The 1,153,433-nt window shown below is 42.5% G+C and overlaps 4 protein-coding genes and 4 long non-coding RNA genes across 32 annotated transcripts; 5 read left to right on the forward strand and 3 right to left on the reverse strand.

Annotated features, from left to right (window-relative positions):
• The first annotated feature begins 14,893 nt into the window (after nt 1–14,893).
• LOC125085454 (uncharacterized) lies at nt 14,894–31,686 on the forward strand. Its single transcript, XR_007122936.1, has 3 exons — nt 14,894–15,111; nt 18,161–18,257; nt 31,550–31,686. It is a non-coding gene; the product is annotated as an uncharacterized LOC125085454 (long non-coding RNA).
• A 39,684-nt stretch (nt 31,687–71,370) lies between these two features.
• Nucleotides 71,371–195,686, reverse strand: CEP170 (centrosomal protein 170). Of its 13 annotated transcripts, XM_047705788.1 has the most exons (21): nt 195,459–195,685; nt 160,808–160,953; nt 147,611–147,715; nt 140,103–140,181; nt 129,944–130,002; nt 129,686–129,848; nt 128,475–128,609; nt 122,148–122,624; nt 117,524–117,687; nt 117,044–117,337; nt 105,716–105,865; nt 103,044–103,170; nt 97,729–99,561; nt 90,499–90,733; nt 86,071–86,248; nt 83,884–84,054; nt 80,184–80,272; nt 75,671–75,764; nt 74,914–74,965; nt 73,055–73,180; nt 71,371–72,568 (listed from the first exon to the last, which is right to left on the reverse strand). In XM_047705788.1, the coding sequence occupies exons 2-21, from the start codon at nt 160,910–160,912 to the stop codon at nt 72,558–72,560; spliced, it is 4,647 nt and encodes a 1,548-aa protein (XP_047561744.1). In that variant the 5' UTR covers nt 160,913–160,953; nt 195,459–195,685; the 3' UTR covers nt 71,371–72,557. The 13 variants fall into 13 exon arrangements, with proteins under 13 accessions (XP_047561744.1, XP_047561741.1, XP_047561740.1 ...); XM_047705785.1 differs by having other exon boundaries at nt 71,371–73,180; nt 90,499–90,625; nt 195,459–195,686; XM_047705784.1 differs by having other exon boundaries at nt 71,371–73,180; nt 86,152–86,248.
• A 578-nt stretch (nt 195,687–196,264) lies between these two features.
• SDCCAG8 (SHH signaling and ciliogenesis regulator SDCCAG8) lies at nt 196,265–426,785 on the forward strand. 10 transcript variants are annotated; one of them, XR_007123194.1, is made up of 18 exons: nt 196,265–196,640; nt 209,790–209,942; nt 210,655–210,740; nt 214,034–214,147; nt 230,196–230,321; nt 235,935–236,075; nt 239,539–239,603; nt 243,285–243,473; nt 252,268–252,406; nt 264,230–264,382; nt 273,245–273,379; nt 276,233–276,349; nt 310,151–310,293; nt 343,689–343,816; nt 345,876–345,984; nt 355,291–355,422; nt 366,993–367,066; nt 417,448–417,558. XR_007123194.1 is itself a non-coding variant. In XM_047705794.1 (18 exons), exons 1-18 carry the CDS (start codon nt 196,574–196,576, stop codon nt 426,464–426,466), a joined length of 2,178 nt encoding a protein of 725 aa, XP_047561750.1. In that variant the 5' UTR covers nt 196,265–196,573; the 3' UTR covers nt 426,467–426,785. The 10 variants fall into 10 exon arrangements, 9 of the variants coding, with proteins under 9 accessions (XP_047561750.1, XP_047561751.1, XP_047561754.1 ...); XM_047705794.1 differs by lacking the exon at nt 366,993–367,066 and adding an exon at nt 426,437–426,785 and having other exon boundaries at nt 417,448–417,598; XM_047705795.1 differs by lacking the exon at nt 366,993–367,066 and adding an exon at nt 426,437–426,785 and having other exon boundaries at nt 417,448–417,574.
• A 1,622-nt stretch (nt 426,786–428,407) lies between these two features.
• On the reverse strand, nt 428,408–731,745 carry AKT3 (AKT serine/threonine kinase 3). 3 transcript variants are annotated; one of them, XM_047705807.1, is made up of 15 exons: nt 731,372–731,745; nt 726,594–726,634; nt 720,323–720,483; nt 600,161–600,286; nt 572,524–572,635; nt 559,035–559,179; nt 550,060–550,191; nt 523,714–523,779; nt 522,313–522,381; nt 497,986–498,108; nt 489,708–489,836; nt 478,181–478,395; nt 471,484–471,571; nt 438,178–438,280; nt 428,408–431,987 (listed from the first exon to the last, which is right to left on the reverse strand). In XM_047705807.1, exons 3-15 carry the CDS (start codon nt 720,366–720,368, stop codon nt 431,902–431,904), a joined length of 1,440 nt encoding a protein of 479 aa, XP_047561763.1. In that variant the 5' UTR covers nt 720,369–720,483; nt 726,594–726,634; nt 731,372–731,745; the 3' UTR covers nt 428,408–431,901. The 3 variants fall into 3 exon arrangements, with proteins under 3 accessions (XP_047561763.1, XP_047561761.1, XP_047561760.1); XM_047705805.1 differs by lacking the exon at nt 726,594–726,634; XM_047705804.1 differs by lacking the exons at nt 720,323–720,483; nt 726,594–726,634; nt 731,372–731,745 and adding an exon at nt 607,190–607,250.
• LOC125086440 (uncharacterized) lies at nt 440,043–441,639 on the forward strand. The gene is made up of 2 exons (XR_007123195.1): nt 440,043–440,431; nt 441,302–441,639. It is a non-coding gene; the product is annotated as an uncharacterized LOC125086440 (long non-coding RNA).
• A 106,102-nt stretch (nt 731,746–837,847) lies between the features above and the next one.
• LOC125086021 (uncharacterized) lies at nt 837,848–841,171 on the reverse strand. Its single transcript, XR_007123073.1, has 3 exons — nt 840,855–841,171; nt 838,741–839,298; nt 837,848–838,197 (listed from the first exon to the last, which is right to left on the reverse strand). It is a non-coding gene; the product is annotated as an uncharacterized LOC125086021 (long non-coding RNA).
• Nucleotides 841,172–921,255: 80,084 nt separating this feature from the next.
• On the forward strand, nt 921,256–930,271 carry ZBTB18 (zinc finger and BTB domain containing 18). Of its 2 annotated transcripts, none has more exons than XM_047704914.1 (2): nt 921,256–921,396; nt 926,358–930,271. In XM_047704914.1, exon 2 carries the CDS (start codon nt 926,372–926,374, stop codon nt 927,959–927,961), a length of 1,590 nt encoding a protein of 529 aa, XP_047560870.1. In that variant the 5' UTR covers nt 921,256–921,396; nt 926,358–926,371; the 3' UTR covers nt 927,962–930,271. The 2 variants fall into 2 exon arrangements, with proteins under 2 accessions (XP_047560870.1, XP_047560869.1); XM_047704913.1 differs by lacking the exon at nt 921,256–921,396 and adding an exon at nt 923,439–923,920.
• A 6,787-nt stretch (nt 930,272–937,058) lies between these two features.
• On the forward strand, nt 937,059–947,270 carry LOC125085977 (uncharacterized). The gene is made up of 5 exons (XR_007123061.1): nt 937,059–937,134; nt 939,513–939,659; nt 940,045–940,235; nt 943,892–944,093; nt 945,416–947,270. It is a non-coding gene; the product is annotated as an uncharacterized LOC125085977 (long non-coding RNA).
• Nucleotides 947,271–1,153,433: the final 206,163 nt, after the last annotated feature.

Below are 1,153,433 nucleotides of genomic sequence, written 5' to 3' on the forward strand. Positions count from 1 at the left end.
GACACCCTCTGTTGTCTCTTTCCTCTCCATCCCCGGGGCGCCCTGCTTGGCTAAACGAGAAGAGCTTTCTCTCAGGGCTCAGCAGGTGATTTAATCTTCACAACTGCTCAGTGACAGCTGGGCTCAGCCAAAGCCCAGGTGGTCAGTTTTTACAGCGTTGCCATGGCTCGGACCATTCCACCTGTCTCGGGCCAGACCACTGACGACAATAACAGCACATCAGAGTAGACAGGTAAAGGGAAGGTTCTGCCCATCAGCACTGAGGATTTAGAACTAACAGGTGGGTTCCAGAGCTGCGAGAACCAATATAACGGGACTTAGGGTAGGAAGTTGGCTCTTTGAAATGGAAATTTGTTACAAAAGCTCTGATTTGTTCACCCAAAGGGCTAGCTTTGGCCAGGTGCCCCCTTACATAACCGGAGTGGTACAGGTACTGGCCCCCCCTCTGCTCTGAAGATGCAGTAGAGTGCTCAGCTGGCGGGCACACCATTCATGCCCCCTTCCCGTCGGGGGTCCTGGGGGATTTGGCCCATCCTCTGTGCCTCAGCTTCCTCCTCTGTAAAACGGGGATGAAAGCTGGCTTGGAACACGGCTGCCTCACGCTATGCCACGGAGGCAGGTACCCGTCCCTCCTCCCCCTCCCCGAGAATGCCACGCTGTGGACCGCAGAGGAACAGAGAAGCTCGTACATTGCGCCCCTGCGACCTTCGGGCTGTGTTTTCATCTGTGTTCACGGATCTGAGACACCAGCTCCCTCTCAGGAGTCTCAGGACAGTGGTTCTCCAAACTTGTGTGAGCACTGGAATCCCGTGGGAAGACTTTTAAAATTACTGATGCCTGACCCCTGAGATTCTGAGTTCACCGGTCTGCGATGCAACCTGGTCAGCCGGGGTTTTTAGATCTCCCCGGGTGATTCCAAAGGGCAGGCAAGTTTGAGAGCACAGGGAGCCAGGGTGAGCACTGCTGACGGGGAGCGGTGGCCTCTCGGACTCCGTGAGCCTGGTCTCATCAGCGCCCCCTGGAAGCCCCAGCACAGAGGAGGAGAAGCTGATCAGCTGACATGGGGGGAGCAATGGGGACCCCCACCCCGAGGCTATCTGCTCAGAGCCTTCCACCTGAATGCACCAGGCTTGGGGTTAGCGATTCCTGGCTTCTCCTCCTTTACGCCCAGAATCCAGGGGAATCCCTCCAAGTGGGTAAAATACAAAGTTGTTATTTAGAGGCTCCATTAGTGTAACCATAAACCCCCAAAAGTGTTAAGAAGACCTCGGCGACGACAACAAGTCCTCAAGAACTTTAAAATCAAAAAAGCAGTGCTTTCCAGGCACGGCCTCCAGTGTTCCAAAAGTTTCTGGAAACCTCTTTGCCGAGATGCTATCGTCTCCTTGCTGTTTCCCAAGATGCATCGCAACCGAAATCCTGCAAACAGGTGCAGCAGCTCTGCGGAGCGGGCTAATTACTCAGGTTTGACGCCTGTTTTAATCACTGTCATGCTCTCTCCGCTGAGATCCTGACTTAATAGAAATGCTTTCTTAGCATGAGTTTTAACTGAGCTACTGATCACGCAAGGATCGCTCCCCACCCCTCATGGTGCGCGGAACTTCTGAGAATGAGTTGCTGCTGCTCCGAGGCTGCGAGGCTGCGTGTATGGGGTTAGAGGGGAGGGATCCCTGGCAGGTGAACTTGACTCTGACCCCCAGGAGCTGCCCGCTGCTGCTTCCCTTCCGCAGGCGCACACACCGCCTTCCAAAGGAGCGGTTAAGCTTTTGGCTGCCTGCCCCACAGCGGCTTCCAGCTGTGTCCGCTTCTCTCCAACAAAGGCTCCCAGACAAAGGGACTGCAGGTGTTTCTAGGAAGTGCTTGTGATTCTCCAGGCCAGAGTACAGCTCCCTGCCAGGGTGGGGGATTAGAGTGAGGAAAATGAACTGCTGATGGGCATAAAACAAAAAACAAGGAAATGTGCTGTCACAGGAGATTTTATATTTATTACCATTATTATTATTATTATTACTACTACTACTACCACTATTATTACCACCTGTGTTGTAAACTCCCTGAGAGCAAGGACTTTGTTTCTGGCTGTCTTCCAAGAGCCTAGCACCGTGCCTAGCACGTGGTAAGTCCTCATTAATGTCTGAGATAGAGAGGGAGGGGAGAGGGAAGGGGATAGAGAGGGATAGGAGGGGAGAGGGAAGGGTGAGCACATGGACTGTAGAATTAGAAAATGTTGAGTTTAAGTCCTTCTTGTAGCAATTCTAACTGCAAAAACGCAGATGTGTTATTCATGCTCTTCAAGTCCCCTTCTCATATCACCAATGACCAGGGCCAGTGTAAAGATCCAGGATGTTATATATAAAGCTGCTAGTGCCACCAGGCCATCAAAACATAGGAGCTCCTAACTGTAGAGCAAACTGCCGGTTACTGGAGGGGGCATGGGTGGGGCAATGGGTGAAGGAGGTGATGGGGATTAAGGAGTGCACTTGTCCTGGGGCACCAGGGTGACTCAGGCCATTGGGCATCCAACTATTGATTTTGGCTCAGGTCATGATCTCAGGGTGGTGAGACCAAGCCTCGTGTGGAGCCTGCTTAAGATTCTCTCCTTCCATCTCCCTCTGTCCCTCTCCCAGGTGCACATACAAGCACACGTGTTCACATGCACTCTCTTTCTCTCAAAGAAAGAGGAGTGTGGGGAGACTGGGTGGCTCAGTCGTTAAGAGGCTGCCTTCAGCTCCGGTCATGATCCCAGGGTCCTGGGATCCAGCCCTGCATTGGGCTCTCTACTCAGTAGGAAGCCTGCTTCTTCCTCTCCCACTGCCCCTGCTTTTGTTCTCTCTCTCACTCTCTTGCTCTCTGTGTCAAATAAATAAAATCTTAAAAAAAAAAAAAAAAGAATGCACTTGTCCTGATAAGCACTGGGTGTTGTATGGAAGTACTGAATCACTGTATTGTACACCTGAAATATTACACTGTGTGTTAACTAGAATTTAAATAAAAACTTTTTAAAAAGTGGGCGCTAATTACAGATTTAGATTACATTTAATAATATTACTAATAATATTCGCAAAGTTCTGAACACTAATAAAGATATGAGTATTAGCACCTAATCAAAGCTTCCTGGATAAGGGAATGGTCCCAGTAATATATTTGGTTTCCCAATTTAATGAAAAGTTTAATCTCTCCCCTTTACTATCATCCTTCCTGCTTTGTCTCTCCAACTATGGGCCCCATCCTTCCTCACCAGGTGGGTATTCCAGCAATGGAGCTCACCCCACTCCCGATCTGACCTCAGTCCAGGATACACAGATCTGGAAATGAACCTCAAGTCAGCCATGATGGAGAAGAGCCTGGTTCTGCCTGGTTACCTCTGAGCAAGTAGCTGGATCTGACCAGTCTCAGATTTTCCCCAGCCTATTTGGTTGACTTGTCAAAGTGAAATTTTCAAACAATTAAACATGATTGTTCTAAAAACACATAATGTGTTTTGTGAATGTGTTTGTGTGAATGTGTACCAAAGATTTATTTATTTCATAAACTAGAGAATCAGAAAATGGTAAAGCTATTTTCATGTAGAATTTGAAGGCCAAAGACTTAGACTGACTGTTGGGAATGGCACGATGAAATAAATGTGCTAATTTGGAGCCAAAAGTGGTTAATGTCCTATAGGGCAATCAAATCTTTCCACAGGAAAGAAATCATTTGCACCTCTACCAGGAAAAAAAAAAATAGCATGCAACTTGACAGATTCTGGAACCCCATCGCAGTAAATAATGCAGGGGAGGAAAAATACTTTCCCCTCTACTCTTTTAGGTTCTTGACTGAGACTTTCCCCCACCCCCAATAATGAAAGACAGGTTAACAGGAGAAAAACCAACAGAAGTTTAATGACACGTATACCTCCTCTTTACAAGGGAGTGACCCAGGAAAACTGAGTAACTCTCTGAAGTGGCCCAAGCCACCACCTTAAGTACCATTTCCAACTAAAGACAAAAGAGGATGCTGGGGAGGGGGAAGAGCCAGTTATGGAGAGTTTCCAGACAAAGCACAAGGACAGGGTCAGGTTGTTAGACAGATTTAGTCCCTTGCCTTCTCCACTGATAAGCGTTTCCAGAAATGTAGTTATCATTCCCTTCCAGGTACAGGGAGGGAGACACATGTTCAAATAGTGATTTCACTTATAAATTGTCTCAAAATCCCTCTAGCTTCCATTAGCCTGGGCTAGACAGTTAAAATTACTGCCTTCCTTATTTCTATATGTTATATGTATCCTTTCAAAAAAATATTCATTAGGGGACACCTGGATGGCTCAGTCAGTTCAGCATCTGCCTTAGGCTTGGTCATGATCTCAGGGTCCTGAAATTGAGCCCCTCGTCGGGCTCCCTGCTCAGCGGGGAATCTGTTTCTCCCTCTTCCACTGTCCCTTCTCTGCTCATCCTCTCTCTTTATCAAGCAAATAAATAAAATCTTTTAAAAAATCATTATTCAAGATAACTTGAATGACTCTTTCTCTTACAGCCACTGCAGCATCACTCACATGAAGAGTGGCTCCTAACCCAGAGGTCACATGGCCTGGAGTTGCTCACTAGACTCTGTTTCTGAGGACACTACACATTGGGATCAGACTGGGGCAGCACCCAGGGTCTCACTCAGAGACCATTCAAAAACGAAAAACCCAGTCAAAGCAGCTCAAGGAAAGGGGGGATCTGTAGAACAGATGCAGAACTCTTACAGAACCCAGGTGAGGATCCAAGCTGCCACCATGCTCTTCTCCCACCATCTCACTACCTTCAATCTCATCCCTGCTTCTTTCTTTGCTTCATTGTTCTTTCTTTTCTTTCTTAAGTTTTTATTTAAATGCTGGTGAGTTAATATACAGTGTTATATTAGTTTCACGTGTACAATATAGTGATCTAACAGTTCCCTATATCACCTGGTGCTCATCACAACAAGTGCACTCCTTAACTGTCATCTATTTCCCCCACACACCTCCCCACCTCCCCTCTGATAACCAGCAGGATATGGATATATACCATTCATCAGCTGATGGACACTTGGGCTTTCCATAATTTGGCTATTATAGATAATGCTGCTATAAACACCAAGGTTCATGTATTCTTTTGAATTAATATTTTTGTATTCTTTGGGTAAATACCTAGTAGTTTGATTTTGGATTTTAGGGTAGTTCCATTTTTAACTTTTGGAGAAAACTCCACACTGTTTTCCAGAGTAGCTGCCCCCGTTTGCATTCCCACCAACAGTGCAAGAGGATTCCCCTCTCCGCACATTCTCACCAGGGCCTGTTGTTTCTGGTGTCATTGATTTTAGCCATTCTGACAGTATCTCTTTGTACTTCTGATTTGCATTTCCCTGATAAGTGAAGTTGAGCATCTTTTCATGTGTCTGTTGGCCATCTAGATGTCTTCTTTGGAAAAATGTCTATTCATGTCTTCTGCCCATTTCTTAATTGGATTATTCATTTTTGGGGTGTTGAGTTCTATCAGTTCTTCATATATTTTGGTTACTAACCCTTTATCCGATATGTCATTTGCAAATATCTCTTCCTATTTTGTAGGTTGCCTTTTTGTTTTGTTGGTTGTCTCCTTTGCTGTGCAGAAATTTTTTATTTTGATATAGTCCCAATAGTTTATTTTTGCTCTGGTTTCCCTGGCCTCAGGAGACACATCTAGAAAGACATTGCTATGGCTGATGTCAAAGAGATTACTGCATGTCTTCTCTTCTTGAATTTTCATAGTTTCAGGTCTTATAGTTAGGTCTTTAATCCATTTTGAATTTATTTTTGTGTATAGCATAAGAAAGTGGTTCTGTTTTATTCTTTTGTGTAGTGCTGTCCACTTTTCCCAACACCATTTACTGAAGAGACGATCTTTTTCCCATTGGATATGCCTTCCTGCTTTGTCAAAGATTAATTAACCATATAATTGTGGGCTCATTTCTGGGTTTTCTATTCTGTGCCATTGATCTATGTGTCTGTTTTGTGCAAGTACCATACCGTTTTGATTATTGGAGCTTTGTCACATACTTGAAGTCCAGAATTGTGATGCCTCCAGCTTTGCTTTGCTTTCTCAGGATTGCTTTGGCCATTTGGGGTCTTTTGTGGTTCCCCATAAGTGTGAGGACTGTTTGTTCCAGTTCTGTGAAAAATGCTGTTGGTATTTTGATAGGGATCACATTAAATGTGTAGATCACTTTGGGTAGTATAGACATTTTAATGATACTTTTTCTTCCAGTCCAGGAGCACAGACTGTCTTTCCATTTCTTTGTGCCCTCTTCAATTTCTTTCGTCAGTGCTTTGTAGTTTATGGAGCACAGGTCTTTCTCTTCTTTGGTTAGGTTTATTCCTGAGTATCTTACAGTTTTGGGTGCAATTGTAAATGGGATAGATTTCTTAATTTTTCTTTCTGTGGCTTCATTATTGGGGTATAGAAATGCAACAGATTTCTGTACATCAATTTTGTATCCTGTGACTTTACTGAATTTGCTTGTCAGTTCCAGCAGTTTTTTGGTGAGGTCCTTCAGGTTTTATATCATAGAGTATCATGTCATCTTCAAATAGTGAAAGTTGTACTTCTTCCTTACCAATTTGGATGCCTTTTATTTCTTTGTGTTGTCTGATGGCTGTGGCTAGGACTTCCAGTACTATGTGGAATAAAATTTAGGAGGTTGGAGGTCACTGTCTTGTTCCTGATTGTGGAGGAAAAGCTCTCAGTTTTTCCCCATTGAGGATTATCTTAGCTGTGGGTCTTTTGTATATGGCCTTGATTACATTGAGATATGTTCCCTCTAAACCTACTTTGTTCAGGATTTTTATCACAAATGGATGCTGTACTGTTACCACTTCTACCGGAACTGAGGCCCTGCAAAACTCTCTGGTTGGGACACGTGGTATGGGGAGGTGTTTGTGCTGGTCTTCTGGCAGGCCCGAACCGGGACTGAGGCAAGTGTTACTGAGAAGGGCCATTCCACCAGAATGCAGGGGGTGGGCTTGGTGTGAGCAAGTTAGGCAGCTGGCGTAGGTACTGGCCTGCTTCCTGAGATGGCTCTGTATGCATGCGTAGGGACAGGGGATGGAATTGGTTCTGGCCATTTCCTTTGTTCCTGAAGAGATGTCTTCATGAACACTGTCTCTCAGAGACAGGTTCTGAGAAGAGCAAATATTGTCCCCACTGTGTGCACCAGGCAGTCTCAAATTGCTATTTCCATGCCATTTGCCCCTGCTCAGCAGGGAACCTGTTTCTCCCTCTCCCTCTGTCCTCCCCACCCACCTGCTTATGCTTGCTCTGTCACACTGTCTCTCTCTCAAATAAATAAAAATCTTTAATAAAAAAAAAAAATTCCAAGTTTAAGTCCCATTCTCTCATTGTAAGAACTCATGAAATTCAGCCTCTCTTATTTTCCAAGCCAGTGGCTATGGGGAAATGTTCTTGTGCATTCTCCCGTGAGCTTCGCTCTCTCTCTCTCTCTCTCACCCTTCTCTACAACCATGGCTCCCTCCCCTCCCCAGCAGCCAGGCACTCTTTCCCCCGTAAACCATATCTCCACACTTCCTAACTTTTTCAGTGTGTCTTCTTCTCTCCCTTTTATTGTGGATTTTGTTCTGTCAGCCTTCAGGTCAATTTCTGGGTATTTAGGATGATTTGTTAGTTATCTAGTTGTGCTCATGAGACAAGCAAGCCTGGGGTCCTCCTACTCTGCCACTGGCCATCTTCCTCCATCCTTTTTCTTCTGCAGATTGATTTCTCTGTTCACTCATCCATCTCTGGGCCTGTCAGAGTTCCTCCAAAATTGCCGTCTGAACACTGAAGTCAGCAGAACCTTTCATCTCAATTCCCACCATCTCCCAATCCCCAGTTGCTAGTCAAGGGCATCTGCCCCAGGGGTGTCCATCCCAGGTCCCATCAGCTCTGCCCAGGCACACTTTCTCTGCTTGTTGGTAGAATAGCTTCTCCAAGAATAGTGTAAAGAAGGGGGGCAGGTGGCTACAACTGAAAGAGAACCATGCACTCCAATGGCCAAGAGCAAGAAAAGATAGATGTCCCAGCTCAAGAGGAAAGAGAGAATTTGCTCCTCCTTTGTCTTCTTGTTCTATTATTCTATTTTGTTCCATGGCCCACCCACACTGATTAGGGTGGATCTCCTGACTCAGCCTACTGAGTCAGATGCTAATATTTTCCAGAAATATTACAGACACACCAGAAATAATGTGTGACCAGCTATCTGAGCAACTCTCAGTCCAGCTGAGTTGACACATAAAACTAACTATCCCAAGATCTAAGATTTGGGGACTGACAAACCTGAGCTCACATCCAAATTCTGCCATTTTTTAGCTGTGTGGATAAAATATATATATCTCTTGATTACTTTGAGTCTCCCCTTTCCTTATTCATAAAATGTGTCTTTGCTGTGGTGTTATCATGAAGACTCAAAGAAATGAAATGACATGATATACCCCAGTGGGTAATAAACAGTAAATAAATGGTAGCAGGCACTATAACCAGCCTCCACGAGGAAATCAAATGTTCATGTTCAAGGCAAACTTGCAGAAAGGTCCATTTTCAGTCTACCCTCCTCCCAAATTCCAGGATCACAGATGCACTGTGTTTGTTATGATGCACCTGTGTCATCCAAATAGGCTGAGAGCCCCTGGAGGACAGGGACAATGCATTATTCATCTTAACTCCCCGAATCCTAGATTGGCATCTGACAATGCTTATTAATGGATAATAAATATCTGTTGAATAAATGGATGAAGAAAGCTAGGAAAGGGTATGAAGGAGGTGTGGTTCGGACAGGAAGCAATCTCGGCCACCCAGCCCAGGCCCCAAATCATCACTCTGGGGTCAGGGCCACCATTGTGTCAACTCAAATCTCATAGAAGGTGCCAGGCTTCCTCTGGACTCTGCAGACCTAACAAAACAGAAGGCTGGATAGCTTCTCTGGACCCTCCAGGAGCTGGCTCCAGGCAAAGCAGGATTGAGTTCTAAGCGAACAGGCCCAGGAGCTGCTGGCCCAAATCTCTTGCCATTTCAGGCCCAGCAGTTCCTACATTCGACGTAATAGACTCTGGTTGTCCACCTATGACTTCACTGGGAAAAGAACGCTCATGTTGTCATTGTATTCAGAACTGCAGCGCTAGAAGAATGTCACCTCACGCTCTCTCCAGGAGACAGAGGACACAGCTGCAGGGATGCTCAGAGGGACAGCAGAACCACTAACAGCATTCTCCGCCCCTCTGTCCTCACGACCCTCTGAGGCAGACATAAAATAGCTTCCCATTTTCAGGACAGAGCGCCAAGTCTAAAATTTTAGACTCAACAGTGCTTCGGAGAGATTGCGGTCTAGGGAGCCAGCATCTGAACCCAGGTCTGAAACAAATATGAGAGAAAGAGGGAAAGAGGAACAGAAATTCTTATCCCCAAAAAAGCAGTTGTTTCTTCAGCCAGAACTTATTAAAAATCCACTTCGTGCCTACCGACATAATCTTTGAATTGGCTTTGTTTCTCAGTGAATGACTGGGAGCCATTTTCATAAAGGAAGACCTCAGATGAAATCCGGGAGGTGATCTTCGACTAACTGTGCATGTCCTTTCTGAGCCAAATGGATTTGCAAATAAGAACATTAGAGAGACTTAAGCTCACGGAGAGTGACAGGCATTCGAACCTCGCCGGCTGGCTGATGACCTCCACGCAATTTCAACCATGGTCTCCAATATTTCACTTAAAATCAGTATGGCCTGGGTATGAAATTGCTTCTCCCTAAAGCAACCCCGAGGCCTAAACAGTAACTGTGACCATAACCACGACAGGAAGGGTTTTGAATTTAAAATATATTGACTGTTCAGAGCACACTTTCCAAATTCGTCTTGGGATTTCTCAGTGATGGAAGAGCACTTCCTCGTGTACCCCTTCAGGGCTGACCCGCCAGACAGGACCCTGAGCCCCGCCCACCCCCCCCCCCCGCGCTGGCCCTACGGAGCCTTCAAAATGGCCGTCTTCCCTTGGGCCCCGCCACCTGACGGTAAAGCCGGGCAAGGAGATTATCTTCCTGGATGGGACTTGGTGGTTTAATACGTGGAGATGCCAGATATTTGCCCTGAAGCGGAACTTAGTCCTTTTCTTTTCTCGGCAGTGTTTCTCAAGAAGCGTCCCACAGAACGTGAGTTCTATCAAGCGCGCCCCTGGGAGAAGGGTCGCCCGGTGCGCGTGAGGAAGCCTCCTTGGAGACAGTCGGCAAGCCCGGCAGGGGGCGCTCTCCCAAAAGGACCGCGGGTGGGAAGAAGGAAGACAGAGCTACTTGCGCAAGGGAGGGCACGTTCCCATAGGACTTCACCTTCTCCACGTACTAGAAGGAAAGAAGATCCCTTTCTGCCCCAGCAACAACGCAGCAGCCACGGCTGGCAGCCAACGAGAGACCGTCCCGACCTCAGATTCTCCTTCTCGGATAAACTCCGGTCCAGAACGACCCTCCCTACGCTCTGCCCAACACGGAAAAGCTGGCCTTCCCTTTGTCTCTCTGGACCCTTTGCCTGTGGTTGATCACAGCTTGCGTGGCTCCAAGTCCCATTCCTCTGCTGTCCTTGTAACGGATTTGGTAAGTTGGGAAGTGCCCTCTTGGATGTTTGCAGCAGCCACTGGGCTTCTACCCAATACGCAGACACTCTGCAACTGTGGCCAACTTCCGAGTGACATCTATTACCATCCCCACCATGAGTGTTCCATGGGATGCACTATGGAAATCCCATTTTTAAAGAAAATGTTGGAGCATGGGGGAGCCTGAGTGGTGCCCTAAGTTGAGCATCTGACTCCTGGTTTCAGCTCAGGTCATGATCTCAGGGTCATGAGATGGAGCCCATGCGTGGGGCTCTGCACTTACCACTGAGTCTGCCATAGATTCTCCCTCTCCTGCTCATGCTCTCTCTCTCTCTCTCAAATAGATCTTTTTTAAAAAATAAAATAAAATAAAATGCTGGAGCATGAAAATTATTTACAATAAACCCACTCACAAAATCCAACCAGATATCTGAAATCATACCAAAAAGTTCATTGGGAAAATGGTCAAGTTGCCCCCTTCAGAAGTAAGGTGATTCGGAGGGAAAGGGACAGGTAAACAATCTCTAAAGTCCCTTCTGGCACTAAAAAAGAAATACGTACACATAAAAAATATATAATATAATTAATATTATATAAAGTAAATGTAACTAATATTATGTAACATTAATGTACATAGTATTGTATAATATTAATATTCATAAAATATGACATATTTTATATTTTTATATATAATATTTTATATTATACTTCACTTGGGTAGATGTCCCAGAGGCTATCAATAAGACCTGTTAGCAGGACCTATTCTTGTTTCCCTAACCAATCCCACAGAGAGAAACTGAGGCAAAAGATGGATTTACACCCGGGAAAGTGATAATGAGGTTGTTAATTGCACTGATCGTTGGGACAGCAGCATCAGGACAAATGCAAAGTCACTTGATGTACAGAAGAGTGATTTCCCACAGTTAAACTGAAGCTCTCTTTACTTGCTTCTGCTAATTAAAAAATCAGAGCTAAAGATATTTAAACACTACAGTTAAAATGGGATGGCTCTCTATTGGCTTAATGAATTCCCTCATGAAATCAACTGGAAAATGTTACCCCTTGTACATAAATCATGAAATGCAATCTTCCTTGTTGGCTTATGGGCTTTACGGTTAATTTTTAAGATTAGCACTTACATTTTTTTCCCTCTAGGTTATAACAATAACCTCCTGCCAGAAGAAATAAAATTCTGGCTTTCTGACTTACACGGGTACTTCTTTAAACCAGAAAGAAAAATACTTTTTATTTTAGATCAACAATTATTGGGGTACATGGGTGGCTCAGTTGGTTAAGCCTCTGCCTTCAGCTCAGGTCATGATCCCGGGGTGCTGGGATTGAGTCCTGGGGTGGGCGTCCTGCTCAGTGGGGAGTCTGCTTCTCTCTCTCTCCCTCTGCCCCTCCGCCTGTTTCTCTCTCTCTCTCAAATCAATAAAATCTTTAAATATTAATAAAAATACTTAAAATTGACATTTATTGGTGGTTTCAATTTAATTATAAGTTCACCTTTAGGAAAACTGTACTGTCACCACTTTTCATTTATTGACATTTATTGGTGGTTTCAATTTAATTATAAGTTCACCTTTAGGAAAGGCCTCTACATAAACCCCATCATCACTCTGGTGGGATGGCACCTCCACAAAGAGGCTCACGGCCCTGAACCCACCGCCTGTCCCTCCCAGCGCCCTCCCCTGCCAGGAGCCTCTGCCTCCATGGTGACATCATGGCATGGCTTCCTCCTCCAATCACCAAGCCCCACCAATTTCCCACTTTAATATCTATCCAATCTTCAGATCTGCTTCCTGTCCTTGGACAACTGTCCCAATCCTCAGCCCCTATCAGTTCTAAAATAGATTGCGACAGCTTCCCCATGGCCTTCCTGCCTCCAACCTTCATACCTGTCTCTCCATTCTCTGTGGGGTTGGGTTTGCAACTGAGATGTCCCAAAATGAAAATCTCACTGTTACTCTCTGACCTAGACCTTTGTATGGCTGTTCCTGGGACGAACTCTAAACAGGCCTTGTGTTCTGGCCACTGCTTATCTTCCTGACCTGCACGCGATCCATTCCCACAACCATATTGTGCTAACCATGTATCTACATGAACACGATTTGGGTGTTCCCATCTCTAAAAGGTATCAGGCATCTCATTTGTCTGTTGCTGTGTAATCACCATCCCCAAACTAACCACAAAATTTACTTTTTTCCTGGGCTCCTTCCTTTGCCTATGTTTGGTGGAAAAGTCTACTGGCTGGTGGTTCTAAGATGTCCCACTCATGTGACTGGCAGTTGACGGGGAGCCTCCCTGTTCTTCCACTGACCTCTCATCCTCTGGTAGGTTAGACCCTCTTACTTACAGTGGTCTCAGGGCAGTGTTCGAAGACAGTAAGTAAATGCAGAAGATCCAAAGCCTCTTACCGCCTCGCCTTGAAAGTCACAAGAGGTTGTTTCCTCTCTATTTTATTGGCAAAACAAGTTCCAAGACCTGCCCGGATTGCATCACATGGGCCCCTGCTCTTGACAGGAAGAGTGACAAAGTCACATGTGCGTGCCCATGCAAAGGGACACGCAGACCAGGTTAGGAATATGGGACTGCATTTTGCAATCTGTGGCATGGGCATTAACTAAATGTTTTTCTGAAGGTGATGGGGGAGAAACCAAAGGGTGACATGACCAGTCTGTTGACCCTGATGATATCCGGGAAGCTGTGGAGTGGGCTAGCCTGAGGCACAGAGAGGGTCTGACACTAGAGAAGACGGACATGAATTCTCCTCTTAGAAGAAGGCACCATGGTTTTCTTTTATCGTCACCATTCTCAACATGCTATGAGCCAGATCAGCCGCCAGGAGGGCTAGAAAGGAGACAACCAGGATACCTTTCTACTCTCTGAACCTATTAATCACATGGAATTTTGTTGAACATTTCTAGGGGTGAAGAAGTAAGAACACATTTCAGAGTAAATATCAATTGCATTGCCTTGACCGTTCCACTTGGATTTCTATCAGAAACAATAGGGGCGTCCAGATGACTCATTGCTTCAGCGTCTGACTCTTGAATTTGGCTTGGGTCATGATCTAAGGGTTGTGAGACAGCCCTGCATTGGACTCTACACTCATCACAGAGTCTGCTTGAAATTCTCTCTCTCTCTTTCCCTTTTTCCTCCCCGACCCCTGCATGCACACTCTCTTTCTCTCTCTCTAAAAGGAAAGGAAAGGAGAGGAGAGGGGAAGGCAGGGGAGGAGAAGGAAAGGAAGGAAGGGGAAAACAACAGCAGCATCATGACCGTGCGGAAGTTTCTGAAAAGCATTGTGTATTTTACTAACACACACCCATCACAACAAGTGCAGGCAAATCTGAGGAAAAAAGTAAATGTCTCCCATAATCCCAGAGCCCAGAACTAACCACTATAAAGAGCCGGGTGTGATTTTCACCAGTAGTCCAAAGACGCGTTTGCTTAATTTCCCGACTTTCCGAGTCCCAGCGTGAAACGTCAACGTCTCAGGTTTTGCCAAGCCTGCAGTTTTCTCGGCCTCTGGCATCTGCTCTAAGTCAAGGTCAGAGTCAGCTTGGGAGTCAAGGCCAAGAGTCAGGACGCCCAAGCCACAATGGACACAAGAAAGAGATCTCATCCAAGGACATTCAAGGACAAGTCAAGCTAATGAATTCAGGGGAGACATGAACACCAGACACCAGTGCGGCTATGGGGCTCGGTGTGACTGCGAAGAATAGTGGGACACCATCCAAACTGCTGGAGAGCCTCTGCCTCCCCAGAACCTGAGAACTTCCTGTTGCTCAAAAGCTAGGGGGAGAGACAGCTCTAATTAACCACACATCCCGGCTGGAGTGTGGCCTAAGACTTGGGCCTGATGACAGGCAGCTTCACAAATAAGCCCACATCAAGCCAGAAAGTTTGATAAATGCTGGAAGATTTCTAAGCCCCAGAAAAAATGTAAACTGTCAATGAGAGGGAAAAAAAAAAAAAAAAAAACCCTGACAATGATCTTATCTTTTGCTGCCGGGAAATTGAGATTTCCTGGGGATTGATATGATCACAGGATGGATGAAGGGCAAAGGGAGGCAGCCTCTGAAGGCAGCCGTCGACACACCCTGAGACAGAGAGGGCATGAGGCAGCTGTCTGTGTGTGTGTTGGCAGGTAGGCGCCCGGCTTCACAACGTTTCCATTTTGTCCCCATTAGGTAACAATGAATGTGCGATTTCCCTAGTCACTAGAGTAGAGAAATCTACAAAGGTAATTTCTCAATATCCTTTGCGGGAGAATTGGAGAAACACAGGAGGTACAACTGCAGTGAGTTATAAAAAATGGCTTTTCGGCTTGAGCCATAAATTAATTCGGGCAGACATTCTGAAGGGCAAATAGGGACTCTGTACTTTAAAGCTGACACATCTGTGGCCACTGGGCTGACAGTGATGCACCAGAGCCTCTGGTAGTCGCCACAGTGGGCTCCAAGCCTACTTTTCAGAAGATTAGCACTAAACTTCTTCAGGGGTAAGTGTTACTTCTTTTATCAAAATGTTTCATGTTGGGGCACCTGGGTGGCTCAGTGAGTTAAAGCCTCTGCTTTCGGCTCAGGTGATGATCCCAGGGTCCTGGGATTGAGCCCCGCATCGGGTTCTCTGCTCAGCAGGGAGCCTGCTTCCTCCTCTCTCTGCCTGCCTCTCTGCCTGCTTGTGATCTCTGTCTGTCAAATAAATAAATAAAATCTTAAAAAAAAGATGTTTCATGTTACAGGAACAGTTATAGGGTTCATCAGGCTAAGTGGGTAAAATGAGTTGGGGCTTTTTTGTTTGCAGTCTCCCTTAAGAGAAAGTAGCTTGGAAGACTAATTCCTAATAAAACCAAAGTTGCCAACATGAATGAAATTGCATGAGCTGTGTGTGCGTATATGTGTGTGCACGCATGTGTGCATGTGTGTGTGTGTGCACGTACTTTTTCAGGACCAGGTGGTAAGACGATGGGAAATGAAGAAAAGGTACGTTCAGTCCATGGGCTTCTATATAACAGATGATAAGCCATAAGAAATACTAGTGCCATTTGAACCAAAACTATATTTTCAGCCCATGTTATACTTTTTTTTAAAGACTTATTTATTTATGAGAGAGAGAGGTGGGGTAGGGACAGAGGGAGAGAGAGAAAGAGTTTTAATCAGACTCAGCCCAGCCACCAGAGCTCAACATGGGGCTCGATCTCACAACCCCAAGATCACGACCTGAGCCAAAACCAAGAGTTAGACGCTTAACTGACTGAGTCACCCAAGTACCCCCCCAAAGGTTATACTCTCATAATCACACCCTGTGTTTTTAGGTACCTTTTAGGTACTTTTGTCCACTTTTTTAGGTACTTCCTAGCTAGCCTGAGAGCTCATAAGAACCATGTACATGTCCCAGTTTCCTGTAATAATGCTACCAACAAATTGTTTCCTGAAGGAACATTGGCTCTGTGTATGTGATACTTGAAGTATTTATTACAATTTTTATGTCAATATAGCAAAAATCAGACCAATTCGGGTTTAGTGATGGCTATCAACTTGTTTTCACTGTTCTGCAAATTATTTAATACATAGCTAAGTTGAATTGTATTGATATCACAGTTGTTGTGGTCTCGATTATCTTAAAAGATCATTTAAAATTTTCCATTGCTCTAGCTATTAAAATTTGAACCTCAAAAAAATAAATAAATAAAAATAAAATTTGAACCTCATTTCTTAATGTTTCATTTTATTTTTTTTTTAACTTTTTTTTTTTTTTTAAGATTTTATTTATTTGACAGAGAGAGATCACAAGTAGGCAGAGAGGCAGGCAGAGAGAGAGGAAGGGAAGCAGGCTCCCTGCCGAGCAGTGAGCCCGATGCGGCACTCTATCCCAGGACCCTGGGATCATGACCCGAGCCGAAGGCAGCGGCTTAACCCACTGAGCCACCCAGGCGCCCCTCAATGTTTCATTTTATTGGGGAGACTGGGTCCATCAGTAAGAATGTGGAACAGATAAGACTTTCAATGCTGAGAGAAGGCACATTAGTCAGGGTCCTAGGTTGAAAGTCTCAAAATCTAGTCTGAGTGTTCTGGGTGGATTTAAAAATAAGGGATTGAGGGGCCCCTGGCTGTGTCAGTCAGTAGAGCACGCAACTCTTGATCTCAGGGTCGTGAGGTCAAGCCCCACGTTGGGCATAGAGATTACTGAAATAAATACATCTTTAAAAAATAAGAATGAAAATTAGGGATTTATTTGAAAGCATGGGTGGGAAAACACACGGAAGTGACAGAGAACAAGGCTTGAAGGACAGGTCAGGACAAAGGGATTCCCGGGCAGGGCTGGGCCACAGAAGATACAGGACGTCATGGGAAGAGTCGAATCTACTTGCCTCTGTGTAGCAAGACTGCCCTCTCTCATTCACTGTTCGTATTCCCACTGAGAATGTCCAGGCAGCCAAAACCACGTCTCCTGCCCTCACCCACCCTAAAAAAAGTGCCCACGGTGCTGACTTCCCCATGAAAGGAGGAGATCTCTGTGCTGACAGGAATGCCTCAGGGCCCAACAGGACAGACATGCTTCACAGTGACAGAAGGAGAAGTCCTCGAAATGAAGCTCATCGTTTGCACTAGAACCGAGGCAGGACGTTTGCCAGCTAACCCTCAGGATTCCCGCTCTCCTCCCAGCCCACCCGAATGCGAGAGAGGCCTCTCCTGAGCTGCTTCTTCCTCCAGGGGTTTCCCACAGAACCCTGAGCTGCCAGATGGCTTCGTGGAGGGACCACACTCGCGTTTCTCCTTCTGCTATTGCTGCTGACTCATTCCAGCTTTTAAAATACCTCATTATCCAAGAAACTCCTTTCTAGAAATGCCATACAAGTAATCTCAGGAGGCTACCTGTAATCCTCCAGCCACCTCAAGAGACCGAGTGCAACAGAGAAAAGCAGCCTCAGAATTACGACCTGGCAGGTTTGGCTACTGAGGTGAAGGTTTTTGTAAATGCGATTTTCTGTCAGTATTCGCTTCTTCTCTAGTGGCATTTACTAAATATCATTGACTGAAATTGACTAAACATAGCCATTTGACTTCATAAAGAAAGAGTCTCCTTAAAACTAAGGAGTGCCCTTTCCCTGGCATTTAATATATAAGATGCCTTAAAAAGAGAGTAGAGCTGCCTTAATTACTATTAGCATAGGAGGAATGCATTGATGGGACTTCCTAGTAATGGAAGTCAAATATAAATAAACTTCAGCATATTCATGTGTATGTGAGAATGAAGTCTATTATACTTTATTCAGGAAAAATGCTCCCAGGGCCCAAACAAAAGAACGTCACTGTGACAGCCTTGGGAGCCTTGGAATTGCTTTTATAGCCGAGAGTGGGCACAATGTCATATAGTCTTTGGCAGTATTCTGTGCAAAATCTAGAAAATAACAACAAATATTCAACACTGATATTCTCAGTTGAGAAGAGCAATTAACAAATGCAGAAATTCCTTGCTGGCTTGCTTTTCTTAGTCAAATATAAACATTTGTTAAAAGATACTTTGCCTTAACATTGTTCTCCCAGGAAATAAACAGATACTTGAGACCCTCAATCCTGTTTGAACCTCATGCCATTTCATCAGGCCAGGAAAACAGATTTGGTCACAGAGTTTCATGTGAGGGTGAGTATTGGCTAGTAAGTCAAGGTGAACTTGGTTCGGGGGGGGGGGGGCGGGTGGAGTGGCCCAGGGCTCTCCCCCTGCTCACATATGGTCCATGCTTTTATTGGAAAGTGTACAGTGGTGTCAAGGTATCCCCCAAAGGGGGCCAGTTGGCAGATAACCATCACAGGCAATGTTTAGAGAATTCATAAAGTTTTAAGTTCAGACTCTCAACCTTATAGATGCAAAAGTTGATTTATCCACATCTAAGAAAGGATGAGTATTTTTGGAAGTGAAATTATCACACTAACTAAGAACATAGAGAATATTGTATAGAACTAAGATGCCAAGTTATCAAATTATACTGAGATTTTTGCAGTATATGGGGCTGAAATGTTAGCATTGTCAAGCCTACTACAGTCGCTCCCATAGCTGGAATTATATGAGATGCTGAATTATAATCAGAATCGTGTTTGGTGAGCAAAGAATCACAACAAGGGAAGTCAATTGGATAAATTTTTAGAAACGTGTCTCAGCCAAAACAGCTTAAGACAGTCCCCCTCACAGTAGGGACAATCTTGCCCAGAGGGGATAGCAAGGTTGAAGATACTAGGAATGTCCCCCAGACTTTGGACAGTTTCTGGACTTGAACAGTCTATTGGCCTTTTTTAAAGTCTTATGCAAGACCAGAAACCAATTTGTCATCCTAAGAGGACCCTCCATATTTGTTCTCTAACTCTGTGATTCACAGGGTTCAACATTCAATGCTCAAGATGGAAGTTCAGGAACCAAGAGGGTTCCTGGAGTAGGGAGCTGTCCCTGGTTCTGAACAACCATTAGCAACTCAGATCCTACTGAATCTTAACTAAATTTCTCCCTGGAATTTAAAACCTATGCTGTTAACAACACCCAGCCACATTCAAGGAAGGGGGGGGGTGGACAAAAGTTCTATAAAAGGGTAAAATCCAAATGTTATGCACAAAAACTGTATGCATTTTCTATGCATAGAAGTTTCATGAAGAAACTGGGAAATGCAAAGAGATATAGAAAGAAAAATAACAATAAGTGCTGTTTTTGCTGCTCTCTAACTTCATGATAGAGAAAGAAGGCAACAAAGAAAATATGCAGAGGCCCTAATACACATACATAATATTATAGAGCAAAGCCTGTAATCAGAAAACAGAAACACTGAATTTTTATATATACATGATACATTTATAAGATTGAACACATTGGACATTCCCCACCAACAAAAAAAGTATGAACAAAGTAAAGAAGGTAGGGCTTCAGATGACATTATTTGATCACAATGCAATAAAGCTAGAAATTACAACACGAGAATTTAAAAGCTCTCTCAAATTACTCTTATGTCAAAAAGAAATCAAAATAAAATTTACAGACTCTTTAGAAAATAGTGACAATAAAAGACTACATATGAAAAATAGTTATAGTAGAATGAAAATAAACATATTAAGTGTTAATTAAAAAATTAGTAAAGGATACCTACTCTTAAGGATGCAGAAATAATGCATTAATAAACATGAAAACAGAAATCAATACATAAAGAACAAAAACATAATTTAACTAATAAATTAAAGTATGACATCTTGTCAGGAGGGAGGAAAATTTTGAATTAAGGGAGGGATGGGATGATTGGGGCAGAGAAGAAAACAGCTCAATGAACAAAGACAGTTGGAGAAGCAAAGGCAGAGGTCAAATATGTGTGTGTGTGTGTGTGTGTGTGTGCGCGCGCGTGTGTGTGTATTCAGATTGCCATCTTTCGAATGACTGCAGTTCCTTGTAAAATATTTTGCTCTCCATGGAAGTCTGAGGAGCAGTTCTCTTTTCTACTCACTCCCCTTTCCTCCCATATACACATACACACACACACACCATACACTCACTCAGATTCATATTCACACACACACACACAGAGGCAGAGAGAGAGAGACAGAGGGAGAATTCATACCCCTCTCATTCTATATTTACATCTCAAATGGTTTTTGTATTTCCTTTATTTCTTTTTAGGGTAGTTCCCATTTCTCTGCTGTATACAAAGCTACAAATTACCAGAAGCTTATCGTGGGCCAAGTGGGACATGACAGCTTTTCAGATGTTTTTGCTAAACTCACACCAGAATTTTCAGGCATTATGCCCATCTTATAGATGCAGAAATTGAAGCTCATGAAGTTTAAGTATTTTTCCAAAGTCACATAGTTAGTAATTCAAACCTAACTCTATCTACACCGAAGTCAATTTTTCGTGATGATACTATACTGCCTCTCTATGGATAGAGGTAGAGAGCACATATCGCATACTAATAGAATTTGTACACAGAAAACTGTTGGGAAGGAAGGCTAAGATGATTAATAAAATCAATATCCAAATGATCTCAATCCAAATGATTCAGCGATCTGAAATGACTGACTGACACTAACATGAAGAGCTCCCTTGGGGTTAAGTTCAAAGTACTATATTTAGGGAGTTAAAAAAACAGTTTTACATATACTGGATCCAGAAGATCTGGTCTGATGCAGTTCATTTGAAAAATTCCTCAGCATTTTAGGGCCTGTACGCTTCTTATACGAATCCATGTCTCAGCAGGAAATGGCAGTACTGTCAAAGAGTTTAACTAAGAAGAGTTTAATGGAGGCAGCCAACTAGTAATGGTGAATCACCCAGGCACTGGCATCATGGCTTCCATGGCTTCCCAAGGAGCAGAGACTATAGGTAGAAAGACACACCTTTTTATTTATTTATTTTTAATGGTTCAGTACTTTTAGCTCTTACCTCCAGAACTCATGCTGGGGACTCCCATTAGCCAAACCCAGCCAGAAGCTAGAGAGCAAGGCAACCCAAGGGAGAGATATGTTCCTTAGAGATTAGTCTCCTAATCTGTCAGGGAGGACAAAGCTGGGGAACTGATCTGGCAGGGAAGCAAACAGAAAATAATCAGCACATTCATGCTCATCCAACAGAGTGACGCAGCTACTAAAAAAACAAAACTAGCTCCATCTCAGGTCTATTAATATATATTCTAGGTCTTGAGCATCAAAGATCTCAGCCCTACACAGACCAGTATGCACCTGGAGATCATGCTCCATCCGAGTGCCTCCCAGAGAAGGAAGTGTACACAAGAGGTGCATCCCGAGAAAGCAGGGATGTCAAGCCTTACAAAACCTAGGGCATTTACCATACTGGATAAAGACTCCAGAATGACAAGCTGATGTTAGACACATGCGAGAGAGTTATCGGGAGGCAGAAATTAGCTCAACATAAGCAATACATTCCTCACCTCTAGACCTCTCTGTCAGTGACTTGGAGTACGCCTCCCTCCCTCGTCACTTACGGAACTCAGTCATAGCCTAGGCTGCCACCTGCCGTTGGGGCCACTGCAGAACTATTCCTGTGCTTGACAGAACATTTCCTCCCTCCTCTCAGACTCACACTCAGCAACCAAATGCTGTCAACTGAGCCCACAACCCAGTCCTACTTAAACGAATGATTGTCCTTCCCGCAAAGGACCATGTAGGCAAGACCCAAGATCCTGAATTTGTTCAGACATCTTCCCTGCTACTGACAGAGGTGTTAAAACTGTCATACCTCTGAACGGTGCCACTTCTGAAAGAGGCAAATACCCTGAAGCTCAGAATGCTTCCACGTACTATCCAAACAATAAAATATTCATCAAAAAAGAGCAGTTCTGCACTTAATTTTAGGCCTCATCTTATACTTCCTTTCTTGGCCATATGACACCCAGATTAGCTTTCTTTCTTTTTTAAGACTGATTGATTGATTGACTCTCTGATTGATTTGAGAGAGAGAGAGAGAGCATGAGCAGGTGGAAGAAGCAGAGGGAGAGAGAGAGAAGCAGACTCCCCGCTGAGCAAAGAGCCCCATGTAGGACTCAATCCCAGGACTCTGGAATTATGACCTGAGCCAAAGGCAGACATTTAACTGACTGAGCCACCCAGGAGCCCCAGAATAGCTCTTTCTAACAGAAAGAATAAAAGCTTGTTGAAAGCATGAGATCTCCAGATAGAGGAGCAAATGTCTGATTCTGGAAGGCCTTCAAGAGAAAATGCTATCATAATAACAGAAATAACTGTTCCTAATCCATTCAATGAGAAAAGAATATGAAACAACATATGTACCTATATACATGTGTGTGTATATATTATATATATATATATTAATATGCACACACACACACTTTGTGCATATACGGTCTAGACACTTGAACGTATACATATACACGAAGAAAATTATACTTATCTCTGGGTAGTGGATTTAGAGTTGCCTTCTATTTTCTTCTTTTTGCTTACTATATTCTCTATAATAAGGGTGGATTTTTTAAAAAGATTTTATTTATTTGATGGAGAAAGAGAGAGATCACAAGTAGGCAGATAGGCAGGCAGAGAGAGAGGGGAAAGCAGGCTCCTCCTGAGCAGAGAGCCCGATGCGGGGCTCGATCCCAGGACCCTGAGATCACAATCTTAGTTAAAGGCAGATGCTTAACCCACTGAGCCACCCAGGTGCCCAAATATAATAAGGGTGGATTTTTTTTTTTTAAGATTTTATTTATTTGACAGAGAGAGATCACAAGTAGGCAGAGAGGCAGGCAGAGAGAGAGGGAAGTGGGGTCCCTGCTGAGCAGAGAGCCCGATGTGGGGCTCGATGTGGGGCTCGATCCCAGGACCCTGAGATCAGGACCGGAGCTGAAGGCAGAGGCTTTAACCCACTGAGCCACCCAGGCGCCCCTAAGGGTGGATTTTTAACCAGGAAAAGGCATTTATGTTACGTTCTTTTTTTCTTTCAGAGCAAGAAGGGCTACGAAACTATGTGGGTAGACTTCTAGAAACTATGTAGGTTTCTAGACTTCTAGAAACTTGACTACTTTGGAAGGTTGATGTAGCTCTACTTCTGCCATAGTTTGGCTTCTGACCTGGAGGGTACATAAAAATCGTCTCTGAAGCCTGGCTTGGGTGTGCCATTTCACTGTGAAAGCAGTTTCATGGATCGTGAACCACAGAAGTGATTTCAGCCCTGCAGAGCCTGAAACCCAGAAAGCCCATGCAGTCCAAACAGATGATGGAAAAGAAAGAGCAGATCACAGAAAGCAGTGGCCTTTAGAAAACACCCGGTTAATTACCTTGTGAGATTAAGCTGAACTCTACTCAGCTCCCCAAGCTCCCTTATGTAATTGTAACTTAAAATGACTTGTTTATTGAAGCCCAAAGGTCCTCCAGTGACGTAGCAAGGGCAGGGTGGAGCGTGGTCAGCTCCCGTGGAAGCAAGAGGGCAGTGTCGCTGGAGAATTCAAAAACAGTAATAAAACTGAGTAAAACTGTGTCTGCATTTCAAAAATCACTATCAGCAATGTCACCCTTTCCTTGGAACGTCGCTGAGGACTTTACAACTGTCCCAGTGAAGGATTCATGGATGGGACAGAGGATTTTCTTCTCCTGACTTGAAGAAAATAACCTTTTAGAATTTTTGGTATGTATCTCCCTTCCTCTCTTGCTTCCTTTCTTAACTCCTTTTCTTTCTTTCTGTTTATTGGGGGGTGGGGTGGGGTAGTGTGGCCCAGAGAGGACTGGGGAAGAGCAGAGAAGACAGGAATTCCTTTAAATAGAAATAGTGTCAATGAGTCACCTGTGTCCCAAAACCCTGTCAAGGGACAGATGTCAAGATTGGATGATTTCTGTTGATTTGCTACTTTCATTAGAACAACACTCCATCTCTCTCTTTTTTAAAGATTTTATTTATTTTAATTGAGAAAGAGAGAGAGAGAGCTTGTGTGAGAGAGAGCGTGAGCAGTGGCGGGGATGGGGGATTTGGGCGGGGCAGACGGAGAAGCAGACTCCCCGCTGAGCAGGGAGTCCTTTGTGGGGCTCCATCCCAGGACCCTGAGATCATGACCTGAGCTGAAGGCAGAGGCTTAACCCACTGAGCCCCCCAGGCGCCCCTAGAAAAACATCCCATCTTAACTGGATTGTAGGGTCATATTGTCTTTTCTTCATTTAGTAGCAACATTTGCCCCCAAATTTCCTTAGTTCTTTGAAGAACTAAATTTTTTTCTTCTTTTATTCACTCCTACAATTATATGGAGCTTTTCTGTAAATGTTAGGGCTTGTTCACCCAAGGATACTTTTTAGATGAATTTTCTTATATACTATATATTACTTTCCAGGCCAGGTGTATTATAATATTTTTATGCCATGTGCTGTTAGAATTACCACCTTGGCCTTTGCTTTCTGCATTACATCTCTGATTGTGTATGGTTAATATGCATATAAATTTCATGGGGATTGAAATACCTTAATAATATATACTCTCCATTTTTATTCATATGATATTTTTAGTTTTGAAATTCTTTTCAGGTAATGTTGAATCCCAAGTACTGAGGAAACACCCAAAGGAGCAATTCTATTCTTATAATCTTATTGTTCTAGTTCAACTGGATTTATCTCATCTAAACCACAATGCAATTGAGACAGAAAGGAATCATTTTGATTTATAGACTTGTATGAACTCCAGAATACTGATGATGTACAGATAGCAGTGGGAAAGACCAGGGCATTGAAAAATGCTAGAACATGAGGTTCTTTTTTACCTGGTTTTAACTCATTTTAAAAATCAACTTTTATAGCATTGTTTCTCTCAGTGTTCCTTGTAGATAATAAATGATGTTCTCCCCAGGGTCAAATGTATAATCAGGTAATCAAGGGAAGTGCTATTGAGAGGTACAAGTCATGTTGGCTCCAAGGCAACTGAGCTGACTTAGGAAAACCAGTAGTACAGTGGAACCATATGTTTTCAACAAAGTTATTTCGTATAGTTTTGTTTTGGTGAGTTTTTATTGGCATAGTGACTGATAATGTAAATAACCAAAGCCTCAAAGTAATCCCAGAGAGAGTTTCTAAAAAAATCTCCCTTTTGATACAACTCTATTCCTTGACAGACACATGTACAGGTCCCCTCTAATAATAAAAATAGTATTCTTATAAAATTAATAAATACCACTTATTGGGCACATAATACATGCCAGACATTGTACTGAGCATGTTTTATATGCCATCACATTTAATTCCCACAGAAATTCTGGGAGGTAAGCATTATTGAGCGATTTAATGGATGAGGAAAATGAGCTATTTTTATCCATGAGAACATACTTCAATAATGACAGGAGTTCTCTTATTCACTTTCTACACTTAATAATACCTCCTTATAAAGGCATTCTTTCATTATCAATAAAGAGACAACCACGCAGACATTTCAAGTGACTTTCCCAAATGTTACAAAGCAGATCCATTACACTTCCTTACCTCTTATCCAGTCCTACAAGTACTCACAGAATACTGTTTATTTGAAAAAATGTACAACTATTTTAAAAAAGTTTTGGATAGAGTGCCTTAAAGTTGTGATTGATATACATATCTCCTATATGCATGAATGTCACTGAGAAATCACGCTCCACAATAGACCAAGAAACCCTCAGAAGAATTTTTCTGTCCTAAGCCACAGTGGCAAAGGCTGCTGGTTGATCCCAATATCCACTCTCTCCATGTTTCTTACTAACAGAACCCTGATATTAGCTGGGCACACGGACTGGAATAAAAAACTAATTTTCCAGGATCCCTTGTAGTTAGGCAAGGCCCTTGGAATAAGTTCTGCCTAATGGTATAGAAATATTGTAAGGGAATCCTATGACATCTCCATCAGGGATCTGACTTACCAAGGGTGGTCAGTGTTAATGGCGGCAACAGGTTATGAGCCACTGAATAAAATACAAGTTTGTGACACTATAGTAATATAAATAATAACTGAAAATATTGAGATTTTGAGGGGGAATGAGATATTTACATAGCCTTAATATAGCTGCCCACAGGGATGCCTGGGTGGCTCAGTGGGTTAAAGCCTCTGCCTTCAGCTCAGGTCATGATCTAAGGGTTCTGGGATCGAGCCCTGCATCGGGCTCTCTGCTCAGCGGGGAGCCTGCTTCCCTTGCCCTCTCTGTCTGCCTCTGTCTGTCTACTTGTGATCACTCTCTGTCAAATAAATAAACAAAATCTTAAAAAAAAAAAAAAAGATAGCTGCCCACAAATTACAAATTAACTACAAAAGGGAAAAGCACAGCTTAATGGGTGAGAAACTGGAAGAACTACTTCAGTCCAAACTGCTCTAGTCATCCCGAAGACAGCAAGTCAAAATCATGAGCCAACCAATAGGATCCAATGAGAAAAGAAAGCATTGCTTCCCTGACATTCTTGTCAAAGGTTCAGAACGTGAGTCTAACAATGAGGGAACATTAGACAAAGCCAAACCAAGGACAGTCTACAAAACAATGCCTATAATCAAAGTATCAAAGTCATGAAATCCAAGAAAAAAACCAAATGGACAGGAAGTTGCTGTAGACTACTTGGAGAGACATGGAATTTATATGCATAATCCCTCACCTTTCTTTATGGGGACATTGCTGGCACTGTTGATAAAACTTGAATGGAATCTGAAGATCAGATGGTAGGTAGTAAGCTGAAGGTCTTCCCCTGGGCGTGGTGGTTGCACTGTGGTTTTGAAGAATGTCTTTTTTGCGGGTAATGCATACCAAACTCTCCAAGGGTTATAGGATATCTTATCAGCAGTTACCCCGAATGGCTCCGACAAAAGGTCTTTGTATTGTTACTGCAACTTCCTGTACATTTGTGACTATTTCTCAAAAAAGGAGATTTTCCAAAATAAGTGAAAGATAACAAACCACAGATTTGAAAAAGTGCTATAAGAGTCAAGCATGGTAAGGACATAAAAAACTGTACTCACTGGGGCACCTGGGTGGCTCAGTGGGTTGGGCCTCTGCCTTCGGCTCGGGTCGTGATCTCAGGGTCCTGGGATCGAGCCCCGCATCGGGCTCTCTGCTCAGCGGGGAGCCTGCTTCCCTCTCTCTCTCTGTCAAATAAATAAATAAAATCTTAAAAAAAAAAAACTGTACTCAGGTACATCCTAATAAAACCTGACCTCACTGTTGCCTTCTAGCTCCCAGCAGTAGGTCCCAGTCTCACCATCCCCACACCCACTAACAGGAATTTCCAAATGTCTTTTCATCTTGGAGGTATAAATGCCTTGAGACATTTCACTTTATCGGGAAGAAAAGGTCCTTCCCCTTTCCTTCCAAAGCTTTCCTCCTTTACTGTTTCAGGAACTTTGATGAACAAGACTTCCATATTATTCAGGGTACTTCCAAGCCCACAGCCCAGAGGTGCAGACAACTCTATCACAAAAATGCACGGTAGATGTCCAAAGGCTGGAGAGTCTGCCATACTTCTACTTTTAGAACTCCCAGTGATATAGAGCTGCATCAAATCCGATTCCATTCCTCATCAAGGGTTTTTTCCCTCACCTTGAGTTAAAGAAAATATAAGACCTTTACAACCCTGTTGTTATAGTTCAGTATGTTGTTGCCCCCAGAAGCAAATTCTTAGGTAAGACAAAGACACAGCCCTCAAAGGCAAGTCATAATTTTTCAGATATAGGTAGGGGAATTGTTTATTGTGGTTTGCCCAGGACAATCCTCATTTACACCTGTTGTCCCAGCACCAGCTTTCACTCTCAAGGTGGCCCCAGTTTGGACTATTAATTACATGGTCACTGGGAACAGTGCAGATTAAAACAAACGTGGAGGGAAAAATCTGTATTTGGTAGATACTTAATATCTGACGTTCTTTGTTTAGGTGGTTGGCTAGGTGTTGTTATCTTGATTTCCCAGGATCTGAAACCCATTTATGTTTGGGAAACCCACCATTGTGGGGGTCTTGGAGCAAGACAGGGCATAGGCAGGCACTTGGGCTCATGCTCTAAGCTTGGTAAGTTACAGAATATCTTTGCCAGAACTTGGAATCAGAAGCAAATGACAAGGCGCATTATCAGACCTTACTCTGGCAGTAAGAGAGGCAACCTCTAGAAACTACTGTCCAGAGCAATGGGGGCAGCTGACAGTGCCCAGGCCCTCTGGTGGTGTCAGGGTGTCCTTGCATCATGACCTGTCTGTGGTGTCAACTACTTAATTTTCCTTAGTTCTTAGATATGCATTTTCAACATTGATTCTCCAACTTTTCCATTAATTCCAAGAGCTAGCTACTCGAGCTAGCTAACTTTTTCTAATTCCTTTTTTCCTGTTGCTGACAAGACTTGGCTTCTACTATGTATAACCAAGAAAGTAAGTATAATCAGCATACAATGCTAAACAGAATTCATGCCTTTTTTTTTTTTTTTTTTTTTTAAGGTAGTCTGTCTCAAAGGTGAATCAAATTCCCCTGTTCTGGCTCCAAACGCTGGTAGAAACTTTCAAAAGGCAGTCACCTGGATTTTTTTTTTTCTTTTCTTTTTTTTTTTAGAGAGAGAGGTGGGGGGCAGAGGGAGACAGAGAAAGAGAGAATCTTAGGAACGTTCCATGCACAGTCCAGAATCTGATGTTAGGTTTGATCTCATGACCCTGAGATCATGACCTGAGCCAAATTCAAGAGTCAGATGCTTAACCAACCGAGCCACCCAGGGGCCCCTGCAGTCACCTGGACTTTAAAAAATATCTCATTCTCAGTGAATCACCTGATTTCACAAAGAACGTTCTGAAACTGCTGGTAGCTGCCATGGATCAGCCACAGAGGGGTGACTGTCTGCCTCAGGATAGAATCAACCTACTTTGTCATTTGATTTCATAAATGTCATCCTGCATACTTAAATCTCTTCTAAATCATCCATAGAAAAAAGGAACAAATATTCCCCTTTGAGGGGATTAAAAAGCACAACCCTCCTCTCCAGCCTAAACACACACACACACACACACACACACACACACACACACACATGCACGCATGTGCACAGGAATATTTTTTAGAAGATATTTTGACTTCTAGAAGATATTACAGTTAGTTCATTTGCTCAGGCAGATTTTAATATTTCTTTGAGCTGAAGTTATTTTCCTAGGCAACTGTACACCATCTCCATGGAACATGGAAGTGTCAGAAGGGCAAAGGGCTTTGCTTCAAATCAAAAACTGACCCTACTCTACCAAGAAATTCTCTGAGTCCAGCAAAAATGGGGCAGACATTCTTTCTGAGACGACCTTGCTCCCCTGCCAAAGACTTACTCTGAAACTCTAAATGAATGTTCTGAGACCAATTGGCCAGCATAGCCCACTTGGTTAATCAAATTCCTGTCTTTGCACTTGTTCTGGGGTTACTGAAGGCACACTGAGTGTTTCTCCCTTGGCCATCACCGAGGAAACCTAAGTTCACTTTGAAATAGGGAACCCAGCCATGTTTGGATGTTGGTGACATTCTGGGAACTCTGAAGACTGGGCCCTTTCTTCTCATTTTATTTAGGTTTACTCTCCTGCCCATGTCCTCAGGTCATCCCCACTGGCAGTCCACTAGGGCCCATTTGCAGGGGTCAGTGTCAACCTTGGTCAGATAGCCCCATGGGGTTGCACTGTCTCCTGCCAATCCCGCGGACAGCTTATCTAGGAGGTAGCTGCTTCTTGTATCTGGATTCCGGAATGCATATGAAACATTTTCTTCCTCCTTTCCACTCTTCTATCCCTTCTTGTCTGATCAAAACAGATCAAACTGAGAAGGAGGGAAGACAAGGGAATGCAATCATACCCTTTAGACTTCACTAGGTGTCATATTTCTTTATGGCTATGTGATCGTATATAACAATATTACATTTATTTAGCAACTAGTCCCTTCCAAGCACTCTACAAAGTGACCTGTGGGTGTTAGGAAATGTAATTCAATCCTCTTAACAACTCTATAGTATAGATACATTCCATAAATATTATGGTTATCATCTCATTTCAGGGAAACTGATGCAGAGAGAAGTTAAATCACTTTTACATTTTCATAAAAGGCAGTTAAGTCCCTGAAATTCTTGTTCTCACCCTCCCTGCGGTCCTCCACAGGACCACCACACCATGTGATAAACACTGTAAGTGGCTTGGTGCAAAGTGCCACGAAGCATCAAGAACCCTGAAAGACACAGAAAAATGCCACCCCCCGCACCATGTCGGTGTCCTAATCCCCAGAACCTATGAATGTATAAGGTCACATGGTGAAAGAAAATTAAAGTCCCAGATGTAATAACATTTGCCAGTCAGCTGACCTTCAAGTAGGGAGATGATCCTGGGTTGTCTGAGCAGGTCTGATCTAAGCACAGTGGTCCTCTAAAGAAGGAGAAGAGAAGAGGAAGTTCAGGGTCAGAGGAAAATTTTGAGTTGGTCCCTGACCGGCAGTTGCAGATGGAGGAGGGGAGCCACGTGGCAAGGGGTGTAGGCAGCCTCTAGAAGCTGACAGAGTCAAGAAACAGATTCTCCCCCAGGGCCTCCAGAAAGAATCCAGCCTGCCAACAACTTGCTTTTAGCTCAGTGAGACTTTCTCTGACTTGCGACCTCCAGCACCATAAGACACTGAATTTGCATTGCATTAAGCCATGAAGTTCGTGATAATTTATTATGGTCATGATAGAAAACCCATACAGATGCCCTGTCCTGGATGATCAGATGGAGATGGTGTCTGAGCACAGCTGGCAAAATGTGGAGCAGCTCTCTGGGCAAGAAAGTAGTGTGGAGAAGGGGATTCTCAGCAGAGAGAAGGACAAACACCAAGGCTCAGAGCATGACACAGCATGTGGGCAGGCGACAGCGGGTATCCTAGGAAGGTTGGCGCAGGGCAGGAGTTCACAGTAGCAGAGAAGACTCCAGAGGGACCTGGTGTGCAGAACAAAGAGTGAAGATTTTATCTTGCAGAGAAGGATAACTGTTACGGGATTTCTAATAGAGACAAATTTTTATTTCAGAAAGAACACTCTGATTACATTATTTAACAACAACACTCATCAGATATGTGATGAATGTGGAGAATGAGCTGGAGGAGGGATAGCATAGAGACTAGGAGAAAAACTCATCATCTAAGCAAGAGATTATAAAGGACAGAGACAGGAAAGCTGGAGGGCATAGCAGATTTGAAAGATACTTAGAAGGTAGAGTTAATGATTTGTTTGATGATTTGTTTGATGTCAACAAGCTTCATGGCTTCAGAGATTAAGAGGATGCTATTATTTAGCAAGACGAGAAAGAAAGAAAGAAAGAAGAAAAAGGAAAGGACAACTATCTACATTGGAAAGAGGGAAGCTATTTTGTTTTCAAACAAATAATAATGACAATTACAATTTATTAAGTGCTTATTATGTGCCAGTTCTGTATGTACATTACCTCTTGTAATACTCATACGAACACTGTTCTTATTATTTTCATTTGTCAGATGGAGAAAATGAGGCTCAGACTGGTTAGAAAGAACTTTTCCATGGTCACAGAGCTAACTGTTTGAACCATGACTCTGCTCAGGAATAAGAACAAAGATTTTCTTAGAATAAACCAACATTTTCTCCATCCACTCCACATTCTGCCATGTGGCATGGGACATGCTAATGAGCAAAGAGGCTTTACGATGATGTCCAATAAACAAAAATTTCAATAAAATTGAAAATTCAACTCTGCAAGTCTCCTTTCAGGACTAGGTATTTAAAGAAATTGGCTCTCATCAGCACAGAGGCTGCATGGCTGAAATGGCCTAGATTAAGAAGGAAGGAGACCGGGGTACCTGGGTGGCTCAGTGGGTTAAAGCCTCTGCCTTCAGCTTGGGTCGTGGTCTCGGGGTCCTAAGATCGAGCCCCTCCATCGGGCTCTCTGCTCGGCGGGGAGCCTGCTTCCCCCTCTCTCTCTGCCTGCCTCTCTGCCTACTTGTGATCTCTCTGTCAAATAAATAAATAGAATCTTAAAAAAAAAAAAAAAAGAAGGAAGGATACCTTGGGAGGACACACTGTTGAAGGGATGGGCTGAGGAAGGAAAGACAGGGCGAGTGACGAAGGTGTGCCAGAGATCTAGGACGAAACACAAGGCAGAATAATGTCACAGAGCCAAAGGGACATGTCAGCTACAGCAAGCCCTCATGAGTATGTGCTGGTCAGATAGAATTAAATACAGAATCTTTCCCAATCCAGAATTCCTCTTCTCACAGGCAGTAGAGAAAGAAAATGGGATTTTGTTGAGGAAGAGCTAAGCCAGAATCTGAGGCACCTTACTGGCAGTCTGCTCAGAGATTGCCAAGACGGCCAGAAACCTCACTCTCCTATACAGACAGGTAGATACAACCTGTTACATCATGTGCTTAAGATAAGCAATAACTACTCCTCAAGTAAGAGAGCCTGACGGCTCCATTGTCACACGCGGTTCATCCCAGCTTTACTTAGCCGTTAAGGGAGCCACCTGTGTTAGCGGATTGGCTCTTTGCAAAGGAAAATAACCTTTTCATTTCTTCATAGCAGGAGGTATTTTGAAGTTTGAAGCAAGGCACCCACTGTCACCCAAGGTAGGCTCTTCACCTCCCACAGAAACTGGGAGGGAGCGGTGCTCTCTCCCTTGATGCTTCTATCCAGGAGAGATGGCTCCCATGTCCTTGAAAAGACATTCTTGGGGAAAAGAGCTGACAAAGAAATGTGAAGTCTTCAGAAGGATTTATAAATGCATCTCAGAGAGGAGAAAAATTTATTAAGTTTTCTTTTTTTTTCTTTTTTTATTTATTTGAGAGAGAGAGAGAGGGAGGGAGCAGGAGCAGGAGGAAGGCAGAGGGAGAGGGAAAAGCTCAGTGGGGAGCCTGGTGTGGGGCTCGATCTCAGGACCCTGGGAGCCTGACCTGAACAGAAGGCAGACACTTAACCGACTGAGCCACCCAGGTGCCCCAGTAAATTGAAGTTTTCTTTTTTCTTTTTTTTTTTAAAGATTTTATTTATTTATTTGACACAGAGAGAGATCAAAAGCAGGCAGAGAGGCAGGCAGAGAGAGAGGGGGAAGCAGGCTCCCTGCTGAGCAGAGAGCCCGATGTGGGGCTCGATCCCAGGACCCTGAGATCATGACCTGAGCCGAAGTCAGCGGCTTAACCCACTGAGCCACCCAGGTGCCCCAAATTGAAGTTTTCTAAGAAGTCTCTTATTTCCAACAGGAAGAGTTAAACCTCTTATTTTTAATTTGTGTTTGTCCTTACATGTGAATGTGGCACCTCCAACCACTGAAGTAAGATACCATTTGACATGGATGGAACTAGAGAGTATCACGCTAAGTGAGATAAGTCAACGGGAGGAAGACAATTTTCAGAGGATTTCACTCCTATGTGGAATTTCAGAAATAAGACAGAGGGTCGTTAGGGGAAGGGAAGGATAAATAAAATAAGATAAAATCAGAAGGGTGAAAAATCATATGATGACTCTTAACTATAAGAAATAAACTGAGGGTTGCTGAAGGGGAGATGGTCAGGAGGAGGGGGTAACTGGGTGATGGGCATTAAGGAGGGCACATGATGTGATGGGCCCTGGGTATTATAGGCAACTGACCTCTACTTCTGAAACTAATAATACACTGTATGAATTAATTGAATTTAAATAAAATAAAGATATCATCTGAAATAAAGTAATTTTTTTTTTTTAAAGATTTGGCAGTTAGCTATTTCAAGATTGTAAGTTGAGAAGAGAATGGAGAGTTAAGTTAAGGACAGAGAACAGCAGTACTTTCCAAGAAATTTGGTCAGGAAAAAGAAAGAAAGAAATCAAGATTCTGGTAGATGGAGACCCAACCAGGTTTATTTGCTAAGGGCAAGGAGGCCATAGAAAGGACCAGTTTCAGGAACCAGGAGAGAGAAGGTATGAGTGATGGTGCAGAGTTTTGGAAGACATGAGAAGAGGGATGGTCAAGAGTCAGGTAGAGAAACGGACGACAGGTCTTCTTCCAAGTCCAGAGTGTAGGAATGAAGGAAGGGAGGAACGGTGGGAACATGCAGGTTTGAAGGAAAGAGTTAAGGAAGTTGTGTGTGTTGACATTTAACCTTCTCTATGGTCTTTAGGAAAACAGAAGCGAAAAGATCCACAGTTTAACCAATTAAGGGAGGGTAGTGTGGTAACTTCGGCTTAAGAGCCAGAGATGAGAAGGGGAGTCCTGGACTGACATCACAAGGTTATTGTCACAGGCTCATCAGAGACCAAAATGAGATGATGCCTGTAACATGCCCAGGACAGCACCCAGCAAAGACTAGGGAGTCAGTACCTGCCGACTATTAACATCAGCCAAGGTCAGACAAGCAAGTGCTGGAGCCCAGATTGGAATCTGCACTCGCCAGGTGTCACCTGCGCCATGCTCCGTTTGGCCATCAGGGTGACCTGGACTCCTTGTTAATTTCTCTGGGTCTCAGTTCATTGCAGAATGAGGGGACTGGCTTTGGCGATCTACATCTCCTAATCCCTCTGAGTCTATAGCACTGGCATAGGATCCATCACGGGATCAGCATCTGGGAAAGCTGGGAGAAGGCACAGAGCAAGAATCATTGTCCTGAGAACAGAGTAAGCAGGGCGCCAGGAAGAGGGAGACGCTGGCGCCTGGTACCCGTTCTCTCATTCGGTTCCCTTAGGTTCCAAAATGATGCAAGTACCCCAGAGTCATAGCTAGTGTGAGAGAGCCAGGATCCAAATGCAGATATGACTCCAGGATTCATGATATTTTCACCACTTTAGGCCCACCAATCTTCTTACAATGTCTCTCGGAGGGGAAAAAATCAGTTACACACAAGGTCAATCTAGAGCCAGTAAGTGACACTAGAAGGTGGGGAAACATCTGTCATAGGGTAGTGCTTGTCATATATTACACTGCTAGAAAAAAGTTACTGAGAAAGACTTTGAAGTTTCGTTGAGTGCCCTCAGTCCGCCTATCTGGGCTATCTTCAACTTTCACGGTGTTTGACCAGGTTATATCACAGCTTCGTGGAAATGGAAATTGACTGTAGAAACCTAACAGTAATCAAATAATTCTTGCTATAGAAATGCAAATTCCATCCCAAATAGGTTCAGTTGGCTTCCCTTCCCATTGTGGAGAAGGCAAGTTCACTTTGCTTTTTAATTTGCTTAATGAAAATACATGTCCACATTCTTAATGGCTTATAATTGTGTCTTCTCTTTGGATTCCTCCTTTGAATCATTTGTAACAACTTTCGGCTCCCTCATTAATTAATGAGTTAAGTAAAATCTTTGATGTGTGTTCATTTTATATGAAAGTCATGATTTATCTTCTTCTAAATATATTTTTACCTTTATCTGTCCCTAGTTGCAAACTGCTCCATAATGAGAGCTAACCCAGCCTACCCCAGTCATCGTTCCTTTCCAGCATCATGGAAAGTAGTCATGAAGATTTAGGCTGTGCATCTGAAGCTCATGTCCCTGGGAAGAAGATGTAATAGGGAAAGCCCGGCTCTTTTCCCCTGGGGAAGGAAAAGGGAGGTGGGTTGAGCCTAATGTGGTGATGGGGCTGAGGAAGAAGTGAAGTAAGTATAAAAGCACCCAAGAAAACCAGTCAGTTTCCCTGGTTGCAGGATGGAGGGAGGCCACACGCTCCTCCTGGAAATCCCATGTTCAACTTCACACAGGTGCTAAGGAATGATACTGGGAAGGGGAGAATGGATCTATGTGCATGTTGAGGAGAGGATCTGGAAGTTCCCCTTGGGAACCCTTGGGAAGGGATAGAGCAGTTCTGTGGGGTTGCCACATAAAATACAGGATGCTTTGTTAATTAAGCTTGAATTTCAGAATAACAATGAATAATATAAATATTTTTAGTTCCATCTTTATACTAAACATTATTTGTTGTTTATGTGAAATTTAAATTTAACTGGGTATCCCATATATTTTTTTAAGATTTTATTTATTTATTTGACAGAGAGGGAGAGATCACAAGTAGGCAGAGAGGCAGGCAGAGAGGTGCGGGTGGGGGGAAGCAGGCTCCCTGCTGAGCAGAAAGCCCGATATGGGGCTCGATCCCAGGACCCTGGGATCATGACCTGAGCCGAAGGCAGACGCTTAACCCACAGAGCCACCCAGCCTCCCCAGTGTCCCATATTTTTATTTGCTGAGTCTCATAACCTCAGCTGAGAGATCACAATCATCAGAAAGTCAGACAATACAACAGAGCAGTTCCTCAAGGCAGAGAACAGCCAGAGTGCAGTGGCTTTCCAGAGCCTTCAGACCCAGAGGCTCCTTCTAATCGACCATCATGGATGTCCCAGAAACATACACCCAGACACCCAACTGGGTAGAGACAATTGCAAGCAGAAGTCTGAAAGCCAGTACGATCCAAACAGGATCATCTAAAAGGGATGAGACTGTTACTTTCAAATTCCAGGTTTAAAATTGTTGTTTCCATCCTTGCAGATAAGAATTTGTAGGGGAGGAAAACTTTTCCCTCTATATTTATAGGTTCTTTTGGCTGATCAATAATCAAATTGACATAAGACAGATTAACAGGAGAAAAACAAATTTAGTTATGTATGTGTGGGACCCCATAAAAAATATGAGACCAAACAACAAGTTGGTCATTTGAGGCTTATGCCATCCTGAGCTAAGGATGGGGTAGGGATCTGGGCTTCAGAAGGGAGGGAGTAATTTACAGGACAATAAAGTAGCTGTTTGGTAATTAGATACTTGCACTGCCATACAAATAGTTCTTTCAGATAAAAAGTTATTTCTAGAGGGGCGCCAGGGTGGCTCAGTGGGTTAAAGCCTCTGCCTTCAGCTCAGGTCATGATCCCAGGGTCCTGGGATCGAGCCCCGCATCGGGCTCTCTGCTCAGCGGGGAACCTGCTTCCTGCTTCCCTTCCTCTCTCTCTGCCCGCCTCTCTGCCTATTTGTGTTAGGGCCGATTTAATGTTAAAACCTGTTTAACTATTAGGGCCTGCTTAGCCAGAGCGACTCCATATAACCTAGGCAGCCGTATTGTTGTTTACATCCAAGGACTTCACTCTGGGAATAAACGCCCCAGCAGTTCTAAATGCCCCAGCACGCCCCAGCAGTTCCAAACATCCCAGTAGTTCCTGGTATCGGTTCTGGGTATTGATTCCGGGAGTAAACACCCTAACAATAGAAGGCACATACCTTGACGTCGGCGGTTATGCCCTATAAAACCAGACTGTGAGATCGGGACGGGGTCGCTCTCTTCAGAGGCAGCCCAGGCCAGTCAATCTACTTCTAATGCTTGGCACAGAATAAAGCTTTGCATAACTTTCACTTTGTCTCAGTCTCGTTCCTTTGATAACGGACCCCAACACTTGTAATGTCTGTCTGTCAAAGAAATAAATAAAATCTTAAAAAAAAAAAAGTTATCTCTGGAAATAGCTTTCTTTCTAGGAGAGGCCCCTATTAATAAACAAAAACTCAAAAAATAAATTTGAAGATCTAATTATCTTTATTAAGTAATTTAAGAATCAGACAGCATCCTACTTAGCAAGCAGAGAGGTGCTCTGAGGAGTTGTACAAAATGGAAGGTTTTTATAGGAAGGAAGGAGGGACAAGGAAGTTATTAGCAAAAGGAAAGTTTGTTTCAGACAAGGTCACTTTCCTTTAGTGGGATGAGCATGGGCTCTTACCATGCAGAGGACCTTCTTTTCCTTTGGGGGTTGGAAATGGCCCATGCAACCAATTACTTCATTGTTGCTGACCAGAAAATTCCTGACTGACCAGTGAAGACCACATTTCTGGGGGAGGTTGAAACTGGAATTAAGTCTCATTTTGGTCACGTGGTCTAGCATAAGGGACTCCATTTTGGCCTGGGGTTTTCTTGATAATGCTCAGTAACTAAATTATTTTAGGTAGTTAAGGAAGAGGTAAAAGTTTTCTTGAGTCTCCTGGGTCTTGATTGCCTTCAGCTCAAAATAATTTACATGCCAAAGTGAACATATTTGGGGGTCATGTATTTTGCTTTCTCTCAGATTCCTAGAAAAGATTAATTACATTGGTTATAAAGAAATAAATGTGGGGGAGGAAAAATAATTTTCCCTCTACCTTTCTAGGTTTTTGGCTGAGACACTCCAACCCTGCCCCGCACCAAATGAAAGACAGGTTAGCAGGAAAAAAAAAAACAAACAGAAGCTTAATAACATGTATACCTCCTGTATACATAGGAGAGACCCCAGGAAAACTGTGTAACTCCCTGAAATGGTCCAAGCCACCACCCAAAATACTATCTCCAGCTAAAGACAAAAGATGTTGGGGGTGGGGAGGGCTGTGGAGCCAGTTGTGGGAAGTTTCCAGGCAAAACACAGTAAGGGAGGTTGTGGCTGTTAGGTGGATTTAAGTCTCTGCTTTCTTCACTGATAAGAGTTTCAGGAGATTAGAGTCATCCTTCTCTTTCTGGTGTAAAGACATCTTTACAAATGGAGAGTTCCCTTCTAAATGTAAATGTCTCTTATGAGAAATTGTAACTTTTATCCTGTTTTCAGAGTTCCTCTGGTGTCTGCAGTTTCTTAAAAATAACAAGCTTGGGGTGCTAGGGTGGCTCAGTTGGTTGAGTGTCTGCCTTCGGCTCAGGTCATGATCCCAGGATCCTGGGATGGAGTCCTGCATCAGGCTCCCTGCTCACCAGGGAGCCTGCTTCTCCCTCTCCCTCTGCCTGCTGCTCTCCCTGCTTCTGGTCTCTCTCTGTGTCAAATAAGTAAAATCTTAAAATAAATAAATAAATAAAATAACCAGCTTAAAATAATCCCAATGCCAAAGAGGCATGTGTGGGGGTGACCAGTTCCACTCCCCTGTCAGAAGCTCTGTTTTTCTTACACATACGTCCAAACAGTGTGGGTGTTAAAGTTCGACTCTGCTATGCTGACTGAACGATGTTGGGCATAGGAATATGGACCACTCTTAACAACAAAGGCCAAGAAGAGCACCTCGCCCCTACTGAGAGCAGTGCTCAAAGCTCCAGTTACACCCCAAGATGAGGGGCAGATGCCTCATGCCCATACTTACTTGTATCTGTTAGGATACCCAGAAAACACTGGCTTTCCCCACTTTACTATCCTGAAATGGTGAGGATTTCATCCCTGGCTTTGTATATCCTTTGCTTTTGCACATGGCACATTCAGAAGACCACAGGGAGCTTTTACAAATGACTAATTGAGCAATTAAGTCAAATACAGCACCTGAAATTTCCCTTAAATGAAAACACCTGAGATCCTCTCTCCAGGAAGGAATTATGCTTAGTACTTCACAAAGCTTTTATGAAGATTAATAAATTGCTGTTTTCAAGGTGTTTGAGAACTCTGGATAATAGTGTCTGCATTGCACGGTTTAGAAATTTATGAAGATTTGCATTAATAAGGCATTTATTTTGTACCTAAAAAAACCAAACTAGAACAGCCCTTTCCTATGGAGGCTACCTGCCGCATGTGGCTTTGGAGCACTTAAAATGTGACCAGTGTGACTGAAGAACAGAATTTGAAATTGTATTTCATTTTAATTAATTTACATTTAAATAGCCACATGTGGCTAACCACATCTTACAGGAAGCAGCATTAGAACAATGACAAAATAGGAAAATTCAGGATTTAAAATGAACTCCTAATGGGAATGACAATTACAATGGCACTTACTAGTATAATAAAAAATTTGAATGTCTACATCAGAGCTTCCCAAATTAGTTTTGCAAGTAACACTTTTCCATCAGGGAATAAAATGTTTGATTAAACAAAGTAAAACAGGACTTGTCAGATCTTTACTGTTAATATGCATTGTGCATATCCAGGTATGGGACATTATACTCAGACTTCTTCAATATTTCTCCCACACCTATTTACCTTCCAGAACCACTTTTGCCTGCAAAATGCCTACTCACATCTGAAAGTTGTGTTTGAGAAATCTCCTGGAACACATTTTGAGACATGCTGGTGTGGAGAGAAGGGACACAACAAAATGAAGACCTTGATGTATGCATAGTGTGTTTGAAATGAGCCTATGTCCAGACACATTAGGACTTGATGCTGTTTGCTATTTTGGGTTGATTCCCTTTTTCTGTCTGTATGCAAACCTCATTCCTGACCCTCAACTGCCCCACCTTATGGTCTTTCATGACTGCAGCTACAAAATAGTTCACATGACGGTCAAAGCAGTTGTTTACTTTTTTAAAGCATAGGAACATACTCTAAAAATGAATTCTTTTTTTTTTTTAAGATTTTATTTATTTATTTGACAGAGTGATAGAGAGCACAAGCAGCCAGAGTGGTAGGCAGAGGGAGAGGGAGAAGCAGGCTCTCCACTGAACAGGGAGCCTGATGTGGGGCTCAATCCCAGGACCCTGGAATCATGACCTGTGCTGAAGGCAGTCGCTTAACCAATGAGCCACCCAGGAGCCCCTAAAAGTGAATTCTTATAGAAAATGCTACAATCTCTACATATAACAGATAAAAATAGTGTCTCGTTACTATAAATGTGTTTTAGATATATATCTTTACCTTAATTTGTCAATAGTAAATAATATAATAGTAATAAATAAATAATAATAGAAATTTCTCATTGGGGGCTATGGACATTGATAGGCATCTTACGTCATTCTCATCATGTAATTGATTTTTGAATTTTTTTTTGGTTATAAATTAATATATTTTTTAAAAATGACACGTGTAAGTAGTTGTATATGAAAGAGAGCGTTCTGTGTATTTTGTTTTATTTTTTTACTGGCTGACTTGCCATTAATTACAGGATACTCTTAAGCAGACTCAGCAAGAAAAACTTCCTTTCAAAATTCATTTACATAAATTGAGATTTCCATTTCCAGTCAAGATCAGTAAAAGGGATGAGATTTAGTCTTCCTACATACCTAAAAACACAGACAAAATACAAGAAACTAAGGTTTTCGGTCATTTAGATGTCAGGCAGCACAAGAGAGGGAAGCATACAACATAAGTCCTACCGGTGGCCCAGCTTACTGGCCCAAGAGAGCTTTGAGGCTGCAGCTCGGAGAGGGGGATCCCAGGTGGGTCCTAGCAGCCTCCCAGACACGAGGAGACAGACCTGGAAGCCTGGGAAGGCCAAGAAAGCTTAAGTTCACAAAGCAGAATACCAAGAAACAGAGAGATGAACAGAGAAAGAGTAGAAGAAATCTGGGGAGGGTCCCATTGATTCTTTAAGGAGTACTGACTGGCACATATGTGGGAGATGTTACCCTAAGAGCTCACATAAGACTGGAAATGGAGACATAGCTCACTTTACTGCACTTTGCTTTATTGTGTTTTTTACAAATTGAGTGTTTGTGGCACCTCCGTGATGAGCACATCTAACAGAGCTATTTTTCCAATGTCATGCGCTCACTTTGTGTCTCTGTGTCACATTTTGGTAATCCTCACAGTATTTCAAACTTTTTCATTAGTATTGTATTTGTTATGGTGATCTGTGATCAGTGATGATGACTTGTTGAATGCTTCAATGATGGTTGGCATTTTTAGCAATAAAGTCTTTTAAAATTAAAGTATGTACAGTGCTTTTACAGACATAATGCTATTGCCCCTTAATTGACCATAGTACAGTGTAAACATAACTTTCATATGTTCACTTGACTTGCTTTATTGCAGTTTCACTATACTGCCATGGTCTGGAACTGAACCCGCGATATCTCCAAGGTATGCCTATAGTTTATGTTGTCCCAGCCAGAGTAGAAAAAGCTCCTAACTCATAAGACATTGGGTAGATCAATAAAAATATCATTTCCTTAATAAAGGAGCAAAATTGATCCTAACCTAAAGACCATTCTGATTCCACCTAACAAAAGCAAGCCTCAGAAGAATTAATTTGTTTTCAAGTAATTAACTACATCCCAGGATAAAGATCAAGAATACTCATAGGAATACAAAAATACTCAGCAGTCAAAAAGGTAAAATTCAAAATGTTTAGGATCCAGTCAAATGTTACCAGGCATTCAAAGAAGCAGGCAAGTATGAGCCATGATGAGGAGAAAAATTAATCAATAGAAACAGACCCCAAGATGACAACTATGATATCATTTATAGACAAAGGCATAGAGCTGTTATTAAAACTATGTTGCATATATTCCAGGCAGTAAAGGAAAGATAGAGTATGTTAAGTAGTCATGACAAATATAAAAAGATATATTTTTTAAAAGACCCAGATTATATATATATCTTTAAGATTTTATGTATTTATTTTTCAGGAGAGAGAGAGAAAGCACACAAGCAGGGGTAGCAGCAGGCCGAGAAGCAGGATCCCACAAGACCCTGGGATCATGACCCGAGCTGTAGGCAGATGCTTAACTGAGCCACCCAGGCATTCCCAAAAGACCCAGATTGTATTTCTAAAAAATGAAAACTATAAGATCTGAGATGAAAAATACATTGGATTAATGGAAGATTAGATGTTGCAGGAGGAAAGATTAGTGAACCCGAAGACAGAAATAGAAACTAGCTAAAATGAAACAAAAAAAAAACCAAAGAAATGTACAGAGCATCAGGACAACTTTAATTAACCTAATATCCATGTAGTTAGACTCCCAGAATAAGAAATGAGAGAGCTGGAGTAACAGAATTACCATTTGAAAAAATAATATCCAAAAATCTGCAAGTTGGTGGAAACCATAAACCCATAGATCCAAGATCAAAACCTCCAAATACTAGAAACGTGAAGAAGACTACTTTAAGGCACATCAAAATCAAATTGATTAAATCCAGTTTTTAAAGTTATTTTTAGGGCGCCTGGGTGGCTCAGTGGGTTAAGCCGCTGCCTTCGGCTCAGGTCATGATCTCAGGGTCCTGGGATCGAGTCCCGCATCGGGCTCTCTGCTCAGCAGGGAGCCTGCTTCCCTTCCTCTCTCTCTGCCTGCCTCTCTGCCTACTTGTGATCTCTCTCTGTCAAATAAATAAATAAAATCTTTAAAAATAAATAAATAAAGTTATTTTTATTTTTTCAGAAGATTTTATTTACTTATTTGAGAGAGAAAGCATGAGCAGGGCAAAGGGCAGAGGGAGAGGGACAAGCAGACTCCTTGCTGAGCAAGGAGCCAGTGAGGGGTACCATGCCAGGATCCTGAGTTCATAACCTGAGCTGAAGTGAGACACTTAACTGAGCCACCAAAGCTGCCCCTTAAATCTAGTTTTAAAGAAAAAATCTTAAAAGCAGTCCAGAACCAGGAAGTGGAAGAAGATCCAGCCCAAACTCAGGCAAGTACAGTTAGCATCACATCATCTGCCCAGGCTCCTTGCCCTTACACAGACTTTGATGTGCTCCAAAATATGACCCTTGCCTTTCTTCTACAACATGTTTCTTCCCTTCAGCTGCTGCTTTGGTTGGGATATATTTGACCAAAGTCATTGCATCAGTCAAGGTCAGTCAGAGAAGCAGAACCACTAGATTTTATAGAAGATATTGTTCCTTCAGGAAGGCACCTGGGAAGGGAAGATAAACACGAAGCAGGGGGGGGGGGGGCATATGCAAGAACAAGGAAAAACCCAATCACATGAGGTCAAACCCACAGAAACAGATGGGAGTCCTTGTTACTTCTTGTTGCATATGATCTTGATGAGAGAATCCGGGGGATGGAGGAACAGTTTCAGGCCTGACCCCTGCCTCATGTTAACGAGGTGAACCAGAAGACAGTCAAGAAGGTGTGTGAGCTTTAAAGTGGCTGCCACTTCATGTGCTCCCCAAAATCTCCTGTAAAAATCTGTCTAGTGGTCCATCTTAAGCAGAAACCAATAGGAAAGAGATTTCTAGGAAACGTAATCCAACCACATTGACACATTAAAAAGCACCACAGCAACTAAAATAGCATTTATGGACTAGCAGAGAATTTTTTAAAAAAGATTTTATTTATTTGATAGAGATCACAAGTAGGCAGAGGGCAGGCAGAGAGAGGGCAGGGGAAGCAGGCTCCCCGCCAAGCAGAGAGCCTGATGCGGGGCTCAATCCCAGGACCCTGGGATCATGACCTGAGCTGAAGGCAGAGGCTTCAACCCACTGAGCCACCCAGGCACCCCTAGCAGAGAATTTCAATGATTCTTGCTCTTTCTGGTCCTAGTTAAAACTGATCATCAAAAATGTGTCTATGGGGCGCCTGGGTGGCTCAGTGGGTTAAGCCGCTGCCTTCGGCTCAGGTCATGATCTCAGGTTTCCTGGGATCGAGCCCCGAGTCGGGCTCTCTGATCAGCAGGGAGCCTGCTACCCTCTCTCTCTCTCTGCCTGCCTCTCTGCCTACTTGTGATCTATCTCTGTCAAATAAATAAATAAAATCTTAAAAAAAATGTGTCTATGGATGGGCTATCTAACCTTATTGCCTAATGAAGTGTTGTATTGTCACTTCTCTTTGTATTTAGTAATCCTGGTGGAACACTATGATGAATGTGTATAAGCATAAGTGTATAAGGTGTGTATAAGGTATAAGCAGCTCAAGCTGCTTTTTCAATGGAGAGACCACAGAGTGTATAAAAAGATTTACAAGAATACAAACTATTAAGTCATGCTAAGGAAAGTCTTCATCTTGAGAAACTCCCCCTCAAGACCTGAGGTCACAGGAAAGAGGCAAGCGTATCTGCTCTCAGAAAGGAAGATGTTGGCCAACTATAGAAAAAGCCAAAATGGAATTTCGTAGTTAATGAACTTCAATCTTGGCTGACTCTAAAGGATGATTTTCCAAGCATGAGCTCTTAAGCTTAATTTCATGTGATGCTGAAAAGAGCTCAATGGTGACAAAATAAGAGGCAACAAAATCTTTCCTGAGGGGGGCCCAGAGATCATTTTCCCTGGTGTAGTGAAGATCTGGGAGCAGCTTATTTAGAACCTCAGAGTGTTTCTATGGTACACTAATGGGAATTAAACTAATGGGAATGGCTGCCAGAGTTCTTCACAGACACAGAAGGAAAGGGGCTTCATTTTCGAGAGCCAGACAAACTCCAACTAGTCTCCAGTGAATACCAATGTAGAGCGATGCTTAGTAGTCTGAGAGGAGCAATAAAGAATCTCGTAAAGGAAAAACTGAGGGAAATAAGTCCAAAGAGGAGAGCAGCTGGCAACAGAGAGGGATTGAGGACTTCTCTTTAGGAATAGGACTTCTGGAAACCCATATATATACCATCATTGTCACCCACCATAACCACCACCACCACCACATCACAACCACCACATCACAACCATCACTATTATGATCAGCATCACCATCACCACCATCATCACCACCACAATCACTGTCACCATCATCACCACAATCACCATCACTATCACCAACACCACCATTACTTCCATTCACGGGGAAAGAACACTATAACAAGGGCTTCCAAGTTCTAAGTATTGACAATACTTAGCACTTCTGTTTCTACTTTCATTCCCCTCATTAACAAGATTTAAAAAGCCATAAAGAGGGATGTTTGGGTGGCTCAGTTGGTTGGGCGACTGCCTTCAGCTCAGGTCATGATCCCGGGGTCCCGGGATCGAGTCCCACATCGGGCTCCCAGCTCCATGGGGAGTCTGCTTCTCTCTCTGAACTTCTCCTCGCTCATGCTCTCTCTCACTGTCTCTCTCTCAAATAAATAAATAAAATCTTAAAAAAAAAAAGCCATAAAGATAGAACAAAAACCTATATTAGTTCATTCAAAGTTCACCGAGTTTGTGAGTGACCCAAGGACGCTTAGGGGAGTTTTAAGCTAATAAAGCTAAAGTGGAATCTTACCTTCCAAACCCTGAATTCCAAATATTTCTGCATTTTCATTGCTTGCTTCAGCAGCACATATACAAATATTTCCACATTTTCAATTTCTTCTCTCTGGGAGGTTTAAGATTCTGCCCCAACTTCCTGTTCTCTGTAACAATGATGGACATACCATTTTCATCCTTGCAAACGCCTGCAGAATAATCAGGGAGTGAGATTTTCAGAACTCTCAAGCTGAAACAAGCAGCCATGGAGAGGTGCTGAGGATCCCTGCATGACGGAGAAGCCCCAGGTCATCAACCAGCTTCAATCAAGAAGCACAGGCAGCCCGTCTCTTAAACACCATTATGGACTGGAGACCCGCCCTTAAGCGTGCAATGAGTTCCGTCTATTGACATAATTGCCTTTGCCCAGAAACCACTAATGGTTTCTCAGGATGAGAAAACTGTAGTAAGATTTGAGATGCCTGTTTATGGATAACTGAAATTAATGAGACTTTGGTGACATTCATCAAGTGTCAAATTGCAGACAGGTCATTTGCAGGCATAACTACGTCAATGCTTGGATTTCACTTCAGTTCTCAGAGGAAAGGTGTGATTATGGACAGACTTTGCTTTTCACTGCTTGGGCAAATCCCAGAGAGCTACAAAGTATGTGAACTGAAAGTATTCTTTTTCTGTCCTCTGGGCTTAAAACCATGTTTGGCTCTTTAAATTTTTGCATTAGCTTGTTAGAGAATGTCAACTGTTATGAATTACCTAACAGTCTTCATCAAGCCAGCAGAGGTTGTAATTAGTCTTACATCAGGCTTCCTAGTTGATCTGTAACATCAGTAATTCACCGTCATATTGAAACTGTCTTGCTTCCCCGTTTCCACAATTCTGCACTCCAGCAAATATAAAAATGTGCTTTGCTCACGTTCACTAACTGGTAGATTCAACTGTTGGCCCAATTGTCTATCCTTCCCTGGATCTATACTTTTTGCCATGTAAATATGCAGTTCTTTTCACTGAAGATGTCAATTTTCCCCAATCCATAACTTCAGGCTTGCTCATGTACTTTCCTTTGCCTAATTGATTGGAGGCAAAGTGATTGCTAATTCTATGCATGAATTTTAAGAGGTTACATGTGTTTTTCTTTCCCCTGTTGGACTTCTGCCACTGCCATGAGGGCAAGACGCCCCAGGTCACCTGGTAGTCAAAGGACGATAATAGACATGTGGAGCAGAGCTGACCCTCACCTGCAGCTGAGAGCCAAACTCAGCTGAGCCAAGGGTAGATTAGCCCACCCCCAGCTGGCCCATGGATTCCAAGCCAGATATTTGTTTTAAACCATTGATAGAGAATGGTTTAAGCAGCAAAAGCTAAGTGATCTATCATTTATTGAGCCCCCACAGTATTCCAGAAATGGGTTAAGAACAGGGCAGTCAGAGATATGCAAAACATAAGTCCTTGCCTTCAAGGGAAGTCTAGTCACTTCACAACAAGATACTCTTCTAACTGGGACGAGACTAGAGAGCCCCAGACTCTCAGACTCCAGCTTCAAGTCCTGCCTCATTCCACCCAGAAGTACTAATGTAAACAGTAACAGCAACAGTGCCAATAGAGAAATCTAGTAAAAGAATTGAGGGAATTCTTTTTTTTTTTTTTTTTTTTTTTGTTTATTAAATTGTCCAGAAAATGTTCATATATTTTTTTTTAATTTTAGAATTGAGGGAATTCTTATTAAAGTGTGGGCTTTAGCTCAAACCTTAGCAGCCACTTTTCAAAGAATGTTCATAGATAGATTATATAGATAATGATAGAGAGAGAAAGATAGAGCCAGATAGATTTTTTTTTTTTTTTTAATTTGCAAAAAATGCTCGGCAAAAGATTTTTAGAGCTATGGTTCTCAAAAAAGCTGTGTAAGAGATATGATTAGGGGTGGCTCACTTGGTTAATCATCCAACTCTTGGTTTTGGATCAGGTCATGATCTCAGGGTTGTAAGACTGAGCCCTGCTCAGGCTCTGCAATGAACATGGAGCCTGCTTGAGATTCTCTTCCTCTGTCCCCCAGCCCCACCAAAAAAAAAAAAAGGACTCATGATTAGAAGTGAGTGATTTTATTTTCTTTGTGAATTCAGAATCCTCAGGGATTCCAATTCAGTAGGTCTGGGATCGGGCACCTGAGTCTGCATTTTTCATTCCCCACCTCCTTTTTTGCCCATCCAATTATGATGCTATAAGTCTACAGACCACTATTTGAGAATTTCTACTCAAAATTACAAGCTTCTTGGGACATTCAAAACATACTCTGCCGTGAATTCAAATGGATCCTATTTCAGGTTTCTTATTGGCAGAGCTCTGGCCAGTTCCTAAACTTCTGGAAGCCTTCTTGCTCCATTCTCATCATCATCTCACCTTTTCTCCTGATCCCTACCTCTTGACCTGGTCATCCTGGGTTCTGGATTTTGCTCTGAACCTAGTAGGTGTGCAACTACCATTTTATGAATGAGCCACATGCCTGTCACTTGCCTGGACCAAGGCCCCTGCCAGCTCCTCCTTGCCCAGCTGACTCCTCTAGCTCACTGGTCTGATGATGTGGGTTGCACTGTACCTTACTGTTGTTTGGAATCCTACCACTCCCTTCATGAAGGACCCCAATAATTTGTCTTCTTGGACCACCCATGCTCAGGGCTAACAGTCTCTGAGCTTTATGTTTTGTGGGGAGGTTTTGGGGTTTTTTTAAGATTTTATTTATTTATTTATTTATTTAGAGACAGTGTGCAAGTGAGGAAGGGCAGAGGAAAAAGGAGAGAGAATCTCAAGCACTCCTCCATGCTATGATGTTGGGCTCAATCCCGTGACACTGAAATCATGACCTGACCCTGAGATCATGACATCAGCTGAAATCAAGAGTCTGATGCTTAACCAACTGAGCCACCCAGGAACCCCTGAGCTTTATGTGTACTGGAACCTAGCACAGCTCGAAGATCAGACCCAAGACAAGACCTTCTGCTATCATTAAAACTGGCCTGAACTCCCAACAGCTTCAACACATCTTAGAGAGGAAGGAAGATGGAGGAAGTAGAAAACTGGTTTAGGTCTATAAATAACGACAGCCTCCTGGGAACAGGCCAAGGCAAAACAGAATCAAATGCCATTCCAGAAATGTCAACAGTCTCAGGGAAGCAGGCATGTTTACAAGGCAGATGTAAGTCATTTAGAATCACTGGAGTACAGTCCAGAATATGGAGCTGCTGACTGTTTAATAGGTATCGATAAATAATCCCACCACACAGCAAAATTACAAATTTGCTCTGCCATCTGGAACTTGATGTTCATGGGCTGATTAGAAACCAGCCACCTGATGTCATTATATTTCTCCCTTGCCTATTTAAAAAGAATTTCACAATATCCCAGAACATAAAAGAAGTGACAAAACACACAAGAGAGAATGACGTTCCAGTTTGGTCTGCATTTTATGAGTTACTCTCATGCATAGAGCAGGAATTTGGTTTGGTTTGGTTTGTTTGGTTGGTAAATGGAATTCTTTATTTAATAGCCCTGCAACCCTAGGATTCTACCTGGTAAGATGCTGCTGACATGAATTATGAAATTCAGTGCAGTTTGAGAGCAAATGTAAAGAGTAAAGAGCTTCTGGAGTGATATCTTTCACCCAGTAAATATGTGGCCAGAGAGTTGCACGTATATTCCACTGTGGCCAAGCAAAGGACAGTTTTAATTCAATCAGGAATGCTGCCATTTAGGGAGATCTACAGCGAATTCTCTCGAAAAACTAAAGATTCTCTTAAAGTAGTAAATGATAATTATCCTTTCCATTATTTTGGATAAATACGAATTTCATGTGAGTGCGCAGAACACTTTTCCATAGCTCTCTGCATACACATGTTGCTTTCTATCTGCTCTGGCCTTTGTATCAGCTTTCTTACACCGGGGCTAGTCTACTCACTCTCTGCTCAGGGGCCTTCCTAACATTTGAGTTCTGTGAGCACCTGTCTCATGCCCTGAGCAAAGCAGGCACCTGCATTTGCTACCTGAGTGACTATCCGGAGAGTACAGTTTATGTTGTTATAGCCGTCAGCACAAATGCCTCTCTTTGCTACCAAGAGGAAACAACACTGAAAACATGAATCAACCTTGAAAAGGCTTTACTGGATCCAAAGATGGTATTACCCAAATGACATTGCCCTGAATTTTAGAGGACAGCTAATGTTTTTCTCTTGTAAAACCTCCCTGTGTCATTGTCAGAGAAGGAATCTGTCATGATGCAAAACAAGGGTTTAAACATTGGGTGTTCTTTGTGTTACTAGGTCCTCAAAGTCATTTACCATTTCATTAGCTGTAAGCACAAATAACCTATAACTATTTTCTGCAATTTGGTAAGCCCGCTTTTCCTCACAAACCTTTATTGTCCCGTCACCGGATAGCATATCCCTGCAAGAGGTGAAATGAAATGGGATAATTTATGTCAAGGAGTTGTAAAATGGAGCTGGGAGGCCATTAAGGAGATGGGCCTTATGCATGTCCTGACTGGAAAGCCATGAACTTTTGACCTGAGCCAACCACCAATATTCCAAGGACTCAGTCCAAACACCTGCAATTTGTTGTCATGAGGCTTTGTTTAGTGACAGCCTTAACAACCAAGGATCTTCAGCACAGATGACTGCTCTGCTACCAACACCAATCAAAATCTTTTATAAACAACCTAGGCAAGCATCCCCTTTTGTTTTTAAAAACCCTTGAATTTATTCCCTAGGGCAGGGAGGGAGCACAACTTGGGCTCCTGCCCAAATCTGTGTTCCCCAAATTGCAGTTCTGAGATCCAGATAAATGCTTTTGTTTTTAACCTAACTCAGCCTCTTTTCTTGGTTAATGTCACGTATTATGGCAACAACTTCATGGAATCAAATTGTTTTTAACTCCTTGAAGTCAGGGACTGTCTTAGAGTTTCTGTTTCTTAGGAATTTTGTCTTTTATTACATGGGCTCTCATGGTTCTGTGTGAAAAATAGCCACTCAAGGAATAAATCTATGGATTTTTTTGAAAATAGACTCTGAAGAAAGCACACCATGGATGAGATTTTTTTTTTATTTAATTGTTGCAAGCCATCTGGATGACTTTTCAGCACTACAGATAGCAGACACATGTTCTAGCTCTTGGTCATGTAACACTCCCCTAAAATATTTTTGCATGGTAAGGAAGATATATTAGCAAGCACCCAATAAATAACATCCTCATAAAGCTAATGTTGGAGCAAACATGTCTGTGGTGATAGTCCTGAGGCAGTTAGTGCTGGATGACGATTCTCTATGAGTCTCTCACATTTCCACATGTGTCGAGAACAGGGGACTTTCTTCCGGAGTATGTGTATGGCAAACGAAAGAGATAGTGTCTCCTTGAAAAAAAGGCAGGTTTTCTCATAGCTTTGAAAAATAGAGATGAGCAACATTAATTGTTCTTAGGACAATAAAATGTTTCTATTAGTTGGCATTTGTCACAAACATTGAAAGCCATGACAGACGTCCCCAGGGAGTCATCAGGCATATTCCTGGGTGAGGAGGCATATTCAGGTGAGGAGGAGGGGCACATGTGACATGACATGGTTGATGGTCTGGTCATGTGGAATTCTCACTCATTTTTTTTTTAAAGATTTTATTTATTTATTTGACAGAGAGAGATCACAAGTAGGCAGAGAGACAGGCAGAGAGAGAGGAGGAAGCAGGCTCCCCGCGGAGCAGAGAGCCCCATATGGGGCTCGATCCCAGAACCCTGGGACCATGACCCGAGCTGAAGGCAGAGGCCTTAACCCACTGAGCCACCCAGGCGCCCCTCTCACTCATTTTTGAGTCTTCAGAACTGTGACCGTGTCGGTCCTCAATAGATCTTCAGTAAATATTCTATTCCTTCTCTCGCTCCTTCAAAACACTGTAATCCTTTATAATGTCTTTCATTTCATCAAACTCATTTCATTCTTTCCCCTTCAATTTCTCTTCCTTTTCCCCCTTCAATTTCTTTAACAAAAAACACAGTCTTTCATCCTCAATTTTTTTTTTTTAGGATTTAAAATAAGTTTGGAAGTGGTAACATTTAAACCTAAATTTACATCAAGAAATGAAAGATTGATGAGGCTCCTGGGTGGCTCAGTCAGTTGGGTGTCCAATTCTTGATTCCGGCTCGGGTCTTGATCTTAAGGATCATAGGTTCTAGCCCTATGCTTGGCTCCATCTGGGCATGGAAATTTCTTTTTAAAAAAGACATAAAGAAATGGAAGAGTAATAAGATACCATTTCCAAAAAGGCCACAGAGAAAAAATAGTGGGGAGAGGATTTCAAGAGAGAATAAAATATAGAAAGAACAATTTGCCCTCAGCCATTCTTCACTCTTTCTACCAAAACATGATCTAAGGACCTATCCTGTTGGAAAGCTCATAGAAAGATGTATTTGACAACAAAAGTTTCTAACTTTATATTCATCCTGGAGTTTGTTTTTAAATTTAACTAGCACATTAAAAAATTCTCAGAATCATTAGTTATCAGGGAAATGCAAGTTTAAAGTCACATGAGCCCTTCTAAAAAAACACAAGCCCCACCATGATATGTCTACCCAGCCACTAGAATGTCTCAAGCTAGAAGACTGACTAAACCAAGTGTTGGTGAGGATGTGGACCAAATGGAAGTCTCACACATTGCTGGTGGGAATGCAAAATAGTGCAGCCACTTTAGGAAGCAGTATGACATTACCTTATGAAATCAAACATGCACTTCCCATGTGACCCACCTCCAACTCTTAGGTATCTCCCAAGAGATATGAAACATGTCCATGTAAATATTTGAACACATAAGTCATATCAGCATTATTCAAAACCAAAACAGTCAGAAACTATAACCAAGGGGCGCCTGGGTGGCTCAGTGGGTTAAAGCCTCTGCCTTCGGCTCAGGTCATGATCCCAGGGTCCTGGGATCGAGCCCCACATTGGGCTCTCTGCTTGGTGGGGATCCTGCTTCCTCCTCTGTCTCTATCTCTGCCTGCCTCTCTGCCTACTTGTGATCTCTGTCTGTCAAATAAATAAATAAATCTAAAAAAAAAAAAAAAAGAAAGAAACTATAACCAAAACCAAAGAAGCATGCTTTCACCACTTCTATTCAACATCAGTATTAGAGGTTATAGCCAGAGAAATTAGGCAAGAAAAAAGAAATAAAAGGCATTCAAATTGCAAAAGAAGAAATAAACTTATCTCTGATCAGATATCACAGATGATATGATATGTAGAAAAACCTAAAGATTACACACACACACACACACACACACACATCTATTAGAGCCAAGAAATGATCTCAATAAAGTTGTAAGATACAAAATTAACACACAAAAATAAGTTGCATCTCTATACACTGACAATGAACAACCCAAAAAGAGAAATTTTTAAAAAAATCTCATCACAATAATATCTAAAATAATAAAATAGGAATAAATATAATCAAGGAGGCAAAAGACTTGTGTACCAAAACTACAAAGCATTGCTGAAAGAAGTTATAGAAGATATAAATAAGCAGAAGAACATCCCAAGTTCATGGATTGGAGAACTCGATATTATTAAGGTCACAAGACTATCCAAAACGATCTACATAGTTTTCATAGGATTCAATGCAACCCCTAAAAAAATATCAACAGTAGTTTTTGTTTGTTTGTTTCTCAATAATAGTAAAAGCTATCCTAAAATTCATATAGAACTTCAAGGAATCCTGAAGTACTGACGTTCTTGACAAAGAACAAAGAGGACTCACTTCCTGGTTTCAAAACTTACTATAAAACTATAGTAATTAAAAACAGTGTGATACTTACATAAGGACACACATAGAGCAATGGAATAGGGTCAAGCAATAAACCCAAATACACCGTCAATTGGTTTTTGACAAGGTGCCAAGACTATTCAGTGGGGGAAGGACTGTTTTTTCAACAAATGGTGCTGGGAAAACTGGATATCCTTGGGCAACTTTACATCAGATACAAAAATTAACTTAAAATGGATTAAAGACTTAAATATAAGTAGAATATATAATATTCTGAAACTGTAAAACTCCTAGAAGAAAACAAAAATCTTCATAACATTAGATTTGTCATGATTCTTGGATACGACACCTAAGCACAGGCAGCCAAAGAAAAAAATAGATAAATTGGGCCTTATCAAAATTAAAAACTTTCAGCATTAAAGGATAGTATCAAGAAAGTGGAAAGACACCCCAAAGAATGGGGAAAAATATTTGCAAATCATATATTATAAGGGCTTGATATCCTGAAAGAACTCTTACAACAAAAAGATCAACAATCCACCTAAAAAAAATGGACAAAAGACTTGAATAGACATTTGTCCAAAGAAGAAAAACAAATGGCCAATAAGCACATGAAAATATGCTCAACATCACCAGCCTTTAGGGAAATGCAAATCAAACTACAACCACAAACTTCACACCCACTATAATGCTAATAAAAAAATTAAAAATTAAAAAAAAAACCAAAACAGAAAGTAAAAATTGTTGGTGAAGATGTGGAGAAATTGGAGCCTTTAGGAAATGGTGCAGCCCCTGTGGAAACCAGTTTGGCAGTTCCTCAAGTTGAACATAGAATTACCATATAATCCATTAACTCCATTTCAACTTCTGTACCCAACAGAATTGAAAGCAGGGGGGTCAAACAGATCCTCATACACCAAGGTTCTCAACAGCATTATTAGTAATAACCAAGAAGTAGAAATAATCCAATGTCACTCAATAGATGAACGGGTAAATAAAATATGATAGATACAATCAATGGAATAGTATTCAGCCCTAAAAAATGAGAATCTGAGACATGATACCACATGGGTGAACACTGAATAAATTATGACAATATGAAATAAATCACTCACAAAAGGTCAAATACTTATAATTCCACTTCTTTTAGATACTGAGAGTAGTAACATTCATACAAACAGCCTCAGGGAAGGAAGAATGGAGAATTAGCATCTTCTGGGTAGAAGTTTCTTTTGGGGGATGATGCAAACATTAGAAGTGGATGGTGGTGATAGTGGCAACACTTCATGAATCTATTTATTGCCACCTAATTGGGACTCAAAAAGAGTTAAAATGGTAGATTTTATGTTATGCATATTTTAACACAATAAGGTAATTAACCAAAACCTACCTACAACTCAAATGTTTACCGGCTTGTGAATGGAAAAACAAATTGTGGCTGTCAAGGAAAAACTTGATAAAGGGATGGAACTCTTCAATATCGTGACTGTGGTAGAGGTCTGTCACTACTTACACATATCAAAAATCACCAAACTAAACATTTAAAATAAGTGGATTTTTAATGCAAATATACCTCAGTAAAGCTATTTTAAAGGTATGATCCTAAAAAAATAGTGTTAGTGATGACAGAAGTTCCATGGTCAAAGATAGATCACTTGTGACATAATGATTTTAGAAAAATATGTCCAACTCTTCCATGCTCCAGCTTCTAGAAACAAGGATTAGTCAATAACATGGGTTATTGACCAATGGATGGCTGACTCTTTAGCCCTTTTTCCAATTATTCTCCAGGTGTGGGATATACCAGTGAGCAAGAAAAACAGAGTTATGAATTAAGATAGACAAAGTATTCCAAAATTCCAGTGGCTTCCACTACAAAAGTTCACTGATGACTCACACCACCTGGATATTGCTGGTGAGCTCACTCGTCAATGATCGTCAAGTCATATAGCAATGTTAGATGTCAATGGAAAGGAGGAGGTCTAATCCTCCCCCAGGGAGTGTCACAGAATATAACTGAATAATAACAGAGTTTTTCCGTTGCCTACTATAAGATTATATAATAATAGTAAGACAGAAGGAAGAAAAGAAAAAAAAAATAGAACAGAGTTAAGAAAGTCAGACACAATGGTATGGAGCAGAATGTAGGATCAAAGAGCTCCCAGGGCAGTCCTCGGTGGGAAGCAAAATGGTGGTGGAGGTGAGGGGGTTGGCCACACAGAATCTGGGAAATAGCACCCTCAGGAGAGGCAGCATCTAGAACAGAGGCCCTGAAGTCAGAATGTGCCTGGAATTCCAGAACAGTAAGGAAGCCAGTGTGGCTGGAGTGGAACAGAAGAACATAGTTGGAGTGGAGGTGATCAAGGCAATGGGGTTGGAGCAAAGAGACAGGACTTTGTAGTCACTGCCAGAATTTCAGCCTTTATTCTGGGTGAAATGAGGAGCCAGTGCAGGGTTTTAGGCAGAGGACGAGTTGATCTGACTTATGACCTGTGTCCTATCTTAGAAAGATCACTGTGACTGTTATCTAGGGGCCAAAGGCAAGAAGCAGGGAGACCAATTCCAAGAATTGCAAAAACCCACGCAGGTGATGAGCGGGGCTCGGACCAGCTGCACAGCTGTGGAGGGGCGAGAAGCCATCAGACTCTGGATAGTTTTCAAGGTAAAGTCAGGAGGATTTTGTGGATGTGAGAGAAAGAGGAGGGCAAGGATCCTTCCAAGGACTGTGCTTATTTGTTTGCTCATCAGGACAGCTGGATGACTGGAGTCCCTGTAACTGAGGTGGGGAAGGCTCTAGGTTTAGCAGGTTCCATGTAAAATGAAAGATCGGGTCCTTAACTTAAAACATGTCAAATCTGGGGGCGCCTGGGTGGCTCAGTGGGTTAAGCCGCTGCCTTTGGCTCAGGTCATGATCTCAGGGTCCTGGGATCGAGTCCCACATCGGGCTTTCTGCTCAGCGGGGAGACTGCTTCCCTTCCTCTCTCTCTGCCTGCCTCTCTCCCTACTTGTGATCTCTCTCTGTCAAAAAATAAATAAAATCTTAAAAAAAAAAACATGTCAAATCTGAAAAGTCTATGGGCAAAGAGGCAAATTTCCACTCTACCTTGGGTGACACAGGTGTCACTTTTCCATTGTCTGGTATCTTGGAAACTCCACTGGAACCAGAGCCAAGAGAAGCAGATGGCAATGCTGGCCCTACCACTGGGAAACTCTTTGACCTTGAGAAGGTCACTAGCCCACTGGTCTCTCCTCATCTAGGCACTGGGGCAATGAAACATGCACACGGGGATATAAGAGCATTCAGGGACCTGCGTGTATGGTCATAAACTCAAACATGGTGTTGAAAATGGCCTCACTGTTGCTACAGCTGCTAATTCACTGGGGTGGTCTCATCAAAGGGGTCGGCTGGCAGCTTGGGATGAAACACAGGACATAAAGTAAACCAGAGTCTCAAGATCCCAGGTATCTAAAACCGCAGTTTGGAGATACTGAAATCACTGAGCCTTCTTCATCCTTTCATAGGCTGATTTTTCCTTCCAGGCTAGTCCATTCTGGAATAAATCCCTGTGGAGTTCCTTAAGCAATGTAAGCTCTTTTGGTGCATCATAAAATCAGAAATTACATAAAGCACCATGCCCGTGCCTGGAAGCCATCCCACACCAGCTGGAAGCTGGGTCTGGGTCCCAGACCCTCAGAGCCAGCAACACTGAGAATCAGCTTCTGCCTCTGCAAAATGACAGCGATAACCTCATGTGACCGAGGTTGTGAAGGAAGGATGACATGAAACATGGTGCAAGCAAACACCCGCCACATGGTGGGTGTTCTGCAAAGTTTAGTCCTGCCCCCCCATACCCCCACCCCTGCTCAGGCACCTGGTCTACCCAGGGCTATCTCTGTCTTTGGGATCATGGGAATATACTGCGGGGACAGCGTCCAGTCACCTTCCACATGTCAACTCAATGTACCCCCAAAGCATTATCTTTCCTCTCAAAAATCCATTTATGATTGGGTCATCCATGAATAATATGAATTCTTTTTTTTTTCTTTTTCAACTATTAAACAGGTTATAGCTCCATTCTATATCCCTCCTTAGTGCAATGAGGCTCTTCCATATCTTCCTATTTGAGCATAAAATTCCCCCAGTTGTTGTGTTTGAAACTACCGCAATCAAGCCTCCAAGAATTTCTTTTCATCCTGCTAATTTGGAGTTTGGTAAACTTGGTCAGGCTCCCTGCACTTTGGAAGATGCACTTTGGGAAATGTTCCTCTGTGGTCTTTTCCAGGAGCCAACAGTTATAACAAGTAGATGGGGGCACACATGCCTAGAGACCGACATTTCTAGGAGGTTATCTCAGTTATTTGTCAGACAGGCTTAATTATAAATTAAGCTTTAATTATTCATTAGGATCTTGGGTCTAAGAGAAAAAAAATATTTTCAGATATTTTGTTTTTTATCCCCAAACCCAACGAGGGTAAATCTTTGCTACTTAGAGAACCCGAAGTTGAATATTGAGATAAATAATGCAATTTAAGCAATGCATTGCTCTGAGGGAGCCTTGTGACATTATTATCCTTATAACACTTTTTTAAAAAAAGATTTTATTTATTTATTTGACAGACAGAGATCACGGGTAGGCAGAGAGGCAAGGCAGAGAGAGGAAGGGAAGCAGGCTCCCTGCCGAGCAGAGAGCCCGATGCGGGGCTCGATCCCAGGACCCTGGGATCACGACTTAAGCTGAAGGCAGAGGCTTTAACCCACTGAGCCACCCAGGTGCCCCCTTATAACACACTCTTAAAACACAGAATGTGGAAGGAGAAAAAAAAATTGTTTCTTTTTTGCTTATTACTTAAAGAATGAGATGACCCTAATGGCCTTCAGTGAATGGCATCTTCTCCAAATGCACCATCAGTGCACTTCAGAGGGATTCTGAGATGGATTCCCTGCTTCCTCTGAAAACCAGGGCATGACCTATACCATACAACCTTATTTTGATTCAAATGCATAGGAATGAAAAATAATACTTTCCACTGTCCAAAGCCAACAACCTTGATGTATAGTTTTTGCTCCCTGAGTGTTAAGATGGAAACAACACATGGATTTTCCCAGTATCTCCTACCCCAGGAGATTACCATTTTTGCACTGACCGCCTGCATGGGACAAAATGTGTGCCTTGCCTTACTCCAGCCACAGGTGCAGCAACCATAGTGTCAAACAAAACGTCACATGGCAAGACCTTCCGTCTGCCAACAGCTCAGAATGGAGCCCACAAGAGCAGGCCAGCACTCACACAGGTGTCACCTGCATGCATGAGGAACTCAGGGCCCGAGGAGGCAATGCTTGAACAACAGGAGGTAGGAGCTAGTGAGCAAAATTTGCTCCCACCCTTCAAGGGCTTGGTCTATTTAGAAGTGTGGTCTACACAGAAACTTAGGTGGCCCTGGTGGGATCATGCCTAGGTGGCCTGGAAGAGATGACCCAAGAAGGCATCATTAACCTCCCTGTTTCATTCTCCCCAATTCTTCACTCCTGTTTTCTAGGAATACTTCCCCAAATGAGAAAATTCTGGAATCCAGTTAAGATAATAAGCTAGACACGTATATTAAGTAGCTCATGAAGGATTATCAAGGGACCCCTAGAGGAGTCCCTTGTGTACCCTCCCCACCCCAATCTCGCTGAGCCCACAGCTAAGTCACTGACCAAAGAACCATTGTATTTAAAAAAAAAAAAAAAGCCTGAGTAGGAACAAGATGGCAGAGTATGAGACCTAAATATTGTGGAGTTCCAGGAGATCAGCCAGATAGTTACCAAACCATTCTGAACACCTACAAACTCAACAGAAGATTGAAGACAAAAATAGCAGCAATTCTAGGAACAGAAAAGCCACCACTTTCTGGAAGGTAGGACGTGTAGGGAGGTCAATGCAAGGGAAAATAGCGCGGGGGAGGGGCCAGCTCCCGGCAAGCACTAGAGCAGCGGGGCACAAAATCAGAAGTTTTAGAAGCCAGCTCTGTTGAGGCTCCACTGAGTCACTCCAGATGCTAAGCGGGTGGGGGGGGGGCTCACAGAGACAGTGTGGTCTCAGGACCCGCGGGGTCACAGAAAGACCAGGGGTGTCTGAGTGCAGCAGAGCTCCCAGGTATCGGAGCAGGGAGGCCGGCAGCAGAGACAGCCAAGGAGGGAGCTCTTAGCTCGGGGTAACCTTAAACCATGATCCGGGGCACAGTCAGGCCACTGCTCTTCACGCAGGGACCCCACAAGTGGCAAATCCGGGGAGACTCACCTTCTCTGGGAAGAGCAGTGCAGGAATCTACTGGGTTTGGAAACACCAAACGGGGCCCCGCGCCAGAGACAGAAACGCTCCGTCACAGGCCCGGCGAGCTCGGAGCGCGGCAGGAGACCAGGGAGATGGAAGAGATTGACAGCTTTTCTCCGAGGTGCACTGAGGGACGGGGCGAGTTCTCGGCAATCTGGCCGGAGACTGGGCGGCCGCCATCTTCATTCCCGTCCTCCCAAGCGGTACGGAAAGCGCTCAGGGAACAAAAGCTTTCCGAGCGCGAACCCGAGAGGATTGCTTAGCCCCGCCCCTGGCAAGGGCGGTGCGGTTCCGCCTCGGGCAAAGACCTTTGAGAATCACAGCAACAGGCCCCTCCCGCAGAAGATCAGCCAGAACATCCAGCCAAGGCCAAGTCTACTGATCAATGAGAACTGAGGAATTCCAGAGCAAAGGGAATGCAGCACATAGAATTCATGGCATTTTCCCCAGGTTCTTTAGTCTTTCAAAGTTAAATTTTTAAAATTTTATTTTTTTCTTATTCTTTTTTTTAAATTTTCCCTCTTTCCTATTTTAATCCTTTAAAAATATTTCATCTTCTCGGGACGCCTGGGTGGCTCAGTTGGTTGGACGACTGCCTTCGGCTCAGGTCATAATCCTGGAGTCCTGGGATCGAGTCCCGCATCGGGCTCCCGGCTCCACGGGGAGTCTGCTTCTCTCTCTGACCTTCTCCTCACTCATGCTCTCTCTCACTGTCTCTCTCTCAAATAAATAAATAAAATCTTTAAAAAAAAATTTAAAAAAAAATAAAACTATTTCATCTTATCAATACCTTTTTAAAAATTTTTTTTCACTTTTATAGTCATATTCTATCTCTTCATTGTATTTAACCTTATTTTTGTATACATATAGGTTTTTTGTTCTTTAAAATTTTGGGATACAGTTTCTTCTAACAGATCAAAATACAACCTAAATCTAGTGCATGGCTTTGTTCTAGTCTCCAACCTGATCACAGTCTTTCCTCTTTTTTTTTTCTTTTTTCAACCAACCTCTTACCTTATCAATTCCTTTTTAAACTTTCATCTTTCCAGTCATATTCCAACCCTTCATCATGTTTACTCTTAATTTTGTATATATATGTTTTTCTTTCTTTAAAATTTTGAGGGGCGCCTGGGTGGCTCAGTGGGTTAAGCCGCTGCCTTAAGCTCAGGTCATGATCCCAGGTCCTGGGTTCGAGCCCCACATCGGGCTTTCTGCTCAGCGGGGAGCCTGCTTCCTCCTCTCTCTCTGTCTGCCTCTCTGCCTACTTGTGATTTCTCTCTGTCAAATAAATAAATAAAAATCTTTAAAAAAATAAAATAAAAAAATAAAATAAAATTTTGAGAGGCAGTTTCTCCTGAGACCAAAATACACCCAAAATCAAAATCAAGAGTTTGGCTCTGTTCTATTCACCAGTCTCTGTTTGTTTGTTTTTATTTGTTTTTGTTTTGTTGTTGTTGTTGTCGTTTTGTTCTCCTTTCTTCTTCCCCAGTTTCAGGTCTCTTCCAATTTGGTTAGTGTATATTTTTCTAGGGTTGTTGCTACACTTTTAGTATTTTGTTCTCTATCTATTCTTATTTGGATAAAATGACAAGGCAGAAAAATTCAGCTCAAATAAAAGAACAAGAGGGAGTAGCGATGGCTAGGGACCTAATCAATACGGACATTAGTAAGATGTCAGAACTAGAGTTCAGAATGACGATTATCAAGGTGCTAGCTGGGCTTGAGAAGAACACAGAAGATACTAGAGAATCCCTTCCTGGAGAAATAAAAGAACTAAAATCTAACTAAGTTGAAATAGAAAAAGGTATTAATGACATGCAATCAGAAATGGAGGCTCTTACTGCCATAAGGCAGAAGAGAGAGTTAGTGATATAGAAGACCAAATGATGGAGAATAAAGAAGCTGAGCTATAGAGAGACAAACAACTACTGGACCATGAGGGGAGAATTTGAGAGATAAGTGATATCATAAGATGAAACAATATTAGAATAATTGGGATCCCAGAAGAAGAAGAAAGAGAGAGGCAGGAGGTATATTGGAGCAAATTATAGCACAGAATTTCCCTAATTTGGTGAAGGGAACAAGCATCAAAATCTAGGAGGCACAGAGAACCCCCCTCAAAATCCATAAAAATAGGTCAACACCTGTCATCTAATAGTGAAACGACATAGAGAAAATCCTGAAAGCAGCTTGGGACAAGAAGTCGGTAACATACAATGGTAGAGATATTAGATTGGCAGCGGACTTATCCACAGGGACCTGGCAGGCCAGAAAGGACTGGCAGGATATATTCAGAGCACTAAATGAGAAAAATATGCAGCCAAGAATACTATATCCAGCTAGGCTGTAGTAGGAAATAGAAGGAGAGATAAAAAGCTTCCAGGACAAACAAGAAAAGAATTTGCAAACACCAAACCAGTCCTACAGGAAATATTGAAAGGGGTCATCTAAGCGAAGAGAAACCCTAAAAATAACAGACTAGAAAGGAACAGAAACAATATACAGCAACTGTCACTTTACAGGCAATACAATGACACTAAATTCATATCTTTCAATAGTTACCCTGAATGTAAATGGGCTAAGTGCCCCAATCGAAAGACACAAGGTATCAGAATGGATAAAAACCCAAAACCCATCAATACGCTATCTACAAGAAACTCATTTTAGACCCAAAGACACCTCCAGATTTAAAGTGAGGGGGTGGAAAATAATTTACTATGCTAATGGACATCAAAAGAAAGCTGGGCTGGCAATCCTTAGATCAGATAAATTATATTTAAAGCCAAAGACTATAATATGAGATGAAGAAGGACACTATATCATATTTAAAGGGTCTGTCCAACAAGAAGATCTAACAATTTTAAATATCTATGCCCTAATATGGGAGCAGCCAATTATATAAACCAATTAATAACAAAATCAATAAATGGAATTAGAGGGTATTATGCTGAGGAAATAAGTCAATCAGAGAAAGACAATTATCATATGATCTCTCTGATATGAGGAATTTGAGAGGCATGACACGGTTGTGGGGGGAAGGGAGGGAAAAAATGGAACAAGATGGGATTGGGAGGGAGACAAATCATAAGAGACTCTTAATCTCAGGAAACAGACTGAGATCTGCTGGGGAGGTTGGGTAGGATGGGGGGCTAGATAATGGACACTAAGTGTGCTATGGTGAGTGCTATGAATTGCATAAGACTGATGATTCACAGACCTGTACCCCTAAGCAAATAATACATTATATGTTAATTTTTAAAAAAAGGCCACAACCTCTGAAAAAAGAAATTCTGGAATCTCCTTTAGTAATTCCTTTAGGTATTCAGATCTTCATTGTATATAAATTTTCCTAAATAACAGATGCCTTGGTGTTGGATGCCAACTCAGGGTGTGTAATTTCATGAACCACTGAATGAATTCAGTGGCCTTTGCTCTTTTCAGCAATGCTGGTTCAGGTTCCAAAGAGATGTTCCCTGCCAATCCCAGTCTCTTAACGTTGTGTCTCCTTCGAATGTGTGACAAGTCGATCTGATGAATGACTCTCCTTGTTAGATATGCTGGAAATTCAGCATCAATTTTACTCTTTTAACTGATCGACGTTCTGTGAGCACAGGTCAAATAAAGGAGGGAAAAAAAATAGATCTGAAAACATCGTTTTTTTGAACTTGACACCGCTCCGGCATGCAAATAAGCACAGAAAGTAACAAGTTTCTAGGGCATCCCATCAAAATGAGACAGTTGTTAATACTTTATCTTATTTGCCTTAAGCCTACCATTTCAGTAAACAAAAATGCTATTTTTAAATAAATGAAACATGACAGCCCACCTAAAGACTCGCGCAGTGTTCATCTCCTTCTCTCCATCCTCAGGGATAAACTCGACACAGTATCGGTCTGAGTCGTTCTGATCTGTGTTTTGTCCATCCGCATGCTTATGCGCCCCGAAATAATTGGGTAGTCCCCCATATTCTAGCTCTTCCTGCTGTTGGGAAGTCTAGCTGTAGTTATTGGTGAAAAAACTCTCTTCTCTTTGATTACTTTTAAGATTTTTTAAAAAAGATTTTATTTGTTTATTTGATAGAGACACAGAGAGAGAGGGAACACAAGCAAGAGGAGTGGGAGAGGGAGAAGCAGGCTTCCCGCTGAGCAGGGAGCCTGATGTGGGGCTCCACCCCAGAACCCTGGGATCACGAGCTGAGCGGAAGGCAGACGCTTAATGACTGAGCCACCGAGGCACCCGTGATTACTTTTAAGATTTTATCTTTAACTTTGGTGTGCTACAATTTCACTACTAAGTAACAAGTTATTTAAGAAAAATATATCAGTCTTGAGACTGACCGCAATTTATAAATCCGAGGATCCGTGTCATTTCTGGAAAAAGATCCTCTATTGTCTCCTTGGACGATGCCTCTTTCTCATGCTCAGTCACCCCCTCCTTGAGGTGGCTCACGTGAAAATCTCCATTCTGATTGCCTCGCATGTACACGCATGAGGGTCATGTCCTTTCCCTGCACTCAAGCCCCTGGTCACCAAGTAAGTACCAGCGACCAGCAATCTCTTCGCAAGATACAGAATCAGCTCCGTATTTCAGCTTCCTTTTCAGTCCTTGGCCCTGGGAAATTTTGAATGAAGTTATGCTACTAAAACCATGTTTGTGATACTTTATCCAGTGTTTTGAGGTGTCATGAGGGAGAGAGATTTTCCATCTGGTTGACATTGTTGGAATTAGAAAGCCAGGACAACACCTCTCAAAATATATTTCTGCAGATTGCTGCCTCCCTGCCAATATACTGATGACTCTACCAGGGTCTTAAGAGAATGCAATAGCTCAAAAGTCAGAAGTTAAGTTTAGGAGTACCTTGCTGGTCTACTATTATAGCTTATGAATATAAAATGTTGGCATTTGCAGTCAAGGCATGCATTACTCACCTCCTGAAGAGTTTCAGAAAGGATCTTCCTTACAGCCTGCAGTAAACTTAAGATAACGCCTCGAGGTGATCATGAGGTTTGATTCCAGAAATTGCTAAGTGATTGGTTGGCGGTAGGTTGGGAGGAGGAGGAGGAGGGGGGCAGAAGGGCCTCTGACAGGCAGAAAGCTTCTCTCCAGCTCCCATTCCCCTCCCCACCCGCAAGCTGCTTTGTGAGTCCGAGGGCTTTGTATCAGGGCTAAGCGCGGGTTTAGGAAACCAGCTTCAGTGTGCAGCAGCCCGCAAAGTTCCAGGTCAGCAAGTTTTCTGACATCCTTGCTGCACTCCAGTGCTAATCACAGTGCCTAGGATAAGTAGATGTTCAATGACTACTTCCTGAATGAATACACAATCTGGGACATTTCCAGGGGGCTGAAGTGCTCTAGAGAGGCGAGGTGAAGGGGAAGACGAGGGCAAGGTTCCAGACAGGTTTTTAATTTGCTATTGTTAAAGCTACTGTCTCTTCCATTCTGAACTTCCCTCCCACACACAATTCCCTGGTGTCAGGTGACATCAGAAATGGTCATGGCTGGGGTGCCTGGGTGGCTTACTCAGTTAAGTATCCCCGTCTTGGCTTTGGCTCAGGTCATGATCTCAGGGTGGTGAGATCAAGCCCCGGGTTGGGCTCCATGCCAGGTGTGGAGCCCGCTTGAGATTCTTTCTCTTTCTCCCTCTTCTCTCTCTCTCTACATATCTATATATCGATATATAGGTAGTTCTTGGTGAAACCAAGTGCACAAGTGGGAATCAGGGAGGGAGGCAGACAGGGAGGGAGGGAGGGAGACCAAGCCCGCACACGCATACCCACCTCCTCACTGCCTCCTGCACTCTGGGCTCCCTGGGAGTGAGGCTGTGCATGGAGGGGACTACTGTTAATAGCTTGCCAGGAATGTCCCAGGCAAAGGGTCCCTGGCGCAACCCCCACCTGCCCTGCTACTATATACATAAATATAAAAGAAACTGTCATGGCGTGAATAAGGGGGATTTGAGTTGAGGATGTATTTTGTTTGGGTTTAGGATATAATTATGTGGTTCCCAGTCTCTTCTCAATATAGCTAAGTGTTGTTGCCACCTGTTGCAGCGTAGGGAAGGTCCCTGGAAACTCTCCTACCAGCCACTGGCGCCAACTCCACTTGCAGAGCTTGCCAGGACCAGGCAGACATAGTGCGAACGTGCTCAACAGCGCCCCATACAGGCAACAGGTGGGTAGTGGAGAAAAATCAGGCGGGCGATGCTGGGAGCTCGAGGCTGGTCTGCAGAACATTCTTTCCATCAGCCGATGTATAACAGTGTAGGCGGAGGAAGGTCATCACAGGGAATGCATCCCCAAAATGCAGGCCAAAAATGTGGTGGGGGTTTCTTTTTCTGGCTTTGGCGATGCTGTGATAGTGTCGAAACTTGTAATTAGTTGTAATTTCTCGTCTCACTCTAAATAAATCTTCGGTGCCACAATTTGTATTTATAATTTTCTATTCCTTGTCCTTAAAATGGCTCTCTCAGCAGTACAGGCTTAGGGTGCACAGCCTGGCTGGGCCACCGGGACTGCCCTCCCGCCCCCAGCGCGGCTCGTTGACAGGGAGGCCAAGCCCCCAGTGCGCATGCCCGTCTCCTCACTGCCACCTGTGCTCAGAGCGTGGAAGGGGTTGCTGTTAATTTGCCAGGAATGTCCCAGGCGAAGGGACCTGTGTGCAAACCCCACCTGGGCTGCTCCTACCTGTGCGTTTTAAATACCCAACTTTTGCATGAAGATGGACGAACTGGGAGGAGACTGCTGAGTGAAATAAGTCAAGCAGAGAAAGAGAATTATCATATGGTTTCGCTTATTCGTGGAGCATAAGGAATAGCATGGAGGACATTAGGAGAAGGAAGGGGAAAATGAGCAGGAGGGAGTTTGAGGGGGAGACGAAGCATGAGAGACTATGGACTCCGGGAAACAAACGGAGGGTTTCAGCAGGGAGGGGGCTGCGGGATGGATTAGATTGGTGATGGGTATTAAGGAGGGCATAGGCTGCAGGGAGCACTGGAGTGAATCATGGAACATGACATCAGAAACTAAGGATGCACCGTATGGTGACTAACATCACATCATAAAAAAAAAAAATAAAATTAAGGTACATACATTGTGTTTTTGACCTAATGCTACTGCACACTTAACAGACTATAGTAGAGTTTGAGCATAGCTTTGAGATGCCCTGGGAAACAAACGATACCTGACTTCCGTCTTCTGGAGACAATCCCACCTCCCCCAGAACAGGCTGCAGAATTCCACAACATGTCAAGCTGTCTGCAGAAGTCACCTGTCAGAGGCCTGGCATCCTGGAGCTGGAGACTTTGGTGCTAAGTCTCTCTTGCTTCCTGGTGCAGATCAAGTCATGAGGAAATTTCCACGCTGCCCACAGTCCGCTTGCCAGATACACTGTGCCACAGTTGTCCCTGGGGGATGTTGCCCCTCTCCCAGGTGGCATGGTGGCAAAGTTGGTGTAACTGCCCTCCCTTCCCCCCAACTCCCAGGACGTGCGGGGGGGGGGGGTCCTCATTTTCTGCTAGAGAAGACATCCGTCTCTCTTTAAATTCCAGCTAAGGCATTCTGTCAAAGCCTGAGAATCTGCTTTTCATTTCATTTCTCTGAAAGCCATATAAATTCCCAAGGGTTGTGGTTGTAAAAATCTCAAAATCAGAGAGAGGCGAGTCATTTGCTAAAGGGGTTGAAGAGAGAGGCCGAATTACTATAAAGGCAGCAAGGTATGTTTCTGCCACAAATCTGGGAAGAGAGCAGAGTACCCTATCTGAAGGTCAGAGAATAAAAACTAACATAACAGGAAGAAAGCTTGGGGACCCTCTAGCTCGCCGACCATCCTGCCCCTTCTTTACAGATAATGAAACAGGCTGGAGTTGAAATCATTTGTTTGAAGCCAACAACATGTGAAGTTTAGTTGCAGGATTTCTGACACACTGAGTGGCTTTCTACTGGCGCTGTACTCTCCTGTCTCTCCATGACCGAGAATAGAGAGGATAGAAGTCAGTTAGACCCAGGTTCAGAGCTTGACTCCCAGAGCCTCTTATTTGACTCAAGGCTCTACACCATAAAATGGGACTCATAATTCTCGTCTTATGTACTTCTGGGTTGTTGTGAAATTTAAATGAGGTGCTAAAGAGCCCAGCACAGTGTCCGCACACAGCAGTTGGTCATTTGAGACTGATAATCAACTTCTTTGGTAGGAACGCAGTCTCGACCCTCGTCTTGCCTTCCAGTTCTCCCAGGACAACACAGTTTGATAACAAATATCTTCACAAGAAAGATCCTATTTTCTCTGTTTAAAAAAGAATATATGGAGAAGATTTTATTTAACTCATCAGCTAATGGGGGGGAATGATAACATGTGAAAACCAATACAAAACAAACTGCAGAGGACATATACATAAACCCAGGTAGAATGTTAACAGGTGCAGAGCTGGCTACTTCCGGGCACAGTGATGAGCCGCCATCCCCACCTGACATTGTACTTCTCCTCCCCACCCCCCACCCCCTTGCCTGTCTTCTTTTACACTTATTTTTCTTATTCTTCTTTCTTTTTTTGGAAACGGCCTTATTGAGATCAAATTCACATACCTATTTTATACAGACAGATGTTGTAACAATTTATAATGCACAGTCAACAATTCTTAGTATACTTACAGAATTGTACAACCATTACCACAATTTTAAACATTTTTATTCCCCTAAAAGCAACCCTGTACCCAATAATTATATCCCCCTCATCTTCCCATCCCCTGCCCCGGAGCCATTGCCAACCCTTAGTCTACTTTCTTTCTGAGATATCCCATCACCCCCAGAATAGGCTACAGAATTCCACACCGTGTCAAGCTGTCTGCAGAAGTTCACCTCAGGAGAGGCCTTTTATCCACTCTGGACCTTTCATACAGATGAGCTCATACAAGTGGCCTTTTGTGATTGGCTACTTTCACTTGTCAGGATGTCTTCAAGGTTCATCCACATTGTAACATGCATTAATCAGTACTTCCGTTCCTTTAACGGCCAAATAACATTCCATCGCATGGCCCATTTTTGTCTTACATGGACTGTGCGTTTAGTGTGCTATTTCTCTTAAGGCATAAAATATGGAAAACTCGTGAGGTTAGTGGGCTAGAATGTTCTTTCCCGAATGGAACCTTGATACTAATGTCAGTTTCCACATCCAAGCCACGGGCTCCCAACAATCTTGGATTCTGGTTGTTTCCCCGAAATCTATTTTATCTGCTTCTAAACGGGTTAGTACAACCCAGTGAGGAGGATTTTCCACTCAGCCTCAGGCCATGTCACCACTATGGCAGACATGTCCACTTCCGTGGACACCAGCTCCAGAAAAACATAGAAAAGGAGTTCCCGGGACGACTAGCCCCATGTCATGGTCTGCCGTGGTAGCCAGAGGGGCTGGTCTGGGAGTATGTGCTTAGAAACGGGGAGAGAAGAGCAGCCGGTCCTCACTTCTCCGTTGGCCGCGCTGGGCGAGCTGTGCGAGCGAGGTCTGGCTGCCCTTTCCCCTCGCCCCACCAGCACCTGGTGCTCGGCAGGGATGTTGCTCCCCCTCTGGATGAGGAAGAATCCTAGGAGACCACTCGCCAAGAAATGAGGGATGCTCAGTAAATTTGCATTTCTAGAGCGGAGCCTCAGAAATCTTTCCGAGGACAGCTGTGTCAACAACTCACTGGGGCAAACGGCAGACTCGTCAGTCACCTTCCACCGGACATTATCAGTGGACTTATCTTTAGTTTCTCTTTTCTGTGACTCTAGAACAGGTCTGCGAGGGCGACAGTCGGTGGCTGCTCACTGCTGGTAACCGCCGTGGCCGGGCCCATCGGTTAGGCACGCGGTACATGTTTGTTGAATAGGTAGGATCTGGCTTGTAGTGGAGGACTGGGGGTTGGAACATGGGGAAAGGAAGGTTTTACAGAACAAAGAATCAGTGAAGGCTTTCTGGAGGAAAAGAGGAAGGGGAGCCATTTCCCAGCCACAGAGCACGGACTGACGGCCCTCGGCACGCAGAGAACGACGATCCGCTCAGTGTGCAGATCGGAACCGGAGAGGCACATGTTAGCTCGTGAGGGAGGTGTCTGGATCCCAGGCTTCGAAGCCTAGTTTCCTTCCAAAAGTTAGGGTCCTGACAGGCAGACATACGGCAAGCAAAGCCAAAGGCAATGAGGGAAGCAGCAAGATGTTTGAAAGTACAGGGTCTGCTCAGGAAATGAAGATTGTCTTAGTGACTTGGAAGGAAGAGAAGTGCGTCTCTGTGGTGGGGAAGGAAGAGTGAAATGCCGACGCTGGCAAAGTCCTGAGCTGTGGCCCAGTCCAGCGGGGGAAGCTTCACGAAGTCGCTGGTGGCCTCTGAAGAAGGGAGGGGCGGTGGGTCAGGAGGAAGGAAGGAGAAAGGCAAATGCCCAGAGTAGAGCAGAATCGCTCAGGACGGCGAGGAACTCATGGGAGAGTCTGAGTCAGGTGCACCGAGAATCATGAGGGAAGGACCAGGTTGTGGAAAGCCTCAAAGGCCAAGCTAAGAAACAGAATGTTCGACAGTAACAGAGATTCAAGATTGTTGGGTATAGACCGAACAGTGAAAGAAAAGGAATCTGAATGGATAGTTCTCAAATTTAGGATGTCCAACAAGATACTTTAAATGTCTTTGTTCCCCAAATGTATCATGGTCATAAAGCCTTCTGAGGATTCCAGCAGCTAAGAAATAAAGGCCTTCTATGTGCACCTTACGATTAGAGTACTAAGTGAAGAGAAGGAGATTTACAAAATTTGCTAAGAAAATCTTTTCTTCTTTCGTCAAAGCACTATGAAGCCTCACAATTACCATGTATTAATTAGAACTGAAGGATTCCTTGTTTGGCTAAACCTTGGAAAATGGTGTAGAGTTATCTGGTAAACTGATGAAGCACTGGCAATCCAGATGGTAGAATAAAATGTACAATCAATGTATAAAGTTCCAGAAACACTTTATTTAAAAATGGAGCTGTAAATGCATAACAAAATAACATAAGTAATAAAGGTAACAAAAATAAATAAGGAGGATAATGTATTCATACAAAATAAAAATAACATAGTAAAAGGCCAAATGTTTATAATTGAACAAAACCGTGTAAACACTTAAAGGATAATGTAAGTTGAGTAGATGCTAATATTTTCCTAGACAACTCCTTACCTTCTACTTCCATGGGGATATAATCAGTACCCAAACAGTAAATAAGAGAGGGGGCAATGGTGATTATTTTGTTTGACTTTTTCTTCAAATGGATTGACCCTGTTTTAATGTTTCACTTATTCCTTCAAAGCATTTATATCATTCCATTCATGTTCTTTAAAACCTTTTTTTTTTCAGTCCTCCTTTATTAGAATGGAGAAGTTAGCTTTACAAGGAGAATAGTTCATTTACTGTTTTTTTAATTTAAAGAAAAATATGAGATTCATTATACAACAGACTTTTGTTTTTACATCTCTACAAAAAGGGTTTTTTTTTTTTTTGCATCTTTATTAACTGGCCCAAAAGTACAGGAGTTTTTAAATCTTGTAAAGTTTTGAAGCATACAGAGTTAGTCTGTCTTTTGAAACCAATGTAGTACAGGATTATTGCTGAAATACTAAAGACCATTCGTAAAAGCTGCAAAAGCCACTGTTTTAACCTTTATAGACTGATGGGGTCAGGGGGAAGTCCAAGTTTACTAAGTAATATTTAAAGCAATTAAGATTCATCCAAATTATAGTGTTCTGGAAACACAAAGATAATTACTTTCTTTTAAAACTTATCCAAATGTGAACTTACTGGAAAGAGAAAAAACAAGTTTACAGAAGGTATTTTTCCACAGGCTTCCTGTTTAATGGCATAGGCCTGAGCCTTCATCGTTGCCGTCTTGCAGGGTCCTTATAACCATGTAAGACGGGCAGGATTTACTACTGGGTTCTACAGGGAAACACATAGAAGCAATTCATTGCTTGGGAGCGAAACTATCAGCTAATCTTATGACTACTGGTTCTCCAAGTCTCCTAATGAAGAAAATTTTAACTTCATGATCATTTCAAGGGAATTTTTTTTTTCAACTGTCACATATAAACTTGGTAACACAGGACCAATATACGTGTTCTCAGTTTAAAAAATATACTCCACCTCAACAGTCTAATCTTTCTAGTTATCATTTGCCCTAAAATGAGACAAAATCTTACTTCCGTTAAAAAAAAAATGGGAAAAAAGTGCCAAATTGAGCTTTTTGAAAGTGGAGTAAAACACCGAGGGGTTAAAACAAATACAGTATTATCAATCTCCTATGTACAAAAAAGACGGTTAGTCCTTACTGATACAGAGCTATGCCCACCTACCACTCCTGGCAAACCTTAGTGCAAACATAATAGTTCATCTCCGTCAACCCAAGACAATTTACGTAGCAACAAAGTTATAGAAATCACATATGTGCTGGAAAATTTCAGAACACAAGAACGACTGTCTGGAAAGGTCAGTTGGACTGTGGAGAGTAATATGTCATTGTATCCAATGGTGACGAAGACTAATATAAATCCTATTAGTAAGAAGCAAATATAAGTGTTTAACAAATCTGTACAGACGAGAGGAAGTCCATTTCGGGGAGCAGCTTGGCACAGGAGACATGGGGGTCAGAAATGTTGGGTATTTAATTTGCTTGTAGATCACAGCATGGCTTAAAGAAAAAAAACAAAGATCTATGAAGGGAAAGGATGCAATTAGAGAATTCAATTTGAAAATCATAAGACCACAAAAGGCAAAACTGCCACAATCTGTTTTTTCCTACATGTGCCTCTCGTGGTTTTCTAACGGCCCGAAAGGATTAATAGGATACCGCATCACAGGTAAAAAAAAATAAATAAATAAAATTAAGAAGACCGAGAGAACAACAAGATTGTAGCTGACCAAGCTGTCTTGTTTTGTGTAAGTCAACACTATGCTGCTTCCAATATTTCTAGTCATTCCACAAGTTCTTATTTTTAACAATCGAGAGAAAGTCATTCATGTACTGTAACATCTTCCTCTTCCCCATCAGGGTTGAACCTATTGAAATGGATACTGAAATCAGCCTCAGACTCGGCATTCTCAAATTCAGCTGACACTGAGATAGCGGCAGGATGGGGAACCCTAGCTTCTGGTTGGCAAAGGGTCGGTGTCTGACCGGGGCTGCTGTGGTTGTTCACCGGACTGGACTTCTGTTTTGGTGGAGATGGCAAGATGGCGCTGGGGAATCCCATGTTGTTCAGAGCCTCCAGAGTTCCATCAGGGTCAATCATAGCATTGATTGCTAAAGGGAAAAAAAAAAGAAAAAAAAAAAAGATAATTATAGATGCAATTAAACTTGGATGTGAACACTACTTATGACTTGGGTAATATTTCAACTAAGGATGCTTATATGAGCTTAAATTTGGCTAATCCTTTTGAATACTGTATTTAGAACCCATTTTGAATAACTCGGGGGCTGACCTCTATTGTAGATGACCCGGACCTGAATGCGCTCTCTGGTGTCCTGCGCAGGCTCACATATGGGCCTTTTGGAGTCTGTTGGAAGACTGAGGTTTGGGAGAAAGGCCTTTTTGAAATTTGCTTTCATCACTGTGACAGGCTAGGGAAAACGCTGGGTGGGATCTTAATAAGCCCTCCTAGTTATATTACCACTCAGAAGACTGGGATTCATTGCTAAGATGGGGTTCTAAGGAACTGGAAAGCTGGGGAGGCTGGGAGGACATCACCCCACTTGGAATGCTATCACGGCACACTGTCGTTCACCCTGGTGAGTGTGTGGGGTTGTCAGATGTGTGCAAGGTGTGTGTGCCCCCGAGCCATGGGGATGTCCTCAGAACCCGATGGCGGCTCCAGCAGGCCCTACAGACCTTGCTACTCCATGGGATGGGCCAGTGAAAGAGCAACTTTCCATCCAAAAGATCCTGGAGTGAGCGGACAAGGAAAAATCTTGGGCAGTGATTTTCAGTTTGGCACGGGTAGAGTGGGGATTTGGCAGAAGGAAGCACCTTTGATATAACAATTACTCTCAAGAGGTCCTTTTCAAAGTGCACTGCTGTTCTATCAGCTAACAGTCGTTGTGTTATTAGCAAGACACTTGTCCCCACAGTGGTAAAATATAACCCTTTGGGATGTGGAGATTGACCAGACCTTAAGAATCACTTAGTGAGGGCCAACATGTTCTGCCTATGGTAATTCAAGCAACAAACATAGAGTAGAACCAGCAGCTGACTCTGGAGGCTAGCTGTGCCCCTGCAGACTTCTAGTTCAAGACACACAAGGGCACTCAGGCCTGAGGGAGACTGGCACACACGGAAATCATGATCCTTTGGCCAATATGCGCTCTTTTCTGTGGTTCACCCAAACAACTGTGATTTGTATCAGGATACAAGTTCGTTTGGGTTACATAAAAGGTGTCAAATCAAATAAATAAAGCCAACTGTCAATAAGCATTCTGAGTTGCATACAATTTTAATGCATTATTTTACATATTTTTCATATATTAATATTTATGTACGTATAAAATAGTTAATATCATACTGCGAATTAGTCTACAATAGCTAGCCTATATGCCCAAGATTTAACTTTACCTTTTTATTTATATTGCGTTTTATTTTATTTCTTTTTTTAAAGATTTATTTGAGAGAGAGAGAGAGCACGCGTGTGCGTGTGCACAAACACAAGCGTGTGAGTGGGGGGTAGGGGTAGAGGGACAGGATCTCAAGCAGACTCCACGCTGAGCTAGAGCCCCATGTGGGGCTCGACTCCCCGATCCGAGCCGAAATCAAGCATCAGACACTGAACCCACTGAGCCACCCAGGTGCCCCTATTTATACTGGGTTTCCAACTTTCCTTTTTATGAATAATTTGGTTAGGAAGAACTATATTTTTAACCAATTGTTATATTTGTTATACTTAACCAAATCACGTTCTAGTAGAATATTTTAAGAGATACCACTTAGAATATACTTGTCTGAGACTGTTAGTCCTTCCTACTTAATTTAGTAGTACATGTACCTTGTAGCTGCTTTTCAACTCTTTTCAGCTCCTGTAATATAGAAGAAATCTCCTGGAGGGAAAGCAATGACACAAATCAGCTTATGTAAGAAAAGCATTTTTATTTGATAAGCAAATACTCTTACTTGGAACCCTTAACATCATCCACACAGCACTACATCTGCAGCAACATGATAGGAAATAATTATGATACCCAAAAAACAAGATTCAAATTTTAAAATTCTTAATGTTTAACTGCAATTATTTTTTCAACAAGATAATAAAAGACGACAAGTTCAAGATGATACTACTATATCGTGTATAAGCAATGATTTCGAAACACTTGCACTGAACAACTTTCGACAATTTTCTCTGAGAAATGGATGAACCTTGACCTCAGTTTTAGGATGACTCCCTGAGCCATGAAAACCTGTACAGATTCTTGAGGAGGAGACGAGCAATCTCCTGAGGAAATGATTCATGTCCACTTCTACTTGAGTTCAGCTCTTATTTCAAACTGCCTATTTACAATGTGTAATCATTACAAGAACAAGAAAGTATTAGTGAAGAAACATAAAAGTTCCTCCTTTATACCATCTATAATTTTGAAGCAATCAACATTTTAAACCCCCGTGAGAGATAGTGGAAGGCATAAAACTTCCCAAATCTGTGTATTTCTATCTTTTTAAAAATGTAAATTAACGAACACTTTAAAAGAATATCACTCCTTTAAGATAAACCCATTAAATGTTTCAATGTTCGAGAACAATTGCCATACCATGCTTGAGGTTTTCACAATAGGGACTTCACTCTCAGCTCTTAACTTGCTTTCTATTTCATCCCAGTTCCGATCCTTGTCTTTAAATAATATTCTAGAAATAAAAAAAAATAAGCATTTTACTTTCCATGTTTTAAAAATCTATCATGTTTAACAATAATATAAAAGCAATGCATCTTTTTAAAGCTACCCAGGGATAAAAAAACAACTAAACATTACATCAACTACAAATAAAATACTGAATCAATATTACCAATAAACTCATTTATGTGAGAAATCTGTATTAAAAAAGCAAGTGAGTGGTTATGAATACACATGTAAATCCTTTCATAGTTATCTCATTTGTTACTGAAAACCAAATATAAAATATAGATGATATAACCCCCATATTTTATCTAATATTTGTAATCAACCATAAGATGACCACTTATTAAAACACAGTTTTATTCGGATGGAATATATGCACTATAAACATAAGATGAAAATAAAATGAATTAGGTATGAAAAATCGTTGATTGATTAAAGTCTGATCATTATTTTTAAGGCTGAAAATTGGAGTACTTACTGTGTTTGTCTTTAAAAGTCTTAATTTATGTTAGTATATTTGTATACAATAACCAATTAGGAGTTAAGACACTATCCTTTTGATAAAAACAATTGCCAATAAAGATAATTATCCTTATGTTAGAAACTAAACTCAAGTGTCTTAACTTACAAAAAAAAAGTAACAGAGTTTTCATTTGTCTTTTATTTATTTATTATTTTTTAAAGATTTTGTTTATTTATTTGACAGAGAGAGATCACAAGTAGGCAGAGAGGCAGACAGAGAGGAAGGGAAGCAGGCTCCCCGCTGAGCAGAGAGCCCGACACGGGGCTGGATCCCTGGATCCCAGGATCCCAGGATCCTAGGATCCCAGGATCCTAGGACCCTGGGATCGTGACCTGAGCCAAAGGCAGAGGCTTTAACCCACTGAGCCACCCCGGCACCCCTCATTTGTCTTTTAAAAGTGGTATCCTTTTCTCCCAATACTTTGGCATCTCTGAGACATGACTCAGCAGTTTTAGAGAGATGTGAATAATAGGCACCTTTCTGGTTTCTTTTAAAATTTCTGTATTGAGCCTGGAAATCTAATTTATCTGCTTTATATAAATATCAACACTGTACAAGTAAGTAAGTTATTACTACTGGAAGCTGATCAGTATTTAAGTATTAAGTAGTACATATTATTTGTATTTCTTCAAAGATCAATATGCCAGGTTCAACTTACTTTTGAAAAACATGAAATTCATCAACATCAAATCAAGTCTGGAACATCTACAATTATACATCGCCACACTTAAAAGGGCAACGGTGGTTCTAGAAACTGATAAAAGAATATTTTTCTCAGACTGTTAAATTTTCTAAACCCAAAAGACTAATAAACCTCCTTGCCAGCTGTCTAAGAGCTGATATCGTCATGGTCAAGACATTAAATTATGTGATTTCTAAGAGTCCCTTGCAGCATTAGGACTGGTACAGAGAAAGCAAAGACTGTTTCATGGACTACCTGAGAACCACAATGAACTCATGTGATACAGAAAGTCTGCGCTTAGCCACACTGTGCTCAAAATCCAGTGAATTTTGCCAGAATATGGTTACTGGGTAAGATGCATGGGCTTCTCAAACTGTTAAAGGACACATGTTATCACCTTTGCTGAAAATGGCTCAGAGTATTCACCTGAGGTTCCTGATTCACACACACAAAGCACCCTAGAGCTCCAAACCACTGAAGGGATAAAAAACTTACTTTAAAGACAATGAGTAAATACTGCGGTATGGATTTAAGAAGCCAAACGTGGCATTTTGACTTTAGGAAGCGAACTCAAATACACTATCTAAATACTAAGGAAGCAGAAAACTAGATCAAGACATGACTTTAGACCAGGCCGTAATGGTTAGAACTTAACTGTCTTTGTTTAAAGGTCATTATAGATCTTTCAGAAAAAAATTCACAGCTTTTGAGTGATCTTCGTATTACATTATGGAATCAAAATCGTAGTCAGATTAAATGTCAGCACGGAAAACACAGGAAATGCCAAGGATAATTTCATTCAGTAATTGAACCATTAAGCCAAAAACTCGTTTTGTGAAAGCAGTTGGTTTTGGACTAAAAAGTCTCCAGGTCAAATTCTAAGTCCTTCACTGTCTGTTCTGAAATAGTTTTGGGAAAAAATTACTTAAATGAATTCTCTTAAACAGATAGCCTTATGATTCAATAATATGATGTTCAATGTGTTTTTACCATGACTAGGTACTTATCAAACACTGATGAAATGTATTATTTCATCACATAAGCAATATAAAATTATATTTGTGTGGAATATTATAAATTATAAATCACAAACCATATTCAGACATGGTTTCATTACATCATTACATCACAGCATCGATGAATTTCTGAAGGATTTTTACATAGATTTTACACCTTGAGCCTTCCAGTATTCCCTGAACCCTTACCTTGATCTCTTAAAAATGTACCAGTTTATTTCTTCACTTTATTGTCTTCTAAAAAATATTAAGTTAAATTCTCTCTAGTTTAAAAGAATAATGCCATCTACACTGTCTTGTCCTATTTTTTACTTTTTAAATTTTTTTGACAAAAGTAATACAGAATGGTTAAAAATACAAATCTTTCAGAAAAAACATACATATTATCAGAATACCTACTATATGCGCATGTGTACGTATATACACATATAGTTCTTCCCTCCAGGTTCATTTCTTAATGGTTTATACAAATGACCTCATAACATATTTACTCTTGTACACCTTGGTCTTTTCACATAATGGTATCTTTATTTTTTCAAACGAGTATCAGTGAAGTATATCAACAGCCCCTCCAAATGCAGTTGGAAAGAGGAGGCTTATTTCTTTATTTCCTTATTTATTCCCTTAACAGTTAAAAAGTGATCGCATGTTTGTTAACAGTTAAAAAGTTAAAAAGTGATCGCATGTTTGTCTTTTCTTAAGGAGTACCTTGTACATATAATTAGTTATTTTAATGACTACAATTATGTTGACATCTACTGTTTACTTAAAACTCACAAGGATGTGTGAAAATTGAGAGTAAACTTAACTTCCTATAAAATAATAATTTAACATTCATTCATTAACCAGTAGTTACATAGTTATTCTAGGTATGTTAACATTAAAAACTACTGCTCTCATGGAATTTGCATTTTAGCTCGTGTATTTCAGTACATACACCTGTATGTTCTGCTATCTCTATGTGATTTGTCTTAATTTCATTATTTTTGCCTTTATTAACTGATTTTATTATTCACAACTTTTGTTCCAACTGAGCCCGATCACCCCTTTTTCCTTTTTATTATTAAAATCACTAGTTACACAGGATAAAAAGTATAATAACAATGCAATTTCATTAGATCCTTTCTAAATTAAAAAATGTGTACATTTTCAGGTTCAACATTTGATTTCAAGGAAATTAAATTAGTTGCATGCTATTTATGAATAACACATTCTCTAATTTCTGACTGGGCTTGTAAAGGAGCCCACTGTTTCTATTTCCAGCACATGCAGTGCCTAAGCAATCAGCACTCTAATGTCACGGTAGGAGGCCTGTCTCGTGTGCCTCAGCAACGATGTCACTTCCGAGTCTGCTGGTGCCACCATCTTCTCTCATGGTCACTGAGCTCCCTTCGCCATGACAACCCATCCTCCTTGGAGCTGCCCATACAGCAGGCAGCCAGACAGATCGAAGCCGCCCGGTGAAATCCACAGATCTAATCACAGGTCACACATGCCTCAGGTCTGGCTCAAGCATGCAGTGCAGCTAAAGGTGATGAAACTGTTATTTTCAATTTAATTCCACTAAAATTATATTCTAATACTAGGACATAGTGGAAGGACTGTTAGCCAAAGGAATAAATATGTGAAATAAACACTGATTAAAAGGACCTTAAATGGGAATGAAGTCTCCAAATTTAATCAGACTGAATGATTTCTGACTGTGTGTCACTCGCCCAGCACAGTTCTGAGGCCCTCGCGACTGAGTGTGCATGGCTGGCAAGTACGCAAGCGTTCGGGTTTTACAGGGTTGTGCACACTGTTCTCTTTACTGATGAGGAAGACGAAGCTAGCCTCAAGTTTCAGATCTTATAAAAGAGGCCCCAAAAGTCTGTTAATTTAAAATACTTACTGTTATTCTGTGCAGGAGTAAATTGTATCTAATTATTAATAAAATTAATCTAAGTAATTTTATAGCTGTTAACTCTCCGTTGTAAAGGGCTGATTATTGAGTCTTCTGGTTCCTTTTCTGCCCCCTTCATGTGGCCTAGCTTCTGGCTATTACTTACAACTAAAAAAAGAGACGGAACATGACGGTGGCGGCAGTGAGCTCGGTGCTGCGGCCCTCACTCGTCCCCACAGGCCGTGGGTGGGGGCAGCCCAGTACGCAGTGGAACAGGTGTTCGCTGACAATCTAAGCCCAGAGGTGTGAGTGCAGAACAGTACCTGATCTTTCCAGCTGTTTTATCTATAGACTGTCTTATCTTCTTGGAAAACTGAAAGACGGATGACAGCAGCAGATTATCTCCCATGACCTGAAACATCCAAAGAAATTAAAGTTATCTCGGTTTTGTATAACCACGGAGAACACTAGTCACAGCTTCCTATATTTAGGGGCATTTAGTATTTATGCTAATTTTAACAAATGAGGAATGTCATTAGAGTTATGTATAACTAAACTGAGAAAGAAAATAAATATCAATAAAGGAGTTTCTTTTTAAAAATAACTTGTCCAGTTTCCATACTATTTTGGTCGTATCACTTATCACATATCATTTACAAAAAACAATCCATATTATCCCTATCTTCAATCACAATCATGATCCCATCTCTCATGCCTCTAATTCAAATGATCAAAAAAAGGAAAATACAAGTAATTTAGAATACTTTATCTATTCTTTCTCCAAATAATACAAGTATAGAGATCAAGAAGATTACAATCCTTGCTTTTTTGGGGCAGAGTCTAATGGGAGAGATACTTTAGAAAGATTTCATTTATTTATTTGACAGAGAGAGACACAGAGAGGGAACACAAGCAGGAGGAGTGGGAGAGGGAGAAGCCGACTCCCCACCGAGCAGGGAGCTCAACGCAGGACTCGATCCCAGGACCCCGGAATCATGACCTGAGCAGAAGGCAGAGGATTAACGACTGAGCCACCCAGGCGCCCCTGAGAGATACTTCTTAAAAATTTGCCCAAAAGAATGAATTTTTACGATGGAGGCTCATAGCACCCTATGAAATTTATGGGCAAAGCTAGTTCTTCTGTAAAGGGCCAGAGAGTGAAGATTTCAGGCCATCTGGTCTCTGTCGCAACTGCTAAACTCGTTCTTGTGAAAGCAGCTACAGAAAACACACCAACAAGTGGGCTTGGCTGTGCTGAGATAAAGCTTTATCTACAAAAACAGGTAGCCGGCTGGATTTGTTTTGCAGAAGCTAGAAAAGGGACTGAACTGGGGCTAGATGTGGGTTCGCAAATCACCTCCTTGTAGTTCAGAACCGCATCTAGACTCTGGAAGACTGTCCAGAAAGTAAGATATGGCCCTGGAGATTAAGAAGCTGTTCAAGACCAGTGCAGGAATTAAAAGAATGGAGGCAACACTATTAAGTATTTTGTTAAAAAGAAGTAAGTGCTGAATTCTGTGACTCATTGCTACACAAATTCTAATGGAAGGGGGTTTACTGCAGGGTGAGGTCAGTAAGGCAGGTACCATGGAAAACGAGAACCTGAGAATGTCAAGGGTTTGAAGTTAGTGCAGGATGAAAAGTTACTCAGGATGTGTGATCAGCAACATACCAGCAATGGAAGGCTAAACGAACATAACGGTATCTTGTGGGCCTTGAGGAAACAAACCAGAGCAAGAGCAGAAGACATTGAGGACTCAGGCGAGAACAGAGTGTGTTTTAAAACCATCCGGTGCATGGCAGGGGCAGCTGTGCAGCAGGCTACAAGCTCTCCCACTGGACATCTTTCTCTACTCAGCACTACTGCGAACACACACATTCCTACATACTAACTTGCAGCTCCTGTTCCTGAAGTCCAGGATGCCAGCCTACGATCAGACTCTCCTGGGCACTGCCACCTTCTCTATTCTCCTCCCCACACCCTAAGCCTTGGCCTGTTACCGCCACTGCATCAGCTCTTTCTGTGGTGCTATGGTTTGAAATAACCATTCTTGGGTGAATAAACTCCTCTATATCCCTGAATTTCCCCCAAACTCATTTCAACTAATTTCCATCATCATAAACCTTTTCAATAAACCTCTCCATACCTGATTTGTCATGGCCACATTTATTTTTAAGAGAGTTAAACAATTTTTATCTGCATTGGTTCACAGGTACACAGAATTAATCATAATTCTTGATTCATGATATAAATCACTAGCCTAATCTGGATCACTTTTTCTTTCTCTTTAATAATGATAAATGATAAATTAGAAACTTACGATAAATCTAACAGCCAAAACAAAAGCTAGAATGCAGCACTAACCATGTTACAGAAGAGACGGCCAGAAATACTCATTCCTTATCCCACAGGAAGAGGATACTTGCCTTTGACCTCTACTATGTGGCTTGGCTTCAGCCATGGGGAATTAGCAGACTCGACACGAACATGAAACGTGCCTGCGTGGTGGGGCTTGCTCTCTCGTGCTTCTGATGGAACCATGATAAGAACAAGCCTTGGCTAGCCCGCTTGTCCACGCAATATGAGAGACCCATGGGCAGGCCTGGAGTCAACCTACGACTTCTCATTGACCAGCTGAGTCATTCCAATTAACCCACAGGTGTGCAATAAACACATGCTTACCACTCTATGCCACTGAGATTTTGTGGGCTGTTATGCAGAAGGAGCTGACTTATATAACCTACCGCTAGTCAGATGGTTTCCTCCATCCCATCTCCCTGCCACCCTCCACCCGGGTTAAACAACATCCTGAATCCCACTCTTCATTCCCTTGCTTTCCTTTTCATATCATTCATATCATTTCCGTTACATCTATTTCTGGTCCTAAATATATATTTTCATTTTAAAAAACTGATGACACAGAATCACATTGCATATAACCTTTTGAGAATTATTTTTTTCATTTAATATTACACGGCTAAAATTCACCCACATTGTGGCATACTGCTGTAGTTCATTTATTTTGATTACTCTGTAATTACTCAATTTGTACACATACAACTTTATACATTTACTTTTCCGCTGATAAAAACTAAGTTTTTGTTATTGTCCACAGCAGTGCTATAATATTCTTTTGCATGACTTCTTCTGTGAAAGAAAGAAATAATGTCAAACCGTTTTTCCAAAGTGGCTGCAGCAATTTAAGCTCCACCAGCAACACATCGGTCAATGTATCTGTGTCCTCTAACACTTAATATTTGAAGACTTTTAATTTGTTGCCAGTTGAACAAGAATTACATTGTAGTCCTGAAATGTTATTTCTCTGAATACTCAGGAAGTTGAACATCTCTGTATTTCGAAGATTTTAGGTAATTTCTCTTCATGTCTTTTTTTTTTTTTTTTTTTTTTTATTTGACAGACAGAGATCACAAGCAGGCAGAGAGGCAGGCAGAGAGAGAGGAGGAAGCAGGCTCCCTGTTGAGCAGAGAGCCCAACGCGGGGCTCGATCCCAGAACCCTGGGATCATGACCTGAGCCGAAGGCAGCGGCATTAACCCACTGAGCCACCCAGGCGCCCCTCTCTTGATGTCTTTTGAAGATTTTTCCATTGGGTTGTTTTTGCCTTTTTAAGTTGATTGGTAGGACTTCTTCGTGTATTCTGTATACTAATCCTTTGTTGGCTGTATGTTTCACAAAAGTCCTTTAATATACTCTAATTTATCCAATCTTTTATAAAAGTCAAAGCTTTCTGTGTCTTTTAAGAAATCACCCCTGACTATAATGTGAAAGACATTTATCTGTATTTTTTACTAAAAGTTTTAAAGTTTTGCTTTTGTGCCCTTTAGGAACTTAATTCATTTGTAGTTAATTATTTGTACATGATGTGATGTCAGGATGAAATTTCATTCTATTCATAATAAGGACAAGTGCTTTCTTCCCCAGCCCCATTTATCGAACAGTTCCTCCTTTTCCTACAACAGGACATGCCTCTTCTGACTTTGTTAAAGTTTGTGGTTTACTTACTTCATCTCTGCTCCAGGTTCTCCGCCTTGTAATTGTTAAGTGATCAGGGGGCTCTGCTGGTTGAGGTCTTGGATCACCAGACCGACAGTTGTTTCCTTCTGGTGTTTTAGAATGAACTAATGGAGGGATCTTGCGGAAGTTGAGGCTTTCATCAAAAACACGATCAACCAACTAATAGGACAAAAGCAGATCCTTATGAGAATAATTTGGAAAAGTACTGATCCTGGCATTATCATTTTTTTTTTAATTAGACAGAAGTTATTCCATTGTCAGGTAGTAACAGAAGCATGATGTCTTCAATAAACCAATTACTCTTTTCTTTTTATAAAAAGGTACCTGTTTAATAAGATGTTCAGCTACATAAGATTTTATTTTTAAAATCCAAAATACAGAATTATGCTGAATTCAATTCTTCAATGGATAAGCTTTTCCCCAAATGGAAAACAGATGATAAGCAGAAAAAGCTGAGCCATGTAAATGGACAAGTTTATTTTACTCACATTGCCTTACCAATGTAAAATAATGTTTCTTTTCTTTTTAGTTTCCTATCTTTTTTTTTCCCCTTTTTTTTCTCCCCAAATCCAGGTGCCAAATTTCTTCACAGACATATAAATTGCAAATTCCAATTAAGTTTACAAAAGAAAAAAAATTTAAATCCACAAAAGAAGTATATTTTGGTCTTAGGTAAGCTTTGAACAATGCTATAGAAATTACATATTCTAGTAAAAATGACATACTGCCATCTACAGTACATATTATACAAATACAATACAAAGTAACTCAGGTTTACTGAAGAAGGAATAAACTTTAGTACAATATTCAGAAATAAAAAAGGAAAAATGAAAGTCTATTCAATGAAATGTCTGAATAATTTTACTGGGTCTGAGTGAATATATAAGCATGTTAGGTACAATTTAGTTAGAGAGCTGAGAAAATAATATCTTATCATTTTAAATGTACCAGAAGAATTGTGTATGTCTTGCCACCAAGAAGATCCTTTTGTTTTTCACCAATGAGGATGATTTTATGTACATTTACAATTGATCAATGTGGTAACAAAACTCTACACAGATTCATGAAAGCTCATTTACCAAATCAGACAACATATGAAGGGAAAAAAAGAAACCAACAAAAAAAATGACCATTAAAGAACTAGATTATAAAAGGAATGTGACAAAAAGCAGAGGAAGAAAATATTATTAACACAGTTTATCAGAATCAAATTTGTCAAAAAGCTAGCCATTTTGGGCTACTTTTGAGAATGTTATTTCATAAAATTAAGGAAGCTTATTAGAGGCTGGCATTTTTTTTTTCTGTAAAAGGTTAGATAATAAATATTTTAGGCTTTGTGTGGCCAATATAGTGGTTGTCTAACTACTCATCTCTGACACTGTAGCACAAAACAGCCAGATGACAGATACTTAAAGAATGTGGCTTTGTCCTAACAAAACTTTTAATTCATTCTCTCAAATGCCCATCTTTCGCTTGTGCCAGTTCGAGAGAGCCAACGTGGCAGAGTACCATTACCTTTATATGATCCAGTAAAGGTACCTTCTGGGGCCAGTTACATAATACTGGTCCCTGGCGCTGGAGAGCAGGAGCCCTGGTTTGGGAAGGACAACAGTCTACATATGCTGCCTTCCCTTCCAGAATTTACAAGAATGTTTCAAAACTCAATACACATGTATTTTGTCTGTGTGTATAAACACATATATTTCAATTTTCAAAGTATCTTTGAGTATCTATGTGTCTTTTTCAACAGAATTATTTAAAGTAGCGGACACTGTAGCGTTTTCTCTTCATTTGCTAGTAGGGATGTCTACTAGCTAACTGGGTATAAAGATACCTTTGTAATTGAAGTATTTTCATAGCCAAACTTTATAGAAACATTATACAATCGTTTATCAAGTTTTAATTTGCTTTTTGGATGCCATTTATATTCATATTTTAAAGTGAAACCATACACCAAGAACTGGCCAACAAAGTGCTTGTTTTAAACAATTTTACAACTTCATGTTAATAGTAGACCAAATGTTAGCCTTTGCTAGTTTTGTTACAAAAACAGAAAAAGAAATTTTTCAAACCAAAGTTGGAAGAAGCAGTGCTGCATGCAGACGGGGAAGGTGGATAAACTAAAATAAACGAAGCAAAAAGCTAAAAGCAAAAGAAATAAAGAAAAGAAAGAACCTTATGCATTTCTCCATGAAGATCTCCTACCTCTTCTCTAGTGTCTATGGCAGAGCCAGGGGTGGTGGCGGCAGTGCTTACTGTGGTACTGGGCGCAGTGCCCGACGAAGTCACTGAGTCTATCTCTCCTGCTACATCGTTGATTTCCCGAGCAATGAGAGCAAGGTCTTGGCTGATCCTGGTGACGATTTTAGAAAAGAAGTTTAATCCCTTTTAAATAACAGCTCCAGAAACAAACATTTGAGAGAGAATCAGTTACATCAGCTGTGTGTCTAATGAAAGATCTGCACCAAAAACTTAAGATTTTTTGGAAATCCTATGAACTATTTTGATACTAAAAGTCTTGAAATTCAACTCCAAAAGTTAATAAAAGTAAGTTTAGCAAAACACTGTCACTTTGAAAAACATGTTAAACACCCAGACATAGTGATATATCTTTTAAAATACAGTGTCAATGCTGATGACTAGTATTAACGGAGAACAACGGTGAGCAGAACCCAAGCTGTCGCTTGGCCCTGGAAAAGAGAGCAATTACAACTTCATTTTCACTAACCTTCAAATGAAGCTTAGCATTTCTTTTGATTATAAATACGAGTAATAAACAACAGATGTATCAGTGATACTGGTTTGTTTTTTTTTTTCACCAATAGGAATCACATCATAGTTGCTATAGGTATCTCAAAACAATTAGACATTACTACTTCAAAATTCAACCCGCGGCAAGAATGTTCCTGAACCATACATTACTCTGTCACTTTAAAAATGTTTTGGTAACATTGCAAAGAAATGCGGTCATACTGAAATACAACTAAATATGTTATGTTGATGCATTTAGAAACATTGTTCTGAGAGGAGCTCCAGAAGCTTCCCCAGATGGCCAAAGAGGTCAGGAACCCGGATGCAGGACCTCTGGCTATGCACATCATGTCACACCACACGTTAGCTCTCCCGAGAGTCACAGCGTTCTTGTGAGGTAGGACCTCTCTAACTGAACGTGAATCAGGACACGTTCCCAGAGAAAGCGAGTGGCCCGATCATGACAACACAACTTACAAATAGCTCAGGCAGGGCCAGATCCCGGGGTGGAACTCATTTCCACAGAGCCATTTGTTTGTGTTATCAGCCACATGGACTGAAGAACTAAATAAATATTATCGGTGATAAGCAAAAGACAAAATAGGATTTTTTCCTTTACTTTTTTTTTTTTTTTTAAACGAGGGAGAAACTTAACTATCTACCACTGATATTCCTGCTTTTCTCAAAAAGATCTCAATTCAATGAGATATGAAAGTTTCCTAAGTTAGGAACCCAATTTGGCTCCTTCCACAGGGAAGGTTTTGGAATGGCAGAACATTCTTAAAGCAACATGTGAAAACTTCTGCAACTTTAAAATTGAAAGCAGGTACAAAGTAACATTTTTTTTTAACTTGGGCAAAATGTAAGCTTGAAAGCCTTCCAAAGAAGGCAGACACTGCATAACAATTTAGCTACAAATTTAAAAAGAGAAGCTAAATGGAAGCTTGTGGCCTAGCAGACACAATCTGTGGTCAATTTCTTTTTTACCAGTACAAAAAGGTAGGAAGAACACCAATAAATATGTTCTGATCACTTATAACTTTAAAATAAATGTATAGAGCACATTATATTATATATAATTATGGAATGTATATAATAATAGAATCAAAACCACTACGTGATCATGAGCACCCCTAGAAAGAAGCTTTATTCTCGTCAACTCACTCCATTCTCACAGCCCCCCTGCAGGAGAGGTAGTCATCATCTTGTTTTACATCTTGTTTTACAGATGAGGAAAATAAGGCTTAGGAGAGGTTATATAAGTTTTTTTGTTGTTGTTAAAAATCACAAATAAGTGATATAACTAGATCTTTTTTATTATGTCATGCTACATCTCACATTATCATTCCACATGTAATTTTTAAAAACTTGTTAAGTGTTGATATGATACTTCTGGAAAGAGTTTAAAGTGTTCTTTTAGATACTATATTCAATTCCTGCATTTCTGAAATAAATGAACTAGGGTGAAAAACAGAATAACCGAACTTAAAAGAGACCCCCCCCCAAATAAATAAATAAATAAATAAGCATGAGCTTATCCAAAAATCCACTTTTGGTATTAAGTTTTTTTACGCAGACACTTGTACAATGAAGCTGCTGATATCTGCAGACAGAAGTGTGAGTTAATTAGAAAAAACAAGTCACATACACAGACAACAGCAGTCTCGACAGGTTATGCAGTAAAAACTAAACTAACACGAATAACTAATGTACACACGACGTAAACTGCTGAGTCAGTAAGCACCCCAAAGCCTTCTTCTAATTTGCAAGTTTATTGTGTACCTGCCAGCTGTTTCTGCGTGTGCCAATTCCTACCTTAAAGTTGACTCAATAATACAGACCATAAAATTGGCTTAAATCCACACAGCTTAGAAGTCTCAGCACCTACTAAAAATCAGCATTAGGAATTCTAAAAAGCAAAATTATTAAGAAAACCAAAGTAAGGAATACCTTTCAAGTAGAAGGAACAGATTTATAATTCAGCAGAGAGTATGACTCTATTCACATAGCTGTTAAATCTCAGTTTACTAACTCCGTCACGATGCTTCTAGATTACGCTCACTGGAATATTTTATAATCTCGTATCTGTGTACTTTTTTTTTTTTTTTTAACTCCGAGCTTATAATCCTCGTACTTATTCTCATTCTCCACCCCCATCAAATCTGCTGGAGGAGGAAATTCTAAAATGATACAAACATTTTACTTGGATTTTTGCAATGCATCTGTTTTCCTTGCTTTGAGATATACGGCCGGAAAATACACCTTAAAAAATTAAAATCCCAAAGGCAAGTTTTGTAAGCATGGTGCTAACAAACTGGAGGGAAAAGGCATAAGGTCATTAGGGGTTAAATGGCCCGGCCATTCGGCAGTCCTGCTACAGATAACGAGACACAGCGACAGCGGTGACAGAACGCATGTGGTAGCATGACGGAACCAAGTGAGAATGTCACCTAGTGCTCCTGCGCACTGTCCCCTCTGCAGTATCTGCCCTCTGTGTGGGGGCAAGGAAGTGGGTTCGGCTCCAAAGAAGGGGTCCAGGTGTTCTGGTCTGAGGTCCAGGGCTTCAAGGGGGTGGCCCAGGAAAGGGAAGCAGACACACCCTCCAGTTCCCTCAGGTACTTCCTGAGCAGGTGCAGTGAGACCTCTCTCCCACAGGAAGGGGAAACGATGTGAGGACAAGGCCTGCTGGTGCCAGCCGTGCCCACAAGAATAAAAAAATGGGTGGAAATTCTCTCACTGCAGGCATCCTGCGGGTTCATAAAAATTCATGGATCCTGAAGTACATATAGGCCTGTCCCCTAACTGGCTTGCAGGGCTTTGGTAATGAGGCTCACAAAAAGCCATTTATATGGCAAAATAAAATGTTTAAGCAGCACAGTGAGAGTAAAAGGGCATGCTGTCAAAGAATCATAAGCAATTGAAAGCAATTACAAGTAAATGGTCATTAAAGACCAAAAAACATGAACTTTAAAGAAATGAGCCAGAAAAAAACCATAATTCACAGAAGTCAACAAAGGAGAGAAAAAAAGATAAACACCATTAAATTATGGTAAGAATTTATTATTATTTTTAAAGCATCTATGGACTTACTATATGTGATGTTCTTTAATAATGTTGCTAAATGTAAAACTTGAAGATCGGGATCTTAAACTGAAGGCAGAAGTAACTAGAGCATGTAAATGGTGAAGATGTTTAGGTAACATATGGTATAAAACACTGCAGTAAAATTCAGGATCTTACAAACTTAAAAAAACATATTTTAACTACAAGAGCATCTGTTTGAGCGTAGCCTCTCTTCAATGTTCAGTCATAACAAGGTACTGACCAAAAATCACATCTGCAGCATGAGTTTTTATTATAACCTAAAGGTTACACAAAACAAAAATCAAAATAATTAATAAAGGGTTGAATTAAATTGTGCCTAATGAACTCGTAAGAGTGAGAGTAAAAATCAACCTCCCCTAAGTCTCCCCAAGAACATGAGCAATGGTTCTCCATCAAGGACACCGCTATTCCCTCTCTGGAAGATAAAAGGAAAGTAATAGAAAGTTCAGCTGCACAATTCTTAATTGTGGAAGAACTGAGGTAGCTGACACTACCTTTCAGAAACGGCTTCTAGAAACAAGAAAGGGGGCTGCAACCGAAATAAATTAGTTCTACAATATGGTAGTAGCACTGGCATTAAACACAAGAACCGAGAGAAACTGGACGGAGAGCAGCTAAGTTCACAGCCACCTGCAGATCTCACTTCTTGGACTACTCGTACAAATCACATCAAAGCTAAAATCTGTTATCAGGCTGAAACGCTGACAAAATATTTCAATTTTTAAAATTGATCCATTAAAAACCAACCTCGCTATCTCTTCTCGATGAGCGGTCCAGTCTCGGATGTAATCTTCCTGTTCTTTGATCCGGTGCTTGAACGAAGAACTAGTAGGCATTGCTGACCCAGAGCTCTGCAACCGAGTAGTTTTCAGGGCTGGAGAAGTACGTAGACGAGTATGTTTAGGGGAATTACGGTTTGATCCAAATTCATCTTCTGAGGTGGAAGCATAATCAGTAGGAAAGCGCCTCCATCTTGAATTTACTAAATTAGTTTAATTATTAAAAAAAGAATTATTATGTTACCTTTTAAAGGAGATAAAAATCATGATTTCAAAAACACCATGAGACACACACAGCACAATTTTCAATAACTGACATACACATACCTAACGGAAATCATAAGTCTACTACTTCTCAAAGATAGAAACAGTACATTTTGGTGAATTAAAAACAATGAGTAATTAAAAACAATCGAAAGACCATGTTTTCCATAGTACTGTGAATAAAACATTCAGATGAAAAATTCACTAATGATAACTAAGCAAGCTCTATTCATAAATGTTTAATTTGGGTACTTTTTCGTTGCAAATATTTCTCATTTGAGTGAAGATATGGACTTTTTTTAATGACAGTAACAGCAACAACAACAAAATAAAAATAAGGGAAAAGATTTCCTCATGCCACATAGACTTTCAACATAGAGATGGTAAAACCCTCTTTTCCCAACATACAAATGTGCATAATTCCTGCTGTGGAAATTATGCTTTTATGGCAGAAAAAAAAAACATTACCTCTGTCATTCAACATCCTGTTATGCTATGATTGGAAAAAATCTTTTTACATGGTAAAAACACAACAATGCATCTTCAGTACAACTGTCTGCCGCTTTGACACTGAAAGCATACGGTGAAAACAGACGATGGCTTAAGACCTACAAGGAGCAAAGCTCTACAGAGCTGGTCTCACGACCACTGACACTGAAGGCACAGGAGATACTGTGAATAGTCACATTAAAGAAAGCGACAATCACTTTCTTATTTAAGGTTAGTAAAGACATTCAAGAGAACGGTGCTGCTGACACATCTGAAAAATCAGAAGACAAATTAATTTCACTACTACTGTTAATGGGAGAACCAAACACACAAGTAATTTGTGAGGCACAGGATAGAGGTAAAAAACAGGGCACGGTAAACGCCACAAGGGCAGGAGCCACGCCGGCTTCATCTGCTCCTGCCTACCCAGCCGTGGCGGAGTGTCCGTTTAATAACTCTTGTTGAACAAATGAATCGCTACTGACCATTTGCTTTTCTCAGATTAGGAAAAGCCTATTGAAAAGCATGAGATGTTTTTGGTGGCTGAAGTGACAAAAACTTTGCACCTGCTAGAAGTTCCAACTGCTATTAATAATAGAAGAGTTTTCTTTGTCTTTCCCTCTCTCCCTCTCTCTCTCTTCCCCGCTTTTAAAACACAAACGGACCCTAGGCTGCATAGGTTGGTGGAGCCTAGAACTCCTTCATACTTCACTGGAATTTTATGCCTCTCCTATCTTTTCCTCCCCAAACCACAGTTTTGCCTCTGGGACTCTGGTTAGGCTCAGGGAGCTGTCAGATAAACTGATAAACACTGACACCAGAATTGGCCGAAAAATCTACGATCGGGAACATGCCCTAAATCAGAGCCTACCCATATGCCCTGATTCGCACTCTTAACTGAAGCTTGTGGAGCTTGGAACAAGATTTATGGGTGTAAGAAGACAGAAGAAACTTCCTGGCTTTCTGAAAAAGTGTATGCAAATACGTATACAGAACTGTAGGTAATCAATTATTCATAGCGTCTTTCGAAGGCTAGTAGTCAATATATTTTCTGGTTTTACCTTTATAAGATAGTTCATGAATATAAAAATACTCTTGCTACAGTGGAAAATTACTATTTTAGACATCTGAAAAATCTTACGAATTGAACTGACCCTAAGACTTGAAAACAATTTCAGCAAAAGTTTAGGAATAAGAGCAAAAAGGCTTTAGGAAAAAATTAGAAATATTGCAATGTTTGGACTTTTTAATAAAGGCACTTCATTAAACATTAAATGTTTATTCATTTTGCTACCTCAGAATATTATTCATAGAAAACAAGCTCACAAATAAGAAAAAGATGATCCGTTGGATTAAATTTCCCGATTTTTGTTTTGGAAACTATGGAAACCATACTCGAAACAACCGAAAGTTGTTTGGAGTGAAAACAAAACCAATGGCAAAGAGTTTTAATAAACTGCAGGAGATGTGAAAACATCGGTAGGCACGGTGGAGCTGAGGTCAGGCATTTGGAAGTCACTCAGAAAGCAGGCGTCCACGGCCGCTCATCTCCCGAGTGGCCCAACACAGGAAAACAGGCCGAGAAACTGAAAATCGATACTAGGTGTCGGGTGACAATAGGTAAGTAGAGCCACATTAGAACCAACTTTTCGTAGTTTGAGTTTCAGCAACAGAAAATAATTATACGGACGGAAAAAAAAGAGAAAAATTCCTTTTTCAAATGACGTTCGTAACGTTCCCACTTACTTTTACAAGTTTTTCTAGACGCCAGGAAGATTGGTGAAGTTTATAATTATCTTTACAAAGAAAAGCAACCATAAGGATAAAGCATTGTTTAAAAACTGAAAGGTAACATTTTTAGGTTTGTTCTCTTAAAATTGAGGGCAAAATGAGGGATAAAATAAGTAGGGGAGAGCTGAGAGATGACATTCTCAGGTAAGGGCTGTCTTTACCAACGGCACAGCAATCACACGGGGTGTGCCAGGAAGCAGAGCTCCCGTTCCGTCTGGATGCCACCGGCTTCTGGAACAGCCGAAATGGGCGCGGACACCAGCGGAATGATCACTTACCCCAGGGAGAGGGACCAGGGCCTGGGATTCCCCAAACAACTTCCTTCAGTACCTTTGGCTTTCTTAATCTTTCCTTCTACTACAATCTGTTAGTTGCTGCAGAGTAAACTCCAAGTGAGCATGTTTTCAATTTTCCCTATTGCTTACTTGTTACACAGAATTTTAGAATATTAAGACCGTAGACATTGGCATCAGTTCTTCAATTTATGGAGAGAAAAAGAGGCCCAGAAAGGTCTTGCATTACTTAAATCAAAGTTCAAGCTAGGTCTACAGACTCCCAGAGTTCAAAGCTCTTTCCTTGCTAATCCAAGGACTGCACAATTACTTGTCAGAAAATCCTTATTTAAAAAAATCATTTTTATAATTCCAGTTAGGTTAACTCTTCTTTGAAAAGACATCCTCAGTTTCTCATGGAATGAAGGTTTTTGTGATTTCTAACCATGAAGATAAATTTTTACTTCTTCCTCTTGAATTTTACTCTGTTCAGGTAAAATCCTGCATAGAATTAAATTTAATTTTATAGCATTAGGCTTATTTGATATAGTAAAGTAAGACTAGTAGTAAGACATTTCAGATAAATCATTAAATTGAAAATTTATGTCAAAGGTATTTGAAATGTCAATCCTTAGGGAGGCTTTCTTGGCTGGTAAGGTACTAGAGAGCACACAGAGTAAAATCAAAGTTCTAAGATCAGCTTAATTAATTTTACAGCTAACCTGAAAATTATCTTAGTTACATTAATTATAAAACTTATTTTAATTGTAAAATTACGCAATACCCCCTCTTCTGGAAGTAAGAAACTACTCTATTTACTATGAAGATGTACTGTCAAGAAATTGAAAAAGGAAGTTATTAGGGTTATTTATTTGTGAATGCTGATTTCTTCTACTGCTACCCAAAACTTTGTTGGCCTTAAAACACAGCCACATCTATAGATGTAACAAACACATTTCAGGAAACAAACACTACATTTTCACACTTTATATCAAAATATTTTGGTGGGAAACAAAAACCACAAACACATTTTACATGTACATTTACAAGCAAGTAGCAATAAGGTCATTTGGGGAAAAAGATCCCTGACGATGTTCTGTATTGATCTCTGACCTGGAGGAAGAACTAACTGAAGCCATGAATGCCCAATATCTGATTCCTACCATCTATAAAACTTGAGGTTTAGAATAAAAAGGAGAAAGCAAATAGTCTAAAAAAATTCTAAGGATGTTAACATGATATTTTTTAGAATGTGCACCTAAGCCATAATGAAAACCAACTGCTTTATTTTGATAATTCAGCACACTTAGTTTTAAATGTATCTTATCAAAATAAATCAGGATATTTTAACGGAACTTGGTATTGAAAGATCACTGAAGGCATGGCAGGGGGACTGGGGAGAGGGGACTATACTCTCCTAAAAGCAAATTACATCGGAATGAAAGAGGCATTAATGTTCCTAAGTTTCTAAATGTTTCTAATGTTTCTAAGTCAGAGATCCCACTCTTCTATTTTTATCATATACATTTCTTCGAAAAACTTTCTTTAGACATGGCCTAAATTATGAAATTTGAAACATTACAGATTTACTTTCACTTATGCCAATCTGGACATATCACAGGCTCTAGGTTCAGAGATCTCTAAGTCCTTTAAAGTTTACAGTTTGCACAACCCTGACCAGTATAGCTTTACATTCTTTTAAATCATATATGTATTTTCAGATTTTATTTATTTATTCTGAGATCCAGTGAGCATGAGTGGAGAAACAGGGAGGTAGCGGGAGAAGCGCACTCCCGGATGAGCAGGAAGTCTGACACGGGGCTCTAGATCCCTGAAGCCCAGGATCATGACCTGAGCAGAAGGCAGGAGCTTAATGACCGAGCCACCCAGGTGCCTCTTAAATCATAATTCAAAAGCTAAAGCTAAGAATTTTTATTTTTTCTTCCATTCAATGTATTAAAATTATCTTAAGTAGAAATATCACAGCATCAAAGACACCCCAATTAGCAAATAGATCAAAAAATTGTCTGCTATTTTTTTTTTTTATTACATACCCATATAACTATTTTAGTACATTATCACTGACTACGAGAGCCCAGCCGTTATTCTTCTAGATGGGACAGAATACTATAAAAGGGCATCTTGAGAGAATTGAACATACAGTCCTGGATCCCCATATGGCTTCATGAATTTAGTAAACATCATCAGAATTCTATAGATTATAGTGGACAATATACCAAATATATTGTAAGTTGTCTTTATATACACTCCTGAAAAGAATCTGATAAATTCCAGCCGTCCTCTGGAGGCTTGCAAGCAAGCAGATACAGACTTTCCGAGAGCCAGACCGGATGTGGCAGAAGCAGCAAAAGGCCGGGAATGAAAAGGCCTTGGGGCTTCTCACCCTCTCCTAGCCACCGCTACGTGACCAGGGCAGGTCACTACTTCTCTTGGCCCGAGTTACCTAAACTGAATGACCCTTCCAGCTTTTCAATTTTATGTTTCTAATTATTTAATATGCTGCTGTTAAGTAGGAAGAAGGTCCACATCCCGTACCTCAGTGGACCCTAGGGAATTTCAATAAGCAAATCAAGGTACTTTTTGGATATAGGAAACTCCATGTTTATCAAGCTCTGGATTCAAAGCAGAAAACAAAACTTATCTTTAAAGACAACACAGCATCTTACAGCGGTTTCTCGGACTTGCTTAAGTAGTCCTACTTAGCTTGCCTCTCACAGAAGCCCTTGGCGTTCAACACTGAGGACAAGACCAGCACACTCGTGTGTTACGGACCAGACGCCCGGTGCAGAAGGAACGTCCCATGCTACTTGGTGACATACGGCTTGCGTTACAGCTTACGGTGAGACAGGAGCAAACTGTAACACTTCTACGTACAGAAGGAGAGATGAGGTGATCGAACAGGCCACGTGGCGGAAGAAATGCTACCACGCAACACACCACAGAATGCGGCACAAAGGGGATGTGAATTGAAGAGGTAGAGCCATAAGAAGACAGAAAAGCAGCACTCGGTAAACACCAACCAACGGACAGCAGTCAGTTCCAGACGCCCGCGGTAACCGCACGAACCCGCAGGGAAAGCTCCCGGTGCAGAAGCCAGGGCTGGGGGTGGGGGGCATGGGCACGGGGAAAATGCCAGCTCCTCTTTCGGAGTCAGGCTTCTGTGTCACCTACCTTCCGCCCACATCCACTCCCACCACGGATCTGCCCATCACCACCACGGCCACTGACCCGAAGAGAGGGCGACGTGAGTGGAGGGGAGGAAAGCGGCAGTGAGGGTGGGAGGGGAGGGAGGCAAAGAGGAAACAGAACACGAGGAGCAGCGTCAGGTTTGAGTCTGGAAGCTACCGTGGCGCAGACATCAAACTCGGAGCCCGGGGTTGCATACCAACCATCCCCCACTCTGCCCTCAAGCCTTCGGACTCACTTGGACACCTGCTGATAAGAGACCTCGCAGTCTCTGAGCAGCTGGCTCCCGCGGGGGGCTCAGCAGCCCCACCCAGGTGTGAGGCTGATTATGAAGTAAGAGCCCAGGCTCACGGGTACACACAGGGATCTGGGCGAGGACCCTGGTCACACACGTACTCTCCCGCTACAGCTCCCAGGGGGAAGTACACCAGCAGACCAGCACCCCGGAGCCATTAAGATTCTGGCGGGGAGGAAGTACCTTCTGGAAGTGCATTCAATGACAGCTAAGGACTAGAGTTAAGGGACCGGAGAGTGCTTTATGAGATCGTTTCTAACCAGTTACATTTCAGTAGCCCGGTTAGACAGTATGTGCCTAGGGCTCATCTCGCAAATTCTTCTTCCGCTGAAATGAATTAAGAATTAGTTTTCACCTGCCCCAACTGTGAACAGAGTGAACTTTAAAAAAGCGTATGAGACATTTCTGCATAAATGGGGAAGCAAGTGTAAGGCCGACACTGTTTCCCTGAGCTCTCAAGGAATGATAAAGGGTATCCTGCCCTCCTGCAGATTAAGGGCTCTGAACTAGGTGAGGATATTTAAAAATCAAACACTGCTTTCAGCAGGACAATGTTAATCCCCATTATTTACTCCAGATATTGTTCCTCATCTATCTGACACATGAATCCAGATACTAAGGTTCCGAAATAGGTCCTCATTTTGAAATCACTATTTTGCCCCAGGGCATTCATTGAAGTGTGTGTCAGTTCTGAATTTTTCATTTACTAATGAGCTAACTAAAATACTTTTTATAGGAGAAAATACCCTCTTACAGCATAACCTTTCTGTTGAATATTTTTAGAAGTCACACTAGACATCTAAGTTTATTTTTAAAAAGGAAACCTAAAACATGAATGAAATATTATGCTAATATTGTAAAAAGTCTGGACCCAATTTACCTGAAGGAGAGCCATGTGCTGAGCTCATACTTTTGACCTTGGAGTCGGACAGTCGAGAGATACTGTTAGCTCTAATTCTAGGTGAAAATTTATCTGAAGGTACTAATCTGGCCCCGCTTCGGATGACGGCTTCCGCGGTCCGGGAGGAGGCGCTACTTCTAGAGATTGTTGCCTCAGAGTCACTGCGGGCGGACAACGAGCCAAGCCTCGTCCGCCGGGGCTGAGCCAGCAGATCAATCCTAGAGATGTTGCGCCTTCCCGTGGGCGGCTTCGACGTGGAGCTGGTTGTGGACACTTCAGAAGCAACCGAGGCCTTGTCGGCGTCGGCCAGCTCGCTGTCGGACACTTCGCCGAGTCGGGCTCTGCGCAAGAGGGAAGTCCTGGTGGGCCGTGGCCTGGGGAGGGTGGTTGACTTACTGGAGGATCCCAGTGCTATGGGAGAAGTCTTGGATTTCGTCACTTTACTTCCTTCCAGTTTGGAATGTGCGTGCTCGTCCGCTGAGGTAAGTGGAGTCCTGGCGTGAGATTTACAAGAGTAAGTTTCCTGATCCGAGGACATGATGTCGGAGATGGCAGAATGAGGTACGCTGGAGGTCTGGTCGTCGTCCGTCAAGTCCACGGAAGGTTGTCTCATTCGTCCACTGGACTGTACAAATTTACGACCCTCCGCTCTTGAGCCCACATCTGACGAACGACTTTTGGTTTTCTTCTCGACTTTCTCCCTAGCACCTGAAGATGATGACTTTGTCACATCCTTCGAAGGAGAACCTGTGGAACACCTATCTTTGTAGAGACTCGTGAAACTCTTTCGCTTCTGGGTTGACTTTCTTTCGGTCTCGCCCGTGACCAGACTGATTGTACTCGCGGTGTCCACATCCGACTCTGGTGAGATCGAGTTGTCCCTGTTGTAACTGGGAGTGTCCGGGCCTTCGTCAGTTTTATTATCTTCACGCAGTTTGGCTTCCAGAAAAGCCATCACTGCTTCTGTGTCTTTGAGAATAAGGGTGGTGTCCATACTAGAGTCTGTGTCCATCGAGTCGCTCCTGTCCCGTATTCTGCTGGCAGCTGGCAGCGCCAGGGAAGGCGGTGTAGACGAAGTCTGCTTATTTATATGGGGAATAAGCTCTATGGGGATGTTCGGGCTGGGTTTTTCTATGGTGAAGCTTCCTTGCCGCACCAAGGACTTGGAGGATTCCTTCTTCTCTCCGCCCTTTGGAGTCTGACCTTTGAGAACGTCTTCAGCTTTTCTTCGCTTGCCCTCGTTTTGTGTCACCCTTTCTCCTTTGCTTGCAGAGTGTCCTGGGATTTTTTCTTGAGGTTGTGACTCCTGTTTGAAAGATTCCTCCCGGCACCTATCTGTCTGACCTGAAACGTTCTTGGAAGCGGACAACTTGGTAGGTGTCCACTGGACCTGGTCGTTTTGTTCTTGCTGCTGAATTTTAGCTAATGTCTGCTTTACCAAAGAAGTTTCCTTCTCGGTTTCGCTTTTGTCCTTCCCAGACAAGCTGCCCAAGTGAAGCAGGATTTTACTATCTCCGCCGGGTTTGGCGGCCTCCCCGTTCACGGCCCTGCTCATCTTACTCAGGGCTCTGTCGGCATCCTGTTTGTCCTTCTGGTAGGCCTGTGCTGGTGCTTCTTTCTCCTGCAGTTCTGTGTCTTGTTTTTCTCCGATCTCTGACCTCTGTGTCATACCCTTGGCTCTGGAGCTCTCAAGACACTTCTCTTCATTTGGAAGCTGGGGAAGGGTGCGTCGCCTTCTCTCTCCCTGGCTAGCCAAGGAAGTGGCCGACCCCGTACTTCTCACTGAAATGCCAGACTCACTGATATCTGCATCTATAACACAAAACCACAAAGTAGACATTATGAGGGCAAAAAAAAGTACAAATAAGAAGAGTATCATGTTACGTTAGATTTTGCAGTGTCCGTTAAGAAACGGCTTCGTATGGCAAGAAAACTTTGAATAAACACACCACCATTGTGACAGAGTAGTTTCAAAAGCAAGTATGAGGCCACGATGTACAAATAAGCAGATTATTAATAGGGGGAGTGTTTTAGGAGATGAAAATTGGGGTCATCTGTTCTTAATCCTCCATCTGTTCCTTTTTCTCTCAATGTATTTTACGGCAGGGAAGGTCACTGTGTTCCTTCTTGCTTCTGTAAGGTCCGTGAAATTTTGCTCAAGAAAATTTTGCAAAATTGCAGAGAATGCCTAATAAACACTTTCAATTACATAGTATAGAAGACTATTTCTAGGTTGTTCAGTGGCTTAAGTGTCCGAGTCTTGCTCTCAGCTCGGGTCTCGATCTCAGGGTCATGAGTTCAAGCCTGTGTTGAACTTAAAAAAGAAAGAGAAATAGATCTAGTTTTTTTTTTTTTATATTTTATTTTTAAATCAGAGAGAGACTGAGCACAAGCAGGCAAGTGGCAAGCAGAGGGAGAAGCAGGCTCCCGGCTGAGCAAGGAGGCTGATGTGGGACTTGATTCCAGGACCCTAGGATCATGACCTGAGCCAAAGGCAGCCGCTTAACTGACTGAGCCACCCAGGCGCCCCTATATCTAGTTCTAGTTTGTTTTTTTTTTTTTTTTTAAAAGATCTTATTTATTTATTTTACAGAGAGAGACATCGAGAGACGGATTATAAGCAGAGGGGGAGTAGGAGAGGGAGAAGCAGGTCTCCCGCCAAGCAGGGAGCCTGATGCAGGGCTTGATCGCAGGACCCTGGGATCATGACCTGAGCCACCCAGGTGCCTCTAGTTGAGTTTTTAATGAGCATTGTTAGCTATCTGAAAGAATTACAAGTTTGGATAGCCTAAGTAAAACAGAAAACGCACAACTTTAGAAGGTTTTCTAAATAAAAATTTAACACTGACTAAAATATTTAAAAAAATTTTTTTTAAAGATTTTATTTATTAGAGAGACAAAGAGAGAGAGCATAAGAGGGGAGAGGGGCTGAGCACAGAGCCCAGAGCAGGGCTCCATCCCAGGACCCCGAGATCATGACTTAAGCCAAAATCAAGAGTCAGACATTTAACCGAATGAGCCACCCAGGCACCCCAAGAATTTAAAAAATTTTAAGTGTGAAACAAGAGAACAGGACTTATCATACTTTTACAAACTGAGGGATTTTTAAATTATGGTCTTCCAGTATATTAATGCCTCATATAGGAATACAAGATCATTTTTTCTTTTCACAATTAAGTAGAAGACAATGAGAAAATATATAATTTGACGTTTCTATGTGAGAGAATTTGAGAATACCTAAGGATTTTCCTGACTACTAGAATACCTGGAATGCATTTCTGAGATAAAGGAAATTAACATATAAAGCATTCTCATCTTTGGGGGTAAGTGGAGACAAGATACCAAGACATAGTTTTTTCCTTTTTTTTTTTTTTTTTAAGATTTTATTTATTTGACAGAGATCACAAGTAGGCAGAGAGGCAGGTGGAGAGAAAGACGGGGCCAGGGGTTGGGGAAGCAGGCTCCCTGCTGAGCAGAGAGCCAGATTCCGGGCTGGATCCCAGCACCCTGGGATCATGACCTGAACCAAAGGCAGAGGCTTTAACCCACTGAGCCACCTAGGTGCCCCAAGACATAGTTTCTGTGGGTCTCTTTTTTTTTTTTTTAGAGATTTTATTTATTTGACAGACAGAGATCACAAGTAGGCAGAGAGGCAGGCAGAGAGAGAGGAAGAGAAGCAGGCTCCCCGCTGAGCAGAGAGCCCGATTTGGGGCTCGATCCCAGGACCCTGGGATCATGACCTGAGCCGAAGGCAGAGGCTTTAACCCACTGAGCCACCCAGGTGCCCCTCGGTGGGTCTTTTACCACTTTATAATTCTGAAAGTTGAACATTTAAATTTCACAGCAATATGATGGTTTTGATGCAGGAAAACAGCCACTAAATTTCCCGATTCAACTTTAGCCATTGGTGACTTTATGGTGTCTCATCTCTGTAGTGCTGCCAGAAGCAACTAAAATGTACTCGCTGTTTTATCTTTTTGTATTTTTCTAGCACTTCTCACACTGTCCTGTTCCTAACATGCATGCGATGAACGTTTAAAGAATATTTAAGATTCAAGTCAATTTATCAGCTTATCTAAATAAATTAATTTAGAAGATGATGAAACATGTTGAAACGAGATAATGAAGGGGCAACTGGTTTGTTATAGAACGAGGGCAGAATTTTGCTTCCTACAGCTAACCTAACTAATTCATAATGGATTCTTGGTAAGTTTACCTAGCTCCTTTGACCCCTCTGTTCGGGTTTGTTGTTTCCCAACAGGTGACCAGTTTATGTTAATCAATGCCCAAATCACTCGGTCTTTTCCAAAGATTTTTGGTAATACTGTCAATTACTTCTAATTTCTATAGTAGATCAGTGATAAAGCTTTTCTAGTACATTACCATGCACCTTGCTCAAATGCTTGCAGAGTAATGTTTACAAAATTCCTAAACCATATTTTTGGGGTGCCATAAGCCAGAGACAAAATAAATTTCCACTTCCATGTTCAACAATAATAAAACTAAGAATACAGATAAAAATCCACATGCACATTCTCCTTGAGGGTTTTATTTCTAATTAAGAATGTAATTAACTGAACATAATAAAATCATTAGAGGCATAAAATTTCATTTTTGTTTTTTAAAGAAACTTTTTATTTCAGTTCACAGAAATATTAGAAGGCAATAAAAATCACATTGCATAGACTTGCAAAAAGTAAATTAAGTGTGTCTTAGTACTTTTCATTGAGTTGTATTGAATTTTTTTTACTTAAATGCACAAAGTATTAAGATATTTGCTGTATTAATGATATTAATTAATGTTATAATTTGGAACTATTGATAGTCTTACTTTAAAATTTTCATTTTTATACATATGTCATAGATAAAAATTTGTCTATGTGTTTCACCTACATAAATTATCTCTTTAGTTAGGTTATATTTTAACAGTATCTGCATTATTAGTGCAAATACAATCCTATGTATGTAGTATAAGCATGAGAATATATGATTATGTTTACTTAAGTTTAACTAACTTCTCACTGTAGATTGTTTTTTTTTTAAAGATTTTATTTATTTATTTCACAGACAGAGATCACAAGTAGGTAGAGAGGCAGGCAGAGAGAGAGGAGGAAGCAGGCTCCCCGCCGAGCAGAGAGCCCAATGCGGGGCTCGATCCCAGGACCCTGGGATCATGACCTGGGCTGAAGGCAGAGGCTTTAACCCGCTGAGCCACCCAGGCACCCCTAGATTGTTTTTTAAAAAATAAAAAACATGTATGATTCACAAAAAAGAAAGAGAGAGAAAGAAAATACCATTCTCTAAAGGGACAGGTACAGACAGTTCCATTATCCTTTCGTCTTGATCATGCCTTGTATGATTTGCAGCCAGACTAGCCCACTGTGAAACCCAGCGTTTGTTTCCAGATGAAGACGTGCCTTCCTAAAGGAGAAAAATAAGGGAATGAAATCAGAGCCTATTTAGTCAGTTCTATGTAGTCTCATAATCCTGTCATACGAAGCCATATTCAAATCTCACGTTGCCATATTACCGTTAATTAAATTTCCTCATATTTAGAATGAAGATTCTCTAGGTACCCCTTTAACCACATCTTATTATTACTGTGGACGCAGTATAATTTGCTCTACTTATTAAATACTAATGATGGCACTAAAATAAACACTTGGAGCTTCAAATTCACTGTGGCTGGATGAACCTGGGTCTGCTTCTGCAGCCTCAGGGCTACGACAGTGCGGCTGGCCCTACTTTGTTCTCTGTAACAGGAGCCTGAAGGTTCTCTAGCCCTCTAGGTGCTTCTAGGAATCGGACTGGATCCAGAGTCCCAAGGGGTATTAAATCTGCCCGACCATGTCTTCAGGGATTTCAAAAACAAACCCAAAGCTTAAGACTTCTTTTTACAACACTTTACTATTTCCAGAAGAATCCAGAAATCACTCAGCCTTTAAGAATTTTTCTGTAACTAGCCTGAATCTCGACTTGTGCATGACTAGATCTGGCCTTAAGGTGAGTGCTCTTTGAATCGTTATAGTCAAGTGTGAAATGGAATTTAATTCATGATATGGTTCCATAGACTCATGGGCATATACTGGTAATTTTTAATACCTGGGCAATCTAGGCATTTAATGTGGGAGATCTAGGAAGTACAGAAAAAAATCCTGTTACCTCATGAAAAATCTAAGTCCAGGATTAATTTTGAGACTGGAATATAACCAAAATTGTATTACGAATTATTCAAAACAATACCTTAAGTATCAGATTTACTACTAAGGATGATAGGCTAAAAACTGATGAAGTATTTTACACAGACTACATACACGATTTCATGAATAGGTTCAAATAGTAGGTATATAGTGACATACATACAGTGAAGCCTAAGGAGTCCTCCAAAGCCTGCTGAGTCCTTGAACTCCCTTTCAAGAGTCTGTGCCAACTGCCCACAGCTCTCAGCCTGAAGGAAGTACCAGAGCCACTCACACCTTCACTGATAGTAGAACTATTCTGTCAAGAGGTTCTCGTGGCCTGGTTAGGTGACTCCTTCAAAGGCAGGTGCAGCATACTGGGGCTACATATAAAGTCCACTTGGCATGGGTGGAGGGGATAGAGAAGGAAAGAGGGGGGGTCTTACAAAGTTCATGTTCATCAGAATTGTTGCTTGAGCAATTAGAAAACCCAAACACTGCCTCGATAAGTATCACTTGCTTTCAGTAAGGAAATTTGGCATCTTATAAAACAGAAACTAGAATTAAAATTCTCTAAGATTGAGGAAGGAAAAAAAGAACACTAAAATCCATAATTGCTTTCAGGGAAAAGCAGACCACTAAAAGGGACAATTTTAACATCAAAGAACAGGTGGATTAACCTGTCTATTGAAATATTTTATTTACATCTCATGCAAATGTAACATTTTATTTATAATTTATATTTTTAGGTTTTATTTACCACTTGTATATTTATTTACCATTTATAGATTTTAAATCACCTAATTTCCTGAGAGATAGTATGGCACAACGAGTAAGAGAATGAGTTAAGAAAATGAGGCCTCCTATGGTTCAAATTCTGGCTCCGTAGGTACCACGCTTTGTGACCTTTGTCAACTTAATTTCTACGTATTTTATTTTCCTTATTCGTGAAACGGCCCAAGAAAGCTCCTATTGGTTGTTAGCTCTTACTGTCTCAATAAATTATAATGAATTAATACTTCTCAATTACATACATCTTTCACATTTCTCTTTGACCTAACAATGTGGAATGACATTCTAGTGTCGTTTCCAGTACAGGAATAACTATTTGTGGAGGGCATAAATCTCGGGCAGTTACTCTGCCAAGCGGGTCAGACTTCACTAAACTCCCCGTAAACAGGCTTTATCAACAATCCTGTTAGTGAGATTGTAGCTGAAATGGGGCATTGCCCAACACCAAGGCACTCTGTTAAACGTGGCCGCTCTGGATTTGCACTCAGGTCTTCCTGGCTCTACTGTACCAGACTGACTCCCTGCCTTTGTTAGTCAAGGCAACCTTGGTTAACTTAGTGTTACCCAAATCACATCCGGGGCTGCACCGTACCTGCACTTACTGACGTATGAAAGTTCTATCTGGCACGACAGTCAGGCCTGTCCATGCTCAATACATGCCCTCCTAGGAAGTTTAAGAAACGTATGTTTTTTTGTTTTATCTCATAATGCCAATCAGAGCAGTGAGCATGTAACTTAACTGCTTTCTGAAGTTAACATTATTTTTCCACCGATGAACATAATAACATAATTTAAAAGAACGTAACAACAAAACTGAAACAGAATTACTGCAAAATTGCTTCAGGCTTTTATTCGAAACAAATTAATTTGTGAGAATTTAGTTTTTAGAAGAACTCTCAAGGGGATATATCAATTACTTAAAATAATGTAATTACAAAAAATGATATAAATTTACATTTTTGTGCAAAAGTTACATAGGAGGAAGGGATGTATACCTCTGAGTTGTGAAATCCAGGTGTACTCAGTGGCTTTCTTTCTTCCATTACTACTGCAGCAGAGCTGAGAGCCCAATCTTTTATCAGATCTTTATGCTTTTCATTGATAATAGGCCTATTATAATCCTGATTGTCATCTACTCCAAATACCTAGGAGGAGAAATTATTTTATAAATGAGAAGTCTGAGCACCAGATCACTAGGAATAGGATCAGTAACTTCAGAGGCAAATAAAAATACTCTGAATTAATTTCGATGGGTAATTCACTAGTGAGGAAAACATGTTTAAGGACAGTGTAACGTCCAACTGAGGCGAGAGTTGGAAAGAAAAACTGGGCTGTGGCAGCTTACTTTGCAGTAAAGGAGACTATCCTTTTTAATATTTAGCCAAGTACTGTTTGATGATAAACACCCAGGATACTACATCTGATTTGTTAAAAGAGGTAATCATGTTACATATTAGAACAATGCAGAGTGAGGAAAATACTACTTCAGCTTGTTTCCAGCCTGTCTCTTTGCTCCATCATTTTTGAGAATCATGTTGCAAAACTGTAAACATAGGCCTGATTTCACTGGTTCTTTCCCTAACAAAAGGGTAACATTTACATACATGAATTCAAATTACACTTGGAATTTTTTTTTTAAACCTTTTTTTTTTTTTAAAGATTTTATTTATTTATTTGACAGAGAGAGATCACAAGCAGGCAGAGAGGCAGGCAGAGAGAGAGAGAGGGAAGCAGGCTCCCCACCGAGCAGAGAGCCCGATGCGGGACTCGATCCCAGGACCCTGAGATCATGACCTGAGCCGAAGGCAGTGGCTTAACCCACTGAGCCACCCAGGCGCCCTACACTTGGAATTTTTTAAGGTCCCAAATATCAGATTTTGTTGTGTGATCTCGGTATAGAGTACAGCATGATCTTCAAATTTTATTTGCCTAAAAATTCATCAAAAGGCCTTTGAAAGGCAGATCCTGGGTCTCCTCTCACGGATCAGGATTTTCAATAAGCAGGTGGGGTACCGTCAAGACTTGAGGGATACTTAAACACAGAGACCAGTAATCATGTGCTCGATCAAGGGCAGGAGCTGATCTTACGGATTTCCTGGCACGTAACAGGCTGGAGAACAGGCTTGTCAAACAGACCGGAGAAAGGTTATAATAGGTAAACTTTAATATTCCATTTTACTAGTAAGTTTCTTCATTCCCAATGCTTTTACTTATAGACTTTATTTGTGGCTCTAATTACTACAATCAAGAAAAATATTATGTGTTTGAATTCGTGCTTTGTAGAAAGGGTCTTTAGAACATAACCAAAGGGCCTTCTTTGCTATAAAAAGGGGAAAATACCCTAGGTTAAACTCTTTTCTAGAAACCTTTTTAATGATTATACAATATACCTGATAAATTCTAAAGCCCACATTTAATGAAAGAGACAACAGATTTTCAAATTCTTAACTAAAACTTGGAAATTTTACCACTAGGTGGCCTTATTACTTAATATTTAATTCAAGTATAACTACAGTTTTCAAGAATTGTGATTTAATATCTGCTGAACCACTCAATAGTTGAATGATCTCTGCTTTAAAAGTGAACTGTATATTGCTAATTTTAAATCAAATGTGGATTTTAATAATACACGGAAGCATAGAAGGGAAAAAACAAACTTGTTTCATTTTGTCAAACAGCAGAATTGTTAAGTTTAACCACAACAGTAAAGAATGCTGTGTACACTGTTCCACATGTTCTGCCTCCAATCCCACTTGTAAAGAAAGCAAATGAGAGCTACTCGAGTTACCTCCGACTACCTTAGAATAAAAACTCAGTATTATTTCTAACTCAAGTCTCTGACCTCCAAAGTTACTGGACTTTATTTCCTTATTTTTATAACTACTGGGGGGGGGGGAATCTAACTCCAGTTTGCAAGTAAAGATAAAAACACACACGTGTGAGTGTGTGTTTGCATGTGCTACCTGGTATGTTAAATATAAAAGAGCTCAGGCGATTTTCTGATTTGGTGATAATTACTTCGAATTCATACTCAAAATGGACTTGCAAAATTTGTGTTCCTCAAACATTTAAGCACCACCAGTTTCGAGTAAAACATAACAGATCTCTCCAAATCACTCTGATACTCCTTTGAAATGATAACAAAGTACATGCAAAGAAGTGATGCTTCTGGGGGAAAAGGGCTGAGCCTGTACAGAGAGGATACTCAGATGACTTTCTACAGGTGCCTTGTAAAGCATCAGACACAGCTGTGCATACACCTGTCAGAGTTTCTAAATCAAGTTTGTTTCCCAAACAAGTGACAGGGCCTGAGGCACGACTATGGGGGAAAGAAGTCTCCAAATTCCTACCTGTATTTTTTTTGAGTGTTTTGAAAAATTAATGGTAGCAAGGACTACCCCCTGAGATCCCTATCCTTTTCATGTCTTGCTACAAAAACATCCACTTCTGAGAATTTTCATGTGAAAACAAAGAGGATGTAAACATCTTATACTGTGTCCGTGTGCTTTAAAGCTATTATAGTTTTCACATTTCAAAAAGCCATTTCAAAAAGCATGTACAATCTGACATAGGATCCAATAGTTGGACGAGACTTGAAACCTAAGTTTGCTAGATTTTCCTGTCTTTTCATTGTAGCCTCCGTCCCTGGATGATTTCATCCATATCCGAGGCTTCCCTTCGATTTCCAACCACAGGCAGCTGCTCCCCTGGGATCTCTCTTCACAGACGCTCAAAAACATTTCACAAATGCAGTGTAGTGTCTGTCAACCCTGGGCTCATGCTTCTCCTCCCTTTCCTGGGCTCAGTCACAGCCCCCAACTTGATGTAGTACAAAATCAGATTCTCTCATTCAAATATTCATTTTTAAGACTAAAAGTCTAGACTGAGGAAGGGAGAGAGAGAGATCAGATACCTGTCTAGTTATTATGCTTCCTCTCTAAGACAGCCCCCCCACCCCAAGTTCGTCAGTCAGTTTCTAATTCTTCCAGGCGGAAGCAAAAGAAAGGAGTGGATGGGAACAGAAAATTTCCTTTTGAACTTGCACTATCTGCTCTCTGGGCCAGGCAGATGCTTAAAGATAACTCATTCATCTTAGGGGGTGGGGAATGCTCACGCCTCTAGGTCTCCTGATGGAGGCAGATGCATCTCTATTTTGGGGAGTGACTGTGACCCCTGCTGTGGCCTCAAGGTTTAGGGTAAGAAGACAGTACTTCCTCACCACCCTACTCCAAGAATTATGGAACACGTCCTCTCTCTCTTCCTTTGGATGTGTGCCTATGATATTTGGTATCTCACTATCATGATATTTGGGATTTCACATCTGTATCTCAGCGGCTCCTCTAAACAATTGTAACTACCTGCTCCTGAGGTAGGTACTTAGTATTTTTTGCAGGCAACTGGGCTAGCCCTGTAGGGGCTTCAACAATATGTATAACTTAGTCCTTGTTCTCAGAGAGCTGAGGTCTAATACAGGGGGCTTATAAAGAAAAGAGAATGTTACCTGAACCATGTAGAGGCACTCTGTAGTTAAAACAACATTTCTGTAAGAACCAGACTATATTTTTAGAATTTAGTTTCAAATTTAAAGACATGAAATGTTCTCCAGATGAAAAAGGTCCAGTATGTGTGGTACAAACCAAGCCTGTGAAAATTCTGACCTTGGTTTTTTTAAAAAACCACGTGGCGTATTATCATCATTGTCACTATTATTTAAAAAGCTCAGACTGTTCAGAAAATGTCCACAGTGTTAATTCTGAAATTGGAGGTGGGGGGAATAATGGTATATCAAACCAAAGAATACAGGGTCAGTTTTCATGGGGGTAAATATCCCACTGATTAAATACTTGTAAAGAGAGGTCAAATTCTATTTGGTGACATCAGGTAAGGGGTTTTGCTTATTGTGGCAAAGTAGAGACCAGTGTGAAAAGGCGTGGAGAAAGGGGGAAGAGTTACATCTGCATATAAATTTAGTAATAGGTACAAATGCAGAGCAAAATGGTAATTCAACAGCAATAGTCCTTAATTTATTAGTTAAAAAAATTTTCCAAATCAGTTCAAAGATTTCATCTTTCTAGAGAAATGAGAAACATAACGATAGGCTAAACATTAAACTTTTCTGGGCTTATTTTAAATTAGCAACTGAGGAACAGTATTGTATTAGTGTATCAGTCATATCGAAGCGTCTAAGCAAATGTGCACTCAAGTTTCAACCTTGGATGACTGACCTACTCTTTCCTCAATGAGCACGGACTGCCCGGGTAGCGGGAGCAGGGTCTCTACCAGTTCAAATGCACAGCAAAGGTTTCCACGGCCCATGAAAATCACTTGACACATGCTTTAAGAACTATGCAGAATCCTAGCCTCTAACATCAGAGAACGAAATCAGGAAGACTTAACAGAGAAGAATTTCTTTGAACATGTTAATTTTCCATAAAAATCTAATTTCATTTTTAAAAAAGAAAATCCCTCAAAAGTCACTGGAGTAAGTGGTTCTAAGTATTTAACACTGTGATTTTTAAACATTTGTAATCAACTTTTAAAATTTAAAATTTGGATAAAACTATTAGAAAAAACAGTGGGGTTAAGAGAGACATTTTATAATTTATCATGGCATGTACATATGCCCCTGCATGTTCACAGCAACACTATTCGCAAAAGCCAAAAGGTGGAAAGAGCCCACGTCCATCAGCAGATGAACGGATAAATAAGATGTGGTTTCCCCACACAACAGTGTACTTGTCATAAAGAGGAATGACGCACCGACACATTCTCCATCATGGATGAACCCTGCAAACAGGCCACGTGAAAGCAGCAGGTCACAAAAGGCCACGTGGTGTATGATTCCACTTATGTGAAAAGCCCAGAAGCAGCAAATCCACAGACTTGGAAAGTAGATTAGTGATTGCTAGGGACTGGGAAATGGAGTGGGTAGGGTATCTCTTTTTTGGGGGAAGAAAATACCGTGAATTAGACAGTGCTGATGGTCACACAGTGTGAATATACTAAAAGCCAACACACTTTAAATGGCCAAAATGGGGAATGTCATGTGAATGACATTGCCTCAATTTTTTAAAAAAGGCACCATCTAGTTTGATCTTCTTCCCTTTTACTTCTCTCTGTGTAAACACGTGCTTGGATCTGTCCCCTCCCTGAACCCACCCTGTGGTCCTTCATTCTTCACGCTCCCTAGGAGTGTTCTATCTGTCCCTCTTCCCTTTCCCGCACTGCTTAGCATTCTCTTTCTACTAGCTCCTCCTTTCCTAGCTTTGAATTATGCTCAGGTCTAATTTCATGCATCTACAGTTAAAATATCCAATTTCTCTCTTTATGGCTCATTTCCTTGACATGCATTCCTTCCTTTCATGCCTAAAATATGCCTGCTCATCAATGACCATCTTACCTTTTCCTTGCTACACAGATCTTTAAGTGCTAAGCTGCTAGCTGGGTATTGCTAGAAACTCCAAGGCATCTCCAGTCTTCTACTTATCAAGGCAATTCCCCTGAAACTTACACATGTATTTCTTCTGATACAACCTGTATTCTTTTGGAGCTTTCATACCAACACATAGAAGGTTTTTAAACTATGCATTTGAACAAGTTTATGTTAGGATCAAGATACAAACTAGTTTCAGCAAATAAAAAATATAGGAAAACCTGTTTGTGGAGGCTTGGCCGAATCTGATCAATTTATAAATGCATTAATGAAATTAGCTAATCTATAGCTAACCACACACAGACACCAACAAAAATGAAAGAGCATGGCACAGAGCCTTTGTTCTCATTATTCATTAAAAAGAGACTGAGTGTCTACTACATACCAAGCACTCTTCTAAGCACAAGAAATATAGAAGTGATCAAGACAAGTAAGGTCATTCTAGAAAGAACAGGCACAAAGTAAACTAGCTAGAGGGGCATTCTCTAAGGAAAAATAAGACATGGGCATGTGACAGGGACAAAGAAGAGGTGAGCAGCAGGGCTACTGGAGATAGGGAGGGGAGAGAAAGCCTCCGACAGTGAACTAGGAGAAGGAAGGAGGAAGGCAAGCAAAAACGCATGAAGAGCTTACGGGCTGAGGGCACGGTAGGTGGCAAGTCCTACAAGCAGGAAAATAAGTAAGATTTCATATAATAACACAGGAAGGAAGAAAGGGGAGCCTACTGAATGTTGTTAAGCTCCTGACTGAAGAAAGGTGAGGGTTCGGATGTGAAGCTTTGGGGACCAGCACAGCAGGAGAGGGTTTCCTGCACCTGAGAAGAGGAGCTGAGAAGGGGAGAGGAGCAGTAATCAGAGTGACCAAAAGTCAATACTGACAAAGATTTTTCTTTACGAAATTGCTTAGTGAAGAGAGGGCAAGAAAGATTAGTAGAACAGGAAGAAAAATGAAGCCCTCAGAATTGACCAGCTAACAAGTGCCCTCTGCTCTGCTCCATTAACTCAGATCACTTCTGGCCTGGCAAGAAGTTGAAGAGAACGTTAAGTCCAGATCCAAATGCTGCCCGTTATCGAGGTCGTCGCTCACTGCTTGAGGCTCTTCCCTGATCTTCTGTTCTTCGGTTCTGTGGCCGAGTGGACCCGGCACATGCTGCCTTCCTGTGTTCTGTCTGGCCTGGGCACCTAGATTCTGACTCTGGTTTATCAGGGTTCCCCTGGCTCCAACTTGGGTCTAATCTAAACTCTTGCCCTGACCTCCCAAACTGCTTCCAGCTGGGTCGAGCACTGACTTTCTTCATCCCGTGTTTCCAGGCTTGTTACAGCTTTCCTTGTTCTGGATTTGTCCAGACCACCTACTGCCTGTAGAGCAGCATGGGTAGATCAAGGCCCATGAGAGAACAGAATATGCTCTTAAGAGGCATTTGGGGGGATATATGTTGCCACGAACACATGGACAGGAACTGAAACTCAGGGCAGGTAGAGTATCTGGCAGAACTGGTCTATGTATGGTATGGCACTTATGGAAAACACTTTTTTCAAGATAGAGCCTCAAGCCCTCTACAATGAGCAAATTTGTTTCATTAATTTAATATTTAGCTTTCTGTTCTCACTACAAGTTTTTCTCCCTTAGGTTGGAAGGCTAGGACATAGCCCTGATTCGCGTCCTCCTCTGCCCTCAGCCGTGTCTGTTTTGATGGAGGAATAGGAAGAAGCAGCTGGCACTACAATGGGTTCTCAAGACACCACAGGGAGGCCAAAGGAGGGAGGGCCGGGGGGGGGGGGGCTATTACTACTGTGGAAAACAGTTACCTTTAATCCGGGCAGTCAACAGCACTTTCTTATTATAGCACATGTCCATGCAAGCTTAGACATAAAACTCAAGAGGTCTTTATAAATAACAAGCATTTGTGTTAATATCCTAAGAAGTGAATGTGGGGACAATGCATAAAATGAGGTTATCTACTGACAAACACACAGCATAAAGACATGAACCAAAATGCTGTAATCCCATAACCTGGGGTCTGGGGCGGGGCATTTCAGCACCCTTTAACTACAACCAGCACAAAAACACAAAGATATGGTATTTCAGCTTGATGATTTCTTTAGAGAGATCCTATTTTAAGTGCATCCAACTTCTCCCAAGTTAACAAGCAAATACCTTTTCTCATTGTCTTCTTTAGGCCCAGGAGTACAGTGTTGTTTTGGGGAAAAAATGAAAAGGCATTCAGTGCTGTATCATGTGCTGCTGTGGCTTACTCACTTCCTTCTGATTCTGTTTTGATTCCAACATGCTATTTTCTCTCGGTTTTCTCTGTCTCCTCGGGGTGATTCTTTTTAGCCTCCTTTGCTCACTTTGTCCATCACTGTTCACCTTACTAAGAACTTCATTGTCTCATCTCCTCTACACATTCTTTCTAAGTAATCTCATCTATTATTTTGCACTGAGCTACTCTCTAATATTTTCCAAATTAGGAAGTTAGCCCAGGTCTCTTACCTAAGGCCCTGATGTTTCTCTATCTTTCTATCCAACTGACTACTGGACATGTCAGCAGTTCCTTAACTGCCTTCTCTGCTTCCAGTCTTTCCAATTTTCAATGTAGTCTTCCTACTTTTGATGGTGATGTCACTGCCCTATTTAAAAGTTTTCGGGGATTCCCCACCAGCATTAAAAACTCTAGAGTCCTTCATATGATACACAAGGGCCTTCAATATCTAGTCGGATTTTATCTCTCTAAAATAACTGGGGTTCTCTGAATGAGTCCTCCACACTCCCATGCTCCGTATCTGGAACAGGTTGCTCCATATTTCTGGAAAACTATCCCTGTTACAGGATTGATTCCACCTACTTAAGAATGAGCTCAGATGGCAATTAAATTCAGTATTTATTGAGGACATATAAAATACCAGGCACTAGGTTCCCACAGTTCTGGAGTTTGCATTCATGTGTGTGCACGCGTGCGTGTGTTAGGGGGTACTGGGGAGGTGAACAGACAGACAGGAAAGTCTCTGTGGAACTGTCTTCTCTTGGGAACTACTGGCACCCTTCCTCCAATAGCTTATGGCTATCAGAACACTCATAGTATTTTAATTCATGTTTTCTCTTGTGTATTTCCATTCCTCTACAGACTTATGTCCTGTGGGGAAAAACTCTGTCTTTCCAATTTGAATCTCTCTCCTCTATCACAAAGGATAGCAAAGGATGTAGAGTAAAGGTTGCTAAATGAATAAATTGATGAAATAAGCCAGCTCTTAAATGATGGGGTGAAAAAGGAAAGACTGCACACAAGTTTTCGGGGCCAAGCAACTATTAAACACTAGGTGGAAAGGGGCTGAAGGCCCGAACTTCTGTCCACACACCTGACTCGTCCCAGCAATCTGATATGACACCTGTATTGCTCCTACCCTCCCTGAGTGCTTCTTAGGCCTTGATTCTGGCTAGTCTCGGTCTTTGTTTTCTCCACGCCCACAAAGTTACCTCATCTCCTTCAGACATTTGACGCCTGCTTCCCTGCTTTTGTTTCCCAGAGCCTGATTTTAGCCTGAATTTGGCTTCTGGCTTTAACCACAACTCGCAGAGTCTCAGCTCTTTTCTTTGTATTCACAAGATAATGCAGTGACTATCCCCTATAGTTATGGGCAGCTCTGTTTTCTGGTTTATACCAACTGGGAATGACTCTGAATTATCTACTCATTCACACACTGCCATTACTTCCCTAAATGAATCCTGCATCCTGCTTTAAAATCTTAGTTTTCTCTGTTCAGAGTGGTACTGTGTAATTTGCCACTGAAAAAAAGCTGCTTCTGATGATTACAGACAGCAGGTAGACCCCAGGTTTTGTGGTCCCTCTCTATCTAGCATTTTCCTAAGAGTCTCGCGTGTACCAGTGACTTCTTTCTTGGCTTTCTGTTGTTCTGCATGGGCCGCTTCCTTGCACTGTCACTTCCCCTTGGGATCCAGATCTGACTCAGGCTGAAAGAACTTTCCAGGACTGATCAGTACCTTGTGTAGAGATCCACATGTGGAGATTCCTAGTAAGGACACAACACCGCTAACATTTTTAGACATCTTATTATAAAACAGGCATTGTGATATGCATTTTATAGATTTCATCTTTTTATAAGACCTGGTGAACTTTCTTCCATTTTAGGGAAAAAAGAGAGGTTTAAAGAGGTTAGTTTACTCAAGGGCAAGGGCACCTATGTAGCGCATGCCAAGGTTAGAGTCAGTCCTCATCTGTCTGCCTGCAAGTGTCGATGTTCTTCAGCCCCACAGCAGAATCGCTCAGTGTGAAATAACCTCATGGAGAAAACACCGATCACTACAAATACAATATCCATAAACCAAACAAAGGCATAAGAAGATAAAGTTAATATTAATCTGAATTTTAAAACTTCTTACTATTCTCCTTTCCAAAACCTCTTCTGTTATTTTGCATCTTACAGTATTTTACATAGCAATATTCTTGTTCTCAGTAATCAGAGAGAAAATGTAGAACTTTAAAATAACCTGAAAGAAATATCATTATTAATTCCCAATGACGAAAATAATTCAAAATCATCAAGAGGCATTTTCTGTGATAACACCATGCCCTTAGACTTCTTTTAGTATAATCAGGAAACTCACTTCATTCATCTGTTTCTTTCTTGTTTTATTTTTCTTATTAACAACTGTCGTAACACTGCTCACACAGCACCTATTTCCTAGGCTAATGGGCCCCGGAAGTTTGAAGCTGTACGCTCCAACGGTAAAGACTTTTGAGTGTGTGCTCCTCACATAAACGCATGCTTTGAAATTATATACATATACCAATGTAATAACAGATTGCAAACACTGGAGAACACACCCCCAAATGTAAATAAAAACTAAAAAATTAGAAGAAAACACAAGTCCTAATAATTTTCTCAGATCCCAAAGGTTTATCTTGTCTACCTCCTGAAAGCCCTGCCCCTTAGCTCATCTAAAACTAGGGCACCTCAAACATTAAGGTGCGTGTGAATCACCTGGGGATGTTGCTTTTAAAGCAGATTCTGATCCAGTGTATTTAGATCAGGGCTGAGATTATTTTATATTTCCAATGAGCTCCTCAGTCGATGCAAAGGCCGGTCACACTCTGAGTAATAAGAACTTAAACAAGAGGTTATTGTTTAGCCAAACTTAAGCTGCTGTTTTCTAGGGGGTAAAATAAACAGCAGTCCTAAAGTCAACTTTCTATTTCTATGGACAAAATTAATAAAAACTGCTTTTAAAACCATACAACAATCATTATACGCATTAACCAAGAACATCAAAGAACAAATCCAAAATGTAAATAATCATCGTGGCTGGGCATACACTGAAAGTGGCTGAATGCAGAGTATCAGAATGAAACTCGTTCTGTTTTCATACACTTCTATCTCCAAAGGCAGCAGGGAACAGAAAGAAAAGAAAATAAGGACAAAGAACGAAACCCGACTAAAACATATACGCTTTCACATGTTTCTGACATGAAATTAGCAAGCAGGAAACCTGTGGTTAACTATCATCAGCTGACATTTATGTTGATATCAACAGAGGCACAGCAGCCTGGCTTTGTTTTATAGTTTTTACAGAAATGCAGAGTGAAGACGGTCACCAAAGTACATGGTTTAAAATTCTATCTTAAATTTACACAACTTTAAAAGGTCCAAAGACCTACAATGTATAAGAAACTCAGGCAAAAGCTCAGAATATAAGCAGAATAAAACCGGAAGGCACTTTGGTTTTACTGTTAGTCTCGCAGGCCCCTCGCAAAGCCCTACAGTTCCAACACCGCTGACTACATGAAAACACGTCATGCTGGCCCTCCGGTAATTTCCAACAGTCACATACACCAAAAGAAAACTTCCACCATCCCCAAATTCCAGTTATTTACCTTGTCAATCATTTTTCTTGCTTCCACTTCCTCACTGTTGGGATTCTCTAACTCAATGGTATAAGTACCCTTGTCACTTTGGTCATCATCATTATCCTTTTCAGAAGTGGCAGAAGTAGGTTGATTTTTTAACATTTTATCCATCTCCTGGCTTGGTCTGTGCCCAAGACTCCCTGAACTTCTTAACAATGCAGTTTGTAGGAAGGGAATGGACACCGATGGCTCCTCTGATTTCTGTTTTAACAATTTCCCATGTGGAACACCATGCCCCCCTCTGTGATGCGTAGAGCTAGTCTGTAAAGACAAAGAAACCACTTTGGCATCTGCTGTTGGAGATTTTGTTTTTTCAAGTTTTGCGTGTGGTGCTGAGTAAGTAGTTTCCTGACACAAAATTCCCGCACTCTGAGTAAAAGAATAGGACCTTCTTTTCCTGGGACTGTCTTCGTCAAAGAATGCAATCATAAAAGCAGTTTGACTTACAACGGCTTGGTCTTGGTGCTTTTCAGCAGCCTGGGCCTTCTGTAGCTTCTTCTGTTCGGGATGGTGGCGCCGTAAGTGCTCCTCCAGAGCTGCACGTTTGCTGCAGCGCCTGTGAGCGCCAGCGTTTTCTGAATCGCTCTGTGTACCATCGTCATGTTTATTTCCTGGACACAGAAGAGAAACCACATAATAGAGGAGGAAAAAATCCCATGTAGAAAATTAGACACATATACAAAAGTGCTAGTTGTTTTTTGCCTCCTCCCCCTTTTCAAGCCAAGTCATATGTTCTTTTCAGTAACAGGCTCTGCAAACTTCCTCCATTGCAATGTTCACATTCAAATTTTATCAACCAACAATGAGGTCCTTTATAAACAATTGAATGGGATTGCTTTTCTTTCTCCAAATTTTAACTTTATAATGATTCACCAAAGCCTGAACAGATAAGCGATGCTGTATCAGCTGTGACTGTCTGTACTTATAACATTGATAAACATTAATCCTGCCTCCAAACCTTACACTCTGTTTGAGCAATCAAAAATTCACTTCTAGCATGAGAGGCAAAGAGAAAAGAGGGTGATCCCGGAGAGGCTTATCACAACACAGTAAAAGAGAATGCAAACACTATAAAGATGGGATGAATTTTAACTTTCAACAACGTTCAGTACTTGCAAAAGTATAGCATACTTTCAATAAAAAGTATGCAAAATGTTAATAAGATACAAATTGGTAGTTTCCACCAATTAACTACACACTTTTTTTTTTTTTTTTTTTTTTACAAGTGTCTTTCTAGATGCGGGAATTTTGGCAAACTTACAACTATGCTCTAAACTCTGATGGCTTCAAAAGTTAAATAAAGCATGCTAAAGGCCTATCACAGAAAAGCATAGTCTATGAAATCCTATATAAATGTAACCACCTTCTGGGCAAATGGCAGGGTGCTAAATATAACCAGCTAAAATCTGTCTTCTCTATAAAGCATATAGAGTCAAGTTAGAATACATTTGAATTTTGAAACATCAGGTTCCTACAGAAAACAGAGGTTTTCTGTTACCCTTTGTAGTTCCACTAGGGAGTCAATGTGAAACTTTATGGGAATTATTTTTCAATGATTTAGAATTCTCAATACTTAAATAAGTCCATTAGAAGAAATAATCAAATGATAATTCTGTTATTATAGCATACATTTACTGAAAAGTCAAGAATTACGCTCTGCATGTTTTAGACTGAATCACAAATGAGGGCTTCATTGATGGCTTCTGTAGAAGTGTAAATGAGTTTAGTCAACTAGGTGCAGTGAGCCTTGGCTTCTAGGACTGAGTTTAAGCTTTTCCTGGGTTACAGATCTGAATCTGATACCTGCTGAATAACACGGTATCAAGCAAGACAAAGATCAGAACTGAAGACCTGTTGGCCAGGAGGGGCAAAGGGCACACGTCCAAAGGAAAAAGTTGAGTTTTAATACTCATGGGTTTGTTTCTAATGAAGTTAGAGGTTACCAATTGGGGCCAATGATTTAACACAAGAGGACTGGTTGTCAAAATGTGGGACACAAAAGGTGTGAGAAGACTCAGGAGAGAGAAAAAGCACACACAAAAACAGTAATGTTCTGAAAAAGTAACAGGCTACGGAAACAAAGGGAGAGAATGGAACCAGCATGAAGGGGTTTGGGGAAACACTCCCAGCAAAGTAAAACTGATGAATGTTAGCAACATCAGATAAGAACAGAACTGAAAATCTTTCTTCAAATTAGGAACTGTTCAAAATGCAGTATGAAAAGAAACAAAACAAAACAGGTGTCCATTTAATGGAATCCCTACCTTCAGGTAATTAAGCTAGGAATCAGGGATAGCGGATGGAATGCAAAACCCAACTAAACCACTAATTCAAATATAAAACTCATTAAAAAACAGGCTATTTTACAACCTATTTCATTGCTGCACTGGATAAACTGAAAAGGAATCCAGTCTGTAAGAGCCGGAAATGACAAACTCTAATATTTCCTGTATAATAAGAACAAATAACCCATGCCACATATAGACAAAACATGAAAACGCCACTTTACAGAATTCGAGTCCTGTACCAACATGTAAAATTTGGCACTTAAGCGGTGTCAGATCCTTTCAGCATCTTTTCTTTAAGTTCTAGTTTAAAAACTTGTCTTTATGGGTTAGCCATTATTTTTTCTCAAAAATTATTATTCCTTCTTGTATTTGTCTTACACCACGTGGGACATCTGATCAGAACTGCAATTTCTCTTTGTTCTCAACAACAAACAAATCACTACGAAACTCCTCACAAAGTGTCTGTCTTGTCTGTCATTAACCATGCCCAAACACGCTCAAGTCTGTCGGGTATTTTCTAGGGTCGGTTAGCTGCACCACGTCAGAAGCTGTGCTCAAAGAAGCTGCGACTCTCCTAAAGGGTAAAAGTGTATGGGCTTTGTGAACATTATTTTCTTCACTGTCCCAAAGCGCGTGCACTTTACTCTTGTAGGAGCAAAGTTTTTTGCTTTTATTTTACTTACTTTCAAGTTTCTGAGACTGATTCAAATAACCCCTGAAAGCCTAATTATTGTAAAATTACTATTTGCCATAATTACCTTTATTTAAAATCTATGTATACACTTTCAACATTCTACATTATGGAAAATCTTTATCTAATGATGGCATATCTCCCTTTGGGGAAAAGTCAAATGTCATTTATAAATATGTCTGGAGAAAGAAAATAGAACTTGAACCAAAAATGTATTATATTCATAAAGGCAAAATTTTCTTGGATGGCTTATAAAATGGTCTGAAAGCAAATCCAAAAGAAGGGCTCAGAGCAATGATAATATCCTGGAATATGTCTACCTATAAACCAACTTTGAGGGACCACAGTAATTTGGACAGTTTCTGGTAAAGCTTAAAAACATCTCATCATTAATGTGTATGTAGATACAGTGTGAATATGGGCATTACACCTCTGTTTGGAGTCAGGCTTACAATGGGCCTTTGTCAAGAAGAGAATGTCTAAAACTTATGGCTTAAAATAATAGCTAATATAGACAGTATTTATAGACGACTAAAAAAACAATGGCATAAAGGTGCTTTAAAATGGTAGCTTTTTAAAGAATCTTTTAACTAATTTTTGACATTTATTAAGAGTAGTTTAAGAAAGACCATGTCATTTCTAAATTTCCAATGTATATGCTACCTTTTACATTAAACTAGGACATTAGTACCATTTATAAATTCATGAAAATGGTCAGTTTCCTAATGGGTAGCCTTGACTTTTGAGCTTTAGCCGATACAGAGATACATACATGGTTCTCAGTTATGCATTTAATATTATCTGGTAGATGAAGAGGGAACAGTCACATGTGAAAAGTATATATACCAGGTAACTGCTTATGATTATAATTAGATATACTAATATACCACCTTACTATCCTGAAATGTCTTAGAAGCAAATCAGAACAGGTATTTCCTCATTACCTGACCAGACAAAATCCCAGGGCATAAAGTACTGGTTAGGCCAGGGTTAGTCTGAACAGTGATAGTGAAGTCATTCATAGTCTATTCAAATTATTGAGCCCTTGCTTCATAATAAAGTCCCCAGGTAAAGTATTAGAAATACAATAACCTCAATGAGCATTTTTTTAAGCTCATTTTAAGCTCATTAACTCCTCGTATAGAAACAGAATGGCCAGATGAACATGCAATCATTCCTCTTAAAGATAGCTTATTAAATAAAATTAAGATAGGGTAATTAAAATATACCTAATTAGCAAAACAATGGAAAAATCATTCAGATGATACCCTGATACACAGGTATAGATATCTGACTAATTGTGGCCGAGCATTACACTAATAGAGCATATACTATTTCACAAATAAACACCCAATTGTGGAGAGGCAGGCAGAGAGAGAGAGGAGGAAGCAGGCTCCCTGCCGTGCAGAGTCTGACATAGGGCTCGATCCCAGGACCCTGGGACCATGACCTGAGCCGAAGGCAGAGGTTTTAACTCACTGAGCCACCCAGGCACCCCAGTGATTTCATAAGTTTTACTATCAAAAACATTTTTGATTCAATTGATTCGCAGTATCTCTAGACCAAAAGTTTTTGTTTCATGAGTAACTGCTGAGAAAAGCTGGAAGCACACTACCAACAATGTCACTGAATTACTAATGCAAACCTCTGGCCCATCATCAAATGGCTGGTAATTTCTTTCAAAATCTAGACACTGACATTTTACTGGAAGCATCACAACAGAGAAGAACAGAATTGAATAGAGCTTTTCCTTAAGTCAAGGAAATGATGAGAATTGTCTTCTAGGGAATTCCACTGGTGAACAGAATGAATGTTTTATTTCCACAGGAAAAAGAAACATTTTTAAAGGCATAAATTAAATTCACGAAACCAATCTGGTTTTGGCAGGAAAATGAAGACAGACTGTTTTTAATGAGTGAGGTGGACAAAGGTAGTATGGCTTGCTTTTGAGCTTCAAAATCAAATACAGAGCTTTGAAAAGCTGACGTTTCCTACCATATAATTATTTATCTAGAAGTATTTTGGTTAACTGTGAAGACTGAATTTTCTTTATCACAAAACAGGAAGTTCTGAAATGATCAATTCACTTTACCTTTCAACCTTTTCAAGTAAACGGGAACATCACTTTTAATACTTTTGGAGTCCTCTTCTGTTCTCTCCCACACCATCTGGGGAGGGTTGTTCTGCGCTAGCCAGTCAGCAACTTTGTTTTCTGGAGCCATCATTCCTGTTTGAATCCCTGGCAGGTCTTGAGTTCCAGGAGAAGACTTCTTTGACTTGTGGCGCTGATCAGAAGTGAATTTCGTCACATGGTCTCTAATAGTGACCTTCCCTGGCGTACTGTCATCAAATTCAATGGTAAATGAAGCATGCCCTGCACCTGTCGTATGGGAACTTGGTGTGTCTTTTGTTGGGATCTCATGAATAGTGCTCTCTGTGATTTGTGATGGCTGCTGAAATTCTTTTGTAGGGATTTCAAAGTAACTTGGTTCCCTACAGAAAGGAAAAAGTGCTTCTTCATTTGCAGCTGCGGATTGTTCCTCAACTTGCTTGGCATCTGTGCTGCACCCTAATGAAAACAATAAGAGAAAATTCAAAATATTTGGGAGCTTCTAGCACTTAAAGGAGAATAATTATGGCCATTTATATTGTGCCATGAGAATCAGAAGGCAGATCACAGCCTGGATGAAAACGTGGCAAATGTCACAGAGCAGAAATAATTTTGATTATAAGCACAGCATTCAGTAGCAGAAGATGCAAGATAAGTAGCAGCAGTGACAAAGAACAAAGCAGTTAAGAGGTGGACCCTGCATGGCTAGATCCGTATTTCTTCCAACTTGGATCTAGAAATCAACAAGATGCAAAAGAAATCAAATATAGATGGAGATGCGCATTAGACATATACATCTAGAAACATGGAAAAAATACGAATTTCCTTATCAAATCAGGAGGATGAAGTATCTATGAACACAAAGTAGAGCTCTAAAGAACAGGTGCTTAAATGAAGAAAGAAACATGAAGTCAATATGCAAGCGATGTTCTCGAAGTAATGAGAACACTTACCATTCCTCACCGTGACATTTAGAGACATTACTTTTAGAATTATAAAAATAACATTACTGATGTGCGATCACTGCAAGAAGATGGATACATGTTATAAAGAAGAAAAGAACGACTAAAGATAAAACATGCGGTTTGCCTGCAGCATTGCAATCCAAGCAGTAGTGTGAAAGAAATAAGGTAAAAATAGAAATTTTAGTTGCCAGCCAAAAATTCCAGAAGAAAATCCATGTGTGTGTCTATACAGCAGAATATGCACAAGTGCCAAAAATTCTTAGGAGGAAAGCTGAATTATAAGTCTCAGATCAAAACAACCAGAGTTGGCAGAAGGGACTCTGGAACACAGTCACTATTGTTCTGCTATCTCAGAAATGAAGATAAAGGTATAAAAATATACACATTTGTACACAGTATATTTGAGTGAAATTGGCAAATAAAATATATAAATGAAAATGACTACTGAAATGTCTTCTTGTAAGTATGGGTTATTAGTGCAAATGAAAAAATTACTAAACAGATAAATAAATAAATAGAAGATTAAACTGACCTCTTTTTCAGGCAGCAAAAGAACCATGTCTATTACTAAGATGGCAAAGAGTTCAAATGAAAATATTTCCCTAAAGCTCAGAGAAGCATTCTATTTTTAAACAAATTGATGGGAAAACCATACACAGATAATTTATTAGGAGGAAAGGCAGTACACGGAGACTAGGTTGTTTCCAATCATTCCCTAATTAAGTGAAGTACTCTTTGGTCTCTTGAAGTATCTTTTCAAATATTAAATCTTGATGGATTCCTCAGGTGCTGTAATTGATTTTTTGGCAGTACTCTCTGAACATAAAACAAACATAAAAAACTGTTTGCTTTTAGGTTGTAAGAATGGGACAACAACACTGCTGTAATTAAATGTATGGAACAGGGTATAGGAAACATCAAGCTCCAGTTCTAAAACGAAAATCAAAAATGAAAAAACCCACTACACAGAAAGTAAACAGAGCAAAGAAAAAACAATTTTCAGTGTAAAAATCATTCTTTTCAAAATACAGGTTTTCTTATAGCTGAAAATGTGAAATGTATATCAGAAAATACTCTGTCATTAAAGCAAGAATTTTACATACTAATTGGAAGAAGAGATTATACAATAAGACCACATAACCTAAAGTCCTGTTTTAAAATTTCTTTATGTAAGAGTTAATTTATCTTAATAATAAAATGTCCACTTGTACTCTGATTACTCTGAAGGCCTGCCATTTAAAATTTTCATGAGAGTAAATTGCATTAGTCATTCCCCATATATTAGTAACTCATTAATAATTGTTATTTTTAATTTTTCTACATGGACTTATTTATTATTACAATGTACTGGACTTGATCAATTCCTTATAGTACAATTGGCTTATAAACCTATAAACCTACATCTGTGTGTGTACCCATCAGTTACATCCATACACTCACTGAGTCATTTATTCTGCTTTGCTCACCCTTCTGCTAACAGGATAATGCTGGCTGGGGACAAGAGATGGTATAGGTTCTTTCTACCACCACGTGGTCACCCAAATAAAATCATGTGGCTGAACTACATCTACTACAAAGCAAAAACCACAAACATCTGCTCCAAGGATATAGCATTTGTCATCTACTTGTCATTCATAATTTAAAGGAATACTCTCCTAATTTTCCTTCCTTGTGAAGGAAAAATTCACAGTAATACTGATATACTTTCAACATTTTTTCACATTGTAACACATAAAGACAGCAGAGATCAACAACTGCACATCACTGTTTCTAAGTATCATCTATTCGTCCTACTTCAAAGTCACCTTTACTCCAAGAACTAGAAACCTGAGACTTACACAATTTCCCTAGAAACCAATTACCTAACAATGTCAGGTAGCACAACAGAGGGGAAAGGCAGCATGTCAAGACCTGATGACTATACCTAGGCAGGAAAGTAGCGAAGAGATCTGCAATCAGATAAATCTGTCTCCATCAGTCTTTCTCATTTTCCTCATCAGAAATAATGGTATCTATCCACGATTACTGTGATGATCCAGTGAGGTTAAGTATTAAGTGAGATAATCTAAGTTACCCAGAACAAAGCCCGGCACACAAATGTCTCTCTCTTTTCCCCAATTCTCCAGCATAGAAGAGAGTCAGGGAAATGAAAACTAAACCAAAAATCTAACTCTAAAAAACCTAAGACAAATTCAACAATGAATATTCCCATATTCATGATCTTTCTAATTGGGAAGTCACTCACTGAGAGCCTTTTTACTATCTGCTTAGATAGATGTAGCAAACCTGAATCAGGGATTAAGGTAAGACATAATGCACTGAGAAGAATCAGACAAAAACATAAGAGCTCAGAGTGTGGCTCAGAAGCACAGTGGTCCAGAACCATCTGGTACATAGGGCCTGCAGTCCTACATCCTTCAGAGTCCCCCAAGGACATCACTGTGATGTATCACAGTTCAGTAACTGATACTCAGCTTGACGACTTAGTCAACAACCAGAAACTTAAATTATAGTCAGCCTTCTCCACTTAAGAAGGCAGTGATACGGGTAATTATTTAATAGAAATGGAAGAAAATGGTTAAACACTTAAATTGTCAGTTGTAAATATAAAGTTCAGTCACCTGAAGGAATTCATTTCTCTGAAGATGATAAAAACAGATCATGTGTGGGCCTACTTTACTTGAGAAGAGTAGGTCCTCTAGAAAAACCACGGTGGGGGAGGGCCTTCTAAATTAATACAGAAAAATAAAATAGTTCTCAGAACACTGACAGAACAGATTCTGGAAATTTGTGAATTTAATATCAATTTATCTTCAAACTCTGTTTATACTAAATTAATATATGAAACATCCTAATATTTTTTGTTATAATCTCAACTGCTAGATATTTAAAACTACTTAACAATTGATTATTCTAGAATTAATTATGTTTATCTAAATCAGAACAGCAACTGGTGATAATATCCTCAAGTTTGGGGCATTTTATGATTATGCAGCCTTTTGGGGATACTTCTAATACACATAGTCCAAAAAACTGTTTCCTTCATTCTTCTGTACTAAATTAAGTGAAATATTTAACTAAATCAAGATGATAAAGGCTATCATAATGAAAGCCCATTCACTGAACTGAGAACATATATCCAACCTCACATATTCAAGTGCTTCAAATAACAAAGACCAGGAAATACCTTTTGCTAAAAAGGAGTCACAACTGGAAAGTTTCCAAATTTAGCATGATTAGATTAAAATCAATGTAAAAGAGCCAGAAATCTGTTCCTCATAGTTGCAACAATTAAAGGCCTTTAAATATAACTTAAATAAATGTTCACACCCTGCCAGCAGGTCAAAGAGCACACCTATAGCTCAAATGAGGACAAATTCTCCTTCTTTTAGGACTAAAAATATTCATACAGTTTCAGGAGAATTTGGTTGTCCAGCATACATATTTGGTTTTTTTAGGCTCCGTGCTTAAGTCTGTAGAAGATTCTGGATTCATGTGGACCCACTGAGAGGGGCATAAGAAATCAGCACGTGGCACATACTCTATTACCCTTTCTGAAATGTTCATCTCTCACAATAATTACTAAGATTTTACATTCTAAAAATTGGTAACCAAGAAGCAAATCACCTTTTGTGTTTACAAAAGAGCACGCTTAGAGCATAAACTGATTACTTTTATGTCGTAATTTGAAACATTCAATAGAAACAATTTTGAAATAATCAAATTACATTAGATTTAGTGTGTACCTTCAAACTGATTCTGCAATCTCAGTATCATAAGTTATTTCATGTCAGAAAACTGTTCCCTTCATCCTGTATTTTAAGAGACTACAAATAATAAATGTGAAACACACTAATATGAGAAAGCCGATGAGACCCTCACCCGGCTCTTAATTGGTGGCATCTGGCTGGGTTCTTTATGGCATTTAACACAAGACATAAATCACTTAGTTCCTTCTTACTCAAGAATAATCCCAAGATTATGAGACAGCTTTTGTCATGTGGCAAAAATGACACTAAGACAGGCCACACAAGCTGATAATCATTTAAGAATTCATTTTCATTCACACAGATGATGATGAGGACAGATGCCCCTTAGCTGCGCCACTATGGACAGAGCTGAGAAGGGGAGAAACGGGCTCCCGATGACACTGCAGAGAGGCAGGAACCAGCCCCGAAGAAACAGTTGTATAAGCCAGTAAATTTCCTTTCCGCTTGGTCTCAGGTCACATTTGTGTTGTCTGCATCTGACCCGCATGCTAAATGATACTAAGCATCAATACTCAGTATTTCTAAGCTTGGACATGAAGAAAACCATGCTGGTGGACAGAAATGAGGAAGCGACAATGGGAATTTATTTGCAAAGTTGACAACTTCAGTTTGGGGCACTTGTAAAATCGAGTCCATAAAGCCAGCTTTCTTATTAGACTTGTATCCTGGCAATATCAGCAAATTTAAAGAACATGTTCTTACTCTCCAGCTAAGAAGAATGTCTTATCTTGTACAGCTAGGGTCAAAAGTAGAAAACTGAGAAGGGTTCTGATGGCATCTATCTTTGACTCAGAGTCATACTTGGTTTTCCGTACTGCTGGGTTTCCTGGTACCAGTATTTAATTCCTCCGGTCCTGGATCCTTATCTGCCATTATTGTGGAAACTGGCCATTTGACCCTCTGGTGTCCATGTCTTTGCCAAGTCCTTATGTGACAACTGATACCTCTGTTTGTTTCCTGGAAATCTTGATTTTCTGGCTTATGGGACACTTAGCTCATTGCTAAATCCCTCTAGCAACAAAAGAGTATGTTCCTGGACCATGACTGTGACCCAGAACTATTTTTTCATTCTGGCTGCTGAACCTGGCTAATTCTGTTGCTACCATATCCCAACAAATAAAGCACACTGAGGTTTTAAAGAAGCTTTAATTTCATACATCACATTTCTGAACATAAAAAAAAAAACTGTTCATTTAAAAATATGATTATATACCTACAAATCTAATGAAGCACACAAAATTAGTTTGGGCCTACTATTTTGGTCTAATTGAAACATTTTCATTATTATTTTAAATTATTTAAAATGCCCAATTATATTATTAATCTATTTTTCAAGTTTTAATCTCATAAGTTAGAATAGTATTTTAAATAAAAATGATACTGGAATTAACACTTTATGTGAGAATCGTATGTAATAAACTTACAATGACAAGGTCCCTTAAGACAATCACAACATTTTTTATTAAAGATTAGTAGATATATATATCTCTTTTCAGGGTTGTCAGATTTCTGCTTAGATTATAAATTCTTCCCAAAATATCCGCTGAAATGTCATACTCTGGGCTTTTCCTTACCTGCTGTTCCAGCTTCATGAGTTTTTTCTTCAGGTTTGCCATTTGACTTGAAAGCCCTTTTCTCCTCCACTTCATCGTCCCCCCACCACGATGGCTGCCCATATAAGGGAGTGCCACGAGGCATGGCAGAAATATCTGGAAAGGAGCGAAAAAAATCTGCCTAAAGCATATGAAACAGAAAAAAAATAGACTTTTGCAGACTGCTAGAATTGCCTGGTTAATTTATTAAATGAAAAGAAAGTACAGTCTAGGTAACTGAAAAGTACTCTAAGTTGAAAAACCTGTTATTTGTTTAAGACCCTATTCAATGCTGGACATCACTAAATAAATGAAATTTTACACTGGTGAATATCTAAGTATGCAAACCGCGTTAGCCTAATAGCTTTTTTGTGAAGTAGAATCAGTTTTTGGTATACAGAAACGGCTCATCAAGTAAGTCTAAATAAAAAAAAAAAAAACAAAAACAAAATTTTGGTATGAGTGACCATTAAAAATATTTTTAAAGCCTACGGGCGTTGCAGAGTAACTAAATTTAAACTAGCTGTTAACGTGACTAGTAGGTTTATATCTGAGCAAATTTGGTAATGTCTATTAGTTTAAAAAATTGTTTTTGTATAAATGGGATTATTTATCTAGAGCAGTTCCTGGAACATGATGAATATAATAATGATGATGATGTAACCTCACTGGGTATTTCCTGTTAATTCATTTCAGTTATTATAGTTCAGAAAAAGCATAAAACATGAAATAATAAAAATAGTATAAATGACCATATTTACTTCCCTCAAATATTTAAACATATTTAACACAACTACCTATAACGGCCACATATAATTATATATGTGTGTTATATAATCCTTTCTAATGGAGACACTGGCTGCATTAAATCCCTCTCTAAAGTTGTCATTTTTTTTTTTTAAAGATTATTTATTTATTTTTTGACAGAGATCACAAGTAGGCAGAGAGGCAGGCAGAGACAGAGGGGGAAGCAGGCTCCCTGCTGAGCAGAGAGCCCGATGTGGGGCTCGATCCCAGGACCCTGGGATGATAACCCGAGCCAAAGGCAGAGGCTTTAACCCACTGAGCCACCCAGGCACTCTAAAGTTGTCATTATTATAAACTGATATGGACATGGCCAAGTTCTGCAGAACAAAGCACGTGATTTCTTTACAATCAAGCAGAAACACAGTGTTTTCCAGACGCTCACTCACCCAGGGCCTTCTCCTCAGGTCGCAGTGCTTCTGCGGCTTTGTGCGGCACGTCAGTCGAAGTATCTGCCAGCTTTGCATCGAGACTTTTGGCACATGCAGATTTGGATAATTCTGATTCAGAAGATTTTTGGGACAACTGAAGCTGAATGGTAAACTTCTCGTGCTACAGAACATTTAAAAATGAAAATGAAACATCTAGGAGTAAAATCAACCCTAGCGAATGACAGGTTTACAAAAGGAATGAGGAATCATTTTTACCTTTAGTGCTTCTTCAGGGACCCTCATTTCTCCTCGTACTACAGTGAAGAGATTTGTATGTAAACAGAGCTAAGGAAGAATATCATTTCAAAATTCTGATACTCAAGCTTTAAATGATCAAAGATAATTTTGAAATTGTCCTACTTTCAACAGGTAATTACAATGGAAGCATTATATTCCCCTTAAGAGTTAAATGTTATAATATGCTCACAACCATGAAGACTTTAATTTTTAAACTAGAGAAAAATCTAAAATCTAGCAAGTAATTCCCAACTTAATCAGTAATGGCCTTCAGGAAGCAAATAGCTGGGTGATTAGACCACAAAAGACATTTTCAGTTCTCACAAACAAACAGTATGACTGCAAAGAAAAAGCACCTGGGTCAAATTATATTGAGTTAATCACAGTGATGTGAAAGGAAGTATCTCATCAGTGATTACCCAAGAGTAAATCCTGAAAGAACTGGATTACTCAGACTTTATAAGCACTGATAAAAACGAAGTTCATTTCGAAAGTGCAGAAGAAATGCTATAATTATGGTCCTTACAGCAACCACAATCGCCCCTTTCCTCAGGCGTTTCAGTCAAGGTCATATTACATTACCAAACAACTGATTCTATACAGATTAGAACCAAGTGCTAGATAAAACGAATGCTTTCATCATTATGCCAAAAAGAACAATGCCTCTGTATATTAAAGAATATCTTTCACTACACAGCAGAGGTCACATTTCCCACCATTACTTAACCCTGTACTGAAAGGACTTTTATAACCATGTACTAATAAATCCTATTATCCTATACCAATTCACAGCACCCTATGACTTCAAGGGTAAAAAGCTATAATTATCACAACCGCTTGGGGTAAAAATAGTTTCCATGTCTAAGGAGCAGCAAACTTGCAAACGAGTATTTAATTTACATTTCTATTCATTAAAACAATGAAAACTCGGAATTTTTGTGGCGTTGTAAAGAGCTCTGGGGAATATCCTGTTTAATTCCACGGACTGGTTGTCTTATTCTGTATATAGGGAACTTGAGGACTGCGGGGGTAAAACCCAAGACCACAATCTAGTCAGCTGAATCCCAGTCCAGGATTCCCGTAGCTGTGAAATATGTGAAATACTAGAATTTTCCTTTTTTATTTTGTACACATGCTGGTACCATACTTCCTGATATAGGTGAAAATACATATTTTGTAATAATTTCATATTTCATGAAAAGTAAGTCTAGTAATTTTGTTTTACCCCCAGGAAACTCATTAATAGTTGGAGAAGATTCAAAGCATTCCTACATTTCCAAAGGAAAACAGTGTCTCAAAAAAACTGAAAGCCATTTCCACTTTTCCAGTGGGAAACACACATGACCATAGCCTGCTATAAGGGTTTTCTGGGGGCTTCAAATTTACTCCTGAGAGTGCTCCAGGCTATACCCCAAGGCTAGTCTAGGGTACTGTCTTTAGACTTAAGGCTCCTTTAAGATCCAGAACAACCAGAGAGAGGCCACACTTCTTGGGGGCAAACACTTTACCTTCCAAAATGGTTTGAGTGGAACCAAACAGCTCAAGGATTCTCTTGTTTGCATCATGAATTTGCCTGAGAACACTGGTATCCCTATGAGATTTTGAGCCTGCCTTAGTCCTCACATTTGCCTCCAAAGTTATCATCCTCCTAATGGTACAGAGACAGGTTAACTATTCTTAAGTTGCTAATTTAAAAAAATGACAAACTAAGATACAATTACTCATGTTGTCAGTAAGTTAAAAATATACAATACAGTATTAACTAGTAACGTGGATTACATCTGAATTAAAAAGTTACAGAAAGTTTAAATTCTTGCTGATTAAAAATCGTATTTATGGGGTGCCTGGGTGGCTCAGTCGGTTGCATCTGACTCTTGATTTAAGCTCATGTCATGCTCTCAGGGACATGGGGTTGAGCCCTACATCGGGCTCTAAACTGATCCTGGAGCCTGCTTAGGATTCTCTTTGTCTCCCTTTGCCCCTCTCCCTGTTTGCATAACCTCTCTCTTGAAATAAAATCTTCTTTTTCTTTCTTTAGATTTTATTTATTTACTTTACAGAGAGAGAAAGAGAGATTGCAAGAAGGCAGAGAGGCAGGCAGAGAGAGAGGGGGAAGCAGGCTCCCTGCCGAGCAGAGAGCCGGACGCAGGGCTCCATCCCAGGACCCTGAGATCATGACCTGAGCCAAAGGCAGAGGCTTAACCCACTGAGCCACCCAGGTGCCCCAAAATACATAAAAATTTTTTAAAAATTCATGTTTGTATGTTATTTTCCTGTTTCTTTACATAAGGCTGTGTTATGGCTATTCTAAGTCATCCCTATGTCAATTTATTCAAGAAATATTTATCTAAAAGTGGGGTCAAAGAAACTCATCTGCATACAAGTAATGCTCTCTAAGATCCTATCTTTTATCTGAATGATAATTAAAGCTAACTAAAAGGAGAGCAAAATTTTAAACCGTTTTAGTTACTCCTAAGGCCTTAAAAAAACCAAGTATCAGATATCATTGTAAACACATCTTTCACAAAAATTATTTTAAAAATAAAGTCACTAAGTTGTTTCATTGGGGAGATACCAAGCACTTACAGAAGAAATCCAATATTACATAGGAGCTTTTGCTGCTTTGGACAAGATTTCCAGTGCTTTAAGGTTTCAAAAAGTGCTACAGTCTTAAACAACTGAATGGACATTAATAAAATGTTCTCTGAAAAACTGTATACTAAAAAGAATGTGATTCTCATGATACTGAAGACACTGGATGCCACAATATATGAGAATACCTGAATAAAATTATTTTATATAGTGGAAGAATGGAAAAGAGCATTTGTTTTCTAAATTTGCATATCTTATATGTGTGATTTAAAAATACACATATAATAAGAATACCCTTAAAAAGTCTCCTTAAGGGGCGCCTGGGTGGCTCAGTGGGTTAAAGCCTCTGCCTTCGGCTCAGGTAGTGATCCCAGCGTCCTGGGATGGAGCCCCTGCATCGGGCTCTCTGCTCAGCAGGGACCCTGCTTCTTCCTCTCTCTCTCTCTGCCTGCTTCTCTGCTTACTTGTGATCTTTGTCAAATAAATAAATTTTAAAAAATCTTTAAAAAAAAAAAAGTCTCCTTAAGTTAAACAAAAACTTTTCTTTTTGGACCTTCTCCTTAGAAATATGGAAAATTTATTTGACTATATTCAATAATGAAATACACAATTATGCTAAAATAGACTGCACACTGTATTGACAAGGCAGGTCCTAGGAGATGCCAAAGTTTTACAAAAAAAGTTTGTGACAGAAAAACTTCCAAGGGGAAGATTTTATTTTTTCAGCAATTTTCTACTAGCTTACATTTGTCTACACCTTTAGAAAGAGGTATCATCTTATTTTGGTAGATAATACCTTGGCTAACTTTTAAAAAAACCTGTTTTATAAGAACATAAATTTTATTTTATTTATTTATTTATTTATTTTTAAAGATTTTATTTATTTATTTGACAGAGAGAGATCACAAGCAGGCAGAGAGGCAGGCAGAGAGACAGGAGGAAGCAGGCTCCCTGCTGAGCAGAGAGCCCGACGTGGGACTCGATCCCAGGACTCCAAGATCATGACCCGAGCCGAAGGCAGCAGCTCAACCCACTGAGCCACCCAGGAGCCCAAGAACATAAATTTTAAACAACTCCTTTTAACTTTTCTTCTATGACATGACTTCTTATTTAATCACTCATCTCAATTTCTTAAATTTACTTCTTTCAAGCTTTGAGAAATGTTCCCCATTTTTGAAATCTGGAAAGCGTGTTCATGTATTGTTGTGGATATCAATCATATTAATCAGGAAGAATCTTAACTCCTCTAAATGAAGAATCCTTGATTTTTAGTTATGTTTATCCCCCTCTTGATCATTTTTAGCAGCCATGATCCGGATTCAAGCATACAATGCTAAATGTAATATTCCAAGTACAGATAAATCATAACCTTGAAAATTATGACAATGATTTTTATCTTGCTTCTAATATGATTAATCCAGTAATTTTGTGGGCCATTATTACAGGAATAGACAACTTCTTTGGGAAAAAAACCTCATTAAAAAAATTAAGGTAGTAGATTCTTATACTGACTCATATGACTGGGATGGTAAGGATTTTGAAATTTATGTATTTAAGTAATGTTTAAATCATTTTCCACTGAACTGATTTTCCTACTAGTTCACCAGTGATTCTATCTCAATCTTTTTAAACTAGTTCCTTATCTCTCCTGCCTCTTCGTATTAGAATGTACCAGGTTTCAGTCCTGGACCTCTCTCTTATCAACCTGTATTCACTCCCATGAGTGATATCACTTAGTCTTAAGATGTTAAATATTATTTAGACAATGGAAATTCCCAAACTTTTGTCTCTAGCCTACACCTCCTCCCCTGGATTCAATTTGTATATCCAGAATGGCCAAAATCAACTTCTCAGACTCCGGCTTCTGGCCAGGATGGAAAAAAGGAACCACAGTCACTCTCCCATCTGAAGCAACCAAAAATGCACAAAATATATAAAACAATGGTTTTCAAGACAATCAACGTCAGGGAACAAAAGATAGTGATTCCTGAGTGAAGAGAAACCAAACGAGGGGAGTCTAATCACTGTCTCCAGATGACCACCTTAATAGAGCTTCCAGGTCACAGTGCAAAGAGGGGTAATCTGGACAGAGCCTGGCAGGCTCTCTGAGCTGTAAAGGAAACAGGGTTGAGTCTAGGGAAACCAAAGTGATTAGAGTTCATGGGATTGAGTACTCAAGACAGAGAGCTGCACAGAAGAGAGAATTCCACATGTTCTGAGGATATCACTCAAGCATTCAGCTGAGTATTGATCAGTAACACACACGTGAGAGAAAACTACTACCTGGTCCGGGGCAAAAACCATCTAAAAGTACTACACGTCACAGTGCCCAGTACACACAGATGGCAAGGAGTGGTGTTTGTTCCTAAAAGCCAGGCAGGAAAACCTCATGAATCATACGTCACTGAATAAAGGAGAGGACACAAATATCTCCTGTAAAGTGCCAGAGAGTAAATATTTCAGACTTTGGGACCATGTGATCTCTGTTACAACTACTCAACTCTGCTGTGGTAGTCCAAAAGCAGCCACGGAAATATGTAAATGAGTGGGCATGGCTGTATTCCAATAAGACTTGTTTCAAACATGGGCTGAAGGCCAGATTTGCCACTGGGTTTGCTGACCTCTGTAGTATACAGAAAGGTCTTGCCTCCGTAGTGGGGAATATTAGTCTCAGACTAAGCTTAGAAGCCTAACAAATCTTAAAAACAAGACCCAAAGTAATAAAACTGTTTCCAAGTACATATACAATACTCCACAAACTCATAATGCCTGTCATCCACTCAAAAATTACTCTACATGCAAATTAAATCAATTAAAACTGATGCAGACCTGACCCAGATGTCAACAAAGATGTTAAAAGTTACAATCATATTCTATATGTTCAAAAAGCTAAGTAGTAGTTTGGGAGATATCAAATACAAAATCCAAACAGAACTTCAAGAGATGAAATCTATACTACATGGATTAATGGCAGATTAGACACTGCAAAAAACAAACAAACAAACAAAAAAACCCAGTAAGCTTAAAGACACAGCAATAATAACAATCCAAACTGGAACACAGAACCAATGATTAAAAAATAATACATACACAAAGTACCAGTGAGTTGAAAGACAATGTCAATAACCTAACAACATCTAATTGAAGGAGCAAAATAATATCTGGAAAAATAACAGCAGAAGCATTTTCTAAACTTGATTAAAATTATAAACCCACAGACCCAAGAACCTTAACAAACTCCAAGCAGGGGAAACATGAAAAAAATTACACCAAGGCAGATCATTCGAACTGCTCGAAACCAGGGACAGAGGGAAATAATACAAGTGAGAATACGGTAGAGAAACAGCTTTAACGCACTGAAAAAAAAGAAATGCCACCTACAATCCAATACCCAGCAATAATAACTTTCAATAACTCAGGTGAAATACTTTTCCAGACCATGAAAATGAACAGAATTCATCATCAACAAAAATCATACTACAAGAAATGCTAAAGCCCTGAGCAGAAAGAAAATGACACCAGATGAAAACATGGACCTGTAAAGAGGAAGGAAGAGCATGAGAAATGATACCTACATTGATTTAAGATATGGGTACAATGCGTATAAAGATAGAAGATATTTTTCTTATCTAAATCTCTAAAAGATAATTGACCTTTTGCTCACAATGAGGTAGGACGCAGTCTGTAACATCTAAACATAAAAAGTTGACAATCGTAACAAAGATCAGGACAGAAGAAATGGGAATTATACTACTATAAGGTTCTCATACTATATGTGAATTAGTATAACATCACTTGAAGATACAACTTAAAATTAAAGGTGTAATTATAAGTCTTGAAGCAACCACTAAAATAAAAAAAAGAAATTATGGGAAAAAGATGACAAAAACTGATGGCACAAATATCAAGATGACAGATTTAAATCTAACTATATCAGGTGGCTCAGTCGGTTAAGTGTCCAACTGTTAGTTTTGGCTCAGGTCATGATCTCAGGGTCCTGAGATCAAGCCCTGCATCAGGCTCCACGCACAGTGGGGAGTCTACTTAAGATTCTCTCCTCTTCCTCCTCCCTCCTGCTCTGCTTCTCCCTCCCACCCCCCCCACTCACACTCACACTAAGATAAATCTTAAAAAAATAAAGTAAAATAATAAACCTAACTGCATCAATAATCACACTGAACGTGAATGATCTAAATTCCCAAATGAAGGCAGAAATTACCGGATTGAATAAAGAAAGTAAGGCGAACTATATGATGCCTACTTCGAATGTAAAGACACGAACAGCTTAAAAGTAAAAGATGTTCCATGCTAACACTAATCTAAGTAAGTAAATAAAGCTGGAAAAACTATATCAATGTCAAAACAAACCATATTTTGGAGCAAAGAACATCATCTTGAATAAAGCAGTTCATTTTGTAATAATAAATGATGTCAATTCATCAAGAAGATATTTTAACCCTAAATATTTATATACCTAACAACCAGGTTTAGAATTATAAGAAGCAAAGACTTCTGTAGGGAGAAACAGACAAATCCACAATTATAGTCTGAGGTTTCAACACCTCTCTCTCAATAATTGATAGAACAAATGGACAATCCATCAGAAAAATATTGAAGATGGGAACCAAGTTGGCATAACTGACATTAATAGAACACTCCATCATCCCAAAACAACAGAACACACATTCTTTTCAAAAATACATGGAACACTTATCAAGATAGATAGATCGGGTATATTCTGAGCCATGGGACAAGTCTCAATAAATCTGAAAGGATCTGAAACATATAAAATATGTCCTCTGAGCTCTATAGAATTAAATGAGGAGTCAATTACAGAAAGTCTCTGGAAAACCTCCAAATTATTCTAACAAACTTATAGATAACCTGCATTCAAAAACCAAGAGAAATTAGTAAGTATTTTGAATGTTAAAGCAGTACTTAGGAGAAAATTTATAGAACTAAAAGACTATTTTGGTTAGTTAAAAGTCTTTTAGTTCTATAAATTTTCTCCTAAGTACTGCTTTAACATTCAAAATAGTCCCAAATGAATAACCTCAGCTTATATCTAGAAAAAAGAAATTAGTAAGAGAACAGAAATCAAAGAGAAAACAATAATAGATGAAATTCAGTTCTTTCTATTGCTGTGACATTTTAATAAATGGGACAGTTTTCCACTCCGAGGTATAGCAGTTTGTAGACTGGCTATCTATTAAGCTTAATTTTAATATGAATAAAGCACAATAATTAATTTTAGTCTGGTAGAGCCAAATGTAAAACAATATAACATAAAATTTGTTTTAAGAATTTCACCCCATGTAATAAAATATCTGCCATTGTAACAGTCCAAAGTTCACTTACGTATGTACAGTGTTCAAAAATAATAAGCAACATGAGATGCTATTTTAAAATAATAAAATTAACTGAGCCTACCCTGAGGATTTGGAATAGCAGCTCTGATTCAACACTGATTTAAAACCCTAAAACAGGGGGGCTCTGGGGTGGCTCAGTTGTTAAGTGTCTGCCTTTGGCTCTGGTCATGATCCCAAGGTCCTGGAATTGAGCCCTGTGTCGGGCTCCCTTCTCTGCCAGGGAGACTGCTTCTCCCTCTCCCACTCCCCTGCCTGTGTTCTCTCTCTCACAGTGTCTCTCTGTATCAAATAAATGCTAAAATTTTTAATTAAAAAAAAAATAATAAAACCCTAAAACAGTCCTCTGGAACAAAAACATTTGTCCCAGCAATTTCAGAAAGACCTATTATGAGCTAATATAAAAAAATATATAATATATTATGAGCTAATATAATATAATATTAGTTCACTATTAAGAAATCACTATACAAACTGTAAAAGCAGGAATGATTTCTCAGTAGTTTCTTCTCGATTTAAAAGTAAACAGCATAGGGGCGCCTGGGTGGCTCAGTGGGTTAAGCCGCTGCCTTCGGCTCAGGTCATGATCTCAGGGTCCTGGGATCGAGTCCCGCATCGGGCTCTCTGCTCAGCAAGAAGCCTGCTTCCCTCTCTCTCTCTCTCTGCCTGCCTCTCCATCTACTTGTGATCTCTCTCTCTGTCAAATAAATAAAAAATCTTTAAAAAAAAAAAAAAGTAAACAGCATAGAGTTTTATGGAAACTCGGATTTCCTACTATTTTCTCATGTTTTGAAACAGCTAAGTTCAAATGGATTAAGGACATACTTAAATTAAAAATATATTTGTATTCATTGTTTGATGAAACTTCTTCTGCAGGTAGAAAACGGCCCATGAATCAAGGCTTGAATGTTAATTCTTAATCATTTTATGTGATTCGTATTTTTAAAAGGATTTAAAACATACAATTTGCAAGTATTAATACTTAATGGTTTCACTTTTCACATGTCATTTTGTTCCACACGTATAAGGTTTATATATGCGCTACAAAAATATTTTTGAAAAATTTTAAGTTAAATCTAAAAAAAAACCTAGTTATGCTTTAATACCATTTTAAAGTGTTAGTACATTTACTTTATCTAAGCATCAACTCCAGATCGCTGAGACTACATCGTCTATGCCAGAGAAAGTCTACCTGAGTTGCCAATACATTTAACCCATTCTTCAATACTGAAGTCCAGGTACATGAAGTAACTTAAAAAATAAAAACACAAGAAAAACATTCACTATAATGTAGGATATCTATATTTTAATTAAAGAAGAGTCCTTTCCTACAAAGCTCTGTGCCTCCTATGAACAGAAATGTTTTATGGTTCTTCTGTCAATCTTGTCCCCTCTCCTCACTAGGGGTTCTTTACCCTACACTAAGAAGGACAAAGTCATGTCCCTGTTCAGTTCTTAGAATCCCATTTTTATTTACTTAAACATTTTTATTTTTAAGTAATCTCTACACCCAACTTGAGGCTCACACTCACAACTCCAAAATCAAGAGTCATATGCTCTGACTGAGCCAGCCAGATGCCCCTTAGAATCGTATTTTTAAAAACAAAAGAATCTTAACTACACGCTAATTGCATAATTAACTTAGCCAGGGAGCGCAAGTCTCAGGAGATATAGAATACTGGAAAATCTGAATTAAAGAGGCAACAGAGACAGAATTCATAAAATAGAGTAAAAGTATGAATGGGAAAAAAGGGATAAATTCTTACAATCCTCCCAGGTGGCTGATCTGTGCCATAATCATCCAAACAACAACAACAAAAAATCCCTGAGATGAACTAATATTAAACACTCCTCTGTCGTCTCCTTGTTACATTCTCCCACACCCAAGTTGCATATATAATACCACTACAGGGAAACCTCTGCTCAAACTATATATAGAGAGTGGGGAAAAGCAGAGTCCATCAATTTTTCTAGGATTACTTTTAGGAACAGGCCAAAATACTGACCTTCCCCAAATATATATAAATACATAACATTTTTAAACATGTATTTTAGAATGGGAGGCCAAAGAGACTTCAAGCATGCCTCCACTGCAAATTCTTCATCTCAAGAAATGTTAATTTACACCAGAAAAGATTTTTGAATAAATTTGATGAATGTACAAAATCATATAAGGATATCATATCCAAATCTCAGCTTATCTTCAAGTTTCAGGGTGATATAAGTCTGTTCCGGAATTCTTACATCATTCACAAAAGTCTACAAAGAGAGAAAAAGGTGTCAGGTTATATATGGAGTTATTAATTGTTGTTACATTTCGGGCAAAACAAATACTCAAACCTTATACTTAAAAACACATGCAATATGGTGGCTAACACAGCTTGTGTAGCATAAGATGTGCCAACGCATCTTCTAGGCTGATAAGTGATTTCTTACCACACCCTTCATCAATATTTTAACACCCAAAAAACCAAGCTACAGCGCCTCAGCCTACTGTGCACCGCCAAGACAAAGTTAGGCACCTAAAAATGATGCTAAGAAAAACTCCTAATTTGAAGCTGCCAAATTGTAAAGGGAAATACTTAACTCTTGATATATCATCAGGGTTCACTAAACTCAATTTTAGCTTTTTTGGACGATTTTAACCATCATGTTTGATATTTCATTACATTCATTACATTTTTCTTCTCCCAAAGAACAAAAAGAGAATTTACTTCAAAAAAATGTATAAAACTCGTATTTTCTATTTTACAATTGCCAGATGAGTCCTTGAGACCTTTCCACGACTCTAAGAATATTATGGGATCTCGCTGACCTTATTTTTCCTGTTTCTTGAAACATTCTGCTATTTCATCAACCCATCATCATTTTATCACTACTCATCAGTGATTTCTAACTGTCAAAATGTCAAAAATGACCAAAATAATAAGAAAAGAGGAGAATGGCATTGCCTAGAACACTGCTATCCAACAGAAATAAGTGACACATATACTCAAGTTTTCTACTAGGCACATTAAAAAGGTAAATGAAAGGGTGAAATTAATTTTAACACTATATTTTAACCCCAACCATATATCCAAAATAGTGCCATTTCAACAAATAATCAATCTAAAAACCAACAAAATATTTCCTGTTCTTTTTTCTGTCTTTCTGACTGGTCACTTTGTGTGCATCACTGACTCGCAGCCGCTGCAGGGGGAAGCACAGGATTAGAAGGATGACACAGTACACGGTCACTGCAGCTGCGACCATCACTGTCCTTACTGCGTTGCCCACAACACAGCACCGTCTCTCCAGCAAGATGTGACACATCTGGAGACACTATCTTTGTCCTTCTCTTTTACAAGCTATTAAAGAGCACCACTGAGGATTCAGAATTTCTTGCTTAACATCCATAAAGGCAAAGAGAAGAAAACGGGAAGATATTCCACAATTGTAAGTTGAACACAAAGAGATAGTAGAGCTCTAGACTACGTAACTGTAATAAAATTGGTAATAATGTAGCAAAATATCAGACCACGAGTCTTCAGATAAACATAATCCTGGATAAATGTTCTCTTATGCAAGAAATGGTGAGACAAGGCTGTTTTCAAGGACAAAAAGGAAAGAGGGTATTTTTCTTTCATTTTTTGATGTTTGTTTTCCAACACTTACTTGATTTAGTTTCTAAGTGGATGAATGCCCAAGGCAGGTTTCTCTACAAAGCTATCTAGAAGGGAGGATGATGTAGAAAGAAATAAAATTACTAGTCTTCTGTTAATAAATCTAAAACTAAGAAATGTTTTCCAAGATAGCAAACATATTATGGAAGACAGCTATCTTCTAAATAAAATCTTAAGCAGTCAAAGCCTTAAAAATAATGCACTCTGATAATACAATGCAAGAAGAACTAGAAATAATGATAAGCTCGAAGAGCTAGAAATGTATTGAAATCTGAAACCAACACTTATAAAATGGATATATACCCCAGGTATCCCTGGACAACTGATGAACAATACCTGTTTTGTATATTATGCACCTTTGAAAACCAGGAAAATCAGAAATAAAAATATGAGTTTGTCAGGAGTATTTATGAAAATTTCAATTGTTTTTCATTATCCTTTTATCCTTTTGCAAATTACTGGTAAAAAGACTTACAGATTCAACTAGACACAGATGGTGATGATTATTTTTCCTGGCACACTAGAAGTTAAAGCCTTGGAATTTGCTAGATTCACAAAACACAGAACACTGTTATACTAATTGCCTAGAATGAAGATATTATATAAATATCCAAGTTTTCCTCTAATGAGCTGAAACTTGAAAAATTATTTTTTCTTTTTGAGTTCCATTCTTTAAATCTTCTATTTGATTGGATGTGAGATGGCCAGGATACCCTATTCGGGAAAGCTCCCCCCATGGTGAGGAAGTTTTCAAGGATACTGAGTAACATATCGTAAAATATATAAGGAAATTATGTTATTGTGGTCATATACTCAAATTCCTATGCATAACCAACACTTTGTAATATGTCATGGAGTATCAGTTGCAAATCTGTAGAAAAGTTAGACGTTATGATCCTAATTCCAAGCACAGATACATGGATACAGTGGAGTACTGCTAAAACGTGGGATAATCCCTTACTATGATTTATGAGTAATCCTAAAACACAAGCTTCCAACATCTGTCACAGAAAGGCTGAAATGTTAATACAAAGAAAATTCAAAGGCTTCAGGCATTTGTAAATTAATTTCGCATTCATTTCCCAAATGAACATTTTAGAGTGTTTGAAAAGTTACACCTTGAGTTTCCCAAAATGTTCTAAGTATAATTACAAAATAGAAGAGCTGAGGAAAATGATAGAAAAGTAAAGAAAAGAATAAAAGAAAACATTAATTCACTGAAGTCTGGTATGCAGAAGACAAGCAATTAGGTTCACTGTGTCAGAGGAATGCCACCACAGCTCTTAGCCACTTTCACTTAAAAACGTCTTAACCTAAAATACCGTTTCTACTCAAAAGGCCTAAGATGGCCAATCAGATCCACGTAAAGCTTAAGGCTGCTCAAATCTCTTAATGAAGCACCTACCACGTGTCTGACATATATATTAGGTAGGTACTGACAAAAATCAAGGAACATAATTTTAACATGTTGGCATTTATGGCAGAAATATTCCCTGAGGTCTAAAAAGGCTTAGGAAGTGGCACCTGGGGGCGCCTGGGTGGCTCAGTGGGTTAAGCCTCTGCCTTCGGCTCAGGTCATGATCCCAGGGTCCTGGGATCGAGCCCCACATCGGGCTCTCTGCTCTGCGGGGAGCCTGCTTCCTCCTCTCTCTCTCTCTGCCTGCCTCTCTGCCTACTTGTGATCTCTGTCAAATAAATAAATAAAATCTTTAAAAAAGAAAAAAAAAAGGAAGTGGCACCTGGGTGGCTCAGTGAGTTAAAGCCTCTGCCTTTGGCTCGGGTCATGATCCCAGGGTCCTGGGATAGAGCCCTACATCGGGCTCTCTGCTCAGCAGGGAGCCTGCTTCCTCCTCTCTCTCTCTGCCTGCCTCTCTGCCTACTTGTGATCTCTCTGTCAAATAAATAAATAAAATCTTTAAAATAAATAAATAAATAAATAGGCTTAGGAAATAGAAGCCAGACCCAGAGCTTCAGCATACAAAAATGCAAGTGAGAATCTCTGAAGGGAAAAAGTCTCCTGACAGTGACTGTAGAACAAAGAAAATTTCAAAGAGCAAAAGGAAATAAATAAATAAATAAGTAGGCATTTTAATACGTTGAACATGGGGAAAACAGGTTTTGTTTCTGGTATCAACGCACCGGCTCACACCTCCGCCTTGCAGGTGGAACAGGTACGCACAATGAGGCCCGGAGGACAAAGTTAACAGACGAGATCTCCGAGTTCAGAAGCAGAATGCTGGGATTCAAATTCAGGTCTCCCTCAACTACAAATCCCATGCTCTCTCTGTCTCAAGGAAGCCCGGGTGTCCAAGCCAGGCCAGCTCTACAAACTCCCTCTTCCAAACCACCAACTTACAGAAGCAAAGCAAACTAGATAAACATCTCTTCAATTCACGTACAACTAAACTGCACAGCTGATTGTATAAACCATTTAACCACTGTGTATTATCTTTTTTTTTTTTTTTAAAGGAAACACGCCCATGGGCCTCTTTTGGCCTGTAGCCTACCACTTAGCAACCATTATTTTTTTTTTTTTAAAGATTTTATTTATTTGTCAGAGAGAGAGAGGAGAGCGAGCGAGCACAGGCAGACAGAATGGCAGGCAGAGGCAGAGGGAGAAGCAGGCTCCCCGCCAAGCAAGGAGCCCGATGTGGGACTCGATCCCAGGACGCTGGGATCATGACCCGAGCCGAAGGCAGCTGCTTAACCAACTGAGCCACCCAGGCGTCCCCCACTGTGTATTATCTTAATGCTCTGGGAAATCCGAACAGAGTGAGTGGCCAGGGGCACGACCCCCTCAATCACACTGCCAGGGACAAAAGTCACCTCTTTTTCCCTATAGCTTCTCCTCTAGGCCACCCTGGTCTGATGCTGACAGAAACCCCAGCGTGAAAAGGGGATGCGGCAGCAGAAGCTGGGACACAGCGAGCTAAGGGCCAGCCTAGCAACAGAAGCCACATGTGGACTGGGATGGGAGTGGGACGGCACAGGCCATCATGGCTCTCAGAGGGGCAAGTGCTCAAGTGGACGGAGGCAGGAAGAACTGAAGGCAAATGAGGGTTTTCACAGAAAGAGAGGCTTCTTCAAGGGGCCTGCAGGGAAATGGGCCCTGATAACAACGTCAGCTACAAAATCCGTCCCAGCTTCCTCGGGCGGAGCAATCTCATTCCTGGTAGCAGCAACATCAAGTGTAGATCTAGGTCCCTTAGGAGTATATTTTAGGGTAGGACAAAAGGGAGGAGTGAAAGTGGTCAGAGCTCGAGTTATTTATAAGTTGGGTTTAGCTGGTAAATGCTTTTAAAAATATATAGCAGTGGCTTCACTGAAAAGTATGTAGGCCACAGGGTGCTAAATTTAACTGCTCTTCTTATCATAACACTGTCGCCACCATGACTACCACTTACTGAAGGCTGACTGTGTGCTGTCTAACCATTTACAATTAGGAACCCACCGTAGCTTCACAACAGCCTGAGCGGAGTACCGTTTTACTGTGAACATTTAAGAATACTGAGGAACAGAAAAATTAGGTAACCTGTGTACAGTTACATCACTGGCATCACTGGTAAGAATTCAAGCTGGGCTCATAACCACCATGCTTCTGAAATTACTACTTTTAACCTGATGCTCAAATTTCTAGAATTATATGAATTTTAAGAGTAAACAGGCTGTGAGTAATAGTTGCTCTTGGATATGGCGCATGACAGGTGGGAGTTCACAATTCTGTTCTGGCGTATGTCGTAGGCTGTCATGTGGGTAACAGCACAGTTAGCTGTCATTCGTGCGATGCTCTCTAGCTCCGCACCAGGCACACACTTACTTGTACTGTCACATGTCATCTCCGTAACAACACTACAAGAGCAGGAATTATCGTTTCATTATTTTAAAGCTAAAGCAAGGTAACTGAATTTTTCATGGAGTCTTCATACTCACAAACTCGTTACATCCTCCTACAACTCTGGGAACTAAAAGGAAGATGTACAAGGAAGCTAAATTGCACAGAGAGTATGTGATTTTCCCCAGATTTACCAATGGTAAAGTACAAACTGAAATTCAAATCCAGGTCTTGATTTCGAGTTCAAAACGCAAATGTTGCTCTCTAGGAGTTATTATCTTTCACAGAACTATTGAGTATAATCAAATTAAGAGAAAGGTCAACCCAGGGAAACTTCTAAGTTAGTATTTCACCTGATTTTTTTGTAACCAACACCAAATAATTTTTATATTTGATCACAGCCTTTTAAAAGAATAAAACACCATGATGTAATCCTTACTTATTATTTTCCAAGATAATAATGTAAAGACACCTATGACCACACTGTGGTGGAGATGAAAATTTTTAGGCTTAAAACCAGAATGTAACATTTTAGTTAAAATAGTCCACATATGCAAGTAGATTAAAATTTTTCTCTATAAATTCCTAGATATAGAAAGTAAAGTTAAACTGCATTCAAAAAAGGTTTACCGTGTTCATGCACTGTGCAGAGCTCTAAGCAAAGGCTCAGGAACCATTCTGGAGCTCACGATCTAGCGCAGTAACAGGTAAGTAAAAGTAGATATAATACAAGGCTGATAAAGCACCCCAAAACGAGATTAAAACAAAAGTTTACAGGTGTGGAGAAGCAAGAAAGTAATTCTGCTAACAGGAGCTGGGAATCAAAACAACACACTTACCTGTCTCATGTTAAAATGAAAGGCAAACAAGGGTTTTCTACCCACTACGGTAAAAAATGGTTTCTACCCAGGCTGCCTCCCTCTCTGCTTTAATCTGCCCACCAGGTTAATAACATCAGCAAGTTAATATTCCTAAATGATTCTCCTCTTTTCCTTCCCTTCAGAGAGAAGTGGAATTTGGGTTTAAGTACAACTTGTATAAATGACAAGGCAGATGGAAGAATTACGAGGCTGAAGAAAATCTAACAAATTATTTTAAGAAGGAGACAGCAGGGGAGCTACTGTTCCCCTGGAGGTAGGGCAAGCAAAGCAGGAACCCGCAAAGTGAGTGATATCAAATGTGAGCCATTTCACTTCAAACCTGAAGTACTGAGACTTAATTCTGTGTGCCATGAGAAACAAACAAAGGCTTGAGAAAAACTAGCAGAAAAACAAGGTATGTCAAAGACTAAATATCAATCTTTCAGTAGCAGGCCAATTCAGAATGAGAAAAAAATGTTTCACGGTAATTGCCAAATTTCTGCATATGTTTTTCCATATAATGCTTAATGTATATTTTGAAAAGCAATAGCAGTTTGAAGCAGTTGGGATACATTTAGTTTCTGTTAAATTCACTTTAACAATTTCAAAGCACAACTATGGAAAAATGTTGCATTTGGTTATGTTAGCAGGACCATAACAAAATTGAGAAAAAATAAGAAATTATTCAATACTTTAGCATTCTCTTATTCTGTGGCTCCTTATATTCTGACAATGTGGAAAAATCAAATGAAGTATTATGAAAAAACTCACTGTAGTAACACAAAAATATCTTCAAAGTAGGAATACAAAAAAAAGCAATAATGAATACTGGTGTTTAAATCACATGCCATATTTTTAAGGTAAATGGACGTGTTTCACGTCTTTTTTACTCTAGTATAGAAAGTTCTCCACCATCTGGCATCTAACCATGTTTTCACCTTTTTTCCTAAGTTACCCTATACTTCTCTGTCTCCCAAGAGTGCTTTTTTTCCTAACTGCTGTGGCTTTCCACTATTTTCCCACATATAAATACAAGCCATCCAGTGAGGTCAACTTTCATCTCATCTCCTTAAAGAAATCTTTTCCAGCCATTATGAATAATAACAACCAACAACCTTCTGAATTCCTGTATTTACTGCCAATTCAGTTTCTTGAGAATGGGGGCTAGTTCCATATTCTTCCATATGGTCCCCAAAGTGCTATGTACCTAGTAAAACTTTAAGAGTAAAATACAAACTAAAGGAAGAGAACGCAAACAGGAAATATAATCTGATTTGTCTTTTTACAATATTAAAAAAATATTTAAGTAAGACAAAAAGAAAATCTTAACTTACCCCATTCAGGCTGCCCAAATCTTTCACCAAATGTTCATCTGCAGAGGCGTCATAATTGATTACAGCATGTTGCTTATCCACACTACGAGACTGAAAGGAATTTTTCTGAGTTAGGAAATACAAGAAAATACTAGGATAAATAATAAACACAAAGATTTTTGGTTAGATACTTTATATTAATAGGACAGTAGATAATTATAGAGAAATACCAAAGTGAAAGTGGATTAAATAAGATTTAAACTGTGTTACTATGCAACACAAATTTGGCATCACTCCCCAAGAAGAAAGCAGCCAAAATTTGAAGATTCCTTTCTACTAAATTCACACATTCGACTTTTGAAAGAATTTAAATCAGGTGATTTTGCTGAATGCATCAAATGACAATTTTTTCTTATAATTCAAAACTGTTACATGGAAGTCATGAGAATTATAATTTCATGATGTTTTATGTATCTTACTGTTAAAAAAAAACTATCCTACAGGATTTTCTTCTTTCGATGTTGAAGATTACAGTGTAAATTATATAAGGAATCAAAAGACTTAGAAGAAAGGAACACAATGTGATACGTTCTTGAACAAAATTATCCTCACTTAAAACATGGGTCCTAAAACTAGAATTCAAGGGGAAGTTCTAAGAGGGACAGAGATAGAAAGTCAAAAAAAGGAATTAGAATAGCAAAGTGATTATTGAAAATCAGTTTTCAGTCTCTCTTCAAGTATGCAGCATGCACACATGCCTGCGCACTCCGGAGCTTGGGGAGTTGTCTGGAGACAGAAGCACTTTCATTGAAAGAAAATATCCACATAGTGACAAGAAGAAACAGTCTGAGAACCACACCAGATCTGAACTCAGTAACACTGAGGGCTACTACGGGAACCTGGGTAAATGAAAAGCAAAGAAAGTATCCCAAATGGGGAGAGACGTGACTTCCAGTTTCCAGTCCAACATGAAAAGAGCATGCAAGTCATCAGTCCCATCCTTACAACAAGAAAAAAGACACGCCAATGGAAAATCAAAAACTAATCTTAGTTTTCTCAGAGCACTGAGGTCATAAGGTCAATTCGCATCCTGAAAAGTGGGGAGAGAGGTGAACACAGAGAACCACTGCTTCCTGAAAACGGAGACCATGGCCGCAGCCAGCAAGGGAGGAAAACCCAAGGGTAACGTGAGTTACTGTGAGACATGAATGCCAACTCACTCGCAAGATAAAAGCTCCTAGGGGCACAGCCTTGGGGGACACCACTCTCTGAGGAGTTTTCTGAGTTTCACCTCCAGAAGCCCCACAAGAATGTCAGGGTGAAGACTGGAGAAAGTCTTCTTGTGTCCCCTTAGTGTGAGGGTCAAAGTAACCATTCTGAAATAGACCCAGAACATTCTGTGGTCTCCAAGGGCCTGCCCTCAAGGAAGACTCTTTTACCACCAATGTGGGATTTACCAGAGCCTAACTGACATGCAAGAATGGAAAGACTGAACTTCAGCATCCTCTAGCCTTCCTGCCTCTATCTAAGGGGACGAAAAAGAGCTGAGATGTGCCTGTGAAGGTCATGACCCCACAAAAAGTCTGAGGACTAGTCTAAGCATATAGAACGCTTCCTCTCCCTCCCAGTCTTACCATTACACCCATAGGGGAGATTACAATGGGAAACACTGCTAAACTCAGATTATTTAATAAAGGATCTCTAAGGAAACTCAGAAACCACTGGAGAGACGAAAACAAGGACACTAGAGGAAATGTTAACCTCTGATACTTTCAGCTACAGACAACAGTGAACACAGCCTGATCCTAGTCCCATCAACAGAACGCGGTCAGCAACTAATAAAATAATACCAATATAAATCCTAGTTGAAATGATCCTTTCCAAATAAATATCACTGAAATGAAAAGCTCCTTCCTCTGTTAGCTTCAACTGCATATTGAAAAAGTTGGGGTCATCTGTCTAACATTAGGAACAAACAGTGTGTGACTTCAAACCATCTTCCAAAAACACCTACACATTCATCATACATATGATCTTCGCAACACAAAGTTTTAAAAGTTGCTTTTGGGTTGGTTTTCTCTGAAACCTCAAGTTCCCTAGAACAGACTGAAGAGCACCTTTCTGTGTTGTAGGATTACTGCCATTTCTCTGCAGCTCACCTGAGAAACCCACTGCGACGGTAACCACTACGAAACATCTGCATTCAATCTAGAAGTTACTTAAACTTCATGCCAGTTTCTATCGTCATGTTTTAAGTTATTGTTCTGTTTAATGAAGTGCAAAATTCAGTTATTCTGGTGACAAAAGAAGCACATGTAGCACCGTCAGGAAAACGATTCCTCCTTCCTGTGTATTCACTTAGTCTGTGGAATAAAAATCTCTGCCTGCTCTAAGACAAGTGAGACTGCAGGTCCACGTAGGCTCTTAATGACCTTGAACGAATCGTCATAAATAATCTGTGAAAAAAAGAAACAGAGAAGGAGCTCAAGTCCTTAGAATGGTGACCTGAAATTCAAGGGGGAAAATCTAAGTGAAAGCTGAGAGAAGAAAAATCACACAGGAAAAGGAGTTACTGTTAGCTTTGGAAAACAGGCCAAGTGGCTGCTTCTGGAGCCAGGGAAGCGCAGCTTTCGAGGGAATGGTCAGCACACACCAGCGATGAGAAAAGGAGGGTTCAAGGAGGAAACAGTCAGGAGAGGCCACTTAACTAAGTGAACAACTTGCTAGAACCCGGAAAATCCTGGACCTGATATACACCTTGCCCTCAAATTGTGTATGGGGGTAGCTAAGTACAAGAACACCTCCCGTGGAACGTAGAGCAAACCTAAGACACCAGAAGACAGCAGAGTCCACTGAGTTCAGACGCCATTCCAAGTCTGGGGGCTGGGAGTGGAGGAGTGAGGATGCTATCTGGGGTCAGAGAAAGCATTTTGTTTGTTTGTTTATGGTTTATTTATTTATTTGAGAGAGAGCGCACATGCACATGCGTTGAGCAGGGCTGGGGACAGAGAGAATCTTCAATCATTCTGGGCTAAGCACAGAGCCCAACGTGGGGCTGATCTCAGGGTTAACTGACTAAGCCACCAGGCGCCCCTGTTTGTTTTGAAATAAAGAGGGTAGTAACATTCTGAGAAGACCAGGCTTATGAACTCAGGGCAAGAGCGATCATCAGTTACACAGTTTGTGTAACTCTTTAATAGCCAATGAAAGAAAGCAAATAAAAATTTCTGCATTTAGTTAACTGCTGTTTTCAAGGTGGTGGTATGTTTCAGCACCCGTCAGAGAAACTCAGCAGAAAACCAAGATTATAGAGCGTAAAAACATCTAGAGAGTAGTCAAGAAAAACTAAAGGAATAAGGAAGATTCACTACTTAACATCTAACCATGTAAGTACTGATTAATCCATTTCCATTTCCAGATAGCAGATTCACATTTTCTCTAGATTACACTGCCAGGAGAAGGTATATTACAACTTAATTTTTACAACCCATTTGGACATCTCAATGCAAATCTAATAATTTCTCAAACATATAATTTAAACCCTGACAAAGGCTGCTAAATTTATCAAGTTTCTGGTTCTAATGGGAAAACCTTAGCCAATCGGCTGTAAACTATGAAGATTGTCATATTTTACCAGTTCTCTTATTCTTGTCACTTTAAGCCTCCAGTAAGAATGCAAGACTCCTGAAGTCCTTCCTCATCACAAGAAAAAAAAATTTTTTTTCTGCATCTCTGTACGGGAACAGATATTAACTGCACTTATTCTGGTGATCACTTTTCAAATATACAAAGAGTCAACCACTGTTGTCCACTTGAAACTAATATAATGTTGTAAGTCAATTATATATCGATTTTTAAAAATGCAGGACTCTCTAGTCACTGGCTCCTTACAGAAAACACCCAGAAGAGTGGAAAGAACACCCTTCCTTGTGATTTTTACTTTCTAGAAAGACTCTTCCCGAGGCCCTGCACTGCACTCTAGAGAATCCACCTCACCCGAAACTCCTCTTCATTCTCAAGCTCTCACAGATGGTTACCTCCTACTTCCTTCCTTTAACTGAAATCTGGCTTTCCCCCTGAGAGCACTATTTCTACTGCATTCCTTTAAAGTGGATGCCATCCTCCTAAATCTGACATTCTGCTGAGTTCAGAGATACAGAATGAATTCGTGCAGTTTACTATTATGGCTTTTGGGCCATTACTATCCCCCTTCAAGGAAAAGCCCTTCACTGTTTTGAAGTTCTGGTTATCCATCTATAGGTGGATACAAGTATACAAGTATTTATACAAGTACAAATAAATATATATATATACATACTATGTATTTCTGTACACATACACACACCCCCTTCCTAGATTGCCGCAATCATCTACGGTCATTTTAACTTTTTTCCCCCTTTTTTTGAGTGAACTCTACCTCCAACGTGGACCTTGAACATGCCCCAAAATCAAAGTCACATGCTCTACCAACTGGACCAGCCAGGCGGCCCTCATTCTAACTTTTTGACCGCAGTTTTTGGAGGAATGGTTTATAGTCTTCCTTCTCATTCAATTTACTTCACCAGGATTCATTTTAAACATCTATGTTGAGGGGCACCTGGGTGGCTCAGCTGGCTGAAGCTCTGGTTCTTGGTTTCGGCTCAGGTCATGATCTCAGGGTCATGATCAAGCAGCCCTGCATTGGGGGGTACTGGTCTGTGCTCAGCAGGGAGTCTGCTTGAAGACTGTCTCCCTCTGCCCCTCCCTCCACTCACACACCCTCTCTCTTTCAAATAAATAAATACAATCTTTAAAAATCTATGTAGACAACCCATACAAAAATCTAGCCTTCCCACCGTCCACAACCAAACTCCATACTCTTGTCTTGGCAAACCGCTCCCACTGCTAGATCTTATGTGAAACGGACTTCTCGCCTGGAATCTCAGCTGTGGTATTTTTCTCCTGGACGACATTCTCCTGTTCCTCCAGTTCTCTCACTTGTTTATAATAATTTACTCTTATGTGACCTCAGTGCCCTGACTGCAACAAGTCATCTCATACTCTGACCCCTTCCTTTTCTCCCAAGCAAGCATCCTTATCCTCCTGACTTTACGTCCCTCTCTATAACCCAGCTCCCCCTGGCTTCCCCCATCCTTCAAGCTCACGACTCCCAACCTCCACCTTCTGCTCAGAGTACCCTGCTCAGCTTCACATATTTACTTCCTGGTTTCTACTAAGTATCTCAAACCGGATGTCCCTTCAGAACCTCAAACTCACTACCTTATTCCCCCCAAAAGTACACCTCCTGAAACTCTCATTCACTCCTATGCCCAAAAGGCTAGGTCTGAGGCTCTTTCTCTCCCATCCCTCATTATGTAACTAGAAAGCGCACCCTAACTCTTCAGTCCCTCTCATAGTCTTCTTTTCATTTCAAAGGTTTCTTTCTTCTTTAGAACCATGCCTCACTTTCTAGACTATTATCACCCCCTAACTGCTTACACCGATCCCGACCTCCAATTTCTGAGCAGCAATACAGTTAACAGTTTAAAGGGCAGGTGCTAGAGTCCAAAAGAACTGGTCGAGACATATGGCAACTATGTGGCCTTGGTAAAAAGACTAGTATTTGCTTAATCATCTATAAAAAAGACAGACCATATCTCACAGGTTTGTTTGTGAGGATAAAATGACATAAGGCATGGGAAGCACTTAAAAAAGGCAATATTCCGGGGCACCTGGGTGGCTCAGTGGGTTGAGGCCCCTGCCTTCGGCTCAGTTCATGGTCCCAGGGTCCTGGGATCGAGCCCCGCATCGGGCTCTCTGCTCAGCAGGGAGCCTGCTTCTCCCTCTGTCTGCCTCTCTGCCTACTTGTGATCTCTGTCAAATAAAGAAATAAAATCTTAAAAAATAAAATAAAAGGGTAATATTCCCCTGTGTAAAAACTCCTCAGGGTACTTACTGGCTAAGACAAAATATATAGTCTTTCATCTAGCACACAAGGCCTTCCAAGATGGGTTCTCTTCTAAAATCCCAGTCTTAATCTCTCAAAAAGTCTGCCTTCATCTCCTATATATAAATTACAAGGGACTATTTTATTTATAAATCACAAGGGACACTGAATGCCATGCTATCTTTAATACCATGCACTCAATCACACTCAAAACCTTCCAGAAACCATTTACTCATCTTTCAAGATTATTCAGCTCAAGCCATCTCCTCCATGAAGTCTTCCCAGATTTTTCATCTCCACATTTCCTTGCAGGTAGGACTGATCAATCTGTCTGCTGTACAGCCCACATCAGACACATCACGGTTCCGTGCAGTAGTGTCTGGACTGGTTTACATGCGTATCTCCTGTTACTAGCAATAAGCTGTCAAGGACAGGGAGACCCTACCTGTCCACACATTGATCCCTTGGTAGCCAGCATGGGGCCAAGTGCACTGTAGATGCTTAGCATAGGTTTGTTGGAAAGGAAATACATGCTCTTCAGCCTAACAGAAGTACTCAACTTACAAAGTTCAGGCCAGATTTTAAAGAAACCTACAAACTGAGTGGCTTAAAACAACAGAACCAAAACAAAACAAAACAAAATTTGGATCTCAAATAAGATAATTATAAAACCAGAAAAATCTGGAAAGAGTATTAAAATGAAGCAGTAACACTGCTATATTTAAGAAATACTTCCTTTTCTACAGAAAAACAAACAATGGAAAGCCTGATATCAAATAAGTCAAAACATAAAAAACAATTCTAGGCCAGGCACAGTGAAAAGCTAATTTTAACTAAAACTAACCCATGATATGGTACAAATGACTACCTGGTACGTATCACCTATGCTTTGGGTATGAAATGGCTATTTTTTAACATAATTATTACCTCTTGTATTACTTCTTTTTCCTACTAAAACACAGACATACATGGACACATAGGCTAAAAAAAAAAAAAAAACCTAAAGAGAAAAAAAAAGACTGCCACTGTGTGTCATCACGGTTTTAAAATCTTTTTTAAAGACCCCGTGGCTGACTCTTTAAAAGCTCAACTGCATTTCTACAATCAGGGTAATTAATACAGAGTGACTTATCTTTGCTGTGTGTCTCCGAAAGACAGATGAAAATAAGTTACCTATGATATTCAAAACACATTCCATTATCCTCCTGGGGGCTGTTCTTACACCACTGTGAAAGTTAAAACATTAAAATTTTAAGTAAAATATAATTGTTACAGTTTGTCTTATGCACCAAGAGGGAAAAAAAATATGTTCCAGTTAGTAGATGGTATTTCTTAAAACACAGCAAAATTCAATTATTGAGTGCAATTATTAGCAAACTTTTCAAAATCCAACTCCGTTTGTGTTTGGTAGTATCCCACAGACTGCAACCAAAGTTTAACATGTTTACTAGCAGGAGAAGTAGGTGAGCAAACCAGTTTTAGGTCACATACGTGCAGTAGCAGCTTAGTGGTGGAAGAGAAAGATCGTGTGATTTTGAGCCAGTATTACCAAGACTCTGATACCAGCCGCCATGACTTAATGGTTATGTGATACTGGCCCTGTGACTAAGTCTTTCTGAATCTTAATTTTACCGTCTGTAAAACAGGGATGACCTCTCAGGAGACTGTTGAGAGGAACAACTAAAATGATGTAAGGGGGGCGCCTGGGTGGCTCAGTGGGTTAAGCCGCTGCCTTCGGCTCAGGTCATGATCTCAGGGTCCTGGGATCGAGTCCCGCATCGGGCTCTCTGCTCAGCAGGAAGCCTGCTTCCCTCTCTCTCTCTCTCTGCCTGCCTCTCCGTCTACTTGTGATCTCTCTCTCTGTCAAATAAATAAATAAAAAAAAATCTTTAAAAAAAAAATGATGTAAGTGAACACTGAGAAATAGAAAGTACTATTTAAGTGCAAGGTACTTTTAATAGTAATATTAATGTGAGTTACTCCAGACAAAATGTAATTCCCATCTAATAATTATTATACTTTATAGCTTTCATCCATGGCTAAGATTTATTTTGCATAGTATGCCTTTATGAAACACAGCACAGTCATCTTTGTACAGCAAGACAAACAGGCATAGCAAGTCTACACAATTTGCTGGAGGCTTCCAGGATAAGTGCAAGAACTAATTCCAGAATCCTTTATTTAATCATCTACTCTTTAATATCCAGGCACATTTTCTTCTTGATGATCACATTCTTTAGACTACCTTGTTTGGAATGAGATGAAATAACAAAAACCATAAAACTCAAAAACTTTATTTTCTGTCGTAACATAACAAAGAATTTTTCAGTGTAATCAAACAGGCTGTATAACCTTATGGATCATTTATTTCCCTTTTGCTTTGGGTTTAAGCCATATGATCACCACAGATCAGCAAATCTATTTGTAGCTGAAATCTTTACAGGTAAGAGACTACTTAAAATTATTCACAGGCAGAGATTTTGAAACCTAACAACTGGTTTCCTGTACATTAAAAATAGAGGGTTTTAAGCCATAAATGTAGACTTAGATCAACCAAACTTTTAAAGATCTTCTTTTATTTACTCATTAAAAAGCAATCAAATATTAGCTATTGGTACTTCAAACAATTTTAATTATCACACTGACTGACCTAACAATGCAGAACCACTGATGCTGTGTAAAGCCTTTAAAAGGAAAACACAATTTCATCAACTCTAGAGCACTAATCTTTCAAAACAAATACATTTTGCATCTGTAAACACAAAACTCTTCACGCTTCCAACACTATAATCCATATATAAGCTTAGTTCATTTTTCAGAAATGATACAAAAAAAATAAGTTTTAAAAATCCATTAATTCTACTACAATACTAAGAAGGATTAAATTAATATTAAACCACTTAAAAACTAAATACAATTTGCAAATATTTATTCTTACTTCGATATACAAGATGCCCTTCAGTGCTATGAGAGTACTACTAATTTGTAGCACTGATTCAGATTCCACATGACCAGCAGGCCAATTTATTCGTGGACCTCTCTCTCGGAGAATCCACTGTGTCTAGGACAGGGCTAAAAACAAAATGCTGATCAGATAAAGGGCAGAAGTATCTTTAAGGGTAGAGACTGAGGAACAGGTCAAAACTGCCTTTTTCCTTGCCTGATCACAGAGTTCCCTTATCTCCTTTACAATCCATTTAAAAATTAGGAAATAAAGCATAAATAAAAAGTTATACCTAGGATACCCATATCATAAACATTTATGAAATTAAAATAAAAATATTATTTTAACTTTTGACAGCACTTTAATATCGACAAATCAATTAAATTATTTCTGCTCATTAAAATAATACTAATTTTTCCTTTAAGTTTGTTATAAAGGCAATATGAATCAGCTGAATCAATTCAAAGGTAGTTTAAATTCTATTGCCATTGATTTCCTTTTTTCCATTGTGGTGATAAATATATCATATATGCATAACATAATATCTGCCATTTTAAACATTTGTAAGTATACAATTCAGGGGTATTAGTTAAGTTCACAATGTTGTACACCACCATCTATTTCCAAAAATTTTTTTTATTACCTCCAACATATTCTGTAACTCTTAGGCAGTAACTGCCCAAACCTCTTTTCCCCAGGCACCGGTTACTGCTAACCCTCTTTATGTGTATGAATTTAGCTATTCTAGCTGTTTTCAAAGAGATGAAATCATGTAGTATTTGTCCTTTGTGTCTGGTTTATTTCACATAGCATACTGTTTTCCAAGTTCGTTTCTGTTGCAGCATGTATGAGAACTTCATTCCTTTATATAACTGCATAATAATCCATTACATGTACACACTGCATTTAGTTTATCCATTCACTTCTGACTGGAAGCTTGGGCTGTTTTCACCTTTTGGCTGTTGCAAATAACGAATGCTATGATCCACACTGACACATAAGCATCTGTTTAAGACCCTGCGCACAATTACTGTGGGTCTAAAAGTGGAACTGCTGGTCATATGGTAATTCTATGTTCAGCTTTTTGAGGAACCACTAAAAGCTATTTTCTTCAGCAGTGACACCATTCTACAATCCCACCAGCAACATATAAGAATTTCAATTTCTCTACATGTTCACTGACATTTATTTTCCTGTTTTAAAAAAATTACAGCCATCTTAGGAGATGGGAAGTGCTATCTCATTGTGGGTTTGACTGGCATTTCTTAACGACAAATGATGTCGAGCATCTTCTTTTCATGCTTACTGGGCATTTTTAGATCTTCTTTGGAGAAATGTCTAGTCAAGTCTAGCCCATTTTTTAAGTGGGCTGCTTATCTTTTTGTTGTTGAGTTGTAGGAATTCTTCATATACTCTGGATATTACACCTTTAAAAGATATATGTAATTTTGCAAATACTTTCTCCCACTCTTCACTCTGTTGGTAGTGTCCTTTGAGACACAAGTTTTTAATTTTAATGAAGTCTCATTTATCTACTTTTTCTTTTGTGGCTGGTGCTATTGGTGTCATATCTAAGAATCCACTGCCAAATCCAAGGTGATGATGACTCATCCCTATGTTTTCTTCTAAGAGTTTTATGGCTGTAGCTCTTACATTTAGGTCATTGATCTATTTTTTTTTTTTAAATTTTATTGGTCATTGATCTATTTTGGTTAAATTTTATATTTGATGTGTGGCAGGGGTCCAACTTCACTCTTTTATAGTGGAAATCCCGTTGTCCTAAGCCTCATCTGCCAAAGAAATTACTCTTTCCTCCACTGAATGAACTTAACACCCTTCTAAATCCTCAGCCTGGCACTGTAATAGTTTGTGGGTGCCATAACAAAGTGTCACAGAGGTGGCTTAAAACAATGCAAGTTTACCTTCTTGTAGTCTAGACTCCAAAAATCCAAAATCAAGGTGTTGGTTGGGTCATATTTCCTCCAATGCTTCTAGGAGAGGATCTCTTCTTTCCTTGCCTCTTCTGGCTTCTGGTGGACTCAGGTGTTCTGGGTTTCTGGTAGCCTAACTGTAATCTCTGCTTCTGTCTTTACATAGCTATTCTCCCTCTGTCTTTTCCTTTCCTTATGAGGACCTCAGGTCATATTAGTTTAGGGTCCATCTTAATGACTTTTTCTTAACTTGACTACATTCTCAAAGACTTTATTTCCAAATAAGGTCACATCCACAGGTATGGAAGATCAGGACTTCAATATATCTTTTTTGGGGGAAACAATTCAAATCACGACAGCCACACATATAGAGGGGTTTATTTCCAGACTCTCTATTCCATTCCATATCCACTTGTCCCTATGTCTACTTTTATGTAAGCCAGCATCACTAGCTTTGTAGTAAGTTTTGAAAGCTTTTTCAAGATTGTTTTACCATTTTTTTAATTTTGCCAGACTGTGCCAAACTTAGCCAAACTCTTTAGAAATAAAACATCCTTTACTATGGATATTTCTGTATTCCTACACATTTCTTGGGACTTTCTTATGGGGTATAGTTAAGTTACTTGAAAAGAGTATGACCCTTTTGGGTCCAGCTTTTCAGATTTAGATGAGGGTAGAACTCAGTCTATGGTAAGTTATTCCCCACTATTGAGGGGGTAGACACCAATGCCTTGTGAATCATGACATTTACCAATCTGGCTGTCAAGACAGGCACCATTCCAGACCATGTTATTGCCCAGCACTGTCAACTCTAATTCCTTTTAGTGCTTCTCTCCCACTTTATGGTTAGTTTCTCCATTATATATGTAATGATCAGTAGTACTCAGCAGCATACTGGAGAATTACTCTGTGAAGTTCCTTCTCTGTGTACCTCCTTCCTCTCCGGTACTGTGTCCTGTGAACTGGAACTCACTTTGGTCTGCCTAGACTTGCAGCTTCCTCCTTCTACCTGACAAACTATCAGACAACTTCCATTTGTCACACACGGTTCAGGAACAGACACCGTATCAGTCGTGTCTCTTAAGAGACTGATCCTGCAAGACCCACAAAACCCATTCCCACAGTTGGCTGGTTGATACAAATCCTACATAGAAAGCCCCTCTTCCACTCTCTGATAAATGAGCTCCCACTATCTGTGCCTAAGAGAAGGTCCAGTTCCAAGAAGCTGTTAGCCAAACCAAACCACTGCCTTTTTCTCAGTTGCCACTCTCAACACTTCCATCTTACTGAGAACCACAGATAATCTCTGTACTATTCCATTTCTCATACTGAATTTGTTGAACTAAGGTGTCATTGTATATGCAACGTACTTGTATACTATACTTACTACATTCATATTCTATACTCACACAGCTGTGGAGTGGCTTTACTTTCATTGCCCCAGAACTGTAAAACAAGTTATCTAATTTTATAGTAAACATGTATAACAGACAGATGCAAATTTGAGTTTTCTAGGGATAATGCAGGGTTTCTTAATCTCAGTACTATAGATATCTAGGGCCAGACACTTCCTTGTTCTATGTGTTTAGGGTGTGGGGAGAAATACACTGTACACTGTAGGATGCTTAGCAGCACGCTTGGCCTCTTGGCTTCTTCCTACCAAATGTCCATAGCAACCACCTCCAACCTCCCACCGCTTCTAGTAATCAGATTGCCAAATGCCCTTCGGGCAGGGGGAGACAGGACTTGCCCCAGTTAAGAACCACTAGGCTAACAGAATAAACACTTCTACTCTTAAGTATTTGTTTATCATTCTTAACAACAAAAAAAGGAGGAAGAGTAAGGGGATGAAAACTTTATTCTAAACTGCAAGGGACCTGTTAAAATAACTAAATTCTCAAAAAACTGGAGATCCATTTTACTTCTAATTATCTTACACAAACACAGCTTAAAAGTGTTTTAAAAGTAACTCCTTTATACATAATGCAGTAAATACCATCAATATTTAATTATGCTTAAACTACTGAAAGGTATCATAATGAACATTTCGAAAAGAAGCAGAGAAACTAATTTTGGTATCACTGAAGCATCCATGATTAAAATTCAGTTGTACTTCATGCTATGCTAATTTTATGAATTATTTACAAGTCTTATTTTTAAAGCATATAATGTGAAACACCTTAAAAATAAACTTCTCTACTCTGAACTCTCATTTTTCAAAATTTATTCCCCAAGACTTAGAACTTATTTTTAGATGATTCAAGAGGGAGAAAATTAATTAAACTGGTAACTACAGTTAAAAGACAGAGAGTTAGAAAGTTCAACTCTATGTAGTGTTGTTCTCCAAAGGAGCAGAAGAATATTTTCTACCAGTTCCAGGTTTCGAATAGAGACATCTAGAAGTTTTATGTAATTACCTGCAACATCAGCTCACAGTCATCTCTTCCAACGAAAATCATTTCTCGTGGCAGCCTGTGGCGAGTGCCTCCACTGCTCACCAAAAACCAGGATGTTAAGCTCATTTTCTGCTTAGCTTCTAAGTCTTTGGCAAAGCTACGTCATCCTACAGAGGTATTAAAGAAAAACATACATTCAGATATTTTTAGCTTTAGTATTTATCCTCAAACCCTTTAAAGTTGACCTAAGAATAGAACTGCATTCATCATCTACTCCTAGCTCAGTAAACAGTCCAGAGGTCATCCGACATGAGAAACTTACCAAATTCTCATTAGTAAAGTAAATACACAGACTCGATTAAGAGTGCAATTAAAAAGGAAGACATCAGGCAATTAAGTAGTCAACTAATTCCTATTTGTCATACTTCTAAAAGGCTTTGGACAGAGCTTATAAAGATCTATTAATTCTCAAGTAAGTGATCACATTATCATGTTAACCTGAGTAAATACTACCAATGTTATACAAATAAATGTCCGACTTATAAATGATTTGTGAAAGACTAAGTTCAAATGAATACTTTTGATATCTGATTAAGAACAATAAAAACCAAAGATATTGCTTCTTTGTCAACCAAGTGCAGACCACTGAAAGAACTTTCAAAAACATGCAATTTCAATTTCTCTGTCCTCATATGTACTTCACTTTCTTAGAACATTTTTCTAGAGCAGCAATTCTTAGGCTTTTGTTCTTGGTACCCATTTCACTCTTTTATTTTAAAATTTTTTTTTAGTATCTCTCTATTTCTCTCTCTCTCTCTACATATACATTAAAGATTTTATTTATCTATTTGACAGACAGAGAGAGAGAGACCATGCACCCCAGCGGGGGTAGAGGGAGAGGGAGAAGCAGACTCCCTGCTGAGCAGGGAGCAGGACATGTGACTCGATCCCAGGACCCTGGGCTCATGACCTAAGCCGAGGGCAGGTGCCTAACAGACTGAGCCACCAAGATACTCTATTTCTTTAAAATTTATTTACTTGGGTGCCTGGGTGGCTCAGTGGGTTAAGCCTCTGCCTTCAGCTCAGGTCATGATCCCAGGGTCCTGGGATCGAGCCCCGCATCGGGCTCTCTGCTCAGCGGGGAGCCTGCTTCCCTCTCTCTGCCTGCCTCTCTGCCTGCTTGTGATCTCTGTCAAATATATAAATAAAATCTTAAAAAAAAATTTTTTTTTAATTTATTTACTTGACAGAGATAGAGCACATGCACAAGCAGGGGGAGCAGCAGAGGGAGAGGAAGAAGCAAACTCTCTAATGAGCAGTCAGACTGACATGGGGCTCAATCCCAGTACCCTGGGACCATGACCTGAGGCAAAGGCAGTTGCGTAACTGAGTCACCCATGCACCCCCATTCCACTTAAAAAAAAAAAAAAAAAAAAGAACCCCAAAGAGCATTTTGTTTGCATGGTTTATATATACTAACATTTACCTTAAAAAAGAAATGAAAACTGAGAAACTAGGACTTATCAATTCATTTAAAATAAACTAACATTTTAATGAAAAATATACTTCCAAAACAAAAATAATTAGGGCAAAGAGTAGCACTATTTTAATTTTTAAAAAATTTTTTAACATCTAGCTTAATTGAAGATTTTTCTATTTGCTCTGCATTCAATCTTTTGCCACATATTGTTGAACTTGAAATATCTAAAGAAGGCCTGCCTTCAATCAAATAGTTAGAAAAGGGAAACTTATTATATAGTTTTTTTGAATAACTATAGTTTTTTCTTTGATACTACATCAAAACTTTGAAAGCTTCTTGAAATTTATTTACAATAAGAAATCTGAAACTTTTTATGCTATGTTGCATGAAGATTCATCAACTTTGAAGGGATCTTGTAACATTATAAATTGGTCATGTGGAAAATACTGGTTCCCTGAGTTACACAGATCTTCTAAATGATGACCTATTCATTCTATTATTTAAAAGCATCACAGTGGTTGACTTCATCACCCATCTGCTCAGAAAAATCTTTAAGTATGAGGTAGCCGTGAGAGTCATGGTGGCAGAATCAAGTTTTCTAAAATTCTCATTTTCTCTTGAAAGCTATAATTTTATTGGCAAAAAATACCACCCATTCTTTTCTTTGAGGTGACAGGCTTACTTTGTTTGCCAAATACTCAAGTCTACAAAACCATAAATTTGTCTGTCAGTCACTGTGTCAAGTAACAAGGCACTCTATGAAGCAAGTGGGCAGTTCACAACTCAAAGATGACACAAATTCTTCTCTTTGAGACAACCTTGGTACTTTGGTGTACAACATAAATGCTTTATGTGTCCTTACAATTACTTGTACAGAATATTAAAAAAATGTGACTCCCATTTTAACCACATTATCAATGACATTCTTAAGTGAAACTGGCTCCCCCCACCCCCCTTAATTGCAAACGCATGGCAGTGAAGGATACAATTACTATTACTACAGTTCAGCCTGGATGCTCGCTAAGGAACCAGCAGCTTTACCCACCGATCTTTTTATACTATCAGTTCAGATGACAATACAATAAAAAAGGCAACTAATGTTTTGATGTTCTTATGAAAATAGTTTTGACCCCCTGACCTTTGAAATGATTTTGGGAACGCCCAGAGGCCTGTGGATTGAGCTGTGCTAGAGAATGTGGCTATGTCATTCAGAATATAAAACTTAAAGAGTCAGACTGACAGATAAAGAATCTGACTCCTAGTTCCAACACTTTTTATTCTACATGACCTGGGGCAAGTTATTTATCTCCTGCCCCTTTGTTTACTCTTATCTAAAATGGTGATGATATTACCTACTCAAAGTTTTTTCTTAGGAATCAAAAAAACTATACATGTAAATATTTTTTTCCATGGAAATGGCACATTCTTTTACAATTTAATTAGAAGCAAACTATACTGCCGTGAACCGAAACATTCTGTAGTAAGAACTAGATCTATATTAAAGCAAAATCCTGTAAGATGTAAAATTTTATGTTAAGGTAAAAATCCTATATATTATAAGTTTATCAACACAGACATGAAACAATGGGTATCACCAAAACAGACAAACAGTCTTCTGTAAAGCCAAAACAATCAAGTCTTAACTCACTCTCAGCTTATCCCTTGATACAGTCAGTTTACATGGATTTTTCAATCTTTTATCCACCTTACTCTGTGCTGGAGATGTTGTTAGTTTTCTATTGCCTATTCTCTGTCAAATTGGCTTTTAGCATTTCATGTGTACTTCCTGGCGAAATCAACAGAGAATCAAAACAATTTTATCCAAGAAAAACCCTCCAATCTAAATTTAGCATATAAGTTGCATACTGCATTTGAAAACAGAAGGACAATTTCAAAAGATGATATTAATAAGCCAACAGTTACATATTTATTTAAAGGAACTGAGAAAAGAAAAAGTACAGTAAGACATATTAAAAGGAAATGAAATTAGCCTAAAGAGAGTCAAATAAAACAGTAGCACCAAACACGGGCAATAGAAACAATATAATATTTTCCAAATCAAAGAAGTTTTATGTAAGCATTATTTGTATGCTAAAAAAAACCACTAAAGTATTTAGACAATATTAAACAAAATTATATTAATATCCAAATAAACGACATATAATTCTATAATACAAACATGCAAACAATAACTAGAGTTGACCCCTGAACAACATGAGTTTGAATTGCATGGGTCTGCTAATATGTGGATTTTTTGAGAAATACAGTACTGTAATCATATTTTCTCTTTCTTATGACTTTCTCAATAACATTTTTTACTCTAGCTTAACTGCAGGAATACAACATATAATACATGTAGCATAAAAATACATGTTAACAGTTCATGTTATTGGGAAAGCTTCTGGTCAACAGTAGGTTATTAGGAGTCATAATTTGGGGGAGTCGAAAATTACACATGGGTTTTTCAACTGTGCAGGGGATGGAACTCCTAACCCCTGCATTGTTCAGGAGTCAACTGCATGTAATTACATAAAATAATATGAAAATAGTGGCAATTCATATATTTTGTTTTGACTGTCAATGACACCTAAAAGGTAACTAAAGAGTAGGCATTTTCTGAAAAACAAAACTAAAAGTCGTAATCCTCAAGATGAGGGGTATTTATTTACTGGAGGGGTGCAATGGCCTTGAGTCCTCTTCTACCTTCTCAACAACAGGTGGGAAAGAGATACACTGAAAAGCTGCTAAGTTTCAATTATTACAAAGGGCTCTCTCCTTATTTAAGACAGCTTCTCACTGGTCCTTCAATTCCAATTATCTCTTCCTACTTGCTGAGTAATCCTGATATTCACACATGACAAAACTGAAACCTGTCAAGCCTCTGCCTTCAGCTCAGGTCCCTGCTCAGCGGGGAGCCTGCTTCCCCCTCTCTCTCTGCCTGCCTCTCTGCCTACTTGTGATCTCTATCTGTCAAATAAATAAATAAAATCTTAAAAAAAAAAAAAAAACAAACAAAACAAAACCCTGAAACCTGGTTGAAAGGTTGTGCAATGACCAAGACATAGGTTTCAGCTCAGTTCCTCTATGGGGAGGGGGAAAAGAAGCCCTTGGGTTCGACAACATGCCCAAGGTCTTGACAAGATGTGACAGCAGTTACATTTCCTTGTAGGGTTTCCGAATGAGCCAGGAAAACATGTGTTTTGGAGTAGACTTTCTGATTTAAAACCCTTGTCCCTCATGCTCTCTAAGTGACTCAAAATCCAAAAAGGATAAAAACAACAAATGTTTCTGGATTCCAGATATTTTACCTGTATCAAGAAAAGGAAAAAAAAACCACAGAGGGAGGATATCTAAAGATAAAATGAGACACAGATATGACGTCTTTTAATACCTGGCATACAGGAGGCATCTAATTAATGTTCATTTCCTTTTCTCCCTTTCTTCCTAATCTTTTCTGCCAAATAATACCCTAAAGTCATAAACTGAGACTGGAACAGTACCAACCAATGAACATTACTGAATATCTTCTATGTCAATGTAGTAAAAGTATAAAATTAAAGGAATATTTAGGATAAAATTTATGACAATATAATGTAGCTTATGGGTTACTCATAAAATTACAAGTGCTACAGTCTTTATTTCATATATATTTCAATTCAAGAAAAGTAAATTTAATAAATCAATGATTAAAATTCCTATAGAACTTTCTCAAAGCATGAAAGGCTTTCATTGGGATCTAAAGCCTGAATAATATACAGGATCACTGAGTTTTTTTGAAGACTGGAGCCCTAGGCCTTCTTACATACTCAAATTCTACCATAAACTATAACCTTTGCCCTGTGACTCTGCAAGTCTTCCCATTAGAGGTAGGGTATCTCTCTCACTCCATTAACTGTGGGCTCTGCCTCATGAGTTTTGGCCAAAAGGAGATGTTAGTAGATGTGATGCAAGTAGAGTCTAAAACGTGCTCGGGAAATTGGCTTGCCCTCCTGCACCTCTGCCATCACCAAAAAAAGAACATGCCCTGGTCAGTCTATTTGCTCAAGATGAATGAGAGACATATGGAACAGACATGGACCTAACATACAATTTGAAGTCAGAAGGTCAATATATCATCTAACCCCCAGGTGAATGACAGATATATGAGCAAAAAATAAAAATGATTGCTGTTTGAAGCCATTGAGACATGTGGGCTGATTTGCTTCACTACTGACTATAATGCATATTGAGTATAATTTACTAAAATATAGTATCTTTTCATAAATACATTCATTGTCCAATATACCCATTTGAGTATTTTTAGAATATACAAATGAAATTTTTGTTTTTATTGTGTCTTTTTCCAATTTTACTTTTTTCTTGATGGTTAACATTATTTGTATAATTAAACATAAGGGTGCTATATATTACAGACTTAAAAATTACAGGTAAAGCTCTCAGCTTTATCATAACAAAGAACCAACAATTGGAAAATCCAGCAATGGAAGAAAATTCAAGCCCCTTTTCTGGGAGTGGTGGGGGAGGTCAACATCCTTATTTACTATTTTCCTCTCTGGAACATTGAGTTTGCCACAGGAGACTCCTCCCATATCCCCCAATAATGGACATAAATGCATTGCTGATGTAGGAGCTAAACCAAGAAATGGTTTAGGGGGTTTCATTGTTCTGGTTGTAGTTTTTACATATTAATCTCCTTGGTTAAGCAGAGCACTTCTACCCTGGAGAGCAATTCAATTCCTAAGCTACTTAGGAGTATCACAAAAAAATGGAGGAACAGGAAGCTCCAGGAATCCATCCATCCACCTAAATAACTACTGAACTCCTAAGAACTATCTGAAGTTAACTATTTGGGGCTCTGGTGTCCAGTCAAAGAGGCTGTTAAACTTCAGTATTTTGCATGGTACCAGGTACCATCATCCTGATTTCCCATTCCAAAAGCTCCAAGAAGTAGCCTACAGCTAGCCTCTTGCATTTCTGGTGTGGCTCACTGGAGCCAGGATACATAATAAAGGCTCTGTCATCCAAATATTGGATTCTGTGCTCTGGATGGTGATTGCTGTTTTTTAATTGCTGAGCTTTCGTGCTGGTCATCGGAGCTTCAAGTCCTATGAGCTGAAGCATCTTTTAAGGAATTTGGAGAGTTGGTGTGTGCTTGTTGCTTTGTTTTCTTCCTCTTTTAGGAGCCAGGTATTTAAGGAAATCCTTATCAGATCACTGGCTGACCACAGAGACGACAGAATAGAAATTTCAGTAACCACACACAACAAGGAATACACACCTTGCAAAAATAGTTTGGAAGAGTAACAAACAGTTGGCTTTAGGGCTCAATAAGAAATATTCAGCAATCCCTAAGGAGTGGGATAATTAAATTTCCATATATATCACAATATGACACTTTAAATACCCGGTTCAGTTCTCAAACTATGTATAGAGAGCAAGCAACAGAAAAACTTATTTGCAGGGGGAAAAATGGGCAGAAACCATCCCCGAGGAAGCCCAGACATTTTAATTATTAGTCAAAAATGTTAAATCAACTGTGTTACATGACGAAGAACTAAAGGGAATCAGCAAAAGGAGCTATGAGAAAGCCAAGAGCATAATAGGGAGACAGAAATTTTATAAAATGAGGGGCGCCTGGGTGGCTCATGGGTTAAGCCCCTGCCTTCAGCGCAGGTCATGATCCCAGGGTCCTGGGATCAAGCCCTGCATTAGGCTCTCTGCTCAGCAGGGAGCCTGATTCTCCCTCTCTCTCTGCCTACTTGTGATCTCTCTCTCTCTGTCAAATAAATAAAAAAATCTTTTTTTAATATAAAAAATATTTTTATATAAAAAGAAATTATATAAAATGAAAAAGTCACTACAGAAATTCTGTATTATATAAAATTACATAAAAATTATATATAAAATTATATTAAAAATCTTTTTATATAAAAATAAATTATATAAAATGAAAAAGTCACTACAGAAATTCAACAGCAGATTTCAGCAGAAAGAAAAAATGATCAACAAATCTGAAGATAAGACAACTGGAAGTATTCAGTGTGACAGAAAAAAAAAAGGAAATAATAACATAAACAGAGCCTGAGGGATCTGTAGGATATCATCAAATGTAGCTACACATACATTATAAGAGTCTCAGAAGAAGAGACAGAGAAAGGGGAAGAAACAAAAAAACTTACCAAATTTGAGGAAAGATATAGATATTCACACTCAAGAATTTCAATATACTCCAAGCAGGAAAAACTCACACAGATCCACATTCAGCCATATTATACTCAAACTGTCAAAACTGAAAGAAAAAGACAATTTTGAAAACATCAAGAGAAGATTCTTGTCATGGACAAGGAGTCCCTAATAAGAGTAACAGCTGATTTCTCCTCATAAACCATGGAAGTCAGAAAGCAGTGGGATGGCTTAATTATAAAGTCTAGGGATAAAAACTGTCAACCAAGAAATTTGTATCTGATAAAATTACCTTTTAAGAATGAATCACAATTAAGACATTTCCATTAAACAAAAGCTGATGGAGTTCATTACTAGTAGACTGGCCTACCGGAAATGCAAAAGAGAAACTTTCAGGCTGAAATGAAAAGATACTAGACAGTAAATAGAAACCATGAGAAAAATTAAAGCTAACACAGGGTAAGTAAGTATAAATCTAGAATGATTTACCTTTTTTTTTTTTTTAAAGATTTTATTTATTTGAGAGAGAGAAAGAGAGCACAAGCAGAGGGATCAGCAGGGGGAAAGGGAGAAGAGGATCCCTGCTCAGCAGCATGTGGGCCTTGATTCCAGAACCCTGGGATCATGACCGGAACCGAAGGCAGACATTTAACCAACTGAGTCACCCAGATGCCCCACATTTTAATAATTTTAAAATTTTATTTACTGAGAGAGAGAGAGAGAGAGAGCGCACACGCGCATAAGCAGGGGGAACAGCAGAGGGAGAGGGAGTAGCAGGCTCCCTGCTGAGAAAGGAGTCCAATGTGGGGCTTGATCCCAGGACCCTGGGATCATGACCTGAGCTGAAGGCAGATGCTTAGCCAACAGAGCCACCTAGGGATCCCATGATTGTAATTTCAATATGATTTCTAACTTTTCTCTTTTTCCAATATGATTTAATGGGCAAATACATAAAACAATAATTATAAAGCTATGTCATTAGGAATACAATATATAAAAATGTAATCTGTGACAAATATAAAAGGAGAGGAATGGAGATGTACAGAGGGAGATTGTATACTTTGGATATTAAGTTAGAATTATTGAAATTAGGTTATTGGAAGTTTAAGATGTTATTTGTAATTCTCAGGGTAACCACCAAGAAAATAACTAAATAAACATGTAGAAAAAGAAACAAGAAGTGAATCAAAATGGCACATTAGCCAAAACTCAACTAAATATGAAAAACATGGAGTAGTGAAGAATTTGAGGAACAAAAAATCATATAGAATGCAAAAAAATAAATAAGTGACAGAAGTTAATTCTTCAGAAAACACATTAAATGTAAACGTATTAAACTCTCCTATGAAACGGCAGAGAAAGATCAGATAAAATAACAGGATCTCTTGGGGAGCCTGGGACGGGCAGTCGGTTGAGTGCATGACTTTTGGTTTTAGTTCAGGTCATGATCTCAGGTTCATGAGACTGAGCTCCCACTGGGGCTCTGTGATCAGTAGGGAGTCTGCTTGAGATTCTCTCTCCTTCTCCCTTGCCCCTCCCCCCAGCTCACCTCACACAAACATACTTTAAAATAAATAAACGAATCTTAAAGGAAAAAAAAATCAGGATCTGTCTACATACTGTTTACAAGAGGTTCTGTATAGAGAAGGACACAAAGAAAAAAGGTTGAAAAAAGACATTCCACACAAATAGTAATCCCCCAAAAGTGGCAGTGGCTATATTAGTGTCAGAAAAAAAATAAAATTTAAATCAAGGAAAGATTACAAGGGATAAAAGAGGACATTATATATTGACTAAAGTTTCAATAGAGCAAGGCATAAAAAATGTAAAAGTATATGTACCTACCAACAGAGCCCAAAAGATATGAAACAAAAATGAACGGAATTTAAAAAGATAGTTTAGCAATAGTAGGAAACTTCAATACCATACTTTCAACAACATGAAACAAGAACTAGACAGAATATCAATAAATAAATAGAGGACTTGACAACACTATAACCAATATACTGAACAGACATACATAAAATGCTCAATTCAACTACAGTAGAATGACATTCTTTTTCAAGTGCACAAAGCACATTCTCAAGAGTAGCACATTATGTTAGGCCTGAAACAAAACAATAAATTGTAAAAGAGCAAAAAGTGCAAAACACTTTTCCAATCAGCATGGAAGGAAATTAGAAATCACTAACAGAACAAAAATAGGAATATTCTCAAAAGGTGGAACTTAACATAGTCAACACAAACAATGGGTAAAAGAAGCAATCATAAGAGATAAACAAGTACATTGAGAGATGAGAAGACAAGAATACAACATACCAAAACTTATAGGACAGAGCAAAAGCAGTGTTCAGAGGGAAATTTATAGCTATCAATGTTTATATTAAAAAAGAAATAAAGAATAAAGATAAAATAAGAGCATAAAAAATAAAAAATAAAAAACAAAAGCTGATTCTTTGATAGAGCAACAAATGAAAAGTCGTTAGCTAGACTGACTAATTGAAGACTCAAATCACTAAAATCACCACAAAAAAATGGTGACATTACTGATTTTAGAGAAATAAAAAAGGATTTTAAGAGAATTTTATATACTAGTGTAAGCTTAAAAAAAAGTACATAACCTAAATGAAATTGAAAAATTCTTAGAAACCCATAACCAAACCAAGTTAAATCATGAAGATACAGAAAAATGGAATAGATTTATAGTAAGGAGACTGAATCTAATCAAAACATTCCATGAAAGAACAATCAAGGAACAGATGTCTTCCCTGTTGAATTGTATCTAACATTTTAAAAGGAATTAACACCAATCTTTGTCAAAATCTTCTAAAAACTTGAAAAGAAGGTAAGATATCCTAATTCATTCTATGAAATCATTACCTTATAGCATAGACATAAAAACTACAAAAAAAAAAAAAAAGCCCCACAGACCATTATCTTATATTGATGCAACAATCTTTAACAAAATACTAGCAAACTGAATTCAGTATCACATTGAAAGGAATATATACAACAGCTATGTGGAACTTATTCCTGGAATAAAAGGATGGTTCAAGGTAGGAAAATCAATGTGATAGGCCATATTAATGAATGAAGAAAAAAATGAAGAAAATGAAAATGAATAAAGAATGAAGAAATGAACAAAAAAGAAAGGAAAAAACACTACATGATCATCTCAATTGGTGCACAAAAAAAAAAGCATCTGACAAAATTCAAAACCTTTTTCTGATTTAAAAAAATAAAGCACGTATAAACTAGGAATAAAAGGGAACATGATGAAGTTCAAATATGAAAATCCCATGGCTAACATCAGACTCAATAATGACAGACTGAGACCTGCATCACTAAAATCAGGAACAAGACAAGAATGCCTGCTTCCATCATTTTTATTCTCTATGGTTCTGGAAATCCTAGCTATAGCAATTAGGTAAGAAGAGAAATTAAAGGTATCAAAATTGGAATGGAAGAAGTAAAAAAAGGAAAAAAGAAAAAAGGCCCAACAATTATTTACAGCAAGACAGGAATCAGAAGAATTGCAGGATATAAAATCCAGTCAAAAATCGCTTATCTACTTATTACAAATGAACAATCGGAGAAGGAAATTTTTTTAAAGTCCACTTATAATAGCATCAATAATAACAAAAAGTTAGGATTAAGTATAACCAAGATGGCTCAGGACTTGTATACTGAAAAATGTAACATTGCTGAAAGAAATTTTAGAAGACCTAAATACATGAAAAGACACTGTGTCATCAAGAACTTGAAGATGCAACATTGTTAAGATGACAAGACTACCCAACGCAAACTACAGATCTGATGCAATCCTTATCAAAATCCCAAGAGGACTGTTAAAGAAATAGAGAAATCCGGGCGCCTGGGTGGCTCAGTGGGTTAAGCCGCTGCCTTCGGCTCAGGTCATGATCTCAGGGTCCTGGGATCGAGGCCCGCATCGGGCTCTCTGCTCAGCAGGGAGCCTGCTTCCCTCTCTCTCTCTGCCTGCCTCTCCGTCTACTTGTGATCTCTCTCTGTCAAATAAATAAATAAAATCTTAAAAAAAAAAAAAAAGAAAAAAGAAATAGAGAAATCCATTCTAAAATTCATATGGAATCTCAAGGGACCGTGAAGAGCCAAACAACTAGGAAAAAGAAAAGCAAAGTTGAAATGCTCACAATGTTTCCTGATTTCAGAACTTCCTACAAAGCAATTTTAATTAAAACATTGCCATTAAGACAGATATATACACCAATGAAACACAACAGAGAGCCCAGAAATAAACTGTCACATATATAGACTCTGATTTTCAACAAGGGTGCCAATACCACTTCTTGGGGGAAAAGAGTCTTTTTAACAAATAGTCATGGGAAAACTGGATATTCACTTGTAAAAGAATGAAATTGGCCTCTTACCAGACTATATGCAAAAGTTAACTCAAAATGGATCAAAGACTTAAACATAAGAGCTAAAACTATATAAAATTCTAACAAGATAAAAAGAGGGCATTTGCATGACTCTTTTATTTGACAATTGTTTCTTACAGATGACACCAAAGCACAGGAACAAGAGGAAAAGAAAAATAAATCGAACTTTACAAAAATATAAAATTTTTGCGCATCAATGGGCACTACCAAAACAGTGAAAGGAAAGGAAGAAAATATTTGAGAATCATTTTTCTGATAAGGGACTAATGTCCAGAGTATTAATCATTAGAAAAATACAAATCAAAACCACAATAACATATACCATTTCACACCCATTAGATATAGGTGATCTATTATCAAACAATGAAAACAGATGTTGATGAGGATGTGGAGAAACTGGAACACTTGTGCATTGCTAGTGGCGATGTAACGAAGTGCAGCTGCTGTATCTTAAAAAGCCAGAGGAGCACCTGGGGCGCTCAGTCAGTTACGCATCTGACTTGGTTTCCGCTCAGGTTGTTATCTCAGGTTCAGGGATGGAGCCCCCATCTGTCTCCCCGCTCAGGGTGGAGTCTGATTGTTCCTCTCACTCTGCTCCTCCCCTGGGCCCTCTCTCTCATTAAAATAAAAAAAGAAAACAGAATTTTCATGTCATCCAGCAGTTCCACTCCCAGGTAGGTATATACTCAAAGAATGGAATGGTATGGAGTATTTCTGGCATACCTGTACACCAGTGTTCATGCAGCATTGTTCTCAACAGCTAAAAAGTGGAAAAAGCCCAAGTGTCCATTGGCAGATGAGCAAACAAAATATTACTTGCACATTCAATGACATATTATTACATTATTAAAAGAAATGGAATTCTAACACATAACATGGATGAACTCTGTCACATTATGGCGAGTGAGATAAGCCAGACACAAAAGGGCAAATATTGTATGATCTACTTTCATAAGGTACCTAAAATAGGCAAATTCATACAAACAGAAAGGAGAATGGAGGTTACAAGAGGCTGGGCAGAGAGCGGGTTAGTATTTAGCAAGTACTTAGTTTCTGTTTAGAACAATAAAAAGTTCTTGAAATAGCAGTATCAGTTACACATTGTGAATGCAATTAATGTCACTGAACTGTATACCTAAAAATGGTCAATTTTACCAGAATTTTTTTAAATGTAATTTTAAAATGTAAATGTAATTTTAAAAAGCCACTCAAGCACTCTCTCTGCCTTGATTGCTCTGTTTTTAAATTAGAGACATAATGAATCTTTATTTTGCTTAGTTTTATATTTCTTCTGTCTTAGAACAAGTTGTTTTGGACATTCAAGTTTTCCCTTAAGGCAAGGATTGGCTAACTCTGGCCTCCTGTTAATTTTGTGGATAAAGTCCTTTTTTTAAGATTAAAAAAAAAAAATGGGGCACCTGTGTGGCTCAGTCGTTGAGTATCTGCCTTTGGCTTGGGTCGTGGTCTCAGGGTCCTGACACTGAGCCCTACATCGGGCTCCCTGCTCGGCGGGAAGTCTGCTTCTCCCTCTCCCACTCCCCCTGCTTGTGTTCCCTCTTTCACTGTCTCTACCTCTGTCAAATAAATAAAATCTTAAAAAAAAAAAAATCTTTTAAAAAATTACTGAGCATGAGCAAGCTCGCACATGTGCATGCAAAGGGTTGGTGGGGAGAAGGAAAGAAACTCAAGCAGGCGCCATGCTGAGGGTGGAGCCTGACCCGAGCCCTGAGGTCATGACCTGAGCCTAAATCAAGAGTTGGCTGCTTCACTGACTGAGCCGCCCAGGTGCCCTTTTGAATAAGTTTTATGAGAACACAGACGTCTGCATTGAAACAGCCAAGCGGAGATTGACAGAGATCATATGGCCTACAGAGCCTAAAATATTTACTTTTTAGCCCTTTACAGGAAAAGTTTGCCACCCTTGCCTTAAAGGATTAATACTAGTTTTTAGTTTTACCATTCTGGATGAAAATATTTTATTTCATGTTATTTTTATTTATTTTCTTAAGTAGGCTCCTCTGGGTGTGGAGGCCACTGTGGGGCTTGAACCAACAACTCTGAGATAGAGACTTGAGCTGAAATCAAGAGTCATATGCTTAACTGACTGAGCCACCCAGGTACTCCCAAAGCATTTTAAATTTCACATTTATCTACCTCTCACGACTTAAAATTGAACATTATATTTAGTGGGTCATGATAATTACAATTACCAGGTTATCAAACCATCCTGCAAAATAGTGAGTTTCTCAATATTTATTAATACGCATGTATCTGTCCTAATACTATATTAGTTCTCATTTCTCAGACTCTGTACTCACATTATTTGTTTTTTCTGTTTTCTCCCTTCCTATCAGTCATCCTTTTTCACTGTACTGGATCTATTCCTTCTTGCAAAACCTTAAAAATAATATAAGTATATTGCAACTATGCTCAAACAAATAGAATATAAACAAGAGCTCCTGTGAATAAAGGAGGAGGCTTTGGAACATAAATTTTGTTACTCTGGAGGCTTTAGTGAGTTAATGTTTTAGATTTTTAGTTGGTAAGCAGAAGAACTCTATAGGCAGAATGTTATTATGAAAGTATCACCCTTCCAAGTTAAAGATCAAATTAAATAAAAATCCTGGGGTTCTTTGAATTCAAAGAAGGGAATGTGATATTACCAGAGCATTACTATATATTTTTTAAGATTTTATTTATTTATTTGACAGAGATCACAAGTAGGCAGAGAGGCAGGCAGAGAGAGAGAGAGGGGGAAGTAGACTCCCCACTGAGCAGAGAGCCCGATTCGGGGCTCGATTCCAGGACTCCGGGATCATGACCTGAGCCGAAGGCAGAGGCTTTAACCCACTGAGCCACGCAGGTGCCCCTAAAGTATTACAATTTACTATCTAGTATAAAACAAGAATTTACACAATGAGAAATTGGAAAAAAAAAAAAAAAACACCCACAAGATTACCCCAAAAACTTACTAGTAATGTTTCAGGGATTAGACCATATGCTGTATGTTGACCCATCAATCATGAAACATATAATTAACATAGGTATGGCTTAGGTTTAGATTTAAAAACCAAACAGATTCAGAGTCCTAAGAGTTTTATACATAATTATGAAAAATAAAAAAACTCTAAATATGTGAGTATCTTCTGGGTATGAGAAACAGATAAGACCTTTAATTACAAAAAGTAAAAATTCCAGGAAATTTCACTTAAGAATTACAAATCCAAAAGCCTGTCTATTAATGAAAAATATACAAATTTCTCTGCTTCATTTAAAATGACTAACAATAAAACTGAAACGCAACTCAAAACTCCTGTTTCTCATACCAGCAATCCTCACTGACTTTTCTAACAGTGTAACCACTTAAATTCCAAAGCCTACAGCCTCAGAAATATACACTAGACTTGATACAAAATTATATTAGTCTCTATCTTCCGTGCTTAATTTTAGCATTTAAGAAATCTCAGAGCATGACAATGTACAAAACGATGCCTTTCTGTAAATCTTATTCCCATGGCAGAGTAAGCCAATCTTTTCTCCGTAGCCCAACAATACTTTTTCAAACATCTCTCATGGTGTAATTTAAATTCTAAGTTTATAGCATTAATGATAATGAGTCTAGCTGGTGACCTATCTGAAAGTAAGAAAAACTTATCCTCTTACTCCCAGTTCTTACAATCTATGTGAGAAACCTACCAAATCTGGGCGCTCTGGGAAGACAGGGCGCACAGACAAAACAAACAATAAAACTTTCCACAAGGAACTTAGTCCTTGGGCGATGTTGGTCAGTGGATGTGAGGACAGAGATAAGCCTGAAGTGATACCGGAACAAACAGGAGGCTGTCATTACCCCAGCCTGGGATGGGGACACTGGGGTAGGATCCCTCCAAGTCAGTGCAGAGCTGACCACAGGGATCTTTCTCTCTGCATGCCCAGAGCCTAATGCAGTATTTCACCCCTAGTAACTGACTAGCTATTTCTTTTTTTTTTAATATTTTTTAAAATTTATTTATTTGACAGAGAGAGAGAGAGATCACAAGCAGGCAGAGAGAGATTGGGGAAGCAGGCTCCCCGCTGAGCAGAGAGCCCCATGTGGGTCTCGATCCCAGGACCCTGAGATCACGACCCGAGCCGAAGGCAGAGGCTTAACCCACTGAGCCACCCAGGTGCCCCATGACTAGCTATTTCTAACGAATGAATGAGTAGTCCCGGACCTGCGGCAAATTTTGTTGAAGTGGGTAATCTGGAAATCTCCAGGGACAGAAGGTGAAATTAATCATTGAACCTTTGCTACAGTTAAAGCCCTTTTCACCCCCGCCTTCAGTTGTCTCTCCCATATTCTTCATCTCTTTGTCACATAGTTTTCAACAGCTCCCTGACTAAAGCTTAAAGCTCTGACCTTTGAAGGTCAGAGGGAAGTAAACACTGACCCGGAATCACAGTCCAGTTTCCACGTTCCCGACAGCTATAATTGGCTTTAAAAATGGACTTTCCTGTTAGATCCTAGCTCACTTCAGAACTGAACATACTAAAAATTTAAGGTTTAAATTAAAAAAAAACAAAACAAAAACTGCAGATGTTCAGCAGGGCATGGAGCTTCAACTACACTTCTAAGTTTCAACCTTCCATATATTTTACTGGTCTTGTTTATTTACACTAAAAAAATGTTACTTCCAGTCACTTATAATTAAAATTGTGGACTGATGGCAAGAATCCAAGTGATATTAATTACTAGAATGCTGTGAGACAGGCACTAGAATATTGGGCATGTACTAACATTAAACCGAACTATGAAGTAAGGCGTAACATAACCAACAGCAAAGACCAATTCAACTCCGATTATTAGGTTTGAGGAAAACTAGTCTATAAATGATCGTCAGGTGTATGCAATTACTTGAGCTAAAATACACGTTAAGGGCAGTATATCCTTGTGCTTCTGGCAATCAGCCGGCTGAGTCACCACCAGATGGCTTTACAGAGAACGAACCTCCCCCGACCCCACAAGCCCTGCCATGGCAGAGTAAGAATTAACGGCTGTAGCTTTAGAACTAGGAATCTACACAGCTGAAAACGCTTTTCTCTACGTATGCAATTCTCTTTAATACAGTATTATCTCCTGATGAATCCAAGTGACAACTTGTCTTCTGGTACCAGTTGGCATGAAAGGGTGGAGATGGTCTTCATGGGCTTGGTCCAGTACCTACCCGGCTCTGTTTCCTGAATGAATCAGTAACAGTAGTAGGAGAAAGAAAATGTGATCTTCATAACAAAATAAATGAAAACTTAAAGGGAAAAAGTAATAAATTTCACTTCCTGAAACTGCTGTTTAAACCAGCAGTAAAACTACCCAAAGTATACAAAACTACTGATTTGAAGGGATACGTGGACCTCAGTGTTTATAGCAGCATTCTCAACAACAGCCAAATTATGGAAGCAGCCCAAGTGGTCACTGACTGATGAATGGATAAAGAAGATGTGTGTATATATAAAAATAGACACACACACACATATATACACATACACACACAATGGAATATTAACTCAGCCATCAAAAGAATGAAATCCTGCCATTTGCAGTGACATGAATGGAGCTAGAGAATATTGTGTTAAATGAAATAAGTCAGAGAAAGACAAATACCGTATGATTTTACTCATAAATGGAATTTAAGAAACAAAACAGATGTGGGGTGGGGGAGAGGCAAACCAGGAAACAGATTCTTAACCACAGAGAGCAAACTGAGTTACTGGAGGGAGGTGGGGGGGGGGTAGACAGGTGACGGGGATTGAGGAGGGCACTTGTGATGAGCACTGGGTGTTGTAGGTAAGTGATGGATCACTAAATTCTACTCCTGAAACTAATTATTACAGTTTGTGTATTAACTGGAATTTAAATAAAAACTTGAAAAACAATTAGCCGACAGTATAGCTTATTCATTAAAGTGAACTGAACAACCGCCATACACGCTTTTAAAACTTGTACCACGCCTTTGAAAAAAAATTTGTAATTAAGATTTTATTTGTTCAAAGCAGTTTAAGGTTCACAGGAAGATTCAGGGAGAAGGTACAGAGATTTCCCAATACCACATCCCCTCAATAGGCACAGCCTCCCTCAGTGTCAACATCCTCCACCACGGCGAGGTATTTTCTACAGCGGAGAACTGTGCACCGACCCAGCGTGACCATCCCGAGTCCACAGTCTACATCACGGCTCACTCTTGGTGTTGCACCTTCTATGGACCCAGACGAATGTATGATGACATGTGTCCACCGCTATGGCACCACAGAGCATTTCCACTGCCCTAAAAACCCTGTGCTCTGCGTACTCATCGCTCCCCTGCAACCCCTCAACTTTTTACTGTCACCAGTTTTACCTTTTCCAGAATACCATATCATTACAATCACATGGTTTGTATGCAGCCTTTTCAGACCGGCTTCTTTCCCTTACTAATATGCATTCCAGGTTCCTCCAAGTCTTTTCTTGACTTCATAGCTTGTGTCTTTTTAGTGCTGAATTCCATTGTCTGGATCTACCACAGTTCATGTATCCATCCATTTGCTGAAGGACATCTTGGTTGCTTCCAAGTTTTAGCAATTAAAAGTCAAGCTGCTATAAATACCATATCTTTTTATCCCTTTATACCAAGCACTCAAAAGATAACTGAGAAATTTTAAACAAATGTCTCACTTCAAAATTCTATTTCACATTTCCCCCCCCTACTAAAATCCCTGTGGAAAATATCCTTAACATTAAAGCTTCTGTCTTTTGGGAAAAAAAAAAAAATTAGGGTTGCATTTCAACTAAAGACCCAGGATCAAATAAGGTATAGATATGATTGATCGTATGTTATAAAAGCAAATAGACATAATTATCTGTGATCTTTTATTAATAATAGGTAGCATTTACTGGCCGTGTACCATACATCATTCTAAGAGCTTCTTTCATATACATAGGCTCACAAAATTGATTTTAACTACAAAAATGAACATAAACATTATGCACCAATTATACATGAGGACCCCATTTTATAGAGTACTCCAAGATGAATTACTCTTTTTTTATTCACAGGTATTTAAGTACTAAACACTATAGGTAAGAGGGAGAGAGTGAAGATCAAGTTCTTTATCCCACAGAAGCAAAAAAAGACAAAGAGCTAAGTAAACGAACTAAGACAACTTTAGTGACAATGGGAAGGCAGGAACATAAGAAGACAAAGAGAACAGCATAATGTAACAGTTTTAGGGTGTTGGTGTTTAGGCTTCTGGGTGTTCTGGGGAAACCTGTCTGAGAAAGTGACATACATTTAAAACATACTAAAAATTTCAGCTCTGCTGTATAATTAACTTGACCTGGGGCAGATAATGAAAAATAAACTCTTGGGAAAAACTTTCTTTTAAAGCCCCAACCCCTCCACCTGAAATGTATGGTTAATCCGAAACAATAAACCCACAGCTGTGCTTTTTTTTTGGATACTTAAAAAGATGCCTCCTCCATGATCACATGAACAAACTTGGTACTAGGAAAATTTTTGTTTTCATATACTCCTGATTATTTTGAAATAAGTGCTTCCAATTTTACCTTTATTACCTGCCACATACATTATTGTTTTTAAAAAGCAAAGCAAATATTGAAAAAAATGTAATTTACAGTTTTCACCTAAAATGGCATTATTAAAGTGTGAAAATTTTTTTCACAAAAAAATAAATGAAGATGACATTCCAATATCAATAGCCATATTTTCTATATCTGAGTTTATTACACATTTTCAAAAGAAGATTTAGCTTGGATAGGAAAAACCAGTGATTTAATAAGACATAATTTCTTCATAAAAATCATTTTATGAAGTGCTTAAAGAAAATGCTTGAGCAAACAAGTTATAGATTTCCATAAATTATCTAGGCATTAAAAGTTCCTGCCAAGTTTTCTCTGCCAGTTATGAAAAATGTAAAGTCTGACTTGCTTTCTCTTGTAGAACTGCACAACTTTGTTAAAACACAACTGATGTTTTACAAGAAATCAATTAAGACTTAGATTCAGGGGCGCCTGGGTGGTTCAGCTGGGTAAGTGTCTGTGTTTGCCTCAGGTCATGATCTCAGGGTCCTGGGATCGAGCCCTGGGTTGGGCTCTCACTTCTCCCTGCCTCCCTCTCTGTGTGTGTCAAATAGATAAATAAAATCTAAAAAAAAAAAAAAAAAAAAGACTTAGATTCAAACATTTATCAATGTTTGATATCAATGGACAATTTACCTCCTTTGTGCCAGTAACTGTGCTGAGTGCTTACACTCTGTCTTCATTTAACTCCCAAAACAAGCACATGAGAATCATTTTTTCCCTTCAAGAAAGCTGAAGTTAAATGACTTCCCCAAGGTCACAAGTCTACTAGTAGGAAACAGGAGCCCCCCCAGATTCAAAACCGCGCTTTCACACAGTAAGTTCTGGGCTGCTCCTGCAACCACAGTCTCCTCCGTACTCTTCTCAAGTATAGCTGAAATGATGCTAGTGATGCCAGTTCCTACAAACTCGGATTTGGTTTAAGAATTTGAATATGACTGAAAAGAAATGTATTTTTATCTGGTAACATATTTTCTGACACTACCTTTTTGAGTCATAAACACTGAAGGTTCATGCAAGACTCAGTCTATGTTTAATCTCTCACCTTCCTGCCTGACCACCAGCAGGCTCCAGGACTGCCTCCCTGTGAAGTCCACAGACAAGTAAGAATCAGGTTATGTTAAAGTCAGACAAAAAAATCAGCTGACTCATCTAGAAGAATGAGGCAAATTTAGTAAATAGGGTCCAGCATGAATCAGAAACCTATTATCTGAAAGAAAAGTAAACTATCTCTACGCTCACTGAGCAATGATCTGAAAAACTCTGCCAGGTCTCGCATCACTGTCAGGAAAAGGTGCATAAAGCTGTCTCAAAGGACTGAAAACAGACCCTAAAGGAGGGGCTGACAGTGGGAAAAAGGCAGTATGAGCTAAGGGTCTGTAAGGACATTAACGCTGAATGTTTTGGATTCACCTTTCCTAGTTCAACAATTTCTCTCGCTTCTGTCATCGCTCTATAATGTATTTCAGCGTATCACTGCCTGATGTGCCCCTGAACGATGGCTCCTGCTCATGAGTAATGCCTTCCTCCTTTCACTAATCATACACTAACTGTTTGGGAGGTGCATATAAATTAATTCAACCACAGCATCAGCACAACGCATGAAAACTAAAATCAAACTTCAAACTAAAGAATCACTGAAGAATCTTAGAGCACGTTTAAAGCAAAGACATATTTTATAAATATCAAAAATGGGCTTATTTACTGCCTAACTTGTTACTAGCCTAAATTATGCAATATTTCTTTTCACCTTCATGTAAATTATAATGCCTACAGTTAACTCTCCAACAGGGCTTGCAGTAAAACTGTGATTATGGACAGGTTTTATATCTACGCAGTCCGACATATAAGCCACTAGCCACTTGTGAACTACTGAGAGCTTGAAATACGAACAGCAAGTGCATCTGAGAAAACTTTTTATTTAATTTTAATTAATTTAAATTTAAATTTCATACATTGCTAGTGGCCACTCTAGTTTGCTCAGCTCTACACAAAGAGGAATCACATGATTATTTACATTAATTTAGAATGGCTTTATATGCTTTCAAAGTATGGAATATGAACACACAAAACTGCCTGCTAAAAAATAATTTATGTTGGAAAGAAAAATTTTGATCTGATCACAACAGCATAAAGAGCTTTCTGTTTTCATTTATAAAGCTATACAGCATTCATCTAAATTAGTAAGTTATATAAGCAAGCAAGGCTACCTTTTGGCTGAAAATCTGCAACCATCATTTCAACTATTACTGTAAGTCTATTCTTTTTATATTATAATTAATTAGACTACAGATGCTTACAGTGATTAGGTTCATTAATACCAGGGTACATGCCATTAGGTATGTAATAATTTGCTGGAAATATTTTACAGTGTGAATATTTCTGAGAATGCAATTCTTTTAAGGGAGGGAATCTCTAGACACAGCTAAAGAGAAATGCCCTATTGACATTTATTTCATTTGGAGAACAGTTTCTCCATATTAGAGGAAAGCAACAGCTACAATAGATTAAAAGCTTATTGGTATATTTAGAACAATTATTAGTAGGAGGTAATACTCTGAGTCAAATATCAGGATATGCCAAAAAAAAAAAAAAAAGTTCACCTTCCAAATGCTTTGTCTCTCTTCACTCCTACCCTCTTCCCCTTTTTCCATATCTGTGTACCACTGCATACCACAAATGCCCTCCTAATCTTCTATTTTCTTTGTGACTAAAGGGCCATAAGCACAAAACTGAAGAATTCTGAATTTTCTACACACGCAATATTGCTTTAAAAGTTGGGAGTAACCTTAGAAAAATAATATAGTTTAAGCCTTTTATTTTTACAAATGAGCAAAATGAAATGTAAGATTAAAGACTTGTTCAATGGCATACTGGTATCGTGGCAAACTAAAATGGAGATCTAACTCCTTGTGCAAAGTACTCTTTTATTTACAGCTTGTTGACAAAGTGTGTGTGTATGTGTGTGTGTGTATTTATCCTAAGATCAGGAAACACCCTCAAAATTCATCTGTGACAGAAAATAAGCCATCTGTTTTTTCTAGAGCAGATATCTGATGACAGTATTTATTAAATGAAATGATATATGGGTTTTAGTTTGTAAGAAATGTAGGCTTATACAAATGTTTCAAAAGAAAACAATTTGGTACCTGCCTTCCTGTGACCCCCCATTTTTTTCCCTGCAGTTTTGCAACTTTTGATAGAAAAGTGGTTTCCTAACTGCACTAAACAGATAAAATCATGTCACACTACTAAAGACCAATTACTATGGGGTGAACACTAGCAAAAGGAAAAATAAAATTAAGTAAAAATAAATATTAAATTAATTAATTAATTTAATGAATCCTAATGCTATTTCTATGGTTACATTTTTTTGTCTGAACTAGTTTAACATCCATTAGCTATCTGAGAATCCTATGAAAGATATGATAATCCTGCATTTCACAGACATATATTTCTTTTTTTTTTAAGATTTTTTTTTTTTAAAGATTTTATTTATTTATTTGACAGACAGAGATCACAAGTAGGCAAAGAGGCAGGCAGAGAGAGAGAGAGAGGAGGAAGCAGGCTTCCCGCCAAGCAGAGAGCCCGATGCGGGGCTCGATCCCAGGACCCTGGGATCATGACCCGAGCCGAAGGCAGAGGCTTTAACCCACTGAGCCACCCAAGCGCCCCGACATATATTAATTTCATATTCATTTCCTGGGGACTTGGATCAGACATTTTCACATGATCAAATAAAAATACTCAAAATATAAAAAGAAGTAAATAATTTTTGTTCCCAGGAAGTGCCTAGGAACTCAGATTTATAAATTTCTTAGTTATTCTTCCCTACTCTGGATATTAGCCCTATTTCTATCCTTATGTTTGACACTGATACATATTTGATAAAAATTTACTTTGCTACTTCACTTATACTGGATCTACACAGATTTACCCAAATTCTTATACATTTTTAAGAAGTGATTTTGATTACTATGTTTGAATTTTGTCAAATAGTAAACTTATTTTTTAGTCATAAGGTATACATACCTCTCAAAGAAAAACTCAAATCAGCGAAGCAGAAAGTAACTTTGGAGCAGAACTCAGTACCCATATTAGTAAATCTGAATTTCCAAGGCCAACCTTAACTTTTGGATTTTGAACATGATACCCTTAGAGAGCAATTCACTTTGGCAAGTTGTTTTACTATTTTTAAGAAATGCTATTTCTTGTTAAGAAAGATTCTAATCCAGCTCTCACAAGTGGAGCTACCTATACATGCAGCAAAGCTGGAATATAAAAATACAAATGCCTACTGGAATCCGAGGATGTCTTAGCTTTTCAGAATGCCATGTCCTAAAATTAATGACTTTCCCCAAAAGGGGTTAATGTATTCTTGTATAAGAACTTAATGGTTTTTTTTGTTTGTTTGTTTTTGTTTTAAAGATTTTTTTTTTAAAGATTTTATTTATTTATTTGTCAGAGAGAGAGAGAGAGAGAGAGAGATCACAAGTAGGCAGAGAGGCAGGCAGAGACAGAGGGAGAAGCAGGCTCCCCGCCAAGCAAGGAGCCTGATGTGGGACTCGATCCCAGGACGCTGGGATCATGACCTGAGCCGAAGGCAGCCGCTTAACCAACTGAGCCACCCAGGCGTCCCTAGAACTTAATGTTTTAAATTTAAGTTTTTGCATTTGCAATTTTGTTTCACAATAGAATTTTATAAAATATGCTTTAAAATTAATTATTAGAAAGCACGAAAAATTTTAGACCTTAAGAAAGAAAATTAAGTACAGATAGCATACGGCTCATTTAAAAGAGCTTTCTCTCCTTCCTATTAGGGCCAGGCTTTAAAAAGTGGTCTGTTTTTGCTGATTCTACTTCCTTACCTTTCAACTACTCTTTGTTGTTTTTTTTTTTTTTTTAATTAAGAATTTATTTGAGAGAGAGGGAGAGAAAGAACGGGGAGGGGACAGAAGAAGAGAGAGAATCCTGAAGCAGACTCCTAGGTGAGCATGAAGCCAGATGTGGGGCTCAATCCCAGGACCCCAAGATCATGACTTTAGCCAGAAAGAGCTGCCACTTAACCAAATGAGCCACTCAGGTGTGTCCCCCCCACAACCCACTCTTTTTTTGAAGTAGGCTGCTCATGCCCAGCATGGAGCCTACATGGGGTTTGAGCTCATAACCCCGAGATCAAGATCTGACCCAAGATTGAGAGTTGGACACTTGGGATGCCTGGGTGTCTCAGTAGGTTAAGCATCTGCCTTCCGCTCAGGTAATGATCTCAGGGTTCTGGGATTCTGTCCCATGTTGGGCTCCTTGCTCAGTGGGGAGCCTACTTCTCCCTTTGCCTGCCACTCCCCCTGCTTATGCTCTCTCTCTCTAAATAAATAAATAAAATCTTAAAAAAAAAAAAAGGAGTCAGATGCTTTAAAGGACTAAGTCACCCAGGTGCATAACTCTTTCATTATCTGATACAATTTGAAATGTTCTGTTCATATGCTTAGGTTTATTTCTGGATCTTTTATTCCATCTACCTGTTTCTGTACTATTATATTACTACCATGTTTCATAACATAGGTTTATAATATCCATTTATAAATGCACAGACTGTTCTCCCTACCCTACACTGGTTTTAACAGAAATTACTTAGTTCTCCTTGTATGGTTATTTTTTTCCAGATGCGTTTTAGAATTATTTTGTCAGTGTTATTTGAACAAGTCCTTTTGGGGTTTGGATTGAGATGCAGCCCAATTTATTAATTTTTTTATGATCTGAAACATGGGAAGGGAATACATATATATGTATGTATGTATGTATATATCAAGAAGGCTATATATATATAGGCCTTAACATATTTTAGAAAAATTAACACATTTGCATATATTCACATCACAAATTCTATGATAATAAATATAGGTATGTATTTAATGAAACTTTGTGTAGTGGTATTACTTCACAAAGGAAAAGGAAAAGAGAAATTGGGCTATACACAAGTTAAAAATCTTTGATGTCTTTGATTGGTAAAAACAAATTTAAAAAGGAAAATGACAATCTGGGAAAAAATTTTACAACATACATAACAAAGGAATTGCTACAAGTAAATACAATAATGAACATTCCTTCAGAAAAAATTAACGAAGGGCACACACAAGCAATTCAGATTAGAAATACAATGGGCAATAAACATTTTTTTTTGCCAATAAATGTATTTTAAAAAAACCCTTCAGATATATTACTGATAAGAGAAATCTAAATAAGGTTTTCAGGTTATCACGTTGGCAAAATTTTTAAAAAGATATGTAATACCTGGCATTGGTGTAGGGTTGAAGCAACAACCATGTCATATACCAATGATGGAACTATATATTGGAAAGACAAGGGCAGGGGGGCAGGTTTCATCAGAAAATTGGAAACGGGTTTATTTTATTTCTTTTTAAGATTTTATTTATTTATTTGACAGAGAGAAATCTTACAGAGAGAGGGGCGGAAGAAGGATCCACCACTGAGCAGAGAGCCTGATGCTGGATGCAGGGCTTGATCCCAGGACTCTGAGATCATGACTTGAGGGGAAGGTACCCTGAGGAAACAGCTTTAGAAGTCTAAATATTCCTTGATACAGTTAATTTCTTAAAATACTGGCAAAGAGGGGTGCCTGGGTGGCTCAGCTGGTTAAGCATCTGCCTTGGGCTCAGGCCATGATCTCTGGATCCTGGAATGAGACAGGCTTTGGTCCCCCTGCTGAGCAGGGAACCTACTAATTCCACTTCCTCTGCCCCTCCCCCGCACTTGTGTTCTTTCTCATTTGCTCTTCTCTCCCCCCTCAAATAAATAAATATTAAAAAAAACCCTTAAAATACTGGCAAAGAAAAAAATTTGCACAGAAATTCACAGTTGTTTACAATTTTTAAAATACCCTTAATTTCCATAAATTTTAAGTAAATTATAAGTTTGATAACATGGACTCCTATACCCTCAAGAAAAACTAGTCAGAAAGTTTAATCTCATGATAATATGTTACCAGATTAAACCAAAATAGACAAGAATATGTAACAGTGGCATCATGGGCTAGTGGGACTACAAGAAAGCATTCTTCCTCACATAATGGTATTTTCTAAGTATTCTGCAATAGACAAGAATTAGTTTTGTAATATGAAAAAAAGCATAAAAAATAAGGTGCAATACATTGTTTATCCAATGAGAAGTGTTTATTGAGCAACTGAGCAAATGATAATATACGGAGTCCTTAAGATAGAGATTTTGAAGTTATATCCTATAATATAGCCCTATTGCCTCAAAAACATCTTTAGTGCTTAGGAATTACTGCTCAAAGTCCTCCATTTGCAATGTTCCTTTTTCACCAAAATAAATATTTTATATTTTACCTCTATATCAAGTATGCTCATTTTCCCTGTCCTCTGTTTCCTCAAATCAGTTTCTAGCTGACTGCCTTGAATTCAAGTCCCCTAACATACCCTTTGAATTTGTACTTTACTATTCCACATAAGATGTGAAAACCCTTATCTGGTAAAATACCTTCCAGGGGAAAAAAAAGCCAGTTAAAAAGGGAAAACTTTACTTTCTGGTCTCATTTAGACACTGTGCCTGGAATTAAAGGATGAGTTTAGGATTGGAGCAAGTTATTATCTCAAAACCTCTTTTCCACATCATGTCTTTTTTTCCACTCCCAAGAACACTAAAATAATGTGCAAAACTGCCTTATGGGGATGAAATGCAGAAGGAGAAGAAAACTATCCCCACAGTGTGAGACTGAAAAAATATTTGTTCATCGTCCCAAACAAAACGTTTCTTCAAACATGACACAAGCTAGTGGCCCCACATCTGGGGTGATGGGTTAGGGCAACCAGACCTTCCATCTGTTCTTTTACATCTGTCTTTTACATCATTTGTCTTTCCAAATAAACCTCTGAGGTAAATGGAATATCGCTAGATTTACTTTTCAGATGAAGAAACTGGACTTCTGAAATGAAATGATGCGTTTAGATAAGAGAAGTAGTGACTGAATCAATCCCCGACAGCAAATTCTTCTCACTGCAGAGCAATTCTCTCCTGTCCAGTCTGCGGCAGCAGCGGCAGCCACGTCCACCCGAGAAACAGCAGGGGCCTGGCTACAAATCAAACTTTGTTCAGGGCTTCAGATTTAGTAGTTTCTGGGGGATAACAACTGTGAACATCCCCATCAAAAAACTGAGAGAGGGGACGCCTGGGTGGCTCAGTTGGTTAAGCGGCTGCCTTCGGCTCAGGTCATGATCCCAGCGTCCTGGGATCGAGTCCCACATCGGGCTCCTTGCTCAGCGGGGAGCCTGCTTCTCCCTCTGCCTCTGCCTACCACTCTGTCTGCTTGTGCTCATGCTCGCTCCCTCTCTCTCTCTAACAAATAAATAAATAAAATCTTTAAAAAAAAAAAACTGAGAGAAAGGGACTTCTAGCAAAATGTTCACATCCAGTTTATAAGGCGCGTTCAGGTGATCAGAGGCAGTGTAGTTTGACTCAACATCACTTATCTCTAAAAATACTCTTTACTTGGCTTCTGGGACAGCACACTCTTATCTCACTGACCACTTCTTTTCACTCCTTCTGGCTCGCTCCTTTTCCCATGCTAAGCTTTCACTGCTGAAGACGATCAGGTCTCAACTCTTGGACCTCTTCTCCACCTAAGTAACCAACTCTCAAACTAAGGGATGTCTTCCAGTCCTATGGCTTTAAATATGTTCTACTGGTGATGCTTAAGATTAAATATCTTCAGACCTGAACTTTGCTGAATTCTATACTTGTATATTCCATGCCTACTTGATAGTTCCACTCGGACGTTTAGCAGACATTTCAAACTTAACATATCCAAAACTCTGGATTTTTAAAAAACCAGACCTTGTAACTTTATCTCTGCCTTTATCACTGTAGTCAAAACCATTAACAACTTAGTATAGATCACTCCAATGGTCTCTTAACTCACCTCCCTGTTCCCCTTTTCCTGTCCAGTCTGTTCTCCACAAAACAGTCCGGACTATACTTTAAAAAAAACAGTACAATTATTTTGTCAGTCCCCCAATCAAACCCCTCCAATTAACTCCCCAAACATGTTAAGTTAAAAATCCTACAATCTCGATCCAATCTCATCTCCTCCTCTTATTTCTCCCTCTTGCTCACTCACCTCCAGCCAGTGCTCTCTTTACTCTCCAAATTCACTCATCCCATTCCTGTCTCAGGACCACCGCACAGTCCAACCACACACCTACATGGCTTACTTCCTCACCTAAGACAAGTCTCAGCTAAATGTCACCTCCTCACAGGACAGTATTCCCTAACTGCTCCTAAAATGGTAACTCTCAAGGTGCAATATGTTGTCTTAAGAGGTTATCTTTCGTACACAAGACGGGCAGCAGGCTAAGAATATATATTTGCTTAACTTTGAAAAAAAAAAAACTCACTGGAATGATACAGAAGAAATAATAAAAAGTTACCTATTGGATTAGGGAACGTGCTAACTCAGCAACAATGTGAGGAGTAGGAGGGGTTTTCGTATAATTTGTTGTTAAAATTGCTTGATTTTTTTGAACCATTTGAACGTTCTATTTGAGGGACTACTTAGAAACAAATGAAAAACAGCAGTCTCCCCATCACAGTCTGTCCACTTACTCCACATTTTCTTCATCGTGCCTATGCTTCCTTGACTCATTTTTGTCTAATTATCCATTATTATGCAACAGATTGTAAACTTTGACCAACTTCTTCCATACTGGAGAAAATAATGGTCTTCTCCTTGGTTAAAAGCAAACAAAAAATATTCAAATGGTTTTCATTATCTTTGTGTCACCTCTTTTCTCAAGCATATTTTATTTATGTTACATTTACTCTATTTATAAATCTGCATGGCTCTGTACTCGGCTATATCCAGTACACAGCCAGGAGGAAGACATAAGAGGGCTGGCTTGTTAAATTTGTAAGTGTCTAAAAGCCAGGAAGGGAAACTAATCCCTTGGATGACAGACTCATGGAAAATCTCAACAAGTTTTAACCATAGCTACATCAAAGGAGATGGTATCTGAAAGGGTTAAAGTTTAACACTTTCAAAAAATCATCTATGTATACATACAGAATGGGAAAAATCTTAAAAAAGACACTGGCTTATGTTGACTACATCGGTGGTTTCCAATTTTTCAAAAAAACAAAATGAAAACCAACATAACTGCCAACTTTTTATTGTTCATTAAGAACTATCATTTCAAAAAGAGAGGTCATTTTAACATTAGAAAAGAAGAAATATAGAAACTCAAATCCCTTGAATTGCATAACAATAACTTGAAAAGCCATACAACATTTTTCTCATTTTTCTTTGCTTAGAACTAGCAAAGATATTACTGTTATTAAAGAGTTAACACAATTTTAGACTGTAAACACAAGTGTACAGCTTGAATTAAGGAAAGGGATAATTTCACTACACTGCATTCAGACCATAATTACAGAATTAAATATAAAAACTAGACCAGAACAAAAAGAACAGAACTGACAAAACTAAATCTAGGTGACAACTGATGAGAAAGGTAAAGGAAACAGTATCATATGAAGTTGTAAGGTTATCGTATTTAATTTAGAAAAGCAAAAACCTGGCCAAGAAATACCTTATTGTATTGTATTGTATTGTAATCTTCCTCTTATGACAGAACTATAACCAATGGGGAGAAGTTACATAGTAAAGCAGACACCAGCTCGATTTAATTATGATCTTCCTATTGTACTTTCCAGAAGCTAAATGAGACATTCTATGCCTCTTTGTTCATGAAAGTGTTGTTCTTGGAGAAATTGGACTCAGAACTCAGGGATATGAGCAGTAGTAGAAGGTACACTGCACCAGATAACTCTAAGGTCTCCTCTAATTCTAAAGTTTTGTGAATCAGAAAAGAGTATATAGTTTGCTTTCTTAATTTACCAAAAAGGATGAGTGGAAAGAATTTGGGCTTTTGTCAAAAAGACAAAGGTTCAGTTATAAGGTCTACCACTTAGTAATGCATGACAGAGAGACAAAATTATTCACTAACTCTAGGCTTCAAATATTCTCAAATTTAAATGTGTAAATTTAGGGGCACCTGGGTGGCTCAGTGGGTTAAAGCCTCTGCCTTCGGCTCAGGTCATGATCCCAGGGTCCTGGGGTCGGGCCCCACATGGGGCTCTCTGTTCCGCAGGGAGCCTGCTTCCTCCTCTCTCTCTCTGCCTGCCTCTCTGCCTGCTTGTGATCTCTGTCTGTCAAATAAATAAATAAAATCTTTAAAAAAAAAAAGTGTAAATTTATACCTTATATACAAGACTATTGCATGAATTACACACACACACACACACACACACACACGCACTGCCTGACACATAGTAGGTTTGAAGACATGGTAGGTATTAGTCATTTATTCAATAAATATCATGTTCCAAAGGGTAATATTCTATATTACTTATTGCTTATTGATATAATCAAATAATGACATTCTCTGCTATGTTTCATATTGTTTCTTTTTTTAATTTTTTTTTTAAAGATTTTACTTATTTATTTGTCAGAGAGAGAGAGGGAGAGAGAGCGAGCACAGGCAGACAGAATGGCAGGCAGAGGCAGAGGGAGAAGCAGGCTCCCTGCAGAGCAAGGAGCCCGATGTGGGACTCGATCCCAGGACACTGGGATCATGACCTGAGCCGAAGGCAGCTGCCCAACCAACTGAGCCACCCATGCGTCCCTCATATTGTTTCTTAAACCTAAGCAATGAATACTTGAGATTCTTTTCCACTTTCATGTTCTGTACAATCCCTATTTGTAGGTGAGTAATTTCTTAAGGTTTTCTTTAACCTTGCTTTTGTTCATTTCCTTTCTACCTTTGTTTGACATAAAAGAGGGCTTTACCTTCAGTATATATTGGCCATGTCATTCATTTTGGCCAAAAAAAGTAGAACACAGATATACTCTTGCATAATCATTTACCTAGACCAGACTATCTGTCTAGTTTAATCAATTCTACTACCAGACAGATGTCTTATTCTTTTGTATTGCCCATACTGGCTAGCTCAGTCCCTCAAAAAATTTAAGTAAATAAATTAAATCCCATTTCACCAAGGGTAGTTGATTATTGGAAATCTTGATTATTAACGTAAGTTTATGAAATAAGGATGGTGTGAGTTTCTCCCCATCAGAAGAAATTCATTTCTTACTGAAACATAACAACACTCAACATTTTCCTCCATATTATCTACCCACCAAGGATTTTTCAGATGGTATCTAATTGTTTTTGGTTATACTTCCATAATAATTTGCAACTGTACAGATATTTTAGTTGGCAATTCAGTACATTGCTGTCTGTTAGTTATTTGAATAGGACACTGCTTAAAACCCCAATGTTCATGATAGAGAACAAAATCAATCATTACAAATTCAAATACTAAAAATTATTTTATGGGAGTATAATTCTGTTGAATTAAAAATGTTAACAAGTTTAAACTAGATGAGTGGTGTCTGATTACTATCAGATGCAACAATAAAACTTCAGTGTTTTATAACTGAAAAAAACTGACACTTGGAAGAAAACAAATCACTAAGCGTAGAATTTTTAAAAACACTTTAATATTTGCATTAGTGAGTATAATATATAACTTTATAGCATAAATGTCATTATTCTAAGGCTAAGATAGAAAACATGCAGATGGTTATTTCCAAAGTAATTGAGAACAATGAAATTTACCAATAAAATACATTTAAAGTTTCATTTAATATAACTCCACATGCTGAATTTAGTTAGATTATTTTTAAGTAAGCTAAAATTTAAAAGGGCATATTAATAAATTCTTTCTAAAAAGTCTACTAAAATGCAAAGTAGAATTAAAGGGTAAGATTATAAAGCAAAAAAAGCACTTTGTCAAAAGCAACTAAATGAAAAAACAAATTTTGATAAAAAGTTAGATTTTTTTTCCTCAAAAGTTAATTTGAGAATAATGTAATTCACTAATTGAAGAAAAATGAATTTCACAGGTTCTTGTTACATGGCAATTTTACTTTTAACAGAGCTTACAGAGTTCATCATGCCATAAAATACTACTGAATATATGACATAACATTAAAATATGGTTACCAATAAGTAGTAGGGAAAAACTTCCAAAAGTTTTTTTTTCTTATGAAAAGCCCATGTTATCGCTTCTCAGCCTTTTGGTTAAGATCAGATGTGAAAAGCCGACGTTAGAGCATCTTTACTTATATTGTAAGTTAATTTATAATAACAAAGATCCACTTCAGTAGAATTATCTTTGCATCACAAGGAAAAGGACTAATAATATATAACTAGGGGTGTATCAATGAACTTGATTGTTAAGGACAACTCAAGGAGCATGTGAAGAAGCTTTCCACAAATTTTCACAGGCCAGGGGAACCAAGGGACCAAACCAAAAGAGCCCACTGGAGGAACAGATCTTGGTTTTATCTGGCTCCGCCTTTCAACAGCAGTGACGCTTGGACAGACAATTCAGTTAACTTTCCACGTTTCAGTGTCTTCCTCTATGTCAAGCGCACTTAGATTCTTGAGTTTTTAAAACACAAAAATCCTGTGATATTCACAAAGTTAGGAAGGATGAAAAACAGCACTGGTTTTACTTTTTTAAAAGTAATGGTAGAAAAATAGAAAATTATTTGTACCTTGCAACTGAATTACTAAATTTTTGAAACATATCCAGCTGGGGTTGTATCAGTGAAGATCTAGATACAGTATTCACAATGTAACTCTCCTCCCCCATTATCCCTCCACCTGCTCCTCCCCATCCTGCTTCATTCTTTCTTCCGCTTGTCTTAACGCCAGCAAACGGTTGTAAGCATTGAAAGCTTAAGATGAAATCATTTTAAAAGATGCATTTTTGAATCAACGATCACCTGCCCCACCACATTTCTCCCAAATGAGTGAATTTTCATTAAGAGAAGGAAAGCATAAATAAACAAAATCAGAAACAGAAATGTACCGCGCTCGCTTTTTGTTTTGACTGATCAAAAAAACAAAACCGAAAGATAGAGCCTAGTCTATTCCCTTAGGAACAGGAACGCGTTACCCACCCAATGAATAAACAATTCTGCTGGTTCATTTCCTTGCTACACAACAGCCTCGTCGTCGAGTCCTTTCTAAGTCCAGTCTTCAGAGCCATCTAGTAATGTGTTTATCACCTTGGCAATGCTTGGACAGGCACCGTCCCTGTCTTCCGGGGCTTACATTCTTCAAATAAATCCCTAAAGCCCTACTAAACACCACCCTTCCCGCCCCCTCTAGCCACCCCCACCCCGGGGTTCCATAACTTAGGACACAAATCCCACGTCTTCCCGCCCTGTGTCAGGCATAAAACGAAGGGAAGCACACCAAAACCCCACATTTGAATCTTAGGACAATGAAGCCGAGAGGAAGCCACTCTCTCCTCCCCTGGGTTTACTACGGAGCCGGAGCCAGCGCGGGTGCAGTCGCCTGGCAGGGTGCGTGACACCACGTCTTCCACGCCCTCCAACCGCGTCCAGAGGGCGCCTGGCCTGACCTCCCCCCGCAAGCCGCCCCACATCCCTTAAACCAACCTCACCAGAAGGCCCCGCACTGTTAGCTGCTCCGGTCGGGGAAAAATCCCTTCCCCAGCTGCAGCGCAACCATTCGCTCCAATGCTCCACCCGCACCCGTAGCGAGCTGCTCCGGCGCAGGGCGAGGGCTGCACAAAGCCGAGAGAGGGCTGAAAATGGTTCAAGACATTCTCGGGAAGAGGAGGCGGCCAAGGGCCCGGAGGGACTGCGGGTGGGGCTGGGGGCAGAGTGGGGGAGGGGAGGGGCGGGAGCCCCGGGTTGGGGGGGGCGCCGCGTGGAAGCGCCCCCTTCGCAGCCGGGCCCAGCAACCCCGGCCGCGCCCCGAGCCGCCGCCGCAAACCCGGGAGGATGTAGGGAAGCAGCGGCGGCAGCGGCGGCAGCGCCTAACCCGAGCAGCTGAGCGCATCACTTACCCCTCACCGCTGAGAGAGGGACCGGACGGGAGAGGCGGGGCGCGTCGCGTCCCGTGAGTCTCTCGCACGCCGTCCTCCCCCCACCCCGTCGTCGTCGTCGCCGCTGTCGTCGTCGCCGCTGCCGCTCCGGTCGATCTCCCGGCCCTGAGCTCCGCTGGGCAATAACGTTATTCCACACACGCCCCGCACATAGCGGTAACGGCAAAGAGCGGCCGCCCAGTGCGCAGGCGCCTGAGGAAAGGGCGAGGAACCCGGCCCTTTCCCCTCAGCCGGCCCAGTCCCAACGATCTCTTACTGCGCAGGCGCTAAACGCAGACAATGAAAAGGGACCGTGCGGAGGGTCTCACCCAAAGGCTTCTCCAGCGGCCTATTGCGCAGGCGTGCTCCAAAGACCAGCTTGAACAATGAAGAGGACTCTGCCGTTAGCCGGGACTGCAACTAAAAAGGACTACAGTTCCCAGAGGGCAGTGCGCCAACTCCAAGTGGAAGTCTCGCTGCTGGGCACGCTAGGATTTGTAGTGTCGGATGCCTTCAAAATCCAGGCTGATTGGGAGATTTAAAGCTTCTTTTTCTTGAGAATTTATTTGGCTGTTTTGGCAAATGGTCGCGGCTGAAAGACGACGAGCTTGTTATTTGTGTCCTTGAGAAGACTCAAGGACCAAGCAGACTTAGAAGAATCAAGACCTTCAGGGAGCTCTTTCTGTCGGTCGGGTGGTCCAAACAGCAGGATGGGATAAAGGCAGGACTAAGCCAGCCTGAGCTACAGAAAAGGGGCGGAGCCTCCAAGCAGTCTCTTGGCAACCGGATCTGGCCGCCAAACCGCCAAAGCTTGTGGCGCGATATCCTCTGGGAATTGTAGTATAGTTGGAGGGAACTTTTAGGAACCTCGTGACTGCAGACCCACGGGCTGCGGACTACAAGTCCCGACGTCCACCATAAGGGCCACTGGGTGGGAAGGGCCCCCCGCGAGCTCTGTCCGGGGTTCCATGCTCCCCAATGACAGCAGCGGCAGGAAGCAGGCGGGCGCTTCTTCGGCGCCAAGGCCTCCTGTTCCCTGAGGGGCGACACTGGACACTTCCCCACGTGACTCCCATCTCTTGGTCCCAGGTCTGTGCATGGCGAAGTCCCCGGAGAACTCTACCCTGGAGGAGATTCTGGGGCAGTATCAACGGAGTCTCCGGGGTGAGTTGCGCCGAACCTCTGTGCCCTAGCCCCTGGGTCCCAGGGCCTAGTGGGCGGGAGCTGGCCAGGTGCGTTTCCTAACACCTCGGTTCAGCCCCAGCCAGGACGCAGAGGAAGAAGATGGATGGTGCTGTGATCCTTGAGCAGAAGTGAAATAGTTTGCGTTTGTTTTTACCGTGAAGCAGTAAGTTTCCCCCTTGATTCCCATAGTTACCTGAACCAACTCCCTGAGCTTGACATAGGCATCGTTCTCACCCAAGGCCAGCAGAAACTTTTGGGTGGCTCCAGTCCACTCTTGCCCACATCCCTAATTTTAATCCAGTAAATTCCTGATTCACGCTTTTTACACATTAAGGTAGTGGTGTAGGCTGCTGAATGTGATTTATCGGACCACGTAAAAGAAAATACTAATTATTTTAATCACAAAAGCTTCCATTTAGTGGTCTAAGCTATTTACATACATCAAATCATTTTAAACTCACAGCAACGTTATGAATATCCCTCTTTTACACCTGGAGATATCAAGGTGGAAAGAGGTTGAGTTAGCCCAAAGTCCACACAGCTGGTTAGTGGCAGAACCAGGTATTAAATTCAGTCACAACTGACTGCCTTAAAAGCCTGTTTTTTTCTTTATTAATCATGTCATGGTTACTATTACTGATATCTTATTTGGTTAATTCAGATTTTCTTTTTTTTTTTAAGATTTTATTTATTTATTTGACAGAGAGAGATCATAAGGAGGCAGAGAGGCAGGCAGAGAGAGGCGGGGGAAGCAGGCTCCCCGCTGAGCAGAGAACCGGATGCGGGCCTCGATCCCAGGACCCTGAGATCATGACCTGAGCTGAAGGCAGAGGCCTAACCCACTGAGCCACCCAGGCGCCCCTAATTCAGATTTTCTTAGTGTAATTAGGGATCGATGAGACTTTATAGGAGTGATGTTTGTACTTATCAATAGTTCTGTCGTCTTAGACATCATATATACTATCTGGAAATCTCAGTACTATTATTTTAAAGAGGAAGTTATGGTATTGTCTACAGGGTTATTTGTGAGGAGCGAATGAAATAATACACATAAAGCACTGATTTTTCAGCTTTTTTAAAAAAAATTGCTACCCATTGGTAAATACATTTTATGTGGGACATATACATATACATATAAAAGTTTCACTGGAAAATATTCTACTAAATGTAATACACTCTATTCTTTTGCATTTTCTTAACCCTTTAGATCATAACCAGCAGGTTTTTTTTTTTTAAGATTTTATTTATTTATTTGACAGAGAGAGAGAGAGTGAGCATGAGCAGGGGTAGGGTCAGAGGCAGAGGGTGAAACAGACTCCCTGCTGAGCAGGGAGCCAGATGTGGGACTCGATCCCAGGACTCTGGGATCATGACCAAAGCAAATGCTAAATTGACTGAGCCACTCAGGTGACCATGACCAACAGTTTTAAAAAATTATTTAAAGTGTTTAGAACAGTGAGTCACTTAAAAATGTTGTAGAACAATGAGTCACTTAAAAATGTCGTGGCTACTATGTATAAGGCATGCTTGGTGCTGGGGATACAATAAAGAGGTAGACCGAGTCTCTGTCCACACGGAGCCTCTGCATTGTGGGGGAGAAAGACAATAAACAAAATAATTACAGATAATTATGATAGAGAATAAGGGTAAAGAGTAGTGCTTGGCACATAAGAAGCACTCGCTAAAAGTCCGCTGCTACTTATAATTGGTTCTTGCAGCAAAGTGAAGATTTTTTGAGGAGATGAGAAAGTTTATCTTCTGGTGACTCTAAATTTTGTAAGCGTTATTATGTATTGTTTCCATCTGTCAACAGTGTTGTAAACTGTCAACATTCTCAATATTCAAACTGCAAGAATAAAATAATTGGTCTTGATGAATATTCTCTTCAGCCTACTGATGTTTCAGAAGCTGTTAGATACAAAAATAACCACTTCTGACTTTTCATTTGAAAGCAAGAGGTGCACTGTGCACAAGGACAACGAGTGATTTTTTTTGAGGCTGGTAAAAATTTGTTTTTAGTTATAAGTTTCTGCTAATACTTTGCCTCCTCTTATTTTGAAATGTTATCTAAGCAGTGGGGGCTTAAAGGGCTTTTTAGTGCAATAGGTGGTTAATTTCAAATGAGTGCTGCTTTCAGTAATTATTTAGAGTGGAGAGTTTTCATTCACAGGTGAAACATTTTAAAGTAAATTTTTTTTTTAAAGATTTTATTTATTTATTTGACAGAGAGAAATCACAAGTAGGCAGAGAGGCAGGCAGAGAGAGAGGAGGAAGCAGGCTCCCTGCTGAGCAGAAAGCCCGATGCGGGGCTCGAACCCAGGACCTGGGATCATGACCTGAGCCGAAGGCAGCGGCTTAACCCACTGAGCCACCCAGGCGCCCCTTTAAAGTAAATTTTAAGTTTAGCGTGACAACCGTATAAGATCGTAAAAACAGTTATAGTCAAAAGCAAACATGAAGCAGAGAAAAAAGTTAAAGTTGGTTTTTTTGTTTTTGTTTTGTTTTTTTTTTTTTAAGTGATGGCTTGACGGTGAAACAAGAAATGGAACCTGACTTTTTTGGTGGGTTTTCAAGACTTATTTTATTATTTATTTAGTAGCATTTTAACTTTTATGTGTAGTTTATATAACGGTTTATGGAAGGAAATAGCTAATCCTGAGTTAAAGTACAGTCAGAAGTTCTTTGCTTCACACATATAAATTAGGACTTTTGAATAGGATAATTCCCTTTGAAGTCAAAATGTGTGCTTCTGAATAAACAAAGTATGGTGGCATTATTTTCCATGTGGAATTTCATTATTTAAGTGTTTGTGCCTAGTGACTTGAGAACTTGTTACTATACAATCAGATAAAACACAATTTGAAGTTCTTTTGTTTTGTTTTGTTTTGGTTTTGTTGCTTTGTTTGGTTTTGTCTATCTGCCATTACTTCTCCAAAGTGTTTTGCCTATTTCATGTTTAAACAAAGACTAATAAGTATTCTTGGTCTTTCCTCACATGTTATTCCTCTGGTTCCTTCATAATTGTACGTGTAATTATTATTAATATCCCTTCATTTATATTCAGCCAGGAAGTAGCCATATAAGAATGCAAAATGCTTTCACAGTTTTCTACGCTAATTCCTTATTTTTAGAGCTTTTTCTAATTACTTTAAATGTAATTTTAAGTACTTTTATAGTATATTAAGAATTTGATTTTTTTTGTTTTTTTCCCCTTAAGGCTTTATTTTATTTATTTGTGAGAGAACGTGAACAAGTGCACAAGCAGTGGGAGGTCCTGATGTGGGACTTGATCCCAGGACCCTTAGGATCAGGGCCTGAGCCCAGGGCAGACACTTAACCAACAGATCCACCTAGGCGTCCCAAGGATTTGAAGTTCTGATTTGAAAGGCAGAGTCAAAGCTACTTTTTTATTTTTATTTTTTAAAGATTTATTTGAGAGGTTGGGGGGCAGAGGGAGAGAGAGAGTGAGCATCTCAGCGCTGAACAAGGGGCTCAATCTTACTACCCCGAGATCACCACCTGACCTGAAACCAAGATTTGGGGGCTTAAACAAAGGCACCACCCGGGTGCCTGTGCTTGCTTTCTTTTAAAACCGAAGTGCAATTCTTACTTCTCCTTGACTCATGACCTTAAGCAGCTGTGGAAGGAGGAACCCGCTGGCAGACTTCACACTCCCCTCTTACCTTTCCCTTCCTTATACTTTTCACATGTATTCACTCTTTATCTCTTGCTTTGGATCGTTTGTGCCCTCATTGTAAGAAATTAGAGAGAAATAGTGATTTTCCTTCTTTTTTTTTTTTAAAGAGAGAGCAGGGGAAAGGGAGAGAGAGAATTTTTTTTTTAAGATTTTATTTATTTATTTGATAGAGATCACAAGCAGGCAGAGAGGGAGGAGGAAGCAGGCTTCCTGCTAAGCAGAGAGCCTGATGCGGGGCTCTATCCCAAGACCCTGGGATCATGACCTGAGCTGAAGGAAGAGGCTTTAACCCACCAAGCCACCCAGGTGCCCCAGTGATTTTCCTTCAAAGTAAGGCTTCATTGCCCCACTGTTCCCCCCCTTCCCCCCATGGCCTCACTGGTCTGCGATATTATTGCTTCACAGCAGACGATCTGAAAGATTCCAGTGTGGGGAAAACAGGTACCCTGGGAATCATGGAGCTGAATCGAGAGGTGGAAGTGACTTGGGAGGTCTCCGGCAGGATGGTTAGGTACTCATTCTCTTTACAGCGAATGTAGGCAGCTAGCATTAAGGATTGATTGAGAACTATACTGGGAACTGGGGAGAGTAGCAAATACCCCTCCTCTCATTTAAATCCACCACATCATTGTACAAAGGCCACGAGGTATAAAATAAACTAGCCTGTAGCCAAGAAAGGGTCAGAAAAACCAATGTAACAGGAAATCCAGGCTGTTCTAAGTTCTGTGCCCTGAATGTAGGAATATGATAATAGAAAGGAGAGAACCTGTTAGAAAAGCAGTGTCCCATTCTTAATAACAGAATTGTGTCTACCTTATTGCTGCAGTGTTACCTGTAGGTACATTTGTGTCAACAACACTCTCTATGTGACTCACCTATTTACCTAGTTCGTAACCACCTTTGGCTGCCAGGGGGAGGGTAAAGAAAACAAACATAGACTATGACAAGTATAACATCATTATTTTCCACATCCATTTTTTATGCTAGTTCCTCTTTTGCTTTCAACATCATGTTCTGGGTTCTAGATTGAATTTCCATAAGAGTATAGTGGACGCAATGGAGGCTATGAAACTAGAAGTCAGGCCACTAAAATCCGACTGTAGCTTTACTGATAAACATCGGTGTCACCTTAGGCAAGTCAGTAAACTCTTCTTAGATTCTTGTTCTCTTGTCTGTAAAAGGAAAAGTTTAGAGGAGGTGACAGAATTACTGCCTTAGCACCCAAGCAGGTGACAAAATCTGTGATAGAGTCTGTGGAAGACACTAGGGAGTGGTGAGGCTTATGGCCAAACTGGGCAGTTTATGCTTTCTTTAAAAACATTCCAATTTCTGGGGGCACCTGAATGGCTCAGTGACTTAAGTGTCCAACTCTTGGTTTGGGCTCAGGTAATGATCTCAGGGGCATGGGATCGAGCCCTGTGTTGGGCTCCATGCTCAGTGCAGAGTCTGCTTGAGATCCTCTCTCTCCCTCTCTCTCCCTGTGCCCCTCCCCACCACTCACACATGCATTCTCTCTCTCAAATAAATAAAATAAATCTTAAAAAAAAATAAAAACCTTCCAGTTTTTTTATTTTTCTTCACCCTTCCTCCCACATTTAGTTAGAAAAATACACCTGAGAACCTGGTTCCCCCTGCAGGGCTTTCTCTCAGGCTCTTGCACCACTAATATCCCCTCCACCAATGCCGACTGGACCATGTGAATGATGATAGTTATGTTTCTATCTTTTTTTTTTTTAAGATTTTATTTATTTATTTGACAGAGAGAGATCACAAGTAGGCAGAACAGCAGGCAGAGAGAGAGAGGAGGAGGAAGCAGGCTCCCTGCCAAGCAGAGAGCCCGATGTGGGGCTGGATCCCAGGACCCTGAGATCATGACCCGAGCCGAAAGCAGAGGCTTAACCCACTGAGCCACCCAGGTGCCCCTAGTTATGTTTCTATCTTATAAAAATGAGAGGAAGGAGTGGAACTAGGTCCATAGAAAGTGAGAGCTTGAATATGGGGGAGTAAAAAAATATATATATATATATATAAAATTTGAGGGTTGATTGTTTCTTTATAAATTGATCTAGTTTGAGAAAACCAAAGATAATCTTGATAAATTTTACTTATGTATGATGGACATATCTCCCCAGATCTTACCAAGTGCTGTTTTTTTCCCCCCCTGGCAGGGAAAGGCTCCCATCTCTAGGAGGCCTGTGTTGCTTGCCAATACTTTGGTCACTGAGTCAGCCAGCAGTGATGTCATCTGGACCTTTCATAAACTTAAGAAAACATGTGTGCAATTTAAGTAAAGTCCTTTTTCTCAATTTTACTCATCAAACTTGTATTTCTTCTTTTTGTTTTTGCTTTTCTTGAGTGTTTTCTGAATGTTTTTCTCTTCTTTTCCGTGTGCACTACCTATGCATAAACACATGCGTGCACGAGCACGCACACACACTCCACAGATAGTGTGTGTTTGTTTATTTGTCTTGCTATCAGCTTCGCTGTGACCAAGACAGTCAACAATGTAATAAAGCCCCTGGAAGCATTCATTATGAAATGAGAAAATTATTTTGGCAATTTGGTGCAAATTGAAACAACTCTCTCTTCTCAAAATTAAAGAAACGGAATGGTTTGGCTATTAATAAATAAGGATCAGTGATGCAAATGAAATTTGTAAACACCTGAGTTTATCTTTTTGCTGATAAAATTTAGATAACATACATTCTTTTTGTTTGTTTATTTTGTCTGCTCTAATGGCTTTTCTTAGTAGTTTTAGCTGTTATGACCATTTTTTTACACCAGGATCACAAAAGTTGGTAAATTCCCATTTTTCGTTCTCCACTACTGATGAGGTAAAATAAGCAAAGGCCCGGACTTAGCAGCTGGAAAAGAAAAGGCAGTAAAAACTTATAAATAAATAGTCATCCTTGGAATAATTTAGAACCAAAACAATGGTTCAGTGTTAGGAAATTGTAAGGGCATTTTCACATGTTCTTGGGCAGAAAAGGGGATTAAGTTAATTCCAAGTTATTGAGATCCTGAGAATAATTATATTTTCTCCTGAGATGTTTATAAACGTAAACTCTGATCACTTCCCCAGGGTGTGCTAAGGTTTTCCATCTTTTCACTTAGTAATACTCCTCACACGGTCCAAAGGTAGAGAGAGTAACTTGAAATGGACTGGTGCACTGGGCCAAAGCAACCTTGATGGGGGGGGGGGGGGCGCGGGGGATGTTCTTCATCAAGATCCACCAGAATATGTACAGGCGCAGTCACCTACAGTGTCTCTGAAAGATGGCTTTGAAGTGTAACTGTTGTTTCCTGTGGTAGGCCTTGAAACGATATGAAGCTAAATGTGGATTTCAAGTTCTTGATTACAGCAGGTATAACACTTTCTCCTAATACCTGGATCAGAAGTACCCCGTCATGGTGGTGATGGTCATGGCTTGTGCGCTGTGGCTGACTAGCTCACTGTCCTGCCCAGTGAGGTGGCTGTAGTTACGATGTAGTAATGCATCAAGTCTCCTCAATTCTGAACATTGTGGATAATGCTCCTCTAACATCGGGGAGCATGTACCCCTTCAAATCTGTATTTTTGTATCCTCTGGGTGCAGTTGCCATAATTAAAGGTAGAGAACAAACTGAGGGTTGATAGTGGGAGGTGGGATGGGGGAAGGGCACTTGTCATGATGAGCACTGGGTTGTCACAACTGTCGGTGGTTGGGGGGCGGTGGTTTCTACTGTCATCTTGTGGGGAGGGGCCAGGGAGGCCATTAAACATGCACAACACAGCTCCTTACAATAAAGAATAATCAAGTGCAAATGTCAGTAGTGCTAGGTTGAGAAACCGTGATCTAGAAGTAGCAAGGCCTTGCTCATTGCCTTTGTTCTACAAGAATCATGCTCAAGAATAATTATAGTTAAGGATACTGATTGTCCTGGCTGGTGATTTTACCTATGTTCTGCCACTCTGGCTAGGATTACTTATCAGTGGAAAGTGACAGGTGCATGCATCCTCCCAGTTGGGGCTAGAAACATACCTGGTGTATCCTTCATAATGTATAGAGCTGATCTCCTTGATTTGCCAACATCCACACGTCCTTAATGGCCTTCCAGCCACTGCTTTCTTAAGACGTTTACATTCTTGTTCAGATCACCTTTCACTCCTGGCGCCAACGCCTTCAGCACATTTTTTGGCTATTAGAGTCTTTTCTTTTATGAGAGAATTTTCTTTTAGATGTTTTTTTCATTTCTGCATGTTACTTTCAATCCCTTTCACTACTGTAATTGTCATTTCCAAGGCTGGCTTTCTCTGACTTTGGATTAGGCTGTTTTTATCTTGGTTGTGCTAGCTGTCAGTCCCCTAGTAAAGGGTAACAACAATCTTCTGACTAGCTGAAGCCCAGTCAAGTGTGGAGAGACACATGTATCTCTTATCTTGCTGTGGTTTCATTTTTCTGCTTGTTTGCCCTGGTCTCAGCTTGTTTTAAGAACCAGGGTGCATCTCGAGTCTCAGCCTAGGGAAGTCTGGTTCATTGCTTGGTTTCTCAGAGACAGCTGGGCACTGCCCGTGGAGTGGTTCCCCCCACCCAGTCACTGGGGTAATTCCTGTTCACATCTCCCTGTGCAGATGGAGAACGGAGACATGAATAATTCACGGTCCATATATAAGGGATGAGCCTTCCTAAACTGGGATGTTATTTGCCTTTTGTTCAAAAACACCTTGGTGAAGAGAGGCCTGATGGTGACGTGGGGGAGAAAATGGGTGGGTGGGATTGGACCATGAGAATGGTTAAGACAGACTGAAATGGACCAACAGTCAGCAGCTCGCTCACTTGTGGTGCTCATTGTACTATTGATATACGAGTAGTGGACCTCCAGAAATACTACTTACTTTTTTTTTTTTTAAAGATTTTATTTATTTATTTGACAGAGAGAGAAATCACAAGTAGAGAGGCGGGCAGAGGGGGAGGGAGAAGCAGGCTCCCTGCTGAGCAGAGAGCCTGATGCAGGGTTTGATCCCAGGACCCTGAGATGGTGACCCGAGCTGAAGGCAGAGGTTCAACCCGCTGAGCCACCCAGGCGCCCCACTACTTACTTTTATGTTCATGTGTTGCTTTGGGACTCAGAGGTCCTATTTGGGTTTGTATTGATAATTAAGTTTATTTTCAGGCTATGGTTGGTGCTGGGAATAAGAAATCAGGATGCATTATGAAATACTCATACTGTCCTCTCTGGAGAGAAGGGGAAATGAGTATTCTTTTCATCTCTTGGTTGTGGACAGAAAAAGTTTGCCCACTCACAATGGGATAGGAAATGATAACTAGAACCTTCTGTCTAATCCGGTTTATAGCAGATAACGGCATGTGGGGTTTAGTGTTTTCTGTAAGGACTATAGGACTTTGAATTGCGGTGGTTCCAGCTGAAGAGCAATAGGGTTTCATCTATTTTGAACCATCTAAGCATTATTATTCCTCGGGATTAACTCTGTCTGTTACAGCATATAACTAGGTTGCTATGTATATACCTGAAGAGCATGTGGAGTATTTTGAAATATACTATTGAAATGACTTAAAAATATCACTACCCTTTTTAGTTTTAGTTTTAGGACACAGTTTCTGCAAATTCCTTCTCTTCCTCTCTGATCCTAGTAACTGAAGTCAGTGATTGCAAAACCCCCCATATCTTGGTTATAACTTTTCCTCGGGATAGTTGTTCATTTCAGTATCTCACCATTTCATATAATAACTGTTTTCATAGTGTAATTTTAACACATAGTCTTTGACTGTCATAAATTCTAAAAGAGTAAAGAGGGATATTGGAAAAGGGGTTAAATGAGCTCAAAACTCGCCAACATTGTAATCTCATAAAAGAACTCTATGTATAGAGATTTTTCAACTGTGAATTTTTTCCGGATTTCCTTTCTTTTTCCTAATACAGCTTTTTAGCTTTTAGTCAAATTAGGTATAAATAAATAATTATCCTTTATCTTAGAAAAAATCATTTCATAGCTCCACAGGGCACACTTTGAATGTTAGTCAGTCCCTCTGTTTCCTTTCTAATGGATGTAATAAAGGTAAGTGCTTTACTCATAGATTTACGCATGTGAGTCTAAAGCTCTGGGAACTAAATTGCTTACCATGTAACACTTTGATTTTCCTTTTCCATTAATAAATCTCTTTAGAAAATACTAAGTTGTTGGAAAACTGCTACTTCTTATTTTTCTAAAACCAGAAATGTGTCTTATCTGGGTTTTTCTTAAACTCATGATGAGTAAAAAACAAAACAAAACAAAAACCCCAAACCACCCCAAAAAGCAAAACTCATGATGAGTAAGAGGAGGCCAGGCTTGATTAGTATTCAGCACAGAGGCCTGTCAGACGAAGGTCTGTGTGAAAATAGGATTGGTGTGTGGAGAGAAATGTAGTGATAAATTCACTGAGTCTCTTGTGTAGTTAGTAATAAAATTTCATTGTCAAACCCCTGACCTGAAAGGCTTATTTTCTTTAGTTTAATTAGGAAATAAAATGAGTTACTCTAAGTGAAGAACCTATGTCAGATATTTTATAACACAGAGTAGTGTGTATGTGTGTGTATTTTTTTTAAACTGAGTTACAGTTACTTTTTTTGTTCTAAACTTTGAAATTAATGAGCTTGGATAAAGTAAAATCTGTTTCTCAAGGTCCTGTAGAATATATGTTTGTAAATATATTTTCATCCATGACTGGTAATGAAAAGATAGTTGTTGGGGCACCTGGGTGGCTCAGTGGGTTAAAGCCTCTGCCTTCAGCTCAGGTCATGATCCCAGGGTTCTGGGATCAAGCCCTGCATCGGGCTCTCTGCTCAGCGGGGAGCCTGCTTCCTCTTCTCTGTCTCTCTGCCTGCCTCTCTGCCTACTTGTTATCTCTGTCAAATAAATAAATAAAAATCTAAAAAAAAGAAAAAGAAAAGATCGTTGTTTTGTAGCTCTCTTAGGGTTCCCATGTAGGTAGCAAAGATGAGGAGCTTTTCTCCTGAGGACACAAGAAGAAATAGACCTAAATTGTCAAAGAAGAACAAGAATGTCACTGGCCATCATTGTTAAGAGTTGTTCCTTCTTAGGGACCTTCTCAGGGAAAGTACCATCTCCTTCCCTCAAAGATCTTAAGGATTGTTTCAATGGAGTTCATTTGTAATAGATGATAGGGCACTGGAGTGGCTCAGTTGCTTAAGCCTCTGCCTTCAGCTCAGGTCATGATCTCAGGGTCCTGGGATCTAGCCCTGTGTCAGGCTCCCTGCTCCACAGGGAGTCTGCTTCTCCCTCTCCCTCTGCCTCCCCACCCCGCCCCACTCGTGTGTGTGGCGTGCCATGTGCGCCTGCTTTCTCAGTCTCTCCAATATATAAATAAAGCCTTTAAAAGAAAAGAAATAGGGGCACCTGGGTGGCTCAGTCGGTTGTCTGCCTTCAGCTCAGATTGTGATCCCAGGGTCCTGGATCTAGCCCTGTATGGAGCTCCCTGCCAAGCGGGGAGTCTGCTTCTCCCTCTGCCCCTGTCTCTCTCTCCCTCTCACAAATATATAAAATCTTTAAAAAAAAATAAATAGATAATAGATGTAGATGAATTTGCACGGGAATTCATCATTTTCCGACCATACATTTCCATCTTAAATATATGTAGATGCTTGGTAAATTAATGAGTGGATTAAAAAATAACTTTCAAATACAGATGTCAAAATTTGAACAGGGTGACTGAAATCTGGGTTCCAGCTCTAATGTGAAAGGAAGTTTTTGTTGTAATGTTTTCTAAATTGGAACCAGTGAATTCAATCCTAAGAGATGAACAGAAACAACAAGTTTAAATGGAAAAAATAAATGGACCTTAATTAATGAAATTACCAGTTGATTGCCTGGTTCTCTGGTTGTTAGACATGTGAAAATATCCATAACGTAGCATAGATTCTCCTAATGCCATCACTGGTGTCATTAGTATAATTCTGTTTTTAATATAAGACTTGGATCCTTTGCTGAAAACATTTTTGGGTATTTCACTGGATCATTATTTCAGGTCTGTATTGCTGCATAACAAACCACTGTAAAGCCTGGTGTCTGACAGCAACAACTAAAGGCATTTGGGTTGACTGGACGCAGCTGGACAGTTCTTCCTGTCTCTTTCATACCATTGCGATGAGATGGCCTCGGGCACTGGAGTCATCTGGAGGCTCCCCTGGCTGTCAGCGGGGCTGGGCTTCTGTCCTTCCCCATGTGGTCTCAGGGCCTCTCCTTGCCACATGGCCCGGCCACAATCTCTCCAGCAGGGTAGGCAAGCTTCCTACTTAGTGGCTTAGGAATCATAAAAACAAGCATTCCAGCAGGGAGGAAGCGGAAGCTACCAGACATTTAAAAAAATGAAATCTGGGGGCACCTGGGTGGCTCAGTCAGTTAAGGTCTCTATTCTTGGTTTCCTCAGGTCATGATCTCAGGGTCATGGGATTGAGCCCCGAGTGGGCTCCACACTCAGTGGGAAGTCTGCTTGTCCTCTCCCTCCCCCGCAGTACCCCCCCCAACATGTGTACAGTGGGCGCTTACTAGCACATGCTTCCTCTCTGTCTGTCTCAAATAAATAAACAAATCTTTAAAAAAAAAAAAAAAAAAGAAGCCTGGTCTGGTATGGTGTAACTTCTGCATTCCATTGGTGAGTACAAGTTACCAACTTAGTTTCAACTTGGGAGGGGACAAGGGTAGAGTCCTGGTTTTGGGGGGGGTGCTATTTGGAGAGATGAACTACTATAGTATAATATACCCTAAGAAACTTCGTTTTAGGCTATAGGGTTAAGTATGTGCTAGTGAGTCAGAGCTTTGGTCCTGGGGGTGGTGAGGTCCACTGACCAAGAGTCACTATAGATGTGTAGTCAGCCCGCAGGACACTGGAGGGACTAACACTACAGAGGAGGGCAATGTAAGCATTTCATTTAGCTCTTCTGGTCTTTATCAAAACTAGTCCAGACAGTCTGGCTGTCTCTCTGTTGAGGAGGGACCTCTGGCTCACAGGCGCAAGTAGGCTTCCCTGGGTATGACCTTGATGTGGTGGAGTCTGTCTGGCTAGTTCTGCCCACCACCCTGATCTCTCAAGGAGGGAAGAGGAGCTCTTTCTGGGGTGGGGTTGGTATTGGGAGGGTGGAGTGGGGAGCATCTAACCCATTCTGTCCTCCTCGGAAGTAGAGCTATGTGTGCTGAGTGTCCACCACGGATGAGTCAGGGGTCTAGGGATCATCAAGCCTCACCTCTGACCATGAACTTCATCTCTCTCTTCTTCAGCACTGTCCTCAGCAAAGCCAGAAACACCTCTTTGCTTTTTCCCAGAAAGTCTGAGACACGATGACTTCTCCTTTCAAAACTGGCTTTTGGAGTAAGTGTACATGTGGCCGTCCAGACGTCCCCAGCGCTGATTTGCATCATGTTGTTGTTGCAGAGCGTGCGAATAGAAGCATTCACCAGCTGCAGAGCGCCCTGAGAGAAGGTGACGGTGGTGTTGGAGAAGGCACACCAGACGCCCCGTGTGGCACCGGCGTGGAAAGTGAGGACCCTGGGGCAGCCTGGCAGGAGCTACAGTACAGCCATGCCGGTGCGTGTGAACGGACGTCAGTCCTGGTCCTAGTGGCGCAGGGTGACTATTTTAAGCTCCTCCATAGAGTAAGGACTCCAGGCCATCTTCCACTCTGCAGGTGTGATTTTCTTCCTGAGACACAAATTAGCTGGTGCAATTCCCTTGCTGAATATTTTCCCTTTGACTTCATGGTGCCTGTAGGCTGAAGTCCACAGTCCTTTAAATGTCATAGCAGTATTTTCTTAAGGTGGCTCCAAGCTACCTCTGCATGTTCATATTTCTGTCCTGCTCCCCACCATCCATGTTGCCAGCCACCTTCTAGCCATAGCAGCCCACTGGCCCTGCTTCCGCCATCCCTTCAAAATGGGATTTTTCTCACCCTTTCCTGCTTCCTAATCTGCTCATCCTTCGCAGAGTTAACTCCTCTGTAAAAGCAGTCATGGTTAGGTGCTTCCTCTTCTTCTAGCACTGCCTATAGCTACAGATCTACATGGGAACTTATTACCCAGTTTTTTTAATCTGTCAGTGGCTTGCTCTTGCTCAGTGGACTCAGCTTTTCAGTGGTAGCAATTTTCTTATGTTTGCTTTTGGATCTCCCATCCATTGCACAGTTGTTGATGCATAAAACATGTTTACACTATGTTTGTTAGATGGATAGAAGCGTGGATGGGTGGCGATAAGCCCTGGGTCTGAGGGAAGGCTAATGAAACCTATCATGTTCTCTCCACAGTCAATCAGCTCAAAGCTCTGTTGTGCCAACAGGCAACTAAGGAAAGTGAGGTGTCTCCATCAAGAAGGCAAAATGCGTCCCCTCTGGTGCGTACCCACATTTGCAACCTGACAAGAGCATTGTCTTCCTATTTTTTTAAAAAAAGATTTTATTTATTTATTTATTTAGAGGGAAAAAGCTTGAATGGGGGGAAGGAGAAAGGGAGAAAGAGAGAGAATCTCAAGCAGACCCCACGCTCAGCAGAGCCTGATAGGGGGCCTGATCTCACAACCCTGAGATCATGACCTGAGTCAAAATCAAGAGACGCTTAACCGACTGAGCCACCCAGGTGACCGTCTAAGTATGTTTTAACTCTACAGTATTGTTTTAGTAGAATGCTGGGCAGGACATTCTGATAGCATAAAGCATTAAAAAGAAATGATCTCCTCGAGGCGCCTGGGTGGCTCAGTGGGTTAAAGCCTTTGCCTTCGGCTCAGGTCATGATCTCAGGGTCTTGGGATCGAGTCCCACATCGGGCTCTCTGCTTGGGGGGAGCCTGCTTCCCTTTCTCTCTGCTTGTCTCTGTGCCTTCTTGTGATCTCTGTCAAATAAATAAATAAAATCTTTAAAAAAAAGAGATGATCTCCTCTCTCATTAATTTGGCTGAAGAATAGAGACTTCCATGGCAGAGGGAATCCTGAATTTTAAATTTATTGTTCGCTTGAAAAGTATAAGTGAGGGAAAAGTCTGGACAATTTACTTTGCCGTTGTTAACAAAAAAAAAAAAAAAAAAAAGGAACGGTCTATGGAAAAGAGTAGCTGTTTCTTTTTTATGGGCTTTTAGAATTTAATTATATTGCTAGCTGTCCTTTGTAATATATATTTTGAGTGTCAAAGCCAAAATATATAATCTTATTCTGCATTTTAAAATACATGGTTATAAAATTGCACAATGTGAGAAGCTATAGTGTATTTTTTTCTGAAGTTGTTTTTTATTGCTATTGCTTCGACAGAGTGAATTATTCCTGATTGTAGCAATGTGGTATGCTAACGCCTGATACAGATGTGAGGGAGAGATAGGGATCTATGTGGGAAGGATTTGGCCGGGTTTAAATGGTCTAAATAATGGCCTAGGCCTTAGGTCTATCTGGGCCTATTACTTTCTAGAAAGATATTATGCCTCACAGCGTTTCTATAATAATAAGAGTATATACTTAAAATTCTTTAGAAACCTATGCAGTCTGACACAAATCTAATCATCAAAGTAGCAATAACTACCTTGCATTTTCAATGTAATGCGTAAAGCATTTTCAACGTAATGCATTGAAATGTATGCGACAGTTGGAAAACAAGGCTGCATTGTAGAAACCATGGAGACATAACACTTTACTCAGAGCTGAAATGTCATAACCATACCCTCATATTAACACTTCGCTCCAGCCTGACACATACATTCATGCTTAATTCCCACTTTGGAGACATGTACTACATACCCATATTCAACATTTATGGCTATCAACTATAATTTTAATGCAACATTAATGCAAATTTAATGCAACAATGCATTCTGTGAATGCATTCCTGGTGAGACCTGGCTTCTAGAATGCTCTTAAGTACAGAGTGGGTAGAGTACTTGGAAGTCTAGTAGATGAAGTTACTGCATCTGCTGAATGCTCAGGCACAGTCATTATCATTTTTTTTTTAATTTTATTTAACAGAGAGAGAGAGAGAGAGAGAGAGAGATCACAAGTAGGCAGAGAGGCATGCAGAGAGAGAGAAAGGGAAGCAGGCTCCTCTCTGATCAGAGAGCCCGATGCGGGGCTCAATCCCAGGACCCTGAGATCATGACCTGAGTCGAAGGCAGAGACTTTAACCCACTGAGCCACCCAGGCGCCCCATTATCTTTTTTTTTTTTAAAGATTTTATTTGACAGAGAGAGATCACAAGTGGGCAGAGAGTCAAGCAGAGAGAGAGAGGAGGAAGCAGGCTCCCTGCAGAGCAGAGAGCCTGATGTGGGACTCTATCCCAGGACCCTGATATCATGACCTGAGCTGAAACCAAGAGCCAGATGCCTGGCTAACTGAGCCACCCAGGCAGCGCTCGTGTGCACTTTCATAGCCATACAACGTAGCAGCCCTATTGACAGTGCAACGGAGGCGCTTTGAGATGGAAAATATAACCACATATTATTACTTATGATTTTGAAATGTGGCTGTCCAGATTCTAATAAACCCTTCAAACTATATACAGGTGATTTCATTTTCCACTCAGTATTAGCTTGGGTCTTTTTTATTTTTTACACCCACAGTCATATTTGATTCTTATTTGTCTATGTTCTGGACCCATTTCTATTAACATAAAATTATTATCATTAATTGCTTTCTATTCACCAGAGATAATCCATTTAATTATAGTTACTTTGGTTTTTAAACTTCTTAAATATGCAAAAAAGCAAAACTCTACTTAATTATTCTACCACAAGAACTGTCCTTTGTTGTTAGGAATTTCTAACAGCCTGAGGAATAAGGATCAGGTGTCTCATCTCGAGATTTCTCTGGGTTCATTTCACTCGTTGGCACTCATTCTCCCTTCCTGGTTTCCTCTTTTCCTTAAAAAATATCACGGGATGATAAATGATTCTAGAAACCCCATTATCATTTGAGGCAAAAGTAGGATATACATTAAAGTCAATGCAGGAGTACTGCAGAGGTACAGAGAATTAACACTTTTTCTGGGGTCTGTTTGCTGGACCCCTGGTCCAGGGTAGCAGTCAGTTTCTCGAGGGGCCTGCCTGTGTACCCTAGGCTTGGCAGCTCTGTGCTCCAGACCAGCATAGTCTCAAATTGCCTTGAGTACTAGGGTCAAAAAATCAAAAACCATGCTTTGCTAATGTCCTCCTTTGTAGATTGAATTTTACCTGGTGGACACACCTGGCAGCGAACCCTTGTCTAAAGAAACCCTTCAGCAGGCTGCTGGTCTGCCATTCTGGCTTATAGTGCTCTCGTATGGCGGTTTCTTGAAGAGGGTTGTCCATTTATCTCCCCATTGCTGAATGGGGTGTCACATTTCCAGATGGCTCTGATAGGCAGTTCACCCCAAGCCAATGAGACTACACCAGCATTTTTCCATTTGCCACAAAGTTTTTATGACCACTCTCACTTTACATCTTTAAAAAAAAAGATATTCACACCTGAATATTATCTATTTTATCTATCTGTGGAATTTATAAACTAGAGACATAAATACTACTGGCCACAATGGGATCTACCCTATGTTTTTGTGACATCAGTACTAAATTGAGTATAGACGTGGTATGGTGGTATTACCTGATTCTTGGCTAAATCCAAAGATGCTTAATTTTGGGGGGGGTGTTTTGTTTTTTGGGTTTTTTTTGCCTTAGAGGTCATCAGAGTACGAGGAAGCCAATATGCCTACTGTATACAATCTCGTTCCTATCGTCAATGACCAGTCTCAATACATTCATCATTTAGAGGCAGAAGTCAAGTTCTGCAAGGTAAGTTTCTCATTAAAAATTTAACTGTAACTAAGTTAAAGTTTCTATTAATGATACCTTATATGAAAATGTGCTATTACAAGTCTTCACGTGTATTGCGATACATTGACAGTTGCATGTTCACATGTTTGAAAAGACTGATATGTTACAGGGGCTTCTCAGGCTGGGGAATGATACTCCTGATCTTGCCATTTCTGATGGCTTCATTTCCCAGTGGCCCATAACTGTGTCTCATGTTTTGATAATGTGCTCTCATGTTTTAGAGTTTTTGCTTTCCACCCTACATTCTTCTTTTTTTTTTTTTGAAAGATTTTATTTATTTGACAGAGAGATCACAAGTAGGCAGAGAGGCAGGCAGAGAGATTGAGGGGAGAAAGCAGGCTCCCTGCGGAGCAGAGAGTCCGATGCGGGGCTCAATCCCAGGACCCTGGGATCATGACCTGAGCCAAAGGCAGAGGCTTTAACCCCCTGAGCCACCCAGGCGCCCCCACCCTACATTCTTTAGCCTAGTTGATGGGAAATGCGTTAGAGTGGTAATACCAGTCACTCTCCTGCACTCAGGGATTCTAAACTGCTGACTAAATCTACTCCATTGTCTGCATGAAGGTTCTTACCTTCTACCATGAAGGTTCTTAGCCTGGAATGAGAATCGCCCGGGGGTGCTAATAACAATGTTGAAGAAACCAATTGTGTCTGCTGCGACTTGTAACACCAGATGCTTATAATGTTCAACTGTACGCAGTCCAGTAATGTCATTAATGCCTTTATTGTCAATAATGCCATTGGAGCCTTTATGCCTTTCCAAACTTTATGCCTTTCCCTCCTTTTTAAATTCAGTATCAGTACATCATATTTTTTACATTTTGGTTCCTCTTCTAAGGTCCAAGACTCAGAAACCTTTAGACATTTCATGGTTTTGATGTTTCCAAGAAGTTCTCCATCTTAGCATGTGGCTTTGTCTTCGTTCTTGGAGGATACAATAGTTATTGCACAAGGATTCTTGGATTACTGAAACGGCTGAAATAATATCCTTGGATTGATTCCCTTAACAAGCTCCTATAAATCCTTAAAATGCTATGGGTAGGCTGGGGGGCTCAGTGGGTTAAAGCCTCTGCCTTCAGCTCAGGTCATGATCTCAGGGTACTGGGATCGAGTCCCGTGTCGGGCTCTCTGCTCAGCAGTGAACTGCTTCCTCCTCTCTCTCTCTCTCTCTGCCTGACTCTCTGCCTACTTGTGATTCCTGTCTGTCAAATAAGTAAATAAAATCTTAAAAAAAAAAAAAAGATGCTATGGGTAAAACTTAGAAGATCTTGTAGGGGAGTTTTATCTTTTGGCTATGACTTATAATTAAATTAACATAAAATAGATTAACAGGATGAAAATATGCACATTTATTTGGTTATTTTATTACTGAAATATAATTGATAATATATTACTTTTAGGTGTACAACATGCTGATTGAACAATTTGATATGTTACTCAGTGCTCATCACAATAAGTGTAGTTACTACCTGTCAGAATACGATGTTATTACAATATTATTGACTACATTCCCTGTGCTGTACTTTTCATCTCTGTGATTTGTTTTATAACTGAAAGTTTGTACTCTTAATTCCCTTTATCTATGTCATGCATCTCCCTACCAACCCCTCGGCAACCACCAGTTCTGTTTTTAAGTGTCTGTTTGTTCCTTTATTTTGTTTTTTAGATTCCACATATAAGTGAAATCATATGGTATTTGTCTTCCTCTGTGTGATTTATTTCAGTTAGCATGATACCCTCTAGGTCCACCCATGTTGTCACAAATGCAAGATGTCATTCTTTTTTTTTTTTTTTTAAAGATTTTATTTATTTATTTGACAGACAGAGATCACAAGTAGGTGGAGAGGCAGGCGGGGGGTGGCGGGGAAGCAGACTCCCTGCTGAGCAGGGAGCCTGATGCGGGGCTCGATCCCAGGACCTGAGATTATGACCCAAACTGAAGGCAGAGGCTTAATTCACTGGGCCACCCAGGCACCCCAAGATGTCATTCTTTTTTATGGCTGTGTAATATTCTATTCCATTTATACATGTATATATGTACACACACACAAACACACATCCCACATCTTTATCCATTCATCATTCAATGCATATTTGGTTGTTTCCATGTCTAGGCAACTATAAATACTGCTGTAGTAAACAGAGAGGTGCATGGATTTTCTTGGATTTGTGTTAGTTTGGGGGTAAATACCCAGTAATGAAATTACTGGACCTTATGGTATTTCTGTTTCTAATTTTTTTGAGGATCCTCCATACCATTTTCTGCACTGGCTGCACCAATTTATATTCCCACCAACAGTGCACGAGGATTGCCTTTTGCCCCATCCTCATCAATACTTGTTAATTCTTGTCTTTTTGATACTAGCCGTTCTGACTGGTGTGAGGTGATACTGCATTGTAGTTTAGATTTTTTTTTTCCCCTGATGATGAGTGATATTGAGCACCATTCCATATGTCTGTTGGCCGTGTGTATGTCTTCTTTGGAAAAATGTCTATTCAGGTCCTCTGCCTATTTTTAGATCTGATTATTTACTTTTTTTCAGTGTTGAATTATACAAGTTCTTTATATATTCTGGATATTAAGCCCTTAACAGGTATATCATTTGCAAATCTCTTCTCCCATTTAGGAGGTTGCATTTTTATTTTGTTGGTGACTTCCTTTGCTATGCAAAAGCTTTTTATTTTGGTTGTCCTTGTTTGAGGAGACCTATCCATAAACATGTTGCTGAGCCAAGAGATTCCTGCCTATGTTTTTTTCTTTTAGAAGTTTTATAGCCTCACATTTAGGTGTTTAATCCATCTGGTGTATATTTTTGTGTACGGTGTGAGAAAGCGGTCCAGTTTCATTCTTTCACATGTTGCTGTCCAGTTTTCCCCAAACTATTTTTTTATTGAAAAGCCTGTCTTTTCCCTATTGGATATTCTTGCCTCCTTTGTCATAGAGTAACTGACTTAGAGTTGGGTTTACTCTGCGCTCTCTATTCTGTTCCACGGATCCGTGTCTGTTTGGGGGCCAGTACCGTACTGTTTTGATTACTATAGCTATGTAGTACATCTTAAAATCTGGGATCGTGATACCTCCACCTTTTTCTTCTTTCTTAAGATTTCTTTGACTATTTAGGATCTGTTGTGGTTCCATACAAACATTAGGTTTATTTATTCTAGTTCTGTGGAAAATGCTGTTAGTACTTGAGTAGAAAGTGCATGGAATCTGCAGATTGCCTTGGGTAGTGTGGACATTTTCATATTTATTCTCCCAATCCATAGGCGAGAGATAGCTTACCATTTGTTTGTATCTCTTTCAGTTTCTTTCATCAGTGTTCTGTAGTTTTCACACTATAGGCCTTCCACATCCATGGTTAGGTTTATTGCTAGGTATTTTATTCCTTTTGGTGCATTGTAAATGGGATTGTTTTAATACAAGTTCTACATGACATGGGAACTCTCATAAGGAAATGGCAAGACCGAAATGCTCTTATACTGTGTTGAGCAAAGAGAGGCAGTGTGGAAACACAACTAAGATATATGGAGAGGCTAAAGGAGGGATGAGTTATTTTAGTGAGGTCTTTTTGTAGAGATTCCTCTCAGCCTCCACTCCCTATCTCTGGTGATAAGAATGTTTTCTTTCTTCCTCCTATGCAGAGGACAGCTTTCACATGGGATTTTTATCTCTTGCTTCCAGGAAGAAACGGAAGGTCACTCTTTTGGTATCTGCTGTTTTTTAAGTGCTTTTAGCTCAAAATAATTCTTATTCCTAAGTGGCATATTTTGGGGTAGCAGATTCTACCACAATATAGATTGTAATAAACTTAACCATCTATCTAGTCATGGGACGCCTGGGTGGCTCAGTTGGTTAAGTGACTGCCTTCAGCTCAGGTGATAATCATGGGGTGCTGGGATTGAGTCCCACATCGGGCTCCTCACTGAGCAGGGACCCTGCTTCTCCCTTTGCTTGCCAATCCCCCTGCTTGTGCTCTCTCTCTCTCTCTCTCTGACAAATAAATAAGTAAAATCTTTAAAAATAAACTTACCATCTAGTTGGGAAGAGAGTACTAATACCTATGAGCACCACAGCAACACTGTAGAGTATAAGGTAGTCTCCGTTCTGTAGTATTAATCAAAATTATAGTAAGAATAGAAAGGTACTAAAAGTTGGAGTTTAGGGTCATGTTTTTCTGGGAGAGGAAAATCTTAAAGGAGTGGGATTGTTTAGATCAGCCGGAGGATGAAGGAGTTCATAGAGAAAACAGCCACAATGAAAGGACATATTCAGGATGAATACATTTTATCTATGGGAGCCACAAGGCATCTATTCTAAATTCCTGCAGTAGAGGATGTCTGTTAGAAATTATTAAGGGCTGCTGGGTGGCTCAGTGGTTAAGCTTCTGCTCAGCTCATGATCCCAGGGTCCTGGGATTAAGTTCTGTATCAAGCTCCTTGCTCAGTGGGGAGCCTGGTTCTCCCTCTCTTTCTGCTGCTCCCCCTGCTTATGCTCTCTCTGTCTCTCTCCTCTCTCTGTCAAATAAATAAAATCTTTTAAAAAAAGAAATTATGGGGGTGCCTGGGTGGCTCAGTGGGTTAAAGCCTCTGCCTTCGGCTCAGGTCATGATCCCAGGGTCCTGGGATCGAGCCCCGCATTGGGCTCTCTGCTCAGCAGAGAGTCTGCTTCCTCCTCTCTCTCTCTGCCTGCTTCTCTGCTTACTTGTGATCTCTGTCCAATGAATAAATAAAATCTTTAAAAAAAAAAAGAAATTATGAAAATGATGCTGAACTAGGAAAATGAAAGATTATAAGAACCTTGAAAGGTAGAGTATATATTTGATACATTTTAACAAGAGAATAATGGAATGAAAGTAACATTTAAGGGCTTAGAAATAGATTATTAATTTTTTTTAAGATTTTGTCTATTTATTTGACAGATCACAAGTAGGCAGAGAGGCAGGCAGAGAGAGAGAGGGGAGGAAGCAGGCTCCCTGCTGAGCAGAGAGCCTGATGCGGGGCTCGATCCCAGGACCCTGAGATCATGACCTGAGCCGAAGGCAGACATTTAACCTCCTGAGCCACTGAGGCATCCCTCATTTAATTTAATTTAATTTAATTTAATTTAATTTTATGTAAACTCCATGCCACATGTGGGGTTTAAACTCACAACTTGGAGATCAAGAGTCACATGCTGTACCAACTGACCCAGCCAGGCACCCCTAAGTTTTTATTTTAATTCCATTTCATTAAAATACAGTGTGTTAGTTTCAGGTGTACAATATAGTGACTCAACACTTCCATACAACACCCAGTGCTCATCAGAACAGGTGCCCTCTGTAATCCCCATCACCTTTTTCACCCATCCTCCCACCCACCTCCCTTCTGGTGACCATCAGTTTGTTCTCTAGAGTTAAGAGTCTGTTTCTTGGTTTCCCTCTCTCTCTCTTTTTTCCCCTTTGCTCATTCGTTTTGTTTCTTAAATTCTACGTATGCATGAACTCACACAGTACTTGTCTTTCTCTGCCTGACTTATTTCCCTTAGCGCACTACTGTGTAGCGCCATCTGTCTGTCTTTGCAAATGACAAGATTTCATTCTCTTTTATGGTTGAGTAATATTCCATTGTATGTATGTATATATATATGTGTGTGTGTGTGTGTGTGTATGTATATATATATACCATTTCTTCTTTTTTTTTTTTTTAGAGATTTTTATTTTTATTTATTTGACAGAGAGAGATCACAGGTAGGCAGAGAGGTAGGCAGAGGCAGAGGGGGAAGCAGGCTCTCCGCTGAGCAGAGAGCCCGATGCAGGGCTTGATCCCAGGACCCTGAGATCATGACCTGAGCTGAAGGCAGAAGCTTAACCCACTGAGCCACCCAGGTGCCCCCATACCACTTCTTTACCCATTCATCAGTTGATGGACATCTGGGCTCTTTCCATAATTTGGCTATTATAGATAATGTTGCTATAAACATTGGAGTGCATATATCCCTTTGAATTAGTATTTTTGTATTCTCTGGGCAAATACTTACTAGTGCAATTGCTGGATGGTAGGGTAATTTTATTTTTAACTTTTTGAGGAAGCTCCATTCTGTTTTCTAGAGTGGCTGCACCAGTTAGCATTCCCAACAACAGTGCAAATTCCCTTTTCTGCACATCCTTGTCAAAACCTGTTATATTTTGGGTTACTGATTTTAGCCATTCTGGCAGTATGAGGCGATAGCTCATTATAGTTTTGCATTGTAGATTTGATGTGTATTTCCCTGATGATCAGTGATGTTGAACATCTTTTCATGTGTCTGTTGGCCATCTGTATGTGTTCTTTAGAAAAATGCCTAATTGTGTGTTCTGCCCATTTTTAATTAGAATATTTGTTGTTGTTGTTGTTGTTTTTCTTAAAGATTTTATTTATTTGAGAGAGAAAGAGCATGAATTCAGGGGAGGGGGAGGGAAGAGGAGACCTGAGCCAGGGGCCCAATCCAGGGCTCGATCCCAGGGCCCTGGGATCATGACCTGAGCCAAAGGCAGATGCTTAACAGACTGAGCCACCCAGGTACCCCTGGATTATTGTTTTTTTGAGTATAGGAGTTTTTTAAGTTCTTTATATATTTTGGATACTAACCCTTTATCAGATATGTCATTTGCAAATATCTTTTCCCATTCCATATTAGTTCTATTGTTTCTCTCACTGTGCAGAAGCTTTTTATTTTGATGTCATCCCAGCATTTATTTTTGCTTTCGTTTCTCTTGCCTCAAAAAACATATTAGATAGAATTTGCTACAGCTGATGTGAAAGAGGTTACTGCCTGTGTTCTCCTCTAGGAATTTTATGGTTTCAGGCCTCACATTTAGTTAATCCCTTTTTAACTTATTTTTGTGTTTGGTGTAAGAAAGTGGTCCAGTTCCATTCTTTTGCATGTCTCCAGTTTTCCCAACACCATTTGCTGAGGATACTGCCTTTTTCCCACTGTATCTTCTTTCCTGCTTTAAGATTAATTGACCATTTACTTGTGGATTCAATTCTGGGTTTTCTGTTCTGTTTTAGTGATCTATGTGTCTATTTTTGTGCTAGTATCATTTTGAGCACTACGGCTTTGTAATATAACTTAAAGTCTGGAATTTTAATGCCTCTGGCTTGCTTTTCTTTTTCAAGGATGTTTTGGCTATTTGGGGTCTTTTATGGTTCCATACAAATTATAGAATCATTTGTTCTAGCTCTGTGAAAAGTGCTGTTGGTATTTTGATAGGGATTGCATTAAATGTGTAGATTGCTTTGGATAGCATAGACATTTTGACAATATTCTTCTAATCCGTGGACGTGAAATGTCTTTCCATTTCTTTGTATCACCTTCAATTTCTTTCATCAGTATTTTATAGTTTTCAGAGTACAGGTTTTTCACCTCTTTCATTAGGTTTAGTCCTGGTATCTTACTGTTTTTGGTGCAGTTGTAAATGGGATAGATTCATTAATTTCTCTTTCTGCTGCTTTCATTATTGGTGTATAGAAATGTAACAGATTTCTGTATGTTGATTTTGTATCCTGTGACCTTACTGAATTCGTGTATGAGTTCTAGCAGTTTTTTGGTCAGGTTTTCCATATGGAGTATCATGTCATCTGCAAATAGTGAAAATTTTACTTCTTCCTTGCCAGTTGGGATGTTCTTTATTTCTTTTTATTGTTTGATTGCTGTGGCTAGGACTTCTAGTAGTGTGTTGCAGAAGTGGCAAAATTGGACATTCCTGTCTTGTTCTGGACCATAGAGGAAACGGTCTTAGTCTTTCCCCATTGACGATATTAGCTGTGGGTTTTTGATATATGACCTTTATTATGTTGAGTCATAACCTACTTTGTTGAGTGTTTTTGTCATGAATGTATGTTTGTACTTTATCAAATGCTTTTTCCACATCTATTGAAATGATCATATGGTTCTTACCCTTTCTTGTATTAATGTGGTGTATCATGTTGACTGATTTGCAAATTTGAACCACCCTTGCAAACCTGGAATAAATCCCACTTTATTGTGGTGAATGATTTTTTTAATGTATTGTTGGATTCAGTTTGGAAGTATATTATTGAGAATTTTTGCATCTGTGTTTATCAAGGATATTGGCCTATAGTTCTCTTTTCTGATGGTGTCTTTATCTGGTTTTGGCATCAGGGTAATGCTGGCTGTATAGGGTGAATTTGGAAGTTTTCCTTCCTTTTCTATTTTTTGAGAATAGTTCATAGGTATTAACTCTTCTTTAAATGTTTGGTAGAGATATCTTATTAGTTTTTTTAAATCAATAGACTTTATTTTTTAGATCAGTTTTAGGTTTACAGAAACATTGAGTGGAAAGCACCTTGAGTCCCACGTACTTCCCCTTCACACCTCCTCAGCAGTTCATGCTCTTATTAACTGCGTGTATCCATGTGGCATGTTCATTTCAGTTGATGAGCCAATATTATTACATTATTATTTGCTAAATTCTACATTTACATTAGTGCTCACTCTTTGTACATTCTGTAGCTTTTGAAAAATGTGTGATGTGTATCCATCATTACGGTGGCAAAGAGAATAGTTCCACTGCCGTAAAGATCAATCTGTGTTCCATTTCCTCTTCTCTCCTTCCATCTCTTGGAGAGATCTCTCCATCTCTCCAAATCCCGGCAACCACTGAGCTCTTTACTGTCTCCACAGTTTTGCTTTTTCAGATTGTCGTGTAGTTGGAATCACATGACTTCGTAATAGGCATTGAAGTTTCCTTCATGCATTTTTATGGCCCAATAGCCTTTTTTTAATCACTGGATAAAATTCTATTGTATGGATATAACATAGTTTGTTTATCCATTCATCCTTTGAAGGACATCTTGCTTGCTTCCAAGTTTTGGCAACTAGGAACAACACTGCTATAAATATTCATGTGCAGGTTTTTGTGGATGTAAGTTTTTAACTCATTTGAGTAAATACCAAGAAACTCAGTTGCTGGGTCACATGATAACAGGATTTTTAGTTTTGTAAGAAGCTATCAGACTGTCTTCCAAAGTACCATTTTGCTTTTTCACCAGCGGTGAATGAGAGTTCTTGGCGCTCCCCATCCTTGCCAGCATTTGGTGTCGTTAGTAACGTACTAAAGGTGTGTTTTAATGTAAATTCCCTGATGACGTATAATATTGGACATTATTTTCCTGTACTTATTTTCCATTTATATACTTTCTTTTTTTAAATTGAGTTGTTTATTTTCTTATTATTGAGTTCTTAGAGTTCCTTATATATTTTGGATACCAGTCATTTATCAGCTATGTCTTTTGCAATTTTTTCCTCCTAGTGTGTGACTAGCCTTTGATTCTCTTAACAGTGCCTTTTATAGAGCAGAAGGTTTTGATTTCAGTAACGTCCAACTTACCAATTTTTTCTTTCATATATTTTGCTTTTGGTATTCTATCTAAAAATCATTGCTGAACCCAAGGTGATCAGTATTTTCCCCATTCTTCCATAACTTTGTGTTTTACATTTAGATCTGTGCTCCATTATGAGTTAATTTTTGAGTAAGGTGTAAGATCATTGTTTAGATTTTTTTTCCCTTTCTCTTCTTTTTTTTTTTCCTGCATGTGGATATCCAGTTGTTGCAGCGTCATTTGTTGGAAAGATTGTTTCCATTGGATTGCCTTTGCTTCTTTATAAAGATCAGTTGGCTGTATTTGTTTGACTCTACTTCAGGGCTCACTTTTCTGTGCCACTGATCTGTTTGTCTGTTCTTTTGCATAACATGCTGTCTTGATTTATAGTAAGTCTTGAAGTTGGGTAGGGTCAATCTTCTGATATTCTTCTCCTCACTATGGTATTAGCTATCTGGGTCTTTTGCCCTTTTATATGAATTAAAATTGGTCAATTTCCACAAAATAACATACTGGGATTTTGGTTGGGATTTTGTTGAATCTATAGAGCAGGTTAGGAATTGGCATGTCGACAAAACTGAGTCTTTCTATGCATGTACATGGACTGTCTATCCATTTTTCTAGGCATTCCTTTATTTTTCAGAGTTTTGCAGCTTTTCTCATATAGATCTAGTACACATTTTATGAGATTTATGCCTCAGTATTTCATTTTTTTAGTGTTAATGTAACTGGTAATGTGTTCTTAGTTCAAATTCCAATTATTTATTGCTAATATATAAGAAAATAATCAACTTCTATATATTAATCTTGTATTCTGCAACCTTGACCAGAATGACTTATTCTAGCTGGTTTTTGATTCTCTGAGATCTTCTTTATAGAAAGTCATGTCAACTTTAAACAAAACCAGATGTCTTTTTAAAAGATTATTTCTTCCTTTCCAGTATATATGGTTTTTATTTCTTTTTCATATCTTGTTGCATTAGCTAGGATTTTTAGTATGATGAATAGGAGTGATGAGAAGGGACATGCTTGCCTTGTTCTTTTTTTTTTTTAATAAAGATTTTATTTATTTGACAGAGAGGGAGATCACAAGTAGGCAGAGATGCAGAGAGAGAGGGGGAAGCAGGCTCCCTGCTGAGCAGAGAGCCTGATGTGGGGCTCGATCCCAGGACCCTGAGATCATGACCTGAGCTGAAGGCAGAAGCTTAACCCACTGAGCCACCCTGGTGCCCCTCCTTGTTCTTGTTCTTAATGGGAAACTATCTCACCATTGAGTATGACCTCAACTGTTTGTTATTTATAGATGCTGTTTATAAATTTGAGGATGTTTTCTTCTATTTCCTGTCTGCTGAGAATTTTTATCTTGAATGGCTACTGAAATTTGTCACTTGCTTCTTCTGTCTATTGGTATGATCGTAAATGATTTTTCTAGCTTGTTGATATGATGGATCACACTAGTTCCTTTTCAAATATTGGACCAAGCTTGTATACCTAGAATAAATTCCATTTTGCCTATTGTATAATAATTTTATACATCATTGCATTTGAATTGCTGATATTTTGATGAGGATTTTTGTATTTATCTTCATGAGATATATTATTGGTCTCTAGTTTTCCATTCCTGTAGTGTCTTCACCTGGTTTGGGTATTAGGGTACCCGAAAATGAATTAGGAAGTATTCCCTCAGATATTTTATGGAAGATGTAAAAAACTGGTATAATCTATTACTTAAATTTTTGGTATAATTTACATGTGAACTAATGGCAGATCAGGTGCTTTCTGTTTAAAGGTTATTAATAATTGATTCAATTGCTTTTATAGATATAAGCCTTGTTCATACTATTTCTCCTTCTGTGAGTTTTTAAAGATTGTGTCTTTCAAGGAATTGGTCTGTTTTATCTAAATTATAAAATTTATGGGCATAGAATTATTCATGGTATTCCTTTGTTATCCTTTTAATGTCCTTGGGATCTGTCATGATGACCCTGCTTTCATTTCTGATGTTAGTAATTTGTGTCTACTCCCTTTTTTTCTCAGTTAGCCAGGCTAGAGTCTAGAGTCTTACAAGTTTTATTGATCATTTCAAAGACCCAGCTTTTGGTTCTGTTGCTTTCCTCTATTGATTTTCTTTTTCTTTTTTCTTTTTTAAAGATTTTATTTATTTGACAGAGATCACAGGCAGGCAGAGAGGTGGGCAGAGAGTGGGGGTGGCGGGGTGGGGGGAAGCAGGCTCCCTGCTGAGCAGAGAGCCAATGCTGGGTTTGATCCCAGGACCCTAGGATCATGACCTGAGCCAAAGGCAGAGGCTTTAATCCACTGAGCCACCCAGGTGCCCCTGTATTGATTTTTCTATTTTTAATTTCTTTGATCTCTAATTTTTCTTGTATCTTCTAATTACTTTGAATTTAATTTACTCCTCTCCCCCCTTTTTTTAAAATTTTCCTCAGACAGAAGCTTGGATCGTTGATTTGGAATCTTTCTTCTTTTCTAGTGTTTTTCACTGATTTTGTTGTATTTTACAAATCTTGATAAGTTGTATTTTTCATTTTTATTTAGTTCAAAGTATTTTTAAAAATTTTCTTGAGACTTTATCCTTGACCTGTATGTATATAGAAATGTTGTTTAATCACCAAGTATATTGGGAATGTTCCAGCCATCTTTCTGTTACTGATCTCTGGTTTAATTCTACTGTGTTCTGAGAACATACTTTTTATGATTTCTATTCTTTTTGTTTGTTAAGATGTGTTTTTAGACCCAGGATGTGGTATGTCTTGGCGAATGTCATGTTTTAGCTTAAGAAGAATGTGTATTCTCTTGTTGGATAAAATCTTCTGTAAATGCCAGTTGATGGCTGGTGCTGTTCAGTCCAACTGTGTACCTACCAATGTTTTGCCAATCTGTTAGATCTGTTGGATCTGTCTACTGACAGAGGGGTTTTGAAATCTCCAACTGAAATAGTGGATTCATCTATTTCTTTGTACAGCTCTATCTGTTTTTGTATCATGTATTTTGATATTCTGTCGTTAGGCACTTACACATTAAGGATCATTGTGTGCCAGGAGAATTGACCCCTTTATTATTATGTGATGCTTCTTTTTACCCCTTATATTTTCCTTTGGTATGAAGTCTGCTTTGTCTGAAATTAATATAGCTACACCAGCTTTCTTTTGATTTATGTTAGCATGGTACGCCTCTATCCATTTACCTTTCATTTATCTGTGTCTTTATATTTACAGTGGGCTTCTTATAGATGACATATACTCGTGTCTGTCTTTCTCTCTGTCTCTTTCTTCAGTCTTCTACTCTTTTTCTGCCATCTCTGGCTCTAAGCGATCCTGTTATGTGACTGGAACTTTTCTCCTGTCTGAGCATAGCAGGTGAACATTTTTTTTTTTTTTTTTTTTTACTTTTGTAAGTGATTGTCCTTGAGTTTGCAATTACCTTGATCAATAATCTAAGTCTGCTTTCAAATAGCTCTGTACAACCACATGGGTAGGGAGAGTTCCTTGTAAGAGAGTTTCCAGTCCCTCCCTCCTATTCTCTATAATGTTTCTGTCATTCATTTCAATTATTCATAAGCTGTACTCACTACGTATAGTGCTGCTACTGTGATGCTGAACATATATGTTAGATCAGTTAAGATTTAAAAAAACAAAGTATTTTGTTTTATCCCCATATATTCCTTTTCTAATGCTCTTACTTTTTTGTGTACATCTGTGCTTATTTATAACCTGTATCATTTTCCTCCTTTCTGAAGAACATGTAACATTTCTTGCAAGGCAGATCTCACTGATTTCCTCAATTTTTGTTAATCTGAGAAAGTCTTTATTTTCCCCTTACCTTTGAAGGTTAATTTGTCTTAATACAGAATTCTAGGTTGGTGAGTTTTTTCCTCTTGATACTTTAAATATTTCATTCCATTGTCTTGTTTTGTGCAGGGTTTCTAAAGAAAACCCTGATTTCTGATTGTCTTTGATTTTCTGCAGTTTGACTACTTTACTTAAAATACTTTAAATATTTCATTCCATTGTCTTGTTTTGTGCAGGGTTTCTAGAGAAAACCCTGATTTCTGTTTGTCTTTGATTTTCTGCAGTTTGACTATGATCTAGGTATAGATTTTTTTTGTTTATTTTATAGTGCTTGGTGTTCTCTGGGCTTCCTGGGTCTGTGGTTTGGTGGTTATGATTTTGGAAAATTCTCAGTCCTTATTGCTTCAAATATTCCTTCTTGTCCTTTCTCTTTTTGTCACCTTTTATAATTGTCCCACATTTCTTAGATATTCTGTTCTTTTTCATTCTTTTTTCTCCTTGCATTTTAGTTTGGGAAATTTCTATTGGCAGTTCTTTAAGTCCCTGATTCTTTTCTTGGTTGTGTCCGTCTATTCATGAGCCCATCAAAGGCATTCATCATTTTTATTATGGTGCTTTTCATTTCCAGCACTTTGAATCTTTCTTAAAGTTTCCATTTCTGCTTATATTTCCTGTCGGTCCTTGCATGCGGTCCACTTTTTCATTAGATGTTTTAACATATTATAATTACTTTAAACTCCCAATCTGATAATTCTAGCATTGCTGCCATATTCAAGTCTGGTTCTGTGCTTGCTTTGTCTCTTTAAACTGTGCTTTAAGTCTTTTAGTGTGCTTTCTAATTTTTTGCTGAATGCTGGCCACGAGGTGGTGGGTAAAAGAAACTGTTTAGTGTATGATACTATGTTTATTGTGGTAGGACTTAGGCTCTGTTTACTGTTTGGTGTTACTGCAGTTGTCAGAGGCCAAATTTCCTTTAGTGCCTGCTTTATGTCTCCCCGGTGGTGAGTGTGGGAGTAGGGGAAGCATTTTATAGTCCTATGACTAGGTCTCAGTCTTTTAGGGAGCCTGTGCCGGTTAACTTTGACCTTCACAATTGCTTCTCAGTCACCCAGTCACGGAAAGTGAGGTGGGAAGGTTGCACGGAGCTGGAATTGGGTATTCCCTTCCCTTCCCTTCCTGAAGGCAGAGCAGCTACGTCGTGAAAAACCCCAGCTATTTAGGCTCTGGTAAAATATTTTCTCTTGAGGCAGGCCTTTTTAAGAACAGAAAGGCTTTGGGCATTTTTAAATGCCCAAAGAGGAAATGCCCAAGAGGAAGCTTGAAGGGTTTTTTCTCTAGTCTTTGCTGTAAGAACCTGGTAGTATCCCTAGAGATAAAACTCACAGAAGTGTAGGAATCCCCTTAAGATGGTCCTTCTGGAGTATTTAACCCTCAAACTTGTCAACCCTGAGCTTCCAATTACATTTTACCTTTTCCTTGCCAGCACTAGTTCCCCTGGCTGCTCGGGTAGGCTGTGATTCTCAGGAACACCTGCCTGTCTCTCCAGTTTGGGGGATGGCACTTTTCCCTGTGACCTCAGTTCTCTTACGGATTTAAGAAGAGTGGTTGTGGGACACCTGGGCGGCTTAGTCGGTTAAGCCACTGCCTTCGGCTGAGGTCATGATTCCTGGGTCCTGGGATCGAGCCCTACGTGGGACTCCTTGCTCAGTGGGGAGCCTGCTTCTCTCTCTGCCTCTGCCTGCCACTCTGCCTGCTTGTGCTACTCTCTCTCTCTCTGACAAATAAATAAATAAATACATACATACATACATACAATCTTTTAAAAAAAAAAAAACAAAAAAGAAGGGTGGTTTATTTTTTGGTGTGTTCAGCTTTTCTCTTGCGAATGATGTCTTCCAAGCTCATTAGATTCCACTCCCAAAATTGGAAGCCTGCGATATATATTTTTTTTAAATAAAGCTTTCAATTATAGACTTGAGTTTTGGCTTTTTTCTGGATAAAATGATTGAAATGGAACTTGCATATATTGCTTAATCGTTTTTCTTTACACTGGTAATGAAGTATTGTGCCATCAATGTATTGATTTTTTTTTTTTTACCTTTTTTCAGAGAGTGAGATGCCGATCAATAGCTATTCTAATTGTTATGTATTATAATCCCTTATCTGATGCTTGCAAAGCCAGGAAAGCACTCTTTTAGAACTCTCCACCAACTGTCTCAGTCATAATTTCCTTCCATCTGGCTACCAGTTGTGGATAAATACTCTGTTTCCATGCCTGTCTCAGAGTCCTCTGTTGTCCCTTTAACCCTCTGGTAGGTTCCTCAAGTTGTTGGCATTTGAGCAGGAATAATAATATATCTCACTTTATTGTTTAAAAGTCTATGTTATTCGGGGTGCCTGGGTGGCTCAGTGGGTTGGTCCTCTGCCTTCGGCTCTGGTCATGATCCCAGGTCCCTGGGACAATGACCTGAGCCGAAGGCAGAGGCTTAACCCACTGAGCCACCCAGGTGCCCCAAGTCTACCTTATTCTTAAAAGTCTTTTAGATAACCCTTTTAACTAAGTCTTTCCAGTAGCCTACCAAAAAAACTGTCATAACCACACATGTCTGTGATATGGCCATTAGCAGACTTTTTACTATATTCCCCAGTCTTCTTTTTGTTTGTTAGCTCATGTTTGAGTTGCTTTATTTGTCTAACTGTAATTACAATATTTCAGAAAGTGGATGGAGAGCGTGTTTCCCATGCTTTGTATCATGTTGGATCACGTAGTAATCAGCGATTAAACTGCTTCAAAATGCTTAATGTAGTTGGTATGTTTGTTTCCGCTTTTACAGGAGGAACTCTCTGGAATGAAAAATAGGGTTCAAGTAGTTGTGCTTGAAAATGAAAGGCTCCAACAAGAGCTGAAATCTCAGAGACAACAGGAAGCAATGAGGGAACAAACACTTCTGGATGCATCTGTGAGCACTTTTTTTCAAACCATAAATTATATTTTAGTTTGAATGTTCCGTCCTACCCTCTCCCCCAGCCTTCCAAACTGCTGAAATTCTTGACTTGACGTTTGGCAAATGTACTGTGCTGTGACTCACTTGGGGCCTCGGAAGTTAAATTCACATGGTGGAGTGACCCCTCAGACGGAGGGACGCAGGGACACTGAGTATCTGTGCTGATTTCCTCTCCGAACGCACCTGCTGCGCACGTTTTGCCCATACGGAAAGAGCAAGTCCAAAGCAGGAAGCAGATCATGTAAGGAAGGACTTGGTTAAATCCAGAAACTTTGTAACTGTAGCTTAGATTTCTGTTGTAGGTCTCGAAATTTTCCTTGCCCTCTGCATCCTAATAAGTCTAATTGGCACCATGGGGTAGCAGAGAGAGTGTGGGCCCAGGTCCCGGGATCAGCATGTTCGTTTCCCGTCATCCCTGACAAGCTGGGTGTTTCACGAGTAATGTTATGCGGCTTTCAAATGTGACTTTACCTCTTGTGTCCTCTGATTATTGGCAGTTTGAGAAGATTCACCTATATTAGCTGTTCTTAATCTTTTTTTAAAAAAGATTTTATTTATTTACTTGATAGAGAGCTCAAGTAGGCAGAGAGGCAGGCAGAGAGAGAGAGGAGGAAGCAGGCTCCCTGCTGAGCAGAGACCCCGATTCGGGGCTCGATCCCAGGACCCTGAGACCATGACCTGAGCCCAAGGCAGAGGCTTTAACCCACTGAGCCACCCAGGTGCCCTAGCTGTTCTTAATCTTTTTTTTTTTTATATATTTTATTTATTTATTTGACAAACAGAAAGAAATCACAAGTAGGTAGAGAGGCAGGCAGAGAGAGAGTGGGGGAAGCAGGCTCCCTCCCCGATGAGCAGAGAGCCCGATATGGGACTTGATCCCAGGACTTTGGGATTATGACCTGAGCCGAAGGCAGGGGCTTAACCCACTGAGCCACCCAGGTGCCCCTGTTCTTAATCTTTAATATGAGTAACAATCACTTGGGATACTTGCTGGCCATACAATTCCTGAGCTCTCCTCCCCTGAGAGTCTGATTCATTGAGGTTGAGTTCTTGGGTTGAGTTCTTGAGTTAAAAACATGAATTTTTAACAAGTTGCCTAAAAGATTCTAGTATGACTGCACCACATTTTTTTTAATCCACGTGCCACATTTTGAAGAACAGTGGAGTCAGTGATGTCCATAACTGTACGGCACAAAATTCTTGTGATGACATTTAAGTAGTGTTTAAATTTAGTATCTCCTTGTGACTGGTCAGAGATACTATTGCCTTAAAAATGTTATTTACTCTTTTGCTATAGGACACTGTTAATCATAGGTTGTTTTGCCTTTTGAAACAAACTCAGTGTTCTATGAGGAAGTGTTAATACTTGCCTCCTGCGGCTTTACTTTATAATGGGTTTGGTGACTTTGACCTGGTTGTCATTGGTAAATCAGTTGTCTCCATGTTTTACCTAGGTGTTCTCTAATTTTTTATTTTGAAGTGTTTTTTTATTGACCTGACCTATGTCTCATTTGTAATCCTTGAGTTCTCTGTTAGAATTTCCTATTTAGAAGTAGCTGATTGTGTTAAATCTGAATGGCAAATTGGGCTTCTCTGTATTTCAGTTGATTTTTCTGCAGTATATTTCAGTTTGTGTCCAGCTTCTCTCCCTTCACCAGAAGAGTGTTTTCTGAATATTTATATTATTATTTATTATCAATGTTAGAATTTAAAAATTCCATCTTAGTTGCTTATTATTTTAATGTCAGTTTGAAGACGATAGAGCCATATAAAAAGTACTTGGAAGTAGCTCGTTTTAAAAATATATTCTTTTGCTTTTCTTCCAAATATGCAGTCACTTAGCAAACAGTGACTCGTTTATTCATAGACGTTGGTATTTGTACAATGACAAAGAAGTGGAAGAAGGGGAAGTGAAGTGAGAAAGGAAATTAGGCAGACAAGTGAACCAGAGGGCGAGAGAAGTGAGTAACGCAGAAGGGGAAGGAAGCAACGTACAAGCACACATGCTTTGCCTTAGGAACAAAGGAAACTTGCTGAAGAAATTTACAGCCATAGTTATGGAAAAAACAAAGTTGTAGAGTGTTTCTTTTTTTCTTTTTCTTTTTTTTTAAATTCACATGAACTAAAACATAATGCAAACAATCAAAATGATTGTTGGACATGGGTTAGGAGATCTCCATATCTATTTTAATGTTGGTCTAATGTGTTATTTTGTTGTTATGGAATTACTACTGTTGCTTTTTGCTTGTGTAGGTGAATTGAGGCATTTCAGCAACGTATGCTTGGTACACCCTGTTCAGAATTTTAATGTAAATGAAACTTTTCAGATTATCTTAAATATAAACACATTAAGAGGCATTATCTTTTTTTTTTTTCCTGAACTCTTTTTTACTGAGCCTATTACCATGCTGATGGTAGATCTTGCCAAAGCTGTTGGTGGATTTGAGTATAGATTTTCAGTATTTCTTAATGCCTTCTTTTGAAAAATAATTAAAATAGTTAGATAGTCATGATTAATATTTACTGATGACTACATGTTATGATGTGGCAGCCACTCTTTCAAGCACTTTATTTATATTCAATTATTTCAGGTTTATAGTAGCAAAGGAAGGCAGGTGTTATTCTCTTTTCAGGTGAGTAAATTAAGGTACAGCGTGGTTAAGTAAACAGAGCAAGACTGCTAATGTCACAGAGCTAGAAAATGGCAAAGCTAGGATTCAAACATGGGGCTGTTTGATTCCCACATCCATCTGTCTAGCCTTGAGTTATACTGTCTTTCTGCATAAGTTAGGAATAGCTTGTCACTATTGAACCAAACTACCTTTGTTTGCCATGGGATAGAAGATTATCCCCAGAAGAGGGGAATGTCCTCTTTATTGTTCCTGAATTTTAGCCTTAGACTTGGATGGTAGCCTACATAATGTTTAGCACTTAGCCTACTTTATGACTCAGTGGTTGAAGAAACACACAGGTTATTTTTTAAAAACTACCACCATTTCCATCTTTATTTTTTATCATTCCATGAAATTTCTCTTCATGGAGAGCTTTTCTCCTGAGTTCAAACAATTATAATAATATTAAATATGCTATTTATTAGAAATTTGGAGGGTGCCCGGGTGGCATAGTCTGTTGAATGTCCAGCTCTTGGATTCAGCTCAGATCATGACCTCTGAGTTGTGGGATCGAGCCCCAAGTTGGGCTCTGTGCTCTATATGGAATCTGCTTGTGACTCACTTTGCCCCCTCCCTGCCCTCAGATAAATTAATCTTAAAAAAGGAAGGAAGAAAGAAAGAAAGAAATTTTGGCATGCGTACTCATTCAAAAGATCTAGGAGGTTTATTTATTTATTTATTTAAAGATTTTATCTATTTATTGGACAGATGGAGATCACAAGTAGGCAGAGAGGCAGGCAGAGAGAGAGGAGGAAGCAGGCTCCCTGCCGAGCAGAGAGCCCGACGTGGGGCTCGATCCCAGGACCTTGGGATCATGACCTGAGCCGAAGGCATAGGCTTTAACCCACAGAGCCACCCAGGCGCCCCTCTAGGAGATTTTTTTTAAAAGCAGAACATTTCCGAGTCATTTCTTTCCCTGTCTACTTTCATCCCCTCACTACCATCACTCCCCTCAATTAAGAAATCAGGTTTTCAGTGATCTCCAGGGATGTAAATGTAATTAGATTTTTTAAATTTTGGTCAAATACCATTCACATTCCTAAATGTTATCTGTGAAAGGACGTTCCAATTAGACTATCAGTTCTTTTCAAAGAATGACATTATTTTATATCATAAGTCAGCGATCTGTGGTGTATGTACTTTTTCCAATTTCATTACAGGAAATTAGTGCTCCTGTTCTTCATAATTCTCTAAGGCAACTTTGAATGCACTCAGATATTGAGCAATTTGTCCTTACCTACAAAATCAAGTTCAAACTTGTTATACCATGTTTTCTAGACCCTTATTTGACTCTCTAGCTTAACATTTTGATATCCTTTGTTTTGTGGTTCAATATTTAGTAATTCTGAGTTGCGTGAGTCTCCTGTAGGCACCAGACTTTTTCACACGTCTGTGACTTTCCCTGTAATGTTTTCTTTCTGGCATGCTCTTCTCATCTAGCTCACTCTTTCTTATCCGAGATACTACACCAGTGTCAACACGTCCCCAGAAAACCTTCCTTGAATCTCTGGTTGTTCTTAGTGCCCCTCCTTTCTTTTTGCATAGTTCCCCTGGCCTATCTCTGGCCTAGCACTTACCTTATTCAATTGAAATTATCTGCTTAGGAGTTTGTCTTGAGGATAAGATTGGTCTTGCTCATTGTGACCCTCCAAGCTCCTAGCGCAGTGCCTAACCATAGGAAGTATCATACACAAATATTTGCATTAAACTGAACTTCCAGAAGAATATGGAATAGGCTGTCAGAATACTACTTGGGATGAATGAGTTTAGCTCATTCTGGTATGATATGACACTGCAGTATAGTTCTGTGTTTGGGACCTGTCCTCTCTTGTGAGTACTACAATATCCTTTGGTCCTTAGCAAGAGTTCAGTGATTGTTTGTTGAATGATATTATTAATATTTCAGTCCTTGTACACGCAAATTACCCAGATCTTTGGGCTGCATAGTTCACTGAATGTTGAGAGGGTCCCTTCCGGAGGTACAGACACAAGGGGTACATATCAGATGTGGTCTATAGGCATGTTTGGTTTGTTTGACAAACTATGAACCAGTATTTAACAGTGTTTCAAATGAAAAACCAGATATCTGGCTTATCTTTTAAAAAATCAGAAGTTTTTTTTTTATAATCTGAGTTTGCATTCACTCATGGCAAAAGTTGCCTGGAACTGAGTCGTGGCTGCAAGTTCTGGATCATTTGTCATGTCCCTATCCCTCCTTTGTGAGTCCCTGACATGAAGGCTAGGTGTCAGTGCCGTTTATCTCCATGCACTATTTTTCTTATTGAAGATAAACATTTTTCTGAAACGGCAGGAGAGCATAGTGGTTTGGGGCATGGACTGGGGAACTAGATTGCCAAGGTTCGCATCTTGGCTCTGCTGCTTATTAGCTACTTCCTACCTCTGTGACTCTTACAAGTTACTCAGTGTGACTCAGTTTCCTCTTTTAAAAGATTATTTATTTTAGAGAGTGAGAAGAATGCATGAAAGAGTAATGTGGGGAGCGGGCAGTGGGAGAGGGAGGGGAATCTCAAACAGACTCCCCACTGAGCCTGAAGCCCAATAGGGAAAGGTGGAAAATGAAACCAAGAGAGGGCTGTGTGTTTTAAGAATGTATGTCTCCAGAGAAGTAAGAGAGGAGTTCATTTGCTGAAACACTGGCAGGCAGCCCTCTTTGCTCATTTATGTTATTGCCTGTGCCCGTAGGAATCTAACTTTGTAACACTTGTGGAATATGACCCTAATAGCCTGAAAATGTAAAATCATTTTGATGTGTACCTTGGAAGCATCCACTCTTGAATTCGTTCCATCACAGATGAGAATCAGTGTCCATTTGTGAAACATGCGTGTTGACTTAAAGCTAAATGCCGGTTATAATTATTCCTACATTTTATTTTAGGGAAACCTGCAGAATTCTTGGGTTACAACAGGTGACGGCTCTGGGATGAATGAAGGTGCCAAGAGGCGATTCTCCCAGGGCAATGCAGATGCAGTCAAAGGTCCATCGGCTGGTGAGGCTGAGAAATGGAAGCTAGAACTGGTGAGAATTTGGCTGCTTTTCTCTTATGCATCTACTTTTTTGTACTTTTTCTATTGTGGAAAATACACATGCCATTAAATTTAGTGTTTTTGCCCTTTTAAAATTTACAGTATGTGTACTTTTTTGTGTCTGGCTTATTTTGTTCAACCTTCCATTTGTTAGATTTTTACCCATTATTGCATATGGCAGAACTTTGTTCGTTTTCACTGGTGTATATACTGCATATATACACTACAATTCATTTATCCTTTCTACCATTGATGGATTTTTGTGTCGTGTCCTGTTTGGGGCTATTGTGAATATTGCTGCTATGGACATTCTTTCAGATGCCTGTTGGTGTGCATGACACGCATTTACGTCGGGTGTGTACCTCAGAGTAGAATTGTCAGTCTTGGATTATGTGTATGTTCAGATTGAGTGGTTAGGGTGAGCTTTTCGGGTGGTTTTTATCAGCTTACACTGGTACAGCAGTACAGGAGTGATACCATTGGTCCATATTCCCACTGACATATTTTATTGTCCGTTTTTCTAGTGGGCTTGTAGTGCTGTCTCATTGTGATTGTCATTTGCATTTCTCTGATTACTCCTGAGATTGAATCTCTTTTCATGTATTACCAGTGTCCTACTATGTGTTCAAAATCCTACCCATTATTTTGAGTTATTTGACTTTTTTTTTAAACTTCTTTTTGTATTCTGGATATAAGCCCTTTGTTGATTGTATCTTTGATAAATATATTTTCCTCACTCTGTGGCTTGCCTTATAATTGTCCTGATAGTTTTCTTTCTTTCTCTCTGTTTTCATTCTTCATGACTAAAATTTCTTAAAATTTTTTTAAGATTTTATTTATTTGACAGAAAGAGACACAGCGAGAGAAGGAACACAGGCGGGGGAGTGGGAGAGGGAGAAGCAGACTTCCCGCTGAGCATGGAGCCCAACGTGGGTCTTGCTCCCAGGACCCTGGGATCATGACCCGAGCTGAAGGCAGACACTCAATGACTGAGCCACCCAGGCGCCCCTAAAATTTCTTAATTTTAATGTAATCTACAGTTTTCCCCCTTTATTGTTTAGTACTTTCTGTATCCTATATCAAAAGTGTTTCCCTGCCCCAGGTCTTAAAGCTATTCTCTTGTATTCTTGCTTTTAACATTTAAATCTACAATCTACCAGTCTTTATTTTGTGTATGACATGTTACATAGGGGATCATATTTTGTTCTTTTCCCACATGTTTATGTATGTGTATCCCAGTAGCATTTGTCAAAAAAACAGCCCTTTGTCTGTATCTTTGTCATAAATCAGGTGTACATATATGTCTGGGCTCTGTGTTTTGTTTCTTTGGTCTTTGTGCTACTACCATCCTGTCTAGATTGTTAGAGGTCTATACCTGGTGGTCCACATATCACATCTTCCAACATTGTACTTTGTCCTTAAGAGTGTCTCATTCCTGAAGGCACCTGGGTGGGGGGTGCAGTCGGTTGAATGTTTGACTCTTGGTTTGGGCTCCGGTTCTGTTCTCAGGGCTGTGAGATCGAGCCCCATGTCAGGTTCTGCACTCAGCCTGGAGTCTCCTTGAGATTCTCTCTCCCTCTCCTGCCTCTCCCACTCATGCTGGCTCACCTCACCTCTCTAAAATAAATAAGTCTTTTTTAAAAATTTTTTTTCATTTTTCATTTTTTATTTTTTAGTTTACTGGACAGACAGAGATCACAAGTAGGCAGAGAGGCAGGCAGAGAGAGAGAGGGAGAGGCAGGCTCCCCGCTGAGCAGAGAGTCCGATGTGGGGCTCAATCCCAGGACCCTGTGATCATGACCTGAGCAGAAGACAGAGGCCTGGCCTTTTGTATTTCCAAATATATTTTAGAATTAATTTGTCAAGTTCCAGAAAGCCATTATGAGGCTTTGATTGAGATTGTCCTTAAACTATGTCACCAGGGGGAGAAGAGATCTTTATTTATTTATTTTTAAAGATTTTATTTATTTATTTGTCAGAAAGAGAGAGGAAGAGAGAGAGCCCAAGCAGGGGTAGCAGCAGGCAGAGAGAAGAGTCTGATGGCAGGACTCGATCCCAGGACCATAGCCTGACCTGAAGACAGACACTTAAAGGATGAGCCACCCAGGTGTCCTGAAAATAGCTTGATGATATTATATCATCTGGTCCTTTATTTATTTATTTATTTATTTTTTTGAAGATTCTGTTTATTTATTTGAGAGAAAGAGAGCACAAGTAGGGGTGGGTAGGGGCATATCTCTTCCCTATATAGATGCAATGCACCTCATTGGTCTTCCCTATTCCGCACTTCAGAGTGACTTCAGATTCCAATCTGGTTAAGTTTTCAATGTCCACCCAATGCCTCTGCTACATGGAGATTTCATGAGTTGTCTGGGTAAAGTCTTGTATATTTTTTCTCCTCATGACCCATTCTCACCTATTCACCCGTTTCTATCCATTTTTCTATCTAGCACTGGATCCGTGAGTGGATACTGACCCACTCCCCGGCTAAACATGGAGCTTGTTTTCTCCAGCCTCTGCGCCTTGTGCGCTGTTGGAAGTTAATCCTTTAAGTATAAAAGCTTCTTCCAGGAAGCCTTCTTCATTTCTCGTAAGCTGAATTATTAAGTTCCTGCATCTCTGATTTCAGTATACCTTCTATATATCTCCCTGGAGTGAATTATATATAATCAAAATTGTCCCGTGTTTTTCTATTCCTTCCAAGAATATAAGCTCCTGGGTGAAAGACATCTTCATCTCAGATACCCTATAAATATTTGTTAAATGAAAGAACAGTGGGATGCCAGCAGCCCCTCGTAGCTAGGACATCCATTTGGTCTGTCATTTATTGTGATTTATAACTTTTCTTTTATCACTGATCCAGCCCTCATTTATTGTATGTCAATACCCAGCAGTCACAGTGGGGGATTCCAGTAAGGTTTGATCCTGGCCCTCATGGACCTTATAGGTTAAAATTGTTTTTTCTTGGGACGCCTGGGTGGCTCAGTTGGTTAAGCCCCTGCCTTTGGCTCAGGTCATGATCCCAGGGTCCTGGGATCGAGTCCTGCATCGGGCTCCTTGCTTGGCAGGGAGTCTGCTTCTCTCGCTGCCTCTGCCTGCCTCTCTGCCTGCTTGTGTGTATTCTCTCTCTCTCTCTGGCAAATAAATAAAATCTTTAAAATAAAATAAAATAGGTTTTTCTCAGAATCATACTTTTAGAAGTAAGATCTAATATATGCATTTTTGAAAAAAATTGACGGGGAGGGCAGTAATAACCATTTTATGACTCAGTCCACAAAGAGTGGGTACTCAGTAAAAGTACAAAAGTTTGGGTGAACTAGGGAAAGTGTTTCTTGAGAGGACACATTATTTTTCTTCTTGGGTAAAAGGACAAAAATTGAGGTTAATAATAATTAAAACTTGCCGATGAAGCACAGAGCATGGAGAAAATGTACACTTTTTTTTCTTTTCTAAAGGAGAGGTTAAAACTTACGTATGAAGAAAGGGGTGAGATCCTGGAATCGCAATTGAAAATTTTGAGGTAAAGTATCATTAAAAATTATAGCAAAAATTATAGCAAAATTATAGCAAAAGCACAATGATCTTAAAATATATTTGAATGTTTGCTGACCTGCCAGTTCTACTCAACTTAAGAATTACTTGATGACATTTTATGTTCGAGATAAGAAATATCCTCAGGTTATCAAAGGAACAGGGGCATCAAATTATGAAGTCCCATTTCAAAGAACTGTGAGCTAAATTAAAAATTTTATCCCTTCATCAGTTATGAAATATTTATCTTTTCTCATAGAAATAAGAATCACTAGCTGCTCTGATAGAAATTATGCTTTTAAAATAAAATACTGAAAATAAACTTCCTAGTTTTCGAATTACAAACAAGTATTTTTTCCTCTATAGATTTTTTTTAAAATATTTTATTTATTTGACAGAGAGAGAGATCACAAGTAGAGAGAGAGAGAGGAGGAAGCAAGCTCCCTGCCTAGCAGAGAGCCCCATGTGGGACTCAATCGCAGGACCCTGAGATCATGACCTGAGCTGAAGGCAGAGGCTTAACCCACTGAGCCACCCAGGCAGCCCCTCTATAGATATTTTTATCTAACTTTTAAAGTTGTAACAATAATAGTTTGAGTGTTTTTCTATATGTGAAGAATATGTATATACTAGTCTTCCTTTCTCTATGCGGGATATGTTCCAGGACCCTCAGCGGATGCCTGAAATTGTGGATAGTACTGAACCTTATATGTATTGTTTTTTCATGTATATATATATATACCTATGTATCTTAAGGTAAAGTTTAATTTAGTAAGAGATTAGGCACAGTAAGAGATTAACAGCAATAACTAATAATAAAATAGAATAGTTATAACAATATACTGTAATAAGGATTATGGGAATGTGGTGTCTCAAGATATTGTATTTTCTGTACTGATCCTCCTCGAGGTGGTGTGATGAGATGAAGTGGGGGGAATGATGTTTGCATTGTGACGCATCGTTAGGCTGCCACTGACCTTCCAGTGGTCCGTCAGAAGGAGGATCATCTCCTTTTGGACCTCGGTTGTCCTTGTATAACTCAAATCATGGAATGGGAAACTGTGGTTTGGGGAGGACTTCTATATACACATTAAGGTTTCATGTACTTTCTGACATTTTTTTAGAAGTCTCAATAAGGACTATAGATTATAGATTAACGATTAGTGATTTATTATATACTGTAGGCAGGAAAAGATATTTTTGGAATATATTTTTGGGGGGTGTTAAAGCTTATTTTAAAAAAATGGCTGTGAAATATATTTCAATCAAATAAACTTTAAAGTTCTTTTTATAGTTTTAGTAAGTTCTAATTTGCACTAAAATATAAAATCTTTAGGCCACATATTGTTTAGAGACATAAGCAGAGTCATACCTAGAACCAGAACTCATGGCTTTCATGCACATTATCATTCATTTTTTTAATACGCTCTTATGCACTTTATACCTTAGCCTGATTAGTTTTAGGATTTCTATAGAGACTTTTATTTTTTAATGAAGAAACCTAATGTATAAAGTGACCTAATATTTACTTTCTTGCTTTTTATCTCTCTTTATTATATTTTTATTTCTTTTGTGTTTCGATTCTTCAGTTTTTGTTTTGTTTCTTAGAGAGGGAGAGCACAAGGGAGCACAAGCAGGGGGAGGGGCAGAGGGAGAGAGAGGATCTGAAGCAGATTCCATGCTGAACGTGGAGCTGGACACAGGGCTCAGTCCCACAGCCCTGGGATCATGACTTGAGCCAAAGTCAAGAGTCAGTTGCTTCACCAACTGAGCCACCCAAATGCCCTAATTCTTCATTTTTTAAAGTAATGGCAATGTGACTTATTTTGTCTCGTTCATAAGTCAAATGTGCCATCTTTAACATTAAAATACTGCTTTGCAATGAAGTAGACTTTGTTCCCTGAACCTTCTACTTCTCCCTTTTCCCTTTAGTATACCTTAAGATTATTTAAAGAGTCATTTTCTTTAAGAAGGAGAGAAAACCACCATTCTCAGAAACTCTGGCTTTCTGGTATCTATTTCTTTTTTCTTTTTTCTTTTTTTTTTTTTACCATTTCAAGTAATCAAATCTACCTAAGGGTTTTGAGTTTGAAACTGACAGAAATAATAATGGAGACCCTTTGATCTTGGAATGTGCTTCCAAAGTTCTTTTTACAAAGTCTTTGAAAGTCAGACTTTTTCTTTATGGTATTTAAGAAGAAAACTTACTACATTGAAGATATTATCTTGGGCATAGGGCAAAATGCCCCCCCCACTTCAGACAGTGGTTAGATTAGCTTTTTTAACCCTTAGATTGCTTGCAGATCTCTCCTCCCTCCTCAAGGCTGCCTGAGAGCCCCCACTTCCCAGAGGGGAGGTCGTGTGTGATAGCCAGGCATTTAGATTATTGGCCTCTCTTCTGTGATAGCAAGTTAAGATAGCTACAGCCCCCGAGTATGATAGGAACTGACAACAGAGTTGACTGAGCTGAAGACAAAGTCTCTGCTTTCAGTAGTCCAAGCACTTAAGGGCTATCTTCTCCTTTGTAAGCTAGGAAGTTTTTAAAAATATATATAATATACAGTAGGAAAGGAATGTTTGTGCAAGGAAGCTCAGTTGTCCCAGCTGACTTTACAAAGCTTTACTTAGGGCGGGGCGGGGGAGGGTGTGTGTGCAGGAATACAACCCATACACTGGTTGTTTTATCCTTTTTTTTTTTTTTTAAGATTTTATTTATTTATTTGACAGAGAGATATCACAAGTAGACAGAGAGGCAGGCAGAGAGAGAGAGAGAGAGGGAAGCAGGCTCCCTGCCGAGCAGAGAGCCCGACGCGGGACTCGATCCCAGGACCCTGAGATCATGACCTGAGCCGAAGGCAGCGGCTTAACCCACTGAGCCACCCAGGCGCCCCTGGTTGTTTTATCCTTAAAAAGTCAGTGTGGAGAACCTCATCGACTATCTCATACAGTAAAACAAAGTAAATACACACACACACACTTCCTCAGCACCCCCCCTTTTTTTTTTTTTTTAGCAAACTGCATATTTCCAGCTAATAGCTGCTACTTATAAATCTTTATGACTGCTAAATTTTCTATAACTTCTTTCTAGAAGAAGAGAGAAGCCCACTTGCTTTTGAAATAGCTCTTTATAGACCTTTGTGGTTAGATAATCTTTTAGTTTTTTATTTCCTCCTAAAGAAGATTAGGCAACAATAAATGACTCATGAATGAAATCCATGAGCTTCTAAGGCACTCTGCACATTTAAGGGTTAACACTTGGAATAGGATATTTTCCTCAACTCAAAGATGTTGTGTTACGTTACCTGGCCTTTTTATTAAGAGAAATGACTTAGGATTTGTACTAGGAGTTTTATTTTTGATCAGTGAATAATATTACATAATGGAGATGGAGCCTTTGAAAAGAGCTGGTATCAAGAGGCAGACTAATGTGTGTTAAAATCTTACAAGAACTTGGGCTAATTATTTCATATATTCAAGTCTCATTTTACTCAAAGTGTCAATTAGGACAATCACACATTTCAGGGTTGTGGTAAGAATTAATTAGATTTTGTATACAGAGCATCTCATAAAGTAAGCAACCAGAAGTGATAGTAGCAGTTATCTGTGGGGTGATACAGGTGACAGTAGTGTACATGGTCATTTGCTAGAATTTTCTTTCCCTTCTTTTCAGGAAAGACCTAGCTGAGTATCAGAAAAATTGTGAAGACCTTAAGGAGCGACTAAAGCATAAAGAGTCTCTTCTCGCTGCTAATATGTCTAACCGTGTGGGTGGCCTTTGTTTGAAATGTGCTCAGCATGAAGCTGTTCTCTCCCAGACCCATAGTAATGTTCACGTGCAGACCATTGAGAGACTGACCAAGTAAGTACGCCTCTCCACACGGAGGCTTTGCAACATGGAAAACTGTGTCTTTAAAGGATCATTGTGTTCTTTTATCCCTGTGCTGCCTCACATGGGATTGATGCACAGCTTCAAATAAAATAGATTTTATTTTATTTCCCTGGAGCTTTCTTGAAGACAGGTGGGTGCTACCAGCTGTGTGTGACCAGCTCACTGGGGCAAGTCATTTTACTTCTCTTGGACTCGGTCTCATCTCGAATTGAGAGAATTGAAGTAGATAATCTCTATGGTTCTGATCATGTCTATGAGTCTATAATTGCAAATCCAGCACTATTTGTAACAAAACTGAATTTGAGAGGAATTCTTCTTTTCAATATTTTTTATTTAGGTATCTGAGAGAGAGAACAAGGAGCATGAGCGGGGGTGGGGGCAGAGGGAGAGGGAGAAGCAGTCTCCCCGCTGAGCCGGGAGCCCGATGTGGGACTCGATCCCAGGACCCTGGGATCATGACCTGAGCCAAAGGCAGACACTTAACGGACTGAGCCACCCAGGTGCCCCTGAGAGGAATTATTTTGATTTTTTCACATCTTGGATTTCCCAGCGGAAGGCTAGGTGGGGTGAGTTTTTATCACATCTTCATCACGTGCCTGCCATGAGGAATATTGCGAGTGTATTGGAGGAAGGACCCTTAGATCCATTATCAGTATTTGAAGATGACTAAGGACAAGTTCCAGATGAGCTTTTGTACAGTCCACGTTTTCATCTAGGCTGAAATAATGCGGTTCTCTGTCTGCCTCTTTTTTGTTCTATCTTCACTGCTCCCGGGACACCTTTTCCTGAGAGAAGATTTTCCTGTGGAATTGGAGAATTGTTATTTAAGACGCCATCCAGTGGTGGTTCATAGTGTGTGTTCTCCCGGGCCCCCTCCTCTTCTTGTGCTAAAGGTCTCCCCTCTCTGCTTGTTGGGGCTCATTTAAACAGCCCAGACATCACCGCCTCCAAAAGTGTTCTCTTGCCAGCCTCACCCCATCCTGTGCTCAACTGACTTAGGCTTCTTCCTTCTATGAATTTATAATACATTGTGTGTACTTGGAGGTGGCATCTGTGGTGCATTTATTTCTGTGTCTCTGGCTTCTGGCTGAGGACCTGGCCTGGGGCACACACTCAGGTGAGGGTTTGCTAATCATAGACAAGGCATTTTGGCAGAGTTCCTCCGGTTGGAACTGGCGTGGAGAGTGGAAAGACTTGATCGTTAAAGTTAGACCCATTTTACCCCAATGTTTTGATCTTTGGACAAGTTACTTTACCTCTCTGAGTCTGGACGTCTCTTTTTTAGGGGAATAATACCCACGTGTTGGGATTTTACCGAGGCACTTATCCTTGTGCTGGAGCACAAATTGCCTCGACTCGTATTCTAGTTCTACTACTAGTTGCCTGTGCAACCTCATGAAAGTTACTTAACCTCTCCGCCTCAATTTCTGCATTTTAAAAATGGAGATAAAAGTACCTTAATAGCATTATTTTGAGGGTTCTTTGAAAGAATACCTACACGGTGCTTAAAACAGTTCCTGCCAAATAATAAATGCTCTATAAATATTAAAACTCCCCTGTACCTCTCCTACTTCGAAAGCAATCAAGATGTCAGGTAGCTGTTATTTCCATACATAACTAACCTGTTGGTTGTTACATAAAAACTGAATTTCTCCAGTATGGACTGACTGATAATTTTTTATGATCAGAGCTGATAGTCCTGCTTGTTGTTAAATATTACATTAATTAAATATATTATTAAATCATTCTTACATTTTTTTAAAGATTTTATTTATTTATTTGACAGAGATCACAAGTAGGCAGAGAAGCAGGCAGAGAGAGGAGGAAGCAGGCTCCCTGCTGAGCAGAGAGCCTCGATGCGATGCGGGGCTTGATCCCAGGACCCTGTGGGATCATGACCTGAGCTGAAGGCACAGGCTTTAACCCACTGAGCCACCTAGGCGCCCCATTCTTACATATTTTGTATAACTGTAAAATTTGTTAAGTATATATTAAATATATTTTCAGATCCAACTACCATGTGGCAAACATTTATTATATACCAAAGGACTCTGCCAGGCACTTTAAAAACGTAATCTTTTTTAACCTTAGTAAAGCATGTGTGAGGTAAATATTATACCTGTTTTGTGGCTAAGGAAACAGGCTCAGAGGAGTTAAAAATTTGCCTGTTTACATTTGAAAAAAAAGAATCATACTTCACCAAAACAAATTCAAGATGGTTAAAGACCCAAATATAACTCAGTCTATAAAAACATTAAAAGAAAATATAGAAAATTATCTTTATGGCTTTTGGCTAGGTCAAGTCCTGAACATGGAATGGAAAATGAATGCCATAAAGGAAAAAATATATATACATTTAACTTCATTAAAAAGAAACTTCTTATGATACAATGATGCAAATTGAAATGAAAAGACTGGGGAAAATATTTGCATGTTACGTAACAAAAAGTTGGTATACTATCTAAAGAACGTCCTTTGAAACAAACACAGGACCAACTGTCTCGTTGCAATGTGGATAAGGAATAAGGATTGGCGAGCAATCAAGGAGGAAGACGTCAATATACGAGAGGGTGTTTACTCTGTTATTATTCAGGGAAATACAGATTTCCAAAAAATTGAGCCCTCATGTTGGTGAAAATTAAAGAGACTGATAGTGACAAGGTTGGGGAGGCCCTGAGGGAGCATTTTCACACGCTGCTGGTGGGAACTGTAAGTTGATACTACTTTGTAGGGTAATTTAGCATTATCCATTAGTAGTTGAATTGTGTATTACAGGTTTCAAAATCTATCCCAAAGATCCTATGTATGTGCATAATGGGGCTGTTCTAGGGAATGCTTTCACAGCATTATTTGTAATTGGTGTTGTGATATTGTGATATGATAAGAAATACATATTTTGGTCTTCATCTCTAGTTCCTGGTGTAGAGCTCCTGAAACCCCTGTAATGTCCTAAAGGATAAGAATGATAGGAACATCCTTTGTGACACTTGGTTTCTGTCCCCTGCTCCTGAAATAGCTCTGACACATCAAGGTGAAAGGAACATCTTTTGTTATTCTTACAAGATCAGCCAAACCTGAGTTTATGTTAATGAGATGATTTTTGGAAACTCACTAAGGATGGGGGGCAGGGCGCTGGTCGCCAAGGGAACCATCCACATGATTATAAGATTGGCACTTTCAGCCCCTCCCCAGTCTCTGGGGAGTTGGCAGGGACCAGAGATTGAGTTCAATCACCAGTGGCTAATGATTTTATCAATCATGCCTGTAGAACCTCCCTAAAAATCCTAAACAATGGAATTTGGAGGGCTTTTGGTTTGGTGAACAGATCAAGGAGCTGGGAGGGTGGCACTCCCAGAGAAGGCACCGAAACTCCACGCCTCATCCCCCCATGTCCCACGCACTGGCGTGTGCCTCTCTTCCTTATCCCTCAGTGTCTCCTTGATAGTTAATGGAGAATAGAAGTAAAGCACTTCCCTGAGTTCTGTGAGCTGTGGTAGCAAATGATCAAGGCTGAGGAAGAGGTCACGAGAACCCCTCACTTAGGGCCAGTTGTCCAGAAGTTTTGGTGACCATCTGGGACTTGCAATTGGTGCCTGAAGTAGGGGACAGTCTTATGGGACTGAGCCCTAACCTTGGGGTCTGTGTTGACTCCAGGAAATTAATGTCCCAACTGAGTTAGTATCAACTGAGAATTAGAAAATTGCTTGGTGTGGAAAATGCACGCATGAGGTGTCAGAAGTGTTGCAAGCACAGAAATTGTGGAGGAAAACAAGAAGTGTTTCTTTTAGATGTGAACGACCTAAATATACTTCAGAGGTTTAGATAAATTATGTTATACATAGTAGAAGAGAAAAAGAGGTAGGTCTGTAGGTACTAATGTGGGACTAAGTCCCACAATATATTGTTGAAGGAAAAAAATAAAGGTGAAAAAGACATGTCTGCAATGAAACCCGTTTGTATTTGTATTTTTATTTTTTAAAAAGTCCATACGCAACCATACCATGTATTTTCTCCAGGTTCATATACAGGCATAAAAAGAGGTTTGAAAGGATAAGCACCCAATATTTAACAGGGATTACCCCTGGAGAGGGGGAAGAAGGCACCGAAATCGAAAGTAGGTGTCAGATGGGTCTTTAACCATGTTGGTAATCACATTTACAAGGAAAATATAATGAAAAATTCATTTAAAAAGGGCAAAAAGCATGTTCAAAGTCACACAGATGAAGAGATACAGAGTTTAACTAAGTGGTTTGTCATAACCAAGCCAACAAAGGGAAGAAGGGGTTTTTCCCCCCTGCTGCCTTCAGATTATCCTTGTAGGTCATTAGAAACATAATTTAAGAGGAAGCTACAATGTTTACATTGACTTGAAGGCTGGCAGTCATTTAGAAGTTAGATTCTTCCTTAGTTATGTATTCCTTTGTCTCTATCCTGCATTTTAGCTCAGCCTTTTAAAATAAATGTCAGCCTTCTCTGTTCAATTTTCTGCTTTGTCAGCATATCATGAGCTCATGTTCTGCTTTCCTAACAGAGTACAGTGCAAGGCTCCTGCTTTTATTGTCAATGAAACCTTTGTCTATAGGATTCCTTTGGCCTCAGCTGGTGGTCAGCTTCTTTCAATTTATTAATGCAGAAGGCTGAATGTTGAGTGTTATGCTCCCTTTGAAGAGTGGCCAGCACTTTTTAGGTCTGGATATTTAGTTTTCTGCATAATTAGAAGCCTGGACCCTGCAATGAGCTGTATCATGGAATTTCCTGAAGGACTCTAAGTGGGAATTTTAAAAAATGAATCAAATGAATCTCCTGGCCTCTCCTTGAAATGTGGCATTATGACACGAGCTGTAAGTTCCTTTGTTGAACTTTTAGCATAGAATGTATTGCATATAGGACAAGAGTGCCTCGAACTCTTAAAAGGGACAGGATCAGGTCAGGCATGACCTGGAGATCAGACCACCAGTGTGCTCGTGGAGTTGTGTTCGGACCGTAAGGACTTTCTGGAGAGTACACTTGACAACTGTTGATGACGCTGGGTACATTTTAGAAGTCGCTTTGAAGTCCTCACAGTGTTCCTGAACTTTTTTATCCTCTTTATGCCCTGAGGTGAGTAAGAGCAACAGGAGCCTCACTTTCTTGCCTAATGATCAAAACACCTTCGAATGATCATCAGGATGGAACTGCTTTGTAATTAGGTCCTTTTCTGTAGCGCCTAGTGCCTTGGAGAAGTTTCAGTGCACCGTTCAGACAGGAGAAGTGATTCCTACTGTGTTCTCCTGGGCCTTTAGTCCAGCTTGTGAATTTTGAGTAGGTCTTGGCAATGTGGTGTGTAGTTGCCTCTGAAAGACTATGGCAGGAACTTCCCAGCAATGAGGAACCAGGAAGTGTTATCGCGAGCCTTCTAGACTTGCTTCTAAACGACAGGAGTAATACTAATGATTCTTAGTTATGCTTGAAACTGATTCTCATTGTGAAATAACTGAAGAATTCCAGGCATGCCTTAGGCACCTTATCTTTCAAGATGAAGCTCATGCCTATATATCAGACCTTATTTTAAACATCTGACCCAGATTATTCAGGGACTTTCTCGTCCTTGTTGCTGTGATTGTTGCACTAAATTCCTTAAATACTCCACACTTGATAGCTGGCTTATCCCAGCCCTGGCCCCCCACCCGCCCTGCTCCTTGCCTCCATTTCTGCATGAGCCGCCCTCACGGGGATCCTTTCAGGGAACGTGGCAGCACTGACTCTGTGCTGTTGGTTCTGCTTCAGAAGACTCCTTGATGACGCTTAGATGGTGTTCTCACAGCACTTGCAGACCTTCGGCCGTTGCAGATGGTAATCTGGCGGACTGCCACCTCACACTCACACTGGTCGGTCACGTGTATTTGTGCAGCTTCCCACTGGGAGAAGCTCACTTGGGCCTGGCTCTGGGCTGGGCCTGTGGGCTGGGAGCTCTGGAGCAGGCCTGTGGCTGCCTGGGTCGCTCTCCTGGATGGCTGGGCTGGACTGCTCCCAAAGGCCAGATAATGTGGAGTAGTGTGGGGCTGGGGCTGAAAAAAAGGGGGGCTAAACCAAGAAGGTGACCTGGGAGTGGGACTGGAAGCAAAGCCTCGTGTTGAGGGCAGGGCTAACGTGCCCAGAGCTGGGTCTGTTCCAGGTGCGTGCCCTTTGGATGTGGGCCAACCGAGCTGAAGCAAAGCAAAACCAAAAATGTAGCGACTGAGTGGCTGATCCCAAATTATCAAGATGGCTTCCTGGGCCCGGAAGTGTGTGTGCAATTTGGGCATCTCTCTGGAGCTTTCCAGGTGATCTGAGGGCCACCTTCAAGCATGTGGTGCATTTCTCTTCCAGAAAACTGGAGTGTGTCATCCGGTCACCGTATAGACGTTCAGTACATCGTGCCTGGGCTCACTGCTGGGTGATGAGCTTAACAGGACATTAGTGTTTGGGGTGTTCATCTTTGATGACTGTCAGTCCTCTGAACTTGATGAGTTGATAGTCTGGCAAGATTCTGAACGAGAACAACTAAACTCTTGAGTCTCCAATTCTAAACAGCCTCGTGACTTTTAAAATCTAGATCCTGAGATTTTAGAACTGGGAGGAGTTTTACTTTACCTTTTTTGGTGCCCTGCTATAGCGGAGTCACTACTCATTCGTTTGGTCTTTTGCCCTTTATTCCACTGAGTATCTGTGAATGTGGCAGACTCCTCTCCACCAGAGGACATACTGAAAAGAGATTAAATATATTAAGCGTTAAGTCTCCTGTGAGGAGCAGATTTGATCGATTTTGATCCCGTCAGTGAACTATCAACACTGAGCTTTTCGGTTAATTCTCTTTAGTCAGAACTTTGGCTTCAGTGAGCACATGGCAGCACAAAGAGCATCGCTGAATCCTTTCTCAGTCCAACTTACAGCAATCTGATGCCCTTTTTGACTTGCTGTCTTTAACGAGTGAATTTTTATTTTCTTCTAGACTCCTAGGTTCTAGTTGGACTGCATATTCTCAATGAAGCGAGTCTTCTTTTATGCTGAGCTTTCTTGAAATGCAAATAAATATAAATTCACTTTGCCTTCAAGTAGTCTGTGTTTGACTTAACTAGAATGATTTAACCGTGCTTTGATTCTTCTCCTCTTTCACATAACCATTCTGTTTGATTGTATTTGATCAAAATAATTAACTCCTTTTTTCATTTCCTTTAGAACAAAAGAATTGGAGAGTAAATTATTTTTTTTCAAATCAGAACACAAGCAGGAAATTCTAGAATGAAGAACACTGTGCTCCCATGAACTTTACTATAGTTGAAGCAAATCTTTTTTTTTTTAAACAAAACAGGCTTTTATGAAACTGCTAATAATTGTAACTTTGTTCAGTATTACATATTTCTTAAAATATGAGTGCTTTCCAAATACCACAAATATTTTAAATCATTTTATCCTTAAGAGCTTTTTTAGGAGTTCCTGGGTGGCTCAATTAAGCATCTGCCTTTGGCTCAGGGTCCTAGGATGGAGCCCCACATCCGGCTCCTTGCTCAGCAGGAAAGCCTGCTTCTCCCTCTTCCTCTGCCCGCTGCTTCCCCTGCTTATGCTCTCTTTCTATCTGTCAAATAAATAAAATCTAAAAAAAAATTTTTTTTTCTCATTTTTTAAAAATCCAGTCAGTGGTTAATTCTAAAAGCAACTCAAACTCAGAGATTATAACCTTTGAGATTATTCCTCCTTCAAGCTTGCTAAACTTAAAAAAAAAAAAATCAGAGTTGGCTCTTTCCTGGTAGTTTAGGACTTGGCAAAAAAAAGGAAACTGCAAGCAGTTACTTGAACTGAATTTGAAACCACAGTTTAGAACTTGAACTCTTTAACAAAGTGTGGAATAGCAGCAGAACCATCCAGCTTACGGGTTTTTTTGCTTTGCATAGAAAGTTCCCCACCTCATTTTCTCTTTGGTCTACTGACCATTTTTATCCAATGGATAAATTCCAAATATCCTAAAATCTTCTACGGGATTTATTTAACCCATGAGGTTGGATCTTTGCTAGTTTACACACCAGAGTGTTTTGGCATCTGGTTGCATCTGTCCCCAAGAAATGGTTAGCTTACAGGACTTCTGAGAATTGCTGACAAGGGTGTGGGGCCAAGCAGCGATCAAAGCCAGCGGGAAGAGATTTTGTTAAATCCTGACTGTTCTCTGCGTGACCAGGGTAGTTGAGGGATTTAGCAGTCCTACCCACTGAAAGAAGAAATGTGTTCATAAGGAGGGCAAAAAATTTAATTGAAAGAGAAGGGAGGAAAAGGGGGTTGTGGAGGAAGACAAACAGGAAAGGACCTATTTGTTCAGACAAATGGGGTGGGGGAGAGTCAGCAGTGTAGACAAGGCCTTAGTAGTCCCTGGAGATGTTAACTTCCACTTTGAAGTTGAGTTCCCACCCTCTCTGTCCTATTCCTTTTTCCCCCAGTCCCCCACCCCTCTAATTTTTCAACCAACTTCCTGTTTTCTGGGCTGTACTCTGCGGCCCACAGTGGGGCTGTCCTCCCCACAATAGGTCATTGTCCCAGGCAGATGCAGCCCTGCCGTGGATGCCCAGCCTTTCTGGCGGCTCTGCCTGCCTCTCACCAAGGGAGGACAGAGGCCCTTTCTCCCGGCATGCTTCACGCCATGCCGAGCCGGCCCACCCTGGCTCTTCTTCCACGTTGTGTGAATGCCTTTCTCTTCATGACTTAGGAGTACACGATCGCTTGACCATTTCTTGTTCAAATGTTCTCTTGCCCACAGGGAAAGGGATGACTTAATGTCTGCGCTGGTCTCTGTCAGGAGCAGCTTGTCGGATATGCAGCAGAGAGAAGCCAGGGCTTATGCCCAGGTGAAACAAGCTATGCACATGACTGAGGAGGCCAACGTCCAGAAAACCCAGGCAAGTCTCAGAAGACCAAGATGGCGGCACGCTGAAGCGTGCCTTCTTTTCTTCTTCTTTTCTTCTCCTTCTTTTCTTTTCTTTTTCTTTTTCTTTTCTTTTCTTTTCTTTTCATTTCTTTTCCTTCTTTTCTTTTCCAAGTATTTCCATGGTTCCTCTTCCATGACTAAACTCTTTCTTCCGAACACGCAGAGTGAATACCAATCTGTTAATGTTGACTTTGCAAAATGAAACAGATTTACTGGTTGAAGTCTTCTTTGGAGAGGCTTACGTGCCTCATCTCTTCATTTGCTGATGATTTTGAACGCTGTGAAAACCTGACACCATGCGTATGGGTCCGTGTGTGACGGCCGACAAAAGTTTTCTCCCCTGAGCCTGGGGAATGTTGAGAACATCCAGGCACGCCACAGATAACAGATGATGCATGTGTATCAGACAGCATCCTTGGCTATGAATGGGTCTGGCCGTGTGGATGCTAAGTCACACACGCTGAACGATAACGACGGTAATCAGTAGCACTTTGTGACCAGGCGGTGTGGCGAGTACTGAATGGTAGGAGGTTCTTGTTGATTCATTGCTGTGTTGGGGGCTGCACCAGAGTCTACTGAGGCTGCTGTGCGTTTCCCGTAGACACACCAGCCACACTCCCAAGTAGCTGATCGCTGTACTGGGCAGTGCAGATGTAGAACATTTCTGTTGTCACAGATTCCATCAGATAGCTTTGGTCTACGCCGTATGGTAGCATCAGTATTTATTAAGGTATCGGGCTCTTGACCCCTGTATTCAGCTCCTCAGTCACTCTCTTGTCCATTTGTCTCTACCCAGTTCCTCCCTGACTCTTCCCAGACCCCGACCTTCACGGCTTCCATGACTGTTGTCCTGGTGCATCTGTAACTTAGGTCCATTCTGACCAAACTCCCTCATAGGCTTTGTCTCCTCAGACACTCCTGGTTGTTCATTTGTGCAGAACTCTTGTCCCTCGATGACACTGGGACTCTCAAGCCCTCCAGTGAAGGCCCTTTGCTGCTCACGTCATCTCAAACAGCTGCGATGGAGGAATCAGCATTCCTCCACTCCTGACTGCCAGTTCCAGGCCTTCCTTCTATCCTCTCTGTTAGTGACCAGGCCTCTTTAAAATCGTCATGGTCTCTCCTCTCCCTAATTTTAATCAATATAAACTCTCAATCATTATTTGTCACAGTGTCACTATTTGACACTGTTTTTTTTTTAAGGTTTTTTATTTATTTATTTGACAGAGAGAGATCACAAGTAGGCAGAGAGGCAGGCAGAGAGAGAGGAAGGGAAGCAGGCTTCCTGCTGAGCAGCGAGCCCGATGCGGGACTCGATCCCAGGACTCTGGGATCATGACCTGAGCCGAAGGCAGCAGCTCAACCCACTGAGCCACCCAGGCGCCCCTACACTTTTTTTTTTTTTTTTTTTTTTTTTAAAGAAACTCATCCATGTTATTACTTGGATTTATGAAATAGTTCTGGGTTTATGAAATAGCAATTTGACACTTTTTAAGAACATTAGTGTCTGACCCTTTCCCCACTCGTCATCGTCTGCTCAGGCTGCTGTAACAAAAATGCCATAGCCTGACTGGCTTCAACAGCAGACATTTATTTCTCTCAGTGCCGGGGTTGGGGAGTCCAGGATGAAGGCACCAGCAGAGCTGGTGTCTGGTGAGGGCATGCTTTCTGGTTCACAGATGGCCATCTTCTTCCTGTGTAGCCTTACATGGCCGAGGGGGTGTGGGAGCTCTCTGGGACTCTTATAAAGGCACTAATCCTACTCATGAGGGCTCCATCCTAAGGATCTAATCACCTCCCAGAAGCCACATACCTGCATACCATCGCATTGGGGCTTAGGTTTCAACACATGAATTTTGGAGGGGTACGTTCAGTCCATACTGCCCTCTGCCTACCTCCTTTGATCACCCTGAAACGTTTCTACATCATATTATTAATCATGCAACACCATAGTCCCAACATCCTTTGGCTCACTTACCTCTAACATGTCCCCTCTTCTGTGGTAACTGTCACCTGAACTGTCGTGTCCAAGGCATGTCAGACTCTGCATCTGCTCCCTCTGACCAGCACTTCTCTCTGCCTCCCTATTGCCATTAAACGTCTCAGTGTCCTCATTCCTGCGTCTGCTTCTGCAGTTTCCTCCCCTGTCTTACCTGTTGTGTCCAGGCTGGTCTTCTTCCCCTTCCATCCATCCATCCATTCATCCATCCATCCATCCATCTGTCCGTCCGTCCATTCATCCATCCATCCATCCATCCATCCATCCATCCATCCATCCATCTATCCATCTATTCACCCATCCATCCATTCATCTATCCATCCATCCATCCAACCATTCATTCGTGAGAGTGCATGCATGCACACAAGCAGGGGGAGGGCCAGAGGCAGAGAGAGAGAGAGAATCTCAGGCAGACTCCTTGCTGAGTGCAGAGCCCGACGCGGGGCTCAATCCCAGGATCCCAAGATCACAACCCAAGCTGAAATCAAGAGTCAGATGTTAAACCGACTGCACCACCCAGGTGTCACCTCCCCTTCTATTTAAACCTGAATTTTACATCCGCAACTGAACTCATTACATTTGCTCCCCTAACACTGCTGTGTTCTCTAGGGAGTGGTGCCTCTGTCCACTACTGTGCCTCGACCAGAAAGCTGGTCACCATCCTCTCCTTTGCGCCTGACGTCCAACCAATCACTAAGTACACATCTTAGTTTCTGAACTCCTGTTGAGTTCTTCCCTCACTGTCACCTTTCTTGTTCAGGACACCATAATCTCTGGATTATGAATGACAACATCCTCTTCCTTCCCTCCGTTGCGGAGCACACTGCAGCCAGAAGTGACCTTTTATTTTTTTTAAAGATTTTATTTATTTATTTGACAGAGAGAAATCACAAGTAGGCAGAGAGGCAGGCAGAGGGGCAGGGAGGGAGGCGGGAAGCAGGCTCTCCACTGAGCAGAGAGCCCGATGAGGGGCTTGATCCCAGGACCCTGAGACCATGACCTGGGCTGAAGGCAGATGCTTAACCCACTAAGCCACCCACGCAGCCTAGAAGTGATCTTTCTTCACGGCAGTTTGATCCTGTGATTCTTTGATTTCCAATCTTTCTGGGAGTGTCCACTGTCTCAGGACAGTCTCTAAGCCCTTTGCTGTACTTCTGAGGTCTGTCATGTGCTTCCTTATTACTCTCCTCCAACAGACTCAGCCCCTGTCAGCTTGGCAAAGCAGTTGGAGGTTGTGTGAGGTCTTCTTAGCATTAGCAGACCTAGATTCTACTCAGCTGCATCATTTCCCCAGCTGCGTGACCCAGGACAGCTTACTTAATTCCCCAGGCCGCAGTTTTTCCTCATCTGAAAAATGGAAATAGTGTCGGACTTAGAGGATTGCTAATGAGGACTGCATTTTATTTTATTTATATTTTTAAAAATTTATTTATTTGAGAGAGAGAGTGCAAGGGAGCAGAGCCAGGGGGCGGGGAACTGGGCAGAGGGAGGAGCAGAGGGAGAGGGAGAAGCAGACTCCCCGCTGAGCAGGGAGCCCTGTGATCCTGGCACATGACCTGAGCCTAAGGCAGACCCTTCACCGACTGAGCCACCCAGGCACATTTTAAAATATGTTATCTGTTAAGTTGTGGAAACTCTGGCACAAAGTATTTCCTCAAGAGCTAGCACCTCTGATGGCGACGGCTTCCAGTCCCTTGTTTACGCGCTGCCATTGTAGCCCCCGGGAGTTTGCACGTGCCATGCAAATGCTTCTTCACCCCACAACCTGGATATTTTCTCCATCTTTCAGGTCTGCTGCTCTCTCTAGAAAAATCTCTGCTCTCCCATGCGTAGATTTCATGTACCTCTTATGTCTTCATAGCAGGACTTCTCAGCCCCAGCACTGCTGATGTTTGGACTACATAATTCTTTGTTGTAGAGGTTGTCCTGCCCGCACATCCTAGGATTTTTAGGGGCATCCCTGGCCTCTTTTCACTCGATGCTGGGATCGCACCTCCTCTTCCCCAGGTTCTGGCGACCAGAGATGTCTCCATACATTGTTAGGGGTTCCCACGGGTGTGTGTGCCTGCGTGTGTACAAGTGCGTGTGTACGCATGCATTTGCATGACTGTATGTATATGTGCGTGTGCCTGAGTGTGTGCCTGTATGTGTGCATGTGTGCATATGTATGTGCGTTCACGTGTGTGCGTGTGCATATGTATGTGTGTGTCTGTGTGCATGTGCGTGCATGTGTGCATGTGTGCGTATGTATGTCTATGTAAGCGCGTGTGTATGTGTGTGCACGTGAGCGTATGTATGCGTGTGTGCGCGCGTGTATGTGTGCACGTGTATGTGTGCGCGTGTCTGTGCACATGTGTGTATGTGTGTGCGTGTATGTGTGCACGTGTGTGTATGTAAGCGCATGTGCATGCTGAATTGCCCCCCGGTGAGAACTGTTCCCCATTATGTACGTCAGTCATCAGTGTATTAGTCTCCCTTATTTGTCTTTATCTTCCATTAACGTGCATGCGTTGGGGGAGGGGCAGAGGGAGAGAGAGAGAATGCTAAGCAGGCGCTGCGCTCATTGCGGAGCCCATTGTGGGAGTCAGTCAATCTCATGACCCTGCCATCACGACCTGAGCCGAAATCAAGACTCAGACGCTTAACCAAGCGAGCTATCCGGCGCCCCCTTCATTAAACTTTAGAATCTCGGAGAGGAAGGAACTCACCTGTCTTGATCACTGGTCAGGCTTTAGCACCTCGCATACTGTGTGGCATGTAATAGGTTCTCAGGAAATGTCTACTAACTAGGGAATTGTCATGTTTCCAGTAAGACTCTAGAAGTCTTTTGTTCTTATCTTTCTAGTCTACCCCCAGGGCCAGTGCCCGGCAGAGGCTCAACCACACATTTTTTTCCTATTGCTACTTTCAGCCTGGCAAGTGTTGCTGAGGAAAGCCACAGAATGAATTCCACAGGGGGCTGATATGGGTCACCCTCTGCGGATGGAAGTAGTATTTAAAGGGCACCTGGGTGGCTCAGTCGTTGCGCGTCTGCCTTTGGCTCAGGTCATGATCCCAGGGTCCTGGGATCGAGCCCCGTGTCGGGCTCCCTGCTCAAGGGGAGCCTGCTTCCCCCTCTCTCACCCCCTCTGCTTGTGTTCCCTCTCTCTCTGTCTCTCTCTCTCTCTCTGTCAAATAAATAAATAAATAAAATCTTTAAAAAAAGAAAAAGAAGAAAAATAAAATTAAAAAAAAAAAGAAGAAGAAGTACTATTTAGCAGTTCTTTTCTTTGCAGCTGGCCACCTTCCGTCTGGTAGGCAGGAATCGCGCTTTCGTGTGTTCCCATCTCCGCTGTCCGCCCGCACTCCGGAGCTGACAAGCGCCACCGACATCACAGCCAACCCTCAAGAGCCTCTTCGGATTCTTCTAACCCCTTGGATGTGCCTTTGGCTCATTGTCCCCTGCGTGCCGGGCCCTCTTACTTCCCAAGATGAAAGCTCTTTCTCTAAGTTACTGAAGTCTCAGGGATTTGTCAAATGGCTTCTTGTGTCTTCGCTTCCTCCCGCCCTGTCTCCCTCCCCCACCATCCCCAGCCATCATTCTTGTTCAAACAACAGGCGGCCTTCGCTTGATCAGCTTCCACGTCTTCGACTAACTCCTCGCCACCGGTTTCCCAGCAGGCCTTTCACAATGAGTGTCCGCCGTGGGCTCAGTCCATCCCCTTACGAGCACACCGCAGTCAGGCTTGTGCCAAATCGCAGCCCGGCTTCATCCTGCTGAGTTGCTCACTTGCTGGTCACAAGGCACTTCCTGATCGCTAACTCCAGTGACCTCATCTCTGTCTTCATTCGACTCCTGACTCTGGAGTCTTGGAAGCCATTGGCTGTCTTATCATAACATGTCGTCTTCCCCCTTGATTTATCTGACATTTTCTCCCATGGGTCCTTGTTGTACCGCTCTTATCTACTCCTCTCCATCTCTTTTCACTTGTTTTCCAAAACCTTAACCACAGTCCTAGCCTTCCACTAGCGTTCTCCTCATTTCTAGGAATTTGTCTCTCCTGTCATGTCCAGCACATTCCCTGCATCTGAATACCCCCCCCCTTGTGGCTTTAGCTCTAACGGCTCTCCTGAGCACCAGACCCCCATTTCTTGCTGCTACTAGACCTCTGTTTGTGTATGACATTCCATTAGCATCTGAAAATCTACGCAACCAAGTTACTGCTCCTCTCCATTCTCCCGCCCAGGTTTCTTCTACCGTTGTCTGTCTTCCTCATCTTAGCAGCAGCGCTGGCTCACGGCTTTAAAATATCTTGGCTCCTCCCCATCCTACACTCTCAACATCCGATCAGTTGCCAAGTTATCACTCTGTCTTTTGGGCTTTGGGGTCCCTTTGTCAGCTGTGCCCACCTTTTCCACCCCAGTTTCAGCCTGCAGAGATGATTACGGTGGACTTCTATTGGTCTCAGGCCTCTTCCAGTTCCGCTGTATCTTTCCCACCTTCCCATTGCTGCCAGAGACCCCCCAGAAGTAACTCTCCCTGTTCAAGCGGCTCCCCTCTTGCAGTAAAATAAAAGCGTGACCTTCCAGATCTTTCACAATACAGCCCCAACCTAACTCTTCTAGCCTTATTTTTCACTACAGTCTTTCACAAGACCTGTGTTGTTTCCTGAATGTGACTTACAAGGTCAGGAATGTGACCTTCCTGAATGTGGCCATGAATTTGCTGACGCTATACTTTACAGCAGTGCATTGATCTGTCTGTTCAACCTTGGGGCTCAACCCAGGCTGCAGTCTTCCCCAGAGTTTGCCCCAGTCCTTTCTTGTTTGAATTAATCTCTTTCTCCTCCATATTCTGCCGGAGCTGGTATCATTTTGGTAATTGTTTATGTAGCTCTTACTACCAAAAGACCTTAAAAGGCAGGTCTCTAATATTATCATTGTATTCCTCAGGTGGCCATTTGCATATTAGTTACACAATATTGAATTGAATCAAAGTCGATTGTTAGCTTTAATTATGAATATGGATTTTTGTAATTAGTGCTTTTAAATATCTAACAGTTATGAACAAAAGAAGCTATTGTGTATTGCAATTCTAAAGCATTTTTCCTTGAATTAGTAATAATGCAAGAATGGATTTCTGTGCAGTTTACAAAATACAATGCACATCTATTACGATTTATCTTAGGTATGTTGAAACATAATAGGAATTTTGCTTAGTGAAAGTAGTAAAAAAGTAAAATGGAATCCGTATTTTAATTTTGAAACCAACTACTTGATCCTTGAGCTGATGAAATGAGTTCCTTGATATTTGTTGCCACCTAGTGTTCCCATTTGCACATTGCAGGCTAAGTAAGAGCACCACAGGAATTAACTACGTTCCATACTTAAATTGACGATGGCAGTGAAAACCCCTGAGGATTTTATAAGGAAATAAATCTATAACATGAGAAAGCTGTAATGCCATGCATCGATTCAGCTCAAATCTGGCTCAAATCTCTGCTCTGCCACTGTTTAGGTCTGTGATCCCGGGCAGATACTTAATGTCTCAGAGCTGCTGTTTCTTCTGCTGAGTGATAAGATCCACTTAAAATTTAGTAAGAGTGTTAAATAAAGTAATCCATGTAAGCCATTTAGCAGAGTATCTGGCACATGGCGAGTGGTCAATAAATGGTTTTGATTTACTGTGAAAATTGCAAGCCATTACAACCAGCGATCATTTTTTAAAAGAGAGAAAAAAAATATCCTCCGGATAAATAGGGTGGGGGAAGCAGAGGTTCTGCAATGATGCCTTGGTAAAGCTACAACATGAAACGGTTAACCAGGCCTCACACCTGATTGCTTCTATTGAAAGGGAAATTGTTGGTTTTGGTATGAAGTTATCATGAGTGTATCCATAATGAGATAACCCTCCAAGCAAGGCAAGATTTAAAACAAAACAAAACAAAACAAAAAACCACAAAAGACAGAAACCCATGACTAAATGTCCCTAAAACCTTTTTTTTTTTCCTTTCGAAATTATTCTTTGCTTAGACTACAGAATCAGAAAGGCGAAAATTGGAAACCTAAAGTGAAAAGATCAAAACATTTGGTCATTTGATTGCAAGCCCAGGCAGAGAATATAATGCACTTTCTTTTCTTTCCTTTCTTTCTTTCTTTCTTTTTTTTTTTTTTTTTTTTTTTTGAGAGAGAGAGAAAATGGTTGTGCAAGTGGGTTTGGGGGCAGGAAAGGGCAGAAAGAAAAGGAAAGAATCTTAAGGAAGCTCCACACTCAGTGGGGAGGTCATGAACTGATGTCATGACCTGAGGCAAAATCAAGAGCCAGATGCTTATGAGCTACCCAGGTGCCCCATCACTTCTTGATGTGTACATTATCTGCCACGAAACAGAAACAAGTTATTAACATCTTGAAAATGGGAGATAGGGACAGACTGATAAGTTTCTAGCAAGGAAGAGTCTATAAATTAAAAAATCAATAGTTGTCATTATTTGTAAGTTACGTGCTTAAAACATATTGACAATCATTTTAGTTTTGTGGGCTATACAGTTCACAAAAATGAAAACAATTTCATAAATGTTTACGTGAATTTTATATTTAATTTTTTTAAAGATTTTATTTACCTAAGAGACAGAAAGCACTAGCAGGGGGAGCAGCAGGCAGAGGGAGAGGGAGAAGCAGACTCCCTGTTGAGCAGGGAGCCTGATTCAGGGCTCGATTCCAGGACCCTGGGATCACGAACTGAGCCGAAGGCAGACGCTTAACCGACGGAGACATCCAGGCATCCCTTAAATTTAATTTTCTTAAGTGTGAATTTTGTTATTTCTCAGAAGATCTTTAATTCCTGAATTATGAATTCTTCGGTCACAAGGATTTCTAGAAACCTAACCCTAGCACTTGGGAACAATTTTCATATGTCCTAAAATAGGCTTCCTATTTTAAAAAATGGAGTTGACTAGATATAAATTTGTTTTAGAAAGTGTTTTGACCCCATTAAGACAGTAACCCATACTTGTTGGTTTAATAAAACTAGGGCTGGGAATATCAAGTCCAATAAATTATGTTTTGAAAAATATGTTAATGTGGCCAACGTAGAATAACCACAAATAAAGAAATTTCCCAGAAGAGAAAAGGTCTCTGGAGGATTGAGTCGACTGGGCAGGTCAATAGTGTAATTCCCTCAACTCCTGGAGCTACAGCCATTTCCATCAAAAAGGGGCTGTGCTCAGGGAGAGAAGGAAGCCACCCTTTGGGGAACCTCTGGAAGAAATGGAAGCTGCAGTCCCCATATCAACTTGGGCCTCTCCGAAGATCTGTCAGCTAGCTGTAACTGACCATTTACTGACCTCGCTTGTGAGAATTCAGTTATGCCCTTATGGAATGGTTAGATGAGCAGAATCAGGGAGCACCGGATCAGCTGGGCTTCTGGAAACTGGGAGAGGGAGCCCTGGAATGAAAAGGTGAAGCTTTGGGGCACCAGGTGGCTCAGTCAGTTAAGCATCTGCCTTCTGCTCCTGTTGTGATCCCGGGGTCCTGAGATGGAGCCCGGAGTCCTCCTTGGGAGGACTGAGCAGGGAGCCTCCTTCCCTCTCCCTCCATCCCTCCCCCTGCTTGTGCCCTCTTGTGTGCATTCTCTCTCCAATAAATAAATTCTTTTTTTTTTTAAAGGTAAAGTTATAATGGAAAGACTGTATAAACATTTGTTTAGTTCTCCTTGACCTTCTAGTATGTGAGAGCCACGATAAGAGAGCTATCTTTAGAAAGATTAAATTGGTTCTATAAATCCAAGTGTTACTGATCCTTCATAATTTCTTCACTGGGACCTGGCATATATATTAAAATCAAGACAAATAAAAGCCCTTACTTTTACTTATCTCCTCATCATTACCTCTTCATGGGGTGGTGAGCCCTAAGAGGGAGAAGCCTTCAGCAATGGTTTTAAGTGATTTACAGCTTCTTGCCTTGTATGTTATACTTCTCATTTATATCCTCTTACCCTGAGATTAGGCCTCTTATGCTGTCAGGATCATTTACTGTTCCTGGTTCCCAAACTGACTGACTTCTTGGAATTGGTTCTTTGGTTCTTCATGTCAGCCCGCTCTTTGATCTTCCGCAGTCCCTTCTGCTGTTCTGTGCTTAATACTGTTGACTCCTGAGTTTTTGTTCAGTGAAGAAGCTTCTGATTGGAAATATTGGTTTGTAGTCAATAGTCATCTCATTCTGTCATGCCAGTGGTATTAGATCTGTGAAAGTTATGAACATTTTTATTAGGTTCATGTAAAGTATTTTTCACAACAGCAATTGTGTTCTGAGGCAAAAAAAATCTGAAATTCATAATCTATCCCGCTCCGAGGGCTTAAATTATAGGAAAACTCTGCTTTTACACTTCTTTTATTTGTTTATTTGACAGAGAGAGATCATAAGTAGGCAGAGAGGCAGGCAGAGAGAGAGGGGGAAGCAGGCTCCCCACTGAGCGGAGAGCCCCATGTGGGGCTCGATCCCAGGACCCTGAGATCATGACCCGAGCCGAAGGCAAAGGCCCCAACCCACTGAGCCACCCAGGCGCCCTCCATTTCTTTTAAAATCTAATGGAGAATTTTATACTATGGACATTCTCAACTAGAATTGAACTTGGGACCAAGTCCATAGGAGAATCATTTCTCAGTCACTAGATGTGCTTGTCAGTTAATCTGAGACAATTGAGTTTTACCCACCAATTTCATGTCTAGGAGTGTAGAAACTTTCCAGAAGAATTTGAAGTAAATTAGGGTTTAATGGCTTCCAGGTGAAGAGAAGCAAATTCACATACCCTAGATAATTTATTGTCTGTATTTATTATAGCTTTCACCAGAGGGAAGCAAAGCTATGCCTATGTTACCAAGACCACTTCCCTCATCATCCACAACAGATGTGACTATCAACTATATATCTTGATACGTACTTACACAGTTTGTAAGTCATGTGAGACTTGGGTTACTTGGGTTTCCAATTCAGGGGAACACAGCGTTTGAATGAGGTGGATGTCGGATATTGGATAAGAAGCCACTGGGATCAGACTAAGACACCATAGAATGACTCAGAGGTTCTGTGCCAAGCACCTTACATTTATTGGGTTTTTTTTAAATTGGAATTTTGAAATTAGTTTCCTTTTGGGTATTTTGCATAAAGATAGTAGATGTAGTTAAAAGGAAGTTAGAAAGTTTTTACTTCTAGAAATTCAGAGTGGGAAATTAAGACTAAGGAACAACTGTGGACTTGTAAGTTACCAGCAGTGAAAGATGGCACTTCTCATTTCATAAAACTAGGTAGTAAATGTTGTTTTGAGTCTTTATCTAAATTTTTTATTATTACTATTTTTAAATTATTTTAATAACAAGTACTTCTCATTTTAAGTTTTGAAGTATTTCACTAATTTTTAACCGTAAGCAAATGAAAAGTTAGTTAAATTGGATACCTCTATATTTCGTTTAGTATAAATATGCTATATAATCGAAAAATATTAGATCACTTGATTTTTCTGTTTCTTGTTTTCAAAATTTGGATTCATCTGTGGTGTTCATCAGGGTTCATTAACCTGAATTTTCTTAGTTGCTTAGTAAATATAGCCTTAATTGTGAAAATTGAAATGTGTGAATAAAAGTAACATTTGAACAGTGTTTGTTTTGTGAGTGGTATTGACAAATAAATATAAAATTACTCTAATGGGCTTTACAGTGAGTTGCAATGATTTTAAATAAAATTGAAGCTTAATTGTCTCATTTTCCTCTCATTTTTTGCAAAGTCAGAGGCCCTGTTTCACTCCCATCTTCCTCTGGCAGGCTTTAATCCAGTGTGAGCAGTTGAAGAACGAACTGGAGAGGCAGACAGAGCGACTGGAAAAAGAACTCGCATCTCAGCAAGAGAAAAGGGCCTTTGAGAAGGAGACAATGAGAAAAGAAATAACAAAAGAACGGGAGGACATGGGATCAAAGGTACTTGTGGATTCACTTTGTTACCTGCTGCGGCAGAAATGTTTTTGGTGATGTCACCAGCGATGCGCTAGCCTGGCCTTCTTGAATGAACGCTCCGCAAGTAGTCGATTACTTGTAATCTAGAGTTCATAGAAATTTTCCATTCTCCCACCAATTTCTCAAGAAAAGTTATATTCTCAGACCTCTCCAAGTAAAATAATCAATTCGATTCCGTGATAGGAAATTGTAAGATTATACTTTGATCCCACCATTCTGTTGGATTCCCTCTCTCATGTTTGTCAGACAAAAGCAGGTGCTCTGCAGGTGCCCAGACTTTATTTCAACCTGGGCTACATCCAGGAGAGATGACTCCCCCACCGTATTCCCCCACTCTGAAATTAGACTTGTAGAAGATGAAACACATGTAAGAAACCAAGTAACCAAGAAAAAGTAATTATATACGCTGTACAAAGTAGGTTCTGACAAACTGCGTGATGAATAATGACCATAACCAGATGAACACACGGAGGGAAGAGAAGAAAGGCAAAAGGAACAGCGAACACGAAATGGGCAGCGTTTGGAAAAGAGTCATAAACTGGGATACAGAATTAAAACCTAGCTTTAAAGTTGCTGTAGTGGGGGCGCCTGGGTAGCTCAGTCAGTTGAGTGTCCAACTCTTGGTTTCGATCAGGTCATGATCTCAGGGTCATGAGAGGGAGCCCCAAGTGGGCTTCGTGCTCAGTGTGGGGTCTGCTTGGGATTCTTTCTCTGTCTCCCCACTCCCTCACCCAGCTCACACGCTATCTCACTTTCTCTCTAAAATAAATAAATCTTTAAAGTTGCTACGATAGAGTAAAAACTGAGCAACGTGGGGTCCGTAAAATCACCAAAACAGCCGTTGCATGTTTTGTTTAGTTTTGTTTTTAAAGCGACTCGCAGCATGTACCCCTGAATGCTGTGTTATTGTGATACTCTGGTGTGTCATGATCATGTTGCTCAGCACACGGCTCCTGAGTGTCTCTATGTGCAAGGCCAGTGTGTACTCCTGAGGTTATATAAAGAGGAAGATCACAAGTTATGTCCAGGGGTTTTAAGTCACGTGAGTGTTGGAGGCATTTACTGTAAACTCCCTTGTCTCAGCCTTTCGAAAAGTGGCGCATGTCAGAACCTCGCTCTACGTCAGTCTGACCGGCTGCCTCTCTGGCCGGGGCGCGTGATCTGAGCCTTGCAGACAGCGCCACTGTGTGTCATGACCCGGTGTCCACGGTGCTCCCGCTGCTCCCCAGCAGTCCCGCCGTGCAGTCCTCTCCCCCGTTTTTGCCACACTCAGCAGATGGTGACTGGAGGGCCCGGGAATGTGCAGTCCCGCTTCCAGAGGAGGGAGAGGAAGACATTTAACACTTCCATAGGTGATTTTTTTTCTTAAAGATTTTATTTATTTATTTGACAGACAGAGACCTCAAGTAGGCAGAGAGGCAGGCAGAGAGAGAGGAGGAAGCAGGCTCCCTGCTGAGCAGAGAGCCCGATGTGGGGCTCGATCCCAGGACCCTGGGATCATGACCTGAGCCAAAGGCAGAGGCTTTAACCCACTGAACCACCCAGGCTCCCCCATACGTAATTTTTAATCAAACTCTGATTACTGCAATAAAGGCAGGGGAAGTACAGTAGAGGGGACCAGGGAATGTGAGTCAGGCACGTCTGAGTCCAGGCCGTCAGGAGAGACTGTCCTATGGAAGAGATTTTACAAACTCAAAAGGGTTGAGTGGGAGCAGTCGGCTGAAGAGTTGAGGGGAAGAGCTTCACGCCAGGGAAATGACACCCTCAGACTCTGAAGCTAAAGAGCGTCTGACTTTTTCGGAATTTCAAGAAGGTGCAGGTGACCGGAGCATAGGAGTGGGGACAGTAGCGGGGGGATGAGCTAGGGTAGTATGTAGGGACCAAAGCACGGATGGCCTTAAAGTGCACGTGATTTTTAATTTTATCTGAAAACTAATTGAACAACTTTAAATTGGGCAGCGTCATGATGCCATTTATATTTGAGAAGCACCATCTGTCAAGAGATTGGAAGGAAAATCAGAATAAATGCCTGGAGATCAGGTGGGAGGTAATTATCCTAGTCCAGGTGGCAATGATGGTATCTTGGGCCCATTTTCAAGGACCATTTTAAATCACTTTTATTCTCCTCAGAATCTCTACTATACCAGCGTTCCCCTCATTCTCAGCAGAGAGCCTTACTTACCTAACGAAAAAACTGAAAACTTCAACCATTTCTCCTATTTCACTTCCCTCTCACTTGTGCCTTCAAGTAAAGTTCTACCAGGATACCAACCCCGTCAGAACAGGAGAAGCTGCCCGCTCATTCATTCCCTTTGCCCTGGATTCCATTCTCTTCCTGCACCTCAGGGAGGTCATTTCTTTTTCTTCTTTTTTTTTTAATGTAAAGATTTTATTTACTTATTTATTTGAGAGGGGGATAGGGCTGAGGGGGAGGGAGAGGGACAAGCAGACTCTGAGCTGAGCGCAAAGCCTGTCACAGGGCTGGATCCCAAGACTCTGAGATCATGACCTGAGCCAAAAGCAAGAGTCGGGTGCTCAACCGACTGAGCCACCCCAGGGCCCCTCAAGGATAGCATTTCTGTTCCCCTCCCCCCCACTGAATTGTCTTCCTTATGAGGAGAAGCTGCTCAGGTTTCTCTCATCCATTGAAAGAAACAATCTTCCAATCCGGTAGTTCTCAATCTTGGCTCCACAGAGGCTCCGGAAATCTTACTGTCCATCTGCATCCCAAACCGAGATGTGTAAACAGCTGTGGGTAGGATCCAGGTGTCAGTATTGTTAAAGTTGTTCAAGGGATTCCAATGTGCAGCCAAGGTTGGAAGCCACCGCAGTGATTCCATGTCCCTCCATGCTCTTCCCCGTGATGGGCACATTTCTCAAAAGGTTTGTCTGTACGTGTCGTCTCCATTCTTTTACCTCTCATTATGTTCACGGAAGCCCTCCTTGTGCTACTTTTAGGGAATACATTTAGTTCTTTTTCCCTTTAAAAGATTCTCTTTCCTTGATTTCTTTGGATCTATATTCTTGATTTGAGAGAATGATGGTGTGTGCCTTTCCGTTTTCTCTGAGTTTAAAGTGCCTTTGAGGCAAGGAAGGAAACACATTCTGAAAGCAGCTTGATGGAAAGGTCTAGAGTGTAGCAGAGAGCTTTAGATTCTGGGGTCTTCGGCATTACTGCTGCTCCCAGTTTCATGTATGTGGAATCGATTCCTAAATCCCCAGCTCCCCAGTGAGCTCCCAAACCAGCTTCACTTCCTGTCCTCCCTCTCCCAGGGGAGCCGCCGTTCATCAAGTTTCCAACCCCCAAATCTTGCTGACCTTCTTGTGCCCTTTCCCTCCCTCTCCCTACTCATCATTAGGTCATCAAATTCTAGCGACTCATGCACCTAGGAATTTCCCATTGCCCTGTCTGTCCACCCCACTGCTATCTGGACCTCAACCCTGGATGATTTCTAGAGCCCTGAGTCCCCCTCCTTCCAGTCTCACCTCCCTCTCATCTAAGCCACAGCCAGGATGATCTTTCTAAAATGAATATGTCAATATGTCAGTCTCTTGCTTTAAAATCCTTTCATGTCTCCCTGCAACCCCTTGGATAAAATTTAGGATCCTTTAGAATCACTTGAAAATTCTGTATTTCTTTTTCTCTTTTTGGCTTTCCAGTGTCCTCTCCCTCCACTCCTCTTCTTGCATTGGCACCGTACTGACCTACCGCACTCTCTGCAGCACAAACATGCCCGTCTGCCATGCTGTGCTTTCATTTCAGGATTTTGCACATGCTTGGCCCCTTGCCCTCTCCAACCGACCCTTCAGAGTCCTTCTAGTTACCACCTACTCCCAGAGATGAATCGAGAGCCTCCCCTATGGGCTCCTATAACTCAACTAACTGCAAATTCTTACTGAATTGTCTGTCTCCCCCAGTTTACGCTGAGTCCCCTGGATGTATGGTTCATTAATATCGTCATTTCTTGGCATATCCCACTCCCATAGAATGTGCTCCACATGTATTTGTCGAATGAGTGAATGATTAGAGTATAGGGGAAGGGAAAAGTCCCTGTGCCATCGGAAAGGTATGACTAAGATGTTTGTTCAGAGGATCAGGAGAGTCTGTGTCTGCAAGAGATCATGGAAGATTTTGTGAGGAACATGGTGATTTCACTGAGTTTTAGAGTGTAGGTGGGTTTCACAAATGCAGAGCACGGGGAGAGGAATGCTGGCTGTAACCGAGTGTGAGGCGTGGAGTGGCGGTAACTGTGTATTGCATGTTGTGTGTGTGATAGAAAATGGGACCCATAGCAAAGACCAGCCTTGGCTGACATTGAATCTCAAGGTCCCGCCCTAAATAAAGTGTCTGAATGAAGAGCTCAGAGTGGTCCTTGCACTTGGGCATGGCCATCACCAGGAGATGGCAGCAGGTGGCTTTGGTTTGGGGTCAAAGGATTTAGAGTTGAATGCAGGTTGAGCTTTCTGTGACCTTGAATAATTCATTTGACCTCTCCAAATTTCAGAGGAGTAAGTAAGGGAGTTGATCTACTCAAGGAATCGGTAGTATTAAATCTGAATGTTTCGAAAGGGCCTAAGATACTTGGTTTAGAGTGGACATTTAATAACTTTTAGCTCGAGGCTATTACCATTCTTACTCCAGGGAAAGAGAAGCCGCCAGCCAGATGGGATAGATTTCTCGGGCCTCTCTATTAGTAAAGCTGACAGATTTGAATATAAAGCCTGGCTTTACTTTTGATTCATTAGCTTCAATGAACTTCGGCAATTCCTTAATTTTCTGAATCTCATTTTTTTCAACTGAAAATTAATTCAATATAATTCGCCCTTCAAGGGGATGAAAAGAGAGAATGTGTATCACTTGGCCTGGCAGAGGACGTTAATCGAAGCGGGAGACTGAACAATTCATCCTAATGTTGTGAGAGCTCTGTAGTTAGGGCTAAAGCAAGCACCCCTCGCCCCCTTTCTGAGCAGTCAGGAAGGCTTGTGAGACTTTTAGACTTTCTTCCTCTCTTTTTATTATTTTTCTTTCCTTTCTCCTGACTCGTTCTCATTAAATTTCACGTGTGTGGGAAGCTCTAGGAGAGCAGATGTCTTCTACCTAGACAGATTTTGAATCATTCCCCCCATGAACAGTACTTGCTGTGAGTTTGTTTGTTGTCTTCAGTTATGGTCCTTGGCTGCGCCGAGCCCCTGGGTCTGTTAGTTCAATCTGTCATTTATCATACTTAGTGAGCGCCCCCTCTGGTCTACACATTTTTTCAGTTGGTTCCCTTGATAACAGTCCATGGCTAGCATCCTTCATTCTCGCACCTGTTCTGTAGCGACTACCACTTTATACCATGTTCAGGACACCAGGGACTGCTTTAGCCTAAAGATTTCCATCAAGCTCTCCCAGCCTGGGTGTCCTTGTCTCTTGCTTGCCCCTGTCAAAGTTTAAAGGACTTACCTGATGTCGACACCCTGGACATCCAGCAGTGTTGCAGCTGTCTGTGTTCCTTCTGTCTCCGCAACAGATGTGGATGGAGAAGCTCCTGCAGTGTAATGCTGACTTCCAGATGGTGGGCGTGGGGGAAAAGAAGGTGTGACAACAGGAGCGGAGGCCTCAGGAAGTGGGTGACAGGAGGGAGCAGACAGGTAGTGGGCAGAGGAAAGAAGTGATGGGTGGCAGAGGGAGGGAATCAGATGGAGGGAGTGTGATTTGTTACACGCTTATAATAGAAACTGATTTGGAATTTACAATTAGCAAGTGAATGTCTGCATATTTATTTCAGAAACCACCAATGTTAATATGTTTACCATAAGATATATCTTCACATGTAAGTATGATTTTTAGTAGCTGGTAATTAAAGTTCGCTGCTGTTGTGTGGTTCCAGAAAAGCTATAATTACCTTCATAATATGGATACTCATGAACTTGAATTTTTTAAATTAGAGATATAAATTAGTCTCTTTACTGGTTGCGTTTAACTTCTTTTGACTTTCATTTTGGGGTTCAGGTTGCAATATGCATTAGAATAGTTTGTAGCCTGGTATTAGTAAAAGTAATTTTATGTGCAAATTAGATTTTCAGCCAGTCTTTTGAGGATAAGAAGGACATGTGAACAGCCATAAGTCAAATGTACAATTCTTCACAATCCCGGAAAAGTTAATTAATATATCTACCGTTTAATTAGAAAATCACTACCAGGGCTCATTATTTTCATATGTGTCAACTTGAACTAGTTACATAATTCAAAGGCAATCTTGATTTTTATCACAAACGTTGCGTTATTATTGATTTCAGTTGTAAAACTGAATTCACACCCATGTCTGTGTACTACAGTAAATTTAAAATAATCTTTCCATTTTGTTTTGTTTTGTTTTGTTTTTTAAAGATTTTATTTATTCATTTGACAGCAAGAGAGGGAACACAATCAAGGGGAGTGAGAGGGGAAAAGCAGACTCCCTGCTGAGCAAGGAGCCCATTGTGGGGCTCAATCCCGGACCCTGGGATCACAGCCTCAGCTGAAGGGAGATGCTTAGCCAACTGAGCCACCCAGGCGCCCCTAAAATACTCTTTCAGTTTTGTTATGTGCTTTTGTTTAACAGATTAAAACTGATCGATATCTCTGCGTTTCCCTCTCTAGGAAGGTAGCATTTCTTCTTCACTTTTAAAGCTGCCAATGCAAACAAGAAATTAAGAGTCTAGGAAATTTTGACTTCCTGTAGCAGAGTAAAATATCATTGCAAATAAAAGGCTGTAAAGGTTAAATCTAAGATCTAGAAAGCATTTTTCGCCCTGGGAAGAAAAAGTAAGAAGCTGACATTCATAGAGTGGATAGCTCCTCCGAAAGCCTGTTTATTCCAATGATCCATTCATTCGTCAAACACTTGTGCCTCCTGAGGAACATGCCCTTGAGGAACTTGTAGTCTAAGGGAGGAGACAACTAAACAGTGAGACAAGTGCGGGGGGCGGGAAGTACACGGGTGTGGCACATTGTGGTGTGATGGGGATATACGGAGGTGGTGAGGGCAGCGCATCCAGAGAGAGTCAAGATATTAAACCACCAGCACCGCGTGGGCAGCAATCCGTGCGAGTGGATGCCAGCCGCTGACAGCAGGCATGGCTGTCCCAGTACAGAGTAGCAAATAGCAGCCCTGAGTGTGGGAAGGGGCTCCGGTTTTGTGCTGGGAGGGAGAGGTCGAAGAAACCTTCCCGAGGAGAGGGAATGATGGCTAAGAAGAGGAATGGGGGTAGCTAGGGAACAGGAGGGTGGGTGGGGTTTTTCAGGAAATGCCAAAGCCGCCTCTGTTGGTGTTGGGAGGAGGGGAGTAGGATGCACAGAACCCCAGTAGTTCTCTCTAAAGATACCCGCCTCTCCAGCTCTCCTGTCTGGTCCTTTTATCCTTCCATTTGGGAGAAGGGTTTAAGACTTCCCCAATTTCTTTTCTTTTCTTTTCTTTCTTCCTTTCTTTTTTTTTTTTTGTAAGATTTAATCATTTTTAAGATTTATTGATTTGAGAGAGAGAGAGTGTGTGCACACATGTGAGCTTTGGGGGAGGGGCAGAAGGAGAAGGAGAGGAGAGAATCTCAAGCATGTTCCCTACTGAGTGGGAGCCCAACGTGGGGCTCGAACCAGGACCCTGAGATCATGACCTGAGCCAAAACCAAGAGTCTGATGCCCAACTAACTGGGCTGCCCAGGCTCCCCAGACTTCTCTGATTCCTTGACATCGCCTCTGAAATTTATTCTTATCAGTCCCTTCCGCAACTTGTATAGATTGTCTGTCACCTTAAAGTTTCAACCCAAACTTTGGTCTTAACCATCTTACATGTGTTTCCCAAAATGAGGGTAGAGACCAGGGAATGAATGGGAAGGAAGTACATATTTAAGTCGTGGGGGATGGGTGAGTTGAGGAAGTGGAAAAATGGGCATACCCAGTCCACAGAGAAATGGCTTAAGAGCGAACCCAGTGGCCGTGCCGACGCTCCCATTAATTCAAGATTTTTTTTATATAGTAGTATATTAGTCTCAGGTGTACAATATAATGATTCAACGGTTCTTTTTTTTTTTTTAAGATTTTATTTATTTATTTGACAGAGGGAGAGAGAGATCACAAGTAGGCAGAGAGGCAGGCAGAGAGAGAGGGGGGAAGTAGGCTCCCTGCGGAGCAGAGAGCCCGATGCAGGCCTCAATCCCAGGACCCCAGGACCCTGAGATCATGACCTGAGCCGAAGGCAGAGGCCCAACCCACTGAGCCTCCCAGGCACCCCTGATTCAACAGATCTATACATTGCTCAGTGCTCATCAAGATAAGTGTGCTCTGAATCCCCTTCATCTATTTCACCCATCCCCCACCAACCTCCCCTCTGGGGGGAGGCTTGTTCTCTGTACTTAAGAGTCTGTGTTTTTTCTTTGTCTCTTTTTTTTCTTTGTTTTGTTTCTTCTCCAAATGAGTGAAATCATATGGTATTTTGTCTTTCTTTGATTTCTTTCACTTAGCATTACGCTAAGTCCATCCATGTTGTTGCACATGGCAAATTCTCATTCTTTTTTATGACTGAGTAATCAATGTTCTTAATATTTATTGTGTCAGGGGCACCTGGGTGGCTCAGTGGGTTAATTCTCTGCCTTCGGCTCAGGTCATGATCCCAGGGTCCTGGGATCGAGACCTGTATCGGGCTCTCTGCTCAGCAGGGATCCTGCCCCCCACTCCCACTCTCTGCCTGCTGCTCTGCCTACTTGTGATCTCTCTCTCTCTGTCAAATAAATAAATAAAATCTTTTAAAATATATATTTATTGTGTCAAATGGCGTTATGGTTTAGGACTTATATTTCCTCTTACAGATGTTGTCCCTGTCTCAAAACATTGCCCAACTGGAGGCCCAGGTTGAAAAGGTTACGAGAGAGAAGATTTCAGCTATTAATCAGCTTGAGGAAGTTCAAAACCAGCTTGCTTCCAAAGAAATGGATGTCACAAAGGTACAAAGTGAGATTTTAATTTCTAATTTTTTCCTAATGTACAAAGCCCAGAAAGCAGTTTGGAGTGGAAAAGTTTTGTTATTTAAGATAGTAAAGATCTGCATAATGGTCATGAAGCCAGCATTTACTTATTATTGACAGACCCTCTGATGGGTGCTGCAAATGCAGAAGATGAATTAGACACAAATAATGTCCTGGAAGAACTCAAGGTTAAATGGCTGAGACAGACTTGTCAGTAAGCAAGTTTCATTATTTTAATCATTGAATATTTGATAAAACTTATGTTTCTAAATTAGACAGGAGAGATGTTAAACACCAGAGATCGCATGGGTTTGGTCTCCACAGTGATAGTAAAAGAGATTTATTTACCACATGAAGAGTGTGCTTAACATAAAAAATTCTCCACCTCCCATTCCTTTTTATCCCGGACTCTAAAATCAAAGCTCCAACACCAAGTGTCTTATTTTAATGCTTTAAAAGATCAGTGTCAAATAAAATCTTAAAATAAAATAAAATATCACGGTGTCTGCGCTATGGGTATTACAAGCTTGTAAACCAAAAACTAAAATGTTTAATAGTCTTTGCTGGTTACTCTAAGGTACATATTTATGGAACACTAAAGTTCATGTAGATTTCAGCAATAAGTTGCTTTAAAAGTAAGAAACTAAATATAGGCATGCATGATGTAATAAATTCAATCGATTGATTTTTTTTTACCAATTTACACAGATGATTTTGTTTGAAATGCATACCTTTTCATACTGCATTTTACTTGTCAGTATATCTTCCTAAATGTTGACACATTTATAATGCCACTGTTGCTTTATGACTTAGTAATTAAACTTACCTTTAATTTATATACAGAAGAAACAAAGCCTATATTTTCTTATTTTTCCCTTGAATTTCTGTAATTCTCCATTTGCTTTCTAAAATTCAAGCTAGCTAACATAAAAGTTTTAAAATACCATATGTTCCAATATCCTAAATGTGTTTGTGTGAAAGTAGGGGTAGAAGTAAGGGAATGGATATCGAGGGCTGGCTGTGGTTAATCCAGATTTATAGGGGAAAGCTGGTGGTGAGAGGGTCCAGTCCATTGTAGGGAGAGAACTTTCTGTTGGAACGTGTACAGTAAAGATGCTCCCTCTGTCTTTAGAACCTTCCAGAAAGACTCGAGCATTAGAAGCATTCCTTGTGTGACTCCAACCCTGAGATATCATTCTACTTCAATTTAATTTGCCAGTTTGTTTTAGATAAACTTAAGGGTTATGGATTAACTTAGCAGGTACTAAAGTGAAAGTAGTAAGGCAAGGGAACTTTAAAAATAAAATTAAGGGATGAAATAATTTTAAATAAAACCGAATGCTTAGACATATAATGATAAACAATAATTTTGTGTTGGTATTGGGTTTGAAACACAATGACTGGGTAATTTTTTTTTTTTTTTTTGGTACTATCAGTTGGGTTTTTTCATTTCATTCATGTGTTTAAATCAAATAAATTGGAATAAGAATAAGAAAGCAAGCAAATTGGGGCCCTAATTTTTTTCTGTCATTCTTAATTTTAAACTTTATTTACCTTTAAAATTAATAACTTTTTGTAAATTACTATTTTTATTTTTTTCTGAAATGAGAGGGGTCAGCTCTGATACATTCAAGGCATCTGAATTTCAAATCAAATTTTTTGTAATTTTATTCTTTTTCTAGCATTTTGAGGAGCACTGGGGAGAAAAACTTACTTTCCTCTGTCTTGTCACTATAACCTTTAGACACAGATTTGTTTATTTTTCAAAGTATATTTTATTTGAACATGAGAGATAAAGGTTTTGTAAGATTCTAATACCTCAGTAATGATAAAAACTAATTTCTGAAGTTCTAATCAGTTTTAGAGAAATCCCCAAATTGAAAAGTTTCAAGCAATATAACCTTTGGATGATACATGATTTTTTAAAAGTTGTATCTGTAAATCAAAGACTGAATTAGCAGACTTATGTGTTAATTAATCTCTCTGCAGGCTCTCAGTTATCTCAAAGGCTCATAATTTCTTTGTTTAGATTTATCTGCTGGTTGGATTTTCCAAATATATTTACCTGTCTGTAGAGGCCCTGGATTGAAAAAGAAAATTGTATAAAGGCTGAATCATGACACTTTTAAGATGCTATGTGTATTCATTATTTAATGATATGTTAAAATCATTTCACTTAAATGTGTATTTTCCTTTTATGTTGAATGCTACAGTTATAAATGGCTCCTGTCCGTGCCTTTTGTCAGACAGTGTTTATTAACTTAAATACATCGCACAGTTCTTAAGATTAACATTGTCTACAAGGATTACAGTAACTACTGCGTTCTACTATACACCTTAATACCATACGGTCTCTTAGCAGAGAGAAAAATTCCTTTATAAATTTCCTTAAATAAAAGCCTAACTGATAAATCTTTAAAGGAAAACTTTACTATATAGACTGTATATTTAAACCATAACAATTTGAATGGATAGTCACATAGCTTAATATTTTAATTAATGATTTTCTCTACATAAAATGGAGACGATAATGCATTTTGGATGATAATATGCAATTGAAAATTATTTTACACAAAAAATCTTGGGCACATTACTTAAACTTCCTAGTTATACATTTCTTTATCATAATTTGAAATTGTTAAATTCATTGATACCTGATATTGCCTTCACATCTTAACAGGATACATTGAATATTCTAACCGAAAAGGCCGTTCTTATGAAAGTTCTACTGTACTTTATGCGTATGACCTCTAGGGGGCACCAAAAGATCTGATTGCAGGCATGGCCTGGTAGATTCCCGCAGCTATTGATCTAGTTTTTACACTCTAACAGGTGTGTGGGGAAATGCGCTATCAGTTGAATAAAACCAAAATGGAGAAGGATGAGGCAGAGAAGGAGCACAGAAAGTACAGAACAAAAACTAAAAGGGATCTTGAAATTAAAGATGAGGTAAGAGATGACAAGTGTAACTACAACGATTAAAGACATAATTAAAGATGTAAGTTATTTATTTCTATTATATTGCTTCTAACTAATGGAACAATCCCGTTTATACTATTAAAAGAATTTCATTTATACTTGCCTAAAATTATCACCTTTCACATGAAATGGTGAGAATACAACTGCCTGCATATAAAATCCCAATCTGACAGGTCATAAATATACATTTGGATATGTGTATCTATTACTTACAAAAGTAAAAAAAAAAAGTTCTAATGCACAGTTTGAACCTAAAATATACGTACATAAAGTTCTTGAAAGATGCCAACTTGAATCCAATTTTAAGTGAAAAAGTTTAAAATTTGTAAGATGAGATGAGTTGATATGTAAATATGTCAATCAACTTGATTGTTGGCAGAGCGAAACCAGTTTTAACTAAGATAACCATGAATACGTTTGCTCAAGAAGCCTTAAATACAGGGAAATTAGAAATGTTAGGGGGAAATGCTGCTTACTTCCATTTAGTTGAACAGATGTTTTATGTTATATCTTTGTTGAGATCGTGTAGCTACTCCAATTTTAATTGACGACATGGATAAAGTTTTGAGAGAGGCAGTTCTAATAGACTCACTTTGGGTTTTCTACTTTTGTGTTACAGTATAGAACATTGAAGGTTTTCATTCTTTATGTTCAGTGGAAGCAGATTGATAAATCTATTCAGTAAAATGAGTTCTCAGTTTCAGTATTTTTTTTTTAAACCACAATTTAAAAGTAGGTAAACTTTAAAGTATTTTTTTTTTCAAATGTATTTCTAGTTCATAGCTTTTACCATGCTTTCCAGCATCTTTTCCCTTTCAACCCAGTGAACTCTCTATGCAGATGATGTAAAGACGATTGGGGAAAGTATTAAAAATGAAAGTGATAATGAAATTTAGTACTTGAAAAAGTTTTTCAAGTCGTAGCTGAAATCCCTAGCACTGAATTAACATCTGAACAACCAGAATCAGATTCTGCTTTTGTACCACTATATTCAGAGTGTTATGAGTTTTAATTTTGAGAATTTTCATTATTAACGTATACAGATAATGAAACTGTTTTGTTGCATCCAGCTGGGGGCGTGCCTGATAGTGGAATGGAAAATGCTCCTTCAGCAACGGAAGGTCTAGCACTACCAAACCAAACAGAACTTTCCTTTCCTGACATATTATGACCTTTTTTTTTTCTTTTAAGGTTATCTTGGTATGCTCATCAGGCATTCTTATATGCTTTTGTATTATTCTATAATGTCTGCCCAACATAACAACTTGAACTAATTAGAAAAAAAAATAAGACTATCTGAGTTATTTAAAATTCCAGGATGATGTTCTAGGGAGACAAAACAAGGTCAGAATAATAAGATTATCGTATCACTTGTAAATGAATAATGTGTAGAAGTATTTGTAATGTCTGTCTTTCAGAGCTCTAACTCGTTGTAACAATTAACCAACAATGATAGGGAGGCCAAAGTGGCAGGATTTTTAAAGAAGGCTTTTTCATTTGTAAACATTTCTTGCTTCCTATTCAAACATTAGCAGTTTCATAATGATTTCTAGTGTTGCTTTTAGATAAAGATGTGCCTTCTTAGGAGGTGACAGGGGGGTAGGAATAAAACCTTGGAATGGTTACAAGGGGTTTGTGATGGGATGTCCTTGTTATCATTTTCTCTGGGACAGAATGTGGGGAAATCTTAGAGGTGCTCTTTGTAACTATTTCGTACTGAACAGGCAGCTTCAGAAAAGAAAGTGGTGGTGTCTCGTTCCGTGCATGATCTGGAGGAGCAAAGCAGTGATTGTTCTTTGGTCTTTCAGCCATGACCTGACCTTCTGTCTCTAAGACCAAAGAGCTGCTTCGCTTGGCCACCATCTGCACTCAAGAGAGAAATTTACATTCAACTTCTCAAGGCTGTGCATGTTGAGCATTTATCGGAAATACTTAGAGTAATAGCGTATTTAACTTTTAAAGTGGTGCACATCGTGCAATTCAGCCCAACAAGAAGGCCATCTCCTTCCTGGTGTACAGACAAAGCGTTCCTTGTAATATAGTCATTTTGTTCATATTTTTGTTAATCTGGCTTCTCGATACGTCTCTAAAGTAGGTGGGAAACTGTGAGATTGGAATGTGGTAAGAACAAGAGCTTTTTTGATGTATACAAAACAGGGCAAATGGTTGACCACCAAAATAATTTTCTTTGTGACCCGAGCCTTGACTCTGGCATAATTAGAAGGAAGGGCTAGGGGAGGAACAATAGCGATCTCTTCCTCCCACTTTCTCCTTTTCTTCTTTATATTGTGTCAGGAGCCCATGGGCAGATTATCCTTCCCATCAACTCCTTTGTACCTCTTCAGCGGAGAGCACTCCTGCCAGTCTGAGAGAACGCTTCTCGCACAAAAAAAAAAAAAGACATTTGGTATGGAAGAGAATGAAAAATCTGTGCCCTAGTTTTTATTTGAAATTTTTCTGTAGGCAACAGGTACACACACACACACACACACACACAAGGAGTCCATTATGGGAGTTGAAAAACATATAAAAAAATGTCATAATGAGTTCCCACACATCCATCACCTAGGTTAATCATTTTGCCAGTCCTGTTCTAGCTCACATGTTTTCTCTCCTCCTTCATCTTCTCTGTCACTGTCTGTTTCTTCATCTTCTCTTCCACAGCCTGTTCATCTGTCTCCTTCTTCTGTTGCTCCTTTTGCTGAAGCATTTGAGGCAGATCTCAGACATGATGTTATTTCACCCGTGAACCCCTCAGCCTGTGTCTCTGAAGGATTTTTTTTTGTAATCGCTATGTCGTTGTCACCCCTGACAATACTAACAATAATTCTTTAAAATCTCGTCATGCCCGGCCCATACTCAGGCTTATTCTGACCGTCTCCGTGGTGCCCCTTTCACAGCTGGTTTATCCAAACCCGACACGCAGGTGTGTTTTGTATGTCAGAATGTTATGGGTTTATCTTCTTTAACAGGGAATAAGGGGATATCCCAGCAAAATTTCAACTTTATTATCTGTTGGTGTCCTATTAAATTTCACACATACGTGTCAGTGATGCTTTATACAAGGTGACTCGTTATTGTTCTGAAGAAATAAGAATTCCTCCTATAGCAGCTGCGTGAGGGAGGTGACCCCATGCGGCAACCCCAGTCAGCAGATCCCTTTAGAGTTGGAAACCCACAATTCATAATTTAACTTCCGAGGCTTATGTTTAAGGTTGGGGAATGCTGTGGGAAGCCCTCTTACATAGTGCTGCCTAAGTGGAAGTTTCCTTGCCACCTTCCCTTCTAGTACATGAATCTCAGAAAGTGATTCTTCAGAGCACAGAGGGGTGAGCGGGGCATCGTGTAAAAGGAAAATGCAGGGGCCTGTGTCCAAAATGCAGGAAGAAAGTGCTGCTAGAGATATTACAATATAAAACATTGTCCTTTCTTCTAGAATGTCTCTCTCTCTTCCTCTTCCTCCCTTCCCTTTTCTCTCTTCCTCTTGCCCAGTATTTGCTGTTTGACTTCGGACCACGTCCCGCACAGGCATGCTTGTCGGGGAGCGCAGGCCTGGTGGGACCCAGATCAGGAAGGGCAGAGACTCCGTGCTGAATCTCCCGAGCGTGCAGGAGTGATGGCAATTGGAGGCAGGGATGGTCACCACCGTGTCCTGAGCTGTCTGTCGGGGTGACACACTCAACCTAATCTTCCCCAGGCTCACATCTGGGCTCCTGCCAGAGGCAGAGGGCAACAGCAGAGCACAACCCGTCCCTCCCCGCCCTCACACTGCCATGACCTGGTTCTACCCGAGGCAGAGGGCGGCCAGATCCCCAAGTCTGGGCCAGAAGAGGCAGCTGCAGAGGACAGTGTCTGAGTCTCGGGGCTGCTGGGAGGCGGTGAAGAGATAAGACCACAGCTATGAAGGGGGGTGGTTCCCACTGTCCCATCAGACATCTCTGACAAAGCACAAATGCCAATAGATAATCAATCATTACAGATTTCAAGATGTCGACCACAGAGCATTAACAGCAGAGCCCAGCACCCTTCTAAACACGGAGCTCTGGACGATGGCCCCGGCCGCACACCCGTGACACTGCCAAGGCCATGGGGGTGGGCAGGCTGCTGCAGGTCGATACACACCCACTTCCACATCTGGATGTGCACGAGTGTTTAACACGCCCATATGGCCCACACCCATAAGAGGGGGCTGCCCAACTGCACCTCCGGGGCCGGTCTGACCCACTGCCTGCTTTTACGAATAAAGTTGTGTTAGAACCCAGCCCCTTTCGTTCACGCACATGCTGTCGATGGCTGCTTTCCTCTGCACAGCAAGCTGTGGCAGTGACCCCGTCCCCGTAGCCCACAGTGACTACAGTATTTACTATCTGAGCTTTTGTAGAAGTTTGCCACCCCTGCCCCGGGTACAGAAATATAACTGGATGGCTTGAGGTTCTCACGCCTTACTGGAAGGCAGGGCTCCTTGAGTTTGGAGACTCATCAGTCTCGGGTGGTAACTTAATGGTTTCGGAGTATTTTGCAGGACGGTACATGGCCTCACCCCTGGTCTCCCAGCCATAACATTGCCACGTGAGTGTGCGGCAGGTTAGAATGTCATTACCGTAGTAGTGGCCCGTGGCTTAATAATGGCTTAGATGAAAGGGGCTCCTGGGTGGCTCAGTTGGCTAAGTGTCTGCCTTCGGCTCAGGTCATGATCTCAGCGTCCTGGGATCCAGCCCTCTGTCAGGCTCCCTGCTCAGCAGGAAGCCTGCTCTCCACGCCCCTGCCCTGCCGCTCATGCTCCCTCACCCTCTCTGTCTCACTCTCAAATAAATACATAAATAAATATTTAAAAATAAATAATGGTTTAGATGAGAGTGTAAATATAAATATAAAATGTATTTTGCGGTACAGTTTAAGTTGGTAAAAGAATTTTCAAGAGACAGGAAGACTTTTTTTTTTTTAAACCCAGCATTGCACGAGTTATTACTTTGGAGTTGTGGCTACAATTGAGCAGGAAGCATTGAGGTTCGGACTTCCTTGAGCAAACCAAATAAGTAGATCTGAAGGTTTTGGCTGGAACAATCAGGGCGGGAAAGAATCGGAGCTCCCGGGGCGCCTGGGTGGCTCAGTGGTTTAAGCCGCTGCCTTCGGCTCAGGTCGTGATCTCAGCGTCCTGGGATCGAGTCCCACGTCGGGCTCTCTGCTCAGCAGGGAGCCTGCTTCCCTACCTCTCTCTGCTGCCTCTCTGTATACTTGTAATCTCTCTCTGTCAAATAAATAAATAAAATCTTAAGAAAAAAAAAAAAGAATCGGAGCTCCCGTCTACAGCAGTAGGAATCAGCACTTTGGTACTGAAGTCCCACGTGGACTCTAGCAACACGTGAATTATTTCTGAGGTTCACTGGAATGAATGAGATTGTTGGAAGAAGTGCATCTATTTTGTGAAAGGATGAGAAGAAGCCTTGCAAGTCCTAAAGGGAGGGCCTACTTAAGGCCAGAGAAACAAAAGCAATAAAGAAAACAGGAAGAATTGAACCTTTTTACTTAGAGAAGTCTAACACATCGCTGTGCTGTCTTCAAGCACTTGACAGATTCTTTGAAGGAGAAAGTTAAACACCTGCTCTGGATCTTCCGTGTGGGTGGAAGGAATAAGAACAAAGCAATTTAATCACAGCCACTGGATATCCCAGCACCCTGGAAGAAGAACTTTCTGACAGGGAGACGGAAGGAGTTCGCAGCAACAGGCCATGGAACTTTCTTCCCTGAAATCACTAGTTTCAGACAAGAATGGCAGGATGCCAAAGGCCCAGCTCGCGGACCTGCGAGGTCCACCGTCCCCCACTGGACTGTGGAAGCACCTTCAGAATATCTCAGGTTCCCTGTTCAAGCGGCCAGGAGTGGCATCCGTCTTTTCTACTTGCAGTTTCGCACCTACACATTAAAGCAGAATCCTCCTCGGCTCTGTGCTCTGCTCTGTGTCTGTAATGCCTTGTGCTCTCATCAGAAGGCTTCGGGAGAATGTACTGAGAGAATGGATGGCTTCTGGAGAGCCAGACTCGAGAGACTTTTCAACTACCACCTGCAGTCGCACTTCTGCCTCTAAAAACTGACTGGGAGAGGGGCCACTTGGGCATGCCGTTAGCACATGTAATCACTCGGTCCTGGTGATGACAGAGTTGCTCGCCACTGTTCTTCACACCCTCTTCCGCTGCTGGAAGCTTAGCGCATCCCGCTCCCTGCTACCCGCTCAGGCAGCGGCCCTGCACACGCGCACGGGCCCGGCCTCCCCAGACCAATGGAGGAGGCGCCGTGGGGGTGCTAGCTGGAAGACCCGGGTCCTGCCCTGAGGGAGTTTATATTCTAGCTGAGGAGACAGGGTACACATTTGAACATGCCTACAAAAGACTTGCAAAGCAGCATATCGACAAGTGCAAATTAATGTAGTGTGAAGTTCATGCTGGCTCTGGCCCATGAGAGTCAGAATCTGCTTCCATGTGTGTGATGCAATAAAGCTTTTTTTTTTTTTTTAATAGCATCTTCCCTAAGTACGCCCTAAAGCATTGTTCAGATGAATTTGTGTTCTTATCACAGCCTAACCAAGAATTCTGAGCAAATTCTTCAGCCTGGCGTGCGTCTAATAAATCAGCCTCTTTTGTCCTGGCACTGCACGATGCTTGAATGGGACAAATGGGATTATGTAAATAAAAATATCTTCGTTTAATAAAAGATTATCGAACCTCTCATTTTTCTCCAACGCCAGGCAAAGTTAATGTCTTCATTCTAAACCACAATTATGTCAGTAAAGTCACAAAATGAGCAGTGAAAAAGTAAGTTCCCTTTTTTTCTTTTTCTTTCTTTTTTTTTTTTTTAAAGGAGCAGTTCCAAATTGCCCCAGTGAATAATACCAAGTTGGAGATCGTTGGGGCATTTAGCATTTGGTGACTTAGCTAATGATTTGGGCCGAGGTTTTAGGTAGCAGTATGTATCGTCATTCACGAAAACACAGTAGAAATTCAAACACTCAAAGAGTCATTCAGTTCTCCAGGAAACATGGTAATGCTGTTCGCCATAATGATGTATTTTTAAAAAATCAAATGTGTAAGCAGAAACAATGTATCTGAAGATCGCAATTTCGGGCGATTTAGAGAGAAGTGCACAAACAGGACATAAAGCAAAAGCCCATTTAGAAAGCATATGCCTTATGGGGTAAACATTTAGAAAGAAATGTTTGCTTTTGGAGAAGACTATAAAGCTGTAAACTGAACTCAAGGAGTTTTTGCTCTATTTTCAGTTTCACTGAGTGATCTATATTTTGGTCCTTAAAATTTTTTGTGTGTGTGCTTCCTTTGACATTGAATGTTGGACTCACAGACGTACCTGCCATTCTCACGGAGCACCTTCTCGGGAACCGACTCTGCGACTGTGGTAGCGACCAGGTGGCCCGTGGCTCCCCATGTGTCCACTCGGGGCAGCAAACTAGAAGGCAGTAGACAAAGGACAACTCCATGTGCTTTTTTTTTTTTTAAACAATCCAGAAATATTAGTATTGATATCCAGCATAAATATTACTAATTACTACAGATGTATACACTTTAAAATAATATTTATTATATGAACATAAGTATATGCACTGAAGCCAATAATTCCATCACCCAATAGAACGAATCGTTTTCATTTTTCTGTTTTACCTTCTACATTTTGTCCATATGCATATATGATATTTGCAATTAGTAAACACAGCCTCGGTATAATTTTGGTTTTTGCTTGTTTCATTTCCATGTGTTGCTGCCTGTTCCTCATAGTGATCACTTTAATAGGGCCATTTACATGTATTTCTTTTTTAAGATTTTATTTATTTATTCGACAGACAGACATCAGAAGAGGCAGAGAGGCAGGCAAAGAGAGGGGGTGGGGGAAGCAGGCTCCTCACCAAGCAGAGAGCCCGATGCGGGGCTCAATCCCAGGACCCTGGGATCATGACCCGAGCCGAAGGCAGAAGCTTTAACCCACTAAGCCACCCAGGCGTCCCCATTTACATGTATTTTAAAGGAGATAAGAAGAAGTCAGGTTTGGAATAGAACAGACACTGTTACAAATTCAGAATTTTTTACCCTAAACTTCACTTGTTGCTTTATTTTTTTTTAAAGATTTTATTTATTGATTTGACAGAGAGATCACAAGTAGGCAGAAAGGCAGGCAGAGAGAGAGGGGAGGAAGCAGGCTCCCTGCTGAGCAAAGAGCCCGATGTGGAACTCGATCCCAGGACCCTGAGATCATGACCTTAGCCAAACTCAGAGGCTTAACCCACTGAGCCACCCAGGCACCCCACTTGTTGCTTTAATTCAACAATCATGTATCCCATGCACCATGTTGGCCTAGAATGGGCTTCTGTTTTCTGTTCTTAAAGAAGGGAAGGTATAAGACAGGCATGCAAACAAATACATGTCCCAGAGATTCCAGTAACTGTAATTAGCAAACTACAAGGGTACAAGGATTTAGAAGAGGGGGAGCTGGCATCTTTAGAGGGTGGGTAGGATGTTGCACAGCAGGGATGAGAGGGAGACATTCTGGTTGGGAGGTCCAATGTGGCAACTTGACCAAAGGACGGGGCAGGGCTGGGGTTGGGATGTCAGAAAGGAAGATGCATTCAAGGAACACATGTGTCTTTTGATCCCATAGCATGCTAGTGTAACTGACCTCAATATCTCCAATGCCACGGCTCCATTATAAAAGATTGCCCATAGAAAACGGGCTGCTTTCTGTAAGGTTCAGAATCCCAGGGTAATCACCTGTTACATAACCTACCGCACACCCTGCAGTCAGGCACCAAAATCATACTGTATCCGCGGAATGTTTGCATAAGTTTTTCATTTCCTCTGTAGTATTTTCTACATGAGGGAATAATTTTAAGATGTTCAAATTTCAGATAGTAACAATAAAATGTCATTTTGTAAATAATGTTAGAATCGAGTAGCATTAGTTTTTAGGAATAAAGAATTCACAGTTACCTTAATGATTTGTAGAAGAATTTCTGCATGACTAATGGTGGAGGGTCAAATTCAGGGTACAAGATCTTGCTTTACCTATAGACTGTGAGTCCAAAGACGTGACTTCGGCTTTTTGATTCGGCTTTTTGGCTATCTTCCTGAGCAAACGTCTCAGAGCCTTACCTTCTTTCCCAGGAAGTGAAAACCCTGGAGAAGTGATAGCTAAGATTTTTCTTTAGCTCAAAATTCCTGTGTTTCCAGAAACATAGGAAATATTTCTCTGCCTCTCTTAATGATGAATTAAGTATTAATAAAATCATTATAAATTGCATGGAGTCTCAAGTGTCATTTCAGATTTTCCAGTTGTTCACCTGATTTGATAAGGATGAAATTTTATTGTCATCAATTTTAGATCATATTCTTCTCATTATGATTAATAATAGAACAATAAAATGACTAGCCTTTTAAATGGCTGAATTTAATTACAAGATAGACTTTAATTTGCAATAAGGATTAAAGCCCTACTCTGAATTAAGAATGAAATTCTACTGGAAGCATTTCAGGCCACAGCAAGCTGTTTTAAGGAAGTGTTTTAGAGGAATAGCCAGCCTTCCCCAAACCCACGGAATTACTTATCCCCAGCCAGAGTTTCCCTGTGAACGTACAATCCACAGGATGACAAGGATGTTCTCCTGTGATTCTAATAGTTAATCCTTCCCCTTAACACTTTGCTCTCGTAAGTGCAGTGATGGAAGGAAATGCTGTGGTTAGAATAAGATCATGTTCAGTTTCTGTGTTGTGATTTTTTTTTTAGTCACCAAAATGAAAACTTTTTTTTTTTTAATTCTCTTAGAGGCTTTACATATCCCTGGAATATTTCCCTGGCCCTCACTGGAGTCTGGTGTGAAAGACTGCCCTAGACAGAGATTCTAGATATAGCTGACTGTTAATGAATTGCAAGGTGTCTAGGTTTTTTCCTATTGTTCTCGTTAACGGGTGGTCAAAGTGATTTAACCCTTTTTGGTGTTGGCATCTTTTTTTAAGTGGATCAGCTGCAGGAACATTTCATTTTTAGGGAAAAGACAAGTAAGCAGCAGTGTCTTTACTTCCGGCCTGCCTTCTGCTCTCCCAATGAGGGATGGAAAATTGTTCTTTGTGTCAAATCTCTCTACTTACAACTGAAGTTCTGATGTTCATTCTGTCTCTGTCTCTCTCTCTCTCCATGGCAATAACTCATGCAAGCGGCAGCATTAGCCTGGCTTTGGAAATCCTAAGTCAAGCTGTGGTTGAAAGTTCCCATTGAAGTGCAAGGGAGTGTGCCTGTCTCCGTAGAATGGCAGCTAAGGAAAACGGGGAGGAAAAGACTTCCATGAACTGGAAAGAATTGTTCCACCTTAAAGATTGTTTCACCATTGCAAGTACTGCCTTTTCACTTGGGACCCTCTTTCGCTTGCTCAGAATTTCATGCACAGACCTCTGAATTCGCTCAGGGGCATATGGGTGGCTTAGTCTGTTGGGCATCTGACACTAGGTTTTGGCTCAGGTCATGATCTCTTGGGTCGTGGGATTGAGCCCCATCTTGGGCTCTGTGCTCAGGGGGGAGTCTGCTTGGGATTCTCTCTCTCCCTCTCCCCCTCCTTTCCACTTGTGCTCTCCCTCTCTAAAATACATTTTTACAAATTTTTTAAAAAGAAAGCAATATGAATTCACTCATACCAAGAGGTAATGGTCAGATCCTAATTTGAGTTAGAAACTTTAGGGTGTTGTGTTCAAGCTGTGTCTACACTTAAGGTTATTTTAGAATCATAGGACTGGGTCATCATTTCTTTCTTAACCCACTGAAGGTCCACTATGTATACATGGTTGAAGCCATAGAGGTTTTTATAACAAGGATCATATATGGTTTCATCTGAGGGGGGAGTTAAGATGATGGATCAGATACCTACATATGCCTATATTTTAAAATCTATGTATGGATATTTATCTTTGTGTGTATCTTACTAATATGTCATACAAGAGGTATGACTAGCTGATGACTTTTCTTGAGCGGAGCCTGAGGTCTTCAGACTCTAAATGCTGAATTTAGGAGACCTTAGACTAACTTCATCATCCAGAACAGAAGGGAGGACCCTAGAGTTTTCTCAGCCATAAAAGCAAGAAGAGAAAAGAGGAGTGGAGGGTAAGAGAAGAAAAAACTGGAGGAGAAAAAGAGGAAGATTTTAGAAACCATTCTAAAGACATTTACACAGAAAACAACTGGGCTTTTGCCTCTATATATTCTGCTTCCCACTAGACTAACTCAGAGAAGGCAAATATGACCACAGATCCATCATTATGTTCCATCAGTATTTTCAGGAGGGATCCATGATAATAAGTTTTTTTTTTTGAAAACTGTAATTGCTATTATAACCTCCTTCTCCCCACATCCCTGCCCCAAACCATTACTGGTCATTGGGAGTAATTTGATAGAGCTTGGCATTTTTCAGAAGATGCTTTCTAATCACAGAGCAATACAATTCACGGACGTGATTGTTTTCTTTAGTCTCTCTCCTCTCATTGGCCGCATATGCAAAATCAGAGGGAGGGCCTTGGATCATAAGGAGCAATGGTTTGGTGGGCACTGAGAACCAGAAAGTTTGTAATGATTCAGTCTGTCCCCTTCATGTTGTCGATGATTAGACAGCAGGTAAGGAGAGAACGATTACCTCATTTTTAGGCACTCATTTGCTTAATTAATAGTTATTGGTAAACTATTACATGTCACTCACAATTAGGTACTGAGTTTGCAATGAGATATGCTTAAAATGAAATATGTGCGTTGCTCAAACAACTCTTATAGTCTGGCAAGGAAGTGAAAATGTGACGAGAGGGCTCAGTGTAAGTGGCTTACTGTGGTGGGACAGAGTTCAAAAGAGACCCTACTCAACTGCCAATTTTCCACAAGGATAAGAAAATTCAATAGGGGAAAGAATAGTTTTTCAACAAATGGTGCTGGGCAAACTGGATATCCACACAGAAAGAATGAACTTGGCATGCTACCTTGCACCATATACAAAAATTCACTCGAAGTGAAGACCTAAATAAGAGCTAAATTTTTAAAACTCTTGGGAGACAACAGAGGCATAAATCCCTTTGAGCTTGGTCTAGATAGTGGTTTCTTAGATCTGACACCAAAAGCACAAGCAATAGAAGAATGAAAAATAGATGAATTGGGTGTCATCAAAATAGGAAACTTTTGTGCTTCGAAGGACACTGTCAAGAAAGTGAAACGATGAGAGATCATGTTTACAAATAATGTAGCTGCTAAGAGATTTGTAACTGGGACTTATAAAGCATGCTTAAATTTTAATAAAAAAAAAAAGACAACCCAATTTAAAAACAGGCAAAGAATCTTTTTCTTTAAAGATTTTATTTTTTTGAGAGGGAAAGAGTGCATAGGTGGGAGGGAAGGGCAAAGGGAGAGGGAGAACCAGACTCCCCACTGAGCAGAGAACCCATTACGGGGCTCCATCCCAACACCCCAAGATCATGACCTGAGCTGAAGACAGACTCTTAACCAGCTAAACTACCCAGGCACCCCAAGCAAAGAATCTTAATAGATGTTTCTTCAAAGAAGATAGGCAGATAGAAGAAAAAGCATGTGGAAGATAGAAGATAGAAGAAAAAGCATGTGGAAGATAGAAGATAGAAGAAAAAGCATGTGAAAAGTTGCTCATCATCGTTAACTATCAGAGAAATGCAAATCCAAATCAAAATGAGATACTACTTCATACCTACTAAAATGGCTAAACTCAAGAGGATAGATAATAACAAGTGTTGACAAGGATGTGGAGAAATTGGAGCCTCATGAATTGCTAGTAGGATTGTAAAGTAGTGTAACTGCTTTGGAAAAAAGTCTGGCAGTTTCTCCAAAGGTTGAACATACAGTCACACTATAACCCAGTAATTCCACTGGCATGTATGTACCCAAGGGAAATGAAACATATCCCCTAAAACTGTGTTCAGGAATGTTCAAAACAGCATTCATCATAATAGCCCCAAACTGGCAACAACTTAAATGGACATCAACTAATAAATAGATGAATAAAATGTGATTATATCTCTATCTCTATCTGTATGTTGACAATTAAAACAAAAGATGTCCCAGTACATTCCATAAAATGGTTGAACCATGAAAAGAGTATGCTGAGTGAAAGAAGCCTGTCACAAAAGACAACATATTGTATGATTCCGTTTGTGGGAAGTGTCCAAAATAGGCAAATTTATAGAGACAGAAAGATTAGTGGTTGCTTTTGGCTGAGGAGGTTGGGAGCATTTTTGGGGGGGAGGGAGGTACCGCTAATGGGCATGGGGTTTCTTTGTGGGTAATAAAGTGTTCTAAAATTGACCACTGTCATGGTTGCACAACTCTGAATAAACTGAAACACATTCAGCTGTACACTTTAATGAGAGAATTGTATGTGAATTATGTCAATAAAGCCGTTGCTTAAAAAAATACTATCATAAAAGTCATATTTCAGCCTCGTCTAGAGTGGAGCAGAGAGATAGGAAGGGAAGGCTGTTCGGGCAAAAGGGACAGAATTTGCAGAGACCCTCTTCCATATATACCTGGAGGACAAAAGGAAGCTCAAGACATGAGGATGGAAGACTGAGCCCCAGAAAATTGACATCACTTGCCAGATATAGCAGGAAGCCACTTGAAGTCAATCTCTGTCTTACGCATCCTTGTGTCCCCAGCACCCTGCACAGAGAAGGCTTATTACCACGAGTGTTATCTGTCATTTGAATGAACTAAATGAATGCATGGGTGAGCTGAAGAATGAACTTTCAATAATAAGTAATAATACGGCAACTAGAGGACACATCCTCTAACGCCTAGTTCATCTTTGTTGTGCAGGCAAAAAGCTTGAGTCAGAGTCGAGGAGAAAGTACTTCTTTTGGGGCACCTGGGTGGCTCAGTCGGTTAAGTGTCTGACTCTTGATTTCAGCTCAGATCACGATCTCAGGGTGGTGAGATCAAGCACCGTGTCAGGCTCTGCACTGGGCATGAAGCCTTCTTAAGTTTCTCTCTCCCTCTGCCCCTTCCTCCACATACACTATCTCTCTCTCTAAAAAAAAAAAAAAAAAGAAAGAAAGAAAGAAAGAAAGAAGGAAAAGGAAAAGAAAAAAACTTCTTTTATAATAATACTTCCTTTTTTTAGCAGTTAATTAGTCTAAAATGTTCAATCAGACTTTTTGTATTTTACCACTCTAATAAATGTAAAATGGTATCTCATTGTGGTTTTAATTTGCATTTCCCTAATGATTAATGATATTAAACTTCTTTTTGGGTGCTTACTTGCCATCCATATACTTTCATCAGTTATATCCACTCCCACGCTGTCATTCAAGATACTATCATCGTCACTGGTGTTATTGAAAGGATGTCATAACTGATTTCGCTTCTCCCTCTGTCTCCCCATCTTAGTCCCTTTGCAGCCAGAGGGACCCTGTTGAAACCTGTGTCAAATCTTGCTACTCCTCTGATTACAACTGTCTAGTGGTTCTTTCCCCCCCATCACTCTGCTCTAGCCACCCTAGCTTCCTTGATGTTCCATAAACACAGCAGGTACACTCCCACACCAGGGCCTGGGTTCTTGCTCTTCCCATGAGATCCATGTGCATCACAGCCTTCAAGCCACTGCTCTGATATCTCTGGGGCCTCAGTGTCTTGGAGGCAGTTAGGGTCCCAGTAACTGGAGGGTGGATGGGTAAAGAGGTTGGACCTGAAGTCAGATTCTAACTTTGCTATCTACTTGGGCAAATTACTTCAGATGTCTAAGCCTCAGTTTTCCTATCTGTAAAATGAGAATAGATAAAATTACCACTTTTAAAAAAAATTTTTAAAGGGGCGCCTGGGTGGCTCAGTGGGTTAAGCATCTGCCTTCAGCTCAGGTCAAGATCCCAGGGTCCTGGGATCGAGCCCTGCATGGGGCTCCCTGCTCAGCGGAGAGCCTGCTTCTCCCTCTCTCTCTGCCTGCCTCCCTGCCTACTTGTGATCTCTGTCAAGTAAAAAAATAAAATAAAATAAAGTAAAATAAATTATGATTTATTTATTTATTTTAGAGATAGAGCACACATGAGCAGGAGGGGGCCAGAAAGAGGGGGAGCGAGAGAACCTTAAGCAGATTCCCTGCTGAGTGCGGAGCCTGACGCGGGGCTCGATCCCATGACCCCAAGATCATAACCTGAGTTGACATGAAGAGTTGGTTACTCACCGACTGTGCCACCCAGGTGCCCATAAAATGATCACTTTACAGGATTTTGTAAAGTGTGAGATAATCTGTGTTAGCCCTCTGGTTCAGCACTTGACATAAAATGTTAATAACTTAATGTCTTGATGGTTGCTCTTCCCATTCCCCACTCTTATCTCTTTCTCCTAACTGTGTTCTGTCTTATCTAGTTGCTTTCCAGAGTCATGAGAACTGACTCTGGTATTCTGTGTGTGACCTGGCCGGTCATGAGTGTACAGTAATGGAGCCTCAGAGCTAGATTAGTTTGCCTTCTCATTTTGCATTATGTGTTTATCCAACGTGTCTCACTGTGAACTCTTACTGAGCATTGGTTCAGTTAAAACCCCAAATGGTATAGGTCTGCTGCCCCACAACGGACCATAAATAGAGGTATTTGCGTTTGTCTCTCTGAAAGTGGGTTATTTTGTTTGGACCTATTGTGTCAGCTGGTCCGAACCTCTTTGGATTCTGTTTTGACATCTCATCATCATCGATTAGTCCTCTCGGGTCTGTGTCACAGGCAGATTTGAACAGCACATCTTTGAGTCCTTAGTAAAGTCAGTGGTTTAAACAGCTTAGCACACGTAGCAGAACAGAACCCAGTAGACTGTGGCCGGAGAACCCCCGTAGCTAGATATTTTCATTCCGTCCTCCGTGTGTTTGCTTAAACTTGTGGTTTCTTTTCTTGTTTGAGAACCAGACCATTTTCCTTCTTCCAAATACTCTTAGCAACTCAAAGCACATTTGACTTTCGTACCTGCTACGTGCAAGTAGTGCATGCGGGCACCACAGAGCCGTATGACAGGTTCCCTTGACGGCAAACCTGAAGAAATTAGGCACAGATTGCTAAGAAACCAGAGCACCTTGTGAATGGGGATCAGATTCAAACCTGTGCTGGGAAACTCCCAGTGGAAGGGGGATGGGCCTGCCTGAAATTCCCATTGCTTCATCTAAACAATCTGGATAGACTAAGTCGGAAATTTGAGGAATTTGACTCTGTAAAACCATTTTTTTCAGATTTCTTCTGTTCAGTCTATTGACCTACTGTCCTTTTAAAAGCATGTTTGTATATATATGTCAAATCCTTATGCTACACGGTGACCCTGAAACAACGTGGGTTTGAACTCCTAGGGGTCACTTATAAATGGATTTTTTCCGATAAACATAGAACAGCCCCCAAAATGTATTTTATCTTCCTTATGTTTTTCTTAATAACATTTTTTCCTCTAGCTTACTTTATTGTAAGAACGGTATATAATACATAGAACCTACAAAATATGTGTTAATCAACTGCTTATATTGTTGGTAAGACCTCTGGTCAGTAGTAGGCTTTTAATAGTGAAGTTTTGGGGGAATCAGAAGTTTTATGTGGATTTTCAACTTTGTCAGGGGCCAGCGCCCCTAACTCCCATGTTGTTCAAGCTCAACAGTAATAACAAATCATATGTCAGTTTTATCTCAGTGAAAAGGGAACCGTCCTAATCATTACCCTGTAGTAATGTCTTCTACGATGACTTCATTTTTCCATAAAAATAAAGGCAAAAATTATGTTACTTTTCTAATTGTCACAGCATCTAAATTCAGTGCTTTGTATGCAGTTGTCTTCTAAGCTAGGAAAAGCTGTCTATATACATAGAGCTGTGGTGATTGACTAGATGGTCAACAAAATGAATGGACGAATTTACTCCTTTGTATGTGGATGCTGTTACTGAAAAGAATCATACTCAAAATATTTATTAATTAAAGCTTCTACTTTGCGCTGGAAGCTTCTTGCCAAATTAGTTAGAAAATATAGGTTATTTTTGAGTTAAAGTGAAGTACAATCAATTCTTAAGTTCCCCAAATAGAATTTTACAGAAATATTTCCATAACTCACAGCTAAAGTGAATTTTCTAAAAACTCCCCATAAGGTGAGATCACGTACGCCATGTCTCAGTACAGAAGGATTTTTTTTTTCAATCAGTTATGTCTCTAAAAATAAACCCAGTTTTGTTGTTAAAATTTGCTGTTTCCTCTTCACATAAGAGCGTCTCATTAATTTCGGTGAAAACCGTCCAACAAGATAAGGTTAAATTGTCCAATTTTTCCAGTGGAGGAGAATCCATTTTGTGTCCCGAGCAGAGTAGCAGCTAAGAGGTGAGTCGAAGACAGACATGCTGTTTCAGTGGTCAGAGTATTTTGGTTTGGATGCTCTCAGTGTGTTTTCAGGAAAACTCTACCTGTCTTACTCTCTTTAGAGTCTTATAGCCAGAGCTCTGATGTGGCTGTCCTCTGTCATCAAGTAGACCAAGGAGTAACAGAAAGTGGGGAGGTGGTAACAGGGGCTGACCTCTTGCAGGTCCAGTATATTTGTATGGGGCGGAAGAGGGGCTGCATTCCCTCATCTGTGCCATTACGTGGTCTAGACTCCTTAGGTAGGGGTTTTATTTCCTCAGTCATCTCAAACTGATGTGAAAAATTAAAAAATTGATTTCCTATGAAACAAAATCATTCCGTTTCAAGTGAAAGGCTGGGAGATCTTGAATAGGTCTAAATGTTTGAGCTTTTCTTGGTTCGAGAGAAAAGAAGTACGTTCTTTTGCCCCAGCACCTATACAAAACAGTAATAATGATAAAAATAAAATCCAATTACATATATTTTTAAATTAAGCAGTGACATATATGGTCTTATGAAATTAGTTTTACAAAGGGGGATCTGAGTCTTAATTTTGTTCTGTCAGAGATTGACAGAATTTCACTAATAGGAGAATACACAAAGCACAGAGAAAAACTTCTTGTTGAATAACAGTTGTCAGAAAAGAAACAGATGATGTGTTTTCTTTATTGCATTAAAAAAATTAATTATTGCCAATAGAAGCTTGTTGATGCTTGTTAACTGAGTTAGCATTGTGGTTTGGCATGAGGCCACATTTGAATGGAAATGGGGTTCGGTGAAGAGTCCGAAGCCTGGGTTCTAGTCCCGCTGAGTGAACTTAACTGGTTTGTTTGATTTGATCCTGGTGGACCCCAGTGTTCCCATTCGTAAAGGGACAGGAGAGATAAAGATGACAACCGGCCATCTCTATCTCTCACTGTATCTTTTTTTTTTTAAGGCCTATATTTTTATTAAACTCTTGATGTGAACCGGGAAGTTAACACCCAAATGTTTTAGGATCCTTTGGTAGGAGCACATTTTAGAAGAAATATGATCAGTGCATTATTTAAGGAAGGAGAATTTATTTGATAAATTAAGGAATGCACATCAAGGTCCTGAAAGTTGGGTGAAAAATAACCCTAAAGCTTTCTTGTGTTTTCCCTTTAGGAGTCAGAATATTTAAATGATGCTTTTCTGACAACTCCTAAAAAAGTAACATCAAGTATAAGAGTTTAAATTTGTGCTTGTTGGACAGTAATAAAAATGTGTGCCTTATCTAAGAGACACAGTCGTTTTGCCACAGTTGCCTGCTTTTCTACTAAGAATCAATGAGCTGGTTTATTTTTACACAATTTTTAATAGCTGACATAATAAGTGAAAACCATGCCAACTATTGGAATAGCAGCAAATTTATTAACTCGTTTTCTTTGGAAATTATAATTTGGTAGTTGTACTTTTACGTCTACTCAAAAAAAATTTTGGCTTTGAAAAGCATACTTGAATATTGGTATTCCTATAATTATGGTTGGAAAAATTACATTTGAAGCATAGATAGAAAACATAGAAAATGGTTGGAATTCTGTATTTCTTTACGCCATTAGAAGCCAATAGAATAGAAGCCTTTATGCTGCAATTCATGTAAGGTAATAGTGTCAGTCATGAAAAAATTTCAAAGATTATTTAATTTAGGATGATAAATTATATCCTTGATGTTCTTTTAAGTATTTTTAATCTCATAATGGGAACCTGAGGGCATGGTCAATACATTAGTAATAAAAAAATGTTTTCTAAACCATAAATACATAATAAACTTCACACATTTAAATTTAGTTAGAATTTTTCCTATAGCAAAATCAGTTAAAACTTTTAGAATAGCAATGCTTTTAGTTCATTTCAGTTTGTTTATCTGTATGGAAAGTGAAATCATCTTTATCTTACTTGAAAATGTTTTTCATTCTCATTTATTAAAATTGTTTTAGTGTGGTTTTATATTTAGTCTTATTTTTTATTTGTGTTTAGTTCCATTGCTAGCCATGAGAAATGCTACAGTAGCAACAACATTGTAATTAGTAGTGGGCAATATGACTAAAGTTATTTTAATATTATATTTCAGTGTATTTTCAATGGAATTATTTTATCAGAAAATATAAATAGCTACAATATTCAGAGAGACACAAAAGAAGGGATCTCAAAATATAAAAACATATGTAAAAATTATGGTTAGATTTCATTTAACATCAATCCTGGAGCCTTAATATTAATACTTATAAGATTTTCTATTATAAATTTTTACAAGAACTAAACAAAAGTATTGCTGTAATTTTTGTTACTTACTATAGGCCAGAAGCTTGTAAATTTGAGGCAGTAATGATATGAAAAACAAGATATATCATTGGGTTTGCTCTTTTTTATCAAAATGATAGGAAATTAGTTTATATTTTAATAGGTATAAAGGACAAGAAAGTGAGACGAATAGTGGACAGATTGAAGATGTATAGGTGTATGTAATTATCTGGCCATCTGGATTTATATACATACATATATAAAATATGTAATATAACTTACTGTACAATGCCTGGCACATAGTAGGCACTCAGTAGTGCTTATTATGTTGAATTGAGGGATTGGAAGGAATTATTTACAAGAATTAACTAACAGTTTGTTTTCCTAAATTGGGAATATTTTATTTTTGCTTTGGGTGATTTTCTCAATTGGTGATAAAATAGTTTTCAAACGGTGATAAAGTCAACAATCGTAATGAACATTTGAGTTTAGGATAGACATTTACAGATGCTTTCTTGACTAATTCTTTTATCTTCCAGCATTTGTACTTGTTGGATAGTTCCTCTTTCATAAGAGAGAAAAACATATGAAATAATTTTTGACCTTAGAAAGGACCTATTTTTTTTTTTTTTTATGCAAGGATATCCCCTCAGAAAAAGATTTTCCTGTTTTTATTACAGCTCATTTTCAGAGAAACAACTCCAGGTTTATTTTTTATTTTGGATGTATTAACTGTAGCAGGGAAAATACTTTTTAAGGTACCTTAAAGAGGGATGCCTGGGTGGTCTGTGGGTTAAGCGTCTGCCTTCTGCTCAGGTCATGATCCCAGGATATCCTGGGATCTAGCCCCACATCGAAGCATCAGGCTCCTTGCTCAGCCGGGAGCCTGCTTCTCCCTCTGCCTGCTGCTCCCCCTGCTCTGCTCTCCCATGCTGTCTCTCTCTCTCTCTGACAAATAAATAGATAAAGTCTCTTAAAAAAAATAAAGTGCTTTAAAGAGAATTGGCTTATATTTCCTCTAACATTTTTTAATATGAATCATATAGAGAGTTACTATGAAAAAGAATTGCATTAATTTGTTAGGGAGTACAGGCCAAAGATTCCTTTGTGTTGGTGACTTGCACCACAGAAACTGGGGTTGTCTTCACCTGCCATTCTCTCCTGCCTTTTGGCCAAAGGCCCATGACCCTATTTCAGGGAAGAATGGAAGGAACCACGGTTTCTTCTTGGCCATTTTTTTTACTAATTTCCCTGTCATTTTATTAAATTAACATTTCAGGTAATTTGAATATATCACATATATTTAAAACATGCATACACATAATAGATTATAGTGTATAAAACATGCGTATTTTAAATATATGTATATATTTAAATATATGTAATATATGTAAATAATATATATATGTAACACATGCATGTTCTTCCCACTTTATTGAGGTTCAATTAACATTTAACATTATATTAGTTTTAGGTGTATAATACGATGATTTGATATATGTATATATTGTGAAATGATGACCATAGTAAGTTTAGTTAATATCCATCCCTTTACATAGTTATATGCTTTTTTTCTTGTAATGAGCACTCGTAAGATCTAGTCTCTTAGTAACCCTCAAATATATAATACAGTAATGTTATCTTTAGTCATGGTAGTATATACTGCATCCCCAGATATCTTATAACTGGAAGCTTGTACCTTTTCACCCCCTTCAACAATTCAGCCCACCCCCCACCTCTGGGAACCACCCATTTGTTCTCTGGACCTATGAGTTCAGTTTTTCTTTTTTGGATTCCACATATAAAGTGACATCATAAGGTATTTGTGTCTCTGTCTGATTTGTTTTACTTAGCACAATGCCCTCAAAGTCTACCCATTTTGTCACAAATGTCAAATTTCCATCTTTTTTTAATCGCTAAGTATCTAAAATCACTTTTTCTTGATCCATTCATTCATCCACGGACACTCGGATTGTGTCCCTGTCTTAACTACTGTGACTAAAGCTGCGATGAACCTGGGGGTGCAGACATCTTTTTGAGATAGTGATTTTGTTTCCTTCAGATAAATACCAAGAAGTGGAACTGCTGGATCATCTGCTTGTTCTACTTTTAATTTTTTGAGGACTTTCCATACTGTTTTCCATAGTGGTTGCACCAATTTACATTCTTATGAAGTTAATTTTATATATTCACATTTTAAATGTAAAATGGTTTCTCCTTTTATTAAGTTGGGAAGTTAAGGACATTGCTGACATAAATTCCCTTCTAGAAGATAAGAAGCCAAATGTTACCTTTTTAAAGGCTTTCTTTTTTTTTAAAAAAAGTTATAACATGGAATGGTTATGAGATACTAAAGGATTTCCTTTCTATGTACAGAGGAATGTAGACCTGCACTGGTCTGTTTGGTGAGAGTCTTTCCACAAACAGCATTACACGACCTGTCATATTTAAATGTCCCAATATTTCATTTTATGGTGTGTGTAGTGAAATAGATGGCATAGGATTACCATTTTTGTAAACCATGGGACTGCCAAAGAACTGGAGTGTTTTGAGTATATAAAAATAACTCCATTAACATAGTTCTCATCACACAGCTATGAACAAAACAGAAGTATTCTCTTGGATGATAGTTCAATGAGGTGAATTTGTAAGAGATCAAGCAACCATTCCTAGGCAGTTTTTACTTATAGATATGTTTAAACCTAGTGATTCACTCAACTCACCATTGAGGGGAGAGGGGTAGCCACAGGGGTCAGTGTTAGGAAGCTGTTTTCAAGTCTATGACATTATAGCAGATCCTTGATTATGTAGGGACAAATCCCAAAGTCTTCACCAATGATAGCAAAAGCAATTAATTCCTCCAATTAAAAATAGTAAAATGTAAATGACCCCTCAACTTCCAGAATGTTTATAAATATAGAACTAAAATTATTTGTGAAGCTATTTTAATAAATTCTACTACTAAAATAAACTCAGTATATTTCATTATAGTGAGGTGATATTTCAGGAGAGGGTTATGTCTAAATTCAGTTTGAAAGGGGAATATTCTATGTGGTCAAAATGACTTCTGAAAATGTTGTAAGTTGCTCATAATTTTCATAGTCCACATGGATTTGTATGCATTAATTTTGTATGTGTTTAGAGCATTATGTCCCTACCACGTTGAAGACATTCGTGCCCTTTCTCAGAAATAATTCATATTATTTTACTTTCATTGTTGGAATGGATTGCCTTTTATTCAGACAGGGACCAGACAGGCTTGTATTTGGGGGCCCATGTGTATGAAAAATACATCTCTTTCTTAGGTAAAATTGCACTAAATGTAGTGGGATGCTCATACTGTAAGAGGTACCCGTGCACTGTGACTGACCAAAGGCTCTGTATGTTCATGTCTCAATCTTTGTATTCATTCTAAGACGTCACTCACTGAGTTAAATGGTGGACAGAGATATACACTTCTTCCATTTCTCTCTTGCTGCTATGCATTGCAACTCTACTATGTATTCCTATTGCAGTTAATGTTAACTTTGAGTCATCTGAGTCTGTGATCATGATGAATGAAGACAAGGATGAAATGTGCCCCGCAGCAGGGTGATGTGGATTGTATACACTGAGGGCCCTTGGCATCAAACTATAGACTAGAAGACACAGGGGACCTTCGAAGTAGAAAATGAAGGATTCAGCCCTCCAGGCAGGTGTGTCTCAGAAGTGGTAGGTTCTTTTTTAACATCACAATTGATGGCTGTCATTATTTCGTACAGCCCTTGATACATTTTCTGGTATTGAACCGAATGCAAAAGTTATTATTCTCAGATAATTTTCTCAAATCACATCACTGATACATCTCCCAGTAACTGGTATGGTCAACAGTGAGCAGATTTATATATTTGACTACTTCATTAATTTAAGAATCCAATATAGATTTTAACATTGTGTTCTTTCCGTCTTTTTTACTCATAGTGTGGGGGCTTCTTTATCCACTGGAATCTGTGATCTGCAGCTAGCTCACCCAGCATTCTTACCCATGTTCTTGCACCTTAACAACTCTTTTGCAGTGGAACATTAGAAAAAAATGATCACCTTTTTTTTTTTTTTTTTTTTTTTTTTTTTTTTTTTTTTTTTTTTTTACGGCTTTCCAACAATCGCATCTTATTTCAGATTTCGCCTCACCCAGGGTCATCTTAATGCCCCTTTATCTAACATCAGCAGATGTGAAAGGTCAAGATCTCGCTCCATGGTGTTTACAATGTGAATGTGTAAGCATATGGATATTTGAACAATGTTAATATTTTACCCTTTTATTTGTTTTAAGGATTTTATTTATTTATTTTTAGAGAGCGAGCAAGCAAGCAAGGGGAGGGGCAGAGACAGAGGGAGAGAAAGAGTCTCAAGCATATTGAGTCTCAAGCTCCACTCATGCGGAGCACCGAGCCCAACACAAGGCGTGATCTCACAACACTGAGATCATGACCAGAGCTGAAATCAAGAGTTGGGGGTTAAATAACTGAGCCACCCATGCACCCGAATAATTTACCTCTTAGGAGCACCGAAAGAGCATGAGAAAATTCGGGGCAAAACAAAGCACCTCACTATTTCAAAGAAAAAATTTAGACTTATGAATGGCTTAATATTTTTTTTTGTCTGTTATAAGTAGAAATTTGCAATTATGAGATTACAAAGCAACCCCTTCCTCTACTTCTAGCCAGCAGAAAGCATTTCCTAAGGCAGCCCAAAAGAGTAGAGCTGTCACCGGGGCTCTTTTTGGTAAACTGACTCCACAGCTGAAATGATTCTTGTTTTTGTTTCTGTATCTCTTGGCTCACAGAAGAGTGGTCTAAGCTTGGCTTCACCGAGAAGTCTGCTGTATTGTCGCAGTGTAACAGAATCCGTTTTATTTTAGATGTCTTAAATTTTTCTTTTCTTTGGATACATTCTTTCAGAAAGGCACTTCTGTCCTGCCTAGTCCCTTCTCATCTGGTTTGAATACTTGTTTTGGCTGAGAGTTACTTTCCCTCTGAGGAAATGCCTCTGAATGTAAGTGTTCAGTTGATGCCACCTCCCTTAACATTCAGGAAAGGAAAAAAAAAAAAAAACTTTTGTTAAAATTCTTTTTAAAAAATTTGTTTAGAATAAGGATCGATTTAGTAGTCACATTAGAAACAATTAGAAAACTGGGAAGTTTAGGGGCGCCTGAGTGGCTCGGTAGGTTAAGCGTCTATGTTCAGCTCAAGTCACGATCCCAGGGTCCTGGGATTGAGACCTGCATTGGGCTCACTTCTCAGTGGGCAGTCTGCTTCTCTCTCTGCCTGCCTCTCCCCCTGCTTCTGCTCTCTTTCTGAATAAGTAAATAAAAATCTTTAAAAAAAAATTCAGATCCTTTAAAGGACTAAGCCACCCAAATGCCCCTTTTATTCACACAGGCTGGTTTTCTAAGAGTGCAGTTTGGAGAGTGAGTCTTAGCAATGCATGTTGCTATATTCCACAGCAATGCTGCCCAATAGAATTTTCTGTGGTGATGAAAATATTTTATGCCTGCACTGTCCAGTATGGCAGAAGCAATCCATATTGAGCACTTATCATGTGATTAATGCAAATAAGGAACTAAACTTTTTATTTTAATTAACTTAAATTTAAATAGCCACAGGTAGCTAGTGTATCTCCAGACAAAACCTTATTAGTGATTTGGTAGAAGCATCCTTAACATCTGTAAGTTAATAGAAGTGTCAGTGGGCACGTTCTAAATTTCCAGAGAGTTCATTCTTTCTACCCGTATAGAACTTGACAGATATCATCTCTCTCCCAAGGTATACATTATTGTGTTTCATTTGTCAGTATCTGATACTACTCTATTTTCTAAATATATTGTATGAATTCTTCCATTGGTTTCTGAGTGATAAATTCACACTGTCAAGTTTTGTCAGCTTCAAAACCACAAGTTCTTCTTTCTTACTTTGCAAGAATTTTGGGTTCCTGTCTGCTTACTATTCTCTTTTGTTTTGTTTTTTTTTTCTCTTTTTTCCCCATTCTCTGCCTCATATATACAACTAGGTTATCCTATATTAAGAATTATTAAATTATTTTTAAGTCACATAATATTTAGTAGCGGGGATAAATCACAACCATTGGAATAAAATCACTCATGTGTGCTACTTTGTTTTTCCAGGTAGTTATCCTCTAGGATTATGATGACATAATTTTTGGGTTTTATGTTCATTTCTTTGGATGTTTTTTCTTAAGAAATCAAGAGAAATCGGGGCGCCTGGGTGGCTCAGTGGTTAAGCCGCTGCCTTCGGCTCAGGTCATGATCTCAGGGTCCTGGGATCGAGCCCCGCATCGGGCTCTCTGCTCTGCGGGGAGCCTGCTTCCTCCCCTCTCTCTGCCTGCCTCTCTGCCTGCTTGTGATCTCTCTCTCTCTGTCAAATAAATAAATAAAATCTTAAAAAAAAAAAGAAATCAAGAGAAATGTGTGAGCTTCTCTTAATGAAACTTTTTTTTTTAAGATTTTATTTATTTGATAGAGATCACAAGTAGGCAGAGAGGCAGACAGAGAGAGAGGAAGGGAAGCAGGCTCCGCACTGAGCAGAGAGCCCGATGTGGGGCTCGATCCCAAGACTCTAGGATCATGACCTGAGCCAAAGGCAGAGGCTTTAACCCACTGAGCCACCCAGGCGCCCCTTAATGAAACTCTTTATTTGATTCTACTTAATTTATGTAAAAAGTGTTTCTTATTTATCAGAAATACACAATGCTTTTCAAATTGCAAGACAGTGAAAATAATATAGGTTGCAATCAGAAGTTTTTTTTAAAGAAGTGTATAGAACAAGAAGCAATAGGACATATCTGAGCACTTCACACAAAGTAAGGATTAATAATATTTTATGAAATCCTAGTTACATTCAAATGTGTGTGCACAAGAACATGCATGTTTCTGAATTGTGATGTAAAATGGATTTCTCACCATGGTTTTGTTTGAAAAGAAAAGAAAACAAAAATATTGAAAGCCAATGTTTAACTTATGGTATGGTGTGGAGGCAGTAATATCGGAAGATTCTGGGTCAAGGCATGGATTTACTTCTTTGGACAATCATTCAATGTCTTTGACCCTCAATTTCTTTTTTGTACAAACGAACACCTGCCCTATGTGCTTCATGCAGTTGTTTTAAAGATCAAATAAAAGTCTAAGGAAATAGACAATTGTCACATACCACATTCCTTTAGAGTGACTTGTCAATCATTTTCTACTGAACACACTCATGGCTTATTATAGCAATCATTTGTGCTCATTTTATTAATCTTCAGATCAACTGAGATTTGGCTGATCTAGGCATCGTTTGACTAGGTGGCTCTGCTTTGGGTGATAGTTTGTAGGTTGTCTAGGCTGTGATTTGGGTTTGGTTCTGCTCCACAGGTATTTATTCTTCAGTCCAGGCAAAAGGGGTAGCAGCTGTCCAGGGCATTATTTTCTAATGGAGAATCACCAGAATACAAAAGCAAAGCCAAACCACATAAGTATATTTATGACTTACGCTTAAATTATAGTCACAAAATTCTATTGGCCAAGTGAAATCACATGGCCAAGTCCAAAGTCATTAGGAAGAGATAGTGCATTCCATCCCCAGTAAAGGGAGATAGGAGTGAAAATTTTCTGAACAATAATGTAAAGTATCACATTACCCCAAAACCATTCTTTGTTCACTACTTCATTCAGAATGTGAAATAATAGCCAAGTATCACCATGCATTTGAAGAAAGCCTCTAATATAAGGGATTGTCTAAAAATAGACAAGCAGAAAAAAAGGAAATTGAGGCAATATATAATAGAGTAGAGGAAAACACTTAAAATACTATAACATTCTAATAAATAAGATATTATATCCATTAGATAAAAATAGCATGCTATATAAAACAGTGAAAACAAGAAATATCTCCTGGGAATGAAAATTGTGGCAGAAATCTTTTCTTAAATTCAGTGGACGCTTTGAAAGATGAAGTCAAGAGAATCTTCTAGAAGTTAGAATCAAAAGATAGTGAAATAGAAAATAGACAAAAGTTAGATGATAAATCCAATGGAGACAAAAACCAATGTCCAGGAGTTCCAAGAAGAGGAAATATTAAAATGTATGACATCAAAATATTTTAAAATAATAATACAAGAAAAATTCCCCAAACTGAAGAAAATAAACGTCCAGATTGAAAAGGGCCCACTGAAAACCTTTCATGCACAAAGCAAGAAAAAAGGCCTGTTCTAAGGTCCAACATTGTAAAATTTCAAAATGCCAGGGGAAAGTAGAAATGATTATTAAAGCTTTCAGAAACAAAAAACCAAATCAGAGACCAAGTACTAGGAATCAGAATAGCATAGCACTTTTCAATTGCAATATTACAATCTTTAAGACAGTGGAGTAGCCCCTTAAAAATCCCAAGTAGAGAAATGGATAAAAGACCTCAACATGAGGCAGGAGTCTGTCAAGGTGCTGGAGGAGAACATGGGCAGTGACCTCTTCGACATCGGCCACAGCAACTTCTTTCAAGACATGTCTCCAAAGGCATAGGAAACAAAAGCGACAGTGAACTTTTGGGACTTCATCAAGATCAAAAGCTTCTGCACAGCAAAGGAAACAGTCAACATAACCAAGAGGCAACCCACGGAATGGGAGAAGATATTCACAAAAGACCCTACAGACAGAAAGCTGATATCCAACATCTATGAAGAACTCCTCAAACTCAACACTCAAAAAACAGACAATCACGTCAAAAAATGGGGAGAAGACAAGAACAGACACTTCTCCAAAGAACACATACAAATGGCTAACAGACGCATGAGGAGATGTTCATCATCATTAGCCACCAGGGAGAATCAAATCAAAACCACATTGAGATACCACCTTACACGAGTTAGAATGGCCAAAATTAACAAGACAGTAAACAACAAGTGTTGGAGAGGATGTGGAGGAAGGGGAACCCTCTTACACTGTTGGTGGGAATGTAAGTTGGTGTAGCCACTTTGGAAAGCAGTGTGCAGATTCCTGAAGAAATTAAAAATAGAGCTACCAGGACGCCTGGGTGGCTCAGTTGGTTGAGCAGCTGCCTTCGGCTCAGGTCATGATCCCAGCGTCCTGGGATCGAGTCCCACATCAGGCTCCTTGCTTGGTGGGGAGCCTGCTTCTCCCTCTGTCTCTGCCTGCCATTCTGTCTGCCTGTGCTTGCTCTCTCTCCCTCTCTCTCTGACAAATAAAAAATCTTAAAAAAAAAAAAATAGAGCTACCCTATGACCCTGCAATTACACTACTGGGTATTTACCCCAAAGATACAGATGTAGTGAAAAGAAGGGTCATATGTACCCCAATGTTCATAGCAGCAATGGCCACAATTGCTAAACTGTGGAAAGAGCCAAGATGCCCTTCAGCAGACAAATGGATAAAGAAGATGTGGTCCTTGTATGCAATGGCATATCACCAAGCCATCAGAAAGGATGAATACCCAACTTTTATATCAACATGGATGGGACTGGAGGAGATTATGCTGAGTGGAATAAGCCAAGCAGAGAAACTCAATTATCATATGGTTTCACTTACTTGTGGAACATAAGGAATAACATGGAGGACATTAGGAGAAGGAAAGGAAAAGTGAATTGAGGGAAATCAGACAGGGAGATGAAGCATGAGATTGTGAACTCTGAGAAACAAACTGAGGGCTTTGGGGGATGATGAGCCTGGTGGTGGGTGTTAAGGAGGGCACATATTGCATGGAGCACTGGGTGTGGAGCATAAACAATGAATCTTCGAACACTGGAAAAACAAAATAAAATTTAATACATTAAAAGTAAACCTAACCTCAAAAAAAAAATCCTGAGTAAAAATTAATTTCAACATAGATTTTTTTTATACCTAGCCAAACTATCAGTGGATATAGAAAAATGACATTTTCAGGCATGCAGATAATTTAAAAATGTATTATTCATATATTCTTTCTTATGAAAGTTACCTGAAGAATGTACTTTAACTAAAAAAGGAAGTAAACTGAAAAATGGGATGACTTACCAGCCAGAAAACAGGAAACTCTAATAGGATCATGTTTAAGGCTTGACCCAAGACAGAGATCAATGAGGCCAGACATAGGCACCAAGAAGAATATATCTAGGGGGAAATTTTAAAAGGAACTGATTATTTTTCTGATGTGTTTTATTATTTGAAAATAAAATATTGATGGGTATTTGACAGATCTGTTTGAACATTGGGGAAGAAATGTCAGGTACCTAAAAAAAAAAAAAACTATTCAAAAGTAGGCAGTTAATTCCAGAAATAATAAAATCTTGCATAAAAATTGAATGAAAATAATATTTGTCTCAGGAGTGAACAATATTTCTATAATCATTATAATATAAATGAACTAGTGACTAATGATTTAACCAGAATTGTTAGATGGGAGTATGAGATAAGTCTGTTGAGTGACCTAAATTGTTACTTTTTTACTGTAGGAAGTCAGTAGATAATGTTTAATATTGCAAAATCAAGAAATAGCGTTATAAGTATGTCATATAAAATATGAAGATAAATATCAGGAAAGTAGACAGGGTGGGCCATTGAGGATCGGGCTTGGAGATGGGTACAGGGTAGAGCATGGGCACTGCCCTTCTTTGTTATGAGCCGTTGAGTACTATTTGACTTAAATTAGGTGAATTACCCTGATACGAAAAACTAATGAATAATAAAAATAAAGTTACATATGTCCATGATCAAGAAGAAAAAAAAAACTTCCTGTGGTATAGAAGACTATAAACAGTAAAAAGTCTGCTTTTCTCCATATCTGATCCTTGGTACGATTCTCCTGAGAAAGCCACTTTTAACAGATTCTACTTTTAGTTCTCGTGGTTACATTCAGTAACCACGAGAAGTATATCTTTTGGTAAAGTGTAATGCTCTCTGGACTTGTGTTTGCCTAGGTAGCCAGACGATGGGGGCACCAAACTGCACTGTAGACATTGCAGGTTAATGGAATACTTTGGGAGTCATGTACCACTGGCCTCTGACTGTTGGTCCTTTATCCCAGAACCACTCTGTACAGCCAGGCAAGCAGTGCTGACCTAGTTGGGTGAGGCAAAGGGTTATCCTGCCAGGGGGAGCATGGCATTTCTGGCAAGAGATCCCTCCTCTGACTGTTGGAGTTGGTGCCATGGCAGATTTTCTTGACTCAGGGAGTAAGTGTTGAGCCCTGGTCCAGCTGGTTAGACTATTTGTTGATTTTGATGATCTGCACCAATAAGCTCTTTTTCTGGCACAGACAATCAGAAGCAGTAATTTTCCATCTTCCTAAAAAAAATGCTTTTTGCATTTTGCAACTGTAATAAAGTTTTATTCCGTTTTCCTCTGAATTCTGGGGAAAATTGTATTGAATTAAGTCAAGAACTCTGGTGATAGCCATATATCCTCTGGCCCGTCCATTTTTCTACTTGCCCCACCTTGCTCTCCTTGAAAGATCAAAGAGAAAACAAGCAGCAATAATAATACTAGCTGTGTTTTATTCATCTCTTCCTATGTGCTGGACACTCTGATAAGTACTCAGCATCTCATTTAATCTTCCCGATAGCTTTGGGAGCTCGCTACCGCCATTACTCCTGTGTTAAACTGTAGAATCTGATTAACAGTCGAGTGACTTGTCCAAGGTCACAAGACTGGAAAGTGCCAGAGCTGTGTCTGAACCCCTGATTTGTGTTGACTTTGGGGCCCATGTGTGTTTTGTTTTGTTTTTTCAAGTTTTATTTAAATTCTAGTTAGTTAACATATATGGTAAAATTGGTTTCAGTTGTAAAATTTAGTGATTCATCACTTATAGGTAACATCCAGTGCTCATGATAATAAGCGGGGGCCCATGTTTTTCTTTCTGTGTTTGATTGGCTTTCAGTGCAGCCTCTGACTTTTTGTTATATGAGAACAAGAAAGCAGCTGATTTGTACTCCAAAGGCAATTACCACACAGTGCTTATAAAAATTGTCACATCTTTTCTCTTTAAGAAACTTTGGGATTTTATACATTTTCTGTTATTTTTTGGTATCTTCTAAATTCAGAATTCTGGAATCACCTCTGATATCTCCTGATACCTCTCCTTTTATTTCCATGTATTCACCAACTTTACGTTCATTTGAAGTGTCTCTATTCTCATGTCTAGAATACTGCAACTCTCTTTGTGGTCTCCCTTCTGCCCACCTCTGCCATCTTAAATTACTCATAAACAGTTGTTTTAAAGAGGAACTTCTCTCATATTGAATTGTTTAAGCCATTAATATCTCTCCATTATCTATAAGAAAAATATAGCTTTATTAATCTGGAAGTAAGTCAAGACCTTTCACGATGCGGTCTCATCTGTCATTCGATGAGTTAATGTGCCCTTACCTTCTTCCCACTTTTCTTGACCATGCTAATATTTCCCTCACCTGACCTATTGAAGCACAGATTTTCTTTACCACTCACTTGTTTCTTATGTATTTTGTATTTTGATAGTTTTGTGTGCGTGTGTACATCTCATTTACTCACCTGAATTGTTAACTCCTGAGTATAGGGTTAGAAGCCCTCTGAGCTCACCATGATACCCAGGATGGTTTCTTACATTATAGCATTGTGTACAAAATTAGTGAGTGAATTTTTGAAGTTTTAAAGTCAACATTATTTCCAATTCTATACACATTTGCTTTTGTTAATTGCATGTTAGGCGAATAAAACTTAATAGACTGATGTTTTTTCATATCTTGAATTAAATTATGGGATTAGAAATAAATTGGTATAACTTTATCAGTTTGAAATATTTTACAGAAACAGATCAGTGGCAGTTAGTATTCTGATCTGAAATATATAGGAAATCTACTCTGAGTGAAAGTGATAGACTCGTTATTGTGTAGGTTTTTGAAACTAAAAATATTTGAGAACTCGTTATAAGTTGTTTTATTAAATGATGGGTAATATACGGTTTTGATGGGGATAAACTGAATATTTATGGTGTAGTAAATGTCAGAAAAACCCGAATCATTATTTTATCTTGCCTGATGTGTTAAATGCAGTTGGAAAGTGCTCAGCATATTGTGTAATGACATGAGGAAATTTGAAATGTACTTAAATACTAAGTTTAAAACACTTTACTTAGATATGACTTTGTTTTCCAAAAGGAGATTGCATTTTTGTGAATTAAAATTGCTTCTTGCTTTCTGCTGAATGTGAAAATGTTTCTACCTTTTACTCCCTTTTATTTGATTTTCTGGTTTAAGCACTCTGAATATTTATCTTTCATTTTTTTTTTAAATTGTAGATGTTCCATGATAAATATTTTGACTTTAGTGTATAAATTATTTAAAACCTGCATTCTATATAAGGTATTTTTGTTTTGAAATATTTGAGTTTCAGCAAGATAAGGATAATTTCATCCTGAGACCAAATAATAAACTATCATAAATTTTCATTTATTTTAGATGTTCATATTTATTAGTCTTAGAGTGCTTTTGTTACCTTTTCTAGTACCATTTTAGTGTAATATTACTTTATCTCAGAAATCTCGTGTGCTCTAAACGCTTAAAGGTTCTTGTGCCGTATTTTTTCCTAAAATATTTTTTCCCCAAATGATATTGAGCATCATAATGATGCCTTCTTTTACACCTCACATTTTTCTAAAAGATGTATTATTTTACCCTTTAATTAGGCTTTCAAAACATCCAAATGAAACCATAAATACACCTTTCAGAGTAGTCACGTATTTGATGTAAATCACTGCATGCATCTGATCTAATCTCACAAACAAAAATGTTATATTTTTAAAGTAGTGACATTTTTAAGGTCATATTTTTTAAAGGGACTGAGCCTTAAGAATGAAAGTACAGACTATCCATTTTGACTCCTCTCATTTAATCATTTCATTCCTGAAATTAGACTGCATCTTCCGATCCAAAAAAACCTCACTAATGTGCATTTTTGGCTGTGTTAATTCCCTTTGTCATAAAATGGAAGCTAGCCTCAGTTTTCTAATAATTTTTCATCACATTAAAATTCATAGCAAACATAAAAATGAGAGAATTTTGAACTCAAGTGCATATAGTTGATACGGATGCTTTCCCCCCTCTCCCCTCCACCTAAGGAAATAGAGAAATTGAGATCAGAAGTGAGTGAAAGCAAGCAGCACTTGGAACAGGAGCAGCAGAAGGCAGCCCGGGCCAGAGAGGAGTGCCTGAAACTGACGGAGCTGCTGAGCGAATCCGAGCGCCAACTGCACCTCACCAGGTACTCCCTAATCCCATCACGCGCCAGAGCCCCCATTCCGTCCCACTGGTTTCTGCCGCCGGCTTCCCAACAGTTGCTCGAGTTAGTCTTAGTCATTCGATTCACACACAGCTTTCAGGCATATTAAGAAAAGTGGAGATGTGGTAAGCAAAACACCCAGACATGTGAATGATAAGTGTGGCAGGGATTACTGATATATTACAAAACCTTTCATCGACAATGCTCAAATATTTAGGAGGTTCTCTACCAATAGGAGCAACATGACATATTTCTCCTACCACCGCCACTACCTCTCCTGTTAATTCTGTGTCTAATAAAAATGTCGAAGTGAAAGATCTGAGGAATATATTTAGGAGAAGAATCAGATTCTGTCAGTGGTGAACGAGACAAAGTAAAAAAGACACCCTCGGGTGCAGGCTGAGACGGAACGGAGAGAAGATACAGAACTTGAGTCCTAAGGAGGTATAGAAGTGAGAGATGAGCTTGATTGACAGTGTTCACATTCAAACCGTTATTATAACCGTGCTCTTGTGGTTTCGAGTTACATGGTTTCTGTCAGAAGATACTGCAACGTGATTATCAATGTCATACAACTTTAGGGAATGTGTGGCTCAGCCCTAGGTGACAAGGAGACATTTTAGGTAGCAGCACTATATAATCCGCTGTATGGAAAAGGCACGCACGCACACACACACGCACGCCTACACACAAATGCACATACACAGAGGAAATTCAGATAGAGGTAGCAGAAATTTCACATTACCAGAGAAGTGGTTTCTTCTCACTTCGGGTTTTAGTACAGTTTTTCATGTTTCACAGCAAGCATTCGGGTTTGTTCAGTTCTGAAGAGTTTTTCAGTTTTTATGGAGAACTTTGTCTAAATACACATGGAAGTTTATGAGCTTCGGTTTGGTTCACAAATTAGAAAAATGCTGGTCTTCTAATCATAGTAATATGTTGAATTTAAACTATGAAAGGGGACTGATCCCTTTTACATTAAATATGACAATGTAATTCTGAGCACGGTATGATAACAGATGGAGAAAAGCACCACTTGAACAGCCTGCGTTTCGAGAAAAAAATATCCTAGAGGTTGGTGAACCTCCCAAAGTTTTGGGTTAGTGTTAAGATGCCTCTAGTTCTGTTAAAATCAAACTTTGTTAAAAACATTTTGTTATGATAATATTCCAAATGGTTTGCCAACTTCCCTTTTTAAACGGTGAAAGAGAAAAGGAGGAGAAAGGGAACAAGCATGAAAGAAAAGAAATCCTTTATACACATGTGATATCTGGAAAAATCCCAAGAGATAAAACACTTTTATGAGAAGAAATTGCCTAATACGGTAGAATAAGAACGGTTCTTTTAGTGCCCACTCGAAGTATTGTCTTGTCGAACTGAGAACATAAAATGTTAAAACAGTTCCTATGGATTATTTAATCCCAGAAGTTTCGAAATTTAGCTTCATCATGATAGTTAATAGTTTTTCTCCTGTCAGACTTCTGTTGGGAAACAAGCATTTGTGTGCTAAGCACTACTAACCCACAGAAATAGGACAGCTTTCAAAGTCTCAGTGTGGCTAAGCTTCAGTAAATAAATATTAATGCTGGTTTTGTCCCCTTCGCCATTCTGTCTTATTCAGAGAGTTAATTTCTGAAGTCAGAGTCCTCCAGGGAATTTTCCTGTGCAGTATCAATTTGTACTGTCTGACAAGACCAGTTTCTTGCAAATAGAGCATATTTAAGGTACAGCAACTGCTGAAAATGGACTAGTGGTAACTAATTCCTTTGTTCTTGAGAAAAACGGTTTTGCTTGGTTCCATAGAAAGCTTTTTCTGTTGAGCTTTATTTACAGCAAGTCTACAAAAATTGAAAACTAGTTTTAGGGAAAAATAAAACTTAATTACCCATTTTCTAAGTGCAGTACTCTTTTGTAAGCATTTCACATTTAGTTTGTGTTCGTGTTTTTTAAAATCCACATTCATAAATTTAAAGATGACAATTAAAAATGCAGTGAACTGCGTGTAGCTCTCTTTTGCACTGAAAATGTGGCTTGGTTGTTGGGCTAAATATTTCTGATAGACTTTTTTTGGGCTTTTTTAGAGTTCGCTTTTCCTCGACAGTCTTTATTGATTCAGTACAGTCAAGTGTGTGGCTGAGAAACATTATGTCTTTCTTTCCTCGCGTAGACCAGCCAAAATAAATAAATCCCACACAGGTAGCTTAGTGTTAACGTAAACATTTCAAATGACGTAGTCTGCACAAAGTTTAAAATCAAATATGAAAGCCATGTTACAAGTAATGATGAAGAATGCAGATCTCCCAGGGCGAAGAAAATTTAAAAACTGGAGTATTGATCTGTAGATCCGTCTGAAAGAAAAATAAGCTATCACGTGTCTGTTATTTCCCTTTATTGTCTAATTAGATTTAAAAATGGAAAATAGAGGGGTTCCTGGCTGGCTCAGTTGGTACAGCATGTGATTCTGATCTTGGGGTTGTGAGTTCGAGCCCCACGTGTGGGCATAGGGATTACTTTAAAAAATGGAAAATAGAAATTCAACATTTATTGAAAGACCCAACCAGTAAGTGTAACATTCACCCAGTCAGCAGATACTTATTGAACACCTACTATCTTTCAGGTGCATTGCTTAGTCTTGGGTAGGGAGAAAAAAATCAGATTCAGTTTTAACCCTTAGGCTTCTCACACTCTACCAAGACAGCTGCATATATGCAGTTATAATCAAGTGTGAGAATACTGAAGTAATAGAAATACAGCTACCAGAGGAGCACATAAGAAGGAGAATTGGCTCACTACATTGGAGGTGAAGATGATGGGGAAAGCTTTCTGGAGGAGGGATGTTTGGTAGCTATTTTGAGTAATGAATGCTCTTGAATGCAAATGAGAACTGCTCATGAATAGCAGTTCTCAAAGTGGAAGAAGCTGGGGTGGGTACCCCGGTGGCTGGACCAATATATACAGAGATGTAAAGATGGGACAGGACACAAACTCTACAGTCAGGTTAGGTGTATGGCAGGGGATAAGCCTGGAAAAGGCAAACGAGGATTAGAGGAAGGGCCTTGTCTATATTCTGGAGTCTTGGCCATTCTGAGAGTCATGGGTTACTCCTGATATATTTTTAAGCAAGGCTGTCAACATGATCACGTCTTTGGGTCGGCATTTTGACTCAGCAGTGTGGAGAGTAAACTTGGAGAGCTGATGTAGGAAACAGGAAGACCAATTAGGGCAGAGTCAGCAACTACAGCCTATAAATATGGCCCGTTGTCTCTTTCTGTCTGTGAGCTAAAAATGGTTCTTGTATTTTTTAAGTAGCTGGGGAAAAAACAAAAGAAAAATAATGTTTTATAACACATAAAGATTATATACCCATAAATAAAGTTTTATTGGACACAGCCATGATTATCCTTTATGCATTATGTATTGGGGCTATCATGGCGAAATTGAGTATGGTCCTCAAAGCCTTCAAGTATTTATTGTCTGGCCCTTAGCAATTTACTAACCCCTCAGTTAGGAGGCTGTGTAATTCAAGTAAGAAGTCAAGAGAGCTTGAACTTTAAATGGGTTCAAATATGTATTTAAAGAAGGTAAATGAAGGGTAATTGAAGACAGATTACCTGAGGAAGAGATGATTGACAGGGCCACTGATTAGAATATAAGTCCCAGTCCAAGGGCTAGTAATGATGTCCTGCGCCATGGCCTTACTGGTAAAATGGAAGGGAAATAGCGTCTTTAAGAGGAATTTAGGGTAGCAAATGAGAGGGGCCAGAATTAAAGATGACTCCAATGTTTTTAGCCTACGATAACTAGGTGAATTATTATTTTCAGTAGGGGACTTAAAAGGAGTAAAAGAGGGAAAGAATACACTGTATTTTGGGACTCGGGTGGAGATGTGCAGTGTAGGTCCAGTTTGAGGGAAAAGGTCAGGACCTGAGTCTCTCTCTTCTTTGGATGCTTTTACATAAAGCTACTAGGTGTAGCCAAGGAAATGGGTGAAAGCATGAGAGGGCCGTGACCTTAAGAGTGGGAGAGTGGAGAGCCGCCAGCCAAGGAGACCTAAGGAGTCATCTGTGCCTAAGAAAGAATACAGAATATTGGAGCAAAGCCACATGCTTTTCTTAGGGGACTCCCCGGGCCTCCAGGTGTTGAGGAAGCCGAGTTTTAGAATCTTCTCCTGGGCATTCGCCATCTTTGCAACATTTGACACGTTACTTAATTCTTTGAACCTGCTTGTTTACATATAAAATGAGGCTACAACCTGATTTCTAAGTTTCCATTTAGCTCTGATTGTCAATGATCCTAATGGTGATTGATGACATCTCATGATGAAGTGCCCATTTCATGATGTTGGGCATTTAATTTGCCAGGAGTATTCTTTGTTTAAGATGTTTTCTTAGGGGGCCTCTGGGTGGCTCTCTTGGTTGAGCATCTGACTCTTGATTTTGGCTCAGGTCATGATCTCAGGGTCCTGAGATTGAGCCCCGTGTCGGACTCTGCACTCAACAGGGAGTCTCCTTGAGTTTTTTCCCCTTCTCCCTCTACCCCTGCCCCACCCTTCTCTCTCTAAAATAAATAAATAAATCTTTTTAAAAAAGAGATGTTTTCTTAGTTTGAACTTCAGAGAGATTTCATGGAGATGTGCCATTTGCATTCATCATAACTTGGCCTCTGCTGACCTCTCACAAGGGTCATGGACCCTTCCAGCCCTTTTCACCTGGCACTGCCAATTCAGTATTCCTAACAACTGTCTTGACTCTGTCACCTGCTCCTGAAACCTTCCCTGGCATCACACTATTACAAAAGGTCCAGACCACTCGCAGGTAACGTTCCGAGACAGGGTCCCAGTCTTCTAGTTTCATCATCGTAGTCACGAGCTCACGTCACAAGCCAAGTTGCACTTTGGGGCTTTTTTCCCCTTCGTTATTCTCTACACCTAGAATACCCCTTTGACCTTCTCTAGCCCTATGATAATATTACCTCCTTTTTCAGGTCGCTCTGAAATCCTGATTTTACCACTGTAGCCCTCCCGGATGGCCCCATTGCCACAGGGGAGCATGTCTCCTTCTGAATCCCTCCCACTCAGAGCAGAAGGTTCTCCATCCAGAGTGAACTCCTCAAAACAGGGACAATGAAGATATGAGAAAAATGAGTTACTACTCTGAAGGGTTTTATGTACTTGCTTTTCTTCCCTTCTGGAATGTGCTACTCTTCAAATGAGGGATGAGAGGTCTTATTAATGTTCTGTATGTCAGAGCATCTGGCTCAGCCCCTTGCAAAGAATTGGAGCTCAGTAAGTCATTTTAGGGATGGCCAACGTATTGCAAGTTTATGACTGTTCTTTCAAAGCCTAGTATTTTTTTTAAAGATTTTATTTATTTATTTATTTGAGGGAGAGAGAGACATAGCAAGAGAGGGCATGACCAGGGGAAAGGGAGAGGGAGGAGCAGACTCCCCTCTGAGCAGGGGATCCCAGACTCTGGGATCATGACCTAACATTTAACCGACTGAGCCACCCAGGCACCCTCAAAGCCCAGTATTAATAAACATTTATATACACACACACACACACACATACACACACACACACATTAGTAATAATGTATGCTATTATACACACATACACACTTAAACATACATATACATATAATACACATAGAAACATACATACAACAATGTATATTACTACATAGTACATATTCATACATATACACATTACTATACATACATGTATAGTAACAATAAACATTAATATATATACATATATATTTTTTCAAATATATCAGGGTAAAAAGTATAAGATGGAGATAAGACAGAAATAGCTTTTTTCTTTTTTAACTTTGTATGCCCATACATATGTAAGTATAGGAGAATCAAATAATACTCATTCTAACAATTAAAGTAAAGTTGATAAAATATACCATGCTCTCACTTATATATGCTCCCTTAAAAACCACACACACACACACACACACCCAGAGTTCCAAATTAGCATTCTCTATGACTAAAGGTGGCCCCTCTGATAGAAACTTACAGGCCGGTAGGGAAGAAAAGAAGATACACAAAGAGCTGGTAAAACCAAAGAAAAGATCTAGAAGAGAGATTCCAGATAAAGTATTACAGGGACAGAGCAACAGATAGCCTCTTACTGATCTCAGGGGCATGTGGAAGCAGGTAAAGGGGAACAAAGGTCATCCTCCATAGGGGAGACCGTGGCATTGGCAGGGCACGCCTGTAGACATGAAGAACATTAAACACACACAGCCTGTCTTTGAACTATCTAAGAGCATCAGTCTCTGAGATTAAGAATATATCCATCTTAAGATCTACCTGGTACCATGCTACATGCAGTAACTCTTTAAAAAGATGAGGACAGAGGTCATGGCTAAGGGCCCTGGCCATCTCTTACCCAGCCCCTTCTGTGTTCCAGGACCTGAGCTAGTGCTTTTCGTTTAGTGCCCCCCCCAGTCCCTGCCTAGAGCTCTAGAAGGTGCAGTCATCTTCCCCGTTTTACAGCTGAGGGAACCCAGCTACAGGAAAGTGAAAGGATCCGTGTGAGGTCACGCAGCTGCCATGTTATAGAAGCAGGTTTTCAGCCCCAGTGGTTTGCCCTCCACGCCTCTACTGTTACCATCCCCCCGGAAGTCGAGTAAATTCCTAGGAAAATGACTAATGCAGTTGTTCCCGCAAACACAACTGGAGGAACGAGGAGTGTACATTTATAATAAAAGGAAGTGTCAGCTGCCCCCTCGTACGCTGATAGAAGGACACGTCATTGTGTCTTCGTCCTGGTTTGGGGGTCAGTTGCATTAGTCCCTTAACATACCAATAACGCCGCTGTCGTTCTCCTTGGCCTTCTTCGCTTCCTTTTTCCTTGGAAAGCGAGGCCTTTCCAAGAAGGTGGAAATTCCTTCACCTACTTGGTTTTTGACATGTCCACACTTTTTTAAAGAGCTACGGGATTTTAGTCCCTCTCACAGGACGACCACTTCCATCCATGTGGGTAGATCACTTTATGGCGCAATGGATTAAAACAGCCCGTTTCGGAGCGGTCGTATAATTGTCGTCGACCAAAGTTTACTGAAGCAAACATTCTTCTCCAGACCCACAGCTGTACCTGTACTGAAGCATATTCTTTCAACTCCTTTATCTTTTTCTCAGGCCTGACCTGGAGGGGGATTAGCGCGGGCGGCCTCCTGTTTACCATCCAGTGAATGGAGAACGGGAGCTGCTGCGCTCAGTGCGCAACAGAAGGGAGGCCGACCTGCCCTTCACCTTGCAGACTGGAGCTCGGCTTCCACAGCGCTGCCTTTCACATGCACGCTTCCTCTCTCCCCTAAACCCTGTTTTCAGTGCTAGGTGCTTCAGAGAATTCCTCAGAGCAGGAGTCTCTCGGAGAGCCCCGTGAAAGGGGGATCCCCTGCTCTTCCTTGCTCTTGTGATCCAAACGGGAAGGTGTGTCCTCTGACGCGGACAGAGAATAATTGAAAGGCAGTGTTGGTATTTTTCTGAAAGTGAGACAGTGTGGACTGGAGGGGGCAGCGGCTTGTCCTGTTTGGACGGCTGATTTACTGGGGAGAGGTAATGAAGTCTGTCTTCCCAGAGCATCACAGAGCGTCGAGCTTCTGTGCAGTAATGACTGCAAATGCTTTCTTGACTGGAGTTGTTTGACCTCTCCGGTTACCAGGAGGAGTCAGGACTTGGGTTGAGGTAACAGAAACCCAGAATGGGGGAACTGATTAGTTCTGGTAACCAGACCATGTAAAATCCAGCCGCAGCTGGCGTCAGGCTCTCCTGGAGCATGGACTCGGGGCCACCCCAGTTTGCTGTCCATTTCTGTCCGTCCCAGCGCTTGACTCCTGTCTTAAGGTTGGCTCATTCCTTCACGTTCTCCCACACCATGAAGTCACCTCCTTTCATCCGAACTGAAGGTAAAGGAGATGCCCTTGATCCCAGACTGTAAGAATGTGACTTCCTGGCTCCCCCACTTCTGATCACACAGCCACCCCTTGGATGCACACATTGGCAGCCTCAGCAGCGGCACTGGAGTGAGGGAGGGGAGGGATACTGAGCAAGGGGAAGAGCTCTCACTAGGGGAACAGGGGTCCAGGGCCCTGGGGATGTCAAACAACAGGTGTCCCCTTCTGTTGTCTTTTTAAAAATATATAATCCCTGATTTTTCCTTCGAGGAAAAAAGTGCAAAGAGGGGAAAGAAGAGTACATGGGAATGAAGAGTACATCTCTGTTCACGTCGGTGTGTGAGTGATAGTCTCCATTGTCAGCACGTTACAAGGCCAAGGAGGCAGGTTCGTCACAGGATCGCTTTGTGGTTTTCTTTAGAGAACTCTCAGAATGCTTAAAAAGAGAGGTATAGAAAGGATGCATAGATGAGCCCTGGCACTGGCCAAGCACTATGCCTGGTTCCCAGCAGCAGTGTGACAGGAAATGTGGCCTGGGATGGGCTGTAAATGATGAGTCTGCGATAAATGCAAAAATTGAGGGTTTGGAAACTTTTAAATTGCACAATATCCAACCAAGTGCATGATCAGTGCGTTTTCTTTCTTCCCCGCTCCTTCCTTCCTTCCTTCCTTTTCTTTCTTTCTTTTCCTTCCTCCCTTCCTTCCTTTTCTTGTATCTTTTAAAATTAAAGAAAAATTCTAGTAATTTGTTTTTTATTTCATTTTACAAACTCATGTTTTGCAAAGAAAACTTTAAGAAGTTAAACTTGTACATGAGAAGGTCAAACACCCTGCCTTCTCGGTCCTTACAGCAAGCCCAGGGAAGCTGGGGCATGAAATGAGGCATCCGGGAAGCAGGGACGGTGCCGAGCAGAAGAGGCAGACTTTGAACCAGGTCCATCTGACTCCAGAGCCTGTGCTGTGAAGCTCCTGTTCACAAATCAACGCAAAAACGTATTTCAAAGCTACGCAGAAATACCCTTAGGATTGCAGAATCTCGGTTCAGAGGCCAGGAGCAGGTCTCTGGTGTCAGGCTACGTCTAGCACATTCTCCGTGAACGTTGCATAACTTTGCCTCTGCTCTTTCTTCTTCGGGGCAAACTATGAAGGACCTGCTCTCATTTTCAGGTGACAAGTGGCTTAGGTCGGAAGCCCAAACTTCCAGTCTCTCTCTTTGTTTGTAAAGGGGACTGTAGCCCTGACATGAAACCTTGCTATTCCTTGAACTTTATTTTTTTTCCCCTCCTGAGTTTTATTGAAGAATTTTTAGCCTCAAGTTTCCATTTAAAAGTTAAGCTTGTTTTTTTTCCTTGTACTCCTTTCATGAATAAATTAAGCAGAGAACGTGTCAAAAATACTTTTAAATGGATATATGTGCAACCAACATCTTCAAGTCTTGAAATAGATGGCCTTGGTACTGTTTTAAATTGCGTCCTCTTTTCCTTCCCCCACCCGGCCCCCCAGAGAACAGGCTGTCGGAGAGCCAGGGAGGCAAAGGCGTTTCATTTTGTTCTGGTGGACGCTGGGCCGCCAGAGCGCCCTGGGCTCCACCTGTTTGATGGGCGAGGAACCCTGGTCCCGGTGCGGCCCGGGGCGGGAGAGGTTAGAGTCGCAGGCTGCCAGAGAATGTGTCTCTGCGGGTGGGTTCTGCCTAACTTTCCCTGGCTCGCTCCTCTCCGTTCTGTGAAGCCCAAATGTGTGTGCAATGAAAATCGACACCGGGGATGTCTTCTCTCCCTGCCACACAGGCCCACAGCCTGGAGCATGGTGGTGGTGGCAGCCAACTCATTTTCTGAAGAAGCCCAGAGGAAACCGAGAAAGGATTGCCCACAGCTCTTGCCCGACTCAACAACAATGAACTTCAAGTTCAGTGCAAATAGAAAGAGGAAAAAAAGCAAAAAACCTAGAGCTGTGGCTTTAGTGGCCCCAAGTAAGACTATTTTTCTAAAAGAAAGCTCCAATCTGCAGTATTAAGGTAAATTAAAAACGAAAACAACTTGATGTTTAATTTCTTTTTAAACACTTCTTCCTAATTGGAAGTGTTGGCTAGACCGATTATTGGGCATGACTCACTTGTTATTTAATGTTTCCCTGATACCCACAAGTAGATTATACAGTGACTCATTGATGTTCGGTGTTGGAATCAAAGCTCATTTTTAGGATCTTGAGAAAGGAGGAGGTTTGGAGAATATCCAGTTTCCTCGGTGCCTTCCTCGGGGCCATGTCTCCTGGGGGACCAGGGCCCACTGCAAGGAAAACTACATTATTAAGCTCCTCTTCTGTGAGATCGGATTAGTGGCCAGTACAGTTCCCTGAATTCAGGAACTCAGAGTGGGCACCAAACGGGTCAGGGAACATTTGGAAGCAGCCTGTATCGCTGACATCCAGCTGACATCCACCTTGGCTCTGCATGACCTGTCCACGGCAGGCGCCTGGTCACCTGAGGGAGGGCTGAGCGTCTCCCGCCCCGGCCAGCATGGTTGGGGGGAGAGCCAGGCAGAGTACGAAGGGATCTCTTTATCAAAAGAATCCACCCCGTGGTGAGAGCATAATTATTCTAGATGTAGCCATACCAACAAAAGAAGTACATAAAATCGAGTAAGAAGTCACTATTGGAATATACGCGAGGGCTGGAGGTGAGGCGGTGTTCGCGATGAGCCATTCAAAGTGGGTTTCAGCAGGTTTGAGGTTTGCTGGTTTTCCAGCAGCGGATCGGAAGTGTGGTTTGCCAGGCTGGGCATAGCTTGATTTTGACACCAGTCCTGGTTCTTCTTCTGAGGACCTTCTGTCACCTTGGGAGAAGTCTCCTACCACACTTTATTTCCTACCGAGCTTAACTGTAATTTTGTGAGGATGTATGTGAGTATGAAAATCACTGAAACTCATTCAGGGTTCTGTAAGTCTGAGGTGTTACTCATCTGTTCAGGGATGACGCTACTAATATGAATTCGTGTAAAATCAATTCACTAGCCATCCCAGTGCTTTGCTCAGGCTAGAAAACTTTGGGGCAGTTGAGACAAGATCAAGTTACTCAAGTCCTTTTTGGCAAGGCGGCGGCCGTGACGAATCAGGGGCATGAAGAGAGTGTATCGTTAAATATGTAACGTCCCATTTCCTAACTCTCATATGGCCCTCTTTGTCTTTGGAGGAAAAACCACCTTGCCCCTCCTTATAGACGCCGTTTGCCCAACGAGAAATAATGAAAGCAGCTCTGCGGGCTCGGGGGCTCTCTGTGCTCTGCCTCGTTGCACGGATGGCCGTTCTGGACCCTTTTCCTCTTTCTGAAATCAGGCCTTTATTCAGGATCAGGCACTACTGAATGAGTCAACAGTGTTGGGGTGAGGAAGGATGATAATTGTATTAAGGAATTAGATAAAATTCATCCACGGTGAAAACAGAGCCCCTGTCGGATCTGCAAGGGGAGCCCAAATTCAGATCCTGCGCTCAGGCTGATTTACACAAAGGCTTTCTGTTCAAAGTGGAAGAGAGGATGACAGCATGAGACAACTCATGTAACTAATAAACTTTTGAGATGCCGTTTCATATGTTTGCTTTTCATTAAATTCAGGAACGGTTGCGACTATGTTGTTGTGATTCAGTCAACATTTATTCCTATCTGTTTTTCATATACAAAGGCGTAGGGATGCCAGAAAATCAACTGTTAACGGAGAATTAACTTCTTTGGCATGCTTTCATACTTATCTTCCAAATTAAAGAAAATGAAATGGGCAGAAACAGAGTGTAGATTACCTCCTTTTTGTCAAAAATGGTGGGAATTTGAAAATTAATAATAAAAAAGGGAACAGATGCAGTAACATGCCAGAGGGAGATTAATGTGGAGAGTAAAATCTGTGAGCAACAAAACTGAAGCAAACTGAATCAGTGGGAGGTGGTTGTACAATCAAAATCAGGATAAAAGAGAAATTACAAACAACCCTGCACTTGTCAAAGTAGTAGTAATGAAATCCTGACTCTGCCAGCAGCGAGAACCTGTGTTAGCACTTTGGGGTAAGGATGGTAGCCGGGTGCCAGGTAGGAGGGCAGTGCGAGGTTGCTGGGCAGCAGCCATCTTGTGTCGAACAGATGGCACCGAAAGCTGGCAGGGGAGGGGCTCCTTAGCAGAACTAATCAGACAGTAACAGATAGGGCAGCTGGGAAGACTGACCACAGAGAGGGAGTCTGCGGGGTAGCCGAGTGCCATGATGTTTGCAGTGGTGTGCCCATTGGTCTGAGATAAGACCTTGCAATGTCTTTCCATCAACGGAAGAGCGGAAACTTTTGTTCCAAGAGAAAAACTGAGTTGAACTGTAGCACCGTTGGGGGTGGGGGTGGCCATCGGGGTAGAGAGTCAGGAAGGAAGCATTGTCCATCGCGAAACGTGTGGCGTAAGTGTTCGGTCCCGGCTACGGTGGAACTTTGATTTGTTGTGCCATTTGGAGTGGGGGGGCTGGGAGGGGAGGGGTTCCTGCCGTCCTAATGTGTACAGTGCGGCACGTGGAGTGATCACTTTATGTATTTTATACATCAGAGAGTTTCTGGTACCAAGGCTGGAGTTAAAATTAGAAGAGACTTTTTGATACGATTTCCACCACATATGTCTTTGACAAATGAAGACCCAAACCCACAGACGATACATGCGATTACGCCTAATAATTTCCCAGAACCTAATTGGAGCCGCTTGACCTCCTTTTCTCGCCCTTGAAACCGCGATGGAACGTCAAAAAGCTAAGCATCATTCAGAAACCCCAAACCTTAAAACAAAAATAAGATTAAGTCATTCTGAAAGGAATGAGAGAGAAAATGATTAAATTTAATAACTCATTAAGGAATCATGTTTTTTAAATATAGAGTTGGGACGTTCATGTTAAAACTATTACTTTAACAAAGAAATCCAGATCTCCTACATCTGTTTTTGAACTAGTATATTTCTCTCTCTCTCTCTCTTTTTTTTTTCCAGAAGCTTTGTAGCTTGGCTCAATTTATGCATTTTGAAGGGGGAGGGGGAAACATTACCAGGATTTGAAATAGGTGGTATAACATAGCCATATGCTATTTATGCAGCAGTTTCTGCAATAAATCTAATTTGGTGCTGTCAAAAAATTAGACTTATTTGATATAGCAGCACATTAGTAAATGATTGTGGCAGATTTAAAGTTGTCATTTAGTCTCTCCTTACTCTTCACAGAATCTTGCAAATTTGTCTTCTCCCCCTTTGCTCAACTCTGTGACAATATCTCAGTTCTTTGTCCTGCAGTCCTGCAAATATTTTTCCCATCTGAAAGAAGGTCTTGCCTTTAGGTAATCGAGGAAGGCGGTGGAAGGAGGAGTACCCTCTCTGTTGTTAAAAGGCTGTGTGGATAGAGAGGCAGAAAAACCCACACACCGGAGAAAAATCATTGTATGCTCATCATTTTCAGTTCTTAGAAAAGCAGAACCGTTAGTCTCACTCAGAATGTAGATAAATTAAGGCAGGTCAGTTCTCCATTAAGGAGCTGAAGTATTTTTACCTTCCAGCCTACGTCCATATGCTGCTTTGGGAAAACTGGTATGAACGAATGTGAGTGACATCAGCTCTTCGTCCTCACCTAGCAGGGCCCTTAGAAACGGCTTCCCTGTTCTCTAGTAAACCTAGCAACATGGCTCCAACGCCACTTTATTTTTGCTGTGAAATTTGTCTTTCAGGTGCTGGTATCAAAGTATCTAAAACTTCTTCCTCGTTTTTCTGTTTCAAAGATAAAACAAGCATCTTACACCTGAGGCAGATAACAGTTAACAGGAGTCTCCGAATTCCTTCACTCCGAGCCATCGTGATGCTATTTCCCCTTTTCTTTTTCTTCCGCACTTATGGAGGGGAAAAGTGGATGTGTGTGCACACTCACGCATCCGTGTGTGAGTGTAAGTGCTGTTCAGCTGAGCGGCTTTTCATTTGTTTACGTTCTTGCCTATACATTTTCTAAAACAAGCCTACTAGTATGTTTCTGAAACGCAGTTTGCTAAGAATGCAGCGTTCCTTCACGGTGATTTAAGCAGCTCCTGTGAAACTAGCATTTTGCTAATACTTCTTTCTTTTAGATAGCAAATCAGACCACGGAAGTGATCACATTACCAGTACCCTTTCCATGCTATTCAGAAGCAGGCATCCAGGTGACCAAACTGTTGTTAGGCACAGATTATACTAAAGAGAAAAAAACAAACAAACAAAAAACCCCAGAAAAATATTAAACAGACTTGCTGGGTAAATTAGATACTAGCTCTGGAATTTTCTCCACATAAAAACAATTTATTTCGATACCATGTTTGGGTAGAGGAGGAAGCACCTCTTAGAATTCATATTTGGTGTTCAAAAGCCACACCTTCAATTACATTGTATATATTACATAAGAATGATTTCTAGGACATAGGGAATTTTGGAGATGAAGAATAGAATTGAAATTCGAGCTAAAAAAGAAGGTCTCTGCACTTGGATTTGAAGCTGTCTTTGTCGGGTTTTGTTTTTGTTTTTATATTTAGCATCACAATAATTTTCTTTAACACATCTGAAGAATTGTTCTGAGAAAGTCCTTTTTTGGGGGTAAATTACAAATATCTAATCAATCAAATCCTAAAGATTCAAATTTTAGATTGCATGTTTTTAGGCTGCTGTTATTAATAAAACCTGCCTGCAACTCTGTGTCCATAAAAAAAGCTTTAATTTTTGCCTTTTCTACAAAGGATTTAGAAAATTTTCCTGGCTTGATTAATTGTGCTTAATAAAAGCATATGCAATAGGACAAAATCTTGGGCTAATTCCTCCAAATCTAAAAGCAGTGTTATGAATGAAGTGGCCCTTAGGTTTACATTTAGCTTACATTTATTTGTAACAGTGCTTTCGTTCAAATTTGTGTCATCTCTTTTCTCCTAAAAAGGTGATCTCCCTTTTTCTTGCAAGAACACTGAATCGAGCCATGGCTTTGCCTTTTTCCTAGAGAATACAGTCGCCTAAAATGCTGGGAAATAATGCAACATAAAGTGATTTCATGTCCGATTCATGAAGGGAGGGTGAATACTTGACAGCAGGGGATGACACAGAAGAAATTCACTGGAGAGTATAATTTTCACCTAATTTTTATGAGTTCATTTTCTCCCCAGAACTAGCCTGTTGGTACAACTTCTATTTCTTTAGCTAGATGATGGTGTGCTTGTTGGGCAACATATATTTGAATATTATTGGACCGGAACTGTTTATTTTTTAAATGATGAAATTTAAAATATACTCAATTTGTGTATTATGGGTTCAGTCTTTCAAAGCAGTAACGGAACTGTGTGTTAATATATAGCTTATAATTGAAATGGTACATATTTGTACATTTTAAGCATTTCAGTGTAAAATTTCTTAATTGGAATACTCCTTCCCTTGGCTAATTCATTAGTGAAAATATTTATTCCTCAAGTTAATGCTGTATAGTACGGAGCAATTTTTACATAGTGTAAACTTGTTTATGATATTTTGATTTCACTTAAAAACTTTTATTTTGCTTCTTATACATATAGTTCATACTCGATATAATAAGAAGTGCAGACACACATGAAGGAAATACATATCAGCTGTCTGGTTTTACAAATGATCATTAAAATACCATGTCTTACTACTTTGACTCCAAATTATTGTCTTCTCGAACCCAAAAGTAATTTTCACAAGTGCATTACACAACAGAGCTTCATCTTCTGCTGGTTAGCAGGAGAGGATTTAAATCCATGCCGACAGTTCATTTGACAATGACCTTGAGGGGCTTTGCTTCTTGAAGAAGAAAGCAGAAGCTTGCGGTAAACAAAGTTCACTTCTGACAGATGGATTGAATGACAGAAAGGTTGCGAGTGCCAGAATAGCCCTGGCAGAGGAGGAAATGTTCAGTGGAATCCAACAGGAGAGGAGGTGTGAACAGGTGCAGGGTTGCTGACGGAAGGGGAACCAGATGGAAGGAGCCAGAGCCAGTTTATTTAAAGGAAAAGGCAGAAAACATTGAAAGGCTGTGCGATCAGTGGCTAAAAGTGTTCATAGAGGAAGGTAAAAATTCACAAAGCAAAACTGCACAGTGGGGTAGCTAACACTTAGCATAATGGTAGTAATTTGTGAGTTTAGTTTGGAAGTTGCAATTGAAATACATTCATCTTGGCTCTTGACACCATCAAGTTCAGATATTTGAAAGTTGTTTATTTTTTTTTTAAGTTTCTAAGCTTTTTTTAAATCCATCCATTAATTTAATTTTTTTCCAGCCAGAAGCTCCGTTGTGATAATACTAAAATTGTGTCGTCAGTTAGGCAAAGGAAAAAAAAATTTAAGTGAAGGTTAACATTCCATTCAAATTTATCTTGTGATGCCTCAGTTTTGTTCACATATGGGAAGCAAATGCATGCACTGTTGGGTGACATCTGTAATATCTAAGAAATTTGCAATGTTGGAATAGATGCTGTTGGTTGCTTTTGTTGTTTGGAGTCCCTGTTCATTTCGTGAGGTCCAGTTTGATTGTTCCAGAAAGATTAATGTGCTCTGAAATACACACTTGCCTGCCTGATCTGCAGGTTAATTTGTGTTGTTGAGGGTGCCCTGGTTTTCACTGACTTTCCGTGACCTGCCCTCAGGCGGACACCTGCAAACTCAAGAGGCATTTACAACAGGAACAGTGTAGAGTGCGGCAAGGAAGCGAGGACTTTCTTGTTTTCTTAGACCTACTAAAATGAAACTTTCTGCAAACCAAAGACATCCGTGCTAATCATTTGCCTGGTCACATCACCCATGCCATTTACGTGGGCCCTCCTCCACCCCTGCCATCCTTGAAATTTTCCAACGTTCCATTACTGATAAAGACTTGCCAAGTGAGGTGTAGCTGCTATGAAGCCATCCCCAAGAGAAACGATGAAAATGTACAATTATTTTGAGATGTTAAAGATCTAGTGATTTATCCGCAAGAGTTTCTGCACACTTTTCACCAAGATTAGATACCCGGGGTGTACCCAGTGAGCGCTGCGTTCACGTCCCCCGTCTCCAAGCAGCCGGATCGGGTAGCTTAACATCGGATTAGGGCGGGTGTTGAGAACATTCTGATTTTAGAGATCACATCTATGATCCATGGCTTGCTTTTGTCAGTGAGAAGAGAGAACTGCAGTTTGATTAGCAGGGATAGAACATATTTATTCACGCCTGTGTTGTTCATGGAGAACCGTGTGCTTTTGGTCATTTCTCTTTAAGACATGGACACAACCGTCTATTTGGAGGAAAAGGAGTAAATGATTTCTTTGAACAAAAGGAAATTGATCACCTGTATTTACAACCAGCTCCAAAATGTGCCTCTTTCCCCTCACTTGTTAAGAAGTTTTCATTTAATAGATACTCTTATTAACCTAAAATTCTACATAAAATTGATTGGGGCATACTTGCCTTAATCGTAATGTACTGAGTTTGCCATCTCTTCCATCCTAGTTCCTGAATACCTTTGTAAAATCTGTTTTATAACAAATACAGAGCCTTTTTATAATAATATAGAATACTACTGTGGTCCTGTTGTGTAAAATAATACCACAGAACTCACCTGAATTATGGGATACAAATTGAAATGTTGGGAAAAGAAACCGTAACAATTAGTCATCATTTGCTTACATCACAAATTAAACGGCAAGCTCTTTATAGGTGGAACTCGTAGCTTTCCAGAAATACGTAAACTTAGCTGTACTCAGCAGTGTGTCTTATGTCATAGGGGTTTTGTAATATTTTTTTTGAATGAAGGGATAACACGTTGATTATTATTAAATAGGCATTCGTTCAGCATTAGCTGTACTAGCCACTGCAGGTTTTTTTCAGTGCAGGGGTGGTGATCCTTTATCCTAGTGGATAAGGTGGATATAGTAACTTCCCTGTGTGTGTGTGTGTGTGTGTAAAATCTGGAAAACATTATTTATATTTTAAAGTATTCCTTAACTCAGATCCTCGTGAGTGAATGAATTAGTGAAACAAGCCTAATCCAGCCCTCAATTCTTGTATGTGAGGACTGAGGTGAGGGACGCTAACTGACCTGCCCAAGGTCAAGAGTTCTTCAGTGAAGGCTGAGTGTGCAGTCTCCATCTCCGTCCTCCTAGTCTAGCGCTGTTCCTGGTTTTCTTTTTTACATTATACAGCCCTGGTATTCAGTGATAACATGACTTGTCGGAAGAAACCTATTAAAATCTTTCTGTAGGAGTCTTGCACAACCTGTTGCTGAAAGGAAAAACAATTTTCTTTTTGGACTTTTCCTCACGGTTACTAGTTCTTGAAACAAACAGAAGAGCTGTAACTTACAATGACCGCTTCTTGGAACACTCCTCCTGGGGGCAGTGGTCAAGATAGCTCCCAGGACACACTGCTTACTCCATGATGAGCACGTTATTCACATTAACTCACTTAGACTCTACTTGACCCTTTCAGGTAGAGTCTGCCATGAGCCCATTTTCGAGATAAGAAAACTAAGGTGTATGGAGGTTACTACCTTGACCAAGGTCACGGCACTAGCAATGAGGCGGAGTTGGGATTCAAGCCTCAGCAATTAGGCTCCAGAATAGGTTTATTTATTACACTTTGTATGTTGCCTCTGGTAGTGGGTGTTGTGAGAAAATCGATTCTGTGATCAATTCCTTTTGGAAAGTTGAATTGAATATGGTTCTTTCCAGCTGGACTTCTCAGAGCCTTGGAAATGCTAACTAGTGCACATTGTGACTCTCTTGGAAAGGGATTTCATTTTCAGCATTTTCCAAATTTATACAACTTATGGAAACTCTTCTATCAAATCTCCACATCTCTCCCAGGAATCAGGTGTTTAGGAATACACTTTGGGAAAAATTACTCTAAATTCATTCATGGTAGGATAATTGTGCCATGTAGGAAGTTTTTGTTTTCTTATCTGCGCCTCTGAGACTTCTCTCCCCGGCCCTTCCATTCATGCAGAGAGCAGGTGGGTTGGTACCTTTCAGCTTAGGTTGAGTCCATCCTCTAAAGCGTGGGGGAACACGTCTGACCATTCCTTGAATGGTCAGCTGTGTGAGTAACGTTACAATGGGTTCTTCTGGCTGCACCATTCCAATTTGAACTTTATATGTAATAGTTCTTGAAAATAAACTTGGCAAGTAACTAGACCAGTCAGTTGGGCAGGTTTAGGCATCTCTCTCAAAGGTTGACTCTTAGAGTAAGATTTCATAGAGTAAAATACCGTGGATGCTTTGGGATATAAATCGTTTCAGAAAACCTTCAGCCAGGAGTTATTGGCCCAGATTCAAAGTCTGGGCCCCTAAATCAGACTCTGCAGTAGACCTTAATCTTCTCCAACTCCTGCTATCCCAGTATTGCTTCCATCTAAGTGTATCCCTTCCAGTATCCTGAAGAAATGGAGCTACTCATGGATAGTAAGCTCTAGAAGTCGAGAAGGCGAGCACTCCTAATGTGTTAATTTTTCTGTAAATACATTTGGAGGTGCCTATAATTTATCATTATTTCCAGCAGCTCCTTGTGGTAAGATTTTCTGTAAATAATGATGTGGCAGGGATAATGATGACTGGAATAGCGACTCTCGTGAGGGCTTGCTATGTGTGGTCCTGGCTTCCCACCCACCCCTCCCCTTACCGGGTTCGTGAATGCTGTTTCTTCCAACAAACTCCAGCAATTTTTGTAGAGGGCTGAAACCATTCATTGGTTTATCTGAATTCCACAAAGTGCAGATTCTGCTCTGCAGTCAGTGAGAACTACAGAGACGAGAGATAGCTCACCAGGCGGTGGGATGGTCAATCAAACTGGCTGACACATTGAGTAGTACGACTGCGCGGTCCTCTTGACCAACTTTGAAAGTGCTGAGGTTTTTTTTTTACGAGAAACAAGTAATGAATGATACAAGGTTGATTATTGGAGATTCAAAAATCTGTTGGGAACAGATTTTTGTAGGAAAAATTTTAGATTTTAGGAGATTACCTCCAGATTTCAGGAGGAAAAATCTCTTAGGGAATCTGCTATTGCCATTTAACAATTACAGAAAGACTATTAAATGCTGAAGATTTTCCAACTGTATGCACATTTACTTATTAGGAGTCCTAATGCATGTTCATAATGATATTTTTCTGTAATTTGCCAGCTTGGCTGTGTGGAATACTTTTTACCAGGCTTTATAATTTAATTTTCATTATGCATATGTGTTTGGGGAGGTGCTTCAAACCAGATCTGATTTTTTTTTTTTTTGAAGCGTTTATTTTGCTTACATTTGTGTAATATGGTAACTGCTTCAGCATTGGCTGTTCTTCGTTTTGTATCAGAATTCTCCTTTGTTTCTCCTTTCAAGCAGTGGTGACTGGCCGACTTAAGTGAGAAATTTGTCAACGTAAAAAGATATATATTATTTTAATAGCTTTTGCTTTTTATAAAAAATTATGAGATTTGATATCTTCATGAAGCACTTAAAGTTAGCAGGTTTTGGCAACAAAAACCTATTGATTGGTGGCCCATGAGGATTGAAAATGACTCTTTGCTCTGAGGAAGTAGACAAAGAAGTAGTTATGCTCTAACCCACACTGTCCAATGGAAATACAGGGAGAGCCACAACATGCAAGCCATGTATTTAATGAAAAATTTCGAAATAGCCGCATTTTAAAAGGTGAAAAGAAACAGGTGAAATTAATTCTAATAGTTTAGTTAACCCAATACAGAATGTGGTATCATTTCAACATGTAATCAGTATAAATTAATTAATGAGTTTTTGTTTTTTGTTTTGTTTTGTTTTTTCTTTTTTTTTTTTTTTAAATTTTATTTATTTATTTGACAGCGAGAGATCACAAGTAGGCAGAGAGGCAGGCAGAGAGAGAGAGGGAAGCAGGCTTCCTGCCGAGCAGAGAGCCCTATGTGGGACTCGATCCCAGGACCCTGAGATCATGACCTGAGCCGAAGGCAGCGGCTTAACCCACTGAGCCACCCAGGCGCCCCTTGTTTTGTTTTTTCTAAGTCTCCCCAGCCTGGTGTATATTATTTACACCTCCAGCGCCTCTCACTTCAGCCCAGCCACGTGTCAGGTAGCGGCAGCTACGTGTGGCCAGTGGCTGCTTTAGAACCGTGGCAGTCCTAGGCTCTTGTGTTCACTACCCCCAGCTTCCCCTCAGCAGCCAGTCTGGATGCAGTTAGTTTCTCCTGAGCATAAACCCTGAATTCTATTTCTACAAGAGCTGGAATCTTTCTATAAAAACAAGAAAATCATGTCAACTTTTTCAGTAATTTTGGAGCCAGTAGCCAGGCCCGTCTTTGATTAGTCCTTTTCTGCAGAACTGCCACTTGGAGCAGGAGGGGGAGGAGGAGAGAGAAAGCTGCCATTTACTGGTCATTCTTTGCAGAGCAGCTGAGCTCCTAGCTGGCCCAGCAGCCCCGGGCATCAGTTCTCCTTGTCTTAGGAACCCACCTGTGCCTCTACACCTTACAGCTGTTGAAAATAAACTCGACAATGAAATAACTAGATACCAGGCCATTAGTTGCATGTAGACTTTCGTCAAATGGTGTTCTGGGCCGGATGTTGCTGGTTGCTTTATATAGATTGTCTCACGGATTTAGACAACATCGTTTCACTAAATGAGAAAATGACCTTAGACTGAGGTCCCTTCCAATGGCACACAGCAAGTGGCTAGCGGGTCAGGGCCCAAATCTAGTCTGTGTATGTTCAAAGCCCCGATTTACATCCGCTGTACAATACCACTCCTCCTATATGGCTTTTATCAGGAAATTAAGGATTTTTTTTTTTTTTTTTTTTTTTGGTGGGGAAATTTTTTTATTCTTTCTTCCAGCTTGTGAGTCTTTGAGATAATCGTGTGGGTCGTTACACTTTGACTAGTCGTCTTCTAGGAAACAATAATAAGAATCATAGTGGTACCGATTAGTATTTCTGAACACAGGATATGCTCGTGCTATACTAAGTATATTTTGCATACAACGTCCTGGTATTCCGAAGGAGAGGTACATTATTAACCCCATCGCACATTTAAGAAAACGGAGTCCTAGGGTAAGTGACTTGCTTGGGATGCGTGGCTAGTCAGTGAACACACTGGGACTCTGACGCCAGATCCAGCTGACACCAAGGTATGAGCTCTTAACCTTGGGCTCCTGTGTGCAGATACGTGACCCGGCCCTGCTGGCAGTGGGCTTCCGCGCTGAGGCCTCAAGGCCAAGGGCACAATGGTTGCTTTCAGGGGCCCTTCAGGATTTTAGTTGCTTTGATTCCTTTCCTCAGGTCATGAATGCTCCTGTTTTGGGTACACTCAGAACAGGCTACCCTGTAGAAATGCATCTGAATATAGATTTAGAATAGAGGTAGAAGCAGGTCTTCGGGAACAGAAATGGCAGTTCTGCAGCCGCGGGAATGGGGAACGCCGTGGCCTCCTGGCGGCCACAAAGGAAGAAAACCCAACACACACTTTGGCTTCTTAGGAGAAGGAACTTTTCAAAGGTAGGTAAGAGTAGTTGTAAGCCCATGTTCCAAGCCAAATAGAAATCACGTTAAATCATAAAATGACTCTAAGGGAAAATGTTTTCATGAGGAAAATGACCTCAGTCCCGTGGCAGAAACATGCTTCTCTAATTTGAAAGAGGGGGAGTAACATTGGAACAGGAATCCGAACACTTGGGCCCCAGTTAGTGTTCTCTTCTGTAAATATATTGTGCTTTCCAGCTCCAGAATCCCATGCAGAATTATGGAAAGTTTACAGAGCTCTCAATCAAGTTTAAAAAATGAATGAACTATATTTTTGTTACTAAGCCAAGGTTAGTCAGTCGAACACAACCCTAATTCATAGGTACAAACATACTGGGTGTTTGACCAAAAACACAGCACTTCAGTAACAATGAAAACTCCACTGTCTTTTTTTTTTTTTTTTAAAGATTTTATTTATTTATTTGACAGAGAGAGATCACAAGCAGGCAGAGAGGCAGGTAGAGAGGAAGGGAAGCAGGCTCCCTGCTGAGCAGAGAGCCCGATGCGGGGCTCGATGCGGGGCTCGATCCTAGGACCCTGAGATCATGACCTGAGCCGAAGGCAGCGGCTTAACCCACTGAGCCACCCAGGCGCCCCTCCACTGTCTTTATTACAGCATTTCTCAGCTTCCTCAGATTTCTGGTAAACGCAGCCATTTGACCCATAGCTATAAACGGAGATATAAATTAAAAAGTACTTCTAAGAAACAAAACAAAACAAAACAAAAAAAGCATGGCAGCAACTCTTACAAAACGACCGATGCAAAAAATCAGAAATTAGAAATTAGAAAAATTAGAAGGAGCAGATCATCATTCCATTTGCTCCCTGGATCTTTAGAATAGCGTCTGAGATTTTCCATGCAGCAGCTTTCTAACAACAAAGTGCCTTCTGTTTCCAGTCGCTGGTGGTGGGCACCTGAAGGTACAAGGCTGAGCAGTGAGCCCAAGAGCTTCCCAGGAAGGGCAACAGCAGCAGCAGGCAGCCTTCCTCATTTGACATTATGACCTTGACTATCGAGTGGAGTCCATTATATTCGGTATAGTTTGCTCAAGGAAGCAGAGCCGTAATTAGTATATATTTTAGACATCTTTCTACTGTAAATGGTCTGATTTCTGTGGGTCTGCTGCCTAGAAAAATCCTTCCAGGTGGAACGCCTCACCTCCCAACATCCCAGATAAATGAAGCATGACTCTATCAGACTTGGGAAATAAGGTGTGATAAAGTGTATTTAATAATTGTAATTCTTGCTATTACAGCCTATTCCTTAATAAATTTAGTAGCCACAAAGCAGCCAACACATTGCCCATTTAAGAATGGATCTGAGAAATAAGTTTCAAAAACATTTTAATAATAGAGACTTTTTTTAGTCAGTGGTATCACAACTTGACAATGATGCCATATCCATTAACAGGTTACAGAAAAGTCATTATAACATATACATTGATCCTACTGACGTCCCATCTGAAGTTACTCATCAGAAGGATGAATTATGGGGACTACGTAGATACACTGACATTTTTCGGAGAGGAAAGGCAGGGATAGGCCAAAGTGATCAGTTTGCATAGAATGGTCAGAGATGGAAAACATGGATATTTTGACAATAGGAAGATACAAAGGCAAATTCTTGATCTAATTTATTTTCTGCAGTAGCATATTTGTTTTTATTCTTTGGTCTAGTGAACTGGGCTCATGGTGTCGTGAACTAGAAGAGACTTACATCACTTACGCATCAGAGACCTCTCAGCTCTGAGATGTTTTAAGGGTGAAAACTGCTGTAATGTGCATTTGGTGGTTGGACAGTGTCAGCATCTACCTATGGTAGCTACCACATCTAGGAAACGACTTCAGAAATTGCTCTTGCTATTGCTGTAGTAATAAGTGCTCTCCCTGCTTCTAATGTTGTCCCTTCCCCATCTGTTCCCCACACTGCAGCCAGAGTGATCTTTCTGAAGCATGAGTGTGATCACAACACTCCCCTGCTTAAAACCCTACGTTGGCTCCCTACTTCCCTCAGGATGAAGTCCTTAAAAATAGCTTCGTGTTCTGGCTCCTGCTACATCTTCAGTCTCCTCTTTCTCCAGCCTCTCCCTACCAGCAGCTCGCTTCTACCCTGCAACGTGTCTATACCACCCTTTGGTCGTGCCAAGGCTGTTCGCAATGTTCCAGAGGCACCTGGGTTTTCGCTCCTCCCCGAATCTTTGCACACGCTGTCCACTTCACTTGTTACAAAATTCTTCTCATTCTTTGGATGGCTTAATTACAACGCCTTTTCAGCCTCTCATATTTCAGCTTCCTAAGATCCTCCCTGACTGGACCTCGCCACTCCTGTCCTATCTTCCTGTATGATGGCAGGCCTTCGGCCCTATTTTCCTATTTATTTCCCATTCATTTCAGTTGTTCTTTCTTGTCTGTTTTCTTCACTGTGAATTCTGAAGGCACGGTGGCGGTCTGTGCTTGGCTCAAAGTAGGTGTTTAAGTATTTGTTGAATGGATGAGCAGTAGGAGTCTGACCGAACCTCTCATGGGAGGCAATGCCATGGAATGGAAGTGCCCTGAACTTGAAGCCAGAAGGCAGGTGTTGGTTCTAGCTCTGCACTCTGTGTGCCGTTGAGCACATCTCTGAATTCTCTGGGCTTGAGAATTGTCCAGAAATGTCAAGCAAGGTTAACTGTTTCATCTCCCTGCCTTCCGGAATTGTTATGAGGAGTAGAGAGGTCAATGCATTGGAATGTTCTTTGCAAAACAGAAAGCACAGATACGGGGAGGACCCTGAGTTCGTAAGAGTCCGTGGTTTTGTCTGAAGTAAATGCGAGTCGCGCGCATGGAAGCAGGCAGTATCTCGTCGAGCACGGCCTCCTTTGCTTGATGGTTAGAGCTTTCAAGTTATTTTGGAGATACTGTAAGAGAACACTTTTGGAGAGCAGATTATTTTTAGGGCTGTTTTTGTTAATTATTTCCTTTCTTTTGTGTTTATTCCTTTGAAAGACATTGATCTCCTTTCTGTTTCTGCTTCCTTTCCTAGAAGTGACTCATGTTCTAATCTGATAACTCATCTTTCAACGTTGTACTTAAAATTCTGACACACTTTGCAGTGAAGAAAATAGAAATAATTTACTCTAGGAAATATGTATGATGCCATTAGGGGATTTTTGCGTACTTGAGGAAGTAGGGGTTACTGAAAGCTACTCCTCTTGTATTTTTTTTTATCCTGGTTTGTTCTATCCTAGTTTTTCTACATTTGCTCAGATAGGAGAGCATAGCTCCTGTTAGCAGTAAACAAGTACAGGATTTTGTATTCTTGTCAAACATGGAAGACATCATGTTGTCTACTAATTTTACTGTTTTTATTTTGTTATTGTCCATACCAGTGTAAAACTGAATCAAATTGTTGGCCAAAGTAGGGATTATCTGATCCTGTTCTCTTCTGATCAGTAGATAGGAGGAAACTTAAACCTGTGTGGAGACTTGGTACTTTCCATCTCCTAGAGTTGCTCATTCATTCATTTGTTCATTCATTCATTCATTTGTTGATTCATTCATTTATTCATTCATCAAATTTCTGTTGACCACACAGCTATATCCCAGGCATCATTCCAGGCTCTTGGGATAAATTAGTGAGCAAAACCAAGGTCTCTATTTTTTAGGTGCTTACCTTCCAGATAAGATACACGTGTCTTGTCTTCTAGGACTTTGTGGCCAGGTTGAGTCCAGAGACGTAGTTGTGCACCTTTCAATGCTTTTTTTTTTTTTTTTTAAGATTTTATTTATCATTTGACAGAGAGAGACACAGCAATAGAGGGAACACTAGCAGGGGGGAGTGGGAGAGAGAAAAGCAGGCTTCCTGCTGAGCAGGGAGCCCGATGCGGGGCTCAACCCCAGGACCCTGGGATCATGACCCGAGCCCAAGGCAGATGACTGAGCCACCCAGGTGCCCTCCTTTCAGTGCTTTTGTTAAGGCCAATGAATTTCTTTAAGGAGGATACAGCTAACTGATAGTGTCACTGTAGGAGGAAGTGATCCAATAACATATGGGACAAATGGAAAAGGAGAAGGAGAACTATCTTGCAATTCGGCTGTCCAGATGGATATTATAGGTATTAAAAGACACACACTTAGAGTTAATCTAATTATTTCAATGATCTTGTTGTCCTTTTCGCCTTCTCTCATTTCTCTGCACCCCTGATGAACTAGAGATTGAAGCATAAGGATTCGTACTGTGGACTTGAGAGTCAGGTTGGTCTGGATTTCCTGGTTCTGCCCCTTAATAACTAAGAGATTCTGAACAAGTAATATTACCTTTCTTGGCCTTGGTTTCTTCATTTATAAAGTAAGAACAATAAGAGAATCTACCTCAGAGGGTTGGTATGAGGAATAAATGAAAGGATAACTGTGAAGAGCTTAGCTTATGGTAAGCATTAATAAATAATAACTTACTAAAATTATTAATCTTTTAAGGTAGGATTTTTTTCTGCCCTATTTGAATGAAGAACCCCAAGATTAAATAAAGTTACTTGTCCATGGCCACACAGGTAATAAGAAAGTGAATGCCATTCTTTGACAGCTGTGTGTTTTCTACTGTATTCTATTGCCCCTCAAGATGTAATTTTCCCAGAACAGAGGAAATCAACTGAAAATGGTGTGTATGCATTTGTGTAAAACTGAATAAATAAAAATTAAAATTAAAAAAACACACAAAGCAAAAAAAACTGTAAGCAAATATTTAATTCTAGTTCACAGTAGATATGCTTTCTGTAGTAGATCAGCAATTCTGAAGGTACTTTCTGTGTATACTGTGCAAGATTGAACAAATGAGTAAACATGTTGAAGATAATGGGACCCACGTTTCTCACTGTTGAGGAGGCAAGTTATAGTGATGGAAAGATGGGAACTAGGTTCTATGTATGTTGTTGGATCAGAATTGGAGAGATTGGTGTGAATGTACATGTACTATTAGTATAAACATATTTGGAAAAATACTTATATATTTATACACTTATATGTATATTCCCATCCTGGTCCTGTCTACTAAGGTGACCTAGGAGCAGACTTCAAGGTAGCAATGTGTACCACCTGATGACAGATCTTGGTTTCTAAATACCATTCTCCACTAAAAGGCAGAAGAGTTCCTTGGACAAAGGCTGATTGCAAGACTGGTACAAAGATAGAACCAGACGAACCTGAAACATCTTGGTGGGGGTTGAAAGCCAAGGAATTTCATAGGGATAATAGAGATATAGGAAACAGCTTGAAGGGGTTCGCACTGGCCAAATCTAGGATGAGTTGAACCAAAAAAAAAAAAAAAAAAAAAAAAAAAAAAAAAATGACCATAATAGGTTATAGACCACTGAGTAAAAAAAGAATCCATGACTCCATGCTAATATCAATGAATTAATAATGGGAGAGAAAGGAAAGCCCGTTCTTATAGCACAATGTCAATTAATAAGTGAGAAAGAATGTTAGAGTAGAAGAGTCACCATTGGATATAAAACTCATAGATGAGAATTTAATGAGGAATAGGGTAATTATTTACATGGTCTTAGCACCTCCCAACAAATTACCTATGAATTACAAAGAGGGAAATTATAACTTTATAGTGGAGAAGCTTGGGAGAGACCACCTAACCAGTGTTGTGCCAGGGTTGGCTCATGCCAGCTTATGAAAGCCAACAGTGTGTATTTCTTCCTAACTCCTTGTTCTGTGATGTTATGTTGGTAGCTTGAAACAGGCCGTGATAGAAGCATTTACACTGAAAATTGGTAAACACTGAAAATAAGCAATTTCCCCCCTCTGGGAATCAGTTATTAAACATGTTAATAGCACACCAATGATATTAACCAAGTGATCAGAGAGAATATCGCCAGTGTTGGGACACATGGACATCATGTGTCTTAACTCACAATGATACCCATGCCTTCCTGCTGCTGTTCTCTATAATGCCATCAAGAATGGCTCTCAGCTGGTAAGCATGTTATGCCTCATAATTTTGTCATACCAGTATTCTACTGTCACAGAGCTCTGGGTATTGTACTTTGGAGGGGAAACACCATTTCACCAAAAGGGTTGTGTGTTTAATACTCCAACTTCAGCCCTAGTCAAAAGGTAACTAGAATCATGGCATATGGGATTGGTGCCTCAAATCACCACCGCTATAGGCCCCATGCTTGTGTTAGACTTGAAGCCTTCATCATTTCTGTCCTAGACTCATCGATGAACTTTAGGATCATCAGAAACTTTTTTTTTTTAAGATTTTATTTATTTATTTGACAGACAGAGATCACAAGTAGGCAGAGAGGCAGGCAGAGAGAGAGGAGGAAGCAGGCTCCCTGCTGAGCAGAGAGCCCGATGCAGGGCTCGATCCTAGGACCCTGGGATCATGACCTGAGCAGAAGGCAGAGGCTTAACCCACTGAGCCACCCAGGCGCCCGATCATCAGAAACTTTTAATCCTTCAATGTTGCTATAAAATTTAGAATGTCCTTAAAAAAAATCTAATAAGTCATTTTTGCTCTGTGACATGAACATTTTAAAAATAGCAGGATTTAAAATAATAAATGATACAAAAAGTTGAGGATCAAAAACATAGAGTGAATTCTTCAGTCCATTTCTTTAATGGGATGGTACATATCATTGCAGACATTTTTAGAGACTATAATGAGCCAAAACTGTCATTGGAAAAAAGGAGTGACAACACCTCTCTGTGTACTTATCCATGTTCGAGGACTGTCCAGTGCTTGTGTACTTCCTTTAACTATTGACTGTCATCAAGAAAACATGGACATGCCCACATATGGCCACTGGTGATGGTGAATAACTTGGAGAAGACGGTAGATGTTCCTATTCTATTGCCTTTGCGCCTTTTTAAAATCAGCTCTATGGAGGTAAATTTAAATATAATAAAAATCACCAGTTGTAGGTGTGCAAGAAAAAATATTTTGAGAAATATATACAGAGGTGAAACCATCATAATCCTGACACGGAACACTTCTGTCAACCCCAAATGTCCCTCATGCCCCTTCGTTCCCTCACACACACCCCCTGTTCTTAGGTCCTACGGCTCTAGTGTTTACTTTTCTAGAATGTCATATAAATGAAATCATACAATATGTTTTCAGGTCTGGCTTCTTTAACAGAGCATCCTGCCTTTGAGGCCCACCCATGTGTGCTACTTACAGTAGCTGTTCCTTTTTATTCCTACAAGTCCAAGTAGCCCCACAAGGCGATACCACCAGTTTAACCAGCTAGTGGTTAGTGGGCATTGTTTCCAGCTTTTAGCTATTATGGCTAAATCTTTCAGCCTTGTTTTAACCACAACCAAGAAATTCTTCCTTACTGCCATTGCTTTTATTCCAGTTGATAAAAGACGGCTAACTACAAGTTTGATTAAGCGAGATCGTCAGTGTTCCGAGTGAGAGCTGAAAGGAACCCAGTTGGGGGAGACTAGGACAGCCACCCTTCCTGTTGCTCTCCCACCCAGCTGGCACTGGCCTCTCATTTTCTTTGCTTCGGTAGCTTTCCCCCTTATAGATTTCTTTTGGTGTGTTCCACCTTCTGCTTCCGATTTTAGCCATTTTGAAGTCCCTGTCGGGAACAAGGGCTCTGCCATATTAATCTCTGTTTGACCCAGTGCCTAGCAGAGTGCCTTTCACATAATAAGAGTTATGATAAATATTAAACGAATTGAATTGGGTTCTTCTCTAATCCCTCCCTTGGATACATAAGTGGTTTTTATTAATTCTTTCAGTCCACCATTGCATTGCCTCTGGAGCGCCATAAAATAGGTTTCCCTAAATCAGAATATTTCAAATCCCACCTCTGCCTTCACATCACTTACAATGCAACCTTCAAAACTGTGTCTTCTTTCAGCTGTAATGTGAGAGGATTTGATTAAACAGATTTGAGATTCCCTTTCAGTTCTAACATTCTAAGGTTTTATAAAAAGCCTACTATGTCAGAAAGAACCTGCAAGGGGAGAAGGCAACACAGAAGGAAAGGGGGCTGGAGGGAGGAAATAGGAAAGTAAAGCTATGCTGTGTTTTTATGCAGTGAAAAAAAATGTTAACTAGACTACAGGTGATCATTCGTACTATGTACAGATATCGAGCCATTATGTTGTACACCTGAGACTAATATGTTATATGTCAATTATACCTCAATTAAAAATTACAAAACAACACATTTCTTAAATAAAATAAAAATTGGAGAAGCACTCAAGAAACAAAACTTGGTGTATGATACAACATTTGTTGGTATAGCATTGAGTTTTTTTTAGATTTTATTTATGTATTTGAGAGAGAGCTTGTATACAAGTTGGGTGGGGGGTGGGGAACAGAGGGAGAGGGAGAAGCAGGCTTCCTGGTGAGCAGGGAGCCCAACATAGGGCTCCATCCCAGGACCCCAGGATCATGACTGGATCACCTAGCCTTCTCAGTATGCGTTCTTTTTTTTTTTTTTTTAAGATTTTTATTTATTTATTTGACAGACAGAGATCATAAATAGGCAGAGAGGCAGGCACAGAGAGAGAGAGGGAAGCAGCCTCCCCGCCGAGCAGAGAGCCTGATGTGGGGCTCGATCCCAGGACCCTTTGATCATGACCCAAGCTGAAGGCAGAGGCTTAACCCACTGAGCCACCCAGGTGCCCCACTCAGTATGCATTCTTTTAAATTGTCTTATTTTATAAGGAGAACTATGATAACGATAGTTATTTTTTCCATAGTCAATTTAGAATATCAGTTATGAGGTAACTTCTCATGCTAAAAATTGATGTTGAGACTGGCAACCCCTTTATGTAAGAGAACCATAGCCCTGGTTTGCAAAGGGTGGCCCCGATTATGGCTGTTGTCCTGGTGTGATTAGCAGTAGCGCTCCTTTTCACTCTCCAGTGGATGCTGGTTTTGAGCAGTGTACTGTCCAGCTACCTGGTTATTAGTGGTCTCAGAGCCTCACATCTCCCTGCCTGTAACCAGGGGTCTGACCTTGGGGTGGTCCCTCAGTGGAAGAGTCCACAGTGCTCTTTTTAGGCTGATTCCTTGCACAGCACGGTCTCCAGCTGGCGAAGCCACTAGAACCACTCTCTTCCAGGCACTCTTCTCTTTGACATGTCTGAAAAGTTTTTGCCTCCCCATTCTAGCCTTGAGCAGATTCTCCAGGCTCAGTAAAGACAGCATCTTCCCTTCCCCAATGGCAAGGGTCTAAGAACATCTATTCATTCATTAAGCATTCACTGCCCGCTGCTGGTGTGCCAATCCTGAGGCGGGCTCCGGATTTAGAGAGACAGAGATGACAAGAAGCAGTAAGTCAAGTGTGACAAATGCCGTCTTAGTGGGACGTATTCATTTACAACATATATTAAGGTCACCAAGGAAAGGATACTTAATTTCAGAGAGAATGGAAGGAGAGGGGAGAATTTTGAGCAGATCTTAAAGGAGTAGTGTTCACTGAGCAGAGGGACAGGGGTGGGCGTAGGGGTGCAAGGGAGGAACAGGACGCAGGGGGGAAGCCATCCCAGGAAAACAAAGAGACATATGCAGTGATCCATGGGCAGAAGACGCATGGTGTGACTGGGAAGGCAAAAAGTGGCCTAGTGTATCTGTTTGTTGCAATATACCGGTTTGGAACTGAGTGTGGGGGAAGACCCTGGAGCAGGTCCAAGGGGGGGCTGTTATTAGATGCACCAGAAGGGACCTTATTTCACATTTAGCGTGGACTCCTGATGTTCCGTTTGAGTGAGGTATGGGTATAGATTCCTCCTGAACTTTTATACTACAACATTACCGCATGCGTTGACCAGTTTCAATACAGACTTTCCTTATGTTGCTTTATAATTAGAAGCCAATGAATCGACGCTCCACAGCGGTATGTAGACGACTAGTGATAGCTTTATGGAATTGTTTATTTTTAGTTTGGCAAAGGCAAGGCAGTAAATATCTCAATTAGTAAACTAAAACAGCACGGATGAGAAATGCCCACAAGGAGATAGGAGTTAGAAATAACTAAGTCAGTTAATTAAAGGAAACCCTCGTCTCACTTACCTGTGTTTAGAGTATAAGGAACCAACCTAATGTGTGTGTGGGGGCGGTCAGTGTCGCTGTCAAGGGTGTGGTCCTGTCTTCTAATTGTTCAGGCAGTTTCTGTCTTTAGAAAACACTTTGGGAGCAGAATGACCCATCTCACTGGGTCAGTCATCCCATCACCACGGGGATCACATCGTCTTGGACTGTGGAATATTCTCATCCTGCAAACGTGCCTCAATGTGAACCAAAGGGCTCTTTTAAGAAGTGCTGGGGGAAGTTACTCGTGCTCGTAGTCAGATTTCTGTTCCCATTACGTGGCCTAGTATGTGACAATGTTTAACGAAAAATGCAGAACCATTTCCCTGCTCCTGGATAGGATCCCCTACATTCTATCTGAGATTCCATTTTAAGTTGGGGAGGAAAAGCAGAGGTGGTCTACAAAGCTGAGTTTCAAGAATTTAAGTTGTGGTGTATTGAACTGTGCCGTTCATAGGACTGCAAGATCTATAGGAAATATGGACCGTTCAAAAGTTAAAACACGGAATGGTGGCCCAGAATGTTGACAATCTTACTGAAAAGGAGGTTTGTGTTTTCAGGTTATGAAATACCAGTATTCGGATATCACGATTTCTTGATTTTTAAAGTTGTATCCTTGAATCTGTTTTGATTTATGGCATGTATTAAACACAGCATGAAAGGCCCTTTGGCTCTCCTCCCCCCAGGGGGCCAGGGTGGGTGGGGGGATGGTGGGAGGGAAGAGGGAGCTGGGAAGGTGGAGGGGTGGGGGGACAGGGGGTCTGACAAAGATTGTTATCTTCTGCTTCACAATTTACTGCGTTCAGCTCTCCGTGGTCTGTAGGGGAAATGGTGAGGCTCGGTGCGTGTGTAGATTACATTTCTGTCTGTCTCCTCTCTGCTTTGTAGACTGGAAAAAGATAGCATTCAGCAGAGCTTCAGCAACGAAGCAAAGGCCCAAGCCCTTCAGGCCCAGCAAAGAGAGCAGGAGCTGACACAGAAGATACAGCAAATGGAGGCCCAGCACGACAGAACTGGTAGGTGGTAGGAAAGATTAGAGCCTGGGCACTGGCTCACAAGCCAGGCCCACGCCTTACTGTGAAATGACATCAGGAACACCTGTAACCTTTGGCTGGCCGAAGGGAGCAGATGCTAACTACACCGGAGATTCCGAATTACATATTAGTTAGCGTTTAAAAGAGAAAATGGAAAGTATTGCCCACTGTCTGTTGATTTCAGAGTGCTGCTCTCACATCTGTTGCACCATCTGGATTATGAGTTTATTTACCTGTGTTCAAGAAACGTAAAGCTGAGAGAGACCACAACAAAGTAGAAAAACAAAGGGCTTGTTTTTGGCTGGGTTTTCAGGCACACATGTTATATAAAAAAATAGCATCAGAAGCTCTGCGGGAAATGCTCTGAGCTTACAGTGAGAGTCTCCTGAATAGCATTGAACAGTTCCCACAGTACACACATTATAGCTCCTCTAAAAGCCTAATGAGTTTGCTTCAGCATCCAAACTGGAGAAAAGCTTTAGCCATTAATCGGTTCTTAATTCACTGTCGCAGCTGGATGTAATTCAGTGGCTCCAAATTGATATGTTCCTTTATTTAATCTTTGCAGCTTCGAACATTTTTAGCATTTGTATGATTTCCCTACCTCCCCCAGCCCAATCTAGAGTGATGTTTAATCCTTCGCATTCTTCAAGTTCTCAAACCGCTGTGAAAATTCACTAATACAAGGCATTGACCACAGCTGGCAGCTTGGCTAAAAATTGCCATCTTTCATCACATCGGTGCTGTTCCGCAGACGGAGTTGGCCAGTAACTCTTTACCTTTCATTTGAAAGTAAAATGCACTTTTGTTCGAAGCAGGCAGTTCGATGCGTTCAGCTGGAGCGTTCTGTAGCTCCTTTCACTTTTGAGTTGTGTGTTCACAGACAGTGTGAGTCAAAACAAGACTGCGTCAGTCATTATAATTCCACACCGCATACTCTGAGCTGATTGTCCTATTAAAACAAAAGTTTAATTGATCCTGCCTCTTCCAGAAAAGTGTTGCTTAATTTCTAGTGCCTTGATTTATTTTGCTTTGTAGGCTCTATGCTTTTTGCCAGTCAGTGGCTGAAATCGGAAAGAAAGCCCGACACGTAAAGATAATTTTCTCATGATCTCGTGCACGCTGTATTTGATGACAGGGTAAAAAAGGGAGTGCTCATCCTATAGGTGAGAAGTGGTAGTAACCTCCGTTAAGTCATCCGTTTGCTCATAAAGAGGCAAATGTCATATTGACCCACATGATACCCTCCCGCATTTCCCCAGACTCGGGAGGTGTTTTTCCACTAAAAGGAAGAGGAGGAAATTCTAGGAAAAATTAGTGTTTGCCCCTCCTGCTTGCAGGATTCTAGTGATCAAGGAGTCTTGGGCAGAATCTCTAAGTGCTGCCTGAGAGGATTTAATGGCTAAGACCACCTTAAGAACACTCCTTTTATTTTGCACAAAAATCCCACACTCTCTTCAGTTCCTGACCACATCTTCAGTGATACTCGTACTGTTGACATTGAAATCCAACTTCTAGGGAAAACTTTGTTATTTTACCTTCATAATGAAAGAAGCATATACAAGAGGTGGGGAGAGTGAGATATATGTGGGCAAATACGAGACATAAAGCAAGAATTACAGTATAGAAGAGAGTTCCTCTGTTATTTTAAAGTTGCGAATTATCTAGTTGTGATCATTCTTGACACTGTTTATAGTGAAATTGTCAAAATAAAAATACAATATCGTGCATATTACAAAGACATAAGCATCCACGGCTCCACTTGACATAATCTGACACTTTATCGACACGTTGAAATGTTCCCCCAAGCTGGTATGATTCAAAATGTTTCCGGGGTGTAATTATTAGAAAAATTAATGCTTCCCAAATTTAGTGTCTTGCCAGGTGAGTGGTCCTTGACTTTGAGGACACTGAAATTGACCTAGTGGCTTATAGGAAATAGGTAGTGGTCTTAGAACTTTGACTGGTCTACATATGGAAGCCTTCCAGAGTCACAACCATAAACATCTTATATTGGTGGGGGGTTTATTGTTATTTCTAGAAAATGAACAGTATTCATTGCTGACCTCCCAGAATACATTTTTGATAAAGTTAAAGGAAGAGTGCTGTACATTAGCCAAGAAACTGGAGCAAATCTCTACAAAAAGCAGGTGGGTAATATTATACAATACTTATACAATACTGAGCACTGTTTGTGTGAATACTGTCATTTTTTTTCTTAAAAAAACAGCATTTCCACTATTTGAGGCTGATGGCAACATTAGATATGTGTTGATGTATTTCCTGTGAAAATATTTCCTCTGAATGGACAATTTCTTAATACACACATTTCTAAAGTGTCCATATAGACAGTAAATAAAACTAAACCATCCTTTCATCCTCCTAAAATTGATTCAACTGTCATTCATTTTGTAGGTACACTGCTCTTTTTTAAAATACATCGATTGGGATCTTTGTGAATTATTTTATGCACATTTCCTAATCAGGTTATTTCCATGAATGAATGATTTTACATTCTAAATGATAAGAAGCCTGAGTTCTCATCTCAGCTCTGAGAATAACTGTGTAATCTCAGACAAATTTACTTGACCTGCTTCAACTATGATTTCCTCTTGTAAATGAATGGTATTGGACAGAATCACTTCAAATTGAACTATAAAAGGTGTCACTCATGTAAACAAACCAGATATCAGATGTCCCATTAAAATACAACCCAATGGAAAACTAACCTATAGATCTCTTCTATATTTTTCTGAATTTCACTTTGATCTACACAGAGCAAGCAGTAGGGCTCAGCAAACAAACTTCTGCCTCAGGTACCCTGTTCAGAAAGAATAGAGAATCAGAGCATATCCGATCACCCCAAGCTCTGTCTTGTGTTCCTGCATCAATGAGTGGCTTAGCTGTTGGACTCCCCATCCCTGAATCCTTTGGGGAATCACAGGAATGATGAATCCAGTTCTTTTTGCTCACAGGAAAGCAGAGGCTCCTATAAAGCTCCCAGAATGTGCTCTGACATGTGCACCTTCATAGCAAATATGGGTAGAGAAAAGCTCAGGGTGCCAAAATACCAGATATCTTCAAGAAGTTTGACAAGGAAACCCAAATGATTTTGTCATAGGAGAGACCTTCATAATGTACCACCAGTAGTTGCTGCTAACTAGAAATATTTGATTTGCCTCACATAAGCTCAAATCTAAGTAATTTATTAGATAAATAACAAACAAAAAAAACCTGGACCATTACAATTTAAGAAAAGACTGCGTTGATCTGGGACTTAAAAGAATGTCATCTTAAGATCTCTTTGTGATTGACTATTAATTATCTTACTCTCTAAGGAGACATAATTCCGGAAATGGCAGCTTGTAAAGGAGAAGGAGGTGTACTATATGCTCAATATATATTATTTAATTCTTACAACTTGAGACAGGAATTATTATCTTCTTTTACATGTAAGGGAACCAATACTGACAGTGTTTAAATGGCTGGGAAGTGGGAGAGCTAGAGTTCTAGTATAGATATTTCTAGTTCCAAGGCCTATGATCTTTCTTGTAAGAAGAGTAAGAAGTAAGAATTTTACATCTATTACCAAAGAAAATCCAGGCTGAAGCAGCTATGATGAGAAAGTCTGGAAAAGAAAAAATATTCTTTAAATTCCCATGGGGAAGTAGGCATGCTCATCGTGTGAGGGTAAGCCTGGGAGCCTGGGTCTGCCTATGCCCTGAGTCCTGGGCCCTCTTTTCTTCTGCTCTAGATCTGTCCATTTATCCTGGACTGATCTAGTGAGACTGAGCCTCAGCCCCGAGCCCCCTCCCCTTGCTTCAGATTCCTCCAGTTCCTGACCAGCGCTTTGCCGACTGAGCGTGCTTCTGTCTGTCTGATGCGTACCTGGCACACAGTATGTACTTACTAAGTGAATGAAACAAGTTTGGTTTTATCCCTCGTATCCTGACCTGGCTCTGGTCCCAACCTGTTCCTGCGTTGATGACAGGCAGGGTGCAGTGAAAACCACTTTGGAATCCAGAAAGAATTCGGTTCACATCTTAGTCTGCCACCTGGCTGTATGACCTTGGGTACCATGCCGAATCTCTCCAAACCTCAACTTCTCCATCCCTAAGATATGTATATTTTTGAAATTTATTTTTATTTATTATTTAGAGAGAACATGAAGGTTGGGGGGACGAGGGGCAGAGAGAGGGGGAGAATCTCAAGCAGGCTCCACACTCAGTGTGGATGGAGCCTGACCCTGAGATCATGACCTGAGCCGAAACCAGGAGTTGGATGCTTAACTGACTGAGCCACCCAGGCGCCCCTAAGACCTTTCTAAAACCGTGTTGCAGGATTGTTGTGGGGATGAGAAATACTGAGAGATATACAGGTGCACACATATGCATACGCACAAATGGAAGGCACCTTGCACGGGGCTTGACACACAGGAACAGAACCACAGCAGATGGCACGGTTTTCAGGGTCTTGACTGGGCCAGTTTGGATTTGACTTTGACCTAGCTATTATTGTCTTTTCCACGGAGGGTCTGAGTGCCATTCTGACAGACATAAAGTCTATATCACAAGGAAAGCCTTTTTAAAGGCAAAGCAGAATCGGGAAACTGTGGGTCCGGTTGTGTTTGGAGTCCTGCTCTGGGATGGCCTGTTTCGTAAATCTGAAGAATTAAAATGGCATCTACTGCATCTTTGCAAGTTTATCCAAAACAAGGGCAGGCCTAGCCCTTGTAAACACTCAAAAAATTGTTATTATGGTTAAAATTTTTAAGAGCCCCCGAAGTTTATAAAATACTCATTTTGTGTGTCTCACGAGACCATGGTAGATATGATAAACTGATTTTAAGATTGGTCGTTTGTTGACTCTTAATTTCTTGTCCACGGAGTCTCTTTCCCCTCTGGCTCCCTCTACGAAAAGGATGACATTTTCAAACTTCGTACAAAATGTGTCATTTGATTTTGACATTACCTTTTGCTTTGAATTCACCTGTATAACTTGAAGGGCCCTGAATGTTTCTTTTTAAATAAAGAGTATAAACTTATGAAGCCCTCTAGAAGCCTTCTGTACACCCTGTACTAAACTTTGGGGATAAATGATTTTTTCCTGTGCTTTGAGGTGAGGAAAATCTTGGAGATTCTTGAGCTTCCTGAAGTGTTACCCTTGTGGAAGTTCAGTGTCCACAATAATGAAACCTCACGGTAATTTCGAGCCAGCTTTCCCTCAGAGTACTACAGTAAAATTTTTCTTCAAAGTGAGTGCATTTATTTTGTTTTACTCAACAATCAAGAACAATTTTTGCCGCTCCCCTTTCCTTACTCGGGACGTTTCTCGAGGACTTCTCCATTATTTAGAAGTCCCGGACTAACCGAATGGCTCACACCGTTTATAATAAGCTTTATTCTTTCACTCGCAGATCTGGCCATTTGACCAGAGCCCACGCTGTCCCTAGGAGCGCTGACAGTCTGGGCTCACTGTGCGGAAGCTGTGACTCGTTAGCCCAGCCTCAGGCTGCCCTGTGCAGGGGTTTAGAGACGGTCCCTCCGGGTGCGCCCGTCATACGTGTTTTCTCCCCAAGTAAAGTGCGTGGTATGACGGCAGCGCCCTGAGCGCCCGTTGTCTGCGAGCCCTCCCCCGTGATCAGCCTGGTACTCTCTGCCCGGCGCATTCCACGCGGCTTGGGTGGTATCTGTAACTCCAGGGTTCGTGAATGGCACGGCCCAATTTCGAACTAAAAATGAACTGCCGATTCCGTGCATTTGCTAGAGCTGGTTTCTGACCACAAGACGGGACAATTAATTCCGTTTTGCTTTTAATTGGCACCAGGCAGGCACGCTGGCTGATTGTAGTTGACGCTCTCGTGAACTTTAGCTACCCTTTCGTCTTTATTCCCCGGGACCCCGGGGGCTTATTACAGTCCTGGGGTTGTCTCTGAGGGTGGTAAGTGGAGCTATTGAAATATCTTTGGTGCAACTGTGATTCCTGTTTATCAAAGTGAGGGAAGTGTTCCCTCTCCGCAGGCGCTTGGATGAATCAGCAGGAAAATGTTTGCAGTGCAGTTTGCAGGGCTGAGACCTCGGCCTGGGAAGAGCTGAGAAGTGATGGGCGCGGGGAGGAGAGAGCCTCTGCCCGCTGCGGGGGGCGGGGGGGGGCAATCAAGCCTGGGCCGGGTCGCAGCCCCTCCGCACTCCGATATCGGAGAGACAGGCCAGCAAGGGAGGACAGAACCCCGGACTACGGGGTGGTTTGCGTCTCTTCTTTCTTTTCCCATCACTGTCACTTTCTGGGTTGCTAGGCTTGCGGATGGATGTCTAACACTGCCCCTTGTGTATCTGTGATTCGCGTTTTGTAATTCAGAGGAACAATGGGAGTCCATTGGGTCTCGTTATATATAATGGTTGGTTTAATTTGGTTCACTTCTATCTTGTTAATTGTAAATTGATCATTAAGATTTGAATTCTAATCTGTCACCAGGGTTGTGGGTATTGAGGCTAGAGCAATGATCCTGGTTTTAATCACTGATGATGAGAAACAAATTTTATAATTTTGGTACATATTGCAGTTCATATATTTTAACACTGTATTTTATGGTGTTATAAATATTGTTAAATGACTTTTAGTGTAGTTTTACTGTGTGGACTATAATGTATAAATTATATTACTGTTTTGGCAACAGTCAGTATCCAACTGTGTGAGTTTAATTGAAGTAAAGAACACACACCCGGCTGAACTATTTTTTCCCCCCCGCATGTTTAGACGATGTTAGGTTGGGATGCTACAAAAATTATATTCTACAAGGAGAGACTCGTACTGGCCTCTGCTAATTGTCACCAAAAACCAAGTGAATCTAAAAGAATAAAAAAGTAAGGGGTTAGGTTTTCCCTTAAAAAAAGCAATTATCTCTGTAATCCTAATTGTAGTAGTAAAATATTATACTTGGTGCAAGTGCCATCACACAGTGTAACGGGTATATAAAAATGCAGGGAGAAGTTCATGCTTCTGTGAAGCCAGAATTACCTACATTTTCTATAAAAATGGGTTGGAGACAATTATTCTTTTATATGACACTGAGATAATCGCGCCACAGATGTAATCTGGAACCAACACAGAGGCTTGTGCTGAAGTTTACTCTCTGAACTTTGCAAACTACTAGTTCTTTCAATATATCCCGGGCCCTAGACAGACAAATGATGATGTCCATGGACCTTTGCCAAATTTTTATCCAACACTGCAAGTTGGAAGGCAAATTACCATTATAAACAAAGGGAAATAAAAACCCCAAAATATGCAAAACAAACAAAAAAATCAGCCATGAGATACTTGATAATACTGTGCACTTTACATTTATCTTTTTGTGGTCATGTCAGGCATCCCCAATGTAGGGGATTTGGCTATAACTACAAAGAAAAATTAAGAAAAAAATTTCCTATGACATTACCACCTAGCGAAGTATTCTTCATCTGTGAGGTATCTCCTTGCACTGAGATTGCATGCAGATGTAAGTGTGTACGTATGTATGTACACATACATGCACCTGATGGTATCCTGCTTTTCACTTATTGTTATCTGGTGAATCTTTATCTACATTTACTACTCTGGAAACCATTTTAATTGAATCATTTGTATGCATAATAATTCATTAGACATTTAAGATATTCCCAGTTTTTCCATATAATAATAATTGTATTGAATAATACAATAATATTTATGAATAATACAATAATAATTTTGTCCATTACTCTGAATTTTTGATGATTCCCTTAGCTGAGATGCCTAAAAGGGGATTGTGGGTCCAGAGACTCTGACCTGTCTTTTTTTCTGTTTCAATAATAATGAGCCTTTTTAAGGCTATTGATGTGGATGATTTTGCTCAAGTACTATACTAGATTCTCGGTATACATGTACCCATGCAGTATGTGACACAAAGAGGTGAGATTTACAAAAGAAAACGTGAGAGGCAGTATAGCACAGTGGTTGGGACAACCCCTTTAGAGCTGGGCAGGCCAATGTTTGTATCTGGACTGGGCTAATCACCCTTTGGGTGACCTCAGGCAAGTCATTAAACCTTCTATTTGCCTCACAGTGAAAAGGAAATAAACACTGACCTTGAAGAATTAATTGTGATCATTAATATAAAGGATGGATCCCACTGTCTGACAGAGTAGGCATGCATGCACTAAACAAATATTCAACTGGAATCTGGCTTTGTTATGCACATTTTGAACAATAGTAGAAGTTGAGAATTTTATAAATGTTGATTGACCTTTTCTATTTCTTCCTCTGTGAATATTTTTCATATTCCTCTTTTTTTTTTTTTTTTTTCATATTCCTCTTAAAATTCGTTAGAATTTTGATGGAGACTGGGATAACACTTTATTAAATGATATTCTCATCTTCATGTGTCTCATTTTTTTCCGTGTTCCCAGTTCTTTTTTTAATTTTGAAAATTGTGTTCCCAGTGGCTTTTGTTTTTCACGGAGGTTTTTCAAGATCAAAACGACTTTCAAATTTTTTTTTCCGGGTGTATTGAGAAGTTATTGACATACATCACTGTCTGAGTTTATTAAGTACAGCATGATGGTGTGATTTACATGTATTGTGACATGATGACCACAGTGGATTCAGTTAAAATCACTTTATTTTTTGTCTTAGATATGTGCCCAAAAAATATGGAAAAGGAAAATATATTTTTTAAAAATTCCTAATGCTAATACCTCAAGATAATACATATTAATATGTAATATATACCTCCACATATTTTTAAGGGGGGAGAGGAAAGAGTATTTTTTAAATTATAAAATGGTATCACTTTATATATGCTGATTTTCAAATATTTTCCTTTCTTACCAATATATCATATTTTATCAGTAATTACCACCACCACCAGATAGCCCTCACTGTCAGAATAGCCTCTTGATATCCCTTTGTGTAAGTAATGCAGCCAATCTCCTGTTGACACATTTCTGGATTTAGTTTCCAGATATCAGTTTGCAGAGCAAGGTTGCTTCTAGAAAGAATGCTACTGCGAACATTACAACTTTTTATGTGTAAAGGTTTCACATTTTTATATTATAAAAATCTGTTTCCCTTGTGAATGCTGTTTTAAAAAGCGACTTTTTTTTTTCTGGGGAAGTACCTGAGAACAGATAAATACTCTTCTGCATGTTTTCCTAATCTGGTTTAAGGATATTTTGTTGTCTTTTTGGAATGTTTTTTTGCATGTTGTGATAGGAGATACTATTCTTAGAAGAACACTCAATTAACAATTTTTTATAACTGCCTTAAGTTCTTGGATATTGTACGTGATTTTGAAAAGAGAAACATGAATCATTATTAACTGATTTAGACTATTTCAAATATAAGTGAATTCTTATTAGGAGAAGCAAATGTAGACTGAGTGCTTGATCTGAGCTTGAACGAGATAATCCCTGACCTCATGGATAATCTAGTAAGAAAGATGAGGCATCGAGCCACAGTTCAGAGGAATAAATTATAAGCTAATATATGCAGAAAAGCTGGGGGTAGTTTCCAAAAAATGCGCTGACATATTGAGAACTGCAAAGTATTAATCGGGGCAAGTTTCCTTTGAGGTGACACTGGAACCAGGATGAAAACAAAATGAGGGGGCACCTGGGTGGCTCAGTGGGTTAAGCCGCTGCCTTCGGCTCAGGTCATGATCTCAGGGTCCTGGGATCGAGTCCCGCATCGGGCTCTCTGCTCGGCAGGGAGCCTGCTTCCCTCTCTCTCTCTCTCTGCCTGCCTCTCCTCTCCGTCTACTTGTGATCTCTCTCTGTCAAATAAATAAATAAAATCTTTAATAAAAAAAAAAAAAGAAAACAAAATGAGGGATGAGGAGAAGGGAAAGCGAGAAATTGCTTTGTACAGTGATGCCAGTTGGCCCTTGGGGATGAATTCCCCAAGCAAATCCACGTGTCTCCCTGACCAGGAAGAAAAGACACTCCCACCTCATGAAGAAATCCTTTCTTTGGAGGGACATAATTCTGCATCAGGGGTCCCACTTAACCTTCAAGAGACAAACTGGTCCTTAACTTCTCGCATTTTCTTATGCAAGAGCTTTGAACTTTGGGTGCCTGTGGGGCAGTGGCACATGAGGAGATTACGGCCACAGGTTCCATGTTGAGCGAAAAGGGAGGATGGCGATAGGGTTTTCCTCAGATAGGTTTCTGATCTCCAGATCGTGAGACTTGAGGTGATCCTCCAAGATTCTGGAGAGGTGGCATATTTCCTTAGGGACATAAGTCATCCCCAAAGTAGCTATACCTGTGATCCCACATGAAATGTGTGAAGGCAGGAAGAAGATTGGGTAAAAAGTACCTGTGGTGGCAAAGTGGGGGAAAGTGAACCATATGTGTCCCCAGAGGGGTCGTTCGCCTGGGAAGCAAGCTCATCTGCCCTTGGGATGCCAGAAGAACTTGGAAGACAGAAGTGGTGGAACATAGGACTGAAACCACAGTTGCTGGTTCCGCCCCCTGCCCCACACAGCCAGTGGCTGGCCCTCTTCCACCCAGCAGATCAGGGACTTCCGCTCTGAAGACACTGAACGAGCAGGCTCTGGTTAGAATAGGGGCACCCAGCGTAGCAGAGGGAAAGTAATAGGAAGTCTGCATTCTGAAAGATGAGATCCCCACCTGTCTATTTCCTACTGGCTCCTTAACCACTGGGGGTTAGGGTCAGACCCAGCGAGCAGGCAGCTGGAGAATTCTTCTCTTGAGAAGCAGAATGGCCACAGATGGAAGAATGACAGACATGGATATTAGAAATCTCCCACTGGAAAAGATGGCTTGACGTTCCATCACTCCACACCCAAGCCCTCATCACACCAGCATGCATGTGATCGTGATAAGCTACTGAGACAGCAAGGACCAATATTTATGACATACATATGCCTATTGCTTTAACTACACACTGGAATAGTAGTAATTCACATTGACAAGCTGGAGATGGGGTGGGAGGGTGGGTAGAGGAATGCCATTTTTCATTATTATGCCTTTTGGAATCATATGATTTTAATCATGTGCCATTACATTAGCTATGTTAATTAAAAGAAACAATGCTCTGTCATAGAGATTAGGCCTGGGGTTGCTCCTTTAACAGCGTGGTGGCTGGCCTGTAATAGGCACTCAGTAAATTTGGGGTATGAGTATGAATCCTTATTATTTTTGTGTCGTTCCTGGAAGAAGTCATCTCTTTCAGAGTAAGTCACTCTTCCTTTCTCCGTGTAGACTCTGTCTACCACGTGAGTCCCTGCAATGCATATATCCCTCCACTAGACATTGTGCAATGTCTGAAATGTTTCAATTTACATAACATAACTTTTATTTACACTGTTATTTTTAAGTATGGGGTTTAAGATAATGCTAAGTTTATGTAGTAAAAGTGTGCTCTGGTGATAAGAACCTTTAACGTCTGTCACTTCTGTGTTTTCACTGCTCTAGATCTGAAATCGCTCAGCTCAATCAAGAGAAAATGTATACATACGACAAACTGGAAAAGTTACAGAGGAGAAATGATGAGTTGGAGGAACAGTGTGTCCAACACGGGAGACTACATGAGATAATGAAGGAAAGGTAATTCAGCTTTAGTAATCAACTGACATGCTGTATACTGAAGGTGTTTGGTTCAAAAGCAGAATGGAATTGATGCGCAATAATGGAATTCATGGCCACTGTGGTACGTGAGGTATGTGCTCAAAATCTAATACTCTTGAGCTCTTGAGTTTTGTGCTTTCGTCACTTCTTATAATACACAAAGGGGAGAGCATATCCCTCTTTACTATTCTCTAGACTCCGACTTAGATGTAACAGAGAGCATTGTAGGAAAACCATCTACCTTTAAGATGTAAGTCAGTAATGTAATATGGAGGACTTTCATAGAAATTAGTTTTAATGTGTTTTTTGTAAGATAAAACATAAAAAGGTCTAAGAAGATTAAATATCCTTTTTAAAAAATATATTTATTCCTTTACTTGAGAGAGAGGGAGTGCATGCTTGAGTGAGGGCAGGGAGAGAGAATCCCTAAGGGGACTCCCTGCTGAGCGCAGAGCCCGATGTGGGATGGGATTCCATGACCCATGAGATCATGACCTGACCAAAACTAAGAGTCAAATGCTTAACCGACTGAGCCACCCAGGCACCCAAAGGTTAAATATCTTTATCAGATATGCACTGATGGTGTTGCTTGAGACAGAATTTGACTCCAAAACCTTTGGTTCTTCCTAGTGGTGTCCCTGTGCAAGTCATGTGACCTCCCTGAGCATCAGTTTCTTCATCTATGTGTTAGGACTAATAATGGCCACTTTGCAGTTTGACACAAGGTCAAATGTGTGTTAAGCACCTGGCTCCTACTAGTCACCTACTAAATGGCACCAATGATATTCACTCTCTTTCCAGGCGAGGAAACGCAAGCTCAGAGAGACTAATGGATTTGCTCAAAGGGACGGGTTAAGGAAGGGGTAGAGTTCAAACTTGAATCTTGATGCTTTGACTCCAAATTCCTTTCCTTTTTAGTGCAGTTCTTTGTAATAAACCCAACCCCTTGTCATTTCCTATAAATGTGTCACTTAAAATTTCTATATAATGATGGATTCCCCAGGGGAAAAGAAACATCAGTATTTACACCATACGGTGAATGGATTGCTGTAAGTTTGGACTCCAGCTGTGATCACGTGCACAGCACCATGGGCGAGCTTGAAGGGGTTTTCTGGGCCTCCAGCTCCCTGTTCCTATCTGTTCCTCAGACACCCCGCAGCTTCTCTGTTTCAAAAGCAACTGTTGACATAATTGAGAGGAAAATGAAAATTCTTATAGACTCCTTTTTCAAAAAAATATATTTAAAGTCAACATAGATTCCTTGGGGAGGGGGTAAATACTTTATAACTTTGATCACTTGCTCAAAGGGAAAGGAAGGGAAGAAAGGCAGTTGGAAAATGGCACTGCTTTTCAGTCACCAAAATATTAAAATGTGGGTGGATTTGGGAGGTATTAATCATTCATTTATTTACTCGTTAAAATATTTACTTAGGGGGGCGCCTGGGTGGCTCAGTGGGTTAAAGCCTCTGCCTTGGGCTCAGGTCATGATTCCGGGGTCCTGGGTCGAGCCCCGCATCAGGCTCTTTGCTCAGCGGGGAGCCTGCCTCCCCCTCTCTCTCTCTGCCTGTCTCTCAGCCTACTTGTGATCTCTGTCAAATAAATAAATAAAATTAAAAAAAAAAAAAGTACTTAGACTCAGACACTGTTCTAGGCCAGACTAAAATATTTTGGGTTTTGTGGGCCACCTGTGGTTTCTGTCACAAGGGCTTGTTTTCTTTTTTTATTTTACTGTCTTTTAAGAAAGCAAAACCATCCATGACTAGAGGGCCAACAAAACAAGCCAGAGAATTTGGCCTGGTTTGGGCTGCAGTTTATCCCATACTGGGCAACCAGGACATTTTGCTTTTTTTTTTTTCTTAAATTTGTATTAGAGTTCACAAACTTCACTCAGCCATGTTATCTTACCTTGAAACAAATGGGAAAGTAGTTGTTACTATCATCCATTCCCAGACGGATAACTGAGGCTCAGAAAGCTATAGTTGCTGACTGAAGGCCAAGCAGCAAATTAATCAATCATTCATTCAGCATAGACTTACCGATTGCTACCGTGTGCCATGTTCTCCACCACATGCTGGGAATAAAATAACAAAGTAAATACAGTCCCCGGTTGTCATGAAATTTATAGCCTAATAGGGAAAATGAATATAGAGGAAATAATTTTGTAAATTTCTAGTTAATTACAGCAACAATTGGTTCTATGAAAGAGACATATACTTTGTGGTAAAAGCACCTTTAATAAGGGGACTTACCTGCTCAGGAAAAGTTTCAGTGGCAGAAGTGATGGTTGAGATGAATCTGTAAGCGTCAGGATAGGGATGGCCAGCTTTCTAGAGCCGGAGCTGTCAGACGGTGCCCCAGCCCTCAGGCCACACTGCGTGGCTCAGGAAGGCAGTTGTGCTCATTGTCAACATACTGTCTGTGGCTTCTCTTGTGCTTAAGTCAGAGGCTGTGACCTGTTGGCCCCTGAAGCCTAAAATATTTACTGTCTGGCCTACTCCTATATGAGTTTGCCAGTGCCTGTTCAAGAGAAAAGAAGACTGTAAAATTGAAGATCCTGTGGTAGGACTTTTGAGGAAGGAGAGAAACATAAAGAATAGGGGAAAGAATAACACATGATGAGGCTGGAGAGGTAGGTGAGGGCGAGACATAAAGGCAGGGCCTTAAAGTTTTTATTACAGACCTTTTACTTTATCCTTTTACTAAAGAGAAGAAGTAACTTAAAGATAATTTTTTGAAGAATGAGGTGATCAAATTTGCATTTTAAAAATAGCATTGCAGGGGCACCTGTGTGGCACAGAGGGTTAGGCATCTGACTCTTGGTTTCCATCTCATGGTCATGGGATCAAGTCCCGTGTCAGGCTCCACGCTCAGCACAGCACCTGCTAGAGATTCTTTCTCTCTGTCCCTACACCCCTCCTGCTCATGCTCGCTCGCGTGCACACTCTCGCTCTCTCTCACTCAAATAAATAAATAAATCTTTAAAAAAAAGTAGCATTCCAGTTCCAGAGCAGATTACATGTTAGAGCAGAGCCACGGTGTTGGCACGCGCTCCGCTGGGAGCTTCTGGAGGAGTTAGTCAAGGGATGGTGATGGCTTGGACTCGACGTGATGATAACGATGCTAGTAAACAGATTGGGGAAATATGTAGGAGGCAAAATCAGTAGGACTTAGTAATTGATTGGCTTTCTTGGGTAGGGGAGCATGTCAAGGATAAAACCCATGTTTCTGACTCAAGAAATGGGGACAGAGTGATACCACTTAGAGAGCTAGAGTGTCCACAAAGGAGCAGGTTTGTGGGTGAAATGTCTTGGGCTTGGGATGAGACCAAGCATTCAGCTCTGCCCTGTTGAATTAACGTGCCAATGCTTCGTACAAAGGGAAATGTCAAATAAGCCGGGAGCCGGGGTGTGGGGACATAGGGACTCTGCTCGGGAGACAGGTCTGGGCTGGAGATAGAAATCTCCAGGGGCCTAAGGAGGATATTTGAAACCTTGTGAGTAAGTGAGGTAGATCACTTAGAGGAAAAGTACAGTAAGAAGGGAAAAGAGCTTCAACATTTAAAGAACATCAACATTTTTGAAAATATTTATTTGAGAGAGAGAATACGTGGGCAGAAAGGGAGAGAGAGGGAGTCTGAAGCAGACTCCATGCTCAGCTTGGAGCCTGACAACAGGGTTCGATCTCACAACCCTGAGATCATAACCTGAGCCAAAACCAAGAGTTGGACACCTGACCGACTATGCCAAGCAGGCACCCCAAAAACATCAAGCCTTTTAAAGATAAGGTAGAGGTTGGCAACAGACATTAAGACAAGTAATCTGGGAAATAAATGGAAACCAGAAGAGCTTGTTGTTGTATGTGCTTCAGGAAAGAGGAGGGGACCAACCAGATGCTACTGAATGATTAAGAGACCGAAAGTGTCCACTGGACTTAGTGACATAGACAGCACCGGTTATGGTAACAAAAATATTGTTAGTAGAAGAGTACAACAACTATATTAGGGTAGATTGAAAAGTTGTGTGAGTAGAAAAACTGATGTAACAAATTTAAAGTACTTTTTCATGAGATTCGGCAGCCGAGGAAAGTGGGAAGCATTAGCAAGCCCGAGAGGAAGACCAAGCAACCAGTGGTGGGGGAAATGTATGAGGAGGGGTAGATGTGAACGTATTATATTCTAATTGTCCAGATCATTAAACTGTGGAGTCAGGAAAGGTCCATTTTCCAGCCAGTGATTTAGAATCCCTGGTGTCCACCAAGGCAGTCCCGGGGATTCCGGTTCAAGATAGCAATGACGTGTTTTGTAGTAATTTTTTTTTTTTTAAAGACTTCATTTATTTATCTGACAGAAAGAGAGATATCACAAATAGAGCAGCACACAGAGAGCGAGCGAGGGGGAAGCAGGCTCCCTGCTGAGCAGAGAGCCCAGTGCGGGGCTCAATCAGGACTCTGGGATCATGACCTGAGCTGAAGGCAGAGGCTTACCCCACTGAGCCACCAGGTGCCCCTCTAGTAATGTTTTGAGACAGATATGGATCCATACATTTTGTCTTCGAAAGTAGAACCATGTGAGAACTCCGCAGTGTTTGCAGAGGGAACAAGCCTTAGTGCCCTCACGTGCTGTCGTGGGGTCAAGTATTGAGTCACCAGCCCCAGCATTCTGTGTTGCTTTGTCAGTTACATGGTCTTACATAGTTTGTTTTCTTGTTGTGGTAAAATATGGCTTAAATTACACACATAAAAACCATTGACGAAGACACGTAGCTGCTGATTGAAATGTAGTGGGTGAATAATGAGTTTAAAATTGGCAATTCTTCTATAAACTACCTCAGAATGATCTTTACTAAATCTATAAAGTTGTATTTTTCTAATAGAATATTGATTCCTTGAAAACCAGTGTTAAGAATAGGAAACAGGAGCACCAGGTTGGCTTAGTCGATAGAGCATGTAACTCTTGATCTTGGGGTCATGGGTTTAAGCCCCATATGGGGCCTTGAACTCACTTAGAGGGGAAAAGAAAAAGGAAATAGAGTATTGATCTTTATCTACTGTAGACATTCCATTTTGGGGGAAGTAAGACTATTCACTGTTTTCAGAGAAGTCCCTGAAAATAGCAGCCTGAAATCTTAACCTTTATTTCATCATTCAAAAACAAAATAAGACAAAATATTGGCAGAGAGAATCCAACAATATTTAAAAAGAATTACACACTACAACCAAGTAGGATTTATTCTAGGTTTATAAGACTGGTTCAACATTCAAAAATCCATTAATAGATCCCATCACATCAATTCGCCAAGCAAGAAAAATCACGTGTTCACATCAATAGATACAGAAAAAGCATTTGACAAAACCCAACACCTATTCATGGTAAAAGCTTTCAGTAAACTAGATGTAGAGGGGAACTTCAAGTTGATACAGAACATCTACAAAACACCTAGTGCTAATATACTTGATGGTGAGAAATTCAAAGCTTTCCCACAAAGGTCAGATAGAAGGTGAGGATGTTCTGTCTCACCCCTCCTTTTCAACATTATACTGGAAGTTCTAACTAATGCAGTAAGACAAAAAGGAAATAAAGGGCCTAAGGATTGGGAAGGATGATCTAAAACTGTCTTTGTAGATGGCATGATCACCTATACAGACAAAAATTCCTGGAACTAATAAGCAATTACAGCAAGGTTGTAAGATACAAGGTTAATAGATGACAATTAATCACCTTCCTCTATACCAGCAATGAACAACTAGAATTTAAAATTAAAACACACTACCATTTACATTAGCACCCCGGAAATTCAATACTTAAGTATAACTCTAACAAAAAAAAAAAAAAAACTTTTTAAGATTTATGTGAAAACTATAAAGTGAAAGTGAAAACTATAAAATTGCTGAATGAAGCCAAAGAATTAATAAATGGAGAGATATTCATAAATAAGAAAATTCAATGTTGTCAAGATGTCAGTTCTTCCCAGCTTGACCTATAGATTTAATAGAATCCCAGTTAAAATCCCAATAAGTTATTTTGTGGGTGGTGATGAACTGCTTCTGAAGTTTACATGGAGAGGCAAAAGACCCAGAATAGGCAACACAGTTTCAATATAATGAAGGAGAAGAATGAAATTGGAGGACTGGCACTACCTGACTTCCAACTAATCCAGACAGTGCAGTATTTGAATGAGAATCAACAAAGGGACCTTTGAGATGGAACAGAGAAGCCAGAAGTTGGCCCAAATTAATACAGTTAAATGATCTTTGATGAAGGACCAAAGGCAATACAATGGAGCAAAGACAGTCTTTTCAACAAATCCTGCTGGCATAACTGGACATCTACATGCAAAAAGAAAGAAAGAAAGAAAGAAGGAATCTAGGCACAGATCTCACACTTGACACAAAAATTAACTCAAAACGGACCACAGACCAAAATTTAAAATACAAAACTTTGAAACTCCTAGAAGATAACCTAGAGGACCTTGGGAATGATGATGACTTTTTAGGCCCAACACCAAAGACAAGATCCAGGAAAGAAGTAACTGATAAGGTAGACTTTATTCTAAGTGTAGAACTTCTGCTTTGAGAAAGGCATTGTCAAGAGAATAAGAAGACAAGCCAAGACTGGAAGAAAATACTACATAGATGATACAGGACTATTGTCCAAAATACTCAAAAAGAACTCTTAAAGCTCAACAATAAGAAAACAAAACAATTGAAAAATGGGTCAAAGACCTTAACAGACACCTCACCGAAGAAGAGATGGCAAATGAGCATTTGAAAAAACGTTCCACATCATATGTCTTAAGGGAAATGCAAACTGGAACTATAATGAGATACCGCTACACACCCGTTAGAGTGGTCAAAATCCAGAATACCGACACCATCAAGTGCTAGCAAGGATTTGGAGCAATCGGTACTCTCATTTACTGCTGGTGGGAATGCAGAACAGTACAGTCACTTTGGAAGACAGTTTGGCAGTTTCTTACAAAACCAGATTATGATCCAGCCATCACGTTCCTTGGTATTTACCCAAAGGAGTTGAAAACCTACATCCGCCCAAGAACCTGTGCAGAGATGTCTAAAGCAACCTTATTCATAATTGCCAAAACTTGCAAACAACCAGATGTCCTTCAGCAGGTGAGTGGATAAACTGTGGTACCACCAGACTGTGGAGTAGTATCTAGTGTTAAAAAGAAATGAGCTATCTGGCCTTGGAAAGACGCGGAGGAACCTTAAATGTTAATTACGAAGTGAAAGAATCCAGTCAGAGAAGGCTACAAACTATGATTCCAACTGTATGACATTTTGGAAAAGACAAAACAGTGGAGGAATAAAAGTGTCAGTGGTTGCCAAGGGTATAGGCGGAGGAGAACAGAGGATTTCTAGGGCAGTGAAAATACTCTATATGATACCATAATAGTGTCTACAAGTCATTATACATTTGTCTAAACCCATAAAATAAACGACACCAAGCCATGGACTTCAGGTGATTGTGACGTGTCCCTGTAGGTTCATCACTTGTAATAACTGTACCACTCCAGCAGGGGATGCTGATGTTAGGGGGTGGTCTACGCACGTGTGAGGACAGGGGGTACATGAGAAGTTTCTGTGCCTTCCCTTCAGTTTTGCTCTGAGTCTTAAATTATTTATTCAATAAAAAAATGAAGCAATAAGTTAAATTTTACATTAAGAAAACCCAAGAATTCCAAAAAGTATCATGAAGCTATTTTTATATGTTTTTTATTCTAACACATCAATTTAACTTCAAATTGACATTATAGAGCACATTTTGTTCCTAAACCATACTATGTTATTGGCCAATTGTGTCTTTTTTCTTACACAATTTATTCATTAAGGATTTAATTTATGTAAGTGATGTAGCTGGCATTATTGGTTACATCGGAAAATTACTTTTATTTAGCTCTTCATTTTGAAATAATTTGACTTCTAGAAAAGTTACAAGAACAACTGAGAGTTCCCATATGCCCTTGGCCCAGCCACACACACTGTGAGTTAGCATCTTACATAACCACAATACACTGATCTGACCTAGGAAATTAACATCAATGCAATGCTAGGAGCCCATCTCTAGACCTTATAAGGATTTCACTAGCTCTCCCCTAATACTCTAGTTCTGGTTCAAGATTCCGTGTTGCAGTTTAGTTCTCGTTTCTCTTTAGTTGTCTTTAGACAATTTCTCTCAGTGGGAGAAACCTGACCTGTGATAGTTCATCGCTTTTGATGACAACTGCTCCATTGTTTGTAGAGTGGCTCTGTGTTGCTTTGTCTGAGGCTTCCTGGTGGTTAGGCCGAGGTTGGCCCTTTTGGGTAGGAATCCCACAGCGTTGTGTCCCTCTCAGTGCACCTCACTGAGGGGGACAAGCTGTCATTGTGTCTTATCACTGGTGATGTTGAGTTTGATCGCTTGGTCAAGGTGGAGTCCGTCAGATCTCTCTGCTCAAGAGAACTTATCAAGTGCCTTGTGGGGAGATAGAGACCATGTGAATACCCTGTTTCTCATCATATAGTTTTTAAAGATTTATTTATTTATTTTAGGATGGGGGGAAGAAGGAGAGACTCTCACACAGACTCCATGCTGAGCTCAGAGCCGGACGTGGGTCTCGATCTCACAACCCTGAGACCACAACCTGAGCTGAAGCCAAGAGTTGGACACCCAACCAACTATGCTCCCCAGGCACCCCTCACATTATATTTTTTAATAGATTTTATCTTTTAGAATAATTTCAAGTTCAGGAAAATTGCTGTACAAATAAACTTTATATTAAAAAAATTTAAAGGTATACCTATTTCAAATAAAATTTGTTCCTTTAAAAATCCTCTTAATCATATCCTGTAAAAACTATGAAATAATTTACCTGATCCCTAAGGGGATTCATAAAGGTATGTATTTCTGTGAAAGACTTTGAGAATCAGATGAATCAGACAGAGTAGAGGAGAGACCAAGCTTGAGCCAGGAGGAATCCTGGACTAGAAGAGGGTCATTTCATGCTTCTCAGCAGTGGCTTGAGAGGACATAAATTCAGCTTTCTAGATGGAGTGCTGGTAAAGCGAGCGAAGGCCAGAATCGGTTTGTTCTCTGTTTATCGGACATCCATTTGGTGCAGTCAGTGCTCTGGGCTGGAGGGGAGGGGGACACAAAGATGAAAAGGGTCTACCTCTCTCCCCTGGTTGCAGGCTCCCTTTCTGTTTGGGCTGATGGGGCTCCAGAGCAGCAGTGACATCACCCACCATCTCCTGGGAAGTCCCTCCTACCGCTCTTGTACCTCCCCAAGCCCCACATGCAAGAAAGAGAGGTATCCTGGGGGCTGGCCTCCATTGGCAGCCTGGGCCAGACGTGGTTGCCCTGGAGTGTGTGTTTGATCTCTTGCTCTCTCTAATTTATGTAAACCAAATGTCTGTTGATGTTAGATTTGGGTGTATATTCATAAAACTTTCCCTGTCCCTGAGGAAATGTTTTGAGTTGATCTTCCCTCATTTAGAAGAGTAATCAAAGTATAAACCAAAGTGCTCTGCGTCGTGATTTATGGAGAATCAGTAAATCAGTAATTTGCTGAGAATGCTAACGCAGCATTCCACTGGCTTCCTCCCCTCACCAGTCTCCCCTGATCCTGCCCGAGCTCCAGCGGTTTGACTTGCCGTGATTTGGGGGCTGAAGGACATTTAGTTATTACTGCCTCATCTCCGTTGTACTGAGGTCATCTGGGTTTTTAATGCTGCTATTCTTTTAATTATAAAATGCCCTTACATTTTAGCTTCCTGGTAATTAATTTCATGTGTCCTACCTTGTTCTGCCAGCCTCTTAGGAGTGCAATATTGCATACTTGTTTCAGCAACATATCGGTTTCTGAGTAACTGTGTTTCAAGTCCTATGTGAATTGTAATTCACAAGTGAGTCATCTGAATCTCTTTTGCTAAAGTAAATGTATATATAATCCCTACCTCCCGTCTTCCCCTGCCCCCACAAATATGCTTTAGAGAGGCACTCCTTTAGTGATCTGCTGCCTGGGAATTTGGTGATTCGTGGTAGTTGTTGAGGGAGAGAGAGAGTGCATGTGGACACACACACATGCGTGGGAGGGGTCCAAGGAGGGGCGGGGAAGAGGGAGAGAGAGAACCTTCAGCAGGCTCCACATCCGCCCAGCACAGAGCCGGACGTGGGGCCCCATCTCACAGCCTTGAGACCATGGCCTGATCTGAAATCAAGTCGGAGGCTCAACCAGTTGAGCCACCCAGACACACTCGGAATCTGCATACTTGGATAACCGGCAACATACTATTAAAAGTAAATTCACATAATTGCTACGTTTAGATTTATGTGCCATTATTTTGTGATATAAGACTATAGAAGATGACAAGTAATCCATATGTTACTAGGAAAGAAGCTCATTGCAATTTGTTTTGAAATGCTTCTTGGTTATCTCTAGCTTTCATGTTACCGGCCACGGAAGTGTGGGGATTGGGTAGGCTGCCTGCCCCTCAAGGCTCTAAGGACAAACCCTGTGAGAGTGTTGTGTACAGCAAAGGAGGAAGCTACAAAAACCAGGAAAAGCTTGGAAAGTTTAACCCTTTCCCCCCAAATTATACCAAAATTATAAGCCAATTGGGGTTAACAAGCAATCTCTTTAAAATCCAATTTTTCCATGTATTATTGACAAGTCCCTAAGAGGACTAGAAGCCAGGTTCGATTACACTTTAATGGGAAGACCTGAAGTCAGATTGCTTTCCTCCCAATGACAGAGCAGGTTCTAACTGTAGGAACTAGAATTTTGATCTGGGAATGGGTGATATGTTATTAAAGCAGCCTGTCCAGACACTGCAGCTGGAACAAGGCAAACACTGTCATAGCCGATCACCTGAGAGTAGATTAAATGGAAAGATACTCAATGAAAGAAAGTATGGAAAGTGCCAAAGACATTTTAATATAATTCACACTTCTTTCTGGAATAGCCCTGATGTCCAAGAGGGAAGAAGACTCCCCTTCACATATTCATCAAATATTTATCGAGTGTTATGTGGCGTGTGCTTTGGATAAACCGCTGGACAAGCAGACAGTCATCCCTGCCCTTATGCTTTAAGCTGCCTTCAGGTTCTAGTTCTCTGCTCGTAAGACCCAAAACTTCAGGAAAGAGATCATGTATAGTCTTAGGAACATGCACCCACTTCCTAACCATGAGGTCGTGAGCAAATTCCTTAAATCTTACATTTCATCATCCTCACTTCCTCCCTTTGTCTAAAAAATGCAACCTTAGAGGGATGTGATAATTGCCTAAGATAATCCATGGAAGCTCTTTAGAAAACAGTGCCTGGCAAGATTTCGTGCTCGACAAATGTTTCACACTATTATTCAGTCAATAGCCTTCATTCAACATACTTACCAGCCCTTTAACACGCGCCAGGCTCTGTTCCAGATTCTGGAGGTGCGATGGGAACTTCAGAGGCTAACATTCTAGAAGCTGGTTTATTTACATTGTGGGTTAAACGGGCTCTCATGAGCTAGTCTGTGAAACAGAACACCGTGTTTACATAACGTTATTTCTTAGGAAACACCCCTTCTGAATTTCCTACAGCTGATTTGTGGAACAACATTTTGGACCCTACTTGGGAAAGGCCTAAGGTAATCTAAGTGTCTGCGAGTACGTGACTGTATGTGTTTATGTGTACATGTCCTCTGTTCAGTGGTGAAAGTTTTACTACGAGCCCCAGATTGAATTTCAAGAGTGATGCATTCACCTACTTGGTTAAAAACATCATGTTTTCAGCATAGTTGGGAGTGAGTGTTATAATATTCCAAAATTTAAAAAGAAAAATACTCTTAAGAACATAAAGTAGGAGGAAACGGCTAATGCGTTTTTGGAGACGGATATTTTAGGAAACCAGCTATTACCAGCTAGTCTTAATATTCTTAATAATGTTTATTATTTTTTATTTTTCTGTAATCCTAGATAATGAAAAATATTCCATTAAAAATAAATATTAAGCATATATTCAAATTATACCAGGAACCACTTAGAGGTGATGAGCATCAGACACTCCTTGGACAGAGCTTTTGCTAAAAAGGGCCAGCAAATTTCTGTTCTTACATTTGAGGACAGAAAGTATATTTCCGTGCTTAAAATCCCTAAACATTTCTTCCATAAATCCAACATAAACCATTGTGAATGATTTCACTCTTTAAAGCCAGATTTCTCCCTCTGGTTTTATTGTTTAGGTAGATTGTGAAGTTCTGATTAGCATTTTCATGATCTTAACCCTTATGATTTAAACTTTAATTTAGTGCTTTTAAGTTAAAAAGGATTTGTTTTTCATTTCTGCAGTCATGTTTGTTGCTCTGCCGCAAACTATAATTTTAAAACATGGCATGTTCAATGTGAAAAAGCTATACTGGATTGCCTGGCTTGAGCTCTGTGTGTATCTTCTAGCTTATTAATGTATCCTAATATTTATTAACATTTGTTACGCATTGAGCATTGAAAAGCAAAAGGCCATGATCTCTACCCTTAAGGAGCTTCCAGACCCACGAGGGAAGCACGTGGTGATCACAGTCAAATCCTCTGCTCTCTTGCGAGTCACTGAGGATGCTCCGGGGGCACATTGGACTGGCACCTCACCCAGGTTCGGAGGGACAGGGTGCTGTTCCTTAGGGAAATGATTCCTAACTGATATCCTGACAAGAAGTAGAAGGGATCTTCACAGAGAGAAAGAAGTACATGTTTAAAGGTCCCGGGGTTCAAGGAGAACCATGGCTTTAAAATCGAATGCGAGGTTGAGGAGGAGATGAGATGGAGGCAGTAAGCAAGGTCAGATCTTCCCATTCACTCCATGTCTGCTCCTTCGGGCCCCCACTTAAACGTCAGGTAGACCTTCCGATCTTGTCCCACAGCTCTCGGGGCATTGTTCCTTGCACTCTCCCTCACCCCAGCTCCTTTCTCTCTTCTTTGTAGTTCACTTTGGATCCTTTCTATTGGCCAGTCTTCGGACTTAATGATTTCCCCCCTCTGTTGAGTTCATACATCAAGTGTATTTGTTAATTCTGATGCTTTTTTGTTTGTTTGACTGTCATCATGGCTTATGATGGGGATGGGGACAGGACCTCATCCTGTTTCCTCAGGGTCCAATGCAGTTGTATGCTAAAGCTGATGTACTAAATTTTTGGAAACGTATGCGGCATTCAACATCATGCTGGTAGTTTTAAACTGACCATGGCAGAAGGATTCACGTCAGAGAAACTGGCAGATATCATGAAACAGGACCTCTTTGCCCCCATGAGAGCTGCATTTCAAACTTTTGCCAATCACACCACTGATGGATTTTGCTTCTGTCCCTCCCTCATTAAAAATGTATCTATTCCTCGGGCCAGGTGCACAAAGTTTCACCCACCTTCAGGGGAAGATAGCTTTTGCTTCTCACTTTTCCCCAGGACCTTTATCGGGTTATCTTGCAACCTGCTTGGCTCTGATTGGCTCAAGGAAAATTATGGTTTTGTCGATTGTCTAACTTCCTTCTCCTTGTTAAGGTAAGACTTATGTTCATTTGTGGCTCCCTACATCCAAAGAGGAGGTAGACCTTCAGCAGTTAGGTCTGGAAGAGTCTTTCTCTTGAATCATGTAAAACTAAGTCTGGAGTTTATTCTAATCACTGGAGAGGGAAGTCTCTGAAGGCTTTTCAGCAGGGAGAGACAGTTCTGTGATGTTAACCTTGTAAACAAGGTTTACAACAAGGGTGATGTCTACCTCCAACTTGCTCAGCCAGAGCAGACCCCTGATCGCTGTCTGCTCGGCATTTCCCATCTTTCCTGTGGTAGCTTGTTTCTACGTCCCGAGCTCATTGATTCCTTTCACTAGTTATTTCTTTGTGTTACCAGACTACTTCCATGTCTATGACTTATTCCTCTGATAGGCATCTTTCTCTGTCCATTTTTAGATATGTTAACTACCCAAGTGGGTGAGCTCTGTGATGATTTGGCCAATCCCTTCATTTCCTTTGTCTTAGAACCTGAGCAAGAATTAACAGTGAGTGTTTTGGCTCCAGTCCCAGGGCAGCAAGAGAGAGGGAGAGGAAGGTGAGGCAAGGAAGAATGGAGAACAGTAGCACCTTGTGTTATCGTACTGCTGACTGTTTCACAATAAGGCACATTGACGCAACCACAGACATGTTTCTGGATAAGCCTGTTACAAAGAAACTGCGTCCACATGGTCCCCTGGAAGGAGGAAAAGAGAGGGGATTTTATCTGCCCAGGTTCCAGAATTTTCCCCATGAGAGAGAACTTACCTGCCCTTTAGACTTAATTAGCCAGTCCTTTCAGCAGCTGCTTCAGAAACCAAATTCTGAATTCTAGGATTGGGCGTGGCATTTGACTCCAGGTGACAGGAGGAGCCCATGACTTGAGGTGTGGGCAGTGTGACTCTGGTGTTACTGAGAGGGTCATCAGTATTGATTTCTATCTTTCCCGGTCTTTCACTTTCTCCGTTAATTTGTAACCTTATTGCCAAAAGGCATCACGTCTTCTGTGGAAACAACAAATTATAATGAGAGCACACTAGCTAGGGAGCGGAAGCTCAGGGTTGATGTCCCCTGCCAACCTAGAATTTGAGACAGGCCAGATAAACTCTTTGGGGCTCAACTTCCTCATCCATGGAATGCGGATCAGAGACCACATGGAATAGGTATGAGAATCAAATCAGATCTTAGGTATAAAAAATGGCAGCGGTGGGGGGAAATGCACTGTATCAATCTAGAATAGCGTTATTATTCAGTCACCCGTCTTACCCATCATGGCGTCATGGAATCAGTGTTTGTGAGGGAGCCGGGACTTGCTGGTCTCTGGTACAAGACTTCAGTTTTCTAATTAAAGAATCTTCAGCAGAGAGGACATATGGAATGTGACTATTAGATCAATGCTGTTGAGATAGTGTTCTCGTCTTCTGTTTTTTAGAGGGGCAGACAGGCTCTGAGAGGTTATGTGACAAAACATGGTCGCCGTTTTCACTGAGCTGATGCTGGTGGCAGGGCCGGTCTGGGGAATGCAGGGCCATCTGAGACCAGAGCTTACACCTTCCCCCGGTACACTGCGGCGTCTCCCCGAGCGGCCCCAGCCAGCCGCATCCGAGCTGGGCCTGGTCTCCAGGACCCACTGAGTCCCGAGCTCCGAAGCTCCCCGGCAGATTTTCCCCATTCTGCACCGAGAGTGACAGTGTGGCATCTAAGAGTCCCAGATTCTCTGCTAGGGGCTCTTCAGGCTAATGTGCCTTAGAGACCTCCCACCCCCCACCTGTTACAGCCAGACTAAATGAGCTTTTGAGAAGATTTTTTAATTACCAATATAGCATATGGTGCCTAGTGGTTAAGAACATGCAGTTTCTGAAGCCTTCTGCCCAGGTTCTAATCCCAGCCCCAGCACTGAACAGGCTGTCACTCGTCTCCCGGGCAAGTCACTCCTCTCTCAGTGACTCAGCTTCGGCATCCACAACAGGAGGGAGGAAAGGTCCCCACCTCCTCGGGTTGTTGGAGACCGAAAGGAGCTTCGAGTCCGCTGCTGCGGTCCATGTTTTCATTAAATAAAATAACTCATTCCTGGGTCTTATTTTGCAATTCAAATGAAACAGTGTATCATCATGCAATGAAAAATAAATCAAAGAAAAGGAAAAACACAAAAAAGCTGGTCTCCCTTTGAAACGGAATAGGATCTGCCGGACCTCACTTCTTCTTGGGAAATACTCCGCTTTTGGCTGCTTTTGTGGGGTTTTGTTCACAGGCGGAACTTTTCCGCTGACTTGGGGAGGGCAGGTCAGTTCGGGGGTCGGAGCCCGCTGGGCAGCCCGGGGGGGTCTCAACCTGGCAGGTGGGACAGCCAAGCCTTGTGCACGGACGACCCTTTGGGCACAATGCTTTGGTGCTCTTTAACATGACACAAAAGCCTGAAATCTAGAATCTGGAACATAATGAATGGACCCCTTTGTGGAATTCCGTGTTGTTCTTAGTGTTTCCTTGGTAATGTTGGGCAAAATAACTTCTGAGGTGATTCCACCAGGAACAATCCTTTGGACCTTTTAAAGTGTTTTCCTCTGGTTAGTTGAACTTGTACATTGTGGGCGTGGGGTGGGAAGCAGTTTGATGCAACGTCCTCGCCACAGATAACATGCAGACGGCTGGCCGTGACGATTTAACAGATTAAAGAGAACGGTTTGGGGATGATATCCTGATGATATACAGTGATATTTTCTGGGCTTTTGTTTTCTAGAAACTAATTGGTTTAAAAAATTGCTACAGTCCTCGAATGTGTGCGTGCGTGTGTGCGTGTGTGCGTGTGTGCGTGTGTGTGAACATGAGCAGAGCCATTTTCTTCTCACCATCCATGAAAAGCATGCAACAGTTTAAAGAGCAGGTATTTTGAAGATTTTGTTTTTTAAATTTATTTACTTGAGAGAGAGAGCACAAGGGGAGTGTGGAAGAGGGGGTAGGGCAGAGGCAGAGGGGGAAGCAGGCTCCCCACTGAGCAGAGAGCCCCAGTGCAGGGCTTGATTCCAGGACCCTGGGATCATGACCTGAGCTGGAGGCAAACGCTTCACTGACTGAGCCCCCCAAGTGCCCCAAAAGAGCAGGTATTTTAAAGAGATTTTCTAGAAATACAGAAAAGCAGCCTTAGAGTCACTCTTTCCCACTAAATGCAAATTTGAATGCATTTGTATGCTAGACAAAGAAGAAAGGAGACATCCATCTAGCTGATGGACGACTGACTCTGGCTGCTAAGTGAGGCTCAGCCAGGCCTCTGCAGGTGTGGGGCTGGGGGAAGGATGGGTGTCAAAGAGGCCAGACCTGCCTCTGCTGTCCCACCAGCCAGGGCTACTCACCTGCCACTTTCACTCCTTTCCTATCTTTGTCTGGTCCTCCTCTCACCTTTACATTTTTTCCCCTCTCTCCTGTGATGGTTCTGTTGCTTTGCTTTGCTTCTTTATTTCTAGATACCAACTTGGGGCCAGATTTTGTACTCCTACAGTGAAACGGTATGCCTTGGGTGTGGCATTTTATTAAAATTCATCCTGTTGGGGTGTACTATCCAAAATCTAAGCCTTACTAATTACAAATCATGGAATTTTTTTTGAAGTAGGCTCCCGCCCACCAAGGAGCCCAAAGTGGGGCTTGAAGTCACAACCCTGAGATCAAGACCCAAGCTGATATCAAGAGTCAGATGCTTCTGAGCCACCCAGGTGCCCCTGAAATGTAGAATTTTAATCAAACATCTAGTTGCCAGGAAACTCTATGTTCATTTAAAAAAAAAAAAAGAAAGAAAGCAAAGTTACAGGACATGTAAAGAGTGAACTGTCTTAATGAGGTTGCTTTTGCAAGCTGGATCAGCGTTTAGGGAGAACTCAGTCAAAACTACAGTTGGCCATAATTTATGGCTCTTTCTAGACTCGGTTATAAAAAGAAATGCCTTGTATTCAACTTGCTTCTTGAACATCGTAGACATTCATTCAGGAAAGATTAATGAATAGGAGAAGAAATTTGTATTCACTGGCCCAAATCTTAATCTCTACCCCATACATTAACATCTGTATGTGTGTCTAGATTAACCCTGCCAGTTTTCCGTTGCAAAAAGAGGCTCTTTCAGGAGTGAACCGATTAAAACGTCGTATTTTCAGTGCCCCAGATATCTCAGAGAGCAGTTAAATTCCTGAAGGTTTATAGCTGAGGTATAAACTTGGCTGTGTAGTTTGTCCTCCTCTGACTAGAGGTGATTTTTCCACCTGCTTCTAGAGGCTGCAGCTTTGAGGAAAAGATCGTAGGAGACTGGCAGTTTCGGGCAGATGTGTCTGTATACCTCAGGCATCGCTGGTTATAATTTAACTGTAGCAACGTTGCAACCATCTGGGTAGCCAAACGGCTAAGGTCTGCTCTGGGCCATGATCGTAAGTATGCAGGAGATTGCTGGACTTCGTAGATCCTGGATTTATTCAAAGAAAGGAGATAGGTCAGGCCGCAACTATGGTGGCCATCTGCGGGGATGCGTCTGCGGGGATGTGTCTGCAGCCAACTTCCTAGGGTGGCTGCCCTCAGACCCTGAAGTGTCATCTGCAAGTGTGTCTCATGGCCTAGGTGACACGGGGCTACTGGATTTTATGTCTGTTCCACCTTCGGAGAAAAGCCCTGATTTTCACAGATAATCTAATTTGTAGCAAGGAAGAATGTTAAGGAAAAGAAAAAAAAAGTATAACCACAAAAGTCCTTTGTTCTAAGAGGTGGATCTTACCATTTTTTCAAAGTGAGAAACCAAATCATAGGCTCACGGTCACAGGGTCTTTTAAGATGGAAAGTTAACAGCTGATTTCTTGTGCATGGAGAAAAGCTTCCTAACCCTTCCGGACCACTTTAGGATCGATTCTGGAACCCACCCTCTTTCCTGATTTATCTGACTGTTTGGCTGTGTACCTCCACAGTTAGAGCTATTAGAGTTTTTGCTGATTTGCCTGGCACATCTCCAGCAAAGTAGTCCATTAAAATTCAAATCCTTTCCCAATAATTGAGACAATCAATTTACATTAAACAAGGCACAATTATACTTTCATGTACAATTTAAATTCTATAGAAAATAATGAGTGTGCAATAAAGAGGGACACTTATTTTGATGCAAAGGGATGTTTTTCTAGTCTGCATAAACAAATCTTTCATATTTTCAAAATAGTCCCCTCATTATCTTTGGTATAGGAGAACCCTATTGTGTGTTATTTTGGTGTAGGGACAAGTGTGTGTCCGTGGCTGCCTGTTTAGTAAGCAATGTGACTTTCTCTCAATGGCATTTAAATTGTGAGGGCTGAGATGGAATAAGGTAGGTCCTTGCTTGCTGTTTGACATGAAATCACTCTTCTAGGAAGAGCAGACAAAGAGGTTGAGTGGGTGTGTTACCTTCGTGCCTGCCTTCTTGGACCAGGGATCCTTCCCTACCACTGCGCGATAGACCCAGGATCCTGCGCTCCAGCCTCAGAGAATCATCCAGAGGGATCTGGGAAGGATGCACGGGGCCGGGATGGGGGAGGCGGGGATGCGCTAGCGGGGGCCCTGAGCCTCCGTGCCGGAGGGGTTCCTGGGAGAGACGCAAACTGCAGGGAGTCAGCCCACCGGGCAGCCAGGCTCCGGGAACGCGCCCAGCCCTCTGCAGCTCCCGTGTGTGCAAACTCCGAGTAAGACTGGTCAGGTCGGTCGGGAGATCCAGAGCCCTGGAGAAGCAGTATTAGGAAGCATAGAGTACAAATAATGACAAGATAGAAAACAAATCCTGTCAGAGCCCGAGAATATATTTGGCTTCCGCGTGCTGTGTCTGTCTGTTTCTCTAAACGGTCCAGAATAGAAACCGGATGTTTAAAATCGCTCTCCCTTTCACATGCTCGCCTCCCCCTCCTGTCTTCCTTCCTCTTCAGTATTAGTAGACTTACTATTTTTATTAGTTTGTATTTATATTCCCATTTTTCAATATTTGCCATTTGTGTGGATAACACATTAATTTTTAATGAAATATTTTCAGACTCTCGGAATAGCTGAATCATAAAAGAAAACTTGAAATTGATATAGACTCTACGCTCAGGCAGCCTATAAACGGAATATTACAGTTACTTTTCCCACTCACAACTGGCAAATGGTCATTTCAAAAGAGGGTGGGTGTTCCCCTTAAATCTCCTGGCTTTGTACAGCGTAGTCTACTTTTTGTGTCTAATTTTTGTGGCGCCAAGAGTAACTCAGGTACCATCCTGATGAAAATGAGAGAAATATCAAAATAGTATTAGGGCTCTCTGATAATTCCCACCTTACCTGCAAGCATGAATTTTTGACAAGCCTCGTTGCTGTCAAAAAAAGTCAGGGGTGACTTAACTTGAATCTTGAGCGTAATTTTTCATTGTAGCTCTGTTGCAGAACTCGGATTGTAACGAAGACAGCGTTTGTGTCTTTGAGCGGTTGATCTTCTCCAGTCAGGAGTTGTTTGTAGTTTCGAACTTGTAAAATTAAAATTGATGCTGGAAAATATTCCAACAATTTTCTGTCACGTGCTATTCCCAGAATTAAAGCTTTGCAGTCCACTTTGCACCTCTAAATCAGTAAATACAGCTCCTTCCGAAAGTTTATCATAGGAAGCCTGGACACTGGAGATGTGGCATCTCAGACTTTTTTCCCATTCGCAAGTCATAAGGATACAAGTGATCAATTTTATGCGGGTAACTTAAATCGCGTTTGAATCATTATATAAACACGCACACACGTGTGCACACATATGGTGTGCTTATACATCTATGCTTGTATTTTTATATTGGAAGAATATATATCACTTCCCATTTTATTCTCTGTGGCAAAAATTTCGGAATAATATTACCTTTCTCAAGTACATTTGCTTACTCTTGACATTCACAACAAATTTGTATAATTTTCCGAATATTTTTTTTTTTAATTCTAAATAAAGATGACTGAATGTCTTCGGGAACACTGTGTGTCTTCTGTGAGCTGAACTGCACAGAATGGCATTTTAAAGAAGTAGAGACACCTGAGAGATGAGTGTGATCCCCTGGTCTTAGCGTCTGCCTTTAGCCCTCCATCCCTCCCCACAGCAGACGCTTTCTGGGTAAGGAGGCAGGCCTGGAGACAGAAGGTTCGGGGATTGACTGGAATCTCTGATTTCTGACTGCTCTCGTGTTTTCTGCTGAACTCACTCACTGATTTATCGGTTTCCAGAAGGAGGGAGGTGGGCTAGAACTGATCATCAAAATCGAAATAGTACGTGCAGGTGAGCAGATGTTTAGGAAAGCCAGCTAAGCCAGAAAGCTCGAGACTGGAAGTTAGATGGTTAATCCAAAGGTCAGGAAATCGTAGCAAGTGATCTCTGTGTTGGGCTGAGACATTTTCTTTATGTACGGATCACCCGATTTGCTGTGCCACATCATTTTTTTCTGGGTACACCCCACCAAAATTCATCTTTTGACGCATCCAATTTTGGTTTCTCTAAACCAGCCAAGGACATAAGGCAGGCTCCCTGCAGAATTTGCTATTTCAATGACCCTCTCCCGCCAAGTCTTTTTTCTTTTTTTTTTTTTTTTAAGATTTTATTTATTTGACAGAGAGATAGACAGCACAAGTAGGCAGAGCCGCAGGCAGAGGCAGAGGGAGAGGGGGAAGCAAGCTCTCTGCTGAGCAGGGAGCCCAATGTGGGGCTTAATCCCAGGACCCTAGGATTATGACCAGAGCCAAAGGCAGCCACGTAACCAACTGAGCCATCCAGAGCCACCCACCACCGCCAAGTCTTTTTTTATGATTATCTCATGCATGCTTAACTTGACAGACTTAAAGACAAACAAACAAACAAACAAAAAAACACCTCTGCTTTGTTGATTCTTTCTAAATCATTCCACTTTGTTTTCACTGAATCAGCAAACTCTTTTTTTTAACAATCATATCTCTGAGTTCACCAAACTATTGTTAAGTCATGGTCATGTAAGCAGCAGAACCAGGCTCGGGGGTACTGGGGATTAGCGGTCGGCGGCCAAAAGCACTGAGTGTGCCCTGCTCTTCATTCAGTACTTTTACTAGAGACCAAAGCAAACTGTGGCTTGCGAGACGGTCAGGCTAAGGGGCTGTCCTTGAGAGAGCTGCCGCTCTACTTTGGAGGGAAGCACTGGAGCCAGACAAATGAAAATGTGCAAAATAGGAACTCTGCAGTGCACTCCCAAGCACACTTTTTCTTCCCTTTGCACCGGGAAGGAGGCAGCCAACTTGGAGGCAGAAGAAAGGGAGCTTTCTCTGTCCCTTTTTTGCTTTCTCTTCCCCTGGGTTAAGAAGAGCAGCGTCACACCACCCAGAAGCTGGGCCAGTGGAACGCTCTTACACGAAGCCAACTTCAAAGCAGTGGCCACTGTTCAGCCTAGAGATTCACCACTGGCCCACAGATTTGCGAGTGACCTGCTACTCAGTTCGGGATGGGGGCGGCGGTGGGCAGGGGGTGCCGCAGCCCTGCTTTCTTTAGGGAGCTGATCCCTTCCTTGCATGAAATCCTAGAAGGAGTGGTTTCTTAGGAGGTCGGGCTGCTGAAAATGCAAATGGTTTCCAAACAGGTTAAAATAAATTCTTGAATTGAGAACCCATGCCTGCTTTTTAAAGGGTGCTATGAATGTATTAAGTCCCGTTCCTAGAATGCTAATGAATGGAGAAATCAACAAGTAATGAACAACTAACCTCTGTCTCCATCGGGAGAGTGAAATCTTTCTACTTTTTATCATTTTTTTGTGATCCAAACATCCATTCGTTTTCCTTTCTTAATTAGGTCATGGTATTTGCCAAGATGATTAGAGTACACAACTGCTTCACACACACACACGCACATACACACACACACAATAATGCATTATAGCTGCCTCCTCACCCCCTCGCTACATCTATTGTGGCCCAGAGGGATGGGGCAGCATCTTTCCATATGGATTTCATAAACAATCAGTTCCACAAAATGTTCTTTGAAGAAAGCAATACAGGCTTTACTTTGGGACACAGTGCATAAAATACACCTTCTCTTTGGTGGGGAACATGCATTAGCATATGAAAGCCTTGATACATCTTAGCAATGATTGATTCTTTGTAAAGTTGAAGTGGGCTTTCCTTGAAATAATAATATAAAGAAGAACATCAGTAAACATTGAAGATTTTACAGCTAAGAGGTAAGGACATGGCACGAAGGGTTCCAAGCTGCCCCATGGGGCTGAGTTTAGAGACAGGTCACCCGTCTAGGCATGGAAATGACACGGTGGCACCTCCCTGAGGACCGCGTGGTTTCTTGCAGCTCTGTGGTCATCTTTCATGCCTTCAGCATGCGGGGCCAGCCCTGGTCTTTATCGTCACTGCAGTTGGTTTAGACCCTACAGCGTGATGTCATGGCCAGCCCTGTGCTCTACCTCACAGGCAGGACGAGCTACTCTCCGCGGGGGCACATGCAGGCCCTGCCCAGTACCAGATCTGCCCGCTGGCCGTGAGCTCCGAGCTGTGGGGACTCCAGGCACCTGAGACTGTGTCGTGGAATGCATTTCGGGAGAAACGGGTCTGCTGTGACAGGCGGGCGGGGCCTCTCCATGACCACCCGGGGGGCTGTAGATGGGCGAGGAGAAGAAACATCTGTTTCTCTCTCCATTCGCAGGTTCTCCAAAGGGATTTTTGATTTATGTTCTTCCTTCTTTTCGGGGCTCTAGAATCATTTCTGAGTATCTACAGAAAGAAGGCGTGTGTGCATGTCGTTAATTTGTTCATTCGGTGTTTATACATATGCTCCTGAGGTTAAGTCTGGACTGTGGTAATGCCGACTGTGGTGGCAGGGGCCTGCGGCGGGCTTCGGAATGAGCCCTGGGCTTCCAGAACACACAGTCTGGATGTTCTGGCCTATGTTGCCTGAAATCTGTGAACTTTTCCTTCTCGGCCTCAAGACCTCTTGTTTCTCAGGAGTCAGCTGTCATCTTTTCAGGGAAGCCTTTCTCAACCACCGTCTGCATTCCTCAGTGCTTTGTTCAAACTGCACTTTGTTCAAGGGCCCGGGACGTCCTAATTATTCTTTGAATGACCGATGGAGAGCAGGATCCATATGCCGGTCATTTTTGTGTCTCAAGCATATAGCCCCATACCAGGCACTTAGGCGACACTCACTCCATGAATTTGCAATGGTTTGCATCTTCAAGCTCACCTTTTTCAGTCTGCCACAACTGAAGGAGGGGGAACAATCATGAGCCAAAACACAAGAGTTTGATGTGTATGTGCAACCTTTTTTTTTTTTTTAAGATTTTATTTATTTATTTGACAGAGATCACAAGTAGGCAGGTAGGCAGGCAGAGAGAGAGGAGGAAGCAGGTTCCCCACTGAGCTGAGAGCCCAATGTGGGGCTCGATCCCAGGACCCCGAGATCATGACCTGAGCCGAAGACAGGCTTTAACCCACTGAGCCACCCAGGCACCCCAGGTGCCCCAGTTTTTAAAAAAATATTTTACAACCTCTTATCTCTATCCTCATGTTTGGAAAAAATCTTCAATATGTGTATGTCTAATTACTGTCATCACATAACACAAATCTAAATTTTTATTGTGTAATGATATATATCCAGTGAGCACACGATAAATATTAATCACAACCATGAAATGTGCTTTGATCTCGCTGAAACTAGAACAGCTTCTCACCCTGTTCAGGCCATTGGACTACTCGTTGTGTTATTATTTGGTCCTTAAGCTTTGAAGGTCATGGTTAATGGACCTGCTTGTTAGTGTTGTTAGCAGTTACGGAAACGCCTTCGACTTTACAAATTTTATGGCAGTCATTTGGAATGAGTTCTATATTTTTCCAAGCTTTTGGTTTCCCCAGTGGCCTAATATATTAAAGACTGACTGTTAACGTGCAAATCTGGTGAGAGTTTTTTTTTTTAAATCAGCCAAATTTGACATTTTACATAATGCCCATGTTCTGTATCACAGGCCAAGGAGATGACATAGAATTGAGGCAGGGGAACATTTTTCTTGTCTTCCGTGGCCAGGCACAACAGCCCTTAGAAGATGATCCTTGGAAAGAGAGCATCATTTCTTGCTGCAACCAAATACACTTAACTTCTGTTATGTCTCCCACTTTAAAATAATCATTTCTGTGACCTGTGTCTGGAAATGCTCCCGTTTTTCCACGTGTCCCTTAAAACATAAGCTGTTAGCGTTGCATTTGTATTTCTTCTTTTGAATGATGCCACCATGTTCAGCTGCTGGGCCTGGCTGGGTCAGAGGTTCCTGGACTCCTCGGGCTTTTTGCCAGAACAGGAAGGCCTGAGCGAGTGCAGGTGAGCAGCGCAGGCAGGGCCCTTCCCCCCGGGGTCCATGCTCCCATTTTGGTTCCAGATCTCCCCCTCTTAAGCATGGAGAGCAGATGACCCCAAAGAAAGGCTGTAAGATGTGCTTGGGCCTGTCTCCAGATATCTCACATGATAACTGCTTTTGGGGTAGGATTTGCAGGGTTGGAATGGGTGGGCTCACCAAAAATCTGAGCTCTCCCCAGGGACTGTCCCTGCTTAATCCTTGGTACTTAGTCACTCTTGTTCCCAATGCTCTGTTTTCCAGCTTTTGGAGCGCCCCACTCATGGCATTGTACATTCTTTCCTGTTGTCAGATTGTGAAGTCTTCAGTGTGACCTTGTGTTCCCAATCTCCGAGGTCCCAGTGTATAAAACTCTATTGAATTAATGAATAATTCTCTAGGAACTGAAGTTGTTTGCATTTAAATGCTATTAGCTAATGGTTAGTATTCCGACATACTGATTGCATATGTGCCCTTATTTCTTTGACCAATCCACTGGGATTTGAACTCACCTGGCTTTATTCACCGTTTTTTGACCCTTTAAGCTATAATATGGTTTGGTCCATCTAAAGCAACAACAACAACAACAACAACAACAAAAACCAGACACAGGAAACTGAATACCTGTTACATGATAGGAACCACAGGCCATGGAGAGCTACAAAACTAAATAATCGCTGACCTCTGTTCTCTGGAGAAAGAGCTATAAAGCCCTCACCCTAGTCCCACAGGCCCCAAGTGGTAAAGACTTTATAGCAAAGAGGTGTGTGTATCCACAAAGGGCCACTGAGGAGAGGCACAAACCCAGCTTGGGAGATGTTGGAGGACTTTCTGGAAGAAGGAACACCAAAACTGTATTTATTTATTTTAAAATAAATTTATTTATTAGAGAGCTTGGGGCGGGGTGTCAACAGAGGGGGAGAGAGAGAGGTCCTAAGCAGACTCTTCACTGAGCACAGAGCCCCACATGGGGCTCAGTCTCACGACCCTGAGATCATAACCTGAGCCGAAACCAAGAGTTGGATGCTTAATGGACTGCACCACTCAGGAGCCCCCAAAATTTAACTTTAGAGGCAAGGCTCAGGCCAGGCAGAGAGGAAACCTGGAGAGAGAAGTGGCGTCACACAGAAAAGGACACACAGGGCAGTGTTGGAATGTGGGAAGCAGGAATACACTGCAGGTCCGTGCCAGGGACCTACCTGTCTCTGTGTCCTGTCAGTATTGGGGAACCAATGAAGAGTGTGAAACAGGGCTGGGAAAGCAGACAGGAAATGATTGGTGGCAGTAGAGATGAAGGGGAGGGAGTGGATTGGAGAAGTATTTAGGAGGTAAAGTTGGCTAGCAGTTGATGGGATATGAGAAGTGATGAGAAGAAAGGAATCAGGTAATTTTCCTCCTAACTATGACTATTAGTGCCTGTTTCTTTGGTCTAAATTCCAGTGACTTTTTTAAAAAATTAATTAATTTTTATTAGCGAGAGAGGGTGTGCACAAGTGGGTGAGGTGCAGAGGAAGAGAGAAGGAATCTTAAGCAGGTTCCATACACAGTGCAGAGCCTGACATGGGACTCGATCTCATGACCCTGAGATCATGACCTGAGCTGAAATCAAGAGTCAGGCGCTTACTGACTGAGCCACCTGGGTACCCCTCCAGTGACATTTCTATATCCCTGGGAATGAACCTGCAGGATGCCTTATGACTTAAGCCAATGACTTAAAATGACAAATATTAGTCCTATTTCCATTTGGCTTAAATTTTCCCTAAAGCAAGTCTAATTTTTATTTTCAGATTTACATATATTTCTATGACTACTCAAACTAGATTTGTAGATTTAACAAGAAGAACTTGTTTAACAAGAAGAACTAATCCCAGGTATTAGGTGTCAACAATTGTATCAGAAGAGAGATTGTAGCTGATTTACTGATTCCTAACATGGCCAGCGTATAGGCTTCCTTCACCTCCCAGCCAGGCTGCTCCCTGCCCTCTACAGTACACCCACCATATGCCTGCCTCTGTCCTTGGTGCTGGTAAAAGGGCCCTCCTTTATAGAACAGACACTAAGTAGATAATACAGTATAGCGAAAAAGTATAAATACCTCTCCTTGGCCAGTCCTACTCTAAGGAGTAGCTTATTTCTAAGAGAAGGGCATTGAAAATCACCAAATCAAAATATTAAATCAAATAGTCAAAATGTCCAACATTAGAACACTGGTTACATAAACAGCTTACGTAAATTCCCCACAATGGAATTCTAAAATGCCAAGAACGTCGCTTGTTCGCAGAAAAGCATTTATTGACATGACAGATGTTCAAAATATCTCCATATCTCCAAGGGGAAATAGGATAAAAGTAGTATATCTTATATGATTCCATTTTTGCCAAAAAAATAGATACAGATATATACCCAAAATATCTTCTTCACACTCTAGCTTTTATATCCCACACATGTGGACTCAATTTCTGCTCTCTGCCAACTCGTATATGGAACTCGGCATCTCTCTGAGTTCTCCAGAAGACTTCATATGCACAAAGCACTGGTCGGCATGGACGCTGCTGTGGAGGATATTATAAGAAAGAAGATGATGAGCATTTACACCACACGTCCCTTAGAAACAACATGACCACAGTCTCCGTTGATGCGGTTCTCGCTTTCGAAGTCCCTTCTAGACTGTATTTCCACTCAGGAACCTTTGTCTTCTCTCTGGCTTCCCCTCTTCCTATCACTTTCAGAGTCTTTGCTTTGTCATATTCTGGGGACACTAATTCCTTACCCTTCTCTTATGGAGAATACTGCCTCAAATGCACGTACATTCAAACTAGCCTGGATCCCGAGTAAAAGAGAAAGTTAACATTACAGCCTTGTACACACACACACACACACAGAGAGAGAGAGAGAGAGAGAGAGAGCAAAAGGAAGGTTAGTAAAACAGTTCTTAAGACTGCAATCCATATTTTTCATTTTATGACCTTCTAGTGGCCCATGACCCAGCATTTGAGAAACGTCCCTAGGAGGCCAGCTGATGAGCAAAAAACTTCAGCAGTCCCTCTGGAATCTTCTCAGATTATCAAGTTATTTCTTCCAAACACCTAGTGAATAAATTGTTTTCCATCCTGTTACACACCTGTGTAGGAAGTGGAGGGATGTCATAGTTTACATTAGCTGTTTCCAAGCAGTGGGGTCATTGGTGTATTTTCTTCACATTGTCCAAGAATTTTTAAGTTTTCTGCACTGAGCACGTGTTATTTTTGTAAAAGGAAATGTAAACAGTAAAAAAAAAAAAAAAAATTGAAGAAAAGGCTCTGCTCAGGTTCTTCCTCTTCTCAGAAACCCTCCCTGACCAAACCCTCCCAAGAGGGGTTAGCTCCCTCCGTCCATTTGTCCATTTTGCCCTTTTGACTTCTTGTCCCAGCATTTATTTTTTTGCCTTATAATGATCTGTTTTCATCATGTTTTTCTCCTGGTTCTCAGGCCCTTCTCCTCCCCCGGCTTCATCACCCTAATACACCTCTTCTCCTTTCCCTCTGCAACGAAATTCTTTTTTTTTTTTTAAGATTTTATTTATTTATTGAGAGAGTGAGCATGAATGGGGTGGGAAGGGCCAGAAGGAGAGGGAGAAGCAGACTCCCCACTGAGCAGGGAGCCTGATGTGGGCTTGATCCTAGGACCCCATGACCATGACCTGAGCTGAAGGCAGCCACCCAGCACCCAACTGACTGAGTCACCCAGGCATCCCTGCAATGAAATTCTTAAGCTGAAATCCATAGATGGGCTGTGAATCTTCCAAAAATGGATGCAAAATTTAATGTTTATTCATTTCTTTTTCTGGGAAGCAGATGCCAGTTGTTGAGTGCCTGCATTGTGCCGGGCAAAGTTCTAGGTCCCATCCTTGGTCAGACCCTCAAAATGCTGGAGAATTCCTGACCCACCATTCTCCATACTCACCCTGTTTCCTTTTCTTGCCTAGAACATAGGGGCCACAAGACGAGGACTTATCTGTTTTGCTCACCACCAGAGTCCTACCGCCGAGAACGGCAGGCATGAGACGTGGCCAATGATGAAGCATTGGGAGGTAGAGAAGACATTTATTTCACTATCCCCATTTTTCAGAGTTGAATAAAGGTCCTGATGTAACTTGAGGGAGAAGGAAGGAATCTCAGGCATCGTGAGACTCTGGAAAGTTAGCCTGGGCTCTCTTCTCAGTCTTGTCGCAGAATTGGCTATGGCGCAGCATTCGATCCCAACCCGTGTGGGGTCTGTCTCCTTGTCCCTCAGCCTGGGCCCCGTGGTTGCCTCAGCCCTTTCCGTCTCAAAATTCCACACATGTGGCAGACTCAGGGACCCAGGCCAAGTCTGCAGGATTAGCTTAGCATGAACACCCAGGCCTCCTCACCCTTGGGTTAGAGAACACAAGACTCTTTCCCTTTGACTTCATGTCAGATGGATCATTTTGGGTTTCGAAGACGGTCTGTTCCATAGAAATCAAACAGGGTGTTGTTTAGACAGTGGGCTGATGTCTCAAGGTGACCCGTTGACCCACCGAGACCTACCAGAGCGTGAGTCACAACCCCGCCTCCATGCCCTGTTAGGGTGTGAATGTCTGATATGGCAAATGTGTTCTGAGCCCAAAAACTCCCATGAAGAACGGTCAGGTTGTCTCATTTTGCCATCAATTGTATTTTGAGATGTTAAGTGGGTAGAAAAACTGCTATTTCCGGGGAAGCAGATTCTCCCAACTACTGCAAAATCTTTCTAAAATCAGGTCATTCCGTCTCTAATCCCAATTGTATTTCGTTCGTTTTCTTCAGACTCTTTTTGTGTGACTGGGACTGTGTGTTTAAAGTTCAGCTTCGTGTGCGGTGCTCCTCTGATCATGGCAGCACGTACAATAAGATGTTTACAAAAGCCAACCTGAGACCGATCCTGAACAGCAGTTTAGCAGCAAATTTCTACTCTGGGTATTTAACAATAATTGGGATCTTTCTATTGGCTTTACATACACTCAGATTAGTAGTAAAATCTAAGCACCAGCCCATTTGGCAAACTCCTGCACTTCAGGCTCACAAATTTGCTTCTGATTGTGCTTTTCATTCGCACCTAGCTCAGATTTTTGCTTGGTGCTTTTTTAAATCCTCTCATTTACATACTGTGGTAAATTTAAAATGAGAACAGATGAGTGCTGCTAAACTTTCCTATTTCACTGATGAATATGGTATTTTGCTTCAACTATCTAGCTGTTATATATTCAATGACCTTTAAAACATGAAATAGATCCTTCTCTTCGGATACGCTGTGCAAGATGGATTATTAGTATTGTCTTCCCTTTGAGATGATGAGTGTGAGACCCCGGAGGCGGAGCAGAGCACCTGAGAACTCATGGTCGCGGGGCGGAAATTCTGCTTCCTGTGGGCGGGCTCAAGCTGTCACCAGGGCGAAGGCGGGTCCTTCACGTGGGGTCGTCTTGGGGCTGTGCAGGTGATGCATCCTCTCTGAATGCATTTCTCCCTGCCCTGCAGTCCGGGGTACTATGGTCTGGCACTGGGTCCCTTTGGGGTGTTAGGAGGCGTAGTTGAAGTAGGAATAAGAAAAGTAGCATTTTGGGGTGGCTAATAAGGATTTGGCTCTAGCTAAGCTTAATAGGTTCTTTTTTATTTTTTTAAAGAATTTTTATTTATTTATTTGTCAGAGAGAGCACAAGGAGGGGGAGCTGCAGGCAGAGGGAGAGGCAGGCTCCCCGCTGAGCAGGGAGCCCCATGTGGGACTTGATCCCAGGACCCTGAGATCATGACCTGAGCGGAAGTCAGACACTTAACTGACTGAGCCCCCCAGGTGGCCCCTGAGCTTAATATGTTCTTATGTCATTTATTATTATTCATAGTCATGAGCTTGTTCTCCAGAGGAACAGAGTGAGGCATGCGGAGGTGTCAAGGAAAAATCGCAACCTGAGAGGAGTTAAGGCAGTAAAAACAATTGTATTCAGGACGTCTTGCAAATAGGGGGAGAGAGACCTCAGTCTAGAACTGGCCTGGATTTCAAATTCAGCAAGGAAAAGTGGGGGTTTGCAAGCCGGGAGCGGGAAGGAGTGGCGGCAGGGGTGGCGGGGGGTTGGGAATCAGGGGTTGGAAAGTGACAAAAAGGGCATTCTGGCCAAACCAACCTCACAGGATTCTTCCGGAAGGCGGGCAGGGTGAGCACACACCGCCTGGGAAATGGTGGAAGGTGGAGGAATGCTGATGAGATATCAAGGTTGATCAGATATCGAGGGCGGGGGGGGGGGGGGTGGTTGCTCTCTCAATGGACAAGATTCTGGGCAATGCAGGCCTGACCAGGGAGGACACTGAAGCCCTAGATCAAAGCAGAGCTGCAAAGAGCGCTGGGGGAAACCTTCGCCAGCGGTTACATTATGAGATCATTGAGATTACTGAACTCAAGCTCCATCTGGAACCTGGTCTCCCAGGTGCATAGGCCTGTGTCCCCCACTGACTGGTGGGTGCAGCTGCAGAGACCTCTTTCCTGGCTCCTGATTCTTGGATAGTGAGCGGTTTAGCGCCTCGCAGCCCGATGGGGCCATTTATGTGGTCAGGATTTCCATAAACACCCCCAGATGTGCCATTCATAGTGTGGGTGTCCAGTGGCCAGAAAACTTCCTGGGGGAGGTAGAACAGAATACCTTTGTAACAGGGTTCGTATGAGTTTCAGTAACCAAAATCAGTATTAATTTTAAAGTGATATATACTGCTTATAATAAAAATGCCATGATGTATAAGACAAGAAAAACGTAGGGCACAATTTTAAAGAAAAGTACAACTATATTAAAAGAAGGGAATCTTTCTATTTCAGAATGAAGGAATAAAAAGTTTTTATTTTTTTTTTTAAGATTTTATTTATTCATTTGACAGAGATCACAAGTAGGCAGAGAGTCAGGCAGAGAGAGAGGAAGGGAAGCAGGCTCCCCACTGAGCAGAGAGCCTGACGCAGGGCCCAATCCCAGGACCCTGAGATCATGATCTGAGCCGAAGGCAGAAGCTTAACCCACTGAGCCACCCAGGCGCCCCAGGAATAAAAAGTTCTAAAAGCTATAACGGGGGGTGCCTGGGTGGCTCAGGCAGTTAAGCATCTGCCTTTACTTCGGGTCATGATCCAGAGTCCCAGGATCCAGCCCTGGGTCAGGTTTCCTGCGCAGTGGGGCGTCTGCTTCTCCCTCTTCCTCTGCTCTTCCCCCTGCCCCCCTGCCCCCCAACTCATGGTCATGCGGGCTCTCTCTCTCCTACTCTCTCTCTCAAATAAATAAAATCTTAAAAAAAAAAAAAAAGCTATAATGAAAAAATTTCTAGGCAATTTTGAGGTCTCTTTCTCTCCTAACATGGAAAAGTAGGCCAACTGCTAAACACTTAATTGCTTTACTTCCATCTATCTTGCTCACACTAATTTGTGCTAAGAAACTGGAGGTTCTGAAATTTAATAAATGACCCTAAATCAAAATATCTTACTCCAAATTCAGCTTGATAGAAAGCCAAGCTGGTGTTACTATATCTCGCTTTAGGCAAACCTGATATATTAAATCCAAATTTCCAAAATGGATTAGCTAAGTGGTCATTCTTCACTTAGCAACATAATCGCTGTAGTAAATTTCCCTCAGAGTGCTTGTAAAGCACGATTCCGTATGTTAGAACCCCCCGTGCCACACTTCAAGGGCAGAGTGCATTTGAAAATATTACCCAACAAACCAGCAGTTTCAAATTTCTCTGAGGATTTGGTTGGGCACTATCCTGGGCCCTAAGGAGATGAAAAATGGGTCAGAATGGACTCTGTGCCCAGGGCAGGTGTATTCAGGGAGCGGGGACCGAGGATGCAGGGAGTCCAGTGACTACTCTGGGGGGCGGGGTAAGGGGGAGAAGGGGTGGTGGGCAGTGGGGAACTTGGAGCACTGGCCCCCTTCCTTGGTCTCACCATCCAAGTTTTATGTGTCCTCCAACTGCTTATCCGTAGAGTTTGTCTTGACGGGAAAGTCCCCTCCTCCTCTTCCTCTCCTCATAGATTAACTGAAAGGGAAGGCCTGACATCATTAGGTCTGAGAAGAGTGAGCAGGTTCTGTTCACCCTTGATCCTGCCCCGGCCGCCGGGGTCATCCCCTTTCCATTCTGTAGCTGGTGTGGGTCACGTGGGTGATCCGAATCCACTGGGCCTTTGGGTGTACTGAAAGCTAAAAGCTGTGGGGGGCATTTCGGGAGCAGAGTCAGATGACAGATTTGGGCAGAGATGGGCAAAATAAGTAGTATTTTTTAAAAAATGGGTGCGTCAGTTATAATGAAGCTAGTGTGGGAGAATCTGTTTCGGAAAATGATTTCTTAGAAGACATTAGAGTGAGCTGTTGGCTGTGTCTGTGATTCTTTTCATGCAAACACATAAGGAAAACCAGTCTTTTCACCTTTATTTTTATTCTAATAATACCTAGGTCAAAGTGGGTCATTCCCAGCATTAAGAAAGGGGAGGGTGGGGCCAGGAAAAGTAGTTTAATTTTTGTTTTTGATGAGAGGGAGGTTTTTTCTTCCTTTTCTTTTTATTCTGAGGGGCAGCCTTCCCTCTTTATCCCCTCTTTCTCATTGTGCTTTTCCTGGACCTTTTATTATGCTTTTATTTAACTTCCTGTTGTAGAACTGGGCTTGAGGGAGGGGGTAATGGCCAGAGTTCAGCCTGAAGGTCTTTTGGTGTAGATGCTATATTTTTATTTAATGTGAAATACACTCATCATGCCGTCTTCTAAAGAACGTTTGTTTTTTAAGGGTCTTTGTGCATTCATCTGGGGGATAAAAAAGCAACCAAATCTGCTCTATTCAAATTCCCAATTCTAGGGGAGCAGATTGTCACAGAATATATGGAGATGAACTTCCAAAAATGAAAACGGATGGAGAAATCATAGGTATTCATCACACATGCTGGAAACATTAGTTCTTGGGAGTAATGAATGGGTGTCTTGCTTTATCACAATTAGCTTATCAATTATTTCCTAATTTTTCTTTATGGAAAGAATCCTACAAATGGTCAAGTTCAGCCTGAGTCTCCTTTGTTGATCGTGGAGACACAAAAGAAGTTTCATTCGCCGTGTCCAATCAACAGTGGAAATTACTGCAAAATAGAGATAAGTCATGTAAAGGTCGTCGTTGTTTCATAGTGGGTTTTGCATCCAGGGCAGTGTTCTTTCTTCTTAAATGTAACGCAGGAGCCCTGCAGAAGAGATATGGAGAGAATCCACTCTTTAAGTAAAAACGCCTTGGCTTTGCTTGCCCCATCCGTCTCCGTATTTATAACGGCTTCATCAGCAGTGAGAAATGGTTTTTTAAATGCAGGGTATTTACTTCTGAACTTTCTGCTGGTGGCAGTCTTTGTGCAAATATGACATTTGTAATGTTGGTGGTTGATGTCAAAGTTCTAAGTTCACTGTTGCATTCGTCTTAGAAAGCTTTTGTCCTTAACATATTGATTGAAGGCAGTCGAAATTGATTCTTAAAAGAGAGATCATTTCTGTGTTTGTGGAATTGCAACCTCATGCATGCTGTATGAATTTCGCTTGGCGCGCTCCATCCCCTTGGTGAAGTGCTTATCAGAGGTGGTTACCATCACTTACACCGTGAGGAAAGCAAGAGACAGAGGCTTTGTGGACTTGTACTGAGCCCGCACTGCCGCTGGACGGCCGTGTGTTTCCTTCTCCTTCCAGCTGCAGTACCCAACGGATCTCTCTCTGTCAGGAATAGCATCAAGTCTCCTGGTAGGGACGGGGATCCATCCATCCCATCCTGGGAGACATCCCAGTATGTCTCAAGAGGATAGGACACAGCTTGATGTGAGCTTGACTCTCGTGTGGGTCTGACCGAGTCACTAATTTTGGGCGCAGACTTCTCGGGAAGAAGTCTGGCTGTTTCAGATGAGGATCTTAAGATCTTTGCTACAGGAGAAATTCATCCCCACCTTCAGCCTGGTGCACCCAGGGCCCTGTCTCTACTCTCATTTCGTGCCTTCAGCGATCCTGGTTCCACACTAGATGACCTCCAGTTCCCATGGTTTGACAGCTTTACACATTGTACTAAACCTCTTGCTGCCATGTACAAATTTGCTGACACCCCTTACGATAATGATGATTACAGTCTACCTAATTATGCAACACATAGTACATATGTATTAAGTTACCATTAGAATTATCATTATTATAGCAGTAGCTAACCTCAGATAGTACTTACTATGCACCAGCCATTGTCCTTGTTCTAAGCACGTTATTAACACATTTAATTCTTATATCCATCCTATGAGGCAGGTACTACTCAGGAAACTGAGGCACAGTGAGGTCACACAGGTACCACATGACAGAGGCAGAACCCAAACCCACGTCTGTGAAGAAGGGATGCTGATGTGAAGAACCTTAGGAATATTTTAGCTCTCACAATGCCAATAGCTATTTATTTATGTATTTATTTATTTTAGAGAGAGAGAACAAGCAAGCAGGGGGCGGGGGAGTGGGCAGAGGGGAAGAGAGAATCTCAAGCAGACTCCCTGCTGAGCACAGAGCTCGATCTCCGGAGCCTGAGATCATGACCTGAGCATAAATGAAGAGTCAGACGCCTGATTGACTGAGCTACCCAGGCGCCCCGCCTGATGCCGGTTTTTGAAAAGTGCCTGCTCTGCTGTGGTGCCAATGAGACACAGGATTGCTCTATGTTCTCATTGTCTGTGTTCCCTGAGCTGCTGTCCTACCCTTAAACCACAACTGTGGTCCCACAAGGAGCATCCGGTCAGTTTCTGAACTGAGTCCCAACGTACGTGACCTCAGTGTTGTGTATGTTTCTTACGCCTAACGGTGTCTCTGTGAAAACCTTCCGGGCTAATCGACGGGATAAAATGTGGTAGAGAGCCTAAAGTAATCACACTCTCAGACATATTTCTGTTACCTTAAGTTCAAGGCAGGCTGATGAATAGTGAGAAGGAAAACAAGAGTAGCAGTAATTTGAAATAAGGGAATGGCAGGAAGGGCAATTCAGTAAAATTCTTCTTCCCCATGGTAAAAAACGTCGTTGCTAAGTATTGACAGTTTACTGTGATGTCACACTTGGTGCCTCACTCCAGAGCCTGTGCGCTCTGCACAACACCTTCCTGCCTCTAACAGAGTTGATGGTCCTAGTGGACCCAGTGGCCATGAGGGGGCTTGTTAAGATGTAGTCAGGGAGAGTCCCGAGAAGTGTTGCCAGGAACAAAAGTCACTGGAAATGTGGAGGAGCCTTACAGAAAGGGGGACAATAGGTGTACATGAAAGAACAAAATAAGTACATATCCTTGCACAAGCACGAAGAGGGGGTGATGGTGTTACCTCAGGAAGGCAGTGTTCTCGTCTGTTCGCACGGGCTGTTGAGCAGGTTAATGCTTCCCACGTGTTACCACTCAGAGGCAGTGGGGTAAACCTTATGCACCAAGTGTCACTGTCACACCAGCTCTATTGCCTGGATGTCACAGTATGTTCCTTTTTTAGGCTCTGTCTGTCTCCTTCCTGTCACCGTGGCAGTATCCACGTTGTGGATCTGGTGGAGCATGAGGCTGCTATTCATCAGCGTGGCACAAATTAGATTTATAAAAAATCTACCTCACAGAGCAATTTATCAGGTGTTAATAATATACATACATTATATATCAGTGTGTGTATATATATATATATATATATATATATATACATACCCCACAAAATGCACGGGTTTCTTATTTTAAACACAGAGTTTGTGCCATGAGCACTCCTTTGTACTGGATGGAGGGTCTCGAGCACGACTGTCAGTGTTCCCTGAGGCTGCAGGTCGGGATGGAACCCGCGCCAGCCAGGGGTGGTTCATCCAAGCCGTCTTAACTGGCAAAGTGACTGATCACCACCTCAACGCCGTGAAGCCCGGAAACTTCCTCTCCTCTGAAACTTGACACGGGCCCGGTCTTGGGGAACATCTCATTGGACATTTTAACACAGACAAGGATGTTTTGGAGGATTAGCAGCCCAAAGCTCCATTTCCAGGAGCTGGAGAAAGTGAGGGTCTTGGCGGGGGGGGGGTGCGAAGCGGCGAGGGGGTGGGGGGCCAATGGGCCAAGGGGGCACGTTAATCATGAAGAGTCCGATGACAAGGCTGGGGGGTGAGTGTGTGACTTTCTTTCGGTGACGTCACAGTCACGCTGAGAAGCTCCCGCTGTCTGGTCTCACCTGGGGGGGGTTCTTTCTCCCGTGTCCTATCTGTGTGCGCTGCCCCCAGCCCACTCGGCGGGCTCGCTGCGTCCCTCCGGGGGCTGAAGTCCGCAGCCCCCGGCCCGCACCTTCCAGCTCACCTGAGGGGAACCGCGCTTCCCAGCGAGGCATTGCCTGTTGTAGTTTATTGCCTAATTATTATACCTATTTAATGCCACTTAGAACATTGTCAGCTGTTGAGAAAGGGTAATTATCACTAGTCAAATGAAAAACACTTTTTTGGCTGCCTTACGGATACACATTTTACTGGTACCTTGATACATAATGAAGCCTGATAGCAAAACTTTTGCTTGTCTCTTCTTCAAGCCACAGCTGTTTCCCTGCTAAATTCATCCCATCTGTCTTCCCTTCCGTAAAGCTGTAGGCAGTATAGCATAAGTACAGAAGCAGTTCAGTGCTATTTTGGATAAACATAGCTGAAATTTGAATCTTTGCCATTTGCGATGCACACATTTTGTTTTACTGCTGTAAAGAGAGCTGTCAAAATACAACTACATGGATAATTTACTAAAATACAGTCAGATATAAGGTTGATCAAAGAGAAAGTGCAGTGGGTCAGCCTGACTGTTCCCGGCTGTGGTGGGCAAGGTGTCCCCGGCCTCGGGATCCCACGCGCGCTGGTTGGGGAAGGCAGCATCTCTGCTGTCTCTGTTGCAGTCCCACAGCAGTTCCTGCTGACTGTCTGTGGCATGACTAGCGGAGTCCTTGAAAGGGCTTAAAAGTCCATTTTCTTAGTCTTCAAAGAATGTGCTTCGATGGGAAACACTTTCTCTTTCTTGGCACGTCCAGCCAGATTGGAAGTACGTTACCAATCTGCTGTGTTTTGAAACTGATTGCACTGAAACCTTTGTTACCAGTGAGACGGTCCATTTTAGTTCCTCTATTTCAGGGTTATTGGGGCATATAAATGGACCGTTGTGCCTTTTTCTGTTCATCAGTAGTACACGATGCTGTGGAGTCAACGGAGTAGCTTTCTTGAATGAATTCATCTGAAGTCGAAGACAGAGCACCTGCACTCGGGCCCGCCCCTCACATACCTGTTTGCTGTCTTCCTTTCCCATGTGCAGGGGTCTTTCTAGAAGCCCTGTGACCTCTGGGAGGGGAGGGGCCGGGATCTAATGTATTTGGGTAGTTGCTGTGGCCGGAGCTCAAAGAAAACGCGTTCAGAATGCTGTTTACACCAAGCTGAGTCACGTCATCTCGATGACATCACTAAGTGATTCCCTCATTCTCAGTCCGAGGAGGTTGGATTTGACTTTGCCTCCTTTCCACCAGCCGGGGTTTGCTCCTCGCACTTTCCCAGAAGCATCCTGGCATAATTCCCGCAAGTCCAACAACAACATGACCTCCTTGGGGTGAAATCCTATCGGTGTTGTTCTCCCCCATTTCTCAGTACGTGGGGAAGAGGACGTTGAGGGTGTCAGGTAAATGTTTGTTGAGCGGCTGAAGTTGTGGTCTTTTCTTCCCGTAGCGCTCAAGTCCCCGCCTCTCGGTCAGCTAGAACACACGAGCATCTCTAGCGCGTATGGTATTTAAAGAGCTTTAGCTGGGTCTCCAGCTGCTGCCAATGAAATGGTTTTCCTAGAAAGTCCCCAAGGCCTTCTCTGCACTGAGGCACTGCCCTTTCTTTCATCAGGTTTTCTTTTAGGGGAAAAAAAAAACCCACGTTCTTCGGAAGGGAGAAATAGCATGACTTCTACAAATGCCACTAGCTCTCTACTTTGGCTGAAGGTGGAAATGGCAGCTCCGGCCAGTGGTTCTTTAAAAGCTCCCTACGTAGAGAGGGGGAACAAATCTTTAAATTTACACTGTGATGCCATCCGATTTCAGGCCAATAGGCGCTTTATGAGTGCCGTGTGAGGGCTGGCATGACAGTTCCTTCTTTGATTCAACCCCTACCCATGGTGCAGGCTCTGGACTGGACATTGTGGGTACCAGTGAGAACCAGCCACTGCTCACAAGGGACAGAGCTTTCTTGCTGGACGCGGTTCTGATGCTGTATGAGCCGTGATGTGAAACACGCAAGAAGGAGCAGGGACGGGGATCAGATCAGGCTTTGCAGAGGAGTGATTCTTGTCTCCTAAGGAGAGCAGGGTGTATGCAGAGAGTTTAAAAAAAAAGGCAAAAAGGCACTTTTTATAATAAGATTCTATGGACTCCACACTTTGGAAAATCGTGCTAGACCTAAGACCCAAGATGAGAAGCAGCAAGTGACTTCCGCCTGAACTCCCCTATATTCGCCATATCCAGGCACTGTTCTGTGCCTCACTGGATCTCCCAGTGGCTCTGGCCGCCAGCCTGGAGTGTCCCTGTGGCGGTCTAGCCAACACCATCCTGACTCACACACTCCTTACAATGCCCGTAGAGCACAACCCAATCACAGTGTGGGTCTCTGAGCAGATTTTTAACTTGGGAGGGAGAAAATAATATACATAACAAAAAATGTTCTCTATGGTAACATTACTCATTTAACCCAGCAGATGATGAGTTTTGTGAGTTTTTCAGTAATTCATTGACACCTTCTCCCCGTCTTTATGGTAATTCGAGAGCCTGTGCTTTTGACTCCATTTGCATGGGAGGTACTCTCTGCCATCTGTGATGGGGAGGATAACGAGACCGTTCTGCCACATGGGCACATGCCCACACAGGATATTTAAAAAGCCGTATCTACTGGAAATACCTGTCCGTGTAACCAGTGTGAACTCTCAGTGTTCCTAGGAGAGCCAGCAGGTATAGGTGACTCTTGTCTAGAGAGAAGGCTGGAAATAACCCTTTATTCAGAACCTTGTCAAGACAGTTGGAGCCCCTGGGTGGCTCAGCGGTTAAGCGTCTGCCTTCAACTCAGGTCATGATCCCAGGGTCCTGGGATCGACCCCTGCATTGGGCTCCCTGCTCAGCAAGGAGTCTGCTTCTCCTTTTGCCCCTGGCCCTGCTCGTGCTCTTGCTGTCTCTTTCCCTCTCTCTCAAATAAATTAACAAAATCTTAAAAAAAAAAAAAACACAGATAATTGGGTTGCCACGGTCAGATCTTCTTGACCTGACATTGCTGACAGGGTTGGACAAAAACTGTATTCATAGAGGGGAACAAAAGTCACTAGCAAGAGTTAACATGACCCTGATGGGCATTTGACCTTCAGAGTAATATTTGTTTTTGGAAATTCCCATCTAAAGCACATGCTGGTGTCAGCGGTACTTAAACTAATTTTTCTTCCTGAGTATTGCACACTTGGGCTCTTTGGTCCTACTAATTGTTTACGGGGAGCTTGCACACTCATTCCTCTTCTCTGGGTTGGGCTGGTTGATAGGTGGTGAACCTGCCTCTTTGTTTTCAAGAGAGGTCACTACTTGGTGATTCTGTCTTGTCTCCAAGCACATGACCACAAACACTGAGTGGGTTCTGCTAGTCGATTTGCATGAGACAAAGACCAGTGGATAGTTGTCTGAGACTATCCTTACTTAGTTCACTATCCAAGTAAGCCTGCTACCCCTTAGCTAACTGGGATGCCAGGGAATTACTAAAAAAAATCTAATTAATACACATTATTAAACATATTTACACACACTGAACTATTTCAAACCAGGATTGCTGGAATAAAGACAAAATAATACTGTGTATTTACATAACACCATAACACCTCTCCTTCGAGAAATCTCAAGCCTTTGCTAACTTACTAAGCTGAACAACACCTCACAAGGTGTGTCGGGAGTAAGGTAGAACAGAAGAAGAGGCTGAAGAAAGGAGAGAAGCAAGTGTGCTTGCAGAGGGGGTAAACACTGCTGGGTAGCCCTTAGCCTTTGAGTTCAAGTCACCCCCAGTTAAGGGAGCAGAGACGGAAGGGCCTGTAAGCATCTCAGGATATTATGGATTTCGCCTCCTCATCTGGCCGCGTGACCCATTGCCTAACTTGCCTTAGACCCAACTAAATCTAATATTTCCCCCCTTAGCCAGAATTTTTTCCCAGAATATGCTAATCTACTCTCCAGAAATGCCCCAAGGTGGTCAGACGCCGCTAAGTCTGTGGAAAGGGTGGGGGTGAGCCCAGGTCTCCCCTGGCAGGGTCAGAGTGGGTGGGAGGGTCAGGGCTGATGCCATGTCCAGCCCCTCCTATAGCAGGACTGGCCCGGCACAGTGAGCACAGAGAACATTTCAGGACTTCCGTGGGGCACCCGGGCAGGCCCGGAGCTCCATGCAGTCGAGCGCCAGGAGAGCCTGTGTGGACACAAGGATATAAAGGGGCCAGTGGGAATAGGGAACGACACATTCAGATTGTTAAACAGTGTACATTAGCATCTTGGAATGGATTGTGAGTCCGAGATTCTATTGGATTTCCAGAAAGTTTAGTGCTGGAATTTAGTACTCATTTGCTTATGCTCCACACTGAATTTATTCACCTGCTCCTTTGAGGAAAAAGAGGAACTTTCTCTCTGTAAGTCTTTCTCACAGCAACGCCCTTATTGTGGCTTAACCTTTCAGATTTGGGGGATAATTTAGGTGTCACAGATACCCGTGATGGGATAGCTTTCAGACACTATAATTTAAGTGTCTCTGAAATGTAATAAATAGAGCTTTGTCTGGGTTTGGGAAATAATGTTGTCTTCCCAAACAGCTGTTCATTTGTATTAACAATTTTCTCTCTCTCTGGAAAGGCGGTGTCTCTGTTTTAGATCTAATCTCGTCTCCCGTCACGTTAGCCGCGTTCATTCCCTTGCCGTGCTAGTGGTTTTCGGACCCGCGCGCACCGCGGGCAGACGACAAAGCTGACCCTGGGGCTTCGGGAAGAGAAGATGGCCCTTGCTTCCCCCTCACGTATTGCAGGCCAGACCGTCCCTGTGTGCTCAGTGGGGCTGGCTGACCCCACTGCCTTCCCCTTTCATCTGAGACACATGCAGGGTGAACGCGTCTGTTGCCCCTTCCTCAGCCACCAAAGCCCGAGCTCCTTGGTTTTCTGTGTGTGGACCCCTAGGTAGTCACAGCCAACTGTGAGCTCTGGCCACGGGGGCTGCCCACGTGCAGCAGACGCCGGTTCTCTCCTCAAAGAGCTCGCAACCCATTCGGGCCCACCTGAGACTTTTGCCCGTGGGGCAAAGGAAGCGGAGAAGCCCGCGGGGGAGATTACGAATATTGGGTAAAGTCTCCCAACGTCCTGTGCGACAGACAGGTGGGACAAGTGTGGTAACAGTTACACTTTACCCTGAAGAACTCTGGGCACAGAGGCTAAGTAGTGCCAAGTTCCCATGGCTGGTAGGCTGAGAAGCAGCCTCTGCTGCTCAATCTGGGAGGGTCGTGGGAGGGAAGGGTCGTCAGGGGTGTGTGCTCCGAACCCAGACGGCTTGGCTTCAAATACCGGCTCCACCGGCTTCTGGGCTGTGTGACTGGGGCAGGCTGCTTAACGGGGCCTCACGTGTCATCTATAAACTTAGGACAATGGCGTTCTGTATCTCGCCGTGTTCTTAAGAGGACTGCATTGAGTTCTTACCCAGAAATGTACCGAACAGTGCCTGGGCACAGAAGGTTCTCAACCAGTGGTCTCTGTGTGAGTTGCTCAGAGAACCACATCGTCAGAGCTCACACTGTGCCCCGGGAGGTGGGTGTTGAGGAGGTCCTCCGCACACCTCCAGCTAAGTCAGAATAAAGCGGTGTTGTTCTCGGGCTGCAATCCAGGACTCCTCCGGCTGCTGAAATTAACGAAGGACAAACAATTCACAAGGTCTGCCTCTGGGGAACCTGGTCTCGCTCTCAGGGGGACCGTGAATATGCCCCCCCCCCCCGACAGATCCAGAGTATCCAGAGTGCTCCCTCACAAAGAATGCATTCCAGAATACTCGTGAAAGACTTAGATCCTTTATGTTTGAAACCCGTGGGGCACGTTGTGTTTCTCCTGCACTCAATCCCAAGTACCACATCTCCGTTCACAATCTCTTCTGCTCAGACCCTCCCGGAAGCTGCTGTTGACTGTTGACTAGAAACGTGACCAAAGATTTATGAATTTGGAAGCATCGCAGTGAGAGCAAATGTGGATGGTTGGTTGGTTAAAATCCTATTCCATTTTGAACTGGGTTGAAGTCAGCCATGCAACAGTGCCTTCAGAATCAGTCAAGGTCCAGTCAGGGGAGGGAGAGAGCAGAGCAGAGGTCGGGGGCACAGCTCACCTGAGATGACAGCCCCAGGGGTCCCGCTGCCCCAGAGGAGAGGTTCTCAGGAAGAGCTCAGGGCTTTGCGTGGGGAGAGCAGTCTGCTCGGGCGCATATGTGCTCCCCAGCTCCCCAGGCTCGACAGCAGCATCCGATCAGCAGCCTCCAAATGTTCGAGCAGCCCTAGCAGAGAATTTGGATTTAGAAGTGTTCTACTGATAGTTAATCAGTATTTGAGGACGGCTTTCTTGATAAGGAATTTCTGACAGTCTCAGTGATGTTACACTAGATTCCAAACAGCTAACGACAGCTCTGTCGGTGTGCGTTTCTGTGTGTAGTGCATTCAAATGCACCTGTCGTGTCCTGCTTTGCTTTTTCCCTGTGCTGTCGGGACCACCCAGCATTCCAGCTCTGTGGGAATGTACGTGAACACAAGGGAGCCTGGAACCACCGACCCTGTAGAATTTCCTAGCAGACACGGACATTTGGTGGAGATAAGCAGTTTTATCCTAGGAAACTTCCTTGTCAGATGTCCAGTAGTAAGTTCCACCCAAGGACAACGTGGTAGAGACAAAGGAGCACCAGATTTTAAGCAAATCTGGCTTTTATCTGCACTATCTTATAGCTGTTATCTGGATCCTGGGTTCAGAAGACAGACCTGGGATCTCCTTCTAGCTCTCCACTTCCTGTGTGAGTTAGGCAGGATATTGGTGGCATCTCTGATAAAATGAGGTTCATGATAGTAGCAATAATCCCTTCTTTAAAAGGTTGCTGTTGACGACTTAAAAATAGCCAGAAGAGCACTTAGCACAGTAACTGCACAGAGAACAGGCTCCAATACAATAATAAAAGCTCCTATTGTTGATTGCTTTTGTTATTACTTTTTACAGGATTTTATTTATTTATTTGAGAGAGAGCAGGGGCCGTGGGAGGGGGAGCAGCAGGCAGAGGGAGAAGCAGGTTCCCCGCTGAGCAGGGAGCCCAAAATGGGACCGGATCCAGGACCCCAAGATCATGACCTGAGCTGAAGGCAGACACTTAACCGACTGAGCCACCCAGGGACCCCAGTGCTATTTTATTATTGAATCTTCATTCATTTGGTGGAAGAAACACTTCCTATATTCCAGGGCTGTTTTCAGAGCTAGGTAAGCACATGGATGTGGAAGCACCTTGCATATGCTCTGAAACACTTTATTGAAAATACTAGTAATAACTGTATTTTCACTTATTGAGAATATACTAAGTTCCAGGCACTTTACACACCGTCTCTAATTCTCCAAATAGTCCAATACTGGAAATGAAACAAGCTTAGAAGAATTTGCCTCGGATCCACTCAGATTTAAACCTAGATTTTTTTTTTTTAAATTCAGAGTCATCATTCTCGTAGCCCATCTCAGTGGTAACAACAGAACTGTCAATAACAGCTGATTGTTCCTGTTGGTGACAGAATCGGGCTCCCCCCAAAAAATAAAATGAAAAGAAAAAGAAAAAAAGAATCAGGTTCCCAGCATCTAGTCTGAGTGGCGGTGCCATCACTGAGTGGTATAACATGCGCTGCGTGTATTTTCTATTGAAAAGAGCGATTTTGATGAAAGGCATCTGTTACACACTCACAGACTTGTGTCTGTGTCCAATCTTGAAGCCCGGGGCAGGGAAGAGAGTTCCAGAAGGAACGCGTCCCGGGGACCTGGGCAGTGGTTGTGTGATCGGAAGACTTGCGCCGTCCCCAAGGGGGATGATCTGAAGGGCACACTTTTTGAATGGCTGCATTCTGAAACTTTCATCATAACATTCAATGCTTTTTTAGTCGCTCCTCATGTTTCTACATTTCACTTACATGATTTTCATTCATAGTGTAGATTGCAAGTAAACGGAATTTACAGCTTGTACCCCCTCTCCCCGCCTGCCTACGAATTTGAACTACTTTATTGCTCGTGGCCAACAGTGGTCCGCTCAGGTGGGCACCCTGGAGCCGGGGCAGATCCCCGGCGGGGGTGGGGGGTAGCGTGTCTGGACAGCGTCCTTTCACACATGGAGCCTACTGGACTTCAGGACAGACATCGGCGTGGCTTTGGGGTTTGGCAGTCCTAGCTACATAGCCTTGCTGAACTTCTGCTGTTTTTTTTAATCTTCCCTAAGCCTCAGCCTATGAAATCCAAAGACTAATGCGCGTCCCTTAGAGTTTCCGGGCAGGTAAAGGGGTATCTCATTTCGCGTGCTGGGCGCTGAAACTGTGGCGTTCCTTTGCCGCCCTTCTTTGACTTACGGAGAAAAAAAAGGTCAGCTGTCGGGGGAATACTTGGGCGCTGTTTTCCCATGTCTCATTTCCACGGACTTGGGAAGCCACACGTGGTCAACCAGTACATGGTTCAGACACATTAACAAGAAGGTTGGAAACTTAGCTTTTCCCCTGGAGCAGAGGGGTGCCCCCAGTCGGGCAGTCCCATCTGCAAAGGGAAGGTCCCAGCTGTCCCCATGTCACAGGGGCTGTCCTGACTGCCCCTTGCCCCTGCTCTCCAGCGTCCTGGCCCCAATTGTTCACATGCGCCCACCAGGTTTAACTTTTTAGTTTGGAAGAAACCCATCACTTTCACCTGTGTCTTTCTGATCCCCAGCCTGATCAAATATTTTCGAATATTCGCCCAGTCCCTGCTCCCCTCCCCCACTCCCAACTGCTCTAAGTTACAAATGGCCAGATTTCAGTCATCAGGAGAGTAGAATGTATTATTTTTTTGCAGCCTGTCTTTCTGGGGGCCGGATTCCAAGGAGGCAGCCCGGGCGCTCACAGGCCAGGAGAGCCAGGATTTCAACAGTGTCAACAATCTTTGCTCATCATACCGAAAAGCCGTGTGGCGGTGCCGGCTCATTAGCATACAGCCGCGCCGTGCTTGCTAACAAAGCGGGCTCTGGGTATCTGCTAGTTTCGCAGCTTGTCTGTCTTCCTTGACCGAAAAGGAGCGGAGGAATAGCTTCAGGCAAGGGTGCTGTCCCTCTCCGGGGGGCAAGACAGCATCACGAGGATTCCCGGAGGGAGAGCTAAGTGGTTTGCAAGTCATCGGGCATTTGGAAAAAGGGAGCCAGGCCATCCTTTGTTTTTCTAATCTGGTTTTAAAATCATGACAAGCAAACAAATCGCCATGTTGTCATGTTAAAAAAGCGAGTGAGTCCTGAATAATTCGCGATCATCCCTTTCAGAGTTTTGTTTCCTTAGGCAGCCTCCAAAGAAATAACTCTCTGTGGGCAGGGGTACACACGCATGCCCTCCTCTCGCTCCGTCTCCCTGCCCCTCTTTTGTTAGGGGGATGGAGGGGAAGAAGAAACGTACAAGCAGATGTGCTGCGAGATCTACAGGCTTCTGCCAACCATATGGCATCTTAAAGAAAGATGGCTGGAGCGTCTGGATCAGCAAGGAGGCGGGCTGGGAAGCCATGTGTCGTGTTGGTGCACGCAGTTGTTTGAGCTCTCTCTAAATGGCTTCAGGAGATTGTGTAATGGAACAAATGGTCCTGCGAGCCCAGGAACAGCCTTGCCGCTGCTGGAGAGGCAATTGGCCCTCGGGCGGGTACTGCTTCCCTTTTTTCTCCCCCAGTGTTCTGTATTCTTCTTTTAGTGTTCTTCGAACTCCCAGAATTGACTCAGAACTTTGCAACTCTGAATTATGCTCCCGGCTCTCCCCGCCTGGAACTCTCCTCTCTCTCCGACCTGGGAATTAATAAGGCTCTGGTCCTGCTCTGGGTGGTCTCTGCAAGCCCCCTGCCCCGCGGCCCTCTGTGAGGGGGGCGGTCCTGGAGCAGCGCCCCCAGCCCCCCCCCCACACCTCCTGACAAAGGTCTGCCCACCTTCCCCCTCTCCCCTAGGAGGTTGCCAGGCTCATAGGGCTTGTGTCCTCCCACCAGATTTCCAGAAACCCCAGGAGATGAAATTTTCATTCCTTAGTGGGTCAGCTCAGAGTTTTATGTGGTCCCAGGGAGCACATAAGAGATTGTCCCTTTGCTCTTTTGGATCTTGCGTGCGGCATTAAAAAAAAAAAATTGTCTTAATTCCATAGCAGTGGATTCTTTGGACTTTTCAGTTGCGCATGCCATTTACTGAGCACTTTCAGTGACCTCCGCACTCTACTCCCTGATACAAAATGTCAATATAAGTTTAAGAGTCGATACACTGTGATTCTGGGGGTGCACTGGCAGTATTTTATCTGTGGTCAAATTCTCTGTCCCTTCTTGTTTTGAGAGATGGAGGCAGAAGGAGCCCGGAGACCTCCCAGCGAGAGCAAATCTTTGGAGTTGTCTTGGCCAAGCTCTTTGGGCATTTCAGCTGCATTCTAGGCCAACAGATCTTCTTTTATTGTCATTTCAGAGCCTCTCCATGTACAATGCAGCATCTCTAGCTGCTGGAGAGTTGGGTCTGCCTTCTCAGTGGGACGGGTGACCAACTCAGGGCGCCATGGTGTACCCTACATTGTGGTTCCCGGAAGGTGGGATGAGTAGCTGATTCAGTAAAAAAAACTGGTCGATTTATCTGGCCAAATGACCAGTTTGATGACCTAGCTGGACGGTTCAGTGGGAGTCTCTGGTCTGCCTGGTTTGCGCCGCACACTGTGGGATTGGAGAGCAGGGGACCCGAACCCCTCCTTTATGGTTTGAGTCATCACCTCCCTGATGACAGATGGGGAGCCCAACTGGACAGGCCCCAGAGAATGGGAGCAAGTAAGAGGTTACAAAAGTGTAAGCTTGGGAAATAAGAAGCTATCTTGTCTACTACAATTTCTATCAAAGGTGCTTTGAGCAGTGAAAATACATCGTAGTTTATTTTGCTGGGTAATGATGCAAAGGCTCCCCACCCCCCGCACACAGACAAAAGAAAGGCAGCCTGGAGCATGTACAACTGGGCTCCAGTGGGAGGAAAGGGCTCGGCATCTAGAAATCTGAACGTGTCTTCACACTGTCATCGTTTTTGTATACTCACGGCTTAGGCAAACGATTTTTACTGTGTGACACGGGGTCATCTGGGAATCACTTGGAGATCGTTACTGATTTCTTTCATAAATAACGATTTGCTGCAAGGATACCGATTGACACCCAGAAATTTCGGATAAAGTACTATTTCATTTTTGTGACTTCTTTGTATTAAAAAAAAATCATTCTTCTCTCGTATACACAGGTTAAAAACACCTGCCTTTGTGTCACCCTCACCCAGGGCTCATTTCATGTTGAACACCTCAAGTGTTAGGCTATTTTTACTTTGTCTTCTGAATGTGGGATCTGGAGCGAGGAAGGAGGGGCGCAGAGGAGGAAGTATAATTTTAATTGTTATCTCCCAGTTGGAAGAAATTACCACTTTAATCCCTTTCACCATCCAAGTGTACATGGGCCCAAATTTGTCAGCATTAGAATTTCTTGAAACAATGCAATTAAACTGCAACATATTTCCTAACATTCTTAATTAAGACAGTAACTGAAAAATGTAGATTAACAGAAGTTACTGTTTTTATCAACACATTTTCTTTCCCGCCACCATCACATCCCCCTCCCCCATCCCTTTTTGCTTTAAATGTCTGATGTCAGTTTCGTCCACATGTACATTATGCACATGGCACCGAAGAAACAAAGTAAAAAATTCTCTTTTAATTCTGAGCGGCATGCCCAGCGCCACATGCACTGTCTGTTACATGTCGCTTCTTATGAGGTTCATGCTGGGAGTTTCTTTTTAAAGGCAAAGTGTTTCTGAAGGAAAGAGTTCAGGTTGCGCAGATTGTGTTAGAAAAACCCCACTCTCCGAGTGGAATTAATACACTGATTATTCTGTGCGGGCTCAAACTGGCAGCGTGTGCAAAAGTTCAAGAGTATCTGGGAATGGAAATACGGACGCGAACTGGAGAGAGTGAGTGAGTGGAGACAAAGCGACGGGAAGAATTGTCTGGAAGTGCAACTCGGGGTACCTCTGTGAGGAGGCGGAGGGAATGTCAGCGAGCAGCTCTGTCCGAAAGCAGCAGCCGCCTGGGCTGTTTGTACGGAATCAGAGTCCGTTTCTCGGGGCCCATTTTAGGACAGATCCTAAGACAGTTGGGTCGCGGGAGCGTGATGGGAGGGCGGACAAAGCGAGGTCGTACCCCAGCCCCTGTAACTTTCCTTTCCTCGGGCTCTTCAGATGTGTGGCCCTTCCAGTAAGTGACCCGAGCAGCCTAATCCTAACAGAAACTACGCGGGCCGCGGTATTCTCCGGCCTATTAGTCAGATGCTTCTCCTGTTCCAGTCCGAGCCCTCCAGGACCGTCATCAAACGATTCGTGTTTGGTCCACGAATAAGGACCTAAAAGCTAAGAAAAGCAAAGACGGTCACGCAGCACCTTTCCCAGCCCAACCTTTTCTCCCCCCACCGCTGCGCAGGGGAAGGGATGGGGACTCGAGCTTGGAGGCTGTCGCCCTTCTCCTCCCTCGACCGCAACGTCGGCTTAATCCTCTGCTTCCGCCGAAGCGCAGAGCCCCGCGCGCCCCGCGGAGCCGCCCCGGCCGCGCAGCAGGTGCGGGCGCCGCCAGGGGCGGAGGCGGGCGGGGAGCTGGCGGGGCGGACCCCCTCCCCGCCCTCCTGCAGCAGGGGCGGCCCCGGCCCCCGGCGCGCTCGCGGGCGGCCTGAGAGCAGGTGCAGGTGCGCGGCGGGCGCGCGAGGAAGTGGCCAGCGCGCGGCGGAAGGCGGGCGCCGAGGTCCCGGGCGCCCCCGACTCGGTGCGCGGGATTTCGCTACAGCTCTCGGATGAAGCCTGTCTTTGGCAGCCTCTAGGATGGGGGGCGGGGGGTGTACATATGACAACTACTACCTTCTGTTTGGCAGTTGCTCTTTTCTAAAGCAGGAACTTACCCCTGGGGAGGATCTAGTGCAGGGTCCTGCCATTGCCCTGGGGGTCAGGCGTTGGGAGGAGGTCCGCAGTGCTACCTACACCCCTTAAAATGCCGGTTTGCAGCCCCTGGGGAGAGGCACTGGCAGGATGAGGCTGTCCCCAGCCTCCCACCACCGTCCCCCACCACAGGCCCCACCTCTAGCCCCTCCCCTCCTGCCTCAGTTGATGGTTCCCACGGCTGTCCCATCACCACCACTGAGGGACTGGCCTAGAGAGCTTCAGTGGCCTGTGGAAGAGTCAGCCTGCCTGCGGCTTCCGCTTCTTGAAGCCCGGGCCCTGCTGCCCACAGGGGATTCCTAGTCGAGCGGTCAGGAGCTCCTCCAGGGAAGCGGGGGGCATGACCCAGCCCTGGCTGTGGGGTGAGGGCCTGAGCCCCCAGGAAAGCCCCTCCTTCCCCTTCTTTTCTTTCCTCTCATTCAGGAAATCTTAACTTAGGAAGGCTACTGACTTTGCTGGTTTGGAGCACAGACCCAGAGAGCGAGCCCCTGACCCTCTCCACAAACCTTCAGGGTCGCTCCCAGCGCTCTGACCGGAGCCCTGTCTCTCCAGCTGCCTCAAGGACTGTGCGTGTCGGACACAGCCGGCTTCTGCTCGGAGCACCTAAGACTTGCCTGATGACAGGAGGTGGCGGCAGCCTTCCTTATTCCAGAGTAATCTTAGTATCCATTCTCCCTGCCTCCTTTCTCGGGGCCACGGTGGCCTCCTGAGCAACTTGGGGCATTTTCTCTCCTGGTGCTCTTAAAAGAGAGAGAGAGAGAGAGGAAGGAGTGTTGGAAGCCTAGACTGGTTCTCTTGCCACTTTTAAAATTCAACATTTTGTAGCCCAAACATGAAACCCTGGGTGGAATTGGTTCCTTGTCCCCCATGACGGCGGACAACCAGGCGGGATGGGCCCCTTCCTTCTGCTGCCCTAGCCCTCCCTCCAGCAGGGCCTCCGTGCTCCGTGCTCCATGCCGCCGGCCCTTCGAGCTGGAAGGCTGCTGCCACCACATTATCCCAAACTCATCGCTGGGTGGAGGACCCCCTTTTACTAAATGATTTATTACTCTTAGCAGAATTCCTCTGGCTGCAGATTTTATTTCTGAGTCACTCTGTTCAGCTCAATTGGTCGCCTTCAGTTACCGTGGCAACCAGCAGATGGGGTTCTTTGACAAGGGTCAGCGGGGAGGCTGCCTGAGTATAGACTCTAGACGGAAGAGGAGCTAAATAAAAAGCTTTCAGCGCTGACAGTTCCATAGTGGATGGCCAGGAGTACTTATCAAATTACTTGCATTAAAACCTAATTAAGATGTGTGCCAATCAGTGTACGGGAGTGATTGGATCTGGTTACTCAGTGGCCGTGGGCTCGCTCCTACTTGATCACGCCTCTGTGACCAGTTCGCCCATCTCAAGGGTGGTTCAGCCGTGCAGGAAATAGAGAGCGGGCTCCGGACAGTGTGAACCTGCTGTGCAGGACCGCTCCCAGAGGGTTTGTGCGTCCAGGAGCCCCAGGGGGACCTCGCTGGGAAAAAATCCTCATGAAAACACCACACTGCGGCGAAGACTCCAGAGGGTTGGGGGGATGACTGGGTGGCTCAGTCGGTTAAGCGTCCGACTCTTGGTTTTGGCTCAGATCGTGGTGTCACGGTCATGGGATCGAGCCCCCGTGTTGGGCTCCACGCTCAGCGCAGCATCTGCTTGGGATTCTCATTCCCTCTCCCCCCTCCCCCACCCCCAAATAAATAAATAAATAAAATCTTAAAAAATAACTCAATAGGGCAACTGGGCAGGAGCCTCATGCGTTCCGATAGTTCCATCTGCTTTTGAGATACTTTGATTGCATTACAAATCACGTTCATCAAAATAAAACTGGTCTTTTAATTGTGCCAGATCAAGGGTACTAAACAGACATGATATCTGAGTGCAGAGGATCTTTTCGGTAAAAGAGGAAAAGGCACAGTTTGGAATCCGTTGACAAAATTGGAAATCAGTAGGTTAGATCAAGGTATTATATCTCTGTTGTGGTTACTGTCATTGATAACATGCTACGGTCTGTGGGAGTCTTTATCATTAGGATGTACACGGAGGTCTGGGTTCGTGGGATTCGCAGTCAGAGGGCTCCAAAAGCAATGAGAAATACACGTGTGTGTGTGTGTGTGTGTGTGTATAGGGTGTGTGTAGGGAGGCAGAGAGAGACGGAGAGAGCAGAATAATAAATGGGTTTATGACAACAGAAGGTGAATTTGGGTGAGGGGCGTTCTTTGTACTATTCTTGCGACTTTTCCTAGGCACGATCTTATCTCCAAATACACGGTTTTTCAAAAGATGGTGCCTCAGTTTAGGTAGAGAACGCCACGAGAGGCCGTCTGGGTTTTGCTGCTACGGCTTCTAAATGGCCACGAGCCAGATGTGGCCTGGGTTATACTTTGCAAGCATTTGGGTTTTCAACGGTTTTCATTCCTCTGTCCCGTCTCCTTTCGCCCCACAGAGCTGGGCTCTCCCTGACCGCTTCTGCTTTAAAAAGAGCTGCTGAAAGGTGACTGAGGCCCGAGGCAAGCAGTCCCCTAGGTTCCTCAGAGTCTCAGATTCCTGACGGGTCAGCTCTGGTCCCCGTCGTTTCGTGGTGCAGGATCCCTTCTTCCTGCCAGGCCCGCCCAGGGGATCACAGGCTTAGCCCATGTCGCATGGCACTTGCTCGTTAGGATGACGAGGCAGCGGTACAGCAGATGTCCTCGGAGTTCTGTGGGGAAGCTGGCGCTCATGTCCAGGGGAAGCTCTGTTCCCAGCAGTTGGTCTGTGAGAGAGCCGGGCCTGACAGTGTCCGAGGCCACAGGGGCGTTGGGGGCCGGCTGGCAGCAAGCTCCCCAGGTGGGTGTCCAGAGCTCTGGGGCTCCGTGTGTGCGCCCTTCATGCCCACACCAGTCCGGACTGGTCAGTGCGGCGTCTGGGCCGAGGAGTCCACAAACTGGGTGGTGACAAGATAAGAACAGAAACGGTGTTTAGAATTTTTTTTTTTAAGATTTTATTTATTTATTAGAGAGCATGAGCCCAAGCAGGCAGAGGGGCAGAGGGAGAGGGAGAAGCAGACTCTTTGCTGAGCAGGAAGCCCAACACGGGGCTCAATCCCAGGACCCTGAGCCCAAGGCAGACGCTTAACCTACTGAGCCACCCGGGCGTCCCGGTGTTTAGAAATTCTTGCCGTCAGCGCAGCAGCGTTGTGTGGTCCCCAGTAAGTCGGCAATAGAGTGGAAGTATAAAAAGGAACAAAAAGCAAAGCCCAAACTGGCTCCCTCCCCCGAGCCCGGTGGCAGAGTGCTGGCTGAGGGGCTCCCCGCCCCTAGGCCTCGGAGAACAGGTCACCCAGTGGGTCACCTTTCTCAAGGTCCTTACCTAAAATCCTTATTTTTTTGTAGTATGGAAGAGAGGTCAGGCCTTTTCCAAAAGGACTCAGAAATGCTTCCAAGAGCACTGGATTTGGAGTCAAGGGACATGGGTTTTGGTCCTAGATTTCCTGTACATGGGCCGTATGACTGTGGGCCTTGGGTTCAGCTTCAGGGGCTGAATTAGATGAGCCGTAAGTGCCTGTCAGCTCTCACGTGATCTGATCCTTCTGAAGAGAAGAGCAGGGGGCTTTCCCCCACTCGCGCCCCTAAGGAGGGCCCCCCACCCCTGCTCCACTTCCACAAGTGGCCAAGGCTGACTTGAGGGAGTGGAAAACCAAAGGGGCACCACTGGAAATAAGTTCCCTTTGCTGGGAATGAAAACTGTCCCCAGAACGGCAGGATTTTTAGAATGAATGACTCGGTTACTCACTGCAGAACAGGGTAGATTTGAGCAAAGGAAGTTTGGCTGGCACAGCGGCCATTGAAACCGCCTTCGTGTTCTAAGTGAGGGTGATGGGCTAGAATGTGTCCCAGACTCCTCACCACGAGGCTCCTTCTCGCCAACTCTATGCAGCCACATGAATGAGACGGGATTTTGGAAATTGTGACAAGCAGTTTGCAAGTATTGGAACCAAGTGTACAGCTTTACAGGAATCCAGCTTCTTCACCACAGTTCATTACCTGGAGCTCTTAGGAGGGTGATTGGGTTTTCAAACTTGCACTTGGGCAGTGGGTGTCGTTAGGACTACAGCTGGCTGCAGGGTTCGAAGATGGGACACAGAGGGAGGCTGTGTAGAGTCAGGGTACTGCGGGATCATGACTCAGTCATCCCTGAGCCCGGTGACCAGCAAACTCACTCTAAAGAGTCAAGTCGTCAACATTGTGTGGAATGTTCGTGTCGCAAAACATTGTTTTTCTTGTGATTTTTTTTTTTAATTCATCATTGGAAGATGTAAAAACCACCCTTAACTTGCAGACTGTATGAAAACAGGGCCCTGGGGTGTGATGTTTGCTGACGCCTGTTCTAGCTTATTCCCTCATTCCATGTGGGAGGAAGCTCGCCGTGATCACGTGCTTTGCTTAACTTCTCGTGACTGACATCCAGGCTTGGGAGTAGACCGGCACCGGCACAGTTTTCATGTGGACAGTTGGCTGTTCAGGGATCAAAGCTGGAGCCACGGGGGAAAAAATTATCCTCCATGAGAACTCATTTTGTATGCAGGAATAATACTGGAATTACCGCATGCCAGTGGTGCCTGCACTTGAGAAGTGACCAGAATGACCCCAGGAGCCCATGAAAACGTGTCCTACTGGGCCTCACCCCAGAGCTGCTGATTCAGGAGCTCCTGAGGTTTTCTATTCTCAGTTCCAGAAATGGAGAATGTGAGGTGGACAGAGATCAAGCCTCCCTGCCCGAGGAGAATAGGTAGTTTGTGGTGGGATTTTGAAGTCATGTCTCTGCATCGTCTTTTAAGTTAGTGGTGAATTTCAGTAGCACATTTCAGTTATTTAACGTGTATGTTATGCTGTTTCGAAGTTAGGACATGTGAAAACCAACGGATGCTACAGATGAAATCACGGGTCTTGTCTTTGGTATGAATAATGTCCACTGGTAAGGAGTTTGTTCACTCTGATGTTTTTATCCAGCACAACCTCTGTGGTAGGCACCTGGCTATGTGCCGGAGATGGCGAGCTGGACTAGACCCCCTTCCTGTCCTTAGGGAACCCAACAGAGTCCGGTGGGAGGGGCAGGCAAGCCAGGGCGACAGTAAGTGGCTGGGAGCACAGTGAGGTGGCAGGATGGTGGGCTGCAGAAAGATCTGGAGAGTCGAGGGGCCAGTCTTGAGAGCCAGGAGTCTGAGTCACGTGGACTGGAAGGGCGAGGGAGGAGGTGGTACGGAGGGCTCGGAGCCAGGCAACTAGAGGTGGCCACCCATGGCCGAGAGACAGGCCTGTCCTTCATGCCCTGGTCCCCCTGGCTCTCCGCCTGCTGGTTGTCTGAGCTTGGACTGATGGCTAAAGGGCTGTGCCTGGCTTTTCTCAAGCCAGAAATGGTGCGGATGACAGTCTTAGCTCCCCTTCGGTATTGTCAGGACCTCTAAATTAGCGAATGTGAAAAGCTTCCTGTTCCCTGGGAATTAGTAGAGAGGTGACTGCGTGCTTTATAGTCCGATGTTCGCACCTTTTAAGTCCACGTGTTGGTTGAAAGCCATTCTTCATTTCCATGAGGAGCACCCCCCCCCGACCCCGTCCCAGTGACATCCTCAGTGGCGGCATTTGAGAACGCTTATCTACGAAGGGGAGGACAAACCTTTACTATAGCCAGAGTGACCAAAGGAGGGGCTCTGGCCTGAAAACATTTCAGGATAAAGGACGTTTGACCCCCACCAGACCCCACACCAAAACAACACAAACGCAGGAAGAAAGAAAGGAAAAAAAAAAAAGACAGTCGTCTGTAGAAAGCTGCAGGGTGAGAAGGTTGAGGGAAACGAAAGCGTGTCCTCTACAAAACCTGTATTTCTGGGGAGACTGGCCACCTCCGGAGGGAGAAGGGGGCGGGCCTGGGGACGGGAGACCGTGGGCCATGGCCCCTGGGGGCTGGTACCAGCTTCACGAGTGTTCATTTGATTATTATACCTCATAACTTATTTATACACTGAATATATTTTGTATGTATCACATACAACATAAAAAAATTTAAATATATGTATTCACTTGCTTTCACAGTATTCATAGCAAATGAGTGTCTGAAGCACAGGACCGGAGCTGGCAGCTCGCGCCGCTTCTGTTTTGCATGAGAAATCTTACCCAGCCCGCTCAGCTCTAAAAAGTTGTTCTCTATTGCGCGCTTGCTCCCTCTTATCCTGAAGTCTTGCATATTAAAAAAAAAAAAAAAAAGAACGTTGGTTGGGCTCCTGCCTGGTGGGGTGTGGCGGGGAGATCGCTGTGGGATGGGTAGAGCTTGGTCCCGAGTTCCCATGGTAACCGCGGGCCCACCCGCCCATAACCTCTGGGAGCCGAGCCCCCCAGCCCGGCCCATTCTGATTGTTCTGCTCTTCTCTGCGCCCCCCCGAGTCCCCCACTTCTGCCCTGTGGTGGCAGTTGCACACCCGCAGATCCTTAAGGCAATGGGCCCTGCCCCTGCCCCTGCAGTCAGGGTGGCGAGCCCAGCCCCGGGTAGAGAGTGGCCCAGAGGGGCTCTTGGTCACAGACTTGCTGAGCCCTCAGTGCCCTGAAGGGCAGGGGCACCCCGGCTGCCTCCTGGGGAGGGTTGGCCGCCTTCCCCGGGCCACTGCTCCACTGGGTGCCGTGACCGCCAGGGCAGATGCCAAGTACATCCCGGGGGGCATCCGGGAGGGACAGAAGACTCTGTCCTGCCCTGCGGAGCCCGCGCGTGGTTTGCGGGCTGCCGAGGGCTCCTTCCCGCGGGAGCCGCTGCTGTCCCTGCAGACTCCGAGGCAGGCCTGGGAGGGCGGCCCCACTCTCTCCTCGAATTCCTCCATGCCACGGGGAAGAAATGGCTCCAAACAGGGAACCCGAACAGAACAAGAAATTGCAAGCTCTCAGAATGACACGTAAGCCGAGAGCTGAGCCTCGAAAATAGGAGGGGTCCTGCTCCGAGACCCCCCCCCACAACGTCCGCAGGGGAGCAGAGGGGCATCTGGGTGGCTGGAGAGCAGGAGTCCTTGCAGGGCCGGGATGGGGTGAGATTGTCCGAAGGGTCAGACAGGGCGCCGGTGTCCACGCGAGAAGGCTCTGCCTCGGCTCCGCCCTGGTGCCCCCGGCCCCGCCCCGGCAGGTGCGCTCACCCTTCTCAGCAGCTCGCCGGCCACAGCGCGTCACCTTGCTTCTCTTCTCGACAAACGCCTGTGCCCTCCAACCGGGGCAGAACAGGATGGCTGTGGATCAGGGGCTTCTCCTTACTCACCCCGCTGGTGAGGAGGGCCCCGGCCTCTGCTGCGGGTGCCTTCCTGCCTGGGGAAGCCTGGCACCCTTCGCCTCGCGGAATCCCCCTCTCTCCTGCCCACCGGCTCCGGCCCCTTCCTCCCTCTGCACCCCTCTTGCTCCTTTGCCCTCTGCCAAGCCCCTCTCCCCCTCTCCAGAATGGTGTCCCCTCTTCCGCCACACCTCCCTGTGGACAGGGCGAGTAGCTGTGGCCAGCACCCCCATGGCCTGTTCCAGCACCGAGTGGCGCGTCACACAGAGCCCCCCCTTCCTCCTGGAAAGCCTCTCCTCTTAAGCTCCAGGTTCTCTCTCTAGGCTTGCCTCCTCGCGGTCGTCTGTCTCCGTGGCTCGGTGGCTCCCTGTCCCCTGCTACCCTGTAAATGTGGCCAATCCCTGAGGGCCTGTCCTGGCCCTCTTCCCTCTCATCGCAGCAGACATGTGTCGTGGCTTGGATGCCTATATAAAGATTTTTAAATATTAATTTATTTGAGAAAGAGCACACTGCACCCAAGCAGGGGGAAAAGCAGATGGAGAGGGACAGGCAGACTCCCCGCTGAGCATGGAGCCAGACTTGGGGCTCGATCCCAGGACCCCGACATCATGACACAAATGGAAACCAAGAGTCGGACACTCAACCGACTGAGCCACCCAGATGCCCCAAGGACACCTGTATTTTTAACAAACTTGAAAACCTCTGCCCGGCTCTCCTGGGTGAATCTTGCCCCACATTCATGGCCACTCCTCTCAGCAGGTGTAGCCGCGGCTGGACATCCAGCCAGACCTGTCCCAGGCCCCAGGCCCCCGCCGCATACCTGCTCGGTAGGTACACAGCTCGTGGGTACCTCCCTCTGGCCCCAGAACTTCTATCCCAGGCCTGTTCCTCCTCCCATCCTCTCTTTCCTGGTGCAGGGACCACCACTGCCTGGACAAGGTCCACAGCTGTTGGTCTGGCTGCAGGGCTGGACTGGGACCAGCATCACTGACCGTGTGAACAGCCTGGGGATTCTGGTCCTGCCACACCGTGTGCTCTCGGTTTGCAGACAGCATGGCCTTTGCAGTGCCCCTTCTCCTTTGGGGAGCCCCTGCCCAGGACAATACCCATCCCCCTTTCGCATCCTGACTTGCTGGCTGAGGGGCCAGAACCAGCCACTCTTCCTCCTTGTGTGTGGGGATCCTTGTCCTTAAAGTGGGGTCAGACTAGTTCCTGCCTCGTGGGACGGGCGTGAGCAGAGGCTGGGGCCTCCTGGACCCTGTATCTACCCTATAGTATTTGACCCACGAGAGGTGTTTCCCAAGGAAGGGTTAACTGCTTGGTTTGTTGAATTAACTCAATGAATGAACCATTCCTTAACAATAGTTAAGAGGACCCCGAGCTCCCGTGCTTCCTCTATGGCTTTGTGCAAGCTTCCCAGACCTCTCAGCTTCGGTCTCTCGACTGTAAGATGGGGTCTAGCACCTACCTTTTAATTCGCTAATCTGTGCAGGGAGACAAGGACAGAGTACAGGCAGGGTTGTGCAGCGTTTGGGGTAGGCTGTTCCAAGAAATAACTTGTTAATAAAAAAAAAAAAAAAACTTCCCACTATTCATAAAACACCTCAAGAGAGCTGCTATTGAAATTTATTTCCTTAACTGAGTCCCTTTTATCTAAAATCTGGGTTTGTTTCTGTCTTTTAACCAATGTGGGTTTGGTTTGGTGGTGATTTTTACCTTTTCTGACCTTGTGATTGACTTCATTGCTGCACGTGGAGTGACCTAATGGAAGCTGACCTCGAACAAGAAGGGGCATGTCTTTTTAAGGGTGCAAAGCCCCCCAAGACTGACCGCCTGGAGCGTTCACATTGGCTCCCACTGTGAGCCGAGGGCAGGAGGAGCTTCAGCCTCGTGGAGGAAGGCTCTCCCGAGGTCCTTCTGTGAGACCCAGGGACTTAATTCAGTGGCTCCAGGTGGGGCCTGGGTGCTCTCAGGTGATCGCCGCAGGGAGCTGAAGCTTACGGTTTGCAAAATGGTGCCAACAGAGCCTGGTCTAGGTCCTGGGGCCTCCAAGGCAGAAGGGTCTAGGCAGGGACTGGCCCCATTTGTGGCTGTAAGCCAGCGTGGCCAGCCTGTGGCCAGCTTTCTGTGCTGTGAGAGCAGCGTTTGGCTCAGCCCTTAGCTCTGAATCAGGCAGCCACCTCTATCCAGGGGCCCAGAAACACACACTGAAGCCATCAGTCCACAGGACTGTTAGCCCATTTGATCAAAGCACAGGGCAAGGGACCACATGGGGAAAGGCCACTCCTGGCACCTTGTCTTTAAGCCTTAATGGTGTCATCTATTTATCCCATGTTTCTGTTACATTTGTTTCCAGCAAGCCTGAAGCCAGTGGCCTACCGCCCGGCCAGAGCTTAGCCGGTGGCTCTCTCCACACCCAGGGCTTGATGGGAGGGAGAAAGCCACTCGAGGGTTTAGACAGCTCAGCTGCTAATGACGGTGCTTTCCACCTGTCTGATTGAAATACCCAAGCGGTAGGTTGTCTGCTTCTCAAGGAAAAAGGCTCTTCTCTCCTCTAGGGGACCCACCCCAGTGCAGGACTGCGGAGTAGCTGCTCAGATGGGCGGTGGCTGCCGGCATCTGTCGGTGGGTCAGTCCGGGGAGAGTGCCCCTGCCCTGCCGCAAGCCGACAGCCGGCTTCTCTGCCGCCCTGGGGTGTCCTCGCCCCTCCCAGCTGCTCTCCGCGCAGGAGACGGTGCAGGGAAGCTCCCGTTTGGTCTGATGCCCGTGGGGTGGTTTGGGGACTGCTCTCAGGAAGAATTGTCCCCGTGTGACAGTGTGATGGGTGGCCGTGGGGACAGAGGGGGCTTCCCAAAGCTGCAGTGACCTGGCTTCACCAGGATCGGAGGCAGGGCCACAGGGGCAAGGGCACGACCATCGTGTATACCGCGTGGAAGCGGCAAAGCGCTCACACCTGGCTGGAAGATCGTTGTGTTCGGGTCTGCCCCAGCCTGATCTGGGACGCTGGGAGGCCAGTCAGGGCCAGAGCACCTGAGCCTGGCCCTGAACAGCCACACACACAAGAGAGAAGAACTAGGTCCTTCTCTGGCTCCTTCCTTAGGGTTTCTCCAGGACCAGCAGGACGCTTGAGGCCAGGGGGCGGGGCTTGGGCTTGTGGGCGGGGCCAGACGGCGGCCTCACGCGGGCGGTGGGCGGGGCGGGCTTTGTGAGCATGCGCCCTGCTGCCCTGGCGCCCACCACCTGTTCTTGGTTTCCGGCTCCTCGTGCTTGCCGAGGTAGGAAGTAGCGAAAGGCCCGGAGTGCTTGAAATGGGGGGGCTCGCAGTGCGTGAGGAGGAGGAGGAGACCCGGGTGGGACCCCAGTGTGCCTTCGGGGACAGCCTAAACAAAGATACCCACAAAAATCCTTCCAAGGTGGAGACGGGCACACAGGTCCCGCAGTCAGTGCCGTCTGGGAAAGGGGCAGGCTTGCAGGTGGCACCAGAGTCTGGGAGAGCGTGAGCAATACTAGAATGTCGTCGGGTTCCCTCAGGATGCAGTTTTACCCGCCAGCAGGTGCCGCCTCCCTGCTGGGTTGGGAAAGGAGTCCGCCCACCCCAAGGCCCTAGTCTCTGCCCTCGTCAGTGCTTCCGTGTGCTGGGAATGCACTAGAAGCTTGGCAGGACGCAGGGAGGCTTAACCTGGGGCAGCCTGACGCCAGTATCTGCACATGATGTCGTGGCCTTTGACTCGGTGAGTGTTGGACGTGTAGCCTGGAGTTTGAATTGCACCTTGAGCTTTTAAAATTCTTTCCCTGTGAAAATACAAGTTAATTTCACCATCAGTGCTTTTGGTCCCGGAGGAAGGGTGCAGGACACAGCCAGGCTCTTTCCCGAACAGGGCTGGGTAGTTGTGCAACTCTAAATTTAATCCAAAGCCTACATTTCCAGGGGTGAGTGTGCTGTAGGAAGCCGTCTGTGGACAAATGAGGATAATAGTTTGAGTGAATTAGCAAGTCTGGAGAGGAGGGCCCATCAGCAGAATGACAAATTTAGGATCTTTAAAGACATCTGGTCAGCGATGCCGGAGCTCATGATTGACTGAGTGATTAATAATGGAAAACCCTTAGTTCAGTGTTTCTGCTGTCCCTCGCCCACTTCCCCAGCCAGGGCGGGCTGTCTGCCGCAGCCTGCCAGAGATGTTTCCCACTGAACAATGGAAGCGTTTAGACCCCTCATCCTCGACCTCTGTGAGTTTAAGGTTTCGGTTTTTCTTCTCCTTATCTTATCCTTATCCTTTCTTCTCCTTATCTCTGTGTGTTTACTCATTGACAACTCCGGGAGAAGGCTCCTGATTTCCTTCCACGTTTGATGTGATTCCATTCATCTTAATCAGTGCTGCGTTCCAAGAGCCTGCTGCTGGCCTCGCCCCTCAGGGTCACCTGGATTTGCAGCTCCTGGTTCACTAACCAGGGCCTCTCTCGGACACAGCAGTGGGATGCACTGAAGGGCTGAAGCTGCCCCCCCCCCCCACTCTGCAGCTTGTTGGCCACACGCCTCAGGACCCATCCCTAACTCTGCGGTGGATTTCTCCGCAGGCTAAAGCAGCTGGACAAGCACAGCCAGGCCACAGCCCAGCAGCTGGTGCAGCTTCTCAAAAAGCAGAACGAGCTAATTCTGGAGAGACAGAGCCTGGCCGAAGAGGTGGGACGTCTGAGATCCCAGGTACCGGTCAGACCCTGCGCAGGGGTACGTGTGTGGGGGCAGAGGGGGTCCTCTGGGCTGGCTCACCCACCAGAGGACACAGCGGTGTCTGTGCGTGGGGCTTTTTCTTGTTCCTTATTTCAGAGCTGCGCCATGACAGGTGCAACCCCTAGTACTCCCGTTGGGCAGCCCATAGGGGGATCCTGAAGACCATGCTGGGCATGGTGGGGGACACGGATGTGTAGCCCTCGGGCCTGCCCTCTTTGGGGAGCTGGAGTTCACGCACAAGAACAACCCTCGAGTCAGCAGGCCGCACCGTGTGGAGCCGTGGCCCGCAAAGGATGCAGAGGGCTATAGCGGCGAGCAGGCTTTGTGCAGGAAGCAGACTCGGAGGGGCCCGGGGGGTGTGTACAGGTGAAAGCGGCGGAGGAAAGAGGGGCTGCCAGTTGGAGGAGCCACGGTGAGTGGCTGCAGGAGTCTTGTCCGACGTCAGCGGCTGGTGACTGCGCGCGGCAGCGCTGCCTGTACAGCGTGCGCGAACTCTCGTTGCCCTTGAACGAGCCTGCAGGATCGATGCTTGTCTCCGCTTCGCAGCTAGGGAAACCGAGGCTGCAGCCTGCAGAGCTAGCAGTCGGGACACTACAAATGGCACCTAAGGCTGACGCCACAGTCTGGGCTTTCCCTGTTGGGGGTAGATCTGGAGCCACCGAAAGGGATCATGGAGGGAGGAGAGTATCCCGGTGAGTCAGCAGTACGGTGTGAGGCCTTTTCCCCTAAACGGCTTCTCTTCCTGCCGGAGAAGCTGTACTTTTTGCCCCATCAAGCAGCATGTTAGGATAATGAGGTGGTCCCGGGACCGGCCCCAGTCTCTGTCTTGTCCTAGGATGCTGTATTAGGAGAGCCCCCAGGCGCCCACACGGGGAGTGCTTGGAATGATGAATGGGAAGAGTGCCTCTGGCCATGAGAAGAGTGAGAAGCTGTCTCTCTTTCTTCTTTCAAAATGTGCCGAGTGGGTACTGGGGAGCCGCCCTCCTCTGAGGAAGTTTTCCCCTCCGCGTACTGAAGCTGTCGCCGCTACTACTCATTTCTCCGCCGAGAGTAAGAGAGAACCCCAGTGCCAGGCGCTGAACTGCGGCCTGGGGTTGCGGACCCGCCTGTACCCCGTGGCCCTGGCGCCGCTGACCCTCTCACACCGCTCATCACAGGCGTCTGGGGGGCTTGCAAATGGGTAACTGCGAGGGACACCGATTGACAGCCTCCAGTCACACATGCCAGGAATCGGCATTTTAACAAGCTGCTTGGGTAATTCTGAGGGACGCGGAGCTTTGGAGGCCCTGAAAGGCTCAGGCTCGACCCCGGCCACAACCTAACTATCTGGGCAGGTCCTGCGGGAGGCCGTGCATGGAGCTAGCCAAAGGTTGGGGCCACCGGCTCTCCAGGTGGGGGACCAGGCTCCTGTCACATGTGCTGGAAGGACAGGGGCTCTTAGCATGAGTGAATCCTTTGGCTCTAGGAGCCAAGAACCACTTCAGAATAAGACTTGTGGGGAGTCTTCTGTCCAAGCTCTGAGCACATGGCAGTTTCCTGTTGATTCTGGACCAGATCATTATCATGTAGGATTTCCCTTTTAACTCCCCATCTGCCTACCTCACAGCCACTCAGATCTGAACATGGACCATCAATGCTTAGAAACCTCTTCCAGGGCTTTAAAAACCTGATAATTGCCAAATGGATTGCAGAATTTTCATAAAATGCATTTAAAATACAAACAAAACCCAAACCTCAAAAAATCCTCAAAAAAAGGGAGGTCTTTCTTCTCTTGCCTGAAGCCACAGAGATGATTCGACCATCCTGAGTTATCTGATCCCAGCCCATCTGGCTCATCTCTAAAGGGATCTTTCAGATTCAAATAGTACATTTGGAGTTATTTTAATATGAACACGACAAAAGACATTTCATAGAGGGACTGTTGGCTTTCAGTAGCAAATACTAGTGTTCAAAGAAGAGGCTAGGATCCAGTTTTGCAAGCTCTCTGCCGAATATCTAAACCAAAGTCCTGCTCTTTCTACCCAAGTGTGGCATTAGACCTACTTCGGCCATGAAATAAACTGGAATTGTGAGTTTAGCTTCCAGCACTTTTTTTTTTTTTTTTTTTTTAAGATTTTATTTGACAGGGAGAGGGAGCTCACAAGTAGGCAGAGAGGCAGGCAGAGAAGAGAGGGGAAAGCAGGCTCCCCGATGAGCAGAAAGCCTGACGCAGGGCTCGATCCCAGGACCCTGAGATCATGACCTGAGCCAAAGACAGAGGTTTAACCCACTGAGCCACCCAGGTGCCCCGAGCTTCCAGCCCTTTAAGTAAATGAGGCCGCTGTGTGCCCCCAGCAGGGATATAGGATATATAGGGATATATAGGATATAGCTTCCTGCTGCGAGCTCCCAAGGGACTGACCCGACTCCCTGTTTTCCTGGAGAGACACTGGTTCATCTTTTCATTTAGGGATGAAATGTTTAGCTAAAGGCTTCTGTGTTCTCAGCCTGGTTGGAGTAAGCCTAAGGATTTAATGGGGTAGGTCAAACTCTCAAACTCTTTGTCCACCCAATGCTGAGTCCCAGGACTCTGGTTTGCTCCTGGGTCCTGAGCCCTGGGTCCTGGAGCAGATGACTGGCCTGGGGTTGGCCTGCAGCCCATGATAGGAAAACAGTGACGTCTGTTCAGAAGGTTTTTTTATTCGGAGTCGTTTCTGCTTACATTCTAAAACCCGCACAGCAGTCTGGCCGAGCGAGCTGGTTGTGGGCCTAACTAGGCCGCATGATGTTTTTAACTGAGAATTCCTGCCTTCCCCTCCAACACCGCTGGTGTGCAGGACTTGGGCCGGCCAAGTGGGCCTGGCTCAGGGCTTCTGGTCCTTGTTCTTCGTGTGACTAAATGCAGTGGCTTTGTTACTCTCCTGCCTCATGCTGCGGGCAGGGGACTTCTAGAAAATGGCTTTTAAAATGTCCTAAAATGGTGATGCTGGTCATTGTGGAGAAATGGAGCCCCAAAGCCCCCCACCCAGCCCGCCTACAGACATGGCCCCACAGCCCCTCTCTGGGCACAGGCCCTGTTGCCTCTTTTTGGGGGGGGGGTACAGAGACTCTGGCTGGGTCTCGGGAGTGGTGGTGGGGCCTAGTGGCTGGGAGCAGGGTCAGCGTTCTGGGACCTGGTGCCTGGGGCTCTAACCTCTGGCTAGGGAGGGTGATGCCAGCTTCTAAGGAAATCAGTCTCTTCTCGGGGAGAGTGGCGGCTGAGAGATGGGAAAGAACAGAAGGTATCCCTTCAGAGGATGGTTTTATACCCCAGAGAGTTTGGGGTATAACGCTGGGCAATGACTCGGGGTTCAGATCTTGTTTTCTGATAGCTGCCTTCCCCGTGGGCCCTGTGGCTCCGTCCTCAGTGCTCAGTCTGCAGATGAAGCGTCTCTACAGTCAGGATAAGACTGACTTATCAGGGGTTAATCAGGAGGCCCTGTGACTTTTGAGCATTCTTGGCAGTGAATTGACTTTCTAATGTGATTCAAACTTGTGCTTGGATCCAGCAGCCACATGTGATTATATTCAAAATCATGGACATGATCTCATTACACTGAAGGAACCGGCAAGAGAGTTGAACCAAGCAAAGAACCCGACGCAGGGGAGGAGGGAAGGCAGGGCCACTTGTGACCTGAAGCCAGGGGCAGGGCACCTTTGAAATGGCTGCTCAAGGGAGGGTCACCGGGCGGGGGTCCCGCTGAGGAGGGTGTGCCCGCTGCTCACCCCGAAAGGGACCTGGAGGTGCACGCAGCTTTGCGGGGGTCCTTCCAGAGCCCTGGGGGCCTCGCCCGCCTCACGTGGGTGCTTCCCCGAAGTCAGCTACCTGCAGGACAGATGGCGCTTGAATAGAACAGCAAATACACTGAATAAAATAAATTAGAAAGCCTCCTCCTGAACCAAGATTTTTTGGAAAGAATTCTAAATAGATGAAAACAAACAATTTGATTTCAACCAAATTGTTGTTTTTTTGTTTTTATCCTGATTTTCACCCGAATTGTCAGTCTCAAAAATAAACACTGATACATTCCCAGAAAATATTTTTCAAATAAAAACTGACTCTGTTAAAGTTTGCCCTGATTCTTTCAAAACTGTGTACAAGACACTGTCAACCAAAGTGACTTGCATATTTTTTTAAATACACTTGAACATATGCAGCTAAAATGTCATTAACTCCCTGCTGCCTGAGTGTTTCTAAAGAGTGACACGAGACCCCTGGTGTTGTGTTTCCAACATAAGGGTCTTGCGACCCTCAAGAGAAACTTCCCCGAGCAACTCAAATAGCACAGTTTAACTTTTGTGGGTTGTTGTGGTTGTTGTGGTGGTGGTTGTTTCACGGAAGACCCCGTGTGTAATTAATACTGAAAAGCACATACGGCTTCATCGAAGCCAAACTCGCTCTTCCGTTTAACAGTTCACTTTGTCCAAGAGTGAATAATTTCAGAATGAGACTCATGGAAGAAAAATAAATCAAATTTTCTGTTGCCTCAGACACACTTGCCCCAGTTACTGCTTCCTGAGTCAGACATTACATTTTGCAATATAAATTCACAATCAAGATTTTAAAGGGAGCTAAATATTTTAATCCAATTAGACAAGTGAACAAAACACTGAATATTGCATGGAGTGTGGAGAAGTGGTTCTTGCCTTTAAAAGACTGTGATTCCGTCACATTACAACCCCAAATGTCAGTGTTGTCTTTATTCTTAACGCTTTCAAACATGAGGCAGCCAGAGGCTCCTCTCTCTGCTGTTGGTGACACTGTCTGTCCTTTGGGAATTCTTAAAAATCTATTTACCATGGAAACATGGTCCCTCTAAAACACAGACACCTGCCCGCGTGCAGAGGAAGTTCGCGGGACACGCGGGATTCCAGAGCCGGAAGACGGCATCATGGAACTGCACGAGGTGTGGGACCCTGGTGTCGGCAGAGCCGCCGGGAGGAGCGGGGCGGCCCTGCACTCTGACCCCGGCTGTGTGCTCCCGGGGCTCCCCGCCTTCCCCGGGGCTGCTGGTCCCAAGTCCAACTCCAGCTGCTGTTCTCCAGGAAGCCAAGGAAGCCCGGGCCCGGCCTTCGTTCTGCAAGGAAGGCTTTCTCGCCTCTGCCTTTTCCTTTCTCTGACTCCTTTGGACTCCTCCTGCTTTGGGAGCCCAGAAGCAGGGAGTCAGGCCTGTGGTCCCCGTGGTCTAGGGAACCCAGGGCTTTGACCTCTGCCTGCACAGACCTGTGGTCAGAGGCCCAGCTGGACAGCCCGAGGGGAGAATGGACAGACGGGTGTGCCGGTGACCTCGCCGTGAACGCTGGGCTTGCTTTGCACCTGCCAACAGCTGGATGCCCGAGAAGGTCAGCAAGCGTGTGGGCCACTTTGCTGGGCACAAGGCAAGACTGCTGACCTGGAGGCAGCCCGCCATGTGCCCTGTGTCTTCTGAAATGTTGTGGTTCCCTCCCACCCTGATCTGCCCCCTCAGGCCATGATCCACAAAGTTCTGCAGAGGACTAGTGAGGGCACCTTCCTCCCAGCGGACTGGTGACCACCCGGAGTCCACGTGGCCTGTGTGTGCCGGCCGGCCTTCCACATCTGACTCTTGCTCGGCGCCACAAAAGTCACACTCCATGGCTTCTGGGCGCTCGCTGAGCACGTCAGAAGAGCACGAGAGCTGGGACTTGAAGGTCACACTGCCAGGGCTCAGATCTCAGCTCTGTACCACTCCCGGGAAGTGGTTTAGCTTTCCTACCACTCAGGTCCTGGTCAAAACCAAAACACAAAAGCCCTTTAAAAGAGAACCAGCTTCCCCTTAAGAGGGCGCCCCTGCATGATCCCGACGCCAGCAGGGGTGACCGTGAAGCCGACCTGGTTGGAGGCACAAAGGGGCCTCTGGATAAGTCATTCATAGACCTTCCTATACCAGCAGGACAAAGAAGGCCCAGAGATGAAGTGGAGATAACTGGGAAGTGACTGGCAGGGACCTGGACTTCTCGAGAAGGTGGTGTCCAGTCCCTGCGCCACAGGCCACAAGTACAGGTGGGCGTCCATCTGCTTCTCTCCCGGGGTGGGGCCTGCAGCCGGCTCTGAACCCCCAAGCGGTAGCTACTGGTGGCTTCCCTGGAGCTCTGTTCACTGGGGGCAAGCTTGAGAACGCCCCCCCTCAAGGTAGGGGGGTGAGGCGCTTCTGGTTAAAAATAGATGCCTTCTTGCTAGAGGCACCAGGAACGGGGCCATTTTCTGACCTGGCCGACAGAAACAGAAAATGTGCAAATGAGTGAGGCGGGTGGGGGTGTTGCATGTGGGGAGACTAGCGAGAGGCTGGGTGGAGGTTTGCGCATGGAAACTCGGGTCAGGGTGAGGCTGAGCGAGCTCAGTCTGTGAGCAGGGGCGAGGCGGGGCAGGCATTCCCTAGGGTGGGGTGTGTGAGGCAGGGGGCCCGGGGAGCCTGGAAACAAAGCCGCAGAAAAGGCTCCACTGGACCCCACAGCATGGTTGCCTAGGGAACAATTCAGGTCACCCAGAGACTCATTTTTTAAACTCTGAATTTCAAGTCAGACTTCAGAAATAACAAAAGTTAGGGTTTGTGGAGAGAAGGCTCTATTAGGTCTTACAACGAGAACAAAGAAGATGGGGTCACAGCAGTGGGTGTGTAGATGGGGGCATTTCTGTCATCTGTGGACAGCATTTCAGAGGAGCAGCTGCTGGAGTGCCGTGCTGGCCCGCCCCTCTTCTGGAGGGCAGCCACAGACCACGGCAGATGTGGCCACACCACCCAGGCAGGCCGCAGCAAGGGGCCGCGGTGACAGGTTGGAAGGCAGAGGATGGGGAGGTGGTGGCCAAGGGCTCCAGCCCCAGTTCAAACCAGACTGGCACATGCATCCTCACCCTTCCCCACCCACCCCCCCAACCAGACCGTGATCCCTGGTGTGGACGATGGACCCAACTTTCTGGAAATAAGCATGACTAAATAGCCCTAAGAAGTGATGGCAGAGGAGTGGGAATTGGGCAGTAGCTAAAGGTTCTCTGTCTCCGGACATGCTGCGGGATGGGGGGAGCACTCAGGAATGTTCTCTACCAAAGCTCCAGCGAATGGAGGGCAACACTGCGTGCTGCATTTGTAGACCAAACAGTGATGTGGGCACAGGTGACCCCAGACCAGTGAATGGTAATACTGGGGCTCTAATACTAAAATCAGGAGGGTTTTGCCTCAAAACCAAGTAAAGTACCAAACCAGCGAAGAGATAGTGACAGGGAATTTGCTCCAGTGGAGAGATTGCGGCTGGCTCCTGTTGGTCTGCGCACACCTGGGACCTCACACCTGCACTGCTCCCAAGGGATCCCACAGGCGCCGGAGGTCGCAGGTTCCAGGGGGCCAGCAGAGGCCGCCGGGGGACCAGTCGGGTGATGATCAGTTACCAAATGGGCCTGGAGCCCATGGGCACTGTGAACTCATTGCAGTGAGAGATGCCAGTTTCCTTGAGCTCGGTTTAAGAGAATTCCTGCAACATTTTCTTTCTAGTGCAGGTCTTTATCATTATTCTGTACAGACGTTGGGGGTGTGTGTCTTCTACCCAAAGTTCGGTTACATTTTTCTTTTGCAATATGCCTGTCGTGGTTTATCCTTATCCTTGTGCTCAGAGAGACACATCCCCCTTGCTTACTCAGTGCACAGCCCCCACCTGTGTTCCAAGCGGGACAGCTGTACACGTGCCATTCTAATGACCCTTCTACTTACAGACTTGCGCACTGAAGACACATGATCAGTGTCACACACACTGAGGCCCACCTGAGATAGAAACATTCCCTTTTTGCATCTTTCAAAAGAGGCAACAGACTGATGTCCATATTTTTCTTACGTGAATTCTGATCTGTCACTCAGTGTCCGGTCTTGGAAATCCTCAAGTAATTGTGGCTGGAACTGGGTTCTCACAGAAGCCTCCCTACCCCTGCCGATTCTAGCTCAGGAAATCTGCGTTGGGGAGTGCAGAGAGAGGTCCACGTGTCTTTCTGGAAGGTGATTGCCAACCAGACTGCCCACCATCCTTAGGACCTCCTGCTCCTTGAGGTCAATGTCTTATTCATCTTTGCACGTGGTACCGGGCTAGGTACCCAGGAGTTGCCCTGTTTTGTAGAATGGAACTGTCTGCAGTGGTTTCTGGCTGTGAGTTAAGCTCATCTGAGCAGCCCCGTGGGCCAGACCCATCAACGCTGTACTCAAACTCCACTAACCTGTGACCCCCCTCAACCCAGTTTTCATGAGCTGGTTTTGAAACCTTTATTCCTGTTTAAAGCCAAGAGGCCAGATACACCAAATTCCCTCTTCCAGCATGTGGGAGGTGGTTTCTATGTGAAAGAACAAATGCCCTTATATATGTTATAATAGCGTCCGCTGCTAAAAACTTGGGAAGTTTTCATTCGTTTTGATTTCACTAGGAGTGTCTCAGGGACACTTGGCCTGCATCCTTTTTTTGTTCTAGGTTCCCCAGCTGTAATGTCTCAGCGGTTTTCAGTAAAGAAGTCCTGGCATGGATCGGGGTCTCCTTCCCTGGACAGGGAGGTGGTGGCTCCCCGCCCTTCCTCAAGAGATGGACACATGTCTAGGGTATGGGTCATTTTCAGAGTTAAAGCCTTAAAGTCGTTCACCTCATGTTCCATAGTCAAGTGGGAGTGCAAACTTTTCATCTGTGGGGTTACAAACAGTCCCTGCATTTTTAGCCAAAAGAGTGGTTTTTCTTCATAAACGTAGAAAGGGCACCTGAGCCAGTGAGAAGACAAATCACAGGGAAGAACAAGATCTATTTAAACTTACTTTTTATTATCATTTTTTCCAGTTACCCAGCATGCGACAATCTGATTGCTGACCTGGACGAAACAGAGTGAAATAAATGGTTTACAAAGAGATATTTACATTCATCTGATTTGTTCGTGAGATGCCACAACGCGCCACGACCTTCCGGAACAGCAGCCAGCGCCTGGGACGGCAGCGAGCTCCTCGCCCGGCGCCCCGTCCGCTGCTTGGCAGCACCTGCGTGCGGGCGGCTGCGGCTCAGCTCTGGCACCAGATGATGCGCCCTCCTGCTATGTCTCCAGAAATGGCTTGAAGTGATGATGTTTTTAGATCTGCTCATTTGTATGCTGTTACACACGACTTTCAATAAATGAACTTTTTAAAGACCTGAATTGTAATGTTTCCTTTTTACCTTGTATGATGAACGAAACACACCAAAAAGGCACATATTTTAACTAGGCCAGAGGGTATTAAGGACCAGACTTTCTTCCTGTCATTCACGTTTCCTTCCCTCTTCGTGAGCTAGAGAGCATCCTTTAACTTCTGATGCTTTTAATCAACATCTCGTAAGACTCCATTACTTATCATCCTGCTACTCTGGGCACAGTCGGGAGACACCAGGAAGCACTGTTTATCCTGTCCACTCTGTTCACAAGGAAAACAGACAAGAAAGCGTCTTTGGCTTGGTGGTGTCAGGTTTCTTCTCGAATGTGCAGTATTTGAGAGGAGCCTACGAATGTACTTCGTGGAATTACAAAGTTGACTTTGAGGTCTATCAGATATCTGTACATGGATCGTTATTTTAGTTTAAGAGAGTATTTCTACTACACAGTTAAGCCCTCAGATGCTTGAAAGTAATAAAAACTGGGCACTGAAAGTGTTGTGTTGTATTTGAGGAGGACAATGAAGTGCTAAAGGCAAGGCTGCCAGCAGGCGGGAGGAGGCCCTGACCTCAGGCCCTTCTCCTGGCTAGCGTTCCCGAATCCTCGCCCTCACCGGCCCTCCCGTGGCCTCTTGGGACAGACACGGGGATTAGGCTTTGGAGGCGATGGGATGATACATACGCAAAGACCTTTCAGAAGTCTCTCGAGCATGTCAAAGGTTCAAGCCTAAAAGAGTAGAACTTCTACTATATGGATTCAGTTTTTGATTTAATCCAATGTGCTAGACATCAAGGTTGTCACCTAAGATATGTTAACTGTCCCTAATTCTGTTTGAGGACTACAGTAAATAAATTACAATATTCTACAAATAGCACCCTTAAAGAATTGTAGAGGTCACTTTATTTTAGCCTCCTGATCTGTCCATCCCAGCGGTTTTGAGAGAAGAGCACACATAAGGACACCCTCGGATCTGCCCGTGTGACACACACGTGCCTGACTCTGGTCCCAAAGCCATTCCTCCACTCAGCTTAGTCACAGGAGCAAAGCCAAGTTTGTACAATAGTAGGTTTATGAGGTAAAATCAGAAAAAGGCCCCAACCAAAATGAGTCTAGATAAATCAGACTGGAGTACAACCACCCTACCCATTTCTCACCCACGACTAAGTTTGTTAACTTGCCAACGTACATTCTAAGAAAGGAAGTATGCAGAGCAACACGTGTAAGATTATCAGGAAGACATCACTGAGGAGCGAAACTCCTGAAGAGTTCTGGGCCCAAACCGTCTGGTGTGAAACTTGTTAGGTCCCTAACACGTCTCCAGGGAGCCCCCTTCATCCCTGACTTCACAGGAGATGCACCTGAGACCCGTAACTGCGGGGGTCAACACCGCCCCTTCAGAAGTGGCCCCTCGTCCAAGTCTGCACAACTGCACTATTGCCATATTACTCAAGTAAATAACAAAGCAGTCCTGTGTGTGTTTGGGGCTACAAGAGACGGACGTTATTCTCCTCTCACATTTTATATAGGGTAGGTTAATACCAGCTGGAGCTATTAAAAATCTTTTTTTTTTTTCCAGAAAAGCATATTTTCTGAGACTACAGAACCACGTCCAACAACAATAAACAGAGAAGTAGCAGATTGACATAGTGCTTTATTTAAGCCGTCTGTACGAAGGAAAATAATGTGCATCCCTATCATATACGTGTAAAAATACTAAGGATGTACAGTGTACAAAAACAGTTTCTTGTAGTTATTTCACATCCTTGTGGGTCATATACTTAAGGAAATGAACAGTTTTAGTATGACCGACAGTAATAGTAATACAGTTTTTCTTGGGTTCATAGTTGCGTCTGCTTAAAATCCTTAACCAGATGACTAGATCTTGCGCGGATCTAATGAAAGAACTAGCAAGGTCAAGAAATGTCACAAACTATAAAGCTACAGGGAGGTAATTCAATTACCAATTTAGAGGTTTTTCTTTTTATTTAAATAAATACTTTACATTTCATGCTTGCCTGTAATGCACTACCAGGAGCAAGATAAGGAAATTCTACTGTAGACAGTACGAACAGTAGCAGCAAAGTGTGTACGTTGAGGTGTAATACAGAGACCCTGCAGTTAGTAAGGAAGGCCCTTACTTTTGTCCTCTAGGAGAAGCAAGGGGCCCCTGCCAGAACAGTCAGCTTTAAGAAGCCGGAAATCAGGTACGGGAAATGGAAAACAATACTGGAATAATGCTATGTCATTAGTGTAGAAAGCAAAGCTGTGAGCAACCTGCCAAAAAACCCAAGCAGAAATGGCCAATTTCCTCCCAGATGGCTGCATTAAGACAAGAGGGCAGACTTCACGGAAGTTAGTGCAGGATGGAGTCCGCTGTGTCTGACCCGTGTTCTGAAGGAGCAATGCTGGGTTCTGGGCCTCCCCTTCTGCCAGCAGCCCCCACCGTGGCCACGGGCAGCCCCAAGGGCAGGTGCGGAAACCTTCCTCTACACGCCCGCACGCGCGCACGCACATCTGTTATCCTGTCATTCCTCCGCGCCAGCTGATGGATACCTGGGAGCGAGATCGAGGGGGGCTGGGCGTGGAAGCCAAGGAAAGGCCCTGCTGGCCCTGGCGCATCTCAAGGTCCAGGGCAAGTGAGCCCTGCATGCGGGCTGGAGATGGAGAGCCAGCCATGAGGCATGGCCAGCCCAGGGGCACTGTCAGCACGGTCATTCATCTTCAGGAAGTGTCCTTGGCCAAGGTCACGGGAAATCACCTTAAGGTTTGTGGGGGGAAGCTATCGAAGTGCTTAGTATACAGGGTCGCCCTCCTCTGCCAGAGGAATGCCGCTCCGCACAAACATCAACCAGCCTCAGCCACCTTCTCTGTCTCTACCTGTTCCTTTTGGATAAAATGGATGCGAGACAACTTATAGGACATACCTTCTAGTCTACTTTCTGGTCAAAGTGAAACATTCAACAAAATTCCAAGGGTGGAGAAAAAGTGAAGCGACATGTGTAAGTAAGAATGAACTACCATTTCCTGTAACTTCCTACTCAATGCTAAGGATGAATTTCACTCAGATAGGAATATGAAAAATTAGGATAAAACCTATGTCTGAATATGTCTTAGCTGCCTTAGTAAAATGCCCTTTGACCCCCGTCAGTCCCAGTGGCCTGCCCACCGCCAGCAGTGGTGTCTCATCTACAGATCCACACTCCCAGCGCCACGAGGCTAAGACATCTGCGTATGAATATGATTCATCCTACTTAGAAAGTCACTTGCTCTTCCACACAATGCATCTGGGTCGTCATACCATGTCATGCCGCAGAGTTCCACGGGGAGCTGTCAGAACATGTGACTACAGACATCTCCACAATTGCTCCACGGGGCCGGCCGGCCTCCTGCGGCCGCAGCAAGGACCCCCAGCCCCTGGACTTCATAGGCTGCTTTGGAAAATGTCAGCTCCTAGCACCAAAGGGTTTAATCTGAAGATCATCATTAATGAAGGAGAAAAGATGAGGTTTGCATACATGTCCCCTTTCAGTGAGAAATGTTGGAATTTGGGGACATGAATATATACAGAAAAAGAAAAGTTGGAGGTGTTCTTTTTGTGTGTGTTGTTTTGTTTTCTCCCTGATGGCTTAATTCAGTGATAAATGTACCATGATTGGAATAAACACACCAGGTTCTTACCCCTTACTGCCTACTTGGTGAATACTCGAGATGTGTGCATTTTGCCAAGTATGGTGCATTTGTCACGGTCATGCCGGTTGCGGTTCCTTCACAGCGAGACGTCGCCGGGTTGTCAGAGCACTTCCGTTCTCAAACGGTCAACAGCAACATCCTTCCATCTCCTTAACCCCTCGGCACGGAGAGCTGGGGATTTTTCTCCTTTTGAGCACCAAGGGGTTCAGTGCCAGCATCTCTTCTCCCAAAGTCCAATTCTAACCAATATGTACAATTTCAGAGCCTCATCAAATTTTGTTACAAAGGAGAAAAAGTGCATGATTCTCATTGGCGTGTACATTCCTTGCACATGGGTCAAAATAAACTGCAGTGAGTCTAGTTCATGTAAGTTGGAGCTGCATTTGCTAACATGACACACAATTGTCTTCACTAAGAAATAAATACTACTGCAATATAAACAAAATCATAAAAGGACATTCAAAGTTTTAACATCCGAGAAAAAGCTAATTCACGTAGAACTGAAAGTCAAAACTTAAAAACAAATAAGGCAAACACCTGTTTACCTCGGTGTACAAATTTTGGTGAAAAGCAGGATCATTATACCTGTCTACATTCTTCAGCCATCAGAGGTGATAAATATCAAGAAGGGAAAAGGTTTCCAAGCACAGGGGGAAAAAAAATGCTCTCTGGTGCAAATCGTGTCATCGAGCCTGTAAGCGACCTTGCCTCTGCTGTGCGTATGCCTCCTTCCCTGGAAGAGCAGTGTCCATCTTGCCAATGACCACCCATGACATCTGGACATCCGGGTGAACAGCGGGCTTCCTCTGCAGCGTCCAACAGGGACTACATGTGTATCTAGCGCTCTATCTCAACGGTCGCTCGCTCCTTCTCTCAGATGCGTCCCTAGGGACTCCGGCCAGGTCTGAGTGCGCAATCCCCACCGTATGCACCGATTTCTTAACCCCTTCCTACAGTTCTGCATATGCACATCACCACCCTGCCACAAGTGCTCGTTCTGAATTATAAACTAAATCTTCTTAGTCTAATTAGTTTTCGATGTATCTTCTAGAAAGTTAAAAAATGTACCTAGAATCAGTGTATCTCATTTAGCCTTCACTGTTAGGGATAAACAAAAACTAAAAGATCGAAAGATGACAACTGGTGCACAAATGAACAATGGTGGGCTCATGACTTCCAAAGATTGTAAAATTACCTCTTAAAGTTGCTAGAATAGTAAGACAGTAGCAGCAGCAGCATGAGACCGTAGACGGAGATACAATTTCATGCAAAAACAAACAAGTGTGTTTGCGTCCATGTGTGTTCTCGTGGGGGTGAGAGTGGGCTGGGGTGTCTGGAGGCGCTCCTGCTTTGTAAGAGCTACAACTGGTGTGATGTCCGGGAATCATCTTGAGGAGGAAATCTGGGATGACAGTGAAGGAGCAGGACGGGGACCTTACTCGCGGCCGCTGGCAGAATAGGAGAACTGAGGGAAGTGCGGCCGCCGCTCGTTGTCGACGCAGTCCATGCCGTCCTCGTCATCTGCGGGCACAAAGCGGCCACTTAACGTCACGGTTACTGTCTGCAACAGTATCTCTAGTCTACGCGGTTCTAACGTCTAGCGCAGGGAAGGTCAACCGCGGACAGTGAGCTCTGAGACACTTGTGGCCATCAACACAACACAAAGTAACGACACTAACTCCCCAAACACTCCCTTTCACACACATGATCTATGAAAGTAACACCCTCACGTCATCTCCTTCAAGCCGCGAACATCTTAAGACCCAACACACTGTGAAAAAATAGTATTCAAGAAAACCAGATTTTCTTTTTAAACAAGAAGAAGCGAATGATCTTCAGTAGCCTTCAATTTCACGAAACTACACCTGTCAAAATTGCAGTGGGCAGTCCGGCCTAAGGCACCAGAAGTGTCTGGCTAGAATCTGGTACCAGCGCCTTCAAATGCATGCATTTTTTCTTCATGGTGCTTTAGGTATGACTGCGAAATAAAGCTTCATAGGAGTCCTTGATTTGACATTGTTTGCGTTATTTACTTCCCATCTTGTATCCACCTTTGGTCACCATTACCAATTTCCCTAAGATGCACCTCTGAACCAGAGAGAAGAGAGGAAGACAAAGGAAGAGGGCCAGGTATCAGCAGCTAATACTAGCTTCACAGGAAACCAGCAGCAAGCAGACATGAAGGCATGGAAGCAAAAGCTGCTTTCACTTGGGCTGCTCCCTTTCACCTTCCCTGCCTTTCTGTATTCGAAAGATCTCAAATGATCCCCCCAAGCCCTTCTCCTAACGTCCTGAAGTCTGCACGGCAAGGAAGCTCTTTCTTCGATGTGGTCACACATTCAATCACCCTGGCCACACCATCCCCTGTGCACCTGCTCCAGGCTCTGGGCCAAGACCATCTGTCCTTGGGGAGTCCTGTCTACTCAGGAGGTGCCCACAAAGCCTCTCCTGCTCTCCCCAAGTGTGAGGGGTCAGATGCTGTCCCACAGGGGAAGAGCCAGAGAAGGATTTCAAACACCCAACCTTCTTTTTCTTCAAGCAAAATAATTCCACTTCCTCCAATACCAATAAGGGACACAGTGCCAATTCTTTAAATTTTCCAGCCTCTCCAGGAGCATGGAGGTCATGTAACAACAGAAAGCACACAGGCCTCTGTATGGCGGGCCCTCACCCTGTCACACAACAAGGACAACACTCCGTGCCCCTCAATGACACACAACCCTCTGGAGAGCAAACATTTCTTTTCTCACGATGCTTCTATTGGGTATACTATTCTAAATACAGAAGACTGTAGAAATGGGAGCAAGTTGCTAACCAAAATTTGTGACCTTGAATGTACCAGAAAAAAAAAAAATCACTGATTAGATGGCAATCAATCCATGAAGAGGATGTGGGGCTCCCTGTTCCGTGTAGACCACAGAACTCCAAGGGTTTCTGTCCTTCTGCAGACAAGCCTAACTATATAAGCTTTTCAAGAGAGGACTGTGACTTAGGGAAAGCTCTGCCTCCTTCTTATCAAATGCTGGTTAGGCACCAAGCAAACCACACACATCGTTCAGATGAAGTACCTTTCACAGTATTTTTGGCTGCAGGAAAGGTGCTGGAGATGGCCTATCTGTTGTGGAGTCACAAAGTATAAAAACTAGAAAAAAGGCAGCTGCAAGCTTAGCATTCAGATTCAGACACGTGCCAATCACATTTCAAGGAAACAGTATCCCCTACTAACAGCTTTGCTTGGCTGCATGTTTCTGCACAGTGAATGTGCAGAGAGCCCCGGACTGCTTGTGTGGGAGGCTGGGGCCCGACTGCGAGGGGGCAGCAGCCTGCCCCAGCCAGAGCCCATCACACCAAGTAACGTCTGGAAATGTATTCCTGCTCTGAATGGAGGATCATAGGGACAGTTGCTGACAACACCCAAGAACCATGCTGCGAACATGAGACTCATCTGGAACAAGCAAACAGGGATCAACTCCCCACCCTACATCAGAATCTGTGACCCAAGGAGGCTCATTTCCTTATAGCATTCAACAAATATAATTACATGGCGTTAAAAGCTACTCGATCTCCAAGAAATCCTCTTTTTCTGTAAGAGGAAAGCAGAGGACCATTAACGGACAGAATGCAAGACGACACATTCCAAAATCTGTTCAATTAATTAACACCAGTGAGAACAATCTGGCATGTGACCGCAGCTGTTTGTCAGCAAGGAACACTTTGCCTGTCGAACTGCTGATTTGTTCTAAAAAGTAACTCCATTCTGTGTCCTAAAAGCCAGGTGGCGAGTGGGAAGGAGGCCGTCACTAACTAAGGGTACTGTGGAGGGCTTCCGTGAACAAAACCATGCTTTAGCGGCTGCAGGGCTGCTCACCAGCAACACCCCTCGAAGCTGCAAGGTTACGTTACATGTAATCATAGTCAGAGGTTTCACTGAATCTCCCTTGATCCGTCTCTTAAGGGGATCTAAGATGCTTCCAGGGACCATCCCTTTAAAGACCTGGCCCCATGCTCCGCAGCCCTCCCTCCAGCAGGGAGGGGCCACTGGCCTCAGCACAGCCTACTGAGTGCTGTCATCTGCTCCCTCTGCAGGGGCCGACTTGGGAAGTCAGACAGACAGCCCCGACAGACACAGGCTGCTGCTGCTGGACTCAGGTTTCCGGGTTCAGATATCTGCAGAGCCACACGTTCTTAGGTCTCCGTGGTAGGTGGATTCTGGGACCCACCTTGGAAGGGACTATAGTATGTGAGCCTCCTGCTCGAAACAGACTCCTTATCCCTTCAGGACCCAGGGTCAGTGGGCGTGGACAGCATTCCCCACATCTAAAATGACATATTCTTTCAAGAACGGGATTGCTTTGAGTGATCAAACATTTTACATTACTGATTGAGAAGCTGGGCACCAGGTTCACATGATATTCTTGAAACCATGCTGAGTGACCTAAAACATCTTTTAACATTTCCATGTCATTTTATAAAGTTCTAGAAATGAAGCCACAGCGTGCCTGTTAATGACATATTCTCAGCATGATAAGTGCCTAGTGAGTGTGGAGTTAGTGGTAAGGCAGGCAAGGTGAGTCTTGAAGAGATTTGGACCTCATCAGCCAGGGCTTTGTTTTTGTTTTAAAAGAGAGCACAAGCAGAGGGAGTGGCAGGCAGAGGGAGAAGCAGGCTCCCAGCTGAGCAGGGAACCTGATACTGGGTTCCAACCCAGGACCCAGGGATCATGACGTGAGCCAAAGGCAGATGCTTAACCTACTGAGCCACCCAGGTACCCTTGGGCTTTGAAATCAAGTCTGTGGTGAAGAAGGACCTACAGCCAGGGCAACACCTACCGCAGAACTTGAGATTTCACGGATTCAAGGTCATGGTTGTGGGATCTGCTCTGCTGTGTCCTTCCAGGTTCCTGCTCCCTGGCAGCCACTTTAGGTTGCCCCCCACCCCAGATTCACACCCACTCTCCTCTGCGGGGTGTCCGTTGTACTGGGCCCAGCCTCAAGCTCGGGCACTGTGTCACAGGACAAAGAACACTACAGACTCAAACAGAAGCAAAACTAGGGCTCTTCAAAGCTATCCAACTCCAGGTGCCTTTCCCACCTGGACAGCTTCTCAGGCACTATGGGGGAAAGCCGAGGCTTGGGGACACCATCCGGCCTTGTGTCCCCTTTCCTAGAGGGCAAAGTGACCTGCCCCTTCCTCGGGAAAGAGTGGCAAAGCTGGGATGACACAGTCACCCCCACCAGGCTCTCCTCACCCTCCTCAGCCCCCTCTTCCTGAGACTCAGCCTCACAGGTCTCTCCCACGTGAGGACCGGACTCTGACCTGTCTGAAGCAAACTGTGCTCATGGCTTTGCATTTGCAGAGCCTATTTCTGTGATGTCCACAACCACGTACTGAGCGATCTTAAAAGAGTCCACAAATGCCAAAGCTCTATTTACCAAAGAAAACAGTCTTGAAGAGGCTGAGGCCGACACAGAGACACATTGGGACCTCGCCCTCTTAGTGCTTGCTGTGGACGTCACATGGGGAGGGAGGCTGAAGCACAAAGTCCTGGGTATGGATGGCCAACAGCACCATCTGTAAAGAGCTGGGCCTCCTTCTGGCCAGGAAACTACCAGGCCCTCACCATAACGTGTTTATTCCTTCACATCGTACATATTTACTGAATACCAATGCCGGGCCAGATACCCAGCCAGGAGCTGGGGCTAGCTGTGAATAGGAAACCAAGCCTTTTTTCTCAGGGTTACTGCATTCTTGCCGGACAAACAGTAAACAGAGAAACGAACAAATTAACCAGAAGAGTATCAACAAGTTGTCAATGTACAGAATCAAGGGGTGGGGGAGGCGGTGCCCAATGGACTGCACTGCTCTTTGGATTGGGAGGTGAAAGCAAGCTCTCTGCAGAAGTGACATCTAAGCTGAGATCTGAGGGAGTTAAGAGCTGTTGATGCAAATGTCGGAAGAAAGAGCATGGCAGGCAGAGACAGCTGTTAACACTCAAATCCCAAGGCACAGTGAGGCATGGCATGTTCAAGGTGAGGCTGAATCCAGGCACGGTGGGGCAAGATGGAGCAGGAGCAGGGGCTGGACAGACAGGGCTGTGGAAGTCAGCATGAGCCATTCTGGCTTTAAGTGCAGAGTTCGGGAGCCATGAGAGGGCTGTGGGCAGGGAAATGATGTGGTCTGACTGCAGTAAAGGTTATTACAATGACGAGGTCTGGCAAATGCTCTGGAGTGGAAAGGGCTCCTGGGCCCTTCCAAAACCTCACTGGTGCTGCCTGCCTTTCAGACATGTGGGTCACCACTATCCACTCTGGGGCTAGTGGACACAGTGGCAAGGCCCTAGCCCATCATTTTGCTCACACAAGTCCTAAGCTACTTGCCCAAGAATCTGTGGCATTTCCAACACAGTCTTCTCCTCTTACAGGTTTTAAGACGTTAGCATGACACACAAGAGAGAATGGAAGCCCACTGTCCCACTGGGGATAGCAGTCCCACATATGCCCAGCTCACAGCTTGGCCAAGCTATGGCGTCCTGCTCCTGGCTACTGCTGACACTAACTGGGGCACCTGGGAAGCTCATGTCTCCCTGGGTTTCAATCTCTTCCCTTAGATGATGAAAGTTAAGAGGTTCTTAACTTCTGGCCAGTCTAAAGAAAGCCAAGTGCACATATGAATACATGATCATATTTTTCATTTCAGGGTATGTTCATGGTCCCTTGTTGTCAGGCTATGGGTTGAAAACTCTAGACCGGGATGGCTCCTAGTTTGCCTTTTAGCGGACGATCAGGTGACCGACCACATCCGTGATTGGAGCCTTCCCTCTCGTGGATACTGGTTTTGTAACAGCACCTCCAGCTACTCTGCCTTTCACAAACAAGAGAGGGGAGAAGTAGGAAGGGATCTAAAGGAAAGAAAAGGAGAAAAAAAAAAAAAGAACACAACAGGATCATGAGCCAAAAGATGTGTGACCTGAAGAAATCTTTGGCTTTCCATGTCCCTGAAACTCAATTCTATCCTCATCGCTAAGCTCATAATGACAGGTACAGAGCCCTCTGTTGGCACAAGAGTGTTTTAAGTTACATCTGATACCTTTTCCTTTCTTTAAAGCCCAGTTATTTAGGATATTTATTGAACTGTGCACACATACTAGCATACGTGGAACAATATTAAGTGGTACTTGAATGTACTGTGTTAATAGACATGTAATTTAATTTTATATCAAAAAATTACTAGCACACTAAATTATGTCTTCACAAATACTATTAAGACAAAGCTAAATTACAAAAAAAAAAAAAAAAAGGTGATTCAATTTAAAGTGAATTAAAAACTATTAAGTCTGAAGGAGACCAGAACGAGCATGATTCTGCAGGGGGCATGTGAGTCAGTGGTCAGGCGAACAGGGAAGGGTCACTTTCAGAGTCCTTCCAGCCGATGGCGAAAGAAAGTATTAGAATAGTAAGGAAAGGCGAGGTTGTCTACAGGTTAGTCTATAATCCTCAGGCTACAATTTTTCTTTATAAAATTTTTCCAACTCCCTAAAACTTTTCTCTCAGCTACCTGTCTTTGATACTTCCACATGGAACTTCATATTCTTAAGTGGGATGAAATGAAATAAGTCACTGTGGAATTCGATCCTGAAAATATCCAATCAACAGAGTGGCTGCTGTTTTCCATTATATTACAATGTCATCATGTGTATGTAAGATGTACTTACATTTTTCAGGTGGTGTTATTGTAATAGTCTGAGCTGTAAATTCTTCATCAAAATATCTGGTATCTGTCTCAGATGTTACTTGAGGCTTAAAAGGAGGTACAAGCTACAAGAAGAAAGAAAAAGCGTACTGTTAACAGATTCCAGTTTAGGAAAATTCGTTTCTAGGATAAAATTAAAGAGCAAATAATTAACGAAACAGTGCCAAAAACCGAGACCACTGAGTCACTGCATATGGGAGATGTGGCGTTTGGCTTCCCAGTCAACAGTCTGAGCGCAGAACAGGAGGTACTTGGTTGCTCTGTGTAAAATTTAACGATTATGTGAAACAGAACAAACGAGAACCAGACAGTAGGGTGCAAAGAGGATACTGAAAAGTCCTAATTTCCCCACCAATCACAAACATATACACAAACCATATGGATGCAAACCCTGATGACAAAATGCAGACCCTCCCCAGAGCCATGAAAACACGACTTGTGTCCTGGTCCTTGCACCTGGTCCAACAGCTTATTAGTAAGAACACAACTTAATGATACCGTTACTCCCCAGGTCACAGAGTGCTGCCCCTATCCTTGGCAAAGAAATACATCCGGTTACTTGAGATGGGCATGAACACCTGCCCCTGCTCTGGGTCAGGGGTCTAGGGAGCCCCTGAAGTTAAATGCGAATGTTTCGCCCCTTGGTTGCTTCCGATCCCGAGAGGGGACCGGGACCCAAAAGAGAGAGGGACTGCTCTAGGACTGACGGGGCTTAACGCCTTAGAGATGCAGCAGGCACAGTGCGGCATAAGTCTGGGGCTGCTGAAGGTCCCAGAAGCGCAAGCCTCTGGGACCTCTGCTGACAAGGATGAGCAGGAGCCGGGGTGGGACTCCTGCTCCTCATGGCTCCAGCCTCACAGGAGAACACGACGAGCCGTCCCAGGGCCTGGAGTCTCAGTACCCACTCTCATGGGTACCCTGCACATCAGGAGATGCTGCTTTTAGGAGAAAATTCCCAAGTGGACAGAAATACAGAGAGACAAGTGACAGAAATCAAGTATGTTGTATAAAAATTTCACAGAAACAAACAGAAACACACAACTGGCTTTAGCTCAATGCGTTTTTCCACTCTTGTCACCAAATTCATGTTAAATCATAAGGCAAAAATCTTTACATTGCTCCCTAGGCAAAGTTTTCAAAAACCAGGGGGTGAGCAAAATGCAAAGCATGTTTTTGGAATAAAGAACCCCACACTTCTGTTTATGCCACATGTAACAGCATTTTAAAAAATTTTATCGGACAGCGACTGAGCGTGCGGGCATGCGCACAGGCAGGCGGAGCGGGAGAGAGCAGCAGACTCGCCGCTGAGCAGGAAGACCCAGGCGGGTCTCGATCCCAGGATCCCGAGATCATGACCGGAGCCGAAGGCAGCCGCTTAAGCGCCTGAGCCACCCAGGTGCCCCATAACAGAGCATTTTTAATCCCTTTGCTTCCTACCATTCTTTCTTCTGTCCCAGGACGCAGCTAGTCTAAAGTCTCCGTTACGAGCGGGCACTTTTTTGGGGAGGACCCTGGTTCAGGCGCCCCTGTGGACCGGGCGGCGGGTGGCTCTCCTCCCACACCCCCAACCTCCGCGGGGCCGAGCTCCTCGGTCGGGGAGCTCCCCTCCTCCACGCAGACACGAGGGCCGGCCTTTCCGGGGCACCGCACACCCAACAACAAAGGTCACCGGGACCAGACAAGCGGCCCTTTCCAAACTCTTTGGAAACCGAGGGGTGACGGCCTCTGCCTGCAGGAGACTGGAGGCTGTGACTCGGGTTGGGGTCACCAGTCTACAAATGCCCCCCAGAACGGCTTTTTGGCAGAAGTGGGCTTTGGGGCGCGCTCACCTCTGCCCACCCTTCCCAGCTGCTGCCTCCTGAGGCAAGGACGGCCACCTGCCTGCGCGGTCCGGGAAAGCTGCTCTCCTCTCAGGTGAGCGCCAGCGCGGCCCCTTGAAACTCCACCGAAAAGGACAGATCTTAAAAGAGCCTCCAAAGGTGCCTGAGCCAGCCTCCGCTCACAAGGCTTCTGGCCGCGCTCCTGGCCGCCGCCTCTCGTCACGCGGCTTTCTCGTGCTTCACACGCCTCTCAACAGCGGATGCTACGCAGCTACGCATGCGCGCGCACGTGCGCAAGATAGACGCGCGTCCGTCTCCGGCCGCCGCCATGACACCTTCTCCTAACGACACGTCAGCTCCGTGACGGCGAGGGACTTTAAGAACAATTTTACTGAGGTACGACTGACAGGCAATAAGCCGTCCGTGTTACAGTTTGACGGGCTTTGACTTACATACAGGACCATGAAACCGCCAACCAAATCAAGATGGTGAAGGGTCTGTTTCCTCGTGAACCTGTTGGGAGCTGTGCTCCCTCCTCAGCCCTGGCAGGCAACCACCGGCGTGCTTTCTGCCACGATGCCTTTGTATTTTCCGGGCTTTTATGTAAACAGAGCCCTATAGCATGTATCCTTTGTCTGACATTTTGGCATTTAGCATGATTATTTTGACGACCATCCCTGTCACTTCCCGTGTCACCAGCCCTCCCCCCGCCATGCTGCTGGGTAACACTCCACACAGGTGTGCCCGCACCCATCTGTCCGTGACCTGTCCTCGGACACCGGGGTTGCTTCTGGTTTGCGGCTATTGCAAATCTGCTCGGACTCCTGGGGGTCCGAGTCTTGTAGAGAGAGGAGATTTTATTTATTTTGGACAAATACCGAAGACCTGAATGGCTGGGTCGTACGCTAGACGTACACTTAACTGTTCAAGAACCTGCCAGACTGTCCCAAAGTAGTCGCTTCATTTTACATGACTACCCTCCAGGTATGGCAGTTCCAGTCGCTCCCGGTTCTCGCCCGCACGGGTTTGGTGGGTCTTTTCAACAGCAGACATTCCAGTGTGTGGTGGTGTTTCGCTGTGGGTTTAAATTGTATTTCTGGTGAGTTTACGTGCTCTTTGGGGAAGGGTCTGTTCAAATATTTGCTCCGCCCTTCTGGTCCACGGGTTTCGAGAGTTCTTTCCATAATCTGCGTGCAGGTCTTTAATCTGATCTGTGATTTGTAACTGTTCTTCCCATTCGTGACTTTTCCTTTCATTTCTTAACAGGGCCTTCTAAAGAACGCACATACCTAATTACGCTATCATCTAATTTATCAATTTTTCTTTATGGGTCATGCACTGCCCTCATCTATGGAATCTGCATAACCTAACACCGCAAAGATTTTCTCCTGTGTCCTTTTCTAGAAAGCTCTACACTTAGGACTATGTTTTGAGTTAATTTTGTATGTGCTGCAAATTAAAAAAAAATACGGGTGTCCAATTGTTTCATGAGAATTTGAGCTGAACTATCTTTGCACGTCTATTTTAAGTCACTTAACCATATACGTGTGGGTCTAGATTTCTAGGTTCTCTACGGGCAAATAAAAAATGTCACTTGTGCAGGGGCACCTGGGAGACTGACTCAGTCTGTTAAGTGTCCAGTTCTTGATTTTGGCTCAGTTCATGATCAGGGTCCTGGAATTGAGCCCTACATCCGGCTGCACTCAGCAGGGAGTCTGCTTGAGATTCTCATTCTGCCTTTGCCCTCCCCCACTGACACATACTCTCTAAATTAACTAAATCTTAAAAAAAAAAAAAGATGTTATCTGTCTATAACAAACTATCCTGATTACTGTAACTTACTAAGTCTTGAAGTTGTAGGTAATGTAGGCTCTCCAGCTTGTTTTCTGCCAAAGGTGTTTTGGCTACCCTAAGTCCTTAGCATTCCATATGGATTCTAGAATCAACCTAACAATTTCTACAAAATAGCCAGCTAGGCTAATCTTGATAGGATTGTGTTGAATTTATGTATCCATTTTGAGAGAAATATCATCCTAAAAATATTGAGTCTTCTAAACCATGAACATATTAGACCTCTCCACTGCTTGAGGTTGTCTTTAATTTCTCTACAGTATTTTTTAGTTTACAGCATGAAGGGCTTTCACATCTTTTGTCAAAAGATGCGCCTGGGTGGTTTAGTGGGTTAAAGCCTCTGCCTTCAGCTCAGGTCATGATCCCAGGATCCTGGGATCAAGCCCCAAGTCGGGGCTGGGGAGCCTACTTCCTCCTCTCTCTCTGCCTGCTTCTCTGCCTACTTGTGATCTCCATCTGTCAAGTAAATAAATAAAAAATCTTTTTAAAAAAAAGTATCCTATCCCTAAGTACTTCATACTTCTGTTGCTATGATAAGTAATATTCTTATTAGTCTCCATTTATTTTTATATCATGTAATCTTTTGTATATTTACTTTGTATCGAATAAATAATGGGTTAAATATTTATAGTTTTTTTTTTGGTAGATTCCAGCTGATTTTCTATATAGGTAATCATATTGTCCATGAATAAGACAGATTTACTTCTTTCTTTACAATCTGAATGCATTTAATTTCTTTTTCTTGCCTTATTGCACTGACCAGAACCTCCAGTACAATGCTGAACAGAGTGAACATCTTCACCTTGTAAAATCACTCAGACTGTCTCCAGTAGGATATTAGCGGTAGTTTTCCCTAGATGTCCTTTATCAGAGTGGAGAAGTTTCTCATTCATAGATTACTGGGAGTATTTTAGTCTGCTCTTTATTTAAATCAGATGGATGTTGGATTTTCTTGAATGCTTTTTTTTTCTGCATCCAATGAAATAACCATGTGTATTTCTTTCTTAGTTATTATCAATATGGTAAATTATAATGACTGATTTTAAATATTAAACCAACTTTGTATTTCCAGAATAAACCCCACTTGGTAATGATGTGCTATTCTTGTATTTATTGTTAGATTTGATTTGATAAAATTATGTGAAGGATTTTTACACATATATTAATTAATGAAATTGGTCTATAGTTTTCTTTTCTTGTATTATCTTTGCCTGCTTTTGGTATCAGGTTAAGCTAGCCTCATAGAATGAACTGGGAAGTACTGCCTTTTTCTTCGGTTCTCTGGAGGAATCTGTGTAGAACTGGTACTACTCCTCACTTAAATATCTGGGAATTTATTGGTGAAGGCATGTGGATTGGAAGTTTTCTTTGTGAGAAGTATTTTTTTAATTACAAACATAATTTCTTTAACACATACCAGGCTATCCATGATATCTATTTCTTCATGGTAATTTGCATCTTTCAAGGGATTTGTCCATTTCAGTAAAATTGTTGATTGTATGGACATGAAGATTATCATGCTATTTCCTATTATCCATTTAATACCCATAAAATCTGTAGCAAAATCACCCTCTCATTCGTGGTATTAATAACTTATCTTCTTTTCTCTTCACTTTGATCAGAAATTTATCAGTTTGTTAATCTTCTCAAAGAACCACCTTTCCTTTCATCAATTTTCTCTATTTTTTTTTTGTTTTTTTATTTCACCGACTGCTGCCCCCATCTTTATTAATTCCTTTCTTCTGCTTACATTGAGTTTAATTCATTCTTCTTTTTCTAGTTTCTCAAAATGAAACATAAGGTCATTGATCTCAGACCTTTCTTTTTTCTGAATATCTGAATATCTCAATACCACAGCAAAACATGTTTTGTTTTCATTTTTAGTCAGTTCAAAATACTACTTTCCTTTTTTTGACCCATTGATTATTTAAAATTGCACTTAGTTTCCAAATACTTGAGGATTTTCCATATATCTTTATGTTGATTTCCAATTTTATTCCCGTTTCATTCAAAGAGACCATGCCTCAAATTATTTGAATCCTTTAAAATCTATAGAGTTGTTTTGCTCAAAATATGGTATATTGGGGCAAATGTTTTGTGTGATCTTGAGAAGAAGAAATGTTCTTCTGTTGTCGGGTGATGTTCTATAAATGTCAATTAGATTAAACTGGTTGATGGTTTTGCTAGTGTCTTCTATAAACTTACTGACTTTCTCTCTGGTTCTTCTTCAATTATTTAGAGATAGGTATTGCTATGTCAAACTATAATGTGTATTTGTCTTTTTTCTTGCAGTCCTATTAGTTTTGGTTTTATGTACTTTGAGATTTGTTATTAGATACAAAAATAATTAAGATTTTTACATCCTCTTGATGAATTGATCCCTTTACTATTATGAAATGATCTGCCTTACTAACCCTGGTGCTATTACTTGCTTTGAAATCTTCATATGATAATAATACAGCCAGCCACTCTAGTGTTCTTTTGAGATAGCGTGAGCATGGTATGTCATTTTTCCATCCTTTTATTTTTATCTACTTATAATTTGCATTTAAAGTGGGTTTCTTATAGGCAGCATATAGGTGATTCTTGATTTTTTTCAATCTGACAATCTTTTATTTTTTTAAGATTTTATTTATTTATTGAGAAAGTGATAGTGTGAGCAAGGAGTAGGGCAGAAAGAGAGAATCTCAAGCAAGCATGGAGCTTAATGCAGGGCTTGATCCCGTGACCCAGGGATTATGACCCAAGATGAAATCAAGAGTCAGAGGCCCAACCAACTGAGCCACCCAGGCACCTCTGATGTGACAATCTCTTTTAAGGGTGGTATTTAGATCATTTGCTCTCAATGTGATTACTGATATGGTTGAGATGAAACAAGCTTCACACTTGTCTCAGCTGGGACTTTATTTTGCATCAACACTATACCCCTGATTCCTAAAACAGTGCCTGCCACTTAGTGACATGAATAAATGAATCATTATTCAATCTTGGTGCTCAAGTGAGATGTCAGAGAGCATGTAGTCTACCCTTTTAGAAATGAGAAGACTGAAGCTAAAGTTGGTAAAAGACTTGCTGAAGATGATACAAGTAGCAATGGAAGCAGCAAACCCTCTGTCTCCAGATCCCAAGCTCTCCCTACTGTGGTGTCTGCAAAGACTGCATGAAAATGCTTTTTGCTTTTGACTGCTTCTCCAGATATTAGTCATAGTCAAGCCATGCACTCTGGGGGCATATTTCCTCCCTTCAATTCACACACAGAAGCAGAACACGACACAGTCAAGTATGAACATCCACACAGGGAAGCAAGAAACCAATTTCTGTACATGGGGAAAGGTATGAGAGAGAATGTGCAAAGAACGGCCACAGACCCCAACAGAGGTGCTACCACACACATCCTAGGTATGCCCAGCTGCGGGTTTCCTCTGACTCCCAGAATATATATTCACTTTAAACAACAGGTCACATTTCAAATATTTCATTCTTTTTTTAGATTTTTTTTTTTAAATTTGACAGAGATCACAAGCAGGCAGAGAGGAAGGCAGAGAGAGAGAGGAGGAAGCAGACTCCCCGCTGAGCAGAGAGCCCGATGTGGGGCTCGATCCCAGGACCCTGGGATCTTGACCTGAGCCGAAGGCAGAGGCTTTAACCCACTGAGCCACCCAGGCGCCCCAAATATTTCATTCTTATGGGCTGCATTGTGCCCCCTCCTCCCCATCCATATGTTGGGAGTCCTAACCCCCAGGGACTGTGCTGGGAGACAGGGTCTTCAAAGAGGTGATTACATTAGAATGAAGTGTTAGTGTGGGCCTTAGTCCAACCTAATAGATGTCCTTGTAAGAAGAGGAAATGTGGACACAGAGGGACTCCAGACACACATACATGGAGGAAAGATCGTGTGAGGAGGAACAGATAAGGCAGCCATCTACAAGCCAAGGAAAGAGGCTTCAGTATCTTGATCTTGAACATCCAGCTCCCAGAACCATGGGAAAACAAATTTCTGTTAAGTCACCCAGGTTGTGGTACTCAGTTATGGCAGCCCTAGCAGACTAACACATTAATTTTCTATTTTGCCTTTAAACCAGTATCATCATCTTAATTTTCCCTCCCCTGGCTCTGGACACATATCTCAAAACACTCCTGTATCAACTGACACACTGCAGACTCTTATTGAGGAATGCGGACATACTGGCTGAGGCAGAAGCACCCAGGTATAAATCTCAGCTACTTTTAGATGTTAACTCAAAGAACGTCATTAACTGCAAATCTGAAATATTTTCCCAACATGCTTTAAACCTACAGAGTATCTGTCTCTGAAAGCTCAGTGGTTTTCAGGAAATGGCGCTCCGGACGATGTAAACAGGAAGATCACAGTGCTGGCTTGAGGGCTGTGCTTCCGGTTTACCGACAAAGCATTATCAGAGCTGTGTTTCCTTGTGCAGCCTCAAGACCACAGGGTGGTGGCAAGACGGCAGCCCCCGAAATCCTTCCACACTGACCCTCTCCCAGATTTTACATGGTACCAAGTCACTCTATCATTTGCTATCTTTCTAAAGCACTATGTTTCTTTCCTGTAAGTGAAAGATCCGAAAACATGCCCCTGAACTTCTTAGAGTAAGTTGCAGTCCCTACTCCTGGTATGTGGCTGGAGGGACAGCAGGGGAGTATGGACACCAAGGCTGCTGAGGGTCAGTCTCCCCGACCTTCCTCAGCAACAAATCAATTGCTACCACCCGGTCTCTATGTTCTTTCTTCTGTTTTCAGTGTTGGCGCTCTAGAAATAGACAGCAGGGCTTGAAAACTGCAGGGAAAGCTCATACAGACAGTGACTATAGAACCTCAACCGTTACCCTATTTGAATACTATGTCCACCACTCTGATAGGGATCAAAAAGCCTGGGAACACAGACACTGGCAATAAAAACTGCCACCACTAATCAAGGCTTAGATTTACCACAGACGATGATCTAATGCTGTAATTCTACCTCTTTAAAACCATTCAAGAGAGTAACTAAGCTTAGACAGGGATTCTAGTTTATTTCATCTCTGTTCTCCTGAAAAACTGTTTTTGTTTTTTGTGGTTTTTGAGAGAGAGAGAGAGAGAGAGAGAGACCACACAAGTGGGAGGTGGGGTTATATCAGAAGAGGGAGAGAGAACCTCAAGCAGGTTCCATGCCCAGCACAGAGCCTGGCAAGTGGGACTCCATCTCATGATCCCAAAACCATGACCTGGGCTGAAATCAAGAGTGAGATGCTCAACTGACTAAGCCACCAGGTGCCCCTCCTGAAAAACTGGTTTTATGCTTTGTGTGTATATATATTACACACACACACACACACATGAAAAGTGGGAATATGGAAAGAAGATTATTTCTAGCAAAACTAATAAACCTATAGCAAACACTGCTTACTTATATTATCTGTTAAGATTTATAATACCAATTAAGATTTCTTGACAGGTGACCAGAAACTCAAATACCTATCCTTCATTTTCACAAAACCACACAATAGTAATTCATGTCCATAATGTTGAACTTGATCCTATTAAAAAAAAATGCACCAAGGTTCCCAAGGTATATATCACACTAATATACAAATATTGTATCATAACTTGAGTGCAGCAAAGTGAATATTTCAGCTATAACAAACATTAAATGTTTAATTAATACATCTGTTTTCCCTGCTGGAATTTAGAAGGCCTTTTTAACATATAGTATGCATGGTCTGCACTGCTCAGAAAGTGATCCCCAGAAATGTGAACTCATATTTTCTTTTCCTTGATCCATTTCCTCACTTAAAAAAAAGAGCTTCACAAACATTCCACTGGCTGTGGGTCTGTGGACAGGCGATGCGGCTCACAAATGTTCATAGGCACGTTACATCACTGGAGGACTCAGTTATACTTGGAGAACAGCTGCTTATGGAGGTAAAACAACTCTTGTTAGTGAAACAGAGCCCTCTCTGAAAGGCAGGGGATGGTAGCAAAAAGACTTTGCCGCTATGGAGGTGAGGATGGGCAAGCTGCATCCATTATGGACCCCAGGATTTCACCAAGAACTTGCTGGAACAGTCCTCTCTTCATCCCCCTCCAGCTGACCACACTGGCCCAGCCCCCCATCAGCAAAGTGGCAGCCACTAATCACTATCTCCGTTTACGAATGTTCATGAACATGGGCAAAAGTTAAAGGAGTATGTAAATCGGGGAGAAATGGTATAAGATGAAGAAAACTTAGGACCTATTTCAACAGATAAAAACCCAATCAACCAAACAAAAACCTTATAAAATGTGGGTAGGATCCCAGGGAGTCACATTAAAGTCTATTAAACCTCCAATACAGAAAAAGATGGGCATTAATAATAATGCTCCCAACCAAGATTTGTATTTTTACAGGGAAATCCATATTATATTTCCATGAAGATGACCAAGATCCTATCCCCGTGCCCACCTTCCCACCAAGACAGCCACTCTCTCATTATCACAGCAGACCAACCCCTACAGAGGATCTAATGATCCAAGAGCCTCTGGGTTTGGGGATAAGATTTTGATGGCAAGGGAAGAAGGAAAGTAGAGGATTTTAAAAGCAGAGCAGGAGAATGTGGAGGTTCACTTTGAGGGCAGAGAGACAGAAATTTCTGTGAGAGGAGAGGGAGCTACTAACAGAGAATCTGGGTTGTTCATGGATCTACAGAATACACTGTGTTAGTTCATGAATCTACAGAAACTAACCAGAATCAGGTGAAGAATCCCAAAGGAGGGAGCTCAGTTGTGCAGGCCCCCAACAAGGGTAAAAGCAGGGAGAAGAGGCACAAGAGGTTCTAAATGCACAAGCATTTTTCCTAAATGGACTATGCATCCAGGGACCCCTCCGTGCATACATGGGCCAGCCCGCCAGAGAATCGGAAGATGGGAAGCTAGAACAAGCAGCACTGCCTGGTAGCCAGGCACCTCTCTGTTCAAGAGGGCTTAAGTGATCCAACATACTCAACTCCTTATGAAGAACAAAGAAGTAGGTATTTGAGTACCTCTTCTTTTCATTGCATTTTTAACTGAATTATAAAATATTTGCATTGAAAAGAATCTTGTAGATCTAATCCAATCTCCTTATTTTAAAATGAAAAAAATGGAGGCCCCAAGTTTTCATACTAGTCAGTTATCCAAAAGCATAATACAAATAAAATTCTAATTACTTTTTTACAAAAGATTTTTATTTGAGTGAGAGAGAGACAGCACAAGATAGGGGAGGGGCAAAGGCAGAGGTTCTAGAAGCAGGCTCCCTGGTGAGCAAGGAGCCCTGCTGGGGCTTGATCCCAGGGCCCTGTGATCAAGACATGACCCAAAAGCAGACTCTTAACCCACTGAGCCACCTAGGTGTCCCAGTGCTATTTTATTATTGAATCTTCATTCATTTGGTAGAAGAAACACTTCCTATATTCCAGGGCTGTTTTCAGAGCTAGGTAAGCACATGTATGTGGAAGCACCTTGCATATGCTCTGAAACACTTTATTGAAAATATTAGTAATAACTGTATTTTCACTTATTGAGAATCTACTAAGTGCCAGGCACTTTACACACCGTCTCTAATTCTCCAAATAGTCCTGGGAGGTAGTAGAATACTGGAAATGAAACAAGCTTAGAAGAATTTGCCTCGGATCCTGCTCAGATTTCAACCTAAAATTTTTTTTTTTTTTTAAATTCAGAGTCATCATTCTTGTAGCCCATCTCAATGGTAACAACAGAACTGTCAATAACAGCTGATTGTTCCTGTTGGTGACAGAATCGGGCTCCCAGCATCTAGTCTGAGTGGTGGTGCCATCACTGAGTGGTATAACATACGCTGCATGTATTTTCTATTAAAACATATGATTTTTGATGAAAGGCATCTATTATACACTCACAGACTTGCATCTGTGTCTACCCATGAAGCATGGGGCTAGGAAGAGAGTTCCAGAAAGAAGGAATGTGTCCTGGACACCTAGGCAGCAGCTGTGTGGTCTGAAGACTCACTCTGTCCCCAAGGGGATAATTCAACCATGAGGTTGCATAGAACTGCAAATAGTCTGCTTATTTGTGTCTCCTCTGCCAACTGTGAGCAACTTGAGGACAGGGATCTTCCCTTTAGATGTTCAGCAGGCTCCTAACACTTGGTACAAAGAAGATGAACAGCAAATGGTAGGTAAACACTGTAAAATATTCATATGAGGTCCTTTGGTCTTGCTGAGGTCTACTCAAAAGGCAGTGCAAATTACACATTTTCTAGGAGAGTCTCAGTTTTTCAGTAAGAGCTGGGCCAAGCAGGGAAGGGAAGAGCCTGGAGTTATCTCCTGGAGGTGCACAGAACTAACCATACATTCACTGCTAATTTGCAGAATTCAAATAAGCTCTTCTATCTACAGAGACTCTGGAATGCTGCACAAATGTGAATTTGCGGGATACTTCTTTGCAGGAATAAATAATGTTCCTCTGTCACTAGAAGCAAGGCTGTGTTTGACATGCAATAATGAATAATTAAAAATAGATACTAAGTTTTGCTTCTGTTAATGGCCAAGAAGCTCCTTTTGGATCAACCCTCCTGTAGATAATTATAAACACTGGAAAAAAATCCAAAGGTTCTGTGAAGCAACTAGAAACAGCTTTGTACCAGAAGGGAGTTGGACACTAGGAAGAAGAGACCGGAATTGGATGAATTCCCCATGTTTGGGGCTCCTAACTCTAGTCTCTACCATGCAGAGTTAAAATTTGGATGAGAGGCGCCTGGGTAGCTCAGTGGGTTAAGCCTCTGCCTTTGGCTCAGGTCATATTCTCAGGGTCCTGAGATCCAGCCCCGCATCGGGCTCTCCACTCAGTGAGGAACCTGCTTCCCCCCCCCTCTGCCTTTCTGCTTGTGATCTCTCGCTCTTTAAATAAATAAATAAAATATTAAAAAAAATATTTTTGGACGAGAAATCCACAGTCTTACATCATGAAGAACCAGAGGCCAGGCTTTGGGATAAGCACAGCAGCTTAAAGTAGGAAGAAGAGGGGGAACCCCATATTCTGAGTACAGTCTGCCCAAATCTCTGGCTGACTCCTCAACCATGCTTGCACAGGGCAGATTCCAAGCTCCCTAGGGAAGTCTAAATAAACTGACCTAAAATTTTAAATTACACTCACTGGGGAGGGCACAGAGGTTGCTGTTTGAGTCCGGCCATGATAAACTGCCCACCAATACAAAACAAAACAAAACAAAAAAAAAAACCAACCAAAAACACCAATATTGTTTGTTGTAATCTAATAGAATTCAGAGGCCCTACTCTGAATTCTAGAGTAGAATCGAGTACCTCTTCTTTTCAATTCATTTTTAACAATGAAAAGAATTTCACAGGTAGGGACATGTGGAACTTGGTGTCCATTGGGCGGGAGGTGGGGAGGATGTTTGTAAAGTAGGGAGAAAAACAACGTGAAACCCAGAAGCATGAACTGGAGCCCACAGGACAGACCTAAGCCCACGTCATTTCTTACTGCCTCGGACCTCGATGGTGTGTGGCTCTGCCTCACAAGCTGGGAACATGCATCATGCGGCTGAATACACAGGCTGGCTGGCAGGGGGAGAGCTACCCAGGCTGACGGGGGGCCGGAAGCAGACAGGCCTGACCACTGCCTCAGGCTCTTGAGCTATCCTGGGAGAATGCCGCAGGAGAATTCTGGAAAATGTAGCTCAGCCTAGTCAGAGGGATTTATTCTAAAGCCATCACAGAAACCTAAAGATCTCGGAAGCAGCCAGTGAAACAGGCCTTGTAATTTACAAGAGAACACATAACTGAGTACGCACTCACGATTTTACACTTGGTGACAATCTCCAAGAATGAAGGCAAAATAAAGACGCCATCAGATAAAAGAATACAAGTTCTCTGCCAGGCAACGTGCACTATACCAAATGAGTGAAGTTCCTGGGGCTGAAGGGGAATGTACCAGAAAGGAACCTGGTCTCCAAGGAGTGAAAAGATGGGAGCGCTCGCTCACTCTGCTTCGGACAGCGGCAACAGTGACTGGTGACCTTACAAAAACACCCACTCCCACGGACACTTGACAGGGTGAACCGAAACTTAGCAAAACAACTTTTTTTCTTAATTAAAAAAAAAAAAGAATGAAGATTATTTGAAAGGGTACATGGAAAAAATAATACTAGAAGTTCTAACTTGGCATCTGGACAGAGGTGAAGGTTGATGTTCAAATAGAACACAGTAGTTTTAAGGAAGGAACCAAAGACTTAAAATTAAGACAGCAAAGTGTGGAAGATCCCCATTGGTCCCTTTGCCACGAGACATTATTTCATTTAGGTCTCTCTCTGCAATTCCCACTGCAGACTATAATAAAATTACTCATTTAAACAGTTGCCATTTCGCAGAAATGAGTTATCAAACAAGTGACCAAAGTAAACTATGAAGTACCTAAATCGCTCTCTAAAATCAAGTTTTCTCTTTGCTTCTGAAGGAAACCTCTGGAAAATAAGTATGAATGTGATAAGCAGAAGGTAGATCAAAATGAGGTAAAATCTTAAGATCACAATGAGCCCAAGATTCCAAATCAATCTTCCCTAAAAGCCTCTTTCTTGATCCTCACTGTTTTGTAGTATTATTTTTTGCTTATGAAGAATAAAGCTTCAGCAGTCTGCATAAACTTCTGGAATCTTCTGCCTCAGCTAGGCCTACACCTGCCCTGGCTGGCACCCCTGCCCTGTCCCCAGTGAGGGTTCCCTCCAGTACTCGTGAGGCAGCCCCGATCCTCACGTGGCTCATGGAGACCTCACACATTCTTCTCACTCTACGGAGGCTGGACTCCTGCAGTACAAGTAGGGCCTTCAGGCAGGAACTACTCCGGCTTCCAGACCAAATATTTATAAAAACATTTGGTTCAGTGGGCATTCCCATTTCTTTCCCATCAATGACACGATGACAGTGCCCCACCTCTTTCACAAAGACTAATCCCTTTGGCTAGCCTTCACAGGTCTTGCTTTTTCCTTATGTCTTAGTTTCCCCCCATATTTATCATCATCTCACGTCTTACAGTATCTGTATTGTACATCTTACTATCTGTATATAACCTTACTTTTTTCCTATATATCTCCATGACCAGAGCCCTGATTGGATTTCCCCCCAGTACACGAAAGCAAACACACATCTAATCCATTCTGTGGGCTGTTCCCCATTTTGTTCTTGCTCCCTCCTTTATCCTTTCATTTTCTTGAAAAGCCTATGCTTGGTGCTTCCACTTCTTTTACCTCCCGCTTCACTTACAAAACTTCAAAAGAACTATTTTGAGCATAAAGGAAAGAATAGAAAATAATATAAAATGACAACCAGATCTAAGTAACAGATGTTAACATTTTGTCATATGTACTTTGAAACTTTTTTTTAAGATATAAAACATGGAGATGCAGCTAAAACCTATTGCTCTCGCCTCACTAATATTCACCCCCCCCTTTTTAAAAAAGATTTATTTATTTATTTATTTGACAGAGATACAGCGAGAGTAGAAACATAAGCAGGGGGAGAGGGAGAAGCAGCCTCCCGCCAAGCAGGGAGCCCAACGTGGGGCTCAATCCCAGGACCCCGGGCCCATGACCCCAGACGAAGGCAACAGCTTAATGGCTGAGCCACCCAGGCACTCTTATTCACCCATTTTTAATCCCCAAATTACAATTATATATGGCTCAAGCAAATATTGTGGTGCTATTTCTTTGTATCATTTGCATGCAAGTTCTTATCATTTCACCCAGAGATAGGCCATCACAGACATAATTTTCTTTAGTTCATTTTCAGTTTTACAATGTATCATTCCCTAAGTATCTTATGTAACTTGATTTTTTATGTTCATGTATTTTTTTTTAAGATTTTATTTATTTGACAGAGATCACAAGTAGGCAGAGAGGCAGGCAGAGAGGAGGAAGCAGGCTCCCTGCTGAGCAGAGAGCCCGATGTGGGGCTCGATCCCAGAACCCTGGGATGATGACCTGAGCTGAAGGCAGAGGCTTTAACCCACTGAGCCACCCAGGTGCCCCTGTTCATGTTTTTTTGAGATTTGCAAATAAATACTTATAAACCAATCAACCAAATGATATTTATAAATCCAACTTACTCATTTTTTATTCAGTATAGTACTGCACTGTAAAAACAAGACAAATGTTAATTATTACATATTCCCCTATCAGAGATCTATTAAGTTTTATTTTCTTTTAAAAATCACATACCCCTTATTTCTTATTATCTTATTTTTATTAGAATCTATGATAAACACTGCCTAGGGGTGCCTGTGTGGCTCAGCTGGTTAAGCATCTGACTCTTGGTTTTGGCTCAGGATCATGGGATCAAGCCCCACATTGGGACCCCTGCTCAGCTGGGGGTCCACTTGAGATTCTCCCTCTCCTTCTGCCCTTCTCGTTCTCAAATAAAATAAATAAAATCTTTTTAAAAATAATATTTCAAGAACAAATCTAACATGGATATGAGAACATAAATACTGTGACGCAATATTAGAAATAACTTCAATATTTTACATAGAATATTTAAGTTCTGTTCACAAATGGCCTATATATATATATATATATATATATATATATATATATATCTTTTTTTTTTTTTTTTTCTTGTAGGAGTCTTGTCAGGGTTACCAAAGGTTATAAAATAAGTTTAAGAAGCATATAACCCTCTTTCTTTCTTAGGAGCAGCTTGTATAAAATCTTTCTAATGATAGGGATTATGTTCTCTTTGGATGTTTGATGGAGATTACCTGAAAAACTCATCTGGGCTTGTACTGGTGTTTTTGTATTGGGTAAAAACACCGGAGCTGGAGAGATGACAGATTTTATACTAATTTAACAATGAAATGTTTTCACATTTTTCTTGAGTCAGCAGATAATTTACAGTTTGCTTAAAATTATCCATTAACTCTTTTTTAATAAACAGTATAAAAATTATCTGTGGGAGTTGAATTACATTTTCATTTCTATATTTCTGTATCTCATTTTAATTTTAATATTTTTCTTGAATAATTCTGAGATTTGTCTACTTTACTAGTCTCTTATATAACTGCATTTTCTTGATCCTTTCAAACGTTTGCTTTCTGTTTCATTCATTTGTACTTTTACATTCACTCGGTGCTTCTACTCACGCTCAATGTGATTATTCTGCTGTTGAATTTCCTCCCCTAATTTGATTTGGGAGCTTGGCTAATTTTGGATCTTTCTGCTTTGTTTGCCCGCCCCCACCCCTGTGCAAGTATTTAGAAACTGTCTTGACTGCGTCTCACAAATTTCACTGCCATTCAACTCTAGTATTTTCCGATTTCCAATGCAGCTACTTCATAATCCGTGACTTATATTCAAGTTTATCTTAAAGATTTCAAACATTTGTGGTTTAGAGAAGTATTTCTTTGTTGATTACTCCTAGTTTTATTGCAATTTTATTGATCACAGAAAACAGTCTGAGTGACATAGCTCCTTTGTTTTCTATTGAGGCTTGATCTGATGCTTTAAAAGACCTGCATGTTCTAAGCTACAGATCAATATACCCACAAGCACTGATGCAAAAATCCTTAACAAAATAGAAGCACAGTGAATCCAGGAGCATATTACACAGGTTGCACACAACCGTGTTCATAAGGATTGCATCGATTCTGTAATACCACTGATTGTGTCTGTCATCTTAATAGTAAGTCACCAAGCTACAAACACGGGGTGTCTCTCCATTTACCCATGAGTTCTTTCACCTATTTCAGCAGTATTTTAAGTCGGCAGTGTGTAACTTGCACCACTGTGATTCTACTTATTCCTAAGTATTTTATTCTTTTTGATGTTACTGTAAATGGAATTGTTTTAATTTGCTTCCCAGCTTGTTCATAGCTTAATATATACAAATATAAAGTATTATTTTGGTGTTGATTTCATATCCTGAAATGTTGCTGAATCTGTTTATTAGCTTTAGAGGGTGTGTGTGTGTGTGTGTTCTCCTTGGGGTTTTCTACATCTGTGAAGAGAGGTAGTTTTACTACTTCCTTCCAATCTGATTGCTTTTTATGTTCTGTTCTAATTGCTCTGACTTCAGATTCCAGTATTAATGTTGAACAGAAGTGTCACAAGTGAGCATCTTTGTTCTCTTCCTTATCTCATGTGAAAAGCTTTCAGTCTTTCAACACCAAGTATGATGTCAGCTGTAAGTTCATCTATGGCCTTTATCCTGTTGAACAAGTTTCCTTCTATTCCTAGTTTTCTCAGTTTTGTTTGTTTGTTTGTTTTTATGAATCAGCAAAGGTGTGGAATTTTGTCAAATGCTTTTCCTGCACCAACTGAGATGATCATGTGGGTTTTTTCCTTTATTAATGTGGGGTATTTCATTGATTAATTTTAGTCTGTTGAACTGTCTTTGCATTTCTGGGATAAAACTCACTTGATCATGGTGTACAATCCCTTTAATATGCTACTAATTGGTCTGCTAAGATCTTATTGAGGAATTTTGTATCTATATTAGTTAGGAATATTGGTCTGTAGTCTTCTCTTCTTGTAATGTCATTGTGTGGCTTTGGAATCAGGGTAAAGCTGGCCTCACAGAGTTAAAAAGTATTCACTCCTACAATTTCTTCCAAGAGTTTGAGAAGAAGTGGTGGTATTTCTTCTTGAAATATTTCATAGAATTCTCCAGTGAAGCCATCTGGTCTTGGGCTTTTCCTTGTTGGGATTTTTTGATTACTGATTTAATTGCCTTATTAGTTACAGCTTTACTCAGATTTCCGATTTCTTCTTGAGTCATTTCAGTAGTTTGTATATTTCTAGGAATTTTTCCATCTCATGTAGGTTATCCATTTTTACATGTACATCTGTTCAGAGCATTCTCTTATAGTCCTTTTTTTATTTCTATAAAGTCAGTAGTAATGTCCCTATTTCATTTGTGATTTTAGCATCTGATTTTTTCCCTTAGTATATCTAACTAAAAGTTTGTTAATTTTACAGATATCTGTAATCAACTTTTTAAAAAAATTTTTCTTTATTGTTTTTCTTTTCTTTTCTTTTTTTCATTCATATCTAATCTTTATGCCAAAAATTGGCTAAGCTAGATGAAATGATGAGGTAAGTTTATCAAGAAGATATAACAATCTTAAATTTGGGAACATTTACAAGGAGAACTTGAAGATTAAAATAAAGCAAAGCTGATAGAACTAAAAGAGAAATAGTCAAAGCCATAATTACCATTGAGGATTTTCTTCTTCCTTTCTTAGTAACTGATAACAAGTTAACCGTTAAACATTCAGTAAGGATGTAGAAGACTTAACACTATTCATTCACCTGACTTAACAACTGACATTTACAGAACACTGTAAATGACAAGAGAATACGTATTCTTTCCAAATGCACATGAAACATTCATCAATATAAACCATATTTCATAAAACAAATCTCAAAAATTTAGAATATTTAAAATATACAAAGTATGTTCTCTAAGAACAGAATTAAACTTGAGATTAAAACAGAAGGACAGCTGAAAAATGTCCAAATACTATATATCAAACAATACACTTCAATAACTCATATGGTCAAAAGAAGAAACCATAAGGGAAATAAGAAAACATTTTGAAACAAATAGTAAGTCACAGTATGACATAAAAAAACTTATAGGCTGTGCTCAGAGCTAGAGTTGCTCAGAAGTAAATATATAGCACTACAACGCTGTATTTAAAGATTCAAGTCTAAGTTTTAACTTAATAAATCAGAAAAAGAACTAATTTAAAAACCAAGCTAAAAGAAATAGAAAAAAGAAATCAAGACAATAAATGATCAACTCAATGTCAATTAGTTCAACAATCAGACAAAATTTTAAAATTTGTAACTACAAGTGTCCTATATCCGTTAGAGACTGAATTTCTTTAGTCTGGGCTCAGAAAGATTCACAGGACATTCTACATTTGTAGAAGAAATATACCAATTCTATGCAAAATCTTTCATAAAATAGAAGAGAAGGAAATACCACTCACTTTTGGTCTCTAGCATTATTCTGATTCTAAAACCAGGTGGTTAATACATTAAAAAAAAGTATAGCCTACTATTTTTCATTATATGCAAAATCTTTGACAAAATGCTAACAAAAGAAATTTAGCAATACATAAAAAATACATACCATGATGGGGTTAATTTGAGGTGTGTAAGCATAGACATAATATTAAAAAAATCAATGTGATTCACCATATTAACAAACTAAAACAGAAATACCACAACTATGTCAGTGAATGCAGAAAGCAGCATTTTGACAAAACCCAGCATCCATTCATAATAAAAATGTTCAGAAAATAGAACAGTGGAAAATTTTGTCAATCTGAGAGATGATGCACATAAAAAAACCTACAGCTAGTATCATAGTAACTGGGGGATATGTTCATGCTATAATAATTAAATGTCTGTTCTCACCATTTCTATATGACCTTGTTCTGGTGATCCTAATCAGTGCAATTATGTAAGAAAAAAGAAATAAAAGGCATACAAATTGAACTATCTCCTAAAAAAAGTATTAGGACTAGCAAATAAGTTTAGCCTCATAAACTAGCCTGATAAACACATAAAATCTCTGCTAGAAACCTATTTACCTCCATTTCTTCAGTTTCTTTTACCCAGTACATAAAGTCTGACTTTCAAGACAAAACTACATGGCATAGTAAAAAATAAAACAAATGAAAAAACAACAGTTTCACAATAAAGAGCAAGCACCAGGACCAGCCTCAGATATGGCAAAGATGGGCAAAGATGCTGGAATTATCAGACTGGGAATTTAATTCATCTATGAAAATATAGTAAGTGTTTTAATGGAAAAACTGCACTACATGCAAGAACATATGGGTAATATAAGTGAAGAAATGTATTCTCTAAGAAAGAATAAAAAGGAAATTGTAGAAATAAAAAATACATCATCACAGAAATTAAGAATGCCTTTGATGAGCTCATTAACAATCAGGGCATGGCCAAGGACAGAATCAGTAGCTTGAAATGGTAATGGGAACTTCCAAAACAGAAAAGGAAAAAGAAGTAAGAATTGTGAAACAGTAATAAAAGGCGTATGTAATGGAAATATAAGAAGGAGGTTAAAGAGAGAAAGCAGAATACCTAAAGCAATAATGACTGAGCATTTTCCAAAATTAGCACTAGCCAACAAAACAGCATCTCCTAATTTCAGAGACTATGACTCAACATAGAGTCCAAAATCTACACCTAGCCATACTATATTCAAATTGCAGAAAATCAAAGACAAGGATAAAATCTTAAGAAACCACACACACACACGCACACACCCCAAAAACCTCATCTATAGAGGTTCAAACAAGAATTACATTAGCTTTCTCTTCAGTAACCATGCAAGTAAGAAAAAAAAAAATGGAGTAAAATACTTAGTGTTGAAAGAAAAAAACACTGACCTAGAATTCTGTATCCAGAAAGATTATCTTTCAAAAATAAGAAATAATACTTTCCTAGACAAACAGAAATTGAGGCAATCTGTCACCAGTAAACCTACCTTGCAAGCAATGTTAAAAAAAAAAAAGTTCAGGTGTGCCTGGGTGGCTCAGTCAGTTAATCGTCTGACTTCAGCTCAGGTCAAGATCTCCAGGTCCTGGGAATAGAGCCACACATCCACTCCATGCTCAACAGGGAGTCTCTTTCTCACCCTCTCCCTTTGCCCCTCCGCCTGCTCATGCTCGCTCTGTCTCTCTCTCAAATAAATAGAGTCTTTAAAAAAAAAGTTCATCAGAAAGAAAGAAAATGGTAGAAACTTAGTTCTAAAGAAAGAAAGGAAGAATGCTAGAAAAGGAACCAATGAAGGTAAAATAATTTTTTTTCTCACCCCTAATTAACAGAAAACAGTTTGTTCACAATAATAATGCAACAATGTATACAATAACTATAGTTTATGGATGAATGACATTAATAAGCAATGTTACTTGGGACAGGAAGGAGGAATTGGGAATACTGCTTTGATGTACTTGTACCATCTGTGAAATGGTGTAGTATTATTTGAAAAAGGACTTCAGTTAGTTATAAATATATGCTGCAACCTTAAAGGAAAGCACCAAGACAGTTTAAAAAGAAGTATAAATGATATGCTAAGAGAGGAGAAAAAGATGCATTCTTAGAAAATGTTCAGTTAAAACCAGAAATATCAGAAAAAGAATGGAACACACAAAAAGAACCAAAGAACAGGACAATGAATAGGAAGCAATAACAGATATGGCAGATAATAATCCAACTATGGCAATAATCACTTTAAATTTCAATGGCCTAAAAACACCAACGAAAAGACAATGACTGCCAGAGTATATAAAAAAAACAAGAACCAACTACGTATTATTTACAAGAAATACACTTTCAACGTAAAGACACTGAGAGATTAGAAGTAAAGGGATGGAGGCAGACGTACCATGCTGACACTTACCAAAGGAAAGCTGAAGTAGTTACACTAATTTCAAGCAGAGCAGACTTCCGAGTAAGGAAAATTATCACAGACAAAGAGGGACATTACATCATGATAAGGTGGCAAATTCTCCAATATGACCTAAGAATCCTTCATGTGTATGCATCTAACAACAGAGATTCAAAGTACAACAGACGAAAACTGATAGAGGAACAAGGAAAAGCAGATTAACTCCCTCTTACACTTGGAGACATTAAGATCGCTCCATCAGTACCTGACACATCCGGTACGTGGAAAATTAGTAAGGACATCACTGAACTGAAAAGCACCGTCAGTCAATTAGACCCAATTGATATTTATGGACTACTTCATCCCAAGACACCAGAATACACACTCTTCTCAATCTCACAGACCATTCACCAAGACCACATTCTAGGCCATAAAACACACCTTATAGACTTAAAAGAACAGACATTCAAGGGAACATTCTCAGGCCACAGTGGAATTAAACTGGAAATCAAAAAGAGAATGAGAGCTCAAAACCCCCCAAACACTTAAGAGTTTAAATCATAATATACCAAAACAACACACGAGTCAAAGAGGAAGTCTCAGGAAAAAAAACTGAAATATATTGAACTAAATGAAAATGAAAATACAACTTATCAAAAATTTGTGGGATGCAGTGAAAACAGAACTTAAAGGAAAATTTATTGAACTGAATCCATTCATTAGAAAGGAAAGATCTGAAGTAATAGTCTAAGCTTACAGCTTAGGAAACTGGAAATAGAAGAGCAAATAAAACCTGTGGTAAGGGAAAGAAAGAAATTTCAGAGCAGAAATCAATGAAACTGAAAACGAAATTGATGAAGAAAACCAACAAAACCACAAGCTACCTCTTGCCAGTACACCTCTGCCACACTGAGCGAGAAACTATTTCTGCGAAGTCCCCTGGCATTTCTGACAGTGTTCTGTGCTTGTGGATATGCTGCTATTTGGTACGTATTTTTTCATTTTGGCAAAAATGATCTTTCACATTTCCTATTTATGTATTGCAATCAACTTTGCCCCAAATTATTGTTGTTATCTATTTATTTTTGAGAACATCTGACTGCTTAATCTCTGTTCATCCTCTTATTTTTTTCACTTTTCTGGGTAATTTTGTTTCAGGTGAGATTCTTTTAAGGAAACCTACTGGTATTTTGTTTTAACCCAATCTGAGGGATCTTAAAACTGTGGCCATTTGCATTTCATGCCATAACTCACATCTGGACAGCTGTCTGCTTTTATATCCTCAGTACAATGCCTCATGATCAATGGAAGACAGTAATTTTAATGTTAAACGGCAGGAGTGTTTGGTAGATATTTGGAGCCCATCTTAATTTGATCCAAAGTTTAAAAAATGGGCCATTGTTCGAGCAGGGAAGGAGCATATCAATGTGGAGCTCCTAGAGGCATATTGTAGCTGACGATCCATCTTCTGTTAGTGCCCATGTTGTACTAGACTTTGCTTCATGGACGAACACCACAGCGATCGCTAACACCTGCGTTAACTGCCACAATCACCAATCTCATCAAGATGAATTTTTCAGTCAGAAAAGTGTCCCTGCAACTTTTGCACGATTCTTTACAAGGGATTCTGATACACCTTATAAAAATGCGTCCTCAAACCAACTTCCATTCCTGACTGTGGATATTTTCCAACACTCAATCCTGGCTCTCACTGTCCTCACACCACCCTCTGTACCTGACTTTTTTTTTGGACAGAAAGAGAGTGAGAGAGAGCACAAGTAGGGGGAGGGGCAGAGGGAGAAGCAGACTCCCCTCCCCATTGAGCAGGGAGCCCGAGGTGGGACTCAATCCCAACACCTGGGATCATGACCTGATCATGACCTCACCAAAAGCAGACACTGAGCCACCCAGGCACCCCATCCCGGGCTCACTTTTTCTTTCCCATCAATTTTTCTCATCCCTCCCCTGCTCACAGAGGAAATCCATTCCCACAGCCCTTGTTTAAGCAGGTTTCCAGATAGCCATATCCACTGCTGTCCTCACTTCCAGTGCTAGTCCTGTATCTCTAGCCACTGGATACCTGCATGTGGAATGAAATATTACCATCCCTGCGCAGTCTCTCAATGAGATTCTCTTTTCCGAACTCTACCACCTAAAAGTTGACCCTAACAAAAGCTGACGGGGTCCAGTCGTGTTCTGTCAGTGTCCTAGTTGAGTAGGTAACTAGGTGCATGAAGCAAACAGGAACTAAGCTTGCAGGAAACTACAGCAAATCCGCAGGCGCCCTGCTCCACTTCTTGCATCCAATTTCAGTCTACCCTGAACTGCGCGCAGGTCCTTCCCAGTCAACAGATCTTCCTTCATTCATTGCAACTTGGTTCATTCTCACATTGGCCTCCGCTTCCGAAATGTCACATTCCCATCGTTTCCTTACCTTATATTTCCTTCAAATATGTTCTTTTTCCACGAATCTTTCCAAGCCCAGGGAGTCATGTCTGAGAAGTGGAGCTAAGTAAACGAGCCTTAGAATAAAGGCTGAAGAGAAGCAATGAACCAAAAACCAGATACCAGATGGAAGCAAGGATCTACATAAAGGAATGGAGAATGCTAAAAGTATAACTTGTCGAGAGCAAAATACAGTTCTCATGTGCTATGACGCTGATGACATGGGAAAGTAAAATGATAGCATAAAGAACGGAAGAGGAAACAAATGTGCTGTGAATGTGATGTGGTTCTAATATTAATTAAAGGCAATCTGTGAAAAGATAAGCTTGTGTATGGCAAACTCTGGAAACAACCTCAAAACAATAAAGAGAAGCTGTATAGCTAATAGGACAAGAGCCAAGATAAAACAGAATCATAAAATATTCAATAAATCTCAAAGCAGGCAGATGAAGACAAAGAAAGGAACAGATTTTTAAAAAATGGAAAGAAAAAAAATCCCAGGATGAGAGATTGAAATCCATAGTAACTATGTCAATACTTTCATTAAATGAAAATGGGCTTCAGAGTCCATTTAAAAATCCTATGTTACTTACTGAATAGGTAACATAGGGATCTGGCCCCTCCTGCTGTGAGGCCAGATCCCCTGACAGTATCCAGCTGGATTTAAGTCTGGCTGGTGCCACCTGTCTCTATAAGGCCCTCCAAGAAACAGAGTTAGGGTGTGGGTAGCAAAAAGATGGAGCAGAAAAATAAAGAGAAAATTATTGAACATAAATTATTTTTTTAAGAGAGAGAGAGAGAATGTGTGTGTGCAGTGGGAGAAGGACAGAAAGAGAGGGATCAAGAATCTCAGGTAGGCTCCATGCTGAGCCCCAACATGGGGCTTGATCTCATGACCCTGAGAGTGTGACCTGAGTTGAAATCAGGAGTCCGACACTTAACCAACCGAGCCACCCAGGCTCCCCTAAAATTTTTGATCTAAATAATACAGGGGCAAAGCAACATAAGTTTATCAAAGCTATCAGTAATCAAGTTCAATTTAGTCAACAAAATCTACATCACATAGCGTAAAGTGAAGCTGAAAAGAAATTGAAAAAAGATGACAAGAAGAAAGAAATGCAAGAGCTAAATGAACTATTCATACCTGTACTTTTGCTCAAAAAATAATTAAAGGTGCAGATCCTAATCTATGGTATGTGTGCCCTTCAAGCAAGGGCAGTGAACTAAGTGAGGTAAGCTAAGTTGGCTCATGATGTGACTGGTGAGAAAATGTAATGCAAGAGGTAAAAAACTTGAAAAAGACGATATGGATAATTGAGGTGAGAGAAAACTGCCGAGAGTGAACAAAAAGCACAGCGAAGTGGAAAAGAGAAAAAAAACCCTCAAAGAGTGTGCAAAGATTTTCTTGAAGCTTTGGAAGACAACAAATACGGCTGACTTTGGGTAAGCCCTGGAGGGGATAATAGTTATATGCATCATCATGCATTTCCTCCCGGATTTGTGGTGAAGAAAGATATAAAGAAGGAAGAGAAAGAAAATGAAATTTCGTAAGATACAATTGAAAGAGACGTTCTGCCCTAGGTTCCACTGTTACCAACATCACCCTAACATTTTCGTGCATGAGAGGAAAGGAAAAGACAGGAAAATAAGGGAGAACTTGAGCAAGATAAGGAAAGAAAGCAGACTTCAAAGCAGAGAAAGCACTGGTGATCGTGGCCATGGGGGTGTTGGAATTTTGTCCTGCTTGGGCTGATGAGCATAAGGAAGCAGACAGCACCTGTGATACACAGACAACAGGTGAAGGGGGATGATTCAGTGCACACAAACGGAGTGGACTTAAGCCTGTATATCCCAAGAGGTGTGAATGAGAAAGGCAGTAACTGTAGCTAGTCCTGAAAACTCATGTACTTCCAACAAACAATGATGCCGAGCTTCCAGAGGTAGGGCTGAAGTGGTGAAGGAAGCAATGTGGAAACAGCACAACAAAGGGAAGAGACAAGAAAACGGAGCCAGGGATGCTGGTCCCATTGATGAAAATCTCTATATTGCTGAAGACTCAGAAAAACTAGAAGAATTAAACACAGCGGAGCCAGAAGAACAATACGAAACATGTCAATGAAAACCGTACACCAGTTCAGCAGGAGTTGAAACTGACTACATTCATTTTTTTTCCACACCAGAATTCTTCAACAGGGTGTCTCTTTCCCATGCTGGTTCTGAAAGACTTAACCTCCCACGACAAAGGGGAACTCTCCCTAAGTCTTGTCTTCTGACTTTGACTACATCTCATGGTAAGTTCAGAGTAGTTAATGGTGAATATAACCGTCACTGAATAAAATGACTAATTGTTGCAACTGTCCACTCACATAGGAAGTACAACTGCTTTTCCAGCTTTTAATTTTTTATTACAAGGACAAATTTAAAACACCCTTAATTTATGCAGCTTTTAAGGAGTGATTTCGCTTTCTTTGAATTTTTATGTTTAAAAGATGCCTAAAATATGAACACTATACTTCATAAAGGAAACTGCATACATAGATTCACTATTGTTTACCTTTGGGCAATGAGATTGACATTTAAAATGGAACTTCTCTAATCTGACAATATCAGCTTGAATGCCCTGTTTTAAATTTTCCCTCTTTTTTGCCATAAAGTTGTAAATAAAGACCATAATATACATGAAAATAGACACAAACACACAGGAATCAACTACATGATGCCTAAAAGAAAACCCACTTGTAACAGTAACATGATGGAAATGATAAAATCAAAAGAAAGCTGGAGTACTTATATTAATACCAGAAAAAGATTTCAAAACAATGATTATTGCTATGAATATAAAGGAATACTTCATGAAGATAAAGGGCTAAATTCACTAAGAAACTATCACAAACCTAAATGTGTACACAACTATCAATGAAGCTTCAAAATACATGAAACAAAAGAGAAACAAATGCACAATTATGGCTCCAGATTTCAAAAACCCTTTTCCACGGACTGAAAGAACAAATAGAAAATCAGTAAGAATACAGGAAAGATAAGCACCACCAACCATCTTCACAAATGGCTATTGACAGAACACTTTGTGCATTAAAAAGCAGAATATACACTCTTTTCAAGTGTACATAGAACATACATCAGAGAGACCGTTTTCTGGGCCATAAAGCAAATGTCAATAAATTTTAAAGGATTAGTATCATACAAAGTATGTTTTCCAAACACAAAATAGTTAGGAATCAGTAACAGAAAAATCTGAAAAATCTATATATTTGGAAATCAAACGATATATTTCTAAATAATCTCCAAGTTAAGAAGGAATCACAAGAGGAATTAAAACTATTTTGAAATGAAAAAAAAAAAAAAAAAAAAAAAAAGAACGTATCAAAACTTGCAAAACAAAGGTAACAGTCCTTCTATGGAAACTCACAGCATTCACTAAGTGCTATGCTACAAAAAGAGAACAGTCCCCCAACAATAATCTTAGCTTCCCCCCAAATAAAATAGGGAAAGAAGAGCAAAGTAAACTCAAAAGAAATGGAATAAAGAAATAGCAAGGAACAGAATTAATTAATCAATGAATAATGAGCAGAAAAAGAATACAGAAAATCAATGAAACCAAAAGCTGGTTCTCTGACAAAATTCAATAGCACTGATACGGACTTCTCACTAGACTGATCAAGAAAAAGAAGTGAGAACACACAAATCACCAATATCAGGATTAAAAGAGAGATCATCATTACACACATTACAACAAATACTGTAAAGACAATAAGGGAATATTATAAACATCTTTAAGCCATTAAATTAGAAAGCTTAGAAGACAAAAGATCCTGAAACATTAAGCAGAACAGACCCACAACTATGAAAGAAAATGAGCTCAGAGCTAAAATCCTCCCAAACAAATACAAAACTCCAGGCCCAAGTGGCTTCACTGGTATATTCTAGCAAAGATTTTAGGAACAGATAATACAAACTCTATATGAATAATCCCATATAATTAAAGAAGAGGAAATACTTCTCTCTTCATTTTAAAAAATCAAACATGATCCCAAAATGAAAATCATACAAAAACATTTCAGGAAAAGATGACGCCCCAGTACCACTCAGGATTTAAGGATGCAAAAATCCTTAAAAAATCCATTGTATCAAATCTAGCAATACATAATGAGGACATCAGGAATAGGTGGGTTTTCCAGGAATGGAGGTTCACTGAACATTAGAAAGCCTATCAGTGTAATTCGCCATCTTAATAGAATATAAAAGAGAAAAACCATAGGGTCATTACAACAAATGCAGAAAAACTTTTAATGAAATTCTAAATCTCTTCAGGATAAAAACTATTAGCACACTAGGAACAGACGGGAACTTCCTCAACCTAATAAAGGAGGTATAGAAAGCTTACACTAACATCGCATTTTTATAACTTGTTACACTGAAATAATTTTCGGCTTAGAGAAGCTTACAAAAATAGTACGAAAAGCTCCCCTATCCCATTTACTCACCTGCCCCTAAGGATAATATCTCATACAGTCAAGCACAATGCTCAAAACTAAGAAATTAACACTGGTACAAAACTGTTATCAGCAACCTTATCTGGACTTCAACACCTTCCCACTATGGCCATCTGCTGTCCCAGGACCCTGTCTGGGACCCTGTCTGGGACCCTGTCTGGAACCCCACACTGCATTTGGTCAGTGTGCCCTCCGTCTTCTTCAGCTGGCCTGGTTCTGTAGTCAGTCCTCTCCTTGCATGAAGTTGACCCTTTAGGGTTTACCTGGCCAGAGGAATGACCCCTCCATTTGGGTGTTTCAGGTTTTCTCATCATTATGTTGAGGCTATGCATAGAATACCACAAAAGTGATTGAGCCTTCCCACAGTCTGTATCACAGGCTACAGGATAGCAAGTCTGTCTTATCACTGGTGATGCTAATCTCGATCAGCGGGCTTAAGACATAGTCTACCAGGCTTTTCTACCAAAAAGTTACTCTTTCAAGCTTTGTATATAATAAATGTTTGAGGACCGATACATTGAGACTACGCAATTATTTCTTAAACTTCTGCCCACTGATTTTAACAAATAAAAATTCAAAAGTTCCAAAACCACAGGTAATGAAAAGTTGAACACACACCATGGGTCTCATTCACTTAGTTCCCTCTCCTGAGGCAACCAATGTTACCAGTATCTTAACAGGTTTCCAGTTGTATAATGCATAAGAAGTATATACAGACACATTTTTTCCATTATGAAACTACATTTATTAACTGGAGTTCATCTATAAGGAAGACATATCTCTTCTTCTTAACATTTTATTTGTTCAATCATTTATTTTTGTAGTGTGGAAGTTTTATTCCTTGGGTCATAATAGACTAATAAATAAGAGTAATAAACAATAAACTATTTGTTATTTAAATTTTTCCAGCTTTCATCACTGGGACTTATTTAAGGTTCACTCCTGCATCCTATTAATGCACCTCTATCTATCTATCTACCTACCTACCTATCAACCTATTTTTGTTTTTTACTTTTTGGCACCACAAAATTCCATGGGCTTATCTTTTATTTTCCCTATCCAAGCTCTGAAATCAACTACTTTTCCAAGTAACCTTGGTTCTTTGCTTGGAAGAGTGATATTTAAAAACTAAGATTTCAGCACTATCTGTGATAATTAACATCATATTTAATGATAAAAGATGTTTTCTGCATGAGATCAAGAACAAAACCAGGATGTTCACTCCATCATTTCTATTCAACATTACATTGAGGTCCTAGCCAATATACTGAGGCAAAACAAAAAAAACAAAAACCAAAAAACAAAAACAAAACATACCAATCAAAAATGAAGTAAAACTTCTTATTTACATTAGGATATAATCACCTATGCAGAGAATATTGACTAATACACACACACACACACACACACACACACGCACACACACACACACAAACTACTAAGTGAGCTTTGCAAGTTTGCAGGACATAAGGTAATATACAAAATTGTATTTCTATATACTGGTAACAAACACTATGAAAATAAAATTTTAAAATACCATTTTTATCAGAAGACATGAAATACTTAAGGACAAAACTAACAAAATACAGATAAGACTCGAACATGGAAAATTATGAAGCATTACAGACAGACATTAAAGAAAACCTAATTAAATGGAAAGGTATACGATGTTCATGGATCTGAAGCCTTAATCCTGTTCAAATGTCAATTCTGCCACAAATTTAATGTGAAGTTTATATAGAAACTTATCCAGATAAATTCATCTTCTAAAACATCCTCCAGAGAATCTTAAAGCCTGAAGGCATTTTAGAGATCATAATTTTATGTGAGCAAAATGGCTTGTCCATTTCCCCATAGGAAGGAGGAAGCAAATCTAGGGCACGGATCTCCACACTTCAATCCTGTGCTCTTCATGATATTCGCAATTAAGATTAATTCTTTTTCTTTTCTTACTTAATCTAGAAAGAGATTTAGATTTCCCTTCAAGATACTAAGCTTCTCTATATGTCATCTCTAGTTTTGCCACAATATATAGAAAACTGGCCAATGATTATGTAATGATAAACCTACAAAACAACAAAACTCCCAAAAAGTATTATAGCATTCCCATAATTAATCCCCTATTTCTTAGTGATACAAACCCAGACAAACCCAATCACGTTTTCACAGCCTTCCAGAGACAGACTCAAAATGTGCGGACACTGCTGTCACGCTGCTATACTGTCCCTCAAACAGGGAAGATGGCTGGAAACATCCGTGCCTCGTCTGATACCCACCCGGGTAAACCTGCAGTAGAGCTCAGTCCCTGATGAATTCTATTTATGGACACTGTAACTTTCGTGGTTATGTTTCTTTATGGAAGACACTTAAGACCTCTTCTCGGATTAAGTGGCACCTATGTTTATCAATTATAACAATTTGAACTCATGTCTCCACAATACATCATCTAAAGCTATGATGTGGCAGCTCCTTCTCCCTGCTGGCTGGCCCCCTCCAATCCCATTCACCTCAAAGGAGCTGGCGGGTGTCTTGCTTTCAAAACCTTGGCTCTAGGCATGTCCAGCCCCAAGGAGCAGAGACAGGACGTGTGTCTCCCAGAGCTTTCCCCAGGTGATCCCACTTAACACAGAGAGCTGAACCCTGCCGAGGAAATCTTTGTGGCATATCTTAGTCTCCTGACAGGATGGAAGAAAGTCCATGTTTTGCCTCTTCTTTAAATTAGCAAGTGACACACTGGTGCCTCACAATTATCTCCTCAAGAAAGGTTTTCTCTCCTTCCTTCTCTCTCTCTCCCTCTTTTTATTTTTTTTGAATTTTGCTTGGTGAGGGTCCAGCAACGGGGTATTTGTTTGCAGCCTATAGCTTTGTACACCAAAGAAAACCTCTGACCCTGTATTATTTTTGGGAGACATAAGAAGACTTTGATCCTTCTCTTTGACGAGGGTCTTTTGTAGTGAACTGATTTGGTAAAAACAGTACATACCCACCATTAGGGTCTAAAGAGGGAAACAACCCACAAAGAACATCACCAGTGTTATAAAGTGGATGTCTAGTCATCTACATGAAGAAAATAAACGTTTAAGAAAGGTCATGTGCTTCTCAGAAGGGTCGAGAAGGATCTAACATCTACCCCTGTGCTTTGCACCCGGTGGGAGTCTAGAGTTCGAGTAGAGGTATTTATTACCACGCAACTATTTTACAAGAAATGCTTAGAAAATCACCATACTCCCCATTCCCATAACATAATGCAGAAATTCAGTGCTTGTCTTCTTCCTCATAAGTCATATGGTATCACTCTATCTTTACCTTACGGATTAATAGAAGAGAATATTTGGCACAAAATAGATATTTCCTAAATGTTGACTGTATATGTTTCAGAGAAAAATAGGGAAAACTGGAATAAATTGAAATAGAAGGACTAACGACACAAAGAACTAGATAAAGATTCTAAGCAAATATGGCATTACATAAAAATTTCATAGTAAAATTTTGGTAAAAACTTTACATGAGCATTTGAAAACCAAAAAATCAAAATCAGTGCCTATACAGGCAATAACTGAAATAGAAGAAATAAAATAGACAAAAGATTAAAAAGGACTAGATACAGTAATTTCCTGTCCTAAGCAAAAATTACAGTATTAAAAACAAGCAATAAGCAGATCACAATAAATTTACAAAATTAGTAGCATCCATTTTGTGGGCATTAAAATTCAGTTTCAAGTAACAGAAAAGCCCCAAATAAGAAAAATATCCATTTCTTTGTTAAATATTGAAAACTAAAGGGCTTTTTAATTCCTTTTCAAATAAGATTCGCATGAATAAATTTGTAGAGCTCACTTTAAAATTAAAGACATACAGACAAGGAAAAGCATTCTGATTTGTTTGCTAGTTTTCTTAAAGAATAACATAACATTGGGGTCTTTTTTTTTTCTCCTACTAATGTTAAGGAAACAATGAGAAGCAAACTAACATTACTGTGATAAAAGAAAAATCAACCGACCATACTGAATAACATTTCATAGATGCATTTTGGGAGTCAGAATTATCAATAAATTTTTGGCCAAAGAATTTCAATATTATATTCAATTATATGTAGAGTAAAAATGAAAACTATCATTACATCACTGAACTGAATTTTATTCCCTTAAAAAATTATTTTGGCCATAAATTCATTTTTGCCAAAATATATAAAGATTGTTCCATGAAAATAACCTACCTTTTTATCGTATACATCTTGCCAGTTGACTCCAGAGAAGAAACTGTGCCTCATAATTTCTTTTGCATCATCTGGGCCCCCGCCAAGGCTAAAAGACAGACACCAGAGTGAGAAAGCATTAAGACATTTACATAAGCCCAACAGGAAACAAAAAAGTGTTCGCAAAATGTAATTCTCTGTGGCATACATAGTTCTTGATTTCAAGAGCTGTACCAATGAAAACTTTTGCTGTCAGATCTGATTTCTCTAACGTGCTATTAATAAGTCAGTTGAGCACCAACTCCTGATTTTTGGCTCAGGTACGTTATGTCACAATCTCAGGGTCTAGGGACAGAGCTTCGTGTTGGGAGTGTGCTTGAAATTCTTCCTCTCCCTCTGCCTTGCCCTCCACCACCCTTGCACTCTGTCTCTCAAATAAATAAATCTTGAAAAAGGAAAAAAAAAAAAGGAAGAAGGAGAAGAAGTAGCCTCGGGACGATGTCATACCTGAAAAGTGTGCAAGGTTTGGGGTCAAAACTGAAATAGGCAACCAGCTTTGGAACTTATAAGATTTGTGACAAGGAACAAGCTCCTTAGTCCCAGTGTCTCCTCTGTAGAGGGGGGACAATGATGCCAGCCCTGTGGATCCCTGCGAGGGTTAGGAATAACAGAAGTAAGCAGCTAGCTCAACAAATGGTAGCAATTACCACAGTCAATTCTCTAAACCAAATTTATTTTGGTTAAGACTCAGGTCAAACTGAATCCTTGTCGCCATAAATTCCGAAATGACTAAATAATTAGAAAAAGCAACTTGTATAGTATTGCTAACAGATAGAAACTCAGGGGCTATTTTCATACCTCAAGTGGATTTCCACAGAAATGACATTGCTAATCTATGAAATACCACTGCAGCGTGATTTATTCTGCTAGCTGCAATACATGTTATGAATTTAAAGATGCTCCCCCATCTTTCCAGGTTCTCTTACTTAACGAAAAGCTGGCATGGTATGAAATTCAGGTACTTTCTGGCTTCCTCGGTTTCAAACACATAGTGCATACTAGTCACTAGGAAGAAGGAAGGAGAAAAGAAACAAAACAAAACAAAATTAAATAAAAAAAAAAAAACAACAGATGGAAAGCAAGGAGGGAGTGAAAGAGAGAAAGGGAAGAAAAAAAGAATGGGGAAAGAGCAAGGAAAAGAAAGGAAAGGCAATCTGTTTAAATCTGGATTGACAAAAGTAAGCTTTCTCTGGTCTTGTTAGCAGTTAGGAGCTGTGTGCGCCCGTAAAGGCATATCAGCCAGTTCTCTGCGGAAAATGATACATGTGTAATATTACATATGCAGATTATGTATACATGTTTGTTATGAATTTTACAGACATAAAGGATGCGAGGCATAAAACTGATAAAGAATGGTAAAATGCAGAATGCCCTTTACTCTACATCAGCCAAGTGATGGTCACAGATAACATTTGTTAAATTTTGCTGAACTCAAAAGCCACGAACTGGCTTAGGAGTAGCTCCAAGGTGAATACTGGCTGATCTTTTTGTTTATGGTGAAGACTAATTTGAAACTGATAAAACAAAGATACACATCAGACCTTCGCTTGCTTGTCAGTTACATGAGTGACTTCTTTGATGAATGGTGGAAGACTATTTCCTCATTTTTGTGTGCTATTCACAATAGAATGGATACAGACAGAACAAACTTTAAGATATAATCTGTGTGGGCTGCCTGGGTGGCTCAGTCAGTCAGTTAAGTGTCTGACTCTTAATTTCAGCTCAGGTCATGATCTCAGAGCTGTGAGACTGAGCCCGTGTCTGGCTCCATGCTGGGCATGGAGCCTGCTTAAAATTCTCTCTCTGTCCCTCCCTCCTGCTCGCTCTCTCTAAAAAAATAAAATAAAAATAAAATGTAATCTTCATTATTACTATCTTTTCTATTAGTTTCTTAAATCTAAACAATCAACAAAACAATAAAGCAAGCCCTGACTTACAAAGTTTGCCAGTTTTGGTGATGTAAATACTCTCCCCACGGCCAATTTCAAGTTAGGAACCTGACATCACGCAACACAGAAGTGGAAAGACATGCACAGAAACAAACCCTTGTTTGGTATTTCTATACAGACACAACAGTTAAAAGCAACCTCGAAAGCACCAAGAAGGGTAAAACGTAACAAAATTATTAAGGAGTGCTGAATTTTGAGTATTTATTACCTTTGTTTTTAATGTCCTTGTTTTGGTTTGTAAGCTCATACAATTTGATTTTTAATCATGACCCTATTAAACAACCAGCTCACAAAATCCTTGGAACATAACAACAGGCTCTTATGAGTTGGTTCAGGCCAACTCCCACACACCACTGGGTAGGAAGAAACACAAACAGGTCATCATAAACAAACGATAATACAATCTAATGGTGCTGGTTATTATTAGGCATAAGGAACACATGACAGAGGAAGAATCCAGGATTCCCTGACACATGGTCAGAATGGAAAATACAACCATGAGCCGATATCTGAGTATCTGTGATGATGATCCATGGTTCCCACAGTCTAGGTCTCCTGTCCCAGATTGCAGGGGATGAACTACAAGGCTGACAGTGAACTTCTAGGCTGGACCAGATGGTACGAGTGGTGTTCGTAGGCACTGGCAGGTCTGTATTCAGCTAACGCCAGCGGTCCGCCCCCTGGCCTCGCTCTTTCTCTGTCTACTCCAAGTGGTGTATGTCCCTCCCCGTCTGGGCTGCAAATTCTTTTGAGGGTAGAGATCGGGACTGGATGATCCAAAAAGCATTTCAAGCTTGTGCTTAGAGAGCCGGAAAAGCAGACCCACCAAAATAAGTGTTTCTGAAGAGAATTTAACATCTCAGAAGTATGCATCAAAGTAGTCCGCATGAGGAAACTCAGAAGCTCGCTGTACTTTCTTACCCTTCCCGCTATTGTTTTTCTTTTGAATGACACAGGAGATGGTGGGGGAGGTGGGAGTTGGGAGTAGAGAACCTTCATCATTTTGTAAATAGAAGGTTTTTATCCAGCTTCAGTTACTCATTTTATGTCACCCCTCTGTTCTCTTGCAATAGCTTGGCTTTGGACATTGCCAGCATTTAATCTATATTTATCAAATACATAAAAAACTAAAGTATCAGCCATGAGTACTACGCGAAGTCTAAGAATATAATCTTAGACTGCCATTTTAGAAGCTGGGAGAGATTCTTTAACACGCGCTTTCTCCAAGTGTGAAACTGTCAAAAATTTCAATGTCAATGACTCCCTAATATACAATTTAAGACTTCAAAATAATATCAAAATACGATTTGCACTAAGATATTTATGTCTAAGAATAGTAAACTCCAATACCAGAATGCCAAGCTAAATCCTCAGCTACTCTGGATTCTTCGTTATTAGCAATATCGTGGAATGCGTATTTTCCTGGTGTTACCGAATGCAGCGCAAGGTCATGCTTTTCCTCTCAATTGTGCATAGGAGGATAAAGGAGATACCAACAGAATGAGCAAAGTGATGGAGGATACGAAGTAAAGGCAAAATGGTAGTTGACCCTTTGGTAGAACTGACGGTAAAGAATATCAGAAAAATTCATCAGTATTTAAAACTGTTGAAGAGGAAAAATAATGAGGTGCATCGTAATGCCACCTTACTATGTTTCCAAAGACTTTTCAGGGTCCTTTAGTGCCTCTTTCCCTTCTTTCTACCTCTTGAATTCTGATGTTTCCGAGGATACTGTCCTAGGCCTTCTTCCCTTTGTCCTAGACTCCCCCACTATTCTAAGGGCTCCAGCTGCCTCTGAGCCATTGACAGGGCCCCAAACCATACATCCAGCCACTGTGTATCTATTAAGCACTGGTACAGTTTTGAGCTGTTGTCTTCACATTTCTATCTAGGTTTTCTCACAGATCTGACTCCGTACAGCCAAAGTGAGTATCAGCATCCTTCCCACAAGCTCCTTTGCCTGTGCTCCCTGTCTGCTAATTAACACCCCACTCTCCAAGAGTCATCTGAGCTGGAAACACAGAGGAACCCCCAACTCCTTCCACTTCCTCATTATTTCTATTCAATTATCCACAAATTCCGATTGATTGCTCCTCGACCACTGCCTCTGGAAGGACCCCATCTCTTCTCTGGACAATCCCACACGCGTTTTCAACGGCTCTGCCTACCTGCCCCTGGCCCTTCCCTGTTCTAATCCGTCCATGATGAAGCTGCTGGTATTATCTTTCATAGCACAAATCCGATTACACCATCTCTTACTTCATAATTCGGTGGTTTTTCATCCCCTTCCAAATAAAGGGTAAATATTCTCTAAGAAGCAGGTCTTTGCAATCTACCATTTCAGCTTTATCTTCCCAACATTACCCAACTCATACTCTACACACTAGTCGCTGAACTTGTTAAATGCCATGTTCATTCACAATTCTAGATTCCTTTTCAAGGCAATTTCTCTACATGAACAACCCCTGTAGACTCCAACCCACCTAGCCCCCTAGACAGAGCTAATAACTCCAACATGCACTTGTAGGTAGAGCTGAGCTGTAAGTACGCGTTCTGTGTCCTGCATTTTTCTATGAACAGCAACAGCAGAACTTCGTTTCACTCATCCTCGCATTCCCGATACTTTATTTTTTAAAAAGATTTTATTTATTCATTTGATAGAGATCACAAGTAGGCAGAGAGGAAGGCAGAGAGGAGGAAAGCAGATTCCCTGCCAAGCAGAGAGCCCAATGCGGGGCTCCATCCCAGGACCCCGGGATCATGACCCGAGATGAAGGCAGAGTCCTTAACCCACTGAGCCACCCAGGCGCCCCATTCCCGATACTTTAATGCAATAGTGGAGGCGCTTGCTTATCTACCTTAAATGAAAACAGCGAATCATTGCAAACACCCTGTCTTCCCTTTAGATAATACCAACGTCTGGATGGACAAACCTTCAGTTATCCTACATATCAGCCCACTAACAATCTAGAAATTTACCTACTTATTCAACAATTACTAAGTATCCACTATGTGCTATCCCAGGGTGGGAGGCGGGGGCAGTGAACAGGAAAATGAATGAGACACAGACATGAGAACCACAAATGCAAGGTTGTTCCACCAGCTACTTATGGAGGGGGGGGGGGCGCATAAAGGCAGGGGCTGTCAGAGTTACCTGGAGGAGTCACAAAAGAATAGGCTAAAAACTCATTGCCCTTGAAATCCAAGCCAAATATTAGAACCCAAAATCAAGCAGATAAAATGGAAATCCTAGCTCTGCTTAAAGATCATCTATTACCAAGTGCTGTCTGTTACATGAATTGTGAAATAGTCACACTCAGTAGAACACATTTCAAAACCTGAACACACTGAGAAGCGGCTGCGTTGCAAATAAGATGCAACAGAAATACCAAGTGGGCATCAAGAAAGTTGATTACTCCTGTTAAACAAGAATTTTCTGGAGCATAAATTACTTAACCGTCTCCAGGCCTCAGTTTTGCCCTCAGTCAAATGTCAATGAGAAACCTACCTATCAACTCTACAAGATAAGAGAAACAGCAAAGGGGACCACAGATATGCAAATGCCCTAAAAGAGAACACTTAAAACCACTCTACAAACACGAGGTAAGCTTCCCATTACTAGGATCATAAAACACATTTTTGAAAGGGTCTTCAAGAGGCAAACGGATGGTGTCTCTTTTACTATGTTTGCTTATTTCTGCTGAAGGGTAAAATCATGCCCCTCATAAAGTTTAGAAGCTACAAGTGTGTGATGGAAACCAGTGCTAATGAAGGCAAAACCCACATTTTAGGATTCATTTATTCCTTCTTTCATTAATTCAGTCTGTCAACAAATACATAATGAGCAGAAAAAAACAAAAAACAAAACAAAACAAAAAAAAACAGAACTGTGCAAAAACACATTATGGGAGGGAAGACTGGACAATAAAATCTTGAAATCTATCCTCAAGATGTTTAATATCGAAGTGATTTTTAGAGCAATGCTGGCACGCCTACTCATCTACAGGAAAGGATGGCCATACACATGTATAAAAGAGATTAAGGGATGTTTTTACAATAATAGTCATTCCATATATGACTTACAAATTATATGTATAAATGAATATAGAAAAATGAACAGAGAACACTAAGCTCACTGATTAATTAAGCAAAGGGCTGTAGGATGCTTCAGGTCACAGCTGTAGCTACAAAAGAAATACAAAGTATGTAAAGGTATTTTGCTTCACCCTCTCTGGCAGTACACAGAGAAGTGTATCTTCAAATGGCAAACAAGCAAAAAGCAGTCTGATTGTTAATACAGGTTGGCACGGGAGGAGAGTAAAGAGCTGGTTCTATCTTTTTTATTCTGTAAATTAGCATAAATAAAAAGGCCCAGAGACTGAAAGGGAAAAAAAAAAAAAAGGGATACTTCTATCCCCACAATAGCAAGTACCAGGGCAATTAAGAAATTGTTCACTCACAATATGGTTAAGAAAACCTCTCACAATCCTTGTTTGGTAAAATCTGCATAAAATTTCCAAGTTAAGAAAGAGTTGAAGAAATTTTTACAATGTTCTGTATTATGCAGTTAAAAATAAGTCAGTATTTCAGTGGGAAGATGTCTACACCAAATACACTGTTCTTGGAGTTAGTTATATTTGAATTAATCTCTGTATCACAGCCTCTACCCACATTCGTCCGGAACCCATCAAGTGTTACTTGTGGCTTACCGTTTATTTGGATCCTTTATCAAGAGCCCTGAAAGCAGTGATTTTGCATCTGAAGAGAGTGTTCGAGGAAATTTAATGTCTTCCATTAGTATTAGTTCAAAAAGTTTCTCATGATCCTGGTTGTAGAAAGGTAGCCTCCCACACATCATCTCATACATGACAACCCCCAGGCCCCACCAATCCACGGCTCGGCCATAGTCGTTGTCTTCTAACACCTAAGAGGGAAACCAGTGAACAAATGCATTATTACACACGAACTTTTAGAGCAGTCTTCACAAAATGTACTATTCTTACATCAAAGTGAATCCTAACTTGCAAAGCCTAGGTGGGCTATCCTGACACCTTGACATTTAAACTAGAAAGCATCCCACAAAAGATATGAGTCACACCGGATACAGGAAATATCTGTTCAATCCTCGTCTTGAAGTGGCCAGTGTAGGAGAAAAGGGTCAGGCCACGCAGCATATTCTAAGCGAATGACAACGAAGGCTCAAGCGAAAATGGTTTGTGTATTCGCACGTTTTCTCATAGGCCTACTTAATTTTTCACTCTGGGTCCACTACATGGACTTCAAGTAACTTGGGAGGTTAAGTCCTGCTGCTCAAGTGTATAAGGAGCCGTGGAGAAGCACTAAGGAACTCGGGTCAAACTGTAAGGACAGGAGTCATGTACACAGAGTCATATAGACAGGTTCAGGGCACAGCGAGCAGGACAGTCGAGCTGGAAACTTCTGGAGGGCCCTGCGTGTTTATACTCTTTAAGGAAATAGTCCACAAAGCAAATATAAAGATTTACTGTTTGGGGTGTGTCCAAAGCTTTATTAGTACCTCACAATAAAATTTCTGTTAAACACAAACAACAAAAATCACGGTATAATATCTCTCTGGCATGTGCCCTTAAATTTATTTCCCAAAATACATCTCAGGCAAAACAAATTTAGAAAGAAAGGACACAGCGGTATCAGTAAGACTATGTTAGAGTGACCTATTCAAATCGGGGCATAATATTTCATCATTTGTCCCAGGAAAATGTTTTTTCCCTTTTTATTAGGTATGTTCCTCAGCCAATGCAATTTTTTTCATTTCTTTAGATCTTCCTATATTTTAAAGATTTTATTTATTTATTTGAGAGACCGAGAAAGAGAGCACAAGTGGCGATTGGGGCAGAAGCAGAAGGAGAGAGAGACTCTCAAGCAGGCTCCCCGCTGAGCATGGAGCCCCACCCAGGACTTGACCCCACATTCCTGAGATCAGGACCTGAACTGAAGGCAGATGCTTAACCGACTGAGCCACCCAGGTGTCCCAGAATCTTTCAGTATTTTATTTTAAATTACTATATCTGAATAATCTTAAAGCCTACTTTATCTGATTCTCCTAGCTTTGGGATAGATAGAGCAAGAAAACCACACCCATGAAATATACCAAATAAAAAATCTTATAACTGATTATGTAAGAATTTCATACAGAACAAAGTGGTGCACATGTTCCAAACTTCCTTAGAGTAAGTAAATCAGTTATTGGAGATGACGCACATGTGACTTTTATTTAAAATTTACCAATAATGTCATAGAATTGCACATGGTATGTTTGACAGTTAAATTTCGATTACCTGTCAATACTATGAAAGACACTTGGTAGACAGGGTATTTATATGCATGGAGAACGTAAGTTTGAGAAAAACTACGTTACTTAGCAGTTATTTCAGTGTCTTTCAAATGTTATGAGAAGATTTTTAATTCAGTTGTATCCCAGTTCCAAGGCGACACAGGATCTGCCTTAGCAAGATACGAACACAAGTCCAGTTCCTATGTTCTTCCAAAAAAATCTTTTGTAGAGTAACAAACTAAGCAAAATATTTTGGGGAAGAACAACAAATTCTAGTTTTCATCTTTGGCGAAAAATATTTCAAATTTCTACTTGTTCGAAATGAGTAATATAAAAACAAACAGAAAACAAGAAATAACCTAAAACAGCAGAAAGAATTCGGCGTGTGTACTTATTACTTCAGTGAAAGGAAACACCGTATGTATGATTTTTAAATACCAGGGACTTTTGATTATTCGAGAATCTATCTCCTGTCCAATTAGTAGAACGTACTGTTTGTGGGCCTGAACCTAAGAGATCCAGGATTTCACCTAATGACGAACAATTTTAAAATCTAAGTAACCTTTTACTCAATTCCTACAACACCAACAAAACAGTGGCACATGCGAAAAAGAGCCAAATGTGGTTTTTAACCTCTTTTTTCATAAAACCATAAAAAGCATAAAAGCTGGATTAACTGCTTCCCGAACCCACATTTCACCAGCCGGGTTCTCATCCCCAGCTGGCAAAACTGGCAATCCTTTATTTTTGTTTAAATACCTGGTTTGCTGCCAGAAAGGAAAGTGAGTACATAAAAAAAGGGTTTTATTTTTGAAGAGAAATAAGCAACTGAAAAATCAAACTGCCTTGTAAAAAAATCTGTTTGATAAAATAAATTTTTCATTTCGCTTTGTAAAATGAACATTGATTCTCAAAATAAGTGGTTTTGCTTCCGAACATACGCGTTTTAATGAATATATAGATACATCATGCTACAATTAGGACTGTTTGCTGTATTACTTTGAACTGAACAAATCTGATGTGATACATCATATCTTATCGACATGTGAAGTCCAGCAATGTTGAGGAGAAAAAAACCCTAAAAACGCAGCCAGCCCTCTTAATCTAAGAGTCTTTGTTCTCAATTAAAAAGAAAGATTTCTGTTCAACTCCCACCTCTAAACAGCTGGAAGAGGAAATATATAAGAAATAAAAAGAAACGTGATTGTAATATTCTACATGAGGATACAGAATATAAAACATGTTACCATTCTTCAGACATCACTCCTCTCCCCCTAAATTATCTTGAAACCCAATACGTCCAAAGGCTCTAGAAACTCCAGAGTGAAATGAAAATCCACAGCTTCTTTTATATTATTTTCTAAAGATAATTTTCCTCCCTTACTCAAAGCACGCATTTTTCCCCAAATTACAGTAACATATAAAATTTACATTCCTTAAACTAAGAGCTGCAATCCCTTCTGCCTACCTCTGATGATTTTTTTTTTCCCCAAAAAAAGCCTGATTTAATTCCTGGTTATCAGAGGGGCAGATCCAAAAGGTGGGATTATTGGTAAGGCAGAGGCACAATGATGGCAAAGTGCATTTCAACTCCATTACCACCTGCCTTATCATATAATCTGGATATAAATGCAGATCAAAACCTGCTCCTAGAGAAATATAATCCACTCAAAGACTTCTCCTGAAGGATTAGCCTAAAGAAAGTGTCTCTTTTCCACAAAATCACCGTTACTCATGTTTTCAACTGAACTCAAGGTTTCAAAGCTAACGTGGACATTCGGGATTTCCTTTGTGCCCTACTGTCTCTGTCATCACAGATGTAGATCTACTTTGTGACTATATTTAATGCAAAAGACAGAGAGAAAGGACAAGAGGTGATTTGGAACACCACAGGTAATGTAAATATTCAACAATGATAAGAGGTCACATTAAGTCGATATCCAAACGGCACCCAAATGCTGGGAAACAAGGCTGTTTCCATTTTTCTACCAGAAGCCTGAGACTGCTTCACTTTCTGATGTAATAAAAGCGGTTTCAAGGAGGTCACAGCAGGTATCCATTACCATTAAATATTCTGGTAACATCTGGTTAATATTTGGTAATAGCCGATGTAGGCGCTGTACAAAACAGCCAGGATAGTTGAACAAAAATCAGCATGAGTGGCTCTTGAATGGTTACTAATTTCAAGGATGATGTTAAATAATAAACTATGAATTTTAAAATGATACCATCAGTTAAAATTCCCAGTATAAATATTTATTTGGCGCATGGGCACTTTCAAAAACTATCTTTACTCCCGTGTTCTTTTACCAGCTAGAATTTGCTGGAAGGTTGAAGGAACACCTCCCTCGGCTTGACTGCCCGGCCACACAATGCACCCAAGGCAAGCAATTATAAGGAGGGGATGTCTGCCCCGGAGTGGCTTGCTGCTCAATCAATAATCCAGACAGAACAGATGGGGGAAAAAATTAAACATCCAAACAAACTGTCTGCACACCTATGTTGTGAAAGTAAACTGCGAACTTGGATGAACCAATTTACCACTAATTCAAAAAAGAATTTTTTTCCTGGTAACCTTGTATTTCAGGTAACGGATATGCGTGTGTTTTCTATATAAACATACGTTTCTATACTTTATCATTTATGGAAATCCTTATTCTTCATATCCTAGGAATCTGCTTAAAAAAAAAAAAAAAAAAAAAAAAGATCTGTTAAGTCTTCCAATCCAGATTCTAAAATGTACTGCAGCTTTAGAAGTCTGTATTTCATGACAGTTATGAATTCCATGGTTTCTTGGTATTTTCTTCATAGATACTTCTTTTATACCTGGTTCTCAAGTGCTCATTAACTCTTAGGAGACTGAGAGTGTGAACGCCCTTTGCACTGAAGGAGGACATTTTCCCAGAGTTCTCGACTTCCCTTTTGCCCTGGAGCAACAGCCATCAAGGGATTTCAAGAAACTGGGCCTTTGTCACCTGCGTCAAAACAGCTACTGTGAAATACTACAGGTTATCGTCACTAGTGTGCGCCCAGCAAAGGTGAGTTTTGTCTCTGTTCTCATGCTCCAGAGAATTTCAAATTAAATTCTGTGCTTAACCTAGAATCATTCCAACGCACTGAATGCGAATATTCCTACTGTTAAAGCCAAAAGACCAAACAACACTGAAAAGAACTTTCAGTGAAAACTAGCGGCTGCAGGAATGGACACACCTCTAAGGAAGGAGGAGCCAAAACTGAGTGACACCCAGAGATGGTCAAGGTTGAACTAGAAATATTATTTTCACTCATATTTAAGTAATACCCAATTTGGGGAGAAAGTGGGATGATTTTTACTATTACCCCAAAACAGTGTAAATAGTAAGCCAACTCATGGTAGTTAAAGGCACTTCAATCTCCTTATATGTGAGCGGACAACCTCTACCTGAACTAATCACCGTGTTCCTTCACTTAATTTCCCTCTTACTACTGATGGGTCCTTCTCAGAGCCATTCAGGAGGAGAAAGGTTTTCAAAAAGCCCTTAAGAGGTCATGTGTTACATGAATTATTAACAAATAAAATATGAGGGATGTACATAGTTTTAAAAGGGTTACTAAAACTTTTTGTTTTTACAAAATGCTTAGGCATTTGAAGACTTAGTTTCACAATCTGTTAGACAGCGGGAGAATTTTGTCTGAGGGCTAAGTGAACTGTGACTGTGTGCTCCTATTTTTACCTACAGATTAAATGTGCAAATACATGTTACCCTTGGACTCATTCATTTCTCTAAAGATCTAAAGAAAATATTGACAGGGATGCCTGGGTGGCTCAGTCCGTTAAGTGGCTGCCTTCGGCTCAGGTCATGATCTCGGGGTCCTGGGATCGAGTTCCACATTGGGCTCCTTTCTCAGCGGGGAGCCTGTTTCTCTCTCTGCCTCTGCCTGCCTCATTGCCTCCTTGTGATCTCTCTCTTTCCCTCTGGCAACTAAATAAAAACCTTTAAAGAATATATTGACAGAGCCCAGGAAATGATGTCTTTTACATTATCTCTTCTTTGTTGTATTTAAGATAAATACATACAATTCCATGTCATACATCTTAATCAAGTTGGATTCTAAATGCTCTCCCCACCCCATTTACACTACTGGGTGCCAGCAACTACCATTACCCTGAATTTCTGGATGCTCCCAGCTCATTCTAAAGAAGGAATTGTATGTCTCTGGCTTTAAATTTGTATGAAATTTAATGTCCATGTGTGTTACTCCCTCTAAAGCATCAAGAGGACTTCGAGCAAATCTTTTTCTCAAAGTCGTCAGCAAAAATTTCAGATATTTTCAAATTACATGTTCTAAGGAAGATAATAAAGGTAGTAGGCTTCAAAAGCCAGCTGAATAAAATGACAGCGAGTGACTGTTTTCTAAGAACGAGGATCTGAAAATGAAGAACACATCAAACAATGCATCTTTAGACACTGGAAAAAAATATTTTACACTTATGTGAAATCAATTTCTGTATATATATATATTTTTCTGAACAGCAACCACAACTCAGTACCATGCATTTTCCAATAGTCAAGCCATTTTTCTGCAATCTTTTTGTTAGTTCTAACTTGATTATCAAATAATTTTTATTTTTACACTATTACAGAAGTGCATTTCTCTAGGTTTCCAAAACCACCTTATTCAACCTTCCCCATCTGTCACCATCTGCTTCTTTTTAGCATGTACTTTTTGTGTGATCACATAAGCATGTGAAAAATAACTAACATTCAGATGATTATCTGCTGGTACATTTGAGGACTGGGCATAATAAAAGTGAACTGCCAAAACGTACTTAACACTTTTAATTTTGTTGGGTCTTGCATGTAAGCTACATTTGATTTTCAAACTGTTTTACAGTTGGAAAGTTGATCAGGTACTGCTAACTCAAGAGCAAAGCTGAGACTAAATAATTAGCACTGCATAAAATGGTTTGGATCCAATGAGAGCCAAATCAAATAATAAAATTTAACAGTAAGATTTTATATGTGATTTCCAATTTCTTTTATAATTTCTAGGTGGAAAAGAAAGTAGAGATTTCAAAAACAAAAATTCTGTCAAAGTATCTTAATGTCCATAATGTACGGCAGGTAAAGGTTTCTTTCTTTCTAACGTAAGAAAGAGCAGAAACATGTTCATTTAAAACCACAGATTCGAATGCATTTTTAGAGATGGAGGGACACTAAACGCATACTTTATATGCCTGCTGGCACTGTGTCTCTCCAACCTCTCAAAAAAAAAAAGACATGATTTTTTTTTCCTTTACCGATAAATATCCCTAATTCTTCACCAAAGAGGTAAGAGAACAAATACTTGTAAATACTCTTTTTCCAATAAATGGCATTTTTATACTGTAAGAGTCATCTTTTCCGGGGTTCTCTGCCACAAAAAGAAACTTAAGTTTACTTAAAATTTGTCTTTAACACCAGCTATGAGTCTGACATGTCCGACAGTTAACAATCGGTTTTTGACCTGATCTCTAAGGAGGCCCTGAGCTCTCTCCACAAGGTGTAAACAAGTCTTGTGTAGAAAGAGACAACACTGACAAGGAGCCACTCACAAGAGAAGCAGTAATCAGGAATGGACTCCCAGGTCTGATAAGCAATTATGACTTACATACCACGAAGAAAAGTCTGGCATTGATGATGGAATGTGCTAGAAATTTCAAGGTTCAAGAAAAGTGAGAGACGCCATCTGAAAGGCTCTTGCCCACCCCTCTGACTCTGATCATGTTTGTCTGATCACATTATTGCCTTGTTCTCAATTCCAAAGTGACTTTCCTTTATGCAAGAGATTAAAGCTAAACTCCTTTTGCATTTTAGTCCCCAACCCTGCGTCCAGCCTCCTGTCTTCCTGCTCCCTGTTCAAGGCCACTGGACCCTTCCTGCAGGCTGACACACCCTTCCTTCTCCTCCACGAGCCTGGGCACAACTCCAGGAAAGCAATTATTTTCTTGCACAGTAATGATTGTTTTCTGTCTCTTATCACCCTAGCAAATAGCAAGCTGCTTGAGGACAAAAACCATTTCTTACTATCTTTGTATTCCCAGCCCCTAACACAATGCATGACCTCCAAAATAAATACTCTGTAAGTATCTCTTAAGTGAACAAGAGTGTTCTCCAGTGAAACAGTCCGTATTGGAGACCGGAGGAAAGGGCTTAAAATTTTTTGTCTTAAAAGTAAGAGTAAACACATTCAAAATTACCCTATTTAACAAAAATGCCATGATTGACACAAATACTTAAAATGGAAGAATTTAAATTGCATGAGAAGTTAGCTGTTTCAGGAATTGTCATCCCCAAATGGTAACAACAGTGACGGAAAAAAGACGGGTTGAGACTGTAATTATGGATCAACACACACCAGCCATGGGTACAGAAATTGCTGTTACAGACCAGACGTCTGTGATATTAAAAAAAAAAAAAAGATACGCAAAAATGTTTCTTACTTGTTTTTAAAAAGAATTGATAATGTCTTGGGAATTGTAAAATTTCGCTTTAGAAACAACTGTACTTTTCTTTATGAAACTCTTGGTTTTGTTCTTTAGCTGATGACATTAAGCATGTAAAACAGTATCTTTGTCTCTTAGATCATCTGCTTCTCAATGAAATGAGATGTGTTTATCTTCTTCAGAAATAATTTCCCCTAATTGTGACACAACTAATTCTGTTATTCTCAATACAGGATGGCAGCATCTGTGGCCCAGGGATCGCAGGGGTTACTCGAACTCCAGAGAAACAAAGGATTTGTTTTTCATGACATTCACAAAAACAACCCTATTCTAGAAAATATGATCTCATATTTGAATAAATAAGGAAGAGGGTTCTGAAAATTTTACTTAATTCACCACAAAAATGGGAGGATCTTAAACTTCCAGATTTTATAACAGAAAATAATATTGGCAGCCCTCAAGAAAATAATATTTAGAAATGTACTGTATTTCAAATTATTAGCTCTTCTTTATAATAACACAACATTCTTGAAATGTATATTTACTATCTAGTTGAAAAAACCATTATATTAACAAACATACGAGTTACTACAGGTACAGGGAATGCTAGGGTTCTCGATGTATTCCTACTTTTTAATTTCTTTTAATTACCTTTTCCTTTTGAGCATTTGTAAAGCATTCACCTTAAAAATGACAATTATTGGGGCACCTGGGTGGCTCAGTGGGTTAAGCCGCTGCCTTCGGCTCAGGTTGTGATCTCAGGGTCCTGGGATCGAGTCCCGCATCGGGCTCTCTGCTCGGCAGGGAGCCTGCTTCCCTCTCTCTCTCTCTCTCTGCCTGCCTCTCTGTCTACTTGTGATCTCTCTCTGTCAAATAAATAAATAAAATCTTTAAAAAAAAATGACAATTATTTATACCTATAAGCGGTCTTGAAGTTGTGGCTTTTGGAGGTGTAATATCTGTAGTTAAAAAAGGAAGAGTGGCCTTTATAAGGTGGATCCTCTCTCTGACAACTCCCTGCGGTGTACAGACTCCATTACAAAGAAGTTCTGATCCTCCGTCCCCTCACCTTTAAAAGTACCATCAGGGATGCTATCGCAAAAGGTCACTGCAAACATGCAGCACGCATGCATAGCAGATGTTCGAGAAGCTACTATCCATCCATCGAAGATCAATGCCTCCCAATTTGGCTCCAGCCACACCAACTTTCTTAGAGTTTGAGGGAGGAACTGGGCTCATTCCTGCCCCAGGGTTTTCAACTAGCTGCTCTCTGTGTCTGGAAAGTTGGTCCTCTCCACTTCCACAACAGCTGCCTCCTCCTCAGCATCCGGCTGTCTGCTCGACCATCACTTCCCCATGCATCCTGTCCGGAGAAGACAGTATCTCCCAAAGACAGTGCAGAAGTTATCTCCTGTCTCCCAGGGTCTTCTACAACGGGGAAGCGGGGATCGGCGTCACTACCCCTTCAACTGGTGTTGGCTATGACAGAAGTCATAGGAAGCCTATGACAGAGACGATGGGTGGTTTCTGGAACGAGGCCATAAGAGGAGATGCATGCACGAGTGTTTGCAGCAGCATCATAGCCCCAAACTGGAAGCAAAGCAAATGTCCATTGATGGCTGAATGGACCCACAAATTGTGGCATATTCATTCAACTGAATATTATTTGGCCATTAAAAGGAATGCAGTACCAAGAAAATGCTAAAAACATCGATGAATCTTGAAAACCTACTACGTGAAAGAAGCCAGACACAATTGGCTCCCTATTATAGGACTCCACTGACATGAAATGTCCAGAAGAGTACATCTATAAAGAAGGAAAGTGGATCGTGGCTGCCTGGGGGGAGGGGAAGAGGAGATAATGGTGCAGGTTTTGTTGTCAGAGTGATGACAGTACTCTGGAATTAGACAGTGGTGATAGTCACACGCCACTGTGAACATAATAAAAACCACTGCTGAAGGATAGGGTGGGTGGCCTGTACTCTGATAAAATTATTAAAAATATACTATGAAAAGGAATTTGCAAAAAACTAATGAAACATTTCTTAATGGTTTACTAGGTGAACAACAACAACAAAAACCTAACAAAAGAAAACAAAACAAAACAAGAGGAAGCACCTTTTGACTCACTAACTAAGACATTTGCTGTGGAACCTGAGGTCGGGGAAGTCCGGACCACAGGGCGAGGCTGAGGCTCTAGGTCAAGGCTCCAGGTGCCTGTCAGGGGAGCAGCAGGCGGGGGCATCGACTGTCAGAGGATGAGTGAGGATGCCTCCCCACCCAGCCTCCAGCCACAGTCACCCGGCCGCTGTGCAGTCTGTCTGGCTGAGGCCCCACGTGCTGCGAGGCAGAGATAAGCCATCCCTGCTATCCCCCCGACTCTGAGAGCACACAAAATGCTTGTTTTTTACCACTAGGATTTGGAGTCCTCTGTTACAAGGCCAGGGTAATCTGAACTCTATCTAAAATAGCCGCCACACCACATCCTTCCCTTTATCCAGCTTTATTTTTCTCCCCGGCCCTCATATCCATTAGATGACATGAGGGCATTTACTTCTTCACATTGTTTTGCTCCAGAGAGCGGGGTCTTTTGCGTCGTGCTCCTGTAGCCACATCACCCGCGCAAAGGCCCGACGCACAGCAGACACATGATAATATTCGTTGAACATAAATTAACAAATGATTATGGAACCCTCGGCATGGGGAGGTCCACGTCATCTTGGCATGAATTCCAAGACGTAGCTACTGTTTTTTCGTTAACTTTCCCTATAAAATACTTTCCAATAATAAAGTATGGAAGCTCACAACACTGCGGATGTCAATTGTCATTGTTCCTTTGTTTCAGAGGAAAACTCAAGATGCCTTATAAAACTGCAAACACTCCTGCAGATACTGCCCAATTATTTGATTTTAATAAATGAATCAAAATGGGCATCATCAAGAAATAAAATATATGTGGCCAAAAAATAAAAACTGACTTACTCTACTGAGGTTAGGACTTTGTGCTCATAAAATTTAATTGCTACATATTCTTGCTCTATAATCCCACGCTAAACAAGTGAGAGCAAAGTAGATGTGATTCATGTTGGTGGAACTGAAGCAACAAAACAACGAGCGAAGGGGAAAAAAGAGATAAACCAAGAAATGGACTCTTAACTCTAGAGAACACATGGATGGTCACCAGAGGGGAGGTGGGTCGGGGGCGGGGGGTGCCATGGGAGAAATAGTGATGGGGATTCGTAAAAATCCACTTATCAGAATGAGCACTTAGTAATATACGAGACGCTGAATCATTCTATTATACACCTGAAATTGCTGTAACACTGTATGTTAACTGTACAGGTATTAAAATTAAGAAAAAGTAGTAGATAGCACAACGTTTTTTAATGCTAAATGGTTTGCTTTGCAAACCATATGGCCATATTAGTTTTCTCCTACAAATGCAAGCATAGCCTACCTCTGGTGCCAGATACTCTGGTGTGCCACAGAATGTCTTCATGGTGGCTGCATCTGTGATTCCTTCTTTGCAAAGTCCAAAATCTGTAATTTTTATGTGGCCATCTTTATCCAGCATCAAATTCTCCAACTGTGTAGTAAGAAAAATGACATAATTTGTTTTATAGTTTTCAAAAATAGGAAAATACTGTTTTGAAAAATTATGGAATGCTGAGTAAGATATTTTGGAAAGAGGACGTAGCTGTAGTTAATAGAACTCGCAGCACTTACAAACCCTATAGCTTCCTAACTCATGTGTAAAAAGAAATCTATTGTATCAAATACTTCACGATGATAAAATTATTGATTTTTAAACCAATGGGAGTAAGAGCCATTATTGTGTAAGCTCCAAGAACTAAAACCTAAATAACTTCAAAGCAAACAGCAATCCTTTTTTTTTTTTTTTGCTTAATATATTGTGATCTAAACAATCCCAAAGAGACGAGCGTCTTCTTCTAGATATATACAGATGGTTTTCAACAATTGCTCTTGGGAATCTATTGCTATTATAAAATATTCACTTACAGAAATGTTTTTTGGTGGTGGTTGTAAATCAAACCTAAATCTTATTTTGTAAGGTAAGGCGATATCCTCTTTTGAAGATCTTTGTAATAAAGAAATACCAACCCTTTTAAACATAAAAAGAAAAAGAATATCAAAGTCAAACATTCAACAGTTAATGAAGATATATAGCACAAATATTATAAAACTGGAATCTCTTTGAACCCATTAATTCAAAAACACCAAAGAGAATTTTAAAGATTTAACTGAGTAGCAAGATTATTTGCCTCAAGTGAAAATTATAAAATGTATGAGGGGGGGGGAAGGAGTTTGTGCAAAATCAGTGCAATTAAAAATAGCAACAATAACTGATCTCCTCCCAATCTGAACCCAAACTTATGATTATCATCACACAGAGATACACATGAGGTCTAAGTTGTGACCTTATAGTCTTATACAGACAAGGCTCCTAAGCTTGTTCGGTCATCTAGGTATAACCTAACGGTTCACACAAGAAACACATAGACAAGAAACACGTGAAAAATGTATTAGCAGGAGAAATGACAATTAGCTTATTTAAGGAGTGGGGACTTATTCTCCTTCATGTGATGACATATGACAGCGCTTACCTGAACTCTGAAGTCACTATCAATTTCAAAACAGAACTCCATTATAAGGATATAAACAGATATCAATCATACAAAATGTGATAGTATATTTTGTCACATTATCCAAAGTCTTATACATGAGAAACCAAATATAATTAAGGAAGTCACACTCACGGAAGGAAACATGAGAACAGACCTAAGTCCTTGGGGACAGTACTGGCTGAACTAAATGCTCAGTACACGTCTCGTGTACTGTAGAAACTTCAGTGAAGCAAGTCTGTCCTTTACAGGTCTACAGGAAGGTGAACGAACCCTAAACAGATTTTGAAACTTTCAAAAATAGAAGTTCTTTTATTTTACCTAAATTCAGATTATTGTGCATCTTCTTTATGCTCCTCTGCTAACTGGAACTTAAAAATCAAACCTAATTTGCGCAGATGGCAACAGGTCCTGAGTACTGAAACCAGTCAGAAACATCGAGAAAGAGTCTGTCTACTTCCCTTTCTTCTGATCACCACTCCCTGCTTTGGTCTTTTTTTTCTTCAGGCTTCTGGCTTTCCAGCCTTCTTCCTTCTCTTTCAAAAACACCCTCCTCTTCCCTCTCCCATCTTGCCACACTGAGAAGTATATACCAGAGAGTCTGCTGTTTTGGTTGAATGAAAATATCAATGTCCCGCTCTCTTCATTTTTAAAAATATGCACACTGTTTTAATATATGAATATTATCATATTAAAAACAGAACCAAATTCAATTCTTAAAATGCTGAAAGTTCTTTTAAAAGTATTTAGTAAACCTCTTTTATTAACATAATACATAAATTCTTATGAAAACTTCAAATAAAACATAATAGTATTGAAGAGAATATGAATGTGTTTCTATAGTCCATTTCTTTCCTACTACTCCCGTCTGTGTTGGGAGCATATTCTATTACTCCTCTCTATACGCATTATGTGCATCGGAAATTATTCATGGAAACATGAGAGCATGTACCATTTCTCTACATTTTGACAAGGCTATTTGGAAGCGAATGGAGACAGAAGTTTTTAAAAAACATTGTTTTTTAATACCAAAAAGTGTGTGTATTTTTTAAAAATCCCGATTTGCACCTTGTTCTCTAGCCTCCTATCTCAATTCTAAGATGCCACGGGTTGAGGGACAAGGAACGAACCAAGACTCAGGGTAGGGTTGGAGGAAGGAATGCAGTGAACGTGACCACGGTCCCAGTCTGCCCAGAACGAGGGGGTTTCCCAGGTCGCAGGACTTCAAAGTTCTGGAACTGGGAAGTCCGGGGCAAATCAGAACAGGTTGTCATCCTATTTGTTTTATAAATCAGCTTTTTAAAAAAAAACATTACAATAATAAAGGAAGCAATGAGGTCAGACTAAGGGATGACTGTGAGAGGTGGGGTGAGGTAGCACACTGCCTGGGAGGCAGGTGAGAGCCAAAGGGTCACATAATGGGAGTAAGTCAGAGAACGCTTACGTCAATTCCAGCTTCGCCCTTACTCACTGGGAGACCTTGGGCATGCTGTTGATTTCTGTGTCTCTCAAGTTTGTCTATGAAACAGAGGTAAGTAACAGTAGTATCTGATGTGGTTGCTTTGTGAATTAGAGATACTGAATGCGGAACTTTACACACCATACACATTCAATAAGTGTATGGATCATTTAGTCAACGTGGAGAGTTTAATGGCTGAATTACAAGTTATCACAATGGTGTGTGCTCCTCGAGACAACATGGGAAAGTTCAGAAAAAGAACACTTTGATCAGCTCAGTGACACTGTCAATATGCAATAATTTCTACTGAATAAAACAACAAAACATAAATACTTCGTATTTTTTGAGCCAGTTTTTAAATGGTGTCCACCTTCTCCCATCAATTACTTTTGCTCTCTGGACATCCTGAAATGTCATTTTACCAAGCATGACTGACAAATACAACTTATCCATTAAAAAGTATCAACAGTCGTCAGAGACGTATCACTTTACAGAAAGGATTTCCCCAAACCTAGTCTCGGATAAGGACACATCGGGGCAACCAAACATCCAGTCTTGTTAAAAAATAATAATTCGACACAGATGCATAACCAAGTTTCTGTGGAATATGAAGAACCATCAGCTTCGTGATTAATAAATGTGGAGGTTGTACGGAATCACCTGGAAGTTTTTCGAAGCAGATCAATGGCTTAGAGCGGATCAAAATCACCTGGAAATCACTTCCTCAATGCATTAAACACTAAAGGGGATTTAGTCGAACATTCTGTGCCAAGGAGAAATAAAATAATTACAAATGATCTCTCCTTGGTTCTCTTCCCTCAATCTCACGGCTCCCTAGCTTGCGTGGGCTGCGAAACCCAGAATGCCCCGTGGTGCTGACTGCTCGGGTCCTCTCTGTTTACAAATTCCAAATCCATCTGCTCTTATCTCCAAACCAGTCTTAGTTTCCAAGACTGAGGACAGGCATTATGTTTATGCTCCACGGATGCATCCACAGGCAAAAGCAATGACAAAATCAAATAGGAGGTTTGAGAGAAAAGATTATATATGAAAAACCCAAGTGATGCTTGCTGTTTGTCCAGTTAGAGAGGGTTGCGTTCTAACAGTTCATTCTCTGAGGAGAGAGAAACTATTTACCTATAGCTCACAGAGTTCCCATTCAAAAAAGGCAATGTTTTTCCCCTGCAGAAGCAGACAGCCATTATCTGTTAGAAGGTCTTAATTCAGTGCATATACAAAAAAATGTAGTAGATTGTGACATCTTTTTTCCCTCTGTGCTTTGTGGACGAGAAATCATAGCAAGAAAGTACTCTGCTCCTTCTTGTTCTTGCTGGTGCGTAGCATAAAACTACACTCTAAAAATCCTTGCTGTCTTTAATACAGTGCTTCTCAACACTTCCCAGTACAATGAAAAATGAAATTTGTCGGGCGTGAGCAGCATCGGTGGATGAGCTGCTTGAGGCCAGACCTGGCCGGCCCAGAAGCTCCAAGGCTCGGGTCCTCTGTAACCCATCTGTGGTGCACAGGCTGGGTAGCTTTGCTCGGATGTACACCAGGCTGGCCAAGTACCCTCCCGGGTACTTTTGTACCCTCCCGTAGACACGCATTCTACTATCTAGCTACCGTAGGTATCTCTTAGGTATCATTTTATTTAAATGGCTGGCACTGTGATTAAACAGAGGAATGAAAACTACAGTTCCTAAGGGCTCTGATGGCTGTCGGGGCGGGTATGAACTATCCCCTCCACTCCGTCTTGCGCCCCATTCTGGCACAGTTACACCAAGCCTGATGTGTGGTACCCAGACTGCCTCCGGCCCAAGAACGCGTCAGGAATCTGTCCTCTGCTCACCGCCTTCTCGGGTTTAGGGCCATCAAAGTGCCAACATGTCATATAAGTTGACCTGCAGGACCTTAACAACCCTAAACTTTAGAGAAAGTGTGGAAATACTGAAGGAAAACACTTCTCCACTTATGATGCTGCCTAGGCTGGAGATGGCTGCTACTGCACAATGGGGGGACCCCACTTAGGGGGCCAGGCTGCTTAAGAACTAGACTACACACAAGGAACGCAGCCCAGTAGTACAATGTAATTTTAGAGGGTGAAGGGGTTCTTAATAGCAATGGCTTAAGATTTTTATTGAAGAGAGAATCCAGAGTGACAGGTGAGAAGTGGGAACTGGGCAAGGAGTCCCGAGACTCCGTAGGTAAAGCAAAAAGAACTCAGCTTTTGGTTAGACTACGGGTTTATCTGGGGCACGTGTCGGGCGGTGGATGAAGCCGGGGAAGACTCGCGGCCCATCGTTCTGGGCCCACATGGAGACCCGGAAATTACCTAAATCTATTTGTTGGCTTTCTCATGTTAATAATGTAAAGGGTTACATTAACCACTAAACTCTATAATTAGATAGAAAATAAGATTAGATGAATCACCAATAGAATGTAGCGATTTATATGAGATTTTCTGCCCTTTCTTGCCCTGTTACAAACTCCCGGAGAAACTGAATCTTCAAGAACTCCAGTATCCTTATATGCACCTTTGCATACACCCCTCATTCAGCCTATTCTGTACTTGGATGGTTTGTCTTTGAAAAGAAAGCTTTCACCTGCAAAGTAAGAACTAAGCAGAAAGGAAGATTTCAATATATTTTGCATTGCTGACAGAATCTTAAAAGGGATTTCTTCAAATTTTGATGCTTTCATGAAGAGATACTAGTTTTCCCTAAGTAATCACAAGGGATCTGAGTCCTAAGAGAGAATTTCGTGTTATGGCAAATATTGATAAACTAAGCAAACTTACTTTTAGAAGTGTCACAAAGATCGTAGTAATTTATCTGTTGCCATGAACACCAACTTATTAGGAACTCTGAACTGATAAAATATCTTAAATTAACTTGCACATGAAGTAAGGCTTGCCCTCCCATGATATATGGGGCGTCAGCAAACGGGTACAGATTTTCTTGGGAGGCACAGCTATGACAGGCATCGGATGGGTTTGCATTTGAGTAAACATGAGGTCATTAGTAAGGAGAGGATCAAGACAAATCTGAGCCTGATAAATTAAACTGTGCCTAAATCAGTTCTGACGATGCAGTTTTTGATGTATCTGGTGTAAATGTATTAAAAACATCCAATCTCGTATCTTTAGCAGCTTCATTTGACTCTTAGATTGACAAAGATCTCCCAGAGTTAATCTAATGCATTCCTTCTCCATGAAGATTTCAACTCTAGACAGGGAGAAGGGTGTGTAAGGAGCAGGACACCGGGCCTGGAGCAAGGATTCGTGGTTTCCATAATCTTGCCCATGTCACCAACTCAGTCCTGGACTTCAAGTAAGACACCTGCTAGACTTGCGGGTTTCCGTGACCTCACCTGTCGAGTAAGGAACAACCTGAAATGTCGGCCCACCTACAGGATCTCATTCTATTACGCGTAAGCCTGTGCGCTACGGATACCAGTAACACTTGTATAAATCTGAACGCTTGGCTTTTAACATTACGTGTATTCTTCCTGGTGTGTGTTTGTGTGGCTTCTGTCCTATGTTATATAATTACTTAGACCTGAAGTTAATACTATATTTAATACTATATTAAATACTATATTTTAATAATGAAGTTAAATACTACATTTTAAAAAAGTAAACTTAAGAGAGCAGAGACCACCTCAATGTCTAGTGAAGTCAGAGGATATGCATATGGTAACTACATGGTCTGGTATTCATACGTACCAAAATTCTGCTTAAGAATTTTGGTCTAACTCTAGCATCAGAAAGGACACAGCAATGAAACTCCTATTAAATGCACTTTGATATACCAACATGTCCATTCATCTCGGAAGGAATCATTAACAAAGACTACTGACCAAGATCATCCCCATTATATCATTCCTTAATTGATCCTGGTGATCAAATGGGCATTTTTTTCCTTATTTCTTTAGGTTAATAGTTCTGCTTCCAGCTCAAGCATTTTGAAAGTTACTGAGTCCCTCCAAATGATTCCCACTTCCTTAAATCGAGGAAACACCCCCCTTTTTCCCTAAAACTAGAATCCATAAAAGATAACACTTCAGGCAAGGGGAGAGCAGCCTCAGAGAAGAGCTAACTATTTCTAAGTAAGTCCAGAAATGCAACATAACTTGTAAGTTTCATCATGCCATGGAACTACTTCCTTGAAAAAACATCTAGATTCAAGACATGTAAACATCATCGGATTACTTGGCCACAAAGACCTAAACTACAGGGGCTTAATTCTGTCACATTCCTGGTTATAAAGACTTCAGGTGCACTTTGGCGTTTGGACATCAGCTCATCCCTGATCTGGTGGTTCAGAGTTGCATAGTTCATTTTTCCTAAATAGAGTATTTATAGCTTCTTTTAAACTTGAACGCATAATACATCATACAAACATACATACTATAAATCTCACTGTCTGCATGCAGATAGTACTTTGTGAGAGGGTTACGCCTTAGGGTCATTCACAGCCTAAAGGTACATGACAACAACACCCTGCGAGAACCAGACAAGTGCTTAGTTAACTTAGGAACCACAGGTATTTAAAAGGAGTGAGGCAGGAGCGAGGGGTAACTGTGATTTCTTTTAGGGTATGGAGATATATTTTGTACAGATGGGATTTCATAAAAGATTTCTATTTCTCCAAATCAAATCATACTTTAAGTGAACTAATATTTACTAAATTAAGCAACTCTGTATCAAATCTTAATAAGTCAAGATTACTGTATGCTTTACTTTTTACAAAAGTACGAGAGTCACATTTAGACTGTGTTCAAAACGTGTCACGGTGCACACTTCCTTAATGTGGCTGATCTAAGTCAAAACAGTGTCATGAACTTCACTATGACCTTCTATGAGCTACTCCAGGGCTCAGCAAACTATGGCCCGTGAGCAAAGCTAGCCTACTGCTTATTTTGGTAAATAAAGTTCTAGCTCAAGCATCTACCGTCCTACAGGAGTGAAGCGGAGGAGTTACAGAAGCGCCTATGGGCACCCAAGCCTTTCTGGACCTTACAGAAAGTATGCCAACCCCTGAGCTATTCCGAGGTTCTCGTCAGGAAGGAACTCAGAGAAGTCAAGTCACTACTGTCCAAAAAACAACATGGCGTTTTTTGAAATGGAAAATGAACAAATCAAAAAGGCTGTATTAAAACGCTCCTGGTATTTAAACCCACCACAAAGTGAAGACCAAAATCAAATTAAATACATCCCCCCCACAAGAAATATCTTACATATGATAAAAGTTTCTCCATAACACATCACAGGACGGTAGAATGTAATAATGAAAGTTACTTTAGAATGTCCCTGGCAAAGTCACTTGACTCTGAATTGGATGTTTACCATTGCTTGTAAATTTCCAGAAAAATGAAACTGTCATGGGCAGGTCAGAGCTGTCAAGCAGAAATTACGGTGCACTTCAAAAACTCAGACATGAAGGACCTACGTCCGTATCAGTGAATGGAATTCCTGTCAAATGCAATGAACTACGTTCTTAAACAGACTGCTTTTTTTTTCCCAACTAAATCTGCTTTTCTCCAAACTGTGTAACTTTGTAATTACTTTGTGTTTGTCCCTATAGTCTCTGCAAAAACAAATTTTGATTACTTTTTTTTTTTTTTTTTTTTACCTTGAGATCACGGTACACAATCTTTCCGGAATGTAGATAGTCCAAAGCAGAGACAATTTCTGCACCATAGAAACGTGTGCGGTCCTCGGAGAACACCCGCTCTCTCGACAAATGGAAAAACAGCTGCAGGGTAAACAGCAGGGACAGGATTGTAATAATTACTGATTTAGTGGGGGAAATTAACACAAACATAAAACACCTCTCATCACCATATTGTGATGATAGATAGTGTACTCTCAGCGGACACGGAGCACTCTTACACAGCAGCTGGCTTATCTTCTCCAGGTTTCCAAGGGGAGACTGCGAGCTGTTAAATCAGCGTTTTAATCAATATACCGATCTTGTTTAAGGCATTCTGCTTGCTACCCATTTAACCTTCAGTTACTCGAGGAAAAAAGTATGCGTCATCAGACTGCATTTCCCCTCGCGGTACTGTTGCTTCACTCTTTCAAGGACGAGGCACTGAGACATGATTAAAATAAATGTACACAACAGAGATGTAATATTTCTACTTAATTATTTGATTTGCACTTGATTTCAAAGAAAGGACTGCTGATTTGCCAAAACTGATGGATGGGAGCTTGTTACATTCTACAAGCATCCTGGCTTCCTTGGATCTCTAGAAATGTTTTCAAAGTTTGAATCAAGGTTTTCTACAATGACAAACCATAAGGCTTCAAGTTTTCACTTTAGCGATGGCCAAAAGGACTGAGAAGCTGCCGTTACCTCTCCTTACTTCAGTAATAACCACAACACCAACCTCCCCTCATATAATCATTTAAACCACATGCTCATTCACTTCTCTTCATCACCTACAGGACAGACTCCTCAGTCAACAGACATTTCCTGGGAGCTCACTGCAGCCACACACACAGCTCTCCATTTAGACTAGCTCCTTATTTATGAAACTGCCCATCTCATCTCAGTTCAACACCGCATATGGGGAAGGAGCAGGTTCCCGGCACTAAGAATTGACTTTCAATGTACTGTTTCACTGTATTAAGAAATCTGCCAAGAACAATGAAAGATCTTGATGGTGCTGGGTACACGGCTAGATATCACTGTAGGTATTCAATACACGTCTGTGATTAAAAAAAAGAATCCAGGGGCACCTGGGTGGCTCAGTTGTTAAGCATCTGCCTTTGGCTCAGGTCATGATCCCAGGGTCCTGAGATGGAGCCCCACATCGGGCTCCCTGCTCTACAGGAAGCCTGCTTCTCCCTCTCCCACTCCCTCTGCTTGTGCTCTCTCTCTTGCAAACTAATAAATAAAATTGTAAGAAAAAAAAGTTAAAAAAAAAAAATCCATCAGTGTATCCTGGACTACAAGATCAGAAATTAACTACACCTTCACATGGATTATGGACTCTTGGTGCTCCAACAAATGTCTAAGAATGATGGTTAACGAAGACTTGTTCCTCACACACCAAATCATAATTTAAGCAACATAAAAACAGATTTCTTCTGACATATTTCTTCCTTTTTTCCACCTCCACTGAAGAGTCTATCATTATTTTAAGATCTATTTTATTCATAACCCACTGTCACAATATAGATCAGGAGGGAATATGACTTAACAATTGCAAAAAAAAAAAAAAAAAAAAAAAAGACTGGCTTAACATTAGTTATAGTAAAACTAAAATGCTTGGCAGAGAGTCTCTAAACTCTAATGCTCTCTACTATCTTGTCATATTTTATCAAATCTAAGATGTTCCTGATTGGAACTCCATCATCATTTTAAGTTAATACTAAGAAACAAAAAAAGTCGTCAATTCAAGCTATAATAAACCATCAAATATCAAAGGAATTCTGACTGCAGAAATGGTAAATATGTCTTACAAATGATCCAAGATAGTATGCCAAGAATCAAACCAATATGTACAATTACTCAGGGATATCTCAAAATTTATTCATTTTATATAGGCAGATACATTTTCTTTTAATGTATTACCACCCAAATGAGGATGAGAAGTAGAAAGAAGCATGTATCATCAGTAAAGCCATTCTGAAAAATGTCTGGGTCAAAATAACTTCTGCCATTCTTTATTCAAAATACCACTAGCTTGGATGAAGGAGCCCCTGTGATCTCCGTGTAGATTTGTGGCAATCCTCTAATGGGATGAAAATATTGTTTAGATTTCTAAATTTTTCAAAAATAATGTCAAGTTTACTACTTACTTATCTACTGTATAAAAGATATAGATCCTCCCTAAATCAATATAATACATGCAGGCTTCGAGATCTTTATTTGGACCATATTCTTCAATTTGTCTCCTAGTCAAATTTCTATATAAATATCAGCTTAAAAAATTATGCTTAAGGAGAAGAACTCTATTTCTCAATCTGCTGTCCTCTCATGTCTACCCTTGTTACCTTATAGAACTAATTCTTGCTAAGATTAACCAAGGATCTATCTCTTAATTGCCAAATATAATGATCTATTTATAGTCTGCCCTTCTTCCTGGTCTGGACCTGAGGACGTTGGCTGTTGGCCTCCTCCTTGAACATGTTCCTTGGCTTTGGTGATACATCTCTCTCCTGATTTTCTACCTAAGTCTCTGGTATTCCGTCTCAGTTTCTACCTTGGCTTTGAATCAACTTTCCATTTAGTGAGTGTTAATTATTTTAAAGTCACTGTGTTGGGCACTAGTTAGAGAAAAAGATGGCATACAGATGTAGAGAAATCAAATAAAATAATATAAGACTAAAACACAAGGGGAAAGGGGGAAAGGACATAGATAATTAAAATGAGAGGAATACAAATGAATACAGTTCATGAAAACATGCCATCTTACAATAATCAATGAGAGCAAGATAAAAACATAAAGAGACAATTTAGCATATCCAGAAAGAGCATTGTCACTGAAAGGATTGGGAGATGAGTATCTTCATACACTGGTAGCTGGGGTATAAGCAGAGAGCAACTCTTCACAGGGCAATTGGCAATAGATACTAAGATAATTTTTAAAGTACTATAGTTCCTTCTTTAGAAATTTCCTTTTAAAAAGGGAAATGCAGAAGTCTTTGACAAAAGGATATCCTCTGTAGCAGTATATATGAAGAAAAAATGCAAAAACAGTCTTCATACTATATTGAAAAATTAGATTTTCATCTAATATTGTATCAAAATAAATCCCTGATGTAGTCATAGTTAAATATAAAATATTAAACGAATTAAAATTTTAACTAGAAAACAAGGATTAAATATAAATATAAATTATTAAACGAATTAAAATTTTAACTAGAAAACAAGGATTAAAAAGTTCATGAGACCAGACTTACCCTCTTGCTGTACACAACTGGGCAAAAACACATAAAACAACAACAACAAAATGACAACTGGGAAAAGTATCTAACAGAATTCTCTTTAACTACTGGACAATGGGCAGTACAGGACCAAGATCTTTGTGAAGAGAGAAACAAATGAGTGAACCCTAAAACCAGCTGCCTTCTGTCCGAGGGCACTTTATGGAACATACCAGCAGGAAAGGACTGATCCCAAGCATAACCCAGGTCTCACTGTTGGAGAGTGAAAAGCAGACTTCGCGGAGGATGAGGTAAAGGCATTTGCAGGACAGGATGAGCCCCAGTGAGAAGGAAGCTACACAAAATCCATAGTGGAGTCTGCTGCAGAGTACGAGCAATGCGCGTGTAAGGTTACAGTCTGCGAGAACAAGCAGAGAACAAATGGAGGTCTGCGTGCCCCGTGATTCCCGGAGCTCACTCAGAGCTGAGACACATCCAATTTCTGACCAGTCAGAACCACGTCATCATGGAATAGCCAGGCATTCAGGAGACATTTCAAAAACAGTCAAAGGTAAACCCACAAAAGCTAGCAAATACGGAGAAGACAACAAAATCCAGGCATTTGTGTAAAATTCCAGTGATCTGGTATCCGTCAACAATTACCAGACACAAGGAGATGTAGGAAATATGACCCATAACCAAGAGAAAAATCAGTCTTTAGAAAGACCTTAAGAACAGCAGATGATGGAATTAATAAGACTGACTTTAAAACGGTTCATGAAAAGAAAGAGAAAAGAAAATATAAGTAGAAATAAATGGAACTTCTAGAGACAAAAAATAACAATAAATGCATAAATCTGTGTGTCTCGATGAATCCCGATATGATGAAAACTCATAACCATGCATGAACAACCGGAACAGAAGGCAGAGCACATTCAAATCACAGAAAAACCAGTGACAGAAAACCCTTTAAAAATACTGAGGGGGGAGAAACATTACATACAGAGGAACAAATAGGAGAATAATCCTTGCCTTCTAAGAGGCTAAGGGCCTTCTAAGGGGCAAAAAGGCAACGGAACTATACATCCCAATGGCTAAATGAAAAACAAAAACATTTATCTTAAAATTCTGCATCCAGTGGGAAAATCCATCAAAGAGGAAGCACATGTATGTGAGGAAAATGTTGAGGCCAGGGAAAGAGACAATGGAAGAGGTCAGATGAAGTGATCGCAGACTCGCACGAACTCAAAGTACTTTGCCTCCTCAGCTGGCAGGACAGAAAGGCTTCCTAAGAGATGTGGTGGTGGCCAGGAGTGTCTGGGAGTGCCTCTGTAGCACAAAGGCCAGGGTGGCCAGGCTTGGCTTAAAAGCTAGCCTGGAAAAGATCACTGCCTTTGAGTCAGACCAACCTGAGAAGAACAAGGAAATTATAACCCATTACTGGAGAAAAATCAATGAACAGAAACAGACTCAGAAAGTGACACAGACAGCAGAATAGAAGAATACTGTGATAAAGCAGCTATTAAGATATGGTCTTGAGGTTCAAAAGGTAGAGAGAGAAGCATAACAGGGAAATAAATGGGAAGTATAAGAAAAACAAAGTATTAAATAAAACCCTAAGAGATAAAGTCTGAGATGTCCTAGATGAAAAATGAAAAACTGGATTGAATTATCACCTTGCTAGACCATAGGGGGAAAAAAATGATAACAGACTTGAAGACGCAGGAAACATATCTGAAATTAAAGACAGGAAAACAATAATGGAAATGATGAACCGAGCATTAATAAACTGTAGGACAGTATCCTGCAGGCTAAAAGATGCATAAGTGCACTCTTGGGATAGGACACAAGAAATGAAAGAACAGAAAAAAAAATACTTAACCAAAAAGTTTTCAAATTTGATGAAAACCATAAGCCTACAAATTCACAAAGGCTTAAAAAAAACCCAACAGAAAGAAATGTGAAGAAAATCCTACAAGGCACATCATAATTAAATAGCTGAGAGCAAGTGCTAAAAGGAAAGCATAACAGGACGGGGGAACTCGGTGAGCACATGGAACAAAGAATGAGACCAGACGACTAGTCAGAAACTGTGCAAACCAGAGAAAGAGGAGAGGCATCTTTGTAGTAATTAAATATAGAACTGGCAAACTACAATTTTATACACAGCTAAAATAACTTTCCAAAAATGACGGCAAAATAAAGCCTTTTGGGACATGCAAAAGGTTAGGGAAATCATCAGCAACACTGCACTATAAATGTTCAAGGTAATGCTTCAGGCTGGTGCAAAATGGTACCAGATGAAAAGCTGAGTCTACACAAGGTAAAAAAGAGACCGCAAATCGTAACTTTGTGGGCTAATATATGTTGACTTTTCTTATGTTTTTAATCTCTTTAAAAGACAGTGCTGGTCTAAAACCAAAAAAACAACGCATTGTGGCATTCATAGTACACGTAAAGGTAAAAATGTATTAACAACAGCACAAAACCTTGAAGGGGGAAAATGAAAGTGTGCTGGTGAAAGGGTCCTAGGGTATGTAAGACAGTATAGCCTACCTTGAATATAAAATGATACAAGTTAGGAGTGCCAGGGTGGCTCCAATGGGTGAGTGTCTGACTCCTGTTGTCGGCTCAGGTCACAATCTCAGGGTCATGAGATGGAACCCTGTGTCCACCACCACTCTCAGCGGGGAGTCTGCTTGAAATTCTCTCTCTCTCCCTCCTCCCCTTTCCACACTCAGGCCACTATCTCCCTGTCTCAAAATAAATAAACCTTTAAAATCTTAAAAAAATGTGGTAAGTTAAATATGAGTTTGTATTTAAAAACCAACTCGGGGCGCCTGGGTGGCTCAGTGGGTTAAGCCCCTGCCTTCAGCTCAGGTCACGATCCCAGGCTCCTGGGATTGAGCCCCACATCCGGCTCTCTGCTCAGCCGGAAGCCTGCTTCCTCCTCTCTCTCTCTCTCTGCCTGCCTCTCTGCCTACTTCTGATCTCTGTCAAATAAATAAATAAAATCTTTAAAAAAAATGTTTAAAAAAAAAAAAAAGAGCCAACTCAAAAAATTCTTCCCCCTAGTTTGATAGTGAATTCTACTAAACTCCTAAAAAAGAGGGAATAACAATTTCATGCAAATACTTGCAGAAAACAGGAGGAAATACATCTTAAACATAACATGAGGCTAGTATTACCTTAATATAAAACTAGACAGGGCATTACATGAAATGGTATAGATATTTCCTCATAATCATAGATGTAAGAAGACTTAACAAAACTTGACCAAATCATATCCAACAAAAGATGATAACAATACATCATGACTGGTGATGGTTAATCCCAAGAATGAAAGACTGGATTAACATTTGAAACCAACGTAATCTGCCATATTAACAGACTAAAAAAGGGAAGACCATACGATCACCTCAAATGATGCAAAAGCAGCTTTAAAACAACTCAATGGCCCTTGATACTAAAATCTCCTAACAAACCAGGAACAGGAGAGAACTTCCTCAAGCTGATAAAAGGCATCTAAAAATGTACAGCTAACATCACATTTAATAATGATGGACTGAATCTTTCCCCCTGAGACTGGAAACAAGAATGTTCACTTCTTTCATTGGGCGTGTGGAGTTCCTAGTCAAGTGAAATATGGCGTAGACAGACAGACAAATATATAAATGCCATACTAAGTGGAATAGAAGTTAACTGCCTTTATTCACAGACAGCAAGTCTGTCTACATAGAAATTCCAAAGAAATTTACAAAAAGAAATTATAAAACTTATAAGATTCAAAAGGCTATCGGCTACAACGGGAGTACACAAAAAATCAGTAGTTTCATATGCTGGCAACAAACAACTGGCAATGAAAACACAATAGAAACATGTAAGGAGAGACTGAAAAACGTTATGCAAGACCTATATACGAAAAATCACAAAACTTTTTTTTTTAAAGATTTTATTTATTTATTTGACAGACAGAGATCACAAGTAGGCAGAGAGTCAGGCAGAGAGAGAGAGGGGGGAAGCAGGCTCCCCGCCAAGCAGAGAGCCCGATGCGGGGCTCAATCCTAGGACCCTGAGATCATGACCTGAGCCGAAGGCAGAGGCTTAACCCACTGAGCCACTGAGGCGCCCCTCACAAAATGTTTTACTAGAACTTAGAGAAGACGTAAGTAAACAGATACACTGAGTGCCTGGATTAGAACACTAAGGTTACTGACAGGTCTATTCTCCCCAAACTAATCTATAAGCTCAAAACAATCCCATCACAGTCCCAGCAGACTTTTCGGAAAAGATTAAGAAGAGATTAAGAAGCTGATATTAAACTGATACGGTAATGCATAGGATCTTGAAGGGCCACAACAATTCTGAGAACTAACAGTGCACTTCCTGATGATAAGATATACTTTAAAGCTGTAATAATCAAGTCAGTATGGTATTGGTGTAAGGAAAGACACATCAATTGATTGAATGTACAGGGAGTCCAGAAACAAATATATGGCATCGACTTTCGACAAAGGTGTCAAAGTCCGAGTACAGCCTCTCCAACAAAAGATGCCAGAGAAACAGGATATTCATAAGGGGAAAAAATGAACCTCAATCCTTATCTTACTGTATACATAAAAATCAAATTAAAATGGGTCATAGACCTAAATGTTGTAGGTACAACTATAGAAGTTTCTAAAAGAAAATATCTGTGACTTGGGGTAGACAAAGACTTCTTAAGTAGTAGACCAAAAATATAAAAGCCAGAAAACAGAAGAATTGATAAACTGGGGCTTTAAAATTAAAAGCTACTGTTGTCAAAAAATATCAAGAAAACAGGGTACAGTACAGGAGAAATTATTTGTGATATATTTGGCAAACTACTTATAACTCTTAGAATACAATAAGAAAACAAACCAATTAATAAATAGGCAAAATACTGAGACAGGTCATAAAAACTGTATTTGAACAGCCAAGAAGTGTGTGAAAAGATATTTAGTATCACTAATCATCAGAAATGAAACTTAAAACTATACTACTACATTTCTGTATACGGACTAGAATAACTAAATTAAAAAAACTGACCCCACCAAGTGTTGGTGAGAATGTGGAACCAACAGAATTCCTACGACATCAATACTGGAAAAGTCAAATGACACCACTACTTTAGAAAACAGTGTTGGAATTTTTTAAAAACATAAACACGTGCTTACTATAAACTCGGCGATGATACTGCTCAGTATATACCCAAGAGGAAAGAAAACTGGCTCATGAATGTGCATATCCCCTTTATTATTAGGCAGTAACTGGAATTAATCCAAATGTACACAAAGAGCAGGGTAAATTAACAAGCCTTCCTACGGCCATGCGTGCATCACCTACTCAGCCAGAAATGGAACAAGCTTGGGAAAAATGCAACAAAAATACTGGGCTGAGAAAAAGACACATAGAACAACATATATTGTATGATTCCATTTCAAAGAAATTTCAGAAATGGTAAATGAAATCTTTAGGTCAGAAGGCAGGTCAATGGTTGCCTTGGGCCAGGTGTGGGTTGGGGGATTGGGTGACAGATGACATGGCAGAACTTTTTGAGGCTATAGAAATGGTCAACATCTTTATTATAATGGGAACTCCAAGCACATATACGTTTGTCAAAATTCACGTATATTTCATAATTTTTAAAAATTCACCTCTATTTAAAGTGGGCACATTTTATTATATGTAGATTATACCTAAGCCAAGTTGACTAAGTAATGGAAACAATCTAAATGTTCAAAAATTTGGTCAGGATTTAATAAATTAGCATGTATCTACATAATTAATTACCAGACAATGAGTATTTTATAACACTGAATAAAATGGAAACTGTGTACAGTATACAAACAGGAAAATATATTAATGCGGTAACAGCAATTATTGCTAGATGGTGAGATTTAGAGTGGTTTACATCTTGTTTTATACCTTGAAAATTACTTGTAATTATTTGTTTAATATTAATTCCCCAAAACACTAAGATTTTCTTAAATACAGAGACCATCTGTCTTATTCACATCGTAGATCAAGTACACAGCACAGTAACGAGCCTGTAGCAACAAGGAGTCAATAAATTTTTCAACTGAATTGAAATAACTTTTTGGCTTTTTGATGTTCTGCAATGAATGTGCAGTTGTTACATTTATAATAGGAGAAAACCTTACAAAGCTGTCACATATGTGCACTGTTAACCCTTGTGACAAATTTAATGCTCTATTAATTTGGTTTTCTTGGCAGAGGCACAAGGAAAAGAGAAAGACTACACAAGTACCTAGAGCTTGGCATCCTCAGCACCAGACCTCGTATTCCGTGTTATGTGCTTTTGTAAGTATGTCAAGAATGAAGGGAAATTCAAAAATACTTTTCAAGTAATTATTTTTAGGGAAAATAAGGCTTATACTTTTGAAGATAAAGTATTTTCATTAGAAGCAAAATAAAATCATATAAAATACCTGAATATCATTTTGTTCAAAAACAGTAGTGAGTTATTTGCAACTCAAGCATGTTTAGAAATTTAAGTTCCTTTAAGGGAAAGACTCCATGTTTTTTGGTTGGTTGTACTTAGTCCTACTGTAGGAAGACACTAATGTGAATAGATTATCTTAACCTACTAAATAAACAAGTCTGTATTTCATCACGAAACCCATGTTTATTTTGAAAACGGACTTATCTATTTTGAAAAAGTTATATTCTTTATTTTAACCGAAGAGTAATTGACATACAAAGTCCTACTAGTTTCAGGAGTACGTCATAGTGATAGTGACTCAATATTTTTATATAGAATAAAATGATCCTCACAATAATTCTAGCTATGATCTGTCACCACATGCCATATATGCCCTATGCTGTACATCACATCCCCATGATTTATTTATTTTATAACAAAGTTTGTATCTTAGTCCTCTTCATCTATTTTTCCTGCTCTCCTCCCTCTGGTAAGCAACAGTTTATTTCCTGTATTTATAAATCTGTTTCTGTTTTGTTTGTTCACTTGCTTTGTTTTTTAGATTCTACATCGAAGTAGAATCTATAGCTTATCTATCTTTCTCTGTCTGAATCATTTCATTTAGCACAATGCCCTCCTGGCCCATCCATGTTGTTGTGAATGGCAAGAGTTTGTTCTTTTTTATGGCTGAGTACTATTCCATTGTATATGCAAGTGTTTGTGTAGATATGCATATATATACAGTTATAAAAGTAAAAGTAACATATATCCTAAATATGATATAAATGTAATATAATATATAACATTAATTATATATATAATATATAATATATATCACATCTTCTTTATCCATTCATCTATCAGTAGACACTTAGGTTGCTTTCTCAAATATCCTGGCTATCATAAACAATGCTGCAATGAGAGGAGAGATGCGTTTCTCTTTTCAAAATAGTGTTTTCATTTTCTCTGAGTAAATATCCAGAAGTGGAATTTGCTAGATCATATGATAGTTCTATTTTTATTTTTTGAGAAACTTCCATACTGTTCCCCATGGTGGCTGCACCAGTTTGAATTCCCAACAACACTATACAAGGGTTCCCTTCTCTCTACATTGTCGCCAACACTTAGGATTTTTTTGTGTTTTTTGTTAACAGCCAATCCAATGGGTGTGAAGTGATATCCCATCATCACTGTGAGTTGCATTTTCTGATGATGAGTCATGTTGAGCATTTTTTCATGTGTCTGATGGCCAGTTGCATGTTGTCTTTGGAAAAACATCTATTCAAGTCCTCTGCCCATTTTTTAATGGAGTTGGGTATTTTTATATTAAATTGTATAAGTTTTTAATATATTTTGGATATTAATGCCTGATCATATGTATTATTTACAAATATCTTCTTCCATTCAGTAAAGTGCCTTTCATTTAATTGATGGTTTTCTTCACTGCGCAAAAGTTTAGTATTTAATGCAAGTAACTTTTCAAAAAGCAAAAAAATCTGGAAATTAAAAATTTCCTAAGAATTATCACTGCAATCTAAGATTTTAAACTCATTTTTCTTCTTGTATATACCACTTGTACAACTTTCAGTCATTCCTTGGTAATGGTAGAAAACAAAAAAAGGTTAACTAGAGAGTAACAAAATATGCTCATTTTCAATGATGACATTTGTTATCACAACATCCACTGAGCTTAAAATCTGAATATTCTGAAGACAACTAATTAGTTAAAGCAACAAGACATGTCTGCACCATGTGTGGATCAACACATCCCCTGGGTTTGTAGAAAGACTTAAGATTAAAAGAATGCCTCTGGCTCCCCCACAGAGAAACTAATCAATGACAGTGTCTTAGTCTGTTCAGGCTGCTCTATAACAAACACCCAAGATTGGGGGCAGCTTATACACAATAGAACTTTACTCCTCACAGTTCTGGGAAGTCCAAGATCAAGGCACTGGCAGACTGGGTGTCAGGTGAGAGCTTCCCTCCTAGTTCACCAATGGCTGTCTTTTTGCTGTATCCCCATGTGGTGGAAGGGCGAGTAAACTCTTTGGGGTCGCTCTTTTAAGGGGACTAATCCCTCCCACAAGGGCTCCATCCTCATGACTCATCACCTCCCAAAGACCCTGCCCTCCTGGTACCATCACACTGGGGATCAGGTTTCAACACTGGAGTCTTGTGGTGAGGGGGCACAAATATTCAGTCCATAGCAAATACTACACAACTGGAACAGTATTAAATACATCATGAAATAAACACTTGAATACTTAATTTTATAGGCTCGAATGAAAGTATTCTTACATTTAACAGGCAAGTCTTCATTGAATTATCTCCCAGAAAATGTTTATCCTTTTTACAAGCTAAGCTCACAGTTTGCATTTATTTCACACCGGAACATTAATGCAAAGTAATCAATGTTTGCATTTAATTTTTAAGTAAGGTTCTTTCAAAAATGATTATGATATAGATGTTTAAGTAGAAAAATGCCGTGTTTAATAATATAGTTCAATATATATTTCTTGAACTACAAATTAACCCTTTAGAATACCACAGAAGAACTGACAGAGATCTAAGGTCAGAGTTGCTGGAGGCTGAAACTGTGTTAGGTATAAATTATCAGCTAAATGCCTCAAGCCCTATTCGTCTGCTTCTTGGCCCCTTCCTACAAGTCTGAAAATGTAAAAAGAATTCTAGATCACCAACTAGGTGACCGGTATTTCTCTGAAAGCATAGCCTGTACACAGGCAATTTTTTAAAAAAGTAATGCAAGACAAGTTATAATTTTCTGTGATTAAAAGCCTGGAAATACTTAATGATGTGAAAAGACAAAAAATATCTTCCTTTAATCATTTTAAATTTCCAATCCATTATTATAATTAAAATAATTCTTCATTTGGAAAATAAAACATACTTTTAAAAAAGTAAAATTTCTCCAGGTAATTGTTTTAAAATATTTATATTTATTAGGACATATGTGATATATCTGGGCTATATTCAATACCAATACAAGAAAAATAATACACACTGTCATTCTGGAGCATTAAGAACAGTACATTCTAACAGCAATCATAAAAGCTACATAATGTTATCTCCATATTACAGATGATTAAATATAATAAGTGATTAAACATAAGTGATTATTCCCATTACTATCAGAATAGGCAGAATAGGTTTTAAAGATTTATTTATATATTTATTTATTTGAGAGAAAGAGAGAGAGAGTGGGGCTGGGGGAGGATGGGTAGAGGGAGAGAATCCTAAACAGACGCCCCGCTGAGCGCAGAGTCCCAGTGGGGCTCCATCCCAGGACCCTGAGATCATGACCTCAGTGGAAACCAAAAGTCAATGCTTAACTGACTGAGCCCCGCAGGTGCGCCACAGCAGGAACCATTTTTGTGTACTGCTACTTGTTGGGCACTGTACCAAGTGACTTATAGGCATAATCTGCAAAACATCCTTATAAAATAGAATTACTATCTGCATCACAGAAACGAGAAAACTAAGGCTTGGAGATGTTATAAAATTTGCCCAGCATCACATAGCTATTCAGTGGTAAAGCTGAGATTCAAACAGAGGTTGTCTGTCTCTAAGGCCTATCATCTATTTATCATACTAAAACTACAATTTCTATTAATGTGAGATGATAAATGTATAAATTATTCCATTAAGAAGAACTGAACATAAGAAATAATAAAAATAAACAAATAAATAAATAGAAGAAATGTCTGTAATTCTCCTTAATAGCATAATATGAACTGCGTAAGAGAAAGAACTTATTAGCCTAGACGAAAATAGGAATGCAACCCATGTCTGGTGAGGGATCAGTGCGCCGAGAGCTGGGAGCTACAAATAGTCTCTCTCCAGGGCCTCTGAGCCTGTAGCCGCTTCCCCATACTTTTTGCTACTAAGTCTCAAACTAAGCACTATGTCCTCAAACAGGTAACCCAATTTAGAGTAAGTAGGTTCTCCATTTTTTTCTCTCTCATACTATAGTATTCTGTTCACGATTATGATATTTATTGGGTTTATTTTCTAATATGACTGTTTATTCACCCCAGTGCACCCTAAGACCAGAACCCAGTAAACACTGAGTAGACATTTCTGAAAGATAAACAAACCTTATTTGGAAAACACACATCTTTAAATAGTCCATTGGTCAAAAAAAAAGGACATGAGAAATCAGTAAATTTGGGAAAAGAATACATACAACAGATATAAAAAAATGTAAAAACATACATAACATTAAAATATGCTATATTCATATGTAAATACAACAAAAAATTGGTTCCTATAGGTAAGTTTATATATTAAATACTTCTATTAGAAAAGAAAAAAAAGGTTTAAATAAATGCTTTAAGTTTTCACATTATGAAGCAAGGGTAAGAAAAGCAAATTAAATCCAAAGTCACCAAAAGAAAGGAAATAATAAAGGTAAGAGTAAAATCCAATGAAATAGGCAACTCCAAAATACTAGAAGAAAAACAACAGAACCTAACGCTGAGAATATCCATAAAAATTATTAACCTTTAGGAAGAATGATCAGAAATAAAAAGAGAGAAGACACAAATTGCAATAGTAAAAGAGAGATGTTAACCACTGCTCCCTACAGACACTAATGCAATAACAAGAGATTATTAACAATATTAAGCAAATACACTTAAAATTTTAGATGAACAAATTCTTGGAAACACATAAACTACCAAAGCTTACTCAAGAAAAAAAAAAAAAAAGGCATGGGTGTGTGTATATATATATATATATATATACACATATATACACACACATACATACATATACATTTTAAAATTAATTAATTATTTTTTTCCAGTTCATTGTAAAAACCTTCCTACAAAGAAAACTCTTGGTCCAAAAATTTCACTGGTGAAATCTACCAGAAAACAGAAAAGGAAGCAGTGCTTCCCAACTCATTTCAAGAGGCAAACATTACCCTGAGTTCAAACCCAGAGACATTACTTGGGGTAGGGAAGAGGAGGGACCTAAAGACTATTACAAAGAAACAAATATTTAAAATTCTTAATAAAATTTTAGCAAAATGGATTCAAGAACACATCGAGAGGGTAATATATCATAACCAAGTTGGTTTATTTAAGAAAGGCAAAATTGGTTTAACATTAAAAAAAAATCAAACAACAAAATTCAAGTATTAGCAGAATAAAGAAGAAACAAAAATGCATGAGATTAGAAAGAAGTAAAATTGTGTCTGTCCTCACCTGATATGATCATCTATACAGAGAATCTCAACACATTTACAAAAAAAAATTTTAGCAAGAATGTAAGGGTAATAAGTATTAATTGCATTTCTATATATTATCAACCAACAATTCAAATTGGAAAGACCAATCACCTAAAATAACATCAAAAACATAAAATAGTTCAGGATAAATTTAGCAAGAAATGTTCAAGACCTGTACCTTAAAAACTACATAATATTGTTGAAAAAATTAGAGAAAATCTAAATAATCAGAAAGATATACCATGCTCATGGATCAGAACACATTATTGTTAATATGTCAATTCTCTCTAAATTGATCAACAGATTTAAGACAAGCCCAGCTGAAATGCAGGAGATCTTTATGTACAAATCAATAAGCTTATTCTATAATTTACATGGAAATACTAAGGAAATAAGGTTGTGAAAACAATTTTTTTAAAAGAAGAGCAAAAGTGGAAGACCCAAATGCCCAATTTTAACACTTACTCTAATGTAAATGTTGAAGACAGTGTGGCAGGCATAAGAATGGACAGAAGCAGATTAACGCAACAAAAGAGAGGGTTCAGATATCCACCCACATGTATATGGTCAACTGATTTTTGACGGAAGTATCAGGGTAATTTAATGGGAAACAGACTGTATTTTCAACAAATATGCTGGAACAATTAGACATCCAAAAGCAAAAAAAAAAAAAAAAAAAAAAAAAAAAAGAAGAAGAATTTTGACTCATATAGCACCATATACAAAGATTAACTTGAAATGGATCATAGACCTAAATGTAAGTACTGAAACTATTCATCCTTTTAGAAGAAAACATGGGAGAAAAATCTGAAACTTGGGTGAGGAAAAGAGGTTTTAAATTAAACACAAAATGCACACACACACACACACACACACAAAACCTGATGAAATATTTCATCTACTTTAAGAGAGTTGTCCTTCAAAGGACACTTTTAAGAAAACCTAACAAAAGATATCCAAACAGCAAATCAACACAGAAAGATGCTTAATATCATTAGTTGTTCAGGAAGTTCAAATTAAAACTACAAGATAACACTACATGCCCACCAAAATGGGTAAAGTATAAAGACTAACCATGACAAGCATGGTGATGATGTTAAATAACATCCTAGAAATGCAAAAAGTTTCTAAGGAAGTTGAACATACCAAATGACCCAGAAATCACATTCCTAGATATCTACCCAAGATAACTAGAAACGTATGTCCATTCAAAGTTTTGTACTGGAATATTCACAAGTTTTTTTCATAATAGCCCAAACTGCAAAGAACCCAAATGCCTATCTCCTAGTGACTGTATAAGCCTATTATGATACCACCACGTAATGGAGCAAATCCATAAAAAGAAACAAGCTACTGATAGATGCAATAATTTTGATGAGTTTTTAAAGTAATGTGCTAAGTGAAAGACGCAGGACACAAATGGCTAGATACAGTTTGGAGATTATACTTGGGGGGGATTATACTTTTTAATTATTTAGGTATCGTGTTGCAATGCCTTGTGTTTTTTTCAAGGTCTCCAACTGCACATATATTGTGTCTTTGGTTTTCACTCTTTTGATATGCTCACTCTGAGTAATGCAACCTTTGTCTGAGAAATTAAGTTACCCAAAAAATGTGGTGTTGTGCCACAACCACACAGAGAAGAAGAATCATGGAAAGAATCAAAACCTGGCTAGCTCCTACATTTCCTCATCTGAGATTCTAGATATGAAAATAAGTCTCTTAGATATTGAAGCTAGTCAAGGCTTTGAATTATTACCTTAGATGCATGATATACTGGCTTAATAATTTATCTTCGAAAACTAGCCTTGAACTATTATAAAAGTACACTAAAATGCAGTATATACTAAAGTATATACTAAAAATATTCCCAAACGTATTTTGCCTTCAACTTTATGTGCTTAAGTGAATATTATAATGCATCTTTCTTGGCTTGGGAATTTTTGAAAAAGCTTTGGATGAAAGCAATAGAATTCTGATCTAACCTACATAGTATATTAATAACTAAAATAGTTAGCAAAGAAATTAACTTGTCAGACTCCTGACAATAAAGATATTTATAGGCATATAAATTTAGTAAAATTCTCAAAATTATCACTATGAATATAAAATGATACTTTTAATTTAAAAATCACCCAAATCACACCTCCATAAATTAGTAAGTAGAAGTAGAGTGCTGACTGCTGGGACTTCTGCCTCATGTGAATTTAAAATGAGATGATTCTGGTTCACTGAAGACAAAAATGCCAGCCAAATAATGAAAATCTGAAATAAGTATGAGAGGATCTCAAGACTGGCATGCAACTGAAAGTCATATCCAAAAAACAGAGTGAATTTTATCAAAGTAATTAATATAGTATACAATGAGCTAAGTATGGACAAGAATAGTGAATAAATGAAAGTGTTAGTTTCACCTATATCCACACAAAGAGAGGAATGTGAAGAATTTATCAGATGAATAAACATTTCTACCCAGTGATTTTCCTTTATCCCCTGGTGGATACCTTAACTTTCAATTTCAGCCTGAAGAGAGGTTTTGAGAGTTCCAGAAAGAAATATGGCTGAGTAAGATTTGGGGGAAGAATCCTAAGTAGAGGCATTCTAGTTTTATTTTTTATTATATTTTAAGAATTTTATTTTATTTTTAAGTAATTTCTACCTCCAATGTGGGGCTTGAACTCACAACCCCAAGATCAAGAGTTGCATGCTCCACCAACTGAGCCAGCAGGCAGCCCCCAAGGAGAGGCATTCTAACCCAATCGTCGCCATCTTAGTCAGTTTTCACTTTGCTTTTCTTTTATTTTCCTCAGAATATTTTTCTCCTTCTTACGAAAACTTGGTAATACTGAAGCCACAAAGAGAGACTTGATTTGGATGTGTTAGCTGCAGTGTCACTGGGCACATTACTAGAGTGCTTTTATAATTTGTTCTCCAGATGCCTAAAGACTATTTACCCAAGATTGCCCTGAATTCACTTTCACAGCCTTGAGCTCCAAACCCACTCCTGTAAATTCCAATCTATCACCAACGTTCATGCCTTGCATCAACCCAAGAAAAAGGAAGAACTCCTGCATCTGCTTGGGAACTAGTCTTTGTCAAATCCAACGCACATTTTCCAGTTGTTATCTTGCAGGTTTCGCTACACTCTGTTCCGCTTACTACACTGTCCTTAGCTTCGCAGGCTTCTCTGCCCGACTCCTCCTGCCCAGGATGCTCCCGAGGTTTCTCTCATCACCAACATGTCCAATGTTGGTCTCTCCAAGCACCATTCTTGGCCACTAATGTTCTAACTCTACATATTTTTCTCACCCTGGACACTTCTTCCCTTCTTTGGTTTTAGCACTGCTGATGAGGCCTGTTTGTGTCTCTGACCTAACTCTACCTCTCTGTAAGCCCCACTAGGTACCTCAAATGTAAGACGATCGCGCCACAACTCATTCCTCATCCTGTTTCCTGATCTTTTGAACAGCCTGGTGTCCATGCAATTCCCCCTCAAGCAGCAAACAGGAAACTGTGACATTTTTCTCTTTCCATTAGTCATTAAATCCTGGAAATACTAGGGACACCTGGATGGCTCAGTTGATTTAAGCATCTGACTCTTGGTTTTAGCTCAAGTCATGACCTATGAGATCAATCAAGGCTATGAGATCAAGCCCCATGGCAGGCTCTGCACTCAGCATGAAGTCTGCTTAGGATTCTCTTTCCCTCTTCCTATGACCCCCCCCCCCCCCGCACCTGCTGTCTTTTCTCTCGAAAATAAATAAATAAATCTTTAAAAATCAATCAACCAATCCTGGAAATTCTAGTACCTAAACATGATTAGAATTTTATTCCTTCTAATATTGCCTCAATTAATGACCCTATCAGTTTATGACTAAATTAGTAAAAACCTAAATGCAATATCCTCTCAAGTAGTTCCCCCGTTTCCAGTTCTGTGTTCTTCAATCCAAGCTTCATACTGCTACAAAGTATTCCTTCTGAAACATTTTCTTATAGAAAGTTTTCCATGATGCTCCACTATCTTCAGGATAAAATCTAAACTGGTTGGGAGAGAAGATCTGTCCTAATATGATGCTACTTATTCAGACACCCCACACACCGTCTTACATCTGGGCAGGTGGGGGAGAAATGACATATTCCTGTACGTTCTACAGGTTATATTTCCTCCGTATAACTGTTCTCCTTCTCGTTCTTAGTGATCGAAGGTATAGTGAAAGTCCTAGCTTAGAAACAAAGTGAGGAAGAGTTTCATTTCTAACCCTGGCATTCTGCCCCCTTCTCTTCTCTCTTCCTTCTGGATTGATTCAAGGGCCCATTCTCTGTATCCCACAGCAACCAGCGTTATCATAGCAATAATGACACTATAAAGTAGATGCATATTCTCTTATCTAGAACCCAACCACATAGTCATCTTTTAAAAGAAAGTACCATGTTTTCCTTATTTCTGTATCTGCTGAGGTCCACTCCCCAGCAGTGGCTCACTCAATATTTCATAGGCAAATGGACTATAATGGAATAGGTTCTAAAGTGCATACTTAAGTTCTCAGGTATAATCAAAATCATTGCTGAGAACTCCTGAGGAAGGTACTACACTGCAGACCTGACACACTGTCTCAATATGGTCAAGCCCGACAGTTCCGCCTCTAGCACTGAAACCCTGCGGTTTCTTCAGAGGAACACCTGTGGTTACAATGCACTTATTGACACCGATTTAGGAAAACTATGTATTTTTAAGCATCGGAGCTTATATCTCATGAAACTCTGGATGCCAAGGAGAAACTGACATGGCATAAAAGAGTAGCAAATTTATTTCTTATCTTACGATGACTCTGTGAATACACTTACCAAGAAAAATGGCAGAGTCACCGTATCCTTCCTATCTCTCTACCTCTATGTTGTCTCTTGCTGACCCCATTTCTTTTTTTTTTTTTAAGATTTAATTTATTTATTTGACACAGAGAGAGCAAGAGAGGGAACACAAGGAGGAGGAGTGGGAGAGGGAGGAGCAGGCCTCCCTCTGAGCTGGGAGCCTGACGTGGGACTTGATCCCAGGACCCTGGGATCATGACCAGAGATGAAGGCAGACGCTTAACAACTGAGCCACTCAGTGCCCCTTGCTGACCCCATTTCTTGAATTCAAGTAAGCTAACAGCAATTATGATGGGATCTCCACTGTACCGACAGACCTATAAGCAGGCACTGTCGATTTCTTATACCAATATCCTCTCACCATCCACTTCCATCAAGATGTATTTAGTGCTTTAAACAATACCAGCAAACACAGGGATGGTAACAGGCCTGGCTGCGAGCATGCTAAATCCCTGTGCAATCAGGCTGGAAGAAATCCATATATTCACAAAAAAATGTGAATGTCAGGAAAAAAATGTCTCAACTGCTGTATTTCTATTTCATGATAAAATATCCCAAAACACAGGTGAAAAGGATGCTGTTGCTAATTAGAAATCAAGACAACAAGTATGATTTAAGTAAAAACTGGGCTAGTTAGAATTACTTCAAGAGGCCCATGAAAGAAGCCCACCTCAGGGTACAGGTTGGGTAGAAAGAGACTTGAAGATGATGCCTTCTGGGTGAGCTCTGTTTACCAGAGCTCCCTTCATTTCTTTTAAAAATATTTTACTTATTTATTTGAGAGAGAGAGAGAGAGAGGAGCAGAGGGAGGAGGATAAGGAGATCTGCACTGAATGCTGAGCCTGACACAGGGCTCGATCCCACAATCCTGCGCTCATCACCTGAGCCAAAACCAAGAGTAGGAAGCTTAACTAACTGAGCCACCCATGTGCCCCCAGAGCTTTCTTTTCAACAGACCCGTCTCTTAGATGCCACCCAGAGGTTTCCCTCGGGGTAACCGTCCCCCCACCCCCGCCCATTGGCGAGTGCTGGTGTGGACTGCCTGGGTGAGTTTAGAGCTTCCCTTACTTCACCTCTATTTCAACCTTATTTCCAAACATAAGTACCATGTTTAGTACTTTTTCTACAGCAATGGAGTTTTCTACATTTCTAGGAAGCATCCCTGGCCAGAATAAATGTCACAGTGAACCTAAAGCAAAACCACAATTAAGTAAGTCACCCTAAAGATATACTGAACATTTCCTTTGCAGAAGTGATAAATTTAAGAATAGAAATAATCACATCACGTTCCAAGAACTAAATAACTATTCGTATTTATAAAGTACATTCAAAAGTACATCTAAAATGTATTTAGAAATATCTAATAACTTTAAAGAGAGAAAAAATTGGGAAATTATATATACAAACTTTCATTTTTCCTAAAATCTCCTAAATATAATCAAAATTTCCTTTAATATATATATACACAGCAATGCTGTAATTACTATCCATGCACTTGAAAATTACACACCACATCCAGAGTCGGTTCACCTGCCGCAATTCGTGAAATAATTTGGTCTTTATCTATAACACGTTCTCGAAACACAAAGTCCAAAACAAGAGAGAAATAATGTAGGAGTTTCAGTGCTAAAGAAAACCATCTGGCTAGTCTGAAAATCTGCTTTTGTGTGTACAGTTGTTTCAACAATCATCAGTTAATTAATCCCAGAAGTATGCGAGGTTTAGAATGAGAGTGTGGGTGCAGCGGCCCCCAGGAGGCTCCGAAGCTTCCTTCATCGCACCACAGGAGCTCTCTCCCTCCCGTGAAGTCCCGTGGCTCTTCGTCTGTAGTTCTGATAAAGCGGTAATTACCACCTTACACCCAGTGTGTGTACTGTCCCTTGCCTTCCCCACTTGACTATAAACTCTTTGAGGGTAAGATCTATGTTGATTCAGAGTTTAGGCCTCACCATACCTACCCAGGTGCCTTCACAAAGCCTCAAAAAATACATAGTTTATAAATACACTCACAGGCACCCCCTCCTGAAAAAAAAATTCAAGTTTTTTCCCCCAAAATAAACTATGTAGTACATTAGTTTGTTTTTTTTTTCCCTATTTCTCAGCAGTTTCCAGTTTAAAAATCCCTGTTAATCCATGCTCCCAGAGAGAATTTATTCGTCCAATTCACTTAACCTATTCATTCAAACCACCCAACAGATACTTGTCGAGTTCCTACTTTGCCAGGTAGTGTGAAAGGTGCTGGGGTTACATCAGCAAAGAAGCCTTAGGGAGCTCAGAGTCTAGTAGGAAAGACATATAGGTCAAGAAGTAATTATAAAACAAGGTGATAACTGTTATAATGGATGTAAAGACATGATACTCGGTAAGAGTATTTCTCCAATTTAAGAGTGCTTCCAGTTTCTCTTTGTAGTTTCTCATTTTCCTGATCTTACGGTCTTCCCTGGTCATCTATCTATCAGACCATCCGTCCCCCAGCCTAATCCTTCCTTCATTTCTTAAAGACATAATATATACCTGTGGTACAAAATACAAAAACTGCTCCAGAATGCATCTGCGAGAAAGAAGTCTTCCTCCCACCTTGTCCCCAGCCACTCGTTTATCTTCCCAGCCCAGTGCACAACCACGGAGGTGGTCAACGCACACACAGAGACACGGATACCAGGCACGTGGTCCTACTCTCTGTCACCCACGACAAGGACAGCTTCCGCCTCTCCACCTTGTTTCTCTCACTTCACAGAAATCGTTCTCTATCAGCCCACGTGGGCCGCCTTCATTCTTTTTAACGGATAGATATCAAGTATTTCGTGGCTTGGATCCCACACAGTTTAAGCATCTCCTCAGCAAATGCTCATCTGAGGCTCTGCAAATGCTGCCGTGAACGTGTTTATCCGTGTATCACCCTGTGTTGTATCTTTGAATATGTCTGTAGGATGTATTCCTGGAAGTGAAACTGGGCTCGAGAATACGAGCACTTTTTGCTTTGATAGATGCTAACATAGAGGATTCACTGGTTTAATTTTCCACAAAACAGGAAATACCCACCTTCATAACGTAAATTATTAACCTTTATAGAAATGGCTCACAAATCTGTACCCAGAGTTCTGACCCCTTACTTATTTTCTGTGGTATCTGTGATATTTCCACGATCTTTCGACATACACATTTCTTTGGATCCTTAGGAAAACCCTTTTTGAAACCAAATTTACAGCCTTACCCTCGATGCCTTCTCTGTAAGTTTACTCAGTTAGTTCTCCCTGATTCCAACTCAAAGCCACTTTCGACCCTTCACCCATACCCGATTCCCTCATCATTAGGGCGGACCGGTCCTGCGCAATTCCACAAAGTTCATTGTCTTTGTACTTTTTCAGACCACCTCGGAGCGCAGTGCCTGGGCTATTCTCATCCAGCCACTCGGGTTCTCCTTGCCTTGTGCTCACCTGGTGCATCTGTTCACGTGATCCCCTCTGCCTAAAGAGTCTCCAGCTGAAATCCCAGGAAGCCCGGAACGTCTGCCCTTAATGCTGGATCATCCAGAGAGCATTTTCCTTTTATTTTTTTCATAAAGCATTTTCTAATATGAACGGATAAGCACTTAAGTCTTTCACTGTGTGTTCTTATTTATAAGGTAAATTACAAACGTCTTCATAGAAAGGATGACGTCTTAGCACCTTCTGGCAAGCCCACACTGCCTTGGCATTTCAAATGTGATTACCTAATGAATGGATGAATGCTTGCAATGAAGTAATTCCTACAAGTCAGATAATTCTATATAAGAACATATTCTGTAGAGGATATTTAATCCATTTACTTTGTACAATATTTTCAGGTCTGTGAAATAAAATCCCCTATTTAATAATTAAATTTATTTCAGAAAACCCACAGTGTAAAATATTTCCAATTAACTATTCCAGTAAATAAAAATTTCCCTCACACTGAGGGAAATACAAAACAGGGAGGACAAAGGACAGGGAACAAAGGAATAGGACGCTAATTGCATTCTCTTCAAAACTACAAGATCCTTTCAAGTCTCTCAAATGTAGTCAAGGTTATCTAACTACTAGGTAAAAGAAGAGGGAACTCTGCCACGATGTTCCTATAGACTATGGCTCAAGTGAGTTGAGGATGGGCTAAATAATCTTTTACCAATTTCACAAATACTTGGAAAGAACTTTGCAAAGCATCATAAATCCTCTATTTCCAGCTTTCCAAATTAAATCATACGATTTCCATTAAGCATATTTGTGCTAAAACACTTTTTTTTTACATTAAAAAACTACAGAGAGAAAAAGGATAGGATTACGCTTTCCAATACGTAAAGGCAGTCATGAAAAATATAAGCGACCATTAGAAATGGTTCAGCTCCCATCTCCTCAGAAGCTACATAAATCCTTGCCAGAAGTAGAAACCTGTTACATTATAACTTATATTTTCAGTAATTAAGAAAAACAGTGACAATACTACCATGCATATGCAAGTGCTGGGTTTACTTCTTGACTCACCTCTCCCCCATTTACATATTCCATCACAAAACACAAACGGTCTTTTGTCTGGAAGGAATATTTCAAGGACTTGAAATGAAAAAGAAAAAACGTTACATTATAATCCAGTATTCTTATAACAATACCAAAATAGACTACTTAGAAACAGTAAGCTTGAGGGATGGAACAAATTGTTCTTGTCCTGAAGAGTCTACTTACTCCTTAAGAGAGCTGAAGAGTTTCGAAGGACATAAAACAAAATTTGTTTAGATCAGCATTGGCTACTGTTAGGGGTAAAGTTAAAATTAAAATTTTAAGTAAAAATGCACTTAGTAATTATGATGAGAACCTCTCGGTCTATTGTGCTGTCTCTCTGAAACGGTATTAATCCCTGAAATTCCCAGCTGCATGACCTTCACATAGGGAAGTCTCAGAACACAGCTTGAGCAGTTATGCTCAGGCTTCTCACAGAGCTTCAACACTGTGTTTTGCATACCAGGTAGGTGCATAACATGCCTGAATTCAACAGAGTTGGCTCATATAATTGTATAAGTTAACAATATCAGAACTTTGGGGTTAACTTACTATACTGGACAATATAAACATAGCAGCGTAACAAAATCAGTCTAGGGGTCGGATCATGCCTCTGGAAACATTCTTTTTACATAATCCTAAATCTTTAAAAGGTTCCCCCTTTGGAAAGTCTATCTGTTACTACTTTTTTTTCTCTTTCTTTTCTACCTGTTATTTTTAATCTTAATACACTTCATTAGAACCAGGAAGAAATTATGTCTCTACTACAAGCGACCTAAGTATAAGACTACAAAAATCAGTTTCTTTCAAAACAAGTAATATGCATGTAAATCAAGAAAACATATCATGACTTATCCTACCTTTAATTTAATGTATTCAGTATTCCTGGGTCTCTTAAAGTACTCTATACTTACGGGACGTCTCAATTTCTATAAAAAATTTTCAGTCAAGATTTTCTGCCTTTCATATCTGGAGACAAGCAAGGCTGCCTGATCATTTAAATATTTATCAGAAGCCAATAAACAAAGGAAACACAAAACCCTCACATTTAATACTAAGAATTCCTTGTAAGTCTACCATTTTCTCAGTGGTCTCTACATATTTGCTCTACGGTTTTTTGTTTTTGTTTCTGAAGGCAGTGAAATTCATGAGGGAAAAGTAAGTCTCAAAAAAAGGAATGGATGTTTAAGAGCAGGGAAGACAAAGGCATACATATTGTAAACTCAGACCATACACTGCAATAATGTCAAAGAAATCAGACTTACAGTCATTCCACAAAGAAAATGGTATGCCTAAATAAATGTTATTTTTCATGGCTTAGTTGTTGCATTAAAACACCCTTTAAGTTTAAAACGTTATGATTATCACATCTGCCCTTTAGTCACTTACTGTTAAAAAGGGATGTCTAGTGTTCTTTAATACTCTGCTTTCAGTTAGAGTATGTGCCACTTCGTCCTACAAAAGAAAAAGGCAAACCTTTAATATATGTACTAAGCACTAGTAATATCCAAGTTTCACTATTTCTCTAAGACCAGAAGAGTTTAAACCCAGAGACAGAAAAAGATGTGAAGAGACGATGACGTGTTTCCTTTATTGCTATGCTATTCCTCCTAAACTCCTTCAAAAAAAGATCAAATTAATCATTTAAATCAGATGGTTGTAAGATATAATAAACTTGAACACATTCAGTCTTACTTAATCAGACTATATTGCTAATGATACAAAAATCACCAAAGTTACCAGGGACACAGATGATTCAATAGTTAACCTCTCCCCTTGAAGGCAATGCCTTAGTGGCTAATATTTAGGCATGGAATAGTTAATATTTCCATGTTTGTAATACATCTTATTCAGGAGGATATAAAGGACGTATTTCAATAAAGACCATAGAATTTGTAAGTCTCCTACTTAAGAGAAAAATCAGTTCCTGAAAATAGGAACACAGAATATATAGATAAGATTTTATTGTCAACTGTACATTTTAGAAATAGAAACAGAATATAAAAATTGTATCTTTCTGCTTGTGGCTTTTTAACATGCCTCTTTAAAAAAAAAAGAAAGAAAGAAAAGTCACAACCTACTTTAGGTGAAAATTTAAAAAATCTGGGTGTATCTCAAACAAAAAATAAGTGTATTTCCCCAATCTTGTACATAAATCTCATCTTGACATCAAAAATGAACTAGGAGATATTTTCTTCAACATATGGAGAACGGGAAAAGTGTTTCATATTTCAAAAATAACAGCATCTTCTAGAAGAAAGGCCGCTGAAACTAACGCAGCATCTCTGCTGTTTGCCTCTCGCAAGATTCGAAACGAAGCTCTTGCTGGATTAACGTCTCCTCACTGTCAGCAAATCACAATTAGACTGTAAGTAAGATGTGGAGAGCAAAACACTGGGTCACTGCATTATATTTATCATCTGACCTCAGTCAGACCTCAAAGATAAATGAGAAACAGACTGATCAAAGATGCTAAGCCCCGGAAGCCATTCCAAGAGGGCAGGACCAGCCTCGTCTGAACAAGGCAAGTAAAATTAACAACATAATGTCTAAAACTGGTAGTGAAACAAAGCGTGGGTATGAAACCACGCCCGAATTATCTGTTTAATAATAATCAGGCTTAAGCGCTCAAACGATTCGAAAGCCTCTGTTACATCATAGAATAGTTTCTAAACGAATCAGAAAAAGAGCACACGTCTTAGTGCAAACCAAATCACAAACAGGAATGACAGCCTAACTTACTGATTCTGCACTCACAGTGCCTAGCGTGATGAGAAGCTCACAGTAGAGACTTAGTAAAGGTTTGCTGAACTGAACTCTTGCTTATTATAGGAATCAATTCCAGATGTCAGGGGCGTGGGACTTCATTAATTCAAACACTCATTCCTTCCACAAATATGCACCAAACCTACTCTGGGCTTGCTCTACACACTGCAAACACGGCCCCAAACAACAAAGACAAGGATCCCTGCCCTCGGGGAACTTTGTGTCTCCCCACACAGATGGTGATGAGGGTTCAAGGGGAAAAAGCAGAGGCCCTCCCGCAGTTCAGGGGATCACGTGATGCACATGAACTCATCAGGAAGCATGATGCAGGCTACTCTGTGACAAACACAACCAAATCCAACCTTTAAAAACCAAAACCCCTCTCTCTGTCAAATAAATAAATAAAATCTTTAAAAACCAAAACCCTCGATGTGCCCTCAACTGAAGACTGCTGACAGTGCAGGTATGAAGTGGTTTAAAAAACACCACCACGGTCCCCCTGCTCATGGAGTCCCCAGCTAGTGCGGAAGACAGAACAGATGGGTAAATAACCAACTTAATAAGTAATTACTAATGCTGATGAGTGGCAGGAAGACAAGGGTGGGTACCGACTAGCCTCCGCGGGTAATGAAGAAAAACTAACATTACTGGAGAAGTGTATGGTGGGGGCTGTGGTGATGGGAGAGGCCAGGGGGTGACATAATCTGACTTCTATTTTTAGAAGTTTACTCAGGCTCCCCTGAGTAGCAGGACAGCAAAAGTAGCAAGGATCAAGCAGGAGACAACAAGGAGTCTGCGAGAAACGAGGATGGCTCAGAGGACCGTGGTAGCAGCAGGAGCAGGAGAAAAGGGGGGCGACTTGAGATCTTTTTGAGATACAAAGTTAACAGTCACATCCAAAGGTTACCTGCCTCCAACACGAGGGTGTCTCAAAAGCAACATCTCTTCGCAAGCAGTCAGAAGGAGAGTCACAAAAGAGCCACCATTTCTGCAGCTTGTGCTTGTAGACGCTAAGCCACTGGAGGCCAGATGTGAAACCCATTTGAAACCAGAAAACATATTCTAGCGCTTCAGAAAATATTTCCAGAGCGTAGTTCATGCTGCCTCTTCAATTTTTTTATTTTTTACAGATTTTATTTATTTATTTGACAGAGAGAGAGAGAGAGAGAACAAGCAGGGGGAGTGTCAGGCAGCGGGAGAGGGAGAAGCAGGCTCCTGGCTGAGCAGAGAGCCAGACATGGGGCTCGATCCCACAACCCTGGGATCGTGACCCGAGCTGAAGGCAGATGCTCAACCAACTGAGCCACCCAGGTGCCCCCTTTTTTTATTCATAAAGATTTATTTACTTATTTATTTGAGTCAGAGAGACTGTGAGTAGGGAGAAGAGTAGAGGGAGAGGGAGAGAGGGAGACAAGCAGACTCCCTGCTGAGCGCAGAGCCCAAAGCGAGGCTCACTCCCACGACCCCAAAATCAGGATCTGAGTTAAAAGCAAGAGTCCAATGCTCAATCGACTGAGCCACACAGGCACCCCCATTCTACTTTTTTTTTTTTTTTAAATATTTTATTTATTTGAGAGAGAGACAGTGAGAGAGAGCATGAGCTAGGAGAAGGTCAGAGAGAGAAGCAGACTCCCCGTGGAGCTGGGAGCCCGATGCGGGACTCGATCCCGGGACTCCAGGATCATGACCTGAGCCGAAGGCAGTCATCCAACCAACTGAGCCACCCAGGCGTCCCCCCATTCTACTTTTTAAAATAATCCCACCACATACAATAGTTATTCTCCTAAACCACTTAGTAAGTTTCAGGAGTGAAGATGAGTCCCCCCCGCCCCAGTTCTGCAATCAGCCTACCCACAGGGAAGGAGTCAAGGCAAGATATATGGAAACAAATGCTAAAACAGTATTTCTTTATTGTAAGAATGGGAACAGAATTAATACTGCGTATGTATCTTTCAAATATTAAAATGCATTTTCTACCATATTTTACATATGATCAGATTAGAATTCTTCCTCCTTAATGCAGATTTAATGGGACTCTACTTCACATACTAATTAGTTTCTGCAATGAAAGATAAGGTATGCACAAGCTAAAAAGTAAACACAGATGCCAATAATTTTTAATTACAGTTAAAAGCAACATGTCAAAACAAAAATTTAAAAATAACAGTGATAAAACTTAGTGGCTAAAACAATGTGATGCTTTTTAAAAAATCCACTCGATGAGGACTACAAATGAAGAGGGCTAAAAATGCTTGGGTGTGCAATAGGAGTGTAACGTTTTCCTGACAAAGCTTCTGAAATTCAGTTTCATGTATATTCATCCACGGCAAAATACTAACTAATGAATTTTTAAATCTAGTTTCTCTCCTAGGAATGGGATTTTATTTCTTGAGGCTATGAGGCGGAGAAGTGTCCTCCTCACATTTATTTTCCCCATCTTTTCCAATTAATCACTCCCTTCTACTACACATGGTCTAAAATTCTGCCTTCATTTGCCGCCCCCGTCCCCGTGCTGTCGAGCAGTCGGTGGGTATTTCATGGGTGGTGAGGGGCAGGACATGGCAGGGAAGTAGAGGAAGAGATCTCTAACCTACTATCAGGGACAACAAGGGTTTCATGTTCTTTAATCCCTATAGCAACTCAACAAGGTAGGCTTTATTATTCCCATTTTGCATGAAGAAACTGAGGCTCCCAGAAATTAACCTGCTCAAGCCGCAGGTGAAATGGGCATCTAAGGCCCCATCTAAGGCCCACGTTAAGGTCGGTTCGGCTCCACACCACCGCCCCCCATTCAAAGGCTCAGTATCCCCCTACTTGGGCACTTTCCACTCTGCAAAGTGCAAAGCACTTCCCTCCTCTGTCAGAGCAATAACAAAGCCCCAGGAGAGGAGAGGGCAAGGACAGGGAACAGCGCGAGCAGGGCAGAGCGGCCTGTGGCCCAGCTCACTTACTCTCAATTAAACCACAGCGTCCCAGGGATGGTTAGGTTCCTCGGTCTTGACGCCACAGGTTAGCAATGTATACACCTTTTTTTTTTTTTTTTAAAGATTTTATTTATTTATTTGACAGAGAGATCACAAGCAGGCAGAGAGGCAGGCAGAGAGAGAGGAGGAAGCAGGCTCCCTGCTGAGCAGAGAGCCCGATGTGGGGCTCCATCCCAGAACTCTGAGATCATGACCTGAGCTGAAGGCAGCGGCTTAACCCACTGAGCCACCCAGGCACCCCTGTATACACCTTTTTACCCCACAGGAAAGACATCACACTTTTCATACTCTAAATGTGGGCTCCTAACTTCCCCCTTTTGAGCACATGGGCACTGCCCAGATCAGCCCTGTCCTGCTCTCCCACTCTCCGGGCACCAGACTGGCTTTGCGCTGTGCCCTGACTGTTACTTCTCTTCTCCTTCTTACCATTTTTTCACCTTGATGCAGAAAATGAAAGCACAGTCGTTCACTGCTGCCTATGAACACCACATCGCCTTTCTCAAGCGCTGTCATTTCATACTCTGTTCTGGATCCTCCGGTTCTAAGCAGTGCTTGGAAGGAGGGCTGCGTGGGCTCCTTTGACTTTGATCACAATGCAGTCACTTTGGAACCCAGTCTTTCCTAAATTGTAGACTATGTTGTTGGTTTATCCTGCCCTTCACTGCACTGCCTTCTTTCCTTCCACCCCTACCAACTCCCGACATTGGAATAAACCTGTCTCTACCTTCTCACCACGTCTGAAGGGCAAAGAAGTCACATAAACACTGACTGGACCCTTAACAGTTCCCTCTCCCACCTCAGCTCAATCTTCAGGCTTCTTTCACCCTCTACTGAGGTCACTCTCCCAGTCCTCGTTACGGCTGTCCTCAAACTTCCCAGGCTTCTTCTCATGCCTGGGACATGGGCTACCTTACACCTGCCAAGCTACTGAGCTGGGACTGGGGCCCAGGTCTGTCAATTTCAAGTCCAAGAGCCTCTCATGAAGTTTCTCTCTTTATCTCAACGTTGCTCCTTCATCTTTTCAAAATGTGATCTACTTCCTTCGTGGAAAAGAAGTCATGAGTGATACTTGACACATTTGATGACACTCACCTCCTGAAGACTTCTTCTCTTGGTTTCTAGAATATCAGAATCTGTTACTCCCCCCCTCATCAGTAGTTCCATTTTCTCAATTTTCTGCTGGTTTCTTATCTCTGAACCCTTATTCTAGGAGTGCCCCCAGGACTCAGTCCTCAGACCTCTTGTCCTCACGATGGCTCCAAATAGCCTCTCTGGTGACAGACTTCCAAACAGGCCCCTCAGCTCTAGAAACACCTACTTGACATGGATGTCTAGCAGGTGACTTAAACTTGATGTGTAACAGAAACACCATATTTGGCATGTCCAAAACCTAGTTTCTAGGGGCACCTGAGTGGCTCAGTTGGTTAATTGCCTGCCTTCAGCTCAGGTCATGATCTTGGGGTCATGAGTTCAAGCCCCATGTCGAGAGCAGGGAGATTGCTTCTCTTTCTACCCTCTCCTCCTCACATTCTCAATCTCTCTCTCTCTCTCAAAATAAATAAAATCTTTAAAAAGAAACACACAAAAAAACCTAGTTTCTAATCTGCCATCAAAAAGCTTGTTTCTCCCACACACACACACACACACAAAAAAAAAAAAGGACAAAAGTCCCCACTGCAGAGAAGTGCAACAGCATCCTTGCCATCGCTCAGGCTGAAGACCAGGCAGTGATCCTCAACCCCCTTCTTTCTTTCACGCCCTACATTCAGTCTGTCAGGAGTCCTGTTGGCTCAGCATCAACATACAACCAGGATCTGACTGTCTTTCCACCTCCACGGCTGCCACCCTGACATAAGCCACGATCATCCAAGATCTGGATTATTGCCATGAACTCCTAAGAAGCTCCCTGCTTCCTCCCCACACCCTGTTCTCAACAGTGCAGCCAAAGAGATGCTCTTCAAGTGAAAACCAGATGATGTCGTTACACTGCTTAAACATTTCCCATGGCTTCCCACGTCACCTAGAGTAAAAACCAATATTCTTATGACACCTACAAGTAGCCACACAATCCTCAGCTCTTCCTCCACGCAAGCCATTCCACACTCTTAGCTCCATTTGCTGCCTGCTCGTGGCCTTTCCGACTGTGACGCCATCCATCAGCAACATCCTTGTCTCCAAAACACCTCAAGGGCTTGCTTCCTCGTCCCCTTCAAGTGTTCACTGAAAGTTCACCTTCACGGCGAGGCCCTCTGTGATCTATTTACAACTGCAAAACCCACAAACATCGCTCCTGCCACTCTTCCTTCATTCCCTACCCTACTTTATTGTTCTCCATTAGTACATATTAGCGTCTTACATTCACTGTGACTGACTCATTTATTCCGTGTGTTGCGTATTGTTTGTGTCCCGACTAGAGTGTAATTTCTGATGGGGGGTGGGGTTGGATCAGGTTGATTCATTCAGTAGTTTCAGTGCCTAGAGCAGGCATCTCACATAATTAGGCATTCAATTTATATTAATTAGAAGAAGGACCGAATGAAACAAGAAATAGTGACCCTTTAGCATATGTTGCTAAAGAATGACAAGCTTCATAAATTGCAAGAAGCAAACCAGAACACAAACGAACTCAGACCCCCAAGAGCACAATGAGCAGATGAAGGTACGGCCGATCAAAGCGAATCCACTCACTGTCTCCCAAGCAAACCACAATCACTGGCACAATGTTTAACACAGACGCTCAAGAGAACCTGGAAGAAGGGTCCCCAGCAGCTGGCAGATGATGCTAAGAAGTTCTGGGTAAGGTCTACCAGCAGTAACTGAAGAACCAAGGAGACAGCGACGTCATGGTCAAGCCGAAGCCCTGGGTTGGTATTTCGGAGGGTCCGCGTGTAGGCGAGGGTTGATGGAGCAGGTGTGGGCTGCTCACACTCGGTGCATTCACCAGAACAGCCGATCCTCAGGACCGGCCCTTGGCCAGCTCCCAGGAAATAAACTCGGATCCCCTGAATATTCTGGGTGATAAGGAGTTTTTGTATGCCAGCGACCTGGGGCCACATGGTACCGGTTTGACTGGACAGTTTATACAAACAGCTGTAAGGATGGTGAGTGCTGTGCACCTGAGCTGACTCAGGACGGCTAGAGTCTGAGCAGCTAGGGAAGTTGAGCCGTGATGCAGAGCTATGTGACTGACCCACCCAAATCCCGGACGTGAAGGCTTCCATGAGCTTCCTCGGTTGACAGCACCTGGTACACGCTGTCCCTCCCTGGTGCTGGGAGGATGAAGCATGGCCAGGTGAGACCAGAGCACCTGGAAGCTGATATCTGGTTTCTCATCACCGCCCATGTGCCTTTCCCTTTGCTGATCTTAATCTATGTCTTAGGGCTCTAATGAACCATAACCGTAGGTACATCAGCTTTTCTGGATCCTGTGGTCCTAACGGAATACCAGGCCTGAGACTGCTGTTAGGGACCAACCACTGAGACAGTTGGAGTCTGCACCAGGGTTTACCGGGGTGACGTCAGCAAGACAGAGGGCCAGACAGCTTTGGGAAAGCTCCGGACTACCACGAAAGCAGCAGAAAGCGATAAAGCAGCAGAAACCCTGGAGAGTTAAAGACAAACAGACACGCTCAGCCGATGAGAAAGCGCAGGAAGCCTCCTGCCACCCCCCACCCCACTGTCCAGAGCGGCCAGGCACTGGGAGGGATCTGCTCGGTACAGTTTTGCCGCATGAGGAAAATGAGAGCAAGAGAACCCCAGCAAGCCCCACCGCCGCCACGTCTGTGTGCAGCCTTGGCTACCACACGGCCCACAGTCTCTGCAAACACTGAACTCAGCCGACAGAGCTGCCCCGACTATGCACGTCTCCGCCCCGGGACTGGGATGGCGCTGTGTTGAGACGTGCCCCCGGGGCGGCAGGTGCTGCTGTGCCCGCTCTCTGGAGGCCACGGACTCTGCCGTCCACGGGGCCGAGCTGCAGCGGCTCTACGCGTCCCCACCCGCTCCCGCGGCCCGAGTCCCGGGTCAGGGCTCTGACCTGCCAGACCGGGGTCGCACTGCGGCCGCCACTGCTCTGCATCCTCCCACGGGCCAAGCTGGGACTCTGACTTGCTCTAACCAGGGCTGTGCTGCTGCTGTGAAGCCCGCCCCGCTCTGTGCCCAGCAGCCAGCTGCGGCTCGAATTTGCCAGGAAGGACGCTGCGCTGATAATGCTCTGGGCCGGAACCACCCTGAGCCTAAGTTGGGGCTCTGACCCGCACTCATCGGAGCCGCACTGCTGTTGCTCTGCACCCTGCCCTCGGGGGCCCAAGCTGGGGCTTTGACTGAACATAACCGGAATGGTGTTGTGACTGTTCTGCTCACTGCAACTGGGTCCTGAGGCCCCACCGCACCCTCATCCTGCCACTGCTGGAGTCCCTGTGGAGATCCCCAGAAATCCATGATGGTTCACAGGAAACCTGCCCATCCTTGCATCACAGACACCAGCACCACCCCCCAGAAATACACCTGTGCTCTAGGACCCAGGTGCTGTGACAGCTCTCTCTGCATGCACTAGACCCCAGGACAGCAGCTCTGTTGGCACTTACTGCCAGCACATCACACCTGGTACCCAAAGGGACTCCCCTCTCGGGATCCCAGGAGCCCCAGCCACCATTGCTACCCATAGGATCTCTACAGGCTTAGCCACAGAAGACCTCCCCAGACTTCACTGATGTCGGTCTCAGCTGACAGGCTGCATGAGGACCACTTCATTGGACCCTCCCAGGAACCAGACACTGGGCCACACCCAGCTGGCGTGCTTACAGTCACCTTCAGGTACAAGTCTTTCCCTGAAGAAGCCAGTCTAGCCAGTCCAGAAAGGCTAGAAGAGATGACCACTCCTTCAAATGCTCAGATAGCAACGTGAAGATGTTAGAAACACACAAAAGGGGAGGAAACATGACATCTCTAAAGGTACACCATAACCTTCCAGTAACTGACATCAAAGAAATGGACTTGAGAGTTATCTGACCAAGAATTCAAAATAAAGAAGTTTGGCGAGCTTCAAGGAAACGCAGAGAAATAATTCAATGAAGTCAGAAAGACAATACATGAACAAAAGTGGAAGTTCAACAAAGATATAGAAGTCATATAAAAGAACGAAACAAATTCTAGAACTGAAGAATACAAGGAATAAAATGAAAAAGTGCAATAGAGAGTTTCAAATCAGGCTCAATCAAGCAGAAGAAAGGATGTACAAACTTGAAGACAGCCCTCTTGACATTACCCAGTTAGCAGAGAGGGGGAAAAAAAAGAATGAAAAAGAGTGAAGAAACCTATGTGGATTATGAGATATTGCCGAGTGAAACAATAGTCACACGTGGGGGAGTCCCAGCAGAAGAGAGAAAGGAAAGGACAGAAAACTTATTTAAAGAAATAACAGTTGAAAATGTCCCCAAATCTGGGGAGAGATATGGCCACTCAGGTACACAAAACTCAAAGATACCCAAGGAGATTCTACCTACAGAGATCTTTATTAAGATACATTTTAATCAAACTCTCAAAAATCAAAGACGAAGAGAATTTTGAAAGCAGCAAGAAAAAAAAAATCCACCAAGGGAGCCCCAGTAAGGTTGTTAGTGAATTTCTCAGCAGAAACTTTGTAGACCAGGAGAGAGTAGGATGATATATTCAAAGTGATGAAAGAAAAACAAAAACAAAACCAAAAACTACCAACCAGGAATATTTTGCCCAGCAAAGTGGTCCTTCAAAAATGAAGGAGGGATAAAGACTTTCCCAGAAAAACAAAAACTAAGGGAATTTATCACATCTAGACCTGCCTTACATGAAATGGTAAGTGAAGTTCTTCAAGCTGAAATGAAAGATGGTAACTAGTAACATGAAAACATATAAAAGTATCAAATTCACTGGAAAAAGGTAAATCTATAGTAAAAGTCAAAACACTGTAATGCTGCAAAAGTAGTGTGTAGGGCGCCTGGGTGGCTCAGTGGGTTAAGCCGCTGCCTTCGGCTCAGGTCATGATCTCAGGGTCCTGGGATCGAGTCCCACATCGGGCTCTCTGCTCAGCGGGGAGCCTGCTTCCCTCTCTCTCTCTGCCTGCCTCTCTGTCTGCTTGTGATCTCTGTCAGATAAATAAATAAAATCTTTAAAAAAAAAAAAAAAGAAAAAAAAAAAGTAGTGTGTAAATCACTCTGACCTCCAGCATACAGGTTTAAAGACAAATGTGTTAAAAATAACTATAGCTAGAATATTTTGCTACAACATAACAAGTAAATTTGGACATCAGTAACATACAAGATTGGGGGAGCAAATAAATGTGTAGAACTTTTTCAATCAATTGAAGATGTTATCAGCTTGAAACAGACATTACAGTAAGGTGTATCATGAACATCACAGTAATCACAAAGCAAAAGATTATAACAGATTCACAAATAAAAAGAAATAAGAATCAAAGTTATACCATTACGAAAAAATCATCAATCTACAAAAAAGCAAGAAAAGTAGAAAAACAAAGGAGCTACAAAAACAAAACAATTAGAAAGTAATAAACAAAATGGTGATGGCAAATCTTTATTAATTTTAATTACTTTAAATGCAAATGGATTACTTTCTCCAATTAAAAGACATAGAGTGGCTAAGTAAATAAAAAAAAAGCAAGAGCCAACTATATACTACCTAAAAGAGACTAGCTTAAGCTTTAACCTCGCAGGCTGAAAGTGAAGGGATGAAAAAAATGTTTCAGGTAAAAAAAGCAGGGGTACCTATATTTATCTCAGACAAAATAGACTTTAAGTCAAAAGCTGTAACGAGAAACTAAGAAGGTCACTATATGATGCTATGAGGGTCTGCTCACCAAGAGGCTATAACAATAGTAAATATATATAATTATTAACAAATCTGAAGACTGAAACGGACAGCAATACGATAGTAGTAGGGAACTCAAATAACCCACTTTCAACAATGGATAGATCATCCTGATAGAAAGTCAGTAAGGAAATAATGGACTTGAACTACACATTAGCCAAATGGAGCTAACAAACAGATACAGAACACTCCATCAAACAGCATGATAATACACATTTTTCTCAAGCGCACATGGAACATTCTCCCGGACAAATAATATATTAGGTCACAACTCTCTTAACAAACTTAAGAAGGTTTATCCATATCAAGTATCTTTTCCAACCAATACAGTATGAAATGAAAAATGAATTACAGGAAGAAAGCTGGAAAATTCACAAATATATAGAAATTAAAATACTGCAGAATAAGTAATGCATCAAAGAAGAAATCAAAAGAAAAATTTTTAAAACTTAAGACAAATAAAATGGAAACACAACATATTGAAATTTACAAAACAGAACACAGCAAAAGGAGTTCAATGAGAAAAGTTTATAGTCATAAGAGGAAAGTTTTTTACATTAAGAATAAAGATCTCAAATAAACAACCTAAATTTACACCTTAAGGAAACAAAAAAGGAACACTGTAAGTTAGTAGGAGGAAGGAAATAATTAAGGTTAGAGAAGTGAGTGAAATAGAGACCACACGGTTGGCAAATACACTACAGTGGACCATACCAGCATTCCCCAAGGCGATACATGGGAACTGACAGGGACAGAAACTTACTCAGGACTGGGATTTGCATACTCACTGGTAGAGAAGAATTCAAAACACTATAAAAAAGACTAGCACAGAAGATACCATACCAATCTGGACCCCGAGTTACGTGTCATCACACCCAGAAACGTACTTTACAGTCCACAGCAACCAACACGGGCAAAGCGGTATCACATCAAATGGACAGGGCAGGAAAGAGTCTGATAAAGAACGGGAATGGAAATTCGAACATGTTCTCTAAAATAGGAGAAGATAAAGACACGAAGAGCGCTTCCTGGAGTCCATGCCTTCACGAGTATGCTCACTTTGAACATGACGAAGGCTGGAGGGAGGGGTCCCCGCTCGACAGAGGCCTCCATTTCTCTGGAGAACATGGGGAACAGGGGGTAGGAGGAGATGGTGTTAGGACTCTGATATTTGTCCCCACGTCACCACAACTTTCTTTCTTCCTACCTGATATGGTGATCCGGGGGCCAGGGCTACCACTATGGTGTGAGAAGCAGGGCTCATCCCTCAGCAAGAAACCGTAACCAGACCTTTGACTGTTATGCCAGAATTCCTAAGTGCCTGACGGGATGGACTGTGTCTTCACCCTCTCTAAGAAAAGCGGGGTTGACAGTGATGCTGCTGTGCTGCCTAATGGTCAAGAGAAATCACAGGTTCTGTGACTGTGGGCCTCGCCCTCTGAGTGGGGCTGGGCAGAGGGACAGGTGTGTGGTAGACTTCTGGGATCGCAGGCAAGCTGGTTCGGCACATACTAACCCCAATTGGGAAAGTTCGCACCTCTGTGTACTTGTCTATGCTCGTTTCATGGGACTGCTGTGACAAATTATCACAAATGTCATGGCTTAGCCAACAAAAATGTATCCTCTCACAGTGCTGGAGACCGGAAGTCCAAAATCAAGATAGGGAGCTAATTTCACTTCGGAGGCTCTGGGGGAAGAATCCATTCCATGATGCTTTTCCAGCTTCTGGGAGCTGCTGGTCTTGGAGCTCCAGGATTCCAGTCTCTGCTCACCATGTGGCTCAAACCTCCCTCTGCTTACTTTAATGACAATTGTCACTGGATGTAGGACCCATTCAGATAACTGAGGACTGTCTCTTTATCTCCAGATTCTTCATTTATCTGCAAATACCCCTTTTCCAAACAAGGTCACATTAACAGGTTCCAGGAATTAAGATGTGGAAATACTATTTCAGGGTTCAGTATTCAACCCAGTACAGTTCAATCCCTGTTGCCCCAAATTCACTTTTGTCTCACAGGCAAAACACATTCAAACATCCCAACATCTCCAGAAGTCTTGACCAACTTTCAGGCTAAAATCTCATTCAAACAACATTAGCTCTGAAGTCTTGACTCTCATCTCAACGGTGAAGTCATATATGGGTGAGGTGGCAGGGTTGGTTCATCCTGGGGCAAAATTCATCTATATCTGTGGCTCTCTTAAAACAGGAAACGAGATGATCTGCTTCCAAAATACAAAGGTGTGACAGGCATAGGCCAGACACTCCCATTCTGAAAGGGAGACCTGGGAAAGGATAAAGGGATCACGCATCTCAAACAAGTTCAGCACCGGAGATTCCTTTAGATGCCAAGGTTTGAGAAATCCCCTGTATTTGCGTTTCTGATCTCCAGACCCACGGCAACCCCTGCGGCCTCTGCCTCTGTGCCCCTCTATGGCTCTGGGCCTCAGAACCACGTTTCTTGTGGAAGAGTCGTGTGTTTTCAGCTGGAAATGTTCATCAACTGTACCATGTCTTTTATTCTCCCCGGGCTTAGGACATTTTCAGTCCATCCCGTCATTGTAATTAAGCCGTGTGCTTTGTCTATTGATTAATTCTGAAAACTGACCACCACTGTAGTGTTTGCAGTATTATGAAAGTAAGTAAATATCATTTAGGGTAAAATGAAACAGCATGGTTAATCAGTGAAAATGGAAAGGTCACTCTTCATCAATAATCCTGAGCCCTTCCAGGAACAATGTTTCATGTGTCTGGGCCAACTTTCTGATACTTTCTGACACTACACCCACTGCTCATGACGAGTCCATATTTCGTTCCATACTTCATGCTGTTTCACATTTGGACTAGGTCTTTCTGGAGCAAAAAATTTTTTTTTTCCTTGAAGGTCCTATATCCTTTGTCCTCCTCCTTCTTTATTCTACCATTAGACTCGACCTTAGTCAAACAAACTACTGGGACTGACTGGCTACATATGTCATCTTGAGAGTTCTTATTACTCACACAGAGTGTTAATTCTATTGCTTCATGGACTCCATCCTTATTAGATTTCCTTCTATGTTTTCCTAAATAAGTACAACACAATTTTATTTTCATTCCTTTATTTGGAGGTAGTTGTTCCTTGCTTTCTGAAAGCTTTTAATATGATTTTTTCAGCCTTACAGTTCAAAACTTTCCTGAAGGTGTGAAAGGGTATCCAGGCTCCATTTTCTTTTCATCTCTCTCTTTTTTTTTTCCAGATTTTATTTTATTTTTTTTTAAAGATTTTATTTATTTATTTGACAGACAGAGATCACAGGTAGGCAGAGAGGCAGGCAGAGAGAGGAAGGGAAGCAGGCTCCCTGCTGAGCAGAGAGCCCGATGTGGGGCTCGATCCCAGGACCCCGGGATCATGACCTGAGCCGAAGGCCAGAGGCTTTAACCCACTGAGCCACCCAGGCGCCCCCAGATTTTATTTTTAAGTAATCTCTACATCCAATGTTGGGCTCGAACTCACAACCCTGAGATTAAGAGTCGAACACTCCACAGACTGAGCCAGCCAGGGCCCCCAGTTTTCTTTTCTTTGGCTCAGTGCCCAGTAGACACTTCGAATCTGAAGACTTCTTCAGCTCTGATAAATTTTATTTTCTCTGATCAGTTCTGATCACTTCTCCCTTAAATTATTATACATGCCTAGTGCCCTGGGTTAAGCCTTCCTATCCTAACTATTCTTCCAGTATTTTCCACTGCTGTATTTTTGGCTCTTCATTCTCAAATAGTCCCCCAAATTTGCTTAAATTCCTTATATTGTTTTATTTTAGCAATCATGCATTAAATTTACAGTTACTTTTTTGTGCTTCATTTCTTTCAGCCTATTTTTTGTTTTGTAATATAACATTTTTTCCTACTTCTCTATAAGTACCAATTAGAGATTGTGAATGTATCTTCAGTTCTCTGTTTTGCCTGTTTTCACTAGGATCAACTATTCTTTTGTTCTTCGTTTGCTTTTATTCTGTCTTTAGGTTTTTCTCATCTGTGCGGTGATCCTCAGTACTCTGTTCATATTCCTGAATGACTAACGATGTAGATTAATAGAACACGGGTTCTCTTGTTGAATGGGAAAGCTGAAAATAGATTCCACTATGTGAATTAGGAAACAGGCTGGCACACTGTAAGAGTCTGAGGTAGAACGGAAAAGCAATTTGACCACTCCATTCTGACCCCAGAAACGTCCAAGAAAAGAGGGTGTCAGCTGCCACAACTGGGAACCTAGCCTACCTAGGTCAGACGACTCAGTAACATTGTAAGAAGGGCAGTTCTATTTTTATCCTGATGACATAAACACTATAACCAATCCCTCTGTATGGCTGAGGACATGAGCGGGATTAGGTGGACTCAGCCGATCTAATCAAAGGGAGTTAAAAATGCTGTACAGGTATACCTCATTCTTTTTTTGCTTCGCTTCACTGCACTTTGCAGATAATGCATTTTTTTTACAAACTGAAGGCGGCAAACCTTGGAATCAAGCAAGTCTATCTGCACCATTTTTCCAACAGCATTTGCTGCTCACTTTGTGTCTCTGTGTCGCTTTTTGGTAATTCTGACAGTATTTCAAACTTTTTCATTACAATTAGATTTTTTTATGGTGATCTCTGATGAGTGATCTTTGATGTTATTATTATAATTATTTTGCAGTGCCACGAACCATGCCCATGTAAGAAAGCGAACTTAATCAATGCATGTTGTGTGTTTTCGGAATCCTTTCCTCACTGTCCAGTCTCCAGTCTCCCTCCCTCTCGGCCTCCCTATTCCTTAAGACACACAATACTGAAACTAATATTTAAACCAACTAATAAACCCTGTAATGGTCTCTAAGTGTCCAAGAGAAGATGTGTAATCTCTCACTTTAAATCAAAATCTACATGTGATTAAGCTGAGTGGAGAAGGCATGTTGAAGCTGAGATGGGACGGAAGCTAGGCCTCTTGGACCAAGCATGAGCCGAGCTATGAACACAAAGGGAAAGTTCGTGAAGGAAACAAGTGTGACTCCAGGGAATGCATGAATGAGAAGAGAGCGAAACAGCCTGACAGCTCATACGGAGGACATTTCAGTGATCTGGACAGAAGAGCCATCAGCCACGACATTCCCTTAACCCAAAGCCTAACCCAGGGCAAGGCCCTGACTGTCTTCAATTCTGGGAAGGCTCAGAGAGGTGAGGGAGCCACAGAAGAAAGTTCTGAAGCTGGCAGAGGTTGGTTCACAAGGTTTCAGTAAAGCAGTCGTCTCTAGAACATAAAAGCTCTGATGGAAATGGACAAAGGGATTAGTGTTGTTTTCACGACCGCTAATACAACATCCATTCTGTAGCCCATAGATCAAGGGGTAATTCTGACATTAGTCAAAAGTCCATTTCAGGGGCTGCTCAGGAAGATGGCCAAGCAGGAGGATCCTGAGTTCACCTCGACAATAGCTACATTTGTGCAACTAGCTGAAAACCACCTGCAGACCGCTAGGACAGATTTTCCATAGTTAACTGTAGAGAGAAAGCCATGGAAGAGGATAGGGGTAGAGATGCAGTTGGGAACCAAACTCCTGGCAAGACTTATGGCAAACGGGAGGGCCAGCACGAGCACAGAGAAATGAGGGATGGGACACAGGGTACCTGCACCGGGAAGAGGAATCCCGAGAGCATCTGGCTTTGAAAACCAACGGGGTTTCACTTTAGCAGCTTTTAAAGTCAGTGGAGTTGAACTCTAGGTACTTTAAAAATCAGCAGGTGCACCCATCCTTTGAGACCCAGCCTAATAAATAACTCAATGGAGACAGCGCACAGACGCAGCAGTTTGAAAAGCAGCTGGGGCGGACGTGTTGATTTTGTTACTAAGCTCAGAACACATGCTGGAGGGGCAGGGCTCTTCAGGATGCCTCTCCAAGAACTAAAGTGCTGTGGGCACCATTTCTCTTCCCTCTCCCCCCAGCCGACATAGCTAGACACTTGGGGGAGCCAGCATGAGCACGCTCTATCTACCTTGCAAGACACGGTGCCCAGCCTTGGCACTCCTGTGAAGACCAACCCCATTCAGCCCTCCAGAGTGACTCCTGCCTCACCCCACAAGCAGCCCCACAGGGAGCAGCACCACTCCAAAGTGAGTCCTGTCGTAGAGAGAGGGAGGAGACATTCCACACCCTAGTACGCCCACAGTTTAAGCAGCAGAGCTTTCAGCTGGCTGTGCAGAGAGACTAAGTGGGGACACCTGCCATCACTGCTGACCCCTCCCACCGGTGAGATCCCACTGGCCTCTGGCAGGCACCACAACCGCGCAGGGACTAAATCCTGCCCAGAGCTCCTACAGCAGGCAAAACAGTCACTGCAGCCGACTGGATGGAAGGCAAACACGGCTCAGCCACAATAGTAGGGCACGCACAGCCCACACAGGAGACACCCCTGGAGCACCTTGTTCTAGTGACCAGGGGCATTGTGCTACAGAGCTCCCCAGGATCACTGTTACACACGGCCACTATTTTCAAAACCAGGAGATGTAGGTGACCTCCCTAATACACAGAAACAAACACAGACAGACAAAATAAGGAGACAGAAGAAATGTTCCAAATGAAAGAACAAGACAAAAACCACAACAGAGGGGATAAATAAAATGGATATAAGCAATATACCCGATACAGAATTCAAAGTAGTCTTAAAGATATTCACTTGACTTGAGGGAAGAGCAGAGGACCTCAGTGAGAACCTCAACAGAGAGGAAACATAAGAACCAGTCAGAAATGAAAAATTCAATAACTGAAATAAAAAAATACAGTAGAGGGCATCAATAACAGATTAGAAAATGCAGAACAGATCAGCAATCTGGAAGATGGTAATGGAAAGCAACAAGCCAAGCAGTAAGGAGAAAAAATAATAATGAAAAATGAGAACAAGCTAAGGGAACTCAGCAACTCCATCACGCATAGTAACATTCACATTATAGGGGTCCCAGAAAGAGAAGAGGGAGAAAAGGGGGCAGAAAACTTATTTGAAGAAATAAGTGCTGAAAAGTTCCCTATTCTGGGGAAGGAAACAGACATTCAAACCTCTAAAGCACAGATAACCTCTAACAAAATCAATCCAAAGAGATCCACACCAGGACACATAGTAATTAAAATGTCAAAAGTAATGACAAAGAGAGAATTTTAAAAGCAGCAAGAAAAAGAAAAACAGTTATATACAAGGGAAACCCCATTAGGTTATCAACTGATTATTCACCAGAAACTCTGTAGACCAGAAGAAAGTGGCATGGTATCTTCCGTGTTCAGAGGTAAAAATCTGCAACCAAAAATACTCTACCCAGTAAGGTTATCACTCAGAATAGAATGAGAAATCAAAGATTTTCCCCATACAAAAGTTAAAGGAGTTCATCACCACTAAGCAAGTATTACAAGGAATGTTAAAAGGAATTGAATGGAAAGAAAAGGCCATAATCAGGAGTAAGAAAATTATGAAAGGAAAAAAATTTCACAGTTACAAGCAAACATAGAATAAAAGTAATAGATCAATCACTTAGAAAGCCAGAATGGAGGTTAAAACACAAAAGTAGTAAAATTGATTACATCTAAAAAAAAATTATAACAGTCAAGGGATACACAAAATAAACAGAGGTAAAATATAGTATCACATACATGAAACAAGGAAGAGGCATAAAAATTTAGTGCTTTTAAAATGTGTTTGAATTCAACTAACAACTTAATATACACTGCTATAAACATGTTATGTTATACACAAACCTAATGGTAATCACAAATCAAAAACCTAGAAGATATACACAAAACATAAAGACCAAGGAATTTAAGTATAACACTAAAGAAAAACATCAAACCACAAGGGACAAGATCAAGAGAAAAAGAAAGGAACAGAGAAGAACTACAAAAACAACCAATAACCAAATTTTAAAAATGGTAATACATATATATACCAATCGATAATTACTTTAAATGTAAACGGATTAAAGCTCCAAGCAAAAGACATAGCATAAGTGAATGGATAAAGAGCAAGACCCATCTATACGCTGCCAGTAAGAAACACACTTCAGACCTAAAGACACATACAGACTGAAAGTAAGGGGCTGGAAAAACATATACCCTGCAAATGGAAGTGAAAAGTCAGGTTAGGAATACATGTATCAGACAAACTAGTCTTTAAAACAGTCTGTAGCAAGAGACCAAAAAGGGCATTACACAATGATAAAGGGATTAATCCAACAAGAGGATATCATAATTATAAAACATAGAAATTTTAAGTGTAAATTACATAAAGCAATTACAGATATAAAGGCAGAAATTGGGAGTAATACAATAGGAGGGGACTTTAACACCCCAGTTACATCAATGGATAGATCATGTAGATAGAAAATCAACTAGGAAACAGTGCTTTTCAATGACACAATAGACCAGACGGACCTAACAGACATATATGAACATTTCAGCCAAAAGCAACAGACTACACATTCTATTCATGTGCACATGGAACATTCTCCAGGGGAAATCACAGGATAGGCCACAAAACAAGTCTCAATAAACATAAGAAGACAAATCATATCACGCATCTTTTCTGATCACAGTGATATAAAACCAGAAATCAACCACAGGAAAAAATCTGTAAACAACACAAACAGGCAGAGGCTAAACAACATACTACTAAACCATGACTGGGCAAGCCAAGAAATCCAACAGCAACTTAAAAAATACATGGAGACAAATGAAAACACATGGTCCAGAATTTGGGGACATAGTAAAAGCTCTTCTGAGAGGGAATTTTATAATTATACAGGCCTACCGCAAGAAACAAGAAAAATCTCGGGACACCTGGGTGACTCAGTCAATTAAACACCTGCTCAGGTCATGTTCCCAGGGTTCTGGAACTGAGCCCCGCTTTGGGCTCTCTGTTCAGCGGGAGTCTGCTTCTCCCTCTCCTGCCCCTCCCCCCAGCTGGCTCACCCACATCCATGGCATTCTCACTCACTCACTCAAAAAAAAAAAAAAAAAAAAAAAAAAAAAAAAAAAAAAAAAAAATCTTAAAAAAAAAAAAAGAAACAAGGAAAGTCTCAAATTAACAATTTAACCTTATACCTAAATGAGCTAGAAAAAGAAAAACAAACCCACCCCAAAGCTAGTAGAAGGAATTAAGTAATAATTATCATAGCAGAAATAAATGAAATAGAGACTAAACAAATAGAAAACATTAATTAGGCCAGAAGCTGGTTCTCTGAAAATATCAACAAAAATCATAAATATTTATCTAGATTCATCAGGCTTTGAAGAAATAAAATCAGAAATAAAAGAGGAAAAATACAATTGATACCACAGAAATACAAAGTATTATAAAAGAATTGCACAAAAAATTATATGCCAACAAACTGGACGACCTAAAACAAATGGACAAATTCCTAGAAACACAATCTTCTAGCTGAATCTGGAAGAAACAGAGAATCATTACTAGAAATGAAATTGAATCAGTAATCGAAAACTCCCAACAAACAGAAGTCCAGGACTTTTGGCTGGATTTCATAGGTGACTTTACAGGTGATTCCTACCAAACGTTTAAGAATTAAAACCTATTATTCTAAGCAATTCCAAAAAATAGAAGAGAAAGGAAAACTTCCAAATTCATTCTACAAGGCCAGTATCACCCTGATAACAAAAGCAGATAAAGAAAAAAAAAAAATTACAGATAAAGACAGATAAAGAAAAAAAAAAATCACAGACCAGTATCTCTGAGAATATGGATACAAAAATCCTTAACAAAATATCAGCAAACCCTACTGGGTATTTACCCCAAACATATAGATGTAGTGAAAAGAAGGGCCATCTGTACCCCAACGCTCATAGCAGCAATGGCCACAATTACTGAACTGTGGAAAGAGCCAAGATGCCCTTCAGCAGATGAATGGATAAAGAAGATGTGGTCCATATATACAATGGAGTATGATGCCTCCATCAGAAAGGATGAATACCCAACTTTTGTATCAACATGGACGGGACTGGTGGAGATTCTGCTGAGTGAAATAAGTCAAGCAGAGAGAGTCGATTATCATATGGTTTCGCTTATTTGTGGAGCATAAGGAATAACATGGAGTACATGGGGAGATGAAGAGGAGAAGTGAGTTGCAGGAAATTGGAGGGGGAGAAGAACCATGAGAGACTGTGGACGCTGAGAAACAAACTGAGGGTTGTGGAGGGGAGGGGGGTGGGAGGTTGGGTGAGCCTGGTGGTGGGTATTAAGGAGGGCACGTATTGCATGGAGCACTGGGTGTGATGCATAAACAATGAATTCTGGAACACTGAAATTTTAAAAAAAAAGGTAAAAAAGAACTAAACAAAATAAAATTAAAACAAAAATACCAGCAAACCAAATTCAACAACACATTAAAAAAATCATTCACCACGACCAAGTAAGATTTATTCCAGGGATGCAAGGGTGGTTCGATATTCACAAATCAATTAGTATGATACATCACATTTATAAGAGATAGGATAAAAACTACATGATCATATCAACAAATGCAGAAAAAGCATTTCACAAAACACAACATCCATTCATGACAGAAACTTTCAACAAAATAGGTTTAGAGGGAACATACCTCAACATAATAAAGGCCATATATGAAAAATGGTGAAAGACTGACAACCTTTCTTCTAAGATCAGGAAAAAGTCGAGGGTGTCTGACCCTCACCACTTTTAATCAACATAGTACTGGAAGTCTGGGTGCAGTCATAAAACAAGAAAAGGAAATAAAAGGCATCCAGATTGGTAAGAAAGAAGTAAAACTGTCACTATTGGCAGTGACATGGTACTATATATAGAAAACCCTAAAAACTCCACCAAAAAACCACCAGAACTGATAAATTAATTCAGTGAAGTTGCAAGATACAAAATTAATATACAGAAATCTCTTGGATTTCTATACACTAATAAAAAAGTAAAATTAAGAAAACAATCCCATTTACAATTGTACCAAAAAGAATAAAGATGTAATTTATAACATCAATAACTTAAAAGGGTTGTGTAGAGTAGCAAAGCAGCAGAGAAGCAGTTTCTGTATCTTATTGAAGTTAAGGTGGTATAAATTCAAATTAGAGTGTTATAATTTTAGGATGTTAAATGTAATCCCCATGGTAACCACACAGAAAATAGCTATAGAATATATAGAGAAGGAAATGAGAAGGAAATTAAAATGTTTCACTAAAAAAAAAGAAAAAAACAAATTAAACATAAGACAGTAATGCAGATAAGAGACAAAGTATAAAGTATATTGAAAAAAATAGCAAAGTGACAGAACTATCTCCTTATAAGTGTTTACTTTAACGTAAATGGATTAATCACTCTAATCGGAAGAGACAGGAGGGTCAAATGGATTTAACAACAAAATGATCAAAACATGCATAGTCTACAGGAGGCTTACTTGAGAGCCAGCGATACAAATATGTTGAAACTGAAAGGATGGAATATTTCAGGCAAACATAACCAAAAGAGAGCAGGGGTGGCTATTTTATTATCAGACCAAAAAAAAAAAAAAAAAAAATTTAAGTTACAAAATACAAAAAAACAACATCATGTATTTATAATAAAAAGCTCAATCCAGCAACAAATAATTATAAATGTTTATGTACCTAATAAAAAACCATCAAAATACATGAAGAAAAAATAAGAACTAAAATGAGAAATAGTTCTACGCTAATAGTTGGAGACTTCAATAACCTACTCAAAATAATGATATAGAACAGCCAGACAGGAATAAGGAAACAGAGGACTTAACACAATAAGCCAACTAGATCTAACAGACACACAGAGAACATTTTACCCAACAACAGATTACACATTCTTTTCAAGTGCATGTGGCAAATTCCCCAGGATATACCATATGTTAGGCCACAAATTAAATCTTAATAGATTTAAAAAGATAGATACGAAGTATCTTCTCTACCAGAAATGAGATGAAGTTTGAAATCTGAAACAGAAAGAAAACTGGAAAACTTAGAGACTTATAGAAATGAAAATAGAATCTTAATGGATCAAAGTAGAAATCACAAGGGAAATTAAATTTGAAAATACTGAGAGATGAATGATAGCCACATGAAAAAAATGTTCATCATCACTAGCCATCAGGGAGATTCAAATTAAAACCACATTGAGAGATGAATGAAAAGAAAAATCTAATACACCAAAATTTGTGGGACACATCAAAAGCAGTGCTAAGTGGGAAATTATAGCCTTAGACACTTATATTTAAAAAGATCTCTGGGTGCCTAGGTGATTCAGTCAGTTGGTTAAGTGACCAACTCTTGACTTCAGTTCAGGTCATGATCTCAGGGTACTGGGACTGAGCCTTTTGTTGGGCTCACACTGAGAGCGGAGTATGCTTAAGATTATTTTTCTCCCCTCTGCTGTTCAGCCCCAACTCACACTCACACTCTCTCTCTTCTCACAAAAAAAAAGGACGAAAAAGACGACGATGAAGACAGATATCAAATCCACAGCCCAAGTTTACAACTTCAGGAAGTAAGAAAAGAATAAACTAAAGCTAAAGCCAGCAGAAGGAAGGAAACAATAATGATCAGAGCACAGATAAAGTAGAGAAAAATCAAGGAAAGTAGAAGTTGATTCTTTGAAAAGACAAAACTGACAAACCTTTAGTTAGACTGAATAGAATAAAGGCAAAAATAATGAGGGAACTAGAAAATACCATTCGTACAGCACAGTTGTAACGGTTGTAGACAAGATCCACTGATGGAAGTTAAAATGAGTGGGCAAAAGTTAAAAACAAAAACAAAAACAAAAACAAAAAACTACCAGCATAGCATCAGAGCATCACCCTAAGATAGTTATTTATTACAACGGGGAAGACACTAACTCTACCGCAGAGAAACCTGGTGGACAGTGCTTTAGTCCAGTGATCAGTGTGAACGTCAACAGCAGCAAGGCATGTGGATACCATTTAGTCCCCGGGATGAGGCTCTGTGATGGGCACATCAGGATTCAAACCCCAGGTCTTGTTAGACTCTAAAACATTATACTGTTCATCATTTTACTATAAACAGACATATTTTTTCTGGACTTGTTGGTAAAAATATCAAGAATAGTACACCAAGCTGAATATGCGATCACTGGTAAAACATACCCAGTTCTGCAGAGTTACTCAGAAAAGTATAATTAATTAGTAAGGGAAAACAGGTTCCAAGGGAGGCTAATGCATAAAAGGAAAAACAGAATAGAAATGCTATTGTAGCTGGTAAAAACAATAATAATCATGGCAAATACTTATAGCGATAACATTTATTTTCATTTACTCTTAATTCAGCTTTATTTACAGCAAATGCTATTACACTTTATTCATTTATTTAATCCTAATGACAACTCTATGAGATAGGTACTGTATGATCTCCATTTTGCAAATAAGGAAATTAATGCATAAAAAGTTGAGTAATTAGTTTGGGATCATTTAGTAAGAGGCACTATACTACCTCCCAGAAGATATCAGTTTAATGAATAGTGTCAGATACTATGCTAAATACTTTACATATCCTAATCCTCAATATTCCTGTCCAGAAATATGTTTTTTTTTTAAATTTTTTATTTAAATTCAATTTAGGTAACATATGCTGTATTAACAGTTTCAGAGGTAGAATTCAGTGATTCATCAGTTGCATAGAACACCCAGGGCTCATTACTTCAAGTGACTGTTTTTCTTTTAACAAGTGAAATTTTGCAGATGAAGAACGCAAGGCTCTGTTGGGCTGCTCGACACACTGCAGGACACTGAGCATGCATGGCCTCCACCTGGTGCCGGTCACCAGCTTCTCCTCCCAGATTCACTGTGATAAGCACATATGCTCCCCCAAACAATGCAAGGGAGCAGCACTCCCCCAAAACTGGTTGTTAAAGGTCATTAGATGGTAAGATGCAAAACTGGGATGCGAATCCAGGCCCGTGTGACTCCCAGGTCTTTCCCATACCAGACACAGACTTGTGTAAGAGTTGAAAGGAAAACAAATGCACAAGGACGGGGAGAGCACAGCCTCACAGAGTGTGGGAAGGAATACACTCCAGATGAGAAGACTACACAGTAGACCCTTGAACGTGTGTTTGAACTGCACAGGTCCACTTACACATGGAATTTTTTTTTTTTTTTTGATAAATACGGTACAGTCCTAGAAATGTATTTTCTGTTCCTTATGATTTTTAAAATATATTTTCTTTTCTCTAACTTACTTCATTGTAAGAATACAGTATGTAAGACATATGACAAAGTATGTGTTAACTGACCGTTCATGACATCACAAAGGCTTTCAGACATAGCAGACTGCAGGAAGTCAAAAATTACATGTGGACTTTCAACTGAGCAGGGAGTCACCCTTAACCCCCATGGTGTTCAAGGATCGACTGTGGTTTGAAAGTTAAAGTCATCCATAAAGTATACCAATAACATTATGTATCATTTGTTGAATTAAATGAAACATAAAGCAAGGACCAATTTGTAAAGTATTTTGAAATTGTCTATTGAGGGAATCAGGATTCAGTTGAGAACTCAGAGTGAGAACTGGCATCATTAACATGTTAGTTATCTGTGTATTTCTAAGCTGAACAAAGTTATGGCACTCCTGAAAGAATTTCAAAGGCTATTTCTTTTAGTTTCATGATTCTTGTGTTTTCAAATCTATTAAGGGTGCTTTCCCACTCATCATTACATAAGCTGTACGATTTATGGGTGCAAATCATCTATGCTATTTGAATTATTTTACTTAATAATAAAGAATTCAGAATGTTGGGGAAAAATAGCAAAAAGCAATACTAGTATAATTGTGACATAGGTCACAAAAACAGTCAAAACATTCCCCCAAATACACAAACATGGAATAAATATTTTTATCTCAAGGGAAAAAAATAGCTTCGGTATACAACATTCAGATAATATTAATAAACTTGTGAAATTTTTAACATTATAAATAAATATTGATACACAGATACTACTGCAATAGTAGCCTACCACCCACATTTTGGTTATTTAATGGAATTTCTACAGTTTAGTTATGTATGCAAGAACACACACGAGTGCATACCATAAGGAAAAATTCAGTAATCAACTCTAGTAATCAATTACCTTTGCAATAATAACTTCTTTCTTCAGAATCTTCATAGCATAGTATTTGCCACTTGCCTTCTCTCGAACCAAAATAACTTTCCCAAAAGTGCCTTTACCTAGTAGTTTCAAATAGTCAAAATCATTCATTGTCTGAAAAATACAAATTAAAAAATATGGTATGAAATATCAGATGCGATTTATTTATAAACATATATGTTTGCAGTATCTACTCAAAAGCAAATTTTACCGATTTCTAAACACACTTAAATGAATAAGAATCCGGTTGGTAATGGCTGCCTCACCGGCAATCGTGGATACTTTTAAGCAGTTTTCAGATATGGGAGACAATAATTTTGAACCTCAAATTCCTCAGCTATCAAGCTATCAGTCAAGTGTAGGGGCAAAAGGAAAAAAAGGATCATTTTAATTCATTTTCAAGGACTCACTTTCTTTTATTGAAGTATAATTAATAAACAATGTTAGTTTCAGGTGTACAATATAATGATACAACAGTTCTATATATTTCTCAGTGTTCACCAAGATAAGTGTACTCTTAATCACCTTGATCTCTTTGACCCACCCATCCCACCTGGCTTCTCTCTGACGTCTATCAATTTTTCTTTTTTAAAAGATTTTATTTATTTATTTGACAGAGATCACAAGTAGGCAGTGAGGCAGGCAGAGAGAGAGGGAGGAAGCAGGCTCCCTGCTAAGCAGAGAGCCCGATGTGGGGCTCGATCCCAGGACCCTGAGATCATGACCTGAGCCGAAGACAGAGGCTTTAACCCACTGAGTCACCCAGGTACCCCATCTGACACCTATCAATTTGTTCCCTGTATTTAAAAGTCTGGTTTCTTGGGTCTTCTTTTTCCTTTGTTCATTTGTTTTGTTACTTAAATTCCACATATGAGTGAAATCGTATGGTATTTGTCTTTCTCTAATATTTCAAACAGTATCATACTCTCTAGCTCCATCCATGTCATTGCAAATGGGAAAGGTTTGTTCTTTTTTGGGGCTGAGTAACATTCTGTTGTGTGTATGTATCAGCTCTCCTCACCCATTCACCTGTCAGTGAACACTTGGGTTGCCTTCAAATCCTGCCTCTTATAAATCACGCTGCAATAAACATAGAAATATGCACGTACATTTTCAAATTGGTGTTTTTGTGTCTTTAGGTAAGTACCCAATAGTAGAATTACTGGGTCATATGGTCCTTCTATTTTTAATGTTTTGAGGAACTGCCACACTCTTTTCCAAGGACCCAAGTTTCTCAGGGTTTAGTAGGGCCACAAGCCCCAAACAACACGGCCATCGAAAATGTCCCCCATAAACATTTCTAAATACATCTAAGGGAGCAGTAGCCTTCAGGGAAGCTATTCGAGAATGTACTTTAACAAAATTAGGATGAACTCCTAGGAAGTGAAAGACAGGTGTGTAAGAAATGCTGGAAATAACCCTGGAGCCCAGTAAGAAGAAATCTAAGAAGAAGCAGTACAACATCTGAGAAACAAGTTGGTGTAATTCAAAATAGAAAGTCAGAGACATCTAAGAATGCCTTTAATTAATCAGCCTGTTCAGTTTCATTTCTCACTCTTAAGTGAGCTGATTCCCAGGATTTTGCCAAGCAGACCTGCTACTTGCTCTCTACAGCCCCCTTTATGCATGCTTTTCCTGTTTTATGAAGGTTCTTCCACAAATTCCCGTAATTTTGATATTGGTTGTCCACTAATGCCTTTCCCCCACCCGGCTTTTTATTTGTGTGGACTTGTCTTCTTTTTTTGTGCCTTTACTACCATTTTAATGGGCTTTTAAGTGGAAAGGGAGATAACTGGGTATGCTCAGTTTATCATCTTAAATTTAAATTCAGTTCAGAGATCTTCATGAATAACAAGTTAAGAACCTGGGTTTTATCCTATAGATGATGAGTAGTTAGTGAAGACTTTTCTGCCATTTTATAACTGTATTTTTTTCCTGTTTACCACCCATCTGAATCAAGAATGTCTCAAATCATGATCTCACTTCCACATTAAGAAACTGAACGAGAGCACAATAAGCTGAAGAGAAGAAAGGAAATAATAAAGATCAAAGCAGAAATCAATTTTAAAAAATTTTAAAGGAAAAAAAGTAGAGGATATCATATTAGAAGATCAATAGAATTGATAAACCTCTAGCCAGATTGCTCAGGAAAATAAAGACGGAAGACACAAATGATCAATGTTACGAATAAAAGAGCTGACATCACTCCAAACTCTACAAACATTAAGAGGATCACATGGGAATATTATAAGCAGCTTTATGCCCATGAAATCAACAAGATACATGAAATGAATAAATTTCCTGAAAACCTCACACTATCAAAGCTCACTCAAACAGAAATAGGTAACTTGAATAGCCCTATGTCTACTAAGAAAATTGAATTTGTGGTCAAAAAACTCAACAAGGAAAACTCTAAAGCCAGGTGCTTTCACTGCTGAATTTTATACACATTTAAAGAAGAAATGATACCAATTCTACATAAATTCCTACAGAAAGTTGAGAAAAAGAGAACACGTCCCAATTTACCCTATGAGGCCATTATTACCCTGGTTATCAAAATCAGACAAAAACATTACAAGAAAACTACAGACCAATATTCTTCATATACATATTTGTAAAAATTTTTAAAAAATTTACAAACAAATGCTTATATTCATTTTCAACATTCTCTGCTGCCCATAATTTTGAAAATTTTTCCAAATGTCAAGTTACAATATCTTAACCATTCAATAATATCTTCAGTTCAAAAGTAGCAAAAGGTATCAGGGAAAATAAAAAAGTACATTTATTAATTCAACTCAAAATCAAACATGGCACTAAATATTCTGAATAGAGTTAACAAGGTTACTGTCATTTGAATAGTTGATAGTATTAAGAAATTTTGTTTGCATTAATAGATTTCTAAAAACCAAGGGATACTAAATAACCACAAAGCTATCTGTGCAAGGTAGTCTCCAAAGATGGTGGCCACTAGTCCTTTGACTCCTACGCACATGCCATTCTTCCCCTGAAGAGGTAGGCTCTTCCTCTCCCTGGGCTAGCCTTGTGTCCTGCTTTGAACACAGAATATGACCAAAGTGATACTATGCCAGTTCCAGGTCCAGCCTTTAAATATGGAAGCTTATGCTTTCACCCCTTGGAGAAGTCATAATTGAAAGCCAGCCTTCATGCTGTAATGAAAGATACCATGTACAAAGGGCCTGGGTGATGAGACACCATATGCCAAGAGATCACATGAAGGAGAACCAAGAATCCAGACGCATGAGAAAGGATTTCTTGGCTCTTCCAGGCCAGCCTGTATGCTAACCGAACGCAACCACTTGAGAGACCCATGTGAGACAGTAGAAGTGGCCACACAAACCACAAAATCATGAGAAGTAAGGTACCGTTACTGTTCTAAGACGTTAAACTTGGTAGTTTGTTCCATGGCAATAGTGAACTAAGAGACATTATTCTTGTAACGAGGCTCTGATGTTATTTTTGGCTCAAAACTTCATTTGAACAGTACCCTCCTCAATTTGTATCTAAATGCACTGAAAAATGATACTTGCTGTGTCCTATTATTAAATATCATATAATTGGAATATATATAATATCTAATATTATATATATTAATAATTATAATTAATAATTATAATTAATTAATTATAATAATTAAATTAATCATTAAAATTAAAATTTAATTATTTTGAATTTAAAATTATTTAAATTAATTATTTAAAAATTAATTATTAAAATTTAAAATTAATATAATTAATTATAATAATAATATATAATAATCATATAATTGGAAACCAAATTCTTAAGAGATAAAAATCAGAAAGGAATTTATAAATTGCTTTATGACATTTTCAGATGAAAAGCAATATGTAATTATATTACTAGATTCCTTAAGGATTGCAATTCTTAGAGAAAAGGCGGTTTTACAAAAATATAATAGCCTTATCCCTAAATTTCACAGCTTCTATCAGTTTGACTGCCAACCTTTAAAAAAAGGGAATTTGTATGGAAATTAATATTAGTGAAAGCAACCTAAGTGAAAAAAAATCAGAAACAGATTTCATAACTATTTTGACAAAACTTAAGAAAATTTTAAGAGTATCTTTGATACCAAATGCTCATGTTCAGCATGGTACACACAGTAATTATCTAGTCTTTACAAACGAAATATAACCCATTACAAAATGTTTCCCTCTTTTAGATGGTGTTAAGGGGAAAAAATAACGGTAAGACTTTAATAAAAGATGACAGCATGGATCCTCTGCAGAAAAATCAATCCTCTAAAACCCAATCCCCCAAATTTATTATGTAAATATTTAACATAGTTCTAGTCTTTCCTTCACATCATCTCCAGCGTGTTGATGTGGCTGTTTTCGGTTAAGAGATGCACCGACATACACAACAAATGCTTAGTAAATGTATTCAAATACACACTAGAGTATAAGAAGAAGGCTAATTATGTAGTCCAAAACACAGGTTAAAGAATATGAATATATAATTGAAGATGAACACAAGAAACTTCTCAGCACGTTTGGTCAAAGAAGATAAACCCACGTACAATTTACAACGCTAAGAGCTAAACCAAGAGCTAAAAAGGGAGGCTCTCAAGAAATTCACCTCTTTGTCCAGCCAACCTCTCCGCCACGGATCTGCGGCTCCTTCCCTGACTAGGCAAGGAGATCGAGGGTTCTGCAGGTCCCTGTGAAACTTCTTCACCTTTTCTCCACGTGCCAGCCATTAAGTAACAAAACTCCAAGGACCAGAGGCAGGCACAATGGGAAGGTGGCATGTACTGCTCAGACTTGACACCAAGTCAGGAGACCACAAACAGCTGCTCTCAGAGAGGCCCGCGCTGGGCACTTAAAAATTAGGCAGAATGTTGACTCGCACTTGACTGTTGATCCTTGTACGCTGTGCCCTTCACATACCTGACCCTGCGGAGAACGGCCGCTCGGCAGACCAAGATTAGGCCCTTCTGAGTCCTCTCATCAAGTTCCTTTAAAGACTGTCTTTTGGTTGAAACACAGACCAGAGCAAAAATCTCATTAGGAGGCCTCTGACCCTTTTCGACCACTCGGTGTGTTTCCTTAAGAGGTGTTTCACCTGTGCTGCGGAGACTGGGTGACCCGCTCCCACTAACAGTGGTCGCCGGCTGTGTGCTGGAGACCAGACAAAACAACTCCGACGGTTCTCAGCGGAGCCAACACAAGCAGTAGCCCCTCCCCTCCTCCCATCACTCATTTTTCAAAAAGTGAACAAAGAAGAAAATGTACGCTGTAAACTATGAGAAAGGCATTCTTATTTCAGAATATCTGTTTACAGTGTCTGAGATGAAAAATAAACGACTTCAGTCATTCTCTATGAAACCTGATACACACAGAGGATGTAGTACTGGGGAACTAGGGAGGTGATAGCACGCTTTTACCTTCTTTAACGAAGTTGTTAGGGCCATCACAAAAGAGTGGTACAGAGGTTCGAACTTTTTCTACACTCTTTGTCATTTAAAACAGTTTTTATACTATCTCTTTTAAAATGAAACGAAATAGGGCTGCCTGGGAGGCCCAGTTGGTTGAGTGTCCGACTCTGGATTCCAGGTCAGGTTATGCTCTCAGCGTCCTGAGATTGAGCCCTGAGTCAGGCTCCAGGCTCAGCAGGGAGTCTGCCTGGGACTCTTCCTCTCCCTCTTCTCCTGCTTACGTGCTCCCCCTGCTCTCTCTCTCAATAAATAAATAAATTAATTAATCAATGAAATCTTTAAAAATGTTTTTAAAAAATGAAATGAAATAATAATAAACAATAGAAATCAGATATAGGTCAAATAAGACAACAAATCGCCCTATTTTCAAAATACCATTCATTTCAATTTTTAATTTCTGAGACCCAGTTTCAGTGAGATTTCTTAGAGAATCCGCTTTAAAAACCCTACTTTCTATCATTACTCTGTAATATTAAAATTCTACTGATTTTCCCAAGAGTACATCAATATATAATGAAATTAACTGAAACAGAGTAAGCACAACAGCTTGACATAAATATTTTGAGAAACCAAGTACAATCATAAGAGAGAATGTATAATTTTGTTTCTCTAATATAACTTGGTCATGTAATGAGTCTAATAATTATACTGATTATAAAGGCTCATGAGATATCAGTAATAAGAAATAAGGTGCACATTGAAGTTAGACGGTATAAAATTAAAAGTCCTTACATGTTTGAACAAGATTTTAACTTTTCTGAATGTCAGATGAATCACCTACAAAATCGGATAATCAGGCTCACCTGATTTTTGAGAGGATTAAATCAGATAATATATATAAAACAGTGCTATCAAGAGCACAGCACCAAATAAACTTAAAATAAACGTTTACAAGTGATAATTAGTGAAGGTGATGAATTCGAAGATATTCCACACTAGTAACTGTGGAAGGAGGAAATTGCTCTGTGCTTTTTAACATGATTTATAACCAGCCTTAACAGAAAAAAAGATAAAATAAAATCCTCCATGCTTTTGCATTTTTACATCTTTGAAAATGTCTCTTTTCCTTCAAAATTTTTTGGTAAAAAATTCCCATATTCATTTATAAATTCTCTCAACAATCAGCAAGAGTATTTCTAGTTAGGGTATTATAAACTCCCCACTTCCAACCTGTAACCGCCTCAACAGCAGTTGTTTTAGGAATTTCAGCTAAAGGAGGTATAGTGCTACAGCTTGTTACTGGATGGGGTAGTATGGAATTCAAAGGACAAGATTAATTGGTACCTGATTTTAAATTTATGAGCAGAGCCACAATCTACAAGTGCACATACACATCCAAAAGAAGCTTTCTTATCTCTGAGTAGGTGAGTAAATCTAGACCGTTTCTTTATTTTTATTTCTTTGCAATGACTAAAGAACAAGGGGGCATTAAGTTGACTTAAAAGAGGGACTCATTTCAACTAACAGAGGTAAGTCTTTAATGAAGACACAAAGAGTTCTCAGACATTTGACCAAGATCAAGTAAAGACTATTATAATTAGAATAGAAATTTCAGATAAGGAGAGAGAAATTAACTTCATCAAGTTCATACATCTAGATGTGGAAAAAGGAGGATTTGAACTCAAGTAGTCTAACTCCAAAGAGTTCTTATTCACTATGTTAATACCAAATCACATGGGTAATTACATTAGAAATTGGTGTTTTCCTACATGGAGATTAAATTTACAATTCACTATAACAAATATATTCTAACATGATAAATGGCATGTTCATTTAATTTGAACACTTAGATCTTTAATCTTAAAATATCATTTTCATACAAGGAAGTTGTTTTTTAATTTTTTTTTTAAGATTTTATTTATTTACAGACAGAGATCACAAGTAGGCAGAGAGGCAGGTGGGGGGGCGGGGGGAAGCAGGCCCCCCGCTGAGCAGAGAGCCCAATATGGGGCTGGATCCCAGGACCCTGAGATCATGACCTGAGCCAAAGGCAGAGGCTTTAACCCACTGAGCCACCCAGGCGCCCCTAATCTTAAAATATCATTTTCATACAAGGAAGTTGTTTTTTAATTTTTTTTTAAAGATTTTATTTATTATTTGATAGAAAGACGGTGAGAGGAGGAACACAAGCAGGGGGGTTGGAGAGGGAGAAGCAGGCTCCCCGCCAAGCAGGGAGCCTGAGGCAGGGCTCGATCCCAAGACCCCAGGATCATGACTTAAGCCGAAGGAACACCCTTAATGACTGAGCCACCAGGCACCCCTAATTTTCTTTTGTTTTTTTAAAGATTTATTTATTTATTTTAGAGAAAGAGTGAGTGGGGGGAGTGGCAAAGGGAGAGAGACTCTAAGACAGACTCCCCAGAGCACAGAGCTCAATGTGGGGCTTGGCCCCAGGACCCTGAGATCATGACCTGAGCCAGAATCAACAGTCAGATGCTTAAGCGACTGAGCCACACAGGCACCCAGCTTTTTAATTTTCTGTAACAATGAAAATCATAATTAATAATTCCATCAATCAGGGACGCCTGGGTGGCTCAGCTGGTTGGGCAGCTGCCTTCGGCTCAGGTCGTGATCCCAGCCTCCTGGGATCGAGTCCCACATCGGGCTCCTTGCTCAGCAGGGAGCCTGCTTCTCCCTCTGCCTCTGCCTGCCACTCTATCTGCCTCTGCTCACTCTCTCTGTCAAATAAATAAATAAAAAATCTTTAAAAAAAAAAATAATAATTCCATCAATCTATAAACTGGCATTTATTAATCTGGAAGACTCAGGGAAGGAAAACTCCTTTCCTGCACTGGCTCAGGAGCAGCCGTTAAAATAAAAAGCTATTAGTGAGGCTGGGGCGTCAGGCAGGAACCAGAACCATGTCTCCTTCTGCTTTGAGCATACAAAATACCAAATGGAAAATGACCAGATCATTAGGGAATACATATTTCCAAGTTCTAAAATGGTATGAAAAACAATAAGAGAAAAATGCAAATTTTAAATCAGCACAATGGCGCTTCACTCAACAAGTTTGCCCGAAGCCCTATCAGCAGTCAGTGTTAAGTGCCAACCCATGAAAATGAGGTGACATCTAAAATTACTTGGTCTTAGGGGCGCCTGGGTGGCTCAGTGGGTTAAAGCCTCTGCCTTCGGCTCAGGTCATGATCCCAGGGTCCTGGGATGGAGCCCCGCATTGGGCTCTCTGCTCAGCAGGGAGCCTGCTTCCTCCTCTCTCTCTCTGCTTGCCTCTCTGCCTACTTGTGATCTCTGTCTGTCAAATAAATAAATAAAATCTTAAAATAAAATAAAATAAAATAAAATTACTTGGTCTTAAACAATGACAGGTATTTCAGATTTACCAGGATAAACACCACCCACACCAACATATTTGCATAACATAAGATCATCGGCCAACGCTTCTTGCAAATGGCAACTTTAGTGTATTTCTTCCAGATACATATACTGTGCGCTGAGGAGGGAATACATTACTATTCTCTACCTTTCTTTTATGATGGGTTGTGGAAGCATCCATCTCTTCCTCCCCTATATTATCAATCTGTGAAGTTGGACTACAATTCATTCTTTCCTCTTCTTGTCTCTGAAGTCTGTCTGCTACAGCTTGAATGGCTTCTGTCCACTCTTCCCTATAAAAACAAGTACAGTTTGCCATTAATAAAGAATGGTAAATGATTCAAGTATTTCCCTTTCGTAAAATATGACATCAACACAAATAAAATCTATTCCAGGATCACACACACCCATATATGGTAAACATATCCTCCTCCCACACTTACTCAAAGGTGAAATTATTCCCAAAAGCACTTAACATTATAGACCTTACAATTGTAGGAGCATTTATTTAAGTATAGAAGAAAAAAGAAGGAAAGGATCATAAGAAACCCTTATAAGATTATAAGAAACCCTATAAAGGTTAAAACCCTTTTAAAGTACAGTTAAATTTTATTGCCTATCCACATCTTACCTATAAAGTAAATTGACTTCCTAGAGCTTGCTGCCCCTTAAAAGACTTTTTTGCTTAGCCATTGTTAAGTTTATCATTGGTATAATCAAGATCTACTGTGGTCCAATGGCAGTTCCAAGAAAAGGTTTTCAAAGTCAAGCCTTCTACTGTTCCTTTTTTTTTTTTAATTTCTTTTCAGTGTTCCAGAACCAAATCACAGATAAGTTAAAAAAAAAAAAAAAAAGTCATAGTTTGTAGGTAAAACAGTAAATCTCAGGAGCACTGGGTGAAATTTGTATGATCAGATCAAGAATCATTCATTTCCATATAAATTTTTAAATCAGTGTGTGCTTCTTAAAGTCTGTTAGAATTTTGAGTGGAATTGTCAATTTGGGATAGATTACTATCTGAAATTAAATTTTCCACTCCATGAACATGGTATAGTCTCCATTTATTTAAGTCTTTAATTTCCCAATGCAATCTTTTGTGACTTTCTGTGAAAACATCTTGTACATTTTAAATTTATTCAGAAGTATTTTATTTTTAAATGAGTATTTGTTTTTTATTGAAACATAGTTGACATACAGTATTACATTAATTTCAGGTGTACAACATAGTTACTCAACACTTACATGCACTATGAAATGTTCACCACATAAATGTAATTAACCTGTTATGATACAAATTTATTACAATATTATTGACTATATCTGCTATGCTGTATTTTATACCCCTGTGACTTACTTTCTGTAGGTTTTTGGAAAAATGTCTATTCAAGCCCTCTGACTTTTTTTAAATCAGATTATGGGGGGGGTTAGCATTAAGTTATAGGAGTTCTTTGTATATGTTGGGTATTAACCCTTTATCAGATATGTCATTTGCAAATATCTTCTCTCATTCAGTATGCCTTTTTGTTTTGTTGATTGTTTCCTCTGTAAAAGCATTTTAGTTTGATGCAATTTCAGTTGTTTGTTTTTGCTTTTGTTGCCCTTGACTCAGAAGAGAGATCCAAAACGTACTGCTGAAACCATTGTCCTAATTCTTTGAGGGGTTTTATCATTTCAGGTCTTATATTTAGATATTTATTTCAGTTCAAGTTTATTTTTGTGTATGATGTTTAAAAAAAAAAAAAAGTGGCCCAGTTTCATTCTTTTGCATTAGTTGCGCAGTTTTCCCAACACAAATGACTGAAGAAACTCTCTTTCCCTTTTGTATATTCTAGCATACTCTATTGTAGATGAAATGACAAAATAAGCATTGGTTTAGTTCTGGGCTACCTGTTCTGTTCCATTGATCTGTGTGTCTAATTTTGTGCCAGCACCAGACTGTTTTGATGACCATAGCTTTCCACTGTATCGTGAAATCTGGAATTGTGATACTACCTGCTTTGTTTTACTTTCTCAAGGTTGCTTTTGCTATTCAGGGTCTTCTGTGGTTCCATACAAATTTTAGTTTTATGAAAAAATTATTGATATTTTGATAGGGCTTACAATGAATCTGTAGATTGCTTCGGGTAGTCTGGACATTTTAACATTAATTCTTCTAACCCATGAACATGTTATATCTTTCCAATTATTTGTATCACCTTCTATTTCTTTCCTCAGTGTCTTACAGTTTTCAGAGTGCAGGTTTTCAACTCCTAGGTTAAATTTATTCTTTTTGAATCAATTTATTCTTTTTGAATCAATTGCAAATCTTAATTTCTCTTTCTGATAGTTTCTTATAAGTGCCTAGAAAAGCAATAGATTTCTGTATGTTACTTTTGTATCCTGCAAATTTACTGAATTCATTTATTACTTCTACTAATTTTCTTGGTCAAGTTCTAGGGTTTTCTATATATAGTATCACTCACCTGCAAAAAGTGACAGTTTTACTTCTTCCTTGCCAATTTGGATGCCTTTTATTTTTCTTTTCTGACTGCCAGGGTTAACACTTCCAATACTGAGTTGATTAAAAAGGGTAAGAGTGGACATCCTAGTCTTGCTCCTAATCGTAGAGGAAAAGCTTGCAAATTTTCACCATTAAGTATGAAGCTAGCTATGTGTTTATGGACTTTACTGTGTGGAGGTACAATCCCTCTATACCCATTCTGTTGAGAATGAATGGATGTTGTAATTCATTAAATGCTTTTTCTGAATCTATGGAGATGATCATATGATTTCTATCCTCATTTTGTTAATGTGCTGTATCACACACTCACTGACTGATCTGTGGATATAAAACCATCCTTGCACCATGGAATAAATCCTATTTGATCATGGGGAATGATCCTTTTAATGTACTTTGAATCTGGTTTGTTAACGTTTTGTTCCAGTTTTGCATCTGTATTCATCAGAGATATTGGCCTATAATTTTCTTTCTATAGTGTATTTGTCTGGTTTTGGAATTACACTCATGCTGGTCTCACAAAATGAATTTAGAAACAATCCTTACTCTTTAATTTTCTAGGAACAGTTCGAGAAGAATAGGTATTAAATCTTCTATTATTAAATCTATTTTAGATTTAAATTAATCTATTATTAAATTTATTTCATTTAATTTGAGTTAATCAATTAAATCTTAAATTTAATACCTATTAAGTAATAGGTATTAAATATTTCGTAAAATTAACCTATGAAGCCATCTGGTCCTGGACTTTTTTACTTATTGGGAGTTATTTGATTACTGACTCAATTCTATTATTACTAATTGGTCTGTTTACATTTTCTATTTCTTCATCTTTCATCTTGGAAGATTCTAGGTTTCTACTAATTTATCCATCTCTTCTAGGTTGCCCAATTTATTGGCATATAATTTTCATAAGAATCACTTTAAACCCTTTGTATTTCTGTGGTGTCAGCTATAACTTTTGTTTCATTTCTAATTTGGAGTCCTGTCTTTTTGTTAAGAGTCTAGCTAAAGGTCTATCAATTTTGTTCTGCTTTTCAACAAACTAGCTCTTAGTTTCATTGATCTTTTCCACTATTTTTTTAAGTCTCCATTTTATTTATTTCCACTCTGGTGTGATTATTTCTTTCCCTCTACTAACACTGGGCTTGGTCCTTCTTTTTCTTGACTAAGGTTAGATTGTTGGAGATTTTTGTTTTTTTCCTTTTTGGTAGGCCTGTATCATTGGAAATTTGCTTCTTATAACTGCCTTTGCTGGGTAGCAAAGATTTTGAACTGTTGTATTTCCATTTTCATTTCTCTACATCAATTTTTTAAATTTTCTCTGTGTATATATCTGTTAGGTCTGTCTGGTCTAATGTGTCATTCAAGCCACTGTTTCCTTCTTTATTAATTGTTTTCTGCATAATTTCTCCACTGATGTAAATGGGGTGCTAAAATCCCCTCCTATTATGTTAATTTCTACTTTTATGTCTGTTAATTTGCTTTATATATTTAGGTGCTCCTACATTGGTGCATGGAAATTGATAACCATTATATTCTTGACTTGATCCCTTCATCATTATGCAATGCCCATATATGTCTCCTGTTACAGTCTTTCTTTGAAAGTTTATTTTGTCTGATAGGAGTATCATTACCCTAGCTTCGTCGTCATCGTTTTTATTTATTTATTTATTTTTCCACTTCCATTCATACAGTCTATGTTTTTTAGCCCTTCGCTTTCAGTCTGTCTGTGTCTTAAGGTCTGAAGTGAGTTTCTGGTAGACAGCATCTAGCTGGGTCTTATTTTTTTCCCCCTCATTCAGTCACCCTTTATCTTTTGAGTGGAACTGAAAGTCCATTTACATTAAAAGTAATTACTGATAGGGATGCACTTATTGCCATTTGTTGGCATGTAACAACTGGCATGTAACCATTTTCTGGTTGTTTTGTAGTTCTTCTTGGTTCCTTTCTTCTTCTCTTACTCTCCTCCCTTGTGATTTTATGATTTTCTTGAGTGCTAAGTTTGGATTCTTTTCTCTTTAGAGGTTTTATATCTATTAAAGGCTTTCAGTGTATGGTTCATATAAGGTTCACATAAAACACTCTATGTATATAAGTCTATTAAAGCTAATGTTCAATTAACTTTAACACATTCTAAAAGCACTATATTTTCATTACTGCTCTCCACATTTTATGTATTTGACTTCACAGTTTACATTTTAATTTGTATATACATTAATTAATTATTCTAGATATAACTGATTTTACTACTTTCATCTCTTGATCTTCATACTAGTTTTATAAGTGACTGACTACCTTTACCATATGTTTGGTTTTACCACTGAAATGTTTCAGTAGTAATTTTCTTTGTTCTCATTATGGCCTGTCTTTTCTTCTTAAAAAAGTCCCTTTAGGAGAGAAGATGAAACATGGGGGGTTAAGGAGGTAGGAGAAGAGTAAATGAAACAAGATGGGATTCGGAGGGAGACAAAACATAAGTGACTCTTAATCTCACAAAACAAACTGAGGGTTGATGGGGGGAGGGGGGTTGGGAGAGGGGGGTGGGGTTATGGACATTGGGGAGGGTATATGCTATGGTGAGTGCTGTGAAATGTGTAAACCTGGCGATTCACAGACCTGTACCCCTGGGGATAAAAATATATTATATGTTTAAAAAAAAATAAAATTTAAATTAAAAAGAAATTCCCTTTAACATTTCTTATAAGGCCCGTTGAGTTGTGATGAGCTTAACTTTCATTTGTCTGGGAAACTCTTTTCTCCTTCCTTCTATGGTGAATGACAACCTTGCTGAATAGAGTATTCTTGGTTCTAGTTTTCTTCCTTTCATCACTTAGATTATATCATGCCACTCACTTCTGGCTTGCAAAGTTTCTGCTGAAAGATCAGCCTTACCACATTTCCCTTTTATATAACTTGCTACCTCTATGATTATTTTTCATCTTTAATTTTTGATATTTTAATTATTGTGTGTCTTGATGCGGATCTCTTTGGGTTTATCTTATTTAGGACTCTTTATGCTTCCTGGACCTGGCTGTCTGTTTCCTTCTCCAGGTTAGGAAGTTTTCAATTCTTAGTTCTTCAAAGAAGTTTTCTTCCCCCTTTTCTCTCTCTTCTCCTTTGAGAACCCTATAATGCAAATATTACTAAGTTTGCGTATCTTCATATTTTTAGATTCTTTTACTCTTTGCTGTTCAGCTTGAGTGTCTTCCAGTACTTTCAGGTTTTGTCTTTTGGATTGCTGATCTGTTCTTCTGCATACTTTAGTCTGCTGTTATTCCCTCTAAGTGATGCCTGCTGGGTGTGGAGGGGCAGGAGCAGCTTTGGAGGGACACCCACCAGTGCAGGTCCATACGGCAGGTGTCTGCAGTGCTAGCAAGGCAGAAGGAGAGTGTCAGAACTGGTGCCTTCCAGCAAGGGGCCAACTACACTGAAGGAGGTCAAGAAAAATAGCACCTGCCAGTTCTTCCATTACCGGAGAAAGTTCCTACAGATTCCTGATCCTCCAGCACAACCTTACAATCTTCACAAATAGCCCAGAAGCTTTCAAACTACTGCCTCTATACTGGGTCTCAGAGTGAGTGATACTGTGCACACATTCTTTGAGAGTGCTGTTACATATAGCTCTCCACCTTTCCTGGAGTTAAGACCCACTAATTTTCAAAGCCAGAGGCTATGGAGGCATGCCTTCCCAGTGCAAATCCAGAGCTGAGGTGTCCAATAGAGGTCCTCACACAAGACTTCTGCAACTGTGATAGCCCTCCTGTTTGTGGGTTAGCGTATCTGAGGTTTGGTTTCCAAGTTTGTCTCTGTACCTCCTACTCTTCTTGATGTGGTTTTTAAAATATATCTTTAGTCATGGAAGAGCTGTTCAGTAGTCTTCAGGTTTTTCTTAAAGTGAGTTACTCTATATATAGTTATGGCAACGGTGTGACTGTGAGAGGAGGTGATCTCAAAATCTTCCTACTCTGCCAATCTCCCTTGAACAACATCAATTGACTGTTTTCTTAGAAAGTTTCTTTCTTTGGCAGCATTCTTCACTTTCTTAGAGACCCCTTCCTGAGTTATCTATTCCTAACTATTTATGCTGCTGTGTAGGCTTTAAAAAATTTTTTTAACTTTCTAATTTTTTGGTAGTACTTACAAATAAAGTTGGTTTTGTATGTTTACCTTGTACCCTGAAGCCTTACTAAGTTGACAAATGTCTAAAAATAAGAGCAGTTTCACATCTTTCTTTCCAATCTATTTGCTTTCTACTTATTTTTCTTGCCTTAAATGACCTATATCAGACGATTAGTAGAATGTTAAATAAAACTGGTGAGAGAAGACATTGCTACTCTGTTCCAGATCTTAGGGAGAGAGCACTGAAGGTTTTACCTTTGATGATCACATAAGCTGTAGGTTTTTTTATAGACAGAAGTTGAGTAAGTTCCCTCTATCCCTTGTCAGCTGAGTGTTTCAGTGATGAAAGGGTACTGAATTCTGGCAAATGCTTTTCCTGCATCTGTTGCGATGACCATGTGGTTTTTCTACTTTATCCTCTAAATATAGTAAATTTAGTTTAATGATTTCAGATAATAATGCAAGTGAACTCTTTGGATAACTCCATTTGGTCATGATTTATTATTTTTTCCATATTTTTGGAATTTGTTAAAATTTTGTTAAGAAACTTTGCACTGATGTTTGCAAGTATATTAGACTATAGTTCTATCTTCTTATGATAGCTTTGCCTGGTTTTTGAAACAGGAGTGCCCTTTTAAATAAGTTGGAAAGTGTTCTCTTCTCCATTATTTTCTGAAATAGATTGTGTAGGACTGGTAATATTTCTTTAAATATTTGACAGAACTCATCAGTGAAGCATCTGGACTTGGGAGTTTTCTTTGAGAAAAGGTTTTTAAATTATTAACTCAATTCTATTCATTGACATTGGCTGTTCAAGTTTTCTAATGTTTTCTTGGGTTGGTATATTTGTAATCTGTGTCTTCCCTCTTTTCTTCCTTTTCTTTAACAATCTTCCAAGACGCTTTCCATTCTTTTCGTTTTTTTCAAAGAAATAGCTTTGGTTTGTTGATGATCATTTTGTTTTCTATTTCACTGATTTTTGAGTTCTAATATCTCCTCTGGATGTTTACTTGGGTTTACTCTACTTGCCTAGTTTCTTAAAAAGAAAGCTTAGGTTACTGACTTAACTTTCTTCTTTTTGTGTATAGGCATTTATTGTTATAAAATTTCCCTCTAAGCACTAATTTTTATATGCTTTATTTTCATTATCACTCACTTAAAAATGATTTTCTAATGGCTCCTGTGAATTTTGTTTTTGACCCAATGATTTTTAAGAGGTATGCTGTTTAATTTCCAAATACTTAGGAGCTTTTCAGGTTCTTATTCTTACTGATTTCGAAGCAATTCTATTGAAGCAAAAACCATATTTTATATAATTTCAGACATGCTAAATATATTAAGAATTGTTTATGGTCCAGAATATGAGCTGTCCTGGTGAATATACCATGTGCGTTTGAAAACAATGTGTATACTCTCACTTTTGGGTATAGTATTCTGTAAATATCAACTACATTAAGGTGGATGACAGTGTTATTCTACGACTTTGCTTATTGTTTTTCTCTAGCTGCTCTATCACTTACTGGAAAGAATTTAAAAATCTACAAATATGGTTGTGGGATTGTCAACTTTTCTCTGTCCAATTCTGTTATTGCATGTATACATATTTATGATTGTTACAGCGTCCATATTAATTGACCCTTTTATCATTATAAAATGTCCTGGAACTCTCTAGAATATTATTTTATTTTGAAATCTGATATAGCAAATCTCTCCCTATGGTTATTGTTGGCATAATATATTTTTCTAATCCATTTATTTTCAACTTAGCTATGTCTTTATAATGCTTAAAGTGCATTTCTTATAAACAGCACATAAGTTGGCCTCGTACTTTTAATTCTGAAACTCTTTGCCTTTTAACTGCAGTGTTTAACCCATTAATATATATATGGTTACACACAAGTCTACCATTTTACTTTTTCCTACTTTCCTCCTCTTCTTTTTTTCCTCCCTGTTTTTGTTTCATTATTTTAAAAATTTTCAGAATTCCATTTCATTTTTCCTGTTGGCTTCCCTGCCTTGTTTTTGGCATACTTTTATACATAGCATTAACTTCACACAGTCAACTTACATAATGTACTCTGGATTAATAAATTTTTTATGATTCTATTTTTCCTCATATCAGCATTGTAGTCATCATGTGCTTGCTTTCCTTTTAGCAATGAAATCTTAACATTCATCCTCAATTTAACAAAATCTAATACTATATGTCCATACTTTTGAGTCTTCTAGGAAACAGTGATGTCATAAGATATTAACTCTCATTTTTCCCTCAACCTCAGTTTATATATTATTTTAATTTTTCATTATTCATATAATTGAAGCACAAAATGTTATTATTATTCATAAGATCAATACTCCTTTGGTTTTATCAACTTATTTACTATTTTGTTTTTCATTCCTTCTTACATCTCTTCTCCCATCTGGGATTATTTTTAGTCTGTCTGAATAATGCTGTTAGTATTTCCTTTCCTGCAAGTCTGCTGGTGAGAAATTCTATCATTTCTTAACTGAAGTTACTGAAATATTTGACTGAAATATTTTCATCTTAGTTTCACCCTTGGAATGTGGCTTTGCTCATTAGCATTTATTTTCTTTCAGCACTTTGAGAACATCATTCCATTATCTCCAATTATCATTCCATCCCATATATTCCATGTCAGTTATTTCTATTGATAACACCTTTTGGTCTAATTGATGCTCTTTTGAAGGCAACTTATCTCTATTGGCTTTGAGGATTTTCCCACGTCTCTGTTTTCAAAAGTCTAATGACACTAAGTGGGTTTTTTTTTGTATTTTTCCGGCATGAGATTTTCAGGACTTCCCAAATATGTGGTTTGCTATCTTTAGCCATTTTAGAAATTTTTCAGCCATTATCACTTCAAATATTTTCTGATCCACTGTTTCTCTCCTCCATTTTGAAACTCCAATTATGTATATGTAAGACCTTCTCACTGCATTCATCTTACATTGGCTTCTTATTTACTTTTATTTTCCATCCTTATCTCCATGTTTCATTCTGCATATTCTGTTATAACCTATATTTGAGCTCCTAATTTTCCCCAAAGTTAGGCCTAATTTACTATTAAAACTATCCACCAGTACTTGTAATTTAAAATTTTTTTTCAATTTTAGAATTCCCATTTTATTCTTTTTTATAATTTCTAGCTCTCTGATGAATTTCCTGTCTTAAATGTTATTTCCTTGAATATACTCACACAGAGTTCTTTTCATCTCTGTCCGATAACTCCATTATCTGGAGAGCCTATTTAGTTGTCTGTTTTGTCTCTGTGGTTTCAGAATCTTTGAACCTTTGTGTACTTGTTTATTTTTTAATCCTGTCAAACAATGTACATTAAAATGTGAATAGAGTTTGAGATTGTTTATATTTACTTTTAACAGTCCCAAGGAGACTTAGCAAAAGTGGATCACATTAACCAAACTTAAGACCTCAAATAATTGAAAGCTAGACTTCAATCCTTAAAAGGTAAATCTAAATCCAGTTTATCCTTTTTTCTAGTGCCAACCTAAAATGTACTAACGTACCATGACCCCTCTTTGGTAGGCCCTGGATTCTAGGACATGATTCCTATATCTGACAGTTACTCCAAATGTCAGAGTCTCAGACACTTCTAGAATTGGCAGGCAAACCCTAGTAAAAGAGTGGGCTCATCTCTCTGGGTTTTCACCCTTCCATAAAGTTTTGTTCCCATCATTCTTCACAGGTAAATTGTCCTGTGTATGCCTTTTCCTCTTTTTAAATTTTGTCCATCTTTTCAGAGAGTTCTCAGGTTGACTATTGACCTAAATTACCCTCACTCACCACAATTAAAATATGGATGTATGCTCTGCAGAGAAGTATTGGACCCAAATATCTCACTAATCAAAGAAAGCAAGCAATCTTCTAGTTCCCACATAATGTTAGAAAATATACTCAATTTGGAAAACAGAATGGAGACCCCCATGAAGCAAATAAATTTATCTATTTAAAGTATACATACTACGTAAATGAAAATGAATCCATTTTCATAATCATTCATTTAAAAATATGCATTTAATTAAAATGCCTAATATATGTATGCTAGTAAAGCTCAGTTAGCCATGGTGTAGGATGAACTTACAGCCAGAAGGGAAACCCTGATACTGTAAACATGTACAATGAAGTGTTCTAGGTAAAATGATATCACGTTTGCACTGAGAAGAAAAACAATGTTAAGTTTGGAGTGGGGACCAAAGGAGCGAAATGATTTATAAATGGGGAGGTATACGGTGAGCTGGTATAGGAAGAAACAAGCAACGGAAGGCATGTCTGGTATAAGGGCAAAAAGGCCCGGAAGCCCCACAAGCGATGTGAGAGTCACTGCAGAACTGGGACTTGGGAAACTACAAACAGCTCCCTGTAGCTGTGACAGAAGGGGGTATAGGCGTGCACATGAACGTGTGTGGGCGAGTGTAGTGGGGCCATCGTTGTGACAATGAAAGTGATAAGCTCTAAGAAAGAAAAATACTCTCGGTTGTAAAGTGGATGTCCCAGTGTAACAAAATAAACTGTACATGAAACATCGTATTTCATATATGACAGTGAGTAATTTGAAGTGCGTTCAGTCAAACCGGAGGAAAAAAAAATGTTTATGCTATCACAAAAATTATTATGTATTATTTTAAAACACAAAAATAATAGGCCATCCTACCTGAAAGGAAGAGACAAAATTACTATTATCTGTAGATACTATGCCTGCAAAAGCTAAGAACGTTTTGGGGGACAAAAAAAAAGCAGCAACTGAAGTTTTGCTTTACTCTAATGTTTGCTTTTACCTGAAATGTTTTCCTTTCTTAATTTTCTTACTTTTAGTTAAGGCCTTTTCCTTCCCTTAGAAGTTAAAAGCTTTATTAGCCTTCTCTAACAAAAACCATGTGGTCTTAGTGCTAGAATGACAGAGAAATCAAAGAGAAAAAAAAAGAAAAAAACCTAAAAATACAAATATTTATGTATATGTGCCATCCGTAATCAATGAAGACAGAATGGATTATTCAATGAAAAGAAATGAAGAACGGAGCTGGTACAATAGTCTCATCCCTTGGAAAATGCAGATTCTAAACGTCTATCATGCAATAAAACAAATAGAAGGGTTTTTTTTAGATTAAGATTAGAGATACATATTTCATTTACAACAAGAACGGATTTTAGACTGGCAGACAGAACATAGAAAATACACAGCTTTTCTAGTTCTCACTACATTTTTTCTAAGTCTTCATTAACATTAAAGTCATATAAAATCTCCAAGCACCAGATTCTAGATGAATGTAGAAAAACACACCCCATGGTAAATATAAAGATGCTGTTTTTTTCATTTTTTACTAAAACTGCTTTCTTCTAGTCATAAATGCAAATAAAAACTGATTGTTCAGAAAAGTAGCATGATATATAAATGCAGGAACTATTCTGAAGTCTTAAGACATGGTGTAAATCCAGCTTTGCAAACGTAAATGGCAAAATTAATCATGCTTCAATGAGATGTTGTAAATCCACTAAGAATAATATTTCCATTCATTCAGCCAGTCAACAAATACTATGCTGGATCCTGGACTAGGCTGTAAAGATAGAATATTGAGCAAGGAAAATATGATCCCTGCTAGTCAAGAACCTCACGGTCTAGCGAGAAAGGCAAATGAAGATTACAGGGCTGATAGACTGGATATAAAAGGTACAGGGAGGTGCACAGTCTCTAGCGGGGGGACCTCCCGCGTCTACAAGAGTCAGAGAAGGTTTTGTAGGAAATGTGGTGTTTGAAGCTCAGATCTGACAGATGAATGGGAACTGCCCCAGTCATGGTTACGGGTGGAAGTATAAGTACACTGAGGACTTAGCAGATAGAAATGCCCCAGGAAGACAGGAGTGGACAGGGAGAAAAGACATACGGAATTTATGTACGCTCAAGACCTAAATATGTCTGCACAGAGTAAGACCGGGAGTGTACAAAAGAAAACTGGATCTGTCCTTAACTCCGGTTATAAAATTATGTTTACTGATCAAAAGCATTATTAAAATAATACTTTACTATTTACTAGGCCTTATGGGAGGTTATTTTTGGCTTTTTTTCCAAAAATCTTAGACGAATCTCCTAAGACCTGCTTTACTCATTTGGAACATAAAGCTAGTAATATTTGACTTCATGAAGTTGCTGATTTGGATCAACCATGATAACATCCGTGCAAGAAAATGGTTTTGTGGTTGGGCTTGTTGGACTTAACTCAGTTAGCACCAGATAAAAGGGTATGAAAACAGAACTGGGGGTTGGGGGGCAGAGGTCGCAGGAATGCACAGATCCGGAGCATGACAATATGGGCTCAGGGAAGTGGCCACTCCCCTCTTTAGCAATGAGGCCGGTCAAGGCCAGTGAATCCAGGTCCTGGTTTTTCAGGGAGCTTAGTTCCAGTCTCAGGATCCTTTCCTGCCTCACACTTGGGCAGCCCCTGCATAAAGGCAGCAGCGCTGCTTGAAACCCATGCCAGGACCAGCCTCAGGATTCCAAATACGAACACAATCAATTCGACCATTTTTTAAGGTAGTGTAGTTATAAAAACGTCCCAGTTTATATTTCAGTTTTTAAACGTCCTGTTTTTTTGTTTGTTTGTTTGTTTGTTTTAAGATTTTATTTATTTGACAGAGAGATCACATGCAGGCAGAGAGGCAGGCAGAGAGAGAGGAGGAAGCAGGCTCCCTGCTGAGCAGAGAGCCTGATGCGGGGCTCGATCCCAGGACTCCGAGATCATGACCTGAGCAGAAGGCAGCGGCTTAACCCACTAAGCCACCCAGGCGCTCCATAAACATCCTGGTTTTTGTTGAGAAGAATATCTTACAGCAGTTCCTGAGGCTGTTGCAAGCCCCTGTTATCATACCAGAAACAATCATTAAGGGACTACAGGATTCGCACAGATTTACAAATGCGGGCGTCAGATACACATATATCTTTACACAGACTTTTGCTTTTTCATGAAATAGGAAAAACAGGTTTCTTACCTTTCCTCCGGAGTATCTACATGAAATGTTCTCTCTATAACAGTGGTCCACTGAAGACATCTGATAATAAATGTGTTTGGCTTTGGTCGTTCTGTTTTCATTAACTGGCATTCTAGAAATAACATAAAATGTCTCTTTGAATATACTTACATTCAAACCATGAAGTAAATAGTTGAGAACGACAGAATTCTGTTCGAGGCAAAACCACTGCCTTCTCACAGCTTGCCACAGGCCTCCCCTCGGGATGTTCACAACCTGGCCTCAGTCTTCCTTTCCAATCCAACACCCATTCCAGCCACATGCTCTATCAACCAACCAAACTGGATGACTGAGTTTCCCCAGATACATCTTGCTCTGTCCTTTATCTACACCTTTGCTCCAGCTGCTCTTACGACCTGGACTGGCATCCGCTGAGTTCACCCTTATCCCCAAGTAATCACCTACACTCAAAAGAATACCTAACCTTTAAGGCCCAGATCCAAACCTACATTCCCCTCTCCATATTCTCATTATTGTATCCCTCATTTTTCATTATCTTGCATTATTATTTTTCACTTAAGAAGGTATCCTGATCCCTTGCCAAACTGTACACCCTTTGACGATATATACCACCTAAACTCTCAGTCATCACAGCCTGTGGAGCCAGTAACTCAAAAGGGATAAATTATGTCAGGGAATATCTCGGAAGACTTCAAAGAAAAGTAGCATCTCATAGTGGCTAAGAGCGTGGATTCTAACACCAGCATTCCTGGATTCAATTACTTTTCCTACCATGTAACCTTGGACAAGTTAAATTAACCTCTCCGGTCTTCAAGAATTAAAGGGGAAACAAGTACCTACATCATAAAACTGGTGTGGGAATTAGTAATAAATCAGTAAAATACTCAGCATAACGTAGGACACATAATAAGCTTCCAGTAGATGTTAGCTATTATCATCAGGTGTACACCTGCGTGGGTTTTTAAGGATATGTGGTATTAGATGACAAGACAGAGTAGGGTAGGGTTGTTTACTGACACTGCTTTTTGGAAGAAACAATTTCCCTCCAGCTGACAAAGTCAACTGTGTTTCTACTCAAAGTCTGCATGTTCTGTCCTAACTCTGTCATTAGCAACCATTAACTACCATCTCGAAGTCTCTACAAGATCCTGTCGTTGGCCACACTGGACTAGTTCATGGACTCCTTTCACCAGAAAAGATCATTCACCCAAGGATCTCTGCTTCATTTTCTTCTCTTTTCTAACAAGGTTTCATGGTTTCAGCCATCATCATCTCTTGGTGGGCCAACAGAAAAATTCAAACCTCTTCCCATTTTGGATCTGCATTTTGTGATGCCCATGATTACCTCTACAGGGGCGGTATCTACCTGGCTGAATTACTGGGTCCTACAGCCTACGGTCTTTTTTCCTGATTCTGTCCCTCCTCCCGGCTTTCCTCACTTTTCTACCAGCCAGACTGGAAACCAGTATCCTGTTTGATACTGGTAATTATCTGCCTTCCCCTGGCTTTCACCGAGGACGCAATTCTGCTTCCGACTCTCACAGCCAAGAGCCTCAACCTGCCCAGGTGCCATAAAGTTCTTCCTACTCAGAAACTTGGAAGGGCTAGATCCGTTACCTAAAGCTAGGAAGTGTATTCTAGAAGACGTCAGAACTCGGGACTCGTGATGAGCATGGGGGATGGACAGAGTGTTGAATCACTACACTGTGCTCCTGAAACGAATACTACACTGGATATGAGCTCACTGGAATCTAACTACAAACCTGAACTCATCCAAAAACGAACCTATCTCTCCCACCCTTGGTCTCCCACCCCTCTGCTACTGCTTCCTCCATCGCACAGGGCAGCAACCTCATCCTCTCAAGTGCTCAGGTCAAAAGCCCTGGACTCACCCTTAGGTCCTCTTCTCTCTTCCCCTATCTCATTCTAGAAATCTCGTTGGCTCCTTTCAAAATCAAGATCCAGTATCACTCCTCACCTCTTCCACTACTCTCAGAGCAAATCACCATTCTCTCTCACGTGAACACTCTGAAAACTCTAGAACAGCTCTCCCTGCCCCTGACTGGCGTCTGTTCCCAACACATGTAGCAGAAACCTTAACATGATCAGCTGCCCCCCCCCCAAAAAAAAAATCTTGCCGTGTTTCCAGTTCACTAAGAATAGAAAACAAAGGCCTCTCAATGACCAGCAGGGGTCCTACATAATCTGGGCCTCTCACCCACCCTACTTAAGTTTCTGACCTCCTCACCTAGTCAGCATTCTCTCTAAGGCCCCTGTGCCAGGCCCCCCGGCTTCTGTGTGCTTCCTCCAATGTGGACTGCACCCTCTGTGCCAGCGTTCCGTCCTCTCACACAGCCCGCAGCTAAGCCCTCCCCACCTTCGAGTCTCAGATCAGATCTCACCTCCTCACGGACGTCTACCTTGACCATCCTAAACACTGACCTGCGCCTCTCAGCCAGGACTCCCCCAGCCCTCTGACCTGTTCTACTTTTTATTTCATTCCGTGTTATCTTCAAACATATGAAATGACTAACTTAGTGTCTTTTTTGCTTATTGTCTCAACAAGAACATAAGCTCCATCGATCTTAGCACCAAGAACTGTGCCCACCTGTGCCTAAACAGTATCTGTTTTTAAAAAAGATTTTATTTATTTATTTGACAAAGACAGAGAGAGCACAAGTAGGCAGAGGGGTAGACAGAGAGATAAGGCGAAGCAGGCTCCCCATTGAGCAGGGAGCCCAATGCAGGGCTCGATCCCAGGACCCCGAGATCATGACCTAAGCTGAAGGGAGACGCTTAACCCACTGAGCCACCCAGGCGCCCCCTGCCCACTGGAATTTAACGATCAAAAATTCAAGCCGGTGCCAGGGTCATGGTTGTGCACTTCCACCAGATACATTCAGCGACGTGGGCACAGGCGGAGCACGGACAACTGGATTGCAGCAAAGTTGTACTTTAACCGAGTCGGTTTGGCAAAGCAAGAAAGAGAAGAGAGGATGCAAGACACATGGGTTGAGAGAATCAAGGGATGAGTTCAAGCTGGGTAAGGAAGAAAGCGAGGACCCGGTGGTCTGTAAGACAACGAAAAGGTGGTAGATTCAACACATCATAAAGTCTATTGTTTCACAGTTAGATATTGTACAGCAACGTTACGTACCTTTTGATATACGAATGTTAAAAAACACCAACTACAGAATGCCAATTTATATTCTTGTTTGAAATATGAAAGTTTTCAAACACCAACACCATAAATAGGTGTAGTTTACACGTATCCCCAGAGCGCAGACCCAGTCCGATTCTCTTCACGGACCACTGTTCTTCCAATGTGTTTCCTTCTCCACAAAACTCCTATTAAGTGTCTGGCCAGGGTTTATTTAATGCAGGTGAACGTGATGTCCTAGCAGAGAAGCCACTGAGAAATTAGGAATTCCATGCCCCACTCTCCCCCACAGCACCTGTGACGTGAGAGCACGTAAGGGACACCGTAAATACCTCAGGACTGAAGTGTCTGAGTGGCTTTTAACGTAAAGAACAGAGGACAGACACTCCAAAGATGAGTGGGCCCAACAGAAATACTCACAAATGAACTCAATGAAGCAGAAACAGGAAGAACAGAAAAGGAAAGAAGGCCCCATCCAGTCCACCTACACCTCAGCTGTATGCCTGCTGTGCTGATGATGTCAAGGTGACTAAGACAAGAGACTAAAATCGGAGCTCCAGACCCGAGTCCAGCCTCTCCCACACCGGCAGCGGGCAGTGATCCTAGGCAGAGCGCACCTCCAAGCCCCCAGGTTTTTCAGCTTTAAAAGAGCCATCGGGAATCAAAGTAAGATTTTGAAGGAAGCATATTTTCAAAACTATACCTAAAAGAAGTTTCAGTGATAAAATTTTAAGAATTTCTCCTTGCTATAATCCAACAAGCTATTTAAAAAATTACATATGGGACTCTAAGTGATTATCAATTACTGTAATTTACAAAAATGACAATAGAAGTGATTAATTGCCATTCTCAAGCAGACCACTGAAAGGGAACTGTTTAGAAAATAAATTAAATGTTTGTATTTACGAAAAAGGATGGCTTTGGAAAAATATCAGAATAGTAATACAGTGATCTAAGTAGCTACACACAACTTGGCTATTTTGATGGAATATGCTAAATATCCATGGCCTCAATGACATGTGCCAATTACGGGTCAAGCACTATGGAAGATTCTGGGCATAGTAAGAAAAATGAGTAAGAAACTCTACATACTTACAGCACACACCAAACTGTGTTATTACTCATTCTAACACCTGTAATTATATGGTAACATTTCACACGTGATTCAATCAGGTCCTTCTGAAGCCTAGTTGAACAAAGTGTTACTATGAGCAAGCCGTAAAATAGAAATAAGCCTACATTTTATGTTTCGAAATGCTCTATAAATGAACCCTATTTCTAAATAATCCTAAATTAAAACAATAAAAGAGAGAAGCAGCTACCAAAAACAGCTCAAGATATTCAAGTGGCACTTGGGTCAGTACCAAGGGAAGAGGACATTCCACCACCAAAGCCCAGGGTTTCCTGCCGAACAGCACATGCAGGTTAGAGCTGAAATCTGAACTCAGAACACTTGACCCTTTACGTCACCATGTTTGAACAAGTGGGCCAGGATACAGAAAAACTCTGGGTTCTTTTTTGCCAGCCATAATACAAAATCATGGACATATCCTACAATGAAGAAAATGAAGAAAAATAGGGAAGTTTTCAGAACATGGTTCATGTCTGAACTCTCATTCTTAAAGGGGACTCTTAGTCTTTTTTTTAAATATTGCAATTTTTTAATTTAAACTCAATTAGCCAACATATAGGGCATCATTAGTTTTAGATGTGGAGTTCAGTAATTCACCAGTTACCTAAAACACCCAGTGCTTATCACATCAGGTGCCTTCCTGAATGCCCATCCCCCAGGCACCCCATCTCCCCACCTACCCCCCCCTCCAGCAACCCTCTGTTTTCTAGAGTTAAGAGTCTCTCATGGTTTTTCTCCCTCTCTGATTTCTTGCCATTTCATTTTCCCTCCCTTCCCCTATGATCCTCTGCACTGTTTCTTATATTCCAGATACGAGTGAAACCATACGATACTTGTCTTTCTCTAACTGACCTGTTTCGCTCAGTATTAATAACCTTCCAGTTCCACCCAAACTAATTCTTAAAGAGAATGGTGGTTAATAAACAGATGAGCCAATATACCTCTTTAGAAGAGTATTTTCCTTTTAATTATGTAAAGGTTCCCAATTCAAGCTGGGCCGCATTAAAATTTTAAAATGCAAAGCAGAACCTTCCAATAATGGTTCTAAAACACTATTACCCAAATAATTAGCTATGATTTCTGGAACTATTTAACATACAAGAAAAAAGCACATATTCTTCTATAAAATGCCAGGTAGCTAACTTTTATTATATCATAGCCCATAATACTTCCTAGCAAAGTATTTGTTACTGATACTTGAGGTAGCCATATTAAGCTCACCTGAACTATTTAAACTACAAGCTAAATTTCAAGTGTTCTACTTATTTTTACACATTCTGAACCACAGACAACCAAGTTTATTTGAAGCTGTAACTACTCTATAAACCTGGAGGCCAGTTAGAGGAACGGTAATGCGTCAGCTCAAAAAATATATGCAGAAAAGAATTAATATCACCTGTTTAGAATTTATTAAAAATATTAGATTTTATTCCAACCTCTATAACTCCTTAACTGCTCATTTTTTTGTTTTAAAAATAAGTTCTACTAATATTCAATGTGAAAAACAAAGGCACAATAATAGACTCTATTTATAATTAAATCACATAATGAAATAATGCTGTCAGTTATCATCATCATAACGAGAGTGTATTTTTGAAACCCCAGATATAATACTATTGTGGATATTCTTTAAAAAGGACAGAAAGCATTTCTTCCTTTGATTTAAAGTTTTTACTATCTGGGAGCAAAAACGCAAGTGCGTAATTAAGACTCAACACATCAGTCCTAAAGAGACTCATTCAGTCCAGAGAGAGAGGAGTGTGACAGGTGCGGTGGTGAAGAGCAGGTCCCGGGGAGGGTGTCTGTTCTGTGATCACTATGTACACAGCACTGTAGACACTGATGGGTCCTCAGTGTCCCCCATTTCATCCAGAGGACAAGTATACGAGGCTGTCTTCCGTTCCATAAATGAATGAACTGAGAGTAACTAAATAACTTGCCCCAAAACACAGAGTTTGAGAGCAACTGTATAGGGATCTACCCTCAGGTCTATCTGAATCCAAATTCCATGCTCTTCTGGAGAGAATAAACTGCTAGGAAAGTGTCTTAAAGGCTCAGCAGTCATCTGTCCAAGGGATGGGGCAGTCCCCTCCATCTTTTACACCTCCCCATGCCTTCCCAGTGCGTGGTGCTCCTCCCTTCTAGGACACCTCTTCTCCTACAAAGAAACCCAGGACATTTTTTCACCTGATAGGGCCCCAGTGTGTTTGCTCCTGGCTCTGAACATAGCCTGGGGATGGACAGTTCTGAGGGTTATCCCCTAGCAGGATCCGGACCCGGGCACTTTGTGTTTCTCCAAGTAGGCATGCAGAGGGAAGGTGACCGAGAATTAGGAGCAGAAGGGAAATAAGTGGGTAGAGTTAAGAAGGCAGCAGAACCTCTGGGTGCTCTCGTTGCTGGGGCTCACACCCTGCAACACCAATAAAGCTACTAAGATTTTTTGATTATTGATGATGGAAAAGTAATCGCCAAACTTGCACTGATCTAGCTCCATGTTTCTAGCAGTTTCTGCCTGAAACATCTCCCTGTTACCCAGAGTTCAACATAGTCTTCTCCATCTAAGGAGGTAGGAGAAATCTAAGACATTCTTGCACTGTGTCTCATAACACAACAAATTCTGTAAGCGAGGGGAGTAAGATTGGCCCATTAACACTACATTGCTCTCTAGATGTTTTTCCCTTTATGATACACATTTCAAATTCTGACATTTTAATTACCATAAACTTCATTACTCTGGTTCAAACATGGGATACTATTTGTGGACTGAAATCATGACATGTTAAAGTGAACCTCTCCTGATACATTTTTCTTTAATGAACATAGTCACCAAAGTTACCACCATGAACCGAAAGTAGACTTTCAGAGCCAACGTGTTTCTCATCAGCATTTCTCCATCTTGTCTTGTCCCCCGAATCCTGCCTCTAATTAAACAAACAAAGGAAACACCTCCAGCGTCCTCCGAACAAATGCTTTCTGCCCCTACTCTGCATACTTGAAATTTCAAGTAACAATATACTATGGTCACTGTGGGGCAATAATTAAGATACGCAACGACAAGGCATTTACTAACAAGAGTTACAAGAAGCATGCAAACATCTAGGGGACTCAAAACATATGACTAGGCAAGTCGCTTTTTGGTTTTGTTTCCTGCAGTATGAAAGCCCCAGACTCTTTTTTTTTTTTTTTAATTGTGGTAAAAAACAACAACAAACCACAAAATATGCAATTTACCACTTTAACCCTTTTCAAATGTACAGTTCTATGGCATTACACACTTTCAAATGTTCTGCAGTCAAGCTGGTTCTGAACTCACTGCTTTATTTATCCTCACTGTATAAGTCATCTATGTTCACTGTAGAACAGATCGTAAGCAGGTGTAGCTAAAATGAAAAGAAAAATACCCATCACCCTACCAGACAGGTGTAACCACTGTTAATGTTTTAATGTATAGTCTTTCAGATCTTTTCTAAGCATTTAAAAAAAATACCAGTGAGACCAGGGGTGCCTGGGTGGCTCAGGTGGTTTACTGTCTGACTCCTGGTTTCTGTTCAGGTCATGACCTCGGAGATCAAGTCCTGTGTCAAGCTCTGTGCTCAGGGGGAGGCTGCTTCAAATTCTCTCTCTCTCCCTCTGCCCCTCCCACTCCTACTGTCTCTGTCTCTCTCTTTCCAAAATAAATAAATAAATCTTAAAAAAGACCCAAAACACAAAACCGTAACATATGGGACATATCGGATAAGTGTCCTCTGCTCATTTGAACCAGTAGACAGTTTATTATAATAATCCACAAAACAAACAGAAGTGAATTATCAGATGCAAATAGGATGACATCTAACCATTATAACATAGTTTGCAATTGGGTATTGAGTTAAAATCTGAAAAATTATCGTAAGCCCCAGTTTTGTTTTAACTAAACAAGAAAAACTAATTTATATTTGAAATATGATGAAAGTGGGATTTGATAGCAAAAATTTACAAGAATCTGACAAGAATGTATATTAGATTCCAACTTCTCTAAGGACAAAGTTCATGCTCTTTGATTACCTAGTCCTGTGCCTAACACAGCTGATCTCAAATGAATAAACATAACTATAGAATGTAGGACAAATTTAGTCATGTAACTAGTGAAATGACACTTCATTGAAGCAATCAGTAGAGGTTTCCAGAAAAGGGGACTTTCCACAGGTCAAACAGCCCTGTCTCTTCACTAAGTGAATATACCCGAAGTGGGGTGTTGGCAGAGGACACAGAACTCTTCTAGACCAGCTGAGGCTTAAGAGACACGCTCATCGAATACTCCATGTGGTCCTTTATGTGCTCTGCTTTAAACAAGACAGCTGTTAAAGATATTTCAGGTGACAAATGGGAAAACCTGAATACAAATTTTTTATTAGATAATATTAAGGATTTCTAAGTTTTTTTTTAATTTTATTTTTAAAAGATTTTATTTATTTATTTGACAGACAAAGATCATAAGTAGGCAGGCGGGGTGGGGAGGGAAGACTCCCCACTGAGCAGAGAGCCCAATGCGGGGCTCAATCCCAGGACCCTGAGATCATGACTCGAGCCAAAGGCAGAGGCTTTAGCCACTGAGCCACCCAGGCACCCCAAGGATTTCTAAGTTTTATTAGGTGGATAGTGGCACTGTAATTGTGTGGGGAAAATTCCTTATTGTTTACAGAGATCTGTACTCAAGGATTCAGGGATAAATGTCTTAATATCCTAATTGACATTAAATATTTTAACACAATGACAATGTAAGTGTAGGTAATGGATATAGAAGAGTCCCAGCAGCTCTTCTATTTATCTGTAATGTCGACATTTCCCATCATAAAAAGACAAAAATAGAAACCCCCTGCAGGATATTATTAGATTCTTTCTGCAAATATGTACCAAAATAAACTACCAAAAGCTTAAATGGTTGACAGTGGAAAAGGAAATTATTTTTAAAATATAAAATATACAGGAGACTATCTAAAATAAAGCCACTTCTGGTTAATTAAAACTCATTTAATGCACTTGAAACTTCAGAATATTTTGCTGGGGGTTTAAGTTTATAGGACTCACTGCTGGAATAATCAACTTCTTTAGTATCAACTCTCGTTTACAATTTAAATGCCTTGTGCTCCATGTGCTTCTTTCCCTCCCCTAACTGCCCTTGCTACTCTAAACCATGAGCTACAGTCCTGGTCTCTGTCACCTCTCCCTAACCAACAGCAAGGCTGTGGCCAGGTTCTCTCCTAAAATCCCCTCATCAGATCATGTTTTCATCTCTCTGCTGCACCTGATGTCCTTGATCCCTTTCCTTCAGGTCTCCCTCCACCCCTGTTGCCCCCAGGACACTGACACACCCAGTGTGCCCATCTCTCTGACCACTCCCGAGTATTCTTCCTTAGGATCTCTTCTCCCAACTGAGCTGCTCCCTTAGGCTCGATGCTTTGTGTTAAACTTTTCTTTTCTGGTAATGTTGTCTTGGGAAATTCAGACATTCATTAAGTAGGTATTTATTGTGTGCCCACAGCACGTCAGGCAACAAGCCAGGCACCGGGGAGAGAGCAGAGAACAAACGGAAGTCCCTATTTTTCGAAACACTTGGATTTCACTGAGCAGAGGCGTGGTCAAGCGAGAACCAAGCGAACCAATTAATTTATACCAGAGCAGTGCTTATAAGGATTACAAAGAGAAATGAGGCAGGGCAACAAGTTAAAATGACAGTGAGGTTCTACTTTACTACTTTAGAAGGTTCTACTTTACAAGGCTTAGAAAGGGCTTCTCTTGGTAAAAGGAGGCACCAAGGCAGCCAACTGTGGGAAGAGTGATCCGGCCGGAAGAAAAGAAGTGCAGAGACCTATAGCTGGAAGAAGCCCACAGATGTGTTCGAGAAACAAGGAGTCCCAGGGTGGCTGGAAGAGAAGGTAAGTTCAGGACACGGTAGGATATGAGGTTAGGAAGATCTTTAATGACTTGGTAAGGGCTGCCGATATAATCCCGGGGAGGCTGTCTTGGGGCTTTGCCTCAAATGTCACCCGATGTCTGATGATTCTCAAACTTGAACCTTCCATATGGCAAAGCTGGCATCTCCCTCCTGAGTTCCCATTATTACCTCATTCTCAACACTCCTAAATGGTTTTCGTTTTTTGTTTTTGTATTTTATTCTTCAAACAAAATCACCACACCGATAATGTTTCTACTCAATTTACTTCTGTATCATTTTCCTAATCACCCAAGAAACACATCATCAGTCATCCTTGACTCTCTTCCAACCCATAGCTAAGCCAGCAACATTCATCTTAACAATTCTTTCATAAATGTCTCTTTCCACTGGTGACAGCCAGCCAGACACTTATTACCAAAATCTGGAACCCTGAAATGGTCTCCCAGGGGGTCTCCCTTTGCTCACCCTCCACTCTGACCCGGGTGTCCCATGTATTACTGGCCTGATTAGCCTTACTCAACTCTTATTCCATAGGTCATTCTCCTTCTCAAAAATCTACTAGTCTCTGCAAGAGAAAAAAGCTCAACCCCATTAATCTGACTTTTAAAGCTATTCATAAGCAAGCCAACATCTTTTTAAAACTTTATTCCTTACCATTAAAAACAACGAGTATACTACAAAAAAAAAAAAAAAAAAACTAGTAGAATTGAAAAATGAATTCAATAAAGTCACAGGATATAAATATGCAGAAATCTGTTGCATTTCTGAACACTAATAATGAAGTACCAGGTGCACCTGCACATGGGTGGCTCAGTAGGTTAAGTGTCTGTCTCTTGCTTTTGTCTCAGGTCTCATCTCAGGGTCATGAGATCGAGCCTCACGTCGGGCTCCATGCTGTGTGAAGTCTGCTTCAGATTCTCTCTCCCTCTGCCCTTCCCACTTATGCTCTCTCCCTCTCTAAAATAAACAAATAAATACATCTTTTTTTTTAAATGAAGTATCAGAGAGAGAAATTTATAACTTTATAAGCTGCACCAAAAATTATGAAAATCGAGGAGTCAACTTAACTAACCAAGGAGATGAAAGACCTATACTCCCAAGAACTACAAAACACTGAAGAAAGACGTTGGAGGCAACACAAATAAATGAAAAAAGATTGCATGCTCATAGATTGGAAAAACAAATAGTTAAAATGTACATACTACCCAAAGCAATCTAGAGATTTAACACAACCCCTATCAAAATATCAATAGCAGTTTTCACAGAACTAGAACAAATAATCCTAAAAATTTGCATGGACCCACAAAATACTCCAAGTAGACAAAGCAATCTTGAGAAAGAACAAAGCTGTAGTCATCCAAACAGTATAGTACCAGCATAAAAACAGACACATACATCAATGGAACAGAGACCCCAGAAATAAAGCCACACTTATTTCATCATTTTATCTGTAACAAAGGATGCTAGACTATCCAATGGGGGAAAAGACAGTCTCTTCAACAATGGTGTTGGGAAAACTAGAAAGCTACATGCAAAAGGATGAAATTGGACCACTTTCTTACACCACACACAAAAATAAAATGGATGAAAGACCTAAATGTGAGACCCAAAAGCAAAAAATCCTAGGAGAGAACACAGGCAGTAATTTCCCTGACATCAGCTGTAGAAACATTTTTCTAGACAGGTCTCCTGAGGCAAGGGAAACAAAAGCACAATTAACCTACTGGGACTAGACCAAAATTAAAAGCTTCTGCACAGCACAGCAAATCATCCACAAAACAAAAAGGCAACCTACCGAATGGGAAGAGATATTTGCAAATGATGTATCCAGAATATATAAAGACCTTACACAACTCAACACCATAAAAACATATAATCTGATTTTTTAAAATGGGCAAAAGAGGTCAATAAATATTTTTCCGAAGAAGACATCCAGTCGGCCAACAGAGACATGAGAAGATGCTCAACGTCACTGATTATCAGGGGAATGCAAACCAAAACTACAATTAGAGACCACCTCACACCTGCCAGAATGACTAGAATCAAAAAGACAAGAAATAGGGGCGCCTGGGTGGCTCAGTGGGTTAAGCCGCTGCCTTCGGCTCAGGTCATGATCTCAGGGTCCTGGGATCGAGCCCCGCATCGGGCTCTCTGCTCAGCAGGGAGTCTGCTTCCCTCTCTCTCTCTGCCTGCCTCTCTGCCTACTTGTGATCTCTCTCTGTCAAATAAATAAATAAAATCTTTAAAAAAAAAAAGACAAGAAATAAATGTTGCTGAGGTTGTGGAGAAAAGTGAACTTTTATACACTATTGTTGGGAAGAGAAACTGGTATAGCTATTACAGACAACTGTATGATGGTTCCTTAAAAAATTAAAAATTGAACTACCATATGAACCAGCAATCCCATTCATGGTTATGTATCCAAAAAATTTACATCTGTTCATTACAGTGTGATTTACAGCAGCCAACTTATGGAAACAACCCAACTTCCCCATGAAGGATGAATGGATAATGAAAATGTGGTATGTTAAAAAAAAAACAAAAAGCCACCCATGATTTCATGGATGAACATGGATGACATTACACTAAGTGAAATAAACCAGAGAGAAAAGAGAGACAAATCCTGTATGGAATCACATGTAGAGTTTAAAACAACAGTTTGCGTACTTTCTCCTGATTCATTCTTTCTCTCTCTCTTTCTATCCTACCAACCTACCTACTTCACTGCCCCTTAAACATTCCTTGATTCTTCTTTTTTTTTTCAGGGTACAACACAGTGATTCAACAGGTCTGTACATTCTGCTGGGCTCCCCGTAAGCGTGGCTACCGTCACATACGACACTGTTACGATACCACTGACTAGATCCCCGATGCTGTTCCTTTCAGTCTGTGACTTACTCATTCCACAGCTAGAAGCCAGTACCTACCTCCCACTCTCCCCTTCTCCCATTTTGTCCACATCCCCACCCTCCCCTCTGGCAACCATCAGCTTGTGCTCTGTATTTATGGGTCTGCTTCTGCTTTTGCTTGTTTGATTTTTTAAAAATCTCCCGGAGTATTCTTAACTTCAGGATTTAATTCACACTGCTTCCTTCAACTGAAACATTCTCCTTCCCTTCTACCTCAATTCTGGTCCCTGAAAATCTGTAAGGATCCAGTCCTTACTCTCTACTCCTGAAGATCTAGTGCACTTAACATCTTTATTCCACATGCTGGTACCTGATCACACAGTTGTCCGCATCTCCTTAACTAGAGGGTAAGCTTCAGGCGGTAGGGGACTTCTAACTGCTCTGTTTTATTCATCACGGCCAGAATTCAAACACACAAACAAAACTTCAGAAAACATTTCTGATGCAACAGAGTTTATCACAACTAATCCTCTTTTTCTTGTGAAAGAATATAATATTTTCACAAGCCTTTAGAAACACGAATTTACTTTCTGATCCCTCCCCTGATCCAATCTTACTTATTTCTTCAAAATCTAATGTACAGTTTACTTTACATGTATGTATAAACAAGTCCTGATAACTTCATTTGAAAAAAAGTACTTTAAGCCTGATCAAATCCTTGATTGTACAGCTATAGCTCTAACACGTAAGAGACAGCTTTCTTCCCAAGTAGGAAGGATTCGATTTAGATTATAGAATAGTTAGTTAAAAAGGACTTTTCCCTTGGAGAAAAATGAAAAGGTAGGCCTATCTATTCAGAGAAAAGCACAGAATTGTCCAAAACAACAACAACAATGAATTTTGGAAGATTATAAACCAACAATCCTACTGACTTCATTAAAAACACATAAAGAGATAACTAAAGAGTCATTATTACATCTGACCTATCTGGAAAACCCTCTAACTTCTTGTAACTTTAAGGAGAAGACAGAGTATCTCTCTGTTTCCATTCAGGAATTCTGACTCCAAATTAAGTTATCCTGACTTTAAAAGGTTTCAATAGCTACCATAAAGATCTCGGCCTCTGGGTCTTACTGTAACACAAAACCACTTCATTTCAAACTCAGGTGTAAGTGGTGGGTGCCTCGCAGGGCAAATGAAGAGCATACTTTGGAATAATCAGTTTATTCGTCTCCTGCAAAATTTAAGGAAAAAAAAAAATCTCATCTTCACTCTCTTCCCACTTCAGGTCAGCCAGGACAGGCTCTTTTCCACTACAAATTTCTCCAAAATTTATTCTTTTTAAAGGATTAAGTACTAAGTCATTATTGTGGCCTATTATCAGCTGCTTCACTACAACATTAAGATTTTACATACATTATTTTATCACTTAGTCCTCCCAATAACGTTTCAGAATATTTTCATCATTTCCATTCCACAAATAAGAAAATGAAGTCCATCTGGTTTTTAAGTTGCTTGTTCAAAACCATCAAGTCATGACAACTGTAAAACAGGAATATCTAATCCATATTTTCTAGCCCTAAACCCTTGGCTCGTTGGAGTGTGTCACATACTGTTTTAGGACCATCAGCTACTTACAAGAGAGGAAGTGAAGTTTTATTAATAACAGGCTTTGTACACTACACTCACTGGTTTTCTGCAATTAAATTGACAGAAACAGTTGACATACAGAGACATACAGTTTTCCTCAAAGAAAACTGACCAAAACTTCCTGGTTAGTATATGCCCTCAGAGTAACTGTGATCAATTGTGAGAAAATTACACCCATAAGCACCAATCCACTTTGATCACATGATCTACGACAGGGGACGCTCTAGGGTAGATCAACTCGTCAGGAACTAACACCATTTCAGAATTTCTTTATACTTGAAAAATGTCCCTGTCAGTATTAAATTATTGGCATCACGGTGAGAGCACATTTGGAATATTTATTGGCCAAAATGTTAAAAACTGAACGGGAATTAACATGTAATATGTGCCTGGGGTTTGATATCAGGATTTGTCCGGGCCTGTCAATCTAAGCCAACCCTGCGGATTTCTTAAAATAATCTATCTGTAAGAATCAAGAGCCATTGGTGGGAAAATGAGCAGAGAAACCGCAAAGAATCTGTGAATTCCATCAATAATACGGTTTAACAAAATGCTCTACGTCCACAAGACAATGGTGAAGCCCAAAGGACACCAGGCATAGCAGGATGAGGACACCATTTCATAGCACGAAATAACGCTACAAAGAGAGCACTGCGTGTTAAATTTCAATTACTCTATAAGAATATCCTATAGAGACAGAAACTTTAAACTTCATCAGTGAGCTTTGGAAGCAATAACTGTTGCTGGTTGGATGATTCAATTATCATAAACTATTCTGGCATGTTTCAAAAGCATTGCCATTTTAAAACATAAAAAATGTCTAAAAATGCAACCATAGTAATAGATTCTGAGAGCATGGGTTGGGGGGTGAGAGAGAAAGACAATGACAAATTGGTCCAAAAGGACACTGAGACTTCATAGTTGGAAGACTATTGTGCTGACAATTAGTAACAGGAAGCAGAGCACAAAACAAGTGAATGAAAAAAGCTGAACCAGCAATGAAAGGCCTTATTATAGGGCAGAAACATTATTGTAATAAAGGGGCAATGTCCTCTCCTCCATGAAACTCTCACACAGCCATCCTAGCCGCTTTTCTCTCTCCCTGCATTTCATTTTTCCATTAGCATCTGCTCGATTGTGTATTATTTCCAACCCAAAAGAACGCCTCCACAGCGGTCCTAAATTCCAAGGCTTCCAGGTCCTTCCCCACACCCCGGCCCCTGGCCCTGAGCCTCATTTAACGTTGCTCAAATAAATAAATAAATGAGTTTAAATTAACATAAAGATAGGGCAGGGGGAAAAAAAACCCAGAAAGGCAGTGATTTAGCACAGAACTGCCCAGAGGTCAACAAAACACGTGTCCTTCAAGTCCAATTTGTTGAAAATGCAACGATCGCATGAGTCATACTAAACGACCAGATGATTCTGCCTCTGAAAATCAGGGCTTCTCCTCCGACCTCTGACGCAGCGACAAGGGCAAGGCTGTCGTGCCTCCCGCACCCGTCGTCCTCCTCCTCCTCGCGCTTCGGCTGCCTTAAGGAGCGGAGCCGAACGCTCTGGAGCTCGGCTTCCCACACGAGTTGACAATCGCCAGACGGGACCCCCGATACTGAGCGAGAACCTCGTCTAGACGCGCGGAGACCCCCGCCTCCCCAAGGGCCCGCGCTAGGAATGACGCCCCGGCGGCGGCCGCGACGCTTCAGCGGGGCCGCGGGCGGAGACTCCCGGCCTAGACACCCGGAAGCCGTGGGGGGTCGGTCTCCCGCTCTACGGCCTCACGGATGCGTGACCCTGGCAAAGCCCCAGAGCCCAGGTCCCCCCGCTACCGCTCCGCACCCCGAACAGCCGTTCGCGGGCTGACAGCACACAGGAGGAGGGCAGGGCGCCAAGAGGTAATGACTTGTCCCGTCACTTCTCAGGGGACTGTCCCAGGGAACCACTGGGTGCCACCAAGAGCCACTGAGGGGCTCGCACGCCCCCGGCACCACCGGCCGGAAGTCGGGGGCCCTGGGGACTGGGGGGGCTGCGGGACCGGCCAGAGTTCCATGATCAGCTCCTATCAGGTGACGGCCACCACGCCTTCCCTGTGAGCCTCTCCCCTCGCCACAGCAGAAGTAAGGGCTGCTGTGACTACACACCCCTGGAGTGCACGGAGCTTCGGGGGCGCTGACTAGACACCCCCGAAGACAGCGGTGGTCTCCGAGTCCACAGACGACTCTATGCAGTCCGGCCGGGTGTGGCCCGGCCCAGCGCCCAGATCGCGGCTCCGCGCGTGTCTGCTCCGAGGTTCTGGGCAAGTCTCTTCCTCGCCCTAGGTCTTGGTTTCATTATCTCATTTGTTTGGGGTTTTTAAGGTGTTTTTATTGCATGTCTTCTTGTGAGGGCAAAACTTGATCACATAAATAAAGCACCGCGTACACAGCAGGCTCTTATAAACTGTCAATTCTCTTTCCTTGCTTCCTTAAGTCTCTCTTAATTTCCTATGTGCTAATTACAGAATGGCATAAAGCACCAATACAATGGGCATATCATCAGTTTTTACTCAACAATTAAAAAAAACTAATTACACATAAGCAGCTCCTTTCTAGAAAATAAAAAATTAAGCTGAAACATAAATATTAAACACAGAAATCAGGTAGACAGCCACATTCAACTTAACCAAAAATGATCGATAAACGTAATCAGGCCGTCAGTGAGTGCAGTCAGAGCGGTGAGCGCGACGAATGATTTTTACCCTTCAGAGATGGAAGGGTGTCACGGAGGAAAGCGCCAGCATCAGTAATAAGGAAAAACAGCAGAGCAGGGATCCCTAGCACCCCAGGCTGGTGGGTGTTGTGAGCCGCTGCAGGCTCAGGAAGTCTTTACCTGAAAGGCTGAGCTAGATGGACCCATCAATGATTAACTCCATGGCAAAGGCGCGCGCCAGCGTGTGGATACAGCCCCAGCTGCTTCTGGCACGCAGTCCGCAGGCCCAAAGCCTCCCCCCTGCCACTGCAACTGTGGTCTCCTCCCCTCCAGGCCACCTTACCTCTCACCTCTCCTTTGTAGGAGAAGCCAAGCTTCTGTGTTTTTTCAATAAACAGATAAAAAGGTACCCTTTTTTTAAAGCGCTCGTTTAAAACCTTTCTAGCTGAAGAAAAAACACTGCCATCAGCATGGGATTTTAAAATGGAGTATTTCTTTGCAACAGTAAAATTCTTCTCTACTCTGGTAGAGAGACGATGAGCAGCAGTGTTACTACCAGAGGGGCTCATGCAAGGCTAGGTAAGCTAGCAGGGGGCTAGTGCCTGCCTCTGACCCTGAGAAGACACAGTGTCTGGCACGATCCCGGCATTCTGCTACAGATTCAAGTGCCATATTTCTTCCTATCATTTATCCTTCTTCCTCCTTTGATATTTTTCACTCTATACAGGGATAAAAAAATAACATACCATCTGGAGCTTTCATTCATATCTGAGGATTTCATACTCATTTAAATCAACAATAAGAGATTCAGCCGAAGTTTCTAAGAAATAACATTTCAAATTAATGCTATTCCTGTTACCTGGAATGTACTTCCTCTTTCGAAACCTTACTATTTCTCTAAACAATCTCAATTTCCAAGAAGGTCTTCCTGATGACCCTCCCCTTCCCAAGCTCTTCTCGGTGTGCTCATTGTAAAACTTACTTCAGGACTGAACCACGAGAGAGCTCAAAATACCAATTCCGAGAGTTTGGAGCAGTCTTTTGCTCCTGTGTGATAAACTCTCCGAAGCTGGGAGCTAACCCAGACCTGTGGATTAGGAAGTGAACACAGGCTTTGGGGTTAGCACTCTGTGAGACACGGGCTACAATCCTGGCCCTGCCATTTGCCAGATAAGCGACCTCAACCAAGTCACACAACCTCCCTCAATCTCTGAAGCAGAGAACGTGATACTCACCTCAGAGCGCTGTGAGGATTAAATGAGAGAACGTGTGTGAAAGGGCCAGGCACACAGCAGCACTCCGAGGAAGGTTGGTTTCCTTCCTTATTTTGTTCTTTTTTCCCTCAGTACCTGGTACAATGTTGAGAACACAACAGACCCTCAATGAAAACTTTCTAAATATTTATTAGAACTTAGGTTTCCTAAAAATAGGTTTAAATATTCACTGGGATAACTCCCATGTTTCCAAGTTGTGTTACTTGAAATCCTATGCACCCAAGGTAGGAAATTTCAAAAACAGATCAGCGTGTGAGGCTATCGGTTGGAGGTCGGCTGTCTAGGAAAGAGAGTCAAGGAAGGAGTCAGAGGCAATGTGTTCAAGAACAAGTCAGTGAAAATAATTACATGTAGGGTGTTCTTTTATGTAGGTATCTTTGGATAAATGGGAGTTAATTGTTGACTTTAGGACAAGTTGAGAGAGAGAGGGAGGGAGGGGAACAGAAAAGAGTGGAAGGGAGGCAAGGCAGAGAGGAGGATGAGGAAGAGGAGGAGGCGGGGGGAGGAAGGCTGGCTCTGCCAGGGTCCCTGTTTTCTCTTCACATCTTTTGACGTAAGCTACTGGAGCTGATCACTGCTTGCCTGCCTTCCTCTAGGAACAAGCCCCACGGCATCCCCCATCTTACAAAAAAGTCTTCCTCTAACGGAAGACCCAAATTAATTTAAAAATTGCCCCCAATGGGTGGTAACCAAGAGGTCCTCTCAGGACAGTCAAGAAGATAATGGAGGATTTTATTACTTTTATTAAAAAGCAAAAACGACTCCTGACTAGAATAAGGGGTAATAATAGTCACAGGGACCATCCCCCTGTGGAAGCTTTGACCTCCCAAAGCTTGAAGGCTTGAAGAATTCGGTCTGTACCCATCTTCTCCTCAGAGGCCAGAGCAATGGAGCTGCCCCCACATCCGCAGTGATCCTTCCTTCCTTGGCCAGGGGTAGCCATGGGCATGGTTTGGTGTCTAGCTCATGTGGCTTAGTCACAAGAGCTAGGCTTTATAGATCAAAATCGTTGACATTAAATGAAACTGGGGTTTTCCCCCCACAGCCAAGCAATAGCGGCTATCCTCAACTGCTAGAGAGGGCTGCCAACAGCTTCTACCTCAGACTTCTAATGACCTTAAAAAAAAAACCCAACCAAGGAAGCTTCCTTCCCATTCCAGTGGAATTTAGCCGGAGAGAGAAGAATGGCTGCCATTTAATTCAACAGAGCAAAATTACTGAGCATCTCCAAATCTCCATAGTTTTATTTGCACAGTGTTTCACAATTTACAGTGTGTGCTCACATACAGCATCTCATTAATTTTTTTTTAACAGCATCTCAGTTAATCCTCACCATAATCCCAAGAAGTAGGCATTATTAACCTTCATGTTCAAAGATGACAAAAATGAATTTCAGAGAAGTTACGGGATTTGCCCAGGGTCACACACTTGTAAAGGAACAGAACCAAGACTCAAACTCAGGTCCTTTGCCTCCAAGTCAGATGAACTTCTGGCATATAGCTAAACTTATAGGAAATGTTTTAAATGAGTATACACAGTCATTGTGCTCTAGAAATTTATCACTCCTGTTTTCTACATAAGCTTCCCACCCCTGCCACTAATTTATATTCTGACAAATGAGGCTTCAAAGGTAAAGCCCCAACCATAGATTAGCTTCCTGTCAGTCAAGGGAAGGGGGTGAGAGAGCTCAGGGAAGCTGCCAGGGAAGCCAGGGGCTCTAACAGATGTCTGACCCAGTCACTGACAATGCTCTAATGAAGGAAGTACTACGGCAGTGAGATTATCTAATAGGAAACTCACATGAAACACATGTAAATTTATGTTTCTAAAGGACACAGAACTGATGAAATCGTTCAGAGATGCAGAGGGTCGCTCTCACACCTAGGAGCTGGATTTGAAACCCTGGACTCCACAGCCCGATCCATGAAAACAGGATTCTACGGGGGGTTTTTTTTGTTGTATTTTTTTGCATACTTGCTGTAGAATACCAAAAAAAGGGAGGGAAGAAGAGAAATTCTATGGATATCTTTTCCTTGTGGTATTAGGTATGGTTTGAATGAGAGGAAGAAAATATGTGACTAATTATGGCATTCTTATTCTTCATAATTGTCTAAAAACAGTCTCCCTTTAAAGTGATTTTTAAAAAGGTTTTTTTCTCCATTCCCCACTCTAAATTTGGTTTATGGGTTAAAATTTGCAAATAAATAAATACAGTACCACCCATAAAAATGAAAGATAGAGGAGGAAAATCTGACTGCAGTTACACTAATTCACTGTACGATCAATTTTTAAGTAAGGCATCAATTCCATACAGTGAGATGCTGCTATTACCAGATAGAACTTTCTGTTTGCCTAAAAATCTGATCCCATTTTGGGCTGGGGTGGGGTGGGGAGAGCACCACATCTTCGAGCAGTCAAGTACATAAAATTGTTTAAAAATCACCGAAAACGGGGTGCCTGGGTGGCTCAGTGGGTTAAAGCCTCTGCCTTCGGCTCAGGTCATGATCCCAGGGTTCAGGGATCGAGCCCCGCGTTGGGCTCTCTGCTCGGCAGGGAGCCTGCTTCCCCCCCCCGCCTCTCTCTCTGCCTGCCTCTCTGCCTACTTGTGATCTCTGTCTGTCAAATAAATAAATAAAATCTTAAAAAAAAAAAAATCACTGAAACAAAAACGAGGTTAAGAACTTCATATATAACTCAACCTAACAGAATGTAGCAATGTATGTCAAAAAGAAAAGGTATGGAACATTACAGAGTAAGAGAAGAAACAAGGAATACTGAAAATATATAGAATAGAAACACAGTTATGATTTGGGCAAGTGTTTAATTGCTGGTACATAATAATAGTAAAAAATACAGTGGCATCTGGGTGACTCAGTCAGTTAAGACTCCGACTCTTGATTCCGGCTCAGAACATGATCTCAGGGTCATAGGATTGAGCCTCAAGTAGGACTCCGTGCTCAGTGAGGAGTCTGCTGAAGATTCTCTTCCTCTCCCTCTGCTCACATGTGCACATACTCTCTCTAAAATCTTTTAAAAAAAATTAAAAATTAGCAATTCATCTTCCTATTGTGAAAAAGGGAGAAATCTGGGATTTTTCTGAGTAAGGAGATGATACCTGCAAAAGAACTTTTTTCTTTGGAAGAGGAATCTATCCTATGCATTGCTTTCAAATACTCCAGAGAGGAGAATATGTGGAGGCAAGAGATCAGTTAGTCTCCTGACCGTCAAAATAGCCCAGGCAGGAACTGATGAAGAACTGAACTAAGACGGTAGTAGGGAGTGAGACTGCACAGGAAGGAAAACAAGACAATACTTTGCTGACTGGCAGACTCATGGAGGGAAAGGCATGGTTTGCCTGCGGATGTAATCCCTTCTGTTATAAGCAGGTAGGTTCCTTTTTTGTTTTTATCAAATACTAATTTGGACACCTCATGCTTAAGAGCCTCCAAAAGTGTCCAACTAGTTTCCACTAAAAACATCAGACTGGTATTCAAGACCTTTTACAATCTGATCACAAGGTATCTAATCTTGTTTTTTCTCCAACATAAATTCTCTATCTTTCCAGGATATTGTCTATTCTATTCACAAAATAAGCTAGTCACTAATTCCAGACTTCATATGCTTGCTTACGTTAACCTTACTGTGAATGTCCACCTTCTTCCAAAATCTTAAATACCACCCATCCTTCAGTGCTCCTGTTAAACTCCCCTAGTCACCCTAACTTCCCTTTATCTATTCCCTCAACTTCTACAGCCATTTATTTTCTATAAAATTCATTCTGGCAACAGACCTCATCTCTCCTCCCACTATTGTGTGTTCTTTGTGTACGTCTTCCAGAGTCGATGACAGATGCTCCTTTTAGTGTCTAGTGTGGTTCTAATGGTCAGTCAACCCCTTAAAAGTGACCGATTCTGAGCTCTTGTAATCCTTTTTTTTTCTTGTAATCCTTCTACATTTATATATTGTAGAGTTATTCTAGATTTATAGGGTTGTTATTCTAGGTTGTATTATACTTTATATAAGACTAAGAATCAAGCCACAAGAATTTCTCTATCCCCATGAGCATGAGTGAAACCATTAGTCGAAACCAAGCGATTTTTCTACATATTTAAAAATCTGCGTCCAGTATTTATTCAGAGGTAAAAACGGCTTTTTTGGTAGGTTTAAATCCCCAAATTTCCTTACTTTCTTACAAAGAGAAGAAGAAAAATGGGTTAGTGCGTAAACATTTCATTTCACTTTTAAAAACTGGTTGAAGAAATGTAGACCGACCTATTTTTTGGAAAAGGACTGCAGAAAGGTATCAGAGAGGAAAGAGATATCCTCAGAGTGGGACAAAATCTCCAACATTGAAAAGGTGGGATTCGAGGAGGTGCTGCTCAGGACCCACTCTGGCTGGCACCTCCCCTGCCCCCACTGATAGTAAAAGGAAGTAGATCAAAAGTAGGATGAGCCCCAAGACATATGGACAGATCTTCAAGTTCTTGGCTGAGAAACTGTTTTACTTTGGAGTCGGGGGGTCACTGTCAAAATGTTTAAGACCACTGACTCTTGGGGGACCTGGGTGGCTCAGTGGGTTAAAGCCTCTGCCTTCGGCTCGGGTCATGATCCTAGGGTCCTGGGATCGAGCCCCACATCGGGCTCTCTGCTCCGCGGGGAGCCTGCTTTCTCCTCTCTCTCTCTGCCTGCCTCTCTGCCTACTTGTGATCTCTATCTGTCAAGTAAATAAATAAAATCTTTAAAAAAAAAAAAAAAGACCACTGACTCTTGAGTAGACCAGGAGTCCTAGTCATCTCAGTCTATAGTGAGCACCTGGCCAGATAGATCATAATTCTGATTAGAGATGCACTCTGCTGGAAAACGATTACTACTTTACTGACATGTCCTCGGCACTCCCTTTAGAAGGTACCTTCACGTACATTCGTATTTGATCCACCCAAAGAAGGATGAAGATCAAAGATTTTTATCCACATTTCACAGGGCCTGGAGAGTTTACGTTCTGCAGGCCAACGGATATCCAGCAATTTAAAGTACTGGAACTCTGACCCAAATCAGATCTTTAATCCAGAGAAAACAGTCCAGAATGGGGGCGGAGGAGGGAAATAAAATGTTAATGACAGGAGAGAAATTGGAATTCCAACCTTGATACCTGGCTACCCTACCTAGTAAAGCAACCTTAACCAAATCACTAAATTTCTAACAGCCTCCTTTTTCTCATCTAAAACAGGAAAAATCTGGGCTAGATGTTTTCAGACATTCATTCAAAAATGGGTTATTAAACCCCAATACGCAGGCACTAGGAGATATAAAGTAAATAACAGTAGGCTCTTCACCCCAAAATTGGTAGATGAGATACAACACATGAACAAATAACCCGAAAACAATGTGGTAACAACAAAAGAGAACAGCTTTGTGAAGGGCAGGGACAACTGATGTAGCAAGGAATGAGGCTGGGAATTTAAATCTGAATTAATTCTTAAAGGATGCAAACAAATCATCCAGACAAATAGAGGACAGAAGAACGGTCCAGTGAAAGGGAACAGCATAAACAAAGTCTCAGAGTGGAAGTGCGACCTGCCAGCAGAGGACACGAGAGGCAAGAGTTGAAAGCAGAGGTCAGAATGAGGGGACGCCCGCAGGACACACGGAGGAAGCTGGACTTCCTCCAGCAGGCAGTGGAGATCTGGGCAAATGCAGAGTCAAACGGACCTGTACAAGGGTCACTGTGACAGTCATGAGAGGTAGTGGTGCACGCAGTAGAACCTAGAGGCAGTGTATCGGACTCCGTATCTCTGATGGAGACGGTGAGTGCTTGCTCCAGGGTGATCATAAGAAAGGATGCACAGAAGTTCAAAAACTGAGAAGCTAAATCAGTAAAAACCAATGAACTGGGAATAGGGTGACGATGGGGGTGGCGGGCATGGAATGGGTCCAGGCTTCTGCTCAAGACAGAACTGGCATACCCAATACGGAGAGAACTGATGAGATTATCTTGGATTCCACTTAGGATATGTTGAGGCCCAGAAATACCCGGAGCAAGATGTCCAGCAGCCGGCTGAATACAGCACCCTGGTGCCCTGAAGTCATGTCTCGTACGAAACCTTCCAAGTCCATGTGACCTCCCCCCACCCCCTGCCCCAGGGAGAGGGAACAAAATGAGAAGCATCCTTGGCCAGAACCCACGGAGATACCACAATCCACCCAACAGATAAAGGAAGAATAGCAGGAGAGAGAGAGACCTCCCAGAACACAACAGGAGAGGTCATGCCAAGAGAGAAGTGGGGACCAATGGTACGAAACTCAGCCCAAGGTGCTGACCCAGGAAAAAAACAACTGAAAAGTGTCTGCTCGTCTGAGCAGGTAGGTGGTCACTGGAGAACTACGGAGACTGGTGTTGATCAAGTGACTGAGAGAGAAAGCGAGACAGCAGTGGATTCCAGAAACAAGGAGCGCACACCATCTTTTGGGGAACTTTAGATCAAAAAGGAAGGAATGTGAAATTCAGTGAAGACTGGAAAGAGGGATCCCCAGTTCCTGCTGGTTCTCCTACTTCATTTCTTCAGATGGATAAAAAAGCCTATTTTGGTCAAATTGCAGTAAAACCTACATACATTAAATTTGAAGGAATATTTTTAATTATAAGGAAAAATAGGGAACTCCTGTAACTCTCAGTGGAATATATGTATGTTACATTTCCCAACATCCCTTAGAAATATGCAGTAAAATCATCTCTTTTTTCACTTACTCAAGGGGGCTAGGGCCAGAGGGGAACCTGCTGGCCAAGTAACCCTTCCTTGCTCCAACTCTTCCTTCTCTTAATGTCTCATGAAAACATTCTTTGTCCCCCTCAGCCTGGAATATCCTTCTTCCCGCTTAACTCCCATTCACTCTCAGGGGCCCGCTCAAACTACCCCTCCCAGAACCATAGCTCGTAGGAGATAAAAGGGCCTTGAAGTTCATTACATCCGAGTGTTCCCATGATGCTGAGTGCTTCAGAGAATGACCCATCCATGGTCATACTCATGCCTTGTGGCAAAGCTGAACTTGGCACGACTTCCTCAACCAGCGTCCATTCACTCACTACTCGTCATTTCTGCATGTCAGTTTAAGACCACAGTAGGTCAAGTCTTAAGAACCATCAACCTTAAACAGTTTATCTGGTGTAAGACCCGTGTTAACACACTTCTGAAAATGAAGAAGCTGGTCTACAACTTCCACTTGTTCGTTTGAGTCAATTACCTACAACTACTTGACGACAGAAGCAAAGATTACAGATGTCGACTAATATTTATTTCGTGGCTAGGCTGACTGTCAGTCACTAAGCAGGATCTCTCCCCAAGAGTGCAGCATTTATTCCAGCCTCTGCCAGTGGAAGTGTGGGAGCAGATGTTGGCAGACTGTGACATACAGTATGTCTTTAAAACTTGTTGGGGTGTGAAATTTCATAAGGTCAAAAAAATGCTGCATTTTGATCAGCAGATACAGGAGTTCTGTACTTTTATAAATTATTTCAGACAACCAATACCATTTGCTAGGAAAATAGAGAAACTAAGAAACTGCAGTGGCTTTATGTCAGAAATAATGTGTGCTGTTAGTGTTTTAAAAGCCAATTTCTATCACTTTAAAGCAAATGCTCGCCCACGAGATCTCTAGAATGAAAATGTGCTCTTAAGTCAATACAAAATACAAGACATTATTTCAATTGACAACAGAGTTTTGAAAATCATTTTCTACTAAAAGAAAGTCATAATAACTTATGAGTATTCTGGGGGGTGGGGTGGAGGGAGAGGGGAATGGTTTCCTTAAACTAATACATACATATTAACAGTGTTCTCACTTCTTAAAAAATGAAATCCCTCCATAAGATTCCATTTATAGAAACAGAGAGGTGTCTGGGTTTGTTTTTTAAGTTAGTGTTCTTGCCACTCAACTGATTTCACAAACCCTTTGATTTATTGCTTTATCTTATTCTTTAAAAAAAAATTAAAAGATGGTACCCATAAAAAAGGCTGGGGCTCTATCCAATTTTAAAATGACTTTTATAACATTCAAGGACTTTCGTTATCTTGCATTTCTTTGTTGCTGCTTTTTGATGATATTTTTCATTTTGTTTTTTTGCTTTACTCTTTACCTTCCTCTCTGTTTCAAATGTCACTGACAGAAAACAACATACAACCAAAATCAAAATTAAGAATGGTGTCTGGCTAAAGAGTTCATCTCAATGGTACAGACTTCAGCTCTTATGCAAGTTTATTTTAACCTAATGTAACTTTTTCAAATGCTTTATTTCTGAATTAACAGCCAACAACACTTCCGTTGAGTAATCAGGAATACAGCTAGCCCGGAGAGCCTGGTCATCACACAGCAAGGGGGACCGTTGCCAAAATCACCAGCAGCAGCATCTTTCAGTTTATTCTGGGCTTATGGTCAAGAAAATCTATAATTCCTAAAAAAATTTTCACTACAAACATTTTTCTTAGATACATGTAAGGAAGAAAAATTGAACTTCGAACATAAAATCTCCCCAGAAGACAATTTCTCAAGTAAATCACTTATTTCTCATCCTGTGAGCAACTGAAAAGAGCTAAGATCCCGACAGGAAACCAGTTAGAAATGTACCAAGTCCTGCAACAAACTTAACAACCAAGTTCACTTAGCAACAGAGTTCAAAGGTTCCTGCTTACATTTTATAATGAAAAACTTGAGGTACATATTTCGGGAATTGTATTTATCACATTTAAGTTCTATATTCAACCATATTGTCTTATATAAGACCATAATCAATAATCGCTATGCTAAGGAACTAAAATTGTATCAAAGCTGAAAATTTCCCTGAACTTAAATACAAACCTAAACTTTTTCATAGGCTTCTCCTATATCGTAAGATAGCTGGCACATGACGTCATACATATAGATAAATACAAGGTGAATCAACAATTATAAGGAACTTACTTGCCACTGAGAAGTTGTTGAGGGGATAAGGTAAATCCACATCTTGAGGTTTCTCTTTATATCCTATGAATGAGCCATCTGTCTTCAAAAGGAAATATCTTGGCCTCCAGTTTTTTATATATTCTCCTACATGAGGAAAGCATGCATGTTAATGCTGGAGGAAAAAAATGAACAGCAGCTTTTATGTGAAAAATAAATTATGGTACAATATATGTCCCACAACACTGGCCTCCAAAAATTTAGTTGGGCAATTTTCTTTTAACATAGCTTACAAAAGAAAATACATAAGCCTGCAATTAAGATTCAATAAAAACTCAAACATGTTTTGTTTTTAATGATTTCACACTTTGATAATTCATTTGCACCATTATTTCTTCAGAGAATCATTCATCTGAGTACACATTTTATTCAGTTTTTCATTTTATCAGATGGTTGTTAGAGCATTTTTCAACCATTTTAAAAAGCCTTGGTAAATCACACACAGTATCAAGGAATTTCGATGAAAAACACTTATCATAAGGAGGAACATGAAATAGATGTTTATCTTCCATGTACTACTGACTAATTGTGTCATTTTTTAAGAAGAAAAGGGGTAAAGTCTGTTTTCATTGTTAAATCTTGATCATAACTTGTTTAAACAACATTTTATTGTTCTGAATAGGGAAATTATCTTCTGTACAATGCTGTAAATAAGTCAAGGAAATGAAAGAACATGAGTTAACAGAGCTTAAAAACCACACACACACTCACACAAACAGTAATAACTATAAGAACACACAGTACAAGGCCAAGCACGTAACAGCCAATAAACGCGTATGTATCACATTTTGATAAAAGCCATCATCTAGCTACCAGACGTTTTTAGCAACCAGATCACAAGTTGCGTACCTAAGAAGGGACTCATCTGAATTTTAAGAAAGAGAGGTGCCCCGTGACACCGTAAGGTATGGAAGGCTCTCTGGTCTCGTAATCGTCAATTCTCTACTGGGTATTTCTACCTGGTTCTTCGATCTCAAATGCCGAATCACAGTCCCTCAAGAAACTGAACCCAGTTCCACTTTCCAACAAGCCAGCTTCTTCCCTGGACCTCAGTTATCCAACTCAAGCTAACATGGGGCCAGTTCCCTCTCCTTCAGCTGGGCCAGCACTGCCTTCACAATCTCTCATTTAGCCCAACCCAAACAGGGCCCTCACACCTGGCCTGCTGTTGTGCTGTTCATGCCCCCTGTCCTGCTCTCCCCCCATTCCATCTTCACGCATCTGTCCCCTCCAGATTAACCCTCTGTGTGTACCACTTTTGATTTCCAGTGCTTTTCTGCTCAAAAATATTGACTCCTTCCCATTCAAGTCTCTTAACATAAAACATAAGCTCCTCCATATCATAATCTCACCCCAACATACATTTCAGATGTGGGGTGCACCTCTGGATCAGCCATTCTCAAGCTCCTTACCTCCCACCTCTTTACACTCTTAGCCACCACCGACAATTCCAACAATCTATTTAGGTAGATTACATCTATGTTTACTGCCTTAGGAACCGAAAAGAAAACTTAAATGTCTTTATTACTTCTTTTAAAAATAACAATAAATTCATTACATGTAACATAACTAACATACTTTTATGAAAATAATTATATTTTTTAAAACAAACAAAAAATCAGCAAGAGAGCACAACTTCTTTCCATTTAAAAAAATCTCTTTGATGTTTGGCTTCACAGAAGATAGCCAGGTTCTCATACCTGCTTCTGTATTCAGTCTACCGTGGTAGGTTGTTTTGGTTTAAAATACAGGAAAGAGGGCGCCTGGGTGGCTCAGTGGGTTGGGCCGCTGCCTTCGGCTCAGGTCATGATCTCAGGGTCCTGGGATCGAGTCCCGCATCGGGCTCTCTGCTCGGCGGGGAGCCTGCTTCCCTCTCTCTCTCTCTCTCTGCCTGCCTCTCTGTCTACTTGTGATCTCTCTCTGTCAAATAAATAAATAAAATCTTTAAAAAAAAAAATAATAAATAAAAAATAAAATACAGGAAAGAGAGCTGGCTCAACAGGTACACAGCCGGAAAGGGCAGGGGTATTCAGACAGTTATGACTCTCTTTCTTTGACGTTTTCTGAAAGGTTAACTGCGGTGTGGAATTTGAAAGCATGTCAAGGAACCTGCTGTTACGTGAAAAGCCGCTGGTCTCTATTACACACTGAATGAATCGTTTAGACACTGTGCATGATTGTGCAACAACACACATGGGTGCTTTAGGAAACACCGCTCCACTGAGTCATACTGATCTTCCAAGTCTTGATACATTTTGTTGGTCAAGTATCATCAGAAAAGCAAGCACTGGGAAGCCACGAAGCTCAAAATGGCAGATAGGTTCTAATTTTTGTTTCAAAACTTGATTTTCCCCATTGGTCCTAAGTTCTGTCACTTCTTTTTCCTTACGGGGATGCACTCCAAGGACCCACCCCAGTGTTTACCACTGGGTAGATGCTGAGTAGTCATCTACCAAGTGACTGAACACATGAAGGAGATGCATATTAACCCAGCACAGAAGAGGCACTGACAGGGAAAGAAAAAGGAAACCTGACTCCCCTCCTCACTTCACTTTACTGAAAATATATGGTCTTAATATTAACAAACACATGCCAAATTTGTAAAACCACAATGTTAAATTCACAGTTCCCATCTCAAAGATGAAGCAAGTTCCTTTCTTGATTGTACTTATTTTATTTTTCCATTTTTACTTATGGACTCCTATATAAAATTTAACATCATTAGGTATCAAATCTCTAATTAGTAATATCGTATTTAGATTCCAAACGCTCCTGTAAACAATAGAAGATTCATACCAGTATAGATGCTCCAAGTCTATCAAGCAAAAAAATAAGTACTAGTTTAATAAGAATAAGAAAGATAAAATAAAAGAAATTCATCTAAAAATTTAAAAGAAAAATAGGATAGCGCTGTTTCTCATTTTATGAAAGTACTGAAAACATATATTCAAGAAATATGAAATTAAAAGAAATAAACATCAAATTTTCATTTCTAAGAATAACTTCCTGTCAGCCACTAATGTAGTCATGCTCAGTTGAAAGACACGAAATATCATCACATAAATCTTGTATCTTTTTTGTAAAACAGATCTTAGGAAATTTAGAATATTTTATGTGGTCTATAGCAAGACTTCTGGTTGCCAAAAAGGTCTTTTAAAAATAAATTTTTATGTATCCCTGACATATAATACGTTATACCAAGACAATGCAGGAGTCATTCGCAATCAGGAAGAAAACTGAAAAGTCAAAATCTACATCGTTGGTAAAAATAAAAATTATTATTTCTTACAAATTTTGATTAATAATTTTGAGTTGACTCAGTAAAATCAGTCAACAATCGGACTGTCACAGAAAGCTAACAGTGGATCCCCGACTTTAAGACTCTCGATTTTTTATTGTTTATAATATGAATGGACTTCCCAAGAAGAAGTTCAGAGCACATCTACTTATTTATTTGCTCTGGGTCCCAGAGACACAGTATTGGACGAAAAAATGAAAAACACAAGAATTCGAACTCTTGGACTTGCTATTCCAGTATGACACCAGGTTTCAGGCACCTCCTAAAATTCAGAGAAGGCTTCAGAGTACTTCCTGAAAGCAGATCCTTTTTTTTTATAGGTTCCCAGGAACATTCTCAAGTCAAGCTCATATAATAGCATAATATGCTGGTCTAATTAAATATTTATTTTCTAGTTCCAGAAGTGGAACTGAGAAGGGATTCTTTTTCTGCCAAAGAACCGGGCCTTCCCAAGGACTCAAATTCACAAGGTAGGGAATAAAGCAAAAAAGCAAGCTTTACTGCCACCTACTAGGCCCAGAGCAAAAGAAGATGATTCCTAGCTCCAAAGAATAGAAAAAGTCATAGCTTTCCAGGATACCACGGCAGGTCTCCAGGCACACTGATGGCAAAGCACAATTGTTCCTGCTGCCTCGGGGACCTTGTCCAGCTGGTCATGACAAAGGACCCGAACAGTCTCCTCACTGACTCGGTAGCTGGGGCAGGGAGCGTCTAGAGGAGAAACATGTTCTCAGGCCGTTCCAAAAATATGGCCAAAAAGTCCTTGCTTTTATGGGGCTAAGTGCTCGGAACAAAGGTGCCCTCTCTGCCACCCATCCTTTTGAGAGAGATTGCTAAAAGTCAATCGCATCCTGTATTTTAAACATAGCATTTACACCTAAATTTACACAAGCTGTATTAAAACCAAGCTGTACCATACTTTGGTATTTATAGCCCATAGGTTTCAACTAATTTAAGAAGCAGTTTGTCGTAACGGGGCGAAAGTCTTGTTTAAAAAAGCAGCTGCATTTGTGGGGCACCGATTCAACATTTCTACGTGTATCAGAATAAGCCTGCAGAGAGGGCCCCAGCCACACGTGGACGGGGTTTCCAGCACAGTCTCTTCCCCACTTTCTATCTGCCTTCATGAAGGATGCTGTCAATTCTGGCTCACGCTCCTTGGCTGCAGGCTTGATGGTTCTGAAGTACCTGTGCTTTGATACTGGAAACAGCGTTATTTCCCAACAGGGAGCCCGATATTTTGGCTTCTCTAGTGAGCTGAATGGTGATCCCGTCAAAAGATTATGTACCCACCCCAATCCCTGGGATCTGGGAGTACCTTAGATGGCCAAAGTGGTGATGAAGTGAGGGATTTTGACAAGAGGGGCTTATCCTGGATGATCTAGGTGAGCCAAATCCAATCACAAACACCCCCGAACGCGTGAGGCCGGGGGGCTTGGGACACGCTGAGAGGAGGTGGCCATGGGACCAGGGCAGCACCACCGGCCGGCCAACACCTGCGGACACCAGGAGCTGGAAAGGCAAGGAACAGATTCTCCTCCGAAGCCTCCGGAGGCAGTCTGACCCTGGCTCTAACTTCCGGTGTCCAGAATCCCAAGAGACTTTGTCACTGTCTTTTGTTGTGAACCACCCAATTTGCTGGAATTTGTTACCGCGGCCCTAGAAAACTTCATGCGGTTTCTTAGCACTCTAACCGAAGGCTTGTTTACAGAACCAAAAACAAAACAAAACAAAACCTTATTGATTAAGTTCTTGGCATCAGTGGTATAGAGACGCTTAGCTAACACCTTACAAACACAAAGGAAAAAACCCATCTCACTCTTATCAACAGGACAGAATCCTATTTGTCAAATGTGGGGTTACAAGAGGCTGTTTACTAGAGGTCACAGTTTTACTTGGTTTTAATGACTTCAGATTCTGGACTTTTGCCAACTTTCTTACTTTACTTAATAATTTATTTTCTGTAAGCTCTTCAAACAACTAAATAAAAAAACCTCAGTGTCTTTGAGTGGATGTTGGCCACAGAGAACATTCTTGATTTCCCCAGCTGAGTACAAATAATATTTAGGATCTCAGGCTTAATCTTTAATAACAACCTCAGATGGGAGATGGTACAAGTTTAAATTCACCCTCACTTTGCACCTAAATATTTTGACGGCGTTTTCTAGTGGCTCATCATTACTAGCAATAAGCATTCACCTCAGGGTTATCCCCTGGAAGTTGACAGCACTCATTTCCTACCATTCACCTAATTTCAAATTTCATTCGTATTCGATAATCCTCCCCTGCTGCAGACTGTTTCACGGCTACGTCACTGAGAATCGCGCTTCCAGCTCCTGCCTCCGCACTTTTTGATGACTTCAGCTTTGAAAAGGTGCAAATGTTATGTCTAAGGACTGAGAGCAGAGTGGTGAAAACATTCCAGTGGTCTTACATCTAGAATAACCAGGATGTGCCTAGATTTGCTCAGACGTACAAGTGGAGAAAAGACCCTTAGAAATGATTCAGCTTGTACCCCCATAAGTGAATTATGCTGAATATTCGATTCATGCATTCATGCATTTGTACGGCAAGGCTGTGCTCTAGAACCTGGTACCAACTCTGACTTCGCGAGAAGTAGACGATAAGCTGCGCAGTCAAGTACATACAGGCTGAGAGCGCACAGAAAGACTCCCTCATCTACTGGAGGCCTCGCCTCCACTGGCACAGGCACATTTAGGTGGAAAAACCAAGATGTTATCAAAATAGATATAGATAGAATCCAATTGAAAAGAAGTCTGTACAAGCATAGCACTGTTTTTCACAAATCCTACACATTGATCATATAGAATTTAATTAGACAAAATGCTTAAGCGTCATTTTTAAAATAAGCTACTTCCCTAGGATAAAATTCGAGGAAAATGAATGATGCTGGTTACCAACAGCTGTACTGCGAACAAACTGAAATTCTGATTTCTCTAAGAGATCCAGGAGACGCAGCTTTTGAAATTACTAACAACCCCTCACACGTGCTATCACACAGGCCTCCCAAGCTAATCACTCTGGGAGGAAGGGACGAGAGTACGTCGGGAAGGAGGCACCACCGTCTCATCATAAAGCCGAAACAACCCTAAGCTCAGCTTTCCTGAGAATACATATTCCTTGTATTTTACATTAGTGTTTAATCACAATCCCCAATGAGATATATTTCTATTCGCCTTTGTCCTCTCAGAGGGGAAAATGAGTAATATCAACACCTGCTTTGTCTGTTAATAGCAAATAACCTCCTTACACCTTCGTCCTTTGCAGAGGGGGAGAGCCAACAGGATTTACACAAGCAAGCAACTGGCCATTTTACCAAGGCAGTAAGGCATATGGGTTACATTTTCAGAAAAAAAGAAACCCGACATAAGACAAATGCTATGTTCTATAATAAAAGTCACAACAAAGAGTCATGGTCACTACAGGATCAAGAAACTTCTCCAGTGGGGCCTCCGTTCTTACCCGGCTCCGCCTCACCCTTCAGGTGCTCTAGGCAGGACAACATAATGCTCAGGGGAGTGGAGCCTGCAGCCTCCCTGCCTGGGGGGGTCTGAATCCTGGCTCCTCCACTTCTAGGCTGTAGGAACATGAAGCTCCCTACTCCCAGCCTCCTGATCTGAAACCTGAGAAGCATAAAAGCACCAACAAGGACAGGACTTGAAAGCACTCACCTGAGCGTAGCACGAGCTGGATTTTGTTGTTGTGAAATGGAACCATTGTCATTCATGGCACTAACATTTACAGCTCATCCCCAGCCCTGCATTAAATATCCCACTACTGAGCAGTACGCTCACTCAGGAATATGGTCATAAATGAGGCAACAGGCAACAATCAGTAATAAATTTACTCTATCACCAACCCCCCCAAAAAGTCTCTTTAGCTAGTGTCAGGTATATAAAACTTGAATCCTCTCTAAAGAAATGAAAAGGCACATCACATCAAAATTAATTAATTAATTAATACATACTTCTTTTTCGAGACAGGGTTAAGAATATCGGAGTAACTAGTCTTCCAAAAAAAGAAAGAGAGAGAGAGAGGGAGAGCTCTAAAGTCTTGGGTCTCTCTGAATTATTTTTAATAATTTCAGTAAAATGAAAATCAAATAATTTAAAATTTCCCAAGAAGAGCTTTTTTTTTTTTTTTAAGATTTTATTTATTTGACAGAGATCATAAGTAGGCAGAGAGACAGGCAGAGAGAGGGGGAAGCAGGCTCCCCACTGAGCAGAGAGCCCAATGCGGGGCTTGATCCCAGGATCCCGGGATAACGACCTGAGCCAAAGGCAGAGGCTTTTTTAACCCACCAAGCCACCCAGGCACCCCCCAAGAAGAGCTTTTAAATCCAAAAATGGCAGCTTTCTGTCAAAATAGATTTATATGACTTTAAGAAAGCATTAGTCTTAAATAAAAGTCTTCACAGGACAAATTTTACCAAAGACAAAAAGAGGTTTTAAAGCTGGTAGCGGTATAAAAAAAAATCAATTAATGTCATGGTTTGCAATATAGCTACATATATAATTGCTTGTTGACAGATGCCAACCAAATTTACACATGAACCACCTAAAAGAAAATATAGCAGATCTTTTTTCCACTAGTGGATGTTCATAATTAAATATTGGCACCACAAACAAATAAATACTGAATATATAATTCACGATAGTGTGCTATGTCTTAAATATCTTAAAAATCATGAAGCCAAATATAGTAACTACAGAAAAGTGTGGTGATAAACATAATAAAACATTTGCAATCCTTGAAATTGTTCCATTTTTATATGGTGGACAGCAAGTGTTCTAGTCCAGTTAGATCTAGGTAAAAGCCCTATGAATGTCTCCCAGGGAATAAAAGAAGTAGAATCCCTCACTGAAATTATCATCGTCCTCTCTTACAAGTGTCTTGAAAATAAATCCTAAAGAGTTTTTTTTCTATTCTCTACATGGCAATGAGCTAGCCTAGTAACAATGTTTCAACTCACAGGGACAATCAGAAACGAAACTTTTTGAAAAATCAAAGTACTTTTGCATATTCCACGAGCTTCCTAGATATACGTTAGGTTTGGGCTATCGCTCCCCTTTCATTAAGTCTTTTCAAGCATATTCTCCCTTGCCCTTGGGTACACTGAAAGTGCCACCCTTTGCAGTGGCATCCGTGCGATCCCCTGACCGCCATCACCCCGCTCCGGCGGCGTCTCCAGAAATTGGGTGGGGTCTCCGCCCGCTCCCTTATTCTCAAGTACGGTTCATAGCTCAAAGCACCACAGCTCAGAGAACAAAGGTTCTCGCAACACTTTTACCAGAACAGGGGAAAACGGGCTTCCGACAGACTCATCCATTCAAAAGTAACATCCGCGAGCGTCACGATGCGCAGAGAACGCGGCACGACGTCCCGGGCAGGACCCGCCGGCGCGCAGCTGGAAGAGCAGCCCGCAGCCCTGAGAAGGAACCGCAGAAAAGCGGATGCTCTGGGCAATCAGGATGCGAAGCGGAAACCCTCTTCGTGATCTAGGAAGTCACACGGAGGGGTGGCAACATCTGCCCCGCGTGGCAGTTCCCACTGGCAGCCCACGTGCCTGCGGAATGGTCTCCGGACACCCGCGGTCTCCTGCGCTCCCGCGGGAAAGGGCCAGCAGGGACCGCGGCACGGAATCCCTCGACATTTCGTGGAAGGGCTGGTTTGCTGTTGTGTTGGCTCCAGGATCAGGCCGTGCACCCCTTCCTTTCTGAAGCCTCCTAACAATAGGGAGGCCTGGGAATCTTTTACGATGCTTCTTTCACTGAGCGTATTCTGAAACACCCCTAAGCCTTTCAAGTTTCAAGATTCTGCCCATGCACTCTGTTTCTCTCCTGGTTTTCTGCACAGTATTGATTAATGAGGTCATATTGCAAAACACTCAACTATTTCTGATCATTTCCCCCTGCCTGTCTGGCTGTCACATAAGGTCACTGAGAGATGCGTCTGCTCTGGTACTGGTCAATGTTACCACTGCAATGGACCAGATGGAAGGTGTTTACAATTTTGGTGATTGTGCGTTGTGCTTCCAAGATGCCTTAAAAGCTTTCCAGATGTACCCACATTCCTCTGCTTCCCCACATATGCTCCTTCATGATTATTTTGAAAAGTATATTATAGTCAAGAAATTGTGCTTCCACTGCATAATGCATGAACTTGTCATTTTTATATTAGGTATAGTTTTCATATCTCCTTCCTGAAGAAGGCTGGGGTCCATGTTCAGCTTTGGAACTGAGGCAGTGACGAGAAAAGGCCCCACACGCTGAATACCACAGATGTTCCAGTGCGACCTTCTCCAAGGTTGGAATGGCTGGCCTGCTGGGACTTTACCTACTTCATCGTTTTCCTCTTTTCCAGAAAACTGCACAATGATCACCTATCTATTTAAGCATTCTGGTATTTGTTTCCAGGTATGCTGTAAATTAGTCAAATCTCAGTTCCCTTTGTTTTTCAAAAACATTATACTTCAGACCAAAACCATGACACTTACAAATTATCCTTTTAAGCACAGGAACATCTTAAAAGAATTAGAATATTCAGTTTTGAGAGAAAAGCAAGGTGAATGGAAAGAGAGAGGAGAGAGAGAGAACAAAAAGCATCCATGTGAACTAGCCAACAGAAAAACAGCATCTTGGCAATTTAATGAAGAATAAACCGTGAGATTAGTTTACATAGCAGTAGATATGTTGTGGAGAATTACTCAATCTGCACTCAGATTCCTGCTGGGTTAAATGTGAGCTAAATTATTATTTTGCTTACATTTACGCCCTTGTAGACTGTGAAAGCAGAGCCTTCTTTTTAATCTGCTTTCTGCATGATAACAAAAAGTCTCCAACGCCACACACTGCACTGAACACCCAGTGGTTCCTGTACTATTTTAACAAAGTAGCCAGGGACAAATTTTAAAAGATGACATTTTACAACTTCTTTACTAGAAATATTTTCCACTTCGCCCCACCACATTCCCTAAATGTTTGAATTAATGTACTCTCCTACATTATCTGTGCGCTGCGGTCAACAGCCTTCGTGAATATCAAATATGGAGGTGGGAGTCTGTAACGCAAACCCACCCACCACGCATCACCGGCACCTACCACGGAGCAGGCTGGTACTGACCCCTTAGCTGAGTAAACAAACCTAACCCTACATAAGCCACGCTTGTGTGTCAGCAAAGCTCTCTGGAACAGAAGTCTCCCCCAACACAGGCTGCACGGCTCAGTCCATGTGTCCGTTAGAACACGTCTGATGGAGAGCATACGCGGCCATCGGGGTGTCCCCCCGGGGTAGTGGGGCAGGCAGAGCTGGCTTGGAGCCTCCTCCGTGCAAGGAGGCCTGTGCCGCTTGAGAAAACCCTCAGGTGACCCGACCCTCCCAGCCCTATATTCAAATCGCTGCCTTGTAGAGCAAAACCCAATGAAACAGAAGAGGGTTTTATCTCAGACGGCACTGATGTCTCCTGGAATAAACTTCCAGCAGCACAAGACCCCAAATGACACCACATGAAACCACAAACTCGACCCCTCTAGGGCTGACTCCATGGCCTTCCCAACCCCTGCCTCCTCCCCTCTGTGTTTTCCCAGGCAGTCCTCGGACCAGGACTTGTCTCACAGCAGGTAAGTGGGGAACAGAAGGAGTACAAAAGGCAAGACGAAGGGGACATGTAAGTGCACGGAGCTCAGGCTTCATCCGTGCGACCTCCTCACAGCGCCATGGAGAGACAGGTGCCAAGGTGTCCTCACTCGGCACAGCCACAGAGAGGCTCTGAGACACTGCTAACACACCTAGGACAGAGCTGGGATCGGAGTAAAGATCTGCTAAAGCAAACAAAATTCTGCTCTGCCACACTGCTCAGGCCCTCAAAGCTGGGAGTGTATGACACCAGTGGCGGGAAGCACATACGCGGAAGGTCAGATGCCAACTCTGCCACTAACTAGCCGTAAGCCTCTGGGCGTATTGCTTACTATCTCTGTGCCTCAGCTTCTTCTTCTGGAAAATGGGGACAAGAGTTTAGAAGAACTGAATTAATATTTATGAGGGGGGCGCCTAGGTGGCTCAGTGGGTTAAGCGTCTGCCTTCAGTCAGGTCATGGTCTTAGGGTCCTGGGATAGAGCCCCACATCAAGTTCCCTGCTCAGTGGGGAGTCTGCTTCTCCCTCTCCCTCCCCTTTGCTCATGTTCTGTCTCTGTCTCTCTCTCCAACAAATAAAAATCTTTAAAAGAAATATATTTATGAAGTACACAGAACAACATCTGGCTAATACTAAGCATCACACAGCATTTGTTGAATGAATAAAGTACGGCTACACAAAAGAGATGTAGCGAGTGCTTAATATACATAAGCATATTAAACTAAACAAAAGTGGAGTATTGAAAATAAAGTGTAATTTGTTAATCTCATTTGGCCCAACTATCACTGTTCCACATTAGCTGAGCAGAGTAGATGCTGATTTTCTTGTGGATAAAATTTCAATTTTTGTTATTCACTCTGCTTATATCCTATTTTCATCCCCCATTATTACCGATAACAATGAGTTACGTATCATTTATGCTCAACCAATGGAAATCTTTCGTTAAAGAGAAAGAATGCTGTCCCAGAAACAGTCTTTCTTGGTGCACTATCGAGTAGCTCTGTGGAGAAAAAAAAATCAAGCATTCCACTGGGTCTACTACTAGACGTCTCCATGTTTCTTTCCAATTATCTCATAAAACATTAGCATATACAGAAAGCTATATACAAGAATATATATATATATATATACAAGAATATATATATACAAGAATATACAACTTTGCTGTACCAGGCCTTTCTCACTTTTCCTTTTTTTATTGTGCAAGTTAATCATTTAACCTTGACCACTCTGGATATGTGTTAAACCATACATTAATGCCAGACTTTCGTAAATACATAGGAACAACACTGTATTTCAACTGGTAGGACATTTTACATTTACATAAATGACTATATATCCAGTGAAGTAAATAATTCTTGATTTGTACTGTAAAGATATGATTATGCTTATGTTTATAAAACTGAAGGGAATATAACGTTTCCATCTCAACAAATGCGCCTAGATATTCAAAAGTGTGGTTCAAATAATTCTGAGTATCAGAGTATCTGTGATCCAAGAGACAAAGAGCAAAAGACACCCAAGTGATACCTTCTTAACTTTCCTAGGTAACTTTCTTAACCTCTTTGTAAACAGAGCTAATGTAGCAGCAGTCTGCGGCCTGTCATCTGCCTTCACGTTCTGAGAAAAGGACTGAATGGGCTTGATGTGGTCAGCACACGCAAGTGCAGGGACAGCGAAGATTTTTCAAAAACAGAGAAAAATCAAACACTATTCAATTATTCAAAGCAGCCCACTCCTCCCTAAAGCAAGTTTATCGGTCAGATAAAGAGCAGAAAAGCTGCTTCTCAATGTTAAAAATGAATTTACTCACCTTGGCCCTCTGAGGGCAGCATTACCTAACACACAGGAAATTTCAGAAAACAACCTACCTTCCCTTCCCATAAAAATCATCTTTGAAAAAACCCCGAAATGGGTATATTTCTCATTACACATAAATACTTCTTTCCTCATCAGCATCTGTACCTTGACAAGCTTAGGAGCGTTTGTCTTCCAGAGTTTCCATTAAGTTTGAAAGGAAAGACTGTCTTGAAATCAAGACATCACGAAGGAAAATGACTTGAGACATCAGTCATTAAAGTCATTCAAAATCCAATGAAATGAAAAATTATAGAAAGGACGCTGCATTATATAATTACTCTCTTAAATTCTAGTAAGTTTCTGTCATAATGGTCTCTGCAATTTGTTATGTAAAAACTGCAGGACACCAGAACATAGGAATCTTTGAGTAAAGATAAAGTAATTCAAAGAGATTAGCATTCAGCACCAAACCAAATGCGAAGACTGGGGGTCTTCTTACAAGCAGCCAACAGCCAATAGGCTCATTTATTACAAATCCCTCATTTATTAATAAAATATGAGACAACGGTGAGTGCTGTCAAGTGTGTCAACCTGGCGATTCACAGACCTGTACCCCTGGGGCTAATAATACATTATATGTTAATAAAAAATAAATAAATAAAATGTAAGACGGCAAATTGGTAGGTTAGGGTCAAAGCACTGCCCTAATTTTCAGACCGCTTCTGAAACTGCAACCACCTTCCCAGACCATGAGGATTATCAATCTCCTTTTCCGGATCCAATGCAACTCACACTGGGTGTTTTATTCCTGTTCCTCAGAAAGCAGCTACTTCACGCAACGGAGAAAAAAAGTTTTCTGGCATTTACTCGTCAAAGATTTTTTTAGGATGTACTAAGCACGAGAAACGAAACGCTGAATAACCAGCCCTGTATACTACAGTGACATGGCAGACTTTCAGCTGAAGAATATAAAACGTGCTGATCTTCGTGTCCGAGTCTCGCATGTAAGTTACTTAGCGACCATCCAACTGCGCGCCACCAGCGCCCCCCATTAACCCAGCCTGAACCACAGAGCGGTCTTATGGTGACTGACCTCCTGAGGGGAGATAATTATCATAAGCAGGTAAGTAACAAACTTTACTTTCGCGTGTGGTTTCCACTGAGTGGAAATACACTCTTATATAGAATTTGTATTTACGTTTAAGAGAAGCCCTTGCTTCCCCAAGTTCAGGGATGATGATTCGCCCCTCGGGAAATAGACCAGTACCTGGCATAACTTTATGAGTAAACGGGGTTCTTAAAATACGTGCTACGGGAATTAAAGAGTTGTGTTCTTTTTAAATTATACTCTACTATGGAAAATTTCAGGAAGATTGCATTCCAATCCTATTTTACTAAAACAAAAAGTACCCACAGTTAGCTTCAGAGAGTCAGTGGAACATAATGTAAATGCAGGGAAGGGAAAGAAGGTCATTTCATAAAACTCTTTTCTGTAATAAATATATACACTTAAGTTTAAATATCTCCTCAGAGAAATGCCAGGAAACAACAGCTGCTGTTCTCTGTGCTTTCACTTAAAAGTATAAAATTATGAACTTTGATGCTGTGTTCCAGTCTCAAGCAAATAAGTGACTTGCCCAGCCAAAAACGACACGAACTTCACGGTTTCTGCCTTTCTGCCTTTGTATCTTAATCATCTTCTGTTCTAAAAAGTGCTACCAAGTTTACCAACATCTTTAATCAGATTTTCTTGAAACTAAAACACATTAAAAATTTTAAGCCAAAACATTTAGCAAGATGCCTTAAAGAATATGTCAGACAGAGAAATACTCTTCTGTTTTCAACACACTGGCCAATATTTTTAAAAAATTACTATTCATGCAGGATTTTTTTGAGGCACAATTCAAATGCATCCATATACCATTAACGCTAGAAGTTCCTCAAGGCTTTTTGGATTATCCTGAAAACACACCAAGCACCAGTTTTGTTCATACATCTTCATGGTGGGAGTGTCCTCCTCATCTGTGATGCTGCATTTCATAGGCTCTGGGATATTTCCACTTCTTGGGTCCTGGAAGTTGTCTTTGGGAATGCCATTATTAAAAAAACAAATGATGACACTTAACGATCTGTATATGAACACTGACATCTATCACCATGTGCTGTTAGACACTAAGATCTCCTTCAGAGAAGCCAGCATCGTGTTCCACAGCATTCACATGGAGGGTTTTTTCTTTCTTTCTTTCTTTTTTTAAGTGTAACCAATTTATTCTTCGAAACCCAAACAGAAGTCTTAAGTCACTAAACCCCGTCCTGTTAACCACTTGCGCAGCCAGACGGGGCAGCTCTCCCAGGTGCAGCCTTCCTGGACTCTTCACCCAAAATCAGGGAAAAGAGGAAAAGCCTTGAGGAACCACCGGCCCACGCGTGGGCACTGAGCAGGCTACGCTGCCGTGAGGGCCTCTGTCGCTGGCCACGGCCACCCCCCTCCCCGCCAGGAAACACGCACCACCTGCGCCCTCAACCCTGTGCGAACTTCATCAGACAGAGCCTTTGTCTGCAAAGTCAAGAGCCAGGATCATCACATCATTTTTAGTATTGTTTGTTCATGATGATCATTAAATCTAAGTCATTGTGATATGTCTGAAAATCAAGATTTAAAAATAATTCTAACCCAAATACAGCTTAAGCACTGATCATAGCGGAGAAAACTGTAGGTCTAAGATCATGAGATTAATACTGAATTAAAGGAATAGAGTTTCCAGCAATCTCAGGCTGGATTTTTCAAGTAGAAAAATGATTTTTTAAGATACAGTATGAAATCATGCCTGCGTAACCAGTCCTGCCACACCTCAAAAAGAGTTACATTCAACAGTTCTCTTACATTCTCTTTCAACAATCAACTTGCCTTCAGGTTCCTGAAACAATCATAAATCACTAAATAGACGTAAGGTCTTAAGGAAGCACCTGACATCTCTTCCATGACCTCGGGATGGCGCAGGCTCACCGTGCAGCGCCGCCAGTGCTGGGAGGTGCCCCACGCACACCACGGACACACCCGCACACCGACGTACGTCGCACATCTCCCCAAACCCAAATGCTCCTAACAGCTACCACGGCACAGGGTCCAGATGTTCTAAACACATCAGCATCTCATTTAGTCCTCAAGTGATCTGCGCGAGCGGTCCTCGTGGCCGCCTTCTAGCCCGGGAAGAATCGACCCTTAAACAGGGAAAGGACTTCTGTACAGTCACTCCTCTGAGTGACGTGATACTTCAATCTGGTCTATGTTAAGTTCAAAGACGCTCTGTCTCTAATATTTTAATCGCCTCAGCATGTATACTTGCCTGCACTACTCAGATTTTGTAAATGGCCTGAAAAACTGAGAAGTAACAGTTCATGAAGCACACAGGCCAGAACTGCAAGTCTGCTTTCCTGCCAGCTTGCTTCTGTTCAGCCACTCACTCCCGGGCATCCTGGCCGGCACTCCACGATCGTGCCGTTTAAGGACGCCCCCACCTGGAAAACGGCCTGCTGCTTGCTCCCAAACTTCATAGGGGTATCAGCACGGACCGTGAGACTACAAATATTTGTACATAATTCCACATACAAAAATAGGGGCATATCCGCAGCCTCTCAATTGAAGGAAAAAAAAACAAATAAGACAAAGGCGAGGTCCAGTGTGGTTGATAAGTCTCTAAGCCTTTGCAGCAAACACAGATGAGAGTCACTTAAAGAGAAATTGACAGTGAGCTCGAAAGTTTTTCTAAATAGACCTGACCTCTATTTCTTTACAAAGAGTGGAAAATAACAGATAATCTTCCTTCAGTCCTTTCAGAAAGACATTCCTCTGGTCACAAAGCTCTGTCAACTATGCTTGCCTTTCAGCCACACATTAGGCATTTCTGCTTCATAATTACGCAACAAAACCCTGAATGTTTTAGGAAAACAGGAGTTTACCGAAAGTCAAGATAAAAACTCTTTAATCACATCATATACATTTTTTTGGTAATATAAATCAAAACAAGGGGGAAAAAGAGAAAAGAGAAGTCAACGCTTCTCTTTTTGTTTTTCACCAATTTCATTCACATCATGCTGATTTTAAGATTTGACAAAACATTTGTAAAAATAAATATATAAAATAAAACTTTACAAAAATTTGGTGTTCTAGAACAGAAACACCTTTGAGAAACTGAACTTCACATCGTGTTTCTTCTCCATTATTTAAAGTCAAAGTGATCAAACAGGTATTTAATAGACATTCCCTCTGAGTGTTATCACAGCCTTTAAAAAATTAGAGGTACCAGTTCTCTGATACCTAATGACAAGAAGCGATCAGAAGGAAATCCACGGCCAAACCAGTACTCCGTGATGACAGCGCATGCCTGTCATTCACACAATCAAAGACAACTAAGAGGGAAAAAACGGGTATTAACCAAGAAGGCCAGGTTCCGATACAACTTTGCTTCACAACTAGTCGCATCTGATTTCAAAGTAGGACGGAATGACTTGGTAAGATAAATTCAGGACTCTCTATCTCACCCCTAGTGGTCGGCTGTAAAACAAATCCATTCAGTCTCAAGTAAGAGTTGACAATACTGACTGGTGTTAAACTGTCCGCGTGCACATGGCAAGTGTGGCCATTTACCTGCCTGACTGCTAGCCCACATCTCCCGTTCTCCGTTAACAATTCACACCCCATATGAATCGACCACATTAGTCGCCGTCTCTGTGGGGAAACGAGAAAGTTTGCGTTGCCATTTAGAGGAGAAGCTGCTTTCCCGCAACTCTACGGGAGTAAGAGAAGGAAGAGGAAGTATTAAGTCCCTAAACTAATTAACGAAATAAGGGGGAGGGGGGCAGGCAGGAAAACAATGATAATTAGTATGTACCCTTGGTTAACCAAATCCACACATACATTCATTCTGTATGTGCACAAACATCAGCAGCATCATAAACCGTCTCAAGTTCGAGCCATTATTCAGCTCGACATCTGCACATGTTTATGCGTCTCTCCAAACAACCTCTTGAGCACCCTGCTGGAGCTGTCATTTTTTTTCTTCTCCCTATCTGGCAGATGGCAAGTCAACAATCGGCATCAACAGCAGCCGAATATCTCCCCCTCCGTCCTACCCCCCTAAACAGACACAATAATAACTTCTTTGTGCTTCCCTACAATGCAGCTGCTTAAACCATTTCGCTACAAGGCTGCTTTGCCTTAATAAAAAAAAAAAAAAAAAAAAAAAAAAAAGCCCTTCTGTCAAGTCTACAAAGCAGCATAATGTTAAGCAAGCTAAAGCCACAGCACAGCTGCAAACGGGCAGACACACTGACAGCTCCTCCCTTAACAAAGCCCGTGAACTGAAGGGGGTTCATCTGAGGCTCACACAGTAATTAGTATAAAAAAGTCCGACAGCCTCTATTATGCTACGGGAAAAAAAAACTGGACAGAACTGGGCTGCTGTTTTGCGTCAAGAGTTCTGCTGCAGAGTAGATAAATCATGTTGGGTTTTTTCCTCTCTTTTTAAAGACAGTAATAAGGAGGATGAGAGAAGCTAATTTGAAAACTTGGACACAGTAATTGTACCATATGGTGAGCATTTATCCTTTCTGAAATGCACGCTAACAGTCACTTACATGCACACTGCTTTGTTTTACAGTTGTTATTCTCTCTACCATATTCATAAAATGGATTTGAATATCTGATACTCAAGAGAAGTTGTGTGTAATTAGCAACAGAACTGCCTGGGTTTAATTTATTGGCCTCGCACTGCAATCTAGTAAATGCAAAACAAAATTAAACAATGTGTCCACTTGGTAAAATGTTTTTTCTGTAACTCAATTAAAAAAAAAAAACCAGGACTAGGACAGGTTCATTGGAGTGTTGCTAAGTTAAAGTACAGTATATTTCAAAAATTCCAAAACAATAAGCTACGGCCGTTGGAAAGATTTCTACGGACCCATTTCAAAGATACCAGATCACTAGGAGAATGACCTTTCATTAAGACCATCTGGATCAATTCTGCATTTCGCTGAAGCATATATAACTCTTCTCCACACATAGTGGTAAATCTAGACTTAAAAGAATTCCCTTGTATGTGTTCTAAAAATTTTTTCAAGAGAATCTATCAGTTATTAAACAGTTACTCAGTACTATGTGCCAAGCACCATGCTAGGCACAGGGAGGAGGATATAATATCAAAAAGTCTTCACATATCTAAAATAAAATCGGAACATAAACCGAGTTCATATTTCTGTCTACTTCAAAATTCTATAAAAATCCACCTACTATTTGAAAAAAGTCCTCAATAACATTAGGGCATTGCTTATCAAGGCCCAATATATAGCAAAGTGACATTTTTTTCTGACAAAATACTGTGTAAAAAGTAATTGTAAGATGTTCTTTTCTAATCACAAGTAAATTCATTTCCATGCCAGCTGTGTGCCTCTTAAGAGCAAAATATGAAGTGTTTATCTACCTTCAATAAACTATATTCTAAAACACCGAAATACTCAACTAGAAAGCATTGACCACTGAAACTTCGAGGGGAATGAAATCACAGGTCTGCATTTCTACAATTGACATGTATCCACGAGTACTGCCCTAATTGCTATTTTGGAGATATGAAAAAGTAAAATATTTTAATGAATTATTAGGTCAACATAGAACTTAAGAGTCCCCACTCAAGCCTGAAGTAATCTGTGACTTTAGAAATACATACGTCAATGGTAATAATATTCCAGTACCATCCAAGAACGCGATCCCACTGAAGAAGGTAGGTACAGTTACGTGCAGAAGGAACGGCCCCATTCAACAAGTTCCCCTGATTTCCTATGATCGATCTCTATCTTGGCTTGAAGATATAAACTTTATCATCTGTAATGGGTACAGTGCCTTTTCTTTATGCTACCAATATGGGGCGAGAGGACCAGTTTACTTTAAGATAAAAATATCTTATTTTTGTATTCTGCTTTACAGTTTACTAAATATGAAAATGGATCTTAAAAGCTCATTCTGATAGATCAGAATTTGGTTTGACATACAAAGTGATGCTTTGTTTGGGAATTATCTGGCCAGTAATGCATGTCTGAGTCGGTATACTTTTCAACCAGGTGAATCCTATTATGTAAACAAGGTCATCACACTGTCCGTTGTTAAAAAAAGGTGGGGGGACTCAATCTACAGAAGAGGAAAAATAACTCTTTTTCTAAAACTGTGCAGTTTATATAAAGTTTAGCAACTATCCTGGTTAACTGAATGAGCAAAAGAAATAAGAGAATAAAATCATTTGGAAAATAGGGTCAAAGATGTGGTCATCCAATGATGGGCCCCTTCATCACATACCAGTAAAAAGCGATTCTTTGTGGAGAAAGAGGAATTTGGTTCCATTTGGGAAAATTGAGTCGAGGAAGTGTCTATAAGCTGGATATAGTTATATTACTGAATATACAATATTTAGGAGGTTGGGTGTGAACATAAGATTTGAAAACCCAAGGGTACAATGAGCTTGACCTCCACATCTGATCATTAGTGCTTCCTAGCAAAACCCATCAACAGTTTCTAAAATACCTAAAACCATTTCTCATTATCTCAATAATAGTGTAAATATCTAAATGTCCATAAGGACAAATTGAGATTATTTTAAAAAATCCTTTCTAATAAGAAGCATTTGTCAAGAGTATGGATAGTAGTTCAGAGAGAATGCTTTTGTTGTGTGATCACAGTTCTGAAGACTATCCTTTCCCTAAGCGGGACGGTGAGGGAGAAAAGGAAACGCAGGCAGAGTAAGTGGTCAAGAAAACGTGCAGAAATTAGACTTGCCCAAGCGAAGGGATCAGAATGTCAGGTAAGCACCACCATTTTGATTTACCCACCATGTATCTCCTTGAGAGCTCACACCGGACCCAGAAGTACAAAGGCTGGGGTCCTCTTGTTAAATGTGAAATTAACTAAAGTCCTCCTAACGGGTTCAACAGGTACCAGACGCAATCTACAACGGCTGGCAAACTCTTAAATACCTGCAAACAGTTGGTCAGAGGCTGTGACACAGGGACACAGTGCAGCGGTCTAGTGACTCCCTCATGATGATGGCGAACCTGAGCCAGACTTAGAGATCGAGACTGACCTACGCGCGCGGACTTCCCGGCAGAGGTAAGAGCATCGCTGGCCGTTCGCAGCGCGCTTCCCATTTCTGTGACAGAAGCAAAGCAAGTAAAATAACCCCGATCACGGAATTTAGAATTAAGACGGCCTAGAAGTCAAAAACGAATGCGTTTCTTCACCTATCATTATGACCATGTAGGAATGGAAGAAGAAAAGTATTTCCAGAATAGTCCTCAGTAGCAGGCCTCCGCTAGAGATGTACCTTGGATGGTTCGTCTTTAACCTCGGGGCTCTTTCAGGACAGGTTTTCCTCCTGCTGCCGGGGGAGCAGCCCACCCACGCCGAGGCGGGCGGAGGCTTCGCCACTGGAAGAGCACGGGCGCCTCGCCCAAGGGGAAGAGCCGCGCAGGCGGAAGCCCGGGAGGCCGCCAGCCGCGCCCCGCCTCGCCTCGTCCTGCTTAGGAGCTGCGCGGTTTGGTCTGGGTCTGTGTCTGGTCTCTCTTCTCCTGCTCCCTCTCCTATTCCCTCCCCTTCCCCTCGAATATCTGCTGCGCTTGCCACAGTCCCTCCACCCGTGAGCTCCTTCGCTTCCCCCCAGGACTCAGACAGCAGGGAGCCCCTCGCAGCCACGGGAACCCCAACACGAGCTCCGCCTTCACCTCTCCGTCTCTGAGCTGCTTCGGCCTTTGGCCTCTCCGACCCCTTGAAGAAGGTCTCGGGTCGGACGCCCACTCACCAACCTGACCGGGACAGGGGTGCTACCCCCCCCAAAACGAGAGGGGGTGAGGGTGAGTTTCCCTCAGAAAGGACTACGAACAGAGCAACAAATCACTGGCATCTCCAACACATCAAGCCACACTAAGAGTGTGTGTGTATACATCTGTGTGTGTGCGTTTCAAGAAACAGAATTCTAGTTTAGTGGATTAGTTTTAACAACTGGAAAAAATAAGAATAATTAAAGGCCTCGTGGAATAAGTCACTGAATATGTTTAAATAAATAAATAAATAAATAAAACGTACCTAACCAAAACGGCTTTGTGTTTTGTGTGACCACCAGACAGAAGGAATATGAAAAATATAAGGAATATACTAAGAAAAAATACCAAGGAATCCGAGCAGAAGTCACTTGAATGTGTCATTCACTGTCAGCACATGAAACAGTCATGTGAATGGTCTCATGTACTATGTTCAGGAACAGCACGACCCGTGGGGCAGAAGCATACAACAGTCCCCCCTTATCTGCAGGGGATACGTTCCAAGACCCCCCAGTGGGGGCCTGAAACTGCAGAAAGTACTGAACCCTGTACATACTATGTTTTTTTCCTAATATCCCTAATACAACTAGTATACCTACATACCTACGTTAAAGCTTCCTTTATAAATCAGGCACAGTAAGAGACTGATAACACGAAGTACTAATCCACCACGGCAGATAAGGGGGAGGCGGGGAACTGCTGTGTAAATGACTTCTATATAACTCTAAGACAAGGTCAGCTTGTGTCACGGTCTTCTAGTCAATTGGGATAGGAATCATACACTAAGGATCTAAATGTCTCCCCAAGAAGAGTCTTGTCCAAGTAGTTTTTAAACTGCGAGTCGAGATCTTTAATTTTCAAATATTAGGCAGTATCAAAAATACTAGAAGCTCCAGTCGACCATCCGACAAACAGGCAAGGTTCCAAAGGTTACTGGTCACATTTAAAGCTCAGTTTATCAGAGGTAAAATTTTACTAATATAAATGGTAGTCAGGGCACCTGGGTGGCTCAGTGGGTTAAGCCTCTGCCTTCGGCTCAGGTCATGATCTCAGGGTCCTGGGATCAAGCCCCGCATCAGGCTACCCTGCTCGGCAGGGAGCCTGCTTCTCCCTCTCTCTCTTTCTGCTGCTCTGACTACTTGTGATCTCTCTCACTCTGTCAAATACATAAATAAAATCTTTTAAAAATAATAAATACATAAATAAATAAGTAAATAAATAAATGGCAGTCAACTCTGACATAGAGTCCTTAGTTGAAAAGCACTACCCAGTAGTGAACATGAGACTTAATATTTTTACAACACATCACTCTGTTTTCACTCTCACTTCACGTGATCTTCTCCTCAACTCGGGAGACAGAAGGGTCAAGTATTAATATTCCTATCAGTACTCTCAACTCCACGAGATGGCACACAAAGAATGGGGAGATGTTTTTTGTTTCAAAAACAAAATTTTTCTTTCAAAACTGTATGTCTCTGATGGAGAGAGGAGGATGAGATACTTAGCTTCCTATCATTGGATGGCTGGGTATCAGAGCTACACAAGAAGTCTGCGTGTGAGCTCAGGCCAGATTGCTCCGTAGGTCACTGTTAACACTCAGATTCCAGGATATTACGATTTCACAGGTTAGGAAACCAAGATTTAGAGCTGACAAGGGACATGTGCATGAACTAACTCTTTTGACTTCAAATCCAGAGCAGTTCTGGCTAATCTATACATCACAGAGCATACAGTCTACCTTATACTTGTCAGAAATCCTGGAAACCCAATCCCTTTTAAATAGCACTTCTATTTTTAAGATGCATTATAATGAGTCTAGGACACTGAATATACAACATATCTATGGTCTTCTACATGCACAGAAGTGTAAGGTAAAAGAAGATATATATATGTATTTTTTTTTTTAAGATTCACTTTAGACAGAGAGAGTGTGCAGGGGGAGGGGCACAGGGAGAGGGAGAGAGAATCCCAAGAAGACTTCACTCTGAGTACGAAGCCTGATGTGGGGCTCAATCCCAGGACCCTGAGATCAGGACCTGAGCCAAAGCCAAGAGTCGGACACTTAACCAACTGTGCCACCCAGGTGCCCTGAGACCCATACTCTTTTCATGACACATGCTATGCACAGGAAGACAGAGAAGTAGCTACTGTTTCCAGCACAATGACAACCAGAGCCCAGGTCAGATGGTCTTTTAACACTTAGTACATCTGCAGGTGAAGCAGCCGTGAACAGTGGTTGAAAACCCCCACATCTCATAGCCACTACCTGCCATCAGCAAGACTGTGGACAGAGGTATTCCTAAGCCAAGAACTGTATATATTCTCTTTGCTATCCTTTCCACAAGATCTGATAATTGGAAATATCAGCCAGTCATGTAGTATATTTCTAACACATATTATTAACTCTTCATTTTTAAAGCTTTTTAAAAAAGCTGTCTAAGCCATGAATACTGTACCCATTTGCTTTTTTTAATTGGCGGGTAAAATCCAGTTGTGAAGCACAAAAGGTCAAAAGCTATCAACTGAAAATATAAAGAGTAAATGTTAGTAAAATGAATTGCTGAATGTCTTCTTTTTAAAATACTCTATCCAATATTTTCTTGTCTGAAAGACAAGGTAAATTTCACCTATATTTAAGCATTGTAAAAATATGATACACTGTATTTAACATATGCATAAAACATGGCCATGATTCAATTCTTTTCATGTACCTAAGAGAATGACTTGCTCTGGAAATAATACAAGTAATGAATCTAATTCACAGCACACAGACATGTAGGTCTGCAACTCTTCTGTTCATTTAAATACGTCATTTTCTGAATATCATCCTTTGTCAAGATATTCATTAACTAAACCTATAATAAGCAACAACAACAAAAAGCACAGAGCATGAAGCAAATTTTTTTTTTATTTTTAAGCAGCCAATTGTGTTTTAAAATCCTTCTCAAGGGGTGCCTGGGTGATTCAGTCAGTTTAGTGTCATGACTCTGATTTTGGCTCAGGTCATGATCTCACAGCTGTGAGATCGAGCCCCGCAGCCAGCTCGGCACTGAGCGTAGAACCTGCTTGAGATTCTCTCTCCCCCTCTGCCCTTCCCCCCATTCACGCATGCAGGTTCTCACTCTCTCAAAATAAATAAACAAACAAATCTTTAAAAAAAAAAAAAAAAAGAAAACTCTCCAACTCTCAGAGTTGATTTTCTCATTTCCCAAAGTCCCCTACTCCTCCAACTCTCAAGGATGTCCTCCTCATACTACAACACCAGGCTCTGACTTCTTCTTGCTAACTCCCTAACACAGAATCCCAAATTTTCCTCTCAGTCTTCACTGCCCTGCCCTTGCTGAGTTCCACACTGACTCCTCCCTCCAACAGGAGTCACACTCGACTTCTCATTCCTCTATTCCGCTTTCATTTCTTGACTCCCACCTCCAATGACTAACAAATGAGAATGAAATTTTAAATAAATGAAGTTATTCACTCCAACCAGTGTTGAGTGTATTAGTGAGCTTGAAAGAGAGAAACCACGAGCTCTTAGCAGTAAACACAACCAAAATGTATTTGGGGTTCACGTCAAGTCAAACAAATGCTCCTTATCCATGGGTGGCTCTTTTCCAGGCAGTGATTTAGGGACCCAGACTCCTTTCTTCTAGAGGCTCAACCACGTCCTTGGATTCATGATTGCCATTAGAAAGGATAAGAGAAAGAGAACCTAAACACAGGGGATGTTGACCAGGCACATCTGGAAGCAGTTTATCTTAACGCTGCTCATACTTCAGGGGCAAAAGTGGGCTTATGGCCACACCTGACATTCAAGTCGGCTGGGAAATACAGTCTGTGTCCTGGGGTGGGGGTGAGGGGGTGAGGGTGTCCAAATAGATGTAGTGAATAAGTAGTCAATCTCTGCTATATTGAACATCTACTATATATTCTAAGTAAATTCTTACTTAACTACCTTGGATTATGAGGGACACAGAAGAAATTAAAGCAACTGTTCAACTAAAAATGGCTAATGTGCTAAATTTTATATATATTCACCACAAGGAAGGAAGAGGAAGGGAGTAAGGGGAGAAGTTGGGTGGGGAGGGGAGAAGGAAGGCAGGAAGGCAGATCGTCTCTACCACTATGGAACTTAAGATCTTTTTGGTAAGACACACACACACACGCACAACAGTCAAAAGAACATATCTCACTAATAACAAGTACTACATCAAAGACAAGTAAGCATCAGATATCACTAAAGGCCAGCAGGGGCAATCTTCATGTGCTTGACATATCATAGAGCATTCTAAGGTTTTCATCCTAACTAGGCTCTCAACCTAACATGGCCTACTTGTGTTGGTCTAAAAGATGTGAAGAGAAAAAAACAGACTTGGTAATATCACAACATTGCCTTAAAACAGGAGTTCAACCAGTTAAAGAGATACTCTCCTCAAATACGAGTGTCTTTTAAAAATTAAACATTAGTAATTGACGTTGAGTGTTAATGAATTTGGGACAAATCAAAATACAATCACTACTTATCTTCGTTTCTTTTTTAACATCTTCCTAGGTCACACACGGTGTAGCTCTCGGAAAAAATAAGCATACAAACCATTCTTTCAAAGTATGTGCTATATTACGCGTTCCATTGGCAAATAGGGTAAATAAGTAGTACTGTAACAATTCTTATATCTTCTACTTCCTACATGATGGAGACAAAAAGAAATTAATAACCCTAGAAAATTTATTATTCCACTGTAATCCTATTCTGCCTTACCTTCTTAAAGAAGGTATCCATGTAAAATACACACAGAATCAACGGCATCAAGTGCTGTGTGCTAACCCTGGCTTTCTGTTGCTCCTGGACAAGAAACATCAGAGGTGAGATTACCCTGCAAATAGCTTTTTTAAAAAAGATAAAACAAATGCAGGCATTAGGATATGCTTCCGTTTTTAGACCAGATTTGAATCTCTTCATATTATATAATAAAAATCTCTAAAAGAGTTAAGCATAAAACATTCCAAATAATTCCCAAACACATTTTGGAAATGAAGAGTTTAATTTTATAGTCACTAAAATGTACACAGCTTAAAAGGTCACAGCAGGTGTTATGGTCTTCTCATGATCAGAAAGTTCAATGTTAAGAACAATGCACACATTTTGACACATCTGCTGAATTCCTATTCCAAGTGTGCTCACATCTGAACTTATCATAAGAGAAACACTGCAGTACAAAACTTTAGAAAAAGATAAATAAATTGAGGTAGAAAGAACTTAAATTTATTTTGTAACTCCATCAAAGCAGTCCCATCTAATTTTTATCTTTCCGAAATATATTCTATGCATGCTTTTGAGTTCATGCCTAGGAATAAAATGCCTAGGAGAAAACAATATAATCACCAAAATTTGTTTTACAAAAGGCATTCCCCAATCACAAAACATCTTTTCCAGTGGCCATCATACCTCCCAGGCCAAAGCCTTGATATGAAGTCAGGGGACCGTCACGTTACACATAGAGAGCCAACATATTCTTTCAAGTGGACGAGATGAGCAGTTTCCGAAAGGAGCAGCTGGGATGAGAATGCCCTGTCCAATCCCCACCAGAAAAGGAGAAATTCTTCCTACACTCAGAAAACTAAAGTGAACATTCCTGTTTTCAAGAAAACATCCACTAACTCAGAAAAAGAGATTTCATGACAAATCCTACCTCAAATATGTAACATGAAAACAAATTACTGTAGATACTCTAAGAAGTAATTAACTAATCCTTCTCCAGAAATGGATGAAAGAAATCTGGGTACTCTCTTTCCAAATTATCAAAGCTACTTTTCAATTAACATTTACCATTTTTACTTAAAATATTCAAAGTGAAACTGTTGATTTTTATGTTGTCCCCCCCCCTTTTTTTAATACATCAGTTTACACGTGGTGATAAGGTCTGAAAGACAATTTATAAAAATGACTAGACGTTGTTATAGTCCAAATAAACAAATCACAAAAATCTGACCCAGTTCTTACCAGGTCCTTTATCAAACAGCATTATTGCAAAGCAGCTAAAAACTCCATCCTGATATAAGGAAAACAGAGTATTTTGAAGTGCTTTCTGAATACCTCAGTCTCACACTCAAATCAGAACATCTGTCCGCCAACTGTCAAGATAATGTCTAGCCTAGGAGTTTTCCTGAATTCATCACTATTCATAGATGCCTGTCACTATTCAAAAAAAAAAAAAAAAAGAAGAAGAAGGGATTAAAAAAAAAGAAGAAAGCCATCTTTTGAAAGCTTTTTTCTTTTTCTATATGTCAAAGTCAGGGTAAATACAGAATTTATCACTTTGAACCCAGCTGACTTTGACTCAACTGCCCCTCCACCTCTTTATCTCAGAATGCAAGTTAAACATTCTCCAGAATTCTAAACAAGTCACTGGGGCACATTAATATTTCCCACTTTACGTAGTTTCGGAATACAAGGATCTGAGCCCTACACTCAAAGCCTCCCCCTCACCACTACTTTCACCACCAGATACCAAATCCAAGCACAGTCCAGCTACCAGCCCCAAAGGAAAATGGCACGACAACACGGGCCCAATACAGCGTTCTCGCTGGTTTACTCGCCGACACTAGAAAATCCAAGCTAAACGCAGTTGTTTCTCTCAAGAACCTTCACTTAAAACTGATTCCTACAAAATGTAAACCCTTTTTTTTCCCCCAAGTCAGATACAAGGAATCAGCACATAAACAGTCCTCAAATTAAAAAGAATGCTTTTCTAGGCCACTGTCCCACTGCAGCGTGAGATGGGAGGTCTTGAAATGAAAAAGTGTATATACTCTCAGGAAAATAACGGAGACAATTTACGAGGCAGGGCAAAACCGAGGAAAACTGGGGAGGGAGGAAAAAAACACTAGAAATCAGAGAACAGTTAAGACTACTCCTCAGTGAGCACTCGGTTGTCCTATTTCCCACTTGACATGGTAACAGAATCCGTTGGTTAGATCTCTATTTTTAGTTATATATAAACCCACATACGTGAGTGAACTATTATGTGAACAAATCGGTAAGATCAAAAAAACCGAGAATCAGGGGCGCCTGGGTGGCTCAGTGGGTTAAGCCGCTGCCTTCGGCTCAGGTCATGATCTCAGGGTCCTGGGATCGAGCCCCGCATCGGGCTCTCTGCTCAGCAGGGAGTCTGCTTCCCTCTCTCTCTCTGCCTGCCTCTCTGCCTACTTGTGATCTCTCTCTGTCAAATAAATAAAATAAAATCTTAAAAAAAAAAAACAAAAAAAAAACCCGAGAAACAATAAAGAAGTTAGCTTCCTTCCAAAGACATAATTTTTTAAACACAAAATTGAGGAAAAATTTTTACATTATAAAACTTACTGTATCCCAAAGTTAGTTACATTTTGACATAATTATGTATTAAGAAACATCCTAAACTGAGCTATATTTTCTTACCATCTCCCATCATAATTTAAGCAACTAAGGCCTTAATTTTACTGTAAATATGAACTACCAGAGTACTTAATGCACATGTAACCATCTTGCAGATGCCAAATGTAGAAATCTTAATTCCAGTTTCTGAAAAATTGAATTTTTATAAGCATCCCACAGGATTCGAAAGCAGGTAGAGGGGCAACCTAGACGGTTCAGGCGGTTGGGCACCTGACTCTTCGTTTCTGCTCAGGTCATGATCTCAAAGTTGTCAGACAGCACCCTGCACTCCACAGGGAGTCTGCCGGAGATTCCCTCCTTCCTTTTCCCTTTGTCCCTTCCGCCCTCAAATAAATAAATCTTTAAGAAATAAATAAAATTACAGCACGTGGATTATAGCCCACCCTTTAAGAAATAATTTCTACTGGGAGATGATAGACATTTAAATTTTAAATTAAAATCCATCCTTCATTCATCAGATCACTGGTGGACAAAAACTTACAAGGTGACAGAGAGGGGGAAATAAGTAAAAGGCAACTACAGTCCTAAACTACCCTCGTATATGGATGGGGAAAACGGGTCCACAAGGAAGAAAACCTTGATCCTTACAATTACATAAGAAAAGTCCTGACAAGGGGCTGGCAGGGTTCCAGGAAGGAGAGTTCACTTTCCCTGGGGCATAGGGGAAACCAGGCACAGCGCTGACAGCAGAGCCACCTCGAAGGACTGCTAGATGGGATTCTCACCACCAGACCAGTGACGGCAGTTCGGGAGCCCCCCTAACACTTGAACTTCTGGAGGTGCTGAACCCTCTGCATGTGAGGTCTGTCCCCGGGCCCACAGCTGTAATAAGGTTTCACTGACAAACGAGGCCCGGTAAGAGATTAAAACAAGAATAATGAAATAGAACAACTGTACAAGTAGCTGTAGTAGAAGTTCTACAGACGGGGTCTCTGTCTCGCTCTCCAACTGTCCCTTCTCCCTGTGATGATGGGGGATGAGATGGGAGAGGAGGAACCGCCGCAGGATCAGACACGGAGAGCAGAGTGACGGCCGATGCCGCGGGTGGCTGCTGCTGACCTGCCCACAGAAGTTCAGGAGCACAATCCCCGGCTCCTGGCTCCTCCGCAGCAGGAAACTGAACCCCTGGAAAACCAAACCCGGAGAAAGGGGAGCCGCTGTAGCCCGGGAGGGAACAGGGCTATCTGCGAAAGTGCAGGGAACAGCATTTACACGCGCTCTCCCGGCTGGCTCACAGGGTGGCCGTTGTTCTGTCTCTACTCTGAAGACCAGAACAGCGCACTCCAGCAGGATCTGGGTGGCTGCACACCCCGACACACGAGCCCTGGGGGCAGGGACGTGAAGCTCAGAAATTAGCTCCTCAGTGGCAACGGAGTCAAAGAGAATAACATGTGACTTGCCTTCTAAAGACTCCTTGGCCTCTTTCAATAGACAGCTCAAATAGATGTAATTCTCCCAAAACATCACTGCCAAGAAAAATTAGTGAAAATGGTAATGTCTTAGGAGATTTGAGTATATTAATGAAAAGCATACATATGCCACAGATATGTGGCTATGAGATGTCACAGTGATTCAAAATGAATGAGCAACACACGGGCACACTGTCCACAGGAGGAGCTAAAAATACACGCGGAAACGGGATTGGGGCATTCGTGGAAGACTGGAAGGCTACGGTCTTTTCTCAAAGGTTACTACTGCTCATAAAGGCCCTAACTTAGGGCGGACTTGGAATTTAACACCTCCACCATGAATGTGTCATTATGCTAGTGGGGGTTAATGGTCCTTTCACGTCTGTTCAGATGACTCTGTTACGGAACGCTACAATGGGGCCTTCAGTTTGATCCATCTAGAGTTCCAACCATGAGATAACCTGCTCCCCAGCATGAAGACCAAATCCACTTTAATCATTTATGAAAGGTTGATAATAAAAGAACAAGACTGATTACATATGTGTTCGAGGACACTTAAGTGAACCCCAGGGATAACATCTAGAAAAATTCCCTGCATAAAGTCAGGTTTTGTTTTTTTGTTTTTGTTTTTTTTTTTAATCTACTGAAAAAAGCAGGGTCAGTACCATTTGACTGACCTACTAAGATATAAAACTATTCTAACATGTAAGGTAAACTCAACTAACGGAGAGAATAACCTAAAAAACCTAGCAATTATTTAATATGGTCTTTGACCAGTATCTAAGCTTGCCTTTTAAGATAACTTGTAACAGTAATTTTTCAACATAACAGACAATTTTCATGAAAAACTTCATAGTAAACTCAACATATCTACCAACATTCTCTCAACACAAGAGAAAATTCTTTATTGTGGGACAAGCGCTTAGTCCTAAGGCCATGGGAGAGTTGTCAAAACATAAGAAAAAAATCCGGACAAACTGTATAAAATATCAAATTCCAAATGGATCAGAATGCACAAATCAAGAGTCAAATGTATATTCTTTTATTGTTTTCACAGCCCTTAAAAACCAAAGCATCATCACGAAAAAGCAGGTGATCTGGTAGAGCGGAGGACAGAGTGCAAAACAGAATTCATTTTACCCAAGCACCCGGCATCCTTCAACAGATCTATCCATACAAAATCGAAGTAAGGTGGATAGACTTCTCTCTAAGCAGGTGCACAGGTGACCCAGCCCCGGCTCCCCACCTGAGCTGAGAGGAGGGATGTCAGCACCACGGTAAAACCTGCCTCCCGCTGCAGGCCCCACTCAGTCCTTCAACAGACTCCTTCCACTCCCCCAGTTTTGGACAGAAAATGAGCAATCCACCCAAGTATAAGTGTTTCTGGTGAATGTGGACACGTTAACATTTAAAAGGAGCCCAACCCACATAACGCGCACCGCGGCTGATACACGCCCTCAGTCGCACTCAGGACAAGGCAGCTCAACCTGACCTCTGCTACGGCAGGAAACATACAGGGCAGACAACAGACAAGACTTCATCCTGGGGTCAGGCTTCATAAATCAGCCTACAATACCAAAGGTTTATTATTGTAAGGATTCGTCCTTATTTGTAATTTATAGGTTGAAATATGCAAAGCTGAAAACTCCGTTCTTTTTGAAACAATACCTTAGGGGTTAGGACTCACGACACCAAGTTTCACATCCCCTTGGTCTACAGAAAAGGAACCTCTACCGTTGCATTTCAAAGTATTTCTAGTTTAAAAAAAAAAAAAAAAAAGTAGCCCCGAGAAAATGAAGCAACAGAAATAGTGTATCAACATCAACGCTAAAATGAAGTATTTAGACCTGAACCTGACCGGAGTTAAAATAATAATAAGAGCATTATAATATTGATTCGATGGTTACTCATAAGGCAATGTTGTCATTTTATAAGCATCGACCAGTGCGGCACTCAGCTACATCTCTCTAAACTAAGTGAAAAACCACCAGTACAAAGGCTTAAAGCAAAGTGTTGTAATCCTAGGACATCAGAGACCACATCCAACTGAGACACTGAAGACTGGGCCTTCGGACTCCCCAGACAACTCACTGTCTACGTTACCATGACGCGCCTTCTTGCTGCAGGACACGTGGGCCAGGCACAGGCCCGACTGCTCGTTCCACCACTTCCCGAAACACCCACCAACTCTTCCATGGAAAGTAGCGAGGGTCTGGTCTCTGAGGTTTTTTCAGTCCTCTACTGTTGTATAATGATCTTTATACGACACACACACACACACACACACACACACACACACACCCCTGTATGAACCTACCTGAAACCAAACTTTGGTCCTCACGACCCATGAATGTTGCCTTCTTCCTTCCAAGACACCCCGAAGCGCCCCGGGCGGTACTCGCCCTCACCACAGTAAGCAGTAAACTCGGTTTTGTCTTATCGGAGCATTGTGAGGAAGGTGTTTGGAAAGCCAGCGTTTGGTACTATGCCAATTGTATATGTTAATTATTTCAGATAAAAATGTAAAGAGTTTTGAGAATTTTTAGCTTGCGAATGCAGGCCAGGAGCCACTGTGAATTTGGATTACAAAACTTATTTTACCCAAAACTTGACAAGAACAGTTAGGACTGGATACGCAATCACAACGTTCTTCCAGGAAAACTGTTCTGGTCATATACTGTCAGTTCTTCAAGGTGCCAAAGGGTAACCAGTTCAAAGAAAACTTCAGAAAACTAAAATCTTAAAGCTTTCTAAGATTAATGAGTTTAAAGCACATATCCTTAAAATTATAAACCCACTGCAGTCCACTCCTCCTTTAAGGCAGGAGTCAAATGCCAGACTTCCCAGGAGAGGAAGGGAGTTCTTAGGGAGAAAAGCACGTAGGGAGTCTAACGTTCTTCAGAGAAAGAGTGGCAGGTGGAGGCACAAGGCCCCAGGCAGAATTTCAAAAGCCAACGACAAAGAGAATGGCCACTGAATCAGAAGAAGCGAAGATGAGAGAGTGTTTCAAGAAGGACCAGTTGCTAACTGTGCTGATATTAACGGTATTAAGAAGAGGAGCCAAAAAGATGTCCCAAGGATTGGGAAACACAGACATCATAGGTGATTCTGACAAAAGCCTTTTCAGGGAAGTAGTGAGAAACGTAAGTAGCCCGGAGTGGTCTAGAAGTAGAAGGATAACCATGAGGCAAGAGTACAGGCTGCGGGTGTAGACAAAGCCAGCATTCAAGAAGTCAGATTCAAAGGGGAAGCAGGAATCGAGGGGGGAGCTGGAATGGGTAGCAGGTGTCGAGGGAGGGTCTTTCTTTTTCAGATGGAAGGTACCTGATCCTGTGGGCGACAATGGAAGGGGAGAGCCTGTGATGCCAGAGAGGGACGGTGGAACTGAGAGGTCTCGGAGAAGATGAAGAGGGATGGAACCCACAGAACGAGGGCAAAAAACAGCAAACGCACTGAACTTAAACATCAGAATATGGCGGGAATACAGACCAGTACGACCTTTCCAGATCAAGCACTTTATACATTACACAGAGCCATGAAAACTGCTCTATCTTTGAGCCAGTACCTTCACTTGTAAAATCTATCCAAAAAAGAAATACAGGAATGATCTTAACTATGTGATGATTAAGGAGAATTATTACATTATGGTATAAAATGCTTATGAAAAGCCCTCAACAACATGGGGAAATATTTATAGTGTTAAAAGAAAAAAAAGCAGGATACAGAATTCCAAATTTCAAATTTCAAATACAGACAAATATGTGTATAGACAAAAGACGAAAGAAACACAAATTATGAATAACTTAACTCTGAGGATACTGAAGATGATAAAAGATTTTAATTTTCTTCTTTTATAGGTATTTAAAAAAATTTTCCCCGAATGAATAGGTCAATTTCATTTATTTTTATTTTATTTTTTTAAAGATTGTACTTATTTATTTGAGAGAGAGCAAGAGTGCAAGAGAGCATGAGCAGGGGGGGAGGAGGCAGAGGGAGGAGGAGAAGCAGGCTCCCTGCTGAGCAAGGAGCCTGATGCAGGACTCGATTTCAGGACCCCAGGATCATGACCTGAGCCGAAAGCAGCTGCCTAACCAACTGAGTCACCCAAGCGCCCCCCTGAATGGGTCATTTTAAATACCAGAATGAAACAATTTGTTTTCACCTTACCTGTATTTTCAGTGCCTCCCTCTCTACTTACTCCTTCCAAACATCATTACACAGTTATGTTTCAAAACCATCCTTGGGTTATATTTACAGACCGTCACAACTTGCAGGCCACTGGGCGTTAAAAGCAATCCAGCCAAGCTGGAATGAAAGCACAGGAGCCCACAGGCCACTGCCACTGGACACGGTGCCGGAGGGACTCATTCGGGTCTCCCGCCGCCCACACCTTTATGGCGTAACAGCAGCAGCAACGATAAAGGCCACGGAGAACAGTCTCCAAGGAGGTAGAGAACATCGGCTATGATAGAGCAGCAGGAACCGAGGGGGCAAGAGAAGAGGGAAAGGGCCAGACCCAGGTGACCCTTCTTGAACGATCCATCTCAGGAGGGCAGTGGTGACAATTGCGAACCAAAGCTTTCTTCAGACACTCAGCCAAGCCGGCCTCAAACAAGGGAGCAGGTAGCCACAGACTTTTAAAAGTCAGGATAGAGAAATTATTATTGAGCACTCCCCCCCCGCAACTTCAAGCAATGAGTGTTCTATGAGGAAAAAGAGGGAAAAAAAGCACCAGAGGTAGAACGCTGAAAGATCATCCTTACACAGCCAGTATCTCGGCTCGTGGAATGATCACATTTGTAAACCCAGGGTTCATTCCTCTTTTAAGAGTAAGGTCTTTCAAGTCCAAAAGTTCTGGTTTGTGACTTTAGCCCCTCTGTTTATTATCTGTGCAACCCTGGACCATTTACTTCACATTTTACTTCATATTTCAGGATCCTTCCATTTCATTTCAAGAGTGTAATGTTCTACCTGTGGAGCGATTAAGAGGACAAAATGAAATAAAATACAGAAAACATTTAGTGAAACGTCTGATACACAATTAAAAGTTTTCAGATTTTTAGTTTTCTTCTCCAATTTCATTTACCACCTTCACAATTTCTGCCATCTCGATAGGCCAACTATCTAATATGCTTCATTATGTACACATATATCTGTTTTTTTCCTAAACAGATTTAGTCTCACCTTAACAATACTACCTACCAGGAGACAGACTATGAAAACAGACAACGGCCAGATTACACGAGACGACAGAGATCTGCCCCGCAAACTCCAGCCCACCTGGGGAGAGAAAATCACAAACTCCACAGCGATCAGCCCATGACAGTCAGGACTCTGGCCGATTCCCAAATCTCTGTCCCCGCGTCCTGCTGCGACCAACCAGGAAAAGCCGACGACGCTCCCGCAACCAATCACGTAAGATGCCCCTGTCCTGGCGCTAACAACAGCCCATCATGGCGTGCCTGAAGCCGTCCCTGTTCTTACTGTGAAGCTTTCCTATTCCCCACTCTTCCCCCTGCCTCTGAGTCCCAGGTAAGCTAAGGCGGCTGACTCCATGTGCTGTGCGAACTCCGGGTAAACGTCTCTATTTGCTCCCATCTGGGGGTAGACTATTGATTTCCATACCAGGAAAGGACAGGTCTGATAAGACTAGTCTCATTCTAACATAGAGAATATAAATATTTAATGAAATGTAGACGTCCCCCAGGCACTACCTAAAATAATCTTCAACTGTCAGACTTCGGGGAATGCTGTACTTGGGCGACAGACAGGACTGCCCCCCACTGGCAGGCTTCTCAGAGGTCCACTAGCTACAACTCCCTGGGACAGAAAGTTAGCAGGCTTCCTTTCTAATCCATACAAAAATCATCTTCTCCATTAATACTTCTAAATCAGAATTTCTGACGTCTGATGGCGCTACCAGAATATTCTGTGCAGGGAGGAAAGCCTCGGGCAGTGAGTGAGCACCTGTCCGCTGGCTGCAGGGACCAGCAGGCAGGCCTGCGTGGAGTGCAGGGTGGCGGGGAGCGGGAAAGGAAAACTATCACCGCGACGAACAGCTCCCACAGAAGGCTATCTCTAAGGCCGCAGACCCCTGGCCGCACCCGTAGTTCAAAATGCAAAGTCTGAGGTCTAAATATTCTACAGTAGTAGGATGTTATGCTAGAACATTCGAAAACGAGAGAATGTCTTCTGTTTCTCTGCTTACGGGAAAGATCTGTTCATCCTAAACTTACCTTTTTTCCAACTAGTCTAAAAATGCTCCAGTGCGGACCAAGTTTAGCTATCCAGTGAGCTTAAATATTTCTCAGTCTCTGGGATGACTCAATACATCAAACACGTTTTTCAGTAACGACCCCAAACTCTAGCTGGTCTAGAGATCGGCGACACCGCTCCCCGGGGGCAACTCTCAAGAACGGTTGTGTAACTGACACTGGTTCGCTTCAGAAGAACAAGAGGAGCCCGTGTAGTGAGAAATAAAAACTCAGGTTCAGAAAAATCGTAAATACCAAGGAACGCACAAGCTAGCCGGTAACACAACTATTGTTACGCGCTCCTGCCAATCAGCATTGTTACGGTTTGACAAGGAATCCAGCGCACCAGACTGTAGCTAATTATGTATATTTGACTGATTAGCAAGCACTTGATGCCTCTTTCACACCACCCTCCAAACAGCAGCCTTTGAGAGGAGAATAGGCTGCAAATGTATTGAGAGAGCACTGTTAATCCTTTGGGGAGAACGTAAATGTAAACAGGACGACTCTACATCAAGGTGCTTTGACAACAACAATCATCTGCATAAACACATGCTCAACAACAAACAGGTGTTCTATTTCACAACTCGCGCCCATTTGATGCTTTCAAGTAAGCATTATGCACAAACTGTTACAAGTACTTTGAAACCAGCTGCAATTACTATAATTAGCTGCTTCCCTACACTTTGTTTCTTTTTACCTGTTCCTTATACTGAGCTCGGCCAGCTCACACACCCTAAGGAAAGTGACCAACTTTTTAGGCTTTCAACGAAGGTAGAGAAAGAGGAGAGAGGAGGCTCAACTTCTACTAACCTAACCAGAACCGTCTATAAAACACTCCAAACAAAATGACTAAAGCAAAACTCTAACTTTTGTTTTAAAGAGACATTAGTGAGACAGGAGATACTTGTTTTTCAAAAGCTGTTCGTATTTTTGACTCAGAAGAGACCCAAATTACTGTAGTATTGAAAAACAGAAGGGAAGTATTCTGAAGTCCATCAATGAAAGAGTAAGTAACATTACAGAGCTGGTTATTCAGATGGAGTACTACACAGCAGTCAAAAGGCATGACACAGGACGGCTGCAATGATGACGATGTACTCCGGATAGAGCACACACATGCAACACTGAGTGAAAAGAAGGAAATTTCAGAATCCCAAGAAGTAAAGGCTAACCATCACAAAAGGTATGGAGTCACCAAATCATTATCTACACAGAACTATAAACATCCCTCTAAAATCAGGATTTCCGGGCACCTGGGTGGCTCAGTCAGCTTAAGCATCTGCCTTTGGCTCAGGTCATGATCTCAGGGTCCTGGGATCGGGTCCCACGTCCAGGGGAGGGGGGAGGTTCCTGCTCAGCAGGGGTTTTTCCCTCTCCCTCTTTCCTGCTTGTGCTCTCTCTCTCTCTCTCAACTAAATATATAAAATCTTTTTTTTCTTTTAAATATCAGGACTTCCATACATGACTACAAAAGCATAAAAGTCACATGTGGCAGGGCTTCTCAATAGGAAAAACTGGGGAGAGCTGATGCTCCTAAACTTCAAACCAGGAACAGACACACCGTGAAGCCCATGTGGGTGGAGACCATGTCACACATGTCTCCTGTGCCTACCCAGCGTTTCCAGCAGACGTAAGCATGACCAACACACAACTCATGAAGGAATGAATATGAATGAGGGAGGGAGTGCATGACTGAAGTTTACAAATCAACTCAAGTGCCAGAATACTGACGGTTTAGAAAAATGTGAGCCACAAAAAGGAAAAAAATATATAAAGGAAAGGTAGGTCATACTATTACAGTATCTTAAAATATGTGTTAAGGTATCATTTTAGTAAGAGATTTGAAACTTGGACAGCAAGCAACTCATACTGAAAGTAATTAGTAATATTATTCTACAGCCAGAAAAATTTGTTTGTTATATTTTCCCTCACAATATTTTCCATGATTTTCCTCCCTTATTAGGGATTACTGCATGAGACCCAGAAACAGACTTCAGCGTCTACGTGGCTAAGTCTTACCCCCATCGTCATCGCCCTGATTGTTGTGCTTATTTCTAGTTTTCCCAGTTATTTCTTTCCTTTTTAACTAGACTGAGCTGCAGAAGCAGATGCACGTTTGACACAACCATGTGTAGAAAACAAATCTAAAGTCCAATAACAAGGCTCCGGTTCTTGGAAGTACTGGGAAGATGAAGAAGAAAATAATGGTGTCTGAGAAGATGCCATGAAGGATAAGTAGAATGACAGAATGAATCTCAGGTTGAAAAGAAGCAATTCAAATACTATTTTTTAAAAGATTTATTTATTTGCTTTAGAGACAGAATGAATGCGGGGGAGGGGCAGAGAGAAAGAGAGAGAGAATGTCAAGCAGACTCTGTGCTGAGAGAGCAGCTCGATGCAGGGCTCAACCCCACGACCCCAAGACCATGACCTGAGCCAAAAATCAAGAGTTGGACACCAAACCAAGTGAGCCCCTCAGGCTCCCCAGTGATTCAAATATTAGTAAAAAATGGATTACTTCCCTTTGCTAATGCTGAACACAAAATATGTCCTATGTAAATATTAAGTGCAGGGTTAGGTAATTTAGAGGCAGATACATTTAGTTTGTGTTATATTTAGTCTAAACTATCTGACAGATATTTATTTTAAAATACACAAATCTGTAAACATATGAAAATGCAGGTACCAGACAGAAGGCTTCCTAAGGGCAAAAAATGAGAGCTGTGTACTCAGTTACCTGGGTTCAAATCCTGACTCTCCCACCAATTATCGGTGGAAGCCAGTAAAGTTCATCCCACTGAAGAGACTTCTTGTACCATATATATGTATATGGTGTATATATATGTATAATAATACAGTAATGCCCACAACACAGAGGAGTCATAAGGCTTACGTTCTCCCATCTATATAAGGCAAGCAGCACAGTGCCCAGCACATCTGTAGTGAGCGATCAGTACATGAGAAATGACAATCACAGTCCTCAACAGCTGTGATGGTCAGCATCCAAGTTCCCAAGAACTGAGGTCAAGGAAAAAGCAAAAGGCCTGGAATGTTTGCACTTGGTGCCCAATGCAACCAAAAATCCACCAGCAAACAAACGTACCAGAGGAGCCGAAGGAAGCACAGTCCCAGAAGAAAATGGAATGCAAGAAAGAGGAAGGGAGGACACAGCTCTCTGGGTCAAAGTGTGAGAGTCAGGAAACCGCTGGCTGAGGGCAGTTGTGGTCTCGAGATACTTCAAAGCAAAGCAAAGCAAAACAAGCACGACGAATACAGTATTAGGACAATCTTAAAGAAATTAGGAAAGTGCTCAGAGCTGAGAAGGAAGTGGGAGCCTGACTCCAGATTGAGAGCATCGAGGCCTCTGCCAGCTTAGAACAAAACAACAGAGAGAGAGGTACGAGGACTCTCCTCAAGACTCACCTCCTTTAGAAAACCTCAGAGCACCTGATTCCGTCCAGGCTGGCGCTCACCACATTCTGCTCCTGGCTTCGCGCCTTCCTAAAGGACAGTGCCCGTGGGACCAGCTCCTTATGACCACCTACAGGCATCTGCGGCCTATGTGATCGACGGCACCCTTCAAGGACATTTGTAAGATATGATGTGAAGATGTTGCCCCTCCTCACAGACTCTCCCCAGCCCTAGAGATCGCCTTTCCCTTCCAGAAAGGTCTGGATTCCATCCATCCTGTCCCATCCATCCATCCATCCATCCATCCATCCATCCAGAAAGGTCTGGATTCCATCCTGTCACTCGCTGGCGGGGCCCCTCCCTCTAACCTGCTTCCCTTTACACCGCAACAAGTCACACTTCCACTTCTTCAGTCTGGGCTCTTCCTTCTTCAAGGGCTCCAGGAGGCCTGTCTTGACTCTGCTGTGCACAAGCCCGAGGAGCCTGGACAGGTCACTTTCTTCCCCTGGGCCTCCACATGCCCACCCACCTGCACGGTGAGGCCACTAACAACGGCGCTCACCTCGAGAGACTGCTGAGAACATTCAAGGACACCGGTCACGCGAGGTGTAGGACACAGTGCTTGGCAAGTCGTCGCTACTTAACAGACGTCATCGTCTTCATTATCCCCTGACCCCAGCTCTAGGTGGAAAGCCTTTCCTGTCCTGTTATCATCGTGCCTCTTTCCCACAGCATCTCCCCAAGTGCAGACTCCGCTGTATCTGCTAAGGAAGAGGAGACGTAGACAGAGAAAAAAAAAGCAGGAGAAAGAAGGAGAAGGAAAGAGAAGAAAGTGGGCGCTCAAGTCAGGGATGACGGGAGCGAAGGAGACACAGGGAAAGGGTCCATTTCCTTAATGAGACTGTATACAATAAAGTCGAACTCCTGTTCTCGGGGCTTCCACACTTTTCTCGAGCCCACAGAGATTCCACATGAACTAGAAGGACGACTGTGTCCACGGGGGCAAGTTACTGGGTGTCAGTAATGAGAATAAGATCTTACTATGAATCCAAAAAAATGACCTCAAAGGTCAAAAGGATTCCTCATCTGAATCTGGGAATCAAAGTCACACACAAACACTGATCTGGGCTAAAGTAGGGCACACTTGTAAATTATGAGAAGATTCCACAACCCTGAAGTACTCTGGTCCTTTCATACAGATTAGCTGTTCATTTTAAAATAACACAGAGTAGCCTTGGGACGGGGGATGAAGGTAAACACGCCCAGACTGCGTCAACTGTGTCTGCAGCCCGGAGAAGTGAAACAGCAGGAAGCAACAAAGAATGGACTCTTCACCGAGAAAGAAATGTTTGTTTTTGTAGGTTAGCGCCACCATTTTTTGCACATTTGCATCCTACTAGTTCTTCTTGGTCTCCCCATTATGCAACAGCCCTTTACAACACAGCCAGCTACCCTGACAACTGGGCTCCCTTGCCAGGGCGGCTTTGTCTACATGCGAAAGCTGTGCTTGGCTTCGCACTGAGCCCAGTGGCCTCCTGTGATCTGAATGTCAACGAAGAGGCAGACCCCGCTGTCAAACAGGCCAGACACTAAAAGGTCTCTTTGGGGTCAACAAACTGTCTCGACTACTTTCATAAGCTTAAGAGACTGGAAAATGAAGCTAGAAATGCATCCTCATTCTTAGGAGGACAATAGGAAAAAGTATTAAGCGTCTACCATCCATCAGATAGTTTTTGGAGTTTCAGCTACAATGAGAGGGAGCCCAGCAAACCTTTGCATGGAGATAAAGTGCTGCTTCTTCGGTGGGAATAAACTTAAAGTGTAAATAAATTTCACTTATCCTATCACACTGGAGGGCGTTTAGAAAATGTGTGTACTGCAAGCTACAAAACAAAAACAAAAACAAAAACAAAACCCATCAAACAAAAAAAAAACCTGTGTCCCAGTCCCCACCTGTCCCTGATCGAGCGGGACAAATGACAGATATAGAGTAAACCAGGTTGGGCTACTATGTAAGAAATGCAAAATTACGTAACTCTAAAGAACCATTTCCTAGCTGGTACCTACTTAATGGCAAATAGTAGCAATGCTTAAAAAAAATCCAACAGAGAAGCAGAAAAATAGTTTCAGCTACATCGTTTTATTTCAAGTGCCAATGAAGAACAACACTGTTGTCTGCTCAACCTGCCATTCGGCTGCTAGTCTAGACTGCCTTGTATTTTAGTACTCGGAGGCTCCCTTTTTCTTCCTTACAACTAATTTTATTTAAGCGATGCCAAATTCTGTTTTACTTCCTGGACAGCTCTCGTATTTCCGCCCCTTCCCCTGCTGCCACACCCCTAACTTGGATCACCATGAGGGCTCACCTGCATTCCTCCAAGAGCCTCCTAACAGATCCCTGGGCCAGAGCCGCCTGACAGGTAAAGGGCGCAACCCCCATGTATAACTTTCCATTTTTTCAGAGCCACCTTCAAAAATGTAGAAACTAACAGGAGACATTGTTTTAAATAATGTATCTTTACTTAACCAGATATGTCCAAGATATTATCATTCCAAGAAATCATCAATTTAAAAATATGAGATATTTTGCATTCTGGTTTTTTGGTTTTTTTTTTCCCAAAGCACAAATTCAAAATCCAGCATGTAGTTCACACCTACGGTGCGTCTCAATTTAGATGTTACGTTTTCAACAGCTTAAGTGAAATGTAATCCTACTAAAACAATAAAGCGAAAGGGAAAAGATTTTATACTGCTTCTGTTTTTAATTAAAGTTAAATAAAATCTCAAATCCCGTTCCTCGGCCATACCGGCCCCATTTCACATGCTGAACCCCCACCTGCAGCTCCCAGTCCCCATTCCAAGCTACAGGGCTTCATCTTTGGCTCTTCCAGTCCAGGCTCAACATCTCCAAATACACAAACCGTTCCCATCGTCTATAGCATAAAGCCCTTTGTCCACTTGTCAGTGATCTTCTGGCAAAACTCAAGCTTGATGGCCTACCTACGACACGGGCTTCCCCTTCTCTTTCCAGCCTCCTCTATCCCCACGTTCTCGCACCCTCTGTGGCAGACAACGAGGCTCTGGCACGGACTGCGCTGACTGTCCCCCTTTGGCCTGTGCCCTTAATTCTCCTGGACAGCCTTCGTTTCCCACACCCCTGTGGACTGGCCACCTCCAGCTTATCCTGCAGGGCACAGCGGAGAGATCAGTCTCTTCTCAGATCCCTTCCTACTATAGGACACCACCTCCTGGGAGGCAGGAAACATGTCAGTCTCGTTCACTGCTGTGTGCTCGGCAGCTACCAAACGTCTGGCACTTTGCAGGCACTCGGTAAACACGGACCAGCCAACAGAGATGGGAGCTGCCCTCAGCATGCCCTCATCCAACACACGAGGCGGGAAGACAAGTGTCCACCTGGGAGCTCACTAACGCGGTTTCACCCTCACTAACCAGAAATAGACCGACCCCGAGAACCGATGCCAAAATGAACTGAAACACCAACGCTCTCCAAGTTGGAATCTTCAGTACGAAATAACACTTCATGCCCAACAGATTCTCGTGTGTCTACTGGAAGGGCAGTGAAGGTCAGAGGAAAACTTTCCCTCCCACTTCCTAAAAAGCGGATTCGTGAGCATAATCCCAGGTTTCTTTCTCTCCCTTTAGTCATGCTAGTCAAGTGACCTGGAGTGATTTTTCAGGTGGAGAGATGTGGGGGAAAAATCCCTTGGTACGCAGAACTCAGTCCCTTGTCTTCCGTTTGAAGCTAGTCTCTAGAAAACGCAAATCTGCCTTTGCTTCTACATGGGAGGGATCAGCAAACTACACAAGGCCTGTAGCCTGTTTCTCTCAATAAAGTTTTATTGGAACACAGCCCTACCCCTTACTTTACAGACTATCTAGGGCTGCTTTCTTGCACCCCAGTCACAGAGTTGAGTAGCTACAGTTGTGAAGGTCGAGACCTCAGGTCCTACAGAGTTTAGTATCTGGCCGTCTGCAGAGACAGAGCCGAGCTCTAAGGCACCATCTTGCTTGTATTGTCTGAAATGCACCTGGAAAAGCGGGCTTCGTTCTGCAATCCAACCAACAAGTCCTCCGGCTCTCTCTAAGGCCTCCAACTTAATCTCTACCGGTGATCTGCTTTGGCCTCCATCTTTATTTCAAATATCGGACACAAGGCCAGATAATTAGTAATTCTTTATACTGTGGCCTCTAGAAACCCCAGCACTGCATCTTGATACATTTTCTAGGCATAGTTTTTAAGTTCCAGGGTACTTAAGTGCTAGGAGAGGGGTCTTGGTCCAGTAGCTGTTTAAGCTATGAAGTACTTGGAAATGTGTCTTCTGGAGGAAACGTTGGCCCTACATCTGAGAATCCTGTTAGTGTTAACTTCATCACACACACAAACCGTGTATTCTTCTACTTCCAGTGAAGAATGCTGGCACTTTAAACTCCAGCCTAGGTCTCCAAAGACTGACCAAGCTGCAGGCCACACCTGGCTCCGGCCCTCACGGCCGCTGCCCGACCCGGAGCTCTGCAGAGACTGTGCTGGGTGCAGGCGACGCTGAGCCTTGCTGGGTAAAAAAATGAAACCCAGGCCAAGAGCCTCGGAAGCAAGAGGCAAAAGGTCACCATGTGCATTCTCTGTGCTAACCTGCCAGAGGGGCAAAGGAAGAAGTACCCAGAAGCACCCGGAGAGGTGCGACCCCATGTCTGCCAAAGGGAGAGAACAACATCACGACAAGCCGAAGGCGGACAAGGCCCATCACCAAAGAGAAAGGGAGAGGGACCTCCATCCTAAAGAGGAAACCAAAGAAGCTGAAGGATCCCAACGCACCCAGGAGCCTCCTTCATTCTGAGAGTGGCCCCAAGTCCAAGGAGAACATCCCGGCTTACTCGACGGTGACACTGCAAAGGACAGACAACTAGCGAGCGGCCTCAGACAGACGGTCGCAAGCTGAAGGAAAACGACGAGGAGATGCTGCTGCATGCCTTCATGAGGCAAACACGGAGTCACCACCAGCGCTGAAGAAGTGGGAAAAAAAAAAGGGAGGTGAGGACGGAGACGAAGATGGCGATGAGTAAGCTGGTTCTGGCGCAGCTGTCTGAACCCTGCAGCCAGCTCGCTTCTTCTGAAGAAAAAACTTGCAATAATGCACGGCCCTGTAAGAGGAGTTTTTAAACTGCACGGCCCCTTCCTCTGCCCAGTACACACGCTACCTGCTGTGTCTTCGGTCGGGCCTGGCCTCTGGGCATTTCCCGCAGCCGCTGCCTCCCCAGCCCTCGCTGACAGCAGGCTCCGGCGCCAACTCGTTTCCGGGGACCGGAGTTTTCTCGTCTTCGGCTGCCTCTGACGCAGCTTGTATGAAGTCACTGTCATCCTGGTAACTGAAAACCCCTCTGTAAAGCGCACACGCGCGCGCACATGAGTTGCCACTGTTGTGCTGACATTCTGAATGCTTCTAAGTAAATGGGTTTTTGGTACTAAAAATAAAAAGATGTACAGCGTTAAGTCTTCGTGTCATGCCCTTTGTTTTAGGGAAATATGTGCAGTACCTGGATTTTTCCTGCAACAAAACAGCCTTTGGACAGTATTTCTTTCTGTTCCCTTGAACGTTTCTCCTACTCCAGAAACAAATCCGTATTACATAAAAAGTGACCTCAGATCAGGAGGAGCGCCAGTCAAAACTATTCTAATAATTTGTTAAAGAGCATCTACCTTTTTATCCACACTGATGTTGTTTGACTAAAACCCCTCAGCTAGAGACAATTCTATCACACATACTTGTGAAAACGCGTATCCAAGAATGTTAATCTTGACAATAACTACAAGGAGGTTAAACAGGGGGAACGAAGGATTTCCTTTTCCAAGTTTCCAGAACACAGTCCAACAATAATCCTTCACAAAATATTTAAATAAGCCAATCAGAGTGTTGCAAGTTTTAGCACATGTTTTTTAACCATTTCGATTTTGTCCCACCATTTCCCTGGCGCTATGCATCTCACATTTCCAAGTTTTCTATTGATGTTGCTCAAGTAGTTTAATGCAAGAAGGTTCACGGACACATGATGATGCAGAACATACTTCAGACCTCAGTACTAACTCAGGTTTATATTTGGTTGCTGGGAATTCTTTCTAAAACAAAACCAAGAGTAAGAAATAAACAAATGAAAGCTTTTCAAAGAAAGTGCTTTGGTGCAAAAAAGCTAAAATGACAGCTGAAGATCAAAGGACCTTCTTTTTTTAAATCTTTTTCATCTAAATTAGGCCTTGAGTTCTTTATATTCACAATATTCAGTAAATACTTAGAGACTACGATACTTTTTTCATAATCCTTCAATATATTCTGTGACATATGTCTCCTAGGACAGTTATCACCTTCCTAACTTGAAAATTAAAAAATTAAAAAATTAAAAAAGGAAATTCACTGTTCACAGAGACAAAACTGTATTAGCGAACACAGACAACTGCTGGCCTAATGTAGGAACGTGGGAGTGCACGGCCTCCAAGGTCACCATGGCAAGAGAAAAGATCAAGGGAGGAAGTACATTGCCTCAGCCCAAAGTGACACATAATGTTTTCGCTCACAGGCCACTGGCCAGAAATTAGTCACCTGGACCCAACATAACTGCATGGAAAGGTGGAAAATGTAGAAACACAGGAAAAAGTGAGTCTCTACCTGTGAAACAGCGTTAAAATACTCCTCAAGGAAACCTCAGATCCCAGGTTAAAAGGTAAGGGTGTAAACTTCGATAAAACTAAAGTTAGATCAACTTTAAGTTACAACCTCTACAATGTCCAGCATTTTTATCCTGGTGCCAGAAAAACACGTATGCTAGTTCTTTCAACTACTTCATTTTGATAGTTTTCTTTTTTAAATGATATTAATAGTCTTAAGAGCGTCTAAAAGATAAGCATTTAAAATTAATTTTATGGTTTGAAATACAGAAAGCAGTTTCATTAAGTTAGGAAAGATTTTCAAAGAATCTCACAATTTATGAAATAAACACTGTTAGAGCAAATGATCACACCAAACGTTTTAGAGAACACCTTATTTACCATGTCCCTTACCTAAGATAAGGAAGTTTAATTACTTTTAAATGCAGTGTCATAAAATTATTTTAGGACTGCAAATGAATAGCAAGCACATGTTTAAAAACTGCTCAACTTCAGCAGTCATCAGGGAAACAAAAACTGAAACCACGATACTGAATCACCACAATGACTAAAGTAAGAAAGACAATCTCAAGTGTTGGCGAAAAAACAGAACCAACGCCACTGTCAGAAACTGCTAATGGGAATACAAAGAACCAACATTTCAAGGTCAACTATACTTCAACCAAAAAAAAAAATCTTTTTTTTCAGTAAAGTGTTTAGCAGTATCTATAAAACAAGTGGAACGTATGCATATTCTGTGATGCTGGAGTCCTCCCTGTAGGTATATACCCAACAAAAATACACATATAACACACCAGAAAACATTTGGCCAAAAAGTATAAACAACCCAGGGGTAGTGAGTGGGTGGCTCAGTCGGTTGGGAGCCTGCCTTCAGCTCAGGTCATGATCCTGGGGTCCTGGGATCGAGCCCCACTTCGGACTCCCTGCTCCACGGGGGGGGCCTGCTTCTCCCTCTCCCTGCCTCCCACTCCCCCACTTGTGCTTGCTTGCTCTCTCTCCCTAGCTCTCTGTCAAATAAATATATAAGATCCTTTTTTAAAAAAAAGTACAAACAACTCAAATATTAAACAGAACAGATAAATAAATTGTGGCATCGTCACACAATCAAAACATTATGTAACAACAGCCAGGAATGAACAACAGTTACATGCAACAACTGGGATGAATCTCATGAATGTGGCATTGAAAAAAAAAAAACCTATGGATTCCACATTCAAAAGCTGGCAAAACTCACCTCTGGTGTAAAAGCCACTCTATTAGTTTGGTGGAGATCAGTGACTTAGAGGTAGGAGGGAAAGTTTTAGAAGGTAGTAATAATGTTCTGTTTCTTTACATAAGTGTTAGTTACATGGCATGTTCACTTTTTTTTTTTTTTTTTTAAAGATTTTACTTATTTGTACAGACAGAGATCACAAGTAGGCGGAGAGGTAGGCAGAGAAAGAGAGAAAGGGAAACAGGTTCCCTGCTGAGCAGAGATCTGATGTGGGGCTCGATCCCAGGACCCTGAGACCATGACCTGAGCCAAAGGCAGAGGCTTTCACCCACTGAGCCACCCAGGCACCCCTGGCATGTTCACTTGATGGAAATTCACAGAAGGTATTCTTATGACTTTTTACTTTTCTGTATGTATCTCATACTTTAAGTTTACCTTAAAAATCATTACTGGTAACAGAAACAGAATCTTCATTTTGTTTTATTTTGCAATACCATCTATTAGTTCTAATATTCTTTACTATTGTCAATGGTAATTTTTAAAATGGCTCTTCTAGTCACCACATAGGAATCCATCTGTGATAATTATTACTCATTAAAGTCCTTACTCATTAAAAGTTTGTTTTTTTTTTTGAGAGAGTGAGTGCACGTGTGCACATAAAGGGAAAATAAAATATGACATGAAAGACATGGCTAAAACATGTAGGGATTTCAGAGATCATTTAGATTTTAGGATTTTAGGGATTTAGAGATCATTATCTTATTTTACAAGAACAGGTAAAGTGACTTACCAAAGATCACAAAAGTAAGTGGTAATAGATTATATTAGGACTCAGCTCTCCTGAATTAAGAGTTTATTATTCTTACCTCTGGACCATTCTCCCGCCCATTTAATCACTGGTACTAGGAACAAAAATCTTATTACACAAAGGGTTTTCCTATAGTATGCCTTTGAAGTTAGACTTAGGGAATCCAAGATATGTAAGAACTATATAAACTGGGCATCTGCAGTAGTATTCTTCATGAAGACAGTTTTTAAGACACAGTGCTTCACACTTTACATGGTGATCATTTCACAATATATACAAATATCAAATTAGTATGATGTACACTTGAAATTAATGTTATAGGTCAATTAAACAGCTCAATAAAAAACATGTTAGGTAGACCCTCAAAAAAAATTTAGCAAAATCTGCATTGATTCTAGAACATAACTTTTTTTCTAAATTTTATTTTATTTTTTCAGTGTTCCAAGATTCATTGTTTATGCACCACACCCAGTGCTCTACGCAATATGCGCCCTCCTTAATCCCCACCACCAGGCTCACCCAACCCCCCACCCCACTCCCCTCCAAAATCCTCCATTTGTTTCTCAGAGTCCACAGTCTCTCATGTAGAACATAATTTTAATACAAGTATCAACACACTGCAGAAACATGAATTCCCAACATGGACTCAAAGAAAAGATATCGCAGGGTTACTGGATGATTTTTTGCTCTGCTTTGTTTCTATTTCCAGTTAGTCCTAGCTGGACACTTTATTCACTAAATTCAAAACTACACGTAGTACTTCTAGTCAAACATGTTTCTCTGTGTATTTTGTAGTCATTTATCACCTATGCCTAACTTGGCCTGTGAGTCCCATGTCTTCTCAGATCATCTCAGTGGGGGCTGTGTTTTAAATTTTCATAATATGGAAATCATCTCCTATTTAATTATTCAGCTAAAATCCATTCCATCTTTACATTCCAATGAGGTAAACCTGGTTTGTCCTGAGTAATATTTTTCCTCTAAATAATACCAATACAAGCCTGCATTTGATAAAGCGAGTTGAAGTTAAGACAAAAAAAACTTGAGACTTTTTTGCTGTCATTGAGTTAATAAGTCATTAATTGCCACTCGCTTGGGTTATTTGTATCCCATCATTTTAGAGAACATAGGGAGAGATAAAGAAACTTAAAAGTTTGGTAACTAGGCCATAATCAGAAATGCAGGTTGAACATCTGATCCCGGGTCTTTCTCAAATTAATACTCTACAGAGAGAAGAGTTGTCCCATTACCTCTGATATTTACTGCTGTTGGTGCTTTTTTTTAATTTATCACAGAAATGAGTTTATTAAAGACAGTGAGGTATCAGAGAAGACACAGAAACAGAGATACAGAGACAGGGATAGAGGAGAGGAGAGTGTGAAGTAGCAAGACCTTTCCCTTGAAAATCTCCAGTAACAACTGTATTAATATACTTATGGAAAAGAATCAGGAAAAATAGGGAATAAAAGAAGGCATCAGATATTTTTACCCTGTATTTTACCTCTGGAGTAGGCTTATTGTCTTAAAGAACATGAACATGGGGGTGAGGCAGGGGGCGGGGGACGGGCGTTGAGAGGAGAGCTGGGGGTGGGGGCAGGAGAGGAAAGAAACAACTGAAGGCCGCCATGCTGAGCTTATAAACAATCACCAAAAGGGGCTTTGGGAGCTCACCAGCTGCAAAGGTTTTGTATTAGGCTGTGGCTCCACTGGGAGGATAGGCGCCCCTAAATAATGATGTCAAAAGAGTTTTCACATGCCCAGGAAGCTATTCCAAGCAAACAAAAATCTACAGTTGTCCCTAATGGAGGTTAAGACCTTGGGGGATTAGAGATAGAGAGTATAGATGGCTATTATCTAAATAAACGTACTGCTCCTAGCGCAACAAAAGAATATATTCCTGAAGAAGAGTATGTAATATTTTCACTGTGAAGCTCCAAACAAAACAAAACAATTCAACGAACATTCACTCTTTCCATGTGCCAACGAAAATGCCAGAAGTTTCATTTTGAAAGTTATACGGCAAAGTGAATTTAAGAATAAAAAAGTAATTACAGAATAACTTCCAGGGGAATTTCATTTATGGAGCATTCTGCATCCCGATTCCACGCTTTCTTTAATCCCAGAGGCTGTAATTCATAATGACTGGCTCAACATAATTTTGAGGAAACAGAATTCTGATGGTGCTGCTGGAAGTTCTCACCGGCCTCCTCTCTCGCGAGCATCCCATCCGTTACATCTCAGTAAATGCAACATTTTCATGATCATTTGACCAAAAAAGCAAAAACTAAATAAAAATAATTTTTTTTAATTTTGCAAGAGACATGAAAAGATTAAAGGGAGGCATCGTCAATTCATAGACCAAGATACCACCTAACAACATGTGGTCCTAAAAAACAATGAGAAAGTACGTCTTTTTTCCCCCAGCCATAGGTACAGTTCTCAAAGCAAGTCGCAATGGCATCTTCTATTTCTAGTTATTCCAGATAATGTATTTGTTTTCTTTGTAGTTTACCACATTTGTGCCATTTGATGCAAAGGGCTTTCCCGATTAGAATTTGCTGATTATATGATGGTAGCAAACAGGTATCTTTCCAAATGAAAGGGTGAATATTACATATTCATATTATATATAATATACATATAATATACATATTACATAGGAGGTACTACAGAAAACCACCTTAAAATATAAACTGTGTCCCACTGACACAATAAAGTTCAAAAAGGGATAAATTTAAGACAGTTTACTTGAGACAGTATATAAGCTTCTCAAAAAATGACTTAAGGTCATAAGGAATCACAAGCTAACTCGGGGTCACCAGGGAAGTGGGGTATGCTGAAAACACAGGAATATATGGTCGGACATATCACAAGAAAAAAAAAAGTGACACTATGCTTTTTCTACCATAACGATCTTCAAACTGTTTTATAAAGACCCAATAGTCCTAGCAGAATCTCTCCTCAGTCAGATGAAGAAATAATGAACATAAACCCTAACCCTACTCCTAACATGCACATATTTAAAAAGAGAGAACATACACAGATCCTATAAAATATATAATGTGCCAGGGTACTGTTAATCTGTGTTTTTGAGGAAGTCAACATGGTTGTTAGTCTGTTTTCGCAGGCTTAACGATTATATTGCACAGCTGTCCAAAATAGTTCAGAGGTCTTAAAGGAACCAAGTTGGAAAAGCTTGTGGCAGGCAGGAAGTTGGACAAGCTCCCTAAACATAGCTCCTTTATCTGAGCATGAGGATAAAGAAGAAAAACTATACTTGGTGATCCTATCTGGTTGAGATCAAAAACAAGAATGGGATTAAAAAAATTATTTTTTAAAAAGAGTTGGGGAGATTCCATGTTCTTCCTTACAGTTGAGAACAGAAAGTTCACATAAAGTAAAACTTTACACTTACAGCTATGGTGTAGATAGGCACAATCGTGGCACAATCTCAACAACATAGAAGTAAGTGGCTGCTTTGATGCTTATAAAAATTCATTAGTCCCTATAAAAAGCCAAACCAATCTAGCAGACGAATAACTAAAACAGTATAAAAAGGAAAGAAAACAATTTCACAAACTTTGATGTAGAATTTCAGAAAATCAGTTAAAGTTCACTGGAGGAATACTATTATTTAAAGTGACTGAGTAAAAATAAGGGTGCCTGGGTGGCTCAGCTGGTTAAGCATCTGCTTTCAGCTCAAGTCCCTGTCCTCCCTGCTCATGCTCTCTCTCACTCTCTCTTCTATAATAAATAAATAAAATCTTTCTTAAGTTTAGTAAAAATAAGTTAAACATACAAAGCAGTATTAATCACATAAACTTTTCAGGCTTTGCTTTTGTTCAAAGGCGGTGTTCTCTCAAGATGTAGTTTTACAAATAAGATAACCAGATAGTAAAGAATCAATCTGCAAAAACTGAAGATTGCCTGTTTGTACACGTCTGATTTTCAAAGCCTTGCATTGAGAAGAGTGTGTGGAGGCCGGCCTCGCCATATGAGTTAGAGTGACATCTAGTGGCGACTCCGTTGAACAGTGCACGTTTGATACTCTGGTCTCTGGTAACTACAAACGCACCATACCCAGCACATGGCAGGCGCTCAATCACGAGTGTGTGAATCAGCCACTCTACCATTAATACTTTAGGCTAATATCCCAACTTCCCCATTCCTACTGAACCTCCTCTTTCCTTTCCCACCATTTCCAGGCCTTCATTCTCCCCGTTTTCCCACTCTGCAAGTTCCCCTCCACACTCGCTCACTTTCTCATTTTCTATGGACTCTTCGGTCTGTATTTTTCTCATCAACTTTTTATTTCACTGTACACATTTTTTAAAAGATTTTATTTATTTATTTGCGAGAGACAGAGAGAACATGAGCAGGGCAGGGAGGAGCAGAGGGAGAGGAGGAAGCAGGCTCCCTCCTAAGCAGGGAGCCTGACATGGGGCTCCACCCCAGGACCCCGGGATCCTCAGATGTTTAATTGACTGAACCACCCAGAGGCCCTCACTGTATGCATTTTATCAATCTTCACCCTAGGCCTTTTGTAAAACCCATTTTCTGTGGAACTGCTCTGAGTATGGCAATATTAAATCATGAAACTAAGCCAAATGAATCAACTGTAATTCATCTGGGAACTCTGGGAAATTACTTAATTCATCTCCAGTTGACTTGACCATCTATCAAGTCAAACTGATAGATGATTATTTACCCAAAACAACTGTATCACATCTTTTTTGCCCTTATTCAAACCCCTCTCCCCAAACTCCATCCTCTAATAAGCTCAATTCCTAGAAAACATGGGAACAACTGAATGTAAGTAACGTCAACTTCCCAACTCTGCACTTGCAGCAGACACTTTATCTGGAACACCCTCTCTCTCTCTCTCTCCCTCAAAGGAGGACATATACAGCCTCCCTGTCAAGTGCTTAGTCTTGTGTCCCATTTTTATTGTCTTTAAGATTTGGTCATGTCAATGATTAAATCTCTCTTGAATCTTCAAAATTCCCCTCTGTATTTTTTTTTAAGATTTTATTTATTTATTTGACAGAGAGAGAGAGAGATCATAAGTAGGCAGAGAGGCAGGCAGAGAGAGAGGAGGAAGCAGGCTCCCTGCTGAGCAGAGAGCCCGATGCGGGGCTCGATCCCAGGACCCTGAGATCATGACCCGAGCCGAAGGCAGAGGCTTAACCCACTGAGCCACCCAGGTGCCCCTCCCCTCTGTATTTTGACTCCTTCCCTCTAACCTATGAACATGCCCACCCCATCCACACATCATCTTTCTCTGACCTGTTGCAATCTATTTTCTTTTTTTTTTCATCAAAAAATAAGTCCAAAGAATAATCTACAGTGACTTTCTTCATTTTTTTTGCTATCTGTTCACCACTCAACCAAAACTCCACTGGCTCCAGGGAATGGGGTGGACAGACAACGTACCTACAGAAATCCGGCCAGCTAATTCTACAACCAGCTCCTGGGTCGGGGCTAATGCTGCGTGCAGAGTCCTACCTATCGCTGGGCAGCAAGAGTCAGTTTTATTAGTTAATATAACTTGAAGTTTCTTTACTTTTGCTACAAAATCAAACATCAGTGAATGAGAGAACATTTTCAACTAAGAAAAAAATCTACCCAATATTGGGAATGAGTACACACACACACACACACACACACACAGTGATACTTCTCCAAAACTATGCATATAAGCACCTGGAAGGTACATCTAGTAAAATGACACAGCCAAGCAACTCAAGTAGCCCTGAAATGTTGACTTAATTATAGGAACCATGAGCAATGCTTTCTGAACAGCTCTGATTCTGAAATGAACATTCTTTGTATCTGATGATACTAATTCAGCCTTTTTTGTGGTCGATGCTATAAATGTTACGGAAATTATGTACTGCCCATGTTCATTACCTAAATTTCACATAATAATAGGTTTGTTAAATTAATTTTTCCCTAAAATAGATAAAACAATTATTCTTTATTAAGGATTAATCACTTGCCAAAATTAATTGTCTAAAACAACCTCATTTCAATTACACATTAGTCTTAGATCTAGTGTTTCCAACTTTTTATTTTTTTCAAACGTAACTACACCTTAAATTTTCAAATAACAGGAACCCTCTGTAGGTAGTCCCCTGGCCTGTAAGTGGTCTGCATCCTTTTAGCTCACCAGTAGCTTCAGAGTACTCGGAGCGCTTCGTTCCAGAGAATAATGCTATGAAGAATGGACACTATAAATTTGAGGGTATCATCCAAAGTCTGTTGAACTCAGTTAAATAGTACTAATCAGTACCAGCTAACCCAACCTTAAATCTAGGTCCTTGGAATGGAAGGGTGGGGAAAAGGAAGTTCAGTTTTTATCACTCCTTCCAGGCACAGACTCCGCCGTAATCAAGTATTTGAAATGGGCAAGTGTACCTTTGGCATCGTTCCTACATCCTTCCCCAATACAAACTTTTCTCCCACACCCTGCTGTTATTTCTACCAGTTTCAAGGTCTTCAGCCCTCTTCCATCATGCCATACCATCTTGATCTGCCTTCACTTCCCCAAATGCCCCAGATTTCAAAATGTCCTTCCTTCCCTCTACCAACCTCTGATCTCACCAGGCAACAATGCAACCTGACTCAAAGGAATAGGTAAAAAGGTAGGTCTAAATGTTTTAAAAGACAATTTTACAAAATAATAATAACAAAAGGGGAAAGAGTACCGTTACAGTGTAGGAAACTAGCAGTCATTACTTGAATCAAGTGATCAAAGCTAACATCACTAATAATGGGATAAATCGAAATTGAACACCCCCCCCCCCAGAGGACACAAGGACACAGCACCTCTTCTGCAATTGTGCCAAAAATGTACCCCCTGAATCTAATAGTGAAGAAAAACATCAGACAGCCCCAAATCGAGGGACGTTCTACAAAATAACCCGTATGTAATCTTCAAAAGCATCAAGACCACAGAAGTAAAGACCGTGAGGCCATGCCAGGCTAAATGAGAATAAAGACAACCGAAGAATGCAACGCAAGATCTTGGATTAGAATTTCTCAAGCAAAAAGCATTATTAAAAGAAAAAAAAATTATTAAACATTAAAAATCTGAAGAGGACCTGATAATTAGAAAGTAGGGACTGATGTATATCAATATCAATTTCTTGACCTAATAGTTATAGTCCCCTTATACAGGAGGATGTCCTCCTTTAGTCGGAAAAACGCACGGAAGTATTCGGGTGTAAGGAGCATCTTACACTCAAATGGATCAGGACAGAAAAGTTTCAGAGTTATTCTTGCAACTTCTCTGTGAGTTTGAAATTATTTCAAAATATAAATTAAAAATAAATAAAATGTAAAGGTTTTTACACTTGCATTCCCTGTTTGTGTTTTGATGTAGCTTTATCTGACAATGAAAGCTCTCAACTAATTGCTTCTAGAAATACATTTCGTTCATTTCTTCATTCTTCACTCAACGAAAACCGAGTCCCTGACTCTGGGACAGGCATGGGAAGCATGATAGGAAAACATGGAGGAAAAAATCACTGCTCTCATGGGGTTTATACTTAATGGGAGAGAAACAAATAGAGGGTAGAGTGTGTTAATACTGGCTAAGTGCCAAGCAGAAAAACGCCAAATGTGGAGAGGACTGAAGTTTTAGATGAGGTAGCCAAGGACGACATCACTGAAAAGTAATTTTAAGAAAAACTAAAGAGATGTGAGGAAGCTAGGCGGGGGTATGGGGGGCGGGGAAGAGGGAAGGTCAGGGAGAGATTTCCTGACCTAGAGAACAGCAAGGCTTGGAGAAGGGAACATGCCCGGCACGCTCCTGCACCGTCAGAGCACGAAGAACAAGCAGGGAACCAGGAGAAAGTCAGAGGGGTAATGAGGAGCCCCACGTCATCTACAGCCTTGTAGACTGCACCGAGGACGCTGCTTTCTACTCCGAGTGCGGTGGGAAGCTACGGGAGGTTTCTGAGCAGAGAGGCCGGGTCATCTGACTCGAGTTTTAGTAAGATCTCAGAGGCTACTGCTGGAAAAAAGAATAAAAAGGGGGACAAGGACAGTTTAGATGAGGGTTAACAATCTAACTTCTCCACAACAGCCAGCCCCATCTTTCAAAATATAGTAGAACAGGATGAAAGGCTGTCAAGTGAACTTGCATTTGGTCAGCGTGCAGGTGCAGGGAGCACGGCCAGCCCCCAGGAACCGTCCACACGTCCCCTCCTGCTCTCAGACTCTTATGCTTCCCCCAGAAGGACGGACATTCTCCCGACTTTTACGGTGTTAACTTACCTGGTTTTTATTATCGCGTTAGCACCTAGCTCTGTCTCTCCAGACAATCCAGGACGCTTCCTGCGTCTGAAGTTCACATGCACCGGGATAGCCCTTCACGCATCGCCTGCACCGTCCTCCTTTCACTCGATACTAGGCTCGCGCGATTCACCGGTGTTTAGTGTAGTTCTGCACGGAATGCCACTGTGTACCACAGCTTACTGATCTGTTCTGTGCAGGGCCATGTCTTCCCAGTTTCGTGTCCTTGCAAGCGGTGTTACTTTGAACACTCCTACAAGGGTCTCCCGGTGAAAACACACGCACATCTCTCTAGGTTCAGTTACTGAGTCCGAGGTATGTGTACCCTCAACTTCGCTAGATCATGATGGACTGTTCTAGGCGTTCTGGCGTTGGTTTCTGCCAACCTCTCCAAACCTCGATACTATCGAGGCTTCTCATTTCTGCCAAAATGGTGTGCACGTAGAGACGGTCTTACTGTGATTTTTATTTGTAATTCTCTGATTGCTGATGAGGCCGCACATTTTTTTACATCTGTCATTCTTTCATCTTGTCTTGTATCTTAGCTCTTTTGTCTGGGACTGTGACATCAAGTGCATTCACATTCTGCAAACCACGGCCCTCAAGCCTCTCCAGAGCTCCTTTCATCTTGCAAAATGGAAACTCCGTGCCATTAAATGGTAACTCCCCATCGCTCCCTCCCCCAGCTCCCGGAGCCACTGTTCTATACTTCCTATCGTTATCAATGTGACCACTCTAGTACTTCATAGAAGGGGGATGGGACCATCCGGTATTTGTCCTCTAAGGCCAGTTCTGTGTTATATAGGCGCTGTCTAACCACCTGCACAAACTTTGCAAAGCAATTACAATGTGGGGCACCTGGGTGGCTCAGTCGGCTCAGGTCGAGATCACAGCATTGTGCGATCAAGCCCTGCGTCAGACTCCACAATGGCCTTGAAACCTGCTTGAGATTCTCTCTCCCTCTGCCCCTTCCTGCCCCCGCACCCCGCACTTGCCCACAGGCATTCTCTCTCTCTCTCTCTCAAATAAATAGAGAAATCTTTAAAAGAGAAAAAAAGAAATTACAATGCTAGGGGAATTTCGTAAAGTCGAAAGAACAGGGTTCGTCAGCATACCCGGAAACTGTAAATGGTGAAAGCATCTACAGTTCCCCGCAAATTTCTGAAAAAGAGGGATAATATCTTCCTGGTAACTGAGTCTCTGAGAAGTTCTGGCATGTATTTAGTGACTCAACAATGTGCAATGGATAGATTTAAAATATGTTTATTAAAATTAATTTTTCATTCCTAGAGGCAAAAAAATAACCATTTATTCTCAGGCTAGATTGCTGATCATCTGTTCTCAAAATTTTTCATGTCAACAGAAAATACTAAAATAAAATCATCAACAATGAACTTACCATATATTTTTTAATTGCCAAATCTGAGACTCCTATGTAATGATTTGCTCAACCTAACACATCATTCCCCAGAAACAAGGTTTTTAGGAAAGATTGTCAGAATTATCTTTTTGATCTGACTTATGTATAATCAATGATCCACGCTCTACAGATGGCTATGAAAGCATCCAAAAAACGTTTTTATGTGACAGAATGCAGCGTGCTCCACAAAATGGACTGTTTTCCGTACTATTATTAAGACTATTAACAGACTTTCTCTCAAACCCTTCTTTTCAAGACTAGCAAGTCTTGAAGGGACTTATAACTATGAAACTCAAGTAATTTTAGAAAAAAGGTTAAGATATGGGAATGGTTAGCATTGACCTGAGCACACCTGGGAGGCAAATTATGCATGGCAAGGTAAGGACTGTTGACACTGTATTTAAAATGGAAATCCCCTAATCTTCCAAAATCATTCACTCACTGTTCCAGAAACAGTGCTAGAACCACTAAACCCAGCTTTCCAGACTGGGGCCAAGTATTTTATAGTGAAATTTTTTTTTTTAAAGTTTTATTTATTTATTTATTTGAGAGAGAGAGAGAGAGAGAGAGAGAGACAGTGAGAGAGAGCATGAGTGAGGAGAAGGTCAGAGGGAGAAGCAGACTCCCCATGGAGCTGGGAGCCTGATGCGGGACTCGATCCCAGGACTCCAGGATCATGACCTGAGCTGAAGGCAGTCGCTTAACCAACTGAGCCACCCAGGCGCCCTTGGTTTTTTTTTTTATTTATTTTTTTTTTATAGTGAATTTTAATGTTGGCTTTTACATCTGATATCTGTCATTTACTTACTTTAGGACATAAAGAAAGACTTATCTGAACAGGAAATATTTTAACAACTTATGAAAGCAAAAAAAAAATGCCATTTCTAAGTGTAATAATTCAACTATGAAATGAAATCAAATATCAGATTTTCCTACTGAATGAAAAATCATCATCTTTTTCTATTCTTCATTAAATACTGCCTACTAACTGCATAGAATTATATGGGTTATTACTTGCATAAAGAAATATGATCCAATTTGAAGTTTATTACTGTTGATAATTAATAAACCAATCAATTTATAAATCATTTTACTCTACTAAAACTCCTATAAGTTTTTTTTTTTTTTTTAAAGATTTTATTTATTTATTTGTCAGAGAGAGAGAGGGAGAGAGAGCAAGCACAGGCAGACAGAATGGCAGGCAGAGGCAGAGGGAGAAGCAGGCTCCCTGATGAGCAAGGAGCCCGATGTGGGACTCGATCCCAGGACGCTGGGATCATGACCTGAGCCGAAGGCAGCTGCTTAACCAACTGAGCCACCCAGGTGTCCCTTTAAACTCCTATAAGTTTTAAATAGTAAATAAACAGGCTATCCACTAGCATTTTGTTTCTGGACATTTTAATCAGTGTAACAATCATACCGATTCAATTCTTTAAAGTTTATATGTCTAGGATAAAATCCCTAGTCATTTTTCATATTGGTAAGCTGTATTTCAGGGAATTCTGCTATCTTTAGAGACTGAGTGTTCACAAATTTCATAAATTTTATTAAATGAGTGAAAAGCTAGTGAATTACGTGAGTGATGTGAAAGTTCACCTTCGTTATCTAGCTTAAGGCTTGAGGCCAGAGCCCACCTGGGACAAAACAATCCAGCAGCCCCCTGGGGGGGGGGGGGGTCTTTGTCGTTATTCCCAGAGGCTAAAAGTATGCCAATTACCAAGGAAAATCTTACAACAGATTTAGAACAAGAAAGAATTCATAGAACAGATGTCCATACCAAAATTCTTCATAGGATACTCAAATTTAAATGAAGACAATTATGGTGATATCAAAAAAGTTCAGAAAATCAATTTGGAAGGTTTCTAGACAAGCTAGACCCACTGACTGCAGGCAGGTTTTTAAAGTAAGTGTATCCCAAACTACAGTAACATTCTGAACAGCGTCTGGAGTAGAGGCCAAAGGAGTATTAAAGTTATCTCCTTAATAATTCTAGAATTTACATATCCTCTCTCCTTGAAGGTTTACAATCAATTCCCTTTCAGCTTATCTCCTTTTAGATGTAAATACGGCTTTTGCTTTAATGTCAGAAGATCTGGAAACGCTCAGCCTTCACTACCTTTTCCACTCCATCTAGGTCCTCAGCACACAGCTGGGGGGCGGGGGCGGGGGGCCCCGCGGGTGGTGGGAGGCTTTTCCCTTCAATACCCTCCCCTCCCTGAGTCACTGGCAACCTGAGCTCTCCTTTTCACTGTGGACTGCTCTGAAGGACAGTTACAAAACTGGGGACTTGCACACCCGATTACAAGCCCGTAAACTTGGTAAAAACCCAACCTCTAAAAAACGAAAACTGTACGTCATGACCTAAAATTGCCTCTATTTGCAAAATTCCTAACTCGAGATTTCCTCTAACAATATGTTAGATACTATTTTAATAACAGAATGGTTAAATCCTTTTTTAATCTGTTGTCATAAATAAGCAATAGTCAGAAAGTAAAAGTAGAAGGAAGGAAGGAAATTAGTCAAAATGCAAAGAGTGAATCCTTCTGAGAGAAGAGTGTGGCCAAATGCTGAAAGTAAACGCCTGTATGTGGTGCGGGGCAAAGGTAACCACCTAACATTTCTTCTTGGCCCTCATTCAAGGGCAACCAGCATTTAAACAATGTATATAGGGAGACTCTACTTCCCCAAACACTGAGTTTACGAGAAGCACGCCATGTGCACATTGAGGGAAAAAATGATTGGCTGCAGTTTTAAGAAAACCTTTCACTAAAATTTATGCCAACTTAGAATAGAATTACATGTTCATGTTAACATTTAAATATAAATCATTAAGTCCTGAGCACTGACCTCTAGAAAACAAGACTGGTTTAAAAATACACTGTAACAAAGAACGGTAATGAAAGAAAAACACCAAAAAAGTCTATATTTAATCGGCTGCTCTGTCATTAGAAAGGTGCCCCATTACTACCATATGTTACTCAAATATGTTATCACACCTACAATTCATCATATGTCTCCCAAGAAATTAATTAGTTCTAACTTTTTCAACTTTGACAAAAACGTCTGCATCAGTCAGATTACTAGCTATTGCAAACATTTCAAAATTCAAAGCTTTCTTCAGCTTGCATTTAACCTTTTAATTACTATTAATGATTTAGCAACATTTAGAACAGCATTCATTAGACAGATGTCTAATTCTAGAATTCTGAATAATGTAAAGTCATTTATACATACATTTACTTCTGGTGCACACTTACTAAGTTAATTTTTCAAAAAAAAAATTAATTGCAGGTCCAAAACAATTTACTGATACTTCATTTCACAGCTGCATTTAGGTTAAGGAACACCGAAAATTTTCATTTTCTCTAAATATCTAAAAAGTAATAAGAAGTTAAGATTGGAGAATTTATTAATCTCAGGTCCAAACCATTTACTGATACTTCATTTCACAGCTGCATTTAGGTTAAAGAACACCAAAAATTTTTATTTTCTCTAAATATCTAAAAAGTCATAAGAAGTTGAGACTGGAGAACTTACAGTAATAAATACATTCTATAATTACAAAATTTATATAAATTACAAGGATACCTAAAGAAGACATGTTCATTTGAAAGAGATTTAACAAGCTACCATCAGTAAAAAGAAAACAAAAGTGACTAAGCAGAGAATTTTCATAAACATTCTCTTTACCAAACTTCTTAAAAATTTTTTAAGATTTTTAATTTATTTGCATGAGACTGCAGAGTATGGGAGAGAGAAGAGGAATGGGGGAGGGGAGGGGCAGAGGGAGAAGCAGGCTTCCCACCAAGCGGGGACCTGGCTGTGGGGCTGGACCCCAGGGTCCTGGGATCATGACCTGGGCCCATGACAGACACTTAACCTTCTGAGCCACCCAGGCACCTCTTTACCAAACATTTTTAAAAGGGGTAAGAAAAGAGTCCTGTTTGATTCGAAATCAATCCTGCTGGAAAAGCCAGGAGCTCCTGCTGGCGGCTCTCGGTCCTCTCCCTGCACTGACCCAGGCTCCTGCCTCCTAGAAAGGAAAATGGCAGCTGCGGACTATGTCTTTGCAGAGCTGGAGAGAAACCTGAGATATCAGCGGTCCTTGCGAAGCTTTCCTCGACCTCCTCAAGGAGGCTTAAGTACTTCTACCTCCTCATGCCTAGATGCCAGGAATGATGTTCTTACTCAGTCTGTATCCTCAGAACCTCTCTGAAGTCTGGCCCAGGAGTTTAACTGGACTTTTCATTGATAAAAGTACTGTTTTAGACAGATTATTCTGTAATACACTGTGTGTTAACTAAATTGAGTTTAAATAAGATTAAAAAAAGATGGTTCTGATACAATAAAACAAAGATTCCAAGTCTGAGATTTGTAACCGCTGTGAAATCATTTGCATTAGGTATAAGCGCACTGCTCTCTGTCGGGGCGGAGGGGAGAGGACCCATTCGTATTCAATAAATATTGACTAGGGTCGTACTATGTGGAAGGTTATGTAAGAAGACGCGAACACGGGAAAGACGGACATGGGTCCATACCACTACAGAGGGTTTTTCCAGGGGGGAAAACCCATAATAAAAAAGAAAATAAATAATAATTTTAGACAGAAATAAATTCTATGATGGAAATTTACAGGGCTGATGTATGTTGACATTCTGCTGCTTTCATGAGACACTCCAAGGCTTCAGACTACTTTACTTAGGACGTACTGCAAGGGAAAGACAGGACCTTCGGTAGATATTGTAGGAATACAGGTAGGGGACTGGATATTCAATTCAAATCGGTTAGCTTTTAATAAATACCATAATGCCTCATGTGCTGCGAGGCGAGCATGAATAAAATGAAAAAAATTTTATTAGAATAAAATTCTAATGAGGGAGAGACGTGTACATGGATCATCTTGACGAGACAACACATGAGGTTTATGGAATCACAGAGAAGAGCAGTGAGCTGACCTAAAAGGAGTTAGGAAGTGTCCTAAAAGGAAGAAAAAAAAAAAACCTACAACAATAATAATAAAATGCAAATTAGCTTACATATTTTGAAGGAAGAACTACCAGGACAAGGTAAACAGCATGTACAGAGGAGACTAAAGGAAGAGGAAGATAGAAACATTTCCAGTCTAGCAATCTGAAGAAACATGGCGATCTGTCAGTAAAGGAAAGCTGAAGGGGAATTAATGTTAACAAAAGAGAAGACAGGCTCAGTTTTGAAGATCCAAATTCACAAAGACACAGGATATCCATGGGAACTTACAACTAGGGGCAGGTGCGTGGCTAGGCTGGTTAAGCAACTGACTCTTGGTTTCAACTCAGGTCATGATCCTGGGGTCCGAGGACCAAGCCCCACATTGGGCTCCCTGCTCAGCAGGGAATCTACTTCTCCCTCTCCTCTGCTCCTCTCTCCACACTCGTACTCTCACCTCTCTCTCTCTCAACTAAATAAATAAAATCTTTTAAAAAAAATATTCAACTAGAACACGAAAAAGAGGTTCTTTCGTTACTAGTAACAAATCTTTGGGCTTCGCTAACAGGCAGCTAACCTATCACACAGCCGTGAGAGCAGAACTACGAGTTTGCAGAGTGGTCAGAAGAAGCCAGAGAACAGAGTAAGGATGGAATATGGTAACATCTGGTGGGTACCAAAAGAAAATGTGTCCGTGCAAGAGCACTCTGACACAGGGATGAACCAAGAAAGTCAGATGTCAAGGAAGCCAAGAGAGATGGCTGTCTAATAAGGAGTGGGAAGGAAACAAACGCTATTACACAATACAGACCCCCTTAGAAGGCCAAACAGTAAGGGCCACTGAATATGGCAAACAGAGGTAATGACTAGCTGTAGAGAAGAGTTTTATCATGTGTAAGTCCTAGTTAAACACAATGAGGAGCATCAAGACTGAATACATGAGCCGTATTCTTGTAATCTCAATCTGTTATTTTATAAACATACCTAATAATTAGAAGAATTGAATATGTAAGCAAATTAGTATTAAGAGTAACAGTAACAATCTCCAGTAGTAGATAACTTTTTAAATAATTTGTTTTCATAAGAAAAAAATTTCGTTAAATTTCCAGTTAAAAAATACTCAATGTCTTTTTTAAAAAAATTGTCATTTGTCATTTAGAGATGAATGAAACATGTATGACACAATGTGACATCTGAGATTTGCCTCCAAATTATCCCAGAAACTAAGTGGATATATAGCTGGCCATGCGTTGAAAATTTCTGAAGCTGATATTGATTACATGGATGTTGATTATGCTTTTCTCTCTACTTTTGTACATGTTTGAAATTTCCTAATAAACCACGTTATTACCTAAAAGAAAACAAAAATAAATATTTGTATTTATCCTAACTCTATGGTAAATCATGCTCGCAAGGATCTGAAATTAACCTCAAACTGTCAAAAGGAGTGAAAACAGTAAAATTTCTACAAACTGAACTTACAAGACGTAAATATTTAAAAAAATCATAAACGAATTCTAAAAGCTAGCTTTGGTTTCATGAAAAAGAAATTTTTTTAAAAGATTTTATTTATTTGTCAGAGAGAGAGAGCATAAGCGGAAGGAACAACAGGCAGAGGGAGAAGCAGGCTCCACACCCAGCAAGAAGCCTGATGCCGGACTCGATCCCAAGACCCTGGGATCATGACCCGAGCCGAAGTTAGACAGACGCTCTCATCTGACTGAGCCACCCAGACGTCCCGGTTTCATGAAAATTTTAAATTATAAAATGCCATGGACTAAAATCCTACAATCAAATCATGAAATATAAATGCTATTTTTCCCAGGAAGGTATGATACATACATATCTCATAATAAACATTATAGGATAATTATTTAAGGCAAAGGTCTCTGACAGTCTTAGTCTTGCGCAGTGACAGAGGGAGGAGCTCAGACCCGTTAACAGCGGACACGGACTGCAAGCTGTTAGTTCTCACATTTTGGGACGCCCGGGTGACTCAGTCAGTTGTGTGTCTGCCTTGAGCTCAGGTTGTGATCCCAGGCTCCTGGGAGTCCCACATGGGCCTCCTTGCTCAGCCGGAAGTCTGCTTCTCCCTCTGCCTGCCACTCCCCCTGCTTGTGCTCTCTGACATATAAATAAATAAAATCTTTTTAAAAAAAAAATCTCACATATTCTTCCTCATTTCCAGTACCAGATGTCTTTTCACCTAAATATGAGTCTGACCCCAACTCCACACACTAGGAGAAAATGTCATACCATGTCCTCCCACAGAACCCTATCTCTATCCCATAAACTGTTCACTGTAGCTCCGTGAAGGAAAGGGCCGCATCTTCTTAAAAATTTTGTGGGAATAAAATTCACCTATCACAAAAATCACCATTTTCAAGTGGACAATTTGTGGGTTTCAGGTTATTCACAAGGCTGTGCACCCATCACCACTGTCTAATTCCAGAACTTCTCATCACCCCAGAAAGAAACGCTGAACCCATCAGTGGTCCCTTCCCACCCCCTCCTCTTCTCCACCGCTGGCAACCACACTACCCTGCTTCCTGCCTATGGACTGGCCTACTCCAGACAATTCATTTAAATGGAATCAGATAGGGGCGCCTGGGTGGCTCAGTGGGTTAAGCCTCTCTCTGCCTTCGGCTCAGGTCATGATCTCAGGGTCCTGGGATTGAGCCCCACATCAGACTCGCTGCTCAGCGGGAAGCCTGCTCCCCCCGCCCCTCTTTGCCTGCTTCTCTGCCTACTTGTGATCTCTCTGTGAAATAAATAAAATCTTAAAAAAAAAAAAAATGGAATCGGACATGTGACCTTTGTGTCTTTTTCCACTCAGCATAATTTTTTCAATGTACATCCACTTTGGAGCATGAATCAGAACTTCATTCCTTTTCTGGAGGACTGATACTCCATTTTCTGGATTATACCGATTTTGTTCATCCACACAACAGTTATTGGACTTTCGGGTGATTTTCACTTCAGGGCTATTATGAATCTTGCTACTATGAATATTCATACGTGAGTTTTATGGAAACAGGATTTCAGTTCTCTTGGGCATATGCTCTCAATTCTCTAGGTGTGGAACTGCTGGGTCACATGGTAAACTCTACGTTTTAAGTTTTTTAGGAAGTGCCAAACTGCTTTCCAAAGCAGCTTCCCGTGTTACAATTCCAGCAGCCTGTCTGAGGGTCCCCCTGTCTCTGTGACCTCACCAACACTTTCTACGATCGGTCTTTTTGATGCCAGCCATCTTAGAGCTAGGAAGTGGTACCTCATGTGACTGTGATTCCACTTCTCTGATGGCTAATAAGGTTGAGCATCTTTTCATGTATTATTGGCCATTTGTGTATCTTCTCTGAAGAAATGTCAATTTGGGTCCTTTGCCCATTTTTTATTTGTCTTTTATCGTCATCTTTTATAGCTGAGTTATAAAAATCCTGTGATATATTCTGGGTACCAGACCATTATTAGATATATGTTACAGATATTTTCTCCCATTCTATGGGGTCATCTTTTCACTCTCTTAATAGTGTCCTTTGATCCAGGAAGGTTTTTAATTTTGATGAAGTCCAATTTATCAGCTTTGTGCTTTTGACATCAAATCTAAAAAACTATTACCCAGTCGAGGGTCACAAAGATTTACCCATTTTCTCCTAAGAGATTTACAGTTTTAGTTCCCATGTTTAAGTCCAAGTTTAAGTTTGAGTTACTTGTTACATATATTGCGAGGTAGGGGTTCAAGTTCATTCTGCTGCATGTGGAAATCCAGTCGTCCCAGTACCATTTGTTGAAGACTGTTATCTCCCACTGAACAGTCTTACCACCCTTGTCAAACATCAACGGACCACAGATATATGGGTTTATTTCTGGACTCCCAATTTCCTTCCATCGCCTATAGGTCTGTGTCCTCCATTCTTTTTTTCACTGCATGAAATGTGGGACGCACTCAACAAAAGTTTTATAAAGAAATAATGAAAGGATGAAGGTTTTGAGCCAAGCAATATCTCAGAGAGCACTATCCTATCCCATCATTTAAAAAGCAAAAAACTGGGGCACCTGGGTGGCTCAGTGGGTTAAAGCCTCTGCCTTTGGCTCAGGTCATGATCCCAGGGTCCTGGGATCGAGCCCCACGTCAGCTCTCTGCTCTGCAGGGAGCCTGCTTCCTCCCCTCTCTCTCCCTGCCTGCCTCTCTGCCTACTTGTGATTTCTCTCTGTCAAATAAATAAAATCTTTAAAAAAAAAAAAAAGGCAAAAAACTGAGACCTAAAAGAAGTTAACTAATTCAAAAGCAAACAACAAGAGACTGAGGTAGGTCCAGAATTCATCTCTCCTAACTTCTGGTGCAGGGCTCTTTCCATTATGTCATACGGCGGCTTCTTGAGTAAACCAAACTGCTCTCACATCTGGCAATGTGCCTGGGAAAACGGCATGTACACGAGAGACCAGCATGTATGAGAAGACTTAATCAAAGAGGAGCCCTTCCTAAGTGTAACTCACCAAAGAGCCTTATAACCAGAAAATAATACACCGCTGAATACAATGTTTCCCTCCAGCCAACTGTCCACTTACTGCATCCTCAGCTCGAGAACACAGCGAGTCACACTTTCAGTCCTGAGACTACTCTAAATGGAAGAAAACAATCTGTGCCACAGTAGAGATGACGGAGTGATCAGGCGCCTGGTTCCACCACCCTCCTCTCTCCTGGTGCCCCACCCACCGCACCCCTTCACACACTAAGTGTTGTGAAGAAAGCAGAAATTGACAATCAACATTTGTTGTAAAGATTTTTTATCTTATCGACGATCAACATTAACCTGACTTTACTTGATCACCCAGAAATTCATCTGCTTGCTTTCAAAAACCAGAAAAATTTAAGAGCAGAGAGCAGAAACAGAAAGGAAAACAAACAAACAGGCAGCTAGAAGACCAGCTTTCTAACAGATCCATGGGGAAGAAGAGAAGATACACGATCACTCACGACTCGGGGAGAAGGGAAGAGCTGAACGACCGCAGTCACGTGTCCGTGGCCGAGAACTGCTGGGGTACAGACACTCCGCACACAGAACGGAGAAGCCAGCTTCTTAGGGCCGAGGACATCATCCAACTTCAGTGAAATGATACCCTCTTCCCCGAACCTGTCCGTGAGCCCTCCAAGCACAGCCCACTGCTCCTTCCACAGGGCCGCCCTCCTCCTGCACACCTGCATGACTCTAGGGGGAGAGTGTACCGCACTAGGGGCCTCCCCTGTCCATCTCCCTTCTAAGCTACCCCCTCCCTGGGGGCCAGAACCACGTTCTCAGCACCGGGTTCAGTGGAGAATCTAGCGCTCCCCAGCACACGGTATGCACCTGACAGCTCTTTGTCGAATGAACATTCTCAAACTGTCTGTAATACTGAATACGTCTTTTCAAAAGGGTCAAGAGCAAAAACCGTATCAGTTTTTACTGTGCTCGTTCCCACACACGGCGGTCCACACGGAACTCAGCCATACTTCCTGACTCAAGTACAAGCGTCAGGGCTGGCCAATCTGCTAAAACACCAACCAACCTGAGCACGGTTAGAACCGAAGGTCGAAGTTGCTGGCCATCTCGGCTAATACGGCCTTTCTAGGCTCCTAGCCAAAGTCTGACAGGATGTCCCAGGAAGAGACTAAGGGACCACAAGCAGCAGGTCTATGTGGTGATGCACAAGGGAGCTAGGGAACCGTCTCTAGAGAACTAGGTAAAGGAAGTCTTGAGGGCGAGAAACTGCATATTCAGCATAAAGGGGTCTGGGTAAAACAGAAGAAAACAGGGACTGAGACTGGTGTGCAGGCGAAGGTAAAAGCTCTGGAGTCTGGAAGTCCTGATTTTAAGATGTGCCTCTACTGTGACCTCTTTAGAAAGGTCACTTCGTCTCTGTGCCTCTTTCAGGTCCTCTTCTGTGAGATGCGAACGAGAAGGCCAATGTCACCGTCAGGATCAAATGGTAGATGTCCTGTAAATCGAGGGCCTGGCCCACATCTCCACATACCAGTGGGTACCAGGCCTCGCACTGTGTGCATTTTGGGAGCCGAGTCAAAAAACCCTTTTCCCTAAAAATATTTCCCACAACAGATGTCAATGTTTGAGGTTTTAATCATAAGGCAATTCTGTTTGGATTTTCATGAGCCCCAATTAAACGTAAACTAATCTGTGGTTAAGTGTGTCTATTCCTCTTTCAGAGATAACCTATCAAGGCTCAAAAGTACTGGGATCCCCCCGACTGGGATAAAACAGGGCAAGGCTACGGGGGGGCAACCCCAAATGAGAAGGTTGAAGGAATAAGAAAAGAAGCAGTAAAAGAGCCCCAGAGACCAAGGTTTTCTAATATTTATCCTATTACACTCAGTCTCATCAAAAGATACCCATATGCAATCTTACAAAACTCATAAATTTCACTCTAAACCAACACAAACAACTGAAGGTTATTTTTACACTGCGAAATAGAGATGCCTGCCACGGATCCAGACCCATGTTCGTCCCCGTGTTCCGAGCAGTTCCACTTTCCCAGGCTCCGTTCCTTTTTTTGCTGTCGATTTGCAGCCCTCTTCCCTTTGCATCTCTGCTGCAGCACTGACTACGTTATATAAAATCGCACTCTGAGTTTATACAACATATAATAATAAAGTTAATCTTGGGCACACATCATTTTCCTTCTGAATGAAAATGTTTGTCACTTGATAATTATTTTATGTTAATATTCATCACAGATCACCTCGCTGTAAGTCTGACTTCTGTGGCTCCAGAAGCGTATTTGTCTGCCAATTACAACTATAATGGTATCTATTATTAAGAGTTGCAATTTTTATTATTAAGACAAACGAGAAAAGTCCCAAAGTGCATTTTAATGATGTGCTTTGACCACTGTCGCCAAGAAACACTGTGCCCTGGGATCAACCGTTCGCCATTTCCCCAGTCAACTGTGTGAATTTTGACAAAATCTTAGTACAGATGGCATGATAACCATGCCACCCAAATTATTAATACGATTTACGTAAGACAAATACTGTTACGTCTACTGTTACGTTGTCTCTCTAGACTTCACCAAGACAACGTAATATCCAAATGTATACTTCATGTTTTATTCCTGTTGTTAAGAAGCAATCACTACCACTTTTTCCCAAGTTCCGGCCCAAATTCTCAGTCACTCACCCGCCCTCCATCTTATGAATCCCGTGCTTCCTCTCCGCCCGTGGGCTCCACCAAATGGGACTCTATAAAGTAAATGTGGAGACAATTATTGCCAAAAGTGAAAGAATTAGAGAGTCCTAATAATTCTAGAAATGCTCATAAATTAAGTCCTTGATTCATTAAGTTTCAGAGAAGAAAGTCAAAATCCAAGTATGAATAGATGATACTCCAATTTTAAAATATCAGAACAAGTCTAATGTTTCAAATACGACTTTTCAAAATCCAGCAAAACAACTCCAGGAGCATTTGTGGAGAAAGATCCACAAGGCAATTCTGTTTTCCTGAGCTCACAGAAAAACTCAACCTATCAATGAAATCAGAGCAAAGAAAAGAAAGCTTTGAATAAAAACAAATTAAGAAGTACATTGTAAAGGTCACGTACATGTACAGAATATTAAAGTTCTCTTTTCCTCTCCAGTGAGCATAGTCAGGCTCCGTCTCTAAGCCGGACAGCAGCATCTACCTTTCCCTCCCCTGCCCATGGAGCAAAGCACCCCCCCCACCCCGCGCCCTTCTCCCTACACCCCCTTCTTCATTAACATGACCACACAGTCCCCAGCAGTGAAGAGCAAAACTACCCAATCATCTCGAATTTTCCATTACCCGTATGTAAAATGTATGCCAAGCCAAAATAACGAGAACAAGGGGTTAAATAAACGCAACACTTATTACATTAGAGGCCCAGGGCTAAATGCTTTCCCTGAATTACTTAATTGGCACAACCACTGTATAAGACAGCATTATGGAGGGTTTGTGTCCCCCTGGTCGCCACCACCAGGGTCACACGTGGAAGCCCTAACTCCCCACCTGCCAGGTATTCGGAGATGGGCCCTTCCGTAGGTAATTACATTTAGATGACATGTGGGGGGGGGGGGTGCATGATGGGATCAGCGTCCTTATAAAGGATTATACCAGAGAGCGTGTTCTGTCTTTCTCCACACATGAGGATACAACGAGGAAGTGCTGCCCAAGGCAATCATGCTAGCACCCGAGCTCACTCTCCCCACTCTTCAGAACTGGGAGAAAGAACTTTCTGCTGTTTCAGCTGCTCGGTCTCTGGTATTTTGTAATGGCAGCCCAAGCTCGCGAATTCCCCATTTTATAGACGAGACAATCGTGGCTTAGACAGGTTTAAGTAACTTCTCTGCAGTGGACCCAGGTTACAGCGGCAGAGCCAGGATCTAAACCTGGTTTTTAACTAACGCTATTCCGCTGGTACTTCTAACTACTGAGGGTCTAACGTGTATCACCAACTGTGCTTAGTGAAAGAGACCATCCTAAGTCCCCTCGAGGAGCTAGCGCATCTAATCATACATCATAGATAAACATATGGATTGCCAAGGCTTCCTTGAGGTTTGACGCCCAGGAAATGTTCACTGAAATAAACCGAAACACCATCGAACAGTAACACAAGGTGGTAAGAGCTACATGAGTGGGTCACACAAAGCAACACCGCTTTCCAGGAGCAAGCAATTAACTCTGGGGGTGATGAAGATGACGACAGTAAGACACGGAGAGGACGAAAAAGGTGATAAAAAGAAAGAAATGAAACACAGAAGGGGCCATGATTAATTACTTTTGGAGGGAATTTACTAGGGATTATGAGGGGAAGTAACAGATAAGTCTCCTCAAGGATGAACAGACTCTCGTCGCTGGAACAACATGATTCCAGGTTGAACGGACTATCTGGAAAAAGCACGAGTCTGAAAATGGGACTGGCTACTACTTTTCTGATCCCGTGTTCATCACTGTAGCTTTCGGTAGAAAACATCTTCACAGGTGCCCCGCTGTCACATCTCCTCCTTTTTCAAACCACCTTACACAAAGCATAAAAGTCACCATCCTGAAACACAGATCAGACTGACTCCCTGTTCAGAAACATTCCATAGTCCTGCTCTGCCCACAAGATGCTATTTAAATTCCTGAGGCTAGAATGTTCGACCTCTCACAATCTGTGCCTGTTTTTCCTTTCCTTCCCCATTCACCTTGAGTCATGATTCCTCTCTGCCGAAGCCCCACCCAAGTGAGTGCTGCTCCTCAACCGCGCCTGTGGAAATGTCTCCATCTGGACTCAGCCCAGCTTCAAGCGCCACACCAAAGCCCTCCTGTGGAAGGATGACTCTGCGTACCATCTCACGTAAGAGACCTGCTATGTTAGCTGCATCCCTGCGTGTCCATCTCCAGACGATGGCAGGAGCTGAGGGATGGCCTGGACCCTACATGCAAAGATCTTAAAAACAAACAAACAAACAAAAACTTACAGCAAATCTTTGAGCATCTGCTTATAGGTACTATAATGGGGCCAGTCGTTACAACGCGCTATGGGAAGAGCGGTAACGGACGAATACATGGGGCACGTGAGACAATCACCTCACTCAGCCTGCGGAGAGGATGACAAAAGTATTCTTCAAGGTGAATATGAAGAAGACGGAAGTAAAACAGGCACCGATAGGAAAAAGCACCATGTGTGAGAAGGGCCAGAAGAAATTCAGTGTTGCTAGAATGTGAAACACGGAGCCAGAAATGGCAAAGTAAATACCTAAAGAGATGAAGGGCTTTAGACGGTGTGTTAACGAACACTGTGCAGCGGGCCAGCAGCTCGGAGCACAACGCCTCAGTCCGGGCTGTGTCAACACGAGCTTTAAGCTACAGCAGGAACATTTTAAAGAGGAATTAGACAGGCAGTATCTTCACATGTCACAAATCAAACAGACTTATTTTAATATTTCTTTATTTGAGACAGAGAGAAAGAAAGAGCATAAGCAGGGGCGAGGAGCAGAGGGAGAGAAAGGACCCACAAGCAGACTCCCCCGCTGAGTGCAGAGCCCGATGCGGGGCTTGATCCCACCACCCTGAGGATCGTAACCTGAGCTGAAACCAAGAGTCAGACACTCAACCCACTGGGCCACCCGGATGCTCCCATCACAAATCAAACGGATTAAAAAGGTCTATTACACCCCTGTCTGTCATCTGCTTAATTTATACCCTGCTTTCTGAGGTAAAGCGTTAGTTTGTTTTTCCTTCCAGACTTCCTTTACGCCAATTTAAGCAAACACAACTGCATAATCTTGTTTCCTCTCCTTTACACAGAAAGTAATACATAATATGTTCTGCACTTGGCTCTTTTCCTCTTTAATTGCAGTAACTTTTCCATAATTTTCCATATAAATACTATTATTCCTACTACTGTCACACGGATAATCCCTGTTGCATCGCTGTATCAAAATTTACTCAACCAATCCACTATTAATAGACATTTGGGCTTTTTGCCACTCTGCTGCACTAGGTTATTTTGGTTCACACATGTAAAGAAAATCTAGCTTCATGCAGATATGGGGAGATATGGGGAGAAAAAGGGGTTAGTGTGGATAATCTCCAAATCTTTTACTATTACATACAATATCTGTATGCATAATCCCATACCTGCATTATGAAACATGCAAACATATCTGCAAGACACACTCCCAGAAGTAGGAATACACATTCCGCATTCCGATATATATTATCAAATTGTCCCAGAGGGATGGAACCTGTGCAGACTGAGAATGACAGTACCTAGATCCTAGAGAAAGGACAGAATCTCAGAAAACTCAACCCTTTAAAAACCTAATCAAGGAAGAATAATCCAGAAGAAGAATGAGATAAGCCCAAAGAAGTTAACAAAAGAGGAACTATGCGTTTCTAGAAGTCAAGCAAGCACTGATTGCTCATCAGTGTCAAATATATAGCAAAGAGATCTACTAAAATAATAATGAACCAAACTGGTACTCATGCAAAAGTACAATGGCTCAAGATACCATAAAAAATACAGTAATGAAGAATAAAGGTAATTAAAAATAAAAGAATTTAAAATAAAAGCTAATACTGTTATCCAGTCGAAGGAACCAGAACTCTGTGGAGAAATGGCTGATTCTAAAGCTGGGAAAGGGAAAGGACAAGATAAGCCTGGACTATCTTACTACATCAGAATGTCAGAAAGTCTTCACAAATTGATGGGAATCAAAACAATACAGGAGCTAACTTAAAGGGGCTTCCATGGGACAAATCTAGGATAATCTGAGCATTTAAAAATTAATAATGAGGGGTGCCTGGGTGGCTCAGTCGGTTAAGCATCTGACTCTTGATTTCAGTTCAGGTCATGATCTCAGGGTTGTGAGATTGAGCCCCACATTGGGCTCCGCACTGGGCGTGAAGCCTGCTTGGTATTCTCTCCCTCTTCCTCTGCCCCTTCTTCACCTCTCTCTAACAAAGAAATTAATCAATTAATTAGTAATGAGAACACCACCTCACACCTGTCAGAATGGCTAAAGTCAAAAACAAAAAATACAAGAGGATTAATGAGGATGTGGAGAAAAAGGAACCCTAGTGCACAGTTGGTGGGAACATAAATTGGCAGCCACTGTGGAAAACAGTATGCAAATTCCTTAGGAAATAAAAAATAGAACTAGTATATTGATCCCGTAATTCCACTACTGGGTACTTATCCAAAGTAAACAAAAATACTAATTCAAGAAGATATATGCACTGTTATGTTTACTGTAATATTATCTGCCATAGCCAAGATATGAAAGCAACCCAAGTGTCCACAGATACACAGAGAGATCAGGATGTGGTGTGCATATACAACAGAATATCATTCAGCCACAAAAAAGAAGAGAGCTTGCCATTTGCAACAACATAGATGGATCTAGAGAGTATAATGTTAAGTGAAGTCAGAGAAAAAACAAATACCACATAATTTCACTCACACCTGAAATTTAAGAAATAAAACAAAGAAAAAAAGGGAGACCAACAAAAAACCAGATTGTTAAATATGAACAACAAGCTAGTGGTTGCCAGAGAGGAGGTGGGAAGATGGGTGAAATAGGTCCACTTACCAAGATGAGCACTGAGTAATGTAGAGAATTGTTGAATCACTATGTTGTACACCTGACATTATAACTATTAATTATAATGGGATTTTTTTTTTAAAGATTTTATTTATTTGACAGAGAGATCACAAGTAGGCAGAGAGGCAGGCAGAGAGGGAGGGGGAAGCAGGCTCCTCACGGAGCAGAGAGCCCGATGCGGGGCTCGATCCCAGGACCCTGGGATCATGACCTGAGCCAAAGGCAGAGGCTTTAACCCACTGAGCCACCCAGGTGCCCCTATAATGGGATTTTAAAAATAAGTATTTTAGGGATGGATGTCTAGGTTGCTCAGTCAGTTAAGCATCAGCCTTCGGCTCAGGTCATGATCTCAGGGCCCTGGGATCGAGTCCCACATCAGCGGGGAGCCCACTTCTCCCTTTACTTGCCACTCCCCCTGCTTGCATTCTCTCTCACTCTGACAAATAAATGAAATCTTTACAAATTAATAAATAACTAAACAAACAAACAAAAATATAAATATTTTAAAGAAAAATAAATTTTTTAAAAGTAATTTAGGGTGTCTGGGTGACTCAGTGGGTTTAGCCTCTGCCTTAAGCTCAGGTCATGATCTCAGGGTCCTGGGATCGAGGCCCACATTGGGCTCTCTGCTCAGCGGGGAGCCTGCTTCCTCCTCTCTCTCTGTCAAATAAAAAAATAAAATTGTTTTAAAAAAAAGTAAATTAATAATGATATTAAAAGATTACTGTCCATGAATAAAATAGAATTCACGAAGGAAAATCAAATTTCCTCTTTCTAGTAAAAAGTTAATTAAAATGAAAAAGGAACAAGACAATTAGAAAATCACCATGAATCCTTAATAACTGATTCAAACAAGAACCATAAATAGCTGTTAAGACTGGTGGGTCCAAGTCTGAGGAGTAATCAGACATTATACCATCACAGAGCATCTCCCCACAAGATTTCCTGATTTTGATAACTACACATAATGTGACACAATGTCCTCGTTTTAGAAAACACAGACTGAAGTGTATAGGGGCACAAGAGGCACTACATCTCAAATTTACTTTTAAATGGTTCAGGAAAAATCTATATATTTGAACATAAATATATTTAAATATCTAAATATATTTTTTAATCTCTGTAAATATATTTAAAATATCACATACAAAGAAGGACAAAGAAGGAGACAGAGAGAAAAGGAAGAGGGGAGAGAAAGAAAAGAGAAAACAAAATGTAGAAAAATGCTTCCATGTGAGGAATGGGTATGTGCCCTTCTTTGTACATCCCCCTCTGTCAAATGCCTGCTCATGTTCTTTGCCCGTTTTTCTAGCAGGTCACTTATCTTTCTCTTAATAATCTATGGAAGCACACTGTACAGTGAGAATACTAGGGGCGCCTGGGTGGCTCAGTCGGTTAAGTGTCCAGCTCTTGATCTCAGCTCAGGTCTTGATCTCAGTGTCGTGAGTTTGAGTCCCATGTTAGGCTCCATTCTGGGTGTGGAGTCTACTTTTTAAAAAAAGGAAAGGAAAATGTTAATGTTATTTTTTCCTAATACATCGTGCCCTTTGTTATAGAGCAGCTTTAATTTTTACATAATAAAATCTTTGAGACTTTCCAGTGAATATTCCTAATCACAATAATGGTGATGTTTTAGTGAGGGGGTTATGGGTGCTTTTCTTTTTTTTACGTTTCTTTTACCTATATTTCACAAATCTTTATGAAGCATTATTTTCTTTTTTAATGGGAAAAAAAACTGTATCTTTATATTCCTTAAAATGAGAAAAATCTGATCAGGACTTTGCATGGAGCCTAGAACACTGATCCTAAAACTCAGAGTTCTCTAGCAAGTTCTCTCTTAATGGCCCTTGGGAGACAAGAAGAACTAAGCCAACCACGAAAAACAAAGGGAGTTTGAAACTTGGTTTAGAGGGATCAGTACTTGTTGTAAAGTGGTACTGGCCGAGGAGAACAAGAAGCCAAAGGAGAAGAACACAGAGTCCAGAAACAAACCTACGTACAAACAGAACAATGACGACGGATGATTCCATAAATGGGACTGGGACAAATCACACTCAGAAGAACACTGAGGCTAGACCCCTTCCCAGCATCACGCGCACACAATATAAAATCCTGAAAGCGAGGCAGAGAAGACCTAAATGTGCAAACTTTTAGGCATCTGGTCAGAGAGCGAATGGAAGGCACTCTGGAAGCTGGCCTCCTGGTCGGCCTGCGGTGATCTGCGTGTCCCCGTACTGCCGTCCCTGTGCCACCTCCTCCCCAGCGAGCAGGGCTGTGACTTCAAGCACTAGCTCCTAGAAGCCACCAAGTTTCCGCCTCCCTCTGCCGCCTGCCTCGCTCACTCAGGGGAGGCCGCCTCTCCCCTCTAGGGACACTCAGAGGCTCTGGGAAAGGACCTAAGAGAAAGAACCGACCCACCCACGATGGTCCACACCCACGACCCGCCATGGGAGTGAATGACCTTTAAAAGCAGGTCCTCCAGCTCCAGTCAAACCTCCTGACCACGGCAGCTAAATGACATCTCACCTGCAAACCGACAACAAAGGGCGAGAACCACCCAGCCGCCCTGCTCCCAGGGACAGGGGTAGGTGATAAATGTTTATTGTTTGTTTTAAAGTAGGTTTGGAAGGTAATCTGTTAGCAGTAAGAGACCACTAATACACAGACTTCCGTTATAACCTCATGTAGGCAAAGAGGCTCTTGATGGATACCGGAAGCCCAAACTGTATAGGAAAAGACTGATACATGTACCTGTATCAAAATTAAAAAGTCTGGCACGACAACAAAAGTTAGTACAAATGCAGCAAAGAGGACGAGGCACAAACTGAAAGAAGATACTTGTGACTCAGATAAATCATTCCTACCGATACCTGAAGAATTCCCACCAATCAACAGGAAAAGGACAAATCATCCAGGACCAAAATTTCTGAGTGGGGACAAAGGACAGAAAAGCAATTGACAAAAGAAATTAAATAGCAACAAACACACACAAAAAATTGAAACCCCACCAGTAAGTGGAAAAATGCAAATTTTAAACACGCAATACCATGGTCACACGTCAGAATGGCAAATGTCACGTCTGACTGAACAAAGCGACAGCAAGGGGAGGACAGCTCTCTCGAACTGCTGGTGGAGCCGACTGGTGACAAGCACCTCAGGAAACGGTACCCCACGATCCAGTCGACAGGAAGGATGATCCTCCCCAAGGACCCGTCCCTTTCTACTTGCAGTAATATATCTTAGAAAGTAATCTCACACACGCATTCCAAAAACACTCAGCACACCATGGTTTGGGAGAGGGGAAAAAAAAACTAGCAACCACTTAAAAGCCCTTCAATAGAAAAGTTCGGCGAAGTGCATCTTATTCGTGCAGAACCGCACAGCAATGCAAACGGAGAAATCAGGACTCGGTGTATCAGTATCAATACTTCTTAAAACATAATGCTTTAAAAAAGGTGAAGACAATGTGCAATATGGTGCCATTTGTGTAAAGCTTGAAGACATACGAGTTCTACTGTTAAACACGTACATTGTTTAATGGGCACGTACAGGTAGGAGGAAACTCGGGATACAAATGGATGAGAATGCTGAACATTGGACTCGGCATACCTCTGGGTTACGGAGGACAAGAGGAGAGGCAGCGGCGTGAGGGAGGGATGCACAAGTCCCGAATCTGTCTAATAACATGCAAAAAACAATGACCAAAACAAGAAAAGGAACTCGTAAACACACAGCAAAATGAACAAGGGCAAGCTTAGTTGTAACTCTTCCTTCAACCAATATCCACCGAGTGCCTAACGGTAAGGTCCAGGCCCTCTTTGAGGCTCTGGCAACACAGCAGTGAACAAAGAGGTCTCAGACGCTGCACTTCTGTCCAGGAAGGGAGGGATGGTCCCATGTTGGCCAACGTTATGAAGATCAAAAAGGTGATGTGCCAGAGACTAGGGAAGAAAAAGGGATACTGTATTGCAGACTGGGCGGTCAAAGACCGAGAAGACACCTGTCCTGAGAAGTAAACGGAAAGCTCTTTGAGAAGCCAAGGCAAGAGTGTGCTGGGCAGGGGCGGAAGGTCCGCCGCAGGAACAAAGCTAATCCACCTGAGGGACAAAACGACCAGTAGCCTGGACTCCAGCAGGTGAGGACACGCGCACAGGACGTGAGGTGGAAAGTGGCTGACAAGAGGAAACCCGGGAGTGAACCCAGGTTTCAACAGAGCTCGAAGCTTATGCAGCTGGGGGGTTGGGGTGGGGAGAGCTTTCTCAAGAAAAGGAACACACAATGATGAAAACAAAATTGGGTTCTAATTGAGTAGTTCTTTGGAATGAGAAAGGAAACCACAGCAAATTACAAATCTTCAAGAGTTGTCAACCACATCAAAACATCCTAAATAACATGATTATTTTTAATAACTCCCTGGCACACTTTTATATTAATTTTAGAGACAACAGTGTAGTCTTTCATCTGAAATAAAGGGTAAGACTTTGTTTTTTATTACTGATTGTTGGGAAAGGTTTCTTTCTGCTTCCCAACTGTTGGTGATGCCATGTAAATATGTCAAATTATTGAACTGGTGAAAACCTCTTTTATGTTTCTTTCACAGGAGTTAGATGATTAGAAGAATATTCAATAAACTTGCAAACGGTCCATCTTGGCTTCTCCTCCACCACCCACAATCCTTCCAGCGTGGGCTGGGCGGCACAGGACGAGGTCGTATGTACTGTTGGCTGGCCAGGAGGTGTTCCTACACTGGGTCAGCTTGCAACCCCTAAACTATCCACAAAAGTGACTGCAAATCACATCAGTGTATCCCACGCCCCGTTCCTTGGGGGTCCTAAACAGCCGGTGTCCACACCAGCATAGCCTGAAAGGATGCGGAGTGTGACAGGAAGAAAGTCACAGTGGGAAACTATAGTAGCCTCTACCGATTTCGGTCCAGCCTAGAAAAGAGCCTGCACAAGCACGAGGCTGTAAACATTAGTTAGCTCTGTGGCAAACCCACCTCTGTCCACGTCATCCTGAGCCTTAAAGACTATCAAAAGGAGTTTCGATTTTTTCTTCTACGTGAGACAAGAAACCAGGGGAGCGTTCTGATCAAGGGATGTAAGTTCCATTTTAACCAGAACACACCAAGAAATGCACTGACCTAAAGCTACCCTCTAACCCTCCTCAAAAAGGGGTTTTCAGTAAAAAATAGTCCAAAAGTATGCTTTCACATCCTGAAAATCTGTGTTACCTCTTTCTCCCATCTCTGGATTTAAAATTCCAGGAACTGGAGCACCTGGGGGGGCTCAGTCAGTTAAGCGTCTGCCTTCGCCACAGCTCATGATCCCAGGGTCTCGGGATCAAGCCCCACACTGGGCTCTGTGCTCAGTGGGGAATCTGCTTCTCCCTCTCCTTCTGCCATTCCCCCTCCCTGTGTGTGTGTGTGCTCTCTCAAATAAATAAATAAAATCTTTAAAAAGTAAAAATAAATAAAATCCGAGGAACTACAAATCCAGTCACCTCACCTCTTCCCTCACTATGACCTGTACTTGGAGCCATTTCTCAACTTACAAGTTTATCATTCAAGAATGTAAGAGCTATATTAACGTAATAAAGAACGGCAACCTGCAAAAGCAAGCAATTCATTTACTGAATGTCCTTCCACAGCTGTTTTAGCATGGAGGCACTGCTCCCAACTGTGTGGCCCCATCCCAAGATCCCAATCCTGGCCTCCCCACTGGTTCAGGGAGACCTACAATAGTGCTAATAAATCCCTTGCCTGCTTATATTAGCAAAACGTAACCAGTAACTTAGTTTTTACAACAATTAAGAACTCTGGATGGAAGAGCTAAGTATGCAAGAAGCAAATAATAGTCAACCAGTCGATCATGAGCCCTGAAGTTGCAGAAAGCACCTGGGAGGGAGATGGCAAAAGGATGAGAGGCTGCTGGAGCGGAAATGCTGCAGAGTGATACATTCCTCTTCCGGTGCTACTCACCCCAGGCCTCCTGCTCTACCTTCCATCCATCCATCCGAGTTTGGGGAAAGGGGTCAGAGAGGAGCACAGAGCTTCGCCCCACACAAGCATTCCTGCTACTGAAATGCTACGAAGAAATAGGAAATCAGGGAAGGCCCCATAAAGGGGGTGTGAGTCTAGGTAACAACTGAGGAAACCACTTAGTGCAGCACATGGAAGAGTCTAACGCAGATGGAATAGCCAATTTAGGTGTGGGAGACTGAGCAGAACCGCCGCAGGAAGACGGATCTGGGAAACAGCGGTCCTAGAGCAGCCGATGTGGTCCAACTCCCAGCCAGCACCTTACCCACAAGAAAAATCTAAATAATGAAGACAAGGACGAGATGGATTTGTATGTTTCAGACCCAACAGACACCAGAGAAACTTCAACTTGAGAAAACATTTAAGTGAGAAGCTCAAGTACTTGAAAAACTTCGGATCTAGGAAAAAATCCACTGAAGTTAATGGATTCACCAAAATCTAGAGTTTCAGATGTTAAGTGTTGCACACCCAGAGAGTTTTTTAAAAATCAGCTCCAGGGGCACCTGGGTGGCTCAGTGGGTTAAGCCGCTGCCTTCGGCTCAGGTCATGATCTCAGGGTCCTGGGATCGAGTCCCGCATCGGGCTCTCTGCTCAGCGGGGAGCCTGCTTCCCTCTCTCTCTCTCTCTGCCTGCCTCTCTGTCTACTTGTGATCTCTCTCTATCAAATAAATAAATAAAATCTTAAAAAAAAAAAATCAGCTCCATCTACAAGGTTTGTTAAGAAAAACTAGTCTCCGCACCGCCGCTCCAAAACACTTTCTTTTCCCTCAAGCTTTCTCTAGTTAGCTGTTTTGGAATTTCCCTCCACATCTCTAAGTAATGTGGCATGTCTGTATCACGGCTTCGTGAATGGGTGGGGGATTCTCCAGTGACCGCCTGACGACGATGTTTAAGATTTAGCTCTGCGTCCTAGTCTTGCCACTTCCACACTCCCCGCCCCCCACGGTCTCGATACTTGGGTTGTTAGATCAATACTGGAGGCTTTTATCATTATCGCAGGGTATTCAGAACTGAACCGCGTAGTAAACACTAATTACCTTTCTTTTCCTGTGTTACATTTTGTCTTACTTGGAATTAATAATTGCCTGGCTTCTCACTTACTTAGTTTTCTATATAGTTTTTCCTATAACTACAATGTAGTTATCCCTCATTAACGTCAGACTCTCTAGTCTGACAAATCCCCTTTGAATAGATTCATTCCCATCAGGTTTCTATCAGTTTCACCTCCTTGAAGAAGTATTGCCCTGCCTCCCGACTTGCTCCTATCTAAACGGGTCACCCTGGGCCAGCTGCATAGCCACCACCCTGGGCGTCTCTTTGACCCTCTCCTGAACCCCTCTCCCCACTCACCTGGGTCCTTCTCTTTCTTGACACACTACCTCCTTCAGGTGGAGTACATTCCTCGGCTTCCTGAGGGTTTGTGGGAGGGATTTGTCTCTCTGAAAATATCTTTATTTTACTCTCAATCTTAACAGTTTACTTAGACTACGGAGATTGGTTTGGATATCATTTGTCTTCAGAATTTAAAGGCATTGCTGCTCCATTTTCTTCCCGCTTCTGCTATTTTTTTTTAAGATTTTATTTATTTGAAAGAGAGAGCACGAGCAGGGGGAGGAGGAGAGGAGAAGCTGAGTCCTGTTGAGCAGGGACCCTGACCTGGGGCTCGATCCCAGGACCCTGAGGTCATGACCTGAGCCCAAGGCAGACGCTTAACCGGCTGAGCCACCCAGGCACCCCCAATCCAGGATTTTAATTCTGGCTGCATCACTTAATCAGCTCTGTGATTTTTGGACAAGTTACTTCTCTCCATCTGTGAGATTTAAGTAATAATGGAGACAAAGTACTTGTTATATATTAACCACTCAATACATTTTACCCATTACTGCCATCCTTAGGGACATTTTTGGACCTTTTTTGCACAGGTGCTTCTTAAATAAATGTTAAATGACTTTAAGCAGGGCTAGTTTCAGGAGCTACCTGTGTCATCACTCCTGTTCTCTCATTAACAGCATGCTGGTGAGATGTTATTAGCAAGAGCTCTGTCTACACCAGAACCTAGAACTACGCTACAAAGGCACACCTTGTTTTTACCACACTCTGCAGATACTGCATTCCTTACAAACAGAAGGCTTGTGGCAGTTTTGCGCAGAGCACGTGTGCTGGTCCTATTTTTCCAATAGCACGAGCTCACTGTGTGAATCTGTGTCACATTTTGGCAGTTTTTGCGACATTTCAAACTTTTTCATTATTATATTTGTTGTGATCTGTAAGCGGTGATTACAACTTGCTTGAGAGCTCAAGGGATGGTTAGCATTATATTTCTTTTTCTTTTTTCTTTTTTTTTAGCAATAAGGTATTTTTAAGTACGACCCCCACGTAAATATGTTTAACGTATATTTACCACGGGCAGTCTGCTTCTCCCTCTCCCCGCTCAGGCTTTTTCTCTCGTCTTTCTCTTTCTCTCTTTCTCAAATAAAGAAAATTAATTAAAATCCTGGACTGAGTTCAGAGCACGGGTTTCTAAGCATGATGACAAACTGCCTCGTGTTAACGAAGATCTCTTCCTGCCAGCCACATGCTTTCCAGAAGTCTCCCTCGCAGGCACATGGGGCGCTTGTCTGAGTTCTAGCTAATGAACGGAGAAAGAAAGAGGCTCTCCCAGGCTCGGCCCACCAACAACCTTCCCTCAGGGATTATACGGTGTTCTTTCCCTCTCCGGCTTTATGCAGAAGAGCACATGTGGAACCATCTGCTGATGACAGTGGAGTCACAAGACAGTAGGAGCGAGAATCAGGAACAGTGTTACTTGTTTTGGATTTGGCCGAGCAAGACACAAAATTCAAATGATATTAATCCCTGGAGATTTGAGGGTTATCTGTTTCAGCAAACTCAATGCCATATTGCCTCAAGAAATGTAAACCTTTAGAGGAAATACGCCAGTATATTAATATCTATTACAATCCGTACACACAGCACCAAGAGTAGGACAAACTTAGATTTCCAGAGAAAAACTGTATGTGCAGATAAACAACGGCACTCGCAGCTGGAGAGATTGTGGAAGCATCAGCTTTTAAAGTATCGACCTGCTTTGTTGATAGGTAAGATCCATTATGTAATTAATATGCCCTCCCGCCCCCCACCCCCGCCCACCAAAAGGCATTTGAAGAAGAAAACGTGACAGAGGCCACTAGGTGAAACTGGAAAGGTAAGAACTTCATGGCAAATGGTGAGCAGTAGTATCAGGGGAAAGAGCATTTATCAAAAAGTAGCGAGGGACGGGGGAGAACAAAAGGTGGCCGGGCCCTGACAAGAGCCCCCGGTGATGTCGTCTGGGCCGCTGTCCGACCAAGTTGAGCCAGTGGGGGCGCAGAGCAGAAACCCAGCATGAGTCCCAGAGTGCACCATAGACAGTGGCTCAGGACTGAAAGAGCAGGGAGGGCCTAAGTCCCATCGGTCACCGGTCACCGGAGGACATGACAGTCATCCAGATTCCATCATTTGACAAATATTTACTGATTACTTACTTCGTGTGAACCGCAGCAGTGGGGAAGGGAAAACAACACTGACGAATGTTAAGGAAAAATCAGGCAGTATTTGGTTGGAGGCATTGGGGCTATATTGGGTAAGACAAAGGGAAGAGTCAATAATGACTTGGTCTCATGTCTGCCTGCCTAGAAAAGGGGGCAAAACAGCACCAACAGAAAAGGTGGGAGATGTGACTGTTTTGGAAGAAATGGTTAGTCTGCTTCAAGACAGGCTGAATTTGAGAAAACAGGCACCATTTTTCACGTTAATCACTAATCCCCACTTCTAACTTACCTATTCAGTCAAAAGACCCCAGCCCCTCAGCCCAGCTAGAAGGGACGGGGAAGCATAGACAGACCCCTGCAGCGAACTACTGTTGAAAGCGCTCAGAAGCAAGGGCTCTACAGAGAACACCTCGTCAGGCCAGTGTGTCCCAAGGAGGGCACCGTGACTCACCATCCTCTTCCTGCACCAATCACTGCCACCAGCCCTCCCCCGGCCCCTCAGATCCCACCACAGAAGGTTCATGAGAAAAAGAAACTGCATCTAGGAATTTTGGGCAATCTTATCATGCATAAGGACTTCTTGGAGTTGTGTGATATATACTTATCCTATACAAGGAACCTTTTATTTTCTTTAGTCCAGGTATTTCCAAAACTTCCTCAGTGGCAGAAATCTATTTCTGAGGAACACCCACCTCCTCCTGACACACGCTTTGGGGAATGGGACACCGACAGTAAGCTACCGGAGGGCAGAGAGAATGTACTCATCTTCGCCTACCAACGGCACCAAACACAGTTAGAGACACACAGGACACAAGAGACACTTACCGAGTTTCTAAAACAGTAAAAGCCACATATGTTGGTCATTTCCTAAATACTATTCCAAGCACCACAGCTCATCTCAGCGTCTTACACAGGTTCTTTAGATGCTCGGTAAAAGCCATGTGAGTGTCTCTGTGATCCCAACACCACGGCACACAGCCTGCTCCCCTCTGCTTCCCAAATGGAAGTCCATCCTCAAAATGAATCACACCTGACTCACAACAGATTCATTCCTCAAACGAGAGCGTTCAGGAACTGGGCTCAGTCTGGCCATTGCCTACCAGCACTGGACCAGTGGCACAGGCTGTAAGAAGGAAAGCAAGGGAAAGGAGACGTAAATGGTGAAACAACTACCCCCCACACCCTCCGATCCCCCACAATTCAGGTAAGGGAGTGCCACTCAGTCCAGTCCCCCGCCCTCCCCAGGGCGGAGAGGAAGAAAAACATTGTGCGGGTGGGTGGGGACCAGAACAATCTGCCCCTCCAGGCTTCATTCAGTAGCTCTGGGCCAAATGAATAAACATGTTTATCTGCTAATGCAGCTGAGCTCATTTGAACATGTTATCCACTTGAAAGGAAACAAACTTTTTTCAAATGGAACCTGTAAAATTCAAAATGTGTTTGTTTTCCGTTTCAGCATCTTCAGTTAAACTCTTTGTTTGTGAGGACCAAAAATTATATGAAATAAATCTTTCATTGTGTCAAAATGTTTATTCCAAACTTGAAGAAGAGTTAAGGCTCCAAAACATTTGATCTAAGGGTCAAGGACGGTCCGACTTTGCTGGTCTGCCAGCAGTTTTTTAAAAAGTTGCTTCCTGTACTCGGGAATGTTCACTGTTCTCGCACAAACAACAATAAGGGTCATTTATACAACCACCTTCATTATTCTTTTCCTTTAAAATTCACTGTTTGGTTAACAGCAAAGGCTACAGTCACTAATTCTAATCAGTACTTTGAGCTCTTAATTACCATTATATTTCCTACTCGCTTAATATTTGCAACAATTTTATTCTTTGATTCAAAAAAGTATGTCCTGAGTGTAGGTTACGAGCCAGAACATTATAGATGGAGGTCAACAAAAGAGATGTGGTCCGCTGCCCTCCAAGAGCTTCCAATCCAGCTGGGAAGAAAGTTATTATGAAAGCAGACATGTACACAACCCAAACAAAGAAAAGGGGAAAAAAGTATAAACGTACAACATGATCTAGCCCAGAAGTCAGAGAAGGATTCCTTTGGTAGTGAAACTGAGCTGAGATTTAACAAACATTAAAAATAATTTCAAACACACACACCCCCCAATCACTCTAGGAATAAGCATATCCTTAACTGTTGAAAATAAAAACTTTATAAGAGCAATGGTAAAACCCACAGGACTCTGAAAATGCTGGTGATAGCTTCATGAGAGCAGCACCAAAGAACGCTTAACTCTGTAGGAAGGAAAGCAGTGGCCATCTCTTGGTGTATTTCCACTCAAAACTAGGGTTCACAGCTGGAACTATTTTCCAATGAAAAGCCAAACATCAGCCATTAGTTCAATCGCCTCAAGTCCTCCAAACACATCAACTGAGTTTTATAATAATAAATGTATCCCAAGCCTCAACACCCCAGAAAACCCAGGTTGCAAAAGGGAGACCCAGTTTCCCGGGTCTCAGCTCAGGACCACCTTAGAGCAGATGCCAACTTTCAGAAATCATCTTGCAACAGAACACTTTCACTTTGCAGATCAGGAAGGAGACCCAAAGTGGAGAAGTGCCACATAGAATGACATCACTCATCTAGTTAGTGGTAGAAATGGAGGCTAACCAGACCCTGAGTCTCCCGAGCTCTATTCCCAGGCTCTTTGCACAGCATTACAAGCGCAAATCTTTCAAACGACAAGGAACACATGTGATGCAAATAAATAAGGCAAAATTTTAAAACACAGGAATCCCATTTCGAAAACGTTACACACCTTCAATTGATCTGCACTTCCCTTAAGTCCTAGAAAAATAATGTTCCCTCTTATCACATTGCACAGAAAAGTGAAATGAAGGAAACTTACCATTTATTGACCCCACAGCGTCCAGGATCCGGGCTGAGGGCTTTATCTACTTTCATTTCACTTAATCATCACAGCTACCCTCTGAGTTAGACATTATTCATCGCGTTCTACTGAGACTCAGAAACATTTAATAATTTACCCAAGGTTACACATACACAGCAGAAAAACAGCAGAGGCATGGTTTGAATTCAAGTCTGTCTGACTCCAAATCCAGAGTCACTCTGCCACAAAAAAGTGTTTCTTCAAATGACGATATTACCCGAAGCAGTGAGGTCCCCCGGAGAACCCACCAGTGCCCATTTATGTGCTGACGGAAAGTCTTATTCAAGTTTAGTATGGGAATCCAATGATCATTTTTTTTACAGTTTTCCAAAAGGAAGTACCAAGTCTTAAACAACTACTTAACAAACAAAAGGTAGGACACACTCGTAGGTTAGATACTGGTTCTATTTTCTTGTCGGCCTGGTTTAAGCCCATCATCACAGGCACCCAGAAGAGCACTTGGGCCTCCCACTTCTGTGAAATGCCGGCTCACAAGCAACAAGGACACGGATGAAATGAGGCATGATCACCTCAGAATGCCGTTAAGAAAACGAGCTACGTTTAATAATTCCGGTTTCTCCACCGGTGGATAGCTCATTCACAGCTTTAAGTGGGAAAGGGCACACACTCTCAAAAAATAAGAACGAGTGGTCCAAACAGAGCAAAGCCCGTCAGAATGAAAGGAAGACCGACTCGGCGTTGCGCAACCGCCACCCACATCCTCGGACTCCTGTTTCCACCTTCTGGGCTCCGCTAAGTCAGTCCCCACTCACGGGCAGGTTCTCAGCTTCCCATACTTAGCCGGTACCTTCTGTCTGCTCTCATCTCCCCTCCAGTTCTCTTTCCCCTCACGGAAATAAGCTTTTGTTTTCGCCATCATTTTAGAAGAGAAGAATGTATTTTCTCCGATACTACAACTACAGGGATGGATTTTTTTAGGGTCTCTTTTAGTCCCCACAGCGTCTATTTTCTCCCAATACACCTCTGTTTCTGTTTGCTTCTTCTGACCTCTCTTTGTTCATGGAGGCTTTCCCCAAATGTCCACTGGTCTTGGACTGTTAAGTCATATTTACAAACGAGGCTCTGAAAGAAACAGAAAAGTCTGTGTGGGGAAATGGGGCTTGTCACTGGTGGAATTCATTGCAGGGCGCTCCAGGAGTGAGTCTGTGCGAAGACATTTTGGCCTCCTGCAGGGGGTGAGCAGGTTGGGTAGGCTTCACTGTGGAGTTCTGGAAGGAGAGCAGAGCAAACCGGCTAAGACTTCCACAGTTCAGGTGCAGACTCCCCTGGATCCTCCGGTTTTGAAGCAATCAGCCACCCAGTCCCCTGGTTCAGAGCACAGGCACTTCTTGAGTTTTCTATTTTCTAATTTTAACTTTGTAAAGAAGAAATCTTGGGGGCACCTGGGTGGCTCAGTCGGTCAAGCCTCTGACTCCTGGTTTCGTCTCAGGTCACGCATGAGCTCACAGGTGGTGAGACTGAGCCCTTCCTGGGCTCTGCGCTCAGCCGGGAGTCTGCTTGAAGATTCTCTACCTCTGCCCCAGCCTCACACACGTGGGCAGACTCTTTCTCTCCCAAATAAATAAGTAAATCTTAAGGGAAAAAAAAGGGATAAATCTTGGCCTCCCGAGGCCAGGAGTTGCTGGTAGACAGTCACCTATCTACACGGAGTATACAAACAGACAAGTCAAGGATTCCACCTGTTAAGTTTACACATTTTCTGACCAAGCCCTGTTTCCGGCTCTACTTCTGACCCGTGCCTTCCTTAGTGTCTGGTGCCTCCCAAAGCTGGGCCTCTTGGGGGCCTCTAGGGAGCTTCAGGACACAATTTTGGACTTGATGCAAATATTAGGCACTTACAGACCTTTCCTCCCTGCAGAATCTGAGGCCACCTATCCATCTGCTGCCTTATTTAAAAAAAAAAGTTTAGCAATTTCCATCTCCTGTTGTAATCTCAGAGGGGAATAGAGAAAGATTTTTTTAAAGGGCTACAGATTTTCTGTTTCACAAGATGAAAAAAGTTATGGGGCTGGATGGCTGCACAACACTGGAAACAGACTTAATACTCCCAAACTCTATGCTTAGAAGTGGTTAAAATGGTGCATTTTCTGATGTATATTTTATTACATATATGTTACCGTGATTAAAAAGAGCTGTTTTTAAAGCAAGGTTGATAAAAGCTATCTCTTCAAAAACTCCTTCCAAGATCACCCTATGCAAAGTTATCTTTCTCCCTGGACAAGGTAACTGTCTAGTACATACTACAGTTTACTTTCTTTGTAGCGCTTATTATTATATGAAACCATTCTACTTAACTGTTTATCTCTGTCCTCCAGTTAGAGAGTAGGCACCTGGGCCACCTTCTAACCTCACTAATGTATTATGGTAATAAGAATATGGTAGGAAAGAGGTGCCTGGGTGGCTCAGTGGGTTAAGCCTCTGTCTTTGGCTCGGGTCATGATCCCAGAGTCCTGGGATTGAGCTCTGCGTCGGGCTCTCTGCTCAGTGGGGAGCCTGCTTCCCTCCCTCTCTCTCTGCCTGCCTCTCTGCCTACTTGTGATCTCTGTCTGTCAAATAAATAAATAAAATCTTATTTAAAAAAAAAGAATATGGGAGGAAAGCATTCAATAAACATTTGGTAAATAAATGAATTAATTGGTTTCTGGGTCCTACCTAGAACCTAGCAAATGAGATCCCAGAATCCTCAAACACTGATTTATAAAAACAGAAAATTTGCTATATATGACCCAATCAGCACCCCTCCTTCCAGCTAGTCAGAACAATTTGACACATTTGACCCTTCAAACAGATATTCTCTTCTTAGTGCTAAGACCATTTGCTTTTGATTAGAGGAATGAGCAATGGGAAGGTGGGATAAAATGAGGAGTTTCTCATTATTTCCTAATAGGAATTCCTGACAACATGGCAATTTTGTTCCTTTATTATAATTCTTTTAAAGGTTAGCACATATGACTTACTAGAAAAGCTTCCACATCATAAACATGTTTAATGATGTATTTTATCATGTAATTCAAATGTTGAGTTAGGGGAAAAAAAAAACACACCAAAAACCTGTTTTCCATTTATGTCCTTGAGAGTGTGTAATTTCCTACAGGATTCTGTTCTATTATCTTCCTTCTCCTGTCTTTAAATCTCACCTTGCCATTTCTATAGTTCCCTCCTAGACATCAAATGTAGGTACCGCTCATTATAAAAAATATTCACTTGATCTTACTAAACACTCAACCTACAATCTTATCTATTCCCCCTTTACCACATCGAGCTTCTTGGAAAAGTGCTTTCTCATTTCCCGTTGCCTCCTCAACCCTCGACGCAAGCTAACTAACATGGCCGCCAACCTCTTACCACAGCAGCGGCTCTCCCTGGCAGTCACCAGGAGCTCCTTGGCTACTCACCATGGGTTTTGCCACCCCCCAGACCCCCTCCTCCTTCCACATGACTGCTGTCCTTAAAGGATGGCAGACAGGTCCGGCTGTGAACCTGGCTCCAACATTTAACCATGCTGTTGAGCTGATGAGCTGACGCAGGGGCTGGTCTGTCTCCCTAAGGCACAAGTTACTCGAAGGCAGGCACTGCTCACTCTTCTTGATATGCCTGAGTCCACAGTCGCCAGCACAGAGCAGACACACAGTAAAGGTCTGACGGAGGCTGAGAAGAAAGGACCGAGGGGTGGAGGAGGGAGGAAAGAAGGGAGCAGAAGAGAGAGGAAACGGGTTTCCTCATCTTTTTATCCCTAAGTACAAAGCGGAAAAGTTAACCATAGAAGAACCTCAATTAACGTTTGCCGAATCTCACTGAATGCATATATACCACCTGTCTTATGGTTCAGTTAACCTGAACATCACATTTAGAATTCTGAGAATTATACATTCACCTTAAAGGTTTGGTTATAAAACTCACACTGTTGACTACGGTTGTAGACTTACTAAGTTTATTAAGCTTTAGAAATTACCAGTCAAGGAAGTAATAATATACTTCAGCATTCTTGAACTTTCAGGTGGTATGGGAAAGGGGCCCAGTTAAGTTGGAGTCCACGTGAAATGAGGGGGAATTCAAACATCAACACTGAAGTCTGAAGATAGGGTAGTAAAAAAACTCCATACATTTCCTAAAATTAACTTTTCCATCTCTGAAGAACCTGTCATTAATAAGTTGGGATAGGTTTAAAAGGGCTTTTCCAAAAGTCTGATTTCTGTTACTAAAGGAAAAAGATGTCCCTAAACTTAAAAACAAAATACACATAAATGAATTGCTTTAAATTAACACTCTTTTGTTAAGTTACAAGGGAAAACTAGGACTTCTGGACACTAGAAATGAAAAGGAAAACATTTCGCAGTTCAGAGAGGATGGAGGGCAATTCCTGGAGGAAAAAACAAAATCAAATTCACCAAATTCTACTTTAGGTAACCTAAAACACATCCCTCTTGGCTCATGCTCTCCAGTTATTCCAAGTTTGTATTACCCTTCCTAGCTGCTCAAGGTCACCATTCCCACGGGCTCCGGCTTGCCGTCCCTGCAGCATGCTCACTGAGCATGCGCGGCTGCACCTGCAGGCTTGGCGGTTAGGAGCACCCCCTTCAGGTGTGTTGTCATAAGACTGAACCTCTCTGGGTCTCAGTTTACTCTCATGCTAAAACAAGAAAAGGACAAAACAGTACCAACCTCACAGGGGTGTTAAGAGAAGCGAGTAAATTACTAGACATGTAACTGGGGAGGATGCTGCCTGGTACATATGAGATCCCTAAGTGCTCACTCCGAGGGACCGCCTCATTTATCGTCCAAACCAGGGCACTTCTGAGCCTTAAAGAAGAGACTATTAATCACCACACTGGAGCAACAGGCATCAACCAGAACTGTCCTTGGCAAACCAGGATGGAGTCACGCAATTACTATGAAACGAACCATAGGCTATCGTTGACAGGCAACCGTTTCTGTCCTACAAATATCACAGAGGTAACCTAATATTGTTCACTTCCAGTTAAATAAACCTACTTTAGACTATTATTTCTGAAAGAGGGTTCAGTGAGGAGGAAAGGGTAGAACCGGTCAAAAAAAGTTTCAGAAATGCCAAATTTAAAAAAATGAAACAAGTTTCTTTACCATCTAGTTTCTACCCAAAAGACATTGGTATACTAGTGTCCCTTATTTGATTTTACAGTTTCAATTAATTTTATTTTGCAACTTACTAAGTTCTCATGAAATGAAATCTAAATGAACTAGCTCTTTACTAATTAAAGTATGCTACCTCTCTGTGGTCACTGCTCTTTCCCTTAGTACTTAGCCCTTAATGAGTACTGCATACTTGCTGAATGAATGAATGAATATTAAAAAAAATTCTCAGGAAAAATGATTCCAGGAACTAAAGCTAGATCAGAAAGAATGAATTCCAGTTGCAGGTTTCAGTTTTTTCTGATACCCGGTTCCAGTCAGCCCTCGGGCAAGAATGGCTTTGGGTGTTGCACTGGCTTTGCCCTTGACTAAATGTGGCCTGGTGAATCAAGAGGAAAAACATTTCTAAAAGATGAAAGTAAAACAGCAGTAGCCAATGTATACGGAAAATACTACACTCAAGGGATCACACATACATTATTTCCTTTGATCTTCGCAATGATCTTTAAGTGATATGTGGCTTGGTCATGGGAATTTTAGCAGATCCCAAGTCCACAACTTATTTCCAAATGCCTGACCAAGATTTTTTTGTAATTTTGTACACCTCCTTTTTGCTGGCCCAGTTTTATAGGGTAAATTCCAACACAATCCACCACTAAGCCACTAGTAAGGTAGCTAACCAGTAAGTGCTCATATCCGGTTATGCAATGGTCCACATGAACTCTCTGTACCACGTGATCTCAAAGGGCAGCATGTCGTAGGCACAATGCAGGTAGGACAAAGTTCGCCTTATGTAACTATACATTTATAACTACACCCTTGTGACTTACAATAACTTTCCTAGCAGGAATTTATCAGAAAAGATGGAATAAATAAATATTCACAGAGCACAAATAATTCTACGTATCAAATTTTGGAGGTGGAAGGAACTTTACAGACACCAATCAAAGTAAAATGTTATTGAAGAAAAATCAAATGCATTTCTGTACTATCCTTAAACTAGAGAGCAAGTATTACTACAAATTATTGCCATTCTTTACACGAGGAGACAAGGTTTAGCAATTTCTCCAAGTGTGCACAGCTGGTGAGCCAAGGACTTGAAATTCACACCCAAATGTGTCTAACACCAAAACTAAGATCACTAATTTTCTTTACAGTATACAAAGATTCTTCCCACTCTACATTTTTCCATAACCCAAATCAGTCTATCACAAACAGGAGAATTTTAGAGCTAAACAAGATCTCTAACCCACCTCTCTGATTTACAGACCAGTGATGTCAAGTGGTCTGATATGGTGGGGGTACAAAATTGGTCACTGAAAGACTTGACATAAAAACCCAGGACCTCAGCTAGAGTCACATGGAGCTCCTTTCGACCTCACAAAAGATCAAAGCTTATCAGTAAGAATTATGCTGATAGCTATCACTTGTTGTCAAGCGCTTACTAGAAGCCTCGAACTATACAAGCTATTGTATACCATTATCTTGAATCCCACCCCCCCAACCATCTCTCTGAAAGCCCCGAACTGCTGACTCCAAAGCCAGCTACGAACTGCTGACTCCAAAGCCAGCTACGTTCTGTGTTTCCATCACAACTGCCTCCTAATCCCAAGGAGAGACCCAGGTTGTGTGTGCCTGTTGTGACGGTTGTTTGGTTTCTGTGTGTTTGTGTTTGCTGCTACTAAAACCGACCCACGTACAGCTGCTCCATTTTTGTGAAGACATAAAAATACTGTGATATGTGGCACGGAAAACACTTTTACTTATAAAAAAGAAAAGGTTTCTACAGTATCTATGAAATCATAAAGAAACCGTTAAGGTTCATTTCTATAAGCAAGCAAAGGCTGATTGATTCTCTCTAAGGAATCTGATTTCAACACAAGGCCTTCATTAGACAACCTGATTTGTTATAGAACAAATACGTACACACTCTACATACGTGTGCACATAAGACTGGAAGGAAACGTGCCAAAATCGTAAAGCCCCCGCTTGTCCCATAATCATGGTGACCTTCTTCAACCCAGGCTCTCCAGTATCAGTGGGGGCTGTGCTCCTAGCTCTGGTGGTAATTGGGGAAGGCAACATGGCCAAACGGAATCTGTTCTGGTATCTACCACACGGTTGGCGGGGGAAAGTCTATCTTCCTTTTGGACAGTAAGCTGTGCTGCTGAGCCCCTGGGGCTGCCACAGAGCAGAAGGCTGCTTGAGAACAAGACCATCACAGACAGACGCAGAACAGAATGGAACGGAAGACAGAATGTCTGACACCATCACCAGGATTCCTGGATTCAGGCATCCCTGCAATCAGCCTGTCTTGGATTCACCATTGATAGAATCTATTAAAGCTGTCCCCTCTTTTCATGTTTCTTTCATTGCTCAAGCTTGGGTTGAGCTCTTGTTACTTAAAATGTTTAAAGTCTTGACGAATTATCCTCAGAAATGTCCTCAGTTCAAAAAAAATAACATGCTGCAAAATTTTAAATGTTTGAAAATTTGATCCCTTAATAATTTGGTCTACCTACCACATGCTTTTAAATGTATATACTGGGGCACCTGTGTGGCTCAGACGGTTAAGCATCTGCCTTCTGCTCAGGTCATGATCCCAGAGTCCTGGGATCGAGTCCCATATCGGGCTCTCTGCTCAGCCGGGAGTCTGTTTCTCCTTCTCACTCTCCCTCTGTTCTCGTTCTTCTCTCTCCCTCTCTCTCTCAAATTAATCAAATCTTTAAAAAAAATGTATGTACTAACAAAACATTTAAAATTAAACCTAGTAATGTTTTCTAATTCCTAAATAAGGTCATTTTAAATCTTTATGTATTAATAATCACATTTTAAGATAATACTAGAAGATTTAGTGTTCAATTAATTGATTTTGGGGGGAGGGTATGAACATTTTCCTAAGGGTAGAGAATATCACGTGACTACGGTCTTGCCCATTAGCCTTCCGCCATGCTACTCTCCACCTTCAGAGAATGCTGGGCGGGTGCGGGCTTCCTCTGTGCTCCTGCGGACTCCTGGGGTACATGAACACAGCAGGAAGTGCTAAACCGAGGCAATCTTGCACTCTCCAAATTCACAGAGCACATATTGGCCATCATCTAGAAGTTCCTTCTTTTCCTCTTCTCTTCCTTAATAATCCTTCCTTCTCTCGGCTCTTCCCGCATCCTCCCCTCTGGACTGAGGTTCACTTTTCCCCCTTTCCAAAAGTAACCCCTTCTCCCAAGTTCTCATCTCCTCCCACCCTCAGCAGGACCTCCAGTCCCACTCCCCTCCTGCCACTGTGTGCCTACAAGGTATTCTCTTTGAAAATAAACTTCCCTTGACCAAGAGGTCTCATTTTATTCCTCCTCTACTCTCACTGCCAAATTTTACAAACAAATGGCTTCAATCTGATATTTCAACATCAATGGACTCTCCTTACTCCCCAGAAATCTGGCTTCCACACCACCCTCCCCGCAAAAATCACTGAACCTGAATTCAGAGCATCCTTTCACTGTCGAATCCAATGGCCTTTTTCAGTTTTCATTCCGTCTGTATACTCTGTTGTATGTGACATTAATTGGCCTCTTGTAAAATCTCTTGTCCGGTGGCTCTGGCCTTACTATTTCAGTGCCTTTCCTAATAAATAGCTCCTTCTGTGCTTGCCTGAAGAGGCTCTTTTTCCTCCCACTCCCCACGTGTTATCAGAGTACATGTTTCTTGAGTTCCTTCTTCACTCCACTGCTCATCTTTCCATACACCTTTTCTGAAAAATTGTACCAACCACTAAAATCTCAATTGTGGTGTTCTCCCATCCAGGAAAAAAAAAATTACAGATGCACACACGCAAACACACTCCTGTCACACCCATCCCAATCAGGACTGCTCCTGCATCGACTACAAATGGCATCACTAGCCTCTCGGGAAACCACTGCTCTCACGGTCACACCTCCGGGTACGTGGGCCCACCTTCCATTGCCGAGGATAGTGTTCCGTTCTCAATCTAAACACACCTACCAGACCCAGATACCACTTCCCCAGGAAGCCTTTCCAGGCACACACCCACACCCATCTCCCAAGCAATATCAAGTCCTAGTTCTCTCATCCACACAGCCATGGCCCTCGGGAGATGACTGCATTGGAGCGTCCTTATGGCCACAGGTAGTGTACATTCCTGTGCTTTTCCTCTCTCTCAGTAATTGTTTCGGGGGCAAGGGACAGGTTTTTTATTCTTTTTTCTGGAACATGGTAGACACGTGATATTTATTGGAAAGCATGCTTAAAAGGCCCAGGTTCAGAATGTCAGTGACATCTTAAAACACTTCACAGACTGACACTGCTTTGCACAGGTCAAAGTTCAAAGTGATCACTCTCTGAACACTGAAAAGCATTTACTGACTACACCAGTAACTTGGCATTTATGATCTTCTGTGGTGACTATTATTCTATTTTTATATGATCGTGTTTCTTATCTTCTCAGCTGGATAATACTTGAGAGCTATGATTTTTAGCATTAAGCATATTAAACTATCTGGTGTGATTCCCTGCACCTTACCAGGCATTCAAGAAGTATTACACGACTGTTCGATGAGCCTCACGGTCAGCAATTCTAGGAACCATCTGAATGTTGTTATTAACTTACTGTTTTAAATTAAACCAAGACTTCTCCAAAACCATCATTAAGGAAAATAAACATACATGGAACTCAGACAATAAATAATTTTAAATCCCAGACCAATTGATATATTTATTCGTAAAAGAAAAATAACAGAGGGTTCTTTCCTTGCAAATATGACTCTCTTGCACATGAGCACTAAAAGCAATTCCTCTACAGTTCACAATGTAAAAACTGTTCCAGGCAAGTATCATCAACAGACATTTAAACCAAAGTGAAGGGTTGTGGGGGACTACGACCCCACAGATTTATAAATGGGGAAATACGTCTTTATAGTAAAGAGACCCATAAACCACCTTCTTGATCAAAAACACGTAATCCCTGCAGTTTTCTCACCAAAAAATGTTCAATGTGACTCTAACAGTGAGGACAAATTAGACGAATCCAGAATGTGGGACATTCTACAGGCAACTTGAGGCATAAAAATCAGCCCAAATATTAGAATCCATTTCTCAGAAAGAATTATGTCATGATTTATTATTCCAGAATATAATGAGCCAGAGAAACAACCAAATAAACAGTATGGACTCTGGATTTTTAAAAAATGTAAGTTTTTTTGGACTACCATATTAGATGGGATTACTGAATGTATTAATCTTCTTAGCTGTGTTGATGGTATTGTGGTTGTAACTACCTCATTCCTGGGGATTCGGGTTAAAGGACTTACAGACAGCAAAACCTGCAACTCCCTTCCAAGGGTTCACCCCCGCCCAAGAAAGAAATAAAAAGGTAGAAGGAAAACTGTAACCATGTGAGGAGTCAGGTATGTTAACCAGCTTGATATGGTAATGGTTCCACAGCATATATAAACCTATCAAAATGTCACACTGCACACCTTAAACATACAGTTTTTGCCCAGTGTACCTCAGTATGACTGAGAAAAAATAAATGCAGCAGAACACTGAGGCGGTTTACGTGCTCATTAACACTATATACTTTTAGCTTTTCCGTATATTTAAAATTTCCCAAAGAAAAAGGAGTGTAGGTAATCCCCCTTTTTTCCAATCACTTTATAGATAAATGTAGGTAAGAGATGAGTATAGAGCCCTACAGTATCTAACATTTATTCATTTTAAATACCTTGATGAAATGGGGCGCCTGGGTGACTCAGTCAGTTGGTGAACCAACTCCTGAACTTGGCTCAGTTCATGCTCTCAGGGTCATGAGATCGACCCCTGTGTGGGGCTCTGAGTTCAGTGCAGAGTCTGCTTGAAATTCTCTCCCCTCTGCCCCTCCCCCTGCTTGCATGTGCTCTCTCTCTCCCTAATAAATAAAATCTTTAAAACAAATAAATAAATAACTGTGTATGAAATCTGTACATTAACCTCAGAAAAGATATGCTATGTAGACCTAACTTTATTAACAAAAAGACTAAATGATTACATGTAAAATAAGCAGAAAAATGTTTTCCTCATTTCACACATAAAACTCTGTAGTTCTTGGTAATAATCGTGATCAGATAATTCCTTTCTCCAATATATTTTTTTAAGATTTTATTTATTTATTTGACAGAGATCACAAGTAGGCAGAGAGGCAGGCAGAGAGAGAGAGAGAGAGGAGGAAGCAGACTCCCTGCCGAGCAGAGAGCCCAATGCGGGACTTGATCCCAGGACCCTGAGATCATGACCTGAGCCGAAGGCAGAGGCTCAACCCACTGAGCCACCGAGGCGCCCCCTCCAATATTTAATCAAAAATTACATTTAAGAACATTCCTGCGTTTGCACGCTTTTCCACTGAATCCACCAGCTCCTGGCCCCTGCATGGGAGGCCCTCCTCACCCCTGCATTACTGGCCCCACCCCACCGCCTGCCACCCTTGCACAGCTGCCTTCCCAGACTTGCAATTTCAGCCTAAGCATCACCACATTTGTCTTCTATCGCCGCACGGCAGACTGCCACAAGACCTAGTACCTGGACAATTTTTATAATCTCGCACTCTCTGGGAGTCAGAAACCCAGGAGGCAGAGAGAAACCACCGTAGCACTGCTGCTCAGGAAGGGGTAAGGAAGATAAGGTAATATTGGGGTGTCTGGGGGCCCAGTTGGTTATGCGGCTGCCTTCGGCTCAGGTCATAACCCCAGGGTCCTGGGATCCATCCCCACGATGGGCTCCCTGCTCATGGGCTCCCTGCTCAGCCGTGAGTCTGCTTCTCCCTCTGCCTGCTGCTCTCCCTGCTTGCGTGCTCTCTCTCTCAAATAAGTAAATAAAATCTTTTAAAAGGGGGTGGGGATAAGGAAGACGGATGGCCATCAGTGGCTCATAGCAATTCTGAAATCCAGTGGGGCCCAGGCAGTTCCTGATGAGGGTCTGCCCTTCAGGAGTTCAGTTCTACTTTTGGAGTCATCCTTCCCTGCCCAAGAGGGGAGCCCAGGAGTGAACCCCTGTGGTCTTGCGAATGTGCTTCCCGCCTGCAGAGAGGCTCAGGGGTCCAAACACTGCCTCCCACGCGCAGTCTCTGGCCCTTGCAGTCCAAGCCGACAGGGCTTCTGCCAACTCAACTGTCTTTAAAAGAGAGAGAGACAGAATAGGAAATGCTCTGCAGGTCATGGTTTACTCCATTAGGAGACAAAAAGCCACACTCACAACTCTGCACAAGAGAAGCCCCTCTACCAGGACTGAGGCGGCCAGCTCTCTCCATGTTTCCAGAACCCCTACTGTTGGACTACTCAGTTCTCTAAGGGAACACCTGGGATCTTTCCAAGGTCCCAAAGGACTTTCAAGTCACATCCTCAGCTTCCCGGGTGGATGTTTTCCTAACAGTGTCCCATATTTGATCTTCCCCAGAATCTACTTTTTTTTTTTAGATTTTACTTATTTATTCGACAGAGAGAGAGCAAGGGAGAGAGACAGAGAGCAAGCACAAGCAGGGGGAATGGCAGGCAGGGGAGAAGCAGGCTTCCCACCGAGCAGGGAGCCCAGTGTAGGGCTGGATCCCAGGACCCTGGGATCGTGACCTGAGCTGAAGGCAGCCGCTTAACCGAATGAGCCACCCAGGCGCCCCCCCCCGAGTCTCCTTCTTAATTCCAGCGCTACCGGTCATCCAAAGAGGCCAGGAATTTTCAAACTCAACAGTTCTTGCTGCTTTGTGCTAACACTACTTCCCTTAGGTTATTTCTCTCCTTCTACATTTTAGCAACTGAACAGCTAAGCTTTCTGCCACTACAGAACAAGGATTTCCTTCCTCATATTTCCACTGACATTTTTCTCACTGCTCTTTAAGCTCTCACCCACAGCCTTCCCAGAGGCCGTCCAACTTACACCAAGAGTCGATTCAAAGCTCTTCAGGCTTTTGCTAAATGCCTCCTAATCTTTCCCGCGTGCACCCACCACCGAGTTCCAAAAATAGTCCTCCATCTTAAATTTGTTTTGGCAAAACAAAACCACTGGTACAAAATCTGTATTATCAATCACTACATAACAAACTACCCCCAAAGTCAGCATCTTTAAATACAATGAACTTCTACTGCACAGTTTCAATGGAGGCAAGAGTGGCTTAGCCTGAAACAGGTTCTCTCATGAGACCACAGGCAATATGGTGACCACGGCCGTGGTCATCAAAAGGCTCTATTTGAATGGGGCTTTCTTCTAAGATGGCTTACTCAAGCAGCTGACAAGTTCATAATACCTTGTGGCTTATAATTCCACATTCTTTTTTTAAAAAAAGATTTCATTTTATTTATATATTTTTTTATTTAAAGAGAGAGAGTGGGGGTGGGAGGGGAAGGAACAGAGGGAGAGACTCCCCGCTGCGTGCACAGCCCCACATGGGGCTCACTCTCATGACCCTGAGATCATGACCTGAGGTGAAACCAAGAGCTGGATGCTTAACCAAACGCGCCATCCAGGTGCCCCTTCCATATTTTTGGAACTCAGCTGCCACTCCATGTTTACATGGCTCTGGAAATGCTTTTCCAAGGTAAACACCAGGTTGAACTGCTTTCTAAACTAGTCTAACAACAGCTTACATGTTTTAAATCACAAAATTTGAGCAATTTCACAGCAGTTTCATGGGTAACCTGCTGAAATCATTCTTACAATCACACTTAAGTAAAAGCTCAGCAGTGACTAGCAAAATCTCAAGACTGTCTCAGTGCAAAGGGAGTGTCTGGTCATGTTCCACTAGATCCCTAAACCAAAGACTCAGGCTCCTCCCGTCAGTAACACAGCACGGTAGACACCACCCAGGGTTTCTGATCCTACCTCCAGTCCGGTCCTGCTACCAGACCTAGCCATGACGTCTGTTATGTCTAAAAACTTGTAATAGACTACATAAAATTAGAGTTAAAAGAGGCAAAGCAAAGGGAGATAGCTAAGATACAGAATACATTAACATAAAACTAGAAAAACATATAGCCCCACCAAAACCAGCAGGGCAGAACTAGGATCCACACTATGGAAAAGTAAGTTTGCATCAAAAGAACAGAAACTTGAATCCTCGGAACAGTTTGAAGGCAAACTATGAAATTTTACTAGGAATGAAAGGAAAGAGGAAAAGAGATAAAACATAAGAGAAGAAATTATAAATATGAAGGATAAATAGCCAATCAAAAATAGTAAGGCACCAAGCTTCTCTCGCAGATTAAAAGGGCCACAAATTCTTTGCCATTCTTCCCAGCAAGAAATGGACTCTATTTCTCCTCACCTTGACTCTAGGCTGGCCTTGCGACTTGTCCGACCAACAAAATAGGATTAACACAAATGCTGTGCCAACTCTGGAACTGGCCTTGGGAAGGGCTGGTGGCTTCCACCCGCAGAGGGAGGCAGTCACATGCTCTCAAACAGCGCAGGCTGTTCTGCAGAGGAAGGGTGGCGTGGTGGAGACTGAAGGCACTCCTAGCCAACACTGAAGCCGGGCCCCAAATCTGGTGTCCCGGTTTAGTCTCCCAATGCAGCCACAGGAGTGACCCCAAGTGAGACCACCTCAACTTCCAAGTCAAACCATAAGATCATGAAAACTAATAAACCATTATTGGTTTAAGCCACTAAGTGTGGGGTGATCTGTTCTGCAACAGTAGGTAACTGATGTCACTAAACAGATCTAAACCACACAATACTGCCAAAATCTACAGACAGAGCTGTGGGCTGCCGTATACTTATATCCCAGGTCCTTGCTGGAAAATACTGTAACTTAAACAGTTTGAAAACCCAGCTTGTTTCAAATAACACGTTGAAAGTAATAGCTCTTCTATTTCTTAAATTACTTTCTATTACTTACTTACTTGAAAAAATATTCTAAATTCTACCCTAGAATTAAGTCAGGAATGTAAGATCAATAAATTTTGATATTACATCTTCAAATTTTACAAATTTTATATCTACTTTAAGATACTTTAAGAAAATTTCACTTGTGGGGATGCCTGGGTGGCTCAGTCGGTTAAGCCGCTGCCTTTGGCTCAGGTCACGATCTCAGGATCCTGGAATCGAGTCCCGCATCAGGCTCCTTGCTCGGCAGGGAGCCTGCTTCTCTCCGCCTCTGCCTGCCACTCTGCCCGCTTATGTGCAGACCACCGCGCGCGCTCTCTCTCGCTCTCTCGCTGACAAATAAATAAATAAAATCTTTAAAAAAAATTTTCACTCGTGTAGTGTATTCCCATTCTCTGATTAATTCATTCATCAACATTTTTTGAGGGCTTACTAGGCAGTAGGCATCAGAGTGGCAAAGATGAACATGGAATTCGGGGCAGGTAAAAATTTAACACTCCCCTAGCTTTTCCAGGAAGTCAATCCCTGCCTCATCTGTGTTCACAAAAAGCATTCTGTACAAATTCTTGTTTTGTGATCATAGTAGTAATAGCAGCTAATGCTTATGGAACACTTAATATGTGCCTGGCCTAATTTTAAGTCTTTCACAGGATTTCACTCACTCAGTCTTCAAGACAACCACCTCAAGGTAGATAAGAACTATCATTATCCCCACTTTACATTTGGGGAAATTGACTCAGACAGAGTCTCTTCCCCCACTTAAGACTATAAACTCCATGACAGCAGGTGACCTGTTTCTTCATCTTCATATCTTCCCCAGTCTCCTGCACGTATTTCTCTATAATTAAATAAAGAAATTAGTTTTCCAAGTACTAGAAATGAATATAACCATTTCTTTTCCTTTTCTTTTTTTGTTTCTTAATCATTTCCTTTCCAAAAACAATTTTTCACTCCTCAAAAGCCAAGTCCTTAGTTAGTCCTTTTTGGACTAAGGAAAAATGGTCTAGAACTAAATAAATATCTCTGGTTTACAGTAAGACAAATACAAATTTAAAGTTTGTCAATTCATTCATAAACACAACTATTAAGTACTAGACTTTTATAAACAAGTCTAATTTAAGAGTGGCATATTTTACTCAGCGCCATTTTAATCCAGAAACCCATAAATATCACAAAGGCAACCTTACATATCTGTATTTTTAATAAAAGTTTTTTTTAAAGAAGTCCAAGACAAAGGAATAAGAAAATAAGTGGTAATACCCATTAAAATATGTGCATGAAAAAAATCCAAGTAAATATATGACCAAATGCTTTGAACAATGTACTCTGGGTATTTCGGGCAGACCCACTACTATTTGGGTTGGTAAAGTTGGAATCATCCTGTGATAAAACCTGTGACCAACATTTTCATTGCATACTCTTGACTTAAAAATGAAAATATTTACATAATTCATCTGATAACTTAAAAACTCACGCTTTCACATACTGCTAGAAACTGAAATTTGGATTCAATAAGAAAAATAAAGTCAAATTAGGGAGCATTTTACTGACATACCCCCTAACTCACTATTACCTCAAAAAACAAAAGGGAGCCCAAGCCTAGTACTGCCACAACCAGACAAAATGGTGACATTTTGGAATAATCCCCACGGGGGTGAATTTTAGAGACTGCCTGTGTGCCAAATTCTCAGTCTAACGTCTGGAAAGGCTGTTGTCTCTCCTGGAATCTGATGTACATATGAAACTTTCTGTGGAGGACACTGTTGGTTGGCCACCCCAGTATCGAGTCCCAGTCCCCTCTACCCCTGCCACCTCCGGCTACAGAGGCCAAAAGAGAGCTACTCCCTTTCTCACAGCTGTGAGGACATGTAACCCAGTTCTGAGTGACACAAAAGGAAGTCTGATAGTGAGCTCTGAGAAAGCTGCTAGTTTCCTAATAAAAAGGACAGGGTGGCTGATACTAGCCACTGTCCCACCCGTCTGCCTTGGACAAAAACGTGCTGCTTGTTAGCAGAGCCATCTTGAAACCGAAAAGCAACAAGTGAAGACCGAAAAGCTGACAAGCTAAAGGTGAAACAGCGGAGAGAGCTGGAATCTCTTATGATTTTATCTCTGTTTGCTAAACAGCTAGCAGTTGCTCACCTTTACCCTTCTTAAGTAAAAAAAAAAAAAATAAACCAGTCTTTGTTTTGTTACTGTTGGCTGGGTTTTCTGTTATTTTTAGCAGAATGCCTGCCTTACTAATACATTTACAAACATTTAGAGAATATGGTGTACAATTCTTTTAATTAAAAAAAAAGGTTATAGTACTTGTATAAATAAAAAACAGTCCGACTGATGCCAAGTAAGCGTGACAAATTAAATCCAGGAGGTCCTAGATATTTTTCCTTTAATAACATTTCTTCTAGCTATGAAAGTAATATAATCACTTTAGAAATTATACAAAATACAGAAAAATATAATGATGGAAAAAAACTCACTACCTGGAGATAAACACTTTTCATATTTGGTATATTTCTTTCCAAACAATTTTTAAACATACATCTATATATAAAACTGTACTTTCTCATTTTCATAAATAACCTGGCATCATGCAGGATGGGATCCATTATTAACTGATACATGCACCAATAACAATAATTCAATAGCAAATGAAAGAATAGAAAACTTAAAAACCAAAGTGTCTCTTCCACCACGCCTGCGCACGTGCACGTGCACACACACACAGCACACGCAGCCTCCCTCTTTTTCCCACTTCTCAGAAACAGCCACTTTTAATGTTTTTGGTATTAAGCCTGTCTCTTGATTTATCACCTGTAAACACATCAACTGACTTCCTACTCTGAAGGCGAAAACCTGGTTCCCCTTCACCCTTCTTCCCAATTCTTACTACTTTTATTTTCATTTTTAGTTTCTCTACTGCTTAATATTATAAAGTCAAAAAACAAAGCGCACTGAAGCTCTACTTCTTGGCCAATGAATTTGGGATAGAATGTATTTGCTGCCAACTGTGCAAGAAAAGGGAATTAGCGTTCTTGTATGGCAAAGAGTTTTAGTAAAATATAAGCACAGGACTAAAATGTGACTATCATTTGACCTTACCCAACCCTGAGTGAGGAAGAAAAAAGTACATGTACTTGTTGCTCGAAGCACTAGGGAAAAAATGTTGGGAAAGATAGAAGTGTAACGAAGAATAGATACAGAGAACAACTAAAAGAAATTTAAGTCCTCAATCAACGGGAGAAAAATAATTAACAGACCAACATGAATTTCAAAATTATAAAAGATGAAGCCAGAGGAAGACAGCACAGCATTGAGGCCCAGACAACAGGAAAGGAATACTGATTGACTCCACTTTTACACTTATCTCCTCAAAAGACAACCGTCATAATGCAAACACTGATGCCTAAAGGTGCTGAGAAGACAGTAAGTGACTTATTGCCGAGTTCCAGTTAGCATCAATAGTCTCTGAGAAACACAGAAAATCAGAAGGGATTTAAAAAAAACAACAACAAAAAAACCTGAAAAGGGCAAGTCCTTATTGTTTTTACAGAGGAAAACAATGGATGACCCTAATTATTAAATATTAATAAAGCTGATTGGTAATTTAGCAACAGATTATTAAATAGTAGCTATTGTTTGTTAACGACTTGGTATGTCCCACACACTGTGAGAAGAGCTGATCAAGAGTTTTACAACCACTTGTTATCATCACCATTTTACAGATGAGAAATTTAAGGCATATTAAGTATTTTGCCCACAGTCACTAAGAAATGGCAAAGCCAAGATCTGAAGTTTAATTCCATCCTTTTAACCAGGGGACTAATTTGACAGTACACGGGTACTTAAAAGTGCGAAAAGTAGATGGATGAGAAGAAGAGATTCTCTGAAGGCAAGTTCTATCAAGTTAGACACTCCTTTCAGAATGTCAGAGTGACCATGTTGCAATGCCACAGACAACATAATCGCTGTTAAGTGATTATGACATTAAACATGTATGCAAAATGAGATAAAACAAAAGATCCAAACATACAAAATAAAGTGCAAAAATCTCATTTCTTTAATTATCCCTCTTCCTGTCCCCCACCTAATGTCTTGGATTCCAATCTCTTGACAAGAGACAAATATTACCTATTGTTTGGTATGTATCCTTCTGGCTTTACAGTAGCACACCCCACTCAACAGTGGCTATTTCTGCGAAGGAAATCGGGAGTAGAGGAATCCTATCACACTCTGCTTATTTATATACTGCTTGGATCTTTTACAAAAGGAATTAATATATTATGTAGATAATACAAATGGTTTCAGTCATAATGATGCTCAAAGAAAACAGGGCAAAAGTTCCTAAGTGTGACCTCAATGGCCTCCTTGGAAGGGAAAAGTCTGATATATTAAACTACAGAACAACTATAAAACTTTTACATGACAAAAACACAAAGCTGAAAGATATCTATCCAAGCCAGGAAAATACTTTTAACAACAAAATGATTAATAAAATTATGCTATCATTTTATATACAAAAAGCGCTTACAAATAAATAAGAAGACATAAAATACATAAAAGACATAGGCCGCATATGTAAAAATTGACTGTGGTCAGAAACAAGCAATTCCTTTGAAGAAAAAATGGCTAAAAGCACCAACAACAAAGTTAAGCCTCAATAACAAATAAATGTAAACTAAAACAGCAATATGATGGCAAGAACTAAAAAGAATAACACCCAGTGATTAACTATGGCAAGATAAAGCAGAAACTTTTACACACCAGTGATAGGAATGTAAATTGCTAACATGTGGACAACAAATTGGCATATGTAAATGAGCTGCATGAAGAACACATCATAAAAGTTGCTTTCAAAGTTAAAACTGAGAAAAGGACTGCAGCCTTGGATGGCAGCGACGGCCCCCCCCGAGATATATACCGTGGGAGCCAACAGGCCTGCTGCGCTCTTCTCCGCACTGAGTACACCTGCAGGATTACGCTCACTTCTGGGCACCAGGAACATGGACAAACTGAGCTATTTCCACAGTAGGGCACCCAAATTAAGTGTGAGGGTGAGAAACCACGTCATACAATAAACAAATGAAAGAAAAGAGGACACTTTGCTTAAAAAGGTTTTAGGGAAGCTATCACAGCAATCCTGAAATATCTGAAGGCCTATCACATGGAAAACAGAAATTGTTTTATATTGCTCAGGAGGCCAAAGGAAAGTGCACTAGTACCCAGAGCTGTTAAATAATGAAACACTTATGCCTTACACAGTGAGATTTTAGTTACCCACAATCCCTGAGACAAAGGATCCATCAGAAACTTGGTAGAAAAGATTCTACTAGGTGGGAAAAGTTAGGTGTCTTGACCTCAGAAGTATTTTGCACTTCCAAGAGTTTAAGATATTTACAGATATTCCAGAACTACGACCACTACTCTATTCTCACTCTAGTGTCCAGAGTGCACCTACCTGACATAGACAACTTCTATACTAATCCATTCTGGGTCAGGCGAAGTCCTGTGCAGCCACCTGGGCCAGGAAGAACCATTCGGTCATTTCTACCATTTAATACCGTTAGTTCCATTTTCCCTCACACAAAAGCTTGACAGATACACAACGTGATCTAGAATCCCAGCATTGCCCTGGCCAAAAGCCTATCCTAGATACAGGATGCTTTCATAATTGTGATCTATTTTGTGTTCCCTGCCTCACCTCAGCTGTCCCAATTCTAGTTTTCCTTGCCCTGAAATCTGTGACATACTGCTGTCTGACCTAAAACTGTCTTCTTCCTCCTTCACTCCAAGCCTAAGCACCTACCATGGCCAAAGTGCTGGTAGACCCTAGATGCAAAATACCCTTGTATCAGACACAGTTCCTGTACTCAGGGTGTTGACAACGGACAAAGAGAAATGATGGAGCGAACAGGAGCCCATATAGAGCCACAAGGAAGTGAAGCGACAGAACACTGCAGACAAGAGAAATCACTCTGCCTTTGTAAGACTGATCTGGGAAAAAAACAGAGATTATATTGGAACTTATAATTGAAGGACACAGAAGATTTCCACTGACAAAGACACAGGAAAAAGAAAATATGCCAAGTAAAAAACTAACGTTAACAATGACATACGTAAAAGAAAACATAGTGATAGGAACACAGTTAATGACATCAGTAGGATAACGTGGTTGATTACAGAATGTGAACAGATAATTGAAGAAAAGTTTCTCTGTGTCAAAGAAAATAGAGTTTCTCCAAGGGAGGTGACACAATAAGCTCCAGAGGAACGGCTTCCGTGTGTTCCCCGCTGGACACAGAGCAGTAAGTGATACACTCAAATAGCATAAGGATTCCTTCCACCAAATGGAAAATGCTCTCTTTTTCCATTCTCACGGGGTTTTAAAGTCCCCTCCTGTCCAACAGTTCTGTGCCATCCCCCTGTCAGGTACTAATAAGAAACTTTGGGGGATGGGGGATGGGGTGGCTGGGGGATGGACACTGGAGACGGTATGTGCTATGGTGAGGGCTGTGAACGGTGTAAGACTGATGATTCACAAACCTGTACCCCTGAAGTAAATAATACCTCATATGTTAATAAAAAAGAAAGAAACTTAAAAAAAAAAAAAAGAATTCCAAACAAACAAACAAAACAAAACAACTCCAATACTGGCCACAGTGTGAGAAAGAAACAAAATATGAAGCATCATAAAATTGGCCATAAAGAAATCTCAGCTACTGGTCCAGGCGAAGTCCCTAACTCGAAAAATGACCTGTTTTCTAATGTAGAAGATAAATGGGTATAAGTCGAGATGCCCTCTTCTTTTTTTTTTTTTTTTTTTAAGTTTTATTTATTTATTTGACAGAGAGATGACCAGCAGGCAGAGAGTCGGGCAAAAAGAGGGGGGAGGCAGGCTCCCCACCAAGCAGAGAGCCTGATTCGGGGCTTAATCCCAGGACCCTAAGCTGAAGGCAGAGGCTTAACCCACTGAGCCACCCAGGCGCCCCAAGTCGAGATGACTTCTAATGTCTCTTCCAGCTTATGATTCTATACATTCACTTGACAAAAAAGGTTCAGCTATGTTTCTAGGTGATAGGAACTAAGCTGCTTGAAACCATCAGGTTCCTCAAATATAAATGCAGATGAAATTTCTACTTCACCTAACTTGTTATGAGCAATTCCATGACAAAATTAAGTGAACCATAAAACTTAAACAGGTTTTTATATCCATACATTGAAGCATATACTTATCAGAGTATAAGTCGGGTGACTTACATTAGACTAATCTTCCCACAGATAAAATTATAAACTCTGTCTAAAATATACAAAATAACTAGTTGAAGGCAGTGGAAAGCACCAAAAGCAAGCAGAAACTGGAGGTATGGTGGCACCGGACAAAAGGAAGTGCACTGGGTGGGATCTGCATCAATGCGGCTTTCTGCTTGACCGGCTGCCCCATTCCATGCCATTAAGGTGGATACAATTTAGGCAGAAAACTAGAGTCTTGCTCACTAGAGTCAGATGCTAGAGTCAGAGATGCCAAAATGGCTGGAAAGTAAGAGAGACAGCCCACAAACAAGTGAGACACATAAGGCAGCCCCAAAACCTAGAGGTAAATTCAACCCAAATTATGGCTAAACCTTGAGTTGCACATGCACAGAAAAGACTCCAGCAAGCCTGAAAGCGGAAATCAAACAGTGGAGAAAAAAGCGGAGAGTCCAGCTTGCTCTTCGCAATGGGCAAGATAAAGTACTGAGTCTGAACAGAAGGACAGTGTGTGTGTGTGTGTGTGTGTGTGTGTGTGTGTGTGTGTGTGTGTGTACACATATATATACAGGCAATATATATAATTACACAATTGTATATATAATATATACAATATATATAAACACACAGAGAAATGTTTTTAAATAGGACAAATAAAAATAACAAAACAGAAGACCTAAATTCAATCAAATAAACATCAACCATAGATTTGTTTTATATTTTAATAAGAGGTATAACTAACAAGCCACAGCAGAAATAAAATGAGAAAGTAAAAAAATTCTAAACCCCAAAATTGCAGGAATATGGGAAGAAGGAAACTCAAACATATTAATAATTACCTTAATAAATATGAATGGCCTAAATATGAATGGTCTACATTAAAGCATAAAGACTGTCAAATGAGATCAAGAAAAAACAAAAACAAAAACAAACAGAGCCACACCCAAAAATATGCTGTATACAAGAGGCAGTTTAAATATAAAACACAGATAAGCTAAATGTAAAATAATAAAAATAATAATAAGTAAATAAATGTAAAATAACATTGTAAGAAGATATAAGATGTAAACATTAAGCAGAAAAAGTCTGGAGTGCTTATATTAATAACAGACATACTGAATTTCAAATCAAAGAGTATTATACCAAAAAAAAAAAGATGGACATTTCATTAGCATAAAAGATGTAATATATCAAGAAGATATAATCATTATAAATGTGAATGCATCTGATAACAGAGCTTCAAAACATATAAAACAAAATAGACAGAAAAAAGAAACAGATAAATTCACAATCATAGTTGGGAGATGTTACCTCTCTCTCAGTAGCTGACAGAACTAAAGAAAAAGAAATCAGTAAAGTCAGAGAAGATATGACTCACTATCACCCATGCTGACCAGACATTTATAAAAAAAACAAAAAACAAAAAAACAAAAAAAACGACACCCAGAACAGCAGAAAAATCAAGAGAGACCATATGGTGGATCATAAAAAAAATTTTTTTAAATAACAAAAAAATTCCAGATGACTGAAATTTTACATAGTATCTTCTGTAATTACAATTAAATAGAAAGCTGAAATCAAAACACTAAGCTATATAAAAACCCCTGTATCTTTTCAAATTAAGCAACGTTATTCTAAATAACCCCTAGTTCAAAGAAGAAATCACAAAGGAAGTTAGGAAACATTCTACACTAAATAATAATGAAAACATATTTCATCAAAACTTGCAGGACATACTTAGGCAGTAAAGTAAGATAAATCCATAGATTTAAGTGCTTATATTTTTAAAAAAGTTTTAAAATCAGTGATGTACTATTTTACCTTAAGCCAGAAAAAAAAGAAACACAAATTAAAATGGTAATGAGCAAATGCAGTAAAACAGAAAAAAAGGACAAAGAAAACAAAGCAAAAAGTTGGCTCCTTGAAAAGCTTAGCGAAATATATTCTAGTAAAGCTGACCAAAGGTAAGAAAAAGGAGAACACAGTTTACTGATATCAGAATTTAATAAAGATATTATCATTAGAGATCCTGCAAAGACTTAAATAACGAAATATTAAGAGCAACTTTATGCCAAATATATCAACAGCTTAGATGAAATGGACAAATTCCTAAAAAAAAAAAAAAAAAATCACAATTTGCCCAAACTGACACAAGATGAAACAAAAAATCTGAAGAGTCCTGTATCTAGCTATTAATGAAACTGGATTTATTATCAGAAATCTCACCAAAAATGCTCCAACTTAAATGGCTTCACTGATACATTTTACCAAACATGCCAAACTAAAAATAAACCACATCTTATGCAAATTCCTTCAAAAATTAAGGAGTATTTCCTAACATACATATTTTAGGATTCCCATACCACCATTGTACCAAAACCTGAAATGAAAATGACAGACCAACGTAAATGCAAAAAAAAGATCCTTTACAAAATATTAGCATATCAAAACTAGTAAATTAAATATAATACATTGTGACCAAATGGGATTTATTCTAGCCATGAGAGTAATGCACCATATTAATAGAAAAATGGGAAAAATCAAATAGCCATTTCAGTAGACATGGGAAAACTTTTTGAAAAAAATGAACACCCACTCATGATAAAAACACTCAACAAACTAGAACAGAAGGGAACTTTCTCAACCTGATTAAAGGCAGCAATAGAAAACCCACAACTAATACAACAGTGATTATTACATGATATTATGAAGACAGTGGTAGAATAAATGCTTTCCCAGTAACATGAGAAAGGCAACTGAAAGTCTACTCTTACCACTTTTACTCAAAATTGCACCAGAATTCCTAACCAGCGAAACAAGACCAGTCATAAACAAGTTAATTAAATAAACATAAATAAGTAAATAAATAAACAAGTTAATTAAAGGCATTAGGATTGCAAAGGAAGAAGCAGAACTGTGGCTCTTTGAGATGACTTGACCATCTACGCAGAAAATTAGCAAAAAATTCACATTAGGAAAAGTAACTAACACAAATAAGTGAATTTAATGAGGTTGTGGGATACAAGGTCAATACACAAAACTCATGCTTATTGGGAAGCAGAGTGTGTGTGAGTATGTATGTGTGTGTGTACACAACAGCAACACTACAGTTCTTTTAACACATTTATTTTGAGAGAGAATGTGTACACAAGCATGCAAGCAGGAAGAGGCAGAGGGAGAGGGTAAGAGAGAATCTCAAGCAGACTCCCTGTTGCACACAGAGCCCAGCTGCGAGCTCAATCTCATGATCCTGAGATCATGACCTGAAGAGAAACCAGGAGTCCAAGACTTGATCAACTGCGCCACCCTACCCGGCGCCCCAGCAGCTCTCAATTCTGTAACTCTAGAATGCATATGAAAGCTTATCATTTGATGGTTCTCTCCATTTGGTTTAACTTGTTTAAAATTTCCAAAATAAATGTATTCAAATTACGAGAAAAATAAATTTCACATTTTTTTAAGGCCTGGGGGAGAGGGAGAGAGAGAATATTAACCAGGCTCCATGCCCAACATGGAGCCCACCTAGAACTCGATCTCACAACCCCGAGGATCACGACCTGAGCTGAAATCAAGAATCAGATACTTAGGGGTGCCTGGGTGGCTCAGTGGGTTAAAGCCTCTGCCTTCGGCTCAGGTCATGGTCCCAGGGTCCTGGGATCGAGCCCCACATCAGGCTCTCCACTCAGCGGGGTGCCTGCTTCCTCCTTTCTCTCTCTCTGCCTGCCTCTCTGCCTACTTGTGATCTCTATCTGTCAAATAAATAATAAATAAAATCTTTAAAAAAAAAAAGAATCAGATACTTAATCAACTCAGTCACCCAAGCACCCCAAATTTCGCATTATTGTAAATACAGTAAATCTCAGTGCTCCAATGCCTTTAGAAAATAAATTTAACTTTTTCAGGTTTATGCTCCATTTGTAACATCAAGAGTCAAAATAGAGCTTCTCTAATCTATCATGTGATTTATTCAGTCACTATCACAGCTCTTTACTTTCTATGGAAAATGCTTGCTGCTGAGTAGTAAACAGAAAATCATACTATCATTTTCTATTTCCATAATCACTTGATAATTTATTTCAAAACCCACTTTCTGAATAAACATGAACAAAAGGTACACAAGTATGTAAAAAGTAAAGGAGAAGGTCCTTGGACTTGGATGAGCACCCAACAAATTTTGCATTTTGCTTTCCATAACAGCTTAAAATTGACTAGATCACAACAATCACACATTAAAATATAGCCCAGCTTACAATCTTCACATTACTAAAATATTCTGCATAGTGGCATTAAGCTATTTTGAGAGAAAACTCATAGACTCATGAAGTTTTAGCTTGGAATTACCAAACACTAACATTCCAATTCCTCTAAACAAATCATTTCAAAGAATATAAAACAAATATCATTCCAAGGTCACAATTTATTGATGTTCTTGAGCTGGAAACTATTAACTATAAAGCAAACTAAGGGAACAAGTTCTTTGAAAGCACAAACTGGTTACATACATGAACACAACATCAATGTTCGATTTGTTAGATACTGAGGCAACAAAAAGTGTAAGAAATATGCAGCATTTTCATCAATTCAAAGGTTTTTAGTGATAATATCACCTCTTCGATTTGTTACCAATTTCAAAACAGTAAGGTTATGAGTTGACTAACAATACATTAGATTTTAACCTGTTATCAAAAAACTGGCTCGCCACATTTATGAGACTACTTACCTTTTTAAGAAACAGTACAATTAAGCGAATAGAATTTTATAAATTACAATCAGCCCTGGTTAATAGGATTGCAGTCTACTTAATTCTACAATTTAGACCTTTTAAGCTGGTTAAATTTCCCACTTTATTAATGCGGTAAGTTTCTTCACAGCAAATATCACCACTGGCTGTAATGGGATAAAAACTAGGAGAGCAAAACTTTTGACATTAACTTTAGAGATCTGCAGTACCAACTGGCTGGTCTGTGAAGGTGACCATCGATCTAACAAGCGTTTAATACACATGCAGGTATCTCCTGCGCTGATGTACAACTGAACTACAAGGTTCTCTCCCACACAAAAGAGGAAAATGCAGGTGGCCCTGGAGTCTGTGTGTGCTATACATAATGTTTTCTTTACTGTCATCTCCAACACCAACAATCCCATGTCCAGGTGTTATCCCAATCAATACTTACCATTTTGTAATTGCTCCAGAAAAGTATAGAACAACAACAAAAAAAAAGGTTTCAATATCGATATATCACCAATCACCAAAATTAGGAAAGCATTTGTCCCACACAGTACCATTAATTATCTTTAAATCTATTTTTTTCCTTTCCAGGATCATATTTACTAAAGAATGACTTATTTACATTGAAAGTACAAATAAAATGAGATTCTCTCTGGACAGGAGCTAACAAGAACTGATTCATAACTACAAGTTTGAGGAAAAGGACTGATAATCAAGGTAAGGGATGATATAACTTTTCTATTAGTACTTTTATTAATAGTTTAAACACTCCACACATATTAGCTCATAATGCCTACCACCATACTGTGAGGTAAAGAAGGCAGATGTTATCGTATTTATTTTCAAACAAGTACACCCAGGTTCAGGAGATCAAAATCTATCTGCTCAGGGTAAACAGGCAACAAATAATAACACTCTTTTAGAAGAAATTCTTTGAACAAAAATACAGCCAAACAACATCAGACACCTAATGAAATTGGCTTGACTAAAACACAAAGTTATTATTAAAATCATACGGAAAATCTCTTAAGGAATAAATTAAGAATGGTGGAAAGAAAAAATGCCCAGTTTGGTTTCCCCTAATATTTCAACTAATACTTTCAGGAGTCCAGTTAAAACTGCCATCACAAATCTTCATTCAGTGACTCTAACTTGTCTTATGTATAGGGAAAATACATAAATAATACAAACAGAGGACACAACCAGCAATTTCAGTCTTTCATTCCCAAGTACAAACACAGTCACAGGAACCACCAGATACCTAAGGAATACTAACACCACCAAAAAAAGAACCAAAATAAAAAAACTGAAAAAGTTACTCAGACAGGAGAAAAAAGCTAAAAATAAAGTCTAATTAGTGTTCTAAGATTAAAGATTGTATTATATCTGTAAAATAAGAGCTGGCTATGAACTATAAAGAATTCCCAGAAATATAAAGTAATAGCTTAAATAGATTAACTCAGTAAAGGGTTCAAAGAAAAAGTCAACGAAATCTTCCAGAACAAGGCAGGAAAACAAAGACATAGAAGTGAAAGAAAAATTGTAAAACCTGAACATTGATAATAGATGCTCTAGGGGGGGCAGGCCGTAAAGGAATACAGAGAACACAGAAGGGAAGAAATAATGAAAGAAATACAGAAGATTCCCTAGAACTGAAGACATATGCCCACATATCCAAAAGGTGCACCAAATGCTTTACAGGAAGAGTTAAAAGAACTACATCTCATCCTCCTTAAATTTCATGTCAAAGACAAAAAGGCATGGCCACAACAAGCTTCCAGAGAACAAAAACAGGTTACCTAGAAAGAAATTACTGCTATTAGCATTAAGCCTCTTATCAGTGAAACTGGTTACCAAAAGGTAATGTAACACAACCTTCAAAATTCCGAAGGAAAACTACTGCACAACTAAATTCTATACCCAGCTAAGGTATGTCCTGGGTGTCAAAGTGAAAAGCACATTTTTGAATACTCTGTTGACAAGCACCCTCCACATATTCCTTCTTAAAAAAGTACTCCAGGAAATTAAAAAAAAAACCTTCTAGAACATGGTAAAATAAATCCAAAACAAATGGGAAAGACACGAGGTCTAAGAAAGCAGAGAACATGTCCAAGAATGCAATTAAATAACATGCTATTAGCTAAGCATCATACCCAGAAGAAAGTCAGTTCCCAATAAAATTTCAACAAATACTACAATTAAAAAACTGGATACCCAAGTAGTATGATGAAGAAGACAGACTCTCTTTAACCAACGGTTGGGTCGGGGTGGGGGAGCAACATGGCAACTGGAAAATCCAGGAAAAACAGGTATAGCCCCAACTAGAAGCCAAACTAAAGTACGACCTGATCTGGAATACCAACATTTGTTCCCTACGGCTCTTAACACACCATACCTGTCACACAACTTTCGTTAGCAGCAGGTAGTATGTACTTATCACACTATTGATTACTGCTGCTCCAAATCAACACGTGAAACTATTACAAACCTTGGCGACATTAAATAAATGTTACAGTTGACACAACCTGGGAGGGGACCATGAGGAATTTGGGGGAAAGATTGGGAGGGGTACTAATTTTTCTCAACTCATAAAGTGAGAAGTTTAGAGATGATGCCTAAGTATCTTCTAGAATTAAGAGTGCCAAGTGTTGGAAGTATAACCATGAAGCCCTCTCCCCTCCTTCAGGAAGGAAGGACGAGAACAGGTATTACAAGTTAAATTCTTTATTTTCACAACGGTGATAGATATACTCGATTATGTAAGATTACTCAAATATAAAGCTTAGCATAATATACATAAAATTGAGATAATAATCACCAAAAAAATTAAAAGTAGAAAAGGTCTAAAGTGGTTATATCCCAGAAGAGAAACCAGTCTGAAGAAGTAGAGAGTAGAAAAGACTGTTTCTTATCATTATATACCTTTGTGTACTGCTAACCAATGTAAGAAAAACACAACAAAACCTTTGTCCATTTTTTCTTGTTTCTGTATCTCACGCACTATATACCAACCTTCTCTTACGGTAGTTCAGACAAGACACAATTAGCTAAACAAACTCAAGAACCACCCTAAATCCCTGACAAAATGCCGTGACCACAATAGTTTACACTGGTGTTAAAACTCTCAAAACATTGGGACGCCTGGGTGGCTCAGTTGGTTAAGCAGCTGCCTTCGGCTCAGGTCATGATCCCAGGATCCTGAGATCGAGTCCCACATCGGGCTCCTTGCTCGGCAGGGAGCCTGCTTCTCCCTCTGCCTGACACTCTGTCTGCCTGTGCTCCCACGTGCTCTCTCTCTCTAACAAATAAAAAAACAAAAAACAAAAAACTCTCAAAACACATCCACATCCACTGTCTTACTTAATCCTCGCACTGGTCTTACAAGAGCAGATTTTAGAGCTTAATAAAGTATTACTCCAAAAGGTTTACCTGATTTGCCATCCCACAGAAAGTAAGAAAGATAGAATAAATGTTAATTGGCAAGTTAAAAATAAAGAAAAAATATCTGACACAGCAGTGAAGTCTGAAAATGCCTCCTAAACTATATAATAGAACATACAATAAATGAAACAACAGTAAAATACTGGCTGAAACAGTTTTTATCGTGAAACACACACTTACCACATGACCACAATCTCATTCCTAGGTTACTGCCCAAGAAAAAATGAAAATACATCACACCAAGATACACACTCCCTTGCTCATAGCAGTTTCATTCGTAACAGCCAGAAACCAGAAACAACCGGACTACTTATCAGCTGGTCAAGAGATAAATTGTGTTATGGCCCAACTATGGAATGTGACCCAACAATAAAGAAACAAACTGATGATATACACAACAACACGATGAATCCTTGAAGTACTGCGCTACGTGACAGTGACCAAACAGAAAAGGCTGCAGGCCTCTATTGATAAGAGATATTAGAAAAGGAAGATTCCAGTGGTATCACATCAGTGGTTGTCAGGGTTGAGGAAAGAGGACTGAATGCATCAGGGAATAAGGGCACTTCTGGGGAGACAGACATGTCTGCTGTCATACCTGTAGTGCTTGTTACACTACTGCATGAAGGCAGCAAACTCATCAAAGTGTACACGTAAAATTGGTGAATTTCATTGTTCTGGAAATAATAACTCAGTAAGGTTGATTTTTTAAAACTCAGGCATACATAATCCCATTTAACTTCTGACAACAGCTTTTCAAGCATAGGAATTAACTACGACCCACAAGGAACACTGCAATCACGTATTTAAAAGTCAACTTTTAATCAGAACATAGATCCAGTACACGGAATTTAAAGAGTCCTGACAGTAAAACAGTCCTCATGCTACTCAATTTGGCCACGTGGATACACACTTGTTGCCTGGCAACTGGTCTACACTCCAGATTTCTTGATAAACATATTGACCACATTAGCAGGTGACCTCATAGAGGATAAACTAAGCTTTGTGTTGAAGAGTTCTTCCGTTAATATTAGAGAAGAATAATAGTGCATTTGAATTATTTACCTAAAGTAGGAGTGAACAAGAAATACTAAAACTAGATCATGAAAAATAAAAATATGAAATGAGACATAAACACACACACACACACACAACACAAAACTTTTTCTTCATTTGGGCTTTTACTTTCAGACTCTCCTTACCTAACTAACAGGACGGGTGAAACCACGAGTGTGAGGGAGAACTCTTTCCCTTTAAGCCTGTAAGCCCCTCCCCTGCTACCACCCAGACTGGCTTAATATAAATTTACATGTCTTTAAATGTTGATGAGTTAGACACTTTTCTAGGTATCAAATAATCCGAAAGACATCTCTCTGGATTGTAGAATCTGTGGACATGGAAAAACACAACATGAACTTTCTGTAACACAACATACCAGGAGGCCAAGTCTTCGTAACGTTGATGATAAATTATCAAAATCAAGAATTACGAAGAATCCCTAAATAACAAGCAAATTCCTCACACATAAGTTAAATATTTCTCTCTCACTGGACTTTGTGAACAGCTATGGAACAAATACCAAGTTCCAGGACACCAGTGACCGTTAGCACACTTACCAAGCATACTACTTTCGGCTTTGGTGAGTACTTACCCCTCTTCTGAACCCAGCCTTCTTTCACAACGGTAACATCGCTCATGATGGCTCCCCTCTGAGCCCCCAACTTGGAGAAATGCTACTTTGTGGTATCAGCTTTGGGGTTTGGATTCTCTGCTGCTGCTGCTGCCCTTCCCACTCTCTAGTGATGACTCAGCCTGGAAGGAAGTATTGAAGAAAGAATTTTTTTTTTTCCATTCTTGCAACTCACATAGCAATAACAAACAACTAATTCTTTGTAAATGTCTTCAACTGGCCTGACCTCACATAAAACTCTAACTTCTCAAACTGGGGAACTCATTTACTCAATAGTTCTAGAGTGAACGTGCTTCCCTGGGCTTATGACAGATTTCAAACGATAGTGAAACTTTTAACCTAAGAGGCTGTAACATAAATGTCTTAAGAAAACCACTGTCACACCTATACAAAGAATACAGAACATCTGTTCAGTGCTATGTGTTGGAGGTGAAAAGGGGAGAGACTGAAAGTTGGGGGAACTAAAAGTAAACTTTCGTGTATGTCTAGTTCCGAAATCTCTGGGGATTTAGGAATACTTATGGCAAAGCAATTGTGACTATTTTTAATAGCTGTATTTTATGGAAAACACAATGTGCTAAAAACCAGCACTTGCATATGCTTACTTTGCCCATACTCCAAGAAATATTTTAGACAATCAATGAGTTAGATGACAATGAGTTTTTGGATAACAATCAATAAATTATTATAAATACTACGGAGTCCATTAGTTTTTAAAATACACGAAGTGAAACAAAAGGAATATGAAAGAGGAAAAAAGTACGGGGTATCCAGGCTGTGTCAAGAACAGTTGCTTACATCTATCATTCTCAGGAAATCCTCAAAATAAACCCAGGAGGGCACCGTTAAATTCATTTCACAGACAGGTAAACTGAGGCTCGCACAGATTAAGCAGCGTGCCTGACTTCGACACGACTACTGCATGATGGAGCCCGGATCTGACCCAGGCCATCACACTCCAGAACCCACATTCCTAACTCCAAGACTCTACTGCCTTCAGATAAAAAGAAGCCAGAGTCAAAGTCTACATATTTGTAAAAGGGCCACAGATTTAGCAGGAAAGCTTTTAGGAAGCAAAGCAAATGAGACACAATCAGTTTTAATATTCGCAAGATCCATAAATATTTTTTTAAAAGAAAAAAAGTTGCTTCAGAAGGAATAGTTTTTCTTGGGATACAAATCTGGAATTTATCCCATGGGTCTTTGTAAGATACCTTGCTGTATAATAAACAAAGTCCCCAAAAGTATCCTCATATATACACTAATGAGTTTTACAGGGCTATTTCTCATTGTCCCTCTCAACCTAAAAAGGAAAATGCGAAGACAAAACAGACTTAAAAATATTTCCACAGAAAGGGACCAAAACATGTAGTCCAGGGTACACTGGCATTATATGTCCAAAAGCACAGGCATAAATTTTAGATAACCAGAAAAATGGACAGATGGACTATATAACTACACTATTTTCTCAGACTGGGTTTTGTTAATAGTCCATAGCAGCAAGTTCAAGGTTAGACTCCCTAGCTATTACTGGAACTGAATCATGGGTCATTTTCCAATGCATATTAAGTAGAAAACCTAATCACGTAGCAGTGAGGAATCAAAACTAACATTTTCTTTTTTTTTTTTTAGCATGTTGCTTTTTTTTTTTTTTAGATTTTATTTATTTATTTGACAGACAGAGATCACACGTAGGCAGAGAGGCAGGCAGAGAGAGAGGAAGGGAAGCAGACTCCCCGCTGAGCAGAGAGCCCGACTCGGGGCTCGATCCCAGGACCCTGGGATCATGACCTGAGCCAAAGGCAGAGGCTTTAACCCACTGAGCCACCCAGGCGCCCCAAAACTAACATTTTCTTAAGAAAGCTTGACTAAGTTTGTGTGGCTGAATAGAAAAGCATCCCCACACGTGCCCTCAGCACCTACAGGTAAGGCCAAGACTGTCCTCAGAAGCAATGGGGTCTGCCACTGCAGAGAAAGGGATACTAGAATCTAAATATATTTTCCCAAAATATGTTTGAAAGAACACCAAGAGAAATTCCAGGGCGGCGAGGGCGGGGTGGGGGGCCGCTGGGGAGAGAGAAAAAGAAAAAAAAATTCTTTGGTCAAGTAAGTTTGGGAAAAATTCTACGAACTATTCTTTCTCTTGAAACATCACTATTATTAAACTATTAAAGATATAAAATATGTACAACCTTGTTTATCCCAGCAAATCCTCAACTTATTGAACCTACAGGACTCTTTTTTTTTTCTTTAGATATCCAGAGGAACACATTTTGTGAAATGGCCACAGAACTCAAAGCAAGACTCATTTGATCACTAAAAATGGGCAAAAAAACAAAAACAAAAAACCTTCAATAAAGAATCCAAACATTATTTTAATTTGATTTCTATAACTTCCTGAAAACTGGCTCCATAATACAGAGCCAGGTAACTAAAAGGGTTACCTCCTTCTACTACATAAATAATTACGAGGACATTAAGTATCGGAGTCCCTAGCGCAAACTGAGCGCTTCAGGTGAGCTGCATGCGGTCCTTCTCTTTGGTGGCACCTGTAGCAAGGGACCTCAATCTCATTCAAGCCCTTCTTGGTTCCTGACTATAAAGTGGTATTATCTGGATAGAAAAAATTCCTATCTTAATATTCTTGGGATTGGAAATGGAACAGATCAGGGGTGAGCATTCAGTAATAACCAAAAAATGATACCACTCCAATAAACATATAAAATATCTTCCTTTCTAGTAAAATAATCTGCATTACAACACACCTATGGAGAACACTAAAGAAAAGTCCTTTCAAAACTCATTTCGTTTTTTAAGCTGACATTTCACTGTTGGAATCTCAAAGCAGGAAAGGACCTTCATTTTACAATTGAGGAAACAGAGTTCAGATGGATGAAGAGACTTGCCCAAGGTCGCGCAGCTGCTTTCTGAGGGAACCAAGAGCAGAGAACCATGCACACGTTCTTTCCACTAGCACCACCGCTTTGGTACAAAACAACATACTGAAATATCCAGATCAACCCAAATCAATGAGTTTTGTTTTAAAATGAAACTGTTTCGGGATGCCTAGGTGGCCCGGTCCTTGAGTGTCTCACTTTTGGTTTCCACTCAGGTCCTGATCTCAGGGTCTTGAGATCAGCTCCGTGCTCAGCACACAGTCTGCTTGACAGTCTTTCTCTCTCCCTCTCCCACTGCCCCTCCCCATTCTCAAATAAATTTTTTTAAAAATAAGTGAAATGAAACTTTCAAAAAACTAACTTTTAGATAAAAATATTTATTGGTGCTTTTATATTTAAAGTGTTGAAATGTATGTTAAATCAACAGGACAAAATTTACAATCATCATCAGGACCAGTAAACCCACTCATTATGGAAGTGGCTTTATCCAACTGCATCTTAAACTCTTACCAAATTCTACCCATAATCATAACATTCAGCTTTAAAGTTGCTCCTGGGACTCTCAGCTAAAATGATACCTTCTTTGAAAACACCTTAAAAGACATTCAAAGTATACTACTGCAGAATCATGGCCAATAGGCTAGAAATAAATGCTGTCCTGTGTGCAAAACACAATGCTAATGACTCTTAAGCAATCCACCATATTCTTCGATTTAATTTCCCTACAGTGACAACCCACTTGCACCAAGTCATCTATGCTCTCCCATTCCCATGTTCCACGTGGCTAAAAACACTAATCTGCCAAATGATGAGATGGACATGAACTTCCCCTCCTCCTACGGCCCCGGCTTCTCCAGAAATACATTCTATCCAATGAGCTCTAAAAGACAAAATTTGGTTTCTTTTTCTTTTAAGCCTAACGCATTAAATATTTCATTGTTGAATAATCTAATTTTGTCTATTCTTTAAAAAAATGTCATACAAAATTCTTGGCAGATTCAATTTAGAATTTATACAAAGCAGTTAAACTAAAGGTACTTTCATTCAAAACTATTTGAGAATTTGATGATAACAGCATTTGAATATCACTTCACAATTTACAAAACATTTTCACATCTTATACCTCATTCAATACCATTACTATTTAGTAAAGCAATTTGACAGTGTGGGGCACATAAGACACGCCCAACAAATACAGAAGAAATCAATGAGTGGATGAATGAAAGAGCACAATTACAGCTTTACATAACTAATGAAGAACAAACACACTAGAGAAGTTAATATTATAAGAAACACAGAGAGCAGTATCATGTCACCTTAAATACAAACCTGAACTCAAATGTTATAAAAGCATCTACACAGAAGTAATTTAAATTACAATAAATATCCTTCCTTATTCCTTAAAGTATGTTTACTGTAGACCTCCACTAATTGTGAGGACTGGCACACATTAAAATTATGCTCCTTTTCTCCATGTTTTTTGATACTTTTTGTTGAGAGGAGGCCAAGTTTCAACTCCCAAAATTATCTTTGTGGAAGAAAGAAAGAGAAAGAATGGCGTATCTTCTTAATGACATTCATAACAATTTTTAAAAGATATTTGCTTCCTTAAGGCAAAAACCATTCAGTTTTAAGCAATAATCAAAGTTCTTCAAATGTCTTTCCAAAATCTCATTCACTCAAGTAACATTTACATGTAATCAGTAAACAGGTATTGACTGCCTACTCTGTGACAAGGACCACACTGAGTATACACAGAGGCAAGCAAAACAAAGGTTTGAAAAAAATCTTTTCCAAGTAATAATTTGTTATCAAAGTGCTTTCACATATTTGTGAATTTGACTCTAGAAAGAAATCTGTCCAGTAGCTACAGCATCTACAATTCTGAACCTAGGCAAACTGTGACCAACCAAATATGACATTATTTCCTTGCCGTTACCATAACCAGACAAGTAACAAGTGTGACCACCTGCAATTCAAGTCTTCTATCAGTTAGGTATGCTTTCTACCAAATAACCCAATAGGAATTCTCAGAAGCATGTGTAACATTTGTGAATATCGCTGTGAATATTTTTTCTGTATTGAGTTATTTTTCAAAAGTCCAGTAAACACAATGTTTTTTTTTTTTTAAAGATTTTATTTATTTATTTGACAGAGAGAGATCACAAGTAGGCAGAGAGGCAGGCAGAGAGAGAGGAAGGGAAGCAGGCTCCCTGCTGAGCAGCGAGCCCGACGCGGGACTCGATCCCAGGACCCTGGGATCATGACCTGAGCCGAAGGCAGCGGCTTAACCCACTGAGCCACCCAGGCGCCCAACACAATGTTTTCAAATAAATTAAAAATCAAATATAACTGCAGCATCACAAAGGAAATGACACCAACAGAAGACCAGAAGGTTGACAAAGTTAAAAGGCATGCCAGCAATTTTCTTTTTTACAAATTAGAACAAGATTCACGGGTTAGCAATTTCCTACATGTTAATTTCTAAGTTCAAAGCCACAATACTATCCATAATACAACTTCCTCTAAACCATATCCTTGGCTGTAAATAATACTATGAAGAATATACTTGCCCTGCACCACGACTTTTTATATCCTTCAGCTATGCCTAGCCAAACTGAATTAATGAAGGTCTACTAAGGTACAGAGACAAGAGAATTATGCTACTTTGAAATACAAATGATTGTCAAGGGTAACCATACTACAATTCTACCCTATCTACAGATTTCAAGAAATAGGTGAAACTAACTTATGCCATAATAAATGCCTAAAGTCATATAAAACTCTCTAAAGGATCCAAGGGAAAGGAAAAATACTGAAATAAAGGGAATTTCAAGACAACTTGCTCTGCACTTCAAATAAGTCTCAGGCTATCTGTCCCTCTCACAAGTTGCTATCCTGTTCATAAACCTGTCATATGGGGAAAGTGAGCCACAAAACTTTCTTCAGAATGCAGTAACAGACTTTATGGATTTTCTTAAAACTAATAGATATCTTCACTGTTTCATCCTACAGGAAAATACTTGAATTGGTATAAGCAAGATTTCCAACTTTCAGGCAAAATTTCAGTTCTTTCAATTCACAATTTTTTAAAATATTCATACAAAAGTGGAAAGTATTTCTCCTCTTCTCTACCTCGGGTTAGGGCATTTTAATGCCATTTGAACCAACACATCCATGAGTAACCAAACTAAAAACAGACAAACAAACAAACAAAAAAACTTGTGCTGGGTGCTATATTTAATATTCTAACTTGAAGCAACTAGGAAAATGCCTATTGGATTCCTCTGGTTCACCTAAACCACTGAACAAGCCATAGACAAATGATGTCCTACCTTTCTCATATTAAATGTGGCTTGTCTCTATGTGAAGGCACCTGTAATACAACAGAAAAAGGTTGAGGGTTGCCCCTGAAAGAATTTCAGTCGCACAGGAAGCCATACTTTTCCAAAACACATATAAAATCCTTCTAAAATCTGCCCTGGGGACCTCGTTGACAATAAAATGAAAAAAAAAATCCACATATATACACAAAATACAGTTGGTATATGGTCCATTAAACGTCAAGAATCAGCATGACGGATTTTACCCCGGATTAAACTGAGAGTTAACCCACAGGTATGGAATCCTTTAACAAAGTTTATCACAATGGTGCATCAAGAAGAGCACTGGGCAGGCCCAGAAACTGGGGTCCCCGTTCCCAACTCCACCCCACCCTGAGTGAAGCTACATCAAGTCCTTTAATTTCTCTGTGCTTCACTTTTCTTAGCCATAAAAATAAAAGTGTAGCATTAGACAAATAGCTTCACAGCTCTTCCAGAGTCGGTATTTATGATTCTTCAAGTTCAAATCCACCAAGCATCTACTTCGCTTATATACGGCATCTCTGGTGACACCATCATGATTATACACAGTTTCTGTTCTCAAAAGTTGAATACATAGTTGGGAAGATAAAATATCAAAACATCCATCTTACTTAGACAAAATTCGAACTGAACTCCAGTTCCGGCAAAATACCATCTTCCTCCCCTCCCCATCCCCTAGAGTTCTGAACAGAGTCAGAGCCTTAGAAGTCCTCTATAGATTTCTTCTGGTCAATCATTTTACTTCTCCCCCTGAATATTACTAAAATAAACCCATTTACAAAATGTGAAATCTTGGCAGTTGGTGATAGCTAAATATAAAGAAAGTACTGAAAAGACTACTAAAAAGCAAATCTATGGGTCAAGAAACATGTATTAATTTATCTATCAACTTCTACGTGAAGGTTACCTGGCAAAGGAAACCTATTTACATCTAAATACCAAAAGACTACGGCACTGCAATAACATATGTAAACAACTGAGGCACTGAACTTGGTCTCTGAAACAAATGAAATGAAAAAGACTGTTAAGGGTCTGTCGATAATACTTTTTTTTTACTCTATTACTGAGATTTCTATGGAAATCATTGTACTACATTACTGAAACTGAGTATGTCACTGGGAAGTCTAATGAGAGGTATAAGCAACTTAGGCGAAATGCTAAGGAAAAAAAGTGTTTCGGAATGAGGACAGTCAAAACGGAAATGGCTTTTTATAATGCCGCATTAATAAGTGTTTTCTCTTGTGAAAACCACATTCATAAGGTAGCAGGGGCTGTTGTGAAGATTAAACCAACGGACACACATTAAGCACCTAGAACAGCGCCTGGTACTGGCAAGTGCTCACCAGGCACTGGCTGGTATTGACCCTAAACCTGACCTCACGCTGCCGAAAGACCACAGTAAAATTTTTAGTTAACATCATATGATTCAGGGCTGTCCTTCCAGGTGACTACAGAAGAGTGTGTGGTGTATAAAACGAGTACTCAGAATACCAAGGCACACTCCTAAAACCTGGAGCTAAAAACAAAGCAACTTCAAATGATTTAAATATTCTAACACAAACTTACAAAAATTCATTGTGTGCATTAAAATGTATGTTAGGAAAAACAAAAATGCCAGTCAAATTATAAGACTGATTCGATCAAAACAAATGAAATGGTTTATTTTTCTGTCTTGAATCTTATGGTATTCAAATATAAATTATTGCAAATTAAGCATTTTTTAATGCTTAAAACTTAATCACATTATAAAGGCAAGATCCTATCAAATCATGCAAAAAATCCAATTAACATGAGTTAACAATAACTGCCTTATCTTCTCAAGGGTGAATTCTTGAACTAAAAAAGTTTAACAACAAAGTGTAGCTAGCTTTTCACAAAAATATGCAAAGTTCAGGTAAACTCTAAACTTCCACAAAATCAATTTCTCAAACAGGTTCCTCTTTTTAAAGAAAACCAAATAGTTGGAAATTTCCATTGAATTTTTAAGAAATAAAATCTCTTGTATGTTTAAATCAAAAGCCAGAGTTTAAAAAAATCTTAGGGCGCCTGGGTGGCTCAGTGGGTTAAGCCGCTGCCTTCGGCTCAGGTCATGATCCCAGGTCCTGGGTTCGAGCCCCACATAGGGCTTTCTGCTCAGCAGGGAGCCTGCTTCCTCCTCTCTCTCTGCCTGCCTCTCTGCTTACTTGTGATTTCTCTCTGTCAAATAAATAAATAAAATCTTTAAAAATAAAAAATAAAAAAAATAAAAAATAAAAAAATCTTAAATCTCTACTTTACACGAGATTCTATTATGCCAAGTACATTTGTCCTAGGATATGTTTAACCAGAACATGTTTAGATTTGCAATGATTCTGAAAACAAATTCTCTTTCTAATGGTAGTAATCTTCTGAATGATGTGTAAATAAGGAAAGTTTTTAATCAAACTAGCTCTGGCACACAGTTCACACTCAAATATTTGTTGGAAGAATGAATGAAATCTTATTTAAAATATTTTACAGCTATAAAACTACATACCAAAAACTCTAAAGCTGAACCCTTGAGCACCTTCACATACACAACTTAAACTAAGAGTCAATGTCAAACTAAAAACGAATTTTCAGTTGGATAACAGCTCACTAAGGTAATTCTTACAGAAAGACTAAGCATAGGGGACAAAATGGATATAAGTAGTAGTTTCCTAAGTTTTTTTTGTAGAATTACTTTAGGTATTTTTTAAATGCTCTTGCAAACACCTACCACAAACAAAACATAGCAACTGAAAACTATAGTTCTACACTCATCTAAATTCTAATGGTGTCCCATTCATATGATATATGCACTCCCTCACTTAAAAATTAGAAGCACAAGCCAACCAAAGATATTGGGGTCAACCCTAGTGAGACCAACAAAAAGCAGATCTTCAAATACAATCTATGTGGTAAACTTTCCAAGTCAAGATTATGTGTTGCCAAAAAAAAAAACAAAAACAAAAAACGACACTCCTGATATGCATCTTCCAAAGTATTGCACATTCATCTCAGAAATAAAATAATTTACCAAGAATTAGATTTCTTAATAAAAAATGCATTCCTGTCTTAGACAACCACTTCCTGAATGTGTGTTGGTTTTGGACGACCACCGCCTGGGATATTCATATTCATTTATACATATTTTGCAATGATATTTAACTTCTGAAAGCAAACTTTCCTAAGCCAGGTTTACTGGACTCTTCTAGCTTTGGCTTTTTCAACTATTTCCTAACAATGTATAACCTAATTTAATGAGTTTCCACCAAAACCCAAAGGGGGGGGAGTAGTAATTTACAATTTACAGTAATTTACATCTTTATAAAAGATATAAAATGACCATGCCTTCCCAAATATGGAACATATATCTAACTTGACGATTTCAAGCACTTGGCAAGGTATTAAACTGCAAAAAAGTCATCATGTCACATGTCTTAGCTACAGGATGAACTAAAAAAGTGTGAACATTTTCTTAATAGTACTACTTAATACAGATACATAGGTTCCACTGTGAACTTATCTTTGAAAATGTAATCCATTACAAACTACTGGGCTCTCGACCAATTACCACACTGGTGAAATGAGTTGGTTTTATTTTCATAAGGTTCTCCTGATGCAAAAAAAAACAAAACAAAACAAAAAAATGGGAGCATCCTACCCTTGGCTTCTGGGAAAGCCTTTCCTCTGCTTTAAGATAAACAGTCAATATAGATATTGAAGACCTGGCCCAAAGAGACTCAATCCAGCCTAAGTGAAGATCCCCGGGGTAATCCCAAACAAGGAGTGACCCCGCCTGGGAGTCAGGGTGAACCCGGCGACCGGCCAGGCTTCAACTTTGGGCTCTGAGGGCCCAGCCAGCATCATGGCTGATGCAGACCCGATGCGCAGGAGGAGGAGGTGGACGAGGAAGAGGCTGGTTTGTTTACTTGCAGCCTGAGCCGCCGCCACCGCCAGCAGCTACAGCATCACTGGATCCGCCAAACCCAGCATCTTCCGCACATTTCTATTCTTAGCACACAACTCCCAAGCGGATTAAAACCCCACTACTATTAAAAACACAGACGAGCACGTTACCCACCTCCCACACACACCCCCACCCACCCCACCCCCCCTCTCTCCAGGGCAGTCTTTTCCTGCGCGCCGGCTGCCCGGGAGGGTGAGGAGGAAGGAGACCCCGGGGGACGCCGGTGCATCCTCGCCTGCACCCCACCCCACGCGCGCAGACAGCCCCCGCGCCGGGGAGCGCGGCAGACGGCCCCCTCCCCCCAACCCAAACACGCCGGCACCCGCGCTCCCCGCGTTATATAAGCCCGCCGCCGCCCCCGCCCGGCCGGCGCCCCCTCCCCACGCCGCGCGGCCCGGGCCGGCGGGGAGCGGGAGCTGCGCAGGGGCTGGAGGCGCCAGGGCCGGGGCAGCGCAGACGCGGCCGGTACCGCTAGGCCGGGAACACCCTCCCTGGCCCCCCGCGCGCCGCCGCCCCCCAGCTTCCCCCGGAAAGTGAGGGGGTGCCGGTGTCAGCGGCGCCGGGCATCCCCCGGCCTCCCCACCCACACCCACACCCGAGCCTCCGGTGACCCGGCCCCCGCCCACGCCCCCGGCGCGGTGACAACCCAGACGCCCCCGCCTCCCCCCCCACCCCGCCGCCGCCTCCCCCCCCCCGCCCGAGGGAGGCCCGGGGCCGGGGGCCCGGAGGGAGCGGAGGCCAGGCGGGGAGGGGGCGAGCGGGGGGCGGTGGCTGTTACCTGCAAAGGCGGCGGCGGCGGCCCCGCAGCTGCTCGGGCGGCGGCGGAGGATGGAGCCGGGGGGGCGGGGGGAGGAGAGGGGGCGACTCGGGGGTCCCCCCTTCCTCCTCCTCCCCTCCTGTCCTCCCCCCACCCCGCAGAGCCTCTGGCCCCCCTGGAGCCCGGTGAGGCCGGCGGGAGGGCAAGCGAAGGCTGCAGGGGAGGGAGGAGGGAGCCGGCCGGGCCGGGCCGCGGAGCTGGAGCGGGAGGCGGCGGCGGCGGCGGCGGCGGCGGGAGGGGAGGGCGGAGGGAGGGCGGCGGCGGGGGGAGGAGGAGGCGGAGACTCTACATGGGAATCGGATATCGGCTACAAATTCAATTCATCACCAGAAAACACCGCTCGGGCGGGGGCCGGGTCACGCCGGCGAGGCGGCGGCGGGCGGAGGCTCCGGGCCCCGGGGCGCGCCCGGCGCGGGGTCGGGGGTCTGCGGCCTCCTCTGGGGGTGGGGGGCCGCGCCTCGCCGCGGGGGTGGGGGTACCCTGCCGCCGCCTCCCCGCCCCCTCCTTCCTCCCTCCCGGGCCGCCGCCGCCGCCGATCGTTTCTCGCCGCCGCCGCCGCCGCGGGGCTTGTTGTTGACTTTGAGGAAAACTCCTGACGTCAGGGGCTGGCTCTCGGCGACTGGCGGGAGCGGCTTCCCCGCGTCCCCGGCCCTGCCCGCCGCCTCTGCTCCCCTCCCTGCCGCGCCCTCGTCCGCAGGCTTCCCCGCGCCCCCCAAACCCGCGGCGCCCCGCGCCCCCTCTCCTCTCGCGAGAACATCCCCCCAGCCCGCCGGAGCCGGCGGCGGGGGCAGGCGCTCCTGGGCGGGAAGTTCTGGCTCTCCCCGCGCCCTCGTGGCCCCCGAGGCCCGCCGCCCGCCGCCCGCCGCCGTAGCCACCGCCCCGAGGCGGTGGGCGGCGCCCCCGGGGGGAGCTGAGCCCGAGGGCCCGCAGCCGGCCGCGAGCGGACCCCACCCTCCGCGCCCCGGGGCTGGATCCCGAGCGCGAAGCCCTTCCCGAGCGTCCCCGGAGACCTGCCCGCGCGGCCCGAGCGCACCTCTCGCAAGAGCCCCCCCAGCGCGCCCCGGCCGCCGTCGCCACCGCTCAGGGCGGACGGGTTGCCCGGGCATCGGAATTCACTCTTAAAATGACACCCTTTTTAGGGATATTAGTTTTCGTTGACTTTAGGGAAGCCATGATGTATTGCATTCACACTACAGAAGATAACCATTTCTTTCTTTTGAAGTTCACGGTTCCTGAGACTATTTGCAATGGAGACACTACTTGTGCAAAATGGCCATACTCTCGGATGCAGCATAGTCCGTAAAGTTATAAAAGAAGTTTATTTTTTCTGACACCATGTTTTGTCGTTTCTGGAACACTTTGAAAACCCCGTATTGTTTCACCACGGGGCTCTAGCCTTGTTGAGGTACGTGGTATTTCTCCCAGTGCAAGATTCTCTATCATGTTCCCGGCTTCTTTATGGAGAATTCCTGCTAACATGCACTTCCTTTACTGCTTTTCCACGTCCTGACAACACTGTGTCAGTACTGATTGTCTTCTACTGTGTGGGACAACAGTATGACACCAAAGAAGAAAAAAGGGGGGAAAAGAGTTAATTTCCCCCCACTTGTAGGGACGATTCTAGAACAAAATTTGCTTTTTTAAGATACACAAGCCACCCCAGGGGGAAAAGTCCTCAATTGCTGCTTTTCTCCTTTCCCCATAGTTTCCAACACATCAAGACCTGATTAATAAACATATAGACTTGGGCGCCTGGGTGGCTCAGTGGGTTAAGCCGCTGCCTTCAGCTCAGGTCATGATCTCAGGGTCCTGGGATCGAGTCCCGCGTTGGGCTCTCTGCTCAGCAGGGAGCCTGCTTCTCTCTCTCTCTCTCTCTGCCTGCCTCTCTGTCTACTTGTGATCTCTCTCTGTCAAATAAATAAATAAAATCTTAAAAAAAAAAATAAAAAAAAATAAACATATAGACTGTATCCTTACACAGTTTATCGGAGTATAAAATGTACACAGTTTATTCCCATAATTATCAGACCTCTAACAGTCCCTATTGGCAAAATGACTCGCTTACAGATTTCTTGCTGTGAAACACAATAATGGGTCACATATTAATTTTCTAGTAACCTAACCCACTTCTTATTTTTAAGAAAATAGTTCCTATGACACCAGGGCAAAAAAGAGTGTCTCCAAAGCTCTTGTAAATATTTAACTCTGAGAGTTGTGGCATTCTGAATTACTAATACCTCTTATCAATTTTAATTTTCATGTGTTTCTGATTTTAACATCAACATATCTGCAAGAACCAAATTTGTCCCATAAGCCATAATGCCTCACCATATTTCTCCGAGTCTCACCATATTGTATTATATCTTTGCTGGGTTAAAGCATACAATTAAGTATTGTGTAAACTGCAGTGGATTATATATTCTGGGCTTCGTGTATTTGAAAAATTATAAACTTTTGTTTCTACTCTACTTTTCTCTAGTCGTTTACAAATTTCTAGAATAAAATCATGTCAGCTCTTGTTATAGAATTATTATTTATTATAGAACTATTATTATTATTTTTTTAAAGATTTTATTTATTTATTTGACAGAAATCACAAGTAGGCAGAGAGGCAGGCAGAGAGAGAGGAGGAAGCAGGCTCCCTGCTGAGCAGAAAGCCCGATGTGGGGCTTGAACCCAGGACCTGGGATCATGACCTGAGCCGAAGGCAGCGGCTTAACCCACTGAGCCACCCAGGCGCCCCTATAGAACTATTATTTATTTAAATAGCATTGTTCTTTCCCTTAGACTGTGCCATCATAGGTTTGGCAGAATCTGCCCTTTAGGCATGCTGGTACTCCACACAGAGCATATGCTAGCTTTCTCCTCTTCTTCCTTGTCAATACATCACAATCACACAGGGAGCAGAGTACTTTTATCCAGGAGAATGTCCCTCCCAAATTTCAGGGAGAAAGCCCTCATTCTTTCTTAAGCCGGATATTCTTGGCTAACATCTCTCAGTTATAGTAATTTATGCATCTAAGGAAAAGCCTTCACTCTTCTTGACTACCAATGACTAAATTAGATACTGAGAGCTATTTCTTAGTACTTTTCCCATTTAGGGGGAGCTACTTAAACTGGAAGGTAGGTTTAAACAATGCCACTTCTCTGCCTTAATAAAAAGGGTATCTTGTCCTGAATGTCTAGGATAGGACGTGGCACAAAGTACACACCGAGTGTTTGTTGACTGAATGAATGAATGAATGAAAAAATAAATCTGTACCCTATGTATGGTTTATACAATACTATCCTCTTGGGGTGGCTTATTGGCAAGATCATGAATGTACTTGGGAGGCTTACAGACCTGAGTTCAAATCCTCTATCAGCAGGATTTATGTCAGACCAGTTGCTTAACATTTCTTAGCCTTAATTCCCTCCTTTGTGAACTGACAGTTACAACAACTTCAACAGTTTATTATGAGAAATAAAGCGATGAAATCTTAGAGTCTAAAACGTAGTGAGTGCATAGCAAGCTAAAATTCCTTTATTCTAAATGTGAATATATTCATTATTATAACACTAGCTGCTACAATAAATAAACACAAAAATCTATCCTGGCACACAACAACAGAGGTGTATTTGTCACCCATGTAAAGTCCTGAATGCAGGCAAGTTGCCTCTAAACATTTATTCTTACAAATGCTTAGGGTCTGAGAAGCCTGGGTGGCTCAGTCAGTTGGGTGTCTGCCTTCAGCTCAAGTCATGATCCTGGGGTCCTTGGATTAAGTCCTGCATCAAGCTCCTTGCTTAATGGAGAGTCTGCTTCTCCCTCTGCCTGCTGTTCCCCCTGCTTGTGTGTACTCCCTCTCCGTCAAATACATAAATAAAATCTTTTTTTTTTAAGATTTTATTTATGTATTTGACAGACAGAGAGAGATCACAAGTAGGCAGAGAGGCAGGCAGAGAGAGGTGGGGAAGCAGGCTCCCCGCTGAGCAGAAAGCCCCATGTGGGGCTCGATCCCAGGACCTTGAGATCATGACCTGAACCGAAGGCAGAGGCTTAACCCACTGAGCCACCCAGGTGCCCCACATAAATAAAATCTTTAAAAAACAGACAGGCCAACAAATACTTAGGATCCATGTTTCTTCCATGTCAGAGCTCCAAGGTGTTCAATGTGTAATCATCAGGCAGGAGGGAAAGCATGGAGGTCATTCAAGGAAGGTTTTCGACACCTCACTTCCACTCACATTCCATTGGCCAGAACTCTCCTCCATAGCCACCTAAGTATGAGTCAGGCCATGAAATGGAATCAGTCTAGGCCAGGAAAGAAAAAAAATGATAGTTTTGATAAACAGCCAGCCAGTTTCTGCCACAGTTGGTTTCCGAAGTAGCCACGTGAAAGCCACGGGCTGTAATTAATGAATATTCTGGATGACTAATAGAGGAATTTTCAAAAGAGCTTAGTTTAAACCTAGGTGGATGTAGCAGAAGGATCTGTGGCGATAGTTAATCGATACAGATCGTCTTTTGCACAGATGTCCTTCTTCGTGTGTAGGTCAAATGTCTTATGTTAGTAACACATGAGAATACCTGAGACTAGGTATGTCACCAATCTGAAGACACAAAACTGGGATGCTTAAAGCCTTCTGGAAACCTCCCTCTTATGTCACTGTCGGATTTTCTCTCCGTACTATGTCACTCAGTACGAATGAACATTTTTTCATTCATATTGTCCTTCTGAGTCTGACAGCAAAGGAAGCAATCTCTGGACATTACATGTAGTCTCTCAGGACACCTGAGTCACAGAAATTACTGACCTCAGTTAAACAACTGCTCAGAGCTAGAATTCATGATCTAATTCCAAAGCCACCAGCATGCATAATTATTCTCCCTGGCTGTGTGGGAGAATCCAGGTAAGCAATAAAATGAACACATCCATGTTATATTCCCAGAACCCCATTTGAAGCTAGAATTTTCAACTTCCTGAGGGGCTGTGCACATCTAGCTGTTTCAAAATCGGCTCTGCGAGGACTGAACTTTTCAACAGGACAGCTCGCAGTGAAGCCACCACAGTGCATTTCCAACCCTCACCTAGATAATCACTCCAGCAGTTGTCTCGGGTTAATAGGGTTCTGTTCCAGGAAGTGTCCCCATCCATTTAAAACACAATGTCTTCTGCTAATGCAAATACCTTCAGAAACACCGGGAAGGTTTCAAATCTATGCCTGACTTTGGCGCCCCTGCCCCCACCATGAAAGCTTTCAATTGTTGACCTTGTGATATGTCATTCAATGATCCTGGTTTGCTATTTTATAGCAGGAGGAGATTCAGTCTGAGACTTTTTCTCTTGGCTGTCAGTTACTAGACGGTACTATGGCCATTTTAAGTTACAAACACCATCTCAATTCAGAAATTGGATTTTAATCAAAACACTGAATTTAATTTATAATGCTAGCCTCCTCTGGACTGGAAGCCGGTAGTGGGAAAGCAGGTGAGCTCAGCTTCTCAGTTTTGGGTCTTCTTTTCCTCTTCCAGCCCGCAAGACAGTCCCTGGGTGAAGGATGGAACAGTCCTCCTCCGGCGGGTCAGCTTGGAATCCAGTTTTGCGCTCTCTCCCTCGGATACACAGAACCAAGCAACAGCCTTTACAGGGCAGCGTGCAACATGAACATTCCGGGCCCCATGTTGGAAAAGAATTAAGAATTTCAGGATGGCAACAGGCAAACGTTGAACCAAGCGTAGCTCCCCGTGCACGGGTGTGCTCAGGCCGCGCTCCCATGATGCTGCCGGTGCGTGTTTTAGGCCAGATCTCCAGGGGCTCTTTGGGGTCACTTCTGGGCTCCTCTGACTACAGCCCCTATGACAACGATGACACACCTCGTGATCCTTGTGACCTCTCGGCTTGTTTCCTCAGCACTACTGGAGTCTCCCTACCGGAGTCCTCTCACCTTTTGGCAGAAGGTCTCCTAGGAGGGACTCAGGATGGCCCCAGGCCAGCTCTTTCTCTCCCCAGAGGCTTTATCTGGGCCACGGGAGCTGCTTACACATCCTTCGCGCTGCAGGCCACTTTTCCTGGCTTGGTTCTGCCACAGAGGTGCTTGGGGCAACCTGCCTCCCAGTTTCCACAGAAACCCTTCATTGGAGGGAGCACCTCGCAAACTCTCCAGGAAACCCACGGAAGCCTGTGGAAGCCCGCGGCAGCCCCTGGCATGAGCTGAAGAAGCATCCCCCATCCCCTCCCTCCCCAGTGAGACGAGGACCTCGACTTCCCCCAGTGTAATCTCTTCAAATCTCTCTGTTGAATTTTCTCCTCTATTTTATATTCTTAAAGTCAGTGAGTATTTCAGTCATAGAATAGACTTTGAGCTATTCCTTCATAATAGTTAACTAACGTGAAATTCCCTGCTTTTTGTATCTTGGGATCTCAGTTAAAACTTAAGGTTTAAATTGAAATAGTATCTTCTCTACATTTGCTCATATTTCTTTTGTTTGTTTATATTTCTGTTTGGCAAAATATATGACAAACAACACATTAGCTTTTTCATATATTGTTAGGTAGCAATATTAAATAATTAGACTCTTGCCTTGGTTAATTTCTCAAAATTTAATTTAAAGAATTTTAAGTTGAGTGCTATGAAAGTTTATCTCCAAAAAGCCTACAATATATAAATATGCCGCCAAATCAAAATATGTAAGTACAGTGTGTACTGAGAGTTGGTCACTTGAATGAAGGTGGCATTGAGTCATGAAAACTTCTGAATATGAGCATGAAGCTCAAATAGATTTTTTTTTAATAGCATAAGCTTGCCTTGAGTTTTCTCTGCCTCTGATAGCCAAAGAGGACTTGCCTTCTTTTGTTTTATATCAAAGTAAAACAATCTAGAAAATGATGGGCTTTGCGATCAACGGTTAGTATCCAAAATGTATAAAGAGCTGATGCAACTCAACACCCAGAAAACAAATAATCCAATTAAGAAATAGGCAGAAGACATGAACAAATATTTCTCTAGAGAAGACATACAGGTGGCCAAAACACACACGAAAAGATGCTCAACATCACTCATCATCAGGGAAACGCAAATCAAAACTACAATGAGATAACACCTCACACCTGTCAGAATGACCAAAATCAACAATACAAGAAACAAGAGATGTTGGTGAGGATGCGGAGAAAAGAGAACCCTCATGCACTGTTGTTGGGAATGCAAACTGGAACAACCACTCTGGAAAACAGTAGGAAGTTTCCTCGAAAAGTTAAAAATAGAGCTACGCTATGACCCAGCAATCACACTACTGGGTATTTACCCAAAAAATGCAAAAACACTAATTCAAAGGGATACATGCACACTTATGTATAGAACAGCAGTATTTAAAATAGCCAAAATATGGAAACAGCCCAAGTGTCCAATGACTAATGAGTAGATAGAGAAGATATGGTGTATATATATATATATATAAAACAGAATATTACTCAGCCCCAGAAAAGAGTGCAACTTGCCATTTGCAATGACATGGATGGAGCTAGAGAGTATAATGTTAAGTGAAATCAGTCAGTCAAAGAAAGACAAATACCATATAATTTCACTCAGACATGGAATTTAAGAAACAAGACAAATGAGCAAAAGAGAAAAAAGAAACAGACTCTTCACTATGGAGAACAAACAGATGGGAGGTGCGAGGGGCTGGGGGAGATAGGCAATGGGGATTAAGAGTACACTTAACCACGACCAGCAGTGAGTAACGTATGGAAGTGTGGAATCGCTATACCGTACACCTGAAATTAATATAACACTGTATGTTAACTATCCTGGAATTAAGATTATAAACTTAATTTTTTAAAAAAGAATATGATGGACTTTAGAATGGATTTTGGTACCTAGTGTAAACTTCTTAATTTTATCTGGCTCCATTGAAAGTGTTACTACGCAGGCGCCTGGGTGGCTCAGTCCATTGAGCGACGGGCTCTTGGTTTTGGCTCATGTCATGGTCTTGGGGTCCTGACATTAAGCCCCACCTTGGACTCCACAGTGGAGTCTGCTTGGGATTCTCTGCCTCTCCCTCTGCTCTGCTCCCCTGCTCTCAAAAGCTCTCTCTCTCTCAAATATATAAATAAATAAATAAAATCTTAAAAAAGGAGAAGCCTTGAGTATACAAATCAGAGAATAACAATGTATAAGCATATCATAGGTCTCTTTCCACCCCTCATCTTCTGCAAAGCTTTTTCCTTGTAGATATCTTTTTCCAAATACCTGAGAGAGTCCTTGCACTGCATGGCATCTAGACATCTTATCTATGAGCCAAAGTTTCTTTAGATGAGTCACAAGAAAAAATGTATAAAGAGTGAGAATAAAGGCAAAGTCCCCACTTTTGTTAGTCTTCATGCCTTTCCACCTTCAAGTGAAAGATGGATTATTGTAACCTCTTTTTCTTAAATATCCAGAGTTTCAAAAAGCTTATTTGCTTATGTCCTTGTCCAATTGCCTTCCCTGATAAAATGTTTTACCCCTCAGGCCAGGACCACTCACATTTGAACATTCCCTTCAACTTACTTCCCTAAAACTTCTTAGCTCTATACAGTTGAAGGTCTAGAGGCAGCTATGAGTACAGCCCAGTGCCTACTTTCAAGAGGTTCCATCTATTGGGAGACCGAACATAAATAAGCAACAATACACCAAATATGTATGACAATAGAAATATGTGTAAAGGGATAAAAGAGCACACACGGGAGCATTAACAATTAATGAGAAGGAATAAGTCTGGCAACCTAAAGAGAAGTTAATGACATCTTAGCTGAGCTTTAAAATGAGGTCAAAAGTTGATGGGGCAGGAGACTTTCCAGGCAGTGAAAGGAACGCAAAGAAAAGCAAGAAAGAGTAACATCAGGGGCTCCAGGAAAAGAAAATGGGTGTAGAAAATGTTTAAGGGACACGAGGAGATCTGAGCTGGAAGAAGAATCATGAGAGGAAACAAGAGTGTACATTTGTGCAAAAGCAGTGGAGAAGGAGAAGAAGAATCTCCAAGAGCAACTTAGGATGCAAAGTCAGGTGGGAAGGATGATGCCCAGAATTCTGTCTTCCTGCAGAAGGAGAAGCGATGGTGTGGCACTGTGCTAAGCACTCCAGTTAGTCAGGAACTAACTGACTTAGTGTCTTCAGCATTGGGGGGTATGAAAATACAGAGATTAAAAGATGTGGTCTGAAATTATAGGTCTGCACCAGAGCGTGGGGGGAGTGGTACCAGCCAGCCATGTGACGTTAAGAACTGAGCCTTCGGGACTACTCACACTCGAGGGCAAAAGGAGATGGAGAGACAAAATAGCCAAATGAGCAAGTAGAGAAACAGAAGAAGTTATGAAAGCCAAGGTAGGACAGAGTTTCAACAAGGATGCTGTATTCTCCAGTGGAAATGCTGTAGGGAGAGTCAGGGAAAGGAGAAAATCTGGTAAGTCCCTCCTGACTTTTAAAACTGGGAAGTCACTAGTTGGCTTGGTAGAAGGGATGGGGTTGAAAGCTTCACCCGACAGAGCTCAAGAGAACCCAGCCACTTCAGGAGGAGAGGGTAGTACCGCGGTGGGGGTAGGAATGAATATTTATTGAGACCTACTAGGGGCCCAGCTTGGTGCTGGCCCTTCGCTTAAGGGTGGCAGGATGAGAATTGAAGTATTGACTGCTCTTTTCTGATTTCCGATTCCCCTAGCTCTTCCTCACCCTTGAGAGAGCCAGAAGCTTGTTGCCTCGGGAGAGAGATGGCAGAATAGACTGATAAGGAAAGGAGTCCTTGCCTGGCTTTTTAGTTTCAAAGCCTAACCCGGGGAGAATGAAGATGATTCTAGACCTTTGGTTTGGGAGAATTTTGAGGCCAAGAAAAAGGCTTCACACACCCTTATATCCTTCATACCCTAAGGCTTCACACCACCACAGTCCTTCAGCTACAACAGTCCTCTGACTAGACCAGTCCTCTGGCTAGACCAGTCCTCCAGCTGGCTGGAGGAAGAGAGTACAGGGGTCGAGGGACAGGGCTCTGGGGAAGGGCTGAACCTGTACCCTGGCCTGTGGGGCCAGCCTGAGTGGGAAAAATGAGTAAATAACCTAACAGCCTTCATGATTCCAAAACAAGGGAAGTTGTGTTTCTTTAAGAGCCTGGGTGGAGGGAGGATGAACCAGAGGTTAACCTGTCTCTGTGGTTCATGTAGGCATTCAGAGAGCTTCCAGGGGTCCAGCATGACAGGAGCAGCAACTGGATTCCTGTGTGGCTAAGATTTCTGAGGTTGCGGGGCGCCTGGGTGGCTCAGTGAGTTAAGCCTCTGCCTTCAGCTCAGGTCATGATCTCAGGGTCCCGGGATGGAGCCCCACATTGGGATCTCTGCTCAGCAGGCAGCCTGCTTCCCCCCCCCCCCCGCCTATTAAAAAAAAAAGATTTCTAAGGTTGCATGGGGCTCTAGGCAGATATCTGAGAGCCCCACACTCAACTGTTATACAGGATCAGCGATAAAGTTCTAGCACACCAGCAAACGACAGTAAAGGGACTGAGGGACAGCTCAGTGGTAGGTTTGAAGGACCAACGACCAAGGGACAATTGAGGTGACCGATGTCTCAGAGGATGCCAGTATGCACAGACAACCAAGACCAAGAGCCCTTTCTCTCCATGAACTGGTACCATGGAAGCCATTCTCCCCACTGCCTTCCCTCCAGAACTTCATCATGATGCCTGGCTTTCTGGAACCTTCTAACCACCCAGCATAATAAAGACTCAAAAAAAGAAATAAAGTTGAGTTCTAGAAATAAAGGTTCATTTCCTGAACACTTGAATTGAGGAAATTAAATTCATGCCTACCATATGTATCCTGATACTTCCTCCTTATTACAATGTCCCTAAATAGGTAATGCCCTTCCCACATTATAGGAGATGAACTAGGTTCAGAGAGATTCGGGAATTTTCTAGGCTAGCAAGAGACAAAGCCAGGACTCACCCCAAGGTCCCTCTTACCCCACAGCCAATGTTCTTTCCACCAGACCATTTTGCTCTTTCAAAAAGTTTGACAGAGAAGAGGAGTCGTAGCCAAGGGGTGTTGGAGGTGATGGGATTATTTTGAAAGAATGAGATAAATTAGACAATATAAATGGGGTAAGGGAAAAGAGCCATTGGAGGGAAAGAGATTGAAAATGAAGGAAAAAGGAAGATCATGTCCCAAGAGATGATTCTATAGGATGTGAGAAGAGAAGAAAGATACAGGACTAAACCTTGAATGGAAGGTGGGTGCTTCCCAAAAATAGGAGAGAACACAGAGAGGCTTTGCTTGGGTAGAGTTTTGCAGGCAGGAGGGAGAAATTTGACAATGGCTTGTAGGATGCATGTGAGATGAAGCTGGACCGTTACTGCTTGCATCCAGTGCCTTGAATGTCAAGTGCTATATATCATGAATTTGATCAAGTTCCTTCAACACTGCAGTAGCGTCACGCCCAGATATGCAATCCCCTCCTCACAGGACTGAAGCAGACATTTCTCCAGCTAGGAATGTTGGTCCCTGACCCTTCTTAATGGTGTCCCCCTGAGGAATTGACCACAGCTGAGAGAGCTACTTGACCCCAGATGACATCCCCTTCCCAATGACTCTTCAGTCCCAGGTCCCGAGGTCCAGCCCCCTGCCTTGGGTCAGGGCAAATCTACAGGGCCACATACCCGCCCCCCTAACCCGCACTGCTCCCCAGCACCATAGCACTCTGCCCTGCCCTGGGATCCGCTGAGGTCTTTGTTCCCGTGACCTGCTGACTTCCCTCTGCCCAACCCTCCCCTGCATTCTTTGCCCCCCCCCCGCCCCCGCAGGCTTCTGTCCCGACAGTGCTCCCCCAAAAGTTCCTGCAGGCCAATCTTTGTTGCAGTCTGTGTCACTGGGAAAGGAACCTGGGGGTGGGGGAACACCAGCATGCCTTGGGGAAACCAAGGTTTTGTGAATGAACAGCTCTGAGGAGGGCAACAACCTCCTTTTTTTCCTGCCCTCTCCCCCCCCCCCCCCCCCCCCCCCGCGCAGATTAAAGTGACACTCCTGACTTCTCTCATCACTTCCTCCCTTGATCCCAGAGATTCATCTGATAGGGGAGTCTGAGAGGAAGTCATGGCCCTTAGGCCATTTTGGGGTGCCTCTGGAAGATAAGTCGGCTTCCTCTTCATGCCAAAAGAGACCCGCTCTGCAGGCATGGCCAGTGGTTTTCTAGTTCTGGGACAAAGTGTTAGTGATCTCACCTGCCTACAGGCCTAGATTCACTTTTTCCAGCCCAACCTGATTCAAAGGGGCTGTTTTCTGGTCCAGGGCCTATCTTTTGTATTGTGTTTCTCCCTTGGGATCCAAACTCACAAAGAGGAGAGGGGGAAGCTGTTTCACTCCCTGAAAACTTCACCCCTGTGGCACTTTTGGAAGGGGGGGAAAAGAAAACACTACCTAGTGTTTGGGTGGCTTTTGAGGGCAAGAGCTGGCCAGAATGAGAAGGGACCTGAAAAATAAACATGATGGGGAATAGAAGATAAAGAAAAATATAATGGTTGCAACATTTGGAAAATGTCCCTGATCTCTAGTCCTCCAAGCAAAGCTGTTCCCGCTTAAGAGGAGTTAGCCACAAACAGAAGGTACCCAGGTTCCCGGTTGTTAGATTTAAATAATTGTTCTTTGATTCTCTAAATTTGGAGCTTAATTCAAAAGACTGGCTCCGTTACAGAGAAAAACTGCGTCAACTTTTTGCAGAGATCAGTTTTGTCATTAATTTAATTACTTTTTATTACCAAAAGATAAGTATGCTAAATGGATCCACATACCAAAACTCTATTATAGATTTGCAAGAGTGATGGTAAGGGTGACACTATTTTTATTAATGCCTATTTTTATTATTTTAATTTGATCTCATTTTACCCACAAGCTACCCTCCAAATTAATTTTTCAGGCTTAGTCCCAAATTAAGGATGACTCTGAAATGTTGTCCATAAGCCAGACATTAGGTAAGATTTCATTTGTTTTGAGAATAAAAAAGGCTAAGGGACATTAACATTTTAGACCAATGGGGTATTTCGGGTGTCATATTTTGCGGTTTCCACATACTTCTGATGTTCATTTCTGTTATCCCATACCAGAAGGAACCAGGTTACAAGGGCTAGAAACCATGTATTTGGCCCTTCTGATCTGTTTGGGTTGATGTTAGGACTTCTAGGGTACCCTTAAGTATTGATTAAAGGAATCCGCAAAGCATTTGTTACTTGCCAGTTGTATTACTTATGGATAATGGTACTACCAGGGGCCCCTGGGTGGCTGAGTCTGTTAAGCCCTGGCTCTCAGTTTCGGCTCGGGTCATGATCTCCCAAATGGTGAGATTGAGCCCTGTGTGGGGCTTGAGAATTCCCTCCCCCTGCACGTCCCCCCCACCCCCACTCACTCTCTAAATAAATCAATCAATCCTAAAAAAAAAGGTATTATCTGTTTCCTCGAAGGCATTCAGATTTCCTATAAGAATGAAAGCAATGCAAGTGTAATTTTCCACCGCTTATAATAAGGTTACAAGGTGCAGGAAATGGCGGGGGAGGGTCTTCAACTTCTCATCTTACTGTAATATTCCTAGCCCTCTACGAGAGGAGGAATGTATGAGCTCCCAGAATGACTCTGCTCTCAGAGGTGATGATGGGTTTGCTCTGAGCTATCGACACTAGTACCTGGGCCTCTTGTGATCAATGACACACAATTTGGAGACGGCTGACTGGGGTTAATGGTGCAATCTGTGGCTTTGGAACAGAGTTCTTCTCTATGTGAAACTAATTGGCCCATATGGGGATTAAACTGGTAACAGTGTCCTCATTTGTCAACCCTTCTATTCAGTGTTTGAGTCTGGTTGCTCTTGAGCCCTGCCCCAATTCAGCCAGTGCGTTTTCACATCATAATATCCTAACTTGGAAAGGAGGAAGAGGTAATTTTTTTAAATATACAAGCAATTCATCAACCCCAACCGCTGTAAGAAAATCGTTAAAAATGAAATAATAATTACACGATTGCCAATTATTCTTCAGTGAATATCCCCGAGCTGCGGGAAACAGAATAGGAGGCAAGTCTGCTTCCCATTAGGAAGCTTACTCCATGGCAAATTCCAGAATTACTTTAGAAATTGTCAAGACATGCCTTTAGAATACCCTCCTTCCTGCCCAGTTATCACCCTAATAGTCTCGGCTCCCCCAAACCATCGGCTTTCAAATGGACCTGACCTTCTCTCCTCACTTTATTTATCTTTGTTTTGATGTTCAACAGAGAGTTTTCTTTACTCCTGATCCCAGAATATATTTTTTATAAAGATTTTATTTATTTATTTGACAGAGAGAGATCACAAGTAGACAGAGAGGCAGGCAGAGAGAGAGAGAGAGAGAGAGAGAGGGAAGCAGGCTCCCTGCCGAGCAGAGAACCCGATGCGGGACTCGATCCCAGGACCCTGAGATCATGACCTGAGCCGAAGGCAGCGGCTTAACCCACTGAGCCACCCAGGCGCCCCCAGAATATTTTTAAAATACATTTACCGGGGCGCCTGGGTGGCTCAGTGGGTTGGGCCGCTGCCTTCGGCTCAGGTCATGATCTCAGGGTCCTGGGATCAAGTCCCACATCGGGCTCTCTGCTCGGCAGGGAGCCTGCTTCCCTCTCTCTCTCTCTCTCTCTCTCTCTGCCTGCCTCTCTGTCTACTTGTGATCTCTCTCTGTCAAATAAATAAATAAAATCTTTAAAAAAAAATACATTTACCAATTACACAATTAACGTCCCGATGTTGAAAAAACAAAACCCCACATTCTTTACCACAAAATAGAAGTCCATCCTTCAATAGACTTGAACTCAGACTTCCAATTCGACTGACGACATACTTCAACCATACAACACATTTAAATTCAAAGCTTCTTTCTGAAATTTTCTCTCATTTTCTTCTTGATTAACCTGATGACTTCCTACAATTCAACTGATTTTTAACTAATGCACATAAAAACAAGCCCCAGGTTGTCAATTAAGTGTGCTATGGTTGAGCCTACAATTTAGTAGAAATGAAAAAGCCAAACTTGGAAAAACACAGGCAACCAGGGGTGAGGGGACAAGACTGACGTTGAAGGCTTTGAACTTGCAATGAGTTGTAAATAGGCCTTAGAGATCTTTTTTTTTTAATTTAAGATTTATTTATTTTAGAGAAAGAGCTAGAAAGAGAAAGAGAGAGAGAGCGCGCGCGTGAGCACAGGCGCACAAGTGGGGGGAGGGGCAGAGGGAGGAGAAGAGAGAATTGCAAGCAGACTCCCTGCTGAGCAGAGCCCCAAGGAGTGGGGATTGCGGGGGAGGGGGTTGGGGCTTAATCTCATGACTTGAGCCAAAATCAAGAGTCTGACACTTAACTCAGCCACCCAGGTGTCCCAAGCCACAGAGTTCTAAGGCACAGCGTAATGACTGCAGACAATAATATTATACTATATATGTATATATATACTATATCATGTAATATGATAAATATTGCTACAACAGTGATCATCACAGCCTGTAAGTGTATCAAAGTACACATTGTACACCTTAAATCTACACAATGCTGTATGTCAAATTTATTCAATTAAAAAAAATAAAAGGGGAAGAACACAAGAAATGGGAGGGGGGTTAAAGGGGAGGTAAATAGGAAGCTCACAGGGGACAGATAATGGGAAGGGAGAGTATCAAGATATGCCGTAGAAAAGCATTTTCTTTACTCTTGGAGGCTATTTCTTCCTGCCTAAAAGATTGTTTAAATAAGTGAACTTTATGCAGTTACAGAAACAGCGAGCATTTCCCACAAGTAGTGATAAAGACCCACACTCAGGGCACCTGGGTGGCTCAGTCGGTTAAGTGTCTGCCTTCCACTTGGGCGATGAGCCTGGGGTCCTGGGATCGAGCCCCACATTGGGCTCCCTGCTCAGTAGGAGTCAGCTTCTCCCTCTCCCTCTGCCTGCCACTCCCCATGCTTCTTGTTCTTTCTCTCTCAAATAAATACACGAAATCTTTAAAAAAAAAAAAAAAGACCCCACACGAGAAAGGGACAGAGTGGTGTGGACCAGTAGACTTGACAAGGAAAAAAGTTATGTGGACTGCCTCTGAAGAAAGGTCTCATCTTAGTCCTGCTGCCAGAGTTTTCACAACTCCTTAGTGAATAGAAATCGGAATTTAACATTAAAACTGTAATGTTTGTAATTTGTCAGAATATTTATATCTGCTTAAACCAACATTTGATTCTCTTGTCTTCATAAATTCTTTATTAAAAGGACTGCTTTCAAGAAATATGTGTAGGATATACACTACCTTATTATAGTAATCAAAATTCTAATTCCAAGATGACTCAAATATCAGCTCAGCAGCTTTCCTGAGAAAAAAATGCTTTATTTAGTTAGAGGATGTGGTGTATTATATTTGTATGAGGGAGAGGGAGCGACATTGAACCAATATGTATGAAATGAACGCACACAGACTTTAAGTCCTCTATTGATTTATATTCCATTTTTATTTGTGAAATATAATATTTATGCAAGAAGCACATAAAACATGTATATAGATTGGCCAATAATGTTAAAGTAAACACCTATATAACTACCTTCCAGGTCCAAAAACCAGAACATGAATCCCGTGAGCTCTCCCTCAACCTTAGCCCCCTTCCTTTAAGAGTAACCACTGCCCTCCCTTCTGAAATAATAATTTCCTTGGTTTCCATTAATGTGCCTCTTCCAATTTATCAGCCCGTTAAGTTCTAAGTTTCTTTTCGTTTGACTTTCTCCTTTGTTCTCAATATTATGGATTTAAGATGCATCCATATTGTTTTGAGTAGCTGTTGTTTCCCCCCCATTTTTGGACTATATAATATTCCATTGTGTAAATATATCATGATTTTTAAAGGAGTATATCTCTTTCATCTAAACTCTCAAATTTAATGACAAAGTTTAAAAAAAAATAACATCTCCTTATTTTGTTCTTAATACCTGAAAAATCTGTAACGCCCCCTTTTTCATTTTTTAAAAAGATTTTATTTATTTATTTGACAGAGACAAAGAGAGGGCACAAGCAGGCAGAGGGAGAGAGAGAAGCAGACTCCCTACCAAGCAAGGAACCCCGATGCAGGACTTGATCCTCCTGGGATCATGACCTGAGCCAAAGGCAACCGCTTAACCAACTGAGCCACCCAGGCGTCCCCTCTTTTTCATTCTTGATACTAGTTATGTATACGCTTTTTCCCCTTTTCCCTCTCCCCCTCTCTTTTGCCTTTCCCTCTCCTCCTCTCCCCCTTCCCCTCCCTCTCTCTTTCCCTTCCTGTCTCTCTCCCTCTCTCTCTCTCCTGGTTGATTCTCACTAAAGGTTTGTCAATTTCTTTCTTTTTTTTTTTAAGATTTTATTTATTTATTTATTTGTTAGAGAGAGAGAGAGAGCAAGCAAGCACAGGCAGACAGAGTGGTAGGCAGAGGCAGAGGGAGAAGCAGGCTCCCTGCCGAGCAAGGAGCCCGGTGTGGGACTCGATTCCAGGACGCTGGGATCATGACCTGAGCCGAAGGCAGTCGTTTAACCAACTGAGCCACCCAGGCGTTTAAAACAACATTTTAAAAAATACAACGTTTGCAGTTACTTATTTTATACTTGTTTTGAAATTCATCAATTGCTGCTATCTTTATTACTTTCTTCTTTCTTTGGCTTTATTTTGCTGTTCTTTTTCTAACTTCTTGAGGTGGTTGATGAACTCATTCATTTTCAGTCTTTCTCCTTTTTCAGTATATGTATGTAAGGCTATACATTTTTTTTCTCTAATACTTCTTTAGCTGTGTCTCATATGCTTAAGATGTTATATTTTTATTATCTTAGTTCAAAATAATTTTTGTTTATGTTCTGATTTTTTTCTTAGAATTAGGCAGTATTTCTTAATTCTCCCAAAGGTTACTTTCTACGGCTTCAATCCTTTCTGATTTATCGAGACTTACTTCGTGTCTCAGCTTTTACTCAATTTTTGTAAATATTCCACACATGTATTTGAAAAAAAAACAAGTACTCTGCAGTTGGTGGGTGTTGTGTGCTATATATCTACACATGCCCAAAAGCAAATCTTTAAAAATCATATTGTTAAAATCTTTTATATCTTTACTGATTCCTTCATCTCCATAGTCCCAGTTACTGAGAGAGGTATATTAAAATCTCTCATTATGGTGTGAACTCACCTCCTTTTCTTGAAGTTTTGTCAGTTTATCATTTATATGTTTTAAGGAAACACACACATTTAGAATATCTCTTCCTGGTGAATTGTATCTTTTATCATTGTGAAGAGACCCATTATCTCTTATAATGCTTTTGACCATTATGTACATAATGAGAGAGAGAAAGAGGGCCATCGAGCTCGATATACACACATTCGAATGTATATATACATATGTGTGTATGTGTGTATTTTACATGTAGTATGTATACGTGTGTATGTGTGTGAAGGTATAGCAGCCTACTTTTGGTTAGTATTTACATGATTTTTTTTCATCCATTTACCTTAAATCTTTCTTTAAACCTTTCTGTATACTTAACCCTTTGCAAGGGTTTAAAAAAATGGAATCCGTCATTTTTCTCCTTTGACCAGAGCATTTAGTTCATTTATATTTCGTGTAACCGTCAACAAAATTCGATTTTAAAAAAAATCTGTTATCCTATTTGATGCTTTCTATTTGGTCTGCCACTTTCTGTAGCTCAGCAGATCCCAGTTCAATGCAAGGGCACAAGGCACTAAGGCTCCTTTGTAATAAAGCCGGTTTCCTGCCCAGGAAGGTCCCACTGTTACAGAGCCAAATTGGTGTCCCTGCCTTCCTCCAAGTCCCTCATAAACACATAAGATCGCATAGGACAGGGTCCTTCCACTGAGTCACCTCCAGTTTGCCTCTGTCTGGGATGATGAGCAGTGGACCTTTGATGATATTTTCCGCTGCTCTGTGCTTTCCAGTCTGTTATGCCCATGGTACATACGTGTATACCCTTTGCCCAATACCTTTCTTGTCTTCTTTTTCACCGATTTCTTTCTCTATATATGTATTCTTGGTTCTGTATTGATTTGGTGATTACTCTTTGTCTATTATTTTAATAATTACAATGTGGAAAATCAATATACTCGTGTCTGAAGTTAATCAATACCTTTATCCTCCCCTGAGGTGATGTGGGGGGGAGGGGGGCAAAAAAGACAATAAAACAACACTTGAACCTTGTTCCCTCCATAGTTATCAAACTAATATATTTTTGCATTTGTGCATCTCCATCAAATACCTTTTTTAAAAATCCCTATGATACATTACTAGTAATGTTTTATGCAACCGGTGATTGTTTTCTTTATCCAAATATTTACCATTTTTTTTCTTTCCATTCTTTTTCACATCTTGAATTGTCCTTCTTCCTTCCAGAAGCACAACCTTTAGCAGAGTGCTTCTTAAACTCTTTGGGAGAGAACCTGTTTGTTTTTTTCTTTTAGTCATCACAGACTAATTTTTTTTAAAGTACAATAACGTGAATTAATGGAAAAATTAAATGAAAAAAGTGAAAGGGACAGGGCCACCTGGGTGGCTCCGTTGGTTAAACATCTGACTCTTGATTTCGGCTCAGGTCATAATCTCAGGGTTGTGAGCTGGAGCCCCTCCTCTCGTTCGGTGCTCAGAGTGGAGTCTGCTTGGGATTCTTTCCTCTTCCCTCTCCCTCCCATGCTGCTCCTTCCCCTACGCACATGCTCTGTCTCTTTCTTTCTAAAAATAAACATAAATAAACTCTTAAAAGAAAGAACGGTACAAGATATAAGCCCCACATTTTTATTATTAGTTTCGATAGACATCAAAGTACTCTGTCAAATTGCTGTGTATTTTCTGAATACACATTCCTGGTTCCTGGACTCCTCTCATGGGCTGGAGTTAGCTCATGGGCCTCCCTCTTGGAACTACTGCTTTAACATTGTCCTGAGTACCTCCCTGCTAGCAAAGTACTCTCAACTTTTATGTGTCCAAAAATGTCTTTTTAAAAACTCCCCATTTTAAAAAATGAACTTTTTACTGTAGTACATTATACATACATGCAGAATATCATACATTAGTTTTGCTTCGCTTTAGATTTATTTAAGTGGAATCATATTATATGGTTTTTTTAAAGATTTTATTTATTTATTTGACAGAGAGAGAGAGATCACAAGTAGGCAGAGAGGCAGGCAGAGAGAGGGGGGGAAGCAGGCTCTCTGCTGAGCAGAGAGCCTGACGTGGGGCTTGATCCCAGGACCCTGGGATCATGACCTGAACCGAAGGCAGAGGCTTAACCCACTGAGCGCCCCAATATTATATGTATTTTTATTGATTTGGCTTATTTCTGTCAGAATTTTGTTTGTGAGATATTATAGGTGCGATATTTTGCACCTTGTCATTCCTGTATAGTATTCCACTATAGGACTATGTCTCCTTGAGAAATAAAATCTATTCCACCATTGATGGACATTTACATTTTTTCATTTTGCTGCTGTTAATTGAGAATGCTTCCATGAACATTCTTGCACGTCCCTTGGTACATGAATGTGTTTCATTTAGGTAGATCCCTAGGACTGGAGATTTTGAATCATCAGCTATATGTATGCTAGGATTTGCTGTTAAAAGAATGCCTCATGTGGAAACTCACCATTACCGGAAACCAGTCCTTCTGTTACTGCATGTAGATTTTTGCAACAAGGGAAAATTTCTCTCTCTTTTTTTTTAGATTGGTTAATAATTCTTGCTTAGGATTATTCAGAATTCAATATAAATTTTCTTAAGTTCCAAACTTGTTTTGAGTACAGTAGCTCTGCAACATATAGGTGTATACACATTTATGAACCTAACGATTTACAGATAAATTGTTATATTTGTCTTATGTCTCACTAATGAATGTTATTTTGCATTATTTTTCCACTTGATAAGTAACTCCGATTCCAGTGACCCACCTTCATTGGTAGAGTATGGAGACGGTCCTGAAGATAAAATAATTATGTAACATCTTATACTTCTTTATTCTTTTGTTAGACCATGAACATGAGAAGCTTGTCTGCCCTGTTATACTTGTTAATAGTGTGGGAGATAAAAGGGTCAAAGACTGTAATCCTGTGAGCACAAATAAGAAAAACCACTAAGATATTCCTAAAGCCAGAAAGATTGGGAAGAGATTAACACGAGGAACTGTTGCAAATTTTGTAAATATAAAGAAGTCCAGGGAAGCATGCTGATACCAAGTACCATTTTAGGACAATTTCTGTCGAACAAAAGGGAAAAAGGAAGTAAGTATGGCTTGAGGTCATTTGCTCATTAATTTCTTCAGAGCATTAAGAAAAAAGAGGTTTAGGATTATTAATTTGTTTTCAAGAAAAGACTGTGAATAAACATATAGTAGAGCAGAGCAGATAAAGGATTAAAGACTTGGAACTTTGGTTTGCATCCCAGCTTTGCTATGTGTCAGCTATGGGAGATTGGGCAAATACATAATGAGACTTCAGTTTTGCCGTCTGTAAAATGGAGATAATATTGGTACTTAGCTCGACGGTCATTTCTAGTTAACACGAGAGACTTGTAAACTATGTAGCAGAAGTCTGGGTCACAGGTGTATTGCCTTAGTCTCCTGTGGGGATTTTTCTAAAAGTTTTACTTATTAGTCACATTTTTAAAATTTGGATTTCAAACTTTTTTCCCCTAAAATCAACTTTATCAGGCATTACTTATATAAGATACAAGCACCTATTTTAAGTATAAATTCTAAATTTGTGTAAAGGTATAGATCTCTAGAGCCACCACCACAGTCAAAATAAAGAACATTTCCATCGTTGTACGAGTTTCCCTTATGCCTCTTGGCATCAACCTCCCCACCCTACCTCCACAGTCCCAGATAACCACTTAGCAGCTTTCAGTAATTACTGCTTTGTTTTACCCTTTCTAGAATTCCGTATAAAAGGAACCTTACAATATGCCCTCTTTTGTACCTGGCTACTTGTGCTCACCATACTGTTTTCCAGGTACCTGTGTGGTGTGTACCAGTCGTTCATTCTCTGATACTGCTGGGTACTTACCCGCTCTATGGGTCTAGCACAGTTTAGGACATTGTGATTGTTCCAGCTTTTGGCTATTATGAACCAAACTACACTGCACATTTCTGTATAGGACCTTGGGTAGACATATGTTTCCATTTCTCTCTGGTAAATATCAAGGAGTGTAGTGGTTGGGTCATATGTATCGTATGCTTAAGTCTTTAAGAAACTCCAGGGGTGCCTGGGTGGCTCAGTCCACTGAGTGTGCAACTTTTGGTTTCGGCTTAGGTCATGATCTCGGGGTTTTGAGATATAGCTGTATCAGGCTCCATGCTCACCACAGAGTCCACTTGGGTTTCTCCCTCTCCCTCTCCCTCTGCCCCTCCCCTCGGTGCTCTCTCTCTCTAAAATAAATTAAAAAAAGAAACTACATTTTTTTTCCAAAAGTGGCTGTACCATTTCACATTTCCACCAGCAATGCAAGAGAATTCCAGGGGCTCCCCATCCTCATCAACACTCAGGTCATCAGTCATACTAGTTTTCACCATTCTAGTGGGTGTGCTGTCTTATTTCATTGAGGTTTTCTTTTCTTCTTTCTTTCTTTCTTTTTTAAAGATTTTTATTTATTTATTTGAGAAAGAGAGAGAGAATGAGTTGGGGGGAGGGGTAGAAGGTGAGTGAGAGGGAGAAGCAGACTCTCCACTGAGCAGGAGCCCAATGCAGAGCTTGTTCCCAGAACCCTGGGATCATGACCCGAGCCCAAGGCAGACACTTAACCAACTAAACCTCCCAGGCACCTGGAGGTTTTCATTTAATTTTAATGACGTTGAGCATTTTTTTCATGGACATATCTTCTTAAATCACATGTTGGTTTCTTATAAGAATGTTTGTCTTGTTATTAAGCTGTCGGGCACATTACATGTTCTGGATGCAAATCCTTTGTTCGGTATATGAATTGCTAATATTATCCTCTAGTTGGTGGCCTGCCTTTTATTTTGATAATGACGTTTTTTGAAGTGCAGAAGTTATTAATTTTAATGAGATTCAATTTATCAATATTTCCTTTATCCTTTTTTTGTATCATACCTAAGAAATCTTTGCATGCAGATTTGCTCCTATGTGTTCCTCTAAACATTTTGAAATTTTGCCAATTGCAATTAGGCCTATGAGCCATTTTAGGCTAACTTTTTGGTATATAGTGTGAGGCAAGGCTTGAGGTTCATTTTTTTCCCTCATGCAAAAAGTATTCATGTGGGTCTATTTCTTTTTTTTTTTTTTTTTTAAAGATTTTATTTATTTGTCAGAGAGAGAGAGGAGAGCGAGCGAGCACAGGCAGACAGAATGGCAGGCAGAGGCAGAGGGGGAAGCAGGCTCCCCGCCAAGCAAGGAGCCCGATGTGGGACTCGATCCCAGGACGCTGGGATCATGACCCGAGCCGAAGGCAGCTGCTTAACCAACTGAGCCACCCAGGCGTCCCATGTGGGTCTATTTCTGAATTCTTTATTCTATCCCATTGATTTATATGTGTGCGCTTTGCTAAGACCACACACGATGATTATAATAGTTTAATAGTAAGTTTCAAAATCAAGTAAAGTTCTCCAACATTGCTTCTTTTTTAAACAATTGCTTTGTCTATTCTAGGTTATTGCAGTTTCCATAAAAATTTAAGTGTCATCTTGTCAATTCTTGCCAAAAAAAAATCATTCTGAGGTCTTGATAAGAATTGCACAGAATCTTTAGATCAATGTGTGTGCAATTAACATCTTAAAATTATTGAATTTTCCAATTCATGAACATTTTAGGTATTTTATATATTTAGGTATATTAGATATACTTAGGTATATCTCAGAACTTATTTACGTATTTAAAATTTTTCTTGGGGGACTCTAGATCACACAGTTGGTTAAGCATATGACTCTTGGTTTTGGTTCAGGTCATGATCTCAAAGTCCTGAGATGGAGCCTTGAGTCAGGCTCTGTGATTCGTGTACAGTCTCCTTAAAAGTCTCTCTCCCTCTTTCTTTGCCTCTTCCCCCTGTGCTCGCTCTCTCTTAAATAAAAAAAGCTTTAGAAAGAATTTTTTTCCCAATGTTTTTTAGTTTCTATGTACAGACCTTACATACATTTGTCAATTTTATCCTTAAGTAGTTTACGGTCTTTGAAGCTATTATGAATGGCACTTTCTCATAAATTTGCTTTTCTGATCATTTGTTGCTAGCATATAGAGATACAACAGATATTTGTATTTTGATCTTGTATTACAAGACTTTGCCAAATTAGTTTACTGATTTCTAGTAACTTTTCTGTAAATTCGATGCATATATGATCATTTGCAAATAAAGACAGTTTTATTTTTTCTTTTCAAATCTGTTTAGTTTTTATTCCTTTTCTTTGCTTTATTATACTGGTTAGGACTTCCAATATAACACTGAATAGAAGTGGGGGAAGTGTGGGGAAGTATTCAGTAAAATATTATAGGTTATAGATTTTAATTGCTGCCCTTTATAAGATTGACAGAATTTCCTTCTATTCTTTGTTTGCTAAGAATCTTTGTAATAAGCTTATATTAACTTTGTTAAGAGCTTTTTCTGCCTATTAGAATACTTACTGGTTTTTTCTCCTTTGTTCTGTTAATATGTGAATTATATTAATTGATTTTTGAATGTTAAACCAACCTTGCATTCCTTGGATAAATTCCAATAGGTTGTGATATATTATCCTTTTTATACATTGCTGAATTGGATTTGCTAATTTTCAAAAAGATTTTGTACCTGTTCATAAAAGATATTGGTCTGTAAGTATTCTTTTTTTTTTTTTTTTTTTTTTTTTTTTAAGTAGGCTCCACACCCAGTGTGGAGCTTGAACTCACAGGGCTGGATCTCACAGCCCTGAGGTCAAGACCTGAACTGAAATCAACAGTCATACACTTAACTGACTGAGCCACCCAGGCAGCCTGGTCTGTAAGTATTCTTGTAATGTCTTGTTTTGGTCTCAGGGTTACGTGAGACTCCTAAAATGAGTTAGGAAGTATTTTCTTTACCTCTATTTACTAAAAGAGCTTCTGTAGAATCAGCATTCTTTCTACATTGCTTGATCAAATTTAGCAGTAAACCTATATGGCCTGGAGTGTTCTGTGTGAGAAGGTTTTTTAAAAAAATTCAATTTGTGTAATGGATATGGAAAAATTCATATTTTCAGTTTCATCTTGTGTCAGTTTTGGCATTTCATGTCTTAATTAATTTTTCCATTTCATGTAAGTTACTGGATTAATTGGCACAAAGTTAATCATAATAATACTTTACTCTCCCCTTAATGTCTATAGCTTTATCATGATAGTCCTTCTTTTATTCCTGATACTGGTAATTTGACTTACTTAATTTTTTTATCAGTCAAGCTAGAGGTTTATTAATATTGTTAACCTTTTCATAAAACTAGCATTTGATTTCACTAATTTTCTTTATTGCATGTATGTTTCTATTTTATTGATTTCTGATCTTATTTTTATGATTTCCTTCTTTATAATTGTTCTGAGTTTATTTTAGTTTAAGCTTAAGATGCAGCTTAACTCATTTTTCTAAAATAAGCATTGAAATTTCTCTGTAATTACTGTGTTGGTGGCATCATACACATTTTGGTGTATTATATTTTCATTATCAGTCAATCAGAATATTTTATAATTTCTGTTAGGTTTTCTTTTTTGACTATAGTTTCTTTATATGTGTGTTGTTTCATTTCCATATGTTTTGGTATTTTCCAGGTATCTTGTAATTGATTTGTGATTTAAATTCATTGTGAGTAGAGATCATACTCTATGATTTCAATCCTTTTAAATGTCTTGACAATTGTTTTATGATACAGTATACAATCTATCTTGTCAAATGTTCCATATTTACTTGGAAAAGAGTGTAATTTTGCTGTTGTTGGGTATACGGTTTTATAAATGTCAACTAGGTCATATTTGTTGCTAATGTTCAAATCTTCTAAATCCTTAAAGATTTTCTATTTATTTTATTGAAATGTTCTCAAGCTCAGGGATTTTTTTTCTCAGTCTTGTTTAATCTACTAGTAAGCCCACCAAAAGCATTATTCATTTTTTTAAAAGATTTTATTTATTTGTTTGACAGAGAGAGAGAGATCATGAGTAGGCAGAGAGGCAGGCAGAGAGAGAGGGGGAAGCAGGATCCCTGCTGAGCAGGGAGCCCAATGCGGGGCTCGAACCCAGGACCCTGTGGGGCTCGAACCCAGGACCTGAGCCAAAGGCAGAGGCTTTAACCCACTGAGCTACCCAGGCACCCCACATTATTCATTTTTATTAGTTATTATTATTATTATTATTTATCTCCAGTGTTCCTTCTTGGTTCGTTCTTAGGATTTCCAACTTGCCCAACTGTTCTTATGTGCTATATACTTTAGCCATTTGACCCTTCAATATATTATTTGTCATTGTTTAAAATTTCCGGTCTGATAATTTCAAGACCCCTGCCATGTCTTCCAAGCGTTTTACAGTTCTACATTTTATATTTAAGCCTATGATTCATTTTGAGTTCATTTTTGTGTAAGGTATGAGGTTTAACTTCAGGCTCTGTTTATTTTCCTTCTATATATGGATATCTAAGTGCCCCAGTGATTTATTGAAAGACTCTTCTTCATTCTTTGAATTGCCTTTTCACCCTTATCAAAAATATGTTATCTGTACCTGTGTAGGGTTTTTTCTGGCTTCTTTATTCTCTTCATTAATCTCTGTGTTTGTATCTCCATACAGTCTTCTTGAAATTCGGTATACTGATTCCTCCCTCCTTAATATTCTGTTTCAAAATTATTTTTAGTTATTCTAGTTCCTTTGTTTTTCCATGAAATTTTTGAAATAATCTTGTCTATTGTTTTAAAAAATCTTCTTATTGATAAGAATTGTATTAAATTTATGTATCAGTTTGGAGGGGGCACCCTGGTGGCTCAGCTCATTAAGCATCTGACTCTTGATTTCAGCTCAGGTCTTGATCTCAGAGTTATGAGTTCAAGCATAGTTAAAAAAAATTTTTTTAAATGTATCTATCTGGAGAGAAGTGATCTTTTTATGAGATGTTAAGTCTTCCAGTCCATGAGTATTCTGTATCATCATTTATTTAGATCTATTTCTTTCATCGGTTTGTGGTGTTTTTTGTTTGTTTCTTTGGTTTTTGGGGAGAATTTTTTTTAAGTTCTTGGCATAGAAGTCTTGTACATGTTCTGTTAGGTTTGCAACATTCATATTTTTGGAGAGATTGTAAATGGGATTACATTTTTAGTTTCAGAGCTATATGTTTATTGCTAATACCTAAAAATAGAGTTGATTCTTGTATGTTGATCTGAAACTTTGATGATCTCACTTAAGAGAGCTATAAGTTTTTTTAAATGAGATATAAATGTCACATAACATTATATTAGTTTTTTTTTAAGATTTTATTTATTTATTTGACAGAGACAGAGATCACAAGTAGACAGAGCAGGGAGAGAGAGAGGAAGGGAAGCAGGCTCCTCACGGAGCAGAGAGCCTGACGCGGGGCTCGATCCCAGGACCCTGAGATCAGGACCTGAGCCGGAAGCAGAGGCTTTAACCCACTGAGCCACCCAGGCGCCCCTACATTATATTAGTTTTAGGTGTACAACATAATGATTCAATATTTGTATATATTATAAAGTGACCACACACAATAAATCTAGCAAACATCTATCATGACACACAGTTACAATATTTTTTTTCTTGTGGTGTGAAATGTTAAGATTTATTCTTTTATCAACTTTCAAATAAACAGTATAGTATTAACTATAGTCACCATGCCATGAATTACATCCTTATGACTTCTTTATTTTATAACTGGAATTTTGTATCTTTCAATAACCTTCACCTATTTTGCCCACTTTCCAATCTGTCCTCTGTATCTGTGAGTTTGTTTAGATTCCACATGGGAGTTAGGTCATATGGCATTTATCTTTCTCTGGCTGCCTTATATCACATAGCATAATGCTTTCAAGGTCTACGTTACTACAAATAACAAGATTTCCTTCTTTTTTATGGCTCAGTAATATTCCACCAAATATATGCATACCACATTTTCTTTATCCATTCATCCATCATCAAACACATAGGTTGCTTTTGTGTCCTGGCTACTGTAAATAATGCTGCAATGAACATGGGTGTAGATATCTTTTTGAGATAATGATTTCATTTCCCTTAGATAAATGCCCAGAAGTTGAATTGCTGGATCATGTGGTAGTTCTACTTTTAATTTTTTGTGGAACCTCAATACTGTTTTCCATAGTGGCTGTCCTATGCTACTTTACATTCCCGCAACAGTGAACAAGAGTTCCCTTTTCTCCACATCCTCACCAACACTTGTAATTTCCTGTCTTTTTGATAATAGCCAGTGTTCTGCAAATTTTATTTATTTTTTTGTTGATTCCTTGGGAATTTCTACATAGACTATCATCTCATTTTCAAATAGGGACAGTTTTTCTCTCTTTCCAGTGTTTATGCCTTTTATTTGTTTTCTTGCCTTATTATGCTTGTTAGAACTTCCAATACTAATTATGTTGAATAGCAGTAGCAAAGTGGACAGCTTTACTTTATTTCTGATCTCAGGGGGAAAGCATCGAGGCTTTCACCATTAAGTATGATATTAGCTGTGAGTTTCTTATAGATACTCTTCATCAAGTTAAGAAGCTTCCTTCTATTCCTAATTTTCTGAGAGTTTTTATTATGAATGGCTGTTGAATTTTGTCAAGTGCTTTTTCTTCATCAATTTATATAATGTCATGTTTTTTCTTCTTTAATCTTAACATAGATTACATTTAATGATTTATTTTATTTATTTTTTTTAATATATATATTTTTTTATTTACTTATTTGACAGAGAGAAATCACAAGTAGGCAGAGAGTCAGGCAGAGAGAGAGGAGGAAGCAGGCTCCCTGCTGAGCAGAAAGCCCGATGTGGGGCTTGAACCCAGGACCTGGGATCATGACCTGAGCCGAAGGCAGCGGCTTAACCCACTGAGCCACCCAGGTGCCCCGACATTTAATGATTTAAAATATTGAACCAGTTTTGAATATCTGGAGTAAATCTTCTGGGTCGTGATGTATAATTCTTTCTACACCTTGCTGAATTCTATTTGATAGCTTTGTTGTTGTTGTTGTTAAGGATTTTTATATCTGTTTTTGTGAGAGATATGGTTTGTAGTTCTCTCTCTCTCTTTTTCATACCGTTCTTGTCTGGTTTTGGAATCAGTGTCATATTGACTTTATAGAAGATCTAACAAGTGTTCACTTCGTTTTAGTTTTCTGGAAGAGATTATGTAAAATAAGTGTTAAACATTTGGTAGACTTTACCAGTGAAATAATTTGGAGACTTCTTTTATCAGAGTTTAAAATTACAAGTTCAATTTCCTTAATAGTTATAGGACTATTCAAAGTATCTATGTTACATTGGGTGAGTAATGATAATACGTACTTTTCAAAGAATCAATCCATTTCATCTTGAGTTGTCAAAATTATATGTGTGTAGACTTATTATCCTTTTGATATCTGCAGGGTCTCTAGTTATATTGAATGTTTCACTCCTGATATTGGTAACTTTTATCTTCTCTCTTTTTTTTTCTTTGTCAATCTTGCTAGAAATTTTTGACTTTATTGATTTTTAAAAAATAGCTTTTTATTTCCTTGATTTTCTCTATGGTTTTTCTGCTATAAGTATCATTGATATCAGCTACTATATTTATAATCTCCTTCCTTCTGCCTGTTCTGGGTTTATTTTGCTCTTTTTTTTTTTTTTAAGATTTTATTTATTTATCTGACAGATCACAAGTAGGCAGAGAGGCAGGCAGAGAGAGAGAGGAGGAAGCAGGCTCCCTGCTGAGCAGAGAGCCCGATGCGGGGCTCGATTCCAGGACTCCGAGATCATGACCTGAGCTGAAGGCAGAGGCTTAACCCATTGAGCCACCCAGGCGCCCATATTTTGCTCTTCTTTTTCTAGTTTCTCAAGATGGATACTTAGACTATTGCCTTGAGATTTCCTCCCTTGTGTAAGATAAGCATTTTGTGTTATAAATTTTCTTCTCAGCAGTGTTCTACCTGCATCCATCCCAAATTTTGATATGTTGCACTTTCATTTTCATTCAGTCATATACATTTTAAAATATATTTTAAATATTAAAATATATTTAAAATATTTTAAAATTATCTCGTGAGTCCCTCTTTGGCCCACACATTGTTTAGATGTGTGTTGTTTAGCTGCCAGGTATTTGACAATTTTCCCGTTACCTTTCTGTTAGTGATTTCTGCTTTGATTCCACTATAGTCAAAGAACTTACAGTGTATGATTTCAATTCTTTTAAAATTTTCAGGTCTGTTTCATCGCCCAGGATATGGCCTGTTTTGGTATTTGTTTTGTGGGCAGTTGGAAAGAATGCATTTTGCTATTGTTGGGCAGAATGTTCCATAGATGGCCAACAGACACATGAAAAGATGCTCAACATCATTCACTATCAGGAGATGCAAATCAAAACTGCAACGAGATATCACCGCACACTTGTCAGAATGGCTAAAATCAATAACACAAGAAACAACAGGTGTTGGTAAGGATGTGGAGAAAAGGGAACCCTCTTGCACTGCTGGTGGGAATGCAAACTGGTGCAGCCACTGTGGAAAACAGTATAGAGGTTTCTCAAAAAGTTAGAAATAGAACTATCCTATGATCCAGCAATCACACTACTGGGTATTTTCCCAAAGAATACAAAAACATGAATTCAAAGGGATACGTGCATGCTGATGTTTATAGCAGCACGATCTACAGTTAGCTAAATTACGGAAAAAGTCCAGATGTCCATTGACTGATGAATGGATCATAAAGTTGTGATATATATATATATGCATATGTATACATATATACATACATACATATATACATACGTACATATGCATATATATACATACATACATATGTATACATATATATACATTATACACATATAATATATATATAATGGAATATTACTCAGCCATAAAGAGAATGCAATCTTGCCATTTGCAACAACATGGATAAGCTAGGGAGTATAAGCAAAATGATTCAGTCAGAGAAGAACAAATATCATGTGATTTCACTCATATGAGGAATTTAAGAAACAACAAATGAACAAAGGAAAAAAAGAGAGAGAGAGAGAAAAACCAAGAAACAGACTCTTCACTATAGAGAATAAACTGATGGTTACCAGAGGGGAGGTGGATGGGGGGGATGGGTGAAATAGCTGATGGAGTTTAAGAAGGGCACTGGTCATGATGGTCACTGGGTGTTGTATGGAAGTGTCGAGCCATTATATTGTACATCTGAAACTAATATTACACCATATGTTAACTAACTGGAGCTTAAATAAAAACTTAAATGAGGACACCTGGGTGGCTCAGTTGGTTAAGCAGCTGCCTTCGGCTCAGGTCATGATCCCAGCGTCCTGGGATCGAGTCCCACATCGGGCTCCTTGCTCAGCAGGGAGCCTGCTTCTCCCTCTGCCTCTGCCTGCCATTCTGTCTGCCTGTGCTCGCTCTCTCTCCCTCTCTCTCTCTGACAAATAAATAAAATCTTTAAAAAAAAAAACTTAAATGAAATATACGTGTTTGTAAAAAAAAAAAAAAAGTTAATTAGATCCGATTGGTTGATGGTGTGGTTGAGTTCTTTTATATTCCTGCTGATTCTCTGTCTAGTTATTTTACCAGTTTTAAGAGAAGTGTGTTAATATTGCCAACTGCAAATTGTGGATTTGTCTATACATTATTTAAGTTTCATGAAATATATATTTTGCAGTCCCATTTTGGGTTGCTACATCTGCTTGAATTGACTCTTTCGTCATTACGTAATGTGCCTCTCTATTCCTGGTAATTTTCTTTGCTCTGAAGTCTACTTTAATAGACTTCATAGGTAATTTTTTCTGAAATCCACTTTACCTGACATTAACGCAGCCATTCTTGTCTTCTTTTAATTAACATTTGTATGGTATACCTTTTCCCATCATTTTACCTTCCACTTACCTACGTTATTATATTTGAGGTGTTTTACTTACAGACAGAGCTTAGTTTGTTACGCTCTCTTCATTCACTAGGCCAATCTCTGTCTTTAATTGGTATATTTAGACAATTTACATTAAAGGTAATTATTGATATTTTAGGGCTTAGGTCTACAATTTAATTTTTTGGTCCATGTTCTCTCATCTTGTTTTTGCATTTTTTTCTTCCTGCCTTCATGTGGTGACTTGAATACTTTTAAAATTCCATTTTGATTTATCTATGGTTTTTTTTTTAAGATTTTATTTATTTATTTGACAGACAGAGATCACGAGTAGTCAGAGAGGCAGGCAGAGAGAGAGAGGGAAGCAGGCTCCCTGCTGAGCAGAGAGCCTGACGTGGGGCTCGATCCCAGGACCCTGGGATCATGACTGGAGCCGAAGGCAGAGGCTTTAATCCACTGAGCCACCCAGGCACCACTATCTATGGTATTTTTGACTATATAAGCTTCGAATAGCTTTTGTCGTGGTTGCTCATGTATAAAATTACATATACCTATAATTGTATATAATATACATGTATCACATACATATGCATATACATCATACATATAATTAATCACAGCTTACTGGTCTTGGCATTTTACTGCTTTGAGTGAAGTGTAGAAATCTTACCTCCCTTTACATCCCTTACACAATACTGTGTTAAATATTTCCTCCACATACAGAGAACAAAGTCAGATAATGATATAATTTTTCAACCATGAAACACCACTTAGAAAACCCAAAAGGAGAAGGAAAACCTATTGAACTTACCATAATTTTAATTTTTCTATTCGTCTTCCTTTCCAATATTTCAAGATTCTTGTATTATTTGTTTTCTATTTAAAGAAGTTACTTCAGCCATTCTCTTAGGGCAGGTCTTAGGTGATAATTTTTTTATTTTCCGTATTCTGAAAATGCCTTGATTTTACCTTCATTCCTGAAGGATATTTTTGCTGAATATAGGATTTGGGGTCAACAGATGTTTTAGTGCTTGAAAAATGTGCCACTTTCTTATAGCCTCCATGGTTTCTGAAGAGAAAACTCTGTGCTTTGAAATGTTTTTCTCCCATGTATAAGGTGATGTTTCTCTCTTGCTGCTTTCAAGGGTTTTTCTTTCCTTTTAGTTTTCAGAAGCTTGACAATGATGTGTCTTGGCAATGATTTTTTTTGAGGGGGTATTTCTTTTGCTCAGGGCTTGCTCAGCTTTTTGAATCTGTAGATTTATGTTTATGCCAAATTTTGGAAGTTTTCCATACAGTGCTATTGCTTTGAATATTTTTCGGCTTCATTCTATTTCTTTTTTTCAGATTTTATTTGTTTATTTGAGAGAGTAAGAATGAGAGAACACGAGCAGAGGGAGGGACAGAAGGAGAGGGAGAAGCTAGGCAGGAATCTCAACACGGGGCTCGATCCCAGAACCACAGAATCATGACTGAGTTGAAGGCAGATGCTTAACCCACTGAGCCACCCAGGCAACCAGCCTCATTTTCTTTCTCTTCTTCAGAATGCCAGTGACATGACTACTACGTCTTTTGTTATAATCTCACAGATCTCTGAGGCTCTGCTTTTTTCTCTTTCTTTCTTTTTTTTTTCAGTATCTTTTCTTTTTATTGTTCTGATTGGTCCATTATATTGTCCTACATTCAAGTTCTCCAATTCCTTCCTCTGTCCTTCCTATTTTATTGTTGAGCACCTCCCTTGTGACTTTTATTTCAGTTATTGTATTTTTTAGTTTGGAAATCCCCATTCATTTCTTCTTTATATTTTCGATTTCTTTATTGAGATTTTCAATTCCTTTACTGAAATTATTTTATTTTATTTATGGGGGCAGGGACCCTCACTGCTGTTGAGTAGGGGAGGGGGTTTTGGCACCACACCAGGCCTTCACTGATACAGCAGGGATAGGTGGGGGGAGGGGTGTCGATTATTGCTGCCCACATTGGCCTGCACTGACATGCACGTGTCATAGTCTGTTCAGGTGACCATAATAAAATACCGTAGACTGTGTGGCTTAAATATCAGCTATTTCTTTTCTAACAGTTCTAGAGCCTAGAAGTCCAAGTTCAAGTTTCCAGCAAGGTTTGATTCCCAGTGAGAGCTCTCTTATTGTGGATGGCTATCTACCTTCTTGCTGGATCCTCACATGGGAAAGTGAGAGGGGTTGAGAGAGAGAAATCTCTGGGTCCCTTCTTGTAAGGACACTAATTTTATCAAATCAGGGCCCCACTCTTATGACCTCATGTAACCTTAATTATCTCCTTATAAACCCTACCTCTAAATACAATCACATCTGGGGTTTAGGGCTTCAGTGTCATAATATGAGGGGGATGCAATCCAGTCCATAGTACGACGGGTGGTCGTGGAACTCCTGAATCCTCCTTTGACCTCAGAGGGGAAAGAGAGGAGCGGCTCATTACCACCATCTGGCATAGTGTGACAAAGGCCATCGGGATAGTTACTCTTGTGATTACCTTAGGTTATGTAAGTCTCGTCTTACCAGAATGGCATGAGGCTCTCTTGCTAGAAGAAATGCATCATCATGCGAGGGGACCCATGAGGGGACACATGGCCTCTAGGCTTCAGGAGCAGCACTGCTGACAGCCCACAGAAAATGGGGACCTCAGTCCTATAACTGCCAGTGCCTCACAAGTTTGAAGGAGCACCCTGAGCTCCAGAAAGGAAGTGGCCAGGCTGACACCCTGACTGTGGCCTTGTGAGACCCAGGAAGGCCCAGCTAAGCTGAGCCTAGACCCTTAACTTGCAGAAACTGTGAGGTAAGGAACGTATGTCCGTGTCATCTCAAGCTGTTGACTTCGTGGTGGTTTGTCACTGCCTAAGAGATACCTAGTACAGCGCTCCAATTTCTAAGTTTTTCCTTTATACGTGCGATCTCATCTCCCCGAACCAACACACCGCATCGATGACAGAAACAAGTGGAACGTGTAAACATTTGGGGAGCTGCTTGATGACTTGTCTGTGGCAGACACTGATAAAAACCCAGATTCATTTCTTGTCATATGAAGTAAGTCAGCTTAGCGGGGAATAGTCTCCGTTGCCAAAAGTTGGGGGAAACAACAAAGGGTAATAAAATTTAATATCAGAGGAGCTGGTAACAGATGGACTGTAGGCTTTACAAAAATGAATGTTGGACTCTCTAAGGTGAATGAATCCTTTATGACTAAAAACGGAAGACAGGTTTTTATAAGTAGACAGTGAACAGGATAAGCAAAGTTGAACTATCATGAAAAAGATAAAAAATAAAAAGTTAAAAGGAACAAATCTATGATTAGCATCAAAAAGGACATCTGTGCCGAGAAGTTAATCAAAGAGTCAAACAAAACAACTTCAATAAGGAAGGTACCAGGAGCAAAACGTCGCATGTTCAGGAACACGAAAGTCAAGACAAAATCGCTGTGGAGCAAAGGAGGATGATGCTGGCATGGGCGCTAATGTGTCACCAAGAAACAAGTTTTCAGTCCAGAAGCACAAACATGTCTGTCATTTCTTGCCTATTTCAAAATTGCCAAGGAAGTTGGGTCCAAGATACAGCATGAGTCTCAGGAGAGCCAAACATCATCTTATTTTCTCCTCAATTAAATCTTCTTGGTGAGCGACAAATGTTTCCTTTGTCGCTCACCACTCCAGGTGGGCCTTGTTAGCTCCCGGTTTGTTGCCAGATTGTTAAACCCACTGTTCAAGCGAGTGCTGTCATTTCCTCCTTCCCACAGTTGCTACCTCCACCCTTTGAAATCACAACTGCTTACCACTCCCACTCTCCCCTGCTCCTTGCTTCTCCTCGTGCGCTTCCACATGGCCCTGGACGTGGAAAACAAGCTCACTTAGCCATCTGATGTCACCTCTCTCCTACATACTCCCCCAGCGAGGCTCACCTCTTCCGGGAAGGCAACTCTGAGATGATCTTCATGACAAATTTAGGGAGCCCAGAATCTACTTGTTGAGATCATCTATCTTCTATCTGAAGAAGGTCCATGCTTCCCACCCCTCCCAAAACACAACCCCCTCCTTTCTGTATGTCCCTGAGTCTTGACTCCTGAGCAAATAAATATAAATTACCAGTTCAAGAGGCAGGACGGAACCCATGAGAATAGGTTATAGGTAGTGTCTCTCTTGTTAGAGAAGAACAGACATAATTCTTAGCTGATTGGTTAAAAAAAAAAAAAAAGGAAAAAAAACAAACAAAAAACCAGGGAAAAAAAAGTTTGTGGGAGCTTAGCCTCCGGTTTTGAAAAGAATATAATTTCATTGCTTAATTTAATGATCAATTCAAGAAATGCTTCTTGCATTTTAGAGGTGCTGGGCAGTGCTCTGTGCGGTGTGCCGATTGGGGGAAAGGCAGACTTCCTGGTGCGTGCGGGTAATCAGGATTAAACACAAATGGGAAACACGGATTGTGCAAGTGTTTTCCAGGAAATGCAGAAAGTTTGGTGAGAAGGGAGGAGTGAGTCAGGTCAGTGACACCATTTCTGCTCTTTTTCTTTTCTGGGTCTCTGATCTTCCCGTGCTCCATTCCCGTTTGGCTTTCCTGCCCCTACTCTTTTTCACTCGGAAGCCAGTACCCGCCGCTGCTTCTACCGCAGCAAAGGAGCCCAGTTTGCGCTGTGTGGGTTCTGGAGTCAGAGTATGTCTGGCCTGGAATTCTGGCTTCTCCACTTGCTGACTGCGAACTGGTGCAAATTTCTTCTTAGTTTCCTTGTGTATAAGGTGGTGATAATTATGGTTCCTGGATTTTAATGTGGTTGAGAAAATTAATGAAGAAGCAACATGCAAACTAATTAATACGGTGCCTGGTGTATTGCGCAAGTCAGCAGATATTAGCGGTTTCTGTTCTTTCGTCCTGCCTGAGTTGAAGATAAGCTGCCTTTATAAGGGATGTGTGTGGGGGGTGGGTGCTGATTTATGGATCAATGGCCCCCAAAGATCCAAACGTCCCTAAGCATAATTAACTTGGAAATGCCGAATTGAAAAGATTGTTTTCAGTCACATGTATTTTTATTTTTATTTTTATTTTTTAAGATTTTATTTATTTATTTATCAGAGAGAGAGAGAGCGAGCACAGGCAGACAGAGTGGCAGGTAGACGCAGAGGGAGAAGCAGGCTCCCCACAGAACAAGGAGCCCGATGTGGGACTCGATCCCAGGATGCTGGGATCATGACCTGAGCTGAAGGCAGCTGCTTAACCAACTGAGCCACCCAGGCGTCCCAAGTCACATGTATTTTTAAACGAATCTAGTTCTTTATAGCTGTCACTTTGCGCACGTATTAAAGAGCAGGTCAGTCAGTGGGATCACACTAGGGTAAAATTTAAAGAAATAGGAACACCTCGGGACTGTCGCCGAGAGTGAATCTCTTGGTGATCACTCTCTACCCCTGAGCCAATTTTCCTGGAGAATCCAACAGTAACCTAAAGAAGGAAGGAGGTCAAACTCAACCTGCACCTTTCAGAGTGAGAGTGCTTGTAGGAGACGCTAAGATTTGAAGCCTGATTGGCATTAAAAGGTTTCTGGGCTACAATACTCAGCTGCCCTAATTAAAAGGGGACCCTGTGATTCTCTCTGATTCCATTCTGCTGGCCTCCTTAGGTTTGTGTGCAATATACTGGGGCTTCTTTGCAGCTCCTGAACATTGGTGTCAAGGTCTCCGACACTCATTCTCTGTTCTCATTCTCTGCTTCACTTAGTTACAGAGGTGAGTCCCTGAGTGTTAGGATCTTTCTCTTTGGAACTCAACTTCTCAAGAAAAGATCACAGCCACACCACTGATCTCCATATGCTGGTCTCAAGAATCTTTTTTTTTTTTTTTTTTAATTTAAAGGACATTCATCATTGGATCAATTGCTTCACTCTCTTTTTTTAAAAAAAGATTGTTTATTTGAGAGAGAGAGAAAGCACTAGCAAGTGTGGGGAGGGGCAGAGGGAGAGAGAATCTCAAGCAGACTCCCTGCAGAGCTCAGTGTCTGACATGGGACTTGATCTCATGACCCTGAGATCATGACCTGAGCTGAAACCAAGTCAGCCACTTAAGTGATGTGCCACCCAGGCCCCCTGCCCCACTGCTTCTCTTAGATTGGACTCTTTGCCCCATGAAGCGACAGCCTTATAATTTCCAATCTGTGCACAATTTACTCAGTGGTCCTTTCTTTATACCATTGAAAAGCATACCAAGATTCTCCTATATCACATCTGTTTACACGACCTCCCTTACACTGGGTACAACTCCTTGAACAGAGAGACTGTGCCTTTTCCTTTGGTACCACACACCCAGAATAATGCCAGACACAGTCGGTGCTCAAGAATGTTCGATGACTGCTCAATGCTTACATATGTTCATACATTTACTGCTGTCTACAACAAGACTATTTCTTCTCACAGCAAGACCTGCTACACAAGTCTAATGACATGTAAAATTTGACAAGGTGTAAAAAAATAGTCACATCAATGGCTTCATCACTCTTTTTAAGAGTTTAGTAGGTGGTATTTAGCTTAGCTGTGCAGGACTGTTTTCCTGCTGTGAAGGTTGTGTTAAATATTGAGACCGTTCCCAATATGGCGACAGGATGCAGTGGCCAGCCTGTGCTTGCGAGCGAACTGGAATATTTGGTACAATTTGTACATCTGTATCACATGCCAGGCTCCATCCCAAGTCTGACTTGGTATTAGATTGCACAGGTACAAACACAATAACATACCGAAGGCTTGAAACACACATGGGGAGAAACAACTCACAAAATTTCAGCACAAAGCTAATAAGCCTTAATAAATATTTAAAAAATAAAATACAGTCCATCTGGGAGAAGCATATATTTTATTTTCATTCATTAGGGTGAGCCACTCAGTGACTCATAGTTCTGACTTCCGTGACTAATTTGAAAAATTAGTCATCTATGTGGTGATGTGAACATTGCAACTAAAGGTCTATTGTATTTTAGATTTGGATAATTAGTGAAGACTATCTATAAATACTAGTATTTTCCTAAAAATTGGAAATTATATAATGACAAAAGAAAACTCAAACCGATTATTAGTATGACGTGTACAAATTGACTTTCAAAGATCTCAGATGCAGAACTTTAGTTGCAATGAATGCAAGAAGCAGCAACAACTTTTTGACTAAGCAACGTTCTTTTTCCTTTTTGAAGATTTCGTTTATGTATTTGACAGAGAGAAAGCGAGTGAGAGCATAGCAGGGGGAGTGGTGGAGGGAGAGGGAGAAGCAGGCTCACTGCTTAGCAGGGAGCCTGACGCAGGACTGGATCCCAGGACTCTGGGATCATGATCTGAGCCAAAGTTAGATGCTTAACATACTGAGCCACCCAGGTGCCCCTAAAGCAATGTTTGTCATCTAAGCAGAAGATCAGCAGGGGATTGCATTAAATGTGTAGATTGCTATAGGTACCATAGACATTTTCACAATATTTGTTCCTCCAATCCATGAACATGAAACGTTTTTCCATTTGTGTCTTCCTCAATTTCTTTCACGAGTACTCTATAGTTTTCTGAGTACAGATTCTTTGCCTCTTTGGTTAGGTTTATTCCTAGTTATCTTATGGTTTTGGGTGTAATTGTAAATGGGATTGACTCCTTAATTTCTCTTTCTTCTGTCTTGTTGTTGGTGTATAGAAATGCAACTGATTTCTGTGCATTGATCCTGACACTTTACTGAATGTATGAGTCCTGGAAGTTTGGGAGTGGAGTCTTTGGGTTTTCTACATAATGTATCATATCATCTGCAAAGAGTGAAAGTTTGACTTCTTCTTTACCAATTCAGATGCCTTTTATTTCTTTTTGTTGTCTGATTGCTGAGGCTAGGACTTCTAGTACTATGTTGAATAGCCATGGTGATAGTGGACATCCCTGCTGTGTTCCTGACCTTAGGGGAAAAGCTCTCAGTTTTTCCCCATTGAGAATGATATTTGTAATGGGTTTTTCATAGATGGTTTTGATGATATTGAGGTATGTAACCTCTTTCCCTACATTGTGAAGAGTTTTGATCAAGAAAGAATGCTCTACTTTGTCAAATGCTTTTTCTTCATCTATTGAGTATCATATGGTTCTTGCTCTTTTATTAATGTATAAATTTATTAATCACATTGATTATTAATATTATATTGATTATTTGATTTGCAGATGTTGAACCAACCTTGTAGTCCAGGTATAAACCCCACTTGGTCTTGGTGAATAATCCTTTTAATGTACTATTGGATCCTGTTGGCTAGTATTTTGGTGAGAATTTTTGCATCCATGTTCATCAGGGATAATTGTCTGTAATTCTCCTTTTTGATGGGACCTTTGGTTTTGGGATCAAGGTAATGCTGGCTTCATAAAATGAGTTTGGAAGTTTTCCTTCCATTTCTATTTTTTGGAACAGTTTCAGGAGAATAGGTATTTATTCTTCTTTAAATGTTTGGTAGGCTGTCTGGCCCTGGGCTCATATTTGTTGGGAGATTTTTTTTTTTTTAAGATTTTATTTATTTATTTGACAGAGAGATCACAAGCAGGCAGAGAGGCAGGCAGAGAGAGAGGAGGAAGCAGGCTCCCCGCTGAGCAGAGAGCCCGACGCAGGGCTCGATCCCAGGACTCCGAGATCACGCACGACCTGAGCCGAAGGCAGCGGCTTAACCCACTGAGCCACCCAGGCGCCCCTGTTGGGAGATTTTTGATGACTGCTTCAATCTCCCTACTGGTTATGGGTCTGTTCAGGTTTTTCTATTTCTTTCTGGTTGAGTTTTGGTACTTTATACACCTCTAGGAATACATCCATTTCTTCCAGACTGTCAAATTTGCTGGCATATAGTTGCTCATAATATGTTCTTATAATTGTTTGTATTTCTTTGGTGTTCGTTGTGATCTCTCCTCTTTCATTCATGATTTTATTAATTTGGGTCCTTTCTCTTTTCTTTTTGATAAGCCTGGCGAGGGGTTTATCAATCCTATTAACTCTTCCAAAGAACCAACTCCTAGTTTTGTTGATCTGTTTTACTCTTCTGTTGGTTTCTATTTCATTGATCTCTGCTCTGATCTTTATTACTTCTCTTCTCCTGCAGGGTTTAGGCTTTCTTTCTTTCTTTTTTTTTTTTTTTTTTAAAGATTTTATTTATTTATTTGTCAGAGAGAGAGAGAGAGCGAGCACAGGCAGACAGAGTGGCAGGCAGAGGCAGAGGGAGAAGCAGGCTCCCCACAGAACAAGGAGCCCGATGTGGGACTCGATCCCAGGACGCTGGGATCATGACCTGAGCTGAAGGCAGCTGCTTAACCAACTGAGCCACCCAGGCGTCCCATGGGTTTAGGCTTTCTTTGCTGTTCGTTCTCCAGCTCCTTTAGGTATAGGGTTCAGTTGTTTCTTTGAGGACTTTCTTGTATCTTGAGAAAGGCTTGTATTGGTATATACTTTCCTCTCATGACCGCCTTTGCTGTATTCCAAAGATTTTGAACAGTTGTGTTTTCATTTTCATTTGTTTCCATGAATTTTTAAAATTCTTCTTTAATTTTCTGTTTGACCCATTCTTTAGTAGGATGATCTTTAGCCTGCGTGTATTTGAGTTCTTTCCAACTTTCCTCTTGTGGTTGAGTTCTAGTTTCAAAGCATTGTGGTCTGAAAATATGCAGGGAATGATCCCAATCTTTTGGTACCATTGAGACCTGATTTGTGACCCAGGATGTGATCTATTCTGGGGAACGTTCCATGTGCACTAGAGAAGAATGTGTATTTTGTTGCTTTGGGATGGAATGTTCTGAATATATGTGATGCCCATCTGGTCCAGTGTGTCATTTAAAGCCTTTATTTCCTTGTTGATCTTTGGCTTAGACGATTTATCCATTTCTGTGAGGGGGGTATTAAAGTCTCCTACTACTATTGTATTATTGTTGATGTCTTTCTTTGATTTTGTTACTAATTGGTTTATATAATTGACTGCTCCCATGTTAGGGGCATAGATATTTAAAATTGTTAGATCTTCATGTTGGACAGACCTAAGTATGATATAGTGTCCTTCTTCACCTCTTATTATAGTCTTTGGCTTAATATCTAATTTATCTGATATAAGGATTGCCACCCCCAGTTTCTTTTGAATGTCCATTAGCATGGTAACTTGTTTTCCACCCCCTCACTTAAAATATGGAGATATCTTTGGGTCTAAAATGAGTTTCTTCCAGACAGCATATTGATGGTCTGGTTTGTTTGTTTGTTTGTTTATCCATTCTGATACTCTGTGTCTTTTGACTGGGGCATTTAGCCCATTTATATTCAGGGTAACTATTGAAAGATATGACTTGAGTGCCATTGTATTGTCTGTAAGGTGACGGTTACTGTATATTATCTCTGTTCCTTTCTGTTCTGTTACTTTTAGGCTCTCTGCTTGCTTAGAGGACCACTTTCAATATTTCCTGTAGGGCTGGTTTGGTGTTTGCAAATTCTTTTCATTTTTGTTTGTCCTGGAAGCTTTTTATCTCTCCTATTTTTAATGACAGCCTAACTGGATATAGTATGCTTGGCTGCATATTTTTCTCATTTAGTGCTCTGAACATATTATGCCAGTCCTTTCTGGCCTGCCAGGTCTCTGTGGATAGATCTGGTGCCAATCTAACATTTCTACCATTGTGTACTACAGTCCTCTTGTCCTGAGCTGCTTTCAGGATTTTCTCTTTGTCACTGAGACTTGTAGGTTTTACTATTAGAGGATGGGGTGTGGACCTATTTTTATTGATTTTGAGGGGGGTTCTCTGTGCCTCCTGTGTTTTGACGCTTATTCCCTTCCCCAAATTAGGGAAATTCTCTACTACAATTTGCTCCAATGTACCTTCTGCCCCTCTCTTTCTTTCTTCTTCTTCTGGGACCCCAATTATTCTAATATTGTTTGTCTTATGGTTTCACTTATCTCTCAAATTCTCCCCTCATGGTCCAGTAGTTGTTTCTCTCTCTTTTTCTCCACTTCTTTATTCTCCATCATTTTGGTCTTCTGTATCACTAATTCTCTCTTCTGCTTCATTTATCCCAGCAGTAAGAGCCTCCATTTTTTTAATTGCACCTCATTAATGGTTTTTTAATTTCAACTTGGTTAGATTTTAATTTTTTAATTCTCCAGAAAGGGATTCTCCAGCATCTTCTATGGTTTTTTCAAGCCCAGCTAGCATCTTTTTAATAATCATTCTGAACTCTAGTTCTGACATCTTACTAATGTCCATATGGATTAGATACCTAGCCATCAGTACTGCTTCTTGTTTTTTATTTTGAGGTGAGTTTTTCTGCCTTGTCATTTTATCCAGAGAAGGATAGATGAATGAGAGAACAAAATACTAAAAGGGTATCAAGGACCCCAGAAAAAAATATACACTAACCAAATCAGAAGAGACCTGAAACTGGGGGGAGAAGAAAGGGAAAAAAAAGTGTGTGTGTGTGTGTGTGTGTGTGTGTATAGACTGGTGAATATAACAGAGCCACACACTTGCTTTTGGGTATATTTTGGTCTGTTAGAAGAAAATGCCTCCCAAAATTTTAAAGAAAGAAAAGCTTATACACACACACACACACACACACACACACACACATATACACACACATATACACACACACACAAATAAGAGTAAATATGATGAAGGGAGGAATATGACTGTAAAGATGAAAATTATAAAAAATTTAAAAAAGGAATTGATAAGAAGTTGGTTGAAAAAAGAAAGAAAAAAGGAGGAAATAATGTGATCAGGCTGGAGACTAGAACAAAGCCATACACTAGATTTAGGTTACATTTTGATTTGTTAGAAGAAACTATAATCCAAAATTTTAAAGAAAGAAAGACTTGTATGTATACAAAAAATAAAGTTAAATACAATGAAGGGATAGAATATAACAATGGAAATTTAAAAATATATTTTAAAAAGGTATTGATAAGATAAAATAGTTAAAAAGGTTAAAATAGGAAAGAGAAAAATTTAAAAAAATAGAATAAGAAAAAAAATAAAATAAATTAACTTTCAAAGACTAAAAATCATGGGGAAAGAAAGCCATGAATTCTATGTGCTGCATTTGCTTTGCTCTGGAATTCCGCCACTCTCCTTAAGGTGAACTTGGTCCTGGCTGGGTTTCCCGTTGATCTTCTGGGGGAGGGGCCTGTTGCAGTGATTCTCAAATGTCTTTGCCTGAGGCGGAACCGCACCGCCCTTGCCAGGGGCGGGGCTAAGCAATCCGCTCGGGTTGGCGCTCAGAGCTTTTGTTCCCTGAGCGCTTTCCGTACGGCTTGGGAGGACGGGAATGAAGATGGCGGCCGCCCAGTCTCTGGCCGGGGGAGCCAAGAGCTCAGCCCCCACTCAGTGCATCTCAGAGAAAAGCCGTCAGTCCCTCCCAGTCTCCCTGGTCTCTGGCCCTCTCCGAGCTCACCCGGCCTGTGACGGAGTGTTTCTATCTCTGGCGCGCAGCCCCATTTGGAGTCTGCAAACCCAGCAGATTCCTACCGCGCTCCTGTGCCACACCTCCTGGAGTAGGAAGGTGAGTCTCCCCACATCTGCCACTTGGGGGATCTCTGCTCGAAGAGCAGTGGCCTGACTGTGCCCCGGATCATGGTTTAAGGTAACCCCGAGCTGAGAGCTCCCTCCTTGCTCCATCTCTTTAGCCGGCTTCCCCCCTCCAATACCTGGGAACTCTGCTGCACTCAGACACCCCTGGTCTTTTTGTGACCTCACGGGACCTGAGACCACACTGTCCCCGCGAGGGCTCCACCCCCTGCTTAGCTTCTGGAGCGATGTCCCTCAGTAGAGCGGACTTCTAAAAGTTCCAATTTTGTGCTCTGCTACTCCACCACTGGCCCCTCCCCCGGGGTTCTATCTTACCACATATCACCTCAGATTCACATCTCCACATGTCCTACCTTCCAGAAAGTGTTAGTTTTTCTGTTCCTAGAATTGCTGCTCTTCTTCTCTTCAGTCTCCTGTGGTGTTCAGAATGGCTTGGTAACTACCTAGCTGAATTCCTGGGACCCGATAAGGTTTAGGTCTCTCACTCTTCTGCCATCTTGCTCCTCACTTCTCCTCCCCGCACCTCCCCAAACTGGGCTAATTTTGTAATGCAAACTGCCTTCTTCTGTGAGGAAGGAAATGTGTAGTGGAGCCACGGCATGAGTTACAGTCGCTGAAAAGTCAATTGTCAAAAGGCAACCTGCTCCAGATTCCCGAGTTTTAGGTTTTAGGATAGAGAGGAGTGCTTGAGAACATGTGAGTCATGATGTGCTCTTAGTAATTTCAGTGGAACATCAGGGACAAGGCACTTGGTGTTACTGCTTGCATCTGGGTGGAATTAGAGCTTTCGGGGTTTACTCAAGAAGGCTTATTAATAGCACAGGGCTAAAGCGATAAGTGTGTGCCATGGACAGCCTTTGAGGAAATGAGCAGTGCCAGCGAAGGGTTATCAGGACTTGCTGTTTGTTCTTCCTCTTGCTCTGGGAAACAGATGTATTGATCAGATTTTTAGAGAAAAACAGCCTGCAGTGGGTTTACTGTGCTGAGATATGATAGCTCAGGAAATAGGCTGCCAGAAAGACCCAAAGATTGGCTACCCTGCACTACAAAGGGAAGGTTGTGACACAGAGGGAAGGGACAAGATGTCAGCATTGATTTCTGATCTGATGTCTCTTAGCCTCTGAAGGTAACATTGCTGTCTTTAAATATATCATATCCAGAATCATTATATTCCAAACTTAAGGTGTCGTGAATGAAAATAGTCTTAAAGATTAAGCACATTCTCTCTCCTACCCCAGCCACTAAATCCTCAGCTCTGTAAAACAGGCAATAATTTTTTTTTTTTTTTTTTAGGAAATGAATTTATTTATTTAACAGAGAGAGGGAGTACAAGCACGGGGAGCAGTAGGTAGTAGGGAGAAACAGACTTGCTGCTGAATGAGAAGCCAGATGCGGGACTTGATTCCAAGACCCTGGGATCATGACTTGAGCCCAAGAGAGGCATTTAACTGCCTAAGCCACTCGGGGGCCCCTAAAACAGACCAGAAATTAAAAACACTTTGTGTAGCTATGAAGTTGAGAAAAATGAAATACACATGACCAAAGATGTCAAACTAAAACTTAATGAAAATATGAATGGGCACAATATAAGTCACATCATATTTGCGTGTGTGTATGCTGTGACATTTCCTGTCGGTTTTTTCCTTGACTGAAACATTATGTAGGGAAACACACTTAAGTGGGAGTAAATTTTTAAAAAGGAATTTTTGGCTGTCATAACTGAATAGATTAGGGAGCTAGCTTCAGGCAGAGCTGGATCTAGCTGCTCAAATGATGTCATCAGGGTTCTTTCCCTCCATCTTTCAGCTCTGCCTTACTCCACATTGGCTTCATCCTCAGGAGGTTCTCTCCACATGATGGTTCCTAGTGATTACAACCATCCCCACCCTCCACTTTATTTAAGCTTTGTAACCTCCAAAGAAAGCAAGTTTCTCTTCCCAGTTTCAGCCAAGTCATGGAATGGACCCTCAGGCTTGGGTCTGGGGCCAGTAGTGACAGGATGCACCCAACTGGTCTGGCCTTGGTTCTCCATCCTCCGCAGGAGCTAACTAGACTGAAAGTGGGTGAGGGGCTCATTGCCAAAGGAAAACCATGTCTTGTCATTGGAAAAGGGGAGGGTAAGTGCTGAGCAGACAAAGCAGCAGGTTTATGCTTCAGTTGGCAAATATGGTGAATTTATTTAAGGACATGAGATTTTTTTTTTCTAAACAAGTCTATCAGTCCTTTCCACCAAGCACAAGCAGCCCCTTCAGGGAGCAAACTGTATGCTTGTTCAAATCATGTTGCTTTTCCTCAGCATGGTTTTGTTTTTGTCTCGAACCTTCATTTCTGAACTGCCTTCTGAATCAGTTAGCAAACTGTAAAATAAAAATTGTCTCATTAGGTTATAATTACAAAACATTTTTACATGAAATAGCTAACTATATTAAACAGATTCAGATTCTTTCCCACTGTTCGAGAATGAATATGCAAAAAAAAAGTTCTAAAAATGAAATTTAAAATATGATCTGAGTAGAAAAATGATTGGATTTTGACTGGAACCATGTGGTACTTACTTAGAAAGGGACAAAACTAGCTGGGGTAGATAAGTAATTTTTGACTGGGTGCTTGCCCTTAAATAAAGCTTGGCCTCACCATTGTTCTGACCACAAGTGCAAATGGAGCTAGGAAGTTCCTGAGCTGATTCCTAGGACTGAGTCTCTTGATGAGCATTTGGAAGATGGAATGGTTAGATACTCAGGACCAACTCGTCTCCCAGCACCACCGTCTAAAGTGCTGTATTCCCCCATTCTCAATAATGCCAAGAGTAGAAAAGGGTGCTTCTGAGCAGATGGTTGGACAGACTAAAGCATTAGTTTGCTGAGCCTCCGTGCTTGCTAATTAATTCTTCAGTTTACTAGGATTTAAAATGATTGTTCAAAACAAGACATCCCTTGAAATAAATGCTAGGTGAAAATCTCAACATGGTATTGATTACACGGTGGTTATTTCAAACAGCTGAGGGGTTGTCATTCAATAACAGAATTGCCTTACCTGCCCTGTTAGTTTAATTAAGTTGTTTTCAATCTGTAGGAAGATTATCTACAGTTTTAATTTTCGTGTTCTCCTGGATGGTGTTTTCCAATTTTCTTGTTAAAATGGTAAATGGGATTCTATAGCAGACTTCATTTTATAATTCAGATATATAATATAGTTGGCATTTATTACTGGGAAAGCAGAATGTGTAGGACTGTGGCTTGCATACCCTGAGTATTGAGAATTAAAAGTTGTAAATTCTAGTTTTGACACAGCTGCTTATGTTATCACATGTCACCATAACTTCTGGGTATTCCTTCCTTCCTGGGAAATACGAAAACTGAACACTGACCTATCTCATGCAGAGCAGTGAGAGTGAACTAATGTTGAGAGTATGTAGTATTTTCACTCTACAAAAGATTATGGAGGAAAAAAAGTGAAACTTTAAGGTTTTTTATTGTATGCAACTCTTCAAATGTATTAAAAGAGTTTTGAGCTGATTATTTTTTTAAAGGATTTTATTTATTTATTTGAGAGAGAGAGGGAGCAGCAGAGGGAGAGGGAAAAGCAGACTTTCCCCTGAGTGCAGAGCCTGATTCCAAGGCCCTGAGATCACGAGCTGAGCTGAATTCAGATGCTTAACCAACTGAGCCACCCAGGCGCCCCTTGGGCTGATACTTTTTGTATTAGAAGTCTGATTTTGACACTATAATCCAAAGACCTGAAATCTAAAATAATTCAAGGCACAATCATTTTTTAAATCAGACACTTATGATAAAAATAGGTTAGAGGGTGTAAATGAAGCAAGACACAAAGTCTTCTTTTCTTAGTTCATTTGTCTATTATCATGAGCATCTCTTTTTGGGAGGGAACTTTGGAGGACATTTGTAAAAGCGAATTCTTACGTTCTTTCAATCTGGTGAAGTGGGAAGGAGAATGGGATGAGAATATCAAAGGTCTAATTGGGACTAAAGAGGAGGATATTATATTTCTTAAATATGAAAGTTAGCATAATTTTTATAGGCTCAATAAAATGTGTAAGTTATGAAAACTATCAGAAAGTGGAATTATCAACAAGCAATAGCAAACTAAGTGCTCTTACCATGATCTAAAACACAAAAATAGCTTCTCAGCTATTAAACATTTTGAAATGATCACTATATACCAGGTAAGAGGAGAAATTAATTAAGATTATGTAAGATTAAGATACCTAGGAATAAACCTAACCAAAGAGGTAAAGGACTTGTACTCTGAAAACTATAAAACGTTGATGAAAGAGACCGAAGACAACACAGAGACATGGAAAGACATTCTATGCACATCGATTGGAAGAATGAATATTGTTCATAAGTTCCTATACCACCCAAGCAATCTACACTATGTACACAATGCAACCCCTATCAAAATAGCATTTTTTCACAGAACTAGAACAAACATCCTAAAATTGTATGGAACCACTAAAGACCCCAAATAGCCAAAGCAATTCTGAAAAGCAAAGCTGGAGGCATCACAACTCCAGACTTAAGTTATACTACAAAGCTGTAGTGATCAAAACAGTATGGTACTGGTACAAAACAGACACAGATCAATGGAACAGAATAGAAAATATAGAAATAAACCCACAATTATATGGTCAGTTAGTCTCTGACAAAGCAAGAAAGAACATTCAATAGGAAAAAGATAGTCTTTTCAACAAATGGTGTTGGGCAAACTGGACAGCAACATTCAAAAGAATGAAACTGGACCATTGTCTTACATCATAATGTAAGAATTAATATACAGAAATAAATTCAAAATGGATGAAAGACCTAAATGTGAGACAGGAAAGCATAAAAATCTTAGAAGAGAACACAGGCAGTAACCTCTTTGATGGCAGCCATAGCAGCTTCTTTCTGTGTATGTCTACAGAGGCAAGGGAAACAAAAGCAAAAAGGAACTACTGGAACTTTGTCAAAATAAAAACTTCTGCATGGCGAAGGAAACAATCAACAAGACTAAAAGGCAACCTATAGAATGGGAAAAAGTATTTGCAAATGACATATCTGATAAAGGGTTAGTATCCAAAATATATAAAGAACTCATACAACATTAAAAAAGAAACTGATACTACTAAACACTCCAAAACCAAAAAGTTCAATTAAAGAAATGGGTGGAAAACACGAACAGACATTTCTCCAAAGAAGACATACAGATGGCCAACAGACGTATGAAAAGATGTTCAACATCACTCATCATCAGGGAAATACAAATCAAAATTACAATGAAATATCACCCCATGACTTCAGAGTGGCTAAAATCAAAACCACAAGAAACAACAGGTGCTGGTGAGGATGTGGAGAAAAAGGAAATCTTGTGCACTGTTGGTGGGATTATAAACCTCTGCAGCCATTGTGGAGAACAGTATGGAGGTTCTTCAAAACATTAAAAATAGAACTGATCTATGATCCAATAATTGCACTACTGGGTATTTACCCCCAAAATACAAAAACACTAATTCAAAGGAATACATGCATCTCTATATTTATTGCAGCATTATTTACAATAGCCAAAACAGGGAGGCAGCCCAAGTGTCCACTGATTGATGAATGGATAAAGAAGATGTAATATATATATATATATATATATATATATATATATATATACACACACACATATGTATATATGTAACCAAATATTATTCAGCCACAAAATGGAAGAAATCTTGGTGCTTCAATGACATGGATGGAGATAAAGAGTATAATGTTAAGTGAAATAAGCCAGTTAGAGAAGGACAAATACCATGTGATTTCTCCTTTTATGTGGAATTGAGAAACGACAAATGAGCAAAGAAAAAAAAGAAAGAAAGAGAGACAAACCAAGAAACAGACTCTTAATGATGGAGAACTCACTTCTGGTTGCCAGAAGGGAGGTGGGTGAGGAATGAGTGAAACAGGTGATGGGGATTAGGAGCGCACTTGTCGTGATGAGCGCTGGGTGACGTGTGGAAATGTTGAATCACTATACTGTACACCTGAAACTTATATAACACTGCATGCTAAACTATAATGGAATTAAAATGTAAAAAATCACAACAAACTTTAAAATATTGAAATAAAAGACTGAGACTTTTATTGTATAGAATTCTTAAGATTTATTAAAGGGGTTTTGGTGGACCTCTTTTTATTCTGAAATTTTGTTATTGCAACTGACTTTGCTTGATGCTGTTTGCCCAAGTCATAAGCGTGGAGCCTCTCTGTTTGATTATTTGTTGAACTGAATATTTGCAAGTACTTTTAAACTCACTATGTCCAAAACAGAATTCTTCACTTTCCTCTCAAACATGTTCTTTGCCCAGGGATCTTATCTCTATAAATAACATCCCATCCATCAGATATCCCAAGTCTGAAGCCTATACATTATTCTTGATTCCTACCTCTCCTTCAACCCCTCCTGTGTCAAGAACAGCTCAACCGGAGAAAAGAGCCGCCAGAAGGTATTCATACACTACACATGTTTTTTGTTTTTTTTTTTTAAGATTTTTATTTATTTGGCAGAGAGAGACACAGCAAGAGAGGAAACACAAGCGGAGGGAGTGGGAGAGGGAGAAGCAGGTGTCCCCCTGCTCCCAGCAGGGAGCCTAATGGGGGACTCCATCCCAGGACCCTGGGGTCATGACCCAAGCCAAAGGCAGAGGCTTAACAACTGAGCCACTCAGGAGCCTCTCAAAGGTCTTTGATCATTATTACATTTCTGTCTCTGATTTCTCCTTACTTTCTTGGAAGATTTGGACAAATGTCTGAAAACTAACTATATATTGGATGTTTGCATCACTTTCTTCCTCTCTTTAGACTATAAAAGGTGTTGGTTGGTGCCATTGCATTGAACAGATGTAAAACAGGAGGTGAAATTGGGGTAATTTTTAGCTTCATTTCCCCCATATTTACCCTGACTTGCAACATAACTAAGTCCCCAAATTCTCTACCTTTGGTTAGCGCCCTTTGAAAAGTGGTACTGAATATATTAGGTCCAAGCTTAACACATCCGTGCTGAAGAATGGAAGTTAATATCCTTCTTATCTGTGGTTAACATCTTTCTTACGGCACATCAGCTGAAATACTCTATTATTACTTAGCCATGTCTTTTGTCTCTATTTCCACTATGCTTCTTGACAATTTTCTTGATATTTTTAGCTGCCTACTGACCTACCCAGACTGCTCTCTTTCAAACTGCGTGTTACGACAGTGGGCTCTGAAATCCCTTCAGACAGTCATGTCAGCCTTTTAAAGAATTAAATGAATAGGACAGAAAATACTTCAGTGAATCATACACATAGAGTATGTCCAGTTTCTGAAAATTGTTTCGGTAGAGCATTGGTTGTGTGTTTGCCTGTTTGTGCACAAAGGTGTGTATGTGTGCTTCATAGGTAATGACTTGGGATATAAAGTTTATTTCTTACTGTGGATTATAGCAAAAAAAATGGGGGACACCTAGGTGGCTCAGTTGGTTAAGCATCTGCTTTTTGGCTCAGGTCATGATCCTGGGGTCCTGCAATCGAGCCCCCCATCAGGCTCCCTGCTCAGTGGGGAGTCTACTCCTCCCCCTGCCCCTCCCCCTGCTGGTGTGCGCTGGTGCTCTCCTTCTCTCTCTCTCTCAAATAAATAAAATCCTTCAAAAAGTAAATTTTTTGGTTTTGAGAAATACCATCCTGACCACTTTGGGGTTGACACGTGCTAACCCAGATTCCATCAAACTGTGAACTCCTCTTCGTGTTGGGAATCCCAGAAATAGTATAAATGCCTTGCGTGGACCGGACATTAAGCAAATAGTTGTAGAATAAATGAGCGAGTGAATGAATGTGTGAGCAATCGCGGGGTAGGGGTTAATTTCCCCTGAACTCATTATCCTACATTTGCTGATGTTCAGGATAGGCTGTGATACAGGGAGAAAATAAGGACAAGAAATCAACTCAGTCCCTTCAGGAGCTTTAAAAAAGGAAACCTGATCTTGACAGAAACAATTATTATGCATCACAGCCATTCCGCTGGGCAGAGAATGCCTGAGACACTAAATGGAAGTGCTATGTATAGCACATTTATAAAGTTTTGAAATATTATCACACGGCCACAATCTTGTTCATTCCATTTATAGGAAAGACATCACTTGTTTTAAAAAAAATTCTTTGTTCTCTTAAGAACCAACTCATCCTGATTCTTGAGCTTCCATATAAAATGGTCCAGCCTAGTGAATATTGGATGGCTAGGAAAAACAAAGGCAGATCTTTTCATATATTTTTATCTCCTTCGTGATGAGCAAAATCAAGGAGGGCTGGCTTTCTCCGATACCGAGGTCATGAGACTTGATCCAATGACACCTTTCCAATGGGAGCTGTTCTCGCTGGGAGGAGCTAAGTTTAGCCGGGCTCTCAGATGGAACTTGAATGCAGAGAAACTCGCAGCTAATAGAAACAGAAAACAGCAGGCGAATCCCACGCTGCTGGCAGAGAGCAACTGGAAGCAGGGGCACGACATCCTGGGAAATCAAACCTCACACCTCCTTCCACCTGGGCAAAATGTCGAATGTCCTCTTTGGCAATATCTGAACGGCTTGTGCAATGCTGTCAATAGAGAAAAATCTGCACATGATTTTTTTCCTAGTTTATTTTTCTCTTCCTATTTTTCTGGTAGCTATTTAGGTGAATTCATTGTGTGATAGGGAGTGACCAGAGTTCCTTGATGAAAATATGAAACATTTTTCATCAAAACTCTGATGGCAGAGGCTCTCAAAATCTGAAATTAGTCGTAGCCTTATAGAGAGCTGCTCACACACGCTGCCGGAAAGGTACTCTTTTGTGCTGCAACAATAATACCTCATTTTGTTTTAATGCATTTTTGTGACCAGAGTATCTCAGAGTTGGAAGGAGTCGTAGACAAATATCGCCTTCATGTTGGCCGGCAATCGGTGCTGGCATCAGAGGAAGCCTTCCTGGTTTGCATGAATAGGAGAATCTAAGGACGATGTAGTGACTTTCCCCCCAATAATTGGAGTGATTACATTTTCAGGCCTGTTCTTTATTCTGTGATTTTGTAGTTACCCACTTTTCTCATGTGAAGATAACCCTTTAAAAAAATGACCTGATCAAGATAGTTAATTTTTTTTTAAGATTTTACTTATTTATTGGTCAGAGAGTGAGAGAGCACAAACAGGGGGAGCAGGAGGCAGTGGGAGAAGCAGGCTCCCTGCTGAGCAGGAAGCCCAGTGCAGGGCTCGATACCGGGACCCTGGGACCCATGATCAGAGCTAAAGGCAGATCCTTAATGACTGAGCAGCACCAAGTGTCCTGATAGTTAATTTTTCTTAAGGCTTTTTTTAAGGAGGAAAGGCTGGTGACCCTACACCAGGAAGGACTAATCTAGTCCAGACTCTGCCCAGGATTTGAATTCCCTCCTCACTTCTTCTGTGGTAACTTCAGTTAGCCATTCTCAAATCACTGCCAGAGACAGAGGAAGGTAGGGTCTCCCAGGGAAAAAGCTTCTGAAGAGGATGTTCCCAGAACGCTCTCTAAAACCTCACAGGATTCTCTTCACCAAGTGTGTATCTCTCTGCAAATCCCTCTCACGGTTCCATGCTACCCTTGATGTCTGGGAGGAAATAACTGAGCAGAAAATGTGTATAGAGCTGTTTCATTTGCTGGTGAAATACTTTAAGATATATTCTAGTTTATTTTAATGAGATGCTTTACAGTATGTGCATTGTAAGGAATAGTGCTAAGATGAAAAGAGCTTCGTTGAACCAAATTACTTCCAGCCCCTACTAATGATTTCTTAGCTTTATTTAATTCATCCGGTGGAATGAAACCCCAGAAGGAGAAAATGGAAGCATAGTTTGAATTGATTAGAATAGTGTTAACTTCCACTTGGGGAAAATGGGTTGACTATTTAGAGTGGCTGTCGCCTGAACCGTGATCCTTCATCCTGACAGTCGGTATATCTTATAGCCACCATGCCACATTACTATGACAATTTCTAACTCCTTTCTGACTGTATTTTCCAGTTTGCAAAGCTGGTTCACATCCTAGTCACACTTAATCCTTATGGTGATCCCATGATCTAGTCAGGGGAGGGCTTCTACCTTTACTTTAGAGGTGGTAAACCAGAGCTCAAAAACACTGAGTTGCTTGCATAAGCCCAAGTAACAGGGCCGGGCTTTAATCTTGGGTCTCCTGCCTCCAAATCCGTAGGTCTCCCACCAAACCAGGAAAACTTCCATCTGGACCTAAGGATTAATACTTCTCCTCTTACCTTCAAGTTTGCTAACATCTGATGTTAAATCCACTAAGAGAACATCAAAGAATACATGATCAATGGTGAATCTCTGGCAAACAGACTTTTAGATCAATTTGTTCTATCTAAATAGAGTCAAGCAAGCAAGAAGATCAGCTTCTCCTGTTCTGTGTACACACTAGTGCTCGGTAAATATTGTTGACAGACCGCTGTGACAAAGTGAGCACACGAACTGTAAACGATCACTGGAGAGTCATGACGCTTCTCACTGGGTGCAAACCCAAAGGCATTCTGGCAAGAAAAAAAAAAAAGTCTGGGGATATATGTATTTGGTGCAAACATTTTTCTCTGAAGTCAGCTTATGATTTTGAGTGACCAGCCCCCAAATAAGCTTTTCTCTCATATTTTTTTCTTTCATAAGACAGACCCGTTCAGAATAGTAATAGCAATTGGTATTCCGAAAGCAGCAAACCCATCTTCAGCTGCAATGGCAGGGTCCAAAGAGCCTAAGCCAGAATCCATATGACAGGAGCTCAGTTCTTTTTATTTATTTATTCTAAACACATGTGGTCTCTGTAACTCATGGCTGGGGATTGTGATTATAAGGGCAGGATGACAATTTTTGCAAAGGAAAATGGTTATTTACTTAGCTCAAGTTGAAGGCTGCTGAACACACTACTATGAAATATGGAATTAGCTTATACTTTTACCTGCCGGTTCCAGCAAGTCAGCTACATTCAACAGTTTCTCAAGGACAAGGGAGAATTCGTGCTGGCTTTATATCAAGAAGCTAACTCCAAACAGACAAGAGAAACAAAAGCAAGAGCAGGACCAATAGATAAAAGAGCCCTTGTTAGTGGACTAAAGCGGGTGCTACAAATAGGACAGCGGAAGGAGGGTTGGGAGGGGGAAGAGTAAAGCAAGGTCAAAGAAGGATGATATCAATAGAATATCTCCAAATAGCACAGAATGCAGCAAGAAGTAGCAGCAGATGTCAGTCCAGCCCAATGTCAACCCCCGTGGAGCTATGTAGAAAGACTTGGAAAGAAACAGCATCACTGCAGTTGGTATTAGGAGTAAAGAGAGAGCAGATGATACCTTTCTCCCCATGTATTGAAAGCCATGACTTGCCACTGGCCACAGCCTCATCTCCTTTCGGACTGGCCCCATTCAAGCTTTAGGGTTGTTTTTTTTTTTCTCTCTCTCTATTTCAGATCTTTACTCCCCTCCTTTCCTTTTGATTTCCTTTCTTCTTCCAGACTCTTGCTGCCAATTCTAACTCTGATTCTCACCCCACTGGCTGTCTCTTGCCTCTGCCACCAGGTACTCTGCATCCAGATGCTTACTCTGGCCTCAGCAATGTTCCAGGAGTGATGATGCATAACCAGGAGAATGGATTTACTGCAGTCCTCAGAAAATTCCCATCGTGATTTTAGACATTACTGGCAGGGATTGACTTTCATAACTGTGGAGGAAAGCCAAAAATGTATAAAGGAAGTCTGTTTTCAGAGTTCATATTCCTTAATTTTAGTGAATGGATGTGGGTGTTTTGAAAACTTAGTTTCTTAAGAACTGCCTAAATTTCATAATTATTTCATTTTCATCCGCTCACAGATGGCTTTGCCCTGGGTGTAAAAATTGAAGAGCCAATATAAAATGATGCTACCTTTACTCTGGCAGTTAAATTTTAAATTTCAGACATTGGTTTTCAGAACCTTGGAGAGCATCAAACTCAGCCCTCCATTTCCCTCACTGGAGCCAGCTCAAGTGTAGGCTGATTTCTTCGGTAAAAATGTGAAATGAGAAATAATGGGATAAGTTGACAGTGAAACTAGATTTTGTAAAAGAAATGCCTTCCACAATAACCTATTTTTATAGTTAAGTTGCTGTTGTATATCGCTGCTTAGCTCTTAAGAGGTGGATTTGGAGTCAATAAGGCTTGGATTCAAAGCCAGGTTCTGCCAATTCCTAGTTATGTAACCTTCAGCAATCTCCCCAGGATTTAGCTCTTCTCTTCCACAAAATAGAGCTGCAAATAGTAGCTACTTCTCAGGGTTGTTCTGAGGTGATGTGAGCTAATCCGTGCAAAACCTTTGGCACATAGCAAGCATGCATTGCTTTCTGCGTACTTTCAAATGGGTTGTTTCTGACCTGGTTGACAACAGCGGTGGTGACCAGTACTGAGGATTTGGGCCTCTCTGAGGACATTCTCTTTCAGGGGAAGGACACGCTCAGGAAGTAAGAAAGTAACCGACTCCCAGGCTTGTCAGTGTCAGCTTTGCGTTCTGGAATGGAGTTCCAGTTCCATACCTTCACTACTCAGAACTTTCAGTCAAGTAGGGTTTACCTGTTTGCCCCTTTCAATAATGTTACCAGCTATGGATATTATTTTCGTGCCTTTCTCTGTGTCCCTCCTGGGGACAACTGAATCAGACATCCATTTGTTCATTTCATATACCTTTACTGAACATCTGCTTAGTGTTGGTATTGTGCTAAATGCTAAGAGATAATGGTGATGAGCCCAAGGAAATGATCCTTTCTGTCTTCAGGGGAAATTTCTTACAATAGGAATCTTGATACAAGTTAGAGCTCACCACTCACTGTTGAAGCTAGAGGGGCCAGACTCCTCCTTTCTCAGTCTTCCTTCCAGTTGGGGCCCAGGAACAGTCTAGACCTCATTTGCCCCAGACCTCTGATCAGGAACTGGTGGTCCAAAAATGCCGGTAGGTTGTAAGATTCTTTTTGGTGGCAGCAGTGGTTGCTGCAACACCCAGTTTCTAGGGTTCCAGGAATGGTGGTGCTGGCATTGATGGCCGGTGCCCAGTGCTGGCACTCTTGGGTTTCTGACTCATTACTGTGACTTGTGTCACAGCGGTTCTGCCTCCATAGCCTCTCTGTGCTCCTGGCCATTTTTCTGTGGCTTTTAATGTAGCCCTCCTGGAAATTCTATAAACAGTCGATGATCCTTTTTTTTTTTTTTTTTAAAGATTTTATTTATTTATTTGACAGAGAGAGATCACAAGTAGACGGAGAGGCAGGCAGAGAGAGAGAGAGAGGGAAGCAGGCTTCCCGCCGAGCAGAGAGCCCGATGTGGGACCCGATCCCAGGACCCTGAGATCATGACCTGAGCCGAAGGCAGCGGCTTAACCCACTGAGCCACCCAGGCGCCCAGTCGATGATCCTTTTAATAATTTCTTTCTTTTTGCTAAAACCAGCTGGTCAGTTTCCACCTTTGCCACAAAGACTCCTGATTGCCTCAACAGAAACTCAAATCCCAGATCCATACGTGAAAGCAGGTGACCTTGTGCAAGTGACATCTTCTCTCTAAACCCCAAGCTGTTTCTTCATAAAATGGAAACTACAGCAGGTGAAAGAATATACATAAAGTGCTTATTATAGCATATCTAGGACATAGTGGATATATAATATATGTTAGCTCCTGTGAGCATATTTAATAATAATACATGAGGACATGAGAAAGGGGACAAACTTGTGAGTGAGGCTCTCGGCTGTAATATATGCTCCTCAAAACATGAAAGAAAAGCACCAAATTTATTTTAAATTATTTTAGTCATTGAGAATATGACTGAATTGAAGGAGGCAAGCAAGCTTTAGGTCAGTTGACGTCAATTTCATTCTGCATCAGAACATTAAATAAGATTTCCAGAAGCCCGTATTTTTAAAAACCCTCAAATAGAGAATACATCGGCATGGTTGAATTTTAAATTTCACCTTGATAGATAAGCAACCCATATATGCAGATATAGAATCCTTAGGTATAAGGGCCCTCAAATAAATCATTACAGGTCCTGAGAAGTTATTACAAGCTCTTGCAACTAGCAGGTATGGTCCTAAACACCCAAAATTCATATTTAGCTCCCCTGCTTGTGAATGCCTCCATTTATGACCTTCAAATCTTTCCTCAAAGAATGTGGTGCCCAACTTTGGATCTTACTGTTTCAGCGGCGGCTGGAGTAGTCTCTCTTATCGTACTTGTGCCTTTATTATCAAGAACTTATGTCCTGTCTAATAGCTAAAGAGAACAAATGTGCTTTTTAATGCTCATGGTCAAAATAAGCTTGGACCAACAAATATTAGTTTTTTGGAATATTTCTTCACGAGAACCATGACATAGGGGTAGAGATAGAGATAGAATAGTACGATAATCTTCCACTTCAAACCTGATCCTTCAATACTGTTTTTTTTTTAAATTCAAAAGTTGAGTGCAAATTATTGCTTTTTGGTTTGATATGGCTGTTGTTTATTCTATATTATTGGACGCTGCGATGTGTATGGCAGTCATAATTTGTGCGTAAGTATTCATTATCCAAGTAGTTCTGCTAAACCATTTTGGAAGTTGTATAAACAGCTTGACTTTAGACAAAATAACTGAAGGGTTCTTTACCCTGACACATCCAGAGAGACTGCATCTTCGTGGGTACCCACTGGTCTTTGTTCCTTTATCTTCCTTCCCATAACTAGCCACCAAACCAAAAGAACTTAACAAGAAAAAGCCCTAATAAATACAAACAAACCTAGAACATGAAGGTTTATACAGCTGCAGGAATAGGTATACAGGACTGAAAGTCCTAGCTTATTGCCATGTGAAGGTATTTTTAATAGGAAAGATAATTTACATTTTAGGACAAGGAGATGAAATGTGGAGCAGTTATTAACAAACCAACATTAAGGAATGGAATGGCAAGTGATTTAAAAAAAAGAATTTTAAGGATAGATTTACATAAATTATGAAGCGTTGCTAAGAAATTCTCAGGGAAAAGAGTTTTCGACTTCATTAAGAAGCTGGTTTTGCGGGCTTTGGTCAATAAGAAACTGCATTCTAAAGTCAACATCTGGTTTGAATTCTTTTTTTGAAAATATGTTGTTGTGGGGCTCCTGGGAGGCTCAGTTGTTAAGTGTCTGCCTTTGGCTCAGGTCGTGATCTCAGGGTCCTGGGATTGAGCCCCACGTGGGGCTCCCTGCTCCACGGGAAGCCTGCTTCTCCCTCTCCCACTCCCCCTGCTTGTGTTCCCTCTCTCACTGTGTCTCTGTCAAATAAATAAATAAAATATTTTTTAAAAAATTCTATTACCGTGAAAACAAACAAGCAAACAAAACAGAGGCTGCAGGTCAAAACTGTGTAGGAATAATTGTGATGGGGCTTAGAGATTTTACCTTTGAGCACCAGCAAATTATTTGATACTTAACTGAGTAGAATGTCATAGCATTTCACATTTTAGCATAGTTAGGGGTTAGATTGTAATTTAATTTCTTATCTCTATGTGAAGTTTTAATTTTTATTAAAATTGCTAATGGAAAATCCTCTACAATGAAGGACTTATGTCTGTATATTAACTCCTGCAGTTGGGTCTCATTATCCTGAAATTCTAAAGAAAAAAAAAAAAAGACAAGTTTTCAAAGGATGAGACCATTGGTTTGAAATACCACTTCTCCTGTTTCATTAACGTTGTCATGTCATTTAAAACTCTCACAGCTGGGTACAAATGCAGTTACACTTTCAATTCCCACCTCCAGTACACGTTTAGATTCCTATTTTGCTTTTGTGCTGTCCCTTGATCTTTTCTATTCTTTTTATTTTGAGATTTCTTTTATTTAAGAATTCTCTGTTTTCCTCCAGAGCTCATTTCCCCCTTTATTCCCATTATTTGACATTTTTTGGAAGTGTGGTTTGAAAATACCCTCTTCCTTTAGACAAATTACTTTCCTTAAACATAAAAACTTCTGCAGGGTGGTGATCTGTCAAAATAGTATGCAGGAAGCAAAAGCATCGAGGCTGTTATTTATCAATGGGAACTGCGTGTCGACTGGCGTAGAAAGATTTGAAAATTACCCCTAAGAACAGTGGGAGTCTACGATGAATACAGATATGAGTCCATGTCAGCATGATTACCGGGGAAGGGATTCATTTAAATGCAAGGCTGGCAAGAAAGGAAAAATTTTTTAGAGCATAAAGAAATACTTGGTAAATTTTTGTTTGCAGCAGCCCATTACCGTGTAGTGTGTGTATTTAAAAAAATGTATTATGTTTGACATTAAATATAAAAAATGAGACAAAACAGGAGCTCTGTCAGGTTCCTTGCAACTCTAAGTGCTAGCTTTTCAAGGAGGACTTGCTAGCGTGGCAAATGGCAGTGATACTGTAGGGAGGCTCTGCCTTGTGTTGTGTCCTCTTGGCCTGTTCTGCCACTTGGCTCTCACAAGCCAAGGACACTGAGGCTTGGAGACCTTGAACAATTGCCAACATGCAAATTGGGGAAGGAAATGAACAGGGACTTGAATACAAGACCACCTCCCTCCAAAATGTATACTCTTTCTGGTCTGCGTTTATCTGAATCGACCCTGCACTCCTGTTAGTTTGCCTAAAGGTATTCTTATCCGTACGCTGTCTTCTCTTCTGTGGTTTAAATTGAATTCCAGCTTTATGTTTGTGCGGTCAGGGGAACTAATGTGTCAGAGGACCTTCAGGTTATCCCCACCATGGTGTCATGGGGGAGAAAGGGAACATTCAGTGTGAAACAGTGATCGAGCGCTCCCCATGCCGTGAGGCTGTGCTGAGGGAGGAACATGCACTATTTTAATTAATCTGCAAAATAGCCTCATACTAATTAGTTGCTTAAGCATTTATTCATGCAATATATTTTTATTGATCTGCTGTGTGGTTCCTATCCAGGCTCTGGGGATACAGCAGTGACCAGGACAGACTAGATCACTGCCCTCGTGGAGTTCATGTTCTAGAGGGGAGACGGGAAACAAGAAGATACACAAAAGCATGTTTATAGTCGTGACGTGTGCTGTGGATGATGTTTCAACTGAGGCCTGAAGGATAAGGAATTGGAAACCACGTGAGGATCTGGAGATGAAAATGGTGGCCCTAGGGAGTACAAACAGGACGCACACCTGAAGTGTTCCGGGACAGAGACAGGTTCTGTGAGGCTGAGTGTAGTGAGGAGGAGAGCCCGTTGCAGGGGTGAATGGAGAGGCAGGTGTAACTTAAAGAACTTGGTCATGGGAACTGAGTGTAAGAGGGGAACGAGGAAGGACTCCTGGGGTTTCGTGTAAACAGCTGAGTGGATGGAAAAGTCCTTTATGGAGTTGTGGGTGACTGAGGGGAGCAACAGGTTTGGGGGGGAAATCAAGAACTCTGTTTTGGACGTATTAACTTTGAGATACTTACTATATGCTTAACTAGAGATGACAGGAGGCAGTTGGCTCTGAGTCTGGAGCATGGGAGAGGGGTTTGATAGCAACTAGAGTTAAAAAAAAAAAAAGACAAGTCTATTACGTGTGTTTATCTGTTAACATATACCTTACAAGATCTAGTGGTGGGTCTAATAACGACTATAATTTTAAGTTGTGATGAGGCAGAAATGCTGTTTGGAGATGTCTGCAAAACTGTAGTGTAATTTCAAAACATCCGTGATTTGGGGGCGTCTGGGTGGCTCAGGTGATTAAAGGTCTGCCTTTGGCTCAGGTCATGATCCCAGGGTCCTGGGATCGAGCCCCACAGCAGGCTCCCTTCTCGGCAGAGGGCCTGCTTCTCTCTCTCCCTCTGCCCCTTGCCCTGCTTTTGTTCTCTCTCTCCTCTCTCTCCATCTCTCTCTCTCTCACGTGCGTGCAAGCTGTCTCTCTCTCTCTCTGTCGAATAAATAAATAAAATCTTTTTAAAAATCTGTCATTAATACTGCTGATAAAGATAAAAAAAAGGTGTTGCTAATCCAACTGTGGCTTGTTCAATTAATGAAAATAGAGATGTAATGTTTTTTTCCCATCTAAGTTCACAAAACTGAATTTTCTCCATGGACTCCTTGTGGGTCTCTGGATACTTCTTTCAGTAAAACCAAGGAGATAGGAAAGATGGGTACTGATGAATTCTCATTTATGGATTTGGTGGCTTCTCTTTTCTAAGGCAAGGTGATTGGCTAAAACTGGGGAGGTAGAAAAGCAATAAAAAGTTACAAGGAATAAAATACTCAGCTCTGATAGAGGAGGCAAACTTTCAGGGAAGAGCAGGAGGCTGGCTGGGCTGTACCGCCATTATTAAGCGCGTGGGCTCAGAAGGCAGTCTTCTGTAATTTGAATCCGAGCTCTGACACTTTCCTACTGTGTGATGTTGAGAATGTTACCTCATCTCTGCACACCTCATTTCCTCTTCTCTAAAATCAGGATATTAATTGTACCTACCACATAGTATTAGAGTCAGAATTAAGACAGCCAATACAAATAAAGAGGTTAAATTATACCTGAGATCCATTAGGAGCTCAATAAATGCTAATCTTATTTTTAAGACTGGGTTATAGCTGCGGTTATGGAAACGAATGCATGGATTCAGAAGATACTTACTTGCAAGGTAGAATTGCCAAATCTTGGAGATTAATCTGACAGGAGTGATGGAGAGAGAGAGGAGTCAAGACTGATTTGTGTGTTTGGGGAACCTGGTACACGGCAGTGCCATTTTCTGTCACGGAGAAGAGTGGAAACACAGGTCTGTGGTAAAGGATGGGGAAGAAGAAGAAAAAAAAATCACTTTGCCTAGTGAGTGGTCCTATGACAAACTGTGGACTCTGGACCCAGATATCAATCCTGGGGATTACTCGACCCCTATGTTCATAGTCATGGCTTGGATGTTGGTTTTAATAGATGGGTTGGAAGCATACTCTTTTTGTCGTTTCTATTTCTAGCCCATCTTTGTCCGCCTTAGATATGAGAAGCTGGCCACTGATTTCTAAAGACAAACAGTTCTACGATGCCAAGTGTTGTTCACCACCGATCCCTCATTGAATTGTCCCTTCTGTTCATAGGCCCTTATGCTTCTCTCTTATCGTCCCCTTATGTGTTAATGTATCTACTTCTAAAGATAATTAAAGACAGTTCTCCGTGTAAATAACGGAGACTATATAGGAGCAAAAAGCATGTCTGTTTAATTCACTGCTCTTTTCCCTATGTCTAGCAAGTACTTTTGTATATATAATAGGCATCCATAAATAGGGTTCCAAAAAAAAAAAGATTAAGAAGTAAAAATCAGGTAGAATGGGAAGAAACTATATACTAAGATTCTAAGGCAAGAGTCCAGGATTATTCTTACACTTAAAGAAAAAAATTGGCATCCTTTTTAAAGTATAATACCACCTGGCAACTCAATTTTATGTATTAAGGGATCTTAACTATGAAAAACAGAATATTAATTTAGAACATGTGTTTTTCAACTCTCAAATATTAAGAAGTAATTTTATTCAAACTTTTTTTTAAGGGTTTATTTATTTATTTGTCAGAGAGAGAGAGAGAGAGAGTGCGTGAGAGAGCGCACAAGCAGGCACAGTGGCAGGCAGAGGCAGAGAGAGAAGTAGGCTCCCTGTCGAGCAAGGAGCAAGGAGCCTGATGTGGGACTCGATCCCAGGATCCTGGGATCATGACCTGAGCCGAAGGCATCGGCTTAATCAACTGAGCCACCCAGGCATCCCTATTCAAACTTTTTAAATGAATTTTTAACATTAACTAGTCAGGGCTCCAGAGAACAGAACCAAGAAGATATTTATAGATATTTATATAATGTATAGATTTATATTATATATATGTTTATATTTGTATATAAGGAGATTTACTATGAGGAATTGGCTCACGATTATGGGGGGCTGAGAAGTCCCACCATCTGCTGTGTGCAGGCTGGGGACCTGGGAAAGCCAGTGGTAAAATCCAGTCTGTGTCTGAAGTCTTGTAAACTGGGGTTCCAATGGTGTAAATCCCCATCTGAGGGTAGGAGAAGATGAGATGTCTGGGCTCAAGCAAGGATGCAGAAAAATGGGGCAAATTCCACTTCCTATGCCTCTTATTCTCCTTAGGCCTTCAGAGGCCTTGGGGGGCAACCTACTTTATTAGTCTACGGATTCAAATGCTAATCTCACCCAGAAATGCTCCCACAGACACACCCAGAATTCATGTTTAATCTGGGTATCCCCAGGCCACTCAAGTTGACCGACAAAATTAACTCTCACACAGTGTCATCATTAAAAAGAGCTGCCTTAGGAGTCATTGACAACATTTTTGGGGGGAGAATATTATCTTTTCCTGTAATTTATTTGGGAGACAGCATTTTTGAACCCATGTATGATGTAGTCATTGAATTTTATCTCAGGACACAAATATCATTTACACAAGACTAGAGAGCTGGTTCAAAAGCTTTTCTTCTGTAGATGTATGTAATGGGTTGAATTGTGTCCTCCAAGAAGACATGTTGAGGTCCTAACTGCTGGGGTCTCAGAATGTGACCTTATTTGAAAATAGGGTCCTCATAGGTAGAGGTATTTAGTTAGGGTGAGGTCAAAACGGAAGAGGAAGAGCCTCTAATCTGATATCCAGCAAGTAGATCAGAGAGACACACAGGGAAAGATGGACATGTGATGACTCAGGCAGAGATCAGAAAGAGGCCCCCACGAGCCAAGGAAGGCCAAGGATTGCCAACAAACACCAGGCACTGGAAGAGACAAGGAAGGATTTTCCCCTACAGGTTTCAGGAGGAGACTGTGCCTTGCCAACACCTTAATTTTAGAATTCCAGCTTCCAGAATTGTGAGACAAGAAATTTCTGTTGCTTTAAGCTACTCAGTTACTCATACACTGTTAGAACAGTCCCAGCAAACAAATACAGCATATATTTGCGATCTTCACTATGTAATGACTTACATTAGTGCTTTTTAGAAAATGATCTTATGTAGTAAGTCCTGGAGACCTAACACATACTACAGTGATTATAGACAATAAAACTGTATTATAAACATTACGCTTGCTAAGTGACTAGACCTTAATTGTTCCCCAAACTGGAAAAAAATGATAGTTATGTGACACAGTAGAGGTATTAGCCAACACTACAGTGGCAACCACATTGCAATATCAGTGTATCAGATCAATATGTTGTACACCTTAAACCAGCATACGTAATGCTGTATGTCAAATATATCTCAATTTTAAAAATTTGCTCATATCTCTTGGTAGGAACCGCCCCCCCCACCTGATTGTAAGGTCACGTGTTTAGAAATAGCTACTTAAATCTGTGATAAATTTCTTTGCCAAGCTTCGGACAGTAACACTCTCCAGTTAAATTCCCTGCAGGGAGCCTAAGACCTGTGCCTGTCCTCTGTGTTGCTGATTGAAGGACTTTATTGTGCTCGGAAACCAGACACTGATGTGACAAGATCACATTAGGGGTTCTTGCCCAGGTGGAGGGCTGTCCCAGCTTTGACTCGGAAGCTGCTCTTGTGGTACTGTTTTGGGGAGAAACAAATTTATTTTTTCCTTGAAAGACTGCTGGGCCAAAAATGTACACATTTGAAGGCTTTGGATAAGTGTTTCCCAATCATCTCTTAAAGGTTTGCTCCACTTGGCACTCTCACCAGCAGTATATGAGATGGCAAAGTCTACCTCGTTCCATTTTGTTTTTATTGTTTGGCCAAAGGAAAATTTGGTATCTCTTTGCTGTTTTCTTTCATTGCTTTAATCGCTAATGAAGGTGAAACTCTCTCTGTTCCCAAACTCCCCACTCCCTTCTCCCTGCCCAAATTCAGCCCTTTTCTGATTCATATGTTCCAAACCTCAATAAATCTGCCTGAACTTTTGTTCACCACCTTGTCGTTTTCTGAATTATCAACATATTCCCAGGTACATAGCATAGGATTTTGAGCATTTTCCAGAATACCAAGGAGATCACTTGTCAGGAGTTAGGAAACCCCTGCAGACCACCCTCCTTTCAGCCGTCTTACTGGAAATGTCTAAGGCACACGGTTCATGTTTACAGCTCGGTTTTTAACCCCCTTCTCCGAGGCAGAAACTCAGCTTTAACCCCTGTAATGGGGAAATGAGCTGGTGGAGGGTGGCTGTTCATTGAACCCAAGCCCTTCCAGAAGAAGCAAGGGAACTTTCTGGAGGCCAGGCTTTGCAGCTGACAGACTGAACCACGGCCCGCCTCTTCCCTGGGTCTTCTCCATTTGCCTGACACCTCCAAAGTGTCAGTTGAGATGGAAACGTAGATGGGCGACTCCCAGCGAGGGTTATGGCAAAGCTCTGCGTCAGCGACAAGGGGCAGCTTAGTGGTGAAGAAGACGCATTCTGGAAGCCTGGTTCCACGCTCGCTGCCCCAGGGCCCATTCGTGCCTCGGTTTCCTCCCCTATAAAATGCACCTACCTCACAGGGTTGTGATGCCCTTGAGGTCCCTCCCTGCCCGGAGGCTCTCAGAACAGAGCCTGGAGCGTTCGCAGTGCCACCTGAACCAGGAGAATGGAAAAGGGGAGGGGGAACAGAGGGCGGAGGGTTTAAAAAGCTGGGTGAACCCCAGGTAGGGCAGAAGAGCTGTTTAGAGGCAGAAGGCCGGCCTGCGGCTCTTGCTTTTTCCCCTTCCTCGAAGCCTGGGCGCTGGGAGACCCGAGTCGCCGCCAGTCTGGTGTCCCCGCAGCAGGGCGGCGCCCGCACGTGTGAGCACAGCTGAGCGTGGCCGGGCTGGGTAGACGGTCTGCGGTCCGGGGGCTGGGGCCCGGGGCGGGGAGTGGGGCCGGGGGTTGGGGACTGGGGACCGGGGCCTGGGCTGGGAGGGGGGCCGGGGTCGGGACCAGGAGTTGGGGGCTGGGGTAAGGGCCCCGGGGTGGCGGGGGTGAGCGGGGCTGGGGCTGGGGACGAGGGCGGGGCCCTGAGCGGGGAGCGGGGTCGGGGTGAGGGGCGGGGGGGGGGGCAGGGGGCCTGGGGCCGGGCGGGGAGCGGAGAGGAGCCAGGGCCGAGGGGCCGGGGGCCGGGGGCCGGGCCCCACGCGGGGAGCCAGCCAGCGCTTTGTGCGACGCTGCTGAATGGAGCTGGTCTGTGTGCGCGCGGGCTTGCACGGATTAGTCGTGCTTTCCCATGAACTACAAAAGAACGCCCGAATCTGGGACATTTGTCATCAAGGGGCAGGCTGCTCGGGATGCAAGGTAACCGGAGCTTTTCCCGGACTGCTTCAGTCTTTCGGGACATGGGGTCACTTTAATCCTTCCTGTTTATATTGTGAACGCGTATGCAGCGAGGCTTAAACCCCGCGACGGTAAATAAGAGCCGCGATGCAGGCATTCCTGAACAGCTAGGTCCTCAGGCTGATTTCTGCGTGCTGTTGGAAGGGGCACCGTTGTTCCCTCCGTTTACTCAGTCCGGTCACAGACAGCAGCGCGGCTGAGGCGCGACCAGCTCGATTTAGCTCTTGGGTAGTTTAATGCTCTTGTTTACACATTTATTTCTGTTTTATTTCTTTTCTTCGTGCCACCACTCTGCCTTCCCATCACTGTGAGGCTTTCAGAAGATGGTAGTAGATAACTGCCCAAACGCATCTCATTTAACTGCTGATTCTCAGAAAATGACAACTGTGTGTGACGATTTGTGCAAGCCAGGAGATAATTCTTAAGGGTAGGACGCTCTACAAGTGACTCACAGCTCTCCCCCAAATGACACGTGTTTTTCTTTTATCCAGATGTGGTCTGTCAGTACCTGGAACCCCAAGCCTGCAGTTTCCGGCAATTAGGAATCCGTGTTTCCTAAAGTTTAAGTCTTGCCACCCCACTCTTGGTCAGGAGGTGACTTGGTAATGGAGCCTGAAGTCAGGGCTTCCAGAAGAGGGGATCTGCTGCTGTGGAAGCGGAAAGCCCACCCGAAAGGGGGAACACAGAGTGTCTAGTGCTTAAGGACCAGACCCCATCTTAACCTTTCCATCTTCAAAGATAGTGAGCCATTTTTCCTGATTCCTCCTTTTATTGATTCATTCCACAAAGAGGTACAGGAATTACAATATTCCAAGACTTGGGCTAAGACTAGGAAGAGTAATATGTGGAGATCCTCCTCTATTTATAATATAACATTATGTAAAAATAGGATATATTTCTATGTATAATTCCTTGGGAGAAGAGTGGAGAATTGGGAGGATTAGCAAGGCATCCAAGAGAAAGAGGTGCTTGAGGAGGGTGTTAGCTGTGCTTCCCCAACTTGGCCATTCTTTGGAATAACTTAGGGAGGTGACCGAAAGTCATATTCCCCTGCTTTGTCTCCCAGCTCCTGAGTTGGGATTAATGGGGTGGGGCAGGGACCCTGAATTCAACAGACAGATGAGCTGACCTGTGGCGAGCAGCTGACCCCTTGGTCCCATTGAAAACAGAGGGACAGTGGGGTGGAGGGACACTGATTGGGGCTAATGGAGCAGAGGTGACAAAGACCTGGGATGTGGTGGATGGTGAGTAGCTACCCCATTTGTTCCAAAAGCACATAGTTGGTTTTTGTACAACAACTATGTAGGAACACATTACCTCTAGAATTTATTTGTTCCTTTACCTTGACATTTTCATTACACTAGTAGAAATCAGTGGGGGGAAACACATTATGTAGGACTTGATTTAGGGCTCCTCTCTCTCCAGCAACACACACACATACACATATACACACACTCACTGCTGGAATGCATCTAGTTATTTTAATGAGAGAGACTTATTTTTCTGGAAATTGAGAACTATCTGAGGGCAAGTCTTAGGTAAAAAGTAAATTCTTACAAAAACAAAACAAAACAAAACAAAACAAAACAAAACAAAACAAAACTAGGGTCTCCTGGGTGGCTCAGTGGGTTAAAGCCTCTCTGCCTTTGGCTCGGGTCATGATCCCAGGGTCCTGGGATTAAGCCCCACATCAGGCTTTCTGCTCGGCGAGGAGCCTGCTTCCCCCTTCTCTCTCTGCCTGCCTCTCTGCCTACTTGTGATCTCTGTCTGTCAAATAAATAAACAAAATCCTTAAAAACAAACAAACAAACAAAAGAAACTAGACTGGGACACCTGGGTGGCTCAGTCAGTTGGGCTCTGCCTTCGGCTCAGGTCATGATCCCAGGGTCCTGGGGGGGGAGCCTCACATTGCATAGGGGGTCTCTGTTCAGTGGGGAGTCTGCTTCTCCCTTTCCCTCTGCCCCTTCTCTCTGCTTCTGTTCTCTCTCTCTCAAATAAATAAATCAATCTTAAAAAAAACTAGACTAACACATGAATGTTTATTTTATAAGTAAGGGTCTTTATTTTGTAGATACATTATGAATACATGTAACCATGAAGGCTTTCCATATAATCGTCAGTGACAGGAAAAGCCTTCAAGATGCTTGTGGGGAGAAGTTATTTTACAGGGCTGAATTGTGAGCAACTAGCCCTTTCTATTTTATTTTATTGTTTTGTTTTATCTTTTTTTTTTTTTAAGATTTTATTATTATTTGACAGACAGAGATCACAAGTAGGCAGAGAAGCAGACAGAGAGAGAGGAGGAAGCAGGCCCCTTCTGAACAGAGAGCCCAATGCGGGGCTCAATCCCAGGACCCTGGGATCATGACCTGAGCAGAAGGCAGAGGCTTTAACCCACTGAGCCACCCAGGTGCCCCTTATCTTATTTTTTTAAATTTAATTTTATTTTTTGAGAGAGAGAGAGGGAGTGTGCCACTGAAGGGGGGGAGGGGCAGAGGGAGAGAATCTCAAGCAGACTCTGAACTAAGGGTGGAGACTGACCAGGGACTTGATCTCAAGACCCATGAGATCACAACTCAAGCCGAAACCAAGAGTCCGACACCCAACCAACTACACCATCCAGGCGTCCTGAATTTTCATAAATTAAAAATACCATCTTTTCATTGACCAATAACTTTCAGCCTTAAAATTTCTAGATTTTTTTTCCATGTGAGTGATACAGGCAGTGATCCAGTCATCCTGTGGTTTCCTGTGGTGGATCATCTCCTTTCAGGAAGCCAGGAGACATGCTTTTGTCTGGGAAGGGTGTCCGGGAAACGTAGTGGCCTTTTGCTATGTGCGATGAGCAAGCAGGGATATATCTGTGCTTTTTCCATCTTTTATGCCAGAGTCTGCTGCTTTTGCTTTATTCTGCACGTGGCTATTCCGACTGAGCAGTTGTCTGTTGAGCATGTATTAAGTGCTCCCGTGCTTTGTTAGGCCACAAGAGAATGCAGAATTAGACTAGCTTCCTGCCAGCAAGGATCTTACTAACTTACCTGAAAAAGTGATGTGGATGTAGGGAATAAGCAGTAGAAGAATTGAATAATAAAGTGCACGGGACTCAGTCAGTGGGACAGAAGGGAATGGTATAAAAAAGTGTAGAGCGAGGAATGATGGTTGGGGCGGGACACAAGTGAGTCTGCCATTTACGCAACTGGAGAGCCTGGGAAGAAGGTATGAAGTCTGGGTGGGAGGCATTGCCTTTGAACACTTGACTTCAAGAAGGCCTGAAGGGAAAAGGCAAGGGATGCTTGCTCAAACAGCTGGTTACTGAAAAGAGTGCAAATATCACAAAACTCGATAAAATAAAAATATATCACCAATAGAAATTTGGGAGTAGAGATGGGAGGAGGCTAATTGCTTCACCCTAGTTTCTAAAATTCAACTTCTATGTAAAAGGTAAAGATACTCTAACTTCTTAAGCAACAGATTTGCTTTTTTAAAAAATACTTAGATATTTTAGGAAAATAATATATCTAGTGCCAATACATGTCTAAAAATTCCATGATACTTTTCAGGTTCACTTCAAGATATTTTTCCTGCTGATTAAAATCAAGCCACATGCAAGTGAATACTTTTATTTATTTATTTATTTTTTTTTAGATTTTTATTTATTTATTTGACAGACAGAGATCACAAGTAGGCAGAGAGAGAGAGAGAGAGAGAGAGAGAGAGGAGGAAGCAGGCTCCCCGCGGAGCAGAGAGCCCCACGCGGGGCTCGATCCCAGGACTCTGGGATCATGACCTGAGCTGAAGGCAGAGGCCTTAACCCACTGAGCCACCCAGGTGCCCCGTAAGTGAATACTTTTAATTAAGAGGAGAATACATAGCACGCTATCCTTATTTTTTTTTTTTAATTTTTATTTTTTCAGCATAACAATATTCATTATTTTTGCACCACACCCAGTGCTCTATGCAATCCGTGCCCTCTACAATACCCACCACCTGGTGCCCCCAACCTCCCACCCCCCACCCCTTCAAAATTCTCAGATCGTTTTTCAGAGTCCATAGTCTCTCATGGTTCACCTCCCCTTCCAATTTCCCTCAACTCCCTTCTCCTCTCCATCTCCCCTTGTCCTCCATGCTATTTGTTATGCTCCACAAATAAGTGAAACCATATGATAATTGACTCTCTCTGCTTGACTTATTTCACTCAGCATCATCTCTTCCAGTCCCGTCCATGTTGCTACAAAACTTGGGTATTCATCCTTTCTTTTTTCTTTTTTCTTTTTTTTTTTTTTTACAGCTTTATAAACATATATTTTTATCCCCAGGGGTACAGGTCTGCGAATCGCCAGGTTTACACACTTCACAACACTCACCATAGCACATACCCTCCCCAATATCCATAACCCCACCCCCTCTCCCAACCCCCTCCCCCCATCAACCCTCAGTTTGTTTTGTGAGATTAAGAGTCACTTATGGTTTGTCTCCCTCCCAATCCCATCTTGTTTCTTTTACTCTTCTCCTACCCCCTCAACCCCCCATTTTGCATCTCCTCTCCCTCATATCAGGGAGATCATATGATAGTTGTCTTTCTCCGATTGACTTATTTCGCTAAGCATGATACCCTCTAGTTCCATCCACGTCGTCGCAAATGGCAAGATTTCATTTCTTTTGATGGCTGCATAGTATTCCATTGTGTATATATACCACATCTTCTTTATCCATTCGTCTGTAGATGGACATCTAGGTTCTTTCCATAGTTTGGCTATTGTAGACATTGCTGCTATAAACATTCGGGTGCACGTGCCCCTTCGGATCACTACGTTTGTATCTTTAGGGTAAATACCCAGCAGTGCAATTGCAGGGTCATAGGGTAGTTCTATTTTCAACATTTTGAGGAACCTCCATGCTGTTTTCCAGAGTGGTTGCACCAGCTTGCATTCCCACCAACAGTGTAGGAGGGTTCCCCTTTCTCCGCATCCTCGCCAGCATCTGTCGTTTCCTGACTTGTTAATTTTAGCCATTCTGACTGGTGTGAGATGATATCTCATGGTGGTTTTGATTTGTATTTCCCTGATGCCGAGTGATATGGAGCACTTTTTCATGTGTCTGTTGGCCATCTGGATGTCTTCTTTGCAGAAATGTCTGTTCATGTCCTCTGCCCATTTCTTGACTGGATTATTTGTTCTTTGGGTGTTGAGTTTGCTAAGTTCTTTATAGATTTTGGACACTAGCCCTTTATCTGATATGTCATTTGCAAATATCTTCTCCCATTCTGTCAGTTGTCTTTTGGTTTTGTTCACTGTTTCCTTTGCTGTGCAAAAGCTTTTGATCTTGATAAAATCCCAAAAGTTCATTTTTGCCCTTGCTTCCCTTGCCTTTGGTGATGTTCCTAGGAAGATGTTGCTGCGGCTGAGGTCGAAGAGATTGCTGACTGTGTTCTCCTCGAGGATTTTGATGGATTCCTTTCTCACATTGAGATCCTTCATCCATTTTGAGTCTATTTTCGTGTGTGGTGTAAGGAAATGATCCAATTTCATTTTTCTGCATGTGGCTGTCCAATTTTCCCAACACCATTTATTGAAGAGGCTGTCTTTGTTCCATTGGACATTCTTTCCTGCTTTGTCGAAGATGAGTTGACCATAGAGTTGAGGGTCTATTTCTGGGCTCTCTATTCTGTTCCATTGATCTATGTGTCTGTTTTTGTGCCAGTACCATGCTGTCTTGATGATGACAGCTTTGTAATAGAGCTTGAAGTCCGGAATTGTGATGCCACCAACTTTGGCTTTCTTTTTCAATATTCCTTTGGCTATTCGAGGTCTTTTCTGGTTCCATATAAATTTTAGGATGATTTGTTCCATTTCTTTGAAAAAAATGGATGGTACTTTGATAGGAATTGCATTAAATGTGTAGATTGCTTTAGGTAGCATAGACATTTTCACAATATTTATTCTTCCAATCCAGGAGCATGGAACATTTTTCCATTTCTTTGTGTCTTCCTCAATTTCTTTCATGAGTACTTTATAGTTTTCTGAGTATAGATTCTTAGTCTCTTTGGTTAGGTTTATTCCTAGGTATCTTATAGTTTTGGGTGCAATTGTAAATGGGATGGACTCTTTAATTTCTCTTTCTTCTGTCTTGTTGTTGGTGTAGAGAAATGCAACTGATTTCTGTGCATTGATTTTATATCCTGACACTTTACTGAATTCCTGTACAAGTTCTAGCAGTTTTGGAGTGGAGTCTTTTGGGTTTTCCACATATAGTATCATATCATCTGCAAAGAGTGATAGTTTGACTTCTTCTTTGCCGATTTGGATGCCTTTAATTTCCTTTTGTTGTCTGATTGCTGAGGCTAGGACTTCTAGTACTATGTTGAATAGCAGTGGTGATAACGGACATCCCTGCCGTGTTCCTGACCTTAGCGGAAAAGCTTTCAGTTTTTCTCCATTGAGAATGATATTTGCCATGGGTTTTTCATAGATGGCTTTGATAATATTGAGGTATGTGCCGTCTATCCCTACACTTTGAAGAGTTTTGATCAGGAAGGGATGCTGTACTTTGTCAAATGCTTTTTCAGCATCTATGGAGAGTATCATATGGTTCTTGTTCTTTCTTTTATTAATGTATTGTATCACATTGATTGATTTGCGGATGTTGAACCAACCTTGCAGCCCTGGAATAAATCCCACTTGGTCGTGGTGAATAATCCTTTTAATGTACTGTTGAATCCTATTGGCTAGTATTTTGGCGAGAATTTTTGCATCTGTGTTCATCAAGGATATTGGTCTGTAGTTCTCTTTTTTGTTGGGATCCTTGTCTGGTTTTGGGATCAAGGTGATGCTGGCCTCATAAAATGAGTTTGGAAGTTTTCCTTCTATTGCTATTTTTTGGAACAGTTTCAGGAGAATAGGAATTAGTTCTTCTTTAAATGTTTGGTAGAATTCCCCCGGGAAGCCGTCTGGCCCTGGGCTTTTGTTTGTTTGGAGATTTTTGATGACTGTTTCAATCTCCTTACTGGTTATGGGTCTGTTCAGGCTTTCTATTTCTTCCTGGTTCAGTTGTGGTAGTTTATATGTCTCTAGGAATGCATCCATTTCTTCCAGATTGTCAAATTTGTTGGCGTAGAATTGCTCATGGTATGTTCTTATAATTGTCTGTATTTCTTTGGTGTTCGTTGTGATCTCTCCTCTTTCATTCATGATTTTATTTATTTGGGTCCTTTCTCTTTTCTTTTTGATAAGTCTGGCCAGGGGTTTATCAATCTTATTAATTCTTTCAAAGAACCAGCTCCTAGTTTCGTTGATTTGTTCTATTGTTTTTTTGGTTTCTATTTCATTGATTTCTGCTCTGATCTTTATGATTTCTCTTCTCCTGCTGGGTTTAGGGTTTCTTTCTTGTTCTTTCTCCAGCTCCTTTAGGTGTAGGGTTAGGTTGTGTACCTGAGACCTTTCTTGTTTCTTGAGAAAGGCTTGTACCGCTATATATTTTCCTCTCAGGACTGCCTTTGTTGTGTCCCACAGATTCTGAACTGTTGTGTTTTCATTATCATTTGTTTCCATAAATTTTTTCAATTCTTCTTTAATTTCCTGGTTGACCCATTCATTCTTTAGAAGGATGCTGTTTAGTCTCCATGTATTTGGGTTCTTTCCAAATTTCCTCTTGTTATTGAGTTCTAGCTTTAGAGCATTGTGGTCTGATAATATGCAGGGAATGATCCCAATCTTTTGATACCGGTTGAGACTTGATTTAGGACCAAGAATGTGATCTATTCTGGAGAATGTTCCATGTGCACTAGAGAAGAATGTGTATTCTGTTGCTTTGGGATGAAATGTTCTGAATATATCTGTGATGTCCATCTGGTCCAGTGTGTCATTTAAGGCCTTGATTTCCTTGTTGATCTTTTGCTTGGATGATCTGTCCATTTCAGTGAGGGGAGTGTTAAAATCCCCTACTATTATTGTATTCTTGTCGATGTGTTTCTTTGATTTTGTTATTAATTGGTTTATATAGTTGGCTGCTCCCACGTTAGGGGCATAGATATTTAAAATTGTTAGATCTTCTTGTTGGACAGTTCCTTTGAGTATGATATAGTGTCCTTCCTCATCTCTTATTATAGTCTTTGGCTTAAAATCGAATTGATCTGATATAAGGATTGCCACTCCTGCTTTCTTCTGATGAACATTAGCATGGTAAATTCTTTTCCACCCCCTCACTTTAAACCTGGAGGTGTCTTCGGGTTTAAGATGAGTTTCTTGTAGGCAACATATAGATGGGTTTTGTTTTTTTATCCATTCTGATACCCTGTGTCTTTTGATTGGGGCATTTAGCCCATTCACATTCAGGGTAAGTATTGAGAGATATGAATTTAGTGCCATCGTATTGCCTGTAAGGTGACTGTTATTGTATATTGTCTCTGTTTCTTTCTGATCTACTACTTTGAGGGTCTCTCTTTGCTTAGAGGACCCCTTTCAATATTTCCTGTAGAGCTGGTTTGGTATTTGCAAATTCTTTCAGTTTTTGTTTGTCCTGGAAGCTTTTAATCTCTCCGTCTATTTTCAATGATAGCCTAGCTGGATATAGTATTCTTGGCTGCATGTTTTTCTCATTTAGTACTCTGAATATATCATGCCAGCTTTTTCTGGCCTGCCAGGTCTCTGTGGATAAGTCTGCTGCCAATCTAATATTTTTACCATTGTATGTTACAGACTTCTTTTCCCGGGCTGCCTTCAGGATCTTTTCTTTGTCACTAAGACTTGTAAATTTTACTATTAGGTGACGGGGTGTGGACCTATTCTTATTGATTTTGAGGGGGGTTCTCTGAACCTCCTGAATTTTGATGCTTGTTCCCTTTGCCATATTGGGGAAATTCTCTCCAATAATTCTCTCCAATATACCTTCTGCTCCCCTCTCTGTTTCCTCTTCTTCTAGAATCCCAATTATTCTAATGTTGTTTCGTCTTATGGTGTCACTTATCTCTCGAATTCTCCCCTCGTGGTCCAGTAGCTGTTTGTCCCTCTTTTGCTCAGCTTCTTTATTCTCTGTCATTTGGTCTTCTATATCGCTAATTCTTTCTTCTGCCTCATTTATCCTAGCAGTGAGAGCCTCCATTTTTGATTGCACCTCATTAATAGCTTTTTTGATTTCAACTTGGTTCGATTTTAGTTCTTTTATTTCTCCAGAAAGGGCTTTTATATCTCCCGAGAGGGTTGCTTTAATATCTTCCATGCCTTTTTCAAGCCCGGCTAGAACCTTGAGAATCGTCATTCTGAACTCTATATCTGACATATTACCAATGTCTGTATTGATTAGGTCCCTAGCCTTTGGTACTGCCTCTTGTTCTTTTTTTTGTTGTGAATTTTTCCGCCTTGTCATTTTGTCCAGATAAGAGTTTATGAAGGAGCAAGTAAAATACTAAAAGGGTGGCAACAACCCCAGGAAAATATGCTTTAGCCAAATCAGAAGAGATCCCGAATTGTGAGGGGGGAGAAAGGGGATAAAAAGGGGTTCAGAAAAAAAAAAAAAGAAAAAGAAAAAAAAAAAAAGAAAAAAAAATAAACTATTAAAAAAAGAAAGCTGATAAAGAAAAAATATAAAAAGAGGAAAAAATATATATATATTAGATAAACTATTTAAAAAACGTTAAAAAAAGAAAACGGTAAAAGTTAAAAAAAATTTAGCAGAAGAAGAGAAAAAGAAAAAAAAATTGACAAAGAAAAAAAAAATTAAATTAACTGCAAGGCTAAAAAATCATGTGGAGAAAGCCATGAGTTCCGTGCTTTGCTTTCTTCTCCTCTGGAATTCCGCCGTTCTCCTTGGTAGGTGAACTTGGTCCTGGCTGGGTTTCCCGTTGATCTTCTGGGGGAGGGGCCCGTTGTAGTGATTCTCAAGCGTCTTTGCCCCAGGCGGAGTTGCACCGCCCTTACCCGGGGCCGCGCTGAGTCATCCGCTCGGGTTCGCTTTCGGGAGCTTTTGTTCCCTGAGCGCTTTCCGTAGAGTCCGGAGGACGGGAATAAAGATGGCGGCCTCCCGGTCTCCGGCCCGGAGGAGCCGAGAGCCCGGGGCCCCACTCCTCAGTGCGCCCTCAGAGAACAGCGCCCAATGTCTCCCGCCACCCTGGCCTCCGGCCGCGCTCCGAGCCGACCGAGCCTGCGACCGGTTCAAGGCAACCCGGAGCTGAGAGTCACTCCTCGGCTCTGTCTCTGCAGCCGGCTTCCCCGTTCTAATACCGGTAAGCTCTGCGACACTGAGACACCCCCGATCCGTCTGCGACCCTGCGGGACCTGAGGCCGCGCTTACCCCGCCTGGGCTTCACCCCAGTTAAGCCTCTGGAGCGATGTCCCTCAGCGGAACAGACTTTTAAAAGTCCTGATTTTGCTCCGTTGCTCCGCCGCTCGCCGGGAGCCGGCCCCTCCCCCCGCGGTCTATCTTCCCGTCGCTTTGGATTCACTTCTCCGCCAGTCCTACCTTGCAGAAAGTGGTTGATTTTCTGTTTCTGGAATTGCTGTTCTTCTTCTCTTCAATCTCCCGTTGGATTTGTAGGTGTTTGCAATCTTTAGATAAGCTATTTAGCTGATCTCCCGCTACCCGAAGTAGTCTCAGCTGCTACTTCTCCGCCATCTTGACTCCTCCTCCTCACGCTATCCTTATTAAATTACCTCTTTCTATAGTTCCCCTTTCCCGGATCTGTCTCACACGCAGAGTAAGGTCTGCAATTATGCTCATCAGTGTTAATATTAGTCAGTTCTCAGCAGTGGGATTTGGGTGATTTGTTGCTTTTTTTCCCCCTTTGTACTTTTCTGTATTACTCATTAAAAAAATGAGTGTATATCATTTTGATACAAACAATGAGGTCATTATTTGTATCTGCCCAAAAGAGAGAGAAATTTTGGGAGAAGGGCTATCCAAAAAGAGTCAAAGGAAACTAACTTTCCTAATGGCCAATTTGCTGGTAGAAACTCCAAGCTCCTGTCTTTCCACCCCTTTGCTATATATCATATGTTGGATATTTATTTTCCAAGCACAGGGGCTCTTGCAATGTCTGAGCTTGGAGGTATTTTGAGTGTTCTGACAACCACAATTATTTGTCTACTTGTTCTTCATTATCCTTGTACTCTGGGAGGAGGTCCCAGTCTCTCTGGGGGTGAATCTTGATTGGTCCAAGCCATTCCTAGTGGTCTCATTTCCCATTGCCAGTGGTTGGTGAAACATGAGCATCTGATACAATTCTGGCCAATCAGGTGTGAAAGGAAGATTCTTGGGTAGGAATTTTCTGTGAAAGGGTTGAGAATGTCCTCATTTTCCTACCTGTTTGTGCTATTGTAGCTTGGCACTCTGTTGTGGGAGGGAAGATGGTGGCTCTCTCTCTCTCTCTCTCTCTCTCTCTCTCCAGCCCCCAGGGAGTTGTGCCCATTGTGCAGCCAGCCTCATCCCTGCCATATCTCCTGGGATTCTAGCAATCCCTTTCTATGCTGGTGTATGTCTGTTTTTCCAAAAGATCCTTGTAGATAGGGTCTTTTTTTTTTTTTTTTTTTCTTTAAGATTTTATTTATTTGAGTGAGAGAGAGCGAGGGTGGAGGCGGGGGAGGAACAGAGGGGAAGGAAGAAGGAGGGGGAGGAATCCCAAGTAGACTCTGCGGTGAGTGAGAACCCGACGTGGGGCCTGATCTCATGACCCTGTAATCAGGACCTGAGCCAAAACCAAGAGCGGGAGGCTCAACTGACTGAGCCACCCAGGTGCCCCCACTCCACTTATTTAAAGCCCATCCCAGGCCAGCCCTTTTCTGCTGTTGGTAGAGATGTAGCTTGGCTCCCAATGCAGCTCTTCCCTTAGCTCTCCCAGCTCTGGAGAGCCTCTTCTGTGGAGACTGTTTACTTGAGAAAAGCCAGACACCAGGTCTTGCTTCCCCTAAATCCCAGAAGACCTATGTCAATCTGGTGAGGTGAGTTTCTTGAGGTCTGTCTTGCTCAGGCTTAAAGTGAGGGGGAGGACACTCTGCCCTTCCCAGGAACCAGAGATCACCCCTGATGACCAGTTAGAAGACACGCTGTCTTTTGTCCATCTTTACTGCTCCCTCCCCCATATGCCTCCCTGTAGGTGACGCGTTAATGTGGCAGAATGCCTTAAGGTTGGCTGATGCCCAGAGGCAAGGGTAGGGTGTCTCAGTCATAGCACTACAGCCATTTTGGGCCAGAGGATGCTCTGTTTTGAGACCTATCCTGCATCACTGACTTTTCAGCAGAGCCCTCGCCTCTCTTCATTGCACATCGGTAGTATCACCCAAACAGCATGTCTCTAGACATGGCCATATGTCCCCGAGGGGGCAAAATCACCCTTGGCCAGGTGTCCCCAGAGTCTTGTGCTGCTGTCAGCCCTTGGCCAATCGGGGAATTCCCACTTTGTCATTCTGTTGTTGGTGGCTTCTGACATAAAAAGGGAGCCTAGAGCCATGCTGGCAGGGGACCCCAAGAAGACAACCAAGAGACCACATTGGGAGGACAATAAATCCTTGAGTTGTAATCCTTTTTGTTTCTCTCCTTTCTCTTGCCATTTTAGAAAAGCTCTATTTGTGTGCTATAACCTGCCCCCTCCGTAGCCCAGTTATCAGGAGGAAATCGGAGGGGGCGACGCAGGGGGTGTCAGGAGGAGTGGGAGTGGAGCACCCTGCCCCCACCTTGTTCCAGCAAGGCCAGTGTGGGTCTCGGGGAGGCCGATCGTCAGAGAGCCGACACGCAGAGCCACACTCTGGGCTCCAAGATCCCGCTGCTTTCCTGCAGGGAGACTCTCTCTTTGCTGCCAACCCACCCAGGCAGATCTGATCAGATTTCCTTTTTTTCTTTTTCTTTTTTCTTTTATTAGGAGACCAACAGTTTCCTGATGGTGTTCTACTAGGATTGGGCAAGCAGTAAGAGCCCCATACTGGCAGGGGTACCGATCGAGTGTGCCCCCCACCCTAACACCCTCAGGTTGTGAAACCCCTTGTGGAGCTGGGGCCTGCCCCGGGGGATGGGCAGGAAGTGACCGCCAGGGATGGGACACTCTGACATGAACCTTCTTTCCAAGAAGATTGCTTTTCCAGCCAAGTGCACCTAATAGATGCTCCCAGAAGGCCAATGAGCGAGGAATGCTCATGGCTAAGTGGGCTACAGTGGGGAGTCGCCATGTCTGCCCTGTCTCTTGCCATGGGGGGAAACTGCCCAGCTCTGATCCCAAAGATGGATCAGCTTCAACAAGCAGACAGGTCTGCAGGGTTTTTGTTTGTTTGTTTGTTTTGTTTGTTTGTTTGTTTGTTTTTCTTAAGGAAATGGAAGATGCAGAAGGGTAAGTTTGCTCCAACATGGGAGGCATCAGGAGGGAAGGCTTGGCAAATGTAAGAGGCACCTGTTGCCAAAAGAAGAGTTATGGCCAATGGCAGAATGGGAAACTGTAGGAAAATGCCTGGAAACCCAGATGGGAAAATGATTCTGAATATCATGTCATATCTGGTGGGTAGCTGTTTTGCATGGGCTGATCTTGATAAGGCCCAAGGAAACTGACGAGTAGAGTTTTTGGTGAATGGGGAGGGGACCAGGCTGTAGCCCCCTGGGGTAGACTGTGGTCCTCGCCTTTCCCAGCCACCGTTTGTCACAGCTTCTCCTCTGACTGGTATCAGGATGAGACTCATCCCAGGGGTGAACCATGCCTAGCTGAAGCCTGTTTTCATTCCTGCTAGTGACTGGCCTACCGAAAGGCAAGAGATCCAGGTCTGCCAATGAGACCCAAGGGAAAATCTACACAGGGCTGCCCTTCTTGAATAAAGAGGGAGCCCAGATAGGCTAAAACTTGTGTTTCTGCCCTTTGTCCCCTGCTGCGATGCCAGGGAGCGAATCCGACACCTAAAGCTCTGTCGGCCAACTTGGGACTGCGAGCTGACAGACAACAGAATGAAAAGCCTACACACAAAGGAGGAACACAAGAACTGAGAGTCGAGCTGCTGAACTCCTGGATTGCCACCCAATCCCTCCAGACTCTCACGAGGACACCAACAAACAATCTTCAGGGCTTAAGCCGTGGCCAGTGTTTCGCGCAAAGGGACACAGCAACAACTCTTTATGTTTCCTATTTCTTTAAATGAACTATGGAAGCAAGTTCTTAGGAAATGACTTACATTTTTTTAAAACTTTTTTTCCCCCCTTAAATCCCGAGAGCTAAGCAAAAGGTTATGGAAAAACGGAATTCTTTTACAAAAATAACACACTGCATACATATTTGCTTGATATTGTGAGAACCACTCAGGCTTAAAGAAACATTTTATAATGTCTGGTTTTGTTGATCTTGGACATGGTTATTTTACTCTCTGTCAAATGATGGATTCCCACTGAGAAGCAGGCACTTACTTTCCACACACACCCCCCTTTTTTGTTCTGAGGCTGCTAACAATCCCATGTATGACAGACACAGAAAAGAATGCAGGAGACAAATGGGGGAATGCGTTCAATTCACGTAAGGATTTAATGAGTCGATCTAGATTACAAACCCCTCACTGGCAAGGTTGTATCTTAGCAGTGACTTGCTCTCACCTTCTCTATCATTGTTTACTTTGTCGCTGCCAACAGCAGTAGACCCAGAGTTCAGAGTGACGTGCTTTTTGTCGGGAGTGGTTTGATGGCCAGAGGTTTTGAGCTGTGTCTTTGTTCCAGCTAGATGTTTCCATGTAGTTTAAGATTAATAAAACATGAAGGAATTTCCAGTATAATGCATGAGCTCGGCTTTGCTCTTTGATTACATATTAATTATGTGCATACATCTTCCTTCTAAGAAAATAGGATCGCGTATCTCTATGCTCTAACTTGTCATCCAGGTTCCAGTTGATTCTTCCTCTGTTTGTTTTGTGTGTGTGTGTGTGTTTTAGGAGAAAATATGTAATGAAAACAGAGACAAGCACTTTGGTTTTTGTTGTTGCTCATAACAGAAAATTATCACAGCAGCTATCTCTCTCATCCTTCATCATGGGCAAGAGCCATGCTAGCAACGCCTGGGACTGAAGGTCAGGCTGCCTGGCTTTGTGGGGACAGATGGCCATTGCTCATCATGTTAGCAAGAAGCTCGATGCTGACTTCTGGACATCAGCTGCTCGCTGTGTATATTAAGTGATAATTTAGCTTCAGGTGGCATTAGGCCTTGTGCTGTCTGATCTCCTGCCACCTTATCAGAAAATATTTGGACAGCAGCAGTGCCTTACTGTTCGGTATTCCATGATGAGACAAAAGCAGATCCATTAATGTGCCTAATAATGATCATAATAAACACCATCTGATCATTTGGATTTTGCTTTGCCAACTAGGTGTTCTGAATTGCGGCTCTCAAGGGGCGGTTTTGTAAGTTAGAGATGGGGATGGGGTGGGGCTCAGACACCCCTCCTCAAAACCCTTGTGAAAATAGTCCAGCAGAAATAGGTGAGGGAGGAGAGAGTGCAGCAGGTTTTGGGGGAGGCCTCAAGAGCTCCAGTGTCATAATATGAACTTCCTTGCTGCTTGGGGCTTTATTGACAAATTCTCTGCTTCTGGAGTAGCTGAAAGTTCTCCGGAGCAGCTCTGTCATTAATTCTCATCGAATTCCTATAGGTCACTGTCTCCACAGGTAAATGGTAAAGGCGGACATACCACAGGCAACTCTTCCTTGGGTGTTATTATTACTGGTCCCAGGTAGAGAGCTGTAGGATTTATTCATTTATTGTTTTTACCATGTTCCACAGCGGGTTGGATGAAGCATCTAGAATATACTTTGTCTAATAATAGGAAAAGTAGAAGTAGAGAATCAGGGCTAGGGAAAATATGGGTAGGACTAGAAGACTGTGATCCAGGATGGCATGGAGACCCACAGGTCACAAAATCTTATATTGCCACCAAGACTTAGTGACAAATTTGGATCTGAGTTTCCCGGTTACCAGAGCAAAAACAGGAAATATGACACATCGCAAAATTGTCTTGATTTCGGAATTCATGTTTTCATGGAAAAAAAGCATGCCACTTTAATAGGTGACAGGCAACGACCTTATCTAATAATGGGTATGATTTTTTTTTTTAAAGATTTTATTTATTTATTTGACAGAGAGAGAGAGATCACAAGCAGGCAGGAAGGCAGGCAGAGAGAGGAGGAAGCAGGCTCTCCACAGAGCAGAGAGCCCGATGCGGGGCTCGATCCCAGGACGCTGGGATCATGACCTGAGCCGAAGGCAGAGGCTTTAACCCACTGAGCCACCCAGGCGCCCCTGGGTATGATCTTTATGTGCTGGTTCTGGGGAAGACTTTGCTCTCAGCTGGGTTGGAGAGCATCTGTTTCTTTGCCGGCCAGCTGCTGTGAGCTGAAAAGTGTCCCCCCAAAATCCATGTGTTAAGTACCTCGGAATGTGACTGTAACTGGGGATAGGGTCTTTAAAGAGGAAATTGAATTAAAATGAGGTCGTAGGGTGGGCCCTCCACCAGTATCACCAGGGTCCTTGTAAGAAGAGGCGAGGACACAGATGGGAGGAGAGGGAAACCCAGGTGAAGACACAGGGAGAAGAGAGCCGTGTAACACGCCGAGGAGAGAGGCCTGGAACAGGTCCTTCTTTCACGGCTTTTAGAAGGAACCAGCTCTTAGAATTCCAGCTTCCAGAACTAGGAGAAGATAAAATTCTGTTCTTTAAGCAGCTCAGTCTCTGGTCCGTTGTTATGTCAACTCTTGCAAACCGATACACCAGCCACGTGCAGAATCTCACATGTTCCTTCTCCCTCTCCCGAAGGATTGCTGCCGCGGAGCTTCACTGACTGATTTTCCCAGACACTCCCCCTCGCAGCGTTTAGGAAGCCGGGGCTGGGCCTGAGAACCATCCCCTCCTTCCAGTGGAGTCATGACCTAGGCAGCAAGGAAAGAGGTAGCTGGTGGTTTCCCAAGCTCAGGCCCACGCTTAAAAAAGAAACTGGGCTTTATTCCCCCCAGGCCAGGCTATAAACCATAGAACCAACATGATGTCTAGTCATTTGTTTCTAAGTTGCAAGGAAATACCTGGGGGAAGCAACCTAAATCCAGGAGTATATTCGACAAACGGAACAAAGAATTCTGTTAAAGGGGAATGAGGCCTACTTGGATCAGGGGCTATTTCAATGTCTCTATCACAAATAGCGCAGGCGGAAGCGGAAGTTGTTCTGAGGGCTAATGAGTGCACATGGATGCCCCTCTCAGGAGATCTTTTCGAGGCTCCCCCTCCAGGGACGGACTAGGACAATATGAAATCATTTTATATTTGGTAACTGCCTTCTACTTTGCCAACCGCGTGCTGATACATGATCGCATTTGATTTTCACAGCATTCCTGAAAAGCCAACAATTACTGCCCTCATTCCTGAGAAACTGGGACTCAGAGACTCAGTGGCTCATCTACACAGTGGAGCTAGAATTTACCTAAAATCAGGTAAGTTCCCAAAGGCCTGCCACCTAGCCTGGTTTTACAAGATGGAAAAGAGCAGTACCAAGGGGAGCTCCTCCCAGCTCTGCCCTGCGTTGAATGGCAGGTTCGTTTAATAGCTCTGTGTTTTGGTGTCGTCATCTGCAAAATGGGTATAGTAACTTCGTCGACCTCGAACTCCTAGGATTGCCTTGAGAGTAAGTGATACATTGCGTTTGAGCAGTTTAGAACATTCTCTGGCTCATCGGTGGGGTTCCTGGTGGTTTGTCATTTCCACTACTGGATGCTTTTCTCCACCCTCCTCTGAACCTCTTTCTCCTACACGCCCCTCTTTTCTTTAATAAAGATTTTACTTTATTTATTAGCAAAGAGAGCAGGGGGAGAGGCAGAGGGAAAGAGAGAAAGAATCTCAGGCAGACTCCGGGCTGGGCGCAGCACCTGAAGCCGGGCTCGATCTCACGACCCAGAAACCATGACCGGAGCCAAACGAGTCCCTCCATCAACCAACCGGACTGTCCAGGAGCCCCACAATACAGGCCCTTCCTATTCTCCCTTGCCCTGTAGCACCCTATAGCACCTTTCAGACCAGCGGTCGTCTGAAGCGTAGAAGGTTCAATCCCAGCTCCGCGTCCCACTCCTATTCCTGAAATTTTGGTCCAGTTCTTTTGGCCTGCTGCGCCCTAAGTCAGTCTGAAAGAGCAGGTAATCCGAACCCTTTCCCCCGGGGACCTCTTAGCACAGATTCAGTTTTGTTTTGTTTTAAAGATTTTATTTATTATTTTTTGTTCTGTTTTGTTTTGTTTCAGCAGAGCCACTTTCCCTTTCAAGGAACCCAAAGTGTTTTCCCGGGAAGGGTCAGGGTGGCAGGCGCCAGGCCCTCTGGGCGCTAGGAGCCCCCCACCCCCAGAGGTCCCGCCGCCCCCAGGTCAGGGAGTGTGGGAGAGCTGCCAGGGCAGGGTTGGGGTCAGGGTCGGGGTTGGGGGGCGTTGCGGGCTGGGATCCCTGCCTCCGCTCCCCACCCCCACCCCCCCCGCCCCCGCTGCCTCTTGCGCACCAGAGACGGGCTCCGGAGCCGGACGGGCCTCAGAGCTTCGTCGCTGGGCCTGGACAAGGAAGGGAATGACACCTGACTCGGGCACTAAGAAGAGATTACCGCCCCCCACCCTGGCGGTGGACGCGGGGAAGCGGCGTGGGGGCAGTCGGGGCGGGAGGGGGGCGCCCAGAATGCGCGGCTGCAGCCTCGGCTCATTCCTCTCGTTCCTGCGAAGATTCCCGAGGCGCGCTCGGCGGGGGCGCGGCCGGATCCGGGGCACCTGCCGCCGCCGCCCCGGGCCCCGCAGCCCCCGCAGCGCGCCCGCGGGTCACGGCGAGGCCAGCGAGCGGCTCGGTTCCCGTTTCCGTTTGAACTCTCCGGGCGCCAGGCTCGGCGGCCGCGCGGTTAAAGAGGGGCCGGATCTGAAAGAGGCAGAGGACCTGCCGGAGAGAGGCGCAGGCAGATGCCTCAGTGTCTGAAAATACAGGTTCGGATCCCAGGGCCGGTGGCTTCGCGCTCCTGCAGACCTGTCGATGACGCGCTCTCTTGGGGCTGGGCCCTATCTGTACCTTGTCACTCCACGGATAAGGGGACCGAGGGTGAGAAAATAGTTCTAAGCACGACTGGGATCAGAGTGGGGTCTCTGGCCTTCTGTTCCACCCAGGAAAACACTGCATGGATGTGGGCTGCGGGGAGCCACAGGAGCTCAAGTCACCTGTGGCCGCTGTCAGTGTCGCCTTTGGTTATCCAGAATGCTGGTAGAAGCTATTGTCCCGGGGTGGGTGGGGGAGAGAGAAGGTGTGCATTCGCGCGCGTGTGTGTGCGTGTGCAAGGAATGAGGTGTTGGCTGAACATTTTCAATGTCTGTGAGTGGTAAGAGGAGAGAAATGAATTAGTAATTTGGGAACTTCCAACCGTCGCTGCATTCCAGTGGATCCTCTGCATTTCAAATTCCCTTTAGCCAGAAAGAGGGTAGCGCAGGGGACCACAGACTGGGCAGTAGGGAGCCAGGTGGGCGGTGGGGCGTGCCTCCAAGGGCGTGGCCGGGAGAGGCCCAAGTTCACTGAGCAGCCTGGGGCTGGGCATGTGACCTCCTCCCTGGGCTAGGGGTTGTTCACAACCCCTGCCCCCGACCCTCCTCACCCCAGACCTCTCTGTGCCCAGCGTGCAGGTGAGGAGTAAAAAGCACTGTTATTGAAAGGTGGTGGTTGGGGGGTGGGGGGGTGAGGGGGGTGAGGCAGGATTCTGTGATTTGACTTCTATCTAACAAACCAGGTGAACGAGAATATGTCCAGTTGCTTCCCGTGGCTGCACGTGACTTACAAAATTACCGTGGGAGGGTAAATCAGCTAAGTTGGTTGTTTCTATTTAATTCCTTTCAGTGAAGACATGTATGGATTGCCTAGAATATGTCAGGCAATTTCTCCTTGTAGCCGCTTCGTGGAAGGCTTTTTGGAGGACTTGAACTTGGCCCTGTGCTTTGAGATTAGAAGGGCAAAACTCCAAGCGGCAGGTCATTTTCATGTTTATATCCTGACCAGCATTTCCAGCTTTACTTATTGAATGTCTTTTTAGAGTTACACAGTTTAAGAATGAGTTGAGAACATCTCAGCCTTTGGTGCTGCTGGAGGAAAGGGTTATTTTGCTTTACACTAAGATCCCATAGGCGGAAGACCCAGGGTTTTACCACACACTGCCCTGGGGCAGTACTGCTGAAAAAAACCAGGAAGACAAGAAAGTTCTAGAGCAGGGGGACAGAGTGGTGATGCTTTTTCTTAAGAGCTCCTTTTATTTTGTCAGAAGTTTCTCTTAACACTTGTTTTACATTTGACAACAATGTTATCATCACGTTACTGTCACCCTACCATAACTTCCATAGGTTGCTTCCCTCTTTCTAGAAATTTTTGTTGCTATTTAATTTTTGTTTTGCTTGAGTACCTCCTCGAGTGAGCTTTTCAGAAAGAACAAAATGGGATCCATTTATAATCCTAGCATAACAAACAATATTTCTAGTTTGCTCTTACACTGAATAATTTGTTTTCAGGTATGGAAATCTTGGGTCAGACAACTTTTTTTCCTGGAAAGTCTGAAAACATCGCTCATTGTCTTCTGATTTTAGGTTTGACTATGAGATGGTGCCAGAATGATTTTATTTGCTTTAAGAGCAATTAAAGCAAAGAGAGTTGCTTCGGTTTTGCAGAGAGTTGTAAGATTTTCCTTAGAAAAGAAAAATTAGAAAGGAAAAATTATTCCCTGGTCTCTTTGCATGATGTATTTCTCAACTTCCTTCTGGGAAGAAATTAATATTCCTGATAAAATGCTTAAGTAATTTAAAAATAAACTTTAATGAGCTTAAAGAGAGTCTGCCTCTGGGAGATTAGCTTCCCACTCAGTGGACTGTCAGTCAAGAATCTAATGATCTTTAACCGGAGTTTCCTACAAAAGTGTCCACCAAGAGAGACATTTTTATGTTGGTCTGTTTCTGAACTCTTCTTTTGAAGCAAGTGCTCAGAACTCAATTTTCCGACCTCTCTCTCTCTCTTTTTTTTAATCTTTATTTGGAGTTCAGAAATCCCTCAAGGTGATGTCTAAGTGTGAAGTAGGACATATTTCTTGACAAATCATAAGAAAGGAAATCATATGAAAGCCACGAACTTGTTCCAGGATTTTTAACCTGCCGGTGATGAATGGTCATTTTGGTTATGGAGGCAAGAGCTTTGGAAAGACCATTCTGGTGGTGCAGAGACAAAAACATAGACCCACTCCTGCTTGGAAAAGAATCCTGCTGGCCACTTGTCAAAATTCAGTGGGCTTAAAGAGCTGGTAGTTAGAGCTGATCAGAACAGTGCTTTCACTGCCCCCCCACTTCCTGGTTCCAAACTTTAACCCTGCTCCAGATCAGCCAAATAAAAATTTCTTGGGTGTGGGAGGGGCTCAAGCCTCATGACTGTTATTTTTAATCTCTCTTGGTGATGGTTCCTAAGTTGCTGCCCCTATCCCTGTCCATTATTCTTCACAGGTACGGTCCTAGCAACCCCTACTTTTGTTCAATTTCCACGAAGTGTCTTCACTGGCTTAGATGTATTTTTACTCATTGTACTCACCTCAGTCATTGATGCAATGACTATTTGTAGAACTTCCTTTTGTGCCAGGATGGTGGGAATCCTAGAAAGTGTAAATAAGCATCCTCCTCCCTTCCTGACTTGGGTCCCAAGGGCACTGGTCTAAGCTCTCACTGCGGTCATTGCCTAGAACATAGAAGGTCTTTTTCTCCTGTATCCTCAGGATAGTACTCTCCTGCTCTCACTGCCAGATTGTCTGCCACCCGGACACTCATGCTCTAGATTCTGACACTGCAGCCTTGTCTTGTTGGAGGCTTGGCAAGCCTCCCCCTCATCAGCCCTTTATTGGGGCACAACTACTCTGAGAAAGTCTTTGGTCCTTGCCGTCCACTGGAGACTCACTAGGAACAGAATGTCCACAGGAATGTAGGAGGAAAAGAAATGCCACTGAGTGGATTCTCAGAGCCTCTTGCTTCAAACGACATCCCTTCCTTCTCCCATCATTCGAGTGCTTTCCTCTATTCTTTGCTCCTTAATAAATCCCTGGGTCCTTTTTCCCTTATCTTCTTGGCATTGTCAGAGCCAAGAGGCACAACAGAGGGACTGGGAAGAGTGTCTGTTTGGCTGAGTGTAAAAGGGAACATACGATTTTGTGGTCAATTTATTTTCACCTCATTCATTCTCAGGGGTACATGGTTTTCGCCTCATTGATTTTCTGTGTTCATTGACTTGAAGCCTGCTGTGTATGGGAGTTTGCTTCACGTCTTCTCAAACCTTCTTTTTTTATTGCCTTGGCAACTCTGTGCCTTAAGCTTGAACCAGTTTGAACTAATCTCAGTGGTTTACCTACTTAATATGACACTTGTCTTTTGAGTAGAAGTATTATACTATTTAATCTTTGTACCACAAATGTTACAGTTTGAAGGGTTCTTACAAATCATCCTAGTCCAGCTCCTTCATTACCTACGGTGACACTGGAGACCGGGGAGGTGGAAGGATTTGCCTAAGTTCACACAGCTAGAAAACCAGCAGGGCCGCCTCCTTGGAAGGAAGGAAGGAAAAGGAAAGATTGGAGGGAGAGAGAAATAAAGAACTTTGCCTCAGATCTATCGTGAAGGTACTTCCGGTTGTAACAGAGCATTTGACTGGCCTAAGAAATAAGGGCATCTCTCGGCTCTCAGATCAAGAAGTCTTGAGGGGCTCCAATCTCTGTCAACTTTGTTCTCAGAACGGCTCCCTTCTTGGTGCGGAGGGGACTAGGAGGTGGCTACCAGTGGCATTGGGGACGTCTGTTTCCTTGTTCACGCCCAGATGAGGAGCGACAGAGGGAGAGGGAGCGAGGGAGGCAGGGAGAGAGAAAGCATGGCTCAGAAGTCTTTCCCTTCGGGCTGGTTGGCCCACTTAGGTCGCACAGCCACCCCTGAACAGATGCCAGAGGAAGGAGCTCTGAGAACGTACCTGCATTCCTGAGCCAAACTCTGGCAAGGAGAATGAGCTCACGACGATTCACTCAGACCCATCAGCATCTAGCTCTGATGAGGATGGGGTCAATTTGTCGTGTGTCCCTTGGGCTTCATGGGGGAGAGTTTGATTGGGGAGAGGGGTGGGGGTTTGGGTAGGCACCAGAAGAATCTCCTACAACCAGAAACCATTAGGTAGTACCTTGTATGTAAGTAGCATGTGGTATAGAGCCCACATTCGGTAGACAGTAAGTGACCAGCTCTTAATGGCCAGTAGTCATGCCTGGTGACTTGGGGGATGGACGATACATTTGGAACACTACCTGTGTTGGTAAGGGAGGTGACAAGGTCAGGAGGGGACTGGCCACATTCCTTCTGCCCATAGAAAGCTCTGTCTTGTGATTTGAATGGCCAAAAGGAAAGAAAACTGGCTTTCCTTCATGTTTTAGGAGGCTACCCCATCCGATTTATAGGGGGTGTGCCTGAATCAGGGTTCTACTAGAAGGTGACTTCCTTAGCACGGGGGGTCATGGGGAAACATCAATCTGAGTAAGGATCCTACTGCCTCCAAAAGATTTGAGCCGGCCCAGAACAGGAAGAAGATTGGGGCTACACCTGAACATTCCCTCTAAAATTAGCCATAACCCTCTTTTGCCAAAATGCGGTCCTTTTCAGGTGGGATTGGAAGCGTGTGTCACCCGTCAGACTCATAAAGAAGGGCCCGTCCAGCCATGCACTTGCCCTATTCCCGGCATGGGGCTCTTTCCTTCTTTCTGAAGTTTTTATTTATTGCCCTCCATGAATGCGAGTCTCGGGGCAGAGCTCCCTCCCCACTCCGCGGCATTGTTTCGACTTTTGGCCATTCCTGAAACTTTTTACTATTCTGAACACTACTCATCTCAAGTTATTGTCGCGGCCTTTTGCGGCTGGTCCCTTGGGTGTGTTTGATGGAGAGTGCTTTGAGGTTTGTGAAAGGCATTTTTGGAGACACTTGCCGTTAGATAACATCCCTGGGTCTCAGAGATCCCTTTTTAACATCACCACCGTCAACATTAATCATCCTGTTTTTGATGCAGAGACAAAGGATGTGGAACTGTTTCTGTAGGGCGGGGCGGGGGGGGCCGAGGGGGCTGTTTCTAGGAGCGGTTCCTTCCACGGTGGAACGGCAGCTTCAGCCTGAGCCGTGGGGGCGGTGTGGAAATGAGTTTGGCTCCTGAATTACAATAAGGATCTGAATCGGGGAGCCCACAAAGATTCTGCCCATTAAACTGCGCCACTCTTACTGTCTGTTTTGGAAGTGGGCCCTCAGTATTCATGTTTTCCCACTGAACGCGACTACGCACGAAGAGCTTATACAGAGGGGAAATTCGGGAATGATTCCCCATCTCTCTGTCCTTCTGTCCTAAATAACGTCCCCGAGTTCTCAGAATCTTGGGGAGTGTGGGCTGGTGTGTTCCGGACCTGGGAAGGAGGTTTCATGAGGCTGGGCTCTTCTGTCCTTCTGTCGGGCTGGTTGGCACAGGCTTGTTGCCTCTGAAGCTGTTGTCTTCGGTTCCTCCCACAGAATGTTCTGATGCCCCCACTGGCGGGATCGGTCTGGCCCCGGGTCCTAGAGCAATCCTGAGGATAGAAAGATGCCCGCAGTTCCCCTCCCTATCCCGCACCCAGCAGCTCTGAGAATTAAACCAAATGCTCCTCCGACTCCAGAGGCCACTGCCGTTAAGTCTCCAGGCCTGCCAGTGTCCTTTGCAGTCAGCTGGCTTCAGGGGTGAGCACTTATCTCTTGGCTGCCCCTAGGGCATGGCTCCCGGCCCCACCCCTCCTCATCCTGGGCTGCTCCAGCCATCCTCCCCCTACCTTGTTCTCACACTCCTACCTCTGACAGAGTCCTGCTCTGAGCCCCAGCCTGCTGGACAGACTTCTTTATACCGTGTGTGGCTTTTGCTAGCCCTCCTCCCTGGAGCTGACCCTTGCTCTCACCCTCCCCACCCTGGGTGAGGGGTCTCAGTGTCCACCTGGCTTCTGATTTCTCTAGCTTCTGATCGCAAATGTAGGTCCTGATTCCTGAGGGTATGACTGCTAGCTGGGTCTTTCACCGCATTGAGCAAACCCAGCGATGACCATCTGTGTCAGCCTGTGGGGCTAGTCCCTATGACACTGTGTCTTAGAGGGATGGTTAGAACAGGAGGGCTGTGATGCGTGGACAGGGCCGAGATGTTTACAGGGGCCCAGGCACCCATATGTCCACCGGAGGCTGAATGTAGACTAGATGTGGAATATCTTAGGTAAATAGGTGCATTCTTCTTTGAAAATGTCAATGCTTTGGTCTCTAAGGAGATGTCAATTCACTTGCAGGTGATAGTGAACTCATAGCACCTTTTTGTCATTGTATAGCTTCTCAATCAGTGGAGACAAATATGCAAGGACAGGGGGTATAGCTCAGGGGTAGAGCGTTTGACTGCAACAATACAACACAACACAACGCGAGGTACCAAAAGGCCCTTTTACCGTCACTCTCGGAACCCACCTGCTCTCACCGATGCACCAGCTCCCTTGGGTGGCCGTGTTCTGACGGCTGAGCAGAACTCCCGGGAAGCACTTTGTTCTGCATCAAATGAGAACTTTGCTGCTCGTTTTCCCTGCCAGCTACTGCAGGCGGGGACATCAGGGTGCCCGCCTTCCAAGACAGCCCCTCACCTGTCCCCCAGCACTTCAGCTGCAGGGCTGGGCCGGCTCCCGCACCACTGCCCCTGCACCTGCCCTGGGGTGAATGTTCTGGGGGAACCTATTTCTGAGCCTCATTTGGACTCCCAACTCTCTAAGGATGTCCATATCCTTAAAGGCTAATGGAAGACTCGAGTCCCAGAAATTCCCAGTACTTTGGAAGACCCTATTTTGTTCCCATTAATCACAGTGGCGAGATCTAGCTTCTGAGATCTTCTAAGCCAGCATCCATATCAACATCCCATTCTGTAGGAATTCACAGAAGGAAAAGGCAGCCAGAATTGATAGCTTCCAAGGTCATGTTTTGCCGAGACTAACTCTGACTTGACCTGATGGTAAATTCCTGATGGAGGAAGCTCTATGCTCCAGGCTCCCAGCCACATTCCTAGTACACCGAGGCGTGGTCAGAGATACTACGAGATAGTCGAGATAGTCGGAAGTCAAGTCTCTGAGCTCTGGGGCTGAGTGAAGCCTGACCTTGAACCCAGTATACGCTTCTATTGGCTCTCTGGATGTTCGAACTTATCGAGGGGCTCAAAGATGTACCAGAGGAGTGGGCGGGCAGAGGGCACAAGAGGCCCCCCTGCCTCCCTCCAGCCCTGAGGAGCTGAGGAGCTGTCCTTGGTATTGAAGTAGACCATCCCCCTACCCCTCTGGGCTCCCCGGGAGAGCTAGATGAGTAATGCCTTTGTCTCCTGAAATTCCTTTGTCCCAAGTGGAGGGGAGCCCTGGCTGGAACTTGGTAAGACCAGTCCGTCCCTCCCGGGTGATGTCCATTGCCCTAGGTCCCCCCTTTCTGAGGCAGTAGGTGAGCACTGGAGAGCCAGCCTGTTGGGAAAATCATGGGCAGACCAAAGATGGGGGCCTTGGAGAAGCCACACTATTACCAGTAATACTGAAAGAGATGAGCTTAATAACCAAGTTGCCTCATTTAGGAAGAGCTCTGCCAGGGGCCTGGGACAAGGTTCTCTGCCTCCTTTGTCAGTGCTGTGAGAAGAGCCTGGGCAGGTAAGGTGAGTTGGCCTATTGTCATGGCAATGAGAATCTTAACTCAGAATGTGCCTAGTGCTGTGGGTATAATGGAGAAAAAATTGGGTGTGGCCTTGACCTTCACGGAGCTTAGGTTTTGAAGGAAGGCACAGGGAAATAAAAAGTTAAAAAATATATATATTTACATATTATGGTAAACAAAATGAGCAAAGGAAGAATGAAATGACAATGGACTTCCTTTTTTTTTTTTTAAAGATTTTATTTATTTATTTGACAGACAGAGATCACAAGTAGGCAGAGAAGCAGGCAGAGAGAGAGGGGGAAGCAGGCTCCCCGCTGAGCAGAGAGCCGGATGTGGGGCTTGATCCCTGGATGCTGGGATCATGACCTGAGCTGAAGGCAGAGGCTTTAACCCACTGAGCCACCCAGACGCCCCCCCCCCTTTTTTTGTTAAGATTTATCAATTTATTTTAGAGAGAGAACAGGGGGAGAGGCAGAGGGTGAGGGAGACAAGCAGACCCCCTGCTGAATGGAGACACCCTCCAGGATCATGACCCAAGCAGGCACTTAACCGACTGAGCCACTCGGGCACCCCGAGAATGACAGCAGACTTCCTTTAGATAGACAGGGAAGATCTCTTACAAAGCAATATTTGTTACTGGGTTATGGAGGGTGAGGAAAACTCAGCCTTGGGCTGAGGGGAAAGTGAGTTCGAACGTCCTGGGACGGGAAATAGATCGCTCCTTTGATGAAACTGAAGAGGGTTTCTGTGAGATGAGGTCATAAAAGCTGCTTCCGTGCCATCACTGAAGGACAGGGAGAAATGCTGGAGTGAAATAACTGAATAATGGAAGTTAACTAGTAACCCAGAATTTAATCCAAGTAATTTCAAAGGGAGGTAGAAAAATGCTCGGGATCTGCCTGATCAGACGGACCTTGAATTCTGCTGCCTAGTTGTACATTAAGACTTCAGTAGCCCTGTGATTTCTTTTCCCAAATACAATTCTATTTTATACCACGACATGTGCCTTTAAAAGCAGGAGAGAACTGTATTCTCAGTGGGGGGAAAATGACTAGAAAGAGGAAATCTTAGCGAAAACAAAGAAGCAAGCCAAGGCAGAGACAGAGCTCTTATCTGCACAACCCCAGATTCTGGTCAAGAAATGCTCAGAGAGATCAGGGACAAGTGGTAATGTGCGATAAACAGATGGGGAGACAGGGTGGGCCGTTGTCGGTAGAAAGGCCCGGGAAGTGCCTAAGGGATGGGATTTGAGTAATGGAGTTTTCTAGGGCGGGTTAGGCTGCCTACGGTGGAGTTAGACCCAGAAGGACGGTGGTGTGGAGGGCTTGTTTGTGAGACCAGGGCATAGGTCCTGGTGCGCCGGTCGAAGTTTACAGAAGGAAAGCCCAAGCACATACGGGAAGAACATTTCACAAGGACAAACGCCGAGAGTATCAAGGACCCTCCCCGAGCCTCAGAAGCATCCTTGGCAAGAGAAGGGCCTGCGTCTCCCACTTCATTCACTTTGTGGCCCCTCTGGGTCCAAGTCCCCGTGGAGAAGTTATGACTTAACTTTACTCAACATAGGACAGAGGCGCCAAACTTGGATCCTGGGTTCAGTCCTTGCTGTAGTGGAGGGAGAGTGGGGAGGAAGAACCAGGCAGGTCAGGGCTGGTCGTGGTGGGGGGAGGGGGAGGCCACCAGGGCAAACCTGAAATAAGGTTGCAGGCACCATGGGAAAGAATGAAGATAGAACAAAACCAGACAAGCTGTGGGTCTTCTGTCTGCTGAATGGCCACAGGAAACTTCTCCCAGGGGATGGGATTGTCCTCACTGTTGATAACTTGCCTGAGGCAGGTAAACCTTCGATGACACAGTGTGCTGTCCCTTCGCACCTGAGCCAGCCCGATCTGCCAAGGAGAGCAGGAGTAGACACAGCCTGAAGTCCCTTTGGAGAGTAGAGACATGCTGGTTTACAGGCCCCTGGCTGTCTTCACCTTGAACTTCCTGCCCATGTTTCCAGGCCCCCAGCACCCTCACTGGCCCTTAGTGGTCAGACACCCCCCTCCTAATGTGGATTCCACCCCTCTGTTGACTGGAAGCTGATGACAAACCTATAATTTTCCTAAATAGATCCCTACCTCCAAGCTCCGTTCTTCCTGCTGTCCCTATGGAAACACACGCACCCACATCACACCTCACTCCCCGAATAGCTTGTGAGATAAACTCAGTAGGATGAATTTATGCTCAGCTTGTAAAGGCAGGCCTTATGGACTGTCCTTTCTAGAAATATTTTTTCATTGAACAAAAACTCTGGGCAATGACCACGCATTAGACACTGAGTTAGGGCCTGGTTGCGGGGGGGGGGGGGGCGCAGGATCCATCCCCCAGGGGGGAAAAACAAACATGCAGGGTGGCCAGTGCCCCTGCAGAGCACAGTCAGGACTTTTGGAAAGAGGACCAGGGAGAAAGCAAGGGGTGACGGTCAAAGTCGAGAATCTGAATGGCTGGTTGCAGCCAGCAAAGGAAGCACTAGAGGACAGAGGAATCTTAGCATGTCCCTCAGGGGACAGCCCCACAAAAGTCTCCTGTGCACCTGACCGATCGAGGGGATTACCGGGACGTGGGAGGCGTGGCTGACGAGTCTGTGACTGTTTTCTGCTCCAGACCAGGGGATCCTTGGAGTGTCTGCCTGCTCGCGGTTGGGTAGAACCTGGGGAGGAACTGTTTCACACAAGCTCAGATGCATGGCAGAAAAGCCGACCGCTCGTCGATTCTTGAGTCCTCCTTTGGTGGAGAGCAGTGGCCAGGGAGGCTGACTTTGAGAAAGCCGAAGATGGAGTGACTTAATATTGTCCAAGTTTCGCTTTCTGACAATGCTATTGCCCTATGTATCTGCGATGATTTGTAGGTATTAGCTGGACTGCTAGCGTGTACCTGCAATTTTAGTGCGGCTATAAATCCATTTGTGCAAGATTCCAGTAGCTTGGGCTAATCCTTACCCTTTTAGCTCCATGAAAGAATGCTCAGTGTCCGAGACTGGCCAGGCAGGGTGTGGTCCCGAGAAGCAAAATCCTGCAAATTGCTTTGAAAACATTTGGCTGCGATTGACCTGGATTGAATAGAGCAATTTGGTTTCTCTGGAAGAGATGATTGTATAAAAGCGTAACACCTACGGTAATTCTTTCTAAAGCGGCAGGGAGCGCTGCCCTCGCTGATTCAGACCTTGAGTCTGGGCTGTGCATCCACGCCTGGTGTTAGGTCACGAGAGGCACCTACTGCATTTCCCACGCTTGACACGGGAGTGGCTTACCCCCCCCCCCGCCCCCCGCCCACCTCCATCCTCTGACTGTGTGTGTCTTGTTTCTGCAATGGGAGACTTAAATGTTGGAAATGGTCAGTAGTCTCTGGGGTGCAAAAAACATAGATCTGGTCTTTGGGGTCCCAAAGAATTCTTTTCACTTCCGCTATTCTGTCTGCACAGTGACCCACCCAGCAGCCCCCAGACTCGGCTTCCGTCTCTGTAAAGCGTCCGTCAGTCCTCTTATTAGTGTGTTTGACTCCCAGGTCAATAGTTCAAAATCAAATCAAATCAAATCATGCTAATAGCGTTTTCTGATTTTTGTATCTTTTAATTTTTAGCATATATTTTAATTTTTGTATATTTAAAGAAGACTTTATTTATTTGTTTAATTGAGAGAGAGCACGTGTGTGTGCGTGAGCAGAGGCGGGAGGAGGGGCAGAGGGAGAGCTGGCAGGCATCTCAAACAGATGCCCTGCTGAGTGTGGAGCCTGACCCGGAGCTCGATCTTATGACCCTGAGATCCTGAACCAAGCCAAATTCAAGAGTTGAACGCTCAACCCATTAAGCCACCCAGTGCCCCTAGGGTATATTTTTAAATTATAATGAAAATCTATTTCATATAATTTTAAGACTTTTAAACTTTGTAGCATCTTGACTTTATTAAAAAACTATTTCTGTCTCTCCTTTCATTAGCAAGAACAAAGGCCCAAAACCAATTTTTTGTTTTTTTGTTTTTTATTTCCTGTCATGGGTGGAATTGTGTCCTCCCAAAAGATAAGTTCAAGCCCTCATCCCTGCTACCTGTGACTGTGACTTTATGGAGAAAGTGGGTCTTTGCAAATGTCTTCAAGTTCATACTAGATCAGGCCAGGCTCTGAGCCAGTGATGGTGTCCTTATGAGAAGAGAGATTTTGGGACATAGGCACAGACAGGCAAGGAGAACGCCACATGACATCAAAGATGGGTGATATGCTGCTCGAAGCTGCTACACTGAGGATTCCTCGCAACCACCAGAAGCTAGAAAGGCAAGGAAAGATCCTTATGAGCTGGCATGATGCTATAGACACTTTGAATTCAACACATCTTTGACTTCAAGCTTCCAAAACTGTGAGAGAATGTTTCTGTTGTCTTTTTTTTTTTTTGCTTTTTCCCCCATTTCTGTTGCCTTAAGCCACATTTTGGGGTCATTTATTGCGGCAGCCCTGGGAAACTAACACAGCTTCCTTTCTCTAAACTTGGATCTTTAGATGTTGGGTTTCTAATATGGTGTTTGCCCTGTGAAGGGTTTACAAACACCTGTGCTTATGTCTGAGATCACACAAAAGATCAATGACTTTTCATCTCACGGGATGCACAGAATTACCGAGGAATGTCGGACCCCAAAGTCAAGGCCCTGCTCTACTGTGCCTTTAGTGCAATAGCCTCGAGGATGGGTCAGAAAGGCTTGCACTGTTGTCTGCTACCAGAGGTGCGAACTTGGTCTCCCCGGGTTGTGTCGCTGTGATGGTAAGAACTCGGGGATCCCATTACCAGGGATCTGATCACCTTGGGGTACCCGTCAAGGAGGGGAGTTCAACTGAGTGACATCAACAAAAGTAGCCTGGTGTATCTTTTACAAATGTGTCTCCTTGGTTTGGCCATTGGTCTGACGAGTTCTATCAAGGAGAGAGTGACATCTGATATAATTTTACTGTTGGATACTTTGTGGTTTGCTAGTTTTCCGAGGCAGGAAGTTAGGATAAGCTATTACAACAGGGCTGGTGGTGCCTGGTCCCACAGATGAACTCCTGAACCATGGTTTTGTCCATAGTCTAGATTACCAACACACTTTATTGTATTGTATTGTTTTTGTTTTGCTTTGCTTTGTTTTGTTTTCAAAATTAGCCATTATTAAAACAGAGGAACATTCTGGCCATAACATGGCAGAGTAGATAATCTTATTGCAAGAGAAAAGAAGAGAAACTCCTTTGTACAGTTTGATTTTTTTGTTTGAAAGATTCCTAATTTATTTATTTATTTAGGTCTCAATCTTGTACCCAGACTCTATTTTTGGTTTGTTTTTCACCGGCAATCAACTACTGGCTTGGAGACTCTCGGCCACGGTAGTAGGAAACCTCTAGAACTCAGAACATAATCCAATCACCCATAATGGAAAGATGTAGGATTTCTTCCAGCACGGGGAAGGGGGCAGCCAGACATCCCTAAATATGCCAAATAAATATAGTATAGCCTAGCTGGAGAAGAATGTGTCCACAGGAAGAATCCAGCCAAAAGGAGAGGCTTTGAAGAAGTAGGATTTTCCCAGAGAGGAACGCGGATGGTTTCCACGTGGCGATCTCTGTCCTCCATGCTCTTCTGAGCTCGATTCATGCTTAAACTCAGTTGAAGCAACATCTCCTCTGGACAGTTTAATGGCACCTCAAAAACGAGTACACCCCAAACTAGCACAGGTCCCAGCACACAGCAGGTGTGAAAAGTATTTTTGAAAGATAAATGAGTAAATGGCTCATCAGTCCCACCCCAAACCTAGTCTCTCAGAAGTTCTCTTCGTAGCAAATGGAACCACTTAGAGTACGTGGCGGAGCTAGAAATCTGTCAGTTGACTCTTTCCTCTGACCCTGCCCTCTCTCAGGGATCCCCGTCTCCATCCTACTGCCCAACCACCTGCATCCCTTCACACACACACACACACACACACACACACACACACATACATCCTCTGCTGTGCCTCCAACATGCAGGCTCTGTGGTCTCTTCCCCGCATAGTCTGACCCCCGACTGCGGGCAGCTGGAACCCCTCCCTCCAGTGAGACTCCCACAACCCTGTGTGTCCCTGTGTGTCCATATATACATATTCCCTCTCTCCCCAGGTGGAGGATCACCTCCCGGTCCCGAAGCCCCCCCTCGCTTCTCTCAGCTTCCCCTCCCTGGAGATACCTGGAGAGAACACGGTGCCCAGATGAATGGAAAGCCACGGTGCCACACCCCAGGGAGTGCCATGGATGTACAAAGTGTGGTCTCTGTCGCCTCTGGCTGAACTTGGTTGGAGCAGCCCTCCCGTCCCCCTCGCCCTGCCATGGCCAGGAGAAGCAGCGTGGTCAGGAATGGCCCAGAGCAGGTGCCAGAGCCGTTGGCTGGAAGTGGAGGAGCCAAGGTGAGAAGTGTCTGGTTTTGTAAGGCTTGGGCGAATCCCTTTTCAGAAGCACACGCGTGTCTATGTGAAGTAAATGGGCATCGGCATCGGGACACTTGGGCGTGCTTGGCCCTGTGTCATGCTCTCAGTGCAAACCCGTCATCTGGGTGGTGGGGACAGTGACGAGGGCTGGGGTCGGCGGGGACGCAGCCCTTCCTTCTTCCCCCGCTGCTAATTCGCCTTGTTGGGAAAGCACCAGATAGGGTGATGATCTCCCCTCCCACTCCCCGCTGAGAGCCGCAGTCCTTCTCCCCGTGAGTGGAGAGCAGTTGGCACCCGCAAAGCCTGGTGGGTGCATCTGGAGACCCGCTACCCCGGAGAGGAAACCGTGCTCCCACCTGGAGTCTGTGACCAGCCTGGACCCAGCCTGGACCCCGTGGTCATGCACTAGAATCCAAATCAGCAACTGAGGAAGCCCCTGGGTGGAAGGGCGCAGTGACCGAACTTGTGCTCCTGCTCGAGTGAGCTTCTGTTTTATTGTCTCCTGCAGAAAAGCTCCGCGATCAATAGGGCACATACATGGTCATTAGGACATCATGGGCCCCCAGCAGGTTCGGGAACCAGCAGGTGGTCGATGGAGCGTCAGGAGCCTCTCACCAATTCATGAGCAAGGCTTCTCCCATCCTCCTGGGTGCCATGAACACTTCCAACCACGGTAAGCAGGGGGCTCCTGGCAAGTCAGCAGGGGCCAAATTCTCTTTCTAAAATGTGGCCTGACATTTCATTTTGATCTTTGACAATCTCCAGCATATGATAAGGCTGTGTCAGCCTAACAGATTTATTGAAATGAGTCACTGCCCTCAAGTCTGTAAGTTGAACCTTGGCAGAAATTAGGTTGTCTTCTGAAGACCCGGCATCTTTTTCCAGTGCTGTGGCTTGTGGATAGATGGTCTGTGGTGGAATCGTTTTTTTAAAAGTTTTATTTATTTATTTATTGGAGAGAAAGAGCATGAGCAAGCAAGGGGAGGAGCCGAGGGAGAGGAAGACACAGACTCCATACTGAGTGTGGCAGAGCCTGATGTGGGGCTCGATCCCAGGACCTGGAGGTTGTGACCTAAGCTGAAATCAAGAGCTGGGCCCTTAATTGACGGAGCCACCCAGGTGCCTCGAAATCATTTTTGTTCTATAGAACTGTGGGTACCTAATGCTGGCCTGTGGGAGAGGGCCATTTTGTGACGAAGTTATTGACACTCCATAGGGAATAAAATCAGAACCAGGGAGAGAATCTCTCCATTAAGTTCAGTACTCACTTAGTCTCGATTATGTCTTTGCTATATACTCAGGAGTTGAAAACGCCATTTCTACCTGAATCAAAGCACAAGTCAACAGACAAATCCAGAATGTAGAACACGTGGCGAGACAGCATGCCCAGATTGTTCAAAAGAGTCAATGTCATGAAAAACAAATGATCTTTAAAAAAGCACACGGGGTACTATCTTAGATCAAAAGATACTGAAGAGAGAGAGCAACCGAATATGTGTGTGGTACCGGATTAAATCTCACATGGGAAAAAACAAATCTGTGCCCGAGATTTTGAAACGAGGATGATGTTATAAATATGAGCTGTTCATTAGGTGACATCGGAGTCGTGTTACCTTTCATGGGACAACACTACTGTGGTTGTTTTGGAGGATTTTTTTTTTCTTAGGGACGCAGGACACAGTGTGTAGGGGTGAAGAGAAATGATGTCATACCTTTCAAATGGTTCCATAGCAAGGAAAGTTAGAGATGAAGCGAAGGTGGACAAACGTCTAGAATTTAGGGGATGGGTATTCATTGGGATGGTATTTCAGCTTTTCAGTGGGATCCAAAGTTACAAAATAAAAAGCAGAAAAAGAGATTCGGTACTCTTGATAAAATATTTTATCGGCACTTGGCGTCTGGACAGTATTCTCTCGCATGATGTGAACTACTTTACGATGAAAGTGTTGGAAGCAAACAGCTCCACAATCCCCTTTCTTCTATAAAATGGTAGCTACAGGGAACAGTTGCTTTGTAGTAACATCCAAAATAAAGACTGGGCAACCTCAACCTCGATTCTTCCTTTTTTTTTTTTTTTCCTTCTTGATGTCATTCGTCCATGGAGTTTAGATGTCTAGAGAGGGCCTCGCCAGGGCTCAACTTGTCCTGTTCCATTCTGTAACATTCTTCACATCATGGCACGTACAGAAAGGGTAATGTGTGTATGGCCAATGGGGCAAGACTGCTAATGCCTGAAGGCAACTAGCCCAGAAGCTCTGGCTGCCCCTGGGATGAAGGGGTCGCTGTGTTGGCACACCCATGAGCCATCTGGGCCACACAAGTGTGCTGTTGTCAGAGGTTGGGAAACTCTGCTTCCATGCATAACAGTGCTGTGAACTGCTTTACACACAATTTGAAATGTTTGCTTGAAAAAAAGCCATCTAGTCTATGTCCAGCCCACCATGGATTCAGACTTCGGGTACAGCGAAGGGGGTTAGGCATTGTCCCGTGCCTGCATCCCAGCACCTGTTATGATGGATCTCGAGTTGTAACAAGGTTAACTTGGAGGCCAACTCCTATGGGAGCATACAGAGCAAACTCATGAGCGAAGGTTTCATCTCTGGTTTTTGTGATTCAGGATCACGCCCAACTTGAGTGTATTGAGATGAGGCAAGAAATGACTCTGAAGATGGAAGCCAAGAAAGGACAAGTTAACCCGGGTTGAGCCAAACCTTTTGCACAAAGTACCATTTCGTGTTAAAGCCCAGAGTTCTGCAGTTCTAAATAATTTAAATGTAATTAAATGCCCTGTTAGGAGGCCACTCTCATAAAGAGGAAAGAGCACCAACTGGGCTTCCAAAGTGGTTTCTTAGCTCTCCCAATGCATCCAGATAGCCTGGTGAGCCTCTTAAAAACACATATTTGTGGTCTTTATTCCTGAGAAATTCTGATTCCATCGGTCTAGCATCTCTCACCCTGGTGATTCTCATGGGCCACCCAGTACTGACGCCTAGAATCAGAGGCTGAGTCAAACTGGAAGTCTAAATTACCTTACTTACAAGTAGGAGAGATTCGTTTCATTATGTAGCTACTACAATTTCCTTCCTGCCTTGGCCTCTTAATTTCCCAGCGTGGTTGACTGATTCCATTTAGAATGGAGTTTTTCTTCTGGAATCCCTGTGGTCTTATTGTTTCTCTTGCTTGGCGAGGACCCGCGTAGCTGTGGTTAGCCCCAGAGAGGTGACTGGAGGCTACCTGCATGAGAACGTGGGGGCGTGATACCGGCTGAGAGAGCTTTCTTTCTGGAGCCAAATACCACCGCTGCTGGGGCCTTGATTGGTCTAGATTGATCCTGCCTTTGCTTCCTTCTATTAACTCGGGCATCTCAGCAGTCTCTACCTTGACTGTCTTCATGGTGTGCCAGGTAGGGTACCGAAAACAGTTGGGTTGTTGCTTACTTTCAGGCTCCTATTCCAACTTCCTTTTTCATAATACAAATTTGATGGTCTGACTACAAACATGGCAATAAGATGATTTATTGCTGCGGGTAAGAGTATGACTTTAAACTGATGCTGTGATTTGCCAGATATAGTTCGTATGGTCCGAGGAAAGTAAAACCCCCACAGGTTCAAGTGTCCTAAGGATGATGATGGTGAGAGCCAACCACAGTGTTTACCACCTGTCAGATCCTGTTCTCAATGCTTGCTGCCCATTGACACACTCAGCCTGCACAACTCTCCCCATTCCATACTGTTATTATGGTCTTTATGTTACAGAGGAAGAACCTGAGGATAGGTTGGTTCTACACTTGAGTTTGCCATTAATAAGCGGTATGAGCTTGGATGTGTCATTAACCTCCAAGGACCTGCTTTCTGATTGGACTAGTGAGTCTCTACTAATGGTCTCTGTTCTTGTTTCTAACCAAGGCAACCCACTTCTGTCTGCTCCTCTTACTGATTTGCTGCAATGATTTATTATTTTCTACCCTTGCCCTACTTTGTATTCTCTTAACCTCTTTTCCGACTTCCTCAAATTCTTCTACATTTTGACAGATTTCACTTCTAGATGCAGACAGCTCATCGACATACTTCGACCCTGGGGTCTGGGGACTATTTAGGGGCTGAATATAAGGGTTGGAACATTAACGAGTGAAGCAGTGTCATTTACCTGAAAATAAGTCACCGAATGGTGAAAATGACGGCAATAGTACTGGTGGAGTCATGGCCCCTCGGGGCATTTTTATCATCTTGTATAGCATTTTCCTAAATATCGATCACGTAGCTGCTGTCATGCTTTTAATTTTAAAGAATTGGGGTATCCTAATGCACTTAATAATGAGGCAACTACTTGTTAGGATTTGTTGGCCTTCCAAAATTGAAAATGTGGGCTGTGAGATTGAGGAAGTAGTAGAAAAATATTCAAGAAACTGAAGAGCACTGAGGTACTCTGTTTACTGCAAGTGGCTAGGAGATCAGTGGACAGTATTGTTCTCCACGTTGACTTACTCATTCCAGAGAAACAACTAACAGGGAGGCTGAGTGTCATGAGAGCAAATTTCAAAATCATTTGATATTTTGAGCCACCCCATCACTGGGACCTTGAAATGGGTGGTTTTCTATCCCTTACCTGCAGATCTGAATGTTCTTGTGGTCACCGTCTCAGGTGATGAAAAGTACTCTCCACACTGGATGTACCCCTGACACTTGTATCGCTCAATTCTGTATTTCACATGAGACCATGGAGTTTCTGGATTCTTCCAAGTTATTCATATGACTCACATCAATGAAGGCGGTAAATATGTTGGGCTAGAACACCATCAGAAACATCTTTGTCAGCAGGGAGCAGAAGTTATATTAATTAAAATGTTCTGAGAAGGTACAGGGTGCACTCCTGACGAGTCATCACACTATTTTAATCCTAATTAAGGATGTTCCCTCTTGGCATCTTGGAACATAAGAGAATTAGAATTTTAAAAGTCTGTGGCATTTCTAGAAGTTGGGTCAGCAGACTCAGACCGATCCCTCAAGTCAGGAACTGGGGATAGTTTGAGAGAGAGTTACCATTTTAGGCAATCGATATTTATCTAATCTCCTCTCCATGTTCAGAGAAAATTATGGAAAGGTAAGGGGTGAAAAGATCAGAAACAGCTAAATTTTGGGTGGTGGAGCGAAAGAATTGGGACGGTGAGAAACAATCACTTACCCTATAAGGCAAAAGTGTGATTGAGTGGAGGATATTCTAGCTGTATGGGGATATTGGCAAGTCCTGACACCATAGCCCACTTAGGACTGGTGAGAATGGAGCCTCAGCGTACACATCCTTGTCTGGGAAGAAGTGATGTCACCAGCATTTTTAGCCTAAAACCTAAAAAAAGTCATTTTCATATGGTAATCTGATAGTTTTCTGTGTGGAGTTTGAAACCTGAAAATGCCGTTGAGACATTTCCTCACTGGACCTCATCATGTGTGTAGACCGAGTACAGATCTTTGGGCGTTATCACAAGCCATTTTATTTGCTGTCAAGAACTCCATTATTAAGGCTTTGAAGGAGCAGTGAATATTTGCGACTTTCGTCATTGGGAAGCAGTGGTTAAGTGATCCAAGCTGGATAAACAGGAGGTAGATGCTGTTCCCCTGGACCTCACATTCCTGGAAGAGCATCGGTTTTCAAAGGACAGACTCTGAGCTCATCCTCCATCTCCAAGAACAATTGGAGAGGAAAGAATCTGGTTTAACGTTTGGAGATTCAGTGTTAGGGCTCCTTAAAAAGAAAAAAAAAAAAAAAGAAAAAGAAAAGAAGAAAGAAAAAAAAAGAGCTTTCCCAAATGAGAAAAGAAAAGAGAAAAACACTATTTTTTTTTTTTTTGTGTTGCAGTGGTGTCGAATATTGAAGTTGTGAGGATGAAAATACTTTTTTTTTTTTTTCAACCTTAAAGATGAGAGCGCATTCTTACCAAAGAATGGTTTGTGTTGGCATGGGTAGAATTGACATTTGAGAGAGGAGAGAGCTGGCTTCTGGCCGGAGGGCAAAGCTCCTGACCTTGCTTCGTTCTACCGGGAGGCAGTCAGGGCCATCGGCAGGGCCCTACAACCCGCGTGCACCCTTGGTTAATACTCTGCAGAGCAGAACCCAGAAAACAGGAGAGTGGCACTCATCAACCCACAAGTGTGACTCTGCCGATTAAAAGACCAATAAACAGCTTAATAGAACATTATGCCATAGATTACTCTAATCGGCTTGACATATTGATTGTTGAGCATTTCCCATTTGTTTATCAGAACCAAGTTACTCTTTTTTAATTACCTTGCTTATTGTTGTGTTTGGGAGCTTCTGCAATATTTTCTTCCATATAGTTTCGCGTTGCAGGCAACGGCCTACTGCAATTAGCGCTGCGTTGGTTGGAGAGCATGGGTTTCGTCCGATCAAGATGACATGGACCAACTTCATGCTGTTAGAGAAAGTTGGGGTGGCCAAAAAGATGGGTAGGGAGACGTCAAAGTGTTGCAAGGGGGATTTTTGCCTGGATTCAATCTAAATACATCTCAAAAAATTGTAAAATAGAATCTACCAGCTAAAACTAATGAGCACAAAACTGCATTGATTTGGCCCAGGGTGGACAAATAGAACATCTGGCATATTTGGCACCAATGACACAGCTGGCATTGTTGGAAACGTTTCTGCAGAAGGTACAGATGCAGAAATGGGAGAATTGGTACAAACAGTGCAGATGGAACAGTTGGAACAGATGACAGTGGGCAGAGCTGGCAATGCTGGCACAGGTGTCGTAACCTCAGCAGCTGGCATAAGTGGTGACAACCCTGGGATTTCTTAGTACAAGGCACATGTTCATTTTGGCTTTGGCTGCAAAGAGATAAGAGCATTTTATAATTAGTAAATGTGCCATTTAAAAAAGAACTTTTTTTTCCCCTCCATCCTTAAGGACATCTACCTCCAACTGTTAAAGCTTGGAATATAGAGCATTTTTGCAAATTAGAATTTCCCCGAGAAAGCCATAATTGATAAATACAGATTTCATAGAAGAGGCAATTAGATATTTTTGTTCTGACAGAGAGAAAATTCATGAATGGAATTTCTTCACAGGAGTTTTGTGGGAAACAAAGGTCAGACTTTGGGAAATACGAGTACACTTTGGATTTAAGCCGAAGTTTGTCATCAAATTAGCTGCTGTGTGTTTCTGAAATGTAGGGACTGTTCCCCAGTTATATGAAATTTCCTGTAGAATCACGCTTGAAGACATGGTACAGAATTGGAAACCGGTCTACAGAACAGGTTGGGAAAACAGAAAAAAAAAAAATGCTGGAATACATAATATGGAGAAATCATGAATTGCCACTTTCAAATACCAATGGGACTTGGCTCTAATTTCATTTAAAATGCTATAATTTGGGCTTGAATTAAAAATACAATATAATATAATCTTCTGGGCAATGACATTTAATACCAGATGAAAAGTTGAGAGAACAAAGCAACTTGTTTGTCAGTGGCTAGAAATATCACCGTTGTCTTCTTATATTTTTGTTGTAACAAAAGCTTGTTCATATTATGGAAAAGCCAAAAAGTCTTATTTAATTATGAAATAATAAAAACATAACAGAGAATTAGATAGTGGATCCTTATATTTATATGAATATTGTTTTGAACATACTTGGTGCTCCATACATTCCCGATGAGGAAACGAACACAGGTCTAAGAAATACCAATATTCAGAATTTTTAAAAATCACTAATTACCCTCTGTATTAATGACATATCTTCCATTAGAAAGAAACAAAGTGGGCCAGGTCTCAGTCCTCCTTAAAGCCTCAAACTCAACACATACCTCTTAGCCAACTTCCTCCCCCCGAGGGAAATCAGGTGGGAAAGAGGAGTTGGATGTTATGTACTCCCTGTCCTCAAGTAAACCCAAAATTCTTCAGGTTTTCTAGTTTATACTGAATTAAAACCAACATAATAAGTCATCATCTTGTCATTGTCAATGCAACACCATGAATGTTTTGTGTTTCGAGACTTTCGGGAAACAACTACAGTAAGAGTGAATTATTTCAAACTGGATATCAAGTTCTTGACCATTAAAAACATACTGTCTTTGTTTCTAGATGACCCTTGCATATTGTTACCTATAGTTAATTAAAAAAAAATACCCCACAGCTGTTGAGAGCCATTTAAACATATTTGATTTCAATTTCTCCATTCTCTCTACTTGGTTCTAACCTCATGTTGAACCCAACTACACGATTCTTATTATTCCAAACTTTAATTCAATCCCTTAACATTATTCATTTCTTGACTGAGATGACAAAAAGATGTTTCTGCTTCAAACAGATAAAATACCTTAATTTTTTAACTGCACTTTGGTGACCGAAAGCAACGAAGAGAGGAGGGGGTGAGAGTGCTTACTGTTCTCTCCAGGCACAGAGACGATGACGGATGAATCACTGGCTGAAAGGCTGGAAAAGTCCATCTTTTACCTCCTCACCTGATTTGAAACCCTGCTTCGTGGCTGAGCCTCAGATGAACTTGGCTTCTGGTCAAAAAACGCCGTATGAAAAACGATCAGTTCAGGAGGGGAACACATAGGGTCAGTTCCAGGTTCTGGCGTCCGTCGGGTCGGCAGGCGTGTTCCTGAAGGAAGAGGATGAGGGTGAGTCATTCCACTGAGCCTCTGCCTTCCTCAGGAATTAAACGAAAATTAAACATGAAAGATGCAATCTGTTGCAGCAATGTGATTCCTTTATCATTGTCCCAGCCACTGTCTATTTCTAAGCACATTGAACTTTCCGATGTATTGGCGTCTCATCTTATGTAAATATCCTTTTCCTTCTCTTAGCTCCAAGACATGGGGATGTGCTTTCATTCTACCCTTCAAACAGTTGCTCCCCGGTGTGCCTCTCCACCGTCCCCGGGGCAGCTTCTCCTCTCTGCCTGTGGCAACCCGGGATGCAGTTTTTGCCTAGATTTATGTTAGGTGATAAACAAAAACCAAGCATATCCATTTAAGACAAAGCCACTTAGAAACCTGAACAGAAATCCAAGGGAAATTTACACGCTAATTTCAGGCACTGAGGCAGTGTTATATTCAGACGTGATCTCCTTCCACCTTCCCTGCATTGTCCCGACGGTCCCTAAGTACATGCCAGCCCCAGCTCCTCCCTGGGGGCATGAGTGTCCACTCCCACCCCTAGTGGGGCACCAGCCTTGATCGGGGGAAGACAGAGCTTCCCTTCCCCAGGCCCGCTGCAGAAGTCTGTGCTTGATTGATTGTCGAGAAGCAGCAGCCCACTGTGAAGTGACCCATTCTTGTTAGTCTGTTGGAAGTGGGGAAGGAGGGTAGGAGAGACAGTTAAGAATCAGGTGGGGTTTTGCTTTTTTTCTTTTGGAAACCGGAGTAGTCCGTATGGATGTTAGTGGGTTATTGTTGGTGACTCGTCCTATAGAACCTACCAGATTTAAGCTGTGGTCGATTCCCCCAAACTATTTTGCTGATAACTATCATTGTGATACACGAATAAACAACTAATTGAAATGTAGATACATTTACTCATGTTTGAAATACGTTTTAGTATAAGAAAATTAAAAACTTACAAAATAAGTAGGTGAAATAGGATAACGACCTCTCAGGTGTCCTAGACTTACCGATTATTACTATTTTGCCAATTTTGTTTCTTCTTCCTCCCTGGCATCTGCTCACACTTTCCCCCTCCTTTTCCTGGAGTGTTTTCAAGCAAATTCGGATTGTCATTTCACCCAGAAATACTTTGCTGTTATTCATCCCTAAGAGACAAGGGTGACTTTTTGAAACTCAGTGACCAAAAATAACAATATTTCTCCTGATATCCTCTCACCCGTCCCCTGCTTACCTCAGAAGTGTGTTTATACTGTTAGCTTGTTTGAAGTAGGTCCCAGAGTCCTGATTATGTCTCTTATGTTTATTTTAATCCCTCCCTTTTCATTTCATTGATAGTTGCATAAACCAGGTTATTTGTTCTCAGGATGTCCTACACTCTGAATTTGATTAGTTACTTTCCTAGAAAGACATTTAACCTGGCTCTCTATCTCTGTGTTTCCTGTACACCGGTATTTGGTGCTGTGGACTTGATCAGGTTCAAGGTCAAGCCCTAGGCAGGAAGCCTTCATCGTTGGTGCTGGGTCACTACTTCCTGTTGCATCTTGGAGCACACAGTATTGTCGTCCACTTTTAATGATGCTAAGCCTGGTCCATGAGCACAGGTGCCTATAGTCTTGACTCTCATAAGATGATATTCACTAATTCTCCAGCTTCTTTTCATGTATGGATGTCTCAGTGTCTTTGTGTCATCGCCAGGGTGTCCTTCAACTGTTAACAAAAAATCTTTGGTATTAATTTTATTAGAGTACTGCCGATGAACAACATCAAGTTTCCACGCACACACACACACACACGCACATGCACACACCTGGCACTTTTCCATAGCATACGTATACATTGTGGGAGTTTAAATCTAAATTATAACATGCTGTGTGTGTCCAAAAGCACAGGCCATTTGCAGGTTGACCAATGAATAACAGTAGATCAGTTCACCGATCAGTTAGCATTTGTAGTAATTAGAGTAATTATTTGTAATTAGAGTAAATATTTGTAGTCTGGTTAATTTCAGCCATATTTGCAACCAACGTGGGTCAACTGTTCATTGGTATGTAACCAGTCTAGTGGTTTCAGGAATGCTGATGGCTAAATGAATATAACCATTCTTAATCCGTTCTATTTTTCATTATTTGGAAATTCATCATTGTGATCGTCAAATATTAGATGATCTCAGTGTGGTATGATTTGTTTTTTTTTATCACAGATCATTGATAAAGAACAAATGGAAATATAGCAAAATATGTGGGGACCCATAATTCCAAAATATAGACATTCAGATCAAAAGCCCATGATAAATCGCTACTAAATTTGATTGTTTCAAGTAGATCATTACAGAATACAGTTAGAAGTATATGCAATTACACATTTCATAGACATTTCAAGTGTTTTAAGGTTTTTAATTCCTGTGTTTCCTGATCTGCTTGAAAACAGAAGTGTTAATGTCACTGGCCTAGGATTAATGAATATAAAATCCCGTCCTTTTCCAGGGGCGATTCATACACACTCTAGGTAGCAATGAGACGTTTCAAGCTTTTCCGAAACCTTAATTAAGAAAAATGCCTTATTTCCGTGTGAAATTTAAGGTTCATTTGACCATGGGCTACCACCCTATGGGAGAGGGCATTTGAGCAGATGAGAGAGCTTGGGGGAAGATGTGTAGCAAGCAAGGCCACGGCAGCTATAAAGGACAAAGACTTCCATCAGGATCGCGGCGAAATCCAGTTTGAACCTACTGCATCCTGCTCTAGAAAGATAGTATTGAACGTATTGCTACCCATGGCGCTTCAGTAATTTTGAAGTGTAGGCCTGTCCCAGCTGCCAAAGAAGCTGCCAGTTAGAACGTGCTCTGCCTGCTTCTGGGTTGCGCTGAGCTCTGGTCAAAAGCCTTCCGCAGCCCAGTTCTGTTTACCTGGCAGAGGACGTTTGATTGCCTCCGTGATTCTCTCCCCGTATCTCTCAGCAAAAAACCTCTTTCTCCTCTTAATGCTCACAGGGAATCTGGACTTATATGTGGTTCCCACCTTCCTTTACTTTCTTTTATGAAAACGGGAAAAAGTTGGAGGAAAATAAGGTAAAGGCTTCTATAAAATATTCATAAGAGCCTTGTTTTCTCGATCGAAGATTTTTTTCCCCCTCAAATATGGAAAAGATTTCCCCTGGAAACCGCCCCCTTAGTCTGGGTCCCCTCTCCTTCCTGATAAATGTCCAATCTGTGTTGGGAGGAATTTCTTCATTAAGCTCCACTAGTTTTCAACGTGACTTCTGCCATTGACCCAGTTTTTGAGAAGAATTGCCTTTCTTGTTCTCCGGCTCTCACATTAGAAAAAAAAATTGGATTAGAAATGATCCTAATTAAATACATGCTTAAGTAGAGATACATATTGCTTTTCCTAGGATGTCTTTCTAATCTTCTAGTAAGACTGTGACCATTAAAATTTCTTTGACGATTTTATTTATTAGAGAGAGAGGGAGCACACGTGGGCTCATGCATGGGTGGACAGGGGGAGGGGCAGAGGGAGAGAATCCCAGGCAGATTCCCAGGCAGACTCCACGCTGAGTGTGGAGACCACGCAGGGCTCGCTCAACCTGACATCATGACCTGAGCGGAAATCAAGAGACAGTGGTTTAGGCTCCGGAAGCACCTAGGTGCTCCATGACCATTGAAATTGAGAAATATAATGTTTTCTCCCTGATTAGGGCCCCATCTTTTGGTCTTTTCACGGGATCCAGAGAAAAGCATACAGTACTTTTGAGACAATTGCTTAAGTGAATTTAGGGAAAGATCAAGAATTTGAAATTCTTTTTTTTTTTTTTAAAGATTTTATTTATTTATTTGTCACAGAGAGAGAGAGGGAGAGAGAGCGAGCACAGGCAGACAGAATGGCAGGCAGAGGCAGAGGGAGAAGCAGGCTCCCTGACGAGCAAGGAGCCTGATGTGGGACTCGATCCCAGGACGCTGGGATCATGACCTGAGCCAAAGGCAGCTGCTTAACCAACTGAGCCACCCAGGCGTCCCAAGAACTTGAAATTCTTGAACCCAAAGGGGAAACACAATGAGACATGTCTTCAAAGCTCTGTGGTTTGTAGTCACTGTCATCAGGATCTCGCTGGTCATTGTATTCACTTTAAAAAACAGAGTGAAATATACTTAAATTATAACCCAAAATAGAAAGACATAAGGATAACCTTGAGAGTAATTGTTTTAATATCATAGCAGGATTCTAAGACCCTCTTGGAGTCTTTAAGAACAAGAACAAAAAGCAATCTTTGATCTTTGATTCCTGGGAGGTTGTGTGCTGGACTAGAAGCTTGCTGGAAAACCAGCATTTTCACCTACTTGAACCCAGAACTCTCTTTGCCTTGTAGAGGTCCCCTGTTCAGCAGGGCTGAGATCTTTTTTTTTTTTTTTTTTTTTTTTTTTAAATCATTTGACTCTAAACTTGGGCCTTTTCTTCTTTCCTCTTCCTCTTCCACCCCCATCTTCATAATGACAGACTGCATTCGGTAATTGCTGTCTTTTGTAATTGTTCTATCTCCAAATTGGCTGATTAGGGGAGAGACCCAGCTGTCCATCAAAATGGTGTAAAGTGGCTGAAACAGCCATCCCCTGAGCTTGAGAAAGTTAATTGCACTTTCTGAGGCTGTCCCAGTAGGAGAGGTGCCGAGAAGAGCCCTGGGAATCCCTGTTAGTGCTATTTTTTTTTCCTTTCCGAACGTGTCCATTTGTAACCTGGAAAAAATGTAGTAAACAGCATGTTAATTAGATTTACAGATGAAATTAAATCAACAAGAGTTGGAAACACACCAGTGAATAAAGAAAAATGCTACAAGGGGTTTCTGAGGTTAAAAATATGGACAGGATCAAACAGAATGAGAACGAAGGCAGACAGGTGTAACCCCAGCGCTTGGGAGGGGGAAAAAAAAAAAACAACCAGCTATAAAAGTAAGCAGCAAGAGGGGAACATCCAGAAAGCAGTAATGCCAGAGAGACCTAGGGAGAGTGGACAACAAATTAGACATGTTTGCAATATGCCATGGAAGCTAATGTGATTTGGGGCTGTATGTGTAGAGACATCACATCATGAGGGAGAGGTGGAGTAATTTAGTGCATTTGGCAGAAACACACCTGGAATATTGTGTTCAGGTCCGCGTGTCTGGGGAGCACACAGATATAGAAGGCCAGAGAGAAATCAGCGTAAAGCAACAAAAGTGATTAACAGGTGATGGGCTGATTTTTAGAATAATGGATGGTGTGATTTAGCTTAAAAGACTCACAAGAATGGAGCACTGAAATTTCAGGGTGTTTTTCTGATCTTTTACCCATGAGTCAGGAATTATTCAAACATAATTGGCATAGAAGTGTATACCCTCGTTGAACAGGACTGAAACAGACAAGAAGGAAAACCAGAAAACCTGTGAATAGAAACTGTGAGATTATCTCTTTGGGGAGTCAGAGGAGGGCCAGTCTGGAAAAATATGAGTTTACGTTGTTATCATACTTTTCATTCCAAAGCCACTCGGTTTACCCTGGCCGTGACCCTTCAACACTGAAGAATTCAGTAGAAATGCTCATCTTTCAGGACCTGAGAAACCTCGCCAGATGCCCGTTCCTCTGCAAAGTTCCACCCAGAGGTGCCCATTTAAAAATTTCCCCGTCTAAGTGCTTGTGGCAAATGGCTTATTTTTCCCGTCCTTTTGGATGTTCCTGATAGCTGCAAAGGCGGTGACCAAAAGCGAGGACTGATCCGCCATGTTATCTCTGTGTGCGGCTGGAGGCTGTCATTTAATCTGAGGGTTGGCTTCTGATGGCAAAGGAAAGATGAATCTAATTTTAAGAAAATCTCAAAATGATAGCTGGAGGAACAGCATTTTGTACTAGCTAATGAGGCTAATTTGTTCTTAAAATACAAGTTGCTGTGTTTCCTAAATTAAAATTCCCTTCTGATGTAAATACAGAAGATATAAATATGGAGAAGAGATGTATGCTGTATTTTTTTTATTTTGCAATTTGGAACCCATGCTAAAAGGATCTGTCAGAAAAGTGATTTTATTCTCTGAGTTCGGGGAGACCTTTACTTCCTGGCTTTCAGTACATGGAGTGACAATATTAGCATGAGTTTTACAAGAAAGAGAAGAAGGTGGGATGATTTCTTCCTGGCTCAAGATTGTAAAATGCATTGTCCTAGAGATTATTTCCTAAATCGATGTGATTCTCAACTTCCTCATCTGGAAAATGAACATGGGGAAGTGCACTGCTTTCAAAGTAATTAAATAGTCCACTGACAAATGCTTTATTAACATTTAGGTATTTAATTAAATCTGTCAGAGAGAAAGTTCTTATTCCTAAATCAAGAGGTTTCTCTGCTTTCTATTCACTGTGGTGCGGAAAGTAATTCTCGGTGGTCTCGCTCTCAAAGGTTGTCTTACTCTTCTCATTTTGAATGATACAAAGAACAGAGCAGAGTCTTGGGATAAATTCAAGCAAACAATAAAATGAAAGACCTTAAAAATAAATGGTATTAATTTTCCAAAGACGGTGTGATCAGCTATTTTTTTTAAAGATTTTATTTATTGATTTGGCAGAGAGAGATCACAAGTAGGCAGAGAGGCAGGCAGAGAGGGGGGAAGCTGGCTCCCCGCCGAGCAGGGAGCCCGACGTGGGGCTTGATCCCAGGACCCTGAGATCATGACCTTAGCCGAAAGCAGAGGCTTTAACCCACTGAGCCACCCAGGCACCCCTGTGATCAATTACTTAAAATGGTATTCTAGACCATATTCTAGAAGAAATAGATATTCTCTTAATGGGGCAAGAGCATTTAATGCACAAACTACCACATTATTCAGGGCAAGTATCTATAATTTGTCTTTCATATCTAGTTTGTCTAAAGGATGTATTCTACCCTTTCACTCTAGATTTTGCTTCTGAACAGGACTCTGATTTTTTTTTTTTTCATGTAAAAGAGAAATGAGCTGCCCCAGCCTTGTCTCATTTTAAGTTCAGATCTAGGAACTGGGAAAAGTTATGTTATTTATATGAATTAATTGATGAATTATATCCAGGATTTTGGATGCATCTCCAACAGGTAAACTTTGCCCTTTCTGACATCTGTAATTCACTTTAAAGCAATTAAAACTGTTATTCAAAGGAGCTTAAATTGCTCCTCACCGACCCATCTATGTCTTCATAAGAGACCATAGGAGAGCTACCTCAGCTTTAAAACTCTGAGCACTCAGACTAAAGCTTCCGTTTCTCTCTCTTTCCATGTGGATTTGGCAGAGTTTCTGTAAAACTTGCTCCTCCGTGTTTTCTTCTTCATTGCAGTACTGTTTGAACACGTGTGTGTAGCAAATGGTTATTAAAGTTGGAGAGTCTGCCAGATCAAAGGGAGGAAAGATCCCTGTGTAGAGCCTGGATGTTTGGATGCGAGTCTCTCTCTAACGCACTAGACGAGTTTTCACCATCCAGTGCGACATCCAGTGCAAACTTGTTCCCGTGGTCCCAAGGCCCCACCTGATCCCGCTGCTCTCCGCGTCTCCAGCCTCCTGCTGTGCCACTCCCCTAGCTTGGGCCACCGGGTCTTTTCTGCCTCTGGGCCTTTGCACTTGTGGTTCATTTCAGCAGAAGGCTCTTCCCCTGACTCTAAGTATCTGGCTTTCCCCTCTTTTGGGTCTCAACCGAAATGTCGCTGCTTTTGAAGGACTCTGGTGCTGCTACCTTTTCTGTAACTTAGTCTCTATTGTATCACTCTGTTGTCTCTGCCCACCCACTCCTTCCTCCTCTCCCTCTTTCTCCTTTTCCTCCCAATACGTAATACAAATTGTCCCGCCTTCTTGCCAGTGTATTGACTGTTTCCTTCCCTAAAATGTCTGTTCCAGAGAGACAAGGACTCGCCTCCTTGTTCTTTGCATTTTCGTTGGTGCCGACAACAATATGGGGCCCATAAATGGGGGGCCGGTGTCTGTTAAGGATTGGATGAGGTTTTATAGAAATATCACATTATGCATTTTCCAAATATTTTTACTTGTAGAAATGGAGGAGGAAAGAAACCTTAAAAATAATTGTCTTAGAATACACAGAAGCGTGTTTCTGAAGTACAGCTGTATTAAGCTATCAGGGTATGATGAATGTTGCCGACTTCAGCAAACTCTGCCGAATATATACATGGATGTCAAGGTAGCCCCATCAGGAAAAGAAGACATCAGTAAGTTGAGGTCTTGGAGATGCAAAGGAGTTGGAGAACTAGTGAAAGGATGCAGTCTGCAAGGTCCTTGAGGTCGAGAGCCTTCATTTCAATAATTCTCGAATTATTGAAGATCCTCTAAAACCACTGTAGAACATAGAATGCATCCAAGCCTAGAGAAGGGCCTGAAATGAATGGGTTGTTGTCATGATAGACGCCAGGGAAAAGCCAGCAGGAAGGATGTGAAGTAGTTTCCATTGATGATCAAAGAGCATTACCAGTATGAGGCATCTAGCACTGTCCCCTTGCCTTTCCCAAATCGCAGAGGCCCGAAATGAGGAATAAGCCCATGGGTGTGAAGGAAGGCACCCGCACCTGCTTCCAGGGCACGTGACCCAGCAAACAGAAATTACATTTCCCAAGCCCTTATAAATCTAAGTCCTCATAAAGACTCCTGGTCAGCCATGCTGTGGGTCTAGGGGAAGGAAGGAGAGCTCTGCCAGGGTCACTGCTACAAGTACAAAGAGAAAATCTAACCCTGTGAAATACTTATTGTTATCATTAACGTTTTTAGGGAGGAAGAGACCAAGACACAGAAAAGGGAAGCGATTTGCCCAAGATCTGTCAGTGAGCAGGTGGCAGAACCTTACTTTTACCTGGACAGCCTGGGTTCAGACCCTGCATAGACTGAGAAAGCTCATGCCTTTCACTGTGAGATCTCAACATTGAGGTTATCCTTGGGATGTTCTCTTATCTCTGGAAGCAGGAAAACCAGAGTCGGATATTAAGAGGTAATTTCGGGCCATCAGTGCCTTACCCTGCCTGAGCAACATGGTGGAAAGAGGGTTTGGTGATTCAGCTGTAGTCAGCCTCCTCCAAAGGGGTGGATGGAAGGAGGCCTGCCTCTTTCTGCAAGTACCACAGCATCATGCAGGGGGCAGAAAGGAAGGCATTTATGACTTTCTGAATGGGGTCGACCTGGCTCTCTGTTTGCTGCACTACAAGTGACGCTTGGTGGCCACCCCTGTCCCACAGGTCTCGCATGCCCTAGGAGAGGCAGCACAGCAGAAAGAAAGGGACCGATGGGGGACTCCAGAGAGAGGCAGTCCTAGATCTAAACCCGGCTCTGCTATTTAGCGAGCAGCTTGGCTGTTGGAATATTATTTAACTTCTCTATGCCTCAGTTTCTTTTTACACAAGATGAGGTTGGTCATAGTCACTTTCCAGAGCTGTTGTTGGCATAATTAATAAGACCTATGGAAATGCCTATGGAAATGCCATGGAAGGCACTCAGTAAATGTTAGCTCAGATTCTTGAAACCAGACCAAATCCTTACCTGGAGTTGGTTGAAATTATGTTCGAGGTCTTGCCTGGTGTCAGAGTAAGTTTCTCAGTGGGGAACCTGGAATACAGAAAACTGGGTTAGCAGTTTGCTTTTGTGTGATATAAATGGAGACCACTGAGCACCATGTCAAGTCTAAGTCACTGAAATCCACACCAGTTTTATCACTGAGGGTGTAGACCCAGGTTTGGCGCTATAGGCATGTGATAAAGGGTGACAGAGAGCAGGGTTTACCCCGATGGCAATAAGAGAGTTAAGGCAATTAAACTCGATTTTACCCTCCAGAGTCCACCACTGTTTCTCCAAGTACAGTGAGTTACAGAGATAGCACATCATGTACCAATAATGAAAATAACTCTGTGAACAGCATGGAAGTAAGTAAGTTGGGGCTACTTCCACCCACACAGAGATGAATTTTATGTGCAGAAGCCCAGTGGAATATAAATGAATTGCTGTAGATGAGAAATAAGGAACAAAAGGCTGAGACTCTGGGATATATCTCAAGAAGAAACCTGCATATGATTTCCCCAATCTCCCCAAAGTAAGATCACAGACTTCCTTCTTGCGGGGGCTGTAGCTGGTTGTAACAGAATGTCACGCACAGTGTGAGTGAAAGCCTGCATTTGGTGGCACTCTGTCTCAAGAGCCCCTGCTTCTCATCACCAGCTCTCTGGGTGCTCTTCTGTGTGTCCTTATTCTGGGCACACTCCACTTGCAGCAAGTGTTTGTTCGTTCTGATAAATGCCAGCTTCTTAACATCGACTTTGGAGAGGGAAGGGTGACAGACACCGTCCTCCCCTTGCTGAACCGATGGCCCTTCCACAGTGTATGCTGGAGGGCAGAAGCATGTCCATGTTAGAGCCACATGGCTGGAGCTGGCCCTGCCTCCCCTCCGCTTGTCAATGTAGGGCGACTCCGCATCCGCAGACATGCTCCAGATGTCCTGCCTCATCTGACTGATGTAGACTCTGGGGAACCCCCAGCCTCCCATGATATACAAGGAGACAGGAAGCCCGAGGCTTCCAAGTGGTGCCCTAGGGGTTTCTGAAGTGCACTAATGCACTAATTGAATATCACTGTTCTGCCGTCTGTCCTGCTGCTTCTGTCCCTGCCCATTCCTCTTTTCTTAGTTGTCTGCTTTCTGAAGGCTCCCTTAATCAAATATGCCACTCAATCCATCGACACAGAGGCGCTGTCCAAGGTACTAACCTTACAGTTACTGCAAACTACTCTTTACTACCAGAGATCGGGCTCCATTTCTGCCTCTGTGAAATCGCCTCTTTACATATATAAAGGGTAAGTATGGGTAAAGAATAAAGGGACTGGATAATATTGATTGAGAGTTTTGAGATCAAAGGCGATGAGGTATAGCTTTCCTAGTGGCTGTCTTGCCGATATTTATTTAAAATTTTAAGGAAAGCATCAACTGAGGTGTGTCCAACTAAATCCTTCTTTATTGTCAGTAATTATTGATTCATTATCTGCTGTGTCACAGCACTGTTGTAAGTCCTGGGAAGGGCTTACAAAGGTTTAGATATTGTTCAGGCTTTCAGGAAGCTTGCAATCAATCTAGTTAGGAAGATATAATAAATAATGTACACATCTGAAATAGCCCCAACAATAGGCAGTTAAACAGTAACATTTTTTTAAGGGAACAATTACATAAATGCTTTATTTGAAGCTCTTTAGACTTATACGTGGCCTTGGCTAGCATGGACTCTTATTTTTTCCTAAAATTTTAAAAGATTTATTTATTAGAGAGTGTGGATGCATGTTGTGGGGGAGGGGCAGAGAGAGAGGGAGAGAGAATCCTAAGCAGATACCGCGCTGAACATGGAGCCCGAAGTAGGGCTTGATCCCATGACCCTGAGATCACGACCTGAGCTGAAATCAGGAGTAGGACACTTAATCAACTGTGCCACCCAGTTGGCCCCCTAATTTTTTGTTGTAGTAAATACACATTTGATACTTACCATAAAATTTATCATTTTTAAGGTGATACTTCTGTGACACAGTGATAAATTTTATAGCATGAAATCAACTGGATGGAGAAATTAAGAAAGGTGAAGTAGAGAAGTCTTTGCTCCCAGAGGAGGTGTGACTTGAGCTCTTGTTCAAGGAAGACTGCCAGCACTGGGACAGATGATGGGGGGGGAGTGAAGATGTGTCTATGGTATACCCAAGAGATGTCCACATCTAGGTTGGAATCTATGCAAAGTATTTACTCACTTTTTGTGTCTGTCTGCTTAAATGTGAAATAGTGAACTGTACAATAATAATTCTGATAAATGTAGAGTTTTACATTTTACATACATCTTCATTTAAACAAATTAAGAACTTGAGGGTCATTTTGCAATCTGGTTACAGCTTTTGTTTGAATACATTCAATAAAAAAAATTTCTCCGGAGGCTAAGTCTCAAAGAATAGCTCATTAAACATTGCTATTAATCAAAAATGATTCTAATCTTTCTATTTTTCCATGTAGTAAGTGGCCCACTTCTATAAAGGTGACAGTTACTATATCATCTGTTTGTAATTGGCATGGCTATTGGAAACTTCTGATTTTTTTCATAACTAAGATTTTCTATAGGGGCTGTCTTTCTAACAGCAAGGATGACCAGCTCAAGATACCATGACACGTCAAAGGATATACAGGTATCATCATACATAGGAAAACGCAGAGCAAAATGAATTAGAACAGAAAAAAGCCAGTTCCATGACACATAAGGAATTTCTGGTTGGAATTTATAATTTATTATAAAGAGTTTCAGGGTAAAGCACAAAGAAGGAATCATGCATCTGGGTCAAACCCAGGTCCTGGCACCTTGATAACCTTGGAAAGGATCACTAGTGAGCATCATGTCCTTCTCTGAACCCTTCCTCTTCACTAAGTGTCTGAGGAGCTTATATAAGCTAGAGGTAATGCCCATGCTTCCTAGTTTTCATGGTTTTGTTAAGTATCAGAATGGATCACGGTATACGGAAAAAGATGTAAGAAGTTGTTGTTGATACAGAAGCCATCCAGAAAAATCGCAGCTGGATCCAATAAACTCCATTTTAAGACTTATTCCTGAGGCACATTGGGATCACAGAGGTGAAGAGTGGACTCTCACAGCATGAATTCTGAGTAGGATTTAAAAACTTCCACCTGCCTGACTTTGGACTTATTTTTTGTGTCTACTAGAAAGCTTGTTTATATGTATGTTTTCACCATGGCTTTCCCATTATCTTTCTCTGTGCAAGGCCCCTAAGGTGGCATTTGCATTGAGGGTGTGATTCTTGTTTTCAAAGAGGGAAATTCTACAAATTGTGCTTCACTTTTATTTCAGCTTGAGCTGTTTTCTCCTGGGAAAACAGCTTTTTGCTTGGCAAAAATGGATGTGAAGCATTGGCGAAAACGAAAGGCCGTTTTTATTGCAAAGAAAACTGCCTTTTGCTTTTGCCAAAAAAAAGCAAAACATATGAGACAAAACCACAAATATTTCCCTGTTTGCAAACCCTGTGAAAACGTGATTCTTCACCAGCGGTGAGAATATTTTCCCACACTACTCTTCCCATTTCTAAAAATTATGGTTTCGATGGTAAAAATCATAAGTTACACCTACAACACCTCATTGCTGTAATCAAATTTCGGGAGTATTGTTATTAAACATGTGGAATATATTTTCTGCTGGATGTAATATTGGAGGAGATACAGCTCGTCCAAGTAAGACTATGTTTTCAACAAAGTAAAATGAAAAGGGTACAGAGCGACTGTGGGCCATGGACACTGAGAAAGAAAACTTGCAAAAGGACGGGGTCTGGGGTTCGATTTGGATTTAATATTAAGCTGAATAAATTAAGACTTTAAAGAACAGGAGTGCCAGAGCATAAAAGGTGGAAATAATATGTGGTAGAAACAGCATTGAAATGGTATTTGAGAGAATTGCGTCCAGTCCCGAGTGAACAGTTAACTGTTGTGCAACCTTTGGCAAATCAGTTCAACCTCCTGGGGTCTCAGATTCCACTTGTGAAATGCTAAGATTCAATTAAATGGCCATTCAGATTCCTTTCTGTTCTAAGAGTTTGCGATAACGAGATCGGAAGTGCATTTGCAAAATAGAGAAATTGTGCATATCAAGGGATCTCCCCTAATTGGTTCTCTTGATTCCAGAAAGCCCACTAAAGTCAGAGGGTTACTCGGTGTCTTTAATAATTTATGTGAAGGTGTTCACAGAACAAATTTAATAGAGAATTTCTTTGTTTTCAATATCAATGTGTTTTTCCTCATGCCTACCCTAAGCCCTTTCTGCTGTAATTAAGCTAATTTCTTTTCATTTCCCCCAGCGAAGTAGTAAGCATTTACTCACCATATTCTCTATTATTAAAATATTAATACAGGTGTGATTCAATCAAAGCAAAAAATTTGCCCAGGGAAGTGGTGTGTAAGTAAATTTGTGATACATGAGATGCTATTTTGAAAAAGACTCGGTTTTTAAAGCCAGTGCATGGTGAACATTTTATCAAGCAAGGAACCACTTTATCATATGAAGACATTTCCTCAAATGAGTTTATTTTATACAAATTTATTTTCATAGATAGTGTAGAGACCCCTCGGAAGTTCCTTGCTGTTTGTGACCCTCATCCTTCAGATCTGGATCGCCTGTGTCTCTGTGTCCCTGACAGCTACCTGTAATTGAACGGCGTCCATGAGTCAGGCCCTGTAGTAGGCATTCATTCTTCATCCGTGTATCAGGTGTTTACTGACAGCCGGCAGTGTAACCCTTAGGTACCTGAAATATGTGTTTTATTCATCCTAGAGCAAGCCCTAGGAAGGAGTTATCAGCTGGTGTAACCGGGGTGGTCGTCATCATTACGACTTGGGTTGCTGAGAAAGGACTGTAGGCAGCCCTCCGAGTCTCTTTCTTCCCTCTGCTGATCTGTTTGTCTCTAAGGCTCTACTGTTCTCAGAAGGGTTTCCGTGGGATTTTTGTGGCTGCGATGAGGTGAGAGTTGGGGAATATCGTGTGTCTGCTCTGCAGAGGGACGACCCCTCTTGGCAGAGGCTACCTGGGGATCATGTCCAAAGTGCAAAGCTGGGCAAGCCCACAGCTCTCACAGTTTCCTCCACGTTGGTAAGTGTGTAGAGGTGGGCCGTCCCTTCCTTGTGACAGGTGATGGAAAGTCTCTGGCGACCGTGCCGGGGCTCTATGAATCCCCTCCATACTTATTTTGTGGGGGCTCAGAGCTGAACTGGCCTGACTCTACGGGAGAAGCCACTTTAGGCTGGCTCCCCGTGGGCCAGTGACGTGGACAGACAGATGTGAGTCATGAGTGTCCCATGTGCCTGGCCATTCTGGGCAGGCAGGCAGGGCTGGTCACAGGCAGGCTGTGACCTAGCTCTCATGAAGCCTGTGCTCCAGGGGTGGGAAACAAACAAATAAGCAATCAACAGAGAAGTAACTGAGAAAAAGACGGGGTACAGGGGTCATATGCCAGGATGGTTTTGAGCAGAGGCTCCTCAACCCCACCAAACACAAAGCTCCTTAAAAATGTTTCTAGGGGCTCCTGGGTGGCTCAGTGGGTTAAAGCCTCTGCCTTCAGCTCAGGTCATGGTCTCAGGGTCCTGGGATTGAGCCCCGCATCGGGTTCTCTCTGCTCATCAGGGAGCCTGCTTCCCCCTCTCTCTCTGCCTGCCTCTCTACGTATGATCTCTCTCTGTCAAATGAATAAATAAAAATCTAAAAAAAAAAATGTTTCTAACGCCCCATTTACTACCTTGACATGAAAGTCAGGGTGAATATAACGTATCTGCAAGTGTAATTTTAAAAATACACGTTATAATGCACCTTACATAGAAATGTAGTGCATTTATAAATATATTTTATGTAAATATATGCACAGAAAATAAATAGAAAATATTTTAGTTTCTGATAAATATGAAATAGATTTTTATTTATATATAATATATATATTTGCTAAATATAAAAAGGAAATGAGAGGAAAGCAATTTGTCAAAAAATAACATGTATTGATATATATAATGAATATATCTTATATATACTATGTATTAACATTTTAATAGTATAGTAAACATATTTTAATATTAAATAAATTTAATATAATTCCTATAAAAATAAAATATATAGTATTAAATTAAATATAATTTAATATATAATAACATATAATTAATAATATAATATATAAATATATATAATTATATATAATTATATATAAAAATATAAATGCTTGAACTCAGGTTACTTCCAGCTTTATTTGGATTTTTTAACTTATGTTTATATTTCACTATCAAAGCTTAAAACTTTTGCATATATTTGTCTTCCTCTTGACTGAGAAAAAGCTCTTAGCATGCTTTCTGGTATCTTCCTCCACCCTCTCCTCCTGGCATGTGGCTATTGTCTGGAGTTTGAAGTCTGAAACATTACAGATATTTTTTGGCAAGAGAGAGAGGTAGATTATTGCTTTTTTTTTTTTTTTTAAAGATTTTATTTATTTATGTGACAGACACAGAGCACAAGTAAGCAGAGCGGCAGGCAGAGAGTGAGGGAGAAGCAGGCTCTCTGCTGAGCAGGGAGCCCAATGTGGGCCTCGATCCCAGGACCCTGGAATCATGACCTGAGCCAAAAGTAGCCACTTAACCAACTGCGCCACCCAGGCGTCCCTTCTCTCTCTCTTTTTTTTTAAGCTGACTTTCGTAATATGTTTTTTGTGTTTATTTAAAATTTGTTTTTAAAGAGTACGATTTGGTGGGTTTTAGTGTAATCACAAAGTCATACACTCATCACCACTGTCTAATTCCAGAACATTTTATCACTCTGTCAAAAGAAATTGTGCACCCATCGGTAGTCACTACTCACCTTCCCTGCTTAGCCCTTGGCCATCGCTAATCTTCTTGCTGTCCCTGGATTTTCTATTCTGGACATTTCGTATAAATAGAATCATATTTGTAGCCTTTTAGACTGGCTTCTTTCAGTTAGTATAATGTTTTCAAGGTTCATTCATGTTATATCATGTATCAGCATTTTATTTCTTTTTATTTCCTAATATCTTGTGGCTCCTTTATGGATTAAATTCCCTTCTTAAAGTGTATCCCAACGAAGTCTTGCAAAGAGACATAAACTGTGGCACAAATTTTCCTTAGACACAGGATAGCTTCATAATATCCTCATTTTGTCTTCACGTTTTTTATTTGTATTTTTTTATTTTGTGTGTGTGAGAGAGAGTGAGAGAGCAAGACTTTGAGCTCGTAAGCAGAGAAAGGGCAGAAGAAGGAGAGAGAGAATCCTAAGGAGGCTCCACGCCCAGCCCAGAGCCTGACAGGGGGTTCAATCACATGACCCTGAGATCACGACCTGAGCTGAAATCAAGAGTCCAGTGCTCAACTGACTGAGCCCCCAGGTGCCCCATTGTCCTCACATTTAAATAAAAGATTGGCTGAATAGAAATATTTAGGTTTGGGGCGCCTGGATGGCTTGGTGGGTTAAGCCTCTGCCTTTGGCTCAGGTCGTGATCCTAGGGTCCTGGGATGGAGCCCCAAGTCGGGGGTCTCTGCTCAGCAGGGAGCCTGCTTCTTCCTCTCTCTGCCTGCCTCTCTACTTACCTGTGATCTCTGTCTGTCAAGTAAATAAATAAAATCTTTTTTTTTTTTAAAGAAATATTTAGGTTCAAAATTCCTTATCTTGAATACTTGGAAGATTTTTCTTTACTACTATCAAGAATCCTGATTCCAGTCCAGTTCCTGTTCCTTTTAAGGTGATCTGCTCTTTCCCTCTATAAGCTTTAGAATGTTCTCTTAGCTTTAATGTTCCTCAATTGCACTATGATGAAAAAACACACAATTATGGTTTTCCCCCTACCCTCTTTGACCTGTTTAGCACTGGACAAGACCTTTCGATGTAAATATTCTTTCTCTAATTCCGGGAAATTATTTCTTCAAATTTTTTTCTCTTTATTTATTTTTTTGCTCCTTGGCAACCCTACTATGCAGAGAGTAATTGTTTTCTTCTGCTTTCTGTGCCCCTTTGCTCTCATTCTTTCCTTTCCTCAGTAATCTTCCAGATCATTAAATCTTTCTTCAGCCATATCCATTCTGATATTTAATCTACCCATGGAATCCTTTACTTGGAAATTAATATTTTTCTGTATACAGTATTTCTAATAGTTTTGCTTGCATAGCCAGCCACTTGTTGAGTCTCCTTTATGTTATGGGCTACTAATTATGCCCATACAAAAGTATTGTTCTTTCTTTCCTATTGCTTTTGCTCCCTCTGGAACAGTTTAGTTATTTTCTCTATGAGTTCATCTCCCCCCCCCCCCACATTGGAACTTACAGCTGCGTTGACTTCTGATGTTTGCCGAGGTGATGGGTGAAGACCTTGCTCGTGCTATTTCCAGGCTAATGTGGGTTTGGAGGGTGGGGCTGCTCCTTGAAGTATACAGACTGTCATGGTGCTGAGTTGCTCAACCACTCCCTGTGTTCCTGGCTGTAGACATCATCTGTTCCCCAGAGAAACCCGCCTTCCGACTTCTGTCCCAGAAGAGACGGTTGCAGGTGGGTGGCAGAGAGAAGATGCTTGGGTTCCTGCCATCCACTGATGTTGCCCTCACATAGTCTTTCCAGCTCCACCTTCCCAAGGCATTGGGCTGACGTTGCTATATAAAATGATTTCCACGGGTAAATGCAATGGAGGGGAAAAGAGCTATAGGGAGGAAGGAACCCAGTGGCTCACGCCCTCTCTGACTCCAGACCATACTGCTCCCATGCTAGTCATGGAGCTCAGCTCTGGAGTCCTCCAGCCTCTGCCTCTTGATCACTTCTGTCGTGTTTCCACCCAGAGTTAGATTTGTGGGAGTGAGACAGCATCCTGTGCTTCTTTGTGATTATTCAGTCTTAACATAGCATCATTTGTCTTTCCCAATATGAAAGAAACATTAAGTTGACTTCAACCAAGGCTTTTCCAGTGTTTGGTAGGACATTTGGAGTAAAACGTGCAAGCCGTTGGATTTCAAGTGCACTTTAATAACATGTATATAAAAAGAGACCTTTTCCAAACTCAGTCAATGTTTTGATTAATATCTCAGAAGCCCAGACATGAGCCCAACCAGTAACTCCACTTTTGGGCAGATAGGATTCAGTTGGTTGGTGCTTGGCTCTCAACTTCCAAATTCAGAAAATGGGAACATGCTTGTGAGAACATCTCTGCAACTGGAAGGTCTGATTTCAAGAGGTAATCCAGTAATACAACTTTTGGAGAGGGTGGTTTTTGGTAGGGGGGAGTGCATTTGAATTATTTCTTCACTCAAAAGATATTTATTGAGCACTCATACTGTACCAGACTCTATGTTGATATATTCATAAGTCATTCTTTTGTGTGAGTGATAACTGGAGTTTAAAGTATGAACTAATCATGGGGCGCTTGGGTGGCTCAGTCAGTTAAGTGTCTGACTCTTGGTTTTCAGCTCAGGTCATGATCTCGGGGCCATGGATCGAGCTCTGAGTCCTCCAGCTCTGGGCTCAGTGGGGAGTCTGGTTGAGGTCTTTCCTCCCTCTCATCCCACCCCCCACCAACTCTCTAGCTCCCAAATAAATAAAATCTTTAAAAAAAATAAAGTATAAACTATGTTTTTCATGACAATGAAAGTACAACCTGAAGAATGAGTCCTATTGTCTGTTCTATTAAAATTCTGGCCTTTGTTAAAATGTGGGCTATGTTATCCATGAAACTTATCCATGAACCATCATCTTGATGGTTCAAAAAATACTGTGTTAGATGGCTATTTCCTTAGATTATCAAATTAGACTCTGGTGTAGGAAAAGTTAGCATCCTGGCCTGCAGACACAAAGCCGAAAGCAGAGAACCAACAGGATTCCTGGGAGATACAGGGGTAGCACAATACATTTTCTGGAGAGCTAGTGAAAATACCAAGTCTGGGATCTTTCCAAGAGATACAGAACTAGTGTCTGTGGGGTTGGTGGGGCCTCGGCTCTATGTGGGTCTGTCCTGTGGTTCTAGGGTGGACTGGATGGGAGTCATCCATGTGGGGAGAAGGAAAGGAGGCTCGGGGAATGGACAACAGCAAAGAGCATCAGGGCCATAAAAATGTACTCAGAAGGCAGCTTAATTATTAAGTCCTGAGAAATAAAATTGTATGTCAAGATAAATGCATGAGATGGTAGAATAGTTGCCAGGATGGGTGGTGAAAAGGGAGCCAAGAGTTAGGTGTGAGATGAGAGAATCCAACTAAGATCTGGAATCCTGGACCACAGTAAAGCCTAACTTTTCATCAGAGCTGTGGGTCTGTGGTCATGGCGTGAAGACCCTTGCAACTGTCTGTTGTTGGATTGAGATTCTTCTTCAGAGTCCTAAGGGGAAGGTAGCTTCTCATTTATCTATTCATTCATTCATTTATTTATGTAATCATCAGCTAGATGTGGCATATTCATCTCTCAACAAATACTGAGGGTCTCCTACATCGCAGCATTGTGTGAGTGGTAGGACAGGAGAGGCAGGCAGAGATCAGACTGTTCAGGGCCAGGTGAAGTTCTGTCTTTATCCTAAAAGTAAATGGAAATCATTGAACAATCCTCTTTATTTTTTTTTTTAATTTTATTTATTTGGGAGAGAGAGAGTGCTAGCATGAGTGGGGGTGTGAAGAGCAGAGGCAGAGGGAGAAGCAGATACCCCACTGACAAGAGAGCCCAATGTGGGGCTCAATCCCAGGACCCTAAGGTCATGACCTGAGCCCAATGCAGAGGCTTAACCAGCTGAGCCACCCAGATGCCCCCTCACTGAAAAATTCTAAGAGATGTGTCACAATCAGATCATATGTTGAGAGGCCACTCTGCCACAGCGAGGAGGAGAGAGTGGAGGCCATGGGCATGGCTGCAGGGCAAGTCCAATGCGAGATGTTGCCATTGGCCCTAGACTGAATTTGGGCAGGGTCTGAGGGAGAGGGACGGGCTGGAAGTCACTCCTGGATTACTGGTTTGATCAACAAGATGGAGGTGGTGTTACTCACTGAGAGGAAACGCTGGAAGGAGGTGGGCTGTGACTTATGGTGCTTAGGGTCAAGCTCTGTTTTCTGGCTACTCTTGTTGCCCCTATAGGAGCACCCAGGTTGCCTGCAGAGAGCACTGCCTCACTGAAGTGGAGAAGAATGTTTACCGAACAAGTTGGTGCCCAGTAGGGGAGGATATGAGGTGAAATAACTGGCAGGGACGTGAATGTCCAGGCTCCCGTGACCGTGGGGAGGTTCGGGCTTGGAAATTCTTCTCTGTGGTTACGGAGCCACTGACCTCCACCCTTCCGGCTTTCGTGAGCGCTTCTGCCCCAGCACGTATCAGAATTGGCGAACAAGTTTGAGTGTCTTTCCTTTCGTTCTCTCTGCCTCCTCTGGAGCTTACAAACAGAAACATATCAAAAGGGCAGGCAGAAGACATCCTTCAGCCAGACAATATTTATGGAGGTCCCCGGGTACAAAGCATTCTACTGGTTTTTCTAAGAGGTAAAAAAGAAATGGCTCCCAAGGGAAGGTAGAAGCAAAACATCAGGGTCATTTGCAAGTTGTACCATCAGCTCTTAAGAAACTGGGGACGGTGAGTTGGGTTTTCAGGAAGCCCCATGGACAGAAGCTGGAGGCTCAGAGGAAGCAGGCAGCTGAGCCCCTGGCTTCTCTGTTTTACAAGGGGGCAGCAGACAGTGTGGAGCTGTTGAGGTATGTTGAGGCCGGAGCCTTAGACTTTGGCCCCTTCCCTTCCTCTCACTTTTTCCCCGGAAGATGACCCCTAAATGGCCCGCTGAGGTCAACTACAAAAGTCATCTTCAGCCATCTTCCTGGAAAAGACGCCCTCTGCATGTGATTTAAGAGAAAGGGGAATTACTTCCCTCTGCTAGTGGGTGAGTTGATCACAGAAAACTACTAAAGTAGAAAATAATATTAATAGAATGTTCTAGTGTAAACTCAGAAAGGAAGCACTTTTGCTCACCTTGAGACTCTAAGATAAGAAAGATATTGATCCACATGTGGGGTGTAGTGCCTGAGGATTCTCTGAATAATGTCATAAAACCGTATGGGGAAAACTTATGGGAAACTGAAGCTGGGGCTTGAAACACCATTTCCTGGCTACCTACTGCACACCCGAGTCGGGCTTTGCAGGAGTTCCCTAGATGTTACCACACTGAATCCTTCCAGCAATCCTATTCCATAGTTCTTGGAGCCCCATTTCTAGAGATGCTGATCACGCAGCCAGTACAGGACAGAACCAGACCCAGAAGAGTTCCGTCGGACCCCACAGTCTGGGATGTTGTGGTGTTACCTGTTCCTGGTTCCCCTCCCCACCTTGACTCTTTATCTTTTTCCTTTTAACCTTTTCATTCACATGAGCAGCTTTGGGAAGTTTCCACACTGACCCTCTCTCCAAGGCATCAGACATGTGGAGCCCTGGTTCCACGGGGTTGGGGGGAGGTGAGGGGGAGCTCAGGACCAGCAGCCTTGGCATCACCTGGAAGCTGTTAGCCATGCAGAATCTCAGGCTGCACCGCAGAACTACCGAGTATGAAACTCTGGGGCAGGGCAGCAGCCGGTGTCGTAACAGGCCCACCAGGGAATCTGAGGGGACCAGGGAACTCAGAGGGATTCCCTGGGGATCTTGGCTGAGGCATCCCCACCAAGTACCCTGGAATAAGCCACAGAAGCAAGAACTCTCCAGGGCTCCATGCGGGGCTGATCACCTCCTGGGGACCTGCATGGGGGTCTCTGCTTCTGGAGTTTCTGCATGAATCGAGGAGGCCACACCTGCGGTCTTTGGCTGGCAACCTAGGAAAGCCGCTAGGGGCGTTCACCTCATTGGGGTGCTCCCACGTGGGCCAGCTTGGTGGCCCCTCACCCAGGCAGGAGGCAGCCTGGGCGGGGTTCTTGTTAGCACATTGTCCTCGGCATTCCAGTACCCTTTCTGGCAGCAAGGCTGGTGCCGTGGAGGGGAGCAGGCTGCCCTGGAGAGAGCTGGGAGGGGACAAGGGACTTCTCTTTGAAGGTGCTGTAACCCCCACATCTGTGGAGGCTGTGCGCTTACTGAGAAACAGGTAGGGGCCAAAGATGGCAGGCTGGAGAAGAGACCCGGAGCAGATTGCCAGTGTAGAGAAGGGCAGAGGCAGGTGTGATGTGGGAGTCCTCAGGGGCTGGGACCAGAAGCGGGCAAACACCTGGCAGTATTCTGCCCCAGAAGCTGCGCCACAGAATTATCTGGATAAAATGACAGAAGTTAGAGCCCTTCCAAGTTCTTTAGAAGCTGATTTTGACAGAGCAGATCCAATAGACCTTTATTTGGAAACTAAAGGCCCCATCTCTAAAACCATCCCATGGGGTTAGGCCTTTCACATTGGAATTTCAGGGGGACACAAATATTTAGTCCACAACCTGGGGCAAATGGCTCCCTTTTAACAACGTAACCCAAAAGGGGCAGATGACAGTTTCATTCACAGCCCATTGGCAAGAATCTGTTATGTGGTCTTACCTGTGGCTGGGCAGGTGGGGAAAGAAAATTTTTAACTGGGTAGTGATTGCCCAGCTAAAATGTTGGGAGCTTGGTTGTTAGGAGGCAAGGGAGAGAATGGGTACTGAGAGTTAATCAGATGTCTTTCTGAATGGCTTGAAGTCGCTAGACCTCTCTTCCCCAAGCTAGTATTTTGTATCCTTACGCTCTGTCTCCTATCCTTCCCTTGAATACCACCCTCCTTTGTTTATGGGCCATGGCCTTAGCCAGTAAGGAGGTCCTTTGAAGGCTGTGACCAGGTCTGTATGTGCCACATGGGATGTCGTATTTTAAGCTGCCTGGGACTTTCCTTTCTAAGGTAGGGGTGGAAGCGAGAGGGGGGATATGGTTCAATAAATGACACTGCCTGGTGGTCCTGAACTCCCTCCTAGCAGCTGCTCACACATTGAATGAAGATACTTCTTTTGATGCTTAAAATGGGGACTCCTAGTTTTGTTTCATTATTGGAGCTCATTGGATCAGTGCACATTAACCTCCACTTTCCACATCATATGCATTTATGTTACTACATAATAAAGTCGGTTTGCCTACAGCAACTTAAATTCTCAAATTTAACAGGCAACACATTTTTAAAAAAATGTTTAAATTGTGGGCTATGAAGCACACAATATTTATGTTTGAGTGTTGGGCATCTAATACAAAATGGGTTTGCAATAAGAATTTTTTGAATGAACAAATGATTCACTGTGGGGATCTGGAGGTGAAGTAAACTGTTAAAAGAGTTCATCGTTCAGTGGGGAAAATGAATGTAAGAAGACCTCATAACACCACTCTGAGAGTCTTCTGGTCTCCAAGTCTACCTTCATGTCTCACCGTGCCATCCCAGCTTTCCAGTGCTGGAGGGAGCATCGTCCAAGCACTGAATCAGTCCACTCCCCTCCCTGCAGACACTGTCAAACGTCCTCCCCTGGAAGGCAAAATCACCGCAGGTGACAGCTGCTGGGGTAGAACTATCCAGCATCTCCCCTACAAGGCGCACTGCCCACACTGACTGAGATCGGACATGAGCACTTACAGAGGAGTCAACACTCTTGACTCAGGGATGCTGAGTCAAGCTAGAGTCTCAGGGACGCTGGCTCTTCCCCAGGTTTCTGGCTTATGTGGGAGGTTGGACTTCAGTCTGGGTGAAAATACACATTTTATTCTTTTATTTGTATATTTATTTATTAGAGAGAGAGTGTATGAGTGTGGGGTGGGGGAGAGGGAGAGGGAGAGGGCGACTCTCGAGCAAACTCCCCACTGAGTGTGGAGCCCAACATGGGGCTTGATCCCAGAACCCTGAGAACACAGCTTGAGCCGAAATCAAGAGTCAGACGCTTACTGGGCAGAGCCACCCAGGCGCCCCACACGTCTTATTCTTAAACATTCCACAATAGAACAATAACCATTTCCTTACGTCTGATTTTAAGGCATATGGTTCCCACTGTAACCAAAAACACCAAATCTTTGCACAAAGGCTGTGGTTAGACATTCATTTCCACTCATATGTGGAATTTAAGAGACAAAACAAACAAATAAAAAAGGGAGACAAACAAAAAAAACAGACCCTTAAATGCAGAGAACAAACTGGTGGTTGACAGAGGGGAGGTGGTTGGGGGATGGGTGAGGGAGGCAAAGGGATTAAGAGCACGCTTAGTGTGATGCGCACTGACAATGTATAGAATTATTCAGTCACTGTATTGCATACCTGAAACTAATATGACACTGTATGTTAATTACACCTGGATTAAAGAAAAAGAATTAATGATAGTCAACTACAGACATTGGATATATGAGAGGCAGGCTGATCAACTTGTTTATGTTCTTGGGCACATTGTCATGCACAGACTTTACTGCACATCCCAATCTCTGGGGAATTTGTTGAAATGCATGTGTAGGCCCTATTTCCACGGATGTTGTTTCAGTAGTTTTGAAAGAAAGCTCAGGAAGCTACCTTTTCTGGAAAGGTCTTCCAGGTAACCCATGGGCTCCACTCTGAGAGATGGTATTTATTTATTTATTTCATTTATTTCTCCAAGTGCTCTTTCTGTGTGAAATTAGGTAATCAGAAAGAAAAGCTCTTACTTCCTAGTATCCCAGACCCCTTAAGGAATGCCTCCAGTAAGTCACAACTTAACGCTCTATGTTCAGACTTTATAAAGAAGTCGATCTGAAAAAAAACTTTTTTAAAAGGCTTAATTTATTTGACAGAGAGAGAGAGATCCCAAGTAAGCAGAGAGGCGGGCAGAGAAAGAGGGGGAAGTAGGCTCCCCGCTGAGCAAAGAGTCTGATGCGGGGCTGGATCCCAGGACCCTGAGATCATGACCCGAGCCGAAGGCAGAGGCTTAACCCACTGAGCCACCCAGGCGCCCCTGAAAAAATTTTTTTAGTGCTTGTTCTTATTCAAAACTCTATCCATGGTGTCCATAAGGACATACATGATGAATTTCTCCTAGGGTTTAATTAAGAAAGTATTTTCTCTTTTGTAGAGTGTGTGTGTGTGTGTGTGTGTGTGTGTGTGTGTGTGCACGCTCGCGTGCGCGCGCACGTAGGTGTGTGCACGTGTGTGTGTGTGTGTGTGTATGAGTGTGCACATGCACGCATGCATCTGTTTATATTTTTATGTTTTGGTTGGGGATGGGGTCAGGGAATACGTCTAAAAGTTTATAATCTAATGTGTGTCCCTTTTTGCTGGAGTCTGTTAGTCTTTTGGTGTTACGTGTGGTCCCGCTGAGACCCGCTCCCAGATGCTCTGCTGTGCTCAAATCTAGAAACCTAGATTCCTACCTCGGCAGGATATTGGAAACTACTCCAATATCACAAAACCCCGGGGGACTGAACATGAGGAAGGGGTCAATACAGGGCAGGAAAGGAAATAAATATTCACGTGAGCCCCGAAGGGGGCGCTGAGGTGGCAACCTTTCAAAGGTCAAGCCTGAGATGATGTCGCGATGGGTCCACTCGGTACTGTGTTGCCAGAGCTCATCCTTACCCTTAGGAAATGGCTGGTGTTGCCCTCCTGGCTCCAGACCTGTGGTTTTGACCTCTTCCATTTGCCCCCTTGCCGTGGCCCTTGGGTGCCCTCCTGCTCTCCTTTCCAGCTGTGGCTCCAGCAGCCACCCCACCATTCACTTGACATCCTTCAAGTTTTTCATACACTGTCCCCCAATCTGGGTACCTGCAGTTTTGCATGTAGCCACCTAACGCTTGTGCCGTCCGTGTGGAATGGGTGAAATCTGGACACAGCTCCGCTGGTATCCAAGTGCCGTCCACTGGATCCATTCAGTCCTGCCGCACGCCTCCGTGTAGAGAACACAGAAACCAGACAGAGGTTTAGAGACCCCAGCGGAACCTCACCGACCCCGCCCCTTTCTCTCTGGGCTCAGTGTCGGCACAGCCTGCCTTTGCAGGGCCATAATGGGAAGTGTTGTCTCCGTGGCCATGACCTTCCATTATTTTTAAATGGCTGTAGCCAAACAAAAGACAAGTGAAAACTTTCTCCGCTTGACATTGAAAAAATTACTGGCATGTCATATGGTCATTCATTAAAGAATTCTCATTCATCAAAACAACTCATTTTTGTTTGAAGAGACTGAATAAGCAGTTTCTTGCTGATTTTCACTGTCATCCTCTCTGGCCACATGTGGCTCCAGTTCATTTGCAGTAATTTTATTCCTAATATTAAGAGCTGTGGGGGCATATGTGGAATATTTTAAATCAAATTGGGCTATTTTACTCAGATACGTCCACGTAAGCTTGTTTCTCTCTCTTACATTCTTTCTTTTACAATTCTAATACATATGTGGGACTTGAATGGAATCATGTTTTGGTTCTTTTTTTTTTAAGATGGAGAGATTCACACCAAGTATATATTTTTTTCCCCCAACAACTGAAACACACCTGATTGATTTGAATCCACTGCTGAACCGAGCACAGCAAACTGGTCACAGGGTGATTTGAAAATATTTGTCATCACAGTATCCCAAACGAGGGGACATCGTTGCCGCGGTTCTCGGAGTGCTAAGCCCTAACTCAGTTTTGTACATGTGTGCCGCACAACACCCTTCATGATCAAGCACAGCTGCTTTGATCGCTATGTTAGCCACGTTTAAGCACCACAGAAAGATACCTGCTGGTTTCTCCTTAATGTTTTCTCAAAAATCTTTGAGTATTTGCCAATATTGAATGCATATTATTCCTCCTATGGATTTTATCTTTAAAAACACTCTGCTTCCCTTTCTTTAGCCTTTCAGCTGATCCTGGTCCCCTCCGCCACTCTCCTCGACTTTCTCTTACCTCTCCTCCTGGCTTCTTCCCCTCCTGCAACTAAAAGGCTTATAAGCTCAAAATGCTGATTTTGGTCACACAGGTATTTTAAATGAGAGAACAGGTTGGGAACAATAAAACGTGGATGAGGGGGCACTCTGGGAAACCAGACTGTCTGGCTAAGGACAAGGCTGCCACCATTCAGCCCCAGCTGAGTTCCCAGGAGAGAATTAAGCACCAGATTTGCCAGATCTCACTCTCTCAGGAGAAACCAGACATGTAGGTTTCATGGGAAATGTTCCAATTTAAGGAATAGTCCATTATTTTAAAAAAATTTAAAAGCATTCATCCCCAAAGCCTCTAAGTGTCCCAAAGACAGGTAGAAATTCTTTGTTTTTCATGCTTTAACCACACTTGCTTCCATGGTCATCGGATTATGCCACACTGATCTTGCCCCTCTCCCACTCCCACCTCACTTGGCCTGGAGTTTTGCAATATCTCTGCAAATACCTTCTCCCTAATGGCCATTTCAGGCATTGCAGCCAGCGCTTTTCCCAACAGTGAGTGAGTTCTTCCTGGCCCCACACTTGCCACCAGTCTAGACATTGATTTGGGAACGTGACTGGTTCGGGAAGAGGTGGCTGCGCCCTTTATGTCAGAAAAGAACAGAGCAGCTGCATTTTATTCTGCATCCGTCCACTTCCTTCCTATCTCTTGTCATCATCCCTTCAGCCGCTAGTAGTGTATGCCTCTCCTGTCATCCCATACCAGGTAAGGCAGGATCTGGGCTCCTCCCCATTCCACACCCTCATACACTGCCCAGCCACCCATTCTGTTGTCATTTTGTGACTCGTTTTCCCCTTCTCTCGGGAAGAAGTTCATTACTCTGTTTCGCCTGTGTCAACACAGCTGTGCCTCTGAGATTTGCAAGGTTTCCCTGGTCTGAGGAAGTGGTCTGGGCTCAGTGATACCGACACCCCACTTAGCCCACAAATTGGGGTAATTGGGAGTTCACTTTATTGTTATAATTATACCTTCGATTTATATATGACTGAAATTTTAAAAAGCATTTTCATGGTCATTTCATTTTTATCTTTACAAACAAACCCTGTGGCTCTCCAAAGAAATTCTCAAGGCGAGGATTGAAATAGAGTATTAGCCGACATGTGTTTTCAGCGAATTGTCTCTCTTTTCCTGTGATTTTGCTCTTTTTAGCAAAAGAAAGTTATTACCAATAGGATCTACATATATGTGTGAATACTTAATGGAGTAGTTGACAATAGTGTCCTAATTTTTGGTCTGGTTAATCTGATCGTTGCACCTACGCTGGTTAGTAGGAGGGCAAGGATCAGCCTTCATTTCCTGAGTAAGATGATTTGCTTATTTTCCTAATTAGAACAGGCCAAGCAAAAAATGTGAGGTTTTCAGGCAATGCGCCTGTTTGTATGTACCTTGCTAGAACTTTTACAAGCACCACACAGCTAATTCATTGCTAATTTATGCTCTACCAAGGTCTTTGAGGAAAACATCTCAAGTAGGATTTTTTTGGTGACAAACCAAAAAAACAAAATGGAAAACCCAATTGATTATAGCTTTAAATAACATATTCTCTCCCCACCAATGGCCACAGTTGGAATGATCTGAGCAATAAAATAAATAAAGTAGTGTTGGGTCATAACATGAAGTATAAGATAAATATCCACGAGTCCATGGATAAATGATTGAATAAATAAATAAATTGTCAAAATGAATGATTGAATAAATAAATAGATCAATACATGAGGCTATAAAGACAAATCTGCTATATGAAGGAATTCTGAATCAGTGTACCTGTCCCATCCTCAAGAGAGGGGAATATAGTTCTCCACTCTTTAAGTGTAGGCTGCTTTATGATGTCCCTCCAAAGAGGACAATGTGGAAAGAGGGGAAAAGTCCATCTGCCGTGGGGACACTTGACAGACACTACGGCAGGGAATTGGTTGGGGTTAGTATGAACCAGTCGTGCTTCCTCATGAGCAAAAATGACTTTCCTATTTGGATTATGTAAAATCTGCTTCCCCAGCCTGATACACCACTCTGGTCCCTATTAAACTCCACCTTCTTCATGCGTCCATTTCTCCAAATTATGTGCATCATTTTGAGGGTTAATCCTTAAGGATTCTATATTAAGTGGCAGACATTTATTTTCTCCTCTTTTTCCAGTGGCTGCTGGCTGGCCTGATCTTTCATTGTAACTAGTCATCTCGCAAACTGACCAGGGAGAGCTGCTTGGCTCTGTCTCTGTGTTGGGCTAGTTTGGAAGACTTTACGTACAGTGATTCCTGATAAGCTCTGATAAGGCAAAAATAGATCCTTCCTGCTTTTTGTCAGAAAAATGTAGATGACGTGTGCTTGTAACAGATGCTTCGCTGGAATCCCTAAACATCTCTCCAGTGCCTCAATCCTATTATGCTACTGCATCCTGTTAATTTCAGCTTCTCCAAATGGTATAAAAATTATTAAGTTAAGATGTTAGATCTGCTTGTGGTAACAGGGTTTCTAATAGGTTATGCAATAATCATTTGGGAATAATTACTACCAGCAAATGGGGTCCCACCATCTTTCTTCAGATGTGAGGTGGGAGGAAATCCTTAAAAATAAGATAGATAAAGTTTTTACATATCCAAGTGAAGACAAATGTTGACATAAATCAGTTTCCATCTGTCCTAAAACCAAGAAAAGGCAAGAAATCAGAGGGAGAGTAGGAGTGGGTTTGAAGATCGCGATCTAAAAGTGTATTTTGTTCAAGAGACACAAACAGAGGAAGACATCGAAAATCACCTATTTTCTGGCAAAGAGTGTAAGCAGAATGTAGGAAATGAATCCAGGAAACCAATGGGGTACAATTGCTGGTTCCCTCTTACTTCTCCTCTTTATCTGCCAGTGTAGACCATAACAAAGGATAAAACCAATAACAAACAGTTGTCTAATGATCATTTCTGAACATTCTACACCCCTCTGTCTTACCAAAATCCCCAAGAGGCAGTGGTGTAGCCATGAGTCTTGTGATAGCTGAGAGCCAGAATAGAACAAAAAGGCAGAGGAACAGCAAATTTGCTCTCTTTGCTTGAACTGAGACATCCAGCTCCTCCCTCCCCCAGACTTTGTGTTCCTGGGTCTTGGCTTTTGGATTCAGACTCATACCATTGGCTTCTCTGCTTGTCAGACCCTGAGACTCATACTGAATTACACTGCCAGCTTTCCTGATTCTCTGGTTGGCACATTGTGGGACTTGTGAGCTTCCACAATTGTGTGAACCAATTTCTATAATAAATCTCATATATACAACTGTGTACATATATTCTATTGGTTTTCTTTCTCTGGAGAACTCTGAGTAATACAGATTTTTGGTACTAAGAGTGGTTTTAGAGAAACAGAATCTTAAGGATGAGCTTTCTGAATTAGCTCTGTTGTTTCTGAAGTTGGCTCTCGAGTCTGATTAAAGATGCTAATGACCCTATCTCCAATAGTAAAAAGAGCACAAAACTCTTTATAAAAATATGCAAAGTGTTTATATTGGCTACTTCTAATTGGCCACTTATAAGAAACAGTGGTCTAAAAAACTCTGTATATGATCTTATGGAACATTTCTGGAAAACTAAAGAATGATTTCAGTGGGCTGCTTTTAATATTGCTGGACAGAATAGTGAAAGAAAAGGGTGAACTCAAGCAGGAGAACCACAGAGATGACCCTAGAGCTTGTCTGTGTCCTGAAGGAGAGCTTTATCTCCTATAGCAGCAAGGCTCAAGTTGTTGGAAATCAAATGCAAGACCTCATCCCAAAGCCACTGAATTCACAATGCAAGATGAACTCTCAGCCTTGCAGCATTTCTGCTGTTAAAATGAGGGCGTTGGTTGGGAAAGAATGAGATCCTACAAGTTAGCCTGGGGATGTGTGAGGGGACTCTGGTGAAGCTGGGGACACTGAACCCCTCAATCCTGACGAGTCTCCTTGCCAGTGAAAGAGGTCTCCCTAACCACAGAGGAAGTGGCTTTCCCACAATAAGTTCCTTGATCAGAAGTAATGCTTTGTGTGTGATTGGAAGTCATGGGGAAAAACGTGAAGATATTTGTGTGCCATGTGAATGCTCACCAAAGGGTGACCTCAGCAGAGAAGGATTTTTAATAATTGAGTAGATGATTTTACCCATTCTGTGGATACTGGTCAACTTCTTTCCCTAGCCACACCCATCATTGCCCAATAAGATCATGGAAAAGTGGCCACCATGGTGACAGGGATGGAGGCCATGCTTGGGCTCAGCACAATGGACTATGATTCACCAAGGCTGACCTGGCTATGACCACTGCTGAGTGTCCATCTATTGGCAGCAGAAGCCAATACTGAGCCTTCAATATGACATCAATCCCTGGGGTGATTAACCAGCTACCTGGTGGCAGGTTGATTACACTCACTGCTTCTATCATGAAAGGGCCTGTGTTTTCTTCTTACTGGAACAGACACTTATTCTGGATATACATTTGCATTCCCTGCCCACAGTATTTCTGCCAAAACTACCATTTGTGTGCTTATCAAATGCCTCACCCTCTATAATCGTATTTCACATGGTGTTGCTTCTGATCAAGGATAGGTATATGACACCATATACCTAAAATATGGAGAGGAGTAAAGAATAGGTCAAAACTTAAAGCCTCTGCCTTTGGCTCAGGTCATGATCCCAGGGTCCTGGGATCAAGCCCCACATCGGGCTCCCTGCTCAGCAGGGAGCCTGCTTCCCTTCCTCTCTCTCTGCCTGCCTCTCTGCCTACTTGTGATCTCTGTCTGTCAAATAAATAAATAAAATCTTAAAAAAAAAAAAGAAAAGAATAGGTCCAAACTTAAACAACTGTCAACTTAAACAACTGTCAACTTAATATAGACTTCTATATGCAGATGATGTTATGCATAAACTTAATGGTAACCACAAATTAAAACCCACTAATAAATATGCAAAGAATAAAGAAAAAGAAATCCAAAGATATCACTAAAGAAAACCAGCAAGTGGGGCGCCTGGGTGGCTCAGTGGGTTAAAGCCTCTGCTTTCGGCTCAGGTCATGATCCCAGGGTCCTGGGATCAAGCCCCACATCAAGCCCACGTGGGCTCTCTGCCCCACGGAGAGCCTGCTTCCTCCTCTCTCTCCCTGCCTGCCTCTCTTGCCTACTTGTAACCTCTGTCTGTCAAATAAATAAATAAAATCTTAAAAAAAAAAAAAGAAAAAAAAAAAAAAGAAAACCAGCAAGCCATGAAAGAAAGACTAAAAAAGGATTAGAGAAAACCTTCAGAGACAATAACAAAATAAGTATTAAAATGACAATAAATACATACTTATCAATAATTAATTTGAATGTAAAGGGACTAAATGCTCCTATCAGAAGGTAGAGGATGACAGAATGGGTAAAAAACAAGACCCATCTATTTGCTGCCTACAAGAGACCCATTTTAGACCTAAAGACACAGGCAGATTGAAAGTGAGTGAATGGAGAACAATTTACCATGTAAATGGATGTCAAAAGAAAGTCAGAGTAACAATACTTGTATCAGACAAAAGAGACCTTAAAACAAAGACTATAACAACAGACAGAGGACACGATATAGTAATAAAGGAGTCAATCCAACAGGAAGATACAGTTGGAAATATTTATGCACCCACATAAGAACACCCAAATACATACAATAGTAATAAACATAAAGGAACAGATTGTTAATAATACAATAGTAGTAGGGAACTTTAACATCCCACTTAGATTAATGGAGAGATCATCTAAACAGAAAATCAACAAGGAAACAATGGCTTTGAATGACACATGGGACCACTTGGACTTACCAGATATATTCAGAATATTCATCCTAAAAACAGCAGAATACACATTCTTCTTCACATGCACATATAACATGCCCCAGAATATATCAGAGGTTAGAGCACAAAACAAATCTCAACAAATTCAAGAATATCCAAGTCATACCATGAATCTTTTTTGACCACAGCACTGATATAAATCAACCACAAGAAAAAATCTGGAAAGAACACAAATACATGGAAGTTAAGCAACATGTTACTAAACAATGAATGGATCAACCAGAAAATCAAGGAGGAAATAAAAAGTTACATGGAAAAAAATGAAAATGAAAACCCAATGGCCCAAAACTTTTGGGTTGCAGCGAAAGTGGTTCTAAGAGGGAAATTTATAGCAATATAGGCCTACCTCAAGAAGCAAGAAAAATCTCAAGTAAATGACCTAGATTTATACCTAAAGGAGCTAGAAAAAAAGCCAACAAAACCCAAATCCAGCAGCAGGAAGGAAACAATAAAGATTAGAGCAGAAATAAATAATACAGAAACCAAACCGATCCAAACAAAAAAGACCAATAGATCAATGAAACCAGGAGTTGGTTCTTTGAAAAGTTGAACAAAATTGATAAATCTCTAGCCAGACTCTTCAAATAAACAAAACCAGACATGAAAACAGAAATAACAACTGAAACTTCAGAAATACAAAGGTTTTTAAGAAAATATAATGAAAAATTATATGCCAACAAATTGGACAACCTAGAAGAAATGGACAAATTCTTAGAAACATATAAACTACCACAACTGAAGCAGAAAGAAATAGAAAATTTGAACAGACCAATGACCAGCAATGAAATTGAATAAGTGATCAAAATCTCCCAAAGAACAAAAATCCAGGACAAAATGGCTTCCCAGGTGAATTCTACCAAACATTTAAAGAAGAGTTAATACCTATTCTTCTCAAACCATTAGAAAAAATTTTAAAAAGGTAGGAAAACTTCCAAATTCATTCTATGATGCTAATATTACCCTGATACCCAAGCCAGATAAAGACACCACAAAAAATAGAACTACAGCCCAATAGCTCTGATGAACATAGGTGCAAAAATCCTCAACAAAATCCTAGGAAACCAAATCCAACAATACATTAAAAAAAAAATCCTCCACCACAATCAAGTGGGATTTATTCTGTGTTTGCAAGTATGGTTCAATATTCACAAATCAATCAATGTGATACATCTCATCAATTGGAGAAAGGATAAGAACTATATGATCACCTCAATAGATGCAGAAAAAGCATTTGACAAAGTTCAACATCCATTCATGATAAAAACCCTCAACAAAATAGGTTTAGAGGGAACATACTTCAATGTAATAATGGCCATAAATGAAAACCCACAGCTAACATCACCGTCAATGGAGGAAAACTGAGAGTTTATCCCCTAAGGTCAGGAACAAGACAAGAATATCTGTTCTCATTACTTTTATTCAACGTAGTATTGGAAGTCCTAGCCACAGCAATTAGACAAGAAAAAGAAATAAAAGGGGGCACCTGGGTGGCTCAGTCCAGTTAAGTGTCAACTCTTTTTTTCGGCTCAGGTCATGAACTCAGGTTCCTGGGATCAAGCCCTGCATCAGGATCTGAACTCTCTCTATCAAATAAATAAATAAATTTTTAAAAAAGAAAAAACATTCAAATCAGTAAGGAAGAAGTAAAACTTTCAATATTTGCAGATGACACACCCATCTATGTCATCATCCTCCTTCTATTAGAACAGGACCTATGGGGGCCAGGTAATAAATGAAGGACCCGGCCTAGACTTGAGATTCAGCATGGGTCCACTGGGTCAATGAACTCACCAAATGGTCATTTCCTCAGCCTCTGAGTGTGTAATTGGAATGGGCATACTTAGTCATTGACAGAACTTCACGTTCTCTTGGGTTTGTGAGTTTCTGGAGCGGTAAGTACTCTAATAGAGAAGTCCAAGCAGGATGCCTCTGGGACTGGCTTCATCTCTCCAGCAAAAATACTCAGTGAACATGATATTGTATCCCAGGGAGAACAGTAGACTTCAGCGCCACCCGTAAAGACCTAAAGGATCTGGGGAGTAGTGGTCCCCATCATAACCCCCAATAAATCCATCAGTCTGGGGCCCAGACAACAGTACCAATTCCTCCTGTCATTCTGGATTTATTGTTGTCATTGCTGTTAGAGCAAAGAAACACAAGGGTACATGCCCTAGATCTCATCTGGATTCTTTTCCATTCCAATCAGAAGAGAGTTTTAGAAGCTGTTACATTCACATGGAGTGGATAACAGTATAAACTTAGAGTCTTGCCCTCAAACCATTAACTCTTACATTCTCAGCAATCACTTAATCCAAAGGGAAACACGGACTATCTGGACGTTTAAAGACCATCACATTGGTCCACTAATCTGATGATATCAAGTTAATAGGTCCACACGAGCAGGACATGGCCAGGAATTGGAGACCTTGATGGCACATGTGCTCCAGAGGTTAGGCGTTAGGCTCTAAACCCTACAAGGGTTCGGGAGCTCATCTGTGGACATTTAGTAAAGGACAAGATAGCAGACCCTCTGTTATTAGAGGTGTCTGTGGTGGGAAAACAAGCCATGTGGAGTTTATGGCAAGCCCAATAGGAGATTCACAGCGTGGACCCCTAGGGTTCTGGAACAGGGCCATGCCATCTGCAGCAGAGAATTATATACCATTGAAAAAATAGCTCCTGGCATGCTAATGGGCCCTGGTTGAGATGGAGTGCCTAACCATGGGACATTGAGTGACCATGTGGCTAGAACTGCCTGTGACAATCTGGGTTCTGTCCGACACACCGAGTCATAAGGTCAGGCAGGCCTAGGAGCAATTCATCATAAGATAGAAGCAGTACTTCAAGGATGAGGCATGAACAGGGAATGTGGGCACAAGGAAACTCCATGATCAGTGGCCCAGACTGTCACCACCCACCAGTGTCACACCAGCTCCTCTCCCTCGGCTCTCATCTATTATGATCACTTGTATGCTCATGAAGTCCCTTATTGATCAACTGACAGAGGAAGAAGAAGGCCAAGCTTAGCTTGAGGAAGAGTTAGATTAGCTTTGGGTGCAAGCCAAAAATAGAGCATGACTGTATTGTAGCCCCTCCTAGGAGTTGTCTTGAAAGACAGAAGTAAGGTTAAATCTTCCTCCATTAAAGATCTTTGGACTATGCCCTTAATCACCTACTTTCGAGGAAAAAAAGTGGTGCACAAAGACTCACGAGCAAAGGCAAAAGCTAGGCCAGGGGCCAGGAAGGAGCAAACTGGAGTACCAAGGACAAGGACTCTGGGGAAGAGGCACATAGGGAAGGCCTTTGTGTCACCTGTCAGATGCCTGCCGAAGATCACCTACCACGGAAGAGGCCCCTACCCACTCAAATACAAAATGACTCACCAGTTCACGTCAACCAGCCTTGATCACTGGCCCCCCAAGGTCTGGTGCATAAACCCCAGGACCCATGCTATCTCTGGGCTCCTGCTCACCAAAGCTGGCGAAGGCGCCAGCACCCGGGAGGGAGTGGTCTGTCATCAGGTGGGTGGGTAGGGCTGCTGTCATACAACAGGACAGGGGAGAATTTGCTGGGCTCCAGGCAATCTATGCGGACACCTCTTAGGGCTCCCCTGGCAAATTATGTTGATAGACAAGTGCGGAACGGACAACCTGAGAAGCGCGGGGTGTCCAGGAGCTGAGGGACGAGGCTCAGGTTCACCCTAGCAGGTGAACCGTCTGTGTCAGCAGATGTGCCGAGAGTGAGGGGACTAGAGAATGAGTGAAGGCGGCAGGTGGAGACGAGAAGCAGTTGCGGTCAAGGCCACCTACAGCCGCAGGGGCTGTCATTCGTCCCCCTACCCTTCCTCTTGAAGTTTCTTCAGGAAAAGAGACCAAGGCGAAGCGTGGAGGCATGGTTCCCTGGTGGTGTAAACTTATCATACCAAGTAAGCCGACCTGAGGGTGCAGGACAGGACTGAAGTGGGTGCGGTGCACGGTCAAGATCTCCCATCGGGCCCCAGGTGCTCACTGCCCCAGCCTCCGGCAGCGCTGGCTGCAGACACTACCCCATCCCCCCGAACCTCCCTCTCCCGGAGCCAAAGGGAGAAACCCTCCCAGGCCGACGCCCTGCTCGGGGGCCCCTACCTCTATGCCCCCTTTATGTGAGGCTGAAAAGGCCTGTCATCCAGCTCTGAAAGGAGACTCTGGGTCTGGAGCACCGTGCAATGGGCTGAGGCCACCTAGGGTGTCCCTTCCTGGTTCCCCTCTCTCCCTCATGGGCGGGTTCATAGTCCCATCCCTCGCCGCCCCTGCACCTCCCCCCCCAGAGTTCCCCCACTCCACAACCCCATAAACTTCCTGTGAGCATAGCTCTGCCTCCCTGTCTGTTTCTCGGGAACCTTAACCCAAGACCCTCTGAGACGGGATCTGTGGTATTGAACCAACGGAAACCGCACCCACTCGCTCCATCGGAACATGGACTGCGTGCTTTTTATGGGTGTTTCAGCCTACATGGAAGCATTCAGGTGAACGATGGAAAAATGATATTTGCAGTTTATCATTTTATAAAATTCTTCCGACTCATCTCCATCCTGCGGTCCTCAAGCCCTGCCATCCCTCCCCACCCCTATGTGCACTGGAGGCATTTGCTGGGACAAACAACTCTGGTTTGGCATTTATTTGCGCTGACCAAAAAAAAAAAAAAAAAAAAAAAGCAGAAGGCAACACAGAAAAACAAAAACCAAAAGCAAACACTGAGAAAGTGTTGTTACCTTCCCAGCCAATCACGCAAACGTCCGTGATTAACTCCTCTCTTTTTGGAGACGTGATGAATGTTTATATGGAAACACTGATCCCAAGAAGTGACTAGGAAAAAGCCCTGAAACCTGAAGGAAAAGCTTAAGTTCCATCTCATTCAAATTCACGTCCAATTCTATTTTCCGTGATTTTGACAGAAATGAAATGTTGCGGTGAACCGAGAGAAAGGATATTATTAGGTTTACGTCGTGGGCTTGGGCCAAGCAGGTCTTCAGATTTACTGCTAGATAAACTAGACTCGGATTCAAAACTTCCCTTTTGTTGGGTGATGCATATTTCAAACTTTTACTTTTTTTTTGCTGACAGAACCTTGTATTTTATCCCCCTCTTTTTTTTTTTTTTCCTAGCAGGAAGGCACAATCATTCTACAATACTGCCAAATATAACAGACATCTACAGATGGGTTGGTCTGCAGCTGGAGGCTTTAACTTTGTAGTATTTATTTGAAATATCCGAGCCAGCAGAGCCGGGCTAACACACAGTGGGCACAATTCACAATGTTTTGGCTCTGGAGCAAATAGCGGTTGAACTTAGTTTTTCCAGCTAAAATGGAATTTATGCAGATGTGCTTTGCACTAAATTCATTAAACAATTACATCCTGGTGCAGTTTTCACATTTTTGTAAAGGATCTGCATAAGCACTAATTAGATCTAAAACAATGTTACTGAGCAAATTACAGTGCCGATTGTTTGCCTCATCTTGGCGTTCCGCATCTGCTTTGCAATGATGATGATAATTTAGGTGCAAGCAATACAAATGCCGGTTTTTGTTACATTTAATAGAAATATTTATTTAAAACATACTATAGATTAATTGATCATGTAACCGGCTTGAAAGAGCCTCCAAACGTTTTCTCACGGACACTGAGTGGTAGAAGACGGGATGTATGGAATCACAGTCTCTGAAACTTCTCACGCTTGCGAACTGGCATTTCCTCCTGGAGGTTTGCTATTGAAAAGCAACTTTGCATTTCATTTGGCTGCGAGTACAAGCTGGGTTAGCTGAATTGCGGCAGCGCCTTTCAGAGTGTGGCATCGGACACAGAGACATAAAGACTCGTAAACAGCTCCCAGCCACTGCTCCCCACCCCACCCCACCCCTTCCTCTTCGGGGCACTGGTTTAAAAGGATAACTTAGTGTTGGAAAAGGCCTCGATTCTCCAGTGTTTCAGACATCAGAGTCTTGCTTCCTTTCTTCCACGCTTTCTCCGCTTTCTATTTCACATATCATTAAATGTAAGAAGGCGTCTTAACATTTAAACATCAAATCAATCCTGGAGGAGTGAGGACATTCAGAGAGGGTTTCTATGGCAACTTTGAATGTACCAACTTCATGCAGGGCTTGCGGCAGCCAGAGAGTCACCTCCGATCGTGCTCTGGTCCTAGACATACTTTAACTCGCCTCCCCAGCCATGCAGCCCGGAATCCTGAGTGTGACCCTTCTGCTCTCACCCGGGATAATGGCTACGGCAACTACCTAGCAGTATTTTTATTCCTGGGAAAGGGGCCAGCCTGGGGAAGCAGTCTGGCTGCTAGTCTCCTGAAAAGGACTCCCGTTGTTTGACTTTTCAAACGGTTACTTTTATTATTCGGTGAAGGCAGCCATAAAAAAGATCCAACTCCTTGCCAGCCCTGACAAAGATTGAGAAGCAAAATGACACTCCAGATTTAATCAAGGCAAAGTCCAAGTTTGGAAGTAACCTCCTTTCCAAGCAGGAATACTAATCATTAATGGGAAACACAGCAAGCATTCGTGGTGCTTTCAAAATGGAGCATCTGGTTTCCTTCCCTTTGCTGGATTGCCTCCCCAACCTCGATACGGGCCCTTCCAGTTGATTCTGCAGTTCCTGCTAGGCAGGAAGGATCATAGCTAGAAGAATGGTTAATTCCTTCTGCAGACCTAATTGGTAAGCCTGAAATCGCTGTGCTGGTGGAATGTGAAATTATACCTCCTTGAAGGAAAACATAATTTAACACTGGAGTTTGGGTTGCATCAAGGTAAAGTGCCATTATACCTATGAAAAAAGGCAAAGTAAAGCTTGTATCAAAAATGGTATTTGGGGGGGCGCCTGGGTGGCTTCGTCTGTTAAGCATCCGATTCTTGATTTTGGCTCAGGTCGTGATCTCAGGGTGGTGAGATCGAGCCCTGAGTGGGGCCCAGCCCTCAGCAGGGTGTCTGCTTGACATTCTCTCTCTCTCTCCCTCTCTGCCTTGGCCCCTCTGCCCTGCTTGTGTGCACGCTCTCTCTCAAATAAATAAATAAATATTTTTAAAAATGTTATTATTGATTAGAAGGAGAGACTCATCAGTGTTTCCTAATTTGAACTCCAAATTCTTATTGTTTTACCTTGGGAAGATATTTGGTTCTGTATTTTATTCCTATTTTTTTTTAAAGATTTTATTTATTTATTTGACAGAGAGATCACAAACAGGCAGAGAGGCAGGCAGAGAGAGAGGAGGAAGCAGGCTCCCTGCTGAGCAGAGAGCCCGATGCGGGGCTCGATCCCAGGACTCCGAGATCATGACCTGAGCCGAAGGCAGCGGCTTAACCCATTGAGCCACCCAGGCGCCCCTTTTATTCCTATTTTAATCCTATTTGTATATTATCCTAAGTGGGAAATGATGAGGCTTTAATTTCTACCAAATTAGAAATAATGTGAGAGTTTTGGGGTTTATTTATTTGAGAGAGAGAGCGAGCACAAGCAGAGGGAGAGGGAGAAGCAGGCTCCCTGCTCGGTAAGGAACCTGACGCTGGGATCATGACCCAAGGCAAAGGCAGTGGCTTAACCACCTGAGCCACCCAGGTGCCCGAGAGGTTTTTTTCCCCCTCAAATTCCAAATGCTACCTTTGGACTGATAGCAAATGGAGAAACCACCAGCCAAAATGCTGAAATTTTAGGAAGTCGTGAACATCTGGGGAAGGGTTATTATGACACCTGTTCCTGTAGCCAATAAAATACACCCTCGTCTATGTAACTGCTGAAGGGATGGTCAAATGGAACAACAGAGCTCTTGGTAAAACTGATTTAATTCAGCTGCTGTGCTTTTGGCCACAGGGGATTCCATTTATAGTCAGTTGGCATGGATGAGACTGTTTACTCTTCCTCAGTGTCCCTGGAAGTCCCTGGGTAGCGGCCATCTCTGGCCCTGTGGGGCCTGAGATCATTCTTGGTTCTGTTTTATCCCTCTCCTTCTTTCCTGGCTTTCTTCCTTCTCCCACTCAACAAGAAGCTCCAGGTTCTTTCTCTGGGCCCAGCACCATATTAGGCATTGTAGATCCAGAGCCGAATGATTCTGAGGCTCTGTCTTCATGGAATTCGCAGTGTGGTGGGGAAAGTCACGCATCTTTATCCAACATGGCGCCCACTTGTCCTTCCCCATTATCGTTGGCTGTGTTTGGGAAAACCCCAGAGGTTGGGTGTCATGTAGCTACAGTTATTACCAAGTAACCTTAACTATCTGTGGGGCCGAACTCCTCAACTTTCTTCGTCAGAAGAGATTATCCTATATAATATTAGATATTACTTATCTGACAGGATATGACACATGTAAATGGACCCATTGACGCCCATCCAGGAAGAATATGATTTGCTGTAATTGGAGGACGCTAAATGTTCCACGGGCCCCCGGAATGTCTCTCCATACAGCCTTGTCTTTCCGTATGGCTGGCAATTTCTTTTTCCAAAATTAAAATGTCCTCTTAAACGCATCTTCTCTAAGAAGCTTATCTCTCTAACCACTTTCACGTTAGAGTACCCAGAGTAACTTCAAATCGCCAGGACTCTGAAGTTCTTCAGGTCGAAATTGCGTGTCTAGATGGTGCTCCTACACTGGACAAGGGGCTGACTCTGCTTGTGGTTGTGTCCTCTGTGTGTCCCGGACACGACAGCCAGAGCTCCTGGTTCCGTATGTGAGAGGAGATTTTTGCATTTGGACTTCTGTGTCAGAAAGGCTGACGCCATCCAGAAAAAGAGCATAGGCTATCAACTGTTAAATGAGCTTTTGTTTAATCTGAAAGGAATTAACTTAATCAAACCTCTCTCTCCATTGTTCTGCAACATGAAAAGAGGAAATACTGAGGTGGAGAGGGATCCAGGAGCCCGTGAGTTGCTGAGACATGCTGGGTGTCTGAGGGCCAGTGTCTGTCCTCACAGAGAAGAGGGGGAAGGCAGGGGCTTAAAGGGTCGAAGTGTGCCTGAGACACATGCAGAACTTCACTTGGAATTTCCTCTGCTCATTAGCCGATCAGCCACAATTCCTCCTTTTTTTTTTTTTTTTTTAAGATTTTATTGATTTGATAGAGTGAGAGAGAGCATGACCAGAGGTAGGGGCAGAGCTACAAGCAGACTCCCCACTGAGCAGAGAGCTGGTGTGCCGGGGCTCGATCCCAGGACCCTGAGATCAGGACCTGAGCCAAAGCCAGGTGCTTAACCACCTAAGCCACCCAGGAGCCTTGTGATTCCTCCTTTAATAAGAAAAATAATAATTAAAAAATTTTTAAAAAAACAATACAACACACATTGGGAGGAAGTCAGGTGCTGAGCTAGGCAGTCCTTTCTCTGCACATCAGATTCTGGCTGGTTTGACTATGTTTTTATGTGCCTACTGTGTGCCGTGCATGTACTGTGCTTTGAGGATATAAAGAGGCACAAGAAATGTGGTCCTGTTTTCAGTCTTTGCTTAGTGGGGGCGAGAACATATTTGTTATTCTTCCTTCTACCCTCAAAGCACAACACAGTAACTGTCACTTGGTGTTTTCTACTTACTGGTGGAGACAGATACTTAACCTGATAATTTCAATATAAAATAGTAGGTGGGGAAGAAATGAGCCCACCAGCAAGTCTTCCAAGCCACTGTCCTTAGTCCTAAAGGATCAGAACATGTTAACTGGGCCAGGAACATTACAGAGGGTTTCCAGACAGAAGGAATGGCATGAGCAGGTCGTGGAAATCTGAAATGGCATGGTTTCCAGAAAAAACACAAGTTGCTTGGTGTCAGTGAAGCTAAGAGTCCCAGGTAGATCTCTGAGCGAGAAAACTGAGTGGTAACTGCAGACCCAGACTTGTCTCCTGTGGGCCGCCCTGAGAACCTTGGCTTTTATTCTGTCGGCAATGAGAAGTCATTTCAAGGGCTTTAAGTACAAATCAATCTCCTCTACAATAATATCTCTAGTGATAATATTAAATAAAATAATATTAAATAATAATAAAATCACTCTCCAGTAATAATAATAACTACTACGTATTTAATGCCAACTATTTGCTAGATGCACATCTAAGGGCTTTCCATGCCTTTCCTCATTTTACAGACGAGAGAAACTCTACACAGAGATTAAGTGGATTGCCCAAGATCACACCTGTAAGTGTAGAGTTTGAACTTGAATACACGTCTCAGCCACGATAGCCAGTGGCAGGGAGAATCTGCAGGATTTCACAGACAAGCATTTTAACACAATGGTTTTTGACTTGAAACTGTTTTTCTTTAAAACTAGCACTAGAGGGGCACCTGGGTGGCTCAGTGGGTTAAAGCCTCTGCCTTCGGCTCAGGTCATGATCTCAGGGTCCTGGGATGGAGCCCCGCATCGGGCTCTCTGCTCAGCGGGGAACCTGCTTCCCTTCCTCTCTCTCTGCCTGCCTCTCTGCCTGCTTGTGATCTCTCTCTGTCAAATAAATAAATAAAATCTTTAAAAAAAAAAAAAAACTAGCACTGGATTTCCAAAGTCATGATTCTCTGGAATGTACAACTCTTTTATTTTTCCTCCCTTGTTCACGCTTCTGCCTTTCTAAAAAACCACAGAGAGAACATTAATTGTGAATTCCTTTTTCTTCTAATATCTCTGTAAGAGTTATAGATACAAGCATTAATTGGATCACCTAATATACTGAATCTGCTCTTTTTGTGAATCACTTGAGAATGGAAATACCATTTCCTCCTCTCTTATGTTCTGCCAATCCAATGGTTGCTTTCCTGGAGACTTGAGAGCAGCACTATCCAATGGAACTATGGGTGATGATGGATATATTCTAGATCTGTGTGGTCCAATACCATATGTATGGCCAATGAGCACTTGAAATGTGGCCAGTGTGACTGAGGAATGAAAATTTAAATTTTATTTTAATTGTTATTTTAAATTCAAATTTTATTTAATTTTCATTTTTTAAATTTAAATATCACATGTGGCCAGGGGTTACTGTTTTGGACAATACAGACTTAATACATTTCCATCACAAAAAGCTGTATTTTGGATAGTCTTGCTCTGAAGCATTTTCCTTTACTAACCAACAGCTGGCACCTATCATGTTAATATCACTGAAAATGAGAGTCTCCTCGATAATGGCCTATTAACTTCTATCTTAGAGTTCATGTTGATGGTTTTCAGATTTTTTTTTTTCACCTTCTCAGTTAGATTTTGGATCTCGTCTATTGTCTACTGAGGTAGTAAATTATCCTCTGAAAGCAAATCTCAAGAGATCAGTGATCTTCCACAAAATCAAGAAGTTTTAAAGTTCTCATCCTGACAAATCCACTAAAAAAAAACCTGTTAGGACTAGTTGAATGAGTTCAGGCTGGTTGCAGGATACGATTTCAATGCACAAAAAGTATTTACATATGTATACACTTGTAATAAACAAAAAAGTCCAAAAATGCAATTTGGGACACCTGGGTGGCTCAGGGGGTTAAGCCTCTGCCTTTGGCTCTGGTCCTGATCTCAGGGTCCTGGGATTGAGCCCTGCATCTGGCTCTCTGCTCAGCAGAAAGCCTGCTTCCCCCCCACTCTCTGCCTACCTCTGCCTACTTGTGATCTCTCTCTCTCTGTCAAATAAATAAATAGAATCTTAAAAAAAAAAAAAACCAATTCGATCATAATCATGTTAAAAAGAATGAAATACTTAGGGATGAGTTTAACAGAAGACGTGAAAAACTAATACTCTGAAAGTGATAGCACATTATTGAAAGAAAATAAAGATCTAAATAAATAGAAGACATCTCATGTCTGCAGATGGGAGAGCTCACTGTGGATAAAGATGACAATATTCCTCAAGCTGATATGTAGATTCAAAGCCATCCCTCTCCAAATCCCAGCTGATCTCTTTGTAAAAATCAATAAGTTGATTCTAAAATTTTGTATGGAATTCCAAGCAACCCACCATAGTCAAAACTATCTGGGGGGGGAAAAAAAGAACAAAGTAAAAAGACGCATAACTTCTGATTTCAAAGCTTACTACAAAGCAACAGGCATCAGGACAGTGTGGCACAAGGATAGATATATGGTCCAACAGAATAGAATCAAGAATCCAGAGACAATCTGTGCATCTGTGGTCAGCTGATCTTAAACAAGGATGTCAAGACCATTCAATGGGGGAAAGAACAATCTTTTCAACAAACAGTCCTGGGAGAAGTGGGTAGCCAAATGCAAAAGAATGAAGTTGGATTTTTACTTCACACCACTTATAAAAATTAGATTGAACTGGATCAAAGACCTATATGTAAGAGCTCAACTATAAAATTCTTAAAGGAAATCTTTATGATGTTGGAGTTGGCAAAGAATTCTTATTTATGACACTAAGAGCATGAGCAACAAAAGAAAAATAGTTAAGTTGGACTTCATCAAAATTAAAAACTGTTATGCTTCAAAGGACACCATTAAGAAATGAAAAGACAACCCACAGAATGGAATAAGATATATGAAAATTATGTATCTGATAGAGCATGGGCACCTAGAATATGTGAATAACTTAGAACTTAATAACAAAAAGGCAAATAACAATTTAAAAATGGGCAAAGGCTCTGAACAGACTTTTCTCTAAGAAGATCCACAAATTGTTAACAAGCATAAGACAAGATGGTCACCATCATTAGTCATCAAAGAAATGCACATCATAACCATGAAATACTGCTGGTCCCTGAGGCTGGCTAGAATTCAAAAGTCAGATAACAACAAGTGTTGGCAAGAATGTGGAAAGAACAGAACCCTCATATCCTGCCAGTGGGAATATAAAATGTTTCAGCTGCTTGAAAAACAGTCTGGCAGTTCTCCAAGGGATTAAATACAGAGTTGCGATATGATCCACCAATTCCAGTCCTAGGTATATATCCCAGAGAAATGAAAAAGTATGTCTGCACAAAAATCTGTACACAAATGTTTATGGCAACCTTATTTGTAATAGCCAAAAGGTGGATGCAAATCAATGAACAAATGGATAAACACAATATTGTGTATTCATAAGTGGAATTTTATTTGACCATAAAAAAATGAACCATTGCTACATGCACCTTGAAAATGTTAGAAGACCGTATAGCATGCCATCTTATTCATTTGGAAATCCAGAATAGTGAGTGGTTGCTTAGGGCTGGGCCAGAAAGGGGGGTGGAGATCAGAGATAAGGGGTGATGGCTAAAGGGTATAACGGGGTTTCTTTCTTAAATTCAGATATAACTGACATAAAATGTCTTATTAGTTTGAGGTGGACATCACAGTGATTCAGTATTTTTATACATTGTGAAATGATCCCCACAGTAAAGTCTAGTTATCATAGGTCACCATACAAAGATTACAATGTATTGACTATATAGTTCCCATGCTGTACATCAGATCCTCATGACTTATTTATTTTATACCTGGAAGTTTGTACTTCTTAATCCCCTTCACCTATTTCAATCCCACCCCCCAAACCATCCCCCTCGGGTCACCAACAGTTTGGTTCCTGTACCTATGAGTCTATTTCTGTTTTGTATTGTTTGTTTGCTTTGCGTTTTTATTTCTTTATTTTTAGAGAGATAGAGCACATGTGAGCAAGGACAGGAGAAGGGCAGAGGGAGAGAGAAAATCTTAAGCAGGTTCCACACCCAGAGCAGAGCCTGAGCAGGGCTGGATCTCAACACCGAGATCATGACCTAAACCAAAATTGGGAGTCAGACCCTTAACCGACCTAGCTACCCCAGCATCTGTATTGTTTTTTAGATTCCACATGTAAGTGAAATCAACTAGTATTTATCTCTCTCTGTCTGATTTATATCACTTTGCATAATATCCTCTAGGTCTATCCATGTTGTCACAAATGGCAAGATTTCATTCTTTTTTGTGACTTATTAATATTATATAAAAATATTTATGTATGTACAAATATCTATATCACATCTTCCTTATCCATATATCTATTGATGGAACTTAGGTTGCTTCCATATCTTGGCTCTTGTAAATAATTCTGCCATGAACATAGGGGTGCATATATCTTCTCAAATTGGTGTTTTTGTTTTCCTCAGATAAATACTCAGAAGTGGGACTGCTGGATCATCTGAGAGTTCTATTTTTAATTTTTTGAGGAAACTCCATGCTGTTTTCCAAAGAGGCTGTAGCAATTTATATTCCTACCAACAGTACACAAGGGTCCCCTTTTCTCCACATCTTCACCACAATCGTTATTTTTTGTCTTGTTGATAATAGCTGATCTGACAGGTGTGAGGTAATAGCTCATTGTGGTTTTCATGTGCATTTTCCAGATAATCAGTGATATTGAGCGCCTTTTCTTGTGTCTGCTGGCCATCTGCATGTCTTCTTTGGAAAAACTTTTCAAGTTTTTGAACTTTTTTTTTTTAATCAGTTTGGTTGTTTTTCCAATATTAAGTTATAAACATTCTTTATATATTTTGAATATTAACCACTTGTCAGGTATGTGATTTGCCTTCTCCCATTCAGTAGGTTGCCTTTTGTTTTATCAAAGGTTTCCTTCGCTGTGCAAAAGATTTTTAGTTTGATGTAATCCCATTTGTTTATTTTAGTTTTTGTGTCCCTTGCCCAGAGGAGCCCAGTCAAAAAAGTATTGCTAAGACTAATGTCAAAGAGTATACTACTTATGTTTTCTTCTAGGAGTTTTATGGGTTTAATTCTTACATTCAGGTCTTTAGTCATCTTGAATTTATTTTTGTAAATGGTGTAAGATAGTGCCCCAGTTTCATTTTTTTGCATCTAAGTGTCTAGTTTTCCCAGCACCATTTTCCTAGTTCCTTTAGGTATAAAGTTAGGTTGTTTATTTGGGGGATTCTCTTGTTTCTTGAGGTAGGCCTGTATTGCTATGAGCTTTCCTTTTAGAAATACTTTGGCCAGGGGCACCTGGATGGAGCAGTCATTTAAATTTCTGACTTTTGGTTTCGGCTCAGGTCGTGATCTCGGGGATACGGGATCAGGCCCCACATCAGGCTACATGCTGAGCACAGAGTCTGCTTGAAACTCTCTCTCCCTCTACCCCTCCCCTATGCAACAGCTTTTCTAGGATAAATAAAGTAAATCTTTAAAAAAAAAATGCTTTGGCTGTTTCCCATATATTTTGGAAAATCGTGTTTCTATTTTCATTTGTCTTGAGATTTTTAAATTTCTTCCTTGATTTCTTTATAGACACACTGGTTTGTTTACCGGCATCTTGTTTAGTCTCCATATGCTTGTGTTTTTTCCAGTTTTCTTCTTGTAATTGATTTCTATTTTCTTACCATGGTGGTGAGAAAAGATGCTTAATATGATGCTAATCTTCTTGACTGAGACTCATCTTGAGGCCTCACATGTGATCTATCCTGGAGAATGTTGCATGTACGCTTGAAAAGCGTGGATTCAGCAGTTTTTGGTTGGAATGTTCTGTATGTATCTGTTAAGTCTATCTGGTCTAATGTGTCATTCAAACCCATTGTCTCCTTGATGTTCTGTCTGGATGATCTATCTCTTGATGGAAGTGGTGTGTTTAAATCCCCTACTATTGTTGTATTATTGTCCATTTCTCCCTTTATGTCTGTTAATATTGTCTTTCTTTAGGTGCACTTTTGTTGGATATTCAAATACTCACAAACATATCTCTTCTTGGGTTGACCCCTTTATCATTGTGCAATCATTCTCTTTTGTTAAGTCTTGTTTTAAAGTCTATTTTGACTGATGAGTATTCCTACTCCAGCTCTCTTTTCATTTCCATTTGCATGGAAATCTTTTTCCATACCTCCACTTTCAGTCTGTGTGTGTCCTTTTAAAAACAAAAAAATTATTTATTTATTTGAGAAAGAGAGAGAGCTTGTGCATAAGCAGGGAGAGGGGGAGAGGAAGAGGGAGAAGCAGACTCCCTGCTGAGATCATGACCTGAGCCAAAGGCAGACATTTAACTGATTGAGCCACTCAGGGCTCCTGTGTATGTCTTTAGCCCTGAAATGAATCTCCTGTAGACAGCATATAAATGGGTCTTGGGTTTTTTGTTTGTTTGTTTGTTTTAAATCCATTCAGTTGACTTACAACTTTCATTGGAGCATTTAGTCCATTTACCTTTAAAGTAGTTATTGATAAATATATATACTTATTATTATTTTGTTAAATGTGTTCTGGTTGTCTTCTAGTTCTTTGTTCCTTTCTTCTTCTTTCGGTTTTTTCCCTTTCGGTTTGATGGTTTTCTTTAGCGTTATGTTTGGGTTCCTCTCTATTGTTGTGTACCTATTGTAAGTTTTTGGTTTGTGGTTACCATTACATTCATATATACTGACCTATATGTACATACTCATCTATTTTAAGCTGATAGTAACTTAAGTTTGAATGCATTCTAAAAGCTCTATATTATTACTGCACAAGCCCCTCCTTTCGTTTTCAATGTCATATTTTACATCTTTTTGTTTTATGTATTCTTTAACTATTTATCATCGATAAAGTTAATTTTATTATATTTGTCTTTTAACCTTCATACTAGCTGTTTAAGTGACAGATACACTGTCTTTAGTATATATTTACCTTTACCGATGAGATTTTTTTTTTCTATCACATATTTTCTTATTTCTAATTATGACACTTGTTTTCCACTTAAAGAAGATGCTTGAACAATTCTGTAAGACCCATTTAGTGGTGATGAACTCTTAGTTTTTGCTTATCTAGGGAACTTTTTATCTCTCCTTCAATTCTGCATGATAACCTTGCCAAGTAGAGTATTCTTTGTTGTAAGCTTTTCCCTTTTGGCACTGTAAATATATCTTTGCTACTCCCTCCTGGCCTGGAAAGTTTCTACTGAAGTCAGCTGATAGTTTTATGGGATTTCTTTTGTTTGTGACTATTTGAGATTCTATTTATGACTATGTAAGTTTTTCTCTTTATGTTTCATTTTAGCCATTTTAATTATAATATGTCTTGGTGTGGATCTCTTTGGGTTAATCTTGTTTGGGACTCTGGATTCCTGGACCTGGCTGTTTGTTTCCTTTCCCAGATTAGGGAAATTTTCAGCCAGTATTTCTTTAAATAAAGTTTTCTGCCCCTTTCTCTTTCCCTTCTCCTTCTGGGACTGCTATAATGCAAATGTTAGTACACTTGATGTCCCAGAGGTCCCTTAAAACATTCTCACTTTTTACATTCTTTTTCCTTTTTGATGTTCTGTTTGGGTGATTTCTATTCTTCTGTCTTCCAGAATGCTGATCATATCATCTAATCTTCTGTTGATTCCCTCCAGTGTATTTTTCATGTCAGTATTGTATTCTTCAGCTCTAACTGGCTCTTTCTTATGTTTTATAATTCTTTGTTGAAGTTCTTACTGTGTTTTTCCATTCTTTTCCTAAATTTAGTGAATGTCCTTATAATTGTTATTTTGAACTTGGTCAGGTAAATTACTTATATCCATTTCATTAGAGTTTTTTTTTCCTGGGTTTTATCTTGTTCTTTCATTTGGAGCATATTCCTCTGTCTCCTTTCTTCCCTCTCCTCCTCCTCCTCCTCCTCCTCCTCCTCCTCTTTCTTCTCGTCCTCCTCCTCTTCCTCCTCCTCCTTTTTGTTCTTCCTCCTCCTCCAGTTCTCCTCCTCCTCCTCCTTCTTCTCCTTCTTCCTTCTTCCTTCTTCAGTTTTCTATATTTATTTCTGTGAATTAGATGGAATATCTGTTCCCTGGGTCCTGAAGGAGTGCCCCTGTGTAGACTGCGTGTGCCTGGCAGCTTTGGCAGGCCATCTGGAGCTAGAGCCGGTGTGAGCTAGAAAGTCCCTGGCATGTTGTTCCAGGGCTGCATTGGCAGCATGACGGGGGCTGGAGCAGACATAAGCCAGGGGCTCCCAAGGCCATCTTGGCAGTTTGGCTAGAGCTGGTATATGAGCATGGTCTAGGGAGTCTAGGGGGTGCTATGTTGGGGCTTCCCCGGTGGGATGGTTAGAGCTGGCACAAGCATGGGCCAAGCGGTCTCACACTGGGGCCATATTAGTAGGATGGCTGGAAATGGGGCAGGCATGGGCTATGGAATCTGGAGGCAGGGAATGTCTCAGTAGGGCCACCTTGGGGAGATGGCTGTGAGCAGGAGTGGTGTGAGCAGATGAGCAAGTGGTGTGAGCAGGAGTCTGAAGCATGATGGGGCAGCCTTAGCAGGCTGGTGAGAACTTCTGGACCCTGCTCACACCTTGTGCTATCAATGTAGAGGGGAAATGTAAAGAAATGGCACTCATAGGCTCTTCCAACCCTGGAGAGAATCCCAGCAGTTCCCAACTTATTTGGTCAGCACTCTAGGGTCCGTGTAGATTTCCTTCACTTATACTTGGGTGACTTTTTAACTGTTGTTTTTTCACTGTGCCTTGTGAGGGGGTGCTGAGTCTGTGTCTGAGCCCCTTAGGGATATCCCTCCTTATTGCAGATCACCATGTTGGGGGTGGGCTTTCCTTAGTTAGCACGTCTCTCTGTCTCCTGCCCTTCTCTGTCTGGTTTAGCTATCATTTGTTGTGTTCAGTCAACTCTTCTTTAGGAGGGATTGCTCTAGATGTGGGTGGACATTGAGTGTTTCCATGGGAGGAGGTGAGTTCAGGATCTTCCTATGCGGCCATCGTGCACCACCTTCACCAAAGTTTCTTCTTGTGACAATAAAAATATTCTATAGTTGACTATGATGATGGCTCCTTAAATCTGTAAAACATGCTAAAAGCCATTGAGTTGTATACTTTAAATGAGTGAATTTTATATAGTTGAATTATATCTCAATAAAGCTATTTTTTTAAAAAAGAAGCTTTAAACTACCTTGAAAATAGTCCTATTTAAAAGAGCCCATGATTCAAGAATTTTTTTAAAAGATTTTATGTATTTATTTACTTATTTTTTTGAGAGACTGTGTGTGTGCACATGCAGGCATGCATGTTAATGGGGGTGGGGCAAAGGGGGAGGGAGAAGGACAAGTAGACTCTGAGCTGAGCTCCGTGTGGGGCTCAATCTCATGACCCTGAGGTCATGATCTGAGCCCAAACTAAGAGTCAGTCACAGCTCAACCAACTGAGCCAACCAGGTGCCCCAACAATTATTTTAATTTCTCTCCCAATGGGTCAATTTGATTTGGAAGAAATGTTTTTTTTCTCAAGATCCACAAAAAGATAGAGGCATAAATAGGAATCAGATTACCTGGATTTATGAACTTTGTAACATCGGACAAGATACTTAACCTCTCTCTAAGCATCTTTTTCTCGCTTGTCAGATAGGAACAATACAGTAAATATCCACCTGGCAGTGTTGTTGTGAGGTCTGGACAAGAGAGTGGTTGTGTAACACTCAGCAAATCCTTGCTTCTGGTAGTCATGCCAGTCACTATTATTAATAAATAATTGGTGTTAGTGTTAATTATAGTAGCAAAGAGAATAACTTGGTATATCTCTGCAGATTTCAACAAAATATTTAAATCAGTAAAAAAAAATCAAACTATAATAATTTTTATTTTATTTTATCATGGAGACAAAAAAAAAAAAATGATTCCTCGGATTCCATATAACGGCTACTGCCCAAAACAAACAACCTCCAGAAAATAAGTGACATTGAGGATGTGGAGACATTGTGACTCTTGCGCACTGTTGGTGCGAATGTCGAATGGTGTGGCAGCTGTGAAAAACACAATGGCAGTTCCTCAAAAAATTAAAATAGAACCACCGTATGATTCAGCAGTTTCACTTCTGAGTATATACCACAAAGAATTGAAAACAAGGACCCAAACAGCTACTTATGCACTCCCAGGTTAACGAAAGCATTAGGTGGAAGCGATCCACACGTCCCCTGCCAAATGATAAGAGAAAGAAAATGGCGTATAGGTGTACGATGGGATATTACACAGTCTCGAAAAGGACGCAGATTCCGACACCTGCTACAGGATAGATGAAGTCTGGGGACACTACAGCAGGTGAAAGCAGCCAGTCACAAAAAGATAACCACTGCGTGACTCTGCTTAGATGAGGGAGCTGGATGAGTGATCTTCATATGGACAGAAAGTAGACTGGTGGCTGCCAGGGACTGAGGTTGGGAGTGAGGAATGGGGAGAACTCCCTGTGGGGACAGAGTTTTAGTTTTTCAAGTTAAAAAAATTCTGAAGTATATGAATGTACTCCGCGCTACCAAACTGCACCCTTAAAAGTAGCTAAGATGATAAATTTTATGTTGTGTGTAATTTACCAAAATAGTCATAAGAATAAAAGCAATCGTTGTTTGTGTTATCATCTCAGCATCTGAGAGGTGATGCGAGGTCATGGCTAAGAGCAGGCCCTGAGCTGCCACGGACCTGGGTCTGGATCAGGATCCTAGCTCCTCTGTGTACTAACAGGGTGACCCTGGGCAGGTTCCTCCATTTTTCTAGGATAATAACTCTAAGGTTAGGAAAGTTCTCTTTATCCAAGTGCAAAATGGTAGCTTGAGAGACTGTGCTTATGAAATGTGTTTTTTTTTCTATTAATGTTAATTCGAAAAACATGTATATTAGGTGTATATATATGCCCAGGTACTATATAGCTATGATTGTCAGATAAGGTACAGGACACGCAGTTAAATTTGAATTTAACATAATCAGTGAAAATTTTAAAACATTATTTTTGTACACGTATGTCCTGAATGTCGCATTATATCCCACGCCTTATTTAGAATATACTTATCTACTAAATAGCTCTTTATGCTTTTTATCCGAAATTCAGGTTTTTGTAAGTGCCCCATATTGTGTGTGCAAAACTGAACAATGCTACATACGACATTATTCTTTTCATCACTAAGATAAGTGACAAAGGTTAGCTGGATGGGGGAAGGGATGTTTTGCCTATACACTCTTGTCCTAATTCCCGAGCCTGGCTATTAGCAAAGAAACACGAGGGGCAGAGGACTAAGATGACAACTGGGTCTTATTCACTAATCTTCCATCTTGTCTCCTAATTACAGTTGCTTTGAAACAAACACAAACGGGAGTGGGTTAACGGCTCTCCTATTTGGTTTTCTCCTCTGCATCTTATTCCAGTAAACATCTGCGAAATATCCTTTCCTCTGTGTTATGCTCTCATTCTTCTCAAAAGCAGATCTTCATCTGTGAAGGAGGTGGGGGCCCTGAATTGCTTTGGAGAAGCCGTGCTTTGATAAAAATTAATACCGGTTAACACAGTCAACTCGTAAAACTTTCATTAGGGAATTCCCCTCCCATCCTGGAGCGTCTATGATGTTATGAGGTCTAATGTGATTTAAATACTGTTGGCCCTACTTGCGCTCACCAGACAGTCTCCTGCTGGGGACAGGGCTGTGTCATTAAAATGGAATCCACTGAGAGAGACAATAGTCACATTCACTGAATAGAAGCACTGAAGCCATGACCAGTATGTTCCAGGCCTGATCTCAGGATATCCACAGGCTCTATGCTTATGGATTTGTTCAGTTAGCAGACCCTTCTGCTTCTCCATCAAAGTTTGTATTTACCCAAGCTTTGTGTTTGATTTCTACAGATGATGGGGCACACAGGCATTAGAACTAGGAGCAGGAAACATAGATCTCAGTCTGTCACCTTTGTGCTGGGACTTGAGTGTGCCTTAGAGACTGAATGTGTATGTCCCCTCGAAATTCGTATGTTGAAACCTAATTCCCAGTGTGATGGTAGAAGAGAGGGGGCCTTTCAGAAATCATGAGTCCTGAAGACTGGGCCCTCATGAGTGGATTGGTGCCCTTATGAAAGAGACCCCAGAGAGCTCCTATGCAACACAGAAGAAGTCTATGAACCAGAAAGTACCCTCGCCAAACATCAGATCTGCCAGTGCCATGATCTTGCCCTTTCCAGTCTCCAGAACTGTGGGAAATTAATGTTTGTTGTTTAAGCCCCCCCGGCTATGATATTTTTTGTTATGGCAGCTCAAACGGGCTAAGAGAGCGTGTCACTGAGTCTCACGGACTTTTGGTTGCACAATGACCGAAGGCACGTCCTTGAAAGCCATGGAGAAGGACCCACAAAAGAGCTCTGAAGACGATGTCAAGACTCAGTGTGTGTGGAAAGGGCACTTTTGATAAAAGCCTCTTTTCCAGTCTCAAGGTTGAGGGGGGGTCAGGTTGGGTGTCCAATCTTCCTGTGCTCCACCCCCAACTCTCTGCCCACTGGCCCTGCTCCTTGCCTGCCTGAGCCATCATCGAGTCCCCATTCACACTGGAAACTTCCTGACTGTGGCCTTCTTGGAGAAACTCAACCATGTAGAGTCGCCATGTGGGATGGCATGGATGTTTGAAGTATGGAGAAGCTACCTACTACCCTTCAAGGAACACAACAACCTTGGGATTTTCATAATATTTGGTTTATTAAAATTACACATTTAAAAGCCCAGCTTCTAAAAGCCTTCACATTTGTGTTACAATTCTAGTTATTCTCTTTATAAATTTAGGACAGTTTATAGAAAATAAGAGGAAACACATTTGACTAGTTTTTGATCTACTTAACTTGAGAGGACTAACTGCTCCGTGAGCCATTAGTGTCATTTACATGAATTATTCGTTTCTCTTAAACCACAGTGATAAATTTAACACACTTCATTTTCTTCCTAAGCAACCTCAAATGCCTGATCCGGCAAGCTAATGATGCTGGCACACAAGACCTTCCAAAGAATGATCTTAAAGTTTTGTAAATCTAGTAAATTGGAAGTCATAAATATTGTGACTCTTCAAGTTCTCTCAGATATTCGAACAGTGTTTTCCAACTTAGGAGAATTATCTCGTAACATTCAACTCCTGATTGTTAAGTCTTGAAATTGCGCTTTTACACTTGGACTCAGGGGAGCGTGGTGACTGGTAGGTTGCGGGTCCGGGAGGTCAGGGACCAAAGAGACAATGGCTTCGGAGGAGCTGGGTGGGGAACATGGAGACAGGCAGGTGTCTGGTGTTGAAGGCTGAAGGCTGGAGTAAAGGTTCAAGCACCAGAGTGTATAGGAAAGAGAAGAGAAAAGGCACGACGTAGCCCAGGACTTCAGAGGCCTGGTAGAAGCTGATGATGGACCCAGAGAAGGAATCAGGAGTGTAAGTCAGCAGACTGAGGCTCTGGGTCCTGTTCTCTCAACTTCTGGAGCCAAAAGGAGACCTTTCAGGAGTCATGGGCTCGCCCTGCACCATGTGAATATAATACATCTTTAGCTTTTTGAGTTAAACCTCCCTACCTGTCAGATCCTGAAGGCAATAATAATTTCTGATTCAAGTGGAGAAACAAACAAAACAAATGGCTAATGTATGCCCCATTTCTAAGTCAACAAGCTCTTTTGAAATAGAAATTGACCAAGGAGAAGTGGGCCGTGATCCAGGAGCAGAAATGAGAGAAATGAGAAATGAGAGATAGGTTTCCTATAAGCAGGAGGAATGGAGAGTCCCCTGGGGTTATAGGGGGCGGTGAGGAGGGGGCTGGGAACAGAGGTGGGCCTGCAGGGAGTATCTGGGTCACAAGGCGGTACCAGCCACGTGTGGCCACGGAGCACTTGAAATGAGGCGAGTTCCAATGGAGATGTGCTTGTCAGTTAAAACACATGCTGTGTGGAAGAACTTATGAAAGAAAGGATGTCAAAGATTTCATTAATACTTTAAAGATATTGACTACATCATTTTCTATACTCTAGATCTTGAATCTATAATCTAGGAATTCTAATATTCTCAATAATAATATTGGGTTACATAAAATTTATTAGAATTAGCAAAATGCTATTTACTTATTCAAAAAGAGAGAGTGTGTGTGAGCTGGGGCGTGGGGGCAGTAAGGGAGAAGCTAAGGGAGAGGGAGAGAGACTCTTAAGCAGGCTCCATACTCAGCATGAAGCCCAATGTGGGGCTCGATCTCACGACCCTGAGATCATGACCTGAACTGAAATCAAGAGTTGGATGCTTCACCGCATGAGCCGCCCAGGCACCCCCAACAAACTACTTTTTAAATGTGGCCATTAGAAAATATTATAAAAATATTCAGTTGTGTATGTGGATTATTTTCCTGTTGGACTATGGGGGGTTCGGGTCCTTAGCTGGATGAAGAGGATCAGCTCGACATGTCTGCCACAGTAGGGTGGATTTTTTGTTGTTGTTGTTTTGTTTTGTTTTAGTGCACTGTGGTGTTGAATCTTCACTTGAACTTGTTTGAAATGATCCCCCTTGTCTCCCTCCAGGTCTTTAGAGAGGTCAGCTATGTACTTAACTTCATGTGAGTGTGTCTTCTGTGAGTAGAAATTGCATTGCTCGTGTGGGTCACTGGAACCGGGCAGACAAAACTCTAGGGGAAGAGGATATTGGGAAAAAGACCATCCTGCCCCACCAAAAATACTTAGATGCCGTGGGGAGGGGTTTCAACTTCTACAGGGTGTGGCTTTGGGCTCTAAGTCTCAGTCATAGAGGTCTCAACAGGTAACAGTGTCCCTAGGGTTATTGGGGTTATGTCATTTTGTAGGGATTGTGAGTTTATAGGTAGAAAAGCTTCGAGGTCCAACCCTTGAACATGATCCCTGATGACCGGGTGTACATCCCATGATAAGCAGGAGGAATGGACTGTCCATTGTTTTATCTACTGGCTGCTTTCTGGAATGTTCCAAGTAAGCGAGGTGGATGAGACTGGAGGAGAACCTAGTGACCAGGTGCAAACACAAACGTGGGTTGGGTGGCAGCAGACACTTTTTGTTAGACCTCCATGTTCTAGCCAGTGTTCTCACACGCCCCCTGGGATGGCTCTCTTACTCCTGAGGGCTAACTCACAGCCCAGGCTTCCTGAGGAGAGAATATTCCTGCTGCTAGCCTCTTGGTTTGATCACCCATGCCTTCTGTGTCCTGGTCCCCATCCAGCACCCCCTTTGAATCTTCACAGCAGCCCTTCTGGCACCAGTTCCTGGGAGAAAAGACTTTCTAGAACCACTTTAGTATTTTGTCAAACACTCTCCCTCTCACTGGGGGCTCCATTCTTGTTCCCACCTCCTGACCTTGAGGAGGCAGAAAAAACATTGCATGGAGCTCACATCCCAGCACTGGAGACAGCATAGAGTTTCAATGACCTCCCCATTTCCAAACAGAAAGTATGACACAGAAGAATACTGGAGTCCATAATCCACATCTGAAATCCTTTGGGCCAGATGGGATTTTGAAATCAGGCTTTTTCAGCTTTTAGGAAGGTAACACGGTACATAAAGCATATAACATCCTGGCAAGTTCTGGGGAAACACCCACAAACAAAGGCGTTATTGTTTTTGTAGTGAAACATGAGAAGATTCACACTAAAAGAAATAGATAAAAACTACAAATCACCTCATCTCTGTTCAGGACAAATTTCGATCCCTCGCGAGTTTGCTTTTCACTTATTAAAGACAAACAAGCAAATTTTAGGTTTTCCGAGGTTTCTGGATTCTGTAACTCCTATGCATGAATGTGGAGCAGGACGCTTGGTGGGCACCTGAGGGGACTTGCTGGTGAGGGTTTCACCACCACTGTCAGTGCCCCAGGAGACCCAGTCAGCCCAGGAAAACCTGGGGCAACTTTGGCATAGTTGAGGGAATAATTCACCAGTTGTGATTACCCAAAGTCTGAGAGTTCCCTGAATTTGAGTTCCCCAAATAACCAGTTTCTGTTCCTTTTTGGGGGCTCTAGTGAAGGGTGGCATGGGAAATTTTTCTTTTCTCCATTCAACTCTGGAGTATTCCGGGGAGTCAAAGATGGATTTTCTCTTCTTTGCCATTTTTCTTCTTCACATCTAGTTTATAAGTTCCTTTTTAATCAACAAAAAGTTTAAATGCATGTACTATGATGTCAGGTACTGCTGTAAGGTAGGTACTATTAGAATCTTCATTTTACAGGTAGGATGAGGCCCAGGAGGATCAAAGAATGTGGTCAAGGTCACACAGTTAGCAAAATGGCAGAGGAAGAATTAAAACCCACAAGTCCAATTTCAAAGTCTATGCTCCTAACCACTGCACCACACCCCTTATGAAACATTGGCTTTATGGGAGGTTAAAACATAGTACACACAAGAAGAAAGGCACTTAATTTCTTTAACGAGAAATAAATGTGATTTACTTCTTCAGTGAGTTAAACCATGCCCTGAAAGCATTAACTTTCCATCTGTGGTCACTTTATCGCTCGCCCCAAGTAAGATTCAATACGGTTTTATTTTGGAAGACTTGGCAGTTAAATATGGAGCTTGTTGCCCCAACAATTATATATTTTAATAGAAGAATTTAAAATTAAGTAATGTTTGTAAGAGTAAACTGAATTTCTAGAGCTTAGGAATAATTTACATTATAAAGAACTTCCTTGCTGTCTTCTGTGCATGAATAGGCTTAAAATATGGTGATGACTATTATTGTTCACAATACTACAGTTATGACTTTGAACATGCAGAGTGCTGTAAAAAATCACAAACTAATTATTAATGAGAATATTGCTCTTGACAGTTTATATTGTTTATAAGGAATATGACGGTTCTATAGAAAGAAATGCGTTTCCTACGTTGTTGTAATTTGGGGCAAATAAACAAAGCTAGCATCTGGCCACGTCATGCATTTCGGATCTCCCGTTTCTGTCTTGGTTATTCCTTCACTGAATGGATTCAGGATACAGGGATCAAAAATATCCTGCCAATGTCTTGGAAGGTGAGGATCAAATACATTTTGATTAGAAATCTATACCCAGCTCATCCATCTGTTTCTATACGTTTGTACTTACTTAACTTTCATTGTTTGGTAAGAGATTTCACTTGGCAAAATCCCCATACTGCCCCCACTAGACTGAGAAGAAAAGGCATATGGCTACACCAAGGTGGGAAGACCTGGAGGTCTTTGGGTTCCCCGAGAAGCTGGGCATGAAGGAGGCAGCAGCTATGGCAGCTCAGCATCCTGGAAAGAGTCGGTGTGGCTAGGATTGATTGAAAGGAAAAAGCATAGGGGAGAAGTTGATTTTTTCCATTGGGAGATTTATTGGCATTGAGTGAGTCTATTATTAAATCCATAAAGTTCCTTCCACTTCTACCGAGGCAGTGATTTCCGGTCTCCTCTCGAAGTCCTAGGCAAAACAAACATTTATTAATGGGATTAGGCAGGATAAGTTATGTTGTAGAGCAGCAATGTCTTGGGGACTTCACACTGCAAAGGTCTATTTCTCCCTCAAGAAGTCTGCTGTGGGCTGGGTGACCCCCCGGGCGTCTGTCCGCCGTGCTGCAGCTTGACAACCAAGGCCGACTTTGCAGCTCTCCCACGCCGCCATGAACCCTCCTTGGCTGGCCAGGCTGGAAGGTTGAGCATTGCCTCCTCTGAGTTTCAGCCTGTAAGACTCACCGGTTCACAGCCAGCCGGACAGATCCGCCACATGGCTCCGCCCAAGGGAGCGTGGCCAGCTACCTGGTTTCTGTGGCACAGGTTGAAATGAGAATTATTATTCAAAACTGAGTATCAGTGACAAGTACAGATAGACGTCTCAGCCCCTTTCTCTCAAGGGAAACTCGGGACTGTATTTGTTGTGCAGAGTATTTGCTGACATGATGATGCTGGGGATGTTGATGGTGACGATGGGGATGTTGATGGTGATGGTGGGGACGATGATGTTGACGATGGTATGAATGAAGATGCCCAGAAGGCAGGTGTGGCGCGTCTTGGTATCCCTCACTCCGGGCACGTACACACCTCTTGAAAAGCGTTCAATAAAGCCTGATGGGCAAATAACTGAAGGCATATAACTTCACGAGGCATTCCCTATTGCTGTTCTTTCCCCGGTTATATCATATTCAAAAGACATTCTACAAGCCCGAAATAGCTTCCTACTTGCCATCATTCATCTTCATGAGAACTGGAAGCCAGGGTCTCGCTGCTCTGGTAGCAGTTAGTAAACAATAGGAAGGAAGGAAGTTGCCTTTCTGTCGTAGACTGCTGCTTGCCCCTTACCTAAATACCTTCCCAAAGGAGCCTATTAGCCTTCAGATACATTTTGCATGTTAGACCCCTCGGCCGAGTCTACCGTGAGCCGTTCCTTCAATACGAAATGCTCCGACCACCATCAGCATTCATGCTCGTGGTTGTTTTTCTCATAACAGTAATGGGTCTGTATTAACCACACGTTGTCTCTCATCTCGTTTTCCTGTGCGGTCGATGGCACTCCCCTTGTGAGGCGGTTTGGCTCTGCGGCCACTGCCCAGATAATGGCCTGTCTTGACATTCTGGCTTTGGCCTTCTTAGAACCCACTCATGAATGAGCAAATGGCCCTTGGCTGGACTCCTAAAAATAACCTGTTTTGCCTGCTTCCTTGACATCTGACTGCAAAGTTGGCGATATGTATTATTAAGTAAATGGGAATTTTAAAAAATGTGTTGTGGTTTCTTCCCTGCTGATCTTATGGTGAGGTTTGAAACAATGTTAGGATTTCTGCAGACTCTTTGGAGTGTGTGTACCGCCGAGTCCTGGGTTCTCTTACTTCTCGGAGTGAAATCTTTGCTGCAGGCTTTGGTTTTCTCCTCTAGGCCCCGTGTCAGGCAACAGAACTGTGTACGTGCACGGTCATATTTTCATCTGTGTGCAGGCTGCCCCCTTGGGGTTTGAATATTAGCATTTGGTGATTTTTCCTGCCATATACATTTAAGTGCAAAGAGTTTCATTTCGATGCAGAAAGGCCCGGAGGTTTGAGGGGGCGTGAGTTTTCAATAACGAGCTGAGTATTTTCAAAAAGGTAATGGGCAGTTTTATATGGACTGTTTATAAACTATCGAAGGGGAAAAAAAGCACACTCCATTCTGGTTATGAGGATAAGGCACATTGGACGAGAAGACTGTGTTCATTCAAGTTTAACCGCCCGCTATCAAAAGGCTTGGAATGGGTGGCAATCGGTATTTCAAAGAGACAGCAGGCCAGCTAAAAAGCACCACACAAGATTAATCCCAAGTAGTCTTATTTTTCCTTCTCTCTGCAATTTATTAAAGCGCTGGCAATAATAAGAGAAGCCTGAAAAACGAGGAAGGGAATGATCCCATTTTTTCGTTATTTGATAGCCTCATAATTGCAATCCAATGTTTTGACTTTGGCCTCTTGTTCGCACGTGTCTTTGGTTGTAGACCAGATTGTTCTTAACTGGTTATAATCTACTTCCTGGATTTTCTAATTGAAAAAAACACATTAATCATATGTCCTCGTGCTCTAGCCTCTTATTTACTAAGAGATGCATTAATTCTTTTAATGGTATGAAATGAGTGTCCAGACTGTCGGTTATGATTTTCTAATTGCTCACAGTCCACCTGCACTTACTCAATCTTTCTTTTTTCTAGTGCTCGTATGTTCACAGGAACGCAGTCCAAACGGTTGGGAGTTCTAAGTAAGTTGCAAGCATCTGACTCAAGGGCGGATCATAAAGATGCCCAGACTGTACCCTGTCCCCTAGAGGTGGGGACGGAGACTTCAGGGATCATGCAATCATTTTCGTGGGAGGACGCGATCCCGTCCTTTTCTATCTAGCCAGTGACCAAATGTGGTGACAAGTGCATTCGAAGCCCCAGTTAATGCTATGTTTCATCCACCTGCAGACGTGAGGAGTTTCTCAATCTCTGACAAGGGACAGATTCAACGGGGAGGCTTTTAAGACACACATCCCCAGCTTCCATGTCCCAATCCTCCCTTTGGAAATTTGGCCTCCTAAGGCTGAGGTGGGACCCCGGCAACAGCAGTTTGTGAAAAATCCCCAGGCGATTCAAATGAGCACTTAACATTCCTGAAGTTGTGACCATTGCCAGTGGTCAGACCCACAAGTCTGAAAGCGTGGAGAAAGATTTGAGGGAACCAAAGGATTCACCCTGTTCTGGCTCCACTGCAAAAGGCACTGAGAACACTAGAGAATTCCTGAAGGTTTTCCCAAACCTCAGAGCCGTGGTCAGAGAGCTGAAAAATCTCTCCCTGTCTTAAGCCACAAAGCTCTGGCAGGTGCTTGGTGATGTCTGTGTAGCAGGTAAGGATGGGAATAGCCACTGCACACAGAGTGGGAACCTTATTCATTACATTGTCATTAGAGATGCTGGGGTCCTATTTGTCCAGGGCTGTGTCCTGCCAGGGTTGCAGGACCTGACCCCCTTTGGATATCCTCTTGTTTTTCACTGAAGGTGAATACTATTTCAACTCTTGTCTCCCTGTTTATTTACCTTCCTCTTCTCCCACTCCTCTCGGGTCCTGGTCACTCCCACACCTTTGTTCAAAAGCTATTTGAGTACCCACCGTGTGCCAGACTTGCTAGATGTTTAACAAGTGAACCTAACATGTAGCCCAAGTAAACTTAAACCCAACCATCCTAAATTGGGGCTTCCTTAAGACCTACAGAGACCAACTGGACATCTTTCCATTTTCAAGTTCAAATTCGTCCTGGTTTTATAATTTCTTCTTTTAGAATAAAAGTTCTATGATGTTCTATTTTCCTCTTTTAGGCTATGTGAATACCGACACTTCAGGTTTCTTTTGTTAATAAGTAATTTTTTAATTCACCCTTACATTTCAACTGAGCAATCCAAAACATTAAAACTTGCTTTGAATTTCATGTGAGAAATAAGCAAACACTCTAAAATTTACCATCCACCTTATCAGATGCCTCAAATGTCTGGAAGATGGCTAAACTTCAAAACCAAACCGTGAAAGGAAATGATAGTTAACAGTAACAACATCTTCTGGATTGTTCTGAAAATGGAGGTTGCAAACTCCTTATACCAATGAAGGAAGGAGTCTGAAGGTAGAAGGTGACGGTCACTAACGTGTCCTATTTGCAGGCTACAAACTAGTAATTCAGTTGAAATGGAATCTCAGACTTGAGTCCTCTTGACCCTGTTATTCTTTATCTCAATCATGTTTCCTCAAATGGACTCAAATGGGCTGTCTTTGATTGTCGCCTAGAATTCAAGGGAAATGCTGGTTCAATAAAACCATCATGATTGATTTTCTTAGGGAAAATAAAGTTTTATCTATCCATCCACCCGCCCACTTACCTATTAGCTACATCTGTCCTCATCTCCTACCTCTCTTTCTTTCTCTTACCCTCCCCCAGTTGTTTTTGGAGAGTCTAAAAACTTTAAAATATCCTAAATGATCTCATATCTTGCAAGTATCAGCACATAAGCACAAAACCTATAAAATACAGAAGTATAAGGAAAAACTGGAAAAGCTCTACCTGCCTAGATGACCCATTGTTACCTTCCCTGACATATTCCAAGACCACTGCTCAAACACAGTTTAAACTGTTTTTCTCAGCAATATAAGTCCTATGGGAACGTTTCTTAATGTCGTCCATAGATGTTAAAGAATTCTGTTTCATTATGGTAAAAGCACACAGACAAGGAGAAAGAACAATAGTAAGAATGAAAAGTAGTTGCCAAAAAAAGAAGAAAATCCTACCATTTACCACCACATAGATGGACCTCAAGGACATCATGCTAAATGAAAAAAGTCAGACAGAGAAAGACAAATAGTGTATGATTTCATTTACATGTGGAAGCTAAAAAACAAAACAAAACAAAACCCCAGCCAACCAAGGAACAAACAAACAAGCTCATAGCTACAGAGAACAGAGTGGTGGTTTGCCAGAGTGAGGGGTGGTGGTGGTGGTGGTGGGAAAAATGGGTGAAGGGAGTCAAAAGGTAAAAAGGAAAAACAAAAAAGAAAACATCATGTTGTATACCTTAAATATATACAATTTTTATTTGGTGAGTAAACCTCAATAAACTGGAAAAAAGAAACTTAAAAAAAATACAGTCTTCATGTTAGAGGAATGTTCTGTCTTACCTATCAAAAAAATCTAGCTATAAAATAACTTTGGAGTTTCATTGGATAAAAAATGTAAAGCATATCAAACTAAGACTATTGCAGGAAAAGTTTGTGATAGCGATTATAAAAGTAAAGTAAAATAAAACAGTTGGATTTGGTCCTTTTAAATCATAACCAGTCTATAACGTTTTGCTACAAACACTATATAAAATAATTTAAGGGCATTCAGTATCTCAATATATACACACAATACATTACGGAAAAGAAGAAAGGGAGTTCGCCAGTGCCTATGACTAAAGTCACCCTGTTTAAAGAACTCATCCTCCATGATCAGAAACATTCAGGGTCTTAGATGTTTTCCTAGAAAATGACTTAAAAAGAATATTTTGCCATGCAGTGAGCTATCTCCTTGAGCATGTGGTCCTTGTTTAATTTGGCCTTTGGAACAGGAGGTAGAAACGGGGATGCAATTCTGTTTATTTCTTAGGGAAGGGAGAACTAGTGTTCGTATTCCTTCTCTTCTTCCTGGAACATGGTGCAACTACACTTCTCAGACTCTCTCGCAATTGTTTTGGGGCTATGTGGCTGAGTTCTGTCTGACAGAAGGTGGATGGAAGTGTCAAAAGCCACTGGAGGCCTGGACCATGAAAAATCTCCCACGGATGATCCTACACACTCTCTATTCTGTTGAGGTGTGGGCGGTCATAGATGGAAAAGGGCCCAAGCCTCTGAGGGCTGAGATTGACTTGGTCTCTGAAGAGCTGCGTGGAACAGAGGCTCCCGCCTTCTTCCTCTATCTCAAGCAGTCCACATCAGACTTTTATGTCAGAAATGCACCGCTCATTAAGCCACTGGGGGCGGGGGTGGTTGTTCTAACAGCTAGCATTAATTACTTCCCAACCTAATATTTTTTACATATAGTAGATATGTAAGTATATTAGAATCTAATAATTAAATCTAGCCTTTGCCATGTCGGCATATGTACATGATATCGTACTTGATTTAAAGGTACAAACTTTGATGGCAACATAAACCCCCACTGTCCACTATGTTTTAGGGAAAGGCGTAAAGAAAGCAGGAGTTGGGATTTGGTTCAGCTGTATGTGAAAAAGTCTAAGTGACCAGGCATTAAACAAGATAGACAGGATTCTCTCCTATAGAAACAAAGCTGAGAAGCAGGCTGGGCTGGGATGGTTACTTTAGGAAATCATTAAACTCAGAAGCTTCTTCTAAGTCACCTCTCCAACCTCTAATGTGTGGCTCTCATACTCATGGTCCATGATATCAGCCCAAGCTCCGGCCATCACATCCATAGAAGAAAGGAATCATAGGGTATTTTAACAATTTCTTTAAGGAGGGCTTCCTATAAACTGCCACAGAACACTTCCACTTATAGTTCATTGTCCAAAACTTATCACCTAGGTATACCTACCTGCAGAGGAAGCCGGGAAATGCAGATTTATTTTGAGCAGCGATGTACCCAGCAAAAATGGAGAGTTTTATTACTGACGGAGAAAGGAGTAGACTTCCAGGAGCCTCTCCTACCTTTGCTAAGAGCTAACTTCTTATTGTGAGGGAAACACTGACTTGTACAAAATGCGATTTTGGACACACATCTGTGTTCATACATATAAATTTTTGTTTATATTAGAAGCATGAAATGCATATACCTTCCCATTTCCGCTCTAGTCTCAGTCCATTCGAATTCCTTCAGAGTCAGTGAATTAACTCTTCTCCAGTGTTTGGGGTATCAATAGAACTATCTCAGACAGCAAGGGGAAAATAAGGATACTTTCCGAGTTGTGTATCAGTATACACAGAAATAAGTAGTTACGGGCACATCTGAGTATAAACAACAGGCCCTACAATGGTTTCATTGTATGGAGGGCTAGCATCACGACTGTGGTATTGGTTTATGGACAGCCCGTCTCTATTCTGAGTCTGCTTGTGTGCCAGCATCTTTGAGTGAATGGCAAGAACTCGCTATACTCAATTTCTATAAGGCATTCTACCACGTGGAACCACAGAGAAACTGGTAGAACAAATAAATACCAAATAGAGAACGCTCTTTCGATGAGACATGTGGCAGACACCTTTCTTATCCCATTTCCTGTCGGCGTGCTGTATTTTCCAGACGCATAACTCATATACAGGATTCCCCTCTACTTCCCGTGGCATCAGTAATGCCCTCCTCCCATGTAATACAGTCTACTGGGTTTTAAAATTGTATATACCCTTCTCCCTCATTCTTTATCCATTCTTGTACATTCTAACACTGTATTTGCCCATGTGACCCCCAATGAAACAGTTGACACGTTTCATACCAAAGATTTTGGGTTTTGCGTGCCCTCAGGCATCATGTACTTGCAAAGTCCAAGAAACGAGGGCTGAATCAACCACCTGCCAGGGACCACTTTCCAGAGGACTGTGCTCTCCCAAGGGCGACTCTTCAATTCCCTACCAGTTCTGTAATGAAGTCCACACTCCCCTTGTCCCTGTCTTCGCAGAGGTGGTGACTAAGGTCCCGAATCGGGACAGTAACTTGGGTCCAGTTACATAGTTAGTGGCAGCCTGGGGCCCCCTGCAAACTTCCTGCCACCAAGACCCATGCCTACCACCACTGGGTGCCACTGCCTCTACGATGGGCCATCTCTAGATCCGTGGCCCCTAGTGCTGGTGCACCAGCGAGGTGCGCTCGCAGAGCCCTGCCTTGTATGGAGCGACCCCTCTCCGGGAAAGCCTACAGTCTAATTGGGAAATAGCACGGTAATCTGAAATGACTTGAATACCAAATATCCGAAGACCTCGGGCTCAAGGCTGTGGCGGCCTTAGGACGGACTGCTCTGACTCCGTGTGTCACTCCGTGGCCGCTCACATCCTTTTGTGGGCCGTCTTGCCTTCCCGTGACAAGAAGCACTCATTGGAGGCAAAGGTTTGGTGGAGAATTTTTGTCAGGCAGCTCCGTCTTGCCGTGAATCAACCACCAACCATTTTCGTATGCTCCCTTATTTACTCCCCTCTCCTCCTCCCAAAGCATTTGTTTGCAATCACGTTCACATATTCTGGGCACTGCGAGTCGGTTCAGTTAACAAGGAAGAAGGGAACTGATAAAGATATTGTTAATGGATCTCTTTGTGCATAAAAAGAACTCGAATCTTCCCTCCCACATGCTGTCCTGAATTCCCCTTTTCCTCCTTCTCAAAGTTTTACTTTTTCTCAAATGTCTGTGTGTGCCATATGACAGTGATTTTCTCTGGTAATTGCTTTATTCTTCGCTAAGAACCTTTACAATGGTGAACTCCTACAGTACTTATGCGTAAAGGAGGGCTGTTCCAAGGCAAAAATTGAACCTTTGAATATAAACCTGTACCATATCTCCCTCCCCTTGAATGTGAGTAGAATTTCCGACTGGTGTACAGACCTCCTCCCCCCAAAATCCCCTCCTTGAAAAAAAAAAAATCAATCTGTTTTGCATCTACAGTTTCATGCCTTGGGGTTTACAAGACAGGATCTCAGAGAGGACAGATCATAAATTCATTTCAAAATCGTCAGCTTACCAAGAAAGAGTATATTTCATGCTGTTGTATACAAAAGTTGGGTGGAGTTCTATATAAATGCAATTTTAAAATTCAAGTGCTCTCGGACTAACGCTCTCAAGGGGGCTGGTTATGGGGGGCAGGGGGCGCCTGCGTCCCTGGGCAGCAGGGGCCAACATAAAGGAAAGCCACACACCTTATCTGAGGGGCCCCCAAAGAGATGATCGGGCTTGCATAGCTTTATTTTGCTCATTTGCAACAGCAACAACAAAATGATGCCTCAGACGAAAACTGCCATGTCCCACCCACGCCATCTGTCCTGCGCTGTGCACCCACAACCCCCTCATTCTACAAATTAATCTTTCACACATTTTTTAACAAAAAAAGTGTTAATGTTATAAAAGAAAAAAAAACAAGGAAAACAGAAAGGGCTGTGTAGAAAATAAATTAAATTTAAATTTGATGGCAGTTATGACTTTTTTTATTGACTATAAGAGCAAACAGTCACATCAAATTGGTGCCACTGGCGTATCATTAAAACTACAGGGCACCCTTAATGATCTCTGACAATGATCGCGTGTGTGTTTTTTTTTAAATATAGCATGCACATTTTGTCCAATTTGGGCTCTTTTTTCCTGTTGCTTTTGTCCTCTTTCGGAGTGGATATTATTCATGAACTGAGCCTTTATTATCTACTTGGCCATCTGCATAGCATTGGCCATAGTCCCCTGTATTGTAATTTTGAGTGAAAGGGACTATAGGAGATCGCAATACTAATACCACTACTGCTAATAATATGCTTCAAGAACCCAAAAGTAAAAAAAAAAAAAACAAAAAACAAAAAACAAAACAACAACAACAACAACAACAACAACAAAAAACCGACCTAAAAATTATTGGTGATGGAGGTGAGGTTTGAAGGCACATAGCGAGGAGGTGGGGGAAACACAGAAATCGCTCCATTCGCTCATTTAGGATCGCATCATAGGAGCTGGATATTCACTCTAGCCAAACTAGCAACTACTTACTTGCCTGGGTAACAGGCAGTTCAGAAAGTGATACTCCTTTGTGGTAGAATGTCTTTGAAAGGAAAAAAAAAATTTTTATTTGTTTGTTTCCTTACTTGCTTCTCTCTGGTTTCAGAAGTCCACACATCTGTTAGTGGAGTGGCAGCCCCAAATGGTAGCGTGGCCCCCAAAGCTATTAAGATTCTAAAATCTGAATATTCATGTTTACAAGGCATTCGGTGCCTTGTTTTTAGTCTAGCGAAGGGAGATTTAAATTAAAATATGAGCACATACTATTGCTAATTGCAAAAATTCTATACTGGGAAAAATAAATTGATGGAAAACTTGTATAGTTTTATTCCTAAAACTTTGCCTAATTTTATTTGGTTTTCATGCATTCATATCCCCCCCCACCCCCACCCCCCGCTCTTTGGATCTTTTCTCCCCTTTCTTTCTGAAAGTCTCTTAATCAGTATTAGTTTGACATTTTTTTTTCCTTTCCACTTGCCAAATTTTCCCTGCAGCCACCAGAAGGCCATCAAAATCAGCTGACTCAAAGATGTATGTTGGCCTAGTCTGGAAACATCTTCCTGAGGAGAACAAACACACAAGGCTGGAATGATTCATGACAGTAACATTTTTGTTGGAAATGAAAATATATAATATTTTATTTGCTTTTTAATGTTCCTTGGTTTTTCCCCCTCGGTAATTGTTTCCTATTAAACTCGAGAACTCTGCAATGAAAGTGATTGCACACACCCCACACACATGCACACACACACACGTGAGCACACATGCACACACGCACATACACACACGCTTGCACATGCAGTGGGTTTACTACCAAAGCAAGAGAAGTCTGTCAGTTATCTCTGGATTTGGAAATGAATTATTTACTTGCATTTACAAGTTGCTTAAAATAACTTAAAAAATCGTCTTCCCTCTCCAAATTGGTTCATGTATTTTTATAGTAATAACCTCCATGGCATGAAACTTTTTTGAATTTGGAAAGTTAGAGCTAATCACTTTAATATGCATATTGATTTACCTAAAAATAATGAAGAGTTTCTAAGACCAAAAGGGATAACCCAGTTTCAAAATTAACTACTTGCTCATGGTTAGTAAAATTTAGGCCATATGTTTTCCGTTTATTTTCATATCCATTTAACTTGCATGTTGACGGTCTGTTGGTCATTTCAAAAATGATTGAGTTCATTTATTCTTTCATTTTTTAAGACTACTTTAATTACAAATGTTACAATAGCCCTGCCATACAAAACACTTCTATCTCATTGAATGGTATGGCATTTTCATCAACATTATAAAAATAGATGTTTACACATCAATATTATATACATTGTATATTATCTGCAGAAAATAAAACTATAATGTTATTTTATACACCTGTCATATGGTTCCATTCCCACTAAATTGGTGTGATAATCACTGATATTTTTAAACCCTATCCAGATGTACATTTGATAAAATGGTACAGACTTCTCTGTAACAAACTATAAGTCTGAATCTCAAGAAAAAAAGAAAAGAAAAGAAAAGAAACCTACCCCTAACACTGCAGAACACACAGCCTTGAGAATTCCCATTTGAGAGTCAACGTTTTTACTTTTGCAACATAACGAGAATAAAGTGATTAAAAATCATGAATTTAAATATTGACTTTTAGATATATGCTACAAAATAAATACTTTTAATAATATTAAAAGACACCATACTTAAATAGTTTGCGCCACTATGCCATGCTTTGGCTCTGCTTTCATATTGCTCCCTCCCAGCATCCCCCCGCCCCACCAAGTTTTACTCATTTGGAACATCATCTGAATGCTGAACATTAGCTCTTAACCAGGGCCGAGGTGTGTTCTAAGGAGGAATCCCGAGTCAGAACAAGGAACCGGGCCGGGAGTGCTCACTCCCGCTCACACTGCAGGAGTTACAGGGTTGTTTCGAGAAGCAGGATTGGAGAGATGAAGCATGAGTGTGCTTAGGTAAGGTTGCTTCTTCTGGGATATTTCTGTAGCTGTTTTAAGTGTTACGGATTGCTAATCTCAGAAGCTGTGTGAGAAGAAAGGATCTCAATCAAATTTCAGACCAGATCCCTCCTTATGGCCATGAGAGTTTGATTTTCATTTAAACAACAATAAATGTAGGCATAAGGGTTTGAGATAAATTATGGAAGCCCTTTAGCCATAACCATTACATTTTGCCACCAAATGAGCTGCTGTTCTCACTTTGTTTTATGGGCTCTGCGTAGCCTGTGTTATTGTATGTGCCAAATAAAACCCAGCAAACCATGCAAATGAAAATCTAATCTTTCATATTTCATAGTGACAGGATGCACCCATATATACAGTTTCATAGATTCCTCTGCATCAGATTTACTGCTCGTAAGGACCCCACTGTCTTAGTAGGATCTCCAGGAGGGGAAAACATCTCTTGCTGGGAGGCTCCTTCATTTATATTCATTTATATCCACCAAGGGCATATGTCTTCAGTGGAAGCTACATTTGAAAAGTCAGGAATGATTCCTTTCATTCTATCTAGCTTGACTGTGCGGTTCAGTTGAGATCATGGGCTTTGACCTTAAGAATAAAGATCTGATATAGACATTGGGGAGGGTATGTGCTATGGTGAATGCTGTGAAGTGTGTAAACCTGGCGATTCACAGACCTGTACCCCTGGGGCTAATAATACATTATACGTTAATAAAAAATTTTTAAAAAAGAATTAAGATCTGATAAGTCCTATTTTTTTCAAGGCATGGCAGATTTTAATTTGTTAAAAAACAATGGAGGTTTTGCTTATAGTTTCAGAATGGCCTAAATATCTGAAGAACAATGTCTTAATGAATCAATGACTAGTTCTGCAACTCACCGATCTCAATCTTGGGCCTTGAACAAGCCACTTAGCCATTCCATATAAACATTCGTCTCCCAGTCACAAAAATAACAATAAATCTTCTGCCTAGAAGAGGTTTGTGCAATAACTCATTTCTAAAATGCCTCAAAGATGAAATACTCTTTATACATGCTAGGGGATTGCGATGGTTCCACCAGAAGTCAAGTCTCTACCACATTCATCTGGGTTTATTTCTCCACTGGGTCAGAGTACTTCCGAGAAAGTGAATGGACAGCCTTCTGGTAGTCCATAGAATCAGCCGTAATTCTCACTTTTTCCTGAGTTTGAAGGGAGCAATTGTACGTGTAAAGCACTGCTATTCCCTCCAGCCGGAAAAACATAAAATTTTAAGTCACTTCTCTCCATCTTTCCCTTCTTCCCTGCCTTTCCTCCCTCCCTCCCTCCCGGCTTATAGATCTTTCTTGCATGCGTATTCTGTGTCTAGCACTGTTCTGGGTGCTAAGGGTACAGTTAAGTTCATAAAGAAGGTTCCCAAATGAGGAAGCTTATATCCTATCCAGGAAGATCGTCAACAAGACATAGAGTCACTCTCTTGGATCACGGGAATTTTCTGGGCTCACTTGGTTCCAGCAGCTCAGTCTTCTATCTCCTTATGACGCTGATTCACGCATCAGGATCCCAGCCAGATGTTTTACATGAAGGCTGATGTGCCCAGTGCCAGGCCTCGTGCATACTAGCTGTTTGGTGACGGTTGAATGAATGAATTTCTAAAATGTAATTAGTTGATAAATAGTTCAAATTCCTCAAGGAAATATGAATACAGCCCCACAATTTCTTCATAAGGTCAGCCTAAATCCATCTTAGTGCTATAAGCTCTGACTTTATGTTAAGAAGGATCCTATCAAGCAGGTCTTACCAGAAGACCAAGCGAACTAACGACCCGGGCATGTGCACATGCGCAAACGCACGCTCACGCACGCACGCACACGTACACATGCATGCACACACGCACGCGTGTGCGCGCGGGCAGTCGCCTGATGGAGACAACATAGTAGAATATACCAAGTATATTCTAATTCTCTTTATCTCGGGGCTAGCTATTTCTTTTCTTTCTTTTTTTTTAAATTTTATTTATTTGACAGAGAGATCACAAGTAGGCGTTGGGGGTGGGGGAGGAGGCGGGTAGCAGGCTCTCCGGGGAGCAGAGAGCCCTATGTGGGGCTCGATCTCATGACTGGAGCAGAGGGCAGAGGCTTAACCCCCTGAGCCACCCAGGCGCCCTGCGGCTAGTTATTTCTTAAAGCATTTTTAAGGACAAAGAACAAGATAAGGACAAAGAGCAAGTTGACAAAAAATAGTGGCATAGGATCAGCAGAGCCAGGAAGGGATATCGACCTCTCTGTGTATTTATCTTGGGCTGCCGGCACCACCTCCACTGACAATACCTCCTCAAACCAAGGCCTCTAACCACAGACCACTGCCCTCGGGGATCTTTCAGCTCCCTTCCCCTCCCCCTCTCTTCCGCTACCTTTCCAGACTGTCACCATCTTGTTTCTCACTGTTCTTTCCAGCCCAACCCATCTCCCCTATGAAGCTCTCCTCCCCTATGTTGCTCTTCTCTGTCACGTGTTTCTGTCTCAAATGCTCTACTGTGTACATGTCTTTGTTACCAAGACTCTTGCTTCTGCTCTTAGTAAGCCTGTGTTCCTGCACCTGTCCCGTATTCCAAGTGCTAAGGCATGGCTTGGCAATGTGGACCGGTTGTCAGTTTCTTGTCTTTTGGGTTTTTTTTTTGACTCACAGCACACCCCCCTTATATGTTTTTTTGCTATGACCTTGTTGTAGTCTCAATTTTGTAAAATAATTTCAGGGCAACGGGTTCTCAATTAAACACGTGCCAATATGTTAAGGTACAGAGCCAGGGAGCAAAGAAAGCTTCAAGACACATAGAAGAAATTTGAAATCTGTTTTCTCTGAGTTCACGTTCAAGAGCCACTTTTCCTATTGTCTCCCATAAAGTCATTACTGCAGCTTCAATTTAAAATGCTTATTTTTGCTGAGTTTAATTTAGATACACATTTGCATTGTAAAATGAGTACTTTAAAAATAATCATTTTAGTCTTAAGCATAAATGCTAGTTCTTTGTGAGGCAAGTAACTTCCTGAGTTGCATGTTAGCGCTAAGGGCGAAGTAAATTTCTGGAGTGAGATTTTACCTTCTGTCTGCTCTTATTACCAGGAATAGTTTGAATTTGGTATGTATCAAGACTTTTGCATTAAATGTATAGAATTTCTGTATAAGAAAAGCTTTTGATTAAGACGATTTTATATTATTACAATAGTTAGGATTGGTATGCATTTATTAGCCACTGAACGAAAAGTGCAATGTTGTCTTTGTCCAGTGTGTTCACAATGACATTTATACATAATGATGATCTGAAGGGAGGAATGATCTTAGGTATCGCGGGCACCCAGCACAGGGTGGAAATTTTATAAGAACCATGAAGCACAGTTCCATATTTCTATAATGCATTGTAAGTTCTCAGTTAATAATTTGGGGATTTGTCATTTTCCTTTCTGGCCATTTAAAGTCCAAGAAAGTACTGCATTGGAGGCTGGAATGAACATAAAAGGAAGGAAAAACTTCTCCCTGCATTGGGATGTGGACAGGCAGAGGTTTCTTTTAGTCAGAAGCACAACACTTGACACATAGTAGGTGTACAGCATCGGAACCTACTGGAAATCTCTCTAGTTCCCTTCAGTTTTTCTAGCTGAGTCCATTTTGCACTGAATTTCTACAAGCTCCTGTTTAAGCAACTGGATATAATTAAAAATATTATCATTTACAGATTTGGAACTTTTATTCTTTCATGCTGAACAAAACAAACTACCCACATTGACTATATCTTTTAGCGAATTTTAGAACAAACAAAACTCAAAGATTTACACTATTAAAAAATGGGGCATAAATATCATAGGTTCCTATCAAATCTTTCTGTTACAGAGTCTATTCATCTGGAAAAGTTAGAGCCTTCATCAGATTAATTCTTAAAAATGAAGTCTAAAAGCCTCCACAGATGAAATGAACGCATCTTTCCCTTATCCAAATTAATGCAGCCTCCACAGTAACAGGACAATTCCAACATCTGGATGTTGGGAGTTTCTGTGTGATTTTTCAAGGGTAGTAGACTTGTCTATACCAATTTATTTTGTTTAGGAAAAGAGTCAGGGCGGGGGTTGTGGGGGAGAGAGAGATCGAGAGAATAGAGGTGTGGGTGGCCAGCCTGGATGCTAACCAAGTCTAAACTATCAGCCTCCTTCACCCATTACGCTGTCTCTGGATTTGTGATGGCCACGTCAACGCACTGATTTATAGCAAGCAACTGAAAAGTAGCTCCACAGGAAAAACAGTTCTGGGAGACTGTCTCTTGTGCTCCTCTTCTCCCCTTAACCCTCAAACAGGTTTGAATTACTCGTGGAGCCTCTTTCCGCTTTTAGCATAGGGGGTGTAGTGTATCCCCAGTGCCTTGTATTAATCTGCTAAGGCTCCTTCCTCAAGAGTGTATGATAACGCGACTTCTGTCTTCAGGGCTGAGAATCATGATGAATTACCTCTTATTTATGGCTTCTCATAGTTAAGGGGTTTAATAAACAGATTCAAGCATTACAGGATTTATAATCCGGGGAATGATTTGGTATAGAACATGTTTTGCAGAATTATGAACATATATATTTTTAAAAGCTGAGCTTTTGGGGAATATGCTCCCTGTTCATGTCATTATTGTACTGTGTGCTCTAGTTTGTCTACTTCTTCTTCTTTTTTTTTTTTTTTTTTTTTTACTATCGTCTCAGCTGTGTTTCTGTGTCTCCTTCTACCTTTAGGCCATTGCAACCTGTTCATTTCTAAAAGCCAGAGTGAATGAGAGAGAGAATCTATAAAGTAAAGAGAATTTCATGTGTGCTATGACATTGTCTGGGCTTAATAGAAGCTTTAACACATGTTTCATTTTAGTATATTTTTTTCTCTCTAGATTCAAAATCAGGTTAACCTCTACCCACATTTTGTACATTTTATAGTTATTATAGGTGAAATATGGCACTTTGGAATATCTGGTCTTTTATTATTAATGCTTGCCTCCCTGACTTTTTTTTTTTTTTAAAGATCCCAGTTATACATGAAGTTCATAGAAAGTCAATATTGAAAAATTAATTGCATAGGTAACTTTTTCAACATGACCTATTGCACTAAGTATAACAAGTCACTGATTTTTTTTCAGAGATTTGACCTGTGGCTCACATTTAAAAGTCACCATTCATTTTATGGACTTGCCCATCAAATTAAATTTTATTTGGTCCGTCAACATTTTATAGTGTTAAATTGTTACTGCTTGAAATCCATGTGTCATTAAAACATAAAACTTGTTCTTTGGCAAGAAATCTAACCATGACCAGTTAGATTGACTTGTGTCGGTTTTAATTTCAGGACTCCCAGAAAAGTATGGATTGTTAACTATACAGGATTGGGATTTTTTTTTTGGAGGAAAGCAATGGTACATTGTTCTAATAGTTTAGAGACTGTACTTTATGCACTTTTTTTTCCCCCTCACTGTGGGAGAGTGAAAAAAATTATTGGCTTTCAAACTCTGTCAAGTAGCTTTTTTTCTTGGTAATTTGCTGAGTCTGATGGGTACAGGTAAACAGATCTTACTTTGAGGAGCTTACCTGAGGAAGCTTTCTGGGTCTGACTTACTGCTTTCCATGGTTGCAATGGGCACTCAGTAAAAATAGTAATTATTCTGTGTCATGACACCTCTGACATCAGTTTTGTTTTATTTACAATTTGTATGCTGATGATTTTCCAAAAGATGATTAAAAGTATCATTTTTATCATAAGTTTAGGACCTTTTAAATAAAGTCAGGGAGTAAAAAAAAAAATTTAATGTGAAAAAAGGGGCAGAGAAAATGCCACCTCATCAGAGACCAGGGATAAGATGGTTTTAACAATGGAATATTATGTTTAGTTCTGACACTCATATCCTATTATATTGTTATTTAGTCTCTATTTTAGATTTTTTATATATTTGCACCATTTCTTTCCCAGCAAATTTAAACCCCAGGAAGGAGAGAACCTGTCTGTTGCTTTTTTGTTGTCTTCCATATCCCATCAGAGTGCCTCTCTTGAACACAATAAATACTCCAGAAATGTTTTTATTGATTCTGACAACGTATGAATATTCCAAGCATTTTCATAAATTCATAAGATCTTTTACATAATTGAGGGACGGCATACTTGCTTCCTTAAATATCCATTCAATCTATATTTTCTGGCTATGCTACTCAGCTTTCAATATGAATTCTAGCAGACTGCTAGATCTAGGAAACAATGCTCACAACTTCTGAGGCATCATGTCCAACCCCTGGCTCATCTCTGGGGCTGTTGTTCTCCCTGTAGGTACATTCTGTAAAACCTTTTGTTACAGCTGTGATTTTACTCTGTATGCCACAGAACGGAGTTTCCAAGCGTTTCGTGGAGAATCTGTTCTCATTTTCTCATGAATTTATTATTAAATATCCTGACACTATCAATTACATTATGTCTCTTCATCCAGAGATGCTACTTTCCTTATTTTTAACTTTTCATAGGTGAGGAACAGCCTTGAGAATGCAAACATTTCTTTTTCCTTTTTTCTTCCTGAACTGGTTGGCAAAGCATGTGCTCCTTCTCACGTCTTTTTCTTTGCTTTTTAATAGTATGCTGCGTCCATCGAGAACATTTACAAGTTTCCCTAACTGGAAACAGGTCAAACTGAAATTGGGCCTTCTACCCATAGACTAAAAGATCTAGAATTCACCAAAACCTTATATATACAACAGTACGTTTCATGGGTTAAAAAACTAGTTATCACAGGATGGCCTTGACCTGAGGGATCAAACCTGAGGGCATATGAAAAAGTGGAGGAAAGAGCAGGGAACGTCACTCCTGTTTCTCACAGGACGACACAACTGTACTTCAGTTCCAAGAATGTTATGTGCTCCTGTTTTTACTTCATTAGTAATTCAACATGCCTGATTTGCTCACACAATACTTTCAACTTAGTTTACCCATTTGACCTGGAACAAAGTGAAAGCACATTTTGCCCAGCTGAAAGGTCTCCTGGCAAGTTGGTTAGCAACAGGCTTGTCAGTCCCGCTTCAGTTAGCAAAGAATAAACACATTTCACTCGACAATTACTAGTGTACTAACTTCCTCCCTGTGCAATTTTCGATTTCACATTCTTGAATCTTTTTTTTTTTTAACTTGCTATTCAACTTTATACCAGGAATGCCTGCCTTCCTCAACAAGAGTTCCAATTTCTTGAGAACAGAAGTTTCTACATTTCTTCGTGGCCGTGAGGAACCCAGTTTAACGGCCCGGAGGAGGGCTCGGAGAGAATGTCCACTCGGAGGGAGGCAACAGCGACGCTGCAGTCTTAACATCTTGCCCCCTCGGTAGCTGGACGTTGTGGCTTGATACGTACCAATTAGAGCCTCCGGCTACGGCTTCCACAACTACCAGTTTTGCCGCAGCTCTCTAACATGTGGTCACTCGGGAGGGTGTACTCGGAATAGGGCGAGTCCGGAGGGCACGCGAGGGGGCCGCGAGCAACGCAGGCGCGCCGCCCGAAACCAGACGACGTCGGGAGAGCGACGCCCAGAGCCGGCCTCTCCGAGCCGGTCGCGGCCGTGGCGCCCCGACGTGCACCTGGGGACGGGGCGCGGCAGGACCGAGCCCGAGCGCTGCTCGGTCCTGCTCCCTGCGCTCGGGCGGGCGACGACTGCGCGGCCTCGCCCGCGGCCCGGGGAGTGGAGGGGGCGGCCTCGGGCCGGCTCCGGTCCTCCGTGTCCCCGCTCGCCCTGCCTCCCGAGGATACCTGCGAACTCGGCGCACCCCAGCCCCACTACGTTTAAAAGTGTATTTCTGGGGGTCACGGTGCACACCGAAAAGCTCGCTCCGCGCCCCCAGGGCGCGCGAGGCCTCGGAGCCCGGAGACAGGCCCCTCCCAGCGCAGCTGTCGCCGCCGCCTGCGGGCTCCTTTCACTTTCTCACGGCCAAGTCACCCAGAGGGGCGCCGCTGCCGCCACCGCCGCTGCGCCCGAGAACTCCGCCCCGCGCCGCTTCGCTACCGGCCCCCGCCCGTCCGGGCCCTGCCCACGCCGGTAGTTTCTGTCCGCGATTGGCGCGCGCGAGCGGCAGCTCCGGCTCGTCTCCCCCATTGGCTGCTCTCTCCTGTCAGTCCGACGATTGCCCGCCACTCCCTCCGCCCTCCTGCAAAGCCGCCCTCCCATTGGAGGAGACTGGGCGCTGGGGGCGGGCGGGGAGCGCCGGTCCAGCCGCTTACGGTCAATCGCAGAGGCCCAACGCCGGGAGGGAGGGAGGCAGGGGGAGGAGAGGGGAGGACCGAGGCTGGGCGGGGGGGGGGGAACATCTGGCCGGCGCCGCCGCGTGCGTGCGTGGTGCGTCCTCCCGCCCCCTCCCCTCCCCCTCCCCCAGCCGCCCCCCCGCCCGTCCCCCGCCCCCCCCCTTCCCCGGCCGGCGGCTCCGCGCTCGCTCCCTCGCTCGCTCCCTCGCTGTGTCTGGCAGGCTGCGGCCGCCGCTGGGCTGCTGCCATGGGGAGCCGTTGAGAGTGGGGCCCTCTTCGCTCCGCCGCGCTCCTCCGGCTGCCAGCGGGGGTGGGTGGGAGGGAGGGAGGGGGCAGGGGGGAGCGGGCGACGGAGCCGGGATTGGGGGGCGGGGGGGCCGGGAGGGAGGGGGGCAAGAGGAGGAGGAAGCCCACCAAGTCCGGCGGCGGCGGCGGCGGCGGCGGCCGGGAGGAGGAGGAGGAGGAGGAGGAGGCGGAGGACGCGGCGGCGGCGGCGGCGGGGACGCGGTGACTTAGGGCCGCTCCGTGTGAGTCCCGGCGCCGGCCCCGGCCCCTGACCCGGCGTCCCCTCCGCGCCCGGCCCCCCTGGCGGGCGGGGGGCGCCAGCTGTGCGGCCCCGGCCGGCGGGCCAGAGCGGGCGGAGGGCGGGCCGGGCCGGGGGCGCCCCCGCGAGTGGAGTTAGTTTGTGTGCTTGGAGCGGTTGGGGCGGCGGGGGGCGGCGCAGCTGCGGGAGGCCGGGCGCGGGGACGGGGCCGCCGCAGCTGCGGGGTCGGGCGGGGTGCGGGCTCGCCGGCTCCGCGCCGCGCCCCCCCAACCCGCCCCCCGCCTGCCCGCCCCGCGGCCGGTGCAGCTGCGGCGCGGGGCGGGCTCCCGGCCGGTGCAGCTGCGGCGGCGCCTCCCGGGTGCGGAGGGCGGCGGGCTGGGGGAGGGGGCTTGGGAGCCGCCGCAGCTGCAGCGGCGCCCGGGACGGCCGCGGCTCCGGGGACCGGTGCAGCTGCAGTGGCGCCCGGGGCGGGGGGGGGCGGCGGGGGAGGGGCCCCTCCCGGGCTGGTGCAGTTGCCGGGAGGCCCCGGGGGCTCGCGCGCCGCGGCGTCGGGGAAGCGGTAGCAGCCACCCTCCTCCCGCGGGCTTCTTCTTACGACTTTTCTTTTGTTGTTGCCGTGACCCGGGTCTGTTTTCTCGTCTGCTGTTTAAGGTGTTTTCCTGCTGCACCGGCTCTCCGCCCTCCACCTCCTTCCCTGTGGTTTAACCTTCCTCTTTCCCCGTGTGTTTTCTGCACGGTGAACTACATGGAGATTTGCATTTCTCCCCCCCCCCCTCCTCTGCTCTTCCCCACTCCGAACCCTCGCCCCCTACTCCTTAGGAAAAAACAAAAAAACAAAAACAAAAAACCCAACCTTGCAAACCCTCTCTGGACCCCGCGGTAGCAAGACTGTGAAGGGGTTGATTTGTGGGGTGGGAGTCGCTGGCCCATTGCGGTGCTTGGGACTCATTAAACTGTCACTCACCCCCCACCCCACTGGGTAAATGGGGTGATTAATGTCTGATATATTGGAATGGGGCGAGGGCATTTGTGGAGGATAGGTTGTGTGGCTGAGGAGGAATGCAGCTCCGAAGAGTGCCGCCTCGAACAGGCGTTCGTCATTATGTCACTCACCGCGAAGTTAGAGAAAGTTAGGTTTGTGACTTTGGCAAAGCGAGGACTGGACAGAGACGTTGGTTTTGTTACTCTTTAACTCTGCCGCGGTTTCCTGATGAGGACGGGGGGCTGATCACCAGAGCTGCAACACTCGCGCCTCGGGCCTTTTCTACGCCTCACCGTCCCCAGAGTCTGTGGAGATGTATCTGACATTCACAGATGTCGCAGCACCTTGCAGGGCGCTGGTCAGCTCAGCCTGGGGTTACCTGAGGATTTCATCAGCCATTAGAAAAGACCCACAAAGTCGAGCTAAAAGTTCCCAAACTTAGGAGACCCGCCCCCCCTTCTTACTGAAAGCTGAAAGGTTTTCCTGAGATTGTGAAACATTACAGAGCGAACCAAAAAAAGATTGTTATGGGACACAGATCAAGGGGAAGACAAAGTTCTGCTTTTTTCTGAGCGGAGGGTCAGATCAGATAGGCAGGTGCAGCGCTCATTTTAAGTGGCCGTAGCAGGTTGTATCAGTTTATTAATTTGTCTCATGGAACTGAAGTTCTTTCCAGGATTTCAGAAAGTGCAGTTTCACCTTGTTGATACCGAGAGCTGAAATTTGCATGAAGTGGTAGTGTGAGAAATTTTATGGAGAAGGTAGTAGGAGACAAAACAGTTAAAATGAGAGTGAAATTGTAAGGTGAACCGGGCCGGAGTAATAGTTCTGTCTCATCTTCCAGCATTCCGAGACACGTATGCCATTATCTCGGCAGAAAAGAAAAAAAAAAAAAATGAAAGTACCGTAATAATGTCGAGATGGGACTGGAGATGTCAATTGGGTTGGTTTAAAATATCCCCTAAGCTGCCTTTGAAACTAAACGTTGGAGTTGAATAAAAGTGAATCTGGATTTCCTGCATAGCACCGTGGCTTGAGTGTGCTGTCAGTGTGCAAGCCAGTCCACCAACTTAAGACAGAAGTGTTGCTATTCCATAAATACAGTAGAACTCCATATGCTGAGTTTTTCCATTTCTTTCTGTTAGAAAGTTTGGAAAAAAAGGGAGACTTTGAAGTATTTTGTTTATACTAACAGAAGAGAAAAGTTCTCCTAAGAAAAAGCTGGTGGCAGGAGTGTAGAGGAGTAGCATATGGCATTAAAAGGAGCACAGCTGGAGGTAGCATTTCCATCTGAACATGATGTCAGAGCAGCTGACAGCCTGCCATCCCTCAGCCTTTTATTCTAACACACAGACAGGGAGTTAGTGTGTGCGGATCTGTGGTGGAGAAGGTATCTTATTCCTCTCTAACATCATCTCCACTTTGCATCTGTCTCTCTTAGTCTGCTTTTTTTCCACCGATGTAACAGACCTGGAGCCAGCGAGACTCAGAGGAAAGGACTTAATCAGGTTTATGTGTCCTAAAGGTAGGAGTAGCAAGAGATTAGATGGAGCATATTTCTGTTTTGGTGTGTTGTTTATTTAATTAAAAAAAAAATCACATTACTTTTCTAACCCAGTTTAGGAATAATATATGAAACTGAGTCTTAAATGAACATCTTACTGGAGTTGGAGTCTTGGGCTTGTTTAGTTTTAATTTTTATCCCTTTTGCTCGAGCAAGTAAATAACTTTAATACACAGAAATATTTCAAGTTTTGAAATGTGAAGGAAGGCTTTGAAATGTTGCTTTTCGAGATCACTTTGGATTAAAATGCTTCGTGTGGTTGTTCACTGCTATTTAGATTCCTTTTGCCTGTGGGGCGGAGGGGGGAGAGAAATAGTAAACTGTCTGGAATCCAGCATTCAAACTTATATGAGAAGATTATTCTAGTTAAGAAGCTAGATTGTTGTGTAATTAATTCCACTGTGAAACTTTATTCTTCAAAACATTCAGCAGCACTACTGAAACATACAGCTGTAGTGCTTTTGAAACCGAAGGTTTTTTTTAAAGGGGGGGGAAAAAAAACTTTTGTCCCCAGGAGAATAGTGTGACTGGTTTCCTCATTTCTCTTTCAAATATATATTTAAGAGAGCTTTTATTTCAGCATAACAATAATTATTTGCAGGAGTTTTTGTGTTAGCGACTAATTTAGAACTTGTAGATTTGAGCTGCCTGAATTGGCCAGACAGCTGTAATCGCACTCCTCTATTCTTAATCTCTTTATCTGGGCAGCAGCTGCCATATGGCCACAGTCAGCTGGATCAGATGTTTATAAGCTTCCTTCTTCGTCCCTCTCTGTCCTCTCAGCCTCCTAATTTGATCACGGCTACCTTGTGAGCTGCCCTCCAATCTTTATTTTTAGCCCTCTCAAGGATTAGGATTGATGTTAGCTGTGGGGCACTTAAAGTGATTGTATTGTAAATCTTGGGTTTATTCTAAGCGCTGGCATCGTGGCGAAGGTATTTGGGGGCTAGGATGAAAGTTTTGGTCCATCTTGGGCAAAGTGAAGAAAAAACAGGGAGGTAATTTCTGGAATATTAAATTGCTGTGTGTCCGTTGCCCACATGCACTCTGAGCTGCTCGGTGTGGAACCTTGCTTCTGGTCACAGGAAAGGGGAAGTCGGGTTTTGTTGAATTTTTTAAGGAGTTGAATTTTGCAGTTGAATTTTGACCCTTTGTACATCTTCGCCTTTCCTCTCCCTCCATCTCACCCTCCTTCACCAGAAAACAAGGGCAGCCGGGCATATTTGAAAGAATAGAAGCTAGTGGGAAAGCAAAAATATATCAAGTTTTAATGAAACAAAGTATTTTCTGTGGCATGAGGTAAGGCAGAGTCAGGGAAAAAAAAATAGTTTCTCTTTTTCTAGCAAGGCTTTTGGGGTGGGGGGGTGGATGTTGAACCTGTAAAGCTTTTGAATGCGATACGCCTTCATTTGAAAGTTTGAATTGATTTTAGTATGGAATTCATTTGCTTTGCAACAGATCAAAGTTTAGATGAGAATTTTCAGAGTTCAGTGAAGCCCTTCTGGTTCCTGATATTCTGGATGTACAGATTTTACAAAGAAATATTACTGTTTTTTTTCTCAATTCATTTAAAAAATATTTGGATTCGTTCATAGTAAAGATGATCTTTTCCATCTGTTGGTGTAGTTCTCTCTGATCTCGTACATGTGTGCCATACCTGCAAATCCTAAGGCATTAACATCTGTTTTTATACACCGGGCTTTTGTTGTTGTAACACTCTGACTTTAAAAGTGAGTTGTTTGCTAATTTCTGGGCTAATTATGCGATTTCATTTTTTCCCCCTCGATTCAGCCAGTGTGTGCATTAAAATTGAGCTTTCTAAGTGCAGTCATGTATCAAAAGTAATAAAATAAAAAGGACGGTTGAACAAGTGTTCTGAATCTTTCAGAACGTGTTTGGGACTTCTCTTTGTTCGTTCCATGAGCTGTTCCCTTTGAAATTAAAGCTGTTTTGTAGGTTTTGTGGGACATAATTTGATGAGTAGCTTCACTTCTTCTGAAAGAGAGCTGAATTCCTCTTCTCAGTAAGAGACTGCACTGAAATGAAGGCTTTTGAAACTTAACTGAAAGTTCCAGGAAGGTGGAGATGCATCAGGGACCGTTGGGCTGGGGCGAGGAAGTTTGGAAAGTGCACTTTTTCTGCTCCTCGCGTGGATTGGGTTTTGTGCGAATGATCTGGTAGTCCCGGGGTCAGAAGCCTGATTAGAATGCAGGGACGTGTACCTCGGCGGCCCCAGCCGAATCACTGTCACTATCTTTGTGTGTGTGTGTGCGTGTGTGTGTGTGTGTGTGTGTGTGCGCGTGTGTGCGCGCGCGTGTGTGCGCGCGGGGACCGGCGGCCCTGAGCGCTGGAAGGTTGCTCCTGAGCGGGCTCTCACGAGAAGTCTGTCTGTCCGCAGGTTATGAAGACAGCATGGAGTTCCCAGACCACAGTAGACATCTGCTGCAGTGTCTGAGCGAGCAGCGGCACCAGGGCTTCCTGTGTGACTGCACCGTTCTGGTGGGAGATGCCCAGTTCCGCGCGCACCGAGCTGTGCTGGCTTCGTGCAGCATGTATTTCCACCTCTTTTACAAGGACCAGCTGGACAAAAGGGACATTGTTCATCTGAACAGCGACATTGTTACAGCCCCAGCTTTCGCTCTCCTGCTGGAATTCATGTATGAAGGGAAACTCCAGTTCAAAGACTTGCCCATTGAAGACGTGCTCGCAGCTGCCAGTTATCTGCACATGTATGACATCGTCAAAGTCTGCAAAAAGAAGCTGAAAGAGAAAGCCACCACGGAGGCGGACAGCACCAAGAAGGAGGAGGACGCCTCCAGTTGCTCGGACAAAGTCGAGAGCCTCTCGGACGGCAGCAGCCACATGGCCGGCGACCTGCCCAGCGACGAGGACGAGGGCGAAGACGACAAACTGAACCTCCTGCCGGGCAAGAGGGACTTGGCGGCCGAGCCGGGGACCATGTGGATGCGCCTGCCCTCGGACTCGGCGGGCCTCCCCCCGGCGGGCGGGGAGCCCGAGCCCCACGGCGCCGCCGCCGCCGCCGCCGCTGCCGCCGCCGGAAAAACAGTGGCCAGTCCCTGCAGCTCCAGCGAGTCTTTGTCCCAGAGGTCTGTCACCTCCGTGAGGGATTCGGCAGATGTTGACTGTGTGCTGGACCTGTCTGTCAAGTCCAGCCTGTCAGGAGTTGAAAATCTGAACAGCTCTTATTTCTCTTCACAGGACGTGCTGAGAAGCAACCTGGTGCAGGTGAAGGTGGAGAAAGAGGCTTCCTGTGAGGAGAGCGAGGTTGGCGCTAGTGACTATGACATGGAACATAGCGCTGTGAAAGAGGGCGGGAGCACTAACGCCAGGGTACAGTATGAGCCGGCGCACCTGGCGCCGCTGAGGGAGGACTCGGTGCTGCGGGAGCTCGAGCGCGAGGACAAAGGCAGCGACGACGAGATGATGACCCCGGACGCCGAGCGCGGCCCGGTGGAGGGCGGCATGGAGAGCAGCCTGCTGCCCTACGTGTCCAACATCCTGAGCCCGGCCGGCCAGATCTTCATGTGCCCGCTGTGCAACAAGGTCTTCCCCAGCCCGCACATCCTGCAGATCCACCTGAGCACGCACTTCCGCGAGCAGGACGGGCTGCGCAGCAAGCCGGCCGCCGACGTCAACGTGCCCACCTGCTCGCTGTGCGGCAAGACCTTCTCGTGCATGTACACGCTCAAGCGCCACGAGCGGACCCACTCGGGCGAGAAGCCCTACACGTGCACGCAGTGCGGCAAGAGCTTCCAGTACTCGCACAACCTGAGCCGCCACGCCGTGGTGCACACGCGCGAGAAGCCGCACGCCTGCAAGTGGTGCGAGCGCAGGTTCACGCAGTCGGGGGACCTGTACAGACACATCCGCAAGTTCCACTGTGAGTTGGTGAACTCGTTGTCGGTCAAAAGCGAAGCCCTGAGCTTGCCCACTGTCAGAGACTGGACCTTAGAAGATAGCTCGCAAGAACTCTGGAAATAATTTTCTATATCTATATATATATATAAATAATATATATATATATATATATATATATATACATATATATATATATACGTATCTATACATAGATCTCTATCTAGTTGTGGTACGGTCTAAAAGCAGCCTTGTTTCCTGGAACTAAAACGTCGGGGCGTTAACTCGGTTTTGCACTTTAGAGTAGCATGAGACTCTCACTAATCTAGCGTTCTGGTAAAAGAGACTTTGGAGCAAGTCGGAGACTAGCCAGGGCTTCTCCTCCGAGGGGGTCGGGGAAGGAAGCCGACAAGGACCTTTGGAACAACTCGTCCTGTCACAGGGCGCTCTCACAGGGCTTGATTCTGTCGCCACTGCATTGTCTTCTGAGCTCTCTCTCTCTCTCTCTCTCTCTCTCTCTTTTTCCACTTTGTTTTGGTTTTGTGTTTCTGTTTTGTTTGGGTTTTTTTGTTCTGTTTTGTTTTCTTCTTTTGCTGTTGTTGTTGTCGTCGTCGTCGTCGTTCCCTTTCCTTTTTCAGAGTAGAAATTCCCTCCAGTTTGATTAGCCTCTTTATAGGTCACAAAATTGCATGAATCTTTTCTGGCTGTTGGAAACCTGAATGCTTTTAGACCCAAATGGAAAATTTCTGAAATGCTGGATTATCTATTTTTAAACAAGCAGTTGACTTAAAACTTTCTGTGGCAACTTCTGGTTTTCTGACGGTTCCCAATGAGAGAAATTCTGAAAGTACACTGGGATCACTGGGACGCTGTCTTTGTGAAGGTTTGCTTGGGATGAAAAAGGATATCGCAGCTTCAGCAGTGTTGAACTGTGTGTTGAAAAATGTGAATTACTGTTCTTGTATACTGTAACTGATTACACGGGCTGGGGGGGTGTCAAAGAACTTGACAGGTTGTGTTGATGCTCTTAGTTGAGTCTTGAAAAGTAAATATTAACGCTACAGAAATGCATGAGTTTCAATATATTTTTTGTCTTTGTTTGCATTGTATAACTTTAACGAGTGAGTTTAAAATTATTTAATTTCCTTAGAAAAAAAATAGCACCGTTTGGGGAAAAAAAACTGGTGTTATGAAGAACGTAAATGCACTGTTTTTATTTTTATTTTATATAATTTAAATTGACTTTCCCACTGTCTTTAAGTTGAAACTGTTAAGCTGAATAAAAACTTAAGCTGCAAATTGATAACTTCGCTACATAACAAGGAAAATATAAATGTTTACAAACGGCTTAAAGATTTGCATGTGCAGTGTGCATTTATAACAAACTTCTAATTGCACAAAACCCATGCCAGCTCAAAAGTTTAGGTGTACACATTTACCCAGCTGAGCGTTTTTAGAGTAACTACTGCACAAATCGACAATAGGTCATTCTCTCTCTTCTTCTTTTTCTTCTTCCTTTTTTTTGAGGGGGGTGGCTCCCCTTCTCTTTTTCTTCCCTTCTCCCTTACACTCCCCTCCCTCCCACCCTCCCTCCCTTCCTCCCTGCCTTCATCCTCCCCATCCCCTCCCACCCCCAACTCGTGAAAAGATTCTATGGACTGAAAAAGCCCCGGGGCTGAAAGGACTGGACTGCCTTGATTGACGTGGGGAAGGTGGGGAAGGGGGTTAGTAGACTATGTGTATCGGGGCAGCAGAGGCTGCAGCCCAACGTGTGGTTTTAATGACCAGCACGCAGGGCAAAAGCATTTTGCACAGTGTTTGTTTTCCTGTCTTGCACTTACAAATAAGGTCTATGGGAGTAGCATGGAAAACGTTTGCTGTTTTTCCCTTTTTTTTTTTAATTGCTTTTGTTTAAAATTTGATCGCCTTAACTACTGTAAACATAGCCTATTTTTGTGCTTAAGATACTGAATGGAAAACTCCATTGTGTGTTGCTGGACTGTTTTGGAAATATTTGGTCAAATGTGTGTTAATTTGGCTGTAATGGCATTTAAAGCAAACAAACAAAAAAAAAAGCTGTGAAAATGGCCTTGGAGCATTATCTTTAGTTACTTGAAGAGTTTCTAGTTTTTTTAAATACAGTTTATGTTAAAATAATTTTTATTAATTTAGAGGAGACAATCAATGTCTGAGAAAAACGGACTTTCTTTTGGATTTTCTTTTTGTGGTCATTGTGAGTGATTGCTTTTTCCTTTTATTAGTTTCACATTCTTCCTTTGTTCTAAAACTTAGACTGACATCTAGCTTTGACAATCATAGTATGTTTTATTTTCCTGAGGGGGGAATAACTTATAATGCTGTTTAGTTTTGTACTATTGGTGTGTTGGTGAATTTTTAAACTGTGTGCTAACTGCAATAAATTATATGAACTGAGAACCTTGCGTGCGTCATTGTAATCGTGATTATGTCCTACGTAGACCCTAAATACGTGTTGTACGTCGCATCTTTATTTTTAATATCAGTTCTGTCCAGAGCTTGTGGGATGATCAGGATGCCTCAACTCACTCAACTGGAAATGTGCAAACATTTGGGCTTTCGGTCCTTTAAGATGCTGATGCACATTTTTAAAACGTGACCCATTTTCTACAACCTAGGTCAAGAATGTTAAGGTAATTCCCTAGCAATCCGTGAATCTACAGAACTTCGCGTGGCAGCATGGGTTTTTCCTAGTGACGCTGCACGGCTAGCTGCTCATCCCTACACCCCAGGCCTTTTTCATGGGTAATTTTATCCCAAGTTGATGGGTCAGATCTATTCTTCTGCATTCTGGTGTAAGTGGAAGATTGAAGGAGACCGGATGTCTTAATTTGGAAGATTGCTTGGGCTAATGACTGGAATTCTAGGCAATCAAATTAGCAGGCATGCGATTGTTCAAGATGATCTAATACACATCCTTTTTGTTGCTGGGAGAGCTCGGAAGTTCCCAACTTTTTAATTCTCAAGGTTTCGAGGACTCTGAACCCTAATTTTTGCCATCGTCCCGACTTTGCGCTTGTCTCGTTGGGCGTGTCAGGGTGAGAAAACACTGCTGGTGGATGGCAGGAATTCACAAGAAGCACACACAGACGCACTGGACAGGACAGCATGCAGGGCTGGCACAGACACGAGAGTGTGAATCCTCGGGTCCCCGTATTCGCCCATAGCTTCTGAGGCTTTGAAAGATACACAGGACGACAGTTTTACATTACTACAGTCAAATACGATACATTTCCATTACACTGGCCTAGAGTAACGTGAATATTCTTAAATTCTATAGAGGAAGTGGGATGTAAGGTCCAGAGCTTGAAAACACACTCATAACCCCCTGGGTGGCTATGGATGGGAATCCAAAAAAAATTTTTTTTTTAATTTTAAGCATAGAGCACAATCAATAATTTACTCTTTAGAATCCCTGCGTTTCCTTTTTTTGTTTGTTTCTTTTTGTGGTCGTCGAAGGAAGATTTCTATCACATGCACGGACACTTGCTTTTAACCAACCAAGCATCGTTTCGCGTCAAAGGGGAATGTACATTTGAGCTCTACGAAATTATTTCTGCAGCGGTTAACAAGCTTATTTTTAAAAAGGGCTGGAGGTGGGGGCAGGGGCTGGGGAGGGTGGATCTTGTGTTCTCAGCTCCTACAGTAACTGGTCATAGGACCTCAAAACTTTCTGAAGATGTTGAGAGTTAGAATTTAGTTTCATTGGCTAGCATCTAATTTAAAATGGGGAGCACTACCCTAAACTTAGCCGGATATACTTACAAGAACAATATTTTGACATGTGATTTGGAGGAAATAACTTCTTCAAACACTCCTTGCAAAAGTAGAACAGAATATTAAGTCCATAAATCACTGCGTTTCTTAAGAGAAGTGAAGGAATCACTTGTTCATTTGCTACATTTCAAAAAAAAAAGAAATTAATTTGTCATGTAATCATGTTGGAAACCATTCAAATTGATTCCCCTTTGACATCTGGCTGATGTCTAAGTGTATTTTAACTATGTGATTTCATTTACTTCTGAAACCATCTGGTTTTTTAGATAATCAGTTATGCCCTAGATCACTGTGGGCCCAGCACTGTGTGCTAGTTGGTCCCTGGGGAATATCCAAGAAGTATATAAAACGTTAAGGATACTGGTTTTGGATTTCCTTTCTAGTTAATTATGCTATCAGATTAATAGGTGAATCAAGTAGACACTTTTTCGCTTAACAGACTTGTCATGATTACCTATAAATGGGTTATTAGAAGCCTAGAAAAAGGTGAACACTGTATTAAAATTACATGATAATTGCACATTACAATGACCGAAATACTAATTTTCCAAGTAAATCTTTTGTTTTGCACTATCATCAAAAGAAACAGTCGAGTCTTACTCAAGAAGTAACCCTACTTAAAAAACCTTGACTCTCACAAGTTTCATCAATGAAACACAAGCGTACAAGAATTAGACTTTCTAAGCCTCATTGTGTCAGATAAGAATTAAAAAAAAAAAAAGTCCTAAGATCTCAACATTTCCTGTAATTGCATTTTATTCCTGTAAAACTTGAAACATTCTCGGATTTCTAATATAATCAGAGAAACTTTTTTATATACCTCGGGTTAGGAAACTCAGATAATTTTTAGATGTAATTTGCAAGTTTTTGTTTAATTGTTTGGTACAATGTTTGAAATTGCTGATAAAGTACAGTGAATCGAGTAAGTGAAATTTTGAAATCCGAGACAGAAGAGCTCAGTCGTTTTCATTACACTCATTTGCCATTAAAATGCTAGAGACTATACCATTTGAAAAAATAAAGCAATAGTTTTATTATTGTCTTTTTAAAGCGAATAGCTTTTAGGAGTTTCATTTTGGCTAGAGTCCAAGTTTATTACACTGACAAGATTTTGTCCCTTACGTTAACATTTTTCTACCTTTGCCTGCAGATACATGGCAAAATATCTTCGTATGTGATCCTTTGGTCTAAAATGTAGAACTGCCTATCTGTTAGACGAGGAAGAAGCATGTTTCTGGCCTCCCTACTCCTTCTTAGATTTTCTTAATATCATGAAGGGTTAGCTACAGCAGCCAGAGCTTACTGATGCCACTGGAGGTTTTTAGAAATAGCAGTTTATTTTCAGAGACATTTTAGAAATGAGACTTTTAGCATTTTTGCAGACTGACCCCTTAAAACTTATTACAAATTTTTGTGATTTCTCAGAAACGGAGCTGAGCTCTTTAAATTTAAAACATTGTAACGAGAAAGGATGAGGTCATAGAAATCAAACAGTCGCTCCAAAAGTTTCTCTTCTAAGCCCAAATGCCTTATTACATGAACTTGTTCAATTAATTATCCTGATAACTCAGGCTCCCAGAGTGGCTTTCTCCTGAAATGTTCAAGCACCTGAAAGAACTCAGATTTTTTTTTTTTTTGAAAGAGATGAATTTACCAGTTAACTTTTCTGATTCTAGTTCAACATTTGCTAGTTTAGCGTTGATCCCAATCCCTAGGTTTATGTGAGCGTGGTATTTCCCTTGGCTGCAGGGTCCTTTACAAAACAATTTTTTGAAGACTGAGATTTTTCTCGAATTTTCTGGCCCTTTCCCCCTCTTTCTAATCTTGAGGAGTGGGTTTACAGTGGAGCTTGCATTTTGCCATAGGAGGAATTCTCTCTAGTTTGTTTGGCAAGAGAAGAGTGAAAACCCAATTTGGCTTTAAAATGTAGCACATTAGTGAGTAACAGTTTCAGTGAGGATATTCAGAGTGGCTTTGAGAGGCCGTGTGACACCCATAGCAAGTCCATTCACGGAAATGACTTATTTAGAGTTTGTCATAATCTCCGGAGTTAATCATTTAATCAAGTCGTTTTTATTAAATGTCAGTCTGCATGCTTAATATTAGCTCTATAGGAATTTGAAGAAGTCATATTGGCCTAAACATGGAAGTTTGTAAGAAGTGTATTTGTGGTTAATACAAAGTGGTGTGTGGAGAATGTATTCGGAGATGAGTAAACATTTTAGGGCAGATTAAATCTGTTGTTTCTGAACAGAAGGCACATAGAACAGGGCTGGGCTTGAAAGAATGACATACCCTTATTTAGGTGTGCTATGCCAGGCTAGGGCTGACTTTGATCCGTGACAGGGCTTAAAAGAATGCATCTTAACCATAGGTGATTAAAATATATGTATTACTTAAAACCTTTGTAAATAAGGACACACTGGCTTCGTTTGGAGAATCGTCCTCAATGCTTGTGTACGTTACCTTTGAGAGGATTAGTGAAGACACTAACACTTTTCTATGCCTAGTCCTCTGAAATGATCTTTGATCAAAGTAGGAGCATGTAGGCTTTTCACGTGAGTCTCTTCCATTTGTTTTTTAAAAGCAGGTGAAAAATAAACATGTATCTTTCCTGCAGACCATTTCTTTGGGGAGGTATCACGTAGACGGGCTGGTTGCTAATATTGAGGTGACCGAATCCTTTTTACCAAGGAGACAGAAACGTTTCCTAAGGACGTCTATTCGGACAATTTTCAGAAAAGCACAATGGTATAATAATGGATAATTAAAACATTTAAAGAAAGTATTTTTTGCTTGTGAGCCATAACCATAGAAGTTAGTGCCATTTATTTGTTTCTAGTGTAAAACAAACAAACAAACAACAAACAATTTCTTCTATCTTAAAACCGTTTCTCGGTGTCACTTATTAAAATGACTCCTCACCGAGTAGAAGAAGTTTGAGCTCAGAGCCATATCCCAAGAAGAGCAAATTTATAAAGTTGTTCTGTAACTAACTGCCCTTCAGAGAGAGAGAGCATCTTGAGAATGGGCCTGGAGGGGAAAATGGTGCAGGTGTCCACTGAAAGCCTAGGCATTCTACGTAAGCTCTTGGTGTAGCATTTGTTTAAGATTTCAACATCCCCAAGATTCTGCAACTGAATAGATCGAAAGAAACTGAAGGGGGTGGGTGGCAGATGGAATATCCCTTTAGGTTCTTATCTCTGTTGAGACTCAAACTCAAATTCATACTTTGCACAGTCTGCTCTGTTTCCCTCCTGTCCTTTTATCAACCATCGGAGGGTACATTTGACGCGAGGGGTGATTTTGACACCATTGCACCAATGAACTTTCCAACCAAGTGGTTATTGTGTCTGAATTTCTACCATTTTGAAAGAATGGGAACAATTTTGAAATGAAAAACGACATTTGAGGTTGGTCCTCCTTTCCAGTCTGCACCAGCAAACTATACTTCTCTGGGGAGGGGTGTGGGGTCCTAGCACGCGGACGAAGGAGCCCCCCACTTCATATTTCCGGAGGCTTATTACAACAAATGACATGGAACGGGATGAAATCCTTAGGTTAAGAGGAAACAAAATTAGAGGGTATGCTGGGGCACAGTGAAGTTTTGTTTTTCATACTAAGTGTGGAGTCTAGAAAATGTGGTGATTTCTCACATTCTATTTATATGTTATTTTACTTGAGGGATGCCTCAAAGCGGTACTAGAATCACTTATGTGCAAAAGGGGGAGGGAGGGAGGGTTTGTCATCGTTTGTTCAACTTGCTTTGTAAAGGTGCTTATCTTGCAGTAAAAATAATACTTCAGTCAAAATACAGGCGGTCTGTAGGCTTGACCAGCATGGAGGGATTTTAATGATTGAAGTGTTTCTGTTTAAAAGTCAGTCAAGTAACACCCTCGAAGGCAATCAATCCTCATATTGTTATTCTTATTTAATAATACATATATAATGTTTTTCTCTCTCCAAAAATAACAGAACTTTTAGGCATTATAAACCAAAACAATCCCAAGCTTACATCTGTATCCGAATTTTAAAGTTTGCATCCTGGACCTGCTGCTCTTGAAATCACGAATTAATTTTGCTATTCAAACTGCAAATATCTAACAGCCAGAATTTGAAAATAATCCCATGGTCCAATTATTCTCCATTATTTGAAGACCTACATTGTGTATCAGTTCCTCTCCCCTTACAGACTGCAGCATCACATGTGCTCCCACCCAGACTAGTCTCAACGCACACAGAAAAACTTAGAGCTGGAAGGCACAAAAGTGATTTCCAGTTTATTTATCCTGGAAGTGGACTCCGCAGGGCCAGGCATAGGGGATGGGAAGGGGCTCCAAGGACTTTGCAAACGTCTCCTATGTTCCCCAGACCACTGGCTATCTATCATGTCAGACACGGGGTTTTCCTCTCTCTAGGAGCCCCTGAAGGTTGACTCCCCAGCTCTGGGTGCATCTCTGATTGAGTCAGAATCTGAAGTCAACCTTCTTGGGTCATGCCCAGGGGAATCCAATCTGCATTCTGTAATTTCATATTTACCACCGTTGTGCTTACCATTGTCCTCTCTGTGTATTTACACACCAAACCCCAGATTGGAATTCTATTTCCTCTCCTGACTTGGATCCTTTCGACTATTTTTAAAAAATATTACAGCAGAATGCTCTCTCCTGGTGTCAGAGGGGGACGTGTTTCAGGCCCTCTGCTTCAGGCTCCCCTAGAACTGAAGCCCTGGCAGGATTCTACTGACTGACACGCTCTCCTTCTCTGCTCCCAGCCACAAAAAGGGTTGCTTGGGTTTCCAAAACATGTTATTTGTTCAACCACAACGAGGCACTGCTCCTTGTAGGCTACTGACTGCGGGGCTGACAGAGCTGTTGCTGGCCGCGCGAGAGGGAGAGAAGAAACATGATGGCATGACCGGGTGGCAGCCAAGACAGGACCCTCAGAACTCATTTGCTGCCCAAGTGGGAGAACTGAATAGTTTTCCACTTAATCTGAAAATTGGCCTCGGTTTTTGGAATGTTTCTTACCTCCTTCTTTCAGCATCAGCTGCTGAAAAGAAGCCTGACGAGGAAGTTGGGGAAGGTCCTACCAATGACACGGGAGGAACCGGGCCCTGACACCTTCGTTTCTCCATCTGAGCAAGACCACATTCGTAACACCTGCCTCACCTTCTCCCTTCGAATAGGGCGAAAGCAGGTGTGCATCATGTGCAGAAGCAGGGTGCCCGGGACACCCGAGGGAACCTCACTATTATAAACATTATTATTTGTTGGGGCAACAGGAAGCTTCACCTTCATAGAAAGCCTTCTGACCCACGTGGATTTTTTTTTTTTTCCCAATGTGGCTTTTTATGATTTTAATGCACGAACACTTACTCTCTCCACTCTATTTCGGTTTTCCGCAGGCCCCGAGGAAAGCCATCGCCACCTGAAGCCCAAGAAAGCTTGAGCACCACGGCAAGGAAGACGATGGCGCACTCCAAGGTGGGTTCGCAGGTGGACACACGTTTACGCACACCCGTATCCTGTAACTCACGTCCCCGCTGTTGGTGCCGTTTCCAGACCTCCCAGCGCCTTTTCAACCCTCCGATTTTCTCATCCAAATACCCAAGTTGCATACAGATATTTTTATTCCCCTTTGGGTCGAAGAGACCGGGACCGAAGCTTCGGGTCACATTTATGCTTGCGTCATAATATGAACCACAGCGTCAGGAATATAGATCGCGGTAACGAACAGCCCCAACTCCCCAGGGAGGCGCACAGATGAAAGTGATTTGCCCAGAGACCTCCATGAGTTACACCAAGAGAAGGTGGCACCGGCCAGATCAGAGCTCACAGCGTCTCAGTCCCCGGCCTCACATGGCCAACGTGCTCTGTTACGTGTTGTTGGAGGCACGTTGTGGCACAATGACGCTCTGCGCATACTGGATCATAGCGACTGGATCCCTTTAGAGGAAGGTGCACCTGTTCAAAGCCCACAACTCGATGGAACGCAGAGCTGCTCTGTTCCTTATAAGGAAACCCTGAATTTCTGTTGCCAGGAACACGCGTTCCATCCCGTCCGTGTAAACAGGCGTCAGAAAGCCCTTCCAGAGTGACCACTCTGCGCTTTGATGCAAGGCCCCTTCACAAAGGATTCGTGCCACGCTCATCTCTCTCCGTCTTCCTCTCTCCCTTCCATGTAATGACACAAAGCTTCCTTCTTTTTTTATAATTTTCATAGATATTTAAAAAAGGCAATGACTTTAACGGGACATGTTTGGTGAAATAGTCCTTTGGGTTTGATATATTTAGGAGTTTGGTTTAGAAAAAAAGTTGAAAAACAACCAGAACCAAAAACAAGTCCCTCCCCACCGCCCCCCCGCCGTTCGGTGCCATAGACAAGAGTCCAAAGGACATTAGCTGCTCCATTGCACACATTGGAAAGGAGAGTTTGCTGTGAGCTCAGTCCTTCTAATAGACTGGCAATTTTGTAAAAGGTTTAGAGGATTTTGTTTAACCATTTCTGCATGTGTTTTTAATGAGCTCATGAGGGCTTGTAACAAAGGCCAGGTTGTGCGTTTTTGTGGCGTTTTTCTGCCCTGCTCCCTCCCTGCTGACCCGAGGAATGGGCACCTGTGCTTCTCTCCGGGCTCACCTATGGGAGTCAAGGTGGTGGGGCCATCTCCGGGCTGTCTTCGTGCCAGGGATGAATCATGCAGTAGGCAGAGCGGAAGGAGTCTCTTTGTTGACAGCTTTCCATCTGGACTTTGGATACGGCTGATCGTTCACGTAGAGCGCTGGTTAGCTGGAAGGGGTGAGGGGAGTCAGCTCCTCCATAAGGGACCAGGAGCATCTAAAGCATCCGCAAAGAACGGCCCCAGGATTTCCTCTGCAAAGCTCAGAGAAGCCTCTCGCTCCCCAAGTGTCAGGGACCCAGGTCTGTGAATGTGTCTGACTGCAGCTTGGACTTGTTGACATTTAATAGGCAAAAGGATCCTTTATAGCCCCATTCAGATAATCCGACCGGAGCACACCTGCATAAAAACATGGAGCTCATCAGTGGGTTAAGCTGCTGCCTTCGGCTCAGGTCATGATCCCAGGTCCTGGGTTCAAGCCCCACATCGGCTTTCTGCTCAGCAGGGAGCCTGCTTCCTCCTCTCTCTCTGCCTGCCTCTCTGCTTACTTGTGATTTCTCTCTGTCAAATAAATAAATAAAATCTTTAAAAAAAAAAAAAAACATGGAGCTCAGGTGGCCAGGAGAGAGCCCCTTTAGAGTTTAATCATTAAAATAAACAGCGCTATTAAGATGAATTTCAGTTTGTCATGTATAAATGTAAAAGGCTCCATAAGGGCTGGTGTTTTGTGATTCATATAGGAATGTGATGGATGTATGATACGTTTTCCACAGCTATTTAAGAAAAAAAAAAAGATTATCTTAGTCATGGGGTAAAGTTATGTGAGGCATTGCTCTATCCAGGCTGTGTCTGGGCCAGTACAGATTTTTTTTTTTTTTTTTTTTTGTGAAAGATTACTTCTTGGCAAACTAGATATGCAAACGCCAAAATACAGTAAAACCACATTTAATTGGACCTACTTGCCAACTTCTTGAACACAGCTTGGATTATTCCACTGGAGGCTGCTTCTGTTAAAAGCTGGGGGAGGAGGAAGTGGCATATTGACAAGGCTTCAGATAATTTTTTTTTCACTCGAAGTACAATTATGCAATGAGCCAAGTTTGGAAGTATTTTACTATGTTTAATAATTATTATTAAAGATATTGTAAAACATATGCATTTGTTAAGTGGAATGTAATGGGAGTGAAATCCTGTCATAAATTTTACTTCGGATTTATTTTCCTATTTTGTTTTTTTATTTGACAGCCTTCCAAATTGGTTCTAGCCAAAACCATGCACTCTAATACATACCGTACTTGATACCAAAGTGAGAATATGAGTAATTTATAGAACCCGAGTGAGAAGCGTTCTCTCCTGCAAGCCAGCTTCTACGGAGCCGTCACCCCTGTTCAGGTAGCCGCTGACACATGTGGGCGACACCGGGAGGGGGAGAACCGGGATGGAGAAGCCCTCCACCCAGAGGGCTCTGCCACCTCCTCCTGGATGATGGCAGCCTCGAAATCCACTGGCCTGGCCACGGCGGGGTGGGGGGTTCAAGCGTCTATTGTTCGAGTGTCTACCCTTCCAGAAGAAGGAGGACTCTCTCTAGGTGTGGGTGGGTCCAGGAGAATTCGACTCAGCCCTGGAGAGGTGTGTGTGTGGGGGGTCACTGACCATCCGTGACTCTGTTCAGGCTTTGCTTCGGGGGACCCCTCGTCCCTCCCTCGGGAAGCTGAGAAGGCCTGACACCAGTTTGCTTCACATCTTCAGCTTCAACAGATTTATATTGTTTTTACAGTCTCTTTTCCAAGGGAGAGAAAAAAAAAATGCCCCCGAAACTGTGCTTCTCGAAACCGAACAAAGGGGCCATCTCTGAAGATTAGCAAGCCGCTCTGGATTTGCACCGAGCTCCACCTGCTCTGTGAAAACCCCATGGTTTTCTCACAATCCCACTCAAGCTGCTTAGCAATTGGGCCCTGTCTTGCGAGGGTGGGTATTCTTCAGTTTGACTTCTGTTTGCCCTGTCGTTCCCTCGTTTCCTTGTGCTATGCCACAGCCCGCGACCGGGGGAGGAGGACAGCGGGGAGAGGAGAAGGCAGAGCCCCGGGGCGTCCGCAGCGAGCAGGAGGCAGCCTTGTCCCCAAGGCGGGCCGATGGGAGGCGACCCTAGGTGTGTTTTTGCACGCGTGCCCGAGGACCCGGGAGCCGGAAGCAGCTCTGCGGCTGTGTGGGGTGGACTGCAGCAGTGTGAGCCCTGTGTCTACAGAGGGGACATGAGGACATCTGGACCGTGTCCCTGCGAGCAGGGCTCCTGCTGCAGGCCTTTGAAAATCCTGCCACAGCGGCCCCCCAGCGCCTTGGAACTTTCTCCCTGGAGAATTTAGAAGAGCCGGTGTCCTTGATTTCCTGGACATCTGCAGCCTCCCCACGTGCGGGGACCCAGGGAGCGTCCTGCGCAGCACACACACACACACACACACACACACACACACCCCGGTTCTGAGAGCCCAGAGCTAAGAGAGGGGGTCGTGCCCGCGACTCTCCCACTGTCCTCCTTCCGCCAGCTACCTGGCTCTGTGCGCTCTGGAACGAGTGACCTCATTCTCTCCCGGTTTTCCCCACCCCCTTCATCTTTAAAACAAACTTCTTGGGCCATGAGACGCTGAGGGTTTTTTTAGGTTGAAATTCTAGGGGGTTTGTTTGTTTTTTGTTTTTGTACCTGTTTATAATGCTAATGGAACTTGGGCTGATTAACAAGAAAATATTTTCCAGTTAGAGCAGAAGTGGTGATTCACTCACCACTTCGGCTTCTACAGCTCCTTGCCACGAAGGGCAGGCTCGCTCGGACGGGGGAGGGCCACGGGCATGGCAAGTGAGCATTTCTGCCGGCCTTTGGATTTTTAATATCTAACTGTATTGACACGTGGACGACCTTCCGTGTCCCCTTTCCAGCCCAGCAGGTCTGGGTGCTTGGCTGTTTTCTGACAGGAGGCAGCTGAGAGGTGCTGAACAGATGTGAGGCAAGCGCCCGTCTAGGTCCGCGCTAGGACCGTGTTTACACTGTGCCCTGCTTGGGGGAAAGCGAGGGGCTTTCATTACCTTAAATAGCAGCGGACGTGAACGTGTGCAGAGCACACCTGGCCAACTAGTCATCCCTGTTAGGACTGCAAAGCGGTTTTCTGCTGGTTTAGCTCCTCACAGAGCCTTGGCTGGACAGCTCCCTGCCACTTTCCAGTACAGGACGGGGCCTCTCGTATGAAAAGGCTAATTCTGGTCGCTTCCATAGGAAGGGAAACAGCAGAGCCCATTACCGTAGATGTGGTTCATGGAATTCAGAGTGTCCTGGGGGGACTGGTGACAGGTCTACGGATCAAAGATCATTTGAGTTACATCGATCATTGAGAGAACACACCACACTCATAGACTCCGAAATGACGGAAAACCAAATTCTTAGTAACTGTCATAAAAAATCCCCTGTTCCACCATTCACAGCCTGACCACTGACCTAGTCATTCCCTGTATTTCTAGCACGTCTCTCATCCATCCCAGAATGGGGGAGAGCCCTCCCAGAGCGTTGTGTGAGAAAAAAAAAACCATCCCAGAGAACGACCGCGGACTAATTTGTACAAGAGTCTCGCTCAAATATTTTCCCTTTTATTTTTTTTTCATCCCGAAGTCGCAAAGTAAAATGGTTGCTGAATTAAAGATTAGCATGTAAGACTGAAATAGGACGACATTCTTATATTAGTTAAAATTCTTCTGGTTGCAAGGAATAGAAATCCATCTTAAGCTAGTTAAGCCAAAAAAGAATTTTATTATAAGGCTCCTTGGATTCAATGGAATCCGAAAGAGCGATACGGGAGGCCTTGGGAGCGGCTAGAGCTCCGCGGGTAGAGGCTGTCAGGGTCTGCTCTCCTCTCCCTGCCTCGCATTCCCGTTCTGCTGATTGGCATTTCCCATTCCTCAGTCCACATGGTGGGACGGGCTGCCAACTGCTTCTGCATTTCCTCGTCTTCATCTTCAGACTCCCTTTGTCAGTTACAGTCCCCGAATCCTGGGGGAGGATTCTGGTTGGCCAGCTTGGACCGGGCGCCCACCTCTCAACCAATAGGCTGTGCCAAGGGCAAGGCCCATGGTCCCTGCGGTGGGACGCCACCCTTACCGCACGGGAGAGGGGCAGGGGCGTGGTCCCCAGGTGGTGGGGATGAGGCAGGTGCTGTGCAGACGGAACAGTAGGGCGCCAATGCGTTTCTCTACCAAAAACAAAGGAAACTGTGAAAAAAATACCGTTTATCTGGAAGCAAGAGTAATATATTGTCCTTCGTGGTCCAACAGCAGTTACGAATCTCTAACCCGTGGCCAACTAGTTAAGTGGAATAACGCAGGTTTTCTGAAGTATAAACAATTAACTAGTTTTCCACTAGTTTTAACTAGTTAACTAGTTTTGTTAACTAGTTAACTAGTTTTAACTAGTTTCCAGCCTTTCATTTAACTTAGTGCATCTGATCTCCCCCAAATTCCCTACCGTTTTATAATCTCAGAGCACATTCATGTACTGTCTTGCGGAACCCTTACCCGGCTCATCCCGGTGAGCCCACAGAATTTAAGGGCCAACCTTATCTTCCAACTATCTGATGGTGATCAGACAACAGAGCACAGAGAATGGAGAAGACACTTGTTTTCTCCCGGTTTAGGACGTAGGAAGGACACAGTGTGCAGTAAGAGCGAGGCAGTCCCAGCAAGCAAGTCGCGTGTGTTCTCTGTCTGGGGACAGAGGAGTCTGTGAATCTAGAACAGGGAGGGACCGGGAAGGCCAGTGCCGGTCAATGCAAGTGAGGGCCTCCAACTGAGGACGTAGCCTACCAGCAAGGCTGTACTAACCCTCCCAGGTGCCTCCAGGCGCTTAGCTGGGAAATGGGCCTGCCTGGTGGAAAGAGAGATGGGCACCCATGCCATGGGCTGAGGGAAGAGACACACTCAGTCTGTTTGGACGTATGGCTCATCACTCCCTAGCTGCTTACTGTCCCATTGCTAGAGACGCAAAATATTCAGTTTGAAGGAAGCTCCTGGTTAGTTAGCTCTTCAAGGCCAAGGTGAAGAAGCATGAGGCTCCTGATTCAGTGTTTCCAACTGTCTAGAAAACAAATACGAGTATTCTAGGTATCGTGGATTTCACCATTGCTTCAGCCCCCCAAATTATTGTTCTCCGCACTTGGGGAACTTGGGAAGCTGACAACGGATGTTGCCTCTTCTCCAACCTTTGTTGACCTTCCCCCCATCCTGGGTGCCTTGCGAGGAAGCCAGGACAGGAGAGTCTCTGCTTCAAAGGCAGGCAGCCCACAGGTCGAGCCTTGGGTCAATGTTTCCCCTCTCTGGCAGAGATGCCACAACCACCCCTCAAAAGGGCCTTGAGGACCAGACTGGCCAGATGGCCTGCCAGGACACTTCCAGTCATAGGTAACGGAAAATGGACTCAGACTAGCTGGAAAATACAAAGAAAATGATTAAGTCATGTGTCGGAGAGTCTGGGGGTGGCCACGGCCTCAGCGGTGACTGGGCACAAGGATTCAGCTGACGGCATTAGATTCTGTCATTCTGTCCTTCCCCGCCCACCCTCTATCTTGGGTTCACTTCTGTCTTTACAGCCCAAGATGGGCTTTCCTCCCATGATGGGGGAACGGGGCCTGGACAAAGATGGCGCCAGCTGGCCCTGTCACAGGAAGTGACCCCAGAGGGAAGAGGATGGCTTCTCTGAACACCCATCTTTAAACCCCAAGGGAAGATTTCTGACCTGACCTGGATGGTGTGCTTGTCCCCAAGCCACGGAGTAGCTTCCTTACAGCCACTGTGAGTAGAAGCCTTGAGTCAAGTCACTCAGAGGAGGAAGTGGGGCTATAGGAAGTTTGCAGGGCCCTGAACACGGAGGGGAAGATTTCACCAGGGAGCCAAGGGCAGGGCAGGTTTCTGTTCATGGGTTCCTGCCTGGGGAAGACAAATTTGATTTGGGTGTGGGATGGTAGGGAAAAAAATGAAATGGCAGAGAGCAAACGAATATTTATTAAAGGACCACTGTACACTTGGCCCTAGGGGTACAGCAAGGCCCAGCCTTCATAGAACTTACAAGTTAATGAAACAAAGAGAAAATTTTAGTAAAGCATCGTAAGTGTTATGACAAGAGTATATAGTGAGTTCAAACCCACAGCCAGGGGGATCCAGGAAGACTTTCTAGCAGAAGTGACATGGGGTATGAGTTGGTCACACAGTAAGAGGGTGGAGAGTGCTCGGGGCAGAGGATCAGCATGTGCAAAGGCCCCAAGATGAACCAAGCGGCGTTGACAGGCCTGGTAGTTCCTCCCTCCGCCAGTCCAGATGGCTGGCGCACTGTTGGGGGAAGGTCTATTCATTTTCTGGGGCCACCATGACAGATGACCACACACTCAGTGGCTCAAAACAACAGAAATGTCCTCTCTCTCACGGTTCTGGAGGCTGGAAGTCCGAAGTCGAGATGTGAGCAGGGCCGCCCTAGGGGAGAAACTTTCCCAGCCTCTTGTGTACGTCCCAGGCTCTGGTAGCTCCAGGCCCCTCAGTGGCTGCACCGTCCCATCCCTGCCTCTACCTCCATGTGGCCTTCTCCTGCAGGTTCCTGTCCTCACCTCTCCTGGGTCATGCAGGATGAGCAGCTCATCTCAGGATCCTTAACTGAGTGCCACCTGCAAAGACCCTTTCTTCAAGTAAGGCCACATTCCCAAGGTCTGGGTACAAGCAACTAGACACACCTCTTGGGGGCCCCCATCCAGTATAGGATAGAGGGTGGAGTAATCACAGATGCTCCAGACTGCGCAGGAAGGCCACATCCTAGGGAATCGGGGCCTCAGCCTAGAACAGGTCAGTGATGTCTCAGATCACATTCTAGTGGTCATTTTTGGGAAGCAGGGCTGTGGTCTGTCAGGGGGCCACTGCCATGGCTCAGGAGGGAGGGACAGGGGATGCCCCAAGCAGACCATTGAGCCATGAATGGGAAGAAGTGGATTGTGGATCTGCATAGGAAAGCAGGTGAGCAGGACTTGGGCATGGTTGGGTGGCAGGTGGCAGGACTCAGGCAGAGGGAGTCCTGGGGAATGTGTATCGTTATGTTAATATGTATCCTGCATTTTAATTTTTTTCCCCAGGAGACAGCCTGGAAGAAGGAAAGAATGCTGGCTTTGGAATGGGCTAACCCTGGGTTCAAATCCCAGTGCTTTCACTTCCCAGCTTCTCGACCTTGACTGCTTCTCATTTTCTCTGGGCCTCTGTTTCCTCCTCAAGAAAATGAAGATATAATACTGACTTCCTAGGGCTCTAGGAAGAATGAAAAGACAGCTTGCAAAGGGTGCCTGGCCCAGAGCCCAGCCCCACGTGTGCACCCTAAATGCCCTAGTTCCCCCTCCTTCCCTGGCTTGACCAGCCCCCTTTCCTACCGGGGCTTCCCCCACCCCTCCCATCCCCGGGTTCAGCGGCCCCCACCTCCTACCTCGCTCCCATCTGCTTCCTGGCCAGCTGGCCCCTCACCTGCAGCCCTTCTCTCCCGGGACCTGCCCACAAATTCCCCTCTCCCCTGTGCCGGCCCTTTGACAAATGTTCTCTCCTCTGAAGCAGCACACACTGCAAACGCAGACAAGCTGTGAAATGGGCGTTTCAGGCCCCTGAAGCCCTTGTTTCATTCAGTTCCTGCTGCTGTTCATTTGTTCACTCACTTCTTCCTGCGTTTGCAGAACCCCTCACTCAACACACATGCAGGGTGGGCCGGGCCTGGCGCAGACACAAAGCACCGTGGAACTCCTTCCACCTCCTGCAATTTGCGGATTGCATTGGGCCACGACATTCTCTCTGCTTCTGGGTTCTCCTGATAGGCAGCCTCTGCAGGTAAAGTGAGGAGAAGCTTGAGTTAGGTGCCCCAGGAGGCGGAAGGTGTCGCCTTAGAAAACCCATCACCCCATCCTACCTCTCAGGCACATTTCATATCTCATCAGCCACATTGTCACCAACCCCTCTCCTGCCACGTCCCTCCCATTCCCACTCCTGGCTCTTCATCTGGTTAGCCAAGAAGGAAGGGCCAGCCTGTTTTTACTTAGGGCCATCTTTCAGGAGCAAGAATGCAAAAACCTGTGTGGTTTTCTGGGACTGGCCTTGCACAAAGTGGAGAGGATCTACCATACTCTGCCCCACTGGGGGTTTGGCTTGCTCTTTTGGGCAGTGGGGAGGCCTCTACTTTCCCCCTTCAGGCTTCCAGGAGCCTCATGGTACTCAGGGAACATGTGTGCAAGTAAATGCATCCTGATGGGATTTGCACAAGTCGGGAGCCTTCTCTATTAAGGGATGTTCTCAAAGACTTGCAGCAGAGGTTCTGAGACACTGATTCAACCCACCATCTCAGACATGCTGTCATGAGGACGGGGAAGATGGTGTGAACTCCGGGAAGGCAGAAACTTCAGGAAGAACAGTCATTACATGAATTGATGCATTCATTTATTCCATAAGCATTGTTCAAGGGCCTGTGGGGCTTACCATGAAGAACAAGAAACTGTCTCTGTCCTGCAGGACCTCAGAGAGTCTAGAGAGAAGGAGGCAAGTACATATGTCCATGTGTCTTGTTTAAGACTATCCTTAGAGCACTGATGTGCACCTGTCATCTCATGTCGAGCACACTCTGGGTCACTCGATGTATAAATTCCTGCTAATCTCTCGACAGTGTTTTGAGGAAGGTATAAACACCCATTTCACAGAGGAGGAAAAGGAAGTGCAGAGAGTAACTTAACCAGGAACCAGGCTTTCCAACCCAGTTCTGCTGACCCCAACTATTAAAGCTGCTTATCCAAATTTAAATTAAAGAAAAAGAAACAGATGAAAGGGAATTTGGCACATTAGAGAAGTATTCTTCCTTTTGCAAAAGAATTCAGTTCTTGTAATCCTTTAAATTCTGAGTGACTCTAGAACCCTTTCAACAGACTTTTCACTCACCTGACTTTCCTCCACAATTTCAGGAACACTTCCAACAGGCAGCACGGGGCTTTGCTGGTAGGGGTGTCTGTTGCTGTATCTAGAATAGTATGCAGCCACAGCAGCTTTGGTGATCCCAAAAGTTGATTTGAGAAGACCCCAAAAAGGAAGTACGGGCCAGAAGGGAATCTAGATTCTCTGAGCCAAATCTCTCATTATCAATCATGGGAATTGAGACCAGAGAGGTTAAGTGACTGGCCTAAGGCCACACAGCAAGTTTGTGGTGGGGAGATGAAACTCGGTTTTGCCCAGCGCTCCTCAGCACAGTGAGGGAGGTGGCTCTGCCCACAGGTCCTGTGGCCCACAGCCAACTCCATGTATCCTTTGCCAGGAGCCAAACATTCCTGGTGCCATGTGGGCAAAACCCGATGAGCAACCTCACCCCGTTCAGCCCCCCTGCTGTGCATTAAGGGATCAGTTTTCATTTAATTGAAGTTCGATGTACTCTGAGCTGAGGTGGCCTTGCTCTGGCTTTCTGAAGAAAGAATGCAGCCTTGGCCCAAGAGTTTGAGTTTCACATAGTAGGGTTCCAATACCTGAGGGAGACTGCCCTAGTACTTTCTAGAGTCTTTCTGAACTGAACATAAAGGTCTGTGCGTTTGCCTTCTTCTTGGCTGTTCCTTTCTCAGCCAGGGCTCGCATCTCAGACTGCAAGGGGGTAAGGCTGGGGGAGCGGAGGCCCATGGAGAACAGCTGTCTTCCCTTTAGCCCTTGGGCTGTTAGCGGGGCCGAAGGCTCTGGAAGTGCTTGCTCAGGTTCCCCACATGCACCACCCACGGGCAGGGCCTCGGACACTGGCAGACAGGATCCTGGGAGGGAAGCCCTGGAGCGTGAAGGTTATTGAAGGACATACATCAGCCCACAGCCCTGCCAGGCTGGCCACCTTCTCCCTATGTGCAGAGTCCTCCCTGCTCTCTGACTCTGGAACTTCCCACCACTCTTCAGGCCCTGCCTTCTCCCTGGCTCTGCATGACCATGGTGTGCATATGCTGGGTCTGTCCTGTGTCCGTGCTCACATGTTGCCTCTGCCAGTCCCACTCCTGCCTGCAGGGCTGAGACCCCACTCTGAGTCACACCCTTGACCTTGGATTTCCATATTGGCCTCATGCAGTGGGTGTTTTCCCATCACGACGGATGAGGAAACAGAATTAGCAGAAGGTGAGGGACTGGCCCAAGGTCACCCGTGGAGTGAAGTGCAGAGGCAGGCCCAGCTCCTCTGGTCCCTCACACCTGCTACAGGGCTGCTGCTGGTGCTGGGGTGAGACAGGGTCTCTGACCTTCAATTGGCACTGTATTTGGAGGAGAGGAGCTGTTTTCATTTCTGATGTACACATTTCTGTTTTCCGAATCTTCTTCAACAAGCCCGCACCACTTGGGTCATTGAAAACCACATTAATGACCGGAGCTCACTGAGCATCAGACCTGTGTCATCTCATTTATTAACCGTGGGTGAGGAGTCCTGGCTGTCTAGAGGAGGAACCCAAGCTGGAGAAATGTGAAATAACCAGCAGAGTCGATCAAGAGCCCCAGAGCCAGGCTCAGGCCTGGGGAGGCCAGACAGAGCTTTCCAAGTGGAGAAGAAGCTTTGTCTTCGGAAGAAAAGGAGCAATCTGCTTCATGAGAAATGTCCAGAATAGGCAAATCCACAGAGATGGAAGCAGACAAGTGGTTGTCAAGGTCCGGGGTGGATGGGGACAGGCTTTCCCTCTGCGTGATCACACATTCTAGAACAAGACAGTGGCGGAGTTTGTACGACGCTGTGAATGTATTAACTGTCAGTGATGGTAGCTTTTATATTTGCATTTTATCACAATTTTAAAGATTAAAAAAAAAAGCAAGGAAAGGAAAAGCTGCTACTGACCATTTCCAGGGTCATAACTGGAAACTCTTTTCAAGAAGGAATACAGTTTCTTCGAAAAATGATAAAAGAATACTAAGAAGAGGCCCATGGAGATGGGGAACCCAGAAGCCTTGAAACAGGAATCAGATGGCTGTTAGAATTATTTCCTTTGCCAAAGGTGTCTGCAGGTTCATCCAACACTCATCAAAATCCTGGGCAACATGGCCTTTGTCATACCCATTTCAGGTATGGGAAAACTGAGGTGTAGAGAGGTTCAGTGTCCTACCCCGGATCATGATGCTGGTAAGTGGCCAAGCTGGGTGCTGTTTCCAGGTGCTCTGACTTCCAGGTCCACAATGGGAACAGCAATCATCTCAGATCTGTGTTCAGTCTTATTACCTTATGAGTGCAACACAGTGCAATTGAACTCAGTGAAAGCATTCCTGTCTTTACCCTTCCAGATCAGTAACAGCTTGTCCAACAGGGAGAAGTGCTTCAGAGAGAGCAGGCTTAGTGAAACTGCTGAACATGGGGTCCCTGGCCAGCCTGTGCCAGGTCATGACAAATTGTGTTGAAATAAACCTTGTGCCCTATGGTGCGCATGGTGATGGGGGAGAAGATGTGAGCTTCTGGCCAGCTGCACCCAGTGGAGAGCCTGTAGACCTCCCAACTGGTGCCATTGCTGGCAGGCATAGTGGCCGCCCCTCAGCCAGTGCCTTTGGTGGCCCGTGCTCTGGTGGCTGCAGCCACGGTCCAGGAACAGTGAGCTGGGAGACAGTTGCACCGAGGCGGCATGAGAGAGCATTTAAAGATTGAAAAACAAAATAAAAAGCCAAACCCACAATCCTCTGCAGCAGATATTAGTGTAGTTCCAGAGGGGTGTGAGTTGGGCTCTCTCTCTGAGAAGACATCCCTGTGCAAACCCACAGTGGATTTCAACCTTCAGGTTCTGATTGGCTGAATAGCCACAGTGATACCAGTTATAGCCCAACGCCATTCAAGGATCTGCTCTCCGCACAAGGGTTTGGGGCAGAAGCACCAAGTCTCAGATCCTGGACCCCTGGAGGACAGAGAGCATCCTGCTTCCTCTGCCCAGTGCCGGGCTTGGTTGTCTCCTGCTCAGACCTTTGCAAGAGGCCGCTAATCGGGTTTCCTGCTCAGACTTGTCCGTCATGAGCGAGCCACCAACCATGTACCCCAGAGTGAACTTTCCAGAGCCAAGTGGGGGGCCGTGGTCTCACTCCCCTCACAGAATAACATGCAGATTCGAGAGAGACTAGAGATATTGAGTGAGGAGGTCTGGGCAATTATCTGAGGTATCACAGGTTTCTGGCTTGGCCAGCTGTGTGGACGATGGTCCATTTCCTGGGCGGAGGACAAGCCAGGGTTCGGACTGGGTGGGTGGGGTGGGGCTCAGCTTCGGACACAATGACATCTGTGCATATGGCACACACAAAGAGAAACACTCACCATGATGGAGAGAAGGCAGAGGGCCCATGCCAGGACCTCTGGAACACCAGTGTTTAAGGATGGCCGCGGGAAGGGGGTCTGCAGGGAGACAGAGGGAAGAGGCCGGGCTGGAGGCAAATCTGGGGAAGTCCTCAAAGCCAGGATGCCAAGGCATGTGAGGAGGGAAGAGCGACTGCCACTTTGGCAAGGGGGCTTTCCGCGGGGTTGGCGCTGGTAGGGAGAAGCCGGACTACAGTGGTGGTTCTCAGACAGGAAGTGCAGGACCACTTCAGTCAGGAACTTCAGCCAAGAAAAAGAAAGGCCTAGGTCTGGAGAGGAAAAATCTTCAAAAGAGGTTTTCTTTCTTTCCTCCTTTCCCTCCCAGCGCCACCCCCCCCCCCCCAAAGAGGGGACCCTGACCATGTCACATGGGAAAGAGGCCAATGGAACAGCCTCAGGGAAGGACCCAGAAAGGACAAAGAATGATCCGAAGGGAAGGTGGGGCTGGGGAGGGGATCAGAGTCTGGGGGGGAGGGGTCCTGCTATCACCACTGCCAAGAGGAGGACAGGAGGGGACAGGGGCAGATTAGCCTGGGGTTTGGGGCCAGGAGTTGGGGAAGTCATCTCATCCCTTCTAGCCTTGCCTCCAAGTGGTCTTGTACAAAAAGGGCTGCCCATACTCGTTTTCCTGCATGCCTGGCTTTTCTCCACATCACCGCATCTGTTTTCCCTGTGCCCTTCATTCTACCTTTCAGTGCAGACAGTTATCTGGATTTCACGGGGCCCAAGGCACGCACAACGTGGGACAGCTTTGTTAACAAAAAGAAGGCTCACATCCATTCCTTCGGCAAATTCTACAAAAACACATGGAAAGGTGAACACATTTCTTGGCTCCTCCTAGACATGTTAGCTCGAAGGTTAAGCTTCATAAATCCTCCTCGACTCATACATTAAAATCCCGTGCAATCTTCCGACCTGGGCGGCAGCGACTACAAAGCAGCCAAAACAAAGAAGCCCCCAAAGGAACAAAAAACTTCTTCCAGGAACGCCGGGAGGGAAGTAGAGCCTCAGTATCATCATCTGTAAAATGGGGTTAATATCATCTACTTCCTTGCTGGCGGATTCAATCAGGTGACATATGGGGCAGAATCTGGAGAGTTCCTTTCCCATAATTGGCACTTCCTAAATGATTGCTAAGGAAAGAAAATGCTTTCCTTTCTCACTCAGCTTTCTGACCTGCGTGTTACTTATCTGCATGCTCACCCACACACCTTGCATGCATCTTGCTATTTTAAAGCCTGGACTCGTGCATCCTGTAAATGGTGGGCGTTGGATGGATGTATGGACCAGATGAACGGATCGGTGGATGGACTGTGCACGAACCACTTCTTTGGGAAGGTCGTTAAGAGACTTGCTTAGAACTCCACCTGAACGAGCTTGTCTCGGGCAATCACAGCTTCTCAGTGGCCACACTGGGGATCGGGAAGAACAGGAAGGGGTCATGGCCAGTAGCCCTCATTCAGCAGAGGAAGCAGAACGTGGGAAAGTCAGAGCCTCGCTTCAACCAACTTCCAGGGTTTTGTTGTTGGCAGAATTAGGCATCTTTAAGACAGGATGGTGAGCACTGCTGCTTGGACTAAACATGGCAAAGCGCCCCCCATCCCACCCCCCCAAACGAGGCAGGAGCTGTCAGAGACAATTCACAAGTCTAATGAATATGTAGTATAATATGGGTGGATTTCTTACTTTATTCATCTTGAATACATTGCTGCTTCGGGAAATCTCATTTCCCAGAGCTACCTGTATGGGGAGAAAGTGCTTTATGGTTTACTTTTCAAAGGACTTCTGTGAAGGTTAAATGAAAAAAAAAAAAAAAAAAAGAACAAAACAAAACATATGAAAGGGTTTGAGAAATTGTAAATACTTCCCACATATATTTTATTATTGCAATTAGCATGCCTCCCTGGCCTGATCTCTCTTCCTCCCCTCTTGGGGCTTATTCTTGTCCTTCCCCTCTCTTCCTGCAGACTCTGTGTCCCATGAATTTCTTTGAAGTATCATCATTTCCCAAACGCTTCCTAGTTGGTCCATGTGGTCAGGGGAGCCTGCCCACACAAGTCTCTGCCTATCCCCACATTCCAAAGTCCTTGAGAATGGTCCTGGCACAGGGTAGGACCTCTGCAAATGTTTGCTTCATGGATGATACTTTAAGATGATGGGAAAACAGTGCTTGTATCATTTCTTCTGGGTCATTCAGTGGTAGAGCCTTGTAAGGAAGGCAAATTTAGTTCACAAGACACTGGTCCCCTTCATTATTCCTAGAAAAGGAAGGCCAAAATATTTTTACAAATGTTGAAAAAAATATGTCCCCTTTCCTCTGGAAATGATAACATATCTATGCTGAGGTAAATTCTAAACCACCCTTAGTATCATATTGAAGGAGCAAGTTCTTTGCTATAGAAAAAGCCCCAATAAGATATCCAAGGATATGGGTTTAAATCCACACGATCTGGTCCAAAGTCTTTGACTTCTTGGAGTCTCAGTTTCTTCTTGGGTAAAGTCAAGGTAGTCATCTTGTCCCGCCTTCCTGTGGGGACTGTTTTTGAGGTCAATAGAATAATCCATGCATCCACACGAGCCCAATACCCTATGCTCCCTTCTCCCAGCACAGCATTTTTTAGACAGGACCTTGGTATATATAAAAGACATTTATTGATAAACAATGGTAAAGGGTCAGCAATGAAAGGGAAATAGTAGAAAAGTGTGCAGCTACAGCTCTCCCTGGGGGCAGAGTGGTTGGTGGTTGTTACCAGATGGATTGTTCTAAGCTTGGCAAATGAGACCCCTTGGTGGGAAGAACGAGGGCATAAAGCATAGGGGAGATAATTTCCGGGTCTCCTCTCCTCCTTCCCTGCTCTCACAACACAAGGAACCCATCCTCTCTGGTTCCCTCAGGACCTTATGCTATGGTGGTCACATCCATATGCTACATCTCCCTCAAAACTGGGTCCCTGACACTGAGATGCTCGGTGTTTGCCATCTTAAAAATAGCCTCCCTCCACCTGATAAACCCCTGGCTCTCTTTCTTCCCTTTCACCACCCAACATCGTGGTGGAGTTCAGGGCTCACACTCTTCATTCCTCATCTCTTACTCACCGCTGCTCTTCTTCCATTTCTCCACAGAATGAGCTCTGCCAAGAACCCCAGTGTCCATGTTTTTAAATCCAGCGAACTCCAGGCTTCATCGTATTCGTGATGACCCCTCCCTCCTCCGTGCGGTGCTGCTTTCCTGTGGGAGTGTTCACGGTATGATGCTCTGCGGGCTTTCCTTCTGCCTGTGGCTGCTCCTTCTCAGCCTCTGGTGTGGTTTGAATCATTCCCCCCCCCCCACCACCAAAAGATGCTTAAGTCATGACTCCCAGTACCTAGGAATGGGACTCTAATTGGAAATAGGGTCTTTGCCCACGGAATCAAGTTAACACAGGGTCATTAGGGGTGGGCTGTAATCCAAAGACTCGTGGAAATTTGGACACAGACACAGAGGCAAGATGGCCATGTAACAAGGGAGGAAGAGAAGGGCATGACTCATCCACAAAATAAGGGGGGCCACGGGTTGCTACAAGTCACCAGGACCAGGAAGAAGCAAGGAAGGATGCTCCCCAAGAGTGTTCAGAGAAAGCATGACCCTCTGACACCTTGACTTTGGACTCTGGTCTCCAGAACCGTGAGGTAAAAAATTTCTGTTGTTTTAAACCATCAGCTTTGGGGTACTTGGTTATGACAGCCCTAGAGACGAATACAGTCTCTTTTTAGGTTCATCCTACGTTAGATGTCAGTTTTCCTAAACACTTAGTTCTAGACTTCTCTTCATTTCTCTACATATCCTCCTCCCTAAGTGACCTCCTCCACATCCCCACGTCAGCCATGGCTTCTCTGCCTGCGAACCCCCATCTCAGTGCTCGATTCAGACCTGACTCCCACGGGGCAGCTTCGGCAGGAGCTGCCTGTCAGTGCCCGCCCACATCCCTGGCTCTCCTCACTACCAGTACAGCTTCTTACTGGGAGCTGCTACTTTCTGCCTGAGCACTTCTTCGGGCTATAGGGGGATGAGGGTACCAGAGCACCAGAGAGGGAACACCTCCAGGAGCCACCTGCCAATGATGGCAGATGGGAGCTGGAGCGTATTCAATCGTTTCCTCACCACCCAGGGACCTAGAGCATCTCTGAGAGACCCCAGCAGACTCAGCCTTACTGGCCAATGGGGTAACCTACTCACAGACTTGGTCTGTATGGGCCTCTTTCTTGGTGACCCCTCCCCTCTCACACTTCTTGAGGTCGCCTCCCAAACACACCACTTACACTCGAATCCTCACCTCTGGGTTTGTTTCTGGAGGAATCTAGCCAAGACACAATATCTGCATTACAAGCCTGGGCCAGATTCTTCAATTTTTCTTTCTAACAGCGTGATGCACCTTGGCTGTACAGCAGCTCTTGGAGTTTCTGTGTACATATTTCTCTTTGTGATTATTTGAATAGTGTGTATTTTCTGTGCTAGAGCAGGGGGTCAGCAAGCAACAGCCCTCAGGCCAAACCGACATGACTCTTCATTTCCATATCATCTATGGCTCCCTTTGAATACTGGTTTCAGTGAAGATCTCATGGCGTATAGAGCCAAAATATCTGCCACTTGACCCTTTGCAGAAAAAGTTTATTGACCCCTGTGTTGGGCTCTAAGTTTGTATCAGTTAGCTTTGGTTGCATAAGAAACATCCCCAATCTTGTTCAAAACAAACACCATTTATTTAGCCACAAATCTATTCGCTGGCTAGGTAGGTTTCCAGTCTAGGGCCAGATCAGCTGACTTCAGCTGGGCTCCCTACTGTGCCTATAGTCAGCTGGTGGGTCAACAGGAGACAATGATCCTAGCAACACTTTACCTGTACTTTAGACATTGGCAGCTGTTGGCCCAGGACACAGTAGTGATTGGACCTTTATGTCCCTTGTCATGCAGCAGGCTACCTGAGGCTTTGTCACATGGTGGCAGTGGCAGGGGTTCTAAGAGCAGCCAGGCAGGACAAGGAACAAACATTTTTGAAGCCTCTGGTGGGAGAATGTTGGTTAACATCCCATTGGTTGAAGCAAGTCCCATGACCAAGTTCAAAGCAGGAAGGCACTCAAAGGGCATGGCTGGGGGTGTAGATACAGGGAGAGGAAGAGACTGTGGCTCCTTTTCACAATTCACCCTGAAGCTCTATGAGATCACAGGCCCCATCTGCATTTGCTCATTATTTGTTGATAGTGCCTGACATGCAGTAGGTGTTGAATAAAAATTTGTTAAATAAGTGAAGAAACCGTAACTGTTTACCAACAGCTGTCTTTAATTAGCCTCTGCTCTACAGTAAGTGATGTTGGAAATATTTCATGTGCATTAGCTAATGCTTACCTTATAAGGTAAACATTATCAGTGCCATTTCACAGACAAGAAAACTGAAGTTTAGAACTGGTAACTTGCCCTGCATTGCCCAGGTAAGAAGAGAGGAATCAGACTCTGAAATAAATCTATTTTACTGCAAAGCCTTTGCTATTAACCACTGTTCTAGAATCCTCTTTTGATTATTGCTCCTTTTTTTCTTTTTTACTAAAAGCTTTTTTTTTTTTTTTAGTTGAAAATTCCTTCCTTTTTTTAAATTTTAAAGTTGGGAACAGGGTGTTCCTTGCTTCTCCTGGTCTCCCCTGCATCACCTCCTTGGAGGTCCAAAGGTCCTATTAACACCTCACAACAGAACTCTCATTCTCATGCCAGGTGGCACTTCCGAGTTAAAAAAGTAAGCTTGTGAGGCAATCAATAGCCCCACATCTGAAGTCCCTGCTCTTGATGGCTCAGCAAAGGGGAGGGCCAGTATTTCACCCCAGAAGGCAATAAATCCAGCCCCAAAGGTAACAGAGAGGTGCTGAGACAGTCTTATTTATCTCATCTGTCAGACCTTTCAGTCCCGACATGAGGGAATCCATGGATCAAAATCAGAATGGTCTCCAGTACACACAGTTTTCTAAATGACCATCATTATTCAGAAGTCAGCAATTAATCAAGCCCACCAACATGTATTTAACATTTACTCTATTCCAGGCATTATGCTATTTATGATAGGGGAACATAAGGAACAAGAGTCCCTGTGGTCCAGTTGCCCACCCAGACATGCTTATTTGATGGTGTATTGAGTGTACACGCCCACGAAGCATGGAGGAGGGACACTGAACTCAGTGTGGGTTTGAGGGCGTGGGTGGAAGGGAAGGATAGGAAATTCTGTACAACTTTCAGAATCCAAGTCAGGCTCAAACAAGGCTGAGCTTCCAAAACAGTATAACTGAGCTATCAAGTTCTTGGACCAAAGGGTCAGACAGACTGAGTGAGTGTGTTGTTTCTGCCACCTGTTAGGTATGCAATTTTGTAAAAGATAACTTCTCTTAACTTTAATTTCTTCGTTTATAAACTGGGCTAAGAAGACCATCTCCCTTACATACATGCCAAGTGCTTAGTGCAGTTCCGGGCACACGGTAAATGTCCAAAAGCGATAGGTGTTATCAGTGGTTGAGTTAGTAGTTGTCCTGATAGTGGCCTACTCAACCACTTGTGATTCCTTTGTTCACTCAACAAATATCTGCTAAGGGCCTGCCATGACAGCCTCCATGAGGGAGAAAAATGATGAGGTACACATCGTGCTCTCCAGAGCTTTCCGGTTCAGTGTAGAGAACACACACGTAGAAACAGCCATCTTCTTCTCCGGATCCAGCAAGGCATCCAGGAAGTATGGGCCTGGAATTCTCCCATGTGGAAGGAATGGTTTCCCCTTCACACCCCCAGCACTCTTTCTCTTGAACCATTCTGAATCTTTTCGATTTCAGATTTATCCGCCATTTTCCATTTGTAGTTTCTCTGTCTTGGTAATTGGTACAACTGGTTTTGTACTGACCTCTGGCTTTCAGTTTTGGCTGGGATTGATATTCTCCTTTGGATACCTTTGGATCATGCGATGTTCTTTGTGTGGATTACGTGGATTATTTGAGGGCCACTCCAGGCAAACATCTTACTTGACCTGGCTTAAGCAAAAGCTTGATCCAAGCTTAGTCCTTAGAGGTTGGCCAGATTAAAGAGGATCTTAAGGAAGGAACGTGAAAGTGCTATAGAGAGCCCGAGGGAAAGTCAGCCTGGCCTAGACTTTGTTGCACATCAGCGCGGTGGGTGGGAAGCAGCCAACCCTTATGATGTGATCCTTGCAACCTCCTAACTGACCTCGAGTGTGTCTGTGTTTATTTATCCTTTGTTAACATTCATGCAGAGTCTTCAGATTCTTGACTGTGACTTGACATCGAAAACTCTGTCAGTTCACTTATTAATGTTAACAAACTGGTCTCCACCATGGGACATTAGAAGCTCATTTTTCAATAAAGCTGTGTCTCCACAGATGCTTCATAAAATCAAAGAGGAAAATACCGGGTCCATCTAATTCATTATCACAGTCAAATCATGTTAAAAGGTTATTTGTGGAATAAGATTAAATTAGGGAATTATATTAGCAGCTCTCATCATTATTGATTATTTAATTATCAGCCTTTAAAAATTGTCTTCAGTTTTGAGATTTTAGGTCAGGCTGAGATTTGTAACAGCGCTCTTTAATTCTGTTCACCCTGTAGCACCATGTCTTGCAATATCGTTGAATGAATGCTGGGCTCCCCTGGATCCACGTCCTGGATCCTTCATTCGGCGGCGACTTGGGGAAGGTCAGCTGTTCTCCCTCAGTCTTGAGGTCAATCACTCATGAATGGGGAAGATGATACTAATTTTGCGGAGCTAATACAAGGATTAAATGAAACCATACTTATGAAAGCACTATTTAACAGTAATAGCTGAAGTTATGAGTGCTTACTGTGTGTAAGCATGTGTAAGTTCCTAAAACAATGGTTGAGCCTTTTTATTGAGCTATTTAATTTTTTAAAAAGATTTTATTTATTCATTTATTTTGGGCGGAAAGGGCAGGGGGAGGAGCAAAGGGAAAGGAACAAGCAGACTCTGCACCAAGCGCAGAGCTGGGCACGAGGCTCGATCCCATGACCCCTGAGATCATGACCTGAGCTGGAATCAAGAGCCAGATGCATAACCAACAGAACCACCCAGGTGCCCCCTGGACCTACTTAATTTTTATAAAACCCTCTGAAATAATTATCATTACTTCCATTTTACAGGTAAGGACACTGAGGCCCCAGAACCCTTAGTAATTTGATCTAAGTTCTCACACAGATTAGCAGTAGAGCAAGACTTTGAGTCCAGCTAATCTGGTCAGGGTCTACACATCAATCACTACTAAAATTCATGTCTAACCGCTAGGAAACATGGCCTCTTAGTGGCTCCTAAATCAGAGTTCGGTGTATAGTGGGGACTCAATAAGCCAATTACTGGCGTCCTCACCAGACTGTAACCTCTTTTTTTTCCCTCAGATTTATTTATTTATTATTTGTTATTATTATTATTTTCTAAAGAGAGAGAGAGAGTGAGCACATGTAAGCCAGGGGTGGGACAGAGGGAGAGGGAGAGAGAGACTCTCAAGCAGACTCCCTGCTGAGCCTAGAGCCCGACAGACTCGATCTCACGACCCTGAGATGAGGGCCTGACTGAAATCAAGAATCGGAGGGCTAACCAAGCCATCCAGATGCCTCTGTAGCCTCCTTGGAAGATAGCACGGTGTCTTACTCACCTCTGCCTCTATCCTTCCCAGATGCTAGCACTGGAGTAATAGAAAGTCAGTATGGTGCATGTGAAACTCAATATTGTGTGTGTGTGCATGTGTGTATGTGTGTAGTTGGAGGGACGAGATTGGGAGAGGAGGAGAGGGGCAAAAAGACAAGATAAATATTTTCATAATTCCATAGGTAACTTGAAGCCTAAACATGTCACAGTCTCCACTCAAAGTCTTTTTGGAGGGAACATCCTCTCTGACACTTCCCAGCATAACATAGCCAGGCTACACTCTGCCTAGACTACCCCAGGTCTGAGAAATCAAGTCTGGACATACTTTCTTGGAGAAATATTGGTAGGTAACAAAGAAACAAAGTTGGAACCGTTGGTGCGTTAATATCTGAAATGTAATTCTGATGAAGTCATATCTAGATTCTGCCAATTTTCTATTGCTTCCAACATCTTAAATGCTAAGGGCCAAAACCTTCTATCCACCTCACTCACCAGACACCTCTGCTTCCCAGTCAATGGGGCTCAAGATCCTCATCTTTGAATCCCCCTTCTTCCGGGGCATCCCCTCCCCGCAGGTCAGTTTCCAGGGCCCTGACGTCAGCCTTCACCATGCCATTCACAGGGCTCTGGCCTCCTGGCTCTTCCCAGCTGTCTACCGCCACCAAAGCCCTCTTACTGGCCTCTCGCCCTGTTCTTGTCTTTCTCCAACCACCCATGCACTGCTATTCGTTCATAGTTTTAAGTACATCATTGCCCTGCCCTTTTCAGCCATTCTTCTCTTTAGCTGGACCCTCCTCTTTCTCAGTACCTTTCAGTCCAAATAACCGTCTTGCTATTTATGAGCCGAAGAGACATGTCGTCAAGGGGAGGTGAGGATCTTTTAATTTCTCTTCTCAAAAGACACATTGTCCACCACGATCTACTTACTAGCTGTCAGGACACAGCAGCAGTTTTTTCATTACCAGTTATGCGTTGATGCTGGTCTCCTTGGTGGGTTGTCCATCAAATTTAGAATGGGACGGGACTGTCTCAGCCTTACTTGTTTGCTTAGTTGGTCTGTGCCAATGACTTTTGAAGGAAGCCGCTTTGGAGTACCCCGTCTAGCCAGGGACATGCTTCCACAGAAGGAAAGGCAGAGTAGAGAGCAGAGGGCCAGAGCAGGCAGCCAGGGGCCAAGAGCCCGAAGTATGGGGGCGAATGGTGGAGGCGGGGCAGGGATTGTGTCCTGGGGCCCTCTGCTCACTCCTTTTGATGCCTTCAGATACATATTATTCCTCAAATGCCATGCATGAAGGGACTATGTTGATTTCTTTTTCTCCCCAGGAGGCTCACGATGGGTCTCACTGGAAGGTTTTGGACTCAGCCAATAGAAAATGCATGTTTCTCAGATTTGGAGACAGGCTCATCTGTGATAGAATGGACATTAACGTCATCCAGTTGACAACTGGACAAATTATTTCACACTCTCCTGCATCCCAGAATCCAGTATTCCCACCTGAATTAAACAGGTGATAAGTAAATTACCGATTCTAGAAATTTTTCACACTTCTCTTTATTCCAGCTAATCTCTTGTACGTGGGTCACTTGCAAAGGACTTAACAATCTTGGGGCGCCTGGGTGGCTCAGTCGGTTAAGCATCTGATTCTTTGATTCTGGCTCAGGTCATGATCTCAGGGTCCTGGGATCGAGCCCCACATCAGGCTCTTTGCTCAGTAGGGAGCCTGCTTCTCCCTCTGCCTCTGCCACTCCCCCTGCTTGTGCTCTCTCCCTCTCTCCCTCTCTCTCTGATAAATAAATGAATTAATTAAATCTTAAAAAAATTTATAAGGCAGAATTGAGGCAAAACCAAAGTATTGGAACCAGCTACATAATTGCCAGGACCCAGGCCCAAGTGAAAATGCAGGGTCCCTTGTTCGAAGAAAGCAAGAGCAGAGCATCAAGGACGGTGTGGGCCTTCGTGAGCACAGGCCCTCTCGCCTGCACGGTCCTGGGTGAGTACAGCCTGGGGAGTGGGGCTGGCCCTGTGTCGGGAGAGGTTTACGGTGGGAGCAGCATTCGAATCAAACCTGGGATGGCTTAGAAAAGTGGCTCCAATGAGCGGCTGAATACGACTGATTCACACAGCACCGACAGCGCTCACCCACGGAGCAGTTGGGCCGTGCCCCCGGCCCCGCAGTGCAAGGCTGAGGAGCATGTGTTAACGACCCCGACTGCGTGCAAGGTGGCGGGGCGAACCCTTGACGTGCACCCTGTCCCTTAATATCATCTCAACCCTGTGAAGGACAAGCCGTTATCTGGTTGAGGGAAGGGAGTCTTGGGGAGGCTGGATCGCGTGGCCCGTGACGCACACTGGCCCGAGGAAGGTTCTGAACTGGACTGTCTGATCCCAAAAGGACGCACACACTTGACCATGGAGCAGTTGTCTACACAACAGGAAGCACACGGCGTCCTATTTTCACAGAGCTGGCTTTGGCAGTCTCACGGCCTGTGGGTGAGGGAGGCAGACGTGGGTCACAGAGGGGACAGCCTGAGCCCGAGGGGTGCCTCTGCTCTTCGCTCATGCCTCAGCCCTACTGGTTCCCGCCAAGGAGATGCCGCCATGAGTTCCAGGCATAGACTGGGGCCTTGCCCTTATACGACCCCATAGAGCGCTTTCCCTTTCACTTTTGGTATCTAGTACCCTCTTAAATGGATTCGCAAATTCCTTGACTCAAATTTCATGGCCCCGAAAAGGGTGAGCCAGAGTGAGTGACTAGTCCAAGGGCATGTGGACCTGGATCTTCCACCCACCGCAACCCCCCGCCCCCCCTCGACCCCTCCGTCTTCACCCAAGACCGTTCCGGGGACCCGCAGTTGAAAACTTAGCTGTGTAGAAACTCAGGAACTCTCCACGTGCCCCCCACCTAGAGCCTCTCGCTGATGGGGTTTGTGCGTTCTGTTTTGTTTGGCAAATGCCCTCTCCTTTTGATTTCGGTTCCTGAGTCATGGGGCAGGAGCGCCGGGGGTTCAGTGGGATAATTAATACTCTGATTAGCACAGGAATCTACCAGCAGTTCGGGTCAAAATCTGGACTGCTCAGCAGTGGGGGGATTTTCTAGCGCCTCCGAAGAACAGGGCAATTAAGCAACGTTGCTGGAGGGGGCGTCCCCTTGGTGGGGGAAACGGGGGGCAGAGCAGTATGCAAAGACTCAGACAACAACTGGCATCTTCACCCAGCCCTGGAAGGCTCTTTGGATGAGCTTTTCCTAGCTTCTCTGCAGCCTTGGCACCTGTCACCTCCCTGTCGCTCAGCCCAGCGGGTCTCCCTGGCCTCCCGGGCTCTCTGTCCCACAGTACATGTTAAAGGACCAGGCTGCCCCTTCTCCTTCCAACAGCCCCGGGAAGGAGGAGGGCAAGGCTGTTTCTATTGTGTGCTGAGCCGGGCCTCCAGGGGAAAGAGGGAATAGAAAGAGACATTGGCTCTGTTTTCCCGAATTAATGGGTAGCGTCTGCTGAGGCCATTTGCACTGTAAACGAAATGAAACAAACAAACAAAAAAAGCAGGGAGGATGCACCTCCCCCATCCAAACGGTCAAAAAACATTCTGATGGTGGGTGTAAATCTCACTTGCCCTGGGCTGCAGAGGTCCAAGCGTGTGGCCCTGCCGTAAAGACGACCTACCCAAGACAGTACCTATGCAAGTCGCTTTTTCTCAGGGACACATGCACGCGCGTAAGTTTCGAGAGGAACGCACACTTTGCTGCCCCCGAGCTGAATCTCACGTTCGCGTCGCAAGCCATACGTTTCATATGTCACCCAGGGGTCCGAATATCAACTGTAAGACAGTGGAAATTTGTGAAAATTATCCAGAGGAGTGGGTAGAAATTCAGCCACTTTATTCTGTTAAGTAAGGAATAATTCTGTGATAGCTAAGCATCCTTCTGTCTCATCAAGAAATTTTGTGGTAGACTCATTCTATGGAAAGTTTTGTCTACAGTTTTCCATCTGTTGTGATAATCGTTATTAATCAAGCTGCTGTCATGCCGTCTTGGGCTGTGATTTTTGTCAACTCCTCACTGCTAAGTCGGGTCCATCCTGGGGAAGGAAGATGTACCTGAAGGGCTCAGAGGGTTCGCAGTGCCCCACACCACATGAGAAGTTTCTGGGCTGTTCAATACCTTTTTCGAAAAGAAACCTAAGCTGCAGTCTGCAAATATCTACTTACATGAAGTTTATCCACGTCTCTGATTCTGCCAGAAAACTCCCTGGTGGTTGCCTACCCCCGAGCCTGGGTTTCTTGGCCCCTGGAGTCCACACGGACTAACCCCCATTTCCCAGGTGGCCGTGTTCGGTGGCCAGAGGGAAGTCCTGGGTCCTTGGAAAACCAGCTTCTCTGCAGCTTCCCTGGAGGTGGTGGCCCACAAGAATTAGGCTGAGTGCTTTAGAGTCTGTTTGCTTGTTTATTTACTTGGTATTATCTGCAGAAAGCAACTTAGGCTCAACAGTATTTTAAAATTAATTTGAGAATTGCATGCTCTGCTTCAGGTCGCTGGCTACAAGTAGAGGTATTTAAAAAACTAGAAGAACCCCAGGATTGGGAGACGTAAGACAAAGCGGTAGTGGGTTTCCATGTTCCGAATCAGGATGATGACAAAACATTTACAAGCAGAACTTTGCGCTTAAAGACCCTAGAATTCACCGTGTTGGACATATCAACAAAGCATCCTTCCCGTAGTCCTCAGTTTATCAAATTCTCCCTCCTCTCCCGGTCTCCGCATATACTCCACTTGAAAGGCAGACACAGAGGAGCCTTTCACTTCATAATAGCGGTAAATGATGTAGTAAACGTTCTGGGGCTAATGGATAGATCGTTTCTATCTCCTCACGCAGAGTAGAAAACATAATAGCAAAACAACCAGCACTAAGATTTATTGCGTGCCAGACAGGGTGCTCAGCGACTGACGTGGATCATCTCATCTCTTCGCCACGACAATCCAGTGATGACATTACTGTTATTATCCCCGCTGTAGAGATGAGTTTTTAAAGCCACCTCCCAAAACTAGAACTAGTTATATGACTAGTTCTACAACTAGTGAGCAGAGTGAGCATCTGAACTCAGATTGGTATGACGCCAGAGACTGTATTATTTTTTTTTAATTTTATTTATTTATTTGGGAGAGAGAGAATGAGAGAGAGCGAGCATGAGACAGGGAAGGTCAGAGGGAGAAGCAGAGCCCCCCCGCTGCGCAGGGAGCCTGATGTGGGACTTGATCCCGGGACTCTAGGATCATGACCTGAGCTGAAGGCAGTCACTCAAACAACTGAGCCACCCAGGCACCCCAGAGCCCGTATTCTTAGACACCGCGCTCAACCGGAGAAAATGAGCTTTGAGCAGGAGCTGGGAATTGGGAGTTCGCAAGAGTTCTTTCTTGAAGGAAAGAGTCAACTGTGTTCATTCATCTGTGCTTACCAGGACAGTTAAGGGTTAACAGGTTGGCCAGAAGTTCAAGTAACCAGAACATGCCATCGGCAAATAATTTAGATTAGTTAAGACTTAAATTCCTTTTGTTGCCTTTTCTATTGTTCCTTGGCTTTTGTGCTTCTGCATTTAGATCTCTAGCTTACCCTTCCTATGGTGTTCCTAGTTGTACAAAAATTTCCTGACATCCGTGTACTTCTCATTTTATCTTCGTGCCATCGTCGCTTTTTTTTCTGTGCTTAGAGGATGTTTTCTTTGTATATCTTGATTTCTCTTTTGCACAGTTTTTCTGAGCAAGCCAAGAAGCTCTCCTGAAAAAAGGCAGGTACGATTCTTAATGCCTGTCATCTCCGCCTTTGCTCTGCACTAGACTTACATCAGCGTTTTAATTTTTTTCTCTCTTTGCATTCTCTCAGCCTTTATTTACTTTATTCCTTTTTTTTTTTTCGTTTCCCTCTCCTTTTTTGTACTAAGCATTAAACGTGGCTCTTCTCACCGAGGAAAGCAACCCCTCCAGGAAAGAGGAGACCTGGCTTTCCAAGCTGCCAATTCAGCATGGCAGTGGAGGAGGCCATGGAGAAGCATACATTTAAAATTGCTGATAGGCATACAAAAACCTTGTAGGGTAGTTGAAAACTGTGGAATCCATGAATTTTCTGGGACTGCGTTCATTACTCAAGAACTTTGGCAGGTGGAAGGCTGCTCACCTCTCCCGGAGGATGACTGCTCTGGCTAATGGAATTCTTCTGTTTTCCTAGGGATCTGTTTTGTTATCTTTAGGCACTGAGTCAAGAGGCCTGTGCCAGTGGGGGTGGCAGCTGCCCCCGCTGTTACTGTCCTGGCATGGCTATGACCCTTCTTTCTGTATCAGCGTCAAGAGGATGCTGTCATCCCGTGGCGCCCAGCGAAGCCCTCCACCCCATCTCCGAGAGCACCACATTGTCTCCAGATCCTTCCCTTTTGCCATTAACTGTGACATACCCAGCACGGGAAAGGAACGTGGCAAGACCAGTGACTAGAACGCCCTTCTACTTCCTCATGGTGATACTCTTCTCCTTGGGATTTCTCTTCAGCTGACTATAGTTTCAAATTCTAATGTGACTGTAACTAATTCCTGGCAGATGATGGATTTTTTTTTAAGCACAATTAAACTTAAGCAGACTTTGCTTTTGGTAAACTATTTTTAGTAAAATGTATAGGATTAAAAAAAAAAAAAAAGCCCAACCCAACACTAACAACATGCCCAGAACTAACAACATGCTCAATCTGGATGTGAAATCACGTTGTTCACTCAAAACCCTTAAACATATTTTGTTATTGTCTAAGAACTGGACTGGCTTATTCGTCTAAAAGAAATTTAACCTTCTAGAACTAAGTACAAGTACATGGCAAGACATCTGCAAAATCTAATCTATATACACTCAATTGAAAGATTTTAAACCCAAAAAAATGTGAATATGCCTGCAGATACCCTATATTTTTTTGCATAAAATAGTAAAGAGGGGGTTGATGTACAAAAGATGCTCTGATGTGGGATCCTAAGTACCCAGGCTCAGAAAATATCTGAGGACCTGTACAGTAAGCATCTTTCCATCTTAAAGTCAATGTCAAGTCCCACAGACCAACTGTGCACCCATTACGTGACATATACAGAGTGGTAAGGAATTCCAGTGCCTAATTACATGCTTAGCAAAGAGGAAAAGGCAGAAGGTCCTTCATTAGAGGTCGGCTTTAAAATGGGCAGTGTTTAATTCGATGCGACCCCCAATTGGTTCATAATATAAATGGCCCTAAAGTTTCATTTGCTTTTTGCTCTTTTCTACCGAAGAGAATTATGAGTGAGAAAATGCAGCCCACTGAGAAGCAAATCCTCACTGCAAACCCAATGGTTGGAATTCCTGACTTGATTTATTGCCCTGATGTACTCCCTTCTCCCTGGCAGGAGCATTCTCGCCCCTGCCCAGGACCACAGAGCCACCTCCTCTGTGCGGCTCACCGGACCAGCCATCCATTATCCCTTCCACTTAACAGCTGTTTCCTGCTTGCACTCCATGCAACGGGAAGCTTTTAAAAATCTCCCTTCCTTCCTTCCTTCTCTTTTTTTCTTCCTTCCTTTCTTTCTTTTTTCTTCCTTCCTTCCTATCTTTCCTTCTTCCTTCCTTCCTTCCTTTCTTTCTTTTTCCTTCCTTCCTTCCTCCCTCCCTTTCTTTCTTTCCTTCTTCCTTCCTTCCTTTCTTCTTTCTTTCCTTTATTTCTCTCTTTCTTCCCTCCTTCACTCTCTTCCTTCTGACGATGTCTATATAGCTTCCATGATTTCCTGTTGGGATCTAACTAAGACTGTTCGTCCCTCCTCCCCAGTTACTGTACTTGACACCACAAAACCAAGAGTCTGGTCATGGCAGGCTTCCATGAATTGGACAGGTAGAGCTGAGCCACGGGGACAGGAATCTCATCAGCACTTCCCCGGAGGGGCCAGCTCACTGCAGGGCGGGGGTCACAAAGCCCGCCTGATTCCCTGTGCTGAGTACCCGAGAACCGCACAGACAGCGTCAGGCTCCAACTGGAAAACAGGCTGCTGTCTTCTTCTCCTTCCAGGCAATAACATAATGACGATTCTTAAAAGGAAAGTGAACAGCAGAAAGGTTGGTGCCTTTGCTATATCCAGCAGACCGGACAGCCTACACAGAGACTCGTCAGGATGGGCAAACTGACAGCCCGAATGTAAAATTTTCCACATCAACAGTGAAGTTTCCCTTATAAATCAAAGCCGTTCCCAGGATCTGCTAGCTCGATCTTTATATTCATAAAGAAGCTTTTCGATTTTTTTATTACTCTTTCCACAGTTTACCCAAAGAGTAAATAAGTGATGCTTGCCGTTCCCATCTTATTTCTGGCAAAATCAGGACACAGAGGAGTAAAATGACTTCTATCAGACGTGCCATAAGTCAGTGGGCAAATCTAAATTAGAACTCAATGTGTTCTGCGTTCTCCACTTTCATTTTGTTCATCGAGCCACACAACAATACTCAGTATACCGGGAAGCATGCAGTGTTACATTGTAAATTCTACAATCTCATAAATCTTTCAGAAGTTCTTGAAACAACATCGACCATAGAGTCGTATTTTGAGGGGCTTGTCACCAGATCTTTCAGGTGAGATATTTTCTGCATTTTCTTGTGGCCCATTTGTCATATTTTATGACCCAAAGTTATTAATTTGGTACTTTGGGAAGTGATTATTAATTTGTATTTGCCAAAAAAAGAAAAAAAAAACCGACAATGAGAATCACAACAGAGGTTGTACGTATGGCTCTGGGATGGCAAACCTTTTGTCTCTGGATGGGACTTGTCAAAAATCAAATCCTAACACTGCCTCATTGACAAATAAATTTTGTAGTTGTCTAAAGGTTTCAAGCAATACAGATCGTCTGAGCCAATAAGTTGATTTGGTGAGAGCGGGATGCTAATGAGTCTTTGATCCGTGCAGAGGCCAGTGAGCTCTAGCGGGGTCTCAGCCTGCACCTCTCACTCTGCCAGCTGTCTCGCAAATGCTTGCCATTGGTCACAGGGGGGACCAGTCATGCTGGGAGCGGAGGTAGATCAGTGCAAATCCATCATCTCTCCAAACGCATCACTCAAGCGTTGGTCTTCCGCAAGACAGACCAGCGGCGTTCTCTTTCTGCACAGAGATGGGCATGTTGCAATAATGAACCTTTCTTTAGCCCTATCAGTATCGGTGTTTAAGGGAGACTTGTTTTCCCCCTCCTTGTGCTGAAAATAAATGCAGACCGGTGTCTACCTCACGCCAGCGGCTCTTTAGAGATAGAGTGTCTGGTGGTACTGAGGGTCTGGGGGGAGTAAGTTTCAAGTCCTCAGGAAAACTTGCCGGGTCTCAGAGACGGGCCATTCGGGTGAGTGAAGTCAGGCACACGAGGGCAGCGTGAAGCAGCTGGGATCCACTGGGAGGGCTGGAACGACCCGCAGCAGCTGGACAAACGCAGGAGGTCAGGCAGTGTTTGTGGACACCGACTTCTCCCCGCGCGTTCCTGGATGGGAGGAGACATCAAAGCCCATCACCCGGGAATGACACCCGGTGGATTGAAACCCGGCGGATTTTCTGCATCTAACCCCCTCCCAAGAGGCTGACCCAGGACGGACAGGTCTGCTGTTGGCTCCATGCCCTTTGAGAATGGAGTCACATTTCTCCAGCACGTGCTATTTCTGGAATAGCTTGTGGGATACAGGGGGAAATAGCCCACGTAATTGTATCAGGAAGAGAAAATTTAAAGCAATTCCCCCCCCCACCGCCTTGCTATGCACTTTCTTTTTCTGATGAAAATGCCTTTTAATATACAATGGATTTTTACTAAGCATCTAAAAAACCCAGGCCTCGAGGATAAGAGGTAACAACACAGATCCTCACTTGGGTTGGGCTAGCAAGGATCTCCACATGGGCCTCATCATAATACCCTTTTTCTGTTTACTTTTAAGGTTTGGGTATATTTGAGGTGGTGGAATATTCTGAGAAATTATTTCATTAACCAAAATCCTTGTTTAAGAATAATAATAATAATAAAAAGACAGGAAAACGTAGTCACGTCATCTCTAAGGTTTAGGGGCTGGGATTATTATTGGCTTTTAACACTGTTAGTATTGAAATGGATGGAGGGGACTAGGGAAAACACTCTTATGTGGCTAGAGGAGGCATGATACACGGTGGTTGGTGGGGGGAAGAATCATGGCAAAAGCTAAAGAGAACCGTTTTGTACGGGCCAGGGTTCCAGTTTTGTACTCCAAGTGCTTGAACCCAAGACTGGGCAGTGCCATTTCTAGTCCGTTTCGTCTTCACGGGCAGGTTCCCAGTTTAAATGAGTTGAGCTCCCAAAGCTCCCCCAGAAGACTATCATGTGAAATTTGGAATGCTCTCTCCCACAGGAATGTAAGGACTTTCACAATAGCAAGGTTCCCATGACAGCCCCCGGAGGTATTTTCTGTCTCTACGATGGCCTCGAGACCTCGTCCCCACCCAGCACCTTGCGGGCAGCCCTGCCCCACTCTCCCCATTTGCTGCTGTTCCGGGGCACGCTCATGCTGTTCCAGCTGCACCGAGTCCTGGGATCTCTCAGGCACAGCCCCCATCTCCGTACCTGATTCTGGTCTCTTCCCCCCGCCCCACCTGAAGGTGGGTTTGCTGCCCCACTTCCTCCAAGGCGAACCCCCACCCCGACTGCATGCCACCTGCCGCATTCAGAGTCACCCTGTGGGCTCCAGGTTTCTCTAGAGCCCTTCCACCTTCTTAAACCAGACGCTCCTCCCACCTCAAGGTGGGCTGGCTTCCGTGGGCAGGGGTTTTGTCAGTTTTTTGGTTGTTTATTCTCAGCACCTGGACAAGTGCCCGGCCCAGAGTCATCACCCAACGAGCCCTGGTTTCGTGAGTGTGACTGCGACCACCACCAGCTCATGCCTCCCCGTCTGTCTTCTCACCGGGGGGCCTGCGTTGCCCGCTCCCCTCACAGCACCACTGGCAAGAGCCACAGACCGCTCCTTGTAAGGATGTGACACCTTCCCTCTCTCAGCCACGGCACCTGATCTTTAAAATCGGGGTGTCCTATTAGCTACTCTCTATGATCCCAGAGTTCTTAACATCAACGATGGTGATGGAGACAAAACCCAGCCTCCTGTGCGCTACTGGGTGTTGGCTGCTGACTCCTTACCCCCGACATGGACGTGCGGGTCCCCCTTCCAACCCCAAGCCTCCACTTGTGCTCCCGGGGGTGGTGGAATTCTGCCCTGTGGTTCTGGGGGGTTTCCTGCCTCTTACGATCCCTGGTGTCCTCTCCAGAGCGGCGTGGGGGAGGCGGTGGTCCTTCTCTGTGCACCTGTTCATGGTGCTCAGATTCTGGGGTCCTGCTACTGAGCCCGGGGCATGTGACAGAGGTGCTTCTGGGGGCCTAGTGGCCAGGGGCTGAGGCTTCTTTGCAGTTATGAGTGCTGTAGGGCTGGTCTCTCCGAACAAGTGTGTTTTTAGCGGGGACGGATTCTTCGAGGACTGGGGCAGAGGATGCTCTGGACGGCAGTGGGGCCATCCTCCTTCTCTACCATAGCCTGAAAGCAAAATTGTCCCCACGGGACCAGCGCACGACTGTCTCCCCCCAACTCCCAGAAGCCCCCCTGTGCCCCAGCTGACCCATCCTTAGAAAGAAAGTCTCCTCTCTACCCCACCCCCGCTCTCCCTCCAGTGACCTTTCCCTGCCACCCAGGTGGCTCTCTAACTTTCGGGCATCACTCTGATTTCAAGTCTGTATCCTAGCCTTAAGCGTATACCGAAATGTAAATTTCGAAGATTTATTTTAAATTTCCTTTTCATATGTCAAGCAGGCTTCCCTTTATAAATCCTGAGATCACCTTTGAAATTTTAGACAAGGGCAGATGTCACTTAATGTGACTGGCAAGTGTTCCAAATGCCATTTGTTGCGTGTGGTCGTTGTTTTCCCTTTGGCTTCTTTTTTATTTTTTTTTCTTCCTTTTAAAAAATCACCATCACACTGTAAAACCAATTAAAACAAACTTTTCAAAGACTGTTATTTCCTGGCTGAGCTATTCCAACCTCTGACTTTTTCTGAAGCACGAGATAAGACTTTCTGATTAACTGGGGGTGGCGTGTTTATTCAATCTGTTCGTTTTATACATTATGGATACTGCTTTTTCATTTTTATGCCGTGTCAGTGGCATATACTTTCTGAAATTAATGAATACAATACATACCATCAATGTGAGAAATTTAAAACACACACACACACACACACACACACACAGATCTCCATAGTTTGACATACAAAAATGTACTCACACACTTTTGAAATCTACTGTCAAATCATTTCACATCTGTACCTAAAGCAAACAGACATAATGCTAACAGCTTGTTAGAATTCCGAAATGCCACCCGCTAATCAGCCCACCTGTGGCATTCTCGGTCCATCTTGCAGGCTGCAGAGCCGGCTGTCAAGAAACTTGACAAGAAAATGTATATTAAATTATTGAATAAGATTGGAAATATTGTACGGTGTGGGCTAAAGAGAATGCACAACGTGTGGCCAGTGACATACTGTACCTTTTCGTTCTAATGTCGGTCTGGAGGTGACCTAGCTTCGTTCCCATTTGCCATAAATGATGAAGTCTCTGGGTGAAGCGTCAGCAGCAAGGTTTTCATTGTTTCTAGGGTCTTGTTATGTGTCGCTGACATTGGCTAACACAGAAACCGAGGAAGAGAAAAAGCGGAGAACAAAATTTGAACCAAGTTTGACAGACACAACCCCATTTTTCCCACAATTCCATCATTTTGGGGTTCAGAGGAAAACAAAGAAGGAGATTTTCTGACATTGCTGAGACTGTTTTGGGAACCACAATAGTGATGGTGGTAACCAAATCCAATCTCTAAAAGCCCAAGGAAGCAATCTTTTGATCTTTCTTAGAGAAAAGTCAAATAAAAGGCACAAGTGACATAAAGCTCTTAAGATCCTAGAACAAAGTGGGGCAGCGGCTCACGCAATAAAGTCTGGGTGCATTCTGCCTGCGCCTGGAAGCTCGCGAAACCTGGGGTCCGCATGGCATTGCACAACACGATCGCATTTCTACCAATTATTAATTTCTATAGAATAGAAACTAACGTGTTCGCAGAAGTGTCTTTTCCGGGGGTCTGTGAGTAAGAAATGCGATTTTAGCATCTGTTCTTTTAAGGCTATTTGCTCTGGGAAGGCAGTGTGTTTTGCCATAAATCTAGGTCATTAATTTGTATCTGTTCTTTGTTTATTTAAGACACAGGACAAAAGGGCAGCTGCTGAAACATTTGGCTGTGCCGAGGGGTAGTGGGTTCAACATGCTGGAGTTCTCTGCACATGACCAGCTTGAGTTTGTATCCGCAGCTACAGGACAGGACTTTATGGAAACACTTTGCCAAGCCATGTGGTGTTCGGCTTCCCTTTGCATCAATACCCTTTTAATTACCTGATCCTGAGGGGGAGAAAGTTAAAGAAAAGTGTCAGTGCAAAAGACTCGTAACCCCCTGAAAAATCAGACTTAAAAAAAATCATCATCATCACTGTGGTCCAATGTTTGGCAATTATTCTACAGAGTATCAATGTGAACCCAGCAACTGGCCAGAACGGTAACACTCTGACCTATCCGACTTGATACGTATAAACTCTAGCACAGTGATATCCAGGAAATTGATTGTTAACAACATTGAATGTTCTGAAATTGGCCATTAAGGGCAGAATCCTTTGAAAGGCATTATTGTTAGTATGAAGCATTGCAGAGGTTTTATTTACTATCATAAACCTAATGGACTCAGTAAATTAGGTGTCTTTAAAAAGGTCATTTGCTGCTGCTTGAGATGGAATCCTAAGCACTTTAATTCAGATGGGTCACAAAACATCCCAGGGTTTTTAAAGATGACCCACTCACTATAAGATCCTGCAAATGAACAACACGGGAGCATGGTTCCTTGGATTTGTGTATCGTAACAATGATAATAATATGTCAGAAGGACTTTGAGGATTGCTTGAAAGGCCCTAGTAGAAAATGACCAGTTTTCTATTCAGAACTACTTATTAGAAAAAAAAAGGGGGGGAAAAAAGTAAAATTCGTCGTGTGAGTTTTAAGTCCCAAAGATACATTTTGCCTAACATCATATTTCTTTTGGATGAGATATAATGTCACCTTTGCATTTTTCCAAAAATCTAGAGGGTGTGGCCAATTTTAAAATTTCAGTAGTTGGATAATCTTAGCCGGGGATCTATAGGATGAGACCCACATGGCCCAGGGGTCCCAACTGGCCACTGTGGTGTAGAGAATTTGTGGAACATGTAATGGAAATTTAATACTTAGGTGGGTGGAGATTAACATTTTTTTTTTTCCTGTTGAATGTAGAAATGGTTTTGTTTTTTCAGACGTTCTCTTTTGAGGAAGTCCTCGCTGAAAATTTGGTTGGAACTAGGGACTGCTCTTTCAATGCAAAATCCTACTTCAGGCCCTTGCCTGGAACACTCTGGAAAAGGGAAGAACACCAAGCCTTTGCGTCTGAGGAGCTCTCCCTTCTCGGCAGCCAGCAGTGTCTGAGCAGGACCTGGACAGTCTGCGTTCAGAGACAAGGATGGAAGGCCTTAGCAAGAGACTTAACATACAACCCGTCTTTGCTTTCATTCCCGGAGTCGTCGTCTTAGAATAAACATGAACTTGGCCCAAAGAATGTGCTCTTTCCCACCAGTGCCCTGTTTTGCGGTCAGGGTGTGCAGACAAAAATTTAAGACGTGTCAAGCTTCGTTCCTAGGACTCACTGAAAAGACTCATTTCACAACATCAGTGAAAAGGGGGAAAAACACGAAATCAATTTGAGATGAGACCTCAAAGGATTTGTGATACTCTGAGCCTGTTCAGAGAAGGAAACACACGAAGGAAGCTTCCTGGATATGCACAGGCCGGGATCTTGATATGATCCGCCTGCTACTACCTTCCGTTAGCAAACCAGTGAACAGCTCCTAAACCAGCAGCTCTTAAGCACCTGTTACGGGGGAAGAAATATGGCAATGTATTGTAATATCTCACACTTTCTGAAAAATAAATTAATTTTAAAAGATCTGATCTGGAACTTTGGTGTGTACCAAGTAGAACACCTAGACTTATTTTGTTGGTTTAGATTAATTGAAAGCTATCTTTTTGGTAAAACAAAGGAAACTGACTTGTGATTACTCTGTGGGTGGGGGGGTCTTCAGAATTTATCTTTCTGCAGGAAACTGTTCACCAGTTTGTCTTGCTGTTTGTCTCATGTGGCCACAAGGTTTCAGTTCTATCCATTTCTTGGTGCTTTTCCTTTTGTTTGACCTCATCTGGACTCTTTTATTCTCCCTCTGTCCCCTACTCCCAGAGGGTTTAATGGATGAAACACACACACACACACACACTAAAATGCCTGCCCCCACCCCCCAGGAGAATCAAAAGGTATCTGCTTAGTCCTTTAATGGGTTCTTAATGAATATAAAGAAGAGCTCTTTTATAGATGTATAAAGACACTGTTATGGTGATAAGAGCTAGAATGATCTGAGCTTCTCTTTGGCTACCTACAGCTCTTTCATTTCCTAGTCTTGTGCACTTTTCAATTCTTCTCCAACACCTCTTGGCTGCTAAGTTCCTCAACTTTTCCCTAGGTCTCTTTCTTCCAAACCCAGTTCAGATGCTCTCCATCTGATCATCTTCCCCAGGGTGGTTGTGGCCTTTGGGATGCAGTCTAGGTGTTAAATGGATGATTATTCATTGCCATCTCCAAGCATGAAAGCTCTCCTCTCCTTATAGAGGCTCTGCTCCCTAGAGAACCCTTTGGCAGCATTTTTCTCAAAGTAGAATAAAAAAAATGCATCACACTTAAAAAAAAAAAAAAACACATGGCATCTCTCAGGAGACTTCTGATGCAGGTTCTGTTTCTGTCAAGAGAAGATACATGTTGTTGTAGAAAAAGCTTTGAACTGGGACTCAGGAGACCTCCCTTCCAGGCTGGTTCTGCTAATTACTAACTGGGGATCTGGACAAGTTACCTATTTCTCTGAGGGTCTTAGGTCCCCAGGGTAAAACTAGAAAATGGGACCAGTGAGCATCTAAGGTCCTTCCAGCTTTCACACTTCTTGAATCTAGGAAATGGGGTCCTAAGAAATCCAAAAGAGGGGCACCTGGGTGGCTCAGTGGGTTAAGCCTCTGCCTTCGGCTCAGGTCATGATCTCAGGGTCCTGGGGTCGAGCCCCACATCCGGCTCTCTGCTGAACGGGGAGTCTGCTTCCCTCTCTCTCTCTGCCTGCCTCTCTGCCTACTTGTGATCTCTCTTTCTCTCTGTCAAATAAATAAATAAAATCTTAAAAAAAAAAAAAGAAATCCAAAAGAGACTGATGACTGAAATCCAAAACTAGGTTTTGATGCTCAGTGGGTAGGTAAACCAGGCTTTTATTCTTTTGGTATTTGACCTTCAAACCACAGAAATTTTGCACCCTTTGCCAAGCCTTCTACAGGAAGAACATCTAATAATCACTTCAAATATGATTTACCTCTGGAAATGGAATTTTTGAAAGTTTAAAACCAAAATTCTTCCTTTTTTGGGCAATGTCTGTAGAGCGAGATACCATAGATTTGAAAAATGGTCAACCTCCTAATTTTGTCTCCTTTATTGGTGAATACTATAAGGCTTGTTTTGATAAATTACTTAAAAAAAGATTTTATTTATTTATTTGAGAGAGACTGAGAGAGCACAAGCAGGGGGAGCAACAGACAGAGAGAGAAGCAGGCTCCCCGTTAAGCGGGGAGCCCAATGTGAGGCTTGATCCCAAGACCCCAAGAACATGACCTGAGCCAAAGGCAGACGCTTAACCAACTGAGCCACCCAGGTGTCCCAATAAATCACTTTTGAAACGAAAAATTTTCTTCGTGATTCTGTAGCTACAGTTAGATCAACGTATAATCCTTCTTTCCTTCCTCCCTCCCTCCCTCCCTCATACTCTCTCTCTCTCTTTCCCTCCCAACCTACCTTCCCCTTCCTTCCTTCCTACCTCCCTTCCTTCCTTCCTTCCTTCTTCATCTTTCTTTCTTTCTTATCTATCTGTTAATTATTAGCTTAAAAAAAATATCATTTGATAGTTGATGCTTTGGAAAGGAAAAGTGTCATTTCGCCAGTGTTTTGCCCATCCCTAGCTCAGCACACATGAGCACACCACGAAGCCCACTCTGAGATGGGGGTGTAAGCCAAGCTTTCTCCGACACAGAGGATGCCTGTGACTGTGTTCTTGAGGCTCTCCCTTCTTCCATGCGTGGTCCCACATTTTGCACCAGTTCCTGCAAACAGGACCCAGCTCAAAGTCAGGCTGCTTGCGGCAGCCTGTCTCACCTTCCTCCCGGACATTGTCTAATTGTGACCACACTCCCTCAGTTTCCCTTCTCTCTCATCTTACCCTTCCCTAAACGGGTTAAAGGACATGTAAGTATTTGGGGGGAAGCATAACAGGCACTTGCCGAGTGCTGGGCCAGTCCGGAGAGCCCGAGCCCACCTGGGAGTATGGTTTGTCCTGGGTGGGCCAGCTGTGAAGTCACCTCCCCTCTGTTCTCCCAAAACTCTCCAAGGCACTAGGGCGTTTCTGGTGCTGATCGTGTTATCACAGTACCATTAGGGAGTGATTTAGAATCACTGGATGGGAACCAATATTAAGTCTCAACCTGGGTATCCTTCAGGTTTTTAAAAAGACTTTTAATTTATTCATTTGAGGGAGAGAGAGAGCAAGAGCACAAATGCGGGGGGCGGGAGGCTTCAGAGACAGAGGGAGAAGCAGACTCCCCGCTGAGCAGGAGACCGCCTCCCCCCGCAGCTCCTGCCCGATATAGGGCTCAATCCCAAGGACCCCAAGCTCACCACCCAAGACGAAGGCGGATGCTTAACCGACTGAGCCACCCAGGAGCCCCTCATTCAGTTTTGAACCTTCCATATGAAAGTTAACTTTCTAGTTCTTGGTAATTCTGTACACTAACTGCAACCCAACATTTAAATCTACAGGTTTGATAACCAAGATTATAAATTATTGGAGTGATGCTGAGTACTACTTATTGAGGATTTAGGCAGTGTGCTAAGCACTGGGAAACAAGTGCTTTATTTTCTGTCTTTTCTCAACACTTCTGTAGAAGGTGTTAGCCCCACCCTAGTAAGCAATTTGCCCAAGATCATACAGCTAATAAGATCACGGTCAGAGTAGGCGCCAAGGACTGACATCTAAAACATGCTCACCATGAAAATATGTAGTTTAGATTTCTTAAAGTCATTAACTATGGAGTATAGACTTTGAAGCAAATCATCTCTGGTGAGAGAACTAGAGCAGGACTTTGAGGGAAGGATTCCACTGAGGGCTGCAGGGCTGTCCATTCTAGTCCTTCTGGGTGTAATGGTCTCACACAAAGAATGGGACCATGCCATTCTTAAATGGAATCAATGGGTATTAGTTGAACTATGAAGAGTTTAGGTTAAATATGTAAGACATTCTCTCATAGTAGAGAGTTGGGAGAACCGGGAATGTGACCTGAAGGAAAAGGACAGAATCTGTTTCCCTTTAGCATTTTAAACCATGGGATGGATTTTCTTTTGAGCAAAAGTGGATCAGATTAAGAACGATGGGTCCGGACCTCTTCCGCGATAGGATTCTGTACTCATTCTACAATTCTAAATAGGATCCTGGCATTATGTTCGTTTAGTAACAAGTCATTTGAGATCATGGGACCCAATTGTATGGAGGCTTCAATAAGAGAAGCCTGAGGGTCCAAATTGGATGTGATCACATTATCCTGAACTTGAAAGTGGCAGTTCAGACAAGAAACGGGTGACTGCCAAAGATAGGGCATAAATCAAGCAGAGTTTTATCCTGATTTGATATTCATCAATTAAATACAATCTGACCAGTCTCTTTCCTAGTCTGGAGGTACAAGAGTCAATCCTCTAAAGTCACTGAAAAGAGAAAAAAAAAATTCCCCCCTTCATTGCTGCTAAGGGTGAAGCCCATTTTTTAATCATTGATCAGCTCTTTAATCTATGGCACTCCTTTATCCAGAGCGCCTCAGAAATAAAATAATAGCTTTTTGAAACAATGAAGGCTTTTAATTTTTACTTCTTGAAGGAATTAATCATTGATCAAAGAGCAAAATACCCAGCCATGTGGGAGTCGCAGCGAGAATTCGAGATCTGCTCAACACGGGTCCACGGAAGATGTTGGCCGTCTCACTGTACGGTAAACAATCTGGTTAGTGAACATCGTAGGTTTGGGTCTTTTGCAGGGAAGAGGGGTTTCAGAGATCATGTCTGAGATAAATCAATCAGCAAGAACTTTAATAAATTTTGGAACTTTGATCCATTAAACTATTCTCTGGTGATTTCTTAAGGCTCTGACTGCTTACTGCTGCTGGGGGTTGGGGGAGCTGGCAGTTGCTTCTGAACCCACAGGTCTAGCTTTTTTAAACTAATTTACTGGAAAACATAATCATAGTCTTTTTTTTCTTTCAATCATATAAAATATTATTCTCTCTGTGCCACTAAGCACGGTAGTCTGTTTTTTTTTTCCAGAAGCAACAACTATTTCCTAACACTCCCAATGCACTTCAATGCGCTATTTTAAGAAAAATATACATGAGTTATGGATTTGAACAAAATCCATATTTAATCCAGATTATGAATTCCATAGCAGTTTAAAAGAGTGTTTGCTTTTATCTCATTACTCAGCTCTCTGTTACGTCCGTTGGACTGTCTTCAGAGGTTCTGATTTGAAAGTACCTTTCCAATTGTTTTCTTTATTGATTTAATCTTATAATTTGAGGTTTCAGACTGATTATCCAGCTTTTTAGACAGCAGTACAATTTTTTTTCTCTCTCTCTCTGTTTAACACATCGCAGGGAACTGAGTGTCAGGTTTCTGTCTCATATGTTCCATAATTCTGCGTTCTGGTGTGTGATGCCCGTGTAACTGGTATAATTTGAGACAAATAGCGATCTTTCCAAGTTTCATAAGATAAATGCTTATAATTTATAGCATTTATAGGAATTAGAAATGCAAATATTGAAATGCTTTAGAATAGCACATGGTTACAGTTTTCCCATTTCAGAGGGGTGGGAGAGGCAAGGTGACCTGCCCTCCATACCAACGGCTGCTGGCATTCGAGATTGTCCGAGAATAAGTGGGATGAGTCCCTCAGAAGGAGGGTGGAGAAAGACAAAACGATGTCCACCCTGTCACATTGTCGGTGCTAGCTTAGAAGGATGAGTGTGATGCTCACGCGGCTGGACGGGCTTGCTGGCGGGTCTGCTCGATATTGAAAATATAGCAACATTTAGGTGGATAGAAGCTTCCCTGTCAGTTGTTGAAGTCTCCACTGTTGATGCCAATCGTGTCGCCCAAATGTCTTAAAAATCTGTTTAAATAAAAATGTCAAACACTCAGAAGATTTCTAAAGCTGTGGGGGGCATTTGAGGCGATCTACATGGTCGGGGACAGTGACTTAGTTATCTCTTTATTTCCCACAATGCCTAGCATGTTTTTTGGGGCTCAACAATTATGTATTTGACAACAGAATAAAGGAATGGATCTATACTGATCCATTCAGTACCCATTCTGGGGTATACATACTGATACCCCAACGCAGACGTCGTTGGTTTGGATCCCTGAGTAGCTCACTCCTCAACATGGGTCTACAGTCACTCACCTCCATGGCTCCAAAGTCCCCCCTGAGGTCTAGCTAATGCTTGAACGGTGGTGATCTCCACTCCTTGGCCTGGTCTATACTTGGGGCTGTGGTCTATTCCCTTTACCACATGACAGTCCTTCACATATATTAAGGCAATTATCATGTCTTCCCTTGGATATCTCCAGAATATGCCTCAGTTCCTTGGACCATTGCTTCTAAGGAAGGCAGTGTAAAAAAAGGGACATTGCTAGGTGAGCACTCGATAAACTTGCATTCGTGCCCCGTCTTGGTTGTTAGGAGTGATGCGACATTTGGTGGGCCCTTTATCTCTCTGGGCATTTATGGATTCATGTATAAAATGTCACATTAATAGTTTTCTGCTTACCTGATTGTATTGTCAAGGGCGTCAAACCTTCTGAAAATTAGAAGATGTTAGAGAAGAACAAGATACTATTGTTACAACAAGACGTGCTCTCCAGCAACCCCCACCCCCCGCCATATCTGGTGTACTTCTTCCAGCTGGATTTGTTGTTTGTCATTGTGTTCCTTAAAATGTAGTGACCGGAATGAATGCAGTTTTCCACCCATGACTGGCCTGGTATGAAACACAATAAAGATGAAAGGAGGGGAAAGAAAGAAGTGAACTCACTTTATTTAAAGCTTACCATGTGCCATGCCCTTGGTTCTGTATTTTAATCTTTATAACAACTCTTGTGTTATGTGTACATAGGGAAGTCAAGAAAACCTTAGAAATTCTAAGTAACTTGCTCAAAGTCACCAGATCAACTTGACTCATGCTCTTTCCAAGACTCTGCCATGTTGCCCATGACTCTCTTGTCCCCACATTCCCCTTTGGCTGGAGCATAACAATATCTCATAGAACAAGATTGCTTGGGGTACCTGGATGGCTCAGTCGGTTGAGCGTCAGACTCTTGATTTCTGCTCAGGTCATGATCTCAGGGTTGGGAGATCAAGCCCCATGCCGAGCTCCATGCTCAGTGCGGAGTCTGCTTGAGATTCTCTCCCTTTCCCCCTGCCCCACCCCATGCTCTCCCTCTCAAAAAAAAAAAAAGATTGCAGCAGGCTAAGAGTTTCAGGTTTTCATTTTTATTTGGTTTCACATATATTTCTATACACCCTGTACTTCTGCAACAGATTTGGGAAAACCTAAATTCAGGCCTTTTTATAGATTCATCCTATGCTTATGTTCACAACGTCTCTGTTTAAGAATTCACTCTGGATTTGTTTTGGGGATAAATGTCAGGCTTCCCAATTTTCAGCTTTTCCACTTCTTGTTATCCCTGATTTTGAAAATGGAGACATCTGTCTATCTAGCTTCTCTTCTCTTATTCTCCTTTCTCCCTCCTTCCCTCTGTTGCTTCCAGTCTAAGTGATTTAACACATATAAAGCACTCAGAGGGTGCTTATCACATACAAAGTGCTCAAAAATGGGAGCTATTATTATTCACTGAGCAAGTAGTGATGGAGCACTATGGACCGAGGACTGTGCCAGGTGCTGGGTATCCACTGGGAACGAAAAAGGAAATAATCCCAGTCCTTCGGAGTTCATGGGCCAGTGGGGGCATGGACAAATCCTTAGGGTGGTCCGGGACCTCCCTTTGCAGAAGTGACATGGAAGCCACCACCTGGAGAATGAGAAATCAGGCAATGCCAGAAGCTTCCTGGCAGCAGAATCCTGAGCCCACACGGGCCACTGCTTCTAGAGCCTGACCCGCAGGTCCGAATTCCCCTAAAATGGCTCAACAGACACTTCGTCATTCCTCACCCAGCTTGGGCTTCGTCTGGTGATGTGTTCAACCGTTTTCAGTGTGAAGACCAGTCTCCCTTTCAGAAAAATTAGAAGCGACAGGGAAATGAATAAATAAGCCGAGTCCTTGTTTGTTTCTTCATATTTCTCTGGATGTGGCCCAACGAGCCATTGCTGGCATCCTGGGTGTTTTCGCAAGCTCGCTCTGGGCCTCCGCCTCCTGTAGCCCACAAAAATATGAGGTCCTCATCCCTGGAATCCAAACGTTATTTTATATGGGGGAAGAGACTTTCTAAATGGGATGAATTTGAGGACTTTAAGAGGAGGACCTCATCCTGGTGGGCCCTACATATAATCACGTGTCCTTGGAAGAGGTAGCAGAGGGTGGTCTGGATGGAAGAGGAAGAGACAATGTGACCGGGCAGAGACTGGAGTGACGTGGCCTTAGACGATGGAGGGCTGTCATCACCCCACATTGGAAGAGGTAAGGGATTGGCTTCTCCCCTATAGCCTCCAGAGACAGCATGGAAGCCCACCTGGGTTTCCGCTTCCTGATTCTGAGTTTGGACTTCTGACCTCCGCAGGTGTGAGTGGATACATTTCTGTGGTTTTCAGCCACCAAATTGGTGGTGATCCTTCAGCCACGGGAAACGTGGCTCCCTCCCTAACATTATTCTTCCACGTTCCCGAACACTTGAAACTCTTTTTTTAATCTCCTGAGTTCGTATGCTCCTCCTTCCTTTTGGGGGGCTATACGGGTTATTATGTTTCAATAAGACACATTCCGGAACATTCAGGAGGGCACATGATGGGATGAGCCCTGGGTGTTCTCTGCAACTGACGAATCACTGACCTCGACCTCTGAAACTAGTAATAACACTCTATGTTTATTCATTGAATTTAAATAAAAAGTACACATGAAATCAAACAAACAAAAACAAAACAAAGAAAACCATATTCCGTACGTTTTGTTTTCACATCTGAGCTCTCCAAACTGCTAACCATGGTAAAAATGTTTCTATTTCTCATTTTTTAGTCGCATCGTTTAGAGGTCAGAAAATACAAAACATTGTTTGGAGAGATATATAGTAATTTTCAAATGTCTTTCTTCTTGACTTCTACTGATGGTACAAGGATGCTTACCAGTTGTTTTTAAAGTAAGAGAAGCCTTGTTCAGTAGAGTCAAAATTTGGGGCTAAAAGCGATGTGGATGTGGATAAACCCAGGGGGCTAAGGCCTGGGGCAGAGGCCGTGCTGGGAGAGGAGGGGGTTGGCACAGGGACCCACAGAGACCACCCCGCCTCCGCAGCTCATCCCCTGCTCCAACAGTCCACATGCCCCTGCCTCCTTTTTGCGGGACAATTTAATGCCCCTTTTGAAAAACTCTATCAGAACTGGGCGGTTAGGTGGGTCCTAATGTCACAGCAACAGACTCTTCCTGTTCACTTATATCCTCTCTCCTTTTCCTTTTTAGTTGAAAAAGATTTTTTATTGCCGCCTGTCTAATGCTCAAAATAATCAAATCTTAGAGAGAAGTGACTACAGTTTACAAGTGTCTGGAACAGCCCCATATATGATTTATGTGTTTGCTCTGCTTAAGAAAGTACCATTCCTTGACACTATTTAGAAAGGTACATCAGGGAGGAATAACTCACTGGTGTCAAGTTGACTTGGCTTTGGCTCTGGCGCTGCTGGGGCGCATCAGGCCTCTCTAGGAGCGTGGAAGGGGTTCGATGGGAAGGCGAGGAAGCAGCTGGAAGGGAAGCGAGGGAGGATTTGGTAGGGAGGTGAAGGAGGCGCAGAGGAGAAAGCAAGCGGGTTTGACCTACATTCCCAGCTGCCGGGTCTGCGAGCGTCAGAGCTCAGGTCAGTGCCACGGGGGAGGGCGGCCGGGAGCACTTGCACGAGAGCACGGAGTTGGCGCCCAAAGATCGGACCCCGTGCGTTTGCCAAACAGTGTCACCAGAGGCCGGTTCAGCGCCTGGAGCCCCGCTTCCGGATGCACATGTGTTTCTCTGCAAATAGGGCACGTCTTCTTTCTTAGTGAGATGAAACTAATTTATTCTGCCACATGCCTCAGAAATACTTAACCTTGTTATCTGATCGCTGGGCGCTTTCGCGCCGAGGTGGGTGGAGCTGTGCGGTCTCCGGTTCCTAGAGGAAGAGGTGGGCTGTCTGAATGAGAGGGTCTGCGGGGCGCGGAGACTTTGAAAGTGACCCCCCGCCCCCCCCCCCCCCCCAGACGGCCGGGCCCTGGGTGCTGGGGGTGGGGGGCGCTCAGGCATGCCTCCAAGCCTGACTCTGACACTGTAATGTGCCCACCATCCGTTTACTTCTCTAGGTATGGGCCTCCGGGCCTCCTGATGAGTGAAACCTACCCTACGCACAGCTCATTGTCAAAGCAAAACAGCAGTGAAAGGATGAGAAGACTTGGGTTCTGTCTGTTTCTCTTAATTCTCCAAGCACGCATTTCTATTACCGCATCTCAGTGTCTGACCTGAGGTTCCCATCACTGTCCAGCTCTTGTATTCTGGGGGGCTCAAAGCTCTTTCTGGAGCGGGTACCAAGTGGAGGGCGGGGAAGAGCACAGCACACGAGCCTTGGTCCTCGAGGGGGACCAGATGCCCCAAACCTGCAGATGACAAGAGCTCTCCCATGGCAACTGACGCCCACGGTGCGCTTGCCGGCAGGCAGCCGAGGATGGGATCCAGGCGGGTCTCGGCACTGAAAGCCTTCATCCCGGATGCCTTGCAGGAGGAGCAGAGTGGGAGGAGAGGGGGCCCGCGCCAGGGGGCTGGGCCCAGGGCGAGGCGGGTGAGGCATTTGCTTCTAGCGCACAGAGTAAGGGGCAGCCAGAAACTCACTCAAGATAAAGATCACTTTAATGCAGTATTTTTTTTAAAATCACGAGTACAAAATAATGACTAATGAACAAAAGGTCAGGATTTTGAAGAACAAGACAGATATGATTGATTTTCTTTCCTTTTTTTCTCAGGTTTGGGTGTGGCTCCAGAGGGTGCTGTCACCGGGAGCCTAGAAGCTGGGAGGGAGCAGTGGGGTGAGTGGCTACTGAGAAGGGAAGGGGAAATGCGGGCTGGCGCCATCAGGGGGAGGAGCGTGGCTGGGACAGGGGTCTACCAAGGGGACAGGAAAGATGAAGCGTGAGATGGGGGAAGAGGTGTGAGAACCCTTGGGGGTGGGATGACAGTCACAGTGAGAATAGGCAGGATTCGTCGCAGTGGATTTTCAGAAATGGTGGAGAGTGTTCCACAGAAACAATTGTAGCCACAGTGTGTGGGACGGAAACGGCACGGATCGCCTTTGGGAAGTCGGTGGGGATCTTTGATAAGGGGTCAAGGGAGGAAGTAAAGCATTTCTGAAGGGCATTGTAGATAGAGAACTGGCAGAACCCAATCATTTGGACATCGGGATAAAGGACAAGGAAGCAAAGCCGACTAGATCTTTGCCCGGCTTCTGGGTGGATCTAATCCCACCCGCCTGCCCAGCAATCTTTGGCTGCAATTGGCAAGAGGGGTGTGGAGTGATGCTTTCAAAGGTCAAGGTGGGAGAAACACACTGGGGCATCCTATGTGTGGAGCAGAGACCTGAGCCCCCTTGAAGCAAAGTACCCAAGACTAGGGGCTCAGAAATAATGAATGAGAGGTCCAGAACTTGATTTCCCTGCTCGGTGTTTCTCAAAAGTGTGATGCTGTTTGCATTTTGGTGAAACAAAACATTGTGGGACTGTCTTTGGTAGCTCAGAAAACTAGCATTCTTGCTCTCTACACCTGACTCCATTAACTGCCGGTGGCACTTTGCAGCCCCTGGGACAGTTGGAAAAGGCTCTACACATACCCAAATTCTTCCTCGGATGCGGTGCCCGACCCTCCCACACAAGATCATCGAAATCTGGATTCAGGGGAAGAGTTATCCCAGAACTGCCAAGAGAGAGCGTGTGGCAGAAGATCCAAAGGCGTGTAGGGTCCCAAGAAAGAAGGTAGTGGTGCCAAATGGAGCAGAAGGGTCAACGAGGAAGGACACCCCCCCAAAACCGTAGGACAACAGGGCGGGTGTTTCTCATCACACCTCTCGTTATTCCCAAACAGTTAGGTGTTGTGCCATGTGGGAAGTGGATGGACACTTGTCTCTTTTCAAGCAGGGTTCCATTTTGATGTTTCATTGTTACAATCCCGTTTGGACAGTCAGGTGATCTGAGAATCTTGTTCTCTTAACCATGCCACGTATCGAATCTATGAATTCTTTGTATATATGTTTGTATATATACATGTAATATGGACTGACTCGTAGGAAGAATCTGGTTTTTATAATCAAAGCGTTGTCTCCTTGCCATGACGTAGTCATCAAGGCCATCTGTGGAGCTATCTGTAGGATGACAATATGCAAATATCAGGAAACTTAGCTAAAATTTTCCTTTTACTTCTTTCTAAATGTAAAGAATATTTTTGTGGGTGTGTGTAGAAATAAAAGGGCATATCATCATTTTAAAATGAATGTGCCCAACTATAAATGGTAGCTTTTGTCATTAAATGGAGTCCAGAAGCTGATAATGGTCTTTACCTTATCAATCCAGTACCTTCAAAGATGGATGACCTGCCTTTCTTTGTATATACGGTTTACCTTTGAGCTTGCATAAAAGTTTTGTTATGATTTCACCTTCTGGAATATTCTGCTGTGGAGGTAAGATGGAGAAGGTGACTTTCAGATAGCATTTCTCCATTCTGTTTCATATGCTCCTGCACTTAGACATTAATTTGGCCTGTGGCCTTTGGAATGATCGTGGTTGTCCCTTTCCACTAGGTTCTGTTGGTTGTACTGAATCAAGTCAGATGCTGTTTGCGAATCCCTACTCAGTTTTCCAGCAAAGTCTTTAAGTTTTTGGTTTTGGAGTGCTCTGTTGTTCCTGCTATTCCAGCCCCCGTGTTCTGCCCAGCTCAGAACAGGAACTATGGGGTAATATTTCTAAACGCACAATACTACCTTTAAAAGTTCTTCATTTCTCTTTGCAAATCTCATATTGTCAACAGAGGTCATTTCTCCTTCTCATCGTGCTCAAAATGATCTGCCCTTTTATGAATGCCTTGAGACTATCTCACAAAGCTGACGGTGAGGGAGCAGATGCCTCGTTCAATTCCAAATAGAAGGAAATCTGTTGTCTCAAATAATCCCTACATTCAGACACTTTCAGACAGCTATTATCAAGAGACCACATTCTAAGAGCAGATGTGTTATTAAGGCTGAGAAATGTTATGAGGACTTTGTGATCTGACAAATGATTTCAATCTATCCAACATTCCAACATTTCATCTTTTAATAAATTAGAGATTAAAATACCCATCTTAGGGAGACAAGTTGTGTAAGGTGGTTGGGTGCTGGATTTGTAACTGATACTTCATTTCCATGCAAAACCTGCCCTAAATTATGCCTCCAGGTCCCTTTTATATACAAAATCTGTTCATTTGACTAAAGCAATTATGAAGTATTTTAATCTCTGTATTCAGTCCTCTGGCTCCTTCCCACATCTACAAAACACGGCTTCTGCCTTTCAGTGAGGAACGAAAAACAAACGCATCCAGGCTTCAGTCGTCCCACCTAAGTGTGCGCAATCATTTCTTTATGCCATTATGTTTACCTGTATGTGATTACTCTATTTAGAGCCTTTTCAGGGAGGCAATTACTGAAGATTCTGCTGAGGGGCTAATACTCTCCCTTTCTTGTCTGCTGCTAAAACTCTATTTTTTTTTTTTTTTTAAATGCAGTAGTGCTCTTACACTCTTTGGATAATAGACTCTTCTTCTGGGTTCAAGTGACTGTTTTCACCAGCCCTATTCAGAATCACGAAGTGTACCGTCCGTAACAAAGTGTACATTCCTCAGCACTCGTAAACTGCTTATTATCTAGGGGTTGTGCTTTGATCTCCTGAAAATACCTGCGGTGCCTGGAGATTTTTACATAATCCTATCATTGTCAAGTATAATAAAATTTAGATCCCGGCGAACATCAATTACTGTAAATAACCGGAAGATCAACAAAGGCTTCAGCTTCTCTTAGGCAGAGGGTCCCCAACTGTGTCTGTGCGGAAATTCTCATTCTACCTGGGCTTATGGGAGGTGGGCAATAAGACAGTCCTGCCTGGTTTTCTTTAATCACCTGAAATCGCCCTTGCATCTCAACATTTGAAGATGTCCCTTCGGAAGGCAGGGTGGGAGGGGACATGGAGCACCTCCTACTATTCTTTGTGTGACGGCTGAAGTTTTATCTCAGACCCTAAGGATCAGAATCAGACAACTTGATTTGGAAAACAGATGACACTTACATTGTAATTTTTTAAATATGGTGAATTGCCTACCTATGGAAACGTTGCGCGGTAGGAAGGATGGAATCCGTGGCTGGGCTGAGGGGCCGGGGGCGCTGGCTGCAGTCTGAGGGGGGGCCAGCGCTTGGCCTCAGTGCATGCACGTTACAGGAAGGGGACAGTATGACCCCTCCTGGGGCTCTTCCCCCCCACCCCCCACCAGCCAAAATACTTCTGATCTCTACTCTTCACGAATTTAACCTTTTCTGGATATCGTCAGCCAGAACCTATTCACTTACTCACCTGGTCAACATTTTTTAGCTCCTACTATGTGTAACATGAAACAAATGTGTGTGGAAAGCCTTTGGAAAGTAGACAGTTAAAGAAACTTGCTCCAGACCCCAGAAATGGTATGACGGTGACCCATTTCCAGGAAGACATTTAAGAATAGGGAACTTGCGAGAGGGCTGAGAAGAACACTAATGTTTGTGGCAACTTTGGTGTTTACAAGCTTTGTGATTTAGGGCATGGGGCTACAGATTCCTAATCTCTCTAAAATGGGGGTGACTAGGTAAGGACCCGTTGTGTACAAGGCGTGTTGGGCACTCTGAGGAATACAAAATGATTAAGAGAGGGATTTTGGCGTTACTGAGTTTCCAGGAGCTACGGGAGCAGAAGTGCCCGCCATTACAACACAAGAACTCTGGGGAGGGGACAGGGGCTGTGAAATTCAGGCAGCTAAGTGGGTCTCCGCACGGCTGTCGTGAAGAAATACGGTGGGTTTGCATCTCAAGGAATGGGCAGGTTTTGGAGATACAGGAATAGGTAGGATTTTACTCGCTCAGAGGCACCATGGGAGAAAGCACTGGGAGGTGGGACAGAGCTCAAGTGTCAGGCTCCAGGTCAAAAAAAGGGCTCTGCCTGCTCTCTTGCTTATTTATTTGTGGTGAGAAATACTCGTGATCTCACTCGTAGGCTCAGAGGAATTTGTCCAAGAAAAGATTTTCAAGGTGTGTTGAGGGAGTGGTGGGCAAACAATGACAGAGAGTCCTGGATCAGGTGAGGGGCACAGGGCCAGGGGGGAGGGATGGACACTGCGCAGAGAGAGGAGAGGCCGAGCCAAGAATGAGTGTATGCGGACGTTCAGGCAGAGCCCGTAGGGCCTGGGGAGCCCCTATCTAATGGCGTCTGTGTTCGCCATGACAGGTTGGCATCTGTTGAGTCAACAGAGCCAGGGGGTGGAGACTGAGAAGGCTGATGAAGATTTAGAAGCTCTCATGAAACAGAGAGGGAAAGGGGCCAACTGTGGTTCTGTAGACTCGCTAAGCAGTCCCGAGGGCCCAGCTGAAATGGGGAATCATGAGCTTGCAATGGAGCCAGACAGGACGGTGATTGCCTCTAAAATTCTGAACAGAGGAAGATCCAGGAAAAAGAAGCACGATGGGGGCTGGGTGAGGTGGCAAGTGGGGGACGAGGCTGGTGGCGAACCCCAGTAGGTAAAAAGATGGAGCCAGTGTTGGGTTGGAAGTGGGGGTGCCTGGGAGAAGTGGGTAGTGAGTATCTTCCTTGAGGAGGAGAGAGGCAGGGTTTTCAGCAAATTTTCTGTCTCTGGAGATTAACGGGTGTTAAGAATTTCATCATGCCAGGTCCAATGATAAAAGTGACAAGTGCATTTTGAAGGATATATTTTAATGAGCATTAAAAAATACTGGAAAGGAAGCGTGCAAAAAAGCTCTGAGCTCCTTCGTGTGACTTCACTCCTAATGTAGACAACACTTGGAAAATAACCCACTCAAGGAAGGCAGATGGATTTCGACAGATAAGCCCCACTCCGCCTACTTCCTGGTGCCTGCTTGGGCTGTCGTGCTGAAGGATGCATGTGGGGACCCACGTAAGATGACGCTACAGTCGACCAGCCACAGCAGTGAGGGCACAGAGGAGAGGGGCGGTCCATGGCACCACTTTCCACCATGAAGAGTGGAGAGAATATGGAAGTTTGGTATTAGCTCAGGTATGTCACCAAAGTAGTATCAAATCTCGTGCACATCACTCTGTCTGTTATTATCAGTTTACCTTATCAGTGAAACATAACATTTACCTCTACCTTTAGAGATTGCAATTTTGCAAAATTACAACTTTGAATTTGTAACACTCTTTGAACTCTTGCACAGAAGATGACACATAGCACGAATTGTAGTAATGTGAGCAATACTATTTTGTCAAGTAAGTGTTGATCTAAATTTAGTCATGGGAGAACTTTAGGTGAACTATGTCCATGGAGATGTGATTCTTTTATCTTTCAACTTCTGGAAGCTTTAAAGATGTTTGCACTTTGGCAGGCTGAACACAAGAAAGAGAAATGGAATGGCTATTTTTACATTATCAGGGAAGAGAAGAGAATTAGATGTTTAGTGATCGCTGTTTTAGAATCTTTCAGTATGTTCTATGTCGGGTGATCTGCTAAGTCGGGGAACTGAGTGAGGCTGAGGGACGTAGGAATTTGCTCCAGGGCAAACAGCTCACAGGTGGCAACAGTAGAGCGTAAACCTGGGTCTGGGCTTCAAGTCCATGTTCTTTCCATCACTAGGAAAAAAGAGGCAGGTGTTGCCACATTTGCCCCAGATAACTTCCCTGAACGAAAAGCAAATGCGACAATGCTGTCGGTTCCGCATGTAACGCAAGGTAGAAATTATGATCACTCTAGTGCTGGAAATGTGGCTCTCAGCAAATTGCTCTCAATGGTTTTTTTTTTTTTTTTGCTTGTTTTGTTTTGTGTTTTTTATCAGCAGGAAGAGATTTTTTTAAAATGAATCCATCTAGTCATCCTTCAAAAATGGATCCATAGGAAGGCAAAGTTGTACAAGCGGATATCATCAGTTAACACTTACTGAACTTGCATGTGTGCTGTAGTCGAGGGACCCTTTGCTAACACTCCTCTCATCTTCTTTGGTTCATTTTCTCTTGTGCTATTTGAGCCTAGGCTGGGTTTATGCTTTCTCTCATTAACTTGCGGTTAAAATGCTATGCCAGCCCTGGAAACCTGGGGCCATATTAGCCAGCTGAGCTTTACAGAGGTATTGAGGAAACACAAAACTGACAAGTGGTGTCGGTCCTCTGAAAATCCAAAGACAGGGACAGCTTATAACCCTGCAGAGTGTTTTTCTGGGGCTCCAATAGAAATAGTTTGTCTAACTCAAAAACAAGTCTGACATATTAAGTGTTTCATTGAAAGCCCCAATTATGTCTCAAGTTTGGTACTGAGTTTATTTTAAAATGTATCTTGAAAAGCCGGTGGTCCAAATTTTCCCGTAGACTTACACATGATGAGAATCTGTCCTTTTATATTTAGCTACGGGCCACCTAACAAGTTCTTAGGCGAAACACATTATTTGTTAGTACAAGAAGAATAAATACTGTATTTGGAAAGTTCCAGTGTTCTTCTTTAAAATATCGCCGTTTCCATAGCAATAACATAATGTACTAAAGAGTAGAATAGTGTTTCTTTAGAAACCACATGTATGGATGCACGTTTCCAGGAAGGGCTTTGAAACGTCTCACCTGCCTGTGGCCCCAAAAAGGAACAACGGTGACTTGGCCCCGTACTTCACTGCCTGGTTATATGTGGGCTTTCTGCTTTGGGTCACGTGTATCATACTTTCTCAGGCTCTGTGCTCTGAGAGGGTGAACAGATTTATAGTCATTCATTCATTCATTCACTCATTCATGTAGGCAACAAATATTTATCAAACACCTATATGCCAGCTGTCGTTGGTGGTACTGGGGACTCGGTGACATCACGGAGCTTAGAGTTGTAATGGGGAGAAGGGGTTAGGAATAATCGTAACTGATACTGTCATGCCCGGGGTTGTTCTAGCGTGAGCCTCGCCTTGCAGGCAGCGAAGGGTGTTTTAGCGGGTCATACAATTAGGGGATTGCAGAGAAATGCAGAGGTTCGGGGCAGTGGTGAGCTCTGTGTGAGCGAATGCTCTTTGGAAGGATGCTGGATGTCACTTAGATGGCGCATGTGATCTTTAAAACTGGTATCTGCTTGGAGGCCTCTCTTTGAACACCTCTCTCCTCTTTATTTTGACTTGCACCAGGCGCCTTTGCCTCCCTGTAATCCTCCACATTTGTTCCATGGGCTGATTTTGCCCCAATGAGCCCCACCTTGCTCTGCAACCACCCCCCCACCACACCCCCCAACTCCCGAGAGTGTCCCTGGAAGGGTCGTTCCTCTAGTTAACTAATGGCTGTCTGGCATCTGGCAGAGGGGATGCAGGTCACGAATGTCTCCATGCTGGGTCATCACTATTCAGAGAGAGAATAGTAAAAGGAGCAGAGTGTCCCCACCCCCTCCCTGAGGCCACACATCTTTGTCTGTTACACAAGGCTCTACTTGTGCCTTCAGAAGCGAGACCTTGAAATATTTAATGTCTTGAGAAACCCGTGTCTATCCGCCATGTGCGAAGGCCTTTTGTGCCGCAGCCTTGCTGATGCCCTGGTCCCGAGCCGACAGCAACCTCTTGACTCTCCCAGGCTTTGAAAGGTTTGGCTAACTGTCCCCGTCACTCCAAAGAGCTCATGGTCGCAGACACTCCTCAAGCCGCCCTGGGAGCAGAGCACCTTCGTGGGCCAGATGTGGGGTCACAGAGTCACAGATGCTCCCAGGGTGGTCACCCTTGGCTTCAGAATCAGACAAGTTGACCGGCTACCCCAGATGTCTTCTTAGACCCCGCTAATAAATCAGTTGGCAGCGAGGTCACAGACAGAGTGCTGAAATGTAAGCCTGTATTTTCAAGTAAGCGTTTCAAACTCTTGTTTTCACCCCCCCTCCCCCAGCCAGGCCAGAAGTCCCAGACGGGAGGGAACATCGAACTCTGTCAAGGAGGTGAATTTCTGGTTGCCCACCTCCCAATTCTTTTAACGACTCTGATTCCACCCAGATGTTCTTCCTTAAATGCAAAAGGCATCATTTTCTTGCCAAGAAATGGAATGATTGATCAAGCCTTCTTTAAATCATTCCATCTTATCCATTCCCATCTGAAGGAGCAGCTAGTGCATTAATATTAATATTCTTATTGTGTCCCTCGAGAGAGGATTGCCCCGGTAACCCCCTCCCAATTACTGCCCACACCACGGGGATATGAAGTTAGAGGAGGAAGCGACCGAGGCAGGGGCTGAATTTGTTTTATTAGCAACAGCTGGTGGCAGTCCCTGCCCCCCCCCCCCCAACTTTTAATGCTATGCTTGTCAGATCCAGCTTCTTAAGACTAGATGGCAAAGGGCAGGACAAGAACACAGCACATTCTACCTTTTGCAGGCAGGAAAGGGGGATTTATGCTAAAGACGGTGCAGGCGATATTCAGAAGCTGATGAAGGAAACTTTGCAAAAGAGTATCTGCGCTCAATATTGTGTAGGTAACATTTGAGCAATTAGACAAACATATTGAGTAACTGAAACCACCTGTAGGATTTGGGGAAAAAAAAAAAAACAACCAAAAACCCACTTTGTCTTTCCTTCTCGTTTGTCCAGGATACTTTTATAGAAATAAAAATGTGGGCTGCACATGTCTCCCATCTATCCTTAGTGTAACTTTAAGAATGTTTATGATGAAGGGCGGAGTTTGTAACACCAGGGCTCACTCTAACTGTGTTGGAAACACTTGACCATCAAAAGGAAATCTGTGCCATTTGCCCAGCAGAGAAATAAATCTTCCTTTATTCACTCTTGCCACGATTTCTATCTGAGAAGCCCAAATGGACACTGTTTCATCTTTTTTTCACATGTGGACTCTCAGGCAGCATTTTCAGGATATTAGATTCACGTACGAACTCTATTTCGGACAGAAGCTTACAGCAGCTCGAACATGTGTCCTTCGTAATTGTAGTTACTCTGTTTTCTTTGATTTTTCTCAATCTGATCAAAATTGAATGAATTTTGTATATGCACTAAATTACCAGGCGTATACCATACTGTCAGAGCTAGGAAACCATTCCAGTTTTATAAAAATTGCCAGTTATATAGCATGCAAATAAGAACGCTTCTTAATTTGCATATGAAGCCACGTTGTAGGTATTAGTAAGAAAAGGGCATGGCGAGGTAGTGTTCCGTTTGCTCAGGTCCGTCATTGTAACTATTGGGGAAAGTGGTTAATATCCTCTCCAAAGTATAGATCTACACTATGCCTGCCTCTTGGGGAGAGAGACTAGAACAATGCCAAATGGAAGGAACTCTTGGCTGCCCTCCCTCTTTCTCTCATATGTGACAAATGTAAGACATACATTTCCTCCTTTGGGATCAAGTATTTTAAAAAATAAAAAATCTTGCAAGATAACAGTAACACTCGCAGGACTGATGCTTGGCACTAGGATGGGATCTTAAAAACAACAATGAACATACCACGGGGAAGTACAGGCCCTCTCTAGAGTGCGTCATCTCATGGACCGTGTGCTCCCTACTCCTCTTTTCATCAGACGGAAGTTCACCGCAGAGGAAGAAGATGCCCCCACAATGTGTTGCCTGCCATTGTCTCCCTCTATGATGGTTTCGGGGGTGCGGGCCTGGGGTATCCATTTGCTTCGTGTAACTGATAAAACACAATTTTTCAGGAGGGAGAAGGCACCGCATCCTTAATGAATGTTGGGATGCTATTTTTAGACACTCTAAAAATGGTTGTGGGAGGCAGAATAATGGCCCCCTAAAGATGCCCACGTCCCCATCCCAGAAACTGTGACTATGTCACTGTACGCAGCAAAAAAAAGACTTTGCAAATATGACTAAGTTAAGGATTTTGAGATGGAGAGATCAGTCTGGATGGTCCGGGTGGCCTGGTATAATCACAGGAGTCCTTCACTGTGGAAGAGGGAGGCAGAAGAGGAGTCGGAGGAAGATGTGTCCGTGGAAGAAGGTCAGAGTGATGCGATATGAGAAGGAGGTTAGTCACCATCGATGGCTTTGAAAACGGAGAAAGAGGGTCATGGGTCAAGGAAACGGAAAGAGACAAGGAAATGGATTAAAGCCTCTGGAAAAGAGGATGCCATGATTCTGGTCCAGTAAGACCTGTGTCAGACATCGGTGTCCCAGAACGATGAGACGACACATTTACATTGTTCTGAAACACGGAGTTTGGGGTAACTTGTTACAGCAGAAATAGGAAACTAATATGTTTGTGATACATATTTCTTTTTGTTTCTGAGGATTCTCTTTCGAATTCATGACCCTGACTGCTTCTAGAAAGTTGTGTTGAAAACCTCACTGACACGCAGACCGAGACAGGGAAGAAAATGGATATGGAAGAATAAGGATGTGTCCTAAATGAGTAAGTGTAATGAGGCTACTTATCATTTCGATTGTATTTTCTAAGACCCATTAGAGGAAGCTATGATTTTAGTTTCAAGAAAGGGTATGCCGGGTTGGCATTGCTGACATCGGTTTTATTTAGAAGTTAAAGAGAATGGCAATATGCCTTCAGGTTAATGACTGAGCAAGTCTTCATACAAAATCCGAGTCTTAATGCCTCTATTTTTGGTTAATATGTTTGTCTCCCAGCAAACTAGGTAAACAACAGTGAAACCAGTATCTTTAATGTTATTCAAGGGCCATCTTTTAAATCTGTGGGAGAAGTCTTGATCAAACAGTTCCTTTTTGTCTCATTCTCTTTCATCAGGGAAGTTAGAGGTGGAAAAGACTTGCTAGATCATAAATTAATGATCCTGTGTTAATGCAGATGTCCCCACTAATTAATAAAGGGAAGTAAAATGTGAAGCTTGAACATATCTAAATACATTTCTGTCTAGGAGGGAGGTGGAAAATTCTTTCCTCATATTTACACAAAATTTGTTTGTGTTTTCCACAAAAAGTAGAGTTGTGAAATCCCGACCCTAACTAAGTCTTAACCTCAGTGATTGTTTTTAAACAGATTTCCTCCCCAACCAAGGGGCAGGCAAAATTAGGCAACGTCAAGGAAGTCAGAGGATTCCCACGATGTTGGGTCAGTAGGCAGCCTCCCCACGTAGAGCCAGAACTCGCATCTTGTTTCCCAGTCCCCTCTGCGTACTCTGATTTCCTTCTTGGTGGCTCCGGATACCCAGGGCGTGGGAGCCGTAGGCCTAAGAAGAGCTGCACCACAGGAATGAGAGTATGATTTTACAAAATGGTACACTTAGAAATGGAAACTAATAAGAATTGACATAAGCAAATTTGGAAACTGAATCCTTGTGTGACCTAGTCCCAGAAAGGATACACCATCACTTTTGTAACATCCTGTTGGTTTACTAGCGCCCCTACTTGTAAGAGAGGGTACATAAGGGCATGATACTAGAACATGGGACTCATGGAGGGCCACTCTGGAGGTTGATTACCACACAGTAGAGGGTTTTTCTTCAAAGACATTGATCAGGTTAGCCCTTTTGACTTCAAGTGACAGAAATGTTTCCTTCAGAACTGGAAAGTTGACATAACTATCTGCCCACATTCTCTTCTTCCAGAACAACAACACCCATAACGAAAGTATGAACCTCGAATGGAAAGATTGATATCATTAGTAGGAAAAAAATGATCTGCCAAGTAAATCGTGTCCATGAATAATCACCTCTATGTTCTGAGAACGAGCCTTTCTTTCTTCTCACTGCAAACAAGTGAACAGCCACAAAACAACTTCTGCATGGGGTCCAGCCAACCATTTTAAGATGTGATTTTTGGGAAGTCACCGCATCCGCATGGCTGAAGGCAGGATGTCGTGTTCTCTTCCACTTCCTTGAGAGTCTCTTGGATTGTCTCTCTTCATTATACATCGCTAATGGGTAATCCAAGGCTCTGATGCTGATAAAGTGAAGAAATGTTATGTCATCATGGCCACGATTGCGAAATCGTTGGCCAAGTCTTCCATGTGAGCACATGTCAGTGTCAAAAACAGCAAGACATAATGATGTGTTGTGCCTTTTTATTTAACAATGAAGGAAAACCAGGTGGGTTGGTCCCAAGCTTAGCCATGTGCTTCATCCTCAGCAAATACCAAGATGTTGTGTCCAAGTCAGACCCTTGTTTGGCAGAAAAAAAATAAATAAGTAAATAAAACTCTTGTAATGGTTTTGAAGATGTCAATGCCCTTTGAGGTTTCCAAAAGGCCCTCACAAAATAGGAATTCTATGATCGTATCAGAGCACAACTCCTGAACAAAAACCACGAACCAGATACACTGAGATGTCAGTAACGTTCTTTAAGGGAAATAGCTTATCAGCCAATTCTTCCATGCCCTTTTTCAAATGGTTAGAAGAAATGCTGATGATTCTGGAAGGGATGAGTCTATTTGACAGAGATACTGTTCCAATAGGCCTCCCCTGATCCAAACTACAAGTCTCCTGAAAGTTCTCCAGGACATGTGGCTTTACAGTTTTATATGGATTCTTTTCCTTAGGAATATTACAAGCAGCTTTAAGAGATGCGTGCAAACAAAGTGTTTGTGTGGAAAAACAGTCACGTTCAGGTAAGGTCCCAGCCAGAAATATCTACTTTGCTTGATGTGTTGAGAGGACAGACAGTTTAATTGGATTTGTATTTCTGCAAGACCGGTCTGGGTCACAAAAGAACACTGTGGCTTTTGTATCTGCAGATGTTCAGAAGTAGAAGTTGAAACAAAGATACAGAGGACTGATTGACTGTTTCTTTTCTATGACATTTTCTCCAGTTTAACCTGGGCCTATGTAAAAAGGCAGAAATAACACGGTGTGTTTATTTTCATTAATATCTATAGGAAACGAACCTCAGGGCCATATCTGGTGGTGATGATTTTGGCCTCACCTGACCAGGTACAACACCCTCCCTTGCCATCCCGCCCTTCTTAGAAACAGCATGATACCACAATACCATGGTGGATGGTAAAGTTATTTTTTTAAAAAATGATAGCAATTATCAATGCAACAGGAAGGAGAAACAGGGACAAATAATAGTCCCATAAGGCATCTGCAAATTCCGTTATGGATCGAATGTTTGTGTCCTTCTAAAATATATATGCTGAAACCCATCCCTTGTTGTGATGTTGAGTGGTGCCCCTTTGGGAAGTAAGTAAGAAATTGATGAGCTCTTTTTTTGGGGGGGTGGATTTTTATTTATTTATTTGACAGAGAGGGATCACAAGTAGGCAGAGAGGCATGCAGAGGGAGAGAGAGAAGCAGGCTCCCCGCTGAGTAGAGAGCCCGATGTGGGGCTCCATCCCAGGACCCTCGGATCATGACCTGAGCCGAAGGCAGAGGCTTTAACCCACTGAGCCACCCAGGCGCCCCAGAAATTGATGAACTCTTGAGGTTGAGGCCCTTGTAGATGACATCTGTGCCCTTGTTAGAGTCACGAGAGAGCCTGCTTCCCTTCTCTGTTCTCTGCCCTGTGAAGACAAGAAGAAGTTGGCTGTCCACAACCCAGAAGCAGGCGCTCACAAGAACCTCACCACGCTGAAACCCTGATCTCAGGCTTCTAGCCACCAGAAGTGTGAGAAATAACTCACTGGTATCAGACTGGTATGGTATTTTTTTATAGCAGCCCACATGACTCAGACAAATTCCCTAGGAAATCTTGCCATTTTCACATTGGCCTGCCGATTGGCTCACGTCGGAGGAGGACCAGGCCCTGTGATAGAATCAGTGTGGCCACTGAACTCAGACTCACTCATTCATTCAGCAGGAAAGCTCTGAGCATCAGCTGCGCGCCAGCCTCTGGGCTAGATCTCAGTAACAGGAGATGGAAAAAAGCAGGGTCCATGCCACCAGGGGTTCAAGCTCTAGGAAGTACTTGTGTCCCAGCTTGGGGAATCTGGCAGGTGCCTGCCTAGCTCATATCTTGCATGAACCCGACAAACAAAACTTGGCTCAATGAGGGAGAATGTTTGTATCTGCATGTGTTTTGACATCCATCTATCCATTAGCACGTCACGGGAGGTCCTGAACTTTATAAAAATGGCATCGCTGCAGGAAATTGGCTTGCTGCAATGCAGTCGCTGAGAGGTGGGTTTAGAACATGACATGTTGGAAGCTCCATCTGGTCCTCTGAGCTATAAAACCGTGTCCTTGACTCTTCTGTTTAGCAAAGGTACTTCGGTCATTCATCCATCCGTTCATTCATTCACTTATTCAGCACCTGTCTGCTGGCCATCTGCTGGAGATGGTTCTGGGCTCCAAGCCTTCCCATCAATCCAATCCCTGCCTCAAACATGCCGTACTCCATGATGAAGTCCAGCCCCTGGCCTGCAAGTCCTCGGGACTTCCATAAGAAGGTCTGTATTACCTTTGGATAATTCAGTAAAATGTAATTGAAATTTAACATAGATGCAAAAACGTGTGCATAAAATTACATTATTACAACCGAATGTAATTATGTAACCGTACCCAGATAAAAGCTGAATGCCACCAGCACTCTGGAAACCCCTTAGCCGCCCCACTCCAAACATGGGTAACTCCTATGCTGACCTGTAACAGTATACATTAGCTTTGACTCTTTTGTACAGTAAACAGGATCCTACAGTTTTTATCTTTAGGCGTTTATAACCTTCTGCCTGGATTGCTATATTTTATAAATTTTGTGGGTTTTTTTTTTAATTTTAAATGATGAGAATGTAACTTATGTAACTTCCTGGTAGAAAAAGCCAGAATCTAGAACAGTATCTTGGACAGAATATACGAAACTTGACGTTCCCCAGCCCCTCCAGTTCACGCCGGCTCAAGGAGAAGTAGACTCAGGACCTGCACCAGGATCTTGTCTGAGGATGGAGATATAGATTCTGGTCATCATTCCAGGATGCTGCTTTGAGTGTATGTGTATGTGAAATTTATCACTGTCTAATTTAAGCAGCACTTCTGAAAATGTGCATGAGAATAAAAAATGAGGTGGTTTTTTTTCCCCCCATCCTAATAATATTAATGGACAAGTTCTCCAGACTGGAGTTAACTTACTACTGACCTTTTGGGTTTATCCGAAACACTATTCTGAGTCCTGGAGTGTCCTTCTGGAGACTTTGCTGAGGGACAAGAGAAGAGTGTCGTAGTGTCCCATTAGTGATGGTGTTTTCTCTTCCTGTCCAACTTAGGAAACACCCAGCTGCCATCACACTGCTGAGGCTTACACTTGCCACCTAGTCTTGTCTTCCTTTTTCTTTTCTTCTTTGTTTTATTTGTTCTTCTTGACAGATTATCAGCATTAACTTTACTAAAGGCTCATCAGGTCCCTGGTCAAAAACCAACGTGCAACCCTACTGAAAATCTTTCTATATCAGTCACTTTCATTGTCAGCCTTCCCCATGCCCAATCTTTTGAGCAGGCGCCGACCTCCACCACACACTCAGGACCCTAGCAAATGAGTCGTTCTGGGAGATAAGGAAATACACCACTGAAATGTAGTTTCGTAATAGAACCATTCTGGGAAACACTGACCCAGCAAATGGCCCCAGTGGGTTCACTGTGAATGTCCATCTCCAAATAGCCACAAACAAATCCTGTAAAGTCACAGCACGGCAGGCTGCTCAAAGGGCATCTGGGGAGTAGGAAGGCAGTGGTTGAAAAGTAAGAGGAACCCAGCTGGTGGACGCCTGCAGTACAGGAAGCAAGCTCCAGGTTGTGGTGGGCAGAGCTCAGAGCTGTTGAGCTTGAAATTCACATCCAAGATTTTCTGCTCCCTGCTTCAGTACTGTTATTTTTACTGCTGCCAACTCAGCATTCGACGCTGTACCTACTACCTTGGGACTGGCACCTCCTATTCTAGGTCATTAACCCATCTGGCTTTCCATCATCACGGCACTTACGCCTTTCAGACGTTCTCTCCTCGAGGCAAGGCTTCGGGACCAGCACTTGAGACTCACAGGCTACTTCCGACCCTCCCCTCCCTTCTTCCTACACACGGATCCTTTTCCTGTTATTCCTGAGAAGATGCGGCATAAGAGATGCTATCAAGCCACACGTCACCTCCTGCATGCTGGTTCTTATTTTGCTGTTTCCACTTGGATCCAGCTGTGGCTTTCCCCCTTTCCCAATGAGGTGGATGGGAGGGAGGGGGACACTGGGGGACACATGCAGAAACACCTTGTCTTCTCATTCGCTTTTGTTGTGAAGGGGGCGGTCAGTGCCAAAGAGTGACCTGCCCATCTTCCTTAGTTGCCATGGCAGTGACTAACAGAGTCTCCAGTTGGACACAAGGGGTTTCTACAGTTTAAACAAAGACAATGGGGAAATATGTTTTCTTGACCCTTTGCAGGAAATCCTGCCCAACGCACACAAGAATGCAGCATTTCCTGGACCGTCATCGCTCAGATCTAACACTCAGGGTGGGCTTGAGGGAATCTGGAAAACGATACATTGTCTCTGACTTAGAAAAACCTGAAAGTCATTACCCATGTCTGAAAGGGCTGATGTGCAACAAAACCCCAAAATAAATTAGCTGGGTCTTTGGGATCTTAAAAAAAAAAAAAAAAATGACACGTATGTTCCAAAATAGACTAAAAGAAGAGAGAGCTATGCACTTGACCCGGCACTGCCCATTTTCCCTGCTTAGTTTGTATTCTTACAGTTTCTATCTTTATGAGTAAGAGACTCGTCTGAAGAAGAAGAAAAGTGATCTTGTGGCATTGGCAACAAACGATTGTTTAATATCTTTCTTCTGGAAGCCACGGTCTCTAAAGCAAAAATGCAAGCTACAGTTTCCTTCTCTGGGCCTTAGTGGAAGTCACAAGAATAAGTAACACACAGCTGTCCTGGTCATCTCTGGCCCTCCTGTACAGTGACCTATAAGAGCAGCAATGGCCTCTTCTCATAAAAATAACAAAAGAAACATCTGTCTCTCTACTACTCTCTTTTCTAGGCAAATGGCACTTAAGATTCTCACTTTGGACTTGCAAGTGCTCCCCACGCCCCACCGCCAAAGCAGCTTCAAGGTTAGCTACTTCTCCCTCTTTCTTTGAATTTGTTGCTCATTTTTCTTGACTACAACTTTCAGATAGTTGAAAAATCAAAAACCACAACAAAATGCACGCACATCTCTGACACTATAGGATTAAAAAACAACAACAACAAGAATACAGGGGAATCAATTGTTATGTGTGTGCCGATAATTCTTCCTTTCTTTTTATTTTTTTATTTTTTTTTAAAGATTTTATTTATTTATTTATTTGACAGACAGAGATCATAAGCAGGCAGAGAGGCAGGCAGAGAGAGAGGAGGAAGCAGGCTCCCCGCCGAGCAGAGAGCCCGATGCGGGGCTCGATCCCAGGACCCTGAGATCATGACCCGAGCCGAAGGCAGCGGCTTAACCCACTGAGCCACCCAGGCGCCCCTCTTCCTTTCTTTTTAAAAACAAAGTAGGAGAGGCAGTGTTTTAAAAATGTTTGTTACCTAGAACATTGCCAAAGTCTGAAAATTATGGAGTAAAGCAGATCATCAATGGAATCATGTTAAGTAAGACTGGTGCTCTCTTGAAAAATGTTTCTACAGCTATTGGCAAAGAAATTACTGCCTGTGGTCTCTCCTAGGCATTTTATGGGTTTGGACCTCACATTTAGGTCTTTAATCCATTTGGAGTTTATTTTTGTGTATGGTGTAAGAAAGTGGTCCAGTTTCACTCTTTTGCATGCTGCTGTCTGCTTTCCCACCACTATTTGTTGAAGAGATTGTTTTTTTTCTCCAATGGATGTCCTTGCCTCTTTTGTCACGGATTAATTGACTAAAAATGCATGGGTATATTTCTAGGCTTTTTATTCTGTTCTACTGATCTATGTGTCTGTTTTCATGCTAGTACCATACTGTTTTAATTACTACAGCTTTGTAGTGCCTCCTAAAATCTGGGATTATGACGCCTCCAGCTTTGTTCTTCTTTTTCAAGATGGCCTTGATTATTCATGGAAATTTTAGGATTATTTGTTCTGGCAAGGAAACAAAGGCAAAATGAAAGTATTAGGACTCCACCAAAATAAAAAGCTTCTGTGCAGTGAAGAAAACCATGAACAAAACAAAAAGGCAACCTACCAAGTGGGAGAAGGTATTTGCAAATGACATATCTGATAAAGGGTTAGTGTCCAAAATATATAAAGAACTTAGCACTAATAAAGGAAATAATCCAATTGTAAAGTGGGCAAAGGATCTGGATGGACATTTTTCCAAAGTAGACATCCAGATGGCCAACTGATACAGGAAAGATGCTCAACATCACTCATTATCAGTGAAATACAAATCAAAACCACGATGGGATAACACCTCACACCTGCCAGAATGGCTAAAATCAAAAACACGAGAAACAAGTGTTGGTGAGGATGTGGAGAAAAAGGAATGCTCGTGCATGGTTGGTGCGAATGCCAACTGGTGGAAAACAGTATGGTGGTTCTCAAAACAATTAAAACTAGAAATACTTTATGATCCAGTCATTCCACTTCTGGTTATTTACCCCCAAATCTATATCTATATCTGTATCTATATCTATATCCTTAGTTTGAAAAGATACTTGCACCCTTTATTTATTGCAGCATTATTTACAATAGCCAAGATATGGAAGCAACCCAAGTGTCCATCCATAGATGAATGGATAAAGAAGATGTGGTGTACATGTACAATAGAATGTTACTCAGCCATAAAAAGAATGAGATCTTGCCATTTGCAATAACATGGATGGATCTTGTGGTCCTTTCAAGGAGGTAGGTGGTTTTGGCTGAGTAAGCTGAATATAGAGATGGTCCTTCTTGGAGATTAGGAGACCGGCCTCTTAGGAGATTTTCCCCTTTCATTTTTCTCAGTGTTATCAAACACAGCATTGATCCTTCTGTAATTTTACTTGATGTCACAAGAGGAGGGCCATTACTTCTACAGTGATCTGAAAAATTCCCTAAGGGGTGAAACCTTCAGAATCTGTAGATTTCAAAATTAATCTTTGTATTTAACTGAGGACCAAGCTGTACTAAAAAGGCCTGCCTTTCAGTGTCTTTGGCTCACAAGACCCATCCGTGAATGGGAAAGCGTTCTCTTCACCTTTTCCCATGCATGTTTCCATGAAGGGTGTTTCTGTCTCCTCCTGGGTTTTATTCTTGCATTGTTTTTATTGATTTATCTATGAGATCTTTTGCTTAGAATGTTCTCCTTCATCCCAAACCTTAATAATCATCTCATGTTGCCTATGTTTTAAGTGTTTCTCCAGACAGCCATGTTAGTGCTGAGGTCAACCTTTCTAATGCCCTTATCATACTTTCTTGAAGAAAATTCAGCTACTCTGGTCCAATTTGCCAATGAAACCAAACCACCTTGTAGCAGCCTGCCCCTCTTCCTATCTAACATCTTTAAAAGAGTCGAGACATTTGCCTTACTACTAAAGCATCAGTTAGGAGATTGAAGGCTCTCTCTACCATTTTCATCAAATCCTTTTGAAATCAAATAATGAAAATAAAACCAACAGACAGATTAGGGAAACAAATTCTTCTAAGCAGCACTGTGGCTAAAATCTATGCTCCACTTTCCACATCCCGCACAGACTAATTTTTATAATATTTTCATTGATTGACTTTTAAATTGTTTTTAAAATTTTGTTTTGTATTGAATTTTGGCCCACAATTAGTTCTCCAGACAAATACTTTTCCAAATTGTGTTAAGAAAGTAGTTTGACAGGAAGGAGCGCCTGGGTGGCTCTGTCAGCTAAGTGACTGACTCTTGGTTTTGACTCAGGTCATGACCTTGGGGTCCTGGGATTGAACCCCACATTGGGCTCCTCACTGCACGTGGAGCCTGCTTGGGATTCTCTCTTCCTCTCCCTCTGTCCCTTCCATCCCCTTCTCTCTAATTAGAAAAAAAAAAAAACTGGTTTGACAGGAAGATGAAAATAAAATTTCAAAATTTGAACTTAAAATAATTTTTGACTATTTTAAATAATGCTATTGACAGCATTAAATATCACAGTGTAAGGTTATAAAATCTTGAAGGAAGTATAATTTTTTGAATATGCACATGGCCATGATGAAATAGTGAAAAGAGGATGACAAAAATACAGAAACATCTGAACTGAGCAAAATGTCCTCAAACTGAGCTCATTGGTGATTTAAGGACCCCTGAATAGACCATGAACAGAATCCATCTGTGGTGGTTTTAAAACATGGCTGCAAGGTCTTTGGCTTTCCTCCCACTGAGAGGTGGGCGTCCCATTCCTTTCCTTTGACTGTGGGTTGGCTTTACTGACTAGCTTCTCACAAAAAGAATATGGCAGAAAAGAAGCTGAGAGACTCTTGACTCTCAGTCAGAAGGGACATCCTGCATCCCTCTGGCTCTCTCTCTTCAGGGATGCTCACTCTTGCAACACAGTGGCCATAACAGGAGGAAGCCCAAGCCACATGGAGATGTTATGTGGGGATGACCTGGCAGTGGCTGAGGTCCCTGCTGTTTTCAAATGGACCCAAGATTTAATCAGATATGGTTGGATTTGCAGACACAGAAATGAGTCATAAAGGAAGAGGTTTTTATATTCACAGATCCCTATAAATGGGACGCATGACATGCCACATAGGACAACCTGAGAAGCACAGGGTCAGTCAGGAGGCAGAGGGATGGAGGAGAACAGGCAGACAAGAGCCTTTAGGGTAGTTTCCAAAGAAGGAACAGGTGAAGCAGGGCAAGTAAGCATTGGCCAGCTGGAACAATTTCAGCAGGCTCTGGGGCCCAGGGGCTGTCCCTAATTGTCTGGTACCTGGCCTTGGGATGAAAGCAGAGGAACAGTGGCCTGAAGTATGGGAGCCCAAAAGAAAGGGTTGGGGTCTGGGCCCTGGAAAGTCATTTGCTATCTCTTGGAATTAGCTAGTCCTGGGAAGGGCAGTCCAGGCTCGGCAAAGCCCAGATTACAAAGGCCTGTTGTGGGTGGCTCAGTTGACTGACATCTGACTCTTGGTTTCTGCTCAAGTCTTAATCCCAGTGTTGTGGGAGTGAGCCCTGCCTCGGGCTCCATGCTCAGCACAGAGTCTGCTTGGGTTTCTCTCTTTCTCTCTGCCTCTCCCCTGCATGCTTTCTCGCTCTCACTAAAATAAATACATAAATCTTTTTTTATTTAAAGGCCAGCATCAACCCCCAGACATGTGTGGAAGCCTTTGCGGTGTCTCCCACCCATGTCACTGTTGTCTGGTTATATTGGCTTGGGAGATCCTGAGTGAGAGCGTTTCCCTGAGCCCCCTGGCAGCCCCGGACCCTCGGGAGACCACCATCATCATCACTACCATCATCATGGATTGCTGTGGGTGTTTTATGACCCGAATGAGTGTGCAATGTCCAGAATACCTTCTCTTTAAGGAACGGACATTACTTTTTTTTTTTTTTTTAAAGATTTTATTTATTTATTTGACAGACAGAGATCACAAGCAGGCAGGGAGGCAGGCAGAGAGAGAGGAGGAAGCAGGCTCCCCGCTGAACAGAGAGCCCGATGCGGGGCTTGATCCCAGGGCCCTGAGACCACGACCTGAGCCAAAGGCAGCGGCTTAACCCACTGAGCCACCCAGGCGCCCCGGACATTACTTTTAAAATATTTTATTTATTTTTTTTATTTGAGAAAGAGAGTGGGTAGGGGGAGAAGCAGAGGGAAAGGGACAAACAGACTCCCCGCTGAGCATGGAGCCTGATGCAGGGCTCGATCCCACGATCCGGAGATCATGACCTGAATCGAAACCAGGAGTCTGATGCCTTAACCAGGGGGTATAGCTCAGTGGTAGAGCATTTGACTGCAGATGCCTTAACCAACTCAGCCACCCAGGTGCCCCTGAGGAGCTGACATTATTGCATAAATCATTTCGTTAAACATTAGAGAGACTCATATGTGCAAGGCTAATGTTACGTTCTTGCTCGTAAGACATTCTCTCATATAAGAAATTCTTTGAAAAGCGTAATTACGACATTTCCAGAGTGGTTTCAATACATAGATTGTCCCATCCACCATAGCTTCTATTCTGAAGCAAATTACTCTCATCAGTTATGATGTATATACAAATAAAGATGTTCTTTTTAATTATGTTCATCTTAGCTATGGACCGTTGAATAGGAGAACACGTCTGCTGGACGACACTCAAGTTAGGGAGCAAAAGCTTTGCTTTGGCCGCTGCCTGCAGCGCACTAATTCCCAGGTGCCCAAGAAGCTACTCTCACACCTTTGGGAAAGCAGCACAGGTGTGCAAGATTTCTACCTGGTCTCGCTGAGGGGTTGGTGAGGCTCCCTCTATACTGATCAGTGTACTGAAGTTCTATCACAGAAAGGAACCCCCCGGGGCTCTGGGACCATCCATCAGTCTGTTTCTGCTGCTAGTGAAGATACAGTTGCACAGAGACCTAAGCCTGGAGGCAGAATGGCTCAGCTCACCATCTAAGAAGAAAGTTCATTCCTTGGGCTCATGCTCACATGTGCCGTGGCTATGACCCGGCAAGTCTTTGGGGGGTGTTCATGCGAAGAGTGCTAATGACCATCAAACGCTTCTCCAGAATCAGGAAGGGAAGCCCCTCCCTTGCAAAAGGGGAGGGAAAACCACATATTTCCTTCCGTCCTCCTCTAAACATCTCTGGATAAGAGGACGTAAGGTAGACCAGGTGTGGAGCTGCAGAGGACCCTGGGCCCCCTTCCTGTTTCTCTGTCTCCCTTCTTTCCAGGTTTCTGCCCCCCACCCCTGGGCCCCTGTCCTAGTCTTTTTGTCCTGTAGATTTAAAAGGGAACGCTCAGTGTTACCTCAGCCTCTGAGACCCGAAGTGGTGATGCTGAAAGATTGGCAAAAAGACAGGTGAGAGAGGAGGATTGGGGGGCTCCGGAGCTGAGTTTAGGGCCTCTCCAAACCAGATTACATTGGCTCTTGCCAGTTCAGGGTGCTATAGGCCAACCTGTTCTGTGGGATGACCTCCACGAGACAGTTAGAAGACAATCTGGGGAAACGGAACATGAATCAATTTCAGGAAATGATTTTGAAATCAGAAATTGAAAATCATTGTTTTCAATGATTTTTTTAAATCTTAGGATTCTGAGATTAGCATTTTAATAAGTTGTTATGCACACATTTTCAAAACAAAACCTGAAATTATCAATGAAGCCATAAAAGAAAGCTCTCTGGAGGTAAAGTAAGATTCCCTTTGAGTGCATCTAAATGACCTTTAGAGGTTCTGCTCATCTTGTATCCTCAGATTCTAGCTACATACATATTGGGTGCTCATCATTGGGCCTGTGAGTGGGAGAGAAAAAGACACGGAACTTTGAGAAGCAGAGAAGTAACTCACACCCTCAACCAAACAGACCAAGGATGATTGATTGTTCTTTTATTTATTTATTTTTTCTAAGAAACATATTCTTTTTTTTTTTAATTTGACAGAGAGAGAGAGAGATCACAAGTAGGCAGAGAGGCAGGCAGAGAGAGGAGGAAGCAGGCTCACTGCTGAGCAGAGAGCCCGATGTGGGGCTCGATCCCAGAACTCTGAGATCATGACCTGAGCCGAAGGCAGAGGCTTAACCCACTGAGCCACCCAGGTGCCCCTGATTGTTCTTTTAACACCAAATACTGGGATGGAGAACTATTTGAGACAGGATCTATACTACTAATTGAATTGATAGTAGCAGCCAGTTGTGCCTGAACGTGGCTGCTCTGTGATCAACAACTCCCCCCTCACACACACACACACACACACACACACACGTGCGCGCGCGCGTCCCATCCTGCCAAGTGAATAATCTTCTCCTTAATTCAATTAAGATGTTTAGAAATTGTTGTTAGATACAGGGGCTGGTTTAGAAGGCTCCATGGATCGATTAGATAGACTCTGTGCTGCTGTAGGTTAGGATTTGGGTTGCAAGCAAGCAAAAAGTTTTGATGACTACTTTAGTTGCTTCTTGTCTTTTAATTTATAATTTCAGCACTTGCTACCTGTACATAAATTTAGAAATTTTTCTTTCATGCTATTACTGCTATTTATTATGAGTCTATAACTCACCATAGGCTAAAATGCAATCTTTGGAGCCATGATTTGCATCTATATTAAATGCAAATATAAGCATATCTAAATGTTTTCACAAAGAATTCATTTAAATAGTCAATAGCACTATTGAAAAACCTGGTCTATAAACACAGGCAAAAATCGCTGAATATAAATGTGTCCAGTCAGCGAAATAAATGCATAGTGAAACATGGGTCCAGCATAAGTGTCCTAAAACCCAACACTTTCCAAAAAAGGAAGGAAGGAAATGAATAAATACAAAGACCTAAACCATACAATGTCTCCCAGGCTCATCTATGTTCAGATTTGAAATTGCCATTTAATTACTTATATGCTATGAGTATTTTTAAAAGAGGGAAAGGTATTTCGGAAACTTTCAATAAAAGCATAGGTACAATAATGTCCCAAACCATCAACACAAGTTTGAAGGATAAAAAAAACCCCACATAGTAATAGCTGAGATGAGGGGGATGATTAGGTCAAGGCATCCTGTCAAGAAAAAATACACCAGCCAAGCACAGAGCTTGGCTCTCGATTTCCTGGCAGACGGGGCGTGCATGTGATTTAATGATGTCGAGCTATTTCAAGTGAGCAAAAGAAAACTAGCAGGACACCATTTTCACCAAGTATTTACTGAGCACCCAAAACAATGTTGAACAAGTCATTCAGTGCTCCTCCTCTCTGTTGTAGAATTTCAAAGGGTCAGTCGGACTTAGCAATCAAGTATTGCAGAGCCCTTTCACAGCAGCTGAAATACACAAATAATGTGACAGAGTACTTGGTGCATCCTCGGGTGGTAAGGGTTGGTTTCCTGCTTTGAAGGGTTAAAGATCCACAGCTGAGGAACTTAAGATCTTGAAGGAAAAAAACCAGTTTATTGGAACAGAGGTCACAGATTAAACTTAGGAAAGCTTTGTACGTGCTTTTATATCCCCTGAAATAAAATAGCACAGCAATGAACGGTAGATTTAATGCCTGCGCCAACTTGTGGTAATAAAGACTCTAATGTTCATTTTTTAAAAGATTTTGTTTATTTATTTGAGAGAGAGTGAGTGAGAGAAAGACCATGAGCTGGGGCAGAGGGAGAGGGAAAAGCAGATGCCTTGCTGAGCTGGGAGCCCGACTCGGGGCTTGATCCCAAGACCCTGAAATCATGACCTGAGCCAAAGGCAGACGCTTAATTGCCTTAGTCACCCAGGTGCCCCTGTGAAATTTATTTTTTTCTACAGTGCATTTTTTGCTAGGATTTCCTTTCAGACATTTTAATCAGATGGTATATATTCATACTTCATTCTTGCAAATAATAATGACACTGTGTCTGTAATTCTGTACTGATTTGCCATTCAAATACCCAAATATTTTAAATTATTTCACTTTGATTCTCACATGCCATGTTTTGTGGTGTTTACAGACATTAGGATTATTAGATTGGAAAAGGCTGTATACCACTTGCCACAGTGCACCTGGTTATATGGGTCACAACGTTGGCCGTGAAAATCTCACCGCTTCATTGACACAACTCAATTCTCTCCTTTCGAACGGAAGAGTCTAATTTTAAGAACCTAGTTTCCTTTTCTTTCCCTAAGATTTTCTTGCAAAAACTCTACTCCTGCATCTTTGTTTTCAATTTCTAAACTTTATTTCCTTATTTCCTAATTACCCCCTGAAAAAATGACTCACAATTTTCACATATTGGAACTGAATTCTTAGAGTTGTTGAAAAGACATGCAGAGAAAAAGCATCATGTGGTAGAATTTGAGTAAGAGAATTTTGCTTTGAGCATGGTGGACTCTACTACCAATCTTGAGAGTTCTGGAAGTTGGTGGGGTTGGAAGGAACATGTGTTAATCACATATCATGAACCAAACACTGTTCTAGGCACTGTGCCTATGTATTTCCTATCATGAGTACAACTCGAAGCTAAATATTATTACATCCACTGCACAGAAGAAAAATGGAAGCTCAGGAAGGTCAAGTATATTCTCCAAAGTCCTACAGCTGATAAGCAATAAAGCTGCAATTCAACTATACTTTTCTCTGGTACCAAGCTTCCTTAGATTACTTTTGGAATCTTTTTCTCGAATACATATACCACACCAACATGGACACACATGGCCAACAAAACCATTTCCAAATATTTGAATCTTTTCTCAGTGATTTGCATCAATATGTTGTTATATGGAATAGATTGAATAAGCTGGGTAGTCATTCTAATTTATCTGACCATTTAGAAAATGTCAAAGTATGGACTTGATGATTTTTTTTACTTCCTTTTAAAAATTAACATATGATGTATTATTTGCTTCAGGGGTATAGGTCTGTGAATCATCAGTCTTTCACAATTCATAGCACTCACCATAGCACATACCCTCCCCAATGTCCATAACCCAGCCACCCTATCCCTTCCCCACCCCCCAGCAACCCTCAGTTTGTTTCCTGAGATTAAGAGTCTCTTATGGTTTGTCTCCCTCCCAATCTCATCTTGTTTCATTTGTTCCCTCCCTTTCCCCCATGACCACTGCCCTGCCTCTCAAATTCCTCATATCAGGGAGATCATATAATAATTGTCTTTCTCTGATTGGCTTATTTCGCTTAGCATAATACCCTCTAGCTCTATCCAAATAATTGCAAATGGCAAGATTTTGGTTTTTTGATGGCTGTAGAGTATTCCATTGTATCTACATATACCACATCTTCTTTAGCCAATCATCTGTTGCTGAACATTTAGGTTCTTTCCATAGTTTGGCTATTGTGGACATTGGTGCTATAAACATTCGGGTGCACATGCCCCTTCGGATCACTACATTTGTATCTTTAGGGTACCCAGTAGTGTGACTCCTAGGTCTTAGGGTAGCTTTATTTTCAACTATTTGAGGAACCTCTTTACTGTTTTCCAGAGTGGCTTCACCAGCTTGCATTCCCACCAACAGTGTAGGAGGGTTCCCCTTTCTCCATATCCTCGCGAGCATCTGTCCTTTCCTGACTTGTTAATTTTAGCCATTCTGACTGGTGTGAGGTGGTATCTCATTGTGGTTTTGATTTGTATTTCCTTGATACTGAATGATGTCAAGCACATTTTCATGTGTCTGGTGGCCATTTGGATGTCTTCTTTGCAGAAATGTCTGTTCATGTCTTCTGTCCATTTCTTTTTTAAAAAAATTTTTTATAAACATATAATGTATTATTAGCCTCAGGGGTACAGGTCTGCGAATTGCCAGATTTACACACTTCACAGCACTAACCATATCACATACCCTCCCCAGTGTCCATAACCCCACCACCCTCTCCCTACCCCCCTACCCCCATCACCCTCAGTTTATTTTGTGACAGTAAGAGCCTCTTATGGTTTGTATCCCTCCTGATCCCATCTTGTTTCATTTGTTCTTTTCCTACCCCCCAACCCCCCCATGTTGCATCTCTACTTCTTCATATCAGGGAAATCATATGATAGTTGTCTTTCTCTGATTGACTTATTTCGCTAAGCATAATACCCTCTAGTTCTATCCACTTCGTTGCAAATCTTCTGCCCATTTCATGATTGGATTATTTGTTCTTTGGGTGTTGAGTTTGATAAGTTCTTTATATATTTTGGATACTAACCCTTTATCTGGTATGTCACTTGGAAATATCTTCTCCCATGCTGTCGGTTGCCTTTTGGTTTTGTTAACTGTTTCCTTTGCTGTGCAAAAGCTTTTGATCTTGATGAAGTCCCAATAGCTCATTTTTGCCTTTGCTTCCCTTGCCTTTAGCAATGTTTCTAGGAAGAAGTTGCTGTGGCTGAGATTGAAGACCTTGCTATCTGTGTTCTCCGCAAGGATTTTGATGGATTCTTATCTCACATTGAGGTCTTTCATCCATTTTGGGTCTATCTTTGTGTGTGGTGTAAGGAAATGATCCAGTTTCCTTCTTCTGCATGTGGCTGTCCAATTTTCCCAACACCATTTGTTGAAGAGACTGTCTTTTTTCCATTGGACATTCTTTCCTGCTTTGTCGAAGATTAGTTGACCATAGAATTGAGGGTCTATTTCTGAGCTCTCTATTCTGTTCCATCAATCTATGTGTCTGTTTTTGTGCCAGGACTATACTATCTTGATGATTACAGCTTTGTAATAGAGCTTGAAGTCAGGAATTGTGATGCCGCCAACTTTGGCTTTCTTTATCAATCTTCCACTGGCTATTTGGGGTCTTTTCTGGTTCCATATAAATTTTAGGATTAATTGTTCCATTTCTTTGAAAAAAGTTGATGGTAATTTGGGAGGGATTGTATTAAATGTGTAGACTACTCTAGGTAGCATACACATTTTCACAATATTTGTTCTTCCAATCCATGAGCCTAGAACGTTTTTCCACTTCTTTGTGTCTTCCTCAATGTCTTTCATGAGTACTTTGGAGTTTTCTGAGTACAGATTCTTTGCCTCTTTGGTTAGGTTTATTCCTAGGTATCTTACACTTTGGTGTGCAATTATAAATGGGATCAACTCCTTAATTTCTCTTCCTTTTGTCATGTTGTTGATGTATAGAAATGCAACTGATTTCTGTGCATCGATTTTATATGCTGACACTTTACTGAATTCCTGTATGAGTTCTAGCAGTTTTGGAGAAGAGTATTTTGGGTTTTCCAATTAAGTATCATATCATCTGCAAAGAGTGAGAGTTTGACTTCTTCTCTGCCAATTCAGATGCCTTTTATTTCTTTTTGTTGTCTGATTGCTAAGGCTAGGACTTCTAGTACCATGTTGAATAGCAGTGGTGATAGTGGACATCCTTGCCATGTCCCTGACCTTAGGGGAAAAGCTCTCAGTATTTTTCCATTGAGCATGATAGTCGCTGTGGATTTTTCATAGATGGCTTTGATGATATTGAGGTATGTACCCTCTATCCTTCCACTGTGAAGAGTTTTGATCAAGAAAGGATGCTGTACTTTGTCAAATGCTTTTTCAGCATCTATTGAGAGTATCATATAGTTCTTGTTCTTTCTTTTATTAATGTATTGTATCACATTGATTGATTTGTGGATGTTGAACTAAACTTGCAGCCCAGGAATAAATCCCATTTGGTCATGGTGAATAATCCTTTTAATGGACTGTTGGATCCTATTGGCTAGTATTTTGTTGAGAATTTTCGCATCCATGTTCATCAAGGATATTAGTCTGTAATTCTCCCTTTTGATGAGGTCTTTGTCTGGTTTGGGGATCAAGGTAATGCTGGCCTCATAAAATGAGTTTGGAAGTTTTCCTTCCATTTCTATTTTTTGGAACAGTCTCAGGAGAATAGGTATTTATTCTTTAAATGTTTGGTAGAATTCCCCTGGAAAGCCATTTGGCCCTGGGCTCTTGTTTGTTTAGAGATTCTTGATGACTGTTTCAATCTCTTTACTGGTTATGGGTCTGTTCAGGTTTTCTGTTTCTTCCTCATTCAGTTTTGGTAGCTCATATGTCTCTAGGAATGCATCCATTTCTTCCAGATTGTCAAATTTGCTGATGTATAGTTGTTCATAATATGTTCTTTTAATTGTTTGTATTTCTTTGGTGTTGGCTGTTACTCTCCTCTTTCATTCATGATTTTATTAATTTGGGTATTTTCTCTTTTCTTTTTGATAAGTCTGGCCAGGGGTTTATCAATCTTATTAATTCTTTAAAAGAACCAGCTCCTGCTTTCATTAAATTGTTCTACTGCTCTTTTGGTTTCTATTTCATTGATTTCTGCTCTGTTCTTTATTATTTCTCTTCTCCTGCTGGGTTTAGGCTTTCTTTGCTGGACTTTCTCCAGCTCTTTTAGGTGTAGGGTTAGGTTATGCACTTGAGACCTTTCTTGTTTCTTGAGAAAGGCTTGTATTGCTATATACTTTTCTCTCAGGACCACATTTGCTATGTCCAAAGATTTTGAAAAGTTGTGTTTTCATTTTCATTTATTTCCATGAAATTTTAAAAATTCTCCTGTAATTTCCTGGTTGATCTATTCATTCTTTAGTAGGATGCTCTTTCACCTCCATGTATTTGAGTACTTTCCAACTTTCCTCTTGTGGTTGAGTTCTAGTTTCAAAGCATTGTGGTCTAAAAATATGCAGGGAATGATCCCAATCTGTTGGTGCCACTGAGACCTGATTTGTGACCCAGGATGTAATCTATTCTGGAGAACGTTCCATGTACACTAGAGAAGAATGTGTATTTTGTTGCTTTGGGATGGAATGTTCTGAATATATCTCTGATGCCCATCTAGTCCAGTGTGTCATTTAAAGCCTTTATTTCCTTATTGATCTTTGGCTTAGACAATTTGTCCATTTCTGTGAGGGGGTGTTAAAGTCCCCTATTACTATTGTATTATTGTTGATGTCTTTCTTTGATTTTATTACTAATTGGTTTATATAATTGACTGCTCCCATTTTTGGGGCATAGATATTTAAAATTGTTAGGTCTTCTTGTTGGACAGACCTTTTAAGTATGATATAGTGTCCTTCCTCATCTCTTATTATAGTCTTTGGCTTAATATCTAATTTATCTGATATAAGGATTGCCACCCCCCATTTCTTTTGATGTCCATTAGCATGGTAACTTGTTTTCCACCCTCTCATTTAAAATATGGAGATGTCTTTGGGTCTAAAATGAGTTTCTTCCAGACAACATATCAATGGTCTTGTTTTTGTTTTTTGTTTTTGTTTGTTTGTTTGTTTGTTTTAATCCATTCTGATACCCTGTGTCTTTTGATTGGGGCGTTTAGCCCATTTACATTCAGGGTAACTATTGAAAGATATTAATTGAATGCCATTGTATTGCCTGTAAGGTGACTGTTACTGCATATTGTCTCTGTTCCTTTCTGGTCTGTTAATTTTAGGCTCTCTCTTTGCTTAGAGGACCCCTTTCAATATTTTCTGTAGGGCTGGTTTGATGTTTGCAGATTCTTTTCATTGTTTTTGTTTGTTTGTTGTCCTGGAAGCTTTTTATCTCTCTTTCTATTTTCAATGACAGCCTAGCTGGATATAGTATTCTTGGCTGCATATTTTTCTCATTTAGTGCTCTGAATATATCATGCCAGTCCTTTCCAGTCTGCCAGGTCTCTGTTGGGTAGGTCTGCTGCCAATCTAATATTTTGACCATTGTGTATTACTGACCTCTTGTTCAGAGCTGCTTTCAGGATTTTCTCTTTGTCACTGAGACTTGTAAGTTTTACTATTAGATGATGGGGTGTGGACCTATTTTTATTGATTTTGAGGGGGGTTCTCTGTGTCTCCTGTGTTTTGATGCTTATTCCCTTCCCCAGATTAGGAAATTCTCTACTATAATTTGCTCCAATATATCTTCTGCCCCCCCCCCCTCTTCTTCTTCTGGGATCCCAATTATTCTAACACTGTTTCATCTTATGGTATCACTTATCTCTCAGATTCTCCCCTCATGGTCCAGTAGTTGTTTTTTTTTCTCAGTATCTTTTTCTCAGCTTCTTTATTCCCCATCATTTGGTTTTCTATATCACTAGTTCTCTCTTCTGCCTCATTTATCTTAGCAGTAAGAGCCTCCATTTTTTATTGCACCTCATTAATAGCTTTTTAAAATTTCAAACTGGTTAGATTTCAGTTCTCTTATTTCTCCAGAAAGAGATTTTATTTCTCCAGAAAGTGATTCTCTAGTATCTTTTGAGCTTTTTTTGAGCCCAGCTAGCACCTTGATAATTGTCATTCTGAACTCTAGTTCTGACATCTTACTAATGTCTGTATTGTTTAAATCCCTAGCCATTGGTACTGCCTCTTGTTCTTTTTTTTTTTTTTAAGGTGAGTTTTTCTGCATTGTCATTTTATCCAGATAAGAATAGATGAATGAGAGAATAAAATACTAAATGGATATCAATGACCATAGAAAAATATACCCTAACCAAATCAGAAGAGACTTGAAACTGGGGGGAGAAGAAAGGAGAAAAAAAATTATATCAGACTGGTGAATAGAACAGAGCCACACACTTCATTCTGGGTGTATTTTGGTCTATTAGAAGAAAAAGCTTCCCAAAATTTTAAAGAAAGAAAAACTTATATATATACAATATATATATATATATTGTATATATATATACAAATATATATATACAAAAATAAGGGTAAACATGATGAAGGGATGGAATATAAGTGTAAAGGTGAAAATTTAAAAAGATTCTAAAAAAGAAATTGATAAGATAAGAAGTTGGTTGGAAAAAAAAAAAGAGGAAAGAATGTGATCAAGAACAGAGCCATACACTAGATTTAGGGTATATTTTGATCTGTTAGAAGAAATAGTATCCCAAAATTTTAAAGAAAGAAAAACCTATATGTATACAAAAAAAAATAAGGTTAAATACAATGAAGGGATAGAATATGACTATAACAATGAAAATTTAAAAAGATTTTTTAAAAGTATCGATAAGTAAAAAGTTAAAAAAATATTAAAATAGAAAAGAGGAAAAATAAAAAATAGAATAAGGAATAATAAAATTTAAAAATTTAAATAACCATGGGAAAAAAGCCATGAATTCTGTGCTGTATTCTCACAGCTCTGAAGTTTTGCAGCTCTCATTGATCAGTGAACTTGTTCTTGGCTGGACATTCTTGCTGATCTTCTGGGGGAGGGGCCTGTTGCCATGATTCTCAAATGTCTTTCCCTGAGGCTGAATTGTACCACCCTTGCTAGGGGCCAGGCTAAGTAACCTGCTCTGGTTCGCTCTTGGAGCTTTTGTTCCCTGAACGCTTTCCATACAGCTTTGGAGGATGGGAATGAAGATGGTGGCCTCCCAGTCTCTGTCCCAGAGGAGCCAAGAGCTCAGGGCCCCAGTCCTCCGTGTGTCCTCAGAGAAAAGCAATCAATCCCTCCTGTCTCCCTGGTCTCTTGCCACACTCCAAGCTCACCTGGCCTGTAACCGAGCGTTTTTCTCTCTGGTGCACAGCTCCATTTGGAGTTTCCAAATGCAGCAGATTCCTGCCATGTGCTCCTGTGCTTCTCCTCCCAGAGGAGGAACATAAATCTCCCCAGACCTGCCACTTGTGGGGTCCCTGCTCAAGAAGTAGTGCCCTGACTGCCTCAGGTCACAGTTTAAGGTAACCCTGAGCTTAGAGCTCCCTTCTTGGCTCCATCCCTGCCTCAAGCTTCCCCGCTCCAATACCTGGGACCTGTGTCACATTCAGACATCCCCAGTCTTTCTGTGACCCTGCAGGTCCTGAGACCACACTGTCCCTGTTAGGGCTCCACCGACTGCTCAGCCTCTGGAGCAACGTCCCTCATTGGAGCAGACTTCTAAAAGTTCTGATTTTGTGCTCCACTGCTCTATCGTAGCAGAGCTGGCCCTTCCTCCCATGGTCTATCTTCTCATATGTTGCCTCAGATTCACTTCTCTGGGCATCCTACCTACCAGAGAGTGGTCGCTTTTCTGTTCCTAGAATTGCTGCTATTCTTCTCTTCGATATCCTGTTGAGTTTGTAGGTGTTCAGAATGGTTTGAGAATTATCTTGCTGAACTCGTGGGATCTGATGATATTTAGGTCTCCTACTCCACCACCATCTTGCTCCTCTCTTGGACTTCATGATTTTAGATATACATGAAAAATTCGATATTGGCCCACCTTTGCGTTTCATTGGTCATTGGTCATTATGTTAGTGGCCAACTTTGGTACGAGGGACGGTACAGCAGTGAGCAGTATAGCTTGCCTCTGTTACTTCATAGTTGTGTGAACTTGGGCAAGTTTCTTTCACCTCCCTATGCCTCAGCTTCCTCTTTTGTAAAACCTTGATAATAATAGTAATTATTTCAGGGCACCTATGTGTCTCAGTCAGTTGAGTGGCTAACTCTTGGTTTCAGTTTAGTTCATGATCTCAGGGTCCTAGGATCAAGCCCTGAGTTAGGCTCCCTGCTCAGCAGGAAGTCCGCTTGTCCGTCTCTCTCTGTCCCTCACCCCACTCGCACTGGCTCTCTCTCTAAAATAAATAAATAAATCTTAAAGAAAATAGTAGCTATCTCAGAGTTAAGAGGATAAATGAATTAATACGTATAAAGAGCTTAGAGCAGTGACCAGCATGTAGTTAGTTCTGTCTGGGTCTCTATTAATTTAAAAAAAAATTTTGTGGTTCAGTGATAATATAATTCCCACGGTGAGCCTTAGTGGGAAAAATGAATCCCAAAATTACAACAAAAATCTTTTTAAACATGTGGACAGGCTGATGTTAAGAGAAAACATAGATCATTTCTGTCACGACTTTGTGACTGTGGAGTGGGAACTGTTGGCCTCTGATGAGGTTCTCATTTGACAAAATGGACATTGAAACCCGCTGTGTTAGACAATCAGTTTCTTCATTTATTTCAACCCAGTAAATGTTTGTGAAAGTCACCTCTGTTACTGTGATGCCAGTCTTTGACCTATGACAAAATGGGAGGTTGAAATGGCTCCACATAATATGAATGGATATGAGAGAACAATGTTCATTGGAAACCAAAACAACACTTCAACTTCCACTTTGCTGAGAATGAATGCCTCTGGATGTTTGGGATACCGGGTGACTTTGGGGAGGCTGTGAGAATTTCCTCTGTGTTTGCCTTCAGTTGTGAATGATGGGAAATCATCCCCCTCAATTTAACCACAACATTTCCTGGAGTTTCAGACAAAATAGCATTTTTCCCATTATTCTTCATTTTGTAGGTGCAAAAATGTCCAACCACTTAGGCTGTGCAGGAATTGACTTCATAAATGTCCACCACAGACCTAAAAAAAATGTCTGACAAACATTTCTTGCGTGCCTCCTAAATGTTGAAACTTAAGACTATAAACATCATAAATGTCATAAACATCAAAATCAGCAGCAGTGTATACAGGTACTGGGTTGTGAGAATTATATGCCGGTTGCTGTAGTCAATGCTTTACACACATATCTCTTTCAAACCCATGGGAAGTAGGGTCCCTGCCCTTATGAAGTGAACAACTCAGAGAAGGCACCTGAGAAGCGACCATAATGTCATGCAATGGGTGGTCTTCCCTGGAAGCCTCCTCCAGACAGGCATCCTCCATAGTCCATATGAACCTATGCCCAGCTGCTTCTCCAGGCCCTTTGGCTACACCCAGGGCCTCTTCTCCAGAGGAAATCAGCTCCCACAGAAGACCAACAGCTGATGCTTTATTGCGACTGAGTCCCACTGAATCACTGGGAAGGGAGGTGAATTTGCAAGATGCCTCAAGAATATACAAGAAATAAATCCAGATTTCCTTTTCCCAGCTAGATCTTGATTCCCACTTTAGGCCACAAGATATCTACAGAGAAAGATATTTAAGAAATAAGAATCCTGGGTCACCTGGGTGGCTCAGTCAGTTAAGTGTCTGCCTTTGGCTCAGGTCATGATCTTGGGGTCCTGGGATCGAGCCCTGTGTCAGGCTCCCTGCTCAGTGGGGAGTCTGCTCCTCCCTTTGCCCCTCCCCCCACTTTTGCTCACTCTCTTTCTCTCTCAAATAAGTAAATAAGATCTTTAAAAAAAAAAAAAGAAATAAAAGTCCTTCTCATTTAGCTACAGTTTTGGGTGAGCCCAGTAATAATCCTAATTGGTTACTGCTTATGGAATGCCAACCACCAGTGAAGAACCCTGCATGCATAGACGGGCTTCATCTTCCCAGCAATGCTCTGATGTAGGCTCCGCTGTCATTTCCATTTCATTGATGGGAGACGACACAGTGTTGGGTAGTAAGTCAGGGCTGCATGGGGCATCGGAACCCAGGCCTGTCCCCTATAAGGCATGTCATGCCTTGCAGACAAGCAGCCCCTCTAGCCCCGGACTGGCTTTTTTTTTTTTTTTCCTGCCTCTGTCTGTCTCCATATCCCCGTCTCCACCTCTTCAGCCTCTCCTTGGGTGGGATGTCAGCTTGTCCCTGGCACCTGGGGCCATTGTTATAAGGCCGGGGATGCCCAAGAATGGAGGAGAAAAATGAGGTTGATTCAGAAATGGGATGAGGAATTTCTTCAGAGGGTCTAGGAAGATGCTCCGAGGACTCCTGTCCCAGATGGTTCTACATCCTCCAAGGGAACAGGTGCAGCTCAGAGGGGCTCCCATCCATCAGTTCAACAGCAACATGTTACTCATCTTTACCACCTGCGGCACTTTCTCCCCTTTTACAGATGCGGACACTGACGCAGAAGGAATGGTAAGAGGCTGACCTAGGGCCACACACATTTACCTCTAAGGCAATGTGGAAGCCTCCCAGGAGGACCCAGACTCCAGAGGCAGGATGTGAGATCAGGAGTCACACCTCCCTTAAAGACACAGCAGGCTGCATGGACTTTCTGTGTTGCTGAGTTATCAAAGTCTCCACAGATGCGCTGATTTCTTGGGAACAGTGAGAGACCCCAGGGACGGATTCCAGCTGACCACATTATTCTCATCCACCATGCTGCTCCCCAAATTTGGTTCCCTACATCCAGGAACCACACCCACCTCATTGAGGCCAGTGTTCTGACCTTTTAAAACCCAACTCCTCTTCAGTAGGACATTGAACCAAAGACACTTGTATGGACAGTGAATCCACGGCCTTATCTTTGGAAAGCCCACACCTCTGAGCAAATGGCAAATCAGCCCCTTTCTCCTTTGCTGATGCAGTGGGTGAGGGAACATCAAGAATTCTGATTTCAGGGATGCGTGGGTGGCTCAGTCGGTTAAGTGTCTGCCTTCGGCTCAGGTCATGATCCCAGGGTCTGGGATTGAGCCCTGCATTGGGCTCCCTGCTCAGTGGGAAGCCTCCTTCTCCCTCTCCCACTCCCCCTGCTTGTGTTCCCTCTCTTGCTGGTCTCCTTTTGTCAAAAAAATTAATGAGAATCTTAAAAAAAAAAAAAAAAGAATTCTGAGTTCTGGTTGCCTTTGCACCGGGCTGGTGTGTTGAGCCACGGGTTTTCACTGGCATTTTGGCCGGTGAAATGGTGTGCTCTGTGTAGAGTACATGCAAGGCAGAACTTTCACATTGGGGAGGGGCTTTCATAATACCAACTCCCCCCATACCCAGAAACAACTCTCACGTAGACAGTTCCAGCTGGAATGAGAATAGAACTCAACAAGTACCATGTTGAGGGTAACACTGTGCCCCCTGACTCCACCTGGTAACTCTCTTGCTTCCCGCTGCTAAAAGGAGGCTCCAAGGGGCGCCTGGGTGGCTCAGTTGGTTAAGTGTCTGACTCTTGATTTCCAGCCCAAGTTATGATCTTAGGGTCATGAGATCAAGCCCTGGGTAGGGCTCCATGATCAGCATGGAGTCTACTTATGATTCTGTCTCTCCCTCTCCCGCTGCACCTCTCCCTGCTTCCTCACTCTCTCAAAAATAGAAATTAAACAAAAAATTAAAATCAAATAAATAAAAGGAGGTTCTAAGATACCAGGAGTCTCAAGGTGTGATCTGTGGATGGCTACATGTGGCTATTTATTTCAGATTCTGATCTGCTCCTAATATTTGTAATAATGTCTGAACATGTTTGATGGAATTAGTCATTTGCTTCTATTTACTTAATTAAAAAATATAGCCCCTCACTGCTGCATTATGTGAAGTAATGGTACCATGTCAATAAATTCTGATGAGATCAGTTGCTTCAGGAAACCAGGGATTATTGGCAGAGCAGAAGACCCGTGGATTCCTTTCTGCAGGCCATAAAATGTTCAGAGGCACAAAAATACTCAAGTGCAATATTAATGTGGTCGTAAATAATACTCAAAGATGATTACGATAAAGAAAACAAAAGAAAATGCTGTTTAGTAACTTTGCCAGTTGCTATCAATCAGAGGGCCATAAAATCTAAACCTGGCCTAAACTTGAGAGACCACATTCAGTCTCAGGTAGGAGTCAGAGGTCCCTGGTGATAGCAAATGTGTCTACAATTTGTATTTTTAAAAATGTTACTATAGGGGCGCCTGGGTGGCTCAGTGGGTTAAGCCGCTGCCTTCGGCTCAGGTCATGATCTCAGGGTCCTGGGATCGAGCCCCGCATCGGGCTCTCTGCTCAGCAGGGAGCCTGCTTCCTCCTCTCTCTCTGCCTGCCTCTCTGCCTGCTTGTGATCTCTCTGTCAAATAAATAAATAAAATATTTAAAAAAAATGTTACTATAAATCAGGTATCACAAACCTGGCAATAAACTCAAGAAGCCACCTTTCATGTAAGGCTTGGCGTCAGAATTCTGCAATGATAAAAAAAATTTTTTTCTACAATTGTTATTTTTTAAACTTTGGGTATTTTAATACCCAAAGTAGTTCTTATGCTGGATGCATCTGACAAATGTTTACATGAGAGATTGGGGTTAAATTACTTACAGGCCCTCTGTTATAATATTACTTAAGTGTGTCCAATATGACATTACTTTTCATTATTTTGTTAACATAATTCAAGAGGGAATTGTTTTCTTCTGATTGTGTTTGAGAGCTGCACATCATGCTCTCAGGGTCTCAGGTGTAAAGCCTGCTCTCCCCAATCTCCTCCCTCCTGTCTGTAGCCCTTAAACTGACACCCTTGCCTACATTCTAGAAGGTTCTATGCATTTACATATAAGGCAAAGTAAAATAGAGGTGAATACTGAATGGCTTATTTTGAGGCATTGGCTTTGCTTAAAAATATTTCATACACAATCCTCTACTAGTTGAAATAAAATTGATAGCCACACCCCATATCACAATCATTCCCATTTTCTATATGAGAAAACTGAAGCATTAAGGGGTTAAGTGAGTTGTTTGAGATCACGCAGCTTAAGGTAAAGGCCCTGGATGTCTGGTTTGCCTGACACAACCCAATGATTTTTATCATTCTGACACTTGTCTTTCCAAGCACCACATGTGTCTTGTGTGACGTAGAACACCATATTGTAAAGAACATGTTGGATGACTCTATCTTCAGGGACCTGTGTCGTCTATCATTTTCATTCATTCATTCACATAGCCTCTCATTCATGCAACAAACAGTTGTTGAGATGCTGGACATCATGCTAGGTGCCAGGGATTTATCAGAGAACAAAACAGATATAGTCCCAGTTCTCAACCAGTAGGAGAAACATTGTCCAAGCAATCACATCAGTCATTACCTAATTATAAATTTGGAAATATGATTTAAGGAAGACAGAAAAAGGGCTGTGAGCATGTGAAGGAGCACCTTTATTGAGTCCTGAGAATAGGGAAGCCCTTCCTGAGGAAGGGTCCTTTAGGATAAAAGATATAACCTTCAGAAAGAGTGACAGTCCGAGTTGGGCTCTAAAATATTCATGACAAAATAACATCATGATCCTCCTACTTAATGCAGCAGTCATTCAGAAATCCCTCCTCTCCTTTCCAGAAACCACATGGAATATCTATCTACAGATACTTGCTTAAAACTTAAGAATTCTGTCCAAACCCAAATTTTTTGGAAGCTTGCTTAAGACTTTGGATTCTGGAAAACATTGGCTCCTCTTCCTTACCCTCCCATCTATCAGCATCTTGCTAATTTTACCTCTTAAATGTGTGTATATTTGTCCCCCTCATTTATGTACACTTCTCACTGCCTAATGTCATCACTCACCAGGATCTTTGCAACCACCTCCTTGCCTTCAGTCTTGTCAGATAAATTATCCCTGTTGGTACGTGTTGGTATCCCTGTTGGTGTTCTCTCTAAAACACGGATTTCACCAGGTTACTTTCCATCCTTACTTTGCTAGCTCCTATGTGTCAGGCTGGGTTAGGTATATCATCTCTGACATTTCTGTCATTGCCTTTAATGCGACACATTGCTGCCATTAGCATGGTTTGGTTGTATGCAGAATTGGACAGACAAAGACTTGGGAGAAATTCAGGATCCATTAAGGTAATATTCAGTGATCTCAAAAGAGCCAAAGAAACACAAATCCAATGGAGGCAGTGGAGAAAAGTCATTATATCTTGGTGGGGATTGCGTATTTTGGGGACCAAACAGAAAGTTAAGTCATGATAGAATTTAAGTCCTGGGATGTGGACAAGAGCAGACTCCATTTATCAAGTTTAGGATCACATTTTGTAGTGACAACAAAGAGATTTCATTAGTCTTGTCATGATGGTGGCCAGAATCAAGTCCCGTGATCCGATGAAGGGTATCTCTAGGTCTTTAGGAAACTTCAATATATTTGCTTGGGTTGGGATGACAAAGTTTCTTTAGTGGGTAAGTTTTTTGTTTGTTTGTTTGTTTTCCCCCTAGGAAGACACAGAATTAAGTTGGTTAAATTTTGAAATAAATCCAACAAATATGTTAAGATTTGAGTTACATTTGGAAAATACATGTGTATGTGTGTTCTAGCAAATATTTAGAATGTTTAAGAGAAATGAGCACACTTCCATATGTAAAAGAATGTCATTCTAATTTCACATTTCAATTTAAAATATGACATTAATTAGGTCGATTACTGATTCTAAGTTAAAAAGTGTAAGAGACTATTACCAAGGTTGTAAACAATATAAAAACAGTTCAAAGAGCTTATGATTCATCATGTATGTAAGTTTCCTTTTATAAGATTCAAAAGAGCAATGTAGGTACTTGAAAAAATGTTACTTATTAATCAGACAATTGAAGAATTTAATAAAGAAATTGAGTATATTATTTTTATAAATACTGTTTAAATTATTTAAGAGAATTCAATTAAGTGTAGTGACAGTTTTCTTAAAAGTGGTTGTAAAAATGTAGTGAATGTATAAATAGAATAAAAAGATTTGTAAGTTGAACTTACAAGCTTAAGGTTCAACTTAAAATGAGGTTTTTGAACTTGTGAATTTTTAATTTTAATAAATCAACTATTAATTCTTAAACCTCTGAAGTCTCTGCAAGGACAGGAACATTCAAACTAAGGAAGCAATTATCAACTTGCTCCTTTTTGCAGTGAGCACCATGAAGATAAGGGTCAAGTCTCACTGAGATGCTCATTTTTTTATTAATATGACTTTTTTCTCAACTACTTCACCTTTTTATTAACGAGATGACCTCTTATTCTAGTCTGTGTTTATATAGACCATGACTGAATATTAATACTAATTATTTAATTCAGCTTTTAAGACACAAATCGTCTTGAAGTCGGTTGTTTAAAAATTTTAGTTCAGAAGTTCTAGGGAAATGTATTTTCCCAGCTTTATTGGGATGCAACTTATGTTGTGTACATTTTCCTATCTTTGAAGATCTAGTTGACTTTATTAAACATGTAAATTTAAGGTGTACAATGTAATGCTTTGATATGTGTGTATATTGTGAAATGATTACTACAATAGGTTAGTTAACACACCCATCATCTCACATAATTATAGTTTGTTTTCCTTGGTGTGGCAAGAACTTTTAAGACCTACTCTCTTAAGAGAACCACTTTTAAATATACAATATAGTATTGTTAACTATGGTCACCATGCTGTATATTGCAGTTCCAGAACTTACTCATCTTAAAACTCCAAGTTTATACTGTTTGACCATCTTCACCCCACCCTAATCCACCCCTGGTGACACCCACCAATATACTCTCTGTTTCTAGCAGTCTGGTTTGTGGTTGTTGCTCTTGTTTTAGATTCTTATTTCAGTTAGCATACTGTCCTCATATTTCATCCCCATTGTCACAAATGGCAGGATTTCCTTCTTTTTTTATGGTGGGATAATATTCTAATGTGTATATATGCCACATTTCTTGATCCATTCATCCACTGACGGACGCTTAGATTGTTTCCATGCCTCTGTTACTGTAAACAATGCTTATGAATACGGGGATGCAGATTTATTTATTTATTTATTTATTTATAGCAAGTGGAGAGGGGCAGAGGGAGAAGGGAAGAGAGAATGGAGCTCAAAATGGGGCCCAGTCTCACAACCATAAGATCATGACCTGAGCCAAAACCAAGAGTCGGATGCTCAACCAAATAAGTCATCCAGCACCCCCAGATATTTCTTGCAGATAATCATTTGATTTCCTTTAGATATACCTAGAAGTGGAATTACTGAATCGTATGGTAGGTCTATTTGTAACATTTTTCTTGTTTTCAGTGTTACTGTGAATGAGATTGTTTTCTTCTCTTATCAAGTGTTTTGTGGTTGGTGTATAGAGACACAACTGATTTCTGCAAGTTGATTTTGTATCCTGCAAATTGACTGAATTTGTTGATTAGTTCTAGCATTTTTATTTTTGTTTTTGGTGTTTTTTTTTTTTTTTTTTTTTTTTTAATGAACTCTCTCAGCTTTTGCTTGTTTGGGAAAGTCTTTATCTCTCCTTTGCTTCTGAAAGACAGTTTTGCCTGGTACAGTATTCTTGGTTGACAAGGTTTTTTTCTTTCTTTCAATATTTTGAATATATCATCCCACTCTCTGCCTGCAAAATTTTTGTTGAGAAACCCACTAATAGTTTATGGGGGCACCCTTACTTGAGGTGAGTTGCTTTTCTCTTGCAGATTTCAAGCTACTCTTTGTGTCTTTGACTTTTGACAATTTCATTGTAATATGCCTCAGTGTGGGCCCTTTCAGGTTCAACCTATTTGGAATCCCTTGGGATTCATGAATCTGGGAGTCCATTTCTGTCCCCAGGTTTGGGAAATTTTCAGCTATAATTAGACTTTCTGTCCCTTTCTTTTTCTCTGCTTCTGTGATTTCCATAACATGTTCTTTCAATGATGTCCCGTAAGTCCCATAGGCACTTTTCACTCTTCTATATCCTTTTTCCTTTGTTACTTCCCTACCTGGATGGATCATTTTAAATGACCTATCCTGTAGTTCACTGGTTCCTTCTTCCGTTTAGTTGAGCCGGCTGACACTCCCCATTTAAGTCTTCTGTTCAGTCATTGTATTCTTCAGCTCTAGGATTTCTGTTTGGGATTTTTTTCTTTTTTCTTTTTTTTATGATTTCTATTACCTGTTGAACTTCTTGTTTTGTTCATGCCTTGTTTTCCCAATTTTGTTAAGTTGCCTGTGTTCCTGAAGTTTACTGAACTTCTTTAAAAGGATTATTAAGAATTCTTTGCCAAATATTTCATAGATCTCCATTTCAGTTATTGGAACTTTATTCATTTCTTTTGGTCCAGTCATGTTTTCCTGATTCTTCATGATAGTTGATTCCTTGTGTTAGTATTTGTACATTTGTGTGAGTGGTCTCCTCTTTTCCAGAATTTACATGTTTACTTTGGCATGGAAAGACCCTCACCAGTCAGATCAGCTTGGGTTATTGGATGAGTCAGCTAGTAGCATCTGTGGGCCAACTGGATTTGCCACTTGTGTCTTTAGTTGATAGGGGTCACTACCTGTGATCTGAGTTTGGTTTTTTTTTTGGAGGGGGTGCCACTGGCTGGGCTCTGTGGTTCTGTGGGCCTGCTGACTGGGATCCACATTCAAACAGGGCCACTGAGTGGACTGTTTGATCAGGCAGGGCTGTTGGCTGTGTTCTGCAGTCATGTTGGGCCACTAGCTGGGCTCTGCATTCCCATCTAGTTGAGTGAAGTTGCAAGCTATGTCTGTGGGCAATGTGGTGCCACTGGCTAGACTCTGTGATGAAGTAGGATTGTGAGCTGGGCTCTGCAGTCACTCCTGGTTAGGTGAGGTCTCCAGCTATGCTCCCAGACCACTTGGTGCCACTGGCTGGATTCTGTGTTCAGGCTGGGGCACAAGCAGGGTTTCACAGTCAGATGTGTCCTCAGACTTTGCTCTGTGATCAAATAGGACTTCAGGCTGTACCCTGAAGTTGGGAAGGGCTACAGGCTGGACTCTGTGCTTGATAAGGGCCTCCAGCTGTGTCCCACAGTTGGGTGGAGCTAAAGGCCACAGTTGGGTGTGGTCACTGCCTGGGCTTCCTGCTTGGGTGAGGCCACAGGTTGTGGGGAAACAGGAAGGGCTCTAGGCTGGGCTCTGTGGCTGAACACTACCCTAGGCTGGGCTCCAAGCCTTCTCAGGTCACTTTTCAGGCACCCTGGTTAATGAGGCTAGACCAGAGGCCTTGTTAACAGTTTGCATGACTGCTGGTTTTACTCCCTGCCTAAGTGGGCCTATAGGACAGGCTCTGCAGCTGCCTGGGCTCTCTGGAAAACTTCCTGGTCAGGTGGGACTGGAAGCCACACTCAGCAGTGGGGCTGTGAATTTGCTTTCTTGCCTGGGCAGGAAAAGTCTCCATGAAACTGTATGGCTCATTTGCTGGGGACTGAAATCAGGCAGAAATGACAACCAAGCTCTCTGGCCATATGGGGCCACTAGCTTGGCTCTGTAGATGGCCAAAGCTGCTGGGTGGGACCTCTGCTTGGGGGCCACGCCAGCAAGAAGGTGATCTGCAAGATCTGAGTGCTGGTTCTGCAAGTCTTCCCCTTTCTTATCTCTATTGGATCCCCAGTGGTGGAACCCTGCAGATTTCCTGTGATCCCCATGAGGTAAGACCCAAGCAGGCCTCCCAGGAAGCATCCTGCAATGTTTGGGGAACTGGGTATCCTCTGTGGGCTCTGTTTTTCCCACTACAGAAAATGTATGCCTAGCGGGGCCCTCTTGGCGCAGTGTTGTGCTGTCCCGTGGCAGAGATGATGTGGTCGGACTGCAGCTGTTAATCTTACTCTTCTGATGTGGTCCTTGCTGGTCTCTGTGTCCCAGGGGTTGCTTCAGCCTCACTCCCTAGTACTAGGATTTTCATAATGGTGTGTTGTCTGTGGATAGTGGATAGCTGATCCTCTTGTGGGGGGACTAAAGTTGGTAATGACCTGTATTTGTCATCTTGATAACATCATCCCCCCTGGGAAAATATCTGCAATTACATATATTATATATTATATAGATATACTATATACTATAAAGATAATTCTTTGACAATCATGTAGGAACAGTATATATCCCTGAAGTGGACGTAAAGTCCTTGGAGATTATTGTCATCTAATTTATAAACTCAGCCCATTATTCTGGATTGGGCAGAAACTGAGTTCATTTTTCAGCCCTCTTCAATGAAATGTCCCACATAGCCAGTGATTTACACAAATCATATGAGATTTTAAATTACTAATACATTTTATTGTGCTGTTAAAAAGTTTCTAAAAGACAGAACTTTTTTTTTTTTTTAATTTATTTGACAGAGATCGCAAGTAGGCAGAGAGGCAAGCAGAGAGAGAGAGAGAGGAGGAAGCAGGCTCCCCGCTGAGCAGAGAGCCCGATGCGGGGCTCGATCCCAGGACCCTGGGATCATGACCTGAGCCGAAGGCAGAGGCTTTAACCCACTGAGCCACCCAGGCGCCCCGAGACAGAACTTTTAATGAAGGCAAGGTTGCATTTAAGCACTGTCACCCTTCTGAAAGTCAGCAGTAAAGTGGTGGGCCCGAATGCTCCTTAGGAAATAGTGGGGCTCCTCCTGGCCCACAGAGAGCAAATTCTATATTGTTTTTGTAGTAGGAGAGACACCTTTCCATCGGTTCAGCTAAATTTGGACCAGTCTCCCCTGCAATCAGAGGTTCACATGTATGAGGTTCCTGACCAATCAAGCTTTCTGGAGTCGCAGGACCTATGTGGGCAACTAACCAGTCCCCACGGACATCAGACTCATGGCCCCAAGGTCAGGCAGTGTTGAACAGCTGGCAGAAAGGTAAGCACCAGTGCTGAGTGCTGGACATGCAACTCGGTCACCGTAGACAGCCCGACATGAGCTTGGGACTGAGGGGCACTCGGCCTGTGCTGGGCTCCATGGGCAGGATGTGTGCAAGGGGCCCAGCAGCTGCCCTGTGCCAGCACAGGTGGGACAGCTGCAATGAATGGGCCAAAGAGCCACCTCAAAGGCACACTGTGCCCAACTCCAAACACATGGCCTTGCTGTGGACAGCTGAGGAACCGCAGCAGCAGCAGCGGCAACAGCATTAGCAACAAACAGCCCGCCCAGCCCAGGCCACGACTGGGAGGGACAGAAGGACTCCCCATTGTGCAAGGCAGGCCAGCAGGCAGGGCTGCCCAGAGCTCTGTCTGCAGCAGCTGCAGCTGCCAGCCAAAAGTTATCTTTACATGTGAGTCATTTGGACAAGGACTTCCGGTCCCACAGGACTCCTTTCTCAGCTCAGGCAGCCTAAGGGACTTCTCTAAACTCCCATCAGAGTGCATCTGTAATGGGAATATGGACAACTCTGCTGTGCTCCTCTCCAACCCAATTCCACTAGAATGTTCTCCACATCCACAGCGTCCTGTTTCACTGGGAACAACCACCCCGTGGACTTAAGCTTGGTAACCGTCAACTGAAGTATAGAGAGGCCAGTTGTCTAGCCTCACGGAGTCCCCCTCCCCCATGGTGTAATTCCATCCGACTGCATTCTTGGATCTTCCCCAAAGCCAGCATCTCCAGGACGAATGGATGTCATGGATAGATTCCTGTTCGTTGCTCCTGTTCCTATCTTATGAGGGACAGTGGGGGTTTGCAGAACAAGGCACATGAGCACCCACCATCAACAACTTGATTCTGGTTGAATTTTATGAGTTCTCTCTAAATGGGTGCCCGCCCTGCATCTTGGCTGTTGCCATGTTATTCACGTTAACACTCAAACTCTGTCCCTTGATCTGGAGCTGGCTGGTGTTAGAATGCTCACTATTGTTCTCAAAGCCCATCAGACAATCTTCTTAGTTCTCCATGCTGCACTCTTCCCTGATGCCATCTCCAAGGCCACCACATCAACTGTAGTTTGGGACCTGTTTTTCAGACTGAAGAATTCTCTCTCTCTTTTTTTCTTTTTAAAATATTTTATTTATTTATTTGAGGGAAGGGGAGGGGCAAAGGGAAAGTAGACTCTCCACTGAGCAGGAAGCCCAATGCAGGACTCTGGGATCATGACCTGAGCCAAAAGCAGATGCTTAACCAACTGAGCCCCCAAGTGCCCCTGAAAATTTGTTTTTCTAAATAATTCCAATTTTGTTCAACCAAGCTGGTGGTTTTGAGCAGTTCAGTAGCAATGTCTCCCAAGTTCAGAGGGTCTATCCATGACGTACTTTCAGGAGAAATGGATTTGGTGCCCTTTATATATGATCTGAATCACAATAAGTAAATGTTTAAGATAAGCTAACGTCTTAAATAGACTTGGTGCTATTTTTTTTTAATAGCATCAATGTTTGAAAAAGGAAAAAAAAAATTTCAACCTCTCCCCAGTGGATTAAGAAGTACGTGAGCAAGAAACTTCTAGTATTACCTATGGAACGTCTAATATTGCTCCATAGCTAGTTTCTAATCCATATGTTGTTACTGATCTCTCACTGCTGGTCCTTTACTCTTTTAAAACTCTGATCTTTCTTACTGTCTTTATTTTAAACCTTCCTGTCCCCCCCCTTTTTTTCCCTCGGCTACAATATACAACAATCTGAATGTTTCAGGAACATCTTTCCTTATCTCTATGTCTGTGCCTTGCACGGTCTCTGGGAACCCTGATTTCATTTTGTGAGGAGTAGCTTAGAGGTGTCTTGTCAGAAGACAGAGATACAAAATGAACTTCTGTTCTTCACAGATGCAAAGAGTGGGTCCCAAAGAGTGAGAGCAAAGCAATACTTTTCTGGCTTGTGTGTCAGTTTCTTTCTTTTTAACTGTGGCAAACCATACATGACATAAAATTTATCATTTTTACCACTTTTAAGTGTAGCATCAAGTAATTTCATAATGTGTGGCTATCACTATTTCCAGAACGTTTTCATCATCTGAGAGAATCAACAACCATGAAGCAGTAACTCCCCTCCCCACCCCATCCTAGTAATCTCTATTCTTTCTGTTTCTATAAATTTACCTGTTCTAGGTATATCATATCAGTGGGATTCCACAATACTTGCCTCTTTGTGAGGTGCTTATTTCACTCAGCATACTGTTTTCCAGGTTCTTGCAAGTTGTGGCATGTGCCAGAATTCCATTCCTTTTAACAGCTGAGTAATATTCCACTGTATATATACACCACAGTTTATTTATCCATTCATCTGTCAATGGACACTTGGGTTATTTCTGCCTTTTGGCTCTTGGGAATAATGCTATTATATCAGGTTGATTTTTTTTTTAAGATTTTTATTTATTTATTTATTGAGAGAGAGTGCAAGCAGGGGGAGTGGCTGAAGAAGAGGGAGAATCTCCAGCAGACTCCGTGGTAAGCACGGAGCCCAACACGGGGCTCTACCTCATGACGCTGGGATCATGACCTGATCCAAAATCAAGAGTCAGACACTCAATCGTGAGCCACCCAAGCACCCCTGTCTGGTTGTTTTTTGAGGATCAACAGCTTAGATCTAACTGGAAACAAAGGTATCTGTTTAGGATACTGCAGATTTTTTGAGAAATTTTTAACTCAAAGTATTCAGAGGCCTTGAGTGATGCAAGAGCCTATTAACTCAGTTGTGTAAGAACTTAAACTTCAAAAGCTAGTAAAAAAAAAATCGGAGAACATCATAAAATTTATATCATGAATTATTAGTACAATCTCATAATCCTATGACCTTTAAAATGCTCCTTATATTGCAACAAGGAACTGCCAGACATTACACATAGCCCCTGAGTACGTTACATGACAGCAGGTAAGAGGGAATCATCATTTCTGTATAAATATCCCATTTTGTGCACGAGTGATAATTAGTCATACTGTATCCTCAGTTTTGCATTATGTGATAACTGCAATGCCCCACCAGAGGTGGAATATATATTCCTCTTCGGAAATTATAGGAGTCAAAAAATAACTATATTTATCAATAAAAATTATTCCTCTTTCAGTTTGAGTCATTGGATAGGAAAAGTCGATCGTTCTGAGTTCAGGAATTTCCTTCTCTAAAGCCACATCAGATTCCGTCTGAAATAAGCACACAGGCAAATTTTGTCACGTTCCTGTCTATCTTCCTTATCTGCCTCCTTCCTTGCCTCCCTCCCACGCTCCTCCCCAGTCCTGCTCTCCTAGCAAGTGAGAAGCCCTTTATATTTGCCAGGATTCTCTTACCTGTAGCTCTCCTTGTCTATGAGAAGTAGACACATCTAAGGCTCAGTCAGCACTATGATCTGGGGAGCTTTCTGCTAGGCTTCAGCTGAAGAAAAGTTCCTCTTCGTAAGAAAATGGAGCTTACTTAGTAGTCTATGACCTCGGGCCCTTTGGCTCTTGCAGGGCATGCTGTGAAATTCATGCCACAGGCTGTGTAAGCATTTGCTGAATATGCTGAAATCAGGGTGGTTGGTTCTCAGGCTTTTCCTGTTTGTTTAAGGGGCTGAAGACAAAAGGTGTTACCTATTTTCTCCCTGGTGGTGACCAGGGCCTGATGCCATTCTGGGAATGCTCACACACTGGGATCAGCAGTGAAATGGGCCGTGTGTGGAGAGTGGGGTGGGGGTAGGAAATCCACAAGATCAGGATATCCAGAATAGGCACCTTATTCCAAAGCTAAGCCTAGTTTGGAAGTCATGGTTCTGATCAAAATTCCAGGTCAGAAGGCACATATTCCCTACTCTGCATCTAAACCTGGACTATTGCCTGTCCATACTCTTGGCTGTGGTCCCATGGAATATCGTTACACACACACACACACACACACACACACACACACACACACACACACAATAGCTAGTTCATTATGGGACTCTGATGCGCCAGGTTTCACATCATGTCACAGTAATTCCAGGAGGAGGTGATATTATTTTCATTCCTCAGGTGCCCATGAGAAGACCGAGAAAACTGGACCAGACTGACGTATCCCTGGTGACACAGCTCCAGAGAAGCACAGGTAAATCCCAGCCAGGTGTGGTTCACTCCAGCCCGCTCTTTCACCCGGCATGCCTTCCTGCGGTTGGCACCCAGCCTCCGAGATGTTAGAGTTCAAGGGCCATCAGCAAGGGCTCTGGGGGCATCTTAGAAACCTCAGAACGTCTATCGGGGCAAGCTTCAGGTTTCCCCGTGTCTTTCCCTGTTGTCTTTGTCCCTCGTGCAACATCCCCGAGTCCCAATGAAGCCACTAGCTTGCCCAGCCAAGACTGCTAAGTTTTCTTTGACCCTGTCACATTACTGGCCGCGGTTGTTGTCAGGGAGCTATCTGTCCTTGCAAGCTTGCTTGGTCCTCGAGGTTTCCTCTCAGCCTCCCAGCCCCATACGGGCTGTGAAGGAGCCAGGCCGGCAGGCCTCACTCACTCCAGTGCTTAGCACATAAGTCACGTCTTAAATGAATGAATCCCTTGCTCTAGAAGTCACCTAGGGGGAAACAAAATAAAAGAGCCAGGATGTGCAGCTGAATGGGGCACTTGGAATGAGAGAAACCACTCTTCTTAGAGAAGAAAATGCATAAGCTGCCTTGACCCCAGATCCTTTTCCTTGGCCTGCCCCCAAGACTGCTAAAACCCCAACTGACCACTTCCTTCCCACTGTCCTTCCCACTTCCTTCCCACCACTGTCTGCCTTCCTGCCCATCTCTCTGGACTACTGAGTTGAGAAACCAGTAGGAAGGCCTTGAAAACAAATGGCCTGGCCTCTGCACCAGCCAGGACACTCATGCACCTGAGGAATAGAGACAAGAACTATTTCCCTGCGCTCGCGCTCTGGAGCCTAAGATGGCGGGAGCATGGCGGGCCGGCGCATGCGCACAAAAAATCACACGCGTGTGTGTTTCTATTACCCAGTATTTGCATTCCACACTCCAAAGCGATGGTCTGTCTTCTATTTGGTTGGAGAAGGAGCCTGGCCTGAGGGTTCAGGGCAGTACTTTGACCTGTAGAGCTTTGTGGGTGGCCTGAGACGGGGCGGGACCCAAGGTCTGCCACAAGACAAGGGAATAAGCAGGAAGGTGGGGGGCCCGTGCTGAACTTCAGCTCGGGGCCTTCCAAAAAGGGGTTCCTGAAGCATATTTCTTCCTCGGCTAATTAAGCATGGACAGGGAAGAGGGGGAAAACTGTGTGGCAACCAAGCACATGTCTCCCACTTTCTCTTACCTAGGGCAGTGGCAAAAGAATGTGGCGGGAGCAGGACTGTCCATAAATAGTCTGGCTCCAGACTAGCAGAGACAATTCCTGTTACAACCACAGCTTCTGCCTGTGCTAGAAATGACAATGCCATCCAGTGTCAATAGTTCCAGGGGGACCCTTCCTTCCTAGCTACAGCAATGAAACCGCTGGTGGGTGGTCCCTGATGTTGGTTGTCTTCATTATCATTTCATTGTGCTTCGGAGAGGCCCGGTGCACTTTGGAACTCTCCGGCATTCTCAAAGCCTTTCATGCATTGGAGTGGCTTGACATTCATATTTATATATCTCGCTTGCATGGGCGCAGAATCTCTATTTGTGGGAGAGTCATCCTTTGTGCATTCAAGGTCACACCCCATTTAAGTGGGGATTGTAATATACCCTGAGAACATCAAGCCATCCCATAACTCAACTCTGCAATCCAGATTCCTCTCGGGGGCTTCCGGCTCTCTGCCTCTTGATTCAAAGTCAAAGGGAAGCCTAGAAGAAACACGTCGAATTAAGATATTCGACTCTACCTCGGAAACTTTGAAATGTTTACTTTGGAAACACAGAAAGTTTCAGCTCCTTTGAAAAAATATCCCTTCAACGTGGCAGCTAGCAGCTCAGTGGGGTTGTGTCAGTCGGAGACCTGGGCACCGTTCCCAGCTCCTCTTCCTTTTCATGCGGTGGGTGATCCCTTCTGGTTGGTTCTATTTATGGAGTACCTTTTGGTCCCACACCTCCATCCTCATTCTAAACCTTAGGAGTCCCTCTCCTCTATTCTGTGCCTCTGTGGCCACCAGGAGAATTTTCTAAATCATAAGCCTGGTCATACCAGGTTCCCACAGTATTCAGAGTAAATGTCGGCACCCTCAGTAGAGCCTAGAAGGATCTTTGCCTCTTGGTCCCCACCTACCTGGCTAGGCAGGTGTCCCCAACCACCCTCCCATCCAGCCAGTCTCGGGGGGCCTTCCACCCTCACACAGCCAAGCCCCAGCGCCAGCTCTTCCTGGCCCCGGGGGTGCATTTCCTCCCCCTCTTCTTGTATTTCTGACTTGTATCTCCCCTGGAACACTCTGCTTAAGCATCTTTACCTTTCCCCTGATGGCTCACTCTGCCGTCACAGTCATCATGGATTTCCTGGTCTGTGTTTCTCACTGGCCGAGATGAGCTCCTCCAGGATAGGCCCTGGGGCACCTTTGACCCTCTGGACCCCCAGGGATTCCACGGGACTGACCCACGGAGAATGGGCAAGTGATCATCGAATAAATATCAGATAGATTTTTCTAAATCCCACCTGAAATAAATTCTCAAGGTGCTCACGTCCGGTGAGAGCCCACATCCATCAAGGTAATGAGTAGCTTCCTGTCTTCCCTTGACATTACGTGGGGGACACCTGACATTCTAGCAGGAGGTTCTGGGCGATGGGCGTGGGAGGACCCTTGGAAGGCCATGGTGACGTGAGGCAGAGATCATGACGAGCATCTCTCTAGGTGTCTAGGTGACGAGCTCTGGCTTGTCAGGCCCTGCTGACCCAGGTGCATGCTGGCTTGTTTACTTACATTTATAGCTCGTTTGATGTTTCCTCATAAGGAGATGAGCGGGGTCTTAAGGATCCCTTTCTCCTCCAAGGCCACCAATGGTTCACACGACAATTTCATGCCACATGGCAGAAGGAGTCACAATGAGACCCTCCACGACCAGGAGGACATGGGATATTTAGGGATTTTTCTTTAAATAGAACTCCCCAGTGCCCTTAGAGGTATTTTAGTTGGTTACTTTGTGAAAATGCAAAGGGGTTCTTCCTCAGTTTCTGAGGGGCAGTTTGGGTTTGGCTTGGATCAAATATTCTGAGAAAAGGGAACGGAACCAATAGAGTCTGTGGTAAGCCCAGCTGGTGCGTGCCCCCCACACCTCCCTCAGGCTTCCCAGGTAAACTACACAGTTTCCTGGCAGCCTCTCCCTCATCTTCAGGTGGCCTTTGTTCAAGCATTAGATGGATGTTTGCAAGATTATTTAATTGATTTCCTACAATTTATTTCAAGCATTTACTGTAGGTGGCTTCAGGAATTTTAACTATGAGGTAAACGACAGATCACCTCCCTGAATGTACCCTATTCAGCGTGAGTGTCATACAGTGTTCTAGAAGATGGGATAAGGTCCCATTCTCGAGCAGCTTCTAACTCCAAGGAAGGGCCCTGGGTACACCAGAAATGCCTTCGAGGGGCCCCTTCTGGTGCTGTTCGAAGCACCCTCCTTCCAAGCGTGGCCCCAGACCCTCGCCAGACATATTCTCCAACAGACCTTCCCCAAGACACATTTTCTAGGATTCCACAATGGAACATGAAGAAATCTGAGAATTTAAAGCCCAAGGATATAAACTAAGTAAGTCCCTTATAAATATGATTGTCCTTCTCCGGTGCTGTAAGCAAGCTCTGACTCACTTCCCCTGCTCGATAGGATTTCCTCCTGGGTGTACTCCCAGCGCAAAGGGATTCTTGGAATGCCTTTGCTATTACCCCCACGTCTTCAGTGCCTCTCTCTTTATATTCTTAGGCCTTGCTGGAGGCGTTTCTAGCCATCTCCATGGCTTTTGGCTTTACCCATACTGGCCTCGCCCCTGGGGTGGTTCCTAAGAATTAGTCACCCGACATCTTCCATAGGCTTCATGGGGCATAGAAGGGTTGTCTCCTGCTTAAGGGAGCTCCATGTCAGAGCTCCCCCTAGCCCTCCTGCATCCTAGACAGGCAGGCCTGGAGCAACCCCAAAACATATCAAAAGTTCTTGCATCTTCAGGAGGCATCAATCTGATTTAGCAACAGCCTGAACAAAAGCTACACTACGGAAAGTGAGCAAACCAAACCTCCAAGAGTTCACAGGAACAGACTTGTCCTAACCTCGTACTCTAAGCATTCTCATGTGATTGATGCTAAACCTCAGGCCCTATACTAAAGTCTCTCAAAGAGACGGTCACTACTCTCCAAACACCTGTTCTTTCCAATTAGTCAACATGAGATACAAGATATCAACTATACCTCTACAGATATGTCTAGGATCATTCACGTTTCACTCCGAGCATCTTAGGGCAGCACACTGGGTGGGTATTTTTTTTTTTTTTTTTTTTTTTAGTGTTTTCATGAGGGTGAGCATGACTGCTGACGAGAATGATCATTTTAGGGAGAGAGGTTCATTTTATTAAAACTTACAACACTTTTCTGTGATGGACGGGAGGAAACATGACCTTAGCTTTCAGTCCATCAGATATCTTATGGTCTGATGGAGGACGATGGGGAATAAAATAAAAGCAAACAAATTGGATCATTTCAGGTACTTTCAAGTGCCTGGATATAAAATAGGGCCTATATGAGAGAGGGCCCGGGGACTGGAGTTGGAAGGTAAAGTGCTGCTGGAGCAAGGGCACCAGAAAGGCCCATCAAAGGAAGAGCCCTTTGAGACCAGGTCTGAATGAGAGAGAGGCCTGCCTACAAAGGTCCCAGGGAAGAGTGTCCAAACTGTCAGGATAGCAGGTGCAATGGTCTCGGGATGAGAGTGAGGTGGCCCTAAGAACAGCAAGGCTGGAGTACAGACAGCACCAGGGAGAGGGATTTGGGGTGGGGGGCATTAGAGTGAGATGTGGACCCAGGTCATAGTGGTCACTTTTAATTTCATTTTAAACAAAACTGAAAGGCATGAGAGAGCTTTTTTTAAGCAGGGGGGTGACATAGATCTGATTTATGCTTTAGGGAAATTACTGTGTCTGCCCTGCACAAGATAGGAAATGGAGAGCAAGAAGGGAGGCAGTTCAGATGGGAGATGATGGGACCTTGGGCCATGGCTGTCACCACTGAGATAGGGAGACGCTGTCAATCTGAAGATATAATTTAGAAGTAGCACCAGTGGGATTTAGCTCATGGATTGGATGTAGAGTTGGAGGGAGAGAAGAAGCAATGACTCCAGGGTTTCTGTTCTGAGTCACTGGGTGGACGGTGATGCCATACGCTGAAAGGGGGAGAGCTCAGTCGATGGGGAAGAAGTGATCCAAGGGGAGAAAAAAAGTCAAGAGTTCAGTGTTGACTCTGTTGGTTGTGAGGTTCCTGTTAGTCATCTGAATAAGGATGTTGAGTGGGCAGATGAACATTTGAATCTAGAGCTCAAAGGAAAGTCAAAGCTGGATTAAGTAAAGTGATGGTCAATGCCACAAAATCAGGTCTCAAATCTGTGAGACTGAATAGGGTCAACTTACCTTGGCAGAACATAGGTAAATTAGAAAGTCAAGAACAGAGTCCTGGGGCACGCCAATGCTGAGAGAGAAGGGAAGAGCAGGAGCCAACAGAGGAGCTTACCATGGAGCCTGTCAGATAGGAGGCCACAGGGAATGTGGTGTCCTGGAAGCCCAGGGAAGAAAGTCTTTCCAAAAGGCGGGGTGGTGACCCATTCCAAAGCTGCCAAGAGTCTAGCAGGAGGAGGGCAGAGAACCGATTTCTGGCTTTGGTGTCGGTAGTCTTGTCAAAGTGCAATGGAGGGGACAGAAGCATGAGTGGACAGGCTTCAGGAGTGGTGAGAGGTGAAGGAATGGAAACGATGAGTGGTGACAATCATTTCAAAGATTCCCCAGTGAAGGGAAACCCAGAAAGGAAGCAGGGCCTAGAATAGGGCCAGAGGTCAAGGGACTGTTTATAACGTGAATGTCATCGGTTCTTGTTTGTTTGCTGATGAAAATGAAGGCAAGACCTAGAGAGAAATTAAAGAATATGGAGCGGGGGCAAGTAATGGCAGAAGTAGAGACCTTGAGAAGAGTGTAGGGGTTGAGATTCACCATAAATGGATAAATCAGCCTTCGAAAGAAGCAAGGTTCATTCCATTTCGAGGGAGACCAAGTGATTTCAGCTCAGCAACTCTGAGCTTGTGAATCCCTGCAAAATGTCAGTGGACAGGTAGGTGTGTAAGTATAGGACTTTTAATAAGCATGTGTGATTGAGTAAGACAGAGGCAAACTTGTTGGGGGCATTTGTAAAGGAGCATTTATGGTGCCAGGTCAGGAATCTAAAGCTAAGAAAGGAAGTGAGAATATGTATGTATGTGTTTGTTGGGGTGAATAGTGAAAAAGCAGAGGTGGGCCAATGGATTGTCAGTCATGCCAGCGCACAGTTCTATTGGAGGGAGGGAGGGACGCTAGAACATTACCAGGAAAGGTAGGAGGCAGTGGTGAACAAGTCAGACATCTAAACTTAAGATCTTAGAAGTTGTGTGGTTATTGTTAATGACAAAGTCTAGGGTAAGCCATGGGAGTGTGTCACTAAGCTCTAGAGGAAAAGATCTTTGGAGCAAAAGAGATCAAGGAGGTAAGAGACCAGGATGTTGGTTGGATCATCAGCATGGAGGACAGTCATCATGAATGATGAAGCAGGAGAGGGGTCAGTAATCAAGGTGCTAAAGTCATCTCCCAGAAACCGCGAGGTCTTCAGGCTCAGGAAATGAGTTGTGGCATCTGATGCTCTTTATTCCAAAGAAGGGTTTTGAAGAGGGAAAGAGAAACTACAAAGGGAGCACAGACACACATTATACATCCAGGGCTTGTAATCCATAGGTTGTAGAAGGAAAACAGTTTGTGCCAGGAAAACGTTGAGGAAACCAAGGTGCTCAGCACAGCACCAGGTGTCAATGAAGGCAGGATGTCAATGGAAACTTCCAGATGGGGAGAGAGAAGAGGGAACTTAATGTTTACTAAGACCATTTCAGCGGGATTGCTAGGATGTCTTCCAAACTTCCGCACTGGTCTCTCCAACGGGCAGTTTGCCTGGGAGCCCCAGACCTTCCCAGAATGCCATGGACCCTACCTTGTTTGTGTTAGCTGGGTCCCAACCCAATCCCCTCACCACACCAGAGACATGGTATAGCCAGGAAATCTAATGGCTCTGAAAGATTTATCATTGTGAACTGCGCACAAGCCTGCCTATGCTAATGAAGGGAAATGCCCAATGGAGTTTGGGGTCTCTGACAGCCACCTCTCTGACCAGACCCCTCCTCTCATCACCTTAACTCAAATATCGTGTTTTCAGAGAACTCCATATGTATATGAAGAAACCCAGAACTTATTGGTTTTGAGACCCAGAAAGCTGAATATTCTAGGAAGGTTCTGAGCAACTTAACGAGAATCCATTTGGTCTTCAAGAGCATCCCCCCCCTTTTTGTTTTGGAGGTATTTTTATTAGAGTCACGGCTCATGCCTGAATGAGGAATCTCAAGGCCATGATGTCTTGATCCTACTGGCTGTGATAATAAGGCTGTGAAACCACATACATTTCAATAGAAAGTTGGTTGTAGTGAAGATTTCATAGTACTTGAAACTGACATAATATTTTCTACTAACAGAAAGCAAATGGCAGAATTTTGCAAAAGTATTTGCTCTTAGGTGGAGTAGACAGAGTTTTCAGAGAGAGGAAAATATTTTGTCTAAAGCTATTAGTAAAAAAAAAAAAAAGGAGGCTTCAAATGAAAGTGATCTCAATATTGTGAATGAGTATGACCACACAATTGATTCTATTTTCTTAATTAAATTAACTTACACAATTCAAGCCAATGATCAGTCAATTCAGCCAAATATTTGACCAAAAAAAAGTAAAGAAAAGAAAAGAAATTTCTGATTGTTTGGGTCACAGGACTTGATTGAGTCCAAATAAATACATCCTCTTGGTGGGACATCTGCTTGTTCAATGGGGACAAAAACCATAGTTTACATCAATTAAATTTGACTTCTTTTTAAAGTAGGCTCCACACTGGAAGCCCAACATGGGGCTTGAACTCACAGCCTCAAGACCAAGACCTGAGCTGAGATCAAAAGTAAGATGCTTAACTGATGGAGCCACCCAGGTGCCCCAGATTTGACTCATACAGACTAATTGAGGGGGTTTGATGATGATTAATGTAAGTTCACAAGAACAAACTTCTGCTATTACAGAAAGTGATACGGTACCAGAAGTGGAAACCCATATAAAAGTATTGCACCACTGACATTTGCAATGATTTGAAAAAGACATAAGAAAGGGTCAGGGAAGTTAACATAGTGGCGGTCATCTGAGAACGGTGTTCTTTTGTGCAAGGGGACCGTAGATCTGGAATGTGGTGGGGAGCTCTGAGCACAGTACACTAACGTGGGGCTGCACCTGCCCCATTAGTCCGTCATGTCTCTGTGGTGGTGATGCCCTTACAGCCTTGCCGTGGGTTTTATTACACGTACAACGATAGACCAGAGTAAACACAGGCATTCCTTGCTTTATCGCATTTTGCAAATCCAGCATTTTTTCAAACTGAAAGTTCAAGATTTCAGGGGAGAGAGTCATGGCAGTTGGGGTAGAAAGAGAAGAACTGGAATCGGGAGCGGATTCTAAAGATGGGACTGAAATTGCTGCAATCTCATGACGAAACCTCAACCGATGAGCACAAAAAGTGGTTTCTTGAGAGGGACTCTACTCCTGGTGAACATGCCGTGAAGAAAGATCATTGAAAGGACAATGAAGGATCTAGAATAGCCCATAAACTGAGTTGATAAAGCAGCAACCGGGGTTGAAAGGACTGACCCCAATTCTGAAAGAAGTTCTCTTACAGGTGAAATGCTATCCAACAGCATCGCCTGCTACAGAGAGGTCCTTCAGGAAAGGAAGAGTCCCTCAATGCAACAAACTCTGGCATTGTCATATTTTAAGAAAGCGCCGTGGCCACCTCAACCTTCAGCGCCCACCACCCTGGCTCCTGACCAGTCAGCAGCCACCAACATGGGGGCAAGACCCTCCAGCAGCAAAAGGATTGCAACTCGCTGAAAGCTCAGGTGATGGTTAGCGTTTTTTTAACAGCAAAGTATTTTCAAATTAAGGTATGCACATTTTTTTAGGCATAATGCTACCAGATACCTAATAGATTACAGTACCGTGGAAGCATAACTTTTATACACCCCAGGAAGCCAAATAATTCATGGGACTCTCTTTATTGCAGTATCTGCGTTATCACAGTGGTCCGGAACTGAACTTGCCATCTCTGAGGGGTGCCCGTACCTATATATTTGCTGACAGAGCCCCTTCCTCCTTCTCAGTGTATTAGAACAATTTTCTCAGTATCTCCAAAAGCTTGTGACTCAAGTAAGTAGATGACTAAAAGAGACATGAAATCTACCACCTGATAGATTTCAGGGAAGGAATTCTTTCCCAAGCCCCAAACACATGCTCAGAGGCACTCAAGGAGCAATGGGAATTTAGGGGTAAAGGGAAAGCCTGTGTGAGGTCCTTTAGGGAAACCCAGATTTCTTGCATTAGAAACAGCATTTCATTGACAATTTCTAAATGTCACGAAAAAGTATTCCAAGCCTGATTAGCCACTCTGTGTGCTTTCTTCATGTCTTCTAAGAGCAATGTAAGTCTTTGATACTGGAATGTATCCTTTTTAACTTCATATTTTATTTGAAGGCACGCAGGGGGAAAAAGTAGAGCAATGGTTTTCTGCTCTGGTTCAGTTTCATAGCATGAGGAAGCGGTATGCCTACCCAAGATAGACCTACACAGGTTGAAATCCTATGGTTTTTTTCCACCTATTAAATGGAGAAGATAACCCCTAAGTCAGGAGTTCTTGGGAGGATCCTCTAACACAAAGCATGCCCAGTCCCTAAGACACAGCTCAGTAAACGTAGGTATTGTTGGCGTTATGATCTGAGACTGTCTGTTTCCACAACCTTCCACTGGCTCACTGCCCAACTCTTACTCTTTTATGGAGTAGCCAGAGTGACTTTTCTTAAACATATAAATTAGATCCTGTCATTCCCCTACTGAAAACTACCAGCCGTTTCCCTGTGCTTAGAATAAGCTCCAAGCTTTTCACTAGAATCCACAGTGACAAGCGCCCCTGCTTACTTTTCCAATAGAGGGTCCCAGCCCTCCTCTCCCTACTCAACTTCCCATGTCTTCCCACTCCTTGGAGGTGCCTAGATTGTCCCCATGGTAGTGCCTCTCCCTCTGCTGTGTCCTTGTCCAGGGACGCTGCTCTCCCATATCAGTGGGCTTCTTTTTGACATTGGGGTCTTAGCTGAGATGTTGATTTCTCAAATAACCCATGCTAGTCAATCCTAAGGTGCCCCCATCAGCCCTCCAACACACTTCACCAAATGACTCGGGTTGGTGTTACGCCATAGCGCTGGCGCAATCTGAAATCTTGTTAACTGAGCTGATGCTTTTTTCCCATCTTCCCCCGGGGAAGATAAACTCCGTGAGAGCAGGACTTCCTGTTGGACAAATGCTCGGTGCTCCATTCAGAGCTGCTAAGAAATGAATCGACAAGGGAGTGAACACACTCAAGAAATAATAGGAAGCTTTTATAATAACCCTTAAAACAAAAATAAATGACATTTTCATTAAGGTACGTGTGTGTGTGTGTGTGTGTGTGTGTGTGTGTGTGTGTAGGGCATAGAATTTTTTAGCAGATCTGAGTAATAAAAAGAAAAAATCCACAGTGACAGAGTTTCATAATGCTGAGAAAATCGGATTGCCTTTCCCTAGGGGCCAGAGGCTCGGGGAGCACTGACAGACGTGATCTGGCTCCGATTTGTGTGCTGAGTTCAGACTGAACCAAGACTTGCTGTTTGCCCTTCTCTAGAAGCAGCCAGAGTACAATCCCACGGAAGAGGAGGGAAGACAAGACGGCCTCCTCTTGTGTGTTCACTCCTTCAGGGTCTGATTCACTGAGAAGACAAAAGAAAGGGGAGGGTTCCCCAATCTGAGGAAGTCGGAGCTCCCCTGGGTTTCCGTCCTTCCAGGTAACAACACAGTCTCATCCTGGGGGGGAAGGAGAAACGGCAACACATCACTGGCCTCTCCCTCCACGCTCCTTCCAACAGAAGTTACAGAAAGACACATGGACACGTGCGAGCCCACCCTCCGGAAGCCATGCCCCTGTCCAGAGACACCACTGACCTCTTGCCTTTTCAAAGGCAAAATTTGATCCATTAATGTTCTCCAGTGTTGGTTTCATAAAGCATTTGGATGGGCCCTTCTTCACAAATGAATAAAAATGAGTAAAGTCCTCAGAATCAAAGGAAAGCCAGGACTGGCTTCCAGAAGCACGAGGCAACCCAGAGAGTCCATCTGCAGCCAAACCATGCAACAGACCCAGACACAGCTTAGAGGCTGGCAACAAGTCTGCCTGGAGGATCTGCCAAGGAGCCAGATGCTGTTGCTTCCAAAGCTTGGCATCAGGGCCCCTGACTGCCATCCAACAAAAGAGGAAAAATAGGAATGATATAATGTGGTGGGATAAAACACATCCCACCTCAACCTTTTTTATTACTCACTGAAAAAAAAATATGGAAGATATTTATGGGAAAGTACCAATGTTTTTGGAAATATTGTACATACATTAGCTACAACACCATTTTTGCCAAATGGGAAATATATTTAAAAGATGCAGTCTGCGTCTGTCTAAAAATAAATTGTCATCTTTTCTGATCAATGTATATGTCCAGGATATGGAAATGACTCTGCTAATTGAGGATGCTGTCAACCAGTGCACTTGGAAGTTACCAAGAAGTAAACTTGTGAAGAAGTCTGTCTGTGTCTGTGCATAAAATAGCAATTAATGTTGTTGTCATGGGAAGGGAGTTTGAGAGAGATCAGGCTTTGACAAAGAACTACCCAATGAAGGTGGTGTGTTGAATTTCATGGTTATATAAAGTATTAGGAGTTATGCGAGGCTGGATGAGATAAGATGTTTATGAGAAAGTGGAACGTGGTGGAGCACGGTATTGGCAAGGGCTCCGGGGTAGTATTAATAACCCACTATATATGACAAAGTACTGGTATGGAGTGAAAATTCATTGTCATTCCACTTCATCTGGGTTTTAAATTAGCAAATTAATGTCACTCTTGATAACGCTTGTGAAATTTCTATTGTTTTGAGTGACTCAGAATTCTACATCTAAAAATCAGAGAGAGCAGGCAGAGAAGAGATGGCATGTTCTTTGTTGGGTGAGACCAGGGGTGTCACCGACACCAGTGTGCTTCCTTCCACTTTCACCGAGACTCACACCCGCCCCCCGGAAATCCCGCCCCCCAAAGTCACGGCAAGCTCTGGCCGCTCAGAGTGTGTGGTGGGGAGTTGCTTCCAGGAGCCTTCAGTGAAAATGCCTATCGCCTCAGCACATTAGCGCAGGCAAATTTGTCATCTCAGCCTTTGACAGGCATTTGAAAACAAGGCACGATCTGTGGGGGGAACAAGGACACTGTGAGGGCATCAGGTAAGGTGAGCCTAGAACCCCTTACCCACCAGGTGGAGGAGCCAGTGGTGTTCTCACACGTGGTGAACCCTGAGGGAAATTCACCCTCCTCACTGCTTGGCCAGGTTGGAGCATTTTTTTCATTTTCCATCTCAAGAGTGAGAATCTAGGACAAATACCTAAAAAAGGAAAAAGTTTTGGGTCTAAAATGCAGCTGTTTCCTTCCTAAGTGATCCATTTAAATGGGAATAATTGCATCTCAAATATTGAAATCTTATTTCTTAACCCAGGACCCTTGGGTTCCTCATATGAATGGGGGAGAAAAGGGCAATTGAGTCAAATAAAATCTGAGAGATCATTCCAGACAAAAAAGATGAGATTTTCTTTTTCCTTTTTTCCTTCTTTCCTTTTTTTTTCTTGTTTCTTTTTTTTTTTCCATTTCATACCGCTCCAGCACTTTAAAGAAAAGAATGTAATCCAAAGAAATATACCATTTTCATGTAGAACTTCCGGAAGACCTTCCCAGGTCTCTGGACTGTGTTGCAGAGAAAATCACTGCAGGAAAGGGCACCCCAAAAAAGCCTGGGTTCAACTCCCTGCCCCATTGTGGGACTAGCGTGTATACATACATACACACAGACGTAAACACTTGTCCACAAAAGCCCACACATACTTCAAATAAAGGCCCAGGGAGAGAGTCGTAGACTCTTCTTGGTTTTTAGATTTTGAAAGATCAAACTGCCAAGGCTCTCTCCCTTTAATAAGGATGCCAATTGCTGGAACAAGGTGAGTCTGTACTGATCTCTTACCTACTATGCCACTACGCAAAAAGAATAACAGGTAAGAAAACAATTGAGAAAATGTTTTTACCTCCGTTTTGACCTTCTCATGATCCTCAACGGCTTCTTATTGCCACCCCCTCCCACCCCTAGCAAGTAGAAAAGAGGGTCTTATTAGAATGCTGGCAAAACCAAAGAGATTTTTCAAAAACTTATGTTCGGTACATCTCCAAATTGGAGCAAGAGGTCAGGCTCAGCTCAGGTGAAAAATGTGATAATATAAACATAAATTCATCACTGTTACAGTCCTCAGATCATGTGTACATTCCAGAGTGTAAGGCGAGGGCCGTGATTTGTGTCACTGCAGAGGAAGATAAATCTCTCTAGAAGACATAACAACCAGAATCATGGCCACCATGTAATAGATCAAGATGCACCCCGATCTTTTCCAAACGTTATTTACAGTTATCAGGGCTTGAGGATGGCAAAGCACAAATGGATATTCATCTTTACTCTCCCAGGCCGACCCGGGGCTGCAGCCTCTTAGAGTCAGCCCATGATTTCTAGCAATGTGATAAGCTCTGGCTATGCGCAGTCTGTCCAAAAGGGATCAAATATAAATATTTCCAAAAAGAAAGAGTGTTTCCAATCCCGTCAATCAAAGCCTTTGAGAACTCTGTCACTGTAGCATTCTGGAAAGGATTGCTATGTGAAAATTTGTTCCAGAAAGGAGCTACTGAAGTCAATGAATGAGGCCATGTCATGGAAAGAAGAGTGGGGGAGAGGTGAGGGTGGGGGGCTGGGCAGAGTTAGATCACAGGAAGCGGCAGCAAGGAGGCTTTCCTAGAGCAGAGCCCTGGATCCTGACCTGGAAACCTGCTCTCTAAAGCTTATAATATAACTATTGTTTTGTTATATACCTTGGCTTCCTGACTATGCAACCAAAATGAGTGCTTGTCCCCCTGCCGCCCACTGTATGACCTCAGATCAAGGCTATGTTCACACCATCTTAGCCCCTAGATTTACTTTTGGAGGTCTCAATCCCACTCTCCATCACGTGTATTAAAATGTACCCACATTGCTGGGACGCCTGGGTGGTGCAGTCGGATGAGCCTCTGATTCTTGGTTTTGGCTCAAATTGTGAGCTCAAGGTCATGAGATCGGGCCCTGTGTCGGGCTCTGTGCTCAGCAGGGAGTCTGCTTGAGATTCTCTCTTGCCTTCTCCCTCTGATCTTCCCCCTGCCACCCTGCGTGCTCTCTGTCTGATAAATATATAAATCCTAAAAAAAAATAAAAGTACCCACATCCCACATCAGAGGGCCCTTTCTTCCCTCCCTCCTTCCTTCCTTCCTTTCTTCCTTCCTTCCTTCCTTTCACTATAAACTTTAAAGTTGTATTGTTGCTTTTGAAATTATTTGGCTCTGTGTAATTTAAATCATGGTAGGCGGTGGTTTCCTGGCTGCTCTTGTGTCTATGTAGGAATTCTTGTAAAGAGAAAATATACATCTATACACTGTATTCAAGTGCAGTATAATTTTTATTAATACTACATTAAGCAATGAAAGAAGTGGTCATCATGTCATGTTCTGCAAAGTAAATATTTATTAATTTTAATTTTATAGCTTTCTTTTGGGTCAATACAATTTTTAGTTCTCAAATATTTTGGGGGAGTCCTAGATTTCTTGTGTAAGTGCCTGATGGGAAGACCGAGCTGTCCCTGGTCCTTAAGATTAAAAGAGTGGGTGGGGGATTCCATCCATTAAACTCTGTATTCCTATGACCTAAATTCCCCCAACTCTGTGATATCTCTTGTTCTTCCCTACGGGAGCACATAAAACTCATTTAGGTGCTGAAGGAAGCTGTTGTGTGGTAGAATGGATATCAGGCAGTACACAGTCCACCATAGAGAAATGTCACAAGTATGGACCCAAACACTCAAAGAATAAGACAAAGAACTCAAAGAACAAGGCATTCCCTTTTGTGCTCTCTATTGTTTGAACTCCTTTTCTTTCTTTCTTTTTTTTTTAAAGATTTCATTTATTTATGTGACAGAGAGAGACACAGCGAGAGTGGGAACACAAGCAGGGGGAGTGGGAGAGGGAGAAGTAGGCTTCCCACTGAGCAGGGAGCCTGATGCGGGGCTCCATCCCAGGCCCCTGGGATCATGACCTGAGCCAAAGGCAGACCCTTAATGACTGAGCCACCAGATGCCCCATGATCTCCTTTTCAATAGACCTTTAACCCTTGAGGTGATGGTTTCTTCTGACAAAGTCTCTGTCCTTTGTCTTTCTAGACCCAAGGCATGCTTTTGAATTCACATCCTGTCTTTGGCTCAGCAGCGAGTTTCTTTAGGATTTAGGGCCTGGGCATAGGATTTCTGACATGACCAACCTTGATAAAAACTAAAAGAATGTGCAAACACCTCCTTATAAGAGCAATCTGGGGGGAGTGTCCCTGATTTCTCTTCCCAATTTACTCTGCTTTCAGAATGGTGCAGATAAACACTGCCCGAGGTGTTTATTTTCGCCAATTTCTATGTATTTACCACTCAGTAGAAATAGGTGTAACTAGGAGTGCTTTCTTCTCTCTTTTTCTTGTGATGACACAGTGGCCCTGATCTCCTCTTCTGTACTGTGGAACCTCCATCTTGGATTGGGTCCATCCTTCTTGCCTTGGGCCATTTACCTGGGTGGACTCTGGCAACGCAGGTTCGCTTGTCAGGTCTTCCAGAGTTTTACAGAAAAACCATTTGGCTTTGTGTCACTCCATCCTTGGGGCCTCCCCACACTGGGTGCAGCAGATCTGAGATATCTCACCTCTCCCACCTGGGCAAGCAGAACCCCCTCACACACACCCAAGACGAGACCCCCTTTCTCAGCTACTGGTCACCAGGACCAAATCACAATGGCATTCTAACAGCAGCCTGTGACTTTTAAATACTCAAGCCAACATTTTTCTATTTTACTTTCTCCTGGTTTTCTTCCTACTTCCCTGGTCATCCCAGTAAGTCTCCTTGTCTATCTGTCACATCTCAGGAGCTCTCCTCTGATATCCTGCCTACAACAGCCACCTTGTCCCCTCCCCTCCCCAAGTTCCTGCCCTTAACCTCATTCTGTTCTTTATTCCTTGAACCACCTGCTCCCTTTGAACCTACAGTGTAATTTAGTTGTTTATTTTGATGACTTATCGCTCATTTTTAAATCCCCTCCCCGTTAAGTAAGCCTTATAAGGCCGAGGACTGTTGTCTGTGTGTTCTCTAATGTAACACAAACATCTAGAACGCTGCCTGGCACATAATAGATACTCAACAAATATTTGTTGAATAAATACATGGACAATACTTCCTCCATTCCCTAAAGGGTGGGGGTGGGGGGCATTTTGATAAAAATTTCTCCTAACCTGTAAGGTAATCTTTTGACGTTAAGTGCAAATGTCTATAAATATATCCAAGATATCTCATCCGAAAGTCTTACAGGACAGACAGGTCTTTTGCTTTCTGGTCAGACTGAAAATGCAGCCATCTCATTAGCTGTGTCAACATTGAGAGAAGCCACCATCCAGGCTGGATTTAGTGACATGTGGTACAGCAACGGGGTTACCTGTGTCTCAGAAGCCTAACGTGTTGTTACCCAAAAGGTTTCTCACTTCATTGGAACATGTTTCATCTATTTGTTTAACTGAGAGCTCGCTAATAACTGCAGTGGCCCCAGCACTCATAACCACACACTCATTATCCTCAAAGAGCTCATCTATGGCTTGTCTCAAACAATCTACACATGTGCGCCTAGGACAGAAGTCAGACAAAAGAGTTGAAATTCCATCTGTTCTGCTTTGCTTCAAAGGGCAGAACTCAAACCAGTGGGTAGGTGTCGTAGGAATGTGTCCGAGTAGAAGGAAGGAAGTTCTAACAATTAGACCCATATCAGAAATGAAATGGTTGTCTTGAAAATGGAGGACTCTTGTCTCTGGAGAATTGCATCATGGATGCCATGAAAAGCATTCTTGTAGTGAGTGGAAGGGTTGGAAGAGAGACCTTCCTGGGCTGGGATTCTGGGAAACCGTGAGTTATAATGGTCAGTTCCATAACTCTCTCTTCTTAGGGGACAAGGAATGTTACCTTTGTTGGTTGGCAAGTAAATTGAGGTGAAAAAAAAAAACTGAACAGATGACCCACATTTTCAGAGTAAAAATTCATGAAAAGAACACCCATATTTCTGAATTCCATTTTTCCTTCACATCAGATATAATTAGCTTTCAAAGTGAAAAGTATCAATCAAATGTGAAGGGCAAGGCAGAAATGTTTCCATATTCTTTCTTCTTGGATAAAAAGGAATCGACTCCCAGCAATCAAAATTCACTTCACAGAACCCAAAAGTAAGCTGAGATCACCTAATGGGTAAGATCGCAATTTTTTTTAAGATTTACTTTTTAAAATTTATTTTGAAAGAGAGAAGGAGAGAGAATGCGAGCAGTGGGGAGAAGGGGTAGAGGGAAAGAAGCAGATTCCCCACCTAGTAGGGAGCCCAGTGAGGGGCTCCATCCCAGGACACTGAGATCATGACCCAAGCCGAAGACAGATGCATAACTGACTGTGCCACCCAGACACCCTAAGATCAGCCATTTTAATTGCCTTTCAGAGTTGTCAAGAGCATCCTCATTGGAGAAGACAGGGAATGAATGGAGTGAGTATCAGAGAGGAACTCACATGAGCAGTATAGTCTTAAAGCCCAAGAGATCACTAACTTTGGGCATAAAAAGAGTTGGTGGAGATACTTGAAGATATAGCCAATACCACTAGCATGATCTTTCCTGGATGCTTGTAATAATAGTTATCATCTGAACTTCTCCTATAAGCTCTTGAAAGGGTCACTCAAAATTATTTGTTTTAAACAAGTGTATAAGCTATGCTTGTTTCACATTAAATGGTACACTGAAGAAATTTTGCAATCGACTTTAAAATTCCCAGTGCCACAGTTGCTGCCACCACTCACCTTCCTGCCCCTGGATGTGATGATCAAGGTTGGAAGGTTCCAGGGGAGCTGGAAGGTTCTTCCAAGCTGCAAGAACTCTTATTAACATCTATGATGGGAAAACAGGCAGCTGGGAGAAGCTGCAGTTACATAGACCTTACTCTCGGGACTGGAAGAGGCCAGTAAAATATTATCTCTTATATTCAAGATATTTTCAAGTGAGCCAAATGCCATAGGACCATGAACCCCCTTCCCTTTGGAGTCTTTTCTCTAGAAAATCCTGAATCTTAAAAGTTTTGAAAGTCATTCCTCTTATCAAGTGGAGGTAATATTGATCTACCAGAATGATTTAAATTCCAAAGACAAAAAGATGCCTTTAAAGAGCGTTATTGCTTTGGAGATTCATCCTATAAAGGAACCTAAGATTCGAAAGCTTGAAATATAAACCCTTCACCTCAAAGTCTTAAGGACGAAATTTCTCCTGTTTAATTTAAAACCGTGTGAAGTAAAGGACTTGTTGAGTTCATAGGACTTCTCCCTCTGTCTTTGTCCCCTTAATGTTCTTCCTTACCCACATTCCTTCCCTCCGACGTTTTTCCTTCCTCACAACAGCTGAGTTGTAATATGGCAAGATTACCTTCCAGCATTTGAATGAATTTTTTTGAACCCATTTGCCCTTGAGAGTGTAAGAAGGATGGTTCTGGGGGATAATTATCTACCTGTTTTGGTTCTCCAATCAACGATAATCTGAACCCATTCTGAAATTAAGAAGATGCTGGCTGGAGGTAAATTGGGAAATTGACATGCATTATCTCTGCCTTATAATTGGACATCACTTCTCATTAGTGATTCTTTTTGAGCTAGAAAGTACTAATTATCAGAGTTGTCTCTCCGCACTCCTTTTTTCCCCAAATGATCTCTTTTTGTTCAAGTTCACAGAGCTGGCATCCGACTTCTTTCCACTGTTTTAAGGACACAGCATGGAGCCGTGACTGCTTTTAGTGCCCTGAATTTTGGAAGGTGAAGATGCATCCTCCAAACTACCAATCACTGGCTCTAAACCCTGACCATCTCCTTACCATGGCATTTGAAGAAGGAAAATATCCAGAGCAGGGGTCTGCAAACTATGGCTCGTGGACCTAATCCAGCCTTCCACCTGATTTTTTAAAAATTTATTTTAGGGCGAGAGAAAGAGAGAGAGCAGGGCGAAGGGCATAAGGAAAGGGAGAGAGAAACTCAAGTAGACTCCATGCTGAGCGTGGAGCCCGATGCGGGGCTCGATCTCACGACCCTGAGATCAGACCTGAGTCAACACCAAGGGTTGGCACTCAACCAGCTGTGCCACCCAGGTGCCCATGCCACCTGATTTTTGAAAATAAAATTTTATTGGAATGCATCTGTCCATGTGTTGTCTGTCTGCACAGTTGAGTCATAACCACAGAGACTGTATGGTTCACGAAATCTAAAATATTCACTATTTGGCCCTTTGTTGAAAGAGTTTGCTGACCTGCGGTGTAGAGTGTGCCATGAGAGAAATAGCCTATGACAGGGAATTGAAAAATTAGCAACGGAGATTCCGATGTATTTCTAATTACCTTCTACTTGGAAAAGTCACTTTACCTGTAAAGTAAGACCGACGGCTTATATAACCTCAGCATTGCTCTCGAGGACAAAACCTATGATCTGTGAGTGGGACCTGCCCTGACGTCTCCTTCCCTCCTGCCATTGAGCAAATGGGGAAGCTGCTGAAAGTTGCCGGCACCGTCTTATTCGCCTTAAGTCAGGAATATCCCTCGCCCCCATTCGGTAACCCAAGGCCTTCCCACCTCCGCCGGCGGCCGGGCCCTGAAGACCCTGCTGCTGGGGTCTGTGCACCCAGGCAGTCCCCTCCTCTGCCCCTGTCCGCATTCACATGTCCTGTACAGACGAATTCTGTAGCCGTAGCTGCTCACATTGCTTCAAGGAATGTCGTGCAGGAATGTAGTGCAGAGCCTGGTTCTCTACCTGCTCTCCTTAAATCAATGAGCAAACCCCAGAAGCCCAACAGAACAAAACCCCAAATCATTCTTTCATCAAGAATCACATTTCAGGGGCGCCTGGGTGGCTCAGTGGGTTAAGCCGCTGCCTTCGGCTCAGGTCATGATCTCAGGGTCCTGGGATCGAGCCCCGCATCGGGCTCTCTGCTCAGCGGGGAGCCTGCTTCCTCCTCTCTCTCTGCCTGCCTCTCTGCCTGCTTGTGATCTCTCTCTGTCAAATAAATAAATAAAATATTAAAAAAAAAAAAAGAATCACATTTCAGGGGCACCTGGGTGGCTTGGTCAGTTAAGCGTCTGCCTTTGGCTCAGGTCATGATCTCAGGGTTCCAGGGTGGAGTTCCCCATTGGGCTCCTTCCTCAGCGGGGTGTCTGCTTTCCCTCTCCCACTGCCCGTCGCCCAGCTCATGCTCTCTCTCTCTTTCATGAATAAATAAAATCTTAAAAACAAAAAGAATCATAGCTCAGCAGACTGATCCTTCCATGGAAACCCTTTGGTTAATCCTTTTGCTCAGGTCTGGGTGGTCCAGCTACACGGTCATCAGTGAAACAGCTGACCAGAACCTTCTATTTTGGAAGAACCTCTGCTGCATGAGTTCAAGCACCTGCTAGGTCCCTAACTAGCCGTGAGAACTGGCACGGGTTATGTAACCTCTTTCCAAGACGACAGACAATGGGTATGAAATCCCCAGGATATAGTAGACACTCACAAAATTTTCCACATAATGAGATCACTTTTAAAAAATGCTTGCTCGGGGTGCCTGGGTGGCTCAGTGGGTTAAAACCTCTGCCTTCGGCTTAGGTCATGATCCCAGGGTCCTGGGATCGAGCCCCACATCGGGCTCTCTGCTCGGCGGTGGGCCTGCTTCTTCCTCTCTCTCTCTCTCTCTGCCTGCCTCTCTGCCTACTTGTGATCTCTGTCAAATAAATAAATAAAATCTTTAAAAAAAAAATGCTTGCTCCCCGCTAGTTGTCCCCTCCTCTCCGACCACCGAATTTCCCCCCTGCTGGTGGAAGACCTGGGTGTGCTGGTCTTCCATGTCATGCTCCCTCCGAGGTCCTTGGTGGGCCAGGGAAGCTGGAAGGGCCTCAGACGGAAGCTACCAGAAAACCAGGGAACTGGAATCAGACCCATTCTCATGCAACTGCTCCCTCCTCTCTAAAGCCATGGAGGCATGTATGCATGGAGTATGAGGTATGGGACATCGTGGGACAGAGAAGTATGAGGATGTGATGTCAGGGGACAGCAACCAGGGACAGTTTTCCCAGGGACGATTAAATAACTAGACTCAGCCTTCCCTTCTGACTCTAACAGTTACAGTGACTCATAGATCCTTGCTTAATTATGCTCTGGCTGAAGCTGGTTTCTGCTTTTGACCTCCCAGATTAAGTCTAGAAACTCCTCAAGGAAAGCGCAGTGCCTTCCCTCCTATTTATGCTGCCTACGCAGGGCCTGGCACCAGGCTCAGCACGTAGTCAGGGGCCCGTAAAAATGATGGAAGGATTCATCATGACTGATTAATGGATGAATTAATAAATGGATGAGTTAATCGACTGAGTATTGGGGAGGGGGACCCTTGAACATTTAGCCTTATCCTTTGTGTGGGACCAGGATGGAAACAGAAGGACACATAAGCAGACCCTGAATGGAGAGGATTCTGAAAAAGAAACCTAGCATCCAGCAGAAGCCGGAACTAGTAGCAGCCCAAAGTGGCCCAACTGTGAACAGTCCAATTGTCCAACTCTGTAGCTCTCGGCGCCAACCCCCAGTCTCTGAGCCGCCAGGCCTCCCGGGCCCAGTGTCAGAACCCACGCTGTCGCGGGAGCAGTCATGCGTGTTACCCCAGCAGCCGGGCCTCACGGAGCCATGCCAACTTACCTTCCACTCCCAGGGCCAAATCGCTTCATCCAGTAACTCTGCAGACCCCTGTCCCTCTCTGACATTTGGGGGATGGCAGCTCCCAGCCCACAGTGAGCAGTTTCAAAGAAAAATGCAAAAGCCATTCCTTTTCTTTTGGCGAAGGGAGCCCCAACTGTGTCAGGCCTACTAGCTGACTCTTAATGCGTCTGAGTTATTAACAGTTCCCGTTTGCATTTCTGGGTTCTATGGGGCTCTCTCCTGGCCCCAGTACCTGCCCTCGCAGCCTGAGCGCACCCCGTCATGCCAAGCCACTGTGCACATTTCTGGGGTGCTGCTGGAGCTGCTCGTGGCCCTGGAGCACCCCCAATTACCGTGGGGCTGAGCAGGGACAATACTCCCTCTGTTCATTCTCATTATTTTGGTCCAACTTTACATGCTCTTCTCCTCCCTCTTCCGGGGAGTTCAGGACTTGAGGACACAGAGGTTTCTGGTATGGGGGACCAGTGTGCATCAGCCCACTCTGCCTCAGTGGGGAAGGGGTCCCCCTGTTTTTCGGGGCCAACCCGACACTGCCCTTCAAGGAGCCAGCAGACCTTCGGGGGGCCTGTGGCAAGTGTGGCCGCACACACCTTCACCCTCTTCTTGCAGGTGTGTGGTTAGTGGTTAAGACCTAAAGTCAGACCATCTGGGTTCAAATCTGGCCTCTGCAACTTACCAGCTAGGTGACCTTCACCAGGTTATTTTCTCTGTATCTCAATTTTCTCCTCTGATAAATGGGGTTGGGGATGTGCCCACTTCATAGGGTTGCGGTGGCAACCCGGTGAGCTATCTTTGGGCAGACGAGGTGTTCCAACCATCCCCTGGCAGTTATGGTGTCAGGGACGTAGCCCTAATCCTTGCTGTTGGCTGCTTACGCGAAATTCTGCTGTCACCTTGGCTTCTTACTAGCTGGGCGACCACGGAGAGGACAAGCTCGGATTGCGTCCCAATTTATCCGTATCCCTCAACACACTTGCAATACCTCCATCTACAAAGTCGTTCTGAGACTCCAGTGAGAGAATGTGAATGCCAGTGCTCTCTGAAAATGCTCTGGAAACTACACTGCTATGTGGTGTTGGGTGATTGGGTGACACTCTCTAGAACAGGTGACTGGTCCGTCCTGGGACAGAGGTTCCAGAACTTGACTCTGCCATCTGAAGCCGTGCTACCCTGAAGGAGGTATTTTTTTTTTTTTAAATTATGGTATAATTGATGTATAACACTATCTTAGTTGCAGGCATATGCCTTGATCTGATATTTGTGTATATTGTGGAATGATCACCATAGCACGTCTAGCTAATGTCCGTCACCACCCAGTTACAGATTCTAAGTTCTTCTTTATGTTGTTTTAATTTCTCAAAAAATTTTAATGCTTTATTTATTAGAGGTGGGGAGGGGTAGGAAGAGAGGAAGAGAAATCCTCAAGCAGACTCCCCGCTGAGCACAGAGCCCTACACCAGGCTTGATCTAATGACCCTGAGATCATGTCCTGAGCCGACATCAAGGGTGGGATGTTTAACCGACTGAGCCACCCAGGCAACTCTTGAATTTCTCAAATTTGATCCTGTAAAGGCATGAACAAAAATGTGTCCTCACCACTTCGTAAGACAAGCAAAGAGAAAAGAGCCCGGCCAGGAGGCACAGGCCTGACTGAGGTCCAGGTGTCCCATTAAATACCCACGTCGCTGGTGCAAGCCGGCAAACTTCCTTGACCAAAGTCACCCCATCACGGAAGTGAGGACAGTAAGCATGTCTTTGATCATCATCTTTGCAGCACCATTTAGAGCAGCTTCTCCTACCGTGTGTCCTGTGTGGGGGGCAGATCCGAGGAGATGTTCAGGGGGACACTCGCTGACACTGGCAGGGCCCGTCAATGTGATTTACGTGATCTACTCTGGAAGACCCAGTTGCCTTGTCGCAACACCCCTACAAAATAAATCGCTCAGACAGCACATTTATGGACATCGTAAACCCACAATTACAGACAGATCCAAACAGTATGTGGGTACCAGTGGGTGCGAAGGACCCTGGTGATGCCATTTCTATGGTGCTTTTGTTGTTCCTGTTTTGCGTTTTATCAGCGCCTGCTCATTGGTTAAATCCCAAACCGATCGCCTGTGTGCGCGAGGGACTGAACCTTTCCCTAGTGGATTTAGAGTCCTGGGAAGTCACCACATCGTAAGAAATCTCTTGTTTGCATGCGCCTTCCAGGGCCCAAGTCCTCCCCTCCCCAAGAGAAGGGATGGCCTGTCCCCATTCGTCTCAGCAGAAGCAGCATGTCTGCATCTTTGGTGGAGGGGAAGGACAGCCAAATGCAGGGTGGCCCGGCCACCCAAGTCTTTTCTGAGCTGTGAACCACACACAGCCAGATCCCTCTGGAAATCATATCATTCCTGCTCCCTGCCTTCCCACACCAAAAAGCTGAACCAGAGGACACGGGCCACAGTCAGTGTCTCACCTTCTGCCCTACCAAGCCACTAACCGTGTCCCGAAGGTGAGTTGGGAGAACACCCAAGCCCGGCACACAGCAGAGGAGAGGATCTTTGTGTCCAGCAATGCTACGTCTGGAGGACAAGCTTCACGAGGGGCTAAGTGGGCCAGCAGCAAGCCCCTCTCCAGGCCAGTCTGTTGGCGGCTGGGGGCGGTCATTTGTCAAATGCACTGTGTGCTAGATGCTTCCCTAGGTGACAGGTCGTGAGGAGAGGAAATTGGATCTGCATGAGGGTGGCTGGGAAGAACAAGCGCCAGGGGAAAGCGCAATGGAGCAAGAGACATGCAGAAGGCCGCCTTCCTGAAGTAAGTACAAAATGATAAAAATCTGTGTTGACTTTGATGAGACGAAACTCCCCCACTTGTACCTGCTGCGGACGCTGCCCATCACGGTTTGATTCGGGTTCTCGGGGAGCCAAGTGGTAACAGGCGGTGAGGCTTATGATAGATTCACATGTTCTCACCTGGTTGATTGAACCTCTAAGAATATAACCCAGAGAAGTGATGGAAAAGGAGAAAAGAAAAAGACTAACCTTATCACAGGAAGAGATAAAAAAATGCATAAATAGATAAAAATGCATATGTATATAACAGTACATACAGATAAATGTTATCTTGAGAGAAAACTGTAGACATGGATATGTAGACAGAGCTCTCTAATCCAAACATCCAGAAACAGTGGAATGACCGAGGCCCTGTATCACTAACGGTGACCTAGTCAGTGGCCACTCAGAGAGATAATAATAGAGTCTGTGCTAATGTGGGCGAATATGTGTGTAAATCACATTATGTAGACAGAACCGAACACCACCTAGCAGGTGCACGCTGATGTGAAGATGCGTCCACATACAATGTTAAGGCTCAGGGATAAATTCAGAACCATGGCGATGGTCGAAACTTTAGCTTTGTTGGTTTTCTTTCCTGTTGAATATTTCAGGGCACAATAAAAATTCGCTTTAAAAAGAGAAGTGAAGGGGCACCTGGGTGGTTCAGTCGTTAAGTGTCTGCCTTTGGCTCGGGTCATGATCCCAGGGTCCTGGGTTCGAACCCCACGTCGGGCTCCCTGCTCAGTGGGAAGCCTGTTTCTTCCACTCTCCCACTCCCCCTGCTTGTGTTCCCTTTCTCGCTGAGTCTCTCTCTGTCAAACAAATAAAATCTTCAAAAAAATAAAATAAAATAAAATAAAAAATAAAAAGAGAAGCAAGGTTGTGGTATACAGTCAACAAGAACTTGCACGACCTAAAAAAGCGATGAAGAAAAACAAAACGGAAACTCAGATCTTAACAGATTAAGAATGAGGATCCCCATGCTCGTGCCCTCTCCTTGCCCCTGCCCTGCCTTCCCGCCTCTCCCCACTATCAGGCCACCACCCAGAACTCCTCTTCATCTTAAAGGTTTGCCTTTCGAATTCATGGCTCTTTTTTCTCTGAGGTGGGAGGGACTGAAGGCTGATGGGGCATTTCTTGCTCCTCCCTGGGTCTCTCCCTCTCCAAAGACCCGTCCCCTAGGATGGAGACTCTAGACTTTCCAAGAGGTTGGACCCCACATTTCGCGGCTTGAGCTCTATCAGAGCAAGTGTGCGTAGAAAGAGAAGGCACACTCCACAGCCCCGAGTCCAAATTTGCCACTGGCAGCAGGTCTCAGAGCCCCAGATCCAACAATGGACTCCCCTAGTCCAGCCACAAAACATTTATAACCTCTCCAAGCAGTCCTCTGGCAGAGAAAAGCAAACTGTGAGCTCAGGAAGCTAATGACCTTGAAACTATCCATTTATCTTGGCCTTTCCCCTCCATGTGAGATGCCACAAAAAGTGCCAGTCTCTCTCTTTCTCTCTAAAGAAGAATGATAGAGCCAGACAGCCATGCACACTTCACCTTCACTTTTCCTCCCGGGCCAGGCCCAGGGTTGGAAGACCGATGGGAACCAGAAGGGAGAGGAAATCAGTCTTGATCATCCAGACCACCTTCCCAAATCTCTGTGTCGGGGAGAGAGCTCACCTGAGTTCGGCTTCAAAGCCTGATCTGTGTTGGCTCCTCCATAAATCTTCACAAATAGACAATGCAGATTCTTCACAAACATGCTGCCTGGAGCCAGAGGCTGGTGACACCTTGCCTGACAGGCACCATGTTGGCAGCCCACGGTGGACAGCACGGGCCCCCGCTACCCCCACCCTCTCCGGTGAGGGGAGGAGGAGGGCAGCCACCCTGAGGAATTTGAGTGTGTGAAATCAATATTCTTCTCAGTTGCCCACTATCTGCTTCGGTGGCTGCCCTCACCCTGGCACAGGGACATCGGCTCCCCGAGGGGCCCAGCAGAAGCCAAGAGCTGGCACAGTGAGACTCTCCTTTGTTTATGGTGTGTCCACTTGGGTGTGAGATGTTTCCTCTTCTCTTCCCTGTGCCACTCAATTGGATTTGAGTTAAACAACAAATCTGTGGACTGTGGCTGTGGCTGGGCCGAGGAGGCAGCTCACTTCTCCCAAGCCCGGAACACAGGCAAGCCAGCATGCCCACAAGACTGAAATCAACAAAGACAAGTACGATTCCTGTCTATTTGAAAAATGCAAAACTGGTCTTAGACTCAGAAAACCCCTTTCCCCGAATACTGCTTCTTTTATTTTGTGTGCTTTCCATATCCTCGATGACTTTTTTCTTTTTCTCCTACCCAAGCAGGATCTCCCTCCTTCAGCTGGATCGTGAGGGGGCTATGTACGCTCTTTCTACAGCACAGAAAGCCAATGCCCCCTCATCAGTTGTCTCCTGGGCACTCGTATCCAGAGCCTTCCAGAGGGCCCTGGGAAGGAAGGGCATTTTGGAAAAACATCTGGAAGAAGAATGGAGAGAACTAAGGGCTGATGCCATGGTCTCCCATTCAAATTGCCAGTTTGAGGCTTGCTCTTTCTCTCAAGCTAGTGTTTTGTTTGTTTGTTTCCTAAGTCTGGCTTTTAGGGTGAAAATATATTATTTTCAGGTAAATCCAGCTGCTTTGAAAAACTCCCAGGCTGCCTTGGATACGTGAAAAGGTAGTTTAGTTGGTGTGCTACGGCATTAACGTGTGAAATGGTTAAATTAATCCTTCCGTATGATGTCTGAATAGGTTATTATAAGGTGCTTAGAGATTTGGCAGGCTAAGCCCCATCTTTCTTTCAAGATGTTAAGAAAATAAATGTAAATGCAGGAAACACTGCATGTGAGGCATCTGCTGTCCAACTTTACGAGTTGAATGTCAGTGCAATATTTAGGAAATGTTAACCACAAAAGCAAGGTCACAAGGTGCCTGCTGGGTTGCGTCTTCTGGAGAACTTGAGGGACTTGAGACTAGGGACTTGAGACCAGACTACCTCCCAGTTGCCCAGCTCTGTTGTCTTGGTTAAGAACCTTTTGTCTTCTAACAAAGACGAACTTGACCTAGTTTGAACCAAGAGGGGGATGTATGAAAAGGTTACATGGTGTCTCATGGAATCCAGAGGCAGTGGGATGTCTCAAGGAGCACAGAAATAGGAACTGAGAGGAAATCGGGGATCCAGGCTATACTATTTATTGCTTGCCCTATTCTTCTCTGTGCTCACCATTCCCGCTGCTCTTCTGCTCTTCTCTGAAGGTTGGCTTCCTCTGCCACTGCTTTCACCATGGGGAAGGTAGTCAACCCAGCTCCTGAGTTTTGAGATGTCCCTTAATGCCATCCCACACAGAGGAAATGGCTACCTCTGCATCTGAAGTTTGTTCTGGCCACCCTATGGCTAAGCACCCCTCCACTCACTCTTGTCCTGTTCGCACTGCTTGTCTCCATTTGCTTTGTTCTTTTCTCAAAGCATCCTGTTCTTGTCGTGTGAGTTCTGTTCTTTTCGCATCTCACTTAGGATATTAATATTAGATGTTTGGATATTAGATGTTTGTACTGTGCATTTATTTGATTTTCCCTCTTCTTTTGTATTCCTTTAATTATCTTCTTTTTCAGTGTCAGCTTATTGTGTTTCATTCTGTTTATTCCAAGGTCTGGTTAACCCTGCTCCTCTACTTAGAATTGCGGGTAAGGAGAGTGACTTGATTTGTTTCTGGGTTGCTAGGTGGGTTTTCTCTGCATTGAATGTACATGTCTGTTTCTCTGCTCTTTCATAAATAGAATGATTGGGACATTTGGAGACACGAACAAGCCTCTACCATTGGCAGGCTTCAGATCAGAATAAGCAAAGGAGGAGTTGGCAAGGTGGGGTGCTGTGTTTTGTGGCTAGGATAGCCTCCAGGTGCAACGGACAGCTCTTTACCCAGAAGCATGGCATCCTCCCATAATTCTCCTTAGGCTGGGCCCCCTTTCATTTTGCCTGTGGGTAAAACACTGAGCCACCTTCCTAGGGGAGGTAGAGAAGAGAGGGGAGGGAAGCATGGAGAAGCGGTGGGCGTGGTCATTTAGTAAATAGAACTTTGTACCTGTTAACCGACTTTGGAGCATTCCCAGATTTCTGCAGTAGCTGCCTGGGCTGTCTGGGCTGATGCTCCCTCACTCTCTCAAACTCTTTGCTTCCAAACCCCCTTTATGCCCCAGGCATTTGCTGAAATATCCTATCTGCTGGTGATTCTCCCACAGACTTATTTCTATACATTTCCTTGGAGTCTCAGAAGGGAATAGAAACCAATACTTTGCTCGTTCCGCCATCTTGAGCAGGAATTACTGAATCTGAATTGCCGGTTCCAAGAGAGAAAGTCCAATTGGTCCACCTAGAGGATGGGTCAAACCCTGTTCCAACAAATGGGATGGGAAGATTTCATGATTGCTAAGGGTGACTATGGGGTGGGGGGAAGTGACTCCCCAAGGCGGTCACTACGCCCTTAATTTTAAGAGTTTAGATTTTTGTTGTTATGCTTTGTAGGCTCTTTGTTCCCTGCCTCAGTCCAACAGAGTCCGGTCTCATGGAACTCCCTTGTCGTAGCCCGAAGCACACCTAGGTCTACTGGTGAGCTGGTAAGTGTTCAACAGCTGGCTGTCTTGGGGGAAAACTCCTGATTTGCAGCATTTTCTAATTTCTGTGGTGGACCTACTCTCACCATGGCTGATTTCAAGCCTTCTGACATTATTGAGCATGGAGTTGGGGAGACATGAATGAAATTGACTGTTGCAAGTGTGTGCAAGCCACCTTAGGACCGATTACATAATCCTACCTGAAGCACGGCCAGCCAACAAAATTGGTTGAATTCATTAAGATTCTTTGACTGCAAGGAACAGAACTCAAACACAGTTAGATGAAGCAAAAAGAGAAATTTATCAGAAAGAACCCAGAGTAAATCATAGAATCCAAGTAAACACCGAATGTCCAGAACTAGGGAAAGCCCAAGGTTGCTCTCATGACCTCAGAAGCAGGCTTTGCTGGACTTTCTCTCAGGGTTCTGCCATTTTCAGACTTGATTTCTATTCTCAGTTTCTGATTCTTGTTGAAATTCCTTAGAGAGAACCTGATTGCCCTCAAGTTGGGTGTCTTCACCTGGGGAAATGTAACATTAATCTGATTTCAGTGATGATTTAGTGAAAACATGACTTCTAGGGAAAAGGACTCACTTACACAATGTGTAGGATTCAGTGCAGAATGAAAATGTAGACCCCTTTGTTTGAAAGCTGTTAAGAATTTCTAGATGGTACAAGGGAGAATTAAACCAAGCATAGGGCCTTTTAAATGCAGGACCCTGTATGACTGCCCAGGTCATATCCCCTTAAAGCTGGCTCTGGCTGAGGGGCTCTCCGCTGTGATCCAATTATGATGTCTGTCTTGGGTTCTCTTCTGAATTGCTCACTTGGGGATGTTGTAAGGCAAGTCCATGAAGAAGCCAGGTGGCAAAAGATTGAGTCTTGCCAGTCACCACCTGAGGGAGTTTGGAAGCAATTAACCCCACTTCCTCCATCCCTGCCCGTCCCCCAGCCCAGCAAGCCTTCAGATGACACTGCAGACCTGAATGACACTTTCAGCTTCCTGAGAGACCTTCTGGCAGAGGCACCTACCTAATCCATGCCTGGATTTCTAACATACGGAAGGTATGAAATAAGAAGTGTTTGTTGTTTTAAGCTACCAACTTTCTGAAGCTACTTTGTCACCCTGCAAGAGATGATGACTATAGTATTATTCATTACTTTTGACCTATTGAAATGTATTATAATTTACACATGAGTGGTTGTGTGAATTTATATATTATGTCATCTAGCTATAACTAACTTCATCCTTGCAAAAAAAAAAAAAAATGGACGAGTGATTTTAAAACATTTCTGCAAAGAAACTGGAGATTGGAGTTAATGCTGATCATTGAAAGAAACGAACCCCAAGGAAATGGCTCTTTATCAGACATAGTTTAAGGAGAAAAATAACAAGACCAAACAGATCTGTCAAGATAATGGCCAAAAAGGTCAACGTTTTTGAAATGTGGCTTTACATCCACTTGAAATATTAGCTGATCATAGCAGTACGTGCATAAAAATTATAAAAAAGTAAATGTTTATAATCTGTGCATGCTTAGAAAAACTGATGGGTTGCATGATCAAAATAGATGAGTGATGGCTGGGTCTGCATGTGAAATGGGGTTCAGGGAGAGCACCAGTCCCCTGTTCCGAGGCTACCTGATGATGACACCATCATTGCAAGGGAGGACAGGGGTCAGGTGGGCCAGGTACAGACTTGGACAGCAATTGAGAGTGAAAGACCACTTAAAATAACCAGGAGACTGAAAAACATTTCATGACAATAGGGACTAGACACAGTCACACTAGATCACAGTGACATGTGATGCAGACTCATCATTGGATAAAGAGAAGAATAATTCCAGAAGACTAGAAATCCAGAACACTCAAATTATACATGCAGTTTAAAAAATAATTTGGGTCGTGATATAGTAGTCATTCAGAGAAGTATTTTAAACATATATGTACAGTTTAACAAATCAAATCTATTGCAACTGCCCCCTGGGTCAAGAATCAGAATGTTGCCAGCAGTCTGGAAGCTCCCCAGGTAACTTCTCCAATTATGTCCTTCTCCCCGTACCCCAGAAGGGACTCCTGTCTGACATTTGTGATCATTCTTTCTTGGCTTTCCTTGATAGTTTTACCACTTTGGCATGTGTCCATAAACAATATGGTTTGATTTTACCTGTTCTTATGAATGGAAATTTTACACGAGTGGAAATCATTCTGCATTGCATCCTTTTGCCTTTTATCTTCTGTTCAACACTGTTCAAGAGTCATTTGTACTACAAAATCTACATCTATCTATAGATATTTGGTCCTTATTTTATGAATATCCTTGATGTTTATCCATTCTTAGTAGGAGAATATTGAGCTTATTTCCAGTTTTTTAGTTATCATAAGCAATTCTGCCTTAAACATTCTGGTACATGTATCCTTGTGTACGCAAACATGAGTTTCTTTAGGACACATGTAGTTTGGAAGTACAGGGTTATAAGCTGTGTATATCTTCAAATGTATTGGATAAGGCCAAACTGTTTTCCAAAGCAGTTATACCAATTAATACTTATATTTATATATGCTTATATACAGTATATATTTATATGCCGCTCCATGATGTTTAAGACTTTTCATTTTTTTACATTATTTTAATACTTGGTATTATCAAACTTTCAAATTCTTGCCAATCTGGTGGGTGTGTGGTGTTATCTCTTTGTGGTTTTAATTTGCATTTCCCTCATTAGCAATAAAATGCTTTTACACTTACGTATTGGCCACTTGAATTTCTTCTTTGGTTATTTGTTTGATTTTGCCCATTTTTCTATTGGATTGCTTTCCTCTTACTGATACAGAGTAGTTTTTTAAAAAATGTATTTTCAATTTATTGTCACTCATGTATTACAAATACTGTAACATAAATAGTTACATCTTTTCCCCACTTAGAGTGTGACCTCTTATTATTTTTATGGAATCCTTTGATGAATACAAGTTCTTAATTTTAATGTAGTCAAATTCATGTATCTTTCATTTTTGAATTTTTTTAAGAAGACATTGCATCTGTTTCTTACATGAAAATATTCTATATTATTATCTAAAAGTTTATAATTTCACCTTTTGCATTTAGATCTCTAATCTACCTGGGATTCATCACTGAAAAGATATTCCTCTCACTGATCTGCCATGCTCCTCTTTCATATATCAAGTGTCCACACACATGCATACACTTTTTCTGTTCTATTTTGCTTCATTAGGTCATTTGCCCATCCCTATGCCAATACCACACTACCTCTGCTATAACTTAAAACAAATCTGGTGTCTGGTAGAGCAAGTCTTTCTACTTCATTCTTTTCTTCAAAAGGGTCAGATAGTCTTTGTGTTGACATCAAAATTTTAGAATCAACTTCTCAAATTTTACTAAAACCTTGCTAGAATTTTGGCTAGGATCAGGATTACATGGAATCCATGAATCAATTTGGGGAAAATTAGTATCCTTCCAACTTTCCAGTATTGGATCTTGAATATTATCCATGAATATGGTATATTTCTCAATTTGTTTAAGCTTTCTTTAATCTTTCTCAATACAGTTTTGACATTTTGCCTATGCAGGTCTTCCATATGTTAAAAAATTATTTATATTAATTGCTTCATATGTCTTGTATATTTTCTTTCTGATTTATAGGAATACAACTGAGTTTTGTATATTGCTATTGTATCTGGCTATGTTGGTAAAGTCCCTTATCAATTCTAATAAGTTATCTATAGGAGGTTATTTTAGATTTCCTATGATCACATTCTTAACTTTTTTTCTTGTCCTTGCCTTAGTGCACTGACTAGGGTCTCCAGTATAACATTTAATATTATAATTTTTATGCATATATCATATACCTTTGTGATGCTATAAGCTCAACAAGGAATAAATCATGTAATGGGGTATTAGATAGGCATTTGTTGAACAAATAATTGAATGAATGAACTATTCCATCATCCAGATGGCTCATCATAACAGAAACCATAGGTGGCCAAGGGGACAGGGGACAAGTTCAAAAACTGGGTTAAAAATTAAAATCAGAACCAACAGGACAGAATAACTCCTAGAGACCCAGATGAAGGTGCAGAGTACATGGATTAGCTTAGTCAAGGACCCGAGCTGAGTATAGAAAGAGGGACAATAATTGATTTTCTTAAGCTTCTGGTACAGTGCTAGATGCTTTTAAAATTCATAATTCTCTTCCTTAAACAAATTGTGTTTTTTGTTTTGTTTTGTTTTGTTTTGTTTTGAGGTGTCATTGCGCTTCTATTCCTCTTAGTTTAAAGCGCAAATCTTATATGATCTTTTCCCTGCCCACCTCTCCAACTCTGGTCTGACCATGACCATCTTCCCCCTTCCCTCCCCTGGCACCCCTTGTTGTATTCCAATCACTCTGGCTTCTTTCTAGGTTCTAGAAAACTCCAACATTTCTCTCTTATTTGTCCTTTGCCTATCTATTCTTTCTGCCTAGGACATGTGTTCCACTATCCGTCCTCTGACTGGCCATTCCTGCTTCTTTGTCAGGTCTCTGCTCCAGTGTTACTCTCTTAGGCAAGCCTATCCTAATTTTCACCATGTAGCTTAGCTCCCTGTGAAATATACACTTAAAGCCCCTGTACTTTTCCTTAAAGGTTCTTACCAAAATAGCAATTTTGTTCCTGCATTATTATTTGATTAACATCTCCCAATTAGACTGTAAATTTCAAAAGAGAGGTAGCTGTGTCTAGCTTGCTCACTGATGCCTTCCCCAGCACCTGGCCTGTGTCTGACACACACAAGGCAGGTAATAGTCACTTGCTCGACTAAAACGTGTAGATCTTCACTCTTGGCTTTCTTTTATGTCACTGCCCCTGTGTCCTTCCCCTTTCTCTCTAGTGCCCTCAGATGCTCCCCCCTTGCTCCCACAGTCCCATGCCCTTGGTTCTATGATGCTGCTTAACCACATGGAACCCTATGTACCCTAATCTCTGGACTGGTCTTATTAAGCTCACCTTGTACTCTCAGCTCCTGCCCAGGTGTCCAGCCCGTAATAGGCACCAACATATACTAGCTTGAGTAAATGAACAAATAAATGCAAAGGAATAATGAATAATGAATAAATTGTGTATGTGTATACAAAAAGTACTTGAGGGTTTCTGACCATGGGGCAGTCTCTGCAATGAACATAACTGATTGCATGTTCGTTATGATGATGTAGTCATTAATCTCCCTTTGAGAGGACCCAAGATAGAAACACCTTACATTGACTTGCAGTCGGTAGTGAATACTGTTACAGAGAGGATCTTGGTAGTGTATGCATGTGTGGATGCGTATGTAATATAATATATATATATATATATTTTTTTTTTTTTCTTTCTAAAAAAACTGACAAAAATAAAGAAAATGTCAAAGCCTTTTAAAGGGCGCGATCACGCTGAGTAATACAACCCTTCCTTGATTTTTACATTATTTCAGTAGGAGATGTTTTTATGGCTCTTGCTAAAAATAAAAGACATTTCAGAGTTTCTCAGTAAATGAAGCTCTGCAGACTTTTCAGTTTTGTTGTTTCCACTAAAATTAATATAATTAATTAAAACCCAATGTTATTCTGATTTACAATCTGTGAGTCAATGAGTCACAGAATCTTATGCTAATGGGGCAGTTCAGCTTTCTGAGCTCTTTACAGAGATGCCATGAACAGGGGTGACAAGACAGAGAGGTCCAGAAAGAAGGACTTTTCCAACCAGGCCATGGCATATTTGTATTGCGTTTGGAATGGAGGAGTCTGAGAATAATTTGGAAAGACAACTGCTTTTATCAAGTGTAAGAAATTAGTTTAACTGAATTTAAATGTAATTACGGGAGCAGCTGGTGAAGGCTAATTTCTGTTCAGTCTGGTTTCTCAGGAACTGCACCCCCATTCTGTTCTCTGGGAAAGGATCAAGTTGCAAGCTTTACATCACTGACACCAACCCTTAGAGGCTGGTCTTGGTCTAGGTCAGTGCTAGGAGCCACAGAGGAGGGAGATTACCTCTCTCCTGGTGTCCACCTGCACTGGCTCCTCCCCCTTCCTTTGAAGAGAGACCAGCGGCCAGGTGTGAGTATCACGTTGGCAGTACTTTGAAAGGCTCAGATTCCAGCAGGGTCCATTCTGATGGGATCTCTGTCTAGATGGCACCTGGGCTAGCATCCAGGTGTTTTAGCTGCTTCTCCTGGTTCAAGATGGTACGTCCCATGTGATGAGGAAAACTGTTGACTTCAAGAACTGGAAAGTCCTTAAAAATGTTATCTACCTTGGGCAGATCGCTCCTGTTACACATTGAGAGTAGGGAGCCTGAGGAGGGTATGATGACCACCGTCCAGTGTTATTGCCGACACTCCACACAGCACAACCACACCTCAAAAATGTCAGGGTCGTGAGATTGCCCCACCGTGGACTCGACTCTCAGTGGGGACACTGCTTGTCCCTTTTCCTCTGCTACTCTCACTCCCCCCACCCCCTGTGTGCACACATGTGCTCTCTCTCTTTCAAATAAATAAATAAATATTTAAAAGATATGGGGACCACCTGGGTGGCTCAGTTTGTTAAGCGTCTGCCTTTCAGCTCAGGTCATGATCTCAGGGTCCTGGAATCGAGCCCCACAGCCAGTTCCCCATTCAGCCAGATATCTGCTTCTCCCTGTCCCTATCCCCGTTCATGCTCTCTCCCTTGTTCTCAAAGAAATAAATACAATCTTAAAAAAATAGAAAAAATATGGAATGTGTAAACCTTCTCTGTCATTTACACCCCCAAATAAAGGAATTTATAGGATTATTAGTGGAGAAGGAATTGTCACAGATAGACCAGAAGAGAGAGGTAAGGAAACCGGAAAAAGGAGCTATGGTGGAAGCCCAGTGAAGAAAGAGAGAAGGCGGGGCATCCAGGCAAACGTTGCCCAGGCAGGTCGTCCAGCCGGTTCTGCTCCTGGGCTCAAATCAAGTTAGCCTCCAGGTGCAGGAGGCCGGCGGAGTCACGCTCCCTAGGGCTTACAAGGCTCCAGCTCTGAACTGCGGCCCTGGCAGCCGGGCCTCGGCTTTCTGTCACGTGGGCAACCTCCCCTGAAGCCTCCACCTGTTAGAAATGTCACGTGAGGCTTCTCTCTCAAGGGTCCCCCAAGGACAGCATTAGCCCCAGGCCAGGAGGGCCTCAAAGGGATTGCGGAGCTGCCCATTGCTCAGAAGGTGCCCATCCAACCAGTGGCACCTGTCCCACATCGTCGTGGTCCTGCCCAGCCCTGAGCTCAGACAACACTCTCCCAGGCCATCACCTCCCCCATCGCCCCTTCTCCACCCTCATCCTGGCTAATCGGCATGTCGGTCCCTCTTCCGATAGATACCTATAATAAGGTTGTTAACCTTGGGCCTCAGTAGCCCTTAACACTCCAGAGAGCTGGAGGAGTGCTTGCAAAAAACAACGGACGGATCCCACAAGACTGGCATCAAAGTTGAAGCTCCCAGTCTCATTCTTGAAGGTCTGTCCCTATAGCCTGGAATTCAGATCAGGTGAAATTCATAATTCCTCTTACCGGGACTCGACCATCTTTTTTCTCTGCCGTGATTTTCACATCTCAGGGCTTTCTGAAATGATGGGCAGGGTTTGGAGGAGAAAAGGGGCCCCAGACGGCCTGCAGACACGAGTACACGTTAGCAAGATCTGTAGGGGGCGGTGAGTCTCATCACACACGCACAGCACCCACCGCACGTGGCTCCTGAAGGGGGTCCTGCCGAGGGCCTACAGGGTCCTCCTCCAGTTCTCCAGCTCTCGGGCTCCTGAGGAGGGGCCGTGGGGCTGTGGTCTTGCCTCCTGGAAAGTGGCTCAGCTGTTAGGCAGCTTACTGAAGTCCTTAGTGTCCTGGTTCAAACCAGCCAGCCCGAAGCCCCAACTAGAAGAACTTGCGTCTTCCATCAGACGGCCTGCTCACTCCTGTCTCCACAGCAAACCTGCTCCTTTCCAGACTATTATTTTTATATGAGACTGTCTTCCAGATCAACTCATGTCGTTCGACCCCTGCCAACAGTCTTATGATGACGAATCACACCAGGAAGACAGAGAATAGTGAGCCAGTGCGGCGGTGGGGTAGAGGGCGGGCTGGGGTTACTGCCCGCAGCCCCACAGCAAGGTTCCTGGGCTCAGCAGGCTCTACGGCTGGTCAACGAGCCTCTAGTTCAGCCCTCGAAGACCCGCAGGCGGCCAAGCTCCTGTGCAGGACGGGACAGGAGAAGCCCTTTAGGACCAGAGAAGAAATAATTTTGTTTTCTGACCATTGCCTTGCAGCTCAGCCCACGTGAGGGCTGTTCACTGAGGTGTCTCGGCCAGGTGGTAGATTTCTCCCGTTGTCCTGTAACTTGGCTTGAAGCGGAAGATGACCCATGTCACCTGGCGCCCTGATAACAGAGAGCAAATTCCAGCAAAAAGTGCCCATGCCTGGGCTGGCCATTCCCGTGCCCAGCAGGCAGCTCCCTGCCATCTGGCTACCTTAGAGGGACCACAGCCGCTCTGCTCCTCGCCCACCTGGCTTCAGCTGCCTCCCAACCCCAGTGACAGGGACAGTGTGGCCAACACTGGGCACAAACCAGCCTCCGATTTACCTGCTCTCCTGCTCTGGGGACCGGGGACCAGGTCCCCTCATGCTGTTGTGCCCTAGTTTTCCACAGAGTTGATGCTGCATCCCTTCAGGTAAGCAATCCTCCAACCTTATTTGCAAATACTGAAAACTCCAAAGCTCAAACGCATTTGTGGCATTCAGAGCTCTAACATCGGTCAGGGGACTTCAGTAAAGATTTCCTAAGGCATTAAGAGTAGACAGTAAGTGTTGGATAGACGGGAATTACAGGAGGGAGAGTATACATATGGACATGGTGATGGTCTCTTGTTCTAATATAATGTTACAAAGAGGAGGAGGTCCAGAAAGAGATCACGCAGACGACCCAGACAGCGAATGACCTGTCACAATTTTACCATGTTTCTTAAAAGGGGCTTTTAAAAGAGTGGTATCCTGGGATACTCTTACAAACCTACCACTTTATTTATTGGTTTATTTACACAATAACTCATTTCCAGAGTGGGTTATTACAAGAATACATGTGATACAATGTAAAAGTTTGGAGAGATGCATGGGAAGAATGGGAGGGAACATCTGGCATGCAGATACACAGGTCTTAAGCTTCTGTGGGTGATAGAGGTGAGCCACTCATTAAGGACGGATGATTGCTAAACACTCTCCGCTTTACTGGTGTTGGTGACATTCGTCAACACCTGTACAAACCAGGTGCTGGCTCCACATGGGGTAAGGTATGCTCCTGCCTTCAGGAAGCTCAAGGGTTTTGGGCCAAACAGAAGGGATTTCTCCTTTGGTTCATTCTCCAAGTGGGGTTCTATGACAGATTATTGGAGAAAAGAAGGTTAGGGTCAGCAACGTGGGTCGACTTAAGAATCCTGGTGGGGACTTGCTGTCTACTCGCTGATCCATGCACGTGGCATGCGTGGCCGAACCGGTAGCCTCATTTCTCCCTGGCTCAGGTCTGGCTGCACAGTCCCTCCTGGGGAGGACCTGGCCAGGCTTCCACAGAGCAGCACCCTTAAACTGTCCCCAACCAACATGCCTCCATCTGCAAAACGCTCAGCACTGGTAGCACATCTGGTGGTTGGAACAGCTCCTACTTAAGCATCTCAGAGCAACTTGCTAAAGAACCTGCATGGATATTGTTTATTTGAAATCCAACCCAGAAGAAAGTTTGGTGTCTGATGAGGAAGGAAGAAGCCTGAAGGAAGGGCGAGATCTTTGCACACTGAGGGTTTGGTGTTTCCAGAAGCAGTCACCGCCTGGCACCCCAGTGAAGGAAACACGGAAAAAAGGGATGAGGGGAGAGCTGCAGGAAATTTTTACAGCTCGTCATTAGGCTAATGCTGGGGCATTGATGGCTAGGCTCTCTGTCAAGATCAAGTTTTGTGCTCACTTAAGCAGAGTTAATACTAGCCCATTTTGAATTCATGCATTTGACTTGCTTTTCCGAAGTGAAAAACTCTAGATTGGACTTTGGCCCCATCTCTAGGCAATTTTGGAAAGAAACAAGCTGTATATTGGCACCAGAACCTCACCCTGGATTTTCCTGGGCGTGTCCTCACCCAGAAGCACCCAGAAGTCTCATATTGTCCATAGGATAGTCAGTCTCTGCCCATAATAGACCTTAATGGGGTTCACTTCTCTTTCATTCTAACTCAGTAGTAATTAATTAGCTAATGTGACTGCCAATCTTTATTTACAAAAAATAATATAGAAAATAAAATTAGGAAAAAAATATACCTAGATTCAAATCTCTACTTTTCTAGCTAATATTTGATTATTTTACACAGACTCTTTTTCAATATTAAATACTCAGTTCTTTTCTTTTCTTTCTTTCTTTCTTCCTTCCTTCCTTCCTTCTTCCTTCCTTCCTCTCTCCCTTCCTCCCTTCCTTCCTTCCTTCTTTCTTTCTTTCTTGAGTCAAAATCCCGATGGAAAGCAAGCTAAATTCTAGGGCCAGGTCTGTTTCCAGAGACTGTTGCTTCAAGGCCTCTTGACACTGGCTTTCATGGGCAGTTTTTGTCTGTCCTTGGGTCCCACTCCAGTGGATAAGGGGGCGGTGAGTGCAGGGGCTGGAAACAAGGCCTTCTCCTCTGAAAGAATCAGCTCAAATTCCAGCAAACCACCCAGTGACTGTCTTGATCCTCATTTGCAAAAAGAGGTTTGTAACACCTGCTTCACAGGCATTTTATAGGGATTAAATAAAATAATAAATGTGAGAAGCTCAGCAGGGTGCTGGCACAGAGCCATAAAGACACTCCCCCCGTCCCGGACCATCAGCCTCACCACCGTCCTCATGTTGACCTCCATATCATCATTTTCATGATCATCACTGATTCCTACCACTCATTTTAGAGCAAGTCACATGTCTTCTTTAGATCTCTGATCACCAGAGGATGGCTGGTGGTGTGCAAAGGTGGTGGGACTGGGGTCCATCCCACCTGTTGGCTCTGCCATCTTGGACAGCCCTCTTGGCCTCTCCAGAGGCTGTCACCTTGTCTGTCCAGCGGGATGACAGCCATTTCCTCACGTGGCTGCTGGGAGGCTTGGCGTCCAGGTGTGTACCATGCATCTAGGTTGATTAAAGATTGGCTTCCCCCAGGCTTCACCACTTCTTCTTCCCCTGTGGAAAACTATTAGAAGGAATCACATCCAAATGAGATGCCGCACATCTACCTAAAAACCTTGTAACGGCGTAGGCAAAATATTTAGTCTCAAATTTCATCAGGCTCTATTCTCTTTGGGCTCTGCTAGCTCACAATGGGTATTAATCACTTAATCATACAAGCTAATTTATACTCATCTGTTAATCAGTTAATGGCTCTTCCATAAGCATTTACATAATGTTTTTAGCCAGAAAAAAAAAAAAATGCAGTCTCCCTAAGGCTCCTAGAAAGTGCCTCTGTGGTGAGCCTACCCTGCCCGGTGACAGAGGCCATTTTTATGTGGATCTTCTTCCGTGATCCTCCAAAGCTGCCTACCCGGCCAGTGCCCAAGCCTCAGGCTGAGTCCGCTTGACTTGATGAGCTCTGCATTTCTTTGCCCAGATCTGTCTAACTGCCTGCCCCTCTGATGGCTGGGCTTCTTTGCACCCCCAGATGCACAGGACAACACATGTCGTCTCTACTGAGGTTAACACATAGCTGGATTTGTGTCCTATGAGCGGGCCAGGGCTGTGTGAGGAGACGGCAAGGAGGAAAGAGACTGATGTCCGGAGATCTGGCCACTTCTGTCTGTAACAAACACAAACTCGAATAGGGACAAGTGGCATAAACCAGGATAGATGGCCCCTCTCGCAAAGAGTCTGCATCCCCCGTAGAACAACCCTTGACGGTCAAAGTTAAATGATTTCTTGCCATCGCCCGTTGTGACCAAAACATTAGAGAAAATGTCTCTTCAGGACTCAGGGTCCCCACTGTTGCACCGTTTGATGGTAGAGATAAGTCACTCTCCACACCTGGGTGGCAGCTCAGCTCTGGTCAGTCACTGAGGAACAGGAATTAACCCTTTCAGTGACAGAGGCCGGCTCAGCTCGTGATCCAGCCCCTCCAGTTTCCAGACAAGCCACCTCGTGTTCTGAAGGTGGAGAGTGGATGGAACCTGAAAGAAGGCAGGTCAAAGACTGACGGAGAGGGCAGGGAGTGATTGACGGGGAGCGGGGGCGGACCTCGGAGAGGTTGAGTGATTTTGCTTCTATTAAAGCATAAACTGCAGCTTAGCTGGGGCTTAGACGTCTGGCTGCGGCCCACATTTGCAGGAACCCTCAGCCCGAGCAGCTCCTGTACCCCAAGCACATCTGTGTGAGCACTGCGGATGTGAGGGGGCTCGGCAAATGTTGTAAAATGGGCTGGATTGGGAAAACAAAGGACTTTCGCTCCCAGGTCGGCTCCTGAAGGCTCAATCCAGAGTTTCCCTCTGCCCTTAGATTTGCTGCGGCTGATGCCACTGGGGCCACCAGTTAGTTAGCCAAGGGTCTGGGATGGTCTCCAGGCGTCGCCAGCACACTGGCTTGGGAAGCAGGCTCTGAGTCCAAGGATGGACATCTCTGCGGCTAGCCATCTGGTTAAGGCTCATCACGCTAGTGTGGGATGCAGACAGGGAACAGACTTAGGACAGAATCAATAATCTGGCAAAGAGGAGGAAGTTCACAGCTTCACAGATGAGCTCCTTAGCATTAATTAACGTATTCATTAATTCAATAATAATTTATTAAGGGCATAGTATATGACAAGCAATGTGAAAGTCTTGGTTGGAAGACAGAGAGGGAAGGTACTATTATCAAGATGCATAAAGATATGCGGGGGTGCCTGGGTGTCACAGTTGTTAAGCATCTGCCTTCAGCTCAGGTCATGGTCCCAGGGTCCTGGGATCGAGCCCCATGTCGGGCTCCCTGCCCAACAGGGGTGTCGGCTTCTCCCTCTCCAACTCCCCCTGCTTGCATTCCTTCTCTCGCTGTGTCTCTCTCTGTCAAATAAATTAATAAAATCTTAAAAAAAAATAAAAAGATATGTCCCCTTCCTCTTTATGAGGCCCATACTGGAGGGAGCAAGACAACAACATAGACCATATAATTACAACAAACCTTAATAAATACTGTTTCTGCAGATGCATAAAGAGTAATAGAGAACTATTAAGGAATATGCAATTATCTGAGGAAATCCATTAAGACTTCACAGGGGAAACAGCATGAGGGCTGAAGTTTGAGAGGTGACTGGGAATTTCTAAAGGAATAGGGAAGAAGAGAAAGCGACAGACTTTAAATCAGACAGACCTACACTCTAGCCCTAGATCTAATTGTGTGATGCTGGCTTGATTACTTAGCCTCAGTGGGCCTCTATTTCTCCATCTGCAAGATGGAAACCATTAGCCTAGCTGGCAGAATTTTATAAGAATTACAGCTCATCTGCATTAAAGTAAAGTGGCATTGGGGCACCTGATGTCTGCCTTCGGCTCAGGTCATCATCCCGGGACCCTAAGATCGAGCCCCACGTCGGGCTCCCTGTTCAGCGGGGAGTCTACTTCTCCCTCTCCCTCTGCCTGCCATTCCCCCTGCTTGTGCTCTCTCTCTCTCTCTGTCAAATAAACAAATAAAATCTTTAAAAAAAAAAAAGTGGTGACTTGTTACATTCACCAGCTGGATCCGTGAAGGAGGGCATTTTAGATAGAAGGTACCGCATGTGTAAAAACAGACACACGTGGCAAGAAATAGCAGGTTTTGCAGAGAAAAAGTAGTCCAGCACATTGGGAAAGTGTGCCCGGAGAGGCGGGAGTACTGGATGCGGCTGGACAGTGACTAGCATGAGTTTACCATGGGCCAGGACTGTCCCCAGGAAGGAGAGCCAGCGCCACCCAGGGTTCCCCACCATTGCTCTGCCCAAGGGCTCCCAGCCCAGTCTTCCTGGTTCTTCCTCCTCCCTCGGCCTCCTCCGCCCATCATACTCCGATGGTCCCCGCACCGGTCCCGCAGTTCTATCCTCAGCGTTGCCATATGCCGTCCCTCCTGACTCGTCAGCAGCTACGTCTGTTCTGAGCTATATTGAAAGTTACTTCTATCACTCCTGCTGCAGGTGCATTCTTTGCTAAGAATACCCCAGGGAGCTGGATGACACGGAGAACGCGTTGCCCTCTAGACTTTGCGTTCTTCAAGAGCTGGTTGGAGAGAGTAGTGTCACCAACTCCGAAGAATTAAATGAGACAATTTCATGAAGTGCCAAGTAAATTTGTATGAGCGCATTAGCTGCTATTACTCCGACTGCTATTAGCCGCCTAAAATAGGTGACCGCTCGATACCTTTGAGCTCTTGCTATGTGCGAAGAAGCAAAAACTTCCTTTACGAACACATACTCCACCTACAACTTTTCGGGCAAACATGTTCTGCAGAGAAGAAAGCACAAGCATATGGGAGCAGTGCAATTTAATCATCACCTAATTAGCCAAACTATTTAAAATAGGCCTCACCATGATGATGAAAACATTCTCACTTCTAAATGTCGGAAGCTGTGTCTTCCTGTGATTCTCTCCCTGGAAAACTGAGCGGAGGGACCCCTGGCTCGATGTGGACATTTCCTCTCCATCACATTCAGACCTCACTGATTCCAGTCATTTCCTTTCTTTGTCACTAGATGAGGCCGGGATGGCTTCTGCCATCTTTCCTCATTTTCTCGATGTTTCCGCGAGTGGTGATTGTATTCCATATGGGCGGATATGCCTGGTAGAGCAATGACAGGAGCTGATACCTGCCGAGACTGACGACACTGCAGAGGTCGTTGAGGGCTACGTAGTTCAATCCCCCTGTAGTCCTACAAGAAGGACACCATCAGTATCTCCACCTGCCAGGAGAAGCCAAGGCTCGGAAGGGTTAGATAACCTGCCTGAAGTCTCTCATCTGGTAGATAGTACCGCCAAGATTCACCCCAGACAGTCTGCTCCTAGCTTCTCCAAGAGCTAGAAAACCCAAAAGCCATAGAAATCTTGGGGCTGAGAAGAGGCAGTCGCTGTGAACAAACCCAGTTCTTAACTCTTGTCTCCCAGTGAACCCGAACCTTCCCTTATGGAGTCTAGAGCAACCTTATTTTCAGATCGTCCAATAATACAATCATGGACCCTCACACCAGGTAAATAAATGTTTAATAAAATGTTTCTCTGAACAGCCCATTATAAAAATCGGTTATGATAGAAAAGCCCAGAGAAACCTAAAACAGAGGAAGAGGACACCGTCTTCCAAGCTGAATCAATCAAAAAGGAAAAACACTGTAAATACGGAGGATGCTTGCAAACCAAGACGAAGGCAGGAGACGCTCAGCAGTCAAGTTCTAGAGAGGATTAAAGCATTTGACAGATGACTCGACTAGTTGATTTTTAAAGACCTTTCTAAACCCAGAGATGCCATTATTCAATCAGTGATGTAATTGTACAAGTTCCTAGTGTCTGTGCCTTTAGTCATGTGGAAAAATTCATAGCAGCTCATCACAGTTTTGTGTTTCCATTGGTCTCCAGACATCCAAATTCCTGTGCATCCCTAACCCCACGTGTTGGCTCCATGGACCCCTTCTTTCCATGCACCTTATCTCCATCAATGGTCTCGCCATTTGCCAGTGACCCTGGTGCTCAGAGTCCCCCTCGGTTCCTCCTGTATCCTCACGCTCCACACCCAACAGGGCAGCAAGCACGACAAGCATCTAAAACGTCTTCCCTTGCCCTCCTATCCAACCCCACTGCAGCCGTGTTGGTGCAAGGAAATCATACTTTCGCCCCTGCTGTGGACTAAAGATACAAAGATGAAAGCCACAGCCCTTCCCTTCAAAGAGCAGGCAGGCTCATAAACAAAACTCAAGTCTCTGGCAAGAGGCATACAGGGAGTAAAATAAATGATGCAACAGATCAATATGGATCAAGCATCTTGTTACCTCACCTGTCACAAAGGGATCCTACTCACATGCCTTCTGTATCCCACCTATTACACACACTGCCGCCGTAATAGTCTCCTCTTTTTGTGTCACTTAGAAGCATTGGGGAGCAATTTGTCCACAGGGAGGCCCATGGGAAGGGCAGTTTTCTGTGTTATGGCATACATAACCCATGGTAGAAGTGACAGGTAGCTGCTAAGCACGAGAGCCATCTCCAGAATAAGACGAGAAACACAGTAATGGACCCCAGGAAAATGGTGGCATTCTACAGTTGACCGAAGGACCAATATGAGACTCAAAACGATATTCCCGGAGGTAGGAGGAAACCCCACTGAGAAAGAAGACAGGGAAGACAGGGTAACAAGAAGTCGGAAATAGTCAGTGTCAACGAAATTTAAGCAAGAAGAGAACCTAAGACCAGCTCCTGGCTGCTTACTGGTTTTTGAAAGCTAAACCTTTCTGATGATTGGATTAGAAATCGGGCTCCATTGGTTTTTGATTTGAATATGAGGTATAAGAGGGACAGGAAGGACCCTTGTATCCCCCTTTAACAAGGTTGGGAGTGAAGAGGATGCATTTAAAGCATTCTGTCTTATAGTCAATTTATTCATGCCCAGTGCCCTGGTTCTAAATGCTGAGAGCAGGCACCGTCTTCTTTCTCTTTATGTTCTCTCTTGTTTCTGCTTATCCCATAGTAACCAGAAGAGTGTTCAACGCATGTTTGTTTGTTTAGGACAATGGTAATTTTTCTGCAATTAGTTCTAAAATATTTGAGTGTGCATGGAAACAGAGGCTTCCACCAATGATTTCAAACATTGCTCATCGGGTTTTGTTTGTTTGTTTGTTTTGTTCTATTCTCTCTAGAGAAACAGCTAGCTGAGTAGGCAAAGATAAACTTTCAGAGATCACATTTGAGGAACCACAAATTCTACTTATAAGGGCCCCAGATGAGATTTATTTTTGTAATTTTGGCAGTCTCTGAACCTGCTGTGTAAGTCAACAGGAAAACGGGATTAACATCCCCGCCGTCACCACAGAACAATGTATAAATTTCTAGCGTGTAAAGCAAATTTCCACCAGTATGCCATGTTGGGTCAGACAGTGGAATGACTTTGCATTTCATTCCGTTGCCTGGAGGAACAGTGCCTGAAACTAATTGTTCTCTTTTGAAAAGCTGCCTTAGCAGGCAGGTACTAGGGTTCTGGTTCTTCCAAACCCGCTAGATCCTAAGCCATCCCACTGGCCCTGTACACAAAGCCACTTCCAACCTGTAGGAGTGACCTGATGGCAAGGGTGCTTTTTACACAGAGGAAAGAAGTCGTTTCCTATGAAATTCTCAAAAGCTCCCTTTCTGGCCATCTTGAGAGCAACTCTTCAGCAGTGCTCCCCAAGTTAGCCCCAGAATGTTCTGGTAGTCTATTGATTTATAATCCTGGCACTGGCCTCCTTACCCAATCCAAGCGGGAGGAGAAGCACCGATTCTCCACAGCTTGAACCTTGCCAAATTCTCCCAACACCTCTTAAGCTTTTTCAAAACGGAGGGCTCACCCAGCCTGCCCAGAGCCAGAGTCCATCAAGCCTTATCTGCTCTGTTGAGAGCTGGCATCCCACGGCTGCTGGCCGAGCCTATAATACCAGCAGCCCACGACACCAGGAGCCTGGGCACACAGGTCCTTGGCACTGGTGAGCCGGCATCTCTCTGGGGCCTGGGGAAGCAGACAGAAAGCCCTCGTATCACTGGCTCAGCAAGTCCCATTACTCATGGGCAGAGAGAAAGTGATGGCTCTGAAAGTAGGTACTGCAACGTCCTGATGGCGAGCATGGAGAACATGTGGGTTCCACCTTCTCCGGGCTTCAGGGCTGGTCCCCAAGCACCTTTGCACCCCCATCACGTGGGATCTGAGTATCTGGCCCAGAGCTGCAGCTTCCGTGGAATTTACACCAATGCATCTCTTTTATGACACAGATATTGCCTTGGGGCCCCGAAAAATGAGTTAGCTACCCTCCAAAACCATCTCAGCACACTTGCAAGGCTAATCAAGTCACGCTCCTTCCTGAACCAAAGAGCCTTGAGAGGAGAAGTCTAAAGAGAGATCTGATCCATGCTTAGCCTCTTTTTTAGGGGGTGCTGGGGCTTTAATTGACATATAAAAAAGCTAATCACTTGAATCCACTGTTAACCTAAAGAGGCTTGATCCTCCTTCATCCCAGCCAAAGAGGCAATTTCTTCTCTTGTCCATCACAACAGGCACTGGGTCCAAGACATGGCCCAACTCAAATCCGGTAATTCCCTCCAAGTCCATCACAACCTTCCAAAATAAGCTTGTTTGTTTAAAATAGCCTTGTCAATAGCACTCACCAACTCACACCGAGCAAACAGTGATTTATACCTGAAAAAAGGGAAAACTGTCAACATCTGGCTTATCCTGGAGGAAAGAGGGGCGAATTTACAAGCTACCGTTTTAGTCATCTTCCCTTTAAAACATTGATTTTTAGCTTCTTTTTTGTTACAAGGATGACACGTGAGCACTAGGGAAAATTTAGAAATACTGCTAAGCAAAAACCATCATCACCATCACCATCATCATCATCATCATCCCCCCACAGTGGAGATACAACATCTAACATTTTGGTTTCTGCTCCAACAGATCACCGTCTCTCTCTTTCTCAAGTGCCTCGTCACAATGGGACCTTAAGGCTCACGATCCTTATTTGGGAGGCCATCGCACAAGATGAAATCTGTGTCAAGAAATAACTATGAGCACACTGGACACTTTTAGCCACTGCAGCCCAGCAAGCCTCCGGGAACGCCTGGTCATGCTCCTTCGGTTCAAACCACAAGGCCTTCATTTGGTTCTCGGCCACATTTTAATCCCATGTAGTAGCTCTGGGCACTGGGCGGGAGCAGAGACCTGGGGAGCCAAGAGGGCTTACTGTAAGTCAACATGTTTGTTGATCCTGGACCAATGGCTAAGCCAGAGGCCAGCGAGAGCCTTGCAGGACAGGGAGCCTGAGAGCAGGGAGATGGGGCTGGAACAGGCAGCCCCCTCTGCTCCACCTGCTGGCATTCTTTCCACCGGCAGAAAGCACAGTGGTCAGTGTTCCCGTGCTCTGCAGGGCTTTGGGTCTGTCTCCCAGCAGGAGGGATGTTTATTTGGCATTTGACCAAAAACATTAGGGCTCCTCTCAGAATTTTGCCCGGGCCCCAGGATTTTAGCATACACTATGGAGAAAGGAGGTCAATTTAAAGAAAGTTTCGATAAAACAGCAACAGCAACAACAAAGCAGTCTCTTTAAGGGGCAGAGATGGGGAGGCGATGTTTCTAGGGCAGGGACACTGACCCCATTCCCATTCTAGGAAAGGGACACTGACCCCATTGAAACCGACAAAAAGGCTCATCAAAGAATCTCACCAAACCCAGCCAGTCACAAGCATGAAAAGAGGTCCTCCGTGCCTCCGCAGCCTGTGCAGGGACCAAGGGCTCCATCAGCCTCGACACAATCAGTTCTGTGAATACGGGGAAGCCTTAGGATTGCAGCAAATTCCACTGGGCAGCCAACTTGCCTTCAGTGATCTGCCAAAGCCTATCCAAGTGCTGTTTGCACCAGAGCTGGAAAATGTCAATAGGGCCAGAGCGGTGTGGGGAAGGGGGAGGAGAGTGGAAATGGAACTCTGCATCCCTGAGCGCTCACTAACAGTGGAGTTTTCCATGTTCATCACCCTGGGACTCTCAGGGGTACTGTTCCCACTTCATGGATGAGAAGGCTGAGGCCCAGGTCATGTCAGGGACCTGCCCAGGGTCCCGCACGAAAGGGACAGGGTTGGCACTGGAAGCCCCACACGCAGGTCCCGGAACTCGTGTCTTTGACCTCCACACTGCTCTCTCTCGGTCCTCTTCGTCGCACTTTTCCTGCGACGCCATTGATTGCCTCCTTTTTAAGAAGAAGAATGGAGCATTTTTATAGGTGATGATCGTGAACGCGGGAGCTGGGCTCTTCACAGCCTCCGAGCTCACGCAGGCAGGAATCCGCAGTCGGCGTGGCGGTGATGTTTGGTATTCCCGTGCTGCTGCTTAATTAAGGGAGCACACTGCACCGTGATTACTTTAATACATTTAACATTTAATAATTATCCAACACTTAGCCAGTGCTCCAGAAGACAGACGCATCCGGAGAACCAAGAACGAAAAGGCAGCGAGGGGAAGAGGGAGGCCTGGGTAGGGCAGGAGGGCTCCTGTGCAAGGAACGCTGGGCCCCTTCAAGCAAAAGCGCAGCCCTTCCCCGGGCAGGGAGCTGACCGCCGAGCACCCCGGGGGAGCCCTGTCCGCAGGACACAGATTCCGCCTGCGCTTTTCCAAGGGTGGGACCCCTGGCCCGGGGCCATCTGTGCTCTGGGCCGGACCCCAGCGGGTCTGACCGTGACAGCTGAGCGGGGCTCGGATCGCAGCCGTCGGCTGGCTGGAACAAAGCAGCTGCCGCGGCTCCTTTGCTCCCCGGCCTGCTCTCCGCTGGCCAGTGGGACATTACGGTCTTTGTTATTCACACAGCAGTTGGAATCTCTGTCCATTTAAGGAAGGAAGCCGCGGGGTAATCCAGCCCTGGCTGTGCCACGGACAAGTGACTCACTCGTTGCTGCCACGTGAACTGTGGATGAACCCCGGCCGCGGTGGCCCCGGCCCTTCCTCAGCCTGCACCTGATTAACCTAATGGGTTCCTGAGGAATATGTGTGTCCTATATATTAACTCAGAGTAAGCCCGGGGCACCATCAGCCGTGCTTTTTGTTTGTTTGGATAACATTTGGAAGTAGGAAGGGAAAAGTGCAGGTTTAGGAAAAAGAGCGAGAGCTCAACCCCATTGGTTGGCCCCAAAGGGAATCCACGCCACCACCTTCCCTGGGGAGGTGGGGGGTGGGCCTGAGGGGCGGAAGGCTGTCATCCCGTGGGCCTCCTGGCCCGGGAAAGGCTGAGGACTCGCACAGAGTGGAACACAGCCCTTGCAGGGGGCAAGCGCTGGATTCCGTCCCTGCTCCACTGCTACGTAGCCGTGGACGCTGGGCAGCCGACCCATGCCTCCTGCTACCAGCCTCCTCCCCTAGGGACTGGCCAGTGCCTGCTTCAGAGAGTTGGCGTGTGGGTAACACAAGCGAAGGGTTTAGCCCAGGGCCAGGGTGCACGGCAAACATGGATAAAGGTAGGTGTATCCATACATATGCACGTGCGTATACGTACGTGGGTATGTACGTCTGAATGTATAGATGTTTAATGTACAGATCAGGCTGTTTAGAGATACACAAACCTGTGTAATGTACACATCTGCCTATGTGGACGTGGACCCAGACATGCACAACGTACACATCGGCCCGTATGGACGTGGACCTGGACATGTGCAATGTACACATTGGCCAGCATAGACAGAGCTAGGTACACACACACACACACACATAAAGTATCTGGTGGCAGATGCAGGTGTGTATATACTGATTTGGGCCATGAGGTAGCAGGGAGCCTAGGCAGGGCTGGCAGAGGGAACGATATGCAGGGGGAGCTGCTGTTAGCAGAGGAGGGGGTGACCCCAAAGCCTGTACCTCCCTGGGGCATGAGTAGAGCCCCTCATCATAGCTGCAGTGGTAGGAAGCCGATGTTTATCAGGAGGCCCCTTATCGGAGAAGCAAAGTCCTTTCATGTTGTTTTTGCTGTTTCTAAAAACAGCAAGCAAAGGCCAGAACCGTTGCCAAGATCATTCAGGGGAGACTCCTTTGGGAACCAGCAGCAAACGTGTCGTAAGTGACCTCCTCTGGCTGGAGGGAAGAAGAAAGCCTCAGAGGGAAGGCAGTGTGGTAACTAAGGGAGGCGGTGGCCGAGCGGGCCCAGGGCCCCTTGTGGGCTGAGGACAGATGCCCACCCACCTGGGCCTTGCTGTCCCTGACCCTGGAGTTATCTTCCCAGGCCCTCAGGAGCAAAGCAACTCGGGCCGAGACCAGCAAAAGAAGGAGGACAAAGTTGTCCCCAGCAAATCATTCTGTCCCCCCAAGCCACCAGGAGCCTCGTCCCACAACCCAGCACGTGACGTGGTCCCCAGCACAGCTCTCCTTGCCCATCAGTTTCCACTTTTCTTCTGCCCGCATCTCGGCCTCCCATCCGAAGAGGAGGCTCCAGAAGCACAGTCTGGAAAGGAGAGACACGTGGAGCTCTGCAGGAAATGCCACCCCAGCTTCAGAAGGGACTTCAGACCCCTCAGCTCCGGTGAAACTCGGGGCCTCATTTCAGCCTGAGGACAAGCGCACCCGCTCAGTGAGGATGCAGGGATGTCCTGTGTGTGGGAGGCACGGGGTTTGGAAAGGAACCTCACGTTGCCCGCATATCGCTCCTTTGGGGATTTGCACACCAAAGGGGCTTTGGCAAGTTGGCTCCTGTGTTTTCCACTCCCACTGGAGCAACATTAAAACACATACAACCGGGGCGCCTGGGGCGGGGGGGTGCAGTGGGGTGGGAGTCCGATTCTTAGATTTGGCTCCGGCCCTATCTCAGAGTCATGGGATCCAGCCCCTGTGTCAGGCTCTGTGCTCAGAGCAACGTCTTCCTAAGTCTCCGTCTCCCTCTTACTTGTGCTCTCTCTCTCTCTTTCTCCTAAACAAATAAACACACACACACACACACACACACAAAACTTGCACCTATGGACTGAATTGTGCTTCCCCAAAATTCATATTTTGAAGTCCCAGTCCCCAAAATGATGGTTTGGAATGAGGGGCCTTTGAGGGACGACTCGGTTTCCACAGAGTCGTGATGGTTGGGGCCCGCATGATGGGATCCGTGTCTTTCTTTCTTTCTTTTTTTTTTTAAGATTTTATTTACTTATTTATTTGACAGAGAGAGAAAGAGATCACAAGTAGGCAGAGCAGCAGGCGGCCGGGGCTGGGGGCGGGTAAGCAGGCTCCCTGCTGAGCAGAGAGCCTGATGCGGGGCTTGATCCCAGAACCCTGAGATCATGACCTGAGCCGAGGGCAGAGGCTTAACCCACTGAGCCACCCAGGCGCCCCTGGGATCCGTGTCTTTCTAAGAGGAGACCCCAGAGAATCTGGTTCTCTCTCTCTCCCCGCCCTGTGAGGACACCGCGAGAAGGCGGCCATCCCTAAGCCTGGAAGTGGCTCTCACCAGGACTCCACCGAGTTCCGGGTTTGATCTTGGACTTCCAGCTTCTGGAACTGTGAGAAAGCACGCTTGTGCTGTGGCAGCCGCCCTGTCTGTGGCATTCTGCTATGCCTGCCCCAGCTGACAGGGACCGGGACATCTCAGGCCTGTCACACAGCAGGCGAGGTCATCACTCCCTCCTGGAAGAGGGACACGCCGGGGCCCAGGGGCCATGACACCTGTTGGCCAGGGGACCCTGTGATCACAGGAGGAACGTTGAGCTTTTCCAAAAGCAGGGTGGTTTTACTTGGCTTTTTAAATGTGAAGGATTCCAAAAAGATGTTGGGTTTAAATGTGGGATGGATATTGGTAGAAAGAATGTACGATAATACATGTTCTTACATAACGTAGAAGCGACTGCCGCATACTTTTCGGAGCACGTGGGCAGGTACAGGTGGGAGAGAAGTGTGGGGAGCAGCTCAGAATGTCACAGCACCACGAAACGGGAAACGCCGGGCACGCTGAGCCCTGGATACATTCACACGCACCCTCCTTCACATCTAGCTAACAGACATTTCACAGCGAAGACGTTAATCTCCTTCTGGTCAATAGTTCTCAGCCAACTAATCAAAATAAAACAAATCACTCATCCCAAGGGGAAAAAAAAATCGGAACTCTGTGTGGTGATGAAGGTTAACTAGACTTCTTGTGGCGATCATTTCGGAAGCTATGCAAATACCAAATCATTATGCTCTACACCTGACCCTGAAGTAATGGTGTATGTCAATTACACACATGTACGCACACGCACGCACACGCAGGCGCGCACACTCTCACGCTTATATACCTAAACCAAAGCCTTCCCTGGGCTTCTCCACATCCATGGGCTTCCATCCCCCTCTCCTTGCTTTTTAATCACAAAGTCTGGCACAACAGGGGAGGGTTAGGAGTCAGCCCTCGGCTCTTTTGGGTCCCTTTGTCAGCGCCGTGACACCGAAATCCCTCCTGAGCCCCTCCCTGCCCATGGGCGGCCTTGACCTTGCCCCTGCAGGAGAAACACTTGGCAGGGCTGAGTGGGGAGGCTCCAAAGTGGCTGGAACGAACCAAGGCGCCCATCTCAGGAGACCGTGCGACTATTGATTCTACCTGCCAGGCCTCTGGAGGGAGGGCGACCGCCTTCCCCGGGAGCCGCACAAAGTGCTAAGTGTGAGAGGTGCCTATCGGGCACACCGATCTGCCTGGGGACTACAGTGCACGCCTTTGTGAGCTGCGGCCGAACGCGGCCCGGCGGGGGAGGAGCCGAGAGACCCAGTCCAGTCTTGCCAGCCTCAGGCTGGGGGGAAGAATGCACCACAATCCGTGCTGTCTCTCTGTCTGTCCCGCGTTAGGTGATTGGCTGTGTCGAGATTCCTTGTCAGTTACAGAGAGGCCAGAGGGAGGACGTGAGAAGCAGCATCGCTGCAGAAGACACAGGACGTGGTCTCACCTGCATCAGTGTACTTGTCGGGGAGAGAAGGATGATCCCATCAAAAAAGGAGTAAGAGGAAGCTCTTGTTTCTTAACTTGTGCTTCTCCCATTGTCAAGGGCTTCTGCAGGATCAGGGACGTTCCCCGGGGAAAACAGATATTCTGAGGGACTCCATTTCGCTTAGCGCCTATAGTCAAGAACTCCCGACTAGTCCGGCTTTGAGGAAAGGAGCCTGAGGTCCCATCTCCCATCTGGAGGTTATTAGGCCCTGGGCTCCCCAGACGGACCTTGGTGCCCGTCCTGTCGTCTTGGGTTGTGATGAGCAGGAACAAGTCAGGAGTTGGCAGCGGGGCGGGGGTGAGGGGGATTGGGGGATGGCAGAATTAAAGGACATCAAATGTTCAGTCCCTAAGTATTGCCCCAGGGCACTCCCACAAGAGACTGGCTGCTGCTAGGACAGCCGGTTCGTCCCAACCTGTTTCTTCTGCAGAGTCTGTCCTTGGCCCTATGGCCACAGCCCCTTGCCTAGGCTGGCTCCGGCTTATCTCCCCAGAGCTGGGACTCATTATCTCCACGACCACTTACCCTGGTCTGCCTTGCCTGGGGTACTATGTGTTTTATTAGCTCCTCTAAATGTATGAACTCCTGGAAAGCAGTGACTATATATCTTACTCATTTGGGGTTCCCCTAAAGCTCTGAGCTCAGGGCCTCGTATGTGGCTAACATTCGAAACATGCATTCAGCTGGAAAGGAAAGGGGATAGAGTCTCCCAGCCACTATCCTGCCATCTTGCACAAAACCACTGCACAATGGGGTAAGACAGGATACGGAGGAATAGCCGGCCCAGGGCTCCGGAGTCCTCCAAGCAGCGTCCAAGGGAAACAAGGCATGGGCCTTGTCCTGGCTTCCAGGACTGACGCTACAGTGATAACACGCACACGGAAGCGGCGAAGGGGGCAGGCCCAGTGCTGGGGAGCCGGGCTTGCCCTCAGGACTAGGAGGTGGAAGGAGGGTAGAGAGGAAAGGGGGCCACTCCAGGATAGGGGCGCATCTCTCCCTGGAGATGGAGACAGGACTGGCCCGAGGGACAGCATCCCCTCCAGAAAAGGTCATTCTGCTGCTCCCCAGACTGGAAGCAGGAGCCCGCCAGGCTCCTCGGGTCTTGAGCTCCCTGTGCTTTAACGAGGAAGGAAAGAGGCTATGCTAGGAGTGACTCCGGGAAGCATCGCTCCCACGGAAACCTGCTGGTTCTGGGGGCTTCCTGCCCCAGAGACAGGGAGGAGCCCAATCAGCCATACTGCTCACCCAGGGGTCCCCCTTCTGTGAGGCTCAGTGGAGAGGACCCCGGGTTTGTGCAGAGCGCAGGAACACACAGACCCCTGTGGTGGGGGAGGCACAGAAAACACCTGCCTCCCTTCCCTCTCCTCTCCCTGCGCTGTGGAAGGTTCCTGACTGGAGGCCACAGGGAGAGGGACCACGTGGGGCAGGAAGGCTCTTTGCACTCCCAGGTGGCCCCTCTGCCAGGTGAGGAAGACGGCCCTCCCGTAGATGGTCCTATTTCTTCTCACACCCTGTGAAAGGGAAAGCATTTAAAGAGGAGAAGGAAAAGCAGGGATGCATTTTTGAGTGTCACTGCTGGAAATCAGTCCTTGTGACTCTAACGGTAATTCTATGTTACGTTTGTCTCCCCCGCAAACCACCCCCCACCAGCCACCCACACACACTGTCACTGTACTGCAAAGCAAAGTGTCTTCCTCAGTCTCACTGAGAGCCTGAACAGCCTGGGACGGCTGAGGACCTAAAGTCTCGTTAGAACTTGATGCTGCAGGGGGTGCGATGATTTTCACTGACTTCCTTACAAGTCTAAACCTTGACGCTGGGGCTCACCTGGAAGGAGCCCTTCTGTGGGAGGGGCTGGTCCGGTTTTTAGACCCCAGATAAGTAACACCGGCACACCTGCCGGTCATGTGAGGTGGGAGAGCTCAGGTCACGTGGGAAGACGGACCCAGCTTGTCAGGAGAGAGGAAACAACGTCCCAGCATCTCCACTCCCTGCTAGTGTCCCACTGTCTGTCCCCCAAAGAACCTCTTGCTGAACAGGAGGTGGTGGCCGGAGGTTATGTGGCCCTCGGTCCAGTTCACGCAAGAGGACAGACGGTGTGGAGTGCAGGGAAGTTGAGAGAAGGACAGCAAGGCTCACCTGCTGCTTGGGAGGCAGCACCTCCATTGCCCCCTGCACCCCAGCAGGCTCCCAGAGCCAGCCTCCCTGTCCCCCCCCACCACCACCATCTCCCAGCACAAGCGGATCGCGCTGACCATGGCTGGGGAGGTCGGAGACACCGCCTTGTCCTGGCCTCCACGAAGTAATAAACTTCAGCAACAGAGATGGTTTCTCTTCTCCAAGCGCCATCGCCGGATCCTTCTCACCCTCCCCCAGCCCCGCTGGGACACCTGCTGCGGCTCAGGCTGCTGGGACAGCTCAGGGCAGAGGGCAGATGGCAAGCGTGTATGGACTTGAGGGTCGCAGAGGTTTTCAGAGAAAAGATGTAACATCAGCGAAGATGAAGTGGGGTCCAGGCACTGAGTGTGAGTCCGAAATCAGTAACCTGCACCCAAGATGCAGAAAGCCCACAGCCCAAGCTTCTGAGTTTCCCAGGACAGCCCCGATCTCAAGTGCTCTGTCCCCGTCAATCACAAAACCATCGCAGGCTTCTGGTATTGAGGGGCACGTCAAAGGCATCTCTAAGCTGGCCCCCGGCTTCCGGAAGCCACACAAAATCCTTCTTTGGACAGTGTCCGTTCTAATTTGGGAACTGTGGCCCCATCACCAAGGGCAGTAGGAATGAACTTTGATCTGGGGAGACCAAGCAAGTCCCCGAGAGGGAAAGGGAAATGGGAGAGCCTGACCCGAGGGATTAAAGTCAAGGGGATCTTCAAAAGGTTGAGGCCAACCCTGGGCCACAACAGCCAAGAACACGCCCCCAAGGTCATGTGGATGCGGAGTGGGGGTGGGGGGAAGATGCTGGGGGCCTGGGCGGTGAGCGGGGAACAGAGGGATGCAGACACCTAGCCCAAGGGGGCGTCCCTGATATTGTCACCTCAGCGAGGTGGGGTTCTAGAAAGCATAGTGTTCTACCAGAAGCTAGCAGGTGGGCCATGCGGGGGGAAAGGGGTGCCGGATATCCTCCCCCTTCTCTGTCTCCCTCTGTTCCCTGGAGCGTTGACTCCCGGGCTCCTCCGCTTTGGGTTGGGTTCACGGGATATGAGGATTGACAGGAACCTGGAAGGTGGTATGAGAAAGAGGCCGGGTGCAAATTTCCTTGGTTCCTCCCAGCGGCGGCCAGTCCCTCCCCGAGAGGTCTCAGCTCCTCTCAGGCGGGGTCTCCCCACGCCCATACCTATCCCCACGCTCTTACCTCATCCCGGTTCCACGGTTGCTAGGCCCTGGGTGCTCCATCATCCCCTCGTTGGTTTCCTTAATCTGTTCACACTTTTGCTAATAGTCCCCGCAATTACTCCTTTGAATGAGCCATCTGTTTCCTGCCAGGATCCCAGTCAAGTAAATTTGGGGGAAAATGCTTGAAAATTTGCAATGCTTATTAGCATCTTAAGGCTCCAAAAAGTCCTGCTGTAAAGAAACTCTTTAATTTTGTTTTATCTACAGAATACCCCTCCCCCCCAGGGAATCCCTGTTAATCCTCACAGAGGGTCAGAAATGGTTACGGGTGGAAGGAAACTTTAAGAAAATTCATTTGACCCGATGGAAGGGTAGATTGGGAAGAACGGAAATGGGGTGATCTGGAAGGAGCACGCGTCACAGTCTCAGCACGAAGGTGTGATTTAAGTCATGAGAGTGGGAAGAAGGGAACATGAAAAATGAGGTGTTTCCAGGGTCCCTGACCTCCAGTCCCCTGGGGCTGGGCAGCCACTGTCCCCTCTGGTGAGAACGGCTCCTTTGTGAACGGTGAGCTCCATGGTTCAGCAGCCTCGTTCTCTTTGAGGGCTCTCCTCAGGGACACTTGGAGAACACTATCTGCCACCCCCAAAGCTGACAGGACTCAGGAGAAGGATGAAATCTGGTCCTTGAACCCATGCAAAGAATGGAGGCTGGACAGTGGCGTGCAAGGGCCTGTACCCTCTTCTGTCACCCATCACTGCCGAATATGTTCGCCCTGGTCAAACCTTTCCCCAGAATTCCAGAGAGGGAGCTGAGAACCCAGGCCTGCAGGATGGTAGGATCCATTCTCCATCCTTTGCAATGAGGAAAGCGAGCAGGAAGTCTGCTGAGCACGCCTGGAGTCAGAAGAGTCCTGGGTCAGGGTCAACCTAGCAAGTCCTTTCTAAGCCGCTTGGACCCGGTGGGTGACAGCCTTCCTGGGGCAGAGAACATGGTTTCTCAAGACATCTGGTGACTATCTCCCAGCACCCAGGGGCATCCACAGGGAGGAGTGGGGAGTGGATACCCTGTAGCTAGAGTGGGCCCAGAACAAAGAGTCAAAATGATAGGCTTGGGATCAATTTTGATTGAGCCAAAGGAAATTCCTGGTATCTGTGGCAACTCTCAGAGAGACTGAATACTATAAAAATAATAATGATAATAATGCAGATCTATCTATCACGGGCAATTGATGATAAATCTATTCTGCCTGTATTTCCAGAGACAGCAGATCCTCTTAACTTTCCCAGGCAGAAAGAAATCTCCAGGGACCTCCAGAAAGGCTGAAAGGGACAAGTCAGGAAACGTCAGATGCTGGAGAGCGTGCGGACAAAGGGGAACCCTCCTCCACTGCTGGGGGGAACGCAAGCTGGTGCCGTCCCTGTGGAACACAGCACGTAGGTTCCTCAAAAAGTTGAAAATAGAGCTACCCTATGACCCAGCAACCGCACTACTGGGTCCTTACCCGAACGATACAAATGTAGTGATTCAAAGGGGCTCGTGAACCCCAATGTTCATAGCAGCAATGTCCACAATAGCCAAACTGTGGAAAGAGCCCAGATGTCCATTGACAGATGAATGGATAAAGAAGAAGAGAAGATGTGGTGTATATATATATATATATATATATATATATATATATGACTTAAAATATGAAATATATATATATATAATGGACTATTACTCAGCCTTCAAAAAGGATGAAATCTTGCCATTTGCAGTGATGTGGCTGGAACTTGAGGGTCTTATGCTGAGTGAAATAAGTCAGTTAGAGAAACAAATACCATATGATTTCACTACCATGTGGAATTTAAGAAACAAAACACACGAACAGAGGGGAAAGGAAGGAAAAATACAAGAAGATGAAAACAGGTGGTTGCTTGAACTTGGGCTGATCCAGAGTATACAGTCACCTGTGTTAGATCCCCTGCCATGAACCCTTCCTGTCTTAAGACATGAGATCCCCCCATCCCACCATCACCCCCATCTGCGAAGTCACTAAGAGCAAAGTAGTGCCCAGAGTTACGGGGAAATGGTAGGCAACATTGATGGAAGTGCTGGGACAGATGACCCAGTGTGACACTTACAGGAAGTTCATTTGTCCTCAGAGGGAAGTCCCATTTGTAGATGTGGACACTGAGGCTTAAAGGATAGAAATATCGCTAGCCAGGAAGGAGAGACAGGTGCCAAAACGAAAGCTGTGCCTAAAAGCCAAAACAGCCCCTCAGAGGCGTGGGAAACAAAACAATTCAACCAGTCGTTTTGTATCTTGTGGGCGCAACCAGCCGGGACAGGGGGTAAACTTTAGTTTTACATGGGGCAGCCCTGGTCAGCTAAGCTCACCACAGGGTCCAGGCCCAGAAGCCTCACCTTCTCCCATTCCCTTCCACGGGGAGCCTGAGGACTGGCGGCTTGGAAGTCAGGACTCCGCAAACCCAGCCTCTTGCTGTGAAGGAACAGCTTAGGTCTCTCCGGGTCCTTGTGGTGCCAGAGTGTTGGGGGGCCACATGTCTCTGCCCATGGGGGCCAGACCTGGTCTCACGTCCCCTGAGGAGGACAGGACCGGAAGCCACTGCTCCTTTCTGGGGTCCTGCAGGAAACACCCCACTGTTTACTTACGTAGCCCACAGGACCCCAAGAACCTCATTAATAGGAAATGTGGCTAAGTATTTTGGGTCCCTCTTGCTAGCAACTACCTTGGAAAGAACCAAAATCAGTAGTGATCTATCACTGACCTGCCCAAGGGAACTCTGGGGGGCATTTCAGGATGAGGCAGGAAATGACTGTCCGTCACTTCTCTTGGGCGACAGTGATGAGGGCGCTTTGTTCTACTCCATTAGAAATCAGTTTGGCGGGGGGAGAAGGGACGGGCTGGGAGGCCTGGGGTTGTCCCCCCCCGACTTCTCCCTTCTCTGTGTTTTGTCACAGCCCCAAAAGGGCTCTGCAGCCTATGACACAGAGAGATCCCACCTGGATTGAGTCATGGGCTTGTGGGAGCTGGTCTGTCTATTTTCGAGAGCAAAGCAAAAAAGCGGTGGAAAACATGGAGAACTTGTCTCATAAACAGAATCAGAAGAAAGGCAGGAGGAAGGAGAATGGAGATTGGCGGTCTGTGTCTTGCCGAGTATTAAATGCTCTGTTTATATTTTCAACAAGTGATTTTCCATCCCTGGTGGAGTGCTGTGTGAGGGTCACTGAGACAATCCTTCGGGCACCGGGAAAAACACAGACCCAGCAGGGTCGTTGCGTGGGCCACTGGCTGGCTAAAGCCAAGAGTGAACAAAGTCTGTCCCATGTGCGCTTTTCCTTCCTTCCCGTGTTGTATTTGCTTCTCCACAGTGTTAGGAGCCCTCCGTGGGGGAGACTCTGTCAATCCGGCTTCCCACTTTGTCTCCAGCTCTGAGAGCCGGGCCTGGGACACAGTAGGGGCTCGGTGCCTACCAGTTGGATGAAAAGAAAGGACGCAGGGCCCCGTCCCATGCCATATTCATGCACACAGATGTGTGTGTAAGGTTATTTAGTGACGCTGAACCACACGAAGAGAGCAGAGGAAGAGGCGTCGTCCCACAGACCAGCATTGGTACCCCCACTCTGCCATCTACCAACTGCACGATGCTAGGAGAGCTTCACAGTCTCTGTGCCTCAGTTTTCTCATCTGTAAAGTGGGGAGAGAAGTCACACGAGCCTCAGTAGTGTGCTAATTATAAAAGGGCTTGGCACAGCCTCTGGTTCCTACTTTCTCCCCTCGCCAGAAGGGAAAAGAAGCTGGACATGGACAGTGACTGTAGAGGGGTAGTTGAGAGCGGGGAATCCCTTCTGGGAGAGACCCAGAGCTCTGGACGCACGGGGCGAGCACGATGCCCAGTGGAGGGACAGCCTGGGGACGGGCACTCCCAGCTGCCCAGCCTAGCTCAAGGGGGAACAAACTCCTTGAAAGAGAAGGGGCTGGCGTGGTATTTTTTTTTTTTTAATAGGCATGAGAGGGATATAGAACAGAGGACGCTCACTGCAATCTCCAAAAAGCACACCACGAGAGACAGCCATGACCCCCATGTTCTAAGCATGGAGCCTGCATAGTGCCTGTCCCCAGACTCCTGGGGCTCTCCTCTTCCTGCAACAGTGTCCTAACCAGGACAGTCCTGTCTCCCAGCCTCAGGAGAGATGGGCAGGGCGGATGAGGTGTGAACAGAGAGGGGAGTAGGAGGAGAAGGCAAGGCAGGGGCACGAAGCTGGAAGCAAGTGGCCAAGAGGGAAGGAGAGCTAAGGAGAAGTTTGGGAGAGAATGGAAGGACAGATCTGAGGCTGAGGAGTGATACTGGGGCCACCATTCATCCTTTGAATGTGCACATTTCCATCCTCAAAACGGGATGGGCAAGGCAGAGGCAGTGAGGACACCCTCCTGCCCATCCCCCCTCTGATGCCGCTCACTCAGTCCCGCACAGATGTTTATTAAGCCTTCCTAGGTGCAGAGAATGTGCTGGAGGCAGGATGGTGGGTGAGATGGACACAGTCCACGGCTTCCAGAGAGACATCTCACCTGCTAGTCACAGAAGTGCAGAATCTCAGGTAGGAAGTGCTGGGAAGGGAAGAAAGAGGGCTTGACCCAGCTGGCTGGAGCAAGGGGACCCACATCCAAACTCCCCTGCCTCGCTTCTCCTCGATGACTATAGTTTTCGGAATGGCCAGCCCTTTTCCTGGCTAGGGAGAGGGAAAGAGCTGTGTTGGACACTGGTGATCCAGGCACCTGATCATTCGCCCTGAGGTGCATGGCCATGACTGCATGGCAGGGTCGCGGGGTCCCTGGGAAACTGAGGCCCCAGTAGGGAGAAATTTGGCTGAGACCTCACGATGAATCAGAGGAGGAGGTGAGACCTCAACTTGGCTCTTCCTGATTCAGGAGCTCAGGGCCCTACTCCCCCAGGGTTTTCTTCCCCCAACCGACCTTCCTGGGGGTCGTGGCCAGCTTGCTGGAGGCTTCCCACATCCCCTATGCCCTCTGCCACCCAGCCACAGCCCCTGTCCCAGAGACAGGTCCCGGGACAGCCCAAGCACCCACTCAAACCCCCAGCCCTTGGCCTGGTGGCAGGGATTCCCAGCCCCCTCCTGGCCTTGGCAGCAACAAGTATGCGGGCTTCCCCCTCCCCCACCCCTGCAGAGAAGCTGGGCGCAGCGGAGCAGCTGGCAAACACAGAAGCAACACCTGTGTGCCAGAGAGCACAGCTGCACGGGAGAAACCCGATCCGTCCGCAGCGCCCGTCACATGCCATGTCCAGTTGTTGCACTCAGGGCAGGTTGGGGGAGCACCCGTGGCAGAGAGCTCCCCGTGGCCCAGGCGCCCAGCCCTCCCTGCCTCCCAGCCCAGCATCCATTGGTTGCTCTTACTTGCACTTGGCATTTCCAGCTGGGTTGGCCTTCCCTGGCTGTGGGGGAGGGGGTGGGGTGGGGGTTGGAGCCGCACCCACCGCCCACAGGAGCAAAGCTCCTTCACACACCCCAAGCCCTTTTCATCTTCAAAGCAGTGGCTGCCTCCTCCTTTCAAGGCCCGCACATCTGGCCAAAACGTTTGTGGACGCCGGGGCGGGTCACCTTCGCAGTCGGGGTGCCTGGGAGACACCTAGAGGCGTCCTGTGGTTTGGCTCCACACGCCCTGCCTCGCGAGGCCTGCTGGTCCCTGGGGCTGGCCACCCGTGATTTCAGAGCCCCAGGCCCCACTCCTGGGGCCCTGCGACGACCTGCCCATTTCCTGCTGGAACTGCTTCAGGAGCCGTGGTCCACGTGAACAATTAGCCGGCGCATGGAAAAGGGGGGAGATAGGATGCGGTACAGGTGCTCCAGAGGGTGGGAGGGAGAAGGAGGCGAAGAAGAAAACAACAAATTGCTTCTGGATAGGAATGTCTTTTGCCAGAGGGCAACTTAGCCAGGGAATAACCCACAGCCAACAAGGAGGCATTTATCCAGCAGGAGGAGGGAAAAGGAGCTAAGATCCCGAAGGGCCGTGCACACCTCTAACATGTCCACCTGTGCGGAGAGCCAGGAGACCTGTGATGCGTCAAGCTCCGTGGGGGGTTCAGCCCGCTAAGGAAAGGGAGAGGGTCACTGCCCAGGACAGACCCAAATGCTTCCCATGGATCACCGTGTGAATTCACCCGGTCGGTCAGCAAATAGCCAGTCTTCCTGCCCCCGCTGCAACCTCACGGAGTCATTTTAATCACGATCCCCAGTTCACAGACGAGCACACTGAGGCTCCAGGAACTAAGTAGTTTGCAAAAGGGCATCAGGATAGCAGGTCAGCAGGGCAAGATCGGAGCCCTGAGCACACGGGCCTGGAAGTGAACACATGAACCAGGGCTCTGGTTGGCTCTCCCCACAGTCCCCAAAGTGACAGGCTTCCAGGGAGGGGCCAAGGATGGTCTGACCCCTCTGACCGGACCTATGGAAAGGGGACGCTGGAGACTCCTCGTTTCCAAAGTTCTTTCTTCTCACACTAGGTCTCGTCCTTCCACTTTCCTTTCAATGGAAAACAAAACAAGATAAAATTTTACCTCCTGAAGTCATTTTACGTGGACTCGAAATTAGCTGTTGCTTGGCCACTCCGAGAGGTGACACAGAGACGGCAACCGTGTGCCCCCTCACGCCCCTGCCCGCACGTCACGCCAATGTCCGTTCTGTCACCGCTCATGGTGGCACTTTCTTGGTCCTGTACAAAATGTAATTTTCACTTGCCCCTGAAAAATCAATATGGAAAGGCTCTAATTCCCCAGATTTCGATTTTTCAATAAAAAAGTGAAAATGAAACTCTGCGGGATTGCAGCCAAAAGGGTGCCCGAGCCAAGTGCCGTCTGGAAGGAGACTTACCCAGAATTTTCCAGAAAAACACCGACTTTTGACATTGTTCTTCTCAGATGACATGTCAGCCGGCAAAGCAAATGGTGCTGATGAGACCCGCGTGGGACTGGGCAATACACCTTGGTGGGAAGGGTGCTCCGTCCAGAGAGATGGAGTGCACAGTCGTGCTGTCCTGGGGTGCCACTGATGGGCAGTGTGGTACGGGGGAAGGAGCGTAGCTTTGAAATCAAGCCACAGATGAATCACAGCCCATATCATCAGATCGTAGTGGCGTTCCGCCTTGCAGCTCTCATCATCCTATTTCCACACGAAGAAGGAGGAGGATAGAAGGGCCAATAAATGAAACAAGCACACATGGACGTGTCCACACAGGCCTGCGGCAGACCGGACCTGCAGTCAGGCTAGTTTCCTTCCTGCCCGCCCGCCTGCCTCGGTTTCCCTGTCATTGGATGACCTGGGGTGAACCGCTCATACCCTTCGGTAGCTGGTGTCGGCAGAAACGACCACAACAAACTCTCAGTTCCCCACCAGAGGACCTCCTAACCCACCCATTCTGGGGACAGACCTAAGGAAGATGTCACTACCCATCTCCAGACTCTGCAAAACAAGACCACCAGGATTCCTCAGGACCTCCTTCCATGGCTCTTCTGACAACGGATGGAGACGCAAAAGAGCAGCCCAGCCCCCAGGTGTGACCTTGTTCTATAACCTGAGCCACCGATCCTACTGCCCCATCACCCTCCCTCCCCGCCCCCTCTGCCAGCAGCACCTGCCGTCAGAAGCTTAAGTCCCAGTAGCTTCCAGACCTGTGATCTGGAGGCTGGGGCGGGGGGCAGGAGGGCAAAGGGAAAGAGGGGAAATGGAAGCTGGCGGTTTCGGGGAACCATGCACAGGGATTTCGTGACCACCTGCCTCCACGTTCAGGTCCGCTTGGATGGTACCTGGCAGGGGAGGGGTGAGTCTCCATGAACTGCCATTACCCGAAAGTGAGGGTAGGGATTCCAGAGAGGCAGAAATAATGCATGCCAGGTACAATATGAAAGCATCTTTGGGGACGACTGGGTGCCTAGTCGGTTAAGTGTTGGACTCTCAGTTTCAGCTCAGCTCATGATCTCAGGGTGGCAGGATCGAGCCCCACATCTGGCTCCATGCTGGGTGTGGAGTCTGCTTGAGGCTCTCCCTCCCCCACTCCCCTGCCCCTCCTGCTCATATGCTCTCTCTCTCTCTCTCTCTCTCTCAAATAAATAAATAACTAAAATCTTCTTTTTTTAAAAAAGCATCTTTGAATTTTTCTTGGCAATCAAGAAGTAAGCTAGTTCACCTCCACCTAATAGGAACTGGGTATTGGGGCTCCTTGAAGACAGTGTTTTCTGGGTGAGGGCGTGGAGAGGGTGAGCGGGGCTGCTGGTGATGGCAGATTTCCAGAGTGATAATGCCACACGCGACGGAAGCATCCGCCGGGACAAGGGCTGCCTGGAACCTGCCCAGGGAGTGGCTGGCACACCATCCCATCTAACGGCAGAGTTAGGAAAACCGAAACACCGATCAGCAGGAAACGCTCCCCGTAAGGGAACACCCGTAGTCCCCGAGAGGCTATTTGACGGTGATGTCAAAGATTTAGTATCTTGACGTAAAAACGCGTCCTCGAACTACAGTATTGGGTGAGGAAAGCAGCTTCTATAAAGTGTGGCATATGAACCCTTCAGGTGAAAGAGAATCCACGCATCTACGCCGCACATACACACCATGACGTGTCCTAAAAGTTAATTGCCACCACGTTATTCGTGTTCTTTGTCAGAGGATGAGCTCTCGAGTGATCATTTTCCCTTCTTCCTTATTCTCTTCTGCATTATTTGACTTTTTTTTCCTTTCAAAAAGAACTTCCTTTTCATAAAAATAAAAAAAATCCATCTCTGCAAGAAGTGAAATATCTTTTTATCTTAGTGAAAATTCGTGATTTAGCAGTGAAAAGAGCATTAAACATTTTCCTGATCTTCCAAGACATACCATGATTAATACAGAATAAAGGTGTCTCTGATTTCCCAACATTGTATAAAATACTGGAGAGAAAGGAGATCATGTAAGAGCCATCAGAAGGATCTCTCTTGATTCGAAGACATCTTCTTTCCAACCCTCTTGCAAGGAAAACTAACACAAGCTCATGGTTTTGCATAACCATTTCTTCCCCTTTTGTCTTTGGTCCTTTTCATTCAAATGTGTATTGAGCGTACTTAGTACCTAAGACCTGCTATCGGGAGCTCATCCTCTTGTTGGCTGACTTTGTCTTCTAATGAGCTTTGTTTCAGATTCATCATTTAGAATACTCAGTGGAAGGAGGCACCCACCCATCCTGGATCCTGTCGTCTATGGAGTGAGTCAGCACTGACCACAGGCACCTCTAGCCTCTCATCATGGAGTGGGGTTCCAGAAGTCCCTCCTCCAAGCCCAGGAGACATCTGTTGTCACTCAACGTTCATTCATTCTGTATTTACAGATGCCCACTGTGTGTCAGGATAGTGTGAAGTCTGGGTCTACAGCAGTGAACAAAATAAAAATCTCTGCCCTCTGGGAGCTTGTACTCTAGTGGGAGAATCTGGACAATCAAATGCCCATATTTTCAGGAGGTAATAAATGCTATAGAGAAAGATAAACAGGGTGAAGGGGACAGAGTGACAGGGGGCCAGCACTAGTTTAGATGGGGTTGTCAGGAAAGTCCTCTTTGGTAAGATGACCTCAGAGCAGAATTCTAGGGGAAGTGAAAGAAGGAGCCAGGACACCTTTGGGAAAGCATTCCAGGCAAAGAAACGGTACTGCAAAGGTTCTGCGGGAGATTTGTTCAGCATATTCCCCGAACTACAAGCAAGTCAGCTGGCTGGGGCTGAGCGACTAAGAGGACAGGGAGCGAAAGTAGTGAGAGCAAGGGTCAGAGGCCAGATCCTGCAGGTTTTGTGGGTGATTGCAAGCATCTAGGTGGGATGAAGAAACCTTGGAAGAATTCAAGCAGAGTTACATGATCTAACATGGTGGAGGCTGTATTTTTATTTTTTTTAGAAATAGGATACCAAATAAATAAAAATTAAGAGACATTGGGGCACCTGGGTGGCTCAGTCGTTAAACGTCTGTCTGCCTTTGGCTCGGGTCGTAATCCCAGGGTCCTGAGTTTGAGTCCCACATCAGGCTCCTTGCTCAGCAGGGAGCCTGCTTCTGCCTCTGCTCCTGCTCTCTCTTTTTGTCAACTAAATAAATAAAATCTTTTTAAAAAATTAAAAGGCATAATTTTAAAAGAGAAAGAGAAACGAATCGATATGCCACCCAGAAGACCAGCACGTCTTGCCCCCCAGAAAACCATTTCTGGTCAGCAGCCAGCCAATGGTCGTGGAAAGCAGAACTTGACCGCAAGCAACAGTAGGAGCTTTGAGCAAAGCGGCAAGTCCCTGTGAGTAATGGGTGACTTGTCTCTCCTTCCTTATAGTTGAGGGCATTTCTCTCCTTACTCTGTACCCTCCTTAAGATAAGAGTGAGCCCAAGCCACACCCTGGACGTGTGCAAAGGATCACAAGCTAGAGCTTTCTTTTCTGTAGATCAAACCCATCCGTCCTGTCATGGTCTCTTTTTAGCACTACATTTGCTTAAAATATATTTGTAACAAAAGTATTAATAAATTGCTAATATTTACTAGGGGTTTACAAATATTATGAACTAAATTCTTAGAAGAACCTTCAGCACTATGAATACTCCCACCTTCCTGCTGCGGGAAGAGGCGAGAAAACCGTGAGAAACCTCGTCGAGATTCGCACCAGCGGCTGGCGGCAGAGCTGGGATTCAATCCCATTTCTGTCCAAATTGAAATCCCGTGTTTCGTAGCCGATTAGCTACACTGCCCCTGTCACAGAGTTACCCACGAACGCACGCACGCACGGTGCTCCCCTCCATCGGGGATATACAAGCATGAATTCTGATTTCTTCAGAGTTTAAGGGTATCTGGGAGCCGAGACCGACACCCAGAATAAAGGAGCGTGGAAGTAGGGGAGTATTGCCCCTCCCCGCCTTCCCCACTGTGAATGTAGGCGTGGCCAGGCCTCAGAGGAAGGCTGTGGGCGGTGGGAGGAGCATGGACCAAGGGCTTCAAGGCTTATATCCTTGTTTGGCTGAGTTCCCCGCCTGGAAGGAGTCCCGGGCTTGGTGAGGTCAGTCCTTCTGCAGATTTTTCTAGCCAGAAGCCACCTCTAGAGCACTTACTACAGGCCAGGAACTCTGCTAGGTGCTTGGGGTAGCTTAATGCCCCCAGTCCTCCCTACCCCCTGGGTAACTTCCCCATTTCACAGATGCGCTAAGTGAGGTGGCATAGGTCTTACGCCTATGGGGAAGGACTACGACCCTATTCAGACTGATTCAAAAGCCAAGGTCTTAACCCTGCTCTTGCCCCAGGACCCAGTTTTATGGGTTACCCTTAAGGAGACCATCTTTTTTATATACACCAGCTCAAAGGACAGTTGGCCCCTGAAATTCCCAGTCTGAGTCAAGCCTGCTGCCCTTGGCCTCCGCCCTCTAGCACTGTTCACAGAATTCAGAGAGAGCTTTAGGACTGCTGTCCCCATTTGAAGTCCTGCCACTGTTCATAGAAGAGCCTCGTAAAGTCACTCTCAGGAACAAAGGTTGTGCTTAAAGCAGCAGGTACCCTCAGGCTGGGCAGGTGTGTCACAGGCTGGGTGTCCTGCAGGGCTGTGCTGGCCAGGTTGTACCTAGGACCTCCACGGAGGGCTTCCTCTGCCTCCCTGACCCACTGCACTCACTTGGGCCTCCTGTTGGTGGCCACCCTGGGCAGGCGTCCATGCCAGCAGGCTCATGTCACACTGGGAAGCATCACTCTGGGCAGATGGGCTTGGCTTTCTAGGTTCGTCCTGAGGGGTCTCATCCCACCGCTGGAGGCTCACAGGAGGCCCTCAGTGATGGCAGAAGCAGTCACGTCACCGGCCAGGGACACCCCACTGGCCCAGATCTTGCAACCAAGAAGATCTGAAGGCCTTTCACCTGCACACATGCCATGCCTTCTGACCCTAGAGGATGAGCGCGCCTTCACTTCCAGCCTTGGAAACACATCCAGCAGTCCCATATGGAACGAGCCCTCCTTTTGTCACCATGACTGTGGTTCAAAAGAGGAAGAGGGAGAGGATATTTATTAACTCTTGGTAAATGTAAAAGCCTCTCTATTTACATGCGTGTGTGAGCTTGTTTACTAGGAGTGAGTGTCTGGAAACGTTCATCTGTTGAAGTCAACTTAAGTCGAGCTGATCTGAACATTTTCAGATTCCCAGCCACAATGAAGTCACAGACACACACGATCACTTCTTACGTCAATGGAGATCCATGTGTCCGCATTGTACGTACGCAGCAAGAGATACCCCCAAAAGATGATCACTGAGATGTCACCGTAGTTTTCTTCAGAGCATGAGGTCTTCTTTAACTTTCCCCTGCTGTTCTTGTTCTCGTCTGTGTTATTTGGGAAGAGACTAGGGAGAGAGAGGTAGGCATAGGACATGGCTGTGTCCTCAAGGAGATGGTCCTCTGCTGATAACACCTGTCCAGAGCTGTGCACCTGTCCAAGCATTGTCACCTACCTACTGCGTTCAAAACTTCTCCACCAGGATATTCCTGCTGCCACCGAGACTGGTGACTCTGAGTGACAAACACAACCCACCAACAATGCAGATTTCTTTGAAGGCATTGTTTCTCCCTAAAATTCATACAAAATTTGTATTATAGTCTACTATATGTTATTTAGGCATAAAAATGTTCTTGGTCATTTATCATTAAGTAAAAGTAATGCTCCGGGTTTATCCTGTGGCTTTCTGTCCCTAGGGATTTCTAGGACAGGGGTCTCTCAGAGCAGCTAGGGGGTGACAGTGGCTCCAGATCAAGGCTCTATAGACTTTCAGATTCTCCGCTGGTCTCCTCCTGTAGAAGGTTCCCTGGCAAGGGATACAGGGCTCTTTAAATCCGGAAGTGCTGCTCAGGTAAGCTTGAAATAGGTCTGCTTGAAATGTATCAGAATTCTTCAACTAGGGTTGCTCTGAGAAACAACTTTGCAGGCTCTAGAAAATTCTGCAGCATTTATAATTCTACTCCAGTCCTTGACGGAGAGATATCCTATAGGTATCTTGGACTTGCCTTTGACCCCCTGGCCTAAGGATTTAAACTTCTTGGCTTTTGTTTTGTTTTCTGGCTTTTTCGGGACCTGTAAAACCTGTTTGACCAGTCCTGTGATCACAGTCCTTAAGCCCTTCTGACCCAAATGAGCCACCTTGAGTCAGACAGCTGACATCATAGGCAGCCAAGACAGCACAGGTGGTCAAGGACCTCAGCCGTCATCAGGTCAATGCAGAGCACTGTACCATATGCTTCCAGAAGGACTTCAAGAAGAGTCAAGTGCACTCTATCTTCAGGTAATTCTTGTCCCACTCTAGGGTTATTCTCACAGTTAATAAAGATGAAACCTTCTGGTCTACCTTGCAGCCCTCATCAGTCATTTAGGCTGGAAGAGACTGGCTTTGGCCAGCTAGAGTAGGAGTTGGGCAAGTCATCATGGATCTTGGCACAAATAATCATTGCGATTGAACGTGGTTGGAGATGTGATTGAGCACCTCAGGACAAGCAAAGCCCCTCTGAGAAGAGTAAAGGGTCTGTGGAGACTAGGAAACACGCGTGGGGACACCTGTTGCTGTTTTTCATGCTCTTTCTATACCCAACGTGTGGCCAAGATCACACCATGTAAATTAGAGTGACCCTTCCCCGGGTGCCCAATATAGAGGGCATTGCCAGCAATGGGTAGAGCAAAGACACTAGGCAGAAATATTGCAGTTGATTTGCTTTTTTTCATTAAGGTGATGATAAAAGAAGGATGAAGTGATGGTGTGAAAAGCACAGAACTGCTCCTCATGCTCTTGAAATATTAATATCTGGGGTCCCTGGTCCAAAAACAAAAAAGGAACACCGAACATGACCTTTAAAGTGGATTTTTAGGGCTGAAAAATGTACTGTTTTCTGGAAGCAGCAGCTAATAAATTGCTAAGTGACTTGGGCTAAGGTTTTCTGGAAGAATCCTTATTTTTATTTTTTTATTTTTTTGGATAGGTATTAGTGGTGAATGCATCTAGCTACAAGGAATAGCAAACATTGCTATCGTGACTTAGAAGAAATGGGGCTTGATTTCTCTCACACGACCAGAAATGTAGAGGCCGTAGTCAAGGGCAGGCGTAGTAACCCAGGGATGCTCTCCAGGACCCAAAGCCTGTCTGTCCTTCTGCTCGTCACCCCATTCTTAATGTGTCGGGCTTCCATGCCTGTTGGCTGACTACTGCCTGTGTCTCTGGCATCTGCATTCTGGAGGTAAGAACAAAAGGTAAAAAGAGGCTTTCTCTTGGTAAAACTTGGCCTTTTTATTGAAGAAGCCCATGGTCCTGAAGGACTTCTTCCCACAGCTCATTGGCCAGATGGTGCTCAGTGGATTCCACCAGAAGCGACCAAGGCTGAGAAAGGAGTATTTGCCATATTGTGACCCCATATAAAACTGGGGCTCTCTAAGTCAGGGAGTCTGAGGAAGACAGGTGGTGGGTGAACTCGCAACAGGACGTGCCACAGTGGTGGGGACCTGGCAAGGAGTTTGGGAACCAGTATATGGCTCAGGAACCATCCTACCAAACTCAGTTTCAGTCGTTGTCTGCTAGGTTCTTAGCCAATCCCAGGCTCCCATGACATGACGTCTGAACAAAGGCAGCAGAGCCCCAAGTATATGATGTCTGTGGCCTTGAATGAGAAAGAATGAGATCCAGCTGTCCCCTCTAATTCCATTCTAATGGTGCTGAATGAAGTCATTAGCATGCATCACCCACGAGGTGGCCTATCCATATGGCTCATGTTTGCGTACGTAGCTGTCGCTTATGGCTAAGTAGATGAAGAGATGCCTTTTCTCTATTATTTACTTTTCTTTTCTGCATGCTGAACGTTACACAAGGCTACTTAGATTCCCTTTTTTTCAACGATGTCGACAACTGACCACACCTCTTGGCACTTTCTCTCGGTTCTTCCGGGAAAGTCTGCACTCGCCTGAGCTGCTTAAAGAACCATCTAGAACCTCGTCTGTCATCCTCCTGGGTGAGAAGATTTCTGCCAGGACCAGTTGGCTCTGTAGACTTCTGCACAAGGCCAGGTGAAAAGTTCAATACTTCCATCTTTCAAAACCATGATTGGCATCTACAAACAACATTTTACAAATTATGAAAAGCTTGTGACTGACTAATAGCTCTTGGTATTATTTTAAATTTACGGAACTCTGAACAGTATGGTTATAAATGCAAGTAGTGAAATTCATAAGTGCTGGGTTACCTTCTCAATAATAACTTTACACCATGAAATTATATTTTGCTTATGCTTGGTTATGGTCTCGAGATCATATAAGGGTGCCCCTCCACATAACCAGTCCTGTTTTTTGTCTTGAAACTGGGATACTGGGGGCTTTTATTCTAAGTGTACAAAATCCTCGGGCAGGAGAAAACATGTCTAGTAAAAGAAGAGGATATGAAAATTGAGTTCCTTCTACTGAAACTAAGCCAGGCAGTTAAGAACACCCAGTAGGATACGAATGGTCATCTCATGTTAACAACCACCCCCAGTTTATAGCTGTGTGGTTTCTCCATTCCGTAAGAGAGTCATGCACTCCTTGTTGGGGAAGGACTATCTTTTCCAGAACAAATGAAAATGTCTTCACAAAGGTGTGGATATTAGAGACGGGCATATTTGGAAGTCTGGCTCCTCCCTGCCCTTGAGCAAAGGGGAAGGAGCAGCGAGTGGTAGAAGCAGGTTCTGAGTCCCAGTAGGCTGAGTACAGAGCCCATGTGCTTAGTCACCCTGCACTGTGGCCTTCCCACCCTATTACACTGCAGGCCACGGGGACCCTAAGTAGCTCACGAACTGATGACGAGGGACCTCAGCCCTGCTCTTGGGAGAAGGGGGACAGGCCGCTGGGTTGGGGAAGCCCCAGGAACCCAAGCTGGGGCAACAGAGTGTGGACCCCACCCAGCACCACATGGAACTGAAGGAGAAACAGAGGAACAGCAGCAGCACAAAAGCTACGTGTGAAAAGGCCAATCAATGAATTTGCTATCTCATGTGTGAGCCGTAGAGCTATAAAAAGAACTTCAAGCAGCTTCTCAGTCAAACCTTTGCAGGCTCCTTACCCAAGATACAGTCTCAAAATTAAACTTTCAACTCCTTGTTCCCGGCCGATTTTCATCTACTGTGTCCTCGTTTTACCTCCTCTCGGGTCCGAGTGAGCCTGCCCACAAGCCGGGTTCAGCCGGCAGCCTCACATCCACTCAGAGCTCAAGAAACCTGGTTTAACAGAGAAGCGCCATCGCCAGCCTGTATTTCAGAAGTGGCAATCACATATCCAGCCAAAGTGAAATTAAGAAATTTGCATGTCATTTATTAATATCCTTCTTGTCTGTCAGGCAGCCTTCAAAAACATGTTTTCCTCCCTTGGAAAGAAGCAAATTGTAATGAGCGCATTCACACAAAGGATCCCAGACCAGGCTATGTTTTTCCGTGGGTGTATGGAAGGTGCACAAGAAGGACATTGGCCAGCCAGTACATTCCCCATTCTCTACTAACACCTGGAACATTCGTTCCCATATACAGAGACTCCTATCTTGTCTCCAGAATGGTCTCCTCCCCAGCATAATTCATCTTGAAATCAAAAGGGTCATTCAAAATACTCCAAGATGCCTGGGTGTTAGACCAGGGAATTGTTAATTCATTAGGAGGAATCATGATATTATGGTTCTGGGGGGAAAAAATGTCCCTCTGTTTTGGAGGTGCACAGGGAAGCTTTGAGGGATGAAATGTGATGATATTTCTAATTTACTTCAAAATACTACTTCAGTGAAATAAAAAAAAAATAGATCAGATAAATTATGGTAACGCGTTCACCACTGTGGTATCCAGGAAATGGGTTGATAAGTATCCATTAGGCATCTCTCTCTACCGTTGGGTGCATTTGAATACTTCCATAACGAAAGAACAGAACGGGTGACATAGAGCTTGTGTGGAATCTCCTTGAGATCCTGCAACAGAGCTTCTTTATCTCCATGCTCCCCGCAGCCTTCCTGGCTACCACTGAAGCTCTGAGTCTGGGACCGGACATTTGCAGCCAGGAGGGAATGAGAAGTAATTCACGGCACTTTCTCTACGTACCAGGCCCCATGCTAAGTGCTTTGTACGGATTCTGTCACGGAGCCCTCAGAGCAACCCAATGCAGCAGCCACAGTAGCTACTGTTATAGCCCTGTTTCACCGACGTGGAAACCGAGACCCCGAGATGCTATGTAGCCAAGGCCACTCAACGAGTTAGTGGCACAGCCAGATTTCAACCCAGGCAGTTCATCATCAGGGCAAAGCCTCTCGCCCAGCTAGTTATCCAGTCATAGTGCTTCTCTTCTGTGTTCCATGGTGTTGTCAGATGTATACATTTTATTACATTACATAAAACTGACTAAACTCTAGCAGCGTTCTTTCTATGCGAATAAAGGCAAGTTTCAGTGGTTCCTTCATCTTTTTTGTGTTTCTCTCAGAGGACAAGTCAATGCCTGGTACCCAACAGATGCTTGATAAATGTTTATTGATTGATTTGCTCTATGGCAATCACCTAGAAGAGAAAGTCAAGGACAGCACTAGGCTGAGAACAATCCTTGAAGCCTTAGCCTTTGGCTTGGCTCCTGTGTCCCCATTGGTCAAGTAGGAGCAACGACCCTCCTTGGAAGTGTTCTGAATCCAGTTCTCAAGCTGATCTTGGCTCCTTCTTGTCTGACTGAATTCCTACTAGTAATGACAATGAAGAACTTGGTGCACATTTATATGTAAACCTGTGGAACCTGGCAGAAACCCTATCTGTCTATCTATTTATCTATCTGTGTATCTGCCTATATGTAATTTTGATCATTAGAAACCAGGAAGCAGCCAACATCTATTATGGGAAACTGGTTTATCTAGACATAAAGAAGTCTGAGCTCATCTTTGCTCCCTCATGTTCTGAAAATACACTTCGGTGGGTCTTTTGGCCGGGCAGAGGAGTAGCAAAGATCCAGCTCCGGAAGGTCGAATTGCTGCGCACAATCATGCAAAAGGTTGTTCATGTCTGGCACCTTCTGTTCTTACTTCTTTAAAAATGGGTTTAGATTATAGGGTCTCCAAAAATTACTTTCTGTTCTTGTTGGTCCGTTTATAAATTTACCTTTCAAGTGCCGGCTCACAATAGATTGGGAGCAGAGGCTGGGAGGCTGTGGGAAGCTCGTCGGCTCTTCAGGCTGCCAAATCTCCCCGAAAAGACCAGCTGAGGATTGCGGGAGCCCTTTCTGACCTTCAACAAAAGGCCCACAGGCAGAATATTGAAAACTGAATAGCCTGGTGATTGAATAGCATGAGGAATGTTCCAGGAAAAGGCCAAAGGTAAGGCGGGACTCCTCCGGGGGCAGGCGGAGCCCCTCAGTGGGACAGTGCATTTGCTGTCACGGTCATCGCAGGGAGAAGTCTGTCCTGAGGGAGAAGTCTGTCCTGATGTAAGAGTGAGCGTCTGATGAAGACTGAAGGAAGGAGGTTCTCCATTCCCTGGAACTTGAGGACTTAAGCCCTGACTCAGGGGACAAGTGACATGTTCAAGGGTTCTCCCAGTGAGTCAAGGAAAATGGCCCCAGAAACTTGGCCATAGGCCCTGGGCTCAGAAGACATCTCTAAGGAAGGAGTCTCTGTGGAGCTGGGGCCACTGACAGGGCCCCTGAGGCTGGCCTGGGTGCTGGGTGCTGGCCTTGCTCAAAAGCCAATCTTCTTAGGGTCACACAGTATGCCTACTACACCTAGTACGACCTCGTGATCTGGAAGTCTCGGGAATTTCACTGCGATAGCCTGTGTGCCCAACCTTTTCAGGCCCTGACTGGTGTCTCCTAGAAGTACTCAGCAGCCTTCAAGTGGCTTGAACTGCATATTTCTGTTGCTTTTTCACAAGCGTTTCAAACCACCGGTAATCAGAGAAATGCAAATTAAACCAACAGTGGAGTAACCTTTTCCTTCTATCGGGTTTGCAAAAGCTGGAAAGGATAACAGGCAGTGTTGACACAGGCTGAATTACTTTTGTCCTCCCCAAGCCTGAAACAATGCCTGAGAGGGGGCATTAGGAGAAAGAGCCTACAGTTAGGGTCGTCTTTTATGTAATAATCATGTTGTCAGCATCCGCTGAGACAAACATCAACAGGACCCTGAGCACTTTGTAATAGAAAGCCACCTGATTTATGTGTTTGTTAATTTGCTCGTTCATTCAGGAAATGCGCCCTGGACAGCTGGAAACACAAAGAGCAGGGAAGGAAAGTAAAAATGTATCAAACACTGAGTATGTGTGGGGCGGTGAGCAGGTTAGTTAGGTGAATTCTTCAGTGAAGTGGGGGGGCAGGAGCCCGTCTGCACAGAGAGGGGGAGTCACACCTCAAATGTCACACAGCACATGAACGCGGGGCTTCCGGACTGTGGAGGCCACCAGACAAGCTCAGGGCACCCTGACACGAAGGCTCAGAGTCCTGAATCCGGGGTCACTAGAGCCTGGCACACCCCAGAGTTCAAGGAGGAGGGATTACTCTGGTGCAGGCGGGGCTGTGAGAACGGAGCCTTTTAGGATGGGTCACGTTAACAGACGAGGACAGAGAAACAAGAGGAGCTGAATGTTCTGGAGGAGAGGCTTGCTTGGGCAAGTCCGCAGAGAGGAAGGGCCAAGGCATGCCCAGGAAAAACTGCCAATAAAGAAACAAATAGACAAATAGACCCAAATCTAGATCAGCAGAGCCCTTCTGAAATGCTGGTGGATGGACCGAAACCAGTCAGAGCTCCCACAGAAGAGGGGACACAAAAGGCCCCTGAGATGGGACCAAAGGGGACCAAGGCTAATTCCCGAGGGTTGCCCAGGGAGGGGTGGAGGCAGAGACAGGGAGGAAAAAGTAATTATGGAAAGCAGCTTTTTTTTTTTTTTTTTAAATCTCCCGCCAGCACACGGCGCCCTGACTTTCACAGACGGGGTGCTCAACAGCTGGGGGAAATGAATGAAGAAAAATTCAGCCCAGCCAGGAGCCCAGATTGTCCTGGTGCGGGAGCACAGGCCGGGTACCAAAAATAACTACAGGGAAGACAAGTGATCTTTCTCAAAGAATCACCAACTCAAGCCCCTCGAGTCCTGTTTAGTTGTGCAAGGAAAGAGGTTATTTATGAGAGGAGCCCCAGGGACCTGCAAGAATGAGTCGGGAGTGCCAGAACCTCCTCACTAATGGGATCGAGCCCAATCACTGCATTTGCGAATTCTAAACTCTTCCAGGGCCTCACGTTTCTCTAAAACCTCAGTGTGTCTCCAATTATCTCAAGAAGGGGATGTCATAAAATTCCCAGGACCAAGTTAATGTTAATTCATACCCCTCGGCTGTGAAGGGAATGCGGGTACTCACCACACAGCGTCTGGAGGCAAAAATATCACGCAAAAGTGAGCGAAGGTTGGGGAGTAATAACAGCTACTATTGATTATGGGCTTAGCATTCTCTGAGCACGGAGCTAAGTGCTTTAACATTCAGTTCAAGTGGAATACCGCCTCCATGCCAAGGGCACGGAATGCGTGGCCGCCCTCCTCCGTCCGGGTTTTCTCACTGGATCTTTGGGGCGATGCTCTCACTAACCCGATTTTGTACTGGAAGGGACCAAAGTCGTGTGATTGGCCCAATACCACGTGTTTGGTAAATGGCGGAGAAAGGATTCAAACCAGCGGGTCTGATTCTGGAAGTTGTGCCCCGAGGCACAGCCCCCAACCCCTCCTGCCCCACCGCCCATCCCCAGCCCCTGACCTCCGGACCCCCATCCAGGGCTTGGGAATGCATTGGAACCAGAGGCACCTCCCAAGCTCGCAGGACTGTGGGGCAGCCTTGGAGGATGTGGGGGTGCAGAAGAACACCACACATTGAGGCTGGTCTGTGAAAGGACAGAGTGGCCTGGAGACACCGGGAAATCTGCTCCCCATCACTTTGGATTAGAGCCCGAGGTGCATTCCAGTGCGCTGCTCGCCTTGAGACAGCAGCAGGAAGCAATTTTAGTGCTGGGTCCAGACCGCGAGCCCTCTAAACCTTTCTATCTAATTACGCTTCCATTGGCTTTCATTTCTGCAGCCCTTCTTACAGGAATACTCTATTTAAAAATAAGTAAATAAAAGAGAGGGGAATTGGAGGGGTTGACTGAGAATTTATCTAATTTCCACATCTAACTCCGAGGACAGATTCTCTTGGGAGCGGGCAGGGTCGGTGTGGGTCTGATTGTGTTTTGCGTATAAACTGTTCTGCATCGGAGTGGCTCTGTTTGCAACTAGACAGGATCCAAATTTCAGACTCATTAGAGTTTGATGCTGCAGTAAAGGTTCATTTAAGAAAAAGAGATGTCATGTCACCTTTTGCTTGTGTTATTACAGCTGTGGGAATGGGCTCTCCCAGCTGCGAAGCTTTCTTCACTATTCTGTGCAAGCCACTGAAGGTGCCTCCTGCAGACTCAGCCACACACACACACACACACACACACACAGGGCTTCCAGAACCTTCTCTGGGGCACTCACAGGGCTCAAGGAGCGCCTTATTCAGAAATTGAGCAGAACAAGCATCATCACCTTGGCTTAGCCTAGCTCTGACCTTGGACCCCTGTCCATTGTCTGCATCCCCACCCAGGACATCCATGTGGCCCACAGGCCTGCTGCTCTCCTTGTGGTGTTGGCCTGGGTAGGCTGGTCACCTGTTCTAATCATGTTGCCTTGCAGAGAACCTCCAGCTGTCCCCAAACGTCAACATTCCTGAGAATCACCTGAGGATCTTGAACTGCAGACTGTGATCGGTAGGGCTGGGATGGGGTTTGAGAGTCTGCATTTCTTAAAAGCTCCTAGAGTGGGTTCTGGAAACAGTTGGTCAAGGGCAAGGATGATGGCCAAAGCAGATGAAACAGCCACAGTCCACTATAATTTTTGTCTTCCCAGAATGTGTGTTTTGCCTTATTATTATTGTTATTTTCCAGTAACAAATCTTCAAACCTCTCCCCCACCCACCCTCACCCCCCACCCACCCCTCCGACACCAATCACAGCAATGGAAAAATGGCTCAGTCCAGGACAATCAGAATCCTGCCCAGAAAGGATATAAGGACAATGTGGGAATGGGGATGTGGGGTTTGGTGGGGGGCAAACCCCCCTGTCCTTGAGGTTACTAAGCTGGGGTGACATTGCCTTGGGGGTGCTGGCAGCCATCTTGGCACATGTAAGAAGCCCATCTGCAGTAAGAGAGAGTGACTTGAACCACAGACAATTGGAAGAGGCAGAGACCTGATGACACCATCTGAACTACTGGGTCCAGCCATACCTGATGCTAGACCACTTTGATCTTTCTAGTTATGTGAACCAATAAGTTTCTTTTTCACTCAAATTGAGTGAACACCTGTGACTTGAACATAAAACTTATGTCATGAGTCAGGCAACCTGGAGTCAAACACGGGGTATATAGTGATGGTTCATGGAGGAACTCTAAAAGCAGTTCCTGAAATGTTTGAGCAATGGCGGTTTCATGGGAATACTTGTTTAGCCCCTCTTGGTACCACTGGAAGATGGATAGCAGTCATCTGGGATGGTTTTCAATGATCTTGTAGCTAACTTTATTGTAATATCTCTGGTGAACCCAAAGGTCTCTGGGATAAAGTTAAACCATGACCTTAACCCGTCTTGGTGTCCTGGGGAACAGAGATCAGGGTAGAAGAACATATTGACAGGGAAGCCCCAAAAAGGTGGCCGAAGACAGAGCCTTAAGGGCCTGACCTGCAAAGACAAATGACACCATGAAAAGAAACTTGAGCTCCTTTACCAGGTGGTGTTAGAATTATCCCTCCCATGACGGTGCTAACACAGCATCTGGAAGTTCCATACAGCAGCTGTGTCTCCCTGGGCGTAGTGACGTAGGCAAGCTTGACTCAAGATCAGGTTCATAAATGGCCTCATTTCCACTTCTAGCCCTTGATGTCATCTCTGTCAAAATAGACCGAGACTGTGCCTACGTGAGTCGCTGGGAGATGAGCTAGTGTCTGGAGAGTAAAGAAGGAACAGAGGGTTCCTGCTTTTCCCTGTGACTTCCCCATTTCAGGTAATGGCAGCCCCACCCTTCTGAGCACCCAGGTTCAAAACCTCAGTGCCTCTTGACTTTTCTTCCCCCTTTTCGTCTCCTTCCTCCTTGCCTGCAGGAGACTGATCTGTCCCAATGCCAACTCCATCCTCCGTTCCCTCCCTGTTCTCTGTCACTGTTATTTCCCCCTGAATCCCTTGTGGCTAGGACCTTGTAGCATTTCTCCTCGAACCTGCCTTTCACACTCCCGACAGATCCAGTCAGAAATTTGAGGGACTTCTTATCAACTCACCCCTGTGGTACCCTGTAATTTTCCAGAGAGGTCACGAATGGAGTTCCCATTGCACGTGCTCTTTCTCACAATGTCATGTTGACATTCCTGCCATCGAGAGATGGAGTCTCAGCTCGCCTGGGTGGCTCAGTCAGTTATGCCTCTGCCTTCGGCTCAGGGTGTGGTCCCAGGGTCCTGGGATCAAGTCCTGAGTAGGGCTCTTTGCTTGGTGGGGAGTCTGCTTCTCCCTCTGCCTTCAGCTCCCCCTGCTTGTGCTCTCTCTCTCTCTCCGACAAATAAATAAATAAAATCTTTTAAAAAGAGAGAGAGAGAGAGAGAGAGAGAGATGGAGTCCCTCTGCTTCCTCCTCTTGAAACTGGAGCGGTTTTAGACCGGGAGAAGTGATGGCATGTGACTCCCTAGGGGCCTGGTTCTCTTGAGCAACTTGCCATGAGACCCTCAGCAGCCACACAGGAAGGAAAGGCCACTATATTGTGAGGAATTCCGGGCCACGTGGAGACACCACACATACGTGTTCCTAGTATGAGGGCCTCACTGATAGCTGGCCATGAGAGTGAACCCCTAGAAGGTTTCTTCCCCCAGCTGGTGGGTTACCTCTCCTCTGCGTTCTCCCAGCTGAAGCCACAGACATCACGGATTGAGGCTCTTCTTAAATTTCTGACCTCCAGAATCTGTGAGCGTCGTAAAATGTCTGTTCCAAGCTGCTAAGCCTTGGGGTCCTTTATTATGCAGCCAATAGACAATGGATATTTTATTTTAAAACACCCTTAATTTCCACAAAAAGTGTGTATCGATCTTTGGCTCCCAACTGACAAGAAGCTACTTACAAAAGGAGTGAGGTTTCAGGAGCACAACTTTGTGCCTCTTACCTTTCCTAGGACATCACTAGTAACTTCCCTCTTTGCAACGAAGGAAAACAAAGCAGTCTGGGTTGGCCAGAGAAAGCCCCCAGCAGCAATGTCGAACAAGCCAGGAGTAATTTGTTTCTATTCTTTTCCATGTGACTGCCGGAGGTGATCCTGGTTTTTATTAGCCCAAACTTCCCCCTTTCAAAAGATAATTCTTTGAAATCTTCTGGGAAATTAACATGGCTCAATCTGGCTCTGGGCTGGCCACCACATGCTCTCAGAATTAAGAGAAACTGAGATTTTTTTTTTTTAACCCCTTGCAGGCACGTACGGGTACCCAGAACTGCATGTTGGTCTTCATTGTGCTAACCCGCTAGGAGGACACAGCTCACACCGAACCAGCTGTTACGTTCAGCTTTACCCTGGAACAAAATTGGCCCAGTTTCATTCCGTTTCAAGACTTCTACATAATGTACAGATGTAGATATAATTCAAACTAACTAGAAATGTTTCATTTAAGAAATATCAGGAACCAGGGCGCCTGGGTGGCTCAGTCAGTAAAGCGTCCGACTGTTGATTTCTGCTCAAGTGTTGATCTCAGGGTCCTGTGATCGAGCCCCATGTTGGGCTCTGCGCTGGGCGTGGAGCCTGCTTATGACTCTGTCTGCCCCTCCCCACCTCACCCTCTCTTCTCTCTCTCAAAAAGAAAGGGAGGAAGGAAGGACAGAAGGAAGGAAGGAATAAAGAAATATCAGGAACTAATTAATATACAAAGTTAATTAAAATACACTTGTTTTCTCCCCCCTAATATTCCTTGAGGAAAATTCATTAGGAATAAGTAATATAAAAGAACTACAGCAGAAACTTTATTTTTTTTTAAAGATTTTTATTTATTTCTTTAACAGACAGAGATCACAAGTAGGCAGAGAGGCAGGCAGAGAGAGAGGGGGAAGCAGGCTCCCTGCCCAGCAGAGAGCCCAATGCGGGGCTCGATCCCAGGACCTTGGGATCATGACCTGAGCCGAAGGCAAAGGCTCAACCCACTGAGCCACCCAGGCACCTCCCAGCAGAAACTTTAAATTCCAATTCTACTCATATCCTAGTCAATTACATCAGAAGTGTTCATAATTTTTCTTCATTTTTATCTTCTCTCTATTTGGGGATTTTTGAGATTTATAGTGTTGTAAGAAATACTAAAAACTGATGTAATTTAGGCAACTAATTTCTTTGAACATTTCCATATCAAGTTTTTCTGGCAGTTGAAAAATTTTTTTTTCTCTGGAAAGTTAGATGGAGCAGAGCAGAGTAGAGCGCAAGGCTGCCCCTCACCCTCCACCCCCCTCTCCTCCAACAGCACACCTACAGTGAAGGTTCATGGTCTTTGCAGCCGATATGTCCTTAGTCTACTCTGTTCCTGTTCTAGGCAGTGGTGCTTGACATGTAACACAGGATATCCTTTGGGAGCTAGGAGTAGGAGCCATCTACTTTCACCCAGGCCGAGCACGAAGACTACATCCAGAGCTCCCTGACTGTAAGGCTTCATGGTCACTGGTGGAAGGAGGAGGAGGAGATCTTCAAGAATAGACTAGAATCCTGGTCCGGCCTGTGCACTGAGTTCACACTGTCTCACACTCCTTTGCTGTAAAGACCTAGCAATGATGGGAAAGAAACCAAAGCAAAATAACTGGGCTCAAAATAATCAGCTCTGTAATGGAAACAAAGAGTTGGGAGCAGTCGAAACCCCGGGTCTGCAGAAAGTCATGGTCTTGAATTTGACCTTCTGCAGAGTGAGAGGATCGTTAGTGCTCCTGGGATGGGGCAGGGGGTGGCTAGAGTCACTGTCATGGATAAAGACAGGGGCCAGGATGAGTCTTCTTCATGAGGCAAATCTGAGAAGTGAAGCTGCTGATAAGACAGTGTCTGGGGCTTCAGCTTCATACCCTAGAGAGACAGAGGATAAGGAAAAGGCATTGTGATGAAGAACGCAAGTCAACGTTACTATGAATATGATATCCCCAATGTTGCTGTGGGAGGAGAGCCCTAAAATAGTAGAAATGTCTCCGGATTAGAGGCCTGGATGACAACAGCTCCCTACAACTGTATAATTGTTGATAGGGAGAGAAAAATATGGGGAGGAGGCCTTGTGCTCTCTCCCACCCCATAGAGAGAAAACATAAAAATCTCCCTCTCACTGTAAGTGTATAAACCAAAATCCCCAAACATGGAGAAATCTCAGTGAGAACAAAAGCTAGAATCTGAATGTGAATTCATTTCTGATTAAATCAATTTTATGGAACAGTCCAGAATATACTTTTTGGATTCAATACCCATTCTAGATCTGTTTTATGGAACAGGCTTTTTTATATCATCCACAGTGAGATAAATGAAATAACAACTTTCATTTTAGGAGACCAAGAAAATGTGGAGTGGGAATAAATAAAAGAAGAACCAGTGTATACAGAAAAGAATCAACTAGAAAGCTTGGGAGACAAAAGTAGACTCACTTTTAAAACCTCAGTATAGGGGCGCCTGGGTGGCTCAGTGGGTTAAAGCCTCTGCCTTCGGCTCAGGTCATGATCCCAGGGTCCTGGGATCGAGCCCCAGGGTCCTGGGATCGAGCCCCGCGTCTGGCTCTCTGCTCGGCGGGGAGCCTGCTTCCCTTCCTCTCTCTCTGCCTGCCTCTCTGCCTACTTGTGATCTCTGTCTGTGAAATGAACAAATAAAATCTTAAAAAAAAATAAAACCTCAGTATACGAGGCCAGTTCTAGAATGAACACTGTGAAAGAATATAGTAATTGTAAGGGAATACTGAAGAATTTACCCAGAACACATAAACAGAGAGGTCTTATACATATACAAACATGCAGTAAAGAGATATATGGGCTAGTTTAAGAAACTCTTAAATTCATCAAACAAGATTTCAAAAATAAGTGAATATTAGAAATGGCAGAGAACTAATATTTGTAATGCTAGTAATTAAGAATTTTCCATAATTAAGACAGACATAAGATCTTAAAGAACAGTGTTCTCCAACTCCCTAGTATAAATACACATCAAGACTCAACATAGTGAGACTATAAAACTACATAGATAAAGAGAAATACCTAAAAGCCACAAAAGAAATGTGACAAATTATTTACAAATGACTAATAATTAGATGTTTGGCAAATTTCACATCAGTCCCAACAGAGGTCAAAAGACAATGAAAGAATATCTTCAGAGTGCTGAGAAAAACTAAACATCAAGTTAGAATCTTATATGAGCTCAACTACCCTTTAACAGTGAAAGTGATATAAAGATATTTTCAGATATGCAAAGATTACACTCCCACAAACTCTCACTGTAAGATGTTCCTTAGAAAGAAAAAAAATTATACCCAAAGATAAACTGGTATACAAGCATGAAAAGAAAAGGTGAGTATGGAAACTGATAAAATACTAATTGTAATTAACAATAAAGAATTTTAAAATACAAATAAAATCTGATTTTTATTAAAAAGTAAAGCTGAAGTTTTTCACAATTACAGCAAAAAAAGGAGGAGGAGGAGGAGAAGGAAGAAGAGGAGGGGGAGAGGAGGAGGAGGAGAGGGAGATGGGGGAGGAGGGGGAGGGGGAGGAAGAGGAGGGGATAGACATGATTGTAATCAATGGATTTTTTAAGAATTTCAAGCCACCAGAGGAATAAAGTAGAGGGAGAAGGGGAAGAAGCAGTCAACTTCCCAAGAGAAATCAGGGAAAAGATACTTACCCAAAGAAAAATATCAGAAAGCAAAAATCAGAGTATATTACAAAAACAAAAATCTGATTAAACTCAATGAAAAACATAGATTATCAGATTGATTTTTTTTAGCCATACATATCAAAGATTCCATTGATCAGGAAGATATAACAACTTTAAATCTGCACATTGCTTATAACATAGGCCAAAAATATAAAGCAAATATTGACATAACTAAAAGGAAAACAATTAAATCCAAAATCATAGAGATATTAACCCATCCCTCTCATTAGCTGTTATATTAAGAAGACAAAAAAATTGGTCAGAATATGAAAAAAATTGAACATGATTAACAAACTTGCCCTAACACACAGATTTAAAATACTGCATTTAAGTACTAAAGAATGCATGTTCTTTCAAATATACCTTCACCCTTTACCCATACTGAGCACAGAATAAGCCTCAAAAAATTTGAAGTATAAAAAGCATATAAAGTACATCTGACTAAAACTAGGAATCAATTATATAAAAACTAGAAAATCCCTATATGTCTATAGAAATTTTAAAAAAGAAATTAATAAATTGCTACATTATCTGAGAGTCAAAGGATAAATCACAATAGAAATTTAAAAGTATTTTGAAATTATAATGAACACTATATATCAAAACTTACATAAAGCTGCCAAACCTGGGCTTACAGGAAATTTATAGCCTCAAAAGGATATATTAGGAAAGAAGAAAGAAGTTTGGAAAAGAAAAGAAAGGCAAGTTAAACCCAGAGAAAGTGAAAAGAAGAAAATAAAAACATTAGAATAGTAGTTAATAAAATGGAAAGCATATATGCAAGAGAGAATCAGTAAGGCCAGAAGTAGGTTATTTAAAGACCAATAAAAGTATTAAATCCATAGTAATACTAATCAAGGAAAAAAGAAAAGTGAAAATATCAGGAATGCAAAAGGAGACATGACTATATGTTCTCATATACTTAAAAGATAATAGGTTAGCATTACAGGAAACTTTAAGAAAACTAAAAGAAAAGGAGATCAAATGACAGTTTCTTAAAACATTTACCAAATGGACACAAGAAGAAATAAAAATCTAGTCTTTTACCTGTTACATTAAATCCCAAATTAGAATCCTTCCCACAACTTCAGGGGTAAATTCTTCACAACATTTAATGAAAAAAAAATAGTACCAACTGTTCACAGCTCCACCACGGAATGGAACAAAACACAATATTTTCCAACTTTTTAAGACTGAGCAAGGTCATTCCCAAGAAGAAAATGATAGGGCCAAGTTTTCTCATAAACACATTTTTTTTTTTAAAGATTTTACTTATTTATTTGACAGAGAGAGAGAGATCACAAGTAGGCAGAGAGGCAGACAGAGAGAGAGGGGGAAGCAGGCTCCCTGCCAAGCAGAGAGCCCGATGTGGGGCTCGATCCCAGGACCCTGAGACCATGACCTGAGCCGAAGGCAGAGGCTTAACCCTCTGAGCCACCCAGGCGCCCCTCATAAACACATTTTTAAAAGCCAATCAAATCCAATGACATAGTGAGGATAAAATGTCACATGATAGTCAGGTTTATTCTAAGAATGCAAGGTTGGCTCAACGTTCACACATAGGATAGTAACAGAGCAACGTTTTACTTCCTGACTTGTTACCGAACTCCAGTTATGTAAGAAAACATCTTTGTTCTTAGTAAGTAAACACTGACATATTTAAGGGAAAAAGGACATAATATGTCTAATCTAGTCTAAAACAGTTCAGAAAAAATAAGTAGCATGCACACATATGTGTATGTAGAAAGAACGACAAAGGAAATGAGGCAAAACGTAAGCACCTGGTAAATACGGGTGGACGGTTATGAGAGTTTCTTATACAAATCAATTTTTACATGAGTTTCAAGTTACATCAAAACTAAAAGTTACCAAAAAATCAGTATAATTCACCTGTAAGTAGAATAAAGGAGAAAAATCATATGATTATTTTAATAAATGCTAAAAATTATTTAATAATAATTTAATAAAATATAATTATATAATTATAAATATAATTATAAATAAAATAATTTAATAAAATTTAACATCCTTTTGTGATAAAAACTATTGACAACCAACAGTTGTCATGAAGGACATGGCTTTAAACCATAAAGGTTATCTACAGAAAAACGTAAGGGAAAAAGTGTTGAAATTTCTCCTCCGAGGTCAACAATGAAAGACGCTGCTAGTAAGACTTATTTCAACAGAACTTCCAGGAAAAAGCAAGGCGATCCTAGAGAAACGGGAGGACAGTCTGCTCATACAGGCTGCCTTTTCACCAGAAGGAAAAGGTTGGAGCTAACCTGATTGGTCTTTGTTTATTTGCATGAGCCATTCTGTCTCCCTCTCCCAAGGCAAAGTGGGTGAAGCAGCAGAGGTTATTTCAGGGAAATATCCTTCCTCATGGAAATCAAGACCAAAGAACAAGTTACCAATGTTCAAGACCCTTTGAAGAAAGTTCCAGAATAATATCAAAAGGCATAAACGAAATCTTGGATAAATGGAGAATGAGACCACACTCACAGATGAGAAGATTCCATATCATAAATGTCAGTTTCCTGCAAGTCTTCCCCAATTCTCTGTATCCAGTGGGTTTAGATAAAACTTGACACACTGGTCCAAAAAATGCATATGGAAGAACAAAAAGCCAGGAATAGCTAAGGTCAGTTTTGAAGACAAAGCACAAGGAAAGGCAACAGGCCTATCAAATATCAAAAATGTGTACTAACTTTCCGTACCTAAGAGCATGTGGCATTAGCATAGGAATAAACAAAGCAGAGGCTGAGAAACAGACCCAGACATGTCTGTGAACTTGACATATGACACGAATGGCATTTTGAACCTCTGGGGACAAAATAAACTATGTAATGAATGGTACCGGGGTAAGAGGTTATCTCATGTGGAAAAACAGAATAAAAGTAGATTTTTAACTATGCATCAAAAACAAAAGTAATTACATTTGGACTAAATCCCTAATGAAAAAAAATATGTATCAGAACTCTTCACCATTTAGAAGAAAATAGAAGGGGATATTTTTACCTTCCCAGAGTAGGGAAGGATTTTTAAACTAGACACTAGAAGAACACATTGTGAAGACAAAGATTGATAAATTTGGCTAACCTGTTGTTAATACCAAATGTTTTTTCTTAAGATTTTATTTATTTATTAGAGAAAGAGAGAGAGAGAGAGAGCAGGGGGAGGAGAAGAGGGAGAGGGACAAGCAGACTCCCAACTGAGCGTGGAGCCCAAGGCGGGGTTCAATCTCACTACCTTGAGGTCACAACCTGAGCCAAAATCAAGACTTGCGTGCTCCACCAACAGAACAACCCAGGAGCCCCTGTTGTAAATAACTTTCATTCAAAAAAAAAAAAGACAGCTGCAGCAAAGTTAAACTACAAATTGCAGGCTGAGGGAAGATATTTGTGATATGCCTAAATGACAAAAGATGAAAATCCAGATTATATGAAGAAATGTTACTGATCAGTAAGAAAAACAAACAATCCAGTTGGGAAAAATGAACCTGTGCCTTTCACAAGAGAGTACCCAGGGGCTAAGAGTCAGGTAACGGCAAATTAAATCACCCCTGAAAAACAATTTCCCACCGAACAGTGGGGCAGGCAGAGGAGGGCTAGCTCTACTCAGTGCTGGTGAAGTTGGAGAAGAGAAACGGACCCTTGCTCGCTGTTGATGGTGGGGGCTGGGGGGCATGCTGGTACAAGTCCTTCAGAGAACACGACTGGTGTTTTAGAGACACATGCCCCAGCCAGGAATTCCAGCCCTAGAGACACACAGAGATGTGCTGTTTGTGACGGGGGGAAAAACAGAGACAGCTGACATCCATCCACGAGCTCATGGATAAAAACACCACAATCCAAGAGAACGCTGCACGGTAATTATGAGTAAACGAGAGCCATGTCACTAAAACAGAGATCCCTCGGACACAGAATGTCAGATTTTAGCAATGAAGAAGGACATGCGGCCAGACGGCGAGTCCAGGATGCTCACGCGCAGATGGAGCTTACAACACGGAAACCAATATTATCCGTAACTATGGATGGAAATAACAGCGAAATGTTCGCAGAAACCATAAACAAGTTCAGACGGTAGATATCTTGGGGTCAGCAGAAACGGAATGTGAAAGCATTCACAGAGGGCTTTCCCTGTTTTTAGTTTTTCTTAAAAAAGGTGACCTGGAACAAATACGGCAAACGTTAAGTTTTGCCGTATTACATCGAGAAGTCTTGGTGTAAGCCCATATAAGATTCTCTATACTTTTCTGCCTGTTGAAATACTATGTAAGAGAAAGGTCAATTATAATTCTTTTAAGTCAGTGTTAAAATCAAAAGTGTTTTGGGGAGCCTGGGTGGCTCAGTGGGTTAAGCCGCTGCCTTCGGCTCGGGTCATGATCTCAGGGTCCTGGGATCGAGCCCCGCATCGGGCTCTCTGCTCGGCAGGGAGCCTGCTTCCTCCTCTCTCTCTGCCTGCCTCTCTGCCTGCTTGTGATCTCTCTCTGTCAAATAAATAAATAAAATCTTTAAAAAAAAAATCAAAGGGGCGCCTGGGTGGCTCAGTGGGTTAAGCCGCTGCCTTCGGCTCAGGTCATGATCCCAGGTCCTGGGTTCGAGCCCCGCATCGGGCTTTCTGCTCAGCAGGGAGCCTGCTTCCTCCTCTCTCTCTGCCTGCCTCTCTGCCTACTTGTGATTTCTCTCTGTCAAATAAATAAATAAAATCTTAAAAAAAAAAACAAAAGTGTTTTGATCAGATCTGTGTACTCTCACATGATATCTATTTATTGCTTTTTAAAAATTTATCAGTAAAAATGTTTATGAAGGAACAACCTAGCTGTACAAAGAACCCTCAAACCTCAACCTCAACAGTAAGGAGCGTCTAGGTGTTTCCTTCCGTCAGGCACCCAACACTTGGTTTTTGCTCAGGTTTTTTAGCTCAAGTTATAATCTCAAGGTCATGAGATCAAGCCCCGCGTCAGGCTCTGCGCTCAGTGGGGAGTCTGTTTCAGATTCTCTCTCTCTCTCCCTCCTTCTTTCCCCTCCCTGCTTGTGCACACATTCTCTCTCTCTCTAAAATAAATGAATAAATTTTTTTTTAATCTTAAAAAAAAAAAAAAAGCCAGCTCGGCAATGAAAGGACAGACAATCCAATTACATAATGGAAACACAGGAACTGACCTTTCATAGGTGAGAAGACACAGAGGTGAGCACGTGAAGGGAGGTTCCGCACCGTTGGGGAACCACCCATTGGAGCCCCGTGGGATTGCACCTCTGAGGGCGGCTGACATCACACACGCCGTCCCGTGGGTTGTGCTGGGATCCCGCTGTGGTTTGTACATCCCCCTGATGACTGGTGAAGCTTGGTGTCCTTTACGTGGCTTTCCTCTTCTGCAAAATGTCTTTTGTCCATTTTCTTGGTGGGGTATCTTGTTGGGTGGTCTGTCTCTCCCTGATTTGTAGGATTTTTGTTTTTTTTTAATAAAGGCTGGATGAGACCTTATCGTCTCCCCCTCCGTGTGTTGCCATTTTGCTCCTACGTGTGTATTTAAAATGAAGCTCATACATGCACAGAATATCTCAGGAGGGGTTCTAGGGCTGCTACCATGGGGGAAAGTAAAGCAGCAGGAGAAAGCATGTGTGAGAGATAGGATTTTCTCCATATGCGCACTCCTTTTTTTAAATGATCATTATTTGCATATATTTTAAATGTTAAGACAAAGGAAAGCCTACCATCATCAAGCAAGTGCTAGCTTCCTTCTAGTCCTACTCCAGAGGAAAAGCATAAGATGCTTGCCCAGCTGGACCTTTGGCCCAATGTCCCTTGCCCTCCCCTTCCTCCAGGCTGTCGAGTCGGTCCACACCATCCCAGCAAAGTCATAATGAGAGCAACTCCTCCAGCCAGGCCTCCAGGCTTGTCACCCAGCTCCTCCGTGGCCCCTTGGAGAAAGTTAGCAAACTTATGTATCCTCTGCAGGCCCCACTGGCCAACGGCAGCTCCTACGAAGGTCATGGTCAGCCTCTAGTGCTCCCCGCCTCCTGTTGCAGAGGGGATGGGATTCCACTTCCAGGATGAGGGGCAAAAGGTTCCATCCACGTACACCGTGTCTTACTCACCTCCTCTCAAGGGAGTCAGTCCCCTGGTGGAGCCCAGGTGGCGAGCTGCCCTGGGAAAGGCCCTGAGAGCAAGGAATCGGGATTTCCAGCCAACAGCCAGTGAGCACTGAATCCTGCCAGCCACTCCTGCGAACAGGCAGCGAGGGTGCCCCGCAGTGAGTCCCCCAACAGGCAAGCCTTGACATTGACCCCCGCCCAGGCCGGCTGGAGACCACCGCCTGCTGAGACACAGGAGCGTGGCTAGGTCGTGCCCAGATTCCTGACCTGCAAACTGTGAAATAATAAATGTTTGTTGTTTGAAACCTTTAGGAAAAGGAACAAAAGACGAGGCAAGTCTCTCCCGAAATATTGATCAATCATCCGTCGGAGGCAAGAGACCGGACAGAACAACAATCCAGTGCTGGGACGCCAGGAAGTTCTCAAGATAATATAGTACAACCTGGGTTTTTTAAAAAAGATTTTATTTATTTATTTGAGAGGCAGAGATCACAAGTAAGCAGAGAGGCAGGCAGAGAGAGAGGGAAGCAGGCTCCCTGGCGAGCCGAGAGCCTGATGCGGGGCTCGATCCCAGCACCCTGGGATCATGACCTGAGCTGAAGGCAGAGGCTTTAACCCACTGAGCCACCCAGGCACCCCTACAACCTGGATTTTAAACAAAGGGGTGACTTGCCGTGTTTGATTTTCCGGTTAATTGGAAGAACTTTTTTTATAGCATCGTGGAGTCTTAATGTACCCCAAAGAAGAGGAATCTGAAGCTGAAAATAATTAATTTACCTCCAAAAGTTCTGATGCTTTCTTACAGCAAACTAGTAGAGTGCCCTTCACAGAGTAGAAGCTCAATAAATAATTGTTGAAGGAAGGAAGAGCAGGCGTGGGTGGGCGGGTGTTAGCGCTCTCCCTCTTCACCCCTTCCCCAGCCAGGAACTCCCTGAGGCCACGCCCATGCGCAGGGCAAGCTCAGATTCAGAAGCCAGGAGGTTGTGTGACACTGCGCAGCCCTTCACCTTGAACCTCACACCTTACACCGCACTCGCTTAGGCATAAAACAGAAAAAGAATACTTTGCATGTCAGACAGCCACAGTGAAACTCAAACAAGATTCCATATGGTACCCGCTTTCCAACTGTAGTGTGGCCAACACGTTTTGCTATTCTTATTTCTAAAACGTGTTGTCCACTGCACCGACTTAGAAAGCAGACTATGAAATAAAACATCCCCCCACTGAATGCACGGGAAAAGGTTGCTGTGGGGAAGAAAACTGGCTGTTTGGGAAAAGAAAATCCCAGTGGATCATCATGGCACGCCGTTCGCAGACACTGAATTTTAGGTAAGCTTCAAAACCTAGTGCAAATTAGAGAACATGTGTCCATACTGTCATGCAATGAAAAAGAATAAGGTACAGCTCCATGTACCGGCTTGGAAAGATCTCCCAGAGCTGGTGTTATACGAACGCCAAGCTGCAGAATGGTATTGTATACATATGTATGTATGTGCATTTGACTTACGTAAAATAAATGCCACATACACGTGCGTGCACACATATGCCACAAATTCGGAGAACGCCTGAAGAATTCACACGTCAATTGTTAACAGTAGTTGCCTCTGGGGAAGGTAACCGAACCGGGTGTGAATGTGGCATTTTAATTTTTCATGAAATTTATATACACACACACACACACACACATATACACACAGATATATATATATATGCGTGCTGGTTAAATTTTTTAAATGGGTATGTATCCATTTTCCATTTTAAAAATGAAAGGTAGTATTTCAAAAGCTACATGTAAAGAATAAAACCATTAAAAATTATGCATACATACCTGCTCTCGGCAGGAAAAGAGGAAACAACTGAGAAAGCATAAAAGCGATGCAGAAAAATCATGAAAGTGTGTCTAGAATTAACCGTATTAAATGTTCCGTGTATCCAAAAAAAGGAAAAGGTAAATTAAAAACTCGATAATTTAGCACCAAATATGCAAAGGGATGAATCCTTCCTGTTATACAGTTTTCAAAACTGATTAAGGATTTGGGGTTCCTGGGTGGCGCACTCAGTTAAGCGTTGAGCTCTTGGTTTCATGGGCTCAGGTTGTGATCTCAGGGTCATGATCTCAGGGTGGTGAGATCGAGCCGCTAGGGGGCTCAGCTCATAATCTGCTTGAGATTCTCTCTCCCTCCACTCATGCTCGCTTGCTTGCTCTCAAATAAATAAATAAATCTTTAAAAAAATTAAAAATTTAAACATAAGATTGCCGCCCCCCCAAAAAACCCCTGAGCCCTCAGACATTGAGCCCCAGGCTTTTTGGCATGCAGTGTGCATCTGAAATTGTCATCGCGTGTCCTTAGTTCATAGACAGGACAGTCCATATGGTCATGGTGAGTGACACGGTCAGCTGCGCAGGCTGCTGTGTGGGGAGCAGAGCCCGGTCCCGGGCCACAGGGTGCTGCTGCAGCTTGCTACAGGGAGGGGTCAGGTCAGCAATATGCTCCCAGCACCCCATGGCTCCCCTTGGTGAAACTCCGAAAACAGTCCTCCCTAGAGCTTGCCCGACCCAGACTTGTCTGTCTCTTCTCCTCAGATTCCTCTTTGAGGGCGAACTGAGGTCTGCTCTAAAAAAGCAGAAGTGCAGGTAGGAAGCAGTGTGCAGACCGTGTCACCCCGGGGCAGCCTCTGGATGGTCGGGGAAGCCCGGTCCCCACCGTGGATGCCGCCCGTCCCAGTTCCATGGCTGCTCTCTCTTCCTCTAACCGGACGGGGCTCCGGGGATTGCCCGGGCCGGGCCCAGGCAGAAACTGGAACCGAGAGCCCAGAACCCATTTCTCCAAAGTCACATGGCCTGGGACCAGACACTGGCGCCTCGGCCCGGAGACCCCTGTATGTCAGGGCACCGCGACACTCGCCACCCACTTGGAGAAAGAATATATCCTTGAGGTTCCTCGTGGTGTTTTTTGTTTCCATCAGTGACTTTCCTCTGCCCGCTCTGATGCAAGCTGGGAACCTGGTGAGGCACTAAGAGCCCCAACCCCAGATGTCCCTCCACACCCCGGGGCACTCACCTCAGCCTCCAGCCTCCTTTGGGGGCGGGGAGGGCGTCACCACTGCCACCACTGTCCCTCCTGATGTCATTTGGAATGAAGGGGAAATTCTGCAGCCCGTGGCTCCAATCTGGGGGTCAAGCCCCGGGGGGACAGGAGCAGACAGTTATTTCTAAGTAGAACGTTGCGTAGAAATTTGCGATGAGAAGTCCACGTCATGTCATCAAATACTTAACATTCCAGACCCGAGTACCAGCGCCGGCGCATGCGCGGGAGTTGAGCGCCTGCAGATTATGGACGTGGCCTCCTCGCCCCGGGACAGGTGATAATTCCTGGGAATTAAGCATTCAGTGTGGTGCAGGGGAGACTGCTGCTTCCGGATAAGACTCGAGCCCGATGCTTAATCTTCCTGAGTATGTATCTATAAAATTGGCATAATAATAAAAATCTCCCAGGATCTCATGAGGATTAACGGAGATAAGGTAGCCCAGTGCCCTCATTAGACAAAGAAGGCGTCAGATTCCACTCCTGCCCTGCGGTTTCCTGGTCTCCAAGGTCTGTTAGCTTCTCCCACGTCTCTTAGGGACTCGTAAGGTGAAGCCCGTAAATACAAGATCACCGCACAAATTAGGTCTCCTTATTGGGTCTACCAAGCCCCCGATGGAAAGAAATTAGGAATCCTATTTGTTAAGGTGGGTGGAAACAGCTGGGTGTCAGTATGTGCTGAAAAGCCAAGTGGCATCCCTCTGCTCACGTCTGGAATGTACCAAAGAGGAGAGTTGAGTCAGAGACCAAGTCTTCCACTGCGGAGGTCAGCAAACTCTGGCCCAGGGGCCCAGCGCGGTACCCCTCCCGCCTGTTTCTGGAAGGACAGTTCTGTGGGCAGCAGGTCATGCTCATTCACCTGTGCTTGCCTGGGACAGCCCCAGAATGGAGCTATGACAGGCCCTCGATGGCCCACAAAGCCTGAAATGCTTCCTTATCTGGACTTCTACAGAAAAAAAAAAATGGCCAACCTCAGCTCCACAGAGTGCTTTCTGTTCCTCTCTCGCAAACACCCAGAAACTAGAGGCTAAACGCTGGGAATGAGACTCTGCTTGAGGCTGACAAGCAGCATGGAGACTCGCAGGGATCCGAAGTTTGGAGATAGGAGGGCTCTCTTTGGCTTGTGTCTAGCTTATGACTGCACAGCCCCGAAGGAAACTATAGACAGAAACAAGGCTTTCAGATAAATCTGAGGGGTTGTGATCTTGGGGATTCCTGTCCCCAATCGGAGCCCCAGTTAGGTGTGTGACGGGAATTGCTTCACGTTCCTAGCGCGGTTACTTTACTTATAAATAAGGTACCATTGTCTGAACACCTGTTGAACTCCTCCTCTAGGGAACCTGACCACCTAGAAGCAGAAGTTTTAGACCAGATCATGTCTACGATGCCTTTCCACCTCTAAAGCTCAATTTAAAAGGCGCGATGGCCCTGGGGCCTTGGAGATGGTACCGCCAGAAGCAGAAGCAGAGAGTGAACATTCTCAGGCACTGGCCTTCCACCAGGTTCCAGTGATATTCACCAGGGTGGTAACTCACCCCACTCTCTCCTTTCCAAATTGAGCTTGCGTGAGCGGAGGTCCAGACCCTCAGGTGAGGGGGTCCCCCTGCAGAGGGGGGAGGTGCCGGCCGGCTCCACACACGCCCTTCAACTTGGTTATGTAATGGGCGCCTGGGCCACGCAGATGGGTCTTCCGGATTGTGCCTTTTACCCTGGTGTGAGCACCTGCAAGGACGGCTTTCTCTCTGGAGTGACGGGTCCACGTGGCATAGGGACCCTAAAGGTGCTGCCAGTGGTCTCGGGATAATTGGGACCGGGCAGCAAATGAATCCTGCGGAATCAAGACCGCTTTCGTTTTCCCAGAGCTGCAGAGTGAGGACAGCCTTCCAAAAGTTCCGAATCCAAGCCTGTGGACCCCATCATGCTGGACTGTGTGCCCCCTCGCTCCTCTCCCGGAAGACCCATTGGGGGTGGTGACCCCGGCTGGCATCTCATGGACAACACGTTGGCCCATCACACCCAGATGAGACCCGCGGCTGATGGCCCGGCGTTCGGGTCAGGGGCCGCTGGGCACTGCTCTCTCCCTGCCTCCTAAAGTTCCAATGCCAGCCTGATTTCTATCTGGAAGCATCCCAGCCCAAACATGGAACAAAAGTTCCCTCTGGCAAGCCCTTTCCCGGTTCCAAAGTATGTTTTTATGTTTGTTGGCAAATAGGACTGTCACCAGCAACAATAACAACACTGTTTCCCCTCGGCTGAAGCTACTTCATTTCTTCGTATTTGCTGCCGGGCTGGCGCTGGGCAGATGAATAATGGAGGCTCGGCGGCCCGCCCAAGGCCTGACCCCGCACCTCCAAAAGCAAACACAGGGGTGCAAATGGAGAGATTTGTTTGTTTGAACTCTCCCTGCCTGGTTTTAAAAAAGAAAAAGAAAAAGAAAAAAGAAAAACAAACCTCCCACCACCCCGTTTCATCAGTGTAGACACTGAAGTTTTATTGTTTTGTTTTTCTTTTCTGTTTTCATTTCTCACTTTTTGCCACGAGGAGCTACAGCCCTCTACTGGTGTGGGGAATGGCGCCAGCTCCTCGGTCGCCGGGGCGACCCTGCCATCTTGTGGCCGCGCGGGGGATGTGCGCCGGGAGCTGAACTCCGACGTCTGAGCATCCCCAACGCAGGCTGCTGGAAAGGGTCCTTCCATCTTTAGAGACATCTCAGGGAAATGGATGGGAGTCTTTGGGAAGGGAGATGTAGATGGATTTGGGGTCAGGGTATCGGTTCTCGATCTCAGTGCTGGTCAACTCTGTGTGACCTCAGTGAGCTGGAGCAAATGATCTTTTTATTGAAACTATTTCCTCATCTGTACAAGGAAGGTGAAGCTTCAGGGGGATGGCACATATCGAGCGATTTGTAAACTCTATCCATGAATATACATACATATATTAAACAACTCTAAGTTTTTTTTTAAAGATTTTATTTATTTATTTGACTCAGAGAGAGATCGGAAGTAGGCAGAGAGGCAGGCAGAGAGAGGGGGAAGCAGGCTCCCTGCTGAGCAATGAGCCCAATGCAGGGTTCGATACCAGGACCCTGAGATCATGACCTGAACCAAAGGCAGATGCTTAACCGACTGAGCCACCCAGACACCCCATATTAAACATCTCTAAAGAAGTGGACTCTCTCATCATCTTCGGTCAAACTTTGTTCAGAGACTCAAAACCAGTTTTGCCCCCGAACCCTCCTCTAGTATAAAGCCTGAGCCCTAGGATAAGAAAAGAAAAGGACTTCACGATGGCTGGTGCTCACTTAAATGCACACACTGTCAAATGTTCTTCTTTTTCGCTTTTCCAGTTTTTTTTGTGTTTTTTAATTTACGAGAGAGAGCACGAGAGCATGAGCAGGGTAGGGGGAAGGGCAGAGGGAGAAGCAGACTCCCCACTGAGCAGGGATCCCAGTCGGGGACTCGATCCCAGGACCAGGGGATCATGTCCTGAGCCAAAGACAGACGCTTAACTGAGCCACCCGGGCGCCCCTCACTTTTCCAGTTTATGCAAAACAGGGCTCTTGGGCCTTTCTGCGTAGGGCCGATGAGTGAATAATGAGAAATGGAGATGAGCTGTGGAGGTTAAACTTTGCTTACATGGAATCACAGAGTGCCCATTAGCGTTGAGGCTTGGGTATTTGGCTCCCTCCTCTCCTCTTAAAAGCCGGAGCCAGACGCAGCAGCGAAAGTAGCACTTATCCCAAGTCTGTGAGGCACGGTAGACACATGATGACTCATCAAACACAGGACAGGTTTGGCCGCCACTTCTGTGCAGTGGTTCGGAGGAAGCCAAGAATTTCTGGTGTCTAGCTCTGGACTTGGTGAAGAGACCCAAATATTGCGGTCCTCGCCCTGTGCTAAATCTCAGTGTTGCTCGGAACGGCAGGACAGCCAGTGCCTGGTCTGTGGCTAAGGTCTCTGAGTCTGAGCTCAGAGATCTCCTCTTCACAGCTGGCCCTTGCTGGGTCCTCCCGTTACACGGTCTGTCTGTCACTCAGCTCACCGACGCGGGAGGCAGATGTAGGGTACTTCGGGTAGCAGGATAGATAGTTCTGCAAAGAGAAAATAGCACACTAGCCAAGGGACAGCAAATCCTTGGGCAAGTAGTGCAGCAGCATGACTCAGATTTCCAGGCCCATCTGCCCTCTGGACTAGGCCCTGTTTCCTCCACGCTCACCTATTTCCAAGTTGGGTAGGCGAAGGCCTGTCCTCAGGAAGCCATCTTTAGAATTGAGCATGTCACCAGTGAGCCTGTGTTGTAGCTGGAGAAGGAAATGGGCTGTGTCTCTGGGAGGGTCCTGTGGTAGATCAGGGTTGGGGGGGCAGGGGTGGCAGGGCAAGGTTACACCCTGCCCTACAAAATGAACGTGTCCCTCCCAGTCCTTAGAGATGACATCCCAGAACTCCAAAACCAGAGAAGGCGCTTTTCCCCCACCAACTAATGCTTGCTGGGCTACCTCCAGAATCTTCTAGAAGGACCAACCTCCTCCTTGGGCTACCTCTTGAAATAGGTGCTTCTTTCTTCCTCCTTCATCTCGGGGAGAGGGAAAGCAGTCAGGGTCTTCTCGGAGGAAGGTACAAAAGCGGGGGGCTTTTCTTCGGAGGTTTCCCATCCCTGATAAACTATTTACATTCACCAAACCAGAGGAGGAATTCAAGGCTAGGTGGCCAGACTTTCGGAGCTGCCCTGCAGTGTGACCGCACATGGGGAAGGCACGGTGGACACAGTAAGACCACAGACGGAGGCATTAGCAGCCTGTGGTGTGTTGCGAAGGGGGAAATTCGGGCATCAGGGGTCACGGGCTAGCCCCGTGAGTGGCCCAGAGGTTGCAGAAATCTGGAGGGAGGAGGATGTCTCAGATCCCACCGATGGACCCACCCCTTTCATGTCCACACACTCAGCTGGATTGGCAAAGGGACACAGCAGGAGACCAGGCCATGCCAGCATAAAATAATATAAAATAACCAACGAACTAATTTATTGGGATGAATACACTTATTTTTAGGATAACGCTTTAGATGTATTTAGATACACTTATTAATATAACTCTGTCATTAAAATACCTCTCCTGTGTAGCAGATCTCCCCAAAATTAAAGAAGAGGTAGAGAAATGTTTTGAAACTAGGCTGTGTTGTATGCGTTATACAACCCACGTGATGATTTTGAACGGCCTTTGTCCCTGGTTGCAGGGAGAGGTCTCCACACCCTTGGAGTAGGAGTGTCATCTTGTCCCTGGGGGGTCCCGTGGACTCCATTTAACTTTAGGCTACAAGGAGGCTCATGGTGGGTTCCTACACAGTTTTGAGGATGGGAGCTGGCCATTTTGGAAAGACCAGTCATGTGATTGGAGACTGGGGCATTTGAGCCCCATGATGTTGGCCCAACCTTTGGAGAATGGAAATTCAAATCACCATGGCCAGTAATTCAGTTAGTCATGCCTACGTAACTGAACCCCCCTAAAAACTCTGGACAGCGGAACCTGAGTGAGCTTCCCTGGATGGTAACCATACACGGCCATGCTGACGCCGTAGCCCGTCCGGAGGCCGGCACAGCGACACGTTCAGGACCCACCTGGGTTCCCACCCTGGAATCCGTGTCGTCCTCTGGCTGGTCCCGATCCGTATCCTTTACAGGGAATCGCTATCGTACATACAGCACTTCCCTGAGTTCTGGGAGTCACTCCAGCAAATTATGGAACCTGAGTGAGTAACAGGAACCAAATTTTTAGCCAGTTGGTGAGAAGTGCAGGGAATCCCCAAACCTGCCGCAGGGTCTGGAGCGAGGGAAGCCTTAATCTGAAATGTGATCCAACTCGGGGTAGTTGGAGTCAGAATGGTGTTGTGAATCAGTCCTACGAAACTGATCCGATAGAGACCCCCCTGCAAATTCACAAAGCGGGATGCTCTGATGGGCGTTAGGTTTGTACACTTATTTGCCTCCCATACATACAAGAGGCATCCAGTAATGTGTGCTGGTTAAATGAATTATTATGTAAAAGCGAGCTCTCTGCCCACTGTCTCAGTCTGGAGTGTGACCTGCCATGCGACCTGTCGTGTGACCTGCCGTGCGACCTGCCCAAATCAGTCCCATCTGCACCTACACCCTGCCGAGTGTCCTTCCTGGGCTGGAATTTACATGTGTCCTGGGGAGACTCTGTCTGTCTCTCTTCACCTCCATACTCAGATCCCTCCTACGTGAACTCTCGCTTGCTTGCTTTCACCCACAAATGGGCCAGGAGAAGAATCTAGTGGTGCTTTCTACCACAGTCCCAAACCAAGAGCAACACCAACTAGAAAAACTAGTTCTCCTCCTTGGAAAGGGAAGGGAGCTCCTGGGAAGAGGAATCTGGCGGGCATATTTGAGGAGACTTTATTTGAACTACAAGGTTTTTTTAACTGAGCCATAATGGGCATGTAACGTTCTATTAGTTTAGGTGTATAACGTAACAATGTACTATATGTATAGATTATGAAATGATTATGAAACAATTATCAAACTAGGTTAAGTCAACACTTGTCAACAAACATAGTTCCAAAGCTCTTCTTGTGATGAGAACTTCCATGATCTACTCTCTTAGCAATTTGCAAATACACAGTGCGATATTATTAACTGTGGTCGTAGCGCTGTACATATAGCCTCGGACCCCTTTGGGGTTCACCCACCCCATCCCCTGCCTCTGGCAACCTCCAGTCTATCCTCTGTATCTTTGAGTTTGGCTCTGTTGTGATTCTATGTATAAGAGAACTCATACAGTATTTCTCTTTTTCTGTTGCTTTATTTTACGCAGCTTAATGTCCTCAAGGTCCATCTGTGTTGTCAAAAATAGCAGGATCTCCTTCTTTTATCGTGGCTCGATAATATTCCATTGTGTGTGTGTGTACATATGTATACACCACGTTTTCTTTGTCCATTCATCCTCTGATGGACGATTTGGTTGTTTTCATGTCTTGGAGCTTGTGACTAAAGCTGCAATGAACATGGGAGTGCAGATATCTTTTGAGACAGAGATTTCATTTCCTTCAGATAAACACCCCACCATGGGATTACTGGATCGTGTGGCAATCCTATTTTTAGAATAGTTTTCCATTTTCCTTTGCGGCTGCACCCATTAGGTTTCCCACCAATACCGCACATGGGTTCCTTCTTCTCCACGTCCTCACCAATGCTTGTTATTTCTTGTCTTTTTGATCCTAGCCATTCTGACGGCTGTGAGGTGAGAGTCACTGTGGTTTTGACTTGCATTTCCCCGGTGACCCGCCATGTTAAGCACCTGTTCATGGGAACCGGAAGTTTAGACTGTGTGCCCTGGAGACTTGTGTATGATAACTGCCCGGAACACATGCCTCCCTGCCCCTCCCACCCACAAATCCTAAACATTACAGAGAAAACAGTCTTAAAATCATGAGAGCTCAGGTAACCAAGAAGGTTTAAGGGGTTCTCTTAATGATCTGGACATGTTGTTCAATCCTCGACACCCAGAAGGCAGGCAGGGTGGGGGCTAGAGGAGGAAGCCATAGAGCCAGGCACCATCAAGAGAGGACCCTTGCTAAAAATGGCACCCCATGCCAGGGGATAAGGATGGGCAAACGGAGAGGAGGCTGGGAAGCCATTGCTGTGGCTGGTTTGGGAAAACCTCCATGGCCTGATGAGGGGGGACGTTTAGGTCTGAGAAGCAGATTCCCTGAAGGAGGGGGGAGAACTTCTAGTGGACAAGCCCCCTCCTCCCGCCGTTCCCTCCCCACAGCACATGGGAGGGGGGGCCACAGCACTGACAGGAAGGCCAAGAGGAAATCTTGAATGCGACTGTGAACCCACCACCAAGAAACACCAATGGCTTAGGGAAAAACCAGCCCCATGAGAAAGAGACACCAAACTCAAAGGACAGAACATACTCAAGGACTCCAGGGCAACAGAAGGAATGGGGACAGCCTGCAGAGGAGTCTCATAGGCTGGGTGACGGACGACACAGCTGCTGGAGGCAGCAAAAGCCCTAGGTCCCACCGGGGAGGTCTGACTACGCTCTGACCCATGTTTGCACAGAATCTGTCCTGCCCTCCCCAGGTAGGTTCTGTTCCCACTCTCTCTGTTGGTCTCAGAATGCTCCCATCTTTGGGGCCTACAGGCTCCATGCTTTGTTCCGGGATGGAGTCCCCATCCTGTGTCTTTCTCCCTTGAGATTCAGGCTGTGACTTACTGAGCCCCAACCTTCCCGTGATTTTTTTCTTCAGAAACTTTTGTTGCTCTCCTGGGGCCTCTCATGTCTGGAACACATGGAGCCTCTCATGCCCAATAAATACTTCCCAAAGTGATGGACCTAAAAGATGGAGCAGACGTGCCCCTAGGCTCTGCCCCTGCTCACAGGACCTCCAGAAGTTTCCTGCTGTCAACTGTCACCATTTGGGAGCCGAGTAACTGAACTCATGCTTTTCTAGATACCCGTTTTTAACTGTTAAGCTTAGTATGATGAAATATATATCCCTTCTCTATTTCCAGCTTAATTCACACAGGAGTCATGGAATTAACAAGATTTCTAGAAGCATCTAAAAGTGGTCCAAGGGCTCAGTTGATGATGGTTCTTCTCGAGGCAGGACTTGACACGCCCCAGGAACATGATTTACTATTAGGCCACCACGGCAAGACAGGTTACAAGTGTTGGAGCGTGGTGGGGTGGGTAAGGCAAAGACCAAGAATCTTCCTACTTTTAGTTTTCTAGATCATTCTAATGAAGGATTCTCAGGTTATCAGACAAATGTAACTCCCAGGCCTAGGCCCTGCGGTTAAGTCAGCTACTCACATTAAAATGGCTACTCTGGAGTCTGACGGTGTAAACAAGTAAGTGTGCCACCATGTGTATTCTTATCCACGTCTAATTCTTGGCTTTAAACACCTTTCCATGCCTAGTGCTCATATTGTTCAACCCAATAATTCCCCCTACACTACCGTCTCTTCCAGGTGTCAGGATTAACGGCTAGCACCAGAATTCCTCCTAGGGCAGGAAGTGTCTTTGCGGAGGAAAAAAATGCCTTGATTAGTGCTTGAGAAGAAGATGAGCCTCACTGTTAAGGGCCTGGGTATCAGGGGGCCTCATCTCTCTGCCAAGGACAAGGCTGCCACGCTGCATAACCACGGGGGAGGGCTGGACGGGCAGGAGCAGAAAGGGGAGTGCCACCAAATGGCACCATCCCAGGACCCTCAAAATCTTGAGCAACGTCTTCTAGACACGTTACTGCTGTGTCTGCATGACTTTCTCTTGTGAGAGCCAAAGAAGTAACTGAGCTGCTTGTGAAGGTAAACCTGATCCCGGGCTGAGGCAGCCCAGGACAAGCCCAGACCCAGGACAGAAGAGCCATGTCCCCATCAGTGAGCAACCTCCAGGAGACCTTCAGCTTCTGCCCATTTCAGGACTGGGCATTTTGAGACGTTTCATCAGGATAATCTCAGTTGATATCTGGATTAACCAGAGATGTGGATGGGAATTTGCATACAAGGATATTAATCACAGAATTACACATGATGTTGGAAACTGAGGGACCTAAATGCACGTCAGTACGGATCTGGTTAAATAAACTGAGAAAGAGAGCTATTTAGTAACACGGAAAAGTTTCAGTCAAAAAAAAGAAAAAAAATTGGAATGCTACTGGTATTACTAATACTTGGTATTTGTTCGCTTTTTTTTTTTAAATAAGTGATTTTTTTTTTCTTGAAGAAAAGAGAAAGACTAAAATTTTAACAGAACATTCCAGAGTTTGTGGGATTATAAGTGACTTGTCTTTCCTTTGGCTTACGTCTGCGTGATTTTCAAAGCAAAGCAAGGTTAGGAGAAATCAACATCACTTTTAAAGCGTGGGAGTGAAGTTCGTTTGTGTTGGTTGGCTTTACTTGGCAGGCACAGGAGAGATGAGCCAGAAGGAGGGTGAACGTAAGTGAGGTTTGGTCATCATTTATTTATGCTGGTTTAGGTAGAAACAACATTTGTTTAGCAGAGGAGGAAAAGGAATTCCAGTCTTGGGGGGGGGGGGCGAGAAAAAACAGAAGAGGGAGATAGGAAATAGAGAAAAAGTACATTTAGACTCTCTTCTGAAATGGGCTTGAATTGCCAGGTGATTTTCTGTTTCACTTTTGGATGTTCTTAGTTCCCTTTTACCAAATCAAAAAGGGTGACAGTTGGATTATGGGTGTGTTGGCAGTCACGTAGAGGGAACTTGGGTGTGTACGCGTGCGTGCATATGTCTGTGTGTACAGAGAAAGGCAACGCCTCCTTTCTGTATTTTACATCAATTATCTGGTATAAGGAAGGACAGAGCCTCCATAAAACTTTGACTCCTGCCCCTCTTCTCCAATCAACCCTCACAAAACTGAGGAAACCTCAACCATTTTAAACGGTAATCGTTTCCCAATCTGCTGCCAGGTTGAGCTGTAAGAGGTCAGGCTTGACGTCTTACGATCTCAAAAATATTTGAGGAAGAAATTATATCAGATGTCTGCATGAGCCTAGTGTCCCATCCCCGTCCCTGGTGTCAAAGAGACACAGCTTCACATCTTGACATTGACCACCAAAGAACAGCATCACACTGGTAAAAGATCTTACAACTAATTTTGTAGACCATGGTATGACTTAGAATTGAGTACGGGCTTTGTCACCTGTACTCTCCAACCCTGGCCAAGCCACTTCACCTCTCAGGGCCTTGGCCACCTCCCCTGTAGTCTGAGCACTTAACTTGGGGCATTTTCAAGGTGACCTCAAGCACCGGAAATCGATCAACTTTTAATTGTAGAATTTATGTATGTGTGTGTGTGTGTGACCAAATGGAAGACAAGTGAGGGCACAGGTGACAATTTCAATGATATTTAATGCTCATGGCTCATGGGGAAAAGGAAGGGAATAATCATCTTTTGAGCAACCCCGGAGAGTCCAGACATCCTAGAGTAATTCCACAGTTTTGGAAACTGAAGCTCAGATTTAAAGCAACCTGCTCAAGATCATCTAACTGTTAAGAGCCACAGGCAAGAAACGGTATCCAGACTAACTCCAAAGCTGGGATTGGCAAGTCAGTACATCTTGGAGAACGCGCCTTTTCATGAGGCTCCTTTGGTGTTGAGGTGTGGTTGGGTATCCCCTGGACCTCGTCACTCTCCTCAGTCCGGGCACTGAGCTCTCACCCCCTCTGCCACTAGGCTGGTCACCACCATTCAAGACAACGCCCATGAGCACTATGATAGCTGCCAATGGAACCTTGAGGTTGGATGAAGAATGATGACAGCCCCCACGCTCCCAGGAAGGTGACCTTGCTCATGAGATGTGTGTCCCAAGGTGTGAGCTGAAGGGTAGTGGAAGGTAACACCTCAAGACTGTAATAATCATGGCCCCCACCATGTCTCACTATTCCCAGACCACACACACCTTCCCACTGGGGGTGTTTTCTGCTTCCCCAGGGGAGGCCACCTCCCACCTCCCATCCCCAAGGTGCTGGGAACCACGTGACTCAGCCAAGCTTTTCAATACTGCACTGACTGCCATTTCTGGAACACCTGCTGGTCTAGGAGCAGAGGATGGGCCAGGACACAAAAGCTGCCACCGCCTTGTTCTAGCCACCACACTGCATCGCCTCTTCCAGCAACTTCTGTTCATGAAAAAGTAAATTCCAAAAGTTCCACATAGGCTATTCCATTCAGGGAGGCTCATTTGGACGGAAAGAGTAAAGCACCAGGAAACGACTAGTTGTTCTCTCACTTAAATCACTTAAAATATTTATCCTAAGGGTTAAATCCAATAGGAGGTAGAACAGTCACATGGCTTCCATCGGCGCTAGGACAGCTCCAAGGGTCCAGCCGCGAGACGTGGGCCAAGCCACCAACACTCTTTGAGCCCGAGTTCCCACCTCTGGAGCAGGAGGGACTTAGGACAGGCGATGCCTCAGGCCCCTCCATCTCCGGAGTCCGCCATCTGGCCCAGCCCCGCGGCGTCCCCCGGGCGCAGGCGGCGTCGTTCTAGAAACCGGGTCTGGTGCGGTCGCTTGGCGTTCACCTTCCGTGACTTTTCCGAGTTTCCTTCCTCTTGGCTTCGTGGAGCGCCGGCCTCCTTCTGCCACGAGCGCCGCCGATCCAAGGCCAGAGCCGGCTGCCAGCCGCCGCCTCCACGAGGCCCCGCGCGGCCCCGCGCCCGCCCAGCTCGCCTCCCCGACGGCTCGCAGGTGCGGCCTCCGCGGCCCTCCAGACACCACCCGAGGCGTCCGCTGGCCCGGGCCCGTCGCGGTGGGGATGCTGGCGCCAACCCTCAGGGCTCCCGCGGCCTTCAGAGGCGCCGCGCACCGACGAGCCCCCGCAGGGCCCATAATCTCACCCCATTTCACAGATGGGCCCCGGCGGCCCCGCAGGACCTGCTCGCCTTCCAAGAAGGAACAAAGGCGAGGCGTCAGCCAGGGCAGAAATCAGAGCGTCGGCACTCTCCCAGAGCCGTGCACGCTCCGCAATCGGTCATGCGTCTTTTTACCTTTCCCAACTTCGTGGGATTTATATATAGCCTGCATCTTGTCCCTCCGAACTCGGCAGGGCTCGCCATCAGTCACTGGGCTGAACACCTGGAACTCTGTGGGGACCATCATTAAGAGGATGCGAGGCCAGGTGTGGTTTTGGACCAGAGACCGATTGGAAGAGGGAGGATTTCTCACTTTCCAAGTTTACTCTGCTCAAGTTAAAACAATTAACCTCCTTTCCCCTTCAAACAACTGTTCTCCGCAGTTTTCTACCAGCCAGAGCCAACCCGGAGACACAATGTCAAAAGTGGACTCTCTACCCTTGAAGACTTTAGGGGGAAGAGGCAGGTTTGCACCCTTCCTCCCGGCTTCCTTCTGCCCTCGCCGCCCCCTGCCCCACCCATGTCACCACCGCCCTCTGGGTGCTAGACCTCTGGAGAGCGGGGGTTTCTCCAGCGCGGGCGTCGGAACGAGATTGCAGCTAAGGGGGGTTTGGCCACAGTTAGGCCCCCAGATTGGGCCCCACATTCACCCCCGAAGGGTGTGCCAGGAGAGCCAGCAGGGAGGGCAGGACAGATGGCAAGGTTATGCCCAACCACTTGGGTCTTAGCTCTCTTAATTGATGTAGCCCTTAGCACATTGCCCTTCTCCGGCTGCAACCGCCCCCAGGACACACAACGCACGCGCTTGTGCACACACACACACACACACACACACTCGAAAACTCTTAATGATATTCATATCTTTTAGGAACCCACCTGTCTCCTTCTTACATAATACAGTAGCTAGCGGGAATTGAATGCTTATCCCATTCTGGGCACTGTGCTGGGTGATACTCTTGCACCGATGTCCTCCCTTTGCAATCCTCTCAACAACCCTATGATAACGTTGGTGGCCCACAAACTGGAGTGGATAAGCCGGGTCCCCCAGGCAGTACTGGCCATCATCTGACAGAGCGCCTGGGTGGCTCAGTTAGGTGCCTGACCTTGATTTTGGTTCATCCAGGTCATGATCAGTTTTGGCTGCTCTCAGGTCATGATCTCGGGTCTTGAGATCGAGCCTCCCTCCTTCGGGCTCTGAGCTCAGCACAGTCTTGCTTAAGAATTTCTCTCCCTCTCCCTCTGCCCCTCCCCACCACTCACACTGTCTCTCTCTCAAAAAATAATAATAATAAAATAAAATTTTAAAAATTAATTAATTGTAAGTTTTTAAATAAAAAAAGAAAACTACTGGCCATCATTTGAGATCCTCTCCATGATGTGGGGGGCACTTGCAGGTGTGCGGCATTGCTGGTCTGTGTGAGGCAGACCCAGGCAGCCCTTGGCACCTTTGTGCCCGAGAGGGAAAGTCACACTTGCCCATCTCACATAGGCTGGTCTTTTCCTGAGGCGACAGGGAGGGATGCTGATGGCCTGCCACCCCTCCTGAAAACACTGTCCAGGGCAGGGTCTTCAGATGATGGGAAATAGCTCAGCATGGAAATTGAACTGATCGTCCTGCAGAAATGACCCAAAGCAGTGGTTTTCAGACATGGTGACACACAAGACAACTGGAGAGACTATTTAAATCCTAAATATATACCCCATACCAATGAAATTAACTGTACCCCATACCAATGAAATTAACATGCCATTGGAAACCACCCATCAGAATTTTTCAAAAATATTTTTAAATTTTCCAACAATCACAAGTCTGCGGAAAGATTACATGCTGTTGTGGGCGGAATCTTTGTGCCCTCCAAAATTCTTATGTTGAAACTCCAGTGGGATAGTATCAGAAGGTGGGGCCCCTGGGGGTGATTAGGTCATGAGGGTGGAGTCCTGGTGATCGACAGCAGTGCCCTCATGAGAAGAGACACATAAGTTCGCTGCTTCTCTCTGCTCTCCAGCCTGTGAGAATTTGACCATCTGCAACCAGGAAGAGGGCCTTCCCCGGGAGCCCCGGTATACCAGCATTCTGATCTTGGACTTCTAGGCTCCAGAACTGTGAGAAAAACATTTCTGTTGCCTCAGCTGCCCCATCTCTGGTATCTTGTTAGAGCAGCCCAAACTGATTAAGCTACAAGTACGATACGAAAAACCTTTTCCTAAACCAATTGAGAATAATTTGCCAACTTAGGGCACCATCTTCCCCACACATATTTGGGCCTATTTCTTATAAACAAGGACACAATAAAAAACCCCAGTCAGGAGATTAATGTTGTTACATCTCTACCAACTCATCCTCGGATTCTTGTTGAGTTTCACCAATATGGTTGAATAATTAAAAATATTATTATTGTTGTCCGGACAACATTTTTAAAAGCAAGAAGGTGCACTTCAGAAATCACAAAGTGTGGTTATTGGCCAGGGGTCTTCAGTCTCCTCCAGTTTGGAAAGTTCCTCAGTCTTTCCTTGACTTTCAGGACCTTGATACGTGTCAAGACCATGCAGGAGAACATCCCTCCCCTTGAGTTCATCCAGCCTCTCCTGAGAAGGTTCAGTTTATTCACCCTTGACAAGAACGTGGCGGAGAGGATGCTCTGTCCTCCTTCCATCCTGTCAGATGGCTCACAATTTTGATCTATCCCATTGCCGACGGCATCCGCTTTGACGTCTTGATGGAAGGTGGTGTCTTCCAGTCTTCACCACTGTAGAGTCACTCCTTGTCCCTTTGTAAAGTCATTCAGATTTTGTGATGAGAGGCAAGTGGTGAGTTGAATTCTGGGAGTTTGGCCAGCCTTTGGTTATTTTTACACCTTCCCGGCTGATCCCAGAGTGCAACCGACTTTGGGAATCGGCGGCCTAATTCCTCCCTGTGAAATAAGCATCAGCAAAGACACAGGGGCCTTTGTGACATGAGTTAATAATAACGAAAGCTTACACGGATTAGCCAACATCTATCAAGCCCTTATGTGCCTCCACTGTGCTCATTAATCAGTGTGTATTGTTGCCATCATCTAGCAGCTCACGGTTATTATTCATGCACGCCCCAGATTCTTATTGAACGCCAGCTATGAGCCAAATACTTCTAGGGGCTGGGGATACAACTGTGCATGACAGAGATCCAAATCCCCTTTCTCGGGGAGCCTACACTCTAGGATATCAAACCATACACTGAACACCATGCTAATTGCTTTATGTTCACAGTAATGATGACAATAATAATCACGATTCATCTTTCCTGAGCACCAACTATGGGCCAGACCCTTGGATCACCACCACGACAATACTGAGAGGCAGGTGCTTTTATTATGTACTTTGGAACTCATGTCAGGGAAGGAAAGGCTCTAAGGCACATAGAAATGTAGCCAATGAAACATTTGATACATTAATTATGTTCTCTTTGGCGCTAGCAAAGATGATTGTGGACCCTAGGACTTTTAGAGAACCACACCAAACTAACAAATACCACATGACATGCATCAAGCTAGCAAAAATTAGAAAGTTGGACAGTATCAAGTGTTGGCAAGGATGCGGGTCATTGCGACCTTTGCACAATGTTGGTTCAAGTGTTAGCCAGTGCAGCCAATTTCGAGAGCATATTTTATGTGTATTCCCAAGAACCCAGGAAATTCAGCCTTGGGTAGATACACTGGAGAGATACACACAAGTTCATGAAGAGACATATACAAAGAAATTCGTGTGGAGCTGTATGTACCACGGAGTTGGAGGCAAGCAAGGGGCCCTTATTGGGGAAACAGACAAGCAAAATATGTTACTGTATTGGTGAAATACTTCGCAGTAGAGAGAAGAAATCACCTGGACTCAATAAAACATGGGCAAATCTCCAAATCATAATGTCAATCCAAAAATGTAAGAAACAGAATAGTTACAGCATAATAACATTTATAAGAGTTTTAAAACAACCAGCAGACCAACACTGTATTGTCCAAGGTGTATACGTACACATATGAGTGGTAGAAGGTGGATTGGAAGGGGATGCATTAAATGCATGTCTGGGCATGCAGCAGGGACTGGGAGGAGTTGATAATAGGACTGTAGCTGGAGGACCAAGGGATACAATAGTAGCTAATTAAAAAAATAAAAGAAGGGGTGCCTGGGTGGCTCAGTCTGTTAAGGACCTGACTCTTGATTTCGGTTCAGGTGATGATCTCAGGGCCTTGAGATTAAGCTCTGTGTTGGGCTCCATGCTGAGCATGGAGCCTGCTTGGGATTCTCTCTCTCCCTCGCCTCTGCCCCTCCCCTGCTCTCTCTCTCTCAAAAAAGAAAAAAGAAGAGTTTTATAAGGACAATTCCTTGCTATGGATTAGTGAATATGACCAACTTGATTCTGTGCCTGATTTGATTCTGCCTGGGAACATAGTTAAAAGGTGGAGTAATGAAGGTCTTTCAAAAAAGATATACGAGGGACACCTGGGTGGTTCAGTCCATTAAGCATCTGACCCTTGATCTCAGCTCAGGTCTTGATCTCAGGGTTGTGAGTTCAAGCCCCGCATTGGGCTCCACACTGGGCATGGTGCCTACATAAAAAAATTATATATAGATAGATAGATAGATATATCTATATATATAGACACACATACACACACAAATAAATATAAATAAATATAAAATATATTTATATAAATATAAATAAATATAATTGTTTATATTTCTACAAAATCATATATACATACATATATTTGTTCCAGAAAGAACTTCTTTACACTCAACCCTCTTCAAACCAGTCCTCATGGAAGGAACAGGGTCTTTGGGTCACACTGACATGCTTTTGCATCGAACTGACCTAATGAAGACAGGCCCACACTGATGTTCACCCCGACCCCTAGCAGAAGAGCCCAGTGGCCCCACACTTTTCTGACACCTGTTCTCCATAATACCCTTGTCCAGTGACAGAGGCTTCCAGGAAGAAGACAGAGTTGTCCCCGTCAGGAAACCCAAACATGGGTCCTAGCTCTGCCACTTTCTAGCTGGGTGACTTTGGACAAGATGTTCAACTCCTTCAAACATCTCCTCCTCTTTCAAAGCAGGGACTATGCTACCTAACCAGAAGGGCTCTTTGGAGAAATCAATAAGATTTTGCATGAAGGAGTCATGGCCATTTAGATGCTCCCTCTCTCCATCTCTCTATAGAACCTCAAAGGTAATCAAGTCTCTCTATCCATAATACTAAACACCCCCCAACAATGGCATGAGCCCTGGACACTGGTGGCAAGTGGGAACTGCACACGTGGCTGGGCTGCTCTCCCTCAGACCCCCACCTGCTGACCGGGGAGGCACTGGTGGTCCTGGCCTTGCCCCAGTGTGGGGCAGCCAGGTGGGCAGGGAGTGCCTAAAGGAGAGTGGGGGTAGGGGCTCCCTGGCAGCCCACTCGGCTCCACCAAGTGGCCCAGTGTTTTCCAAAGTGTCCACCATGACTGGTCATGGTCTCTGCTGCACTTCCTTCGAAGTATATGGCACCATCTCCCACCCAGTCATCAAAACCCACAGCACGGCAGACCCCTGTCCTTGCCCAGTGTCTAATCCCCAGCCAGGTCCTGTGGGTTCTGCAACCAGGGAGACCCTCACAGCCTCCCTGGCTGCCCAGAAACTATCCCAGCCCTCAGAGCACCTTGCCTCCAGGAAGACCACCATGATGCCCATTTTCCCTCCAACATGGAGCTTCAGTCTAGAGAAGGAAGCTTGCTAAACCTATACCAAGAAGCCTGGAATCACCAATGGCGGTGTACGGTAGCAGGCCTTGGAAAGGGGCCAGGAGAAAAAGCAAGAATGCATTTAATCCAGATGCTGGGAGGGGAAGGAGAAGGCACGTCTAAGGAAAGCAGGTTGATCCCACAGTATCCTTTCAGCCGGGCTGAGATCTTGGATTTCAGCCTCAGTGTTGGAAAGCCTTTGAGGGGTGTTAAGCCAGAGAGAAGGAGAAACATTATCTGACTGATGTTTCACAAAGGGGGCTGGGGCTGTAGACAGCAGGTTGGTGGGGGGGGGGGGTGGTCATGAAATCAGGGGTCCCTTCTTGTAACCCCACAAGAATGGGAGAGGTCTTCGGGGCTGCCTTCAGTATGTGCCTTCCTCTGTCTTCATCCTGCTTTGTGATAGTGTTGAAAATCACTCCGTTTCTTCCCAGGGTTTAAAAAAAAAATGCAGGGACAGGTGTGTGAGCCCACTTCCCACTAATGTCCTGAACAGCTGCCGGAACAGCTCTGAGTCCCATAAAGATTCCAACCGGGATGGGAACAGGTGCGACCATCTCTTCTAACCTGCTGATTGGCAATTTCAGTGGGTTGGCACCAACCCGTCTACCTGCAAAGAGCCCGGATGGGGTCTTCTGCTCAATGAACAATGGGTCAAAGGGCCCAGGGCTCCAGGAGAGGAGCTCACGGCGGCTGCGAGCGTGTGACCAGGGTTTTCCTCGGGGCTTTCACAACTGAATCTGGATTTTGCACAGCAAGGGAGGCTCTTATGCCCCCCAACATCATGTTCAGGTTTTGTTTTGTTTTAAGATTTTATTTATTTATTTGAGAGAGAGAGAGAGAGAGAGAGCACAAGCAGGGGGAGCAGCAGGCAGAGGGAAAGGGAAAAGCAGGCTCCCCACTGAGCAGGGAGCCCGACTCGGGCCTCCATCCCAGGACCCTGGGATCACAACCTGAGCCGAAAGCAGAGGCTTAACCCACTGAGCCACCCAGGTGCCCCCATCATGTTCAGGTTCTTCTTTACCTTTCTCCAGGGCTTATCTGTGATCTTCCATCCCCCTCTTCAAAGACACTGGACTGAGGTGTCCCTTCAGCCAGGAGCCCTGGATGCTCGTTCCTGCCCCTCTCTGCTTTCCTCCCCTCCTGAGGCTCGGGCAGCAGCACACCCCACCAGCCAACCTCACTGCAAGACGCGTGAAAACCGGAAGTGCGAGCTCTTTTCTCATCAGTCAGTCGGGCCACAGATGCGGTACTGTGGGAGCCGGGCTCTGCCAGACAGAGGCTCTTGTTGGCTCTCCTGTGCCACCATGTGGGCCACGGAGCCCAGCAGGGTCGTAATGAGGATCTAAGGGCTATCCATCACGGCTGCACATAGAGCTTTGAAACCAAGTGTGAGGTGACATTCTGGAAAAGGCAAGACTCTGGAGACAGTCAGAAGGTGGCTAGGAGTTTGGGATGGGGGAATGGGGTGGAAGGGGAGAGGAAGGGATGAAAAGGGGAAGTAGGGAAGATTTTTAGGACAAAACTATCCTGATACTGTGTTGGCAGACACATGTCATTATACATTTGTCCAAACCCACAGAGTACACATCTTTTAAGTTTCCTAGACTCAGTTCCACCGTGGTGGGCAGGGTTACCCACACACAACCCCAAGCCATTCTTGGACCCCAGCAGGATGTCTGAGAGTTCAGCTCAGTCCCAACGCTATCTGCTTGGAGATAGCGTCGGATCACACAGACCAAGGGTTCCATCCTACAAGACTGCCCCCTGCCTCCCACTTCAGATGCCAGTCGTGGGCCCCAGGCTCTCTGCATCCCTGCTTCTGGTGACCAGCTGTAGTTCGGAGCTTCCAATGACCTCCTCCTTAGGTCTGATTAATTTAAAAGAGCAACTCACAAAACTCAGGGCAATACATACTTACATTTACTTGTTTATGAAAGGATGTGATAAAGGATACAAATCAATGGCCAGATGAAGAGAAGCACGGGGTGAGGTCCCCAACACAGGTCCCCAGTGCACCTTCTGCCTGGCTCTGTGGCACGTGGGAGCATCTTAGAGCCCCAAGTGTGGAAGCTCCCCCCAAAAGGGCCAAAAAGCCCACATGTCCTGTTTCCCCCCCCCCCCTCAGTCTCTCCCCTTTCATGAATTTGCACATCCATTGAACACACACAAATCCTCTCAGCCGGAAGTTTCTATCATTCAATCTTCACCATCAAAGAGGAAAAGCTCTTTGTTACAGGGAGTCCCGGATGCTTTTCAGGAGCGCAGTGCCCTGGGCTGCTCGCAACTCCCACCTTGAGCTGGATGGCTGTTTAAACTTGAAAGGGAGCTTCCTTACGGGTTAACATCCGGGGTGAAGATGTACGAAGCTTGTATCGATGTCGTTGTTAGCAACCACCGCTAAGTGACAAGAAGAGGCTTCATCAGACCAGTTAGGAGGAAAAGTTAAACAGCAAACTCAAGTATTTTCAGAGAGGGCTTTGAAGAGGTTTTGTTTGTTTGTTTGTTTTGTTTTTGTGTGTTTTTTAAAGAGTTTATTTTTATTTATTTGACAGAGAGAGTGAGAGAGCACAAGCAGGGGGAACAGATGGGGAGTGAGAAGCAGACTCCCTGCTGAGCACGGAGCCTGATGTGGGACTCGATTCCAGGATCCTGAGATCATGACCTGAGCTGAAGGCAGACGCTTAACCATCTGAGCCACCCAGGCGCCCAAAAATGTTTTCTATGAATGTACACTTATATACATCATTGGGTCAGTGGAATGCATGGACTTTTGTGTTTCTTAAGCACAAAGACATGTTTCTCATGGAGAGAAATTAAAGGGAAAGGTTACATTTATTTACATCTGTATCCTTTCTCCTCTTTTAGACTTCTAAACATTTAAAGGTCAAGGCTCTTCTGATCCATCTTCCTACCTTTCCCCCGTCACTTTACCCCACTGGAATCCAGCACAGAATCAAGGTTCAGCAAATGCTTTGAAAAACGCCAGAGCAGGGAATCTCAAACGGAGACAGGGAAGTAGGAGATGAGCGTCAAGACAGCACCATCGATATATTTCTCATTGCTATGTGACAAACTACATGACTCAAAACACTGAGCTCCTGTCACGTGCCGGGCAGAGTTGTAGGGCCCAGGGATAATCACCGGGCAGAACTGACCAAATTTCCAAGATGCTCCCATTCTCAGAATGAAGGCCAATGGTTTTGTGAGGAAGCCAAGTGCATCCCCAGAAAAGTTCGAGGTAAAAGTACAGTTATCAGCACCTTTCCCGTCATACTCCCCAGGCTAAGTTCATCATTCGCTTTTCCTCTGGAAATGGATGTCATTAGGGAGAAAAAAATGCAAAGAAAAAAATCGTACTCTCTGAACTGTCACCTGGAGTTCACACACTTATGTCACCTAATGCATGGATGGCATCATTGCCCGTCTGGAGGTACAGAAGGCAAGCCTCAGGGAGGACACGTGACTTGCCCAGAGCCACAGAGCACGTAAGACACAGATCTGGGACAAATTCCCCAGGTCACCAAACCACCCCACCCCACCAGTCTTGGAGCTTCACATTTTACCACCCTGAGTCCCCAGAAGCAAGAACCCGGTGGCAGGGCGGGGGGTGTGCTTGGGTGCGTGGGAAGAGACCATTCACCTCGGCCCGGACACTCACACTGCACTCTCAGAAATGAGTGTGGTGGCGAATAAAGGCTGCAGAAACGTGACCCAAGCCGCCCAGCCCCTGAAGGTTGGCTGCCCCCAGGCTGGTGGAGAGTGAGGCTGTGACAGCCACCCCCACCCCCATTACCGCTGCTGCCCCTCTCACTCTCAGAAATGTAACAGTGCAAACGTGGCGGACCCCAGAGGCAGCAGAGGGAGCCGAGCCCCTGGGGCCGGCAGAAAGATCCAACCTTCCCTCCTGCCCCACAACTGACTGCTCAGACCTCAGCTTTGAACCGGCTGAAAGACCAAAGGCCAAAGGCTCTTTCACAATTAGGAGGTTCTTGAGTTATTTTAGGAGTAAGACCTCCCGGGCTGATAAAGTTATATGGCCACGGCTCTGGGCTGAATGTTCATGTCCCCCACAACATGTATATGTCGAAATCCTAACTGTGATGGTATTAGGACGTAGAGCCTTGGGAGGTGATGAGGTCATGAGACTAGAGGAGCCCCTTGGGCGGGGGGAGGATTAGCACCCTTATAGAAGAGTGCCACCAGGAGAGGGACATCGGGGGTCCTCCTCGTGCTCATTGATTCTATTGTTTCAACCCTTTTCCCAGACTTCACCCCCCACCCCATCCCCTCCCAACCATCCGCCCCTTCTCCTCCATCATCCTCCCTGCTGGGACAGCAGGTCTCAGCCTCATACCAAGCAGAGACCTCTGAGAGTTTGGTTTTGTCCAGCAGACAATGGGAAGCCTCTGACGGGCTTTGAGCAGAAAAGGACCCTCCTCATTAGGAAGATTCCTGCTGGTGGTGGTCCCCAGAATGAGCTTGATGGGGGAGAAGCTCTTCTTGCTTCTAGCCCAGAACCTGAAGCCCAGATTCAGTTCAAGACAGTGGCGCACTGGTGCCACCTGGAGGCCGCCAGCCTCAATTACAAAGCAGTGATCTGCGAATCAGAAAGTGGCTTTCCGGTGGGGACGAGGAAAACAGCCTGTTCCCTTGCACCGGGCCAAAAAGAACAAGGCTTCAAGGATGTGCTGGGCTAGACACTGGAGGGGCGGATCCTTTTTCCAAGGAGATTCTTGAGTTGCTTTAGAACCAAAACCTCTCGGAAAGGGCTAGAGAGACACCCCCACCAGACTGAAATCCGTCCCGCAACAGATTTGTCAAAATAAAGGGAAGTCATTGCTCGGAGGAAGGGGCCTTGTTTTTGTCACCCACATGATACAGTCCAGGGGCCTGGTGACATCTGCTTTAGAAGCCCTCAGCCACTTTGGAAAGAGAGGGAGGCTCTTGGACAGAGTGGAGAGGCTGGTACAGGAAGGACAGAGCTCAGATCCTGGTTTCTCCACTGCTTTTCTTTCCCTAATGTTCCCATCCTTTACAGCACAGCCCAGGAAGCAAGTAGCAAGTAGGCAATGCTAGAGATCAGAATGAAGCAGTTTTGGGGAAATGAGGACAAGGGACGCCTGGAGGATTCAGTCAGTTGAGTGTCTGTCTTCAGCTCAGACCATGATCTCAGGGTCCTGGAATTGAGTCCCACATCGGGCTCCTTGCTCAGTGGGGAGCCTCTGCCTGCCGCTTCCCCTGCTTGAACACGCGCTCTCTCTCTCTCTGAAAAATAAATAAATATCTTTAAAAAAAAAGAAAGAAAGAAAGAAAGAAAATGAGTACTAGACCTAATTTCTGAAACTCCCTCTTCCTGCTAGAAGCCCCTTAGTTACAGACTGCAGAACATAATTCTTGTGATATTACGTGATTTGTTTCTCTCTTCTTTCCAAACAGGAGCAAAATATTCTTTATCGGCTTTCCCGGGGTCACTGAGTCATGGGAAGTTTATTACATTATGGCTAAAATCTCTCTTGCCGTTCACTCTATCTCCTTCCCTCTTCCCTTTTCTTAAGAACGTTTCTCAGTGGAGACAAGCGAGGTCATTGCTCTGAGTCTTTGCCAAGACTGCATGGACTTCTGCTTATGGACCGGTGGGAACTTACAAGCAGCCGGAGCTCAGCCATCCCGATGTGCACAGGAAGAAAGGGAGAGTAGTTTACTCACTCAGGACTCAGGCAGCCCTGTGAGGTTTTTATTATCATGCACGTTTTCAAGCTAATGAAAGAGATGTACAGAGAATCCTTTGGCCAAGGACACACAGCTAGCAAGTAGA

The sequence above is a fragment of the Lutra lutra genome, chromosome 15 (assembly GCF_902655055.1).
Source record: "Lutra lutra chromosome 15, mLutLut1.2, whole genome shotgun sequence".
NCBI classification, from domain to species: Eukaryota; Metazoa; Chordata; class Mammalia; order Carnivora; family Mustelidae; genus Lutra; species Lutra lutra.

What these genes read in the sequence shown, in the direction of transcription:
- SDCCAG8 (XM_047705794.1), top strand. Translation starts at nt 196,574, where the DNA reads ATGGCGAAGTCCCCGGAGAACTCTACCCTGGAGGAGATTCTGGGGCAG. An exon ending in GGCAAAATGCGTCCCCTCTG is followed by an intron (nt 210,741 to 214,033) that starts GTGCGTACCCAC and finishes TTTTTGCCTTAG; the next exon opens with AGGTCATCAGAGTACGAGGA. An exon ending in GGCCCAGCACGACAGAACTG is followed by an intron (nt 343,817 to 345,875) that starts GTAGGTGGTAGG and finishes TGTTATTTCTAG; the next exon opens with AAAATGAACAGTATTCATTG.
- AKT3 (XM_047705804.1), bottom strand. Translation starts at nt 607,241, where the DNA reads ATGACAATGGTTCCATTTCACAACAACAAAATCCAGCTCGTGCTACGC. An exon ending in CAGAGTATCTGGCACCAGAG is followed by an intron (nt 478,396 to 489,707) that starts GTAGGCTATGCT and finishes TTTCCCTCTTAG; the next exon opens with GTGTTAGAAGACAACGACTA. An exon ending in ATAAAGGATCCAAATAAACG is followed by an intron (nt 471,572 to 478,180) that starts GTAAGCCACAAG and finishes TCTGTCTTTTAG; the next exon opens with CCTTGGCGGGGGCCCAGATG.
- CEP170 (XM_047705780.1), bottom strand. Translation starts at nt 160,912, where the DNA reads ATGAGCTTAACATCCTGGTTTTTGGTGAGCAGTGGAGGCACTCGCCAC. An exon ending in TCATGAAGCTGGAACAGCAG is followed by an intron (nt 122,625 to 128,474) that starts GTAAGGAAAAGC and finishes TGTTTTCATTAG; the next exon opens with GGTGCAGCACAGATGCCAAG. An exon ending in GAACCTGGAGCAGAGATGAA is followed by an intron (nt 80,273 to 83,883) that starts GTAAGTAAACCA and finishes TGGATGTTTCAG; the next exon opens with GTCATGGGAGATAATCTGCT.